At 39.1% G+C, this 1,061,819-nt stretch overlaps 4 protein-coding genes, 1 long non-coding RNA gene, 1 other non-coding gene and 2 pseudogenes across 8 annotated transcripts; 4 read left to right on the forward strand and 4 right to left on the reverse strand.

The window, feature by feature from the left end:
* The first annotated feature begins 63,639 nt into the window (after positions 1-63,639).
* On the forward strand, positions 63,640-86,247 carry LOC105490866 (minichromosome maintenance complex component 3). 2 transcript variants are annotated; one of them, XM_011756842.3, is made up of 17 exons: positions 63,640-63,828; positions 65,007-65,119; positions 65,537-65,745; positions 66,219-66,349; positions 69,435-69,673; positions 70,181-70,289; positions 71,375-71,528; positions 71,863-71,994; positions 72,581-72,789; positions 76,095-76,269; positions 76,657-76,783; positions 77,907-78,057; positions 81,160-81,300; positions 82,265-82,368; positions 83,217-83,302; positions 83,779-83,848; positions 85,490-86,247. In XM_011756842.3, the coding sequence occupies exons 1-17, from the start codon at positions 63,751-63,753 to the stop codon at positions 85,686-85,688; spliced, it is 2,427 nt and encodes an 808-aa protein (XP_011755144.2). In that variant the 5' UTR covers positions 63,640-63,750; the 3' UTR covers positions 85,689-86,247. The 2 variants fall into 2 exon arrangements, with proteins under 2 accessions (XP_011755144.2, XP_011755145.2); XM_011756843.3 differs by lacking the exon at positions 65,007-65,119 and having other exon boundaries at positions 63,776-63,828.
* A 17,324-nt stretch (positions 86,248-103,571) lies between these two features.
* LOC105490869 (interleukin 17F) lies at positions 103,572-115,060 on the forward strand. 2 transcript variants are annotated; one of them, XM_071096949.1, is made up of 5 exons: positions 103,572-104,752; positions 106,000-106,107; positions 107,219-107,321; positions 112,817-113,037; positions 114,596-115,060. In XM_071096949.1, exons 3-5 carry the CDS (start codon positions 107,289-107,291, stop codon positions 114,831-114,833), a joined length of 492 nt encoding a protein of 163 aa, XP_070953050.1. In that variant the 5' UTR covers positions 103,572-104,752; positions 106,000-106,107; positions 107,219-107,288; the 3' UTR covers positions 114,834-115,060. The 2 variants fall into 2 exon arrangements, with proteins under 2 accessions (XP_070953050.1, XP_070953049.1); XM_071096948.1 differs by having other exon boundaries at positions 103,572-106,107.
* Positions 104,365-105,273, reverse strand: LOC139363390 (mitochondrial carnitine/acylcarnitine carrier protein pseudogene; annotated as a pseudogene).
* Positions 115,061-160,143: 45,083 nt separating the features above from the next.
* On the reverse strand, positions 160,144-162,982 carry LOC105490870 (interleukin 17A). The gene is made up of 3 exons (XM_011756846.2): positions 162,956-162,982; positions 161,624-161,826; positions 160,144-160,381 (listed from the first exon to the last, which is right to left on the reverse strand). The coding sequence occupies exons 1-3, from the start codon at positions 162,980-162,982 to the stop codon at positions 160,144-160,146; spliced, it is 468 nt and encodes a 155-aa protein (XP_011755148.1).
* A 100,023-nt stretch (positions 162,983-263,005) lies between these two features.
* Positions 263,006-735,033, forward strand: LOC105490872 (PKHD1 ciliary IPT domain containing fibrocystin/polyductin). Its single transcript, XM_071096950.1, is given in 68 exon segments — positions 263,006-263,177; positions 265,513-265,652; positions 267,259-267,336; positions 267,972-268,122; positions 270,487-270,595; positions 274,479-274,536; positions 277,246-277,324; positions 278,607-278,681; positions 279,738-279,802; positions 280,314-280,353; positions 281,233-281,303; positions 284,712-284,813; positions 294,422-294,517; positions 296,785-296,926; positions 299,405-299,519; positions 300,809-301,087; positions 302,312-302,401; positions 302,502-302,592; positions 303,565-303,707; positions 305,120-305,247; positions 306,363-306,538; positions 309,302-309,440; positions 310,987-311,114; positions 313,405-313,589; positions 314,508-314,630; positions 315,871-315,976; positions 316,474-316,749; positions 323,922-324,052; positions 326,550-326,685; positions 331,421-331,616; positions 331,878-331,945; positions 333,840-335,447; positions 337,177-337,320; positions 342,512-342,731; positions 349,082-349,232; positions 402,690-402,846; positions 423,073-423,285; positions 449,818-450,028; positions 450,443-450,600; positions 452,924-453,115; positions 456,044-456,169; positions 458,324-458,380; positions 458,632-458,762; positions 469,226-469,338; positions 470,498-470,603; positions 473,187-473,321; positions 479,844-479,979; positions 482,389-482,635; positions 494,566-494,743; positions 502,687-502,882; positions 514,344-514,409; positions 519,873-520,001; positions 561,649-561,786; positions 577,326-577,439; positions 580,499-580,586; positions 597,479-597,633; positions 599,061-599,213; positions 603,695-604,570; positions 605,591-605,759; positions 607,964-608,121; positions 687,159-688,173; positions 697,522-697,657; positions 698,624-698,711; positions 707,747-707,854; positions 713,802-713,960; positions 719,525-719,644; positions 730,118-730,391; positions 730,393-735,033. Coding segments are annotated over 67 exon segments (12,216 nt in total). The 5' UTR covers positions 263,006-263,177; positions 265,513-265,600; the 3' UTR covers positions 730,556-735,033.
* LOC105490871 (uncharacterized) lies at positions 713,806-727,875 on the reverse strand. The gene is made up of 4 exons (XR_011623661.1): positions 727,760-727,875; positions 727,167-727,326; positions 718,819-719,007; positions 713,806-713,938 (listed from the first exon to the last, which is right to left on the reverse strand). It is a non-coding gene; the product is annotated as an uncharacterized lncRNA (long non-coding RNA).
* Positions 735,034-808,309: 73,276 nt separating the features above from the next.
* Positions 808,310-808,700, forward strand: LOC139363174 (small ribosomal subunit protein uS8-like; annotated as a pseudogene).
* A 72,738-nt stretch (positions 808,701-881,438) lies between these two features.
* LOC112428228 (small nucleolar RNA SNORD66) lies at positions 881,439-881,514 on the reverse strand. The gene has a single exon (XR_003020180.1). It is a non-coding gene; the product is annotated as a small nucleolar RNA SNORD66 (small nucleolar RNA).
* Between the last annotated feature and the right edge of the window lie 180,305 nt (positions 881,515-1,061,819).

Genomic DNA, 1,061,819 nt, shown 5'->3' on the forward strand with positions numbered 1-1,061,819 from the left:
GGGGTACGACTCAGCAATAAAAAAGAATGAATCATTGATACAGGAAACAACTTGAATAGATCTCAAGGGAATCATGCTAAGCAAAAAAAAAAAAAAAAAAAAAAAAAAGGAATCTTAAAAGGTTACTTACTGAATGGTCCATTTTCACAATTTTCACAATATCATTGAAATAGCAAAATTATAAAAATGGAGAAAAGATTAGTCCAATGGTCCCCAAACTTTTTGACACCAGAGACCGGTTTTGTGGGAGACAGTTTTTCTATGGATAGGGAGTAGGGGTATGGTTTCGAGATGAAACTGTTCCACCTCAGATCATCAGGCATTAGATTCTCAGGAGGAGCACGCAACCTAGATCCCTAGCATGCACAGTTCACAATAGGGTTCCACTCCTATGAGAATCGAATGCGGTGGCTGATCTGACAGGAGGTGAAGCTCAGGCAGCAATGCTTGCTCAACTGCCACTTACCTCCTGCTGTGCAGCCTGGTATCAGAAAGTGGCCGGAGGTTGGGGACCCCTAGATTAGGAGATGCCAAAGGTTAGGGGAGGAGGAAGAGCAGGATGTGGCTGTGGTTTTAAAAGTGCAGCATGAGGAATCCCCAGGATGAAACTTTTCCATGTCCAACTGTGGTGGTGGTCATACAATTCTACACCTGTGATCAACTATATAGAACTAAATGTGCACGCACACGCAAACACACACACACAAAATTGGGTGCATGTAAAACTGGTGAAATTTGAACAAGATGAGTGTATTGTATCAACATCAACTTCCTAGTTGTAATATTATAGTTAAACAAGATGTTACATTGAGGGAAACTGGTGAAGGGTATGGGAGATTTCTCTATAACATTTCTCACAATTGTGAGTCTACGAGTATCTCAGAATAAAAAGTTAAAAAATATGAAACACAACATGGTGGCTGGAGGTTGGCAAGGTCTATGAGAAAAGGATACAAGATGTTACTGAAAGATAGAGGAATGTGTTCATAACAGAGATTGGGAGTGCTGAGAATATCAATGTTCAGCAAGCCAACTCCTTTCAACTGAAACTTGTTATATCAACACTAATGCAAACTTCCTTTTTACTCACTTAATTCTATTTCAAGTGACTAAAGATCTGCTATATTTTAGGTAACTTGACAGAACATTTTCTACTGGCTTCCCTTCAATTAAATTTTTTAAAATGAGCTCTTCTTGGGGGAAACTTTGAATGTATAAACACTTTGATTTATATTGAAAATGCTACTTATTTCATTTCCTGTTCATATATGTAAAAGACAAAAAAAGATGACTTTTCTTAAAATATTCAATATGTCACTAAACAACTGATTCTTAAAATTACAGACAGAAAGAGGCCAGGTGCGGTGGCTTATGCCTGTAATCCCAGCACTTTGGGAGGCCGAGGGAGGTGGATCACCTAAGGTCAGGAGTTCGAGACCAGCCTTCTAACACAGTGAAACCCTGTCTCTACTAAAAATACAAAAATTAACTGGGCATGATGGTGCATGCTGTAATCTCAGCTACTTGGAAGGCTGAAGCAGGTGAATCGCTTGAACCCAGAAGGCAGAAGTTGCAGTAAGAAGAGATCATGCCACTGCACTCCAGCCTGGGCGACAGAGTGGGACTCTGTCTCAAAATAAATAAATAAATAAATAAATAAATAAATATATAAATAAATAAAATTAAAGACAGAAAGAAAACCTTATTACTATCATGCATCTCAAGGTAAGGTAGGAGCTCTTAATATTTTTGCAACAATTGAATATAAAAGTTTAAAATGCATCCTGCCACTGCACTCCAGCCTGGGCGACAGAGTAAGACTCCATTTCAAGTTAAAAAAAATAAAAGTTGCCGGGCGCGGTGGCTCACGCCTGTAATCCCAGCACTTTGGGAGGCCGAGGCGGGCGGATCACAAGGTCAGGAGATCGAGACCATGGTGAAACCCCGTCTCTACTAAAAATACAAAAAATTAGCCGGGCGCGGTTGTGGGCGCCTGTAGTCCCAGCTACTCGGGAGGCTGAGGCAGGAGAATGGCGTGAACCCGGGAGGCGGAGCTTGCAGTGAGCCGAGATCGCGCCACTGCACTCCAGCCTGGGCGACAGAGCGAGACTCCGTCTCAAAAAAATAAAAATAAAAATAAATAAATAAAATAAAATAAAAGTTTAAAATGCTTGTATATACAATATTTCCTATTGTGAGTGGTAGTCGAAAGTGAAAAGTTTAAGAAACACTGTAATAGAAAATGCTGAAAACGTAGGCTGGGGCTAGATTGTGAATGTCAGTCTGAGGAATTCTGGTTTTAAGCTGCCTTCCTTGAGGAGCCCTGGGGGCTTTTCGGAGGGAAATGGCATAACCATACACAGAGAAAAAATGGACTAAAGGGTGAGAGAGACCAACTAATGGGCAATACATTATGTCAGCTGGCTGTGGACTCTAGAGGGGCAGAAAAGAAAGTGCATTCTTGGGTTACTTTCAGTGCAAGTGATAGAAATAGAGCGCAACCTCAGGTAAGCAAAAGAATGCATTCATTAGTTGACATAGCTGGAAAGAATGTGAGGTTATTTAAAAGAACCAAACAAAATGAGCTCCAGGACACCAAAGCTTCAGTGACAGCATGGTGACTTATTACTGCTATGTGTCTCCCTCTCTCCATGAGTTTGGCCTCATTCATTTCTGCACAGAGGCCCTGTGAATGTGGTAGTAAAGACAGTGCCCGTTAGTTTGGGATTCACTTCCTTCTCCAACTTAGCAAGCCTAAAGAACTTTGTCCAGAATCCGGACATCAATCAACTCTGAGAGGCCCTGTTTTGGTGACATGCCCATTCCTTGCTCTGAATCTTTTACAAGGTTTCAGTTAGAGCGCTTTTGGCTGGGAGCTACTGATACCCATTTAAAAATGGCTAAAATAATGAGGATGATATATTTTACTTACAAGAAGTTATGAGGTTAATACAGTGACTCAGGCTGGGCGCAGTGGCTCATGCCTGCAATCCCAGCACTTTGGGAGGCAGAGGCGGGCAGATCACAAGGTCAGGAGATCGAGACCATCCTGGCTAACATGGTGAAACCCCATCTCTACTGAAAATACAAAAAATTAGCCGGGTGTGGTGGCGGGCACCTGTAGTCTCAGCTACAGGTGAGACTGTGAGGTAGGAGAATTGCTTGAACCCAGGAGGCGGAGGTTACAGCCAGCCGAGATTGCGCCACTGCACTCCAGCCTGGAGACAGAGCAAGACTCTGTCTCAAAAAACAAAAAAAAAAAGATAGATAGATAGATAGATAGATAGATAGATAGATAGATAGATAGACAGACAGATAGATATAGTGACTCAATAACATCAGGGTCCCTGGTAGGCTTCTCTGCTGTTCTCTTAACTTTCCCTTCAAGCGCAAGATGGTTGCTGTATATCCCAGAATCATATCAAGTAGCAAAAGTCCAGGGCAGGAAGAAGCAAGTCTTTGACTTGCCTCCATATTAAGGGCGAGGAAAGTGTCCCAGGAAATACCCTCTTAAATATGGATTAGGATACACACGCTGGCATAGCCTGTCGTTGGTGAGGCAAATTGGATAAAACATGGCTGGCTTGGACTAATTAACCCTATACCCTCCTAGAGTTGGAGAGGTGCTCTCAAAGCGCATGGGTTTCCAATATCTAAAACATAATTAGTATTCTAACAGAAAGAACATAGAGAAAAATGGTCAGTATATATGCAAGTAACGTATCTTCCAGGCAATGAGAATGGAACATCATATTTGTTTCCTATTGCTGCATAAAAATTTATCACTAACTTAGTGACTTAAAATATGATGCATTTCTTTTTTATTTTTTATTATCTTTATTTTTCTATATTTGGGGGGCACAAGTGCAGGTTTCCTATGTGCATATATTGAATAGTGGTGAAGTCTGGGCTTTTAGTGTACCCATCACCTGAATAATGCACATTGTAACCAATAGGTAATTTTTCAACCCTAGATGCATTTCTTATCTCACAGTTTCTATAGGTCAGGAGTACAGCTCCTGGCACAGCTTACCTGGATTTTCTGCAAGGCTGAAATCAAGGGGTTGGCCAATGCTGGGTTTTCACATGGAAGCTCAATGGCAAACGATCTTATTCTAAGCTCATTGAGGTTGTTGACAGAATTTATTTCCTTGTAGCTGTAGGACTGAGGTCTGTGGATTCTTTTTTTTTTTTTTTTTTTTTTTTTTGAGACGGAGTCTCGCTCTGTCTCTCAGGCTAGAGTGCAGTGGTGCGACCTCGGTTTACTGCAAGCTCCACCTCCCAGGTTTACGTCATTCTCCTGCCTCAGCCTCCCGAGTGACTGGGACTACAGGTGCCTGCCACCGCGCCTGGCAGATTTTTTGTACTTTTAGTAGAGATGGGGTTCCACCATGTTAGCCAGGATGGTCTCGATCTCCTGACCTCGTGATCCGCCCGCCTCGGCCTCCCAAAGTGCTGGAATTACAGGCGTGAGCCACCACGCACGGCCGGTCTGTGCATTCTTGCTGGCTGTTGGCTGGAGGCTGTCTTCACCTCCTAGAAGCTGCCCACAGTTCTTTGTCAGGTGGGCTTTCCCCAACATGGCTACGTATTTCATCAGAACAGCAATTAAAATCTCCAGAGCAAGTCTCCTAGCAAGATGGATCTCATACAATGTAATGTAATTATGAACGTGACATCGTCTCACCTTTGCCATAGTCTATTGCAGAAAAGGAAATTATAGTTTCTGCCCACACTTAAGGAGAGAGGGTCACATGAAGGCGTGAATGCCAGGAAGTGGGGATCCTGTGGGGGTCACCCAAGCGTCTATCTGCCACATACACTATGAGCAGCCAGGCCTGGGTCACATACCCAGCTCAGTTACCAGAAGAAGAAAGATAAAAAAGCTTTCTGGGAAATTAAAAATATAATTCCTTCAGTTCACATAAAAATGGGAGACATTCTGAATATATAATTGCCATGACTTGGCAGCCATTGAGTATGGTGTAGGGAAGGGAGGAAATAAAGATGACTCAGAGCCTGAAAGCCAGTCAGACTGGAAAGAGGACAATGCTATTACTGAATCTGAGGACTTAAGAGAAGGGAGGAAGATGGAGATTTATCTGAAGTTCCCATAGGAAATCCACATGGAGTTGCCTACTTGGAGCTCAGGACAAGGCCTGAGACATAGATAGGAACATAATCTACCTAGAAGTGGAGGAGATTTACAGCTGTGGGAATGGATGACACATTCGTGTATGCAGCAGTAGGTGACCATTTCCTCCTACGTGCCTGCTCAAAGCCTTTCAAATTGTCACTGAAACTCCTTAAGCTTACAAAGTCTTTCATGGTTTAGCTCTTGCTTACCTCTCTAGATTCTTGATTGACCTTCTCCCTAGAACACTATTACACTCCTTACAGGTCTCCAAAAATGCCGTGTTCTATTTTCTCTAAGCCTTTGCTTACTATTTCTCACTGCATGAAACACTCTTCACCCCTCCCCTTATCATTGCCCAGCCATGTATCTTTTGGGTCTCCATGTAGATTACACACTCTGGAAAGCCTTCCATGACACCAACTTAGATTGTCCCCTCTATGGGCTTTAGTAGCGTGTGGTACATCTCCTTTCTGTAGTTCCAACAGCACAGTATTATCATTACCTACTCACTTTTCTCTTGTGAAACAATAAGCTTCTTGAAGATAGGGATGGCATCTAGCCACTATTGTATCTCCAGTTCTTAGCACAGTCTTTAGTACATGGAACATGCTTAGTAAGCATTTGTTAAATGAATGAGGAGTGAGTGTTAACTTATTTCTCTCTCAGTTCAAGCTCCTTTGCTTGTAAGTGTCAGAAAGCCCAATCCAAAGAGCTTAAGCAAAAAGAGGAATTCGTGGCTCACATAAGCCAAGAAGTCTAGAGGAGTCTCGTGCCCATCACTGAATGAATCGTTGTTCTTTCAGGAGAATGCAAGGCTCTGATTGGCCAAGCCTGGGTCACATGTCACTCTAGTTCTGCTCTCCCAAGACCACTCAGGCTGGGGATGAGGGATGGTGCTGGAAGTGGGAAGAGGCAGGGTCTCCAAACTACAGTCCTGAACTTTCCCTGGAATTTTGGTGAGGGGATCCTGGGTAACCCGTAAAAACAAATTTCTGTTAAGTAATGCCTACAATTCAGGGGGATAGGGAGGACACAGATCCAGCAAAGAAATTCTAGGTTAAGCAGTCTGAGGAATAGGCAAAGAGCTAAGAATGTATAGTGTCATGAGAGGAAAGGTGACTGATATTTGTTTAGCACTGACCATGTGACAGCTTTTCATACAACATATCATTTAACCCTCACAATAACTCTCAAATACATAGTTATTCCCAGTTGACAGAATCTTTGGGTAAACCGAGTCTCAGAGGGACTATGTAACCCACTTAGGCCACACAATTCCTGGTGTCAAAAAAGGTTGGGGACTGCTTCATTATAGGAACAAGGCTTTCTTCATTTTTGTCTCCAGCCTAGGAAAGGGTCTTACTCATACTGTGCATCACTAAGTGCTTATTAAATTAATGAGTAAATGATTAATTGCATGAGCAAAAGATGAAAAACTGTATCCCGGAAGAAATGAAGGTAGAGAAAGAACAGCAGGGGTGGGTTAGATTCAAACATGTTTTTCGGGCAGGTGGAAAGAGGTTGAAATGAAAGAAAATGTTGATGATGAAGCAATATTCCCTATGAGGTTCAAATTCTTGGAAAAAGCCTTAGATAAAAATTTTCAATTTTTCTTTCCGCAGAGCGAGCGAGAGAGAGAGAGAGAGAGAAAGAGAGAGAAAGAAAGAGAGAGAGAGAGAAGTATGGCTTTGGGAGAGTCTGGGGTAGAGGGAAGGAAGACCAAAAGCGTTCTTGTCAGCTTCCTCGGTCTTCACTGTGAAAAAGTAAAGGTTCTCATTTCTACAATTCTGTCGAGTGTACACTGACCTGATATTTTATTTTTATTTATTTATTTATTTTTTTTGAGACGGAGTCTTGCTCTGTAGCCCGGGCTGGAGTGCAGTGGCCGGATCTCAGCTCACTGCAAGCTCCGCCTCCCGGGTTTACGCCATTCTCCTGCCTCAGCCTCCGGAGTAGCTGGGACTACAGGCGCCCGCCACCTCGCCCGGCTAGTTTTTTTGTATTTTTAGTAGAGACGGGGTTTCACGGTGTTAGCCAGGATGGTCTCGATCTCCCGACCTCGTGATCCGCCCATCTCGGCCTCCCAAAGTGCTGGGATTACAGGCTTGAGCCACCGCGCCCGGCCCTGATATTTTAATTCATGCCTCATCCACACAGTGCCAAGCAGAGAATAGATGCTAAAATAAATGTGTAAACTCACTGGGTTGAATTCAATGAAATCAAATTATCTCTTAGAAAAATTTGAATGTAGCCTACAGAAAGGGCAGTTACCTATAAGCCTAATTTGATGGCTTGCCAGGACTTTGGTAGGTGCTGTGGGAAGCTGGAGGAAGGCAGTACAATGTATCCATGTCATCTGTTCTACAGAATGTCTTTGCTGGGCAAATACCTCCTTATCATTTTCCTTTTTCAGTGCAAGCTTACATCCTACTTCTTCAGGACACCTGGGCTTGGGCAGTGATTATTAGGTTGAGTGTTTGTAATAACAGGTCTGTCTTGGGAAATTATAGGCTGTGAGGTCTCAGAGGTTAGCAATCAGAAGAGATTTACTAAGCCTTCTCTGACCAGTTCCAGGGCTGTATTTCTTAGCAGACTGACTCAGCCAGCAGTGCCACGTGTGAAACAGGTGGCAAGGCTGGTCACACTGCCTCTGTTCACATGCTATTCTGTCCACTCCCTAAGGTCCCTGACACCAGCCGAGAGAGTGAAGACTTGGCCTGCTGGGGATGCCTCCAGCTGCAGAAGGCAGCCTGACCTTGAATTCGAGCAGGCTTTAAATTCTTCGCCTCACAGAATGAAGTAACAGAAAGATGGATGATTGCTGATTAGAACACTGTGACCTGAAAAAATTAAGTAATCCACAGTGAAAACTCATTCCCCTGTCTCTGTTTAGTCTCTGACAGGAATAAAAGATGGGATAAAGGGTGGGGTAGAGAATGGGGTGGTGGCATCAGGGGGCCCCCTTTGGCCACCAGTAGGTGCCTTTATTGATGTGTTCCCATGAGAAGGAGCAAAGAAAAGGGGTTGGAATAAAAAAGAAGAAAATCTTGTCCTTCGTGGCATAGATGAGCCTGGAGGACATTATGTTAAGTGAAATACACCAAGCACAGAAAGACAAATACTGCATGATCTCACTCATGTGGGAGACAAAATAAATTTTTTGAGCCCATGGAAGTAGAGAGCAGAATTGTAAGTATTAGAGGATAGGAAGGGTGGCTGAGGGAGGGGAGGAGGGTGAGAGTTCTGGTGCTTTGCAGCACTGTAGGGCGAATGCAGTTAACTATAATTTATTGTATATTCTCAAAAAGCTTCAAGATGATTTTGAATATTCACAACACAAAGAAATGGTAAGTGTTTGAAGTGATGGTATGCTAATTACCCTGATTTGATCATTACTCATTGTATGTGTGTATTGAAATAGCACTCCAGCTGGGCCCGGTGGCTCACACCTGTAATCCCAGCACTTTGGGAGGCCGAGGCAGGCGGATAACAAGGTCAGGAGATTCAGACCATTCTGGCTAACATTGTGAAACCCTGTCTCGGCCGGGCGCGGTGGCTCAAGCCTGTAATCCCAGCACTTTGGGAGGCCGAGGCGGGTGGATCACGAGGTCAGGAGATCGAGACTATCCTGGCTAACATGGTGAAACCCCGTCTCTACTAAAAATACAAAAAACTAGCCGGGCGTGGTGGCGGGCGCCTGTAGTCTCAGCTACTTGGGAGGCTGAGGCGGGAGAATGGCGTGAACCCGGGAGGCGGAGCTTGCAGTGAGCCGAGATCATGCCACTGCACTCCAGCCTGGGAGACACAGCGAGACTCCGTCTCAAAAAAAAAAAAGAAACCCTGTCTCTACTAAAAATACAAAAAATTAGCTGGGCATAGTGATGCGCACCTGTAGTCCCAGCTACTCGCGAGGCTGAGGCAGGAGAATCACTTGAACCCAGGAGGCGGAGGTTGCAGTGAGCTGAGATCGCACCACTGCACTCCAGCCTGGGCGTCAGAGCAAGACTCTGTTTCAAAAAAAAAAAAAAAAGAAAAGAAAAAGAAATAGCACTCTATATTCCCACCAATTTGTACAATTATTACATGACAACTAAAAATAAAAGGAAAAGGCCGGGTGCGGTGGCTCAAGCCTGTAATCCCAGCACTTTGGGAGGCCGAGACGGGAGGATCACGAGGTCAGAAGATCGAGACCATCCTGGCTAACACGGTGAAACCCCGTCTCTACTAAAAATACAAAAAATTAGCCGGGCGCGGTGGCGGGTGCCTGTAGTCCCAGCTACTTGGGAGGCTGAGGCAGGAGAATGGCGTAAACCTGGGAGGTGGAGCTTGCAGTGAGCTGAGATCCGGCCACTGCACTCCAGCCTGGGCAACAGAGCGAGACTGCGTCTCCAAAAAAAATACAATACAATACAATACAATATAATACAATACAATACAATACAATAAAAGGAGAGGAAAAATGAAAGCAAAGGGGCCGGAGAGAATGGAGTGTAATTCCACCCCTTCGTGGTACTAGGGGGCCAGGAGGAGGCTGGGCTAGGCAGGGAAGCAAGGAACTCACTTGCCCAACTCCAGGGATTTCAGATCTTCCTGTTTGTACAAGCAGGTGGTTTATTTCTAAATAAGCTATTTTGGATTCTTACTTTGCATAGAGTTTGTACATGTTTTCTGCAAAAGCCCAGGCAGAGGCCTCTGAGCAGGGGGTTTGGTGATGAAGTCGGTCAGAATGAGGTTTTTGATACTTGGAACTTTTGCCCAATTTCAAGCAATATATCTTCTGCTCCCTTTACTCCTTCCACTTTCTCAGCTCCACCAGCCACATGGTTTGTGGAGATATACATGAATCAACTGCCTGTCTATGGTAGAGTGTCTACTTTTCTAACAAGGGCCAGCCCCAGGAAAAACTGCAACAGTTGAAGTTCAGCTTCTCCTCTTCCTCCCTACCCTACGAACTCTGTAGTGCAATCTAGTTGTCAAGGAACCCAGAAAATTTGTGGTTTAAGGTATGACTTTTCTTACGTGTATTTTCATCCTGATAATAGGCCTATTACATTTTGCTTTCCTGTACATTTTCTCATTTGGCCAGCAACCCTGTGAATAAAACACTAGTGAGCATTGTTTCCCAAAAGGTATTTTGGACCACTTATGAAATGAACTGCCGGCCGGGCGCGGTGGCTCAAGCCTGTAATCCCAGCACTTTGGGAGGCCGAGACGGGAGGATCACGAGGTCAGGAGATCGAGACCATCCTGGCTAACACGGTGAAACCCCGTCTCTACTAAAAAATACAAAAAACTAGCCGGGCGAGGCGGCGGGCGCCTGTAGTCCCAGCTACTTGGGAGGCTGAGGCAGGAGAATGGCGTGAACCCGGGAGGCGGAGCTTGCAGTGAGCTGAGATCCGGCCACTGCACTCCAGCCTGGGCGACAGAGTGAGACTCCGTCTCAAAAAAAAAAAAAAAAAAAATGAAATTAACTGCCATCTTCTGAGAGCTTGCTACCTGCCAGTCACTGTGCTGAATGCCTTACATACCTCAACGAATCATCATAACCACTGTGAAGCTGATACTCTTATCCCTAATTTCCAGAGGAGAAAGCTAGGTATACGTAACTTGCCCAAGGTCACACAGCTAACTAGGGGCAAAATCAGGATTAAGGCCTGGGTCTGACCAAGTCCAAATCCTGTGCTCTTATCTCTTTAACCATTCTGACTGTGCAGAAGGCAGGACAGGTATTAGTATGCCCGTTTTCTTTGTCTTGTCTTTTCTTTCTTTTTATTTTTTTATTTATTATTTTTTTTTTGAGACAGGGTCTCACTCCATTGCCCAGGCTGGAGTGCAGTGGCTCAATCCTAGCCCACTGCAGCCTCGACCTCTTTAGCTCAAGCAATCCTCCCACCTCAGCCTCCTGAGTAGTGGGGAATGCAGGTATATACCACCATACCCAGCTAATTCTTGTATTTTTTTTTTAGAGATGGGGTCTTGCTGTGTTGCCCAGGCTGGTCTCAAACTCCTGGGCTCAAGCAATTCTCCCACCTTGGCCTCCCAAAGTACCGGAATTGCAGGTGCGAGCAACTGCACCTGGCCCATTAAGATCTTTTTCTTGCCGGGCGCGGTGGCTCAAGCCTGTAATCCCAGCACTTTGGGAGGCCGAGACGGGTGGATCACGAGGTCAGGAGATCGAGACCATCCTGGCTAACACGATGAAACCCCGTCTCTACTAAAAAATACAAAAAACTAGCCGGGCGAGGTGGCAGGCGCCTGTAGTCCCAGCTACTTGGGAGGCTGAGGTAGGAGAATGGTGTGAACCTGGGAGGCGGAGCTTGCAGTGAGCTGAGATCCGGCCACTGCACTCCAGCCTGGGCGACAGAGCGAGACTCCGTCTCAAAAAAAAAAAAAAAAAAAAAAAAAAGATCTTTTTCTCTTTTAAAATGGAAGTTCAGAGAACAATTTCCCAGAACTCCCAGTGGCAGAGTTGGGGTTAGAGCCCCTTTAATAGATGACAACAGAAGAAAAATTCCTACCTCCTGACTGGGCCACCATGTCGGCTTCTAGGCACACTAATAGGAAATGTAAACACCTTCCTGTACCTCTTAAATCATGTAGTCAGCACCTGACTCTTACTTCATAAATTGAGTCTAGGCCGGGCACGGTGGCTCATGCCTGTAATCCCAGCACTTTGGGAGGCCAACGCGGGTGGGTCACGAGGTCAGGAGTTTGAAACCAGCCTGGCCAACATGGTGAAACCCCACCTCTACTAAAAATACAAAAATTAGCTGGGCGTGGTGATGCAGGTCTGTAATCCCAGCTACTCAGGAGGCTGAGGCAGAGAACTGCTTGAACCCGGGAGGCGGAGGTTGCAGTCAGCCGACATCACGCCACTGCACTCCAGCCTGGGCGACAGATCGAGACCCGTCTCAAAAAAATTAAGTCCAAATAAAATGGGAGACTCTCCTAAACCACCTGCAATATGGCTTCCTCCTCTGTTACTCCATGAAATGGTTCCTCTCCACATCATCTGTGACTTCCTTGCTGAATCGTTTTTACTTCACATTTGTGTGTATCTTGGCCTCTCCGCAGTGTTTCATTGCTTATTGAAACTGTCTTCTGCCTTGATTTTAGGGTAGCAGCCTGTACTGGTTTTACTGCTACTTTTCTGGCTTCTTCTCAAGCTTTTTCTCAAAGGTTCAGGTTTCTCTGACTACACTGGTCATGGTTCAGGTGCAGCAAGCATAGCCTACCCTACCTAGTTTAAGCCAAAAGGATTATTGCAAGGTATTCATGGGCTTACACCATCAGTGGGAGAGCTGAAGAAGTGGATTTGAGGCTGAATTACTAGGAACAAAGTCACACTCGGAACTGACTTGCCAGGGGATTTGCTGCTTCTGCCACAATTAGGGAGTGCCAATGAGCTAGCAAACTCACAACCTAGAGTTGCTCTGCTCCACACAAGCAGAATAGATGCTTCCTGTCCTGCCCCCCTTGCCCCCCAACAACTTATTCAACTCTGAAATTGTAGTCTTATGTCAATGTGTCTAATTGTCACAACCTAAGTCACATCTTTAGAAACTCTACCTGAAGGAATCTGGAAAATGTAGTTTTTGGCTTTCCAATTCTGCGTTACGGGAAGGCATACTCAAAGATAATTGAAATAGACATTGAGTCACTCAGTCACTTAGGTTTTATTGTTTTCCTGTTGCAATATACCAATAATGTGGGGAAAGGAAAGAAAGATCAGACTGTTATCGTTTCTATATAGAAAGAAGTAGACATAAGAGACTCCATTTTGTTCTGTATTTGAGATGCTATTAATCTGTGACCCTACCCCCAACCTTGTCCTTGCAAGAGACATGTGCTGTGGTGTCTCAAGGTTTAAAGGATTTTGGGGCCGGGCGCGGTGGCTCAAGCCTGTAATCCCAGCACTTTGGGAGGCCGAGGCGGGCGGATCACAAGGTCAGGAGATCGAGACCACAGTGAAACCCCGTCTCTACTAAAAAAATACAAAAAATTAGCCGGGCGCGGTGGCGGGCGCCTGTAGTCCTAGCTACTCAGGAGGCTGAGGCAGGAGAATGGTGTGAACCCAGGAGGCGGAGCTTGCAGTGAGCCGAGATCGCGCCACTGCACTCCAGCCTGGGCAACAGCGTGAGACTCCGTCTCAAAAAAAAAAAAAAAAAAAAAAAAAACAAACAAAGGATTTTGGGCTGTGCAGGGTGTGCTTTGTTAAACAAGTGCCTGAAGGCAGTATGCTTGTGAAAAGTCATCACCATTCTCTTAATCTCAAGTACCCAGGGACACGTACACTGCCAAAGGTCGCAGGGACCACTGCCTAGGAAAGCTAGGTATTGTCCAAGGTTTCTCCCCATGTGATAGTCTGAAATATGGCCTCGTGGGAAGGAAAAGACCTGATCGTCTCCCAGCCTGACACCCGTGAAGGGTCTGTGCTGAGGAGGACTAGTATAAGAGGAAAGAAGGCCTCTTGGCAGTTGAGATAGAGAAAAGCATCTGTCTCCTGCCCGTCCCGGGGCAATGGAACATCTCGGTGTAAAACGATTGATTGTATGTTCTGTTTACTGAGAAAGGAGAAAATCGCCTTAGGGCGAAAGGTGGGACTTGCTAGCAGCAATGCTGCTCTTTATGCACTAAAAAGGTTTATGGAGATGTTCACATATGCATATCAAGGCACAGCACTTTTCCTTAAACTTATGTCACAGAGATCTTTATTCGTATGTCTTACTGCTGACCTTCCCCCTACAATGATCCTATTATCCTGCCACTTCCCTTTTTCTAAGATGGTAAAGATAATGATCAATAAATACTGAGGGAACTCAGAGACCGGTGCCGGCGTGTGTCCTCTGTATGCTAAGCTCCGGTCCCCTGGGCCCTCTTTTTCTTTCTCTGTACTTTGTCTCTGTGTCTCATTTCTTTTCTCAAGTCTCTCGTTCCACTTAACGAGAAACGCCCATAGGTGTGGAGGGGCAGGCCACCCCTTCACAATGACAGATAATATTCACATGTACTACTGATTTCCTTGACTAAAATTCTGATGCAGTTTCCTAAAATTTAGCTGGAAAGTAAAACAGACCACAGACGTAGACCACAGGGAAGGGGTACTATATTCATAAAAACATATTATAAACATGTAAGTAAAATATTCATTTAATGATATACCTGTCCTATGAATGTTTTCTTCCTTTATATTCTCTTTTTTAAACTAAAAATGTAATTATTGGAAAAAATAAAGAGAAATTGGAAATAAATATAAAATTATAAAGAAGCACTGCAATACTTAAATCTGCATTGGTATTAGAGGTTATATAGCGTTCTAGCTAGGACAAAGATAACCTGGGATGTGAGTTATATGTGCTATTTCCTCAGCTCTGGCATTGACACCATTCAAAATAATATTTAAAGCAAGTAGCAGGCTGGGCTCACGCCTGTAATCCCAGCACTTTGGGAGGCCGAGGCAGGTGGATCACCTGAGGTGGGGAGTTTGAGATCAGCCTGACCAACATGGAGAAACCCTGTCTCTATTAAAAATACAAAAAATTAGCCGGGCATGGTGGCGCATGCCTGTAATCCCATTTACTTGGGAGGCTGAGGCAGAAGAATCACTTGAACCCGGGAGGCGGAGGTTGTGGTGAGCTGAGATCACACCATTGTACTCAGGCCTGGGCAACAAGTAGCTGAGAGTGCTGTTACTAAAGGCATAGCCTGGTAACTATTTTAGTTTATGAAAAGCAAGTGATTCACAACTTTAATTCTTTATTATTTTCCAATTTTAAATGCAATGTATATAGAAACAATCCCCATGTATGGGTGTGATTACAACTGTACCTCGCCATGCTGCATGCAAATCTGATTACATCATGCCTTGCTAAATAGCTTTCAGAGGCTCCACACCCCACTGAGATAAAGAGTAAGTTCCTCCAACTAGCATTTCACACCCTGTGTGAAGTGGCCCTTGCTCCAGCTCCTGCCATGTCTCCATATCCACACTCCATTCTAGCCGAAGCAAACCAATGACAAGCTTTCCAATGCACTATGCTCTTTTCTGTCTCTGGCTCTTTGAAAATACTACTCCATCTAGAGAGATTATCTTTCTTCCAATCTTGCCTTCTGAAAACTCTAAGAATTCCCCCAAGATACAGTTTATGTGTCACCTTCTCCCAGAAGCTCTGCCGGAAATCACTCTCAGCCCATACCTAACTTCCAGGCTGAATTAGGTGCCCTCTCCACGCCACCCTCTCCTCACCCTTCGCTTTCTCCGAGGCTCCCTCAGCACCCTCAGCCATAGCACACTATTGTTAACTGTCTATTTATATATTGGTTCTTCCCATTAATTGGTCTGATTTTTAAAGTTGGAGGTTGATTTCACATAAATGTATTACTCCAAAATAGTAGTGCCTAAACAAATATTTGTAAAACGAATGAGTAATCAACAAATGAAAAAATGAATGAATAAAAATGTTGGCTTCTTTAGTACACAATCTACATATGCTTTATACAATTTATAAAGACTATTCACTTGCCAATAGTCTTTTGCCAGAAAAAAAAAAAAACCATGATTTTGCATCCTATTGTAGGCATCTAAGTGTGTATTAGGTTAGCTAAAATTTTGGCATCAAAAGCCAGGTGCAGTCACTCAGGCCTGTAATCCTAGCACTTTGGGAGGCCGAAGCGGGCAGATCACTGAGGCCAGCCTGGCCAACATGGTGAAACCCCGTCTCTATTAAAAATACAAAAATTAGCCAGGAGTGCTGGTGCATGCTTGTTATCCCAGCTACTTGGGAGACTGAGGCGGGAGGATCACTTGAACCTGGGAGGCAGAGGTTGCAGTGAGCTGAGATCGCACCATTGCACTCCAGCCTGGGAGAGTGAGATTGTCTCAGAAAATAAAAATAAATAAAATCTTGGCATCAGAATTTCAGGAACTGAGAGCTTGTTAGGTAAGAAGACTAAATAAGTGGTCTTTAACTGGAGCTTATCCAGGGGTCCATGAACTCACTGAAATGATATGCAAAATTATATTTATGTATATGCATAAGCCTGCACCTCACATTCATGTGTTCTCCTTTATAGGGCAGGTCAACAAGACTTCTTTGAAAGGAGGAGTGGCGCCTGGTGTGGTGGCTCACGCCTGTAATGCCAGCACTTTGGGAGGCCGAGGCGGGTGGATCACCTGAGGTCAGGAGTTCCAGACCAGACTGACCAACATGGAGAAACCCCATCTCTACTAAAAATACAAAATTAGCCAGGCATGGTGGCACATGCCTGTATTCCCAGCTACTTGGAAGCCTGAGGCAGAAGAATCAGTTGAACCTGGGAGGCAGAGGTTGCGATGAGCCAAGATAGAGCCATTGCACTCCAGCCTGCGCAACAAGAGCGAAACTCTGTCTCAAAAAAAGAAGAAGAAGAAGAAGAAGAAAAAAGAAAAGAAAGGAACAGTGGAAAGTAGTCAGGTCTACTGCAGACAAAGCACCATGGAAACACTTTAACAGACAATGAGGAGACTGAGAATGGGGTGGGTGATCATAAGAATGAGATGGCAGCTGCAAAGAAGGGGCAATTCAAACATTTTAATTTATTACTGGGTTCTCACCTGGCGAAGTGTGCCGCAGTCAAATATAGCATTAAAAATATATTTACCCATCCAAGTGTGACAGGATCAAACTTTACCTTCCCCCACACACTCCACTCTATTAAGGAGTCTGTGTTTGCCCTTTGTGTGATGTTTACTATGAGGGAAGGAGAATTGAAAATGCAGAGAAAGACAAATTTAATTTACGCACATTTTTTTTTTTTGCATATATACTTGTAAAGGAAGGAATACACTCAGAAGGTAGATGAAAGGGGCTTTTAGGGTTTGCCAGCAGCAGATAAGAGAGATTTAGAGAGCAGCAGCTTGGATGGAGGGAACTCAGGAATGAGCTGTCCACGTAGGATTTTTTTTTAAGTATATATTTTTTTATTAAGTGTGATAAAACTTCCTTTTCACCAGGCTTCATAAAGACATAAATTATCTTTCAAGGTCTTGGGAGGCAGATTCGTGTGTCTGATTAGTGTGGGTTCCACATGGCAACAGGCCTCAAAGCAGAAGCACACAGACCTTGATTTATTTGTTGGGGTTACACAAGCTTCCCTGCCTGTTCTGCTGTGGGACAGCCTGGATAAAACTTCCTTTTCACCAGGTTTCATAAAGACATAAATTATTTTTCAGGGTCTTGGGAGGCAGATTCATGTGTCTGATTAGTGTGGGTTCCACATGGCAACAGGCCTCAAAGCAGAAGCACACAGGCCTTGATTTATTTGTTTGGGTTACACAAGCTTCCCTGCCTGTCCTGCTATGGGACAGCCTGGAGTCCACACCCACACTAGCCTATTTTTGGTCTGGGTTGGGTAGCTTACCAGGAAGGTAAGAGGCCAATTGACCCCTTATCAGTAGTTTCATTAACCAAGCCACCGCCAGATTTTTATTTGTTTTGTGGGAGGTCTGGGTCATCAAGTGGGGAAACTTCCCCAGAACAAGCTACTAAGTCTCTGAACAAAGGAACACAAAAGGCGTTACCATTTTTTCCTGAGCAATTGGTGTTCTTTTTTTTTTTTTTTGACAGAGTCTTGCTCTTTTGCCCAGGCTGGAGTGCAGTGGCGTGATCTCAGCTCACTCTACCCTCTGCCTCCTGGGTTCAGGTGATTCTCCTGCCTCAGCCTCCTGAGTAGCTGAGATTGCAGGCATGTACCACCACGCCTAAGGGAGGAGACCACTCCTCATATTGTCTTATGCCCAATTTCTGCCTCCAAAGAAAGAAGTAAAAACTAAAAAGCAGAAATGAAATCCACAGGCAGACAGCCTGGCGCCACACCCTGGGCCTGGTAGTTAAATATTGACTCCTGACCTAATCGGTTTTATTACCTATAGATTACACACATTGTATAGAAAAGCACTGTGAAAATTCTTGTCCTGTTCTCTTCCGTTCTAATTACCGGAACACGCAGCCCCCAGTCACGTACCCTCTGCTTGCTCAATCAATCACGACCCTCTCACGCAGACCCCCTTAGAGTTGTGAGCCCTTAAAATGGACAGGAATTGCTCACTCGGGGAGCTCGATTGTTAGAGACATGAGTCTTGCTGAAGTTCCTGGCCGAATAAAGCCGTTCCTTCTTTAACTTGGTGTCTGAGGGGGTTTGTCTGTGGCTTGTCCTGCTACAGCCCGGCTAATTTTTGTATTTTTTTTTTTTTTTTTTAGTAGAAATGGGGTTTCACCATGTTGGCCAGGCTGGTCTTGAACTCCTGACCTCATGATCCGCCTGCCTCAGCCTTCCAAAGTGCTGGGATTACAGGCGTGAGCCACTGCGCCCGGCCGCTAAGTCCTTTTTCTTGCAGTTATCCTCCTATGAAGATAGCAACTTCATTCAAGGTTTGTTCCCCCTCCTAGGGCAGGCTCCATTCAATGACTAGTCAATGTCCCCAAGTTGGGGACAACTGTTCAGGGTCATCCCAGTTCCAGAGACCCAAGTGGTGCAAGAAAGCAGGCGCTGAAGCTGGTCATCCACCAACTAGCTGGAAAGAAGGAAAAGAAAATCTAGGGACGCAATTCACCATGCCAAAAGAAAAAAACATTAAGCTGAAAGCTGAGTCATGGAAGAAACTGCCTTTTCCTTTTGTTCCTAAGCAAGTAACTACAAATACAAGGCTAAATATCTCCACAGGAGATATTTAAATAAAAGGCTAAATACCTCCACTCTATGTTCACCTTATATAAAGTGCTGATTCACTGAGCACAACAAGAATACATCATTGACTACCCCCCACCTGCTCCTTTTCCCTTGCAACATGTAGATTACCATACCCTCCTTCTTTCGCCTCCAGCCCACTTTCCCTCTTTAAGTACTGAAGACCTCGAATCCATCTTTAGAGAAAGGCACAGACCACAGATTACTTCTGTCATTCTGTGTTCCTTTCTTCTGGGCATGTCCTTAACTTTGGCAAAATAAACTTCTAAATTGATGGAGCCCTGTCTCAGATACTTTCTGGTTGACAGACCCATCACGGGTAGTTGGTACAGCATGGATAAAGCCTTGCACACAGTAGCAGAGTGATTGCTAACACTTTCTGGAAGGACATATCTTTGGAAGGGAATGCACTGGCTGGGGCAATGGAACCAGTATTTGAGAAGCATGAGGAAATTAGCAATTGTAAGGACAGTAGGATCAGATGACTGTTGCTGAGGGCAAAAGATGTTCTGGAGAAAGACAAGGAAAGACTTGAGGGTGATCAACCAGCAATTAAATCAGCTAAACATAAAAGTCAGAGGACTTTCTTGTCAGTACAACGAGACTCTCATCTCCTATAGCTGGAGGACGGACAAGGTTGAAGATCAGGCTAGGCACTGAAGCACAAAAGTAGCAAGGTTCCAAAAAGAAGATTAAATTCTCAGCAGCTAAAGGAGGAGAAAAGGACTACAGGCGCTGCAGGTCCTGGTCAGTCTGCACCAGCAGAGCTGAAAGAGATTGAGGCAGGAGAATAGGGTCTGGAGACAGGGAACTTAAGGCCAATTTGTGCAGACTTCCTAAAAGAGAAAACGCCAAGGTCTGGGGGCAGGAAATCTTTTTTTTTTTTTTTTTTTTTTTTTTTTTTTTTGAGACGGAGTCTTGCTCTGTCACCCAGGCTGGAGCGCAGTGGCCGGATCTCAGCTCACTGCAAGCTCCGCCTCCCGGGTTTACGCCATTCTCCTGCCTCAGCCTCCCGAGTAGCTGGGACTACAGGCGCCCGCCACCGCGCCCGGCTAGTTTTTTGTATTTTTAGTAGAGACGGGGTTTCACCGTGTTAGCCAGGATGGTCTCGATCTCCTGACCTCGTGATCCGCCCGCCTCGGCCTCCCAAAGTGCTGGGATTACAGGCTTGAGCCACCGCGCCCGGCCTTGGGGGGCAGGAAATCTAAGGACAATTCATGCTGACTTCCCAAAGCTGGATCAAAAGGAAAACACCTGGGGCTGAAGGCAGGCAACCTAAAGCCAATTGACGCAAACTTCCTAAGGCTAAACTAAACGGGAAAAACTCCATCTCCCCACTCCGAGTAACAAAGGATCAAAGGCTAGTCTCCCTGCAACCCTCCCTCTTCCACCACATACCAGATGGAAAGGGAGAGTGCCTTGGATTAGCTGCAGGCCTAGCACGGGCCATCCCTTTTATCTTCATAGGGCCCCAATTCACCTCAGTCTTTCTTTTTGTTTTGTTTTTTTTCTTTTCTTTTTTTTTTTTTTTGAGACGGAGTCTCGCTCTGTCGCCCGGGCTGGAGTGCAGTGGCCGGATCTCAGCTCACTGCAAGCTCCGCCCCCCGGGTTTACGCCATTCTCCTGCCTCAGCCTCCGGAGTAGCTGGGACTACAGGCGCCCGCCGCCTCGCCCGGCTAGTTTTTTTGTATTTTTTTAGTAGAGACGGGGTTTCACCGTGTTCGCCAGGATGGTCTCGATCTCCTGACCTCGTGATCCGCCCGTCTTGAGATGCAGTCTCACTCTGTCTCCCAGGCTGGAGTAGAGTGGCATGATCTTGGCTCACTGCAACCTCCGCCTCCCGGGTTCAAGCGATTCTTCTGCCTCAACCTCCTGAGTAGCTGGGACTATAGGAGCGCGCCACCATGCCTGGCTAATTTTTGTATTTTTAGTAGAGACAGGGTTTCACTATTTCGGTCAGGCTGGTCTTGAACTCCTGACTTCGTGTTCCGTCCGCCTCAGCCTCCCAAAGTGCTGGGATTACAGGCATGAGCCACCACGCCTGGCCCACCTCAGCCTTTAATTAGCCACAGGCCCAATCCTTCATCCAGGTAAGGGGTATCTGATAAGAACTTCAAATGGGGTACTTAAAACCCAGAAAAGTTTGTAACTGGGCCCTTGAGCTGCTTGCTTGGGCCCACTCCCACCCTGTGGAGTGTTTTCTTGCTTTAATAAATTCCAGCTGTCAGGGGCTGGGCACAGTGGCTCACACCTGTAATCCCAGCACTTTGGGGGGTTGAGGCAGGAGGATCACCTGAGGTCAGGAGTTCGAGACCAGCCTGACCAACATGGTGAAACCTTGTCTCTACTAAAATTACAAACATTAGCTAGGGGTGGTGGCGGGCACTGGTAATCCCAGCTACTCAGGAGGCTGAGGCAGGAGAATCGCTTGAATCCGGAAGGTGGAGGCTGCAGTGAGTCAAGAGCCTGCCGTTGCACTCCAGCCTGGGTGATAGAGTGAGAATCTGTCTCAAACAAACAAACAAACAAACAAACAAACACACCAAGGACCTGGACAAGTCCTTGTAGTCAAGACCCTCCACTGCTAATAAGATGATGTTTGGGTTTAGATTCATTCTGAGATTATAGGACGAAGAGGAAGAGGCTGAGGGAGAGTTAATTGATATGGGAGCATTCTCCTGGGATATAGGATTTAATATCCTGGCATGGACCCCAGTACACTGCTAGGATGGCTCTTTACACATTTGGAGAAAGTGGTGCCCACGTGAAATGAGAAGTGAATATCAGAACTTCTGTTGCAAACAGTGGAAAAAGGAATCAAATATCTCATAGAAAAGGGCATGTTTGAGTGGGTTTGTTATGTAAGGCTGGAAAACCCACCAGATGACTATTTCCCATAGTTGAGTCCAGAGGACATTTCATTTACCAAAGCCATAAAGAAAGCTCTGATAAGAGGGACAATTCATCTTGACTGGAATCGACAAATATTCCAGCTTTGCCCCTGTCTTTCCTGTTTACAAGGCCCCAGACAGCACCACTGTCCAAGGCTTACAGAGTGTTTGATCCACTGGGAGGAGATCCTGCAAAAGATCAAACTGGAATAAAGAACACACTTTACAACCCATAAGATGTGACAGTGAGTACATGGGCATGGGACTCAATGGCTCTATCCATACTGTTACAGGTAGATAGGCATGAGTGGGGCAGGAGAGGGCTCTCTGCACACCCACTAGAAATGTCAAGTGATGGCTCAGCAATTATGGCATTGCCTCTCTAAAAATGATAATTTGGAAGCACCAGGGAAAGGCCAATTCCTGATGATCCACACCTCTTAACATCAAAATGTTAATTGAATGCAGGCCCTAGGGAGAAGCAACTTCCTGGGCTTGCATGTTAAGAGGCAAAAATGGTGATGTATGATCTTCCAGGTACACTCCACTGGAAAAGGGAAGAAAGCCTCAGATGGGCAGGCATATAACTCCCTACACACACGGCACCTGCTCAATTCCAAAGGGTAAAGGAAAGCACCACACATGTGGAAAGCCCACTCTAAGGGAAGAATTATGGGAAAGAGGTGAGCCTGTAAGTCCTAGGATCAAGGTTAAAGATCCCCTTTTTGCTGTCCTCCTTTGCTCCCTTTTCTTTCTTGGACATTCAGGTGTCCCCTTGAGTCTCTTTCAAGAGAATTTTCCATTCTTTCTTGTTCCAAAGACTTTTAAATAAACTTCCACTCCTGCTCTGAAACTTGCCTGGGTACCTTTTTCTGCTTTATGCCCCTCAGTCAAATTCTTCCTTCTAAAGAGGCAAGGACTTAAGTTGCTGTGGACCCTGTGGATTTACTGCCAGTAATTTGTGGTAACTCAGATCTCTTCCATCACTAACAACACTGCACGACACAGTGCAGCAGAATGGCTTGTCGAGGTGCAAATGAGAGGCCAGCTTGAAGGTGATACTTTACAATGTATATCCTTCTGGGGTTTTTTGTTTTTGTTTTTGTTTTTAGATGGAGTTTCACTCTTTCACCCATGCTGGAGTGAAATGCCATGATCTCTGCTCACTGCAACCTCCGTCCCCTGAGTTCAAGTGATTCTCCTGTCTCAGTCTCCCAAGTAGCTGGAATTACATGTGCCCACCACCACGCCCAGCTACTTTTTGGGTTTTCAGTAGAGACAGGGTTTTGCCATGTGGGCCAGGCTGGTCTCAAACTCCTGACCTCAAGTGATCCACCTGCTGCAGCCTCCCAAAGTGCTGGAATTACAGACATGAGCCACCACACCCGGCCCTTACAGTGTATATCCTAAAGCAACATCATCATATGGTATGGTGTCCCAAATAGGTAGAACACATGGTTTTGAGAACCAAGGGATAGGAGCAGGAGTGGCCCTGCTTACCCACACTGCCAGGGACCCACTTGGAGAATGTTTGCGCCCTATCCCTACAAGTCTGGGCCCTGTGAGTTTAGAGATCTCCACTCCTGGGAAGAGGAGGTTCCACCAGGGTATACAGTGAGAGTCCCATTCGATTTGAAGTATCGTCTGTTGAAGTTACTTTAGGTCCTTCCTGCCAAGAAATCAGCAGGCATGAAGGGATAACTGGTTTTAATCTTCTGGAGGAGGTAGCCCTGTTGTTATAAAATGGGGAAAGGAAATAATATTTCTGATCCCAGGTGATCTACTTGGTACTCCCTTGCAGCAGCCAGAGCCTGAGGAGGGCAAAGTGATCAGGAGCTCAGGCCCCTGAGGGACAAGTGTCTGGGTCATACCACTCAGGAAAGCCACAGGGTGAGGGGACTCTGTCATTGATAGAAGATGGAGATCGTGAATACAAGTATATCGTGTTTTATTGCACTTAGCAGATATTGTGATTTTTACAGATTGAGTGTTTGTGGCAACCCTGTGTCCAGCAAGTCTATCAGCTCCATTTTTCCAACAGTATGCGCTCACTTCATGTCTCTGTGTCACGTTGGTAATTCTTGCAATTTTTCAGACTTTTTCATTATCATTATATCTTTTGTGGTGATCTATGATCAGTGATCTTCGATGTTATTATTGCAATCGTTTTGGGGTCCATGAACCATGCTCATACAAGACGGTAAATCTAATTGGTAAATGCTGTATGTGTTCTGACTGTTCTAATGACTGGCTGTTCCGCATCTCTCTTCCTCTGATTAGGCCTTCCTATTCTCTGAGACACAACAATATTGAAATTAGACCAATTAGTAACCCTACAATGGCCTCTAAGTGTTCAAGTGAAAGGAAGGGTTGCACATCTCCCACTTTACAGCAAAAGCTATAAATGGTTAAGTTTAGTGAGTAAGACATATTTATAGCTGAGGTGGGCAGAAAGCTGGACCTTTCGCACTAAACAGCCAAGTTGTGAATGCGAAGGAAAAGTTGAAGGAAATGAAAAGTTCTACTCTGGTGAACACATGAATAATAAGAAAGTGAAATAGCCTTATTGCTGGTATGGAAAAAGCCTCATCCAGAGCAAGACCTTAACTCTTTTAATTCTGTGAAAACAGAGAGGTGAGGAAGCTTCAGGAGAAAATTTTTAAGCTAGCAGAGGTTGATGCATGAGGTTTAAGGAAAAAAAAAAAAAGCCATCTCCATAACTTCAAAGTGCAAGGTGAAGTAGCAAGTGGTAATATATTTAGAAGCAGTAGCAAGTTATCCAGAAGATATTTGATGGATAAGATCATTGATGATGGTGGCTACTCTAAACAACAGGTTTTCAGTGTAGATAAAACAGCCTTCTATTGGACGAAGATGCCATCCAGGACTTTAATAGCTAGAGAGAAGTTAGTGCCTGGCTTCAAACTTCAAAGGACAGACTAACTCTCTTATTAGGAGATAATACAGCCAGTGACTTGAAGTTGAAGCCAGCGCTCATTTACCATTTTGAAAATCCAAAGGCCCTTAAGAATTATACAAAATCTACTCTGCATTTGTTCTATAAATGGAAAAACAAGGCTGAGATGACAGCACATATGCTCACAGCATGGTTTACTGAATATTTTAAACCAACAGTTGAGATCTGCTCAGAAAAAAGAATTCCTAATGGAAAGCACACTTGACTTGGAGACTTGGAGTTAGTAGAAGTAGCCTCAAGTTGTGGCTGAGGTCAGTTACCATCTGTGGTTTTTTTTGTTGTTGTTGTTTTGGTTTTTGTTTTTTTTTTCATATGGAGTCTTGCTCCTTTGCCCAGACTGGAGTGCAGTGGCGCAGTCTCAGCTCACTGCAACCTCCACCCTCCACCTCCCGGGTTCAAGTGATTCTTCTGCCTCAGCCTCCCGAGTAGCTGGGATTACAGGCACGTGCTACCACACCTGGCTGATTTTTGTATTTTCAGCAGAGACAGGGTTTCACCATGTTGGCTAGGCTGGTCTCGAACTCCTGATCTCAGGTGATCCACCCGCCTTGGCTTCCCAAAGTTTTGGGATTACAGGCATGAGCCACAACTCCTGGCCCCATCTGTGTTATTTTGAAAATGTTTTATATTACTAAAAATTTGAGAGACCTCAAAGTAGGCCAGACCCCATTTTGATTCCTTTTTTTTTTTTTTTGCAAAGAGGGTTGGAAATGACAGAAAAGAAACATACAAGGCTGGGCCGCGGTGGCTCACACCTGTAATCCCAGCACTTTGGGAGGCTGAGGTGAGCGGATCACGAGGTCAGGAGCTTGAGACCATCCTGGCTGACATGGTGAAACCCCATCTCTACTAAAAATACAAAAAATCAGCTGGGTGTGGTGGCGGGCACCTGTAGTCCCAGCTACTCGGGAGGCTGAGGCAGGAGAATGGCATGAACCCGGGAGGTGGAGCTTGCAGTGAGCTGAGATGATGCCATTGTACTCCAGCCTGGGCAACAGAGTGACACTCCATCTCAAAAAAAAAAAAAAAAAAAAAAAAGAAACCTACAGACTGGTCAGAATGATTTCAGTCCCCCTTTATGCCTACAAAATGACGTGTCAAGCTGTACTCAGAAAAATCCACATTACTTCTGCCCTCTACCTGAAGGTTGGAGTCTTCAACTCTCTGGGTTGTCCAATGCGCTGAAGCTGCCCGGCACAGTTCACTTGGTCTTGGGCAGATGGTGTTTGGTGATAGAGAAATGTTATTGGGTATCTAAAGCAGATACTTTGTTGGCAGAACTGAGAACTAGGCTGAGGTAAGAATGAGTTCTGACCTAAAAAACATATTATGTTCCATGGTCTCAAAAACTTTGAGAAATGAGGCTTGTTGACATTAATACCAGACAACATTAGCAGACACCGTATAAATGATAGTTATTTTAACCTATTTATGGTGGCATTATTGGTTTTTCTTTAATTTTTCAAAAAACCATTTGTCAAGATTACTAAGCTAAGTGCTGGGGACATGAAGGTGAATAACAGTTCCTGCCCTCCAGGAAGATCATAATTTAATAATGGAGACAGCCACTTGAAAGATTGTAACTACAACATATAATTATAACTATAAAACAAGGTAGTAACCACTGCTGTAAAAATGGCTTTCTTGGCTGGGCGCGGTGGCTCATGCCTGTAATCCCAGCACTTTGGGAAGCTGAGGCGGGCGGATCACGATCAAGATCATCCTGGCCAACATGGTGAAACCCCGTCTCTACTAAAACACAAAAAAAATTAGCCAGGCCTGGTGGTACGCGCCTGTAGTCCCAGCTACGTGGTAGGCTGAGCCAGGGGAATCCCTTGAACCCGGGAGGCGGAGACTGCAGTGAGCCGAGATTGCCCCACTGCACTCCAGCCTGGCTGGTGACAGAGCAAGACTCTGTCTCAAAAAAAAAAAAAAAAAAAAAAGTTCTCTTGTTGTAAATTACATGTTTTAGATTTTTGGTGTTGTAAAGTATCTTGTACTCAATTTAAGCAAAATTTTAAAATTAGAGGCTTAAAAAGTGGAAAAGAAGAGGCAAAAATTTTAGAACCTGCAAGTGACGTAACTGCTATTTGACAACTGTAAGAGAAACAACTAAAAAACTGTCAAGGATAAGAGAATACAGCCCTACGAAGGACTAGTGGATCCAGAAAAAGGGTTCAAGAGAGTGGGTAGGCCTTTCAGGGAACCTGCAGTGTTGGAGGCTCTCCCGCTCCAGAAGGAGACAATTAGAAAGGGTAGAGTTAGTGCAGGATGGCCTGAGCCCAGGAGGGGAATCTCCCGGGCTTGAGAAGAAAGAGCCTTCCTCTGCCAGGCCTAGGGATAGGAGCAGAGCATGCAGGGATGAGGGCCCAGAGGGAAAGCGTAAACCCAAGCTGAGTCAGAGGGGACTTTGCGGGGCTCCTTCTGTCAGATAAGCCAAGAAGTAAGTTCCAAATATATCTTGGAGTTGAAGTTTCTATTCCTTTTTGGTCTTCTTCCTGGCGGCCAGGGAGTTGGCTGGAAGGAACGGCTCAGGTCCCAAGCAACCAGAGGTAAAGCCACACCAGACAGCACTACTAAGGCTACACTCCATTTATGAGATACAAACTCAGAGCAGACGGAGCAGGAGGTTGCGTAGCAGCCTTTAAGAGAGTGCTTAGCTTAGGCTGGGAATGGTGGCTCACACTTATAATCCCAGCACTTTGGGAGGCCGAGGTAGGCAGATCACCTGAGGTAAGGAGTTCGAGACCAGCCTGGCCAACCCTGTCTCTACTAAAAATACAAAAATTAGCTGGGTGTGGTGGTACACGCCTGTAATCCCAGCTACTTGGGAGGCTGAGGCATGAGAATCACTTGAACCCCGGAGGTGAGGTTGCAGTGAGCCGAGATTGCGCCACTGCACTGCAGCCTGGGCAAAAGAGTGAGACTGTCTCAAAAAAAAAAAAAAAAAAGAGAGAGAGAGAGAAAGAGAGAGTGCTTAGCATGATAATTTCATCATTCTGTGGCTGATTCTTTGAGAGTCTAGTAAAAACATACTAATAATTAAAGTCCTGGGGTCTTGCCATGGATTGACAGGCAAGAGAGGTCTTGCCATGGACTGACAGGTAAGGAGTGGAGAATATTGAAAGTCTGCAGTCCTGGTCAGAAAATGGGCAAAGAAGGAAAGAAAGCTAGAGGATCCCACAGGAAAGATGTGAGGTGTGGCATGGTGACTCAGAACACCAGCTTTGCCATCATACAAACTGGATTCCAGTCCCAGGCTACCTCTGGCTATTTATGTGTTTATCCTTGAAGAAGCTGCATAACCTTCAGAGCTTCAGTTTCCTCATTTGTAAAATGGAGACATAGCAGTGTCTTCTGCACAGAAATTCTTGCAGGGAGGAAAGGATATAAAGCATCTAAGGGCTTGGCACAATCCCAGGCACATAGTGTATGCTCAATAAATGCTAGAAATTTTTATTATTATCAATCCTCTTTCTTCTTATCTTGAAAGTAGTGAGATTGTGCAATAAAAGAACTTCAGTGGGCCATTTCCTCTTTCACAAGCAGCAAATAACTATCAGACTACACTTCCAGGTGAAGTCCACATTCCTTGTGGACATCGTCCTGAAATGCTGGTCCCAAAGGGCATGGTCAAAATCGAGGTGTGGGTGTTGAAAGACCTTTTATTTCTCACTCTATCTTTCTAACCTTGAAATCAGCCAGAGTTAAGGCATCTGGGTGACTCATAACAAGCATTTCTAGAGAAAAGTACTTTCTGCTCTGGTCAGAGGAAGAATTAACAAGCCCTTTGGTATTGCAACCTTCTCAGTCACAATGCCAGGACTGGCTTCTTGCCCGGTACCTGAACTGTTGCCAATAATCCATTTTAACTCCTTTTAAATTCTGAATAGTGGCTTCAATGACTGTGAGAGTTTGGGGTGGGGTTGAAGGGGGCAATTTTTTGAGGCTTGAATATGCACAAATAAATTAGGTGGCTATTTAATATTGGGTATGTTAATCTGTATTTGTAATACAACAGATAAGATACATGCATTATTTAAAATGTCCTGTGGTTTCAATTTTGTAAGATTGATGAGAAGGTGGATGTATTTGCACTTGAATTAAATTAGAAATATTGGTCATCATCTGTCATGTAAACTAAACTTTAGCCTTAGGCCATGATTTCCCAGTTTTATAATCAAGAATGCCTTTAGCCCTCAAGGGCATGCCAAAGTCACCAAATTGTGCCTTTGCCCAACCAGGATGTTTAGTTTCCACTAGAGAGCTCCACTTTAAGACTACAGAACTTAAACTTCCTCAGGAGTGTCAGTTTTGCCATGTGGCCTCTAAATCACGGTGTTCACACCCTGGAAAATTCTATGATTTTCCCAATACTTTATTTATTTATTTATTTATTTATTTATTTATTTATTTACTTACTTACTTACTTATTTGAGACAGAGTCTCACTCACTGTGTCACCCTGGCTGGAGTGCAGTGGCACGATTTCAGCTCACTGCAACCTTCGTCTCCTGGGTTCAAGTGATTCTCCTGCCTCAGTCTCCTGAATAGCTGGGATTACCGACACAGGCACGCACCGCCACGCCCAGCTATTTTTTGTATTTTTAGTAGAGACGGGGTTTCACCATGTTAGTGAGGCTGATTTCGAACTCCTAGTCACAAGCTAAACCGCCTGCCTTGGCCTCCCAAAGTGCTGGGATTACAGGCGTGAACTACTGCGCCTGGCCCCCAATACTTTTTTTTTTTTTTTTTTTTTTAAGGCGGAGTCTCGCTCTGTCGCCCAGGCTGGAGTGCAGTGGCGCGATCTCGGCTCACTGCAAGCTCCGCCTCCCGGGTTCCCGCCATTCTCCTGCCTCAGCCTCCCGAGTAGCTGGGACTACAGGCGCCGCCACCACGCCCGGCTAATTTTTTTGTATTTTTAGTGGAGACGGGGTTTCTTTTTTTTTTTTTTTTTTTGAGACGGAGCCTCGCTCTGTCGCCCAGGGTGGAGTGCAGTGGCCGGATCTCAGCTCACTGCAAGCTCTGCCTCCCGGGTTTTTACGCCATTCTTCTGCCTCAGCCTCCCAAGTAGCCGGGACTACAGGCGCCCACCACCTCGCCCGGCTAGTTTTTTGTATTTTTTAGTAGAGACGGGGTTTCACCGTGTTAGCCAGGATGGTCTCGAACTCCTGACCTCGTGATCCGCCCGTCTCGGCCTCCCAAAGTGCTGGGATTACAGGCTTGAGCCACCGCGCCCGGCCGGAGACGGGGTTTCATTGTGTTAGCCAGGATGGTCTCGATCTCCTGACCTCGTGATCCGCCCGTCTCGGCCTCCCAAAGTGCTGGGATTACAGGCTTGAGCCACCGCGCCCGGCCCCCAATACTTTTAAAATAAATATTTTTTGTGCTTAAATTAGCTGGAGTTGGCTTCCATTGCTTACTGCAGAAAGCCCTGATTGACATACATTTTCTGTGCATCAGTTTTTTCATGTGACATGTTGGGACTATTAATTATATATTATTAAACTGGGCATTAAAATGTTAAATACGTAGTCTGACTATTTTTTGTGCAAATAATTGCCAAGAAAATTATTTCACATTTAAAAATAAAATTATGGCCGGGCGCGGTGGCTCAAGCCTGTAATCCCAGCACTTTGGGAGGCCGAGACGGGCGGATCACAAGGTCAGGAGATCGAGACCATCCTGGCTAACACGGCGAAACCCCGTCTCTACTAAAAATACAAAAAATTAGCCGGGCGAGGTGGCGGCGCCTGTGGTCCCAGCTACTCGGGAGGCTGAGGCAGGAGAATGGCAGGAACCCGGGAGGCGGAGCTTGCAGTGAGCTGAGATCTGGCCACTGCACTCCAGCCTGGGTGACAGAGCGAGACTCCGTCTCAAAAAAAAAAAAAGAATTAAAAAAATAGGATCCCTGCTTTCAAAGAGCCCTTAGAATCTCAACTATGGGGCCCAGCATGGTGGCTCATGCCTGTAATCCCAGCACTTTGGGAGGCCGAGGCGGGCAGGTCACTTGAGACCAGGAGTTCGAGACCATCCTGGCCAACATGGCGAAACTCTGTCTCTACTAAAAATACAAAAATTAACTGGGACTGGTGGCACACGCCTGTAATCCTAGCTACTCAAGAGGCTGAGGCACGAGAATCGCTTGAACTTGGGAGAGGGAGGTTGCGATAAGCTGAGGTCGCGCCACTGCACTCCATCCTGTACGACAAAGTGAGACTCTGTCTCAAATAAATAAATGAATGAATGAATAAATAATCTCAACTATAAGTAACTGCGAGGATCTGCTAGTTGATCTCCCCGAACACTGTCTCTGTTCTCTGTTCAGTTCACCATCCACTCTGCAGTTAATCTCTCACTGCTTTTATGATGTCTCATCACTATCGTCAATGGCTTCCCATTTCTCTTAGGACCGCTTTCAAGGCCCTCCACAATATGGCCTGAACCTACTTGTCTGATACGGTCTTCTACCACCTGGGAGAATGAATCAGGCAGCCAGGCCAGTGTTTCAACGGTTCCCAGACCGGCAATCCAGGCTCTTGCTCACGCTGTTGCCCCCAACTCAGCATACCCAGCCTCCTCCTTTCCATCTGTCCAGGTCCCAGCCATCCTTCCTCTTCATTGAAACTCTCCCAGGCCGGGCGCGGTGGCTCACACCTGTAATCCCAGCATTTTGGGAGGCCGAGGTGGGCGGATCACGAGGTCAGGTGATCGAGACCATCCTGGCTAACATGGTGAAACCCCCTCTCTACTAAAAAATACAAAAAATTAGCCAGGCGTGGTGGCCGGCGCCTGTAGTCCCAGCTACTCGGGAGGCTGAGGTAGGAGAATGGCGTGAAGCCCAGAGGTGGAGGTTGCAGTGAGCCGAGATTGTGCCACTGCACTCCAGCCTGGGCTACGGAGCCAGACTCTGTCTCAAAAAGAAAAAAAAAAAAAAAGAAAAAAGAAAAAAAGAAACTCTCCCAACCCCTCCCTTATATGTCCATATCTTGCTTCTGATTTCCTTTTCGTTCTAGGCATTTTCACAATGCTATTTAACTGCTTTAACAGTGTGTGCCCTTCGTTTTTTATTTATTAAACAAATGCTTAATGAACACTTACTGTCTGCCAGACGATGTGATTAGCACTTGATAGACAGCAGTGAATAAAACCAACCTTTTCTCTACCCTCATTCTACCCTTAAGTGAGGCAGGATAAACTGTAAATAAATAAGCAAGCATAAAGTAATTCCAAATGCTAAGCGCTACAAAGCTTCCCCAAAACATTTGGAAGCTATGAAAAAATAACAGATAGAACCTAAATTAGATGGCTTAGCGGGTGAAGGCAGGGTGTGGTCAGGGAAGATCTCTAAGGGAGTGGCATTTATTTTTATTTTATTTTAGTTTTTTGAGACAGAGTCTGCTCTGTCACCTAGGCTGGAGTGCAGTGGCACGATCTTGACTCACTGCAACCTCTGCCTGTTGGGTTCAAGCGAGTCTCCCGCCTTAGCCTCCCATGTAGCTGGGACTACGGACACCCACCACCATGCCCGGCTAATGTTTTTTGTATTTTTAGTAGAGACGGGGTTTCACCATATTGACCAGGCTGGTCTCGAACTTCTGACCTTGTGATCTGCCTGCCTCAGCCTCCCAAAGTGCTGGGATTACAGGCATGAGCCACCGTGCTTGGTGGGAGTGACATTTAAAACGAAGAATGGATAGGAGTTAGGAAGTTGAGCAAATGGTAGCAGGAAAAGTATTCCAAGGAACAACATCTGCAAAGGTCCTGGGGTAGGAAGGAAGAAACTCAGTGAATTTGAGGAACTGAAAGAAGCGAGCGGAGGCAAAGGAAAGTGGGGAAAGATGAAGCCCCTTCTTACCAACTAGACCTTGAACTCCTTAGGTCCAGGGCCCCCATTTTATCTTTGGTGACTCACCCCTCACTCCCACCCTAAGTACTGAACACAGTACTTAACACACAGTATACCAATATGTTAAAGGATTTGACTACCTATTAATTCATGATCCTACTAAATCATCAAGAATGATGTAAGAAATTAGAGCAAAGTATAAGGTAAAACAATTAAGCAGAGCAGTTTTAAGACTCTGGTAGGTCCCAGGCATTTCCAATCTCAGAGGCTCTACTACACCCACATAGTACAAAATATATTAAAATGAACCCACATTTTACATCAAACGCCATAAATATCACCACATAATCAGAGTAGAATTGAGTTGCAGTTAATTAATTTTCATCATGTTAAATTTATGGACATTTAAAGATACATATATTAATTTTGATTTTGCACACTTTTTTTTTTTAAGGGCATTCTCCCCTCGTCCCTGAAAGTGTCAGACATTTTTGTGGGCCCTAGAAAGAACTGTAGGTCCAGGAACACTCATTCTATTTTGTAGAATGAGATGTTGCCTGATTCCAGATTTGCCAACAAGAGCCAATTATAAAAAAGAAGAACTGTAGGTCCTGAGCACTTTGCCTAATGGATACAAGCCCCAGCAATCAAGGGCTAAACTGGAAGGAATAAACAACAAATGCTAGAGCAATTCAGGGAAAGAGGTATCACTAAGGGCAGGAAAGCTTACGCGTCATATCTGTTAACCCATTGATTTGCCTGGCCAAGAACTGCAACTCCTAGGAAGCAGAGGAAGTAAGAGGACACTGTAGTCTGGGCATAACTTGGACCCAAAGTTTCTCCAAGCAGAAACTAGTGGGGTCAACTCGAAGGACTAGAAGCCTAGGTAAAAGTATCCATGCCTTCTTTCTTTTGTTCACTATGCCCTAGAACTGAGCAGATCTGTATCTTTTTAAATTCTGGAGTACACAAGAATGGACGCTGTCAGATGTTATGAAGGCAAATGTCAAGCTATTCAGGGAAAAATCACAGATCTGATTACATGGCCTGAGACACTAAACAGGAGAATGTCTCCAGAGAATAAGAGAACTGTCAAAAACTGAACACTGAGGATACAATGAACAACGGGGAAGGCAGGAAATTGAGAGCTGGAGAGACCCGTCAAGCTGAAATGCAAACTCATTAGTCAGCTCAGATTTGAAATATGCCACATTAAGAAGAGAGAATGTAGATGCAATGAAGGTGGCTTAGTCTGCTCAGGCTGCCATAACAAAATGCCATAGACTTTTCGATGGCTTAAGGCACAGAAATTTATTTCTTACAGTTCAGTAAGCTGGGAAGTCCAAGATCAATGTGCTGACAAGGCAGGTCTCATCCTGAGGCCTCTTCTCTTGGCTTGTAGGAGGCTGCCATTACTGTTTACTCACATGACCTCCTGTTCATGTGCTGGGGCTATGGGGCAGTGAGCTCTCTGGTGGCTCTTCTTATGAGGGCACTGACTTCAGTGTGACAGTCCCGCTCTCAGACCTCATCTAATCCTAAGTACCTCCCAAAGGCCCCATCTCCATAGACCATCACATTGGGGATTAAAATTCACATCGACATATGAATTTTCGGTGGACACTATTTAGTGCATAGCAGAAGGATACACCTAAAAGAGAGACACTTAAAAGAGAGACTTTCAGGACAGCTGTCAAAATGAATAAAGCCAAGAATGAGCTCTTTGAGAAAAATAAGCACTTTTTTTTTTTTTTTAAAGGCAATGTAATATTGCAGAAAAGATTAGGAGCGTTGGTTACAGACAGACCTGGGCTGAATCCTGTTTATTAACTGTGCAGCCTTAGATAAGTTACTTAATATCTCTGAGCCTCAGTTTCCATAGCTGTAAAACGAACATTAAAAATGTATCACACAGTTGTTGTAAGGATCAATGAGATAAAGGGTTTAAAGTACTGGCACAGAGAAAAGACCTTCTGAAGGTTCTGATGGGGCATGGAAGGTACATGCATGTTGTTGAGGAGCGAATGTGACGGTGATAGGTGACACAGAGAAGCTGGTTCATGCTGAAATGTGCTGGCTCATGAGTACTGCTCTCACTGAGTAGGAGATAGGACTGGGTGACTTCTCTAGTGCTCTCCAACTCTGAAATCCTATTAATCCCCGTATCGATGAGGAAGCAGATCTGTTCATCTCATCTGCTTTGTTGTTACTGTCCATTCATGCTCTGCATTTTTACAGATATTATATTATTCAATCTTTACTACAACCTGAAACCTAATGGTAATAATAATAGCGATTATTATTCCTGTCTTACAGATGAGCAAACTGAAGTTCAAAGAATTGGATAACCTAGCCCAAGATCAGACCTTTGCAGAATGAAAGAATCTGGATTTGCACCCGGAACTTACTGGCTTCCACCTCTAAACACCAGCTTCCCTGTTCCAACTCTTCTAAAGTTGAATGTGCTTCATACAAATATCAGTAGGAAGACACTGAAGCACAAAATAAGTGGGGTATTGTATGAGAATGCCTAGCTTTCAATGAGCTTATGTCTCCAAGCTTGGACAAATTCCGGCTGGGGTACCAACAGCATTTATATATGAGAAGACTGTTGGCAGCTTTTCAGGGACTGTGGGGCCAGGGAGAGACGCCAGAAGACTGTGGCTGGGTACACACTGTTCCATTTTGTGAAAAGGGGAAGAAGGTTGATTCTGCAAACCATAGATGCCAGAGTCCTGGGCAAAGTTCTTGAAGGGCATCCCATAAACATAAAAAAGGGAAGTCATTGCTAGGCACCAGCAAGTTTTCACCGAGAAGGGATTATTCCAGATGAACCTAACTTCCATTTCTCATAAGGTAAAAAATTGGTATGGCTTTATTTAGACAATACATTTTGCTCATTTTCGTGAGCCAGTTGGAAAATCTATTTTGTAAAAAAAATTAATAAAACATAATAAGACTTTTCCATGAGAAGTATAATTTTTTGGTTATTCATTTTAAAAAATTTGACATAATTATAGATTTACACATGCTTATAAGAAATAATACAAAGGCGGCCGGGTGCGGTGGCTCAAGCCTGTAATCCCAGCACTTTGGGAGGCCGAGACGGGCGGATCACGAGGTCAGGAGATCGAGACCATCCTGGCTAACACGGTGAAACCCCGTCTCTACTAAAAAATACAAAAAACTAGCCGGGCGAGGTGGCGGGCGCCTGTAGTCCCAGCTACTCGGGAGGCTGAGGCAGGAGAATGGCGTAAACCCGGGAGGCAGAGCTTGCAGTGAGCCGAGATCCGGCCACTGCACTCCAGCCTGGGCGACAGAGCGAGACTCCGTCTCAAAAAAAAAAAAAAAAAAAAAAAGAAATAATACAAAGGCAGACACAGTGACTCATGTTTGTAATCCCAGCACTTTGGGAGGCCGAGGTGGGCAGATCATGAGCTCAGGAGATTGAGACCATGCTGGCCAACACAGTGAAACCCCGTCTCTACTAAAAATACAAAAAATTAGCTGGGCGTGGTGGCACATGCCTGTAGTCTCAGCTACTCAGGAAGCTGAGGCAGGAGAATCACTTGAACCCAGGAGGTGGAGGTTACAGTGAGCCAAGATCGCGCCACAAGGCCGGGCGCGGTGGCTCACGCCTGTAATCCCAGCACTTTGGGAGGCCGAGGCGGGCGGATCACAAGGTCAGGAGATCGAGACCACAGTGAAACCCCGTCTCTACTAAAAATACAAAAAATTAGCCGGGCGCGGCTGTGGGCGCCTGTAGTCCCAGCTACTCGGGAGGCTGAGGCAGGAGAATGGCGTGAACCCGGGAGGCGGAGCTTGCAGTGAGCCGAGATCGCGCCACTGCACTCCAGCCTGGGTGACAGAGCGAGACTCCGTCTCAAAAAAAAAAAAAAAAAAAGATGGCGCCACTGCACTCCAGCCTGGGCAACAAGAGGGAAACTCCGTGTCAAAAAAACAAAAAAACAGTATACCACCAAACTCTTAGAAGGTGTTCAAATATTCATCCCTGTGGCTAATGATACAAAGAGGCATCAATATTAAGGCACTTACTATTCCTCCTGCATACAACACTGTTCTCCAGATACACTTAGTCCAGGTCCATCTCACTATTCAGCTCTCAGCTTAAAGGTCACCTCCAGGCTGGGCACAGTGGCTCACACCTGTAACACTTTGGGAGGTGGTGGTAGGGGATTGCTTGAGGTCAGAAGTTTGAGACCGGCCTAGGCAACAGAGCAAGACCCCATCTCTACAAAAAAATATAAAATTAGCCATGTGCAATGGCATGCACCTGTAGTCCTACCTACTTGGGAGGTTCAAGTGGGAGGATTGCTTGAACCCAGGAGTTCAAGGCTGCAGTGAGCTATGCTTGTACCACCACTCCAGCCTGGGTGACAGAGCAAGACCTTGCCTCAAAAAAAAAAAAAAAAGAAAAAGTCACCTCCACAGGGAAGCCTTCCCTGATCACCTATCCTACCTATCCTAGAGTGCTGCCTCTGTCTCAGTTCCCTGCTTTATTTCTTCCATAGAACTTATTATCTTTTTTAAAAAAATCATATGTATTTGTTTACTTTTTTATTATTTCTCTCTCCCCACTAGCACGGAGTTAGAGCTGAGGAGGAGCAGAACCCCTCACCCCCAAATGCCTAGAAGGATCTGGCAGGTAGCAACGTGTGAATCTGACTTGGTAAGGACTGTGTCTATGTGTCTAATAACGGTCTTTTGCTGATATGTGGAAAATATAGGCCCAGCATTGACAAAAAGCATATTTTTTTTCAAAAGGCTGGAAATTCGGATTTTTTTTTCTTTTTTTTTTGAGACGGAGTCTTGCTCTGTCACCCAGGCTAGAGTGCAGTGGTGCGATCTCGGCTCACTGTAACCTCCACCTCCCGGGTTCAAGCAGTTCTCCTGCCTCAGCCTCCTGAGTAGCTGGGATTACAGGCGCCCGCCGCCGCGCCCGGCTGATTTTTGTATTTTTAGTAGAGACAGGATTTCACCATCTTGGCCAGTCTGGTCTCGAACTCCCGAGCTCATGATCCACCCGCCTCGGCCTCCCAAAGTGCTGGGATTACAGGCGTGAGCCACTGCACCGGGCCAGAAATCCAGATTTTTATAAGCAATCTCCTAAAATTTAATGTTAGCAACTAATTTAAAAAATTACAGCAAAACAGGTACCCTGGCAGAATTGAGTTCACAAGCCATGAGCTTAGCTTGCCCTGTGAGTATTCAGTGTTGCAGGTGCCAATGGTCTCCCAGTCCACATGCTCCCTTACAGAGAAGGAAGGGGCTCCTGAGGCCACACAGCTGGTTGTAGAAGCAACAGGTCAAGAAGCCTGCTGACAAAGCCAGAATAATCTTGTTGCAGGTCAGATTTAAGCATTTATTTCTCTACCAAAGTCTTCTAGCAGCCAACTTCCCACACCAAGGACTATCAGGTCGGTGAATTTTGTTTTGTAATCACTCAGGGAAATCCTTACTACAAAGAGAGGAAGTGGAAAGCCAGAACATGTGGGTTTAAGGGTTTGCTGTTGTTTTATTTTCGTGTTTTAGATTGGATACTTTTTTCTTTCCTTCTCTGGTCTCTTCCTTTCCCCTGACCTATCCCTGCAGATCAACTCCTTTGTTGCAAGGATATGCTTTCCGCTAAGAGTCAGCTTGAAATAAGTTTGCTAAACTCATTCATTGTAGTTGTTAATAGCAGCAAGGTCAGTAGCCCAGGTATCTAAGGTCCAAAAATGATAGCCTGCAGTCATGTGCTACCTCCTCTGGGGGACATTTGCAGTTGAATATTCTTTTTATTTTCTTCTTCTTTTTAAAAAGTTCCCAAGAGCTATAAATGCAGTTTACAATTCTTTAACTCTAAAGTCAACTTTCTGTGTCTGGAAGCGCAGGCCCGTCAACAACAGATGATGCGGAGAGATCCTTCGGGTGTCCGGGGAAGTGAGAGCGGGACCATCCCTTAGGTTATTGAAAGCGCCTGAATATGGGGAGACAGGAAACAATTGGTGAATCTGGGAAAAGGGCAGATGGGAGTTCCTAAGCTGGAAATCATAGACAGAGGGGGAGGGGAGGGGCAGGGAGAGAAGCGGGGAGGAGGAGGAAATTACTTGAAAAAGTGAAGGAGGCTTGGAGGAAGCTAGGGGAAGAGAGCTGAAGAAGGAGCGAGAGTGGGGAGGCGGGGAGAGGGAGGGAGGTGAGCGGAGGCCCGGGGCCAGTGCGGTGGCTGTAGTGCTGTCTGTCTGTCCATCGGTCCATGGGGCGCCAAGCGGCCAGGGATGCAGGATGTGCTTGGGATGGGAGTGAACACCTGGCAGGCCCCGGCTCACAACGCCCTCGTCGGGTTGGAGGCGGGGCAGGGGACGGCCACCTCCTCGTCCCGGAACCTGAAGTTCAGGTTCCGCGAACGGAAACGCTTCTCCCAGGTAAGCTGGGAGCCAGGTGAGCAGACATTTGGGGTCAGTCCTCGGTTCATCCGGCCCCGGACACATCAAGTGCGGTCCTTGACGTACCGAGGTTTTCCAGTTTAAGAACACATTTTTTTTTTTTTTGAGCCGGAGTTTCGCTCTTGTTGCCCAGGCTGGAGTGCCATGGCGATCTCGGCTCACCTCAACCTCCGCCTCCCAGGTTCAAGCGATTCTCCTGCCTCAGCCTCCCAAATAGCTGGGATTACAGGCATGCACCACCACGCCTGGCTAACTTTTTTGTATTTTTGGTAGAGACAGGGTTTCTCCATGTTGGTCAGGCTGGTCTCGAACTCCCGACCTTAGGTGATCCGCCTGCCTTGGCCTCCTAAAGTGTTGGGATTACAGGCGTGAGCCACCGCGCCCTGCCAAGAACACACTTTTTCCTATAGAAATCGCAGAGAGTAGCCGGGCGAGGTGGGGGGTGCGGGTGGAGAACAAACCTGTGGGAGAGTGGAGATGAGAGCAATTTGTGAAGGCGGCCTGGGGACCAGTTCCCATGAGAGAAGCTCCAAACCTCAGTGGGAAACCTAAAGCTCTCAAACTGTCTTCCTGTATTTTATTATTATTATTATTATTATTATTATTATTATTATTTTTTTTTTTTTTTTTTTTTTTTGAGACGGAGTCTCGCTCTGTCACCCAGGCTGGAGTGCAGTGGCGCGATCTCCACTCACTGCAAGCTCCGCCTCCCGGGTTCACGCCATTCTCCGGCCTCAGCCCCCCGAGTAGCTGGGACTACAGGCGCCCGCCACCGCGCCCGGCTAATTTTTGTATTTTTAGTAGAGACGGGGTTTCACCGTGTTAGTCAGGATGGTCTCCATCTCCTGACCTCGTGATCCGCCGGTCTCGGCCTCCCAAAGTGCTGTGATTACAGGCGTGAGCCACCGCGCCCGGCCTTATTATTATTTTTTTAAGGTGTTGGGGGCGGGGGTGGCAATATGAGAGGAGGGCAGGGGCCAAGATCCCTTATTTTTCTTCCTCTTTTCTCCAACCGATTAACAGATGGAAAGGTCTCAACCAATGAACAGATAGAAAGCAGCAGCAGGCCTTGCTCCTAGATAGAAAATGGAGTGGGGAGGGATGAGCCGGAGGCTCCCCTCCACCTCCACCTCCACCTCTCCTGGTGGGGTCCAGTGAGAGCTGTCTAGGACTGCTTGGAAAGAAGTTAAGTGGCTTTATGAAAAGGCCTGCCATCTCAGATGGTAACTTGAGTTAATAACTAAGGAGGAAGCAAAGGAGTTCATGTAGCACAGAGTTGTGAGCCTGATGAGGAGGCGGTATTGCTAAAGTCGGATCATGAAGATGTCTTACATCAAAAGAAATCATAAGGCAAAGAAAGGAGAACAGAAACTCTCATTTCCTCTTGATCACTGGTGGTTGGCTAAGTTATCATTTTTAAATGGAAGGTGCCAAAAAGTCCAGTAATAGAGTAATTTTTCAGACAAGTAGACAGGAAGCATACTATTTTTTTTTTTTTTTTTTTTTTTTAGACGGAGTCTCGCTCTGTCGCCCAGGCTGGAGTACAGTGGCACGATCTCGGCTCACTGCAAGCTCCACCTCCCGGGTTCATGCCATTCTCCTGCCTCAGCCTCCCGAGTAGCTGGGACTACAGGCGCCCACCACCTCGCCCGGCTAGTTTTTTTGTATTTTTAATAGAGATGGGGTTTCACCGTGTTAGCCAGGATGGTCTCGACCTCCTGACCTCGTGATCCACCCAACCTCGGCCTCCCAAAGTGCTGGGATTACAGGCTTGAGCCACCACGCCCGGCCGGAAGCATACTATTACAATGATACTACAGTAAGTCTCAAGGTGATGGCAGTGACTCCCACCCAGATAGAATTTTAGGAAATATGTTTAATTACTACATGAAAAGATTTATGGAAATCATTGAAGTCCTAACTGCCAGAATATGCAGTAGAGCCCACGTCAAGAATTCGCCGTCAATAACAAGCACAGACTTTCCAGTTACAAATAGCTACCTAGAAAGAAATGGCAAAGTACTGATCGTTTCTCCAAGCTGCTGATCTGATAACCAACATGAGATTTAGTATCTATAATGGCTGTCTCACTTGATCTCCTGTGCCTATCATAATTCCCAGCACATTAAAAAGGCTCAATAAATATTTGTGGAATGCATTGCTGAGTTCATAATATTTACCATGTTGTATTTATTTTACTACCTTAGAAACAATCTCTAAGATGACAAGTTATAGCCATCTTAGCAGACATCCTGTGAGATCTGGTCTTTTGAATTAACTTGAAGATGTTACAGCAACTAAAGACTTTAGTTAGGATTAGGTGAGTCCAACATGCTTGTTTTATAAGGAGAACACTTGAGACACATAAAGGGAAGGTAACTTTCCTAAGGTCACGCACCCTTTGGAGCTAGAATATGCATGCATCTTCTGAATCCCAGCCCTGCCTAGGATGGACACCAGCTCTTAGAGAAAGAGCAGCTCAAAAATCACATCATGATATTATGGAAGTAGATTTTCATTAAGTAAGAAACAGCAGGAAAGCACTGTAGTATGAAAGAGAAAGCATTGCAGTGGTGTGTCAACAACGCTTTGCAGTCTCAGTTCCTCCATTAGGCAGCTGATCAGACATTCCAAGTGACTTGGCAATGCGAGAGCTCTGAGATCTAGAAATATCCAATGCTAATGTTAAAGTCTATTCTTCCATGTGGTTTTTCTTTCTGAAAACTTTAAGGAATGATTGATTTTTTTTTTACTCCTGTCAAGCAGGTCCTTCCTCATAACAAATTGAAATATAGAGTGACTTTTTTAACTAAAAGGTAGGAGCCTGAGATTGAAAGAGGTCTTGCCTTTTTGTCTTGAAACAAAACAAAAAAACTAACCATCTTCATGTGCCTGCTTGTGCGGGACACCAGATGATCAGGGCAAGTAAAACTGGTGAAGCAGTTTGTTTTTTCAGGGCACTCTTTGAATTTAGTGTGTGGGAGGGACTTCCTGTAGAATTTTGCCAATAATTTTATTTATTTTATTTTTTAAAATTTCTTTGTTTTTGAGATGGAGTCTCACTCTGTTGCCCAGGCTGGAGTGCAATGGTGCAACCTCGGCTCACTGCAACCCCCACCTCCCGGGTTCAAGTGATTCTCCTGCCTCAGCCTCCCGAGTAGCTGGGATTATAGGCGTGCACCACCACATCCGGCTTTTTTTTTTTTTTTTTGTATTTTTAGTACAGATGGGGTGTCTTCATGTTGGTCAGGCTGGTCTCCAACTTTTGACCTCAGGTGATCTGCCTGCCTCAGCCTCCCAAAGTGCTGGGATTATAGGCATGAGCCACTGTGCCCGGCCCTTATTTTGGTTTTTCAGGGCGCTCCTTGATTTTAATGTGTGGGAGGGACTTCCGGTAGAATTTTGCCAATGTGTTTGCTTGGTGAAGAGAGTCAGAAGGCCAGGAAAAATGAAAAGTCCTTTAGAAGGGGTCATTAAGGAGAGGAAGTCTGTGTGAGGAAAATAATGCAAACTGATATCCACACTAAGAATGAGTATTATTTTCTCTGAGCTGTTTTACTTTGGCTCTTGTATTGCTGACTGATTCTGTAAGAATGTGGATGGAAGATACTGATGTGTGGTTACACAAATATAATTTCATTCATACCCACAGTCACTTCATAATGGAAGGCCTGATATTCATCAACTAACTCAACCCTTAGCTTCCATAGTTACCTGGGGGAAAATTTCATTGACTTTTATTAGGAAAGGCACACACACTCACACATCACTGTACCCAACTCAGCTCAAAGACCCCCATCACCCTCAAAGCATGCTTTCAGCATCAAGCTCAGGGAGGGCTGCAACATCTTGCACAAGCTGTCCTGCGAAGGAGAGCCATTGCTGCTGTGCTTGTGACTGAGAGTGAAGAGGCTGAGCAGGTGGCTTCCCTGGCCCAGACCATTCAGGTCAAACTGAATCAATATTGGAGAACCAAAGCAGGTCATCTGTTCTCTGTTCATAGAGCCAGATGCCTGATCTCTGAGATACAGCCCGCAGGACCAGAGCTCTCTCCACGTTGTCCCATCTTCAGCAGGACCTCTGAGTGGGCAGACTTCCCCGACAGTTGAAGGCAAACCTTCCTGATGTCTTAGGAGACATTTTACTTTATCTTTGAAAAGCTGGCCACATGTCTTCAAAGGAAAACCATCCACATAAAATTGCCTCTGTGTTTGTCTCAGAAAGTAGCTACTGGGTTGCATTGCTGGCCTCCCTGGTGCCTCTGTGGCTTGTTGCTACTTTCCTTGGGGTAGACAGATCTATTGCCGAGCATGCCTTCTATGAGGCTGTGGATGCCATCTGTGTTACCGCCTGGAAAACCAGCCTGACTTTGAGGAGGTGCTGAAAGATAGTACAGATAGAGAAGTTCTGGACCAAAGATGGCTTCCTAGTGTGTGCTGGGGCTTCCGGAGGCACACATATTGAAGTGTCCTGCCCCAAAGGCCAGGAAAGTAACTATTGGAACTGGCATCAATACTTATTCTGTTGGAAGAAATTTAAAAATTTAATAAAGGAAATGGATAGATAATAAAGTGAACAAAAGGAAAAGAAATGTAGGATTTTAATTAAAAGATCCTTAAATGAATTGTGTTTCTTTTTTTTTATTTTAAGACAAGGTCTTGCTCTGTTGCCCAGGCTGGAGTGCAGTGGTGCGATCATAGCTCATGTAAACTTGAATTCCTGGGCTCAAGTGACTCTCCTGCCTCAGCCTCCCAAGTAGCTGGGATCACAGGCATGTGCCACTACCCCTGCCTAATTAAAATTTTTTTTTTCTTTTTTTGGTAGAGACCGGGCATCTTGCTATGCTGCCCATGCTGGTCTCAAACTCCGAGCCTCAAATGTTCTTCCTGTCTCAGCCTCCCAAAGTGTTGGAATTTACAGTCATGTGCCTCTGCACTCTGCTCTTGTGTTTCATTCTGTCTCAGCTTTGAAACATGGAATAGACAGGCCTCTGGATCAGGGCTTTTAATGATTATGGCTAGGTCTTAGCTAAAAAAGGTCATGGTGGAGAGGCCTAAGTCTGTGTTTTTATTACCCTTAGTCTCTTCTGTTATTATTTATGTATTCAAAAAGCGTTTGAAGGTCTCCTTTATGCCCAGGCATTATATTAAGTCCAGGGTATTCACCAATAATAAAAATGCCCATCATCTTTGGAAAACAGTATGGTGGTTCCTCAAACAATTAAAAATAGAATGATCAGCAATCCACTTCTGGGTATATATCCAAAAGAACTGAAAACAGAATGTTAAGAGATACAGGCACACCCATGTTCATAGTGGCATTATTCACAGTAGCCAAGAGGTGGAAACAACCCAAATGTTCATTGATGGATGAATGGATAAGCAAGATGTGGTGTATACATACGATGGAATATTATGTGGCCTTTCTATTGTGAAGGAAATCCTGTCACATGCTATAACATGGATGGACCTCGAGGACATTATGCTAAGTGAAATAAGCCAATTGCAAAAGGAACATTACTGTATGACTTCAATAATATGAGGTACCTAAAGTAATCAAAGTCATATGTATGTATAGAAAGTGGAATGGTGGGCTGGGCATGGTGGCTCAAGCCTGTAATCCCAGCACTTTGGGAGGCTGAGATGGGAGGATCACGAGGTCAGGAGTTCGAGACCATCCTGGCTAACCCGGTGAAACCCTGTCTCTACTAAAAAATACAAAAAACTAGCCAGGTGAGGTGGCTGGCGCCTGTAGTCCCAGCTACTCGGGAGGCTGAGGCAGGAGAATGGCGTAAACCCGGGAGGCGGAGCTTGCAGTGAGCCGAGATCCGGCCACTGCACTCCAGCCTGGGCGACAGAGCGAGACTCCGTCTCAAAAAAAAAAAAAAAAAAAAAAAAGAAAGTAGAATGGTGATTACCAGAGCTAGGGGCAGGGGGCGAAGCTGTTGTCTAATGGTGCTATGAGCTGAATGTGTGGGTCCTCTCAAAATTCATGCGTTGAAACCTAACTCCTAAGGCCATGATATTAAGAGGTGGGGCTTTTTGGGAGGTGAGGTGATTAGGTCAGGAGGGCAGTGTCGTGGTCAACTATCTTCAGGGGCCTCTTGATGGTTGGCTTCTCCATGATAGTGAGCCTGTGTCATATCTCTGCTGGGGCTCAGCAGACCCCATATGGATCCCACTGTTGTGCCTGGGATGGTCCCACTATTTCCTGGCCTGGGAGCACGAGGGCTGAGGCCACTGGTGTAAATTCCAGATTGGTCTTGTTAAAGAGAAGCAGCATCAGTCACTTTTTAAAGAAAGAGATTTTATTCGAACCACTGCAGTATTGAAGAGAGACTTTAGTATAATCTGAGCCCACTCCAACTAAGACGGTGGTAAATGGGGCATTTAAAGGGAGAACACAGAGGTAATTAAAAGGGGGTCTGGGGAAGTAAAAAAAGAGAGGACAAAGAAAGGCTGGGAAAAATGGAAAATTACAGAAGGGGTTAGTGGAAAAGTACTGAAAACTGTTTGGTAATGTGGGTTGGGACACAGTACATTTTGCAGCTTAGCAGCATTGTGTTTTTTTTGAGCAAAGACTTAGCACAGGGGCTGGGGCCACCTTTAGGGACTGTCATGGTCTGAATGTCTCCCCAAATTCACGTGTTGCAACTTAATCACCAATGTGGTAGTGCTAACAGGTGGGGCCATCGGGGGTGATTAAGTCATGAGGGTGGAGCCCTCATAAATGTGATTAGTGACCTTATAAAATGTGATTAGTGACCTTATTAGTGACTGGAGGTAACTAGCCCCCTTTTGCTGTTCTGCTCTTCTACCATGTGAGGATACAGCATTCTAGGCACCATCTTGGAAGCAAAGACAGAGGCCCTCACCAGACACTGAACGTGCTAATACCTTGATCTTGGACCTCTCAGCCCCCAGAACTGTGTGGAAATAAATTTCTGTTCTTTTATAAATGACCTTGTTTCAGACATTTTGTCATATCAGCACAAGCAGACTAAGACAGAGACACAGTCTAGTATAGGCAGAAGCCAGGCTGAAGTCTGGTCAAGTCTCCTAGCACAGTGTTTGGGCAAGTCCTTTGTGCTATGTGAAAGTTCACAGTTCACAACTCCCTCCTGCTGCATAGCCTTCCTATTGGGGCAGTTAGAAGGCTGTGGATCAGGAAGTTTGGAGGATTCCTGTCCTTTCTTTCCAACCCCAGTGGGCGATGGGAGGGTCAGGGTGGACCTCACTTAGCCAGGCTCAACTTGAAAGACCCTGCACCTATTTCTGCCTTTATTTCAGAGAGTGGCTGGTCATGCAATAGGTGAAGGACAATGTTATTGAAAAAAGACTCCCAAGGATGCCCCCAACTGCTGCAGAATTTGCTGAGGTGATTGTTTTCATACCCTTTAACTGTTGGAGATCATCAGGGATGCTCCTAGAACAACAGATGCTGCTGTGGAGGCTCCAAGATAGTTGAACTGCTAATGTCCTAGGTCCCTGTGCTCTGCCACTGCTTTGCTCAAGCTGGAGCCTAAGGCAGGGAGGGATGGAACCAGAGAGTTGTTCTGGCTGTCGTTCACCCAGGCTGACCCATCCAGAGACCCAAGTCCTGTCCAGAGCCCAGTGAGACTGACTGTCTCATGAGTCTGTCTCATGGCTGTGTCCTTGGCCAGCCACAGCCACTCAAATCTGCTGAGAGGGAGAGATAAGTATGAACCTGTTGGTCTTGTCCTCTCTTGAAGCAAATAGCAGGCTTCCTGTAAGTAAGCCACAGGTGGCTCTGCCCACACATATCTGCCTCGCTGTAGTGTACGAAGACTGTGCAAATATCTCACTGACATTCAGCTTTCCTCCTTACTTGCCTCTCCACCTGAATATGGCTGTCAACGAGCTCACTGCTGCCCGCTGAGCAGGTCCTGTATGCTGGTTGGCCAATGAGGAAATGGGTCCAAGGTGGGTCAACCGGCCTCCAGGAGACCAGTTGTACCCAATGTCTTTGTGAGGAGACCCCTTGAGCTACAACTTAACAGAACAGATTGGTTCCCACAGTGCAGTTGACAGAAATATCTTGCCAGGCTAGACTTCTTTCTTCAGTAAGACAGCACCACCCCACCCACAGCTGTAAGCACAGCTGATTTCTTTTGAAAAGAGAGGATTGTGGCCGGGCGCGGTGACTCACACCTGTAATCCCAGCACTTTGGGAGGCCAAGGCAGGTAGATCATCTGAGGTCAGGAGTTTGAGTGCAGCCTGACCAACATGGTGAAAACCCTGTCTCTACTTAAAAATACAAAATTAGTGGGACGTGGTGGCTCATGTTTGTAATCCCAGCCACTTGGGAGACTGAGGGAGGAGAATCACTTGAACCTGGGAGGTGGAGGTTGTAGTGAGTCGAGTTTGTACCATTACACTCCAGCCTGGGCAACGAGAACAAAACAACGTCTCAAAAAAAAAAAAAAAAAAAAAAAAAAGAAAGAGAGATTGAGAGAGGAAGAGAGAGAGGTTTGTTACCACAAAGACCAGGGCTGGCTTTGGCAGGCCAGGGCTAGTTGTGAGGGAGTGCTTGTGGGCTCTATGCTTCAGCCTGGGACAAAGGAGTGGGAAAGATATGAGAACTTGGTATCAGGAACTGCCACATCCCTCTCCTCTATCCTCTCAATTATAGCTCCCTGTCAAACCCCTCACAAAGTCAAAAAAGTCAGGCTCAGGAATTGGTGATACCGATACTTCTGGGGCCCCAGAAAGTTCCTATTCGCAGACACTGTGGCCAGTCTGTTTCCCTTGTCTTCCTGAGAAGGCACTCTGTGGGCCACCTAGAAACTAGTTTAAGTGTCCCAACTTAGAGCCAAAAAAGGAAAAAGCGCAAAGGTGCCGGGCGCGGTGGCTCACACCTGTAATCCCAACACTTTGGGAGGCCGAGGTGGGCAGATCACCTGAGGTTGGGAGTTCGTGACCAGCCTGACCAACGTGGAGAAACTCCGTCTCTATTAAAAATACAAAATTAGCCAGGCGTGGTGGCGCATGCCTGTAATCCCAGCTACTCGGGAGGCTGAGGTAGGAGAATCACTTGAACCCGGGAGGTGGAGGTTGCAGTGAGCCGAGATGGCGCCATTGCACTCCAGCCTGGGCAACAAGAGTGAAACTCGGTCTGGGGAAAAAAAAAAAAAGAAAAGAAAAAGCATAAAGGTTTCCAATTTTGAGGGCCTGAAAGAAGGACCATGAATTAAATGAAGCAAAAGAGGAAGGCCTGGAGGGCTCACGGAACAAAAGGAAGCTGTATCAATGGAAACAAGAGGGCAAGAAATCAATTAAGATCTGAAGTTGTGTATTCAGTGTTAATTCAACAGGCATTATTAAGGCCTACTCTATGTCAAGCACTGGGCTAAGCGCTCAGAGTAAGAAGCAGAACAAGACATGGTTCACTGGAGTAAACAGGCATGTAAACACTAATTGCAATATGATGAAAGAAGGGCCCAATGAAAAATGTCAAAGTAAGAAGACTAGGTTGTTCCATCCTACTGTCTTTTATAGGGATATGGTGCTGGTAGCTTCTGTGTGAGCAAAGGCAATTGGGAGCCCTCTACCACAACCCTTTCTCCTTCTTTCCCCTTCACTCCTTTCTATCCTTATCCTTTTCTTCTGTCTCTTCTTTCCTCCTTCTCTACTGCTATAAAATGGCACCTAAGGGCACTCTGTAATTCCATTAATAGAACAGAGTTGAATACAAGTGTCCCCCCTCATCTGCAGTGTTGCTTTTCTTAGTTTCAGATACTCACAGTCAACTGTGGCCTGAACATATTCAATGGAAAAGTCCAGACATAATTCATAATAAATTGTCGTTCATTCTGAGCAGCATGATGAAGTTTCTTGCTGTTCCCCTGTGTTCCGCCTGGGAGGTGAATCATCCCTTTGCCCAGTGTATGCACCCACCCATTAGTCACTTAGCAAGGTCTTGGTGATCACATCAACTGTTGAGGTATCGTAGTGCTTGTGTTCAAGTAACCCTGTTAGAACAGGCAGATAGTTAGACGTGATCATGAAAGGGGGCCTCTGGAAGAGGAAGCACTGTAAAATCTAGCACCTCAGAGACTGCCTGAAACATGCATGCTAAATATGAGCAGAGAGGAGGGGAAATACCAAAAGGAATGTCCCCTCAAGGAGGGGACACTGAGAAATGTTACTTTCTCAAGGTATGCAGAAAGGAATGCCCTGAAACATGCCTTAAGATGCCCAGTAATCGCCGGGCGCGGTGGCTCAGGCCTGTAATCCCAGCACTTTGGGAGGCTGAGGCGGGTGGATCACCTGAGGTTGGGAGTTCAAGACCAGCCTGACCAACATGGTGAAACCCCGTCTCTACTAAAAACACAAGAAATTAGTCCAGGCGCGGTGGCTCGCGCCTGTAATCCCAGCACTTTGGGAGGCCGAGGCGGACAGATCACAAGGTCAAGAGATTGAGACTATCCTGGCCAACATGTTGAAACCCTGTCTCTACTAAAAATACAAAAATTAGCTGGGCATGGTGGCATGTGCCTGTCGTCCCAGCTACTCGGGAGGGTGAGGCAGGAGAGTCGCTCGAACCTGGGAGGTGGAGGTTGCAGTGAGCCAAGATCGCACTCCATCCTGGCAACAGAGCCAAGACTCCATCCCCCCACAAAAAAAAAATATGTAAAAAAAAAAAAATACAAAAAATTAGCCAGGCGTGGTGGCCGGCACCTTTAATCCCAGTTACTCAGGAGAATCGCTTGAACCCAGGAGGCAGAGGTTGCAGTGTGCCGAGATTGCGCCACTGCACTCCAGCCTGGGCATGACAGGGAGAGACTCTGTCTCAAAAAAAAAAAAAAAAAAAAAAGCCCAATAATCATTCGTTTTGTGGTTAAATTGTCAGAATGTAGCTAACTACATGCTAATAGGAGGGTTTGAAAAGGGCAAAAGGGGAATTCCTAAGAGACACACAGTCGGAGTAAGTACAGATTTGACCTTCCTGGGGTGGTGGTTATGAGACACACTGCATTAGGTAGGATTCATATGGATCACTGGGACCCAATCACGCACATTAACCAATAGTAAGGGAGGGTCCCACAAGGCTGGGCAGGGAACTAGATGGGGACAAAGGCAGAGACTTAAGACAGAAGCCAGGAAACCAGACAAAGACAAAGGCAGACTTGAGACAGAGGCCAGAACTTAAACAAAAAGTTCAACATAAAAACTACATTGCAGAACTCTCGGGGCTGTTCCCAGCCAGGTCAGCCCACTCCTCTCTTACAGTGTACATTTATTTCCATAATAAACCATTTTTGCTTGCTTCACTAATTGGTCTCTTGGCTGAATTCTTTTTGCCAGAAGACAAGAACCAAGGATCCCCACACTTCCCAACAACAACCCTCATTAAATTTAATAGTGGCCCTTGGCCGGGCGCGGTGGCTCAAACCTGTAATCCCAGCACTTTGGGAGGCCGAGATGGGTGGATCACGAGGTCAGGAGATCGAGACCATCCTGGCTAACATGGTGAAACCCCGTCTCTACTAAAAAAAATACAAAAAACTAGCTGGGCGAGGTGGCGGGCGCCTGTAGTCCTAGCTACTCGGGAGGCTGAGGCAGGAGGATGGCGTAAACCCGGGAGGCGGAGCTTGCAGTGAGCTGAGATCGGGCCACTGCACCCCAGCCTGGGCGACAGAGCGACACTCTGTCTCAAAAAAAAAAAAATAAAATAAAATAAAATAAATTTAATAGTGGCCCAAAATGTAAGAATAGTGATGCTGGTATATTATGATTTTCTATTTTATTATTGATTATTCTTGTTTATCTCTTACTGAATGTAATCTATAAATTAAACTTTATCATATGTATAGCAAGAAATGTAGTATATATGTAGTTTGTACTACCTGACATTTCAGGTATCCACTGGGGGTGTGGGAAGGTGTTGCTAACCCCATGTGTTAGTCCATTTTTGAGCTGCTATCAAGGAGTACCTGAGACTGGATAATTTATAAAGAAAAGAGGTTTAATTTGCTCATGGTTCTGCAGGTTGTACAAGCATGGAACAAATGTCCACTGGCTTCTGGTGAGGGCCTCAGGAAGCTTACAATCATGGCAGAAGGTAAAGGGGGAGCAGGCACATCATACGGTGAGAGTGGGAGCAAGAGAGAGAGACAGGAGATGCCACACAATTTAAACAACCAGATCAGAACAAGAACTCACTTATCACCAGAAGTATGGTGCTAAGCCATTTGGTGAAGGATCTGCCCTCTTGATCCAAACGCCTCCTACCAGGCCCCACCTCCAACCTCCAAGACTGGGGATTGCATTTCTTTTTCTTTTCTTTTCTTTTTTTCTTTTCTTTCTTTTTTTTTTTTTTTTGAGACAGAGTCTTGCTCTGTTATCCAGGCTGGAGAGTGCAGTGGCATAATCTTGGCTCACCACAACCTCCGCCTCCCATGTTCAAGTGATTCTCCTGCCTCAGCCTCCCGAGTAGCTGGGATTACAGGGACGTGCCACCATGCCTGGCTAATTTTTGTAGTTTTAGTAGAGATGGGGTTTCACCATGTTGGCCAGGCTGGTCTTGAACCCCTGACCTCAAGTGATCCACTTGCCTTGGCCCCCAAAAGTGCTGAGATTACAGGCATGAGCCACTGCACCTGGCCTGGGGATTACATTTCAATAGGAAATTTGGAGGGGACAAACATCTAAACCACATCACCCCTATTCTAAGGAAACAGAACTTCCCTGTGGAAACGGGATATCCAGCTCCTTAGTCCTCCGCTGTGCGAAGGGCATTAATAATTGTGTTAAATTATTATTTTGTGGACAGAACTTTCCTAATCAACAAGAAACCAAGTTTAATTCCTAAGATCTAAACCAGTTAGATAGAAATAACCCAACACAAAGAAAAGAGGAAAGTATTTGGATGGTTTGGCCTAATGTGTTCCTTTTGAATTTTAATTTTTATTTATAAAAGATAATAGCTTGAAACTATTGGCCGGGCACGGTGGCTCAAGCCTGTAATCCCAGCACTTTGGGAGGCCAAGACGGGCGGATCACGAGGTCAGGAGATCGAGACCATCCTGGCTAACACGGTGAAACCCCGTCTGTACTAAAAAATACAAAAAAAAAAAACCTAGCCGGGCGAGGTGGTGGGCGCCTGTAGTCCCAGCTACTCAGGAGGCTGAGGTAGAAGAATGTCGTAAACCTGGGAGGCGGAGTTTGCAGTGAGCTGAGATCCGGCCACTGCACTCCAGCCTGGGCGACAGAGCCAGACTCCGTCTCAAAAAAAAAAAAAAAAAGAAAAGAAACTATTATCAGTTTTAAACAGAAAATAGTTTGAAACTCACACTCACTACCCACATTTTGCATATATTAACATTTTCCTTCAAGTATTTTTTTAAATAAAATATTTGTATTCAACCAAAGACCCACCCTTTTTTTCTCCCTCTTCTAAGAGTGGGTTTGTGTCATTCCAGGAATATTGTTATATTTTGCTATATATTTGTGTTAGCAAAATAAATAGTAAGTTTGTATGTTTTGAAACTTTATATAAGAAGGCCTAATACTGTGTATATCTTTTGTTACCTGATATTTTCACTCAGTGTTCTCATATGGTAGCTCCATTAAACTTTTGTATTCCACCAAAGAACAAACTAGTTCATTGCTTATTTATTTCCATTGTATTTCTTGTGCTTTCTACTTACTATGCTTTTCTTTGATTTATTTTTTTCACCTCTCTTACTATCTTCTGTTTATTTATAGTGTTTTGTTTCCTTTTCCTCTATTACTTTAGAAATGATACAATCTATTTTGATTTTTCTAGCCTTTATCCTTACATTTTTAACGCAAACAACTGCCTTCAAAATCTGCATTCTCCTCCCAAATAATACAAAGATCTTAAATTTTTAACTTCGATTGGCTCTAGTCACTTGCCATGTTATTATTGTCTAAAACTGTGCTGTCTAATACAATAGCTACTAGCCATATGAGTCTATTTAAATTTAAATTAATCAGTGTTAGATAAAATTAAAAATTATTGTCCTTAGTTGCATAGCCAAATTTCAAATGTACAATAGTTACATGTGGCTAATGGCTACCAGATTGGACAGAGCAGATACAGAACATTTCCATCGCTGAAGAAAATACCGTGGCCAGGTGCAGTGGCTCAAGCCTGTAATCCCAGCACTTTGGGAGGCCGAGACGGGTGGATCCTGAGGTCGGGAGATCGAGACCAGCCTGGCTAACACGGTGAAACCCCATCTCTACTAAAAAATGCAAAAAACTAGCTGGGCGAGGTGGCGGGCGCCTGTAGTCCCAGCTACCCGGGAGGCTGAGGCAGGAGAATGGCGTGAACCCGGGAGGCGGAGCTTGCAGTGAGCCGGGATCTGGCCACTGCACTCCAGCCTGGGCGACAGAGTGAGACTCCGTCTCAAAAAAAAAAAAAAAAAGAAAATGCCGCAAGACAATCCTAGTTATTTACATCTAGTTTTTAACTCTCCGCCTAGTCATTATTATTTATTTATTTATTTATTTTGAGACAGAGTCTCACTTTGTCGCCCAGGCTGGAGTGCAGTGGGGCGATCTGGGCTCACAGCAAGCTCTGCCTGCTGGGTTCACACCATCCTCCTGCCTCAGCCTCCCGAGTAGCTGGGACTACAGTGCCCACCACCACGCCTGGCTAATTTTTTTCATATTTTTAGTAGAGATGGGATTTCACCATGTTAGCCAGGATGGTCTCGACCTCTTGACCTCATGATCTGCCCGCCTCGGCCTCCCAAAGTGCTGGAATTACAGGTGTGAACCACTGCGCCCGGCCTTCTAGTCATTATTATTAGTATTGATTTTTAGAATCAAGACTTTCTTAGATTACCTTTGTGTTTACCAATTTATTTGCTTACCATTGTTTTTTGCATTTGTAAGGATATAAAATATAAATCCTAAGCAAAGAATATTATATTATTTTTCATAATATATCTCCATTTCCCCAACGCTGCCCATCTCATGAGCACTCCTCAGCTCCATCTCCTAGTTTATCTCTTTTCAAATAAGTATGCTCTACTTTCAACCAGTCCATTAATTTAATCTTTCAGTAATGTATTTTTGAATTCTAAAAGTATGATTTGCTCAAATCTACTTTTCTTTGAGGGTCTTGTTCTGTCCTGAGTATTTCTCTACCTTTAAAAAACATTTCATTTTAAATATGTTAATTTTAGAGTGTAATCGATTTTTTTGGACCTCAGTTATCTAAACTATGAAATGGAGCTTTAGACTAAATGGCCTGTAAAGTGACTTCCAGCTCTGAAATTTTAGTATGTACTCTGACATTCATTTTTTTTTTCATAAATATTGTTGGAGTACTTTGCATTTCCAAGTAATGAAGGTGGCACTGAAGCATGCCAGTGAATAAAGAATGATTATTTTAAAAGCCACCTTTTCCAGACCTCTACAGGCTCTGAGCCAGCACCTTCAGTTTTCTCATATCCCTTTCCTGTATTAGCATAGAGAGAAACAGGTGGCTGACCAGATGGACAGAGGCCAGGAAAAATTTCCATCTGGGTTTGGTTTCAGATCAGAGATATGTTTTGGAGGCTCATCAAAGAATCCAGTGAAAGGCTGAGAAAAAGAGGTGAACATTAGATCTCTAAGCTTCTCAGAGATTTTTGTTTTGATCCTTACAGCACATAAAATATAAAATTAGAGTTCCAACAGTTTTTCTACACTCTCTAAAACCAACAGAATACAAGAGGGCTGGAAGAACAGTAACAAAGGCCTGTGTTTCTTTTTATCTAAAGATTCCTGAAATTGACCTGGAAGAACATAGTAAGATGCTAGAAGGGAGCTGTGGGTATGACCTGGGGTGAGGGATAGGAGAGGTGATTTTATTATATTTCTCTAAAGGGCAAGTGATTGATCAATACAACCATTTCTGCAGCTTGTATCTCACAGTGCCTCACAAGCATCTTTCAGGTTTTGCTCCTGTGTTGTCAAATGTTTGGTGAGTAAAGGATACAATGAGATTCAGTAGTCCCAAGCCCTGGCTTCTATCAGCCTATCACATTGATGGTGTGAATGCTGTGGATAGGAACTATAGTTTCTCAGGCAAATAACATGGAACCAATTAAAAGAAATACTCAACTCATTTCAAGGTGCATTGGCTCTCCAGCCCCCTTTCTAACCAGATGCAGTCATGATGTTTTATACTTTTATTTATTTCCTTTGCTTAGGTTTTTAGAATAAACTTGATTAAGTCATACTTTATGTATACTTTCCCTTATTGAGACATACTTTGTATATGATACTTTGTTTTAAAATTCAACAAAATGTAACTTCCCTTTCTTTTCTATACTGTCCCAGACAAAGTTTTGAAACTAAATGTCAAGGTTGAATTATTCTTTTGACTACTGATGTTTTGGGAGACTTGACTGTCTCTGAAATTTCTTTTCCTTTGTGTTAACTATAAAACAACTGTTCATTCTAACTAAAGATCTAAATAAAGATCTTTAACATTTGTATGCTTTCTGTAGGCCCTTGACGCACTGTGTTTAATTTCTGCTACCTACATAGAATTTTTATCCCTCTGTATTAGCCTGTTTTCACACTGCTGATAAAGACGTACCCAAGACTGGGTAATTTACAAAGAAAAAGAGGTTTAAAGGCCTCACAGTTCCACGTGGCTGGGAGGCCTCACACTCATGGTGGAAGGTGAAAGGCACATCTTACATAGTGGCAGACAAGGGAGAGATGAGAGCCAAGTGAAAGGGGAAATCCCTTATAAAACCATCAGATCTTGTGAGACTTACTCACTACCACGAGAACACTATGGGGAAAACTGCCCCATGATTCAGTTATCTCCCAGGTCCCTCCCACAACACGTGGGAATTATGGGAGCTACAATTCAAGATGAGATTCCGGGGTGGGGACCCAGCCAAACCATATCACTCTCCTTTTCCCTCATTCCTGTTTCTATCCAAATAGCTTTTCTATCTGTCAGTTTTCCCTCTGAAATGTCTTGCCTGCATCCCTTCCTTTCTGATCCCATTTTGGAACATCTTTTGCTGGCCTCATTTCTTTTTTGTTGTTGTTTGTGTTTTTTGTTTTTTTGAGACACAGTTTCGCTCTTGTTGCCCAGGCTAGAGTGCAATTGTGCAATCTTGGCTCACTGTAACCTCCGCCTCCTGGGTTCCAGCGATTCTCCTGTCTCAGCCTCCTGAGTTCCAGGCATGCGCCACTATACCCGGCTAATTTTTGGCATTTTTAGTAGAGACAGGGTTTCACCACGTTGGCCAGGCTGGTCTCAAACTCCTGACCTCAGGTGATCCGCCTGCCTCAGCCTCCCAAAGTGCTGGAATTACAGGCATGAGCCACTGAGCCCGGCCCATGGCCTCATTTCCTTTTATTTGATTGAAATAATTAATTCTACACATGTTCTGACCAGATTAATGTTCCTAAAGTACAACTTTGATATAGTCTCTCCTTTGCTCAAAAGCCATCAATGACTCCCTTTTTCCTACTAAATCAGGCACTGTGTACTTATTCTGTTCGCTGTGACCTCTAGAGTCAGACCCAATGTACCCAGCCGCTTTCAGTCGTACTCTGTACTCACCTTCCTGTGGACCTTTCATTCTAGTCACATTAGTATCTCCTAAGGGCTTGGCCACGTCTGCCTTTACTTAAAATGTCCTTGCTCCACCTCTCTGTAGAGGCAATATTGCCTACTTTTGATCCTCAAATCAAATACTCCCTTCTCTCATTAGCTTTCCCTCAATCAATGCAAATGTATATGTTATTTTTAATAAATATGATGCTTGATACTATGCCTATATCACATATTTTTAACTCAATTAAAATATTTTAAAATAAATACCTGTTCACTTAATATTGAAGTAAATTCTACTGAATGTAAAGGATCAGATTCTACATTTGAACCTTAACATATTCATTTGTTTTTTTTTTTGTTTTTGTTTTTCAGACAGTCTCATACTCTGTCGCCCAGTCTGGAGTGCAGTGGTGCGATCTTGGCTCACTGCAACTTCTGCCTCTCAGGTTCAAACGATTCTCCTGCCTCAGCCTCCCGAGTAGCTGGGACTACAGGTGCACACCACCATGCCTGGCTAATTTTTTATAGAGATGAGGTTTTGCCATGTTAGTCAGGCTAGTCTTGAACTCTTGACTTCAGGTGATCCACCTGCCTTGGCCTCTCAAAGTGTTGGGATTATAGGCGTAGCCACTGTGCCCAGCCCTTATTTATTCTTAAATGCTATTTGATATAGTAATAAAGATCTGGGTTCAAATCCTACCCCTGCCTCTTGCTAGTACAGAATTCTGAGATCTTTTAAACTTTAGTCTTCTCACTTGTAAAATGACGATTAAAAATGACCACTTCACAAGGTGAGGTAAAAATTCAATGAGATTTTATGGTTTATAAAGTGCTTAGCAAAGTGTCTGGCACATAGTACATGTTCAGTGAATGGTTACTATTACTTCAAGCTAAATCATAAACTACTTCAAGAGAGATTTTTATACTCTAAAGCTTTCTGTCTAATGTAGTAGTCAGTATCCACATGTAGTGATGAAACACCTGAAACGTGGCTAGTCTGAACTGAGAGGGGGTAATACACACGAGATTTTTAAGACAGCAAAAAGGAAAAAAAAAAAAAAGTAAAAGTAATCCCAGCACTTTGGGAGGCCTAGGTGGGGGAATTGCTTGAGGCCAGGAGTTCGAGACCAGCCTGAGCAACATAGCGAGACCCCATCTCTACAAAAAATTAAATTAGCCGGGCATGGTGGCACATGCCTGTGGTTCCAGCTACTCGGGAGGCTGAGGCAGGAGGATTGCTTGAGCCTGGGATGCTGAGGCTGCAGTGAGAGCAACTGCACTCTAACCTGAGTGATAGAGCAAGATCCTGTCAAAAAAAAAAAAAAAAGGAAAAAAAAAATTCTCTCAACACTTTTTACTATTGATTACATGTTGAAATGGTAATATTTTGGATATGTTAGGTCAAATATATTACTAAATTAATTTCAACTGTTTTTTACTTTTTAAAATATGGCTACTATAAAATTTAGAATTATGTATGTGTCTTGCATTATAGTTCTATCAAGCAGCAGTGATCTAAAAATCTTTGCTCCTGGAAAGAATTAGGTATACAGATGCTTAGCTAATATTTGATTGTTTGGTATGGCTGAAGTTCTTCATCATTTTTAAAAACATTTATTTCTTTTTATTTCTTTTTTCCCCTACCATGCCAATGTACATCATTTTATTACATTAAGGGACTATATCTTTAAAAATGCATGCTTACAACAAATCTAGACAGATTTACAGAATGGAGTTATTATTAGAGCATTTTATATGTATATTCATATTCACTCAATTTTAGTCATTTCCTTCTTCAAATCTGTGGCTCTAAGCATTGAAGCAAAACTCTTCAGAGCATCAGTAAAGGCTTGTACAATTAAGAATGGGGGCTTAGCTGGGTGCGGTGGCTCACACCTGTAATTTCAGCACTTTGGGAGGCCGAGCCGGGTGGATCATGAGGTCAGGAGTTCAAGCCTGACCAACATGGTGAAACCCCGTCTCTACTAAAAATACAAAAATTAGCCAGGCGTGGTGGCATCTGCCTGTAATCCCAGCTACTCGGGAGGCTGAGGCAGGAGAATTGCTTGAACCCGGGAGGTGGAAGTGGCAGTGAGCCGAGATCGTGCCACTGCACTCTAATCTGGGCGACAGAGCAAGACTTCATAAAAAAAAAAAAAAAAAGGATTGGGGGCTGGGCATGGTGGCTCATGCCAAGGTGGGAGGATCACTTGAGGCCAGGAGTTTAAGACTATTCTGGGCAGCATAGTGAACCTATCTCTCAGAAGAAGAAGAAGAAGAAAAAAAAAGAATGGGATGACTTCTTTTTTTTTTTTTTTTTGAGACGGAGTCTCGCTCTGTAGCCCAGGCTGGAGGGCAGTGGCCGGATCTCAGCTCACTGCAAGCTCCGCCTCCCGGGTTCACGCCATTCTCCGGCCTCAGCCTCCTGAGTAGCTGGGACTACAGGCGCCCACCACCTCGCCCGGCTAGTTTTTTGTATTTCTTAGTAGAGACGGGGTTTCACCGTGTTATCCAGGATGGTCTCGATCTCCTGACCTCGTGATCCACCCGTCTCGGCCTCCCAAAGTGCTGGGATTACAGGCTTGAGCCACCGCGCCCGGCTGGGGATGACTTCTTATAGACTGAGAAATGAGATTACTGAAATTAACCTTGGCAAATACCAATGAATCACTAATTCTTGGCAAGCCAACTGTGTTGTTATATTTAATGGGAAAATCAAGATCACTGATGTTCTCTGTCTGGCTCCTGGATTTTCCGGCTCTTTTTAGCATATCTAACTGGAAGGACTCCAGGAAGCAACAGAAGAGTGCAAAAGGGAGACAAGAAAGGTTATTAGACTCTTTTATTTATTTATTTATTTATTGAGACAGAGTTTCACGCTTGTCACCCAGGCTGGAGTGCAATGGTGTGATCTTGGCTCATTGCAACCTCCGATTCCTGGGTTCAAGTGATTCTCCTGCCTCAGTCTTCCAAGTAGCTGGGATTATAGGTACCGGCCACCATGCCTAGCTTTTTTTTTGTATTTTTGGTAGAGATGGGGTCTATTTTGGCCAGGCTGGTCTCGAACTCCTGACCTCAGGTGATCCACCTGCCTTGGCCTCCCAAATTGCTGGGATTACTGGTGTGAGCCACTGTGCCGGCTGATCAGACTCCTTTAAAACAGTCTTCTAAAGGAGTCCATTTGGTATTCCATAATGTTCCTTGAGCATGGAGTAAATGCATCTGATGGCTTCCAACACTGTCAGAATCCAAGTCAAACAATACCCTGCCTATGTTATTATTATTTTTTTAGCCAATTGGACTTCCAGCAGGAAAAGGTCCCACTCAAGGAAGTGTGTGGATTGGTTGTATTGTAAGTTTTTTGGTGGAAGTGGGAAGGGGGCTTGAATTTGGTTGTCTGAATTGTTTCAGAATGCACTACAGTGCTTCCTCCCCTTCTCCTATCCCTTGACTGCTCTCCAACTACCATTTACCACCACTACAAATGGTTAACATTTATTTAATGCTTACTACATACCAGGCACTTTTTTCAGTAGTTTACATCTGTTATGATTTCACTGGATACTTAAACCTTTATTTGAGTTGGATACTACTAACCTAATTTGAAAGGTGAAGAAACTGAGGCACAGAGTGGTTAAGTAAGTTGCCTAGTCGCACAGTTAATATACAGAGCAGCCAGAAAGAGTAAGCAAATCTGCCTGTCTTGGTGCTTGAAACTCTAGATGCTATAGCATCTGAAGATTCTGACTTCACACTGTGGAACTGCTAGGTTAGGGCAAGCCTGCGCCTGCAGATGATTCCTTGAGCTGCTGTGACACCTGGAGGCATAGATTTGCTCACCTCCAAGCTTTGGTGACCTTTGAGTAAATGTCAAAGGACTGCTAATGAATTATGGCACTTTCCTGAGTGCCTAAACAAGTTATTAATTACAGGATATTATTTGAAATGTTTTGCAACATATAATATTCATTGGTTTGAACAAAGGTATATATAATTTCATGTCAATAATATTTATTATGGAATTTGTATTGTGTCTTTGGGTATTTTTTGGACTCTACGGACATAGAAAAATGGCAGTATTACATTTATTTTGCAATCTCTTTGCAATCTTGTTTTCTTTCCATTATCCTCCTGTATACTCTGCTCTCCAGGGAGCCCCCTAGCGTTTAGGCAGCCTTAGAGATAGGCTTGAGTCCATTGAAGTCTAGGGTGGAAAGAAAGTTGAAAGCAGGAATGTGACCCAAGTATAGAAACTGTAGATATACTACTTTATTAGCTTATATGTGCTTTTTAATTTTGAATCAGGATAGAGGAGGACCATGGGGTAAGCTCAGCTGGACTTTTTATGAGATATGTACAAATGCTCCTAATTTTTCTGTAGCAAGAACCTGATTGATTTTGGGCAGTTTGGAGGTGTCGGCGATAACAAAGGAAACACATTTTCTCTGCTTAAAGATTTCATGCCCTAATGAAAGAAGGGAAAAACACCAATTAAATATCGATGTATCCTTCACAGCTAAAGATGATGATATTAGGATAAATCAAGTCTTTATCAAAGTCCATGGCATGATTAATTCATTAAATAGAATTGTCTTTATATAGTTTCCAAATTTGCCATTAGCTCATGGAATGTTAGAGTAAGACAGATTATCAGAGATATTCTAATTCAGTTTCTTCATCTTATACTGTATATATGGAAACAAGCCCAGAAAAAAGTGTGAGAATCAAACATACGGTTTTCAGATTTCCACTCATTTGGACTTTCTACTACAAATGACTCGACTTCTTTGCTAGTTTGAGCTAAGCTTCCCGGTTCTTTTAGTGTTAATTTCAAATTGTTTCCAGAGCAGAGGATATCTCAGTACTCTGTCCAATAAATTAATAAGAGTTATGATCAAGTGATAAAAAATCTTTTTTTTTTTTTTTTTTTTTGAGATGGAGTCTTGCTCTGTCACCCAGGCTGGAGGCAGTGGCGCGATCTCGGCTCACTGCAAGCTCCGCCTCCCGGATTCACGCCATTCTCCTGCCTCAGCCTCCCGAGTAGCTGGGACTACAGGTGCCCGCCACCACACCGGGCTAATTTTTTTTTGCATTTTTAGTAGAGACGGGGTTTCACCGTGTTAGCCAAGATGGTCTCGATCTCCTGACCTCGTGATCCGCCCGCCTCCGCCTCCCAAAATGCTGGGATTACAGGCGTGAGCCACCGCGCCCGGCGTGATAAAAAATCTTAAGTAAATCAGTAATTACCTCTTGCTATATAACTGCAAACAGGATCTTTATTCTAGAATTTTCTCTTTTTTTTGCCCGTTAATTAACACAAAAGCAAGCTGTCAAATGACAGCCTTTTTGCTTTAACTAAGGATCGATTTATCTGCCCACTAGGATGGCGTAAAACATAGTAACTATAAAGTGAATAATAACTAGAAATACATATACCCACACAAATAGATGGCATATATATTTAGTTTAGGCAGATTATTCTTAGAATATTTAGCAGTATATAGTGAGTCCTGAAGACTTTCAAACATAAGCTAATAATCAGTTGGCTGAAATTTCAGATAAAGAGCTATCAAATGTCTGGTGTTGGGCAATCTAGTATTTTAGCTTCTTGTTCAGTAAAATTAAAAACACATGCTGGGGCAATGGACATGCTCTTTATTGTGCAGAGTGGTTACATGGGTGTAAGCACAGGTACAAATTCATTGAGCTGTACACTTCAGATTTGTGCATTTTACCGTATATACATTATATCTCAAAATAAAACTAAAAATATAATAAAAAGCCAACCACGACGGACTAAAAACAAACACACAAATTTGGACATGCAATGATCTTTCAATCATTGTAGTTTCAGATTTGCTCTTAGTTACTTTTTAATGTATGTGTGTGTGTGTGTGTATATATATATATATATTTTTTTTTTTTTTTTTTTTTTGAGACGGAGTCTCGCTCTGTCGCCCAGGCTGGAGGGCAGTGGCGCGATCTCCGCTCACTGCAAGCTCCGCCCCCACCCGGGTTCACGCCATTCTCCCGCCTCAGCCTCCCGAGAAGCTGGGACTACAGGCGCCCGACACCATGCCCAGCTAATTTTTTTGTATTTTTAGTAGAGACGGGGTTTCACCGTGTTTGCCAGGATGGTCTCGATCTCCTGACCTCGTGATCCGCCCGCCTCGGCCTCCCAAACTGATTGATATTTAATCAAAGGGGCATGAAACACTTTTTCCCCTCTTGTGTTGATCATTCAGTAAGCTAAGTTACTTAAAAGGATCCTGTGATCTTTTTATAAGACCAGAAAGCCTTTAATTTACCCGTTATTAAGTAAGATGGAGTAATAACGGTTTCCAGAATTTGTATAACACACGATGCAGTCTCTAGGGGGCGGGGTAAACACCTATTTTTTTCTTTTCACTTCATCCTCCTCTGCGGCGATGTCTTTATGGGTTCGTCAGGTAACGGTATCAGCAAATGGGTTTTTAACTAATCTTTCCCTAAGATACTATATAGTTCCACATTCTATCCTATAGATTCTCAAAATCCACTTTTACACTAGGATGCCACTTGAGGGCAGTTCTGATTTGGATATATCTTTAAAATGATTTGCTTTAATGTTTTCATCTCCCTGCGTTATAAACCACCATCTTCTGACGTTTAATTTACTTTCAAGTAAAGTCCTACCGCCGGCCTGAATTTGGTCATTGCATGGGTCCAAAGTTCTGCAGCTTGAGAAAACCCTGCAAAACATCCGGAAAGGTGGGAAAACACTACAACTCCCAGAACGCAGCGCTTTCCCTATCGCCAGCCTGTCCCCTCCAGCTGCCCAGTGAGCAGCCTCTGTGAGCCTCCTCTCAGCCCTATTGGTCAGTTTGCTCGTCAGGGCGGGAGGAGGAGGGAGGGGAGGAACAGAGAATCCCGGATGGTACGTTTCCCGCCACCGCGCGGCGCCCAGCGGAAAACCCGAAGAAGAAGTTTTTGATTGGACAGTCGCTATTCCGGCGTCAGATAACTCAGCCAATCATAATGTTTATATGCTCCCAGGGTCCCCGCCTCTTCCTCGAGGTAACATTTGGTGGCGGGAAAAGTTCGGAAGTTTTCGCGCCGGGGTGGAGTCATCTAGGGAACCTTCGGGCTACTTTGGTAGAGGTAGTTCTTTGGCAGCGGGCATGGCGGGTACCGTGGTGCTGGACGATGTGGAGCTGCGCGAGGCCCAGAGAGATTACCTGGACTTCCTGGACGACGAGGTGAGGTAGCCGCTGGCGCGGGGCTTTAGCGCTCGGAGCCTCTGCAGAGGCGTCCCGGGAAGCGAGAGGCCCGCCAGACCTCCATACCGTGTGCTGCAGCGGAGCCTGCCGGGCCCGAGTCTCCAGCCCCAATCTTGTAGCTTCTAACGCCGGACTCGCTAGTTTGTGTTCTATAAGTGAACTCTTAGGAAGCCAACTTTCTCCTAAGTACAAGCGATGGTCCGGGCACGCGAAAGGCGGCAGTTTCCCATTAAGTGCAAGCAGATTGGCAAAGCCCACCTCGGCCTTTTGCATTTCACTGCTCTCTCTTGATTTGGGGAGACTCGGGGAGGGGGGAGGGGCTGCCCTAGGGCTATAGTGACCAGCCGCGTTGCAGAGTGCTCAGATTTTAGGGACTGACTTTTTACCAGGAGGAAAAGACTCCCTAATTCGGCTGCATTCTTTTTCAATACCAATTAAGATGCAGATAAAAAGTGTTTTGTGTGCAGGCCAAGGGGATTTTATGTGCAACCCAAGACTTAAAAGCCATAGAATGTTGAAAAGCTATCTTGAAGGGTTGATGATGTGACCAAATAGCTGAGATTCTCTATTCCTTTAGGTCGGGGTATGAGAACCCTTTCCGTATTGCAGCGATGATTGGGGAAAATACTACTTTTTACGTAATTCTTAAATGAAAAGCCATTTTAATGTGACTATTAAGAGTCCGTTTAATTTACATTTTTATTGTATATATTTGAAGTGCACATGTTTTGATATGCGTGGTGAAATGATTACTACCGTGAAACAACATAACCATCTATTCGCATTGTTACCTTTAACATTCACATTGTTAGGTTCAACTTAACATTTTAAAAGTTTGCACTTACTGTCCTTTTAGACTTCTCGAGCTCATTTTAATTCTCCACTAAAGACAGAAATTACAGCATGCAGAAAAGTCGTCCATGATGATGGGAATAACAGCATGGACCTTGAAGAAGTCATTATCATTCTTACAGTCCCCTCTTAGGATGTATTTCGAATCTAAAGATAGTGAATGAAAGGGAGAAATTGATGAGCACATACATACTGGGGATTCAGCTCTGCTGCAGAGATTGACGTGGCTATCTGGCTGTGAGAACTACTGTTTAGAAACGTTTCTGAATTTGTGGCTATGGTGATATGTGGTGGCTGTTTTGCAGGAAGATCAGGGAATTTATCAGAGCAAAGTTCGGGAGCTGATCAGTGACAACCAATACCGGCTGATTGTCAATGTGAATGACCTGCGCAGGAAAAACGAGAAGAGGGCTAACCGGTGAGTGGCAAGGAGATACACTCGCTCTCAATGAGAATGGCTCCCTTCCCTCTTGGCCAGATTGAAACAGCCTCTCAGGAGAGGACTTGTATGAAATAGGATTGATTAGAAGTCCTCATAGCTCACCTGCACCTATTATTATTTTTATTTTTTCCGAAAAGTAGGTGGTTGGCATTTTCCTCCCAAATGCTCCTCCTTCCAATGTTTAGCTGAATATGATTTTTATATCTTTGATAAGTTGAATTAAAGTTGGTCCTTAGTTCTGGTATTTTACTGAGTCTTATAGGATGGCAGGAGAAAGCAGAAGCTGGATTTTCTCATTGTTTTTAATGATCCATTCAATGATCCTGCTGTTTTGAGGATCCATTGTTTTGAATTCCGCCCTGTCTAATTTTTCTTTCTCCTGCCCGTGTACAGGCTTCTGAACAATGCCTTTGAGGAGCTGGTTGCCTTCCAGCGGGCCTTAAAGGATTTTGTGGCCTCCATTGATGCTACCTATGCCAAGCAGTATGAGGAGTTCTACGTAGGATTGGAAGGCAGCTTTGGCTCCAAGCATGTCTCCCCGCGGACTCTTACCTCCTGCTTCCTCAGCTGTGTGGTCTGTGTGGAGGGCATTGTCACTAAATGTAAGTGGGTTAAAGGGGGCCACTAAGGAAATGAAGATAGAATAAGACAGGGAGGTGGGGAAAGCAGGGGAGGCAAAGTAGATCTGGGTAGCTTGTGGCTTCAAAGAGGTGGAGCACTGGAATTATGTGGTAAAACTTGGAGGGGCTTAGGGCATACATTGATTAGGGGGACCTTGAGTAATCACAGGTGTTAGTAGAATGATGAATTCTGCTGAGAGCTGGAACTCCTGGCAAGCTCTCATTCCAAACCCTAACTCCACCTATTTCATTAGTTGGGATCGGTGGTACTTAAAATTTTACATGGATATGGTGGTGGTCTATATATAAATAAGATGAACAAAAGGTAATATTGAAATATCATAACCTAGTGAAAAGAACACAGTATTTGGAGTCATAGGCTTGCATAGGTTTGGGTTCCACTTGTATCATCATCTAGTTGGGTGAGTTTATATGTGCACATTTTCCATTCCTAGGTTCTCTAGTTCGTCCCAAAGTCGTACGCAGTGTCCACTATTGTCCTGCTACTAAGAAGACCATAGAGCGACGTTATTCTGATCTCACCACCCTGGTGGCCTTTCCCTCCAGCTCTGTCTATCCTACCAAGGTAAGGGGGATAAACTGATTGAGCTGTCTTGGAGGTTGGAGTCAAAGATACCTGTTTTTTTTTTTTTGTTTTTTTTTTTTTTTTTTTTGAGACAGAGTCTCGCTCTGTCCCCCAGGCTGGAGTGCAGTGGCACGATCTCGGCTCACTGCAAGCTCCGTCTCCTGGGTTCAGGCCATTCTCCTGCCTCAGCCTCCCGAGTAGCTGGGACTATAGGCGCCCGCCACCGCACCCGGCTAATTTTTTGTATTTTTAGTAGAGATGGGGTTTCACCGTGGTCTCGATCTCCTGACCTTGTGATCCGTCCGCCTCGGCCTCCCAAAGTGCTGGGATTACAGGCGTGAGCCACCGCGCCCGGCCAAAGATACCTGTTTTAAGGCAAGGAGTTTTGTAATATCTGAAGTCTTTTTTCTGTAAAGGGTGAAAAATAAGGATTAATCCAAAGGAAAGATTGATTGCAGGCCAGAGTTTAATATGAAAATCCCACAATTCTTATTTATTTATTTGTTTATGTTTAAAGATGAGGTTTTCCTATGTTGCCTAGGTTGGAGTGCCGTGGCTATGCACAGGTGCAATCATGGTGCACTAAATTTGCAAACTCCTGGGCTCAAGTGATCCTCTCAAGTAGTTGGGATTACAGGCTTGTGCTATGCCACCTGGCTTCACAGTTTTTTTTTTTTTTAAGAGACAGGATCTCTGTCTCTCAGGCTGGAGTGCAGTCGTGCGATTATACAACACTGCAGCCTGAAACTCCTGGACTCAAGGAATCTTCTCACCTTAGCCTCCTGAGTACCTGGGATTATAGGCATGAGCCACCAGGTCTGCTAATTTTTTTTTTCACTTTTTTCTAGAGACAGGGTCTTGCTATGTTGCCCAGGCTGGACTTGAAATCCTGGCCTCAAGTGATCCTCCTGCTTCCATCTTCCAAAGTATTGAGATTACAGACATGAACCACCATGCCTAGCCACAACTCTTATTTTTTTTTTCTAGATGGAGTCTCGCTCTGTCACCCAGGCTGGAGTGCAGTGGCGTGATCTTGGCTCACTGCAAGCTTCGCCTCCCGGGTTCACGCCATTCTCCTTGCCTCAGCCTCCTGTGTAGGTGTGACTATAGGCGCCCGCCACCATGCCTGGCTGATTTTTTGTGTTTTTAGTAGAGACGGGGTTTCACCGTGGTCTCAATCTCCTGACCTCGTGATCCGCCCGCCTTGGCCTCCCAAAGTGCTGGGATTATAGGTGTAACTCTCATTATTTTCTTAAGAAAACACTTGTTCGTTTTAGAAAATTATGGAGTAGTCAAAAGAAGATGTCACGTACATAGATGTTTTAACAACGTTATAATCATATAATTTTGTAATCTGCTTTTTAAAAAGTAGAAAAATATGCTAGACTGTTATGTAATCTTTAAAAATATTTCGTTGTGGGTTTGGGAGAAGGCTGGCATAGGAAAATGCTTCCTTTATTCTTAGTGTTCAGACTGATCTGAATTGAGGACAATGCAAGGCTTTCCTCAGGAGACAAAAGATCATTTTAATATTGATTACTTGATGTCTGAACTCATTCTATCAAAGAATTCCTCTCCTCCCCTCATCAAATTTTAATTGAGAACTACTGTATTGAAAGCACTGTTAAGTGCTATGGAGGACAAGGATATAAAGAAGACCCAGTCCTCGCCATCAGTCTTCACAATGGTGGAGAAATGAAACATATAAACAAAAACGAGAATGAGTATCTTAGAATTATAACTTAAGCATACTTTAGCATCATTTCATCTGGAGGTAGCTCATCTGGAGGTAGTTCCAGATGAAATGCTGAGATCAGAGAAATTAAACAATTTGCTTATGGTCCCAGTTAGTGATGGCCTTAAGGACTACAACCTGTGTCTCTTTAGTTCATGCCAGTTGTATTCTCTAAGTCATTCTGTTGTCTTCTTTGGACCTTAAGGTCTCCACTTTTCTAAAATTTCTTCTTCAGGAAGTACTTGGGAAGTACTCTTCTGCTAATTACTGTGGCCAAGCTTCTTGAAAAGTGAAATACATTGGACCAGATCTTCTGGAGATTGTCTGTGATGGTGCTTAAGAGCGTGGGCTTTGGAGTTAATACCTGTGTCAAGTCCAGACTCTTACTTAACTGTGTGACCTGGGGGAACTTATTTAATCTCTCCTAGTCTCCTGGTTTCCTTGTCCATGACGTGTGAAAATATCTTCTTTACAAAGTTGTGATAATTATATGAGATAATTTTGTGAAGTAATAGCACAGTGCATGGCACATAGCAAACACTCAATAAGTGACAACTGTGTTTTTAGAAAATTCAAATGTGAAGGAAGTAAAACTTCAGTATACGTACAGGAAAGCTCACATAAGTGTATAGTTTGATGAATTTTTACAAGCTGAGTATACCTGTGTAACCAGCTCCAAATGAAGAAGTATTAGCACTCAAAAGTCCCTCTTGAGGGCCCATGTTACCCAGGGGTAACCACTATCCTGATGTGTAACCCGCATGGATTACTTTTGGCTGTTTTTCTATTTTATTTAAATACTCTTTTGTGTTGGGCTTCTTATGCTCAACATTGTGTTTATGAGATTTATCCATGTTGTGTATAGGTGTGTTTCATACATTTTTATTGCTGTACAGTATTCATTTATGTGACTCTACCATGTTTATTTAACCCTTGCACTATTGATGGCATTTTTATACTTTTAAATTTTTGACTATTAGGCATAATGCTGCTGTGAGCATTACATAATACATGCTATGCATGGCTTTGGGTGAACGTTTCTGTTGGGTATTACCTAGAAGTGGAAAAACTGCTTCAGAGTGTAAGCATATATTCAGCTTTAGAGGGGAAGTAAGAATCTTAATTTAGATGTTAATATAACCATAGTCCATTCAGACTGTGGGTTGCCCCTTCCATTCGATGCTTGTTACTAAAACAGAGGGGAACACAAAAAACTAGGGAAGGTACTTGACTTTTTTTGTTCCTTAATAATGAAATTTTATGAAGTCATCTTATTTGCCATGACAGGTGAGTGTGGCATTTTTAAGACAGGACAGAGTTCACTCTATCCCTCTGTGTGCCTTTTTCTAGGATGAGGAGAACAATCCCCTTGAGACAGAATATGGCCTTTCTGTCTACAAGGATCACCAGACCATCACCATCCAGGAGATGCCAGAGAAGGCCCCAGCTGGCCAGCTCCCCCGCTCTGTGGACGTCATTCTGGATGATGACTTGGTGGATAAAGCAAAGCCTGGTGACCGGGTTCAGGTGGTGGGAACCTACCGTTGCCTTCCTGGAAAGAAGGGAGGCTACACCTCTGGGACTTTCAGGTAAAGGGTCTGCCCTAAAGTGTATGTAATGCTGTTGATAGGTTCCATTTCTGGTAATAGCCTTTCTCCAGTTTGCCGTATTCCAGAGTTATATCTGATAGGTGGAGCACTCTACCTTTCTGGGAGACAGGATACCTTCAATACCTCTTTTCTATCAGATAAAGCTGGTGATACTTACCATCATATGCCAAAAGTGAGAGTTATTGGTGACAATGATTACAGCCTCATGGCTTTCCTGGGAGTTTCTCATTTAATTACGCTTTGTCCCCATACACAGTTCTGTCTGAAGCTCTGTGGGTCAATTCCAGAGGTGGGGCATGATCAGCATATTTGGGTCACAGACAGAACCAGTTGTTTAATTCACAACAACTACCTGCCCCCTCCTCCCCAGTTCTGATTGGCTGGTCTAGTTTGGTAGCCTAAAAAGGCTTACTACTGCTGGGGGTACTAGCTACTAATGTTAGAAATTGAATATAACGGGCTTCCTCTTTATTCTCTTGGTTCCAGGACTGTCCTGATTGCCTGTAATGTTAAGCAGATGAGCAAGGATGCTCAGCCTTCTTTCTCTGCTGAGGATATAGCCAAGATCAAGAAGTTCAGTAAAACCCGATCCAAGGTCTGGGCATCGTTTAGAAATTTGAGGGTGGGAATGGATTTCTAAGAGTTGTGTTTTGGTGCATGACTGTTTTTGTACTAGATTAGAAGAAGATCAAAAAACATTTTTTTGTCTAAAGTGTTTGGTGTTAGCTTCTTCTATTTTTGGGTAAATCAACACATGAAGGGTGTTTTTGCTGTTTGTTCTTTAATAATTCTGTTATTAAACAATTTTAATACCTGCTACTTGCTGGGCTGCTAAATGAGCCTAATAGAAATATTAGGATAGCTGTTAACTTACAAGTGTACCAATAAGTCTGTTAATTACTGAAGACATTGGTGATGCATTACTACTTAAATATTTTTTCTTTGTTTTAGTTCTCCAACTTGTTTTTCTTATCTTTTTCTTTTTAAGATAGGATGTATATCCACATTTAGAATTGAACTACATATATGAATGTGTGATGATAAAGGTTACTGTTCAAGCATAGTACATGTTCTTATTAAACCTAAAATGTTTTGAACCTGGGAATACTTTTTTCTCTTAGAGATTAAACCTCTAAACAAATTTTGAAATTTGAAATTCTGAAATTCTGCCTCTGTGCCTACTCTGATAATGGCCTGATAGTGTGATTTGTCTTAGAGAAGAAACTTGCAATTAGGAACAGTGTACATGTTTCTATGTTTCTTCAAGTATTTTCTTTTTTCTTCTTTTTTTTTTTTTTTTGAGATGGAGTCTTGCTCTGTCACCCAGGCTGGAGTGCAATGGCGCGATCTCTGCTCACTGCAACTTCTGCCTCTTGGGTTTAAGTGATTCTCCTGCCTCAGCCTCCCAAGTAGCTGGGATTATGGGCACACGCCACCACACCTGGCTAATTTTTTGTCTTTTAAGTAGAGATGGGGTTTCACCATGTTGGCCAGGCTGGTTTTGAACTCGTGACCTCGTGATCTGCCTGCCTCGGCCTCCCAAAGTGCTAGGATTACAGGCCTGAGCCACTGCGCCTGGCCCTCTTCAAGTATTTTCTATAGGCCAAAGTATATAAAGTGGAGCTCTACAAAGTCCCATTGAATCTCACTTAGGCTTGCCATTGGTTTTTTCTCCGGTAGGATATCTTTGACCAGCTGGCCAGGTCATTGGCCCCTAGTATCCATGGGCATGACTATGTCAAGAAAGCAATCCTCTGCTTGCTCTTGGGAGGGGTGGAGCGAGACTTAGAAAATGGCAGCCACATCCGTGGGGACATCAATATTCTTCTAATAGGTATGATGTTGGGGATTTGCTTTAGACTGTTGTTCTTGTGTAGTGGTTGTCGGGACCTATAATATGTAAGATTGTATATTCTGTACCTAGCAGTATTTCAGTCCTATCAAAAGGCTAAAATGAATCTTTTTTTTTTTTTTTTTATCATGTCTGGAATTCTTGATTTATAGTATATGATATATTCTTCCATGAGTGGTGAAGGGAAAAGTGAAGGAAATAATATTAAAAGCCAATTACTGTATGACTGTTGTGTCAGGAGCTGTGCTAGAAAGGCAGAACTTGCTGGGGGTGCTGGGGAGTTTCCTAGAGTGTCATCACTGCCCCCACCCTACAGGAGACCCATCGGTTGCCAAGTCTCAGCTTCTGCGGTACGTGCTTTGCACTGCACCCCGGGCTATCCCCACCACTGGCCGGGGCTCCTCGGGAGTGGGTCTGACGGCTGCTGTCACCACAGACCAGGAAACAGGTAAGGGTATAAGGGTCCTTTGCAAAGGCCCAGCAGAGAGACTGAGCGTAGATCCTTTGTGTGCCCTGGCTTGTGTTCTGAAGATACAGTTGGTAGGTTAGTTGAGGCCAGATTATAGAGGACTGAGTATTCAGCAATGGTGGGTGAGTTATTTAAGTCTTTGGTTCATCTATTTACAGGAATGTTTTCGATTTGAAACAAAGTCTTAGCACTTTAGAAAGGAAATAAAAATAAAGATTGTACTATTTTATGAACTAGAGGAAGGGATTTGGAGACCAGTGAAGAGAAGGCAGAGGCCTAGTTGGGATATTACTTGAGGATGAGGCCAAAGAGAGACTCTATAAAGGAGATTTGTGAGAAGCTAGTTACTTAGGGGTCAAAGTGGGACAAAGAGATACTATTAATATTTAGGTTTAAGCTGAAAAGGTGACCCACCAGAATTTCCTGTAAGTTTCTCGCAGCCAACACACCGTTGCCGCGTTCACATGTGCAAAGTGAAAGATTCCTAGGAAGGAGATTGAAATCCTTCCCTTCTGGCCCCTATAACCTAGACTGTAGCATGTATTTTTACCTCCTCATTTCCCAGGGGATCGTCGTCTGGAAGCGGGGGCCATGGTCCTGGCTGACCGAGGTGTGGTTTGCATTGATGAATTTGACAAAATGTCTGACATGGATCGCACAGCCATCCACGAAGTGATGGAGCAGGGTCGAGTGACCATTGCCAAGGCTGGCATCCATGCTCGGTTGAATGCCCGCTGCAGTGTTTTGGCAGCTGCCAACCCCGTCTACGGCAGGGTAAGTAGAATCAGGCCCCAGCTATTGTCCTCACCTTCATTTGATTTTGCTGACTAACTGGGCTGAGAAGTGTATTCTAGGTGACCCAGGGCAAAGACTAAAAATAAGGCCATTTTCTTGTTATTATCATTTGTTTAGAGCAGGGTTCCTCACCCATTCCTGCACAGCAGACTCCCCTGGAAAGTTCCTTATTTAAAAGTAACTTTTTTTTTTTTTTTTTTTTTTTTTTTTGAGACGGAGTCTCGCTCTGCCGCCCAGGCTGGAGTGCAGTGGCCGGATCTCAGCTCACTGCAAGCTCCGCCTCCCGGGTTTACGCCATTCTCCGGCCTCAGCCTCCCGAGTAGCTGGGACTACAGGCACCCGCCACCTCGCCCGGCTAGTTTTTTTTTTTTTTTTTGTATTTTTAGTAGAGACGGGGTTTCACCGTGTTATCCAGGATGGTCTCGATCTCCTGACCTCGTGATCCGCCCGTCTCGGCCTCCCAAAGTGCTGGGATTACAGGCTTGAGCCACCGCGCCCGGCAAAAGTAACTTTTTAACAATATAGTTAAACAGTCCATTTAACATATTTAACAGTCCATTAAATAAAAGGACTACATGCATGTGGCGGAGGAATTTCTAAACAGAACAGAGCTATAGTATGAAAATGAAAAGACTTTCTTCCCTCTCCTGTCACTTTGCCAAGAGGTAACAGCTTTGAAGTGTTTAAGGAAACAAAAATTTAAGCATGTACCAGCAAATACACTATTTCCTTGTTAAGAGTTATCTCTCTATCTTTGTTTTTATCATGACTGTGATGTGCTAGATATAATCTTTCATATTTGTCTGTGCCTGGGGTTTGGTGAGTTTTTCCTTTTAAAAAAATAGATTTCTAGTATTCCATCATAGGGATGTATTTAACTAGTCTCCATCTGATGGGTATTTAGTGGCTTCCTTTTTTTCCTTCCTATTTTGAATGAAGCTGTAGTGGCCATCCCTTTATGTGTGTTTTGTTACAGATTTGGGAATATATCTGTAGTATAAATACCTATTAATGAAATTACTGGATTAAGAGTTACGTGCATTTTTCTTTTGGTAGAGATTGCAAAATTACCCTCTTTAAAGATTGTACCATGTTAATACTTCTATTAATGAATGCTCATAAATGCTTTGTATTTACCAACTCCTTTTATTCTATCAGTAACTACCTCACAATGTATAGTTATTTTTATTTTACAGATGAGAAAATAGAGGTACAAAAGATTATGTAACTTGCCGGGCGCGGTGGCTCAAGCCTGTAATCCCAGCACTTTGGGAGGCCGAGGCGGGCGGATCACGAGGTCAGGAGATCGAGACCATCCTGGCTAACACGGTGAAACCCCGTCTCTACTAAAAATACAAAAAGAAATTAGCCGGGCGTGGTGGCGGGCGTCTGTAGTCCCAGCTACTCCGGAGGCTGAGGCAGGAGAATGGCGTGAACCCGGGAGGCGGAGCTTGCAGTGAGCCGAGATCGCGCCACTGCGCTCCAGTCTGGGCGACAGAGCGAGACTCCCTCTCAAAAAAAAAAAAAAAAAAAAAAAATATTATGTAACTTGTTCAAGAGCCACAAACTTGAAAATGGCAGAGCCAGGATTTGAGCCCAGAGCTCATGCTGTGTCCCGGCAGTTTATAATCCTACAGTGTATGGGAACGCCTTGTTGCGATGGTGTTTTTTTTTTGTTTTTTTTTTTTGAGACGGAGTCTCGCTCTGTCACCCAGGCTGGAGTGCAGTGGCCGGATCTCAGCTCACTGCAAGCTCCGCCTCCCGGGTTCACGCCATTCTCCTGCCTCAGCCTCCCGAGTAGCTGGGACTACAGGCGCCCGCCACCTCGCCCGGCTAGTTTTTTGTATTTTTTAGTAGAGACGGGGTTTCACCGTGTTAACCAGGATGGTCTCGATCTCCTGACCTCGTGATCCGCCCGTCTCGGCCTCCCAAAGTGCTGGGATTACAGGCTTGAGCCACCGCGCCCGGCCGCGATGGTGTTTTTTATACATACAGTTGCATGGTCCCCAGCTCAGAGTTTCTGAATTGAAATCTCTGAGTTGGAGCTCTTGGTAGCTATGGTTTAGAGAGGCTCTGCAGGTTTAGTTTTAATGTGTAGCCAAGGTTGAAAACCATAGGTTTTAAAATTATTGATGGGGCTGGGTGCAGTGTGTCATGTCTGTAATCCTAGCACTATGGGAGGCTGAGGTGGGAGGATCATTTGAGCCCAGGAGTTTGAGACCAACCTGGGCAATATAGTGAGACCTCATCTTTAAAAGTAAAATAAAGTAAAATAAATGATAATGTGTGTTTATGTCATTCTCAAGAGTGATTGGGAAATATAAGAAAAATGGCAGAACCTGAAATGTGAACATGGTCAAAATCATTATTACCTAAAAGTTGTTATGTTCTCTGATTGTGAAGTGTATGTGGATGGGTAGGTATCTGTCCAGTAGGCCCAGAATTGAAAGGAGAGTATTGGGGTTTTTGAATCCTGGGAAAAACTCCCTTGATTTTTTTTTTTTTTTTCCTGAGACAGCGTCTTACCCTGCCACCCAGGCTGGAGTACAGTGGAGTGATCCTGGCTCACTGCAGCCTTGACCTCCCTGGGTGCAGGTGACCCTCCTACCTCAGCGTCTTGAGTAGCTTGGACTACATGTGCACCACCATGCCTGGCAAATTTTTTTTTCTTTTTTAATTTTTATAGGTACAGGGTTTTGCCATGTTGCCCAGGCTAGTCTCGAATTCCTGGCTGAAGCAATCCACCTGCCTCCCAAAGTGCTGGGATTACAGGTGTGAGTGGATGTGCCTGGCCAGTTTCTAAGATGTTATGATTTGTACATCATTGACCATTTTAGTTGAGGTTTTACTCATATCTTCTGATATTTTGCTCATATCTACTCATATCCAAAAAGTTCTAAGTGCTTGTAGCCTAACCAACTTGCTCTGTCTTTATGACAGGTAGGGGAAAGGGATCATCTCTCAGTCAGGTCCTGCCTTGGGAATGAGAGGAGCAGAATAAGGTTTGGGAATGAGGGGCCTGGTTTAGAGACCTACATTCAGCCTGTTAGAGGTTCCTGTAGTAGGATGTGGGGCTTCCTAGGAAGCTCAGTTAAAGAAGGGTTGCAGGTAGAAGAGATGATTTACATTGTTTAATGGCTTTAAAATACTTCACTTTTTCACTGTTTTTTGTCTGTTTTGCTCTTTGAGGTCAAGCCTTCCATTCCCACTCCCAGAATTGCAGCAGCCTTGTTCTTTCTTCCTATTGATGTCATGCCCACTTCTGTTGTCCTCACATTCCCCAGTATGACCAGTATAAGACTCCAATGGAGAACATTGGACTACAGGACTCACTGCTGTCTCGATTTGACTTGCTCTTCATCATGCTGGATCAGATGGATCCTGAGCAGGATCGGGAGATCTCAGACCATGTCCTTCGGATGCACCGTTACAGAGCACCTGGGGAGCAGGATGGCGATGGTGAGGCTATGAGAATAGTAAGAGTAACTAATGGAAAGGGGCTAAACAGGTGGTAGTTTCTCAGGCCCAACCCAGGTGGTGGTAGGTGTTTCAGTGTCTGGGTTGATGTTGAAGAGCCCCCAACTGTTTAGCCACCTCCCCTTCTCGCTTACTGGAGGTTATCCTAAGGTATGTCTTTTGTCCATTTCTGGGTCTGGGAATAACTTTGAGCATCTTCTGTGGGCCAGGCAGTTCCACCATCTTTATCTGTGGGTTCCATGTGTCTGATTCTTTTTGAGCCCTTTCTTTATGAATCTTGGTGTCTTCCCTTCTTGTGCTATAGAAAAAGCAATTTCCCCTGGGTTAAACTCTTTATTACTCTCCTTTCTCCTAACTTGGGTATACCAGCTATGCCCTTGGGTAGTGCTGTGGATATCCTGGCCACAGATGATCCCAACTTTAGCCAGGAAGACCAGCAGGACACCCAGATTTACGAGAAGCATGACAACCTTCTACATGGGACCAAGAAGAAAAAGTAAGCATTCTCATAACTCTGCCTCAAGGGAAACTGAAATTTGTGTTATATTAGAACATGTGTATGTCTAAGCTTAGCTAAGGCATTATGTGCCCAGATCAAAACCATGCCTGGAGTCATAACCATGTGGACTAATTTTCTTCTTTTCTGGGTCCACAATATATCCTTTTTTTTTTTTTTTTTTTTTTTTTTTTTTTTTTTTGAGACGGAGTCTGGCTCTGTCACCCAGGCTGGAGTGCAGTGGCGCGATCTCGGCTCACTGCAAGCTCCGCCTCCCGGGTTTACGCCATTCTCCTGCCTCAGCCTCCCGAGTAGCTGGGACTACAGGCGCCCGCCACCTCGCCCGGCTAGTTTTTTGTATTTTTTTTTTAGTAGAGACGGGGTTTCACCGTGTTAGCCAGGATGGTCTCGATCTCCTGACCTCGTGATCCGCCCGTCTCAGCCTCCCAAAGTGCTGGGATTACAGGCTTGAGCCACCGTGCCCGGCCACAATATATCCTTTATCCTGGCCAGTTGCCTTGTAAATGTTTGGGTGATTCAGCCCAGGTTCAGGTCTTTTCTTAAAATAGAGTTTGGATGACATGCCTAACTGATGGTGGGCGTGCCTTATACATGAAAGATGGCACGTGTCATGTAGCCATTTGTGATGAAGGGTCAGCAGATAGGAAACATTTGAGACTTTGTAAGTAGACTTGGGTGAAGGAGACTTGTGTTCAGGTGCTCAAAGCATGAAATGTGGGATCTTACACCTCTATTTTTGGTCATGATGCAGTAAGAAGCATAGCATAATCTTCAAAGCTGTTGGTTTAAAAATGCAGAATGTGGAGTCAGAAAACTTTGAGTCTACTTCAGCTTCTCTGAGCTGTAGTTTTCCCACCTACAAAATAGAGCAAATAATAACCTAAACTTTTTATCTAAACTACCTAACTCACAAATAATACCCGAAATAATTAAATAAAAATATGTGGAAGAATCTTGTATATGTTCCATATAAATGGGAGTTATGATAATGGGTTCTAGGCTTTGTCTGTTTTGATCCTGGCTTTTCTGAGAGGCAACGCCACTAATCCAGGCAGGTGGTAAGGTGTGGCAGGGAGATGGAATTCACTGTGTGTGGCCCCAGGGAGAAGATGGTGAGTGCAGCGTTCATGAAGAAGTACATCCATGTGGCCAGAATCATCAAGCCTGTCCTGACACAGGAGTCGGCCACCTACATTGCAGAAGAGTATTCACGCCTGCGCAGCCAAGATAGCATGAGCTCGGACACTGCCAGGGTGAGTGCCTAGGGGAGCCTGGGCCTAGGATCCCTTAGGTATATGGCTGGGCAGGAGTCCTTGCTATCTGGGAGCTTTGAAAGCATTTTAACTTAGTGACTTTTTTCCCTGGTCTGAAGAGTTTCCTGTTACACAATTTTAATCATTTCCTTTTATAAAGGAAAATGAAATAAGGACCCCAGAGGTAACATGTCTCTCATTAGTTAAAATGACATTGGCCTCCAGAAGCTATGATTCATTCAGCCAACATAGGAGTGACCTAGACTAGTGACCTAGTCGAGTGACCTAGACTAGTGACCTAGTCTCTCTTACAAGCAATGTAAAATTAATAAGCACTCTTTTCAAAGAGCTCAGATCCAGGATGGGGAAGCACAAAGGTAGATAGAAAGACATCCGTGCATATTTATAAATATTTACCTCAGTGTGGTACTTACAAAGGAATGAATATGAAAGGCTATTTGAGTATAGATGAAGAAAGTGTTAATTTTCTTTTAGACTTCCCTGAAAGGGTATGAATGTCAAGGAAGGATTCCCAGAGAGTACAATATTTGGACTGGACTTTGAAAAAATGACTAACAGGCAACCATGATGGTTATTCAGAGCAATTTCTGGTAACCTAATATAGCTGTCCATGAATTTGTCTAAATCTTTTTTTTTTTTTTTTTTTTTGTGAGATAGAGTTTCACTCTTGTTGGCTAGGTTGGAGTGCAATGGCGTGATCTCAGCTCACTGCAGTCTCCACCTCCCCGGTTCAAGCGATTCTCCTGCCTCAGCCTCCGGAGTAGCTGTGATTACAAGCATGTGCCACCATGCCTGACTAATTTTGTATTTTTAGTAGAGATTGGGTTTCGAAACCATGTTGGTCAGGCTGCTCTGAACTTCCGACCTCAGGTGATCCACCCGGCTTGGCCTCCCAAAGTGCTGGGATTACAGGCGTGAGCCACCATGCCCGGCCCAAATTTGTCTAAATCTTTTAGGGGCAGTGGATTTTGCGGCAGAAAGACCCAAGTCCAGAACTCTTATTATGTGACATAGACATAGACTTGGATTAGACATGATCCCAGATCATCTACTCCAGCCTCACCCACTCTGTCTTCTCAAATCCCTGCTGGGACTCTTTTTTGAGATGGAGTCTTGCTCTGTTGCCCAGGCTGGAGTGCAGTGGCATGATCTCGGCTTACTGCGACCTCTGCCTTCCGGATTCCAGCTGTTCTCCTGCCTCAGCCTCCCAGGTAGCTGGGACTACAGGCCTGTGCCACCATGCCTGGCTAATTTTGAATTTTTAGTAGAGACGGGGTTTCACTGTGTTGGCCAGACTGGTCTCAATCTCCTGACCCTCGTGATCCGCCCACCTCGGCCTCCCAAATTGCTGGGATTATAGGCGTGAGCCACAGCACCTGGCCGGGACTTTTTAATACCCCCAGTGACAGCATGCTCAGAACATTACTGTTTTGAAATTTTAGAATATTTGTTAAGCTTAAACCTATTTCCCCACAACTTTTACCTGTGGCTGTTGGTCTTGTTTTCTGGAGGTTGTGTATCACCTGTCTTCCTCATTAAACAGCTTACTTTCTTTTTAACTGTTCCTTTCCCCATGCGAACTTCTGGTGTGTGGCCCGCCCTCTCATTGAACCTAGAACTGAGCATCATACACTATTTTAGTTGAGGTCCTAGTGTGAGGTCTGTAAGTGAATTCCAAGACAATTTGGATTCTCTAGGTATGCTATTGCAGGCTAGGATTTCACCAGCTTTTTAAGTGGTTCAGGAATTAGAACTTGTCATGGAGTATATGACTTCCAAACTCTGGTAGCTTTCTAAATTATTACAAAATTTAATGAATGATTTTAAATGTGAATGTATTTAGTTTTGAATGTCATTGTGAATATACACGGTAATTTAGGAAACTTGAAACAAGAAGGGACCAGGATATGTCAGTGATGGGTCATATAATGGGAGACCTGGAAGGTGTGACAGAAGAAGTTTCTTTTTTTTTGAGATGGAGTCTTGCTCTGTTGCCCAGGCTGGAGTGCAGTGGCGTGATCTTGGCTCACTGCAACCTCTGCCTCCTGGGTTCTCCTGCCTCATCCTCCTGGGTTCTCCTGCCTCAGCCTCCTGAGTAGCTGAGATTACAGGCACGTGCCACCACACCGGGCTAATTTTTTTTGTATTTTTAATAGAGACGGGGTTTCACCATGTTGGTCAGGCTGGTCTCAAACTCCTGACCTCGTGATCTGCCTGCCTTGGCCTCCCAAAGTGCTAGGATTACAGGTGTGAGCCACCACGCCCGGCCTGGAAGTAGTTTCATGTCTGATCCCAGCTCTGCAGCTAGCTTTTGGACTGTGGACAAATCCTTTCACCTGTCAGGTCAGCTTCTTTATCCATAAAATGAGAGGATTGGACACATCAGAATCACCTGAAACTTGTACACATATCTAGTCCCAAACACAGATTTCTGATTCATTCATTTCCAATTCATTCTGATTGATTAGGTCAAGAAGGCCATTCAGACAATAGCATTGTAAAAGGTAAAAGCACCCCGGTTTGGTATTCACCGGTCCCTGTGAGAAACATTTGTTAGGAATGTGTCAGAGTTCTCCTTCTCTGGACTGAGTTTACTCAAGCTACATATTTGTCCTCAGATTACTCCTTTCCTATCCCTCCTTCAGTGTGACTTTGGAAACTCTCCTTGAAGGTCTTTGAGTCCCATTTCCTTCATGTATAAAACTTCTCCAAGTTATTAAGAGGGTGAAATGACAATGTATATAAAGGCAGACTTCCTGCTGCATTGCTGGCCTACAATCACTGATGATTTTTCTCCCTTCTCTTTTCTACACTGTAGTCTTTTATCTTTCCAGTTGTTAGATGCCTAATTTTCTTCCCTGTTCACTTGCTCCTCCTTCCTGCAACAGTCTTGGGTATATTTCCTTGATCCTTGTCATCTTTCTCATTTTTATATGGTATCTATAGAGAACACAGAGCTCTGAATTCTCTGCTTAGGCCTCCTGGGGCTTTTCTGGTAGTGTCATTTCCCTTTCTGTGCAGTAGGATTGATGGGCATGCCTAAAGGATTTGGGATAAGCAATCCTCCCTTTTCTTCCCTAGACATCTCCAGTTACAGCCCGAACACTGGAAACTCTGATTCGACTGGCCACAGCCCATGCGAAGGCCCGCATGAGCAAGACTGTGGACCTGCAGGATGCAGAGGAAGCTGTGGAGTTGGTCCAGTATGCTTACTTCAAGAAGGTGAGGATTCAGATGCCAGGGTATGAGAGGCTCTTCTGAATAAATTACAGATGCATGGGCTTCCCAGCCTTCCATGACTGACAGCTACATTTGGATCGTCAACAGAAAGCAGTATTTGTCTTCCAGTGATCAGTCTGCCTCACTCTTTCCTCTGGAACACTCTGTGATTCTCAACCTTGACTGTACCTGAGAATCAGATGGAAAGCTTTAAAATGCTGATTCCAGGGCTCCTAGAGATTCTGGTTTAGTTGATGTGCTATACTTTCAGTCAGCTGCTTCTCTGTGTACTCCTACTTCCTTTGCATCTTAGAAAAAAAGTAGGTGTTTTCAAAAGGGCTACCTTGGTAATCTTCCTTGTCCCTCTGTACCCTTTCCCCTTGGTAGTCTCTTCAAATGTCCCATTGGCACCTCAGAAGCTCATGTTTAAAGTTGAACTCCCAAACTTGCCTCATCCTGTTTCCCAATTTCTGTTTGTGACATTGCATCTCTGTCATTTTAGATATTAAGCCTCAAAGCTTAGACTCCCTTTTCCTAGTTGCCCACTCCCGCCCCCGTCTGGTGAATTTTAGTTTTGGGGTTGAGTTGTGAGTCTGATAAAGTCTTCCTCACTTTTTGCTAGGTTAAGGGTTGTCTTGGATTTCAATTAGACACCTGATTTATAAGGAAATAGATTGTTTTCCACTTTACTATTATGTGCTAGACATTTGTTTCTTTATTCAGTAAACATTTATTGAGTACCTACTATATAAACAGCATATAACGTACTTCCCAGCATTTTAAAAAGGTGGGTAGCAGTCTCTACTTCTGCCCCTGGTCCTGGGACTTAGGGATAAGAGGAGCTAGGTAAACCATTGGAAACATGGAAGTCATTCCTGCTTATGGTGCAGAAGAGACTCGGAGTTCTCGATGCAGTTCCCCTGCATCAGTGACCCCTCCAGCCCACCCACACTTGCCTTGGTCCTAGGTTCTGGAGAAGGAGAAGAAACGTAAGAAGCGAAGTGAGGATGAATCAGAGACAGAAGATGAAGAGGAGAAAAGCCAAGAGGACCAGGAGCAGAAGAGGAAGAGGTAAGGTGGGGCAAGCAAATGAGATTAAAAAGTTGGTGGCCAAAAAGTTGGTGGCTCACACTTGTAATCCCAGCACTTTGGGAGGCTGAGACGGGTGGGTCACTTGAGTCCAGGAGTTTGAGACCAGCCTGGAAAATATGGCAAAACTCTGTCTCTACAAAAAGTAGAAAAATAGCCGGGCGTGGTGGCGGATACCTGTGGTCCCAGCTGCTCGGTAGGCTGGGGTTGGAGGATTGCTTGAGCCTGGGAGGCAGAGGTTGCAGTGAACCGGGATCGCGCCACTGCACTCCAGCCTGGGTGACAGAGAGAGATCCCATCTGAAAACAACAAAAAAAGTTCCAGTGGGACTGGGGAGAGGAGTAGAGGGTAGAGGGTGGAATGAGCGCTGCTTATTGATGTCAGGTTGTTCATGGAGGGTGTTCCTAGACCTGTACGGTTTGTGGATGAAGATAACCTGGGTAAAAGAGAGAGAAAGAGAGTGAGACCTTCTCATGTGCTTTTGACCCCTCTACTGAAGAAATGCTAAATAGTAGGAACAGCAACCCAACCACTGAGGGTTTTGAATATATACTTAGAAATTCTAAGGGAAAAACCTTCATGCTTATGGTTGAACTTATAAGGGTGAGTGATGTGGGAAAGAGCATTGGAAGCAGCGCCTGTTTGTGTTCTAGTCTGGGGACTTGGTCGTGTTTAGAACAAGCAGCAGTTTGCAAAGGCCTAAGCCTAGTGCTTCACTTTGACTTAGTGGTTCTGTTTCCTTTTCTCCATAGTTAGAAGCACAACATGGGGCTCCCTTGCCTTTCTGTCTCCAAACTTTCTCTCTCTCTTAACTGCCCTGGGTATTTTAGAAGGAAGACTCGCCAGCCAGATGCCAAAGATGGGGATTCATACGACCCCTATGACTTCAGTGACACAGAGGAGGAAATGCCTCAAGGTGAGTGAGCGCCCCTTACTGATGAAAGAGGTTGTTCCTGTGACTCTTGGACTTTTCCAGTTGCTCTGTGCACTTTAGTTTCTTGTGGACTCTTGTTTGTTTGGCTCCCTGTTTGGGGCCTATGTCCAAGAGGTTTGTCCCAAGAGAGCTTCAGGGGAAACCCACAGTAAAAGCTTTGGAAGAAGCTTTGCTCTATTGTGTACACCTCCTTGATGAACTGTGCTGTGCTATACCTGGTATAAGCATTTCACATAATATGTATTTTGAGGGTCTCCTGCCTCACTAATTCCTTCATCATCCAGTGAAGATTTCCCTTTGTCCTAATTGTTCTGCCTGGCCCCATAAGAACCCTAGGAAATAGGAGTGTTCAGCAGGCTGAGTGAGGGATTGGGAGTGGAGATGATTTCCCTAGTGTTTGTGGAAATGGCTTCACCTTGCTAATCTTCCCCATCTCTACAAACATCAACCCGCTGAAGTACACACTCCAAAGACGGCAGACTCACAGGAGACCAAGGAATCCCAGAAAGTGGAGTTAAGTGAATCCAGGTGAGTAGGGATGTTGCTCCTGCCCCTTCAAGAATTCTGTATCACTGAGGAAGGGACTTTTTTCCCTTGGAGAGGGTGGGAAAAAAACTGCTGGTTATCAGTAAAACACAAAGCTGGAGACCCGCGGCTTTTAACATTTTATATTCTCATTTAATTTCAAACTTACTGAAAAGTTACAAGAAAAGCATGAAGAACTTCTGGATGTCCTTTACCCGGAATCTTCAGTTGTTTAAATTTTACCGTTTGCTTTATTAATAATTCTCTCTCTAAGAATTTGAATTATGTCTGTGTGGGGTTAGGAAGAAGAGTTTTACAACAAGTACAACTTACGTCTTACTGTAACCTCAGATTCTTCTTGGTGGGATAGATATATTTTGGCCATTTGTTTTTGAAATGAATTTTTACCGCCAGGGTTTTAGGAGACATTTTTATCTATGAATTTTGTTTACTGAACACCAAAGAAACTCCATAGGCAAGTTTTACGTTTTTTCTTTTTATACTTTAAACACATAACACCATGTATTTACTGAAGAAAATTTGAAAAACATTGAAAAGTATTTAGAAAAAAAGAAATCAATTGTAACTCTACCCTCAGAGACAACCATTCAACTGTATCTTAAAATGCTTCTTGAATCAGCTTGTATAGATCTCTTTTTTTTTTGAGACAGGAGTGCAGTGTTTTTTTTTTTTTTTTTACCTTTTTACAGTGTTTATTTTTTACTTTTTGTAGAGACGGGGTCTCCCCATGTTGCCCAGGCTAGTCTTGGATTCCTGGCCTCAAGGAGTCCTACCTGGGCCTCCCAACCAAAGGGCTGGGATTACAGGCATAAGCCACTGTGCTTGTTTGATGTCATTCTTTTTTTTTTTTTTTTTTGAGACGATGTCTCGCTCTGTCGCCCAGGCTGGAGTACAGTGGCGTGATCTCCACTCACTGCAAGCTCCGCCTCCCAGGTTCATGCCATTCTCCTGCCTCAGCCTCCCGGGTAGCTGGGACTACAGGCGCCCGCCACTGCGCCCAGCTAATTTTTTGTATTTGTTGTAGAGACGGGGTTTCACAGTGTTAGCCAGGATGGTCTCGATCTCCTGACCTCGTGATCCGCCCGTCTCGGCCTCCCAAAGTGCTGGGATTACAGGCGTGAGCCACGGCACCCAGCCGATCTCATTCTTTTTAATGACTGCAGGGTTTCCATGGTATGGATGGGTAAAAATTTATTTAACGAAATTCTCTGATGATAGACATTTGGATGTTCCCTGTTTACAGTAAAACAGTATTAAATTTATCAGTGTGCACTCATGCAAGTATAGCTGTAAGGTGAGTTCCTAGAAATGGGCTCCCTGGGCCAAAGGATATACACATTTAAGACTTTAGTAAGTGCTGCTAAATTGTCCCCCATTGATGCTGACCAGGTTACTGTTTTACAGCCAAGGGGAATGCCAATTTTCCACGCACTAGTATAATAGTTTAACTTTAAAGGGGGTTCCTCAAGGGTAATGCTGCCATCAGAGGCAGATGTGTGTGTGAGAAAGAATATTGAGGGGACACCTCTACTATATTAACACTATGACTTTTCCTAGAATAGCTCTTTCCTGAGAGCATTCGGGTTTGTTTACTCCTCTCCCCCTTTCTCCTGTCTGGGGCAGGATGAAGGCATTCAAGGTGGCTCTTTTGGATGTGTTCCGGGAAGCTCATGCGCAGTCAGTCGGCATGAATCGCCTCACAGAATCCATCAACCGGGACAGCGAAGAGCCCTTCTCTTCAGTTGAGATCCAGGCTGCTCTGAGCAAGATGCAGGATGACAATCAGGTCATGGTGTCTGAGGGCATCATCTTCCTCATCTGAGGAGGCCTCGCCTCTGAACTTGGGTTGTGCCAAGAGAGTTTCTTCCATGTTTCCCCCCGTCCCCAACCCAACTCTTTGCCTCTGCTCCCCTCACTAACAGTGTTGAACTGAAGGCGAGGAATGTTGGTGATGAAGCTGAGTCAGGACTCGGTGGACCCTTTGGGAATGGGTCATGAAAGCTGCCATGGGGTGAGGAAAGAGGAGACAGTGAGAGAGGACAAGGACTATTGCATCTTCATTGCAAAAGCACTGGCTCATCCATCCGCCCTACTTCCCATCCCACACAAACCCAACTGTAAATAGCATGACTTCTGAGTACTTTTGGGGGGCACAACTGTTTTCTATTCGCTGTTTTTTTTTTTTCCTGCAGAGCACTGTGGTCTAGACTAGGCTTTGGGTGGTTCTAACTGGTGGAGAGAAGCTCTGATGCATGTCATGCTGGTCAAGAGAGCTTTCTTTACAATAGCACCAGTTAAGGCGAATATATATTGTACCACAAAACAAACCCAATATCCAGATGAATATCTGAGATGTTGAATAAACTTAGCCATTTTGTACACGCGGTCTTAATAGTTGTAGTCTGTTTTTCATAAATATATTGAATTTTGTTTTCCTTGAGAGCAATCGTGCAGGGTTTGCTGCTCCCGCATTTGCAGCAAACTACCACACGGTGGCAGCAGCCTGCTGTGCGCTCTCTCTGGGGGTCATGTCTCCTCTAGAGACAGTTTTCTTCCTCAGCAGCACCAGCATTTATCAGTCAAAATTGATAGTGCAGACCAAACCCTGCCAATTTAAAATAGCTAAATGGCCAGGGGAGGCCAGTGAGTAAAAGTCCAGGAAAAGAATTACCCCTCTGCCTGGCGCTTTTTGCCTGAATCTAAACTTACCCTTCATAAAGATAGAATACCTGATATGTCAGACACCTCAAAATCCTGGGAGTTCTTGCTCATAATGAGATCTTGTTAGAGGATCCTCTTTTTTTTTGAAACAGGGTCTCGCTTTGTTCCCAGACTAGAGTGCAGTGGTACAATCAGCTCACGACAGCCTCGACCTCCTGGGCTCAAGTGATCCTCCTGCCTCAGTCTCCCGAGTAGCTGGGACCACAGACACATGCCATCATGCCCAGCTAAGTTTTTGTTTTTTATTTTAGTAGAAATGAGGTCTCTCTGTTGCCGGCCTTGAACTCCTGGACTCACATGATTCTCGCATCTCGGCCTCCTAAACTGTGAGATTATAGGCATGAGCCACTGTGCCCAGCCTATAGGATGCTTTTGAAACTACCTGGGTGTCCACTCTTTGGGGTTGGTTAGCCTGTATGCACATAAGCTTGTGATGGGGCCAGGGTGGGACTTCTACTGTTGTACGGTTTGAATAGCTTTTGAAGAATTTTTCAAGTTACTTAAAAAAAGGATCATGTGACTTTATGGGGGGCTTGGGTCACATGGACTGGAAGCTGCTTTCTGGTGGCAGATGTGGCTCTGAAGTTGTGCTAGTTTTTGGCTGTAAGATTGCTGAGGTACTTTCTTCTCTGTTTTTGCCGAGAGTCATCCTTTACCACAAAGCAGGAGATATTCTTTGGTTCGTTAAGACAAAGGGATTTTTTTCTTAAAAGCAGTACAAAATTGTTGGGGAATTCTGTTTTATTTGTGATTTTTTTCCCCCCCTCACAGATGCGAGATCCAAGTCCTATTGGAAGTGGTCTAGAGAACCCAGTTTCAAAGGACAGTGCAGTGGTACCAGAAGGAGGAATTTGCCATTCATTGAGCATTGACAATGAGTCAGAAGTTGTGCTAGGTACAGCAGTGGGTGCAAAAGTGGTGCTTTCTGCTCTGAGGCCTCTAAGCTGGGGATATGTCAATATGTTGGTGAAAATTTAAAAATATAAAGTATACAGCTGGGCATGGTGGCTCATGCCTGTAATCTCAGCACTTTGGGAGGCCAAGGCAGGCGAATTGCTTGAGTCCAGGAGTTTAAGGCCAGCCTGGGCAACATGGCAAGACCCTGTCTCTATTAAAAAAATTAAGTATGATTATATACCAAATAAGGGCAGACACAGAGATACAGGAATCCAGGGAGGACCGTGAGGATGTCAGGTGCTACTGATGGGGTACAGCTATGAAGAACAACTCTAGGAGTTTTTAGGGATCTTCTCAAGTGATTTGTTCTAGAAAGGCAAACATTCTGTCAATAGGACTCTTAGTCTGTCCTTCACCCCTGAGGAAACTGAGGCACAGGGTGGGGGGATATGTGCATCTACCATTGTGATAATAGCTGTAATATCAGGTGTACTTTGCTGACCATTTCATCACTCTTCAAACTAGTCAAAAGAATAGTAAGTGGAAGACTATATAGCAGCCACGATAGATATTAATTGTATTAAAATAGCATGACTCAACCTTTCCATTGAGTTTTAAGACACTCGCGTGTGTAGTTCCCAACTTACAATAACAGAAAAGAGCTAGTAAGCTTTTCCAGGGTAGGTTCTTGCTTGTTGACAGGTGGTCCACTGCAGGACCTACTGTGGGAACCAGAAAGAGGCTGCTCAGGTGGGCTGACATGTCTTGAGGCCAGTCACCCCCGAGGGTATCACTGTTGCCACCCTGCAGAGATTGCAGTGGTGACCCAGATTCACCCGAGAAAATCACTAAATTTCGTGCCTGATTCCAAAAGAGAAGTCTGTTTACATTTAGGTTTGTCGTCTGAAATACTGTAGTTAAAATAATTTGGGGGGCTTAGAGAAGTAAGTTGTATCTTGAAAAATGGCACCTTATTCCTTAACTCCCCTGGATAAATGAAGTGGCAACATGAAAGGATGGTTTTCAAAAAGGACAGTTCGGTAAGGATTGCTGAGATTGAATCTCTTCTCTGCAATTTACCAAACAACTTCAGGTAAGTTTTGTGCTGCTCTTTATTTCAGCTGTAAAATGGGGATGATTCTTGCCTTGTAGGATGCTTGTGAGACATAACTGGGAAAGCAGATGGCAGGTTCCTGCCTGGTGTATTACTACTTCATGGCAGTGGTTTGATTACTGCAAGTTCCAGGGCCCATTAAAACAAAGTGATTCATTTTGACAAATGTTTATGAAACATGATCCTTTAATCAAAACCAATTATGATGATTTCACCCTGGCTGCATTCCTGAACTCTCATCCCTTCCCTGCCTTTCCACTCTGATGGTTCCCACATTCTGGTCAGTGTGGCTTTGAGGCAAGCACTTCCCCCAGAGAGGACCCTCTGGGCGCTAGCTTGGCAATGCATTTTCAGCTTTCTCCTGAGGGCAGTGTTACCTCACAACAGGGCAGGGTGGTATGAAAACATCGAGGGGGATAATGAGAAAGGCTCACAGAAACCAGTGAATCTGCCAGCCCTCTCTTTCTCATGTCTCCTGAGGAGATTTCAGACTACATCAGTTGTCCTAATGATTCTGAGCTTGTGAAGTGAACTCTGCCTCGAGGGTTTGGTCAGTGGAATATGGCAAGCGCAAGAATCACCTGTGTGCTGGCTGCCTCAGGTGCTCAGCCCTAACAACAACTCTGTGCAAGCTCTTTCCCTTCCTTGCCATCCTTTCCCTTCCTCCCTCCTCAAGAGCCAGGTAACACCACGTCTGCTGTAAGTGAGGATGGGGGAGCATTAAACTCTGGTTGCATAGGAAATCTCACCTGAGAGCCAAAAGGTTGGCAGGGTGACATGAGCCCTGCACTGGCAAGCAAAGGCATGTGCATCTGAGTTCCTTTTCTGACACTAGGTACCAGAGTTAACATGCCAAGCTAGGCTGGCCACTTAGAGGAAAGTGCATAGTTTCCATATCTGGAAAAGGAGTTGGTGGAACTACGTGATTTCTGAGGTCCCTTCTGGTAATGCATGTGATTTTCTTTTGTTTCTCTTTGAAATTGCCATAGAGTCTTGCTCTGTAGCCCAAGCTGGATTGCAGTGGTGCAAACATGGCTCACTGCAGCCTTGACCTCCTGGGCTCAAGTGATCTTCCCTCTTGAGCCTCCTGAGTGGCTGGGACCACAGGTGCACATCACTCTGCCTGAGTAATTTTTACATTTTTTGTAGAGATGGTGTTTCTCTATGTTGCTCAGGCTGGTCTCGAACTCCTGGGCTCAAGTGAGCTTCCCACCTCAGCCTCCCAAAGTGTGGGGATTATAGGCATAAGCCACCACGCCTGGCCATGATTTTCTTTACATTCAGTGTCAGTTCCACCCACAAGACGTGTTAGCACTGGCACCACTTGATAAAACCTGGGTTGGACTGCTTGGAGAGGCAGGTCAGAATGGGTTGTCGGTCACCATGTTAAATATGCTTTTTAGGGACAGTGATTTCTATGCTTCCTTATTACTTCTTTGTGGGTAGTGTCCCAGGATGTTGCCTATTATTTCAAGAGATTTTATTGAATTTCTAGAAACATTTTTTTTTCTTTTTTTTTTTTTTTGAGAGGGGGTCTCGCTCTGTCACCCAGGCTGGAGTGCAGTGGCCGGATCTCAGCTCACTGCAAGCTCCGCCTCCCGGGTTCACGCCATTCTCCTGCCTCAGTCTCCCGAGTAGCTGGGACTACAGGCGCCCGCCACCTCGCCCGGCTAGTTTTTTGTATTTTTTAGTAGAGACGGGGTTTCACCGTGTTAGCCAGGATGGTCTCGATCTCCTGACCTTGTGATCCACCCGTCTCAGCCTCCCAAAGTGCTGGGATTACAGGCTTGAGCCACCGCGCCTGGCTTTTTTTTTTTTTTTTTTTTGACATGAAGTCTCACTTTGTTGCCCAGGCTGGAGTGTAGTGGCCTGATCGTGGCTTACTGCAAACTCTGCCTCCTGGGTTCAAGTGATTCTCCCACCTCAGCCTCCCAAGGAACTGGGATTACAGGCACCTGCCACCATGTCTGTCTATTTTTTGTATTTTTAGTAGAGATGGGGTTTCACCAGGTTGGCCAGGCTGGTCCTGAGCTCCTGACCTCAGGTGATGTGCTCACCTTGGCCTCCCAAATTGCTGGGATTACAGGTGTGAGCCGCCACACCTGGCCATCCTAGAAACACTTTAGAACAAAATTAATTTTAACTCCATTTTAAATTCCTGAAAAATAAACCTGGTTTACTTTCTTTTTCAGACCTGGCGCCTTAGTGATGCGTGTTGGATTCTGGCTGGTCCATTATTAACCAGTGTGTAATCCTAGCTCATTCTCTTCAGTCTTTTCGTGAATATTTTTACTATTAAGCTCTAAGTATTTTCCCACAGCCTGTAGGAGTATATTAGCCTCTGCTGAGATTTACCATTCTGATAATAGTTCTCCCAGCAGGTACTTTTTGTAGCAAGCTAAACCTTCCTAGCTTGAAGTACCACTATTTAACCTTGAAATAGAAAGGTCAGCTCCTGTAATATTGCATATGTGTGCTGCTTTTCTAGTAATTTCAGTGCATGTAGTCCTGAATAGGAACCACAATAAAACCTGATAAAAATCTCTAAAAATGAAAGTGTGTGGTTTTTTTTTCTGTCTTTTTTGAGACAGTCTTGCTCTGTTGTCCAGGCTGGAGTGCAATGGTGCAAACACGGCTCACTGCAGCCTCAAACTCCTGGGCTTAAGCAGTCTTTCCACCTCAGCCTCCCAGGCAGCTGGGACTACCATGCCTGGCTAACTTTTAAATCTTTTATAGAGATGGGGTCTCTATGTTGCCCAGGCTGGTCTGGAATTCCTGGCCTCAAACAATCCTCCGACCTCAGCCTCCCAAAGTGCTGGCATTACAGGCATGAGTCACTGCACCTGAACTATTTAAAAAAAAAAATTACTACGAATATGACATGGAATATTCAGGAAGCTAGAGAACAAAAATTATCTTACTACCCTAATATAACTACTATAACTCGTTTTTGGTGAATCTTAAAACCAGTTTTAAGAGTGACACTTCATAATATATCCAGTTGTATAAGCAAACTTCAGATTAGGCACTTGAGATTAACAATGGTTTAGGAATTTAGGGACAAAAAATGTTTTTGAAACTGAATTTGAAGTCAGATGTTTGAAGCTTTGATTGCAGGAGAAGGCAAATGTTCACAGGTCACATTTAACCCTAATGGAGAATAAAAAGCTGAGAAAATTGGAGTTTAACATAGGGATGATGTATATAGGTTCTAAACTCCCAACCAAACTTTGGCTCCCAGGCACAACTGTGTACTCAGTGACTGGGACAGATGAGAAACGATGGCCTGCTGCTATATACTAGGCACCATATAAATTATAATAAATGTTTCTACCACCTGTGACATGGATTTTATTATCTCAATTTTATAGAGGAAATAGGCCTAGAAAGATTAGATACTTTGCCCAGGGTTTCAGAGCTAGAATGTGGTGGAGATCCTACTGGCACTCTTGATTCTTAACTACTATGTTGTTTTGTTTTGTTTTTTTGAGATGGAGTTTCGCTCTTGTTGCCCAGGCTGGAGTGCAATGGCATGATCTAGGCTCATCACAACCTCTGCCTCCCGGGTTCAAGTGATTCTCCTGCCTCAGCATACCGACTGGCTGGGAGTACAGGCATGCGCCACCATGCCCGGCTAATTTTGTATTTTTAATAGAGATGGGGTTTCTCTATGTTGGTCGGGCTGGTCGTGAACTCTAAACCTCAGGTGATCCACCCACCTCGGCCTCCCAAAGTGTTGGGATTACAGGCGTGAGCCACCGTGCCCGGCCAACTACTATATTCTAATCAGCATACTGTGTGCTCACTTCAAAGGGCTGGGAGTGCTCTGGGGAGCTGGAGGTGGTCAGAGAGAGCTACATCTATGAGTGAATCTCGTGGATTAGATGACAGAATTCTAGTGTGACAAGGTGTGTGGGTACCGGCATTCAGAGATGAAGTGGAAGACTATCTATAGCTAGTGATGTTCTCCGAGCCATCTCAGGGGTTTGCCCTGAGGGCAAAGGGGCCTATTTGGTAATGACCCGGTGTTTGCTAGTTCATATTGTCTCACAAAGCTTGTGCTAGTGTAGGCACTCTAGTAACCAGGAAACTGCCCTACTGGAGCCTGTTAACATTCCTTTTTTTTTTTTTTTTTTTTTGAGACGGAGTCTTGCTCTGTCGCCCAAGCTGGAGTGCAGTGGCACGATCCTGGCTCACTGCAAGCTCCGCCTCCTGGGTTCACGCCATTCTCCTTCCCCAGCCTCCCGAGTAGCTGGGACTACAGGTGCCCGCCACCGCGCCCGGCTCATTTTTTGTATTTTTAGTAGAGACGGGGTTTCACCGTGGTCTCGATCTCCTGACCTTGTGATCCGCCCGCCTCGGCCTCCCAAAGTGCTGGGATTACAGGCGTGAGCCACCACGCCCGGCCTAAGCCTGTTAACATTCTTAAATGAAGAACAGCTCAAATATTTTTTCCTATTACAAAACCTAGGATCTTTTCATTGGTGAAACACTAGAAAGTAACCATAAGAAATAAATAAAAGATATTTAAAATCCACAGAAAACGTATCTGGTATGTTTTTTCAGATACCTGTAGTTGGATATTTGTTATCAGTTTTTCAGATTATAAATAATGCTGTGATGAAAAACCATGTTGCCAAATTTTGGTGCACATGCTTATTTTACTTAGGATAATTTCCTAGAAGTATAATTGCTGGACCAAAAATAGGAACATTATTAAAGTTTTAGGTATAGCTCACTAACTTGATGATTTATATCCCACACATATGTATGAGGATGCTTTTATTGTCCTATGTCTTTGCTGACACTGGGTATAATCCTCAATCCCATCCCCACCTTTTAAAAATTGCCACATGTAGTCTGGTTGAGATTTGAAGTTTATTTTTAAGGTCTTGCACATAGACTTCTCATGACAATAATTTCAGTAACATCTGCAATTCAGAGTTATGGAAATGGTTTAAAAATTCTTCCTATTATTAACAGAGAAAGTGCAGAAAAGGCAACTTTCACCACTGTATAAGCTTTGAGAACCTGAGGTGAAAAGTTGGTGGAATATTGCATCTTAAGAACTATCATTGGCTGGGCACGGTGGCTCACGCCTATAATCCCAGCCCTTTGAAAGGCTGAGGTGGGTGGATTGCCTGAGCTCAGGAGTTTGTGACCAGCCTGGGCAACATGGTGAACCCTGTCTCTACTAAAAATACAAAAAATAACCCAGTGTGGTGGCACGTGCCTATAGTCCCAGCTTCTTGGGAGGCTGAGGCTGGAGGATTGCTTGAACTCAGGAGGCAGAGGTTGCAGTGAGTTGATATCGTGCCACTGCACTCCAGCCTGGGCAACAGAGCGAGATTTTGTCTCCAAAAAAAAAAAAAGGAAAAAGCTATTATTGAAATCACCTGGTCTGATCCTGTTTCCATTAGGGTGGAATACAGGCGGGGTGCGGTGGCTCACACCTGTAATCCCAGCACTTTGGGAGGCCAAGGCAGGTGGATCACCTGAGGTCAGGTGTTTGAGACCAGCCAGAACAACATGGTGAAACCCTATCTCTACTAAATACAAAACAAATTAGCTGGGTGTGGTGGCACCTGCCTGTCATCCCAGCTACTTTGGGGGCTGAGTCAGGAGAATCGCTTGAACCCGGGAGGCAGAGGTTGCAGTGAGCTGAGATTGTGCCATTGCACTCCAGCCTGGGCAACAAGAGTGAAACTCCATCTCAAAAAACAAACAAAACAAAAAAACTTCCTCATACAAAGATAATATGTAAAGGCTAAAAAGGGTTCAGAATAAAAAGCCCAAAGACTAATTTCATTTCTCATTTTTAGAGAACAGAATTGCTCAGGTATCTTGACCCCAAGTCATAGGTATCACTGAGAAGGTGCTGCTTGCTTTATAAATTTGGTCCTCTGACCACCCCCCAACTTTTTTAGTACCGGGGACTGATTTCATGGAAGACATTTTTTCCCAGTCTGAGGGTGAATGTGGGGCCGGAGAGCAGATGGTTTTGGGGTGAAACCATTCCACCTCAGATCATCAGGCATTAGATTCTCATAAGGAGCGCACAGCCTAGATCCCTTGCACGCGCAGTTCACAATAGGATTCCCACTCCCATGAGAATCTAATGCCTCGCTGATCTGACAGGATTCAGAGCTCAGGGCTATTCCTATTATAATTATTTCCCTCCTTTGTCAGCACATTGTTAAAGAGCTGATAGTGTTAGACCAGGGAAAAATGGCCCTGAAAGAGCTGGAGAGAGGGATCCTTTTATTTGTAGACAGTCTAGAGGGAGTCAAGAGGCCTGGGTCCAGGCCAAGCTTCTTCACCACTGGCTATCTGTAGGAAAGCCATTGAGCCCCCATCATCAGCTGAGCGGGTTGCACCAGATTGTTTCAGAAGACCTGTGTGGCTCCTGAAATCTATGATAGCTGCAGATATCAAAGATAAGGAGATGTCTTGCCTGACTTAATGGTTAAACTAATGGGTTTCCAGGTCTAGAAATGACCTATAAGGTATCAGAGATGTCACAGGATAACAGAGTTGCTAGTGGTGGTATTCTCCTGAGTTGTTTAACGCAAAATCTGCATTATTGACATAAATGTGCAATCTACAAGAAGCCTTCTCTCTAGCTTAAACAAGGGCTGGGCTCTGCATAGCCAAGAACCTTTTCAGTCTTTATTTTTTCCTTGGTGTCCTTTCTCATCCACCTTCCTTTGACACTACCCTGCCCCCAGTCCCACTCAGGGCCTAAAGCATTAGAGAGAGCAGTGGAATGAGCCCTGCTAACTTAGGAGCTCCCGCCCTCTGCTCTGGAGCCCTGAGGGCAGACGGGGAAGAGCAGGCAGGTTCCACTTTTCCTTTCCAGGTACCTCCCCATCTTCATTTTTTTCTCCTTTGCCCCTCATACATCCTTCAAGCCCTTACCTCTTCACAGATGAAGAACTGTCCCTCACAGGAAACCCATTTCATCGTGTCCTTCTACAGCATTTCAACTGAAATTAGGGGAAGCTGAGAATCGTCATTCTGAGTCAGATCCGTGCAGGAGTGAAAGTAACACATTTCTCAGAAGTGTGGTTGTTTCAATGCTCTCACTGGATCTCTGCTGCCTCTTATTCTCTTCTCAATCTGGATCTTCTTGGGAAACATACAGTTATGACACTTGGAATTTTTAGCATTTGGAGTTATGTGATTGTTTTCCACAGAAGGAGGAGAAAACTAAAGAGGGCAGAAGATATATTACCCCACCCCATATATGTGTGTACATCCATGCGCGTGTGTGTGCACACACACATACTCCTACTTCCAAGACTGAAATTGTATCTTTAAATGAAATACGATTTTTTGTTGAATTTCCATAGGATCACAAAGTTGGAAGGGACCTTGGAGGTAGTCCAATCCAAACAGCCCCTCCGTGCATAACTCCACTCTGGAACGTCACTGCCAGATGTTCATTAAGCTTTGGTGTTCTAGAGACAGTCTAATCTCTTTCCCTTTTGAAAAATTTCTAAAGTTTTGAAAATATGTGCTGTAAGTTTTCTCTTCTCTAGAACATTCCCACTTTAATAATTTTGTTGACAACTTTGTGAGTACTGATATATTAGAAATTGAAGGTAGCAAGAAATTAGGTAGAAGAAGAAATAAGCTAGTCTTGACATCAAATTAAATCAAGTGAATAAATATCTACAGCTATGGGTAGAATAATTTGCTAGGGGTGTGAGAGTGGTGGGAAGGCCAAAAGACAGAAAGAAGTCACAGTTGTCTCCTTCAGCAAGTTTAAATCCAGAGAGCAGATGAGGAGTAAATACTTTAAAATTTAAAAAGCCAAAGCACATACAAATAGCCATTCAAGTAGACCGTTAAAAAAGTTGTCTCTCATCGTCTCTAGTTAATTGCTAAATGAAATGTCATGAAAGTATGATGAGAGTTTGGAAGAAGGAAAGACGAGTGGATTTTGAGTCTGAGGACGTGGATGTTGAGGTTGGGTGGAACCCAGGTGAGCAGAACTGAAATGGTTTTTCCAGGCACAAGACACTAGCCTGGAGAGGGTGAAGACTCAGAAATTCAAACTATTTTGTGGAGCAAAAGCAGAAAATTGAGTGTGTCGCATGTGGAGGGTTTGGGAAAGGAATTTGCTTTAATAAATGAGGTTGGGGCCAGGCGCGGTGGCTCAAGCCTGTAATCCCAGCACTTTGGGAGGCGGAGACGGGCGGATCACGAGGTCAGGAGATGGAGACCATCCTGGCTAACACGGTGAAACCCCGTCTCTACTCAAAAGAATACAAAAAACTAGCCGGGCGAGGTTGCGGGCGCCTGTAGTCCCAGCTACTCGGGAGGCTGAGGCAGGAGAATGGTGTGAACCCGGGAGGCGGAGCTTGCAGTGAGCCCAGATCGAGTCTCCCAGAGCGAGACTCTGTCTCAAAAAAAAAAAAAAAAAATGAGGTTGGGGGGCAGGGATGAGATTTGGGCCTATTCCTAAAAGCTTGGAAATTTAATCCTGGGCAAGAATGGTCATCTTTCCGGGCCTAAGCTTGTCATCCCCACCCATCATCCCAAAACTGTTGGTTGTTAGTATGATGACTGGGGGGAAAGGACAGGAGCAAAAGTTGCTGATCCCAGGCTCATCAAGCTGAGGAGAAATTTTGGTGGGAGGAAGCCAGGAAAATGTGACAGCATTTGACAGATGCTCAGCTGGGCTTTCCCCAGGCATTGTGTTCTGGCAGCGTGTTGATTAATTCCATCCACCTCAACGCAGGAAATCAGCTTGCCTGCTGAGTAAGAGAAGTCTGCACGGAACCCTGGGGTTGCTGCCAGCCTGAGGTTGCAAGGACAGGCCACGCCCATGGAGGCTGCCGCCGACAAAGAACAGCCTCAGTTTCCCATTATTCTCTTCATCCTCACGCTTGCCAAAGAACCTCCCAAAGTAGGAAGATACGTATGGTTCTTAGCTACGAGGGAGTGAAGCTCTGAGATTTAAGACTTCTGTTTTTTTATTTTGTTTTGTTTTGTTTTTAATCTCAATAGCCTTTCAAGGATACTTGAGTCTTAATTTCTGTTTCAGAAAATGTAATGTGTTCCGTGAACCTCGCTACAATTTTATGGGAAGTTCAGCACCTTCCCTAATGTTCCCTAACGAGGTGCATCCGAGACTTTCATGTGATATGAATCATTTAGGCATCTTGTGAAAATGCAGCCTGATTGAGTAGGTGTGGGATTGGGGCAGGAAAATCTCCAATTTTAGCAAGCCCCCAGGTGCTAACAAGCTAGATGCTGCTGTTCCCAGGACCAAACTTTGAGCAGTAAGATTCTCCTAGATTGCAGGATTGAGGGGTAAGAAAGAGTCAACTTTCTCATTCCAAATCTTGCTCTATCCATATGTGCTGCCTCCCCTCCTGAAGCTGTTGTCCTCTCTCTCTCTATATATATACACATGTAGATGTCATAAACCTGTTTTGTATATAAAGAGGTTTACCTTAGACATGGAAATAATGAAAGAGACTTAAAGGATTAATTAAAGAATTAAAGCACAACATACACATTGAAACAATTTCAATATAAGGCTCATGACTCTTAGTTCCCTGGTCATCTCAGCTATTAGGAGTTTCTGGGTGGCAGCTCTCCTCGTTTCTCTCTAGGGTTAACTAAAATTCCTATTATTATAATTATTTTGAAGACAAGATCTTGCTCTGTCACCCAGACTGGAGAGCAGTGGCAGGATCATGGCTCACTGAAGCCCTGATTGCCTAGGCTGAAGTGATTCTCCGACGTCAGCCCCTCAAGTAGCTGGGACTACAGGAGCATGCCACCATGCCCAGCATTTTTTTTTTTTTTTTTTTTTGAGACGGAGTTTCGCTCTGTCGCCCAGCCTGGAGTGCAGTGGCACGATCTCGGCTCACTGCAAGCTTCGCCTCCCGGGTTCACGCCATTCTCCAGCCTCAGACTCCTGAGTAGCTGGGACTACTGCCCACCACCACGCCCGGCTAATTTTTTGTATTTTTAGTAGAGATGGTATTTCACTGTGTTAGCCAGGATGGTCTCCATCTCCTGACCTCGTGATCCGCCCGCCTCAGCCTCCCAAAGTGCTGGGATTACAGCCGTAAGCCACCACGCCTGGCAATACCCAGCATTTTTTTTTTTTTTTTTTAAATTTTGTGTAGAGATGGAGGCCTCCCTGTGTTGCCCAGGCTGGTCTTGAACTCCTGGCCTCAAGTGATTCTCTCGCCTCAGCTTCCCAAAGTGCTGGGATGATAGACATGAGCCACTGTGCCTGACCATATTATTTTTTATATGTAGAAATTTCCCTGTCTTTACCCTGGAATAGGCTCTGTCTTTGCACTTCCAAAAAGGTAAGTTCTCTTCAAGACAAAAGTGCCATCTGGTCTGACATAAAATTTGCAGCTCTCTTGGAAGGAGAAAACTGTTATGGCAATTTTTTTTTTTTGGTAGCACTTTTTTCTTCCTCTTACCCAGCACAGAGAGTGGTACAGAGTGAGTGTTTAATAAATGATGTTTCTGCTAATAAGTAGATAAAACTTGAATGCAAAAGCCTTCACAGGTCCACAGAATAGATTCAGAATTGAGAGGTCCCTCATGCGATCTGGAACTTTGTCCAGCCACTTAAACTGTATTCCGCCCAGGATCCTCACACAGCACTCTGGGGAAACTCCTTTCTAAGTCTTTTTTTCTCCTTAATTTTCTTTTCTTTTCTCAACTTTTGCCTCTGATCCCCTTCTCTCACTGCCGTCTCTCCCAGCTCTTTTTTCATCAGAAGATCAGAAATTGCATGCTTTGAGAAAGAGAGAGAGAGAAAACGAATGAGAGAAACCTACAGAGACAGAAGGGAAAGGAGGACTTCTGTTTTTTTTTTTTTTTTTAATCTTTTGTTTACCTAAGCCCCAAGTAATTTCTACTCTCACAAATATTGGCATATGAAGACCCTAGTACAGTGTTTTCATCTGACAAATAATCATTACGTTTCTTTTTTTTTTTTGAGATAGGATCTTGCTCTGTTGCCCAGGCTGGAGTGCAGTGGCATGATCACGGCTCACTAGAGCCTTGATCTAGCTAAAGTGATCCCCTCATCTCAACCTCATGAGTAGTTGGGACTACAGGTGTGTACCACCATGCCTGGCTAATTTTTGTATTTTTTTGTAGAAACGAAGTCTCACCATGTTGCCCAGGCTGGTCTCCAACTCCTGAGGTCAAGCTGTCTACCCACCTTGGCCTTCCAAAGTGCTAGGATTACGGGTGTCAGCCACGATACTCATACCTAATCATTATCTTTAAAAAGAAGGGTTAGTTTCTATGAATTGTGATTTTGTGGAGATTCTAGAAAGTGCATAATGGTTTTGAATATTTGACTCAAACAAATAGGAAACATTGAATGAGTAGGTTCAAAAAAGTCCAAAACTGAAAATCTTTTGCATTAAAAGGAAAAAAAAACAAAACAAAACAAAACAAAAAACCCAAGGATGATGTAGAGTTTGTGGAGTCTGTAGTTTTCTGCTTTTTGGGAGAGGCTCACTTCCCTTTTACTCTGTGGTCCCTGGCTCCACTTCTTGGAAGGTTTAAAAAAATGTCTTTTTTCTCCTTGTAACCTCTTTGGTCACATCTGACATGGTGTTGGTGAATATACCTTTCTTAGAGCTTTAGTTCTTGTTCCTTGATGGTTGGGGGACTGAGGATTGGTTCCTGATTAATTTCTAGAACTCTCTCAAAAACTTAGTGAACTTTTAATCTGAGTCAATTCTTTTTGAGGCATAATTCCTAGAACATTTCTATTTCTTTGTTTCTTTATTCCTATAACTCTCTTTTGATTTGATGGCAGATTACTAGAACTATAACACTTTTAATTGAGTCCTTTTATCCAATTAAAATTTTTTTCCAGATGCTTCATTCTAATTCTTGCCCTTCGGTAATTTACTTGGTCGAAAGGTTTTATTGTGCATTTCTCTTTCAAAGGCTTTTTCAATCTTATCTTTTACTCTTGAGGGATAGAAATAGTTATTTTTATTTTTAAATTTTTTTGCAGCCTTACAGGGCTCTGAATTTCTTTCTTTCTTTTCTTTTCTTTTCTTTTTTTTTGAGACAGGGTCTTGCTGTGTCGCCTAGGCTAGAATGCAGTGCTGTGATCTCGGCTCACTGCAACCTTTGTCTCCAGGCCAAAGCGATTCTCCTGCTTCAGCCTCCATAGTAGCTGGGGTTACAGGTACCCACTGCCACGCCTGGCTAATTAGGGTTCTGAATTTCAGGACTCTCTTCATTTCCTTTCATTTTTGTTTATCAACCTGCCAACTCTTTCCTGAACTCATCTCTTTCATGTGTTACCTTGCCAAATGCAGACAATAATATCCAAACACATGCAACTAACATTCTATTTTCTAATCTCTTTTTCTAGAGCTTCAAGTTTATTAGGTACAAGATCTGCCTCTCAAGTTATTGCAGGCAATGGTTTAACTAAATGTTTTGTCATTGTAGAGCATGGATTATCATTTATCCAGCCTGCAATTTTATTGCCATTATGATGTGCTACCTGACCACTTTTTTTCATGCTTTTTGTTATGACAGCACTTTACTTCAAGGCATGAATTTCTGTAACTGCAGACATACTGTCATGTTGCAGTAGCATATCTTGATTAGATGCACTTTTTTTTCTTTTTTCTTTTTGAGAGAGAGTCTCACTCTGTAACCCAGGCTGGAGTGCAGTGGCACAATCTCTTCTCACTGCAGCCTCAACCTCCCGAGTAGCTGGGCTCAAGTGATCCTCTGAACCGAGCCTCCAAGTAGCTGGGACTATAGGTGTGTACCACTACACCTGGCCTCAAGTGATCTGCCCACCTTGGCCTCCCAAAGTGTTGGGATTATAGGTGTGAGCCACCACACTTGGCTAGATACACCTTTTTAAAATGAGAATAAAACCTTTTAAAAGTTGGATTTGTAAAACCAAATGTGTACATTTATATTATCATTATTCCCAGCTATCTCATGTTATTATCTGATTGGTTATATGTGCATGTTCACTTTTTTCCATGACTATTTTAAGCCCATTAAGGCAGAGACTTTAATAGTATAGTCTATTACCTGTGATAGTAGCTCCAACAAAATGTATCATGGCTCCAAGCACACATAAGGGCATGAAAACATCTTGCTGATTTGGATGTTTGACAAACTATAATATGTTACTACATTTGAGGCTGTGTGTAACTTATGGCTAAGGCAACAGAGTCTTCTGGTGTCTTTTTTTGTGGGCTCTTGGAGTTGACTGTAGTAGTCTAGCTGTCAGTGTGTTGAATAATGGCTCCAATGCACTTTTGAAACTCTTAAATCTGGTGACAGCTTAGATCATGAGTGGTACAGAGCCAGTCAGTGAAGGGTTCCACCATTGTCAGCTGTGTGCCCATCATATGTTCGTTATCGTGTCCCTGGTATTAGCACACGATTTGTGTTATAGGAAGTGCTCAATGAATGTTTGATGAGATAAGGATCTGAATCTGTTGATTCAGTTTGAACTCAGTGATAGCCAGTTACTAGTTTGGCATCCTGACAGGACAGTTGTTTTTACCCCAAAGGGGAATACTGTGACCAAATTTAGCAAAGGTCAGTGTTGCCTCCTGCTTATGTAAAGAACCATTTTGTTCTCCCCTGCAATCTAGCAAATCCTCTTGTATTGAATTAGGCACTCTTGGTTCCAACTGATTTATTCATTCTTTATTTCAAGAGAGCTGGCATATTCTATGCATTGAGGTATGGCTCTGAATGGAAAAGAGATCACTGAAGAAGATGAGTGACTCAATCCACTCAATTTAGTACACATTTAAAGGTCTATTGCACATGTTGCTTTGGGAGCATAAGGGATACAAGCAAAGATGAAAACATGGCTCTTGATTTCATGGAGCTAGCTTCACTGTGCACATGGAAGGTCACTCCCGGGGAGGCCTTGAAAATTCTCCATAAGTTGGGCTTAGACGGTTCAGTCTGGTTAGAAGGAGTTGGCTAGGGGACTTGAGTCTATCTTTGCATAGAACACAGTTTAATCTAGATTGTATATTTAAGGATGTATATTTGGAGAAGGAGGCTGGTAGAGATTATTGGGGTGCAGGGTAAAGTTACCCAGATATATGAAGACCCCAGGGAACTATCCTAAAACATGTATGTGAGGGCAGGATACACCAAGTATTGGCACAAGAGGTTGAAGAAAGGAACAATGCCTGAAAGGGTGATTTGAAGAAATCTTTTTGTAGAAGTTACACTTCTGGTTGTTCCAGAGAGAGGTGCAGAGGGATGCACAGGCATGGAGGGGAGCAGCGTGGATGGAAGGCTTGTGATCACAGAATTCTGATCAGTTTTGGAGGGCCTTCCAATGAACCTAAGAACAACTCTTCATTTTCTTCAGGCGAAGAGTTGTTCAAACATGTTACGCTGGAGGAAAATAACTTTGCCCTGCTAGAATGTGTCCTGCCTTGTGAAAAGATTATGTGTAATTTTACCCGATCTTAATGGATGTAAAAAAAGATAAGTTACTGTTTTTTGGGGAATGTTTGTGTATCTCTAGGGCACAATGCCTGACATATAGAATCTGTTTAACAAATGTTTGACAACCTGAACTGATCTGAGACAAATTAACTTTTTGCAGGTCATTTAAATTTCATGTCAGAGCATTTAAAGCATTTTTTCTTCAAAAATTAGAAACAACATTTATTAAGCCGGGCGCGGTGGCTCACGCCTGTAATCCCAGCACTTTGGGAGGCCGAGGCGGGCGGATCACAAGGTCAGGAGATCGAGACCACGGTGAAACCCCGTCTCTACTAAAAATACAAAAAATGAGCCGGGCGCAGTGGCGGGCGCCTGTAGTCCCAGCTACTCGGGAGGCTGGGGCAGGAGAATGGCGTGAACCCAGGAGGCGGAGCTTGCAGTGAGCCAGGATCACGCCACTGCACTCCAGCTTGGGCGACAGAGCAAGACTCCGTCTCAAAAAAAAAAAAAAAAAAAAAAAAAAAAAAGAAACAACATTTATTGTTTCTTGTTAAAATATGGCGCTTTCATGAGAAAAGAGTGTGCAAAAAGAGCCTTCCTTCACCCTTATCCCAGCAGGCTGGGACTGTCCTCACTGTGTAGGAGGGAAAGTTTTTCACCTACTCTTGGGAAATTAGGCTGCTCTACTGTAGTTTTACTTTTGATTACTTGCATATGTAAAAAAAAACAAAAAACAAAAACAAAAGGCAAAATCCAACAGCTAATAGGTTATCTCTCCCTAGGCATATAAGCCCAGTCCACCTGGACACAGATGTGGGGCTTAAGTCCAAATTCCCATGTGCAGCCCAGGATTAGGTGGTACTTTGGAAATCAAGTGGGTGTTCCTGGCTAGGGATTGAAGGCGATCTCAGCCCCTGGTCAGCTGGTTGAAAACATCCAAAGTGCCTCCAGTGAGAAGCTGAGATTACCTCTTTAATGAGAAACACTTTGGGTGAGGTAGGGCCCACCGTCAACTGGTAGGCAGCATTCTTGCCACAGGTTGTATCTGGTCTAGAAACTACTAGATCTCCAAATCCTCTTGAAGTCCCTTACATTGACAAGAATGAATTCAAGTTTCAAAATGACACACCAAGTTATACAAGGTAGAGGATGTCATTAAGGCAATAGTCTCACCAAGTCCATGCACAGAGCTCTAATCCCACCGTCACCCTCCCCTCACTCTCCAAGTCTGCTTAGTTCTACCCACTACTCTTCCTTCTCAGCGACAGTTCCAGCATCCAGAAGTCTTGAGCAGCCTTCAGCCTCACAAGTTGGGGGTGGCCTAATTCAGAAACTTCATGGCAACTTCAAGGCCAAGGAAACAGGCCACATTGGCTGGGAAGGCTTGGGTCATCACTGCATCAGACCCTTTAGATAAGGATGTGATTCCTTCATCCCAGATGAGCTCCCTCAGCACATCTCCATAAACCATTAGGATATTTCCCAGGAGGTACAGTCTGGAAGTGAGACTTGAGCACATCTTGGGGGATTGCCACAGCCCAGTTGAAGATCCCTTCCTGGCAATGCCCCCAGCCACCAGGATTCAAGGCGCACTGAGCTCACGGACCCTCTTTCCTTCAGGAGTGAAGATATTTTTTAGCCATTTATATGTTATGAATTACATTCCACTAGCTGGAACATCTCACATAAGGGTAAGCACGGTCCCTTTGTAGATGCCTCGGATCCCAAACTCCTGGTACAGCTTCTTTGCACAGTCCAAGGTTCCAATGTACTTGGTTTCCCCTGAAGAAGCCTGAAACTGTAACCAGCACTTGATGGGTGCTCCAGGGGTCATGATGCCTGTGGTGAATGTACCAGATAACATACCAGCTGCAAACAGCTGGGGATAGCTGAGCACATCCTCTGGGTGTTTCTGTCGTAGTTTCTTCCTTTAACCAAACCCAAAGAAGTACACAGCAAACATGGGGGTGACACCGATGATAGGAGCAGCCATTCACTGATATAGCCCCGTGATGCCCCTTCTAAGAGTCTTCGGGAGACAGTCCAAGGTCCCAGAGTACATGGGAGGCTGTCTAGGCAAACTCGGTAGCTGTGTCTGCAGTCGGACCTTGACGGTGTCCAGAGGGTGCCCCATGAACAGCAGGCACATGCCACCAAAGCCGCTGGCCAGCAGGTTCTTGAGCGGGCTGATGGGCTTCGGCTGATCAGCCATGGTCAGTCTGCCTATCTCTGAGTCTGTCAGTTCCTGCGTCCTGGCTCTGCTGCCCCAGCTGCAGCGCCAGGGCCGCCAATCTTGCATTTAAAGGCTTCTGCTTGCTAATTCATTTTGGTTAAAAAAAAAATCATTCTCAGAGATAGCCAAGGTAATGGGCATTTATGTGTTGTATAAATGTGATATTATATATATGTATATATTTGTCCATGGCTCCTGGTTCATAACTCCCACAGCCCTCATTATATCCCAAGTGATAAAAATGATAAGCATATCTTTTGTTGGGGTATTTAGCTTTTTTGTCTTTGGTTACTGAAGCAGCTTCAGACAGCTTCAGAGCAATAAAGGTGAAAAAGACAGTCTTTTATTGTAATGTTGGAGCACTTTAGGCCTAAGAAATAGGTCTCAGAAAAAAGAATCTCCCTCTCTGAACTTCTGCCCACCTTTTCTCCCCAAGACAATAGAAACGGAAAATATCCTCTCATCTAACATCACTCTCACACCTTTTGTCTTGGGGCTGGTCATAAAGAAATTCTTTGACTTACGTTGTCTAATCATAGGCCATAAGACCCTCAATTCAGGAAGGGTCCTCCCCTCTACCCAGGAGGAAGGAATGCTGTTCAGAGAGGCCAACAAGAATCTGAACAGACAGGCCTGGCTGGGTTTCCTCATTCAACCTATTAATATCAGGTTATACCCTTTTTATCCAATCACATTTGTTTACAGTTTTCCATGTTGTAATCATGTCTGCCCAATGAAGATTCCATAAAAGGCCCAAGAGGATGGGATACAAACAGCCTTTGGACCGTTGAACTTGTGGAGGCTCTAAGAAAGGTGAACAGTAGCTCATCCCTGTGCTGGGAGGGTAGTGCACCCCAGCTCCATGGGAAGGAACACTTCCGTGCTTGTGACCCTTTCAAACCTTGCTCTATGTACCTTTTCATCTGGCTGTTGACTTGTATCCTTAAAAATATCCTTTGGAATATACTGGTAAATATAAAGTAGTGTTCCCTAAGTTTTGTGAGCTGTTCTAACAAATTAATCAAACCTAATCAAACTCAAGGGGTTTGTGGAACCTCAACTTGAGGCCAGTCGGTCAGAAGTCCCAGAGCTTTGGACCTGTGACTGGTGCTTAAAGTGGGAGCAGTTTTGTGGGCACCCCTGGGATCTGACTCTGCCTACCTGGAGATAACGTCAGAATTGAATTGGATTAGAAGATGCTTAGCTGGCGTTGGATGCAGAATTGATTGCTTGCTGGTTGATGGAGATAAATCCCCACATATATGGTCATGGAAGTCTTTTGCATTGCTGGTAGTGGTGTGAGAGCAGAGGAAAACAGTTTGTTTTTTCAACACAATGAATAATGATTATTTATTAAGCACCAGTAGGAGTCTAACCATGGGGTTAAAAAATAATTAGTTCAGGGAGATAACAAAACTACTAGGGTATATCATTTCTGAATCTTTCACTGATGTCATTTCATTTCTTTAGTTTTGTTTTCCCGTTCATAAAATGGAGGTAAAGATAGTTTAGTACCAAGGCTCCTCTAAGGATGAGTTTTCTCCCATTTAAATCACGATTTATATTGCATGACTAGAAAGTAGAACATATGGTCCGTGACAAGGGTGTTGGCAATTTGTGGGAGAACAAAAAAGATTTGACAACAATTTCTAACTTGGTTCATCTCCGTAGTAAATTAAAAATGTTGCTCTGATTTGTGGGCACTGGGGGTGGAAGTAGGGTAGAAGGAAAGAAAAATTTGGTCCTTTTCCTGTCATCCCTTTCTTTAGGGTCCCCTTTTGTTCCCCTTCGGGAAATGGAATAAAAAAAAAAACCCCTGCATTCGTCAGTAACTCTGGGTCAACCACAACTTAAAGACAGTAAGCAGGTCAATCAAAACAGGGGCAATGATTGCTATATAACTAACAGGTACTCTCATTGATAGAACACAGGCATACACAGGAAGATACATTCACAGAAAGAGCTTCCTGCACAAAGCAAGCAACCAGTGCAACATGACAGTGAAGACCCTGCATGGCCCAGTCATGGTGAGTAGCAACAATCATTCTGGTTTAAGGACAGTCATGCCTAGGATTTCAGGAAAACAGAATTCTAAGGAGTTAGGTTTGATTGGGGTCTTTTTGGAATTACTTCTTTAAAAAACAGAGATGACTTTAATTTTGACTCCTGTCTGGTGGCAAAAAAGAAAAAAATAACTAGAAAAGTTATAATGGCATAAAAATGCAGCTCCTGGCCAGGTGCGGTGGCTCACGCCTATAATCCCAGCACTTTAGGAGGCCAAGGCAGGTGGATCACATGAGTTCAGAAGTTTGAGACCAGCCTGGCCAACATGGCAAAACCGGATCCCTACTAAAAATACAAAAATTAGGTCAGGCCCAGTGGCTCACGCCTGTAATCCCAGCACTTTGGGAGGCCGAGGTGGGCGGATCACTTGAGGTCAGGGGTTCGAGACCAGCCTGGCTAACTTGAAACCCTGTCTCTACTAAAAATACAAAAATTAGCTGGACGTGGGGCAGTTGCCTATAATCCCAGCTACTCAGGAGGCTGAGGCAGGAGAATGGCTTGAACCTGGGAGGTGGAGGTTGCAGTGAGCCAAGATCACACCACTGCACTCCAGCCTGGGTGACATAGCGAGACTCTGTCTCAAAGAAAAAAAAAAATGCAGCTCCTCACCCAATGGCTTTTGCCCAGGTGCTGTTAGTATGTGCAGTCCTTGGCATCACAGACAACTAGCAGGTTCTCTCCTGTGGCCATCCATTATAGAGTTAGGTTGGCCTGAAATTCTTATCTCATGGTGGGAGCTTGGCCAGCCCTTTAGGGATTATGTAGATATACATTTTAACCAAGGAAACTGAGGCCTCAAAAAGTTTAATGATTCCCGTGAGACCGCAGGAGTGCCCTGGGTAGAAGAAGTGAAATCACCCAGTGTTGACTTTGGACAGCTCCTCGAGAAGGGAAATTTCCCATGTCTCTGATTGCTATTTATTTATTTTGCACCATCTCATTCTTCTTGGAGGAAAGAGAGATGTCAATGCAATGAAAATCTAGCCCCAGCAGGTCTGGAATCTTGCCTGGCATTAGATAAGGCCTGGGAAGAATTTACTACAGAGGCACATGAAAACAGAGGTTAGGAAATCCTGCATTTTATTATTGGCTTAGGTAATTTCCTTATTTTCTCCTTTTACAAGCCATATAATTTAAAAGAGCTTGAATATCACAAAAGGTTCATGGCATATAGCAATGGTATGTTTTAATTTATTTTATATTTATGTGTTATTTTAAAGATTACATGTAGCGCAGCAAAGTGCCATATTTAGGGGCATAGGCTCTGATGTCAGGCATATGTGGCTCCACTGCTTGCTAACTGTAGGATTTTTGGGTAAGTTATTTATCTTCTCTGTGCCTCAGTTTCCTCAACTGTACAGTGGAGATAACAATGGCATCTTTCTCATGGCATTTATTGGGAGGATTAATTAACATCTTTGAGAATAAATGAGTCTGTACTCTGTACTGGCAGATTTGTGTATGCTTAAGTTTCAGTTAATTTGGCCATCCTAATAAACAACAACTGGTAATGATAGAGAAAGCATTCAGTAAGTATTAACTGTTCATATTAATATTGTTATTATTATCCTGGAAATTCTGATCAATCCTCTGAAGTACATGGGGATACTTCCCACTTTATACAGATGAACAAAAGCTCAATTAAGCTATTTATTTAACTTTTCTGGATACTGTAAGCACAATAACTGGTACACCAATCTAAGCTTTCTGGCTCCAAGTACACTATGCTTCTCTTTGAATGGTTCGGAGGCAAGATTTCTGAATTTAAAGCCATTGCATCCAAGCAATTCTGTTGGGTAGCTTTGTGCTCCATAGCTATTTCTATTTCTAGTTTCCTTAAAGAAATCTGTTGGGTTGTCAGGAGGAAACATAACAATGCAAGGAGCATTGGAATAGAATTAGAAGTTGAGAGGTGCAGGCAGATAGGACATCCTCAATAAGTAGTTGGGGCAAATTCTCATGGACCTAGCGGTTGACCAGGTGCATGCTTACAGGAGAACACACATTGCTGGTGAGTATAGGGGGTGAATGTTCAGGTTGCTCAGGTGGGCTCACATTAGAGTGAAGTGCAAAGCTAGGCTGAGAAGGTTGGTGTCCTGTTATAGCTCACCTTCACCTGGTGCTTTCCCTTGCCTCTGTCCCCTGTTCTATAGATTGAGAGCAATATCTATTCATCTGCTTTCTAGGTGGCATATAAGAGTTCAAGTCCATACAATGCTCTGAATTTCTCTGAGAGGTACTGTTTAAATCATTCTTAAGAACCAGCGACAGCCTGGTTCAGAGCCCCTGCTCTGTATTACATAACCACTAACATCTACAGTTTCAGATCAAAAGCTTTGTGGAGCAAATTGGAGTAATTTGCAGACATCATCTGATTTCCTGATAAAGAGCTATGTGACCTACAACACGTATGCACATCTAGTTCAGCTGTCACATCGCTTAAAATGCTTGGCTCTTCTAATGAGACAAAACTAAGATTAATGTTGGTAATAATAAAAATAACCTTCAATGGCAATAGCACTGACTACTGACACCTTGGTTTGAGTCCTGAGACTGGTACTCATGTGCTGGTGAACCCAACCAAGTTATTTATTCCCTTTGGGACAGAACTCTTTCACCTGTCTAATTGGGATAATTAATACTAGCTCTGTCTACCTCACCAGGTAGTTGTGAAAATCCAGTAAAAGCGTTTTCTAAAATACTCTATATTAGCAAATATAATAACTTGTTAGAAACATGGTAATTATTGCTAAATCATAGAACTCCAATGTATGTATTTAAAAGCTTTCATAATGAAAATTAATAGTGATTCAGTGAGTATGACACAGAAGAGGAAAGAGAAAACACAAAGGAGGAATTTACTTAAGAACCCTAAAGATGTGATTGATAGGCTTGGGAAGTTATCTAAGACCCTTTAATATAAGCTGACATCTTTAAAAAAAAAAGTCATAGCAGTCCAGGCACGGTGGCTTAGGTCTGTAATCCCAGCACTTTGGGAGGCCGAGGTGGGAAGATCACTTGAGGTCAGGAGTTCAAGACCAGCCTGGCCACATGATGAAACCCTGTCTCTACTGAAAATACAAAAAATTAGCAGGTGTGGTGGTGCACATATGTAATCCCAGCTACTTGGGAGGCTAAGGCAGGAGAATCACTTGAATCTGGGAGGTGGAGGTTGCAGTGAGCCAAGATTGTGCCACTGTATTCCTGACTGGGCAACAGAGTGAGACTCCATCTCACAAAAAAAAAAAAAAAAAAAAAAAAAGCCATAGCACTTTGTCAAGACAGAAGGTATATGAGCATGAATTCCACATCTATCTAGTCTACTGTGTAGCACAATATAGAGTTAGCAAGTTAGAGTCGCCAGTATTGGATACTTATCATATGCTGCCACTATTCTTCATGATTTGTGTGGATCATCTCATTTAATCTTCACATATATATACTTTTTTTTTTTTTTTTTTTTTTTTGAGGAAACAGAATCATAGTTGCTAAGAGTCCCGGAATTGAGTTACAGACCCTGGACTTCTGACTCTGAAGCCCATGCCCTGAGCTACCGCACTATAAAGTCAAGAACTAGCTGTTGAATGAACAAACGATTGTGGGGGATGAAAGTTGATGCTTGCTGATTATCTAAAGGCAAATTAGCCTCATTCTGACCTTTCTGGGTCAACCTTGCTTTCAACTTCTTTTTAATATCAGCTTCCTCAGTATGGCAAATGGACACTATGACCTTTTTGTTTACTCTTATTGGTTTTTTGTCTCTAGTATCTGCAAAATGTGAAAAGGAGAGCCTTTGAAACCAACATGTCTAATCACCTTCCCTATCTTAACTCATGGAAGGTGTGAGCCTGAACAACGCTAAGCCTAGAGAATAAAAGCAACTTATCTTCAGCTCTTCTTCTTTCTTCTTTCTTCTTTCTTCTTTCTTCTTTCTTCTTCTTTCTTCTTCTTTTTTTTTTTTTTTTTCCCAAGAAGGAGTCTCATACTGTTGCCCAGGCTGGAGTGCAGTGGCTCGATTTCTTTTCACTGCAACCTCCGCCTCCTGGGTTCAAACGATTCTCCTGCCTCAGCCTCCCAAGTAGCTGGGATTACAGGTGTGCGCCACCATGCGTGGCTAATTTTTGTATTTTTAGTAGAGACGAGGTTTCACCATGTTGGCCAGGCTGGTCTTGAACTCCTGACTTCAGGTGATCCACCTGCCTTGGCCTCCCAAAGTGCTGGGATTATAGGCGTGAGCCACCGCACCCGGCCTTCAGCTCTTCTTCTGTATTATGTTGAGAGTCTGTGATGGGCCTTGCTCATCCCCAGTAAGGGTCAGTGGCGATGGTGGGTGAGCAAAGCATGGTTGTGACAAAGGGAATCTGGCAAGATTTTTAGCTTTTCTTTTCATTAGGTCTTTGGGGCACTTTCATTCTTTGTACGTTACTATAACACCAGATAAAGTGGCGTTTCAATGTAAGTATAAGAAAAACGCTCCAGAGCTAAAGAGAAATAGTTTCCATATTCTCCGTTGTTGTGCATCATTAGTGCCCCGGTTTCTTTCAATTAGCATGGATAATTGGAACTTTGCTAACGTTGGTTTTGCATAATGTTTTTCTTAATGCAGTCAGCTTAACTATATAGTTCAATTTAACTGTATCGTTTTGTTCATTCATTCACTCACTCACTCTTTCATTCATTCCGAAAGTGTTTATGAACATGTGTAATATGCAGGAACTTACAATCTAATGGGTGTAGATCTGACAGGAACACAAATACTACATTTCCAGACAATTAAAAAATGCTGCTTGAGTGCTAGATGATCAAAGCTTTATAATTTAAGGATAATAAACATACTTCTGATTGAACCATTTTAGAGACTGTTCTTAGAGGAGATCATATCTGAGCTGGGCCTTAATGGAAGGGTAGGATTTTGACAGACAGAGTATTCTAGGCAGTGTATTCTAGGTGGAGGAGTGGCTTGGAGGAAGGATTTTGTGGGAGATTCACAGGATATCAAGTTGGAAGTAAAAACAAGAGCTATCGTTTATTAAGCCTCTATTTTCGTTTTACAGATTTATAGGTGTTTTATATAGAACATGCTATTTAATCTTGTTAGTAGTCTCATAAAGTGAGCATTATTATCCACTTGGAAGGAAGAGAAACTAGAGGCTCAGCAAGGAAGCCAGGATAGGATTTTAACCGAATCTCAGACCCTGGCATCTTTCTATCTCACTGTTTAGAAGCTCTTAGACTCTGGAGGGCTTCACTTACTAGCTAGGCTAATGAGTTTAGTTCTCAGTTTGGCACCTTGATACCTTTAGGTATGAGTGTTCCCATTTCCAGGTGAGGAACTGAGGTGCAAAGAGAAGCCCTGATCCCATAAAAGGACAGGAATGCTGAGTTCCACAAAAGCATGCATCTCTTGCTAGTAGGTGAGGCGAGTCTCTAACTGATTGCAGCCTCTTCTGTTTTCCAGGTCAAGTACTTGCTGCTGTTGATATTGGGACTTGCCTTTCTGAATGAGGTGGCAGCTAGGAAAATCCCCAAAGTAGGACATACTTTTTTCCAAAAGCCTGAGAGTTGCCCACCTGTGCCAGAAGGTAGTATGAAGCTTGACACTGGCATCATCAATGAAAACCAGCGTGTTTCCATGTCACGTAACATCGAGAGCCGCTCCACCTCCCCCTGGAATTACACGTAAGTGCAAATGAGACTGATCTTCACATTCTTTGGAAAAATATGTTAATTCTTTCTTATCATAAAGTAGAAAATGTAGAATACGTAGAAAACATACAAGGGAAAATCCTCTTAACAATGAAAATTTCATTTTACCTGGGAGCTCACATCTTTCTTGTTTTGGGCTAGGTTCACCTTTGTGGTTGATGGTCCTAATATTTTGCTTCCACATTCTCATAAACTCTGTGCCTTTTTCTGCTTCGTGTAGCTCTAGGACAGAATTCACAAATTTTCCTGTGTTGGAAGAGAGGGTTCTTTAAAGCAGATTGCATAATTATCTCCGCATGAGGATAAATGGGAAACAGAAAAGTCAGTTCAAGGAGATCCACTCAGATTAGATATTATCCTTTAAGGAGTGGGAATGAGTGGAGGAGAAAGGCCAGTCTGGGAAATGGGATGTTAGGTGGAGACCTTCAGGGTACAGTTTTGTAATTTGGCCTTAAGATACAGGTTCTTGGAACACCAAGCACCCCCTCCTACTCTCCAAATGTAAGTATAAAAATAGATTCCAGGGACAATTGAAGTGTTTCTGGGGTTGTCATGTAGCTTCTCATGTGAGTGTGTTATGAGAAAACCTTGGGACTGTAGTGCCCCCTGCCTCAAACTGGGAAGATGTGGAGAGACCAAAGAATGACTTGGACAAGTCCAGCTTAGCGAGTAGATGAGTTTATTAAGACTTACATATGGGGCGCCCTAGGGCCACAGCAGGACAGATCTAGAGATCCGCCCTGCCTCCCATCTCTAAGCTGCTCATAAGCAAATTTTCTGGCTCTTTGCCTACTGTGTGTGTCCAATGGGACTGTTTCCCTTGGTAGGTTCTCAGATACTCTCTGAGATATTTGGGTTCTCAGTGGCCTGCTCCTTGGCTGTGCTGGTGGCCCTGGCTCACTGCCCATCCTTCATGGTTCAGACAGTGGATACACACCCTCAAGTAACTTGGTGGGAGTCCTGTCACACTACAAGTGGAGTATGTACAGTGGCAAGCTGGCAGGATAAATGTTGCGGTCTTTATGCCTCCAGGCAGAGGGGCCTATTAAAGGAGAAATGGAGAGAAGGTCTGAGATTCACAGACCTCTGGGACTGTGGCTTTCCTTTCCAAGCAACAGGCTCTGTAGTCCGACTAGTGATGGAAGACTGACTAGTGACGTTCAATCTCCAGGCAGAGAATAAAGAATAATTGTAATAATAATAATGCCAATAAGAGATCTAATGTGAATTGAATGCTAACATTTGTACAGTGGGGTATTTTATATGTACTTGTATCACTGAGCATTCTCAACAGTTGCATGAGAAAATGGAATATGAAAATCCCCATCTTATAATTGAGGAAACTGAGGCTTTGAAAGGTAAGTCACTGCCAGAGGCTGGTGTATGCTTCCAGGCTGTGTGGCTCCGGAGCCTGTGCCACAGCCCTGCGGAACTACCTCCCTGCAGGTGAGCACCCAGTGCTGTGGGGCTCTCATTCACTGTCTTCCTCCCCCATGCCTCACCATGGTGCTTTGGCTTGCTCCTCCTGCAGTGTCACTTGGGACCCCAACCGGTATCCCTCGGAAGTTGTACAGGCCCAGTGTAAGCACTTGGGCTGCATCAATGCTCAAGGAAAGGAAGACATCTCCATGAATTCCGTTCCCATCCAGCAAGAGACCCTGGTCCTCCGGAGGAAGCACCAAGGCTGCTCTGTTTCTTTCCAGTTGGAGAAGGTGCTGGTGACTGTTGGCTGCACCTGCGTCACCCCCGTCGTCCACCATGTGCAGTAAGAGTTGTACATCCACTCAGCTGAAGAAGCTGTAGAAATGTCACTCCTTATCCAGTGCTCTGCAACAAGTCCTGTCTGATCCCCAATTCCCTCCACTTCACAGGACTCTTAATAAGACCTGCATGGATGGAAACAGAAAATATTCACAATGTATGTGTGTATGTACTAAATTTTATATTTGATATCTAAAATGTTAGGAGAAAAATTAATATATTCAGTGCTAATGTAATAAAGTATTAATAATTGAAAAATACTTCAGGTGTCTGTTTGCAATTCCAGCTTGTACTCACGGACTGTGTAGCCCTACAGATTTTGGAATTCTATATGCCTATCATTTGTTTTTCATATTTCCTTATCAGAGCACCAGTGTTAGAGTTGTTTTGTTATTAATGGTGCCTGGAGATTGGTTACATAAAGAGTTGAGGAAAATGGTACAAACAGAACTCAGGTTCCCTAGGGACACTTTACTGCTTCGTTATCCCAACTACATTATTTTACAAAGCAAGTATTTCTTGGCCACTGTGCTAGCCAGTGGAGATACAAAGAAAAGTAAGAAATGCATATGAAGGGCCATGTGTTGATAGAGGCCATCCAAAGAGCCCCTGGTCATGAGGGCCATGGTGGCCACTTTGTTTCCTCCTCTGACTTCTGGGCCCTTTAGGGGTCACTGGTTATCTTTTGTCCATCTCTTACACATCTTAGAGGCACACAAACTTCCAGATTCTGATCTCCATGCCACTCTGAGGAAACTGAGAGGTCTTCTGGTGCCTCTGTTGCACACCACATTTTCTCCTTTACTTCCACCATGCCACTAGCTCAGAGTACATCTGCATGGCTGCTGCCTCCCAGGTTCCAGAGAGAAAGTGGGCTATAAGTTCTCACTCCCACCTAGGACTTGGCTTGAGGATGGACAGTCGGCAGGAGCCTGGCTCCCATTTTGAACTCTTCAGTCTGTTGGTGGGTGTGGAATGGGAGTGGTTGGAGAGGCTAACTCTTTCATCTCTTTGCTCCAGAATCTTGAACTTAGGATATAAATATTGACTTTTGTACTTAAAATGTTCAAATGTTCAGGTTCTTTTTTTTTTTGAGACGGAGTCTAGCTTTGTTGCCCAGGCTGGAGTGCGGTGGTACGATCTCGGCTCACTGCAAGCTCCGCCTCCCGGGTTCATACCATTCTCCTGCCTCAGCCTCCCGAGCAGCTGGGACTACAGGCGCCCGCCACCACGCCCAGCTAATTTTTTGTATTTTTAGTAGAGACGGGGTTTCACCGTGTTAGCCAGGATGGTCTCGATCTCCTGACCTCGTGATCCGCCTGTCTCGGCCTCCCAAAGTGCTGGGATTACAGGCGTGAGCCACCGCGCCCGGCTTGTTCAGGTTCTTAAAATGTAAAATACCTTCCTCTCATAGCTATCAGCTTCACAATTTTACTCTAAATCTCACAAGTTCATTGTGATGCTCAAATCTGTGTGAAGAAAGTTTTCTCTGTTCATTTTGGCAGTAATAGCTGTACCCTAGGCGTAGTGCATATAAAAAACCCTCTGTCTGAGTAGTGGGGGAAGTATAAAGGAAATTTCAGGGGGAAAAGAATTGCACCACTGGGTGTATCAAGATACCATCTCAGCCCAGTGTGGTGGCTCATGCCTGTAATTCCAACACTTTGGGAGGCCAAGACGGGAGGATTGCTTGAGACCAGGAGTTCAAGACCAGTCTAATCAACACAGACCCCATCTCTCTCTCTCTCTCTCCACATACACACACACACACACACACACACACATACACACACAATTAGCCAGGCATGGTGGCACACACCTGTAGTCCTAGCTACTTGGGAGACAGATGGGAGGATCGCTTGAGCTAGAAGTTGGAGGCTGCAGTGAGCTATGATATCATCATTGCACTCCAGCCTGGGTGACAGTAAGACTTTGCCTCAAAAAAAACCAAAAACAAAAACATTATATCATATTTCATTACACATGTACCCATGTACTTTCAAGGCAGTGTGCCAAATACTATAATCAAGGTATGAAATGGTAGGAAAATATAGGAAATTCCTGGAAAGTTTCAGACACAAGATGACTTTTGCACTGAGATGAATATGAATCAGCTTGGAGGAAGATGTGGGAAAGGCATTCCAAGCAAATGTAACAGCATGAGCAAAGGCAAGAGATGCAAAAAAACCTGGTATACTGGGGGACTGAAAGTAGTTCTATGTGCTCGGGATACTGTGGACATGGGGACATGGTGGGGAACACATAACAAATGTTTCTTTAATGAATAAATGAATGAATTCACTTGGTAGTAGACAACAAACAGTGGGCAAATGGGCCACTCATGGATGGTTTTGTAAGCTCTGTTTCAGGAACGACAGGAGGATAGCTATATTTCACAAGATAGCTTTGGTGATAGAGTGCAAAAGGGATCAGAAACCTGAAGGCCAGTGAGAAGATCAGAGAGAAAGCAACTTCACTCCGACAGTACACTCACAGTTTTAGAGCTGGATGAGCCCCTATAGATCACCTGGTCAACCCTTCTCATTTGCAAATGTGGCCCACAGGAATTAGGCGACTTGCTCAAGGTCACTTGGTAGGTAGTAGCAGAAACAGGTTCATTGACTCTAAGTTCATGACTTTTGATATGGGTTTTGCAGCAACGCTGTAGGGTGTCCAATAAAGATCCATTTCAGTCATTCCTCTATGTGGCCTCAGGCTGGCCCTGAGAGAGACTATGTGGTGCTCTGAAGCCTGGGGCCTTGAGTCACAAGGCTTCCTTCTGTGGCTTCTGCACTGAGGGTTGGCTGTCCTTCAGGAAACTGCATGTCCTCTCCTGCTCACAAGGTGGCGAACTGTGTCCAGTTGTTCCCAGATTCCTCAGCATACACTGAAAGGAAAGAAATTACTGCTTTATGGGTAATTTGTTTTATTTGGTGACTGGAAGCCACTTCTGAGGCAGAGTGAGTAGGCTGTGTTCTTCCGCTCTGCGCTCAGGTTTCTGGGAGTGCCTTTGTTTTTCCTGTAGGAGAAATGGCTGCAGTTGAGCAGTTTAGGTGTTCAAATACAACATTGCATCATAATGTGTGGAGACAGAAACCTTTGTTTCCACATGGAAACTTGAAAGCATATAGTCTTTTCTTTCCATATCCAGTTCTTTTTGATGAATGGTTGGCTAAGGGGAAAAAAACCAACATATTCTTTCTCTGTCTCTGTTTCTTTCTTCTTTTCCCATTCCCTACCTCCCCAAATTTGGATAAAATCACCTATATATATAAAGCTCTGTGTGATAAATTTTACTTGTAATTTACAGTGAGAAAAATAGAAAGTTGGTTTTTCTTCTCTGACTCCCTTCCATAAAAGGAGAGGTAGAAAATATGCATTTAATATGTAGACAGCTCTTGGCTTTGAATCCTGGTTCTACCACTTTCTCAGAAGGACACAATTTTGTCCTTCTGAGATTCAGCTTCTTCATACGTTAAATGCAATATAATATCTATTTTAAGAGCTCTGTGTAAAGTAATTGAAATTTAAAAAAATGTAAATTACTCAGTACAGTAACCAGGTAATGGTAGGCTTGGTAACTAGGAGTCATTATTTCAAGAGGCACAGGAGGACTTAGGTTTCCCATTTTGCTTGGCCCAAAGAAACTCAGAACCCACTTCTATGTTTAAATACCACAGTTTGCTGGCAGATTAGACATTCGTAAAAGAAAAAAAAATACCACAGTTATATTGTTCCTCATGGTTTTCAAATTTGCTTTAATTTCTATACATATATTAATATAGTATAGTATATATAGTACAAGTATATATTAGTATATAGATCCTATGTTTAAATCAATTTTCCATCTGTGAAAAGTTAAGAAAGCTATAGATTCAATTCATTAAAAAAATTCCCCCTGGACCCAAATGTCTATCGCATCCCTCTCCACTGGTATAAATTGGAAGAAAAATATTTTTAGCTTAATAAGTTTTAGGAGTGATACATGTTCAGCTAGGTAAGTGTGTGCTTTGAAAATTGTGACCTTTTCCTGGCTACTTGCCAGTTCAGTGGGTACTGATTTTGAGAATTTTGTTTAGTAGTGAAGAAGAACATATTTCAAAACTAAGATAAAAAATGATCACTATTTGAGCATCAAGATGTTCTTGCCAGCAAAATGTTGATTTCTTCTCTTAAATGGTACAGACACCACGGCAATATCAGCAAGCACAGCATAATGACTAAGTGTGTGGACACTGGAGCCAGATGCTGGGTTAAAATGTCAGTTCTGGACCTTACTAGCTGTACTAGTTGCTAAAGATTTGGGTCATATTACCTAGCCTCTCTGTGTCTCTTTTTCCTCAAATGTAAAACAGAGATGATAATAGTGCCTACTTCATAAAGTTATTGAGAGGATAGAATAATAATCTGTAAGGTAATTGGAATAGTTCTTGGCATGGTAGGCGTATTGTTTAGTGTATTATTAAGAAAGATAAAATCTATCTATTACTCTACCACAATAATAGATCACGTTAATATTTTTCTTTCTCTTCTGCTCATTTGCCTCACAGATATATATTTTATAAGGCTGTAACTGTAACATGCATGCAATTTGTATTTGGTAATTTTTAACTTCACGTTATACTCTATGTATTTCCAATGTTTCCATAAAGTATTCACAATGATTTTTAGTAGCTGTGTAATTCTTTCAAGTTGATGAACCAGAGTTTATTTAGTTACTTTTTTATTTTTGGAGTTTTTGCTCCAAATATAAAAAAATAACTATTAACTTAAAAAGTTAAATAATGCTTGTAACTGTTTTAATTACTTTTTAAAATTATGTAATACAAACAGAAGAGTTTATGTCTTTGTATATGGATAGTTGCCTTGCATATCAAAATTCTGTGTGTGTGTGTGTGTGTGTGTGTGTGTTTTCATATCTATAGCCTACCTTGGGGCCAATTAGTTAATTTCTCTGAGTCTCAGTTTCCTCAACTATAAAGTGGGGTGATAATGTCTGTCTCATAGGATTGTAAAGCAGATTAAAAGAAATAATACATGTAAAGCATTTAGGGCAGTTCCCAGTTCCAGCCAGCTGTTTTAGTCTTAGTGGTTATGCAGAGCCTGTGGATGAATGTTTCCATCTTTAAATTCTTGTTTTCAAAGTCAAAGAAATCAATGCATTAGACAAAAATGAGTTTATGAGTTGTTCTGGGGTTGTGACTGTGAACATATTCAGAGCCTTCTGATTCCACTGGCTTACCTCTGTGGTTTTGTTACGTGCTATCTATAGGTGACACACCACAGCCCTTTGTATGGCCTGAGGTGAGGACCAGATTTTGTTTATAGTGGTGACACCACCAGAAGCCCTGTAACCATTTCCCACAACCACAATCTCATGGCTTTGACAGAAACCAACTCTGGGAGGCACCGCTTGGATGGGGTGTGTAGGCTGAACATTGGAGTGGGATCTAAGTGTGACTGTCCCCCTTGTAAGGGACACCATGCTCATGGAAAATGTGCTTAATATTCTTAAGATACTAATCCATCAGGCAAGAGTTCCCCAGGGTCCCAGGCATCTGCTGATCTCACATTCCTGGGCTTCTCAACCTCTGAGGGAAGAAACACTCAGACTTCCCACAGACCACTTGTCAAAAGCCTGTTTGTCTTTTGCGGTCACCTCAAACCCCAAGTGGGATCCATTAAGAAAGCAAGGTTTGCTTCTGCCTTTTGATATTGAGTGTGTCTACATATGGGATGCCAAACTTCTGGCTACTATATTTGAAAGTACAGAAAAAATATAATTAAATATAAAAGAAAACAGATCTTTCTGTTCAGATCTATGTTGCTGAACTTTGTGAGATTTATTAAGAACTGTGATTTGGGTTTAAGAATTGGAATGAATTGTGGTTCTTGCCCTATGGAAATGAGTTTTGCTGGGTGAAGCAATGATATAATTACTCCTACTGTACAGTAGATGAACACCAAGGGATTCTTCATGATTCTCATTAGTACTAGAATGCTTTGTGATAAAAGCTAACACTTGCTCACTGGTTACAGTAGAATACACACTTGTAACTTCACATGCATGCACTTAATTAATCATCATCATAACTCTGTGAGGTAGGAAATACTAAATAGGCCCATTGCACATATGAGAAAATTGCGGCACAGATTGAGATATTATCTTTCTGAAGGTTATAATAGTGATATGGTGGTAGACTTCTGCATTTCATCACCAAGCTCCATTGCCTTTTGTGGGAGATCCACCACAAATCACTTCCCTGTGTGAGAGGCTCTGAACCACGGCATCTTTTCTGAGGATCACTTTTTCTGTGAATGGTCAGGGAGAGCAAGCTACAATATTTGCCTAGTCACACAATTACAAATTTTTTTTTTTTTTTTTTTTGAGACGGAGTCTCGCTCTGTCACCCAGGCTGGAGTGCAGTGGCGCGATCTCGGCTCACTGCAAGCTCCGCCTCCTGGGTTTACGCCATTCTCCTGCCTCAGCCTCCTGAGTAGCTGGGACTACAGGCGCCCGCCACCGTGCCCGGCTAATTTTTTGTATTTTTAGTAGAGACGGGGTTTCACCGTGGTCTCGATCTCCTGACCTTGTGATCCGCCCGCCTCGGCCTCCCAAAGTGCTGGGATTACAGGCGTGAGCCACCGCGCCCGGCCACAATTACAAAATTTTAAGCATTGTGGAAAGCTCATTAGAAAGCTAACCAATAGATCTTTGGGTCAGCCAGCTTCCATCAATAACTCAAATTATAATGGCCCTCATCTTGCTTGCCTATAGGAAGTCCAGTCCTTTGCCAAGCCCTTGTCCCCAGGGTTTTCTGGGAATCTTTAAACAACATCCTCATTTCCTCTAAACTTTTTCTGAAATTGTTCACCACTTTGACCAACTGTCTGGTTTTAGACATCAATTCCTGCCCCACTCAGCCACCTGCAGATAGAGGCCTGGTAACCTCTGTCAGGCTCCATGATTTCCAAGCCTAGGTCATAAAAGTCTATGCAGCTTCCACCTTGTTCCCTTCAAATGTTCACTCTTGGGGAGCCAACTGCCATGCAAGAAGTCCAACTACCTTTTCCCTCCAGGAAAGGCCACTTGTAGACGCTCTGGTTGACAGTCTCACGGGAGCTCCCAGCCAACACCCAGCACACACTGCCAGCCATGTGAAGAGTACATCTTGGACATCCAGCCTAGCTGAGACTTCGATTGATGAAACTCCAGCCAATATCTGAATGCAACTTCATGAGTAGGACAAGCAACATAATCTGTGGATTCCAGTGCAAAACTTAAAGTGTGGGGCCTATTGTTAAAAAAAATTAAGACTGTCAAGCAGAGCATTAAAACAACTGTGGGGCACTTTTAAGTGCAGGGCCCTGTGCTACTACGACACAGCCTACATGCCCATGATGCTTGCCTGCTCACCAGATCTGAAGAGAATTGCCCAGCTGAACTCTTCCTGAATTTTTGTGATCAAAATAAAATGACTTTGGTTTTACATAATATAATTTTGGGATGATTTATTACATGGCACTAGTAATCACATCAGGTTCCAAGAACAATTATTTTAGACTGCCACAGCCCAGTATTATTACATTTTCTTTTTTTTCTTTTTGTTTTAGAGACAAAGTCTTGCCCTGTTGCCCAGGCTGGAATGCAGTGACCCAATCACAGCTCACAGTAGCTTTGAACTCCTGGGCTCTAGCGATCTTCCTGTTTCAGCCTGAGTAGGTAGGACTACAGGTGTGCATCACCACACTGGGTTGATTATTTATTTTTGTAGAGATGAAATCTCACTATTTGACTTAGGCTGGTCTTGAACTCCTGGCCTCGTACATTTTTCCTGGCTTGGCCTCCCAAAGTGTTGGGATTACAGGCATGAACCACCACACCTGGCCTACATTTTCTAAATGTTCACTTAGCTTGATATTTGTGTCTAAGGAAGCTGAATTATATCTAACCCAATTCTATTTTTTGTTTTGTCATTCAGCAGGAGTTCAAAGTTGTGCCTTTATATCTTTGCTGCAATTTTGGCTATCTCAACACCTAAAATGAAAAGCATGAAAATACACATCTCTATATAATAACCAGCAATGGTGCACAACAGCCCAGTATATATTATTAGTTAGAAAGACATTTTTCTACAAAGGGCATAGTCTGAAGAAATGCAACTCTGTCTACAGGATATATGACCTTTTACTCACCTTTTACAAAGAACAATTTAGTCCCCGGGAACCAAGGCTTTTCAAGTATCTCCACTTTAGAGCTGCATAATTATAGGGCCCACATACATGAGTTTTTCAGAAAAAAAATAGGGAGCTTCAAGACATTTTTTATGCAAGGCAGAAAAATGCTTGCCTCCTGGAAATGCAGATTTTCAGATTCTCCTGTTTGCCCCAAGATAATGAAAAACAAGCCCACACTTCATAATTTATTCTGAAGTAAAATAGAGCTGAGCCTCTGGTTTCAGTTATTTATCAGAACTCTGTATTAACAAGCATTGCTGTGTTAGAATAGAATATGAATAGAATATGGTGATGAATTGATGTTAGACTATGGTGATGAAATGATGTTCATAATGACAATAACTTTAGATATTGTTCGCTACATAATCAAGAGAATGTTCTGTTGTGTTACAGCCCCATGTGTATCTGATTTTCTTCTTTGAAAATTTTTCTGCCAGGCGCGGTGACTCAAGCCTGTAATCCCAGCACTTTGGGAGGCTGAGGCGGGTGGATCACGAGGTCAGGAGATCAAGACCATCCTGGCTAACACGGTGAAACCCTGTCTCTACTGAAAATACAAAAAATTAGCAACACATGGTGGTGGGTCCCTGTAGTCTCAGCTACTTGGGAGGCTGAGGTAGGAGAATGGGGTGAACCCAGGAGGTGGAGCTTGCAGTGAGCTGAGATTGCGCCACTGCACTCCAGCCTCGGTGACAGAGCGAGACTCCGTCTCAAAAAAAAAAAAAAAAAAAAAAAAAAAAAAAATCTTTCCTGCATGATGTCCTCAGCTGAATAATGTTCACCAAAGATATTTGTGTCCTAGTCTTTGGAACCTGCGAATGTTCCCTTATATGGCCAGAGAGACTTTGCAGATGTAAATAATTAAGGATTTTGAGATGGGGAGATTATTCTGAATTATGCGGGTGGGCCCTGAATGTAATCACTAGAATCTACATGAGAGGGAGGCAGGGGGAGATTTGACTACAGAGACATAAAGCAATGTGAGGATGGAAACAGGATGCTACAGAGCTGGCTTTGAAGATGGAGGAAGGGACTACAAGCCAAGGAATGCAAGGACTGCAGCTTTGGAAGTTGCAAAAGACAAACCATGATTCTCTCCTAGAACCTCCAGAGGGTGCAAAGTCTGGCTGACACCTTGATTTTGGCCCAGTGAACTGTAAGAGAAATGTGTGCTGTTTTAAGCCAACAACTTTGTGGTAATTTAAGTAGTGATAGAAAACTAATAGTATGCTTATGTGTATCTGAGTGCTTTCTTCTTCTTTGAAAAATCTTTCTTGCATGGGCAACTCTTCACCAAGTTGGATGTTTGATTAGCCTAAGTATTCTGTTTCCAGGCTGGAGGAGCATTCACTCTAGCAATTATTAGGTATGATCTATCCATTTGTAATCTCTATGTCAATGTCTCCTTCTGCAAAGCCATAATTCAGGTTCATTGTGTCTAGGCCCCAATTCAATTCAATTAGTCTATTACAGACAATTTGCTTTCTCTAGTGGCCAGCCCAGCTAAACAATGTGTTTGATGACAGCAGAAGATGCAGAGTGGGAAATGTCTCTGACTCACCCATGTGGTGGATTCTGAAAGCAAGCAGCAAGGATGCTGTTTCGGTTTGACTGCTGCATGCCCTGTGTGGGAGACAATGAAGAGCACTACGGGGCCCAAAGTTGGCTTCTCACCATCTGACCCAAACAGACAACTTCTTACAGTAACCCCAAGGGAAGGAAGTCAGTGTTGGTGGAGTGCTCCTTCCACGAACTTAAACTGAGATGTCTGACCTACATTTCTAGCCTCCAAAATGACCCTCATTTTACTCATAGTGGTTCAAGGTTAAATGCATAAAAGTTAACATTGCATGACAATCATATTTAACATAAAGATTATTTGAAATCCGTTGTCTTCACCAAACTTCTTGAATTTGATACATGAAAGGGCAGTAGGGTGGAGCGGGTAACCATTTGTCTTTGTGGGTGTGCTGTCTCATGTCTTTAGGCAAACTTGCCTCCTCCACTTCCAGTGCTTCTCGCTCTTTTTTCCTATCCCTGTAGGGCTCCAGGAATGTCAGCTACGGCTGCAACTCAAGCTTAGCAAACCAGACCATTTTTCTATGTGATGTGATTTATGAGGCACTGGGAGGAGACTCTGTCTCCAAAATACATTTTTCTGTGCTGCTGAAATACTCTCTTTAAGACATCACTTTTGAAGGCTCTTTGAAAAATATGCACTTCTAGAAGGTTGACACATTAACCTGGTAAGGTAGACTCCATTTTCTAGATATCCTCTGAAAACCTTCCTTTTAAACATGCAGCACCATGTTCCCCACTGGCGAGTCAAAGATCAATATGGCACCATTCTTTCTGTTGTGATGCTCGTGGTCGAGAGGGGAGACAGAAAAGAAGTCAGTAAATTTAATCCCTGTCAGCTGGGGTCATCATGTCTATAGAAATTTAGTCAATAACTGGCTCAAACCACCCAGTGGGCTCTCCCTCCATACCTGTGGGGATTCCTTAGGGAATCTTAGCCTTCCTTTAGTGTGCTGGCTTCCTAAGGTGCTGCAGTGTTGATCTTCTGCACTCGCGGTCCACCTCCTGCAAGCTGGCACTGCTCTGAGCTGACCTAGATGCTTTGCCTTGTGGGAAAAGCACAGTGGGCATTTGCATGTGTGGTAGATGTCACCGGAGATGTAGAGTGACAGAGGGAGATACTCAGTAGCACTATGGTGCAATTAACTCCACACTTAATATTAGGTATTCCTGTTCTTAAACATTCTTCAGCCACCATTGGCATTGAGGAATTCTCAGAGGCTAACACTTCTCCATGGGCTCCTTTCCTGTCTCCTGGTAGTTCTTCCCCTGACTCCATCTTTCCTCAGCTCTCACCTTATCCCCCTTTCTGCTTACCACCTTCCATTTATAGTATGGTTTAGCTTTTTGTTTCTCTGTCGTCTGCTAATGCAGGTCCTGGAGACCTTATCCCTTGCACCAAATACTGCCTTTCCAAGTATTTTGCAAACATTTCTACTCAAGGGAAAAATAACACCAATCCCTAAGGGCAAAAGCAATTAAGTTGGTTGTGGTTTTAAACAGAAATTTCTTTTTTTACATGTCTATAAAAACAATTCCAATACAGTGTGACAAATATAACAATATAAATAGATATGAATTACAGAGTCAAGATGAAAGAAAGTGACACTGAGTTGTTCTTCGATAGAGGGTTGGTCCTATATGGGTTGCCAAAGAAGGTGACATTGGTTTTCCATCTAAAGGATGAATGGGCTGGGCTTGGTGCCTCATACCTGTAATCCTAGCACTTTGGGAGGCCAAGGAGAGTGGATCACTAGAGGCTGAGAATTTGAGACCAGCCTGGCCAACATGGTGAAACACTATCTCTATCAAAAATATGAAAATTAGCTGAGTGTGGTCGCTGGCCTGTAATTCCAGCTACTCGGGAGGCTGAGGCATGAGAATCACTTGAAACTGGGAGGCAGAGGTTGCAGTGAGCCAAAATCATGCCACTGTCCTCCAGCCTGGGTGACAGAGTGAGGCTCTGTTTCAAAATAAATAAATAATAAGTAAATAAATAAATACATTAAATAAAAGATGAATAGAAGTTTACTAGGAAGATTGGGAGGCAGAGGGCTTTTTGGTTGGAAAGCACAGTGTATGCATGGGCACGGTGGCACAGAATGGCATCTCATGCTCAGAAAATATGAATGATTGGCAAAGCAGAAACATGAAGTACAGTGAGTGGGGGCAGGAGAACATGTGACCAAAGAGATAAATGGGGATGAAAATATGAAGGGATTAAGGCCTTTAAGAAATTTGGATTCTCTTCTCCAAATAATGGAGAGCTATTTCAAGGTTTTAGGCAAGGGAGTGAGATGATTGATTTTGCGTTTTAGGGAGCTGTCTCTGGTAACGCGGTGAGATTGGATCAGATTTGTTCAGGTTGGTGTGGTGTGGAGATGCTACGGTTGAATGTTATTGTTAAAACTCAAGCAAGAAGTAATGAAGTCCTGAAATGTCAGTGGGGCTGGAGGATAGGAAAAGATTGAATCAGTAGGATTTGGTAACTGTTCATCTCTGATTGGTGTTGGGGGTGGGAAGAGGCTAAGGAGATGGAGGAGTCTGGGAAAATTTTCCAGGGTCTGATGGGGCCAATGGGTGGATGCCTTGGCTCAAAACCAAGATGACACCATTTAAAGACAAGCATTTTCCAGGTAGAGAAGACAATGAGTTTAGATGTTAAATATGATGCCTATGGGTAATTGGATATATTGATCCAGTTTCATAGGAAGAAGCTGAAGGTAAAGTCCAGAAATAAAAATTGTGGAGTCCTTGGGATAGTTCGTGATTGAGTCAATATAATCTGTGATTCAGAAACACAAACCAGGGAAAGATGGTATATTAGGCATGCACACCTTAATGTGAATTAGTTTTATGAGGTTCTTTTTCCTTACTGTCAACTGAGCTTATTCCACCATAAAAGGGAGTTTTCTTTTGGGAAAAAAATTAGAGAGACCTCGGATGTATAGTCTTTGGTTTTGATGATGAAAGGTAGCATGGAGTCATTGGCTGTCTGGAAGATGAGACAAAGAGACAGAAAGAAGAGGGTAGGATGCCAAATAATATCTTTCTCAACTTCACAACTTTACCTGTGGCTTCTCTTGGGCAAGAAACCCCCCAAACAATCACTGGTATCTACAAGGAAGTCTTCATAACTTATGATTCTTTTATTATTTATTTTCTCACTCATTCCTATAGTTTTTCTGCAAGTTTCCAGGTGTACAGGCAATGCCAGTTTGGAAAACGATTGTTCTGGAAAGCCTGGGATAAAGAGTCTCATGGGAGTGTGAAGGATAAATTATTTAGCAAGGGCTGAGTCCTCCCATCCATCAGGAGTTATTGCTGCTTCCAGTGTCTAGTGGGCACCCTGCAAGGTTTTGTCACCTATTCAACTTTCCTAGGATTTTCTCAGAGATGTCAGCATACAGAAACCATTTTTATTGGAGGAACTCTGTACTAAGGGTACCGGTCTCTGTGACAGCATCAAGACACTGGAACTACCTAGAGCCTCAGCCAACAAGGGAGAAGAAAGTGCTCTCTTTTCATTGGGAGTTCACAGATGAGCTGCACCTGGGCAATTCCCCATCACATAAGCAAAGTTTCTTTGCAGTAGGAAGGGATGAGGCTAACACTTATAGGCAGAGGCAAGCAGAGACGAGAGATGGATATAGACGGCGAGAGTCCTGGCAGGTGGAGAGTTCAGTTCCAGTTCCTGGGCCTTAGGTCCCGCAGCCCCTTCCCCTTCCCAGTCACTTGGGCCAATATGTGTCATTTTTCTAAAGCTGATTTGCAGACAACTCCTTGGGGGATATTTTCTTGGGGGAAGGAAAAAGGGATCTCGGAGGAGACCAAGATGGAAGTAAATGACCAGAAAAGTGAAATGTTGGGGAAACCAAGAGTGGAGACATTTTTCAAAAAACGATTAGAAGATGATTTTTCAGAGATCAAGTTTGATTGCTTTATTGTCATAGAAGCCAAAAACAAAGGCTTAGGGGGCAAGGAGAGGTGAGGAAGTAGAAGTGACAGGTTCTGACTGCCTGGTCATCACATCTGGCTGTGAGAGATGCAATCGTGGCTGTAGCAGTTACCATAGGATTGGGAATGGTGCTCTACGACAAAACACTGAGATTCAGCCATTGAAGAAAACAAGCATTTTCTTTGGTTTTGGTAAAGGACCCAGCTGTCCTCATCTGTACAATGAGGTGACCATGGCAATGTGAGCACTGAGGATGAAGAGTCTCTCAAGAGACTAGCTCTCAAGAGTCTCCTGAGGCCTGAGAAAACTTAGCCTGTGCACCCTTTCACAGCAGCATAGCCTAAAAGAATTGGGGCAGACAGGTCACCCTTCGTCCTTGCATCCTGAGGTGTGCTGCTGCTTGACGTTGTGGGAGAGGTTGCTAAACAAAGACCAGGAGCATTATTCCTCGGGTCACTTTTCTCAAAACGTTGTATGCATTTGTGCTGGATAAAGAGTTCTTGGGGAGTTTAACTTCCAGGCATCTGAGATGGACAAATCTCTTTTACAACAGTAGGGTCCCACAGAGAAGAGGAGATGAAAGACACCAAGAAGAAAATGAGATGAAAGATACCAAGGCGAAAGAGAATCACACATGGTTTCAAGGAGGTGGCAGAGGGTGAGAGGGCAGACATGGGGAAGAGTGCCTCTGAGGCAGAAAGAAGGGTTGTAACTGAGGAAAAGATGCACGTTGGAGGCCTTCAGCTCAGAAAGGTGCTCTGGGGAGCAAGAAGAGAATTGGAGGGGGGTTAAGATCCGGACGAGAATGAAAAAAATTGGCAGAGTAGACATAGGGATTATGATTATTAGGGCAGATATTCCTAAACATACTCAAGCAACAGAACACCCAGGGATCATAGCCTTTTTGTGAGTTGCTGAGAGATATTGACGAATTTAATACATATCTCCTTAACAAGATTGACCTCGACCTTATAATTTGTCTATCTTATGTTTACGGTGTTTAGACATGCTATGTTTACATGCGATCAAAACAATATACAGTCAATCACATGCATTTGTCCATTAAAAATCGCTTAATAAGCTGAGACACAATACATGTCTCTAAAATTTGTCCTTTTTTTTTTTTTTTTTTTTTGAGACGGAGTCTCACTCTGTCACCCAGGCTGGAGTACAGTGGCCGGATCTCAGCTCACTGCAAGCTCTGTCTCCCAGGTTTATGTCATTCTCCTGCCTCAGCCTCCCGAGTAGCTGGGACTACAGGCGCCCGCCACCTCGCCCGGCTAGTTTTTTTGTATTTTGTAGTAGAGACGGGGTTTCACCGTGTTAGCCAGGATGGTCTCGATCTCCTGACCTCGTGATCCGCCCGTCTCGGCCTCCCAAAGTGCTGGGATTACAGGCTTGAGCCACCGCGCCCGGCCTAAAATTTGTCCTTTTATTGAAAGTGATCTGAATAGAGATGAGAAAGTGGAAGAATCGTGTAGCTGAGTCATGATTATGCTTATGATGGATCAACTTAATTTTATTTTCCTTTCTTTTTTTTTGAGGTAGGGTCTCATTTGGTCACCCAGGATGGAGTGCAGTGGTGCAGCTTAGCTCACTGTAACTTTGAACTCCTGAGCTCAAGTGATTCTGCCACTTAAGCCTCCCAAGTAGCTGGGGTTACAGAAGTGTGTCACCACACCTGGCTATTTTTTAAACAAATATTTTTTTAGATATGGTGGGGGGATCTTGCTGTGCTGTCCAGGTTAGTCTCAAACCCCTGGCCTCAAGCAATTCTCCTGCCTCAGCCTCCCAAAGCACTGGGACCCATTTTCTAATATGTGCTGCTTACATAAACATAAGTAAGATAATCAATTCTTTAAGTCACATCTGAGTACTTAGCACATGTACAGACTCCCATCTTACCTTAGTTCTCTTAGTTGTAAAATGCTCAAAGCTCATTTCAAGACATTTAAGGAGTAATCCAAAATGAACACTTAGAAATGTCATGTATGTGGAACAACAGTTTCCTTATAGGACTTCCCTCCCTCCCTCCCTCCCTCCCTCCCTCCCTTCTTCCTGGTGTCCTTTATCCAATTATTCTTTCTTATTTTGTTTAAAACTTATTTAGACTTGATGATCTAGCAGAGTTTGAAGAGATTTAGAAAAATTGCAACTACAGTAACAATTCAGGAGTATTCCAGATCAAGTTATGAATGACTGTGGAATATTTTGCTTTTTCCAGAAGTGAAGAAAAGTTTGTCCTGTTTCATTTTTCTTTAGCCCTCATCTTGAGGCTGATGCTGAGGGTAGACAAAGCGTCTTAGAAGGAAGGAGAAGAGTCACCAAAGAGAATGGCTTTGGAGTGGTTTTCTCTCTGATTGTGTTTAATTCACCCATTTTATTATTTAAGATGAGGATTTCTACTTGGCTGCAATGAAGAAAGCATATGCACCTTTTTTTTTTTTTTTCCTTTTTTCTGTCTGGAACTGAGAACAGGGTTATGAGATTATTGTGGTGAGCATCACTATGGTGAGCCATCAGTTGATCGGGAGGGCTGTAAACAGTTTGGTTAACCACAGAGCTTGCTGAGAGAGAAGGTGGACCTAGGCGAGAGAGGCAGGAGCTTGTGGGAAGCAACTGAGTGTAACACAGAGATATAGTCTAAGTTACGTGGGACAGTGAAGACATGTGAATAATTTACCCAACAACAACATCTATTCAAGGGCAAAATGTTCAAACCAGATACTGTACTATGTACTCCATGTGTCATTTAAGAAACTTTGGCAAATAATCTGAAACCCTCAGTTAAAGAAATGTTAAATGAATTCTTAAGGCCAGTTGCAGATATTAAACTTTCTGATAGAAAGAAAATATACAATTTATGAAATAAATGGTAGCCTACAAATATTTTTCTTTTTCTTTTTTGGAACTTGTCCTTGGGCAAAAATGTATGCTCTTCACTGAGAAGTGAAATGGCAGGCTGAATGTATGGTTCAAATATAAATACGATTTTTTTTTTTTTTTTACAACAGAGCTTTTGCTAAAATTTTGGCAGCATGTAGTCTGAGATTGTATTCTCTAGTAGTTAGCTCTTTCACTTTAGTATAGTGCTTTTAAGATTCATTCATGTCATTGTGTGCCAGTGGTTTGTGCTTTTCCGTTGTTGAATATATCCCATTATATGGATATACTAAAATTGATTTATTCATACACTAGTTAATGGGCATTTGGGTTGTCTTAGTCTGTTTTCTGTTGCCATCACAGAACATCACAGACTGGGTAATTTATAAAGAAAATAAATTTATTTCTTTCAGTTCTAGAGGCTGGGAAGTCTAAGGTTGAGAGGTTGTATCTAGTGAGGGCCTTGTCCCATCACAACGTGGTGGGGACATCCTATAGGGAGAGGACGAGAGTGTGTGTACCACCTCAAGCTTCTCTTCTTCTTCTTCTTCTTCTTCTTCTTCTCCTTCTCCTTCTCCTTCTCCTTCTCCTTCTCCTTCTCCTTCTCCTTCTTCTTCTTCTTCCTCTTCCTCTTCCTCTTCCTCTTCCTCTTCCTCTTCCTCCTCTTCCTCTTCCTCTTCTTCCTCCTTCTCCTTCTCCTTCCTCTCCTTCTCCTTCTCCTTCTTCTTCATTTTTTAAAACAATTTTTACTAGATGCTTAATTCAAACATTTTTCATGTTATGAAAACCATATTGGAAGCATATTTTTATGGCAGTATAATATTTCAGTTAAAAAAATTGACACATAATTATACATATTTATAGGGTACAATGTGCATTTCACACCTAGTCCCCAAAACTCATGTCCTTCTCACATCCACAATACATTCATTTTATCCCTACAGTTCCAAATTTCATAACTTGTTCCAGCACCAAGTCAAAAGTCCAAACCCAAAGTCCAAAGTCATCCCAGATTCAAGGCAAACCCCTTCCAGATGTGAGCCTGTAAAATCAAAAACATTATCTACTTCCAAAATATAATGGTGGAACAGGCATGAGTAAATATTTCCATTCCAAAAGGGAGAGATAGGCAGGAAAAAAGGGGTAATGGGCCCCAAGCAAGTCTGAAACCCCAAAAGGGCAGACACTAAATCTCAAGACTGTAGAATAATCTTATACTCCATGTGTTGCTTCCTGGACACACTGGGGTTGGGGGTGAACCCCAAAAACCTCAAGAAGTCCTCTTCCCTTAGCTTTGTTGGGCTCAGCTCACACTCCAGCCCTTTCAGGTTGGAGTCTCATACCTGCAACTCTCCCAGACTGTTATTGCACGCTGGTGGTCCTACATTTCTGGGGTCTCACACCCCAGTGGCAGTCCCACACCCATGGCTTCACTAGGCATTGTCCTAGGGGGGGCCTCTTTGTGGCATCTCATCTCTGTGGCAAGTTTCTGCGTGGGACCGCAGGCTGTGTGTAAACTCTTTGAAATCCAGGTAGAGGCTGCCATACCTCCATAGCTCTTGCATTCTGGGTGTGTGCAGAATTAGTACCATGTTCGTGCCACTAAGGCTTATCACTTGTGCCCTTCAGAGCTATGGCAGGAGCTGTACTTGGGCCTGCTGAGACATGGCTAAGGAGGCTGTGGATTCCTGCACTGTAATGCCTGGAGCAGAGACCAAAGGCGGCTCTGGGCACTAAGCCTATGTAAGGTGCCCTGGGCCTGTCCCTTGAAACCATTCTGCCCTCCTAGGCCCCTGGGCTTGTGGTGGAAGGGGATGCCTTGAAGATCTCTGAGATATTTTCAGGGCCTTTCTTCCATTGTCTTGGTGATTCCTTCTATCTGTGATAATCTCCTTAGAAAATGATCTCTGGGTCATATCCTTGACTTCCTGTCCTAAACTGCTTTTTTTTTTCTTCTTTTTTCTTTTTTAACTCTTTACAGGGTCAGGGTAAGAGTTTTCCAAACCTTTCTGCCTTGCTTCCCTTTTGAGGATAAATTCCATCTTTAAATCATTTTCCCCTCTTGTAGCTTAATGTAAGCTATAAAAGTAGTCATACAGTAGCTTGAATTTTTTGCTGGTTAGATATTTCTTCCACTAGGTAACCTAATCCATTGCTCTTAAGTTTTGTATTCCAAAAATCCCTTGGGCGTGGACACAATCCAACCAAATTCTTTTCCAGTTTATAACAAGAATGGCCTTTATTTTAGTTTCCAATATCTTGTTGCTCATTTTCATCTCAGACATCATCAGAAGAGCCTTTACTGTTTATATTTCTATCAGCATTCTAGTCATGATCACCTAAATAATCTCTAAGAAGTTCCAGACTTCCCCTCATCTTCTTGTCCTCTGAGCCTCCACAGAATTGCCCTTAATACTCTGTTCTTGGCCACTGAGGTTTTTTTTAGCCTGCTCCTCGAAATTCTTCCAGGCTTTGCCCAATACCTAGTTCTAAAACCAAGTCTACATTTCCAGGTATCATTATAGCAACGACTCCACTCTTGGTATAAAATTATTTGTCTTAGTCTGTTTTCTGTTGCTAAAACAGAATATCACAGACTAGGTAATTTATAAAGAAAAGAAATGTATTTCTTAAATTTCTGGAGGCTAGGAAGTCCTGGATTGAGGGGCTGCATCTGGTAAGGGCCTTCTTGCTGCGTCATAACATGGAGGAGGACACCTGATGAGAGGCCAAGAGCAGGCTTGTCAACTCAGGTCTCTTGTCCTCTTCTTATAAAGCCACCAGTACCCTCACAGGGGCCCCATCCTGATTATCTTATCTGATGCTAGTTACCTCTCTAAGGCTACCTCTTAAAGACTTGGAGGATTGGATGCCTCCAATCAATATATGAATTTGAAAATTAAGCTTCCAACACATGAAATTTGGGGAACATATTCAAACCACAGCAGATTGTTTACAATTTTTGGCTGTTATGGCAACATTTTACATATAGGTCTTGTGTTAACTTACGTTTAATTTCTCTTGGATAAATTCCTAAGAGTAGGATTGCTGGGGCCATGGTAAGTGTACATTTAATTGCCAAATTATTTTCCCAAAGTGACTTGTCAAAAGACAAAATTATGACATATGTAATTTAAAAATTTTTATTGGTTTTTATTTGTCATTCTAGATTGAGGAACATCTCATTCTATGAAATAGAGTGAGTACTATGATGCGCTGAGCAAAGGGGATTAGCTTTATAGCTAGAAAATGGCTAAAGAGAATAGAAACAGAGAACAAAAAGTGGATTGGTCATTTCAAAGTTATTTTCCTGGTAGGGTTAAAACAGAGGGGATTTTCTTATTTTGTTGACTCAGGTTGATTGGAATCTCCTTTTTTTTTTTTTTTTTTTTTTAAGGAAAACTGTCCCATTTCAAAGTTCAGCTTAATTATGTGGAACTTAGCACATGTGACTGTATTCTGGTTTGGACTGGTCTGTTGGGGCCTACTGCAGGAATCTAGTCCAAACCAACGGCCTCCCATAAACTTTGTTTAACAGACTGTATCACTTTGCATTTCAGCCAGAAATGTATGAGGGTTCTAGTGCTCTCATATCCTTGCCAAAACTTGGTATTGTCCATTTTTAAATTTTGGTCAATCTAGTGGGTGTGTAAAGGTATCTCAATGTACTTTTAATTTGCGTGTTACAATATAGTGATCTAAACATGCATTGCACCAAAGAGATCTGTCCTTTCATTTAGGTGTGACTGCTTGGGGCTTGCAGGTACAAGTGGCCAATCCCAGTTGCAAATCCATCTTAGATGATGCTTTTATCAGAAAAGTTGATTTTCCACCTGTCTTCTTCTGTCACCTTGTCTTGATCTTGTACCGATGAGCCTCTCTTCACAGAACATGCATTATTGTGCACACGTCCCTTATGAGTAATCTGGTTCCAGTTTTATCCTTCCTTAGTGCTGAGCCCACTGTTTCCCATTTTCTTATCTCTAGTGGGTTGGCATTCCTCTTTGTTCTGAACCCACCCTAGGTGACACTGGGTTTTACTGCCTTTCACATTCATGCCACAGTCACTTGATCATAGTCATATATCAGAAACTTTGTCACTGATAACTCCCATTCTCCTACTGATTTGGTGCTGTTCACAATGCCCAGTGATTCTGATTGATCTACTCCATTTTTAACAAATGTCTTGAGTTAGAGGTCTGAACCACAAAGTCCTGGACAGCAGAAGCCACATAAGAGAGACTGAAAGTAAATTTGAATGCTATGTTTGTAAAGATAAGAGCTGAAGCCACAGATCTTGGGAGCTCACCTACATTTAGGGTTCAAGACAAAGAAGTGAAACCAATGCAGAGACCGAATAAATTAACAGGGAGGTGAGAAAGAGTGTCACAGTAAGACAGAGTTTTAGGAAAGAGAGATTGCTCAACTGGGTAAATGTTGCACAAAGGTTTAGAAGAGCTGGGAAGATGCCACTGAATTTGAAATTGGGAGGTTATTTGACACTTTGGGAAGTTCAGTTTCAGCAAAATAGTAGAGTTAGAAGCCAGAAAGTGGGCCAGGCATGGTGGCTCATGCCTGTAATCCCAGCACTTTGGGAGGCCGAGGTGGGTGGATCGCTTGAGGTCAGGAGATCGAGACCATCCTGACCAACATGGTGAAACCCCTTCTCTACTAAAAGTACAAAAATTAGCTGAGTGTGGTGGCATGCGCCTATATTCCCAGCTACTTGGGAGGCTGAGGCAGGAGAATCTCTTGAACCCGGGAGGTGGAGATTGCAGCGAGTCAAGATCATGCCACTGCACTCTAGCCTGGTGACAGAGTGAGACTCCATCTCAAAAAAAAAAAAAAAAAAAAAAAAAAAAAAAGCCAGAATGTATAGAAATAGTTAATGAGAAAGTGCAGGTCATACGTACAGATGCATTTTTCAATAAGTGAGGCAGACATAAACATACCTGCCTCTGAACCATCCTTTGTGCCTTCCAACAGGGTAAGAAGTGGACATCTTTCTGTGCTTTTGATCCCCATATGCCTTTGCCCAAAGACTCTCACTGTCCTGGACTTTCTCCTGTATCTTCAACCTTTGACCGTTTCCTCCCTATTTATCAACATGCTCAAGAATTTTCAGTTTTCAAAAAAGCAAAATTAAAAATAACTATGAATAACTCATAGTTTCCCATGGCCATTACTCTATCTCCTTCCTTTTCTTAGCCAAGCTACTCGAAAAAGAGCCTTTTCTTGTGTCTCCCACTTCCTACTTTTTCGTTAACTCCTCAATCTATTCTAATCTGATTTTGGTCTCTATCACTCCAAAGAAGGCTTCTACCTTCTTCCTGTAGAGCTCAATGCTTTGTTTCACCATAGCTAACAGATGCCTTTCAGGTCTCAACTTATTGGACATTTCTTGACATTTCATTCAGACAACCAATTCCTTCTTGAAGTTCTCTATTCTGTTGGCTTTTCTCTCCAATTTTTATTTGTGTACATCTTTGGTTGCTCTTTCTTTTGTGGGCTCTTCTCTTCTTTTTTATCCTTAGACACAAAAATTGTGCATGGTTCAATCTTTGTCTGTCAGATCCTTTCACTCTGTAATTTCCCTTAAGGAGACACCAAGGAACTCATGGTTCGTGATACTTGCTAACAGGTCCATGCCATGCTTTGGATTCCACCTGCTTTTGCCTAAGGGACATTGCTACCCTACGATCCTCAGACCTCTGCTGAGTTTCAGGCTCATTTCTCCATTTTTCCACTGGACATCTTCATTTGGGTGTCCCACAGATATCTCACAACATGCTCAAAGCTAATCCACTACTCTCATTGGCCCCAAACCTATTATTCTTCTTTCTTTCACTCCTTATCTTATTGAAAGACATTGCCATCCACCCCCATTAGCCAAGTCAGAATCTAGGAGCCATCCTTGCCTCTTTGCACTCCTGCCTGCTTCTTCCCAACCACTCCATCAAGTCCTGTTGATTTTATCCTTAATGTTTCTCAAATCCATCTCTTCTAGCCATTTTCACTGCTACTACCACACTCATTACTCTCTCCCTCAGGAAAATCATATCTTTTCAACTGGATTCATCCATCCAATTTCATTCCTCAAACATGTTCAGCAACTACCTACTATATGGAGGGTAGTATTAAAGGGGGAATATCAGCTTCTAGTTAAGTGTTTTATTCTATCGTGGATACTTCCTCTTGACTGCTTCCTCACTAAACGTTAACTGATCATTCCTTATTCCCACCTTACCCCACACCCCACACTGGTTATCCTGCACATTATAAAATTCACCATTCTCTAGCCTGGTTTGGAGTCAGACACATTGATTAGAGAAGATTAAACTAATTTATCCTCAATGAGGTGCAAGTAGAATGGAAAAATAAACAGTTACTGGTGGCTAGATATCAGAGTCAAGTACCTTAACTCCTACAATCTTTTAAACCCATCCCTACTAAACCCTATAATCAATTTACTGTCATTTGTCCTCAAGTTCTTATTTCCCTTCTTAACCAGCATACATACCATGGCCAATCCTTATAAACACTCTTTTTGCACATGTTTTCAGCCCTTTACCTCTTTCAATCACTCTTTTTGCACATGCTTTCAATCCTTTACTGCTTTCACTTGGTCCGTAGTCAACTGGCAAAATCCCAACTCCAGTTAAATTCCAGTCTTCACTTATTCAGTGCTTAAAGCTGCACTGCTGAATGTAACTGGAGAAAAACATGCAACCATGCTGACTGGTCTCACTTTAAATGTATTACCACTAACTTCAACTGGGTCCGTAATGTTACCCAAACATTCATTTGCTCTCCCACTCTCCTACCTGACTATTTTATATTTTCTCTTATCTCTTTATGCCAGTTATCAATGTATTGCCTCTCATTTCCAGATATACTTGATTAATATGTTTCTCAAATCTCCAAAATTAATATACTCCTCAAATTTCCACCATCTTTACACTCAGTAGATGGCCTTGCTTCTTATTTTTTGCAGAAAATAAAAGCAACCCAGAAAAGAACATCTAGAAATGCTATACATCTAACCACATTTCTGGACCCGTTTACTGTTTACTCTCCTCTAACTCTGGATGACCTGATTTTACTCCTAGCTAAGGATGACTTCTCTATTTGTTCGTGGGCTCCCATCCCCTTCCCCTCATCCCTATTCAAGTTTCTTGCTTCAGAATTCTTCCTTACAAAGGTGTCTGTGTAGTTATTACTTACTTCACATTGCCACAGATTTTCCCAAAATGGTAGTGCTACTTTGCAATATGAAATTCACTGAATACAATTTAACATAGTGTTACATCCTTACATAATGCTGTTATGACCAATGCTGCTTTATTCCTGAATTAATGATGTGTGTTCATTTTTTTCTTGATTAAAAAGTAAGGTTATTATGGCTTCTTTGATATCCCATTGCATCTCCCCCAAACTAATAGTTGTAAAAATTTTTTGTATAAAACTACATGATCCAAATTTAAGACAGAAATATTTCAGTTGGATATTAAGAAGGACTTTTTGTGTTTTTTTTTTGGGCTGGGGTAATGAATCACATTGGATTATAGTGTTTCTTTATATAAAGTGCTTAAAAAGTAGGCTTGACAATATTTTTGCATATGCGTAGTATCACTTTATTTTGTCTTGTATCTTTTGTCAAAGAAATGGACTGGAAGACCAATTCCAACTCTTCCAAGATAGTGATTTCATAATTATCCAGGAAGTGTCAGCCAAGACCTTACTCTTCCAGGAAGGCACTGGGCAGGCAAAAGTGAATGAGTCAGCCTTCCTACCTTTGTCTTCCCAATAATTGACACAGGACCAATGACAAAGGTGTCTTCAGTAAATGTTTATGACTGAATCTTCATTATCATCACCATCATCATCATCATCATCACCACCATTATCCATATTTGGCACACATCTCGGTGCGTGCAAACCACTGTGCATTGTTACTCCTTTCAGGAACTCATGAGAGTAACCTATGTTGGTGTTCCGGCATGAAGCATGTGAAGTATAGGTCAACTTTGATCTGAGCCTTTTAAGCCTTCTTGCTTTTAACCACAGACGTATATTGATTTCCCTTAATCATCAAGAATGAGCTTCATGCTTTGAGAACCAGCTTTGTCAGCTCTGCCCTCACCTGGTAAGAGTTGGTGTCTGAGGACGTGAGGACATGTGGGGATAAACGACTACCCTTGAAGTTTCTAGGCATCTCTTATGGGTGCTTAATACTCTACTTTCTGACTTGGTCTTTTTGTGACAGGTTCTGAACTTCTGAACCTGGATTTTAAATGTGCCTTCATAGTTAAAGGAACAGAAAAAGCACATATCATGTCCCTGTATACTCTCTCTTTCTCTGTTTTTCCTAAGCCTTTCATTCCTTTTCTAACTTCTCTCTTCAGCTACTCTGAAATGCTTCCCAGTCACACCTCAAATTCCCTTTTCTGGGTGAAGCTCTTTCTGACCATTCCATCCAACAGTGAAGTGCCTTTCTTCTGAACATCCTTGACACTTAAAATCTGTCTCACTAATTTAGCCTATATATACCTGCTATGAGACCACAATCCTTTCTTTGCACTTATTGTCCATCCCTACTCCCGCTTTCCCCTCTGTAGTCTCTCTGAGGACAGGAACCACATCATTCAGCCATAGTCCCTACTAGAGTGGTGTACCCAAAATAAGTACTCAACATAATAAAAAAAATGAAGTGATTGATTCATATTGCATTTGATCCATGGCTCTGTGGATGACAGTTGTAACATCTGAGAAAAAGGTAAACTGCATTTTGTCATTTGTGTTTGCTTTGAACAACCAAGAAAAGCTGTTCAGTTGGTGCAGCCAACTGCTCTCTGCCTCTTTGCATGCCCTCCACCACCACTGGTGTTCCTAGATGCTTGCATTTGGTTTCAGACCTTGCTGCCTGAGTCCGCCTGTAAGCTTCTCTTATCACTTCCTGTCTCCTCATAGAACCCCCTACAAAGACACAAGAAAGTAAGATGCCTGAGGCTGGGATCCCGAGGATGGCTGCTCTCCATTAATGTTTGAGGATGTACCGCTCTCCAATAATGTTGTGCTGTTATTGTCACAGAATGCAAATCCTGAGGCTTGAAGTGTGAGAGTAGGAATTTCTCAGAAAATCTGTCATTCCTGTAGAATTTTTCTTATACACAGTCCTCTTGAGAACTTTAGTGATTAAGCCTTGGAACTTCAACCTCAATCTATTTAGCTCTGAGTAACTTGGTTGGGAACTCTACATTGTAGACGCTGAATAAGAAAATAAAAAGAAATATTTATTGAGCTATTTCTCTATGGAAAGTGTAACTGCCTCATGGGGTCACCTTGTCCACTGCCTAGACAGAGCCGATCTATCAAGACAGGGGAATTGCACTGGAGAAGGGGTAATTCACATAGAGCCAGCTGTGCAGGAGACTGGAGTTTTATTATTACTCAAATCAGTCTCCCCCAGCATGCTGGGGACTGGAGTTTTTAAAGATAATTTGGCGGGTAGGGGCTTGGGAAGTGGGGAGTGCTGATTGGTCAGGTTGGAGATGGAATCACAGTAGGTTGAAGTGAGGTTTTCTTGCTGTCCTCTGTTCCTGGGTGGGAACACAGAACCGTTTGAGCCAGATTACCAGTCTGGGTGGTGTCAGCTGATCCATCTAGTGAGGGTCTGCAAAATATCTCAAGCACTGATCTTAGGTTTCACAGTAGTGATGTTATCCACAAGAGCAATTTGGGGAGGTTCAGACTCTTGCAGCCAGAGGCTGCATGACCCTTAAACCATCATTTCTAATCTGGTAGCTAATTTGTTAGTCCTAGAAAGGCAGACTGGTCCCAAGACAAGAAGGGGGTCTTTTTCGGGAAAGGGCTATTGTCAGTTTTGTTTCAGAGTCAAATACAAACTAAATTCCTTCCCAAGGTTAGTCTAGCCTATGCCCAGGAATAAACAAGGACAGCTTAAAGGTTAGAAGCAAGATGGAGTTGGTTAGATCTGATCTCTTTCACTGTCATAATTTCCTCAGTTATAATTTTTTTTTTTTTTTTTTTGAGACGGAGTCTCGCTCTGTCACCCAGGCTGGAGTGCAGTGGCCGGATCTTAGCTCACTGCAAGCTCCGCCTCCCGGGTTCACGCCATTCTCCTGCCTCAGCCTCCCGAGTAGCTGGGACTACAGGCGCCCGCCACCTCGCCCGGCTAGTTTTTTGTATTTTTTAGTAGAGACGGGGTTTCACCGTGTTAACCAGGATGGTCTTGATCTCCCGACCTCGTGATCCGCCCGTCTCGGCCTCCCAAAGTGCTGGGATTACAGGCTTGAGCCACCGCGCCCGGCCCTCAGTTATAATTTTTGCAAAGGTGGTTTCAAAAGCAATGGGCTTGGCACTTGCTAAGTGTGTCTGAATGGGTTCGCTTGATGGATTGGGTGATTGAGGCTGAGAGAGCTTAAGTAATTTGTTCAAACTCACAGGGTTAAATAACAGATAGGGCTAGGATTTAAACCCAACGTTAGCCAGAACTGTTTTGTCCTTAAAGCCCTAGGGCACAGTGTTCAGGGTTTATAAGCTTTTCAGACCCCAAAACATGTTTGAGAATTGGAAAAATAAACTAATTGGATTTAAAATGCCAAAGTAAGCTAACAATCATCAAAATGAAGTTAAACTACTTGCTTTTATAGAATCAAATATCATATTAGTCATGAATGCAATTTATTCAATTAAAATAATTATTTATGAATAATGCTTATTGTTGGATGTGAATGCATTTTTATGATTGGGTCGAATGTGCATGGGCCCTCAAAAGAGTGCCCAAGGCTTTGGAAAGCTGTAAAATGGACCTATTTATGCACCCCTACTTCTGGAGAAGCTGTGTCTTTTGACTTTTTTGATGAACTTTTATCTCAAACAAGCAAGCTGGAATAAGGAGGAGAAGGAGAAAAACAAGGAGGAGAGAAGGGGGAAGAAGAGAAAGAAGAGGAGGAGAAGGAATACTAGGTATTATCTACCCTAGGGAGATGGCCTTGTTTCTTTTCTACTGCCATAAGTGCCTAATATAAAACATGCACAGATTTAGCACCCAATGAATACTTGAAAGAATGAGAAAACTCATCAAGTCAGCAAAAAACATTATTACATTGAATTTTTCAGTTCCTTGCACTGGTGTTTGATTAGAGCCAATTAGAAGGCAGCAACTATGGTGCAGGCTGACCTCCAAATGGGATGCAAATCCAGGCAGAAGGGTAGAGGGGCCTTTGCAGCGGAAGAGGAAATCTACCCCAGCAGCAAATTCAAATGTGAGGCAGCAGATGTTATCTTAGCTCTCTCTCAGTTGGGTCACCCTCTCTCTATTCATACTTCACCACTACACTAGTGGCAAGTCACAATTTCCCATTGGTCACTTTATACATAGTATAGCCAGTTACCTAGCAGATACAATAAATAAACACAATAACAAGCCACATTTATTGAGCATTTTGTACACCCTGGCACTATCATGTTACCTCAATTAATTCTCAAAATAAACTTATTTTTTTCCCTACTGCTATTTTTATTTTTATGATGTAAAAATAGAGGTACAGAGACATCATATAATTTGCCTAAAGTCACAAAATTACTAAAGCTAACACCAGATTTTGATTAGCTCTGAAAAACTCAGAAATGAGTTTATGTATTCACCATATGCTCTGCTATCTCGAGTTTTTGGTGATTTAGAAAAGGCTTCTTTCCTTTTCTAACTCACCTGCTGCTGATGCATGTCCCACCATGAGAGTAATTCTAGTAATTCTAATATTGCTTAGTAATTCCTTCATTTCACTCTGAAAATGAAAACGTGTGAGCAGTGATGATACATTTAAAGTACACCACTCATGTCATAGTACGATCAAAAACCCTCCTGCAAGGCAGCTGAGGAAAAGACGCAGGGAGAATAGAAAGCAAGATTTGATGAGCAGAAGTAAATAAAGGGATGCTTTTGGAATGAAGGAACAGCTCCCACTTGTCTTACAATTGTGTAAACCAGTTTGAATTTTAAATATTCTTTCCATTGCACCGTAAATCATTGACTCTATCCTGAAAGTTTCAAACTTTGAAGTTTATACATCTTCATCTTAAGTTCTCCTCTCCCAGTGTGGGCCACAGACCCCTTTTATTTTTTTTTTTATGAGACAGAGTCACTCTGTCACCCAGGCTGGAGTGTAGTGATGTGATCATAGCTCACTGTAGTCTCAAACTCCTGGGCTCATGATATACTTCTGCCTCTGCCTCCTGAGTAGCTGGGACTACAGTTGTGTGCCAGCTAATTTTTTATTACTTGTAGAGATGGAGTCTCCCTATGTTGCCCAGGCTGGTCTCAAACTTCTGGCCTCAAGCGATCCTCCTGCCTTGGCCTCCCAAAGTGCTGGGATTATAAGCATAAGCCACTGTACCCAAGCTCCACAGATCCCTCATATCTTGATGTATTTCCCTTTTGGAAATATGGTCTCAGTTAGCAAGGTGAACTGCAGTCAACAGCCAGTTGACAAAATGCTGGGGAAAAGGATCACTGAATGGGTCAAAAGAAGCTGGATTTCGGCCGGGCGCGGTGGCTCAAGCCTGTAATCCCAGCACTTTGGGAGGCCGAGACGGGTGGATCACGAGGTCAGGAGATCGAGACCATCCTGGCTAACACGGTGAAACCCCGTCTCTACTAAAAATACAAAAAACTAGCCGGGCGAGGTGGCGGGCGCCTGTAGTCCCAGCTACTCCGGAGGCTGAGGCAGGAGAATGGCGTAAACCCGGGAGGCGGAGCTTGCAGTGAGCTGAGATCTGGCCACTGCACTCCAGCCCGGGCTACAGAGCAAGACTCCGTCTCAAAAAAAAAAAAAAAAAAAAAAAAAAAAGAAGCTGGATTTCATCTCATTCACAATTTTATCCAGGGCAGGCCTGCAGTGGGTCTATAAGACAGGGCTTCTTGGTGGACAATTTGAGAATCTTTCAGAGCTCAAAACATTGATACTCAGGGAAAAGATCATCCTCCCACCATGAAATCCACCCAGGTGCACTGGGTTCACAGGTGGGGGTATGAGCCAAACTTGGAGTTGGGGCAACTGTAGAAGTGCGGGAAGCAAGGATTTCCCTTGGTCTTGGGATTTGTTCAAGGTGGGGCCTTTGTTTTCCCTCCAGGAAATTTCCTCAGACTTTCTTGCTAGTAGCCTGGAAGAAGCCTGCAGATATGGCCTTCCAACCAGGCAGCCTGAAGACGAAGGCCGAGAGGAAGGTTGGTGAGGTCCATAACTCAGGAATCCATCAAAGGTATGCATTTCTTTTTTCCATTTTTTTGTTTCAAAATTTATTTACTAAAGTTTTTTATTAAAATTTTATTTTTAACTTTTGTGGATACACAGTAGGTGCATATATTTATGGGGTATGTGGGATGTTTTGATACAGGCATGCAATGTGTGATAATCACATTGTGGAGAATGCGGTATCCATTCCTTCAATCATTTATCCTTTGTGTTATAAACACTTGAATTATACTCTTAGTTATTTGAAAATGTACAATTAAGTTATTATTGTCCATTGTCATCCTGTTTTGCTATCAAATAGTAGGTCTTATTTGTTCTTTTTGGGTTTTTGGGTACCCATTAACCTTCCCCACCGCCCCGCATCCCACCCTACTTCCCTTCTCAGCCTCTGGTAATCATTTTACTCTTTATGTCCATAAGTTCCATTGTTTTAATTTTTAGGTTCCGCAAATACGTGAGAACATCGTATGCATTTCTTGATGTTGAAGACAAAGGGAAGGAGGCCATGACGGCTAAATATGATAACCTAAGGAACACGCCTGGCATATGGAAGGGCTTATAAGTGGGGGGCTTCTGTATTTCATCTTTCCATTTGTCTTTTATGCTTCAATCATAGTGCTTTTGAACATGAGGAAAACTTGCTGGCAGGAAGGTCAGCTATAGAATAAGAGCCTGGGAAATAAGAGGAAGAAGGAAGATGAGCTGGTGGGTTTCAAACATTGCTGAGAGAAGAGTAAGGTGAGGACTGAGAAATGATCGTAGAATTTGGCAATATGATAGTCATTGGTGATGATGGCAGGAGCTGTTTTGAGGTAATGCCAGGGTGAAAGCTTGATTAGAGTGGGTGTAATGATATTTTAAAATCTTTCCCAATTTGAGAGGTAGAAAATTACTATTACTATCCAAATATTTCAGTTCATGGTATTTTGATATTTAAAAGCTTCTGAACCCAATTTCCTCCTGTGTCCCCACCTCTGCCCTGCCACCATAACATTTTTTTGGTCTTGTTGGATTTATTTGTCACTTGAGACACCTCAAGGCTCGGGAAATGATGGAGATGATTTCATTTGATCAATAATCCATTTGGAAAATTTGTGTCTCAGAGTAGACTTGTTGAGTCATTCAACATGAATGGTTACTTAATAGTGACATAGAACACAGTATATGTGGCTCCAGGTCTTTAATCCTAGGGCGCTGATGTTGACAACATAAAAAGATGAAAGCATATGTTTTAGCATTGCTTTGTGTGTATGAGATCTTCTTCCTGATTTCTGAAGATGAAGCTTTATTTTTAAAGTATTTGCTAGATTATATAGTTTTCTTCCAGCTTGACTAGGTTTTCACTTTACTGTTTTTCTATTTGAGTATGCTGCCACCAGGGGATGCAATAGGCTATAGACGTAGTGGTCTGTTTTTGTTTTCTCTTTGTTTTTTGACCTGAGGTTTTAGGTTTCAAATGTTGATTCTGTCTTGGAGCCATTTTCAAATAATCTCATTTTTTCCATTCATTGGAATGAAAATGAAAATAACTTATTTAAGAATGAAAATAACTTATCGAAATAACCGAACAACAATTATTTATTTATTTATTTATTTGAGATGGAGTTATGCTTTTGTTGTCCAGGCTAGAGTGCAATGGCAGGATTTTGGCTCACTGCAACCTCCACCTCCAGGGTTCAAATGATTCTCCTGACTCAGCCTCTCCAGTAGCTGGGGTTACAGGTGCCCGCCAACCATGCCTGGCAGATTTTTTAGATTTTTAGTAGAGACAGGGTTTCACTGTGTTGGCCAGGCTGGTCTCAAGCTCTTGACCTCAGGTGATCCATCTGCCTCAGCCTCCCAAAGTGCTGGGATTAAAGGCATGAGCCACCGCACCAGCAATTATTTTTAAAGCTGCCAATTTTTGGATCATGAATAGCACTCCCCATTTTAGAAGAAATAGATACTCATACAAAATAAGAAATTATGAAGAAAAAGTCAAAATCGTCCATTCCTCCTGTTGGCATTTTACATATTTGTTTTCTGTTTTTTTCAATGTCTTATTTCAAATACTATGGAAGTTTTATTCACAGTTTTGGTTCTCTCTTTATATGTTTTAAATTATTTTGTTATAATAACTTTCTAGAAGTGTAATTACTGGGCCAGAAAGCATGAACACTTTTAAGACTCTTGAATTAAGTTATAAAATTGCTTTTCAGAATGTTATATTCATTTATACTTGTTAGCAGTGAGTAATTGCTCAGTTTAGCATATTCTTGCCAAACTGTTTACTACAGTTAAAAAACAAGTTTCACTAATTCGATAGACAAAAGATTGTTTCATGTGAATTTGTTTATTAGTGATAATATTTATCCATGTGCTTCTAAGACATTTTGATTCCTTATGTCATGTAAATTGTTTATTTGCATCTTTTGTTCGTTTAGCAGTGTTCTTAATGCTTGTCTTATCAATTATCATGGACTTTTCATATTCATTTATTTATTCGACATGTATTCATTGAGCACCTACCATGTGCCAGATACTGTTCTAGGCACTGGGGACACAGCATTGAACAAAACAGACAAAAATTTCTGCCCGCACAGAGCTTTCATTCTGGTGGAGAGAGAGAGAGACAAAAACAGAATAAAAAAATTAAATAGATATGAAAAGGACATGAATGCCGCAGAGAAAAATAAAGTTGGGAATTTGGAAAGGGAGTGCCAGGGTGACCAGCCAGAGGTAGCTCCCTGAGAAGGAGACATTTGCACAAATGAAGGGAGGGAGTTGCTCATCAGGCTGTCAGTGGAAGAGCGTACCTGGCAGAGGGAACAGCAAGGAGAAAGCACAAAGGCTGTGAGATGGGATTGTGTTTAGTATTCAGGTTCATAGTTCATAGCCTGGATATTAATCACTTGCAGCATTTGTGACAAATATTTTTTTCAATTTGTTGTTAGCCTTTCTGTTTAATGTTTAACATACAGAAGATTTACAGTTTTGTGTAGCTAAATCTATTGTTCTTTTTCTCTGTGGTTTCTTCCCTAACTTTAAAAAACTTTTAATTTTAAAGTATTTCATATATGCAAAACAATGACTGAAATATACAAGGATAATTTAAAAATTAGAAAAACAACAAACCCAAACACCAGACACCACAGCATGAGGGTTAGGAAGTGAAACCTTGCCAGAACCTTGAAGTCCTGGTGCCCCTTTTTTCTCCCTCTTTTTCGTCTAGGAGGAACCACTACCCTGACTTTTCTGTCCAACTTTCCCTTGCTTTTCTTTATAGCCGTATCACACCTATGTTTGCATCCTTAAATGATATGTTGCTCAGTTTTGAAGAACCAAATGGGCAAACACAAACCCAGCTGGTTAGGAGACGGCAGCGTTCCCACTGTTAGTGGGGGCTCCCAGGAGCCGAGCTGCTTCCTTTATCTCGCTCATAGTCTGGCTTCAGCTTTTTTGAGATTTTACAAGAGCACTTTCTGGGGAGATAATGAGGAAGACTTGGGGGAACCCTGAGGGCTACGGGGCAGGGCCAGTGAAGAAGACCTGGCTGGCTGCCTCCAGAATCCAGTGTAAAGTTGTATTTGGGATGCATCTGCTCTTCCAGGGACCTCCTTTCCCAGCTCCCCCACATCCATGAGATGAAAAGGAGACTGAGTTCTGGAATCCCCACATGGAGGAGACATGTGCACTAGGAACACCTCACTTGAAGTATTATGTGAGTGAGAAACTTCTGTCTGAGTCTGTCCTTCAGCTCTTTAGCCTATCTTAACTGAAAATGCAGGTTCTTAATTTCTACCCAAAATGGGGTCAAAGTGAGCAGGGTGCTCTGCATTTTCCATTTCTGAGCCTACCTTACCTAATTTCCGGTTTTCAAAGGTAAGTCTACACAGACATTTTGGTGGTTGAAGGGGAAATGAGTGCCTTTAACGAATCCAGTCAGTGGGGCAAGGAGAAGATAAAAGGAAATTCATGAACTTATAACCAAGGGAAGCTAAGGACAGGTAAGAACCTTGGATAGGCTTACCTGGCCATTCTGTCCTCAGATTCACAAAACCAATGCCATGGCTTCAGGGATGTTGCTCAAACATCCTTTAACATGTCTCTCTCTTGAATCACATGGCTCCAATCTAAACTGGGTACTCTTGACTCCTGGTGCAGCTATCACTCCGGGATCTCCTTTGCCATCCTGGAGGGAAATTCCTTATTCTCTTTCCTGTGTTGACTCTGTTTCCTGTACTTCATATCTTCCTATGTCTTGGTTTGCTATCTTGTTTTGATGGAGCACATCCTCAAGTAGTTTTGTGAGAAAGGTTGCATGAGAGGCAAATTATTTGAGATCCTGCTTATGTGAAAATGTCTTTTTTCTTCCTTTGTCATACAGTTTCATCATGTTTGGAGTTTTATGTTGGAAATAATTTTCGTTTGGAATTTCGAGTACATTTTCCCACTCTGTTCTATGTTCTAAGGTCACTGTTGAGGATTCTGAAGGTATTCTGATTCCTGGCCCTTTGTACCTGATCTGTTTTTCTCCCAAGAAGACTGTAAAATTTTCTGTTTGCCTTCAGTATTCTGAAATTTCACTAAGATGTGGCTTGGTGTGAGTGTTTCATTTAGACAGTTGATGAGTTCTTCTCTGGCAACTCATATTCTTCAGTTCTGGGAACTTTCTTTCATGTGTTTAGTTACTGATTTCCTCTCCTCCATTACTCACTGTTCTTTCTTTCTATTTTGATATACAGTAGTTCTTCCTGGATAGGACCACTGATCTTTTTTCCCATATTTTAATCTTTCTCTACTTTTTGGAAGATTTTTTTCAACTTTCTCTTCCAGGATTCTATTGACTGTTTCATTTCAGTTATGATGTTTTTAATTTCCAAGAGAATCTTGTTTTTTTTATTCTTGGTATTTCCCTTTTTAAAGTAGTATCCTTTTTGATTTCAAGGATCTTCTCTATCTGAGGATATTAATTATATTTTTGAGGATTTTTTTTCTTGCATATTTTCTATTTCCTCCTAATGCCGTTTTCTTCCCTTCCCTTCCCTTCCCTTTTCCTTTCCCTTTCCCTTTCCCTTTCTCTCCCCTCTCCCCTCTCCTCCCTCTCCCCCCTCCCCTCCCCTCCCCTTCCTTTCCATTTCTCTTCTTTTCTTTTTTCTTTTTCGAGACACTGTCTCACTTTGTCAGCCAGGCTGGAGTGCAGTGGCACAATCTTGGCTCACTACACCTCTGCCTCCTGGGTTCAAGCAATTCTCCTCCCTCAGCCTCCCGAATAGCTGGGATTACAGGTGCACACCACCATGCCTGGCTAATTTTTGTATTTTTAGTGAAGACGGGGTCTCACCATGTTGGCCAGGCTGGTCACGAACTCTTGACCTCAGTTGATCCACCTGCCTCAGCCTCCCAAAGTACTGGGATTATAGGCGTGAGCCACTGCGCCCGACCTCCTAATGCCCTTTTCTGTTTGTTTATTTTTGTATCTGTCTTCATGTTCTATTTTCTTAGGGGTCTGCTCAAGATTAAAATAAAAGCTGATTGGAAGCTCACTGTGTGTGGGGAAATTTGGGGATTCTGAGCTTCCCTATGGTGTGATCTGAGTGGGCCATTTGTGGGGAACCCCCTCTAAATATATTTAGGCTTTTCCTTTTGGGATGATCAGATTCTTCAACCTCTTGCCAGAAGGAAAAAGTCTTGTTAGAGTTCTGGAAACTGAGGAGTAAAGGGGCCTGAGAGTGGGATCATCCTTGGCATTCAGAATCTATATGACCACTTGATCCTTCCATTTTTGGTGGTTGCACACCCTCACCCATGCTGGTAGACCCCAATCCAAAGACCCTCTGTTTTACCCTCTTCAGAGATAAACTGCCAATTTTCTGGTGGAATTGGGAGGAGGATTTGCCTAGCAGTGGAGTGCTGGGAAGAAAAGTTGGGGACTAAGTTGTTGCTCAAACAGCTTTCACACTGGCCCTCTAAATCCCCCTCTTCCCCCTGTATTCCCAGCTCCTGCTCTGCAGGACCTGGTGCTGCTAGGGCCTTAGCCTTTGGAGAATTGGTGGCACAAAATGGACTGGTTCTCAGCTTCCCCTCTGCCAGTTTAGGATTTCTCTCTTACTTCTGTAATCTAGCTGAAGTTCTTTTGGATGCATGATGTAATGGAAAGCTCTACTTTGATTTTATTTCTCTTCCAAATAGTTAACCAATAAAGAAACCCAAACCTGTTCACTGAATAATTCCCCACTAAACCATTTTGTGATGACAGTTTACTTTTACTATATTTTAGGTTCTTCATATACACCTATGGTATATTCCGAGTTATTTAATTTGTTCATTGAGTGTTCTAGTCTCATATCTCATTACTTTTTAAAAATGCCAACTTTAAACTGTTTCACTCCCTGAGGACAGGTCTCTGGTGATTTAAATCTTCTCAGATGAGTTTTAGAAATTTGCTACATTACCACATAAAGCCTTACCAATGAGAATTTGTTTGGTATTGCGTTATACATAGGAACAAATTAGAAGATTGGCATGGTGGGGTGTGCCTGTAGTCCCAGCTACTCAGGAGGCTGAGGCAGGAGGATTGCTTGACACCAGAAGATCTAGGCTGTAATGAGCTGTGATTGTGATGTGAATAGCCACTGCACTCCAGCCTCGGCAATATAGCAAGACCCCGTTTCTAAAAAAGAAAAAAAAGAGAAAATAATTGTTTTCTTTTTTGTGCATGTAATCTTGCCTTCTATGAACAATGTATTTCTGACCATTTATTCAAGTTATTTATAGTAATTCATCATTATTTCATAGTTCTCTCTATATACGTCTCTCTCATATTTTAATAAGGCTATTTCTAGGTATTTCAGGCTTTTGTTTTTCCATAATGGATGATTTTTTTTCGTTATGTTTTTAGACTTGTTATTACCACTATACAGGCGAATGATTTAAAAATATTTATTTTATAGCTAGCCAGTTTCTGAGCATTCTCTAATGGTTTTCCTCTTGATTAACTCATTTTTTTTTTCTCTAGGTATGTAATGGTATTCTCTGCAAATAATAATAATTTTGTGTCTTTCTCTCCAATGTTTGTTTTATTGCTGGGCAGGACTTCCACACAATGTTAAATAATAATAGTGTCTCTGCACTAAAATTTTTTTTTTGCTATATTTTGACTTAAATATTTAAAAGTTATCCTGTGCATAAATTTTATCAACTTTTTTCATTGCTAATCTAAATCTTACTAATATGACATAACATTTCTTTCCCATTTAATGATTCTAAATTTATGTTTTCTGATATTGATGTTATCTTTATTTCTGCTAGTATGCATTTGCTTGATATATTTCTTTGTTTATCCCTTTACTTGTAAACTTTCTATGTTATTTTAAGGATAGTGTGGAGTTAAGAAATTGGGATATTTCTTAATCTTTAAAAATCTAAAAATACTGTGGAGTTAAGAAATTGGGATATTTCTTAGCACTGGGATTACAGGCGTGAGCCACTGTGCCTGGCCTAAGCACTTAATTTTTAAAAATCTAAAAATACCACAGTATTTTTAGGATACCACTTTGGGAAGCTGAGGTGGGTAGGTCACAAGGTCAGGAGTTGGAGACCAGCCTGACCAGCATGCGGAAACCCTGTCTCTACTAAAAATACAAAAATTAGCCAGGCGTGGTGGTGCATGCCTGTAATCCCAGCTACTCAGGAGGCTGAGGCAGGAGAATCACTTGAAATAGGAGGTAGAGGTTGTGGTGAGCCAAGATCACGCCACTGCACTCCAGCCTGGGTAACAGAGGGAGACTACGTCTCAAAAAAAAAAAAAAAAAAAAACTCAAATTTGGGACTCTGTTCTTTTTTCTTTTTTTCTTTCTTTCTTTTTTTTTTTTTTTGAGACGGAGTCTCTCTCAGTTACCCAGGCTGGGGTGCAGTGGCGCGATCTCGGCTCACTGCAAGCTCCGCCTCCTGGGTTCACGCCATTCTCCTGCCTCAGCCTCCTGAGTAGCTGGGACTATAGGCGCCCACCACCATGCCTGGTTAATTTTTTTTTGTATTTTTAGTAGAGACGGGGTTTGACCGTGTTAGCCAGGATGGTCTCCATCTCCTGACCTCGTGATCTGCCCACCTTGGCCTCCCAAAGTTCTGGAATTACAGGCGTGAGCTGCCGCGCCCAGCTGGACTCTGTTCTTTAAGAGGTGAATTACAAATATTTACTCATATTGTCTCTTGTTTATGTTTTCTGTGCTTTTTTTTTTCAGATTTTTTTTTGTTTTGTTTTGGTTTTTGAGCATTGTTTGGTTTCTTTATATCCTGTGTTAAGGTTTATAGGAATTCCAATTTGTTATATATATATATTGATGGTTACCTTTAGATTTTTAGCCTATTTATCACATTAGGTCATTTTTAAATTGTCTACTTATCAAAGCCAAGAATGGAGCAATAACTTGATTTTACTCCACTGAGGCAGAGGAATTTTGTGTTTTTCTACTCTGTCTCTCCTTTCCACTCTTATATTTTTTTGCTTACTTTACTGAATCTTGGATTATGAACTTAGATGATGATTATTATCTAGAGTATGGACTTAAATGATGGTAATATCTAAAGTATAGGTTATATAATATTGTATAGGTTAAATAATATTAAACTATAATTTAGATATTATTTTTTAGCAAAGAATTTCTTTGACTTTAAGATTCATGTAAAAAAATGTATAACCATTATTTAGATATATTGCAATGTAGACCCAGTTTCAGTGCTCACAGAGGGCTCACGACTGATTCATCTTCAATTCTCAGCTTTGATTCGTCTCTCTGTCAGAGTTGGAGAACTGGCTCATACAATTATAGAGGCTAAGAAGTTCCATGATAAGTTGTCAGAGAGGCTGAAGACCCAGAGAAGCCTCAAGCATGGCTCAGTCCAAGTCCCAAGGCCTGAGAAACATGAAAGTCAATAGTATAACTCTCAGTGTGAGGCTGAGACCTCGGGGTTCACTGGTGCAAGTCTTGGAGTCTGAAGGCCAGAGAACATGGGATTCTGATGTCCAAGGGAAGGAGCAGATGGGTATCCCTGCTCCAGAAGAGAGGGAGAGAGGGAGGCAGAGAGAGAGAGAGGGAGGCAGAGAGAGAGAGAGAGAGAGAGAGCAAATTTGCCTTTCTTTTGCTTTTTTGTTTTATCTGCACCCTCAGTCGATTGTATGGTGCCTATCCACATTCAATAATGGTGGATCTTTTTTACTCCGTCCGATGATTTAAATGCCACTGTCTTCTGGAAACACATTCACAGACATACTCAGACGTAATGCTTTACCAGCTGTCTGTTCTCACGCTGCTATAAAGAACTACGTGAGACTAGGTGGTTTTTAAAGGAAAGACGTTGAATTGACTCACAGTTCTGCATGGTTGGGGAGGCCTCAGGAAACTGACAATCATGGTGGAAGGCTAAGGTGAAGCAAGCCACATCTTACATGGCAGCAGGAGAGAGAGTGAAGGGGAAACTGCCAGAAACTTTTAAACCATCAGATCTCTTGAGAACTCACTCACTATCATGAGAATACAGCATGGGGGAAATCACCCCCGTGATCCAATCACCTCTCACCAGGTCTCTCCCTCGACACGTGGGGATTACAATTTGAGATGAGATTTGCCTGAGGACACAGAGTCAAACCGTATCACCAGCTATTTGGATATCCCTTAATCCAGTCAAGTTGACACCTGAAACTAGCCGTCAAACGTAAGCAGAATTTAAACTATTACATACATACAGAAAAATGCACAACCCATAAGTGTGCAACTCAATAAAATATCACAAATTTATCATTCATTGGGTTGTCAAGGAAGACTTGCCTGAGCAGATGCTGCCTGACCTTTACTTTCTCCCTTTTAGTGCTTTGAAAATTTTACTTTATTACCTTTCAGTGTTATGTAAAAAAGTCTGATGTCAATATAATTTTGGTTCCTGATTAGATATTTTATGTATTCCTTCTGGATATGAGTCTTTTATGTTCTTTATTTTTAAAATTAAAAAAATTGTTGAATATATTTTGGTTATAATCTTTTAAAATTAATTTGTCTAAACGTAGTTTTCAGATGCACTTAAATAAATTTCCAACCCAGGAATCTTTTTTTTTCCCATTAAAACTTTCCTTATTGTCTCCTTAATTTATTCAGATTTCTTCTTTGAAATTTCTGTTTTTCACATAATTTTATCTCTGCTCCCTATCTTTGTTATATAAGATCAATTTATATATATATATAATTTAAATAATATAGAATATAAAACATATAATTATATATGTAATATATAAAAATACATCATATAAGTATATTATTTAAAAACATATAAAATATGTAATATATATTACATAATATATTATGTATTATATAAAGTATATGATATATGATATATTATATATTACATAAAATGTATACTATATATTTATAAAATATATAACATTATATTATATAAAATATATGGTATAATATGTAACATATATAAAAAATAATATATATAATATACATATATTTTTAAACAGAGTCTCACTCTGTCACCCAGGCTGGAATGCAGTGGTGCAATTTCAGCTCATTGCAACCTCCGCCTCCCAGGTTCAAGAGATTTTTGTGCCTCAGCCTCTTGAGTAGCTGGAATTATAGATGGGCACCACCATGCCCGAATGATTTCTGTATTTTTAGTAGAGACGGCATTTCACCATGTTGGCCAGGCTGGTCTTGAACTCCTGGCCTCATGTGATCCTCCTGTCTTGGCCTCCCAAAGAGTTGGGATTACAGGTGTGAGCCACTGTGCCCAGCCCCAATTTATATTTATCATCAATGTATTTCTTTGTTAATCTTCATCTGTATTCTGAGATAGCATCTCTAGCTGGTTCTCCATCAATGGTTCCCAGAGGCTGGTCAATGGATGGCTACTGGAGATGATGCATCAAAATCAACTGGGGAACATGTTAGAATAGTTCCTCAAATTCCATCTCCAGAGATGTCTTTTTGCTTAATCTGATTTTTAGAAATGTGTTGATATTTTCATCAGTTTAATGGTGATGAGAAATGGGAAGACTAAGGCTATTCCAGGTAAGCAGGAAGCATAAGCAAAGTCCCAGATTGTGAGAACAGTTAGGCATGGCATTGATACTGGTAGCAGGGAGGGAGGATGGTGGGTTGAAATACTGTGAGAGGTGGACTGGGCCAGGTCATAGAGTATCTTCTGTGTCATGCAAGACAATTGGCAGTACTTTATCTTGTAGGTATGGGGGAGGTACTGAGGAGTAACCAGGGGATTAATGTGATCAGATTTACATTTTAGAGAGGACCTCTTGAAACATGGGGAGAGATGGAAGAGTAACAATTGCTGCGTAATTTTGAAACACAGGTGTGCAGCTGTTAGTTGTGAGGTATGTCCCATGTGGGTTGTTTTCTAATGTGTTAATTGCCAAAGTTTGTAAAGGTTATTTTAAAAAAAATTAGCATTGATTCAAGGTTATTTTTACAATAATGTCACTGTTACTTGCACCCGAGACCGTCTTCCACCAGGAAGTGGCCGTGTAACAGCTCAGCTGTTTAGAATTATGTGACTGTGAGACGATGTCATGCACAAACCTTCATTCATCATATGTGTGATGGCAGAAGTAATGCTATGTGTCCACCAAATCCCATTTCATTTCTTTTTCATGGACCCATAGAAATATTTCATTTCCCAGTTTCCACTGGCTTTAATTTGGGTCTGTGTGACTGAGTTCTGGTCAATAAGATCGGCCCTTTAACACTGAATGTGTAGTTTTTAGCCTTCTCTTTTCTTTCATTGGTTATATGCCCAACAGAAATACAATACTAGCCGCATTTTAATTATATAATTATTGTAAGCACATTAAAAAAAATAGATGAATTTTTAATAAATTTAATATGTTTAACCAAGTACATTTTAACATTTATCAATATAAAAAGTAACAAAAGATATTTTACATTAAAAAAACTTAAGTATTTGAAATCTAGTATGTATTTGACGCTTATAACACAACTCAACTGCGTCTAGCCACATTCCAAGCGCTCGATAGCTACAAATTCCTTGTGGCTACTGTGTTAGACATTGCAGTGCTAGATGGTGCTGTAAAAGTCAGAACCTCTGTGTCAGCCTGGGTCTCTCAGTGGCCAAGTAGAGCAAAGCTCCTTATTGATCCCTGCTGGATTGTAACATGCACAAGAAACAAACCTTTGTTTATTTGGACTTTGTCTGTTTCAGAAGCTATTAATTAACTACTATGACTAGACTCCCCAACAAGTTTGAGAGATACTGAATTATTAAATATAAGAAGCAAGGCAGAAAGGCCAGTTAGTGTCATAATACAATGCAACTGTAATAGCAAACTTGGAGTTAGCAAGGAAGGGGAGGACATGTGAGACACTGATGAAGAGGTGGTCATTGATTGGATGAGGGGAATGAGGGATGGAGAGAAAGCTAGGTTTCCGGCTCAAAGAAGTAGATGATGCTATTCCAGTAGATAAAAAAACAGTAGGAGGAGCCAGTTTGGGAGTAAAGCCAGCGAGCCTAGTTTTGTCTTTGTTGATTTTGAGGTGTCTGTGGACTGTTGGTTCAAAGTTCAGCTGAGTATTGACTGTGTACTACCGGCCATGTCAGGTGCTGATGTTTCTGCTCTTGAGGAACCACAAACTGGCCAAATAGGTAAAGCTGATAGAGTATGTAAGGTCAGTGATAAAGGATATGCACAGTGCTTTTGGAGCCCGTAAGAGAGAGAGGGACCTAATCTGGGATAACAGGCAGTGAGGGTCCAGGAGTCTTCTTAGAGAAGATGAGACCTAAAGAAAGTGTTAATGTGTGAGTAGATCAATAAAGGTGGGGGAGAGTGGGGAGGGCAGCGTGTGACTTGAGGGACAGCAGGGAGAAGGTGGCAAGGGCATTCACAGCAGAAGGGACCACATGGCATAGGCATCAAGGTCAAGAACAGCGTGGTGGTGTCCACAACAACTTCGCCACGACTCGAGGGGAAAATGTCAGGGAGGAAGCACCCTGGGATAGAACAGGAGAGGGAACAGGGCCAGATTGCTGGGGGTGCTTTTTGTTGTATTTGAAATTGTGTCATTGGTACAGGTCGGAGGATGGATTGAGAGACGGGAACAATGGCAGCAAGAACAGGTGGAAGGCTGTGGCACTCATGGGGCGGAGAAATGAGAATAGATGTAGTCCTCAACCTGGGTAGTATGGTATTGGTGGGGAGGAGGGGGTTCCTTGGAGAACTTTTGGAAGTGAGAATACAGTATTTGGTGATATGTGGATGTTAGGAATGAGGGAGAGGAAGAAGGAAAAAGATTCGGGGAAGCCACACAGATTTCTAGCTTGGATGACTAGCTACATGGTAGTGCTAACTGGGGAAAATGAAGAGAGAATAAAAGCAAAGCATATCAGGGGAGGAGTACATGGAAAGCAACTGCCTCTCCCCACCCCCACACCCTCACCCAAAATCTAGTGGGAAATAATGGTTTCGAATCATGGAGATACACACACACACACACACACACACACACACACAGACATATATATAGACATATATATCTCTATATATAGATATCTATCTATCTATCTATATAGACATATATATTCTTTTGCAACCCCCTCTTCCCAACAAAAACAAAAACAATTTTTTCTTTTCATCACCACCGTTCAGGGAAAGCTCGGAAACGAGCAGCAGGTTTTTAGTGAGAAGCTTGAAAGCATAAAGGCTGTGAGGAACTGTCCCTGGAAGCTGCCTGGGGATTTCCTGTAGGAAGGTGGTGACAGGGACGGTGACAGGAATGAAGATGTGAGCACAAAATGACACTGAGAGGAGGTGGCTGGAGAGGCTAACCCCTGGATTTGGAATGGGGAAAAAGGCCGAGAAAAGCCGTGGGCCTCTGGGTGGGCTGGGGTACACGGGATGGAGCAGGACGGAGCGAAGAGGAAGGTCTTTCAAGAAGCATTCTGTGGAGTGGCCTGAGAATTTCTAGAGGCCTTCAGAAGTAGGGCAAGACAGCACGCTGGGCCATGGGGGCGAAAATGGTTACGATGTGAAACTCGAAACTACTCTGGAATTGAATGTGATTGAGTTTTTATTTCACTTGGGCTGAACTTTTCTCATACTTAAAGTTCGTTCTGCCCCATCAGCTCCTTTCTGGGTTGCGGGGTGCCTTGATCAGACAGAAGCCAGGCCCTAGGAGTATTGCTTGAGGAAGAGAAAAATGTTTGTCTGTTGATCTCTGAGGGGCCTTAATCTCCAAAGGAAGCCTGAGTCTAGGTGAGAGACTGGACATTGTAGTCTGAAGAAAATGTCTCCTTCCAGAATTTCCTGTATTTTGGGGAGGGTTTCATTTTCCCCATATGATCTTTAGTAATGACATGCCATTCCTCAGGGCCATTATTTTGTTTGCTTTATTCTTGTCAAAATGCTTCTGTCTACAGCATTGGCTAATAGTATGAAAACCTTAATGGGTCGTCAGTCTTGAAGGCTTGTGAAATGGAGAACTTGGAATTGGGTAGTTCCAGGTCATTGTTACTCAAAGGCATCCTTTGTTTTGCTTATAGGAGAATTTGCATAACTCTTCCCAATAGGGAAGAGCTGAGTTTGCTAAAATACATTTAATGAGAACGAATAAACATTTTCTTTCCAAACTTTATTATTACAGAATGATTTTATTATGAGGGTTTAACAGAACAGAGAGTTAGACTTGCTATATCTCTTGTAAAACCTCAACAAATTACAAAATTTAAATTAATAAATATGAAAGTAGGTTTAGTCTTTCTTTTCAGCCTTTTAAAAGACAAAGAGGAGGAAATACTATATCCTTATGTTGTAAAGACTCAGAAATTTTCCACTGCCATTTAATTCTATGTCACATTTACCTAGGCAGAACTGATAATCGCACTTTTTCACCTTTTTCTAAATACTTAAACATAAATAGGTCCTTAAATAGCTCAAATAAATATAGGCTTTACCTTTTAAATAATAAAATTCCCAAGCCCAGAATCTTGTCTTCTTTAAAAAGACATACAAAATAAAGTACGTAATTCATTAAAATGGAATCCTATACCCTAAAGTTATCTCAGGGCATATTAAATATATAAATAACTTAAAGCCCTTAAAAAAGTAAACAAGAAGCAAATTGGTACTATTAAAAATAAATAAAGCCCTTAAAAAAGTAAACAAGAAGCAAATTCCTTCTTGGAAAGAGGGATAGATAATTCAGATCTCATCTCTTGGCCAAGCGTTACCTCTGAAGCTTCAACTGGACGAACTGCCTTAAGAATTCTAATGAGTTTAGTCCGAAATGGGGCTGTGTCTTTGAAGGATGAGGGTTCCTGAGGGGCTGAGCCAGCTCTCCAGAAAGCCTAACTGCTTTGGGGAGTGTGGGCTCCCCAGAGCTCTTAGGCTACATGGTGGACAATGGGTGTGACACAGGTGCAGCCCACGGACACCAGTATCTTCTCCAGCCGGAAGGAGTTGGGGCAGTGCCGAGGCTCCCTGCGCAGGACCAGGATCTCTTGCTGGATGGGGACAGAGTTCATGTGGTAGTCTACGTTCCCATCAGCCTTGACGCAGCCTAAGTGGCGGCATTTTGCCTCCCAGATCACAGAGGGATATCTCTCAGGGTCCTCATTGCGGCTGCAGAGGGGAGAAAAATCAGGAGGAAAGTAAATTCCTGGTAAAGTGGGAAAGAAATAAAGCAGGAATACATGAAGAGAGGCAAGTTCACAGGATGACAAGTTATAGGCATTGCAAATTCTTTAAATGATGTTAGTTTGAAGAAGAACTTTGGGGACAATTTGGATAAGCACATGAATTGTTACAGAAAAGAAGACAATGATCAGGTTTTCCCCAATTTATTTGAAGAATGAATAAAATAAGATAGACTGAGGCCACAGAAAAAATTTAAGTTTGACACAAATGATAACTGTTTTAGGGTATATTTGACAGACAGAAGAAGACCAAAGGAAGAGTAGACTTGGAACCATCTGGAATAAGATAGCTGTTTATCTGACTTGCTGAAATCTGTCTTTGAAGAGGGAATACATCAAAATTTTATCTGAGATCACATTCATGGGACAGAGCCCAGAGCTGAGATAAAGGGTTGGAAACAAAAAGTTAAGTGTCTCTATCACCTTCTCTTCCCACTCTCTTTTAGCTCAGTGAATAATTTGCTTGGATTTTTGAATTGATTTATTTTGACTCTTCCTAGTAATGGGAAGAAGAAAAGAAATCCTACAATCAGACCAATCTGTAGGCTCCACAGAACAGAGACTTATTTGTATAAAGTCAAATGATCAAAATACTTTGTGTATTTAACCCTTGATGGGGTCTAAATACTGGGTATGCTGAGGACACAGGAAGCATAGGTATGTTAGGAAGAAGATCAAGACTATCTAACACACAAAGGGGTGGAAATATCCCAGGGATACTTATTACACTGGGATTCAAAAACAAAAATAAGCAAAAGAAAAAAAGTAAAAAACCCTAATTACTAATTATTTGTAATAAATATTCTCAATGGTAGCTCTGGTTAAGAGAATAAAAACATTAATCCCCTTTGATAAATGTCTATTCTTTGAATACATAAACAATAGACTTAGGGTCTCACAAATATTAGAATAATGATTATAATTAATTTGGGTTGATTATTGGTGTCAGTGACAATTAGATCTAACAGGATGGGGATTATTGGAGGCTGTCCTGTGCTTTGTTAAAGAAATATCTATAGAAAGTTTGAGAATTGCTCTTCACGGTGGTCCTTCCAGGTTTGACTGGTAATTCTAAATGAATAAAATCACCCTTGGGGAGATTTAACTGGCAGCCTGATGCATAAGAGGGATGAAGAATATAGTATTTTTATCTGGAAGCTTTACGTACTGGAGATTCCAAGGTGAGGTGGATCGGTTGTAGTAATCTGAGGACCTTTTGGGATTGGTACTGGTATTCCGGTTATGGATGTTCAGGTTGACCATCACAGTCCGGGGGAAGTTCTTGTCCTCGGAATTTGGGCATCCTGAATTTCGTGGGATTGCTATTCCTGCCTTCACTATGGCCTCCAGGCTCAGCAGCAGCAGCAGTAGCTAGAATTGAATGGGAAACAAGAGAGAGGTTGGAGATTGGATTACTATGTGGTTCTTTTCAACAAATTGATTGTGATGATGATCATAGAGAACACACAATGTTCCAGGACAATCTATACTACATTTTTCAGATCAGCTAGAGAAAAATCTAGGTAGATGACCAACATAGTGTTAACACCATGACTTAATTTTTTTTTTTTTTAAAACAGTTTCAACATTCTTCTTTTAACTTAGGAAAGACATGTTATCCATTGGCTGGCAATAATTTTAGTAAAAATGTCAAGTCATGGCATGTCATCAGCCTATCAGCACATGCATCATTGTCAGGTCTGGGAAGGAATAATAACCTTGATTTTCTAGGTAGAAATGTCCTCCTGCACCCTTGTTCTCAGTCCCACATTCTGTAAAACTCAATGTGAAGTCAAACATTCACATTGGAAGAAAGAGCTATAGAAAATCTAGGTGGTATCAATATTCGTGCTAAAAATGCTGTTGGTGCTACTGGCAGTCATCCAACTAAAAGCTCGATCTCCTTCATGTTTTGTTAGATATATTTTCCAGTTGTTCTACATTTAACATGTATTGATTCTGTAATAAAATCAGATTGCAAAAAAGATACTTGAAATTAAATATTTAAAAAATATAAAACCCATTTATTCTAAAACACAGTTACACCTATATCTAGTTAGAGTACATAGTTTTGATGTACCGAGAATATGGTACGAGATAATGGAAACAAAGGTTGCTGCTACGGCTTTCAAAATCTCAAGGATAGTGACCCATTTTAAAGAAAAATGCCGTGGGAGAATTATATTAAATCCTTTGTACTCAGAAAAACAGACTTTCAATAAATTTTCTTTCTTACTGCACAGCATCATGTGACACTTCTTGTGTGGTTTAGCCCCAATATAGCTATCTTTCAGTTTTAATCTTATCTTTCAAACTGCTGTATATCAGTTCTTGAAAATGCTGCACAATGACTTAAATATCTACCAAAGCTTTTATTTCCTATCCTACATATACGGTATTCCTGGATCTCCATAGTCAGAACCCAGCATTTCATGCCCATGGTCCGGAAATACTATCTGGTCCAAATCAACAAGAGCATCGCACGTTAGTGCAGACTCACCACCAATGAGGTCTTCCCAGGAGTCATTGTTGCTTCTTCCAGTCAAATGGGGATGGATGAGTTTGTGCCTGCTACGAGATGGACAAAATGTAGCACTATCGTCTCTCTTTTTATAGGGCTTTTCTCCTTCTGTGGTCACTTACGTGGCGTGTCGCAGTGGGTTCAGGGGTGACACCATTTTGGTTAAAATTTCCGTCCTAAATGAGGTCATAGAAGAATCTCTTTTTCTGAAGGAAAACGGGAAGGGCAGAAATTCATGTTCCTAAAGACCATGTCCTCTCTTCATCCTTACTCGTTAGAAACTGAGCAGAGGTGCTATGCTATGGGTCAATATCATGTATTTATGAACATATGTACAGCTGCCAGAAGAGTTATGCTCTATTTTAATGGTTCATGAGGAAAAAAAAAGTTTGACATAACATATAGGTCTTCTGGTGTCATGCACCTTGATTTTCCATTTGATCTTTCTTTTCCTCGCAGATTTCTTGGCTAGGTGCTGTGGAGACAATTCCAGAAATGACTCAAGTTCCCATGATATAAGTAAACAAAAAATGAATCAATACTTTAATAATAAGATATATCCTATTTAATTGAATTCAACAGTTCTTTGGTTGAATATCTATTCCGCTCAAGGAATAAATAACTAGGTTCAAGAGACATGAGATTTACTGTTAAAGGCATGTTCTAACCCTGCATGCTACCAAGCAACTTGGTGTTTTTAGGAGGGAATTGAAAATGGGGATGAAAACTGGACAAAGGTGATGAAGATGGAGAAAAGGAGGGCAGTGGGGAGTAGAGAGTGATGAGAACTAGAAGGGAGAGGAGACATGATTGGAGATAACAAGGAAAGCGAGAAGGAGTTAGCTGTTCTTTTCTCTCTACTCTAAGTAAGATGAACTTGAACTCAGGTCCTTGAGAATAGTTTCTTCTCACGAATACAGAGGGCTAGGACAAGGAAGGGCCAGTGGATATAGATGTGGCTGACTGTATGTTACCCTTCTCTGTCCCTACCCCCATTGAGGTGAATGATACCTCTCAGGCACTCAGCTGGTATCCCATATTCTACATGCTAACTTGGGGGAGGCTGGCCAGTAGTTCCAATTCAATGGCTGGAGTATAAAATTAGTTTGCTGCATCCTGGACCTGTTTGTCCTGAGATCCATTCCTCCCTGTCCTGCTCTACCTGTAACTCAGAGGGCTGACCCTAGAGGCTGCTTGCTCAAACTCCGCTGTCAGCTGGGTTTCAGCTGGGCTCAGCCAAACGGGAATTGGAGGACGGATGAGTAAAAGTGGGAAGTGGAAAGTGGGGAGAAACCAGGAACTTCCTTCCTCAGTCTCCCAGAGGATTGCTCACTCCTTTGTCCCTGCAGCCTTGGAATGGTAACAGCCTCTTGCTGATGGCAATCTCAACTAGCAGGGTGACCAGTTCTCTGACTCAGACTCCCTCTGTTGCAAATGCCTGAAGGGGTTTCTGTTTCCTGGCCAGACAAACCCTGCCTGATGAATGAGGGAGGCCATAAGCACTTGAATTTTAGTGGTAATGGTAGATATCCTTGATAGGTGAAGCAGATACAGATGGAAGAGGAAGTAGGATGCAGCTTCAAGTGACTTCCCTAGTCCTGGTTTTGGCATCACTATCTACCTACTTTTCAAGACAAGATTCAGAATGAGCCCTACTGCCCCTCCTCTACACACAACCAGGCAGCAATCTCAGAAGCTGCAGCATCTCTCACATCATCTATTTCCAAGCTTCCTCTAACTCAGACTCTCACCCACTTGGACGAGCTATGCTTGCTTTTCCCAGTTGCTTCCCTCAGACCATCTTTGACATCCTTGCAATAATGATTCTCAAAGCATGGCTCTGATTGTGCCTTTGCTTCTGCCATTAGCTTGCACACAGAATGAAGTGTAAGCCTCTTAGCATTTGAATTAATATTTGAGTTCGTACAACTTCCTTTTTAGCCTTATGCCCCACCATGCTCCAGGACCTGGGCTGATGGGGTCCTGATTTTTCTCCAGGCCTTCTTTCTTTTTTTTTTTTTTTTTTTTTTTTTTGAGACGGAGTCTCGCTCTGTCACCCAGGCTGGAGTGCAGTGGCCGGATCTTAGCTCACTGCAAGCTCCGCCTCCCGGGTTCACACCATTCTCCAGCCTCAGCCTCCCGAGTAGCTGGGACTACAGGCGCCCGCCACTTCGCCCGGCTAGTTTTTTGTATTTTTTAGTAGAGACGGGGTTTCACCGTGTTAGCCAGGATGGTCTCGATCTCCTGACCTCGTGATCCGCCGGTCTCGGCCTCCCAAAGTGCTGGGATTACAGGCTTGAGCCACCGCGCCCGGCCTCCAGGCCTTCTTTCAAAGCTTACCCACCCTTTGTTAAGGTATTGTTTCTGAAATGCCCTTCCCCATTCTCAGGTTATGAAAATGCTACTTGTCCTTCAAAATCCTGTTTAAATGTATCTTCTAGGTCTGGCCTGATTACCTGGCCTGATTACCTGACACCTGGAAATAAATAGTTCCATCTATCACATGTAGCTTACACCTACCTCTCTAGTAACTTTTATTTCATTTTGTAATGTGTTTTATTTGGCTTTAAAAGCTATGGGTAAGACATGTGTTTATTTCCATGTTTAGATTTTACGGTCAGCCTTCAAGGCTAGTAAGTTCTTCATCTTTGTGACTCCTGTGGTGCCTAATGTGGCCCTTTATACAACATGGGTCTTCACAGACTGCTTTTGTATTGCTTGTCCTTCTCTGATACAGGGCTGTTCATGCATATTTCTCGTGCACTGCATGCCATTCATTTACATATTGACTTTCTTGTTTTCTTTGTAGCTCATTTCTTGCTAGACTGCAAGCTACCTGAAGACAAGTAGTCTTATTGGTCTTTGTAGCACTTAGCATAGTGACTAGTAAATAATAACTGGTCAACATTTTGATTAATTGACAGTATGAGTAATGTTATTTGAGAAGTTCGGAATTTTCTATATTCTTCTTAGAACCTACCTGCATCTCAATAACCCTACTGAGTTGTCTAGTGCTTTGGCTCTGCATTCTAATCCTTTTGAATGTAGTGTGATGAGGCTATAGCCTATTCTGGATCACCCTGGAGTGGAGGATTCCTTGTTGTTGCTTTCTGGCAAGGAAGAAAGAGGGGAGAATGTGCTTACTGTCGACTATTTTTATTGAAGTTGAAGGGGGATCAGCTGACTCTAGCTGTTTTCCCTAGTCTTGCCTCCCGTGCCTATGTAATTCAGCCTGTTTGCTATGCTTTGAAATACTTTAAAATAAAATGGGGAAACAAAATATGTTTTCACAAAAGTTTAAAAATGATCATTTTGACATGGTGGTTGGAGCTGAGTGTGTCCAGCCTTGAGTATGGCTCATTTCCCAGACATTTGCTTGAGCTGGAACCTGTGGCCCCTGGAAGAGCAGCTGGAAGTGTAAGAGTGTGTGTACAGTGGGGAGGGCTCTTCCTCTGCATTTGTCTGCCGAGGCAGCTGGCTCAGGTTTCAATCTGAGACTGTTGAGGTGTAGTGCACGCTGGACTGGGCATTAGAGTGCCTAGAACATTGAATGAGAGGACACCTTTGTTTTCATTGGGAATCTGCCACTAACTACCCATGCCCTTGGGTACATCACCTCTTTGAGGCTTAGTTTTCTGTCTTATAAAATGAGTTTTGCACCAGGTAATCTTTTGATCGTCTATGATTTTCTGGAGAATGAATATAGTAAAGAACAAATGGGAGTAGTAAATTAGGGATGATTATTTTGTTAGTGATTGTCTTCCAGGTTTATCAGTCTTGCTTCTCTGAGAGCATGAAACAGATCACCACGAGCAATGGGGAACTGCATGTTGTGAGTTGAGAGCTTCAATGGGTGGGGCCAAGTATGCAACTGGAGACAGGGAAAGATACCCAGGAGCCAAACATGCATTTGAAGGGATGATAGTGGTAAAATTTTTCTGCCCTTCTTGATTTAGAGAAATGATTTTCAAGGCTCCTTGAAATTATTAGGCCATTAAACAGTATTTCTTTCTACTTGCAATAGAGAATAATGTAAGGGATGGAAAGAAACATTTTTCCTTTTGTGTCCTGGACAGAGTATTTTTTAGTCTTTTGTCTCAATGTGGTGGAAAATTAAGGCTTGCTAAAAGATAAAATAAATAAATTAATTTTAATTTTTGCTTAGGTAGTAAGGTTATCATTGAGAGATTAATATATTTTAAATTCATATTCTATATCCATTTTATAAAAAGTAACAAAGGTCTCAATATAGGAGGAGGCATCATGCCTTTGTTTCTGCTTAAAGTTAATGAAAGACATTGGCTGTTTAAAAAGATTGGAGCCATTTTGATTAATGCTGTGCACATCACCAGGCAAGACTACTCTTTTGATCTTCACTTAATATAGAGAGAATAATGAGTCACTGGAGAGAATTCTCTTGGAATTTAAACGTGGGGCCTGATACTTTGCAGATGGGCCAGCACAAGAGGAGCAATGTCAAACAGACATTTAAAAGGAAGACATGATGTTTAGAGAGGAGAATATTTGCAATGGAGAGCCATCTGGAAGGCCTTGGGGAGTTGATAAAGTCAGGCTTTAATTGAGACTCAGATTTAGAGCCGGTTTATCAAGCTCTAGATCATCTACCCCGAATTTGAAGGTATCAATACTATTATATACTAGAAGTTCATCTCTGAGGTTACCGGTGTTGTCTTGCAAAAACCAGAACTTAATACGTATGTAATTAACATGGTTTCTTAAATAGGAAGTATCAATCTTGGTACCAGCCTGATAGCATCATTGTTGTTCTCCGGCATAATGCTTATTTGTATTCACATGACTGTGCTCCTGAGGGCCGTCCTGGACAGTGAGCTGATGAATGAGAACACTTTGCGGGTGAGCACAGGCTTCATCCTGTACTGGAATTCCTGCTGGAGAAAATTCTCTTTTTATATGACATGATGAATTAAAGGCATGATTAACAATGAGGATGTTTTTGTAGAGTCATTGTTAATGGTGAGTGCTGAGAGATGGCAGGCAGAATCCTTTTTCAACATTTGGGTCCTGTTTCCTCACCATTGGTCATTCTAACTCTTGGTAGGTATTTTGCCCAGATGAAGACCATCTGTGCAGCTCCTTTGAGTGACTAATTTTCTTTTTTCTACTATTGGTTTTTGATGTTTCCTCTACCTAGTGCACACCAGGCTGTTTTTATCTGATGGAACCAGATCACAAAACTGTTCGGACATCTGTGAAAAACAAACCCAACCTGTATGGTCAAAAGAACATTGAACAGTCATTATTCATTTGAAGTGTTTGATAGAAAGGCATTCTGTGTCTGGTGACTTCCAAATAATGTGTAATGCCTTTATCGCCTGAGTAAATGGGGCTTGCCTTTAACACGTCCTCTTCACTAATCTCAAAGCACTGAGATAGTGACTGGAAGCTGTATTAGAGACCAAACCATGCAAGAAAGAAAATGTGTCATATCACGTCATCTTAAAACAACTGCCATCAACAGTGTTTCCCCAATCCCTACATCAAAATTCACAATCAAGCAGATAATATGAGCATGTCAATTTCTCCTTTGAGTAATAACTACTAACCTCATGGAAACCAAGCCTCTTCCTTAGGTGAGTATATCATTAGTCTTCTACTGAAACACTGATTTAAAGTGGGTCAGAAAACTTTCCATTTTTTTTTCAAACAATACATGTAGAATTATACACCTATATGTTAGCAGGCACATGCAAATTTGTTTTACGGTGGACTTCCCTTTGGTAATGCTGACTTCATCTGATACTATAAGAATTAAGGTCAGCGAGTGACTGAAGTTTCAAGTCTGAACGGATGTCACTGAAAAGTAGGGTCTAAAATTAAACAAGGAAACCAAACCACACATTGTGGTTGGGCTATTAAGTTATCAGCTTTATTTTCTTTTCAGCAATTTTGAAGTTAATATCATTTGAAGACAACCACAGAATATACTTAAAAGGAAGATACAGTATATGAACCTGGAACAAATTGCTAATTGGTTTTTTTAAAGGCAATATAGAGGTTGTTATAGTGAGGTGGTAGCTTCGTGAATTGGAAATATGAAAAAGTCAACACATAATGATGTATTTCTCTATCCCAAATAAATAATTATTTTATTCTGAAATCCTCCAGAGAATTTAAGGTAATTATAGCAAAAATTCAGCTAAGTAAAGTAGAACTAGAAATATCAATCAGGCTTAGAGGATGTGGAAACAGAGACAAAAATCAAGATCTAGGAAAAGAAAACCCAAAGTTATTGTCTGTAAGGGCCAACATATTTACATTTGTCTCCGAGCTTCCTGGCAGCCAAAGAAAAAAGGAGAAATGCTCAATTACATAAGTGTCATTTTCAGAAGGAAAAAGCTAGTTAATTCCTGAGATAGATTTTTTTCCTATCATTACATTTTAAGATAAAATCTTTGTCTGAGGCTTATAGATGGTCCTATATAGTATATTGGCTAAGGACAATTTTTTTGCTTCAGACATTCCCATGATCACATCCCAGTTCCACCTTAATAGCCGTGTGCCCTTGGGAAAATTACACCTTCTACATATCAGTTTCCGTACCTACAACATGAAAATAACAATAGAACATGCCTTATAGGTAGTAAATGAAATAATACGTGTGGCCCGGCGTGTATTAAGTGCTCAGTGAATATTGATTCAATGTTAATATGAACAGGAATGTGTGTGTGTGTGAGACTCTGTCAGAGGAAACTTTTTGAGGAAAGGGAGACATTGGGTCTGAGGGACACTAGTTATCTGCTCATATGAATATCTACTCTGTGAGGAAGTAGGGAGATATCTTCAGGCTTCCACGTGTCCTAGATGAAATAGACATTCATTAAACAAATGTTTCTTGAACACCTATTATGTGCCAGGCACTGTGCTGGACTCAGGATAGAGCAGGGGAAGCAAACAAAGCCCTGCTTTTAAGAAACTGACATTCAGGGTAGTGTAGTCCATTTATTCATATTTTGAGTTTACCAGACTATTTGCTTATAATGAATTAGGCTTCTCAGGTAGGAAACCTAGAAACCAGGGCCCTGGATAGCAGACACAGGCGTTCTATTCCTTTACTGGAAAGGAATAGTCCTTGCTACAAATTATGAAGTTGTCTTCCTGATTTATATATTACTGCACCAACAATTAAGAGATTTCAAGGTTTACCATAGATTATACTAAATTTAACCAACTGCCATTCTGTGTGTATTTTAGAAGTCTATCTTTTTTTTCTATATAGCTATCTATTTACACACATACACACATATGCAAAAGAAAGAAAGCATAATTAATCCATAATCCTAGTTGTTAGAAATAAGCTTTTGAGGTACACCTTCTGTTATCTTACAAAATTGGGATCATTTTAAGTGTATTGTTCTAGTAAACGTATTTTGTTTTACAAAATTGGGCCACATTGTAATACTGTTTTGTAAACTTTTTTCTCATCTTACAGTATATTCTAAACACTTTGCCCTTTTTTAAAGCTTGTGTATGTGTATGTGTGTGTTTGAAACAGACTGATCACCTAACATCCTGAGAAAGAGATGAGAAATAGGCAATTTAACCGGTTGCCTACTGTTAAATATTTTGATGGCTCCCAAATTTTTATTTTAATGCCTAAGATAAATTGACAGAGATCTATGAAGCTTGTTAAACCTTCTAAGTAATTACAGAGGCAATAGTCATAAAAAAAGATATCAACAAAAATATTTACAAGATAAAGGCTAATGACTATGGAAAAAAGTGGTTTGCCATATGGTAGGTACCAAAGGTCAATGACATAAATAGTATTGTAGACATCAAAGAGTCAGACTTAAAAAAAGTATTCATTCTCTTATTTCATTTAATCTCTACAACAATTCCTTAAGATGCTATTGTCCAAATATACAGGCAAGAAAACTAAGGTTTGGCAGGTTTCAGTGACTGGCCTGAAGTCATCCAGTGGGCAGATGGGCATCCTGTTTGGTCACAGATGTTGCTGACTTCCAAGTCTATGGGTTTTTCCACTATGGCACGCTAAAAACACTGATACTGAAAGCCAATTAAAAAACTATTTTGCATATGACTTTCTGATATTTTGAAGTCTCAAAAATTGTCAAATTATCTTTGGTTTATCCATTTGGTGGTATCACCTCTTTCATCTACCCTTGCCCATTATCTTTGCTTTAGAGGGGTTAGTGACAACCCCTCTCTGTCTAGTGCTAGATTAGGCTATTCCTGTGTCTAGATTATGAGAATCCCAACATTTATTTATTTTGTAATCCCATCAAAGTAGAGATTTCCATAAAAAAATAAGGGAGGTGCAAAGACAGGTGCATATATGTCTATGTTTTACTGAGGATCGAGGTAACAGGATTTGTGCTTAATTTCCTGGCTGGATTAGAAGATCATTGAACTTTTCTTTCTTTTCCTTTTATTTTTTCTTAAAAAGGGCTTTGAAGGAAGCATAATTAACATATGAGAGTCACAGAGGAATCTTATGTGATGGCTGTGAACAGATTGGTTTTCATTTTGTTCTGAATGACTAGGACATTATAGTCATAATGCATTTAGCTATGCATTTAGTTTTTGTAGAAAAACTTTGCAGTAGTCAGCGTTTTAAATATTTGACCAGTATTAAGTTGCTCCATGAACCTGATGCCAAGCATAAGAACATAATAGGTAAAAAATAACTAATTTTGAAAACTCTCTGATGTATATATCATTTAAAAATGTTTGGCTAGAATTCAATTGTATGTATGTACTATAATTTATTTTGTCTTCTATTAATGTATTTTAAAATCATTCTAAAGTATTTACTATTAATACAGTGATAAAAATCATATTAGTCAGATTTGTGCTCAAATACATATTATACTGTGGGATATATAAGGGGTTTTATATTATTGCCTATGTTTGCTAAAGAATCTTGAAGTTTATATAGTTCCCTTCTTTGCCTGTAATAGAAAGTCAATAGAGCTAGTTTAAGCACAAATGAGAGATCAATTATAAGGATATAAAGATGCCTCAAAGATATAAGGGCAGGAATTAAAGCAGGGATTCAGGAAAGTACTGGAACAAGAACTAAAAACTAACAGGTGTCAAGGCAATTACTTTCTTAATCTCTCAAAATCCTTCTTTCCTGAACTGTATCATTCCTCTCTCTCGGTAGATTCCTATAATCTTTGTCTTTATGCTTCTGGCTCTTCCAAGTTCACACATTCTCAGGTCCCCTTTAATAGGCGTTTCTCAGTTCCATGCCACATTTTCAGGAGAGTCTGATTGACTTGAGTCATGTATCTATTTAGCAATGGTTGGACAGGATCATGTAGAACACACAGGGATGCTGGGGGGCTGGTTCTCAAAGAGAGGTGTGGGCTGGGCAGATATTCTAAAAGTTGTGAACTCTAAGTTAATTTTCTCCACAACAGAGGAAAAATGTATGTAGACGGCATAGTTTCTTCCCTTCATACCATTGAGTCTCGGCAAGAATGCCTCCAGCTTTGAGCTCTATTATTTCTCATCAGTCTGTGTGTTGTAATTGCTTCTATTTTATTTATTGCATTATATTTCAATTATGTATACACACATATATAGCTTATATATAAGGTGCATGTGTATGTGTGTTATGTAATCCATATATGTACTTTTGTGTGTATATCTACATCTATAAATTTTTTAGTCCATCTCCACTTAAATTTATTAAGTTGTAATTCTTAGTATTGTGCAAAACATAAATGATAGATGTATAGTACATGTCTATTTATTATCTTTTAAAGATGCCCTCCCTGTCTGGAAAGGTTGGATGTAGACATTTTGTCTGTCACCTTTAAAAATAGTTATGTGCTTTATACACGTCTATGTGGATCCTGCTGAACCTATGTGGTTTTTAGATTTTTTTTTTTTTTGGTAAGATATGCTGTATAAAGCATTGCAACCACATGTAGTGAGGTTAACACCTGAAAGTGAGAGATGGGGAGCCAGGGCCCTATCTGGGATAAACACAACATCTGCTGGAGATGATGAGTTAATAACCATCAGGGAAGTGGTTGACAGACCACTTGACACAGGTGAGAAACACACTCATCTCCTGCCTTTATGCTTGTTGCTAGAAGAGGCACTTCAGCTGAGTATCTGGTGTACAAACAGGAAGGCTCTACAAATGCTTTTGTTTGGGAGCGTGGTTCTTAGCAGATATGTATTGCCTACTGGTTGTCCTAATTCATCAAACATCCCCATCCATCCATTTATCCATTCATTCAACCATCCTATCTATCCATCTAATAAACATTTATTGAAGAATTACTTTTAAAAAAAGCAGCAGGGAATATACAGTTTTACAAGGACTACTGGCTTAGACACACTCAAACTGTTCACAAACTAATAGAAAAGCTTTGGAGTTAAACACACCTGGATCTACTCTGTTTCCTACCAGCTACATGACCTTGGTACTCAATATTCTCTAAGCCTCAAGCACCTCATCTTTAAAATGGCAATAATAAAAATAGCACTTACATCATAAAGTTACTATAAGGATTAGAGTAGATGCCATTTATAATGCTCTTTGGACAGAATTGTAAATATTATGTATTATTATTATTTTATTTCATTTTATTTTTTGAGATGGAGTTTTGCTCTTGTTGCCCAGACTGGAGTGCAATGGCACGATCTCGGCTCACTGCAACTTCTGCCTCCCGGGTTCAAGCGATTCTCCTGTCTCAGCCTCCTGAGTAGCTGGGATTATAGGCATCCACCACCATGCCCGGCTAATTTTTTGTACTTTTAGTAGAGATGGGAATTCACTATGTTGGCCAGGCTGGTATCGAACTCCTGACCTCAGGTCATCCACCCACGTCAGCCTCCCAAAGTGCTGGGATTACAGGTGTGAACCACCAGGCCTGGCCTGTATTATTGTTTTTAAGCATCATCTACAATAATGAGTTCTGATGAAGCTCAAAATTTTACACATTGTGGAATATATAGAAAACAAGTTCTACCTGCCCAGGCTGTCACTGTAAGTAGGAGATTGCTTCACATGGGGTGGATTCATGAAATAACAAGACATTTGAAGAAAGAAAAATCCAGCTCATTAGAATGCCTTGCCTACTAGTTGACAAATATAACTTAGTTATGTACCATAATAGCCAGATGGGCTGATTTTTCACTTTTCGTCTGCCACTTTGGGCAGCATGTCTACATGGTGTTAGACTCATGGACTTACAGAATGAAAAACAGAAATTGTCCTGAGAGCGTATCCAGTCAATCTGCTGGGTGTTAGAAACTTGCTAAGCATCTATGTTTTATCTAAACACATTCAATGAAAGAGATGCTACAACTGCAGTGGAAATTTATCTTCATTTCTAACTGAACTAATTCTAGTTGCAAATCCAATTAATTTGTTTTGTTTTATCCTTAAGCAGTATCTTCCAAATCAACTAAGCCCAAAGCTTTTTCATTATCTTTTCCTCTTCCCCTTCTACCTCCCTCTGAGTTTTGTCACCAATTTCAATTTGCTGTGGAATCCTATTGATTCTCTATAGTTCTGCCATGTAGTTGGAGAAGTTCTTTCTATCCTTGTTCAGACCCCCACTCCCTCATGCTTTTACCTTAGTCACCACATCCTGCTATGGACTTTCCTGTTTCTAGACCCTCATCCTTGCTGTCCATCTTGCTCCTCAAAACCACATCCATCTTTCTAAGCCATTGCTCTCCTCAAAGGTTTTCCTAGGTAAAATTATTATAGGATAGCTTGGACTTTTTCAGTTTTACATCAAGGCCTCCACATGTGGGACTGCCCTTCTTGCCCAGCCTCTTCCTTTATAACTCCAGTTCTGCTTCTGTTCAGCTAGTTTTCTGTCTTTCAAAGTGCTCCCATTGTTTCTCCACGTCTTTTCTCCTATAAATTATTTCTTCAGAGAGTCTACAGTCCCTCTCTTTTTGACGGTTGTATGGCTACATGATTTGAAAACTGCAATGATAAAGGCTTCAACTTTTGTTATTAGTCCATTGTAGGAGAGCAGAGTTTAGAGGATAGATTGACGACATGAGATTTGCAGCTATGAGACATCTGTGCTTACACATGAGCTAGGTACTGTATGGTTTCCTTAGACCAGAACCTGGAAAAGATGGGAGGTTATGAGACAGGGGTTCTTAATGTAGAGTCCATGGATCTCTAGAGAATCCATGAATGAGATTCCAAATACCTGTAACCTCCTAAAATCACATGCAAAGATTCATCTGTGTGTGCATTTGTTTTCAGGGGGTGAATCCACAGCTGACATTTGGCAAACAGCTTTAATTAGGGATTTGGCCAAAAGGGTGTGGGAAGTTGGGACTGAGCCAGACCAACATGAAACTTGCCACCTCATGCTATACTGTAGTGATGGAGTCTTTGCTTAGATGCTGCGTTTGGGGAAATTCAAGGGGAAGAAGCCAAGTCTCACTAAAGGCTGAGCCAAGCACTATTATAGGCCAGGAGAACACATACAAGATGATCCTAGAGCCCCGAGAGGGTCAGAGTCCCCCAAGACTTCTTAGGCCCGGATTGGAACAGGACTTTTCTCACCTGAAGAGGCCAAAGATTAGGGAAATCACAGATTTGGCTGATCCAGAGCACTGATTTTGGGGGTAGGATGCAACTGACTAGTTGGGAGGAGGGGAATGTGGGGCATCCTTGAAAGACTAAAAACTGAATTCTGGAAAGGACTAATCTCCTTTTTAACAAGGCCACCCTGAAATAATTTCAGGTAGGGGTATCCTTGCAGATGAAAAGAGGTGCAGGGACCTGTATGTCTTTAGAACATTTTCCTGGTTAAGAAATTTGTGACTAGAGTTTAGCTATCTAAGTTTCATATCTGCCATCTTGTATGTTCAGCTTTTTTTGCTTTCATATTTGTTTATCGTAATTTTTCCTTTCAATACTTGATAAAGATGTTTTGAAGATGTGACTCTGAAGAAGAGGCAACTTAGGAAAGTGGTAGGGTATATGGGGGAGGGTGATAGGGTGTATCTTAGCTGAACGATGGAAAGCAAGATGGCGCAGCTGGTAGTGAAAAGAACTCCCTTTCTGCAGCTCTGATTGATGTTTGCCAGAAGGGTCTTTCACTTACAGCACTCCCACAGCCCCATAGCCTACCTACCTGTCCTGTGATCACATTCAAATCCATGGGGCTATCTCTGCTGACCTTTGACTAATCTCTCACTCTTTCCTCCTGGAACTATCCTCTTAACTAGGGATGAGGTTGAGAAGATTTCATTGAATAAGCCCCCACCATACACTTCAGTTGAGGACACATATTGCTTGTACCACTTGTTTAAAATAAAAGGGGTTTTAACATTTATTTCTGTCTCTCTCTCTTTGTGAGAGTGTTTATCTTTTCCAGTAATATTCTAAGCTCTTTTAGGGTATTTGGAGTCAGATACATGGGTCACAATCATGGCTCTTCTACAATCTAAGTTATTTAAAATAAACTATACAAACTTCCTAAACCATGCTTCTTCATCTTTAGTCAATTAATTGCTAATTGATGGGAATGTGATCAATTCACTGCAGTCAGTTAAAAATGTTGGATACTGAGAATTGAGGTGGATCATATTTAAGGGCAGAAAGATATATTTAAAAGCAAAGTAGCTAAAACAATGTATCTTAAATTCCCATATGCTAAATATAATAAAAGTAGGGCTTTTTAATAAAGAGACACTTCAGAAATAAATGAATTCAAATTTAACTAAGTAGAATTCATTGGTAAATTAGATCCGTATTACAACTATGAGGTATAAAAAGAGAATGTCTAATAGGTTTCAGGCAATCAAGTACAAATAAATGCAACAGGAGGAAGTTCACTGAACATAGTTTCTTTATTAAGAGGTATTATTAAGATTATTAAGGGAAGAAGGATCCATAGTTTATATCAACTGGCAGAATAATCTAATGTTGCTGAGTTAACAAAATAGGTTAATACTATAATTTAAACTGCTGGGTTGCAGCTTACTAATCATTGGATGTTAGTAAAAATAGATGGATTCTTAATAGTTAAGATTATTTGATGACCTATTTCCTTTTGTTTTGTTTTCTTTTTCTTTTTTTTTTTTTTGAGAGAGAGTCTAGCTCTGTCACCCAAGCTGGAGTGCAGTGGCATGATCTTGGCTCACTGCAACCGCTGCTTCCTGGGTTCAAATGATTCTCAGGCCTCAGCCTCCCTAGGAGATGGGACTACAGGCATGCGCCATCATGCCCAACTAATTTATATGTATATATATATATTTTTTAGTAGAGACAGGGTTTCACCATGTTGGCCAGGCTGGTCTCAAACTCCTGTCTTCAAGTGATCTGCCCGCGTTGGCCTCCCAAAGTGCTAGGGTTGCAGGGGTGAGCCACTGTGCCTGGCCCTTATGACGTATTTTCTAAGGAAATAAAGTTTCAAGTTTACTAACAGAAACTATGCAAATAAAAAGAGATCATACCTTAGTGACGAGAAATCGACAAGATGAGAGAAGTAAAAGGGTTGTATTTTCCCTACAAAAAGATTTTCTGATTGAAGTTAACAATCTGACAATACAATCCCTAGAAGAAATAAAAAAAATTGATGAAAAGTTAGAAGAAATAAAAAAAATTGATGAAAAGATGGCATAGAAACGTGGTCTTAGAAGTATAAGTAAAATGGCATGGAATGAGAAAGATATATTGAATAAGAATATAATGACTTTGATTTGATATCTCAAACAACATGGCAGTTAGAAAGACAGCCCGAAAAATGTATCAAAGCTAAATACTGGAAATATAAGAAGGAATGAAATTATAACTGAAATGAAATCTTCACTGTTAGGGTAACAAATATTTTATAATTTTTTATCTTTCATAAAAAGTGATTTCTTTAAGGTGAATTAATACAAATGGAAAGGAAAAATGGTCAGAAAATACAATTTTTTTCCCAAAATTTTAAGCATCTTTTGAAAATGGATATAATTGTGAGCTTTGTTCTTCAGATGTCTCTGATGTCAGAGTTTGCAGAATACCAGCATCTTGGCACAACTGAGGAGGAAATAATCCTCTTTCTTGCATGCGACACTTTAAGAGGCCTCAGATGCCCTTGGATACCTTTCAGGTATCTGAGCCCCAGGCTAACAGGCCCCAGAGGCTGTGGTTTACACGGCACATTCCTGGTCATTAGAAATAGTACATGCTTCCATAATAAAAACTATCTCCTGAGACTGTGGGAACCCCCTTAGAGAGCCACACTCCAGCATTCTTAATCTCATGTAGCTGCAGATGAGTGAAGAGTTTGTTGTGGACCTGCTTGATTAGGTAAGTGGATCTTAGATCTGATGCTGTGATATGGTTTGATTATGTCCCACCCAAATCTCAACTTGAATTGTATCTCCCAGAATTCCCATGTGTTGTGGGAGGGACCCAGGGGGAGGTAATGAATCATGGGGGCCTGTTTTCCCCATTCTATTCTTGTGATAGTGAATAAGTCTCATGAGATCTGATGGGTTTATCAGGGGTTTCTGCATTTGCTTCTTCCTCATTTTTCTCTTGCTGCCACCATCTAAGAAGTGCATTTTGCCTCCTACCATGATTCTGAGGCCTCCCCAGCCATGTGGAACTGTAAGTCCAATTAAACCTCTTTTCGTTCCCAGATTTGAGTATGTCTTTATCAGCAACATGAAAATGAACTAATACAGTAAATTGATACCAGTAGAGTGGGGTGTTGCTAAAAAGATACCCGAAAATGTGGAAGCGACTCTGGAACTGGGCAACAGGCAAAGGCTGGAACAGTTTGGAGAGCTCAGAAGAAGACAGAAAAATGTGGGAAAGTTTGGAATCTCCTAGAGACTTGTTGAATGATTTTGACAAAAATGCTGAGAGTGATATGAACAATAAGGTCCAGGCTGAGGTGGTCTCAGATGGAGGTGAGGAACTTGTTGGGAACTGGAGTAAAGGTGGCTCTTGTTATGTTTTAGCAAAGAGAATGGCAGCATTTTGCCCCTGCCCTAGAGATTTGTGGAACTTTGAACTTGAGAAAGATGATTTAGAGTATCTAGTAGAAGAAATTTCTCAGCAGCAAAGCATTCAAGAGGTGATGTGGGTGCCGTTTAAAGCATTCCGTTTTAAAAGGAAAACAGAGCATAAAAGTTCAGAAAATTTTCAGCTTGCCAATGCAGTAGAAAAGAAATACCCATTTTTTTTAGGAGAAATTCAAGCCAGCTGCAGAAATTTGCATAGGTAGCAAGGAGCCTAATGTGAATCCCTAAGACCATGGGGAAAATGTCTCCAGGCCATGTCAGAGACCTTCATGGCAGCCTCTCCCATCACAGGCTTGGAGACCCAGGAGGAAAAAGTGGTTTCATTGGCGGGGCCCAGGGTCCCCGTGCTGTGTGCAGCCTAGGGGCTTAGTGACCTGTGTTCCAGCTGCTCTAGCCTAGGTTGAAAGGGGCCAAGGTACAGCTCAGACTGTTACTTCAGAGGGTGGAGGCCCCAAGACTTGAAGCTTCCATGAGGTGTTGAGCCTGTGGGTGCACAGAAGTCAAGAACTGTGGTTTGGAACCTCCGCCTAGATTTCAGAAGATGTGTGGAAATGCCTGGATGCCCAGGCAAAAGTTTGCTGCAGAGATGGGGCCTCATGGAGAACCTCTGCTAGGGCAGTGCAGAAGGGAAACATGGGGTTGGAGCCCCCATGCAGAGTCCATACTGGAGCACTGCCTAGTGAAGCTGTGAGAAAAGGGCCACTATCCTCCAGACTCCAGAATGGTAGATTCACTGGCAGCTTGCACCCTGCACCTGGAAAAGCCACAGATACTCAATACCAGCCAGTGAAAGCAGCAAGGAGGGAGGCTGTACCCTGCAAAGTCACAGGGGCAGAGCTTCCCAAGACTATGGAAACCCGCCTTTTGCATCAGTGTGATTTGGATGTGAGACCTGGAGTCAAAGGAGATCATTTTGGAGCTTTAAAGTCTGACTGCCCCACTGGATATCAGACTTGCATGGGCCCTGTAACCCCTTTGCTTTGGCCGATTTCTCCCATTTGGAATGGCTGTATTTACCCAATACCTGCAACACCATTGTATCTAGGAAGTAACTAGCTTGCTTTTGATTTTACAGGCTCATAGACAGAAGGGACTTGCCTTGTCTCAGATGAGACTTTGGACTTTGTGTTAGTGCTGAAATGAGTTAAGACTGGGGGACTGTTGGGAAGGCATGATTGGTTTTGAAATGTGAGGACGTGAAATTTGGAGTGGCCAGGGGTGAAATGATATGGTTTGGTTGTGTCCCCATCCAAATCTCAGCTTGAATTGTATCTCCCAGAATTCCCATGTGTTATAAGAGGGACCAAGGGGGATGTAACTGAATCACGGGGGCTGGTATTGTGATACTGAATAAGTCTCATGAGTTTATCAGGGATTTACGTTTTTGCTTCTTCCTCATTTTTTTCTTGCTGCCACCACGTAAGAAGTGCCTTTCACCTCCCACCATGATTCTGAGGCTTCCCCAGCCATGTGGAACTGTAAATCCAATTAAACCTCTTTTTGTTCCCAGTTTCGGGTATGTCTTTATCGGCAGCATGAAAGGAACTAATACATGCTGTAACAGAGAGACTGAAGTGAGGTGGGGTTTGAGGAAAACTGATGCAGTTCATTTTTCTTTAATGAGATTCACTCCATATTTGGGTGAGGTGAGACCCATCCAAGGGTCTCTGGGACTAGAGACTAGAGACTGATTGAGATGATGTAGGGGAGGGAAAACTATTTGGTGCCCACAGGGAAAGGGAACAGAAGGTTTTTGCTTTTGTTTTTAATAATTTCTACTTTTATTTTAGATTCAGGGGATACATGTGCAGGTTTGTTACCTGGCTGTATTGTGTGATTTGGAGGTTTGGAGTGTAATTGATCTTTTCACCCAAGTACCAAGCATAGGACCCAATAATTAGTTTTTCAACCCTTTCTCTGCTCCCTTCATCCTCCCTCTAGTAGTCTTCAGTGCCTATTGTTCCCATCTTTATATCCATGTGTGTTCAATGTTTAGCTCCCATTTATAAGTGAGAAAATGCAGTATTTGATTTTTTATTCCTGTGTTAATTCACTTAGGATGATGGCCTCCAGCTGCATCCATGTTGCTGCAAATGACATAATTTTGTTCTTTTTCATGGCTGCGCAGTATTCCATAGTGTATATGTACCACATTTTCTTTATTCAATCCATTGTTGATGGGCACCTAGGTTGATTCCATGTCTTTGCTATTGTGCATAGTGCTGCAGTAAACATATAAGTACCTGTGCCTTTTTGGTAGAATGATTTATTTTCCTTTGGGTATATACCTAGTAATGGGATGGCTGGGTTGAAAGGTAGTTCTATTTTAAGTTATTTGAAAAATGTCCTAACTGCTTTCCACAGTGGCTGAACTAATTTACATTCCCACCAAAAATGTATAAGCATTCCCTTTTCTCTGAAGCCTTGCTAGCATCTGTTGTTTTTTGACTTTTTAATATTAGTAATAGCTATTCTGACTGTTGTAAGATGGTATCTCATTGTGGTTTTGATTTGCATTTCTCTGATGATTAGCGATGCTGAAATTTTTTTTCATATGTTTATTGGTTTCATATGTTTATTGGCCATTTGTATGTTTTATTTTGAGAAATGTCTGCTCATGTCTTTTGCCCACTTCTTAATGGAGTTATTTGCTTTTTGCTTATTAAGTCTCTTACAGAATCTGGATATTGGAACTTTGTCAGATGCATCGTTTACAATACTTTCTCCTGTTCTAAGTTGTCTCTTTCCTCTGTTGATAGTTTTCTTTTACTGTGCAGAAACCCTTCAGTTTGATTAGATCCCACTTGTTAATCCTTATTTTTGTTTCAACACTTTTGAGGACTTAGTCATAAGTTATTTCCCAAGGTTTAGAATGGTATTTACTAGGTTTTCTTCTAGGATAGCTTGGTTTAATCATGAAGCTTACAATATCAATACATCTTAGGAAGTATCTTAGCCCACCCTGGGTGAGGAAGCACGTAGGAGGAAATTAAACAACTTGGTCAAGGCTAAGGCTGGTTTATGACAGGATGAGCTTCCTGCTATCTTACTCCCTAGCCAGTTATCTTTTATCTGCTACACATGGATTTCACCACTGAGCTAAGAAATCTTGAGTCAATTTTTGTGTCTTGTTCTAGTTCAAGCTGAAGCAACTTAACATATTCAAAGCACAAAGGCATAGCACCAAGGAGTGTATGTGAGGGGCCAAATCCTGTTTCAGGCTCTTTCCTGATAAGGTGACTCTCTAAATGTAGCTCCTTTAGACCAGCACTGTGTAACAGAGATATAATGAGAGACATATACATTATTTCAAATTTTTAAAAAAGTGAAAAGAAACAGGTGAAATTAATTTTAACAATATATCTTATTTAACCAAATTGTATCTAAAATGCTATCATTTCAACATACAATAACATAAAAATCATTCATAAGATAGTAGAAAAGACAACATATGCCAACACATGCATTACAACAAGAATTATGTGATGCAGTGGTGATGCAATCCCTGGATCATTCTCAGACCTGGAGACTTCAGAGAGAGAACACTGGTTCTTGGGTGCAGTTTGATAGAATTAAAGACTTGTTTATTAGTTGGTCCTTATGTGACAGGTGTCTTGCCCTGTATCTGCAGGGAATGCATGTCCCACAGAGACACAGAAAAGAATATGAACAAACAGGCCTTGTTGAGCTCCCCCTATTTATTACCATTACATCATACTCCTTTTTGTCCAATCATATTTCTCCACAACCATCCAGTTCTTTCATCAGACTTAACATAAACATCCACAATTTTCCCTGGGTCTTTGGGTCTTCATTTCTGAAGACTCATGTAAAACCTTGTTAAATTGTTACATATTTCTTTTTTTAATGTGTCTTTTATTATAGGGATGTCAGCCACGACCCTTGTGGGAGTAAGAAAAAAGTAGTGAGGAAAGGAAATCGACTTTACAAAGTTTTACAGGGCTTTACAAAGTTTGTAAAGGATGCTTTTATTTCAAAGGAGGAAGCATTAGTCAGGTCATACCTGAACTGTCTTTCTTATTATCAACTGCTGTCATCTGGTGGCAACTTTGAGGAATAGCAGAAATCTTCTACATTGAACAGTGATGTTCTCTTGATATTTGGCAAAATGGATTCTGATTGTGTTTGCCTCTAGCATATGATCAAATTAAGATTCATATGATTAAGTTTCTTGAAATAACTAGGATTTATAATAAACTAATGTCTTAGGTCATCTTTCTTCAGGTAATAATAACAATAACCAATATTTGTTGAAACTGTACTAAAGACCAGGATCTGTTTTAAGTGCTTCACATGGATTATCTTATTTAGTATTTATGAAACTTCTATGAAGTGGATATCGTTATTATCTTCTTTTCATACCATTGAGGCATTGACAGGTTGAGTAACTCGCACAGATCACATCACTGATAAATTGTAGAGTCAGAATTGTAACTCCAAGAGATCTGATTCCTGTGCCTGTGCTCTTAACAACTGCTTTACAATGAACAGCTAAGCTAAGATGGCCAAAAAGGAGAATAAACTAGAAGTTGGAGATTTGGTTTTGAGGTTTAGCTCTAATGCTACCTAGTTAATAATACTTTCTTGTTTCAAGAGAGACTTACATTAGTCTGACCTTGGTCATATTCCCCTTCTCTGCGTCTCATTTTCTCTTATAGAAAATCATGGGATTGGACAGGATCATTGTTCTTCAAGCCTGGCCTTATGATGAACTACAGGTTCAACATACATGAGAGAGGAATGAGAATGAAGTAGGTGTTTGGCTGGTGGGGTTGAGAAACCTATCAATACCACCTCCTTCACTTCATTTGCATGACAGTCTTCTAACTAAGGTTTTGTTTCTACAAACGTTGTAATGGCTAAAAGAGAATCTAGAAACAATAGGACCAAACTCTTTGCGGGACTCTCAGAAACACCTGGTGGAGAGAATATGCTTAAGCAACCGTAGGTGGGGAGAGTCACTAAGATAGTGTTCCACTGATATTCAGGAAAGAAGCGGTAGAAACTCCATTTTATTTAAATGCCTCCAGCCTTACAGTTTGAAATGCTGTTGTTTCTGTGGCATATTCATAATATGCATTTATAATTTGCTTAAAATATTGCAAAGACCTTTGTCTATGGAGAGTACCTAAAAGGAAAGTGTATTAATCCATTTTCACACTGCTATAAATAATTACCCGAGACTGAGTAATTTATAAACAAAAGAGATTTTTTTTTTTTTTTTTTTTTTTTTTTGAGACGGAGTCTCGCTCTGTCACCCAGGCTGGAGTGCAGTGGCGCAATCTCGGCTCACTGCAAGCTCGGCCTCCCGGGTTCACGCCATTCTCCTGCCTCAGCCTCCCGAGTAGCTGGGACTACAGGCGCCTGCCCCTGCGCCCGGCTAATTTTTTCTATTTTTAGTAGAGACGAGGTTTCACCATGGTCTCGATCTCCTGACCTTGTGATCCGCCCACCTCGGCCTCCCAAAGTGCTGGGATTACAGGCGTGAGCCACCACGCCCGGCCTAAACAAAAGAGATTTAATTGACTCATAGTTCCTCAAGGCTGGGGAGATCTCAGGAAACTCACGGTCACAGCAGAAGGGTAAGGGGGAAGTAAGGCATGTCTTACATGGCAGCAGGAGAGAACGAGAGAGTGAAGGGGGAAGTGCCACACTTTTAAACCATCAGATCTCGTGAGAACTCACTATCACAAGAACAGCATAGGGGAAACTGCCCCCATAATCCAATCACCTCCCACCAGATCCCTCCCTCAACATGCAGGGATTACAATTCGAGATCAGATTTGGGTGGGGACACAGAGCCAAACCATATCATTCTGCCCCAGCTCCTCCCAAATCTCATGTCTTTCTCACATTTCAAAATCAATCTTGTCTTTCCAGTAGTTGCCCAAAATCTTAACTAATTCCAGCATTAACCCAAAAGTCCAAGTCCAAAGTCTCATTAAAACAAGGGAAGTCCCTTCCACATATGAGCCTGTAAAATCAAAAGCAAGTTAGTTACTTCCAAGGTGTTATAAAATGGGGGTACAGGCATTGGCTAAATGCTCCCATGCCAAATGGGAAAAATTAATCAAAACAAAAGGGTTACAGGTCCCATGCAAGTCCAAAAGCCATCAGGGCAGTCATTAAATCTTAAAGCTCCAAAATAATCTCCTTTGACTCCATGTCTCACATCCAGGTCACACTGATCCAAGGGGTGGGCTCCCAAGGCCTTGGGCAGTTTCACCCCTATGGCTCTGCAGGGTACAGCTCCCGTGGCTGCTTTCACAGGCTGGCATTGAGTGTCTGCAGTTTCTCCAGGTGCATGGTGCAACTGTCAGTGGATCTACCGTTCTAGCATCTAGAGGACAGTTACCCTCTTCTCACAGCTCCACTCAACAGCACCCCAGTGGGGACTCTGTGTGGGGGACCCAACCCCACATTTCCCCTCTTCATGGCCCTAGTAGAGGCTCTCCATGAGGGCTTTGCCCCTGCAGCAGACTTCTGCCTGGACATCCAGGCATTTCCATACATCATCTGAAATCTAGGTGGAGGTTCCCAAACCTCAACTCTTGGCTTATGTGTAACTGTGGGCCCAACACAACGTGGGCCCCAAGGCTTGGGGATTGCTGCCCAAGCTTTACTTTTGCTCCTTTTAGCCAGGGCTAAGGCCAGATCAGCTGAGATTCAGGGTGCCATGTCCCAAGGCTGCACAGAGCAGCAGGGCCCTGGGCCTGGCCCACAAAACCATTTTTCCTCCTAGGTCTCTGGGCCTGTGATGGGAGGGGCTGCAGTGAAGATATCTGAAATGCCCTGGAGACATTTTCCCCATTATCTTGACTACTAACATTTGGCTCTTCATTACTTAGGCAAATGTCTGCTGTCAGCTTGAATTTCTCCCCAGAAAATGGGTTTTTCTTTCCTACCACATGGTCAGGTTGCAAATTTTCCAAACTTTTATACCCTGCTTCCCTTTTAAATTTGTTCCAATTTCAGATTATCTCTTTGTAAATGCACATGATTATATACTTTCAGAAAAAGCCAGGTTGCCTCTTGAATGCATTGTTGCTTAGAAATTTCTTCCACCAGATATCCTAAATCATCTCTCTCAAGTTCAAAGTTCCACAGATCTCTAGGGCAGGGGCAAAATGCCACCAGCCTCTTTGCTAAAGCATAGCAAGAGTGACCTTTAGTCCAGTTCCCAATAGGTTTCTCGTCTCCATCTGAAACCACCTCAGCTTGAACTTCATTGTCAATATCACTATCAGCATTTAGCTCACAGTCATTCAACAAGACTCTAGGAAGTTCCAGACTTTCCCCCATCTGCCTACCTTCTTCTGACCCCTCCAAACTGTTCCAACCTCTGCCCATTACCCAGTTCCAAAGTCACTTCCACATTTTCAGGTATCTTTATAGCAATGCCCCACTTCTCCCAGTAGCAATTTTCTGTATCAGTCTGTTTCATACTGCTATAAAGAACTATCTGAGACTGGGTAATGTATAAAGAAAAGAGGTTTAATTGGCTCACAGCTCCACATGGCTGGTGAGGCCTCAGGAAACTTACAATCATGGTGGAAGGTGCAGGGGAAGCAAGGCACATCTTACATGGTGGCAGGAGACAGAGAGAGTGAGGGGGGAAGTGCCACACTTTTAAATAATCATATCTTATGAGAACTCACTCACTGTCATGAGAACAGCATGGGGGAAACAGCCCTCATGATCCAATCACCTCTCACCAGGTCCTTCCCTCAATACATGGAGATTACAATTTGAGATGAGATTTGTCTGGGGACACAGAGCCAAACCATCTCTGAAGGCTTTTTGTTTTATATTTGAAATAGGATGCATATTTAAAGGCAAAACATTTGCTTTATGATCTTTTAAAGCTTTTATTTTAGGGGGGCAGTGTAGAGTGATGGTTAATTCAACAGAAGAAGTAAAGAAACAAAACAAATGGTTCAGTATTAGTCTTAATGTTCTAGTCTTTTTTTGCCTATCAAAATGCATTAATAATTATAGATATATTTACATTTCATTTTATATTACTTCACTTATGCCATACTTTTGATAATTACTGGACATATAGTCTTTGAAATTTGTCCTGGGTAGTATGTTTTATATCAAATGTTGAAATTTGTACCCATTCCTACCACAGTACATAGTGCATAGTAGATGTCCTGTAACTACTGAAGGAATATTATTGTCCTTGAGTGAGGAAACATTCTTTATGGAAACTATTTAATTTCATTCTTTGGCTTTTGAGCCTTTGAGCCTGATGAATATTTATTTGCTTATAAAGTTAATTATTTTTCATTTACTGTTTTCCCCCATTTTATAAATATAGAATTTGAGGCTAGGAAAATTACTTTGTTTCAAAGTATAAGTCAGACAGAGAGAATCAGAACCTAAGTTTCTTGATGACTCTGTGTTAGATTTCCAAAATCAATTTCCCAAAAGCTAATTTGTAATTGATCAATACATCACATTCATATATTTGTAACTATTCAGCTTTGGTGACCTATTTTCATTATGGTTTCATAACAGCATTTTAAGGGATGTTAACTTTGCTCTTGCCTAGTGTCTGCTGCTGCAGTTGGATATTGAAGGATGGAGGGAGGTGGATGCCAAGGAGGGCAGATGGGTGGTAATGGGCTTATTCATAGACAAAAGACAACTATATAAGAAAACTTCATTTTTAAGAGTACATTCAAAGTTCTTCATGAATATATTATTTTACCCTCTTTTGTAACACAAGGTTGGGCTACTAATTCTCAATTTATTAAACATTAACATTGGTTGCGTCAAGGCCTCTTTTTCTTTCCTCCTCCCTTTCCCTCTTTCATCTCATTCCCTTATCCTCTTCTCATCTTCAGCCACCTCATCCCAAGCAAGAATTAAAATGAGTTTAATATGTATGCTTTTGCTTGTATGCCTTTTTGCAAAACGCATATTGTTTGTGCACATGTATTGTTTAAACTTACCCAAATGATATTGTTATAAGGGCCATCCAAGTTGCTCCATGAACACCTTGACCATTGTTTCTGACCCCATTGTGTGTATGCTGTGCATTTCAGCCAGCCCCTCTTTCAGAAAGGGATGGATTTCAGGTTGCTGCCAAATCCCCCTCTGCTTCTACTACACACAAATATCCTTGTGCGTGCCATTTGCAGACTTGATAGGAACTTATTTAAGCTATATACATGGGAGTGGAAATTCTGAGTCACAAAGTCTGGTCAGATCTACTCTAGGGAGATGTGTCAGAGCTCTCTTCAGTCTTTCTTTCCTCCAGAAGTACGTGATGGTTCCTAGAGCCAGCTCTAGATGTTATGCAAATCTACTAGTCAAGTTATATCTCACTGCTGTTTTCGTCAGCATTTCTCTGATTATAACTAACTTTGAACATCTCTTTTTAGGCTTGTTAGCTTTTTGGATTTCTTCATTTTATTGTTGAATGGTGGAATTTACTTGTGTATTATAAATATTAGTTGTTTAGACTTACAGTACCTGTTTTATACTTTGAAAAGATCTCTGAATCAAAGGTCTATTTGTTGGTGTTTGCATGGGTGTTTCTTATTGAACAGAAATTCACAATTTTGATATAATCAAACTCATCCATATTTTTGTTTCATGGTTGGAGATTTTTAAAAGTGCTTCTCCACTAGGCATCAAGGGTGTCCTTTTACATTTTCTTCTATTAACTTTAAAGCTTTACTTTTCACATTTAACTCTACTCCACCTGGAGTTTACCTTTGATTGTGATGTTAGATGGAAATCTGGTTTCATTGCTTTCCATAAAATGAGCCAATTTTCTCTACACCATCTTCATAATACTGCGTTTTTTTCTGCATTGATTTATGGGACTATTAAAAAATCTTACATTAAGTTTTTCTATGTGTATGGAACTGTCCCTAATCTCTCTAATATTTTTCATTAGTTTATTGTTCTGTTTTGTATTAATACTGCACTAAACTATGGTTTTATTATCTATTAGGGCAAGATACCTATCTTATTTTATAGGTTGACTTAACCAGCTGTTGATATTAATTCTTTCATTAATTTCTGACTAAATGTAATTGATCTGTTAAAAAAAGTAACTCAAATATAATTTCATTTGAGATTACATTAAATGTACAGGTTAATGGGAAGAATTGTCTGCTATATGATATCAAACATCCAGTTCAAAGAATGCCTCTCCATGTATTCAGATCATTCTCTCTGTCCCTTATTGGGTTTAAAAGTTTTCTTCAAGGAGAACTTCTCAATTAAAATACTGCATGGTTTTGGTACAACTCCAAATGGTATCTAATTTTCAAAACATATTTTGCAGTTGGTTATTGCTGATATTAAAGAAATGTTATTGCTTTTTTTTTTTTTAATGCCTGATCTTGTATCCATCCACTCTGCTGAATTCTCTTTTTAATTTTTTTATTTTCTAATAGATTATCTGTTGATTCTGTTGGTATTTATTTGTGGGATAATCATACCATCTACAATGATAGTTTTATCTCTTCCTTTCCAATGTTTAAACCTCTTTTCTCCCCTACCCAATGTTGTTTGAGACTTTGTTATGCCTAGACCGTTTATTCCCCGAAGAAGACTACCAGAGTCCAGAGTCAAAGCTAAGCAGCAAGGATCTTTATTACAGGTTCGAACCTGGAACTTTCCCTCGCTCGTGAAACGAGACGGGCAGGAGAGCTCCCCCACTGAGCTCTGAGCAGTGTTATATAGTCTAAGAAAAGTGGGCATAGAGTTATTATACAAATCAGATATATGATTGGCTAGTGTTTGAACAAGGCGATTTGGCTAACTATGATTGGTTCCCGCCATTTCTGATATTTTGGTTCAAACTTTGAGGCGGGAGAGCAGGTTTATGGGCAGCAAGAGTTTATCTTACTTAAACACATCTTGTGACCTTGCCTCAGAACTTACAAAATCTCTGGTATGTGCAAAACAAAATCTCTGGTACGTGCAGAAAACCAGGTACTCACAGAACTTACGAAATCTCTGGTATGTGCAAAGATTAGAGAGCAGAACAAGGGTGTAGCGGGTGGGGGGTGGGTACACATCATCTTTGTGTCCTTTCATTTCCCCCTTCTCATAAGTAACTGGATGTCCAATCTTGGATTTCCAGAGTCTTATAATATAGCCTCACTTTCTGGGTGCAGGAGAGGCTAGTGATGGCTACGGAGGACCATTAGTTGGATGGTATCAAACCTTTCTCTGACAAATTGTAAAATTTTATTTACCACACAGGGGCCTATAGTGAATAGAAGTAGTAAAGACATTAGGGGGCCTAAAAGGGGTGCCAGGGCCGGGCGCGGTGGCTCAAGCCTGTAATCCCAGCACTTTGGGAGGCCGAGACGGGCGGATCACAAGGTCAGGAGATCGAGACCATCCTGGTTAACACGGTGAAACCCCGTCTCTACTAAAAAATACAAAAAACTAGCCGGGCGAGGTGGCGGGCGCCTGTAGTTCCAGCTACTCGGGAGGCTGAGGCAGGAGAATGGCGTAAACCCGGGAGGCGGAGCTTGCAGTGAGCTGAGATCCGGCCACTGCACTCCAGCCTGGGCGGCAGAGCGAGACTCCGTCTCAAAAAAAAAAAAAAAAAAAAAAAAAGGGTGCCAGAAGGGAAAACATTGAAGAGCTCCACCAATTGTTAGCGGCTGTAGTGAATTGTTGCTTTTTCATTTCTAAGCTTAGTTCGTGTAGGCGTTGGACTCTTTCCTCAACTAACTCTGACTCATTTATATAGAAACAGCATTCTTCTTTGAGGAACATACAGGTACCTCCTTTCTCAGCCGTGAGTAAGTCTAAGGCTCTGCGGTTTTGAAGGGTGACCTGTGCTAGGGAGGTGAGCTGCCGCTGAAGGGAGGCTAGGGAATAGGCGGAGTCTTCCATAGCAACAGAGAACTGTTGTAACAGCTTGTTGTTTTCTATCATGGAGTGTTGTAGGGCCCCTCCTGCTAACCCCGCTGCGACGACAGAGGTGGTTAAGGATATTCCGGCAATTAGTGGTAGAAAAACTGCTCGTCTATGTCGCGCAGTTTCAGTTGGGGCAGTCCCTGCCCAGCCTATGAACTCTGCCGGGGTCAGCAGGGTCAGTCAGGGAACTAGTGTAACAGGGATGCACAACTGTCCGTCAGAGATGCTTTTGGACAGAGTTTTTAACAGAGTCATATTACACCAGAAGAACACACCAGGGGGAGCACGTATGGGGCTATTAGGGTATGTAGCCGTCTGGTTGCAGAGGCTGCTACTAAATGCTGAATAACAGTAGGGGTATTTCTCTTGGTATGGGTCACGGTACAGGGCTACATCAGGTATTGCAACTGTTGATGAATTAGAATCTGGCATATAGTTTGTGGGTGGGGAGGAAAGGGGAACAGCGGTTAATGGTGGTCTTCCTAAGGTTGCACACATAAAGCAAGAGGACAGGTCGCCTAAACCGGTGAGGTTGGCGAATGCTAGCCCTTCTTGTAATAGGGTTAGCCAGGAGAAGGGCTGCAAGTCTTGTGATAGCTTGGTTTCCTGTCTGTGGATTTGTGTATGGATTAAGGGTCGAATCTGGACTAGACTCCACCACAAGTACAGGTGGCTACTAGGCCAGCTACTACTGGCATCGTAGTAGACTGCCCCATGTTGGGGCGATGTCCACCGGGAGTGCCCTGGATCTGTTATTATCCAAGTGAATATGTTGGGAGTCCCTGTCGGGTAGCGAGTCTTGAGGAGGTTAGACTTTCTCGGGTATTCGTCCTATACCCTGGCTGAGTGCATTTTACAATAGTGGTATGGGCAACCTGCATTCTGGTGCCACCAATAATTCTTACAATTATATTCAGTCTGATTATATTCAAAACAAATCATGGGTATCCCCGGTTGGGCAATTTGGAAATTAGTGAAATTGAGGTAAATTGGAGTATTGCACCTGGAGGGGGGGCAGTCTGCACTAGCTAGCAGTTTACCCGCTTGGGGGGTTTCCCTGGGGTGAGTTTTGTTCTTATAGAGCCAGAACCTCCAGACATAGGGATTAGACGGCGCAGCAGTTAGGAGAGTCAGATGTATAAGGCATAAAAGCATAGGCAAGCTAGACATGGTTACGGCTATGTGGGTGATGGCGCAGGGTTAGCTTTAAGGGATTGTTCTTAGCTTTGTCTACAGTCCATGTAACCGGTGCTCCAGACGGCTCGAGAAGGTCGGATGTTGGGTCCACTGGTTTGACGTGTGTGTAGTGGATCCACGAAGCGATGCCTTCTACTTTGAGAGTGGTGGGAGTAGTCAGGAGTACTTGCAGTGGTCCTTTCCACCTGGGTTGAAGAGTTTCTTGCCGGTGGCGCTTGACTAGGACCCAGTCTCCCGGCTGGAACAGATGAGGCATCGGCGGAGGTCCTGCCTCGTACAGTTCTCGTAGTCTGGGCTAAATTTCCTGGTGAATTTTCTGTAAGGCTTGTAAGGAGAACAGGAGCTCAGAGACATTTTCAGTTTCAGGTTTGAGTAAGTCATCTTTTAGACTGGGGACCAGGGGTGGGGGTCTGCCATACTTGATTTCATATGGTGTGAGGCCCAGTCTGTAAGGGGTATTTCGGGCTCAGAACAGAGCGTAGGGGAGAAGTACTACCTAATTAGCGCCAGTCTCCATGGTCAATTTAGTTAAGGTCTCCTTCAGAGTCCGATTCATCCTTTCTACCTGTCCTGAGCTTTGGGGCCTATAAGCACAATGTAATTTCCAATTTGCCCCAAGAATGGAAGCCAAATCCTGACTTACCTTAGCAACGAAGGCTGGTCCATTGTCTGACCTTATTTGGACGGGAAAGCCATACCTGGGGAGGATTTCTTCCAAAATTTTCTTTGCTACAACCTGAGCAGTTTCTCTCTTAGTTGGGAACGCTTCTGTCCATCCTGAAAAAGTATCTACAAAAACAAGTAAGTACTGATACCTATATTTTCCAGGCTTTATCTCAGTAAAGTCTATTTCCCAATAGATACCAGGCCTAGTTCCTCTACACCTAATTCCTGCGGTGGTCTGGGTTTGGGGGCAAGCGTTGTTTAGTTGGCAGGCTTTGCAATTTGTTGTGACATCGCTGGCCAGTTCAGCTATGCGCCTGATTCTAAACTTGGCGTGCCTGATTAAGTCCATCATTCGCCAGGCACCCAGGTGGGTTGTCCGGTGGATGTGTTCCAACACCTGCCGTCCTAATTTTTCTGGTAGGATGGTTTGGTCATTTATATCAGTCCACCACCCATTTTTAACCTGTTTTAGGGGAAGCGTGTTCATCCATTCACGATCCTGTTCGGTATAGTCGGGAAAACATGGCAAATTTCGCGGGCCAGGATCGGGGAGCTGGAGCGCGAGGAGCTGACTGGGAGCTTTTGCTATGCTCCTTGCGGTTTGGTCGGCTAAGAAGTTGCCTCGAGCAATTGGCATAGTTGGTTTCTGATGCCCAGGGCAATGTACGATAGCCAATTTCTTTGGTTTCCACAAAGCAGTTAATAGAGCTAGGATCTCTTGCTTGTTTTTTATTTCTTTGCCTTCGGCTGTTAATAGTCCTCTTTCTCTGTAGATGGCCCCATGTATGTGCGCAGTAGCGAAAGCATAGCGGCTATCCGTGTATACTGTTAGTTTTTTCTCTGCCCCTAGGGTGAGGGCCTGTGTGAGGGCTATCAGTTCGGCTCTTTGGGCCGATGTCCCTGGAGGCAAGGGTTCCGCCCAGATTACCTCAGTCTCTGACGTTACAGCTGCTCCTGCATACCGCTGGCCTTGGTGGACGTAGCTGCTGCCATCAGTGAACCAGGTGAGTTCTGTGTCGGGGAGCGGACGATCTTGCAGGTCCTCCCGCACCCCATGCACCTGAGCCAGTATCTCAGTGCACTCATGGAACGGGGCGTCCAAGTCTGGATTTGGCAGCAGTGAAGCAGGGTTTAAAGAGGTTGGGGGCAGAAAAGTTATTCTGAGGGGGTTTAACAGCAGTCCTTGATAGTGGGTGAGCCGGGCGTTACTCATCCATCGGTCCGGCGGCTGCCGGAGGATGCCTTCAATGGCATGTGGGGTTATAACGCACAACTCTTGCCCCATGATAAGTTTATCAGCGTCTCGGACCATTAGGGTGGTCGCCGCGATTATCCGCAGGCAGGGTAGCCAGCCAGCAGCCACTGAATCTAATTTTTTTGACAAATAGGCAACTGGCCTCTGCCAGGGGCCTAGGTACTGTGTTAACACGGCTTTTGCAACACCCTTACTTTCATCTACGTATAAGTGGAAGGGCTTGGAGACATCAGGGAGCCCCAGCACGGGGGCTGATAACAAGGCAGTTTTGATTTGTTGAAAGGCCAGCTCAGCCTCTTCCGTCCAATTGAAGGGCTGCCGTTCCTTTGTTGCCTGGTATAGGGGCTTGCCTAACTCAGCAAATCCGGGTATCCATAACCTACAGAACCCTGCCGACCCCAGGAATTCTCTCACTTGCCGTGTCGACTGGGGTCTAGGGATGCGTAGGACTGTTTCCTTTCGGGCTTTGGTTAGCCAGCGTTGCCCCCCTTTTAATAGGTACCCCAGATAAGTTACCTCCGACTTGCAGATCTGAGCCTTTGTTGCTGAGGCTTGGTAGCCTAGCTCCCCCAGAGTCTTCAAGAGGTCCTCAGTCCCTTGAACACAAGTTTCCGGGGATCTGGCTGCTATTAAGAGATCATCAACATATTGCAAAAGAGTTATTTCAGGGTGTTGCCGCCGGTACTCACCCAGATCTTCATGAAGGGCTTCATTGAACAGGGTTGGCGAGTTCTTGCACCCTTGTGGCAGCCTGGTCCATGTTAGCTGACTGTTGATGCCCCTCTCAGGATCCGTCCATTGAAATGCAAAGAGTCCTTGACTTTTGGGAGCAAGAGGAAGGCTGAAGAAAGCATCTTTTAGATCAAGAACGGTATACCACTGTTTTTCGGGATGTAAAGCACTCAGAAGGGTGTATGGATTGGGCACAGTGGGATGTATGTCCATGACCCTTTTATTAACTTCTCTTAAATCCTGTACTGGCCTGTAGTCCGTACTGTTGGGTTTAGGAACAGGTAACAGTGGAGCATTCCAGGATGAGTGGCAAGCCCGTAGGACTCCCTGGTCTAGGAGTCGGCGGATATGGGGCGTAATTCCTTCTCTTGCCTCCAGGGGCATAGGATATTGCCGAACCCGAACCGGGTCCGTCCCTGGCTTAACTTCCACAAATATGGCAGGTCGATGTTTAGCTAGCCCTAAGCCCCCAGTTTCTGCCCACGCTTCAGGGAAACGCTGGAGCCAAGAGTCAATTTCCTGATCGGGGGGCTTTTGCTCTTGATGGAGTCTGTATTCATCTTCTAAGGTGACAGTCAGGATAGATATTGGCCTGTTTTGGGAATCAGTTATCTTGGGCCCTTCTGGCTCAAAGTGGATTTGGGCCCCCATTTTTGTCAGCAAGTCCCTCCCTAGTAGAGGGCAGGGGCTCTCTGGGATGACTAGGAAGGAATGGGAGACTTTTCCCGTTCCTAAGTCTACAGTCCTCTGGGTTGTCCAGGGGTATTTTTTGATGCCTGTGGCCCCGTGCACCCAGGATGTTTTCTTAGACATTTTTCCAATTGGTTTGGTTAGGACTGAGCGTTCCGCCCCAGTATCGACCAAGAAGCGAACTGGGGACCCTTCCACTTGCAAAGTTACCCTGGGTTCGGGGAGGGGGTCCGAACCCCATCTTCCCTAGTCAGAGTCCTGGGTAACGAGTACGGAGGTAGGGTTAGCTGGTCTCCGTTTCTTTGGGCAGTCTTTAATCCAGTGACCACGTTCCTTGCAATAAGCACACTGATCCTTTTCTAATCCTTGCCTAGAGCCTTGCTTTGTCTGCTTTCTGCTTTGGCCATTCCCTGCCTGGGGGAAAGCTGCTACTAAAACTTTGGTCATTTCTTTGGTTGCCTTGAACTGTTTTTCTTCTGGAGTATCCCTATTATTATAAACTCGCTGGGCCATCTGAAGGAGGTCCTGAATCTGCTTTCCCTCTAAACCTTCTAATTTCTGGAGTTTTCTTCTAATATCTGATGCTGCCTGGTTTACAAAGGACATTACTACCGCAGCCTGATTTTCTGGTGCTTCCGGGTCCATAGGGGTATACTGTCTGAAAGCTTCCATTAATCTCTTTAAATACACAGCAGGGCTTTCTGTCTTACCTTGTAACACAGAATATACTTTAGCCAAATTGGTGGGCTTGCGAGCTGCAACCCGGAGACCCGCCATTAGAGTCTGGCGATAAATGAGCAGTCGTCCCCTACCTTCTGCTGTGTTGTAGTCCCATCTGGGCCGGGTCAAAGGAAAAGCCGCGTTAATGAGGTCAGGATTTGCAGTTGGCTGGCCGTCATCTCCTGGAACCAGCTTTCTGGCCTCAACTTGGATTCTTTCCCGCTCCTCCGTTGTGAACAGGATTCGGAGGAGCTGTTGACAGTCATCCCAGGTTGGCTGGTGAGTAAACATGACACTGTCTAACAACGAGGTTAGATCTTTGGGATTATCGGAGAACCGAGCATTTTGGGACTTCCAATTGTATAAATCACTAGTGGAAAAAGGCCAATACATGAGACGGGAGAGCCTGGTATCATCGAGCGATCCTATTTCTCTGAGAGGCAGGGCTACGGTGGAGTCAGGGAGTCGGGAAGCTTGGTCCCGCAGTACGCGGCCTCGCGTTCGGCCGGCCGGCCCCCCCGGGTTACTTTCGCTCTTGGCTGCTTCCGCTTCTCGGTTTCCCTCTACGGAAGCACCACCCTGGGGGACTGGGTCCTGCGGGATAAGGTGCGGATATGGTGGGGGAAGTGTGGGTTCTAACGTTAGGGGGTCCTGGCTGTCTGGCAGCACAGGGGCCGAGGGAGCAGAGGGAGTCCTTTGTCTTGTAGGTCGCATTACTAGGACCTTGCAAGGCTCAAGGATGAATGGAGTTATCCAGGGCGGTGGGTCTTCCACAAGATTTTGCCACACTAGAATATAAGGAATTTGATCAGGATGTCCTGACTGCCCTGGCAGGAAAATCTTAGTTTTTACCTTAGTAATAATAGAGAGACAGAAAGTTCCTTCGGAGGGCCACCCTACGCCGAAAGAGGGCCACTCCGAACGGCAGAAAGTAACTAGCTTTCCCTTCTTTAGTTCTATGCTTAAGTTACGCCCCCGAGCCTTCACATCCTTAAAATTGGTAACAAGGAGTGAGCGTGGCGTGCTCTGGTTGTTGCCCATCTTTGGACTGCTCCTACAAAGAGAAGGAGGGACGAAAATGAGTGTGAAGCAGAGGGGAGTATCCGACAGGTCCGGTCCTGGAAGGGGAAGAAAAGGTTTTATGTTTCGTTTTGGACTTACACTTAACACTTAACAATAACGGACAGACAGTGAGAAACGATGAGCCTTCGCGAGCGCGTGTCGGACTTCCGACCTGAGTCAGACGGGGCAACCAAGGATGGAGGCCCCCAGATGGGCACTGGGGGACGTCTCCCACCAGTCCCGAGTGGCTGTCTTTTAGCGCGTCCGCCAAGACCATGCCACTTATAAAACAGACCAATACAGATTACAGATTACGGATTTCGCGAAATTTCAGGGAGACAGACAGAGACAAAGACAGAGACAGTGACAAAGCCGGCTTACCTACAGATTAAGATCCATTGACTTGGGGGTCTGGTGGGCTTGGGGGAAATCCTGGACGAGCCCCCATTTGTTATGCCTAGACCGTTTATTCCCCGAAGAAGACTACCAGAGTCCAGAGTCAAAGCTAAGCAGCAAGGATCTTTATTACAGGTTCGAACCTGGAACTTTCCCTCGCTCGTGAAATGAGACGGGCAGGAGAGCTCCCCCACTGAGCTCTGAGCAGTGTTATATAGTCTAAGAAAAGTGGGCATAGAGTTATTATACAAATCAGATATATGATTGGCTAGTGTTTGAACAAGGCGATTTGGCTAACTATGATTGGTTCCCGCCATTTCTGATATTTTGGTTCAAACTTTGAGGCGGGAGAGCAGGTTTATGGGCAGCAAGAGTTTATCTTACTTAAACACATCTTGTGACCTTGCCTCAGAACTTACAAAATCTCTGGTATGTGCAAAACAAAATCTCTGGTACGTGCAGAAAACCAGGTACTCACAGAACTTACGAAATCTCTGGTATGTGCAAAGATTAGAGAGCAGAACAAGGGTGTAGCGGGTGGGGGGCGGGTACACATCTATCTTTGTGTCCTTTCAACTTCTAATTCCATGTTTGAAATAGTAGTGTGTGTGTGTGGGGGTGGGGGGTGTGATTTGGGGGGGATTCTTTTTTTTAAATATTTTTATTTATGTATTTATTTATTTTGAGACGGAGTCTTGCTCTGTCGCCCAGGCTGGAGTGCAGTGGCGCGATCTCGAATCACCGCAAGCTCCGCCTCCTGGGTTCTTGCCATTCTCCTGCCTCAGCCTCCCGAGTAGCTGGGACTACAGGCGCCTGCCACCACGCCCAGCTAATTTTTTGTATTTTTAGTAGAAATGGGGTTTCACCGTGTTAGCCAAGATGGTCTTGATCTCCTGACCTCATGATCCGCCCACCTAGGCCTCCCAAAGTGCTGGGATTACAGGCGTGAGCCACCGCGCCCGGCCTGGGAAGGAGGGGGATTCTTTACCTTGTGCTTGATCTTAAAGAAAATGCATCAAAGTTTCTCTATGAAGTGTTGTTTGCTGCTAATTTTTGGTGTATAACTTTTACCAATTTGAAATATCAACTTAATTTGTTAAGAGTTGTTTTAAAAGTTACAAATAGTTGATGAAATTTATCAGATGCCTTTTCTGCACCTATTGAAATAATTAGATGATTTTACTGTTTTAATCGATTGGTGTGGTAGATTACATTAACAGATTTTAAAAATGAACTATCTTTCATATTTCTTGAGGGAGGAAGTCTTCTTGATCATGATATATTATTATTGTTTTATTACTCTTTGGATTTGATTGGCAAGTATTCTACCCAGGATGATCACATTCATACTCAAAACTAAAAATGAGAGAAAAATCTTGTTTGTATAGTTTGTAAATGGTTTCAGAATGAAGATTACACTAGTCTCATAAAATGGATTGGGTAGCATTTTCTCTGTTTCTATTTTCTGGGCAGTCTTTAAAGTGAGTATTAACTCTGTTTTGGTAACATTCACCTGTAGAGGCTTCTTGATGGTTCTAGATTACCATTTATGTTCATTTAACATTCTTGTTTTATTATTATATTTATCACAAATACATTTATAAGAAAAACATATTAATAAGAAGAATATGGTCCTTGGAAATTTTTATGATCATTTGGCATGCTGGCTACTAGTGAATTGTCCTGTTTCTTTTCTTGGCCATCCATTGAGGTATTTTTGGGGGTACATTTAACACCATTTTGTAATTTTTTAAAACGTAAAAACAAGTCTAAGAAGTAGTCCTCTTTGATAAACCTTTGAAGTAAATAATTTCACTGATGACCACACATGTTTTAGTAGCAATGATGTGTTAGTATGAGGTGAATGGTGAGATTTGTCACTTGGATTCCAGTGAGAGAACTGACCCATGAGACAAAAGCTCAAACTCTGATGAGCCCTTACTCTTTGAATAAGTGTCTTTCAGCATGTATCTATCTAACAACCAAATATAGATGATTCAGTAAACAATAACATGAAGACTGAAATGCTAAGCTACTTAGTTGATTGAACGTTTTTGTATTTCCTCCTTGCCTCAGCTGCCATTCTGGAAGCTCATGGCTAGGTTTAATGCTGACAGCAGTGACCATCTTTTCCCAAGTTCTAGGTTCTTCTCTTATGTACCTATTTCAGACCATACTCTGACTCTATGTTGTTAAGTGCTCTAAAATCTTTGAGACTATCTAAATCTCAAGTACCTGATTGAAGCATTTGATTTTGCCAGCTCATCATCTTCAACATGCCGATAAAGACAGCCATCAGCTAGGTTGTTTTCAGGATTAAATGAGATTGTGAATGAAATGAGAACCCTTAAAGCTGAGAGGCAGGTGCAGGGTAGCCTGCTGGGACTCACTCACTTCCTAAATGACTCACTTCTACACAACAGCCTCAGAGGGAGCACAGATTTCTGTTTCAGTTAAATTATAAATGAGTACATCATGGACTTTTGGAGTCACTGATGAAGAGTCAAAACTGTAATACCAAGTGTCTACAATCTGTGTTCTTTGGGGGAAGTAGGAGTGGCGTAAATGATGACCAACACATACTGGGTGAGTTCCATGGAAATAGGGTGCTCTACACAGGCCCCAGCTTGTAGTCATGTCAGCTCTCACTCCCGGATGCTCTTGGCTTTTTCCTGGTCTGGTTTTATTTACCTCCCCCTACTCCCCACCTAAAGCTGATGCAGAGGGAAGGTTTGTTGGCTCAGTTCCTCCACTGTTTTAGCAGTTTGAAGCTTGGCAGCTCTGGCTGGAAGGACTCAGCAACATTCTTGTAAATGATTGAAGAACTGGGCTAGGTGGTGTCCCTGGGACTGAAGGAACCAAGGCTCCCTCCTGGGAGTGATGCTCAGAGATTCGGCCCAGCCTGATGATACTGTGACTCGTTATGATGTACACAATGAAGGCAGGGCCTCCCAGGGAGACCCAGCGAGATGGAGGCAGGGAGGGACAAAGAGAAGTGAGAGAGGAAAATAAGATAACAAAGAGACATACCCGGAACTAGTAACACACAGATAATTTTTTTAGTGTTTACACTTTCCATTGGGTTTTTGTTTTCTAAATGTTTGCTTCTTGATAATTCTTCAAGCCAATTCCCCTTGGGACTCTTTTGGAGTCCTTTTTCTTCATTGAAAAGCATTCTGTGGATTAAATAAAAAGATGCTACTTGCCAACATGCAACTAATTTTTTGGAAAATATACAGTTCAGGAATGCAGTATTTGCTTTCGGTATTTTTAATAAAATCTTTCTTTTTCCACCATACTCTCCTCCATCCTTCTTTCTCCACTCTTTTGCACCCCCTCTCATACCCTCCTGCCCCAGCACACCCACTCCTTGCACACGTATGTGTGGTCATGAATAAAACACATTGATGAGCTTCAGTACAGAGTGCCGAGAAGTGCCATTTGCCACTTGGAAATGCCAGAAGCCAGAGGAATGTCTGTAATATAAGAAGCTTATTTTTAAAAGGACTCCCTTTCTCTTTCCTTCTCTGGACTTTCTTTATCCTACACGTGTGTGTGTGTGTGTGTGTGTGTGTGTGTGTGTGTGTGTATTTGCGGGCAGGGTGAGTGCTGTCCACTGCCACAGGCAGGGAAGAGAGCTTTTCTTCATTGTAAATGAAAGTGCTTTATTCTTGTGGGTGCCCCTTGCTGCTGTGGGACATTCCAGTTTGGATGAGTCAAGCAGAACAGTGGGTCACTCTGGCCAACATGTTTTACTGAGTGTCCTTGGTTAGGGAGGTTGAAGCCCAGGAAAAGCTAGTCAACAGGTGGTTGTTTTATTGGGGTGGCGTTTTTCCAGTTCTCCAAGGTGCCCACAGTTGCTGGTTCTGGAAGAGGATGTGGAATGACGGGGGCTGGGGGAAGTGGGAAGAGGAGACAGAGGCCATGAGGGCTGTCACATATGTGAAACAGCTGAGCCAAGCAGGGTCAAGAGGTTCCAAGGGCATTGCTGTGAGCTTAGGGCACTGGGTGGAATCTCTCTGACCAGTGGTTCTTCTCCACAAAGCCCACAAAGGCAGGAAACGTGCACATTACTTAGAGGATGCCACTGGTCAGAATTTGATTGCCCTCTAAGGGCTGTCAAACACCACTGAAACCTGTTCCTTCAGGCACTTCCTGAGTACCTGAGGTTTTGTGTGTGATGACTGAAGGGATATTTTTAAAAGCCATTGTGATGTTGCTGCTGGTCTATTTCAATGAGAACTGAAAAAGGAGGCATGGGGTCTTTAGCTTTATTATAAATAGCAAGCTCACATTACCCACATTACCTTCACTGCATGCCTCCTGGGCAAGCAACCCCAGAGAGGCAGGTAAAAATTTGAGATTGGAGGAAGTCCGGGGATGGAGTGGGATCTGTGGTTCGTTGAGGTTCAGAGAGAGGTAATGTGGCCATTTGTGTAACTTGATAATAAGGAAAAGTTGAAAAGTTAGTGGTTTGTTCTTAAAAAGACATGAAATGGGTATAAGTGTCCAAATCACTGGGGTCAAAACAGCTGTGTCAAAATGGTCACAATAAAATTTTAGATACTCGGGCTAATATGAGCAAAGAGAGAAGTAAAGAAATTTTAAACAGCAACATTAAAGATACATGAGGTTTTTTATTTTCTCATGTAGATTCCCCCCCACCCCGCTTTGAATTACGAGAAAACAGAAATGATTCTGTCTTTTGGACTAACTGGAAGAAAAGCCTGTTGTGATGGTTAACGTGTTAACGTGACTGGGCTACAGAGTGCACCGAAGTTTGATCAAGTGTTATTCTGGGTGTTTCTGAGAGGGATGAGATGAATGTTTAAATTGGTGGACTGAGTAATGCAGATTGCCCTCATAATGTGGGTGGGCCTCATCCAGTAAGCTGAAGGCCCAAATAGATAAAAAATGTTGACCCTCCCCTAAGTAAGAGAGAATTCGTCCTGCTTGACTAATGTTGGGCTGGAATTACATCATTGGATCTCCTGGGTCTTCAGCTTTCTGCAGATTTTGGGACTTGTCAGCTTCTGTAGTCACATGAGCCAATTCCCTGCAATACATCTGTTTCTATTTTACTCTTTTTCCATATGTGTGTGTGTGTGTATACACGTATATGTGAATATGTACTTATATATTTATATATATTGATTCTGTTTCTATCTATGGAAGAATTTAAGTTTTTTGTGAAGAAACTATTAGATTGGTGCAAAAGTAATTGTAACTGCAACAACGCAATTACTTTTGCACCAACCTGATACCTGGGTGTGGTCCGATGAGTCAAGCTGTGGAATGTCAGGAAGTTTGGATGTGAGTACTTCGGCTTCTGTATCTTGGAAGTGTGGTTCATAAGTGTAATTTCTATTTATAATACTTTTTTCTATTAAGAGAACAATAATTCCTGATATTTCAGTTGAAAACTCTAAGTACTTGAGACCCACTTATTGGCCTTTTATGACGAAAGAACTGAAAATTATTTTGGGGTGGATGAAAATGCAGCTATTCTTAGTTTCCCCAGAGAAAAATTCAAGAGGAAATGGGTTTACATAGCAGTAGGGAGGATTTATATGGGGCGTAAAGGAGCGTGTTCAGAACAAGGTTCTGTCAAGGATGTGCATGGATCATGTTTCCTTGGCATAGAGAATGGTCAGAGCAGGGACCACACGGGGTCTTGGATGACATAGTGTCTAAGGTGACCCCACTGACCCTTCCCCCAGCTCTCCATGTCTGTAGGGATTTAGGGGGACACTGAATGGTGATTCAGTGAATGGTGAGTTAGGGTAAAACTCAGCCTTGTTTTTGAAAGAGACATCAGGCGAAGGAATGGCCAGATGTACAGCAAGGATGGTAAGATCTGATTCACAGCAGGCTGTCAAACTTCATCTCCCATAGTGACCCATGTTCTCTCCTTACATATTTTTATTGTTTTAAATTTGGATAGCACTGAGAGTTGGAAATTGGGGGTAGGGCAGGGGACTACTATTTTACATTATAAGCTTTAAAAATTTAAACCTTGTACATGTATAGCTTTGGGAAAAATAAAAATACATAAAAATAAAAAAATCTCTGTGGCTTACTTTTTGTTACAAGTAATACATGCTAGTTGGGCAAAATTTAGAAAATTCAGAGAGGCTTTCCTTCAAAAATCCATTGTCTAGGAATATTTACTGTTGGACCTTTGGTCTAGATTCTTCCATATTTTTCTTAGCATATATGTGCATATATTTTTCTTAAAAACAAAAATGGATCATGTTAGTTTGCTTTTGTGAGTTAACAATATGTCTTTAGAATAAACTGCAGAGTGTCAAAGGGTATATATTTGATGCTATATGAGTTAGGGCACTTTTGTTTGCAAATGATGTAATTTCAGTGTTAAGTGCTGTAGGTAAAAAGGGATACAGAATATAGGAACTGGGCCTTGGGAACAACCATGTCCAGGACTGAAATACCTCCGGGGCTCTGTATCTGTTCTCTCTTTGGCTTCTTTTTATGTAATTGGTTCATTCTTCTCTCTTACCGAGCACTATCAAGAAATACTGGGAATAGTTTTGAAGCTTCACATCTTTCTATTTTAGCTTTCCAAGGAAATACAGCTTTAATTTTTACAGACCAATAATCCGCACTCCCATGAAAGGGCTCACTAGGATGGCTTAAGTTAGAGAAAGGTGCATGGTTGTAAGGGTTCTTGTGGAAACATAGTGAATGGAGGGAGGGAGAGGTAATTTTTAGAATAGCCAAGGGGGCTGGGCGCAGTGGCTCATGCCTGTAATCCCATCACTTTGGGAGGGCGAGGCAGGTGGACCACGAGGTCAAGAGATTAAGACCATCCTGGCCAACGTGGTGAAACCCCGTCTCTACTAAAAATACAAAAATTAGCTGGGCGTGGTGGTGGGCGCCTGTAGTCCCACCTACTTGGGAGGCCAAGGCAGGAGAATGACTTGAACCCTGGAGGTGGAGGTTGCAGTGAACTGAGATTGCACCACTGCACTCCAGCCTGGCGACAGAGCAAGACTCCACCATCACAAAAAAAAAAAAAAAAAAAAAAAAAAAAAAAAAAAAAAATAGCCAAGGAAGGGAGACTGAGCTGTTAACAGAGAAAGAGAAGATGATTCTGGGCAGAGAAGATAATAGCCTCCTTGATGCATATGTATTGATAAATGATGCTTTGAAGAGTATAGACCTATATTCACTCCTGGCTATGTATGAGCTGCCTGTTGTCTAACAGCCTTGCCAGCCCTGGAAATTACCATCAGAAAGAAACTCTTTGATGGACTGAACTAATGGGATTTTCTTGTTTGTCTGGATTCCTGCCAGTTAGATAGCCCCGCACTATTTTGCGTCAACTCCGTCAACTACTTCCGGGGAAGAGCTCCTTCAGCATGCCTGTGCTATCATTTTTTTCCTCCTAACACTCACCAGATGTGGGGGTGAGGTCCATTCTGACGGTGACCAAGAGTCATGTTTGACCAGTGTGACGTCATGGGCCGCTACTTACTGGCACAGGACGGATGATGATACAGGAACACACATAAAGGGACACAGCAGCAATCACAAAACCACATGCCCCACTGGGTGGCCTAACCTAGATTTCTGCCCTGAAGAGGGGCTGTGGCAGGATGAGCAACCACAGCCCGTGGGCAGCAGTCCCCATTCTCTGATTCCTCTTGATTTCTTACTGAAATGGAGAGTTTGGGTTTGTGGAACCTTTGAATATGGATATCAAGGTCATTCAAACTTACCAGAAAACATGTTTTCTTAAAGGTTCTGTCTGTTTTTATAGTGGTGAGTGGCAACAGGAGTACATTTGCTCCCCTCCTGGTTTAAGGAAAATCAGACAGAAATGTGAATGGAAGTTGAATTCTCCAAGAGTAAATAAGAGGGGACAGTATGATATTTTGACTTTGGAGGCAGGCTATGACTAGAACTCCTTCCATCCTGTGGCCTTCAAAGATGTGTTGTGCAAAGACCCTTGAGGTCAAGGAGGTGGGTAGAAAGTTGGATGACAATGTTCACTCGTGTTCTCCAGCCCTTGCCAGAAGTATGCTAGCTTGCTCCCCTCCCCTTCCCTCCCCTCCTCTCCTTTTCTTTTTCTTTATTCCTTTCTGTCTGCTTCCTTCCTTTCCTTTATCTTCTTCCTTCCCTCCCTCCCTCCTTCCTTCCTTCCTTCCTTCCTTCCTTCCTTCCTTCCTTCCTTCCTTCCTTCCTTCCTTCCTTCCTTCCTTCCTTCCTTCTTTCCATCCCTCCCTCCCTCTTCCTTCCTTCCTTTTTTTATCTTTTGTTTTTGAGATAGGGTCTCACTCTGTCACCCAGGCTGGAGTGAACTGGTGCCATTGCAGCTCACTGCAGCCTCAATCAAACTCCTGGGCTCAAGCGATCCTCCCACCTCAGTGTCCCCATCCCTGTGCCCGGCTCATTTTTGGTATTTTTTGTAGAGATGGGGTTTTGCTCAGGCTGGTCTTGAACTCCTGAGCTCAAGTGATCTGCCAGCCTTGGCCTCCCAAAGTGCTGGGATTTATAGACATGAACCCTCATGCCTGGCCTGACTGGCTTCTTTCTAACAGAGAAGAAGACATTATTTAGTCTTAGCCTTGTATGGTCTTGTCCAGTTTTATCAGGCGTTTTAGCCATAAAATCCCAAATATGAAAGTGACCCTTTCTTTACACTCCTTTTAACTGTACCTAGCATTGTTTATCTAATCTTTACCTACAGGACCTCTGCCCTTCCGGACAGAAAAGATCCCTCCTGTTAAGGACGGCTGGTATTTAGTCATATCATTTTTGTTTTCTGTTCTGCCAGGTGACTTCCGGGTGACAGCTCTGCGATTGCGCTTCAAGATCACCCTGCTCTACTCCCAGAGGCATACGCCTGGTTCGCAGGGAAGTTCCATCTCACCACAGAACTGGGAAGCAGAGAGAAGCCTGTCGCCATCCTTCCCCTGACATCTTACTACTGCTTTGAACAAGTGTGCTGCATTGAAAGAGATAAGTAGAAATAGTTGAACCAAAAATTACATGATCCCATAGTTTGTGCTTAAAATAAACAAATAAGCTGATCTTTTAGTGAACAAGTTTTTATTGAATGCCAACTTAATTTCAGGAACATTTCAGGTACATTGTCAAAAATAAAGACTCTTCTTAAGAATGTATTATTATGTACCCAATACTGGTTTCAGGCTTTTACATGTATTCATTTTATTCTCATAAAAAACTCTATGAAGTAGATATTATTATCAATATTCTACTCTACGGATGAGGAAACTCAGACTCAGAGAGGTCAAGCAACTTGCTCAAGTGGCACAGCTGGAGAGAGGGGAGCTGGGGCTTGAGCCCAGGTAGTGTGTCCCCAACACCTAAAGCTAAACTCCATTCTGTGCTGCCCTTTGGAACACCCACTCCATGGCCTTCACACTCCACGTCCTACTCGGGAGGACATGTGATCGCAACAGCACTCACAAATGAAGGCTTTCCAGACAGGATATTGAAGATGGTAAGATCAGTCTCATGTATGAAGCATTTTTAAAAAGTAAAGCATATTACATACTAGTCATATAAACTAGGATGAATGCATATATGCTACATGCTAGTAGAATTAACAGTAGTTGGAATATAAAAGTACCCTATAGGCCAGGCATGGTGGCTCACACTTGTAATCCCAGCACTTTGGGAGGCCAAGGTAGGTGGATCATTTGAGGTCAGGAGTTCAAGACCAGCCTGGCCAACATGGTGAAACCCTGTCTCTACTAAAAATACAAAACTTAGTTGGGTGGTAGTGGTGTAATCCCAGCTTACTTGGGAGGCTGAGGCAGGAGAACTGCTTGATCCTGGGAGGCAGAGGTTGCAGTGAGTCAAGATAGTGCCACTGCACTTCTATCTGGGCAACAGAGTGAGACCCTGTCTCAAAAAAATAAACAAAAACAAAAACAAAACAACAACAAAAACAAAACCCTACAGTGAACCTTTATTTATTTTTTGAGTTCTTCTCCTATTTTTTTTTTTTTTTAATTTGGCTCTTCTCTTCCACATACGAGTGCCTGTGGACACAGCATTGTCCTTGTGCTGTCCCTATTTACAACAGTAAAACAACAGCTACCATTTCTTGAGGGCTTATATTTGGCTTTTTATTAACCCTGTCTGTTTTAAACCTTATGGTAACTGAGGTTGGTATCATTGTCCCCATTTTACAGATGAGTAAACTAAGGCTTGTGCAATGTTAACTGAGCTGCAGAGAGGATATATCACAGCTAATAAATTAGAGGGTCAGCATTCAAACCCAGGTCTTCCTGAATGCAAAGATTTGTGCAAGTAAACTCTGTGTTCTCCTCTGAGGTCACTGTGGTGGGCTCTAGGCACTTATGCTACCCCATTTGTGTCAGAATACAGCATGTGAACACACATGTCTATAGAATTTAAAACCCAAATGTTTACTTATTGCTATCTAAGTTCCAGACACACACCATAAAAGACACACATCTTAAAAGATAAATTGGAAGGACAGGTCAGAATTCTCCCTAAGTAAAAGGTAGCAATTATGAGAACTTAGCTCATCACAGCCTCCATCTCCTGGGCTTAAGTCATTTTCCTGCCTCAGCCTCCCAAGTAGCTAGGACTGTAGGTGTGCACTACCACATCCAGCTAATTAAAACAAAATTTTTTTTTTTTTTTTGGTAGAAACAGCATCTTGCTATGTTGACCAGGCTGATCTGGAACTCCTGGCCTCAAGCGATCCCCTGTCTCAGCCACCCCAAATGCCAGGATTTTAGGCATGAGCCACTGTGCCTGGTGTGACAGGTACGATTATCCCCATTCTACAGATCAGGGAACTGAGAAGTGATTGCTTAGTGAATAGATTTCTTGGGCTGAATAGATCAATAGAGACTTGCTGATACATAATGTGCTAGGCATATTTGGTGGCATAGGTAAGAAGAAGTAGGCCTTGCAACTAGCCATGCTATGACTTGCAATTCAATTGGATCACGCCATATTTACATGTCTAATTTCTTTCCTTAGACTGTTAGCGCCTAGTGAGCAGGAGCACTGTCTTCTATGTCTCATGCTCTTCCCCCAGCTGACTTAGGGTTGGTACAGTCTCCATCCTCAAACTCTTTCCTGACTGTGTGTGTGTCTAAAGCATGTGAGTGGCTGTAGCTGCGAGCGCAAAGGCACGGAACAGTGTGTGTTGAGCATTAAAATCTTGCTCACTTTTGACTCCAGGACTCCTTTTCCCTTCCTTTCTAGGGGCATGAAAGTATGGTGAAAAAACCAGGATTGTTTTCTCAAGGCAAGTTTTAGTAGGCAATTTCAGTCGCAGTTGAATCTCTTCTGTTTCTCCAAGGACTGGGCATTGCCAGCCCTGCTGTAGCTGGTTGAAGGGGACCAAACCTCTCAGGAAGACGGACTTGGTTCCGTTTGACCAGCCAGAGCAGGGGGCATCTTTCTTCTGAGGTGACTGCAGCCTCTAGTGTGCAGGTACCTTGGTGTGTCTCAAGCATCAGTTGTCTAAACCTGTAATGCAAAAAGAAGCAGCATTAGCATCTATCAAATGCCAAGAGCTTGCCTTGTCCAGAATGTCCTCTCACATGATTTGTACATACATCTCATATGATTTGTACATACAAATCATACATAATTTATATTTCGCATTGCATGACTTCAATTTATTTTTTTCTTTAATCTTCATTCTTTTTTCAAATAGAAACATCATGAAGAACAAATACGATATAGAATTATAGAATATGGAAAATGACAGTATGCTGTAATGCGTCCTCTTCCCATTTTCCAAAAGAAATGTAACATTTTGGCATATATTCTCTGAATGCTTAACATTTTAATTTCTTTAAATTTTATTTTTAATTCAAATATGATATAGTTATACAATAATATTTATAATATGTAAGTGATGGTACATAGTGGTAAAACCAAAACCCATAAACAACGATCTACTTTTTTTTGTTGTTATTTTTTGAGATGGAGTCTTGCTTTGTCACCCAGGCTGGAGTGCAGTGGCGCGATCTCAGCTTACTGCAACCTCTGCCTCCTGTTTCAAGTGATTCTCCTGCCTCAGCCTCCTGAGTAGCTGAAATTACAGACACCTGCCACCACGCCCGGCTATTTTTGTATTTTTAGTAGAAATGGGGTTTTGCTATGTTGGCCAGGCTGGTCTCAAACTCCTGATCTCAGGTGATCCACCCATCTCAGCCTCTCAAAGTGCTAGGATTTCAGCCCTGAGCCACCGTGCCTGGTCCAACAATCTACCTTTTAAAAAGAACTATTTTTTACTGTTTTATACTACTGCTTTCTTTGTACTGAATGCTTTTTCCAATGTATTTCTTTATGTTTCCCCCCAGAGGTAGCAATCACACTGAATTTATTTTTTCTTATAATTTTAATATTTTTCTTTATATTTTTTATCATTTATGCATATATTTCTAAACAATATATATGCATATTTTAGTGTATAATGGCATTGTATCATAGGTATTGTTTTGTGACTTGATATTTTCATTTAAAATGATATTTGCAAGATTCATCCATATTGATGTGGTAGCAGCAGTTTATTAATTTTCATTGCTTTACGGTTTTCTACTGTGTGGATATACTGTAATTTATTTATTCTCCTAGCCATAGACATTGAGGTTGTTTGGTTTAACAAGAGGGTAGCATTGACTAAACTGTTTCTCAAAGGAGGTGGGGAAATCTTTGATTCCTGCAGATTTTAAAGGAGAACTCTGGATTTGTATGTTGGCCTTATAAAAGAATGGCAACACTTACTAGCCCAAAACATCTGGAAGTAGGGCTCAGAAATTAGTGCTATAACCTGCCCTTTGGGTGATTCTGATGCAGCTCAAGTTTGAGAACCACTGAACTAACAGGAGACCCACTGGTTTCTTTCTGTTTCTAGGGAGGTGTGAGCTGGGGGAGAGAGCTGACTAAGAAGAAGACACTCCCCAGAAAGGTGGCCTGCCAGTCTTCACAATGTATGGGAGCAGGTGGGAAAAGAGGTAGGCAGAAGGATAGTTTGAATGACGTTAGAAAATTGTCCTCCCTTGGGGCTAGGCATTGCAGCCCTTTTATTTCCTCTTCCTGACGAAGACAAGTAAAATTAAGTGGCATGCCTGTAGCCTTGGAGTCACACTTATCTGGGTTCAAATCCTAACAATGCTTTCCTGGCTCTTTTGCTTCTAGGAAGTTACAGAACATCTTTTAACCTGAGTTTCTACATCTGTACAGCAGGAGAAGGTTGTATCTACTCTGCCTACTTGTTGCAAGACTTAATTACGAGGAAGGAAAGGTGCACTGCATCCCTAGTGGGCACCATGGACAGTGTCAGGGGTGTGGGAAAGTCCTACAGACAATCCTGAGTGCTTTGGAGGCCAAGAATTTCACTCTCAACTCCAGCCTGTCCTTTACATGTTTCCCTTCCTCAGCTGCAGGTGTTTGCATTTCATCACTGAAATTGTTGAAACTGCTGATCAGGAAACACAGAACGAGTTTAACCAGCCAAGTCAACTTCTGCAAGATGGACTCCAGCTTGGGAGCTCTGTATGGAATAAATAAGATATTCCAGACATCAAAGCACTCGATAAGGCACTGTAGAAATGACAACGAGGTAAAAGCCCACAGTGATGGTGGTGGTGAGAAAGCAGGGCACCACAGAACATGGCTTGGTCCTAGAGTGGTCTGTGCAGGGTTATGCTGAAGCTTCTCTCTTGGCTTGTCCTCTCCTCCTTGGCGTGTGTCCTCCCGGCCCCAGAGTCCTGGTATCTTACCTTCTTCCTCCTCCTGCCAGTGACATAGCTGTCTTGAAGCTACTGCCTGCCAGCTCTTCCACTGGCTAACCTCTGCTCCTTCTCCAGCTCCTCCTGGGGAGCAAGGGAGCAGGCAGCTGTGGGGGCAGAGGGCAGCCCGATGGTCTGAAATCAGGACTGAAAAGCACATGTGTACAGCTTGCCAGCCAGAATAACAAACCTCTTTTTGTGCAGTTTCTTCAATTCTGGACACTTTCTCCCACCATCTCTCTCTTCTCTTCTTTACTCACATCCTGCCCCACCCCCAGCAGCACAGCCACCCATACAACATACCCCCAGCTTCTGAGCAGAGGACATGAAATTAATCTCCAGGGTAGGAAAAGGAAGTGTATCATTAGAACTGGTATGATTTAGGAAAGGGAAAATGTCATTGGAAAGAAGCACAACCTTGAGCTATCTGCCTGTTTTACGGACATGAAGACCAAAGATTTTAGAATGAAGGACAGTAATTTTCATTGGAAAACATAATGTGCCATAATATGTCGATGTCAGAGACTTTATTTATTCACAGCGCCACTATCAAAAAAGTCAGGTTTCTCAACCTTAGCATATTGACATTTTGGGCTGGATATTTCTCTGCTGCGTGTTGGAGGGTGGGGGGGTGGGGGGGTGGCTGTTTGGTGCATCGTAGGATGTTCAGCAGCATCCCTGGTTCCCAACCCCTAGATGCCAGGAACCCCCAAGTTGTGACAATTGAGAATGTCTCTAGACATTGCCAAATGCCCCTGGGGAACGACATCGTCTCCAACTGAAGGACCACTAATCTAAAGTGAGAAGTCTGTCCCATCTCTGGTAATTTACCGTGTTCTTCCAAGTTCCTTCCACCCCCCCGAAAAGTACAGGTTTTATGCCCTTAAAGGCCACTAGATAACTGTCTGGTTTCTGGAAGAGGTGGGAGGCTTGTGTCACAGGTGTTACTGAGCCCAGTTGGGGCAGTGGGGAGCCTTGGCCCAGTGCTGTGGGTGCTGTCGCTTCTGAGGGCAGGGGGCCCCTCATTGCCAGCTGCTCTGCACTCCTCTGCCATCTCCTGTGCAAACGTGGTGCATCCTTCCTTCTTCCCTCCCTTTCCTCCTCTCCCGTGTCCTTGTTCTGCTGCTGCTCAGTTTCATTTGACAGCCCTGTCTTGTGCATCTTGGCACACTTCGGTTTCCTTTTGTGGTTTTGCTTAAGAACTCATGGTGTGAACGTAGTGTGGTCCCAGCTGTAATCTCTCACATGCACTCACCCTAAAAACAAGGAGCCAGAGCTATGGGATGCAGGAGCCATCCTGGAACGGGGGTTTAAGTGAGGGAGGGAGGCCCCTTCATCTTCCTCCCTTGTTCTGAAACTCTTTGTGGAGCGATGGCATGAGCCTTGGGTGATTGCAGCCTCCCCTCCTGCTCAAGGCTTCCCTCTGTAGATTCAGCACTTTCTTGGTGTGGGTTCAAGCCCTTTGAAGTCACAGCTGGGAACACAGGGGTTTAGGAAAGAGAGGAGAAAGGAACTTGCCCATTAGTTGAGTTAATCGCTATTTTAGCATCTCAAGGCTTTTCCTCAAACAACCTTGCAGAGTCCATTTGTGACAGGGTTGTGGTGCGAAGTGGAAAGGGCAGCAGAGCAGAGTCAGGGGACTGTGACCCAGGATGAGTTACTTATTATGGTTTCCTGAACCTCACTCACAGCATCTGCCTCAGTACAGTGCAAGCCCTGAGAAATGCACATGATACACATGGCTTGAAAGAAATTATGATTCTGTTTGGTTCGTAGAAACCTCTCATTTCAGGAGCAATATGACCAGAGGAAGGAGCTGGGAGGGTGGAGGCTGACTCTGTTAAAAACCTTTGGGGGAAATGCCTTTCCTCACCAGGCTAGCCAGAGGAGCCAGGTCTGGGAGACTGGCCACAGTGGGGACTGTGGAACAGCAGTCAGTATACCTGAAACCGTGGGCTGAGCAAGTACACCTCAAGAAGGGAATAAAGGGGTGCTCAGGAGGAGCCTAGATGGGATTCAGAGGCTCTTGCTTCCTTGGTGAGGGATATATTTGCTGGCATAAAGCCCTGATGAGGAAGAAGGTCCTCAAGCCTGTGCTCTGGGTGGTACCCTGGGGCCAGCGAGGAGTCACTTGCCGAAACCACACACTTCCTTACATTCCATAGCAAAGTAATCCATATGGGGATATAAAGAAGCATGTGGCCTCGGGAAGCAGTGTCATCCAGAAGCAGCCCGCATCTCAGATGTGGGCCACTTGTAGCATCTTTCCTCCTTGCCTGGGTAGGAAACGCTTAGCGGGAAGGATCACCGGGATCTCAACTCATCCTAAATACCCCCCAACCAAACCATCCTGAAATAAATCTGTTGTGAGGAGTGGCAGTGCCGCTTGGGACCAAATCCTCCCTTACTGTTTGTTCACAGGTAAACAGCACCAAGTTTCCCTGGCTTATTCTTGTGCAGCTACAGTCGATCCAGTCCTTAGTTATTACTACTAATTAATTCACTGCTGCTGTTTTTGTGCATTTTGATGTGATCCTTTTTAAATGTTTGGGATCCAGTGAAGGGAAAATTAAAAAGAAGAGAGAATCCAACAGAGAAATTTTCCACATTCACACAGAGAGCCACTCATGCTTAAGAAACACACTGGTCCTCCTGTACTTCCTACTGTATGTCTGTCTGTCTTGGGTGCTTGTTGATGGGCAGCAGCTGCCTGTGCAGCATTCCAAGCACACATTGTTCATTGTGGGAAGGATCCTTTTGTCGGGCTTCTGTTCCCCCTAGCCCATCACCTGCCCCACAGTCTGTGAGGCCTGAGCCACGGAAGGGTGAGGGACATTGGCAGCTGTTGAGTCACTCGGGGTCTGGATGGCCACCCTGACTGGAGGGAGATGGGGTTTTGAACTTTGTGGTATCTGATTCTCTGCCAGAAAATGGGCAAACATATTCCAAAGGAAGAGTTGGCCCCCAAAAAAGGTTTGAGGCTCACAGCACTGGCTGGGGTGGTTAAAAATATTTAAGCACAGTAATAAAAATAAGAGGTAACTTTTTATAAGTATGCTTTCTATAACAGGATCATTTCAGTGTTTTGCATATGTGAGCTCCTTGAATCCTGCCTACTCTATGAAATGTAGTGATTTTATCTGATTTTACGGATGAGAAAAATGAGGATAATAGAAATGAATTAATTATCATATTTGGGAATGGTACTTCTTTTAAAAAAACTAATCAGATTGGAGGCACAGTTTTGGATCAACCCATGGAGAGAGGCTTAGAAGGTTAAAAAAAATGTTGAGAAGGAAGGAAAGGAAACACTATGGGTTTTTGACTTGGTGTACCTTTATCCTTTCTGCGACTTTGCACTTGGGGTGTTATTGATGGAGTTGGCTTAGAAACCATACTGTTTCTTAGGAAAATAGGAAAATGTCTCTGGCATCCAAGTCAAAATCTTTTGGGCTGACCTTGGGAATCATCCAATGGCTCATTTAATCCCATCCAATGGCTATATAAGCTTCTGCTCTGAAAACACTGTTTTCTCCCATAGTCAAGTATGAGCTTTATAGAAGTGAGAGGTTGGGGCTACCCTTCCTCCTCTAAGTTTGGGGGCAGTGGGCAACCAAACACACAGTTTCGGGGGCTGATGTCAGGGAGGTAGCTTGGTCAAAGAAGGAAGGAGGTGTGGCTGTGCCTCTAAGAAAATAAAAATGCCTCATTTCTTTCACAGAACCAGGGAACTTAAGAGCTGAGTAAATGTCCATTTTAACTAGTTACATCTGTCAGATGGAGATCCTCCAAAGTGTTGGCATTTGAGTTGTGAGGAGTGAGGGTTTGCACCGATGAGAAGAACCATTAGTTTTATGTTCAAAGAACTAGAAAGAGTCAGCTTTAAGAGACTTGCTATTCATGAGCCAGGCTGAACTTCATACATTCATGAAGGAATACAAAAGAAAAAGGTTTCCAGGGAAAAGATTTGAGACAGCCAAGACAGTGTAAACTATCTCATTAGACTGTCCCCAGCATTTGAATGAATTGGTTTGTCTTTTGCCAAGCCCAACCTTGTAGGGTGAAAAGATTTCTTAAAAGTTCACTGCAAAATCTGCAGGAGAAAAACAAATGTTAATAACCAATTACTTGACAATTCATGAGTCCAGGTAACTAAATTCTTATCAATTTAGAATGAATAGAGAATTTTGAAAGTGAGAGAAAGTTCGAAATGGGAATATCTGTGATGAAAGCCTTGTCTAAACCTTCTTCCCATTTTCCTGGACATCTAGCTTAAGATACAAGAAAGAAAAGTCATGGAACAGGTTAGAGAATGGAGAGAAAGGTAGACTGGAAAAACAAACTATGACGAAACCAACGTATTTCAGACAAGACAAAAATAGTAGGTAAAAAAATCTGGGATGGAGAACATAAAGACACATTTCTCTGTGCTTTGCATAGGGCAAAGGGCATGTATATGACAATTAGATGTGGGTTTTTTTCCAGATTATTTATTTAGTTTCCTGTCTACCCACATCTTTTGACTTTAGTAGGCACCGTTAATGGAAAGAATTAGGAGATGTGGTGTGTCACTTGGCCAATTGTGTGCAGGGTGATATTGGCCAAATTACCAGCTTTTGGTCCTCATTCCTATACCAGATCCCATGCTGCTTATCTGTAAATAGCAGTTGTATAACCCCAGCTGCCCACCAAAGAATGGGTTGAAGATTAATGAGATAACACATGTGAATATCTTGAGTTTCTTAGGAGAACGGACCAATGGTGATATAAAATGTCACTCAACAGGTTATTGAAAACAAGATTTATTCCACACCCCAGCCCTGCCTCATAATCGGACAACTGCTCAAAACCCTTAAATTACTAACATATCCTTTCCCTTGTCCTGAGAAGCAAGTACCATTTAAAAGCGTCCCAGACTGAAGTAACAGTAAAAAAGTAGCCTGAAAAGCATAAACAGCAATCACGGTTCTTTTTCAGTTTCTTTTGCTGCGTAGGGCAGTATTTGAACATAAATGACTCAACACATTAAAGAGACAGAAGGATGCTTATTTCCCATTAATGGTCCTTAGAAAGTCTATTGGATTTGGGTAAAACCAAGGACAGGTTGAGACTGAGAGAAGTCTGAGTAAGACAAATGCAATGTTGCGATCTTCAAGGTTGTTGGCTATGGAGGGTTGCAGGGAGAAACAGCCTGCCTTGGACATCTGTGACTTGAGCAAGCTACTTAACCTCTTTCAGCCTCAGCTTCCTCATCTGTAAAGTGAGACTGACAGTGCTTCCTCAACGGGAGGAATTAGATTTATGTAGTGTGCCATGAGCACAGTATTTGAAGTCTAATAAATCTCTATTACTATTATTAACATTATCTATTAAATATATACAATCAACATAATATTGATCTTAATAATTATATGTATTATATTAATTAACGTGTAATTAATATATTAATTAGTATTAATCTGGCAATGGAATCTACTTACTACATAGAAATCCTTATATTTGATCTACTTTAAAGGGTTTCATTAACATGACAATTGTTTTTATGTAAAGGGTTATTCAAAGATACTTGAGAATGCATAAATATTATCAAAAATATTCTCCCTACAATTTTGGTATGCTTTCAAAAAATATTTAAAAATATTTTCATATGTGTTAAAAGGATTTGTTAAAAAAAAAAAAGGTATTCATCAGTATCATTTCTGACAATAATCATTACAGGTTCCGAATGTCTGGGATGCCAGTCTCGTTTTTAGGAGTTTTGTGAAAGGATATATATGATGAGATGCTCAGACTGTCCCCTTACTGAGCACAGGGCATTTTCCCTCTGATGATAGATCTGATCTTAGTTTATCTGCCCTTTGCTGGATGAGGATAGAAAACCAGAATTCTCTGCAGAACAATCACCTGTAGCCGCCTCTCTGAATTTCTAATACAGGCATCTTAGTTCTCCCTATTCCTTCTCTGCCCCTGGTGAAGCTTGGAAGTTTTAAACAACTGATACTAGCTTGCTAAAACCTAAACAGAATTGCATGCTTTTACGGGAATTAGAACCCTATTAGTGTCTGCAGAAGGTGTGGCCTGCACTGATGCACCCACTTCAAAGTCTGAGGACTTGTGACCTTAAGCACTGGTATCTATTCCTGGTGTTCTTGGTGGCTGTCCATGAAACAGAAGTGATTCTGCTGCTCACCAAGTAAAAGCCAAATTATTTGGGGCTCACCATCTTCTGGCTGAGGAGGTCGGAAATAAAGTAGAGGTCCCTCCTTTTAAGGCAAGCATGGGATAGTAAGTCGGGATGAGACTTTATTTTTTCTGGGGTTCAGCCAGCATGTCTTGCTATTTTTAGAGAACTGGCTAGTTCTGAATGTTGATTTGATCACAGGCAGGAGTCCCATTTAACTTCCCACAGGCAGCCAAGAGCAATGCCAGCTCCAAGAGCCCACCTTCTCTTCCTGCTGGCATTCTGCCACCTTCCCCAGAAGAGGTGAGTATCAGTGGCATTCCACCATCACTGTTGTCCTTGCCCTGCTTCTCATCCAGGAGAATTGGAGCTGGAACTTCAGGGGAGGGTGGGGTAAGGGGAGGAGAGGGAGCCAACATTATACTAAGCCATTTGTTTAGAGGATTCATGCTTACAACAATCTTGTGAAAGGCATTTGATAAAACTGTCACAAGCAGGCTAAGTAAGTTGGAGACAGAGTGGCTAAGAAACTTGCCAAAATCAATCAGCAAGTAAATGGCAGACTTATGACTTGATGTTACTCTCTAACCCAAAGCACGCATTCATTCTAATATGCTGTATTTCCAAACCTTGCCTGATTCTTGGTGTCTCTGAGGCACTTATTTTTTTTTTTTTTTTTGAGACGGAGTCTCGCTCTGTAGCCCAGGCTGGAGTGCAGTGGCCGGATCTCAGCTCACTGCAAGCTCCGCCTCCCGGGTTCACGCCATTCTCCGGCCTCAGCCTCCCGAGTAGCTGGGACTACAGGCGCTGCCACCTCGCCCGGCTATTTTTTGTATTTCTTAGTAGAGACGGGGTTTCACCGTGTTAGCCAGGATGGTCTCGATCTCCTGACCTCGTGATCCGCCCATCTCGGCCTCCCAAAGTGCTGGGATTACAGGCTTGAGCCACCGCGCCCGGCCTGAGGCACTTATTAAAGTCCCCGCTCCCTGGTAGGAAGCAGTCCACTCCAGAGCCACGGGATCAGAATCTTCAAGGTAATAGCTGGGGATCCACTTTTAAAGCAGTCACTCCTAGGTGACTTCTATGCTCAGCAAATTTAGGAAATAACAGCCCTAGGGCAGTTGCTTTCACTCTTGAAGGAACATTAGAATCCCAAGTTTCTATGCAGATTCTTCTGACTTGATCTGACAGACACTGAGATAAGTGATCTGGGTCAGGGCCCAGGAACCTGCATTTTTGCACAGCACCGTCCTCCCCACCCCCACCATTTTATTCTGTTACAAGTGGCCAGAAGACTTTGAAAAACATTGATCCAAAAATAAACAAGAAAGAGGGATATGGATTCTATAGTAATAAAATCATTAATCCTGGAAAGGACTCACTTCACAACAGTCCAAAGAAAATTACTTAGTTTGGATTAAAGGATGAATTTCTGCAAACATGGTGATAAATGGTTAGATCCAGAAACAGGGTGATCCCTCTGTACAGTGTGAGTAGTCAACATCTTAGTGACAGGAATGCTAGAGCTGACCACTAATATCTAACCTTCCCAATATTCCCTAGGCTCAGTTTCCATCAGGAATATTCCTTTTCCTTTGCCCATCTTCACTAGTTAAAATTCCTTTCTTTAAGGCTTAGTTCAAAAACCACTTTCTTCCCAAAGTTTTCTCTCAATTCTCTTCCTCTTCTTAGTTCCTATGTCTGTAATTAGACATACATCACATCATATCTAGCAGTGTAATTCCTCGCGTACCTGTAATACATCTACATCTCTTCTCCTAGAGGGCCAGCACTCTGCTTCCTGTTTGATTTCTCCACCATCTGCCAAAGGCCTTTTGCACAGTAAGGGTCAGGCGGATAAAGCCACCACCACTAACACCACCCTTACAGAGCACTTTACAGTGTGCAGGTCCCGTTTTAAGCATTGTAACAAGTATATTAGACATATTTCTATTGTACAGGTGGAGGGAACAAGGAACTGAGAGGTATTTTTTTGTGGACGGGTCTCTTTTACAAACTCTAGCTCTGTAGATGATCAGCATGTACGGAGATCTGAATACTGTGGATTCTGGGAAGAGGTCCTGAAAAACTCTTAACCTTTTAATTAATTTAGTATATCAGAATCACGGGAATGGATGGCTGCAACCCCCAGAGTTTCTGATTCAGGAAGCCAGGGTAGGAACTGAGAATGTTCATTTCTAGCATGTTCCCAGGTGATGCTGATGCTGCTGGTCTGGGGCCCACACTCTGAGAACCACTGCTTTAGGTCAGTGTTTCTGATGCTCTGCAATTTGAGGGCAAAAAAATTGGCCCTTATATTCTGAGCTTCCTAAAAGCAAAGAGATGAGGGAGAGGAATAGAAACCACACAGAAGTTAGGAAGGTGTGAGCCCTTTCCAAGGGCATGGCTGTAGGTGCATTCACTGATGAGGGTGCGGACAGGCAGTCAGCACTCCAAAGAGAGGGAAACGCTGCTGGAAATCACTTAGTGCTTTTGGCTTGAGCAGTTGCTTGCCACCAGGAATGATTTCATTGGTTTCCAAAATTTACCAATAAGCCTTCTGTGAGTTTTGGTGAAGAATGGGTGTAAAATGAGATGAGTGTTTTTCTTGAAAAGATAGCCCAGCAGAGAGTTCTCTAACTCACTTGACTTTATATCACATTTGTAGAGGGATCATAAAGACAATATAATACAATGTATAATACAGAATAATGATGAGGGTTTTTATTACAGCTCCTGAAGCTGTTACTTTTTAAAAAAATTTTTACCTGCACTTATTAAATTGAGTGAGGATTAAGAATTGCTCAAGGTCCAGGGACCAAGTCAGTAGCATGGGGTTCTTGTCCTAGTTTTCCAAATAAATGCATTGCTCAGGGACTTAATTTCTTAGTGGAATAGTTAAATTCTCTTAGTGGGGACATCTATGCGGTCATCCAAAAACCCATCCTCGTGCAGCAATTGAATATTTGAGATAAACTACATATTAAAAATAAACTCCTTTGAGTTGCTTGAGAGCAAAGTTCAACAGAAACTCAAAATACTTTGCCAAGGCATTCAAAGGGCAAGCCACACGTTCAAGGTCACATGCCGTCAGGTTCTCATCCATCTCTCCTGACACTGGTAGCTCTTCTTCAGGTAACTGACCAGCCCCTTCAGGGATTACTTTGAAATCTCTCCCTTCAGTGTCCCTCTGTCTTTCAGGCCCACCCTCCTCCCCCTCTGCCTTTGCGTCAAGCCCCAGCACCCAGAAGCAAGTCCACTGTCAGTACTGGCCAACAAGTCATTCCATGCACTGAGCCTGGCGGTTGGGGGCTTTTCTCTTATTCATTTCCCCACGCCTGGCTCTGCCTGTCGGATCTGGACTCCAGCTGTCCTCCCCCGCCTGTCTGAGATGCAGAACTTGGAGCTTCACCTGCTTCTACAGACGCTGCCTTGCTGGCTTCAGATGACAGAAGCACATCGCCCGCAGGGCTTCCCAAAAATTCACAAAGAAAGAAAGACAGATGGGCAAGGCAGGAACGGCCAGAGGACGATTAGAGGAGAAAGCAGCGCGCAGGGAAAGCTCAGCACATACCTGGGGAAAAGTTGCAGGCGGGTCCCTCCTCCTCGCTGGGCTTTTTTCCTCAGCAGGCTTCGGCCCCCACTGAGGTGTTTAGGATGTGGGTAGTTATTTACTTATTTATTTATTTTCCAGAGCTGGCAGTGTTGGCTCGCATTTCTATGCCTTCCTGTCAGAATTCTCTCAAGGAAACGGCAGCTGGTGAGCTCAGAAATGTCAGTCAGAATCTTGGCCTAGTTTGGGGCCTTGAAGATTCTTACAGAAAGTTAAAAAGGTTTCTGGGCCAGTGTCTCCTTTGGGTTTTCCCTCTTTTGCTTCTCACCTTTTCCATCTTCTATTTTTTCTTTTTTTTTTTCATTTTACCCCAGTAGCTAGCTACTTAAATTGCCTGCTTCTGTCTTTCTGATGGTCCCCTCTTGGGTACGGCTGTGGCTCTTCTTTTGGCTCAGTCTAACAGCCTGGTGATTTTCTAAGCATTCAGATCAGTACTTAGACCCTTATTGCTTATTTCGTCTTCTTACTTATTCCCTTTTCCCCTTTCCTCCCTCTCCTTTCACTGTTATCTTTGTGATTGTGACCCTTCTAAATCACACACAAAGAAATCATCTTCATCTGTCCTTTATGTGCATTTCGTATCCTCACCGAATAGGCTGTCATTCCCCTATTTGTGCCCTGTCCACCCATTTCTCCTTCATTCTTTAGTTCCGTCACTTGTTCTCGCTTTACCTTGGACTTGGGTCCTGTCCAGATGTGACCTAGCTACAGATCTGATCTCTCCTCTCCTCTCCTCTCCCCTCCTCTCCTCTCCTCTCCTCTCCTCTCCTCTCCTCTCCTCTCCTCTCCTCTCCTCTCCTCTCCTCTCCTCTCCTCTCCTCTCCTCTCCTCTCCTCTCCTCTCCTCTCTGTTCCTCGGGCAGTTTCATTCCCTGCCTCCTCTTGTCTCTGCTCTCTGAAGGGGAGCCTCCTCCTTTTGTACTCTCCAGCCCTCTGCCCACCCCCAGCACACTCTCCCACCTGTTTGTGTCTTTTAAGGGACTTGGTCCTGTCCATGCCTTCTGTCCACCTCAATCACCCCAGTGACGGGCCTCTGAAAGCTGTTAAATTACACCTCTTCAGCTGTCCCATTGCAAGGAGAAATGATCTCTGCTAAATCCTTTTTCAGATAGGCAAATCTATATTAATGCCTCTGTTGATGGAATATACTGAAATGATGCATGTGTTATTTTAAAGAGTAAGAACATTAATTTTTTTCAAATGAATGAATCTCTCTTGATACTGGGTTCCTTTTAGGTTGTATCAGTATATATGACCTCAGATACAGCTCTTTAAACTTGTTAAGTTATTTGGGCCATTTCTCAAGTGGGAAGTAGTTACAGTGGAGTTATGGTAAACGTGGGTGGTGTGGGACTTGACTGCATGCTCGATAACGTGTTTAGTGACTGCCTGTCAAGTCACAGTGTACCATATTAAGCACTAGAAATAAGTTGTTGATGTTCCCTGCTCTTGAGAGACTTACAGGCTCTTTTGGGGATAGGACTTGAATCTGGAGGAAATATATGCACAGATATATACACATATATAAAATATAATAATTACAGACTGATAGAATGGAAAATAAGCACTATTGGCATTCGGAAGCAGAGATTAACAAGTGGTGGGCCAGGTAGTAAAAGCTTCGTGGAGGAGATGGGTTTCAGCTAGGTCGTGAATGATAGGGAGAGCTTATATACATGGAGAGGGAGGGAAGGGCTTTCTCAGATGTGGGAACAGCTTGAGCAAAGACATAGAGGCAGGGATGTGCAGAGTGTGTTCAGGAAATACTGATGAACCTGTGGCTGGATCCAATGCTTTGTGAAGGGGTCAGCCTGGGGAAGGCCTCGGGCACAAACAGCCATTCTGGGAAAGTATACTCATGGTAGGAGATGGCAGTGTTTTAAAGAGTTCCTTTAGACCACACAGTTACAGATAGCTATACTTAAAAAGAGTGGTGCTATTCTGTTCTGATATGGTTTATATAAATGCTACGAATTTGGATGGTTTGATAATTATTATCTGAATAATCATGGTCTGAAATTTGTTGCTATTGAATATTCAGAGAGAAATAGACATTTCTCTCCAATCCTTAGAATATTAAGTCTTTTTATTAATATTTTTTTCTGGCATTTGTTACTGAAGGTCTGCTGTTATAAATGTAGAAAACTGCTAGCCCCACTCATTCACAGTCTATCACTGGTTCTGTCTCCCTCACACAGTTGGCCCTAAAGTCTACTCAACATCACTTTTTCCACTTACTGAAAACTTGATTCCACCTTGGCTGGATTATGCATTTGTTATGGGTCTAGACACACTTTAACATGTCTTTATCCTGTTTAATTTTTTTTTTTTTTACAATTTCTTTTTATGGAAGTCGAGAATTCACAACACTGTAAACTTCTGGAGGTCAAGTGTATACTTATTTCGATTTCTTCTCTTGTTTGCAGCACAATATAAGGACACAGTGGCCTCCCAATGAATGGTTGCTAAAATCAAATTGGATCAAAAGGTTCACTAAAACACTAAAACTCTACAAGAGAATACAAAATACAAACCCAACGGCCACATTACTAAACATCTTCTGAATATTGTGTCAAGCCTTTAGTTCTTCTGAGATTTTTCTAGGGTCAAAAGAGGGAACTGATGTTAATTTAATAATTTATCTATATATAGGATTGTACTTTAGGTTTTCAAATCACAAATCATGCACTATTTTGGGTGGGTAAGCCAAAGGTATTGATACTCAAATTTGGAAGATGAAGAATGAGGGAACTCGCTGAGGGCCACATGGAAAAAGATGAGATCATCTACTGAAAAATATGGGATCAAATTCAAGACTTAGGATTTCTAATTAAATGTTTTTTTCACCACAGCACCTTTTAGGTCAGAAATTTTGACTTCCTGGTAAAGAACTACTTTTGTTTTCTCTAAATTCTTATGTAAATCGGGTTGGTTTTAAAATGATGCAACTTGATGAGTGAAGTATTAGGCGTGAATGTGAGGAGTGGGTCTTCCTGAGATCTTTCCCCAGTGAGATGATCTTCCCTGTGGAAATCTCCAGAAGCCAGGGAAAAGGTTAAATTAGAGCTGGTGCTAAGCAAGAAGTATTCTTCAGGAAAATCTTACTTAGTTACTTACTTGGTGTGTTAGGGATCCAAGGCCCAGTTTAGCAGTGAGTCTTGCCCCCCGTCACAGAACCAGCATCTCCTGACTCATTGGTAAGTGTGCTTTGTATCACACACAGGCATCATGATTGCCTCCTGTTTGGTCATGAGCCTCCTGAAGAGCCTTCTCTTCCCCAAGGCCACCATTGGGACAGGGTGATAATAGTGAAGGGAATACTCAGGTTGCCTTATTTGTGGCTGAAGGCCATCTCTTAGAGCCCTACAATAGTGAGCAGAAACTAGATGAAAAAATTCCATAACTGTGGTGGCGTGGGGGAATGCAGAAAACAGACTGTTCCATGTTAAAAATCGTTTTAATGCTTTATAGTGGGTTCAGCCACTGACTTTCATAACGGTGATAGTAATAATAGTGAAATCATGGGATGGTAATAATAAATCCTTTCAGATGCTGCCAGAACTACATATCACAGGCTTTAGATGCCGGTGGGCAGCTGCTTGGCTAAATGTGGCCCCCAGTTGTCAAGGAGAGACCCACCCCAAAACAGGAGAAACAAGTCAACAAGTATTTGCAGGGCACACACAGGGCAGAGCCCCTTGGAGGTGAAGGCTTCAATTTAGACACCATCCCTGCTTTTAAGGAATTAGCAATTTGAAAATGTGCTCAAAATGTCGAGTTTGACATAGAGGCATGTATGGCTTCACAAACTGGCTTGTGTAGACCAGAGATAAACTAAAGTATCATGTGCCCTAGCTGGTTATCCTGCCTCTAACCAATGGTTGACAGTTGTCAGTGTTGTGGAGTTGGATATCCTTGAAGATAGTGTCAGCAATAAACTTCTGTTAACTTTTTTGTTTCCAAGATGGTTTAATTTCCTTGAACTGGAAGGCAGGATTTTGCTACTGTGTAATTGCCAGAAGTCATTGACTCTCACCTTAATGTCCTCTTCTAAAATCCAGAGATAATAATAACCCAGCCACCTCTCCTGCTAGCTTGTTTGGAGGATTTAAATGAAGTAACTTCTTTGGTTTGTGTGTTGGTTGTTTTAGTTGTCCTTTGAGTGGGTAAGGAGTAGTGTGATGAAGGCACAGAGATTAGTTTGGGTTTCATGAAGGTGGATTCAGCAGTAGATGGAGTATGAGACATTTGCCCACAATTATACATTTTAAGGGTACATCTAGTTTGGGCTTCTCATTGGATAGTAAGGAAATGGGGTCTTGAGAATTAAAGTGATTTTTCTCCCCATTGTCAGTCTTGGGATAAGCTATGATGTTACAGAGTCTGCCAGGTTTTTCTCACCAAGTGAGAACAAATGAGATAATGATTGTGAAAGTTATCCATCAGCAGTAGAATTCTATACAAATGTGAAGTGTTATTTTATTGAAATATGTCCCCCAAAGCTCATTATTGCAGAAAACTGATAATCACCCTGGGTGATGGCAGAGCTTTGGGGCCTTGGACACCAGCTGTTCCCCAGGAGGTTTTCCCAGCTGCTGCTAAGGGCAACCCTGCGGTGGAGGAGTCCAGAAGTGGATATTCCGAGAGCACAGACTTCATATAGGATTGGGCCAAAGCAGGTCAGAGGCAAAACAGTTGAAACTATTTGGGAAACAGGTGGGGACAATGGAAAATTCATTTAGCTAAATGTGTGCTTAAGTCAACACAAAAGTTATCTCAGTTGCTTGGTTTTGGAAAGCAGTGCTGTAGTGTTTAAAAGCTTCCTCCTTTCCTCTCTCCCTTTCTTCCTTTCTCCCTTCCCTTCTCCTTTCTTTCTTCTTATTTTAAAAATATTAACATTTAAGGCTTATTTAAGAGAAACTGGAAAGGTAATTTAACTCTCTTTAGGTTATAAAGAGATATTAATGAAGGTTGATTACCAGTCATGTAATTGTTTCCCCTGTATATGAGAGAAGAACATGTGATTTCAATGCAACAAAGGGATTTTAGTTCAGTATAAGGGAAACTAGGTTGTATCAGATCCCTGATATGAGACAGCTCCAAACTGGGTGCTTTCATATGCTTATTTCATTTAATCTTTACAAAACTTCTCTTTGCCCCCAATATATGCTAAGCTTCAAGAATAGGGGTGGTTTTCCCTGTCTCTCATATTCTACTGCCTTCAGACTATTATTTTTAAAAATATAGCCTATGTCTTGTTTGTATACTATTTAAAATAATTTTTAAAAATGACATATCCTCTAACACATTTGAAAATTTGTACCTGAATTTTAAAATTATAATTATGTAAAAGACTTAATTTCTGGTGTCTTATAAATATTGACGTTTCGGTTCAAATGTTCTTTCATTCTTCCAAGTACATGCAATGAAATCTAATCCTCAGCAATTTGACACCCACCCTCTTTCATTAAAGAAAGATAAATGAAAGTTCTTCTAAACAGTTGGAAATTTGCAGCATTCCTTTTCCTTCTGGAACCTGTGTTATCCCATTTTATTTCCCATGACAAATTTTATCCTAATGTAGTGCATTATGTTTGCAAATATGTTATTTATTACTCTATTAGAGAATTCACTTCAACAGATAAATGTATATACAAACTTGAAATTAAACTTCAAATTTAAACTTTGTAAATAAAAGTAAGACTGGGCAACATGGTGAAACCCCATTTCTACAAAAAAAATACAAAAATTAGCTGGGCATGGTGGTATGCACTTGTGGTCTTAGCTACTCAGGAAGCTGAGATGGGAGGATCGCTTGAACCTAGGAGGCAGAGGTTACAGTGAGCTGAGATCACGCCACTGCACTCCAGCCTGGTGACAGAGGGAGACACTGTCTTAATCAATCAATCAATAACATTGTTTTAATTTCTAGCAACTATAGAGCTAAGTATTAAAATTTTCATTTGGACTGAATTATCATTATCATTATTACTAGTACATGGTTACTCAATATAGCATAAATATGTTGTAAATAATGATTACTAAATATTAAAATTAACATTTATTGGAAATATATCATAAAATTAATAGGGCTTTTAATTTTTCCATGAGTTCATATATCCAGAATGGATATTACTAATTGTTTGCGTGAAGGTTTGGCATTAACTCTATTCTTTTTTTCCATTTACAGATGTGAGCACTGAGAGCATTTGCTCTCACATAAATAAGAAGGTGGGAATGGAAGGAATTTTGTTATGGCAATTTACGAAATTCTTTTAACTACATCTGAGTTTTCTGCCAGAAACCATGTAGTATTCTGTTATCAAGATTATTATTAATGGTCCATCACTGACAACTTGATGAGGTTCTCCTTCAGTTTTGTTCAAGGTTAAGAATGGAAATGTTGCAACTTCTAGAAAAATTTGTTACCCAATCATGAGAGTATTTTCTTGGGAGAAGCATTCTGCCATGGGCCCTGAGTGTTCCTGCACATTCTTGTTGAGTATGCCAAGAATGCAAAGCTCTTATTGCTTTTTACAGGGACATTTCTCAGAGTAACGAGCAACATTGAGATGAGTTTACATCTCTCACCAGATCAAAAACAAACAAACAAACAAACACACACACACACACACCAGAGTTGCTTCTGCTTGCTATGAAAGCGGTGAATCTCCCAAGCTCAGTAGGATACAAACCCACAGTGTACACAGTATCCATTCAGACATGGGGAACATGGGAAACTGACATGAGCCAACATCATGCTCATGCTTCTTGCTGTGTTGAGAATAACAAAGGTTGTAGTCTCTGAGCCAGGAGTTCCATGTCTTGTCCATGAAATTGTAGCAGACTAACTTATTAGCTTGCAAGTAGAAAAAAATCCCAGACCCTTCACAGACCCTGACTTATTTATGTTTTTAATTTCTGGGAAGAATGCCAAGAAGACATTACCACAACTCGCTGAATGATGGCTAATTGTACCAGTTACTCTTTCACATGGAGATGCCCTGCTTACTATAATAAATTCAAAGTGTTGGCAAAGTTTAAATTTGTTATCTTTGATATACCTTTGTCAATATGATATTTTTGAAAATCACTTCAAAATATTGTCATGTTCTTTAAATACAAATTCATCTAAACTTGGAGCCACATACTTAGTTCATTCGCTATTTGGGAATGTCTGATTGACAAAGCTGATCCCTACTGGTCAAACAATCAGCCAAAATAAACTTATTCAATGTCACTTATCTGCCTTTATTTTTTCAATCCAAATAAATGTGCTAGATGCCTTTTTGTGACATCCATTTTATTTCTGTAGAAAGCAATGAATGGGTATGAGTTTCCTCACTTATCTCCTCAAAAACATGGAATTCAATCCTCTTAGCTTTATACAATTTTGCCATCTTAAAGGCAATATCTAATGTTCTGGGAAAATTCAGACTCAACCTTTTGGCGACTCAAGTTTGTTCATGAATAAAGTAGCATTTCATTAAGATGAAAAGAATGGATCTGAAAAATGAAGCCTCTCCCATGCCTGGGCATTGAAGCAGCTCCATAGATGATAGATGTTCTTTTTCACTCTTTCCAAAGAAAGCTCAAATCAACACAAATAAAAGTAGGAAAATTTGAAAATAATTTATCCAATGCAAGACTAGAAAAGTCTTTGCATGCTATAGCTTTTTTTTTTTTTTTTTTTTTTTTTTAAAACAGCAGTGCTATTTCCTTTGCTGTAGTAGTGGATATGGATTATTAATTGGGAGATATTAAAAATATCCCTGGATTCATTAATAGGTAAGGGAGATGTTTTGTCTACTGCAATTTTTGCGACAATCTGCCAATGATCTTTTCAATGAGGTACCAAGGTAACTGATTAGAGAATCCCTTTAATTACAGAAATGCTGTTTCCTGAATTCCTGAATGGCATGTTCACCTGCCTGCTGAGTATCTCCCCCATCATTTCCAACAGACTTCTCGAACTCAACATCTCTGGAACTGAACTCCTAATCTTTAATTCTAAAATAATTTCATCTTCAGCCTTCCCACTCTCTGTTGATGGCAAATTCATTTTTCCGGTCGTTCAGATCAGTCATCCCTGAATCCTGTCTTCATCTTCACCTCAAACCCAATTCTTCACATAATCCTGTAGGCACCCTTTCAAAATACATCCAGAATCTGATCATTCCCCACCACTTCCACGATATCTACCTTACCCTGAGGCACTGTCTTCTGTCTGAATTACTGCAGTAGCCTCCTAACTCGTAAGAAGGCGGAGCCCTGCTTCTGCCTGTTCCTCTTACAGTTTATTTTCAACAGATCTGCTGAAGCAATCATTTAAAAGCATAAGTCCATTCTCTGCAGGACACCCTGCAGCATGCCCTTTTTACCCAGAATGAAAGCATTGTCTTTACAATGGGCCATATAATTCCCCACCCCATTCCCTGAGCTCATCACCTATTACTCTTCCCTTTGCCCACTCCCCTCACCATATTGACTGGTTTCCTTGGTGTTTCTTCTGCATGCCAAAGGTATTTCCACTCTGGAATTTTCACAGTCACTGTTTCCTCTGCCTGAAATGTTTTCCACAAATATTCATATGGCTGACAACTTTACCTCCTTCAGGTTTTTGTTCAGTTTTCTCTTTAATGAGGCCTACTCTGGGAATGCTATTAATGTTAAAAATTCCTACCCATATTTCTTGGCTTACACTCCTAATTCCCCTTTACTGTCTGTGGTAAGCAGCCTCTATGATGGCCCCCAGTTCACCTTCAGGTATTCACAGCCTTGTGTAATCCTTTCTCTTTGAGTAACTCATTTCTAACTAACAGAATATGGTGAAGTTGAGGGATGTCACTTCCATGATTAGGTTACATGAGTCTTTGACTTCTATTTTGCTGGCAGATTCTGTCTATTGCCTTCTCAACTTGAACTCTTTGATGAAGCAAATTGCCATATGGGAGAAGCTCATGTCTCAAGGACCTGAGAGGCCTTCTGACCAGAAGCCTGATAATCACAGGCTCTCAGTCCAACAACCCACAAGGAACTGTTGACTCAGTGTCAACAATCACTGAATGAAATTAGTAGTGGATCATTCCATAGTGGAGCTTTCAGATGAGACCACAAAGCCTGGGCTGACACTCTGATTGCAATCTTGTGAAAGACTGTGAAGCAGAGGATCTAGTCAAGTTGTGCCTGGATTTCTGACCCACAGAAACTGTGGACAAAAACATGTCTGTGCTTTTAAGCCATTAAGTTTTGGGGCAATTTGATATCCATAATAGATAACTAATACTTCTCTATGCTTTTACCTGCTAGTTTATAAACACCTTGAGGGCAGAAGTCTCTATTTTGTTACTAATTATCCTGATTACCCTGAATAGTGCTTGGAATTTAGTAGTTACTTATACTTATACTGTTGGATGAATGAATTAATGAATCACTGAGTTAATGACTGATGCTCTTGGATGAATGCATTAATGAATGAATTAATTGTTGGATGAATGAATTATTTGTTGGATGAGTGAATTAATGAATCACTGAGTTAATGAGTGATGCTTTGGCATCTAGCATAATTGTAACTATCAACAGTGCATAAAGAATTATAACTTTTTCTACAATCATACAATACTTTCCATTTTTTGCAATGAATGTTGCAAATTTGTAATAGATTTTCCAAAGTCAACTTTGATAACTACATGAAAATATTAAAATTATTTACATTTTTGCCAATCTCCTCAGTTTTCATTAACAAAAATTTAATAGTTTTATTTTTCAAGTGTAGATGTTTAAAAATAAAAGATACTGCAAGATAGTTTTATATAATTGTTTATATCTAATCTTATGTGACTTCTCTCAGGAGCCATGTCTATTTTAATAATACGGAACTAAAGAGATAAAGTCATTAATTTAAAATTGTCATCACTCCTGCCATCCTATTCTTCTACATATCTAAATTTAGAACATCCTAATATTGGCTCAAATTCCCATTTCTAGTGCCAGACTTTGTAGTAACAGAAATATATCAAAGAAAGAAAAGACAAGCAGCTCTATTACAGCTTCATTGTCTTGATTGAAGCAGGTTTTACAGACACCAACATTTCAAATTGCCCATTTTTGGCACCCCAGAGTTTTTATTACACCTTGGGAAAATGCACCACAGGAAGAATCAGGAGAAATTAAAGGTGTATATTTCTTTCTGTACAGTGGAAAAAGTAGGGCTGTGAAAGGAGAAATAGAAATGGACAACCTGGTTGAAGTAGTGAGAAATGAATTCCAGCAGAGAGTGTATGTGGGAGCCAAGGATTTGGGAAGTGGTTCCCCTAGAACTGTCTGTGTCCTTGTACCTGTTAGAAGGTCTCTTATTACTCAAGTTTTCAGACCTCTAGCCTAACCAACTGAAAAATACTTGCTTGGGGTTGGGGTGAGGGCAGAGAAGAGCTGAGGAAAAAAGCGACTGTTTTTGTGGCACTCTGGGCTGACTTCTTTCAGGTTAAGGACTTTACATTATTATGGCATGGAGCTGAGTGAAGAAGGTGTTTGTCATCCTCATGGTCTATGATATTGGACAGTCATGGATTCTATAGATTTAAATTTACTTGCATACAAAATGGTGAAATAAGCTTACTCCAGTGGAAAATGCCTAAGGGTACAAAAGCAGGCAAACTGGAGAGACAGCTAAGTGACTGCCTTTTACATTTTTCAACCACAATGAAAAATCAACTTTCTTCAGAGTACCAGGTTGAATTCTGCCATTTTGAATTATGCTTTTTCCTTTCGTAATGGAGCAATAGTTTCACATATCACTAATTCCATCTAGGAAATTATCATACAAGAATACACAGGCCACATTGCTCTCTTGCTCTTTATGTTTTATTATTATTATTTTTTTGAGATGGAGTCTTGCTATGTTGCTTAGGCTGGATTCCAACTCCTGGGCTCAAGGGATCCCAAGTAGCTGGGACTACAGGTGCATGCCATCTTGCCCAGCTTTTGTATGAGTCTTATTATATTAATATTTGGTATATGTAAAATGTATATAAATTAAATTTGTAGAATGATTGAGTCAGAGGGGGTGTTCAATTATATTGCACAGAAAGTAGTATGGCATCCATTTTTCAATCTTCGGTTCCCAAGGAACTGCCAGTAGCATCTAGCAGAGGCTATTGGTAGCTGATGCACTTACTTGTGAACATATAAAGACTTCTCAAAATAAAATAAAAAAAAAATAAATAAAGACTTCTCAGAGGAGAGTCAGAAATGTTAACATGTTGGGGGAAATTGTAGGAAGCTAAGGTTCCGCTGAACATGTAGAAAAGAACAAGTTCCTGTGATATTTAGGTTGATGACGACACCCCATCTGCCACTACATTCCAATGTATGTGGGGGACTGGGGGCCAGTGGAAACTCAGGTTACATAAAAAAACCCTTAGTTCTTGGTGAGCAGCAACTGGTGAAACACTTTCCTTCTTCCCTACTAGTTGCCTCTTGAGTTACCATCCCCAGTGCCCTCCCACTTTCAGAAAAGGCTAGGGCTGGGAACTATTCATTTGTAATAATTCTGGGTGAAGCAAGCCTTTCTCTCCTTTTTTTTTTTTTTTCTCCAAAGCAAGAGTGAATCTTCTGTCTAAACCCTCTGATGAACACATCAGGACAGATCACCAGTCTTCCTGGAAATCATTTGAAGGAGAAATGGGAGGGTGGTCCTCACACGATGTCAGGAGAATGGTGAATGCAGGCTGTCTGGTGCCTGGCCTGCCTCCTGGGACAGAAAGTGGCACTCCGTCCCACCTGTTTCCCCAGCTTCACCCTGCCCTCCAAGCCCAAGGCTGGCAGGTCACCTGGTTAATGTTTACAACAAAAACCTGTTGAACAGTAGGAAATTCCCCCCCAAAGCACAAAAGCCTTTCATGCTGAAACCCCCCTCCTGAATTCCTCTTGGGCAGATAACACTAGATGTATTATCTCAAATAATGCCTGCTGAGATGGCAGTTCACCTTCTCAGGGAAAATATTTTTAGCACTTATGTCAGGAAAAATAAAGTTCTGAGGAAGACCCTAGAGTTTTAGGGCAAGTGTGGAGCACTAAGAAGGTCAGTGGATCCCAGATGGCAGTATGGATCTTGGACTGTTTGAACACAAACCAGCTACAAGGGTGGCCATGAGGCGGGTCCACAGAACAGCTAAATATTCAGTGGAGGACTCAGTTCGAGCAGCTTCTCAGAAGGACAATCCCGTCAGCTCTTTTGTGACAGGTAATCAATCATTAACTTCTCTTAACCACCCTGGAAGAATGTTTTGGAATTTTGATTAAATGTGGTTTATGTGGGCAATAAGAGAAATAACTAAGTAAATCCTTGACATTCAGCCTCTGCTCTGGAGAAGAAGAGGTGATGGAAGACTCTATTGAACAAGCTGTATTTTATTTTGATTTGTTTGATAAGAATGAAAGAACATGTTCCAGGGGGACCCACATCCCTTCTTTTCCTGTGAGGAATGTCCTAGCAGAACTCACATGGGCATCCTCGCTTCTCCACTCTGCTAAGGGTCTAGAGGTGATTTCTGGCCTCAGGGGTTATAAGTTTCTGGGCGTTAGTGGACAAATGAATATCTATTAGAGAACTTTTACCTGTAGGTCATGCTACCATACGGACAATATCTGGAGAGTGGATAGGTAAGGTTTCAGTGCACAGAAAGGACGATGGCTAAAATATAAGTTTGATATTTTGTTCACTGATGTATCCTAAATAATTAGAAGAGTGTTTGTCAAATGAATGGCTCTACTCACATCAGGGACAGCCTGCTAAGACCAGCCCAGCTTCCGGACACCTGGATGATTTACATAGTGGTTGCTTTCTGGATGCACTGCTTTTGCATCTTCTGGGCCATGGTTCAACTTTATTATGACTCAGGGATATGGTCCAGGTATCCAATCTCCAGTACAGTTCCAGTGCCCAATCTCCATAACTCCCCCCAGTATGTCTCTCTTGCCCCTCATCTTAGCCTTCTCACAAAAAAATGAACAAAATGTTGATTCTACTCTTTCATCCAAATGATAGCATTCCTTCTTCTAGTCTTAGGATAGCTGTCCTGATCCATACATATATCCCTCCAAAGGGGAGCTACCTTTACAGTTCTAAGATAAAGAAAAGGAAACAAAAACACAACTTTATAGTCTCTCAAGATTTTTGCTACAGGGCAAATACATTATCTGCATGTGAAGTCTGACTGCTCACATCTGGGCTCACACTCTGCATTGACTTTATAAAGGTTCTTAGGAAGCATAGATACTATTTATGGGTATTCAATGGGATAGAAGAAGCAACAAAACTTCATTTCATAAGGGATAATAACTGGCCCAACATCAGCGAGGTTGTGTCATGGGTATATCACATGATGATACAGAATTGAGGAGCAGGAAGGTAGAGAGAAAATGCTATTCCTTCTCTGTCATTCATTCATTCATTCATTCACTCATCCATTCAACATTTATTACACGCTGACTCCATGCTAGGCACTGTTGCTAGAAGCTGGGGATGCAGTGGTGACATAGAAACAGATCCCCATCTTCTTGGAGCTTCATATATTAGAGAAGTTAGATCTTTCCTACTTATGCCATTGGACAACTGAAGAGAGAGGAAGCTTAGACAGCTATAAGGCCTATGGCAATCTGTGAAATCTTCCACAGGAATCTCTAAATAGAAGGCTGGGAGCACTTGGATGCTAAATTAGCCTGATGTAATCCAGGTTGTATTAACTCCAGGAAAGACCTAACCTGACTCCAGGAAATGAATTAAGAATGATATATAAATAAGTTTCTAATAAAATCTAGCAGTAAGTCAGAGTGTGTTCCCTGTCCCCCGCTCCCTTCAGATTTAGTGTTGCAACTGTTAAGCTGAACCAAGGGGAAAAAAAAGGAAAAAAAAATCTTTTGCATGGCAGAAAATACAAAGACTACCTCAAAAAACAAACTACAAATTGGGAGAAAATATTTGCAATGTATATGCTAGCAAAGAGAAATACATCTACAATATATAAAGAGCTCCTACAAATCATTAAAGTGAAATTACAATATTAAAACATGCAAAGGTTATTGTATCTTCTGGGTCATGTTTCAACTTTATCATGACTTAGAGATGTGGCTTAGGTCTCTAAACTCCAATCCAATTCCAGTGTTCTATCCTCATGCCTCCCCCAAGTCTATGTCTCTTGTCTTTCTTTCCCGGAAGGAAACAATGGCTTACTCAAAGAATTTCAGTGAAGAGTTTAATGAAGGAATAGTCTTTAGAGTTGTGGCCAGGTTGTGAGAATAAACAACAAAAATACTAGCAAAATCCAGAAGCCATTACCGTATCTAGGTCTGCAGGCTTCAGGGGAAGGAGTTGCTTATTAGAGCTTGGAGAAAGCTGGAGTTCTGGATGAGGGGACTTGCTTCCTGGGTCTGAGCCTGAGTGGTGCAGTTCTTACAAGTCAGCCCCCATGGTACAGAACAGAGCATAGGAGAGTAAAGAATGGATGTGGTGGAGTTGGAAGCAAACAGAGGATAAGGAGGACAGTCATAAATAGAAATCCAGTTTTTAAAACTTAGTATCTAATAAACATTTGATTCATTTAAAAGCTCCTCAACCTCACAAGTAAGTACTAAATTGTAATTTTTAGAAAGATTTTCTCACATTAGTTTGGTAACACTGAAAAAACAGGCATAATATTTAGTGTTGATGAGAATGAGTAGAAATGAGAACTCTTCTTCTTCTTCTTTTTTTTTTTTTTTTTTTTGAGACGGAGTCTCGCTCTGTCACCCAGGCTGAAGTGCAGTAGCATGATCTCGGCTCACTGCAAGCTCCGCCTCCCGGGTTCACGCCATTCTCCTGCCTCAGCGTCCCGAGTAGCTGGGACTACAGGCACCCGCCACCACACCTGGCTAATTTTTTGTATTTTTAGTAGAGACGGGGTTTCACCATGGTTTAGATCTCCTGACCTTAGGATCTGCCTGCCTCGACCTCCCAAAGTGCTGGGATTACAGGCGTGAGCCACTGTGCCCAGACAGAAATGAGAACCTTTACACGTTATCAATAACTTTCTGGAGAATAATTTGCCATTAGTTATTTATGTTTAAAATACTATTTAAACCAGCAATTGGCTTCTAGAAGCAGCTTGCTCAACTTACACTGGGCAATAGTGGAATTTAATTAGTGGAATTGACTGCTGTTTTCAGGACACACCATCCCTGCATTCCTGGCATTTATAGTCTATAAGGGAAGAAAGGCATCTCTTAATGATTGCTCATAATTTGTATTTCAAAGATGTGGGTCAATGAATATTTACGGAGTGCCTACTATGTGCCAAAACCTTCAAGATACACAAAGGTTAGAAAGAATGCTTGGCAGGGTGCTCATGCCTCTAATTTCAGCACTTTGGGAGGCTGAGACAAGGAGGATTGCTTGAGCCCAGGACTTCAAGACCAGCCTGGGCAGGATGGTGAGATTGTGTCTCTACCAAAACAAAAAAACAGAAAACAAAACTAGCTGGGCATGGTGGCGTGCGTCTGTATTCCATGCTACTTGGGAGGCTGAGATGCGAGGATCATGTGAGCCCAGGAGGCTGAGGCTAGATTGAGTGATCATTGTGCCACTGCACTCCAGCCTGGGTGACAGAGTCTCTTATTCTGTTTCAAAAAAAAAAAAAAAAAATGTTAGAAAAAAGATAAGCCTTGACCCCTCTCTTTGAGGACTTCTAATCAAGTGTATAGATGGTTATATAAACAAGGTAATTTGAAAATTAAAGTGGTAAAGATGAGAGTAGCAGGTACATTCATGGAATAATATGGGGATAAAGAGGAGGGGGAGCATCATTTAGCCTTGGGACACAGGGGAGATGTTCTTAGAGAAGTTTGATTTGATTTGATTTGAGTTTTGTTTTGAGAGATAAGCAAGAGTTATCCAGGTTAAAAAGGGTAAAAGGCACTCGATATAGAAGAAAAAGCACGAGCAAAGCATGGAAGAAGGAAGCAGAATGGCATGCTGGGGAGAAAGAAAATCAGCTTATAGAGACTTGCTTCTGCTAAGAGGAGTAACGGGCAGACTTAGCTTCCTGCCTGGAATAACCAAAAGACTCAGACAAATAATGTAAAATACAGTTTTAAAGAAACTCGACATCAGGGAATGGACAGTGGTCCTTGAGAATGACCTCTAAGATATCCCCCTATTGCTGCATTGAGATAGTTTCCAGGTTATGGTGCAGGGAGGGAAACCAAGTAGAAGTAGACTTCCTGAGTTAAGGTCACAAAGGTAAGATTCCTAGGAGACCAAGGTGGCTATAGTTCACTGAAAATTATAAAACACAGCCTGGTGCGGTGGCTCACGCCTGCAATCCCAGTACTTTGGGAGGCCGAGATGGGTGGATCACCTGAGGTCAGGAGTTCAAGACCAGTCTGGCCAACATGATGAGACCCTGTCTCTACTAAATATACAAAAATTAGCTGAGTGTGGTGGCATATGCCTGTAGTCCCAGCTACTTGGGAGTCTGAGGCATGAGAATTGCTTGAACCTGGGAGGTGGAGGTTGTAGTGAGCTGAGATTATGCCACAGCACTCCATCCTGGGCAACAGAGTGAGACTGTCTCAAAAAAAAAAAAAAAAAAATATATATATATATATATGTAAAAAAAACACTTTTGAGAAAAACTAAAGGAGACGAAATAATGGAGAAATATACCTTGTTCATGAGTTGGAAGACTCAGTGATGTTAAGATATCAGTTGATCTACAGATTCAATGCAATTTCACACAGAATCCTTGCAAATGGGTATTCCCAGTAGAAAACGAGAAGCTGATTCCAAAATTCACAAGGACCAAATCATAACAACTTTAAAACAGAACAAATTTGGAAGTCTAATATTATCTAATTTTAAGACTTATTATAAAGCCACAATAAACAACACAGCCTGGTATTGGCATTAACATAGACAATGGAACAGAATAGAGGTGCAGAAATAATCCCACACATATATGAACAACTAATTTTTGACAAAGGTGGAAAGGAAATTTAGTAGAGAAAGAAGAATCTTTCAGCAAGTGTTGCTGGAACAATTGGATATGCATATGCTAAAAAAAAACACAAAAAAACCAAAAAAAAAACCAAACCAAAAAAAACAAAAAAACCAACTTTGGCTGGGCATGGTGGCTCACGGCTGTAATCCCAACACTTTGGGAGGCCGAGGCAGGCAGATCACGAGGTCAAGAGATTGAGACCATCCTGGCTAACATGATGAATCCGTGTCTCTACTAAAGGTACAAAACAATTAGCTGGGCATGGTAGTGTGTGCCTGTAGTCCCAGCTATTTGGGAGGCTGAGGCAGGAGAATTGCTTGAACCTGGGAGGTGGAGGTTACAGGGAGCCGAGATGGCGTGACTGCACTCCAGCCTGGTGACAGAGCGAGACTCCATCTCAAAAACAGAAACAAAAACTTTGCTCATGGTCTAATCAATAGAATCAACTCAAAATCAATCACAGTCCTAAATGAAATATTTACAACTATAAAATGTCTAGAAATAGACATAGAAAGAAATCTCTGTGGCCTAGGGTTACACAAAGATTTCTTATGCCTAATACCTTTTATGGGTCAAGTCTAAGTTTTTTTAGGTTTAATCCACACACAAAAAAAGATAAATTAGGCTTCATCAAAATTAAAATATTTTGTTGAGAGCTTAAAAAAAGACAGACTAGGGAGAAATAGTTGCAGAATTTTACATCTCATAAAGAACTTCTATCCAGAATACATAAAGGACTCTCAAAATTCAATAACAAAAAATAAACCATGTCTACCCCTACAAAAAAAGTGACCAAAAGATTTGAACAGACACCTTACCAAGGAAAATATATAGATGGTGAATAAGTACATGAAAAGATGTTAAACTTATTAGTTGTTAAGGATATGAGAATTAAAGCCATAATGGGATACCACTAGAATGATTAAAAGAAAAAGAAGTGATCAGTGATCATACCAAGTGTTGGTGAGCATGTGGAGGAACTAGAACTCTCATATATTGCTGGTGGGGATGTAAATTGGTACAACCACTCTGAAAAACAGTTTGGTAGTTTCTTAAAAAGTTAAACATATACTTACTATATGATCCAGCCATCCTACTTCTGGATGTTTACCCCCACAAAAGAAAGCATATATTCATACAAAGACTTGCATACACAAATATTCACAGTGCATTTACTTGTAAAAAGCAAAAAGCTGGAAACCACCAATTATCTATCAACAGGTGAATGGATAAACATATTATGACATAGACACACGATAGACAACTTAGTAGTAAAACGAATTAACTATTAACTGATACATGGAACAATATGGATGCATATCAAAATAGTTATGCAGAGTGAAATAATCCAGACAGAAATAAGAAATACTAGATAAATTATTTATTTTAAAACTAGAGCATGCAAATAAATGTATAGTGACAGGCAGCAGATGGGTGGTTGCTTGGGAAGATGAGTTGGGGAAGGTGGGAGGGAGATATTGTAAGGGGGCATGAGTAAGCCTTTGAGAATGATAGATATTTTCACTACCTTGATAGTGGTGATAGCTTCATGGATGTATACATATGCCCAAACTTATCAAATGATACATTTTAAATAAGTTTAGCTTACTATATGCTAGTTATATTTCAGTAAAGCTATTGAAGTTGGCTTTGTAAAGTGATGGAAGTTCAGATTGGGGAGATGGGCAGAGGCCAGGTTGTGGAGCATCTTGCATATCTTTGACATGATACTATACTGAATAGTTTGAATAGTGGCCAGATTATGTTTTGTATAGCACCTCCGGCAGTTATGCAGGGGGTGAATTTTAGGGTGGCAAGACTTGAAGTAGAGTGCCTATTATGAGGTCCTTGTGATACACACCATGAGAGACGATGAAGACCTGACCCAGGGCAAAGGTGATAGGTATGGAGAGAATGGGATGCAGTAGACATAGAGAAATAGAAGGCGAATGATTGAGTCTTGGTCATTGACAAGGCATCAGTGTGAAGGGAAGAAAGGGTCTAGAGTGATTCTAGGTTCTGGCCATAAAATAAGGAGAGAAGAGGCGTAAGGACAAGTTTAGCAGAAAGGATGATAGCTTTACTTTCGGACAGGTTGAATTTTGGGGGCCTACGAGTCCTCTAGCTGGATCTGTCCCCTTTGCAGTTCAGGAGATAGGTCTGAATTGGAGACTTATCAGCACAGAGGCAGAGGGAGTAGATGACACTTAGGAGACTACAAAGAGCTAATGGGTAGGTGGTGAACAGTGGAGCCTTGGGAAGTGCCAGGGTTTAAGGGATGTGCACTGCAGAAGGAACACTCACTGATTAAGAAAGAATGGAGTGGACATGGCAGTCAAGGGAGTAGGGGTTTGAAGAAGTAAATAATCAAACTGCTTTTTCATGAGTTTAAACATGAATAAAGTATTAGTGCTTTTATTGGTTGTCATTGCTAAGTAACAATTTATCACAAACTTACTGGCTTAAAACAACACACAATGATTATCTCAGTTTTTTACTGGACTGATCAAACACAATGTAACTGGGTCCTCTGCACAGTCTCACAGGGCTTCAATCAAGTGTCTCCTGGTCTGCATTCTCATCCAGACACTTGAGACTTGAGAGTTGACTGGGGAAGAATCTGCTTCCAAGTTCAATGAGTGTTTTTTTTTTTTGTTTTTTTTTGTTTTTGTTTTTTAGAATTCATTTCCCTGCAGCTGTATAGATGGAAACCCTGGCTTCTTAGTGACTGTCAGCTGTTGGCCCCCTTCATTTTCTATAGGCTGCTCACAGCTCCGTTCTACATGGCCCTCACCATAGGCAGTTCCCAACATAGCTGCTTGCTTCTTCAAAGTCAGTAGGAGAATCTCTCACTTCTTTTGGCTAAGATGGATTCTTACATAATGCAACGTAATCAAGGGAGTGACAGCCCACCATCTTTGCCATATTCTGTTTAAGCTAAAACAAGTCACAGGTCCTGCACATACTCAAGGGAGGGTGTTATACAAGTTCATGGTGCAGTGGGGTCACCTTAGGGTGTGTTTTCACATACTGTTAGATCCAGAGATTTCCAAGATTTGAGGAAGTGAGGTCAATTAGGAGACAGCGATGGTAATTCAGGCAAAAGGCATTGGGTGCTAGAGTGAGGGTAATGGCTATGGAAGAGGTGAGAGGTAACTGAGTTTGAGAGATAGGAAGACGACTTCATAGACTTGGCTATTGTAGGGGGCTTGGAGGGGAGGAACTAGTTTAGGAAGATGTCCATTTGGCAGAAATGTTAGGAGGGTAGATTATGAGTTCAGTTTAAGCATGTTGTGACAATATCTAGTAGGATACGTGATAAATGGTTTGAATCATGGGGTGGGACGGAACTTGGTTGAAGATGAAGTTTTGAACATCATCAGTGACAGCTTTGCTTTACTTTATAAGGCAAGGAAGTTGGCTGGTCCTCTTTTCCCCTCCCATATATTTGTGTCACTGAATAAACAAATGTGTGGAGAACACTGTGCCATGCTACTGAGTGGTATACGTCCATCTTCCCAGCTTATTTCTGCCCGTACCTGTAGAAAGTCAGAGTTGACACTCTATGCTGTTTGGATGGTAAGGGTGGAGGGGGAAAGACACATTAATCTTCCCCCTCCCCTCACTTAGAACATCTGCTGCTCCTGTGATGGGGGTGACTGGTAGCACACCTCCTAAGCCCTGGCAGATATAGGAGGGCTGCATGGAACTGAGCTGATGGCTGAAACCAAAGAAGCCCCAAACCTGTTGTCAAAGCAGCTGCATAAACCATAAATTGCTTGTAGAAGCAGACCCGGTGGCTGTCAAAGGGGAGGAAGTGAAACAGGAGCAGCTATAGTTGGTATAGATTTCTCTTTGGTTTCTTCATCCAGCTCAGAGCTTATAAGCGCAGGAATCCAGGTTCTTTCTTGAAGACAAAAATGCATGGCTGTATTTTCCTTTGGATTCCCTTAGTCAGGGTGAGGCAGGCAGGCTTTACTGCACTGGTGGATGGTTTTACCACGAGGCTGACTCCCATTTCCAAGGAAGCACTGAAAGAAGCCTCTGCTTTGCAAAGTAAATAACAAGGCTCCTCTGGTTCTTCCCGGGCCTCTTAACATTTTGATCTTTAGAGCATCATAAATGTCTTTTCACAGGTGAGGGAAAGGGATCCTGTGAATTTGTCTATGCTTCTTTTTTTTAACCCTTACGGATTAATTGCGAGTTAAAATCTTGGCTGATCAAGTGGGGTCCTTTGCCTATCTCCAAGAGAGGGTAATACACCATACATAAATTGTGTGCTTTTGTGTGGATGGTGTGCGTGTGTATTGAGAGGCGGTTTACTAACAAATTCAAATTTTAACAGGTGCTTTAGTTTACTTGGTGTTGGTGAAGAGCGTTAAGTAAAGAAGGCAAACAGAAACTCACATGGGTCATTAGAACTGTGATGGGGCAGTAATCTTTTTTTGGAAATAAATTTTATTGTGTGTATTTGAGGTTTACAACATGATATTGTAGAATACATATAGATAGTAAGATTATGATAGTGAAGCAGATTAACGTATTTATCATCTCACGTAGTTACCTTTTTTGTAAAATTTATTAATTTAAATAATTATAAATTATTTAAAAATCCCTTCTTTCCTTCCTTCCTTCCTTCCTTCCTTCCTTCCTTCCTTCCTTCCTTCCTTCCTTCCTTCCTTCCTTCCTTCCTATCATTCATCCAACAAACTTTCATTGGATAGCTCCTGTGTGCCTATTATTATACTAGGTGCTGTGGATATTGGAATGATTTAGAGGCATTCTCTGTCCTGAGGTGCTGTCTGTCCTTGCTGGGTATTGAGAGCATCCCCCAAATTTAAAAGCAGGTTTGTTCTGTATGTCAAGCAACAATAATCAGCTGCATGTAACTTTGGTGCCATTGCTGATGCACTCTTTTCATGGCCTGCATTTGGAGTTCTTTCCCAGCTGTGTAAATGGATTTGAGTTGATTCATTCACGCTCTATCATCCAGCCTCCTGATGGATGACTAAGGGCAATCTTTTCCCCGATGACTGGCCACAGCTGGAGGCACAATCTATGGTTCTGGAAGGTTAGAAACATCAACTGGAATGCACCTTTGGGAACTTGGAATTAATTAGGACAAATTCTGAACAGTGCAGTAGGATTACACCCCTTACTGAGAATCATTTCCTCTCTCTCCTGGAACTTTTCCATTGTCATATAAGCATGCTTCAAGATCATCACTAAAAACAACCCCCAGCACCACAAAAACTTGCCGTAGCAAAACTTCTTGAAAAAGTTGTTCATCGTCTCTGTGTCCATGCTTTCATCTTATTTGCACCTGTTAACAGATGGGCTTCTGTTCCTCCCTGCAGTGAAATTACTCTTGCAAGGTCACCAATGACTCTCAGATTGCCAGGCTCAACCATTGGTTTTCTGGTCCTGTATTGGCATTTCAGCCACAGCATTCAACTCACTTGCTACATCTTCTCAGTTACTTTTTCTTGGCCCTTTGCTTGGCCTGTAAATATTAGAGTGCCCTGGTGACTTCTTCTACCTTTCTAGTTAGAATCCCTTCCTAGGGATTCTACACAGCCCCAAAGCTTTACATAGTATCCACATGCAGATGGCTCCAGACTTGTTTATCCTCAGTCTTTCTTCTCATATATCCAGCTTCCCACCTGACTTCTCCATTTGGGAGTCTAAGAAGTACTACTCTAATTTAATGTGGCTAAATCATAACTTTATATTCTCACGTCTACTTTATGTTCTTCCCCTATCTCAGAAAATGACACTCAGTAGCTCAGACACCATATTTATGGTGGTGGCAACTTTGATTGCTCTTTTTTTTCACACTCTATACCCAGTCTTTCATCAAGTCTTCCAAAATAGTGTGCATATCTATCTCCTCCCGTCTGTCACCACCTTATCCCATGGCATCGGCATTTTATGCCAGATTTTACTTCCCTTTAAATTCATGTGCCAAATTAGCTATAATATTTAAAAACCAGATTATTTTATTATAAATAATGTGATTACTTATATGTTTTATTATAAGTAATTTGATTACAACAAATCAGATTTTTTATTATAAAGTTTTCTAATGGGTACCATTTTATTTCTTTTCTTTTCTTTTTTTTTGAGACAGTTTCACTTTGTTACCCAGGCTGGAGTGTAGTGGTACGAACATGGCTCACTGCAGCCTCAACCTGCTGGGCCCAAGTGATCATCCTGCCTCAGCCTTCCGTGTAGCTGGGACCACAGGTCACCATTATGCCTGGCTAATTAAAAACATTTTTTTGTAGAGATGAGGGTCTCACTTTTTTGGCCTAAGCTGATCTCAAACACCTGGTCTAAAGCTTTCTAGTTAGAATCTCTCCCACCTTGGCCACCCAAAGTGCTGGGATTACAGATGTGAGCCACTGTGTCTGGCTAGCGTTCCCTTTTATTTAAAATAAAATATGACAGTTACTCAGGAGGCTGAGGCAGGAGACTGGTGAGAACCTGGGAGGCAGAGCTTGCAGTGAGCTGAGATAGTGCCACTGCACTCCAGCCTGGGCGACAGAGCGAAACTCCATCTCAAAAAAAAATAAAATAAAAATTAAAAAATAAAATAAAGTAAAAATAAATAAATAATAAAATAAAATAAAATATGAAAAAAGCTTTGCCATGACCTCCTCCATAAACTGCATACACCCTGCTGGCTTCTCTCATGTCAGCCCCTGCCACCACCCACAGACTCTTCTCCAGCCACACAGACCTCCCTTCCATTCCTCAGATACTCCTGCCCACACCCACTCTACTCCCTCTGCACTTGTTCTTTTCTGTGAAATCTCTGCCCCCAGATCTTCACAAGGCTACTTCCTTCTTTACATTTCAGTCTCAGCAACCACTGCCTTGGAATGGCTTTCCCTGAATGTCTGAAATTGCTGGTCAACCTTGTTACTCCCATCTCATCACTATAGGTTTTACACTACAGGTTTTTTATTGATAGTGTTTCTCAAGATCTGAGATTATCTTGTTCACTTTTTATTTACTGCATATTGTCTGTCTTCCCCCAGTAGGATACGACCTGGGTGGGAACACAGACCTTGACTATCTCATTTAATACTCAATCTCTAGTACCTGAGACAAATCCCCAGAATGCACAGTGGGTAATCATAAGTCACTCCCTTGCTCATGACCCTTCACTTCTTCCCATCTTATGCTGAGTAAAGGCCTTGTACTTTTGATGACTTAAAAGGTCCTGTATGCAACATCTCCTATACTATACCAGCCACTGTCCCTGATCTCATTTTCTTTCTTTTTTACTCTGGTCACCCTGGTCTACTCACTAAATATTGAACATGCCAAACAGGTTCCTTTCTCAGGGTCTTTGCACTTGCTGTCCCTTTGCTGGTAGTAACTCGCTCACCCAAGATATCTATGGCCTTGCTAGCAATTTCATTCTTTCATGGCTTTCTTTACTTCTCTATCATAAATTCTAGTTTCCATCACGAGATCTCCTCTCTTTTCTTTATTTTTCTCCTTGGCACTTTATACAGTCTAACCTGTTATTTATTTTACTCACTATTCTTGTTTACTATCTCTGTCTCCCACTAAACTGTAAGCTTCCTGACGGCAGGACTTTTTGTCGGTTCTATTCACTGCAGAATTTCAGTGTCTGTGCCCTACCTGCATGTGGTAGTTCTCAGTAAACATTTGCTGAGTGAATGAAAAATTAGATGGATTCCAGGCCAGGTGCAGCAGCTCATGCCTGTAATCCTAGCCCTTTAGGAGGCTGAGGTGGGCGGATCCACTTAAGTCCAGGAGTTTGGGATCAGCCTGGGCAACATGGTGAAACCCTGTCTTTGCTAAAAATAAAAAAATTAGCTGGGCATGGTGGCACACACCTGTGGTTCCACCTACCCAGGAGGCTGAGGTGGGAGGATGGTTTGAGCCCAGGAGGTGGAGGTTGCAGTGATCCAAGATCGCATCATCACACTCCAGCCTGGGTAACAGAGCCAGACTCTTTCTCAAAAAAAGAAAAAAAAAAAGAAAAAAAAAAAAAAGAAATTAGGTAATTAGGTAGACTCTGGCAGGCAGCTCCATTACAAATTCTAGACTTTATTGGAAAGCCATTGAACAATTTTGAGGAGAAAAAGGCCAATTAGATTTCCATTGAAAAAAGATGGCTTTGGCAGCTTGAATTGGTAGAATGAGTATAGACATTGAGTGACAAGTTAGCGGGATCTTGCAGAAGTTCAGGGGAGAAAGAGTAATAACCTAACTAGGAACGTGGCAGTGGGGATGGGGAAAGAGGGTATATTTGAAGCAGTTAAGAGGCTGAATCTGTAAGATGTGGTGATTGACTAGAAGTGGGAAGCTACGCTGTGTCAATAACAAATCTCAAGTTTCTAGTACAAGCACCTATGTGAACAGTTGTTCTATTCCTGGAGACAGAAAACATTGGAGGAGGAAGAGATTTCAGGCAGAAGATCAAGGGCTCAAAGTCTTTGGACTTGCAGAGTTTTGGCTGTCTGAGAGACAGCCGAGTGGAAATACTGTGTTGGCAGTTGGATATTCAGGTCAGGAGCTCAGAAGATTTGAGTCATCGGCACACAGATAGTCTGTGAAGCCATGGAAGTGAATGATAAACAAAAACTAGTATCAGATTGCACTTGTGAGACCAAAAGTCACTGAATATTTTTGCAGTTCCAGCATGGCTATTTCTCTCTGGGGAGATTCGTTTGCTGTATTGAGTGTCATATTATAGTACTCAGTCTCCAGTTGGAACCTTCAAAGGTCAACCTCTTCCTTCCACTGAGTCCTATCTGTCACCCTCCCATCAGGATTACTCTGAACACAATTGCAACCCTGTCATTAGACTCAGTTCTGTTTTCAGGTCTTCCTTCTGCATCACCCGAGAGCCTGACCCACCTACCAACTGGCTATAAAGAAGGAGTGAGGGATGGTGACAGTCACCCAACCCTGCTGCAGATTGGAGCACTTTTCTCTCTTTGGGGCTTTTGTGTGTGCCTGTGATCAGACACCTGTTATTCACTGTTACAAGGGAACAAGGGGATAGATGGCTCAAGAATGAAGGATGCAGGGCTAATGGAAGTGTCTTAAATAGAAAGAAGATTTTGATATAGTTCTGTGAATATTTAGTATCTTTGTTTTATCCTAAATCAGTTGTAGAAAATCATGCATTTATTTTTAGCTTTTTTCCTTTTTCTGTTTAAAATACTTTGAAAAATTCATTACATATTTACTGTAAAAAGTTCAGTGTGAAAGGGTGTAAGTGAAAAGTATGAGTCCCTTTTCCTTTTCTTTACATTCCTTTTTTTCTCTTTTTAAATTAGTTCAATTGGTTGTCCTGTTACATTTTATTTTAAATTCAAATTTGGTTGGGTTCAGCAACTTGGCACGATTCACTCTGCTTCTGCTCAGGTTTCTTGGGAGCAGCTGTTAGAATGAATATCTTGCTTGTGCTGGGGTCTTCTACGCAGGTTCTCCAGGCAACTTTTGACTCCAAAGCACCTGGGAGTGCAGTCAGATCTTTTAATTCTTGGGCAGGAGATGGCATGCTCTGAGGACAGGCAGCTGCTGCCCTTCAGGAGGAGAGGGAGCAGGTGGGGCAAGCTAGCAATGTGCCACCAAATCCCTTGCAAATTTTCCCCCTTCCTCAGCAGAGACTGCCAACCAGGCTGAATACCACAGGGAGATTTTTTCCACTGTGAACAACTGTCCCCAGGACAGTGAGCTGGGGATCACGTTTCAGGAATCTCGTATTGCCCTTGAGAAGCCTTGAGGATGGTGGTGAAGTGCTTGCAGGGATCAGAAGGCTCCAAACGGGGGTGATGAGTCACAAGGCCCTGGGCTGGGAAGGGCCTTCTGGAGGGCGGTGGGCAGAGTGGACCAGAAACTTCCTGTGTTCCCTTCAAGTGTGCATGGAGGTGAATGATAAGCATTGTAACAACCTACACTTCTAAAAATTATTTGTTTCATTTAATCTTACCTTTCCTTTTAAACTTTTCTGCATCATTTCAATTTAGTTTCCAATCCAGTTTGAAGTATAGTATTATGAAATCTAATTTAAATTCAGTAATTTATTTAAATTAATTGAGCACATAATAATATTATTGTATTTATGTTCTTTCTTATCCTCATTTGGCTCTGAAACATATTGTTAGTATCATTCATTACCTTCATTTATTTCATTACTTCATTCTCAGTGCCACTCATCTCTGTTTTTTGAATCACACCCGTTATGCGGGAATACATCCTCTTAGTAAAATTTTCAAACAACACTAATGTCTTGCATTTGAGGACACTTTATATCTACAAAATACATTTATAATTGTTCTCTCATCTAATCTTCAGAAGAAGCAGATCAATTACCTCCTTCATCTGACTAAGGAAGAATCTGAAAGACAGAGAGGTTGAGGGATTGCAGCAGTCAAACCAGGCTCTTTCTACCTCTCCACAGTGGCTTTCCCTCCACCATGTGTACAGAGAGGAGGAGAATCTGAGCCCCAAGAGGGGCCCACTGACAGTGGGATAGAGCAGAAGGAGGTCATTTACTAGAAAGTGTTCTCAGCTAATGGTGCATATGTGTAAATCTTTTGAAAGACCCTGGGAAAACAGCTCTAGCTGGAAGACTTTTCCAGAGCAAATATGGGACAAGGGGGTGGAGGAAGAGGGAGAAGCTGGCTTCCTGGAGGTGAAAGGACAGAAGGCAAATCTGGTCTGGTTTCTAATTTAGTTCAGTAACCTTCAATTCCTGCCAGAGGCTTGGTGTGTTTCCTGAGCCTGGCCCAGCCCCTTTGTAACAGCACTCCACCCAAATCAGGTGACTTTCTCAGATCCCATACCTGGGGGTGGGGAGTGATGGTGCATTGATTTGGGGTGTAGTGATGGTGCATTGATTTAGTGAACAAGGAATGGACTGGAATTCAAGAAGGCAGCCAGCTGATGCTAAACAACACAGCACACAAAAAGACAAACCTTGGGGAATGGTATACATATCCCACACTACAACTCTTCCTCCCTCACTCCCTTGTTCATTACCGTCAAGGCAAAACAACCAGATGGGACAGCTCCTCTCCATTTCCTCCCATTCCCTTCAAGCGCTATATTACATGTCTTGAGTTATGTAAGTCAGCACTTGGAACTCATTTTATCCATATTTCACCTGCATAAGCATGCTGCTGGGGAGACTCTGGTGTAATGAGGGTGAAACTCAGAGAATGATCTGTTTCTGAGCTTTATATTTATTGAAGGGGGCCAGGCTATCTGGACCCCACCCTTTGAGGTTTGGCTGGGTATTCATCATATTCCGCTCCCTGTCTTTATATGTAATTACTAGAATTAACTCTTTTTACCCCTGAGAGAGACAAATGGAAAAAAACAGCTTATTCTAAAAGCATGGCTTAAACGGAGGCCAGGTTTGTAAAAGGAGCCAATGCTAAGACCACAAGAACAATCACATACAACACGCCTTAGGATTTCCATTCTTTCAGTGCCTCTGATAGGGAAGGAGGTCCATTTGAGGCAGTTCAGGTGCAATGGGCAAGCCATTGAGCTGGCTGCTGGGTCTGCCTCTGCTCCCAGCCAGCTGTGGAATCTTGGGCAAGCCATTTTCTGTCTCTGGGTCTCAGTTTCCTCATCATTAAAACGAGGGAGTTAGATGAGGTGATTGATATGATAATATTGAATTTACAATCAATAGATTGATAATTCTAATATGCTTTGATCGAAATGTCAAGCCTCCCAGCCCACGAGATCAGCAAGACCATGGAGCAGTGGGACATCACTTCTCTGCTTTTAAACACTTTTGACCATGTTTTGCTTTGCGACTCCCTTCAGATTCCGTTTCCGTCCCGGCCCCTGCTGGTGTTAATCTGCACAGCTACACCCTGTTCCTCTTCCAGACCTCACCCCCTTAATTCTGATGCCCCACTATCTTGTGGAATGATTCCTTTTCAGGGGCTACCTGGTGATGATGACTTTGCTAAGATGCCTCAGTTTCCTCCACATAGCTGAGAAGGACCATCTGAAAAGAAACATTGAGTCTGCACACTTTTATTGTATCACCTTTCTGTAGAAGGGCTTAAATACCTGGAGTTCACCCAGCTCAAAGTTCCATAAGAAGCAATGATGCCATTTCCTAGTTCCCAGGATGTCTCTAAGCTCTTTCATTGGTTCTACATGCCAGAACTTTAGAGATCAAATCTCTTTGCTCCTAGCTCATCTCATAAGTTCTTTTGTGAATAAGGGATGTGCTGGCATTTGAAAGAATAAACAGCATGGACCAGGTAGCTAGTTCTTCTGGAAATGGTCGAACTCTACCAGTCTACAGAAAAATCAATTTCTGAAATCCCATTTGATGTTTGTAGAATATGTTGCTTCTCCCAGAAAACATATTGGGGCTTTTTGCATCCAAGTCTATAAATCAGAATTTCTTAAAGAATATTAAAAACACTAGATCCAAGAAAAACAGTGGCTCTGTGATGAAATAAGTATTTGGGAAATACTTGAACAAACTTAAATAGGATTCCATTAAGCAGTATTTCTCAGAGGCTTTAATAAGTCAGTATACTCTGCAAATCTTTAGGGAAGAGTATAACTTTTATCATTGTCTTAACTTATGTGACCACAGACTTATTTTTTTGTGGACTGCCCTTCTAAATTACTGAATTGCACAGAATATCCTTTTGAAGACTACCTCAAATGAAAAAACTTGCTCTAATGTTCTCTGTGAAGTTGATTTGGTGGGAAAATATTTTCGGTGATCATCTTTTCCTAGTTAGTATTTGCTTACAGCAATCTGGTTCTGTGTTCATCTTCAAGGGCTCAATATTGCCTCCCAGTGGGTCCAGTCAGATCCTGAGTTTTCTGTGCAATTATACTAAACTTGGGAAGTGACTGTGGCAGTGTCTGCAAAATAAAATATTTTAAATCACAAAAGATAATACTGTTACTGTACGTGATGTCACTTAAAATCCCTTATGACACAGAATATATACATTTATTTTAAAATGAGAAAATATAAAAATGAAGAAATTAAAAACTCGTCATCGTATTAGTGAATGATTAACCAACCCCATTTTGATGTGTACGTCCTTTCAGTTTCTTTCATCTACACGAGTACATACAAGTTTATATCCCCCAAACTAAAAAAGATAGTTTTTTTGCCTTTCTGGGGGGGACATTTTACTCGAACCTCGGTTAAGAACCTGCTCCTTGGATATTTTTGGTTATTTGGAGAGGGTAGGAGGAGAGAGAGGGTGGAATATTACAAGGATAATGCAGGAGCTAAGTAACCCACTGTGTTTTATGGATAATTGCACCCATGTCTTCTAAAAGGAACATATGCACTTCTAATGGCACCAAATGACAATCTTTCTTGGCTGTGGTGGATTTCTGTAGTGACTGTAATGAAGTACCAGGAACTTAGTGGATTAGAACAAGGTTGATTTATTCCATTACAGTTCTGGAGGACGGAAGTCCAAAATCAGTCTTACTGGGCTAGTGTCAAGGTGTTGGCAGGACTTGTTTCTTCTTGAGACTCTGAGGTGCAAATCTGTTTTCCTGTCTTTTTTTTTTTTGTAGCTTCTAGAGGCGCCTGCATTCTCGTGGCCCCTTTTGCATGCACATCAATCTCTTGCTTTTATCATCACAGTTTCTATGACTGACTCAAATCCTCCTGCCCTCCTCTTCTGAGGACCCTGTGATTACATGGGGCCCACTGGATAACCTAGGATTGTCTCCCTGTCCCAACTTTGTCACATCAACAAGGCCCCTTTTACATGTAAGCTAACCTATTCACAAATTCTGGGGATTAGGACATAAACGTATTTGGGAGAGCCATTATTCACTCTTCTACATTGGCTTTTATTTATTTTTAAAGATTTTAAGATGAAAATTAGTTGTTCATTTTCTGGGACTAATGGTCTCTAATGGACATGGGCTAATTTGGTAAACATGACAGTTTGTCTAATGGTGGCAGAAAGGCAAATAAAGCCCATTTGGATTGCCTGCCTTGGCCGAAAGCTAGACTTCTGGAATGGACATAAAGAACTTTGGCCATCTACTACACTGGGGGACAATTGGGCATTCTTGGCATGGTTCAGAGCCAGGTCTTAGAAGTTGTTGTGGAGCATTTTTTTCCATTCTAAATTTGAGAACTTAGCACTTCAGAGTGTTCCCTCCACATCTCTGGCTTGGATATGCGCCCCCTTTGAAGTTCTGTACCAGTTGTTGTCTATAAATAAGGCATGCCTAGTGCCATCAAAGCCCCAAGATGAAGGGCACAGCTCACTTACAAGAACATTGAAAGTGCAGGATGGTGTTAGAGAGGAATCCTGGTTTCATTCTTCTTCCTCAGCCTCTCCTCAATCCTCCCACCTCCAACTTAGTGTAAAAAATACATGAAGGCCCCAGAGAGAATAATCAAAGCTCTGTCACACTCAGCAGTCTCTTTCTTGCTTCCCTTTAACAAGAAGGAAGAAAAAAGAAACGAGCATTTGGATGAAAGCCCAGTAGCCCACATCAGTTCAGACTTTGCCTTCACAGTGATGCCTCCTGGTATTTCCCTGGGAGGTAGCACTAATGATAACTCCATTGACTGGGGTTTACTGTTGTCTTATCCTTGACTCTCCTATGCTAGGCTATCTCATCTCATCCTCATGACCGCACCCTGGATTGGGGGCATAAGAGTTTCCACTTCATAGATGGGAACTGGGGTTACAGAGAGGTTTATCAGTGCTTCTTCTAATGTTTCACTTCTAGGCACACATGAATGATGGTCATATTTAAACTTCACCCTGAGGTTAACTGAGAGAGACGCTCACGGCAGGTAACTGGCCTTGGTCTCCAATTGCCCGAGGTGCCACCTAGCAGTGGTGCTGAAGATGGCAAGACCTCAGCACACCTGTGACCCATTCATGGTTAAGTAACTTGTCTAAGACTACAAGACTAATTGTAGATTTGAGACCATGCTTGCCTGATTCCTGATTTCAGATTCTGTTCCCTGTCCGTAATACTTTTGAAAATACTAGTTTTTCTGGAAGCATTTCAAACTAAAGTTATCATCTTGCCTCTAAACTATCTTCTCTTCTTAGTTATCTTACTGTCTCTATTAGGCTAGGTTCTGTAGATCAGAGCCTGTAACAGGTATTGTTGGTTAAGGTGTTTATTAAGGAAGTAGCCTCAGGAGAAAATTTGTAAAGAGATTGAACAGGGGAGGAAGCTAAGCAAAGATATGGTTTAGCTCAAGTCTAGCCTGAGTCTGATACCCCGGGGAGCTCCAGAGAGTGAATGCACCAGAGAGTCGTTCCTCTTTGAGGCAAGGAGGCTGTCCTTTTGCCCTCCGCAGCCGTCAGTCTGTGCCTTTGTGCTGCTCTGGGGGAAGGATGTAATCTTCCAGGCATTCCTGGGCAAGGTGGCTCCCAGGGCTGAGGGTAATTCTTGGGAGTAGGGTGTGGCTGTAAGGGAACCCACACTCATAGCAGCCAGGGGGCGTGGGGACACCAGCCTGGTAAAGGGGATCTGACCTGGGCATCCACAGCTGCTGCCACATGATCCCAATCATCACACTGCCATTTATCCAGCTGCCCAAACTAGAAACCTCACTCATCTTCAATGTCTCCTTGTGTTACATTACACCATGGGGCAACTTCTCTTGATCTGTGCTAGAAATTCCTTTTGGAATTCTAGAAACTTGCTCTCCTCCATGCCTCTGGCTACTGTTGGAATTGAGGGAATCATCATTATTTTATTCATACATATCTATCAAATCATTAGCATTATATCAATCCATTTTCCTTGGACCACTCCCAAAGCCCTGCCATTTTCTGCCTCTGTTTTCCCCTCCATCAATCCACATAGTCCCCAGAGTTATCCTTTTGTGTTTGTTTATATCACTTGATGACCTAAAAACACTGACAGCTTTCCAAAGCCAATAGGATAAAATAATGACTTCCACAGCATGGTCAGAAGCACTCTTCATAAGTTGACCCATCCCACCCCGCTGCCTGTCAGTATTTCTCTCATTCTCCTAGTGCTTCTCGGAGCCACATGTTCATCCATTCTCAGACACCCACTGAGTTTTTGTTGATAAATGAATGAACGAAGAGTGGTGGTTTTGTGCCGAGGTTTACATTTCAGGTTAATATGGAGAAATTGTCTATTTCTCAAAGACTGTCTAAAAACTCAGATGCTAGGAGTGGGAGCTCTGGTTTTAATTTCAGATCTGAACCATGCTACCAGGCATGGACTCCAATTTCTCTTATGTTCCACTTGTTTTAACTTAAAAGAATCCAGTTAGTGTCTTATCCGGTTAAGGTTTATTTGTTTGTTTGCCTTTGAAACCTGAGAAGGTCAGAGATTATTCTATAATGATCAGCCTTGCCATTTCTGAATCTGTCCAGGCTCTGCTCCCTACCCCACACCGAACTCATTTGGTTTGGCTTATTTTGGGGATGCGATTATTTCAATTATTTCTTAAGGTGATGCTACTGGTCTTTACAGGAGATATTAAAATAAACAGCCAATCATAACTATTTTTGTGCAGTCCTGGCCAGGAGTGGGTGGGGCTGGCTGAGAGACACAGGGAGTGAAGCTCAGAAGGGAGTACAAGATGCTGCCCCAGGGTGTGTGTCCAGGGCCACAGAAGCAGTCGAAAGGCAGTGTTACTCAGGAGTGGAAAACTGGGCTGAGGGAAACCAGCTCTGAATGGGTGAGTCTGCAAGCAGAGGTAGATAGGTGAAGATAACAGGTTTGGAAGACTGAGGAGGGCAGATTCTGGGAAGCTTTAGCTGAGGGGGCCAGGAGCCTCAGTCTTGGGTTTGGAGGGCACTAAAGGAGGACTGGATCAAATTGTACCTCTTTTAAAAAAACTTCATGTTTTATCGATAGATATCAACCTACTCTTTAGTTAGACACAGCTAACTCCATGCTAGTTAGCTGTGTCTTTAGAAGAGTTGTCTGATATTTTCTGGGTGCCACTGTTTTTCCATCCATGAAATGCTACGACAACCCACAGCGCTGTGATAAGGATTACATGAGTTACTATGTAAAAAAAGTCAAACTAAGAAAGCAAAACGAACACCCCCACTGCAAGAAAAACCCAACTATATTATTATTGGATGTGAATATCTCGAGCATAATGTCTCACACATAATGAACACAGCAGATGTGTTGCCGTAATCTTGCTCACGATTTGTATCTTTATCATCTATTTATCTGTCCATCCGTCTACCATTATTGTCACCTGTAGTGTACCAATTATGATATACCAACATTAAAAGGCTTATACAGCATATGGTGAAGCTGCGTGGAGCACCTGGAGAAGGCTGACTCGCACTCACACAAGTCCTTGCAGGTGGCAGTACTCTCTTGGGCAAACAACACACGTCCATGATGACGCCCCCTTCAGAAAACTGATTCACCAGCAGAACAAGGAGATCTATTGCTTAGATGGGTTCCTCATCAAATTCTAAGAGTCTAGAGTGTGATTCTCCAATGTTCATTAGTTTGTGATCTGGGGATCCTCTCCCTTTACACCTGCATCTGAGAGCCAGACTGTAATCAGAGGCTTGTTTGGAGGCATGGAATCAAAAGTCGGGGCTGATGACAGGATTTGAATGTTTAATGGCATCCAGCGTACATACCTAATGCCACGTTCTCCACAAACGGCTGGCAACTGGAGCAGAATCAGCAGATCTCCCCTTCACTAGCGGGGTGGCCTTGGACACTTTTCATAACTTCTCTGTGCCTCATTTTCCCTTTGTGTAAAATGAGGATAATGGTAGAGCCTACCTAATAAGGCAGTCGTAAGGAATAAATGAAGTAGTAAAACAGTTAACAGAGAGCTCAATAAAGGCTAGTAGTTACTAATTATTAGTGTTAAATGTCTGTCTTGAGTGTATACTGGTCCTATTCATTCACTTATTCATTCCAAAGATGTTTGCTGAGTACCTATTATGTGCTAGCCTGTGAACGATATGGGTGCTGCCCCTACTGCTGGAGCCTATTCAGCCGTGTTTAATTAAGTCCGAGGAGAGGCCTGATGCAATTTGGTGGTGGTGGTGAGTATCTGACTTTTTTTGTTCTTAGGTTTCAGTCTCAGTGGCCAAATGCGGGGCTGCTGCTTTCTATTTATATATATATATATATTTATATATATTTTTTACATATATATATTTTATATATATATATATATATATATTTTAAGGCATGGTCTCACTCTGTTGTTCAGGCTGGAGTGCAATGGTGCAATCTTAGCTGACTGCAACCTCCACCTCCCAGGCTCATGGGATCCTCCCTCTTCAGCCTCCCAAGTAGCTGGGACTATAGGTGTGCGCCACCATGTGCAGCTAATTGTATTTTTGGTAGAGAAGGGGTTTCATTATGTTGCCCAGGCTGGTTTCAAACTCCTGGCTCAAGCAATCTGGCTGCCTCGGCCTCCCAAAGTGCTGGGATTACAGGTGTGAGCCTCTGCACCTGGCCTCTAATGGCTTTCAGTGGGTCGCGAGTCCATCTAGGTTCAGGAGGAGGGAGATACAGGTCCCACCTTTCAATGAGATAATTGGCAAATAATTTGTGACCGTTTAATTAAAACCCCTATACTCCTCATCTTCACAAATAGTCTATTTGAATGGTTTTCTACACTATATGGACAGCTTTAAGTCTTACTAAGCAATTTGATCCATTACTTGTTGTTTTCATCATTTAGGTGTAAAGGCAGTCTTACCTCTAGATTTTTTGGAGTTCACTTGATTTCATTGTTTATATATCCCTCATATCAGGTATTGGACTCGATGCTGTTTTGTCAGCTGTGCAACATTTACTAGAGAAGGGGCAAAGGTTTCTTCCATTTTTTAAACAGTTTTCTTTAAGATACAAAAATTTGACAAGATCATAAAATTCTGCTCCTAAAGCAAGCATTCCACTGAGCTACAGAAATGTATGACTTCAATGTCACTCATAATTTTAAAACTAAGTGTGAGATGCACTTCAGAAATCTCAGTGGGGCTCCTGGACCTCAGATAGTAAGACGGTATCAAACTAGAAAAAAATTAATTGCTTTCGTGCTGCTGCTCCCTGCTGGTATGATTTATTTTAAATTCTGCTGAACCCTGGGAGAAGGAGTTGTACTGCAATTCAGAAACTGACATATGTTGTTTTGCCCGCATCTCTCACAGAGGCACTGAATTCAAAGAAAATGTTTCTGTGGTCTGGAAAACATTGGATATTGCAACATCTATTTTATCTGACATGGCAGAAATTGAGTTACTCCACTTCAATGAATTTTGTGAGCAACTGAAGCCTACCGGCTTTGAGTGCGAAGTGTTTTAGAAAATGTTTAATTTTTCTGGAATAAGATCTGTCTAAAGTGTATTGAACTTATTTCCCTGCTTTCTCAGATGCAGGGTGATTACCCATGTGAGACTTTCCCTCTTTTAGCACTAAAAGTTCTGGGTCTTGGGAAAGCTCCCAGGCTCAGGCAGATTGGGACAGCTGGTCACCTTATAGTTAAATGTGAACTTGATTTCATAGCTTTCTTTTTATTTTATTTTATTATTATTTTTTGAGACAGGGTCTCACTCTGTTGCCCAGGCTGGAGTGCAGTGGTGCAGTCTCGGCTCACTGCAGCCTCCTTCTTCCAGGTTCAAGTGATTCTCCCACCTCAGTTCCTGAATTGCTGGGATTATACGTGCACAGCACCATGCCTGGCTAATTTTTTGTATTTTTAGTAGATACAGGATTTCGCCATGTTGGCTAGGCTGGTCTCGAATGCCTGAGCTCAAGCAATGCACTCACGTCAGCCTCCCAAAGGGCTGGGATTACAGGTGTGAGCCACTGTGCCTGGCCTTAATTTCATAGTTTTCTGATGATTTTATGTCACCACTATGAACTATTTATGTTGAGTGCTGTAATCCAATGATGCCATCAGGACGGTTGCAGTGTATAGCACTGATGCCTCCAGACCACGGCATGTTAGAGTAGCCAGTTGCTCTACTTGTCCCAGTGAGGAACTACCTGTATTTCAATGCTACCCACTAGAGCTTTGTAAGCTATTTGCACCTGTGCTGCCCAGTGGCCTTGTTGGTTTTCAGGACTTTTCATCAGGTTTGCAGGACTTTCCAGGATGGAGGTCACCACTGTTTGGCTTCTGGATAAGAGGAATCATTGTTCTCAAAATAAGATAATGAGCAAAAAGGATTTAGGACAGAGACAATAATGATAAATTACTTTTGAGTAGGTTTACTTAGTGGGAAAGAAAACTTGTCTAAAGAAACTTAAATAATAAACCTTGTCTAAAGTAAATATTTTACACATAGCTTAGACCTTCTGGTGGAACCGATATATTTTCCCTTCAAATTTGAGCCTATGTACTCATTCTCTTAGGCTCTCAATTTAATCAGAAATATGATATTAAACCACAGGGAATGTAATTGCCTGAGTTTTGTGTCTCCATCAAGAAAGGAGACAGAGAAAATTTGAGAAAAGTGAAGGAGGAAGAGTTGGGTCAATCCCAGACAGGTAAAAGGGGAATTTCCTGGGGAGGATTCTGATGCTGCAGAGAATATGAGGGTGTAGCTGGGCCACAGCTCCACGGGATGAGCCTGCAGAAGCATAGGAAAGCCTGCTTCAGCGCCCCTCCTGCCCAGTGAAGCTCTCACCTAGATAAAAGGGCCATGCCGGTGTTCTGCTCTCTGGATGACCCACCTGCCTTCTGTCAGAAATGCCTGTAAGTTGAAGAGAACATAACAAAACAAGTTTGATGAGGAGAAAGATAAAAGAGCAGAAATGCATTGAGCATTCTTAGTTTCCACTTAAAACGTACATTTGACTTTTGTTGCCTTCATCCACTCCAGAGGGTTTTTCCTCAAATGGGTTCTTAAGACATTCCTATCCATGTTACTGTGTACCTGCTCTACATAAGGGACAGGGTAAAATGTTTTGGGATATGAAGGGATACAAAGAATTTTTTTCCCCTTAAGAACCATACCATCCTTTTTGGGAATGATGTGTATAACTTCAGTGTTGGCTGGCATCGCCAGCCTATGCATACACATGGGGGCATATTTATAGTTGCATCCACATTTTGATGACCTTGAACTCTACCTTGGCCCATGTATGAACTTAGCTATCTCTTAGAGCTTATCTATTCTAGTTAGGGTCTCACTAGGACCAGAGAGATGGCATGTGTACACTGAAAAAATAATAAATAACAAAGACATTATTTCTAAGAGGTGTGGCCAAGGTTTAGCAAGAGCAAGAAGGGATGGTGCAGTGATGCAAGCTAGGAACACTAGGAGCTGTTACCACCCTTAGGCCTGAAGAAATAAAGAGAGGAGGGGCACCAGAACCTGCAGAGAGAGTGAGAGAATGAGGGCGAGGGTGCTATATGAAAAGGACCCTCTGTCAGAAGCTGAGATGTAGTAGGAATGGAAGTGCGGGAAAATACGCTTATCACATCTTGTCTCTCTGCCCCTTCCTCTGGGATCCTGGTTGTGGCCTCCATTTGTGAAACCAACCAGATGCCAGTGGGCAAGGAAGCACATTGGTGCAGCCCACACAGGTCACCCTCCAAGGGCACACAGCAGGGTGAAGAAGGGTAGAGAATAGGTCTGGAGGGTTAAATGAAAGGTATCCAGTATGCTAATTTCAGAGTTTCTTAGATGATGCTTGTTTCATCCTTGCTCTTCTATTCTGGCTTCCGTTGTTTTAATCCATAGCCTGTGAACCCTTCTAAAGAATCTTCACCATTGACACCATTCTTAGGGCCACTAATGCACAGTCCAAAGTCCCAATCAATTGTGTTCTCCTACCACAGGCTTCCTGTGTTAGTCTGGGTCCTCTGAGAAGCACATGATAAAACAGGATGAAATGTGCAAGGATTTTATTGAGGTGGTGCCTGTGAGAAAAGATGGGGTTGGAAGTGGAGAACACTGGGCAAGCTGCCAGTCTGACCACAGTGAAAGAGAGAGGGGTGGAAGCATCCTAGGCTGCCGCATACTCTAGGAAGGTTCAGCAAGGTCATCAAGGAGGCTTTAAGGCAAAGTCGCCGCCGGAGGAGTCCTGTGTCTCCTCTGGATGGACCTGTCTTACTATCCCTGCCACATTCAGTCCTTGGCTGGGAGCAGCCTGTAGAAGGGTGGCCTTGGTCCAAATGCAGTGGTGAATTTTACGACAATGAAACTAGGCCCTTGATCAATTATGCTTGTAATTGGAGATCTGCAAAGTGCATTCTCATGGGCCCCTACAGTTTTCCAGGAATTCAGAGCAGCGTTAGAATCCAAGAGAAAGGGATCAGAGATTGACCCTCTATCTTGACCTCCCTGAGTTTGCATCATAGGCCTGGGTAACAATTTTTGTGCTGAGAATTTCATAAGCACTCATAGGAATTACTTCTTGTAGAATATTTTCAATGTCTGTGGTGGGCATGGCTACCCTCCTTGAAATAGCAGAGGGATGGCGCTCAGGCTGCCTCCTGAGGAGCATTTTCAGAGATTTGAGCTCAAGGCTTTAGAATTTCTATGTGAAAAAGGCTTTGGAGTATAAGGGGCTTATAGTCCATGGGGCTCAATGACAGGAATGCTGGAGGCTCCCCAAAGCTTCATGTGGTATAGCCACTTTCTCTAGAGATCTACAACATTTCCTTTTAGGCCTTGAGGCAAGAAATGACTCATTGTCTCATTGTCCTTTATTTCTTTTACAGTAGAGCTTGATTGCCCACCAGGAAATTCCTAGAACACAGAGCACAAAAACCTCTTTTACTACCCCGACAATTCTAGGTCTATGTTGTGTTAATCATTTTATTTCCCACCATACTACCACCAATCTCCATTCATCTAATTAGTAATCGATTAATTTCCATTCAACAACGATTAGTTCAACTTGTACTGCAACAAATTATAATTACCCATAAGATTAAAGGATGAACCTGATCCCTTATACTGACATCCCTATTTCTCTTCATTGCTTCAACCAATCTCCTTGGGCTTCTACCCTATTCATTTACACCAACTACTCAATTATCAATAAGTTTAGGTATAGCAATCCCCTTCTCTAGGCAAGAAATGACTCATTGTCCTTTATTTCTTTTACAGTAGAGCTTGATTGTCCACCATGAAATTCCTAGAACACAGAGCACAGAAACCAAAGTCCTGGGTGTTATTAGGATTCTTCTAGTCCACAGTAGAGAGGTGGCTATCTCCTCACAAGAAAATTGGGGCAATTTTAGGATGAGGCCTTGATAGCTAGGCTGCCAAAAATACTGATAAATATTTATTATAGGCTGTTTAGCCAAGGATAGATGTGGGGCTAATTTATGAAAACCTCTTGCTGAAATAGCAAGAAATAAAACGTAAGTCTTAGGAAACTTATCAGGAGATTCTACAATATAGTAAAATAATCTGATTATATTCCTGTTTCCTCTGCCAGATGGTAAGCAGTTTGAAGGCAGAAACTGTGTCATATTCTTTAAAAATATAACTTCGAATTATCTAAGTGATTCATGAATATCATTTTTATAAAAATAAAAGTTACTAATAATGTTGAAATCTCCTTTGACTATCACCCCCAAACTAGTTTGCCCCCTCCTTCCCATTACCCACATGCCAGGCACACAAAGGTGGTTCACATGATGCTTGTTGACCTGCATGGGAGAGATCCAGAGTGGAAACTGAGAGAGGTTCAGCAGGCAGCAGGTGGTAGGGTGGGGGTGACTGACTCCTACCTGCCCCAATCGGGCCAAGCACCCTCTCTCTACACCACTGCCTGCAGGGCTACAAAAATTTTTTGGCTTGTCACGGATTGCCAAACACGGATTTGGCTTGTCATGGATTGTGATATACAGCAGAGTTGATGTAAACTTCCACACTTTCTAGAGGATAGTTTTACTACTCTCATCAGAGTTGTGGTCGTATTTCCATGGGTTTAATCTGGTTTTGCTGGAGATGCTTCTCCAGGTCTACTGCTGGTCCTTGAAGGTGGAGACTCAGGGCTATCAAATTTTACCAAAATGACTTCTCCTTCAAAGGAAAGGGTGAGGATAGAAGATGAGGACATCTTCTGGTCAGGTATCGCCAGACATAGACGAACATGATCAGGAATCGGGGGATGTGAATCAGAATGGGCAGTGGGACAGGAACAGAGAAGTCAGACATGTACCAAGTAAGAAGGTGGTGTTGACCTTCCTAAGCCCACCGGTTCAACCAATGACTGAGGCCCATGGTCTGGGTACAACTGGAAAGTGATGAGTACAAGTCAAGGACTTCCTCTTGGTTGAAAAAGCAAGGTCAAGAGGGAGGATGAAGAGTAGAAAAATGAAGAGAATCAATCAACCCTTTCTCAGCAAGACTTTGACCAAGTCACTTCCCTTCTGTACTTCTTTAGACCCATACCCCTCCAGTGGGTATATGAATAACAGCCCATAACATGATATTTATGAGTCACTCTTCAGGATGAAGAGTGAGAGACTGTTCATGAATGGGGATCAGCCCTCTAGTGGTCCTTTCTCTTGGGCCCTCTGTTCAATCACTGATTTGCTGGCAATTTCTTTCAGTGTTGAATGCCTGTTTGTCTCACTGGGTGGAATTTACTTAAAATTCTTATCTGGGGTACATGCAGTAAGTGGAGAAAAATGTAAGACATTTTTTTCTTTGGTCATTACTAACGAGCCCTGAGGAAAAAGCCTGAGTGGCTTGTGTTAATCATTAAACTTGCCCATGGTCAGGTCTGAACTTTTACTCTGGTACATATTTGGCTGGGACACAAACGAGTTAGGTGAGTTATAGTCTAACGTGAGCAAGTTACCTGCGTGGTTGCTTCAGGCTGAGCTCTAACCAGATAACACGGCCGTCGGTTCTTGACAGAGAGAAATAAGATCACTTAGAAAGAAAGGATCATTTCTCCCTGAGTCACAAGGAGACAGAAACAGAAAAAAAAAAAGGTACTGTTTGATCCAGAAAAGTCTCTGCTCTCTGTTTTCTAGGTGTTGTATCTCTTGTTAACGTTCTGGTGAACAAAAGGAAGAAATGGGAGATCTATAGCAGTGCCTTGCAGCTTTGTTCCTCGATGTCCCAAAGGAGCAGCTGAGAGGGAAGGGAAGAAGAAGGGAAGAGGGAGTGAGAGCAGAGAGAGGAGGGAGAGAGGAGGAGAACAAAAACGTGACTAAATAAATGCACACAGCTCTCCTCTGTGGTTGAAAAATTTTAGTTATGAGAAATAAGAGTTTGAGTTTATTTTTAGGAAGAATTAGTAGATAGACTAATAAAAAATTACATTTATAATTGACATGAAAAAGATGCTGTTTTGAATGTAGGGTTTTAAGAAAACCAATGTGAGAATGTTCATTTCTATTGTTCTAAGCTTGGGAGTAGGCGTTAAGAAGAAATGTTAAAGTCATGTAGCCAGATTGAAAATAGACTCTCCCGTGCTGAGTATATTTTGTCTGTGTAACAAGCAAGTCAGATCTTGTGCTTTTGGACTAAGTAGCAAATACACTTGGGTACTTTTCCCTATGCAGTAGATGTATTCTGAAAATGGAATATTTATAAGTTGAATTCTATTTCAAATAGATGTAAAAGTTTGGGAATTTTGCAACGAAAAGGAACACTTGCTGAATCCACTTGAAAATACTAGAATTCCTTTCTTAAATCCAAGTAGCCTCCACACTTACCTTATCTGGTAATGACGGGGGTTGAGTGGGGGCAGGTACACGGACTATCTGTTTGTTTTCCCAACTCTTAGTACAGTGCTTAGCATGTAGTGGGCATAAAATAAATGTTTGCAGTGTTGTATTAAATAGATGTGATTATAGATTTTGAACTGTCTCAATCAGAACATGCCTGTAAGGTAAGTTTATTGCAAGTTTTTTGCAGATTTTTTTTTGGGGGGGAGTGTTTTGTGGCTTTTATGTTTTCAGAAATGATGTAACTACCTCTGCTAATCTCAGTATTTTCTTAAAAATATAAATTAAATGGCCAGGTGTGGTGGCTCACGCCTGTAATCCCAGCACTTTGGGAGGCTGAGGCAGGGAGATCACTTGAGGCCAAGAGTTCAAGACCAACCTGGCTATCATGGTGGAAACTCATCTCTACAAAAAATACAAAAATTAGCCGGGCGTGGTGGCACACACCTCTAATCCCAGCTACTTGGGAGGCTGAGGCATAAGAATCTCTTGAATCTGGGAGGTGGAGGTTACAGTGAACTGACATCATGCCACTCCAGCCTGAATGACAGAATGAGACCCTGCCCCCACCACACCCCCCCACACAAAGTGTGTGTGTGTATATATATTAAATATATTTATATTAGTATATGTAATAAACATAAACATAATTAAATATATATGTAAAACGTGTATTTAGTAGTACATGTGGTTGTTTAATTCTGTAATTTTCAAACTTTCAGAAAATTTCAGAGGCGCTATTTTTAAGAGGATTTTGTCTATGCCCTCTGCCATGGGGTGCTGGAGAGCAGCTCAGCACCCTCCCTAGAGCAGGCGTCAGGGTGCAAAGGCGTAACTTTTCCGCCAGGCTTCCAAGGACTCTGCCATCCCACAGGAGAGTGCAAGCTGTTCATCTCAGATTAGGTAAACCCAGATTTAGGGTATTTAAATATGTATTCATCCACTCCAATGTACTAAGCCCTGTGTGGGACCTTCACACTTTCACACTAGGAAGGCTGTGGAAATAGCCGAGGAAAGAATCAGCGGAGGAGGGGCTCCTGAGCAGCCCCACGAAGGTGCGCCAGGATCTCCTGAGGCCACGGAGAGAGTTGAGGGAATCCAGGAAGGGACCAGCAGGGGCCAAGGCAGAGGCTGATGTGTGGAAGGCTTGTCTGAGTGACGGTGAGAACAGCGTGGCTGCAGTGCAGGGTTCAAACTGGAGAGCAGCACGAGGGAAAGCTGGAACGGTAGCACAGGGCAAAGCAAAACAGACTCCACCCCACCAGGATCTAGAATTGTAATTTCTAGAATTCTTTTTAAAGCATGCTTCTATTCAATTATGAGTTAATGAAAAAGGTTATTATTATTTATCTAGCTTAAAATGAGTTGATGGGACACGCATACAATAAGCTGGTGGCACATGGAGGGCAGAGTGGGGATGATTTTATGCAAGGTTCTTAGACGATCCTTTTCTCCTGAACTTGGAAAGATGGTGGGTCCATTTGAAGACACTAAGGCCATGTTTACCTCATCTCCTTAATTTTCCAGGTTTCAGTATAGCAAAATAATAGTATGTAAACAAAATGGTAATTTTTTTACGTCTTTTATTTTTTAGAAGGCACAAAAGCTATGCTGCTCCAATCAAAACTGAAAATGTTTTTAATGTCTGAGCAATCTTAAGAGTATTGATTTAAGTGGACAGGATGACTGCGTGGCTGATCTCTCTGATGGGTGTTGAAGCACTACTTTTGGCAGGTCAGTAGAATGTGTTTTGAAGGAGTTATAGATAACACAATAGGTTACCTTGAGAACTAATATTGAAACTTGAAGTATTATTTTGGTTGTATACCATAAATATATGCATTTTTAACTTGCCAATCAAAAAATTGAATTAAAAATATTGTTTTTAGAGGAGGTGTTAAAGTATTTGCTTTTGGGTTTAAATTATCTGTTGGATAATTGGTTTTTTTGGTTGTTGTTTAACAGTTGAGGTTACATACTGAAATGTTATGACTGTATACTTCAGTTTTTAATGGCCAGTGATGATGCAGAGCTTTTAACAATAACTTATAATCTTTCTTTTATAATTCCTTTTGGGCTACGTGATGTAATTCTTTTTAGATTTTACTGCCCGACCTTCCCAAAGAGAATAACTTGTCGTAATAATTAGACTGCTTGTGTTATCTCAAATCATCTGTTCAATTTTCTCTGTGAATGGGGGTTATCCTCTGTATTTTTTATGGCATTTGTTTTTGGGCTTCTTTAGATAGAGGTATCTAATCATCTTTGGAGGAAGGTCTAGTCTGGCTGGGGCTGCCATAAATGGCTGTGCTAATGTGCCATGGTTCCCCACCACCCTCAGATGTGAAGTGCGTCATGAGAATAACTGTATATGGAAGTCCTGGGCTAGACACAGTTTCTGATAAAGAAACTATAAATAGTTCTGTCGGTAACACTTTCCTTGTTTATTACCTCACTGAGCAGCTGAGTGAGTTTTGCTGGCTTCCTTAACTTGGCCTTTCCTTCATCAAGCCATGTCCAGGAACATCTTCAAAGATGGAGGGATTGATTAAGGCCCATGCTTAGCTGGTGATCTATATGGGAGAATCCAATCTAGCCTAGCATATAAATTCCTTACTTTTTTTTTTTTAAACAAAAGGAAATTCCAGCAATGATCCATGCTTCATCCCCTCTCTCAGCAGGCACGGCAAAAATCTAGGGAATTTTGTATTCATTTGGGAAGACATTCTCATCATGAGGGGAAACTAGAGGACAGTATATTAAGCAGGAGAATTGAAATAGGAACAGCTTCTATTAGGTTGGTGCAAAAGTAATTGCAGTTTTGCCATTAAAAAGAATGCAAAACAGCAATTACTTCTGCACAAACCTAATGGAAGTCTTTTTTTTCTCTCCGGGACTGGAGATAATTGGTGATCTTTATAGGGAAATATGGCCACCTGATTAAAGAGTGGAAAAGAGAGCACAGAGAGATAGTATGGGTTTCATTAGGACCCAAATATGTCCCTGAGGCTCTTTCCAAAGGAAGTAGAAATTCAGAATTGTCCTGATGAATGCAGGGTTTTTGAATGTCTAAGATGAGAAGAATTGGTTAAAATTTTCCTTAAAATGGGGCTTCCGATGATGTGTTTCCCACACCAGCAGCACCTGGTTAGAAATGTAAGTTCTTGGGCCTGCCCCAGACCTACTGAGCCAGAAACTCTGGGGATATGGCGCAGCAACCTGTGCTTAATCAAACCTTTCTAGTGATTCTAATGCAGGTTAAATTTTGCTTTAAAATATTGGGGAAGGTAGTGGTTGAATCTGACCTTCAAAACCAATGTTTTTTTCCACTTACTTACAGTACCTCACCTGAGTTTACATATTGAACCTGAAGAAGGTAGCCTTGCAGGGGGAACGTGGATTACAGTCATTTTTGATGGTAGGTTGGGGTTTTACCAAGTGCATGTTTCTTAAGTATTGACCCACAATCCTAAAGAATGTGAGTCTTTGGTTTTCTTCGTTGTCTAAGGACAGGTGTAAAAGTGGGCCTGAAGGGAGATGAACAGACGGACCAATTTCTGTCTTTCTAGATACTGGCTTGCTAATGTCACGGAAGCAAAGCACAGTGTGCCATGACACATCTGTGTCCACTTTCCCATTCCAGGCTGTGGGATGGGACTCTGGGATTTCTGCATGAGATGATGTGGAAGTGTGTAGCATAGTGCTCAGCAATGCATCTCCCAGAACCTTGGCTATCTTCCTTAAAGACAGTCCTCTACTTGGGAGCTTCTACATCATTCCTTTGAATATCCATCCCCAGCAGAGTAAAGAGTAAATCTGAGGGCTGAAAAATTCTTTTCTGGATTTAGGTGAACCTGAAGAGAGAAAACTCTTTCATAAAATCATAAATGAGAAAACTCCTTTATACAGAAGCTATGAGGAAATTAGGAGTATTAATTTAATCCTTGGGTAAATTTAACGTCTTACATTGCCCCCAGGATCTTAGCACAGTTTCACACTATCCTGTGTCGATGACAATTCTATTCAGCCTGAGATTTCTTTCCTTTGCGTTAGGTTTGGAGTCGGGTGTTCTTTACCCCAACAATGGCTCTCAATTGGAGATATACCTGGTGAACACGAACATGGTGGCGCCCGCACTGCCGAGTATCCCCTGTGACGTCTTTCCTGTTTTCTTGGATTTGCCTGTGGTGACGTGCCGGACCAGGTATACCTGTCTGGGAATAGGAAGACCAGACAGGATGAGGGATTTTTGCTTATCTCAGTATCTTTTGGTGACATATTAGAGCAACTGTTGTTGTGATTCAATTGCCAGCTGTAGTTGTTTAAAAAAGTTTCATGTGAATATACTTTCTAAAAGGTCCCTAGCTGGGATCTAGAGCTTAAGGGAGGATGAGAGTATGGGGAAGAACTTTGAGATATTCATAAGGAGGGGCTGGATTGTGTTTCCATTTATTTTTTCTTTTTGCAGAGTTCTATGGCTATTAAGATTTTAATAAATGGTGCCATTTTGCCTTTGCAAATACTCATCTTTTGGAATAGACATAATTACAATGATTGCACATAAACCCCAAACTGGTTAGAAAGGAAATTTGCTTTAGGCTCTATTTGCTGAGTTTGACATTACCTCTATTTAGAAAATATTTTTATAGGACTCCAGGGGATCTATTTTCCTACTCAACTTCTTGTTGCCCTGTGAAGTTTAGACTAGTTCGTGTTCATTTTTATTTACTCATGTCTTAGGCATGAGTAAATAAAGTGCATAAAAGGGGATGATTGGTTAAGAGAAAAAAACCACGTTCTTTTCTTTTCTTTTCTGTTCTTTCTTTGAGGAAGTCACCCCTCTTCCATGTTTGGCTATCAAAATCACCAATCACACCACATATGTCACCTCTTCCCTGAACACTCAACTAAGTTATCTTTCTCTTTTTTGAAAGGAGAAGGAAAAACTTGTAGTAATTCATTCACAGGGTGTATGTGTGTGGACCCACACTTTTTGTGCAATTCATCACCCCGAAGGGATTTTTTTTTTTTTTGTAATTTACACAAAGGTACAGCATGTGTAGCCTTAGTGACCCTGTGCCTCAGCTCTGAGTTTCTCATAACACTTATATGTCAGTTACCCACTTGTCAGATTCATCCTCACAGAATTAAGTTCTTTGAGGGCCGGGAGTGTGTTTAATCTCACCATTGTAGTCCTCATGATGCATTGCGCAATACCTTAGAAGGTGTTCAATAAATGTCTGTTGAGTTTAACTTTTTTATAGCACTACTATTGGTTTTAAAACTGGGTTATATATTTCCCTTAGGTTTTATGGTGCATTTGGGCATAGACATTCTGCAAAGACTTGCCATGAAATAAGTCAAAGCTCTGGAGATTTACATGTCCTATCTCCTTTATCCCAACATACTAATGATTTTTGGATGCACCATTGATTTTATGTTATCTTTTTAAAGAAAAGAAATATGACCTTATTAAATATACTAATTAATTGGAAGACAAATATCAGATTCAATTAAGTGTGAAAAATGTACAGTTTATCATCAACAAAATACTGTCTTACTCATCATTATCATAAAAACACATAATTGTTTTCTCTAAAACAGCCATTGCAGCGTCAAAAGCAGCACTTCACGATCAAAATATAATGTGAACACAAATGTAATTTAAAATTTTCTATTGAGCCACTTGAAAAAGTCAAAAGAAACATGTGAAATTAATTTAATAATGTATTTTATTTAAGTCAACATATCTAAAATATTTCAATATGTAATATATACAAATTAATAATGAGATACTTTATATCTTTTTGCATACCAAGTCTTCAAAATTTAGTATGGATGTTATAATCATGGCATATCTTAATTGGGACTACCCACATTTCAAGTGCTTGATAAGCACATAAGACTAGGGGCTAACACAATGGACTATTCAGATCTAAATATTTAAGGTCATACTAAAGATTTTGTTGGAAAGGTTTGGAGAGGAGACACGTCTTAAATATAGCTTCTTTCTTATTCATCATATTCTTCCTCTTACAAAAATCAACATGGATGTCAGCATCAGGTGGCAATGAAGCCACTGCAAAATTTATGTAGAGGAGAGAAGATCCAGGACTCTCTGTTTTGATGGCTACATGAAGTGCTTATGGGCTGCTTGGACAATTATCAGAAAGAGCCTAGATTCAAGCCCCACTTTGCCCTTAACCTTTGAAGCTCCTACACATAAGTCTCTTAGTTTTTCTAACATTTTTTAAACCATGAAAATGGGGAATTATCAAAGTCTCTTCTAATTCTTAAAGTCCGATGAACCTATGATTCTGAGAAACATGAAATATTAAAAACAATTCAGGGAGTTTCAACACAAAAAATCATAACATTTTTTTGCTGAAGGACTCAGTTCTTAAAGTCTAATAATTATGAGTGGATCTAAGGTGAAAGGTGGCTGGTAAGAATCCTTGGTTAGCTCTGTTTTACAAGTGCATGGAGGAAATTTGAAGTGGCAAGTGGGCTGCTAGCTTTGGGAATTCATGGCTTTTGAGTCATAAGGATTTCCACTTTCTGTCCTCAGATCTCTGCTGTCTGAAGCACACGAGGGTCTGTACTCCCTGGAAGCATACTTCGGGGGACAGTTGGTAAGCAGCCCAAGTCCAGGACCACGAGACAGCTGTACCTTCAAGGTGGGTTCTAAGGTTGGAGGAAGGTATGTTTACATAGTCTGAGGGTGTGCTTGTGTTATTGAAAGGCAAATTGTAAATGAGCCACAGTGTCTGCTTGACAGTGTTAAAAGAAAATGGTGGATAGTAATGAGAGAGTTTCTTAGATCATACTAATGAAAGATGAATTTTGAACGCTTTTATGTCAGCCTTTAGCTAAATGCTTTATGTACACTATCTAATTCAATGCTCACAATTTTATGGGGTAGCTATTCACTGTCCTGTTTTTACAAATGAACAATCTGAGGCTCAGGGAGATTAAATAATTTGCCCATGTCATCAGGTAGTAACTGGCAGAACCAAGACTTGAACCTGCATCTGACTCTAAATTCTCATCTAAACGGAAGCCCATAGAGGGGCCACCAAGATTACCTTTGTGGATCAGTGTTTCATTTTACAGCTCGGATCATGCTGAGTCTCAGCATGGTGAAGACACTCAAGGACCCACATTTCTTGGTGAGGAGACCCAATTTCTACCTCTCTCCCTGCTTCCTGGTATATTTCTGTTAAGTCTTTCCAACACTGAACCAAAAGGGCATTTGCTGTTTAAATTCTCCTTCTTGCTGGGGGAGATCAAAAAGGAAGTAGAGAGAGAGAGAGAGTTTAGGAAGCCATGCCTGTCTTATTTTACAGCCTTGATACCTATATTGGGAGTTCATTTATATTTGGTTCAGTCTATTGTCCATTTCAGATTAGTTTTAAACGATCTCCGAAAAGGTAAGTCCTAGATGGTTTATGAAAGGCAGAGATTTGGCAGTACTTCTGTCAATGTGGTTGCACTTCACCTGGGGTACCTCTGTTTAAAGCTGTTTCAAAACATACAATGCAGTCACTAATGAATGCTCCTTCAGAATAAGGCTTCACCTTGTAAATTCGTCTCTCCTACGATCCGTGTTCCATATAGGCTATTTGTTTTTGAAATTTGGAATTTGCTGTTGCTTCACGTTTAATAACTTGTTTCTTAATCCAAGAGAATCTTGTTTTCTGGAATTTTGCTTTTGCACGTATGCAGCAGAAAGAAAAAACATTATATCATTCTTTCTTACTAAGAGCTGCATCACCACCTCTATCCTGTCTCAGGGAACATAATAGAAGAGAGAAGTCCAAGCATGCTTCTTAATCACCATGATCCTTTTCACCCCAGATGGTAGTTTTCCTGCTTATTAAAAGATTGGTTAGGAGCGAGAGGGGGAAATAAAAGAAACACTTCCTAAAATTGCACATGAAAGAAAACAAGTCCGTCAGTGGTTCAACTATCTTGGCAAGTTGATGAAAAATCACCAGGGGATGCAGTTAATGAGAAGCATTCCAAGCTAAATAAAACATGGCGTGTCTCTTTGTTTTGGGACTGGGACTGGGGAACCATGAGTATTAAAAATTAATCCCATCTTGCCAGTCCACTGCAAAGGGCCTGCTGTGGGCGCTGACAAGTTTGAATAACTCACAGAAGGTTGATCACACAGCTGGTGGCTGCAGCTTTCTCATCCTAATCTGCTGTATTTCCTCTCCTTTCTCCTGCTTCTACTGACCACACTGGGGCCCGAGGATCAGCATGCGGGAAGCTTGATTTGGAAGCTCATTAATTTTTCACTTTGTCATGTCTCTAGCCTGGTGGGTGACCAGGGGCCTGTTTCTCTTAGAAATGTACCATGTTACGTTGTGTCAGCTCAGAGAGAATCACAAGTGAAGCCCTGTTTGAGGTTTAACCCCAAGGCTGCCTCACCACAATCTCAGGTGCTGGGAGGGAGTAATAAAGGGGTTGCTCTGTTTCCCATGGAAGTCTGGTAGAAGGATTACAGACTGAGTGCTGGTTCTTAGATTTCAGGTTGAAATAGAGAGGTATGCTTCCTTATTTGGTTTGGACTCAGTTGTTCCAGCTGCCTCAGCTTCTAAACATCTGTGAGATAGGTCAATAACCACTACTGTACTTCACTAGGCTCCTATGATATAGTCCAGTTGAAATAATGTTGGTATGAAGGCCTAGGGGCAGTGGTTGGCTGGGAGGCTGGGGTGGGGACTGAATGTTTGGCAGGTGTGTGTGTAACTGTATTAATCTTTATCTTTCGGTGTGATCAGAGCCAGTTCCCAAGCTGTGAAGTAACAACATTGTTATTCTGACCCCCTGACAGCACATATTTTCTGTGAACTATTTTCTAACCCTTTCCTTTAGAAAGTGAGGAAATTAGCCTTCACGGCAGACTATACAGCATATGGATCAATACTTAAAACCTATGCCTGGCAAGCCACCATCAGCTTTGTTGAAATGTCTGTTGATTCTCAATGTCTGATTAGGGCTGTTGATTAACAACTGAGTTATTGTTTGGTGATATTCTCTCTGGGAATCCTGAGGTTCTGAAAGAAGACCAAACAAAACAATTTGCTGCTGTAATTTGTTTTGCAAATGGGAAGCACTGTAGGTTGTATGGAATGGTGGTAGTCTAGGCATCTAGAAGGGGTTGGCGAGGGGGAGGGAGGAGGAGACTAGATCTCTTCCTAGGTAAGTCATTGGCTCACAGGTCAAGCCTTGGTCTGGCCAGTCCATCACATTGGCCCTGGTGTGATTTCCTGATGGAGTAATGCACTAATCTTAGATTAACCCAGATGCCTACAGGTGAGATGGAGTTCCTGAGATTGTCTCATTCTCACCTCTCCTTCCAGGCAGTATATCAGTCATCCAGATTGGGCGAGTCTATCCATTCACAAAAATTCGAATGTCGTCTACATACTAGTCTATGCACAGAGACACAGCAGCGACTCAGTCAGGCATTGTCCCTGCCTTTATGGAGCTTATGGTCAGCAGAGAGCGTGCTTTGGGGACAGGGGGCATTGTAAGATGATTTGGAGTGCCACTGCCAGGCTTTCTCAGGCTCCCACTGCTCCCATTGATGCTGCTTTCCTCCTTCTTGAAGAACAATGTTGCTTCCCATTCCTTGAATCTTTTGAGTCATTTTCCTCACAGCAGGTACCTTCCACTTCTCTAGTAAGTGCCTCAGTTGTGTACCTATCCAGCTTCTCATTTTTTGTAGCTTACTGATACCTACCAAGGTGCTGGCTGTTAATGATTTAAGTTTTGATCCAATTAAATAAGTGCATTCCTTTCTAGAAAAATCAAAATCTTCAAGGCCTCAAAACATCAAATTACAACAATGGAATTAAAAGACTGATGTTCTGCATGAAGACCTGTCTACCTTTCTTTCTAGTAACATGTGTTCTTGGGTATGGAAGGTGGGCAGGTGGAAATAGGCTTGTCAAGGTTTGGACAATATGGTACAGAATAAAGGGCTATGTGACCTTAATCAAATTACCTCTACCTCATCTATAGGAGAAATATGATAATATCCATCATTCCTGTTTCTTTTTTTTTTTTTTTTTTTTTTTGAGACGGAGTCTCGCTCTGTCACCCAGGCTGGAGTGCAGTGGCGCAATCTCGGCTCACTGCAAGCTCCGCCTCCCGGGTTTACGCCATTCTCCTGCCTCAGCCTCCCGAGTAGCTGGGACTACAGGCGCCCGCCACCTCGCCCAGCTAGTTTTTTTTTTTGTATTTTTTAGTAGAGACGGGGTTTCACCGTGTTAGCCAGGATGGTCTCGATCTCCTGACCTCGTGATCCGCCCGTCTCGGCCTCCCAAAGTGCTGGGATTACAGGCTTGAGCCACCGCACCCGGCCCCATCATTCCTGTTTCATAGAAATATTACAAGGATAAAAAGAACTAGAAAGATGTGAGGGTGACACAAGGAAATGTAACCATTTATTACCTTCAAGTAATGCTGTCTGAGGAATGGCTTGTGCCTCCTGTGTTTGTGAATATTTTAATGACATGCTCACTTGTGGTACTATTTTCTAAACAGTTTTCCAAGGCGCAGACACCCATCGTTCACCAAGTTTATCCGCCAAGTGGAGTTCCAGGTAAGAAATCTTCTATTAAAATAGGAATAATTGTGAATCTCTTTGCCAAAGCTTGTTGCAAACCTAGGTGAGTGGTTTTTATGAGTGGGAAAATTTAGCTGCTTCTTTGATGCTGTTTTGAAAATAAGACTCAACCTCTGGTTCATTTTTAACGTGCTTTGGTTTTACTTCTGGGCACTTTTGCTCTGTTACTTCACTGATAACAAAAGGAATGCAAACATGAAAAGAAAAAGAGGACAGCAAAATCAAACGAGTTGATGTTGGAGACTGGAGGAAAGAGGAGTCATCCTTGCTTTTAACTTTGTAATCATTCACATAATAATAAACCTTTATTAAACTGTGTGCCAGGATCCAGTCTAAGCTCTTCAGATGTCTCACTAGATCCTCGCAAAAACCTGATAATAGAAGGGCTATTTTTATTCCCATTTTGCAGATGAAGAAATGAGGTAGCAAAAGGTTAAGGAATTTGCCAAAAGTCATACAGATAATAAATACCACAGTTGAGATTTGAACCAGACAGCCAGAATCCAGAGTGGCCCATATATTCACCATTTTGTCATTAACTTTAGTCTTCATCTGGGGGTTTTGTTTATAAAGTTAGAGAGCACACAGATATATAAAAGCCAGGAGGATAGAAAAGAAGATTATATAAAGCTGGGGGATTTACATAAAAGAAGGGATTGCAACTGAGAAGTGGATTCAGGGATTGCTAAATCTGCCTTAAAACTAAGTAGTAAACACAACTAGGATTATATATAATTTGCTGTCTGATTCCTGCCAAATTCCTACCTTTATTTAAGGTTTTCCACTTGTTAGGGTTTCCAAAATGGTATGAGTGTGCTAAAAAGTTGCTGAATTTTTATTATAGTTGTGTCTAAATGCATAGATGGATCTTGTTGTTTTGATTGGCTCAACTGCTCAAGCATGTCAGAATGAAGATCTAAGTTATTGAAAAGCGTTTTATATGTTCTATGTTTGTGTGTATAGACACAGATTATGTATGAGTGAATTTAAATTATATTTCAGAGAATGTGAATTTGGCATGCTCTTACTCATGCGGGATTTTCACAGATCTGTTCCTTTCCATTTGTCTGAATAATCAGGACCTGATATTTTATGAAAGAGGGATGTGGTCTGTGAAAATCACATGCAGTCATTTGGGTCCCTGCTGCTCTGGTGTTAGAAACTCCTGTTTAGATAGCAGAAGTCTTGTTAGGGTGAGGGATGAGGAAGCAGCCGGCCGTTAGAGGTGTGAAATGGAATGTCAGCTGGCACCCAGATCTGCCAAGCCCATTTCTCCCACCAAGCTGGAGTTCTGCTCCGTGTCTCTTCCACCTTCTGGGGAAAGGATTGGTGGTTGGCTGGGTTGGAGTGGTCCCCCTGGGCAGGATTCATACGGCTGCATCTTTATAATCACTTTCCAGATGAATACTCTCATTTCATTTGGGAAGCCTGCCCAGTGTAGCAGCCAGGGAGATGGGGGAGGTGGTAGGGACAAGAGGGGTGATGCTTTCTGAGCAGTTGGGTTTGTATACGTGGTTAGCAGTTTTCCAGTATGACATGGAATCCCCCAGCACCGTGTTCTGGTGTGGCCATTTGTCAGCCTCTGTTGGCTATCTTTGTTTAGAAACAAAACGAAAACCCACAGAAATTCCTAATTTCTACAACCTTTTGTTAGTTTTAAAATTGTGCCTGTCAAAGCTAGAAGTCATACTCACCGAGGCTAGGGTATTGATCATTTGGCCCTATTGAAATTAGAATTATTCTGCCAGAATTTTTTTTAGCAGTAACAGGAAACTTGAGACTCCAGGTTTCTGCCAACTCTGTGACCTTTGCCTGTTATTAGGTCATTCTACCCATGCACCTACAAAATGGTGGCCGTAATACCTTCCGGAAGGTTTCTATTATTTTAGTGAGAGTCATTCACTAAAGATGCAGATGAAAGTCACTTCTTATTAATAACACACAAGTGCAATATGAAGGGAACATCTTTTTGGTTGCATTCTTTGGTGGCCTTCAATGTCTATAAAGAGGCTCAGTTTTCTGGATTTCATGACCTCATTAGTCCCTCAGTACCCTTTTCTCTTCTATTCTTTGACTTGAGGTTTATCTCCCTAACCCACATTCTGTCACCTGTAAACATTGCCTGTGATGGTTTAAGTAGACACGGTTAAATATTCTAATTATTTGGAAGGCATATACTTGGGATCCCTGAAGACCCATCAGATTGTGTGATATAAGCCTCTTCATATGAAAAGCCTGTTCATTTTAGCAAGTGCCCAGAGGAAAGCCTCATGAAGCCTGGAGCACCCAAGGCACATGTTCTTAAATCTCAGTTGGATGGATGGTCTCCACAGAGCCAAGAGAATGGAACAGGGCAGTGTGTGGTGACGAGCCCCTTCTTTCTGAAACGTTCACACTTTGAGACTGTGAAGAAGACCCATTATTCCTTCTGTGCTCCATGCATAGATGATTAAGTCTGTGATGGAAACAATAGCTTATTTTAGCTTTTATATTTTATAATATTTATCACTAAATCATACCCTTGACCTTACTGTTGTACAATTTATTAAAAGTATTAATTTTCTGGGTCATGACCTGTTTTGCCATATTGAGTATATGTAACCAAAAAGAAACGTGGTTTTTTAAATTATACATTGAGTTTGAGCTGAGTCCATTAAATTAAAAAAAAATTCCTTCTTCAAACAGGAAAACTAATACATGTATATGGCTGGATTATGACCGGAAGCTTGGAAACTTTTGATTTTGATGCTGAATACATTGATAGGTAAGCGTGTGTTTGTTTTTGTGTTTAACTAGTTACATACATGCTGCACGGCTTCCTGGGACCAGCTTCCCTGATGGCAATAAATTGTAAGCAGTTGGCACAGAATTGCTATTTTCCTCTCTTTGCAGTTTATGGTCCCTCATGAGCTGGGCTTCAGCAAACTTTGCTAATGTAATTGCAACTGGTCGATTAAGTTGGTCCATTTATTTACTGACAACTAGTCACTCTGGGCTCAGTGTGAAATGAACTGTAATTGCATCTGTGGATTTTCTTTTTGAATTCTCACCCTTCCTTCCTTTGTTTCTGAGGCTGAAATAGATTCTTTATAAAATGATGTGTAAACCCAAAAGCCCATTATAACTTTCTTATTTGGTTGTTATCCATTTGTGCTTTAAAAATTGTATTAGTGGGATCAGAGGAAAACGTGGACACAGGTACTAAAAGCCATAGAGCTTTTAATGTTTTCTGGGAATGATTAGGATGTCAACATGACTTTCTTCACTGGAGATGTGGTGGAAAGTGTTACTATTAAATCATCCACACTAGAGAGAGAGGAGAACAAGACAAAAAGTGTTGAAATTGTAGAGGCTGTAAGAAGCTCTAAGCAACTGTAATCATTCAACAAATGAAGCAACTGTACTGAGGATTTATAAGGTAGACGGAAAATAATCTTACTATATGCTCAGCTGCGTAGATTCTATACATGGTGTCTAATTTTTCCTTCACTTGGGATGGGTTGGGGGCATCCTCTTCTGTTCTATTCCATTTGTCTGATTTTGCCCTAGTTGAAGAGAACATGATCTGATTACTCTCAGGATTTACATTTCTGGCATTAAGCAATGGTCAACCTACCTTACTAGAAAACTACTCTTGTTGTAGGGGGTAGAAACTCCTACTACATCCTTGGGAATGTGCCACATTTGCTAGTTGGTCCCATCCCAGCCATCATCTGGGATATAGTCTTTGAAAGGGGGAATAAAGGCATAAATGCAATATTATCTCTGTGTGGAACCAATGTAGCCAGTGTGGAGATTATGAAGGTTTTTGGGAAGGGAGAAATATTTTCTGTTTAGTGTGAAAGCATGAGCCATGAGTGCACCCCTACTCTGCTGAGAATTTGACTTGACATCCGCTTTCAGCCACCTGCAATAGTGCAGAAAAATCCAGAGGAGAATGTTCATAGCCATGTTTCCTCTGAGTTTTTTGAGGAATGTTTATTGGGAGCATTGCACAATTATCCCTTGTCTTTTGTTTTCCTTTTTTTCTTTTTTTCAAAATCCAGCCCAGTGATCTTGGAAGCTCAAGGAGACAAATGGGTTACTCCTTGCTCTCTTGTAAATAGGCAGACGGGAAGCTGGTGAGTGTCTTATTTATCTTGCCAATGCATATGCTTGTAAGTTCTTCCACATGGATACAACACACACACACTCTCTTTCTCTCCCCACTCACCACATATCTGTTTTTTTTAAAATATAAATCACACATAGCTATTTACTGCCTTATCTTTAGACTACTGAAAAAGACACAGGGATTGATTCAAAGTGCATATTGAAGTGGATGCCAAAACCTTCCTTGAAAACACGTAGCTAATACTTGTTAGGGGCTTACTATAGGCCAAGCTCTGCTTGAATGCTTTACATTGAAGTCACCCAATAATCTTGGGAGTATGTATGATTACTAGTCTCACATTACAGATGAGGAATTTGAGAAACAGAGAAGTTAAGTAACTTGCACAAGGTCTCACAGAGAGCAAGTGGCAGACCTGGGATTTGAACCTTGTCTAACTAATCAGCTCCCAGAGTTCATGATCTTAACCACTATACTTCAGTGACTAGCCAAAGGTAGAAATAACTTAAAAATTTAGGAATAAGTTTCTACACTCTCCAGTTTAAAGACCCAACGTTTTACTGTATTTTTACTTCACTCTGGACAGGGTGGGTTGCCCTTCCTTTGAGGCCATTACAAGAATGACACCCTATGGTTTCACTTTTTCGGGCTGGTGTATAGTAGAGCCAAATTCTACACTTGTGTGTAGTCTTCCTTGTGTCTGCATTTTGTTTGGTCAGAATTGTCCTTTATGGGGTTCATACTTGATAACAGATTTTTTTTAAAATAAAGGTTTTGTTATACTTGTCATATGACACATTTGAAAAGAAAGGACCAAGTGCTTAGAGTAATACTAGTTAGTACTAGGGCAAATGCTTAGGGTATTACTAACTAGTATTACCCTATATATACACTAGTTAGTAATACCCTAAGCATTTGCCCTAATGAACTCATTATACCTTCAGTACCTACCATTTTCTCTGGCAAATTTGTTTTTCCTTTTGCTTTCTACTTTCCTGGTTAAAGAGTCAGATCTTCTGGTGGTGAGTTGTCTGGTCATTCTTACCTCCATTTGTCTTTTCCTTAGTTATCCTATCCAGGAGGACCATGGTCTTGGGACTCTGCAGTGCCATGTGGAAGGCGATTACATCGGTCTGTTAGAGAAGTAACATAATTTTAAAGTCTTATCCATTTCTTTCTCTGTATCCAGACAAAAACAATTGCAAGATTGGTTCACATGAGGATAATAATAATAACAATAATTACTATTTGTTAAGAATTCCCTGGAAAACACTACTATATGAAACAGCTCATATAGAAACTAATTTAATGCCACCAACCTGTGAAGTTGGTGGAATTTTTTGGCTTTGCAGGTGAGAAAAATTGAAGTTAGTTACCAGTAGATCAATATTTAAATGATGCTCCATCTAGCCTGGGCTCTTCCCTGCTATGCAATACTACATTTGCCCTTTTATTGCTAGAAGGCCACATTGCTAATGATGCTAAGCTTATGGAGGTGTTGTTTTGGTGGTGGGGGGTAAATAAATTACAGGTTTGGTTGGTAATTTGATGATGTTGGAGTCTTTGGGCTTATGAAAGCAATGGCCTGGCCCAGAAGATTCATGCAGATTCCTGAGTTAATGTGTGTTTCTTTGTGTTACAGGCTCCCAGAATGTTAGCTTCTCAGTATTTAATAAAGGAAAGTAAGTAACTGGGTATAGAAATAGGCAAATTTGTCTTCATTTTATATTATCTATCTCTCTCATCTTGCTTACTTTATCTTTTTACGATGGAAAATTTTAAACATATACAAACAGAATAGTATAATGAGACCTCATGTACCTCCTTGACTTTTTTTACTTCGGTGAAAAAAATTGTGTCCTCGTCACTAATCTGTAGGCAATGTGTGTTTCGATATGGTGGTGGTGCAGAATTTTGGAAATTAAATCTTAAGTAATTTCCAAGTACTGTAGGTTGAAAACTGTCACAAGTATCTTATAAGGAACATGGTTTCATGAAATACATTGTACCATCCAGGAAGTGCCTTCTTCAAAAGGGAAGGGGTCCACATTTCATCACACTTTGAAGTGACAAATCTGGATTCTGGATTTCTGAATCCTTACCTTACATTCTGTCCCTATATAATTTGACAAGTGTTTCTGTTAAAAGTGCAGGGTCTAGTTGATAATAATTGCATTGTAATGGCAGTGGCAATTATATATAGCTCTACAGCCCAAAGTATGGAGATTTTCTCTCGTTCTCATTTTGGAAGAAATAAAATTAATGTCTATTGAGTATTGATTATAGGCCAACTAAGGGCTAGGCCCTTTCACACTCATCATTTCATTGAACATTTGTGGCACTCTATGAAGCAGGCATTATTCCCATATGATAATTTTATATATCAGAAAACAACTTTGTCCCAGTAGTATTGTTCTCTAGTCATCCAAGGGAGCTGCTATTTCAACTGTTCTAAAGATCGATAGAAGGAAGATCCCAATCTTCCTTTCAGGCAGCTGACTAAAAAAAATGCAATCCCAGATGCTATTTTCATTCAAAACAGAACTTTGTCTTTTTCGAAGGTCAATGGTCCGCAAGAAGGCATGGCTGATCAGTGCTAAACAGGACCTTTTCCTATACCAGACACACTCAGGTACTATTCCCCTTTATGAAGTACCCCTTCCCTTGTGCGTCACTCAACGTTGGCCCCTCCTTCCCTATCTTTTGGCCATTTCTTGATGACCATTAACACCCAAAGCTATCCCTACAATCATAGACAGCCTTGTGGTTTTGGTTGAGATTAAATTGCTTGTATCCATGTCAGGTTTAGTTAATATATTAAAAGAGTCTTGATAATATACTTCTATACAAAGTCTATGGATATAAACTGAATAAAAGAAAGGAGAGTCTTGCTTTATTCTATGTTCTGAAAGTAAAAGAAAAAAGGTGGCACTTAAAAACTCTTAAAGCACATCTTTCCAGTTACTTCAACATCCATCTCTGAGCATTCATTCAACAATTTATGACTAATATTGACATTAAGCTGTTCTGTTACCATCTGATGAGTAAACCGTCATACTAAAAAAAAAGAATGTGAAAATTGGAAGCTTGCATGGAATTGTGAACTCAATTTGGTAGTAGAAAGCTGGCTACTAAAGAATACTTAGATTCTAGAATGGAATACAGTCACACAGCCACTGAAGAACTGTGTGAGGTAGGTTCAGACTCCGGAAGCAATCAAAATTTACCTTTGTCAAAAGTGCAAGATAATTCGCAGGCCATGGAGCAAATGTCATTTGCCCTCTAGATAGCCTAGTCCTGCAACAGCTGAATTTTCACCCTGATTTTTCCTTTCTTTAAACAGTATAACTCGTCTGTTTGGGGTAAGTTTGAAGAAGCGCCCAAGGTGATAGTGATAGTGATAGCTGCTACAGGAAGAATGTCAGACCTTGTTAAGTGCTTTACATAAAATCTCAATATTTATTTCACTGAACTATGAGATGGTTTAACATTAGCCCCATTTTACAGATGAGGAAACAGACTCAGATAAACAAGCATCTTTTCCAAAGCCAAAGGTTTTAGTGCTAGAATGTTTAGTTCCAATTCCAAATCTTATGTCCATAGCCAATATATGGTGGGAAGTACACTCTTCTTGCCACTCCACTCCAAGGTTTTTGTGAGCCTGCCCATCACTATCAAACCCTGGAATGATTGGTAGGCTGACAGGTATCCCTGACGACACAGTGCTTTTACATTTCCAGGGCCAATGTCTTCTTGGGATCAGGACTCACAGGCCAGAACTTCTTCACAGCAGAGGAGGCTGTAGGAAAAGAGGGTGTGGACAGTCATGAAGAGCCCTGGGCTGAGCTCCTCGGGGGCTGACATTCAATCACTAGTTGATCGTGGTTAAGCCTTTTAAGCTTTCTGAGCCTCAATTAAGCATCTCTAAAATGGACAAAGTGGTGCTTATCCTTCTTATGCCAAAAGTCGTCTAAAGAGGTAGAGGAGCAAGAATCTTGGAATTCATCCAAGATTTCTCTTTCTTCCTCCTATCCATATCCATTCAATCACAATTTCTGCCAGTTTTTATCTCTTATTTATGATGTATCTGTACAGCAACTGTCTGTTTCTGGACCCCATCACCTCTTGTGTTACATGCTGCAGTGGTTTCTAGAGGCCCCGACTTGCCCTCTGCCCCTTCAAGCCCCTCCCCCACATTCTCTACATCAAGCATATATCTGATGCATGGTTCCCTCCTACTCACCATCCTCTGATGGCTTGCTCTCCCCTACCAGAAATGGGCCAAACTTCTGACGTCCTCCTTGTCTGTTTCTCCAGCTCTATCTCTCTCTCTGTCATACTCCAGCAACACTTGCATGCACTATGCAATTTCTTCTCTCCATGCCCAGGCTATCTTTCCTTTTTAAATGCCCTCTCCTTCTCCTCTTCGCTAGGCCACTTCTAATTCATCCTTTAAGACTCAGATTAGTGTCATCTCTAAACATTTTCTTCTATACCTCAATACTCCCATCCTACTCCTAAACTTCTCGTTCTTTCATATACTCTCTCATTTCTCCAACCCAAGGTATTAAATGATAGTTTTGCACACCTGCTTTACGATGCTGATCTTCTTGAGGACAAGAACTAGTTTGTATTCATCTTTATATCCCTAGTATACCATATAATAGGTGCTCTGTGAATGTTGAAAAAAATTGTCAAATATCTACAACTACGTTAAAAGTTTAAGAACTTCATAAATTGTTTTGTCTTTGATCTGTGTAATTTTGAATGCATGACAAAAGAATGTGTTAATCTCCACATAAAGCTAATACAAAATTCCAGTGCTAGTGTAAAAAAAAAGAAATTTTAAAATAGTAGGTTAAAAGCAGGGGGTTATTATGATTAGTGGTGAATTTTGGTATCTGACTGTAAGGGATCAATCTTTGCCTCCATATGTCTCCTCTGCTTTGTCACATGGGAAAAAGCATTATAAAATAACCTCCTAAAATGTCTATTTTTCAGTGGTAACCATTCATCACTAGCCTTTCTACCTTCAGTTTACACAAATGTAACTCCTCTTTTCTCTGGAGGGAATGAATCTTAGAAATGTCAAAGCTTGATAATGGAGAGGAAAGAATGAGATAAAGCTAAATTCTGGGGACTATGTGTCATATTACTGCAGGCAATTTCTTTTCTTTTCTTTTTTATTTTATTTTTTCTTGAGACAGGGTCTCGCTCTGTCACTCAGGCTAGAGAGCAGTGGCGCCATCTCAGCTCAGTGCAACCTCCGTCTCCTGGGTTCAAGCAGTTCTCCTGTCTCAGCCTCCCAAGTGGCTGGGATTACAGGTGCACACCACGACACCCGGCTAATTTTTGTATTTTTAGTAGAGACGGGGTTTCACCATATCGGTCAGGTTGGTCTCGAACTCCTGACCTCAGGTGATCCACCTGCCACCCGCTTCAGCCTCCCAAACTTGTGGGATTACAGGCCTGAGCCACCACGCCTGGCTACCGTAGGCAGTTTTAAACAATCAGGAGCAGCATGAAAGAACTGGGTATGAGGTGTGAGGTGCATGTGGGGAAGGAGCATTCAGTGTGGGGAAGAATGGGAGGGTCCTAAAGACAGTGAAATTCATTCTCCTGCTTAGAGCGAATTACAGATTCATGTGGGTGAACTGAAGCCTTTCCCAGTGTACCCAAAGTTGATTCCTCCTTGTGTTGTAACTTATTGTTCCCTGACTTGTCAATATTGTCCTTGAGGTCAGGAGACAGATTTTCTGAGTAAACATCATGGTACCTAGGGGCTTTTGCTGATACCATGAACGACTCCACATTTCCCCTTCCTTTCAAATATTGATCCTGGATAATATATACTTCTGGTCTTTTTCTTATTATGTGCATTTTTAAACAGTTACTACTAGAAAAAAATTCAACTGTTGCTGAACTTAGAAAGTTAAAATAAGAAATAAATTATTAATGTACCCTATTATTATATGATTATCTGGGTCATATTCTGATCTATATTTGGAAGCTTACTTTTTTTTTTTTTAAACTCTTGCAGAAATATTATCTGTGTTTCCAGAAACTGGGAGCCTTGGGGGAAGAACGGACATCACAATTACAGGAGACTTCTTTGACAATTCTGCCCAAGTTACCATTGCAGGTAACTATGCTGAAATGGCTGAAAATAGTTCATAGTTTTAGATGCCCTAGGAGCTTATATGTCTGTATGGCATGAGGGATGCAGGAGGAAGCAAGCTTTGCCCCTTCTGACTTATCATGTTTGATAAGTCATGTGTTTGGTTGAGAACAGGTAGGATTTCGGTCCTGCAGTACATGGGTCACAGGAACAGAATGTCCTGCAGACACACTCACAATGCACAGGCAATTCAATTCCCTCAGGTACCCCATCTTGTGAGTGAAGAGAAAGAAAGAAATACAGCTGCTTCTTAACAAAGGTTTACTCCTACTAAAAACAGCCTCTCTCTTCACTCTCCCTTGTTAACTATCTTGATATAGACAAGCAGGAGTGGGTGGGCATTTGCTATACAGATTATTCTGGAAATCACCCGCACCCCAGACTTGGCAAACCCTTTTGTGGACCTTTCTAGAGCCTTGTGCTCTGCCAGGTCCTGTAGTAGGTGGGATGCTTCTGTAGTCGGTGGCACCAAGGGTGTCCTCACACTGTCATGTCACACTTATCTCCCATGCTCAGCCAAGTGGTTCAGTACCTCCTCAATGAAGAGCACTTCATTGCATGGCTTTCCTTCTGAATACTTCAAGCTGCCCTATCCTCTGCTGCTCTGCAATCTCTCTTTTCTCCTTCAATTGGGGTGACAACTTTTGCTATTCCATCTACACCCAGCCCTTTGCCTTAGAATAGGAGCCTGTCTACTTCAGTCTGGTCTTGCCATCACATCTCCCCACTGCCTCTCTCTCTCTCTCTCTGTATGTGTGTGTGTGTATATATATACAATTATATATACACACACATATACTGTTATGCCCAGACTGTTTGTTCCCCAAAGAAGACCACCAGAGTCCAGAGTCAAAGCCAAGCGGCAAGGATCTTTACTACAAGTTCGAACTTGGTCCCTCCTTTACACAGTATACAAGAGGGCCCCGAACAATGCGAGCGTTTGCTTTTTATAGCCCGAAAGTTGTAGGGGAACAAAGAAATTCCTGCGCTTTCAGTAACCTTGTACGGCTGTCTCCTTATCGGAGACTTTCCAGGTGGTGTTTGTACTGAGCTCAGGGAGTTTGAGAGATATATGGTGGTGGGATGGGAGGATGGGATGTGTTTGTGCTAGGCTCAGGGAGTTTTGAGCCCGGGGCTGAGGAATGTGCCCAGCTCCTTTCATTCCCCCCTTCTTTTCAGGTATCTTCAGAGCCAATCTTGGGTCTCATAAGTCTGATTCTGTTTCAGCGTTTACAGGTTGGTATTGGGCTCTGAGGACCATGAGTTGTATGGTGTCAAATCTCTCCCTAATAAATTGTAAAATTCTGTTAACAGCACAAGGTCCTACGGTAAGCAGAAATAGTAGACTTAGCAGGGGTCCAAGGAAGGGGGCTAACAGAGAAAACATAGAGGAATTCCACCATTGGTCTGCAGCTGAAGCAAACTGCCGTGTTTTTACTTCAGTGCTTAACTTGCGTAACTGTTGGACCCGGTCCTCTACAAGTCCTGATTCATTTATGTAGAAACAACAGTCTTCTTTTAGAAATATACATGTACCACCTTTTTCTGCAGTGAGGAGGTCTAGGGCCCTCCGGTTTTGCAAGGTTACCTGAGCTAGGGACGTGAGCTGCCGCTGAAGGGAGGCAAGGGACTCAGCCGACTCTTCCATAGCAACGGCAAATTGTTGGTATAACCTGTTACTTTCTATGAGGGTGTGACCTAGGGCTCCCCCCGCCAGTCCGGCCGCAATGAAGGATGCGGTGAGGGAGATTCCTGCAATGAGGGGGAGAAATATGGCTCGTGCAGGTCTTGGTCTAGGGTCTGGGTGAATAATAGCACTAGTCCAGTTACCGGTATACCCTAAGAACTCGCCAGCAGTTAGTAGAGTCAACCGGGGAACTAATGTGACAGGGAGACATAGTAGGTTATTAACAGAAGGACTAGGTAGGTTCTTAGATAAGGTTCCATTACACCAGAAGAATATGCCTGATGGAGCTCTTAAGGTAATATTAGGGGGCGTTGCAGTGATGCTGCAGAGGCTGGAATTGGTTCCTGAGAAACAGTAGGGAAACTTCTCCTGACTGGGGTTTAGGTATAGGGGCACGTTCAGGATAGGAGCATACGAGTGGTTTCGGAGGTTGTTAGCTTGGGCAAAGGTAGAGGGTCCCCATGGCAGAGGGACAGCTGTTAGCGGTGGACGCCCTAGAGTGGCGCACAGGAAGCAGCCAGACAGGCTATGAAGTCCTGTAAGGTTAGCAAGTTCTAGTCCTTCTTGTAATAACTTTAACCAGGAGAAAGGACGTAAGTCTTGTGTTAGTCTGTTTTCCTGTCGTTGGATATTCCCGTGGACCAGGGGCAGTACTTGCACTAGGCCTCGCCACAGATAGAGGTGACTGCTAGGCCATGTGGAGGAGGGGGAGTAGTATACAGCCCCATGTTGAGGTGTGGTCCAGCGGGAGTTCCAGGGGTCTCTAACTATCCATGTATATGGAAAGTCTTTATCCCGTCTACGATAGAAGGGCCATTTAGGGTCTAACTGTTTTCTCTCTCCCCAATAACGGGGCCTGTGGATGTTACAATAGTTATAAGGACAGCCAGCATTTTGGTGCCACCAATAGTGTTTACAATTGTATTTAGTCTGATCAAACTCAAAGCATATTATTGGTGTCATAGGTTTGGCTATTTGAAAACCGGTAAAATTTAGTAGAATTGGGCTGTTGCACCCTGAGGAAGGGCAATCAGCACTGGCCAATAATTTTCCGGGCTTATGAGGTTGCCCAGGGTGGGTTCGGTTTTCATAAAGCCAGAATCTCCAGACAAAGGGATTATGAGCTGGTTTTGTGATTTCTCCAGCGGCCACTAGGGCGACTAACATTAGGGTTAGACTATCTAACTGCATGTTTGCAGTGAGCTATGTTGTCGGCGCAGGGTGAGTTTTAAGGGGTTGTTCTTAGCTCTGTCCACAGTCCACGTGTCCGGTGCTTCAGCCGCCGCCGTGATTGGTCCCAGAAGATCAGAGGTTGGGTCCACTGGCTTGACGTGGGTGTAGTGGATCCACGATGCGATGCCTTCTACCTTCAGGGCGGTGGGTGTGGTTAGGAGTACCTGGAGTGGTCCTTTCCACCTGGGTTCTAGGGTCTCTTGTCGGTGTCGCTTGACCAGGACCCAGTCTCCCGGCTGGTATGGATGGGGTGTCGGCGGGGGACCGGTCTCATATAGTTCCTTCAGCTTGGGCCAGATTTCTTGATGAATTTTCTGCAAGGCTTGTAGGGAAAACAAGAGTTCAGAGACATTTTCTGTTTCGGACTTGAGCAGATCATCTTTTAGGCTGGGAACTAAGGGTGGGGGTCTGCCATACATAATTTCATAAGGAGTAAGGCCTAGTCTGTAAGGGGTGTTACGGGCCCGGAACAGAGCGTAGGGGAGAAGGACTACCCAATTAGCGCCAGTCTCCATAGTCAATTTAGTTAAGGTCTCTTTTAAGGTCCGATTCATTCTCTCTACCTGTCCTGAACTCTGGGGCCTGTAAGCGCAGTGTAGTTTCCAATTTGCCCCAAGGATGGAAGCCAAATCCTGACTTACCTTAGCGACGAAGGCCGGCCCATTATCTGACCCTATCTGGACGGGGAAGCCATACCTGGGGAGGATATCTTCCAGGATTTTCTTTGCTACAACCTGAGCAGTCTCTTTCTTGGTGGGGAATGCTTCAGTCCACCCTGAAAAAGTGTCTACAAAGACAAGTAAGTACCGATACCCGTATTTTCCTGGCTTTATCTCAGTAAAATCTACTTCCCAGTAGATACCGGGCCTGGTTCCCCTGAGCCTTGTTCCCGTTGCAGCCTGGGATTGGGGGTAGGCGTTGTTAAGCTGGCAGACTTTGCAACTTGTCACGATGTTGCTGGCCATCTCGGCTGTATGTCTGAATTTGAGCTTAGAGCGTCTGATCAGGTCTATCATCCGCCGAGCACCCAGGTGGGTGGTTCGGTGGATGTGTTCTAACACTTGTTGTCCTAATTTTTCTGGTAGGATGGTTTGGTCATTAGTATCAGTCCACCACCCATTCTGGATCTGTTTCAGGGGAAGCTTTTCAATCCACTGGAGATCTTGTTCTGAATAATCAGGGAAATATGGCAAGTCCCGGGGGCCCGGGTCAGGGAGCTGGAGTGCAAGGAGTTGGCTGGGAGCCTTCGCCACCTTTCTTGCAGTTTGGTCCGCTAGAAAGTTGCCTTGAGCAGTTGGAGTAGTTAGTTTCTGATGCCCTGGGCAATGCACAATGGCTAACTTTTCTGGCCTCCATAGGGCTGTTAGCAGGGCTAGGATTTCTTGCTTGTTTTTTATTTCTTTTCCTTCAGCCGTTAGTAACCCCCGCTCCCTGTAAATGGCCCCATGTATATGCGCTGTTGCAAAAGCATATCGGCTGTCTGTATATACCGTCAGCTTTTTCCCCGCCCCTAAGGTAAGAGCTTGGGTGAGCGCTATTAATTCGGCCTTCTGGGCCGATGTCCCCGGGGGCAGGGGTTCCGCCCAGATTACCTTAGTCTCTGAAGTCACTGCCGCTCCAGCGTACCTCTGGCCCTGATGCATGAAGCTGCTCCCATCAGTGAACCAGACGAGGTCGGCGTCAGGAAGTGGGCGATCCTGCAGGTCTTCTCGAACTCCGTGCACCTGAGCTAGTATCTCGGTGCAGTCATGGAGTGGGGCGTCCAGGTCCGGGTTGGGCAGCAGCGAGGCAGGGTTTAAGGTCGTTGGGGGCAGGAAAGTTATCCTGAGAGGATTTAGTAGTAATCCTTGGTAGTGGGTGAGTCGGGCGTTACTCATCCATCGATTGGGTGGCTGTTTGAGTACACCTTCGATGGCATGTGGGGTAACGACCCGCAATTCTTGCCCCATGACAAGCTTATCAGCATCCTGCACCATCAGAGCCGTGGCTGCAATCATTCGGAGACAAGGGGGCCACCCGGCAGCCACTGGGTCTAACTTCTTTGACAGGTAGGCAACTGGCCTCCGCCAGGGGCCTAAGTTTTGAGTTATTACTGCCTTAGCGATACCTTTATTTTCATCTATGTATAAGTGGAAGGGCTTGGTAACATCAGGTAGTCCTAGTGCAGGCGCGGAGAGTAGGGCAGTTTTAATCTGTTGGAAAGCCGACTCGGCTTCGTCTGTCCACTTAAATGGCTGCTGCCCCCGTGTTGCCTGATATAGGGGTTTAGCCAGTTCTGCGAACCCAAGTATCCATAGTCTGCAAAACCCCGCTGACCCCAGGAATTCCCTCACTTGTCGGGTGGATTGCGGCCTGGGGATCTGCAGAACAGTTTGTTTTCGGGCGTCTGTTAACCAGCGCTGCCCTTCTTTAAGCAGGTATCCTAGGTATGTTACCTCTGATTTACAGATTTGAGCTTTCTTTGCTGAGGCTCGGTATCCTAGATTTCCCAGAGCTTGTAAGAGACCTTTGGTCCCTTGGATGCAAGCTTCTTGGGTCTCAGCAGCAATCAGGAGGTCATCAACATACTGTAGTAAGGTTATTTCAGGGTGTTTGCGTCGGTACTCACCCAGGTCTTCATGGAGGGCCTCATCGAACAGGGTAGGAGAGTTTTTGAATCCTTGCGGCAGTCTGGTCCATGTCAGTTGGCCACTTATGCCTCTATCAGGGTCATTCCACTCGAAGGCGAAGAGCTTTTGGCTCTGAGGGGCTAAAGGCAAACTGAAGAAAGCATCTTTTAAATCTAAAACAGTGTACCATTGATGTTTAGGGTTTAGGGTGCTTAGGAGGGTATATGGGTTAGGCACAGTTGGGTGTATGTCCACAACTCTCTTATTGATTTCTCTTAAGTCTTGTACAGGTCTGTATTCTCCACTATTAGGTTTTCGTACCGGCAACAATGGAGTATTCCAGGGTGAGTGACATGAGCAGAGGATTCCTTGGTCAAGGAGCCGGCGGATATGCGGGGCAATTCCTTTCTTGGCCTCTAGGGGCATCGGGTATTGGCGTACCCGCACGGGGTCTGCCCCAGGTTTAAGTTCAACAAATAAAGCAGGACGGTGTTTTGCTAGTCCTAAGCCCCCCGTTTCCGCCCAAGCTTCTGGATATTGCTGGAGCCAGGTTGCTATGTCCTGGTCAGGGGCCGGTTGCTCCTGGTGGAGCCGGTACTCATCTTCTAGGGTTATAGTTAGGACGGACACGGGTTGATTGTGGGAGTTGGTCACGATGGGCCCCTCAGGGAGGAAATGGATCTGTGCTCCCATTTTAGTTAGCAGGTCTCTCCCTAATAGGGGACAGGGGCTCTCAGGGATAACCAGGAAAGAATGGGTTACATTCTTGGCTCCGAGGTTTACTGTTCTTTGTGTTGTCCATGGGTATTTCTTAACTCCTGTGGCCCCTTGTACCCACGAGGACTTGGAGGATAATTTTCCATTAGTTTTAACTAAGACTGAGTGCTGTGCTCCCGTATCGACCAAGAACTGGACTGGGGACCCCTCCACTTGCAAAGTTACCCTAGGTTCGGGGAGGGGATCCGAACCCCGTCTTCCCTAGTCTTCATTTTGAGTGACTAGTACGGGTGTAGACCTAGGGGGTCCCTGTCCTCGTTGTTTCTTTTTGGGGCAGTCTCTTACCCAGTGGCCAGCCTCCTTGCAGTAGGCACATTGGTCTTTTTTCAGATTATCATGCCTGGGGGGCCGCCTGGGTTGGGTGTACTCTGGCTGTAGATGCTCTTTCTGTACTACTGCTGCCAGGACCTTGGTCATTTTTTCAGTGGCCTTAAATTGCCTTTCTTCTGGAGTATCTCTGTTATTGTAAACCCGCTGGGCTATCTGAAGGAGGTCCTGAATCCGCTTTCCTTCCAAGTCTTCTAATTTCTGGAGTTTTCTTTTAATATCTGGGGCTGCCTGATTTACGAATGACATTACAATAGCTGCCTGACTCCCTGGAGCCTCTGGATCTATGGGGGTGTACTGTCTAAAAGCTTCCATTAATCTTTCTAAGTAGGTGGCTGGGCTCTCTGTCTTTTCTTGCAGAATAGAATATACTTTAGCCAAATTAGTGGGCTTGCGAGCAGCTGCCCGGAGACCTGCCATTAGAGTCTGGCGATAAAGGCGTAGCCGTCCCCTACCTTCTGCCGTATTGTAGTCCCATGCCGGCCTGGTCAGAGGAAAGGTCGCGTTTATGAGGTCGGGGTTGGCAGTCGGTTGACCGTCGTCCCCCGGGACCAGCTTTCTAGCTTCTACCTGTATTCTCTCTCGCTCTTCCGTGGTAAACAAGATTCGGAGGAGCTGCTGACAATCGTCCCAAGTGGGCTGGTGGGTGAACATGACACTATCCAGTAAAGACAGTAAATCTTTGGGGTTGTCTGAAAACCGAGCACTCTGAGTCTTCCAGTTATACAGATCACTGGTGGAGAATGGCCAGTACTGGAGCCTGGGGATTCCTGTGTCATCTGGGGGTCCTATTTCCCGGAGGGGTAAAGCCACCGTGGAGTCAGGCGGCTGGGGGGGGCTAGTCCGCAAAGTGCGCCCTCGCGTCCGCCCCGCCGGCCCCTCAAAGTTACTTTCTCTTTCAGCAGGCCCGTGAGTGGCGGCCGCCTCCTCTCCGCCTGCTCTCTCCCGCGACTCAGCCCGAGGGGCCGGAACCTGGGGCCCAGAGGGGTACGGAGGGGGTTCTGTGAACAGTGGGTCCCCGCTATCAGGTAGAACAGGATGGGAGGGGGCAGTTGGTTGCTTGGTTTTTAGTGGTCGAGCAACCAGTGCCTTAGAGGGTTCAGAGGCTAATTGGAAAGGGGACAGCCAAGGAGGCGGGTTTTCAACAAGGTCCTGCCATATGAGGATGTATGGGATTTGGTCTAAGTGGCCCGCATGTCCAGGTAGGAAAATCTTGGATTTTACCCTAGTGATGACAGCAAGTCGGAAGGTCCCTTCGGGTGGCCACCCCACATCAAAGGCAGGCCACTCGGAGCGACACAGAGTAATTAGCTTTCCTTTCCTGATTTCCATACCAAGATCATGGCCCCTTGCTCTAACTTCTTTGAAATTATTTGTAAGGAGAGATAGAGGAGTACTCTGGGTATTGCCCATCCTGTAACGATTTGTAGTCCTTTCCTGTAAAGGAATGTGGGTTAGAATCCCAATAGAGGAAATCTGATCTGACTTATTACTGATAGCTAGCCGGGAGTGCGGCGCCGGAAGCCGGGAGCCGGGGGACCGGGGCCGGAAGTGTGGCACCGGAAGCCGGGGAGCCCGGGGACCGGGGCCGGAAGTGTGGCACCGGAAGCCGGGGAGCCCCGGGACCGGGGCCGGAAGTGTGGCACCGGAAGCCGGGAGCCCGGGGACCGGGGCCGGAAGTGTGGCGCCGGAAGCCGGGAGCCCGGGGACCGGGCCGGAAGTGTGGCGCCGGAAGCCGGGAGCCCGGGGACCGGGCCGGGAGCGCGCCGGAAGCCGGGAACCCGGGGACCGGGCCGGAAGCGTGCGCCGGAAGCCGGGAGCCCGGGGACCGGGGCCGCGAGCGCGCGCCGGAAGCCGGGAGCCCGGGGACCGGGGCCGCGAGCGTGCGCCGGAAGCCGGGAGCCCGGGGACCGGGGCAATTCAGACAGCAGGCGCGCACCCGGGGACCGGGGCAATTCAGACGGCAGGCGCGCACCCGGGGACCGGGGCAATTCAGACGGCAGGCGCGCACCCGGGGACCGGGGCAATTCAGACGGCAGGCGCGCACCCGGGGACCGGGGCAATTCAGACGGCAGGCGCGCACCCGGGGACCGGGGCAATTCAGACGGCAGGCGCGCACCCGGGGACCGGGGCAATTCAGACGGCAGGCGCGCACCCGGGGACCGGGGCAATTCAGACGGCAGGCGCGCACCCGGGGACCGGGGCAATTCAGACTGTTGCCCGGATCGCGAACCCGCTCCGGCAACTCAGATCGCAATTTAAATCAGAAGAGAGCCAGGGGACGTCTCCCACCGGTCTCCACTGGCTGTCCTATAGCGCGTCCGCCAGGACTGTGCCAGCCTCAGTTTCAGACCTCGCGAGTCAGAGATTCAGATTCAGAACAGACACACAGACACAGACAGACAAACGGAGACGAGCCAGCTCACCTATCAGTAGATCGATCCTAGCAGATCCGTTGACCAGGGGTCTGGTGGGCTTGGGGAATCCCGGACGAGCCCCCAGATGTTATGCCCAGACTGTTTGTTCCCCAAAGAAGACCACCAGAGTCCAGAGTCAAAGCCAAGCGGCAAGGATCTTTACTACAAGTTCGAACTTGGTCCCTCCTTTACACAGTATACAAGAGGGCCCCGAACAATGCGAGCGTTTGCTTTTTATAGCCCGAAAGTTGTAGGGGAACAAAGAAATTCCTGCGCTTTCAGTAACCTTGTACGGCTGTCTCCTTATCGGAGACTTTCCAGGTGGTGTTTGTACTGAGCTCAGGGAGTTTGAGAGATATATGGTGGTGGGATGGGAGGATGGGATGTGTTTGTGCTAGGCTCAGGGAGTTTTGAGCCCGGGGCTGAGGAATGTGCCCAGCTCCTTTCAATACATGTATATGTGTATGTATACCTATACACACATATACACACACATACATAAATTTCTTTAATTCCCTTTAGGCATTCCATGTGATATTAGACATGTGTCTCCCAGGAAGATTGAGTGCACCACTCGGGCTCCAGGCAAAGATACGAGGCTCACCACCCCTCAGCCAGGTAAGGAAGCCACCAGGGCTGTTCAATAAACTCTGTATATCTTTAATCATGAGGGGCTGATGAGTAGAAATAAAAGGGTTTGAATTCTGTCTCATCTACTTGACTGGCTAACTCATTGAGCCCTGGGTCCACGATACCATTGTCAAGGCTCTCCTTTCAGGAAGGCTCTTAGTTTTATTCAGCTGCTTAGTGACACTGCACTTCTAGCCCCAGCCGGCTGTATGACCAGTGCCGTCCAGAAGAGACCATGGTCTAGAAAGCATAACTGCCCTCAAGATATTGTTATAGCTACTGGAGGAAACCCCCAAACTGCCCGCCTTCATTCAATGGGTCAGTTGCATGTCCACTGGCTGAGAAGACAGGAGCATTAGCGTGTGCTCGGCTATGCTCAAAACAACAGCATTAGACAAGGCCGGAGAGTGGGGCACAATGGGATGTATTTAAATATGAATTTTTCTCCCCTGTGGGTATCTGTCTGCTGCTTTGAGAAACAGGGATGTATTGTGATGTTGCCACCAGGTTATGCCTGAACTGGGCAGAAATGGAGGAGAAAAGGCAGCTTCCAGCTGTCCTTCTGTATTTAAAGTGTCCACCCCACAGCAGCAAATTAAGAGCACAACACTGGAACACTTTTCTGCTGAGCATTAGAACTGAAGACTCAAGTGTAGTGAGGGATGAAGGGCAGTTGGTGTGTTACCCAGCTCAGAACCACAGGCTGACTTAGTGGTTAAACTACAGGCAGCGAGAGTCAACTCTAGAGGCATAGCACCTACAAGGAAAGTTGCCCAGCAGGGGAAAAAAAACCTTTCTAAAGAAAGGGCATTCAGGTATGAAAATGCATGCAAAGTTTTGGCTTGAGAATTCTCCAGCTCCCAGATCTGCAGTTTTTACTCAGGGAAAGCTCCCATCCAAGGAAACAAAACTACTGAAACAAGTAATCGAGATAATGTGTGTTTCCTGTCAGGAAATAGAGTCTGCTCCCTTTTTGGGTATTTCCTGCTTTAGCTACTTGGGTAGTGGTAGGATAATTTCCTGAATGCAGCTGGTTTTGACAGTTAGTGATGTCCTTTATGAAGGGCTTTTGAAGTTTCTTCCACAGAAGCTGGGCAAATTACTACGGAAACCAATTGTTCTCAACCAGGGGCGATGTTGCCCCTCAGGGCACACGTAGCAATGTGTGGAAACCTGTTTGGCTGTTAGACCGGAGGTGGTGGTGGTGGTGATACTGACATCTAGTGGGCAGAGGCCAGGAAGGCTGCTAGACATTCTGCAATGCATAGGACACGCCCTCACAACAGTTACTCAGCCTAAAATATCAATAGTGCTGAGGTTGAGAAATCCTGGTTTAAAGTAATATTTTCAAAATACGCTCTTACTTTTCTATTTATTCCTTATCCACCTCTCCCTTTTAGGAGTTATTGAGGAACAACAGTATTAGTTTAAAATAATAATTACCATAATTACCTTTATTGAGCACTTATCGTATTCCAGGCTCTTTGAGTATATATTTTCCCTTAGTCCTAGTGTATTCTTGCTATTTTATTATTGGTCCTATTTTGATGCATGAGAAAAAATGAAGATGCAAGGACATCAAGGAATTTGCTCAAAGCAACACTTCTAGCTGTGATTCCAGAGTTTTACCCTTAGCCCAAGTTAGTATTCAATATTGATTGTACCTGTGCCTTTGGCCTCGGAGTTTGCTTAATACAAAATATAAATTAATATGATATCATTTAAAATATCACATAATAGCAGCATGACACATATTTGGCTCTGTGTGCAGGTCTACAAATTGAGGCCATGACACTTGAGAAACTTAAGGATTGCCAATGTTATGGGAAAAAAAGGACTTTAGAGAATTGAATTTCCCTGCTGAACTGGGCCTTAAAAGATGCTGAAGCCCACTTCCGGCTTTGGGAAGCACAAAGGCAAGCCACGCCACAAGCACACAATCATATTGTCCTCCTTTTATTCAGCCTCAGCTTCTGTTTGCTCATTCACATTTTCTCCAGGACTTGGTTCTCTTCTCTAGGCACTCTTGCTAAAAAGGCTAACTCCTACGCCAGGGAATGTTTACTGCTTTCCGAAACATTTGTATTTCATATTAACTACAGAACCTTTCATAGAACTACTCTGTCTGACTCTAGGTTGACTCACCTTTACAGGTAGCATCTGGGTCATCTTTCACCTTGTAATTTGAAATAAAGTAGTTCCCCAATTTGGGAAGGTGTGCCCTGTGATGTTTATGATGTCTACATGTCTTACAGGCAATCGAGGGCTTCTTTTTGAAGTTGGAGATGCTGTTGAGGGATTGGAACTGACTGAAGCCACCCCAGGGTACAGGTGGCAGATTGTCCCTAATGCCAGTTCTCCATTTGGGTTTTGGTCAAAGGAAGGACAACCTTTCAGGTATGTTGTAGGAAAAGTGGGAGTCCTCATCAAAAGCATCTTTACTAACATAGGTGAGGCTAGGAGACAGATAAGGAAGGCATCGAGATTTCCAGGAATTTATAACACCAGCCAATTCAACAACAACAGAGTTTGACCGTATTCTCAATCAGTGTTGGTCATGCTAGTGCGGGGACAAATTTTGATCAATATGTAAAATTTGTATTTTCCACAACTTAGTTTACAATCTATTTTGGAGATGATTATCAACTAGAATATTGAGCTGAGCCAGGAGACTTGAAAAACAGCAGGGTAAAACATGCTTTAGGTACCTGGTTAAGAGGTAAAACTAACATCTGGTTGACGCCAAAGAAAGATCCAAGAATATGCCCTTTGGGTACATAAGGGAGCAAAGTCTAGGCAGCATACTGTAGGAACAACCTTCCAGTGCTGAAGGTCAACCCAATGGCCCTTGTAGAGCAGAGGAAACTCTTGCGGGTTCTGTGAGACATTGTTTTCAGTAGTAGTAATGGCGTCATGACTATAATTTTCCGTTTAATGGTGTGTAATTCCTTCAGTCTTTTTAGTCCCTTCAAGGATGTAGCCAAAATTTCTAGTATTCTAAAGTAAGCTTAAAAATATAAAAGCTTGAAAATTGCCTAGACATACTGTTTCCTTAGTGTGTTCTCAGTGTATATGTTGAAGGGTGGATCCTTTACTGAATGATGGCTCTCTTTTCCCTTTGAAATCCTTCTTAGAGAGGATGGCTGTGACTCCTGAGTGTGAATTTCAGCCAGTCTGTGACCTCCTCCAAGTATTTTACCATTTTATTAGGTTGGTGCAAAAGTAATTGCGGTTTTTACCATTGAAAGTAATGGCAAACACTGCAATTATTTTTGTACCAATCTAATAGATTTCAACTCAATTTGAAATGAAAAGCTTAGAGAATTTTTAGGCATTGAATAAGCCAAGTAGGGTTGGTAATCTGTGAGCAGTGTCTCCTGAAGCCTTGCTTACTAGGTACTTAACCATGAGTTTATGGTTTTAAAGTGGCAGTTAAGGCTGGATGCTATGGCTTGAGTCTTTAATCCCATCTACTTGGGAGGCTGAGGCAGGAGGATCACTGGAGTCTAGGAGTTTGAAACTAGGCCTTGTCTCTAAAAAGTAAAAAATAAAAAAATTAGCCAGGTGTGGTGGTGTGCACCTGTAGTCCTAGCTACTTGAGAGGCTGAAGTGGAGAACTGTTTGAGCTCAGGAGTCAGGGGCTGCAGTGAGCCATGATCACACCACTGCACTCCAGCGTGGGCAACAGAGTGAGACTCCGTCTTTAAACAAAGAAACAAATAAACAAAAATGTGGCAGTTAATTTGTGGTCCATTGTAGCACCTAATAATTCACCTTTATCACAGTTTTTAATGACCATTTAATAATGTTCAAAGGTAAATCTTTCAGCTACATTTGGTGTATTTGGGAGTGTTAAGGAGTGAGTCAGCCTACCCCAAAAGGCAAAAGAACATTTTGACTTCTACAGTAGGTCTTGTAGGGTATGTCCCTTTAACTGCCGTTTCGAGGAACCACAGGTCAGGTAGTAACTAATTTTCCATTCCCTCTCTCATTAATCTCTTTAAAATCTAAAAATTTTAAATTAAAAAATTAGAATATTTATTTATTTATTGGTAAGTTTATGTAATTATACTGATGGATCTTTAAAATACTTATTTTTGAAGCTATTTTAGGTATAAAATTCTCTCAAAAATAAAGATAATGTATATACATTAAAGCAAAATTTAAAAACATCTTTATATTGGTCATCTGAAGATTTAAGAAAATAGCATATCAGAAAATATTCTCGGTATTTATTTGGGCAGTCTAATTAGTTCCTTAACTATGTCTGCCTATAATATTAGATTGCTGGAATTTAGATATTAAAAATATGATCTTTTAAAAAATGTTTTATGAAATTGCCTGTAATCTTCTTCAAAGCTGCATTTGATGGGTTTTAATTTGAAATTCTTGACATTTTGAATTGACTCTTATCTGTGGATCATAATATTTTTAATTAGAAAAATACTCTTTGCAGGTGTTGCGGTTGCTGGTAAGCTCAGAGCAAACTCTAATAAGCAATCTGTCTTTATTTCTAATAATAAGAATCATATTTACTATAGATTGAGCTTCTACCATGATCCAGGGCCTGCAATAGCTGTGGTAGGTGGTTTTATCAGCTAAGTCTCCATATAGCTGTGTGCTGTGGCTACAACTTTCCCAAACATGACACGACAGCAAGGGGATTTGTGTCCAGTGTAGAGATGTATTGGGCTATTGAGACTAGGCAGCTACTATATCTCTTTCTAGAATATTCTGGACAATCATGTGGCATAAGAATCAGGTTGTTCTTCTTCATTACTATAAAAGAGGACAAAGTACAAGGGCAACTATTTGTTGGCTCAGTGATTCAGCCTTGGTTACTCTTGCTTGACTCTATGTTCTTCCGCTTTACAGAGCACGGCTCAGTGGGTTCTTTGTGGCTCCAGAGACAAATAATTACACTTTCTGGATTCAGGCAGACAGCCAAGCTTCCTTGCATTTCAGTTGGTCAGAGGAACCAAGGACCAAGGTATTCACTGTCTTCTTATTTTCCTTTTCTCTGTTGCCAGTCCTATACCCATGAAGAAAGAAAGAATCAAAGTTAAGGCTCTCTGTTTTACAGATAGTTTTAACATGCCATTGGATGATCAGGAACTTTAATTGTTGAAAAAGAATTTGGTTGAATGTGAACCTACTATTTATTGAGCACTCACTGTAAGCCAAATGTTATGCTACATCTTTTACAGAACTTGTCTCTAGTTCTCACTGCATCTCTGCAAAATGTATGTATATATGCATATATATATTATGTATGAGTTTGTGTGTATACACACATATATACCTAAAGACATGTGTATGTATCTTTTCCACATGAAGAAATTGAGGCTTAAAAAGATTGTGTGGGCCAGGCGTGGTGGCTCATGCCTGTAATCCTAGTGCTTTGGGAGGCTGAGGCAGGCAGATCACTTGAGCCCAGGAGTTTGAGACCATCCTGGGCAACATGAAAAAACCCCGTCTCTATTAAAAACACAAAAATTAGCCAGGCATGGTGGTGCATGCCTGTAGTCCCAACTACTTGAGGGGTTGAGGCAGGAGGATCACCTGAGCCTTGGGCAGTCGTGGCTGCCACTGCACTCCAGTCTGGGCAACAGAGTGAGACCTTGTCTCAAAAAAAAAAAAAAAAAAAAAAAGAAAGAAAGAAAGATTGTGTGCCCAATCCACTTGGATAGCAAAAAGGCACATTCAGGATTCAACCCTAAATTTACCTGACTCCAAAACTTGTGCCTTTTCCACTAATTTTGGGTGGAGATGTAGGCAGCTATATGTAGGAATTCCCCATCAACATTGAAGGATAAGAAAAGATGCCTTTAACAGCAGCCAAAATGCAGTTATGCCGTTGACAAAGAATCACAATATTTTCCTCAAATTATTACTATGTTTCTCTGAAATTGGTTTGCTAGTTGGTTGGAGAAATGTCATAGATTTTGATGTGATCAAGTCATTCCAGGTCTCTGAAGGGCTTAATACTACCTTCTCCATAGTGTCATGTAATCCTAGGGTTTAGGTTGGTTGTTCCTTCTGTGAACATGGCCCATCTACTCTCATTTGAGTACTACTCAATTGAAAGAGATGATAGACAGGTAGATAGAGAGCTGGAGAAGCGTAAATAACCACATGGCTGAGGTAACTGGGTTAATGTGTTAAAAGGCAGATCAGTTCAAAACTCTCTTGTTAGTAGCAGTTCAGACACTTAGTGTTTGAGAAAGAGATGCCTGGAAGCTTCATAGTGTTGATCATGATATGCTTATTTGGGCACAGGTGAAAGTGGCCTCCATCAGCGTTGGCACTGCTGACTGGTTTGACTTCTGGGAGCAGAATAGAGATGAAGGGACCTGGCAGCAAAAGACTCCCAAGTTGGAGCTGTTGGGTGGAGCCAAGTACTACCTGGAAGCAGAGCATCATGGGATAGCCCCAAGCAGGGGGATGAGGATTGGTGTCCAGATTCACAACACCTGGCTGAATCCTGATGTGGTCACTACTTACCTCCGGGAGAAGCACCAGATCCGAGCCCGAGCCCAGAGACTTCCAGAAGTACAGGTCTGTGTGTCTTCCCAGTCGCATGGAGCTGAACTCTGGAAGGAATAAAGTCCCGCATAGCCGGAGCACTGACTGGGAGCCTGGGGACCTGAGGGGTCGTTATAACCTTCCTGTCAAAGAAGTAGGATATCTGTCTAACAGCATTGTGAAGATGTTTACAAACATGTGATGTCTTATTCCTGAGATTATCTTACTCATTGAGTTAGTTTTAGGAATTTAAGTTCCAAGTAAGTCTTCTTTTAGAAACTTATTTCCCAGAAAAGAGACAAGGTCCTCTAAAAGTCTTCTTTGAAAAGGTCATGTCCTTTGGGTCTCTCAGCTGTGCCCCATATTTTCATTGAACAGTTTTTATGTATTATAGTTTTTGTTGTTCACTTTTTGGTATACAAAGACAAATCAATATGAACTCTGCCTTCTAAAGCTTACAGTCTAATAGTAAAACATGTACACAAATAACCATAGAACAAAGTAGAAAGTAACAAGTGATTTAAGAGATTAAAAGCTGGCCGGGTATGGTGGCTCATGCCTGTAACTCCAGCACTTTGGGAGGCCAAGGCGGGCTGATCACAAGGTCAGGAGATTGAGACCGTCCTGGCCAACATGATGAAACCCCTTCTCTACTAAAAATACAAAATTTAGCTGGGCGTGGTGGCACGTGCCTATAATGGCAGCTACGTGGGAGGCCGAGGCAGGAGAATTGCTTGAACCAGGGAGTCGGAGGCTGCAGTGAGCCGAGATCATGCCAAAGTATTCTGGCCTGGTGACAGAGTGAGAGTCCGTCTAAAAAAAAAAAAAAAAAGCTTCATAGAACTTACTCCATAGCAAAAGTATAATGTGCCCTATACAGAATGTGTTGGAAACAAAGCAGAGACTGCATAAGCCTCCAAGAGAGGGTGCATGCCATGGGGCTGCTTCTGCCTGCTGGCCTACCCTTGGGTGAGAGGGGCTGAAAGTGCAACATTCAGTGGCAATTGTTACATCTCATACTGTCTATCAAGGGGCACAGATAAATAGGGAGACTGACACTTATATTATTCTAACAAAAGTTCTCATTAGGCAATGATGCTGTGTTCTCCAGAGATTTCTGAATGGTAGGGCATCAAAAAGTTAAAATTATAATAAGAAGGAAATAACAAGCTGAGGAGGAAATGTCCTGCGTTCTTAGATTGTCTCTCTGGCTTAATTAGCACCATCATTTAGTCTTGTCTCTCTTGACTTTTTTAGGTGCTGAATGTGTCAGGCAGAGGAAACTTCTTCCTTACTTGGGACAATGTCTCTAGTCAGCCAATCCCTGCAAATGCCACAGCCCATCTGGTGGGAGACTTCTTTAAAAAATGAGGGATGGGGGTGGGAGAACTGGGGGTGGTCTTTATGCTCATGATATAAATTTCTGGCATTTTTTCCTTTGTAATAGATTCAAACAACCATTGAGGAGTTACTTGCAGTAAAATGCAAACTGGAACCCCTTTGGGCTAACATCCTTCTCCGGCTTGGATTTGAAGGAGGTGCTGTCCCTGGCTTCACACATTCTGACTGTCTTTTTCATCACGGTCTTTTTTCTTTCTATAAAATGAGAACAATCCCTATTTCCTCTCCAAGGTGATAACAGAGTAAAAAAAAAAAAAAAATGCAACCTGGATTTGGACACTGAGTGGCTGAGGGACTGGCACTGTGCTTGGGAGTGAGATGCTCAGTGTGGGTGTCAATAGAAAGGAAAGGCATTCCTCCTGGGCTGTGAGGTAGAGTGCAGCACCCTCCTATACTCCCCATGCCACATGCTGGGAAAAGGTCAAAGACATAGGTGAGAAACATGCAAACCTAGCCAAAACCATACTAATCTTCAAATTACATCTAAAGGAAGTACTAATTAAGAAAGTGGTCTTAAGAAATTCTTAAAATGTGAGGGTATGTTTTTAAAACTACTACTAAGGTGAACTAAATTCTAGTTATTTTTGAACACCTCTTCCATCTTGATATTCCTCGTCTTTTTGCTTCTCAATAGTTTTTCATATCCCGCTACACAGAGAAAATGCTAAAGGATTTTCAAGGCTCCAGGGAACACAGAATGAGTTTCTTATCACTGGAGCCTTCAAGCCAGGGGTGCTGACCACTCATGCTGTGGCCAGCTCTCCCAGGGCTGAGGGGCCCATATCATGGTGAACAGGACAGCCCCTACAACAAAGAATTATCCAGCCCCTAAAATAGTAATAGTGCTGAGGTTGAAAACTCCTGTTCTAAAGTCTTCTTGTGCCAACAACTTTGCCCCTAACTGAGTTAGAAACCAAGGATGCTGGGGAGTTAGAGTTGAGGAACTGAGGCTCAGAGAGGTTGAGTTACTCAAGGTTGCATGGGTAATTGGGTTAGAACAGGGGTTTCCTTGAGTGAGATACTCTAAAGTCCTCATGCACACATGTCGGGAAGCTCTGTCTTGTTTAACATCTATGCCTGTCTTTCTATTTTATCTGAACTGCATCCAGGCCTAGAAGTTTCCAACTCTGATGGGGACCTCACCAGTGGGACGGAACCCTTCTGCGGCAGGTTCAGCCTCCGTCAGCCTCAACACCTTGTCGTAACTCCCCCGGCTGCCCAGAAGGGCTATCGGCTAGATCAGTATACACATGTGAGTAGCAGCCCTTGTGCTTCCGGGTCAGGTGGGTAGGGATTGGTATTGCTCTGTGGATTCGAGACTGAAAACTCAGAAGCACAAAGGAGTGATTGCTGTGATCTGCCCAAGGTGTTTCAGGCTGAGGTTCTAGGTCTCTCGACTGCTGTTTCAGGTATGAACAGACACCACTGGTCCCCACTTGTGTGTTGTTACATGGAAATGCCTTTGTATTAGCTGTGAGACCCTGAAAGGTTTTATTCGCTACAATATTTTCTTTGATCTCTAAGAGTGCAGACTGTGTCATTGGACAATCTGGTTTTAAATCCTGATTTCACACCCAATGTGCCTTCCATGTCTGTCTTAAGTACAGTTTGCCTTCATTTACTCATCTGTAAAATGGACAGTAATGTGGTCTATCTCTCAGGACTGTGGTATAGATTAAATGAGATAATGTAGTAAAGTGCCTGCACAGTTAGGACCCAGTGAAGGCTAATTATTGTTCCTCTAGCTGTTGTTATTATTGATGGATTGAATTGTCTGATGCATTTCTCAAATACCTCTTACATCCTTTGCTTCGATAGCTCCACCACCCTTGTAAAAGAAGTGCAGCTGATTTGCACTTTGGGAACCGGAATGAGTTTTGCTGGAGTGGTGGAGCTCATGGCAGTCGTTTCTAGTCTTTTCCTAGTCCAGCTGCTGTGGGAGTTGGGGCTAAATGGTTCATGCTTGAGCTCCTCCCTTCTTCAGCCTCATCTCTTCTGCAGGGGCGCCCAATGGAGGTGATTTTGCCCCCCAGGGAAGAGTTGGCAATGCATGGAGACAGTTTTGGTGGTCTCAACTGGGGAAGTGCTATCAGCATCTGGTGGATGGAGGCCAGGGAAGCTGTTGAACATCCTATAATGCACAGAATAGCGCCTAAAATATTGATAGCAGGTTGAAAACTCCTGCTCTAAAGTCTTCTTGTGCCAATAGCTTTGTCTCTAACTGAGTTAGAAACCAAGGATGCTGGGGAGTTAGAGCTGAGGAACTGAGGCTCAGAGAGGTTGAGTTACTTGCTTGAGGTTGCACAGGTAACTGGGTTAGAACAGGGGTTTTCTTAAGTGAGATATTCTAAAATCCTCACTGCTGAGCACAGTGCTAAGCATTTAAAAACTCTCTGTTTAATGACGTGTGTGTGTTTTTTTTTTTTTTTTTGGCCTCAGAAAAAGTATTTATTTGTAGTTTTCCCCAGTTTTATTTAGGTAGGTAAATAACAATTTAAGTTATTTGTCTCTCTGGCTACACTAGTAAGCTCTGGAAGGGCGGGAACTGGACTGACTCTCTCAGAGCCTATAGCAGGGTTCTAGGGATGTGGGCTCCTCACTACATATTGTTTAATGACTGCTTTTTGCACTAATAGTACTGAAGGACTTATTTGGTGTCCATAGCTGTGTCTTGCGTACAAAGGCCACATGAACAAGATCCTGAAGATGACTGTGTCCTTCACAATCGGCTTTCAAAACATGGTAAAGAACACCACCTGTGACTGGAGTCTCACGAGGACCAGCCCCAAGAGGTAGCTAATCGGTGGGGAGGCGTGGTGGGAATTTGGTCAGCTGGGAGGATTCGCTCTCTTCGGGACAGTGATCCACCTGAGGCACTAATGGTCTTATATTTGGGCCTTGTATACTAATTTGGGGATTTGAATATATTTTATTTGACAAAAAAGTTTGACTCGAGAGCAGTTAGTTGTTAAGAATATACTACTCCCAGGCCGGGCGCGGTGGCTCAAGCCTGTAATCCCAGCACTTCGGGAGGCCGAGATGGGCGGATCACAAGGTCAGGAGATCGAGACCAGCCTGGCTAATACGGTGAAACCCCGTCTCTACTAAAAAATACAAAAAACTAGCCGGGTGAGGTGGCGGGCGCCTGTAGTCCCAGCTACTCGGGAGGCTGAGGCAGGAGAATGGCGTAGACCCGGGAGGCGGAGCTTGCAGTGAGCTGAGATGCGGCCACTGCACTCCAGCCTGGGCGACAGAGCGAGACTCCGTCTCAAAAAAAAAAAAAAAAAAAAAAAAAAAAAAAGAATATACTACTCCCTAGAGGGAGTCTGACATTTCTCATAGGAGTAGAATCGTAGAACAGCGAAGTTGGGGGAATCTTAGAGAACATTCTTTGACATGACAGGTGGAGGAAATTTGGGGCCCCAAGAATTTGTGATTCATCAAAATTCATTCGGCTAGTGACCCTGGAATAAAATTCAGCCGTCTTGATCCCTTGATTCAGTGCTTTCCACATAATTCTCATGGGTCTTGTAAATGGTCTTAAACCTAAATGAAACTGGTAATGTCCAGAAGTCTCAATCTTCTCTGTGGCTATAGCCTAACATTATAATTTGCTTAAGACACACAGTTAAACTGTAATTTGAAAATGCTGCTGACATTGCATGTCATGGATGAATGATTGACTTAAAAGGTGACTCCTGGTGTTATATCCGAGGCTGAGCTGAGCCCATCTTGGGTGGGATGTTTGTACCCATGGCACCTGGGACTGCTTGGGTGCAGGGGCTCATGGGGTCTCTCTCCTGGCTGCATAGCCTGCAGACCCCCCAGGTTTGGGAACAAGGGCTCTAACGGGAGAGGACTGCAAGTGCTCGCTGAGAGCCCAGTTCCACTCCACGCTGTTTTTCAGCTGGCAGTTCCGTTGCACTGACCTCTGGGAGACTTGTGTGCGTTGCTCCGGGGATCTCCAGCCCCCTCCGGCAAACTCCCCAGTGCTGGTTCATCAGATTGACCTTGTCCCTCTGGTGCAGGAGACGGGCCTGTTCTATGTGGATGAAATTATTATTGCAGACACAAACGTAACAGGTAATCAGCAAATTTTCTCTCCTCCACGAGCCTATCAAATGCCTGCCTCAAACTTTCCTGCTAGGGGTTACTGTTTTTTTAATGAGGAGAGACCAGGTGATCCTCCTTTTTGCCTGCCTTGGCTCTAGAAAACAGATGGGGCTGGGATTGTGTGCCTTTGGTTCTATGTCTCTAGTCCCTCTTCTTTCCTATTTTTCCCACTATTTGCTTTTGCTTCTGGTGTCTGTACTCTTAATCCAGTTTTCCCACTTTCTTGCTGGGAAGTCTTGGTTTCTTCATCTGTAAAATGGGTATAATAAGAACTCTACTTCATTAGATTACTGTGAAGATAAAGTTTAATATAAAGCACTCCTTACTGGCCTTGTCCATAGAAGGTGCCTAATAAATATAAGCAATTATTGTTATTATTATTATCATCATTAGGCTAGCAGGATTTCTCCACCTCTCCATGAGTTAATATGTCATACCAGGTGCTAGAAGGAACACAGCAGTGTCTGTCCCTGTAAATGGGCTAAGAGTCTGATCTACAACCTTCAAGACAGATGCAGTGAGAGTTGGAAGGTAATCATGTTCTTCAGAGAGAAGGCCCTTGTCCTTTCTGTCTCTCCAGACTCTTCCCACTCATTATTTAGCGATCAGGCCTGGCTTTTCCTTCCCGAAGTTTCCCTTGACCACTCTTGGGCACAGTGGTCTCACCTAGCTCTTGCCCGCTAGTCCAGGGCCCTGCTGAGGTGGCCGTTTGTGATATGCACCCACAGCCAAGGCAGAATCGTGCAGTTTGCCCTCAGTGTCTTCGGGCTTCCAACTTTTGCTCATGTTTCCTTCTCTGTCAAATTCCTTGTGGCTTTGGGGCTCAGCGAGCCTACTTCTTATAGTTTCTTTCCCTCTCCAAGAAGAAAAAGATGATACCTTCATTTACATTTTGATTTAGAAAATGTACAACTTTTCAGTCCTTTGCCTAAACATTGCAGTACTGAAGGCAGGGAAACTTGGGGATGGGTGGCAAGAGGACTCTTTATCAGCCTTGAAATTACATCGTCTTCGATTCTCATCGAAATCCCATCTCTCCTCTGTTTCCATAGTTTAAGTGTTTTGGGGACATCTGGGTCATTGCTTATTGTTCCAAACCTGTTTGTGCTCTGGCACACTTAGAAAATGACACTACTCAAGCGACGTGCTAGGTGACTACCTGAATTTTTTGGTGCTCAGGACAACTGGCTGGGGGGTCTTTGGTGACCCCAAGTGCTGCCTCAATTTCCAGAAGGCTGAGGGAATCAATATTTCATACACTGGAGCCCAGTGGTTGGAAAACTCAGGACTGGATAATAGGTGCTGTTCAGTTTTTCTTTTCTCTTCCTTTAATGCCATTCTGCCTCTCGAAACACTTGAAGCCAAGGATTCAGAACCTTTTCTTACTGCCCTCACCTCTTTGCCACCAAATTCTCTGTGTATCTGGAATCATCCAGGGGTGTGGTGAGGTGGGAGCAGGAAGGGAGAGGGCAGAGACAAGAGGGAAGATGGTGGTGGCATGCATGAAACGGTCTGCCTCCCACTTTGTCACATTAACCCTGCTGGCAGTGGCTGTTTTCAGAATTATTTAATGGCAACAGAAACTACACAATTGGGCTAAAATTCATAGTTAATTGTATATCATTTATGTGATCTCAATTTTATACTTGATGGTATTCCCCTGCCTAATGTCCTGTATGAGACTTCGTTTTATCTCCCACTAGCACTGGACAGTGGTAGCTTCCATTTATTTCTCATTTAGTTCTCAGAAGCCCATGAGTTGGTCCTGTTATCCCCACCTATGGATGGGGAAACCAAGGCTAAAAGGAGTTGAGTATTTTGCCCCAATTCCCGCAACGAGGCTGTGGAGGAGATCGGAATGTAGTGATCACCCAACCTGGAACTGAACCTTCAGTGATTTTACCCAGCTGAACAAATAATCATTTATTGACCACCTACTCTATGCCTAGCATATGCTAAGCATCAAGCATGAGAAGATGAATTATACAAAGATGTTGCCCTTAAACTCTTTAAAGTCTCCATTGTAACCAATCTTGGGGAGGAGGCTAAAAGGATATTGATATTGTGCTGATCATTTTAAATCTTAAATCTCACTAAACTCCCCTTGTCAGGTAGATTACTATCAATCATGCATGTCATAATCCCTACTTCACATGTAAGAAAACTGAGTCTAATGGAGTGTGTGTGGATTAGCTGAGTGGGAATCCAGTAGAAGTGAAAAAATCAGGGTTTGACCAGTGGTCTCTCTTAAAGCTTGCACTCTTTCTGTACATGTGCTGGCTCCACACTGTGGATAAACACCCAAATGCTCCTGTATGTGCCTCTGAGTGTAGTGCTCCTAAGAGAATCACCTGAACATCCCTAGAGATGCCAGGGGCTATGGGAAGGAAAGGAGGAAAGGGTGGCAGGCTACACTGCAATAAATTAACTGTGTAGGAGTGCCTCCAAGAGCATAGGGAGTGACATTTTGCTGGCTGGAGGGTTATTGAACTTTTCTATGGAATCAATCTTCATCTCCTTAAATCAGGACCTCGCATTTTCCTTTTTGTACTAAATGGAATGGCCTATCCTCCTGCCTCATCTCCATGTGTTCTTTATGGTAGCAGATAAGTAGGAATCTGTGCTTTTGGTGTGTGCTGAGATCTGAGTAACCCACATCTCCAACTGGGATTTTCCACACAGCAAGTCTCCTATCTTGAGTAACTTGATAGTAATTGGATCACTGGTCTCTAGTTTCTCAAGCTGATTCTGGAACGGCTCGCCCAGGGGGGAATCTGGTGGAATCAGTATCTGTGGTGGGATCCCCTCCAGTCTACAGTGTCACCTCTTGGCTGGCGGGGTGTGGCACGGAGCTCCCGCTCATCACTGCACGGTAAGGAGTGCCTTTTTCACACCTGCCCCTTCTCGTAAGAATGCTTGTTTGCCTTGGCGGACACAGGTGAGACTTGTATCAGGAAAAGCTACCTGTCTTGTGGCTTAAAGCAATGTTCTCAATCTTGAGAATGCAGCACCAGATTCACCTGGAAGTATTGTTAAAATTACTGGGCCTACTGTCAGAATTTCTAATTCAGTAGGTTTGGGGAAAAACCTGAGAATTTGCATTTTTAATAAGTTCCTTGGTGATGCTGATTCTGCTGGTCTGGGGACTACGCTTTGAGAACTAATTCCGAGTCAGTTAGTTTAAAAATAGTGGCATTTTGTGCTGTTCAGAGGTTCACATCACCACTGCCTTTTTTTGTTGTTGTTATTGTTCCCTTCATTGCATTCCTCATGTATTAATGTTGTTGAAATTCTTTGAAGTGAAATATCTAGAGAAGAAAAATAGCTATTTCTAAGAACTCACCACCAGATGGCACAAGAGCCCCATAAGCATTGCTTTGTAATAACGATTTCTAGCCACAGTTTACAAAGCAGTAACTAAGGATCAGGCTACTTGTAAGCTTCTGGAACACATGTATAATCTAATTTGTTCTTTTAAATTTTCACCTACACCTCAGTAGAATGGGAAGAATTGAGTGCTCTGCCTTTGATGTACGTATATGTATAAGTATATTTATAGGTGTATATATATATTCACACTGTATATATGTGTATATACATATATATCTACATATACAGTCATGTACCACATAACAATGTATCTGTCAGTGATGGACCAAATATATGATGGTGGTCCTATAAGATTATACTACCATATTTTTACTGTACCTTTTCTATGTTTAGATATGTTTTGATACACAAATACATACCATTGTGTTACAATTGCCTACAGTATTCAGTACAGCGGCAGGCTTGTAGCCTAGAAGCAACAGGCTATACCATATAGCCTAGGTGTGTGGTAGGCTGTACCATCTAGGTTTGTGTAAGTAAACTGTATGATGGTTGCACAATGATGAGACTGCTTAAGGATGCATTTCTTAAAATGTATCCTCACTGTCAAGTGATGCATAACTGTATAGGTTTTTTTCTCTCATCTTTTCTACTATGTTCCAAAATGAGTTCTCGTACCTACAGCATGTTGCAATGGCGTATTAAAGGCAGGTGCAGAAAGTTTGAACCCGTGCTTACTTTCCTTAACTAAATGTTTGTTCCCTGGTCCTCTGGGCAGGAAAAAGCAATAAAACCATCAACTGAAAATGAAGGGTTGAGACATCTTCAGTGGCAGAGAGGAAGTCCACCATATCGGTAGGCTCTAAATGCCAACATTTTTCACTCTGAAATGATAGAGGTGAATTAAGTTACTCTGAAATGATTCTCACATCGTGTGGTCCTGAAAACTCCCTTTCTGAGTTTCTTCAGGTCCCTTAGCTCTTTGTGGAAGGCTGCAGCCTAAGCAAGACAGGACATCCTTCAGACGAGGTCCTCCTAGGTGCACACCCCAACCCAGACGTTAATGCTTTGTTTCTGACGTGCCACAGCTCTGTGCCCACTGAAGGAACAGAAGAGGGATCTGGACTGGTCCTGGCGACCACACAGAGACAACAGCGGACAAGTCCACCTCTAGGAGGACACTTTCGCATCCAGCTTCCTAATACAGTGATTTCTGGTAAAGGGGCGACTGGGGGTGCAACACTTCTCACTCACATAATCTCACTCACATTCCCAAGGGAGCAACATCCTGGGAGGTTGTCAGGTGATAGTATTAAAGCTATTTTGTTTATTTTCCAGTGTCTGAAAGTGACAATTCTTAAAATGAAAGATTTGGAAAGGGGCTTACTGTTAATGCTACCCCAACCTTTACATTTTGTAGATGTGGAAGATGTGTAGATGTGGAAACTGAGTGGATCAGCTTCCTGGGACTGTTGTAAGGAGTTACCACAAACTGGGTGGCTTCAAATGGCAAAAAATGGTTCTCTCCCAGTTCTGGGGCCAGAAGTCCAAAATCAAGTTGTCGGCAGGGCCACGCTCCTGTGAAGTATTTGCTCCTGCCTCTTCTGGCTTCTGGTGGTGGCTAGCATGTCTTGGCTGTGGCCATATCACTCCAACCGCCGCCTCTGTGGTCACGTTGCTTCTTCCTCTTCTATCTCAAAATTTTCTTTGCCTCTCTCTTATAAGGGTACCTATTACATAATTGTATTCAGGGTCCACCGGGGATAATCTAGGACAGATTTTTCCTCTCAAGACCCTTAGCTACATCTTTTGCCATATGCAGTTTATTGTTTTGCTTTATAAGTTAACGTTGATATTTTCCGGGGATTAGGCCATTAGGCCATCTTTTCGGGGGTTCACCATTCAGCCAACTACCCTGAGGCTTGTCAAAAGGTCATACAAATAGCTGATGACAGGGTCCAGTTGTGAACCCACGTATTTGATTCCTGGGTCAGTCCTCTTCTTTCTAGAGTTTTATAGACCAAGATACATGATAGCCATGGTCCATCAGAGTTAAACTTAATGGTGACACCATATACTATGGAGGATTTTAGTGGTCCCAACAAATGTAGAAAGAACTTTCAGATGCAAATAGAGGAGTGTTTGTAAATCTTCAAGAATACATACAATGCACAAAGAGCAAGGATTAGAAGTGATAATGATACATTACTTATTTGGTAGAAACGTGGGGAATCAGGAGCAAGGCTCAGTAGAACTTGAGAGGGGCTGTATAAAAGTTGGAACATGGTCCTAAAGTCTTCTGCCCTCCCAAGCAGAAAGTTCCTAGGCCTGCGCAGGACCTCTTGGGTGGGAGGAACAGAGTGGTGTTTTTATTATAATAGGGTGACTCAGGAGAAGTTGAAGATCCCTAGGTGTTGATTCTGGTAAATGGGGGAATAAACATCAACCATGTCCTGCCTCTGTGAGGCCCATTACTGTGCTATTTATATTTGATTTTACTTCTCATGGATGACAGCTCATCCGTAGAGACTTCCTGCTACTGATTTATATCACTGATGATCCTCAGATCACTACCTGCAAAACAACTGGGGAAGTCAGCCTTGGCCTGGCCTCTTGAATGGTGATGGATCTGAAACTCTGTATGAATGTAGAAACATGCTTTGTAAAAGGATAAGAATTTCGTTAGCAATTTAGAAACGCAGTGATATTTTATTAACCCTTCAGAGTGGTGTGGAATTCAAGAGAAATGCTATTGAGTAGATAGAAGGCAACCTGGGTTTTCATGTAAACCTGTCTTACTGCACTGGCAAGCTATGGTTGGGTTTCATTTTCTTCATCCCTAAAGTAGGCATTAGGGTACCCAATGATTCACCTCACAGGGCTGCTGGGAGCAGCTAATGAAATGGGAACTTCTGGTAGAGCACAAAGCAGGGTTCAAACACAGAGACCTGTTATTCCTCTGTGGGCACATGGAATGGGGAAGCAGGTGGTTGGGCTTAAAGAAAATTCTAATTGAGAAACTGAAGTTAAATGCCAACATTCCTCAGCTGGGCTGGCCAAGTTTTTATGGGTGTCAGCTGCTGTATGCTTCCCTCACTCCCTGTGAAAAGTGGCCAACTTTTCTCTATTCACAGGGCCAGCTAAATTTTTCCAGGGAAGATCTAATATTTAATTAGACATTCAGGCATTCAAGGGTGTGTGGAGTTTACATTTCGAGTTGACAGTTGAGATGATTTTATCTGACATGGCTGTGCTCTCTGATTGCTGTGTGATATGGTATGAATGAAAGATAGTGTAATATAAAAAGTGGGTATCTACTTGTCTTTATCTTAGGAAAAAATGGTTTAATTAGGGCTGGGGATTCTACTGAAGTTCCATTTTGACAGAAGGGTCTCCTGAAAATTTGATAAGCATCCTGGTATGTGTTGTGTTATCCTTGATGATGAAACCCAGTAAGGTGAATTAATTAGTGTCTGTGTTTTCTGCATCAAAACCTTCTCTCACAGAAGTCCCTGTACAAATTTCTGCTCATCACCTTCACCAGCTCTTACAGAATAATGCTGATGACTTCACATCCAGGTACCTTAATGCCAGTGACTTCTCTGTGAAGGAGGATCTATACACTTGCTACGAACGCGTGTGGACCTTGTCCTGGTCCACTCAGATTGGGGATTTGCCCAATTTTATCAGGGTATGTATAGTATCCCTTTTAGTGGTATGGATTTGCTGCCCTGGAGAAATTCTGCAAAAAAAAAAAAAAAAAAAATAAGAATTACACAAATGGAAACAGTCATGAATTATTAATTTTGTTGGAATATTCGAGTAAAGGGATTCTATGATCTTTCTTTCTGGAAGTTTTCAACACATATTTTGTATCTCATATCCCTGAAAAAGCAATTTAAACCCAACGTCTCCCTTCCTAACTCACTGTAGGTAGTGAAGTTGTTGGTCAGTGTCCACCATGCAATAATTCTACATCTGTTATTGGATAATTTAAGCAGATGTGATTGACTTAGATGATCGTGGAAGCAGATGGCATAGCAGAAGGAAGTTTAGAAAAGAATTTGCTGTCTTTGTGTAATGACAAAACCAGATGCTCTTGCATATTTAGGGTTTTAAAAAATAATCTAATGATCATCTAGCATTTGGTTATTATAAAAAGAAGCCCAAGATGAAAATTTTTTCCTAGTTGTATGGTGGTGTGGGTTATCTGATTTTCAATCGAAATTCTAGAAAGGAGATAGAGGAAGAATGGGAGACCTTGCTTTTATCTCATGGCACTGTTTCTTTCCACTTTATTTTAATAATTTGGATTGCAAACATATAAAATGGAAAAACATGGAGAAGCAAGGTATCTCAAGACTTAGAAGATGGTTTATTGTACCTCTTTTGGCAATCGACTTGCAAATGAATATTTCTCTAATCTACTGGGGCTTTCCTTAGCCATTATTTACTGTTATGTTTCTATATTTCAATTCTGTCACTCTACTTTCACTTTCTAGCTATCTGATTATCTGAAACACAATGTGAAAAGACCCTTTATTATTTGATTAGACAAGATTAGATTTTGGTTCCATGACAGAATTTACCAGAAATGTAACCATCTCAGGTCTCTGATGAAAACCTTACTGGAGTGAATCCTGCTGCAGCCATGCGTGTGGTATATGATGGTGGAGTTTTTCTTGGACCCATATTTGGAGACATGTTGGCTACTGCCAACCAGCATAGTCAGGTGAGAGTGAATGGGCCATCCTAAGTGCAAGCTCCAGTTTCAAGTCTAACTCAGCTCCTCCCTGATTTGTATCATGGACCCATTGATTTAGCTCTTAAGGGTCATTTTGCCACTGTGTAAAACAGGGGTACTTATGGCTGTCCTTTTTGTACCCCCGCAGGGTATGTACATTTCCCTGAAAATATAAATGCCTTGTAACCACAATATTCTATTATAATTGTTGATACTACTGTTATGGTGCAAAAATTTGAGAATCTCTATAGCTAAATATGATTTATGCTTCTATCCGAGGTATCAAAAAGTAAATGAGCTAGGTCATTCTTTTTGTCTTTAAAATGTCCTTTTATTTTTTTCCTATCTTCCCATATTTCTGTTATAGGTCATCTGCTTTCCATTTGATAAAGTTTTAAAATACAAAAGCAATAAAGAATAATATCAACACCTGGGTACCCAAACTGAAAATTGACATTGTCAACATTTTGATATATTTATAATTTTTGTCTTTATGGAAAAAATGAAACAGAATAGATAAAATTGAAGTGTTCTTTATTGTCCATGCCATGCCAATACCTCTTCCCTTAATAAAGAAACACTGTCATAAATATAATCTGTATGCTATTAATGCATTTTTTATACATAGAGAATCAGCGGAGTCATATCTTTTTTACCTTTCTCATTTCCAAGTAGTTTTTGAGTTCTATTAGATTAACATTAGTTCCAGTGAAAGGGACATATATATAGTCTCTCTTTGGGAATCTACCATTCTGTGACAAAAGAGACCCCAACTAAAGTATCCAAATACACTCTAGTCTTTAGTTATATATTCACATAGTGATGGTGGAAGGAACACACTGAATTTGTTGGTCTTTAGTAGCAAATAAAGGGCTTGTCACATAAAGTAGGTACCTGGTTGGAAATACAGAGTGATGAGAAATCCTTATGCAGTTTAAGCATGTGAAATTTACTTCTATATGACAGAGAGAAAATTTACTCAATATTTCGCACATTTAATTACAGAAATGGGTTTCAGCATGTCCACCATCATTTTAAGAAAGCTTCATGTGTTTTGAACCATTCATTGCAATTTAAGATTAATTACTGGGAAAATAGAAAAAAAAAAAGAATAAGAATAAGCGAATCATGAACACATTTCAGCTTGGGAGCGCTTCACAGATACTTTATGAATACCCTAGCAGATATGAAATGCATAAAATTGAAAAGAAATTTTGCCTTTTTTCAGGTGGTTGTGCGAGTGAATGACGTACCAGCTCATTGCCCAGGTTCCTGCTCTTTCCAGTACCTCCAAGGGTCAACTCCCTGTGTCCATTCTGTGTGGTACTCTGTTGGTATGATTTGTGACTTGGCTCTGAGATGGGTATAAACCTGAGACTTGCAGTGATTTTGTTAGAGGCCATGTAGCTGGTGATGGGTGGGTAGAAGATACATTAGTTCATTAGGCAGAGGTTGACTGATGCAGCAGAAAGTGTTATGTTTTGGTCTATCTAAGGTAAATGGTCATGATTTGAAATGGGGAGAAGTAGACTTTTGATGACTAAAAATGTTTTATTGTCTTTGTCCTTTATTTTGAAATACTATGTTCTTTTAAAAAAATTGATCGGTGATCTCTTCTCACTAGCTGGAGAAAATTTAAGATCGGGGCTGTGTACTACAATAATAAATACAGGTGGCCAATATTTAAGTCAGCATTCAGCTCCTTGAATTTTGGGAGGGGATTGGGGGAGAGAATGAGCATTTGATGATAGTGAGGCCTCTTAAATGAAGTAATATCACTGAGAGATTATTTTGTTTGTTTGTTTTTTTAAAATTTCTTTCCTCCTTTAAGATGGCGACGTCAACCTAATGATTTATATTACTGGAACTGGTTTCTCTGGTGACTCCCAGTTCTTGCAGGTTACAGTGAATAAAATGAATTGCAAAGTTATTTTCTCAAACCAGACCAATGTAGTCTGTCAGACAGATTTGCTGCCTGTTGGAGTGCATCGGATCTTGATGTTGGTGAGGCCCTCTGGTCTTGCCATCAGTGCCACTGGAGAAGACCTCTTCCTAAATGTGGAACCTAGACTGGATACGGTGGAGCCTTCCACAGCTGCGGATATTGGTAATCTGGGGAGGGTCTCACAGTGCGTCTGACTCTCTGAAGCTAGTGTTCTTGCTGGTAGGAATCTAGTCCTGCTGTGTAATGAATTCCATATTCACTGCGATTCACTGTCTTTTGTTTACTGACATAAGTATCTAAATGAGCAACAAACATTTGAGCCCTTAAATGAACTCACTTGCCACATAAAGGATTATAGTTTGGCTGGTGGTGTCAGGCGTAATTGGGTCCTACATAACTTTCATACATGTTTGATATTTCATAAGTTTGTGGACTGATGCGCACTGGGATACTTGGCTAGCATGCAAAACCGATTGCCATTTGAGTGGTGGGCAATACAGAGGGTGGTGGGTCTTGTCAACATAACCTTGTGAATTGGGTTAGTTCTATGGAAAATCAAATATTTCTCCCTGACTTTCTGCTTTCTGAGGGACACAGCCAGTTAAAAACAACCCAGTCAGATTGCAAGAATCTCAGGAATACTGAGGCTTATGTTTGTTAACGAATAAACATTACAGCATAAAACCCTTTTCCTTAATGCTTTGGATTTTTGTCATGGTTTATTCTGGAGTCCAGAGGACTGCAGCTTAGAACATATTTAAAAGCAGTGTGGTTTGGCCACAAACTCGTTGTTCAAAAGAACAGATTTTTTTTTTCTGACCCTATTTTGCCTAGAAGAGTGAATTAGGAGGCCCACCCCACCTTGTTTCTGCACATAAAACAGAGCAAGCATAACTTGCACTTATTTCTCCATGATTTAAGGAAAGTCAGATGATATATGGAGCTCAGAGTGAAAGATCATATTCTGTATTAACCCAATAATTATTGGTTTGAGTGTAGGGCATAGTGTAGTTTTCTCTATAGATTTATAAGGGGCTTTGATCTTCTTTCAGAGTTACCTTTGCTGTTCAGCCCACACATACCTTCTTTAGCTCCCTCCACCTTAAGGCAAACAGGTGACTCGGTCATCTTTGTTTCCTCTAGACAAAGTGCTTTACACAGGTAGGGTGGCTAACTTTCCCAGTTTTCTTGGGACTGAGGGGGTTTCCAGGACATAAGACTCAGTTTTAAAACAAGGATGCAGAACTCTTAGTGCTAAAACTTGGTCCCAGGAAAATTGGAATGAGTTGGTTACCCTATCAGAACATGCTGTTTTTTGAAGGAATTTCTAGGAGGATTGTACATTATTTTAGCAAAAGATGGAAAACTCTGAGCAGGGATATGCCAAGCGGGTACAAATTATCTTTTATTAAGACTATGGGGAAAGGGAGAGGGGGAGAGAGAGAGGCTGTAGCGGCTGCTTTCCTTATTATTGGATTTAAACTTTTTCTATTAACTCTTCCTTTGCCCTGCCACCTATGAGTTAATCACTACTCACTCACTCAACACTGATTGGGCCATCCCGTAGAGCCCTGTGTGAGGTGCTGAAGACCTTGGTCCTTAAAGTGTGGTCCTGGGCAAGCAGTATCTGTAATACCCATGAACTTGTTAGAGATGCAGAGTCTCAGGCTCCACGCCAGACCTTCTGAATCCATCTGTGTTTTAACATGTCCTCAGGCAATCTCTATGAAGAGTACAGTTTGAGAAGTGATGCTCTAGGGGATTTAAAGAGAACCAGGCTGGGGCTTACCAGCAAGAAATTTACAGAATATTTGCATATGTAATGAATGGATACAATAATGCGATAAATCATCACCTACCCGTTTACAGAAGCAAAACCCTGGAAAGAATTTTTTTGAAGAAAATCTTGGCTTTGCTTTACATACTTTCTTCATTCATTTTTGTGCTGAGATAGCATTGTCTTCTTTTAAGGTACGGACCCTTGTGTGGCCGTAGTCTAAACTTTCAAATGAGAATGGCAAGATATCATCACCTCTTCAACCTTTAATTGTTACCATCAACAATAATCATAATGACAATGCATTTAGCTTTTATTACCAGGCATTATTAATGCTGGGGGTACAGTAAATAAAAACAAAGGCTCTGTTCTTGGGGCAGTGATGGTAAGTGTGTAGGATAAGAATCAAGAAGGGAAGGGGATGAAGAGGGATGGAATGGATGGTTGTGATGGGATGGTTATTGGCACTGGAGGAATGACATGAGTGGCCTTAGAGAAGGGAGATATGGGAGAAACGAAGGAATGAATTCTGGGGAAATCTTGGGAAAGACAGTTCAAGTCAGAAGGAACATCAAGGAACAAAAAGTCTGGGGTCAAAGTGGGCTTGGCTTGTTCCAGAATGCCATGGAGGTTGCCATGGCTGGAGTAGATTGAGTGAGGGGAGAGTAGTAGAAGATGACCCAAAGCAGGTTATATGACCTTGGGGAATTTGAATGGCCCTCAGCTTACTCAGCTTTTATTCTGAGTGAGATGGTGGCCATTGGAGGATTTCAAGTGAAGTGACATGATCTGACTTAGGCTGCTGTGTGAGAACTCATGGTAGGGAGGCAAAGATGGAACCAGCAAGACCAGTTAGGAGGGTATGACAGACATCCAGGGGAGAGATAATGTTGGCTTGGCCTAGGGTAGTGTACCTTAGAAATAGGTAGAGATATTTTATTCTTTTCTTTACCCTGAGGATCTCTTTTTTAACTTAAAAAATTGAGATATAATTCCCATATCATTTTTAAAAAGTGTAAACTCAGCAGTCTTCAGTATATTCACAAAGTTGTATACCTCATCACCACCTGATTCAACAACATTTTCAACATCTTGGGAAGGAACCTGTATACATTAGTAGTCACTCACTGTTCCTCCCTTTTCCCTATCCCTGGTAACCACAGATCTATTTTCTGTCTAAGTGAATTTGTATAGACATTTAATATAAATAAAGTAATGCAACATGTAACCTTTTACATCTGGCTTCTCTACTTGGCATGATATTTTTAAGATTCATGTATTTGTAACATATAACAGTACTTCATTCAATTTTACGACTAAATAATATTACATGGTATGAGTATACCATATTTTGTTTTCCATTCATCTCATCATGTACCTTTGGATTGTTTCCACTTTTTGGTTCTTATGACTAAGGCTACTATGAATATTTGTGTACAAGGATTTGCATGAATATATGCTTTCAGCTCTTTTGGGTATACACCTAAAAATGGAATTGCTGGGTCATATGGTAACTCCATGTTTAACTTCTTAAAGAATTGCCAAACTGTTTCCAAAATGGCTGCATAATTTTACATTACTACTAGCAATATAAGAGGGTTTCAATGTGTATTAGTCCATTCTTACACTGCTATAAAGAACTACCTGAGACTGGAAAGTTTATAAAGAAAAGAGGTATAATTGACTCACAGTTCAGCAGGCTGTACAGGAGGCTTGACTGGGGAGGCCTCAGGAAACTTACAATCATAGCAGAAGGTGAAGGGGAAGCAAGCACATCTTCACATGGTGACAGGAGAGAGAGAGCAGAGAGGGATATGCTATGCACTTTTAAACAACCAGGTTTTATGAGATTTCACTCACTATCACTAGAACAGGAAGGGGGAAATTTGCCCTCATGATCCAATCATCTCACACCAGGACCCTCCCCCAACATCGGGAATTATAATTTGATATGATATTTGGATGAGGACACAGAGCCAAACCATGTCACAATATCTCCATACCCTCACCAGTACTTGTTATTATTATTATTTTTTTCATAGTAGCCATCTTAATGGGCATAGGATGATACCTCATTGTGGGTTTGATTTTCCTAATGACTAAAGATGTTGAGTATCTTTTCATGTCCTTATTGGCCATTTATACATCTTTGTAGAAATGCTTATTCAAATCTTGCCAATTTTTAAATTGAGTTATTTGTCATTTTATTGTTGAGGTGTAAGTTCTTAAAGTATTTTGGATACTAATCACTTATCAGATAAATAATTTGCAGATATTTTTTCCCATTGTGTGAGTTGCCTTTTCACTTTTTTTAATAGTGCTATTTGAAGCACACAATTTAAATTTTGATGAAGTCCAGTTTATATTTATCATTATTGCTTGTGCTTTTGATGTCATATCTAAGAAACTATTGCCTGATCCAATGTCACAAAGATTTATGCCCATGTTTTCCTCTGTGAGTTTTACAGTTTTGGCTGTTATATGTAGGTACCTGATTCATTTCGAGTTAATTTTTGTACATGGTATGAGGTAGGGATTTGTATTAGCTTGCTAGGGCTGCTGCAATCAGGTACCACAAACTGGGTGTTTTCAACAACAAAAATTTGTTGTCCCACAATTCTGGGGGCCAGAAGTCTGAGATGAAGGTGTCAGGAGTGTTGGTTCCTTCTGAACCAAACTTTAAGGAAGATTCTGTTCCATGTCTCTCTTAACTTCTGGTGTCTTACAGGCAATCTTTGGTGTTCCTTGGCTGATAGAACACCGCCCCAGTCTCTGCTTCATCTTCACACAGTATTATCTCTGTGTCTTGTTTGTGTCCAAACTTCCCCCTTGCACCCCTACACCAAACCTTTTATTTTTTATTTTTTATTTTTTTTGAGACTGAGTCTCATTCTGTCACCCAGGCTGGAGTGCAGTGGTGTGATCTCAGCTCACTGCAACATTTGCCTGCCAGATTCAAGCACTTCTCCTGCCTCAGCCTCCTGAGTAGCTGGGACTACAGGTGCACGCCCCCATGCTCAGCTAATTTTTTGTAATTTTAATAGAGATGAGATTTCACCATACTGGCCAGGCTGGTCTCGAACTCCTGACCTCGTGATTAGCCTGTCTCAGCCTCCCAAAGTGCTGGGATTACAGGCGTGAGACACCGTGCCTGGCTCAAATTCCCCTTTTTATAAAGACACCAGTCATATTGGATTAGGGGCTTATCTTTTTTTAGTATGATCTCATCTTAGTTTAATTACATCTGCCAAGATCCCATTTCTGAATAAGGTCATGTTTGGTGTTATTGGGAGCTAGGCTAATAACATAAATTTTGATGAGGATGCAGGAGACATAATTCAGCCCTAAACAGGGTTCAACTTTATTATTTAGTATATGGAGTTGTCCCATTTTGTACATGTGCAAAAATAGTAGCATAAATTCTTAGAAGTTGAATTGCTGGATCAAGAGGTTATGTGCATTAAAAATTTTGGTAAATATCAAAATATTCTCTTTAGAGGTTGCATAATTTATTGCCTATGCAGCAATGCATATGAGTGTTTATTTACCACATTTTACTAACATGGTGTGTTCCCAACCTTTTTGACATTTACCTATTTTGTAGGAGAAAAAGAATATTTCATTGTAGTTTTAATTTGCATTTATTTTATTGAGACAGAAATTGAATATCTTTTCATGTGTTTAGGGGCATTGTGTTTCCTTTTCAGTGAAATGTCTGTTTATCTCTTTAGCCCATTTTTTCTAATGCAGTATTGTTCTTTCTTACTGATTTTAAAGAGCATTTTATGTATTAAGGATATTTGCCCTTTATTATCATTTCTCTCTTTGTTTTTCATTTTGGCAATTCATAAATATTTTTAATTTTTATATAATAAAAGATGTCTTCCTTTTATGGCTTCAGGACTTGTAAAATACTTAGTACAGACTTTGCAGCTCTGAAATTATAGGAAAATAAAAATTCTGCCATGCTTCCTTCTAGTTAAAAAACTTTTTAATATTCAAATATTTGATAAATTGGGAATTTATTTTGGTGAAGTATATAAGGTAGAAATTCAGATTTAGTTTTTTTTCAGTGATATTTACTCATTTTATTTACTGAATAAATAATTTATTTTGCACTTATGTGAAATGTCACTTGTATCCTACCCTATAGCCTCATATTGATCTGCGTTTCTTTCTGGACTATATTTTATTTTACCATGTAGTTGATACCATAGTTACTATATAAGATATTTTAATGTCTGGCAGAAGACCTCTTTACAGTTCTTTTTGAAATTTTGTTTTCTGGCTATTCTTGTTTATTTTTCATTAAACTTAAGAATCAGCTTGTCTAATTTAAGTACAAATTCTGTTTATGTGTCTATTGAAATTGCATTGATGCTTTAATTTATAAAGATATGTCACCTTTATGGTGTTCATTCTCTTGATCCATTTATTTTAGTTTTCTTATGTAAGTTTTAATCCATCCATTAAGTTATTCAACAGTATTTCAAAGATTATTTTTCAATTTTTTTTACCTTCTTAAATTTTTTTCTTGTGAAGTTTGTTTCCAGATACTGTGTATTTTATATCACGATTGTATATTGCTCTTATTCATTTAACTTCAGGGTATTAGTCCACCGAGTCACACTGTCCTCAAAGGTTTTCATCAGGTTTTGTAGATTCCGCTTTCTGTCCCCAACATGCCTGAAGGTAGTCTTGCTTCTGTACCCCTCCCCACCCTCAAGGAGGGTAAGGCTGTTTGGTGGCCTGACTGCCTCTCTTGTATCACCATCTGGGGAGATGGCAGACCAGAAGCATCGTTATACATCAGCTAGATCAAAGGCTGCTCCTCCACATGGAAACGTGTGCTGTGATAGCAGAACTGGAGCCAACTCTCTTCTTGCTAACATCTGCAGGGAAGAAATGGGGGTTTCTGTGGTTGCTCTTTAGTGGTCAGTAGAAAAATTCTGATGGCAGTGGGCGGTGATACCAGTCATTTCTGTATTTTCATAGTGACCTGAACCTAGTATGTGTAGTGTCAAATCACAAAGCTGGAAGGGCTAACACTATTATTTAAAGACGAGGAAAATGCTGACCCTTCAGCTCAGGGGCCATACTACAATGACCTGCTGAAAGTAGCTGAGCAATCTGTGGCCCTGACCCTGACTCTCAGCCACCGTTCCTTCCACCATGATGCTCTGTTACACGTGGTTTCTTAGGAAAAAAAAATGTGTTATAGGATTGCAGGAATGATCTTTAAAATTTAGGGCAGAAGGAGTTTTCAGAGACTACTACCTACTGTTCTGACTTGTGGCATGATTGTGTCCCTAGGTTTTACTCTTAAAGGTCTTCAGGATGCAGTGCTACCTCTCTCTGCCCTCCTGTCACTATTTCTCCCTTTCTATATGATAGTTTATGTATTTAACTCCAGTTTTTTTCCTGCAGTTTGAGCTTTGCCTTTCTTTTGACTAAGGAGTTTCATATTTTAATTTCATTATATCCATCTTGTACATAATTAATTTTTGTCTGCCTGTATGGTTGGTGATCCCATCTGAATATGCTGTTTTTGTTACAGGAGGGCTCTGGGCCACCATCAGAGGCTCTAGTTTGGAAGGTGTTAGCCTGGTATTATTTGGATCTTACTCTTGTGCTATAAATGTCACTACAAGCAATTCAAGCAGAATTCAGTGCAAAGTTCCACCCAGGGTAAGTGGATTCCTTTCATATCTCTTTCTCTCTGGGTGAGTGACCACTATTAACATAACGTTTTCAGTGAATCACTTCTTAGAACTCAGTGAACTGATATAAACTTCTCATCATGATAGTATGCTTGTAGTAGTTATATTGTCTGTTTTGCTATGAAGTGGGAAACTAACCCCACCAATGGAGCTTGTAATTAACATCAATTAATTTCTTTAAAAAGAAAACAACCAGGCAGTTCTGGTCTGTACTCTCAGTGAGTATTAGTGACACATAACAAATAAATTTAGCTAGTGCACATTCTGGGTGTTGACTTGCAAGGCTTATATATTGCGAAGTCTCCCTTCTCTATTAAGCAAACAACAAACAACTTAGTTTTCACCAGCAATTTTGTTTTCTAGTATGGGTATGAATTGTAGAACTTAGAAACTTCTAGAATGTGTGATTTCTAAGAAATATCTTTTTAATTATTCTCCATTTGCTTCCTTTTCCTCTTAAAAACAAGTCCCTAACCTCTTCCTTTCATTTCAATTAGTGCTATATCATGGCCTATTAAGGCATTTGAGTCTGGGCTCTTCCCTGGTGCTGTTGGGGAGAGTCACACTCACAGCTGCCGCTGAACTTTCTATTCAGAGTTGACTTAAGCAGTATCAACATTCCTAGCACACCCATGACCCCAAAATAAAGATCCCCTGGGAGATAAGTTTCAAAATATTCTTTGATCACTAGTCCTACATTTTAATCTCATCTAGTTCCTTAAATATTATGAAAAGCTAGCTTTTATATGTAAACTACATTCAATTCCAATATGTGGTTGTACTCTAATTTGTTTAACTCTTCCCTATTACCAGACATTTAGATAATTTCTAGATTTTTCTTACTGTAAACAACAGGGCTTTAATCATCCTAATAACTATGTTTTGGGGGTACGTTTCTTTTCTCAGGATAAATTAATATAAATTATAAAGCTTTTGATATGTAGTGTCCAGTTGTCTGAAATTCCCTTTCAAATTATACTCCTATCATCATTGTGCAAGTGTCTGATTTTTGGCACTTTGGCTAATACTGGGTTATCACTTTATTATCTTAATATATATTTGCCATTTTAATGGGTAAGACATGTACTGCTTAATTTCTTTTACCAGAGAAAATAAACATTAATAAAAAGTGAATTTTACTTTTGATCCAAGTGATAGATGCATAGGTTAAAAGGAAAATAGTAAATTATGCTCTCCTGCCCCTCCTCTCCCTTCTTCAATTCCCTCTTCCTGAAAAAAACACTTTTAATTCTTTCAAATATAGTTGCAATACCATTTTTATGTTAAATCAATAAAACATGTTTATATTATTCTAACTATTTAAATGATGCTGGCAGAACCAGGTAGTATATTTTTTTCTTTTATAGTTCTTTCGTTTTTTTTTTCCCCCTAGAGTTCTTACTTTGTTTTCTAAACATGTCTTTTTGTTTGTTTGTTTGTTTGAGACAGAGTTTTGCTTTTGTTGCCCAGGCTGGAGTGGTGCAATGATGGCTTACCACAACCTCCGCTTCCCGGCTTCAAGTGATTCTCCTGCCTCAGCCTCCTGAGTAGCTGGGATTACAGGCATGCACTACCACACCCAGTTAATTTTTTTTGTATTTTTAGTGGAGATGGGGTTTTTCCATGTTGATCAGGTTGGTCTCGATCTCCCGATCTCAGGTGATCCACCCGCCTTGGCCTCCCAAAATGCTGGGATTACAGGTGTGAGCCACTGCGCCTGGCCAACATGTCTTTCTTATAAGTAAAATCCAACATCTTTTAATAAAAGTTCCATCATGTCAGTTATTCATTTTCCTTGAAGCTATCTCTGTTCTCCTGTTTCAATCTAGCCTGCTTATTTTCCAGGTTTATTCTACAGATTTTATCCTAGTGCTTACTTTGATTGCTTTCTTGGGTAGAGTCACTGTTTCTTGGGTTTTTAAAAATATATATATATATATATAATTTTATGAGATAATATAACTATATTTTATATTAAATATAAATTATATATATTTAAATTATTATTTATTTTATGAGATAATAACCATAAGTACATCCTATAAAAGAATGTATCATGGAGAAATTTTCTGAGTTCTCACATGCCTGAGAGTACTCTCATACTTGATGGATAGTTTAGCTAGGTATAGATATTTATTTGAAATTGCCATATTTTTGCAGAAACAATTGGTGTGTTAATTGCAAATCATTCTTATTTACCCCTTAGGGCATGTCCTTATGCATCTAACATTGCACTTGACTACTAGTCCAAGCACTTATCACTCTGTGTTGGGGATGAGGGGCAGAATGGGGAGGGTGTGCAGGGTTTAGGGGAAGAGAAAGACTTGGAAGTAGCAAATATACCCTTTAAAAACAACTTTCTTAAAATTAACTTTTAAAAGTAATTCTATATGGAGTTATCTTCCCTTAAGTCAGTCCCACTTTAAAATAGAACTGAGGTTTAATTTTTAAAATTGATTTTTCAGGGGAAAGATGGACACGTTGTGAATGTGACTGTGATCAGAGGGAACCATTCTGCAGTTCTTCCCAGAGCATTTACATATGTCTCTTCCTTAAATCCAGTTATTGTGACTCTAAGCAGAAACACAAGCAACATAGCAGGTAAAATATGTGATGCTGCAAGATCTTTTTCTTCTTAGAGCATTGATCCTATAAAAAGGGCAATCAATATCCTCTGAAATTTATTATATTTTGGATTTAAGTTTTTTCCTGAAAACTAGGAGATTGCTTTTTTCATCTTAGCCATCATCAAATCAATCTCCTGATACTTTCTTTTCCATCTGTAAAATGGAACCATTGTACAGATGGGACAGTTTCCATCATGAAAAGGATGTGGGAATTCAAAAGTTACAATTCAAAATATGTTTCTCGAGCATTTAGTAAGTGACAATAATGATAGCATAAACATATAATAGATGTAATTTAATCCTTGCCACTAATTTATAGGATTATTAGCTTCAATTTACAGATAAGGAAATTAAGGAATGGAGAGAATAAGTAATTTGTCTAAAACTTGAATACAGGTCATCTGTTTGTATATACCAAATACTTATCTACTTGCAGTTAACTGTAAAATACTTCTTTTTGACAGCAGGTTCTATTGTAGCAGTTATTTAATATAATTAGAGAATGGGATATTCTGATTAACTTAGAATTCTTGTTTCTTGAGACATTCTATGTATAAAAATAATGGATTCATTAGCACCTACTACATGGAATAATTTTTCTTTGATGATTCAGAGGATATGACAAGGTAGAATTATAATAATTTATTATCATGTAATTCCATATAGATTTGGAAGAGTAGCAGGTAACTTCCGTTTCTGGTGAACTGAATGCCAGATAACAGGGTTTGTGGCAGCCATTATCTAAGGGTTTATTGTAAAAAAACCATCATATTTCCCAAAGAAAAAGCCTGAACTCAATTTTTCTGGTACTGTTTTCATTTTCCATAGCCCAAGAGTACATAAATAAAGAGAAGTGTCCTTTAGCTTCCAATATTATTCAGTTCAGATAGTGCAGAAGAAGAATTTGCTGCCTCAGGCGACTGAAGTGTGTAAAATTCCTTAGTGGTATAGATTCTTCCCAATGAGGTAGAAAAGGGAGGGGGAGCTACATGTTATATTCAGATTTCAGTGATTTTTGGCTTTTAATAAAATTTCTTACCTGTAATGAAAAGAATAAATATGTTATATCAGTGCCTCAGAGGCATCTAGGATTAGCTTGACAATTGACCAAGAGCTCCAAAGTTATGTTGTTGATACATACAATGTAATGCATTCTTTTAAAAATTTATACTTGCATTTAAATCCTTCTACAAGCAGAATAAAGGGGAACATGTTATAAAATCTACAAAGTGTAGTAGCCTTTTGGGAATGCCTCTTTTAAGTTTGAGTGCTGCACATGTCCATCCAAGAGATGATGTTGATGATCACTGTGAGGCTGAGATGAAATGAAAATAAAAGCATAAGAGGGACCCAGGATGGGGAGTGGTGGTGAATTTGATGTGCAGGACCTTTAGTGTTAGATTCTACAGTCAGGAAAAATGGAATCTGCATGAATCCCAGCTCAACCACTTGTTAAAAAGAAGAACTTTCAAGAAATTACATTTAACAGAGTTTGTTTGAACAAAGACTAATAGTAACTTGTTGAACCAGAAAAGTTTCAGAGAACTGCACTCTGCCACATGAACAGGCAGCATTTATAGACAGAAAATGTAAGTGAGGCCAGAAACAGCTCCCCGTTTGCCTTACTGGAGCATGGTCTGATCAACTGGCAGCCTGTGATTAACTGAAGCTCAGGTAGTTGAGGCTTTCAGTTTATCACAAAGTTGGGTTGCCGTTCTTTATGTAGAGACTCGAGGTACAGAGATAGCCTTAGGCCAAATTTAGTTGAACTTACCATATTCCTTGGGTAAGATATTTAACTTCTTTTATCTTCAGTTCCTTCATTTAATAGGTGGGAATAATTCTTTCAAGGTAATCATGAAAATAGGAGATAAAGCAGGTAAAAGTACCTGGTCCAGGAATTGACATAGAGTAAGCACCAATAAATCTTTGTTGAAATGAATGCTATCATTTTGCCAGATATTGAATGCTTTATAAACAAGCCAAAGAAAGGCCCTGTCTACTGGCCCTATTTTTTTTTTTTTTTTTTTTTACTTCTTCATAGCACCCCAGGATCCATTAGCTCAAAAGCCTGCCAATGCTAAATTCAAACTTTTACACATCCACTTGTTTTCAATGTAGCCAAAATAAGCATATTTTTAGCCATTTAAAGTCCTCTTGCTTTGCATGCCCCATGAAACTGCACCCATCAATCAGCCATAGGTAAGAAAACCCTGGGGCTATAAAATACCCTAAGCCTCTGATGCCTTTGGAGCTCTCTGTCCCAGAGGCTACTCACCAGGCTGCTGAGTGATGTCATCTGGACACAGAGCCCCCCCTCTCTCATCTTCTCACCCCCTCCCAGTTCCCTTGCCTTCTTCCCTTTCTGGATGCGGGCCCTGTACTGCTGCCTGTGGAAGGTCTTATGCTGGGAGACTTCCTCCTCCTCTGTGAATCTGTCAAAATACCACCCACATAATGCTTATTTTTTGCTACTGCCACTTCGTAGTCATGTCTTTTTCCTTAATCAGCACTGAAATCCCCTGAACTTACTACACTGAAGCTTCAGACTTCCCAGTAGAGACTGGGAAGACTTGCAGTCAAGAGAATGGGGAGCAAGGAAGAAAATAAAGTTAATTGAGGCGTTCTTGTGTACTATATCATGCCAGATTCTTTCCCAGGATATCTAACCTAATCCTTATAACAAACCACATGGGATGGGCTTTATTAACCATGTTATTGATGAAAAATCCAAGGCTTTGGGAGCTGTAAGTAAATCACCCAAAGTCACAGAGGTAGTAAAATGGCAGATCAAGGATTTGAATGCAGATTCATAGTCTTCCCACCACACCACATCCCTCTTCTTTGACTTTTCTCTTTCAAGCAACCTCTTTCTCCTCCTCATCTAATTGGCCATGGCATCCCATAGATACCAGCTCTGCAGTAGTCCTCAAACGTTACAGGCTAAAGGAGCTAGAGATGCTTTATTTAGTCCAAGCCATGTCTCAGTGGCCACACTGGGACACAGGAAAGGTGAGGACATTTATTTCCATTCCTACTGTTGCCCACTTGATTTGGTCTACTTGATTAAGACTATAATTGTCTGCAGATTGGATTTCTCCTCGCCTATCTTTTCAATTTATCTTATAGACTGGAAGAACAGTTTTAATCATATCTTTTCCTTGCTTAGAAGTCTTTGGTAGTCACTACCGTCCACTGAGTTAAGCAGACATCCCTCTGGCTTGGCTTTCTTGGTCTTTGGCCCTAGAACCACCATCAACGTGGCCTATCCCTACAACAGAACCCTACCCGTACCTTCCAGAATGTCACCCAATTCTCTTTTTTTCTCTCCAAGCCACTGGTTGATTGAGAAAGTGCTGTGAAAGGTTTTGGATAAAACCGTGGAATTTCTAGAAACAAATGATAAGCACCCTCTTCTCTATGACTTTCTTTTCGGATTTATCTTTCAAACTCCAATTCAACTCTCATCTTGCCCATTCCATCTTTCCTGATATTCATAATGTTGCTCTGATCTGAGCAATCCCAGTGCTTAATTTTCACCTCTCTTATAGTATATCTTTTACTGAAGCCATTTTGTCACCTATTTTGCTACCGTTGAGGCTTCTTTGAGGGCAGGGTCTGTTTTTAACTTATTTTGTGCCCCTTGCAGCATCTTCCTCGTAGTACTCAATAAATATTTGAGTTAAAAGAAATTGCATGAAAGTGCCCATAGTGTACGTATTTTAATAGAGTTGCTAATTAAACTAAAAAGGCATTGAAATGCAAGACAGAAGACTGGGCTCAGTCCTTGACTTTAAAAAAAAAATATATATATATATATATATTTTTTTTACTAATTATTAATAGCCGTGAGGCTGTGGCTACTGAGCTTAGTTTCCTCAAATGCAAAATGCCAGTCATATTAATTGCCCCATATAAATAATCAGGATAGTGTGTGGACCAAGTTGGATAACATACATGAAAGTACTCTGTCAGTTATGAGCTACTAAACTCATATACTGCATTACTGTAAGGTTCAGTGCACACTCAAATATAGCTTCAGACTTCTACCAGTAGAAAAGTGGAGGTTGAGAAACCAATATGTGGTGCTATTTGCTGGTTATAAAGACTGTTAGCTCTGCAAACTTCTTGGTTTGCCTTTGCATGAAAATAAGTTAGTGTCTCTTAAATACAATCGTACTGCCAATTTTTCTCTTTATACCATTGAGGTTATAGACCATATCTCTGTTAAAAGAGTTGTTTGGCCAGGCAACATGGCTTTCCCCCGTAAACCCAGCACTTTGGGAGGCTAAGGCAGGCAGATTGGTTGAGCCCAAGAGGTTAAGACCAGCTTGGGCAACACGGCAAAACCCTGTCTCTGCAAAAGATACAAAAATTAGCTGGATGTGGTAGCACAGGCCTGTAATCCCAGCTACTTGGGAGGCTGAGGTGGGAGGAATGCTTGAGCCCTAGAGATCGAGGTTGCAGTGAGCCAAGGTTGCACCACAGCACTCCTGGGTGACCGAATGAGATGTGTCTCAAAAAAAAAAAAAAAAAAAAAAAATGGTGTTAGAAGTTTCCTGAAAAATTTAGGTTGGTATCAAAACTCTTAGAGTATTATGCTTAGGGGTGACTGTGTATTTAATCCAAAAAGACAGTTTTAGAATTGAATAGATGGTTGAGCCCACAAACCCCACATCTCAGAGGCTAATGGATTCTTCTCAACACAGGCGGTGAGACCCTGGTCATTGGAGTGGCGAGGCTGGTGAACTATACGGATTTGGATGTGGAAGTCCACATCCAGGATGCCTTGGCTCTGGTTCACACACAGTCAGCGTGGGGCCTGGAGGTGGCACTGCCTGCACTTCCAGCTGGCCTCCACAGAATTTCTGTCTCTATCAATGGGATCAGCATTCACTCACAAGGGTGAGGTGGCCACTTGCGTTAATTTTAGGTTTGTTTGATGGTCTGGCATTCAGCTAGGTCATTCTAGTTTTGAGTTAGGTATTTTCTTTTTCCCTCAGAAGTTAGGGGTTAAAGACATGAACATCGTAACATTGGAACACATCTTAGAGACCTTATACAGACAGTTTGCTCTTCTCCTCAAAATACATGTGGCTCTTCTGGCTTACTCTTTCTTATCTCTCTCTGTCAGTTATTTCCTTACCATCTCCCTATCTTCTGTAGGGTTGATCTCCACATCCAGTACCTCACAGAAGTTTTCAGCATCGAGCCTTGCTGTGGGTCCCTGCTGGGTGAGTGGCTCGTGTGTGACTGTTATCAATTATCCAGCAATTCTATTTGCTGGATATTCAGACTTTGTTTCTGGATTAATTTGCCAGTGAGGTCAGAGAGAGGGGAAACAGGAGAGAAACTTTCCTCAGGCTCCAGGAACTGAGGGGTGTTTTTAAAAGGGTGTTAAAACTTGGTGATTCATTTGCTCAGGAAATTAAAGAATTTTTATGATAAGGACATATGCCTATGCCTGCTCCTCTTCTTTTCCTCCTCCTCCTCCTCCTCCTCCTCCTCCTCCTCCTCCTCCTTCTTCTTCTTCTCCTCCTCCTTCTCCTTCTCCTCCTTCTCCTTCTCCTCCTTCTCCTTCTCCTCCTTTTCCTTCTCCTCCTTCTCCTTCTCCTCCTTCTCCTTCTCCTCCTTCTCCTTCTCCTCCTCCTCCTTCTTCTTCTTCCTCTTTCTTCTTCTTTCTTCTTCCTCTTCCTCTTCCTCTCCTCTACCTCAGTCTCCTTCTCCTTCTTCTTCTTCTTCTTCTTCTTCTTCTTCTTCTTCTTCTTTTTTTTTTTTTTTGAGACAGAGTTTCACTCTTGTTGCCTAGTCTGAAGTGCAATGGTGCCGACTTGGCTCACTGCAGTGTCTGCCTCCCAGGTTCAAGTGATTCTCCAGTCTCAGCCTCCTGAGTAGCTGGGATTATAGGCAGCCATCATCATGCCCGGCTAATTTTTGCATTTTCAGTAGAGACGGGGTTTCACCATGTTGGCCAGGCTGGTCTCGAACTCTTGACCTCAGGTGATCCACCCACCTCAGCCTCCCAAAGTGCTGGGATTATAGGCATAAGCCACTGCGCCCGGCCGAGATGTGCCTGTTTTTCTAATGAAAAGAGGATGAAGCATTGGATGGGTGGCACTCTAGAGTGGATATGAGAAAAACAAGGGCAGCATGTCCTACAGTCGCCCTTTAGATGCTGTGCATGCAAGGAGGGGAGGATTGAATCTGTGGGACTTCACTTTCCATGAGAGAGACAGATGAAGGACTCAGAAATAGAAACACACTTGCTGATATGGGAGATGGAAGAACAAGACAAATAGATCAATCACTAAAACTGTTTTCAGAAAGAATGGAAAGCAATCTAGTGACATGTCAATGATCATTGTGATCGTCTATAAGATAGCACATTATCCTTTTTGAGTGTAGTAAAATCCTCCTAAAAGCCATGTTGCACAGTTTGGTTATGCCGTGGGTCATGTTACTCCAATCCTGTCCTGAAGATGGGGTTTGATCTTTGGTGGCCTCTCTACTGGAGAGTAAGGCAAAGATTCTATGAAGGTAGCAGCAAATTTACCAGCACGATGCAATGACTTTTAATGTCTCTCCTGTATATGGAATATAGAATATATGGTACAATAAATAGAATACAATAGAATGTATAATATGTGGAATATTGGACTATTATATAGAACAATATAGAAGATAGAAGACTTCAGTGAATTTGATTTTTCATTAGCATATAAGTTGAATGTATACAGGACAATGTACAAATTATATATAGCATACAGGATAATATGTCCAATAATATAACATATGATAAGAAGATTAAGATATTTGATTTTTCATTAGTGTATAAGTTGATTAAAGTGGTGCCTTCTAGGATATACAAAGGTACTTGAAAAGTTTGTGTTAAAGACATCCTTCCTATATAACAATTTGTATTATTTTACTGTTATGTGAATTTACCACATCTGACTCCTGTCTAAATAATCACAAATTTAGCATTGGTGTGGGTGAGAAAAAATAATTGAGGTTTCACTAACACATGCCCTACCTTCCACTTAATTGCCCTGGGACTTGCACAGGTGCTGTGAGTTCTTAGTTAAGAATTTCAGCTGTAATATTTTGTTTTCCATATTCATACTTTAGGAGGGACCATCCTCAGCATCTCAGGAATAGGCTTCAGCAGGGACCCAGCTTTGGTTTGGGTACTTGTGGGCAATCAGTCCTGTGACATTGTGAACTTAACGGAGGCGAGCATCTGGTGTGAGACCCTGCCGGCCCCCCAGATACCCGATGCGGGCGCTCCCACTGTCCCAGCTGCCGTGGAGGTCTGGGCTGGCAACAGGTCCTTCGCCCGTGGTCCTTCACCAAGCTTGGTGGGGAATGGCTTCACCTTCATGTATGAAGCAGCAGCAACACCAGTAGTCACTGCCATGCAAGGCGAAATCACAAACAGCAGCCTGAGCCTGCGTGTGGGAGGAAGTAACCTTTCCAACTCAGTCATCCTTCTGGGGAACCTGAACTGTGATGCTGAGACACAGTCCTTCCAGGGTAACTCAAGCCTGTCTGGATGCTCCGTCCCTCTTCACAGCCTGGAGGCCGGCATCTATCCTCTGCAAGTACGTCAGAAGCAGATGGGATTTGCTAACATGTCTGTGGTGCCCCAGCAATTTGCAGTGACGCCTCGGATAATGGCCATCTTCCCATCGCAGGGCTCGGCGTGTGGTGGGACCATACTCACTGTGAGGGGGTTGCTTCTTAACTCTAGAACGAGATCAGTTCGGGTTGACCTCTCGGGTCCTTTTACTTGTGAGATTTTGAGTTTGGGAGACCACACCATTCTCTGCCAGGTTAGCCTGGAGGGTGACCCCTTGCCTGGAGCTTCCTTCTCCCTGAACGTCACGGTCCTGGTCAATGGGATAACCAGTGAGTGTCACGGGAATTGCACTCTCTTCATACGGGAAGAGGCAAGTCCTGTCATGGACGCCTTGTCCACAAACACCAGTGGGTCTCTGACCACTGTGCTGATTAGGGGTGAGAGGTTAGGCACCACAGCTGATGAGCCGATGGTGTTTGTGGATGATCAACTTCTTTGCAATGTAACTTTTTTAAATGCAAGCCACATTGTGTGCCAGACAAGAGACTTGGCCCCAGGACCCCACTACCTGTCAGTTTTTTATACAAGAAATGGATATGCTTGTTCTGATAATGTTTCCAGACACTTCTACATTATGCCCCAAGTGTTTCATTATTTTCCTAAGAATTTCAGCATACATGGTGGAAGCCTCTTGACCATAGAGGGCACAGGCCTGAGAGGACAGAACACCACGTCAGTCTACATTGACCAGCAGGCCTGCCTGATGGTGAACATCGGTGCTGAGCTCATCCGGTGCATTGTTCCCACAGGGAATGGCTCTGCTGCCCTGGAAATAGAGGTAGATGGACTTCGGTATCACATAGGAGTCATTGGTTATAGCAATACCTTTACCCCAGAATTGATCTCTATTTCTCAGAGCGATGGCATCTTAACCTTTGCAGTGGCCCAGATCTCAGGAGCTGCAAACATTGACATTTTTATAGGAATGTCACCCTGCATGGGTGTCTCTGGTAACCATACCGTTCTTCAGTGCGTGGTCCCTTCCCTTCCGGCCGGGGAGTACCATGTCAGAGGCTATGACTGCATCAGAGGGTGGGCCTCATCTGTCCTGGTGTTCACCTCAAGAGTTATTATTACAGCAGTGAAGGAGAACTTTGGTAAGTCAAGCAAATAAGACAGCACACTTTCTTTATGTAAATGAATTGGTGGCTCCTTTCACTTCTGGGAAGTAGAAAATTAACATGATCTGCCTGAGGGAAGGAAAGAGAAGCCCACTGGCTTCTTACAATCCCAATTCCTTCCTGAGGCTTGTCTTTGTTATGCTCTGTTTAGGAAACTTTTTAAATTTATCAAGGAAACTGTGCATTTCATTGCATATGCACAGTTTCACAGAAACTGTGCATATCAAGGGAACTGTGCAAATCTTTGATTGTATTTTGATTTGATGCATTAACTGAATTTGTGTTCTAAATTTGTGTTTTAAATTTGTATTTTAAATTTGTAAAATACAACTGGATTTGTGTTTTAAATTTGTATTTTAAATTAAATAACACCATTTGTAAGAGCTCATAATTTGATCATTTAAGAACATGAATGCCTTCACTTAGTTTTAGGCCATGTGTGCCAATTTGCATTGTTTAAAATGTATTAAGTATTTTTTTTATCATTTTGTAATATTTCACAAGTGGACTCATATTTCAACAATAATAAGCCAAATGTATAGAACAATTAAACTGATTGAACTGTTTTCTCCCTTTAGATATACCAAAAATTGCCTAGGCTTTCCTTCCAGTGAAGAAAAGATTTCAATTTCTATTCACTTAAAGCCTTATTGCACTTGAGATAGTTCAAATTTAGTTATGATTTAGAAAGTGTAGAAAAAATTATAGAAACAGAATCTTAGACTGATGAAGTACTAAGACATTTCTCAGAACAAATTTGGTCTCAGCTTGGTGGAACACTGTGGGGACTAAGATTTGGCTCTAGTCTGTCACTGATTTAACTAACTTATGCTTGACTTTTCTAAAACTCAGCTTCCTTATTTGATAAGGGAATTTGGACTGGATGATCCCCAAATTCCCCTTTCTACTCCCTAAGATTCCATGTTTTTATGATGGAAGAGCAGGGAAATAAGAAATGCATCTTAAACAAAAGCATTATTTTTGAGTTAGTCAAGTACCAACTAGACTTGGTATGAAGGCAGTAGTGATGCGAACTCTGTATCTCAGTGTGAACTAGAAATGTGGACTACTTTTACTCATACAAATGTCCCAAAACATGTACTGTTATTGCATCACTATTAACAATAGCAAAAGAGGAGAAATAATGGAAATTTCAATTGATAGGAAAGTAGTCAAATAAATTGTATCATGGCCCTATAATGGAATTCTAAGTAACTATTAAAATGAACTTATCCATAGAGTTTTGGAAAAATATCTATGCTATACTTTGAAGCAAAAAAGCAAGTTCCAGAATGATATGGATAGAATAATCCTTTGAATCAGAAACATAGATGCTTAAAAATTCTGGAAGGAGCCATAAGAAACTCTATACCTGGATACCTCCAGGGAGGGAGTCAGGTGGTTGGAGGAATTTTTATTTTCATTTTATGGCTCTTTGAATAAAAAGTTTAAAAACTATAAATAAGCATTAATTTTCTATATAAAGCACAATAGGGTGTTGAATGTGATTGGGATCAGACAGAACCAAGGCCAGAGCCTGAGTGGAGAGGAAACTGAGGCCAGCAGGCACCTCTAGCCAGTTGTGTGAATTCTGAGGATGTGAAAAGAAGGATGGGTAGTGAGGAAGCAAAGGTTTGAATTTTGGGTTGAGTAGAGAAGGGAGGTTTGCATGTATGATCATGAGCTTGTACCTTTGTCTTTAAAGGCTGCCTGGGTGGAAGGCTGGTGCATGTGTTTGGAGCAGGATTTTCTCCAGGGAATGTCTCAGCTGCTGTGTGTGGTGCTCCCTGCCGAGTCCTGGCTAATGCTACAGTGTCTGCCTTCAGCTGCTTGGTTCTGCCCCTGGATGGTGAGTAAAGATGCCACACACATACATTTTAAAGCATATATATGGGAATGATATTCTTTGGTTAATTCTATTTTTGTGATTAATGCTGTACTGACTACTAATTTCTCTATGTGTGCCTAGGAAAAGAATTTCTCTACTCCCCATATAAAATGGTAGTTAGAATCTGGGGCCACCTGTTACAATGATTCATAATAACTTTTGTCATATTAATAGGTCAGTGTTAGGTGAATATTGAAACACTTATCACCGGTGTTCTTAACTGCAGTCTTAGGATGACGGAGGAAGTGATTCTGAATTCTGAATATTAGTTTCAATGACAGCTATAGGAGTCACGGAGGAAACAAGCTCTTGGCTTTGTTCTGAGGTGAGGCTGCTGAAGACATCTGCTTATTGGAGGTACCAGTAAAGGGATGGAGATTGTCAAGCTGGATATCACTTGAAAATTAGCTTTGTGTGTTCAGTTTTCGGTTTCTTATTACAGGCAAAAGAGCCAACACTCATGTTGTCTTCTTGTTCTCCAATGTTCACGTAATTACTTATTTCTTATTCAGTGAAACACCACAATTGCTCACTACTTTAAGCTGCGTAGCCATCATATAAATTGTGGTGTGAGAAGCCATGTCTTTGTGGGGAAAGAGATGAGAGAGGAAGTTGCAAAGCTTGGGGATTCACAACACACGGTAATACCCCACTGAGCTTCAGAAAAAAAGAGTCAGAAGGAAGAAATTCCTGTTATTACTACAGGACCTTACTGCATTTGAGATAGCTCATATTGAGCCAGGTGATTATCTTGTTTGCCTAATCGTAAATCTTGTACCGGTGCACTTAACCATTTACATACCTCCTTTCTGTGTAGTGTTGTAAGTTTTATTCCTAACTTATTTGTCTGCAACTTGAATGTGGGCTAAAGATTTACAGAATGATAAAAGCACCACATCACCTGAGCTTGGACGAGAATTTAATGATGGATAATGCTATTGTGATGGAAGTTTGTGCTGTGTTGTCTTATACAAAGAAGAGAAGGAAGAGAGGGAGGAGGGGGAAGAGGGAAGAGGAAGAAGGGGAGGAGAAAAAAATTTTTGTTTAAAATGCTAGAAACTGAGTTTCCTATTATCATCATGTATATAAGCACAACATTATGGAAGAGAGATAGATTCCACAATGGGAAATTTAGGACACAATAGAAGACTGAAGTTGAAAACATTGTCTGTTTGATTCACTACTCTACCTCCTCAGCTTGGAACAGTGTTGTCGAGGATATGTGCAAAATTAATGCTCGATGAGGAATAAATGAAAGACTGGGAAAGAGTGGAAACAGAAAGCTAAGACTGCACATTTACAGGCTCTAATTTTTAACTAATACTGCTACATTTTTTGAAAAAGCTTTCACATATACACTGCTCAAATTAATATACTTTTAAAAGCCCCGTGTTACTATTTCAAAACACTTAATTTCAACTAGTATAAGACAAAAGGCAATGAAGTTTCAGGGTCAGGTAAGTTGTGATATTTTAGGTTTTATAACTTCTAGGGGAAGAATAATGAAAAAATTATTGTGTTTAGAAAGATTTAGAAAAGAACTCAGCATTCCTTGATTTTTTTAAAGAGGAAAATGAGTTGGAAACTGTAACTATTTATATGGCCACTAGGTGTCACCAAACACTCATTGATTGTGCAATGCACACTAGAGAAATGCATAGTTTAACTAATTTTCCTTTCATAAAAAAGTCTTTTAAAAGACTTTCAATCAGAATGTCTAAAGATTGAGAGGAAATTGTGAGAGCCAATTCCAGAGGTTTCTTACTTAAGATCCAAGATGGGATTTGGGGATTCTGTTAACCTGCTGAAACTGGATGAAGCATTTCGAGTATATGATTGTGTATTTTTTTTTCCCCTAGGAAGCAGGTCTATAATGGACATCAAATTGTCAAAGGGGATATGTCTTAGACATTACTAGAAACTACTACTAATTTCTCCATTTTCAGACAGGATTGAGTACAACCAAGTTAGCTAAGAATCACTTGTATTTTTAAAGATTTTTCAGAGGAGAATTTCCCAGCAGCAACCCTTACTAGTGTTTTGCAATTGCTCTTCTCAGAGAAATCCATCCTCCGCCTAATGGATGCTCCCCTACTCTAATTTTTTCAATCTTAATCAGCGGGTGGTTCTTTGGAAAGCTGAGTAATCTCAGTTCCTCTATGGCGGTGGATCTGGAAGTGTGTTTCCTGGAGCAGTAGCTGCAGGGTCCTCACCTGGGAGCTTGTTAGAAATGTGAATTCTTGGGTCCTACTGAATCAGAAACTTTCCAAGTAAGCATTTTAGTATCTCACTTCTCAGCCCTCTCCGAAATCCTACATTCTTTTCTGATTTGAAGCTCCAAACGAGGAAGCTGTTCTATACAAGGAAGTTCTGGTCAAATTGGATAACATCGTAAGATGCCTGTGTGTCATCTGATCCCATATTTGTTTGTAAAATTATAGCGCCGTCTTGCTGGTTAATAAGCTTTCTGTTCCCTACTGTTATCCCAAGGGGTGCGTGTGTGTGCGCACGTGTTTCCACCATGGCTGCACACAGCTGGACTTTCCTCATATTTATATGATTTCCTTTTTTCTTTTGTAGTTTACTATCTTACTCTTTTCATTTGTTCTTTTGTTTATTTCTGTTAACTTCTCTCATTTACCAAGGTCGCTTTGAATTCTGACCCATGCTTTGAGTTTTTTTCTTCAGTTTGACTTTGTACAATAGAGTGATGTTTCACATTCCAGGTTACAGATAATGACCCTGAACTCAAACGTTCCTAATTATTGTTCTGTTTATGCCGGTGCCACAGGACTAATATGTTTTCTTTACATGTGTGGGGCAGGGGGAGTTAAAGCAGGGGGCTCTACAAATGTGCTTTTGCTATTTTGGGGGTCACCCATTTTTACCATCCCCACAAATTGTACTTCTAACAATAGGAGAAATTTACTTGTTCTTGTAATGAGTTGCCAAAACATCCTGTTAGGTGAAACTAATACTTTGTGTTTGTTTAAAATGAGCAAAATCTTTGCTCTTTCGCTTTCTTGCGTTTATACCTTGAATTATACCACGTGATGTTTTCATGGAAACTTTAACTTTTCCATAAGGCAGGGAAAGTGAAAGTGATTAAGGTCACACAGCTATTTAGTGGCAAAACTCTGAGTAAAACCCGTGGATTTTGATCCCCAGCCCTGGGTGATTTTCATAATCCAGCTTGTCAATTTGCATCTACTTAATCACTTTTAATGAATTCATTATTTTATAGGTGTGGAACTTGTTTTTATTTGCCTTAGGGGTTACTAACTGGAAAGTTCTTATGTTTTGTCTGTTCATACAAGAGTCCTACTGTCAGTCATTTTTATTGCTCTAATTCATTCAAAACACATTCACAGCCAACCTCCTAGGTGCCAGGTGCTTTAGAATATAACAGCAACAATAGTACTCTTTGGGCATGATTGCATAACTACAAACCCTCTCCTATGTACTTATCTCATGTAACCCTTGCTGCAGCACTGTAATGAGGCGGGGAAGCACAGGTCTAAGCCCACGGCCCTTGATAACCAACCTTTGTTGCATACTCACATGGGCAGGCTTGCTACAGAGGAATTGGGCTACAGAGATTTTTTTCTTTTTCCCTCTTTATTAAGGTTTTCAGACAGAGCTGCTCCTGAACCATCTCATGTGGAGCTTTGTTCATCTTCTAGTTAAAGATTGTTCCCAGTCTGCCTCTTGATGTGCTTTTTATATGTGTGTCAGGACTCAGAAAAAAATGGCCTGAGAGTCAGACTGCTTCAAATACTTGCTTTTTATCTCTATAACATGTTAATGTTTATAATTATATGAAAAGCAAGAAATCCACAAACTTATCCAAGTCAATGAGACAAACAACCCAATAGAAAAATGGGCAAATGAGAGAAACAGGAATTTCATAGAAGAGAAAATATGAACTGTTACCAAACATAAAAAATTGGTCAACTTGGCCAGGCACAGTGACTCACGCCTGTAATCCTTGCACTTTGGAGGCTGAGGCAGGTGGATTGCCTGAGCTCAGGAGTTCAAGATCAGCCTGGGCAACATGGAGAAACCCTGTCTCTGCTAAAATCCAAAAAAGTCAGCTGGGGCGTGGTGGTGTGCACCTGTAGTCCCAGCTACTCAGGAGGCTGAGGCAGTGGAATTGCTTGAACCTGGGAGGTGGAAGTTGCAGTGAGGCGAGATTGTGCCACTGCACTCCAGCCTGGGCAACATAGCAAAACTCTGTCTCAAAAAAAAAAAAAAAAAAAAAAAAATTGGTCAACCTAAAAGTAATGATTGAAATGCAAATTAAGACCACAATGAAATGCTATTTTACACACCTGATTGGCAAAAATTAAGAGTCTGATAATTTCAAGTGCTTGTAATTATATGGAGTAATGGGAACTTACAAATACGGCTGGTAGGAACACAAAATGGCACAACTACTTTGGAAAACAGTATGACACTATCTTGTAAAGTTGTACTTGTACCTGCTCTTTGAATAAGAAATTTCCTTGATGGGCATGCACCCTAAATGAAATTTTGTGCATGTTTTTAGTAGCAAAAACTGGGAAATACCAAAAAGTTCATTGATAAGAGAATAGATAAATATATTGTGGTAGGTTCATGCAATACAATATTGAACAGCAGTGAAAATGTATTAACAATAGTTATATGTAGTAATGTGGATAAATCTTGAAAATATAATATGGAATGCAAAAAGCAGGCCCAAGAATATTTTATCTTATATCATATTTTATAAAGTTCAAAAACAAGTAAAACTCATTCTCTGGTTTAGGGATACAAACGTGTGTGATAAAACTATTTAAAAAATGTCAAGTGGTTATTTCTGAGAATGAGGAGGAAAGGGACGGACTTGGGGAGAAACACACAAATTTAAGTGTATTACAAGTGTTTTATATCTTATGTTGGCTGGGAAATTTACCAGAGGTTTTTTTATGATGATTATTCATATTTTACAAAAATGATACTTGCATTTTTCTGTGTACATTACACATACATAATACATTTAAAAAAAAGTAAACTGCTAACTTCATATTCCTGTTGGTCAAGGGAGGACATAGGAACTTCATTTGTGAAACGGACTAGAGGCCTTCGGTCCTCTCTGTGGTTCTTTTCTAACGGTGACTGTTTCCTGCAGTGTCCTTGGCTTTCCTGTGTGGCCTGAAGCATGAGGAGGACAGCTGTGAGGCTGCCAGACACACCTATGTGCAGTGTGATTTGACAGTTGCCGTGGGGACAGAGCGAATGCTCGAATCATGGCCTTACCTCTACATTTGTGAGGAAAGTTCCCAATGCCTCTTTGTGCCAGATCATTGGGCGGAGTCAATGTTTCCATCGTTCTCAGGCCTCTTTGTCAGGTAACCTTACCTTCTCCCTCCCTGAACTTCCCCACAAATGCTTGGCCAATGGACTGATGGAGCCATCAGAGAGTGTAGGCTGGGTGGGATGCGGACTGGCAGCCGTGGTAGGGGCTACAACTCTCTTGGAGGGCCCATTCCGTTGTGGATTCCAGCCAGCCTGCATATCAAAGCATCTCCTGTCTTTTTCAACTGTTCAAGAGAACATCTGAAAAATCTGCCCAGTAAACAGCTCGCTTTGTTCTTGCTTAGATTTTAATATTTATCTTCCAATCCAAAGCAACATCTGGTGAATGCCAATGGGGAAAAAGATTAGACGTTATGAAAAACAGAAGGCTTTTTTCCCCGCTTTCCTTTTTCTTTTCTTTCCAAACAGATTCACAAGTATGAAAAAAAGTCATAGAGAAATCCAGAAGATTGTACAATGTTTATTCAAAAGAAGGAGGGTTGCATAGGCGGAATTACTGTAGATCCAGGATTTAGAAGCCATAGGCATGTAAGGGTTTTTTTTTTTTTTTTTTTTAACTTAAAAAAGAGCCTGACAAATAAATACTACAACTTTCCAAGTGAATCCCCCTTTTCTAAACAAATAAAAAAGAAGTGTGACTATGTTAGTAATTCTGGATTGCTTTCATTTCAGCAAGGAGTTCCTTTCCTACATAGGGCGGTGTCTCATGGCTGAATATTGTCATGTAAACGTCTTTATTTCTTACCTAGATAGAGTGGCTACCTTTGATTATCTAATGAAGGCCTCTTTTCTTTTTCTTTTTTTTGAGACAGAGTCTTGTTCTGTCGTCAAGGCTGGAGTGCAATGGCACGATCTTGGCTCATTGCAACCTCTGCCTCCCAGGTTCAAGGTACTCTCATGCCTCAGCCTCCTGAGTAGCTGGAATTGCAGGTGTACACCACCATGCCCGGCTAATTTTTGTATTTTTAGTAGAGACGGGGTTTCACCATTTTGGCTAAGCTGGTCTCAAACTCCTGAGTTCAAGCAATCCACCCGCCTTGGCCTCCCAAAGTGCTGGGATTATAGGCATGAGCCACTGTGCCCAGCCTCTTTTCTTGTAAAATATGAAACTAAACAAGACCACTTCCCCACAGTGAAAGAGATAACCAGCTCTTTTCATGGCAGTCTGACTTTGGGATGTCCTGAGACAGTTTGTGTTTTAGTGTGAATTGGGCACCAGAGGTTCAGGTTTAGCTGGAGGAAAAGAGGAAACTCCTTGGCTGGTTGCTTTCTAAAAGGGCAAGAAGAACTCTGTTTAGCTCACACAGGAGATGGGGCACTGGGTATTGTACTCAGGTGAGACTAGATTTCAGAACTTACTGATGCTGGACACCAGAAAGTACATGTCAGTAGTTCCTGGCTCCATTGAATTCAGGGACTTCATCTGAATCCCCAAAACTCTTCCTTTGGAATTCTTCCATGCTCTTCCTCTTCACTGTATGGGGCGGCTGAGGCAACTGAGCCTCAGACCCCATTAGCAGTTATACCCTTCCCTATGAATGTTATTTCAGTAGTGCTGCTCAATGTTCTGACTATTGCAGTAGGCAAAAGTGGGTATGTTTTCTTGAGTAAGAATTACAATAAGTGCCCTATGATTTAAACAATGTTTAGTGGGGATGAGAGTGGAGGAAACTGGCAGTGGTCTTTGTTGCCAGTGGGAAGTGCAAGCGTCAGAGGACAATTTGCCGATTCACGAATAACCTTAAATTCTTTACACTCTGTGACCCAGCAATTTCTCTTCTAGGATTTTACTTTAAGAAAGCAGATAGAAATGTGTAATATTTATAAACAATTATGTTCTTTGAAGTTTCAGGTATCAAAAAAAATTCACAATGAGACAAATTTTAGTAATAAAGAATGTATCCAAATGATATTTTTTAAGTTACCTTTAAAAATTAGGATGTAGAATATTTAACCAGACAGGGAGATATTTATAATATATTGAGAAGTGAAAACCATAGGTCTCAAAAGAGTATATCAATTTGATCCTACTGTTGTACATAGTGTGTATGTTTGTACACATATATGTTACTAGAGAAAAGGCTGGAAAGATGTATCCAAGAATGTTGATGGTGCCTATCTCTAGGAGGCTAGAGTACTGACCATATTTATTTTCTTCATTGAGTTTTTATGTGTTTTTCCAGGGAACACAATGCTGTATCTCCCTGACATCCATAACAACTATGGGGAAGGGAGAAGTGCATCTGTGGCAAAAATTGTACCCTGTCTATTCATCCGTCCATCCATCCATCCATCCATCCATCCATCCATCCATCCATCCAGTATATTCAACCATCCATCCATCCATCCATCCATGATCCATCCATCTATCTGGTATTGATCACATCCCTACACTGTTCTAGGTGTTGTGACAGGTACTGGTGGCTTGATGGTGGATGTCATGAAAGTCCCTGCCCTTAAGGGTAGAGAAGAAAGTCAGATAATAAACAGGATGATCACGTGTTGTGATAAGTGCTATAAAGTGATAGAAAAAGAGGGGCTACTTTAGAGAGTGTACTCAGAGGAGGCTTCTCTGAAGAAGTCTTTTATGTTAGGAAGAGAAGCAGGTGTCTTTATAGAGGGTCAGGCAGTGGCAGCAGCAAATGCAAAAGAACTGTTGAGTTTTATGACTGTTCAGAGGCCAGGAGGGTAGGAGTAGATTGAGAAGGAGGAAAAGTGGCCCCAGATGAGCTCGGAGAGATATGTGAGGCATTGAAGGCCAAAGTAAAGAGTTTGGAATCTCTTGTAAGTGAAGATTAAGTAACTTCCCAAAGTCACACAGTCAAGCCATGGCAGCATCGGGACTGGAAGTCAAGGCTTCTGACGCAGTGTGCTTAGTGCAATGCTGTCCTGGCAGCCTCAGTGTGAGAGCCCTGGCTGAGCTGTGTGGGTTCAGTGAGGTTTCAGAGCCACAGGAAGCAATTTCAGGGGAAGTGAGGGAGAGAGAATGCCTGCAAAGTGTTTTCCTTCCCTATCCTAAGGAGCACAGCCAAGGTTACTTGCTTACTTTAGGGTCTAATCAGATCAACTAAAGAACGATAGTTTGGGAGTCAGGAGTCTTAGGTTCTAGTACAATCTTTGCCACCATTTTTACCCAATATTTTTAACCACATGCCCTAAAATAAATATTTGTGTGTGTGCAGTGTGTATGCATGTATATCTGTATCTATATCTGTACATATATTGATCTCTGTGTCTCTATATATATGCTTATGTTGCGCATATATATGCTTATATTTATATTTAAATATGGTCAACTGTGCTTCTTAGCTCATAGGATTATTGTGGAAGAAACCATGGAAGAGTAGCTAGCTACTTAGAAGCTTTGAAATTTTGTAAATGTTAATCTATTTTGGATATCCTGGTGTCTCAGCTAATTTTGGTGATGGCTTTTTAATGAAAAAAATTTCTAGCAAGGTAGTTACAAATATGGAAAGAAGTGTGAGCTGAAGCTGGTAAACAAAAAGTCCAAGCTAACAGAAAGGGGTTTAATTCTTTTCAGAGCAAGAATAACATGCTTCGCGAAAACAGTCGGTTTCTAACAGGCAAACAGAGGGCAAAGTGACTCAGCCCATTTTACTTGTACCTCTGCCAGTGAAGAGTCAGGAAAGGGCATAAGAAGGTTTATGAGAAGAGTGGAAGCCCAAGGCCAAGAAAGGCTGTAAAAGGAAGTTGGTCACTGCTTTCCTTGAGTTCAAGTTTGTAGTCTGAAATTATTCATAAACTGGGTACAAAAAACTCACTCTTACGATTGAGGACCTACTGCGGACAATGAACCATGAGAAGGGGTCACATAACAGAGGTGATGGGCAGATATTCTATGAACCTAAGAAAAGGAGGAATTCTGGAAATTTAGACAACTAAACTTGATGTTATCCCTGACAAAATTCTAGAATGAACTATTCATCAGTTTGTGAGCCTTCAGAAATGAAACTAGCCATCTGGAAACTGATTCACGAAGAATGTGATGGTGCAGGAAACCAACTTCATTTCCTTTCTGATAGGTTTATAAGTGACTTATGATATAAATACAGAGGGAGACCTTCACAAACTATTCCAACAACTTCTCTACCCCCAGTAGCAAAAAAAGGTTCTAGGTGCAAAGCCCAAAGTGGCCTGACACAAGCCTCAAGTTGCTCTGAAGTGAGGAGTTTTAAAAGTCTGCGTGACTTTTGCATTTGATTCCATCACATTTCTATATTGATCTAAATATTACATTACATTTTAATTTAAAAGTTAAATTACTTTGGTTTTCCTTTCTGAATCTTGGAATATGACTGACGCTCCAGGAGCAAAGGATGGATTCATCCTGTGGCTTTGTCTGCCCTGTGGACGAAGGATCAGTGAATGGATTTACAGCTAGATCACAGGCTACAGATTCAAAATGAATTTGAGCAATGGGTCTAAACCGTGAGAGAAATGTAACAATAATAAATGTAAATTTTCACATTTACATTTTTAACGATAATACTACTAACACTACTACCTCTAACAGCTATAACGCGAGCTGCCTTTATTGGGTTCTTATTGTGTGCCAGGTTCCATGCTAATCGGTTTATATGCTTCATTTTGCTCAGTTTCTTCAACACCTCCACAAAATAGGTACTCGATTATTGGCAACTCCATTTTATAAATGTGGAAACCAAAGCTTAGCAAAGTAATGTCTTCGATGTCATGTAGATGGTAACTATCTGCCCTGGGATTCAGATCCAGCTGATCTGCTTCTGAGCCTAAGCTTTACATGCCAGTGCTTCTCAGAAAATCGTCTGAACAAGCACAGCATGGTGAAATCCTCAGAAAACTGCAGCTCTGAGACTTTGAGTTGACCACTATCTAAGTATAAGCATGGTGGCCTTCAAAATGAACGCAGTGTCAGGTGCCGTGAGAAGGAAGCTCAGATAAAGGTGGACCAGAGCCCCAGTGGTCAGCCCAAACAATCTGCCTGCAGATCTGAGTGGCATTATGTTAACATATTGACCAATCTACATTATTAGGTCTAGAGGACTTTGGGTTTGGAAATCATGCCTTAGGTAGTTACAGAGTGGAGAACATTTTAGCATGAAGAGAAGATTAAGTGGTGAGATGTACTAGTTATCCCGCTCATTATTTCTAGCAAATTGTGGAAGAAAACATTTTGACATTGATTTGAAAAAAGATGATAAGGTTTGACACGGTGTACAGTTTCTCAACTGGTGACCTTTTTGCCCTTGTCTCCACCCTTCCTGGTCTTCCCATGGGATCTGCCATCTTCCTGGCTGATGTACAATCAGCATTTCAAAACTTGAGAGCACTGCTCTGGGAAACAGGACCGTCTGGTTTTGACCTCAGAGCTACCATAGTTCTGTGTTCGACTTTCTGAGAATCTCTTAATCTCTTTGGGTTACATTTTTTATACCTCTTCCTAATTTATAGGCTGAAATTAGATCATACATATGAGATTGTTGACAAATATGAAACATCATGCATTATTACTGATAATTTTTGAGTTGGTTGCAAAAATGCCTACAACCAGGATGATTCTTGAATAAATATCACACCTGTTGAGGATGACACCCTTCACTATCCATGCCCTCACCTTCTCTAGATGGCATATTTTTAGACTTTCTGTAATGCTACACTGCTGTCTTTTATCTTAAATCCAGTCTGGCTTCTCCCCTTAAAGCAAGAGGACTTTTAAAGCGAGTGGCTGGTAGTATAACTGGCACATATATCGAATCTCCTTAGTCTGGGCTGTTAAGTAAGTTTAATTAATTTACTAAGTTAATGTTCCACTGCTAGCAACAGAGCCTCATTGCCATCAGCTGGGGAGAGGGAATTGAAAGCCTAAATGAGCTCATTTTTTCACAGTTGGAATTAGGGACCAGTTAGCCAGTTGTGTGGGTTTTCCAATTTCTCCATCTGCCCTAGGGGGATCCAGGCAATTACTCCCCCAACACTAAGTATGAGAAAGAGCAGGAAGAGGGAAGGGGAAAAGAAAAAAAATAAAAACAAAAACTCTCCCCAACATTTGTTTCCCTTTTGGGAACTGGAAGTATTGTCCGTGCATTTCTTGTTAAGCTGGGCTAGAGGTAGCTTTTGCTAATGTTTTTAATAGATTCAGAAAAGAGAAAGGCCTCAGTGAAAGATATTTACCATGTGCATTTTCATTGCAGGGTGTGCAGATAAAAGGAAAAACAAATAAACAATAAAATAATGGAAACAAAATTACAGAAATTTGCAAAATTTGACAAATGGTGGCCTGTAGTTGCCACAAGCTAATGGCTTGCAATGATTAATAAGAGTAAAAATAATTGCATTTCATTAAGATTGATGACACCCCATTTAACCTCCCCTCTCGTTTCAGCCCTAAAGTGGAAAGAGATGAAGTTCTCATCTATAATAGCTCCTGTAACATTACCATGGAAACTGAGGCAGAGATGGAGTGTGAGACGCCCAATCAGCCAATTACCGTCAAGATTACTGAGATACGGAAACGCTGGGGCCAGAACACTCAGGTATAATCAAATCTTTTTTACAGACTGATTCAAATAGCTCAAATTAAATTTGTAATATTGTGTACATTAAAAAAACAATTTAGTCCAAATGGCAGCGATATATAATATTAAATGCGCTCAAACTTTGAGGAGCTGGTCTAATGCACAATATCTGAATTCATAGTTAACTCTGGTTAATCATATATTTTCCCAAAAATAAATGAGTGCTGCCCAGGCTCTTTTAAAGCAAATTCTGAGCAGATAATCTCCTTGGCATTTTGTCCTGATTTCTGCATGCATGTTTGAAAGGGGCTCTCTGTGGTTTATTTCTTCACAAAATAACTGGCCTGCGATTTAACCCGGCCCTACTGGAAGGTTCCCAAATCACTCAGCCATCCTCAGCTTGTTGGGACAGCAATGTCTGCGGGTCCATTCGGTTCATCTCTGTGCCATGCGGGAGTAGGGTGGAAACTTCAGCTTCTGAGGGGATTACATGGACATCAGAAATGAAAAGGACCACAGGGTCATTTGGTCTAGCCTCTCTGCCTCAATTCATCCATTTTGAAATTGTCTAAACCACTCCCTCCAAGTGGCTCTTCTAAAAGTGTGTTTGTAAGTCCCCAGGGAGGAATTCCACAGCCTTCCCCGGGAATTTGCAAGAATTGCAATCAGAGGCTCAGGGCTCTTTGGAAATGGATCAGGTAATCTTTTACAGCTCCCCAGGCTTCTCACAGCACACAGATAAAAAATAATATTTATTGAGCACCTACTCCCTTAGGTGTCTTTCTCTTTATGAAAGCAGTTCTCAGATTTTTCTCTTTTTGTCTCTTTTATTTGGAACAAACATTTATTGAGTGCCTATTATGTGGCACTCGCCATACCAGATTCTCTTGTGAATGCTGCTTCAGTCAAACCATCCTAATCCAAAAGTCAGTTCCCTGGCTTCAAAATGTGTGTTTTTCTATAACTTTTGTACTGGTGCTGAACATGTATGTGATGGCAAACAACATTTTTTTTCTGTCCTTCCTAAACTGTTCCGTGCCTACCTTACCATGCTCCTGGGTCCTCACCGTCCACTCTGTGGCCTCTGCAGGCTTCTCCCTTGCCTTGACTTTCCCTTCAGGTGATAGCCCAGGGCTGTCACTTCTCGCTTCATTGTGTCCCCCACAAACACCTCTTCCTTTCAATTTACTGCCAATTTTAATTCTCTCCAGAGCTGCTGTCCCCCAATGGCACTTCCACTTTATTCTGTGCCTGTTTCTCAGCAGTCAGCTGTCAGTGACGTTTCACAAGTGTATTGTCGTGCGCTGAGACTGCTGTGGGACACTGGGGGATCTTTAAGCCTCTCTGGGCTTCAGTTTCTGCTGGGCGCGTAATAACCTGGTGGTGTTGGGATGCTTAGGTGAGCAAATGCTTGTGAAAGAGAGGGAGAGGCGGGCTGACCTAGTTTTTAAGTGCATGGACTTTGGAGCTAGACTGCCCAGGTTTGAATACATCACTTGCTTCCTGGGGGACTTCAGTCAGGTTCTTTAACCCCTCTGTACTTCAGTTTTCTCATCTGTAAAGTAGGAACAATAGTAGTTCCCACTTCATAGGGTTGGTGTGAGCCACTGAGAGCTGCATCTCACACATGATAAGTGTCCAATGTTAGCCATTATTGGCAGTGCTATTTCACTAGTCATAGTGCTAGAAAATGACATGAATTTATTTTTCTATAGTGCTTGCTGCTTTGACTAGATCATTTCACTTCTTAGATTTATTTAATTTCCTATCATCTCAAAGTCTAAGTTTGAAATTTTTTAGGCTTAAATGCCTCACTCATTTAAAAATCCTTATGTGACATACATTTGAGTTTCAGCAATATTCGAAGTTCTCTACCATGTTCTGAAGGAGATTAAAAAAATAATATGGAAAGAGACCCCACCTTTAAGAGATATTTGGGAAGTGAGGCCTTATGTGGAAGTAGTTAAGTTTCAGAAAAAGGGTACATAGAGTCAATTCATCACGGCTGGGTGGAATGTTGGATGCCATCCAGACCAGCCAGCTCATTTCAGAGATGAGTTAACTGAGATTGATAATGAGGGGTGATTGATAAAGGTCACACAGGTAGTTATCTGGCCTCCTAACCCATGTGGCTATAGTCATTGTGGGGGAAGCAAGCCATTCAGGAACCAGGACTGTGTGGTGAGGCTAGTGCCAGTGTGTAGGGAACTCCAGTCCTGAGGGGGTAAAGAGCAGATGGGTACCATCGTTGTAGGTTTCAGGTGTGATGTGTTACACTCAAGTGTTATTGATAATGTCATAGTTTTGAACAGTCTATTGGGAGCAGGACCCTATCAAGTAGCCAGAAGTGCATGGGGGAACAATGGCAGGGATTTATGGCAAACTCATCTGAACTTATGACTGCATTTAGCTCCAGTGGGACCCTAAAGAATAGAATAAGAGTCTCAGGCACACATCCTGTCACATCGACTGGATCAATATGGTGGAAGTTAGGAAATAACTATGGCTGGCACACAGTGGCCTGGAGTCCAGAAAAACAACATTCTATGTAATGGGAAAATTGTTAATTCTAGGTTCTACTCTCGTTAGGGTGGTTTGGTTTGATTTAGGAACTGGATATAATGAAGTCTATAGGTGAAGGGCTTATAACTAAGTGACTATATAATTTATCACCCAAACCAGGATGCTTTTGATAGTGCAAGGTTCACAATGAATAATTATGCTGGGATAGTATGTCACCTTTGTTGGGGTGTGTGATTACCCTACCTGGGCTTGGGAACAGAACAACTTGTCATACATATGTGATGCATGGTTACCCTACCCATGTTGGGATGTACAATTTCCCTACCTTGGCCTGGGAAAAACATGACACCAGTATTATGATGTGTGGTTATCTGGGCCTGGTCCTGGGGAAGACCAGCACCAACAAGTGCTTAATCAGGACTATAATCCTGGTCCCCAATTCCAAATTCAAGAATTCCTTGTGTGAGAACCTTGGAACACTAGAAAAGGAAACACTTCTACACTGCTGGTGGGAATGTAAACTAGTACAACCACTATGGAAAACAGTGTGGAGATTCCTTAAAGAACTAAAAGTAGAACTACCATTTGATTCAGCAATCCCATTACTGGGTATCTATCCAGAGAGAAAGAAGTTAATATACGAAAAAGATACTTTCACACGCATGTTTATAGCAGCACAATTTGCAATTGTAAAAACATGAAACCAACCCAAATGCCCATCAGTAAACAAGTCGATAAAGAAATTGTGGTATGTATATACAATGGAATACTACTCAGCTATGAAAAAGAACAAATTAATCGCATTTGCAGCAACCTGGTTGGAACTGGAGACTATTATTCTAAGTGAAGTAACTCAGGAATGGAAAACCAAATATAGTATGTTCTCACTCATAAGTGGGAGCTAAGCTATGAGGATGCAAAGGCATAAGAATGATACAATGGACTTTGGAGACTCAGGGGAAAGGGTAGGAAGGGGTGAGGGATAAAAGACCACAAATTGGGTTCAGTGTATACTGTTCTGGTGATGGATGCACCAAAATCTCACAAATCACCACCAAATAACTTACTCGTGTAACCAAATGTCATCTGTTCCTCCAAAATCTATGGAAATAAAAAATTTAAAAAATGTATTTTTCGGCCGGGTGCAGTGGCTCAGGCCTGTAATCCCAGCACTTTGGGAGGCTGAGGCAGGTGGATCACCTGAGGTCAGGAGTTTGAGACCAGCCTGGCCAACATGGCGAAACCCCATCTCTACTAAAAATACAAAAAATTGGCTGGGTGAAGTGGCTCATGCCTGTAATCCGAGCACTTTGGGAGGTTGAGGCTACTGGATCATCTGAGGTTGGGAGTTTGAGACCAGCTTGGCCAACATGATGAAACCCTGTCTCTACTAAAAATACAAAAATGAACCGGACATGGTGGCGGGCACCTGTAGTCCCGGCTACTCGGGGGGCTGAGACAGGAGAATCGCTTGAACCCAGGAGGCAGATGTTGCAGCGAGCTGGGATTTTGTCAATGCACTCCAGCCTGGGCAACAGAGCGAGACTCTGTCTCTAAAAAACAAAACAAAACACAACAAAAAAACCCCCAAAATTAGCCAGGTGTGGTGGTGCCTGTAATCCCAGCAACTTGGGAGGCTGAGGCAGGAGAATCGCTTGAACCCAGGAGGTGGAGGTTGCAGTGAGCTAAGACTGTGCTATTGCATTCCAGCCTGGGTGACAAGAGCAAAAAACTCCATATATATACATATTTTTTTTAGTGACCTAGATGGGAGGGTGTGAGGCAGTGTGGGAAGACTGATAAGATCAGTACTTTGTTAAAAAATATCAAAGTGGCTCAACAACTCACTTTGAGGTCCTGATGTGTTTATAAGCTAGATGTTTCTTTCCATTGCTCCCTGCCATTGAGAGGGGTTTAGCCAAGTGAGCAAAAAGTCACTCCCACACGCTTTAGGGCCTTAGGACTGCCTACTAGATTCTAAGAAAAATGCAAATCGTCATCTTATTACGAGATAACTGGTTAATATGTTCCTTTTCAAGACTGGCAATAAAAGCTTAAACCAACAACAAAAAAAATAGTTACGCAGGTTTTCCTTCCAAAGAACTTTTGCGATCCTTCAATACATGAATACATAATGTGGATTTCTAGGGAGTGCTGTGGTGTGGATTGTTACCTAAACTTTGCCTGTGGAACTCTTTATTCCCAGAATTTCTCTTGGGACTGGCATCTGTCCTGCTGCCTTCACTCTGGGAAGTGTCGTGTTTGCCATGGTCTTCCCCTCTCACAGAATAGGGGTATCTGAGGTGGGAAAGGTCATCTTCAGATGGGGCAGCCAACTAAGCTCTATTAAAGTTAGTGGCATTTGTGCTATGCCATGAAGGACAGGGTTTAGGTATTCAGGATGCAGAGGAAAGGCATTTCTGGTGGGGCAAACAGCATGCACAAGGCACTGAGGCTAGAACTCACAGGAATAGCAAGAAGCATGGTGTGTGTGAAGGGGAACGGTGAGTTGTAGGTTTGGAAAGGTGGGCTGGGATTGGATTGTGATCTAGAGGTAAGCATTTGGTCCTTTATGCAGCAGGTAACAAGTAATCCCCAAGGAGTCAGTGCTTGATCAAAGGTTAGCTGTAGTCACATTAATCTGGCAGTGAGGTGTGGATGACCTGATTGGTAAACCGACAAGAGGTAGAAGCATCTCAGACAGGTGAGAATAACTGGGGCAGGGAAATGGCAGAGGGAGTGGAGAGGCGACACACTCAATATTCAGTACTTGATAACTTGTGTTGGACAAAGTGTTCAAATTTGTGGGAGACTAAATGTGGTAGGTAAGAAAAATTGTGGGCTGGCTTTTCAAAAAGACCTTTTCAAAATTTTCAATGCTATTTATCTATGCTCATGACTTCCAGGTTGGAATCTCTGATCCAGAATTCTCTCCTGAACTTTGTTTTTTACTTTATTTACTTATTTTTTTGAGACTGGATTTTGCTCTTGTCACCCAGGCTGGAGTGCAATGGCATAATCATGGCTCACTGCAGCCTCACACTCCTGGGCTCAAATAATTCCCCTGCCTCATCCTCTGCAGTAACTGGGACCACAGGTGTGTGCCACCACACCCAACTAAGTTTTAAATTTTTTTGTGGAGGCAAGGGTCTCGCTATGTTCCACAGCTTAGTCTTGAATTCCTGGCCTCAAGCAATCCTCCCACCTTGGCCTACCAAAGCGCTGGGATTATAGACTGGAGCCACCACGCCCGACCTCTTCTGAATGTGAGATTCCTGTACCTCACTGTCTGCTGCTGTTGTCACTTCGATGTCAAAACGGCACCTCGAGTTTAGCAGGTTCTAAATTGAACAACTGATCTCCACTACTTCCTCCCCCATAGTCCTGAACTGAGTTGGTGGCAACTCTGTCCTTTTAGTGCTCAGGACATGGAGGCATCCTTGACCTTCCAAAACCCACATCAGATTCGTTAGGAAATTCTGTTGGCTCTGTCTTTCATTTGACCACCTTGCAGCAATTCTACTGCTACTGTCATCATTGGCATCATCTCTTACTGTTTATTGCAAGACCTCTCAGCCCTCCTCTCTGCTTCCACCCCTACCTCTGTTTGGTCTATTCTATTTAATAATAGAGCCACAATGATCCTTTCAAAATATGTCAGATAATTTCCTTCTTCTCCTGAAAGAGGGGCTCCCAGACTCTCTCACAATAATATCCAGTCCTTTTACTGACCTCAAGGGCCATTCCCTGCACCCCTCACCTCGCACCCCAGCGCCCTGTCCGGCTTTATCTCTCATTTCTCTTACCTTCACCTGCTCTGTTCTGGGCACACTGGCTTCTTGCTATTCCTGCAACATGCCAGGCATGCTTTCACACTGAAGCCTTTGCATTTGCTGTTTCCTCTGCTTAGAATTCTTTCCTCCCTTCTTTTTCAAGTACAATCTCCCACTTGAACTTTTTGCTGAAATGTTACTTCCTCTATGAAGTCTTGCCACCCTATTGAAAATGGCAGCCCATTGCCACTGACCTCATATATCATGCTTTTACAGAGTTCTTATCACCTGCTAGCATACTACTTAAGATACTAATTTATTATGTTTGTTGTTTGGTGTCTGACTCTTCTTGCTAAAATATGATCTCCAAGAAGGTAGAAAGATTTGCCCGCTCTGTTCCCTGGTATGTCCCAAGAGCCTGAACCAACTATACTAACAAACAGAAATACATGCAGAAATACAAATACAGAAAGTTTAAAAAGCCTTCCCATATGCCACTTCTTCAATATTAGCTCCTGAAAGTTACATCTGAAAGGAAATACACACGTACACATACATGTACATGGACCCATTTGCACACAAAGATGTTATTGTATTATTTATATTGTTTTTCAACTTGTATGTTTAAAAAATATAGTAGCACACTATAACATGAGCTCCTTGAAAGGAGGGACTTTCTTTTGTTGCTGCTATTTTCCGAAGACTTAGTGCTAGGCCTAGTACATAGCATAGTACAATAAAGTTTTTATGGGTTTCAATTAAAATTATTGAATGCATGAATGGATTTATAAAAATACAACATAGTCATCATTTTAGTTTAGCACATGTAACATTTTCTTTTCCTTCACAAGACATTGACTATACTTACTAGGTATCACACACTGTGATTCAGTGAAACAACATAAAAGGTATTAGAAAACGAAGAAGAGTAAATCCTAAAGAGTGCTGGAAAACACAACAGGGTGCCCCAAGACAATCCGAAGTTTTGAGGGTTCTCTGAAGCACAAATAGCAGTTTGGGTTAGATGGGTAGAGAATCCACAGTAGAATACACGCAACCCAAAGCAAGTTGAGAGGAAATTAGAATATAGGTACACTTTTCAGTGGAGCTCTGGGAGAAATTCCACAAGTAGGAGGGGACAGACATCGGGGAAATTAATAAGGACTGCTATATAGACATTTCCCTTCCATCTCTCTCTCTCTTTCTTTTTCTCTGTCCCTGTGTATATGCTTGGATCTGTGGCTCTCAAGAGGAAGTGTTAAGAGTGGCTTATAAACAAAGAGGGAATATTTGTCTGGGGAAGAAGATTGATTCGGTCCATTGTGGATGTTAGGGCCGATGTTAATCAAAGAGAAGCCTAGACCTCCATGACAGACTTGGAGAAAGAGAGAAAGGAAGAAATGAAGAAGAAAGAAGCTTCTCTTCATTTCTACCTCCAAAAAAAAAAAATTCCTTTACTTTTATTTTGCTCATCCAGTGTCTTACCCAGAAATTTCGGCTGTGGTAAGTTGAAGAGGTTTCTCCGAACATCTAATCTGCCTTGTCAGTGGAAAAGAAAGTCTGAAATAATGCTACTAAAGTTCTCTGGGAAATGATTTTGAACCTAGAATTCTATACCCAGTAAAATACTATTTGGAATGAGAACTAAATAAATATAAGGTACACAATATTTAGGAAGTTTTTCTCCTTTTTGTACTCTCTAAAAAGTAATGCACTCTGGTGAACTGTAAATGAATCCAAGAAAAAAGATGATATGGGATTCAAGAAAGAGATCAACAAAGAACTTGGAAAACAGTAGCAACAAAGCAAACAGTGTTGATAATGTCATTGTGAAGCTTAATATAGTTGTTAAGAATAGATCCTTAACCGGACAGAAGCAGGAGCCTCCTGTTTCAAGTAGGTAAAATGAAAGAGCAAGAAACAGAGGCATAATCTCTGTCTTTGATAAAATGAAAAGACATTTGTAACACAAACCTCATTATATGAAGATGAAAGGTAAATGGGAGAATGGCAAATGACTTAACAGAGTGAAGGAAAGTCAAAATTAATTGCCTGAAAAGGGAAATTTAGATAAATAGAAGACAATTTGCCCCATAGTACTCTAGAAAACTTTGGATTTAGAGAAGTTTCGGTATTAGAAAATGAGCATGAGGCAGGATGCTAAAGTGAGGGGGTGGTGATCCTTGAGCGAATGGAAACACACTAGGAATGTGGCTTTCTGTCTGAGATTGAGTTCAGGGAAACCCAAAAATCTCTTTTTGGGATCCATTTCTCTGTGCTCTCAGTTTCTAATCAGAAATTAGAGTTCAGGCCTGCTAATACTGGTGGAATTTGCAGGGAAAGATACCAGAGAGGAGAGAGCTGTGCAGAAAAGGAACTCTAGAAATCTGCAGGGGTCGCTTGAGTCTTTTGCCAAATAGTTAACCAATCATGTAGTGAGTATATTTCTATGAGGTTTGGCAGACTATAGCTACTGGGAGGCTTGAAGCGAACATAGCCTCTAAGGTACTGGGAGTACTTTGGAACAGCACGGTACTAGAAGATTTCAAATGCTGACTGGTTAGAGTAGAGAAACCCCGCTCAACACCGCTGATTTTCAAATTAGCCTCTAAATAGCTATGCATATCATGAAGAAAATATAAAATTTGTCACATAACTGGATTGCATGAATTTTCTAGAAGAATCTCCTTAAACAAAGTGGGGATAAAAATAAGCAGTGCGGTTATTAGTGAGTGTTCGCAGCTCACTATCTTTAGTACTAGAGATCATTTTCTTAAGTTAAAGGTACTTTGATTAAAGCTGTGGCATTGAGTTGAGACCTCAGAAAAGTCACACTTTAGGAATAAAATATTCTAGCCCTGGAGTAAAGCTACTCTAGACCCGCTGAATGGATCCTGAAAACAGGGCTTAACAAAATTAAACTGTTATTTCAGTAAATTAATTGCCTGCTAGAGCAAAGCTCAACACCCTTTAAAGGAAGGAAGATAACAAAATCTACACCTTCAAGAACATGGCAACCACAACGTTCAGCATACAATCAAGAACCTGAGAAAAAAAGCGAAATGTACCATCAACTGAAACAGACCTATGGATGATAGAGATGTTGAAACTCACTAGATAGGGACTTTAAAACAACTGTTAAAAGCATATTAAAGGTTTTAAAGGAAAGGACAGATGCAACGAGAGAAGTTATAGGAAATCCCAGCAGGAAAATGAAAACTATTTCAAAAAATTAATAAAAATTACAGAATTGAAAGAAATAATATCTGTACTGAAAATTTCACTAGATCATATTAGATTGGACCTTGTAGAAGATAAGATCGGTGAACTTGTAGACAAAACAATCAAATCTCTCCAAACTGAAGAACAGAAAGAAAAGGGAAAAAATGGATAGATAGTAATCTCTGAGTCAATATAGTCTAATATTTGTGTCGCTGGAGTAGCAAAAGGAAAAGAGAGGTAGAAGGGATAGAAAATAAAATAAATCTAAATAAATAATGACAAAGATTTTCTAAATTTGGTGAAAACTACAAATTCACTGATCTAAGAAGCTTAATGAATCCAAATCAGAAGAAACATAAAGAGAACCATTATTGGCGTTCTCAATAATGTTAATATGTCAGTTCTTCCAAATTAACATTTAGGTCAATGCAATTTTGATAGAACATCTCAACAGGTTTTTTTTTTTGGTAGAAATTTCCAGTCTGATTTTAAAAATTATGGAAATGCAATAATCTAGAATAGCCAAAACTGTCTTGAAAAGGAACAAAATTGGAGGACTTACACTGTCTGATTTTAAATCTTACTATAAAGCTATGGTAATCAGTTGAAGTTCTAGGCAACATCTTATATGAAAGAAAGGTTCTCTTGATAACAGTATGTTTGAAAATTCTTACAGTAGTGTCATAGAAGCTAGGTGAAGGAAGAGTTTGAAGGAATGTATGTTGAGAATTATCAAAACGTACTGTGATAAAGAGGTCCTTAGTGACATCTGAGGCCACAGGACAATATTGGTGGGGAGAAAAAACAGATTTTGGGGAGTTAAGGAGTATATGAGTATCAAGGAAATGCAGGCAACTGGTATAGGTCACCAGTAGGAAGGGAAAGGGGAGATGCAGTTAAATGTTGTGGTTGAGTAGCACCTTCCTCATGTTTGCAGCTCACTATCATTAGTACTAGAGATCATTTTCTTAAGTTAAAAGTACTTTGATTAAAGCTGTGGTCTTTAAGTGTGTTACTTGATTTGGCAAGACCAAGACTCCACAGGTTTCTCATCTTGTCTGTTTTTCTAGTGACTACAAAATAGCTCTCAGACAACCCTAAAGTTTGGTTAAGTCACCATCATTTTTTCCAAAATATTTATATGTTAAAATTCATTTAGGCTCTTCAATGCATATCTCCTTTAGGAAGAGTCTCCTTTTCTTAAAGTTGAAGAATTTTTTTTCTCTTGGGAAATCCCATAGTTCTTAATTATACTTGTTTTAAGAAATTTATCTTTTTTACATTTAAATTACATGTATTTATTTAAATATTTAAACTCCCAAATAGACATTACACTCTCTGAGAGTAAGCTTCATGTTGGATTCCTCTTTGATGAATGGATGGATGAAGGCATGTATGTCTGTACTGGGTTACTGTTTAAAAGGCAAACCACACTGCTTATTTTTATCCCCACTTTTTGTTTAAGGAGATTCTTCTAGGAAATTCATGCAATCCAGCTATGTGACAAATTTTACATTTTCTTCATGATATGCATAGCTATTTAGAGGCTAATTTGAAAATACTTTTTATTCCCTAATTAATTTTGTTTCTCCTGTTACCAAAATCAAAAAACAATTTTTTTCCTTTTGTTTTCCCTCTGCTTCCCTCTCCTTCCCTCCTTGCCTTCTCCTTCTCTCCCTTGTTTCTTTTTTCCCTTTTAGACCCACTTAGTGTGCATCTTCAGGGTTGTGTGCCTGCAGAGAGAGGTGCTGCAGAAAGCAGAATTGAACTAGTTATTAGATTAGGGAAAGGGGGTATAGAAACTCAACCATTGACCCCTGACCTGGCTGTCCTGGAGGAAACTTACTGAGTCCCTTGTGCCTGTATTTTCTCTGTGAAACGAGGCTCCAAATGTATGAGAATTACCTGCTGCAGGGGGAGGAGAAGCTGGAAAGGCAGACAGTTTCACATCTGAAAGGGCTTTGCTTTCTTAGGATAATTAGTCAGAATAGGATGCACAGTGAACGGGACTCCTGGGGTCTCTCTTCTAATTCTAGCAATGTCCCTGTCTGACTACAACTGTTTAACAACTCACTTAACCTTTCAATTGATCGGTGCTAGCTGACTTCCAGCTTTTGGAGGGAGGAAAACAGTACCTATAAACGCATAGTAGTAGGAGAAACCTGAAAGTTCAACAAAGGCATTACGATATAGTAGTTATGAGCTTGGACTCTAAAATAAAACTGGATTTGAGGCTGATCCTTCTACTTACTTGTTAAATAACTTTAGGCAAATTTTCTTAACTTCACTGAGTCTGTTAATTCCTACCTTGTAGGGTTGTAAGAATTAAATGATGCATGTAGTGCACTTAACGCAGTGTCTCATTCATAGAAAGCCCTTGAAACATGCCAGGGATTATCATTTTTGGTTAAATACATAATGAGACTATACAGTTATGAAAGATAATCAATCTGTGAGTACTTTGCAATTTGTTATGCCAAGTTAAGGTGTCACAATTTTTTTTTTTTTTTTTTTTTTTTTTTTTTGAGACAGAGTCTCACTCTGTCACCCAGGCTGGAGTGCAGTGGCGCGATCTTGGCTCACTGCAACCTCTGCCTCCTGGGTTCAAGCGATTCTCCTGCCTCAGCCTCCCGAGTAGCTGGGATTACAGGCATGTGCCACCACGCCCGGCTACTTTTTTTGTGCGTGTGTTTTTTTTAGTAGAGATGGGGTTTCACCATGTTGGCCAGGCTGATCTCGAACTCCTGACCTTGTGATCCACCCGCCTTGGCCTCCCAAAATACTGGGATTACAGGCGTGAGCCACCGTGCCTGGCCAAGGTGGCACAATTTATGTAGTTGTTTATGGTGGTGTTGTCATAATCAGAACTTGCTGTGTGAAAGAGGCTTTGTCAATTATTTGAACTTAAGACTTTGTATACCTCTGTTTCTTGCTGTTTTTTTCTTTTTTTAAAAAAAGAAAGAATTCTTTCGTTTTCCCCTCAATTGCTCTGAAAACAATTTTGAAAAAGCATTTTGCTATAGTGACTTTGTTCCTCCTCTCTTTCTCTTAAGAGTATGACAAAAGAGGCCGGGCGCGGTGGCTCAAGCCTGTAATCCCAGCACTTTGGGAGGCCGAGGTGGGTGGATCACGAGGTCAGGAGATCGAGACTATCCTGGCTAACACGGTGAAACCCCGTCTCTACTAAAAATACAAAAAACTAGCCGGGCGTGGTGGCGGGTGCCTGTAGTCTCAGCTACTTGGGAGGCTGAGGCGGGAGAATGGCGTGAACCCGGGAGGCGGAGCTTGCAGTGAGCCGAGATCGCGCCACTGCACTCCAGCCTGGGAGACACAGTGAGACTCCGTCTCAAAAAAAAAAAAAAAAAAGAGTATGACAAAAGATTGAAAGAAAATCTAGTTCTTAAGTTTGTACAATCTTCTTGCCCTAGGACATTATTATCAATAATTTTAGGTAATATGTTGTTACTGCTACTAATGTGTTGTTATTATTACTAATCAATGTAAACTTTACAATGCATTTTTATTTTATAGAAATGGAATAGCAGGTCTGCTATATCTAATAATATGAAATAAACTGTTACCTTTAACTGTTCAGCAATGACACAGTTATATTTCATGTCATAAGTATTTAGAGTCATATGAATGAGTTTTTGTATTCAATGTTAAAATAATTCAACTTTGAATTTCCCATTAAATATGATATTATAAAAATGATTTAGGTACAGTCCCCTGGTGTGTTTGAAGCTGTGTACTCTGCAAACACATAAATAAAAATATATCGAATTGGAAAAAAAAGGGGAAATCCAGGAAATTAGCCTGAATGCAGCTTAAACGCATCTGAACAAATTAATTGTACCTCTCTTGTTTCTCAGGGACTCTTTGTATCAAATGAGTTTATGATATTAGCCTGCTCCTCTCATATCAAGGTATCTTACCAGTAAATGAGGCTGTGGTTTTGATGAGCCTTTGTCATATTTTGGCTCCCAGAAGTCCTTATTTTTCTTTACAATGTGTTTGGGGTTATTATAATATCATTGAGTAACTATTACATCACCATATAGGAGTTCGAATTATCTCAGCTAAACTACTCTTAACTTTTATCTTAAAATAACAGTTTTTGTGCTCAGTGGAAAACAGTAAGCTTTATTAGCCCTGTGAAAATGTCCCTATTAATAATAGGCAGAGGGTAGTCCCATTGGGACATGACATGATTATTTATTTCCTTCTAAAGTACAACTTCATAAACTGAAATTATTTTTGTCTAAATAAATACTGTGTGGAATTTTCTCAGTGAAATTATATGTCATGGCATTATTTTGTTTTGGACTATAGGAGTATAATGCTTACATTTTTTTTCCTGAGCCTTTCCAAATATGAAACTTTAGCTATCCTGCAGAGAGGCCTGCTTGCTATGAAATTGCTACAGATGGTACAATGGCCTTACGTGGGGATTCTTTGGATTCTACAGGGGAGGTGAGGCTTGGTAATTGAAGAACCAGAAGTGTTCAAATTAGTTTGCTTGCTGACTCATTGGGTGACATTGGATAACTCAGTTTTGTAATCTCAATTCTCTATTTCCCGACCTGCAACATGGAAAGATTTTATGGAAGTCCTTAGTAACAGAAAGTGAAAACTGTGATATGTGAATATGTTATTTTATTGGTATACCTAATTCTTCATGTGTGAGAAAAGCTCGCTTTTCCACAGGTCCATTTCTTGAATGCATAGTAGTAAACCACCATCTCCCTGAAGCCTGATGAAGAATTAAGGGCACCCAACTATGAGTAGGTTCCCTTCCCAGGTATGAAGGGTCTCAGATAGTAGTTGAATGGGTTTCAGTGGCGTATGTGATGTGGTGTGGTAATGGTGGTGGTTGTGGTATGTGTTGTGTATTTGTGTTGAGTAAGGAGTAATATGAGTTTCATCAGTGTTTGGATATGTGGTTCTATACTAGACATGTTAAACATTTTTTATTTTGCTGGAAGCTCTAAGATGTTATCAGTTTTGAGTCTAATATACATAGCATTTCTATTTGCAAAAACAAATAATCATCTCAGCCTTGAGATACAAAAGGCAATTCAGTCAATTTGGAGAACTTGGGTTTTCTCCTCAGGGTTGTCCTCTTTTTAAATCTTGTTGATTCAGCCATAAATCTTCCCCTCCAAAGACCTTGCTTTTATTCCCACAGCACTGAAGTCTGCTTTTACTTTAAAGAGCCACAGTAACTGCTCCTAACATGCACATCTTTATTAGGAAATGTAGGGAACCTTGACCAGCTGCAGAGCAGCTGGAGCCTGGAAGATGAAGAAATTTGGGTAAAGATGAATGGGTTATTCAGATATTAAAAGTGTTATGGAAACTGACTTCATCAAATTGAAAGTCAGCTCAGAAAACAAACAAACGAACAAACAAACAAAACTCCTGTGTCTCAGGGAGTTAAAGGAGAAGAGAAGGGGAACCAGAGGGGAAAGGCAGGAACATTGGGAGGAATGAAGAATATTGAACTGGTTTTAGATAAAGGCTGTTACTTGGAGATAGAAATGACCTTTATGGTATTACTGTATGTATGAGTGGATGTTAACTTCCATTAATTCTGTAAAATGGTAGTTTCAGGCATAGGCTTTTTCCACTTTCTGTTCTTTTTCCACTGGTGCATTCCAGCTTTGAAGGGACTTAACTAATCTCCTCGGGCAGGTCAAAAAAGGGTATTGTAGGCACAACTCCTCTAAGAGCTTATTTTAGTTACTGTCTTCTTGAATTGCTTTGCTGGTAGGAGGGTTAGGCAAGACCTCTTCTAGTCCCCTGGCTGTCCTTGGATGAAGTTAGCTGATGGTAGGCCACTGGCAGGGTTGTTGATACCCCAACAATGCCACAAGGTCCCTTTCTGATTGTATCTCTCCATGGAGCCAACATAAATGTAAATCAGCAGAAGAGTGTGCAGATGAGAAGATATTGTCCATAAAATATACACCAATGGATCATTTCAGCTACACCAGAAGAAAGGAAATGTGTTTTTTCTAGAGGAGAAAGGAGAAAAGTGTGTACAAGTAGCCATTTAATGAGGGAATAAACAGCCCTGAAGAGTATATACATTAAAAAAAGGAACAAAGTCAAACAAAATAAACAATAAAACAAACAAACAAACAAACAACAGGAAAGGTGTGCCTTGATTCTATAGGTTTTACAAAGAAACCTCTAGCTCCTTTCTAGAATATGATAATCACTAAACTAGTTTTCTCAGGTTCTCCCTTTGATTGCAGAAGCAGAATTAACTCAGAAGGAGTATTTTGAAGTTTCCTTACTTCCAGTTAAGTGCTAGTAACCTCCTCAAATTAACGGATACTTAGTTGATTTTTTAGACTCCTTTTCTCCTTTACCTAAGAGAATTTACAGCAGCTTTGCAGTTATTTCCTCTGTGACAGTGATCTCAAATATCCAGTTCTTTATTTTGAGATCAAGAAAACACTTTGCTTCCCCTGCCTTCTGAAGTTTGATAGGACCATAGGACTTGTATAGAATGTGGGTAGAAGCACTGAATTTCTGGAGCTCCAATCTGTAGCCTTTTTTTTTTTTTTTCCTTTTTTTTTTTTTTTTTTGCTGTGTTGACTAAATAGCCCAGAGTGTGGGCTGAACATACATCCTCAACATATGGGGGACAATTGTTCTGTCCAAGAGATTTGCCAACATTTGTAGTGGATGTTGTATGAACAAGACATAAGCTTTTGTTGTATTGCTCTGCTGAAAACTTGGGACTATTTATTGGTACATGCAATCTAACCAGACTTAACTGATGACACCATTTTTAACAAGTGACTCTGCAGCCTTGTGGCAGACCCAGTCTATTCCACATGGTGTCTTTAATTAGTTTTTCTGTGAGTCTACAAGGAATCAGAACCGGGTTTACATTCTTGATGGCAAGTATGACAATTAAGCTATGAGATGGAACCATTAGGCAGAAATGATTGATGGGACTTAGTGAGGAAAGGTGGCTGGACATTTGATATCATTCAGCCTCTTTCCATCCTCTGGACTCCCACTCTCCTCCCATGTCATCGGTGATGTGTTTCCACCCTCACCTGCAGTCTTCATGCCCTGAAGATCCTCTGTGGGATTTTCTAGTACTGAGAAATTAATCACCTTCTTTGCAATGTTGTTGCAAACAGTGGGAGTTTCTGGGGAGACATAGCTATTCTTGGCATTTCTGCCTGTGCTAAGTCTCTATTTCCTTCTAAGAAACACACTGGAATATTATGCATCAAGAAACTTTCCTCAAATGAAGAATATATTTTACATCCATTTCCGTAGCTCTCTATAATCTATTTATAGATAGCTTCCATACTTATGCTCTCTCAATTGTTTTCTCTTTAAATTTTACTCAAATTTTTTTTTTTTGTTTTGGGACGGAGTCTCGCTTTGTCACCCAGGCTGGAGTGCGGTGGCACCATCTCAGCTCACTGCAAGCTCTGCCTCCTGGGTTCACGCCATTCTCCTGCCTCAGCCTCCAAGTAGCTGGGACTACAGGCACGCACCACCACACCCAGCTAATTTTTTGTATTTTTAGTAGAGACGGGGTTTCACTGTGTCAGCCAGGATGGTCTCGATCTCCTGACCTCGTGATCCGCCCGCCTCGGCCTCCCTAAGTGCTGGGATTACAGGCGTGAGCCACCGCGCCCGGCAAAATTTTGTTATGAAGACTTAAATCACAAGGGAAAAATGACTCAAATCATTTGATAAAGAGACTATATTGGCTCACAGAACTGATGATTAAGATGTTATACTGGCTCACAGCACAGGAAAATTAAGGAGTCATAGGAATGGCTTGACCCAGCAGCTCAGGGCTCACTAATGAGATGGCTCTTTCTATGTCTCTACCCTGCCTTGCAGAGTATCAGATTCAACCTAAGGTTGCTTTCTCTGTGGCCACAAGGTGGTTGTCAGTAGCTTCTAGGGCTACTTGCTTTCCTACTCATATCACATGGGAATCAAAGGGTCTTTCATGAGCACAGTTCAGAAGAAGGAATTTTCTTCCCCAGAACCCCCCCAACAAATATGTCTTCATGACTCATTGATCCAACTTGACTTAACTGGGCAAACTTCCCTCTGCTCAGGGTAATGGGCTTTGTTGATTGGTTTTGGCCAATGAGTGATCACTGTGCACTTACAGAATGGAGCTAATCCCATCCCACATACCTGAGTAATATGGTAGCAGTGATGCCTGGAAGGTAAGTCTTGAAGCTGTTGATAAGTGGAAAGCTGAAGAATGGACGTTGGGTAGTCAGCAAACACTTGACCCCAATGACCTTGCTTTTCTCTATATAGCTACACTAAGTCTGCTTCCTCTGACACTCCTCACTTCTCATTTTGCTAACTTAAGAATTGCTGTTGCATGAGATTTTGAGAGGGTGAAAACAAGTCACCTTTTCTGTATAAGAGAGTTAGGTAAATGAAAAGGAAACAGTTTGGTAAGTCTCCTTTAGAATTCAGTAGGAGTGTCTGCTTTTAACAAACAACCAGTCAAATGAGAAAGCATAATGACTACATGAAACACACATATCTTCAGTGGCCCCCAGGACTTTAAAGTCAGTTAGGTGTTTCTTTTGTGATGTGCGTCTTCCTGTTTCAAAATGACAGCAGCTGTTTTTGTGATGTACCAGCTCCCAATGGGGATGGCTCATGACTCAGTTCTATGCAAGAGAACCCTCCTCTAATAATAAAGAAAAGAACAATCTAGGGAAAGAAATGGTCTGTTATAGTGTCGGTTTCTCATTATGGGTCTTCCCAAATACTATACAAACATTAATTAAACTTCCCGGCTGGGTGCGGTGGCTCATGCCTATAATCCCAGCACTTTGGGAGACTGAGGCAGGAGGATCACAAGGTCAGGAGATCGAGACCATCCTGGCTAACACTGTGAAACCCCGTCTCTATTAAAAATACAAAAAAAAAAAAAAAAAAAATAGCTGGGCGTGGTGGCAGGCGCCTGTAGTCCTAGCTACTCAGGAGGTTGAGGTAGGAGAATGGTGTGAACCCGGGAGGCAGAGCTTGCAGTGAGCCAAGATTGCGCCACTGCACTCCAGCCTGGGCGACAGAGTGAGACTCTGATTCAAAAAAAAAAAAAAAAAAAAAATTACTATTATTTAATGCTTCTGAAACATGATTTACAGATCACTCAGAGGGTTCCAGGCATTGTGAGTCCCTCCCAAGGATTTTCAGATGATCGTTTTGAGAGATAACCAAAAACTATGAAATTATGAAGGGCCTAGATAAAATTATGCATTCAATATCTAGAATGTTAGAACTAGTCTACCCCTTTGGACTTTGAAAAAGTTGCTTTAAGATTACAGATAAATAAAATACAACTCCTACCTTGTAGAATGTAGTATTCAATAGGGGAGATATAAAAACCCACTAACTGTGCTATAGGCAAAATATAATCATGTGATAATAAAGATATATGTATTTTGACATGGAAAATCAGTGAAGGCAAATAAATCTTCTGGGTGGAAAAATTACCTGGAAACCCTCTAAGTGTGGCATTTTATTAGGGCCTAAAAAGATGACCAGGATGTGGATAAGGGAAGATAAGGAACAAAGGTCTACTAGCTAAGAGACTAGTCTTAAAGAGTCCCAGAGGTGGGAAAACATGGTTTATGTTTAAGTGATTTTATTTGGCTGGAGTGTAAAGTTTGAAAGAAAGTAATCAGGAAGGCAGTAACTAGAAACAAAGGTTGGAAAACATCATGTGCAATCTTGAGTGCCAAACTAAGCAGTGTAGATTTAATTCAGGAGGAAAATAAAGCTGTTAGAGGCTTTATAAATTTTGTAGCCACCACCGTGTCTCATAAAATGTTCCTTAGATCCCATATCAGAGTCAGAACTCTAGTCTTGCTGAGCTGTGGCCTGATGGCAGGTGAGATGAGTTCTAAAACATGTAGCTGCTGTTCTCTTGGAGCTCAGATGCCATTACATGACGGGCAGTGCTTCCAGTGGAGGTGAGAACATAAGGCAATGAGGTGTCCTTAAGACTACAGGTGAAAGAGGATGAAGGATGAGTACTCTGAAAGTAATACAAAGAAACACAGAGTGACCAGAGAGCACGCGTGGTTCTTGTAGGGTGTTTGAGATTCCTGGTAAGTTACCGAGAGAGGCGGTATGATGTAGTAGTCTGCGAGTGGGTGATCTAAGTCCTAATTCAAGGCTTGGGTGTTGCCTACCTGTGTGCTTGGAGGCACGTCTGGGGAAAACCTCATGGCTGGACGAGGTGGCTGACGCCTGTAATTCTAGTATTTTGGGAGGCTGAGGCAGGTGGATCACTTGTGCTCAGGAGTTTGAGAGCAGCCTGGGCAACATAGGGAGGCCTCATCTCTACAAATAATACAGAAAATTAGCTGGGCATAGTGGCGTGTGCCTGTGGTCCTAGCCACTCAGGAGTCTGAGGTGGGAGAATTGCCTCAGCCTAGGAGATCGAGACTGCAGTGAGCCACGATTGCGCCACTGCACTGCATTCCAGCCTGGGCAACAGAGTAATACTCTGTCTCAAGGAAAACAACAACAACAACAACAACAACAAACTCAAAAAAAACAAAACCAAAGAACCTCTTAGTTTTCCCGTCTGTAACTGGACAAAATCAGCATGTTCCAATGTGAGTTCTGTAAGCAATTAGTAAAGACACATGTCTCATTAGAAAAAAAAGAAAGGGTTCTGTAGTCAAGTAAGTTTGGGGAATGCTGCCGACTTGATTCTCTCAATGTCCAGTCAGGCATTAAAAGCTTGGAGTGTCCTGCAGGAAGGAAGGCAGTTTAACTCTGTTGAAACCAGTCTTTCCTAAACTTATTCGGTCATAAGAATTTTATTTTTTTTTCTTCCATACAACACCTATTGGCTCTCTGTGGAACACTTCGGGAAATTTTGGGCTAGGTCATTTTTAGCTCCCTTCCCGCTTTGACGCTCTCTGATTCTATCTTACCTCTGAAGGTTTCCTTTCAGTCTAACATCTTTTTTTTTTTTTTTTTTTTTTTGAGGCGGAGTTTCACTCTTGTTGCCCAGGCTGGAGTGCAATGGCACTATCTTGGCTCACCACAACCTCCGCCTCCCAGGTTCAAGCAATTCTCCTGCCTCAGCCTCCCCAGTAGCTGGGATTATTTTTAGTAGATGCGGGGTTTCTCCATGTTGGTCAGGATGGTCTTGAACTCCTGACCTCAGGTGATCCACCCGCCTCGGCCTCTCAAAGTGCTGGGATTACAGGCGTGAGCCACTGCACCCGACCAGTTTAACATCTTATACATCCAAGGAAGTTTTCTTCTCCAGTCTGGCTGAGTAAATTTTCCTCACTAAACTATCAGATTGACTATCATCCCCCAATTAACTTTCTGTCAGAGTCGAGGCAGGGAGTTCTTTAAGTGTTTGTGAAAGTGCTCTGAGATCCTTTAAGGAAGGAGATCCCTGGTGGATTTGTCATATGACTTCATTAGACACCTTGTATGCTAAGGAGCTATCAACTTCAGCTTCCAGTTTGGCATCATCATATTTCTAACTTACTCTATTAACTAGGAAACAGCTGAGGGATTATTTTTTTCTTCTCTTTTTTGCATCTGTATATAAGGTAATTTAACCTAGCAAAGAAGACACTGATTGCCTGTCCCACAGGACTTAATTAACTCCCAGCTTCATGGTGCTCCATGGAAATAATAAGAAAAGTAAAAGTTCAAGTGTTCTGTACCTGTCCACTTCCACCTCTGGTGCATAATGAGATGTCAGGAACAGTGACACTGATGAGATGTGTAAAAGATGCTGATTATAGAAGGCAGCAAGCTGCCTGCTCGGCTCCTGGGAGCTCTGGCCAGGCTGGAAGAATCGCCAACCCAGTAGGCAGCCTTTGCCTTCAGATTACAATTTCCAACATTCTCCCCAATCACCTCCCTGCCACCTGAGCAGTAGTTTTGTTAACCTTTAGCTCTGCCTTCTGCACCCTGGTCAGATGTTATGACAATTGTCACGGGGAAGATACCATGTTTATTAAGCTGCCTGTAGCAAATCCGGACTGGTAGTGCAGGATTCTACCAGCCAGCCCTCAGGGGAGCCCATTAAGAAATTGCAAGGCTAATAAAAATCATGCTGGATGAAATTGCAATCCTCTGGTGCCACTCCGTGATGGGTTGAATCTAGTTTTACATTTTAATGGGGGCAGGGACTGAAGGTTTCAACCAGGACCCTTGTACCAGCAATACTGAAGGTTGTACCTTCTTAACCCAGAGCTGGAATAGGGCAGAAAGAGGACAAGCTTGCTTCTCTTTTTGTGTGAGTTTTCTGGGTATTTGAGATAGGAATTTATTAATGTGTCTGATAAGTTAACAATGCACTGCTCTTGGAAAAAAGACTCGCTCTGCCATGCGGCATGAAATTTGGGCCACAGTTAGAGTCTTCCAGCCTCTCACTGAAGCCTTCAGTGCCCACGCCTGAGGGGAGACTAAGAAAGCAGGGGTCTGGGTTCTTTTCTCTTGGTAAAATTGTTCTAAAATTTCCCTTTACTGGTGACTTCTCCACAAGGAAGTTGTGTGGAAATTGGGAGAGCCAGGCCAGCATTTAAACTCATCTTCAGACTGCACCCTTTCACAACCAGGCACCATTGAATCAGGCAGTGATCTTGATTTCTTTGCCTCATCTCTTCTGCTCACAGAATTCATAACTTCACTTGGATAAACTGATACTTTCCAAACATTAAAATGAAACAACCAAGTATGTAATTGCTCTTTTGGGAAGATTGAGAAAAATGGAAAGAAAAACTTATTAGGGTATTCAGTACTTGCTATGATGCCACCTAAAGAAGCATATTTCTCTATTTTATTGTAAAGAAGTACTACTACTACTACCAATGGGAAGAGGTAACATTAATTGAATGCTTACTTCTGGTCAGGAACTGTGTGAAACCCTTTACTTGAACTGTCCATTTAATCCTCAGAATGAAACTTTAAAGTGATGACTCTTATCATCTCCATTTTACGGGTTGATAACCATTCAGAAATGCTTAGAAGCTTGTCTCAGGACCCACAGGTGGAAAGTGGCAAAACAGGGACTCAAATTGAGACATAATGATTCCAGAGCCTGTGCTCTTTGGCACTCTTGCCCCATCATCTTCAAGTTGGAGGGTTTAGAGATAGTAACTCCTGATTTCAGTGTCTACAGGCATTGGGTGTAGAAGTACAGGAATATGACGAAATAATTAGAAAATGCTGTCTGTATGTTGAGTGAATACATCTGGAATGGTCATAAGATTAACGCTGGCAATGCTTGGAGAGATATATTTATTTCTATGACTATATATTTATCCATAAAGTCCATCATTAAGGTACAATTTAAGATTTCTCTGTGAAGTCTTAAGAAACCATCCCTTTCAGCATCAGGGGAAATTGACCCTATTCTTTACTGGGCTTTGGCACAACTGGAAATACATCACAATTAGCTTATTTAAGGCAATGTATTTATTGGGGCCTATTTTATTTAACTTTTAATATAATTTTAAATATGTGACAATAGAGAAAATAGCATAATGAGCCCCGTGTACCCATTGTCCACCTTCAACAGCTATCAACTTATTTACTTTTTTTTTTTTTTAACTTTTAAGTGAGGACTATGTTATGTAGCTTATCCTTTGAAAATAAGAATCTGCTAATGGGAATTTTAAGGGTGAAGGTGAGTTTTAACTTGGGGATCTCTCATAGTTTAGTGTAAAAAGGGTGACTATATTTTGCATTTATTTGAATTTCTAGAAGCATGAGGCATCTAGGATTTGTATTAAAAATTAGAGCACAATACACATAAACCAAGTTTTCCTTTGAGTCTCTTTTATTTTCTCTTTCTTTTGTTTCTATCTTCCATTCCAGTCTTATTTCAGGTTTAAGTTTATAAGGTCTAAAACTTCCCAAGTGTACTTCCACTTTTAAACAGATTTCTTGGAGACCCAAATAAGTGAAGTTATAGTGGTAGAAAAAGTGGCAGTAAAGTTGCGTTTTGTATATGGGGTTGTGCATGCTTGGCACCAAATTCCATTGAGCAACTAACTCTCCATTAACTTTAAGACAGTACGTGGTAACTCAAATACATTGAACATTTACATGTGACAGACACATGGCATTTAAGTATTTTTTTCTACCTTATTTTCATAGCACTCTGAGTAGATAGTATTAGCTCCATTTTGCAGATAAGAAAACAGATGCTTCAAAATGTTAGGAGACTTGCCCTAGGCCCCATGGCTAATAATGTTGGAGCTATGAGTTTGAAAAGTAGTCTGCCTAACGTTACACTTTCTCTTAATCATGATGCTGCCTGCTGAATAAATTACAAAAAAAAAAAATGGTATGTTGGGGGTGGAGAGAGAGAGAGATGGGAAAAGAGTAGGATAGAGTGGAAAATAAATGAGTTCATAAAACACTTTTGATAAAATCTCATATCCAGTGAAATAAGAGCAATGCTACATGAGTTCACTTTAACTTCAAGGATATGACTATTTACTAAGGAACAAAAGTGTTTTGATTTTAGTTTGAAAATATTGGTACAAAGAGCAAGATTCTTTGTATAGCCCGTAATTATTTCCCTGGCCCTGAAATTTAGAAGGGCTCTGAAACGTGGGACGGGCTTCACTTATTCTTGCCCTGATTTATTATGAAAAGATGTCCACCAGAACAAAACAAAGAAATATGCCAAACAAGGAAAGCAAAAGGACTCGGGGAGCAGATATTATCAGTGTTGGGAGAGGCAACATCTGCACAAGGTTGTTAAGATGTAGCAAGTCAAGATGGCCACTGCAGTAACCACAGGCTATGTGAAGAGATAAATGGTTGACCCCAGCTCGTGTCAGGCTACGATTGATGCCACTATCAGCCCTAGTGCCTTCCCAATGATTTTTTAAAAAAATCTTTGATAGAGTATGTTATCTAGTTACTGGCATGAGGGCAATAGCCCGGAGGGGTGAAGGAAAAAGGAAGAATAAAAGGTCACTCCAGGAGGACAATCTCTGTCGGACTAAATGAGAAAAAAAGGATCTAGCTCAAAAGGGAGGAAATAAATAAATAACAATAAAAGCAGCTGCTAGGTGCATGGGTGGAATAGTGAAATTGCTGTTTCTCCCTTCCTCCCTCCCTTCCTTCCTTCCTTCCTTCCTTCTTTCCTTCCTTCCTTCTCCTTCCTTTTCCTTCCTTCCTTCTTTCCTTTTCTCCCTTATTTCCTCCCTCCGCCTCTCCCTTCATTTCCTCTGATTTAAAAAAATTAAGATACATTTTGAGTTATTACTGGGAGTTCAGCAGATATAGCTGTATATTCTTTATTTTTCTCTTGAGGTATGTTAATGGTCTAATTGGGATTGTTAAGTCTTTTGTTTAAATTTCTAGAAGTGGTGAAATCAAAGGCCTTTGTTAGCCCTTCTCTCTATAGGATAATGATGACTCAAGAGTGAAAAATAATAAAAAACCAGGCAAAACAAAATTCCTCTAGATGCTGGGAAAATATAGCTTCATAATATGCCATTATTAATTTATTTGTGGTGAATTGTGCAGATTCAATTCTGTGACAATTCTCTGGTTTTCCTTTCTACACACATACACGTGCACATAGAGACACCCCTGCAGGTGTGCCTGTATGCATAGTTGTTTTCACATGTGCCTATAAGTATTTTTGGAAAAGCAGGAATAAAATTGCTTTTGCTTAGTATCACCGCACCAACAGAATTGTATCTCATGATAATAGAAACTTTAATTGGCTCCTTTTTAGCCTTGAAACCTGTTTTGCAGCAGAAAAAGCAAAGAAGGGAGAACTGAAATAGTGTTTTTGTCTAAAAGAGTATGGTTTTAATTAGTATAAGTTTTTTCTTTTTATTTGACCTAGAAAAATCTAGTTTTTGTTTTTTTTTCCTTTCTCTCATGAAGTTTTTGTAGAAGGTAAAATGTCGGTACCAGGGCAAAGGCCCTGGAGACTGGAGTGGATTCGTAGCATGAATACTCTCCTTTGAGAAGGATCATATTGGATATAAAAATATCACTCCCAAAAGCAACTCTGGGAAGAGTAGAGACTTATTTTTTAGGCAGATTTCATCCTTTTCTGAAGCCGCAGACTTTAACAATGTGAGTCCCTGGCCTTACGTTGTTGATTTTCTCTAGCTAGTGCTGTGCAGGGTCATTGTTAGTTGGCACAGGTTGGAGGACTTGTCTTGTCATCCCTTCCTCTGTCAAAGGTATAAGAGTAATGGAAACGCTGCGAGTCTTGATGCTGGAAGACTTGGGTCCTAGACCCTAACACCACCAAGGTCCTGGGTCCTTGACTTGATTTCTCAGAGCCATCATTTCCCCTCAATGATGGTGATAGTGCTTAACCATATCTTCCTGCAAGGTTTTTGAGTTTTAAAGGGATCTACAGGTGTGAAGTCCTCTGTAAGTATTGAAGTGCCATTCGACTCAGGTCTTTTATCAATGTGGACTCCAGTGGCATATGGTGGTGGTAGTTGGCTGTAATGTGGCCAAAATGCTTGCATAGAAAACTGGAATGTGCTTCTTGTAGAGTACAGCAATAAAACAGTGGCTCTTGGAAATTTCCTTAGGATTGTTTAAAGTGGGAGCAAGGTGGGGGAATGAAATATTAGGGCTAGATGAAAAATATGTAGTATATGTTTTTTGTACTTTTAACAGTTTCTAATTGGTAACATAAAATATATGCTGGATAATTTGGTTTGCCAGTAGAATTAATTAATGTGTTAGAGATATTATATTTAAAATAAAAATTTATTTTGTTAAGAATTTGTCTTATATATTGAGGCATAAATTACCTATAATGAAATGTACAGATCTTAAGTGTATGGCTTATTAATATATGTATATACTGTGAAGCCCAGAATCAAATTGAAGACGTAGGGCGTTTTCCTCACCAAAGAAAGTTGATTTTGTTTTCATTTCTCTTTGTTTTTCCATAAATGGTGATACAACAACTAGATCTTAAGAAATTTATCTTTTCCTTGTTTTAGTTTAAGGAAAAGTTGAGAAAGGCAAGAAGTGAACAATGATACTTCCTAAACACCTGTTATATGTCAGGCACTGAGTTAGCCTTTATGTATACTAATTAACTCATTAAGAGCCTTCAAAAAATCTCCATTTTAAGATAAGAGATTGAGCTTCAGGGAAATTAGGTGACTACCAAAGGTCACACAGTGACTATGTGGTGGAGTTAGGATTTGAATTTGTGTTGCTGCTTCCAGACCCCATTTTATTCAACTGGTAAAATAAAACAATTGCTAGGACTTAGGGACTTGAGGGTCTTCTGGAGAATCAGAGAATACCGAAAGTTCAGTTTCAGTTTCAGGAAAAAAAACAAAAGGTCTTAGAAAAAGAACTTCTTCCCTGTGAAATGAGAAACCTGATGGGGCTCACCTTTTGACTGGAGATTCAGTCTGATTTAACCTTTCTGTTTCTGAGGCTATATTTTCCTCATCATTTCAGATTTATGAAAGTTTTATTATTTTTGAGATAAGTTTTTAATATTGCTTAAGGGCATGGACTGCTAAAGTCTGAAAATAGATCGTCAAAGCCTTGGTTCCACCACTTTCCAGCGTTTTGTTTTTGGTCATGTTACTTTGCTTCTGCAGTTCTCAGTTTTCTCATCTGTAAATAGGGTTAATAAGGTAGACTCTTGGAAGGTCATTGTGAAGTTCAAACAGGGTATAGAAGTGAAGGTTTTTATGCAGTGCTCGACATCTAATAAATGCTCACTCAATGTTTATAATTATTATTCTTGTTACTATCATTTCTCTCAGCCTCATACCTTCAGCTTTGAATATTTTAATTGTTGTTCTGGTTTTCATTTTGCTATTTTCCAAATCCAGATTAATTTATTTAATGTGTTACCAAAATGGGGGTATTGAAGTGAGTTAGAAACAACTGGATTCTGAGACTCTGCTGTGCCCCCAACCCTGGAGGGCTCTCTCAGCCTTGCTCGTTGGTGCTCTATCTTGATGTCCTCATATCCTGTGTACCTACTGCTATACCTAGTATCGGCTATTATACTTGTTTCCTGCTAGATTATGTATGTGCCAGAGGTAGTCTGAGCACCTACTACTATGCCTGGGGTTTAGTAGATGCTGCCACACTATTTGTTGGGTGAAGGCCATTCCAAATTTCATTTCTGGACAAAACTCCTGGTGGTGTCATATATTTTGCCAGTTTTAAAGTTTCCTAACATCTCACTTTTCTATTTTGCTTGGGGAATGAGAAATACCACAGGAGTTAATTTGCTAGGCAACTGAAACATTTCCATCAAAATACCATGCCATGTTTATTTTTGATATTATCTTCTAAAACATAGCGAAGGCTTTTCTGTCCTTTTACCTGAACATAGGTGGTAGTATCAAATATTTTCTTGATACTTCTGGATCATCAGCACAAACTTCAGTTGCTTCACTCTTTAAAAAATGATACCTCTATCCCAGGTGGTGCTATTGAAATTACTAAATGGCCCATGACTGTATTGATGTATTTTATCCCTTCCTTTGCTGTCAGACTGTGAGTCTCACATCTGGATGCTGTCAGTAGCCCCTACTTCCTTCTAATTGATCCTTCTGTTTTCTTCACCAACTGACAAGACAACAAAATTTTAATAGATATATATGATTCTGAGTGCAGTCTTGAAAGACACATCTTGAAGAAGTACGTGAGGTTTGGTGTGTGGACATTGTGATATATTCCCCACCTCTCCCCTTCATTTCTCATTAGTCATCTTCATGACTGAGATTGTGAGAGATCAGCTATGTTCCTCTCCACAACAGGACTGAATATGACATTTCTATAACATCAGAGATAAATGCTATATCTTACTTACCATTTCTGTTTTCTTTAACTTGAAATCATTATAATTACACAGATCCCCATAGCAAAATTATTCCTATTAATCCCATTATGTTTTTACCTTACATTCTCACTTTGCTAACTGGAAATCTGCTGATTATAAATAAATTGTTAATATGACCTGTACCATTTGTGAATTAATAACTATCACAAATATACTTAGTCACAAATGGTTACATAAATTATTTAAACCATTACTGTCCATTGTATAACTTCTAGAAATAAATAACTCATATAGCGTGTGAGAATATAGTATCAAAATATCACACATGTATCCCATAAATATGTATAATTATTATATATCAGTAAAAAAGAAGCCTTTATATTTTAAAAGATATCCCTGTGTCCTATCCTTTAGGGTAGCATACGCTTTATTATTATTATTATTTTGAGATGGAGTCTCACTCTGTTGCCTAGGCTGGAGTGCAGTGCCACAATCTCAGCTCACTGCAACCTCCACCTCCTGGGTTCAAGCAGTTATCCTGCCTCAGCCTCCTGAGTAGCTGGGATTACAGGCACCTGCCACCATGACCAGCTAATTTTTGCATTTTTAGTAGAGACGGGGTTTTGCCGCGTTGGCCAGGTTGGTCTCGAACTCCTGGCCTCAAGCGATAACGCCTGCCTCAGCCTTCTAAAGTGCTGGGATTACAGGCATGAGCCACCGCGCTCGGCCTGCTTTCTTTTTTATAACGTTCATTCATCTTAAATTGTTGGTTGTTATATATTTCTTAAACAATGTTCCATAAACCCAGAAACTATTATTTATTCACTATTGGATTTTTCATGCAAAATAGGCCAAAATAAAGATTCAATAAACATGTGTTAATTTTTTGCAATAAATATTTCAGGAAGTTGATTTCTACAAAGAATACTGCAACAGACATCTTCCACATTTATCTTTCTACCTATTTTGAGAAAGTATATGAAACTCAGAGATAGCCTTCAATTTTATGTAGTTTTTTTCTAATTTTTCACAGATCATGCATATTGCAAAATAATATAGTTGTACCAGTTGATACGTTTCCATTAAAAAAGGAATATATGAAGACTTCTTTTGTAATTTTAAAATAATTGATAATCTAATAATTTTTGTTTTTTCTGTGGAAAAATATCTAGTAATGACAAAAACAACTTTGGACAAAGAATCCAACTTTCTTGCTTTCTCCTTATTTTTCCTCTAGTTGTAACCTCTGAATTGTCTTCATTGATTTAGCACCATCCTTGGGCATTTTCTCCTTGGTATTGTAGGGGTAAACCAACCTTAATTTGGTGAATAAAAACCTCGAAATTATATGTTATTTCTAGTTCACAGATTCTGAACTTCCTTTTCTTTGTAACTGAGATTTCCTCTCCATTCCTTAGAGGCATTCCAGATTAGGTTATAATTTCTGCTTTTACTTGTACTTGGTCCAGGAATGCCTCAGGCAAAGGATACTCCTACATTCTCCAGCGTTAACACTGGCTTCAGGGAAAGGGGAGCAGTTCTGAATTTCATACTGATATTGGCATCCAGGCGTGTTCAAGGTCAGGAATCTGTACAGGATCACTTAACACAGACCATTGTTCTTAGGACTGTGGCATGAGATTCAGAGTAATGCTCCCTCTTTGTTTTAATAAATTATAGAGGTAGAAACTGACAACATGTTAATTTTGTGCAAGAGCAGGGTATGTGTGAGTATGCTTTTATTTCAAACTCAATCCCTCTTTTTCATTTTACTTCTTAAACAAGTCAGTATGCCTAAAGCCTTCTTTATTGAGGAGTAAAGTGAATAGCTTCCTTCCAGGCCTTTCTCTTGGGAAAACTACTTGGTTAATAATGAATTCACTTTCATTCAACGAACCAGGATTTTAGCTAAGAAGAATCCATGCAATCTTCCAGGTTTATTGATCTAGTCACTGTGTTCTCTTTTGGGAAAGGATAATTTTAATGGCATTACCGATAAAGAATACGTGTTTTTATCATGTCTTTCTAATGAGCGAATGCTCGAGCTGAAGCCTCTCTATGGGCTTGTTTCTTTTTGCCTTGTGGCCTGCCCCTTTGTCATAACTCAGAGTTTTCAAATCTGTCCTTATAATCCAGGTTGCTGTAGAGCAAAGAACTTCGTTAACATTCTCCTGCTAGACTTGAAAACAATTAGAACAGTGTGACTAGAAAGAGTTAAAGAGGACCCCCCAAACCCTAAAACCAAACAGGCATCACAGAGCAGGGATAGCAGGTAAAGTGGTTGCTATAAACACTTTCTCTTGAAAGCTATGCCTTTTCAATAAACACACCGTTAGGCCCTAGCAAAATATTTCCAGTTGCCTTCATGGGTGGTGCAGTGCTGGAAGCTGTTAGCTTGTGCTCAGTTAAATTTCAAACGTCAAAGCTCATTAATAGTGATTTTAGCCAAAGACAGCTTGTAAGGAGCTGTGCAAACTTAACTTCCTCAAATAAAATGAGAAGAAAGATGACCATTTAACATTGCTTTTCCTCCCCCTGCTTTCTTCACCTCCGCTTCGAGTTTGTTTTGGGTTTTATTGACAGTAGGTTTCAAGTTTATATTCCGCATTTCCCTTAATTTGCCTTGTCCTTTTATCTGCCCCCCCTTGGGAAATAGGCCTATTACAAAGGTGTTGCGATGTTTCTTTGAGTTTTAGGAGAGTGTTGTGTCTGTTTGAAGCAGGCCTGGAGGAGTCTGTGAAAGTGTTAAGGCAGAAGGTTCGGCTTTTGAGAGAGAAACACACTGTGATATGATTATGTGCTCAGATGCTGTTTCCAGTCTTGTCTCTGAATACAAATGTAAAAGAAGATTCCGTTTACACAATAATGATGTTTCAAATTAAAATATCAATACAAGCAAGCTCCCTTATATTTTGTAGTCTAGGCAGTTCTTACCTCTGTAGGTACGTAGAAAATTAAATTAAAAAAATTTTTGTTTAACCTAGTCTCAATTTACTTGTGCAGTTATGACTGTGGATTGGACTGCTGTATTAAATTCTCTGACAAATTAATTAATAATGGAACTACCAATTACAAATTTGACATCGACTTGGCCTTCCTGTTGATTTTAGGTTTTGTTAACAGTACACTTTACTGTGTTTCCTTCCTTCATCCTGCAAAGGCTTCCTGGGCCCTCCGTAAGCAATGTCTGGGATTTCAGAGTATGTTGTGGGAGGCTCAGGGAGCCTGGGCAAAGGCGTCAGATGTGGTTAAGATGTGGATATTTTGGAGCCTCTCTAAAAGGGCTCTGTACCACAGTGGCTTTGAAGAATTTGAGCTTGGGTTTCAGAGAGGTTTTTGCAAGACTCAAATCAGAGTAGAGGTAGAGTGTAGTGGGAAGAGCGTGCCGGTTGAGTGTTTATCAGGGGATCTTGTATCAGAGGTTTCTTGTGAGGGTTTATAGTGATTCCTTTTTTGAAGCAGGCGTGGGTTCCAAACAGGTTATAAACGCGGTAGCTTTTTCCCATTTTTGACCGAAATATAGGAACTTAACTTTTTTTTCCTCCAACAGTTTATTTAGACATTTTAAGAAGCTGACTGATTTGGACAAATATTGCTATGCTACTAGAGGCTGTTAATTGTAAACATTCTACCATCTTGATAGTTAAAGGAATCTAGTTACTTTCTTTAAGTGGACTGTATTCAGTTATTGTTCATAGATTTCAATGATATTTGACTCACAGGTAAAGGGTTATAATATGGAACATGTTGAGTAGGCTGTACTGTTCACAGTATCAAAAGTTTGCATGATTTCTTTTAAAAGCCAAGCAATGAGATATTTCTGCAAGTAAGATCATAGTCTGCTAAATATTCCTACAAGTGCTATCTTTTAGCTTTCATTTTCTCTACCTTCTCTCGTAAACATCCAGATTTTTGCCCTTGTGAGAAAAGAAACAAGCCTGTCTCATTGTAATGCTTGGCTTGTGTGTTGGTTTCTTTTCAAGTGAGCTTCATGAGAGCAGGGAATTATGTTATTTGTCATGTTATCCTCAGGGTCTAGCACAGTACCTGGCTCAATAAATGTTTATGGGTTGAATATAGTAAAACTTCATTAATTGATACATGAACAACATTGTAAGTAGAATATTTAACTTAAGAGGAAAATCAATTTTATGAACTCTAACACATTATTTGCATGCAAATGGAGGCTGCAAATTATAAAGAAGTGCTATCAATTTACTGAAGCAGGTCTACCGGCATTCTGCTGGCAGATATGGTGCCAGGAGTTTGTTTGAGTTATACTTTGATGAATATTTTCTATAATCTTTGGAAAAAAAAACCACGAAATAGTTTTAACAGAGGACAAAGAAATTACAAATTTTCAGGCAAGAGAAAGCATTGTGGTGTCACTGAAATCCCCCATTTGTTGGTCACTTGTTACATATGGGTAATAAACGGTTCTAATTCATGAATTTGGTCTAAGTAATGTGGCAAGTGTCCACTATGTACCAGGAGAGGTGCTAGTGATTTGTAGTACACGTGTGACTACCATATAGTCCTTGTCCTTAAAACTCACACTCTGGCAAGGTGAAACATTGATGTAAAGATGGAGCACAAAAGCAGTGGGCACTGAGTGCAGGGCAGTACTGAGGGAAGATAGCTTCTCCAGGGTCCAGGAAAATCATTCTGGGGAGATTTAAAATGGAACCAGACCTTGGAAAACAACTGGACTTCTCAGGAGAAAAAAACCATGTGCATACAAGTCATGATATGTTAGGGGACACTGTGGCTTTTGGTATAGCTTGAGGATGGCACATGATCCAGCAGAATTATGGGAAGAAGCAAGGGATGAGGCTGGAAGATCACTTGTAGGGTAGAGGATTAGATGCTTGTTTGAATTTGGACTTTGTTCTCTAGGCACTGGAGTGAGCTCTTTTCTAAACTCTACACTCTGTGTGTTCTAAGTGTGTGTGGGAGGCAGGTCAAGTGGGTGACTGTACATGTAGATGACTATGTGTCAAGGGGAGAGGAGGAGGAGAGAGAGAGGGAGAAGGACAGAGAGAGAATGAATGAGTGAGGTTAATTTTCCTAGGAAGAGAATATTAGCAACACAGAGGAGAATGAAAGGATGTGGGGAGATTGGAAGCAGAGAGATCAGAATGGCTGTTGCAATCAATGGTCATCCATTTAGCATTTATTCATTCATTTAATAAATATGTATTAAAAACCTACTATGTACCAAGTGCTACAATAAACCTTAGATGCAAAAACAGACATGCTCTCTGTCATCATGGAGCCTACAGTCAAGAAGATCCAGGTGAGAGATGAACAGCTCTTAAACTAAGGCCTACATGAGGATGTACAGAAATCATCTGTAGTCTTCAGACACACTCTGTATGTTCTGTATGGTCTTTTCTTCTCCATGTAGCTGCATACATAGAGAAGAGAAGAATGAATGAAGACGCATTTATGAGGTCATGGACACAACTTGGTTACCTATTGGACGTTGGAATTAAGGGTAGGACAAGTCAGGTGATTATATTTTTGGTGTTTGGTAACTGTAAGCTTGATATTGATGGCTAAGTAAATAAGTTTGTGGGAAGGGGAAAATAATGAATGTCATTATACACATATTATGGCTGAGTGCTCCAGGTAACATACAAATGGAGATGTCCATCCATTTAGAGTTTAGGAGAGAGTGGAGACACTTTCTCCTTCAGTTCAAACCTTTTGGTTCAGAATTTGAGATACAGATTTGAAAGTTGTTATGAGGTAGGTGATAATGGAAGCCACAGGAGGTGACAGGATCCAGGAAGAATGTGCAGATGAGGAAGAAGAGGATGGATGCCTGGGACTTACAGTGTTGGTGAGATAAGCATAGAAAGGGGCTGATCCCTACTCGTGTTCTAGATTGCCTCCTCTCCTTCTTGGTAGCACTTGATGTCAAAATGGCCTAATCTCTTTTCTGCATTTCTCTCAGTACATAAACTGTTTAATCTTAAATAAAGAACCCCAAACTTCCCCTAATCCTCCGTTGACTTTATGGCCCCTTTTAGCATGTGACTGAGTCTCTTCTTCCCTCACAGCCCATGTTTGTTGAAAGCCTCGTGACATTGGGTGTTTCCTGTTCCTCACCTCTAGCCCATCCCCTGCAAGCTCCTTGACTTTGACAGCCCTCAACACTGAAATGCCCTGGCTGAGGTAGTCTTCAAAGACTACTCTGAAGTCCTTATCTTATGACGTGTTTTGAACACATTAATCTTGATGGGCTCTAATAATCTCTTAACTCCAGTTCAGTCCAATATAATTTTGAAACCCCCAAATTTATCTAATTTTAAAAGGCTCCTTCACCCCTAGATGGCTTGGAAACCTTGGTGTGGGATGGGGTGGGGAATGGTTCTTTCTCTCTTCTCTCCATCTCCTTCCTTCCTTCCTTCCTTCCTTCCTTCCTTCCTTCCTTCCTTCCTTCCTTCCTTCCTTCCTTCCTTCCTTCCTTCCTTCTCTCCCTCCTTCCTTCCCTCCCTCCCTCCCTCCCTCCTTCCTTCCTTCCTTCCCTCCTTCCCTCCCTCCCTCCTTCCCTCCCTCCCTCCCTCCTTCCCTCCCTCCCTCCCTCCCTCCCTCCCTCCTTCCTTCCTTCCTTCCTTCCTTCCTTCCTTCCTTCCTTCCTTCCTTCCTTCCTTCCTTCCTTCCTTCCCTCCTTCCTTCCTTCCCTCCTTCCTTCCTTCCTCTAGGAGTTGGCCTGAGAGGAGAGATGAGTAGGGCCAAAGGAGACATCATGTGTGGCAGGTGCATCTTCTATCTAGGTCCTATCTGGGTGGGAAATGCACAGACGTTAGCTCTCTCTTATGGGATTTTTTGTGACTTCATTAGAGATCCTCCTGCTGGGATCTTAGGTCTGCAACTCTCTCTGAATGGCTGGCCCATTTTTTTACAGGGAGGATGGTGGAGAGGAGCTTTGCTTCTCCTTCACCAATCCAGTCTGCCCCTTGGGAAAGATCTCTTTAAGTCATATCAGACTGTTCCCTTTGGTGGGATCTACATTTGCCTGTCTCTCCAGAGGTGACATGTAGCTTGCCCCCAAACCAGTGCCCCCTCTTCCCTCTGCCACTGGGCGAGGGTAACTCCAGCCAGTCTCTTGTCTTTAGACTTTCCAGGTGGGAATCAAATACTAGTACCTTTTCAATTAAGCTCTCCCATAGGTTCTCTTGCAACTCCACGCATCTGGCTTAGGTAGTGGAGCTGGCTTAGAGAGTGGAAATAGAAAATACTACATACGACATACTAAACTTCATAAGGTAGGGTGGGGTAAGGACTACAGCAGTATGTGCAAAGCCTGGTGGAAACAGTAAGAAGGGTGGGGGTAGCTCTGCTTTGGGGTGAGGGGACACTTTCAAAAGCTTCTCAAAGAAAGAGGAATGACCTGGCTTTGAAAGAATGAGTGTCTGGTAGAACAGGGGTGAAAGGCTGTTCTAGATGAAAGTAATGGAGGCAAGCTCTGTAAACGAAGGCATAGGACGTGAAATAGCAGAGTGTGTCTGAAGACTACAGGTGATTTCTGTAAGTTTTCAGGTTGGGAGTTGCGGAGTAGCGTGGACAGGTAAACAGGGCTTGTGAATACACACATGCACACACACAGAAACAACGTGTGCAAACCCACACTTCACAGAGCAACGAGGGAAGCATATATGCTGAGGGTTGCCTTCTTTTCTGTTTTCTCTTTCTTTTACCTGGGTTTAGGACCTTGAGAAAGTCACTTTACCTCTCTAGGCTTCAGTGTCCTCATCTAAAAAATGAGGATGTTAGATGTTCTAAAATTCCCCAATTCCAAATAGGCTTTACAGAGAAGCACTGAACAAACTGAGTAAGTTTAATTTTTTAATCTGAGGGTTTAATATGTAGAATTACAGAACCCAAGAATATTGATTTTATTAAATATGGAGAAACATCTTTTTTCAGGTTTTTTTGTTGTTGTTGTTATGGAGTCTCCCTCTATTGCTCAGGCTGGAGTGCAGTGGTGCAATCTCGGCTCACTGCAACCTCTGCCTCCTGGGTTCAAGTGATTCTCCTACCTCAGTCTCTCAAGTAGCTGGGACTACAGGTGCATGTCACCACACTCAGCTAATTTTTGTATTTTTAGTAGAAACAGGGTTTCACCATGTTGTCCAGGATGGTCTCCATCCCTTGACCTTGTGATCCGCCCACCTCAGCTTCCCAAAGTGCTGGGATTACAGGCGTGAGCCACTGTGCCTGGCTTTTCAGTTTTCAAAATTGTGGTAAAATATGCACAACATAAAATTCACCATTTTAACTATTTTTAAGTGTACATTTAGTACATTTAGATTGTTGCATAACTATCATGAACATCCATCTCCAGGATGTTTTCGTCTTCCCAAACTGGAATGTGTTAAACAATGACTTCCTATTCTTCCTTCCCCCAGCACCTGGCAACTACCACTCTACTTTCTGTTCCTATGAATTTGACCAATAGGCACTTTATACAAGTGGAATTATACAATATCTGTTCTTTTGTGTTTGGTTTATTTCTTTTAGCATAATATTGTCCTTCAGATTTATCCATGCTGTATCATGTATCAGAATTTCCTTTCTTTTTAAGGCTGAATAAAATCTCAATGAGTGTATATATCACATTTTGTTTGTCCACTCCTCTGTCAATGCACGTGAGTTGCTTCCACCTTTTGGCTATTGTAAATAATGGTGCTATGAACACGGCTGTGCACATACCTCTTTGAGACCTTGCTTTCAATTCTTTTGGGCATATACTCAGAATTGCTGAATGATAATCTGTGTAATTTTTTGAGGAATTGTCGTACTGTTTTCCACTGTGATTGCACCATTTTATATTTCTACCAGCAACACACAAGAGTTCTAATTTCTAATTTCTCAACAGTCTTGCCAACAGTTGTTTTCTGTTTTGTTTTGTTTTGTTTTTTTCAATTAGAGAAAGGGTCTCACTATGTTGTCCCAGCTGGAGTGCTGTGGCTGTTCACGGGCAGGCTTCAGCTACTCTTGTACTCAGCATAGGAGTTGTGACCTGCTCTTTTTCCAACCTGGGTTGATTCATTCCTCCTTAGGTAATGGGGCGGTCCCCCGCCCCGGAGAGGTCCCACATTGATGCTGAACTTAGTGCAGACATGCTTAGTGCATAGTGCAGTACTACAGCTCAGAACTCCTGGATTCAAGCAATCCTCCCTCCCCATCCTCCTGAGTAGCTAGGACTACAGGCATCACTGCACTTGGCTTTCTTTTTCTTTTTTTTTTTTTTTTTTTTTTTTTTTTTTTGTGGCTGATAGCTGTCCTAATGGATGCAAAGTATTATCTTGTGGTTTTGAGGTACATTTTCCTTATAATTAGTGATGTTGATCATCTTCATGTGTTTATTGGCCATCTGTATATCTTCTTTGAAGAAGCGTCCATTCAAGTTCTTTGCCCATTTTAAAAATCACGTTTTGTTGTTATGGTTGTTGTTGAGCTATGGAAGTTCTTTGTATATTCTGGGTATTAATCTCTTATAAGTTGTACAATTTGCAAATATTTTCTGCAATTCTCTGGGTTGCCTTTTCCCTCTATTGATGATTTCCTTTGATACACAAAAGATTTTAATTTTGATGAAGTCCAATTTATTTATTTATTTTTTATACTGCTTTTGGTGTCATATCCAAGAAATCATTGTCAAACACAATATCATTAATGTGTCTCCTAAGTAAAAACAAAGAAACATCTTTTACCTGAATTATATATTAGCCTAAGTTCTATCTTTAAAATTCAGTTTTCTTGCTTAATATGCAAAATGTAATGAAGCTTCATTAATTTTATTTTTTATGTTTTATTTTTAATTTTATTTAGTTTTCTGTTGTTTAAACAACAGAAATTTATTTTTTCACAAGTATGGAAGCTAGAAATCTAACATCAAGGTGTTGGTAAGGTTGATTTCTTCTGAACCTCTCTCAGCTTGCCGATGGCTACCTCTCTTTGTATCTTCACATGGTCTTTCTCCTGCATCTGTGTCCTAATCTCCTTTTCTTTCTTTTATATTCATTTTTTATTTCAATAGGTTTTTAGGAAACAGGTGGTGTTTGGTTACATGAATACATTCTGTAGTGGTGATTTCTGAGATTTTGGTGCACCCCTCACTCAAACAGTGTGTACTCTACCCAATGTGTGTAGTCTTTTATCCCTCACCCCCTCCTACCCTTTTCCCCGAGTCCTCAAAGGCCATTGTGCTGTTCTTACGCTTTTGCGTCCTCATAGCTTAGCTCCCACTTATGAGTGAGAACATATAATGTTTGGTTTTCCATTCCTGAGTTACTTCACTAGAATAATGGTCTCCAACTCCACCCAGGTTAAGCTTCATTTATTTTCTAAATTGACCTCCTATCCTCTGAACATACTACGGGTGTCTTCTTATCATCTTGGTTGCTTAGGGAACAGGGCAAGCTTTCAACAGTGTATGCCTATTACATTGTCATTAAATATGCTCAAGCTGTTCAAAAGGTTTAAAATAATTCTTTAAGCATGGTTTAAGTTTGCTTTGGTTTGCCCACATGAGAGGCTTGAAGACCTGCAGAGAGGCTAAGTGTAAGAAGGGAGGAAGAAGGTAAATTAATTCTTTCTGGCTTATGGTGATGGATTAAAAATTGTGTGTTTTTTTCTTTCTTTCAAAATTTTCTAAAACAAACAAACAAACACTACTTTAGGTACATCCCAGGTAAAGGAAACTTCTTCTGGAGGGGGAATATCAGAAGGTTATCAATGAGTGGGAAATGGTAGAATAATAGAAAGCTGTGCTTCTTGCTTGCCCCCTTTTCCATGGGGTCTGTAATGTGATTCATCTGTACTGGGATGAATAGTGATTGCTCTATCAAGAAAAATTTAAAAGACCAAAAATCACTTGATTTGATTTGGTGTTTGTCCTGACCTACCCCTATTCAATTCATTGGGTAATCTTGTATCAGTCACCGAGTTTCACATTTATAAAATGAGATATTGGAACCAATAGCTAAGCTTTCAGTAACCCTGGACTATAACACAGAGGCTTCTTGGGAGCTATGTTTCCTCCAGTTGGGAAAATGGGGAAAGAAGAAATCTCTATTTTCTTTCTTTTTTTTTTTTTTTTTTTTTGAGACGGAGTCTCGCTGTGTCTCCCAGGCTGGAGTGCAGTGGCGTGATCTCGGCTCACTGCAAGCTCCGCCTCCCGGGTTCACGCCATTCTCCCGCCTCAGCCTCCCAAGTAGCTGAGACTACAGGCGCCCGCCACCACGCCCGGCTAGTTTTTTGTATTTTTAGTAGAGACGGGGTTTCACCATGTTAGCCAGGATAGTCTCGATCTCCTGACCTCGTGATCCACCCGCCTCGGCCTCCCAAAGTGCTGGGATTACAGGCTTGAGCCACCGCGCCCGGCCGAAATCTCTATTTTCTTAAAGCAAAACAGATCCACATAAATAATGAATCCTCAGCAAGTTGAACAATTCATTTTTGGCAAGGGCATAATGCCCCAAAGTTGGGAGAATTCTGGAAAATGTATTTTGCACATGTTTCTGAGAGGTGTTGTGGCCTCTGATAAACTTTCAGTATGGTTTACTGAGTAAATTCAGCCTTGAATCCCAAGGTAGTTAATTATTGCGCTTGAAGTCTTGTTTCATAAGGGTCTGTGTGGCTTTTGGGTTTCCAAACTTTGAGGGGCTTCCTGGGAAAAACTATGGCTGTGGTTTGCTAAGTATTCACCAAAGATTCTGAGTTTTCTGCCTTTGAGGACACATAAAAAGGAAATTTTGTATAAACGTATGTGTACATGTTATATACCCAATTTTAGACATTATGTGAATTGTATACAATGAATTCCAGGTGACTGTAAAGTAAATGGTTAAAATGCATTTTGTTATATGGAAGTTATATTGAGCTTTATGATTTTTTAGAAGGGCTTTGGATAATGTTTGCTTTCTTTAGTTTTCTCCAAAGAAGAGTGTACTGCAAAGGAAATGCATGTATTTTATTAATCTTCTTCATCAACAGTGAAAGCAATAAATTATATACATATATTTTTTAAAAACCCAGCTTTACACCACTGTTTTGATGTACTAAATACATGATAGTTGATTTTTGGATGTTTTATTTTTAATCACTGGGGTATTTAAATTATATTACCACCTGCTTGCTCGCTGCTTCTTCCCGTATTAATAACTGGCATATACAATTTTGAAAAAAATAAAATGCAGATGTTTTTTCTCATGTCAAAGTGGCATCCGGTTTTGATCCTGACATGGAGGGTTCCTATCAGATTGCCCTTTCTGAAATCTCTGGATCTATTTCCTCTTTTGCCTGGACTGCTGTTACTGGTAGTTGGTGTGTTATTCAATTATCTCTACATTTTAACCTTGGTGTTTACCTCTAATGTTGCTCAAGTCAGTAAATGATTCATTGCATTTGGAACCAATAAACAGGGTTTGGCAGAAAAGGGACAATGTGTGGCGGATGTGTTTGGGCTAAAGGGAACAATGCATTTCAAACTGGGCTCTAAGAGCTTAGAAATTCAATTATGCATTCATGGAGACAAGGCTAGGTCCCACAGTTCCTGGCTCAGAGTGAGCACCCAGTGATTGTTCACAAAGAATAGGGTGATGGTTTTATTCAACAAAATCTGCGTGTGTAAGGAAAGCATCTGCATCAGAGTGCACAGGCAAGTTTCTCAAATTCTAGGTTATTGAGATTTCATCCCCACCTCTGACACATCTTTCTGGGTTTCCTCATTCTTCAGGTGGAATTGATAATTTTGCAGTATTAGCATTAACACAAATAACCTTGCACATTATCAAAAACCAGGCAATACATGCAGAAAGCTTAAGAACACATGACACTGCTTTGAGGATAAACAAATGAATTTCTTTTTCTCTCTAAAAAGTACATTGAACCTGAAGCTTAAAGAACTAGGAAAAAGTTATTTAGTCAAGGCTAGTGAAGATACCAGGTACAGAATGAGTTTCTCTTGTTTCTGAGCTTGGTTTTTCCCTGAAATATGTTGCCTTATCTTTTTTCTTTTATTAAAGTGAGAATTAAAAAAAAAAAGAAAATCTTCTTTTCTCAGGAAACAATGCTAATGGAAGTGTTTTTAATACCAATTATATTCAGATATCATTCTCAGATGTAGAGTCAGAATATGGGCCTTTAAAAATTCTTCATATTGGGCTGGGTACAGTTGGCTCACATCTGTAATCCCAGCACTTAGGGAGTCTGAGCTGGATGGATTGCTTGAGCTCAGGAGCTTGGGACCAGCCAGGGAAACATGGCAAAACCTTGTCTCTACAGAAATATACAAAAATTAGCTGGGTGTGGTGGTACGTGCATGTAGTCCCAGCTACTCAGGAGGCTGGGGTGGGAGGATTGCTTGAGCCCAGGAAGTTGAGTCTGCAGTGATTTGAGACTGCACCACTTCATTCCAGCCTGGGTGCAGAGTAAAACCCTGTGAAAACAAAAACAAACAAACAAACCCCCCTCCCCCCCAAAAAAAAACAAAAAACTTCATTATCTCCCTAGGGACACATACCCTGGCTGTGTTCAGGATCAGAAAGTTTTCATTCCTTCAGCCTATACAGTGAGTATTGGTGACTACATAGAAGTCCTTGTGGTATTCACTGTATATCTTTGGTAGTCGTAATTCTTCCTGAGCAAAAGAAAGGTCTGCATCAGGTCTTACTTTACATTTTTTGGCATCATAAATTGAAAAATTCCATGTTGCATGTCCTGTGTGAGGAGAGTTTATGCAGTGAGAGAATGACCTGTCCTTCTGCCTGGCACTGGCATCCCACCTTTCTTGCCATTATTTATACTTTTGAGCAGTAACTTTAATAAAGAGGGAAAAACCTAAACATGTTCTCTGAAAATTGTTCTCTCAAGAAGGTCCTTATGGTGGCATATTAATTTTCTGTTGCTGCATAACAAATGACCATCATCTTAGTGGCCTAAAACAATGCCGATTTATTATCTGTGGTCCTGTAGATCAAAAGTCTGGGCACATGCAAAACCAAATAAAATACTTAGGAATATATTTAACCAAGGAGGTGAAAGATCTCTACAAGGAAAACTATAAAACATTGATGAAAGAAATTGTGGATGACACAAACAAATGGAAAAACATCTCATGCTCATGGATTAAAAGCAATCTACAGATTGCATGGAGTTCCTATCAAAATGCCAACATCATTTTTTGCAGAGTTAGAAAAACATCCTAAAATTCATATGGAACCAAAAAAGTGCCCAATTAGCCAAAGCAATCGTAAGCGAAAAGAACAAAGCTGGAGGTATCGTAATACCTGACTTTGAATTGTACTACAAGGCTATGGTAACTGAAACAGCATGGTACTGGTATTTCAATAGACACATAGATCAATGGAATAGAATAGACAACCCAGAAATAAACTCACATGCCTACAACCAACTAATCTTTGACAAAGCAAACAGAAACATAGAGTGGGGAAAGGTCACCCTACTCAATAAGTGGTGCTGGGGAAATTGGACTGCCATATGCAGAAGAATGAAACTGGACCTCTATATTTCACCTTAAACAAAAATTAACTCGAGATGGATTGAAGACTTAAATGTAATACCAGAAAGTATAAAAATTCTAGAAGAAAACCTAGGAAAAACTTTTTTTGGATATTGGCCTCGGCAAAGAATTTATGACCAAAACCTCAAAAGCAAATGCAACAAAACCAAAAATAGACAAATATGACCTAGTAAAACTAAAAACCTGCACAGCAAAATAAGTAATCAATAGAATGAACAGACAACCTGCAGAATAGCAGAAAATATTTGCAAACTGTGCATACAACAAAGGACTCATATCCAGTATCTGCAAGGAGCTCAAACAACTGAATAAAAACAAAACAAAACAAAACACGCCAGAATAACCCTGTTAAAAAGTAGGCAAAGGACATGAACAGACATTTTTAGAAGAAGACACACAAATGTCAAATAACTATATGAAAAAATGCTCAGCATTAATAATCGTCAGATGAATGGAAATTAAAACCACAGTGGATACCATCTTATACCAGTCAGAATGGCTCTGATTAAAAAGTCTAACTATAACAGATGTTGGTGAGGATGCTGAGAAAAGGGAGCATTTATACACTGTTGGTGGGAATGTAAATTAGTAGAACCTTTATGGAAAACAGTTTGGTGATTTCTCAAAGAACTAAAAATAGAAGTACCATTTGATCTAGCAGTCCCACTACTGGATATCTACCCAAAGGAAAAGAAATTTTTATATCAAAAGATACCTGCATTCATGTGATTATCTCAGCACTGTTTACAATAGCAAAGATATGGAATCAACCTAAGTTTCCATTGACAAATGATTGGATAAAGAAAATGTGTTGAATTTTCTTTACATACATTCCAATGTATGTAAAGAATTCTACTCAGCAATAAAAAAGAGTGAAATCTTGGCTTTTGCAGCAACCTGGATGGAACCATTATCTTAAGTGAAGTAACTCAGAAAGTCAAATTCCATACATTCTCACTTATAAGTGGGAGATAAATAATGTGTACACATGGACATAGTGGAACAATAGACACTGGAGGCTTAGAAGGGTGGGAGGGTGGGAAGGGAAGTGAGGGACAAGAAATTACTTAATGGGCACAATGTACACTCTTCAGGTGTTAGTTACACTAAAAACCCAGACTTTACCACTATGCAATCCATCCATGCAACAAAACTGCACTTGTACCCTCTAAATCTATTAAAAAATTAAAAAAAAAGGTCCGGGCACAGAGTAGATGGGTTCTGTGCTCAAGGTCTCTCGAGGCTGAAATCAAAGTGTCAGTCTGGCTACGTTCTCCTCTGGAATTCAAGGTCTTCCTCCAAGTTCATTCAGGTTGTCAGTGAAAGGCAGTTCCTTGTGAATACAGGATTTGGGTCCTCATTTTCTTGCTGGCTGTTGGCTGCGACCGCTTTCAGCAATTAAAGGCTGTTCTTGGGTCCTAGCCACATGGTCTCCTCCAAGCCACATGGCAGGTTGCTCCTTCAAGGCCAGTGGGAGAATCTCTCTCTTAAGGACTCACCTGATTAGGTAGAGGCTGTTTCCCTTTTGAATAACTCAAAGTCAGCTGATCTCTCACTTTAATTATATCTGCATAATTCTATAACATTACCATATAACATAACCTAATCATGGGAGTGATGATAGCCCATCGTATTCACAGGCTCTGCTTCTGCTGAAGGGGAGAGGACTACACAGTGTGTGTACACCAGGGGGTCAGAATCCTAGGACATCTCAGAATTCTGCTTCATACAAGTAGTATGTTTGAATTTGAGGACTTGAGAAGGTCACTAGACTCAGCCTTTGTGAAAGTGATGTTTCTCCTGCTGGCATTGTAGAAATCTGTTCCATGTCTTCCTGGGCTCCATGATACTTCACTTAAGTCTAAGGAATGGACCTGGCCTGGGTCATTTCTGTTCCTGGTGACTTTACTGAGGCTAAGTGGGCTCTAGCTGCGTTAGAGGAGTTCAGGTCTGGGGTGGCCCCTCAGCAGTTTACTCCATGAAGTAATTCGAAGTCTTGGTAGAATACCCAGCCCTATATTCAGTATTAAACTTGGGACATGTATAATGTCAACAAGAAGACAGGGAGAAGACTTGGCCTTATCTGGTTCTGATGAAAATGTAAGGAATTTGTGTGGAATAACCCTAGACCCAGAAATATGCCTAGTCAGCTGTTAGCCCTCTGTGAGCTGTGAGCACAGCTCCTCCAAGGAGGCAGGAAAAGAAGAAAAGGGAGGGAACCACCAAGGGGACCTAATTTGTTAGTGTTAATCTGAGACCTACCCATTCTCCTAATTGATCGTTCACTACAAAGTAGCTTGATGCTTCTTTAGCCTGGGAGCTAAATGTAATCAACTTTTGTTTGTTTCCATAAAAAAATTTTTTTTGCCCTTGAGGAGATCATTATTTCTATTGTATGAAGATGGTAGCCCAAACATTAGAAGTAATTAGAGCAGATGGCAGTGAATACTTTTATTTTAAAATACACTGAAGCTTATAAGCTGGTTTTCATTCTCTGGGCTTCTTCCTTTTTCCTCTGCCACCACATATTAATTTTGCTTCCCTTCAGGTGTAAAGAGAGGAAAAAAAGCAAAGGAGGAAGAAAAGGTTTCCTGGTATATGAAACTGAGGAGCTGTCAAACGTTCATAGCAGGGAAAGTACGCTCCTGTGTATTCAATCACTGAAATTAAGTGTTTTCGAAGGCGATGCAGTCACGGGTCCATTGCATGGGGAAATAACATGTTGTAGTCCATCACTTAAAATGTTAACCTTGTCTCTTAATAGTGACTGGGAACACAAACATGTGCTGTATGCTCGCTGGTTAAATGGCAGTGTGTCAGCTCTGTGAAAAAGGCTAGCATGTATCTGTCAATCTTCTGATTTGGCTCTGTGTGTGTGTGTGTGTGTGTATTCATGTGCATGTGTGTGAGTGCATGAGTGGCACGCGCACACACACACACACACACATCTTCCCACACTTCCACTTGCCTTTCTGTGGCTTTCTGAGATTTGGCTTATTGTGTACTGAAAAATGGAAAGAATTGAAATACTTTCCAGTACTTTAATGTATATCCTTTACTAAGATGTTTTTGCTTGCAGTCCATCAACTCTCAGGTAGCTGTATTATAATTACTTATTTTCAATTACAGAAAGTTCCATTTTGCACATGTTTTAATACTGATGTACTATAGATATACTATAGTGCGCATATTGTAGGTACTATACTGATAGTATAGTATGAAATATAATATACCAGGGGTCCCCAAACTTTTCCTATAAAGAGCCAGATAGTAAATATTTTAGGCTTTGTGGGTCATGTTGCCTCTGTCACAAACTGAAACCAGTCACCAACAATATGTAAATGAATTGTCATGCCATGTGCCATGTGCCAATATCAAAATAGTGGGTTGTGGACTGTAGTTTGCTGACCTCGTTATATGTTACTGAGTGTTTTACTTGATTCTTTTTTCTATGACATATGAAGAATTTGATGTCTACCCAGGTCTTTGTGCAGTGTTTCTGGTTGCATCAGTAGAAAGGCCACCTGTCTGTACAGCGTTCCTTTCTCCAGGGCCAGCCGCCCTATCTGTCCTTCTTGCTGCACCTGCAGTGCTCTGAACTCACTCCTTCTTCAAGGTCCTCCCTGGATAACCTCGGGCTCATACTCTATTTCTCTGCTCCAATCCCAACCCAGTCCAATCAGGGAAGTCCCTGATCACTCCATATCAAATAGCTCTTCCCACCCTGGCACTTCTGATCCACTTCACCCTGTTTCTTTTCTCTGTCACAGCACACTATTAGTTTTATATATTTAACCTGTTATCTCCCTAAAATATAAGCTCCATGAGGTCAGGCATTTGTTTTGTACCTGGTGTGTAGTGGGTGCTCAATAAACATTTGTTGAAGGCAGGGATCCATTTACTCTGTAGTTCCTGGAAAGTAGTCTGAAACGAGTGTATAATGAGATAATACCTGTTAAGTGCACCCAGTAAGTGTTGGCCATTATTATTAATTAAACTTTACGTGGAAAGAGTAACACCTACATTTTTTAGTTACAAGTATGAAAGGAAAATAAATCTTGGGGAGTCCCAAATCACTAAGCTAAAGGGAAAAGTCAAGCTGGGAACTACTTAGGGCAAACCTGCCTCCCATTCTAGTCAAAGTCATCCCTCTGCTTGCAGAGATAGATGCAGATCTGATTGCCTCCTTCGAAAAAGCTAATCGGAAACTTAAAAGAATGTAATGCAATCATTTGTCTCTCGTCTCCCTGTGACCTGGAAGTCCCCTCCCCACTTCGAGTTGTCCCAGATGGAACCAAGGTACATCTTACATATATTGATTGATGTCTCATGTCTCCCTAAAATGTATAAAACCAAGCTGTGTCCCAACCACCTTGGGCACATGTCATCAGGACCTGCTGAGGCGGTGTCACGGGCATGCATCCTCAACCTTGGCAAAATAAACTTTCTAAATTAACTGAGACCTGTCTCAGATATTCAGGGTTTACATAAGGATTAGTGATACTGTAAGTAAAATGTATAGCATTGTGCTTGGGACATTAGAGACATTCAATAATCAGCAGCTATCATTATCATTTTTTTTTTCTCCCACAAGTGGAAAGGTCTTTGGACTTAAAATTCAGAAGAGATGCTATTAGAGGAGATTTGAAGATTCAAATAGAGGAAAGGATAAAAGAAGACTGTAAATTTGTCCTGTCTGCAGACTTGGAAAATCTTCTGAAGCTTAAGAGTGCTAATAACTTAGATATATGAAGCACTGAGGTAGTGTCAGCAATCTTTGAGAAATCGCAGAGGATAGGAAGTGTGTAGAACCGAGAGATAAGACAATGAATTGCCTGGTTCTCTAATGATGAGAAAGGGTCAATTTGAACTGGGCAGGAGTCTCTGACAAAAAGCACTGTTGACATTTCTTTGAGTAGTCAATGTGCTACACAGTGCAGTGTGGAAGGACATTCTCATGTTATCTTGTAATCATGAGGGGTTTATAACCACCGAGAAAAGAAAGTGATCACTTAGAGTCTGCATGAGGTCAGTAAGAATAAATTATGCCAAACTAATTCAATTTCCTTTTTGTTCCCTAAAGAGTTATTAGATTATAGGTTAGGGGCTCTATTCATAATCCTGGATTTGTAGATAGTTGACTTTTCTACACTATCTTTTGTTTTATAATCAGCTGAAATAATCTCAACTTGTGTTATCTGTTGTATCCAGATTAAAAAGAGAAAATGATGTTTAATGCACTTGATTTCCCCTGTAAGGCTATCTCCACCATGGTCAGCCATCTAATCCTCTGAACTCCCATAGCATCTTGGTTATGCCTTTAATTATTGAATCAATCACACTTTAATTATCTGGCTATCTGTATTTTTTCTAAATATAAGTACCTTAAGAACAAGGATGAGGTCACTTTGTGTGTGTGTGTGTGTGTGTGTGTGAGAGAGAGAGAGAGAGAGAAATGCCTTTATATTAGCTCATACAAAAGGATTTGGGATTTTAATTGGCCAATAGGTTTAAATATCATCCAACATTATAATTCAACTGTTAAAATAGCCAAGAGTATTAATTGGGAGAATAAATGTTATTTAATGAATAATATGAAGACACTCAGCTATTTTGGGGAAAAAAGCAAGGAATAAGAAGAAGCAAAAGGTATAAAACTTTCCATCAACATAAATTGTAAGTTAGTTGAGGAGTAACATGCAAATATAAAACCCACCAATCAAGAAGGACATTTAAGTGATATTTATGTCAGGATGAAAGAGGATGTTTTATCTATAATGTAATGAAGAATGTCACAAAAAGGTAAATAAAGTTGGTTTCATAAAAATTAAAACATTTCAATGTAAAGAAGAACTGAATAAAATTAAATTATAGCTTCATGACATATTATTTCAGTTATTAAGGTATTTTTCATTATGGCATCATAAGTCCAAATAAGAGCTGACCATTTATTCATTCAGACATATTTTTGGGGTAGCCAATAGATGCCGGGCATTGTTGTAGGTACTAGGGATACAGCAGAAAACCAAGACACTCTTGTGATGCTTATATTCTATTAGGGGTTGACTGATTATGAACCAGTATACATTGTATTAGGTAGAGATGAGTGCTTTGGAGAAAATAAAGAAGGATACGGAGTGGAGAAAATGGTTACAGGGACTTGTCTTTTCCTATTTCCAGGATTTGGATGCTAAGGAAGAAGACATTCTGGTGAGGTGTCAGCACAGTTCTTTCTTGTCCTTGTCAGTCAGGAGACACTGTGGTTAGAGAGATTCCCATACCCCACCTCCTCTGCCACCCCAGCTCAATGCATACACTCACAAATAGGTCTTTGCTTTGCCGGGTGTTCCAACTTGCTGATCAATGACTTCTTTCAAGATAACTCTGGTGGTGTTGCAAGTACATTTAAGGTGACATGTAAGATTTGCAGACACTGCACATTCCGTGAAGTTCAGAGAAGTGCTGACGTGCTGTAAGAAGAAAACAAATTGCATAAGCTTCCTAGCTGAGGGAGGAAAGTTTTTTTCTTGCTTTTTTTGGGTTTATTTGGGGCTATATGCAAAGACGAGGTCATGTTCTGGGCAATTCTTGTATCTCTGTTTTCACACCTGCCCCCATATGCCTATGAGGAAATGATTTTCTTCATCTGCAGAATAAGAATGAGTGATGTGTTTATCTCCAGGAAGAACACTAAAGCTAAAGGCTGAGCATCATGGGAACTATAGAGGAAAGAGCTTATATTAGGTGGAAGTAAGCTGGGTTGTTGACACAGAACATGGCCTTCACCAAAAATATGTTGGTATCAACAGAGACATTCTCAAATATATTGACAAAATCTTTAATCAATGCTGTTGGCATTTTTTTTTCTTGATTGGATCAAAGTGACACGGATTGGAGGATGAAAATGTTGGAAGGTGAGCCATCCTTACTGTTTCATGGAGCATTTTGCTGGGAGGAAATGATACCACCAGCTCTGTTAACTGAAAAATGTAGGAGAGCTAAAATTCTTATGGCAACGTGCATGTAATCATGGATTACACTGATAACTTGCAATCATAGAGATATTCCGCTCTTCTACTTCCCCAGGTAGCTGGTACACAGTGGAGGCTGTACTAATTTTTAGATTTTTTAGTATTTAGTCATTATTTTGTGTAAAAGCATGAGTACATCAATAAACATTTATACATCTCAAGATATCTTTGTTATGCTAAGGGGAATTCAGGGCACAAAGAAGCTTAGGTCTCTTGAAACTGAATGCTTAAACACCTGTATTCATTTGACATTGGCCACATTGAATACAGAAACTTAAGGCAAAAGAAAAAATTGGCGAACGATTTTATGAGATCGAATTTGAGTCTCAGGTTCCAATTAAGTAGCACTATTCATCATTTGGTTTATGTTTATATGTTTAAATGGAGCTTGAAAACATGAAAAGGAATGTAAATGTTTGAGAAGACCTAGAGGATATAGCATTTTTAAGGTCTTAGCACCTGTGTATTCACCTATTGCATTAGGAAGAGGTGTGTGTGTGTGTGTGTGTGTGTGTGTGTGAGATATCTGTAAAAGCATGTATGGCACCAGCGGGTATAAGATTCATTTAATAAATTATTCAAAAACATTTATTGAGCAACTACTATGTGCTAGACATCTTTTAGGGAGGTGGGGATATAGCAATGACCCAAACCAAGTCCCTGCTTCATTTGAGTAAGCTTAATAAGTGATAACCAAATATGCAAGGAATTGTATTATTTAATACTAGAATGAAGCATTATTAGGGGAGAAGGAATGATTGGGGGTGCTTTTTAAAAATAATAATACAGATAAGGAGGTGATACTTGAGCAGAGGCATGAATTAAGTAAGGGAGTGAGCCATGCAGATCTTTTGGGAAAGAGCATCCCAGGAGAGGCCACAGTAAGGGAAAAACTTCAAATGGGTGCTTCCTTTTCATGATTCCAGTTTGCCTCCATCACTGTGAACTTTGACACATCATTTAAACACTTTGAGCCTTTGCTTTCTCCACTGAAAAGTAGAGATAACAGAATTTGACCTTTCCACCGACTGGGTTGGGACCAAGTACAGCAATCTTTGAAGGCTGACAGGGTAGGCCAAGAGGTTATAGCACATGGAAGGCAGCAAATGGCATAAGCAGGTACTTCAGAGCGAGAAAGTCTCTAAAGCTTATTGAGAGCTAGATAACAGATATCTGTGCTAATCATAAAAATTTAAAAATGTTCTCAAATTAATTAATGGATAACACCATGAAATAGTCTACCTTTGACCCACTTAAATATGTAACTAATTTCTAGTTGTTCCAGATCATTTTACTGTGTGCGTAATGAGCCCTAGTTTTCTTCGCAGTTCTGTGACTGGGTTATGGATCTGACCACCAGGTTAATGTCTCAGAAAGGGTTATGCTGCTGAATTCTTCATATTTCGTATAGTTCACCAACACATCATCCTTCCCAGCTTGCTAGTCTTTGGGTGATCCTGGCCAAAGATCCTAAGCTTTGGATGTTGGTTTGGAGAAAACTTCTTGGTTCCTTTTAAAGATGTATCTCCTCCCCCTCCAGCCCTTGCCCTGAATTGATCCTTAAATTTTGATGCAGAAGTGTCATCTGAGGGGATCATTAAAATTGTAGATCTCTGGGTCCCACTTCTTGAACTTTTGATTTCATAGGTATATGATGACACTAGAGGAATCTACATTTTATTAAGCTCTAAGGAACACTGCCTAAAATAGCATCTGTAAAATTATGGGATAGGATTTTGCTAGAGTTCTTTCCATCTCTGGCCTTCTGGAAATCCAAGATTTTTCAAAAGTCCTTTTATCATGGACTCTGAGCTGACAATACAGATAACCTGGTTCACCCTGTTCTGCAGTTTACTTTACCATCTCTGTTTTCCCCACCTTCTTTCATTCCAGTTTCCTTTGATTTGCCTCCCTTTCCTCTTTCTGTATTCTACAGGTGTAAATTAAAGGGTTATAAGAATGTATAATATATGTAACCTTATAAGAAGTACTGTTTATTATTTTACCAACCTAAAGCTAGTCCTATAGTGAAATCATCTAGAGTTAAAATTCTCTCCTACTTTTGTAGCCTACAGATAGTCAGCAGTTCACAATGATGCTCCTGTGTCACCTATACGTTTTTCTGTGATACTGGAACTGGTTATCACTATGCCTTATTTCTTTCCATCTCTTAAATTGTGATGAGTCATAGACTTTTATTTCTTTGCAGATGTAGAAAATGAATAAATCGCAAAGCCTTCTCAGTGATTGTGTTGGGTCTGCATCTCAGCACTGTTGACCTTGGGGTCTGTATCCTCTTCTGGAAAATGTAACGGCTCTTCTGGCAACACAATTTTCCATCTTCTGTCTCAGAAATACTCTAGAGCACTATTCTCTGAGTAGGTGTAGTTGTCGATATTACAAACATGCCTTCCCTTCTAATGATCTTTTCCCATCTGCCTCTAACACATCATGAGAGGACCTTCTGGGCAGTTTATTTTTATAGGAACTTGGGCTTCACATTTGGTTGGAATCCGAATGGGAAGAAGACTGGAGAGAGTGGCTTACACATGTCATACGTATTACCTTGAAGGAATCACCTTCTCTGTTGTGATTTTATTGTGTTTATCGTAATTATACTTCCACAACTTCACAAGGCATTTAGACATATTTCCAGCCTCTTGCATGAGCTGAATGTTGCTTTCTGTGATTTTTATGTCCCTGTTTTAAAAAACATATGACATCAGAGTGACCATAAATTAACAGGAAAGTCAAAAGCTCTGAGAGAGGGACTGAAGGCTGGGATGGAGAGGGAGTGCTTCCTTTTCTGGCTCCTTCTGTCAGTACGGCTCCCTACCCCTCACTCAAAGGTTCCAGGCTGTTTACTTGTCATCTGAAGTCAGTCGGCATTCTGCCTATGCCTGCATGGGCTTTGTTCAGCCCTGATGCACCAGACACAGGGGGAAAGGCAACAATAATATCAAAAAAGGCCGAGTGGGAGGATAGATCTGAGCACTTGGGAAGAGGAATGTTCCTATAAAACAGGGACTCTTGGCAGTAGAGCCAGTGAAAAATGATACCAATTACATAAAGCAAAATGCCACCCATCAAGCAGAACATTTTAATTCCCCCTATTCCAGGCTATTTATGACTTTTTGTCCAAGATTCAATACATGTCTGTAAAAATAAATGGAATCAACCTCATCTGTTAGGTAGAATGGAGCCTGTGCTACAGGGGAAAAAAAAGGTAAGAAAACATTACCAGCATGTTATTGGAGAATTCCAGGGGCTGGGCACAGAAGAACTTCAAATATAATTTTGCCTTTCGTATTTTTTCCTGTTTAGCTTAGTCATATGAAAAAGAGAGAGGTAACCAATTTTATGGAGACATTTAAAATATTTAAATTAATTTTACTTTCTTTGAGAAGTTTCTATTTTGATTCAATACTTATACCATCCCACCCAAAATCAGTGAATGAACCAACAAACCAACAAACCAGTGAACCAACGAAGCAACGGACCAGCCAAGCAACTAACCCACCCACCAACCCAGCTGTCTTTTTCCAGGGCAACTTTTCTTTACAGTTCTGCCGGAGATGGTCCCGGACTCACAGCTGGTTTCCTGAAAGGCTGCCACAAGATGGCGACAACGTCACAGTGGAGAATGGCCAATCGCTTCTGCTGGACACTAACACAAGCGTCCTCAACTTACTGCTCATTAAAGGTCTGTGGAGTTTGTAGATTGGTGATATTATTTTATGTAATTATATCACTTGTAGGAGGGAGGGAGGAGGGAAACTTTTTGGATAAGTTCCAGAACTTAGTTGACAATTTGTCCTCAGACCAAACTGAAATTTTACTATGTAAAGGAAGAAGTGGTCAGAGGGTTCAAAGTGAAAGGCCTTTCTTTGGACTCTTATAATAAGCACAGAGCTTGATTATTTTAATTTTTCAAAAACAAGAAGGTTAACAGTGTTCTCAAAGAATATGCTCCTTTATTCAAGCACTTTTTAGTCATGCTTATCCAGGACAGCCCCCACAATATAGCAAAATACCCTGAAATTGGTTAACGTTGCCGCCTTTGAAACACCCTGCCAAGAAAGCAATGTCTTCCTGCTTTTACCCTGTTGTGGTTTTGACTTCTTGGTCCCATGGAAAGTCATATAAATAGGCTTTCTTATTGTAAAACCGGCTATATAGCTCTAGGGTTTAGGAAGTTGGAAGAGGCTGAGATTTCGAATTTCAACTCTACTACCACATCTTTAAATGGCTAAGTCAGTTATTTCACCTCTTTGTGCATTTCTTTCCTTATCTGCTAAATGAGAATAAAAATCATGGCCTACTTTAGTGGCAGAAAATAAGGAATAGTTATCAAAGTGCCTCTGTTCATTGGCAAATGAAAATTACTTGGGAGATATGATTAGTTATGGATATCTATGAAACTCTGCACTAAAACACTGTTCTTTACTATAAATATATTTAACACACAAACATTCATTCTTATTAAAGAACATAGTTACATGAGGGGAAAAATAAAATATTTTAAACGGGATAAACTAATGGAATTTTAATACTTGTCTCTTTTAGACTGAATGAGGATTTAGGCATTTTGTCATTCTCTATGCTGGAAGTTATTTTTTTCACTCTTGTATAGCAAGGAGAAGTTTTCGGTCAAACCAGTTAATTAGTGCCCTTTAGGGGATAAAATGGTCTGTCAGCTTGGGCTCTTGCCCTGTCTTTGTCTTTGTGTGTGTGTGTGTGTGTGTGTGTGTGTGTGTGTGTGTGTGTTTGTAGCTAGTGGCTATGGGAATGCCACTATAGACAGTCATCAACTACCTAAGGACCAGCAATGACAAGGGAAAATTACAGACCTAAAGCCTCATTTCAGAGAAAAGATACTCTTGGCAGGCCTTTAACCAGGGCTTTCTCCATATGAATCAAATTCTGCAGGAGGATGGGCTCCCCTTCAGGCATTCAAAGGTCTTGGGCTTATATTGCTACTACCATTTGGGAGAAGTTTCCCAGCTGAAAGTCTTGGATTACTAAATCTCTGGATGTACTGTTACTTCCAGGTAAATAGTGTTGACAGGACCAGAGGCTGAAAATGGAGAAGAGGCATCAGAAGGAGAGAAAAGTATAGGAGAAAGGCAGGATAAGTATAACATTCATTTGACTTCCCACTCTTAAAGATTTAAATATCTGAGCAATCCCAATACTTGCCCCAACCTGTCACCTTCCCATAGTGTTTTTTCTTAGTATTTCTGGTTTAGGCAATATTTCACTCTCATATTATTTAGATAAGTGAGTTAGGTTTGGAAGGACAAACCCTCATCCTGTGGAGAGGGAGAGTAAGTCATCTGAAGGATCTCCTCTTTCTCTTGGGGAGGAGGAGTAGGTAGGATGTAAGGCTAAGTAGTAGATTCCAGTTTCTACACAAATAAGATACAGGAGTTGTTGGCAAAAAACAGAGCTGCCTAGAGTGAAACTCAGGTTTTTATTATAGAGATATAGGTCATAACTTCTAGAAAGAATGAGAACAGGGCAAGGACACACATCAAATTTTGTTCAACAGATAATTTATGAATGCTTATTGAGTGGCCTAGGATTGTTATGTGAAATACAAGAAAAAAAAAAAAAGAAGAAGAATACTTAATGGCAGTAACATGTAATATTACCAAAGAAAAAATACTTAGAAAGTAAATATAAAAGACTAAAACTTCTGGTTCTAAAACAAGTGATGCTGGCAGTGAGGCCAAATGAATAGTGGGGTAATCTGGGTGTCAATTATGTAAGATTAGAGTTGGAGAATGGAGAGGAGGTGAAGGGCAGATCATTTATGTCTGAGACATATTGCGATCACATAGATATTAACATATACACAAATCAAAGTTTGAGGAAATTCTCCATCTCACTTGTTGGAATTGTATACGTCCAGTGGCTCAGACCAAAAACCATGGAGGCATCCAAGACCTCTTTCTTTCTTTCACCTCCTATGACTAGCCCATCAGTGAACCCTGTTGGCTGGATCTCCAACATGTGTCCCATGTAGCAACACTTCATTGGTACTAACCTAGTCTTAACTACCATATTTTTGGCCTAGACCATCTTAAATTGCCCCTTATTTGGTTCCCATGTTTCTGATTCCTTGTTTTCGTTAGTAGCAAAACCCTAATTTCATTGGTGGCAACAATGTACTCAGCTGAAATACTCTGTTTCCTGAACACTTTTGTAGCTAGACATAGCTATGTGGCTAAGGGCTTTCCATGAGATGGAAGAAGTACCCTGCAGAACATCTGAGAAATTTCCAAAAGTAGAGATGACCCAGTAGGAAGTACACCCTATTTTCCCTTCCTTCTTTCTCTTTCCTACTTGCTGGTATGTAAATGTGACACAGCAACATTTTCAGCCTCTATTTTGGACCATGATGCTACTTGTTAGTTAGAATGGAAAAGCAGAAGAATAGGAGGAAACCGGGACCCTGATGACTCTGGAGTTTCCATGATAAGGCATTCAACCACCCGCCTCTGAAATTACTCTTTGTGATAGGAAAACAAGGCTTCATGGGTTTAAGTCACTGATATTTGACTTTTATGCTATATGGTAAAGTAAACCACCAGCAGTTTATAGTCCATTTCCTTTAAAAATTTAAGTCAGATCTTATTACTTCTCTCCTCAAAACCTCCAGTGGAATCTCAACTCACTGGGAATCAAATCAAAAGTCCTTACTATTATTTAACCTCTGATCCCTTCATTGACCTCGTCTTCCTCATTCACTCTGCTCTAGTTCTTCTATGAATATACCTGCCTCAGGACCTTTACTCATAATGTCTATGGCCTGGAATGCTCTTCTTCCACATTCATGTGGCTGGCTCACCTATTTCATTTGCTCTTTGAGAATATATCAACTAATCTGGGAGGACTTGCTGGCCATCATTTCTAAAATTATAGCCATTCCCCAGAACTCTTTTTCCTTTGATGTTGCTTTACTTTTCTTCATAGTACTTATCATCACATGGTATATTATCAATTTACTTGCTTATTTATAGTCTATCTCCTCTACTAGAACAAAAAAGGCAAAGGATTTCATCAATATATTTACTGTTGTCTCTTCAGGGTCTAGAACATTGCCTGATGCATGACGAAGTCTCAAAAATTATGTGATGATTGTAGAAAGAATGGACAAGTAAATGGTCCTGGGTGAAATTTAAGAAGTATATATTTTAAACCCTTGTTCTCTTAAATACCATTTTTCCCAACTAATTTACTTTCACTGTCCTTAGTTCTCAATGATTACACACACACACGTATGTTTGTATAAGTACACACATATACACTTACATATATATTCACATATACATATATACATGCACAATATGTACATACACACACCTGTCTATATATATGCATATTATGATGAATTATTAGGAATATAAAATCTGTTTGTAAGTTATATTTCTGTTTCTAAAAGGCATTTGACCAAAGTCTTCATTGGTGAAGAACTACAACTCTTAAATATCTGGTCAATGTAACATAGCTATAAACCTCTTTTAGTGTCTTCCCTTGGTCTATAATATGTGTGAAAGTACTTGAAAGATAATAAAGAGCTCTTCAAATATAAGATTGAATAATCATAATCATTATCAACAACAACAACAACAGCAACTCGCTCTCCAAATATCTGTTAATATCTTTTTCTTTCTTTCTTTCTTTTTTTTTTTTTGAGACGGAGTCTGGCTCTGTCACCCAGGCTGGAGTGCAGTGGCCGGATCTCAGCTCACTGCAAGCTCCGCCTCCCAGGTTTATGCCATTCTCCTGCCTCAGCCTCCCAAGTAGCTGGGACTACAGGCACCCACCACCTCGCCTGTCTAGTTTTTTGTATTTTTTAGTAGAGACGGGGTTTCACCGTGTTAGCCAGGGTGGTCTCAATCTCCTGACCTCGTGATCCGCCCATCTCGGCCTCCCAAAGTGCTGGGGTTACAGGCTTGAGCCACCGCGCCCGGCCCTATCTTTTTCATATACATTCACAGTGTCAGAAAAATAGCTGAGTGAAATTTTCTTTAGTTTTTCTGATACCATCTGCAGGCTTAGATAAAGCCTAAGAAATTTCAAGCCAAAAAATAATTTCTTCAAAAGATTTTAACAAACAAAATATGAAATTATAGTGGAAGTACTTTCTCAGCCATTTCTATATTACAAAGAATACATTCTACATGAAGTATATATATATTGAAAGGATTACTGTTAAGTAACAGTGAAACTAGATCACCTAAGAACTGCATTTGGAACTGCTTTATGAAGGTATTATGTCCTCTATATTATTTTTCCATTCATGGAAACCAGCATCCTGATATGTAGAAGACGAGGCTCATACAACAGGAAAGCCAACACTTTATGGACCCTCAAGGGTCTTAAACTCTCTGTGCCTTACTCATATTTTCATCTATAAAATAGAATTGACATTTTTTCCTTACACATATGACTTACATAGTAGAAGGGAGGATCATAAATGTTTGGGGGGCAATTGAGAAGTGGCCCCAATGTTTTGTGTCATAATTTATGCTGACTCCCAAACTTAAAAAAATAGCAGATTCTTTTGTGACCATGATAAGAGCTTCAGCTGCATTTATTATTTCACTTTAATTAGAAAAAGATCCAAAACTTTTGTTTACTTACTCTCTCTACTTCTTCCCTCCTTTGTGCCCTCCCTCCCTTTTTTTTTAAAAAAAAATATTTTTAGGGGTACCGTTAAACACAAAAGAGAATTAACCCAATCAATTAATACTAATGAGCTAGGATGGAAATAGGCATATTGCCTTGATTTAGTTAATTATATTTTCATTCTTTTATGTTAAGATGCCCAACGGCCATAGGCATTGCTGAATTAAAATTTATTATTTTTATTCCAAGTAATTATGATGAGCCATAATCACAAAGAAGGAACGTTACCCTCTTGTCAGAGCATTCTGCATCCCGGGCAAGGATCTTGGGTTGTGGTCTGTAGTTGGGGAAACATTCATATTTCCTGAATGAAGCAATGTATCTCTTTCTGATCTGGTCATCAAGCAGCTTGATGTGAAGTTGTGTAACGATAATGATTAATGAAAGGGTCAATTAGGGGAGAATGAACTCTCCCCTTGGTGTTGAGCTCTTAGGTTTAGGTACTCTTATCACACACACAACACAAAAGAAGGTAACTATGTGAAGTGATTGCTATGCTAATTTGTTTGACTGTAGTAATTTCTTCATTATATATAATACATATTTATTCATACACATACACACATGAAAACATCCTGTTGTTTGCCTTAAATATATATAATGAAAAAGGAAGGCAGTTTGTAGTTTCTTACTACTCACAATGCTTGTGTCTGAGCAGAAACTTGTTTCCAGTCTCTGTTGCTGCTTAATAGCACACTGGTTTCCTTTAATGTGATTTTCTATTTTTTGGTCTACTGGTGTATACTAAAGCAGTTAAATGCTTGGCAGTATTTCTAGCCATAAGGAACTGAGTCTGAATCTGGGCTCCACTACTTCTCTGCTCTGTGACCTTGGGCAAGTTGCAGACCTTCTGTAAGTCTCAGGTTCTTCCTTACTAAGGTGATGCCTGGCTATAATGATAATAATAGTAACAATGAGAACAAGCATTTATCATTGTTGCATGGCAATATCACAATGTATTGCCTGTCTCCTATGTATGTTTTGAGTATTAAATGAGGGAATATTTGTAAAGCCATTAGCACACAGCCTGGTCCAGAGTAAGAACTCAATTAATGTTAGTTTTTGTTACTTTTGGACTGTCAGAGATAACAGGAGATATGGCTGAATATCAGGCTTAAAATACAATTTTATTTACAGATAGCGGCTGCTTCTATATACAAAGCAAACTGGATTACTGAAAGAATTAGCTGGGTAATAAAGACCTTGGATTGCTTTTGCTTCTGTTATCTTCAGAATGCATATTGAAGTGTTTTTCCTTCTATTGCAAGGGAGGGACGGATGGAGAAGTGGATCCATTTGCTTGCCTGCATTCTCCTTGTTACTTTGACTTCACAGAAACATGTTTTTCTGGTGTAGCTTAGAACATGATCTCATTTTCTCTCAACTGTTTTTTTAGTCCACAATTTTGAGGACATTCAGATCTTTTTGAGTCCATTGCATCTGGGGTTTCTGTGGCATGGAAATGCATATTCTTGGTTTATTGAGGTGAAGCATCTTCTTCTGACTCACTGTCAGGTTCAGTGTAGAATTCCTTCATCCTTGACAAGCGTTTGAGGATTTCAGAGTGAGATTTTAAATGATGAACCTAGCACAGCGTTTGGTGGTGGTGGTTGTTTGTTTGTTTGTTTTTTGTTTTTGTTTTTAAATCCCAGGGATTGTATACTTGGTTGCTTCTAGTTAGCACTAAGCCAGCCTCAGATTCAGTAGATGCATGCTTCAGATAATGCTTTCCAATGCAGTTATCTAGAAATGCTATGACACAGAACTTTCCTGAGCCGTTACTTGTGATCTCTTTGTGCATCAGGTCTGTGTGAGTCACTTGGCATTTAAACCTATGCCTATAGTTTCAAGACTTCATAGCTACCAGTTAGGATAAAAAAAATCTGAAGGCAGGCATAAAAATATGATAAAAATATGATATTCAACAATAATTTATTTTTTTTTCTCTAACTGTAGAATATCTTGGTCAACATGAGAGGGTTTTGTAGGCTGGTAACATTGTTGCGAATTGGTAAATTCAAAATAATTTATCTGCAAGTTGGCTGTAAAAGATGGACTGAATTGCCCTCTTTTGTAGTCAAAACCCTTCAAGCCAGAAGATAGGATGCTTATGTGCAGACAATACAACAAGGTTGATTCAATGCAGTTTGGTCAGCAAACTGGAGCCTGATTTCAATTTTGAGTCAGTCACACACTCTTTTATGGTTTTGGGTAAGGCTCTGGTCCTCAAATCAATGTACAAAATGGAAATAATGGTGATTCCCTTCCCTGTGTAGGGAGAAAATGTCTTGTATCAACCCCTGCTGGATGTTAATGTTGTTTGTGTGTGCAGCTCACTGGAGGAAGAGCTGTATAGGAATGAGTAAAGTTTCTTCCTCTATTTGGCAGGCATGGTACCCTCTAAGGGGCTGGTCTGTGCTATTATTCAGAAGGGAAGCCTGACAAAGTTAGCATCAGAGCTAGCCCGAGTATTTTTGAAGTCCAATCTTAACTCTTGGGTGTCATCATGTGCTGGACTTTTCTTGGTGACAAGTAGGTGTTACTTATTTTATGAGAGGGGGACTTTGCTGATATTCAAAGCTAAGTGGGTTACTGATAGAATTTTTAATTGCTTAACAACTTGAATTTCTTCTATATTAATTCTTTACACATAGAATGTCAAGGTGTATTTTTTCTTCCCTCTACCTTTTTGAAGGCTTATAAAGATCTAGGCTGTAAACTGAAGAAAGGAAGAGCCAGATCTGTTTTTGCTCACCTTTGTATTGTATTGCCAGCACCATTTTATCTCTAGGCATGAAACAGGTACTCAAATAATTGCTGAATGAATAATAATAAATGAGTTTCTGACCTGAAGAGGCAGATTCATGTTTGTTGAGAATTTCTCTATAATCAGAGTCCTTCCTGGTACCCTCAAATGTTAGTGGATTAGTCCAGACAGTGACCAATTTTATTTACTATTTGTGTATCAGGAGATCAGAGACAAAGGCTTTTTAATGTGGGGGACACTTAGCTCTGAGACCCCTTATTTTTCCAATCAGACAATGGCTTACATTATTTACTCCAGAGAACAGTCCCAGACACACTTGATTAGCCTTAAATGAAAGATAAGCCATTGCTATGAGAAAGGACATGCTTTCAATAGATGGGCAGACAGACAGAAACATAGATATTGAACAATTTACAGTTTTATGTCTTGACAACTTGGGTATTGTAACATGAAAAATGCTACTGAAAGGGACCAGTCCCTTCCTAGCACAGAAGCTATAATATTTTCAGTAATGAAAGATAAATGTTTCAAGCTTCCTTACTTAAAACCTTTCATTGGCTTTCCATTAGCCTGTAAGTTCAAGTCCAAACTTAATATGGCTTACAGGGTCATGCAGGACTTGGTCTGTCTTTACCTCTCCATCTCATTTGTTCATTAATGATCCCTATATCCTATTCATCCAGACTGGAAGTGGAGCTAGAAATCTGAAGTACTTTTGTATTTGGGATTCTTGTGTAGATAAAAATATGTTGGAGACTGAGCATTTCATTGTTATAGTTTCTATACAATATTCCTGGGGTCAGGTAAAGGTAGGAAGTACTGTATTCTCATTTTTAAAAATTAATAAATACTATAAGAAAAGTATTGTTAGCTTTTATTTCGAATACAATTATTCTATAGCCAAATCATTTTTATAGTATTCAGAGAATAATTATATTTGGAATCTTTTGAAAAAACAGCTTGCTTAGAGAAGTGTATCAAATTGCAGGCTGGTCAAAAATGGGATTGGGTCAGTGCTAATTGAACTTTGATAAAGAGAAAGGGAAGATTATCTGAATGAACTTAGTAGCTAGGGGGATTTTTACATGCTTGGTACAGACCTTGGGAAAAAGACAATTTTTTTTTTGTCTTATATTTCTCCTTAGAAATGGCTTTCTTCTTGAGATTTTAAGTGACTTTTTAGAAAGCCATGGAACAGCCGAAGGCCTTGAGCACTTAAATGCCAGCAGCTTTGTTGATAAAATAAGTAATGGTTTTCTGGAGGTAGAAAGGAAATCAAAGTTTAGTTAGGTAGTAATTGATAACGGTAGCTATAATAACAAAGGCATTTACTTATATCTTAGTGTTTGAGTTCCTTTTAATATTTCTGTATAGTTTGTCTTCCACAGATTTGTTTACACTTTATAATTAGTACAGAATTAATACAGTTATAAGGTTACCTTAATGAGTTTCATATTTTGTAGAAAAAGTGAAGAGCTGAGTCATAGTCTTTATATTCTCTTATGGTCCTCTTGAAAGTGGGACAATTCACTAAAACCAGCACATTTCCATTTACCTGAAGGAGCAATTCAACTTCACTGTGATCTTCAGGAACTGGAGACTCTATTTCACATTTTTATTTCAGTACTTAGCAGAGGGGCTGGAAACTAGTGGTAAATGTTGGTTGAGTGACTAAGGGAATTATTCTTTAATTCCAGGCTTGTATTTTCTCAGCCTATTTTAGATGATAGCAGACATCACCAGCCTATGGACACCTAGAACAACCACTTAATTTACCGATAGTAATGATTCTCAAAGTGTGGCCCCCAATCGGCAGCATTGGCATCACCTGGTAACTTATACCAACTACAAATTTGGACTCTCTACAGTAAACCTATTCTGGGAATGAAGCCCATTAGTCTGTGTTTTAAGACATCCAAGTGATTCTGACGCATGTTCACGTTTGAGAACTACCAGCCTAAAACAATACAAGGAACCCCATAGAATTGTCAGGACTAGAAGCCAATTAGCCTGGACCAACTACTCATTTCCCACAGGCTATGAGACCTTTAGTAAAGAACAGTGGAAACTTGGCTGGCCACATTGAATGGGCTTATCTTGAGCATAGCATTTTTAGTTGGATGCACGGGTCTCTACCCTGCCAGGGAAATCCGAGTTGGTGAAAACGGTTTCTCCCAACTGCTATTGTTTGTGGCTCTGAGTCAGTGATTTTATTTCATATATATATATTTCTCTATATTGCCCATTTGACTGCAGTACCAGGCTAATTAAGGAATTAGTATGTGGCATCCATTCTGGGGAGGTGTCTGATTCTTTTCCTGTATCCTGTGAACATTTTTGCAAACACTTTCTAGTTCATATTTTCTTTTTTTAATCAGGCAGAGACATTACAATTAAAATACCGTTAAAGTGATTCTGGCAAGTATTGCAATAAGCATGTTTTTTAATTAAAGGAAGAACAGGGGGATGCATAAGCAGTATCAGCTAAAGGGGAAAATTTCTTCTGATATCTATTTTAATTGAAATTTTCAAAAATGGGAAAAACAGCAGCAGCAGCAGCAGCAGCCTCGGCTTCTCTGTGTGTGTGGCTCCATCCCAGGTTGCTAGGTTTAGGTATTCTGTGCTTGATTAATTAGTAGCCAGCCAGAGAGTCCATTCCCTTTGCCCCCAATCCTTAAAGCCTGATTTATGCCTCACATCCCCCATGAATATGTGAGGGCTCAGGCATCTATTTCCTGAGCTGCTTGTGGATAGGATTATGGAGCGTGGACTAAGCTCTTGGGGGCTCTCGTTTGCCAGCCAAATTGATTTTCCGCCTCTCTGGCCGGGGACAAGCCCACCTCGAAGGCTTCCCAGGCTCTGCTCCAGTGGATCAGGCACAAGTCTAATCCGGATCTTGCCAACAAAGGAAGCTGTGTGCATCCCTGTCACAATGCAGGTTTCTTTGAGCTGTGGATGCCTTCTCTAAATGCTCCTCTTTCCTTCTCTTTCTCACTTTCTCCCAGCTCCTGCTTCCAGAGCAGCACACTGCAGTAAGGTACAGGGATATACCCCAACTCTGCCCAGATCACTCAGTCAGCTCTCCTTACCCAGGCAGAGCAGGATTTGTCCATCTTGAATTGGTGATTGTCTATAATTCTCCAGGGAAAGGGAATTCCACAGGCTTCCTCAATTATCCATTTGACTATTTAATAATTGAAAGGTAAGAAGATATAGGCTGCTAAATTTTTTTTAAGAAAAAAATGGTGAATTGGGGGTTAATCAATGCAGGCAAGTAAATTAGATAGTTTACATCTAAAAATTTAGATAGTTCAAGCTTTAAGTAAATGAATTATCTAACTTGGTGATACAGATTCATCTAATGAATTGGGGTTCTCAGATCCTTCCCTGGTCTTGCCTCCATTTACCTCTCATTTTTCCTCTGTTTAAAAATAGAATCACTCTCCCTGGGTTTATTTTATCACCTGACATTCACATCCGAACCTAGTACATGCTGGCTGTGCACCCTTTCTCTCCTGATCTTCCTAAAAATAGCATTAAGGTTTTGACACACTCATCTGCCTCATTAACAGTTCTTAAGGCTCTTCCCTGAGTCTGTGTCTCTACAACCTTCTGATCCTTCTAATTCACCTAATTCTTTGATCCACTCTCACAAATCTTGCTACTTCCTTTTCTTATTCTAGCCTTTAAATGTTGATGGTTGACAGTTTTTTTCCCTACCTTTACCCACCTTATCTTTCTTCTGTTCTTACGCTACATGTCCTCCCTGGGAGACCTCATTTACTTTGATAATTTCAACTCCTCGTTATTCAACAAGTATTGAGTGATCACTTACCGCATTTCCCATGTGCCAGCACTGTTCCAGGCACAGGGACTATGGCTGTGAACAAAACAGGCCACAATCTTGCTCTCACGGTGTTTACTTCTAGAAGGAAAACGGTCAATAAACAAAATAAGCAAATTATAGTTTTTGTTAAATTTGCGTAGTACCATGGAGAAAAATGCAGCAGGAGAGGTGGATAGGGAATACACATTGGAGGTGGTGGTTGGGGATATTGGCACACAGCAAGAGCAAAGTTGTGAGGCAAGGGAGCAAAAAGGAATATTGGAACAAGGGGGAGAACAGAGGCAGATCGGGCCAGAGAGAACCAGTCCTGTAGGGTTTGATAGGCTTTGACTCCAAGTATGATGGGAGTCATTGAAGATTTTTGGCAGAGAGGTAACATGATAGGTTTACATGAAAAGAAGCAATGGCAGCACTGAGTGCTGTTTTGAGAATTGATCCTGAGGTAGAGGATAAGGGCAGAAACAGGGAGCTGAGTTAAGATGCTGCTACAATAATCCATGGGTGAGATGAGAGTGACTTCGACCCCAGAAGTAGATGTGGAGGTGGTAAGTGGTTGGGTTATAGGGGACGTTTTGAAGGTGGAATGCGTAAAATTTCCTGAAGTATTGATTATGGAGTGAGAGACAGTGAAAGTTAACTCTATGGTTTTCAGACTTAGCAGTTGCAAGGATGAAGTTACCATTCATGGAATGGGAAGGACTGAGGAAAGATCTGTGGGGCAGGACAAGGAAAGGAGTTCATGGATACTCATAGTTGAGAAACTATGAGACATCCAAGTAGAGATGTTGAGTAGGCAGTTGGGTATGTGTATCTTGAGCTGAGGGCACAGGCTTGGAGATATAAATTTGGGAGTCATTGACAATTAGCATGCAATGGTGTTTAAAACCTTAAGACAAGATGGGACAACTGGCATGGTCTACAGAGACTGAGAAGAAAAGAGTTTAGAGGGCTGAGACTTGGGGCCCACCAAGTGGCAGTGGTTGGGATGATCAGGAGGAATCAGGCAGGAGAGGCTGAGAAGGGGATGCCTAAGAAGTAGAGGAAAACCAGGTGGGTTTATACCTAACCTACTTAATTAGAAAAGTCCCATGTGCTCACTGTCATTGAATCAATAGGGAGCTTTCTTAGGATTTGCTAAAAATGAAGACATGAAAATAGATATCAGGTGAAGGAAAGACAAAAGTTCTAAATACAAGAATTTATTCTTCTGTTCTTTTATGAGTTACTAGCACTTTTGCATTTTATGAGGTTTTCTTTAGAGATTCAATACAATGTATAGAATATAGCACATGATGAAAATCTGATAGAAGGATAGAGACACTGGATTTTTAAAATAGAGACGAGAAAATGAAAGAAAGAAAAACAAAGAGGCTGGGCAAATGAGGAGAGGGAGTTTTAGGAAAGGGGTGACCAAGTGTGTCAAAAGCAGCTGGTCACTCAGGAGGACTGAGCACTGAGCCTTAGATTCACCAATGTGGTTGCCATCCGTGGCCTTAATAGGAGCAGTTTTGCAGGTTCATCAGGTAAAGGCCTGACCAGAGAGGGTTCAAAAGACAGTCATGAAAAAGAGTTGAAGATAGTAGGTATAGCCACTCTTTTGGAGACTAGTATTGTATGGTAAAATATTTATACTTTAATTTTTTTTTGTAAGGGGGAAAATAGAATTGTGTATTTGTTTTCTTAAAAAAAACCAACAAATTATTTTGTGGTTATTATAGGGGATGACTAATTGTTGGGTTAGTCAAAAGCAGATTTTGATGTACTTTGCAAACATTAGCTAGCTGCTAAAAGTCTCTTTTACTTCCCTTTAAAAGAAACAAAAGAGATGTTTAATGGAAAGAGGTGATTACATGTAAAAAGTTGTGTTCATTTATTTATTTTAGAGGGAAGTAGCAATAATGATGGTTGATTGATTTTTATAAAATTACCCAAGGTTACTTGTGGGACATAGTCAGCTTTCATGAAAGTCATAACAAGCAATTTAAGGGTTACAGCCAAAGGCTGATTTCAACCCTGCTCTTTATTTCAGCATTTAGAAATGGGGTCAAGCTCTATAAAGTATAGAATAAAGTCCTCCCACAGCCCTCCCATACTCAAGTGACTATCCTTTAAAGCAGCCCACTGTATATTTATTTTAAACTAATAAAGTGTGAGGATGAAAGTCTTGGTGCCTTGGCACAGAGATAGATTAAGTATAAACTTTATCTTCTTTCACACAAAGAAAGTTTCATTTGTTTATCTAATTATTTCAGGCAAAAACACCTGAATTCCTCATCAAACTTTCTTCTAAATGTACCTAGATTTTCTTATATTTGCCACTAAGAAAGTGGGGTGGGGATGCTTTTTAGCAGAAGTTAACGATGTTCATATTAATTAATTAGTCCTGTTTATAACACTCCTGACAACACAAATAATTCATTTTCTTTGGGATGAGTTTTTCTCCCTTCATTAGCATCATTATTAGTTCCTGTCAGTAAATGATGTTTCAAAATTTCTACCAATTTGTTACAGTGTATTTAATATTTTGCTTCATGGTAAAAGGGACAAAGACCAGGTTTATATATTTACCCACTAATCCTTGTAATCTGTTTCAAATCCTTTTTGGAATAAGATGAGGTATATCTTCATTAACAAAATTAAAATAAATCATGTATAAACAAGCCATAAGCAAACTTTCTTAGGTTCACACATGTTTTTCCTTAAATGTAACTATGAGAACAACCCTAATTAATTGAGAGCTACTGGGGAAGGTTTGTGGAAATGGATAGGATCTGAGCCTTTTGGTTGGGTGGTCCTGGGTTCTAATGCTTGGTTCTGTCTACTCTGGGCTGGAAAGGTATGAATACCTCTTAGCCACATTCTGCTCTGTGAAATAAAGAATGTGATCTTGATCTCACAGACTGGTTTTGAAGGTCATTTCAGACAATATATTTACAGATTTTGGCACATGGTAGGTGCTGAATAAATTTTAGCTTCCTTGTTTTCCCTGTAGTCTTATTCTAATTCCTGACTGTGCATCTCATATTTTGCTCAAGAGAAAATTTAGTGATTACTGCAGCACAAACAGGGTCAGGAAAACATGAGCCTTGTGCCTCCATTAGTGTCCCATGCACATCTGACTGCATTCATAAAGATGTAGACGTCAAGTGTTCTAGAGTTGAAAGGAACCTATGATTCTGCCTTCCACTTTGCGGATGAAACCACAGACGATTGATAGGCACTGAGTAGGAGAGATTTGGGACCTGAGTAATCTGAGGCCCAGCAATTGTATGGGACTTACTGAGGCTCATTCAGAGGTCAATAGCAGACTCAGAACAGGAACCTTGATTTTGTTCCCTGCCTTCACCACTTGCTCATCAAGGTCAGTTTAGATTTCCTGACTATTTACAATGTGGGAGTCCTGTCATGCAAATCCATGTTCTACCAGTTGAATGTAATTGTTTAGGACATTAATGACATGTGGCTGTGAGGGAAAAATTTTAGTTAACATAAAATTTGATCTGTAGCACAGGTCACATTTCTTCCCTCTTGTTCACGGTGGGATCCATGATTATTACTGCATTTCTATGTAATGACTGTTTTAATTTAATTTAATTTAATTTAGGAGATCTAAGTAATTAAACATGAGGCCAAAGTATGTAAGAAAGTGGCAGTCTTTTATTGCAAATATGCACACACTCTTGGGTGAGGTTCTCTGGTCCTCAGGTGTGGGGGGCCAGGGAAGTTGCGCCGGCGCTCTCGGGTGATGTTCTCCAGTCCACAAATGCGGGGGCCGAAGAAGTCACGCTGGCTCCTGCCAGTGGCAGACTTTTATGCATTGGTACTGGAAGGGGGAGGGCAGTGGGCGGGATAAGGGCATGATAGGGGCGTCTCCATAGGTGTGGCTGGGTAAGTTTCGATCTCTTCGGATTGACGTCATCTGGCGCATGCTTGGTTGATCTGCATCTTCCCGGGGTGGGCTGCATTTTCCTGCGCACGGGAATGTTCGTGAGGAAGAACCTGGAAGCAACATGGATTATGCCTTCTTGTTCACCTTCCTCCATCTTGTCCTTTCTCCTTCACCCAAACAATTACAATGAAAGGAAAAGAGTCAAAATTGTTGGGGAATCTTTTGGAAGTCTGGTAAGCAGTATGGTACTGCTCTGGCATGGAGCCTGTAGACTGACCTTGCTGCTTTACCTTAGAGTATGAAATATTATATATGACAAAATATTTCAAAAGGACCAGTAACAGAGAGATGTTGGATGCAGATGGTCTAGCAGTGCTCAAGAGGTTGGGTACTTATAGAAATTGAGCAGGTTGTAGATCTAATCACCTGGTGAGTTCTTCCTGCCAGTTGAAGAGACAAAATCAATTTGGCAAGACCATGGCATTGCAGTAAAGAAAGCATTCAATTGATGCAAGGCCATCCACACCATTTGGGGGATGGAGTTATTACCCAAATCAGTCTCCCTGGAGGCTCAGAGGTTATGGGTTTTCAAGGATAGTTTGTTGGGCAGGGGACTAGGGTATGGGGAATATTGATTTGTTGGGGATGACATCATAGGGGTATGGAAAACAGTCCTTGTGTACTGAGTCTGTCTTTAGGTAGGGGCCACAGGACTGGTTGAGGCTTGGGTCATGAATCTGAGTGAAGTCAGCTGGTGGTCAGAAATACAAAAGTCTAAAAAAAATCTCAAAAGACCAATCTTAGTTTCTACAATAGCGATGTTATCTGTTGCAGTAATTGGAAAAGTTGCAAATCTTGTGACCTCTCGAACAATGGCTGGTAATCATTTAAATATGCTGAACATCTTAGCAGAATTTTGGCCCCTCTTATAATCCTAGCCTTGTGGACTTTCATTAGTTTTACAAAGGTAGTTTAATTTTGGGAAGGTTTATTATCATCCTTGTTTAAGGTTAGACTATAAACTAAATTCCTCCCATAGTTAGTTTGGCCTACACCTAGGAATGAGCGAAGCCAGCCAGCCTGTGAGGCTAGGAGCAAGATGGAGTAAGACAGGTTAGATTTTTCTCATTGTCAGAATCTTTGCAAAGATGGTTTCATAGCAATAATGGAGGAAGTGAAGATGGTGAGTGTGATGATAGCCACAGAGACCATTGCATTGAATAGATGTCAGACTTCAGACCAGGGATCTATAAGAATTATTTCAATAAATCTCACCTTAATCTTCTGAGGGTGAAATTCTTACCATGCCCATTTTCCAGATGGAGAAACTGGATACCTAGGCGGGGTGTGTTGTTCTAAATTGTGGCTGAAAGAAAAGGCCCTTGAAGGGTTCTGGTCCAAGTATACATCCCGTGACTGTTACTGATGGCATAGAATTGAAGAAAAGAAGGCTTGAGGAAGAGAGCTGAGGAAAGCTGAAGAGAAGTTAGGGAAGAAGTAGCCTCCATATTTGACTGTTAAGTCAAACATATATTGATCACTATCTCTGCACTAAGATGGAGGTAAACAATTATCAATGAAAAGAGTCAAACTCTGTAAAATATTTGAAGAGATTAATTCTGAGTCAAATTTGAATGACCATGGCCTGAGGCACAGTCTCAAGAGGTCCTAAGTACATGTGCCCAAGGTGGTCAGGCTACAACTTGGTTTTATATGTTTTAGGGAGACATAAGACATCAATCAATACATATAAGATGTACATTGGTTTGGTCTGGAAAGATTAGACAAGTAGGTACAGGGGCTTCCAGGTCATAGATGGATTCAAAGATTTTCTGATTGGTAATTGGTTGAAAGGGTTAACTTACTAACTTGTCTAAAGACCTGGAATCCACAGAAGGGAGTATCTGGGTTAAGATAAGTGGTTGTGGAGCCCAAGGTTCTTATTATGCAGATGAAGCCTCCAGGTAGCAGGCTTCAGAGAGAAAAGATTGTAAATATTTCTTAGCAGACCTAAAAAGGTTACAGACTCTTAGTTAGCACTCTCCTGGATCAGGGTAAAGATCCAGAAAAGGAAGGGAATTTTCTACAGAATGTAGATTTTCCCCATAAGAGACAGCTTTGCAGGGCCATTTAATATATTTTGGGGTAAAATACTTCAGTTTCTTTCAGGGCCAGCTATCTGTCATGTGTTGCTATACTAGAGTCAGGTTGAAATTTAGTGTCTTATTGCTACAGAGTCTGTTTTGTCGGTCTTAATGTCTCTGTTTTAATGTTAATGCTGGTTACTTATGTCTGTATTCCAAAAGGTGGAGGGTATAATGAAGCATCTCTGACACTCCCCATCATGGCCTGAATTAGTTTTACAGTTTAACTTTGGAATGCCCTTGCCTAAGAGGAGGGGTCAATTCAGTTGGTTTGGGGGGCTTAAAATTTTATTTTTGGTTACATGATAATGACTAAAGTCATTTTTGCCTTTTTCTTTTCTCCCTCTCATTTCTCCAGTGCATGTTTAACTACTTCCAGCTGTGATTTCTAGAAAGCAACAAAAACTCAACTCAATAGCTTGGCACTCTGGATTTATGACTACATTAGCAGACGAAGAGTCTTTGCCCTCTACTGCCTCTCACCACAACTCTTCTTATTATAGTAGAATCTGCCTTTTGAGACATTTCTGTTACTTTGCTCTCTCTACATCCTTTGCCCCCCTTTGCTCATTGAGACACTATGTGGGCTTATAGATTAAGCATAAGAACAACATCCTTTCTGAGAAAATGGGAGTGTGTGTGTGTGTGTGTTTGTACATAAAGAAATAGAGCCACTTAAATCAGAATCTCCAAAAAGATATGTCCATTCATTCATTCACTCAACAATTAATTGTATATTGAGTGCCAACTACCTACCAGCAACTTTTCTAGACACCAAGAATTTAGAAGTGAACAAAACAGATAATTTCCCTCAGGAAGCATGCATTCTGGTGGGGAGAGGGCAGAAAATAAAACTGTAAATATATAATATGCCTGATATCAAGTATTACGAAGAAAAAGACATTTAGGCAAGGAGCTAGGGTGTGCTATTTTATATAGACTAGAGAGGGAAGGCCTCAGTGAGAAGTTAACATTTGAATAGTAACAAGGGAGAGTGAGCCATGGAAATAACAGAACATTCTGATAATTCCGATAACATTCCAGGTATTTCTGATATTTCTGATAATTCTTATTCATGATATTCACGGGAATGTCAGAAGAATGTTCCAGAGGGAAGGGCTTATGCGCAGGCCCTGAGGCCTGTTTGAGACCTAACAGGCAGGCCAATATGTTTGGAGCATATGTGTGAACAGGTAAGCGTTAGAAAATGATATTAGAGAGGTATTGGAGGTTAGGTAACAAATCATGAGGGACCTTTTGTAGCCCAGTGTAAGGACTCTGACTTCTATTCTGAGTGAGATGGGAAATTATTGTTGGATTTAGAAAAGAGGACCTCTGGTGTGTCTGATATAAAGACACAACTCTGACTACTTTGTTACAGGATGGAAGAGTCTAGTCTGGTGTTTTTGTAAACCACTTGCAGGAGGAAGATGGACTAAATAGCTTATTGAGGTTAAAGTGTTTATTTATATGGGATGCTTTAATTATTTTGACATTATTGAGAAAATTCTATGTAAAATGTAAATATTCTAAACCTTTTTGAAGAAAGATATAAAAATGAAAATATCTTTTTAATTTTTAAATTATTTAATCTCATAATACAAAATAATTCTATTATAAACTAATATTCTTATGTTACTGAAAATTTGGACATCAGAGCAAAACAGTATATGTATTAGTTAAGGTTATCTGGTTGCCAATAAGAGAACCCAGCTGTTCTTTTAAAAGTGGAATTTATTGGGAAGATATTGGGCAACCTACTAATCAGTGGAAAACAGTCTGAAAAATCAGGGACAGAAATACATAGGAATCAAAACATTTGATGCAAGCGGTGGGCGGTGGGGCAGGTAGGGAGGTGGGCAGGTGGGTGTCTCAGAAGCAGGTGTTCTTCCCAGGCTCCTTAGAATGCCACCCCAGGAACTGAGATCTCAACATTTCCTCTCTCTCTTCCCTTTTGCTCCATATTTCTCTTAAAGCCCGAGTATGTGACTCTGGCCATAGTAGGATAAGATGTCTTGCTTGACAGTTCCACTCAGCTCTAGTCAATGGGGCAGAGCAATACCTCAAGGAAATTAGGGTATGTTAACAAAATAAAGTATAATGGATGCTGGTCAACTAAAATGCTACAAATGCCACAATGTTAGCCCTAGTTACATTTCCTTTTACTATAATTCTTACAATTTTGGCACATCTTCTTCTAGCCCTATTTCTTGTTTATGTGTTTATGTCCCAGGTTTTTTTTTTTTTTGTACTTAATTTTATCTATTGTTAAATGGTAAAGTTAGTGATCTTCTCCTACATTATTTGACCATTCCTAAATTGCTGGACATTTAGATTATTGTCATGAAAATGTAATAAATGAAGCAGCAGAGAATAGTAATAGCTAACCTAAACTGGCTAAATCATAGTGCTTCCACTCCTGGATGTCTGGTCTACCCTATTGTGCTTCTACGAGAGAGCATGATAAAATAAGTTTACATTCCAGCAGAAGTATTTAAATGAAGGGGATTTCATCAGGCATTGAAACTGACAAAACGGTAAGCCTTATCCTCCCAGGGACTGACAATTTTCCCTTTGTCTATTAGGGGGCAAGCTGATTTTCATGGCCCCAGGACCCATCGAGCTCAGGGCGCACGCCATCCTTGTTTCTGATGGTGGAGAGCTCCGGATTGGATCTGAAGACAAGCCCTTCCAAGGCAGAGCTCAGATCACACTCTATGGGAGTTCCCACTCAACTCCCTTCTTTCCCTATGGAGTCAAGTTCCTGGCTGTGAGGAATGGAACTCTTTCTCTGCACGGTGAGTGAGGCAGTTGATCAGAGGAAATGAAGTAGAGCTGTGTCTAGCAGTGGAAACTGATAAAACTGTTTAAAAGTCCTTGACTATAGTTGCTCAGCCAACCAGGTCAGTTAGAACAAGGCACTATTTGCTTAAAGAACAAGTAAAACTGTGATGATTCCTGTGGCAGAGTACACTACAGTTCCCAATTATTTGCTCCCCTTTCTGTAAGAGGATTGTGTATACTTCCACCCACTGTTAGGTGACTTTCAGTGCCTCCTTGTGGGTGGACCATACTTCCTGGACCCTTTGCAAGAGCAGACTTAGCCTTGTACTTGCTTTGGTCAGTGGAAGGTAAGCAGAAATGGGGGACCGCATGGCCAAGTGAAGGTTTTAAGACCTGTTATGCTTTAGCCATTGCATTTTCTTCCTGCCACTTGAGAATAGCCTGTCCCAGATAGGGGCAGTTCCTTCTGTTTAGAACCTGAATGAAGACGACATGAGGCAGTACTGCAGATGACCTACTGCTTTCATGTATGTGAGTGAGAGATAAGCCTTTGTCTTAAGTCACTGAGATTTGCATTAGTAAATGCAGCGTAGCCTAGTGAAAACTGACCGATACAATTACGTAGCATGTACAGATGTCTCTTAACATGCAGAAGCCTGGTATCCCAAATCAAATACAGACAACCTCATTTGGTTGTTGAACCTCTTCCTGTTTCCCCCAACCACCTAACCCATGAGCAGTGTTTAATTACACTTCTACTTAGAATCCTCTTACAGATAGGTGGGGCGTTTAAGGATTCCTAGGACAAAAGAGATTAGGCTACAGTGTGTTTCCGCTCCAACTTTATTTGCTTTCTGATCATCTCATTCCATTTTGCAAAATGGACATTTTTTTTTTTCCCCTTGAGAGTCAGAAAATTACCAAGTGTGCCAGGATAATCCTTAGTATCAACTGTAAAATATCAGTATAAAATAATGAGTAAGCATATTTCAGTGGGTATTTATATGCTTTTGGTTGCATAGCATGAGCCAAAGGCAGATCAAAAATATGGGCTCCAGAAGGTGACTCAATCTCCAGAAAACATAATGTAATTTACGTTGATATTTCTATATTGGCAACACAAAATAATCCACTTGTCATGGGATAATTGCTCTAGATGAGGGCATGGAGCTGTGCTGAGGAATCTGCCATTTTTCTCTGTCCAGACTCTGTCTCATACCGACCGCAGGCCCCAATCATTATTTATCAAAAAGCATGCTTGTGCCTCTTTTGGCTTACTATGAGAGGAAGCAAGATCTTTTCCTCGAGCATTTATTAAGTGTTGACTGTGGGCTACCCAGTGTGCTAGACACTGGGGATCAAATTTTGTGAGATTAAAAATACCCCATAACTCATTGGACAGAAATTCAAAATGCTTACTATATTGATTCTGTGATCAACTTCCAAGGAGACCTTTTTTCCTCCTGTCTTCATCAGCAAACAACTACACTGATTTTGTAGCCCAGGATCTATTCCCACGTCAGTCATGGTTTTCAAATGTTTGCTCTAGCTCAATGGCCTCTTAAGCCACCAACGCAATGTGCTGCTTTTTACCAGTAAGAAAACACATCTGGGGAATAAGTTAGTGTATAAGCCAGCCCATAGATCGTCCAGAAGACCCCAGGCTTAGGAGGAATCCTCAGAGTTGAGAGCCACTGTCCCGTATGATGCAGATAGCACAACTCTTACTGAAAATAGGAATTCAAATGAGGAAAAATGAAAACTCTCCTAATTCTTTTATTCTGCTTCTTTCATTCCAAGCTCATCTAATTCTCATGCTCTAGTGTGAAGAATCAGTGAAAGAACTCATAAATATACCTTTTGTGCCTATATTTTAAATGTACCCTGTGCATGTAAGCCTTTGTGATTAAGCAAATGTCAAGAAAATCCCTAGTCTCATTGCTTACAGTCAATATGGGGCAATTGAAGCAAAGTAGATGCCTCTAATATGTTTCAAAAATTCTGTAAGTTCAGAAAAAATGCTGCTACTCCAGCCATCTGATGTTACTGGATATTGAGAATGAGACCTCCTCTCCCTCTGCTTTCCTCATTTCCATCTCCTCCTTCCTCTTTCTCCTCCCTCTCTGTCCTTTCTTCTTCTCCCTCCTCTCTCTCTCCCCCCTCCTCCCTTTCTCTCCTCCCTCTTTCTTCTTTATTCTCTTTCTCCCTCCTCTCTCTCTCTCCCCCCTTTCCTCCCTCCCACTCCTTTATTCTCCTTCTCCCTGCTCTCTCTCCCTCCCCCTTTTCCCATATTCTCAGATCAGGCCATTTTCTAAACTGGTTAAACATTCCCCAAAGCGTTTAGGACAGATAATTGACTAGGATCACCTGAATCACAGAGCTTGCCCATTGAACACGGGCAAAGATCAAGCTGTTTCCTCTCTGATCTGATGCTGCAGCATAAGAAATATTATGTAGAAAAGAGCTCAGCCATTTGGGTGACAGGGATTCCTTTCCTGATGTATCTGTCAGAGAATTGCAGCCCCATGTGCAGCTCATCTATCCTCTCCTGTCACTTCTCCCTCACCACCTGAGGTCTCAGACAGATTTCCCCCTCCAGCATGGTGGTATATTATGGCTAAAATCATTACATAATTTCACTGGCCTTTTGCCAGGGCCAGAGGAGGATCTAGTGACACTGGGGCTTTAGGAAAAAGTTAATTTTCTTTCACCGTCGAGTATCCAATTTAGTGAGCAACTTGATTCACTGCTTTGCACCCAGGAAGTCCCTAAAGACCCAGCATTCACTCGGCTTCCCGGGATAACATAATGAGGAGATTCACCGACTTTGGTGCACAGAAGACCCTTTTGGGGAGGTTTTTGTAAATCTAGATTTCTGGGCTTGGAAATGTACATGTGATGTGACTCAGGTGGCCCATTGACTACACTCGGAGAAACACTATTCTAGTGGTTAATCGAATTGGAATCAGAAATGGGCCCCGTTCTGCCACAGATCAGCTATGACCTTCAACAGATCTCTAAAAAATCCAAAAAACACAGTTCCCACTTCATAAACTTACTGCTCATGAAGTGCTCCAGAGTGTTGGGCACACAAAACACAGTGTTATTGTTATTCTAATAAAATCCTTTCCCCTTTCCAAAAGCACTGAGTACCCATCACTGATTATCTTGTATTTTATTTTAGGTATGAGAAAATATGGGGCATGGCGGTGGTGGGGGCTTCAGTTTCAAAATCTACCTAGAGATTTTTCTCCATATTAATTTTATTGTCTATTTCTTTTCATCAAAGTAACAGAAGGGTTTTAACCTGGGATATCATGCGGTACCCACATTCCCAGGCATCTTCTGTTCTCTTCCCACCTCCCAGTCAACACCTTTAGATTTTAATCTCTCTTGGTGCAGCTGCTTCCCAGTCATGGATAACCACCATTCCCGGGAGTGGTTACAATAAAGGCTTTCTTAGAAACTATTTGCATGGGTCCCAGTATAGTCCAAAGCAGGGCACTGCCCAGCAAACGAGGCCCTTGGCAGACATTTGGTTCCTAATATTCAGCAGCAATGCTGAATGGATTATAATTTAACGCCAGCTCAGGTCGTGTAGAATCACACAAATGGTCTGCATGTCAGTCCGATCACTTTCCCACCTTCTCCCTCCATCTCATTCTTTATTATTGCCCTTTGAAACCCTTCGGCTCCAGCTGATTTTTATCTTAGATTAAAATCGCTAAGCAAACAGGCGTTGGTGTTCAGCTGTCACAAGGCAAGATGGAGTTGAAAGCATATTTCATGTATTTCTTTGAATGTAGGAAAAGTCCCACAGCCTTATACACTTACACCTGCACATACACACCCACACACAGCACCATCTTTTCTGTTTCTGTTTGTTCGGGAGTAGATGAGACAGGTTCTGAGTTGCTGGTGGAGTTCAGATTGTTTAGTAACTTCTGTCAGCTGCTCACTTTGATGCACTAATATGACTAAAGGGTCTCAGGATTCCTCCTGAGTGGCGGTCTGGGGTTTGGGTAGCTATAGTCAATAAGGAAATTTCACTCTTGCCTTTTGCCTTCATCACTCTGTCTGCCAATCCAGGTTCTCCACTCCAAACTGAGTGCCAATCACTTGTCATTTTTCAAGTGGGTTGCTGTCAGCCTGGGCAGCTTAAATTTTTGACAGTGTAATTATGGCTCTTGCTTCCACAGTGGGAATCTGAGCAGGATGGTGGAGCTTTTATTGATTGTTCAGCAGAGAAATTTATCAATTTCTCTCACTTCATTTCCAGTTCCTCCCTGAGAAATTTGGCTGACAGTTCCTTAGGAGAAAAACAGTCTCATGGCCTTGGCTGGACTTCTGTCTTTGTCCTTTTCAAGAAATTACAATATATAGGCATTAAATATAAATGGAAATTCCTGAGAAAAAGCAGTATGTGGGGCATGATTGAAGAAAGCACAAGTGCAATTGCAAGGAACATGAGAATTTGGTAGGAATAAAGAAGAAAAGCAGTGGTCTAAATAAGCAAGCTTAGATATAGTTTCTTTTCCTTCTAAAAGTACCAAGTATCTGCATGTAAATTCCATGGTTTCTACAAGTACTGTGTGATGTACAGTATTTTCATAGTTGCTAGAGTATCAGGCTGTCTTTCAGCATGGTATAAAGTGCATGGAACAGGCACATGTGTGGGAGTGTGTTTCTGGTCAGTGGTTTTCACCTTGTGCTCCACAAAATCCAAATGTTTCCTGGAGGGGATTTAGGGGTTCCCTAAACAATGAATATTGGAGATCAAATAATAAAGGTTTAAAATTTTCAAGTATTGATTTATTGCTTTTATCTGTTATATATTTGTGTTCAGAGTAACAGTTGGTTAGAAGAAAGAGTTCCACTGTGAAAATTGTGATTAAAAAACTCTACTGGGTCATTCTTTTAACTGTGGTGTATGGATCCTTTTGAGGTGTCCAGGCCCTCTCTGCATGATTCCTGTTTCCCGAAGACTGATTTAGCTCTGGGACATTTTCTATAAAGTCTGTTCTTTGATGTAGGGTGAAACTTTCTGGAGCCTGTTTTCATGTCATAACAGTTTCTCTTACCCAACAGTTTCAAATATCCAAGATATTTTTAAATCTCCGCTCTTTCGTCACCTGATTAATAGTCTCTAATGCTGTCTCCTCTTGCCCCATTCTTTACTTATTTCTTCTCGACCAAGACTCCTCCCTTTTATTCTGTCTCTTGTTCCCTTGAGCTAGATACAAACCAGAGCTATGACATGGCATTTTTATATGTAGCTTTATTACTCTGAAATTGTTTGGTTTTAGGGGACAGAAGCCCACTGGAAACAAACTTAGAACCAAGGATTTATGAATTCTTGTAATCAAAATGCAGGATGGAGAGAAAGACAATGGCCTTAGACGTGACTGCCTTCAGGGGTCTGAATGTCCGCGGGACTCACCCCTCAGTCTCTTACTCTGGTTGTCTCTGCATGTATTGACTTCACTCTCTCCTAGTCCTTATTGCCTTCTTCTCTATGGTTATTGAGACTTCCTGAGTTCATGTGGACTTTGATTTTCTACTACCAAAGAGAGGAACTCTGTATTCTTTTCAAAAAATAACCAGGGAAGGCCTCCCAAAGTCTTGCTAGAGTTACCTAGCAGACTAAGGACTATACATGGTGCCCAGGGGGAAAGTGCATTGTGACTGTCCAAGCTCAAGTCACCTTTTCACTTCTTTACCAACCGTCAAGTCCAGGAATGCAAGGCCATGTGAAGAGATGCAGCTCTGCCTTGACCAGGGAGGCCAGGGTGGTGTGTGGGGTGTGTGTGTGTGTGTGTGTGTATTATAGTGCATGCGTGTGTATGTTTGGGTGTTTTTGTGCATGTATATTTTGAGAAGCTGTTCACCAAAAGGGGGGATGGCAACCAGACCCAGAAAGAAGAGGTGCGGGGAAGACAAAACCATAGGTGTTCTCTGAGCTAAAGCCTTAGGCTTTGACTTCTGGTTCAGCCTGAAATCTCAAGGTGACTGAAACTCATAGACAGAAATATTCAAATATAGTACAATACTGTTGTATAAACTCAATATGTAAAGTTAATGTTGGTTATTTAGGCTGCATTTAGGCTGAATAAAACAAGTGTGTGAGATCAGGCAAACAAAAATCCTCATTAAGTTACTAGTAAGATTCCCATCAAATAGAAGAAGTTTATATATATATATATATTATTGAAAAGTTTTGCTGTGATTGAACTTCAAATTTTAAATCTCAGTGTTGCTTGCAATTTTAAAAGCTTTATCCCAAGGTCTTAGGAAATCTCATTTTCTAGTATATGCTATGGATTTTCTTCTTTCTTCCCATGAACTGTGGATTTCCTCAATATTGAAGAGGTTCTCTGCTTTCCCCTTGCATTTATCACCACAAAATATTACCTGTGATTTCATGGGAAACTTGAGCTGATGTGGTGTGTAAATTTGCCACAGGGTTGAGCAAATGCAAGAGACTCATTTTTAGGGATGTTTGGTCGATGTAAGCCTTCCAGACAGAAGTCTGACTCAGAATAGATTTTATTTTTCTTTAGTCACTGTCTTTGTCTGTATTCTGATCGGGATCCTTTTTCTTGTCCTTTAACAACTTCTTGGGTACCAATAGCTTTCCAGTTGATTTTAGATATTGAAAATGCCAATCCTGATTAATCTAGTTTAAAAGTTAAGTCTCCTGTTTATTTAATGTTCCCTTCCTCACCCCCAAAGCTTCAACTTGAGGCCCTTGGAATGGTAGGGTCTGCTCCCTCACTCTTCCTCTAATCCTTCTTATTTCATATTCTCAGGATTGGGGCAGGTGGAAGAGGTAAGGTAAGAAGTTTAACAAGCTTAGTACTTAACTGTGCGCCTATATCCTCTGTTGGGTGTTGCTCCCTCTCTGAATAGTAATTGCTGACTGTTGAGTCTCCCCCCTAAGATGCCTGCATGAAATCACTGGAGTCTTGTAGGAGGCCTTTCCACTGCACAGTTTCCCAGTGTGGAAGCCCCACCTGGGTTTGCAGTCGCCTTAGTGTCCACCTTGGGGGTTGGTCTTGGTGGAGTACTAGAAAGTTGGTTCAAGCCAAGCTATCTTCCCTACAATTCAACTATCCAGAGGAAACTTACAAATCCACATGATGTTCCACTTATTACCCCTTTCTCTGCTCTGCTCTTTCTCTCTCTAATTGTTTCCCCTGCTTAGACAGGCATGAGCAGCTGAGCAAATAGGCTGCATATGCAGACATTCAACCTGGGAAAAGAAGCCAGTCTCCCCTTCTTACAGGTCACTCTGTGATTGATACTTATGCAGCCCTCTCTCTTTGCTTAATAAGAGAGAAGTAGTTTCACACCTTGCTTTATAGGAAGGAACGGCTCTATAGGGAGGAAAGGCCAAGGTTAGCTCACCCAGGCTGATGGCTCATTCCCATATCTCAGGATTCCTTTGAATCTCCTTGTTTTTGGTCATTCATAAATGATGGAGTAGACTCTGCTCCAGGAATGGCAAAAGTGGCAGAGTTAGATTAGCTTTCTTTTAATAAGCCCCAAGGAGATGTTTTCTCCCTGTCTGTGGCTTCCCTATAATGTGGGGTGCTTATCATCTCCTGGTTCCATGCATGTGTCCTCCTGGTAGGTTCTAGAGGAGCAGAAGTCCCACCTAACAATCTGCTATATATGTAAAAAGGGTACCCTAGAGGGATGTGGGGTTGAAGGGGAGAGCCACTGTCATTTTGTGGTTGTTATTTGGCTTTGTTTTGTTGGTTTTTATTTAGGACTGGGAAGGAAGGAAGATTAAATAGAGGGGAGGAATGGAGAAAGGAGGATGAGGAAAATTAAACATGTATTTATTGCTTTTTCTAATCTTAAATTTAAATGAGCTTTAATACAGTGTTGGGGTTCTGGTCAGCTGGCGTGTTGTGGCAGATCATAATGACATAGTTGAGTTAACACCAGTGAGCATGGTCCTAGTGTACTTGGAACCCTAGCATGGTAGGACAGCCAGTTGCTGATGAGTGGTCCTCCCTTTTGAGCAGATGAAGATTGACCCCTGGCTCTGTGTCCTTTAAAATATAACCAACACCACCAACAAAAAATAAGGTATTTTTTCTGTTCTGTCTAATAATACTTCAAAAAAGTCTAAAATGACACTGTATAACCATTCTATTTACAGTGGTAGAAATGTATCTGCTAAAATCTCATTCGATCTGGACAAGAGTAACCTTGGAACAATCTTTAAGAAAGGGTTCCTTAAATTAATAGTATAAACCACACTTTAGGGAACTTGTTTAAACACATTTAAGTGAACATGCTGTTTTTAAGGTCTTTTAATTTTAGGTGTTTGCATGTAAATGTATGCTGCTAATTAGAAATGAGTTCTAGCTATTCAATAATCCAAGTACAGCAGGAACCCCACTTAGAAACACATTGTAAGGTACTTTAAGTTTCTATATGTACTTGAAAGTGTTGGCATTAGTCAGGTCTTTTTTTGGTTTCAAGTGACGGAAAACCCAATTCAAACAAAAAATAAGAGCATTTATTGCCTCATATAACTGAAAAGAAAAAACTTGAGGCACAGCTGAGTCCAGGTGCTCCAATGAAGTCATTAAGATTTTGTTTCTATGCGACTCTTGGTTCTGCTTTCCCCTGAGTTGGCTTCATTTTCAGTCAAACTCCACCCACATGGAGGCAGAAATGGCAGTCTTGTGGCTCCAGATGAAAGGGAATGCCTCTTTCCCAATGGCTGTTTGACCTCTGACCTAATTTCAACATTTCCCCATCACCATTTCACATCACTCCTTTTGTTTTTTCCTCCTTAGCTTTCAACATTATTTAATGTATTATGTATGGTTTACTTTTCACATTTTTTTGAATGTATTTTATTGCCTCTTCCAGAAGAATATATACATCGTGAGGGCAAGGATTTTCCTTTTTTTTTTTATTCAAATCTGCATTGCCTAGAACAGTGCCTGGACTCATAATATGCTTTAAAAAATACTTTTTTTGCTTGAATAAGTGAATGAAAAACTTGAGCAAAAGCCTCAGGATTTTTTTTTTGCCCCATTTGAGTCATAAGGCATTCGAGAGAGAGAGAGAGAGAGAGAGACAGAGAGAGGAAGGGAGAGATAAAGAGGGAGAGAGAGAAAAAGAGAGAGAGAGAAGTAGATAGAGAATCCAAGTCCAAAGGCGTAAGAACCAGGAAGACCAATGGTGTAAGTTATAGTCTGAAAACCAGCAAGCTGGAGATCCAAGAAGAGCCTATGCTTCAGTCTAAGTTTGAAGACCAGATAAGACCAATGTCTCAGTTCGAGTTACTTCATACTCAGCCTTTTTGTTCTATTCAGGCCTTCAGCTGATTGGATAAAGCTCATCCACATTAAGGAAGGCAATCTTCTTTACTTAGTCTACTGATTCAAATGTTAATCACATCTAGAAATACACACACACACACACACACACACACACACACACACACACACAGAACAATTTACATTTAGCCAAAGGTCTGGGTACCCCATAACACAGTCAAGTTGATGCACAAAATTAACCATCACAGTCACCAAAGCAAACCTTATAACTGACTCTGTATCATAGTTTAGACAAACGAGGATTTCAAGTCTCTCATCTTAACACAAAGCTTCTCAAGGGAAAGTATCTAGCCCCAAGGTTCATCTCTTTCTTTCAAAATTTCTATAGTTTCCATTTTCCTGCTAGGATGTGAGGATCTTTGCTTGCATTCTGCATCTTCTCTAGATGAGCTTGACTTTGCTCTGTCATAGAGTCCTCACTCACTCATCTTCCTCTGGGTAAGTGTGAGGAGCCTGGGCTCTTGAAGTGGACTGCTTGGTCCAAATCCCATCTCTACCATGAACTAGCTAGTGGACCTTGAAAAAAAAATCTCAGTGTTTCAGTTCCCATCTATAAAGAGGACATTATTTTAAGATATTTCTCATGATATTTGTTATGTGGTTTAAATGAAATAAAACATGTAACGTACTTATCAGAATGGCAGATGTTGAGCAAGTACTCAATAAATGTCAGTTATTATCATTGTTATTATTTGTTTACACTTTCGATTTGGTGAAGTTGCCCCATTGTTAGTCTAAGGATGGGATGGTGTTTACTGTTTTCTATTAATCTCTCAGCTAGAAACCTGGCTGTCATTCTTGATACCTCCTTTATCATTCCTCTTATCATGTCCATCACTAAGTCTTGTTGATTTTAATTCTTGGATAATTTGTGAGCCCATATCCTTCTCTCTACCTCCATTACTGTCACCTTAGTTTATGGTACCTTCAACTTATGCCTAGATTATTGTGTAAGCTTTTAAACTTATCTTCTAGTTGTCACTTTTGTTCTTTCCAATTCATTCTTTGCCCTGGAGCCAAGGTGATCTTTTGTAAACACTTATCTGTTTATATTGTGCTGCTGCTCAAAACTCTTCAGTGGCTTTCTATTGTTTCTAAGGTAAAGTCCGAAATTTCTAGCGTGGCTATTAGGCACTGTTTGATTTAGGTTCCTGCTTAAACCTTCTGTCCTGTTTTTCAGCTGTCCCCCTTGGCCACCCTCATGCTTCAGTAGTAACCTTCTTTTAGGTTACTAAATGGTTAATGTGGTCTAGATCTTCATTTTTTACATTTTTGAGAACCACAAGAAACTCAACTTTGTTAAGTAAATGGAAAGCTACATAGGCAGAAGCTTGTGATTTTTCCTTCAAAGAGAATTCTTCCATATGCATCATCAAAGCAATACTATTAATAGTATTGCTTTCAGCCTGGTCATGGAAAAAGAGTATCATTGAATTGTGTGTTATATTCAGTATTTGTCAAAATTGGATTTTACCTAGATCCTGGCACTTTATAATTTTCAAAGGTGCTTCCCATTCTTTCCTCTCATTTAACTCTCACAATCACCCTGTGAAGCATGAAAGACTGGGATTGTTACTTTCATTTTGGAGATGATGAAACTGGGGCCTGGAAGAGGATGTAACTAAAACTCATTCCATTTTCTTCATGGACTTAAGACACACATGGGCTTGCTTCTATTTTGTGTACACATAGCTGGTATTTACTTGTGGCAGAAAGGCAGAATATATCTCTTTCTGAAACAGTCTCCTCAGTTTTAACTTTTTCAGCTTATTTTGAGATCTCAGTTGGGGCTTTCTGGCTTATAGCTTCCTTTGTAAAATCCTTGATAGAGGTACAAAGAACTGGTTTTTTTTACACCTTATTTACCTTTTAGTACTTCTATGAAGTTTTCCAATCTTTGTGATGGCAAATCTACAAATATTTTCTCTTATGGTTTCTGCCTTTGATTTTATGTTTATCAACTCTTTTATGTACAAAGACTATATAAAAATTTACCTATTTGTTTTTTGGTTCTTTTATTACTTTTTGTTTTTCTTTTCTTTTTTTTTCACATTTGTGTCTGTCTTTAACTAGGGTCAGCAAACTATGAGCCATGGACCAAATCTGGTCCATTCCTTGCTTTTATACACAAAATTGTATTGAGGCACAGCCACACCCATTTGTTTAGGTATTATCTATGGCTGCTTTGCACTATAATGGCAAAGTTCAGTCATTATGACAGAGACCACATGGTCTGCAAACCCCAAACTCTTTACTATCTCCCTGATTTTTTACAGAAAAAAGTTATCAGACCCTTATTTTAATCAATCTAGAATTTATTCTGATATAGTTTATGTTAGTTATCTATTTTTTTTTTTCAAATGAATAGCCAATTTTCACAGCACTGTTTATTCAACCATAGGCTAAAAAATGACACCCATGTATGTCCATGTCTTAATCCTTGGAACCCAGGAACATTACCTTAAAAAATTTCACAAAAGGGGGTTGGGCTCCAAGATGGCCAAATAGGAAGAGCACCAGTCTACAGCTCCCAGCGTGAACAACACAGAAGACGGGTGATTTCTGCATTTCCAACTGAGGTACCAGATTCATCTCACTGGGACTTGTTGGACAGTGGGTGCAGCCAACAGAGTGTGAGCCGAAGCAGGGCAGGGCATCGCCTCACCCAGGAAGTGCCAAGGGGTCGAGGAATTCCCTTTCCTAGCCAAGGGAAGCCATGACAGATGGTACCTGGAAAATCGGGACACTCCCACCCTAATACCGTGCTTTTCCAATGGTCTTAGCAAACAGCACACCAGGAGATTATACCTGCGCCTGGCTTGGAGGGTCCCACCACCATGAAGCCTTGCTCACTGCTAGCACAGCAGTCCGAGATTGAACTGCAAGGAGACAGTGAGGCTGGGGGAGGGGCATCCGCCATTGCTGAGGCTTGAGTAGATAAACAAAGTGGCCGGGAAGTTCAAACTGGGTAGAGCCCACCGCAGCTCAACTAAGCCTGCCTGCCTCTGTAGACTCCACCTCCGGGGGCAGGGCATAGCAGAACAAAAGGCAGCAGAAACTTCTGCAGACTTAAACGTCCCTGTCTGACAGCTATGAAGAGAGTAGTGGTTCTTCTAGCATGGAGTTTGAGATCTGAGAACAGACAGTCTGCCTCCTCTAGTGGGTTCCTGACCCTGAGTAGCCTAACTGGGCTACCTCCCAGTAGGGGTTGACTGACACCTCATACAGCCAGGTGCCCCTCAGAGATGAAGTTTCCAGAGGAAGGATCAGGCAGCAACATTCTCTGTTCTGCAATATTTGCTGTTCTGCAGCCTCTGCTGATGATACCCAGGCAAACAGGGTCTGGAGTGGACCTCCAGCAAACTCCAACAGACCTGCAGCTGAGGGTCCTGACTGATAGAAGGAAAACTAACAAACAGAAAGGAATAGCATCAACATCAACAAAAACGACATCTACACCAAAACCCCATCTGTAGGTCACCATCATCAAACACCAACGGTAGATTAAATCACAAAGATGGGGAGAAACCAGACCAGAAAAGCTGAAAATTCTAAAAATCAGAGCGCCTCTTCTCCAAAGGATCGTAGCTCCTCGCCAGCAACGGAACAAAGCTGGATGGAGAATGACTTTGATGAGTTGACAGAAGTAGGCTTCAGAAGATCGGTAATGACAAACCTCTCCAAGCTAAAGGAGGATGTTCGAACCCATCACAAAGAAGCTAAAAACCTTGAAAAAAGATTAGACGAATGGCTAACTAGAATAAACAGCATAGAGAAGACCTTAAATGATCTGATGAAGCTGAAAACCATGGCACGAGAACTACATGACACATGCACACACTTTAGTAGCCAATTTGATCAAGTGGAAGAAAGGGTATCAGTGATTGAAGATCAAATTAATGAAATGAAATGAGAAGAGAAGTTTAGAGAAAAAGGAGTTAAAAGAAATGAACAAAGCCTCCAAGAAATATGGGACTGTGTGAAAAGACCAAATCTACGTCGGATTGGTGTACCTCAAAGTGTCAGGGAGAATGGAACCAAGCTGGAAAACACTCTTCAGGATATTATCCAGGAGAACTTCCCCAACTTATCAAGGCAGGCTAACATTCAAATTCGGGAAATACAGAGAACGCCACAAAGATACTCCTCGAGAAGAGCAACCCCAAGACACATAATTGTCAGATTCACCAAGGGTGAAATGAAGGAAAAAATGTTAAGGGCAGCCAGAAAGAAAGGTCCGGTTACTCATAAAGGGAAGCCCATCAGACTAACAGCGGATCTTTATAGCACTAAATTATAATTTATAGCACTAAATGCCCACAAGAGAAAGCAGGAAAGATCTAAAATTGACACTCTAACGTCACAATTCAAAGAACTAGAGAAGCAAGAGCAAACACGTTCAAAAGCTAGCAGAAGGCAAGAAATAACTAAGATCAGAGCAGAACTGAAGGAGATAGAGACACACACAAAAAAACCCTTCAAAAAATCAATGAATCCAGGAGCTGGTTTTTTGAAAAGATCAACAAAATAGACGGCTAGCATGACTAATAAAGAAGAAAAGAGAGAAGAATCAAATAGATGCAATAAAAAATGATAAAGGGGATATCACCACCGATCCCACAGAAATAGAAACTACCATCAGAGAATACTATAAACACCTCTATGCAAGTAAACTAGAAAATCTAGAAGAAATGGATGAATTCCTAGACACATACACCCTCCCAAGACTAAATCAGGAAGAAGTGCCTCTGAGCTAAAGGAGGATGTTCGAACCCATCACATTCAATCCCTGAATACACCAATAACAGGCTCTGAAATTGAGGCAATAATTTATAGCCTAGCAACCAAAAAAAGTCCAGGACCAGATGGATTCACAGCTGAATTCTACCAGAGGTACAAAGAGGAGCTGGTACCATTCCTTCTGAAACTATTCCAATCAATAGAAAAAGAGGGAGTCCTCCTCACTCATTTTATGAGGCCAGCATTATCCTGATACCAAAGCCTGGCAGAGACACAACAAAAAGAGAATTTTAGACCAATATCCCTGATGAACATAGATGCAAAAATCCTCAATAGGCAAACCGAATCACGCAGCACATCATAAAGCTTATCCACTACGATCAAGTTGGCTTCATCCCTGGGATGCAAGACTGGATCAACATACACAAATCAATAAATGTAATCCATTATGTAAACAGAACCAAAGACAAAAACCATATGATTATCTCAATAGATGGAGAAAAGGCCTTTGACAAAATTCAACAGCGCTTCATGCTAAAAACTCTCAATAAACTAGGTATCGATGGGATGTATCTCAAAATAATAAGAGCTATTGATGACAAACCCACAGCCAATATCATATTGAATGGGCAGAAACTGGAAGCATTCCCTTTGAAAACTGGCACAAGACAGGGATGCCCTCTCTCACCACTCCTGTTCAACATAGTGTTGGAAGTTCTGGCCAGGGCAATCAGGCAGGAGAAAGAAATAAAGGATATTAAATTAGGAAAAGAGGAAGCCAAATTGTCCCTGTTTGCAGATGACATGATTGTAAATTTAGAAAAACCCATCATCTCTGCCCAAAATCTCCTTAAGCTGATAAGCAACTTCAGCTAAGTCTCAGGATACAAAATCAATGTGCAAAAATCACAAGCATTCCTATACACCAATAACAGACAAACAGAGAGCCAAATCATGAGGGAACTCCCATTCACAATTGCTTCAAAGAGAATAAAATACCTATTCAACGTATAAGGGATGTGAAGGACCTCTTCAAGGAGAACTACAAACCACTGCTCAACGAAATAAAAGAGGACACAAACAAATGGAAGAACATTCCATTCTCATGAATATGAAGAATCAATATCATGAAAATGGCCATAGTGCCCAAGGTAATTTATAGATTCAATGCCATCCCCATCAAGCTACCAATGACTTTCTTCACAGAATTGGAAAAAAACTACTTTAAAGTTCATATGGAACCAAAAAAGAGCCCACATTGCCAAGACAATCCTAAGCAAAAAGAACAAAGCTGGAGGCATTACGCTACCTGACTTCAAACTCTACTACAAGGCTACAGTAACCAAAACAGTATGATACTGGTACCAAAACAGAGAGCTAGACCAATGGAACAGAACAGAACCCTCAGAAATTATACCATATATCTACAACCATCTGATCTTTGACAAACCTGACAAAAATGAGAAATGGGGAAAGATTCCCTATTTAATACATGTTGCTGGGAAAACTGGCTAGCCATATGTAGAAAGCCCAAACTGGATCCCTTCCTTACACCTTATACAAAAATTAATTCAAGATGGATTAAAGACTTTAAATATTAGACCTAAAATCATGAAAACCCTAGAAGAAAACCTAGGCAATACCATTCAGGACAAAGGCATGGGCAAAGACTTCATGACTAAAACACCAAAAGCAATGGCAACAAAAGCCAAAATTGACAAATGGGATCTAATTAAACTAAAGAGTTTCTGCACAGCAAAAGAAACTACCATCAGAGTGAACAGGCAACCTAAAGAATGGGGGAAAATTTTTGCAATCTACCCCTCTGACAAAGGGCTAATATCCAGAATCTACAAAGAACTTAAACCTATTTACAAGAAAAAATCAAATAACCCCATCAAAAAGTGGGTGAAGGATATGAACAGACACGTCTCAAAAGAAGACATTTATGCAGCCAACAGACAGAGGAAAAAATGCTCATCATCACTGACCATCAGAGAAATGCAAATGAAAACCACAATGAGATTCCATCTCACACCAGTTAGAATGACAATCATTAAAAAGTCAGGAAACAACAGGTGCTGGAGAGGATATGGAGAAATAGGAACACTTTTACACTGTTGGTGGGACTGTAAACTAGTTCAACCATTGTGGAAGACAGTGTGGCGGTTCCTCAAGGATCTATAACTAGAAATACCATTTGACCCAGCCATCCCATTACTGGGTATATACCCAAAGGATTATAAATCATGCTGCTATAAAGACACATGCACATGTGTGTTTATTGTGGCACTATTCACAATAGCAAAGACTTGGAACCAACCCAAATGTCCATAATGATAGATGGGATTAAGAAAATGTGGCACATATACACCATGGAATACTATGCAGTCATAATAAAGGATGAGTTCATGTCCTTTGTAGGGACATGGATGAAGCTGGAAACCATAATTCTGAGCAAACTATTGAAAGGACAGAAAGCCAAACACTGCATGTTCTCACTTGTAGGTAGGAATTGAACAATGAGAACACTTGGACACAGGAAGGGGAACATCACACACCTGGACTTGTCATGGGGTTGGGGGAGGGGAGGAGGGATAGCATTAGGAGAAATACCTAACATAAATGACGCGTTAATGGGTGCAGCACACCAACATGGCACATGTATACATATGTAACAAACCTGCACGTTGTGCACATGTACCCTAGTACTTAAAGTATAATAAAAAAAATTTGGCCAAAGGGATTTTGCGGATGTGATTAAAGATCTTAAAATGAAGAGTTTATCGTGTATCATCCACGTGGACCCCACATAATCACATTGGTCCTTATAAGAGAGATATGGGAAGTCAGTCAGAAAAGAAGGTGATGTGATGATGGTAGCAGAGATAAAAGTGATATGCTTTGAAGTTGGAGGAAGTAGTCATAAACCAAGGACTACAGGCAGCTATTAGATGCTGAAAAAGGCAAGGAAATAGTTTTTCCTCTCAGAGCCTCTAGGAGCAAGCATCCATGTCAACACCTTGACTTTATCCCAGTGAAACTAATTTCAGAATTCTGCCCTTCGGAATGTTAAGATAATAAATTTGTATTGTTTTAAAAGATTGTATTTTGTGGTAATTAGTTACGGGAGCAATAGAACTCGGTATGTTTCTTGATACAGCAATGCCACTTTCAGGATTTTATCTTAAGGAGATGACCATAAGTATGCACAAAAATTATGCCCAAGAACTCAAACAATTCAATAATAAGAAGACAAACAACCTTATTTAAAAAATGAGCAAAGGACCTAAGTAGACATTTCTTACAAGACAATATACAAATGGCCAATGGGAATATGAAAAGTGCCCAACATCACTAATCATCAGGGAAATGCAAGTTACAACCACAATGAGCTATCATCTCACACCAGTTAAAATGACTGTTACTGAAAAGATAAAAGATAAGTGTTGGTGAGGATGTGAAGAAAAGGGAATAAGGGCTGGGACCGGCTGCTCACGCCTGTAATCCCAGCACTTTGGAGGCAGAGGCGGGCGGATCACGAGGTCAGGAGATCGAGACCATCCTGGCTAACCCGGTGAAACCACGTCTGTACTAAAAATACCAAAAAAATTAGCTGGGTGTGGTGTCGGGTGCCTGTAGTCCCAGCTACTCCACAGGTTGAGGCAGGAGAATGGCGTGAACCCGGGAGGCCGAGCTTGCAGTGGGCCGAGATCGCGCCACTGCACTCCAGCCTGGGAGACAGAGCGAGACTCCATCTCAAAAACAAAAACAAATAAAAAACAAAACAAAACAAAAGAAGTAGAGGGATTAAGGCCTTGTACACTGTTGGTGAGAATGTAAATTAGTACAGCCATTATGGAAAGCAGTATAGAAGGTCCTCAAAAAATTAAAAGTAGAACTACCATGTGATCCAGCAATCCCATTTCTGAATATATGTAGGGAAGGAAGGGAAATTAGTATGTTGAAGAGATCATTGTACCCTCATGTTAATTGCAGCGTTATTCACAATAGCTAAGACATGGAATTAACCTAAGTGTCATTCAATAGATGAATGACTAAAGAAAACATGGCATACAATGGAATACAATTGAGCCTTAAAAAAGAAGGAAATTCTGTCATTTGTGACAACATGGGTGAACCTGAAGGACATATGCAAAATGAAAAAAATTCAGGCACGGAAAGAAAAATACCATATGATCTCACTTATGTGTCCACATGTCTGCAAAGCTGAGCTCATAGAAGTAGAGGAAGAATGGTAGTTGCCAGTGGCTGCGAGGAAGGGGATTGGGGAATGGGTACAAAGTTTTAGTTAGCAAAGATTAGGTAACTTCTGAAGATCTATTGTACAGCATAGTGATTATAGTTAATATTAATATATTGTATACTTGAAAATTGCTAAGAGAGTAATCTTAAATGTTCTTACCACAAGACATTGATAAGTATGTGAAGTCACAGATATGTTAACTAGCTTGACTTAATTTTTTCATGTTGTATACATATATATCATCGTGTTGTACACCATAAATATATATAATTTTTATTTGTCAATTAAAAATAGTAAAAAATTCATGTTTAAGAATACTGACATCTACATTGCCTATCAGAGCAAAATATTGGAACAAATTAAATATGAAGAAATAAGGGATTAGAAAATAAAATACACATATTTAAATGAAATACTGTGATACCATCATGGTGACAAATAATACATAATAGAGCTGAAAGACGTTCCCACTCTATTAAGTAAAGTGAATTCACAAAAATGGTATGTACTTAATTATAGTATTTTTTGCTTAAATATGGAATTTTGTTAATCTATGAACATAGAAAAGTAATGATAGAAAAAATACATATTAATCTGTTGTATTAAGATCTGGAGTAGTTTTGTCTTTTTTTTTTTTTTTGCTTCTCTATGGTTTTATTTTAAACATTATACTTTTGTTGCTTTTCTTAAAAGAAATTATGTTACTAAAAATTGGCCCTTTCTCTCCTCACTGTCACCTCCACTCCAAATCATAAATAATGGTGATGATTATCAAAATGATTATCTGATCAAAAATCCATCTGGATTTGTATCTCTCTGGGGGACAATGAACAGAAGGAGGTATTAAAGACATTTTGTAGAAGCCTTTAGCTGTGACCAAGTGAATTTTGCATCTCTAAGAGGATGTTTGTTGAAGTGGCCTGACATCCTTACAGGAGCTAGAAACAGGGTCCCAGATGTTTCCACTTATATTACAGTGTACTGTTTCCTGGGCATTTTAAGCTTTATCCTTTGATTCTTCTCAGTCACTTATTTTGAATCAACGTAGCAGCAGTAAAGCTCCAATTGAGTAGAAACAAAAGTTAGCTTTTTAAAAAAAATACCTATATAAAAGGCCATTAATCAAAGTATGGCTCATTGTACCTTTCAAATCTCAGTCCTTAGTTAGCCTTGATCTAAACCCTTGTGCCAAAGGAATGGGAAGAGACTCATGCTCAGCATTGGGAAAAGACTTTGTGCCCGACTCCTTTTCATCACAGTGTAGGCATGTTTGCTGCTCAGCTGTGGATACAGCTAGTTGATCTGCACATTCAGAGGATCATCCTGGCCCACCTTCTCCTTTCTAGCCACATGTGTCCTGCTTAGTCAGTACCACTGTAGATGGACCAGTGATGATACAGAAGGCTCACAGTGCAGGTACATAGCTGAGTTCACACAGGCTCCCCCACTAGATTTTGCCTTCATTTGGGAAATCACAGCATGTGGTTCTCAAGGAAAGAGGGAAGTGGTCTGTGAAGAATGCCCCATTCCATCTCTTTGGACTGCCAAATATCCTTATATTAATGCTAATGTCACAGTCTTGTTCTCTGAAGTATAATGAACTGGATTGCTCCCAATTCATAAATGGTTTAGGTTCAAAAAGTACCCTTGTAAGTTGGTTGTTTGGAACTTGGAATACATTTTTCTTAAACCTCATGGTTACGTATCCAGGTAAGTCCTCAAAAGTCTCTTTCCACTAAATCTCCTTGCTGTCTAATGCCAGTGGGAATACAGCGTCTGGCCACTGAGTTTAAGATAAATCATGTCAGAAAGTAAGTCTATTTCTAACCTGGGATATCAGGGAGATTTCTTTCTCCATTTAGGCTTTACTGTCTCAATTCTTTTTTTTTAAATTGAGTACTAGTAATAGGGCACTCTCAGTCCTTCTTCCCTAAGGGTAGCTTCTGTTGCCCAGAGGTGGGTTCCTGCCACAGTATATACAGGAGGAGCCAGTACAGATGCGAGGTGAAGGAATCAGCAACTGATGGACTTTCTCTAACTCCTTTGGTTACTTCTCACCTCCTGCTGTTGTTAGAGAACATCCCCGGAGAATCCAGGGCAGATGCTGATGGGAGGAAGGCAGAAATGAGGAACAATGGAAAGGCAGGATTTTCCCATCTTTCTCCCTTCAAAGCTCACATTCTGCTACTATGCATCCTACCTTCTACTGGCAGAGGGATGAAATGAACTGTGGGAAACATGGTTTGGGCACAATAGATACTGAGTGGGCATCCAGACCTTAACAATAGCAGAAAAGAGACAGGGAATGGAGAGAAATGAGCCCCCAGTTGCATCCAGGAATAAGACTTTCTCTTTACTGCATTATTTTGTCTCTTTATGGGTAAGCATACATCTTACCCATAAGGGGAGATATATATATATATATATATATATATATATATATCTTTACAAATATATATAAAGTAAATGTATATATTTATATTTATATATATAAAGTATATTTACAAATATATATAAAGTAAATATATATATACACCCACATATATATATACATATATATATTTGTTTATATAACTATTTCAAATACAACTTGAGGTCTTTAAAACAGGTCAACAAAGTCTTGCATTATTTTGCCCAGTCCTCTTCGTGTGCTCCAGAGGTCTGATATCTATTTAGTTCCTAGAATAACACATCAGGCTCTCTGTTTGCCTACTGGCTGGCTCTTGTTTGTCTTAGGATTTGACGCATTCTCCCCAATGTACAGTAAGTCCATTTTCTTACTAAGGATTTTCTTCTCTTAGTTTGATATGTGTACTATGGGCTTAAAACTGTTTCACAATAATGTGATTTCTTAGATTTCATCCCAAATATTCATTTGGTGGTTTCCAAATAATTTTTAGGATAAACTCTAAGTGCTATGGGAGGGCCTGTGAGACATTTTTGGGTGAATCCTGCTCACCTCTTCAGAGTGAAGGGACAGTCACTAGGTGCCTATACCTTCTGTACACTTGTACTCTGGCCATGCCACATATGTAGTGGTTATTTGAATGTCCCCCACAATCGTACACATCATTGTCGTTGCCTAGGGTACTCTTCCCATTTTGTCATCAGGCCCACTTTGGCTTGTCCTTCAAGACCCAGCTCAGTTATCACCTTTTCTGGGAAGCATTCCTGGAAAGGACCACTCCCTTGGTGTGACTGCAGTGCTCCATGTCTGTACATCACTGAATGTCACTCTGCATCTTGCACAGTGCACTTCTGATTTTTGTCTGTCTATTTCTTATACTGGTCATGGGGCCTGGAGGAAAGGGACTGTGTTCTTTGTGTTTGTCTTCCTAGTGCTTGACAAATGTTCATCCACACACAATATAGCATTCAATGTTTTGCTGTGGATAATGGTGATGTTGCATCCAGAAATCAGGGGGAAATAATGTGTATATATTTGAGGACAATATTTCTAGATTTTTTGTGAGTTCCTTTATTTCTATTCTGATGCAAACATTATTTTAATAAATTATCCTTTTCTTTCTCCTTCCTCTCTCTTTCTTTTATCTTTCTTTCTCTCTCTCTCCCTCTCTCCCTCTCCCACCCTAAATGGTTTTGAAAGGCCTTGGCAGTTATTCTTAGAATAAAGATTTAAGTCCTACAAAATAAACAAACAGAGGACAATTAGTGATTTTAAAGTGTGTTAACCCACAAAGATTATTTTCTTTTTCTCCATGCCCATTTAGTAAGAATGGTTCTCTGAGACTGTGTAATTATGGATGAATGACATTGAAATGCTTGAACAATAATTTGTAGGAAATACAATTATGAGTAGAAGTCATTAGTGGGAGTAAATGAGTAGTTTGTTGGTTAACAGGTCAACATCGAAAGCCCAGAGTAATTAAACATAGTATTAAATTACAAGTTAAAAGCATAGTCCTTTTTCATTTAAGCATATTCATAAATTATTGAGCTTTTTATACTGTAGTTTTATGTGTTTTTTGATTTGTGGTACAGAAAGGAAGGGAGCTACCCAACCTGGGTTTCAATAGTTCTATGAACAGAAATGACTCAGATGTAAAATGTGTGCAATGCTTTCTTCATCAGAGAAGTCAGTTGGTCCACCTTGTATGACATTTAAATAACATTTATGAAGTAATGAGAATAATTTTTTGAACATCAAAGCTAATTGGGTGCAGTTAATTTGCAGCTATTTCCAGAGGCTACAAATTCCATTTACTTGTCTAGTTCTCTGGTCTTAGATTCAGAAGAACTAGTTTCAGAACTTTGTGCTGATATCTATTACCATATAATCTTGTCCTTGAAGAATCATAGTTTCCTATCTGTACAATCTGTTAAAATAAATAACAAAAATAAAAAACCAAAGATTTCTTACTTGACAATGAAACTAGTTTGCATAGGTTGGGGTTATTCTAAGTTTTCAATAAATGTTTGTAATTTTTTCTGCTGTTTACATATTGAATATTATATACTCACTTGGGCATATGTCTGATGGGAGTTTACGAGTGAGTGCCTGGAAGGCAATACTTAAAACAGCTCATTTGAACCACTATGAATTGAATGTTAATTATGTGTCCAGTGCTGTGTTAGGAATTGTGCCAAATATAAAGGAGACATGAGGCAGGGGCACAGCAGTCATGGTGCCACCTGTAAGTTGGAGAGAGAAGACACATGCACTGTAGTAATTTCAGGATGATTTAGTGCTAAGAGACGTGGGACTGACTATTGGTTATATAACTGAAGTCTCCCCAGGCTACCCTGAGCCTGCTCAGCCTGTGGATATTTCAATAGTGATAAAAAATTTTACTGTCTGTGGCCCCCGACTCACACAAAACCTTCTCCCCTTTTTAGCATTTCTGCTTGCTTCTAAGTGTTCTCACAATGTGTTTTCTGTGAGTTCATCTGTCTGCCTTAGTCACCATGAGACATCTTTCATGTTCTTTTCCTCCTACTTTGGCTTCTTGGTCATTGTTCTCCATTCAGGAAGGTAGTAGGGGCTGCCTCATCCCTGCATCTACTGCTGGTACCTGCCATGAGAGTACTGAACACATGGGTTTGAAGGTTCAGGCTTTCATTGAAAACCCCTAGGTGTGGGAGTGTGCTGTGCCCCATGATGAAATGTGGCAACTGTCTCTGCATGCTGCTCAGAGTCCCACCTGATCAACTGGACACCAAGACTCTGGGGTGCTGGTTTCTCCATCTCATTTGTGATTTTATGCATTCAGGATGTATTTATGGAACACTTATTATGTGCTAGACACTGTGAAAGGCATTGATGTTGTCACGGTGAACAAACATAGGTATGGTTTTTGCTGTTGTGTTTAGTGGGGGAGACAAATTCTAAGTATAGAAATAGAGGCCAAATCGCAGTTGTGTTAAGTGTGAGAAAGGAGACAGCCATGGTGATATGACAGATTATGATACAGGGTTTGTCTTCTCAGCAAGTCTTGGAGGCTTCTCTCAGGATTACGCTCTAAGAAATGCAGCAGAGTGAATTGGTGAGAGAATCTTAGGCGGGGCAGCATCAGGTGACAAAGCCATCTGGAGAGTTCCTCCAAATTCTTCCCTCAGGTTCAGTCATAGATCCTTGTGGTCAAGAGAGAGGGCCTGTATCTGAGATTGACGCCATCTCTTCTCTGTCATCTTCTTTTCTCCCATCTGTTTCTTTGAGCAAACTTCCTCCCCCACACAAAGCAGCTCAAATAAATGGCTCACAAGCTACCCAGACATGCTTGGGAATGCCTAAATCCCAGAGGTACATCCAGATTTTGCTGAAGGAATGATCTCATGGATCACTACAAGGTCTGTAGGAGGAAGTGAAGATGAAATTCATTGAAAAGATCGGGTTTGAGTCGTGCTTTAAAAGGATAGATGAAGAGAAAGAAGCAAGGACACGAGTGGAAAGGACAAAATTGACAAAAGATTAGAGGCAGGATGATCCTGCTAAATGAGAATAGGTAAAGAGATTGGGCTTCTTGGAACAGAATTTATTAAGAAATCAGAGACCATAAAGTGGGGTCACATTATGGAGAGTCTTTAAAGTCGAGCAGGAAGTTTGAGACTTTGTTACTGAGTATTGCAGGAAAATACTGCAGATTAATGGATAAAGAAGGGATGTAATTAAAATAACTTAGCAGAATTTCTTTTGTTTTAAAAAAAGGACATAAGGAGGAATACTTAAAGGAATAAAAGCTGTTTGTAAGAGGGTCTAGCTCAGATAATTATTACAATAGTTTTAAGATGATAGTACTCATCTAAATGTCAATACCTACTATGTAGCTAGAAATATGAGCCCGACACTCATTAAACACCCAGGCTTGATGTTTTAACCACACACATAGAGACGTTATTTTTGCAATGAGAGTGAATAAGTTATAAGATGGTTTTACTGGTTTCTAGAGGCTCTGTCAATATTTAAAAAGATGTAACTTTTTGTTAATAGTTAAAAAAATATACTTCAAAAATTATCTGTGAATTTTTTTCATCCATTCAGAGTTGACCATTATTTATAGGAGTAATTAGTTGAGATAGACCTTTGTGGTCTCTACTGTCAGTTCTGCCATGTGTAGCTTACATGTTGATAGTCACATAGTAGGTGTTTGTTGCATATTAACTGAGAATTGTAAACATTGATCACAGAGTCTGACAACATTTTATCTTGGATAAACGTTTTTCTATGCTTGGTAGAGATTTTTCTATGAAGACATTCAAGAACGGGTTATAAAAATTCACATATATATGCATATACATATAAATACATCTTATTTCATTTTATTGTTTCCAAAGGTTAAGATATACAAACAAGAAATAAAATTAAAATTATTTTCTTTTGGGATGATTTATGTCTTAATTTTCACCTGCTCTATAATTAGAAATTTTGAACTCTGTACATTTTTTAAGGCAAAATTATTGCCCAAGTAAACTTCAGAAATTACAACATTAACCCAGAGACCTTTCTAAGCCTAGAACAACATTATTGGTACAAGTGCTTATGCACAGAGAGACCAATAAATAAAGAGGAAAGTTTAAAATAATTTGAAAATGATTTATTGTCGGCCACCTCTGTAGTTAGAGATTCAAGTATTATTACTTTACTTTAGTACAACAAGGGAGGACAGTAACTTGCTGCGGGCTAAAGGTAAATTATCATCTATTGCAAAAGAGGAAGGAAATGTACTACAGAAAGAAGAAGGAGTAGGGAATAAGCCATGTGTTTTCTGAAGTATTCAGATAATGCCTTGAAAAAAATCTGTGCCTTGATCCTTGCTGGAAAAGACCAGAATAAACTGTGAGACAGATGATCTTCTTGAATTTTTGATAATTAGAGATTAGCGTGCTGGTATGGGGATGGTCAGGTGGGTAAATTGGAGTGTAATACAAACGAAGTTATCTAGAACCACAAGTTGCCCTTCTTCAACTGCATTCAGCAGTCTTATATTAGATAGGTCTAGTTTTTATAGTTTGAAGGGATCATTTAATACACCAAGACTTATGACAACTCTTAAGAGATAATTTTTGTTTTCCACTCTATTTTTGTTATTTGTGAAGTCTTCATATTGGAAATTAGTTATGGAGGTCTATGTCAGAAAGTCTAGAAACCACTTATTTTTACTTGGAATAAAAAAGAGGTGGTAAAATTTCATCCTCAAACACAGTGTGACACAGAAAAGGAAGAGAAAGGATTAACATACACTTAGGGTCTATTATGTGGTAAGATCCAAGCTAGATGTTTCTTAGATACTATTTCATTGAATCTTTCTGAAACCCTATGATGGAAGACCCTGCTACTTCTGTTTTTAACTGAGGAAACTTAAGCCCACTCATCAAGTTTATTACCCGAAAGAATAGGGTTAGAATATGACAAGACCGTGATTCAAATATAAGTGTAATCTGACCACAATTCTTGTGCTTTTTACACATTGCTGTTCTCTATTCTGAATTACTTTTATTGACTTCTTTTTACAGATAAAAAGAAAACTAATGTCAAACAAAATAAAACAAAACTAATATAAAAAAAAATGGTGCTTATCTATCCTGAAGCTTGCTTTTCCAGATCTTATTTTACGGGATTCTTTGGCTAAATAACATCACATTTATTAATGATTAAATTAATCATGTTTTGATTAATGATTAAATTATCTGGACAACTTTTCCTCGGGCTGCTTTAGGTTCACTACCAGAAGTAATTGTCACCCGTCTTCGAGCAACTGCCCATGCCCGAGACACAGTGTTGGCTTTAGAAGATGCTGTGGACTGGCACCCTGGGGATGAAGTTGTCATAATCAGTGGAACAGGTGTTGAAGGTGCCAAACCGATGGAAGAGATTGTCACCGTGGAAACTGTGCAGGATACAGACCTCTATCTTAAGTCACCTTTGAGGTACTGAGTGTCAGCTTGGCTAAGTTGACATGGATGAAGATGAGATTTTAACTGTGTTGGACTCTGAACATTTGTATTGGGGTCTTTCAATGATATATTTCTTCTGCATTAAATAATGCTAGACATTTGGACAAGAAAATTAAAAAGCATGAAATGTTTTGAAGATTTAGACTTTGTAAGTTAGTTTTTCTTGTGACTCTCTAGAACTTCTGTCTTACACAAATGATTAGGGCAATGATCAGCATAATTTCTAATTTTCATGCACTTGTGTCTATAGTTCACTATTTGGTTTTGAGTTTCTAAAGAAACATGAATAGATCCCCAAAGGAAGAATTATGTTAATCTAGTGGCTTATTATTCCTAGTAAGATTTGGAGTGATGTCCTCAGTTCTATCATCCTCTTTTTTTCCCCAGATATTCTCACAACTTTACAGAGAATTGGGTGGCTGGAGAGCACCATATTTTAAAGGCCACTGTGGCTCTGCTCAGCAGGAGTATTACCATACAAGGAAATCTCACTAATGAGAGGGAGAAGCTGCTTCTTTCATGCCAGGAGGCCAATGCTCCAGAAGGTAGAAGAATATTTTGTTGGAAAGTCCAGTGAGCAAAAAGAATATTCTTACTGTCTGATGATAGATGGCATTGCTATGGTTGACCTGTTTCAAAATAGAATAGGCCCTTAACCTTTGGATGCCAATAATTTTCTGTAGTTTTCAGAATATTCTTGATTGTCATTTCATCCTCCTCCCTGCTCCACTGCCCAACAACCTTGTGAAAAAGATAGACAAAAGACAAAAGAAATGAAAGATTACTGCTCTGGGGAAAATATTTCTATTAAAGAACTCAATCTTAAGAGTTGAATTACATTTCATTTCTGGGTTCGATGTTAAAATTCCAGGCCACTTCTAATATTTTTAGGAAAGCCATATGCCAGAGTTCTGGACTCAGGCAGCACATTCTTACTGATTAGACTTGTAGGGCTCCCCCATCCCCTTTTCGGCATTTGTTTTCTGAGTGAACTACCACATACTTTAGGTAAGTGGTGGAAAAAGTCAATTTATCTTCTAGTAGAATAGCAGGCACTGAATCACACTGATGTGCCTATTAAGCATCTATTTCAGGGATGGTTAGTTTAGTAGGTTATGTTTTGGTTTCCCAGGCTGTAGATTATGAGGCTTTCACATGTTGTGAAGACATCATTTGTCAACTTTGGTCCAGGATGGTGTGGGTGTCAAGGATGACTTCCAGGCATGAGCTCTGGATGGATGATGAGGCTATTTACTGGGATGGGAAGGGGAGCAGGTTTTGGGGTGGGAGAGTGGCAATCGTGAGTTTAATTTTGTATATGTTGTAACTGAGATGCCAGGCCAGCAACTGTGTAGAGATGTCTGGTAATGTGTGGAGCCTGGAAGAAAGGTCGAGGCTGGAGTTAAAGATTTGAGTTGTGTCTAAATATAGGTGCATGTGAGTATAATGTTGTCATGTGGTTGGGTATGGGGAGTTGTTAGAAGTAGAGAGGGAGTTTGATCTCACCTCCCTCCCTACAAATCATCTACTCACAAATGTGTCATTCTAAAAAGAATGTTTGGATAACAGTGGGTTCACTTCCATCAACTGCCCAACTTTATCTATTCTACAGAATTGGGATCTTCATTCTTTTCAAACTTCCTTCGTATTGTGAGATCATATTTTGCCAAATATTGCTTTTGATCATGCTGCCAGTAAGACCATGCTTCTAGGTTTAAGCCACTATAAATCTGTTAGCCCCAAATGGAAAACATCCTTGATTTCATCACAAATCATAAATATAACTACAATATTCTCAAAATAAGCCATTCTTTTTCTGTGTGGGGCTGGAGTGTGGAACAAGGTAGTTGAATTTAATAACACAAGGCCTGTCCATTTGAAAATCTTATGGATCACTGGCACAAATAATCAAATTGTGATAAAGCATGCAAATATAAATATCTCTTCATTCACCTCTTCTCTGGGTGTTAGCAAATGACTGGATTCTGAAATTTACTGTGGTATGATACAGTGTTTTATATTATTAGTGCTTCTTTGGATCATTAACATGAAAAATCTTTATTATTCAATTGGAGAGATGATTTATTCTCCAGATTCGTTTGTACCACCAAATGCCATGTATCAGCAGAAGGTGCCCTGGATCCTGAGGTCACAACATTTTGGTAGCAATAGTAGTTGTGTGTGTTCGGTCCAGGTGGTTTGATGCCCTCCCTAGCATTCATAGCTGTGTGTGTTAGTTCGGGTGGTTGCTGTCCTCACTAGCATTTGTAGTTGTGTTTATTAAGTGCAGGTTGCTGCCGTCCTCACTGGTGGCACAGCAGGGGAAGTAGGTGTTGGTGCAGGAGCTGCTCAGTTGCTTCTCTGAAGTCCTTTGACATTTCTGTGTTAGCATTATTGCTAAGCCCCCAAACCATAAAACAGCACAGTAATGGGGAAACCTCATTGGACAGCTTAAGATTAAAAAGTGCTGTTATTATATTCAGTGCTAGCATGTCTTTCCTACAATTATCAACCACAAGAAGGTCATTTTATTGCATATTTCCTCCAGAGGATCTTTTGGATTGAAATAAGCATCTATTTAGGTTGGGTTTGTGGGTTATAGTCTGACTCTTTGTGACAGTAATTAAGGTGATTGATTTGGGAGTTTCTTGAAAAAATAGAATGAAGGCAACATCATGTCCTGTTTATCAGATCTTTTAATTAATAACCTACAGAGGAGAATCAAAGAAAAGGGGAAATAAGATTATTAAATGAAATAAACAATAATGTTTTTTTCCTTGGTGCTGACAGTACCTTTCAAACTGGGAGATTTGTCTAGAAGCATGTTCTACAAGCATTAGGTTCTCTGGACTTTATTTTGTGTTTCAGGTAATCTGCAGCACTGTTTGTATTCCATGAGCGAGAAGATGCTGGGATCCAGGGATATGGGAGCCAGAGTGATCATTCAGTCCTTCCCAGAAGAGCCCAGCCAGGTCCAGTTGAAGGGAGTGCAGTTTCAAGTCTTGGGGCAAGCCTTCCATAAGCATCTGAGCTCACTCACTATGGTGGGAGCTATGAGAGGTAAGGGGGCCCAGACCTAGGACCTTCTCATGTTGCTTTCTTCCATGTTTAAGGCACTACATGCATGGGGGAATGATAGATGATATGTGGAATTTGAGGGATTTAGAGATGGATAATTGTTATATTCTAGGTCTGTGGTTCCCAAACTTTAGTATGCCTAAAAAAATCACTTGTGGAGCTTATTAAAATTCAGAGTTATAGACCTTACCCCAACAAATTCTGGTCTAAGGTAGGCTTAGGAATGTGTATTTTAAATATACAAACCTTTTGATTCTGGAACAGGCAGTCCAAGGAGTCCACTTTGAGAACTATCACTATAATATAGCACACGAGAGTGAACCACACAATCACGTGTTTTGAATTCTGTCTCTACCATTTACTAGCTTTGTGACTACAGGTGAATTGGCATTACATTATCAACACTGTGGGAGTCCAGACACTTCTATGTAAAGTTGTCCTAAATCAGAGGAATCTTTTGCCTGGGGAAATGAGGGGGAATGGGCCGAAACCCAGGTGCTTTTTCTGGGAATGAGGAGTAGATACATGTGCAGATCTTGGCCAGACATGAAGATGTAAGAAGGGAGCAGGAAACACCAAATTCAGGTGAGAACAACTAGGCGAAAAACAAGACCAGAATCAGAAAAAGAGAATATGACCCAATGCACTGACAGAAGTTCTAAAATCAAAGTTGAATGTAGGAACATCCAGGGCAAAAACTCATTACCAAAAGCTGATATGCAGAGAATCACATAATGGGGGTGCAGATGCCAAGTCACGAGGACAGCAACTCCATTTCTGAGTGATCCTCCCCATTCATCAGCACTTTCAATACCCACACATTCAAGCTTTGCCTTCCTTAAAGAGGTGGTGCTCCAGGGGTTCAGAGGTTGATGCCTGACAAAGGACATCAGGGCATACTTTGTTCAGGTGGCTCTTGAGAGACACTAGGATTCTAACAGGTAATGGCAAAGTAATCCTTGAGGTCATTGAGGGCAGGATTCTGATCAGGCAAAAGCAACATTTTCCTTCATTTCAAATTATCTGTATGCTAAAGAAGTCTATTTATTCTAATTTTTCCAATCTCTTTTTATTTATTTGAGTCATTTAGGGGGATGGCTCCCGAAATGTGCTTTGGATCGATTAGTATCCTTATTTCCTTCTCTCTGGTTCTTTGGTCAGCTGTGTGTAGCACTGCAGAATATTTGACATGTGGCCAATTCAATAAAAAAGAGGGTAGCAATCACAAATAAGTTATCAATTGAACATAAACAAAGCCCTTCCTTGATGAAATTTTACCTAACCTATCTCTCCCACCTCTGTTTCAATCAGAGTAGCTGCACATTCATCTATTTTTATAGACATTTTATATTTTGGTTTTAGTTTTGAAAAAGAGTTCAATGCTTAAAAATAAAAGTTTGAAAATTACTGCATTAATACATTATTACCTGTAAATCCCTGTTAAAATGCAGAGGCTAGAAACTTTTGGAATACTCATCAAGGAATTTTTTATTGTTTAACACCCTGAAGCCCCTCATGTCCTATGCGGCTAATTACTCCCTGCTACTAGAGTTAGAAGGCATTGGGATCTTTGAACAGTACTTTAAAAAATATTTAATTCAATTTTAAGTTCCAGGATACATGTGCAGGATGTGCAGGTTTTTTACATATATAAATGTTGCACAGTACTTTTTAAAGATTCACCAGTCCCAGTATTCTGCCCTTAGAGCTACACAAACACATCAGTACTTATTGGTTGTTCACATGGTCAGGCATATTCTGTTTGAGTGATGTGGTGAAGATTCTGTGCAGCACGGGCAGTGTTTTCTACAGAAGTAGATATGGGTGGGTTAATTTATTGGGATGTATCCTTGATGAGTAATGTAAGGGCACCTAGTAGTAGGAGAGCTGAGATTGAGGGGAATGTGGAGATCCAGTGTCAATAGTGATGTTAAAGTTGAGAATTTTTTGGATAGTCCCAACTTTAAAAGTCAAATTATTCCATAAACTAAAGTAACTTTTCTAATATCCCAACACTTGGCATCTGTATCTTTCTTACTACCTAGTAATAACACAAAGCTCCCTTTTTAGGATTTATAGTTTAATTATTCAAATAATGGATTTTTATTATTTTAATGTCAGTTTCCTCCATCAGAATGCAAATACACGAATGCAGAGGTTACTTAGTTTCATTCATTTTTATGTTTCCAGCACAATGCTGTGCCCAATTCCTGAAACATATAGTTGATAATCAGTAATTGTGTATTCATTGACTCATCTAGGCCTCATAACCAGATTTGGGGATCATAGAATATGGCTATGAAACCAGTGTAATGATTTTCCTAATTGTCATTTTTTTTTTTTAGCATAGTAGAGGATCATCTTTAGTTTTATAAACCTATCCAGTTCAAACGTGAGAGTCATGATCCTCAGGCCAACCTTTGGCCTGGCTTACAGTTAGGAATAAGGGTCTTTGGCTATCTTGGGCCAAGAATATTATTGCCTGATAAATTATAAATATTAATTCATAGCTCCAGGTTTCAAAGATCAAGGCTGGCCCATAAGCAGTGCTCTTCATATTATTCTTGACTTCTCATCTGTTGTATTGTGATGAGAGCTGATACCAAAGATGATGGCCAGTTGGAAATCTTGACAGCCATGAGTTCTTTTATTGTTTAGACATACTTTGTCTTTCTCAGATTGTTTTTTTTTTTCTAACACTTGATTGTTAAATTTCACCCTTTTCATTATTGAGGCCCATTGGTTTGAGTTACCCATTCTTTTGTTTTGATTGTTGCTTCTAACTTCTTATCTCCTGAGTTTCATTATTGTGTGGGAGAATGTCTTTAGCTATAGTGTAGCTTCCTTTACATATGGTCAACAAAATCTCAGCAGCCATTTCTAATTTTTACTTTACTCTTTCCTATTCAGAGTCTTTCATACAGGGCTGCACAGTGAGGAGCTCCTTCAGTAGAGGCCTCAGCATGTGCGGGACCTTGGGCCTGAAGGTGGACAGTAATGTATTCTACAATATTTTAGGTCATGCACTGCTAGTTGGTAAGTGAAACAAGCTTGTCTAATTTCTGCATTCTTGTGTAGGACACAGTTTTTCACAATGAATTCTCCCCAAATTTGTAATTCCCAATTTATAAAAATATTGGCCTTATGATCACTAGAAATGGGCTATAGTAAAAAATTCTAAATTTAAATGTAGTCATCACTGATTGGCTTACTAAACTTTACCTACAGGATACTGATTTTTTAAAGATTAGGTCAGATTAATAAGTACCAGCAATTTTCACAATAATTCTAAGTCACATACATATGTCTTTGTGTAGTCTTACAGACTGTCAAACTTGGTGTTGGCCAAGGATTTAAAAACCTGGAATTCTCTTCTTAATAGAATTCAAGCTCCTGTGGCTTGCTGAAGAAGACCATGTTTCAGAATCTTCAACTGATCACCTGTATCTCCTTCTGTTTCCTAAAATTCATTCCCCTTGCAAAACTCAGAATTATCCTTAAAAATCTCAAATTGTATCATATCACTTATCTCCTTTGAGTTTCTTATTGCTTTTAAAATAGAATCCCAAACTTTTCACCAGACTTAAAAGATCCCTTCAGTGATTTTTGTCTCTATTAACTTCTGTAAACTTGTCTTGTTCTTTTTCTCTTCCTAGTACTCTAGTGACACTAAAATATTTTATTTTAGTTCCTTTAAAAGACCATACTTTTTCCTTCCTCAGGGTCTTTGCACAAGCTCTCTGGCTCTGTTCATGCCACTTACTCTCCTCCTGCAAGATCCTCTCTCCCAGACAAGTCCTTCTGTTTAAGCTCTTTAAGTGCCAATCAGTACTTCTTAATTTAAAATTATATACCACATTTCTGGTTATCTGATTAATGTCTTTTTACCACCAGATTTCTTGAGGACATTGTCTCCTGAATATTTAGCATATTAACTAGTGCATTGTAGATCTATTAGTTGAAGGAAATGAATGAATTAAGGAACAAAGGGTCTCTAGTTTTATCAGAATAAAAAAGTAAATCAGAGTTTTTCACTGAAAGTAAGAATATATTTAACAGTATTTGTTAAATACTGTTTGATATTTAATTCTATAGTATCATCAGTGGGAAAATATATGTTTCATTTAAGAACAATCTATTGAGATAAAAGCTATAAAAGTTCTATTCTGAGATGGAGACTGTCTAGTGAGAAAATATGAATCAGATACATTTGCTTTAAAACACACTCTAGCTCTAAAAGACAAAAAACTAAGAGTAACTGAGGTGATCAGGTGCAGAAAAATCTTTTGATTAGAAAAGGAAAGCCACCGGGAAGTCAACTAACAGTTGTAGGATTGACTTTGTTTGTTCCTACGTTTGTCCATGCAAGGGAAAAGGTGAAACGTCAAGGAGAAATTGAGAAAGGTATCCTAACAGTATTACCTTAGCAGAAAACAATTATGTGGAATAGATATTAACTACGCAAGGAAGAAAACCTGTAGGAGGAATTTAACCTTTAGTGCTTGAATGTTGTGAATTATAAGCTTTTGACATCTATTGTATTACAAGTCAGGGAATTAACATTTTTCTTTATTGATGTGTGGTAGGTAAAGCCCTCAATCTCACACATAACAAGTATGCAAACCCAGACCCATGAAATGACATGAGGAAGCCCAGATACTTCGTAATGAAGGGTTCTTTGGGGCAGATCTTTATTGATAGCACTTAAGTGACTAATTTCTCTATGTAGCATGGCCCATGCCTGCTCTTCTATTCTCTTCTATTCCAACCTCAGTGATTTGAGTGTGAAGGTCCTAGATATCGTCCATCCTGTTCCTCCAGGACATTTCAGATCTTCCAAGGGAAGGTGAGGCCATGCAGATAGCAGGTTGCCAGTTTGAACAGCTAGGAATGGGGTTGGTGTTGACGCAGGATATGTGGCACTTAACAGTAGAGATAGTCACTTAGACTCCTCCTCAAAAGTAAAACAGATCTATTTTTCTGTTCTTTTTATTTAAAATGAACTTCTGAATCCTGATACTCTAGAACTGAAGAGTTCATAAGATCTGTATCTCTTTCCCTAATTTACAGATAAAAACACAAAAACAAAATTAAAACAACCCACACCCAAAGAAGAAGTAGTGTTTCAGCATCTCTTGTTTTCCTAAGTGGCATAAAATATACTCAAGTAACGGGGTCTTTTGTTCTCAGGGACATGCATGGAAATGAGATATATCTCTTGGGAGGCAATTCATGGAAGGAAATATGGTAAATATGTAAATTGATTTTAAATCTATTACATTGTATTTAAAATTGTCATATATTTTATCAACAAGCCTGATGGCAAAATGTTGGGTCCCTTAAGTTTATTGTGCATACTAAGTATTTTATTTATTTACATATATATATATATATGAAATACATATGTGAACTCTAATGCGTATTAGTAGAATCAAGAGTGTTGAGTTGTGTACATTTCAATTATGTTTGTGGATTCTCTGGGTTTGTTTAAACATTAGACTGGTCAGGACATGGAAATATAATAAGAAACAACGTGATCATCCGGGTTTCTGGTGCCGAGGGACTCTCCAATCTTGAAATGTTGACACCATCTGGCATCTATATCCGCAGCCCCACCAATGTTATAGAGGTAAGATCTTCAGATCCACCAGGAAGACCAGAACTGAGAGGGCATAAAGTTCTTTCTCAATCAGGGGTGTCCAGCCTTTTGGCTTCCCTGGGCCACATTGGAAGAAGAATTACCTTGGGCCACACATAAAATGCACTAAGGCTAATGATAGCTGATAAGCTGAAAAAAAAATTGTAAAAAAAACCTCATACTGTGTTAAGAAGGTTGATGAATTTGTGTTGGGCCACATTCAAAGCCATCTTGGGCTGCATGCTACCTGTGGGCTGTGGGTTGGATAAGCTTTCTCTAAAAGTTCTTTAAGGTGGCAGCATTAGTGGTGGTGTGGTATGAAATGTTTACTTGCTGCATATTTGTATCAAGAAAATAATGTATAATTTTGCATTAAACAAGTTCTTTAGGATAAAGATAAGCATTCCTCTCAGGATTCCTGGAAACAGTTTTTTGAAGTAATAGGTAATGGAGCAAAACAAAGTAGATATTGATCATTTCCTGGTCATTTAGATAATGCAAAGTAAAATATCTCCCTGAACTATCAACTCTGGGTGCTGATTTATGTCTCTCTTGATTCCAATGCCAATTTCTTATTAAACCTTCACTATCTTACTATGTTAATGTGGCCATATTTTGTCCTTTAACAGTGTTCAAAACTGAGCCATGAGTTGTATAAGGTCATGTCAGATTCCAGGAGGATGAAGTCCACTTCAATGACCTTGAGTTTTAAATCCCATTATTTAGTACAACTTAACATTGGTTTCTCTTGGTAAATTTCCGTTTAAACATTTAAGAAATTAATTTTTTGGGGGAAAATGTAGCTGTAGACCTGAGTGAACAAGTGCATCAGAGTAGTGGCAGGCCATTTCGTTTCCCCTTTTCTAATTATTTTGTCCCATGGATCATCTATCGAAAGAGTTAAAAGCCTCACTCTTCCAGGAAACTCCTCTGAGCATCCACAATGTCATTATGCTGAGTTTCTGAGGAACTCGGAGCATGAGCTTCTTTCTCACTGATCTTCTGTTTTTAATTACCTTCAGCTGAATAACCTCTAGTAAAAGTAGTGGTTATCTCGTCAACCTTCCTTAGATTCTTAATTACGTTTATTCCAAGCACAGCACTTACACACCATTTTAGGTGCCTAATGGGAGTGGCTAATATGCCAGTAAGCAAAGGAAGCAGAACTACATGGACTGTAGGAACCCAGACTCCAGACCTAGGACAGCTGGAGCTGCATTTAACTTGTTTGGCCACTACAGGCCAAAAATCCCAATGCTAATTAGGATTTTTCTTTGTTGTTATTTTAAACTTTTACTTTTAAAATAATTTCAGACTTACAAGAATAAATAAAAGAGTTCCTATGTGCCCTTTCTATGTCTGCAAGCTTTTGGGCTTAAGAAACCATGTTTTTGTGTACTTTTCTGGGTAGCATAATGTTGACTACATCAAATGCCTAGAGGAAGGTAAACCCTCAGGGTTGCCCAGCTCACCTGCTGTGTGAAGCTGGAATGTCCTTGTCTCTCTGGGTAGTATGTGGTCTTCTGGACAGGAGTACTAGCCACTGGCTGACAAGAAGAAGGGTTGAGCTGGCTGCAGGTGCAGAGAACCAGAGGGTAATCTGAAAAGCTGTGGGTTGCATGAGTCTTTGCAAAATGACCTGTAGAATAATACCCAGTCAGCAATAGAAAAATTGACTCCACAAGTAGCTGCTTGCTCTCCCTCCAATGCTTTCCATTTCCCTTCATTTACTTTCTTACTCTTGTATCCACTTTTCAAAATTAGAAAAAAAAATACAATGCATGTGTTTTGAGAATGGAGTTTTAGTAGGTTAAACAGGTAATGTAGATTCTTTAGGTATATTCCTGACATATTCGTCATTGGTGACCTTAAAGTTCTAATTCTATTTTCATTAGCTTTTAGACACTAGCACAATGTCTAAAACATGGTAGTTGCTCAAAAAATGTATTTAATATAATGAATGAAGGTATAAATCTGTAACCAAATTATATGGGGGAAGAAAAAGGAAAGCAAAGAACAAGTTCCAAAGTTCTAAAATCATTTTGATGACTGAAAAATAAGTTTAGTCAGTGGAAGCATTTATATTCTGTTGGGCTATCAGCATTAAATCTTGCAAAGTCTAGTCCAGTTTTTCAGTTGTGCCATTGGCTTTCTGTTATTCAGGTTTTTTTTTTTTTTGTATTCTATTGTCTGTGATGTGCCATTAGTTAAAGACATAGGTGATAACTGGGCATATGTGAAAAAAACCTATGCTCCCTAGGTGGGTGTCAAACTCTTAGTCTCAAGTGATCTCCCTACTTTGGCTTTCCAAAGTATTGGGATTACAGATGTGAGCCACCGTGCTTGGCTGAGTTAGTGTTTCTTGTGTCTTGTATGGATGATATACAGAATACTTTGAAGAACATATTTTAGAAACATACCTTCATTCCAAAGGGATAATAAGGAGGCTTCCACAATAAGAAGGTGTGTGTGTATGTGTGCATGTATTTGTGTGTGCGTGTATAATATATGGAACAGAAAGAGATGTGATAGAAAATTCTGATTAATTCTGATTTTTCTTTATTTTAAACTTGTAATTTTAAAATAATTTCAGACTTATGAGAAGCTGCATTAAATAAGGTAATTCCTATGTTCTCTTCATCTAGCTCACTCCAATGATAACATAACCATAACCATAGTCATGGAGCTGTACCAAGGTCAGGACATTGACTTTGGTATGATAGTATTAATTAAATCAATGCATTTATTTAGACTTGAAGAAGATGGCCTAATGTTTGGGCAACCAACTCTGTAAGCCTAAACTCTCTCTCCTCACATACCTGAGTCTGACCTTGAAATCTCTGAGCTGGCAGGTGGATAGGCAGGGGATATGATTCTTAAGTCTGTGCAATGGTTTGTGGTTTTATATTATTCCCAAATTGCCCTGATGCAGAGCCAGGACCAAACTCTCAGCCACAACGTAAGGAATTCACCTGGGCTTGCAGTCAGTCACCTTTGCAGTTCACTTACCTTCAACTGGCATGGTGCAAATAAATTTCAAGTGTGATATTCCTTTTTAGTTTTGATAGCCACAGGTGGTCTGCTTGTCTCCCTGCCCAGCCTGCAGCTGAGGTGAGTCCAGGGCAGTTTCACTGAGAAGCATAACCTGAGCTTTGTACCTTCTTGCCAGTGAGGACCAATGAGTGGTATGCGCTTGAGTCTCCAGGGGCCTGTGGCATTCACTGGTATATTTCTTAAATAGGCCTTTGCCATGCTTTCCAAAAGCAAGTTGATGGTGGTTCTTTCGTGCATCACCTGTAGCTTCTTACAACACTTCACGCCCAAGCTGTCTTCCCTCAGCAACTCTAGCACCGGAGTCTCGGACTCCTTTGACAGGACCTCCTTGTTATCTGTCAAGAGGCTGCATGTTTCCAGAAGACATAACCTATGTGAACCTGTTCTCATTCCCTCTGGCTGGGAAGTGTTTGCTCTCAAACAGCAAGGGACTGCCCACTTCCAGAGCTCAGAGTCTCCCATGTTTATGTAGGTGTTGGAAATTTCCTATGACCAGATCCCTGTTTAGGATAGTCCGTGGAAAAACTCTGAAGAAGAGCCCTTTGGAGACATGCATTTAATTTGAGGAGAATTTGTTCTGGTTTGTGAATCAATTTTGTAAGGAATTCTGTGTTTAAAGGCCCAACCTCAGTTCTCAAGCTTTCCCCACTCAATAGGTAATGCATATTTAAGAGCTGCCTGAAGGGTTAACTCACTTTTTTTCTAGTGACTATAGATGTACACCTCAAGGAGCTGGCTTACTTGGGCAGTTAATTTCTCTCTGGAATTTCTCTTGCTTGAATGTCCATAATACATTGACTTCCGCAAAGAATTGATTTCCACACAAAATTCCCTGCTTGCCTTAAAACCTTCCCCGCAAGCTGCCAGCTGCCTGCATAAATATATGGTTTTTCCTCATGAATCATTTGTAGCATACACAATTGGAGTTGAGAGTAAGAAGGGCCAGGAAGGAATGTGATCTGACTGTTCAAGTGCTTCTTTTGTAAGAAAAGTGAGTCTTATCAGCTAACAGAGGACCAAAGTTGCAGTCTCCTGCCCACCTATAAATGCGCTTGGAAAGTGTTTATGTGTGTTCACCCAGATGTGCCATAAATGCTAATGGCAGTAGGGCAGATGATTCAACAAACCCACTTATTCAGGGAAACGTGATTTCTGAGCATCTGGCTGGCAAAGGTGATGAATAAGGTTGCAGTCCTTGGAATATATTTTTGAAATGTAAGAATCTTTTCTTTCCTCATAAAATCTTGATAATGAAACAGCATTTCCTTGGTAATGAAATAGAGCTGTGTGGACAAGTGAGATGATCACTTTTAGCCTCCAGTCCACGTTTCTCATTGTATGCTTGCAGACAAGGTGGGTGCTTAAGAAGCCCCCTTCTGTGGCCCTCAGTTATTATGTACCTCTGACCTTTCCCCAGGTTCATGGGTACAGAGAGACACACCTAGAGAAGGTGGAGTTTCACTTCCCTGGTGAAAGTTTGTGTTGTGTAATCATGACTGAGAACAACAGCTGTGGTATTTCTTTATGTATCTGCAAGGGCTGAAGAGATACAATGGACACTCATATTTGCCAACTAAGGGACAGTGATTCTTCTTGAGGCCAAGAAGCAGGAGTACATACTCTGTTTTCTAGCACAAGAGAAAAATTGAGATAGCTGATTTAATGCTAATAAATTTTTTTTTAGTGGGAATGCCTGATGCCTCATCTAATAGTTTTAAGTGATATGAATAGTTTCCTGGTAAAGACTATTAAAGCATTCTTATTGTAATTAACCATGTTTTCATATTTAGGCTTGTCTTTTCATCAAAATTTAGCGATGGGATACTGGAAAATGGGTGTGGGTTATTTTGCTAATATGTGACTCCAGTGTAGACTATAGACCAAGGTTTCTCAACTACGTCAACATTGACATTTTGGACTGGGTAATTCCTTGTTATTGAGGCTATCCTCTGTATAAGAGCACCCCTGGTATCTATGCACTGAATTCCAGTAGCCCTCTTCTCTCTTCTTCATCCTCCCAAGTTGTTACAATAAAAAATGTATCCAGAGGTTGTTAAATGTTGGAATAAAGTCATCCCTGATTGACAACCAGCACTCTATTCTAGGCCACCCTAAGACCATTGAAATCTTAGAAATGGACCTGATTCTTTGAAGTCATGTTAGAATCTTGGATAGTGATTCATCTTAATACTCAATGTGGTCTGACTGTTCAAGCGCTTCTTTTGTAAGAAAAGTGAGTCTTATCAGCTCACAGAGGACCAAAGTCGCAGTCTCCTGCCCACCTATAAATGCACTTGGAAAGTGTTTATATGTGATCACCCAGATGTGCCATAAATGCTATGGCACTAGGGCAAAAGTCACTTTTGGTGAGTACCCTGTGGTAGGTGAGACATGTGATTAGAATTCTAAGTGCTTTTAGGAAATTGGAGAATTGCTCAGACTCCAAAATAATGAAGTGCAGGGGAGACTGGGCCAATTAGTCCACAAAGGAACAAAACATCCTGTAACTGAATGAAAAATGAGGAAGAAAGGGCTGTCTATTTACAAATACCTGGGGTAAGAACCTTTGGGACCCACAGTGAATTGAAGCTAAAGTTAATAAACAGCCCGGGGCAATTGTGTCAGCATGTGCTGGCCTCCCTGACCAGGTCCTGGCTGCTGCCTGCTGGTCAGGCTTCCAGTGTCAGGGGAACTCTGGCCCTGACTCACACTTCCCCCAAAATTGAAGGACTCCAGGGGTTGAGGCATTGGTTCTTTCTGTCACACAAGGCAGGGAATTGAGCGTTATTGGGTTAACGGCAATCTGTTTCAGTTTTCTCCCCCGTACTGTCTTTGCTTGGCTGAATATGTGTGTGTGTGTGTGTGTGTGTGTGTGTGTGTGTGTGTGTGTTTTCCTTGTGGAACATGTGGTACATTCAGGAGGGAATAGGGTCTTTAAATTCTTCTCCTGTCGGGGGTGCTGCTATATTATCACTGCCAGTGGATCATCCAGGTTCAGAGAGGTACACTTAATAATACCTAAAGTTGGCCAGACATGGTGGCTCATGCCTATAATCCCAGCACTTTGGGAGGTCAAAGTGGGCGGATCACCAGGGGTCGGGAGTTTGAGACCAGCTTGACCAACATGGAGAAACCCCATCTCTACTGAAAATATAAAATTAGCTGGGCATGGTGGTACATGCCTGTAATCCCAGCTACTCAGGAGGCTGAGGCAGGAAAATCACTTGAACCCAGGAGGCGGAGGTTGCGGTGAGCCAAGATCGTGCCATTGCACTCCAGCCTGGGGAACAAGAGTGAAACTCCATCTCAAAAAAGAAAAAAAAATAAATAAAAAATAAAAAAAAGAGAAAAGAAAAAAGGGGAAAAAAAAACACCTAAAGACCTTTCATTTGGAAATTAAAGTCAATAAAAATATTAGTCTAGAATGACTGAAGCCATAGGATGAAATGAGTTTACTTAGTCTAAAGATAAAGAAACACAGAATAGCTACAAGTAAAAGGGTATGGAGTCCTCACTCTCAATCCATCTTTGCTGAGAATGTAGTAAAACTCCCCAAGCTGTGTGAAAGGCTAGTGCAAGACCCTGTCCTTGGATAGGTCAGAACTTCCTCATTAAATTCTAACCCTTGTCTGCATCCAGTCCATAGCCCTATTGTCTGCACTGATAGTAGATGACAACTGCAGATAATCTTAGTCTTTTCATCTGTCATTGCTCAAAATTCCATTGTTAGAAGCCAGTCCTCATCAACATGTCTGAGCCTTAATAACACTTGATCTCCATAATGCTGAAATTTCAGAACCCTCGTCCTCCTTAAATGTACTCTTCAAAATGTCATGTCTTCTTCCTACTCTTGGGAAATGTCCCACACCCCTACCCATGTATCTCTCTGTGCACTCTAAGCTGTGCATGCTTTTTTCCCCATGTGGTGAGAATGAGAAGGATTTTACATTCTCTGGATTTGGGGTGTGGAAAGAGCAACTCCTTAGTTAAATTTGGCCTGCAAAATGCTCTCCAGATTTGGAGGAATCAAACACTACCCCTGGTGCCTTAAGGATTAATTCCCTTTTTTTTTTTTTTCCTGGTGACTATAGATGCACACCTCTAGGAGCTGGCTTACTTGGACAGTTAATTTCTGTCTGGAATTTCCCTTGCTTGAATGTCCATGATACACTGACTTCTGCAAAGGATGTTGTTCAATATGTTGTCTCCACTATTGGGGAGGTCACAGCAAATGCCTGTTCTGCCCGTGACCTGGTGACAAGACTTCGCCTTGTACTCTCTTGTTTATGTTTCTTCACTTGCCTCCTATCATTGGGCATCCTGCCTTTGGGTCCTACCTTCATTTCTCTACTCTAGTCTCTAACTTTTCCAGGCTTGGACTTGGATGGAGCTGGCTCTGACAACTATTTGCTCTGTGACTTTGGGAAAGTTACTCAACATCTCTGAGCTTCAGTTTCTTTGCTATGAAACTGTAATAATAATACAAAACTCATAAAACTATTATAAAAATGAATGAGACTCTAAAATCCAGTACCTGGAGTGTAGTGCCTTCTCTGTAGATTTTCACTGTGAGTGTTATTATTCTACTCCATCATAACTTAAAAAAATAAATACTTCTAAGGAAAAGAAAAAAATCCAACATAAGTATAACTTTCACTGAGCTGGGCAATGCTTTTGCTAGGTACCTAGCAATGGCTTCTTCCCCTGATTTCTAGGTCTCTATCCTCCTTCAGTTTTCAGCAGTGGCTTCCATTTGCAGTGGGTTCCCAAAGCAACTCATGGCAAAAAGCTTCACCAGGAAATGGTTTTTCTAGTGTTTCTGTCCTCTTTTAATGTCTCCTAGGAACATTAGTAACCCTTAGCGTTACTCTCTCAATCACCTCTAGAGAGGCAGTTCTCAAAATGGCAGCAGACCTATCGGAGCACCCTGTGATGCCCAAGAGTACAGAATACTTCCTCATCATCTTTCCTCATCCCTTTCTCATCATCCCTTCCTCATCACCCCCCTACTAAATCAAAATATCTGAAAATCTTTGGCTAATATACCCCCAGGTAAAGGCTGCTGGATAAAATATAGCATGTCTGGTCAAATTTAAATTTCAGATGGTGTTTGGGACACACTTATACCAAAATATTTTATTTTTTATCTGAAATTTAAATTTCACTGGGCACTCTGTGTTTTTATTTGCTAAATATGACAACTCTACCAGGCTGCACACTAAAGTTTAAGAAACTGTTCCAAGGCGATGCTCACAGCATAGTCCCCACTGAGCCCTGCATAGAGGGCTGCACTGAGTATTGTTTTTTAAAGAAAGGCATTTAATGTCTTGTTGAGTGGCACAGTGTCATAGCCCTTATGACTCCCCATTCTCTTTACTGTGACCTTGCTGCCAGTGTTCAGGATGAGATCTCCAAGCCCCATAATTTGTGTTCCCAGGATTGAGTGACTTTCAAGGAGGATGATCCGGGCATTCCTTGTCTCCCACCAGCCAGGCCATGGAAAACCCCCAGGTGATCAGGGATGAATCATGTGGGAGCCTTGGAGACTCCCTTCATCCATGTAGCACAGGGCTTACGCCTCAGCAGCCTGTTCCTTAATTTCTGTTCTCCAGGTAGACATGGGCATCTTGGCTTTGGACAGCCACTCAGGCTGAGAGAGGTCAGATGCACGTGGGCACATAGGAAGTAGTCTCATGGCTTGATCGATTGGCCCTTCGTTCCTCCCACTAACAGCATCACTGCAGCGCAGCAGCCTGATAGGGCCCCTGATTTTTCTCAGAGTTCTTTCTCCCTGATGGTAAAGAGAGGGCTTGGGATTCTTAAGATGTGAGAGTACTGAGAGAACTCAGATGTGATTCAGGAAAGCAGAAATAGAAACTTTCATAGAATAGCCAACATGTTATTTACTATGTTGCCTGTAGTTGAGGTTGCAAATTCAAATACTGCAGAGACTAGGCAGGCATCATAAATGAGTGAAACAGGAAGGGTGAGGACTGTGGAAAAATGATCCACAGTCCAAGAAGGCAGGCCCTTCTTGTCTTCAGCTGACCCGTAGCTACCTGACAGGAATTTGGGCTCAGAAAAGCTGAAAGTCTGAATTTTTTATTAAGTCTCTTGGTTTGAACATGTTGGAAACAAAAAAATGTGAACATTGGGTAGGCCAAAAAAAAAAAAAAAAAAAAAAAAAAAACCCAACATCTATATACAGTCTTAAACCTTTAGGAAGTCAGTTTTTTACTCTGTCTTAAGACTATATTGCACAGGGATGAACATATTGTAGGTACTTCACTGAATTTATAAAGATAACCTCATTGTGTTCAGTTTGATCAGAATTAGATCCCCAAACTCATATGGTCCAACAGAGAGAAGTCAGATTTTATATGAACACATAAAATACATGAAATTATTTAGATAGTAAGACCTATAAAGAAACATCAAGGTGAATTAATAGTCTATTCAGGACAAGAGCACTTCAAAGAGATTAGAGCTTTATTTGAAATCAGTCACTTTGTCTTGGAACTAAGTCATGACTAGTCCAATCATGTGGCCTTCAGCCCGTAGACAAATCATTGATTTGTTCAAAGATCCAGAGAGAACACATTGTGTGGGCTTGATTTCAAGGTATACCTTTGCCTTGGAGAGCTACCATATACTCTTGCATTCATCAAAGAGTAGAATCTTAGATGTCATAAGTAAACTCACTGTGGGAACATAGAAGGAGGCTTGAACATGAGAAACCAGTTATTAAGATGGGCAAATTGCAGTCTAGTTGAGCTGGCTGAAGGAAGAAGAATGACAATATTTTTATTAGTTCATTCTCGCATTGCTATGAAGAAATACCTGAGGCTGGGTAACTTATAAAGAAAAGAGATTTAATTGGCTCATGGTTCTGCAGGCTATACAGGAAACATGGAAGCATCAATTTCTGGGGAGGTCTCAGGTCTCAGGGAGCCTTTACTCACAGCATAAGGCAAAGCAGGAGCAGGCACCTTACATGGCAGGAACAGAAGCAAGACAAGGTGGGGGCCACAAGGTGCTGTACCCTTCTAAACTACCAGATCTCACGAGAACTCACTATGGTGAGAATAGTACCACGGGGAACAGTGCTAAACCATTCACGAGAAACTGACCCCATGATCCAGTCACCTCCCACCAGGCCCTACCTCCAATACTGAGGATTACAATTCAACGTGAAATATGGGCAGGGGGACAGATCCAAACCATATCAATATTTTTGTTCCCAAAAGGAAAAAAAGAATAAATGAGTCTATAATAGAGTTTTAATGTACTTTGGCAGAAAGTGAATATAAAAGTGGGATGAGCACAAACAAGAGTCTTTCTTTCCAGCAACCTTATCATACATGGGGTAACTATTTTTTAACTCTCCCTAATTTCTGTAGGGGAACAGAGTGTGTGGTGCTGGCTATGGCTACTTTTTCCATCTCGTGACCAACCAAACATCACAAGCTCCACTTCTTTCCTTCACTCAGAACATTGCACATTCTTGTACCAGGTAACTTTGGGGATATTCATCTACATTTTGGCTGTAAGTCTTATGATTTCACATTTTTCTGTAGAATGCTCACAATGAGAGCACTTTTGGCATTTGTTCAAGATTTGGTGATGTTCCTGTGTATTTTCTGAAACTGCTTTTTTGAGGAATAATTGACATACAAAAAGCTGTTCATATTTAATGTATACAACTTGATGAGTTTGGAGATAAGTGTACACCCCTGAAACCATCATCACCATCTATGCCACAAACATCTATCACCTCTGTCCTCCAGCCCTCTTTATTTGAATTACTATTATTACTGTAAGAACATTTGACACAAAATCTCACCTCTTAGCAAAATTTTAAATATAGAATACAGTATTGTTAATTTTGCTGTATTGTATACTTTGGCATTTTGCTGTACAGTATATCTCTAGGACTTATTCATTTTGCATAGTTGAAACTTTGTACCCTTTGACTAATACTTCCCATTTTCCCCTCCTCCCAGCCCCTGCCAACCACCATTCTACTCTCTGCTTCTATAAGTTTGAATATTTTAGATTTCTCATTTAAGTGCTATGATGTACTATTGCTCTTCTGTGTCTGGCTTACCTCATCCAGCACAGTGTCCCCCAGGTTTATCTGCATTGTCACAAATGGCAGGATTTCCTTCTCTTTAAAGGTTGAATAATATTCCATTGCAAGTATATACCACATTTTCCCCAGCCGTTAACCTATTGATGGACATCTTGGCTGCCTCCATGTCTTGGCTTTTGTATATAATTGTGTAAGCATTATTTTCTAGCTCATAACAGTTTTGATGGTAAAGGGAAGAGAGTCACATGAAAAGGCAGAAGGACAGAATGTACCTTTTGTGGCCAGAGAGAATTCAGTGGAGAGAGCAATTAAACTTCCAAAAATAGGCAGAGCCCCTGGGAGGCTGGTGGACTTGGGCTCTGGAGTAATCTGCATTTTGTTGGGATTTGGGTGTAGGTCACAGAGGGTAAAAGTGGGAGGGCTAAGGGATGGGCAAGAACAGTCAGGGGGAGGGTCACAGATTCTATGTACCTTCACTCTCCCTAATACATTACTTTTACTTTGTATTTTTCAACAAGAAAAAGTAGGAAGTTAGAAACATAAAAATTGGCTTAATTTCATTCTTTGTTTCACTTTTTAGGTATGGTCTCTTTGTATACCCTAAATTTCAGCCACCTTGGGATAATGTCACTGGCATCACCCTGTTCCAGAGCTTCACAGTTTGGGAAAGTGCAGGTGGTGCCCAGGTAAGTTATTTTGTTGTTGTTATTGTTGCTGTTTTTTAAATTAAAACTGTCACTTGTTTTCTCACAGCAATTCATTATGCATATCTACTTAAATGGGAATGACTTGCCCTTGAGGGGAGCATTGCTGTGCTATCACAATTTTGAAGCACCAATGGATCATAGGTGCTTGTAGAATAGTTGTTAAACAAATTCCTAGTCACTAATCCAGGGTTAGATCATTTTCTCCATTGTGTGTTTTTTGGAAACACTAGTAGAGAACAACAGAATTATAGAGATTTATAATCAGGAGAGATCATAGAGGTTACCTATTCCTTCCTTCCATCCCTACTTAGAGATAGAAATTAAGGCTAAGAAAGGGAAGCGACTTGTCAAAGGTCACACAATTGGTTAGTAGTACAACCAAGTGCAGAATTTAGACTCCAGAAGTTGTGCATTTGATGTCCCAATATCCTGAAGAATACATGCCCCAGTCTTAAGAGAAAGCACTGTTTGTCATTAGAACACAAACATTCTAGCTCAAGATACCATTCTTACTTTAGTCAATAAGCTAAATTTTCTTCTATTTTTTTCTTAAAGGAAAAGAAAAGGTTCAATCATTTACTCTTCATTTTCCCAGTGATTTTCTTATAAGGAAGCTTTGCATGCTCACCATTAACAGCAACATATAAAAATTATTCAGGGCCACTATTTGATGCAATACAGACAAAATTACATACACTTTGTCTCTGCCTAGAAATCTGGAGCATAAGATATATAGATGAAGAAATATGTTCGTAGAGCTTCCAGGAAATAGAATACAAACATATAATAATGTCACAATAAGGAAGTCAAACATTTATTTCATATATGCAACAAAAGAAAGATAATTGTAGATGAAGAAAGCCCAAAAATATATAATTAGGATAGCTAACAGGTGGAGTCCAAAATGTATTTAGTATTTTGTTCTCATTTAATTTTATAAAATGCTTCCCATGAACACTATAAATATTGTAGGGGTAACAAATCTAGTGGAAACATTTGTTGAGTGCCTTCTTATGCAGTGAAGTAATTTATACCTGCAGGGGCTTAAACTCTGTCTCCCTGCTCTTGAATAGCCTTGTCCTAGAGGGAATAATCTAGTAAAATGAAAATACTAAAAGATGCTATTAAAGCCATTTTTTGAAGTTCTGCAATCAGAAATGCTAAACCTGTGAAGGAAAAAAAATACAGAATTACAGCTTGAACTGTTGTGCACTCAAATTTGATCAATCAAAAAGTTTAAATAATAAAAAATATTCTTGGAATTGCACTTTTATAGTGAAGAATAAGGCAGAAATTAAATAACATAATAGCAGCAAATTTAAAAAGTAAACTTCCCTTGAACTATACCAAAAAAGAAGAATGAAGTAAGAAGATTTATCCTTCCCTATTTTAAAACTTGCTACAAAGCAACAATAATCAAGACAGTGTGGTATATGGGCCCAAAGACAGACATAGATGTCAATGAAATAGAAGTGAGAGTCCGGAGATAAACCCATACATCTATAAACATGATTTTTGACAAAGGACGCCAAGACCATTCAATGTGGGAAATATAGTCTTTTCAACAAATGGTGCTTGTACAACTAGATAGTCACACACAAGAGAATTAAGTTGTATCCTACCTCATACTACTTACAAAAATTAAAATGGGTCATTATGTATTAGTAATAAATAAAATTAGCAAAAAATTGGTCCAAGACATAAACATAACTCTGTCTCCCAGACCAGTGGTGCCTTAGTCCCTTTGTGCTCCTGTAACAGAATAATAATATTTGGGTAAATTATAATAAACAGAAATTTATTAACTCATGATTCTGGAGGCTTGGAAATCCAAGATTGAGAGGCCAGCATCTGCTGAGGACCTTCTTGCTGCATCAGTCTATAGCAGAAAGGCAAAGAAGGCAAAGAAGGAGCAAGTGATAGAACTCACAGCCCCAAGTTTTTTTGTAATCAGCACCAATCCATTCATGACCTACACACCTCCTAACACTTACATCAGGGATTAAGTTTCCAAAACATGCTTTTTGGGGGACAGGCTTAAACCATAGCAAGTAGGGAGCTTACAACTCTACCAACCTAATTTTGTTATTACATGACCCCTGTTTGAGTTATCATAAACAATGTACATAACTGTGAATCTGTAGTCATGCTGAGCTACTTATTTCATATTTGCAATCTTCTGACAATATGGGTTAATATATAATACACTGAAGAAAATGTTAAGCACTAGAGTTCTTGGGTGTGATGTTTTTCTCTGCTACCTTTGTGTGATTTGGCCACTCCAAGTTTATTTTAGATATGTGGAGAATTCACATTTATCTTTTTAATGTATTGGTTATTATGAGGAAAAATGAAAAGTGCGAAGAGGTGTTACCAAAGGAGACTCATTAGTGCTGACCTCACAGCAACTTTAGGATACCTGTACTGACATTGATGGACAAAAGGTGCTTTAATGCAACATAGCATGCTTCTTTATACTTAATCAATAATTTTAAAAACTACAGGAAGTCTGCAAGAAAAACCAAGCCTCAGACCTTTGCTGTAACATGCTGTATTTTATAGATTTTTAGAAGTAGCAATCTTCGCCTGAAAAACTTCCAAGTTTATTCATGCAGAGATTTTGGAATTGACATCTTGGAAAGTGATGCAAATACTTCAGTTACTGACAGCTTATTACTTGGTCATTTTGCCCACAAGGTAAGTGCCTCGGTGTGGTTGTTTTAGGCTGTCGGTCACAACAAAATTACATGTGCTGGGCCTCCTGATGATCCAGGATATGCAATTCTAATAGCATTCTTTGGTGAATCTCGTATTTCATTGGTAAAAGTTAAAGGAGCTTTTTATTTGTAATAGTGGTGATATTGACAATAGAACTCATATATACACAGGGCTTCAATGTTATGAGTACATATAAATCACAAAAGTCATGAGTAGCTTACAGAATTTTATTTGTTTGCAATTTAGAATTATTACTCATACAGAAAGAGGTCAAATCATGAAATACAGATTTGCCTAGTTCATTATTTTGTATGTGATTCACTAATATGTGCCTATGTATGGATTTCTACATGATAAAAATCAGACTGTAGAAGACTTCTCAGGGTACAAGAATGCAGATGGGGCAAAGAGTACTTCCAGGTAGGAAGCACCAGTTCCTCGGGGAGGTTCATGGCTGCCATTGGTCTCTTAGGCTTCAGATCTATAATGGATCATCTATGTTCTTGTTTTCATTAGAGCTACATTCATACTAGTCATCACATCATTATGAAAATCATAGATTTCTTGGGAGCCAAGGAAAGAATATTCTCTTCAGTTTGTTCTTGAGTGCTTAATTCAATTGAAATTTAAATAAGTTTTGATTCTTATACTTCTAATGAAGATTATTTCATAGCTATAGATAAAAATGTGAAGATTTTAAAAGTCATTTTCTTATAGAGCTACATTTTCTTGGATTTAACTTTCAACTTTTCTTAGTAAAATCTCCTTTGAACTATCCTTTTCAGGAGACAAATACCTGGCAGGGTTTTTGTTTTTGTTTTGTTTTTCCTCTAAAAGGATGACCACCTTGAGAGATGATTCTTCTTTTCAGACTGTGTAGTTTTCAAGAGAGGATGGTACCCAGATTTAGATTCTGTGATGCTGTGGTACATCAGAGGTTCTTAACTTTTCCAGAAATAACCTTAGAGTAGATGTTAAAAACAAAATTCCCAGCAAACTGAGCAACTGTCTTGGTAAATTAATGTTGCAGTATCTTAATTGATGTTAAATAGACACCATAATTAATGAGAAAGTGACATAAATTAAGATACAAATTATGACAAAAGGGTGCCTATCATGAGATAATCAAAAATAATCACACCCTTGGGGTGTGATTCACTGGGAAAGTAGTACAGCTGAGGGCCTTTCAGGCTCTTAAGTAAGTACAGGACAAGAGTCCCCTGATGGAAAATGTTAAACAGTTTTGTTCTAGGGGATGTCTAGATGCTGGTTAGTTATCCAAATCATAAAACCACATAATTAAAGAGCCAACTATTACCTAAGAGATGATCTGGTTAAACTTCTTGAATTTAGGGGAAAATGGAGGCTTGGAAAGTTGAATGGCAGTTTAAGGTTCATGCCTAGTATTGTGGAGCTAGGACCACCCTGATACCCTCCCACTCCTGGTCAAATATTCTTCAACTGCACATGGAAAATGGCTTTGGCAAAGGACATTTATTAGTGCCCATACCAATGTTCCCTGAAGTGTTATTCATGAAAGACTAGCCCTTGGATAGTGTCTGGAAAAAGAAAATTCTTTGGTTATAATTACATTTATGCTGTGCTGGTTACCGTACCCTCTATTTCCCAAAATCTCAAACAAGTCCAGAGATGTAATGTACAGCATAAGCATTAGAGATAATAAAGTTGTATTGTGTCAGGGAATTTTGTTAAATAAGTGGATTTTAGCTGCTCTTGTCACAGAAAAGTAACTATGTGAAATGACAGATATGTTAATTTGCTTCACTATAACCTGTGTGTACCCTGTAATATCATGTTGTAAACCTCAAATATACAGAATAAAATTCATTGAAAAAATATACTAAAGGCTATGAGAAATTCTAGCATCAAAGTGAATAAGCAAAAAACATCTATTATCTTTACTTAGCACAGTATTTTTCAGATTTATTTGGGAACCACTGTGTTGCCAGGTGTTAGTTCAAAAAAAAAAAAAAAAAGAAAAAGAAAAAGAGGGTGCCTGACCTCTGTGGTTATGGGACTCTGATTTTAGCCTCTATCTTTTGTGCCTTCCATTCCTTTAGGAATTAACCCTTTTTTTTGAGACAGAGTCTCTCTGTGTTGCCCAGGCTGGAGTGCAGTGGCGCCATCTCGGCTCACTGCAAGCTCCGCCTCCCGGGTTCACGCCATTCTCTTGCCTCAGTCTCCTGAATAGCTGGGACTACAGGCACCCGCCACCACGCCTGGCTAATTTTTTGTATTTTTAGTAGAGACGGGGTTTCACCATGTTAGCCAGATTGCTTTCCATCTCGTGACCTCGTGATCCGCCCGCCTGGGCCTCCCAAAGTGCGGGGATTACAGGCATGAGCCACCGCCCCTAGCCAGGAATTAAGACTTTTAAAGAATTTGGCCTGACCATTGTTAGACTTTCCACTCACATAAAATTGGTGGCATACAATTATCAGTGAGTCATATCCTAAAATAAACATTACTTTCTGGAAGAACTTTTTATCATTAGAAGGATTTTTTTTTCCTGTAAGCATACCTGTATACGTGTTGGTACTCTCACAGCCAATGTTACCTTTGTATTGAGATGAATAGAATAATTTTCAGTAAGAATGGCTTAAATATACAAGATAGAGATGTGCTATAGCATGACGGTATATCCTAGTTTGGGTGAGTAGTTTGTTTATACTTATTGTCCCAGCATTCTAATTAACATACCCTTTCACACTAAAAAAAAAGTCTAATTTTAATTTAAATGAGTCACCCTACTTATCGAAGTATCTGTAGGATGGCTGTCTTGGTTGTTATTGTAATTAATTTGAGCCGATGATGCTACTTTAAAAAATATCTTCTTCAGACAGATGCTGATGGAGCTGCTTCATTCTTCCTCCTATTTCTCTGGGGGTGATTTCCCATTTTCACTTGTGGATTTGTCTTCTTCAATTTAGACCTTTCCTCTTTTTGTTTCCCTAAATTCTGTTGTAGGGCCCCTTCTCTTCTCAATATACTAGCTCTCCCTGGGAGAAATCTCATTTTCTCTAGTGGTTTCAATGACCTTCCACATGCTGATGTCTCCCATATATTTGCATTTATTTCTACCATCTTATTTTGCGCTTTCAGTTTGCAATCCGTTTTTGGTTTCTGTTTTTTTCTTCTTTTCTATTTTGATTTGTCTTGCATACCGTCTTTTTATATTTACTCATTTGAAAGTTATCCATTCTGTTATGATTATTTTAGCTGTTGGCCTTAAGTTTTTAATGTGCCTGCTTGTCTTAACAAAGTCTAAATTACATCAGCACTGTTAAACTTTACATAAGCAATACAAGGACATTAAACTCCTTTAGCTTCTTTCCTTACCCTTTCCTCTTCTATGATACCTTTCTCTAGTATTTGTCCTACTTTTTAAGGTAAATGTTTCATGGAAATAAAACATTTATGGAGAAACGTGCACAAATCACAGGGGAATAGCTCAATGGATCTTTAGAAAGCAAACCAACCAGGTATATGTATACAACTGAGAACAAGAAATACAGCTTTGCCAGAGAAAGATCTTGCCTCTAAAAAAATAAAAACTAATAATAAAGGAATGAACGTTATCAGCTCCTCTAAAGCCTCTTCATGTCCCACCATTCAACCCCACTCTACACTCCCTAGCCAAAGGGCAAGCATTATTCAGCCTTCTATCCATATAGATTAATTTCTCCTGGTTTTGAACTTTGTGTAAATGGAATCATAAAGCATGTAACTCTATTGTACCTGGCTTCTTTGGCACAACATTGTCTGTGAGATTCATTCATGTTTCTTTGTGTTACAAGTATTTCTTCTTCCAATCATTGGGTAGTATTCCACTTTATGACTCAACCTCAATTTTTTTAAAGCATATAGCTATTGATGGACATTTGATTGTTTTCATCATTTGTAAATTTGGTTATTTACAAATAATGATGCTATAAGCATTATTCTATATGCCTTCTGGTCTTCATGTGCATGCATTTCTGTTGACTATAAGCCAAGTTGTAAAATTGCTGGATCATCGTGTAGCTTTAGTGGATAATGCCAGGCAACAATCCAGAATGTTTATGCTTGCACCAGCAATGTATAAGAAGGGTTTCAAAGCTCCATCTTGGAATCTCCCTAGAACATTATCCTGGAGATTTCCTTCATGTCTGTCTAGTATTGGAACTCTTGTTTCTGATTTGTACATCTTCCTCCTTTCTGACTTAATTCCTCAATTTGAACATAGCCTAAGGTAAATTTCTGAAAAAAAAAAAAAGGAAACAATGGAAGGTAAAAGTTCTGAGCTGTATATGGAGACCCCTTTATTAGCAGATTAGCAGATTGTTGGTTATAGGATACCAGGTTGAAGTTCATTTTGCACTGAAAGTTTGAAGGCAATATTCCATTATCTTGTAGCTCCTTCTGCTCTTGAGGTTGAATAGCTTTAAGATACTCAGATTTAGGGCAGGAGGCAGCAGCTCACGCCTGTAATCCCAACAGTTTGGGAGGCCAAGGTGTGAGGATCACCTGAGGTCAGGAGTTCAAGACCAGCCTGGCCAACATGGCGAAACCCTGTCTCTACTAAAAGTACAAAAATTAGCCAGATGTGGTGCATGCGCCTGTAGTCCCAGGTACTCAGGAGGCTGAAGTAGGAGAATCACTTCAACCCGGGAAGTAGAGGTTGCAGTGAGCCAAAATCACGCCACTGCACTCCAGACAGGGCAACAGAGTGAGACTGTCTCAAAAAAAAAAGATACTCAGATTCCAGTGATTTTATATGTAACCTTTTATTTTATTTTTTCTCTCTAAAAGCTCTTAGGAACTTGTCCTTGTCCCTGGTGTTTTGCAATTTCAATAGGATGTACTTTGCTGTGGCTCTTTTTCTAAACATTGTCCTAGATACTGAGTGGGACTTTTCAGTCTGGAAAATTATATCCTTTCCTTCTGGACAGTTTTCTTTAATTATTTCTTTGATAATTCTTTCCCCTATATTTTCTTCTTTTCCTTAAAACTATGATTATTTAAATATTGGGCCTCCTGGAATGTTTTTCTTGTCTTAATGTTCTTACTAATTTTCCATCTCTTTGTCTTTTTGTTCTACTTTCTATGATATTGAGTTTCCTTTTTCTACTCTCCTATTTTTTTTTTCTAAAAATAATATTTTAGGCTTCTCTTTGTTTCAAGGATATAATATACTTATTTCTCCGAGGCCATTAATTATAGTTTTTGTTTTCTTCTGATTTCTAGACTAGCTTTGTGTCCACTGGGTTTCTTTTCTGCTATTTGTTTATTGTTTCATCATTTTTCATGTTGGGAGCTATTGAAAAAAATTCTGGTAATCCTCAAATGTAAGACTATTTTTAACAATGGAACAGTGAGGCACTAGCAACTTGATTGGATAGTGTTTGTCAAAGAGATTTTGTGGAAAATCATGAAAACAATTATTGTTTCTTTCTTTTCAGACTTTTTGTTAAAGTTTTTAAAATATATTAAGATACAGCAAAACTGACTTTTTGATGTACAATTCTATGAGCTTTAACACATGTACACATTTGTGTGACTACCATCATCACAATCAAGACACAGAACAGTTGCATCCATTCCAGTTCCTTGCTCCATCTTTGTAGCCACAGCCTCCTCTTCACTAATGTATTCTCTGTCACTATAGTTTTGCCTTTTCAACAGTCATATAAATGGAGTCATAGAGTATGTAACCTTTTGAGACTGGCTTCCTTCACTCCTGAATGCCATTGGGATTCATCCAACTTGTTGCATGTATCAATATTACATTCCTTATTATTGACGAATAGTATTCCATTAGATAGATGTAATGCAGTTTGTTTATCCATTCGTTTATTGAGGTGCATTTGGCTTGTTTCCAGATTTGGTGATTATAAATGGAACTGTTAAGGACATTCGTGTCAGGTTTTTATACAAATGTAAGTTTTCATTTCTCCAAGGTAAATACCTAGGAGTTGAATTGCTAGGTCATATAAGGGCATGTTTAACTTTATAAGAAACTGCCAAACTTTTCCACAGTGGCTGTCTCATTTTGCATTCCACTAGAAACATAGGAGAGTTTTAATTATTTCTCATCCTCATCGGCACTTACTATCATCATTGTATTTTTGTTTATCCATTCTAATAGGTGCATAGTGTATTTCAGTGTGATATTAATTTGTATTTCCCTAGTGAATAATGATGTTGAACATTTTTTTTCCTGTGCTTATGTACTATCTGTATATTTTCTTTTCTGAGTTATCTTTTGAAGGTTTTTTCCCCTAATTTTTGAATTGCATTGTGTGTTTTCTTACTGTTGAAATCTGAGAGTTCTTTCTATATTCTGGATATAGGTCCTTTGTCATATGTGTGATTGGCAAATATTTTCTCTTAGTCGATAGCTCGCTTTTTTATCTTTGTTTTTATTCATGCATTATGAATTGTATTTCATGTGTCCAGTTTTCTTATTTTGCTTTCATCTTTTTTTCTTTTAAATCACAGGGAAGTCTGTGTATGTCATCTGGGATTAAAACTCCTAAAAGATGGGAACTGATGGTGTCTAACACAACCTTTGTTAATTTTGATCTCATCAACTGTGTAGCCATTAGAACCTGTTCAGACTGTTCCCGAGGACAAGGTAATTATGTGAATAGACAGAACAGATGATAAATAAGGCCAATACTCAAGTCAGTATTATAAATAGTGGCAAATATTTTGTGAATCATTATCTCTTTCAGTTATAAGATTGCATCAGTAGAAACTGTTGCTTAAATTTCCTAAAAGATATCCTGGAGGTTCTCTCAGTGCAGCTTCTGCAGCTCCCTGTCCTCCTCCTATTACGGTGCCTATCACATTCTATCATGATGGTCCTATGTCTCTGCTGGACTCTGGCCTTCATAAAGGCAGAGATCATGTCTTTCTTGCTCAGAGTTTTAATTATTAGTACCTAGCACAGAGCCAGATGCCTAGTAGACAGGCAGTGTATTGATTAAATGAATGAATGGAGTTAGATAGGTAGATAACTGGGTGTAAACTAACATGCATACAACCTTTCCTCAAAAGAGCCAAAGTTCAGGTGCTTAATGTTTTCAACAGTCCAGGACTTGATGTATGCACAAAGGAACCATAGGAGTTCTTGCCCACTTTTTAACCACATCTCAGAGGTGGTAAGAAATAACTTGGAGGACTCATGGGCCAAGGTGAAAGAGGTAGAGAGTAATCTAGTTGATTTGATCATTGTAAACAGCCAAACCAAGTAATTCAACTAAATATGCTCTTGTGGTTTGAATCACCAATTTAGATAATTGTTTGTTTTTTTAATTAAATGAATAATCAACAAGTCTCCACTTTTTTTTTCCTATGTAGGCAGAATGAAAGATTGTTTTTATTTGGGTGGCATCTGAGTTTAGGATTGTAGAAATAATAATAGAAATAAAAATGCCTCATAACAAGTGCTTGCAGTCACAATTCCTCAATTCTTTAATATCTTGACTATTTCATATCATTCATGAGACAGTGAAAAAAAAAATCACACTACTCCTATGAACTCTAATCCCTTTTCACTGAATAAAATTGGCTAACTCCTCTCTTCATTTGCTTAAATACTGTCTATTTCAGGCTCTGCTTAAGGACCTAGGGGGTGCAAATATAAAAACACATAATTTCTGTCCTCCAGGAACTCTTGATCTAGGCACTAAAATAAATGTCCAAGCCCATCGTCGTAAGAAAGCATGATGAACGCAGTAATAGAGCACCCAACGAAGTCAGTGAAGGGGCTGAGGAAGGGAATCAGGCAAGAGCTCATAGAGGTTATTCTTGAGTAGGGTTTAGGAAGGTGAAGAGAAGTTTGCAAGAAGGTATATGCGAGGAAGAATTTCTAGGAACAGTATACACACACACAAAAAAATAGAATCCAAAAAGCCAGTTGTGCTTCGGAAATCACAAAGAAGTCCAACATGACTGAAATGTAGAGCTGCAGGTGGTTTGTGGTATTAAATGAAATACAGAAGTTGCAAGAGGTGCAATTGTGTAGCCTTTCATGCATGAATTAATTCACTGCATGTGCTCTATTGGGCTGCAGAATGAAAACATTAGAGCCTCAATTTGTATATTTTTCATTTTATTTTCTTTTTTTGTATATTTTATAATGTACATAATACATTACTGTATGGTAGTATATGTACTGGGAGATGTGTACTCAGTTTTCTTCTTTTAATGACATGGGTGTGTGAATTAGAAGATCACTGCCATACTTTCCTTCTAGGCAATTGGACCGATAGTACCAATGAGTCACATGGCAGTGGTGTTGGAGAAAGACTGCCAAGAAGTATGGCCCTGCAGCTAATACTTAGAAAGTGTATTACTAATACTATTTGCCCAAGTGATTAATTGAGTTTGCTTTTGAAAGTAAATGTTTAAAGTATAAACCTCATAGTAAGAGGTATTGGAGGGCTTAGACTCACCACAGAGGAATGAAAGCTGAAAGATTGGAAGACTAAACCATAGCATCTTTAGTGCTAAGTAATTAATAAATTAATGTTTTCTGTTTCTATTTCCCACTAGACCAGAGTTTCTTACCCTTGGCACTATTGGCATTTTGGGTGAGATAATCCTTTGTTGTGGGGACTTTCCTGTGCATTGTAGGATATTTAGCAGCATCTCTGGTCTCTACCTACTAGCTGCCAGTAGCACTGCCAACTCCCCAGTTGTGACAGCCAAAAATGATTGAAAATAGTGTCATATGTCTCTTGGAAGGTAAAATCAACCCTGATAGAAAAATCACTGTTCTACAGTGTGGACTACAGACTGCATGAAGGTAGGGCCAATGCTGCACTTATACCTCTTAGTATCTCTAGCACATACCAGAGGTTGGAAGACAGTAAACACTCACTGTAAAACAACTACAGAAAACACTTTTTTTCTTGCATGAATAGGTGAATTGTAAAACTGGATAAATATGCAATTTAAATCCTAAGACCATTACTCCAGTGAATTTAGTTGCTATTTGTGCCATTGTGTAATAATCTTTCTGTCTTCAAATTTGTAGGTGGATTTACTGTGAAGACCAGCCAGTTGAAGTTTATAAACTCTTCAAACTTAGTGGCATTTCCATTTCCTCATGCAGCAATTTTGGAAGACTTGGATGGATCTCTGTCTGGGAAAAACAGAAGTCACATTCTTGCTTCTATGGAAACCCTTTCAGCTTCTTGTTTGGTCAATGCAAGCTTTGGTCGGGTTGTCCATGGCAGTGCCTGTGGAGGAGGTGTTCTTTTTCATCGTATGTCGATTGGTTTGTAAGTGGAATTAACTATACTTTTTAGCTTGCTGATGAGCATGCATCTGTTACTCTGGCTGTTGAGGCTTATAGAAGGGAAATTGTTTTCTAGATTATTTGAAGTATTTAGCTCTACAGAAGTGAAATGGGAATAATTTTGATAGCTGCCTAATGGTGAGTGTATGGTAGTTTTAAGCTGACTCAAATGGCAGCTAATTTGCAAATATCTTTGGACCAGATCTCATAGCCTGTGACCTCTTATTGACATTTTGGGCTAATAACTTCTTCTTTAAAAGACTTACAACCAACAGAGAGTTTGAAATATATTTAAATTAAAAGTATTATTAAAAAATTCTAATAATGTCCATTCTCATTTATATACATGTGCTCTTCCCAAGCTCTTTTTAAGTGTTCAATATGCTCCAGGGAGGCAATTGCTGATGCCTCCTATTACTTGCAAAGTTGCTTCACTCCAGTTCATTTTCCTTGTTAATTTCATGAACTATTGGATTCCTACAATACATTTCCTATTAATATTGGAGCAAGGACTCCTTGGTTATGCTACTCAAACTACCATTAAGTCAGCAGCGGGGCTGTTTATAATGCATAATAGGATTGCTCCTGCCCTCTTTAATTTCCAGGTAACGATTGCTGAGTGTCTAGGGTTCTGTCTTTTACTTATTCCAAATGCATTGTATATATTTAGCCACACTTATTTTCTTCGTTTGTCTTAAGTGTCCTAACTCCATGAATATTAAGTCAAGTAATTCAGTCAGACCACATTGGCCTCTTTCTTGAACAAGTAAACTCCAGGGAGTGAGAATCATTGTGGTTAGGATTGCACTAACTCTGTATTTTGAATGCATATGGAATCAGTACTTTGGCGTTCTGTTTGGGAAGCCTTAGCAATGCACTGCTAGCATTGAATAGTCTGGAAATTTTTCATTTTTGCTTTCTAGACATTCATCATTCTACCTAATGTTAATGAGCCCAGTTCCAGTGAGTAAAATAATAATATGTGGGGATATATTTTTATTTCTAATCATTTTGATTGTGCAGAGCGTGACTTTTTCTTCATTCGCAGGGATGCAGCCTAATTTTTATTATTTTAGTGTTTTTATCAAGGATGTTTTAAATGAGTGTTTTGAGAGTTATAAAAATTAGTGATTTATTTCTTACATGCATTTTATCAAATGAGGAAAACAGATTTGTGTACTTAAATGGAACATTATATGCTTATATAATATTTATTTCTGTGTGTTCTTCATAGTCCTTTATTATGCTTTACTTTGAGATCTACTGGTAGGCTGTCTCTTAGAGAGACACTTGTCACTGTGATGTTAGAAGGCTCTGTAGAGCCTCAAACTTGTTTGAGCATTTGCTCTTTGAGATCTTTGGGACAGGATATTAAGGTGCTTGCCTTGGTGGCAGGTCATGATCCCACCACTTGGGGACTGACAAGGTCAAGAAAAATACAATCCTGATGCTGTATTCTAAGTAGATTCAAAAGGGTCTAGCAGGGTGAAAAATGTATCCTGGTTTTCCTGGATTTTTTCTTCTTTTAAAAAGGAAAATTCCATGTTCCGGAAACTTCCTCAGTCAGCTAGCCTGATTGGTCACTCTACTCCTTAGATTCTATTTAAAATTTTCAGGTTGACTCACAGGTCTATGGACAAATACCCAACTGACCCTAGTTAGCCACCTGGAAGTCTCAGCATGCTTCCAGTTATAAGTCTCTTGGCCCTGATGCTCTCACCTCTAGGAGAGGCAACTGAATTAAATGATCTCTAAGGCCTTGCTGCTCAAAGTGTTGTCCATGGACCAGCAGGAGCAGCAGCACCAGGGATTTTGTTAGAAATGCAGAATCTCAGACTGGGCCCCAGATGTCCTGAATTACAATGCCCAGGTGATCTGTATTAAAGTCTGAGAGACGCTCCTCTAAGGTCCTTCTAATTTTATCTTTCTACGATTCTATCCCTAGCTATTTGTGTTCAGTGACTTGATCTTTGTCCCAAAGCATTATAACCTCATTAGGAACATGTCAGAGCTAATGAGCAATTTGAATTCAGCATAGATACAAACTTTGCTGCATTTCATGGAGAAAGGATTAATTTGTTGTGCTCTTTGCCCCGGGGCAAGCACCCTGGGTTGATTTACAAAGCTCCCACAGTCATGATCTTTTGGGGTCGCATGTTGATGGAGATCTAATATGGCATAAGCACCCTGCTGTCTTCACTTTCAACCCTTACCTCCCTCCCTCAGTGAGAGGTCCCGAGAGGGCAGGGAGTGAGGCTTTACATAGCTGCATAAACAAGACATCCTCTTCCAGCTTTGCTAAGAACCAGGCTCTTGGAGTGTGAGTTCTTCCTTGGTAGGCCCCCCTCTCTGGCCCATTTTCACTACAAGTTATTTGTTTGACATTTGCAAACTTCTATTCCTGTCCCTCACTGCCTTAAATCTGACGGTGCTTACCTTTGTGGCACTTCCTGCTTTATTGGTTCCTATGACTCAAAGCCAACAGCCGAGCTGACAGAAGTACTTAAATATTTGAAGTTGGCCACACTATTTAATATTTGGGTGAAGAAAAAACTGCCGGTCTCTACAAGGCAGAGTCTAGTTTATCTTTTGTTAAAATGACAGCATGCTTGATCTGCATGAGTGCTGCTTATATTGTTTTCCCTCCCATCAGCTCTAAAAACATGCTTTCTGTAGAACCCACAGGTATTCTGGATAGCATTCCTTTCCCAGCTTCTGTTTCTTCCGACTTCCCCCTATGAACCTCAGTGTTCCTGGCGAGACAGGGGTGGTGTTAGTTCTGCCAGTCTAAGTCAGGACCTCATATCAGACATACATGCCAGTGACAGTTTTTCTCCAGGGTCCCATAATTATAAAATGTCCCACATAGTTCTTGGATTTATCTATCCCAAACTTTAAGTAAACAATTTTTTTTTTCTGTATAGAAATAATTACACGAAACAAGGACAATATTATCAATAGGATTTTGTGTGCTTTTTTTAGATCTCCCTAGTCCAAATTGTGATGTGCCATAAGAGTGAATTACCCACCATTTAGCCAAGACTTAATATGAAAAAAAGAATGTAAAATATCTCAATAATTTCTTTATATTGATCATGTTGAAATAATATTTGGGATAGATTGGGCTAAATATATTACTAAAATTAACTTGTTTATTTTGAGCTTTTTAGTGTGGCTGCTTTAAAACTCAACTTGCCAAAATGGGATTTATGATTTTTTTTGTGTAGACCTGTTTCTCTCTGGGTGCTCAGAATCCCACTGAGGCAAATGCTGGTCTAAACCTGAAACATGGAGGCATCCTCAACTCAACCTTGTACCTTATTTCCCACATTAATCACCTATCAGCTCAATTTTCTCTCCTTAAGAAATCGCTCTTGAGTCTTTCTACTTCTCTCCTTCCCCAAATCCTTCTCCAGTCTGGGCTACCATTACTTTTCACCTGTAGAACTGCAGCAGCCGCTTAGCTTGCCATTTTTCGGTGTTTCAATCTCTGAACTTTGTAAATGCAGATCTGAGCTTGCCATCCATTCGCTTGCTTGAAACTTTTAAAGAGCTTTCCAAGGAAAATATGACATTTTTTTTTTCCTTTTTTTTTTTTTTTTTTGAGTCAGAGTCTCGCTCTGTGGCCCAGGCTGGAGTGCAGTGGCGCACTCTCGGCTCACTGCAAGCTCCGCCTCCCGGGTTCACTCTGTTCTCTTGCGTCAGCCTCCGGAGTAGTTGAGACTGCAGGCGCCCGCCACGACGCCCCGCTGATTTTTTATATTTTTAGTAGAGACGGGGTTTCACTGTGTTAGTCAGGATGATCTCGATCTCCTGACCTTGTGATCCGCCAGCCTCTGCCTCCGAAAGTACTGGGATTACAGGCGTGAGCCACCGCGCACGGCCGGAAAGTCTGACATTTCTAATGTGTCATGGAGCTTCCATGACCTGCTGTCTGCTTTGGGTTCCAGCATTCTCTCTCCGCACTCTGCTCTACCTTTCCTGCATTCTGTCTCTCAGCCACATTCAACTTCTTTGTGCTCTTCAATTCATAATGTTCAGCTTCCATGAACTCAGCATAGAAGTCGTTTTCTCTGCTAAGCTTCCCTGAGCATGCTGTGCAGGTTTTGATATCTGTATTGTGTGCTAGCTCTTTATACTTGCTCTAATCAGTACTCATAGCACCTGCATAGCTTTCTAAATTGTCCATCTCTCCTCATAGATAGCAAGGAGGGCGAATAGGGATTTTCTTTGTTTGTATTGTGATGCCTCAAACTGTGTTTAACACATAGCAACTCAACAAAATTAGTGTTGAGTAAATAAATATAAATAAAAAATAGTGGACTGCCCCCAAATCTTCCTTTAGTGTCATTATTGTCCATTTCTCTCCTAGGACATGTTCATGAGGAGTCCGCAGCGTTCGGCTTTTCTTTAGAAGACCCAGGAGTAGAATGCTATCTCCAGTCTTCTACAATTCCTAGGAATATCTAATATTTAAGGATGTTCTTTCATAATATTCTTTGGGCTTTTACTTTCCTGGGGCAATCATTCGACTGGAGGATTTATTCTAATTGCTGATTCCTTCTCTATCCAACCCCACTCTACCCCAACTCAATCATCAGTTTGCCTTTATTTGTAATTGTTTTCTTGCCCTGGTGGAATAGATACATAAAGCTGTGATAGAGAAGATGTAAGCTCCACCCTCATAATTATTTTCTCAAAAATTTTTTTATTGTTGTTTACAGCAATCTATAACTTTGTCACTTGTCATAGACTCATTGAGATATCAACAAAGCAGACCTTGATTCTGTCTTCCAATTATTAACTGTATTGAGTGTGAGGGAGATTAGAAGAGCTTGCAGGATTTTGTAGATTGGCTGACCAATCCTTCTGAGTTTTTACAGGATGTACATAAAATAGTCAGGACATATATACAGTACATGTTTGAAATTATTTTTCAGACTGAACAATAAAGAAGTAATTAACCATCCTTTGTGGGTACAAGTCATATCCCCTCTATTTCCTAGGTATATTTCTTTGGATAAGTTAGTTTACCTTTTTTTGTTTCAGTTCTTTCATCACTAAAATGGGTATAATGGTATTTATCCCTCAAGGTCATTGCCTGACATGTAGTAGGTACTCTTTAAAGAATATCTCTTTTACATTTGTGATTTGCAAAACAACGCATAGGCATAATACTAATTGAATAGATTACTGTAGAATTTTTTGTTTCTGAGAAACAAATGCCTGGCAAGGGAATTAGGTTTTTTCAAAAGTAACTTCATCCAATTCCTGAAAAATAGGGAATAATTTGTAATAATCACACGACGTTGTAGTGGCCTAGCAAAACCTCCCAGGTGGTTGTAGAATCTGAGGTCATTCAGGGCATAGTCTTCGATTCATCGTGCCCCAGTACCTTCTGTTTCTTCCTTCCCATCTCTCCTGGAAAGTAAAAGGTTAATGTTCTTGTTGATCACCTTGATTCTTAGATCTTGCTTAATATCCTCTCCTGTAGAGCTTGCGTTCAGTTTTTACCTATGTAACCGCTCTTAATGTGTCAGTGTTCAAAGTACGAGGCACCCCCTGCCTCTGTGAATGCAAAAATAAAGAAGAGTTCAAATGGAAGTTTTGGCCTAGCTTTTCCTCTAATAATCACTTGACTTTCCTTCCTAGGGATAAATAGGTATGGCATCACTAATGGTATCTTTTCAGTCCCTAAAAAACAACCCTGTGAGACAAGAAAATTCAAAGATGTATTATCCTTTCTTGGCAGCAAATGTTACAGAATTAAAGTAGAAAAAGATCTAAAAATCACAGTGGACCCCAAACTGAGGAATATCATCAACAATATTACATGGTTATTGTTTTATGAATAATAAAAGGTTGCAGTGGTATGCTGATAAATGTTTAACAACTAGCTTTCCAGAATAAAAAGCTCTGGTTTATTGCATTTGCCTAATTCTATGGTGAAAATACTCTCACATGCCTTATTTTAAACTTCCAACCTAAAAGCACTGAACATGAAGTTGGGAAGAAGGGTCAATGGGTCAATGATGCGCTCCTGCCAGCCAGTGTCAGTCATCCCCATCACAGTTCCGATATGCATATATGTGTGTGTGTGTATGTGTGTGTGTGTGTGTGTGTGTGTGTATATATATATATATATATATATATACTCCCGTATATATATATGGGAGTACAAGCTTCTTAGTCTAACTTCCTACCTGCTGGATAAAATATTTTTCAATGTCCCTGACAAGCAGTTGTCCACCTGTCTACCTTCTGGTTGCATAGCTTCAATGACAGTATTCTCATGTTCTCAAACAGCCATTCCAATTGGACTCAACAGATCAAAAGTAGAGATGCAATGGTATATGGTCACCTAAAGGAGGATAATGGGCATCCTTTTCTTCATGTATTAAGATAGAATGGGCAAAAGGTATTGTCCTAATATAACAGCAGATAACTATGTTGCAAAAACTGTAGATACTTCCTTAGAGGAGAAATATTTAAGTGTTTCTGAATCCATAACGCTGTGGATGGAAAAACTTAATGATACAATGCTAATGATATATTACTGAATGGTGGCAGGTCAGCAGTTAGAATAGTGGTGCTGTGACAAGGACTGTTATGACCATGGTGTATTTTTAAAGAATGCTCATGCAAAGCCATGCCACAGAAATTTGTTTGCTGTGCTCATAGTTTTGATTTTTCTTCTCCTTTGCGCAGTAAAAGATGAGAGTGACAGCAACAAGCACAAATACTCAGAAGATGTTTGCAACACCATTTGAGGTTAGGTATTGTGGTGTGTCTGGCTTAGGAGATGGATAATTATAAAAGATTTATTTCACAATTTTTCCAAATCAAGAGCATTTAGAGCTCAGTGCAATGCTTGTCTTTAATACACAGAGATACGGACCCTCAGGAAAAGTAAGCTAATGGTAAACAAAAACCGGGGAGTTAATATCTGCTCTCATTGGTATTATTGATTGCCTAACGAATCCTTTGTGGGATTCAACAGTTCTGCACAATACATGGGCACTAAGTTACATAATTATTTGAGTAACTAGTATGGTAAATTGGTACTTTGACCAGGAAGTTTTACCAAGTGACAGTGTTATATTTCTAACGAAACATTTCCTTGAATTAAAAACAGGTTTGGGCCGGGCATGGTGGCTCACACCTGTAATCCCTGCACTTTGGGGGGCTGAGGCGGGTGGATGACCTGAGGTCAGGAGTTCGAGACCAGCCTGGCCAACATGGTGAAACCCTGTCTGTACTAAAAACATAAAAAATTAGCCAGGTGTGGTGGGTGCCTGTAATCCCAGCTACTCAGGAGTCTGAGGCAGGAGAATTACTTGAACTTGAAATGCAGAGGTTGCAGTGAGCTGAGATCATGCCACTGCACTCCAACCTGGGCAACAAGAGTGAAACTCCATCTCAAATAATAATAATAATAATAATAAAATAAAAAATAAAATAAATTAAAAAAGAACAAACATTAAGGCAGCCCACAGAAAAGAAAAACAACATGTAAGGCTTGTAGCCCTTTTGTCTTTTTGATCATAGACAGCAGGAGCTGTTGCTGATGCAGAGGTAAGGGTTAACATTTAAAATGGACTGGTTGCCTCCTGATTTCTTGCACATAAAGCCATGAGAAGTTCAGGGAGAGACTTCTTCCCCTAGTAATGAAGCTCTCTGTTGCTAATGGCCCATGCAGACTCCCTTGGCTCCTCCAAATTAGAAATACTTTTGTGCTCCTTTGCTTCATTAACAGTAAAGAGAGGGAGATTGGTGGCTATTTAGGGCATGGGGAAATTGGTGGCTATTTAGGGCAAGTGAAAATTGTAGTAATTATGGTTGGTAAGTTCTCTTCATGGTGTTTTTTTGACTCTTGATGTTCTTTTGGTGCTTTTCAGAAGACCCCTCCATGGTCAATTCTGGCGTCTGGCCTAGGAGGGCAGGAGATGATCTGACGGAATTTTTGGCCCCTGGTGATGGTCGGTACAAGGCATCTTGCCTGATGGGAGACAGGTCTTTTGCTTTATGAGTTGCTTTTCAGAGTGGAAAGCATATCTGAATGCTTACCATATGACCCTCTCTACTACCAGCTGTGATAAAAGTGTAGTATATATGATAACCTCCTTCTCTACCTGTATTGCACTGCAGAAAGCTGGTGCTGCACATGAAAGCTGTGAAATTGCATCCCTAATAAACCTTGGTTGAGATGGGTGAGGGGAGCTTGATAGGCTCAAGGCTCTGAGAGAATGAGCAGTGCATGAAGGAGAAATAAGAAAGGGTAATTTAGGACTACAGCGTGCTATGGTGTGTCTCTGGTTGGCCAAGGAGTTTGCATCAGATTATTGGATTCTGACTAGAAGGAAAAGAACATCAAAAGGAAGGTGCAATGTTTCCAAGGACGAATAGAAGCAAATTATTGCTAGCATTTAGCAGTTTGACACTATTTGAAGAGGGATCACATTTGTATGGGCCTTCAGAAACTGGGGAGATGATCTGAAAAATGCTTCCTTCAATAATTGAAATTGTAATCTATAGAAACTGAGTCGGGGAAATAACATCCTAAAAATTGGTCTATAAACATGGTGTTAATTGAAATTTGAGGAGTAATTAAGTCCAGTTAAGGTAACCAGGAGAATTCTTGGGACCACATTACTGGAATTAAAAAATATTTCTGGAAATATCTACCTAATTGATTGTATTATCACATATTGAGGTAATTTTTTAAAATCATCAACGTGGTATGCATGAGAAGATAGGTGAGGCAGGAGGAATTAAATGTGAACAGATGGATGCTTTTGAATAGAGATCTTCTTCTGGTGTATAGTTAAAACTATTTTTAAAGAGTAGTTTAATTGACAGCACTTGACTAGGATTGAAGAAATATGAGTTTTCAAGGAAATCATAGCATTTTCCCAGACCGGAGACCATTATTAGTACACATTGCTTGCATGTGCCCAGGAGAGGTTTTCTGACCACCGACTGTGTTTGTCTTGGCAAATATCCTACTGATATAGGGTTGACTGTATCAAGCTCTAATAACTTAGGATCCTCCAACTGCTGATTTCTTTTTTTTTATTATTATACTTTAAGTTCTAGGGTGCATGTGCACAATGTGCAGGTTTGTTACATATGTATACATGTGCCATCCAACTGCTGATTTCTTTTGAAAATAAGTTTGCAGGAAATCTCTCGACCCTCATGTGGTTTTCTAGGTAGACTTCCAAGTTGGGGAGAAATGTTGCTGCATAACCAGCTGGAGTGTTCCGCTGCATATAACACTCGTTTATTCATTCAGAAAATATTTGTTAAACTCCCACTATATGAAAGGCACTTTTATTTCTTACTGGAAATCATTAACTGAAAATTCCGATTTATCAATTAGTCTCTCTTGGATTTAGGTCTTGTGATTTATTTTTCCAAGCCCATATATCTCAGTAGAAACTGCAAGGATATACTTTTGAAACCTGAAACACTTATAATCATTCTCTGTACTTGAGGAAATTTAGATATTTCTAGTGTGTTTTATTTATTGACCACAGTACCTACTATAGCCAATGTTGATATTTCTTAGTTCAAACTTACCTCTTCTTATCATATTTGTTTTACACTTATGTCCCCAAAGCTTATTTTTATTTGCTAAATATAGTTGGGCCAAACTGTTGCTGGACAATATCATGGGGTTATGGGACTCATGGTTTCCATCAGGGGAAGAGAGAGCCATGATGACTGAAGGCAAATGACTGGAAATTCTAAGAAGGGAAATTTAACATTCTAAAGCTTTTGTAAAGATTACAATTTAAAACTAAATTCCATATATGGAATGTTTTCTATTTGAAGATGTGAACACCCCATAACTGAAAGAAGGGGAGGGATGAAATATGGTGGGAATTCCTGCACTGGATTGGAAATTAGAACAGATGATCTTTGTGTTCGTTCTGATTCTAAGAATATAGGTTGAGAATTGTCCATTAGTTCCAATTTAAATCCTGAAGGGGTGGCGTGGGGAAGGGTGGACAACAAACCTAAGTATCTAAAACCCAAAGGAAGGAAGACGGTTTCCACTCCTCCAAGATTTCTAAAGGTTCAGTTAATGCTGCATAGAGCAAAAGAGTAGTTCTTTCATTCCCAAATGCCCTGAGGATTTTTAATCCCTTTCATTTCATTAATTGATGGATGAAACAAGTACATTTAATCTTGCAAGAAATATGTGTTAAGTGCTACATTGCCAGGGTCAATGATCTGTCCCATGGAAGGGTTTTTGGTACATTTTTAAATGACCGAATATCCTGAATAAACCTCTAGGCATTCAAGTAAGTAGTGCAGAATGGTAAATCTGGCATATTTGAGGTTCTTAAATGAGATCTAAGTAGATGTTATTGACCTTGGTGAGTGATTTATGTAGATTATGTTTCATAGTACCTACATGAGATCTGTTCTATTGTTGCCTCCATTTGAAAAAGAAATGAATCTAAAGGTTAAATAGGTTCTGAAATTTGCCCAGGTTTACACACCTACTGAGTGCCAATCTAGATTTCAGTTGATACCCATTTGGTTCCAGTGCCCAAGTGTGCAACACTAAAAAAGTTCCTTTTTGTAATATTCCATGGGCTTATAAATTGGCCTTAGATATACTCATGCCCCATCTCACTGTGAAAACCCAATGTCCTCTTTTGACTCATTTCCCTTACTTTGAGAATTTAATTATCTGCCTGCGGCAAAATGTCACAGTTAAAGATTCTCATGAAAACTAAACCAAAGGAGGAAGAATAGTCATAATGTGTATTGATTTTTCTTTTTGGCTTTTGCTTTATTTCTTTAGGCCCACTTTGTCTCTCTTTTAGGGGTCTAATCATTGGCTAAATCTACTTATGTTTTAATGAAGTCTTAAAAGTCATTTTCTGGGATGGCTGTATAGAATAAGTTGGGTAACTTGATTCACAAATTTCTAGTTCTACTTTGTGATACTCACATATTGCTTTTGCTCTACCTTGCCTCAGTTTCCTCATTTGGTAAAATGCAGTTCTTCTAGAACACTTTATATACATTAGAAAATGTCACTGGCTGCTTTTGGAAGATCTCATCTATGCATTCTTCATTCATATAAAAAACATGATTTGGGTGCCATTGTGTGCTGGGCCCTGTGCCAGGGCAGAGGATACCAATAAGAAAAGGGAAAACACCTCTAATTTATAGGTCTTATAATCTATGTTTTTAAAAAGGCAAGAACACATGGATACTGTAATAGCAGTGAGCACTAGGCATTACACAAGGCTTCAGGAGAGGAGCAGGTTGCCTCATCACTCTAGAGAAGGATGCTGAAGCGACTCCTGCTGGGCATTTTGAGCAGGACTTCTGAGAGCCTCAGCACCTAGGCGTGTCAGGTCCCAGGCCTCTGTCAATTGTTCCTCATGTGAATATCCAGTTACCAATAATCATGTTTTTTGCTGTTGATAAATCTGGTCGAAGGCAAAATTCTGGCCATAGACATTTCTTTGTTAAAATTGTAGTATATAGTCCTGGCTCATACAAAATCATTAATATGACATTTGTTAGTGGCAGAGTTTGCAGTGAGCCAAGACCGTGCCATTGCACTCCAGCATGTGCAAGAGCGAAACTCTGTCTCAAGAAAAAAACAAAGAACAAAAAACAAAAGAACAAAAAACCTGAGAGTCACCACCTCCAGTTCACCAGGCCATTGTAATTTGCAAATGATCCAATGGTAACTTTACAATGGGTTGCTTTCACTCACACAGTGACTGCTAACACCTCCCTAGACATACAACTAAAGAGGGCCTAAGACATACATGGAGAGAATAGAAAGATGATTGCAATTGATGAAAGAGGAATGTATTGGATTCAGAATGAGTGAATAATCTTGCAACCCATCTTGTTTTCCTTTTAAAATCACCCTAGAGCTAGTGCTCCTGAAGTTTCTTATGATTTAACCATGACTGACAGCAGAAATAAAACAACCACTGTCAATTATGTACGTGATACATTGTCTAACCTTCATGGCTGGATGGCTCTGCTCTTGGACCAAGAGACCTACTCATTGCGATCTGAGAACCTTTGGATCAACAGATCTCTGCAGGTAACCCAAGGAATCCATTAGTTGGTATGCCCCATTCTCACTTGTTCTTATCTTTCTTTGTTTGAGATAATGGGTTGAAAGAGGAGCACATTATCTCGTTATTGAAAGTCTTGACATATTCTGATGCAGATAAAGAAAACTTCAATAGTATTTTGGCCAGATGAAAATAAGCTAAATATGAGATTTGGTTGCTTTTTAAACTTGAAAATTTTAGAATCTATTTATGTGTTATTGTGAATGCAGAATGAAAATTTAAATTTATTAATACAATGAGAAACAACCTCTACACATCTTATAGAATTGCATTTCTTTAAAAATTATTGGTTAATAGCCAATTTACCCTAGAGAGAGATGTTTGTAGCCAGAGAAAATGCCTTACCAAAGCATTTATACATTGCATACTGCCACCTTGTGGTCAAAGATTAACTTTCAAATAGAAGTCTGTATGAGTCCGCAGGTGGGATTGGGTTAAGGGAGACAAATTTAACAGCAGTGAAGATAGAAATGACCATGTGGCAAGATGGCCTACTAGAAGCAGAGACGTTCGGAGGCTCCCATCGAAAAAACAAAAGAAAATCATAATAATCATGTGAAGCCTTCATTGGCAACCAAGGTATCCAGGTTCTCTTATCAAAATTGACTAGAAGGCTGGTGTGGCCCACGGAGAAAAGGGAAGAGCAGTGTGGTGCGGTGGCCCACCTGAGAGCCACACGGGAAAAGGAACTCTGTCACCTCCAGCCAAGGGAGGCGGTGAGTGAGCTGCTACCCAGCCGGGGAAAGTGCTTTTTCCATGGAATTGTGCAACCCACGGATCGGAAGATCCCACTCGCGAACCCACACCACCACCGGGGCTTAGCATCCTAAGCCTGGAACATGCAGATTCTTACAGCCTCTCAGCTGGAATCTGCTTAAGCCTACCAAACTCCCGGGGGGAGGGGCGACCAGCATTGGCTGCAGCTGCCTGCTGTCTAAGCATTTGAGCACCCAGTTTGGAGCTCAGGAGAGGCAGCAGCCAGCACTGGGACTTGCAACTGCCTAACAGGCTAATTTCCGTGGGTGGGGGAAAGGCAGCATCCACTTCTATACCTCTAGGCTGCGCTTTTTCCCCCGTTGGAGCCAGGGAGGCTGGATGGCTTTGTCCCAAGGCTTGTCCGGACAGCCCAACATACCGGCTGTGGCTGTCTGCAGCCAGAGTCCTCTTGGGGCCTAATTGTGACCCATCCTTCCTCAGTGGGCAGGGCTTCCCCGCAGGATCTCTGATAACTCCAGCCGGAGGCTCAGGGACAGAATTCATATCTCCCTGGGCCTGAGTCCCCGGGGGAGGGGGTAGCTGCAGTCTCTGTGGACCAGCAGACTTGGCCTGTCCTCCTGGTATTTCTGAGGAATCCCGGCAGCCCAGACGGGTGGGTTTCCCCCCAGTGAAACACACCCTCTCCACCAAGGGACAAAGTGCTTTGTTGGAACGGGTCCTGCTCCTCGTGCCACCAAACTGGGTGAGAGCCTCCAACAGAGGTTGTCAGACACCCTATACAGGAGCGATCCTACTGGCATCTAGTTGGTGCCCTTTGAGGTCAGAGGTCCCAGAAGAAGAAGCAGGCACCCATCTTTGCTGCTCTCCAGCCTCCTTGAGTGACATCTCCAGGCACGGGAGCAAATCAGATGAATAGGGCCTGAAGTGAACCCCCAGCAAACTGCAGCAGCCCTACAGAAGAGGGACCTGAAAGAAAAACAAACAAGCAGAAAGTGACAACAGCAGCATCATCAACAACAACCAAAAGGCCCCCACAAAAACCCTATCCATGGGTCAACAACCTCAAAGACCAAGACTAGACAAGCTCAGAAAGATGAAAAAGAATCAATCAGAAAATGCTGAAAACCAAAAAGGCCAGAGTGCCTCTTCTCCTCCACATGATTACAGCGTCTCTCCATCAAGGGCACAGAACTGGATAGAGGATCAAATGGATGAATTGACAGAAGTAGGCTTCAAAAGATGGGTAATAAAAAACTATAGTGCGCTAAAGGAGCATGCTCTAACCCAATGCAAAGAAGCTAAGAACCTGAAATTGCTAATTAGAATATCCAGTTTAGAGAGGAATATAAAAGACCCGATGGAGCCAAAAAACACAGCACGAGAATGTTGTGAAGCATACACAAGTATCAACAGCCAAAAAGACTAAGTGAAAGAAAGGATATCAGAGTTTGAAGACCACCTCACTGATATAAGACATGCAGATAAGAAAAAAGAATGTAAAGGAATGAACAAGGCTCCAAGAAATATGGAATTTCATAAAAAGACTGACCCTGTGATTGGTTGGAGTACCAGAAGGAGACAGGGAGAATGGAAAAAAGCTGGAAAACACACTTCAGGATATTATCCAGGAGAACTTCCCCAACCTAACAAGACAGGCCAACATGCAAATTCAGGAAATACAGAGAATACCATTGAGATAATCCATAAGAAGACCAACCCCAACTCCATGAGAAGACCAACACATAATTATCAGATTCTCCAAGGTCGAAATGAAGGAAAAACTGTTAAAGGCAGTCAGAGAGAAAGGCCAGGTCGCCTACAAAGGGAAGCCCATCAGACTAACAGCAGACTTCTTGTGAGAAACTATAAGCCAATGGAGATTGGGGTCCAATATTCAACATTCTTAAAGAAGAGATTTTTCAACCTAGAATTTCATATCCAGCCAAACTAAGTTTCATAAGCATAAGAGAAATAAAATCTTTTCCAGACATGTAAATGCTGAGGGATTTCGTTACCACCAGGCCTGCCCTGCAAGAGCTCCTGAAAGCAGCACTAAATATGGAAATGAAACACTGGTACCAGCCACTATGAAAACACACCAAAATATAAAGACCAATGACACTACAAAGAAACTGCACATAGTGTGCAAAATAACCAAATTACATCAAGATGACAGGATGAAATTCACACATAACAATACTAACCTTAAATGTAAATGGGCTAAATGCCCCAATTAAAAGACACAGATTGGCAAATTGGATAAGAAGTCAGGCACCATTGGTGTGCTGTATTCAGGAGACCCCTCTTATGTGCAAAGACACACACAGGCTCAAAACAAAGGAATGGAGGAAAACTTACCAAGCAAATAGAAAGAAAAAAAAAAAAAAAAAAAAAGCAAGGGTTGCAATCCTAGTCTCTGATTAAACAGACTTTAACAAACAAAGATCAAAAAGACAAAGAAGGGCATTACATAATGGTAAAGGTAACAATGCAACAAGAAAACAAGAAGAGCTAACTATTCTAAATATACATACACCCAATACAGGAGCGCCCAGATTCATTAAACAAGTTCTCAGAGACCTACAAAGAGACTTAGACTCCCACACAATAATAGTGGGAGACTTTAACACCCCACTGTCAATATTAGACAGATCAATGAGACAGAAAATATACAAGGATATTCAGGACTTGAACTCAGCTATGGATCAAGTGAACCTAGTAAACGTCTACAGAACTCTCTATTCCAAATCAGCAGAATATACATTCTTCTCAGAGTCACATGACACTTATTCTAAAATCGACCACATAATTGGAAGTAAAATATTCTTCGGCAAATGCAAAATAACTGAAATAATAACAAACAGTCTCTCAGACCGCAGTACAATCAAATTATAACTCAGGACTAAGAAACTCACTCAAAACCACACAATTTCATGGAAACTGAACAATTTGCTCCTGAATGACTCCCGGGTAAATAATGAAATTAAGACAGAAATAAAGAAGTTCTTTGAAACCAATGAGAACACAGAGAAAATGTATCAGAATCTCTGGGACACAGCTAAAGTGGTGTTAAGAGGGAAATTTGTAGCACGAAATGCCCACATCAGAAAGCTAGAAAGATCTCACATCAATACCCTAACATCACAATTAAAAGAGCTAGAGGGTCAAGAGCAAACTAATCCAAAAGCTAGCAGAAGATGAGAAATAACTAAGATCAGAGAATAATTGAAGGAGATGGAGACAAGAAAAACCCTCAAAAAAAAAAAATCAACGAATCCAGGAGCTGGTTTTTTGAAAAAATTAACAAAATAGATAGACCGCTAGCTACACTAACAAAGAAGAGAGAAGAGTCAAATAGAAACAATAAAAAAATGATAGAGGGGATATCACCACTGACCCCACAGAAATACAAACTACCATCAGAGAATACTATAACCACGTCTATACAAATAAACTAGAAAATCTAGGAGAAATGGATAAATTCCTGGATGCACACACCCTACCAAGACTAATCCCGGAAGAAGCTGAATCCCTGAATAGACCAATAAGAAGCCTTGAAATTGAGGCAGTAATTAATAGCCTAATTAAAGCCTACAACCAAAAAAAACCCAGGACTAGATGGATTCACAGCTGAATTCTACCAAAGGTACAAAGAGGAACTGGTACCATTCCTTCTGAAACTATTCCAAACAATTGAAAAGGAGGGACTCCTCCCTAATTCATTTTGTGAAGCCAGCATCATTCTGATACCAAAACTGGGAAGAGATACAGTAAAAAAAAAAAAAAAAAAAAATTCAGGCCAGTATCCCTGATGAACATCAATGTGAAAATCCTCAACAAAATACTGACAAACCAAATCCAGCAACACATCAAAAAATTTATCCACCATTATCAAGTCAGCTTCATCCCTGGGATGCAAGGCTGGTTCAACATACACAAATCAATAAACATAATCCATCACATAAACAGAACCAAAGACAAAAACCACTTGATTATTTCAATAGATGCAGAAAAGGCCTTTGATAAAATTCAACATCCCTTTATGTTAAAAACTCAGTAAGCTAGGTATTGATGGAACATATCTCAAAGTAATAAGAGCTATTTATGACAAATCCACAACCAATGTCGTATTGAATGGGCAAAAGCTAGAAGCATTCCCTTTGAAAACCAGTGCAAGACAAGGATGCCCTGTCTCACCAGTCTTATTCAACATAGTATTGGAAGTTCTGGCTGGGTAATCAGGCAAGAGAAAGAAATAAAGGGCATTCAAATAAGAAGAGAGGAAGTCAAATTGTCTTTCTTTGCAGACAACATGATTTTATATTTAGAAAACCCTGTCATCTCAGCCGAAAACTTCTTGAACTGATAAGCAACTTCAGCCTCAAAGTCTCAGGATACCAAATGAATGTTCAGAAATCACAAGCATTCCTTTACACCAACAATAGTCAAGCAGAGAGACAAATTGTGAATGAACTCCTATTCACAATTGCTACAAAGAGAATAAAATACTACCTATGAATACAGCTAACAAGCAGTGTGAAGGACCTCTTTAAGGAGAACTATAAACCACCACTCAAGGAAATAAGAGAGGACACAAACAAATGGAAAAACATTCCATGTTCATGGATAGGAAGAATCATTGTCATGAAAATGGCTATACTGCCCAAAGTAATTTATAGATTCAAATACTATTCCCATCAAACTACCACTGACATTCTTCAAAGAATTAGAAAAAATTATTTTAAATTTCACATGGAATCAAAGAAGATCCCATATAGCCACAACAATCCTAAGCAAAAGAACAAAGCTGGAGACATCACGCTACCTGACTTCAAACTATACTACCAGGCTACAGTAACCAAAACAGCATGGTACTGGTACCAAAACAGACATATAGACTGATGGAGTAGAAGAGAGACTTCAGAAGTAACACCACACATCTAAAACCATCAGATCTTCGACAAACCTCACAAAAACAAGCAATGGGGAAAGGATCTCTTTTTCAGTAAATGGTGCTGGGAAAACTGGCTAGCCCTATGCAGAAAGCTGAAACGGAACCTCTTCCTTACGCCCTATACAAAGCTTAACTCAAGATGGATTAAAGACTTACATGAAAAACTCAAAACCATAAAAACCCTAGAAGAAAACCTAGGCAATACCATCCAGGCTATAGGCATGGACAAAGACTTCATGACAAAAATGCCAAAAACAATTGCAACAAAAGCAAAAATTGACAAATGGGATCTAATTAAACGAAAGAGCTCCTGCACAGTGAAAGAAACTGTCATCAGAGTGAATAAACAACCTACAGAATGGGAGAACATTTCTGCAATCTACCTATCTGGCAAAAGTCTAATATCCAGAATTTACAAGGAACTTAAACATAATTACAAGAAAAAGACAGACAACCCCATCAAAAAGTGGGCAAAGGATATGAACAGACACTTCTCCAAAGAAGACATTTACGCAGCCAACAAACATGAAAAAAAGCTCAACATCACTGATCATCAGAGAAATGCAAATCAAAACCTCTATGAGATACCATCTCATGCTAGTCAGAATGGCAATTATTAAAAAGTCAGGAAACAATGGAAACTGGTGAGGCTGCAGAGAAATAGGAATGCTTTTATACTGTTGGTGGGAATGTAAATTAGTTCAACCTTTGTGGAAGACAGTATGGCGATTCCTCAAGGACCTAGAACCAGAAATACCATTTGACCCAGCAATGCCATTACTGGGTTTGTACCCAAAGGATTATAAATTAGTCTACTGTAAAGACACCTGCACATGTATGTTTATTGCAGCGCTACTTACAATAGCAGAGACATGGAAAATGCCCATCAATGATAGACTGGATAAAGAAAATGTGATACATACACATCATGGAATACTATGCAGTCATAAAAAGGAATGAGATCATGTCCTTTTCAGGAACATGGATGAAGCTGGAAGCCATCATCCTCAGCAAACTAACACGGGAACAGAAAACCAAAAATCACATGTTCTCACTCGTAAGTGGGAGTTGAACACTGAGAACACAGGGACACAGAGAGGGGAACAACACTCACCAGGGCCTGTTGTGGGGTAGGAGGTGAGGGGAAGGAACTTAGAGGATGGGTCAATAGGTGCAGCAAACCACCATGGCACATGTATACCTGTGTAAAAACCTGCACGTTCTGTACCTGTATCGTGTTTTTTTTTTTTTTTTTTTGTTTTTTTGTTTTTTTTTTTTAAGAAATAAAGAAAAAAAAAAAAGAAATGGCCGTGAGGAAAGTGAATACATTTTTCTATATTTTTAAATAGCAATCCGGTGAAATTACCTAAGCTTCTTTTCATACTTTTAACACATGTATTTCTTCCTATCTTATCATACACATTCTCGCTAACAGTCGTGAGAGCCTATCTTAGGGAGACAGAAGCCCTGCCATAGTTACGAGGAATTCAGAACAGAATCACTTTTGATCTTCTCTCCATGGCTTTCAGAAAGGATGCACGCCTCTCTTTTCTTGCCTTGAGATTCCCATGAGAGCATTCTGGAGAATTTTCATGCAGTGAAAACAGTAGGATGTGCCTCTGGAGGTAGTTACCCTAGGTTTACGTCCTGACACAGCACTCTTCTGCTTTGTGATATGGGACAAGCTACTGGACCGCTGCCTGCCTCAGTTTCCTCAACTGTAAAAATGGGACAGTAAGAGTAACAATGACGGGGGTGCCTTTCGAGGACTGAATAGTGCTGATTGCATAGTAAATGCTCCCACAATGTTAGCTATTACTGTGATAAATGGATGACATGCCTATTATTGCCTGTCCCTTCAAGTTGTGGGAAAAGCTGGAAAGGAATTCTAGACCTGGCCTTGTCTCTTCTAGCTGTTTGACCTGAGACAAGTCAATTCGCATGTCTGGGCCTTGGCTTTCTCCTCTGTTAATTGAGATTGTTAAACAAGATGAACCTTATGGCATCTTTCAGTCTTCATAGTCTGATTTCGTAGCTCTAGTTATGAATTTTTTATGAAGTAGATTTAAGTAGGCCCATTTCCCACAAGAAAAGTACAATCTGTCTCTAAACTGTATGATTTCTAAACTACTCCATCTGCGTTCTTTGTAGTTGTTTTGGCAGGGGGGTGTGGTGGAGTAGGTGGAATGATGGGGTTCCTTACTAAATGAGCATATTGTGTTTTTCTTTCGCTTCAAGTACTCAGCAACCTTTGACAACTTTGCTCCTGGTAATTACCTACTGCTGGTGCACACAGATTTGCCACCTTACCCTGACATCCTCCTAAGATGTGGGAGTCGAGTGGGTCTGTCTTTTCCGTTTCTTCCATCACCAGGCCAGAACCAAGGCTGTGACTGGTTCTTCAATAGTCAGTTGAGGCAACTCACCTACCTGGGTAAGTATCCAGTTGGATGAATGTTTTGAGAGCACGTAGTCAGAAATCGCCAATCACCCTTCAATTCCAGACATTTGTACTGTGAAGTGCTGAGGAACTGAAAGGGACAGCTGTGTGTTATGGTTGAGTGAGTGTGCACTGCAGTCCGATTGCCTGGATTTAAATCCCAGCTCCAACACTCACCAGCTAGAGCATACGCAGAGCCTCTCTAAGGCTCAGCCTCCTCCTCTATAAAGAAGTATGACCATAGGGCCTACCTCAAAGGAGAGGAAATAAAATAAAGAATAATATGTAAAATTCTTGAGCAGAAGGCCTAGCCCACAAAAAATGTTTACTAGACATTGGTAGTTATTATTAATATCTTTAATTCGTATTAGGGCAGTGTCATATTTGTTTATAGTGAAACAACTGCACATGTAAAGATGGGTGCCTGTGCTTTAGTCCAGGAGTTTGAGACCAGCCAGGGCAGCAAAGCGAGACCCCATCTCTCAAAATAAATAAATAAATAAATAAAAATAGCTGGGTATGGTGGCATGTGCCTGTGGTCGCAGCTACTTGGGAGGCTAAGGTGCGAGGATCAATTGAGGCCAGGAGTTTGAGGCCAGCCTAGGCAACAGAGTGAGACCTAATCTCTACAAAAACATTAAATAAATTAGTTGGATGTGGTGGCGCATTAGTCTTAGTTACTTGGTAGGCTGAGGTGGGAGGATAGCTTGAGCCCAGGAAGTCAAGCCTGCAGTGAGCCATGAGCATGCCACTGCACGTCAGCCTGGGCAACAGATTGAGACCCCATCTCAAAAAAAAAAAAATAAAAAGAAAAAAGAAAAGAATTAAAAAATGGATGGCTGATTATGACCATTGATATGAGGAACAGTAGAGAGTCCAAGGTAGACAGTACCAATGCAGAGAGAGAGACTGAATTAAGACAGAAGTTTACGTAGAAGGTGAGAAGGAAAACTTTTGATGAGAATCTGAGGTCAGGAAGATGAGTAGCATGGAAGGCTGATATAAGCACCAGGGTTGGGCTGTGTCTGTTTTACGTCAAGATTAACGTGAGGATGAAGCAATCAGGAACCCTGCTGTGACTGCAGAGTCACAGAGGCCAAAGGTTTTTCCTTATTTTCTTACTGTGCATGTTTCACAAGATCCCAGTGTGAGAGTCAGGACCATCCACTTTTTTGATTTCCTGGAGTTTATTTCATACTCCTTTTCTATACCATGTCAACATTGGTCACTCTGAGCACCATGGTACCTGCTTGTTCCAATCTCAGTTCACTATGAGGCCACTTCTTACTTTAAAAAGGAGAATCTGGCTAAATAGGTCTCAAGAGTGACAATTTTGTTTTAAATTGCTCTTAGTAGATTCTGGTCAAATCCAGAGGATCTTATTAGCTAACAAGTTCTAGGCCCTGCCACAAGCCCAAGGTGGCCATGGATTTAGAGGGCAAGGCAATGATCCCGAGTCCATCCCTTGCCTCTCTCACTTGTGCCTAACCATGTCAAGTGAGTCTGACCTACAGGCGAGCCCCAGAACTGTTAAATTTTAATAGCACCAGAGAGGAGAGTCTGGTGCTCCCTTGGTATTTTTTTATGTCTTTGACAAAATGATTGTTGTATATTTTATTTGCACTGAATTGTACCATTCAAATTTTATTTCTGATTTGATCCATTCATAAATGCAACCTAAAACTATAAAAACTTGAGATGGACAGAGATCTCTGAGATTTTTTATCACTTCAGCTAAATACAGCCATAAATAAGAGTAAATAGTTGCCATTAACTTTATGGCTATTCACATGATATGTATTCTGGAACAAAATTTTAATTTGAATTGCTCTCTTTCCATTACTTAGCCTGCTTCTGAAGAGGCTGTCTTGTCCATAGGTCATATTCTGTTCATGAACTGCAAAATAATTTGAACACTCAAATAAGCTAAACATAATAAAAATCATTTATGGTAGAAAGAGAAAAAAATCAAATCATGCAGCTATAGATTTTCTTCCCTTATGATAGCATTATTAATTGAATTAATAGCAAGTTGTACGATTATATATACACATATGATATAAATGCACATCTGTGTAAATAGCTGTGTGAATCTACATGTGTGCTTATATGTAGATGTACATCTGTATCTGTGCATATGTATGATGTAAATGAATGTCTTAGTATAAAACATTTCTATTAGGGAGATAGCCTTTATTAATTTTTAAAAATTATTCGTATTGGAATATCCTAGTATCTCCTTCTTCGAATATGAGTTGGAAAAGGAATAAGAAGTCACAGAGGATTTGTTGAATGTTTAATAAACTTGGAGACTCTTGCTTCTTGAAGGGATTCCCCATAGGAGCTTTTATGGTCATTGGTGCCTCATTTATCCTCTGAGTGTATGGAGTAGATACTTGACTAGAGCCACTTCTATTCTCATTTCTGGGCTGTCACAGTGACGGTATGAGGACTCAGGAGGAACTGAGGCTCACCCTGCTCCTCCATGGCAGTGCGCCACGTGGCTCTACTGGGTTGTGTAAATGTAGCTGTAATTTTGGATGTCATCTGTGTAAAGTTTATAAGATCTTTAGCAAGGTGGTGATTAGGCTTCCATGTTTTCCATATACCTGACTGCATTTCCCAGTGCCCTAATGGTAGTCGCTGTTGTTGGTACTCAAGCAAGAGCCCAAGAAGTAGAGTTTCAGTTCTGTGTCGTGCATTTTATGTATTGATTAGATCGTAACTTTCACTTAATTGTTTTTTTCAGACCATTTGACTTTATAGAACCATGACTGGGATAATTTACATAAAATACTTTTAATCTATGCAGATAGTGTAAGTCAAGACCACATAGTCTATGTGGACATATTCCTGGGATGAAAAGCATGGGAAATGTATGTATACAGAAGTTTATTTTATTGTAGGGAAGCTGCTTGATCTCTATCATGGCCACAGAATTCCAGGTTAGATTTTTTTCGAGGGGTGTGACTCCTCTTCTTGGCTGGCATTTCATTCAGAGTGCTGCTTCACTGACAATCGACTGAATTTTCATTCACTGGTTGACCACTTCTAAGTGGGCCATCACTTGTATTGTTTTAACCACATCCCCCAGGATAGGAAGCTTTAGAAAAAATCGCAATTATCTTCATTTCCTCTGTTTGGCTGCTGCATGCATGATTTAAGATACCTGACTCATCTTTGACCCAGCTGAGAGTGGAAAAAACCTGAACCCAGGCATTCTAGCTCCTGGCTGTGGATCTCTCCACTAGAGTGTGCTGCCCACTAAATAATCGTGGATCACTGACCAGAAAGGATGGCGGGGGTGCTAGGCAGGGTTGTGGGAGAACGCTTCTCAAGGATTCCCAGTGACAAAGAAAAAAATCCTACACATACAATATGTTTTGACCCTTGCATTTTTCTTTTCTACCAAGGCAAGTTTTGCCTTTGTTCAGCAAACATCTTCATGGAGTGCAGTTTTTTTTTGGAAAGCGCATGGCCAGCGCTTGCGGCTTAGGGTTTTAATCAGTGGCTGGCTGGTTATTTTACCTGGGGCATGGCGTTATAATTGCTCCATGCCTCAGTGGCTTTATTTACACAGCAAGGTTAAGAAAATACTTACTTGTCTCTTGGAATTGTGGCACAAAACACCCAAATATATTCAAGTGTGGTAGTGTGCCATGTTACTTCACAAACATTTTCCTGATAGACTATTTCTCTAGACGTTTTCTTTCTTTAGAAGATTAATAATACCATGTGTCATGAGCTCAGTGTATATGTTATAACTTTTCTGAAAGGGTCTCCCTCTATTTTCTTTAAGTAGATTTTTGTGAGATAAATGAGATTCACAATAATATGACATATATGATATACTGTTCCCGTGACTGAAATCTGATGCCACTTAAGCAATTGCTAGCCACAGAATAAGATAACCTCACTCATTGAAAAAGATCTGTTAGGGAGATTGGTTCGTGTTGCCCTTCTAAAGCCACGGAGAATTTTGCCCAAGGAGCTACTTACAAAACAGACCACAAGTGAAGTACCTTGTGTGAGCTACTGTTTGTGTTAGGATGCTGCAGGAGCAATATTTGATGTGATAAACTATTACGAATATGATGAACTGTTATTGTGTATCCCAACTGTAACTTCTATGCCATGCTTGGGAATGGGTATGACTGTAGAACAAGTGTTCTTTTATATTTGCGAAGTTGGGAGAAAAATCCAGCAAGCCCATTTTTCCCTTCATGTGATCTGATGCACTGACTGCTCATGTCTCTGCCTTACAGAGCCAGTTTCCCACTGCCTCTTCTTTCCCTGCTGTTTTTTTCCAAGGATGTTTCAGTTCATGGTGAACTATTTTTATTTTTTAGTTACATTAATGCTATGAAATAATTAGTCAGCTAATTAATCTGGTTTACAAGCTTTGTAGGATTCTTCAGCTGTCAGTCAGGCCCAGGCCTGAGGCCTACATCGAGTCTCAGCTCTCTTGCCCATGTGATTCCTGTTGCCATGGCTACTGGCTACATCTGCTGACACCCCGCTCTCTATTTATTGCTTAATTAAGAATTTCACGCTCAGCCCTTATCTGCCTCTAAGAACAAGCGCACACTGTTAAGAAATTCCAAATTTAGGCCCAGGCACAAGGAAAGCCTTTCTTATGGGCTTGGCTGTATGGAGCCTCTCTAACGATCCTCTCGGCATCCCAGCCGCCACCCTTCAATCAAAAATCATTAAATGGGGCAGAGATAATGAGCATGTAGCATATCAAAAGAAGGATGTTTGCTTGGTCCAAAGGAGGAAAAGCTGCTCGACCCCATGCTCAGCTCCACTTCAAAGGCAGAGGAGACCTCTCAACACTGGGGCCTGATAATGCCTCATTTGTTCTTGGCTTGACTTATGCAAAAGGTCTGGTATGTCAGAGTCCAATCTCACAGACGTGGGTTTCCCCCACCTCTTGCCTCCACCTCCACCAGCCCCCACCCCGGCCTTCCGCACACTCCTGTGTCAGCACTTAGGCAGCTGGGTCCCCCAAAGCATCAGAGGGAGCGTATAATCACTGACTCTCAACTCACAATGGCCACTTGTAGGGGGGTGGCCAGGAGGAGGTCTTTATCACAATAGGAACACAATTATTGCAGCTGCTAGGGAGGGCTATGCTTCTTCCTGTAGAAATAGAATAGGACTTGCCCAAAACAGGAGGAGAAGATTGGAGGGAGGTGTGGGGGAGGTTGAGAGGGGTGGAGAAAACAATCTTGAGTTGATTATTCATAATCTGACTCTTGGAAGCCCGATGCAGAGTCAGTGGGGTTCCAGCAGCTGCTCGCACACAGCCTTCTTCTAATAATTGTACATTCTGTCAGGGGTCAACTTACTTTTGACCCTGTCCTTTTATATTGGTAAAAGGCTCTTTAGGGCAAACTGTTGGGTTGTGGCAGGGTGCATTAAACACTCACAGCCCCTTCCCCTAGCTTGATCTCCCTCCCGACCAGCAGCCGGTGATAAATTCATATCAGATGCTGTGCCATTCACAGTTGCCCTCCCGAGTTCACACAGCCCCCACTCATGCCACAGAGGTGCAGCCGAGCTGGGACGTTGTGTGAGGCGGCAGCTGAGAAGGTCTGCCTGTGAGGCTGAGGCTCCTGCTGCACCACCACCTTCTGATCTGACTGAGAAAAAAAGGACATGTCTAGCCAGGCTGGCCAACGCTTGTGTCCAAATGTCCCCCTCACCACGAATAAAGGGCACGAGGGCCGTGCATGGAAAGGCAGATGGACTTTATTGTGTGTGCCAAGTTGCCTAGAAGAACTCAGGTCTGTCTCATCACACAGATGGGTCAGAAAAGATGCTGTTAACTTGGGAGATCCTAAAAAATCAGGAGTGCTTTCCTGGGTTTGAGCCTAGGCTCCTGATCCTGTCTACCACTGCCCAGGTTTCCTTTCCTCAATGCAACAAGGGCCCTGGAGTCAAGCAGGCTGCTTGCATAGATCTTCTCTTCTTCAGCTAGTCTAGAAGACTCCCTGCAAATCCTGGAGAAAGAATTCCTTTAGGATCTAAGGAGGAGAGTGGCGTCAACTGGCTCCCCTGACCTCTTCGGGAAGACTTTGTAGGCAGAGCAGAATCAGAATCTTCGCAACTCTGCAGCCATTCCCATGCTGAGTCCCTCTAAGGCAATCCACAGCATTCTAGTTAATAAACTAATTTACATTCTTATGAAAAACTCATTCCCAAAGATCCCCATGGATTTTTACCAGTAATGTAGATAATTGACTTCAGGGAACTGCTCTAACCTTTATGGCAAAAATACAGGTAACGGAACAGAGGCTGGGGATGTGAAAAGGGATTTTTGCCTCTTGGTTGGAAACAACTTCTCCAAAAGGGAAAGGCAGGAAGAGAGGGAGAAAAGGAGGAAAGGAAAGGAAAGGAGAGGAGAGGAGAGGAGAGGAGAGGAAAAGAGGGGAGAGGAGAGGAGGGAAGAGGAGAGGAGAGGAGAGGAGAGAAGAGGAGAGGAGGAGAAAGGAGAGGGAAGGGAAAGAAACTTAGAATCAAATACATCTTTCAGGAATCTCTCAGGTTAAGGAGTTAATTCTCCACAATGCTGAGTTGCTAGCCTTAATTCACACAGGTCTTAGGTGGCACAACCAGTATTCAAACAGCTTTTCTGACTGTAGGTTCGGTGCTTTTTCTAGTATACCATCTTTTCTTTTTTTAAATCTGAGCTTATATACCTAACCTTATAAACCAACTCTTCTTCTTTCAATTTATAAGAAAAAACAATACTTAGTTACACTGTACTTCCTGAACTTTAGATATTTTAGTACCATTTTCATAATTGTGTCATATCCTTATACCTCTTGTCTGATTATTTACTTAATATTTTTCCTAAATCAATTTCTACACTGTCTTATTTTAAAACCTAACTTTTCTTAGTAATATCCGTGAAATCATGGGTTTAATGGGTTAGTTGTTTTTTCTAAAAATACATTACAATGTATACATACTAAAATGAAACTTTTTATGCCTCTCAAATAACCACTGTGCATTTTACATCTTGGGAATATGATTTGGTCTGTAAGGGTTGGTATAATTGATAAAAATTAAGAATTGTGAGTAAGGATCTTTTCCATCTGGGTGTCACTCTTCACTTGGTAAGAACACCTGTTCCTGAGAACAAACAATATTTTGAGAGTATAGTATGAGAAAATTTGTTTAGTTCCTTACATTTGTGTTTTTTTTTTTGCCTCCTGGGTAAACAGCTGAAATGCTTATTCCCAGGACCCTCTTGAGAAGTTCGGGCTCTGTAGGTCTGTGGCAGGGTCTGGGAAATCACAGATGCCTTCACAGAAGTATGAAAAACATTGCTCTGAGTAAGAATAACAATCGTTATTCTTCTCTGAGTTAATTAAGAAGGTTTAATTGAGCTAACTTTTAGGATTGTGGCTAATGCAGACACATTATCTGTTGGTGTCTTGATCAAGTTCTTTTCCTTTTGTCCCCTCCAAAATTCATAAGTGAATGATACAGGGATAATAGAAGACTCAAAGGTAATCGCAGGATTTTCATATACTACTTCTGTGAAGACCTTTAAAGGATCATGTTTTATGAGGGCCAAGATGCTTTCCATGGCTGCCTCTGAGGCTGAAATCAGACAGGAGTGTGGTCCTGCAAATCAAGCTTTAGCTGCCAGAGACTAACTGACAAGCAAGCTTTCTCTGTGGCTAAGCCAAAGAGGTCAGCTTCTGGGGAATGAGGTCAAGTTCACTGAGCAGGACAGGAGGAACAGCAGGGGTGTGCAGATTTGTGAGTCAGGACAGGGAAAAGATGTGGAGGCAACAGAGGAGGTAACAGAGAGGATGTGGAGGTAATAGGTAAAAATGCAGAGAGAGTCGACAGCTGGCTCAGGAAGACAGAGCTGGAGCTTGGGTCCAGGGCAGACAAAGACAGAAAGAGAAGTCATGAGGTAGAGTGGGATTGCGTGACATTTGCAGATACCGATTGCAGTTGCTATTTTATGTTCTTTCACTATGTAGTCAGTGGCTGGCACACTAGAGAAATGTGGCCTGAATGAGAGGTACTAATATGTGCATAAACTAAAACGACAAAGTGAGAATGAGAATATGAATGAAAGAGTGAAATAGGGAAGGAGTCTGTAACCTACTAAGATTCCATGTTTTTAAAATAAATGGTTTATATTATTTATTTTTATAATTATAAATAATAATTATAAACCATTTATTTTTAAATAAGTGGGTGCTTATTTCTCCCTCTAAAGTTTCAAGAGAGAATTAGACCTGCTTAGGGAGAGAATTAATTAATTTTTCTCTTTCCTAGAGCCTTAAGTAAGGACAGAATTTATCAGACACAACTCATTAACCTGGTAGGCGCTAGTATCATATCTACTTTAGTAACTCTCTTTTACCAGGAGCCATTTTCTTAGCACATTTTCCTCTTCACCCTAGATGTCTGTGTTTATAGCAAGTTTAGATCATATAGCACTCGTCAGAAAAAGTTGGCAATAATTGACCCAAAGACTTTTTTTTTTTTTTTTGTCTTTTTGAGCATCAGATCTTCTTACAATCTGGGAAGGATCAACTACAATGGGGCTCCATTTATAAACATGGAAGATTAACCATTCTCATATTACAAATACAAAATCAGAAATCATAAGCACTGAGAAAACATATGTACAATATCACAGCTTGTGGAAGGCTTTTAAACTTTTCCCAAGTCAATACCTTCATTCTCAAATGATTTTCATCCCTCTTTGTATTTATTCAAATTGGAAATGGCACTTCACATTTACAGTTCTTTATAGAGTCAACACACTTAACAAACTTTAGCAGATCTGGTTAAGTTGCTTACAACTCTGTAATACTACAGCCCATCATGATTGGATACAGCTGTAAAAAGAGTAGAAAGTTAAAGCATATTTCTTGAGCCTTGTTGACTGGCACCTGGAATCATGAACATGCTATAATGACAGTATTGATAATAGTTAACATTTATGTTCAGGATGTGCCAGGCACTGTGCTAAGCATGTTCCGTGGATTATTCTATCTTTTCTTTCCAATAGCCCTATGAGATAGATAGTATGATTATTCCCACTTTTAGATGAAATGAATGAGGTTTAGAAATGGCAATTAACTTGTCAGTGGCCCATGTCTAGGAACCAGAAGAGCCAGGATTCAGATCCAGGCTGTTGGGCTCCAGTACCCATATTCTTCCCACCATTCACTATTGTCTCTCATGACTATGACCAGAAAATGGTATTTGGGAAGATAGCCCTCTGACTCATACTCATCTGCCCCCAGAGGCACGTAGAGGTGGTGGTCCAGGAAATCAGGCTTCTAATTTTTCCAGCTTTTGTTAACTTTTCTCTATCTGCTCTGATCCTGAAACTACTTCACTTCACTGACTGGCATTCACACACTCAACATTAGTGAGGTGAGCAATAGATTTTCAATATACTTTTTAGTTTTGCAGTGTCTGTTTTGGGAGGGGTTTCTCCCAGAGGTGGGGACCATTTGTGCATGTGTAGAGGTTTAAGAAAATCAGTCACCACTCAGTCCAGAAGCCACTGGTGCAGTGTAGTGGAAAGAGCTACAGATACAAGATTAAACCTAGGATTTCTAAATTGGCCCATGAAAATGAGGTATCTACATTTCTAGCAATATCTGGTCTCATAAGGTGCATGAGAAAAGTCTCTCTCTCAAAAATTTGAAGACATAGCTAACTATTGATGTAATCTTAAATTATCAGTTGATGCTCAATAAATATTTATTAAATTGAGAACAAGTTTGGGATGAATATCACAGGATGGATTTAGAAGTGCTTTTCAACTTTAGAGAATGCACAAATCAATGTGAACAGAGGTGGATGAGTTAGACCTTATTTTAAGAAAAGGAAATGACACCTTGACTAGTGACTTTACTATTAGTATTAAGTTAGAAAGACGCGTGAAATCAGCAACAGGGTAAAGGAACAGTTGAAGCAAAGTCTTGGAAGTGGTGATAAAGGTAGAACATGTCAAGAGCATGTTGTCATTGCACCTGGTCTCAGCATGTGGCAGTGTAAGGTGAAAGACACAAACTTGAGCTTTACATCCTTAGAAAAATTTTAAAAAGAGAAAATGACCAAAATAAGATTAGAGGAATTGAAGAGGTCTCATCATGGATCTCTTTGGGGATCATTTTCTTTGTAATATTCTGAAGCTTATGTTTTATTTTTATTTTTCATTTTTTAGTTTTTTTTCAAGACAGAGTCTTGCTCTGTCACCCAGGCTGGAGTGCAGTGGCATGATCTTGGCTCACTGCAACCTCCACACTGCAGGGTTCAAGCAATTCTCTTGCCTCAGCTTCCCTAGTAGCTGGGATTACAGGAGTGCACCACTACGCATGGCTAGTTTTTGTATTTTTGGTAGAGATGGGTTTTACCGTGGTGGCCAGGCTGGTCTCGAACTCCTGACCTCAAGTGATCTGCCCACCTCAGCCTCCCAAAGTGCTGGGATTACAGGCATGAACTACAGTGCCCAGCTGCTTATGTTTTATAATTAGAAAGAATGATCCTCTGTTTATTTCATCTGTGATGGAGGAAAGGGTTTAGGGTTCCAGGAAAACAAAAGTGGAGAGTGTGAGTTCGGCCAGGTCCCCGAGGCTGCAGCCTTCAGCAACATGGAGCCCTCCAGTGGTGGGAGGTGTGGCTCATGTGACAAATGATAAGGCAGAAAGGTAATTAACCAATAAGAGACAAGGTGTGACCGAAAAATGGAGTTTGTGCACCTGATTACTAATTAATCAGGCGTGAGAGCACCTTGTAGATGCATTCACTATTTAATTATAGCAGCCTCTCTTGGCAAAGGAGCATATGTTCCCAGCTTAATCTACTGGTTTATACTGACATCAAATTGTCATTATCAGAAAGAATCAGGCCTTTTGATTATTTCCACTAATTTATTGAACACTTAAAATTAATGAACCCCAGTCCTTTTAAATGTGCTCAGTTGGCTTGGATGATGGGAGGAGGATGGGGGATGGGGAAAAGGCTTCATTAAAAGGACAATTTGTTTGGATAAAGGTAAAGCAAATACGTTTCATGGATGGTCTGAACTCTATTGGTGAAAAACACATGAATTCTAAAAGCTGAGCCTACAAAATGATGAAGAGAAAAATAGGATATGAGGTATATGCCCTGCTGGACACCATTGGCCTCCAGAGAACATATGGCTAAAGGTTTTGTTTCTGTTTTTGTTTTTCCTAATTATTTATGTGCCGGTTCTCTTGGAGACATTTATTACAGTTAAGTTTAATCAAAATCAAATGTTGGAAATCAATTGTTAGATTAACTAACAAGGATTTCATTTTTTGTTTTGAAAAGTTAGGCAACTAGAATTTAGCATAAATTCTTTTTTTCTCACATGTGACTATCTTTAATATTAAGATGATCTTTGTATCACATGCAAGTTGTGGCTTTTGGTATGTAGTTTCAGGTGAAGGCCGAGTTCGAGTCATTCTCTGGGTGAAGGAAGGTATGCCCCCAACTATTTCAGGTGAGTATTAACACACCAAATAGAAGTGTCTAGTATATAGCAGAATGTCCTCCAGTAGTTCTACAAATTCCACCTTGTCGTACTGTTAATAAACAGGCAGATATCAGTCCTAAAGCTTATATGTCTGATAACTCTCTATTGCGTTGCCCTGTAACTAAAATATGTATCTGCATGTCAAAAAATGATATAAAGGTGCATTTATTTTTCATAACAATGAAAGTAAGAATTGAAACACATGAATAAGCACATTTCATAAATTATGGACCATATGTGCACATAGGACCCCAGATCTGCAGATGGGCTATTAGGCCCCCTCCAAATGGAAAGAAAAATTCAGGGTATCTCTAAACTTTAATTGTTCCTGGTAATTTCAGGAAATCAGGGTAAACAAACCCTCCTCAAAAGTCAGATCATTCTGTGAAATCTTTCTAACTCAAAAAGCCAAATTCTCAAACACTAAATGTCTCCTAAGCACCTTCTGATGTATTTCATTGTTTGTTTTTGTTTATTCTGAGTCAATTTAACTATACATTTGCAGGAGGAATAAATCTTTTCAAAGGCAGAGATTTCTTTTAATTTTCAATGGCATTTTTGTACTATGTCAGAGCAGAGCCCATGCTAATCAGAAAATGATCTAATTCCTTCATTTAAATTAATAGATAAATGAGGTAAGAGAACTGGACTAAAACTATAAACAATAATCCTGAAGGTTACTACTCCATATTTATTGGGCTATGAAGAATGTGATTCAAGATTGTTTTCAGAATGTTTTCTGAGCTGCCACACACTTTGTTTTTTATGTTCCTTGTCCTTCATCTCTCTGTGCCTTTAGATGATTCAAAGTGCCTTGTTTATTGAGTGCCTTTTATGCAAGGTGTGGGGGATACCATGATGAGCAAGATGGAATGGCCTTTGACTTTGACTTTATGGGGTCTTATGATCTCTTGGGGATGTCAGTCAAACTACTAAGTAATCAATTAATACAGTTGTTTTAAATAACTGTTACAAGGAAAAGGATAGTTCTCTCTTCTCTGAAAGTTTCTATGTTCAAATTCCTCAAGAAGAGATTTGATTGGTTGTGTCACTGCCTAGTCTGTAGAGGACATACCTACTGGGGAAGCTCTCATGCCAGGCGCCCTTCTGTGGATACTGGATCATCTATGAATGGCCATTCTTGGTTCAACCATCTGTAGTCTGGGTGGCGTCACTCAGCACGTAGTATGATGATTTCTGTACTAAGGATTCTTTGGAAGGACGGCATGGTGTCTAGCATACAGAGCTTTTTAGAAGGGGTCAGTTTAACTGGAAATGCTTCAATTACAACTGCTGATAAATAGAAAGCCCATACTTCATAGAGTTGTGGATTTTAACAAAGGTGGAGACCTTATAGGCTATCCTATCCAGTTACCTCATTTTGCAAATGGGGATGTGAAGTCCAGACATTAAACTTAGTCATATCAGTAGTCAGTCATATAAGCCTAGATAAGAACTCAGGTGTCTCAGCTCAGCCCAGTGTTCCTTCTACTATACAATGTAGCCTCTAATGTGTTTACATTGCCTTATTAAGCATAGATTAACTTATGAGTTATATTAAAATCTAGCCAGTTTTCCTACCTCGTATAGTTTGGGACAGAAAACTATTTCAAAACACAAAGAGTTACAGATTTAGTACAATATCATTCATCAGGAAGAAATTTTAAATAACATACTTCCAAGACATTGCCTGATTCTCATGGTATGTAGCATATGTGCTAATGCCAAAATTTAAACATGGTCATGTATTTTGTTTAGTGAGTAGCTCTATGTAAAACAGTAAAATTATTGCAATATCATTTTTTTTGCCGAAAATAAGAATGAATGAGTGAATGAGTTAATACATCTATCTGTGTTAACTCATCTATCTGTGTTAACTCATTCATTGCATTGTTTGAATGGGTCAATCCAATGTTTGAATGAGTTAACCATCTATCTACATGTTAACCCATATGAGTATGTAGTATGCACCCATACTAAGTGCACATATTGTCCATGGTCATATGAGAACATCCAGATCATCAGGGATTCTTTTCCTAAATTTTCCCACAGACTTAAGTTTTTGTTCCTTTCTTTGATCTCTGAGATTCAGGCAGCCCTACTCTTGTTCAAAGTTAACTCACCCCTTCTTGCATCTTCCACACTTTCCCCCATCAGCAAAACAACTCATTGTTTTGTGTAGTTAACCTTTCTTTCCTTACTGGCTTCTTCTGTTCAGTGCCTCCTAATTAAAAACAAAACAAAACAAATTTGTGGATATTGAATTTTCCATTAGCAGATGCTGTCCTGCAAACTTCTCAAAAGCCTAGCCTCGTCTTCGTGCAGAGCCATGAAAACCTGGGTTGATGAAGAGCAAAGGTGTGGAGGGCAACATTTGGCTCATATATCAGGCTCGAGACCACCTACAATCTTAGCTGCTTGTTGAGTGACAAATTTCTACAGGGAAGCAAGGAGAGGCCTCATCAGGAATGTTGGTCCAGACCAAAATTCATGGGCTGCAGTTTTGAAACTAGTCTAATTTATCTAAAGATTCAGAAGACAGATCAAAGGCTGTGGTTCTCAAATCTTAAGACTATTCATTCCTCAGTGAGCTTTTTGGATGATCTGACCCAACATCTTTCCTTCCTTACCTCCAGTGCATTCCTCAATCCACTGTGATGTGGTTTCCATCTGAACCACTCAACTGGGACTGCTGTCATCTGGATCACCCATGCCCTGATTGCTAAGTTTAACAGTCACTTGTAATTCTCTCTCTTACCAGAGCTCTACTATTAACAAGGTCACTTGTGCTCTTTGGAGATGCTGTATTACTTAGGATTCCAAGACCTTCCTCTCTTCTAATTCTCCCAGTAGATCTCTGACTGATGCTTCTTTAACTCTTGGAGGCTTCTTTTTCTCTCCACAAGTTTGATTGTCAATAGTAGTCATATAGAATCCTAATATTAATTGTATAGAAATCTGATAACTCTGACAGGAGACTGAAACATGTTTTCTTATCCGTTAGTGTTCTTATCTTAAGACAGGATGGTATAGAATAATTAAATTTGTGCATAATAACCTTCCTTCATTAGAATAGCTACCTGAAGGCCTAATTTGTCCAACTAAAGACTGTGTCAGCCCTCTTATAAGCAAGAGTAAAGGTGAAAAAAGTACAGAATATTTGTTTCCATCATCTGTGATATAAAATTGGAGTAACTAAAGATTCCTGGAGCTTGGCATGAAGTTTTAGAGAACAATCGTTTCGCCTGTTTGAAATATCACTGGAAATGAGGCATCAGAGACATTTTATCTGGACTTTGTGGGGCAAGCTAGGGGTCACCCTCACAAATACCCCTACTCAACCCCCAACTGGGTATTTTGGGTCTAATATTGGGAAGAAGGCAACATTGAGAGAAAACTTAGAAAGGTATTACAGTATTGGAGTTTATGAAATGTTTATAAAGCCTCTTACTGAGTGATCCTTATTCCAAGACATTGCCTTATTCCCAAGGTGTGTGGTATATTTTGTACTAATTAAATTGCCTATGGTTTCTGCTTGACCACAATCTATATACTTTTAGGTTATCCTGGAGCTCTAATTAAACCATGACTACTGAGGAATTGGGTCTGGTAGAAAAAATAACTAAGTGTTCCTCGTGTTTCTGGCATCAGGCATTTTCCCTTTTCACCTTGAAATCCTCTGGAGCTGTTATAACCACCCTTAGAGTTTCAAATACAGCTTCTAGGGCGATGATGCCAAATTCATCTTTGGGCTCAGAGCTCTTCCCATCCTTCCAATTCATATTTTTCCACTGCTTGCTGCATAGCTCCATCTGGAGACCACAAAGATACCCCATATGCCCTGTGGCACAAACTGTATTCATCCACTTCTTAATAATACCCTTAATGGGTTGGAAGTCTCTGGCCCCTCTACCTTTGTCATCCTTCATACTCTGGCCTCTGTCTATTTTACCAACCTTGTCACTTACCTGTCTTCTAGCCCTGTGGTTCAGCAACACCAAATTTCTTATCATTCCTCCAGTGGACTTCCCATTTTTTGCTTCTGCTCATGCTCATCCTTCTGTCTGCAGTGCAACCCTCTTGCCATATACTCATCACAACCTCCCCTTTCCCTGAATAACTTCTAAGCCTTTAAAATGCAGCTGAGATTCTACTTCCCTCAGGAAGCTTCTCTTGGCAAAATCTTGCTTCCTTTCATTATCAGGTACCATTAAAAAGAACTCCCCTCAGTGCCCGTGTAGAGTTTTTATCCTCTTAATACTGACATAACACCATCAGTTCCTTGGAGGCAAGGGTGACATTTGATTTCTTTTTGTATCCCTCCTTTTTAAGGGCAGGTCTGATAGAGAAGGTGCTCACTATTTATGTTGTAAAATTAGCAAATCATGGACATGATTCCTTCCCTCCCCTCAAAAGAGGAGGCCTTTTCATTCTACTCTTTTGAGGCAATCTCTCTGCCCTTCTGACTCTGCACCAGTAATCATGTCCCAGAAAAGAACAAGTAGATATGGTTCAGCATGGTGTTGTGCGTGATGTGATATTGGATAGTTCCCACTGGAAATTATTAGATTTACATTTCAATTATGCGATGGAGATACTAGTAGAATGGTTGAATAGAAAATGCCATTTGATCATCAAAGGCAGAATCAACAGAAACTAGTTTGAATGTATGATCTGTCTGTAAGTTACTGCCCTGAGAAGTTTTTAGATTGTTACCCTGCCTTTAATATGTACGGAGAGCTGTGGAAAGAACATAACCTTTGACTCAGTCATTCCAATGAGGAATGTATTTGAAGAAGATAATCAGGATTATTGAGAGATTTGCATAGAGACAGTTAACACTGCATTATTTACAATTTAACAAAGTAAAAAGAGTCTAATGTCAGACAATAGGAATTAAGTAAATTACAGATTTAAAAAATATGATAGGTAGCCACTAAAATTATGTTTACAAGGCATTTAAATAATATGATAAAATGCTTAGGAAAATAGGCTAAGCTAAGCAAAATTCAAACTGGGTGTAAAAAATAAGAACAGGATTTGATATAATCTCAATTATGTAAAAATTCTGAGAAATTCTGGAAGGAAATAGAAATAAAAGGTAGTTATTGCAAGGTAGTGAGATTATAGGCAATTATTACCTTTCTTTATTTGCATTTTCTAAATATTTCATGATAAGCATGCCATATTATAAGGCAAAACACAAATGTATAATAACAAAAGTGGGATATTTTTCAGAAGTGAAGGTAATCTAAGGATTGAATAATTACTTGCTTTTTAGCTGATAAATATTTGTACAGAAATTTATAAAATGTTAAAAGACAACTTCTTTGGGAGGTGAAAATACCACTAGCATCCTAAAATAAGGATAGTATTTGGAAGTTATCACAATGAATTAGATTTTCAAATTTTTTTTTTTTTATTTTCTAGCTTCTACCTCTGCACCTGAATCAGCTTTAAAATGGTCCCTCCCTGAAACATGGCAAGGTGTTGAAGAAGGCTGGGGAGGATACAACAATACCCTTCCAGGCCCTGGGGATGACGTTCTCATTTTACCCAGTGAGTAAAATGACTCAGGAGATGAATCACAGACAGGCTGAACCCAGCCAGATCTTATTATGTTTCATTTATATTGTATAACACAGTAACGAGTATGGAAATAAGTAGGCACTTACGTTGTTTCATTCTTCCTCTTTTTTGGGGGGTTAATGTAGGAGAGCAATTTCATAGACCAGTGAAATCCCCCAACATTAACCTAGCATATCTTCATTAAAAGTGGAATAAGTACTTGTGATGCTGAAAGGAGTTAAAATAATCCACTAGCTGGTTAATTTTCTTCATGTGTCAGAGAATGGATTTACAGGTCAGAGAATGGATTTACAGGTTCTAGTATCCTTAAGTTGGAAAGACACAGAGGGTATGGAAGAGAACAATTTATTAATGTGTTCTGATGGTTTGCCTTTGTGAATTTTGAAATACAGGACTGAGGAAAAATGTCAAGCTCTTCGGTTGCTATGAATTTTCAAAATTGCAGAGAAGTAGGTTAATAAAATAGAAAAATATCTATCTATGTATCTATTCATCTATCTATCTAGACCTATCTTCCAGTATACACATATATTTTTAAAAAGATGATTTCTTAGATATACAGAAACACACAGTCATACTTACAAAATTCTTCTTATTTAAAAGAGAGTTTTCAAAAGTTCCAGAATATCTTCCTAGCCTGAGAAGAAAATGTTTTTCATAGGACAATTATATTTTCCCCCAAAGACCTAATTACATTTATGGTTTAATTTGAACCTCTTAAGATAATAGTGAATAAAAGAAGATCCATAATGGAAGAACATTTAACCATCTGTGAAGTAATAATAATGATAATGTCAAACATTTACTGAGAACTAACAATGTGCCGGAAACTGTTTTCCATGTACCAACTAATTTAATCCTTACAATAACCTTATGAAATAAGTAACATTATTATCCCCATTTTTACAGATGGAGAAGCAGAGGCCTATGGCAATTAAGTCACTTGTTCGGGGCCCCATGGTTTGCAATTAGGCAGAGTCAGAATTTGAACCCAAGCAGTCTTTCCTCCAGTCCTCATCTTGAACCAATAAAGCACATTCCCTTTCTAAAATGACTACGAGTAAAATAAGAGGGTCGCTGTATTCTTTGCTTTATTTTGTGTGGCAGAGCGAAGGAAGAATGAAACAAGATATACAAGCCACCTTCTTCCCATTGGTGGTGTGTTTGTGTGACTGTGCCCAGAGACACAAGGGACAGGCGTGAGTGGGCTGACCAGTACAAACGTCAATTATTATTATCATCCCGCTTCCCCATCAACCACCTCTCTTTGATGGAGGATGTAACTTTTTGAATAAACAAGCTTGTGAGTCATTCCTATATGAAAAGAAAAAATCTGTTCTGTCTCAGCCATGTCTTTGATTAATCTAGCCAGCGGATTCGCCCTGGGCTATGGTTTTTTCCTACTAAGCAAGCTGCTTCCCCCACCCCATGCAGGAAGCAAGAGAAGCTTTTGAAGGTTGCCAAGCTTTTAGTATCCTTTGGGGTTTTTATGCCGAGCAAGGAGCCATCTTGGCCATCTTGCTTGGCCCTGCAGTTGACTGTGTCCACTGTGTGCCCTGGGTCCCGAGATCCCTGGCTTTCTCCACTATCCTTCATTCCTTTGCGTATGGTCAGCTCATAACAACATAGTATGGGCCTGAATTCTCCGTGACACTGCTCTTAAATAGCACAAATCAATGCTGGGTGGGGGAAAGGAGGTGGGGCACAGACATTGGATGTAGAGAGGACTTTCCAGTTGACCTTTCAGTGTTATTGTGAGAATCAGAAAAGTTAAGATTTTTAAAATATACACGGTTATTTTTCATTATTTCTAGCTTTCACATGAAAAGTCAGGTGAGTGAAAAACAGATGTGTAGTATATAAAAAATAAAATCCTTGCTCATTGCCCCTCTCCTGCTCATTGCCCCTCTCCTGCTCATTGCCCCTCTCCTATTCTCTAATAACCCCTCTTCTATCTCCAACAAATGACCTGTGATTGATGAGCAATTGAATCCATTGTACCACTCAGATTGGGGTCTTATGCAGGAGCTGCTCTGCCTTACTCTTCCCTTCTGATTTTTGACAGACTGATATTTTGACCACTGATGGGTCTCTGGATTGAATCTAACTTTGTTTTCTGCTTGTGGTTTTGTCTCTCTCTGAACTCTTCACCTTTTCCTGGCTCCCCTTGTTTCTTTCATTCCTAGCCTTCTTTAAATCAAATAAATTTGTCCACCTGACTGTGGCGCAAAGTAGACGTTCAGTAAGCATCGTTTGAATGAAGTGCATGAACTCATTGCTCCCATTCATAATTCAATAGCAGAAATAAATCTTTGGGTTTGACAGGATTGACACATACCACTCTAAGATTTTACAGTCTGGAAAATAATGTCTTCTCCTTTGAACAGATTCCTAAGAATTATGAAATGATTTTCATGATGATAGTAATGATAGTGAGAGTAGCAACTATAACTTGAGTGCTTGGTGTGTGACATGCACTATACTAAGTGTTTTAGAAGGATTTTTTTTTCATATAATTCTCACAACTACTCTATAAGTAGATTTTGTTATTATCCCTGTTTTTACAGATGAAAAATCTAGGATGCAGAGAGGGTAACCTGCTCAAGGTTTACCCAGCTAATAAATAAAGAAGCTGGGCAGAAAATCAGAGAATTTAAATCGGGAGTTCTAACTCTTCATTGTATCTTTCTTTTTTCAGAAAAACTTACCATCCATACCTGCTCTGTTATCTCCAAATTAGGCTATATATTATATTGAATTTATGCCCCTCTCTTTACCATCCACGTTCTTCCTTTAACTTGAAATAAAACAAAAATAAAATAAAAAACTACTATTTGTTGAGTATCTACTGTACGTCAGATACACTACTTGGGGCGTTTAATCTTATCACACCTGCTTGGAAAAACTGGAGATACTTCCCAAAGAGGTATTCAATGCAATGAACCATTGCATTAGAACCATTCTAATGCAATGAACCATTAGTAAACGCATTTGCTTTGCATCTGGTAGCAAATGCAGTTGTAATTCAAATGAGCACCCCCTTTCCAGTTCACTTTAGCAAATATTTACCAAACATTCACTGTGTTCAAGGCACAGTTCCAGGTGCTCACGATCTGGGAACCCAGTGTCAAGTACCATATAACTGTGACCTCAAACAGCTAGGGATTTAACTGAGTTAATAAAACACACAATGCACAATAATACAACAAATAGCCATAATAAATACTGAATGTGTTTAGAATCATAGTGTCTCTGGGGTAAAGGTGGCTTCATGGAAGAAGAGGCATATGAAGTGAATTTTGAAAGATGAGGTAAGAATTAGAGGGGCAGTTATGAGACACAAGGGCTTACTGGGGATCCTTCAGGGTATAGGATGAGCTGTCGACTAGGATAAACCTGGGGTTCACATTTGGCTTCTGACATTTACAACAGTGTGACATTGGACAAGCTGTAAACCTTTCTGACCCTTATTTATAACATTAGGGCTATAATTAATATATCATAATGTTAAGAAAGATGAAATGAGATAACATCAGTGCACATGACCACCGCATAGAGTTTTGGTGGTAATGGAATTACAGATGAAAGCTGTGATTTGTAATGTATCAGGTGCTCCTTTCCTTCATTTTTCCATCTGGCTGCCCCTCTTGGCCTCTGGTATTAGCAACGCTTTGTATTTGCTTTCCAATGGCTTATTATTTAATTTTCACAACATCCTTGGGAGCTAAATAGGTAATAACTATTATTACAGTAAAAACCCATTTTTACATAATACGATTTTAATGGAACTGCTGATTTTACAAAATGAAAGTGACTGGTAAAAAAGATTTAAGTGATACTTTTGAACCTCTAATATAATTTTATGGTGTTTTGTGTATTTTAATTCATTAATAAAGGAAACGTGTAGAACATTCCCATCATTATTCAAATAGAATAGCATAATTTTTCAATAAAATTCTTAGAGTAAATTGCCTATTTCCATTTTCTGGGAAATCAATTTTATGGAATGACCTCAGACCCATCCTATTCCATAAAAATAGGACTTTACTGTACTAATAAAAGATATCACTATCTTAAGTATGGTATCATTTTCCTTCAAGGCGTTCTATCTTTATGGACATTGGATTTTGAAAGAGCTGTAAATTCTTCTCTGTGGTATTATATAGAGTAAGCTGAGGTAATCATTAAGAATTTGCTCTTGTAGTTTAAGTTCATGATAACTTTGCTTCAACAAATAAGTGTATCTGACTGTCTTTGCTTTCTAAATATTGGAAAAATTGGCCTGAATGCATTCTCAATTTCTTAAGTAGTAGGAGCAAGTTCTGCCTTACTATGCAAATCTCAAACCTTCATAAAGAGTAGCTGTCAAGTGGCAAAAGGATCACTCTAGTTTCTGCTCTTTAAGATGCCTCCAGTGCTTTCTCAGGATTCTGTTTTAAAGGGTACAGATATGATATCATGTAGCCTCAGCATCTTTGTGTGTTTATGTGTGTGGTAGAATTCACTGTTACATTCTCTATATTACTTTGAACTGTCCTTATTTGAAGACATGAATGGGAGAGCACTGTTTTTCTTTTATAATAGCTCTTCTGTTTGTTCTGATTTTTAACATTCAGTACCTTAAATGCCAGAGAAGCTTGTCAAAGTCATGTGATGTTCAAAGAGGGCAATATGTAATGCACCTCCTTGTTAAGTTGCAAAACATCATAATAGGTTGGTGATATGAAGCAGGATGATCATAAATCAGAAAGTAATTTTTGAGGGGAGGAACTTCTATAAAATGTTGTGATTATAGAACTATTGACTTCATTCACCTTTTTCTTATCTGAGCTTACATGTAATTCAGTATTTCATACTGAATTATAGCAGAGATGTAGGTCTACAACACCATTTAGAAACCAAACAAATATTGGTGATGTTTCTATAGCTTGTGCAGTTCTCATATTTTGGTCTTGTACCATTTGGATGGGACATAAAAGCACTAAAGACCGCTGCCCCACTTATTCTGGATTAGCAAGTGGGAGGGGAAGACATTTAGACTTCAATTACTGGAGTCCTTTTTGTAATGTGTGACATCAGAATGGTGACAAGTGGAGTGGGTGTTCTGAAACTCTATCGTTACCTGACATACCACCCAGAAACCTAACAACGTAAAACACATATTTTATTTTGCTTACAATTTTGTGGGGAAGGGCTAGGCCGAGATGTTCTAATTTGGGTTCTTCCATGCATTGTAGTTAGATAGTGGCTGGACTGTGGTCATTGGAAGGTTAACCTTGGCTGCCTTTAGATGCCTTTAAGATGGGTCACTCATATGGCTGGGCCTTGATGCTGATTATTGGCTGGGAGCTCAGGACAATCAACTAAGAGGCCTCAGTTCCTCTCCTCATGGGTTTAATTATGGGGCTGCTTGGGCTTCCTCACAACATGATGTCTGGATTCCAAGAAGGAATAGCCTAAGAAAGGGTGTTCCAAAAGTAAGTGGTCCCAGAGACCTATTTGGAAGCCACATGCCTTCTGAGCTGGCTCTGGCAAGCTCAGAATATCATGGCCATAAATTTCTTGGTCAAGCAAGGTCTTGAGGTCTGCCTAGATTTAGGAGGGGAGAATTAGGTTCCACCTCTCAGTGGGAGGAATAGCTAAGAATTTGCAGCTGTCTTTAATCTACCTCTGTGTATATGTTTATGTGTGTAAGTATATATGCATGTATGTAATTAAAAGCAGATGTACCTGACTTAATTCAAAAGGTGCTTTAGAGTCTGCTAAATTTGTGCTGTCTTCCCCGTCTGGAAAGACTTTATTTAGATTCTGTTGGCTTGCAAGAATCAGAAATTACAGAACACCAGGAGACAGACTGTTCAAAGGGTTTTTAGTTTCTTTATTTTATTTTATTTTTACCTGTAATGCTTAGTGTTGATTATACCACCTCTTCTCTGCCTGAAAGTGGTATTTGTCAACTCTCCAAACATAATTGGGCCCCCAGTTTGGAACTGCTCACTTTGCCGTGAGAATGGACGATAGTTGTTGGACTGCAACTTGTGGTCAAATGTTTACATGTGTGACCAGAGCCTCTTCTTAGAAGAGAGGGATGTGGTGGGATGAGGAAAGACATGGAGGAAACATATTTTGATCATTTTCTTTCAGGGCACACATTAAAGATCAGGGAGACAACAGTTGAACTTTCCTTTGACCTTGTTTAGAAAGTGAATGGAAAAGCTGTTCTTTAAGCTACTTTTGACCCAAAATTTTAAATCGACATTATTTTCAAATAAAAATATATAAATAAAAAGAAAATCTGAAGTCAAAGATGAAAGGCTCTTTGGAAACTATTTCTCCTTCCTTTTAGACAATTTCTTAGAGGGAATCGTAGACCTTAGTGAACCTTGCCTTAAGGATGTCAAAGTCATGTCCTCACCACTAGAAGGAAGAACCAGGATTTCAGACTCCACAGAGCAGGTGTTCTCACCAACATTCCTAAGCAGTTTATTTTTGAAACGATGAATGTAAATAAACTTTTCATATATCAAATTGTTTAAAAATATACTATAGAAACTTACAATTTAAAGCAGTCTAAGTATAAAATGCTTTGCTATATGGAGTCCCTTGATGAACTGATTACCTAGTAATTTATTTGTTTTATTTTGAGGTGGATTTACTTATAAATATTAATATATATGTAAATTATAGACACATACAATTGTTGAGTTGGTGGGAAACGTAGTGGCTTTCTAATCCAACTAAAATGAACCATGATAATACAAGTGTTTTATAAACTGTAAAATGCTATGAAATATGTTGATTATTGCCCAAACTTATATTATGTTTTATACCAAAGCTGAGTGACATTTTAGTCCCCATGCTTCAACCCAGTGTTTTAAGTTGACCTCTAAAATTTATTAGAGGGACTATTATTGCTTTATTTGTTTTGTTCCTAAAATAAGATTGAATTTTGAGATGAAACACTTGGAGGCTAGGGAGTTCCTTCTAGTTGCAATGACCGTGATTCAAATGGATGCTCCCAAATAAATACCAGCGGTCCCCTAAACTTTCGGATCAAGACCTGTGACACAGTGCTTTTGCCAGGGTGGACAATTAGGAGTTGGAATTAGAAAGAATTTTTCCGCCAACTATATATGCTTTTCTTCATAAAAATGAAATTTTGATTAAAATAACAGTACATTTTCCATTTGACAAAATAAACATAAAAAATATAAATATATTGAAATAGGTTGAGCTTCTTTTTCTAATCTTAATTTGTCCATCTCTGCTTGATTCAATCATGGCATTTGTTTCTGGGCTAATTAGAACTCACTTAGTATCTACTCTTGGGATCCAAAGTCATGTAGACCTTGACACTCTTTATGGCTTGCTAACTTGCTGGAACTAATCCGAGTTTTACTCTAATAGAGGGCTTTTACAAACCTTTTCTTGTTTTCACTCACCTGAGAAACACACTCATTGTCATGGTCTATTAGTGTTAGCGTCATGGATCATAGTCATTTTCTAGGAGGGGCGCACGTCCCCAGGATGTAAAGATCATGGGGTGGAGGTAATTGGCAAGCATGAAGTATATAAGAGACTGGGGTTTTATTTTGATACCTACTCCCACCTAGAGAATAACTGCTTTTATGATTTCAAATACTCCATCTCAGTCTTCCAGAGGTGTGACCCTATTGGGCACCTTCTGTTGTAGCCTGAGAGAATTCTAGCAGGTATTCCTGTAAAACACCTATGATGCTTTCCTTCAGTTGCAATAGGTGTAATTTTTTTTTTTTTTTTGCTACTATAGCAACTTCTTTCCTTATGCAACCTGTACAAATTTTCAGCACCAGTTTACAACTATTTCTTAAAGAAACTATGCATTACTTTCCCCAGGATTTTAAGTACACTTTGGCCTTAACAATACAAATTACAAGCTATATGGTAGCAGTAAATGCAAGGATGGCTGCTATGGAAAAATATAATAAGTATCATAAACTTGATGGGAAAGGAGAATTGATAGGGCTTAGCAATTTATTGATTGCAAAAAAAAATAAAGAAAAATGAATCTGAAAAGATGACCAGAACTTTTACACACAGGTGAATGCGTAGGGGTACCATCAGTAGAAGTAGGGGATGCATGTAAAGGAGTAGGTTTAGCAGGGAGGATAATTAATTCCATTATAGACATATGCTCAGGTTCATGTGCAGATGCCTAGATAGTAACAGGAAATATGGACCAGAAGATTAAAAGGAAGGCCAACTGAGAATCTGGATTGCAATTTGGTAATCCTCAGAAGAATTGACTAAGGAAGCCTTGAGTATTGAATGGGGATTAGGACTCATATGAGAGCTATTGCAGAGAGATATAAGGATTGGGTAGAAGTCAGCATCTTAGGGAAATGCTAATTTAAGTGGCAGGAAGAGATGTCATAGAATGAGTCGTCATGAAATCAGAACCAGGACAGTAGAAGGCAAGGCAAGAAAGGAGCAACACCAAGATGATGGAGGTGGTTAACAGTAAATGTTCCAAGGAGTACAAGGAGGATGGTAATTTGGAAATTGCTTGAGAATAAACTGTATCCTCTGTGCAGGCTCCCACTAATTAAATGCAAAACCTAATGTAACATCTCTTGCTTGTTTTATAGTTTCACACATCTGGATTATATCAGTGTCTTCAAGGATACACATATCTTTGTTAAAATTAAAAGCCATTACTGCCCATGAGCAGACTTTTAAGGTGGCAGCCAGGTTGTCCCTGGTCACTTTCTGGTTACAATACTGCCAAGTGTTCTAAATTAATAGGCTCAGGTATTAGGTTCACTTCCACCAAACTGGTTAATGTGCATAGCTTAATCAGCTTGATTTGGAAAACAGAATAGGTTATGTCATTTAAGAAATTACTGTCAGTCAGGCACGGTGACTCATGCCTGTAATCCCAGCACTTTGGGAGTTCAAGGCAGGTGGATCACTTGAGGTCAGGAGTTTGAGACCAGCCTGGCTAACATAGTGAAACTCTGTCTCTAGCAAAAATACAAAAATTAACCTGGCGTGGTGGCGTGCACCTGTAATCCCAGCTACTTGGGAGGCTGAGGTATGAGAATCACTTGATCCCGGGAGGCAGAGCTTGCAGTGAGCTGAGATCTTGCCACGACACTCCAGCCTGGGTGACAGACCGAGACTCCATCTCAAAAACAACAACAACAACAACAACAACCAAACAAAGAAAGAAAACAAAATCACTGAATCACTGTCCTTTCCTAAAAGTAGAATATTACAAAAACACAATACAATACAAAATATATTTTGTTTTAAAATTTAGGAGATTATGTATAACTCTTAGAATGAGTTCAATTCTGGAGGTAAGAATTGAAGTCCATGTTATTTAAAACAGGCAACATTATTACTCTATCAGAGCTCATTGTTTAATTACTTTCAGCTCTGGAATACTGAAAGTGGCATCCATAGGTTTTAATATTTATTTGGGGACATTGATATCAGGAACTAATATCTTTAAAATCATTGGTAAAGAGAATGACCTGCTATCCTGGTTTACCCAGGACTGAGGGTTTCCTGGGACATAGGACTCTCAGTGATAAAACCTGGAAAGTCTGAGGCAAACCAGAATGAGTGGGTCACCCTACTAAGAAATCACCATTAAAGTTTGTGCCAACCCCGTATTCTATGATTTGCACTGCAACAAGTTTGCTGAGGGTTAATGAAAATTTCCCCTGATTAAAATGCATAAACATAATTTACCTAGTTTTATTGCCCCAAGAACTTTGTCTCATGGAATTAATATTCTTTGAGGAGTGTTACAGAGGCCTTTCTTACAAAAGAAGGGAACCTGAGTGATTACATATGTATTTTACCCCCTTGGTTGGGGTTGGGAAGTACAAGCCAAGCAAGGAGCAGCTGCCCATGGGAGTTTTTAATGCAGAGCAGGGCTCTTTTCGCATGTTCTCATTGAATTACTTCTTTTTCTCTTTATGGTCTGTTTTCCATGTAGATATTTTTTGGAATGTAAAATTAAATAATTCATGATTTCTCAATCAATGGTTTAGGTAGAGTTGCCATTTCTTGAGTTGATTATACTCCCTTGAGGGAGCTTTTGGAGTCTCCTCATGTGCAGAGGTTTAGAGATAAGAACTTTGCTGAAGTGACAAGGTCTTTATAGGTACAGGCAGGCCAGCAGGGGCAGGAATGGCATAGTTGGCTTATTGCTGACCCTTGGGTTACCACACTATTAAGCAGCTCAAGAGTTCTTAACATTTTATGTGTCCTAGATCCCTTTGGCAGTCTGGTAAAGCCTAGACCCATTCTCTAAATAATTTTTTGATATATAAAATAAAGTAGAATTATAGAAGAAATCAGTTATATTGATATGGTTATCAAAATATTAAATAAATAAATATTAAAAGAAAATGTGATAAGCTCCTCTGTTAGAAGGTTGAGTAACAGCACCTAGCACCGGTTCTAATAGGTATCATAATTTCCATGTCATTATTGCAGAAATTCTCCAAAAAGGGCTGCCATAAATTTTGTTCCTTCCTATAAATGCTTGCTGCTCCTTCATGGAGACATGGGGCTTCCTGCCCTCCTCTGGCATCTGGGCTGGCCTTTGTGACTAGATGGACTGATATAGACTGTATTAATAAAATAATGTTCTGGGATTTTGAAGCCTAGGTCACAAGAACGCTTGCATTAGATCCTTTTGCCTGGAAGTCTCATTTGCCATTGGGGTGTTTCCTTTGAGAACACAGCCTTTAGGCTATGGAAATCCAAATCACATGAAAAGGTCATTTTTGTAGCACTGCTTGGCAGCCCCAGATGGAGATAAGCTGTAACCAAGAGCCAATCTCAGCTTCCAGCTGTGTACGTGATCTATCTTGGATATCCAGACCAGTTGAGCCCAATAATGGGTCTTGCTGAGAATTCTGAGGTTTTCTTTATCTGCAAGTACATTAAAAATCTCCTATTTTTATTTTTAGGTCAATGTTACTCAGGATTTCTTATGTCTACTAAATAATGATACTTAGAAGGGACATTCTAATGTTCAGTTCATTAAGAGTATATACATAGGCACTGGTGGAGCTAATGGTCCAAATGCCATCCAAGAGAGCTAAAAGAGATTAAAACCCCTTGCAAAGCCAAAATTGATTTACATTTATTCCATCACTGCTGTTTGCATGTGTGATATGAAAACAGAGTTCAGAAATCATGCATTTATTGAGCAACTGTTTACTGGGTGCATAACTTATTATGTGCCACTTTGCCTCATATTGGAAATAAAATGATGAGCAAAACAGTTTCAAGACCCACCTGGAACTTACTGCCTAGTGGGGGAGATAGAAATATAATTGCATGTAGTTAAAAATGAATATGACTAACAAATGTGCTATAGGAAACATTCAGAGAGTGATGAAAGCATATACTGTGGGACCTGGACCTGGACCGGCATAGAAGTAAATTCAATTACAATTCATATTTGAAGGCTGAAAGCAACAATTTAGATATTAACTATAACTAGTAAGAAATTTACCAAGGATTTCTCAAAGTGTTTCCTCTGAAACTGGCTCCTTATAAGCATCACATGGAAAAATAAATAAGTCAAACAAATTTGAAACATTTTGGACTGAGCACAGATAAATACTTTTTTTTTGGTTTCTGTTTTTTTTTCAAAGCCTTTTATATGACAGTGTGGGTTGTATAACTTTCGGAGGGGGATATAGTACGGGCTGTTCTCCAGCATGTTTGATCATGCAACACTTTTATTCACAGAGCAGCTTATATGCTGAGAATTCAGGGAAACCCTTTGAGTACAAAGAGTTCTCACACCTAATTTAACACTCACAACAATTCTGGGAGTTTTAGTGTCCAGGTATTAGGAATTAGGAGTTTAGGTATCCAGGTATTAGGCAGATTAAGTCTTCTGTGAATAACAAAAACCTGAAAATTATTATTTTTATTAAAAATTATTATTACAGTATGAAGTTGATAGATATGTCAGTTTGTATCTCTCTTACATAAAAATCTATTCCATGGTGTCAGGGACTTGGACCCCTTCTACCTTTTTGTCCTCCAGTATTTTTCTATTTCCAAATTCACTGTGTGATCCATCAATGTGCTGGAGCACCAGCCATTGCAGCCACATTCCAGGCAGTAGACAGGAGAAAGGATTCTTCTTTTACTTCTCACATGACACTTCTGTTTACATCTTAATGGTGTAAACTTAGCCACGTGGCCACTTCTACCTGGAAAGGAAGCTGGGAAATGTAGTCTTTTGGTTAGGTGACAATCTATTTAGCTAAAAATTGGAGTTCTTATTACTAAGGAAGGATCTTATTACTGGGAAGCAGCTAATGGCCTCTGCCACATTTTTTGTTTTCACATTTTACAGTTGAGGGAAATGATCGCAAGAAGGCATGTCCAAGAAAGCTCAGAGATCACAGAGACAGTGGAGTCAAATCTAGGCCTCTGAATTCCTTGAATCTGTCTAGTTCATTACACTGTTCCTATTTAAACATGTGGGAGGAAATAAAACAGAGTCTTTAGAAAGTGGTGTTATTAAAGGTCATGGTGATATACACAGATGACACCATTGCAAAGTATATTTTAAGGAAAAAGTATGAATATATGTTTCTTAGAACATATCCCCAGATTTGGAAATTCGTGGTATTTGATTAACAAACAATTGCAAGCAGTAAGTGACTGCCTTTTGTTTTGGCTTCATTATCCAGGCCAGGATTCTGTTTGTTGGGCTGCTGTGCACTCCAGGGCCTGCTCTGTGTCTAATGACTTATCCTTGCTTTTCTTCATTTGTAACATCGACAATGCTCTGAAAGCCCTGGATCTTGTTTGAAACCATCTGTTTGCCTCTTTATTTACATGATAACGTCACCTGATTGCAATTTAGTGTCTGGATAAAAAACATTGCTCTTACCTAGATTGTGCTGGGTTTTTGTCAGGCTTAATGACAGACAACCCATCTGACTGCATTTTTCAGGCAGGAGTAGTGTGTGGAGAGATGGTGTCTGTAAAGCCCATGCACGGAGGTGGTGAATGTTCTGCACTGTGCCCAGGCTGGCCGGGGTGTGGTCAGCAGTGCAAATGGCAGGCACTCCTCTGCTGTCTTCCAGAATATTATTGACACCAATGGGGCCTTCTCATCTTTGTTCTCCCTGTGTCCAGGGAAGCTCCAGAAGAGGAGAAGTTCTTTGTATATTTGTTAGAGGAGTGACCGAGTGAGTGAATGAATGGATGGAGGCATGGTGGATTGAATAGAATGCTGATTAAATCCCAGCCGCTCTCATTCATTCATATTGACAGCATAATCAGTGAACGTGTGATGGATCAGCAGGAATGATTGCTGTTGGCATAGTGAGGCTGAATGCCTTGGGGTGTTTGCTCAGGGGACATGGCTGTAGTCCCGAATCAAAACTCTGACACTGACACACCAGTCCCCTTCCCTCTCTCCTCAGTATATCATAGGGCAGGAAGTAGTGTGTGGCACCTCCTTCTTGAGAAATCTGCGGGGATGGGTGTCTAGAGCAGAGTTTCCTCCCATAAGTTGAGGTATTGATAATTCCAATCCTCACCACATCATTTTTTTTTCTTACTAAATCCTGTGGAAAAGAGAAGTGGGCAAGATCCTGTGATGGTACACATTTTGTGAATAGGGTTTACATTTAGCAAGATCACCTGTAGTGAGGAAATAGAGGCACATACCTTAGGTAGAGTGGTTCCCAAATTGCTGACTTCTAAATGCTCCTGGAGAAAAATGGGAAAATCAGCCCCTCAAGAAACAAACGTGTCTCTAAGACTCCAGAGTTCTGGTAATATGGGAAAGAACTTCTGGGGCCAAGGCTCTCCTGGAAGCCCCATGACTCTCTCTTGCTCCTCAGAGAAAGCGTCCAGCCTCTATCCCTGCCTTCACCCCAGGTTGCTTTTCATGTACTACAAAGAGGATCAAGAGCTTGGTTCACAATTTGTGTTTTCCTTCACTCTCACATTGACCTCAGGGAGCTGAGGGAAGGGTATTTTAAAGGAAAAACCTTAGACAAATTAAATTTAACAGAGTTTAATTGAGCAAAGAACCATTTGCAAATCAGGCAGCCTCCTGAGCCACAGTAGGCTCAAGGAGACTCTCGTGCAGCCATGTGGTGGAAGATTTATGGACAGAAAAAGGAAAGTGATATACAGAAAACAGGAATGCGGTACAGAAATGGCCAGATGGGTTCAGCCTTTGATTGGCTGAAACTCTGTGATGGGTACAAGAGTAGTTTACAGTCTGTTTACATATCCAGTTACATTAAAATTCACTACCTACGGAGAAGCCTTTAAGCCAGACTTAAAATATGTAAGGAGGCAGCTTTAGGCTAAACTTGATTTAACAGGTGTAATCTCCCATCCAACTCCACTGCCTCAGCTTCTTATCGACTACACAGCCCACCACAGGTGTGTTACCTCACCACTCTCCTTTATGACTCTCTTTATGTTCGTTCCTCTTCCTTTAGTTGATTTGGTTTAATGAAAGGTGTACTGACATCTACATGCATTTGCACAGAGCACAGAAGCATGGGGGTGTAGATCTGTCTTAGCTGTCTAAGTTAGTAGGGGGCTTCCAACATAGGTTTGAACGATGACTTACTGAAGAACAAATAGAAAATATCAAAACTTTTATTTTTCCTTAATCTATTCCTTGAACATTTTCTTTTTGTATATGTTTTATTATGTAGATAATATTTATTACATTAGTACATTAGTATTGCAGTACATATTTGTAATTAGCAATTTATTAATATGTTTATGAGAAAGTAAATCATATTGGGAATATATGGTTAAAATTTTATCCTTCCAGAAAAGGAATATTTGGCATTTACTTGAGTTTTAATATCATATTAGTGTTTATTTACTGTAGCAAGCATCCTCTTTTAAAGACATGTTAGTAAAATATGTGCTATGTATGCTATACGTGACCATATATGTGTGTGTGTGTGTATATATATATATATTTTTTTTTTTTTTTTTGAGACAGAGTCTCATTCTGTCACCCAGGCTGGAGTGCAGTGACATGATCTTGGCTCACTGCAACCTCTGCCTCCCGGATTCACGCAATTCTCCTGCCTCAGTCTCCTGAATAGCTGGGATTACAGGCGTACACCATCACACCTGGCTAATTTTTTGTGTATTTTTAGTAGAGACAGGGTTTCACTATGTTGGCCAGACAGGTCTGGAACTCCTGACTTTGTGATCCACCCACCTCGGCCTGTGTTGGGATTACAGGCATGAGCCACTGCACCTGGCCTGTATATGGTTTTACAAAAGATTTAAAAACCAAGTGACAAAATATAAAGTGAGAAATTTTACTTCAAGAACCAGAGCTAAGGCTAGACTGTGAATTTGAAATAATTTTTTTTTCTTATTTTGTTGGAAATAGGTTATCCTTTACAGAAACCTGAGAAACCCAATTTTCAAAATCAGCGGGCTTTAATTTTTCTGAGGCCTTGGTCTTGGATATTGATGTTGCATGATACTTGGGGGCTTCCTGAAGCTTTCAGAGTCAATTTCAAACGTATTTGTTTGGACTGCAGAGTCCTTTGTGATCTGGCCTCATTGTCTGCTGTTCTCTTGTGTGCATTGTTGCCCAGTTACACTTATCTAATCACTGTTCTTGAATGGAATCGACTATGTCTTTTCCAGTTATTTTTACTTGCTCTTCTTACTACCTGTAACTTTGTTCACTTCTCCTTTCTTTTCCTTTCTCTCCCTCCCCACCCTAAACCTCTCTTTCAGCTTATTTTTGTCCTTTAATACTCAACTTGGTGTCACCTCTTCTAGAAACTGTCCCCGAATCCTCATTTGATTTAATTCTCCTTCTGCCGGGTTCCTACAACACCTTGGATATATTTCTGTCATATACCCTTATTCTGTAAATATTACTTACTTTTATGTCACCTTGAGAACAGAGGTTATGTCTTATTTGACTTTTTTATATCTCTAATGCAAAGCAGAGGATTTGACTTACAGCCACAACAAACGCTAGAGTAAATAAATGAAAGAGTGAGATGCAGTCACTGACTAGTCCCTACTAAAGTCCCTACTAAAGTATTTCCAGGACTTTTGGGAAACTAAAGGGGGAGATGTCACTGTGTCACTATCATACTGAGAATCTTGGCAAACAAAGGATGGATGGAGGGTGACCATTCCCTAAGAACCTTAGCAACTGACAAGGAGGTGCTGATTTTCTCTGGAAGACCTGGTGGTCTGCTGCAAAACTCAATCTGGGAATCATTCTACATTAGCATTTATTTATTTAGAATCCCTGGGCCAGAAATGTACTCTCTGTGAGATGCGTTTCCCTGCAGGTAAGAAGATATACAATGCAAGGAGGGGGTGGGTTCATTCCTTTTCTTGATGAAGTTCTCTGAACTCTAGTATTCCCAGTAGGCACCTCTCATTTCCCATCTCCCCTGGTGAGCCGGTGGCCTTTCATTCAAGCTCCTCCACACAGTTTGCCTCCTCCCTCCTCCCGCACCTTCCACCTGAGCAGTTGACGGGCCTCCTGTGGCTCAGCACCTGAGGAGCTGATGGGCCTGGTGTCGCTTGCCAATCGGGAGTTTAGAGCTCTCTGGGGATTTACTGCCTTCCCAGCCTGCAGGCCTCCCGTGGCTCAGCATCAAGGTGCCTGACACACCTCCTGTGGTTTTAGCTAGTGAGCAGCTTGTGGATCTTCTGTTTGCTGTGAAATGGTTTCAGAGGTTACCTTTTTCTCATTTGTATAGTGTGGATGCACCTGTTTTTGTTTGTTTTCTTTTTTGGTGAAACTATAAAAGAAAGAGTGTAAATGAGTAAACATTGATGCAGGCTTAGAGCTATGACATTGGCTACTGTGAGGAAGCCCAAGTTTTGCTGTTTGCAGTGCAAGGCCTAAATCCCAGTATGGTGAGGAAATTATTCGTGACTGAGAGAATTGTAGAGTAACTCTTCTTGGCTCCTACTGTACATACCTGGCATTTAATGATATCTTGCAAGTCTGAATGAATTAAGAATGTTTCTAATACTTCTTAAATTAACTTATTAATCTGAAAGCCACTGAGGGAAGGCTTTAGGCAGAGCAAGCTGGCCCCTAGTTCAAGTGGAACAGGAAGGAAATGGTTAAAGGATTTTAAACTGCTAAAGGGGGCTTTTACATTTTTCTGGGAAAGCGGCAGTTTGCATGGAAATCACAGCTTTTATACATTAAGTATGGTTATGAGTCTTTTCCCCAAAGCTGTGTGAGAAATGTGGACTTTTTTTTTTTCTCCCCAAAGGAAATGGAGAATCAGGACCAAAGACTCATGTAGCTTTATGCCTAGGTTTTCAGGTAACAAAGAGAAGGGAAAGGCTTGTTCTTAGAAAATATAGTATTTTATTAATAGCATAGTTTTTGCCACCCCATGCTTAGTACAAGCCTCACCCAGAGAGGAAAACTTTAACCACAATTTTTATAAGCTCTACTATTCCAGTATCTTTTCTTTTCCTATCCTATTTCTATAATCTCCCATCACGGTCAAGCCCAACTCACATTGCATTAATAAGGACCATACCAGAATTTCAGTTCCAAGCACTGCACTTATTTTTTCAAGATCTGAGGTTACTTGAATACTAGTGGTCAGAAGTTAAAATCAGAAGGCCATAAAATATTGCCAGTAAAAAATAATGTAAGAAATAGTAGAGATATTCACATTTATTGTTTTTTGTCAGAAAAAGTAATAAGTTATATAAATATAAGGCCATAGAAGACTATGGCATGTTTAAAAAATATCAGATCCTTCATTTAAAATAGGAACAGTTATTATAGAGTATGGTGATAACAGTAGTAGTACTAGCAACAATGTTCCCGTTATTATAATAATATGAGTTCAGTTTTTTTAATGTTCCAAGCATGGTATTAAATATTTATTTTATCTCACTAAAGCTTTGTAAATATGGTATGACATTGGTAATACCATATTACCAATATTGTAAATATGGTATGACAAACCATCTTTGACACACTATGGAATCAAGATTGAGAGTAGTTCTGTTGATAAAAAAGCCAAACTGCAAAATATTTGAAGAGATTTACTTTGAGCTGAATATGAGGACCATGTCCTGTGACACAGCCTCAGGAGATCCTGAGAACTTGTGCCCAAGGTGGTGGGGTTACAGCTTGTTTTTTTATGTTTTAGGGAGACATAAGACATCAATGAATACATGTCAGGTATACATTGGTTTGGTCTGGAAAGGTGGGACAAGTGGAAGTGGGAAGCAGGCTTACAGGTCATAGGTGGATTCAAAGATTTTCTGATTGGCAATTGGTTGAAAGAGTTAAATTATTATCTAAAAACCTGGAATCAATAGAAAGAAGTGTCGGGGTTAAGATAAGGGGTTGTGGATACCAAGGTTCTTATTATGAAGATGAAGTCTTTAAGTGACTACCCTTAGAGGTAATAGATGTCAAATATTTCCTATTCCAAGATTTATAAGGTGCTAGACTCTCAGCTAATCTCTTCAGGATCTAAAAAGGACCTGGAAATGGAATGTGAGTCTCTAAAGAATGTAAATTTCCCCCATAAGAGACAGCTTTGCATTGCCATTTCAAAATATGACAGACAAATATATTTTGGGGTAAAATACTTTGATACTTTTAGGACCTGCTAACTGTCATGTGATGCTATACTAGAGTGAGTTTGGAATTTAGTAACTTATTGCTCCAAAATAGTCTGTCAGTGTTAATATATCTGTTTTAATGTTAATGCTGGTCGGTTGTACCTAAATTCCAAAGGGAGGAATGTATAATGAGGTATGTCTGATGACCACTTCTTCCAGTCGTGGCCTGAGATAGTTTTTCAGGTTTCTTTGGAATCTCCTTGGCCGAGAGGAGGATCCATTCAGTTGGTTGGGAGACTTAGAATTTTTATTGTATTTTATTTTGGTTTCTTAACTTTATTTTGTTTCTTAAACTTTAGCATGCATAAAAATCAATGGAAACGTTTTTAAATTACTAGTGATCTATATTTTGAACCAACTCTGTAAATAGTACTGAAACTGAAGTAGGGTGTCTGTGGACCTACTAGCTAAGTTTGTGAAAAACACTAGCTTAGAGGATAAATAATATTCCCTGGGTCCCACAGCTAGAAAGTGAATGAGCAGGATGTAAATCCAGGTGTGTCTCATTCCTGCTGCTCTCTCCATGCTGGCCTCCATGTTGCTTTGTACCTGAATGAAGGTTCAATGATTACCTTGCTTGTCTTAGACATCTAATTCTATATGACTATCTGACATCTTTATAATTAGTATTAGACTTCTATAATTTTGTTCTTTAAAAAATTTTGAACATAATACATAATTTTTTTCTGTTCAAAATAATATAAAAATATACAAAGCAAAATATCAAGAACCATTTAGCCCTTTCTTTTTGCCCTCCCCTGGATAACGGTTGTTCTCAGTTGGGATTGCATTTTTTAAAAAATATGTGTATTTATTTATATAATATATAACTTTAAAATTATTAATTAATAAGTATTTTACTACATATCAGTTTCTATCCTTAGCATTTTGGATGAATTCACTTTGGAATTCTCACATCACCCTGTGAGGCACTATTACTGTCTCTCTTTATCAGGTAGGTGGGAAGCTGAGAAACAGAGATCATAAAACTGATTGATAGAGGGAAATTTTCAACCCAATAGTTTGACTCTAGATCTCTTATATGCCATGCTAAAATGTTCCTTAATTCAGCAATGAAAAACATATGTTTTAAGTATTCATATGTGACTTCCAAAAAAGTTAAGTATGTATTCAAAATACTATCATATCAGTAATGACAAATCTACTGCATCCTTTTAAATGACTGTGTAGTTACCCAGAGTAGGAATGTGATATAATTTATTGAATTACCATCTTACTGATGAACACAAATTTCCCCCCAGTTTTTTCACTTTTGTAAACAATACAACAACAAAAATATTTATGCCTCATTGTACAAGTGGGAGAAGTTTTTCAGGTCAGTTGATCTTAAAGTGAATTCATAGCCTACCTACAGCTGTGATCACCCAGGTTACTTCTTTAAAAATGTAAAACATACCTTATAGGAACACATAATTACCATATTATAAACTCTTTCAGAAACTGGAGAAAAATAAAAATCTTCCTAATTCATTCTTAAGGCTATAGGATTGATTATAAAATTAGATAAAGGTGGCACAAAGAAGAAAATTAAAGGCTAATCTCATTGACATTGAGAAGTCTTACCAAATCAAATGTACCTATGCTTCCAAAGAATCACAAATTATAGTTAAATAGGGTCTAATCCCAGGAATGCAAGGATAGTTCTAGAACCTCAGGAAAAAAATCTAACATAATTCAGTAAGACAAAATTAGAAGTCTCTCTCTCTTCCCCCAAGATTGTACTTTCTTTTTATAATAATGAGGCACAACATTCAGTATATAAAGAGTCAAGAATAACTAAATAAGTTTTATTCTTTTTCTTCCCCTTGCCATGTGCAGTGCCAACCTCTGCCTATACTACTCTGTCGCTTTATCTGAGTAAGGGCTTCTTAAATATTCAGACTGTCCAAGGTTCCAGGGCACATCAGGGCCATGGGAAAGTGTTGCATATTTTAGGGGGCTGAGGGTAAGTGAGCAGAGAACACTATTCCTAGGGCAGTGGGGCAGTGAGAAGGATGGTATTAGTGGGTTGAAGAAGGAGAAGATGAACTGAAACAGAAATTAATTGGCTTATCATGGTTCCTAATCACAAGTCTTGGAAAACTTGGGATACTGAGGGTAAAATTTCTCTCTTAGCAGATTTTGTGGGGTATTTTCCAAGACCCCAAATTAATTTTTTAAAAAGCATTTGATAAATTTCTATCTGTTAAAACTCAACAATAATTTATTATTATAGAAATAGGGGAATTTCTCCTAACTGGATATAAGGTGTTTACAAGAAGTCCATAGAAAATATTATAATTAACCGTGAAAGGTTAATTTCATTCCTGTTAGTGTCAGGAACAAAACATGAATGCCTACTCTTATTTCTATTACTGGAGATACCAGACAATGCAATAGTACATGAAAAAATTAGGATAGAAAGCACAGCCACTTGAAAGAAGCAGGAAAACAATTACTGGTAAGCCTACATTGTTTTGTTTTGTTTTTTTTTTCTAGAAAAATACAAGATATTTAAGTAAAATGGCTGGCAATAACACTAGCATGCAATGAACAATAGCATTCCTGTATAATAGCAGTCACCAATTAGAAAATGTAACAGACAAAAGATTCCACTTTTGATAGAAAAAGATAAAATACCTAGATATAAACAAAAAGTTCATATGTCATATGAAGAAAACCCCCCTGAAAACCTTGCTAAATAGGTGGAATGCCATAGAAATACAGGAAGACACAATGATGCAAAGATTCTCCCCCACATGGATTTGTAAATTCAAGTAAGCTTAGTTAAAATTGCATTTAGAATTTAAAAAATTAGAAAGTGAGAAGCTGATTCTAATATTTTTAGGAAAAGCAAATATACAACTGGCAAGGATTTTAAAAACAGATTATTTTGGGGAGGGTTGGTCTAGATAAAGCAGGTATGATATTGTCATAGGAAGAGGTAGGAGAGGAAATTGAATGAGACAAAATAGAGTCCAGAAACAGACCCATGGATATAACAGAATGTACTTAGTAATTAAGATGGTGTTTCAGAACAGTGGGAAAAGACTACATTTCAGTAAATTATGTTGGAATAGTTGTCTACCCTTATGCTAAAAAAAATTCTGTTGTGTTCTCAAGTCATGCCATGCCAGATGAACTAGAGTCTTATATTAAATATAAAGGAATCAAAAGGAAATACAAGAAAGTATTTTTGTATGCTTCTAAAATATTCTGTATTTCTAAAGTGTGTTTGGGAATATGCTTAAGCTAAATTTTCCATTTGCTTTATTTTGTATCTTTGAGTATTAGCTCTTGGGATATTGAATTGATTATTGATTATTCAGTATATCTCTTTCATAGTTTTCTGATTTTCCTTGTGTTTATAATACTTTGTTTGCCTTCCCATAATTCCACATTTCAGGAAGTTGTCTGTAGTAATTATGGACCAGTGGCAACAGGGAGAACTTTCTAGAGAGTAATCTATGCAAGATAATGAAGTTTGATCTTGTCCTAATTTAACTTAGCAAGCAAAAACTGAAGTCAGAATAAATTGAAACATCACACTGAGCTCCAATTCCAGTGGCAGAGTCAAATTTTGCCTAGATCCACAGACATTCAACAGTGTGAAGCATTCCACAAATATACAAAAGTAAAAATTGCAAATATGAAGATAAAATGAGAAGGGAACCTTACATATCAAAATGTAAATTAAGAGACATTAGAAACAGGAAGTCGAAGCCAGGTCAAATAAGAAGTCTGCACAGCTTATTCTCTTTCTCATATTTCTTATATTGCTGTCAGCAGAAAAAAATTACATGTCTGACAAGGACTGAAAGACACACACACATGCAAATGTGTATGTGCGTGTGAGAGATTCTTTTTTAATTTGTATTTCAAATAAAATTATGGCTAGTCTCTACTTTTAATTTTAATTCAGTTTTTTAAAAGATTTTAAAGCAGTGTATTTACTTTGTTCAAAATTCAAAGAGAAAAAGATTTCTCATTGAAAATTTTCCCTTCACCCATGTCTTCCAGCCAGCCGGTTTCATTTCCTGAAGATGACAGTGCTACTGGTTCCTTCCTTTGGTATCTCTTCAAAGATATTCCATGCTGCATATGCAAAAATTAAAAAAAATTATATTTATTTTTATTCACTCCCTTCGTATAAATATTACAAACTGTACACTATGTGTGCCTTGCTTTAAAAGCTATAATTATTCCATATAATTATTCCATATTAGTACAGAAAGTTATGATTATTCCATATTAGTACAAAATGCACTTTAATTTTTAAGCTATTTATTGAGATATAATTCACATACCATAAAATTCATCCATTTAAAGTGTACAATTCGTGATTTTTACAGAGACATGCAATTACTGCAGTTAATTTTGGAACATTTGATTAGCCCCCAAAGAAATCCCATACCCGTTAGGCTATAACTCCCTAGTCCAAAATCTTCCCCAGTCACAGGCAACCATTAATCTACTTTCCATCTCTACAGATTTTCCTACTCTAGACATTTCATATAAAATGAATCATATAGTGAAGTTTCTCACCCTGCATAATGTTCTCAAGTTTCATCCATGTTGTAGTATAGAACTAGTCTCTATTTGAGAATGAATGGATGACTACAAAGACCCCATATGTAAAATCCATGCTTGGCTTGATATATGGATGTCTAGATGCATGTGCATTAATTTCATTAACTATTTTATTTATTTATACAGCAGTCACTCATTCTTATGTATTAGTTCTCATTAGTTACTTTAAAAAGAATCCTGTTCAGATAGTGTTAAGGTAATAAAGTTTTTTAAGTAGACATTAAGCCAAATGCTCATATAGATGGATCTATCTATCTATCTATCTATCTATCTATCTATCTATCTATCTATCTATCTATCTATACACACACGTAATATAAATGATGAGTTAATGGGTGCAGCACACCAACATGGCACATGTATGCATATGTAACAAACCTGCACATTGTGCACATGTACCCTAGAACTGGAAGTATAAATAAATAAATAAATAGACAAAATAAAATAAAACTAGAAAAATAAAACAACCAAAAGTAGAACTGCCATTTGATCTAGCAATCCCACCACTGGTTATCTACCCAGTGGAAAAGAAGTCATTATACACAAAAGATACTTGCACACGCATGTTTATAGCATCACAGTTTGCAATTGCAAAATCGTGGAACCAATCCAAATGCCCATCAATCAACGAGTGGATAAAGAAACTGTGGCATATATATATATATATATATATCTCCATCTGTGTTGCCCAGGCTGGAGTGCAATGGCGTGATCTTGGCTCACTGCAACCTCTGCCTCCCAGGTTCAAGCAATTCTCCTGCCTCCCAAGTAGCTGGGATTACAGGCATCCGCCACCATGCCCAGCTAATATTTTGTATTCTTTTAGTAGAGAAGTAGAGATGGGGTTTCACCATGTTGGCCAAACTGGTCTCGAACTCCTGACCTCAGGTGATCAACCCGCCTCAGCCTCCCAAAGTGCTGGAATTACAGGCATAAGCCACCATGCCCAGCCAGATAGATATATTTTTACACACAGAGTTTTATAGTAGAGATCATCCCTGATCTCTATTGGTTATTAGCAGGTGGAGTCCAATGCTACCATGATATGGTTTAGAGGTGAACTGAGAGTGTGACCCAAGTTCATAGTGTTTTGCAGGGTGTTTTAGGTATCCTCAGGCTCTTCTTTAAAGGAGACAAGTGTACATAAATTGCAGCACCCCTTATCTTCTCTTTCTTTCCTCCTGTTGTAACAAAGTGTTTTACCTTCTCCCAAAGATAATCCCACCTGATGTTCTCTGCATCTTAATGCTGTTATTCCTTTTCAGATACCTCAGTCCATACTTATCTCCTTCCTTTCTCTTTCTTGTCTGCAGTTTTTCCCTCTCTATATGACATCTCCTATCAGTGAACACATTTTTTGAATGCTCCATATGATTTAAAAAATTCCCTTGAATTAAAATAAATTCTTGATTCTTCTCATTCTGTCTTGGTGATTTTTGGAGAACATACATTTTCTAGTTGAAGCTATTGATAGTACTTGGACTCATAAAAATGTTTTTTCTTTTCCCAAGGATTAGACCTATATGTCTAATTACCCACTTGAAATCTGCACTGTGATGATGTACAGGTATCTTAAACCAAAATAACTCAGAGAGAATCCTCTATTCCTGCTCTCTCCCTGCCAAGCCTGCCATTGCCAGTGGCCAGCTTGCTCTTCTTCCAGCTTTCCCATTCCAGTACATGGCACCATCTTCCACTCCCAATTGCTCAGGGTTGTTCTTGACACTTTATCCAATCCTGGCTATTCTGCTTCTTGAGTATAACTCAAATATGTGTTTTTTAATCTCCTCTCTCACCACCCTAATATATGCATCATGGCCTCTTGGGTGAACCACTAGAATATCTTTTAATTATTATTCTCCTGCTGTGCTTACCCTCATCTACTCCATTCTCCCCCACTGCAGCCAGAGCACTCTTTTTTTTTAAAAAAATTATTTTTTATTTTCTATAGGTTATTGGGTAGCCATATGTAGAAAGCTGAAACTGGATCCCTTCCTTACACCTTATACAGAGAACTCTTAAAAATATGAGTTGGCTGTGTAATTTCCCTCTTTAATTTCCCCTTAGTGGCTTACTTTCATTCTGAAGATGAAAATCTCATGGTTTTTACATAGCCTCCAAAGTCCTTCCTGATCCGCTCTCTTGCCCACCTTTCCAGCCCTGCTTCTTACCTCTGTCTTCCAGATTCAGCAGTGTGGGCATTCCTGTTGCTTTTCAGTCTTTTTAAAAATATATAATTTCAGCTTTTCATTTAGATTCAGTGTTTGGTTACATGAGTAAGTTATTTAGTGGAGTAAGTTATTTAGTAGTGATTTGTGAGATTTTGGTGCACCCATCACCCGAGCAATATACACTGCACCATATTTGTAGTCTTTTATCCCTCAACCTTCACACCCTTCCCCCGAAGTCCCCAAAGTCCATTGTATTATTCTTATGCCATTGTGTCCTCATAGCTTGGCTCCCACATGTCAGTGAGAACATACAGTGTTTGGTTTTCCATTCCTGAGTTACTTCACTTAGAATATATATATAGTTACTTCACTTCACTTAGCATATATATAGATGCATATATATATATATATATATATATAAAAACTTAGCTAAGTTACTTCACTTAGCATATATATATATATATATATATATATGCGCCACAGTTTCTTTAACCGCTCGTTGATTGATGGGCATTTGGATTGGTTCCACAATTTTGCAATTGCAAACTGTGATGCTATAAACATGCGTGTGCAAGTATCTTTTTTGTATAATGACTTCTTTTCCACTGGGTAGATAACCAGTGGTGGGATTGCTAGATTAAATGGCAGTTCTACTTTTGGTTGTTTTATTTTTCTAGTTTTATTTTATTTTGTCTATTTATTTATTTATACTTCCAGTTCTAGGGTACATGTGCACAATGTGCAGGTTTGTTACGTATGTATACATGTGCCATGTTGGTGTGCTGCACCCATTAACTCGTCATTTATATTACGTATTTCTCCTAATGCTATCCCTCCCACCTCCCCCCACCCCACGACAGGCTCCAGTGTGTGATGTTCCCCTTCCGGTGTCCAAGTGTTCTCATTGTTCAATTCCCACCTATGAGTGAGAACATGCAGTGTCTGGGTTTTTGTCCTTGTGATAGTTTGCTGAGAATGATGGTTTCCAGCTTCATCCATGTCCCTACAAAGGACATGAACTCATCCTTTTTTATGGCTGCATAGTATTCCATGGTGTATATGTGCCACATTTTCTTAATCCAGTCTATCATTGATGGACATCTGGGTTGATTCCAAGTCTTTGCTATTGTGAATAGTGCCGCAATAAACACACCTGTGCATGTGTCTTTATAGCAGCATGATTTACAATCCTTTGGGTATATACCCAGTAATGGGATGGCTGGGTCAAATGGTATTTCTAGTTCTAGATTCTTGAGGAATCACCACACTGTCTTCCACAATGGTTGAACTAGTTTATAGTCCCACCAACAGTGTAAAAGTGTTCCTATTTCTCCACATCCTCTCCAGCACCTGTTGTTTCTTGACTTTTTAATGACTGCCTTTCTAACTGGTGTGAGATGGTATCTCATTGTGATTTTGATTTGCATTTCTCTGATGACCAGTGATGATGAGCTTTTTTTCATCTGTCTTTTGGCTGCATAAATGTCTTCTTTTGAGAAGTGTCTGTTCGTATCCTTCACCCACTTTTTGATGGGGTTGTTTTTTTCTTGTAAGTTTGTTTGAGTTCCTTGTAGATTCTGGATATTAGCCCTTTGTCAGATGAGTAGATTGGAAAAATTTTCTCCCATTCTGTAGGTTGCCTGTTCACTCTGATGTTAGTTTCTTTTGCTATGCAGAAGCTCTGTAGTTTAATTAGATCCCATTTGTCAGTTTTGTCTTTTTTTGCTATTGCTTTTGGTGTTTTGGGCGTGAAGTGCTTGCCCATGCCTATGTCCTGAATGGTATTGCATAGGTTTTCTTCTAGGGTTTTTATGGTTTTAGGTCTAACATTTAAGTCTTTAATCCATCTTGAATTACCACACATCTACAACCATCTGATCTTAGACAAACCTGACAAAAACAAGAAACTGGGAAAGCATTCCCTATTTAATAAATGATGCTGGGAAAACTGGATAGCCATATGTAGAAAGCTGAAACTGGATCCCTTCCTTACACCTTATACAGAGCACTCTTAAAAATATGAGTTGGCTGTGTAATTTCCCTCTTTAATTTCCCCTTAGTGGCTTACTTTCATTCTGAAGATGAAAATCTCATGGTTTTTACATAGCCTCCAAAGTCCTTCCTGATCCGCTCTCTTGCCCACTTTTCCAGCCCTGCTTCTTACCTCTGTCCTCCAGATGCAGCAGTGTGGGCATTCTTGTTGCTTTTCAGTCTTTTTAAAAATATATAATTTCAACTTTTCATTTAGATTGAGATGGTACATGTGCAGGTTGGTTACATGTAAGTATTATATGACGCTGAAGTTTGGGATATGAATGAATCCTTTCTTTCACCCAGATAGTGAGCATAGCACCCAATAGGTAGCTTTTCAGCCTTTCGTCTCTTCTTTCCCTGTCTAGCAGTCTCCAGTGTCTGTTGTTTTCATCTCTATGTCCATGTGTACCCAATGCTTGCTTCCGCTTATAAGTGAGAACATGTAGTATTTGATTTTCTGTTCCTGTGTTAATTTGTTTAAGATAATGGCCTCCAGCAGCACCCATGTTGCTGCAAAGAACATGATTTTATTCTTTTTTATGGCTGCATAGTGTTCCATGGTGTATATGTACCACAATTTCTTTATCCAATCCACCATTGATGGGCAGGTAGGTTGATTCCAGGTCTTTGCTACTGAGAACAGTGCTGTGATAAACCTACAAGTGCACGTGTCTTTTTGGTAGAATGATTTATTTTCCTTTGGATATATACTCAGTAATGTGACTGCTGGTTTTAATGGTAGTTCTATTTCAAGTTCTTTGAGAAATCACCAAACTTTTTTTCCACAGTGGCTGAACAAATTTGGATTCCCACCAACAGTGTATAAGCAGTCCCTTTTCTTCACAGCCTCACCAGCATCTATTATTTTCTAACTTTTTAATAATAGCCATTCTGACTGGTGTGAGATGGTATCTCATTGTGATTTTTGATTTGCGTTTCTCACCTTTCAGTCTTTTGTATGTATGGAGCTCTTTCCCACTTCTGACTTTTCATCTCTCCTGCCTCCTTTCTCTGGAGCAACTCTACACCTAGTTAACTGCTCCTCGCTTTTTAGGTCTCAGCTGTTTCATCCTTGATCCCTCGCTGTTACTCTCATAGTATTATGTGTTTTTCTTCTTACCAATTTGCAGAGTTTGTGCCTATGCAGTAAATTTTGCAATTGTGTATCAATGTCTTATTTCCTCCACAAAATTTGTGATTTCATGAGGCCAGGAACTGTGTTTCTTTGGTTCACACAATAGTGAAGTGACAGGTATAGAGCAAGTACTCCAAGCTACATGTTGGGCATATGGAAGCGATAGCTGATAATTGAGTGCCTTTTATGTGCCAGGCACTGTAATACTTTTTTATGTGGAATTTTGCTTAATTTCTCCTGTTACCCCCATGAAGTATTATTTCTCTAGTTAGTCATGTATAAGTGAGTTAAGCCTGGAGGGACTTGGGACACAACTGAGAAATTACTAGAACTGTAGAACTACTGAGGCCTTTCATATGTGTGGGCTGTTGGTGGGTGTGCATCAGTGGGATTCTGGCCGTTTGGTAGTTAGGAGCAAATGAGGACCGTAGTTTATCAGAGATGGATGGGCGCTAGAAAGAAAGAAGAAACAGACATAGTCTTTTTTAGTTTGAAATGTTGCCTGGGCTTTGCCATGATCATTTTGGTGGGTATCAGAAGCAAATACTAAAAGGACTTCAGATCTTACTTCTTTCTTCTTCCAAAACTCATCCCATCAATTTCATTACCCCATAGCTCACACCTGTAATCCCAGCACTTTGGGAGGCCGAGGCTGGCAGATCACCTGAGGTCAGGAGTTTGAGACCAGTCTGGCCAACATGGTGAAACCCCATCTCTACTAATAATACAAAAATTTAGCCAGGCGTGATGGTGGGCACCTGTAATCCCAGCTACTAGGGAAGCTGAGGCAGGAGAATTGCTTGAACCCAGGTGGCGGAGATTACAGTGAGCCAAGATCGCACCATTGCACTCCAGCCTGGGTGACAAGAGTGAAACTCTGTCTCAGAAAAAAAAAAAAAAATTTCTTCTCTATGTGAAGTGGGAGACTTGTTTTATTTATGTTTGTTTCTTTGGCATATATCACAGTGTCTGACAAAGCACTTGGTAGTATTTGCTAAGCGAATGAATGGATGGATGAACAAATGTATAGGTCAGTGAGAATAGCTTTTCTTTATGTATTATTTTTCTCCTGGGGTCTTCTAGTCACCTTGGATTAAAAAGAGGAATTAACTCTAAGGACAAGGATTTCAGTATGTTTACCATACAAAGATATTTTAGAGTATTGGGACTTTTGATAGAGGCTGTAGAATCCAGACATTATTGTTAGAATACTTAGAATTATCAATAAACATTCTAGGAACCTTCATGATTTCTGGGACAATATTTGAATTCAAGTGGAAAATAACATATTCTGGAAACCCCAAGCAAGAACTCCTTGCTTTGAACACATGTAATTCACTGGAATTTACAAGAAGACTTTTAAGGGACTTAATTTTTTGGGACTTTCCAAAAAATATGGAAAATATAAAAATGTTGAAAACAATAACAACTTCTACAGAAGTTATTTTGTGCTTTATAAACTATAAGCACTTTATTAATTTAGGAGCACAACACATAGATTGGTTTGTTCAGAAAATATAAATTTTGGTACAAGATATTAAAATAGAAAGTATAGATTATTTACTAAATATTTGTTAGTCAGATACTATATTTTAAACTCTCTCAAACATCAATTATAATTGATATATGTATGTTTAAAAAACAAAAAGGATACAAGCATCTTATTTTTAAGATTTTAATAATCTTTTGGGTTTCTTTTCCTGCCGAAGAACCAATTGAGAACTTAAGAAAAGAAGCCAATAACACTGAGAAAAATTAAAGAATCTCATAGTTTTGTGGATATATTGACCTGTCTAGTGTCAAGCAGAGACAAAAAGAGAAGATTTATTTTTCAAAAAAGACCTGATGGGGAGAAATAAACGTATTTGATATCTGGACCTTTGCCTAAACAGCACCATTCAGGAATGAATCACTTATTTCATAGATATTCATATTTTTCTATTCAGGGTAAAAGTAAAAAATATATTTATTTACTAAAAATTGATCATATTATTCTTCTTAAGGAAACAAATCAAAACAAAAACCCACATAGGAAAATAAGTGCTTAGTTTGGCTTTCAAACCAACTGTAACATGTAAAAATTTAATAATTGGATCACCTGAGAGTTGCCAGTTTATGCCTCTTCACATATTAAGCATTATTCGCTACAGGATTGGAGAGGGATTTTATCCCCAAACCTCGTGTTAGTTGGAATTCATTAACAATGTATGGAGGTAATAGAGTTACGTGAATAAAGCCAAACTGTAGTTTAACATCAGAACTAAAGTTTATCAAAATGCATATTGTTCCTTTTTAGGTCTTCTGGGGATTGCAAGGTCTAGGTTTTTTGTTTGTTTGATTGTCGTTGTTGTTGTTTTTGCCTTGAGCCATCTGAGCAAGGTGACAACTATGGACCTTGGTTTAAATAGCAATGCCATGTCAACCACTCTGATTTCTTTGAAGTCTAATGAAGAGAACAACAGCACTGTCTCTAGATTTAAAACAATAATAATAAAGCCTGGGATGAGAGAAGGCACAGAATCTTTTCTATTTTTTTGAAAACAGCAGCACCTTCTGGTATTTTCCTTTCAGAATTTGGGATGCAGAGGACTGATCTGATACAGTTGGTAATTTTACTTAAAAACCTTCCTATTAAACAGATTCAAAATATTTTTGAAGAACAGATGGTATAGACTAGAGGAAGAAATAAACATTGTATGTTAAACATTTTATTGATCAATTAAAATATCACAATTTAAAATGTTTATTCTACTATGGGAATTATGCATGTCTGTGTGTGACTGAAAAAGACACAGAAAGAATGTGGGGAGTGGGATGGGGATTTATTGTCCAAAGTTTAAATGGGACTCTTCTCATGAAGTGAGAGTAAGAAGAGCTATTTTTCTTTCCTCCCCTCCCATCCTCCTCTCTCTCTCTCTCTCTCTCCCACACACACACACACACACACACACACACACATACAATCAGGCCAGCAGATGGTTTTTCTTCAAGGTGTTAGGAAACTGGCTTTTAGTCTTGAATCGTGTGCCTCTGGGCACTTTGAAACTGCTTCTTCTGCCTATTTTTAAGACCAGTTTGAAAAAAAATGATAGGCAGAGTAGAATAAAGAAACCACCTGTGTGGATTTGATGAAAAAGGCAGACTATAAAGCTAGCAACTCTTTGGAAAGAGTTTAGTTATAGAAAGACTGCATCCTTATCTTCTAGCACATCTCTGTTCAGCTTTTTCTATAAGAGAATGAACTCCAGAGAACTGAATACCATCATCTCAGTAAATTAGTCTACTTGACACTAATTTTCAATCATATTCATCTTTCATCTCTATGAAGTATTTATGCATAAGAGTTTCCATTCTATTTTAGGAATACTTTCCTTGGATGTATGATTCATCTTTATAAATTATGATAGACTATTTAGATAAATTGTTAGATGCCTCCAAAGTTAAACAAGACCACAAAAGAAAGAAAATATCACCAATCATTGTGTAAAATGTATATTTAAAGTAGTCACTTTGGAGCTAAAAATATTTTCTTTCTACAAAGGAAGATTAGATCATTTAGTAGTGATTCAAATGGCTTTAAAATTTACTTTTCCTTTGGTTCACATATTTAATAGAAAATATAGGGGCCAAGGCTGAGTGTAGAAAAAAAAACCCATTAATTATGGAAGGTACAGGAAAATAACAAGCCCACAAATAGTCCTTGTATGTCCTGCTCTGCCTGGCATGCCATTGCTCTCCCTCAGAAGTCTGAGCTGTGTCCAAAGTCAGTATAGGCTGCTTTCCTGACAATAGCAGGGTTGTAGTGGAAACTGTCTTCACCACCTAAGTTATGGGGCCTGATACAGTGAATACCATACAAGCAGTGGGTCTGCCTGCCCTAAATTATGCCTGTTCATGTGACCCCATCATTATTCCCAGGATCTGTGCCCTTTGCCCTTGATCTCATTTCTACAGGATTTAGACAAGTGTCAGACCCTTGGAATGCTACACAATAGTGACCTTGATTCCCTAACTTTGCTGGGAAAAAAAGTGAGTTTAAATCTAGTGTTGAACTTATATGGAATGCTTTGTAACTGTGGTAGTCAAATTGTTCTTGATACAAAAGAAGCCCCACCCCTCTTTCAGAGACATCTGTCTTTCAGTCTGGCTCAGGTTTTCTGGTCTTGAGGCTACTTAATGCATTTCTAATAAAACTCCGAGTCTTTTTTTTTGTTGTTGTTGCATTTGGTGCATGGAAAAATTCAGGGGTTTCTCCTTATTGTTAACTTTCCAGATATTATTTTTAAAGCTTTAGTGTTCTAATTGTAAAAATAGAACACTTTCAGGAAAAAAAAAGACCAAAAAGCCAAAACACTGCTTGGCAAAACGCAAAAGGATAAAGATGGTGGTGTTTAGTGCTTGATGGATGAACAAGTGGTTAAAGGGTGTAATTCGGAACCAAGAGGCACCACCCCATGGCTAGTCCTGAGCCCCTTTGGGGGGAAAAGCAGTCTTTAATTACATCTGGAACTCATTAATTCTTTTTGGAGCCTCTTTCCAGATCAGCTCCCCCATCAGCCACCCATTGAGCAACAGAAATTCCAGATGGTTCCCTCCATATGCCAGTGCTCATTCTCTCAAGTAGGATAGATTGGTCACTGACAGAATAGGGTGGAATATCTGTAGCCAAGGCAGGACGGGGTGGAAAGCACTGGAACACACTTAAATTAGAGGTGGTCCATCCCATATATTATTATGTGAGTTGTATACATAACTATTTCTGAGTGATTGCTCTGAAATATCTTGAGTAATTTTATGGAAAGGATGTTACTTCTAGAAAATGTGGCACATAGATGCCAGCTTTTGACTCCTGGAAAAAAGAGAAATCCTCTGCAAGTGTCATTGTAGCTGAGAACAGATCAATTTAGACTTGCAGCTGATCTGCTCTGGAGGCTACATTAGGGTGAATTCTTTTGCTCATGTAACTATCTGAAATCTTTATTATTGTGATACAAGGAGAATTCCTTTATGAAAATCTCTGTATGCTATGTGCTTATTTTATTTTAGCAGAATTTTCTTATAAGAGACACATTGGTAGTGTCTAGTTTGAAGCATCTGGGAATAAAAACAGAGTTAACCCCCATATAATTAAAAAGTATGTCATCATTTCAAGTATATCACATTATTTATTCGTATATATACCTGTCTTCATCTGATGGTGGGAAACATGACTCGCTCATCTTTAAATTCCTAACACCCATCAAGATTTGTCACATTATAGGAAAGAAAAGGAATAAATAAGAAAAAGTGGGGAGATGAATCCAGGGAATTTCAAAGTGAAAAGTGTGGCACCAAAAGAAATAAGACTAATGTTTCTCTTCTTATCTTCATTCTATACTTTTCCTCTGATAGCTATTGGAATTTATGCGTGTGCACACACATGTTTACTTATGCATGTGTGTGTGTGTGGTGTTATTTTGGATCATCTATTATGAGATAAATATTATTCTTCTAGGTCCTGAGAAAATAAAAGTGAGAACATCAGCTGCATTCCTGTTCTCAAGTGGTTATAATAGTCTTTGTGTGATTTGTGGGAAATTTGTTGGTACATTTGGAGTTGGTAGGGCAATTAAAAGGAACCATTTTTTCTAAAAGGGGTATAATTTAAACTTCATGTACTTATCATATTTTAGCTGATAAATACATCTAAAAGCACCACTATCATACTTTTATACTTTTATGTATTTTATACTTTTATGTATACTTTTATGTACTATCATACTTTTATGTGTATGTGTGAGTACTCTGTGGATGAGAGTTAGTTCAACAAATTTTATCGTTTTGTACAATCAGGTTTAATAGCTGAATATTGGTTGAATGTGCTATAGGTTGGAACAGATAAAAATCAATTTGTTTAAAACTCTTGCTTTGAGACAGGGAGAATGGAACCAATTTGGAAAATATATTTTAGGATATCATCCAGGAAAACTTCCCCAACCTAGCTAGGCAAGCCAACATTGAAATTCAGGAAATGCAGAGAACCCCAGTAAGATACTGTATGAGAAGATCATTCCCTAGACACATAATCATCAAATTCTCCAAGGTCAAAATGAAAGCAAAAATATTAAAGGCAGCCAGAGAAAGGCCAGGTGACCTACAAAGGGAAGCCCATCAGACAAACCACAGACCTCTTAATGGAAACACTGTAAGCCAGAAGAGATTGGGGGCAAATATTCAACATTCTTAAAGAAAAGACATTCCAACACAGAATTTCTTTTTCTTTCTTTCTATTTTATTTTTGAGATGGAGTCTTGCTCTGTCACCCAGGCTGGAGTGCAGTGGTGTGATCTCAGTTCACTGCAACCTCTATCTTCCAGGTTCAAGCAATTCTTGTACCTCAGCCTCCCAAGTAGCTGGGATTTCAGGTATGCATCACCATGCCTGGCTAATTTTTGTATTTTTAGTAGAGACAGGATTTTGCCATGTTGGCCAGGCTGGTCTTGAACTTCTAGCCTCAAGTGATCCACTTGCCTTGGCCTCCCAAAGTGCTGGAATTACAGGCATGAGCCATCGCACCTGGCCCCCAACCTAGAATTTCTTATCTGGACAAACTAAGCTTCATAATCAAAAGAGAAATCAGATCCTTTTCAGATAAGCAAATGCTGAGGGAATTTAGTACCACCAGATCTGCCTTACAAGAACTGAAGGAAACACTAAATATGAAAATGGAAAACTATTACCAGTCACTACAAAAACTGAAATACATAGACCAGTGACATTATGGAGCAATCACGTAAACAAGTCTGCAAAATAACTAGCTAGCATCATAATGACAGGATCAAATACACACAATATCAATACTAGCATTAAATATAAATGGGCTAAATGTCCCAATTAAAAAACACAGAGTCTTTTAAAGCTGGATAAAGAACCAAGACCCATCAGTGTGCTGTCTTCAAGAGTCCTATCTCACATACAAAGACACACATAGGTTCAAAATAAAGGAAAGAAGAAAAATTTACCAAGCAAATGGAAAACAGAAAAAAAGCAGGGGTTGCAATCCTAGTTTCTGACAAAATGTACTTAAACCAACAAAAATGAAAAAAGACAAGGGCAGTACATAATGGTAAAGGGTTCAATTCAACAAGAAGAGCTAACTATCCTAAATATATATGCACCCAATACTGTAGCACTCAGATTCATAAAGCAAGTTCTTAGAGACCTTCTAAGAGACTTAGACTCCCACACAATAATAGCGTGAGACTTTAACACCCCACTGACAATCTTAGACAGATAATTTAGAACATTAAAAAAGATACTCAGGACCAGAACTCAACTCTGGATAAAGTGGACCTGATAGATATCTACAGACCTCTCCACCCCCAAACAAAGGAATATATATTCTTCTCATTACCACATAGCACTTACTTTAAAATTGATCATATAATTGGAAGTAAATCACTCTCAGCAAATGCAGAAGAACTGAAATAATAACAGTCTCTCAGACCACAGCACAATCAAATTAGAATGTAAGATTAAGAAATCTATTCAAGGCCAGGTGTGGTGGCTCATGACTGTCATCCCAGCTACTCGGGAGGCTGAGGCAAGGGAATCACTTGAATCCAGGAGGCAGAGGTTGCAGTGAGCTGATATCACACCACTGCACTCCAGCCTGGGCAACAGAATAATGAGACTCTGTCTCAAAAAAAAAAAAAAAAAAAAAAAAAAAAAAAAAAAAAAAGGTCTCTTCAAAACCACACACCACCATGGAAATGAACAACCTTCTCCTTCTCCTGAACGACTCTTGAGTAAATAGTGAAATGAAGGTGGAAATCAAAGAGTTATTTGAAACTCATGAGAATGAAGATATACTGTACCAGAATATCTGGGACATAGCTAAAGCAGCATGAAGAGGGAAATTTATAGCACTAAATGCCCACATCTAAAAGCGAGAAAGATCTCAAGTTAACAATCTAACATTACAACTAAAAGAACTAGAGAACCTAGAGCAAATAAATGTCAAAGCTAGCAGAAGACAAGAAATAACCAAGATCTGAGCTGAACTGAAGGACATAGAGACATGAAAACCCTTCAAAAAATCAACAAATCTAGGAGCTGTTTTTTTTTTTTTTTTTTAAACTAATGAAATAGACTGCTGGCTAGATTAATAAAGAAGAAAAGAGAGAAGATTGAAATAAACACAATCAGAAACAACAAGGGGGATATTACCAATGACCCCAGAGAAACACAAACAACCCTCAGGGAATATTATAAACACCTCTTGCACATAAAGCAGAAAATTTAGAAGAAATGGATAAATTCCTGGACACATGCACCCTCCCAAGACTGAACCAGGAAGAAATTGAATCCCTGAATAGATTAATAATGAATTCTGAAAATGAGGCAGTAATAAATAGCCTATCAACCAAAGAAATCCCTGGACCAGGTGGATTCACAGTTGAATTCTACTAGAGTTATGAGGAAGAGCTGGTACTATTTCTACTGAAACTATTCCAAAGAATTAAAAAGGAAGGACTCCTTCCTATCTCATTCCATGAGGTCAGCATCATCCTGATACCAAAACCTGGCAGAGATATGACAAAAAGAAAAATTCAGGCCAATATTATTGATGAACAACAATGCAAAAATTCTCAACAAAATGCTGGCAAACTGAATCCAGCAGCACATCAAAAAGCTTATCCAGCATGATCAAGTAGGCTTCGTGCCTGGAATGCAAGGTTGGTTTAATATATGCAAATCAGTAAATGTGATTCGTTACACAAACAGAACTAAAGACCAAAACCACATGATTATCTCAATAGATGCAGAAAAGCCCTTTGATAAATTCAACATACATTCAAATTAAAAACTCTCAATAAATTAAGTATTGAAGAAATATACCTCAAAATAATAAAAGGCATATGTGAAAAACTTATAGCCAATATTCTACTGAATAGGCAAAAGCCAGAGGCACTCCCCTTGAAAACTGTCACAAGACAAGGATGCTCTCTCTCACCACTCCTATTCAAGGTAGTATTGGAAGTTCTGGCCAGGTCAATTAGGCAAGAGATGGAAATAAAGCATATTTAAATAGGAGGAGAGGAAGTCAAAATATCTTTGTTTGCAGATGACATGATCCTATAGCTTGAAAACCCTATTGTCTCAGCCCAAAAGCTTCTTAAACTGATAAGCAACTTCAGCAAAGTCTCAGGATACAAAATCAATGTGCAAAAATCACTAGCATTTCTATACAGTAACTATAGACATGCCAAGAGCCAAACCACAAATGAACTCCCATTCACAACTGCCACAAGAAGAATAAAATATCTGTGAATACAACTAACAAGGAAAGTGAAGGACCTCTTCAAGGAGAACTACAAACCACTGCTCAAAGAAATCAGAGATGACACAAATAAATGAAAAAATATTCCATGCTCATAGATAGGAAGAATCAATATCATGAAGATGGCCATACTGTCTAAAGCAATTTATAGATTCATTGCTAGTCCCCTTAAACTACCGTTAAGATTTTTCACAGAATTAGTAAAAACTATTTCAAAATTCATATAAAACCAAACAAAAGTCCGAATAGCCAAGGCAATCCTAAGCAAAAAGAGAAAAGCTAGAGGCATCACATGACCCAACTTTAAACTACACTGCAGGGCTACAGTAACCAAATAGCATAACAAAACAGCATGGTACTGGTACAAAACAGACACATAGACCAATGGAACAGAAAAAGAAGGCAGAAACAAGACTGCACACCTACAACCATCTCATCTTTGACAAACCTCAGAAAACAAGTAGTGGGGAAAGAATTTCCTGTTTAATAAATGATGCTGGGAGAATTGGCTAGCCATATGCAAAAAAATGGAAACTAGGCCCCTTTCTTAAACTATATACAAAAATCAACTCAAGATGGAATAAAGACTTAAATGTAAAGCCCACAACTATAAAAACCCTGGAAGAAAACCTAGGCAATACCATTCAGGACATAGGCACAGGCGAAGATTACATGATAAGATGCCAAAAGCAATTGCAACAAAAGCAAAAATTGACAAATGGGATATAATTAAACTAAAGAGCTTCTGCACAGCAAAAGAAACTATCATCAGGGTAATCAAGCTACAGAATGAGAGAAAAATTTTGCAATCTATGCATCTGACAAATGTCTAATATCCAACATCTATAAGGATCTTAAATTTACAAGAAAAAAACAACCCCATTAAAAAGTGGGCAAAGAACATGAACAGATACCTCTCAAAAGAAGACATACATGCAGCCAACAGACATATGAAAAAAAGCTTAACATCATTGATCATTAGAGAAATGCAAATCAAAACCATAATGAGATATCATCTCATACCAGTCAGAATGGCTATTATTAAAAAATCAAAAAACAGATGCTGGTAAGGTTGTAGAGCAAAAGGAATGCTTTTATACTGTTGGTGGGAGTGTAAATTAGTTCAATCATTGTGGAAGATAGTGTGGCAATTCCTCAAAGACTCAGAGGCAGAAATACCATTCGACCCAGCATCCCATTACTGGGTATATACCCGAAGGAATAGAAACCATTCTGTTTTAAAGACACATACACACATATGTACATTGCAGCACTATTCACAATAGCAAAGACATGGAATCAACTTAAATGCCCATCAATGATAGACTGGATACAGAAAATGTGGTACATGGATATAATGGAATACTATGCAGCCATACAAAGGAATGAGATAATGTCCTTTGCAGGGATATGGATGGAGCTGGAGGCCATTATCCTTAGTAACCTAACACAGGAACAGAAAACCAAATACCACATGTTCTTGCTTGTAAGTGGGAGCTAAGTGATGAGAACACATGGACACAAGGCAGGGAACAGCACACACTGGGGCCTGTCAGAGGGCAGGGGGTGGGAGGAGGAAGAGGATCAGGAAGAATAGCTAATTGGTTCTGGGCTTAATACCTGAGTGATGGCATGATCTGTGCAGCAGGTCACCCTGGCACAAGTTTACCTGTGTTAACAAACCTGCACATCCTGCTCATGTATCCCTGAATTTAAAATGAAAGATGAAAATTAAATAAATAAGTAAATAAATTAGAGGCAAAGCCCTCTTGTTTTTTACAAGTTTTGCTTCAATAATTCTTAAAGTTATGAACCCATAAAATGTATGCTAAACCTAGAACATTCTCTAGGTACTTCACTCTTTTATTTGAATATTTTGAAAAGTGCCAGAGATGAGAGTAAGATATATATTTATTTTTATCTGTTTAGCTTGATCATTCATTTTGTACCAGTCACCAATGAGCTCTTGATTTTAAGGTATGTAGGGGATTAAACTCAACAGATCTGGACGACATTTATTTAGTGTCTTTATCTTCAGCATTGCAAAAACACTAGGAATTTAAAAAGAAAAAGAATGATCTCTTCACTTAAGGAAGTCAGAGTGGGAGAGGAAGTCATAATCACACTGAGGACCAGCCCAGTGACAGTTACTTCCTCACATACAATAGTGTATGTATATAATTTGAATAATGTGTCTCGGTAGTCTGATAGATGCATGTACAGTGTGTCACTGAAGTGTAAAAGGGAGAGGTTGTTTCCCTATGGAGAGTGGTGGAGCCAGTGAGGAGAGAGAATATCTTGCTAGCAGAACTAATGCTTGCTTTGCATCCTGATGGGATAGGACCATACTTTGAGAACCACTGCTCTACATCTAACTGAGAGAAGAGGGGAGGGAAAAGGCATACAGAATTAATGGACCAGGCCTAGAGATGTCATACTTTAATTCTTCCCACATTTTATTGGCTACAACTCAGTCACATGACTTCATCTACCTGCAAAGGAGGTGGAAACCGTAGTCTGTGAACTTAGGAAAACAAGAGAAATGGTTGGTTTACAACTCTATAGTCTCTGCCACAGGAGGGCATGGCCATTCTTATAATGCAGGAAGCAGGGAGGGGCTAGGAAAGACAACTCATGACAAGTTAATTTGCTTGGGCATATCCTTAAGAAGGGCAAGTGCACTGTTTCCTAGAATGAGAGATGAGATTATATTAACAAAATAATTCCTTATAAATCTTTACATGTGTTGGTGATTATGGCACTAGAAATTAAAGCAAAAATCTTTATTTTATGTCACTAATTAGTGTTGAATTACTGCTAAATTTCAAAAAGTAACACAACACTTTGGCATACATGAAATACTGTTTTAAATGAAAGTGTTGTATTTGTATATTACTCTATAGTAAATCTCAGGCAAAAGCTATGATTATTTCTTCTGAAGTTATATGAAGACTGCTTTTATGAAAGGGGAAATAAAACATAATGATTTTAAATTTTCCAGTAAGCTCTATAAGCCTGGAAAGCTAAGGGACAACAGTAAAAATAATAACATCAAGTATTTATTAAGCATGCACCATGTACTTTGCCTTACACAATGGGACTTAGGGAATTAGATACAGCTTACTAATATTGTATAAGCATTTTCAATCTATTAACTCATTTAACCCTCACAAAAGTCCTATGAACAAAACAGTTATTTTTAGTATTATTCCCATTCCACAGATGAGAAAACTGAGGCACAGAGCGATAAAGTTATTTGCCTAGACAGCTAGTAAGTAGCAGAATTGGTATTCATATCCAAGTAGTCTGCCTTCAGAGGCCAATGTCATGTCTACTGCTCTGTATATCCCTGAAGCTAGAACCAAAAGTGAAGATACAGGAACAAAGGGTAGGGAGCTCATTCGATCTGTGTGTTTCCACTGCAGTAGACTCAAGGCTGCTGTTTGGTGTATAAGTAGTGCATTTTGTCCATGAATGTGGTGTGTTAAGCAATGGTAGCATTTATCAATCAGAACTGATTTTCCTGTTCAGTAAGGCCTAGCCTTTGGCAGACTATTCATTCTTCCAGTTGCTATACCTGTTCTGGTTTAGATAACACTGTATGCAGCTCCCAAACTGCTGGGAGAATCCTAGAATAAAAGACGTAATTCTTGTTTTTGTGACATATCTGAGCAATTTCTTTTTCTTCCACAGACAGAACTGTCCTTGTGGATACAGATCTTCCATTCTTCAAAGGGCTGTATGTGATGGGTACCTTAGACTTCCCTGTGGACAGAAGCAATGTTCTGAGTGTGGCATGCATGGTCATTGCAGGAGGGGAGCTGAAAGTTGGTGAGTAAAGGCCCAAGGATTGCAAGCATGTTGGGAATTATACTCTGTGAGAAGGGGCTCTGGGAAACAAATGGTATCATCAAGCAGGTTGCTTAACAGAGTCTGGGGAGGGTTAAGGTAGTAGTGAGTGTACTAGTAAAGTTACTCTTTGGCAAGCTTTACACGTGGTCACAGGTGGCTTGTATTGGTCATTCTCTCATGCCCATGCACTATCAGGCTGTTTCTGGTCCGCCTGCTGCTGCTCATTCCAGGGCTATTTTTTTTTTTTTTTTTACCTCCTCCAGGCTACAGATCAAGTCTTCCAGTAGGTTTTCTTTGTGTCAGAATATGCCTTTAACTCACTCTTTCAGAAGATATCATAGGATGGATTTGATATCATCTGATCAACTAACTCACAATAAAATTTCAATTGCTGTCTTAACAATTTCCTGAGAAAATATACTTGAAAGCAAAGCTATGTGCTAGCACTTTACTGGGACTAATAATCCCAAAGACGTGAGAATGAAGGAAAAAGAAAAGTGAGGAGGAAAGTGAGGGAAAGCAAATACAAGGTAGTCATAGCTTCTTGAAGAAGCATGCTTGGTTTGCTTGGTTATGTGGGATATCTTGAGAGAAGCCTTATTAGAACCTCCATATCTTGGGACAATATGGGGGAGGTAGTGAGGAGAAGGCAAGCATCTCACCTGGCCCATTCCACACCATTAACTCCTCTGACTTTGTTATTTTTATGGCTCCCTGGGTAGCTAGTGGAAGGACCAGAGAATCAGTAGGTGCCAGGAGATGAGGCTCCTCTTGCTGGGAAGCGGATCATGTTACTGGGGCCCCGGGACAGGCAGAATGGAATGGATCTGGGGTAGTGTATTAACCAGATTTGGCTTACTTAATTAAAAAAACCTGAAATGTTATGGGTAGACTCTATACTTAGAACTGTTGTAAGCGATGGGTATAAATGCTGAAAAGACATGTACCCTGTCTCCAAAGGAACTACTTTAGAACTTTAGTAAGGCATTCTACTTTGCCCCAGGAAGAAGATTAAAAGAGAATTCCCAGAAAAAAATCATATCATATTCCAAAGAAATATATCTCTAGTGGTAAGGAAATATTTAGATATCGTTGTTAGGTAGCATGAAAATTTTAGATTCTCTGTTGGGAGAAAATTCTAGATCTAATTACCTGAACAAAGGTTAAGTCACTGTAAAAAGATTTCTGAAAAAATATGGTCAATCCTTTTCTTAAATACTTCCAGTGACAAAAAAATCAAAACCCTTCAAGGCAACCTGTTCCCACTATTTAAAGTCCTATTAGAATTCTTTTTGTTCCATTAAACTAAAGTCTATCTTCCTCCAATTTCCATAGGTTCAGGCTCTTCCTCTTGAGCCATTCAGGACAAGTATCATACTCCTTTTAATTCTATAGCACTTCATTCACATCTTCTTGAATCTTTTCTGTTTTAGGTCATACAGTATAACCATGGTTCATAGTTATTGCTGTTTTAAGTATTTTTTTTTAGTGTATGGTACAAAACTGCAAATATAGGAAAACAAAGAGAATTATATGGTGGAAATGAAGTGATCACTCAAAGTTTCCGAGTGCAAATATTTCCAAGTGCAAATATAACCACAATTAATATTTTGGTGTTTTATCTCAAAATCATTTATTTTCTTACACATACACACACACACACACACGCATATATTTCAAAATGTAGGGCATATGCTTTGACTTTTTTTGATCCTATAAAGAATTTCTGCAACGTTATATAATATATGGGAATATATAGATATGCATGCATGTATAATAATTTAGCCATTTTTCTCTTGTTGAACATCTAAGATATTTCAGATTTTTGTCCTTGTAACTCACTCTGCAATGAACATTCAATAATTAAATCATTATTCATATCTTCGTTTCCTTAGGATGGGCTTTTAAACATGAAATTAATGGGCCTAAGGATAAGAACATTTTTAAAAGGTTTTTAATACATGCTGCCAAATTGCTTTTCAGAAAAATTTTACAAATTTGTACACCCCATTTCCTATAGATTATTATGAGATTCCCTCTTTCTTGCTGGCATTGCCTCTAAACACAACTTTGTTTTGTTTAATTCCTCTGAAAGCCAGGGAGAAAGAACTATTCCCAGGTGGGATCTGCCTATTCTGAACAGAATGAAACGAGTATAGCAGTTAACAGAATGGGCTCTAAGTCAGATGGTGGAGGGACCAAATCCACCTTGGCCACCTATTGGCTGTTTGACCTTCAGCAAGTCAACCTCTGGGCACCTTCATTTCTTCATCTGCAACGTATGTAGGATAACAGTAGAACCTTCCTCAGAGAGATATTAAACATAACAGCTCACAGGAAATGCTTGGTATATGGTAGGTGTTCAATAAATGTTTATCAGCCAGGGTGCCCACAGAAAATATATGTCATAAGCATTAGACAGTTTGAAGGGATTTAAATAAAGGAATGATTTACAAAGATCCAAATGGGATGAGGTATACCCTAAGGCTAGTAAAGCCACTTATCCTTACTACCTCTTGCCATAAAGGACTGAGGAAAGAATGTTACAGGAACCCAGAGATAAAGAGAAAGGTTTAGAGATGGTTGTCAGATCACCCCAGAGGCATGGCCTTTGTTGGGATTCACCCAGTACAAGGAAGGAACTCCAGGAATAAACAGTCTTATCTCATTCTTTTGCTTCCCTCCTGTCTTCTGCTTGTGCTACCATTTGGCCACATCCGACTGGAAGTCAGAGTAAAGGAGAACTTGATGCAGTACACAAAGGTCAGCCACATCCTGGGGCACTGGATAGGGTGGAGAAGCACAGAGCTTGGAAATGGAGGTGTCAACAAAAGCTCTCCAGCACAGCTTCCAGCTATCAGAACAGATATGATTCTTCTGTTAATAAAGCCAAATATTAAACTGACTTCTTTATCCAGCCAGGTCATGCTGTTAGTCCTGCCAACTACACTGTTGACTCTGATTCCTGCTCTTTTTATTTGTGCTGCCACAAATACGTATCTCTACATTGTACAGTTGTGTTGGGCTTATTTTGTTTTCTCTTGGGTTTTGAGGGAATCTAATGGCAATACTGTTTACCCATCTCTTCATTTAATTATTTCAGTTCATCTTTCTACACTGGAGATATTCTCTTGAAGTCTGGTCTTTTCCTCACAGATTACTATCATTTGCCCATTTGTTTAACATTGTGTAAAATCCTCATTAATTAATTGAGAAATATTAAATAACATTGAACCCTGTTCTTGTTACTATAAAACTTATTTCCAGTTGATATCTTCTATTGCAAAGATTGATCTCTTTTTTCGGTAAGTTATATTTGGATTTCTAAGGTCACTTATTACTATAATATGTAGCTTGCTGCCTGAAAAATTTGTACCTTTGAAGGTAAGTGACACTGTGCCACTTTCCAGTTTTACTTTATATATTTCAGGTCTCATTAAAAAATTCCTCCATTCCCAATTCTATTTTTTACCCCTCACTAGATAGTGGTGTATTCTTTTTCTCCTTGCTTCATCCATGTGTTCCAGGCCTAAAGGTTGGTTATTGGAGCCCATCTGCCCAATCCTATGTGTATTATGCCTGAAGGAAGACTTTCAACCCATCTGTCCAATTTTACCACACCCTAAAGAAATCCCAACATGAAACAGATAATAAGACTAGTTAGTAAATAAACTTAATAGATTTGGACATTGGCACAGAGTGCTGCCAGTGTATGCCTGCTATCTGATACCATTTGATCCAAGTCCCAACATTGTAGAATTATATTTTCTGGTGGTCCTGCTTTTTTTTTTTTTTTGAGATGGAGTTTTGCTCTTGTTGCCCAGGCAGGAGTGCAGTGGCGCGACCTCAGCTCACCGTAACCTCTGCCTTCCAGTTTTAAGTAATTATCCTGCCTCAGCCTCCCAAGTAGCTGGGATTACAGCCGCCTGCCACCATGTTGGCTCAGCTAATTTTTGTATTTTTATTAGAGACAGGGTTTCACCATGTTGGCCAGGCTGGTCTCGAATTTCTGACCTCGTGATCCACCTGCCTTGGCCTCCCAAAGTGCTGGGATTATAGGCATGAGCCACCACGCCCAGCTGGTGGTCCTGCTTTTAAGGCAGCTGGTGCTGGCAAAGGTATCAATGGACTTTTAATAGAGTTGAATCATAGAATGCTAGAATTAGAAAGGAAGCTCAAGATCAAAGCTTTGCTTAGAGGGCTACAGCTGCATCACAAATGCCAAACTCTATTTCATTCTTCGTTCAGTGCTTGTCTCATTAGCCTGATAAAACACTTAAGATAAGCTTAAAGAATTACACATGTGTGTTCATTCTTTCATTTATCATGGGTTTACTCAGTGCCTACCGTGTACCAAGTACCATGGGGGATACTGGGCATATAGAAACAGAAATCATGAACCCGAATTTTCAAGAGATGTCTCAATAAAATGGTGTGACAAATGAGTAAAAACATGATTGGAAGGGTCATGTCTTCCAACCTAGAGGGAGCTTAAAGATAAAGGAAGACCTGTGAACAGGTACATATTTTAGATGAGCATTATACTTTCAGGAAACTGCAGGGAATGAGTATGTCTGGATAGCCGACTTTGTATGAAATGGTGGTTGACCTGATATACTATGCTAAGGAGTTTGGATTTTCCTATGAAGGCAGTGGGTAGTCACTGGATAGTTTTATGTAAGGAAGTGACATGATTATATTTACTCTTGGAAAAATTAGTGCTGGAAGTGTAGAGAATGCACTTAAAAGGGACACAGTGAAAAGGGAGAAGTCTACTGAGATGTTTTAGGAAAGGAATTGTAAGGGAGTGAACTAAGGTTTACTCTTTAACAGGAGTTAAAGAGGAAAGAATGAATTAGAGACACATTGGGGGGGTAAAAATCACTAGAACCTAGTGATAATTTTGATCTGAGGCAAGGAGGAGTTGTTTGGGATATATCCAAGGTTTCGGGTTGGGAGATCTGGGTCAATGGGGATGCCAAGAATGAGTGCCCTTTCCTCACTCTGTTAGTTGAATGGCCCTCGGCAAGTTATATGAACTAGCTGTGTCTCAGTACCCTTATCTCCAAGGTAGAAATAATAATAGTACATATTTCATAGAGGTTTTAAAAAATTAAATGAGTTAATATTTATTAAAGTGCTTGAACAATGTTGAGTATACAGTAAACTTTATACAGTGGTTTGTTAAGTACCCAGACTCATAAATCTCAAGGTTAGATTTCAATGAAAGATGCAAGTGATAATACCTAGAGGGCAAGTAGATTTATGAATAAAGAAACCAATGAGAAAGGTCTGTGCTAAATGTACATATTTGAGGATCATCAGCTCAAATGTGAAATTAAAGATGTGAGTAAAATTGGCCAAACAGATTTTGTGGATAGAAATTTTGAGGAGCACCGGTCTTTGAAGGGTGGTAGAGGAAGCTGAGTTCAGGAACAAGAATGGAAAAAAAAAAAAAAAAAAACCAGTTATATAGGTGGAAAGAAAATGAAATGACAAGAAAATAATATCTTGAAACAAGGCAATTTACAAGAGGAAGTGGTCAGTGATATGAGATACAGTGGAAATGACAAAGAAAATAGAAAAGAAAATTGACCATCTTATTCCAGCTTTTTGTTTTTTATAATGGCTTATAAATGTAGTTTTGACACAAATTGTTACTTTTCATGTAAAACAAATAAAAATGCAACATTTACTCCTTCAGGAGCAATAACTTTTCATAAGCTCAATACCATTTATCTATTCTTTAACAACTTTATTTTTTGGCTTTAGTATAGCCTGAGGTGTCATTGAACATATTGAATTTCATGGTTGAAAATGAATAGTTGTCCATATTGAGTCATGGCATCAAAACTTTATGGGATTGCTTTCATGAATAACTGATTTTCTTTTGGATGGTGAAATGAAATGGATAAACAGATACTAAGGAGAAAATAATTCCTCTAATATGGTGATTTTCCAAAGTTTCCTTTGTAGATTTGTCCCTTCCTCCTTTATCTCCTCCCCACCTCCCTCTTTCATTGAATGCCAACTCAGAGCCAGGCATTCTTTCTGGCATTTGAATATTCCACAGTGAACAAGACGTTCAGTAGTGAACCATTCCTGCTTGCATTATTTTATTGGGGGAAACAGACAAATAGTAAAATAAATGAGGAAGATAAGTTTAGATAGCAGTACATTCTCTGAAAGAAACTAAACAGGAACATTAATTAATGAGAGATCCAGGTTGGATGTTGGCAACCATATGTTAGATAGTTAGTAAAGACCTTTCTAACAAGTCAATGTGACATCAGACTGTAGAGACAAGAAAAAGCTAGACCTGCAAAGATTTGAACAAGAGCATTTCAGGCTGAGGGAGAGTTAGTGCAAAGGTCCCGAGGGAGAAATGTGCTTTGTGTAGTAGTTGTGAGGCAGAAAGGCAGCCCCTGTAGTTGGAGAATCGTAAATAGTAGTGAGTTTATAGTGAACATCATGAGTTTCATGGGCCAGATTTTATATAGAGTGTTGCTTTCTAAAGCGTTAAAGAACAAAATGAGTCCAAATTATGCTGAGAATTGCTACTTATTGATAGTCTCTTGAGTATGGCTTTAATAAGACAGAAATTAGCTTCATAAATATGGAAGTTCCAGAGACATGAATTATGATTTTAGTTTAGTAACTCATTGTACAATTTCTGGAAAATACCCCAATAGTAGATTCATAACTGTGATGTTGCAAATCTCTGTGACTGTTTGAAACATCTGTCTCGTTTTATTGGTAAGGAAACTGAAATCCAGAGAGATTATTGATTTGTTTCAAGGTCTCAGAGCTGACAAAAAACAGGACCAGGACAAGTGGCTATTTTAGCTATCTTAAATATCGTCCTTCAAGCTTTTGCCCAAGGACTACCTTTACTATTTAATGGCAAAAATCACAATTACTTTTGCACCAATCTAATATGAAGGCTCTCTTGTCTCCATGCAGTACATTTCAGTGTACCTTTCCTTCTGGTCCATGCTACTCATTCATATTGCCATTATTGCATTCAGTGGTGACATGAATAGCATTAGTGTCTATCTCTATTAAATAATTAATTAGTGTCTTATCTCTAGTAAATGATAGACTTCATCAGAACATTTTATAACCCTAGTACCTACTGCATTGTAGAATTCTGATAATATGCTGTTATGACTAATAATCTATACACAAGTGAATGGGCATATTTAGGTTTGTCTTTCAGCTCACTGCCTTTTTCTTGGAAAACATTCAATCTCCTTAGACTTAAATGTCTATATCTGTGAGGAAGAAATTATGGTGTTAATGTTTAGATGACTACAATATATTTATCCCCTATGTGAAAGGAAAAAAGGAAGTATAAAATCAAATTGAAAACGTTGGTGTCTTGGAGGAATTCAAAGTATTTTCATTTTTACAATCTGTTAGAACAGGAAAACCGACTTAAAAATGTCCCCAACTCAAAGCTTGTTCAATAAACACTTGTTTGTTGATTTAAATGTTTTTTTAAAAACATATAAAAGCTTTGCCCATGAATAGCTGTCTGAGTCCATCCCTTTCATCAGTGTCTCCTCTTATATGAGACGTTGTGCCCATGCTTTAACAAACGTGTTCCTTGTTGTTTTAGATATCAATGCTGTTAACTTGTTATTGACTCAAACATTCAACTCAATAAAGACTGTTTTAATCTTGTACTTTTAAAACTGCGGATGAAAAATCTTCTTTTAATACTTTTTAGGAAGACTTCAGAGAGGGGTTACCAATAATAATACATTTGTATTAATTATTAAAATAATATAAATGTATCATTTAAATAATATAAAATAATAATAAATTTATATAATTTTATAAAGTTTTTTTGTATTGTAAAAATACATTTGTGAGACAAATATTCTGATGGATATTTACAGCTTAATAGAACCCTCCTTGATCCCTAAGTCAACAAGATATGCCCCAACCATTGCCATCCCTGGGGACACAGCAGTTCATTGTTCCTTTGGCCTGTTACAACCAGGTCACATGATGCATTGTCTAGTTGCTCAGTAATTATACTAGGCACTCGGCTTTTATCCTAAAACTTGTCACATATTGTTTTTCAGGGTCAGTGATGGGTATTTGTCAGCCCTGTCTCACATTTGTAGCCAGGAGCCTAAGGTCATCATTAGCACATGCCTTTGATTGTCAGGAAATGAAGTACTAGGTATATGGAAGTTTCTTTCATTGCTTCCATGATTGGGACTTTCTCAATCCTAAAGAAGAAGAAAAATCCATACACAGTTTATTGCCTTTCAAACTGACAGTTCTGTAAGGCTCATTGGATGATTAAGTAATAACAAGGAGACAAACCTGAGAAAAGTGTAGATTAAAACATATCCTCCAGCTTAAAGCCACAATACCCAGTAGTCAGACCCATTGAGCAGCCAGAGAGAATCTTGTATGTGATGTTCATTTAAAAAAATATATGAAGTTAAAAAGTATGTCCTCCTTCAAATTTAACTATGATTAGAAAAAGACACAAATACCCACGCATGCAATGTGTAAAATATAAGTGTACATAGATATCTGCAAAATAGATGGTTTGTTCAGTTTATTTAGATGGACAGTTCCCTAATCAAACTAACAGTTGCTTGATAAAATAAAAAGGTGACACAAAAGGGATGTGACTTTTAAAGCTGTTACTTATTTAGCCGTAGGAGCAAAAGTGTAAAAGCTTTGCCCCTTAGAGGTACAGGAAACGCTAAAACTCATTTCTGTGCTTGGAGAGTCCCTAATAAGGCTGGCAGCCAACAGTTAAATAATACTTATTTCAAAATGATATTAAGAATAGAAAGATGTGTTTATTTTCTGATGGATATTAGTTCTCTCATAACATCATATTATCCTTAAATCTATGTGTGTGTGTTTGTGTGTGTGTGTGTGTATTTTTCATATTTTTTTAAGCCAAACGCTAATACAAATAAAGATTCTTCTGTCTATTGGGACATCAGTTAGTCTTTACTAAAGGAATTTGCAGTAATCATCTTTCCTATTTTAATAATTTTTAAATCAGTCTTTCTTAGACTGTGCTTTTGACTCATGAATCCATATAACAGTAATATAGTATTTCTTAGGGATTTATTTAGTTATTAAAATAATCAAATAATAAATTTATTATAAAATATTTAATTTTGCATACAAACAAAATAATTTTAAGAAAACTAGTGAATGAATGAATGAATGATTTGTTTTTTTAGTTAGAAAACTTACAGGAATGTTTCAGTTTAAGGTAAACTTTGTGTTTTCTGAAGTTCCTTGGGCTGGACATTGAAATAAGTAGTCACTTAATATTTTTGCTTTGAAATGTCTAGTGTCTAGCTAGTACTTTAGGAATTAGATATTACTTGCTAGGAAGAACTTGCCTTATTTTTTTAAGTTTTCAAATTTAAAGGTTAATTTTGAATAAGTGTGATACCTCCATGGTTACTATTACTATCTTTTTTACAACTATTATTAATACTGCTAAAAGCCAATATTTTTAAAAAACATGTATCATATACAGACACTGTGCCCTGTACTATTAGCATGGACTAAATCATTTAACCCTCACAAAAAATGGATGCTATTATTGTGCCTATTTTATCATTGAGGAAACTGAGGCTTAAAGAAATGAGGTAATTTGCTCAACCTTACGGAAGAAGTTTTAAGAATTTTTATACATTTTGTAAGTAGTGAATGAATAACATATTTTCATGTTTATTTTAATATTCCATTATTGATAAGTTGAGAGGCCTCATTAAAAATGAAAATTTGTCAGCTTGGATAAAATCACTGTATGAGGGGTTGGACATTGTTATTTGATAATGCCTACTGATTTTTATAACCAATTTTTATCTTACTGGACTGCAAGCCCCATTCTACCCTACATTTATTTTCAGATGGAATCAGTTCTATTGGGGAGGAATGTTTTAGGAATAAGCGGGTCAAATATACACTGCGAATTAAAAGCTACTTCAGAAAAAAATGTGTGCTGCAATTTACTTGGTTCAGTGCTATTTACCGGCTTGGGTTTATATGATAGTAAGAAGGTTCTAGAGGCTCTGGTCTAGAGAAAATCGCTATTGCAGGGCATGAGAAAAATAGTTATGCTTTAAGTAGAAGCTCAACTTCCAAAGTCATCACCATTTAACCCACTTCTGAGGACAAGGGAAAAAGGTACAAAATTTATTTCGGGGGTAATTTCTTTATCTTTCATGTGCAATCAAGGTATTTATAGAGTTTTAAGATTAACTCAGATAAAAATACAAATTATATAAAAATACAATTTTTGCTTTGGAGTCAGTGAATAGCACCTGGAAAATAGTATATTCAGAAGATGTGACTAAAATTTTGGCCAGTTTCCCCTCTTTTGATCAACAAAAGTCATTGAAGAGTATTCTTGGAACATAGTCATTTAATGTATTTTTATTAATTGTGGAAAATGACACACATATACAACAAATTTTATAAAATGAAAAAATATGCTTAATTAAACATTATAAATCCAGTCTACTGGATATGTAGTGAGATCTCATTCTTGTTTTAATTTTTATTTCTTTTTTATGATATGATTGAGCATAGTAGAATGTATTTATTATTTATTTGAGAGTATCTTGTTTTGTAAAATAGCTGTTCTCTTACTCGTTTTTAACGATGAATGTACCTGTTTTATATTTATTTACCGAAGTTATTTATATATTTTGGAATGTATCTTTTGTCGGTTATATGTAGTACAAATATCTTTTCCCACTCTGTGGCTTGCTTTTTTACTTTCTTTTTTCTTTTTTTTAATTCCTTTGAGATGGAGTCTCGCTCTGTCACCAGACTGGAGTGCAGTGTGGCACGATCTTGGCTCACTGCAACCTCCACGACAGGGATTCAAGCTATTCTCCTGCCTCAGCCTCTTGATTAGCTGGGACTACAGGTGTGTGGCACCATGCCCAGCTAATATTTGTATTTTTAGTAGAGACAAGGTTTCACCATGTTGGCCAGGATGGTCTAGATCTCTTGACCTTGTGATCCACCTGCCTTGGCCTCCCAAAGTGTTGGGATTAAAGGCATGAGCCACCACATCCAGCTGCTTTTTTACTTTCTTAATGGTATTCTTTGATAATTGGAAAAATTAATATAGCTTACTTTTGAAATTTTTTTGTTACGAATTATAAATTTTGATGGAACTATGGTCAGAAAACAAATGCTGTATAATTCCAATTTTTTAAAATTTGCTAAACTGCTTTATCATATGATCAATTTTTTAAAATGTTTTGTGCATGCTTTAAAAGAATGTACATTCTTTGTGGGTCTAGTTTTCCATCTATGCCTGTTATGTCAAATATGCAAATTGCATTATTCAAAACTGCTGTATCATTATTGTATTTTTTTTTTAACAACAGTTGTGTTGGCTTTACAACAAGTGTTATAGGTATATCCATTTGTCCTTGTAGTCCTGTTGATTTTTGCAGTATATATTTTTAACCTATAATGGTAGGTACATAAATGCTTAAAAGTTGTAATTTACTGGTGAAGTTAGTCTTTTATTACTATGGGGTATTTCTCTTTATTCCAATTGTTTTCTCCAGGAGGGTTGGTAAAAATTACCAAGTTAAACATTTCTGGAATAAAATATCTTCAAATAAACTCTGCTGGGAGTACATAGTTTCTTCTTGCACTCACTGAGAGAAGGAGGCAATCAGGTAAATGGCCCTTACAGTATAGTTTTAGAAGTATTGTGGTAAAACATGGCATTCTGTGATAGCCCTTAGAAGGTCACTTAACCCAGACTTAGTTGACAAGGCCCTTTCCAGAAGAGATGACATCTGAACTGGGTTTGAGAGTATGTAAGAGTTGGCCGTGACAAAAACAGGAATGAAGGCAGAGAGGGGCAGAAGCAAGGGAGTATATGGTTGCTTGGGGACTTGTACATTTCAGCTATTAAGTATGTCAAAAAGTCTGGGAAGAAAGGAAGGAGTTTCAAATGGACAAAAATATTTCTAATTGTTTGCTATTTCAAGGTGTTTTTAAATGTTGCCAATTATAAATAAATAACACTGATGTGGAGAACTTTGGGCATTATTCTTTGCCCTTGTCCCCTACAAGTTCTTTAGGACAAGTTGCTTGAAGTAGAATTACTTTAGCAAGGGGTACAGAACATTTTACACACAAAAGGGGGCATCTAATTCAAGATCATAGAAGGCTTTCAGGAATAAATTATGGTAGAGCCAAGTTTTACGGGATGAATCAAAGTTAGTTAAGATGAAGGTAAAACATGTAAACGCTGGGAAATCTCATGAGCACAGAGGAGAGTGAGTTGAGGGAAGGGTAAATAATTTCTTATGGGTTGGCTTGGTACAAGGTCTGGTGAGTCATGTTGATAGAGTGGGCTTAAGTGCAAACTAGGATTATACTTGATTCCATCAAAGAGCTTTAGTTAATAAAATAAGGAAATGTCCTTTTTTCTTATTCTTACCTTTTGAAGTTCCTGGAACCCATTTGTACCATATTCCCCAAATAATTATAATGATTCTCTTTCATATGCCAGAACTCATTTTCTTCCATCTCACGTGATTTTAGCATCTGGAACACATTGTTTCCCCTTCACTGCCCACCATTATACAAAGTAATGTCTGCTTCCCTTTACTTCTTTTCTGTTCCTCCATATCCACATGTCCTAGGATGGTACTTATTAAATCTAAGGCCCAACTTCGCCATTTAACAGTTATGTGATTCCTGACAAGCTACTTAACCTCTCTTTGCCTCAGTTTCCTCATCAGAACCTCAACTGTATTCGTCATAAAATTGTGAGAATTAAATCGTGCATGTGGAAACATCCGGAATGTCTTTGCAGCACAATGACAATTATATTCCTGCCCATTATGAATACATAAATTTGCCCAGATTTAATATGCCTCTTGCTATAGTTTAGAGAAGCTTTACAAAGGTAAACCAAGGATGAGCTGCATATCCTTAGCATCTTCTGTCTCAGAAGTGGCTACCCTCATTTAGGGGCAAAGCCCATGCTGGAGAGAGCACCTCACCTTTCTTTGATTGCTAGATTTGTGAAGAAAATGAGGATCTCAGCCTTTAAACCTTTCCGTTTATCAGCTTTTACACATTCAAGAAGCATTTTTCCTTCTCTTAGGTCACCTTTGCCTTCTTTCTACTTAGTCCCTATTCTCCATCTTTCTTTTTCCCTCAGTTACAAAAAGGAAGCCAAATTCTGGCCATTGCAGATACCAAAAGATCACAGCAGGCTAACTAATTTTGCCCAGACTTTCTGCGAAAGCTCCACATGTGCTGCAGTGTTGGGTTGCATAATTGATTTAATCTCTAATTTTAGAGGAACGCTGAACTCTTTTTGTAGGACTCTGCATATGTTTCTCTAGGGCAAAAACTGTCCTACTTTTTTTCTCTCTGGTATCTCTTTAGTGCTAGGCCATTTTTTTCCCCCAAAGACTCTAAACTACCCTCCGTGAAATAAATGAAATCACAGTTGGAAAACAGCTTACTGGACAGACTTGTAACGGCAAGATAACAGCTACGCTATACACATTTACTGAACATTTTCATCCTCCCCTGCTTCCCTTCTTTCTGCTCTAGCACATCTTTATTTTCACTAAGATGATGCATCAGGCTATCAGCTGAGGAGTTTCATTACCTACACAGAGGAGCAACACATCTTTGCATATTATTGGAAATACATAGGCTTGCTCACCCACTGACCTACTGTATGCCTCTAGGCAGATTTACTCACCTCTCTGAATCTTGCTTTCAGCAGAGTACTGGAATAATGGCAGTGAAGGCTGAACTATAAAGATAGGTATGTAGCAAGCTTCAGACTTACCTGTGCCTTTTGGCTAACCAGGTATATAGGAAGTGTCAGCTAGAGGGAATGATTTTATGTTGCTCGAAAGACCAGCAACTAAGATGAAAACTAGGCAATTGTAAGTTTGCTAGTTATTTCACATTGTATTTAACAATGTTATTTTTGGTTATCTTTTCGGGAATTTATAAACTGGGAAGACGCATTTGATAGCCGGTGGTTTTTATGAATCTGTCTGATTTGGTATGTAATTTGGGGATTACCTTCCTAACAGTTATTTCTTTTTCTTTTTTTTTTGAGACAGAGTCTCGCTCTGTTGCCCAGGCTGGAGTGCAGTGGCGTGATCTCAGCTCACTGCAAGCTCCGGCTTCCGGGTTCACACCATTCTCCTGCCTCAGCCTCGCGAGTAGCTGGGACTACAGGCGCCCGCCACCTCGCCCGGCTAATTTTTTGTATTTTTAGTAGAGACGGGGTTTCACCGTGTTAGTCAGAATGGTCTCGATCTCCTGACTTCGCGATCCGCCCCCCTCGGCCTCCCAAAATGCTGGGATTACAGGCATGAGCCACCGTGCCTGGACCAGTTATTTCTTAAAAACCTGACTTTAATAACTTTAATATTTTTGTACTCCAAGACATATTTTCCAAAGAGACTAACCTTCCTTAGGTCCATAGTCACTAACGCTATTTTGACAAATTCCCTGAACAATTATCATACCGTAGAAGTATGAATTTCCATACCAAACTCCACTGTTAACATCAATAAAATAAGGTCAGAAACAATTCCAACTGCTGTCTGAGTATCACAGCCTTATGTCTTTATGAGTCTTTATGCTGCTAAAAGAATTTAGTTTTAGAAAATAACCTCTTATTTGTTAAATAAACACTTAGCATAAACAGATCTTTGTTAAAATAGATTCTATTACTTAATAGTTGGATCAATTTAGACAAGTCCCTTAACCTTTAAGACTCTTTATGTGCAAATTTTGAAAACTGGGATAATAATTATACTGACTTCTCAGGTTTGTTGTGAGGAGTAAATGTTAAGATGCATATAAAGAAATTTGAAGTTTGTCTAGCCATAGACAGTGTATCAGGCAGGTTTGCCATAATAATGGTGTGTAACAAATAATCCCCAAATCTCAGTGGTTTGCATCAAGAAATATTTATGTTAGACTTGGTTGGACTTGGCTCCATCTTGTGTGTTCTATTCAGTTTTGCTCTGTATGTCTCTTCATTCAGATACCAGAGGCTATTTAAGGAATTTTCCATTCATGGTAGAGAACAACATGGAAAGAAATCTGGTAAAAAACAAAATAAAACAAAACAAAACAACTTGCCAAGTCCCTTGAAGCATCAACTGAGAACTGATATTCCTATCACTTTCACACAAATTTCACTGGCCAAAGCAAGTCATATGACCAGGATAAATATTAGTTGGTCAGGAAAGTTTACGCTGCCTTAATAAAGAAAGAAGAGTGAATATCTGGTGAATAATACATGAGTCTCCTTCAGAGACGTTTAGTGAATCTTTTGTTTTTCCTATTCTTATTTCATTTACATAATCACTGACTCCTCCATATAGTTTATTTTACAGTATCTACATTGCATTCTTGAAATTATACCTCAATTTCTCCCTCTCTTTCTTTTAATTTCAAATTGATTTGAATGATACACTTTTCTTTGTAAACAGGTACTTTAGAAAATCCCTTAGAAAAGGAACAAAAGCTTCTGATTCTCCTTAGAGCCTCAGAGGGAGTCTTTTGTGATCGTTTGAATGGAATTCATATTGACCCAGGAACAATTGGTAAGAGTATAATATAGTTTTCATTAAAAATAAAATGCCTGTGTGTGTATTGTGTGTTTGTATCTTATAGAGAAATACTATTCATAGAACATATGCTAAATTCGAAACACTCTTTTAGGTAATTTATATTTATTATTTTACTTACCAGCTCTCTTGTGAGCAGTGTCCATTTTAGAGATGTCAAAACTAAGACTCAGAGATGATGAACGACATGCAGAAAGCCACACAGCTTTATAGTGTCAGCATTTGGATTAAGATCCAGATTAGTCAGACACTAAAATTTTGACTGAGTCAGTATTATCAACTATAAATACTACTCTATTATTGATACATTTATACAACTGATCTATACATTAATAAGAAACATTCACTGTTGACAATTTCTTTATTTGTTATTGCCACAATATCAAATCCTATTTTAAATTGATCTATGTAAAAGTACAGAAACTGGGACTGGGCTTGTATAACCATATGTATGTATCCCCAACTAACTCAGTTTTGAGGAATAAGAGAATGTTCACCAGATTCTAAGTATTTTCCCACTTTCTCTATATGGGCATTACTAATTTTATAAGTAAAGAGGGATAACTCTTGGCATGAAGCAATTTTCTTCAAGAATGTTCATTTTTTTTTTTTTAGTTATTTTTCCCTCACTTATATAATAGTTGAAATAAGTTCACTATACTTTATTACTCTTTTAGATATTTTATTGTCACATAGCTTAAATATGTTATTATAATATAATAATCTTAATCCAAATGCTGACACTATAAAGCTGTGTGGTTATTATAATATAATAACGTACTTAAGCTGTGTGACAATACAATATCTAAAAGAGTAATAAATATGTTATTATATTTAAGCTATGTGACAGTATAATATCTAAAAGAATAACAAAGTGTAGTGAACTTATTTCAACTATTATATAAATGAGAAAAAAACTAACTAAAAGAAAAAAATACGAGCATTCTTAAAGAAAATTGGTTGTTAATTTCCTTGGATTCTCCTTTAGATGCATTGCTGTGTTGGAGGTTTTCAAGTAAACCATTTTACCTTGTGGAAAAAGAGCAAGGATCATCATTTCTGAGGTTTCTGAACACTATGAGATATAAATTTAATATTCATTAGCAGTCAGTGGCTCCCTCTCTGGGTCTCAGTAACTCAATAGAGTGGAGACAAAAATGTTAAGATAGTATGAAGTTTGTTAACTTAGTTCCATAATATATAATCATTGTCATATAATACTTTGATAGCACTTTATAGTTTCCAAAGGGTTTTTTCCCATGCATGCTATTTATTTTATCTTTCTAACAATAAGAGGTTCAAGAATGTTCTAATTTTTCCAAGTTGACAGACTAGATGGATTATTATAAGAACATTTGATGTCCTTTTGCCTGTGGTATCCACTCTTTTCTGTAGTGTGATAATACTGGAACAAACTTTCTGTTAGGACTATCCACAGATGTCTGCTCTGATCCCTGATCCAGGCCGTATGGTCAAACTAGTGTCTTTGAAATTTTCTTTGATACTAAATTGAAATAAAGAATGAAGTATTTCTTTCACTGCATGCTCAAATTTTCGTAGTATCATAAGTAGATGAAAAATTTTAATCGTATTAAATCATTTATAATCTTCTTGAAACAACTAAGAAATTGTGTCATTTTACAGTAAACTTTGATGATTGGAAATGACCAAGAAATCTACTTTTCTGGTCAATTGAATTTTCTGGATAATTCAAATTTAAGGACATGAACTGCTTTTTGTTATAAACGTTTTGGTTGGAAATCTCTTTAAATTACTTCAGAATCCTTCTAAGCCTAGCTTACTTAGCCTGTAGTGAAAAAAGATGGATTTTTGTTTTGGGTGATGATGTCTTATGAAATACATAAATGCTATTATGAAAGATTGGTTTCAGGACACGTCCTGAAAATGGGGTTCTTTTTATATCCATTTATCCTGATTTAGTTTTATTATCTTCTGACATTTTCATAGTTGATATGTGGGGGAAAAGATACGGATGTTGATATAAACAGTTGGTTAAATTCTAATTAACTGGGATTTTTTTTCGGTCCATATCAGATGAAAACCCAAGGCATATTATTTGTACCTTAGTGATTTGCTGCTTCTTTTATTTCTATGATTTCTGATGAAAACTGTAAAAATTTTAAATTGGTGACTTGCAATAAAATAGTGTGCACCAATCCAGGGATATGCAGACAATACATTTGGAAGCAGGAATAAAATATTAGAACTTCTATTCAAATATATATTAGTATATTCATATATGTGTATATTTTTTATCTAAATATAAATTTCTGAATTATGTAAATAATATAAATATACATGTGCTTAGAGTACACAATCACATGTTTTTTCTTTTACTGGTGAGTTTCATGGTCAAAACATTTTTAAACCACTAGAATATGAGGAATTATGGTTGAAAATGGCAATAAAATATGTAAGAGGAAAGACATGAAAAAATAAAACTGGGCTATATCAAGCACGTTCCTGGTAAGACTTTAATTTATGAGTCTGAAATAAATTGCATTTTGAAACAAAGGACTTAGAAATCTCTCCCTTGATATGAGACAAAATATTAAGTCCAGCCACTAAACATAAAGCTAATAGCTCCAAAACTCTATCCTAAGGAAATAAAATTAACCATGCTTCTGGAGAACCTAGTGTATAACAAAAAATACCAAAACTGGTTAACTTCCAAAAGAACTGCAAATGGTTTGGAGTCACATCAAGAGTGGAAAGGAGTACCTCTTCAACTTTAGTCATTAGAGTGGTCTGCTTCCCACCTTTTAGATTATTATGATGTGGTGTAGCATTCTTTTTTCTATAGCATTTGAGAGAATAAGTTTCATAGCCATGTGAGATATATCTTAGTATTGTAAAATAGAGCATTTAGATAATGCTTTTGATAATATGGAACCTTCATATAGAGATTCTATATCCCATGTTTTGCACAACAGCCTATAGAATGACTTTTACTTACCTGGCTTTAATTCCTCTGAAGGATTTTTCTATCCAACTGTTACTCCTTTTATTTTCAGGGGTTTATGGGAAAGTTCAGCTTTACAGTGCTTATTCTAAGAACTCCTGGACACATCTTGGAGCTGATATTGCCTCAGGAAATGAGAGGTAAGGAATGAGAGTAACTTAGGGCTTTTGCTTGGTGGTTGTTTAGGTTGCTTCTGCTTGAGATTTTGTTACAATATGAAATTGAATTTTAGGTTAAGCATTATAATTAAAGGATGAGTAAGTAGAAAAAGAAGCGATTATAGGGAATTTAAAAAATATCTCTATAGCCTAATGAAGGACAACAAAACATGCAAAAGGTAGTAGAGGAACATAGTTTATTCCAGGAGAAAATTTTAGATAATACATAATTATTGCTGTCCATAAAATCTTAAAATACATGAATTCCATGAGATAAGAGGTGAAGTATGCGGTGAGAATACTATGTCTAAGCTGAAAAGGTAGCTCATTAAGATATAGACAGAAATAAAACAGGAGGGAGAAGAAACAAATGAAGTATATTGTGAAATTTAATAATGCATTGAAGGCAGTAAAGGATAGAATCATTGCTGCCTCAAACTGCATGGGTAAAATGAAGAACAAACTGATGGAGACCTATTCGAACACAGAAGATCAGACTAGGAAATGAAAATGACAAAAGATAAAGTACTAGAAATAGAGATCAGAAAACTAAAAGCTATCTATGGGTAATATGTCCTTTTTAATAAGAACTCAGAATAACTACAACAGAAAGAATAATGAAAACTATAACTGAAATACACATAGAAAACATGAGAATAGTTACATTTTATTAGAAAAGATTAATATAAAGGACAGTGATTGCTTCATTACATCATCTTCATAGTATAAGAAAAATAGAGTGAACAAAAAATAAAGGAAAGGAACATTAAGCTTTCTAGCCTTAGCGTTCACCTCTATACCATCACATGTGGGAAGATCATGATGCCACATCTATAAATGTTTAAGGAAAAAAAGATATTGCGACCAAAGAATTGGACACACTGCTAAGACGCACATGTGAAAAATGGAAGAAAATTCAGTGTTCAAATAAAGAGATTAAACTAAATTGAAAATTCGGGAACAGAAATAAAATTTGAGAATAATATAAATAACTAAGAAGCACTGAAATAATTTAAATATTATAGTGTAACTATGGTTATTAAAACAAATTCCTTTTTTTTTTTTTTTTTTTTTTGAGACGCAGTGTCACTCTATTGCCCAGGATGGAGTGCAATGGTGCAATCTTGGCTCATTGCAATCTCTGCCTCCTGGGTTCAAGCGATTTTCCTGCCTCAGCCTCCCAAGTAGCTGGGATTACAGGCACACACCACCATGCCAGGCTAATTTTTGTATTTTTAGTAGAGATGTTTTACCATGTCAATCAGGCTGATCTTGAACTCCTGACCTCAGGTGATCCACCCATCTTGGCCTCCCAAAGGCCTGGGATTGCAGGAATGAGCCACCACGTCCAACCTAAAACAAATTCTAATAGTTGTTCTTGTAAAAGAAATAACATTTGAAAAGTTAATGTATTAGTTAGGGTTCTGTTTATACAAAAAATACATAATCAGTAGGTTATGTGCTTGTGTGTGTGTGTGTATGTGTGTATCCTACCTGTTATATGTATATAAATTATACAATAGATATAATAAATATTAATATACGTGCATTTATATATAAAGAGATGTATTTCAAGGAATAGATTTACACAATTATGGGAGTTGGAGAGTTTGAAATTTGTAAGCAAGCCAGCACGTTGCAAAGTACGGAAGAACTGATTTGCAGTCTTAAGGCAGAATTTCTTCTTCCCAAAGGAAATCTCAGTTTTGCTTTTAAGGCCTTCCAACTGATTGATGAGGCCCACCCACATTACTGGGTGGCCTAATCTCCTTAAACTCAACTGACTGTGTTAACCACATTGACAAAATACCTTCACAGTAACACCTAGATTAGTGTTTGATTGATTAACTGTGTATAATAGTTTAGCAAATATGACGTATAAACAAATCTTCACCATTCAAAATTATCAGATAAAAATCTGGAACTATAACCATAGGAGGTAAATATGAGTTAATTTGTTTTATTAGAATTTTGAATATTATATATACTTTCCAAATCACCAGAGGGGAAAAAATGAAAGAAACCATAAAATAGATAGTAAATTAAAAAAAAAAGAAGAAAATGAAATGGTAAAAGAATAAAAGCAACAAAAAGATATATTTAAAGAAACAGAAATAAGAAAGTAAGAATACATTTACCAGTTACAAAACAAAATATTTGTGAAAAATAATGCTATGTAGAAAAATTGGGTTAAAAGTCAAAATGTAATTATAACTTTTTTTACCAGAGGAAATCTTAAAACCAATTAGGAGAAATTTAAAGTTAAATATTGAATAAGAATAAATCATTGACATCTAAAATAAAGTAAAGGAGCCTCAAAATTATTAACAAAACATGTAAAAATCAAAATAAATGTTCCAATTGGTTAAATAATTATACTTTACATTAGTAAAGACTTCAATCATAGCGAGGCCCTAACAGTCAGAAAAGTTTTACAGCAGATAAATACAATATAGAAATATAAAGCTAATCTCTAGGAAATATAAGGTGAAATTGACAGAAACAAAAATCACAATCCGAGATATTTATTTACCTCTTTCAGTTCCAAATCTTTTAATTAGGTTAAAAAAGGTAAAGAAAATATGAAGAACATGAGTAATATAATAAAAGAAATTTAATTTATATATCAAACTACTCCTTTACCTAAAAAAAATATATCCATAATTACAACCTTAATAAATTTTAATGATAGTGTGTGATCACAATATAATAAACATAGAGATTAAAATAAAATATAAACCAACAATCTTAATTTCTTACAAGAAAAAAAGGTATAATAAATTATTTTCTAAATAACTTTTATACCCAAGAAAACATCAAAACTTTACCAACAGAATAGCTGGGAAATAACAATAATGAGAGTATAGCATACAAGATACTGTAAAACATGCCATCACATTCAATGCTTTTGTGATTGAATAAGCAAACAAACTTTTCTTATTGACAGTTTTCATATTGACAATTATTCTAAACAATGAGAATTCTTCTAAACAAAGAAGAATAACTGTCAATATGAGAAATTAGAAACAAAATAACCCACAAGTCTAATGAACTCAATCGATGCAAGAAAAAGGCGGAAATTGGTGAAATAGAAAGTAGAAAATTCGTAAGATTAAATTTTTAAAAAGAGGTAGTGGTTTAATCTCTAGTAACTTTAATCATACCAAGAAAACCCCAATATATAAAATGAGAAATGACAGTTCAAATATATGTACAGAATAGGTTACAGTTATAATGTAAAAAATATAAGTGTATATAGTGCAACTTTAACATTTTTGAGAAAAATACTTTATAAAAAGGAATTTTTAATGATAATTTAGAGTTATCATTATTGGCTAGAGAAGAATAAAACATAAAGAACCAGAAACAGTGAAAGATATAAATTTATCAAAGATTTATCTCTAAAAGTATATTTGGCTCACATAAATTTATACCATATTCTTCCAATCAGTTGAATATCAAATAATTCCTATGCTATATAATCTATTCCCAATTAATTTAAGGGAACAGGCATAAAATAATCTTTATACTTGTTTATAGCTACTAAAAATAGCTAAAAAAAAAAAGAAAACTGAGACAACATCCAAATAGAATGTAAAAGTCATGAGTAAAAAAGCAACAAAGCAAGCTATGTTTGAATGTGTTTCATTCAAGTGAACAAAGATAATTTGAAATGAAATAATCCATTCATATAATTTACCTTAATACCAGATGTGAAGATTAAGAACATGACCAATTTGGCACAAAATGGAAATACGTTTAATGAAATTCAGCAAACATTCTTGGAATAAACAGTAAATGAAGACTACAAGGATACTTCTTTTAAATTAATGCTATTTATTTGGATGGTATAACCATTAGTGGAGAGGCACTGGTTTAAATAATAATACAAAATAAACACTAAAGGATTCCTCTGAGTTTTGTATTTTATGAGAAAAACTGACATTAAATATTATTGTTTATTACAACAATCATTAAATATTATTATTAAAGTTTTAGCTAATGTATCCAGGCAAGAAAAATACATTAGATCCAATTATTGAAAATAATCCAAACTATTTTTTATGTGGTTTATAAACCACATTTCATCCTGTAAAACTAGAGAATTATCTGAAAAACTATCAGTTGCCTTCAATAAATGCACATCAACAGCTTTTTAATATACAAGCAATAAACTTTTAAATTATAATGTACAATCTTATTTAAAATTTCAACCACAAATATCTAGAAGTAAATTTAAGAAAAATTACAGAACCTATAAAAACAAAACTATAAAACTCTGTTCAAAAGCATAAAAGGAGTTTAGAATAAATGGTGATGCAGAACAAAAATTTGACAGCTCATTATTTTAAAGATGTCAAATCTAATACAACTTGAATCACAGGTCTAATATATTCATCAGAATCTGACTCATTAAATTCTTTGGAACAATATATATTTGAAAATAGCCAAACATTAGCCGTTACTTTTTTTAAATATATGCCTCTAATACGAGTAATCTGTTGTTGGCACCAAAACTAAAAAGAATACCAAGAAATAAACACAGTCATGAATTATTTTTAGAATTTGAATAAATTAGCATTTGAATTTAGTTGAAGACAGGCTGGAATAATCAGTAAATGCTTTGGAAAAATATAAAATTAGATTCTCACTTTATGTTTTACTCTAAATTATAGGTGGATTATAAAACAAAATGTAGCCGGGCGCAGTGGCTCAAGCCTGTAATCCCAGCACTTTGGGAGGCTGAGACGGGCGGATCACGAGGTCAGGAGATCGAGACCATCCTGGCTAACCTGGTGAAACCCCGTCTCTACTAAAAAAATAGAAAAAACTAGCTGGGCGAGGTGGCGGGCGCCTGTAGTCCCAGCTGCTTGGGAGGCTGAGGCAGGAGAATGGTGTGAATCCAGGAGGCGGAGCTTGCAGTGAGCTGAGATTGGGCCACTGCACTCCAGCCTGGGTGACAGAGCGAGACTCTGTCTCAAAAAAAAAAAAAAAAAACAAAAAAAAAACAAAGTAAAAAATTAAAACCATAAAATTATTTGAAGAAGGTTTAAGTAAACCTGTAATTTAAACTAGCGAAGACTTCTCTGATCATAACAAGCAAAACAATAGCCATAGCAAATAAATAATAGATTTGACAATATAACAAGGTCAATATTTCTGCATGTCAATTACAAAATGTAATGACAAATGATCAATTAGAAAATGTTTGCAACATACAATAGTACAGATGAAGGACTAACTTTTTTACATGTGAAGAACTTTTATATGTCAAGAATAAAAATAAAAATATGAATACACCAGAAACATATTTGTGAAAGGGTTTGAATATGTGAGCCATAAAAGAAAACATACATCTGGCTAATAAACATGTAGAAAAAATGGTCTTCTTTACTAAAATTGAAGTAAATATTAATTAAAACAGCAATGGAATCCATTTTAAAGTTTAATTTGGCAAAGATGAAAAATAGTGAACTCCAAGTTGACAAAAGAGAGCAGAGATTCACGTTCATATGGGGATTAATATTACATACTAGCCTAGTTTTGTAGATAAAGAAATAAAAATATGTATGCATATACATAATATGGAAATTTCTGGAAGGACATACAGCACAGCAGGGATCTCTGTTGGTGAAATGATAGGTAGCTATCTCATATCTTGATAGGTATGCTTTGATGTGCTTTTCTCTATGTACAGAATTTCTTTGTAGAGTAGGTATTATGTTCACAGTTATTTAAAATTATTTGACATGAATTTTACAGATGCTTATGTTTGTCAAACATTGAGCTATGATCTGGAGATATAATGTTAAGTAAAAACTCAGACGTTAATCAAATAGTAAATGTAAAATTACATATATGATAAATTCTGTGAAGGGATGGGTTATATAGGATTCTGAAAACACGAATATGTCAACTTGAGGCATTTATGGGAAGTTGGAGAAGGCTTCCCTGAAGCATAATTTCAGAGGTGGAATCTGAAAGAAGAATGGGCATTAATTAAGCAAAGTGGGATATATGTGGAAACGGTGTTCTAGCCAGAGCAAACAGCATTCAATCATTAAGCAAATATCTGAGGAATATTTACTATGTGCCAGGTCAGACTGTAAGCACTAGACATATAGAAGAGATTGCAAATTAGAAGAGATTGCTGCCCTCTGGGAGCTCAGATCTTAGTGGAGAGAATGACAATACCCAAACAAATACAGAAATATAAATGACATAGTTGAAATTATAAAATATGCTGGTAAGGAAGTCAGTATGGTGGTATGATCAAAAATAGCTGGGGCATAAAATGTGAAGGGTACCATTTTAGATTGAATGGGCAGGGAAAGTCTCTTTGGGGAAGAGAAATTTGAGCTGAGACCTGAAGGACGGGAGGGAACCAGCTGGCCTAGGGTGAGGGTAGGGGGGAAACAGGCAGAAGGTCACTATAGCTGGGGCAGAGTGAGCAGAGGGCAGCATTGTCTGATATGGCAAGTGCCAAGTCATACAGGACCTGTTCAGGTATGAGAGGTCAAAGGGGAAATCACTGAAGGGTTTTATGCAGGAGGATGGTGGAATCTGATTTTTGTTTAAAAAACTTCTCTGGCTGTGTAGATGATGGATTATGGAGATAAGAGTAGAGCTGGGCTATCAGTTATGAGGCCAGCTGAGGCCAGAAATCATGTAGCTGGGACTCTGGAAGAGGCAGTGGAGATGGAGAGAACAGCTGGTCCTGCTGATGACTGCATGTGGAGGCAAGGAAAGAGTGCTGCAGGTGTTTTGATGGAGCACACTGGTGAATGGTGGAAGCACGCACTGAGATGGGAAGACTGAGAGGGGAATAGGTTTGTCAGGATGGAAGGCAGCAGGGGCATGCAAAGTTGAAGACATCAAGAGTAAGTGTCAAGAATAAAATTAGATGCATAATTTAGAGTTTGGAAGCAGCCATGTTGGAAGTAGGTGATGTCATTATTGAAGAAAACATGGGTAGAAGAGAGATTTGGAGGATGAGATTGAGATTAGGGGCATTCTAACTTTTTAGATATTAAGGAGTCAGCACAGGTGATTGAGGAGCAGAGGGTGGAGAGGTGATTCTGTGGTGGGAGGGAGAATGGAGAACATGAGGGTCTGAAAGAATACCATGATGGTTGATGTGGAGAGTAGGGGTTGACAATGACAGGGTTCCAAGGAGTTAAGTGTCAGGGCCACATACATTGTCAATATCAAGAATTTTAGTTTTCACCCTAAGAGTGTCCTGAAGCTGTTGTAGGTTTTTAAGGGGGTAGTATGGATAGGAGGTGGCACTTATTATCATACTTGTACATCTAAAATATTGTAGGCAGAATGTAGACAGCAGGAGAGGTCGAAAGTAGATCCAGAGACACCCAGCAAGAGACAGTGTAACTTGTACACTGCAGGAGTAATGGAGAAGTGGGCAGATTTAGAGGCAGGAGATAAAATCTGTAAGACACGTTGAATATGAAGTGTAATCTTGGTTTCTGGTTTGTGTAGCTGGATAGTGGTGTCATTCACTTGAAGAGGACTAAGTTTAGAGAAAAGATTATGAATTCAGATTAGGTCATGTTGAATTTAAAGTGCTTTTCTGATGCTCAAAAGGATTTGTGAAGTAAGCATTTCTAACAAGGATCAATAAGAAACTTTAATTATAATTAAAAGGTTAGCAAGCTGGAATTTGGCAGGAACTATATGAATGGATTTTTCTTATAAGAATGTGTTAAAAACCTCATTCAGAGTCTGAGCTACAGGCTATTTTGAAAGGAACTCAATTTTATTAATTAAAACTATCCGTAGTCATTAACTAGCTACCATTTGTTTGGTTCTTATCATGTAAGCTTGTTATATGTCAGGCCTCTACTAAGCATTTTACATACATTATCTCATTTAAATCTTTCAATGCTGTAAGTTAGGTATTATTATCTGCATTTTATGGATATGAAGACTGAGGCTGGAGAAGTTAAGTAAATGTTCCAAGTTCATAAAGTTAGAAATTCCTGAGGCTGGATTTTTTACCCTGATTTATCTGATTCCATTGCATGTGTTCTACATATTACAACTATTAAAAACAAAATTTCTTAATATCAGTCCTGAGGAGGAGTAATTTAATGAGTTTATACAAATGATGTGCAATTAACATAGTATATTCATTTTATGGAATTTTTTCTTTTTAAAACCTTTTTAAAAATGTTAAAAATAACTTCAGACTCAAAATAAGTTGCAAAAATAGTAGAGTTTACATATGCCCTTCACTCGATGTTCCTTGATGATAACATATTACATAACTATAAAACATTAGCAAATCTGGCAAGTTGATATTGGTGCAGTATTAACTGAACTACAGACCTTATTCAGGCCATCATTTTAAACATGGCTCTACAATCTTAAAAGTCAATTCAATAAGTCTTTCTAATATATTGTGATATAAGCATATTTCAGTTGGACTCTTTCATGAATTTTCACCAACAGAATTAGATACTTGAATATATATATATATATTATATATATTAGATACCTGAATATATATAATATATATATTATATACCTGAATATATATATTATATATTAGATTCCTGAATATATATATTATATATAATTAGATACCTGAATATATATATTATCTATATTAGATACCTGAATATATATATTATCTATGTTAGATACCTGAATATATGTATGAATAATGGTAGTGTGATTCGGAGGAAAAATTTCATGTTAACTTTATAAACTTATATCTATAAACTTATATCTTACACAATCAACCAAAGTAAGCTTAGCAAGATATTTTGAAGAAAAATTACTTTCTTTTGTTCTGTGTTTTATCAATTTATCTCGAAATTACTCTCTGTTGTCGTTTGCTTGAATTGACTTGTGAAGACTGATGAACAAAACTGTTGAGGTTTTATTTGGATTGTAAATAAATCAAGACAAGTTAGATTTAGACACAAAAAATTGCTTTTACCCATTACAAGTGTTATGCATATCTTTTACTGTGAGTCTTTGAAGGGTAGCCATGTGATCTTTGAAATTAAATGGTTACTTTGTCAACCAATCTTATGATAAAGGTTAGGTTTTATCCTGGCCATTGGAAGATTTTAAACAAGGCAAGGACAGAGCCTAACTTATACTTTAATCTGATTTGTGATGTGTGGAGAATTGACTGTTGGTGGTGGTGATGGGGAAGAGATAAGAGTGGAAACAGAGACACTAACTGCTAATACATTGTTATTGCAATTTTTCGGATAACACATGATGATGGCTTAGATTAGGATGGCAGTGATGGAGGAGTAAAGATGTGGCTAAATATATGTTAAAGATGAAAGTGACATGACTTGCTAATGGACTGAATATTGAGGAAAAGAGAAAGAGAAGAGTCAAAGATCACTCTAAAATTTTTGACCCTAAGCAATTGGGTAAGGATCTGTGCCATTTACTGAGAAGGGGAAAACAGGGAGAAGAGCTGGATTATGAGGAAAGTTTTCTCAAATTCTTATTTTTTCTTATTTCTTATCTCATTAAATTTTCAAGAAAATGTGTAAGACATCCAATCTCTTTGTCCTGTTATCCTTTGTTTGTCAAGTGATTGACTTATTTTGTTCTATTTTTTAATTGACGAGTAAAAATTTTATGTATTGTGTACAACATGATGTTTTGATACATGTATTACATTGTGGAATGGTAAAAGCTATGTAATTAACATGTATTATCTCATATAGTTTTTTTGTGTGTGGCAATGATACTACACATCCACATTCAGCACTTTAAAAGAATACAATATATTAGTAACAGTAGTCACTATGTTGCACAGTAGATCTCTTGAACTTATTCCTTCTATCTAATGGAGATATTGTGTTCTTTTATCAACATCTCTTCAACCTTTGCTTCCCCGCACCACCAACCCAAACCAGCAGCCTCTGGTAACCTGCATTCTACTCTCTGCTTCAAAGAGTTCCAATCTTTCAGATTCTGCATGCAAGTGAGATCATGTGGTATTTCTCTTCTTGGTCCTGGATCATTTCAGTTAACATAGTGTCTTCCAGGTTCATCTATGTTGATGCCAATGACCAGATTTTCTTCTTTTTAAAGGTTGAATAGTATTCCAGAGTGTACGTGTATACTGCATTTTCTTTATCCATTCATTTGTCGATGGGCACCTAGACTGACTCTATATTTTGGATACTGTGAATAATGTTGCTGTGAACATGGGAATGCGAATATCTCAGACATACTGATTTTGTATCCTTGGAATATATATCTAGAAGATGGATTGCTGGATCATATTCTAGTTTTAATTATTGAGGACTCTCCAAACTGTTGTCTATAATGGTTGTACTAATTTACATTTCTACTAACAGTATACAAGAGTTCTCTCCTCTCTCCATCCCCACTAACCTTTGTTATCTTTCATTGTTTTGGTAATTTTGACAGATGTGAGGTGTCTGAAGTGATTTATTAATATAGTCTGTTATTTACAAGGAAGAAACTGTGAACTGAAGAAGAAATCACATCATTTGTTACCTCATCCTTTTCTCCAGGCCCTAAACCTTTAAATTGGATGTCATAATTGATTATATCTATTCCTTTATCTCCTATGTTAAATTAGTGATGTATTCCTTGTATATATTTTGCTTGGAATACTTCTTTTTCTTTCCCTTCTGCTACATTCTCATTTCAGCACTTCACACATGGCTCTCTACAACAACTTTTGTACTGGCTCCTTAAGGACCTAATAAGTGAAATAAGGGTATCAGATGCAGTACTCTTGCATCTCCTCCTTGAGTCTATAGCTTCCTACTTATCTTTAAAGATTCCATTACATCTGAAACAGGGCTTTAGGTCTCCCCGACTCTACAAATTTTCCCATCATCTGAATGTAAGATGTGATTTTATGATTTGTAATTTTAAGAAAAACATAACACTAAGATGTTTAACATTTGTGTGTCCTGTTCCTCCAAGTGGCTTATGTAAGAGAGGGATATATTTTTGTTATTGTTGATTTGGTATATTAGTGTCTAGTGCACAACAGAACATAAAGAAGGGCTCCAATAAATGCCTGCTACATTGACTTGATGTGTATTTTCTGGAAATCAGAACTTATTGAGCTTCTTGGTTCAATAGCATCTTATCTAACAAATGAGAGAATCTAGAATTTATTTTCAAATACTACTATAATTTATTTTGCTCTTTCCTCACACTTTATTATTATAACAACTTAGTTCAAATATTAGAATATAGAGTTGGTGGCTTTATCTATTAATTGGCAGGAATTCAGGATCACATATGTAACCTCTAAAAGATGATGTTTTTTTAATATGTTAGAGGTCCAATAAACTACTGGGTCCTATTCCCAAATTGACTACTATTTTGATGCTGGTGAAAGTTGTGTGTTTGGAAGGTAGGTTGGAAATATATTCTGCAATGAAAAGGAGTTTGCCACTTTGAGGGCAGGCAGACTAATTCTAGTTATGTAGTTAGCTAAATGTGTAACTTTGAGTAAATTACTCTCTCTGAGCCTCAGTTTTATTTTCTTTAATTATGTGAGTAACAGTACATAGCTAATAGAATAGTTATAAGGATTGAGGGAGTTAATGCATATAAAGTGTTAAGCCCAGTTTCTGGCACAGTGTAAGCCTTAAGACAGGGTAGCTATTGTGGCAGTTGGGACTCTTTAAGTGCAAAGTACAAGTAAAAGTAACCCTTCTTAAGCCATTTTGGAGACAATATCAAGCCCTGCCTCTCCTCCTCTACTTTTTTACTTCTTTATTTCAACCTCGTTTTTTTTTTTTCTACTGGAATATGGTTTTCTTCATTCTGTATGGTGCAAGTGAACTCAGATCTGTTTGACTTGTCCTAGCTTTACCACCAGTGAGGAGATTACTACTAATTCTCCTCAGTTTCATTCAAAAGTCCAGGGGAAGGATTTTGATGAATGAATGCAGGTTGGATCCTATCCCAAACCTTTCGTGAAGGGTTTGTGGGACGGGACTTTAACCTGCAGCTCTCACAGCTTTCAGTACAGTGGATGAGCAGAGCGGTTCTCAGATGAGGTGTGAGGGATTTTCCGGAATGAAGCAGAGAGGAAGTCAGGTAGACAAATAATTGGTATCAACTATAGCTATTATTGTTGTCACTCACCATCTTTACCAGCATCATTATAGAATTTAATTTCTTTACTATCAAGCATAGACTAATACAGTCTGAGAATCCTCATTACATTTTAATGGCACTGATAGAAAAATTTTAAACTGAAGTTACAAAATAAAAAAGACTAAATGTTAGTAGAGTTCAGAAGTCTGTGGCCATCTCTGTTCCTGGGGGTGCAGGTGAGAGGGGACATGTTTTGTGATCTGTACCCTCTGAGCCAAAATAGTAGTCATCAGCATCAAAATAGTAGTCAGTTTGGGAATAGAACCCAGTAGTTTGTTGGACCTCTAACATATGAAAAAAACCATCATCTTTTAGATGTTACATATGTGATTCTGAACTCCTGCCAATGGACGGATCAGACCACCAACTCTATATTCTAATACTTGAACTAAGTTGTTATAATAATAACAACTTAATGGTCAAATGCAGTTATTATCATTAAGATCTCACAAGTGTTAACAAATTCATTTAAGTTGTAGGTGTTTACAAGTGAATGTCTTATTCATTTTTGTAAAAACTTTGAAATCAAATTTTGGAGCTTTATTCTCTGTAAATAATAAGTATTATATTTTTGACTAGTAAATATTATTTTTCTCTGAACTAGGTCAAAATTATGCCAAAATAAAGAAACTGTGCTGATATTTTGTTTATGTTTTCTTAGAGTTATCTTTAAAAAGACTTTCACAGTGATTATTCATATTTTCCTCTCTCTTCTCATATGGTTTCCATTTAGGTACAATTATGTTGCAAAAAAGTCTTTTAATTTTTTGTTTATTTTTTATTTGAGGTATGTTTTGCTCATAACAACAAGCAACTCTCACCTCTTCCCTGTAACTCTAGGAGTCATATTAATCAGAAGCATAGAATACAGCTGGGATTTTGAGCCAGTCATTAAGCTAAGATTTCTTCATATGATTGGAGGGCAACCATAATGTTTGAAGACTGGAACTAGGAATAGTGGATGTTGGAATTTAAGGAAAACTGACATTTGACTAGCAGAACCAACTAGGCTATTGATACTGAGACCCCAGTTTCATCTGAAGTTACCACTGTTGCTCTATGGACATAGAAGTGGAAGGGGCAATGCTCCTTTCACCTATGTGTATGGTTCTCATGATATAGAGAACCCCAAAGACATCAGGAGTATAGAGGAAAGATACATTTTAATGAACTCACAAGGTTTAGGAAGTCAGAACAGAAAAGGTCAGATTAAGTTCATTCATGTTTTTAATATAAAGTTTGAAGTAATAATTTTAATAATTCCTAGAACATTGTTAGGTACTATGGGATTTAGATAGTGATTTTTTTCTTTTTTGTTTTCTGTCCTTCCTTCCTTCCTTCCTTCCTTCCTTCCTTCCTTCCTTCCTTCCTTCCTTCCTTCCTTCCTTCCTTCCTTCCTTCCTTCCTTCCTTCCTTCCTTCCTCTCTCCCTCCCACCCTCCCTCCCTCCCTCTCCCTTCCTTCCTTCCTTCCTTCCTTCCTTCCTTCCTTCCTTCCTCCCTCCCTCCCTCCCTCCCTCCCTCCCTCCCTCCCTTTCTTTCTTTCTTTCTTTCTTTCTTTCTTTCTTTCTTTCTTTCTTTCTTTCTTTCTTTCTTTCTTTCTTTCTTTCTTTCTTTCTTTCTTTCTTTCTTTCTTTCCTTCCTTCCTTCCTTCCTTCCTTTCCTTTCCTCTTTCGAGACAGGGTCTCACTCTGTTACCCAGGCTGCTGGAATGCAGTGGCATGATCATAGCTCACTCCAACTTCAAACTCTGGGGCTTAAGCTATCCTCCCACCTCAGCCTCCCAAGTAGCTGGGACCACAGGTGTGTGCCATCATGCCAGGCTAAGCTTTTTATTATCTTTTCACTTTTGTAGAGATGGGATCACTATGTTGCCCAGGCTGGTCTCAAACTCCTAGGCTCAAGTGATCTTCCTGCCTTGGCCTCCCAAAGTACTGGAATTATAAGGCAAGAGCCACTGTACCTGGCCTTATATAGTCTTATTTTTATTAAATATCAATGAACAATATAAAAGTTGAATGGTCACAGAAGACAAGAGTACAAAATCAGTCACTCACAAGGCAATAAATAGCATTTGTTATGTCAAATTGATGGTGGTACAGAAAGTGGGGAGGCTTCGGGCATTCAGTGGAAAGAGACTCCCATTGAAGACTTCTTGAAGGCATAGTGACCATAGCGACTTGTGTCCATTTTCAAGAATGAGAGACCCGAAGAGCGAAGTAGGGGAGAGTGAACTGATTAATCTGGTTGGAGCATATGGCTTATATAAGGAAGTTAGAAAATGAAGCTTTATGAGTTTAAATTTGCATTAGGGTTCACTCAATGTTAAATAGTTTTATGGATTTTTACAAATGTGTAATCATATGTATGTACTCCCATAGTGTTACACAGAATACTGCCCTAAAAATATCTCATGTGGATGAGTTTTAGTCTCACTTTCACATGAAACTTTTCAGAATATTATAGTGACCTATCATTTGAAGAGCTTTATTCAACAATATAAATAATGATAAAAAGGTTATCTAGGTCAGAGGTTCCCAGCTCCCAGGGTCACAGACCAGTACAGGTCCACAGCCTTTCGGGAACCAGGACACACAGCAGGAGGTGAATGGTGGGTAAGGGAGCATTACTGCCTGAGCTCCACCTCCTGTCTGATCAGGGATCATCAGATTCTTATAAAAATGCAAACTCTATTGTGAACTGTGTATGTGAGGGATCTAGGTTGCATGCTCCTTATGAGAATCTAATGCCTGATGATCTGAGGTAGAACAGTTTCATCCCGAATCCATCTCCCCCGTGGAAAAATTGTCTTCATAAAACTGGTCCCTGGTGCCAAAAAGGTTGGGGACTACTGAATAATACTAACTATGAAGTAAAGGATTAATTTAAATTATACAGCAGATTGACTTTTTTTTCCCCTAACTACAATATACTACCTGATAAATTAGAAAATTGAGATTTCAGTGAATATCACTAATAATCCCACCCTCTATAGGTAGGCTAACATTTTAACATGCATCTTTCCTCTCTTCTGTGCATGTATTATTTTTATTAAAAAATGAAGCATATTATTTTATGTCCTGCTTTTTGAAATCAATACATCATGAACAAAATTTCTTGTAATTCAATGCTCTTCAGCAAGATACTTTAAAAATGGCTATACAGTATTCCATTGTATGGATCATAGACTTCTTATAATTTCACAGATTATTAAATGTGGGAATACTCTTTTTCTAATACTATTTAGCACCCGAAGAACTAAAAATAAGATAGACAAAGTGAGAGTATTTAGTGGAAAAAATGCTGGACTTCATTGGTAGTCTTCCTTTGTCCTAATTCAATCAGTGGCTCCAGTTATTTATCTAGTCTTACATTTTTCTATTTAATCTATTTGGAACTTAGTTTCCTTGCCTTTCAAAGCTAATGTTGCTTAAATATTCTATAACTGGGAGTTTTCTAGGAAGTCATAGCAAATCAGGAACAGAGCTAAGACTCTAAATTCCTTCATTAAAGTTGCATCAATTGATAGTAGTCTTTTTTCTTCTCTATGACTCTTTCTCTCTCCAACCTTAGGTATGTAGATATGAATTTATTATAATATTTCATTTATTAGACTCATATGATTCATTATTAGACCCTTATGAATGATTAGGTTTAATTTATGTTTCTTTTTCAGGGCTTAATACTGTATATTAAACATCTGTTAATCCTCCACCCATACAGTAGACTCTTTAAAGATATGTGCTGGGCAGAATTTAAGTTACGTATTTTAATACAAATGATGTATGTTTTACTTATTGTATGTATCTAGCATCTACTATATTATCTGGTGCATAAGATTTGCTCAGTCAATAAAGGTTGAATGATTGAATGCCCTGCACATGGACACTGTCGTCTGAATGAACGTTCACTATAGAGGAGACTATTTATCAAAGCTTGCTAAACTTTGGGCATTAGCTAATGAAGCAGGTAATTACATTTGTGGTGTTGAAATTGGTACTGACTATGAAGAGAATAAAACAGTCATATTCAGAGGGAATGCTAGGCAGCAGTGAAAGACTGAACAGAAATTGTATTAAATGTGTGTCTTGAAAAACACCAAAAATGAACACGACCCTCATTGCTTCATAATGTGATGAGAGAGAAGAGAGAAGGTACAAATACAGCACTTTTCAGATGAGGATATGCAGCTGAGGAGTGAAGTGACTTCTCAAGGTCACACAGCTAGTAAGTGACACCTCTACGATTCACACTTGTGTTTGTCTCGCTATGAAGGTAGAAGTTGTAATGAATGATGAAAAGTTGTGCAAAATGTCCAAGGTTGTCAAAAAATGACGTTATATTTCTTCAGAAAATTAGAGAAAAGATCTCTTCTGAAATGCTTTTATTATTGAATCTATTCCCTAATCCAGAAGGAAGGTTGCTGATGTAGACATGTGTGCTAACCTCTGGAACTTTTATTGTTTTTTATTCCTTTGTTTTATTTCAGGGGTCATGGAGTATCTTCACCATCTCTGTAACATATGCATTTCCAAGCCAGAAAACTGACTCCATTAGCTAAATTAAATTATTTGCAAAAGCCTTTTTTCCACTGTCATGTCTTATTTCCATTTCAGTTTCTCTGGTGGGATATGTTGGTTGCAGTGGATTTCCTTTTCTTGCTCTTGAGTTAATAGATAACTTGTGCTGCACTGTTACTATATCCAATGCCATTTTTATGCTGTTACAGAATTATAGTAGAAGATGCAGTGGATTGGCGCCCCCATGACAAAATCGTCCTTAGCTCCTCTTCTTATGAGCCTCATGAAGCAGAGGTCCTCACTGTGAAGGAAGTCAAGGGCCACCATGTGAGGATTCATGAACGGCTCAAACACCGACACATTGGTAAGGCTTTGGTTTGCTAGTTAAGGGAAGTGAATGAGCCAGGAAGACCATGTTTGGTAACCTGGCTGGGGACCTTGGATCTGATTGCCATTCAGAGGGGAAGAACAATGCCTTCTTGCTGCCCTAGACTCATGCTACATGGCCTTATCTCTATTCCTTCATTAATTTTGTTGCTTTATTTTTAAAGAATACTTGGATGTTATATACATACACACATACACATCTCCACACATTTTGGTCCTTATTTATAATGGCAAGTCTAAGAGCAGAAGGGTTAAGAATCTTGTTCAAGGTCATTGGGCAGTTTTAAGCCAGAATAAAACTCATGGGCACTGAGTTTCCAGTTTATTTCCTGACACATTGAATTACAATCCCTTAGAATATGGTAGTTACTGTAAATAATGATTTCATTTTCCATACTTAGAAATGTGTCCTTCCTAACATGAAGTACATTTTATGTATTAACTGCTACTATTAGTATTACTGCAAAAAATGAAAGAAAAAAGCCCAGACCTTTTTTTAAATAAAAAAGGTACCAAATATTTTATACACAATACACAGAATGTACTACATATAAATAATAAGTCACGATAACCTTCCTGATTCAGTCTAATAAATAAATCTAACCCAGGAGATATAGCTGATCAGTAATAAACTGTGGAAATAAAGGGGAATGAGAATGTCTTTTTGTCTCTGGTATATGAGAGTCAAATCCACGGTTTCACCACGAATGTCTCAAGCTATGTCTAAATCATTGTTCCCAGGAGGATTTCTTTTTTAATAAGCAGCAAAGAAAAAAGAAATCTTCAGCACTGATTTCAGTAAGATGCAAGGTGAAATGCAAATGGTAGACAGTGAAACAAACTAGCAAGATGCTTAGTTCCCACTGCTGCGGAAGCTGTTCAGGCCATGATGAGTGGAAGATCCACCATGAGAGGGCGCTGCTGCTGCCTGGTGCTGCTTCTTGCTCTCCTTTAACTCTGACACATAGCTGCTTTTGCCCTGTCACTGCCTCAGTTGATCTGGGATTCCTCACTCTCATGAAAGAGGTCCATGGACAATGTACAACCCAACACTGAAGTCTCATGCTGACCTATTTAAAGATGGAGGTTGGGAACCCCACTAATTGGACAGGTCTGCCCTGACTTCCCTGAACCAGTGACCTGTCCCAGTACCCACAGTTATTAAGAAGAAATGAATTCTTGCTCAAACACTCTGACTCTGATCCCAAAGAGAGACAAGTGAATGGGTTATTTTATTTCTCAGCTGACCTTTGTAGAGAATGCCCGAGGAAAAGCAGACCTTAATGTTGGTAGAACTTCCGAGGGGAAAGGATGTTTTCATTTCTCAGGTTTGCTGGGTCCCCAGCTAGTGATTTTTGAAATAGATTTTTAAAGTTTTTTTTCCCCCAACTTCTATTGCCCCAGGAAGTGTCCATGTCACGGAGGATGGCCGACACATTCGTTTGGCTGCTGAGGTTGGACTGTTGACTCGAAATATACAAATTCAGCCTGACATATCATGTAGGGGGAGACTGTTTGTGGGGCCCTTGAGGAAATCCAGCCGAGAAGAATTTTCAGGTAAATGAAATGTTAAGTAACTAGATATTACCAATGGGAGCCTATTCATCTGGGACACCCAGAAATCCCAACTGTGAGAATTTTCATTTATAAAACAAAACGTTCAAATGAGATAGTTCCTTTGTGCTTGGAGAAGCTATGAATTTTCAGTCCTAATCTGTGCTTAATTATCAGTGTGATGTTAAAATAATATACTAGCGATCAGCACATATGCACATTTTTACCTCAAAGAAAACATCTTCAGCAGATGTGAAATTTCCTCTGCTTTGAAATTATAGATGATTTAATGACCACTTCAATTTTATCTCTTTCCTGAATTTCTATTACTCTTTCCCAGTAGCATGCTATATCTGATGGCAGGCATCAGTTCATGCTATAAATTAATAGCGTAAATTTAAATAAAAATGATTTCCATATTCTAGACTGCTTTAAGGATCAGTTCAATCTTTCTTGTTTCTTTCAAGTTTTAGCCCTTTTGGAATGCTGCAAAATTATTTGATTAGGACCTCGTTTCTTAAACGTGTGTTCCTTATACTTTTTTCCAAAGTTCTTTCCTGATCAAACAGTTTGGTTGTCACTGTAGCTCCAACTTAGAATATCATGGTGTACACGAATATATAAAGGCCTGGGGAAGGCTGAGAATAAAGGATCTAAACACTTCCCAAATATATTCAATATGGGACACTCTTTGTTGGCACAACTATTTCACCAGTTTTGTAAAGGGCAGTGTTTGGACCTTAAATCAAACATTTAAGATTTCTAGTTAATAGAACAAGCTGTATCTCCATAAACCCTTATCAGTGGTGATTTCCGCCCACTACCCCAGGTGACATTTGGCAATATCTGGAGACGTTTTTACTTGTCACAACTTGAGGGAGCTTCTGGCATGTATGGATAGTGCCAAACATCTAGCATGCACAGGACGGCCACCCACAGGAAAGGAGTATCTGCCTCCAAATGTCAATAGTGTTGAGGTTGAGAACCCCGTTCTGGATGATGGAGACAAAGGCTTGGTTCCAATCTTTTAAGAATAGACCACTCTAAGATTTATGAAGATGGGGAATCAGGAGGGAGAGAGCAAGATAAGGCCCCAGTTAACTGAAACCACAGGCCAAGCTGGAGCATGGTCACAGGAACAGGACAGAAGGCCAGTTCTTACAGCTGAGCACCAAGTCAGAGCAGAACCAGCAGCAAGACTGACCTGATCCTAAACTTCTAACAATGCTGATCCTTACATCATCCCCTGGGGAAGGGAAACTCAAACTCTATTTTGTGCTTCTTATGGATCAGAAACTGTGCTGGTTTTCACACAGTGAAAATTTTATCTTGTTTAATCCTAAAATCCTCATAAGAGAATTTTATATTCCTATTACAGGAAATAGAGTCTATAGTACAATTGCCTATTTATTTATGTAGCTCCTTCATTAGCTTATAAACTCCTTGAGGTGAGAAATAGGTCTTTCATCTGTTTTCCTAGTGTGGTAACTGCTGTAAATTAGGTACTTAATAAATATGAATGAAAAATATTAATGAAGAGTAAGGAAAGTCATTTGACTAGTAGGTGGTAGATTCAAGCCTGGTTCTTGTTAAATAAACTTTTAATTTTGTAATGATTTTGGATTTACAGAAAAGCTGCAAAGGTAGTATAGAGAGATCTTGTATACCTTTCACTCAATTTTCTTCCATTAATAGCTGATACAATACTAGTATATTTGTCAAAACAAAGACATTAACATTGGTACATTACCCTGAACTAAACTCAAGACATTCTTCAAATTTTACCAGTTTTTTCTGTTCCAGAATTCAATCATAGTCCAGGGCCTGAATAAGAAGGGCTCAGCAGGTGTAGGTCAGAGATGCCAGATATGGGTACTGATTTGTTACAGAGCAGAAAACCAGGTCAAGACTTTTGAGTCCTACTTTTATATTGGAGGGCTCCATCATTCTTCTCTTCCTGAATAATACCCACCAAGTTGTACTTAACTTGCTAGAATATTTTTCAGTAGTGATTTTCAAAAGGAAAAATACGAAGATAATTGTGAATAAAATAATTGCTTCATTCAGGCTGGACATGGTGACTCATGCCTATAAGCCCAGCACTTTGGGAGGCTGAAGCAGGCAGATCACTTGTGGTCAGGAGTTCGATACCAGCTTGGCTAACATGGTGAAACCCTGTCTCTACTAAAAATATAAAAATTAGCCAAGCATGGTGGCATGAACCTGTAGTCCCAGCTACTTAAGAGGCTGAGGTGGGAGGATCACTTGCACCCTGGAGATGGAGGTTGCAGTGAGCCAAGATTGTGCCACTGCATTCCAACCTGGGTAACAGAGTGAGACTCTGTCTCAAAAAAAAAAAAAAAAAAAAAAAAAATTGCTTAATTCTTTATTTAAAGGCTCAAGACATTTTTAAGTCTTTACTAATTGATTAATTTTCAGTCATTGTTTAATGTGCACAGAAGTAAAAAGACCTTGTACAGTTTAAAACTATGAATTAAATCCATGGAAGTATAAGACATTAAAAAACCTGATAATTAAAATAATCCTGAGAGCTTCTGGATAGCTGAACATGTGGAGTTTCCTAGACTAAGGCGGTGTACCCGGGGAGGGTATGGGAGATGCATGCCCTTCTCTCATGCCATGCCCTACGCATGTCTTTGTTTATCTCCCTTGTAATATCTTTTATAAGAAACCTAGGAAATAACAATAATACTGACATGTTGCCTTGACAGAGATTCTAAAATCACATTAAATGCTAAAAATAAGCTGTTTATGTATGGACTTATGCTTGCATTTGGTGTTCTTTGTGCCAAAGTTCCACAGAGCAGGTTTGCCAGTTCTTTCAGCTATGTGCTATTGGTGAGGGATATTGCCCAACAAATATCTTTTGGATGTTTTATTGTTCTGTGAGTATGCCCACACTCTCTACCAATGCCTCCTCAATAGCATTCATTGAGAAATTTAAATACGTTGGAATCCTGTTGCCTGGCCACAAGGAGACGTATAGGTTCTTTTACTTAGCCTGTCTTTCTCAAAAGGACTTCCTTCTTCATGGCAGCCAATATGCAAGGGTTCTAGTTTCTCATCTCTAAAAAGGTAGTGAAGAAATGAGGGGCTTAGGCTGTACTGTCTTTGAACCTTAAATACTATTATTAAAACAGTGAAACAGAAACTTCAAATGTATTGCTTCCTTTATCTTTATGATAAATAACTTCATAGTTTACTTTAGTCAATACCTTAAAAAATGAAATAAAAGGAGCCAAAGTTGTGACCTACTTAGCAAAGGACGCACAACTAATTATTGGCTCAATAGCTATAGCGCAGTTATCTGAATCATAATGCAGAGATGCTACTTTTATACACCGAGTCTTCCTGTCTTGCCAGGATGCCTGCATGGGGTTAATAGTGCGACTTCTCATCCATATGCCTAAGTTTAAGTCCTAGCTTGTTAGTTCACTCTTCTCTGCCTCAGTTTCCTTATCTGTAAAATGGGGATAATAATTGTACCTACCACATAGGATTTTTTTGAAAATTAGGAGTGTGAATAAATAGATGAATATAAATTAGAACAGTGTCTGCAAATAATGAGTGTTATATGAGAGTTAAAGTTTTAAATTCACCTCATTATTATTTCATATTAATTCATCTATAATCATGTTATTATTAATTTTACCAAGAGTATATATGCTGACTCATATTTTTAAATCAACTACTGGCTGTATTTTATGGTGTGTTTTAACAATATCTATTTAAAACAGTACAAATAACATTACAAATGAGAGTAAATAATTTACTATTTTCTCCTCACATAAAAGATATAGAAAATCTTATTATGAAAATGAAACAGTGAATAAAATGTAGCCAGGATAAAAATATAGAAAAGATTTTACAGAATCTTTAAAGTGATTTTAAAAGCATGTTATTGCTTCTATCATATTTTAATCAGAAGCATGTATTGAATAGCACGCTTCTGGACATCAACTGAGCAGAAGGAAATTTTGCACTCATAACCTTCTTCAGAAATGCTTAATATTCATTTGTGCAATGTCTTCGTGTGAATGGCTGTGGCCTTTCACGTGGTGTCACTGAGACGCTGAGAGGGAGACTTGACTTTGAGATGAAGGGCCAGAAACCCAGAATCTCTTTATTCTTACTCAGTTCTTTGACCCGGCCCCAGACAAATGCACAGAATCGTTAAACTTAGCCATGCCCATCCCCAAAGTTTGCCTCTTTACTATTTCTCCTCTCATCATTCCCCATCCTATCACCAGACTCTTCAGACTGCACATGCAATTCAGGCATTAATGTGATACTTGTAATGATTCCTACCTTTTTAGTTGAGAATCTGTGGTGTGAAATATGATGCTGGTGTTGAGAATAAACTTACATTTTCATTAAAAATCTTCATATCTTAATGCCCTAAAATGGGCCATTCTTCAGCCTTTTGTGGGGAAAGTACCTGATGACATGCATTTTGTTTATAGGTGTCCTTCAACTTCTTAATGTGGAAATTCAGAACTTCGGGTCACCACTGTACTCATCTGTTGAATTCAGTAATGTGTCGGAAGGATCCTGGATCATATCATCTACTCTGCACCAGAGCTGTGGCGGGGGCATTCATGCAACTGCCAGTCATGGAGTACTTTTAAATGACAATATTGTGTTTGGTACAGCTGGCCATGGCATAGATTTAGAGGGTCAGGCCTATACTGTCACTAATAACCTTGTGGTTCTGATGACACAGCCAGCGTGGTCCACCATTTGGGTGGCAGGAATCAAAGTGAACCAAGCAAAGGACATCAACCTCCATGGCAACGTTGTGGCAGGATCAGAGAGAGTTGGCTTTCATATCCGAGGCCACAAGTGCTCTTGTGGACTGCTTTGGTCTGACAATGTGGCCCACTCAAGTCTTCATGGCCTTCACCTCTACAAGGAAAGTGGACTTGACAACTGTACCAGAATCTCCGGCTTCTTGGCTTTCAAGAACTTTGACTATGGTGCCATGTTACACATAGAGAACAGTGTGGAGATAGAGAACATTACTCTGGTAGACAATACTATTGGTCTTTTGGCAGTAGTGTATGTATTTTCTGCTCCACAAAATTCCATCAAAAAAGTGCAAATTGTGCTTAGGAATTCAATCATTGTGGCCACCAGCTCTTCTTTTGACTGCATTCAGGACAAAGTGAAGCCTCTCTCAGCCAACTTGACATCAACAGATAGAGCTCCTTCCAATCCAAGGGGGGGTCGAATTGGTATTCTGTGGCCTGTATTCACCTCAGAGCCAAATCAGTGGCCTCAGGAGCCATGGCACAAAGTGAGGAATGACCATTCAATTTCAGGAATCATGAAACTTCAAGGTGGGATGCTTTACTTTATCTAGGCAATGCCATTTCATACATCCATGCATATAATTTTTAATAGCATTCTGAAATTTTATCAACAAAAAGGTACATTGTGGTCCAGTGCTTGCTGTCCAACCTGCTGAGTATTGATAGCCACAATGGTAGTTTATAATTTCTTACAAAAGTCACTGCTTTATACATATTGCAGAGCTTTCTACAACTTAGTTTTTAATAAAAATTTTAAAAATTTGAATATAATGAGATGGAATCTTTCATCTTGACCAGGCTGGTCTCAAACTCCTGGCCTCAAGCAATCCTCCCATCTCAGCCTCCCAAAGTGTTGGGATTACAGGCAATAGCGACCACTCCAGGTCAACACAGCAATTATTTAACTTGATTACATAAGAACTCTCTTGGTTAGGTGTTATTTTTCCTATTATACAAGTGAGGAAATTGAAATGTAGAAGTTGTGTTTCATCTGAAGCTGCTTAGTAGATGGTTGAGCAGCAGGGAGGCTGAGGCAGGAGAATGGCGTAAACCCGGGAGGCGGAGCTTGCAGTGAGCTGAGATCCGGCCACTGCACTCTAGCCTGGGCGACAAAGCGAGACTCCGTCTCAAAAAAAAAAAAAAAAAAAAAAAAAAAAAAAAAAATCAAAGTTGTGACATGACTTGTGCATTAATCTTCTATTAGATCTCTTGTACCATTGTACTCTCTCCCCTGTTACTTACTTTATCTGGCAGTGGGTTTGTCTTTCTGTAAAATGAATGGATTTTGATTAAGCCTAAAATGAAAAGCCTTATTGCTATTAAAGCTTTAATGTATTGACATACTCTTCTCTGTTGAATACAATGTCCATGTATTGAAGAACTACAGATATTTTATATCAAGATTTATGTAAATTCCTAAGACTTTCCTGGGTAACTTAAACTAACTTGGGGTATATGTTATTATAACAATATTTAGTTGTATATTCGATGTTTATGACTGGTGGTTTATATGATATAATATTATGATATATATTTTTAAAATTTCAGATGTTACCTTTTCTAGTTTTGTGAAGAGTTGCTATAACGATGACCTGGATGTCTGCATTCTACCAAATGCAGAGAACACCGGAATTATGCACCCAATAACAGCAGAGAGGACCAGGATGCTAAAGATAAAAGATAAAAACAAGTTCTACTTTCCCTCATTACAACCCAGGTATAATTTTTAGTATTTATAATTAGCCATTTTTATGAAGTACTTGGCAATTCTTCAAACCCTAAACATGTTTTTTAAAAAGAATAAAATCATCAAAGAAATAGAAATAAGTCTTAGAATGGTAAGATACATTAACTTAATGACCAATTCTTTACGCCTCGTATATTCATGCCTTGTGATATATGATTTTTAAAATATCTCTCACTAAAGAGGCAGGGGCTATTTCCCTCCCCCTTGAATCTGGACTCAGCCATGTGACTTTCTTTAGCTAATGAAAGAGGCAGAAGTAATGAAGTGCAAGTTTTATTGATAATGTTTTATTGTTTTGTCTTTATTAGAGAGACTTCTTTGGGATTTTTTCAAACTTTCTGGTTGTAAATTGACTCATTCTTCATTCTTCGTTGGAGTAAAGTGTCAGTGGTCTTCAGAAGGAGATCTTGGGAGCCTTTTGTGCAGGAACTAGTAGATAGAAGGAGGTTGTGTCTGCTGACAGGAATCTCTGAACTGAACGATGAGCTCTAGCAGATACTGGCATTTCAGACCAGGTGTAAATACTGTTTTCTGACATATGATCTAAGAGTTTCATTCAAATGTGTGAAAACTAGATAGGAGGGGTTTTTTTATTTTTTTATTTTATTTATTTATTTTTTTTGCCATGAAAGAGAGTAGAAAGTTAGAAGCCGGAGGAATGAATTACTTGTTCTTTCCCACAACACTGGGGCAAACTCCTTTAGTTGGAAAAAGCAAAAACAAACAAAAAAACACGCTAAAGAAACCACCCTAATTAGAACATTCGTGTGTTTGACTTAACACGAGTGCCTTTGATGTCCATCCCTGAATCATTATAGGTACCTAAACATGATTAGGTAGGCAATTTATGTAATTTTGTCACTTTTTAAAATTTACTATCCAGTTTTCCTTATGTTCATGTCTTACCCCAGGCTGATATAGTTGTAAAGTTATATGTCTTAGTCTGTTTGTGCTGCTATAACAAAGTACTGCAGACTGGATAATTTATGAACAGAAATTTATTTATTTTATTTTTGGAGGTGGGGGTCTCACTCTGTCACCCAGGTTGAAGTGCAATGGCACAATCATGGCTAACTGCAGCCTTAACCTCCTGGGCTCAAGTGATCCTCCGCCTCAGCCTCCCAAAGTTTTGGGATTATAGGCAGGAACCACTGCAGATGGACATAAATTTATTTCTTGTAGTTCTGGAGGCTGGGGAGTCCAAGATCAAACACTGGCATAATTGGTGTCTGGTGAAGGTTTCTCCCTCCTTCCAAGATGGTGCCTTGTTGGTGCACCATCTCTCCAGAGGGGAGAAATGCTGTGTTCTCACATAGGAGAAGAAATGGAAGGGCAAGAGAGCACTCTCTTCATTCTCAAGCCCTTTTATAAGGGTACTATCTTATTCATGAGAGCTGAATCCTCATGACTTTATCACCTCCCACAGGCCACGTTTCTTAATACTGTTCCATTAAGGATTAAGTTTCAACATGAAATTTGAAAGGACCATCATTCAAATCGTAGTACTATGTGATATTAACAACTGAATCTTTGTGCTGATAATACTCAATACATTGTTGGTATACAATAAATATTTAATATTATTACTTATTGTATTTCAAAGCATTAGATTAGTGGAAATAAAATAAGTTCTCTATAAGTCAATGTTATAGTTATCTATTAATTGTTTATATAGCCCACTTGACTCTAAATTCTGAAAGTGCAGGTTCTGTGTTTGTCTTTATTACTGTCATGTTACCCAGCCTGTCATTTGTAGGTTTTCAGTAGATATTTGTTGAATGAGAATATCTATTTTTCTTTCTATATAGTGTAAATATAATTGATATTTATAATAATAATTCTAAAATACTGCAAACTCCTGAAGTTTCTAAAAATAATTATGTTCAGTTGTTATGAGAGGAACTTTTTTGTATCTTCTTAAAAAATTAGCAATCTATATAAAGATTACATATTAAGATATCCAAAATATTTGGTTAGTAAGAATGTCTTTCTTCTTGACCATATAACCAGCAAAAAAAGATTTCATAAGGAGTTTTATTTTATATCTATGTAACACATTATCAATAATAAAAACCTGTTGAATTTATTTTATACAACATTAGCACTACCAGTGTATATTTTCTTCTTGCTGCTTATCATGAAATGGAAAAGTTGCTTTTTGACTGTCTTTACAGGAAAGATTTAGGAAAAGTAGTCTGCCCTGAATTAGACTGTGCAAGTCCAAGGAAATATCTCTTCAAGGATCTGGATGGGAGAGCCCTGGGTCTGCCTCCACCAGTTTCTATATTTCCTAAAACAGAGGCAGAATGGACTGCCTCCTTCTTCAACGCAGGTAAGCTATATCTGAACTCAGTGCCTGTGGTAGAGGCAAGGGTGCTTGTGAAGGAGCTGGTTTAGCTGTGCTCATTGAGAATGAAATGTACTGGTGAAGACCTAAATTCTAAAGTTGGAGTCTGTGCTAATCTGCTGCCAATTCACCTATATTACAGGAATGCTGAGTCATTATGTGATCTCACAACTTTACTGCTGTGCCCTCTATGAGATTGCCTGTGTCCGTGTCAAAAGTGCAGATTCTCAATGCCCAATTCGGTGCACAGCTGGGAGGACAATTCTCTCCTAGCTTGGGCACTTGGGCCTGAAGCAGTCATCATGCTCAGTGTTTCATACTGGTCTGCCATGGAACCAGCTCCTTTTTCTTTAAGCTTACCTTTCTTTTCTGTAAGGACTTAAAGCACTCTCTCAATGGTAGGGTGGATGTCATGTGGTTTGTCTCCCTTTTCTCCATTCTCCAACTGTCCCCCAAACAGGGCTGTGCTCCAAACTTCTTCGTCTTCTTGCTTATGCAAGCAAAGCCCCCTTTTATATCAGTTTTTATGGCTGGACCCCTGGAGAGGTCATTGTCTTTTTATTTCCACTAACAAGGTGACTCTGAATTCCCATTTGTGTTCAGCTGGAACCTGCTGTGGTCAAACGTAAAGAAGGTTTTCTGTTTTTTCCCTATCTCATTAGTTGATTCTTTTTAGATGTCTTTTCTGGTCTTCCTTGTCCTTTTTTAAGTTTTGAATGTGAGACTGTCAGAGGACTATGTCCTGAGACCTTTTTCCTTCTTTCTCTAATTTTGCTCCCTAGGACCAAGACTGAAATACCATCAAATACTGATGACTTCCAGTTTATATCCTCAGCCTAGACTTGACCCTGAAATTTGGTCTAGTATAGCCAACTGACTTTACTTGGAAAGACAATAGACATCTCAGACTCAATATGCCTCAAAAAGATTCTTGATCTCTGCCCCATCTACAACCTGCTTCTTGCCTAGCTGTCCCTACCTCAATAATTGGTGCCACCATTCCTGAGGCTATTTAAGTAAAAAACCTGGGAGTCATCTTTTATTTTTCTTTTTCCTAACCCAAATTCTCAATCTCCTCATTTCCTCCACTACTACCACTCTCACCATTCCCTTTACTACTAGCCACCATTGTCTCTCACTAGATGAGAGAATAACCACCTTGCCGATCTTCTTCCTTCTACTTTTGTAGTCTCTAGTCTATTCTTCACATAATGGCCAGAGTGATATTTTTAGCTTTCCACCCATTCAGAATTAAGTCCCAGCTACAAGCCTGTAAGTCTTGCAGCCCTGGTTCCTGCCTACTCTCTCACCTCCTCTCTTGTGACAGGCCTTTTACTTAGTCATCCTGGTCTCTTACTGTTCCTTTAACATGGTAAGCATATCCCTACATCAGGGCCTTTGCACTGGCTTTTTCCTCTTCCTGGAATATTTTATTCTCACTTCTTTGGGAGCTAGTTCCTACTGTTCAAATAAGGTACCCTCAGAGAAGCCATCCTTGACCACCCTATCTAAAATAATCATGAGATCATTATTCTGTAGCTCTGCTATGCTTGCTTTACTGTTTGTTGGAGTCGTGTTACTTAACATTGTATTATAAATATAGTTGCTTATGTTAATGTACTGTTTATCCTTTTTAGAACACAAACTTCATGAGGGCAGGATTTTTTTTTTTCTTACTGATGTGTATTTGGGAGGATACTCAATAAACTTTGGTTGACTGATCAAATGAATGGATTATAGGTAACCAGCCAGAATAGCTTGCTGTTTCACATCATCCAAGAGCATGTGAATGAACTGAGGCCTTCAGGTCATTGGTTGAAGAATTTATCTGTAATACGAAAGCCTAAAATGCAGATAGTTCTAGGTATCTCTCTACTTGTTTTCACCTTTCTTTCATCTGAACTACTGCTACAGTACAGCATTTGGTACTTGGGGCTGTTTCTACATATAATTATTTTATTTACCATAAAATTTCATGCTTGAGTACTTATACTTTTTAATATTTATTTTATGTTTTTCCATATGTTGAAGGCTTATCTCTGGAATAGAGTGACAAGCTGTGGGGACTACAGTATTGGTTTTAAACTCAGCGCCAAGTGCATGGAAATGCTGAGTAAATGTTCATTTTAATATGTTGGCTGCATTTGTTGAATAGAACCAGCAAATACCTTTCTTGCACAGAAGAATGAAATTCAGGGACACATTTATACTGAGAAAATATGTGGGTAGTAGTAAAAAGAAAGTAACAAAAGAAAAAAGATAAGGGGTTACCCTCCTCTTTACCCCTAGATCTACTCAAATGGCGTTCTATAGTAAGTTTTCTACTGGTTTTAAGAATGATTCCGCCATTACAGGTATTTATGCTATGGGGAAAACATTCTGATATGTTAAAATAAACACATGCCTAATTGTGGGACTTTTCTGGACTTGAGCTTTTGGTGAGGATCCCATTTCTGTGGAATCCATAAGGGATGTGTGTTTCAGAGTATTTGATGAAAATTATATTTTATCCTAACAGAAGGGAATAAAGACTGAAGACAATGTCTTAGTTTGGGTTGTCCCGGAAGCAGACCCTGATTCAAGGCTTAGAATTCAAGTAGTTTAATCGGGGGTGATCCCATAAAACACCAATAGGGAAGTGAGGAAGTATACTAGGAAAAGAAATAAGGCCAATAAGGGAAGTGTGATCAACCTGGTTGCCACTGTGGAAGCTGATGCTCAAGTCTGATGGGGAACTGCGGGAGACCATGGGAACATCACTCCAAATAATCCCAGCCAAGCCACAGGGAAGCTCATGTATTTATATCTCAAATCCTGGCTCCTCTGTCTTTGAGCTTACTTTCTTTTCTGTCAGGACTTTGGGGGATGCTTTGGGGACATTAACTCTCCAGCCCTTTGGCTTTCTCTGAACACAGGCTAACTGTGCTCTTTCTTGAGGCCACCAAAAACTCTCAGAAGGAAAAAAGAGAGAGAGAAAAACATTAATACCAAAGTTATCAAAAGAAAAAAAAAGCTTTTCAGAAGGAAGTCATAGGTTTTTGTGGTAGCAGCCTTTGGTGTATGAAGGTGAGTGCCAAAAATACATAGGTGTGGCATCAAAAGCATCTGTTACAAATAGAAACTCTAAAATGTCAAATTCTCCATGTTTAAATCATAAGAATATTCTTTTTAGGTGATTGCTTACCAGGTGGTGTAATACGCTGTTTAGGCACAAATATGTTCTTGCTGCTGGTTGCAATGGTAGAATATTTGCTTTTTCTCAGCTCTTTACCATGGCTGTCAAACATGATTCAAAGGTAAAACTCCATGAGTAATATAATATTACACATGATTTACTAACACTGTGTGGACAAGCATGTATGTGTGTGAGTGACTGAATGTCCGTATGGAGGTATGTATGACTGACTGCCTAAACTCCTGATGTTTTAGAGCTTTATAACATTTTAAATGAGGTTGCTATAGGTACCAACTGCAAGGATTCCCACAGTGGAATCTGCTGTTTACTGCACTAAAAATACAATCTGTGTCCTCTTGCAATGAAAGAGGCAGCACGTAGTAAATGGTGCCTTCCGGGTGCTGACAGGATTGCAGTGTTTTTCTTTGGCTTCCAAAGTATGAGTAAATCCCTCCTTCCCTAATGCAAATTTCTTTTCATTTTCAAACCATTTTCTCTTAGCTACTTTCCAGTTCCTGTCCACAATCTGGTGGATGATAAAAGCACAGATTTAATCTCAGGATAATTAATGACTATTTTGTATTTTTTCTCTTCAAGACAAGAATCTATGATTATCTTCAGTAAACCAGAGAAAGTAACGCAGCTAAGGTGAACATGGAGACCACCGGAACCGAATTTTATATTTATTCCAAATGTCATTAACAGACGCTTATATCCTTTCCATATTTTTAAAACATATCTCTCCAAGTCATTTGGGGTCCATTGCCTTTGAGGTTTATTTTTAATTTGGAAAATAACAGATTTTATTTGCACATATAAGTTCATACAAAAACTACTCACCCAGACAGATATCCACAGGTCCCAGCATATTGTCATATATTCTGGCATTAGGAGCAAAAACCATCCATGTGGATCAGCTCTGAGGAACACTCTGCCAGTGGGTTTTGCTATCTGTGTAATGCAGGGTGTGTAGCCAGGGGAGAAGAGAGCTGCTAATTTTGCTTTATACTTATCTGTAAGTTTGCATTTGCAGCCAACTTTGAAAAATGTCTAACAGTAGAGAGCAAGACAGCTCATACCAAGCAGGTGATCTTCTGAGAACCATTTACATTTTATTCTGGAAAGGAGTTCTTTTGATTATGGAGGCATCTGATGATCTGAACATTCAAAATCATTTAGAAGAACAAAGCACTGAAATTAATGTCCCATTCAGGTAGAATTAGGCAGATACCAGAACTTTCCATTCTGGCTCCGTACTCAGTTTCTGTCTGTCCCAGGCTACAAATGGGTGTCGTCACCTCACAACCCGGTTCATACATGTGGGGCACCAGCAGTGTCGGGAGGCAACAGAAAGAAACCAGAGCTTCAGTTTCAATAGCATTTAACAATTTCTCAACCATGTTAAAAAAAGCGGAAGGGAGGTAAAATGAAAGCTAGCATTGCATGAACACCTTTTTTATGCTACACGTTGAAATTGCCATTTTCATGGATTTGGCAAGTGTATTTTGCCTACTTTCTGTCTACCAGAACCTCTGTAAGCATGGAAACTATAGCAATGAACAAAACAATATTTCTGCTGCCATCAAGCTTATGTTCTAGTAGGGTTAGGTACATAAACAAATAAAAATTCCAGAGGTACATAAACAAAATTCCAAATAAACAAAAAAATATTCTGGGACCGGTGGCTCATGCCTATAATCCCAGCACTTTGGGAGGCTGAGGCGGGGAGATCACCCAAGGTTGGGAGTTGGAGACCAGCATGGCCAATGTGGCAAAAATCCGTCTCTACTAAAAATAGAAAAATTAGCCAGATGTGATGGTACATGCCTGTGATCCCAGCTACTCAGGAGGCTGAGGGATGAAAATCACTTGAACCTGGGAGGTGGGGGTTGCAGTGAGCCAAGGTGATGCCACTGCACTCCAGCCTGGTTGACAGAGTGAGACCTGACTCAAAAAAAAATTATATATATTGTATAGAATTCATATACATTCACATACACACATATGTGTATGTATATAACATGTATATATTATGTGTGTGTGTGTGTATATATGTGTGTGTGTATATATACGTGTGTGTGTATATATATATAGACAGTGCGCTGGCTGTCTGGAGGCAGGCAGTGTATATATGTGTATATATATATGCACACACACATACACACACACACACACACATACATTCCAGGAGAGATGAGAAGGATGGAAAAAATACAATAGTGTTTTGGGCTAGAAAGGTAGTTTGAGTTGTCTGTGTGCGTGTGTGTCTTGTGTGCAGGGGAATTGCTATTTGAAATAGTTGCATTTCAAATGAGACCTGAAAGAGGAGTGAGGAGGGCCTGCTCTGAGCACACAGAGGAGCCTTCCAGGGAGAGGGAGCAGCCAGGGCAGGGACTGTGAGACCCGAAAGGGCCTCAGCATGTGTGAGAGGTGGCTGGAAAGGAGAACGTTGTGTGCAGTTTTTGAGAGAAGGAGCAGTTGCAGATAGACAAGAGCCCGCCTTCTTCTTGGCCAGGGTAAAAGGTTTGGATTTTATTTCAATTTATTTCTCTATTTAGTGTACATTTCAGATGTACAGCATGATGGTTTGATAGGCTTACACATAGTAAAATGACTACTATAGTGAAGCAAATGAACATATCTATCATCTGACATGGTTAACCGCCCCTACTTTTTGTGGTAAGAGCACCTATAATCCATAATATTAGCAAAAATCCTGACTACAACACAATATTATTAACCTAGAGTCCTCACGTTGTGAATTAGACCTCTGGACTTATTCGCCTTACATATCCTTACATATCTGCAACTCTGTGTCCTTTGACCAACATCCCCTCATTTCCTCTCACCCCCAAACACCTGTCTCTGTTAACCACATTTTTATTTTCTATTTCTATATATTTTGGGAGATTTTAAGAAAGGTGGTGGTAGGATTTTCCTCGTTCCCTGAAAAGATTGTACTAGCTGTGTTGGAGTGCCCTGGCTGTCTGGAGGCAGGCAGTGCAGCCAGGAAGCTGTGCAGGTGGAAGGGGAGCAGGTGAGGCTTGGAGGTAGCTGCTCCACACGTGCCGGCCCACAAACTATTGGCTACCTGTCTACAGTGATGTATTCACAGAAATTTACCACTTAGAAACATAGCAATTTGGCAGAGTAATTTTATGTCTGTTGAGTCTAATAAGTAAAACATGGGGCTTATAGTTTGTATATCTAATTTGTCTGATAATCTGTATTCTTTTTTTTTAAAAAAGTATTACTCTTCAATAGACTGAAAATTTTAAAACAAAACAATCCCCCCTCATTCTCCTGCCAATATTTTTTCATGATGTGGTCAGGACACTAGCTCCTAAAACTGGCTTATCATTAGGATCATCTAGGACATTAAACATTCATTGGCAGGTAAGGAGATTTTGAATCAATAGGTGTGTGTAAAGTCCAGACCTTTGAGTTAAACACACACACACACACACGGCACACACACACACACACACACACATATAAACAATAAGTGATTCTGCTGTGTTAGGTTTGAGAATCACCACTATAGAGTTATATGTTCCTTTTGAAGTAAATAAACAAGATATTAAGAAGATAATATTTTTAATTTAATAAGTGGATAGTTTCAAATTTTCATGAATAATCAAGAATTAGCTCTCTGTGCCAAATACCAACAGATATAAACATACTTGCTTATGAACACACTGAATGTATTTCCACAAGAGAAAAGAACATTGGCTGAAAAGATTCAGGAATATTTACAATCTTAATTAAGTATTTGAATAAAAACAACATATTAAACCTCTTCTTAAATAGATCATTTTTCCTAGAAGTGAGGTGACTGACCTCAAAATGTCACTTTCATAATATGTCAGTGGATAAAAATGGGTTCGATCCTAAGTTTATGTTTTAAATGCCACATTGAGTAGTTATATTAAAAATATAAACTCACGATAAGCTTTTCCCACACTTTCCTTGACATTATTTCCAGCAAAGTGCTGTGGTCTGACCAAGATTTCTGACCACATACACCTTCAGGGCAGGTGAGTTTCCCATTCTTTACCATGAGACAGTAGGGAACATTTTTCAAATTGTGTTACTTCTTGGACACTTCTCAAGAAAGAAAGTTATAAACCACTGTGGAGACGTTAAAAGTGACTGGCTTCAAATCAAAAATAAAAGATTAGGTTGATAAAAAAAGAAAATAAAGCTGGCATTTGACTGTCAGCCCATTGAGTGATGAAGTGGTTTCTAACTGAATAATGGGGAAAGTTCAGGTATTGTGGCAATGTCTGCTCAGCTGCTTAACAGAGAGTGGCTAGCAGTTTCTCAACTTTTTGTTGCTAGACCTTGAAATGTGTCTTTTCTTTAAGCTTTCTAGGCTTCTCTTTCTTCCCATTTGTCCTGAGAATGACAGCAAGATGGTATTATAAAATGGGAGATTGGAGAGGGAGGGAGAAAATGAGAGGACAGAATGGAGAGAGGAAACGGTTGTTAGAAAATTTGTCTGCCAATATCAGTGCTTGCAGAGGTCTTTTTCTTCTAGCTAGAGGGGAAAATACCATTCTCTTTTCCCAAGCAATTATAGGTCCCAAAGATTGAAGCTTGGTATATAGCTCTTTAATCTCAGCAGATATTTATCGTTAAACATTAGACTTTTAGGATTCCAGATGTCAGGGTATTAAAATATAAAGGCACAGTGGAGTCTCAGAAAATATTAGACTCTTTGGGATACATGTCTGCAAGGGATTTTAATCCCAAGCAGAGGGAGATAAGGCTTCTAGTAGTATGTTGTTAAGACCCAAAAAGTACCTTTCCTTCACCTTATTTTCCCACTCCCTCATGACTTGCCTGATCTCCAGGCAGTGAATGGCATAACAATATTTGATTACATTTTGAAGCAGTCCATGCTGTGAGTTGGAATGATTTTCATGTGTGATCTATAAAGGATGATGTGAACAGGCATGTGATCTATGGGGACAATTTCCTTTTCCTTTCCTCAATCTAGGCATGTTATTACTGTGATTGTCTTGCTCCTCAAATCTTCCATTAACAATAACAGCATCTAACACTTGCTGAGTGTCCACCATATTTCTGACTCTGTGCTGTGACCTTTCAATGAGTTACTTTATTTAATGCCATCAGCGGGATCTACTCTAAGAGATAGTCCTGTTGACTCCATTTTATAGATGTGGGAACTGATGTAGACATCAGGTAACTTGTCCAAGTCATAAAGCTAATTAACAAGGTTCAGATTGAACTGTGTTTTATTTTATTTTTTTTTATTTTTAGAAACAAAGTCTCACTCTGTCACTCAGGCCAGAGTGCAGTGGTACGATCATAGCTCACTACAACCTCCAACTCCGGGGCTCAAGTGATCCTCCCACCTCAGCCTTCCAAGTAGCTGTGACTACAGGCACATGTCACCACACCTGGCTAGTTTTTTTAAAAAACATTTTTAGTAGAGATGAGGTCTCACTATATTGTCCAGACGGGTCTTAAGCTCCTGGACTCAAGCAATCCTCTTACCTTGGCCTCCCAAAGTGCTACAATTACAGGCATGATTCATCACACCCAGCCCCAAACTGTGTTTTTAAGACTATGTTATACTCCCTGGTACCATCTATCCAAGTTTTCTTCCTTCTTTCTTTATATTCTTCAGTGTTAACTGTTTTAGATCTATCAGCTTTCGTCACATACAAAGCTCTGTCCACACAGAACAAAGAAAACTGAGATTGTGCAATTATCCTAGCAATTATCCAAACAAACTAGCAGTAATAATAATTACCATTATCTAGTGCATTCCATGTGCCAGGCATTATGCTGAATAGTTTATGAATACTCTCATTTATCCTTACAACAACCTTAACATGAAGGGATCGTTATCCCCCTTCAGCATTTGGGAAAATAGAGGTTTGGAGAAGTTAACTAATTTTTCACAGTCCCACAGTTAGAACGTGCAGAACCAAAATTTAAATCTATATTTGTCTGATTCCAAAGCCAGAGTTCATAGCCACTTCTGGATAATTATCATTGTGTGGTCTGAATCATCTGGTAGGACTCTATGCAAAGATATGATTAACTGGATCATTCACATATTTTACTTTACTTGGTAGCAAATAGATTTTTAGAGTTTAATGAGTAACTGTTGACTACCTTAACATTTTTGAAGGGCAATATTATAACAACCACACACAAAAAATACTCATTTAGTTCCTCTTCTTCATACATAATATATATATAGCTATCCCTAAATATCCATGTGGCATTGGTTCCAGGACCCCTACAGATACCAAAATCCACAGATGCTCAAGTCTTATATAAAAAAGGTGTAGTATTTGCATCTAATCTACATACATTATCCCATATACTTTAAATCATCTGTAGATTACTTATCATACCTAATAAGATGGCTAACACATCACTTCGTTTGTGTGGATTCAACATAGTACTCACCATGTGGCAAAATCAAAATCAAGTAAAACCTCTGTTTGGAACTTTGTAGAGTTGTTTTTTTTTTTTTTTCTCCATATATTTTTGATCTGCAGTTGGTCAGAACTCAGGAATATGGAGGACCTTTGTGACCCTCCTTCACCCATTGCTCAGCTCCATTACAGCCCTTCTCGTGGGCTGCTGCCATCATTTTACAAGTCTGCCTTCTGACCAGACTGTGAGTGACTTCAAGGTAAACGTCTTTGAATTTCTAGTACAATTTCTGGAACATAATATATGCTTTGTTAATGTTTGTTGAATGAGGGAACAAGTGTGAATAAGAAAGTCAGGAATTTAAGTTTAGTTTGCCAGTCAACTCTTCCACAAAGTAAATTTTATAGATTAAATTAATGCATAATTTGTTTTAGCATTTTCAAAGAATATTCCCTCATTTTCTAATTTCAGGAGATTGTAAAAAATGTTATACATGGCCAAATAAATTTTGAAAACTCTGACTATTCCTATTTTGGAGACCACCATATGTATGAAAATACTAAGGATTCTGATAAGTTCTGCAATTACATTTTTAAAAATACTGTTTAATTTTGTGTTACCCGGTATTTCCCAAGCTTTTTGACTAGAGAATACCTGTTCATACTACACATTAGGGTCCCTTGGAATAGGTGTACTTCAGAACACATTTTGGGAAATATTGCCTTATGTTAATCTATTAGTCTACAGGAATACATGCTAGTTGGAAAGAAATCTCAAGATTGTAGTGTCTTTGATTTGGATGGTCCCTTGAAGGTCAATCAGCTTCACTTCACATGCCTACGTGCCCTTTACCTTTCATTTTCCCAAGAAGTGGGAGTTCACACCCTTTTAAGGCTGCCTAGATTATATTATATTTTGATTAACTGTTATTGTTATGCTCTTCCTTCTATGACTTCTACCCAGTGACCTAGTTTGCCTTTTGTCATGACAGAGTATGTCTTTCCACGTTTCATATAAGTCTTTCTGTATTACAGCCTTTTACATATTCAAAGACAGTAAGACAGTGATTTTGTAATAAACCAAATAAGACTTTTTCAAGCATAGGAACTCTAAATTCCTTCTGTCAGCTAACATATGACATTTTTTTAGTTCTTCAGTTTTTAGACTGGCTTCTGTTTTTGTTGTGGTAAAATACACATAATATAAAATTTACCCTCTTAACTATTTATTTATTTATTTATTTTTAATTTTTTGAGGTGGAGTCTCTCTCTGTTACCCAGACTGGAAGGCAGTGGTGTGATCTCAGCCCACTGCAAGCTCTGCCTCCTGGGTTCACGCCATTCTCCTGCCTCAGCCTCCGGAGTAGCTGGAAATACAGGCACCCGCCACCACGCCCGGCTAATTTTTTGTATTTTTAGTAGAGATGGGATGTCACCATGTTAGCCAGGATGATCTAGATCTCCTGACCTTGTGATCCACCCACCTCGTTCTCCCAAAGTGTTGGGATTACAGATGTGAGTCACCATGCCCAGCTCATCTTAACCAAATTCAAGTATACAGTTCAGTGGTATTAAATACTTTCATAGTATTGTGCAGCCATCACTACCATACTTCTCCATAGGTCTTTTCAACTCTTAAAACTGAAACTCTAATGTCATTAAACAGTAACTTCCCATTCTTCCGTACCCCATGTCCCTGAAAACCAACATTCTACTCACTGTCTCTATGATTTTGACTACCCTTAAGTACCTCATATGAGTAGAATCATACAATACCTCTTGGGACTGGCTTATTTCTTTTAGCATAATGTTCTCAGGGTTCATCCATGTTGTAGCATATTATGGAATTTCATTCCATTGCATGAACTTACCACATTTTGCTTATCCATTCATCCACCCATGGACACCTGGATTGCTCCATATTTTAGCTATTGTAAATAATGCTGCTATGAATATGGTATACAAATATCACTTAGCGACTCTCCTTTCAATTCTATTCGGTATAGATCCAGAAGTGAAATAGCAAGGTCATATGGTAGTTCTGTTTTTAAATTTTGTGGAACCATCATATTGTTTCCCACAATAGCTGTACCGTTTTACATCCCCACCAACAGTACACAATGATTTCTCCACATCCTTGTTGACACTTCAAATTTTCTATATATATATATATTTTTTGTTGTTGTTGTTGTTTTTTTTTTGAGACAGAATCTTGCTCTGTCACCCAGGCTGGAATGCAGTGGCGCGATCTCGGCTCACTGCAAGCTCCGCCTCCTGGGTTCACACCATTCTCTCTATTCTCCTGCCTCAGTCTTCCAAGTAACCGGGACTACAGGCGCCCACCAACACACCTGGCTAATCTTTTGTATTTTTAGTAGAGACGGGGTTTCACCATGTTAGATAGGATGGTCTCGATCTCCTGACCTCGTGATCCACCCACCTCGGCCTCCCAAAGTGTTGGGATTACAGGCATGAGCCACCGCGCCCTGCATGAAATTTTCTATTTTGATGGTAACCATTTCAATGGGTGTGAGGTGAGATAGCATTGTAATTTTAATTTGCATCTCCCAAATGATTAGTAGTGTTGAACATCTTTTCATGGGGTCACTGTTAATTTGAATATCTTTTTTGGAGAAATGTCTATTCAAGTCCCATAGTAATTTTTGAATTGGGCTATTTGGTTTTTGTTGTTGTTGTTGTTGTTGAATCTTAGGAGTTCTCTATATGTTGTGGATATTAATCCCTTACTAGACATATGATTTGCAAATATTTCCCCCCATACTGCAGGTTTCCTTTTCACTCTGTTGATAGAGTTTTTTGATCCACAAATTTTTGAAATTTTTATGAAGGACTGGTGTATTTTTTGATGATCTTGTCTTCAGTGATTTTTTTTTAAAATCTAGGAATAAGAACTGAGCATTACCCATCCAGAACAGTATTGTTCAATAGAAATATAATTTAATATCTTAGCATACAGGCTAAAAGCAGTAAAAAGAAACAGATGCAATTAAATTTAATAATACATTTAATTTTGCTCAATATATTTAAAAAATCATCATTTTAATATGTAATCAATGTAAAAGTTGAGATATTTTGCATTCTGTTTCTTATACTATGTGTTTAAAATCTGTTGTGCTTTTTACTGTTATGACATATGTCAATTTATAAAGTATGTTTTTATCAAAAGTATTTGATCTTTGCCTATATTTTATAAACTTTGCAATTGAAAAAGTAGAATCACATATAAACATTGTTTAAAATATACCTAAACATTTTCCAATAATTGTTATCTGTTTTACATCTTAAATTATAATTAATTAAAATTATACATAATTTAAAGTTTAGCTCCTTAGTTGCACTAGTCACATTTCAAAGACTAAATAGCTACATATAGCTGCACTCACCATATGGATATCTTTCTTCCTTTGTTCTGAGGGACACACATTAAAGAACATTGATTTTTTAATCCATGTACTAGACTCTATCCCTGTTAAATTACATTTTTATAAGTCAACAGTCTTCAGATGCAGCCTGGGTTCCTAGGATTAGAAATGAATCACAGAATTAGAAACCATTCTAGAGAGCACCTAATTGATTCTGGGCATATAATTCAGTCAATTAAAAAACAAAGCTTGTCTAGACTTGGATTACCTGCCATTTGCAGGAGGTATTATTTAAATACTCAGTCCTCCAAACAAAGCATCAAGATTTTCTGAAACAGAATTTTACTACTCAAGTTAGCAATCCTTTATGAGAAATCTATTCACATTTCTCTGTTTTATTGTATGTTTGAAAAGCAGTAATATCAGTGTTCCACAAGAGGAGCTGTTTTTGAATACCCATTCCTAAATGAAATTACTTGTTTTTTTGCCATAATAATAAACTGGCTCTCTATTTTCTATTTCTTTTTATTTTAGTTTATTTCTTCTTTCTCTTTTTTTTCCCATATTATTTCAAAGACTTCATTGACTAGTAAGCTGTGTTCCTAGTCTTCAAATTTTAATAATGGAATAACGCTGCATTGCTGCTTTAATCCTTTCAGTACAATAGTGTTGAAAAATTTAACAAAAATATTAGCCAGGTGTGGTGGTGCACACCTGTAGTACCAGTTACTTGGGAGGCTGAGGTAAGAGGATTGCCTGAGCCTGCGAGGTCAAGGCTGCAGCGAGCCATGATTGTGCTACTGCACTCCAGCCTGGGTGACAGAGTGAGACCCTCTTCCCTCCCTTCCAGCCTCTCAAAAATTTAGAAGGTAGAAGCTCAAATTTAAGCTTGTTTTATGCCTAAGACAAATGGATGAATTTCGTCTTTCAGATGAAAGACTGAAATTTGTCTATTTTCAGTTTCATTATTTTTGTATTGTCATGTGTATGCATAAATGCACATTTTAATGGAAGGGAATGCTTGAACAGTCCCTCCAATAAATAAAATGCTTGTGCCTTGCCAATAGATACCAAAGCAGCTCATAAATAAGTACTAAGCAAGTTATCTCAATATTATGGGTCTGAAAAAGTCATTTATCCGGTTTACAGTTTTTTTCTTTATGTATTTACATTTTCATGAGATGTAAAAACTAATGTTAGTTTCTGACTTTGGAAGCATTCATTAAAAGTATTCTAAAAATAAATATGTTAATGGAACAAACTTTTAAAAGTCAGAAATAGATTCAGATGCATTTGACAGTTTAGTTTATAACAAAAATAGCATGTTAAATTATGGGAAAATAAAAATTATTCAATTAGCAATGCTGAGCCATTTGATTCATCACTTAGGGAGAAAAAGCAATTTAGAAATTTTTATCTTTTTCTTTACAAAAATAAATTTTAAATGGATTAAAGATGGAAAACCCGATAGAATTACTAGAAAATATTGATGAGGTTATTTAGAGTTACAGAGATACTTCTTGAAAAATGAGTTGGTTATTTTGTAAAGTGTGTCAAGGAAAAGAACACCAAAGGAAAGAAATTTTCCTAGACCTAGAAGCCAATCTTTCTACTACAGAATTAAGGACTTCCAGTAAGACTCAATTTCAATTCGATAAGCCTCACAGGAGAAATATGAATAAAAACTGAATGTAAGTTCTTGAAAGTAATTGTCATGAAGGAAGGGAGTTGAAGCCATTTTTTATGTGGCTATGAATAATAATCTCTTCCCTGTTGGGTGATATTGGTAGGATGCAACTTTTCTTGGGCACTGTCCATGTGGAAACCAGCCTATTCATATCTGTAAGCTATATTCTGTCTTTCTGTTTGAACATGTTAGAGACAAAGGAAATCTTAGAGCTTTATAACTGTGTAGACAAAACACATTTGAAAAACTTGGCCCCAGGCCTGGCATGGGATAAGCACTAAATATCTTGACTATTCCATTCCATTGCCACAACTGCCACCATTTATCATGATTCTGGTTGGGATGGTGATGAACATTTGAGCATGACATACTGGTTTTTGTATAAGTTTTCTATTGCTGCTATAACAAATTATTAACAATGTAGTGGCTCCAAACAACACCTAAGTATTATCTCACAGTTTTGTAGGTCAGAAGTCTGGTGAACTTGGCTGCTTTCTCTGCTTCAGATCTCTCATTGCCAAAATTCAGGTAATGGCAGGATTGTGTTTCTTTCTAGAGTTTCTGGAGATTATTTCACCTTAAATCTCACTCAGGTTCTTGGCCAGATTCAGTTCCATGTGGTTGTAGGACTGAGGTCGTGTAACCGGCAAAAGGGTCCAGCTGCTTACTGCTTATGAAAAGAAGTCAAAATAATAAGTTGTGATAAAAGGAAGCAAGATTTGTTTATTATTCATGCTAGCAGGGGAAGAGTAGAAAGCAATTCCACTCTTCAATTTGTGGAGGGAACACAGAGGTTTTTAAAAGAAGGATTTGGAATGCAGAAGAGGTGTGGGGGCTGGGAGGTGCCAGGTAGCATGACTTGCTCTGGTGGCCCCTCTTGAACAATTATCCCATTTGGCAAAGGGGATGCCACCATCGTGGACCCTGCCAGGTTATAAATTACTTTCAGTCAATTTTGTAGTCACTCTTCATCTGGGAGTGGGTTCCATCTTTAAGCAATCTTTTGTTGGAGAGAGAATTCCAGAGGTGCCTTGTCAGTATCAGGATCTGACTCCTAAAACATATAAGGCAATATATGACCAGATAAGAAAGCATGGTGCATGCTTAACAAGCATTTAGGTAAATAAATGTGCATAAGGCTTGGGAGTATCATATGGAAAAGGAAAGGGAGTTGAGGTTCACAGCACACACTGAGGCTGTATTTTAATATGAGAGGTTACACAGATGTGTTATAGGTTGTTAGACAGGCATAGAGTAGGGCTGGAGAGGGCTCTCCCCTACCCACTAGGAATGTTGAGTGATGGTTCGGCAGTTATCATATTGCCTCTCTAAAAGTGACAAATTGGCAGATGGTGCCAGGAAGAGGCCATTTCCTGATGGGCCACACCTGTTGCACTAAAGTGTTAATTGAATGGAGATGCCAGGAAGAAGCGACTTCCTGGGCATATGCATAAAGTGGCAGAGTTTGATTTTCTGGGGGCACACCAGCAGCAAAGGGAAGAAAGCCTCAGATGGGCATGCGTACAATTTCCTAAACACACTGCGCATGCTCACCTCCCAAGGGTAAAAGAGGGCACTGCATATGTGGGCAGCCCACCCTAAGGGAAGAATCATGAGAAGGGGGTTAAAGACGCCAGAAGGGGGCCGCGCTATAAAGTCGTAGTATCACAGTTAATAGTTACACACCGCACTTGTTCTTCAGGTCACCCACTTGGATCTCTATCAAGCGTACTTTCCTTTCACTCCTGTTCCAAAGCCTTTTAAAATATACTTCCTCACCTGCTCTGAATCTTGTCTCGGTCTCTTTTTCTGCCTTATGCCCCTCTGTCAAATTCTTTCATCTGAGGGGGTAGAAATTAAGGTTGCTGCAGACCCGCACAGATTTACCGCTGGTAACTCGGATACCTTCCACCAGTAACATATGCAGTTTGTGTCAAAATTGTATCTTGAGACTGGAAGGGAAAAGAGGAAAAGGAAAACAAGAAAAAAAAGTTTAAAATGCAGTTTGAGGCTCAGCTGCTAAGCTGCTCAGTTATGGTCGCTGTGTCCTTGCTCACTGTAGGCCAGGCTTCATGCTCAACTTCTAGGGCTGCCTGCATTCCCTGATTTGTGGCTGTCTTCATCTTCAAAATCAGCAATAGTTAACTGTGTGCCTCTCATGCTTTGAATCTCTCCCTCCTTCTCCTTTACTACAACTCTCTAATTCTAACCAGAGAATGTTCTCTGCTTCTAAGTTTGTAGTCCCGGATAGTCTTCCTACTTTAATATCTATACACTTAATAATATCTTCAATGTCCCTTTGCCATATTCACATAATCAGGATTAGGGCATATGCATCCTAGGGAGGCTATTATTCAGCACACCGTAGTTAATTGTAAGACCTTAGTGTTACTTGAAATAATAAAAGTAAGACATTGGAATACTGATGCCATCTCTGCAAGATTTTTTCTCTTTCAAGAAAGAAATTAGACCTTACCATGTTTTAGAGGTACTGTGGACATGTGGAGAATTCCATATCTGTAGGATAAACATCAGTTTTTGATTGAAAAATTATGAGGAAATGTTGACAGATCATATGGGGCTGGCCCAGGAAGCTGGAGGGGGATGAAGCAGTAATGGGAACTTAAAGGGAGCAGGGGTCAGTTCATGCGGGGTATACTAAGAGATGTAAAAGGCTGGATTGGATGGCAGGAAAGAGGACATTGAGGCCAGTTCCTGCGGGGCCAGTATAGCCTGGTTTGTCTTTGACATGCATATGTAATATTATAAATCTTAACCTGACTTTTGTCTGATTTTTGTCACAAGTTGAAGCAAGAAAATTTTGTTTTAATATGCACTTTATTTTACCATATGTATTTTAAGTGTGATTGTTTACGATAAACTATCTTTGATGTGTTTATTTACTACACTATTGCTTCAAAATATGGCCAGAATTGGCCTCATCCACCAATTGCCCCTGAGTTAATGGAACCAGAATTTAAGCATTAGAAACTCCTGTATGTCCAGTGCCTGATGATGCTTGGTGACACGAACGTGAACTTCTATAATAAAGAAAAGCAGCTCATTTTCCCTGGATCTCTCAGACACATCTATGACCTACCCAAATAGCTGAGTTTGAGCTTGCGAAAGCTTAGATGAGGGAGCACTGCATTTTGCAGCAATTAATTTTGCAGAGGAAGCAGTCTGTTTAAAGATGCCTGCAGCATTCACTAAAAATGGGGGTTGTTTTTCAAGGCCACCAGAGCTGCATTTGGCTAAGGCTGGCTCATCAACAAAACAACAATGCTAAAATATGGCCTCCTGGGTTTTGCAAAAGAAGGGACTAGAAGGGCAATGAATTATGCTCACCTTCTAGAACTGGGTGAAGACTGTAATTGTTTAGCCCCCTAGCACAACCCTGCAAGGGTTAAAATGACAGAGATATTAGTTTGTGATGGCTAAAATTGTTGGTTTGAAGCTCTCGGCAATACACAGACTGTTATTTACCGGACTTGGTCAATTTACTTCTTAATGCAATAATGACCTGTGAAATGAAACGTGAGCTAGACAATTGTTCCTCATTGTTTCCAGTAAAACATCCTTTCATACCCCATTAAACCACCATTAATTCCATATGAAAGAGAGTCATGCACAAACACCCGATGGTCTCTTTCTTTCTTGGACTTCTTTGCTCCCACACTTCTGTTTCCTTTCCTTCTTCTTTGCATTTCCTCTTCTCTGTCTCTCCATTTTTTCCAAATAAAATATGAACATAATAGATTACATGGCAAGAAATCCCTTTGAAGGACAGGCTGAAACACATCTCTTCCAAAACAGGGGCAAGATTTCAATTGCTGAGCATCCACATGACTCTCTGTTTGCCTTAGACATGAAAATACCAACAGCAACAGAAAAGTTTTTCAAAACAAGGAGCAGTTGTTTAGTCCTGTTTAAAAAAGATCCAGATGCCTGTTCCAGATATGTAGGTTTTACGTGGTCCCACACTGGGGATGCCAATCATGTCACACGGCTAGGCACCTTCACTAGCCTGGGGCAAGTGTCCTTCCCACTGCAGGGACACACAGGGATCACTGGAACCCCCCTCTGTTTTCCAGCAGCCTTACTCATTTTGAACAGCTTCTCCTTATTTCTGGACCTACTTTAACTTTTTTATTACTAAAGGCTCCATCCAAGAAGATTCGAGCCACATGGCAGAAAGGTGCATTTGTAGCAGTTCCTCTCTTTGACCGTTTTCTTCCTACAACCTCACAGCTAAGTGTTGTCCTAACTTCCTTCACTGCATGATTAAAATTTTTTGCTATCCAGTTCACCCCTTGCTGTTAGCATGATCACTGCATCACTATAATTTCTGTCTCTGTGGTTATATTGCCTTCTCTTTTACTGTAGTCAAATATCCCTAGGCCTCCTTCTTATAAGGACACTTGTGATTACATTTAGAGCCCAACTAGATAATCCATGACACACTCCTCACTCAAGATCCTTAACTTAATAATGTCTACAAAGTCCCCTTTTCCATGTAAGATAACATTCACAGATACTGATGTTTAGGGCATGGTCATCTTAGGGTCATTATTCAGACTAACATACACAGTGATTCCAAGATTTCAAGATACAGATAGATTAGATAGATGGATGGATAGATAGATAGATAGATAGATAGATAGATAGATAGATAGATATTAATAGTAGAATGCAGAGAATTTTTCCTCCTCCTTTGAAGGCTCCAGTCTGCTGAAGTGAAGTGACAATATGTAGATCAACAGGACAAACAGCATGCAAATTTATTAATGTGTGTAAGTGTGGGAGCCATACAGAATATCAGATTCAAAGAAGGACCAGATGATTGTGGCTTAAATACCCTATTTACAGGAGAGAGTGGTATGAGAGGCTGTAGGCAGTTTAGAGTAGTAGTAAATGATTTCTAGGGGAAGTAAATGGTCCCAAAGACTAGATAATTGTTTGTAAATTATTCCCTTTGAAAGCTTAAAAAGACCTAAGGACAAACAATAGTCTTTGGACAAGTTATGAGAAGGTGAGGGGAGAAAGTACAGTGTGAACATAGGTTATCTTATTTTGCAGATACAGTCTCTCAGGTAATCTTTTGCAGCTGCCCTCAGAAGAATAGGTGAAAAGTTTTTGTGGACATACGACAATTTTTAGTCTCTTCTCTTCTCTGGTGGTTAATTTTTCCTGATTAGTTGATAAGATTCCTAGAAAGGGGATCTGAAGACAATTGCATTTCTTTTGGAAGAAGTTTTCTTTACACAGATACCAGAGAGAATACCTTTCCACACTTGTTGGGGAGGGGGTAGAAGTAAGAGAAGCTTAGAAAGTCCCTGGTTCTGAGGCAGTTTCTAAGGCCCTTTAATTTCTTTTAATTCAAAAGTGCTCAGTTTGCCAAGCCTCATATCATACTTTGGGGTACCATTCTACGCACCCCAACTCTCTCTCTTTCTCTCTAGCATTATATCTGGAAAGCCCAGATCTGGTGATTCAAGATATTTTCTTTCTCTTTTCTCCTTTTTAGAGAGATGAAGGAGAAAGAGGAAAGAAAATATCTTAAATCACTCTTGGTCACCCACACACAACTGATCCAAAATAACATTTCATCATCAATTTTTATTTTAATCTTATTCTCTCTTCCTGTTTTGGAGTTAGTTATGTTATCACACTTTGAAATTTTCAACAATTCATTTTCCCAGCTGTCTTGAAATTACTTTACTTACCGTGAATTGTTCTTCAATAGTCAACAGTTTCATGGTATATACTCTGACATTGATCTATGTGACAGTACCAGGTAATGAGATGTAGTTCTGAGCAGACTTTTATGCCCTTTTCTAAGACAGTATCTTTTCTCCCTGTTTTAGGATGCCTTTCAATAAAAAATTAGCTGGAAAAGAAGTCAGTAATTAGTGAAGTAAGTACATGATTAATTACTCATTTAAAACATGTCTAATTTGAAAACAAAAATGAAAACAAATGAGAATGACCCTTTATTGTTCAGAGCAGGCCTATTTCTGTGGTGGTTCCCTGTTGCAGGAGACTTTGCAGAGGTCCTGTGTTTTTTTTCAGGGGATGTCTTCTCCGCCCTGGGAGGAAGTCAGTCTTTCTGCTCACATAACCTTGGAACTTATAGCTGATTCCATTCATTCATGTTACATTTTACTTAGAATGGTTAATTACATTAGCATGTGGCTTTCCCCAATTAGATTATATCCTCCTGGAGGGCAGGAAAGATTTATTATGTTAATTTTAGTTTAATTTAACCAATATATATTGATTATCTATTACAATGTGGTAATAGTTACTACTATTCCAATAGCTCCCATTTACTGGGTGCCTCTTACATACCTGCATTGTGTTATACGCTTTACGGATCAGATCTTTGCAATGACTTGGAAAATAAGCTTCCAGTTAATCAATTCTAATTGGTCTAAATATGATGAAACCAATGCTCACAGAGTTTAGGGACTTTGCTTTTTTATATCAAGTGATAAAGTCAGGCTTTGCATTCAAGTCTATCTGAATTTAGGGCCCGTGCTTTTTCTTAATGCGCAAACTTTTGTGTATATAAGCTTTCTGGGGAATTTAGACTTAAGTGAGATGCAACCTTGAACCTCAAAGAGATAACAATTCAGTAAGAGGGAAAATCCAAGTAACCTACTGTAATATAAAGCAATGTAAGATAAGCACCTATAAATGCATAAATTGTATTCTGAGAGCTTTGGAGCTAGTGGGATTTTGGCAGACGGAGAAAAGGACCCTCCACACTGAGGGCAGGCATGAATAAAGAGCTCAGATATTACAAGGTGTGGGGTATTTTCATTTGGATGCAGTGTGGAAAGCATGCCGAGAAGAAAAGAAGGGTGGAGACGTATTTTTGGAGAGCCTTCAATGTCTGATTAAAGTACTTCTATTTACTTCAGTAACCACTGAGCAGGCTTTGAAGATTTCAGGATAGAGGAGGAGCCTGTAAGAAGCTGAACTTTAGAAAGATTAATGAGACAGCAGGAAGCAGGGTGAAGAATGGGTTGGAGCATGGACCAAATGGAAAGACTTGTTAAGACACTGTTTCAATTGTTCAAATTGAGAAGAAATTGATTGAGGACTGGGAGGAGATTGATGGCGGCCAGAATGGAGAGGATGGTACAGATCAAAGAAATACAAAAGAGGGGAAATAGAGTTTGCTTACTCCTGACTTTGGGGACTGTGGAGAGGGTGTCAACAGTGACACCATTGTCCATAGTCAGGATATCTTTGGGAATGGAAGTTCCAGTAGCAGATATGGAGGAGTAGGAAAGAAGAGGATGGTTGCTTAAGCTTTGCCTTTAGTGAGTTTGGGGTATGCACTATATGGGAGAGGAACCATTCAGATATTGAGCTGGTGGTTGAAATCTTTGGAATTAGAGATTTGGAGATAAATTGCAGCTAGACATAAATTATCTGGAATAAAGTGGTAGGTGAAATAATATGGTAGAGAAGCTTTATTTTATTTCTCTCTTCTTTATCAACTATATTGATATGCTATTATTATTGATATATTAATAATATAATGATATATTATTATTGGTATATTAATAATATAATAATATGGTATATTATCAATAATATACTACTAATAATATACCAATAGTAGTGGGTTATTGTTAATAATATTGGTAAAGAAGAAAGAACATAAATGTAAGTTTATTACCAATAATATTGGTGTGGTAAAGATAACCCATTTATGCCGGAAGTTGCAATTTTTTAAACTGCAAAATCAGACCTTGGCCATGACCTTGAGCAGTAGAATATAAATAACTCCCATGTGCCCACTGTTCCATTATTGGAACACTAGGCATAAATAGGTTAGGAAACAACAATCTGCAACAAGGATGTGGTGGGACCATCTACTGAGAGGAGAAGCTGAGCCATTCTTGTGTACTAATGAAGGAATTAGGTACAGATACAATGTGATTCGAGGAACTGGTTCTTCCAGAGCCTCGCTGACCCTCAAATACTTCCCTTACCCATGTTATAATTTCCTTTCTATCCTAAAATTGCTACCTTTGCTGCCAGAGCTTCTCCTTCATAAAGTCAATGTGTACATTTACTCATTTATTAACTCATTTCTTCACCAGATATTTATTGGGCATTTAGTGTATGCCAAGTATTGTAATAAAGGCTGTATGTACAAAATGACATAATCTCTGCCCTCATTTCTTATTAGGGAGAGTCAACAAAAAGAGATAAATATATATACACACACACATATATATATACATATACACACAAATGTATATACATATATATACATACACACAAATGTATAATTATAAATAGGTGAATAGGTATATAGGAATAATATCCTAAATATGATAAATGCTATATCATGAAGAAAAAATAGGAGTGCTATAAGTGCATCAAAATTTAGAATAGTGGTGATGGGGGCAATGTGAGTTGTCAAGGCAGGTGGCTCTTGGAAGTGCATTTAAACTGAAACCAAAATTGAATAAGAGTTGGCCAGAAACAGTGTGGAGGGAAACGCTTTCCACTTCCACTCACAGCTGAGTGAGCAGTTCGTGTGGAAACCGCAAGTAAGAAAGAGCCTGGGCACTGGAGGAAAGTGGGCTGTAGGGACTGAACAAGGGTGCCATGCAAACGAGCAGCCTGAGAGGAGGCTGGACATGTGGATGAGAGCCGGTTCCTGAGGAGCCCTGTGGGACATGTGAAGAAAACGAGATTTTCCTTTCTTCTTTGCAGAGGAGACTGATGTAATTTACTTCTCATTTTTAAAACTCTGAGAGGTTTGCAAGAGTGGGTAAGAGAGAGAGATGAATTAGCAATTCTATCTCAGTGATCCATGGTGGTGATGTTGATTACTCTGGTGGCAGTGGAGATTTTGTTAATTTTCTGAAATTTCAAAAATATTTCACACAAGATAGAAAAGTATAATGGATAATAGAATTGATTAAGGATATTTTTGCCATTTTGCCATGTGCCTCCCTTGCTCTGCCTCCGTGCACACACATCTGAAAGCTTTTTTAACGGTTAGCATGCCAACTATGTGTAATTCATTGGTACCTATTAAAGTTAAAGCATTCTTTAAAATATGCATAGTAAAATCTCTTTTAAGACTTTCTTTTTCATTTGCAAAAGATTTGTGGAGACATGCCATGTATGTCAGGAAGTGTATTAGGTGCCAGGGCTAAAAAAATGTGAATAAAGAATGATCCTGTTTTTGAAGAGCTGCCAGACCTTGCTTTGTTTATAAATTTTGCCAAGAGCATAATAAAGTTTTTGCTATTAGAAAGCAATGCCATTTATTGTACAATATATAATGTGATTTGTCCAATTATAGATTGGAAAATTAGTTTTGTATAAAGAGATGACATATTTGTAAGATAATTTACAACTTACAAAAACAGTAACACATTTTGGGTCTTATAAAACCTCTCCAAGTCAGTGTTTCTCAATGAGGGGAGAGGGTGTCAATGATTAGTTTTGCTGCCAGGGGAAATTTGGCAATATTTGATGACATTTTTGTTTGTCCCAGCTGGAGACGTGCTACTAGCATGTAATGGATAGAGTTCAGGGAGGCTGTAAAACATCCTACAATGCACAGTATAGCACCTTTCAACCGATAATTATCCAGTACAAAATGTCAATAGTTAAGGGTGAGAAACCTTGTACTAAGTGATTACTTTTTTGACCATAAGATAGATTGCCTACCTGAGGTGAGAGGATTGCTGGAGCCCAGGAGGTCAAGGCTGCAGTGAGCCATGATTGTGTCACTATACTCTAGCCTGGGCAACAGAGTGAGACCCTGTCTCAAGAAAAAAAAAAAATTGTCTAAAGCATGATCTAACTCTTAATTTGGCACACTCTTTATTATACTACACTACTCATTTTGGAAGCTTTAATAGTTGATATTCAAACTAAATATATTTATATTACATATGCACTTAAAATTGGCAGTTTTTTGCATATTTTCATGAAGCTGTCATGTTAATATATTAGCACCTGGACATCCTAGCCAGCTAGGATGTTGTTTCCAAGTCTGTGTGGACTATATACTGAATTAAATAAAGCCATGAAATATCAAAACAGTTTAAGTACAAAAATGTATAACTCCTGTGCCATATTATAGGTACTTAAATGATAATTTCTTACAACATAAATGTGAAATAAACTCCGAATGCATGATTATTGCTCTTGTATTTCCCTTTGTCTTGATGCAGTATACTTGCACATCTGATCACATCAAATTGCATTATCAAAGTTAAATGTCATTTCCATGCTTTTTTTATTTGATTATATCTCCATTTATAGTTGTTCCCATTTTATGTGAAAGAAACTGGAAATAGCATAAATCACTTTCATTGAGACCATCTCTATTTATCTATAGATCAGATAACAAATAGTACACGTTATTTAATGAACGTGACATAGTATAGCGGTATAATCTCTCTGTGCTCAACTTCACATCTTATCAGTAATATCCTGATTGCTTACACTTGAAGTAGATACAATGAAAAGGAGTTCTAAATATTTCTATGTACCCTTTAGAAATTTTACCTCCTGAGCAACAGTGACTTAACTCAGATTTATAGGCTGTGACAGTATTTTGTGATTTAGTTGGAACATAAGACACATTTTCCCCATTTTCTATTCCCAAGAGAAATAATCATGATAGAATAAGTGTGCTTATGGTGTCTAGGACACAGGAGAACACCACCCCTCATTGGGGTAATGTGGCAAATTGCACATGGTGAAAGAGCAGTCAGAGAGAGAAAGTAAGACTGGCTTGTAGGGCTAGTAAACCATGGTACACATGGCATGATTTGAAGGGATTAGGGAAGTGCTTTTTCACCTGCAATGTCTAATCAGCTCACCTGCCCCCAGGCCTTAAGCTCCAACAGAAAAGATTGATCCATTGGGTATATTAAAAAAACTGTTTTGTCTTGAGCAGACCATTATGAAAATGTCAGTGATCTGAGATGAAGCAAAAGTTGTTAACCATTAGAATAAAACCATTTATCAAGGCTTCCTTAGCCAGGGGTGTCTGTACTGGAATACTTTGTTGAGAGAAAGGCCTTTTGGAAATGAGGCGCACGTGGCAGATACTTGTGATGAGGGTCAAGGCAAAACAAGGTCTTCTTGGCTTGGCCTTTGTCTACGTCGCTGGCTTTATTTTTTAAGAGACCCATCTTTTTGAACTCAGGCTACCTTCTTCTCTAACACTGTTTCATGCCTTCATGCCTGTGTCCCTTCCACTCTCTTCCCAGTCTCCTTCCTTGCCCTGCCTGTTGAGGGATTGCTTACTCAAAATATAGTCATATGTTGCTTAACAATGGTGATACGTTCTAAGCAGTGTGTCATTAGATTATTTAGTCATTGTATGAACGTCATAGAGTTTCCTTAGGCAAACCTAGATGGTGCAGTCTGCTCCAAACCTGGGCTATATGGTATAGTTATTGCTCCTGGGTTACAAATCTACAGCACAGCATATTACTGTACTGAATACTGTAGGCAACTATAACACAATGATATTTGTTTATCTAAACATAGAACACAGTAAATGTAGTATTATAAAATGACAGTATTTTAATCTGTTGGGACCATCATCATATATGCAGTCCATTTTTTTTTTTTTTTTCTTGAGACAGAGTTTTGCTATTGTCTGCCCCTGGCTGGAATGCAGTGGTGCGATCTCAGCTCACTGCAAATTTTGCCTCCTGGGTTCAAGAAATTCTTTTCCCTCAGCCTCCCGAATAGCTGGGATTACAGGCACACAGCACCATGTCCAGCTAATTTTTGTATTTTTAGTAAAGATGGGGTTTTGCCATGTTGGCCAGGCTGTTCTTGAACTCCTGACTTCAAGTGATCCACCTGCCTCGGCCTATCAAAATGTTGGGATTACAGGCGTGAGCCATTGGAGTCCTTCATTAACTGAAATGTTGTAATGTAGTTAGTGACTGTATTAATCAGGACAAGGAAGAGAGTCACAACTCTAAGAGCCTTAAGCAACACATAAGTATTTGGCTTGTACCTCTGAGAAGGATACTGCAATCCCTAACACAGTTGAAGAAGGAGCTAGAAGAACCGTGGCCTTGGACTACCAGGATTAGTGTCAAGGATTCAATGCTATTGGCTCTCTCTCTTTCTCTTTTCTGCTTGTCTCTGCTTCTTGTGACTCTTGGCCTTATTTCCTTCTGCTGCCAAAGGGCTTTTCCTACATGTGGTTAGAGGGGGGTGATGGTACTGTCTCAGTAACCCCAGTTTAGTCATCTCAGGTGACAAAGAATTTTTTTCTCCTGATGTCTATATATCAGGCCCAGGGAAATACTGATAATTTCTCTTTGACTGTTACACCCACTTCAGGACCAACCCCTGAGTTCAGTGGAAAAAGGGAATATGACTGGCTGGAACTCAGTTATAGGTCTACTCTTGTGAACAGAGGTCAGGATCCATAACCAGAAGAAGGGGGAGTAAAGACGTGGGGCAGCAAAGCAGTGGCTACACAACACACAGGACTCTAATCAGCACTTAAGGCCAACTAACGGAGGGACTCTATGAAATCTTTTGTGACCCTGAAGTAAGAATGGACACCCCTTCTTGGTGCCTCTGCCTATTAATGAACCTAAGCCATTGTATTACATTTGTGTATTTACCCACAATCACACAATTTTGAAAGCTTGTTAAAGTTGATGAGGCTTTTGTAATATTGTCAGATAATTGATTTATCTCCCTTAGCTCCTCTACCTAGATCAAGAGTGTGCTAATGACTTATATGAAGGCTGGGGTTAAGCCAAATGAATATTACTTTAATTTCACATCTCTCTTTTATTAGCACATCTAGGCAAAGCAAGCCTTATTCACAGAACATTCCAGTTTTTGGTCTTCGGTTGGCCTTATTATACAAAAATACTTCAAACACTACAAGTACAATTTTTTTTTTCAACAAATGAGACCAAAAGAACTATAGAAATAATCCGCTTTTAGCAAATGTGCCTTTAGTAACTTTTTAAATTTTTTAAACTGAGTTTGAAGAATTCCACCTTTTAATAGTATAATGAACACCCACATAGTCAGTATCCATCTCTAGAAGTAAAACTTGCCAAACTTGTGAAGACAGTTAAAGTCCCTTTTGGACTTCTAGACTCCAGTTGAATTTCCTTCCCTGTCCTTTTTCAGATATAACTGTCTTGAATTTGCTGTGTCTTGAATTTGCTGTTTCTCATTCCTATGCATTTCTTCTTCTTTTTCTTCTTTATTAAGCCTGGTTGCAAAAACACGAACAAACAGTTGCTCTGTGTAGCTGCCTATCAGTGTCAGTGACATTCATCACCCTAATCTGTGGTTAAATGTCTCTTTCTAGTAGGTGCTACATTTCTTCCCAGGTCCTCCCAAGTGGTTGGCATTGACTCTGTTACTGTTGTTGAGTAAATGACATGAAGATGCAAAAAGGCAAAGCAGAAATGTGCTCAAAAAGACCAAAACCCAGCTTCCAAATTTGTTAAGGGACATGGAAAGACTCTAGTGTGTGTTTCATGGTCTTCATCAGACCAGGTTGTTCTCAATATTTTGCTAATAAAATAGCCTTTAATTTTAATTCTAGGCATACTAGGTATCTGGAAGAATATACATGAGTGATAAATCAAAATTGTGGTGGCCTTTGACAGTGGTTCAATTTTGAATTCCCGTTTTCTCTGCATGTTAGAGGGAATTTGTATTTTGATGTTTTTCCTGCTTTTCAGGAAGAAGCATAATGAAGTAGGAAAGTTGGGAATACCTGACTCTCCCAGTTACTGGCTCTGTAAACTTGGGCAAGTTGATTTATGCTCCCTGAGCCCATCTCCTCATTGGAAAAATGGGCATAATAATAACTGTTCTGCCTACTTTTGGGAGTTGCTTTTAGAAGAAAAAAAGAGAGACAATTCCTAAACTAGGAAAGACCATAAGTATAAAGGAGACTGACTTTGGTAGAGGCTCTTCTGTGTTCCATCACGGGGTTAGGAAGGATGGAGATGCTTACTCTGCCGGAGTGGACTTTATTTTAGACTTGAGGCTCAATCTTAATAATTCTAATTAATTATTTCCATATTTTAGCATGGTGAAAATGGTCTTGTATTCATGTGTTCAGACATATTCCTAGCCAGAACTCAGATGCTAGAACTTTACTTACTGACTAGGTAACGGATTGGTAAATGTGATTTTCCTCTTGTATTGTAACTTCAACAGAGGGCCCAAGATCTGAGAAGATCTGAGAACAAAAAAATAGATGCCAAAACATTCACCTTCTGAAGTGAGGTTCCGGAGTTCTGACTCTGCCTATACATCTTTTTACAGTGATGGAATGTTCTATATTGGTTCTATCCCTTATGGTAGCCTGCTAGCCACAGGTAGGTATTGAGCATGTGAAATAGGACTAATGAGATAGAGGAACTGAATCATTTATTTTATTTTTATTTTAACTTAAATTTGCATAGCCATATATGGCAAGTGGCTACTGTATTGGATGGTGTAAACTTAGACCACTTACAATGATCTTGCAAAGGAAGTGGTTAAAACTTAGTGTGGCTTCTGTTCATCTGGTCCATCATGCACTTCCAGGGTATATAAGAAAGGTGAGTGTTCATTGGAAGGTGAAAGAGGACTGTTACTAGAATCATCTGTAGACTTTTTTTTTTTTTTTTTTTTTTTTTTTTTTTTTTTTTTTTGAGACGGAGTCTCACTCTTGTCACCCCGGCTGGAGTGCAATGGCATGATCTCAGCTTACTGCAACCTCCACCTCCCAGGTTCAAGCAATTCTCTTGCCTCAGCCTCCCGAGTAGGTGGGACTACAGGCGCATGCCACCACACCTGGCTAATTTTTGTGTTTTTCATAGAGATGGCGTTTCACTATATCAGCCAGGCTGGTCTCGAACTCCTGTGATTTGCCCACGCTGGCCTCCCAAAGTGCTGGGATTACAGACATGAGCCACTGTGTCTGGCCAATTTTTTTTTTCAATGTGTTATGAATTCTTCATCTCTTTTCTGATGAAGCAGAGTGTAGTGCTTGCCCTCATATCTCACACCAGTGAGTTTTTAAAAAAGCACCACTAAGGAGTTTACAGATAGACAGGAATTGTTGTCTGGTACAATTCCTGAAGAAGAAGAGTTTACAGGTGAGAGACTAGTTGAAGCAGCTTGTGCTAAAGAGGGTTCTGCTTTGCTCAGCTTTCTAAGCAAAGATACCTGGCCAACTGTAGACCAGATATGTGTCTGTTAGGGGGGTGTATCATGGCTCATTTTAACAGAGACTCATACAAGAGACATGAGGTGACCTCAAGTGCAGGGTTGAACTTGGAGACTAGAGTCTACCAGAGAAATCTTAAACAGCCAGAAGGGACAGGAATTGTCCATGCCAGACAAGCAACTGCATATCTTGAATGTAAATCTCTGCAGAACCTGCAGAAGGGCCTGACCCCAAAAGGAGTCAGTTTCAGATATCCGCAAAACTCATGAAAAATCAAAGCTAGATATAAATCTGCAAAAATCAAAGCTCTATTATCAATGTTCTTACTCATGGCAGATCTTTTCTGTCTCATATTGCCCTTCCCTCTCTCAACTCCAGGCCCTATGCTCAACCCTGGAGAACCAGAGACTTCATAGTGAGTGTAGGAGGAGGAGTCAAGGAAAATGATCCAAAGCCAACCAAACTTTTTTCCCCATCACAGATTTTCCAGCCTGAGGCAGGCTTGGGCTGAGGGAAGGAAGAAATTTTGAAAAGGATTTGAGATTGCATTAGATTGCACTGGAATTTTTCATATTTGAAAGTATTCAAAAAAGTTATGTCATCTGCTTAGAGTTTTATCCAGGATCTGAGAAAAATCATCTTACAGTATGAGTTAAATATGAATTGGTTAGAAAGACTAAATTTCCTCTCTTGCACCTGCTGAGCCCAGGTCATTCAGTAAACTGGTTACAATAATATGAATAATTATACATTGTTAATGATATATTAATAATGATAGTGATGAATAGCTAACATTTATCAAGTGGTTATAACCTGCTAGAAACATTTCCAATCATTTTATCTGTTTTAACCCCTCAGCTGGAGATACATATGGAACTGATTTCAGTCTTCATCTGATTTAGTTTAGATAACTGGATCATAAAGTTTTGTCAGTCACATTGGAAGATCCAATTATGCCTTTGGAAAATCATTATCATCTATTATTTATTAAATACACATATCAAACATTTCACATGCATTATTGCATCTACTACCTTAACAGTACTATGAAAATATTACTGATTTCATCCACGTTTTCGAGGAGTAAGTTGAGTTTCAGATATGTGAAGTCAATTTGCTTGATCGCAGGGCTAGCTGAGAATACGGGGCTGTCAGGCCTCAGTGCTTTGCCCTTTATCAATACCCTACATCAGAGGAAATATAAGAATCACCTGTTTTCTCTTTTTGAAAAGTGCATTAATTACAAATGTTTTGTTCAAGCAAATAAAAAATTGGTGTATCTGAACATTGTAAACCACTTTGAGTACTGAATAAAAAATAATTAATATTAAAATTAGTTTCTTCTTTTGACTTATCTTGATGATAAACTCCTCACTTTAGTGTGGATAAAAGGGAATACAAGAAATGCTTTAAATTCATGGTCAACCTGTATTATTACAAAAATACTGAAAAAAAAAAACAAAGGGAAGTCTTCATTTCTGATCCACTTGAGTACTTCTGACCCTCCAAATCTTCTTCCTCTCCACTTTATTTCATTGTTGTTTTTAAAATGAATTCCAAAACCCAAGAGAGGGATAAGGCTCTTACTAAGAAGAAAAGGAAGAAGCTATGCTGTTACGGTTCAGTGTGTTCTGAACTTTTGAAATTTGGGGCCTATTTATACTTCAAGACAAACAGAGATCATGTTAACGACAGCAGATGTTGCAAGGAAAGGATGGAGTTTATTACAGACTCGTCTGTGTGGAGTCAGAAGCAACAGGCTCTTTCTGTAGAGGAAGTCAGGTGGCAGCTACGACTTGACTAGAGAAAGCCTATCATTTTATTGTGATCTAGGCTGAGAGCATAATGTGGTGCAATCTCTGTTGGTTAGATTCACACGCTACTCCTAGTACAATTTTTTTGGCTAGGTCCAAGCATTACTTCCAAAACCATGTAGGTTGCTCAAATGCAAGGAAAATACCTAACCATTTTGAAAGGGGTAGGAGATGCCTCATATTTGCAAATATGATTGGAAGCATTTATCTTTCTTTTTTTCCCCCACATCTTCTAAATATTAGCATTTAATAAAATACACATTTCTTTCATTTATTTTGAACTCCCTCCAAAGCCAGCAAATACCAGAACCTCAAATGTTATGATAGGATAGGTTCTTTATTGGTTTGTTTTCTTTTCATTCTTTCTGTTTTTACTGTGTGACTCTTTTTCATTATAAATCCTTATGTTTCCAACCCAAGGAGCCTGACTAATCAGAAGGGCTTCCAGCAGAGGTAGACAAATATTCTCAACATGGTCCTGAGACCCTACAGATGCAGATAGCTCTGCTATTCACAGGAAATGAAGAAGTCAGGTCCATCGGAGACAGGGGATTTCCTCTTCAGATAAAATATGTTAGCTGTTGCATATTAGTTCCGTAAAGCTCAGGGATAGAGACAAGATGATTTCAGCTGGTGAGGGAAATGGCCTCTTATTATGCTGAATGCCACTGAAAACAGAGCCTGGGACAAAGGCTTGCATATAGGTTATGTATTTGGGAGATGGTTCCAGGGAACGGGAGTGGAGGACTGCATTAGTGAAACAAAGAAGGAGGGAAGGCAACTCAGGATGCCTACAGGAAATGCTGATTTTGTGAGGCTTTCTCAGGATCCTTATGAAATATATCCCAACACTGCCCATGGGAAAAAGTGGAAGGGACAGGTTCATGTCTCTGATTGGTTAAAGTATCCCCAACACCAAAACTGCTTGGTTGCACATGTATGAATGCTAAGTGGTTCATCTCATGCAGTAGCATCAAAGAGGCCTGAGGCAGAAGGCAGGGCACTCTTAGCTTCCTCCTGCATGGAACTGGGAGCCTCATCAGTGGCTAAAGTAAAAGATGAGACCAAGAAGATTTGAAGTAGCACAAAAGAGGTGTCTAATACAGCCTCCTAAGGAAATGGTTATGATAGTGTGGTTGTTCCTAGTCAACTCAGAAAGATCTGAATTGAGGTCCCATCTGTAGCACATACTAGCTGTGTATCTCTAGGTAAGTTATTTGCACCTAGTCTCAGTCTTGTCATTTTTGTAAATAGATGGCTCTTACCTCATCTGGTTTTTGTGATGAGTAAAAACATTACATAAGATTACTGCCTAATATGTTGCATATATTCAATAAGTACTAAAATTTTATATTGAGTGTTGAGTATTGAGTGTATATTCAACATATATTCAAATAATTATTATTAGTAATATATATATTTAATGAGTTTGGCCTGGGTCTCAGAAAAGTGGTGGCAAAAGACTATTTAGAGAAGTGAAAAGGAAGTGAAAACACGTAGAACTCATATCTTCCATTGGATAGGTAAGATTCATGTATAAATAAGTACAATATAGATTTTTGTTAGGTGAATCTGAGACATGAAGATTCCAAAGTGATTTCAAAGTTATTAAAAAAGGAATGCAATATAAATATGATATTTTATTATGTTTCATTTTATTTACATTTATGGAAAAATGTTCAACCGGGTCTATTAATGATTTCAAAGGAGCCTTATCCACTGCAGGAATATTCACCTCTCTTGTCATCCATATTTATATCCATAAAATAGTAATGTCGAACCAGAAGATTCCCAAACTTAACTTTAATTCAATTTTATATCTGAAAATAATTTTTTTTTTTTGAGATGGAGTCTCAGTGTCACTCAGGCTGGAGTGCAGTAGTGCCAATCTTGGCTCCTGGCAACCTCCGCCTCCTGGGGTCAAGTAATTCTCCTGCCTCAGCCTCCTGAGTAGCTGGGATTACAGGCACCCGCCACCATGCCCGGCTAATTTTTTTGTATTTTTAGTAGAGATGGGGTTTCACCATGCTGGTCAGTAGGGTCTCGATCTCCTGACTTCAGGTGATCTGCCCTCCTCAGCCTTCTGAAGTGCGAGGATTACAGGCATGAGCCACTATGCCCAGCCAATTCTTTTAAAATCAATCCTGCACATTGATTAGCTAGAACATCTGTTTTGCCAGTCATGTCAAAAGAAAAAAGAATGACTAAAGCATAGATGTCAGGTACACACAAAAAAAACTTACTATATATTTATCCATTAAATGTAATTACACTGACTGTTCCAAACTCAAGATGGACTGATTTCTAAAAGTTGGTCATTTGCAACATATTTCACAAAATGACTATGTTAAAAATCACAGGAAAACCTTTAGATCATTGAAGAAAAGTCTATTTCAATCATAATGTTCCATAAACACATTTTACTAATATTTTTCTGGATTCTGAACATTGTGTGTTACAATGATTCTTTTTCCCATAGAAAGAGTGCTGCTGTTTGATATGAAGGTCACTATCGTTTCTGCAACAATAGTCTCTAGAAAATCTTCCCAGGCAATTTGACTTAAAAACTTTTTCCAAGTATCTTAACTTCCTCCAAAGTGAGATACTCTTGACAGGGAAAGGGAAACAGTTAATAATTTTGCTGGGACAATAAGAATAAATCATCACTGCCCTGAAAAACATGGGGATGTGTGGTTGTCCTAGTCATATACCCCTGGAAGTGTTTCTATGGCCTATTTGTGGACACCAGCAATGTGGAAGCTGTCATTTGTTTTCATTTTCATTTTGGTTCATTCAACAAATGTTTACTGAGACTCTACCAGGTACAACATACTTGGAACGTAGTGTGATAAAGGTGAACATGGTGCCTGACTTTGAAGAGCTCATAGTCTAGTGTTAAAATGAGACATTAAAAAAACTGATTGTAATATAAAGCACAAATGTGATAACCAGGAAAATTCAGGGCATCAAGGGAGCACGTAGTAGGGGGGCCTATGCTGATGATCTAAGGCAGGAGTTAGCAAAGTTTTCTGTAAAGGGTCAGATAGTAAATATTTTAGTTTTTAAAGGCTACTGTTTTAGGCTAGAAGGGTCATATATGGTCTTCATTTCTGCTTCTCCTGCTCTTTCTTCCCTTTCTCCTCGTGTTCTTTTTCTTTTTCTTCTTTGTCTTTTAATATCCTTTTAAAAGTTTAAAACCATTCTTATCCTGAGGGCTGTTTCACAACAGGAAATGGGCAAATTGACCCTATGGGCCATAGTTTGTCAATATTTGATTTAGGAGATAAGGGAAAGCTTCTTGGAGCAAATTATATGGAAGTTGAGATTTGAAAGACAAGTTATCATTGTATAGAAAAAGTTGTAGGAAAAAGTACATGAGATGGAGGGAGAATCTGTGCAAAAGCCCATAGCTTAGAGACTGTGTTGTATCTTTAACAAATGAAAAGAAATCCAACCTGCCTGGAGAATGGACCAAGATGATATTGGAACATGAAATCTCAGTTCCCAGAATATATAATAGCCCATGTTAAGGAGTTAGGACTTGATTCTAAGGGCAGTGACACATTCATAAAGGATTTTAAATGAGGAAATATCATAATCAGACCTGCATATTTAAAAGAGTATCCTGATTGTGTTGCAGAGAATAGATTGAATAGGGGCAAGAGAGAAAGCAGCAAGTTCGGTACAGTATAATGACATAGGAGATAATGAGGCAGCATTGACGAGGATGATGACATGAGAAATACATGGATTCCAGTGAGATTTGTGAAGTGAAATTAGCTGGACTTCTTGAGGTAGGAGATGAGGAAAAGAAAGGAGGAAGCAGGGATGAGTTTTAGGTTGCTCCTTAAACAACTGAGTGGCTGGTGGTGCCATGTATTGGGAGAATCCTGCAGGAGAAGCAGATTTGAATAATTTGGTTTTAGACGTATTGAATATGAGGTATATGCTAGTCATCCAAGTGGTGATGCCTTGTAAGGAATTAAATAGGCAGTTCTGTAGTTTACATGACAGGTGAAAGATTTGAGGATCACTCTATAGATGGAACCAAGGCTCAGGGACAGAATAAAATTATGTGTGCAGAATAAGAGCCCCCAGTGTTGAAGGAATGACTAGACAAGGACGATCTCACAAAACATACTGAGAAGGAGTAGACAGACATATAGGAGGAATACAGGGTAATTTCAAAGTCACAAAATTCACAGAATAAAAGCATTCCAAGGTGGGTGGGATGATACAGTATCAAATCCTGCAACTAGGGAAAACAAAATGAGTCCTGAGAAGAAATTATTGGATATGATAATAGAGACTTTATTGATAATCTTGATCTAAGCAGTTTCAGAGAAGTGGCATGGCTGGAAGTCAGATAGGAATGGGTTGGAAGTAAGTGGGAGTATGTAGGGATGGTGAGAGTAAAACATTTTATCAAGAAGTCTAGCAAGTATGAAAGGTTGGAGAAAAGGAAGGGCAGGGTGGTAGCTGGAGTTGGGGAAGGGATCTGTTAAGATCCAGGAAGTCTTAGACATGTTTTAATGCTCATGGGATAAGTCAACAGACTTAGAGTAAAAGTACAGGAGCAAGATTACTTGAGAAATTGGGAGGATGTGGGTTTCAGAGCACAGGTGGAAGAAATCGAGTTTGCCAATGAGGCCAGCCTGTACTCTGTTTACCTGGTATGGTATACATCATACTGGAGGTGCCTTGTTCTCAGTTGCAAAAAGTCACCCTGTAGGCTAGAGGGCCTTTTACAGGAATAGAAGCATCAGACGAGGCAAAAGAAAGCAGAAAGGATGAGTGAAGATGCTGATGGATTTATTTTCAGATACCATTTTTAGTTCAACATTCTTTCTTGGGCCACTGTCAAATTTTTAATTTTGAAATCACTCCCCAGCAAACTTAACGTCAACAAACTTATCAGGCTGTTATAATAGCAATGATTTCTTATTTATTGACTGATTATTATAAATATACAGATTGATATAAAGCAATTCTTATATATTCAGCAATTCTTTTAAGTGAACGTGTTTTAGTAATCACCACACAGAGAATCAAATTTGAAAGAAAAAGGATAGAAATCTATGCAAGAAATTAGTATTTTTCCAGTTTACACAATGCTTGGCTAGCATATGAATCCTCAAATCCTTTGCAATGATTTTGAGAGTTCAACTTATAGCAACACTGCCACATGTCAGATCCTCAGAGCCAGGGTCTGAGCTCAACTTTAGAGAAAGGCAACATGAAGTATAAAAGCTAATGGTACTTCCTCGGCATTCCACAGAATTGAAGAAAATTCAAAATATTTCAGAGGAGAATCAGATTCACACTTTTCTAGGCATTTCATTACAAGAGTTTGGCTTGGGATGGGACTGTAGGGAAAAGGCATTAATGGACAGATGATGAAATGGGACAGAGTTTAGGGATGGAAGTGGAGTATCAGTGATTGAATGGATAGAAAATGGTTTTGGCATTTACTGATCCCTCTTCCACTTGCTCCTTCTCCTTCTGCTGCTCCTCCTTTTCCTCTGTCACCTCCCTCTTTCATTAGTCATGTTACCCATTTTTTTTTTTAATTTTTACCATGGGAGAATTAGAGATGATATATATAAAGTTGTCCTTGACAGGGTGGGGAAAGGATGTTCAATTGGAAGCAGAAAGGAAGGGCCTACTTGGGGCTGCAGTATCTCTTAGACAGGTTGGAAGCCTTATTTTCAGTTTCTTACATGCATAAAGGGCCATGTGTAGATTGCAGATAAATAAATTGTGAATGACTGCCTTCAATATATAAGTCACCAACACTGTTCCTGTGGACCTATGATCAGAAGAAAGAGAAATTGGGATGGAGACAACAACAGACACAACAGGCAATGGTATCAATGAGCTGCTTCAATTGTGAGAAAAATTTGGAGAGAGGAAAGTCACCTAGTAATCATTATCAGGCTTTGATTTTCCCAAGTCCTTCCTTTACTTCTGTGATTATACATTTAGGGAAAATTACAAATGATCTCGATAAGTTTTACCCTGGGGCATTTAATATCTGTAAATGCTATCTGTATCACCTAACAGACTTAATTTTGATGCAAATTAGTATTGTTTATTAAATTTAATTTTTATTCTTAAAAATTGATACTCTGTGTATGATGTCTGTCTGTATATAAGATATAAAGAATAACTTCAGCTAACCAGCACCTATGATTAATCACAGTTGCCCTTCTCTGCTCATGACCATGAAGCAGGCAAAGATTTTTTTTAATTTTTATTTTTTGACTTTTGCCTTATCACTTCCCCTTTCTATTTCAAGTATCTATCCTTGCCTCATTTCCAGTTGTTACTGGATATTTGCACTTTAATAGAAAATTGCTGCCAGTAAAAAGCCTTTAAGGTCCAACTAAATGAATCTTTCTTAGTGGACTTTTAGATGGAAATGGGGCCCTATGGGAGAGACATTTTCCAGAGAAGAACAGTCATCAATCTGTGCTGCTGGCATTGCAGGTGTATCATGGAGTTCTGAGGAGTAGCTCTAATACAGGGTCTCTACTTGTGCAGTCAAACTATTTTTGAGGCTCTTTGACCCAGAATCCCCCTGGAGCTACTGTCATATTCTTCTTCATGGCTTCATAGTCAAATTTCTTCAAGAGGTCTGTCCACATCGACCCTTCCTTACCTCTTACTCACCCTCTCCTCACTGCCATGGGCTTTTCCCCTCATCACTTCACTGAAATTGCATTGGCAAACATTAGTCATTGCTAGATTGACTGGTATTTTGTCCTTACTTTATGATCTCTGGGGAATTTGACACCAAGTCCACTCTCTGGTTCTTAAAATCCCATCCTCCTTTGATTTTTCAAGGCAATGCACTCTCCTGATTTTTCTACTTTTCAGTACTATGGTAACTGAAAGTTGGAGCTGGGCTGGGAACATAATGTCCACAACAGCCCTCATTCTTTGATATGGACAACTGAGTTTTCTTAATTATTTGATTAAATACTGTACTCTGCAAACAAATCCTCAAGCCCTCTTCTGACCTCATTGCTGATCTCAGTCTTTTCAAAATAGGAATTTGGGAGCCAACACTACCCCAGACATTGCCTCCTCTTCATATTCTCCCTCTGAATCCTCTTCTACCTATACCTCCAGTGTTAGTATTCTCTAAAGTTTGTCTTTAATTGTCTTCTCCTTTTCCTCTTAATTTTTCTCCTCCTGATCTTACCAAAGCCCAGGCCTTCAACTATCAGGTCAGTGATGAAGATCCCAAATCCCTATCTCTAACCTAGTCTTACTCTTCATTACTACCCTCAGATCTGAATATCCAACTACTATACCTAGCCAACATCTCTGTTCTGCCTGTTTTAGGCATGCCTTATTTTCAACAGTCCACTCTCCACCCAGTCTCCCAAATTACTAGTCACCCTTGACTGCACCTCCCTCAGTTCCATCTTTCACAGAGTCACAAAAATTTGCAGATTTCTTCTTAATAGCAGCTAAATCCATCTTTTCTTTTTTTTTTCTTTTTCTTTTTTTGAGATGGAGTCTCCCTCTCTCACCCAGGCTGGAGTGCAGTGGCGTGATCTTGGCTCACTGCAAACTCTGCCTCCCAGGTTCATGCCATTCTCCTGCCTCAGTCTCCTGAGTAGCTGGGACTACAGGCACCTGCCACCACGCTTGGCTAATTTTTTATATTTTTAGTAGAGACGGGGTTTCACCATGTTAGCCAGGATGGTCTCGATCTCCTGACCTCGTGATCTGCCTGCTCTGGCCTCCCAAAGTGCTGGGATTACAGGCATGAGCCACCGCGCCCGTCCCCATCCTTTCTTCTTAATTTTCTTGCTACTGCTTTGGTGTGAGCTTTTACCTGAGCTATAGCAGTAAATACTGTTCTTCTTTTACTAGTCTAAATGTCTATAATTCCACAGTCTACAGAAAGAAGTGCTCTTTTCTAAAATGTTAATCTGATTATGTAAGTGTCTGTATAAAACTCATGCTGGCTTCCCTTTATCTTATGGAAGAACATCTCAGTTCATTGGGATAACATTTGATGTGCTTTGTAATCTAACCTCCATCACAAGACTCTGGTCTCCTTTTCAGGCACCACTCTCCTTTGCAATATGATAAACACTGCTTGTTGCTTGAGGCCTCTGTACCTCTGGGCAATATGTTATTCTGGTTCAGTTTGATGTGTGTCTATGCTTTATTTACCTATCTAGAAAATAGATTGCATGCCAGAAGAGATTATGGAGTAAACTCCCTTTCTATAGGTGTTGATTGACTGGAATTGTCAGAGGGAGGATAAAGAAAGGTAGAAGATGTAACTTTTCTCATCTCATTACTGCCTCCTGTCAGTATTAACATGGCTGATGTGACTCTGAGGTAGAAACAAACTTTTGGAAATAAGCTAGGTACCCTTCAAATGAGGATCACTGGAGCAGAAATGTGAATGGTCTGCATTCCCTCCAAAACAGTAGAGCATCTTGACTTGTATTTATGTTTATTTCCAGATGAGCTTTCCAGGAATGAAAACACAAAAGGTGGACCATCTGCATCCTTTTGGTGTAGAACAGGGAGATGCTGAAGTCATCATCTCGTTGATATTTGAAGAGAAAAGGTTGCAAGATTCTTTAATATGTCATCAGTAAGGCATGTTGCTACATTTTAGGTCAGAGTTCACAACAGACCTTTTTGGGAGAGAGGAGACTCGAGACTTTGGTTTCCTTCTGAATTTAGATAATAAGTATGTGGCTTTGGTAGTTCATTGCCTACTGTATGGCATACAGGTTTAAACAATGATAATAAAATATAGTTATTCCCCTCCTTCTGGCTTGGAATTATATTGAATAATCTGGATTTTGTTTGTTTTTTGTCAGTCCTCATTTTAGTGCTTGAGACTGCTGGGGGAAGTTCTCCATTAACTAGAGCCCTCAAATAACCAGAATCATAATTGCCAGGAGAAAAGAAAATGCATTGTGATAGACTTAGTAAAAACATAGAAATAAAGCACTTCCTGACTGCATCCTCACAGTCCCTTCTGATTCAAGCAAATTACTGGAACACCCACTGCTATGAAGCTATTAATATATAATGAAAACAGACCAGAACCATCATTCAGAAGCAAAAAAAGGATCCTCAATCAATTAGACACTCTGAGGGCCCAGCGTTTTTATTACTAAGACCACAAGGGGAGAAATGTACATTTTTAGGTAAACCTTCAATAATATTTTCATAAGTCCTTTATCTTTGTTTATGTAGCACTTTCTATAAATGTTTATGGAGCACTCTGTGTACAGACATTTATTGCAGTACATATTACATGCCATCATTTTGCTTTGTCTATTTGTCTTTTCCTCTTAAATTTTAGCACTTTGAGGGCAGGGGGCCATTTATCTTTGTTTCCTTGTTATCTAGAACAATCTATAGGAAAATTTGACACCTACTTAATTTAACCACAAGTTAAAAAAATTGATTTCTGATAATTCTGAATCCCAGAAAAAATTTGGTACTTTTGAATTATTTGAATTTGGTACATTGAATTATCTATCCTTTTTCTTTCTCTTTTAACAGTGCATTTATTAATTTTTTATTTCTATAGGTTTTGGAAGAACAGTTGGTATTTGGTTACATGAGTAAGTCCTTTAGAGGTGATTTGTGAGATTTTGGTGCACCCATAACCTGAGCAGTATACACTGAACCCAATTTGTAGTCTTTTATCTCTCACCTGCCTCCTACCTTTTCCCCTGAGTCCCCAAAGTACATTGTTTCATTCTTATGCCTTTGCATCCTCATATCTTAGCTGCCACTTACGAGTGAGATCACACAATGTTTGGCTTTCCATTCCTGAGTTACTTCACTTAAAATAATAGTCTCCAATTCCATCCAGGTTACTGCAAATGCCATTAATTTATTCCTTTTTATGGCTGAGGAGTATTTCATGACATATATGTGTGTGTGTGTGTGTGTATGTATATATATATATATATATATATATATATATACCACAATTTTTTATCCACTCGATTGATGGGCTTTTGGGCTGGTTCCATATTTTTGCAATTGTGAATTGTGCTGCTATAAACATGCATGTGCAAGTAGTTTTTTTATATAATGACTTCTCTATTCTGTATTGAGGTCTTATAAAATAAAAGATAGTAATTAATTACACAAATGTTATTGTTTGAGATATGCTTAATCTGATATAATTTTTGAATTTTATCAATAAAAATGTGGAAATAATTTTTCTCTTTTAATAAGTGTGTACATAATATCCTTGATATTGTCTCTTGGCCACAAAGCCTAAAATTCTTACTCTTTGGTCTCTTACGGAAATTTTGCTTACTTCTGCACTATAAAATACTAATATAAACTTATATAAAGTTGGAGAAACAATTAGTTTCTAAAAATTTTTCCAATGCAATCTTTAACACTAGCCTGGACATTGAAATCATGAATTCTGTGTCTCACCTGTATCTATTTCTAATCCTTTTTTTGTATTTGGTTTTACTTTGCATAGGGCTGAATGAATAACAGGTGCTTAATGAAAACTGGTTAATTGATTTATTTCTCTAGCTGCCCAGTTTTAGGAAAAGATTTTGCTTTACCATGCTAGAATTTAATCAATGGAATACTAAAAATGCAATGTAAACATGATAATTTATAATGAGGATTATTTTAAATGACTTGGCTCTATTCTGAGGAATATGCTCAGAAATAAATGTCAGAATCTTCGAACAGATTTAACTCTACCAAACATTAGAAATTGGTGACATCTGTGAATGATTGACTGGCAGTGATGACTCAAACAGCCTAAGAGATTCTTTGGAATCAATGTCAGGTCAAATAGGCTAGTTTTTTGCTTAATTCTAGTTTAATAATTTCGAATGAGGCATTATCAGTGATACTCACCATCAGAAATTTTTTGAAAAGATCTCAAAATTAGCAAACTATATAGCAAAGGAAATTACATTAGATAAAATACAACCCAGAGTTAATGTTTTAGTTATTGAAGATTTATATCTTAATGAAACTTCTCTCTTTTTCCTTTTTTGGTTATAGGAAAGTCTATAATAATTTTAGTTGTTAAAGAGTACATTTTCAGCTGCCAGGATAAGGTGGGTTCTATTGTGAATCCTGCCTAAATTTAGCTTGAATAAACCAGTCAAGAATTTAACCTTTGTTTGATAAAGTAATTGGCTGGGGTTTAGAACCATCAGTTATGTAATAAAACTGTATGCAATCAATTAGGGTAAACTGATTATATTCAGGTGGCTTCATTTCTGAAGGATCTTGCTAGCAGTTGAACTCTTTGTTACTTGCCTAACTCTTAGAAAATGACTCAGCCTTTTATATAAGCATGAGGTTTTTTAATTCTCTGCAAATTTCACAGACGTTTCTTTCAGGTAATGGGCTGCATTTTACCAAATAAAGCAATGTTAAGTGCACACAGATAGAATGGTTTTGGCTTATTTTCCCTTCCTTGGAGAATCACAAGGTAGATACTGATCTCAAATTCCCCTTCTGGATGACCCAAATGAGAGGCTGGGGTGCAGTGAATTAGTAGTCTGAGCTGGGGAGAGATTCAATCCTTTGGGGACCATTGTCTTCCATTTGGAAGCTGCAGGTATGATCTTGAGGCAGTGATGCATCAATCCAGAGGAATTAGAGAATGAAAATCCTAGAATGAGCCTTAATAAGGAGATGAAATTCTGGGAATCTGGACAAGAGGGTGAGTTTTCAGAGAAAGAAGATGGGGGGGAGCTTGAGTCTGGTGATGTTGTGCAGCCAGAGAAGGGAATTGAGTGTTAGCTATTGATGACATTCAAATACTTTCTCCATTTATCAAAAGAATTTTGATATTTTAAAGTACCTTTCATAGTTGTCATTCTGTCTGCCTTCTAAATTTGTTTTTTTCCAGATCTTGGAATCAAAGTTTCTTGCTCAGTTATTAAAATTTGTATTATATTTTAATTAGTTTCTAATTTGTACCAATTTCTCAGAAACACTTGTTAATTTCATTATTTGCTATGAAATCAGAATTATAGCATAGTTAATGTTTTTTATTTATGCTTCCTATGAGATGTACCTAGAATTGATCAAAACAAGGCCAAGTTCTCCTAAAATATCTTTAGCTAATATACTCTATACACATCCTTAGAATGAAAAATTACTCAGGCAATTTCTTATTACTGTTTTTACACACACACGCACGCGCGCGCGCACACACACACACACTCCATATGTATATTCCAGAGGCCAAATTTGTTCTATTTAGTATTATTCCCAGCATAATAGTTCTCACCAAATATTTGTTGAATTAATGAGTGTCGTTCTGGTCCTTGTAATAGCCCAAAAAGCATGGAGCGCATTTTGTAGTTAGCACAGATACAAAAAGAAATAAACAAATCATTTATGACCATTACAGCTTCCTCTGTCACATTATATAACCCAATTTTAGAGAATTTTACTGGTAGGAGTGCAAAGGTATATGTAACACTCTGGAAAACAGTTTGGCAGTTACTTATAAAATTATCCAAACACTTAACATACACCCTGGCAACCCTGGTCCAGGTTGTTTACCTTAGAGAAATAAAAAGTTACATTCAACAAAAATTTTTAGAATGAACATTCATAGTAGCTTCATTTGTGACAGTCAAAAATGGGAAACAACCCAGATATCCTTCATCAGAGTGTGGACAAGTAAACTGTGGACTAGAAGTAAAAAGGGACAAACTATTGATACATGCAACAACTTGGATGATTCTCAGACACACAGAGTGAGAGAAGCCAGTATGAAAGGCTACATCCTATGTGATTGCAACTGTGTAACGTTCTGGAAAAGGAAAAACTATAGAGACAGTAAAAAGATCAGTGGTGGCCAGAAATACGGGTATGGTGAGGGTATTACTGTAAGGGGTAGCCCAAGGGACTTTTGGGAGATGAAGGAATTGTTTTTTATCCTGATTGTGGTGGTAGTTATATGAGTCTATATACATTTGTTGAAGTTCGTAGAACTTTACACCAAAAGAAAAAAATTACCATCACCAAAAGAAAAAAATTACCATATGAGAATTTTAAAATGAAAACTAAAAATCTCTTAGATTTGGATAATTGTTTAACCAACTGAGGCTTACTAAGAGTCAAGTGGAATCTTCTCAGGTGTTTCATAACTAGAGACCATGGGTTTTGAAAGCCATGATATAGTTATCTGAGAGGTGGAAAGGTAGAAAAGTCAGCTACAGTATAATTTTTTATAAAGAAATAAAGTAGTTATGATCAAAAAGGATATTTGCCTATAATTATTCAGAATGCAGAGTTGTGAGATCTTGTTAAAACCCATCACTTTATTGTCCAGTTATGTGGACTTACCCCTCTGGCACTGATTCTTGCATTAATTAATATAATAGCATATGAAAGAAAGATTAGAAATGTGTTATGTTAGAAATAGACTTGCTCTAAGGGACATACATATTGATACGCCAGGAAAATTTGGACAATTTTCTTACTGCTGAGATTTTTTTTTCACCCACTCTGGAGTCCACTGGAAACCACGTATTTATTAAATGATTGATGCTTGTGCTCCTTAGGAACCATGGGAATTACCATCCTAGATCAGATCATTAGTCTGCCTAGTCTAACATCTTGCTTCTGGCTTAGGTAATTATCTGATGCTTTTGAGGGATGTTTAACTCTTTCTTGCAAAGCGTTAGACCAGTGTTTCATGTAGTGTTAATCTCATTGTTGAAGTGTAGATGAGAAACCCATGCTGATGATAATCATAACTGAGTTTTGTACTTTTAAAATATAATTTTGTCTTTACCATTTTAATGATTCTGATTAGATCCCAAATAATTAAGACTGCTATGATATACTTCATCTAATTCCCAAGGATTTGATGTTCTACTCTACAATGAGCCTGTACGAATGGGAACACAATTATTCTGTCTAGTCTAATGGGTTTTATACCTCTAGAACCTCAACATTTTGTAAGAAGAGCAAATCAGCTTCTTCCTGCTTGTAATATGGCTGTTCACAGCTGTTTAGTGCTCTCTGAGTCAATTATTTCCAAATAATTGATAATTGATAACTCTTAACACAGTTACTTTGTACCATTTACTTTCTAACAGATGACTTGATTCCTTAAGAAAGGGATGGTTTAATTGGCTAATATAATATGATCCTCTCCTTACTTCCTATCTCCTCGGTATTTGTTGAATGTATAAGCATTGTTTTAGCGCCAACAGCAGCGTATTTAGTGTTTACAACTTCTTAATGAGGATTTAAAAAAAGTAAATGCCAGGTAGGAGACAAACCATATTGCAAATGCCCAGGAGTTGAAATTTGGGCATCCTACTCAATAAGAATGTTTGCTGTTGTTGTTTATAGTCAGAGTTCTGCTGAGGTGTTAAAATGGTAAGAAGGCAGCCATGCTACATGAGCAGTAAGAAACCTAAGAAAAGGGTGTGTGAAGAATCCTTCTATAGCACTGACTTCTCAACCAGGATGATTTTGCCCTTCAAGGACATTTGGCAATGTCTGCAGATATTTTCAGTTGCCACAAGTGGGGACACGGAGGTGTACTTATGGGCGTTTAGTGGATGGAGGCCAGGGAGGCTACTAAATATCCTATGATGTACAGAACAGCCTCCTACAACAATTTTCCAGTTCAATATCTCAAAAGTGCCAAGGTTGAGAACCCCCATTCTGAAGTGAGGAGAATGTGCTTTCAGCATTGAACATAATGCTTTGAACACAGTAGGTGCAGAATATGTGTTGATGGGATTTTCACAAGAGACCTCTCAAATCAGATTTGGTTACAATTATTATTGTAATCAAAGTAATTGCAAATAAATGCTAATCTAACACAAATTTCATGACATACACTACAATTACCTCATAGCATGTTTGGTTAGGCACACGTCCGAAGCAGCTCATTAGGAGAACAATTACTAGTATCCTTTATATTTATTTATTTATTTGAGATGGAGTCTCATTCTGTTGCCCAGGCTGGAGTGCAGTGAAACAATCTCACCTCACTGCAACCTCTGCCTCAGCAACTCTCTTGCCTCAGCCTCCTGAGTAGCTGGGACAATAGGCGCGTGCCACCATGCCTGGGTAATTTTTCTATTTTTAATAGAGATGGGGTTTCACTATGTTGGCCAGGCTGGTTTCAAACTCTTGACCTCAAGTGATCTGCTCTCCTCAGCCTCCCAAAGTGCCAGGATTACAGGCATGAGCCATCACACCAGGCCCAATTACGAGTATCCTTTTAAATCTGTGAGACTAAATATTGTTTTCCTCTCTTCTCTTCTACAGTTAATTTTCAAGGATTGGTCATCAGTTTTTTTGTTTTTGTTTTGTTTTTCCGTCTCCCACTGTCGATGACACATGCAGTTTCTGGACCTCATATCCCAACAACTGGGGCTCTCCTCCCACCCACAGTTCTCCAGGGCCACAGTCCCCTGTGTTTCACCTCTAACCTGGCTTGCTCATCCCCTCCTCAGCTGTCGATCCTATTAAACTTCATGGATTTTAGAGCAGGATATCCACTTGCTTTGTCTCTTTCTGAGTTCTGAAAATAAACTCTTTATAATGAGACAGAAAACAGTAGGGTAAGAGTTCTGGACCAGGAGATGATTACATAATGGATCAGGGGAGGGCGCACAGAAGGGATTGAGTTTCTCAGTCCTTGGTTTGGGACATAAGATAGTCACTTTCTAGACATTTGGACAGATTTTTGCTTAGTTGGGTGATATTCATGATGGCTCTCGTGAACCTTGCTCTGCTGCTTCTAAGAACTAACCTTCTAGAAGCTTCAGCCCCATTTTCTTCTTTCCAGTGACTATTAATGTATCTACTGATTAAAGATCAGCTACCATTCTCTGCTGACTTTGTGCGTGCCCATCACTTCCAAGTCTTTAAAGCAGAGCTGGCTGCCTTCCAAGTGCTTTGGGTTTGCAAACAATGAGAAGAGCATTTTCTAAAAACCACAGCTCTTCTTGAAACTTGGTGCTTTAATTCCTTTCAATTCACAACTAGAGTTTTTTTTTAATGTTCATATTTGTAAATGCAAACTGAGTGCTAGCTTCTGAGAACAAGTTTTTTATTACAATTCAAAGAAAGATGACAGATTCTTTCTTCTGAAGAAATAGATATAGGTTTTGGAGTCCCAGTGTGGAAGAGGTTATTTTTCAAGAGCCAAAAGGACCATCAAGGCAACCTTTCTCTACCTCAAAATTTCACTCTGGGCTTGTGCCATTTTTCTTCTGCTCTCCTATCCAAATGTACAACAGATACAAGATAGTAAAGGAGGGAAGAGAAGGAATTGAAAATTTCATTTAGAATCCATTTATTTATCCATAAATAATTTTTTCCACCTTTTAGCCTCTACAAAACCCAGAAATTTATTGTTAATATATTTTTCAGAGATATTCACATATATCCATATTGTTATTATTTTAAACCAAGGATACAAGGCATCCATCAGTCATCATTTTCACAACCTATAAAATAACTTTCTCAGGGTGTCAAGAGTATCAGTTTCTGAAAGTCAGGTAAACACAACACTGCTTCAAGCTGAACAACTCTAGAAATGAATCCTAAGAATATGTTACATAGATATGAATTATGTGATGATTCCTACCAATTTAATAAACTACGAACTTAAAGATTTCTTCTTCTTCCTCCTCTCCTTCCTCCTCTTCTTCCTCTTCTTCTCCTACTCCTCTTCATTTTACTTTTTCTCCTTCTTCTTCTCTGGCAAAGCGATATTTATGTTTCAGAAATAACAGTATTAAGTGCTATGGAGAAGGGTTAGAGGGTTGAGATTGAGGTTGCATTATAAAGACAAGTTAAAAGCTTTAATTTATACTTGAGAATAACAAGATATGAAAGGATTTTGAGAAAATCCTTTGTTCATTAGATAATGTTTATTTAACAAGATGAGTGTTTTCAATGAGATTATACTGTGGATTTTATTGAAAAGACTTTAAGAAGTAAGGTCTCTGTTCTTTAAATCCTACTGATTTAAAGAAATATTATTAAATACTTTTAAGTCCATTTTTATTCAGCTTTGTCTACTTGCCATTGGTTATAATAGACTTAGAACCTTAAATCTTATTCCTTTATTCTTCATTTTTTGTTTTAAAATTTTGGCAAGATTGTTTTCTTTGTGCTTGTTGTTATTCATAGATCCCAGCAGAATTTCCAAGTTTTTTTTGTGGTCAGTGCCATTGGAAGAAACCATAATATCATTGTCAGTGGGAAAGCTGTTAGCAAGGAAAACGCTGCAGTGACAATGTGGCAGTGCAGCTGTGTTGTCTTCTGTGGGTCAGAAGTGATGTGACTATACCACTCAGTTTGCTCAAAATAGTCTGTTTATACACACTGCCCCAGCATAATTGTAATAGCACCAACTCTTGATTTAGACAGTAAAATTTTGTGGTTACTCTCAACTTATAAATCTATATGGAAGGCCGGGTACAGTAGCTCATGCCTGTAATCCTAGCACTTTGGGAGGCTGAGGCAGGTGGATCACTTGAGGTCAGGAGTTCAAAACCAGCCTGGCCAACATGACAGGGTAAAACCCCATCTCTACCAAAAAAAAAAAAAAAGGCTAGGCATGGTATGGTGGTGGGTGCCTGTAATCTGAGCTACTTGGGAGGCTGAGGCAGGAGAGTTGCTTGAACCAGGGAGGTAGAAGTCACGCCGAGATCACGCCACTGTACTCCAGCCTAGGCAACAGAGCAAGGCTCTGTCTCAAAATAAATAAGCAAACAAATAAATAAATAAATTAATTAATTAAAAAAAAGAAATCCATATGGAAGAGTGCTATTGATTGTAAGTGGCTTGTTTTTTCCTGGTATGACAGGGCTGTGGCTTGTGAAAAAGATCAGTAAAATTAGATTATCCAGGATGAGATCAGAGCGTAGTATATATTTTTTGGAACTGAGAAAGAAAACATTTGCAGACATTGTTATAAAATAACAAGTCAAAAGCAGGTAGGAGGGAGAAAATTTAAAAAAAGCATCATAACAGCAGGAATATTAATTATTAAGATGAAGCCAGGTGGCATGGTGGCGGTGCGAGAGAGGCGGGAATGGGGTACCTAGGACTCAGTACTCAATGTTACTTTAAGAAGCTTAACTAATTGTTTATATAGTAAAAGAATATAATGTAGAGGTCGAGGACAGGGGCTTTGAATCAGATTGTCTGGGTTCACTTTCTGCAAGCTACTTAAAAGTAGAAAAGATGTTTAAGCTCTATATGCCTCATTTCCCTCATCTGTAAAATGGGAATAATAGTAGTACCTTTTTATTGTGGGGATTAAATGAGTTAATGCTTATAAAGCACTTAAAACAGTGGTTGTCTCATTGTAAGCACTCAGTACATGTCCTCTGGTATTATTATTGTTGTTGTTATTGTTTTCAATGAGCAAAGGAGGTAATGGCTTTACCACTGCCATCCCATGTTTTTAATGGAGCTGCCCATATTGCCTTCTGCAGGCAATCTTGTCCATTGAACCAGCTGGGCTGTATGGGTTTCCTGTCTCCATCACTTATTCGTTCAGTAAATTTCTGAACTTCTCTTTAGTCTCTCTCTACATCTTGATAGAGATAAAAATAACATGGACTTTTTAGGTTTATCCTGATGATTAGATTTGCTACAATCTTTGTAAACTACTTCACAATGTCCCAGGCACATGGTCTGTTCTAGGTACATGTTAGAAGTTGTTCTAAAGGAATCTTTTTGTATAAACGTGCATGTATAATAAGGAATACATAAGCCATTTATTTTCTGGTTCTCTTAGGTCAAATCATTGTTAAGCAGTAGACAGTAAGTATATGGTTCACATGGAGGCATGGAGGGCCAATGGGAAAGTGTTATGTTTGAGCCATGTGTAAAATGTCTTCATAGAGAAAAGTGGCTGAGAATACAGTTCTGTTATTCAGGACAGATGATGATTTTGGGGCCTATTAGTACACGAATCTCTCTCTCTCTCTCCCTCTCTATGTGTGTGTATGCATGTGCGCTTGTGCAGGGGGCATATGTGTTGAGAAATAACTGAACCTTGAAGAATACCACTTCATAAATGATTGGGTGAAGGAAAGCCACCAAAAGAGCAAAAACCAAAAATAAACACCACAGGTGAGGATAAACAAAGATAAGAGAGAAATAAGGAGATAATGATGCCCAAGGAGTTAAAGCCAAAGAACATTTCAAGAACAGCAAAAAATGTTTTAATTAAGTCAAAATGATTAAATCAGAAAATAAAGACCTCTAATAACATTACTGAGAATAGTGTTGACAGAGTGATTGGGGCAAAATCTAGATTTCAGTGGACTGAGATTTATAAAAAATATGAGATAAATTAAACAATAAATACTAATATAAAACAAAATCATAAGAAAACTTAGCTTTTCAAAGAGTTTGACAGTAAGTGGAAAAAAGATAGATGATATTTATTATATAGAAAACTTATGCATGTGTCAGTTGATGGAAAGAATTTTGAATATCTAAGAAATGGAAAAAAATGGATGAGACTAACTTGTGATGTTCAAGGGGAAGTGGACTGGGACAAGGTCACTTGTGTAGAAATTATATCTAGGGAAAAAGAAGAATAACCATATGGGAGGGAGGTAAGGAAGAGTGAATATTTTTAAAAGTTTTTGGTAAAAGTGTTCTCAGCTTTGTTTGAGAAGTCAGTGACTAAGTCATGGAGGTAGAAGAATAGCAAGAGGTAAAACTTTGAACAGAAAAGAATTTTAACAGAGATGAATGGAAGATGAGTTAATTAATATTAAAGGCTCAATTGAGGTTGGAAATAAAGCATTTGCAATAGCACGAAATGACACAGAACTCAGTGGGCTGTGCGTGTGTGTGTGTGTGTGTGTGTGTGTGTATTATGTGATTTTCTACAGAATTCTTAAACTTTCCAGAAGCAAAAGTGATGGCAGTGGATACATAGCTTTGCCAAGAACTGGGAATTTTCAATGTGAACATGGGAGAAGAATGAAGGTTGAGAGATTGGGAGGAGTGAGAATACTGATTTGAGCATTAAGCGAATGATGAAGAAAGAAGTCGCTGTTAGGTATGAAATGGGAGGAAGCCGGGAGAGGGCTGAACAACCAAAGACTAGAGTGAATGTGGAAAAGAAAGAGGTTTGGTTGGAGAGACAAGTTTCCTGGTTTAAAATGTTGGAGATGGAGGTTTCTTAAGAAATGAAGAACCAGAGTTTGCCATTAGATTGGGTAGTAGCTTGGTGATCTCTAGGTGATAAAATACTTTTGGTGGTGAATGCTGAAAGGCACATCAATGATAATTTACTTAATCTAATCCCACTTTTTTAAAACTTTTAAGCTTAGGGATACAACTGCAGGTTTGTTACATAGGTAAACTTATGTCATGGTGGTTTGTTATGCAGATTATTTTATCACCCAAGTATTAAGCCTAGTACCCATTAGTTATTTTTCCTGATTCTCTCCCTTCTTCCACCCACTACCCTCTAAAAGGCCACAGTGTCTGTTGTTCCCCTCTACATGTCCATGTGTTCCCCTCATTTAGCTTCCACTTCTAAGTGAGAACATCCAGTATTTGGTTTTCTTTTCTCATGCTAGTTTCCTAAGGATAATGGCCTTCAGCTTCATCCATGTCCCTGCAAAGCACATGATCTCATTCTTTTTTGTGGCTACATAGTATTCCATGGTATATATGTACCACATTTTCTTTATCCAAGCTATGGTTAATGGGCATGTAGGTTGATTCTATGTCTTTGCTACTGTGAATAGTGCTGCAACAAATCTACGCACGCATGTGTCTTCATAATAGAATGATTTATATTCCTTTGGGTATATACCCAGTAATGGGATTGCTGGGTCAAATTGTATTTCTGTCTTTAGGTCTTTAAGGAATCACCACACTGTCTTTTACAATGCTGGACTAATTTACACTCCCACCAACAATATATAAGCATTCCTTTTTCTCCATAACCTTGCCAGCTTCTGTTATTTTTTGACTTTTAATAATAGCCATTCTGACTGGTGTTAGATGGTATCTCATTGTGGTTTTGATTTGCATTTCTCTAATGATCAGTGATGGTGACCTTTTTTTATATGGTTGTTGGCTGCATATGTGTCTTCTTTTGAAAAGTGTCTGTTCATATCCTTTGCCCACTTTTTAATGCGATTTTTTTTTCTTGAAAATATAAGTTTCTTATAGATGCTGGATATTAGACCTTTGTCAGAAGTATAGTTTGCAAAAACTTTCTCCCATTCTGTAGGTTGACTGTTTACTCTGTTGGTATTTTCTGTTTCTGTGCAGAAGCTATTTATTTAATTAGACCCCGTTTGTCAATTTTTGGTTTTGTTGCAATTGCTTTTGGTGTCTTTGTCGTGAAATCTTGGCCCATGCCTATGTCCTGAATGGTATTGCCTAGGTTTTCTTCTAGGGTTTTTATAGCTGTGGGTTTTACATCTAAGTCTTTAGTCCATCTTGAGTTAATTTTTGTATATGCTGAAAGAAGGGGTCCAGTTTCAATCTGCCTATGGCTAGGCAGTTCTCCCAGAACCATTTATTGAATAGGCCTCCCAAAGTGTTGGGATTACAGGTGTGAGCCACTGTGCCCAGCCTAGTTTTCCTTAGTTCTGTGAAGAATTTCAATGGTAGTTTATAGGAATAGCATTGAATCTATAAATTGCTTTGGGCAGTATGGCCATTTTAACAATATTGATTCTTTTCTCCATAAGCATGGAATGTCTTTCGTTTGTTTGTGTCATCTCTGATTTCTTTGGGCAGTTGTTTTAGTTTTTGATAAAAAATCTTTCACCTCCATAATTAGCTGTATTCCTAGGTATTTTATTATTTTTGTGGCAATTGTGAATGGGAGTTCATTTGTGATTTGGCTCTCAGCTTCTCTGCTGTTGGTGTATAGGAATGCTAGTGATTTTTGCACATTGATTTTTGTATCTCAAGACTTTGCTGAAGTTGTTTATCAGCTTAAGAAGCTTTTGGGCTGAGACTGTGGGGTTTTCAAGACATAGGATTATGTCCTCTACAAACAAGGATAGTTTGCTTTCTTCTCTTGCTATTTGGGCCCTTTATTTCTTTCTCTTGCCTAATTGCCCTGGTCAGAAACTTCCAATATTATTTTGAATAGGAGTGGTGAGAGAGGACATCCTTGTCTTGTGTCAAAGGGAATGCTTCCAGCTTTTGCTCATTCAATATGATGTTTGCTGTGAGTTTTCCATATATGACTCTTATTATTTTGAGGTACGTTCCTTCAATACTTAGTTTATTGAGAGTTTTTAACATGAATGGATGTTGAATTTTATTGAAAGCCTTTTCTGCATCGATTGAGATAATTGACGAATTTAGATATTGAGATATCTAAATTTAGAAATTGAGATAAATTTGTTTGCTCTTGGTTTTTGTCTTTAGTTCTGTTTATGTGATGAATCAAATTTATTAATTTGCATATGTTGAACCAACCTTGCATCCTGAGGATGAAGCCTACTTGATCTTGACGGATAAGCTTTTTGATCTGCTGCTGGTTTTGGTTTGCCAGTATTTTATTGAGGATTTTTGCATTGATGTTCATCAGGGATATTGGCCTGAAGTTTTCTTTTTTTGCTGTATCTTTGCCAGGTTTTGGTATCAAGATGATGCTGGCCTTATAGAATGTGTTAGTGGGGAGTCACTCCTCAATTTTTTGGAATTGTTTCAGTAGAAATGGTACTAGCTTTTCTTTGTACATCTGGTAGAATTTGGCTGTGAATTTGACTGGTTCTGGGATTTTATTGGTTAGTAGGCTATTTATTACTGACTCAATTTCAGAGGTAGTTATTGGTCTGTTCAGGGATTCAATTTCTTCCTGGTTTAGCTTTGGGAGGGTGTATGTGTCCAGGATTTATCCATTTCTTTTAAATTTTCCAGTTTATATGCATAAACCAGAAAACACTGGAGGTGTTCATAATATTCTCTGATGGTTGTTCATATATCTGTGGGGTCTGTGGTGATATCCCCCTTGTTGTTTCTGATTGTGTTTATTTGAATCTTCTCTCTTTTCTTCCTTATTAGTCTAGCTAGTGGTCTATCTATATTATTTATTTTTATTAAAAAAAGAATAGCTCCTGGATTTGTTGATTTTTTTGAAATTTTTTTTGTGTGTTTCTATCTCTTTCAGTTCAGCTCTGATCTTGGTTATTTCTTGTCTTCTGCTAGCTTTGAGATTTGTTTGCTCTTGGTTCTCTAGTTGTTTAGTTGTGATACTAGGTTGTTACCTTGAGATGTTTCTAAGTTTTTGATGGTGACTTTGAAGTCCTGAGAGTGAAGACAACTTGTTTAAGAATAGCAAATTTTGGGACAACTGCTGGTAGAACCCAAGTCCTCTTCTCCTCAATATGGGGTTGTGTTTAATAAACCAAGACATTTTATACTTAAATCAGTCAAGTACTGATTCTTTCTGTGAAGGGGGAAAAACTGTATTATAAAATGGCTCTAGATTGTGCTTACAAATTAATAAACTGATCTCTTTCTGTTCACTTCATCAAATAATTCATGGTGTCAAATTCTAGCAGCTTACTGCCATCAACGACATGTACATCAGAGTGAAAATGTAATCCAGGTGACATATGACATAAAAAAGTCACATTTCCTAGTACCAGCCCTTTCTTAACTCTAGTTAATTAGTAGTATTTTTTGGTTAAGTCAAGTGGATGGATCTCAAGGCAATACTATTTTTAGAGTGCAATCTGATACCAAGTATTAATCCACATGGTTTGAAAATATGAAAATAATTTTAGGATCTCTTTGGAGATTGCAGTATCAAAATTGAACTGATTTATTAACTCACAAATTCATCCTTTATTTGAGAAACATTCGTTTTATTACCAACACCAAGAGCATCATGTTATGACAAGAGCATTGGACAGAGATGTCAAGAGATCAGTATTTAGTTAATTCACTTTGTCTTTGGGCAAGTACTAAATTTTAAGAAACCCAGTTTTTTTCATCAGGCAAATGGAAATTCCACCTTTTATTTCTGCCTTTTAAAGTTGTTGTGAAGGGCAAATGATAACAGGTGACACAGGTGGCATGGTGGCAAAATGTGTGCAATGGTGGCTATCATATGGCTTCAGGTCCTGCTGGCCACTGAATAGATGGGTGTCTATGGATATTTAACACCATGAGCTTAGGTTTAGTCATCTGTAGAATAGAAATACAGGTATTATCTTTCATGTTGTCAACATTTATATATAATGCATACAATATAGCTGTTACAGAAAAGGATCTATTATTAACACATAATGGTAAGGGTTATTATCTGTATTTAACATATTAAAATGTGCCATACAAATGCAACTTTTTTTCATTTTTTATCATCTGATTTTTGTTGTATTCTTTCTCTGTGCTCTATCTTCATAGAGTACTTTCTTCAGACAATCTCATTTAATTCATATGCCTAACTAATTTGGTGACCTTCATTCCTCTCTGTGAAGGAAGGGTACTGGAAATAATATTGTCCATTTCTTCCCTGCTCCTCTTTTCCCCTTTCCTTCTCATTCACTCTTGACAATGAGAAAACTTATATCCTCGTTTTTGGTGCCTTGATTTCAGGAGGGCAAGAACATCAACTTTTCTGAAAACCAAGAGAAAGTGGAGTACCTGAGAAAATGTAACTTCATATCTGTCCTCTGAAAGACATATGAAATATACAGTCCTTGCAAAATATTTTTAGAAAGTTGTCCTTGTAGGCTGGGCGCGGTGGCTCAAGCCTGTAATCCCAGCACTTTGGGAGGCCGAGGCGGGTGGATCACGAGGTCAGGAGATCGAGACCATCCTGGCTAACATGGTGAAACCCCGTCTCTACTAAAAATACAAAAAAAACCTAGCCAGGCGTGGTGGCGCGCACCTGTAGTCCCAGCTACTCGGAGGCTGAGGCAGGAGAATGGCCTAAACCCGGGAGGCGGAGCTTGCAGTGAGCCGAGATCGCACCACTGCACTCCAGCCTGGGCGACAGAGCGAGACTCCGTCTCAAAAAAACAAAAGAAAGTTGTCCTTGTAGATTCAGACATACAAGTGAGTAGAACATAGTTTCAGCTTGAATGTTCAATTTCAATCTGAGTGATTCAGGAAAATTCTAGAGTTAATCATTGAAAATGAATGGATGCAATAAGTTTATTCAATTTAACACATATTACTGAGTCTACTGTGTGCCTGGTACTTTTCTGGCTAGTTCTAAAGTGTTAAAACTAGACAAATAACCCTGCTCTCATAGAGCTTACTTTCTTAGCTTACTTAGAGGAGAGACTAAGTAATATATATATTAAATAAGTAAGTTCTCTAGTAGATTATAAAGTTATAAGTGCTAAAGATTATAAAGTTATAAGTGTTACAGACAAAAGAGAAAATGTAGAGCATCATAGGATGCAATAAGAATGCTTGTGCATAGGCTGACCAAAGTAGGCCTCATTGAGAAGGAGACAGAGAAGAAGGTGTGGGATTGAGCCACAGGAACACCTGGGAGAAAAGTAGAGAGCTCTGCCTTGGCAGAGGCCCCAAGTGGGGAGAGTACCTGCGGTGTGTGAGGATTAGCAAGGAAGTCAGAGTAGCCTGAGCAGAATGACCAGCAGGGGAATTAGCAGAGGACAAGGCCACAGGAAAAGCGCTCTGGTTCTTTGGAAAGCAGTCCAGCTTTTCTTGTGGTTTTAAAGATTACCAAGTCTAATCATTTTAATATAAATAGAAGAATGATCTTCCTTCTTTAAAAAGCAAAGGTGAATTAGGGGTTCAAAAAGCTTCTCACCTTGAATCTCTAGGTAAGATTTAGGTGCTGTCAGCCAAACATGCCATCCATCTAGGGCAACATTGCCAATTTTAGAGTGAATTATAGAATGAATTTTGTCAGTCAGTCATCAGCACAGAAAGAGTGTTAGAAAAATCTTTATAGAAACTTAAAAAGTATGGGATGTAGATGAGTGGAATGGAATTTGGATGGAGTTCTAAGTTAGACAGCAGGTAAGTTGTGCCTAAGTGCTATTGAACAAAGAGTTTGCATAGGAGGTACAACTGTGTTTTCCTGACAGTGAGTTTTGCCAAGGCTCCCCAATATCTTCCACCCCTCACACCAGCAGACTGCTAACCTATAAAACCATTTTTTCTACCAAGTCCTTACATGGCCTGGTAATGGTTCTTAAAACAATACTTTGGCAACCACTGCCACAGGAAGGTAGCAACTCTCCTTAACTAAAAGAAAGAAGTTGCTTTGGGAAATAGTAAAGTGAAGTACAAGGGAAAACTGGCAAAGGGTCTTAGGTTATAAGTTGAATCATGTGCCTATAGGCCAATGTAAATGTAGACTAGGACTTCTGGATGGTGAGATAGCAAAAGTGACCAATCTCAGAAGCATTGGCTTACAAGAGCAAAAATTTTCAGATTTTATAGAAGTAGTAAAAAATTCTTTTTAAAATTTTTTTAACCCTGTTTTATAATATGAGAACAAGTATGCTCTCAATGAAATTAACATGGGAAAATTTAAAACAAATAAGAGGAAATACTTCTATTTGTAGCGTATAATCAACCCATAGACTTTTCTGTTGAAGAAGGTCAGGGAGTCAAATGCTGAAGAGGAAAAGAAAAGGGAGGAAAATCTAGTTAATTTTATGACCAATAATAACATGATAATTATGCCCTAAGATAAGAATAACGAGGTTGAAGTTTTGGAGTATAAAATGATTGTCTCAGAGGACAGGAAGGAATTCTCCCACTCTTACTTCTAACAGTTTGAATGGCCTCAAAGAATTGGCCAGATGCATAATGCGGTATAATATTTTCCCAGGAGGCAGCTTCTATTAACCCAGAAAACTATTCTTGAAAGATCAGTGGCTAGTTTTGTCTGGAAAATCATGTATTTCAGGGAAAATCAGCCTTGAATTCAAGCAAAAAGAATTTTATAGTTGGTGAAATGATAAACTCCCCAATGATGGATACAGTCTAATTTTGCTTTTGACCCAGTGTGTGATTTTCTCTAAACATACTATTCATAAAACTAACTTAGTGAGTCATAATGGATGGAAATTGGCCTTTGACACAGAGCAAGTCCGATGGAAAGCACATGAACTGTCCCATAGGAGTTATAAACATGCTCTTGCCCTTCTGCCAAACTTTTTTCAAAGGTCAGAACAGCTGCTTGTAGCTTCTGATTTTGTTTCTTGGCATGCAGTGTGCTGCTTAAGTGCTTGCTTTTCAGACCTTAGTGAAGCTGTGAATCCCTAACAGCCTCTAAAAGCTTCTAAATCAGTTTTAAGCTGGCCATCGAGTGGGGGAATATTTAGCAGGGCAATGCTTATCTACAGTCATTTCTTAGTGAACTTCCAAGAACACAGAATGAAGGCAACGATGTCCTATAGATCCCCTTGGAGCCTCTTTAAATGGTAGGTGTAGTGTAGGTCACAATGTCAGATTGCTTGTATTTTTCTCTTCCTTTTGCTTCTAAACTAACTGGGACCTCAGCATTATTTGTTCATTGCCTCTCTGTACTTACTTACTTTTAAAATTTCCTTCATTTACATAAAACATGGATATTGTACAAGACAGAGTTACTAACTCCAATTAACAAATAATCTCCAAATCTCAGTTGTTTAAGAGTAGAAAAACTTTGTTTTACTCACATCTCAGGCTGAAGAAGGTTGGGTGGCTTTCCCGGTAGCTGCCCTCCTGGTGGTGACTCAGGGAACCAGGCTGCTTCTAACATTTAGCTCTGTTATCTCACAGTCCTTCAAGTACAGGTACAAGTTCAACTTTCTTATTTGGAAAATGGAAGCAATAAAAAAACACCTCTCAGTTTGCTGTGATAATTAAATAAAATAAGAACTGTTGGTTGAAAGACTTTCAGAATAGCTGGAACATGGTACACGCTCAGGAAATGTTGGTATTTCTCCTGTCTTGGTTTGTATATCAGGCACTGGTCTGAGTATATGCAGCAGAAGGACATATGCAAAGGTGAGTAAGGCTGATATCTTTACTCAAGGTGTTCATGAGCTCATTGTCTCCAAAAGAGAAGGAAAATTTGTTTCTAAATCATGACTGAGTAAACTCCATGAAGGCAAGCATTGTGTCTCTCCTTTAATTTTTTAACCATTATAATCTCAAAGTCGAATTCATTATCAGGATAACAGCAAGTGGTCAATAAATAGTATAAAATCAATGATTACAATATCACAACTATACAGTGGAAGAGCTAGAAAATTACATTCTTTCCTGTTTTTCCTCTCTATTACTCACACTGCCCTCAGAATTTACCAAAATCCGACGTGATGGAATAAAACCTAGGATTACTATGATTTCCTGAGTCTATACCATACATCATCCAAATTGAAGAGATGGTCTTGAAGTATTTCTATATGCAGACCATAGTACACAGCTGCTTATAGTTCCTTAACCTTATATATGGTTGAAAATAAGTAAAATTTTGCTTAATCAGGTATACTTTTCCATCCTGAGCCTGTATATTGTGTTTGTTGTCTGATTGGCATTTGTAAATATATTTTTTGGTATTTGTTCTTATAGTTCCAGCCAATACTTTGCCTTAAAGTTGGAATAAAGCCTTTGGTATAAGTAAGCCATTCTGTCTCCCAATGTTTAGTGTCAATTGTGTTTCTCAGTAATCTAGTTATGTTTTCTGACTCAAAATTGGATCCTGAATTGTCCTTAAAATTTGCTCACCTTGCTGAATTATGGTGCACCAGTTTTCAGGAGTCATTGAACTTAAAAGATAACTTAGAAGTAATTTATCTGAAATCCTCTGACCCAGAATCTTATGTGTAAGAACTTTAGCAACTTTGTTTGTAAAAAATCTTAATAGTTGATTTGTTCAATTGTCTAAATTGTATCTGGTTGATCTCACCATGTTTCTTATTCACTCTTTCTTCTGGATCCTATTTATTACTCCTAGTTAGCTGATTGTTTGGGTAAAAGCCTCCTTTTTCAATATATTTTCCCCTGCATTGTCTCCCAGGCATTAGTACAAATAACTGTTATGCATTCTCCCTGTATTAGATAAATATCCAGGTATATTGCTTTGTATGCATAATAAGGAAACTGAGGTGCATGGTAACCTGTCTGTTTTCAAAGTCACCAGGATTGGGAAGAAAATCTACTGGAATTGGCATTTCAGTCTAGTGTTTATGTTCTTCAGGTCACAGAGCTTCTATTGGTAAGACTCCCCTAGGCTTTCCCTTCTACAGCAGATACAAGGAACATTATGCTCTCATTGTGGTCTCCATCACTTTCGGCCTCCAAAAAGCAGAAGCAGAGGCAAGCTGTTCACTCAACTTGCCCTGTTTCTTTTCCCTCCAAAGGAGAAGATCTGGACATAGCAAAATGAGCAAGCAGAGCCAGCTGTGTGCATTTTTCACCCATATTAAAGCAAAGCCCAAATGTAAGAACTCATTCTCAGAGACTAGAGCATCCCAATTCTGGGCTTATGAAAATATTTTTACCTAATTACTTCAGTAATCTTCTGCGTGCAGTGTATCAAGGAAATTTCATCTTTATATTACACTGGAAAAGAAGGCAAATTTGCAGAGATTCATACACCTAGTTTTGCAAAGAGCTTTAACAGAGAATACTGATGCTCAGGTATTAGAAAAAGTGAATATTGTGGTAAATTATGTAAAGAAAACTTGTGTTTAGAAAGAAAATTGTGTTACGTTTCTGTTTTCATCCTAGGTCTCCTGGGCACACAAGAAGAGTTCTCTTATGTTCTTTGTCCTCTTCCCTCAAGCAGGAGATAGTATATATGTTCTGAGGAAAAGATGCATCTAAGAATACCATAGGTGCGCATCCATCAGGGTACTGACATCCTAACCTAGTCTACCCTGATGCTGTATCTATCTCAACAGCTTAAAACAACAAAAGTTTATTTCTTGTTTGTACTTGTCCGTCTCTGGTTGGCAGGAACTCAAGCTGAAAGATCGGCTTTCATCTCATACTTTTCTGGTCATTGTCTCAAGAGACAAACTTAGAACTCTTAGAACAGAGACTGGCAAACATGTTCTGTAAAGGGCCAGGTGGCAAATATTTTTAACTTTGTAGGCCATACAGTGTCTGTCATAATTTCTCAACTCTGTTTTTGTAGTGCAAAGTAGCCATAGGCAATACATAAACAAATGCGTATGGCTGTGTTCCAATAAAATTTTATTTGTAACAATAGCCAGTGGACCTGATTTGGCCTGTGGCTTGTAGTTTACCACCTCTTTCAATTAAATAGTATGGCCCAAAAGGGACACTAGTTACCTCTGCTCAATGGTTAATGACTAGTTAATGATCCTATTAACTAGTCATTAAGATACCAATAAGATAATGGGGAAGTACAAGGTTAGCTTTATATGTATTCACATACATACAAGGAAAACAATGAAGAAATAGCTGAACAGTTATTTTCACAGATCTACAATGCTTGATTAAGGCTACTGGTCTTTTAAAGTTCGTCTATTCCCTTCAGTGTTCTCTTTAACTCAGAAAAACAGACTTTACAAGGTGGCAGTATTTATTTGCTAGTTAAGGGGCAATAGAAGTGGTTGGTCAAGCAAACATGACATTGCTAAGGCCTATGTTTATTCAGGGTTGGTGGCAATGTCTGGTCTGAAGAGCTGGAGTTATTCACAACATTAAATCTTCACCTTTGGAAATCCTAAGGTGAGTTAGGAAATACATCCTAGAAGCTTATCTTGGGAAAGGATTTGGAAGTAGCAAGGGAAGCATTTTATCAGATGACATTCCACAGCAGTGAAATTGCCTGGGGGGAAAAGTCATTTTCTCATAGATCAATTTCTGAGAGATTTCCTAGATGTGGCAATGCAGTCTATACATGGGCAGCAGTGACAAAATGGGGTTTTCCATTGATTTTACTAGAAATAGAGTTGCACTTAAACTTGCTTTACAATAGAAAGATGCCACTTATGTATTCGGTTTGCTGTCAAACCCTAACCCCCAGTTCACAACCAACCCATTTTTAACTGTATATTTATTCTGTCTCCCTACTGGTTCTTCATTGTCTTATAAAGGAATATGGTTTTTATACCCTCAGTTAACACTCTTTCAAATTTTATTGGCATTGCTCTCAGAGCAAAACGTTAACAGCTCATTTGTCTTTACAGTAGTTTAATTCGTTTATATTTGTGACTTTTCACTCTAGTCTGGAAGTTTAAATATGGAGAAATGTATATTCGAATGGATTTTTTATTTAATTAAAATAAAGACACTAGGAATCTATAGTGTAGGTAGCAGGCTCTCTGTAATAGGAAATTTTGTTCATGTTGATTACTGTCCCTACCTTCTAAACTTTTATGGCACTTTCTTGTATTTGTCACACAAGCATAATACTTCAGTGAACCCATTTTAATAATTAAATTAAAAACCAAAACCAAAATAGAACATATACCTGGACTAAGATTTATTAGTTTGTGATAACTCTTGGCTTTTGCTCTCCTAATCAGTGATACTTCTGTGCAATATGAGAAGAGTCTATGGGCAGTAGTTACTTGGCCACTTATGATAAAATGTAACCACCTTTAAAAGTGTGAAAATAACCTTTGTATAAGTAAAACTTTCAAGGTCCAGGTGATATTTTTATTTGAAGTAGTGTTGTACTGTACCTTGAAATTAATTGTAATGGTTTACATGAAGCTCCTATTATGATTTTCCCCCCAAAATTTGAAATTTCATTTCTGAGATTAGCTGCCAATATCAAGCCATCATGGAAAAAACTTCTAGTACTGCTAGAGAGACCATTTTCTAAATCTCTCTGTTTGGCATAATAATAGTAATAATAATAATAATACATATTATGCTTCAGATTTAATTGGTACAGGCACCTTATGAGCTTGATACTATAGCATTATTCTTCCTACTTTGCAAAGGAGAAAACTGAGCAATGAGACCAAGTTATTTGCCTAGAGTTACATAGAGAGTAAGAAACAGAGCCAGGATTTGAACCTAGGCAGTTTGCACCAGCGTCCTGAGAATAATCACTGTAGTATAACATCCTTCACAGCAGAGACAATGGGATTGGCATTAAGATGCCAGAGGAAGGGTGGAGAAATGAGATACAGGGAAAATGATAACTTCCTTTCCTTCAGCAACTTGTGTAGAGATTTTTTGTTCCTGAATAAAGGCAGTGTGAAAGGAAAAGCAGCACTTGTAAGCTTTAGTTTGCTTTCAACGGGGGGAATCCAAGAATTGGGTCATTATTACCACCTTTCTTTCTTTCCTCCCGAAACATCCTGCTTGGTGTTTCTACCACAAGCTTCCTTGGAAATTCTTGACTGTACCTGAGTTCCCATACATGACACTCTTGCCTTGAAAAGATTAATATAAAATATCAGTCAAAGGTTTTGTATTCCCAGCCCAGATCTTTATCTCAGAATAAAAGGGAGAAATTTACCTCCTGTGAGTCATGGGCACTGAGGAACTGGGAACATTCCCCTGGCAGGGAGAGTTGGCAAAAAAAAAAAAAAAAAAAAAAAAAAATCCTAGTGGATTTCAAGTTTATTTGACTAATTCTTTCACCACTTGTCAAACGAAACTACTTTTGTTTAGGTAACAAAACAAGCTGTTTCCTCTGCCATTTCTCCAGTGAGTAGTATAGGCACTTGTGGCGAACACACATTACTGCTAACTGTTATGATGTTTGCTGTCAAATTCATTTATTTATACAACTGCTGCAAAAAGCCTGAGGCCCATAAGCAGCCATGAAAGATTTCAGAGTCATGGTGTGGGGTCATGAGAGGGAAAAAAAAGTCTCCACTGGTTATGAGAAAGGAACTGACACAGGAAATGGTCACATATGGCGCAGATTTATTGTGTCCGGGGCTTCCCATTCAAATCTCATTATAGCCACAGCTCAGAGCAGGGCATGGCACAGTCACATTCATTTTAGTTTTGGCACCCAGCAGAAATTACTGCTACAGCTTCAAACTGAGGGCTGGAGAGGTGATAAGTTTATCATTCTGGGGAAAGAGTGTGCCAGGAATTGTATCTGCAAAGAATGCTGTTGGCTGCTCCTGCATTTAACCCATGAACATCAGTTTGTTTAAAGCTGGCAGGCAAGGGTTGCTAGCAAAATAAATAAATAAATAAATAAATAAATAAATAAACAAAATTAACATTAAAAAGTAAGATGGTAGAGAGAAGGTGTGATGACGGCGAATATTATATTATAAAAGAAATGAAGAGAAAGTGAAGAATAGATGAACAGGAAAATCGTCTCAGATTTTCAGGTTGGATTTTTTTCCTGATTGGTGGAAAATATAGGCTCTCTATTCATAGACCCGTTTGCACAGGCACACACAGAGATATATGTATGTATGTATGTACATTTCTTTCTTGCTGATATTTTCTTGAAAACATAGATTGTCATTTCTACCTTCTAGCATTTTCTTCACCTGTAACTTGTCCCTTTCAACACTGTTTATTATGATTGCAACACTTCAGGTGCTGTTCCAGAATACTAGACAAACACTGGTTTGAGATAAGGATAGAACCAAAAAAGGCAAAATGAGAATGAAAGGTAGCTTTAAAAATTCTCTTTTTAAAATTATAGGAATGTAACAGCTTGTATTTATTAACATGTGTTTTTCTCTCACTCTGTGCACACATCATCTAACTTAGCTCTCTCCATCAGTTTATGTATTAAGTACCATTTCCAATCCCTTTGACAATGAAAAATATGAGTCAGAGAGAGGATAAGTAACTTGTCTACGTTTTGCAGCTAGAAAGTGGCAGAGCCAGGTTGCAATGCAAATCTCTCTGACTTGAAAATCTGATCTCTCATGTGCTAAGCTGTACTTCCTGAGTTTAAATTTGCCTGGGCTGTTTTCAATGTAGTATTCAAATAATAAAATCATAATTGGGACCATATTCATTGATGTTTGCAGATGAAATCATATTACAACAAAATAACAAAAATACAAAAACACTTTCTAAACCACTTTTTCAAGCAGTGTATAGATGATGACATTTTACCATAGTAAAAAAATATAAAATAGTCTGTTGAATTTGTTTGAACAGATTTCTATTAATAAAAGTAAGGGTTTTTAAAAAATTTAAAAAGGAAAAAGGAAAAATGGTTGAATCAGAAGAAGGGTCTATTGGGTATAGATCTGACCTTCTCTCTCATATTTATTGTCATGTCATCACTTATTTCCATCTCTTGATCTTTTTTTTTATCAATGCAACACTTTTATTAAAAGATAACAAATATTTTGAGATATTCACTGAAAGAACTGATTGTAGAGACAGAAAGAACTTTAACAGAAGGTCTTATAGACATTTCTTGCTTCATGCAATAGTTGGTTTTATGTAGTTTTCCATTTTTCTTGTATTAATTTGGAAGTGCATCCTCATGGAAAGTAGACCCAACTACAAAACTTTGGCAAGATTGCTCATAAAATTGGGACAGATCCTATGATCCGTAGTTCCTGAAGTCTACCAGTCCATTTTACACCTGCAGATGCATATATTCCTCATACAGCAGCTTCCTGTTCTTAGGCAGTATCTTCAGTCCTTTCGAGCTGTCTTCACCCTTGGGCATTGTGTGGCTCCCAGGCATTGAAAGCCACTTCACTACACCAGTAACTAACTGTTAGAGTGCTGTCCTCCGCATTGAAAATGGTGCCAGAGGTGACTATACTCTGAAGTGCCACTGTCTAACAAAATGTGAAAGCCAATCTGAAAATACATTAATTTTGAAGCTCTAGAACCTAAGCAGTGAGTGAATGCATGTTGTACTTCTTCAATCTAATGAACTTGAAGTTTCTCATATTACTTGTAATAGTAACTATTATAATTGTACTTAGTCTGGTTATAATAATAACTCTCAGTGTATATATGGGCAAGCATATTTATCTTTTTCATAATAATTAGAACTACCATATTATGGTCCCTCGATAGACTTTAACTAACTCTAATTCTAGACTCCAGACTAGCAAGGGTGTGTTTCCTGCTACCTATATTGAATCTATTCTGCTTAAGAACATCACTCTCAATGTGGCTTCACCTTATGAGTATAACATACAACCATTTTTTGAAATTTAAACAAATAATTTTTTTGTTTAGAATTGCCCATTCTAGAAAAGCAGACTGTTTTTCTCTATCATTTCTAATATGACCAAAACATATTTTCTTTAATAATTCCTTTGAAGATCACAGTTACTCCTTTTGTGTATTGAAGAGCACAGCTTTGAGATTTTGGAGTTTCACTCCTCATAGCCTGAGGGCCTGTGACAACATATATAAATGGGGATAAATTCAGCCTGTCTTCACTTTATTTGATCTGGGACCGTTTATATTTGTTAAATTAGAAATAATGAGGTATAACTGTTGTTTGACAGAAAAGAATTGTAAATGATTTCATTTCTTGAAAATAAGAGAATGAGTATATATTTTGTTTTTGTCAAAATCTACACTTTACCATGAATTGTGAAATATATCACAAAATGGCTAAAAAAATTATTGAGGGAAATGGTGGTGGTAACCTCGAGGAAAAAAAATCCTTAATGTTGATGTATTTCATTCAATTTTAAACATATAAATTTTTCTATTTTGTTAAAAACAGAAATATGGAAGGATTCTATGTGCCTTTGAGTCAGAACATTTATTTAATTTTTTTCTTTCCTTCAGATCCATTTTTCTAAATAAAGAATAGAAGTTGTTTTTTTTCTTCTTTTCTTTTAATTTTTTTTTTTCCCTAGCAAAGACAACCCCTTTGGCATATTTTCTTTTCAAACGTGAAATGAGGTGGAAAATCCTCATTTCACGACAGGAAGGACAAATATTGACACAAAGTTAATATTTGTTAGAACCCTGGAAGCAACCTGAGTCTACACAGGCACTCGCACACATACACACCCGCCTTCTTCCTCCTCCTCTGCCACCAGACAGACTCCACTCACCGCCTTGGTTTCTAAGTCTGTAGCTTCCTGTCCAGGGAAAGGTGGACAGAGCATACTGAATGACCAGGGTATTTTAGGAAGTTAAAGTATACACAAAGCAAGTGCTCATAGGCACACATGCACGCACAAATACAACCTGCTTAATCTAATTTTCCCCACTTAGAGAAGAGCTTCTGGACTTTATCATGTTCTTGTCCATCGTGAATGCAATAGCATATGCCAAGCCAATACTCACTGGTCACTCAGCATTTATTAAGCCCTGTCCACCCTAGCCTTTTGGAAAGGAATGCCCTGGGGTGGCTGGGCGGCTGCCCCTGACAGGCTGTGTCACTTATCTATTCATGTTGATTATGAAAGTCAGCTGTGGCCAGACCTCGCTTTTTTCCTTCTTCTCTCAGCCCCTCTTACAAGCACCCCTGCCTGGATTTTCATGAGGAAATAATCAGATTAGGCCTTTCACGGTGAGTTCATATGGAGTTCTCTTTCTCCAGTGTGCTACTAACTGAATAAACGTGTTTAGTGGTAAATTGTAAATGACATTATGATTACCAAAGCCAGCATGGGTTTCATTTAAAAGTGATCAGAATTGCAGACCACAAAAATTGTGACTGGCAGATAGGCCATTTGGAGAAGTGGGAGAAAATAAAAGACAAAAACAAGGGAGAAAGATAATTATTACTCAAAACTAAACCTTCCCCAAGTGAGAGAAGCAGGAAGAAAACAAATCCAGAGGAAGGAAAAACGGAACGCTCTATAGAAGTGATGCTGGACTGTCACTGCAGTCTCCTGCCAGTAGTGCCTGGGGATTGAGCTCTGAGGTCTGTCACCCTCTTAAGCAGTTAATGTGTATTCTCTGCCATAATTAAGAACTACACCCATTTAGTGGCTCTGGAACCCTGCTTACATGTGCTTTATTTTTGCCTCACGCCAAAATTAAAATATGAGGGTTGATTAAAGGTGACCTAGGAAAATGAATGATAAGATACTGACAAACCACCCCATCCCTTAGTCACTGGTAAACTCTGAATATATATATATATATGTGTGTATATATATATACACACACCACACACACACACACACACACACATATATATATTTTTTTTCTTTTCTTTTTTTTTTTTTTTTTTTTGAGACGGAGTCTCGCTCTGCCGCCCAGGCTGGAGTGCAGTGGCCAGATCTCGGCTCACTGCAAGCTCCACATCCCGGGTTCACGCCATTCTCCTGCCTCAGCCTCCCGAGTATCTGGGACTACAGGCGCCCACCACCTCGCCCGGCTAGTTTTTTGTATTTTTTAGTAGAGACGGGGTTTCACCGTGTCAGCCAGGATGGTCTCGATCTCCTGACCTCATGATCCGCCCGTCTCGGCCTCCCAAAGTGCTGGGATTACAGGCTTGAGCCACCGCGCCCGGCCTTATATATATATTTTCAATTTACGAAGACCAGGATTTCAATTCTGGCTACAAAAGTGGACAATTAACATTACTTGTTGATAATCCTTAGGCTATTGTCTTTGTTAAATATGTGGCTATATCTTTATACTCCTGGGATAGTATGATAAAATATTAAAAGGGCCAAATGAAGACATAACACAGCAAATGGACTCTTGCCAAATATGTGATATGACAAATCGTCAAAAACTTTTCCATGTGTGCCTGTCAATAAATTGTGCTGAGAGAACTTCTAGTTATTACAGCTCCTCTCTCACAGGATAAATCATCACCCTGAATCTTAAGTCTAAACTCAGGCCCAAAGGGAAGTTATTTAGACTACATTTAACTTTGCCAAAGGGACACGTAGAGGTTTAGAAGTATGCCTTTTTTTCTTCTTCCTCGTCTTCCTCATTACTACTAAGTAATTATACTGAGTTAAAATTGCTGTGACTCAAGTTTTTTATCTATGAACTGTGGATAATTAAACTTGCTATTAGAAAGTTTTAGGGAAAGGAAGTAGAGAAGGAAGAAAAGGATTGAAGAAGGAAGAAGGAAGGAAAAGAGGAAGGAAGACCACCAGCCTTATGTTTTGAGCGCATCTTTGTAGTGAGGTCAAAGCTTCTTCTTTGCTATTCTAATCTCTATCCTGGCCTGTCCCACTTCCAAGCACCACACCCATCAGTCTGTGGGCTTCTTAACAGATATATCTGTACCTATAGCTCTCCTAAGCAATCATTATGTGTTAGCTGAAATGACCATGGGGTGACCACCATCCTGCCACATAAGATCTCCTTAAACAGTATACCTGAGCCTCCCATTGATAAAAATTGTGGGAAACCCTTCAGGCTCCTCTGATAGTCCCTAATTTTTACACCACTATTAGTATAAGGAGGCAATATGTTTTTCTTAATATCCCGGCTTGCCTCAGTCACTACCTACAAGTCTGCCACTCTCTATCTACCATCTCTAGAATACACATCTCCTTCCCAATCCATTCACAGGCTCACTCAACCTTTTACTCCATTCCTCCAAAAGTTGTTCCTGGTGCTGTGAGAAAATTTGAATTTGGGATCAGCAAACTTTTCTTTATTTTCAAAGAACATTCTTCTCACTCGTTTACCTCAACTGGAACCTAGCCATCTTCTAAAGATGCCACTCTTTTTAAAGCCTCTTTAAGCCACACTCTCAACCCTTAAGGTGTCTTTCATGTTTCCATGCTGCTCTCATGCCCTATATAATATCCTTTAATAAAACCCCTACCCCTCCGAGGCTGACACCATCTGGCTGACTACCTACTTCACGAGTCTTATTGACATAATCGGAAGGCTCTTCACTCCCTGAAGGCCAAAGAAACTGGATCACTGTTCTTCTTCATCCTCACTCTTTCTTGATTTTCTTAAGGTGGATAACTCATTCAAAACCTTGACTGCTATGAAAATGAACAAGGACTATGCAAAGAACTGGCAATTGTTATTTATCTGAACTTGCTATGGCAAGAGAGTCAGCCACTATCGTTTCAACTTGGTAGAGATGCAAAGGCACACAGAAAAGCAGGAAAGCTTAAAGAGGCTTTAAGAGTGTGGAAAAAAGGGAAAGCTTCAGGTTAATGCTTTGATTAATGCTGTTGGCGTGGGGAAGCTGGACACAGGGAAACTAGAAGTGGGGCATCCTATGTGATTGGTTATGGATACATATTTTGCTTTCTCTGATTGGTTCTAAGTTGGAAACTGAGGCAAAAATTGGGGAATTATCAGGGAAAACAGGGAAACTGACAGTTATTAATCAAGTTCTGGCTGTTTGAGGCGTGTGGTTTCAGGGATTATTATTTGGTCTTCTAGGACTGGTTACTGCTGCTTGTTGGTCAGAGTTCTATTTTGGTATCTGGTCTAGACATTGTCAGTTTATATATTATCTCTCATTGTTCATCTCATCTTCAAGTCCTCTCTAGAAGAATACCAGACACAGAGAACGCCTTCAGTAAATGTTAACCATTGTTGTTAGTATTTCCTATCAGATATGCTTTTCCCCCCACTGTACCTTACTATTCACTGACACAGTGACAGCATTGAGATTGTCATGATGACTGGCCTTAAAAATCATGAATTTAAGTACCCTACTTTCAAGGAATAATTCAGGTCTTTCTAACTCAGTTGTTCAAGAGTCCCTTCCTTGTGGCCTTAAACTCATTGCCATGTGCATTTTTCTTTCTCCTTTTTTTTTTTTTTTTTTTTTTTTGGTGATGGAGCCTCGCTCTATGGCCCAGGCTGGAGTGCAGTGGCGCGATCTCAGCTGACTGCAAACTCCGCCTCCAGTGTTCATGCCATTCTCCTGCCTCAGTTTCCTGAGTAACTGGGACTATGGGTGCCCGCCACCGCACCTGGCTGATTTTTTGTATTTTTAGTAGAGACGGGGTTTCACCATGTTAGCCAGGATGGTCTCGATCTCCTAACCTCGTGATCCGCCCGCCTCGGCCTCCCAAAGTGCTGGGATTACAGGCGTGAGCCACCGTGCCCGGCCGCCATGTACATTTTTCTAACATGCATGAGTGCCTTCCCTTCATTTCCCTTCTTATGCAGCTGAAATGAACTATGCTTTCTTATCATCACTTCTTTGTATATACCTTTAAAACCTGTGACTCTTTGTCCTTCGCATAGCCGGGCATGAACCCAACCTTGAATAAACTCAGCCATTCTATTTGTCCATTCCATCTTACTGGGTATAGCCAAAGCAAGTACACATCCATTCTCCGCAACACAAGCCGACTAAATTTTCTGTGAAGATGATTAAGATTAGGTTTCAGGCTCTTCACTTACATGGGCCCCTTCCAAGGCTCCAAAACGAATCTCAGCTATGTGTTTGCGTAGATCTGTGCTTTGTAAAATTTTCAAAATTAACATATTTTAACCAGAATTAGGATAATTCTCTCTTTCCACTCTAAATATTCCTTATCATAAGTGGTGGGGGTTGAGCGACAGTGGACTAACTACAGCATTTTTGAAATCTAGCTAAGGGGAAATTGAATTGGACATACATTTGATTTGGGCTTAGTAGGGTGTGATTTGTGTGGTTCCTAATCACTTCTATCTAAAATTATTAGTAGACATATATGTCAACTTACCCAGTGCTGCAACACACAGAAGCCAGACCCTAGGTCACACTGGTTTATGAACATATCCTAAAGCATGAGGAGAAAGTGAAAGGTATAAGAGATGTAGGACTGGGGTAACAGTCCAATAAAAGCTACTCTGTGAACATTTATTCAAGTATTACAGCTCATACATGAGAAAACCTTTCTGAGAGACTTCCCACATTTGACAAAAATTCTAAACATTTACACATACAAATAATGAGTTGTGAAGCTGAAAGAAATTCTTCTAAACTAACAATGAAATTATGGAAAACAATGTCAATCATCCAAGCTATAGAAAAAACTAAATTATCTTTCTATCTTCTCTATAAAAAGTATTACAACATTGTTGTTATATGAAGAAACAACACAACAGTTAAACAATAAAATATAGGAAAAATGATACAGAGGTGAGCTGGGTAGTATACATAGTACCTTTTCTTAGATTTTATCATGTTTGTGGTACTTATGAGGTTTTTAAAACATAATTGTGTTGTGATTTTTTTATCATTTTAAATAATTCATTCCCACTCCAAATTTTAAATTCATACCTTTGTACCTACTTTTATAGAATTGTTCCCTCCATTGTACAAGCACTAAAATAACAGAAAGACTAAGTTTGCACCTCTTTCACAATGACTGTTTTATACCATCTTCTCAATCCACAAACATTGGACCCAACTTTCCTGCCCTTCATCTTAGCCCCCAATACTCACCCTCATACTTGACTTGCTGTCAATAACCATGCTTGCCTCACACCTCCCAGCAGATAGAGTGCTTTCAATCTCCCACACACCTCCACATGCACTTACACTCTCTGCTCTCCTTCCTGCTCCATGGGAGATGAAGTCTTTCAACCTATCCAATCCCATCTTTAAGAGGTCTGTGGACCCCATTCTTCTTTAGCCTCTCAGAGAGCTTACTGTGTCAGTCATCCACTCCCTCCAACATTAGTCTCTTTCTTTTTATGAGTTCTCTATTATCTACAGCACCTCAGCTTGCATCTAAACACAACAATCTACCTTTTTGAAATGTACATTTTAAGATACTCTGAATTATAATATCTGTGCATGAGCTGTTTCTCACAGTTTCATTGTGAGTGTCAGACTGTTTTATTCCAATGACATGAAAGGTAAAAGAACCTACTTTTCAGCTCATGTAAGGCACTTCATTTGTACAGAATCCTTATTGTCAAAGCTCTAAGGTAAAAATTCTTGCTGAAATAGGCTTGTATTATCAGAGATGACTAATTGTGTGGAGGGATTATTTAATTTGTGGGGTTTTTTGGGGTCTGTTTTAACTTTCTTTATAAAAGGAAAATTTTCTATTTATCTGCAATAATGCATCTGATGTACAAATCATTTTTCCCCTCAGTGGGTAAAGCTACTTGTATACAGCTTCATCTCTGTAAAGAGTTTGGGGCAATCACATCCCAATCATCATTCTCATATTACTATCAAAGAAACCTCAGCTCTGACTTCTGAGAAACATTGGGCTAGAAAAAGTATATCTGTCACAAGACTACCTAGCCTTAAAATATAACTAATTGGTTGTTTATTACAGATTTTTTTTGTACAGTTTTTTTCCTAGGGTAGAAAACATTGTGAAGGGTATATTCTGGAGAAATATATGTTGTATGTTTTGTCAAGAAGATCTGAACCGAAGTAATTTAAATGTTCTTTATTCTTACCTTGAATCAAAATGAGTATATTTTTCATTTTTGGGGAGTGTAGAAAGGAAACAATGATGAGAATATTTTATAATAACTAATATATGATGAAACTCTTTATTTAAATAAGAAGATACTAATTATTAACTTTGTGAAGGTTATAGGGGTAAATCTCCAACCAGATATGAGAAATCAAAATCCATGTGGTTCTTTCATAGCAAGGTGTTCATACACAGAGGTTTAAAACATAAACATAGGAGAAAATAGGAATAAAAACAATGCATGTAATTGGCACTGCACTAGTTCCTTTGTAATCAGGAAGGTAATTGGCTAAGTTTAAACAAGCAAATAACTAACACATCATTGAGAAGCCTGGCATTTGATCTCTAGTTTTAGCACAGTGCTTAATAATAACAATATGGCAACTAGCTCCTTATTATTGAAGAGAGAGGAGCCATAGTAACAAAATCTTACTGCATGCACAAGGAATCCAAATAAATGTTTATTCAATTCCTTACCACAATCTAGGGTTCGTAATTAAATTCATACAAAATTCCAATGGGTCATAAAGATTTGTGACTTTTCATTGTCTATATTCTTATTCCTGAGTTTCCTCATGGGCCGGGCCTGAGCTAAAATCTCCAGGGTGTGCAAAGTCTCTGCATCACACACTTCCAACAGAGACTGTGCTCTCTCGAGCTCCAACCCAGCACGAGTCAAACCCTTTTCTCCTTCTGTCTCTTTCTCTCCCTCTCAAGCTCCTGCCTTCTATCTAGGTAGTTTGTCATATTCTTTTTCATCAAGTGTCATGACTGAATAGTGGAATGGGGAACTTTGGATCCTTAGGGCAGAAATGGCTTGGGTGACCAGCCTTTATGATGGATTGGTTTCTGGGTGGAATATGTAAAAATAAATAAATAAGTAAAAAAAGAATCATATCATTGGGCCTCTTTGAAGGTATACATCCTACTAGTATAGCTCCTGTACCTTATTACTCCAAAAAATGTTAATTACATTTTAAAAGGCCATTTTTAAATTATTTTGGCCTTGGAAATTACCTGTCATAAGGAATGGAGGTATGAAAGAAACACTTATGTTCCTCCATGTGTATTTGTTTAATGAATAGAGGAATTGTTCCAAAAATGTTTTATTACAACAGAACCTGTTGTGGACAAATCAACTATGTGATACAATAGCAGAAGAAAATTTATAAAAGTATAGTCAGCCATAATTTCAATCTTATGGATACATGTGAAAAAGATGCATTACAATATTGCCTAACATATATTAGAAATCAATTTAGAGGATGATAAAATAAATTTTTGTGATATACTCAATTATAATTGTTACGCTGAGTTGACTTAAAATATATTTGCACTATAGAGTAAGAGTTATTATTAGACACTTGACAAGAACACATAAAGTGATTTGAAGAATAGGAATTTTGAAAAGGACATTACATATCAATCAACTAATTTATATATTAAAACCATCTACTCTGCTTGCAGTAGAATGTTGACCCTTGTGGTGATTTAGAGATAAGATACTGTCCCTGGCCTGGAGAGATAACCCTTAAGAACACTGATGCCTACTAATGTCATGTGATTTATCAAATTACATACAGTTAGATAGTAGCAGAGAATGATTGAGAATCATCAACAAAGGATGTGATTGTTTTAGTTTAATTATTTATTTATAATTCTAACAGAACTGTACATCTCTAGAGGTCACTTTAAGACATTATATCTCCTAGGTGAGAAGCAGGAAGAAGAAAGCCGGAGATTTATAAAATTGGATGGAATGTGAGTGATTAATTAATGACATCAGCATGGCTGAAAAAAATGTATAAAAAGGAGAGTGAGCTGCCAAGTTTAGAAAAGGGAAACCACTGTGATTCGAAGATCTCCCATGAGGAAATGTTACCTAACTATCTTACTTGGAAAAGATATAACTGTAATAGAGACTGGTGCATCAGGATCTCAAAACAAAATTTGTAGGGCCGTTAAGACCATGCAATTAATTCCCTTCATACTGGATCCATGCTTCTGAAGACAACTCTTGATTAACATTAGAGTTATCCTATGATATAATCACAGGGAAAAAAAAACCACAATGTGAAAGTGACTATTCCTTTAAATTTGATAATTAAATTTTTATTTAATCATTTAGCATTCAATGTAATGAATCCAATTTCATTAAGAGACATAGAACAGGCCAAAATTTCTGTTTTATCTTGTGTCAATTTTAAAGAAATTTGTCTACTTTATCTAAATTGTTGAATGTGTTGGCTAATGCTTGTTTGTAATAGTTTCTCATTTTTTCTTCTGCAGAATCTGTAATGATAATCTTTCTTTCATTCTTGAAATTGGTGATTTGTATTCTTTTTATTTTGATTAGTCTAGGAAGGGTTAGTCAATTTTGTTGCTGTTTCCCGAGAACCGCTTCCTCTGTTGTTTTATATTGTTTTGTTGTTGTTTCTAATTCATTGATTTCTGCTATCATATTGACTATTTCCTTTCTTTCACTTTGTTGTGCTCTTTTTCTAAATTCCTTAAAATTCTTTTAGACATGCAAGTCTTGTATTTTTTCTAGCTTTTATGAGACATAATTGACAAATACAATTTTAAATATTTAGGATATACTATAGATATACTATGTAATGTGATGTTTTGATATGCATATACATTGTGAAAGCTAATTAATATATCCATTACCTCATATTACCTTTTTGCTTGTGTGTGTGTGTGTGTGAGAGAGAGAGAGAGATGAGAATATTTAAGGTCTACCTTCTTAGCAAATTTTAGTTATACCATACAGTATTATTAACTACAATCACCATGCTGTCCATTATATCTTTTTTCAAAATTCTTGAGGTAGTACCATAGGGCATTGCTTTTAGATAATTCTTCTTTGCTTATATAAGCATTTAACACTATAAATTTTCCCATAAAAGCACTGTTTTAACTTCATTCCAAAAATTTTAATGTAGTAGAATTATAATTATTGTTGTTTTAAGTATTTTATAATTTTCCTTGTAACTTTTAATCACCCCTATTTTTGCTATTATTGTTGAAGAAAAAGTAAATCATGTGCCCTACTCTTGAACCAACACTTTGGTAGTTAAATTTATTAACACCATGGACAGGTTTAGCATAGATTTATAATTATATCATGTGGATGGAAGGATATAGGAAAGACTAGATTATACGCAAATCTAGTATTTCCTACATTAAAAATAATTTGATTTTTTGTTCCATTTCTTAGGCTACTTTTATGAACTTGCACTAAGGCAAATTTTAAAAATCTAGAAAACAATACAGAATGATTTTGTGAATATAAATTTTAAGTCAAAGAAATTCTTTGTTGGAAAACAAAATATCCCTGTGGACAACAAAATATCCCTGTGGATTCAAAACAAGAACTATTCTAGCTTCATAGAGGCACTATTAGGAATGGTGGGAATAATGAATAACACTGTTCCTTTAAATGTTTTTATTAACCCTCACCATCCTCAACTTGGGCTCCTTAATATCAACAACTTTCCAAGTTACTACTTTCTTCTTTCCCTCTTCTTGTATTTCTTTACTTTTTATGTTTGGGGAAAAATAGAGTATGAGAAAATTATATAGTTTGACATCCAAACTCTTTCACAATCTGGTCAGATACACCTCTTCAATTTTAATATGCCTCCATAATTTCTCTGTTCCACCCTTTCCCCTCCATCTACCTCTTCTCCCATTCACTAGGATGATACTACCCCTTCTCTTGTACCCTATTTCTATTATGGAGCTATAATATTGTGAGATTCTTTCTATATCTATATCTATATCTAAATCTGTATCTATATCTGTATCTAGATCTATATCTACACCTATATCTATATCTATATCTACACCTGTATCTATATTTCTGGTTCCTGAGGCAGAGCTACTAAAATCGGTAGTGCTAGGAGACTCTTTTGTTCGAATATTTGATCTTTGACTCTGGTTGCTGACACAGAAGCCCTAAGACATTTGTAATTCCCCGAGTGATAGAAACATCCGATACAAGGTTCCTAAATCCCTTGGAATTTCCTGGGTGATAGGAATGTCTTTTTTTTTTTCTGACAAGCTGATGCCTCAACTACTGGATAGCCTCAGGATAGGGACTGGTTGCCAGGGGAACCAACCATGTGACTAGAGGGTTGGAACTTCAAGCCTCATCTCCTCACCATCCCCATCTCAGGGGAAAGGAGAGGGTCTGAAGGTTGAGTCAATCACCAACAACAAATAACTTAGTCAATCATACCCACATAATGAAGCCTCCATGAAAGCCCGAAAGGACAGGATTAGAAGAGCTTTCAGGTGGCTGAACACATGGAAATGTCTTGAGGGTGGCACATGCAGAGAGGGCATGGAAGCTCCATGTCCCTTCCCACATGCCTTGTCCTATGCATCTCTTCCATCTGTCTGTTCGTCTGCATCCTTTATAATAAATGAGAAAACATAAGTAAATGTTTCCCTGAGTTCTGTGAGCCTCTCTAGCAAGTTAATTGAATTCAAGGAGGGAGTCATGAGAGCCCTGATTTATAGCCAGTTGTTCAGAAGCACAGGTCACAACCTAAGATTTGCCATTGGTGTCTGAAATAGGGGCATGCTTGTAAGACTGAGCCCTTACCTTGTGGAGTCTGCACTAACTGTTTAGTATCAGAATTTGGTTAAATTATATGACACCCAGTTTGTATCCACTGGAGAATTGGTTGTTGGTGTGGAGAAATACCTACATATTTTGGTGACCAGAGGTGAGGTATTTTGTGTTATATGGAATGTGTGAGAGTAGCAAAAAACAGTTTATCTTGTTTTTCTCTCAGGGGCCCTTGATAATTATTTCATTGTCTTGACTCTTTTACTTCTTCAACTCCTTTTCTCAGTTATTATCTCCATTATTAACTTTAAATAACATATTATGTAACATGTACTTTAAAAATACATTAAAGAACTATTATTTAATGTACTTATCTTTTTATATTTTGCCCCAATCTTCCTTACATTCTCAGTATCTGGCACAATTAGATGTGTAATAAATATTTTATCAGGTTATAGATGATGGCGACAGTGATGGATTACAAATCATCATTGAGAGATTGTAATTCACATATAGCTTGTTTTGTTTCTTTTCTTTTATAGGTACATATAGAGAAGAACAGAAATGTACATACCGATTTCTGATGCAAGGATTCGTCTGCAAACAGACTGACCAAGTGGTCCTCATTCTTGATGGCGCTGATGCCACTTGGGCAATTCAGAAGTTATATCCAGTTGTATCTGTGACTAGTGGTTTTGTTGACATCTTTAGTAGTGTAAATGCCAATATTCCCTGCTCTACCTCTGGGTCGGTGTCTACTTTCTATTCTATCTTACCCACCAGGCAAATCACCAAGGTCTGCTTCATGGATGAAACTCCTCAAGTTTTGCGTTTTTTTCTATTGGGGAACAAAAGTACCTCCAAGCTTCTCTTGGCTGTATTCTACCATGAGCTCCAGAACCCCCACGTCTTCTTAGGGGAAAGTTTTATTCCACCCACTCTGGTTCAGTCAGCTTCCTTATTGCTGAATGAATCTATTGGTGCCAACTATTTCAACATCATGGATAACCTCTTGTATGTTGTACTACAAGGAGAGGAGCCCATTGAAATACGCTCAAGTGTTTCCATTCACTTGGCCCTCACTGTGATGGTTTCAGTCTTAGAAAAAGGCTGGGAAATAGTAATACTCGAAAGACTAACTAACTTCTTACAGATTGGCCCAAACCAAATCAGGTTTCTTCGTGAGATACCTGGCCATGAAGAGACCTTAAAGGCCATTGCTGACAGTAGAGCAAAAAGAAAGCGCAATTGCCCGACTGTGACTTGCGCTAGTCATTATAGAAGAGTCAGTCAACGTAGGCCTCTCATGATGGAAATGAACTCATATAGGTCTTCACCCCCAACGACTGTGGAAACTATGTCAAAAGTGATTGTCATTGAAATTGGCGATTCGCCAACAGTAAGGACTGGAATGATTTCATCCTTATCAAGTAACAAATTACAGAACTTGGCTCATCAAGTCATCACTGCTCAACAGACTGGGGTACTAGAGAATATTCTGAATATGACTATTGGGGCCTTACTAGTTACTCAGTCAAAGGGAGTCATTGGCTATGGGTAAGTACTAATTATATTCACATCCAAATGAGGGTGAGGGCTGATTTTTTAGGTCCATATTGACATATGTTGCAAATGTCAATGTACTTACACTGAATCATATAACTCGTCTGCTTTTTAAGAATAAAAATTCAAAGTGTCATTTAAAGACTTAAATTCTTAGGTTTTAGATTGTGTATTAAATTCATATTTTTCATGATTATTCTATTTCCAAGGTGGTAGAAAGCATTATATTTTGATTCCTTAAAGTGAAAAGCATGTGGGAAGAGATTTTTTGGAAGCAACTTGTTTTTAGTTCATTTGATCGTTTATTTATTTATTTAATGAATTTAAGCAATAGACTAGGTTCTAGGGTTGGTAAAGTGAAATAGATATTATTCTGTTGCTACTGCTATATCATTTTATTTGTGATAGTGCTAATAAGCTATTAGTATTTAATGGGTAGTGATTACTTCTATACAACCATCAACCATCTCCAATGGATGTGGAATTCAGTAGAACTTAAATAAAAAGCAAAACTAAAAAGAAAACCACGTCCTCACACTTGGATAAATATTCAGCTAATACATTGATTGTCCTTTTGTACACAGAGCAACATATCTAAGTGAAAGTTTAGCTAGTGTTTTTGTGTTTATAATAGAGATAGATGTTCCTCTTTCCTGCTATACATTGATATATAGAGAAGATGAGAAAAAATACAAGCATATTTTTCTGGATCTGGTTGATTTTAAGGCCTTTGGGAATTGTTAACTTAAAAGGTACTCATAGCTTATTATTATCACAACTTACTCAATTTTGGATATTTTTGTCAACTACCAAACCTTCACCATGTTAGTGACGTTATAATATTATGTATGGTGGTATGAGGATTAGAATGCTTAAAGGAATGATGCTGATGGATGTTAGCTTACATTTAAGTATTTTTCCATTAGCCCAATTTTATTTAGGTCCCACTGAGTTCTTGTAAGTATATTATAAGTATACATACATGAATAATTTTTGTCTAGAGAGAAAGAGAGTCAGTTTATTGCTTAATTTTATTTAGATTTTACAGTACTGAGCTTTCTAAAAGGTGGTAATTCCAAAATGACTGATTTTATATTATATATAAAAGAAGCCTCAGTGAATAATGTGCTTTTAACTAGAAACAGAGAAAAGTCAATGAGTAGAAGCAATAGAGCTACATGAGAGGAAAACCAGCAGAGAGTGGATCCAGCACAAATTTAGGTATACACACACATATATGTGGGGCATGCCATTCTATCATGAAGAAATGAAATAGCTTCAGAGAAAAGATTGCTTTTATTTGTCACCCACCATTTGTCATAGCCATCATGTTTTTTTACTTTTGACTCAGTTATTTCTGATTTAATAAGAAAGAGTTGAAAGTGTAAAATATAGAATTGATTTTGTGTTGCAATGTGTTCTATCCCCCTATCTCTCTCTTTTTCTTTAGTATTTTAAAAGATATTTTCTAGACATAAGGCAAAGATTAAATCTTCTAAAAATAAGGAAGGGCTGCTTCTTAAGTATATCTGAACAAACCTCTCCCGAATGAGAAATGCCATATCCTATGGCATTCAATGAGAATTAGCAAGGTTTCTCATGTTTCCCAGTGTTGCACAGTATGATAAAAAACAAAACAAAACAAAACCATAAAACCTGACACAGGCCCCAGAGCCAGCCTTGTTTCTTTCAGCTTTATCACAGTCAGCTGGGTTTTCCACTGAACTCACTAGAGAGCTATTGACGAGCCAATGAACTGACCTTAAGCCAGCAGAAATGAGTCTAGGAATGCAGTGCTTTCATGGAAAAGTACCAAGGATGTTCTCCAGTGGTTTGCTCTTGTTAATTTAATGGGGTTATATGCATTTCAACAAATTCAGGCCATACTGGACACATTTTTCTAAGAGAGTACTAGCCACTTTCAAAAGCTACCAACTTTGGGCCGGGTGTGATGGCTCACACCTATAATCTCAGCACTGTGGGAGGTGGAGGTGGGTGAATAGCTTGAGTCCAGGAGTTTGAGACCCACCTGGGCAACATGGTGAACCCCATCTCTACAAAAACACAAAAATTAGCTGGACATGATGGTACATGCCTGTAGTCTCAGCTACTTGGAAGGCTGAGGTGGGAGAATTGTTTGAGCCTGGGAGAGGAAGGTTGCAATGAACTGAGATTGTGCCACTACACAACAGCCTGGGTGATAGAGCCAGATCTTGTCAAAAAAAAAAAAAAAAAAAAAAAAAAAAAAAAAAGAAAAGAAAGAAAGAAGCTACCAACTCTGTTTTGTGGGAAGAGATGGAGTAGCTGTCTACTTTCAAAGTAAATAATACACAGTGAACTGGCCTCTTCCGGTCTTTATCCTCCTCTAGAGGCATCTGGATTCAAGCTTCCTCTGCTTAGCTAAGTTTCCATCACCATGTTTTCCAATTTCCAAAACTTTGTTGACCTCCATTGTCGTTTGTTGTCTTCTTGCATGCGCCATGGTGGTATTCTGCACCTATCAACCCGCTATTTACGTTTTAAGCCCCACATGCATTAGGTATTTGTCCTAATGCTCTCCCTTCCCCTGCTCCCCACCCTACAACAGGTTCCGGTGTCTGATGTTCCCCTCCCTGTGTCCATGTATTGGCATTATTCACCTCCCACTTATGGGTGAGAACATGTAGTGTTTGGTTTTCTGTTCCTGTGTTAGGTCGCTGAGAATGATGGCTTCCAGCTTTGTCCATGTCCCTGCAAAGGACATGAATCATTCTTTTTTATGGCTGCATAGTATTCCATGGTGTATATGTGCCACATTTTCTTTATCCAGTCTGTCATTGATGGGCATTTGGGTTGGTTCCAAGTCTTTGCTATTGTGAATAGTGTTGCAATAAGCATACGTGTGCATAGGTCTTTACAGTAGAATGCTTTATAATCCTTTGGATATATACCCAGTAGTGGGGTTGCTGAGTCAAATGGTATTTCTTGTTTTAGATCCTTGAGGAATCGCCACTCTGTCTTCCACAGTGTTTGAACTAATTTATACTCCCACCAACAGTGTAAAAGTATTCCTATTTCTCCAGAGGCTCACCAGTATCTGTTGTTTCCTGACTTCTTAATAATTGCTGTTCTGACTGGCATGAGGTGGGATCTCATTTTGGTTTTGCAGGGACCTCAATTCTATAGTCATAGGAAATACATTCTTCCAACAACCTGTTTGGAAGTGAACTCTTCAGCAAACCCAGCCAAGCCTCTCTGGACTCCTGGCCCACTCCCTGGAGATATAACACATTGGTGTTACTGTAAGCCGCTGACTGTGGTAATTTGTTATACAACAATAGAAACTAATATGCCATGTCACATAAAGCTCTTTGTTCATGACATTGCCATGAACTTTGGGCTATTAAAACAGTTACCATGAGGGTGAGCATGACACTGTGGGAGTGTTTATCTGTGTATGCGCAACATGTATATACTTATCACATTAGTAGTGTGTTTTTAAGTTCCCTCATTCTGCATAAGGAGCACCCTATCAGGTTACTTTGGAATAGAGAAGAAAACCAGGAGAGCCAATAAATTATACAAGTCTTTTGGCATTCAGTCACCTTTAACATTTTCTCTTCTGCATCTTCTCCTCTTTATGCATCCTGGGCACCTGCTTTCTAGAAGACAGCTGTTTGGAGCATGAAATAGTAGACTCTTTCTATCAGCAAGGAAGTACGTTCTTTTCAAGACCGGCAGAATGTTCATCCTAGAAGAGATTCCTATACTACTGGCTTGTCTCTGTTCTTCCCCATGACAAAAACCACAACTTTGCCATTAAAGAGTGTTTTTACATCATTCCTTCTTTTCACTGCAGTACAAATACGCTACTTTGTTTAATTGGGTCAATGGCAAAATTATTGCAATCTTACTTCATATGTGTGGCTTCGTAGGAAAGTGAGATGTTCTACGTAAGCAAGCTTTCTATACAATTAAAAATTCTTCCATTAATAACAAGCATTTTTAAGTCTTCAACTCTTAAACATTAAAAAAAGACAAAGATTGCATAATATTCAGACTTATTAAATGGGAAATAATGTAGACTATTCACATTTGTTATGATGATTCATGGTCATCATCAAATCTGTCATTTACTTCACAATCCTGTTTTTGCAGTGATGCCCTTGAGTACTATTTTTCTTATACTGAATGGCGCCAGACCACTAAATCTTTAATTCTTGTCCTGCAGTTTATATTTTTTTCTGCTATTTTATTGTGAACAGGATGTTAATTGTAATCTATTGTTGCTGTTGACACATCCACATCCAGAAAAGTTCTAATTCCAAAATCAGATGACACTACCTTAAAATCAATTAATTTAAGAATTATTTGTACACATCGTGAACTCGCAGGTAAATATAATAGACTCTTGAAAGCTTATATTTCAATGTTTTTTATTCCCCAATGTTAACTGAACAGCTATAATGTTCAAAATATCATATGGTCCCTGTAAGAATCTAGAGATTTGAAAATTAATGGATATGAAAAACAGCATTTATTCAACTATTTAATGAGAAGATGTTATACTAAATCTCATTCCGTATCTATTACAAATAAATCATTAATTCTCTATGAAGCTGCTTAACCATTAATCCAGTTTTTCATAACATTAACTTGAGTATAAAATGTTAATCTTTATAATATTTATTAGGTGGTCAAGGTTTCGACTTATGATTATATTCCCAAGTGTGCCTAAGCACATTGTAAATCACAATAAATTATCATTCAATATATCACATGTAGTGAAAGGTAGCCTGTTTTACTTTTCTACTATTCTAAAACTCCTGTGCAACCAATATCTTGAATTAAATCTCTTCCATTAGAAAGACCTTGAGTGATTTCTGTTTTCCTGAACAGACTTATGACTGCTACAGCTCCCCAGGATAAACAGGAAATTTTGGTTATTTTGCATATGATCTTTAAAAATGCAGAGTTTTCATTCTCCTAGATAAAATAGTCATGCTAGATTTATTATAAAATATTGTTTTAAATGATTTGCCAATTAAAATACTTAGGTTTTTGTCCCCTGATTTTTTGCTTATAATTGATTTTACTTATCTTTCATTGTCCTTATGCCCTGTTAAACCCATCTAGGCTTCCTTAGCAGCTAGTCAACTCCTAAGAGGTGTTTTTGTCCCCTGAATTTTGGAAGATGTCCTGTGTTTATTCTGTGTCTTTATATACTTCTGATCCACTGCAAGTTACACCTAAGGTTACTGAAATCTCGTTTTTAAATGAATAATTCCATGGAATCACAAGAGTTTAATCAGAAGTATCACAGAATAGAAGTAAGCACACTGCTTCAGGAGTGCCCCAGAATGTGAAGTTGAAGGCCAAGATGAGTGGTAGTTTTTCAGAGGCAATTAGTGACCTAAGAACAGAGGGAATGCATAATGGGTACTGATTTGGCAAGTGTTACTATAGCAACATGTACTGGGTGCTTATAATATGCCAGGCTTGGAACCGCTAGATCACAGTGCCAGAAAAAAACTGTCAGATCATAAGACATTTCTTCCCTCTTAGGAGTTGGCTATTTGCTAAGGAAGCCTAGATAGGTTTAACAGGGAGCATCAGGACCATGAAAGGTAAGAAAATTGCATCTATCAACTCAGAAGGATAACCAGAAAAGTCATTCTTGTCATACAAAGTATATAGAAGGTTATTCTTTAGGGGGAGATCATGGTGTTCTATATCTTTGCATATTTCACAGTGCCTTGAACAATGTTTGTACATAGTAGAAGGGTTAACATATATTTGTTAAATATATAGAAATATGTTGACATTATATTTGTATTTTCCCTATATTAACATAATATATATATTTTAGATTTTTTTAGAATTGACTAAAGAATTTACTTTTTTCTTTCAGGGTACAAAATTGTCCAAAATCATTTTACAATTCAAGTCCCCTTGTGGTACATATAGAATATTCAGCCTTATCTAGCCTATTTAAAACAAGAGAGATAAAAAATGCTCAGGACATCCTGAAGCATTCAATCAAAACATGAGGCTTTTTATAGGAACTCGGCTTAGTAGCTTTGAGCAGAAGGTTGAAGACAGAGTATCTCTGATTTCCACCCCAACTTCACCTCACCCCACCCCACCACAGTAGGTCTTGCTGAGAGCCAGTTTTCACTAATAAAATTTATTTGCTCTTTAAGTTTTCCATGCAGATAGAAATAATTCCATCTTCTACAAGGTAAACATTTCAGATCTGGTGGAATTGAAAAGCAAGAGTTGACATGAATAGGAGTGATCTCTTAATTGGGAAATTTCTGTATTTTCTTGACTTTTCTCCTTTAGCCTGCATTTAAGTGTTGTAGAAAAAAAAAATTCTTTCACATACCTAACTGGGTATTGGAAGCTATTAAATAATGGTAAAAACTGGGATGAATGGAGGGAACTTTTCTCCCCCATTTTTTAAAGTTTGGCTGTAGGTCCTTCTGCCTGCAGGCTACAGTCACATTAGCAGTTGGAAATTGGATAACGACAGCACAATGACAAATCCAGGTTGCTTGCAATAAGTTGCTAATCCCTTTGCTTTAATATTGGAGCAGCATGTAATGATGTTTGGACATCACTCCAGTTTACTGACGACCCCACTGGGGCCAGCAATAGAACCTTACAACTGTCTAACAAGGCATCAGGTGACTCCCGTCGTCACAGCAACGGACACTGGAATCTAATCTTCCCTCCATCCCTTCTAGCACCCAATAACGCCTAGATTATATAAGTGGCCCATCATTGCTTGGTAACTTGAATCAATTAACGTTAATTCGCACAATGCTATGATGTATTGTGATCACTTTCATTTCAAGGAAGGGGGAGAAATTGCTATAAGTCACCTAAAATGAGGTTGTCTGTGGTGCTGAGGTATTAATTGGGTGTCCATATTAAATGCAAAAGGAGCCCCATCGTGAAAGGAAAGTGGATGAGTGACTCTCTTGGCTGCTATTGACCTATCAGAAGAAGACAGTGCCCTTTTCCTTTGCTTTTATCTATTACAGTTTTCCCTATTGCGTGTCAAGTTGATGTATTATAAAAAATTCATTTGGTGACCTTTCACCCCCTTAGCAGATTAAACAATTTCACTTCGATGGCATCATTAACAGGACCCTGCATTTAATGATGATTTCTCTAAAAGGCCACGGAGATTCGATTTTAAGCTAACAGATTTATTGCACTATTATAACATATCGTAAAAAACTGTACCACCTACGGTCAGGTTTTAGGACAGAAACTGCTTAAGAGTTTATGTGGAGCTTAAAGTGGTATTACCTTGGGATATGCTGCAGCAGCAAGTCTGTGACCTCCAGTGAGATGCTGTTTACATTTAACAAGAGATGTTTGCTCACAATAAACTTTAAAGTGTGTCAGGAATGGGCCTTTTAGCGTGTGTTCAGGCAGTTGGTTTCCCTCCCTTCGTCTCTAGACATCAACGTACTTATGTCAGAATCTTTGATGGAGTCTTTCAGTTTCTTTAACCCAGACTGCTTGCCTGCATCCTAGCCCCCATCAGAAAGAATTTAAGGAAAAAGATTAGGGGAGAAATAGGATTTGATAACAACGTTAGAATTTTCTAATAACCTGGAACCCACAGAAGGATAGAATTAATAGCATGGATTTTTAAAATCTGGTTTAAATGGTTCCCTTTAAAAAAGGAAAGGAGCCCTAGCCACTCAGGCTAAACAAACTAAGAAACGTTGTGGGGGCTAGTGTGTGTTGAATTCCCAGGGAGTGATTCCAGCCAAAAAGCCAGGGTCTTCGCTGGTAGATGACTAAAGAGCTTCTTAGGACCACATATTTGCACTCTGCCCGCATTTCCTAGGATTCCTAGGGGAGAAGAAAATTGCTTCCTATGGAAACTTCATATTTAGTGATCCCTTGTATTTGCTCTTCCACTATTTCTTCTTTCGGAACAAATCTTTGCTTTTTCCTGACATGCACCCTCCACGTTAAATAAATACTTTATCCTTTCCTCCTCGTGTGGGGAAGGGGAGGTAGTTAGGAGATAGAATAGTTGACTTATAAACATTAAATGGGAGAAAGCAAAGTAGGCTATTTTAAAAATAAATAAGTAAATAAATAAATAAATACCTCATGAGACCTGGCCCAGGCTATTGAGGATAACTCATCAAGGAATGCTCTATGTCAGGGTCCTATATATGATATATGATGTCCAAGTGCCTCCATTTATTTGCCAAACATCTGTTGCATGCCTATGATGTGTAATACACAATAGACTTAATGGGACAATAGGTGTATAATTTTATTTTAATGATGCAAGCTCTGTCATCAAAAATGCCAAAACTCTGAGTGACATATGTTTTACACTGTCATGAATTATATAACTATTTTGTTTGTGTTCCATTTTGTTGCTAAGTCATGTCAGCACTTAGTATGTTCAAAGGAAGTGAGAAGCAATATAGCTCACTGGTTAACCACTCTAGATCTTAGTCAATGCTTACTATTTGTAGGACCTTTGGCAAGTTATTCAAGCCTTTTTGGACCTCAGCTTCTTCATATATAAACAAGAGTACCCACCACATAGTGTCATTTTACAGATGCAATGAAATTATACATGAACACTTTATCATGGAACTTGGTATACAGTACATGCTCAGTAAATGGCAATTATAAGTATTATTCTCCTCAGATGCTTCATGCAACTGAAGTAAATTAATTCATTAATGCTATGAATAGTTATTGAATCCATTTAGTACAAGCATACTCAGAGAATATAAATACGGTTTGTTGTGAAGATTAAATGAGCTCTTCTGTGTAAAACAGCGGTGTACTGGAGTTTGCTGTTGGGTGTCTCTTCCCAGCTCTGCTCAGTGGTAGTATCTTGTCATCTTGGAATTAGTTATGGTGGTAGTATTTATATCATGGAATTGGAACACACCCACAAATCAGGGCATTATTTGGGAAAGCTGATTTAATAGCTTACTATTGGACATGTCCATGTCCTCTCATTTTAGTCTGAGGCTTTTATTATTATTATCTATATGAGTTTGAGGCTAATTTCACTGAGACTTTTGTTTTTTGACTGATTTTAATAAATGATAATAAAAATATACACTCATAATTTGTGATTTTTCCCTACCACCCAGTCCATTTTCATTATAGCTAAGAAAACATATCAAATACATACATAATTAACCTTTGCTATAAAGCCATGTTCACTACACAGTGTCTTATTTTCTAGAAACACAGACAAATGCAAATATTTTCACTGGTAATAATGGATTGTGCAAAATTGCTGCCACAGGGATACGTGTAATCCCAAGGATGTATTTTATTTGTTTTTATATCTGCCAGAAATTCAAGCAGTTTTAAAACTGGGAACTTGATATATATTCGGCCCTATGTACTTTCCGTCCTAGTCCAGCCTTCAGATGGAGAAGTGGGAAATGAGCTTCCAGTGCAGCCACAATTGGTATTTTTGGATGAGCAGGTAACGTTTCACAGGAAGCAATCTGTCTTTAGAGCTACGTAGCATGTAGCATTCAGTCTGTCTTTTAGAGTGTGTCATCACTGATCCAGATTTACAGAGTGCCCACTGTGTGCAATTTGTTGCACTTAAGAGCTTCTCACTACTTTCACATTTTTCCTTCCACTTCACAGCCTGCCTTCCTTCTATTTTCTCTGGACATTCAGAATTTGATCAAGGGTAAAAATAAAATTCTGATACTTTTCCTCCCCAACCAAATTCTTGAAGCAGGTCTGTCACATCTTCTCTGAAATCTAGCCTTCACAAAGAAGTAGATCTACATCTGAAGAAGTTTTTCATATGTTAATGAAGGAACTTATGACATTATAGATACATTACAGTTTTATGTTTTTTTAAATAATCTCTCTTATATGTGGTTAAGTAAAACAAGAAGTTTCTGTGCTTAATTCTAATTTCAGGCTTTGCGTCCTGATTCTATTTTATCTTTCAGTATTTACAAAATTCACAGTGAACTATGATTGTTGAATTGGCTTTCTCCTACTTACAAATGCATCCCCTGACGTGTTTGCAGAGAGAAATCTGTGGCACTGAGGCACACTTGGAATCCTGTAAACTTTGATCTAGTCTGGCACTCGCCCAGCTCTCTCCTGTTTTCTTCTCTTTACCTTTCCTTTCTTATGAACCTTTAGCACATAGTACCATTCTTTTCTATAAACATAGTTTTCCTTTCCTCTCCTCACTGTTCTGCCCCAACTTGTCTTGCAATAATTTCCTTACTCATATATAAGTTAATTCTGATATATTCTTAACATGAGAAAGACAACATTTATTTATCACTTTCTTTCCTTTATTTCTACTGAATATGTTCTTTATAAAAGCATATATCTGAACCATCTTCTTTCCTAACTTCACAAAATTCTCTTCTGAATCCAACTTTTTCTTTCTCCCTCCTCCTATTCCCATTTCTAGAACCGAAGAGTGGAGTCCCTGGGGCCCCCTTCAGAGCCATGGACAATTTCAGCTTCCCTGGAAGGAGCATCAGACTCAGTGCTAAAAGGTAGGTAAAGTATCTGTAAATTTCAGGTATCTGTTACCACTTTATCTGCACATAAAATATTTGCACCCATTAGGAATTCATAGCAAAATTGGTAATACTGAATTTCTTCAGTAATTTGGAAGGAAACTCCTTCATTCCTAATCTACAGTGTCAGTGTCTGTGAAAAGGAAGATTAGGCTGCCAGGAAATCCCAAAGTCACCACCTTTTCTCTCCCTTCCCTTTCACAATAAAGCAACATTTTCAACATATCTGTATCCTTAAGGTAGTGTAAGGAAAAGTGCATGGCATTTTTGGGTGAGTATCAAATCCTAGGTTTTCTGCAGTCCACTCAGTGCCCCCATGACACACCCTTATTTGGTACAGTATTATGGACTGGGCCAGGGAGCAATTTACCAAGTACAGTATGATTTCTATGGGGAAATAGAAAGACTTGCTCTCAGTGGTATGAAGAATAAATGTGATGATAAATGCAAAAGCACCTGACCCATAGCAGCCCTCAGAGTTAGTTTTTCTCCTTTTGATCTTTGTCTATCCTCTTTTGCCTTCCTGTTCTATCCCAGAACCACTGCCAGCTCCACTTACTTTCCTTGAAGCTTGTTTATGTGAAAATCTATTTAAAATGCAGATTTCTACTAGGCCTAAGATAGTTTGGCTACATATTCTGCAGAAGGACCCAAGAATGTGCATTTTAGGGCCTGGTCTAGAGAGAAGCAAGCAGGTATAACATGGTTTTTATGGGAAAAATAGTTTCTGAGTTCTAAATTCCTATCTAACCCCCTCACACACAAAACCATTGAAATACACCCTACTCAAAGAGGCACATATTTCTTTATTATGAAATAGTTCAATCATTGTGTTTTTATGTTGTAAAACAGTACGATATGTTATCCACAGAAAATATGTTAAGGAGAATGTGTTTGCGAAACAGAATTAAGACAAAGGAGCCTCATGACTAAGGGAGATCAAGGGAAGAGGTAAAGTGAGAGAGGTGCTGGAGCCAGACAGACAACAGAGGACTTTGGGGACCACGGTGGGGAGTTTGGGCTGCACTCTCAGTGAGATGAAGAGCCGTTGGAGGTTTTAAGCAGGCCAGTTCCAGAGTCTGACTTGCATGTTTAGAGGACCACTCTGTTCTGTGGAGGGTGGATTGGAGAACCGCAAGAGTGAACCTCCTGAGCCAGTTAAAAAGTGATTGCAAAAGGCCAGGCAAGAGATGGTGGAGATCACAAGTGGATTAATTCAGAATGTCTTTCAGAAGTTGAATCAGCAGAATCTACTGGGAGCAAAGAAAACAAGGACTTAAGGACAACTTTTAGGTTTTGATTTTGTTATATTGGGTGGATATTGGTGTTATTTACTGAAATGGGGAAGACTGGATCGGGAGCAAAAAGCAAGAGTTTTTATGACGAGAAACACAGAAAGGTAAGTACAACCTGGCTGCTGGGCCAAATTAAGACTCAGGCCCTTTTGATTTCAGTTTTAAGGCAGCAAAAGCAAGAGGTTCTGTTTTACAATTAATATACTTTGTGTTCCAGGTGTCACAAGAGAGTTTTTTGTCCTCTTACCGGCCTCCCTCCAACAGAACCCATACATTATTAGTCATGCTTCCTACCAGGAGCCTTCTCCCTATTGTGTGCAGTCAATCGCCCAACACATAGATCTCGCCTGACAGCCTCAAACTCTTCATGCATAGGGGTTGCCTCTCTGCACAAGCGGCCTCACAATGATCACAGCACCTTGAAATTCTTCCTCTGCTCATGGATAGGATTGTGTATTTCCTTCTCATCAGAGGGAGTCCCAATCATGCACAATATTACAGTCCAAGTCGGGGCTTCACCTTGAGGTGAAGAGAAATTCATTTTATGTCAACCTGATATAACCTAGAATAGGAGGGTTCAGTGGAACATTTTAAAATCATCTCCTATATTTGGATAGGGAGCCAGAGATTACAACAGTCTGAAAAAGAGGATCTGTTAAATTTCTTTAATCTCTCCCACTAGTTTCAATGAGAAAATTTTAAAAATGTCCCAAGAATCCAAACGGATTAAAAATGGTTTTAAAGGTAGATGGAAAATATCCTCAGAAAGGAAAGCATTCACTCCCTTCCCCACAACTTCTAGGTCAGACAGTTTTCAAAAATCCTTACAGGGTCCCAGTAAAAGAATGGAGCCAATGGGTTTATCTTGACTCCTTGAATTCAGAATTGTTGAATAATTCTGACCAAGACCTAGGACTCAAGCGAATCTCTGCACTAAATATTGTGTTGCTATTTTAGATGAGAAAGAATTGATAAATTCTTTGTGATTTCAAATATGATTTGAAAATAATGTTTTCAGGCTGGGCATGGTGGCTTGTGCCTGTAATCCCAGCACTTTGGGAGGCTAAGGCAGCTGGATCACTTGAGGTCAGGCATTTGACACCAGCCTGACTAACATGGTGAAACCCCGTCTCCACTAAAAATACAAAAATTAGCCGGGCATGGTCGGTGCGCTCCTGTAATCACAGCTACTTGGGAAGCTGAGGCATGAGAATCACTTGAACCCGGGAGGCAGAGGTTGCGGTGAGCCAAGATGGCACCACTGTACTCTAGCCTGGGTGACAGAGCAAGACTCTGTCTCAAGAAAAAAAGAAAATAATGTTTCAAAATATGCATACTATACAAAGAGATATATATCAGTAATGGTAAAATTTTTTAAAAAAAGAAAATAACAGTTATTTGTTTTAAGCACAGTTATCTATTATTACCATGATATTTGCCTATTATAATAGGGGAATAAGTAGGAAATCTTGTTAACTTTTGCAAATCCTTCTTTCTAGAAGTGTGATTTCAAGCACTGGCTTTTTATGCAGTTAGTATTGTAATTATAATGATGCATCCTATGAGATTTGCCAGTAACACATTGAAAGGAAGTTTCATACCAATAAATCACTGAAAATTATAAATTGATATGGTGTGTATGTACTTTTGTATAATTGGCCAAATATCCCCATTCTTATGCAAATTTGAGGATGTGTTTACCACTCTTCAAAAATTCGGTTTATGGGCCAGGCGTGGTGGCTCACACCTGTAATCACAGCGCTTTGGGAAGCCAAGGAGAGCAGATCACAAGGTCAAGAGATCAAGACCATCTTGGCCAACATGGTGAAACCCTGTCTCTACTAAAAATAGCTGGGCATGGTGGCACGTGCCTATAGTCCCTACTCGAGAGGCTGAGGCAGGAGAATTGCTTGAACCTGGGAGGTGGAGGTTGCAGTAAGCCAAGATCGCCCTCTGCATTCCAGCCTGGTGACAGAGTGAGACTCCATCTCACAACAAAAAACAAAACAAAACAAAACAAAACAAAACAAAATCAGCTTATCCAATTTCCTGTGCACCTCATGAATCGGGTAAGGCATTTCTGTTGGTTTTGTGTTGTCAAAATTTTTTTTCAGATTTGGAAATGACTCATGTGCCAACTCAAACATCAGCCTACCTGCAAAATCACTGACTTCCAAGAATAGGCCATGATTTTACAGTTATTTCTTGCTCTACTCTTGCTATGAGTCTAAGCTCATTCAGATGGTTCCCATAAAATATACAAAATGTTCAAATGGATAGGCATAAGTCAATCACAGATGTGCCTTGTTTTGCATTTATTATTGGCCTAAAACCATTCCTATCATATGGTGCACGCTGCCTACTTTTTCTGATGACATTGTTCCTTAATTTTTTTGTTATTTGTCTCTTAAGAAACATATAAAATTGTTGTAATAAAGTCTCCAAGTTAATGAATAATCATTTGATGTTGTTTTCAATGAATTAATCTCAGATCTCAGTTTTTTTTTTTTTTAATGTCACCATTTAATTTAGCTTATACATTTTGTTTCTGGCAAAGCTACACCTCATCGATTCCAGAAAATGAAATTATCCCCTTCTAAAAATTCTCTTAAGGAGGGCGATTGACATCTCGTGATTAAACATTTCATAGCTTCAAAACCCTTACTTTTTAAAGCTTGCTTCAGCTTATTGCTTTCTTATTAGAACAATAAATTTTCCCACTCTCTTTTCAATTTGAATTTTTACTATTTTGACCTGTAATTTTTTTACTCTATCTACTTATTAAGACATCAAATGTTTTCCAGTGAGAACACATGGACACAGGGAACATAATGCATGTGGGGCTTAATACCTAGGTGATGGGTTGATAGGTGCAGCAAACCACCACGGCACACGTTTACCTGTGTAACAAACCTGCATGTTCTCTACATGTATCCCGGAATTTAAAATAAAATAAAATAATTAAAACAAACAAAAAACAAAACAAAACAACAAGACTCTAAATGTTTTCAGCCTGTCTACAAAAATAATTTTCTACCAAACTTTGAGGTCTTGCTCTCCTCAGTACCCTCTCCACGTTCTCTTTATACAATCCAAATTTAAAGGCCCAGGTAATGTTGCGTATTTTGTCAGAATCTCCCCATAGACTCTCCAGACTTTCCCTTCCACTTACACAATCTATCTTTTGTTCACTTTGTTGAAAGTAACACCTGTGTGGCTAACTCATATTTTTGCTTCTGGTCTTTTTTTTTTTTAATGTGAGCAGTACAGTTAGAAACTTCTTGGGTTTTAAATCCCAAGGAATGAGGACAGACCAGAATGGTCCTTGTACAAATTTGTAGACACAAGGCATGTCATTAAGAAAGTAAGAAAATGAAGTGAATTTATCCAAGGTTGCCCAATGTGAAGATGAAATATTCAGAATTGCATTCCAAACTGCCTGTTTTGATGCTGTCATTCTGTTCATTTTTGGCACCATTTTGCTACTGTTGGCATTTTGGTATAGAAAGTGCTTAGGATATGTAACAGTCACTCACCTTCTGATCTTAAAATAATACAGCAGCATAAAAATATTAATTTTTAGCTTTTTTTCATGTTCTAGTAATATTTATGACAGATACTCTCACATGAATACTGGAACTCACCTCCCCATCATCTACTCCATATGTTACCCATGTTCTTCTATTCCTTACCCATACTCCAAACCATACTCACACTTATGCCTTATATTGCTCCTCCATACCTTATCTATATCTAGGACCCTACTTATACTCCATACCGTATGTATAGTCCATACCTTACTTTTTTTTTTTTTTTTTTTTTTTTTTTTTTTGAGGCAGAGTCTGGCTCTGTTACCCAGGCTGGAGTGCATGGTGCGATCTCAGCACACTGCAACTTCTGCCTCCCAGGTTCAAGCGATTCTACTGTCTTAGCCTCCTGAGTAGCTGGAATTATAGGTGCCCATCACCATGCCTGGCTAAAATTTTTCTATTTTTCGTTGAGACGGAGTTTTGCCATGTTGGCCAAGCTGGTCTTGAACTCCTGACATCAGGTGATTCGCCCACATCGGCCTCCCAAAGTGTCGGGATTACAGGCGTGAGCCACCGTGCCTGGCCCATCCCTTACTTATATCCCATACCTTGCCATACTTCATACATTACCATACCCAGTACCTTACTCATATTCCATGCCTTACCCATATTCCATAACTTAGACATACTCCATGCCTTATTCACACTCCATACCTTACCCATAGTCTATACCTTACTCATATTCCATACTTTATACATTCTTCAGACCCTTACTCACACTTCATTTCTAACCCATAGTCCATATCTTACTTACTTATACTCTGTACCTTGCCACACTTTGCACATTATTCATACGCAGTACCTTCCTTATGCTCCATGCCTTACCTGTTCTCCATACCTTCTCCTATATCATACCTTACTGAGACTTTATATTTTACTTTGTCCCACTCCTGACACTTATTGCACCTCATCTTTCATTATTTTTCTTTCAGTAACCTTAAGATATCATACCCCACCAGCTTAGAATCATGTTGTGGCTGTGCAAAGTGAATGAGGCATGAAACTACTTACTCTTTACTTACTCTTTATCTATCTATCTATCTATCTATCTATCTATCTATCTATCTATCTATTTATTTGTTATTATACTTTAAGTTCTGGGATACATGTGCAGAACATGTAGGTTTGTTACATAGGTATACATGTGCCATGGTGGTTTGCTGCACCCATCAACCTGTCATTTACGTTAGGTATTTCTCCTAATGCTATCCTTCCCCCTTGCTCCCCACCCCCTGACAGGCCCTTGTGTGTGATGTTCCCCTCCCTGTGCCCATATGTTCTCGTTGTTCAACTCCCACTTCTCCCATGTGAGAACATGTGATGTTTGGTTTTCTGTTCCTGTGTTGGTTTGCTGAGAATGATGGTTTCCAGTTTCATCCATGTCCCTGCAAAGGACATTAATTCTTTTATATGGCTGCACAGTATTCCATGGTGTATGTGTGCCACATTTTCTTAATTCAGCCTATCATTGATGGGCATTGGGGTTGGTTCCAAGTCTTTGCTATTGTGAATAGTGCTGCAATAAACATACATGTGCATGTGTCTTTATAGTAGAATGATTTATATTCCTTTGGATATGTACCCAGTAATGGGATTACTGGATCAAATGGTATTTCTGGTTCTAGATCCTTGAGGAATCACCACACTGTCTTCCACAATGGTTGAACTAATTTACACTCCCACCAACAGTGTAAAAGTGTTACTATTTCTCCACATCCTCTCCAGCATCTGTTGTTTCCTGACTTTTTAATGATTGCCATTCTAACTGGTGTGAGATGAGATAACATTTACTCTTTTATTCCATGGACACCAAGCCACACTCAAGCCAACTAGCTCACTTGGATCAGTATTGTCACTATTACCTTTTTTTAAGAGACCCAATGGGAATGTGTGAGGACTATTCTGAGGGTGTCTTATATACACACATTTTTTTATGTGTATGAGTCATGAAGTAGGGAAGAAATCACATGTAGTTTTCTGTTTTTAGCATACCCATGTCACCAAGATACCCTATTTTATATGATTGAAAGTTTCTCTTGAAGCCATTATGAAATACTACTTTTTAACTTCAGAAAGAATGCACCAAAAGCATTTGGGATAGATTATCTGACTTACTGTAAGTATTTCCTGGAGAAAAACAAAATAGCAACAACAAAACCATATCTGTATATCTCCTCTAAATCTTTTGTTCTGCAATTTAACTTCATATTCTTTTTCCTTTAGTAGACCGTCCTCAGTGAAAAGGCAGCTACAACCTTTATAAAAAGTGAATTTATATACTAAAGGACAATTATTTACAGATCTTCAATATCCTTTAACATTTATGGATCATAGTTGCACAAAAAAAGTCCTTAATACTTTTAAAGATAACATCTCAACATGAACGATATAACAGTTTGCTAGTACGCATACCTAGGAGTGAGTGGGATAGCTGTGGGGATAATTTGGGCTGCAAAGGTATTTTAGAAACTATCTATCCTGCAGAAACCCATTCAGGTATCATTTCCTGGTAGTTGTGTAATCAATTCCGAAGTTGCTTGAGCCCAGCACCCCACCCCATCCCAAGTCCCCCAGCCAGTGTACTGTTTATTCCAGCTTGATCAGGGAGCCTGTCAATTGCATCTGTATGTGTCATCATAGCTATTCTGAAGATATGATGAACCCTGGAGTAATGTACTGTACTTGGCAGCAACTGCCTCAGCTTTTGGGCACATATGCTTCAAATCTGAGAATATCATAGATATATATGGGAATCTTTGTAGAGATCTCTAAGGCAAGCTGGTATTTAACGCAAAAGTAAACCCATTTAGAACTAAAGCACTTTCCATTAGGCAATTTGGCGGCTGTTCTACGAGGCCAACTCACTGTGCTCTACGGACACATTTCGATTAAATGCTGCTTTGTATTCTTCCAAAGATGGGAACAATAAGGACGTTTGTCAAAGGAAAAACTGCAGCAAATGATTTCATGTTGAACATCTGTACTCTGCAGTTCATTGTTTGCAAGAGTTTATTGACCATAATTTTGATGCATATAGGTTTTGAAGAGTATAAACTGCATTTATCTTGGGCGCCTATCATTTATTTGAGTCTTGGCTTATTTATTTTCATTTTAGTGGGCATTTTATTTATTTTGGAACTCAGAAGAGATGAAGTAAAAGATGTTTCTCAGAAAAGAAGTTTTAGTTAGCTCTGCAAAATTGATGAAGAAAGACAGTGTTTTCACAAAAAGATTAAGCAATTGAATTTAAAAATGTAACACTAAGCATATTATATCTATGTGACACATTTCAGCCTTAGAGATCTCAAACCAACTTATAAACTTTCAGACTACTTCCATAATCCTTTGTCCACCGTGCCAATCATATTGACATTTCCAGAGTAAAGTCTAGCAGCTGTTAATTAGGCACATAATTTAGAGATGGTAGAGTCAAAAGATGATTAATGGTATTGTGAATGTGATACTGAGTTAAGCTGCCTTTTTTCACTTTATAAATGGATGATCTACTGTTAGAAGATGCAAGGTTTGTTTTGTTTTGTTTGCATAAATCAGAGTAGCTTTATCAGTCATGATTTAATAGATTGCCATGGTCCTGATCCCTTGGCCTAACTCTGCTGCCATATAAACTATAGATAACCTGAATAGAAGAAAGACAGACTGTAGAAACTGACCACCTAGAAAGATTATAGAATTTCTTTCTGTATATATTATACATTTAATAATAATATAGCCAATATATTGTAAAGAATGCAAACTTTGAAATCAGGTAGATTTGGGCTGTAACCCCAGTACCACGTAATTTAGTCTTTCATGAGCCTATTTCCTAATTGCTAGAATATAGATAATAGCATATTTTATAGGGTTGTTGTGTAGTTTGTAGGCAATCGTGTATATAAAGAACAGTGTCTGGCATAGTGAGCTTTCAGTATATGTTAATTGTTATTATACTGTCTTGGATCATGTGGTTCTAAGTCTTGACTAAGAAAAACCTGATGGATTAGATAACCTCTTGGAGTTAAAAAAAATTGTCCTTTATTGTCCAAATGTCTGCCTTCACAGCAGACATGAAGACGTTGTTCTAGATTAGATAATAAACAGCTAATTTTTGTTTTGTGCTTCTTTGAAGGGTGCACCCAGGCAGAAACTCAAGATGGTTATGTGAGCTTCTACAACTTGGCAGTCTTGATCTCTGGGTCAAACTGGCACTTTATTTTTACTGTCACTTCTCCTCCAGGTAATTTTATACAATGTGCTTTTATTCTCTGATTTCTTTTCTTTCTTTCTTTCTTTCTTTCTTTCTTTCTTTCTTTCTTTCTTTCTTTTTTTTTTTAAGAAGACAATCCTTTCTCCCTTTTGGGAATAGCTACTATAATGAATAAGAAGTCATCGTAGTTTAGAAAATAAATTCACTTGACTGTATCATTAAGCTTGAGAAGAAAGAGCACATGTAAAAGTAGAAACCTCAGGATACTCCTGGTGAGCAAGGAACCAAATGTACATTTCCTCCTCAACATTGAAGTTTACTTTCAGTGTTCTACTTGTTTTTTTCCTTTACTTACTTACATGACATTTGGTTGGATATTAATAGGAGAATGTTAATGTATAAGAAAGAGAGTCATGGGATCTTGAAATTTTAACTTTGGGTCCTGTCCTCCTCAACCCCCCGCCAAATGGGGACAATACCCGTCAACATCCTGGCACTTCAGAATAAGGGGTGTGTAAATTACGCATTTGATCCAGTTCTTTTTGACAAAATATGGAAAAAAACACCCTCTGATGTATTAAATGTGACTCTCTTGAAAATATATAATGATCATTTGTCAACATGTTATTTAACTCACTAATGAGGAAATCAGAAGACAAGAAAACTAATTAAAAGAGCATTTGGGAGATAGTTTTCATATAGCCCAAGAAGAAATGTTGGAATAAGTTTGCAATGGATACAGGGCAATAAAAGCAAAATTTTGATAGTCCGATGTTTACAGATATCATTTGCATCCTTAACTGTATAAAAATTGTTTCAGCATGTCAATCTTCTACAAATAAACATGTCTGAGTCCTAATAAATAATAAATAGTAAGTGAAACAAATGTATGTTTGAGAGAACTTAATAAAACATTCAATGGGCCTTTTGAAAATGTTCCAGTATGACACTGATAAGATCTGTAATCATAATCATTTTTCCTTTAATTCTAAGTTTTGGATTTTTTTTTATTTTTATTTTTTGAGATGGAATCTCGCTCTGTCACCCAGGCTGGCGTGCAGAGGCATGATCTCGGCTCACTGCAACCTCCATCTCTCAGATTCAAGCAATTCTTCTGCCTCAGCCTCCTGAGTCGCTGGGATTACAGGCATGCACCACCACACCCGGCTAATTTTTGTATTTTTAGTAGAAATGAAGTTTCACCATGTTGGCCAGGCTGGACTTGAATTCCTGACCTCCTGATCCGCCTGCCTCCGCCTCCATAAGTGCTGGGATTACAGGCGTCAGCCACCACGTCCAGCCTGGATTGTTTTTTGACAAAAAGACTATCTTCTGGGGTCAGATAATATTGTTGCTCCCTGGCTATATGATCATTATCTCTTATATGCTATTTAAACCAGTTTCGTGTTCTTCCTGATTTCTTCATTAATGAGATAAATAACCTGTTGACAAGTGCTCATTATATGTTTTATGAGAGTCACATTTATACTTCAGAGGATGATTGCTTAAATACTTGTTAAAAAGAATAAAGTCACATAAGCAATTTACACACACTTTATGTGTCAAAGTGTCCTGATATAAGTACAGGTTCATAACAAATGTGTAGCGTCCTTGACCGTGGGATTCCCAGTTCCCAGGCATTGTGCCATAACCTTGAGTTTTTGAACGGATATGTTTTAAAGGGTGAGACAGGCAGGAATGCATATTTTGTTCCAGATTTGTCTGACATTTAAAAGGCCTTTGTCCTTTAATTACCTCAGTAATTAATTAAGACTAACCAAATACGTTATCAAGTTCATTTTAAAGAAGAGGTTGTAAAACCAAATGCGAGACAGAAATTTCTTGGTAACTCCTGTAATTCTGAACTAGTCTTGGTGTTCACACTTAGTAGACTACTGCTTTATTGTAGTTTCTACTGACAGCCTGTAAAAACAACTAACTGAAGAATCATCTGGAAAGTTTTCCCTTAGTGTTTTTCACTGAATTATTCTCCATAATTTTCAAGATCAAGTCTAAGATGAGACTCTTTCAGATGAGATTTATAAAAGTTTAAATTCAGAGACAATAAATGGAGGATAAAAAGAAAGGAAAAATAGTAAAGACATGCACTTCTGTGACCCCTTATAGACATCATGCTGAGTAATGGTACATGTCCAGAGAGTAACTCCTTGTTTCCAAGTATATCAATTTCAAGTGTTAGAATGTTTGGGAAAGCAGCGTATATTCACACATTTCAGCTAATCAATGAAATTTCTTATTTCTAATAGGCTTCAAAATAATAGGTCTGTTAAGCATTCTTTTATGTTATTGTTGGTTCTTTTGTTTTTTTTGTGTGTGTGTGTGTTTGTTGTTGTTGTTGTTATTTTTAGAGAGGGTCTCACTCTGTCACCCAGCACCCAGGCTGGAGTGCAGTGTCTCAATCATGGCTCATTGCAGTCTCGACCTCCCAGGCTCAAGTAATCCTCCTACCTCAGCCTCCCAAGTATCTAGGACTACAGATGTGTGTGCCACCATACCCAGCTAATTTATTTTATTTCATTTTTTGGTAGAGACGGGATCTTACTATGCTGCCCAGGCTGGCCTTAAACCCCTGGGCTTATGCTGGCATTACAGGCATGAGTCCCCATGCCTGGTCTGTTTTTGCATTCATTCATGAATCAAGCAGAGAATTTGCAATCATTTCCACTATTTTCCCTCATCTCTCCAATATCTTAGAGAGAGGAAGAAATTATTATTCCTATTTTAGAAATACACAAAATAGATCTGCCCAAGTATTTATGGAATCTTCTTAAGTCTGATATATTATCAAATCCAGCTCATTTATCACTTCTAAACTTCCTGAGACACTGCCAGGAGATAAGGGTTTCTGTAAGTTTGTAGTACTGACTTCGTAGCCAGCCTTTCCACATTCACTATCATTATCATGGTGTAGGCTGTGGCTTTTCTGACCATTTCTTGGTGTCATGGGGTTCTCAGGAGGCCCTCAGGGGCTGCTGGGCTGAGAAGAGATTAATGTAACCAGGTATCACCCACAAATCCCCCCCACCACCTTCACCACACATACACTTAACCAGAGAAACTCTACCTGTGGTTGCCAATTCCTTGGTTGGAATATTCTCCCTCCAGAAATTCACATGGCTCACTCAACTCATTCAGATTTCTTCTCAATATCTCCTCAAAGAGGCCTCTTTTAGATCACTCAGTCTATACCATCCCCAATCCTCCCCACACCTCCAGCCATTCTGTCTCATAAACTCACTTTAGTTTTCTTTATGAATGTATCACTCCCTGGCTTTATAGTATCTACGTATTTATTTGTTTGTCTACTGTCTGTGTGCTGGGTCCTCCACTGAGACCAAAGTTCCAAAGGGACAGAGATTCTGCTTAGTCTGGCATTATATCCCAAGGGTGTAGTAAAGCCTGGTGCATCATAGCTACAAATAAATATTTGTTTATGAATAAGTGAATATATTCAGATTATTTTTAAGATTGCAGATTTAGAAAATGTTCTGCTGCTAAGGTAATTGAGAGCCAGTGGTTTCCACCCTTGCATTTAGATAATTTCACCTGGTCGCCCTGACTTTAGCTTCTCTGTCATTTTTGTGTTCTATACAAAAATGGACTGACTATATTTTATGTGGCTAATGTCACTTCTCTGTTTAGAATCTCCCTTTCTAGGCTGGGTGGGGTGACTCATGCCTGTAATTCTGACACTTCGGGAGGCTAAGGCTGAAGGATAGCTTGAGACCAGGAGTTCAACACTAGCCTGGACAACATAGCAATACCCCACCTCTACAATAAATTAACAAAAAATTAGCCAGGCATGGTGACACATGGTTGTAGTCCCAACCACTTGGCAGGCTGAAGCAGGAGAATCATATGAGCCCAGGTGTTCAGGGCTACAGTGAGCTATAATCGTGCCAGTCATTGTACTCAAGTTTGGGTGATAGAGACAGACGCTTTCTCTATTTAAAAAAAAAAAAAAAAGCCTCCTCAGATACTTCCCCCCTCCAGGATGCTTTCCCTAATCATATCAATGGAAAATAAATATCCAAAGCAATTGATTTGCATTATTCTAGTGGCATGTGTAACATCCTGATTTGCTTAACAAATGTTTGTTATGTGTATCTTATTTCATTTACTAGCTTGTAAATATCTTAAGAATGGGAACTGGTAACTTATCAACTTGATCAAGTAAACAATTACTGAGCAATCATTGAAAAATGGATAAAAGTGTAAAGAATTTAGTTTTTACTTCTGTAAATCCCAAGTAAAATCTGTTCTCCCATCTCTAGGCCTGATTGAGCTTATTCATATGCCCATAAAAAGCAATTAATTGGTAACAAACAAGCCAAATATGGCTCAGATACATGATGTATACAGAGGAGATTTTGTTTTAGTAGCTTTGGGACCAAGTCAGTCAGAAGTTAAGAGATTGAAGATCTGACTGTGACTTCCAGTAAAATTGTCAGTGAAAGCACAGCAAAGAAAAACATGGTGTTTCCTTGAGTACATAAAATAAAAACTCTTTTTGCCTGAGTTATGTGGATGAAAGCAGAAGTTTGAAGTTTGCTTGTTTGTTTTGAATAAGCTGCTTTAAAAATGCTGGCTGTAACTGTTCATAAGCAAGTTTTTTCAAAAATAAACCTGTTTGTATTGAGATATGATTGACATATGATAAACATATTGAAAGCATACCATTTGATATATTTTGATGCATGTCTACTCCCATGAAAGCATCTTCATAATTAGAATAATGAATATATTAATCACACCCAAAATTAAAGGCAAGTTTTAAAACCATTTATTTTAAAAATTAATGTACTATAAAATTGACATTTTTGTACATGGTTTTATTAATTCAAATACATGTATAGATCTATGTAACCATCCCCACAGTCAGGATAAGGACCATTTCATCACCCCAAAAATCTGTCCTCACATACATATAGCCTTTCTCCACCATTCATCCTTGGCAACCACTGATCTGTACTTTATCTCTATAGCTTTGTCTTTTCTACAGTGTTATAGGAATGGAGTCCTATAAGTATGTACCATTCAGAGATGAGCTTCCCTTACTCAGCATAATGCCTTTTATGTTCATTCTAGTTGTTACAGGTTATCAGTTGTGTGTTTGTTTATATTCTTTTTTCTCTCCTTACTTTCTTTTTTGGCTGAGTGGTTTTCCTTGTCTAGATAAACCATAGTTTGTTTATTCACTCCCCTGCTAAAGGACATTTAGGTTGTTCCTGGGTTTTACTATGTATAGAGCTGCTATAAACATTTGTGTATGGGTTTTTATGAAGATAGGTAGCTTTCTTTTTAAGATTATTTTATGCCTCATTTCATAAATAATAACGGGATGAGAAATTTTTCTGTCTCCAAAAATGGGAGGAGTTTCAGATGAATTTTTAGAGAGTTGGACTCTCTCAACAGGAGGATGCAATCTTGCCCCATCCTTCATGGCCAGTGGTTCTATCTGCCATTGTTCTATTCCTAGTTTTCCAGATCACATAACTCTCTAAGACAATCCGGTGCTGCAGTAGGAGTCCCTATGCCCCTGTTTTGATGTGTTATATGGCACGTATTGAGTACATACATACATCAGAGCAAGTAATTTTACATTCTGGAGCCAAGAATATTTTTGTTCTAATTAGTGAAACATGAGTGAAAGAAGCTGAAATTTTGCATTGGTATGGAAGGTAGGTCTGAAAATTAGAAGAGAGAATTGGAAGAATTCTCAATCAGTAATTGACAGAATTGGAAATAACTGTTATGTGTTAATGTTGGAATCTCATGATTCTCTAGCAATATAAATCTTGGATTTATAATTTATTTATTTATTAAATTCAATGAATATATATTGAACACCTACTATGTCACAGATACTATTATAAATGTATTTATTTTTACTATATTTTAATTATATTAGCATCTTATTAACATATCATTGAAACGTCTTCTTTTCCCCCCATAGGAGTCAATTTTACAGCTCGATCCCAGTCATTTGCTGTCTTGCCTGTGACTAGGAAGGAGAAGTCGACCATCATCCTGGCTGCTTCCCTGTCCTCTGTGGCCTCATGGCTGGCTCTGAGCTGTCTGGTGTGCTGTTGGCTTAAAAGAAGCAAAAGCAGAAGTATGTAGATTTTTTTAAAAATTTTGGAATGAAAACTTCTGAAAAACAAAGTCATCATGCATAACATATTAATGATTCTTTTTCTTTCCCCAAAGACAAATTTTTGTGAGCTTCTCTAAAATATAAAATTACACAAAGCCAAATTGTTCAATTAATACATTAGAGAAAAGGATTGCCTAATCTTGAGTAATAATAGCAATAATCATAAAACCTCGTGTTTACTAAATACTATGGAACACATTCTGAGCACTTCAGATAAAGGAATTTCTTTAATCTGCACAACAACCCAATGAGGTGGGTGATAAATATTGTGCCTGTTATTATGTATGTAGAGAAAGAGGGACAAAAAGGGTAAGTCACCTGCCCAAGGTCTCAAAATCATGAAGAAGCCAGGCAGTTTGGCTCTAGATCGCATTCTCTGAAACACTATACTCCATTGCCAGCTGAGCCTTCAAAAAGTGAGTTAAAGAATCAGGGAAAACCAGCACTTTGAGAGGCCGAGGCGGGTGGATCACCTGAGGTTAGGATTTTGAGACCAGCCTGGCCAACATGGTGAAACCCCATCTCTACTAAAAATACAAAAATTATCTGGGCGTGGTGGCAGGCACCTGTAATCCCAGCTACTCGGGAGTCTGAGGCAGGAGAATTGCTTGAACCCAGGAGGTGGTGGAGGTTGCAGTGAGCTGAGATTGTGCCATCGCGCTCCAGCCTAGGTGACAGGATCGAAATTCTGTCTCAAAATAAATAAACAAATAAATAAATAAAATAAAATAAAATAAAAAAGAATCAGGGGAAAATGTCATCTTCTCCTCTTCTCCTTTAAAATGGGAGAGGGCTTAGTGTTTTTTGTTTTTGTTTTTTTTTTAGCATAGAAATTAAGTATGTTCCTAAATATTTCCCAGAAGTGGATGCTATTTTTTAATATTTTAAAGCTGGAGACTTGTAGTCACTGAGGGAAAGAGGCTTTGTAAATGAAGCTTCTTTCTATCTTAGAGTGGAGGAGACAGGTGAGCAGATCAGGCATTGGCAATTTCCTTATTCCACCCATTCCTCCAACCCTAGACCACCCAATGAGTGGAAGAAATATTTGTGTTACTAGGAGGCCCTACAAAACCAAAGTATAAGCAAGAGTGAAGTTTAAAAGAGGCAAAATAAAGAGAAACAAAGACAAAAGATCAAAATAAAGGTGAGAGAAAGTAGCATAGTCCCACTACTACAACATTCACTGGGCTTGGAACTCTGAGAGATGCTTGGGAAAGGAAGCTCCACTGGATACATTTTCTGTATTTGAACTGAGCTACAGCCTGGTATCCCTGCTTCTCTCTTCATCCTGTTGATCTGGACTGGACTAACTACAAGGCAGCTCCTTGTCTTTCTAAAGAAGAATGGGATCTTGACCTTGTTCTGCTTTGTGTTGCTGTGATTTGCAGTTTTTTGTTTTTCCTTCTTAAAGTTCTGTCTACATTCAGTGTGTGTAGTACTGTCTGCTTGTAAGTAGAATTTTCATAAATTTTTATCTCATGTAATCCCGTGAAGTAGGTGATTTGATTCTCATCTTCCATATTGTATCTAAACCAAGCAGCCATGCAGGGGTCTCTCCCTAAGGTCTAACCTCACTTTTAATCCTAAGCTCTAGAGATGGCTTTTTCTAACTCCTGAGCTCTGCTAACTCCACTTTTGATCTCCCAGCCCTAGACGTGGCTTCTTCCTGCATTTACAAATATATCTATTACTTCAGTGTCTTACTGTTGCTCTTTCAACCTTTCAATATCTGTGGACACATTACCTTGTATGATATCCCCATATTTTCCTTACTGGGCACAGACTCCTAACTATGTTAAACAAACAAAAAAGATGTAAAGAAATTACAAGGAACTTTATGAAAGTTTTACAGTAGTCAGATCTGTATAAGTGATTTGTATTTCCTTCTTTATACCTTCTGTATTTTATATTTATTAAGTTTCTAAAATTAGCATTCATTTCTTCAGAATCAGAAAAATATATTGTTCCATGACTTACTCATAAAAAAGGATACTCTGGTTAAGCTATATGCTCTCTGTGTCTGTCTTTTTCAATTTGGGTCTAAGGATCTTGTTGTACTTTCAACGATTGTTAAGAATCTAAACAACTTTTGTCTATGTGAGTTCTATATCCATTAGTATTTCCAAATTAGAAGTTTAAACAGAAAATTTTAAATTTACTCATTACCTTATTTTAAAATAATATATGCATTGCATGTAAACATAACATTTTAAATTAAAAAGTTGTAGTTTCAAACAATATATAGTGAAAAGAGTGTGGTATTCTTACAAATCTCTTTAATGTCTTCCTTAATGGGCAGCTGGAATCTCTTGGCAGCTTCTGTATTCGACCTATTGCAATATATTGTTTTTGCTGAAGTATATGAAGAAAACCAGCCTCAGTCAGATACACTGTAGAAAAGGCATGAGCATTTTAATAGCCTTTACAGATAATAGTGGACATTCTTCTTTCCTACTGCACCCAGACTTGACAAGAAGTAGTTACTTAAAGTGCCATCTCAATGTCCTTTTTGTACTTTGTTACATGAAAATCCACCAGTCTCATCATATACTTTGAATGGAGCTTTCATCCATGCGTTATGATTTGACCATTTTGAAAATATTGTTTCATGGAGTCGTGAAGATCTTCTCGACATTGACATATTTTATTCTACTATTCAAAAAGATCACATTTGTTAATAACATGAATCATTAAGAATTAGAAACCTGTGACGCTCATGCAGTTGATACAAGTTTTCCCAAATTCCAAGTTTCCCATGAAAGCTTGAATTTTATCACTGGCAACAAACATTGTAAGTTGTTTCTGTTTTACAAGCTCACTTCATTCATTTGAGAAAAAATGAAATCTACCAAATACACAAGTATGAATAACCATAATTTCTCAATCATGTTTTCAAGCTCTTTCAAGTAAAAATGGTGTTCCATGAAAAAATAGCTAGTTCAGCTCAAAATTCAATTGTAAAATTGCTTTTTCTTGGGAAAAATCACATATGGATTTTAAATAAAATTTAATTCTCTTTACTGCTTTATCAAAGATATTCTTAAGTAAAATTGACTTTTCTCTTTTCTCTTCTTGTTGGATTTTTGTTTTGTTTTGTTTTACTGTGATTTTATTTCAGGGTATATCCCTCCTGATCATGCCTATCCAAAAATATATACCTTGTGGTTTTTACTTGCATTTCTCTAATGATTAGTGATGATGAGCATTTTTTTCCACATACTTTTGGCCACATGTATGTCTTCTTTTGAGAAGTGTCCATTCACGTCCTTTGCCCATTTTTTAAAATGGGATTGTTTGCTTTTTTGATTTAAATTCTTATAGATTCTGGATATTAGACCTTTGTCAGATGCATAGTTTGTTAATGTTTTCTCTCATTCTGTTGGTTGGTTGTCTCCTCCATTGGTAGTTTCTTTTGCTGTGCAGAAGCTCTTTAGTTTAATTGGGTCCTGCTTTTTTTGTTTATGTTTTTGTTGAATTTGCTTTTGGAGGCTTCATCATGAAAACTTTGCCAAGGCCTATGTCCGTAATGGTATTTCTTAGATTTTCTTCTAGGGTTTTTACCATTTTGGGTCTTACATTTAAGTCTTTAATCTTGCATATAGTGAAAGGAAAAGGTCAAGTTTCATTCTTCTGCATATGGCTAGCTAGCTATCCCAGCACTGTTTATTGAATAGGAGTCCTTTCCCCATTGCTTGTTATTGTTGGCTTTGTTGAAGATGAGATGGTTGTATGTGTGCAGCTTCATTTGTCTATTTGTCTATTGGTCTGTTGTCTATTTGTCTATTATTTTGCCAGTACCATTCTGTTTTGGTTACTGTACCTTTGTAGTATAGTTTAAAGTCTAGTATGTAATAAGATACCATCTCATACCAGTCAGTATGGCAATTACTGAAGTTAAAACAGTAACAGATGTTGGCGAGGTTGTGGAGAAAAGGGAATGCTGATACACTGTTGGTGGGAATGTAAATTAGTTCAGCCACTATGCAAAGCAGTTTGGAGATTTCTCAAAGAACTTAAAACAGAAGTTTTCAACTCAGCAATCCCATTATTGGGTATATACCCAAAAGAATATAAATCAGTCTACCAGAAGGACACATGCATTCGTAGGTTTATTGCAGCACTATTCACAATAGCAAAGACATGGAATCAACCTAGATGCCCATCAAAAGTGGACTTAATAATGAAAATATGATACATACATACCATGGAATAGTATGCAGCCATAAAAAAATGAAATCACATCCTTTGCAGCAACATTGATGCAGCTGGAGGCCACTAAACTAAGTGAATTAATGCAAGAACAGAAAACCAAATACTGCATGTTGTCACTTATAAGTGGGAGCTAAACATTGGGTACACATGGACACAAAGAGAGGAACAATAGAAACCAGGGCCTACTTGAGTGGGGAAGGTGGGAGGGGGGTAAGGGTTGAAAAACTATCTGTTTGGTACTATGTTCACTACTTGGGTGATGAAATCATTTGTACACCAAACCCCAGTGACATGCAATTTACCTGTAACAAACCTGTACATGTACCTGCTGAACCTAAAATAAAAGTTGAAAAAGAAAAAAAAGATCTACTTCCCACCCATAACTACCTCTTTTTCATGCCATGTCATAGCATTACTTTGCCATATTACAAATTTATTTGTTTATCCTCTGCCATCCACACTAGAATAAAAGCTCTATCAGGGCAAGGATCAGATCTTTTTTACTCATCATAGTATTCCCAGAGCCTTAAACAGTGCCTGACATGAGGAATGTAAATATATTTTAGATGAATGCATTTATTAAGTAGATGAATAGATGAAGTACCTCTTCAGCCAGGGATAGACTAAAGATATACAGTCTTCAACTAAAAGCCCTGCTCATCTTGCATTCGGTGGCTTGTACTGGTCTCAATTCCTTGGTATTGATATCATACTGTAGTTACACAGGTTGTTAACAATGGAGAAGACTGGGTGAAGATGCTTGCATCCTCCCTGTACATTTCTTGACAACTGCCTGTGAATCAATATTCATTTCAAAATTAAAGACTAAAAAGTATTAATAATATTCTGTCACTAGCTAATCAGTTCTGTCCAACAGAAGTATAACATGAGCCACACATGCAAGACACATATATAATTCTCTAGTAGCCCTTTAATATATCAATAATGTTATTTCAACATGTAATGAATATAAAAATATTAGGTAGTTTACACTTTTTTGAAAATTGACTGTGTACATTATACTTACAATACATCTTAATTTAGCTGGCAACATTTTAAGTGATCAGTAGCCACATGTGTCTGCTATTTGTATAGTTTTATACCATAATGTTGGTGGTCAGTATATAGGATTTTATGGCATTATTTCTTGAACTCTGAATATGTTATATGCATTCTATTGCATGTATATGATAATTATGGGACAAGGATACATACAAGGGAAACACCTAAATGCTGATGGTCCCACTTACAAATAAAAATGTTCTTTTTGTCTGAACAAAAAAACCGCTTCTTTTTCTCCATTAATACAGAAACAAAACCTGAAGAGATTCCCGAATCCCAGACTAATAATGAAAATAATCATATCCACACCTCATCCAAATGCCGAGAATCACAAGGGCCCAAAAAAGAAGACACTGTGGTGGCAGAAGGTAAGCTTAGAGGTGGAGATGATCCCCACAGGACAGACCCGTTGTGGACCGACTGAGCCTCCCTCTCCTTCAGCTGTGTTTCTGAAGCAATTTCGTTTGTAGCCCCTTCTTAGTCTTTGTTACTTTCCTTCAAAGAAATATCGCAGCAGAAAAATACACAGATCTGGCTGGTTCACTCATCTATTCACCAATTATTTGAATTGATACATATACTTTATATATATATATATATATATATATGAAGATTATCGGTTTAACATTTGAGTTCGTTACATAAAGGGGAAACCAGAGTATAGGCATATAATCTTTCCTTTAGCTATTGCAAAGCTGCCAATTTGGCAACATTATTGAATTTGGGAAAGAAGAGTACAGTTGCCAAATACAACTATGCAAATTAGATTGAGTACAGGACCCTCGACACATGAGTCAGCTTTGTTAAGCTGTGCTTTGTTGTTTAGCTGTACTTTCAGCAAAATGTATTATTTGCCTCCGTGGTGTGTTATGCCAGATGATATTACTTGTTATATTGTTAAATTGCCATTAGAATTAGTGCCAGACAGAGAAAAGATAAGCATTTGCCTGGGATGAATGCTTTGCCCTTATCTGACTAAGAATGCTGCAAATAGAAAGACTGGGCAGAGCACAAGATGGCTTTGCCAAATATAGGTATGATACATGAAAAATATTCATATAATTTCCCTAGGCCTGAAACATTTAAAAACATGTACTCTAAAGAGTCAATTATCATATTTTCTGCTTCAAAAGGCTTACCTGTCTTAGTGGTTCTGAATGTGTGTTTAAGCAAAAAATAGCAGCCCAATGTTATTCTGCCTCTAAGTAGCTGAGTAAGATCTTTCATGTGTGTGTGTGTGTGTGCGCGTGTGCGCACGCATGAGCATGAGTGTTTATCTGTTTGCTTGTTTGTATATCTTTCCATGAAGGAAATAAAAGTTTGTTTGTTTTTTTCAGTTTTCCCAACATATTAGCCATACTCCAGTTCCTGGACCTGCACCAAAAGGTGGTAGAGGGTGTGGGGGTGTAGATGGGAGTAGTATTGAAAAAAATAGAGAAAGAGAGAAGGGGATGGGAATTATCTGAAGGTTCCATCTAAGATTATTCTAATTTTGCTTTTTAGAAGCCTCTTGACCATATTATTGCATGTAAACTCAGGACAGGTGTTTGAACCCTGCCATCTGAATAGCTCTTCGTATTCAGCTGCCATCTACAGAGAATGGCAGGAGTGGTACTAATCTCTCTCTTAATCTCATATGGCTATCTTTGTGAATCTCAGTGGCCCGCTTAAATTAACTACATTACGCAGTCTACAGTGCCTAACTGTTTTATTAAGGAACATTTTTTATGTGATGGTTTATTAATAAATTAAGAATGAGACAGGGACAAGACTCTCTGGAAAAGTTTAGATTGAAGAGAGGGGAGCATCAAAGAGGCCATTTTATTAGGACATACAAGTTAAAAATAGAAAGATGTGTTATCCGAATCCTCCTCTGGGGATCACAGAAGATTTGTTTCCTTATCTTCTAAGCTTTGTACAAATCTGAAGAGTATCGTTTTGAAGACAAATAATGAGGCATCTCCTGCTTTTCTTTGGAAATTATTACCAGCTATGAAACACCTAATTATTGGTAACTTTACATACATTTTGTTTTATTCTGTTATTGCCATGGCACTTTAGTTTCTCTTTTCCCTCTGTGTTTTTAAGCTTTTAACATTTGCTGATAAAGTGACTGACTGTTTCTGTCTTCAGCACTTTGCCTTCACTAAGCACTACCACAGCACTTAGGATGATTGAGCTGTTGGAACCGAGCATGACTACTAGATTCAGATTATAAATTTACCACATTACAACTTTTACCAAAAATTGCATGGATACAGTCAGGATGCCAGAAAATTGTGATGGGGGAAGAAGAGAGTAAAATATACATCCCTCCTATTTTACTGTCACCAGGGTTTTTGATATCAAGAGCCATCTAAGCCCTCTTTTAAAATTCATATCTGCTAATGTCACTCTTCTACTCATGAAATTTAATGAATTCTCATTGTCAGTTGGAGAATCAGGATAGTGTGACATAAGAGCATAGAACCCAGAAGTCCAACAGACTGAGTTTAAATCTGACTCCCTGTTGACAGACTTTGTGGCCTCAGGTAAGACAACTAACTTCTCTGTGTGTTTCAGTGTCCTCATCAGTAACATGGCCCTAGTGGTACTGGCCATAGTTATGGTTATCATACAGAATAAGTGAATTACTGTCAGTAAAGAGCACAGAACAATTTCAGGCATACTATGTGGGCTATATATGTGTTATTTATTATTGGTTTAGAAAATGTTATTTAAGATTCAAAGCCCTCTAAGCCTTGACTCTATCCAATATTTCTAACCTTATATTGGGTTTTCCTCTCTTGCCCATGCTTACCCTCACCACACTAACTCATCCATCCCGGGATTAGTCTAATATCTCCTTGCTCATTTACTTGCAGTTTCTTCCAGTTGGATGGTTTGTCTTCACCTGTTAAAACCAGCTCAAGTTTTAAGCAGTAGCTCAGGTGCCTTTTTTTTTTTTTTTTCAGAATGTTCACAACACAAAGAAATGATAAATGTTTGAGGTGATGAACATGGTCACTACCCAGATTTGATCATTATACATTGTATACATGTATTGAAATATAACTCTGGGCTGGACACAGTGGTTCACGCCTATAATCCCAGAACTTTGAGAGGCCGAGGCGGGAGGATCACCTGTTTACAGGAGTTTGAAACCAGTCTGGTCAACATGGTGAGACCCTGTCTCTACTAAAAATACAAAAAATAGCCAGGCTTGGTGGCATGCACCTGTAGTCCCAGCTACTCAGGGAGGCTGAGGCAGGAGAGTCGCTTGAACCCGGGAGGCAGAGGTTGCAGTGAGCCGAGATCGCACTACTGCATTCCAGCCTGGGCAACAGAGCAAGACTCTGCTCCCCTCCCTCCAAAAAAGAAATATCACTCTGTACCCTGTAAATAGGTACCATTATTACATGTCAACTAAAAATTAGAAAACAAAAGCTTTCCTCAACCCCTTTCTTCTCAACCAGAATGAATATTTTCCTCTTTGGGTTCCAAGTATACTGAGTGAATGCCTTCATTGTAGCACTTCTGGTCTTCGTAATTCATTGTATGATAACTTTCTGTTTCCAAAGGTCAGTCGTTTTCAACCAGGAGAATTCTGCTCCCCAGGTAGGGTGACTAACACATCCTGGTTTTTCCCAGAACTCTCCCAGTTTTGAAACTGAAAATCTTGTGTCCCAGGAATTCCCTCAGCCCCAGACAAATTGGGATGCTTGGTCACTCTACTTCCAGAAGACATTTGCAGTGTCTGGAGACATTTTGCTGCCACAGCTTGGGAGCAGGGGAGCACCACTGGCATCTCGTGTGTAGAGATATATCTTATAATACCCAACACCACCCCACAGCAAAGATTAGCTAGCTCAAAACATCAGTAATGCTGAGGATGAGAAACCCTGGCAGAGGCTTTTACTGATCTTTGTAACATTTAGATGACGACAGCCTGTTGGAATGACTTAATGAATACAATTAGATTTCCTCTCCCAATGAATATTAAATAAATATTTATCTTCTGATGTTTATTTAGCATGTTATAAGGCTCCTTCTGTGTAATTATAAAGAGATGATATCTGGTCCTGTGCCCTTTATGAATTTTCAGTATGGTTGGGATACAAGAGTAATATTTGGGGGAAAATTAGAGAACAATTCCAGGCAACACGCAATTAAGTGTGAGGCAGTTAGAACAAACAGTGTGTATTTAAAAATTCAGATATGGGAGAGAATGCTAAAGGAGATAAAGAATGCTATTGTCCTAAGTTACATGTTTAGCCCCTCTAACTCAAAAATCATATCATACTGTTTCAAATCCCATTTGCAAAGGGCTTAGTTGTCCAGTTTATATAAACTCAGATTTGTAGAAATGCCAGGGAAAGAGTCTTGTTTGCTCTGTCAGAGCTCAATTTTGCATCACACATTCTCAACTGTTCCCTTCTTCTCTAAATTGGTTAATTGGCCCCAAATCTTCCAGACAAGACACAGAATTATCTTTAACTCCTAGTTTTCCCTTTACCAGCCTGTCCTCTTGCTTATCCATTCTTTCTCTCCAGTGTCTGTTTTTTCTCTCTCCTCCTCTATACTTCATTCCACAGATATATCTTCAGTTTTATTTAATACGCTCCTTACGGGGGTCTACTCCTTCACCCCTATCTCTTTTCCCTCCAAGACAATATTTTCTATGCGCAACATAGGCCTCCCCACATCAAAATGTCTTTCTCTAAAGTATCCACTTTCTCTAAAGTCTCCCTGATATGGTTTGTCTGTGTCCCCACCCAAATCTCATCTTCAATTGTAACTCCCACAATTCCCACGTATCATGGGAGGGACCCAGTGGGAAGTGATTGAACTTTGGGGTTGGTCTTTCCTGCACTATTCTTGTGATAGTGAATGAGTCTCAAGAGATCTGATGGTTTTAAAAATGGGATTTTCCCTGTACAAGCTGTCTTTGCCTGCTGCCCTCCATGTAAGATGTGACTTGCTCTTTCTTGTCTTCCACCATGATTGTGAGGCCTCCCCAGCCACGTGGAACTGTGAGTCCAATTAAACCTCTTTGTTTTGTAAATTGCCCAGTCTTGGGTATGTCTTTATTAGTAGTATGAAAATGGACTAGTACATTCCCATTGATCCCACTCCAAATCATATACTTTATCTTTTTTTCAAACTTCCTTATCTAGAAGGAATAGTTCCTTTCTCAACTTTTATAATACTTCTCACTTCTTTATTTAATACCTTTTGTATGTAATATAATATTTGTGTTCATCTTATACAGATCCTTTGGTAAAAATTCTGTATCTTTTATGATCCCAACACCACTGTTACCATAGGGATTTAGGGTATTAGACCAACGATAACTATTATTGAGTGAATGATGAAGACCTGGTGAAATGAGTCCCCTTCTTTCCATTTCCCTTTTCCAGAGACCCTTGGATTCCAGGAGTTATTACAACTGCTGAGAAAAAAAAAAAAAAGACCTGCCCCTGCCCCTCTTCTAAAAGAAATGTATTAATAGAAATTTTATCCAGGTTCACCAACTATTCAAAAGGATGATGAAAGCACATTTTTTGGGTCCTAACAGTGGGAAAATATGACTTCTTGCTTCCAGCCAATGCTTTCTTCTGGCTACTTTAGCTTCCTCTTCCAGTTTTCTTGCTACCACCTTTGTGTTTGCAGGACAGCCATTGCTGCTGACCTCAATATTGCTTTCTCCAAATTATGCACCAATCTTTGTCTACATCAATTTTCTTTATGGAATCCATGCATCAAATGTTGGAAATGAAAAAGTGAAGTGTAAGAAAGAGGCTATATATGCACATGTGACCATGAACATCTACTTCAAAGATTTCTTATCTCTACCACCTTAGAGACACATTGACTGTATATGGTGTTTTTTTGTAAATATAAAATATAAATAGCTGTCACTTTACCTTCTGTTAATACAAATGTATAAGAATGACAGGGATAGGGAAGGACAGAGATAGCTTCATCTGAAAGCAAAGGAGCTGAGAACTAGAAATTGTCTCAGGTTCTCAGGAAAGCAAAACTATGTTTGGAAATTATTAATAAATAACATGTCCATGTCATATAATTTAAAAAATGAATATTTTCTACTTTAAAACATGGATAAAATATAGTAGTTGTTCCAGAAGAAAACTTTAAAAAATAAGCAGGAATAGCAGCATGCCCACTGAATAAGATGAAGAGCCTGGTATAGTGGTATGCACCTGTATTTCCAACTATTCAGGAGGCTGAGGTGGAAGGATTGCATGAGCCTAAGAGTTTGAAGCTGCAGGGAGCTATGAAAATATCCACTGCACTCTAACCAGGGCAATGTAATAAAACCCTAGTCTCAAAAAAAAATTTTAAAAAGAATGAAGAGTTCCATTTCTATTTTCAATCAAGATCCAATATCATAATTAACAATGGAGTATTAGAGGAATTCATATTCAAATGAGGAAAAACACATAAGTCATTCTTACCATAATTTTATAACATATATTTTTGGAATCATAAGAAACATAACATATATAAAACCAAATGACCAGGCATGGTGGCCATTCCTGTAATCCCAGCACTTTGGGAGGCCGAAGTGGGCAGATCACCTGAGGTCAGGAGTTTGATACCAGCCTGGCCAATATGGTGAAACCCCATCTCTATTAAAAATACAAAAAAAAAAATTGCTGGATGTGGTGGCATGCGCCTATAGTCCCAGTTACTCAGGAGGCTGAGACTGGAGAAGTGCTTGAACCCGGGAGGTGGAGGGTGCAGTGAGCCAAGATGATGCCACTGCACTCCAACCTGGTTGACAGAGAGAGACTCCATCTCAAAAAAAAATAAAAATAAAACAAATTAAGAGGACAATGTTGGAAGTTGTTTGCAGATGACATACTTTGTTAAGGATAACTTAAAAGATTCGACCATGAACTACCATGATTTATAAATATTTTGAATAACTCACTCAAATATAATGTCAGTCCAAAAAATTGTATAGGGCAATGGTATATAGTTAGAAAAAAGTAAAGAAATGTACAATAGAGACCAAAGGATATATTGCCTTGAAAAAAGTCTTAACCAGTGTTATGTTGAACCTACATAAAAATAAACTATATTTTATTAAATAGTATAAAGAGAAGACTTGAATACATAGAAATATAATATATTTCTAATTAGATTGACTATTATTGCAAATACCTCAGTTATTCTCAAATAAATGGGATTAATGCAATTCCAATCATTCTTTGCAATGTTGAATAGCATAAGATGGATTCCAAAGTTCATCAGAAAATATAGGCTAATGATACAAAGCCAATTTTCTAAAATAAATAGATTTTGTGGTAGTGGAAATGAGTAGCCCTATCAGGGAATTAATATTTATGTCACGTTCTTAAGATAATGTGATTCTGTTACAAGCATATATGGGCACATTAGTGGAAATAGCCCCAATTAGGTAGATATAGATATCATATATAGGTAAGTAGATAGAGATATTAGATATAGAAATGAAATATATAACAAAAGAGAAAATAAAAGTAAATATAAGGGAAAACAGTTTATAAAAGGTTTAGTCAATTCAACTATTTAGAACATTTATCAGTCTAGATTCACATTTTATAAAATATAACAAAGGAAGTTCCAGATGGATTAATGAGTTAAATTAGGTTTACTAAAACACATCCATTTCTACAGTATCACAAATCAATAAAATGCAGATTACTTAAGATACAATGTCCTACTACAGACATTTTCCTTTTTATTTTTCTCTAATTTGTATGCCTCCTCATTTGTCATGTATTGCTTATTGAAAAGAAATAATATTTTTCACATAAAGGAACAACTTCTCTAGACAAGACAGAAGCGTTAGTATTTAATTATGGCATATACTTCCCTAACATGTGGGCAGGACTACCGTACCTTATTGACAAATGAGAAACCAAGATGGTTGATTCTTGTTGTTGATTGATCAGTTGTTCAAGATCCGCTTCAGATCCTGTTTAGACTCAAAGGTCCAGGCAATATATTAGGCTTTCTCTACTGAGTCCAGATCACCCAACACTGAATGTTACACATGGAACTAGGCTCAAAAAATATGAACAGGGTATGGAGAGGTAGAGAGAGAGAGGGGAGATTCATTGTTAATATTCTTATTGCAAAAGAAGCCAGTGACTAGTACCCACACAAATTTTTAAAGTCATAGGCACAGTGCATATTTGCTGCTCAACAGAGTTTTGGAAGTTGGAAGAGGCTAAGGGTAGCTGGAAAAGCTGTAGCTGACTGTGGGTGGACCTGAAAGAACCCAGAACCAGTGAGTCTTCCTTTCTGTAGAGAAGAGATAAATGTTCCCCGTATTGTATCCCATTTTCCCTAAAACTTGGTCAAATCCACCAGTGGGATTCTAAGAGGCATCGAGGAACAGTTTAAAATCCCATCTTTTCATTTTAATGGGGACTCATCAACAAGGCAGAGGTGGAAAGGAGGCATGCCAATTCATATATTTTGATACTCACTATTCTTCCTTCCCTAAAACCCAAACATTCAGCCGAATGCCTTAGGACACGTATCTGCTATAAATTCATTTTTTATCTAATTTGTCTGAGATCTAAGCTTCCTGTGGAGGTCCGAGATCAAAGGATTTGATTCCTTCTGATGTCGGCACTGACACATAATGTGTGCTGACTTAGTTCTGTCTATAACCTCACAGTGGGAGGCGGCCAGCCTCTCTGGGCACCTTTGCACAGTGAACTTTCATTTCGGCTGGGGAGTCTGTCAGGTATGTTGCTGATTGGAGCTGCCATGTAAATAATTCATGGTAGATTTTTAAATGTTTTGGGGTCTGCAAAGGAAAGCTATGCTTGTGTTAGTCTTTCATGAATAGATGCGGACTTAAAGAACAAGGGGGAAAAGATTTCCAATGAAGGTCCTCAAAAACAAGATAACAGTATCTTCAATGGATTGAAAATAGGCGACTTGCAGTGTTTGATTCCTCTTATATGAAGTGCTGTTGGTTTTACCAAGGGATTAAAATTCAAAGCCTTTCTTGCCCTTTTAAAGTTTGCCTCTACCTGACAATTTATTATTCTTGTTCTTTGGTTATTTCTGATCCTCATAAACTATGTCTTTTCCACCTGGTGGGAGAAAACTAATTATGGAGATGATGCCCAGCTCAGTGCTTGGCAGAGGACTGGGCATAATGAGGGAGCAAGGTTGACGGCACACAAACATTTCTTCCTTGAAGGAACTCAAATTCCTAAGAGGAAGATGAGACTGTCACATAAGGAAAAGGTGACCAATAATAGAAGAAACTGTGCAGGTCAAATGAGAAACTCCAGACAAGTATTGAGGGATAAATCAATGTAGTTTGAGCTGTCAAGAAACACTTCTGGGAGGAGCTGAAGGTCCCATAGGAAAACTGGGGTAACCTGAAAGTTCTTATACCTCAAAGCAAGAGAATCATCCCATAGTTTGATGGCTGTAGAAGACACATGCTAGACAAACAGACTGTGGAACAGGAGGGAGAAAATATGAATAACATGGGCTTATCATAATGTTAATAGATGTGTCATGGAAATAATAGGAACAACATGATTATCTTATTTTACTGCTCTAAATCAAAAGCATTATATATATATATATCTGTGTGTGTGTGTGTGTGTGTGTGTGTATATAATGTTATTACTTTCTCTCATCCTTACCTCATTTTCCAGATTAAATTGAAGTGGGAAATTGATATTCTTTACCCTAATACTGTCTCTTACAGTATGAATCAGACAGGATTACTATCTCCTAACACAAACCAAGATAGCTCTCAACGAACTCAGGAGAAAAATAACAAAAAGCTTAATAAGTTAGGCATCTTCATTGCATACAAATGAGTGGTTAATGTATTTGGTGGTGAGATGTGAGAAAAGCAGGGACGGTAAATGTAGTAAACGTAGATGACAGTATTACCACCTACCCCCCAGGGTTTAGGACAGGTTCATCCTTTTTTCACTGTAAGGCATATGAACAGTGACCTTTGCATGCATGATATACTCCCATGCATGTATCCCACTGAACATTCTTAACTTTCCATTGCAGTCTTTATCTTTACACAGTATTATGTGGTGCCTAGATATCTGTTTATGTATATTGTACTCTTCTGAGTTGATGTTTAGTTCTGTTTAATAGAAAAATAAAATACAAATAAAATGTTGAGAGGAAATCAACTAAAACAACATTGCTAAAATAAATATATTTTAGTAAATTGTGAAGCATCACCTGAGAATAAATTAAAATTATACAACTAAAGCCCAGAGAGGCTGAAAAGATGAAAGTCATGAAGCCAGATAGCAGAAGGGGAACTTGAGCCTAATTTTGTGACTTGAGTCTAATGTGCCATCTCTCCTTCTACTGTTATGCAACCATACATGTACACACTCATATAAATAGATGTTTATGTGTTTATTTCTACAAATATTTATAGTCATGTTTTTATAAAACTAAAGATATTTAAATTATGAATTTGGCATAAAAGCCTAAGTGTTAGATAAGACTGATTTTTATAGTTCATATATCTTAACACAGGTGTGAGTTGGACCACTGGTAAGGCCTGACCATGGTCTGGTTTTTGCGTTGAAGCCTAGCCCTTACAATGAAAAATCCTCGTTCAGTTATCGATATCATATAAGTGTTTTTTGAGGAAGAAGTATTCCCAAATTTTTATTACATATTTGGAGTATCTAATAAAAGATATTTGGAAATCAAAGAGCTGATGTAATTCAATCTTTGATTTGACAGTATCTTGTCAGAAATGCTAACTATGCAAAATGTGTAATTAACTGGTTGAAAACTAAATCCATTTATTCCCCTATTTCTTTTCTCCCCAGATATGAGAATGAAGGTCATGCTGGGCAGGCTGAACCAGTGCCCCCACCAGTTGATGAATGGAGTGTCCAGAAGGAAAGTTAACCGCCACATTATCCGAGAGGAAGAGGCTGCTGTGCCTGCTCCTGGTACTACCGGCATCACATCCCATGGGCACACCTGTGCTCCAGGTGCTCCTGCCCAGCAGGTGTACCTGCAAGAGACTGGGAACTGGAAGGAGGGCCAAGAGCAGTTGCTCAGATACCAGCTGGCAGGCCAAGATCAGCTGCTGCTGCTATCCAGGCCTCAGACAAGAGAGGCAGCAGTTGCCAGGGCAAAGTTGGCTGAGTAAGCAAAGTGGCAGGTTGAGGCTTTCCCAAGAGAAGAAAGCCTCCTGTGGGGCCACTGAGGCGTTCTGCCTTCATTCAGTACACCTGGAAGCTATTCAGGAGCAACTGTGATCAGGGAAGGTGTGGGCATTTGGTCTGAAAGGCAGAATCTTCCAAATACTTCTGGATAATAAGCAGGGGAAGTGAGGACTGTCCTGCTGGGACAACTAAGAAGAGAGAATATGGACTCCGAATCCCTGTTTCAACTTTAAAATGGAAAACAGTAATATAAATGCTTATAGACTGAAAAATGTCTGATACATCTTTTGCAGCTATCACGATCCTAGTACATTGCCAGACAAATGATGGCACTTGTTTATTATTTACCAGTTTTTAACTTAAGCCTGATTTCAACAACTTAATAATGGCATAATATTGACTTATACCAGCAGGGGTTATTATTAAGCATTCTCTGGATTGACCACCCACAATGCTTTCAGCTTCTCTTATAGAAGGGATCATGAAAAGGTCTGGTCAGCTACAGTTAATTCCACACTGTTGGAGAAAAGCATTTCTTTATCCTGTAGTAACATTTGAAGGGACAGTTCAACACCCTGCTCTGTGATCTGTCAGAGCTTACCTTCCAACCACAAGGCAACTTCCTGGCTTTTTACAAGTGGATTTTATTTCATGGTTTAAATTCAATCATTATTGAGAGCCTACAGTAGTGTGAGCATATCAAATTTGCACTTCATGAGTATTTACACATGAAAATTGATATTCTCATGGGCTTTGCTGAGAGTTTAGTTAAGGACAAAGATGTAAAAATACCAAATTTGGGAAAGGAAATTGTCTATGGACCACTGTTGTGTTTTTCAGTGATTCTCTCCGTTAGTAGCTGGGTCACATTTACAACTGGAAAAGAACTACATTGGGAGATCAGAGATAGCCAAGTGGCCAGGTGGATGATCAGCTAACTCCTTTATCAGATAACTGCTTTTTGGAGAAGATGATGCATAAAACTGTGATACGAAGGAAAGGAGGGATTATGTCATATGCAACTGCTCTAGGCTGTGCTGGGGGTTTAAATGGAGATCATAATGAAGGCTTACCTGGTATTGATACATTTGGTAAGGGTGTTAAAGGCAGTTTCACCAAATTCACACATTTGTATAGGGCCCATTTCTTTTCAAACTGAAGAATACTTTAAACAGCCTGACTGCGTCCTTGGCTCTGGATCCAGAAGACCTTATGCTCCAAGCATGTAAAGAAAAGATGGCAGGAATGAGGAGAGCCTCCAAAAAGAGATTGCTCTCAGATTTTCCTGAAAATCCTGAAAACCAGGATTTTCCAATCTCTACAACGTTAATGGGTTGTTGTGTGGTTGAGTTGGAACAGAGAAAGGAAACACACTCTTTCATTGCTGAAATCTAAATTATGATGCCCTGGAATTAGTATTATGGGAAGTACTGGCAGAAAGCTGTTATGTCTGCAGGGCATCAAGGGGGAGGTGTGTCTCACCCTACTACCAATTGGCAGAAATGTTTTAACCTCTTCTTTAGGCATCTGGTGAGTATTTCAGATCTTCAGGCTGTCCCTGAAAGGAGGTAGGTAGCTTTGTCTGTGGTCACTGTGTTGGATCTGGAAGAAAATATGAGTAGACGTTAAGGCCAGTGGTCCCCAAGAGATTTCAGTCCAGGCTATCTGTGTTCAGGGAAGGATTTGCAAGAAATTGGTTTATAGAAGTTTACTCTGGAGGCACAAGCTGGCTGCCTGCTGAGTAAGTCCTCTTTGTAGATGATGTATTTTGCTTGGGCACCAACAGAATTAAAAACAAAAAACAAAAAATAACTCGAATGACTTAGGCAGAACATGCCTTCCCTAGTTTAATTAGTCCCTGTTATAACCAGTTATTTATCTTTCTTGTAGGTTCTTGGTCTGTGAAATCATTTGCCTTTGCAATCTCTACTTTAGTGCACTCGCTGGATCCTCAAACAGCTGTAAGCTTTTTGGACAAAAACATTTCAGAAGTGAAGACTTTTGAGGATTATAAAATGGTGGCAGTCTTAGTCCTTGCCCTACCTCAGTTTACCTGCACATTCTTTCTTTCTTTCATTTCTGCAGATTCTTTCACCACTTTTTAAATATTTTTTCCAGGTATTTTTCCTGAGCTCTATACCATGCATAAATAGCTGCCTAGTGAGATTATCCAGTAGGTTATCCTATAGCTACTATGAAGTTAACACAGCACTAAAACCTGCTCCTCCTTGTGTTTTTTTCCCAATTCAGTGAATGACATCACTGCACTCAGACCAGAAATCTAGAAGTCAGTCATGACTCTTCATTCTATTTCACCCTTCGCAAAGAGCCGCCAGCTCTGTTATTTCTGTCCCTTGTTTACCCTTCTCCCAATTTTTATTATCTTCTTATTTATCCCCTATGCATCACAAGATGCATCTTTCTAGGAGGCATGTTTTATCCTATCCCTCTGTTTAGGAATAACCATAATTATCTCACTAATTCCATCCCAGAAAATCCTGTGATCCCTGAGGCCAGAATTGACTCTTTGGGCCTAAATAGCAGCTATAAACATCTTCAGTAACTTGCCAGGCTCTAGCATGTGGCATGGAATTTTGGCATCTAGCTAAAATCCCTCAACCCATAGTTAAGCTAGTCCTCTTTCTCTTAAAAAAAAAAAATCAGAGAATTGGGGAAACACTGAAAGCAAAGAGAGAGTAGCTCTACATTCATTCATGTCTGGAGATGAGCCAATTTGAGCACCACTGTAGGCCAACCCTAAATTTATTAAGATCATTAACATGGGTCACCCAGCAAATACTTCCCAGCAGTGACAATCTACACCCTTTATCTAAATAAATATTGAGATGTACTTTATTCCTGTGTTAGTTCAAAGAATCTCCTCTTGCCTCCCATTGCTGATTTTCTGTATTGATGGACTCCTTTCTCTCAAGAGATTGGACAAGCTAAAAGTCTAGAGAGTTCAAAAGTGTTTGAAAGTACATTTTAACTGTTCTCACCACAAAAAATGCTATGTATGTGAGGTGATACATATGTTAATTAATTCAATTGATCCATTCCACAATGTATATATATTTAAAACTATCAAGTTGCATATGACAAATATACACAATTTTTATTTGTCAAGTAAAAAATGTCTATAAATATTTGTGGATGTCAAAATTGAGGAAGAAGTATATGTGGAGCTACGGTTGTTTTGGCCATCTCTCCATGCTTTTTGTTTGGGGAGGGGGACTTTTCTGGGGGGGCAGGGACTGTGTTCAGGGAAAGTACCTGACCAACAGAACTTCATGTCTCTTCCAGAGTGAGAGACTCAGCTTATCTGATCAAGGTGGACTTGCCCTTCAATGGACTTGCTCTTGGTACTGCCCAATGAGGCCACCGAGGACCAAGATTTGAGCTCTCTCAGGGCCCACCCCTTTCAACAATTTAGTTGAATGACTCCCTTCCATCTATCAGTCTTACTCCAAATATGTGACATTACTATATATTGAAATGCATGCAAACTATATGCAAAAATGAGTATGAGGAAATCAAATGTAAATCATATGCAAATATTATTCAACCAAGGTTCTATAAAATTGTACATGTCAATAACAGTAAAGAATTTTAATTAATTCTGTCATTTAAAATTCATGCATTTATTCCGTATTTTGCTTTCACAACTTATAGTCAATGTCAATTTTGAAAAAACTATAAACACAAAGAATTAAACACTATTGAGTACAGAACTGTTGATTTCAACATACACTATAGCACTTTGACTAATGACAGATATATTTGAGAGAAAAGTCACTTTCTAGAGGTAATTTTTAAAGAGAAATAAAACATTTCTATAAACTTAAATGTGGATTAAGTGGCAGAATACAGAAATTTGGATGTTTACAAATATTCTTCTAGCATTTGTTCTTTTTATTTGGTGATTTCTTTGCTTGGAACAATTTAGAAAATTTATTTAATTCATTTTTAGGACTTTCTAGGTTTTACTGGGATTCAAAGAATTAATTGTCTATATGTTATCTCTTATCAGTCTCAAGATAATCTTATTTATTATCACTTTATGTTTTACTTCAAAATTAGTAGCTATAACAAGGTGAAGGAAATATCCACTCTTCTCTCCATTTTATAAATAAAAAACAGTCAGTTGCCATCACTTTGTTAGGGTCCAAGGCAAATTACAAAATTTGTTTGGACTATACTTTTCCTTTTAACATTTCCTCAAGTTAATGGTATGTCATTTAGTAGAATGATTCATGTAGAAAATTATTCAAGTTACGTGGTTATAGTAAAAATATAAAGCAAATCACAAAACAATCTGTACAGTATGGTTTTACTATAGTTTGCTTATGCATGGAACAATTATGAAAAGATAGTCAATATGATTTTATAAGTAATAGTTATCTCTGGGGAATGGAGTAGAAAATATGGGTTGATTTGCACTTCAAATCTTATATCCTTTTGTATTTCAATACTTTTATAAATACATTTACTATTAAAATAAATTTAAAAATATTTTCTCCAAGTTATGATTGACCAGAGATTGGCAGTCTCTTTAGATCTCAGCCAGGGATAGGACATGCTTACAGAAAATGCTCTTAGTCCTTGCAGAAATGCTTATAGAAAATGCTGTTAGTCCTTGAAAAACTAAAATCGATGCAGAGGAGAAGAAAAAGAATCTGACAGTGGAAGATGAATGGACGGAGAAAAAGAGATCAAGGAGGAATAAAAGGAAAGGTAAGGGAAGTCTATAGGTGAGGAAGAGAAGATGCTATGGATAATAGTGGTTAGACTGTGACTGGATCTGCTTTACTACCACAGTGTCCCTGGGATATTATACAAGGCATGCCACCAAGGGTTCCATTTGGGTGAAGGGCCTATAAGGAAAAATCATATATGGTTATGGCCTCAATATCACTCCTAAAATCCAGATATAAAACAGTCTCCTTCTCATCACACTCTTATGGAGGAGACCCTGTGGAAGCAGATGCGTACCCCAAGTCAACATGATACCCACAGCACTGAGAGGTGCCCACCCAATAGCATGCCTCCCTCCTCCATGTTAGTGCCACCTTGTGTATTTCTTCCAGTCCAGCTCCATGAGAGCTTATTCTAAGCCTATACCATGTGATACTGATATTCAGTGCTGCATAACAGTTTGGTCAACAATGGACCACATGTACAATGGTAGTCACATAAGATTATACCGTATTTTTCCTGTATCTTTTCTATGATTAGATATGTTTAGATATAGGAATACATACCATCGTGTTACAATTGACTATAGTATTTGGTTCAGTAATATGCTGTACAGGTTCTTAGACTAGGAGCAATAGGCTGTATCATATAGCCTCAGTGTATAGTAGGCTACACCATTTAGGTTTAAGTATGCTCTATGATGTTTGCACAATGATGAAATCACCTAATGATGTATTTCTCAGAGTGTATCCCTGTCATTAAACAATGCATGTATGTATAACCCTGAACACAAAGGTCTGACTCTTGGTAGCAGCTATCACTATATACTTATTAGGGCGGTTCCAGAGATTAAGACTCCTGTAACAGAAACTGAAGTCAAGAGGCTGTGGGCTTTAATTTGCAAACAATGAATGTGCCCTGAGAAATAAGATTCTCCAAAATTTTTAAAAATTGTTGCATGAAGAATAATCTTAGGTGCTTATCTGTATTTTGGAGAACTCTAGAAGTGCTATAAATTTGGGCTATAATTCTAATAATACCAAATATCAAGAGTTTCTCCCACCTGTATATTTTTATTGTATTTTCAAGGATGTCACTGCTTCAATTATCCTCTTTTTCTGGTATCATTAATCTCTCCCTATCTACTGGTTTACTCCTGTGAGTATCCAACATGGTTAAAAAGCTCCCACTATTTAAAAAAAAAAAAAAAAAAAAAAAAAAAAAAAAGGAAGAAAGAAAAAGAAAACATTCCTTGATTCAATAGGCTTCTTCGAATCTCTTCACAATTTTTCTACCTCCACGCCAGCAAATTTATTTGAAAGACTTTTGTTCAAACGTTTTATTACTTCCTTGGTTTTCATTCACTCTACCAGCTACTTCAGTGTGTCATGTGTCTGCTTTATCTCTCTGTCTCTGCCATATGAGGACACAGTGAGAAGCTGGCTGTTTGTGAACAAAGAAGAGGGCCCTCACCAGGAACCAAATCTGCTGGCACCTCCATCTTGAGCTTTCCAGCCTCGAGAGTTGTGAGAAATAAATATCTGTTATTTAAGCCACTCAGTCTATGGTAGATTGTTACAGTGGGCCAAAATGACTAAGACATTTTCTCATATCATCAATATTGCGTATACTTTCCCCTATATTCTTGAAAGTATATATTGTAAAGGTTTGCAAGCTTGAAATGGTATCTCATTTTTTTAATGCATTAAATTTAATATAATTTTACACTCCTGCCTCAATGCAGTCTCACCCATCCAATTTTTTTTTTATTGGCTAGTGAGATTGGTAATATCAACCACAAATTATATTAATAGCCGTTTCAAGTTATTCTTTTAATATTTGTATTTTTTCTTTTAAAAATGATTTTAGTGTTTGCATTTTGTTTTATAACCAAATGTATAACAACTATTTGGATGTATCTTTATATTGAATTTACTCCTGTATTACTAGATAATCTTTTATTATCATGGCTTACCAATTTATGACTCATTAATCACAGTTATATCTTAATATGTTGAAGTACATCTTCTAGTAATTTTTTTCAAGTAAGTTATATGGGATATATTATTTCTGAACCCCTTTGTCATAAAAATGGCTTCATACATGGAAAATAACAGCTGATTATAAAATGTTTTAATCACAACCTTTATAAAATTCTGAAAACATCATTAGAGTATTTTCTAACTTTAGTGTTTTAGAAAAGGTGTCAGAAACCAATGTGAGCTGTTACTGTGTAGGAATAATTAGAAAATCATACTATATTTTTCCATTATTTTAATTTAAACATTTGGGTAATTCTTTCTACAGATTCAATTCTCTCCAAGTAATTATATTGCCCATCCTTCTTGTATACTAGGCAATAATAATTGCAAAAAGAGCAAAATAATATTTGTAATAAGAAAAGAAATATTCATCGGGAAAGAAAACAAGTATGATTTAAAAGAATAGGTAAGGTGTAAGTATATAGAGAAGAGGACCTTTCAGGTAGGAGGAAATATATAAGTGTGACTAGAAGAGTTACTGATTCCCAGATCATGGATTCATCTGTGATGAATTGCTGTAGAGTACAGGAAATAAAAGGCTGAATGAATAATTAATAACCATTTTAAACATGTGAAATTATATTAAAAAGATGGTAAGTGTGGTTTCAATTCAGATTGGGCCAGACAGAAGAATACCTACTGTAACTGAAGAGATTAGGTATTTGGAAAAAATTCTACTTACTTGGAAAGAAGTGCAAGTGTTATGAATATTTCAGCATCCTACCCTCTTGATATTTTAAAGGCATGGTTAAATGCTACTTCCCTAGTCTAATTTATACACTGGGAGATCACAGAGTAAACGGTCTCTAACTTTCCTCTTTTCTTGATATGCCAAATGAAACTTGCATCAGACATATATGATACCCCAGCTGATACTTACCTTTAGACCTAGTGAATAGAAGTTTCTGTCCTAAATTCTGTGCTCTAGAGGGCTCCACTTTGACTTCACCCCACCCCTAGCTACATTTCCCATACAGACAGAATCCATGAAATCAAGGGGATGTGCCCACTTACACACCATGCCCACTCCTTTTAGACCATCCATTGCATGCTCAAGGCTGAACTGCCTGCCTAAACAGCCCTGAGCCCTCTGGATCTTGCAGAGGCTTTTTTTGACCAAGTCTTGCTCTGTTGCCAGACTGGAGTGCAGTGGCATGATCTAGGCTCACTGCAACCTCCACCTCTCACGTTCAAGCGATTCTCCTGCCTCAGCCTCCCAAGTAGCTGGGACTACAGGTGTACGCCAACACACCCAGATAATTTTTGTCTTTTTAGTACACACAGGGTTACATCGTGTTGATCAGGATGGTCTCAGTTTCTTGACTTCATGATCTGCCCACCTTGGCCCCCCAAAGGGCTTTTTGTTGTTGTTGTTGTTGTTAGATCCCTTCTTTGCTTATTATACCAAGTAAAGTGAAGGAAAAACCACTTTGAATTAGAATGTAGAAACATGTCACACCATGGTTGGCATCAATAGAAAGTAATTATAACTAACTTTCTTATCAATAGAAAGTAATTTTAACTTTTGAGTCTCATTTTGTTCTTATGAAAGACACGAATTAAGACATTTACCAATATGTAACTCAAATATCTTCTGATTCTATAGGCCCTCCCCTGCTTAATAATATAGTAGTTCCCTTTGACAAATAATCCTTATTATTTCTAAGGTTCAACAATAACAAAAAACAGGCCCTAAATGGAAATTCTCTCTGGAACTCATAGTGACCATACATCCCTTTTTGGTTCACAGATTCCACCATTAGGGGGACTCCATTAAAGACCTCGTTTTCTAGCCTTCTGGATCTCCAGGCCTCTCAGAAGTCACTGGCTATGCTGGCCACAGCAACATGCCCTTCTACCTCCCCTGGGCTGGCACTCATGGATCACACATAGGAAGGACAATGTGATAGGCAAAATTTTAAGGTGATCCTATGATCTCAGCCACCTGATGTCCCACCCATGATTAAATGGCAAAGGGATACTGCAGATGAAATTAGGCTTACTAATTAGTTGACCTTAAGGTGGCAAAATTATTTTGGTGGGCCTTACCTCATCTCAGGAATGTTTTAAAAGAAGAGATTTTGTTTACTGGCTGATGGCAGAAGAGGAAGTCAGAGGTATGTCAAACTTGGGAATGATTTCATGTGTCCTTACTCTTTTGAAGATGGAGCAGGCCACTTGGCAAGAGATACAGGCGGCCTCTCAGAACTCAGAGTGGCCCACAGAAGACAACCAGTGTGGAAAGGGAACTATAGTCCTATCTCCACAAGGAAATGAATTATGCCAACCACCTTTATAAGCATGGAAGCTGATTCTTCCTGAGACTCCCAATAAAAGCCCAGATCAGGCAACATCTAGATAACAGCCTTATGAGACCCTAAAAACAAAATCCGGGTGAGCTTGCCCAGTCTTCTGACCTACAGGACTGAGATCTAATGAATGGATGTTGTTTTAAGCCACTATGTTTGTGGTAATTTGTTACATAGAAGTGGAAAACAGACACTTCTGGTTTAGAGTGAAGAGTAAAATTACAGACACTATGGTTTCACTGAAAGAAGGAGAATTTAATCCTCTCCTCTTGCCTTTGTTTGTATGTCTTCTGATCATTTTTTCAGTTGACATGAACAATTTCTAGTTCTCCCTAAGCTTAAACCCCTCCTTCAATCCATAGATTCCCCTCCAAGCATGACTGCCCTTGTACATAGCTGGGTCATGTCCACTCCTAGCTGCCTTCCCCAGGTTTCTCACTGGTGTACCTGGTCCTTCCAGTGTGGAGGTGACCATCAGTCATGTCTCCCAGACTCAATGGGTCTATTTCCATCACTGAAGCCAAAAGACAAAAACAAGCTAGACTCTCCTCCCTTTCCCCCTTTCTGTCTTCTCATTTCCCAGTCTGTTTCCCCAACTAGATTCTGACGAAAGTTATTTGCAGCATTCCCATCAGTTCCATGAGTGACAGGAGACTGGTGTCAAGTGAGAAAATGAAATGTAAATTTTATTAAACAACCCCTCTCATCTCTGCGTATCAATCCAGATTCCAGCTGAACATAGCAAATCAAATCCTGTCTATGCCGGGCCTCAGGGCACACGGAAAATCATTTCCCCTTAATACCATTCCCTTCTAGTAAAATATTTTTCTGTTTGGTAAATGAAAATTTTAAATGCAAACCCTGTTTTAATCCCGGTGAAAAGCATATCTTCAAAATGAACATTCGAATGAGGGAGCAGAAAGAAGAAGAAGGAGGATTTGGGGGCAAAGGGGAAATAGAAGGGACTGGGAAGATGGAATTGTATTTAGCCGTGTCATGCGCAGTCCTGTCTGGTTGCTGTGCAGAGATGCAGATCCATAGAATAAATGCCAACATTCTTTGAAAGCTTGGACCATTAGGACATTTGTCTGCATGCTGTCCTGTCTTAGAGATAATAAAGATCTTAAATCTGATACACGGCCTTGAAATAGCATTACAAATATAAATACTTTATTCTGGGTGTGAATATATGCACAATGGCTGGCTTGTCTGGGGTTTTGATAAGTGGTGTCTGTGCATAGAGAAAATCTTAATTTGGAGCTTTAAAATATGATTAACTTAAAAAGAAAAAAAGTACATTTTAATTTCACATTGCAATGAAAATAAATTAAAATTTTAGCCAATAATTAAATTGACATTTACAATACCACTATGATTTAAAATATATACTCTATCTATATTCTATCTCATTTAAATAAAAATCATAAATGCTGCCTTTGTTTAAAAAGGAGATAATTTATCCAGTCTATTTTTTAATTTGCTCATTTTAAGTGGGTAAAATCATTTTTGAAATAACATTTTATCAGGATAAATATATTTATATTTGGGCTACCTGTCTTGATTTGTCTGAAATTGGGGGTTTTCTGAGGACATGGGACTTTCCTTGGTAAACTAAAATGCTCCAAAAAGTCCCACGTAAATGAGGGTGATTTAGTCACCCTAAAATAGTAATTCCTTATATATTAATACATTATCAATATCATAGACTACATATTTCTGTAAAATGGTCTTAAGCTAAATGCAGTTTTAACTGTGCCTAAGAGGGATCGCCTTGATTTGTGCAAACTTGGCAGACACAATTCAAACCTCCAAAACATGGGAGGCAGGACTCAAACATTACTATTGCTATTTCAGAAATGGTATTCTTATTCTCCCTCTTTCTTGACTTGTGGTTAAGTTTTTTTTTTTTTTAAATCAAGTTCTAAAGAGCTTTGAGTATTGGCTTTAGAATTATATTTCACTACATAAGAAAATAAGCATTCTTTTTCTTTCTCTTCTAGCATCAGACTTCTATACCTGCATAATCTACTTCTAAAAAGTAATTAAACTTGCTTTATAACTACTGTTCTATTCTTTGTTCCTTTTATAACCTAGCAAATATCAAATGTAGTTCCCATGTGATTAGGTAAGAATCTTCATATAAATATATTTGCTATGTCATCAAAAAACAAAAACAAAACATTCTTTGTGATATGGTTGTAAGTAGTCAGTATATAGGAAGCTGAATTTTGCTTTTCAAATACTTAGAGATGTGCTGAAAGAACACAACTGATATTTCATAAACAAATGTCTCTGGTTAAAAGACATAACCTGATTTGGATGCATTTCTACAATTAAGGTCCAAAAATGTAAAACAAGTGTTGGCTCAAACAGTGCATTCACTTTCCAAAAGAGCTATAGCATTTCTCACCTAGCACAGGTCTGTCCCTGAGACAGAAAGCATCATGTTTAGAATTTAGAAATAAAGTCATGTTTGTGCACAAGGAGAGAGTTTATATGGTTGTAATGTAGACATTTTAACTTGAACGATTGTATTTGGAATCATAATCCTTGATTGCTCATAATCCTTGATATATTTTTCTTTTTTAAAACATTTTTCTGTATTAGCTTTATTTCACACCTATCCATTCACCCATCTCTATCCATTTATCAGTCCAGTTTATTGTTTTATCCATTTTAAAGTAAATTACAGACATTGGTACAGGTCACTTCTAAACATTTCAGCACACATTTTATTATTTAGAGCTGAATATACATTCATGGTTTTTGTTTTTCTTTTTTTTAAATTGGCACATAATAATTGTACATGTTTGTGGAGTATATAGTGAGGTTTGGATATGTACAATGAATAGTGAACAGATCAGGTTAATTAGTGATTACCATTGTCTCAGAGATTTCTCAATTCTTTGTGTTGGGAAGATTCACCGTCCTACTTCTAGCTATTTGAAACTATATATTATTGTTAGCTGTACTCCTCCTACAGTGCTGTAGAACACTGGAACTTATTCCTCCTATGTGGCTGTAATTTTATATCCTTTGATAAATCTTTCTCTATCCCTTTCTTCTCCCTTCCAAGAGTCTAGTATTCTCTGTTCTACTATTATGAGATCAACATTTTTTTAAGCTCCCAAATATGAATGAGAATCTGCAGTGTTCAGATTTCTGTTCCTGGCTTATTTCACTTAACATAATGTCCTCTAATTCCACTTACATTGCCACAAATGATGTGATTTCCTTCTTTTTTATGACTGAATAGTATTCCATGGTATATACACCACATTTGTTTATCCATTCGTCTATTGTTCGGCACCTCGATTGATTCCATTACTTGGCTATTGTGAATTGTGCTGCAATAAATATGGAGGTGCAGATATCTCTTCCTGATTTCTTTTCGTTTTCACAGTAGTGGGATTGCTGGCTCATATGGAGTTCTATTTGTGTTTTTGTGAGGAACCTCAATGCGTTTCTCCATAGTGGCTGCATTCATTTACATAATTATTCTTTCTTTTTAGTATTTTTATGTACTAATTAAAAATAGAGTACTTAGCTTGAGAATGTGTAAAAATTCTCTGTGTAAAGAGTATACAAGCAAGGCTGTGGGCCCGGTGGTTTACGTCTATAATCCCAGCACTTTGGCAGGCTGAGGTGGGCGGATCACCTGAGGTCAGGATTTCAAGACCAGCCTGACCAACATGGAGAAACCCCATTTCTACTAAAAATACAAAATTAGCTGGGTGTAGTGGCGGGTGCCTGTAATCGCAGCTACTTGGGAAGCCGAGGCAGGAGAATCGCTTGAACCCAGGAGGTGGAGTTTGCGGTGAGCCAAGAGTGCGCCATTGCCCTCCGGCCTGGGCAACAAGAGCAAAACTCCGTCTAAAAAAAAGAAAAAAAAAAAAGCAAAAAAAGCAAGACTATCTCAAGGCAAAATTGTATAATTATTAACATGTGCATTTTGGATTTTTTTTTTTACCTTTGGCCTATCTTAGTTCTTCTAACCTTACTGTCCAAATCTCAGGAGCTCTGACCAGCTCATTCCAGATATATCTCAAGCACCGAGCCTACACTTTCTCTGTCCTTCCCTTTAAACTTACTTATCCAGTGACCTATTTCTTCTAGAATTTATGGATAGTTTTATAGAATAATCCACACCAATGTTGTAATGTTAAATATATCACACATTTTAGGGGTATTTTCACTTTAACATATTTCTCAATCCATACCCCAAAAGGATTTATATCTAAAGATGGAGGTTATTTTATAGAGGTACCTCAAATAATGCACTAGCATCCTATTGCTGCTGTTGCCACAAACTTCATGGCAAATTTATTATCTTAAAATTTTTGAGGTCAGAAGTCTACAATCGGTTTCACTGGACTGAAATAAAGGTGGAGTCAAGACTGGTTCCTTGCCCTTTTCAGCTTCTAGTGACTGCGTGTGTTCATTGGCTTGTGACTCCTTCTTCTATCTTCAAAGTCATTATTACAACATCTACTTCACTCCAACTTCTTACTTCATGTCTCCTACTGTCTTCCTGATCTTTTTCTCTCTTATAAAGACCTCTGTGAATACATTTAGGGTTCACTTGGATAATCCTGGATAATATCGCCATTCCAGCAACCCTTACTTAATCACATCTGCAAGTTGCTTTTGCTATGTAAGGTGATATTAACAGGTTCCAAGGATTTGGATGAAGATATATTAGGAGTGGCCATTTTTCAACCTACCAGAAATTATATATTCTCTGGCCATTTATGTCTATGGTTAAGGTTGGAAAGGAAATGAATGCAGCTGAGCATATAATATAGGAATTAAGGACGGAGTCCTCTATTATAGTACTCCACTACTGTCATATACTTGGTCCATGGTGTGGTGAGAATGGAGAGGTCCTAGAGTGAATCTCTTCTTTCCACTCTTCTCTAAAGTCTCCTTTCAGCCCTGCTGAGATGGGGCACAGGAATTTAAGTGATAGAACCACAGACACAAAGGTAAAAGTCCCTGGCCTGTTGGTTCTCAAGGCAAATGGGGTATGTTTTAAGTCTTAAAAATACAAGAAGGAACATTTGTTTTTTTCTTTATAAGTTACAATTTTCCCTCTTGTCCTTCCACTGTTTATGTCCTACGTATGAATATGTACCTCTGGTCTACCAAGTCTACCTCTGGTCTCTCAGGCCCAGGTGATCTTTCCCTTGCTTGTGATTGTCTATGCTGCCTTTGCAATTATACAAGGTGATGAGTAACTGTTGACACTTTACAGAATATGTCAGGTTCCTCAAGTAGATTGTAAACATATTGACAGCAAGGACTATGTCCCCATATTACTGGGTTCTCTACTTCATTTCTAACGCAGTGATGTAGTAGCAGAATGGATGTGAATGTTAGATGAGTGAGTATAAGAAAACATTGTTTTCCTGACTCAGACTTAAGGTAAGAATTGTGCTTTTAACATATTTGTAAATAAATATTTCTAAATATGCATGATTCACCTAGGCAATGAGAAGAAAGTAAGTGCTCAGTAAATATTTGTTGATTGATTGCTACCTTAAGTCCTATGGGAGGCAAATATTCCTGGGTTACACTTTTTTGCTGGCTTTAGCCAGTTTATATTTATTTTTCCAGAATATTCTATGCCAAATGGTGTGTGTTTTAAGTGTCAAACAAGTTTAGACACTCACATTACAAAGCAACAACAACGAAAACATAATTGACAAAAGAGAAGTAATTAAGATTGCTACATCCATATAACTAAAAGATTTTGATTCACTAAAAATTCTGCTTTCAAATAATAATTTCATAAAAACTTACTTTTTAATGTTAAGTGAAACATATAGGATCCATACAGTGTGATCTCATCTAAATGTGTCTGTGTATTTATGTTCATATTTACATTAATATGTGTACTAATTAGGAGTTATCTCTGAAATAATTGATTTTTATTTTTTATTTTCTTCTTTGTTTTTATATTACTCAGAATTTCAACAATTTAACATGCTGCCTTCTAATGAGAAAACAAAATTCCGTACATTATGTTTAAATGAGAACTATAAACTCCACACTTTTCACTGATAAATAAACATCCTCAATGCTAACCCTGGAAATGCTCACCTGTGCAAATTCACTTCAAACTGGTGTGCTTTCCTTCCACCTACTGTGGGCAAATCAGCTGCAGGACATTGAGCTCAATCTGAAACCTGGACAAGACTTGGGGAACCTGCCAATCTTGATGAGGTCATGGAACCCGTGCCCCTTGGCAAGTTTATCTTATTTCCTGCTTTTACTCCCCTATATCATTGTCCCGCTTGTCCAAGGTTTGGATGAACGTGATCTTCTCATTGAAGTACAATGAAGGAATTTTTTTAATCGAGTTGGGTAAACACTATTCTTATTACTGCTTTCCTAACAGTTGCCTGGCTAAGAAGGGATAGAAGTATGTGTTAGTGTGCAGTCGGCAGAGGATGGAAGTGGTAATAAACACGAGCATTGACTAGACCCAATATTAGTGAGGTGCTGGGAAGCCATCCTAGCTTTGGGCTGCCTGAAGGCAGTGGTGATCCCCTGCTTGTCCTATCTGTCAGTCTATTTGATCTCCAAATGAATTGCTTTTGATAACAGCTATATAAATGCAGAACTGATCCGCTGGGCCTTCTTAAATGAGACTCCTCGCTTTCATCTCCCAGTCATTTCAAAAAGCAGATAGACTTGTTAGAGGTTTTAATGCAATGATTTATGTTTTATCTTGCCTGGTTTGAGGCAGCATTTATTTAGCACTAAATTCTTCCCAAGTCCCTATGTGAGGGGAGAAATGTTTGAACACACAACATTTGGGGTTTCTTTTTTAAAAAGTAAATTCAATAATATATATTTTTCTGCTTTATTTTGTTTAAGAAAGGCAATAAACTTTATTTTAAGGAAGGAATGAGGGAAAGGAAAAAGTCACTATACAAAACACTTTTATTCCCCACCCTTGTCAAAGTTGCAGAGAACCAGAAAGGAACAATATAAATTATCAAATTTCATAACACACATAATTAAGGTACCTCCACCCAATGACTAGTAGAAAAAGAAATTACCATTAATTTAGTTAAAGAAAGATTTCTTATGGTTTTCACATGTTGTTTGCTTTATCTATTAGAGAATAATCTGTGGAAGTTCTAATTATTTCTCTCTCTTATACCTTTCTTTCTTTATAGCTCATTTCCTAACCTCTCTCCACTTCACCCCTTTCCTATTGTATAAATGAAGAAAACTCCTTTATTAAAGAGAGTGGAGCACCACTGACAATTCACACGATTTTTTTGTAAGAAGCTTTGATTATTTGCCTCTCATATACTATAAAGTAAGTTTAAGAGGACATACTGAAGGGGGAAGGACATAACTTATTCCAACTGGAGATGAAACAGAACTTAATTTCCCATTCGTTAGAGAAATTTCTTCAGGAAATAATTGTTATAAGAAGTGTAATGCAAATTTTATATAAAATCAAACCATCTAAGTAAATTGGGACAACTTGCTATTTTAAATTATGATGTTCAAATAAAAAATAATCAGCCCAAATCTGAATTTTTAAATAATTATTTTTGGTTAAAATGAGATCATTTTCTCATGAAACACCATACTAATTTATTCCAATCAATAAGACAAACTGCAATGATACCTTCTTTAAAGCAATATATAATGGGGCAGAGAAAACAAAACCACATTGTATTAAATTCTTGACATCTCTATCTCTAGGAAAGGAAATTCATTTTCTGAGAGGTAAGAGATCTCATAGTTTGGAAGTGTCAAGGCTAACTGAAGATAGGTTAATATTTTTCTATGTGGTAGAAGAACATTTGTATCTTATGTAGGCATTTTACTCAAATCTCCTTTTAAGTCAGAAGATAAAAGAAGCTTTTAAAATGCTTGAACATTTGGTTAAAGCAGCCTACTTGTAGTTTCAGCATTGAGTGCAACAGGTTACAGCTGTTGGTAATAATTAGATTGCCCTATGAATTTTTTTTCTTGTTACTCCTTCAAAATGCTTATGTAAACACTGAGATACTTGTTTCTTGAAATAACATACAAGTTAAAGAAAAACTGACATGTATATAGTTTTCTTAAAAAGGCATTGCATTAGAAAATGTAAAAATAGTAGCAATCATAGCTTGTAGTGATACAAATATTTTCCGGTGAGGAAAATACAGTAAAAAATAGTTTTCCGTTTTCAGATAAGCAAGCTAATAGAGTTAACTAAAGGTCATATCTCTTAAAAACAAAATTAAGATGACTATGTCACTTAATATTCACTTTGTTGCCTTTCCAGTGGGGCAACAGATTGTTCACACTTTCTTATTAGAGAGTTATATAAATAGTCTTAAGAAAGTACATTATTTAAAAGTATAGCGTCATTTTGTATTCTATAAAGAGAAATCATCATAAAATGATTTTTAAAGCTTTGTAAATCAAAATACTTAAACTGATCCACTATGAAATCCAACCCACTTAACAGATAAAGTGCCTATTATCAGTCTTATACTATACAATGTGAGGTATTTTATAGCTATAATTACTGTCAGCATTGTTATTCCTTTTTTGCTCTTGAGACTATTGAAGCTCAGAAATGCAAAGTGATTTGCCTGACATCATAAGAAATATTAGAGCTAGCTCTGAGTTTTGAATAAATTTAGATCTCTTGGCTTTAAGGTCATGAACCTCCAAATACAACAATGCTTTGGTTAAAGAGAACGCAAATCATTTTCAAGACTAGCTCCTCTGAAGTGAATGGTGTAATGATGATCCATTTTGTTCCACTGTAGAAAGTCGATCCAGGGGTGTTCTTGTAGCCTTCTTGAAGCTGTAGAACCTGGGGCCTCTTAAACTCTCATTCTCATCTTTTTGATTTGTGTGATCAAATCCCACATGATCCAAAATTTATTCTGGAGGAAAATTTCATGAATTTTATTATCCAAATGTATTTCCAAAATGATATCCATTTGGGACAAGATCGTATCTCAACTAAAAAATATTTTACTCTTGCTTGAAACTACCAACCTCCTCGCTCTACAACATAATACATACATACTGTCCATTTGTGTAGCTGCATATGTTTTCTATTTCATTTTATCTAAGCATAGTGTTTTCCTTTCATTGGAAATTTTGAGATTATCATTGTCTTGATTTGCCTTCATAGAGTCATACATAAGACTAGTGGACTTATACAATTGCAGGGAACTTAAAAATTTCTTTCCATTTAATGTCCTTGTTTTAGAGAGAAGGAATAAAATTTAAAAAGATTAAATTATCAAATTCCACAAAGAAGCAAAGAGACAGTTTAAAAATTCCTGATCAAGCCTTTTAACTTACTGCCCCCGCTCCCCCCGCCATAACCTATTGTTGGCTTTCAAAAATCACTAGACTGCTCCCAAATTTTATATGGATTTTGGACATAAAGCAAATTATCTCCCTCCTCATTTCCATAAATTTGCTCTTTACACATATGATTAGCTTTATGTAGTTGGGTCAAGTCAGATTTTGTGGTTAGGTGGGGGGGTTCTAGAGTCAGCTTTTGGAGTTTGAATCTTTACCACTTACCTACTCTGCAACCTTGAGTAAATTGGCATAACCTCTTCTTTCCCTTCATAATATATTTATTTATTTACATTTATTTATTTATTTCAATAAGTTTTGGGGGAACAGGTGGTGTTTGGTTCTATGAATAAGTAATTTAGGGGTAATTTTTCAGGTTTTTGTGCACCCATACCCCAAGCAGTGTACATTGTACCTAATGTATGGTCTTTTATTCCTCAGTTACTTTCACATCCTTTGCCCAGAGTCCCCAAAGTTCATTGAGTTGTTCTTATGCCTTTGTTTCCTCATACCTTAGCTCCACCAATAAGTGAGAACGTATGATGTTTGGTTTTCCATTCCTGAGCTACTTCACTTAAAATAATTGTTTCCAATTTCATTCAGGTTGCTGCCAATGCCATTATTTCATTTCTTTTTATGGCTGAGTAGTATTCCATGGTGCATATATACCACAATTTCTTTATCTACTTGTTGATTGATGGGTATTTGGGCTGGTTCTATATCTTTGCAATTGCGAATTGTATCACTATAAACGTGTGTGCAAGTATTCTTTTCATATAATAACTTCTTTTTCCTTTGGGTAGATATCCAGTTGTGGGATTGCTAGATCAAATGGTAGTTTCACTTTTAGTCCTTTAAGGAATCCCCACACTGTTATCCATAGTGGTTGTACCAGTTTACATTCCCACCTGTAGTGTGAAATGTTCCCTTTCACTCCATCCACGTCAACATCAATTATTTTTTGATTTTTTGATTATGTCCATTCTTGCATGAGTGAGGTGGTCTTGCTTTGTGGTTTTGTTTTGCATTTCCCTGATAATTAGTGATGTTGAGCATTTTTTCATATGTTTGTTGGCCATTTGTATATCTTTGTTTGAGAATTATGTATTCATGCCCTTAGCCCACTTTTTGATGGGATTACTTGTATTTTTCTTGCTGATTTGTTTGAGCTCTTTGTAGATTCTGGATATTAGTCCTTTATTGGATGTATAGATTGTCAAGATTTTCTCCCACTCTATGTGTTGTCTGTTAATTCTGATGATTATTTCTTTTGCTGTGCAGAAGCTTTTTAGTTTAACTAAGTCTCATCTATTTATCTTTGTTTTTGTTGTATTTGCTTTTCGGTTCTTGGTCATGAATTCTTTGCCTAAGCCAATGTCTAGAAGGGTTTTTCTAATGTTATTATCTAGAATTTTTATAGTTTTGGGTCTTAGATTTAAGTCTTTCATCCATCTTGCGTAATTTTTCTATAAGGTGAGTGATATGGTTTGGCTCTGTGCCCCAATCCAAATCTCATCTTGTAGCCCCTATAATTACCATGTGTTGTGGGAGGGACCTGGGGGAAGATAACTGAATCTTGGAGTCGAGTCTTTCCCATGCTGTTCTTGTGATAGTGAATATGTCTCATGAGATCTGATGGTTTTGAAAATGGGAGTTTACCTGCACAAGCTCTCTCTCTTTGCCTGCTGCCATCCATGTAAGATGTGACTAGCTTCTCCTTGCCTTCTGCCATGATTGTGAGGCCTCCCTAGCCATGTGGAACTGTAAGTACATTAAACCTCTTTTTCTCCCCAGTCTCAGATATGTCTTTATCAGCAGTGTGAAAATGGATTAATACAGTGAGAGATGAGGATCCAGTTTCATTCTTCTACATGTGGCTTGCCAACTATCCCAGGACACTTTTTTGAATAGGGTATCCTTTCCCTACTTAATGTTTTGGTTTGTTTTGTCATAGATCAGTTGGCTGTAGGTATTTGGCTTTATTTCTGGGTTCTCCATTCTGCTCCATTGGTCTATGTGCCTATTTTCATACCAGTACCATGCTATTTTGGTGACTAAGGCCTTATAGTTAATTTGAAGTCGGGTAATGTGATACCTCCAGATTTGTTCTTTTTGCTTAGTCTTGCTTTGGCTACGTGGGCTCTTTTTTGGTTCCATGTTAATTTTAGGATTGTTTTTTCTAGTTCTGTGAAGGATGATGGTGGTAGTTTCATGGGAATTTTGGCAGTATGGTCATTTTCATAACATTGATTCTACCCAATCATGAGCATGGGATGTGTTTCCATTTGTTTGTGTTGTCTATGATTTCTTTCAGCTGTCTTTTGTAGTTTTCCATGTAGAGGTCTTTCACCTCCTTGGTTAGGTATATTTCTAAGTATTTTATTTTTTTGCAGTTGTTATGAAGGGGTTGAGTTCTTGATTTGTGTCTCAGGTTGGTCACTGTTGGTGTATAGCAGATCAACATATTCACCATATTGACAGTATGAAATACATGATTATATTAACTCATGCAGAAAAAGTATTTTGTAACATACAACATTTATTTATTATATAAAGCTTGTATTAAACTAGAAATAAAAGGAAACTTTCTCAACTTGATAAAGGATATCTACAAAAAACCTATTGGTGAAAGACTAAGTGATTTACCTGCTAATAGCAGGAACAAGGCAAACATCTCCACTCTTAAAACTTCTACTCAAAATAGTAGTGGAATCTGAACCATTGTATAAGGCAAGAAAAAAAAATGAATGACATACAGCTTGGAAAGAAAGGAATAAAAAAATTATTCCTATACACCAGAACGTGATTTCCTGTGTAATAAAACCCAGGGTAGCTTTAGCAAATTCCTAGAGGCTGTAGGATACAAGATTAGCATAAAAAAATCAATTATATTTGTATATACCAGCAATGTACAGTCTGAAAGTAAAATTGAACAAAAAACAATGTTATATATAATAGATTCCACAAAAATAAATATTTAGGTATAATTTTAACATTGCATGTACAAAAGCTTTATGCTAAAAACTACATAATGCTGATGAAAGTAATAAAAAAGGCATAAATCAATGGAGGTAGATAGGATGTTCTTGGTTTGAAACACTCATTATAATAAAATGTCAATTCTCCACAAATTAATCTACAGATTTATCACAATATCAGTCAAAATTCTCAGAAGAATTTTGCATTGGTATAGGCAAGATGATTTTTAAATTTTTATGGAAGAGCAAAATAAAGAGAATAGTTAGAACAATTTTAAAAAAGAATAAAGTTGAAGAAAGCACCCTACTGTACTATAAAGCTACAGTAGTCAGGATAGTGTGCATTGTGAAAAGTAATGCTACATAAATCAATGGAATAAATTAGAGAGTCCAGAAATAAATCTGCAGAATATAGCCATTTGTTCTTGAAAACATACAAAAGCAAATCAATTAAGAAATAATAGTTTTTAAGGTTAGCAAGGTAGCAGAATAAGAGGAGCCTGACTTTTCTCCTCCCACAGATGCAACAATTAAATGGTTACACATGGAATAATTCCCTCTGAGAGAAATTCAGGCACTAGTTGAGGGACTCCATACTACAAATGACAAATAATCCACATTGAAACAGGTAAAAAAACAAAACAAAACAGAAAATAAACCAACCGCCCCACCCCGAGACACACTTCAGCCACAAATACCACCCCAGTTACAGTGCATTACAATCTGTAGGGAACCCTTCATTTCCAGCTCCTCCTTGAGGAATGAAGGGCTTGAGTCACACATATATCACCCCAACTTTTACAGCTCCCACTGGAGGAACTCTGAAGCTCCCACTGAGTTCTGAGAGTAAATGGGGCTTGGCATTTGTCAGTCCCTCAGGACTATAAAGAACAAATAGTCTGCATTCTCCCAGGGCTCAGCACAGATGAACAGGCAATAAGTTTCGGCCCCCAGTTCCTCCTTGGAAGAACTGCACACATTTTCAGTTGCTATTTAAGGATTGGACTTTTAAGTAGCTTGCATGTGGGAGTTGATGGAGTAGAGAATTAATGAGAGCTTCAAGAGCCTGAACAGGTGTTTGAGTGTTACCTGTGTCTCCTCCCCCATGGCTTGCTCCAATGATAAAAATAAATTTAATTTCTAGCCACTTTTTGGACAGTTTATCCACACAAGAAACACTCCAACTTTTACAGCTCACATACAAGAGACTGGATCTTAAATCACTTAGGAGTTAACAGGGCACAGCATTTGTGAGTCTTCAGGAACATAAAGAAAGAAAGTGGTTTTAAATGGGCACAGGAACACTATCAGCGGTTATTTCCCCTAGTTCAGTGCAGAGGAAGCAGGCAAAAACATCGAGCTCTGTTTCTCACTAGAAGAGGTTTGACTGCCCACTAACACCTTAACTTTCTAGCTTCTGACATGAGTCAGGCTTTTAATTAGCCTATATTTGGGAGCTGAAAGGGCAAGCCTGAATGGGCACGTAGGCACTTCTTGTCTCTTTTCTCCCCGGCTTACCCTAGAGGCAGAATCAAACCTCAAGCTAACCTTCTTATCTTTGAGAGTTAAGAACCTGACATTCACCAGATGCCTGGCAACAAAGAGCAAAGCAATGGGCTGAAAGTGTATGGTCTGAACATGAATATAAGTGTCTGCACAGAACCTCTACCTGACTTAGCGTGGAGTGAGTGGGAGATAAACACCAGTTCCCCACTTTGCCCTGAGGCAAAAGGAAACCAGGTCATACTTCTAACACCTCAACTTCTTCAGCTGCTTCCTGAGGGACTGCCTTCTATCTCAGCTGCTTTGGGGCATTGATGGGACTTGGTAGAGCCTAATCTTCTAGGGTCCCAGTAAGAACACGGATTGCAGTTTGGACCAACATAAAGGTTTGAGAGGCACTTGGAACCTCTGGCTGAGCTGATTGGGTAAGCTTATCTTTTACATAAGGCTATTCTGTCAAGATAGAGAGATGTGGTTGTTTAATGTGCAGAAACCAACACAGAGAGCCAAGGAAAATGCAGAAATAATAAAAAAATAGAGAAACATGTTTCAAACAGAACACCAAAATAAATCTGCAGACTGTTTCTGCTGAACTGAATGTAATTGATCAACATGTGTTGCTTAACAGAAAATTAAAAGCAGTAATCATAGAGATACTCACCAAGGTCAGGAGAGCAATGCACATACAAAGTGAGAATTTTAACAAGGAGAGAGAAAATATAAAAAGGTACCATATTGGTATCATAGAGTTGAAAAATACAATAACAGAACTGAAAATTCAATAGAGGGATTCAACAACAGACTATATCAAGCAGATGAAACAATCAGCAAACTCAGTAACAGGTCATTGGAAATAATCAGAGGAGCAAAAAGAAAAATGAGAAAAGTAAAGATAGCTTAAGTGACTTATGGAACACCATCAAGCAGGCAAATACACACATAATGGGGGTCCCAAAAGGAAATAAAATAGTGAAAGGAAAAGAAAGTACTCAAAAAATAATAGCTAAAAACTTCCCAAACCAGGGGGAAAAACATCCAAATCTAGGAAGCTCAAAGAACATAAAATAAGATGAATCTAAACAGACTTACATCAAGACATATTATAAGCAAATTGTCAGTAATTAGAGACAAAAGGAGAATTTTGAAAGCAACAATAAAAAAAAGTGACTTGTTACATAGAAGGGGAACTCTTCTATCAGTGGATTTTTCAGCAGAAACCCTGCAGACCTGAAGGGAGTGAGACTATATATTCAAAGTGCTGAAGCAAAAACAAACAAGCACAACACTATAAACCAAGAATATTATACCTGCCAAAACTGTCCTTTAAAAATGAAGGAAAGAAAAAGATGCTCTCAGACAAACACAAATTGAACGAGTTTATCACTACTAGACTTGTCTTATGAGAAATGTAACAGAAACTCTTTAAAGTGAAACAAAAGGATGCTAAACAGCAAAAAGAGGGCATAAGAAAGTACAAAATTGTCTGTAAAAGCAAATACATAGACAAAAAATACTCCATTAGTATAAAGGTGGTGGATAAATGCTTTTAATTCTACTATAAAAGGGAAAAGACAAAATTATTTTTAAAACTATAATTTAGATTATGTTAATGGATACATAAGATCATTAAATGTAAATTTAGACATCTAAAGCATATAATATGGGAGGAAGAGAGGTAAACATGCAGTTCTTGTATGTGGATAAAGTTGTGTAAAACAGTCAGTTTAAAACAGACTGTTACAAGAAATTTTATGTAAGCCCCTAAGTAACCACAAAAAAAAAAAACCACCTATCAAAATTACACAAAAGAAACCAAACAGACAAACAAAACAAACAAACACAAAATAAGACAGCAAGGGAGAATAAAGGAACATAGGAATCACAAGATAAACACAAAGCAGTTGACAAAATGCCAATAGTAAATCCTTCCCTATCAACAATTACATAAAATGTAAATGGACTAAACTCTCTGATAAAAAGATACAGAGGTACTGAATGGATAAATAAGTAAACCAAGATCCAACTACATGCTGTCTACAAGAAACACTTTAGAGCCAAGGACACAAAAGCTAAAAGGATCAATTCAAGGCTAAGATATAATGATTATAAATATACAGGCACCCAACATCAGAGCATCTAAGTATAGAAAATAAATATTGACAGATCTGAAAGATGACATTGATAGTAATGCAGTGATTGCATGAGACTTTAATACCCCAATTACAATAATGAATAGAACGTCTGAATAGAAAATCAATAAAGTAACAGTAGACTTGAATAATGCTATAAATCAAGTGGACCTAACAAGCATTTATAGAACTTTCTCTTCAACAGCAGACTACTATACATTTTTCTCAAGTGCACACAGAACATTCTCGAGTATAGAATCACATGTTTGGTCACAAAATAAATATTAACAAATTTAGAAAGATCCAAATCATACCAAGTAACTTTTCCTGTCACAATAGAATAGAACTAGAAACCAATAATAGTTAAGAAAATGAGAAAGTTTAAAATATATGGAAACAAAGTAAACACTCTTGAACAATCACCGGGTCAAAAAGAAAATCAAAAGAAAAATCTAAAAATATATTGAGATGAAATGAAAACACAACATACTAAAACTTATGGGATGCAGCAAAGACAGTACTAAGAGGAAGTTTATAACGATAAATGTCAACATTAAAAAAGAAGATCTCAAGTTAACATCCTAACTTTATACCTTAAGGAACTATAAAAAGATACTAAGCCTAAAGTAATAGCATAGGAATAAAGTAATAAGATACAGAGCAAAAATATATCTAATAGAGAATTTTAAAACTATAGAAAAAAATTTAAAAATTTCTTTGAAAAATACACAAAATTGACAAACTCTTACCTAGATTTAAGGAAAAAAAGAGAGAAAACTCAAAAAAGGGGGGACACTAATAAATAAAATCAGAAATAAAACAGGAGACAATCTCCTTTTTTAGGATAAGAGACTATTTGAATTCTTATATGCCTACAAATTGGATAACCTAGAAAAAATAGATAAATTTCTAAAAATGTACAATCTACCAAGACTGAATCAAGAAGAAATAGAAAGTTCACATAGACTAATAATAAGTAGATTAAAATTGCAATTAAAAAAAAAAAAAAACAAACTCCTAGAAAGCCAGGTGCAGTGGCTCACACGTGTAATCCCAGCACTTTGAGAAGCCAAGGCAGGAGGATCTTTTCAGCCCAGGAGTTTGAGGCTGCAGTAAGCCATGATCATGCCACTGCACTTCAGCCTGGGCAATAGAGTTAGACTCCATCTCTAAAAAGAAAAAGAAAAAAAGAAAGAAAAGAGAAAAAGAGAAAAGCTCAGGACCAGATGGCTTTATGACTGAATTCTACCAAACATTCAAAGAAAAAGTAATACCAATACTTCTTAAACTCTTCCAAAAAAATTGAAGTAGAGGTAATACTTCCAACTTATTATATGAGACCAACATCACTTTCATACTAAAGCCAGACAAAGATATCATGGGGGAAACAAAACAAAACAAAACAAAACAAAACAAAAAACAAACTACAGGTCAATATCTCTGGTCAACATAGATGTAAAAATCCTCAATAGAATATTAGCAAACAGCATTCAGGACATGACCACGTGAGATTTATCTCTGGGATGCAAGGGTATTTTAACATACACAAACCAATCAATGTGGTACACCATGTTAACAGAATGAATAATAAAACCACATGATTGTCTTAATATATGCAGAAAAAGCATTTGATAAAGTTCAACGTCCATTCGTGATAAAAACTTTCAATTAAATAGGTATAGAAGTAAATGTCTGAAACACAATAACTGCCAGTTATGAAAAGCCCACAGCTAACATTGTACTCAATGGGGAAAGACTACAATCATTTCCTCTAAGATCTGGTCCAAGGTAAGGCTGCCCACTCTCACCACTTCTACTCAGCATAGTAAAGAAGTACTAGCAAGATCAAACAGATAGGAAAAAAAAGTAACAATCATCTAAATTGGAAAGGAAGACATTAAATTGTCTCTGTTTGCAGATGATGTAATCTCGTATGTAGAGAACCCTAAATCCTCCAAAAAATAACTGTTAGAACTAATGAACACATTCACTAAAGTTTCAGCATTCAAAAATCAACCTAAAAATATCAGCTGTAGGACGTGCACGTGGCTCACACCTATAATCCCAGCACTTTGGGAGGCAGAGGTAGGTGGATCACCCGAGGTCAGGAGTTCGAGATCAGCCTGGCCAACATAGCAAAACCCTGTCGCTACTAAAAATACAAAAATTAGCCTAGTATGGTGGCATGCGCCTGTAGTCCCAGCAACTTGGGAGGCTAAGGCAGGATAATTGCTTGAACTCGGGAGGCGGAGGTTGCAGTGAGCCGAGATCGTGCCACTGCACTCCAGCCTGGGTGACAGAACGAGACTCCATCTCGAAATAAATAAGTAAATAAATAATAAAAAATATCAGTTGTATTTATTTACATCAGTTATAATCTATCCAGAAAGGAAGTCAAGAAAACAATCCCATTTACATTAACAAGAAAAGAATACAATAATTTAGAATAAATTTAACCAAGGGGGTGCAAAATCTGTATCCTGAAAATTATAAAACATTAAATAAATTGAAAAAGACATAAATAAATAGATATGCCATATTTATGGAGTAGAAGAATAATTATAAGAATGTTCATTCTACTAAGTCATATATAGATTCAACACCTTCTCCATCGAAATTCCAATGGCATTTTTCACAGAAATGGAAAAGAATTTTAAAATTTATATGGAACTACAAAAGACCCCCGACCCCAAATAGCCAAAACAGTCTTGAGAAAGAAAAGCAAAGTTGGAGACATCACATTTCCTGCTTTCAAATTGTATTACACGGCAATAATAATCAAAACAATATGACACTGGTATAAACGGACCAATGGAATATAATAGAATATATATATTATATACATATATAATAGAATATATATTATATACATATATATTAGAATATATATTATATAGATATATAATAGAACATATAGCTATATCTATATATATACAGAGAGAGAGAGTGAGAGAGACAGCAGGTAAATAGACAAATGGAATGTAATAGAAAGACTATAAGTCAGTCCAAACATATACAGTTAACTGATCTTCAACAAAGACACCAAGAATATACAATGGGAAAAGGACAGTCTCTTCAATATACGGTGTTGGAAAAACTGAACATCCACAAACAAAAGAATGAAATTGGACCCTTATCTTATAAAATGAGCAAAAATCAACTCAAAATGGGTTAAAGACTTAAACGCAAGACCTGAAACTGTAAAACTGCTAAAAGAAAACATAAGGGAAAGAACCCTGGCATTGGCTTTGGTAATGATTTTTTGGATACTGCACCTAAAGCTCAGGCCACAATAGCGAGCATAAACAAATGGGACTACCTCAACGTAAAAAGCTTTTGCACAGCAAAGGAAACATTCCACAAAATGAAAAGGCAGTTTATGTATTGGGAGAAAAGATTCACAGTCTATATATTTGACAAGGGCCTCATATCCAAAATATATAAGGAACTCCCATAATTCAATAGCAATAAATAAATAAATAAATAAATAAACTGAATTTAAAATAAAAAATAAAATCTGATAGACATATAGGCAAAGAAGACATAAAATTACCAAAATATTTATAAAGGGGTGCCAACAGATATATAAAAAAGTACTCAACATTAGTAATCATCAAGGAAATAAAAGATAAAACCACAATGAGATATCATCTCACCCCTGTGAGGATGACTATTATCAAAGAGAAATAAGATAAATTTTAGTGAGAGTGTAGAAAATAAAACTTTTGTACACTGTTCTTGAGAATGTAAATTTATAAAATAATTATTGAAAATAGTATGACGGTCTCTTGAAAAAAATAAAAATAAACCTACCATATAATTTAGCAATCTCTTTTCTGGTTACATATGCAAAGGAAATGAAACCAGTACCTCATAGAGATATCTGCATTCCCATGATCATTGAAACATAATTCACAACAGCCAAGATACATAAACAATCTATGTGTCTGTCAATGGATGAAGGGATAAAGAAATTGTGGTATACATACAATAGAATATTATTCAGCCCTAAAAAAGAGGAGATTCTGCCATTTATGATAACATGGATAAACCTAGAAGACATTATGCTGAGGCACACCAGAGATAAACAAACAAACAAACAAAATCCACTGCATGATCTCCTTTATATGTGGAATCCATACAAGTTGAACACATAGAAATAGGGAATAGAATGGCAGTTACTAATGCAGAGAGGAGACATGTGGGAGATATTGGTCAAAGGGTATAAAGTTATAGTTATATAATATGAATAAATCTAGAGATCTAATGTACAACATGGCAGCTACAGTTTAATAATATTGTATTTTGTACTGGAAATTTGCCAAGAGAGTAAATTTCTGGTGCTTTTTACCAAACACCCACAAAAAGGTGACTCTATGATAGAATGGATGTATTAATTTGCTTGACTGCAGTAACCATTTCACTATGTGTATGTATTTCAAAACATTGTGTTGTACACCTTAAATATATACAATAAAAATAAATTAAAAAGAAAAAATACAGAGTTTTCAAAAAATAATGTTGACATAATCGGGCACCTGTAAGTTAAGATAAAGTAAACTTTGACATGAAATTCATGCCACATAAAAAATATAACACCAAATGGACCACTGAGCTAAATGTTTTACTAATGTTTCACAGAGCTAAATGTAAAACTGTGTATAATGCTTTTAGAAGAAAACCTGAAAAAAATATTCATGACCTCGATTAGAGGAAAATTGCTCAGCTATGACATCAAAAGCATAATTCATACAAGAATATATATATATAAATTGAACTTGATCAGAAATTTACAAATTTGCTCTGTGAAAGACTCTATTAACAGAATCAAAAGATAAACGGCAGCTGAGAAAAGATATTTTCAAGTCACATATATTGAACAAATGACTTACTTGTATTCAGCATGTAATAGAGAACTCTCAAAACTCTATAATATTAAAGCAAAAAAAAAAACCCTCTAATTTTAAAATGGGCAAAGAGTTTGATTGAACTTCAATAAAAAGGACAAAGGGGTAGTAAAAAAGCACATACAAAGATGTTTAGCATCATTGACTATTAGGAAAATACAAATTAAAATCGCTATGAGAAACAATTATTCATTTCTTCAGATGGCTAAAATAAAAAATGCTTGCATAATACCAAGTGCCAGTAAATATGTGGAGGAAATGAAAACCTCATACATTCCTGGAGGAATGAAAAAATGGTTCCTCCATTATAAAAATGGTTTGGCAGTGATATGATTTGGCTCTATGTCCTCACCCAAATCTCATCTCAAATTGTAATCCCTGTATGTCAGCAAAGAGGCCCTGTGGGAGGTGACTGAATCATGGGGGATGGATTTCCTCCGTGCTGTTCTCATGATAGTGAGTGAGTTCTTATGAGATCTGGCTGTTTAGAAGTGTGTGGCACCTCCCCCCTCTGCTTGCACTCTCTCTCTTTCTCTTGCTCTGCTATGGCAAGACATGCTTGCTTTCCCTTCACCTTCCACAATGATTGTAAGTTACCTGAGGCCTCTCAGTCAGTTTCCTGTTAAGCCTGAAGAACTGTGAGCCAATTGAACCTTTATTCTTCGTAAATTACCCAATCTCAGGTAGTTCCTTATAGCAGTATGAGAATGGACAAACACAGGCAGTTTCTTATTAATTTAAATGCACATTTACCATCCAATTCAGTGATTTCTCTCCTGGGTATTTATCCCCAAAATATGAAAGCTTATGTATACCCAAAAATCTGTTCATGAATGTTAATAGCAGCTCTACTCATAATTGCTCCAAATTGGAAAAAATTAAATGTCCTTTAATGGATGAACAAACAAACTGTGGTACATCCAAAGAACAAAATATTACTCAGGAATAAAAAGGAACCAACTATTAATGCATGCAGTGTGGAAGGATCTCAAAGGCATTACACTAAATAAGAGAAGCCAGTCTTAAAAGCTATCATACTATATGATTTCATACATAACATTCTCAAAAGGCAGAACAATAGTGATAGAGAACAGATCACTAGTTGCCAGAGGTTGGAGGTAGTGGGAGATATGACTATAAAAGTAGAACAAGAGGGAGGTTTTTGGGGTAATGGAACTGTTTTGTATCCTGATTGCCATGGGTGGTTACACAGATACATACATGTCTTAAAAATCACAGAATTCCTTAAAAAGATTAACTTTATGATAATTAAAAAAATAAATTTTAAAAGGCCATGAAGTGAATTGCATTTAAAAGCAGCATTTAATTTATAAGCTATTTTAAAATGTTTTATACCACTAGCACACTAGCCTGTGTTTATTTTCAGAGTTCGGTTCTGTTACTTCTGCTTCAAAAATGAGGAATTATTGATGGGCAACAACTTTTATTCAAAGTTTACCATTCACACACAAACTCCTTTATAAGAACTAATTCAATAGTACCAACCTCCGAACAAATAACTCATACTTTTTGTTTGCTACTTTGTGGTCCACCACTCACTAAGGTAATGAAAGTAACATATTTGGCAGTAATGAGCATTATTGAGCATTCAGTAAATAACTATGTTTATCATTTAGCTTTGCTTGGGTGGTGGGAACTAGATTTGAGTATTTAGCACCATATGTCTTCAAGTCTAGCTGATATCTATTTTTAAGACCCTGTTAGATTTAAATGACTAATATCACTAAGGATCTGAAACAGATGTACAGAAGTAAACTTGATTTGGAACTAAAATAACAATGGAGTTATTACTTTATGAAAATATTGTATCTTATAGATCACAAAATATATTATAGTTGTGATAGTTTAAACAATAAATGAATGATTATGTTTGATTATAAATTTTGATAAAATTAATTAGTAGTATGATTCAAAATCCTTCACATTTAGATTTTGTTTTATGGTGACAAGGACAATAATTTTTGCAAAAAAAAAAAGTATCAAATGTCTTGCAAATTTTTCCAGACAACCCTCTGAATACTTTGGAATGCAAATTGTTCATCTTTGAATAGTCTCTGATGGCATCATCATTGCAGAATTTCTCTTATTTTATCTGGTCCATCTATGCCATATCCTCGTTAGTAAAGGCAATTTGATTTGAGCGGTCATCTACCATCAGTCTCATTAACTTCATACAACCTTGCATTGATCATGAGTCCAGCTCAACACAGCAAATCCTCTTTATTCTCAAGGATTCTCTAGGATTTTGGTTGTCTCAACACCTAGGGGCTACTTTCTGTTTCCTAACACTAGACTAAGCTAGAGTCTGGGCTTTCTTCTCTAGTACATGAGGAGTTTTCTCCGCAATTTTAGTTTTTCCAAGCACCATCTAAAAAATGTCAAAGCAAAATCCCTTCCTCTACACATCTCTGCTTCTTCCAAATCTCCCTGAATATTTCACTCTTGACAATCAAGATGTAAGAGCTCAACCTTACAGACCCACAGAAAAAGAGGGTACTTCAGAGCTTAGCGGCTACAAACGTTAAATACCAAAGTCAAGATTCTGACAAAAGTGATCAATCATTTCGTCTTACTGGAATTCTCCAAATTTTAACACTGAAAGTCCTGAATCCCAGGAAACTCAACAGTTTTGGGCAAATTAGGACAGTTAGTCACCCTAGAAGGATCTCTAAATTTCCCAAAACTGAACACACACACACACACACACACACACACACACACATATATATCGTACACGTATGTATTTGTAGAGGTAGGGTTTTGCTATTTGCCTAGGTTGGTTTTGTATTCCTGGGCTCAAGCAATATGCACACCTCAGCCTCCCAAAGTGCTGGGATTACAGGCACGAGCCACTACACCCGGCCTAAACTTTCCTATGTATTTGCTCAAGTTTTACTTTCAAATCTTCTTGTCCATTGTCATAAAGCTGTTCATGGAGAAAAATACAGATAACCAAATGAGTTGACTTATGTAGTTATACTAAATTATGCAGTGAAAAAATCTATTCTGTAACTGTAAATATATGTAAGAGAATGAAAGGAAATGAAGAAAACAAATATCTAATAGATCAATCTACCTTCTTCTTCAGATGTGAGGAGAAATATGAACTGTATTAACTCTGCTCATTAGAGTAGTTCAAGGTGCTGAATCCACTGGAGTCCAGTTCAGACACAAATCCAATATTCGAGAGAGCCAAGTGATAGGTGGGGAGCATGGAAACAGGAGACTCTGGGCAGCCTAAGAACAAGCATGTTATCAAATATGTGGGATATGAAGATATTGGAAATAGGGTCCAGGTCTCATCTCATCTGGAGAAATGAGTAGGCAGTAAAAGGGGATGGGAAGGACTACAATTATGTGGTCAGGAGCAAAATCTTTTACCCTGTACATTGTCAGATTTAAATCCCAGCTTTTATGCACACTAGCTTTGTGATTCAGAAAAAGGATTTTACCTTACTTGTCTTACCTGTAAAATGAGGACAGTAGTAGCAGTACTCATTTTATAGAATTACTGTGAGGATTAAATAAACTAATTCAAATGAAGTATGTAACAGAGTGCTTGGCACATAATAAGCACTTGAATGGAACTTAAGTGTTAGCTATTATTATATTACTACTTTTCTTCATACCAACACTCTGACATCCTTATTATTCTAATTTGTAGTAAATATTTGTTGTATTACTATTACTTATCTAAAAGTTAACAGTTGTCTTTATTTGCTTAGTTTTTTTTTTTTAATGTTTTGATCACTACCCAGCCCTAAACTCTCTAATAAAACTGTAAAATACATTTACTATGGTCAAACAATGCGATATATTTTATTTCCACATCGTTTTAGAATCATACTTTGTAACACTCTTCATCGTCTTCTTCCAGTTTGAATTAGTTATTCTATAGACCTGCACAGCTATAGTTCTCAGAATGTGTATACACTATTATCTTGGAACAATGATATCCTTTTCTTCTTTCCTGTGTTTGACCTCTATTTCTTGGATTCCACCTCTTCTACTTTCTTGGTTCAATTCTTTGTTTTGCATATTCTCTCATCACTTTCTGAGAGTGAATGGAAACTCAGTTTTCTAAGAGCTCACATATCAGAAAATATATTTATTCTACCCCCACACTTAGTATATACTTTTAGTGAGTATAGAGTGTATTGGAAATCATGTTTACTCAATGTTTACTCAGAATTTTTTTATTTTTTATTTTTTTTTAGACAAAATCTCTATCGCCCCTGGTAACTCAGGATTTGAAAGTTGTTTAACTCTTGCTTTCAAACTTTCATTGTTAAAGTTTAGAAATTGATGCTATTCTGACTCTCACTTGTTTCTTTTCAGAAGGTTTTAAAAATCACTTCATCAATGTTACTCTGAAATTTATTAGTGCACTTTTTTTTCATTTATTATGATGGAGACTCAATAGACTAAACCATGACACTCTTGAATTTCAGGTTTTACAAATTTTCTTGAATTATTTCTTTTGTGATTTCTTTCCCTCTGTTTTCACTGTCCTCTGCTACTGGTACTTCCATTTGTTAGATATTGAATATTCAATATAAATTCTCTAATTTTATTGGCTCTTCTTTTTTAAAGCCCATATCTTTGTTTTCTTTCTTTGTCTTTTGTGATAATTCTTTCATTCTACCATTGAACTTTTCTATTTTTTTGTGTTACTTTTTTAATATATATTTTTAGTTTATGAGAACACTTTTGTATTCTTAGAATGTTTCTTACTGGTTGGGCACTGTGGCTCACACCTGTAATCCCAGCACTTTGGGAGGCTGAGGCAGGAAGATCACCTGAGGTCAGGAGTTCGAGATCAGCCTGGCCAAAATGGCGAATCCCCTTCTCTACTGAAAATAAAAAAATTAGCCAGGCATGGTGGCAGGTGTCTGTAGTCCCAGCTGCTCAAGAGGCTGAGGGAGGGAGAATTGCTTGAACCCAGGAAGTGGGGGTTGTAGTGAGTCGACATCATGCCACTGCACTCCAGCCTGGGTGACAGAGCAAGACTGTCAAAAAAAAAAAAAAAAAAAAAAAGATAAAGAAAAAAAAAGAAATGTTCCTTACTTATAGTATCCTGTCCTTGTTTTATGAAAGCAGTATCTTCTTCTCTTAGTTCTTCTAGGATACTAAGATACACATAGGCACACATGCATATTATACATGTTTTGGTTTAATTCTCTTTTTTCATGTTCCATTTGTTTATTTTTGGTTTGTTTTGATATGTTGGAGATCTGTCTTAAAATTAATCACTGGCAGTATATTTAGATTTTGAATGAGGCATGAACAAGGTGATTGGAAGCCCTGTTTGCATGGGTGAGTTTAGTGTGGCTCACTATATGTTGATTGGTCTAAGATTTTACTATTATATTAGAGGTCCTACTATATTAGTGTCTGTCAATTTTCTCTTTTGAATGGGGTCTATTTCTCTAAAGAAAATACTACTGATCTTTGCCTGGGATTTGTAGGCATATCTGCTACTGTTCTGAAAGCTGAACAGGGAAAGAATACTAAGAAATTCTCTCAAGCCTGTAATCCCAGCACTTTGGGAGGCTGAGACGGGCGGATCACGAGGTCAGGAGATCGAGACCATCCTGGCTAACCCGGTGAAACCCCGTCTCTACTAAAAAATACAAAAAACTAGCCGGGTGAGGTGGTGGGCGCCTGTCGTCCCAGCTACTCGGGAGGCTGAGGCAGGAGAATGGCGTGAACCCGGGAGGCGGAGCTTGCAGTGAGCTGAGATCCAGCCACTGCACTCCAGCCTGGGCGACAAAGCGAGACTCCGTCTCAAAAAAAAAAAAAAAAAAAAAAAAAAAAAAAAAAAAATTCTCAGCATCTGGGATACAACTTTTAATTTTATCCACTTGTATACCTAAATCCAAACTTTGGTAATTTAACCTCAGTGGAGAAATAAACTTTCTTTCTTCTGTTGAGATTGGGAAATAGGTCTAAGGTTCTAAATACTTCCTTACAAACTATCAACCTATCCTCTTTATTTTCAACTAAGTATTATGCTTTACCTTTCAGAGATACTGATGCCTCCAACTCCTAGATCTTTCTGGGGTTTTATAATAGATAGTGAATTAGGTGGCTTCCCCAGTGAAGTTAGATTTTAGCTTTCTTTTCTTTGTTAATTCAGTCACATATATGCATCTGCTTTCCATCTAAACATTTTCTTGATATTTTTCATCTGTTGTATTCTCCTTTTCTGTTCTTTTTATTTATGTGGGGGCCTTAATTATCCTCTTCCTTTACTGTCATCTTACTGGTTTTTTTCTGGAATAAGCAGAGGTAAAATTATGTGTTCAATGTGCCATGTTGAGGTAGACATGCTCACTGTAAATATCTCATCTCTTTTGCCTCTTTCCTCAGATTCTACAGTGAGTCTTATCCTTCCCTTTTTCTTCACCACTAGCCTCTATTTCTAGCAAAAGCCTCTCTTTTCTATCTTCCACACTGATGGAAAAATGGTCTTTATAAAATCAGATTCTGAACACATTAGTGCCCTGTGTAAAACCCTTGAGTGCACTAGTAGTGGGAACATCTGAATTCTTTTATGATTCTGAGTCCCTAGACTTTTTCCTTACCACTTCTTCAAACTCTGTCCCATTCATACTGATCTTCTTAATACTCTACAAATGCACTCTCTCAGTCCTCTACCTAGTAAATGCTTTCCTGACTTATAAATTTCTATTCTTTTTTACAAAATTCAACTCAGAAGTCACCTTCTCAAAAAGCCTATCTCTAACCATCAGTGAGTTGCTGTGTCCCTACAGTGTCTTCTACATCCCTTACTCGTAGCAGTTGGATGAATAAATACGGTTCTAATACTGTGTCATTCTGTCCCTGCTCAAATCTGAGTCTATAGTTCCTGCTCTGATTATAGTGCCTGGCATAAAATAGATAGTAAAGGTATGCTGAATGAATGAGCATTCTGTTGAATGAATGAGTCCTGCTGTTGGGAAGGATGGGGGTAAGGCACTGCAGATTAAAGAAAACAAATATAAGTTTATCAACATAGCACTGGATCCAAATTTATGAAAGATATTTGCCATTAGTTTCTAGAAAAACTCTGTCATGCTGCTAACTTAGATTTAGACACTTCTCATTTTACTGTTTATTTTTGGTCAGACATTATAATTAGTTACAACAAATGAGTGATAGAGTGGAGGGCGATGGAGTGCAGAGCAGCTTAGAATAATTGAAATTAAGAACACATTGGAAAACAAGGAGCACTTGCCAGAAATGAATGATCCCATGAGTGCATGATTCTCCGATTTGGCAAAGAGAACTTGGTAACTGCTTTTGCTGCATCAAAATCTCCATGTTACCCTATGTTGTAGTAGGAAAAATATCTCTACATCAGGAAACTACACTGGTTAGCTTTGTATCCATTTTCTTGAGATTTCTAAATGGGCTTCATTTTTTTGGCATAAGAAGAATGGATGAGTCAATTTGTCTTTGCAAATCTTTTGTTGTATATTACATCCCTAGATGCTCTTCAAAGGCAAGTAATAGAATTTTCAGTATTGTGCTTGATCTTAGATAAGATAAAGTTAACGTCTACTTTGCTGCTTGTTTTACTTGATGTCTCCTCCTCTTTTATGCTGTTGGGTTAAAATACCTTCCCTTTTCAGAGCTGGGAGGTTGGGGAGGCTTCGCTTTGAAATAAAGAGAGTAGAGGAGCAGGCCATGGTGCTTTTGTATTTCCCCCTACGTATCACTTATTAAACTCCTGTTGCCCTGACCATTGTTGCTTCCCACTGAAGTCTGGTTTATTTACTTGAAAATCTGATTTGTTTCATTTTATTACTGTGTTTGCGAAGTAACTGATATCAGATTCGGAGGGAAAGAACTGCCATTTACCAGCAGGCTGTGATGGCTTTGCCTCGGTCTGCAGGCCTGATTTTGAGGCCTCGTCTGCCCTGGGGCACCCACAGAAATAAGATTACTGGCAATAACTGCTTCAACTGCTTTGAATAACAGACACAACTCAGAGAGCATAAAATTAGCATAAACACAGCACTAGTGTGTTCCCTCAGCGGATATGAGACAGGCAGGCTATGGAAAATTGACTGAAATGGGGTCAGACAATGTAGAAATCTGAAACATAGAAAATACCGCCTAAGAGATATGAGGTATTACCACCTCTTTCGTTTTCTTTTATCTCTCTCTCTCTATATATATATATACATACATATAGTCATGCAGTTTTAATGATAACATGTTAGAACTGATGAAAATTAAAGATGCAAAATCACTACCTCCCTAAAATGCCTGCATTATCTTTCTAGATAAATTATTATTAATCATTTCTCAGTTTTTTTAATCCTGAGGGTAGAAAAATAAACACATTTTCACAGTTATTTTAAATTGATTTTTCTTTTTAGGGAGATATTAGTTTGAGTATAGAGATTTTGCTTCAGAAAGAAGGTGAACAGCTGAAACAGCACAGGATTGTAGCTTGAAACAATTTCTTCCATATCTATTTATCAAATATTAAAATGGAATATGCTGCCGACAAATGCAATAAAGGCTAACATTACAGGGAAAGGAGTGACGCTGTGCATCTCAAAAGGCAGATGGAAGCTATGGTTTTGCTGTTTTAATAATATGTTGTCACATATGGAATACAATTTTCAATACAGCTGCATATAGATGGGTCCCGTTGCTTATTTATTTATTTTTGGTGTGATGTTGGCAAACGTCCAACCATTCCACAAAATGAAATTGATTTTGGAACTTAGCATTTTCTGGTCTTATCCTGGTCTGAGATATTGTTCAAAGGTTGATAACTCAGCACTTCAAATTTAGATTATGGAGAAAGAGTATAGATGTTTAGTAACATTTCTCTCTCATGAATAGCAGTAGGTCCCTTTATCATAGCCTGTGTGCATTCTCTCATACATTTGCACATTTATAAGTATTTAGTTAATGCTGTCTTCCCCATTAATCTTTTAACTCCATAAAGCCAGGAGCCCCTGTTTGTATAGTATTTGCTACTGCCTCCTTGGTGCCCAGTGCTGTGTCTGCTGTTTACTAGCACTCAACAAATATTTACTGAATGTGTGACTAAAGTATGAATGAGTAGCTAGGGGATGCAATACTGTGAGGGCTATGACATTTTAAACGATTTTTATGGTATTTCTATCAGAATTTTTATTTTAAAAGAATCTTGCAGGATCATTGTCTTTGGATTCTATAAAAAAGTCTTTAAAATTTATAGGAATAAGGTATAGATTAACTGCCACTGTGTTTCTGTAAACACCAGTGATAAAAATATATCTCACAGAGTGAATCCAAGAGACTCCAATATGAAGAGAAACTGACATGTAGCGTTACTTCGTTTGACATATTCATTGACAGGTAGCAAGTTAATATTGTCAGTTATATGCTTACATATTATAGTGACATCAAATACTTGCAGAGTACCAGACATCATTTCACTCTGTGTTGTAAAGATTTTAGTGAGTTACTTCTTTTTACATCTGTAAATGTTCAGACACTCACTCTGCAGTTGAATGGACAACATGTAGCTTTGTGTTTTCTTTGTCTAATTGTAGCATTTTCTTAACCTCAAGGAAAAACTGATTTTGTCATTTTCCAAATATTTTTTAATGACAAGGGGCCATCTTCTCTTCTTCCTCTGATCTAATAACAATTATAATATAAATTACATATTTGCAGCAGAAAAACTGGAAACTTGCATTATGAATTACTTATGTTTACAGCTTTCCCCCTAGGACAATTGTTAAGTCTCAAAGTGTCACTATATTTTCAAATCCTTGCACAGGGTGGAACATATCTGAACAGTATACAGAATAGGCAGTATCCTAGCTGAATTCGCTTCCACTTATGTATATATTAAAGCAATTGCAATGAAAACAAAAATTGACAAATGGGACCTAATTAAACTAAAAATCTTCCACACAGCAGAAGAAAACATACAGAGTAAACAAAAAACCTACCACATGGGAGAAAATATTCACAACCTATGCACCTGGCGAATGTCTAATATCCAGAATTTATAAGGAACTTAAACAAATCAACAAGAAAAAACAAATAACCCCATTAAAAAAATGGACAAAGGACATGAACAGATGCTTCTTGAAAAAGGCATACAAGTGGCCAACAAACATATGAAAAATGCTCATCATCACCAATCATAAGAGAAATGCAAATAAAAACTACAATGAGATAACATCTCACACCAGTCAGAATGGCTATTATTACAAAGTCAAAAACAACAGATGTTGGTGAAGCTGCAAAGAAAAGGCAAAGCTTATATACTGTTAGAGGGAATGTAAATTAATTCAGCCGTTGTGGAGAGCAGTTTAGAGATTTCTCAAATAACTTAAAACAGAACTACCATTCAACCCAGCAATCCCATTACTGGGTATATACCCACAGGAAAATAGATTATTCTACCAAAAAGACACATGCACCAGTGTGTTCATCACAGCACTATCCACAATAGCAAAGACATAGAATCAGCGTAGGTGCTCATTAGTGGTGGACTGGATAAAGAAAATGTGGTACATATACATCATGGAATACCACACAGTCATAAAAAATGAACTTATTTTTTTTACAGCAGTATGCGGGCAGATGGAGGCCATTATCCTCAGTGAATGAATGCAGGAATAGAAAACCACATACTATATATTCTCGCTTATAACTGAGAGCTAAACATTGATCACACATAAACATAAATATGGGTACAATAGACACTTCAGAGTACTAGTAGGGGAGAGGAGTGCAGGTTGAAAAACTACCTATTGGCTACTATGCTCACTACCTGGGTGTCGGAATCCATTCTTCAAACCTCAGCATCACACGATATACCCATGTGACACACCTACACATGAACCACCTGTATCTAAAATAAAAGATGAAATTTACATAAGCAAATAAGTAAATAAATAAATAAAACACTTGCACACAGAAAGTCTGAAAATTGGATGCCACACCAAGGACCTTCCTATGCACATATTTAATTTCAAATTGTTTTCCTAAAGAATTCTTTTCATCCAGGAGTGTTTCCAGCTAAGAAGAACTTAAACCATTGGGCAGAGTCACATCTGTGTATGTATAGTAAAAGTGATTGGGAGAGTCAGATTCTGTGGCTGACTTAGTTGTGTTTTAATAAAGTAAGAGTGGTTCATATCATCGGGCTGCCTTCTTTGTTCTTCATTCATCATGAACCATTTTCCCTAAAATCCTTCCAAGATGGGGCCCTGTCAGCTATATTTGCGTAAGTTATCCTGACCCTGCACATAATTGATTAGCTGGGTTAACAGATTCTTCCTCTAGTAAAATTCATCTTGGATCTAAGAAATTCTAGTTTAATCTGTACTGTTAGCATAAACTGAGGTAATATAAACTGAAAATATGTGAGCAGCTGTCCTTCTCTAGTGACTAGAGCACAGAGAGTGTTCATCTGCCAAGAAAGAAAGATCAAGTGGATGTCGTATTAGTTAAGAATAGGACAGGCTGCATGAAACAGAAACCCAACTACTGTGGCTTACTTTTAAAAATGTTTCCATATGATAATAAATGCAGAGATAGGTAGTCCTGGGCTGATAAAACACCCACACCACTTTTAGTTTTCTGTTCCACTATTCTTGCCACGTAGCTCTCAACCTCTTGGTTACAAAATACTTATCTCATCTCCCGCATGGTACCTATATTCTGGGCAGACAGGGAGAAAGGCTACACCTCCATTAACAGCTTCCTGTAGTAACCACCTACAGCTTCTACTTCTGCTTACATCTCATTAGCCTAGACAATGTCACTATGTCAGTATCTAGTTGCAAAGGTATCTGGGCAACTAAAACTTTAAGCTAAACATATCTCTCTGAACAAAATTGAAGTTGTTCAGAGAATAAAAAAAAGGAAAGTAATGAAAAAAAAGGAGAGTATACTGAGAATAGACATTGTATGAGCAACCACCAGTGTAGGGTGGATACTAGTTAAAAAAATAGACTTGGCATTGGGTAATCTAAAGAGAAGGGAAATAGGACAATGCTTGCCTGCTTCCACAAAGTTTTCTGTTTTCTTGTTTTCTGCTGCAGTCCCTTATCAAGCCTGGCTACCATTGTGTTCATAAACCATTAGTGTCATTATAGAAAATCACCTTTTTGTACCTTGCTTACTCTAGATCAAGTTGCTTTATACTATTTGGGGGAAGAAAAGGTCTTATTAACAAAATGGTCCTATAAGTGGATAAGTAAGAAAGATTGGTCTACCAGTGAAGTTTTTTTTTTTTTTTTAAAAATAGCTTTTTAACATTCTTTTAGAGCAGTTTTAGGTTCACAACAGAATTGTGCAGAAAGTACATAGATTTTCCATATACCACCTGAACCCACACATGCACAGCCTCCTCCACTATCGATTTCCTGCACCAGAGTGGTATTAGGTTGGTGCAAAAGTAATTGCATTTTTTTGCCATTGCTTTAATTTGTTACAATTGATGAACCTACATTGACACATAATAAACACTCAAAGTCCATAGTTTATGTTACGGTTCACTCTTAGAATTGTACATTCTATAGTTTTGGGCAAATTTGTAATGACGTGCATCTACCATTATAGTATCATACAGACTAGTTTCATTGTCCTAAAAATCCTCTGTGTTCCACCAATTTATCCCTCTCTCCTCGCAAACTCTGAAAAACACTGATCTTTTGTACTGTCTCCACAGTTTTGCCTTTTCCAGAATGTCAAATAGTTGGAATTATATTGTATGCAGACTTTACAGACTGGTCTCTTTCACTTAGTAATATGGATTTAAGGTTCCTTCGTGTCCTCATAGCTTTTTCCTACTTAGGGTTGAATAATACTCCATTGACTGGATGTACCACAGTTTATTTAGCCACTTATCTACTGAAGGATATTTTGATTTCTTTGAAGTATGGCAATCATGAATAAAGCTGCTATAAACATTTGTGTGCAGGTTTTTGTGTTGGCATACATTTTTATCTCATTTGGGTAATTTCTAAGGAGTGCAATTTCTAGATTATAGTCTCATTTCTACATGTCAAATTTTAAACAGAAGTTTTGTAAGGGCCAGGACTGCACCTATATGTGTAGTTATACATTTTATAATCTACTGCACATGTGTGTACACTTGTACATTTTATAGTCTATGGGCAGTGTATGAACTATTGTACACAATTATCACAAATAAACCCATCTAATTGATTTAGATTTTATCATTACACAGACTATTACCTGATTTAAGCTGCATGAACCCTAGAGACTTATATTATGATCCCATTAAGGCTTGCTATAAACTTTACATGGCATCTTTCCCACCATAGGTGTTTCCAAGATTATAGGGCCTGCTGGGTCATGTTATCCATGCAACAGCCATTTTTGCTCAGTGTCCCACTCAAACTATGTCCCCAGTTTATGTGCAGAGAAGCTGAGAAGGATTCCCAGGTGGGGAGCATGCTGCCTCCAAAACCCTGCCAGGCATTCTGCTTAGCTTTCATGATGAAAAGTGTGAAATACAATAATTTGTGCTTCATTTTAGATGAGATGTTTCTGTGTGTTCCATCCCTAAACGTTTTGCTGATACGATGGGCCTCTGAATCCTCAGGCTTTATCCCCTACTCTCTAGAGTACATAAGTAGTGCTTCACATGACACTTCCTGCTCAGATAGTCCAATGAGCATGATGTCACTAATGAGTGGACCAGTGTGATGTGCTGTATGATGCCAAGGCAATCTAAGTCTGATTGTGATAACTGTGTGACCATGTGGTCTCTATCATTTAAGGGCCAATCATCCCATTATTACCCTCAGCCCAGTTCTAACATGACATATCTCATCTCCTACTGTAAGCCTCGCAGTGATCTTGGTGCCCCTCTCCTCAGCAAATTCTCTAACATTTTGTAATTGAAGTATCTCCCAGACCCTCCTGTGTGGTAATAGCCATCTAATGAGTTACCTGGCCTTACATAGTATAGGTACTCTAGCATGCTTACGTCTCTATGCCTTTTAATTCATTCTTCCACTATCATCCATGGAAATTATGGTATTTATGCTTCACTATGTATTTGCCATAGCTGTAGTCTTCCCCAAGCTTTTACAAGCCATCCTAGGAATTCATTGGCACCATTTCCCAGATTCCTTGCCAGAATGCTGAATCCTATGTCATGGGAGAATGTTCTCATATTGAAAAACTCCCCCTTTCCCAAGTTCATGTTCTGCCAGCTTCAATCCAGTGTTCTTAGGGTCCAGTCTCATATGAACTCTCCAAGGTCCTGCTAAAGTTGATTGTTAAGTACTAAAATTTATTTGCAATATGATTCTTTAATTCCCTCAGCAGGTCCAACATTGCCCCAGCTGGGTTAGAATGTGACAAACTTAATCATTGGCTTAGGAGCCATGAGGTTACATCATAAGTGGGGCCCTTTTTGTTTTGAAAGATATAGTTCTCTGTGTTATCTTCAAGCAAGAGTGGAGTACTAGTTTCTAACAGGAAGGATTAGGACAATCTCACCAATACAGAGGGTTTTTAGGGCACTGATTTCCAACTGGGGTGGTTTTGGTCCCAAGGGCATACTTGACAATGGCTGCAGACACTTTTGATCTTCATAAATGGAGCAGATGGGCTACTGCTATCGGCATGTAGTAGAGTCCAGGGACGCTGGTGAGTAGTCATTCTACAATGCACAGGACAGCCCCCAACAACAAAGAACTATCCAGTTTCAAGTGCCAATAGTGCAGAGGTTGAGAAATTCTGGTTTAGGGAATTTGGGGATTTGTAATTTTCAAGTACGTCATGCCAGATGTCCCTATCAATTATCTCGGTATTCCACTTCTTCCTAATCAAGTGTCTGACCTTGGCATAGCAGACATGCTCAGGTTCTCTGGAGTTCTGCTACTCTTATGATTAAACCCTTGTCTGGTCCTCAGTTCATTCTATCTTTCAACTGTAAGAGATGGATATCTCTTTATATGTTGCCAAGGGGATCTTCTGGCTTTCGCATTTAGCTTTTAAATTCCAATTAATCACTCTCAGCTTTCCATTATTTGTTTTCTAAAGAATCAAATATCCACAGTAAAACCTATTCCAGTTCATTGTTCCCCTAATTACTATTGTCTCTATATTCCTCAAACACCTGATGCATTACACCCACTAGTGCATTTCCTTCTACCAGCATGCCGTCACGATTCCCCGCGGGTGAAAGCTTTAACAATCACCCTGCTGCCTTTTGCCAGGTTATTCCTGCTCTACCTTCCACCATTGATGAGTCACTTGATGCTTGTTGGCTGACAGGTGAGGCAGCTTCAGAATCTCATGTTAGCATCTGCTTTCTCAGACTCCTGGTACCAACAGTTACCATCAGCTTCCCCCATCAGAGAAGGAAAATAACTCTGATGGAGATTTGTATATAGCAGGGTTATTAGGAAGTGCCGGGGTGTGTGATAAACACCTATAAAAGAAGGGAAAACAACACAGGCAGTGGAGGAAAAATCAAGGTATAATACAGGCATAACATTCAGTCTCAGAAAATGTATGGGCACTCTGAAGCTCAGGTGGCCTGCAGAGTTGGTCAAATTTAGATAAGGAGAGACTCGTCCTTTGTTCTGCATTAGCCTATCATTGATCCGGGCTGCATCCTGGAAGGGATATAACTTTGAGTCAGGCAGCTCTCTTCAGAAGAACGTAATTCCTGGAAAGCTCAGAAAACAGTGGACGGGATGTGAGTAGTGTTTTCTACAGGTGAGAAACAGGCCCTTCAATTTAGAAAGGAGATCTGGGCAGCACAGCACAGTATCTAATATAGCAGATAACCCTCTCTAGCTGCATTCAGTGGGGTTACTGGGTATCCATTCTCTGCAGCTGCCGGTGGTAAGACCAGCGAAGGGGAGACTGGGGCATTTTAAGAAGATTTCCTCCTTCACAGCTGGTGCAAGTAGAGCACCTCTTCTATCTTGTAGCAAAATAATGTGGCAGGCTATGGGGTGGTGGTAATTTCACCTGGACAGGAAGATAAGAACTGACCCAGCACTGTGGCAGAGCTGAGAAGAAATAATTGTTAATGGATATATAATGAGGAAATCATAATTTTCTTAACAGCTCTTGCTAGCATTTTTCTTGTAATGGGAACTATCTTTGTTTAGAAACCTGTTTTGATAATCTACTTAGGGCAGAGTATGGGACTCCAAGCTTGGGGAAATTCACAGAAGACTAAACAACAAGGAAGGGTCACTAGTCTCTAAAGCGCTAACGTGTTCTATATGAGCTTAAAATAAACAAATAAATAAAAATGTTTTGTTTCTGAGAAGAACTGAAAAGAGAACTATAGTTAATTAGGATACTTCTACTTCTTAGTAACAAGAACCTGATTCATATAGGTTTAAATAGCAAAACATTTAACAAATTAAATAGTCAAACATTATGTTCTCAGAAATGCAGAGGTGGTATGGCTGCCAGTGTTGGTGAAGGCAGAGGCTCACAGCATGAAGAACCCAGGTTCTTTACATCTTTTCACCCTGCTACTTGCATCTGTGGCTTGTTCATGGTGGCAAGCCAGCTCCTGGTGATGGTGATGGCTGGGTCTTGTCTTGGACAAGTGAGAGAAGGAACAGTCCTCCTTCAAGCGTCTTTCCTTCTAGCTTGATTGGGTCATCCGAGGCCATATGATTCACTGTGCACTTACAGTGTGATCAGGGTAACCTCTGTGCTGGGAGTGGCCTGCTTTCCTTAAGGAAGGGAAGATACCTAATCCAAATGATACTGTTAGTAGGAGAAAAATGGAAATGAATGTTGGGTAGGCAATCAATTGGGTCATCTATAAAAGCAGAGAAAAAGGGAGGAAGAGAATAATTAACAAATTGAAAAAAGCTAGAAGATAGAGGATACAAGGCCTGTAATAATTCCCAAATAGTGGGGTGGCCAAAGTACAGTATAAGAACAATGATGTCATCATCATTGTTTTGATAATTTATAGTTATTTTTGTTTATAATATGACCCCTACTCTATTTTTTCTCTATACTCCTACCTCTTGCAAAAGCCTGTTATGTTTATGAGTATGTCGTATGAATAAATTATTTTATTATTTAATTCTGAATTGACAAGTAATGATTGAATATATTAATGAAGTACAATGTGATGCTTTGATGTATGTGTACATTACAGAATGGTTAATCAAGCTAACACATCCACCTTACCTACTTATCATTTTTTTTGTGGTGAGAACACTTAAAATCTACTCTTTTAGAAATTTTGAGATATGCAATACATTATTACATTATTATTAACTATGATCAGCTACTGTGCAATAGATCATGAAAATTATTCCTCTTATCTAACTGAAACTTTCTATCCTCTGACCAACATCTCCCTTTTTTCTGTCCCTCCCTGCCACCCCCATCCATGGCACACCCAGTCTCTAGTAGCCAGCATTCCACACTCTCATTTTAAGAGTTTGACTTTTAAAAATTCCTCATATATGTAGGATGGAACACAAATATTGGAGAGGATGTGGAGAAAAAGGAACTCTCATACACTGTTGGTGGGAATGTAAATTACTACAGCTGTTTTGGAAAATAGTGTGGAAATTCCTCTAAAAACTAAAAGTAGGGCCACCACATAATCCAGCAATCCCACTACTGGGTATATATCCCAAGGAAGTGAAATCAGCATGTTGAAGAGATGTCTTCGTTCCTGTTTGTTGTGGTATGATTCGCAATAGCCACAATATGAAAGCAGTATAAATATCCATTAATGAATGAATAGGTCAAGAAAATGTGGTATGTATACACAGTGGACTACTATGCAGCCTTTGGAAGGAAATCTTGTCATTTATGACAAAATAGATAAACCTGGAGGGCATTGTGCTAAGGCACAGAAAGACGAGTGCTGAATTTTAATGTAAAAACTAAATGGCGGTAGTGCAGGACAGCAAGTACACATGCACACATGCAGGTGCATGCACACAAAACAAACCAAACGAAACAAACAAACAAAAATAAGTAAGATCCCTAATAAGTCACAGAACCCTTTATGAGGTTTTTTGACTTCTATAAGGCAAAAAAATAAAGTTTGAGCCAAATTTCCCTGGATCTCAAAGGGCAAAACAAATGAACAAAAACCCTCTGGCTGACATCTAAATTACAAATAGTACGTGCTAGTGCTAGGAGGATTACACAGGAGAAGGCTGTGTGAGGATACTAAAAAGTCTTCCAGAAATTTTTAATCTGATTTGGAGAGAAGAGTCTTGTACTCCTAAAAACCCACAGCACCTTATACAAATTTCTGCCAAATGAGTGACACAGGCTAAAATAATTCAGAAGAATAAGACTTCCTGTATCACCCAATGATTTCATTTTCAGTTTAAAAATCTGTTACTTGACAGTTATTTAATATCTGCTTTACCAAACATTTCTTGTGCTGAAGAGAGTTATTGTCCCCAGATTATACACAAGGAAATTGATGTCTGAAAGTCTCTAAGGACCCTGCTGGTTTTGTTTCTAGTTTGCTTTGTCTTTCCCAAGATCTTGGGAAAAAATATTATTCATTCTTGTATGCCCTCTATTTCTTTCAATATTTTCCATTTGATATTTACTGATATTTGAGCAACTGCAGAGTGTTTGAGAACTTCTTTTGCTTACCAAGCATTTTCTATTAGCTAAACAATATGTTTCACATATAGTTTTATATACTGTTGATGTTGTGATAAATAAAATGTAAATTCAGTTAAATCACTACTTCATGAACAAAACCTTAGTTTTCAAGATTGTTTTCTCAATTAATATGTACTTATTAATTCAAAATAAGTTTTGACAATTAAACTGTCTTCAATCTTTAGAAGATTGGAAAAATAGAGAACCTATCTTATATTACAAGCGCTAAGATTTTTAAAGGGGAAAACATGTATTGTGCTTCTAATAATAAGGTTATATTTAAAAACTCCCACCAATTTGTTAAACAGATAGCATCTCGTGTCTTAACAAACACATTAATCCACACAGTCACACATTCATGAATGAGATGGCTACATTATTTCAATTTTATGCTCGAAATAAAGGTAATTAATTATTACGATTATCTTTAAGACATCAGATAAGGCACTGAGCTTATGTTTCTGAATCCTGCAGAAAACTCTATATGTGTGTGTATCCATGTGTGTATATACTAATAAAGTGGAAATACCAATAAGGCATATTGAAGATATGTCAGATGAAGAGAAGTCACTGACATAAAAGTATTGTCACTATGCTTGATATCTCTCTCAGCTTTCTGCTCCTTTTGATGGGATGAAAATTGGTCTGGGATGTAGATGAAAGAGTATTAATAATATTTTCTCTGTTTTTAATGACAATGCTGAAGTCTTAATTAAGAACGGTGTGTAAGGAGATCATGAAGAGATTTCAAAGTCTCTTTTCCTCTAGACTTCAAAACACATGTATGTTATTGTAATTCCCCAAGAAGGCATCATTTTTCCATAACAAAATCAGCCATATCATGCCATTTTTCCTACTCATGATAGATTAGTATTTCATAAGCAGCATTGAAATTCGTCTTAAAAATTTCTTCATCACATTTCTACCTAGCATAGTTTCAGGTATTAAATAGGTGCTAGTATTTTTTAATAAATTAAAACTCATTTTTTAAATTTACAGATGTACAGATAAATTTTCAATTTCCAAATACCTCTGTAACATAATGAAAGCACATTTTCCAATTTGCAATTTAACAAATTGTAAGAAACTTTCAACCAATTAATGGGGAGAGATATACATATATACACATACACATAGATGGGAAAGCCTCCAGATTGGTATGAAAATCATTGAGTTATTAAATTAATGTATCAGTCACCACTTTTATTTCCTTAGATTTTCCTTCATATTGTCTGGAGTTATTTCAGCTGATTTAATTTATTGACTTGAAATTTTTGAGGTGGAAATTAAAAGACAGCAAATAAAAGGACTCTCTACCTCAGCACCTAAAAATGATGCAATCTGGTATTTTCTTTCCTTCCATGTCTATAACCATATCTCTTTCTATCCAGATATGTTTCTGGACACCCTTACTTCAATTCTGAACATTAATAAGCACCGGCTACAGGTAATTTGGTGTGGATTTTGGAGTCGGAGAGCTAAATAAGACAAGCTGCTTTCAGAATCTTACTCTTATATGAATGCATAAGGGCATAAGCATACATATTTAAAATCATGATCCCATCTGTCATCATGGTGTAGGCCAGTGGTTTCCAAAAGGGACTTTTGCCATGCAGGGGACATCTTGCAGTATCTGGGGATATTTCGGCTGTCACAACTTGGGGATGGGGATATGGTGTGCTAATGGTATCTATTAGATAGAAGCCAGGGAGGCAGCTAAACATCCTACAATGCGCAGGAAAGATCTCACAAAGAAACATCTAGCCCTAAATGTCAATAGTAAAGAAGGTCAGAAATTCCAGGGAAGGAGGAAGAATATGGGCTCTGCTTGAAGCCTTGGATTAGAATTCAGATCTGTTCACCATAGAATAAATGGCATAATTGAGCCCGTCTTCTTGTGGAACCCATGATAAGCCCATTCCCAAATGGAGAAAACTATGCCTAATTTAAAGGGTTCTTAGATAAGGACTATAGGATAAACATATGGATATCCTAAAATTTCCTCGCTGTTAACGCCCTGCTCTAACAGGAGCTCCAGCCCTACGTAAAATTAAGGACATGCTTTCTGTATCTTCTAATTTTTCTCAGTAATAAAGGTGACATACCTGACCACTTTGCTTCAAGACTACATTATTTCCAAAGGAATTCCTTGGTGTTCCTTATCAATCAGTTTACCAGAAATTCACAAATTTACCTTAGCCCCAGTCATAGATGTATCTTAGACTCATTTTGAAATTTCACTATATGTGAACAATTTTTAAAAGTGTAAAATATATTATACATAAGTTATCAATAACTTTTATATATCACTTATAGACCTATACATCCACAGCTCAGCTTAAGGAATAAAAGTCATCTGTTGCCTTGTGTGTCCCATCACAACTGCCTGTCCTCCCTAATCAACCGTGATTCCTTGCCTTCTGCCAGTAATGACAATCCTGACTTGTGCAAATCTTTTACATGGCTTTAAGTTGTATTTTTACTATAATTGTATGTATTCTCTGATAATATATTGTTTAGTTCTGCCTATTTTTGATCTTTATATCAACATTATACAGACTACATTTTTGTGTGAGTTGCATTTTTCTCACAGAAATTATATTTTTGTGGTTTTTCCATGTAGAAATGGGTAGTTGACTTTATTCATTTTCACTAATATTTCATTTTATGAGTAAGCATTCATCTTTATTGCAATTACATTTGTGAATAAATATACCACAAGCAATTTACTCATTCTACATTGACAATCCTTGTTAAGGCATTGATAGGTTTTTGTTTGTTTTCTAATTTAAAATATAGTTTACTTTGATTTTAATTCATACTTCCTTTATAACTAATGAAGTTGAATATCTTTTTACATGTTTATTGTTCAGTTATGTTTTCTTTTTGGTGAAACACCTGTTAGTGGCTACTATGCACTTTTACTGATATGAAGGAATTCCTCCTGTAGTCTGGATACTAATCCTTTTGTTATGCATATTTCAAGTATTTATTGTCTCTTCAGTATCTTCATGGAATCTTTTGTTAAATTGTAGATCTCAAATTTAATGAAATAATTTATCAATCTCTTTTGAAAGTAGCTTGTTTATGAACCCCTTTACTATCCTAGTTCTTAAAAGTATTTCTTATGTAATTTTGAAAACACTTTTAAGTCTTGTCTTTTACATTTTAGTCTTTAATCCACCTGGAATGGATTTTTGTGAAAATTCCAGGAATTTTATTCTTTTCCAATGAGAATAATTGTTTTTTTCCCCTACACCTTGTGGTAAGTTGTGTATTCTTTACCCACTGATGTGCTACAACAGCTTTGTCATATGACGAGATCCCACATATGCATCAACCTGTTTTGTGGACCAACTTCTGGTCTCTTCGTTCCTTTGTTATGGGCCTATGCATAGCTTTCTAATTTGTTCTCTCTAATTTTTAGTGTATGGTATACACACCTCATGCCACACGTTTGTTTCTTTGGTTCTTTTTCAGAAGTATTTAGTTATTCTTAATGCTTTTCTCTTCCCCTTAAATTTTAGAAGCATCGAGTCAGTTCTCAGTTTTAAGAACTGGAATTTTGACTGAAATTGCAATAAATTTATAAATCAATTTGGGAAAATTTGACCTTACAATATTGAGACTTTACAAACAGAGTATGTGTCTCCATTTATTTAGATTTCAAAAACGTTTTACAATAAAATTTATAATATTCTCCTAATAAGTCTTACATATATTTCATAGACTTATTCCTAGACATGTTATTTTTAGAATACTGTTATAAGTGATACAATTTAAATTTTCCAAGTGTTACTGATGTAGGGAAATGTAATTATGATGTGACATTTTAAATTTTGTATATGTAGAAAATCAATGGATATTGTGTAATCTCTTGATTATACCGAAAATAATCAGCTCTTGCCTTGTTAAAATTGTATATATTATCTACCTTAAAATAATGTTGAGTTAATGTGTTCCGTCCTATTACACAGGTGGTATTTCTTAGGCCGAACGTGCTTCAAATAATAGGTACTCTAACTTTTATGTTATCCAGAATATGTTTCACCAATGCGACCCTGCACAGAAAACTTTCTTTACATTTTGTGGGGGTGACATCCCTACTTGGAACACAATTCTCCTATAGATGTCTTATATGTAATGATATATAGGAACTAGTATTGATATATTTAAACAACTGGTTAAATGACCCATTGGGGTAATATTTATAGTTTTGTTATAAACTAGGTAACAATTTGCTTGCCATGTCTCATCTAATAACAATTAAAGCCTCTTCTTAAGAAAGAGTGTACTTGAATTTCACAAGAAATTGTGACTTTTCTGGTTTGGCATTTTATTTTAGGGAATGAGTCCAGATCAAGAAAGAACATGGTATTTCTTTAAAATGTTAAGCTCTTCCTTAACCTAAAATTTTACTTCCTCAAGAGATAATTTTTTAAAAGATTCTATTAGTAATTTTTCTTTAAAATGCCAGGTGTTCTGTCTTAATTTACCACTTCCACGTTCACTTTTCATCTCTCTAGCTAAGGGAAACAGCTAAGGAACCTCTTTGTTGTCTCAACAAGTACAGTTTGAGAAACAATATTTGGGGGAAAGCTTCGATAGTTTAAAGTCACAGGATGTGGCCAACTATCTTCTATTACTTATGGACAGGCAACGACAACTACAGAAATCAAATAACCAATAACAAATTCTCTTCCTGGAGTTGTAGGCATTTAACTTGCGTTTGGGTCCCAAAGCCTTCCTTTAGTTAATTCTGTTTTTATTGGCCAGGTCTTCTTTCATTATTTTTATAAAAACTAATCAATGTAAGCCCTAGTCTAGACAGCAAAATCAGCAAGATTCCCTTCTATGCACCTCTGTCTCACATCCACAGGGCTGCTGCTGTGTATTTCTAAAGGATACATATTACAACTTCCCATTAAGTTTATTAGAAATGGGAGTAAGGATTAATGAAAGATCCTACAGTTATTGCCTTTTTACACCATATTTACTTGCATTTATTATGATTTCTTGTTACTATTTTTGTTTCTTGTTTCAAGCTTTATCCATGCAGCCTTTGTAGTCCAGTTGTAAACGAGGGGACTGATGATAGTTACATAATGGCACATAACCCATATTCTGTAACCCATCAAAGGAAGGAAAAGTGCATCAATATTCTTTTCTCTATCACCTAATTAAGGCTCTGTTAATACTCTCTTTGATCTCTGAATACTTAATCCAGCAAAGGTAAAGGAACTTCAATATTTTTTCCTCCTTGCCACCATTCTGTGTTTTATATCCCATTTCACCAGGCAGAGCAGGGGAGAGGGGAAGTGTTACTTATGTTATTTCTCCCAGGCCAGATGACATAAACCTGGCAGGAGCAGATGTTAAATTGTAGCCTATGAAAAGTTAACACCATCTTCTATAATTGAAACCTTGGGGAGGAAGACTTGAGACAACTGCCAATGGACACAAAATACCAATATAAGAGTTTTTTTCTCAGGGTCAATTTTGGCACCCTCTGATACATGAATTCAAAGTAACCAATAGATGGGCCATGGAGGGGGGCAAGAAGTAATTGGCTGTAATGAACAGAAGACCTCAAAAGATACTTCAGTCTCAGCTCTAGTATCCTGGAAACCCCTAACCAGCCTTTCCAATGAAGCTGCCCCAGGTATTTCATGTAAGGGGGATCTCCTGTCAACTCACGTCTCCTATATCAGTGGACTTCCTTCCCCCATATTCATGAAATTTCTTGAGTGTTTTCTTCTTTCGTGTGTTTACTTACGTGATAAACACTCAGGGCACCCATTCAGACCAAAGCTGCTGAAAATACTGTGGTCCTTAACCCTTTTTGGTGACTGTTTTTAGTCCTATTGTCACTCCATTAGCATTCAGTCCTTCTAGACTATTATTAAATCTCTCATGGTGATGTGTGTTGGGTTTGTGGTCTATAACCTTTTTACTTGGCTGAACACACACACACACACACACATATATATATCCCACTTATTTTGTAAAAGTAAAAAAGTTATTAGGATTCAGGGCTGTAAAACTTGGGTTGGAATTACTGCTCCACCTCTTCCTAGCTGAGTAATCTTGGGCAAACTTCTTAATTTCTTTATGAATCAGTTTTTGCATCTGTAAAATAAGGCTCATTATCACCCCTACCTCCTAGTTTTATTTTAACTAAATGTGCTAATACATGAAAAACTCCTAGAATAGTGCCTAGCTCACAGTAAGACTTAAAAACAATTAGTTACTTTTAATAATCATTTTAATTGACTTGCATAATAATATAAGCATAATATGATAATAATCCAGTATCATTTTAATAATGATGCAGGATATAGTGATTGCTATCACCTCAGCATCTCTCATTTAACTGTGTCACAGAGAGAAGCTGGGAGCAAGCTCAACAGGTTTTTGTTTGGTTTTCATCCCATTGTGTTGAGAAAGACAGTCTTTCTTAAGTGGTAAGGCAGACTCTAGTTTACTTTGAATATGTAAGTGAACAAAATAGCAGAAAGAAGTACAGACAAAATCGAGGCACAGGGTTATTCTGAACATGCGTCCTATGTACGGGCAACGCGTTTCAATAAAAAGTATGACGGTGAACGCTCTCTAGAGCTGATATGTCTGAAAAACAACAACTATGCAGAACTTTTCCTGGAAAACTAGTTGCTCCCAGCAATTCTGGTACTGTGAATGACCATTATGTTCAGAAGTTTTGCAAAATATATCTCAAGTCCTAAAAGGAAGCAGAATAAAGATTAGCAGGAGGTGAAACTGGATGTACCCTGGGAGCTGCAGAAGGAGAAGAGCTTGCTATGATGATGTTCACTCATTCTGGTGCAGCAAAAATGGCATAATCATCATGGGAGAGAGGGGAAAAACTCAAAAACTGTTTCTCTATTTGGGTTTTTAAATTTTCTTCAGGTGTGTTTTGCTGTTAACTAAAATCTCTTGACTCCCCTGCCACCCTACTCCTTTCCATCACATTCTCATTCTTACCAACTCCATTTTCTTTGGTACTCTTCAGTTCCTAACCATATTCATTCTTTACTTATTTTACCACTTTCTTTAAACTTCAGTTTTTGGTCTCTTGTTTTGTACCATGTCCCTTTGAGTTCTTTTGGGCTTTTATGCTTCATGTGGATATAGAAAAAAGTTGCATGAAAACATTCTCAAAAGTGTAAGTTAAGCCCCCCATATATGTTTTTTATCTCTTGGATCCTTGATCTTACTAGAACATTACTATGCAAGATCTATTTTTAATTATGGTCCTATTAATTTAGAACTTAAAGCATTCTCCAGGTTCAAATATTGCATTCTGTTCTGTTCTTTCAGTTTCTTGCAGTCTCCCTCTTTTTCCTTTCCTCTTTTATTTACTTAGATCTTGACTTTCGCCTTGAGGAGAAAGTCTTCAAAGAAACAGTGAGGCATTCCCAACCAGGGACCAGATCTTTCAAACAGCATGGTGTGCTTTTACCTGGATCTGACAGCCTTCTTCTGCCCAGCACCTAATTGTGAATTACCTGTACTCGCTCTCCTGCTGCCACCAGCAGGGCACTAGAAGGAATGGAGATGCGGCTCACATCAGGTTTCACCTTCACAGAAAAAGGCAGTGGTAGGAACTCACCTACTAATACAAATACAAAGTAGGAAGTAGCTACACTGTGCCAGACTTTCCAACAGTTAACTTTTCAGCTTGTTTCTCTTACTCAGCAACCAGTGGGATGGGAGTTTTGACTTTCGGGATCAGAATAGACTTGCATGACACAAAGAAATGATAAATATTTGAGGTGATGGATTTTCTAATTATCCTGATTTGGTCATCACACATCGTATAAATGCATGAAAATATCACATGTGCCCCACAAATATGTACAATTATTATGTGTCAGTTTGAAAAAAGAAGAAACAAAGAATAGACTTGCAGTGCTCCCTTTCCCCTCTTATGAAAGAGAATAAATGCATTTGAGGGAGGACTCAGAACACACATCAGTTTCTTTGAATTACATACAGAAAGCAGAGCATCTATTGGCCACCGTGGCAGTTTTAGGAGCAGGAACATTTATTTTTGTAATTCTCACAAAACTGGTTTCTTTGGGGCTGGCACAGTACTTAGGAAAGGCAATTTTGAGAGATTTCAACATTACATTTTTTTTTCCTTTTTTAGAATAGTGGGTGCTATGTTAAGACCATCTATATCCCACCAACTCAGAAACATTTGCAATCTTAAAACAAGCCATACTTTATTAGTGTAATTGTATTACTTATAACTAAAGACTTACCTACCTAATGTTTTGAAAATTAGAGAGATTCTAGGGATGGGGGCTAGACATTCAAGAATCTTTAAAAATGACCTTCCTAGTTTCTTCTGTAAGAACTTCTTAATGTTAGCAAAAGTCATTGGCTTTATTTTCCCATCAATATATTTTTAATGTTTTACTTTTTGAACTTTTGTATTGTGTTCTTACCACTGCCAAAATATGGATTGTTATTGAAACCAAGTTCAAAGCTCACATTGTCAGTCACCTTTCCTGATTGCCTCAACGTTCTGTAATCTCCTTCTGCCACTAATTCCCTGGAGAACTTCTAGTCGTTAATACTTTCTGGTAGGTTTATATCATGCAAAATTTTCCAAGCTTTGAAGTGGCTCTAAAATCCAGCTTCCTAGGCCCCATTCTCCTGAATGTTTTATTTAAGCAATTTGAGAGGGGACCTAGGTACATGCATTTTAACAAGTCTACTAAATGTATTTGATGCAAATTGTGGATAGAAAACTAGCTTTTGACAAGCATTAACATAATCATATATATATATATATATATATATATATATATGATTATCACACCTACCTCCTAGTTTTATACTGAAAATACTGTTGTCCTTAACCCTTTTGGGTGACTATTTTTAGTCCTATTGTCACTCCAATAGCATTTAGTCCTTCATATATATATGTGTGTATTAGTTTTATAAGTGTGTATGTTTTAGTTCCCTTGTTCAGTTATATACTATTAAAGGGTAGGGATTGTATCTTACCCTATCTAGTTTATACAATGCCTTAAATTTATATAATATTAATAGCATTAATTTATGTTGTTCTCAGACATGTTAAAATCAATTTTATTATACCAAATACAATATTAGGAAGAAGATTGACCTATAAAGTTACTTAGAAGAGAAAAATAAAATACAACAGCAATGTTTGTCTTTTTTTATAATCAAAAAAGGGCAAGAAGAAGTACCAAGCCAATGGTTATCATTAAACATGAATTTACTTGGGGTCAGATACTCTCCTAATGTTTTGGTATACACTTCCTTTGAGGGGACACCAAGGATTCTTTATTTTCTAACTGTCATCCCTTGTGGTAAAAGGGACTACTAAGAACTGAAACCTAAAAATTATAAGGATGCCGTAGGATATCTTGTTGAATGGAAACCAATTTCCCTGGTGAGAAACTTGGTTTCATTTTTTATTTTATAAATGTTGGCTTAATACGGATTATGTGTCATGGAAGAGCCCCACAACATTCAGTATATCAAATGCTGTGAAAATTATCCAGCTCATATTATACCTCTAAGCGTTTCACCAAAATGTAATAATTTCCTGAAACATAAAAGAAACTTCTCCCATCTTTATTTTTTTGTCAAGTGAAAGTACTTTAATTTTTACATTCAAGACTGGCGGCAATGAAGCCACTTTATTTCCTATCATCACTGGAAGTAAAGTTGGGTGGCAGGTGGGTGAACAGAATTCTCTCCCTAGGATCCCCTGGTCACAGCTTCCTGGGTATCAATGGAGGGAAACCATCTCTGTGATGCCCAGACAAAGTGATAATTCACGTCACTGACTTAAAGAACCAGGAAATCCAATTTCTGGAAGATTTAATGGGTATATTTCCTTGTTCTGTAAAGAATTTGTGTAGATACTCAATAAAAGTAGCTATCAACTCTCTTCCAGGAAAGATGGTTGCACAGCCTTGGTGGAGTCAACAGGGAAGTATGCCTATCCCCAGACCTAGACTCTTTCTTCCAGTGATTACAACACATCTGTTGCTTTCCTACCTAAACCTCATCACAAAGCACTGCAGAAATGTGGGCTGGTGGAGGAATATAAATATGGATTATCATCTCCCTTGCAAATGAACTGCCAACAAGAGGCATTTTCCAAACAACGTCTACCCACGTCTCTGATGTTCCTCCTCTAGAGAGGTTGGCTGCTTTGAATTGATCTTCCCTGAGTTGTTGTTGTTGTTGTTGTTGTTATTATTATTATTTTCCTTTTAAATTCAACTCTCTTGAGGAAAAGTGTTCTTCATTGAGACTTCTGGTTGACTGCTACACCTTCCCAGTTTTTTGTGTCTTATCATGGCTTAGTTTGCACACTGCACCTTAAAAGAGTAGAGGTCTACCTACTGTACTTTGGATCAGATTGGATCTTGTATTGCCTTCCTTGGAGAGTGTGCCTCACTCTTTTTTATTGTTGTTTGTTTTCTTTTGCTTGCTTTTTAAACTTCACGAGAAAGTTCTAAGCCTTTCAGCTACCTTCCTAGCAGATTGTCTGAGGCCTTATATTCCTGATACTATCTGTAAGTTGAAAACATGATGATAAAAGTCTTTGCTTTATATAGAGGGGGGTTAGATACCCCATTTTCTAAGATTGATAATCTATGGAAATAATGTTTTATCTTTCTTTGTTCTCACTCCTTCCTTTCTTCACCTCATTTTTTTTTTCTTCCTTCCCCTTTCCTTTCTTTCTTTCTTCTTTCCTTCCTCCTTCCCTTTCTGTTCCTTAGGGATTGGAGAGAAAGATTTTTTATATCTTACTTAAGTAACCAGTCATTCCTGTAATTCCCCAATTTTCTAAATACACATAATTTCTATTTATTGTCTTATATACCACATCCATCTCTCCCTGCTCTCACATGCCTAGTGCTTATTCTATCACTAAGAACATCATTTGATGGGCCTCATTCCTTTACGCCTTTCAGTATCACCCATTATTTATTCTCCAAAATGATTGTTCAAAGTCAATCATAGTCATCCCATTGTTCTTCCTCATGATGGCATTAGAGATAAACATATGACCCAATACTGTCACATGAGATTTAAAAACCCAATGAAGGCTTCCAGGAAAGCACAATTTTTTCTAACTTAGTAGCCTACCAAATACTTTCCACATTGTTAGTCTTTATAGTTTTTATTTACAAATATTATTTATGCAGGAAGAGTATTTGCTTAATTACTTAAATGTTGAGCAATACTTGCAGTTTTTCTTTCTTTCTTTTTTTTTTTGAGGCAAAGTCTCACTCTGCCACCCAGACTGGAGTCCAGTGGTGAGATCTCAGCTCACTGCAAACTCTGCCTCCCGGTTCAAGCGATTCTCCTGCCTCAGCCTCCCAAGTAGCTGGGATTACAGGTGTGTGCTACCATGCCTGGTTAAATTTCTGTATTTGTAGTAGAGGTGGAGTTTCACCATATTGGCCAGGCTGGTCTCGAACTCTTAACCTCAGGTGATCCACCCAGCTCAGCCTCATAAAGAGCTGATATTACAGGTGTGAGCCACCACACTTGGCCTGGCAGTTTATTTCTAATATTTCACTACTACATATACTTTTAGGTATATAATCCTTTCATTCTTTTAAAATATTCTTTAAATGGTATTTCCGGAAGTAGAATTACTAGGTCAAAACTAGACAACTTTTATGTCTCTTGGTTTCCAAAAAGTTTACACTGACCTTCAATTGCAATTAGAAGTTTAGAAATGTCTAGTCTGTCCACAGCTTTGAAAATATAAGGCATTTATTTTTGCTAATTTGTTCAAATTTGCTTTTCTTTGATTATTATCAAGTTTTAACACTTCTCATGAATTTACTAGTAGTATTTCTCTTTGGAAACTTATTCATCTGCTTTATTTCTATCAGTTATTAATGGGGTCATTTAAAAAAATAAGTATTTGGGAGCATTTTATTTAATATAGTTACTGGTCCTTTCCTTACTTGCTGAAAATACCATTTGTTTTCCCATTTGGGCTACCTTATTTTGACTGCAGAAGCTTCTAACTTAATGTTGTCAAACTTGTTTATTCTTTTTTCATAACTTTTTTTTTTTTTTTTTTTTTTTTTTTACTGTTTTTCAGTGTAGGGAGCCCTCTCTCAAATCCCCCAAATCTAGTGCATATTAAATTCCTCATCTGGGTTTCCTAACGTTTTATTTTCATATTTAATGATTTTATCCATCTGGAATTCCTTTTGACCAATATTCTAAGTTACAGGTCTTGATTTATTTTTCTTTCCAAAATGCTAACCAGTCATTCAGTTGCCATTTACTGAATAATTAATCCTTTGCTTCCCTGCTGCTTTGTTAAAATAAATCTTAAATATAATAAAGTCTATTTTGGAGGACTCTCTTCTGCCCCATTTAGCTTTGCTTTGTAGTTTGCAAGACACTTTAACATACATTATCTCATTTCATCCTTCCTACCCTGCACTGATTGCTTGGTTCACCCCCTGCCGCTAATTCTGCAATGCAAACATCAAACAATCTGATTTGTCCCATCCCTGTCTTATAGATGGCAAACAAAACCCTGAAAGGTGAAGCCACTCATTAACCAGCCCTCCCAGTAATTTACTATTGGGGAGAAATGGAAAATTGCAGTCTCCATTTTCCTATACCCTGGGACACCTCATTCCTGCACTGGGGAAAGCATTGGTTGCCATTTCTTTTCTTTTCTTTCTGAGATTGAGTTTCGCTCTTATTGCCCAGGCTGGAGTGCAGTGGTGGCTATCTCAGCTCATTGCAACCTCCGCCTCCTGAGTTCAAGTGATTCTCCTGCCTCAGCCTCCCGAGTTGCTGGGATTACAGGCATGTGCCACCACGCCCGGCTAATTTTGTATTTTTAGTAGAGATTGGATTTCCCTATGTTGGTCAGGTTGGTCTGGAACTCCTGACCACAGGTGATCCGCCAGCCTCAGCCTCCTAAAGTGCTGGGATTACAGGTGTGAGCCACTGTGCCCGGCCCATTTGTTGCTATTTCTATTGGATTCAGGGTCATCTGTGAGCCTTCTTTGGGTTCCCCCAAACTATGAACCATTTCATACACACATATTCACCTTCCAGGATACTCTGGTGGCTTCTGCTCCTGTAGCAGAGGAGAGACAAGTCGTTGGTGCAGAAGTCGCCATCTGTGTCTGTGCTTCCCAGCCTGTGTATATTTGGCACTGACTGAAAACTCTGCTTTCTGTCAGTGCATTTGTGCGGTGACACGTATTCTCCGGTGATTAGATTAACGTTGGCAAAGCCAATATGAAAAACCCACACAGATTACCACTGTCACCCGCAGTAATTACATTTATTCATTTCCATTTAGCCAAGTTTTTACAAGCCGAGCAAGGGGCCAAATAAGCAATAAACACAGAGGCAAGAAATTAAAATGCTGATCTGTTTGCTGTGAAAACAATCAAACTATCATCTTTCTTTAGGCGCCTCATTCATCATCGGAGAGGGCCACACTGGTGAAATGGAGGTTGGGAGCCTAATGTTATTACATGTAAATTCACTAACATGAAATTACTGCCCCTGATGTGATTTTACTAATAAATTAGTTCATTTCTACCTTTTCGCTAGAGACTTTAGGGACCGTGGAGAATTGTACATGTGTCTCCTAATCTTGCCTGCTTTATTTCGGGCTGTCTAGCTGTTAAATTTCTATTTCTTTTCACTCCCTCCCATCTGATTCTTTAGTTTCCTTGCTATGCCTTATTGGATAAACATGCCATACAATTTGTTGTCTTCACATGTAGTTTGAAAATAAGCAGCTTAAGGACAAATTCCCTTTCGCAGGCAATGCGAACAGCATCGGGAAGCATTATAAATATAATGGTTCTTGCAGCTAGTTGGCAGTTATTATTAATTCATTGCTGGGTGTGGTGGTTTTTCTCATTTCTGTAAAAATTTTCAATTTGAAAACAGAATGGAGCCAAACTTTGCTATGTCAAGTAGCTATCAAAGCAAGGAAATCAATCTGCAAGTAGCTCCTTCGACGCGCCAGCCTGTCTGCTGTGTTTTCAAAGTAGCAAAGAGGGCACAGTGGAAGAGCAGCCAATGGCTCACAGAAGACAGATGCATAGTCTCCTCCGATTTGCTCCCTCCGTGGGACTTGCATGGTGCTTCCCTTGCTTATTGTTAATGGCCCATGCCTGCACATTTATTTTTTAAAGATCTTATCCGTTCTACTGTTTATCCTCAACTCCACATCATGATCCATTTTGGCAAGATTACCAACGGTTTCTATGAACGTGACTTAGATACTACCAATGAGGGAGTGGAGATGATGAGAAGAGAACTTGAGACAAAGGAGAGACAAATCTTTCAGGGGAAACCCCCTGCTCCTCTCCATACTCCTCCTTCAGCCCCCAAATGGAGGTTCTGTGAAATGTGGCCCAATTTTAAGTCCTAAGGGAAATGCGAAATATGCATAGTAGTATGTTCGTGCTTTGTACAGTAAAAACGTGTTAAAAAAGTTTCTTTGATGCCGTGGTTCAGTGAAAATTAAAGGCATAGAAATGGTAGGCATTCCACATTACACCCACGTCGCACATGATCGTTAAATAGAGTTGCCTCTTCTCCTCCATAGCATTAATGAAATTGGCATGTTAAGGAAATAAACCAACATGAACAGGAAATAACTAACTTCCATACGCCTTGATTTGAACTTAATTTTACACCATGCAAAGTCATAAAATGAAGAGAAGGGTGCATCTCTTTTTTGGAAAAATGTGAGAGTAAGTACTGTTTATCTATAATTACTGGATAGGTAATAGAATATTCTAACAAATTGACATTTATTAATGAATAAAAATATATGGATGATCAGTTTAAAAATAACTCTAATAAAAATCTATTAATAAGCTACTATGTTTAAAACCTTAAGCTAAATGCTGTGTTAAAAGACAAAAATTAGTCTTACTTTTCAGGGTTTATGATAAATTCAGATTTGCTTAATCCCTAGGGTCATTCTTGTGACTCACATCATGCCGTATACTCAACAGAAACTTGTACTTTTCTTTCATAGTTCTTATCATACAGTTTGTCATTGTATTTTATTTACTTGATTATTTCCTTGATATTTGTCTTTCCAATTAGACTGTATTCTTCATTAGAGCAGGGACTCTTTTAGCCTTTCTCACCATTATATTCTCATTGACTGTATAGCAATTGTTTGATAAGTATTGAATAAATAGATGAAAAATTGAATTGTATAATCTTGTAAAGTCAGAGATTGTATAGAAGTTGCTTTAAATCCGTACTATTCCAGGATAAATCATTTAACAAAGATGGTCAGAAACTATTTGCTGAGCATCTATTATGTGTTAGGTACTCTAAGTGAAAAGACAGACAAAAATAGGTGCCCTCACAGAGCTTACATTTCTAGGGAGAGTGGGTGAAACAAGGAATATGTTTCCAATCATAAGCAGTAATATTTGTTAAGTTGTTTATATAATCCCCTATATCAGATATTGATCTTATCTTTGGGAACCAAGAACTCTGTCCTAATTTTGTCCATTTTTGCTTTGTTAGCCCAGCACTAGGTATAAGAAATTGTATATGCATCTATCTATCTATTATAGATGTAATTATAAGTTATAAGAAGAAAGGGCAGAAACTGGCAGCCACAGAGAATCTATGCATCTAGGTTTTATATATTCTTAGGAAGTAAAGACTTACAAAGTATGATACCCCTAAGTTGTGGTATATCTGGGGATAGGTTCCTTCAATAGGATTAGATTCAAGACATGCGATGATGGAGATCTCTGTACATGTTTGTGGTGGCATGTTGGTGCCCCAGATTCCTTTTGTTATCAAAGAATGTAATGTAATTCCTCTATCCTTTTGAAATGTTCTTTTAAGTATGAGAATCTTCATTCCTACAATTTCCCTCCTGATGCATGGATTTCTTGGTTAATCATGGATATTATTAAACGGATTTAGAAACCCTCCAAAAGTATAGTAAGCAAAGGTAGGATTTAGTGTCAGTTTAATAATATAGTATTATCTTGCTCAACAACTGTAATTTCCATGTTCTTATTGATTGTAATTTATAACATCATTAGCTTTCTAAACTGCCATTAACTAATGATGGACTCTGTGGGCTTAACAGCTCTTTGAAATCAGTTACTGACAAGTTGGCCCCAGAAGCATTTATCAAAAGGGTAATGGATCTCTACTGGAGTGACAATAAATTAGGTTATGCTCTTATTGAATTAAACAATGGATGAAGGAAAATTAGCTATCAATAAACATCTATAAAGCCTTCCCGATTATTCCCAGTCAATTAGATCAATTAGAGATCAAACAGGGAACCCCTGCAGTATGTTACATAGGACTAACCAGAGCCAAGGAGGCCAAATTGTGTTACAAAATGCAACACCAGGGGCAGCTGCAAAAGAGGTAATCATTATCACCATTGACAAAAGGGATGCTTTATTAGAACATGGGGTATCGCCTGGAGGCTTGCTTCTGGCTAAAGGACAAAGACTCCCTAATAAAGGCAAAAAGAAAGAAAGGAAGGAGACCTGGGAGAGGAAGAACAGGAGAAAGAAAAGAGAGAGTTGTGTGTGGCAGAGCACACAGTGGGATTAAAAAAAGATACTGAAGAATTACTTGTATATGTGTACTTCTCCCTCTTTAGGTACAGTAAGGTAAAACCTCTTGGCTTGTAAGAATATTTGACTAGGTCTCTACTGAGCAATGACTTTTGTGGGATCACTATCATCTTTAGTAAGTTTTAATTATAGATACATATATGTATGGATATATACATATACACATAACATATATTTGTGTCTATACACATAAAATATATTAAAACATTTAATATACAATATTAAATCTTTTTTGAATCTATACACATAAAACATATGTGTAATAGTTAATGTATAATATATTTAATATATATCTAATATACATTATAGGCAGATACCTAGACACATAGGTAGATAGGTAAATATCAACACTCTATTGCGTTTTATGGGAGAAGCATCTTGACAAGCTTGTGTGGATTTTTATCAAGTTTCTTCACTAAAATATTAGAAAGCTTAAGAAAAGGAAATAAAACATGTTCCCAAGTGACTTGAGATCATTGATGAGATATAAGGGAAGCTGAAAGACATGGTAGGTTTTCCTAATGCTCACACCTTAATTTCCATATATCTTATACACAGTAGACTCTCAATAACACTTGTTTAAAATGATTTGACAAAAGGCTTGAATTTTACATGAGGGTTAAGAGGAAATCACAAGCACAAAAGTAGTATATTGGTCATCTGAGGCTAGGCATCCACAGCTCTTCTGACATATGTGCCTTCTTGGTCTTGCTGACATGTTTTATAAGAGAAGTGTATCATTTTGTTCCATGCCTTTGAACTTTATGGACATTTATTATGTGTTTCAGACAGATTTCACTTTATTATTCTCCATGAAAAATTGCTCACCAGGAATGGCTGTTGATTGTTTGTGTCTGCACTTGTTTTTTTTTATTTTTGCAAAAGTAATTGTGGTTTTTGCCATTAAAGTATAGCAAAAACCACAATTACTTTTGCAAAAATAAAAAAAAAAAAGTGTAGACACAAAGAATCAGCAGCCACTCCTGGTGAGCAATTTTCCCATACTTGCATGGCAAAAACTGCAATTACTTTTGCACCATCCTAAAAGGACCCCAACTTGATGTGCATCTAAGTACTTTAAACTACCTGTTTCCAGGTATGAGCCTTACAGAGGTCTGCTGGGGTTGGCATATGAGCCACAGAAGCTAAGTAGACCAGACAGAGGGAAAGGAAAGGCCTAGGGAAGGCATTGTCATGATGCAATAGCCTTGGAGCCAGACAGAGTAGTGCTAAGTTTCCACATCTGCCACTTATCAGCTTCGTTTCCAGTCAGTTCATTTAACTTCTCTGCCTCCTCCTCAATAAAACGGACACCATGAATCTGACCCTGCAAGAGTATGAGCATTCATTCTCCTTGAGCTTTCATTCTCCTCATCTGTAAAGTAGAGATGATTCCTGCTATCGTGATTCCTGCTATCTCACAGGGCCTTTGTAAGGTGCTAAAGTGATAATTAATTTGAAAAATATTATGTCAACTATAAAGTACTAAACATTTGTTAGCTGCTATAAAAATCATAACCATTCTTGCCAGCTCCCTTTTATTCCAAAGAGAAACATATTAATTCTCATGTGATACCTTGTAGAAACAAGCTTTTAATAGGTAACTAAAATAGAATTTGTCCCTCTCCTCTTTCCATGCTCACCACTGTTCCTTAGTCACTTACAACACCGTTTATTTCAATTTCTGCAATCTTCCACCGGTAAACATCAGTGGTATTACCCTGACTTTGTGCTAAACTTGGAGGCATGTGGGGCTATTTCCATCCTCACAAAATTGTAGGGCTTCTGATTCATAAGTCTGCATGAGCTGTTAATGTCTAATTCTCAATGCCCAGTGCTGACCGGGAAGAGACCACGAATTCCTCCATCAGTAGCAGTCATTTGTTCCAATCCTATTTACAACATTGTGACTGGGGAGATTTGAATATCAGAATTGCTGCAAAGAATTGAGACAGGATTTTATCTGGACAGGGGCACCGAGGATGCTTCCTGAGAGGACGTGGGGGTCTCCTAGACAGTCTTCCATAGGTACCATAGGAAGGTACCGAAATGGGTCCCTTCTTTAAGGCCAAATATCTTATTTCTTTGCCGTTTAAGGAAAGACAAAATTCAGGAAAAAAATGTCCTTGGCTGTGGAAAGCGAACTTACAAATGAAGGCAAATACCAATGATTCAGATTCTCCAAAACAAAATGTGCCTCACTTAATTTTGAAAGCTTAGGAAAAGTGGGCTTAGTTTGAAATATCTAAAAAGATGACTCAATACATAATTGCCCTTTGAAGTGGAAAGGGAATTTAAGGATTTAGGTTTGTACTGGGATTAATAAATCAAGAAAACTGAATCCCAAAGTTGGCGCTGCAATGAAGCCCTTGGCAAATGCTCAGCCACTGTGGTCTTTCCCAGGGAAAAACATAGTAGTTAGGAGTGAGTGTTAGCTTTCTAAGCCTTAGTTTCCCCCCTTGCAAAAAGGAGATAACGTTTAAATCACAAGATGATTGTAACGATTAAGTGAAATAACACAGATAAAGCACTCTACACAGTGTGGGAACACGGCTAAAGTTTTATAAGTATGGGTGACATTTTTGTTTTTGTTATTTTGAGAGAGTTAACATTTATCAAGCTTCCACTGTGTGTTACGCACTTTACTTACATATTTTTCTTTTGTAAACTCTGAGTACTTGTTTCTTCATCAATAAAACAGGTGTGCTAGAACTTAGTTCAAAAAGTGGTCTTAAGTGTTAGCTTTGCAAAGATGACACAGTTTGTCAATAGCAGATGTAAGATTTAAGTCCATGCTTATCTGACCAAAATTCATGCTCTTCTTAAAAATGGAGAACTATGGTTCCCTGCAAATAACAGAGCTACTCTTTTCCAAAACTTGGTCTAAGAGTCTTTTGTGACTATGGATAATATAGTACAAGTCCTTATTATTAATAAGCATCAAATGCATACATGCAGTCTCACAGTTGGGGGAAATAAATTGTGAAAAGATACTGCCTTTCCATGAAGAAGTAGGTAGTTTAAGAGTTGTAGAAACAGCTTGAAACATAACAGTCTGCTCTGGGGATATAGTAGTCTTGTAGTGATGTGAGTATATCTATGTCTCTATATGTAATGTGTGTATATATATCATATAGATTTATTGGGATTATATATATGGATTATATGCATATATAAAATCCCAGTATTATATATATATAATCCCAAAAAATCTACAAAATACATAAAAATATATACATGTGTAAAACACTGAGAAATATAGACAAATTTCTGACCTGAATTTGAGAAGCTTGTAAGGGAGAAAGAATGAATATACACTGAACATAGGTGAAAAATGTAAAGTATGTTCTCCACATAGATAGGGTTATAGGTGTTAATAAAATTTAAATTCTCTTAGAAATAAGAATTACAAAATATACCCAGCTCTTCAAAAATGTTCACAGACAGCTAAGTTTGCCAATGACACCTTTTTAAAATTTGTATTTGGTAACACAGCCCCTTTAGTGCTCTCATCTCATTTGTCTGAGGGTCACATGTAGATGTCAATTGACTATACCAGTATATTTCTCCAAACCACATTTTTTTTTTTTTGCCATTCCAATGAGGGGAGATAAAGGAAAAGAAGAATTTACTGAATTCTTATTAGCCCTTCAGTCTAGTATCCTTCCTGACTTTCAAAAGTGGAAGATACTTTCAAAAGTCAAGAAGGATACTAGACTTAACTAGTCTAGTCTAGTATCTACATGCAGGCCTTAAGCATGTAAAACTTGGTCTAATGATGTATGATCTGACAAGACATCCACTAAAATGCATGAAAGAAAAAAAAATCTAGTTAACACAAATGCTTCCAAAAGCCTAAATATGTATTTAAAACATTCGTAGTTCCACATTACAAAATGCATATTAATGTTAGCGGTAGACAAAATGATACACAATAAAACGCAGATTTTAATTCAACACAATGTCTAAAATTAGCGAGTTAAATTAGCTACAGTAGTTAAGGTTTATAAATTAGCTTTACTGAAGCTACGCAAGATTTCTGAAAGAAACATTAGCAGTTGAACGTGCATTTATCACTCTGAAATAGACACACTCCGCCACATTGCTTTTGAAATCATCTGGGCGGCCTTAAATGAACTGGTGGCAGTTTCATTAAAGGCTTGATGGCATAATTTGGTCTGTGATTTCAATTTGTTCAACTGGCCACTTTAAAGAAAGTTAATTTCTCCCTATGCTTAAACTTACTGCCCGGTGCTCCCTCATTAATGCATCAGATCTCTATGAACAATTTCTACATTTGATCCCCAGACCTTCCCTCAAGATTCATTCAACACATATTTATTAAGCACCTACTAAGTGCCAGATGCTGTTCTAGGTCCTGGGGATACAGCAGTGAACAATGCAACAATTCCTGACCTTATAAACTTTCATTCTACTTTGGGGGATACCAATGATTAACAAGATAAAGGGGTAAAATATAAACACTATTAGGTTTGTAAGAGTGTCAAGAAGAAAAATAAAGTAGGACTGGGTGATAGAAAGCATCCTGGCTTTGGGAATGAAAAGGAATATTGAACAATTAGATGAAGGCAAGGGAAGACCTCTCAGAGAAGGTGACACTTAGGTCAAGACCTGAAGTAAGTGAGGGAGCGAGCCCTGTAGCTATCCAGGGAATCAGAGAAGACACAGCAAGTGCAAAGACACTGCAGGGGTGCTTCTCAAGTGCTTACGGCATGGCAAGGAGTTCTGAGTAGCGTGAATGCTGGAGAGTGTAGGAGCTGAGGTCAGAAGGTAAGGGGGACAGACCAGGTAGGACCGTGGCAACCATGATGAGGACTTTGACTTTTCTCTGTTGAGATGTGAAATAATTAAAGGGCTTTGGGTAAAGGAGAGACACGTACATTAAGAAGGTCTCCTAATCGTTTGAACCAGAGACTAGTACTTACTCAGGGTCAGGTAAGTGAACTAACTGGGTGTAGCTGTGATCACAAAAACAAAGTGGGGGTCCCACATTTAGCAAGAGGCAGCAGTGATGAAGAGGAAATCTTGCTGATGTCTGCATTCAACACTGACTCACATGTGGAATCAACAACACATCGCCACTCTGTGTCTCCTAACTCTTTCCCTACATAACCCTCGAACTGCAGATGAATCCAAGCAGCAAAAAATCCTTTTAAACCTCTATTTAGATTCCACTAGATCCAAATGTTTTATTAAATAAACTTTCATAAAATAACACAGAACTGAAAATGACTCTCCAAGCCTGAAAGTCCTAAAAGTAAAAGTCTTTTTGCAAATCCCTTAATTTTTAGAACCCACACATGTTCTTTCCTACCACTAGCTTCTTTGCAAATGGGAACATATTACTAGTGCATGACAATGTTTTAACTCTCCAGCTTGCTCTTCACCCAGGAGGCACATAACTATAAAGAGTGAAATACATATCTGTTAACATTCACCTGGTATATACTGTTGTCATCTTAGGTAAGTGGTGGCATATCTGTTTGTAGTAAAAGAGAGTACAGTACATAGGAAACCTGAAGGTAAATTATCTTGAATTATAGAATGCATAAATTGCAATACTCATGAACTGAGCCAGGTACTGAAACAAAAAGAAACCTACTACCTTATGGATTGGTATGTGATTCCTTGGCTATTTTACCACTACCTGTTGGAGGATGAAGCAGTATCCAATTTTTGAAGTGGGCAGTTTTCAAAATTGTCTTTTTATACCATGATTTGGAACTTTAAAACATTTTCCCTGAGAAACAAGATTATTAACAGTGCTCGGGATCCTGGTTGAGATCCTGAGGAATCCTCAATCCAAAGCAGAGTTGAGTTGTGGCAAAGATGTGATGTCTGGGTTCAGCAGGACAAGCCAAGGACAGAAGGGAGAGCAGGAGGAAAAGAAGGAGCAAGAGGAAGAGGAAGAGGAAGAGGAAGGAGTTTCTTCTCCCCTTCAGAGTCCCTGAGACATGACCAGGCAACATTTTGAAATTGATTGTTGGATCTGGTACCTTCCCCATCGCTTCCTGTGCACATCTTTTTCCATCGAATCAGTAGCCCTCCTTCCAAGTCCCAAAGGCCTTAAGCCTAGTATTATGTAACACTGGGGCCTGGCCTCTCCCCTGAGTGACCCATGATTCAAAATGACTTACCTCACCTCTATCTCTAACAAAATTTCCTCTGTCTCAGGATATCTGGTCCAAGCTTCAAGTATGGGGGAAAATTGATCCAAGTCCTTTGTTTTGAGGAGTGAATGACTAATAGCACAGACATATATGAAATAGAGAAAAAAAGAATAGCTTTTACCCAAATACATCTAGATCAGCAGACTTTCTGTCAGTATGGCAGTATGAAGTGAAACTCACAAGCAAAAGCATCATTAGTAGAGAGTAGGAGAGGGGACCCTACCCGGAAAAGCACTTCAGGAGTTGGCCATCATAACTGGCCCTGTTTCCTCAGCATGGCCTTTTCTCTAATTTTGAGCCTCCGTTGCATGTTTAATTTTCAATGAAGACACAACGAAGTTGTAAGTGTTTATGGTGATAAACTCATATTTTGATGGGCCTGGGAATGTGGAGGAGGAGTAATAGTGAATGGGAAGGTGAGGGCAAAGTTGTAATTTTATTTTTTCGTGCCAACTCTAGAAGATAAGCTGCTTCCAAATCTCTGGGAGCCATGTCTGCCCATCTATGTTCACTTTACTTTCTTGTCACATTTTTTCAAACCCAATGAATATAAAAGTTTTGAGCAAAATAAGTTGTTTGAAAGGCAACTTATTGTTATCCCCATAAAAACTCAGCATTACAATAACTTATAGAAAGAATATAATGCATTTCTTGAGTTTTTAATCATGTCTTGGTGTCTGCAAGCTAGTGATTTTATGACACTCTTCTTTTTAAGTAGAATATTACCTTTCAGTTTAGAAATAAATAGTAAGCCCCAGAAGTGTTAGCTCCATGAAAATAAATAAGAACTATGCCTAAAATAAGAACTTAGCATAGTTACTACTTTAAAAAAGAGCAGCTGAGCCACTACCATAAAACAAGACTAGAAGAATTCAAAATGATAGTCAATTTATATTGCTGTACTCAGTGACATACTTTAAATTCCACAGCCTCCAAACATATTTTTGCATAGAAACTTGGCTATCGTTCTCCCCCTCCTTTACTACACACCCCATCCGCATCTCATCCCCACCCCTGCCATAAACATGTAATATGCCTCCATCGTAAATTTAAGGGCCATCCTGATGTCACAGCTCCTCAGTGACTACTGAGATTTCCCAGACTGCAGGAGCACCAAGAGCTGGGAGCACTGTCAACAGGATTGCAAAAGAAGACTTGGAAATTTTACCGATGACTATCTCCCTCCAATTTCCTATGTGCCTTTGCATAAGTTGCTAACAACCAAATTAGTTAACGTTCAGGCCCTCAGAACTTGTGAAGTAATCATTCCTTTCTAAAGAGCTCAGTGGGGTAATTTTTACTTTTATTTGTTTTCTTTTACATTCATTGTATGTCTTTTATTTTTTCCTTCCTTAATTCATGCTCCTATGGTTTTCCCCTCTGTGCCTCAGCTATATATTGCTTTGAAAAATCAATAAATCCTTTGCACATAATAATGCTTACCTACTCTACCTCACAGGGGTGCTGTGATGCGTAATTAATTAATGTGTGTAAAGAGCTGAGGGATCACGCGACGCAAGATGCCCTATAAGTGGGAAGAATCATTATTAATAAGTGTTATTACCCAAATGCCTCTAGATGTCAGCAAAACATCTTTTTAAAAATATAATTGGGCAGCCCGTTTTGAAAAGCCTAGGCTCATTCTTTCTCTCCTGTACGGCAGACACAGGGAGAATGGCATCAGCAGCAATGCCAGTGAAGCCTTTTCTTTTGGTTCAGGGAGGTTCACTTCATCTTGGAGTATGAACTTTGAATAGATGTAAGCATTGGAACAAAGCAGCACTTGGATGCCTTGAGGTCTGAATGGGTGGCAGGCTGGGTCATTTTCTGTACAATCTGTATGAAAGATCAGTCTTTTCTCCAAAAATAGCATTTCATTTCCTCCTCTCTGAAGCAATCTGTGTTGCTAGTGAATGGATGAGGTGAGAATATATATGGTGTCTGCGTGTGTATATATATATATGCATGTGTATACATATATATGCATATGTATATATGCCTTAAAATATATATTTAAATGTATATATATTTTTTCTCTCCATGTTCGAATATGTATATGAGGAATTCATAACAGAAAAATAGGTGTGAGCTGTTTTAAATGTGCTGAGCCCAGTAATGCCTGCTGACTTCCTTCCATGGTGAAATGTGAAAATGAGAATTATGGCAATTTCCCACAAAGTGCAGGTGATGACATCCCAGGCTTACGTCTGACACAGACTATGCAGTAATCTAAATGATCATTTGTTGATGCTTATCTCAATAACCAGTTATTCCTTTCTCTGCTCTCCTCTTGTACATCATTGTGTCCACAGAGATGTAAGTGTGAGGTGTGGATACAGAAGAGAACCACAACCAGGGAACCATGTTACAAGACTTCTCAAAGGTGTGAGTGCTAGAAGTGCTAGGAGATGGTGAAGTGCCAGGGAAGAAAACTCAGTTGGGAAAGAGAATTTCATTAAACTTATTTTAATTCAATTCAACACACCTTGATTTTGTTGTTGTATGCTAAGTTAGACAATTTCGCTTACCAAGTACTTCTCAGGAAGGTAATAGTTTTAGTTCAAAAGTTCCCATGATGAAAAAAAAATAGTCTCCATATATCATATTTAAGTCAAGTATAGTCAAGTGTAGCAAATTATTATTTTTTGTCATTATCCAATATCACACACACTTTGTTTCTCAAGGAAGTTTCCCAAAAAGATTGGACTGTTTATTCTGTTTTTATCTTAGGTGTTTAGGGGAGTCCTTTAAATAATCTAGTTTTGTAGGGCAGACCAGCCTGTGTCCATGCAGTATACCGGGTGTCACATGTCCCTCCGGGACAAGAATGGAATGGCCCTTGATGACACTGAAATAGCTTTCTCCAGGCCAGATCTTGAGGCTCCAGACCACAGGGATGTGATGGAATATGGTTTGGGTTTGTCATGGACAATGAATGTGGTCATTTGCTTTACTTACTTGTATTTCAGTCAGTCTTGTGGCTGACAAATTTGAGCCCCAGAGAGGCGGCCACAGAGAGGGAGGGAGGACAGCAAAAGAGAGAAAAAATGCAAACATTGTTTAACAAGCATTTGCTTTAGTGAATTTAAAATCACTGAATTACATAGAATATTGCTATTATTTTGGAGTGACATACATAAAACTCCACAGGAGCACCTCAGAAGGATTCAGATGTAGGTATTTCCTCCAGGTGCATAGCTGGTTAGAAAGGTTTAAATGCACATCTGCTATCAATCCCCATTCTCCACTTAACCTCCCAGCCTATCTCTTCCTGCATGTTTGCCCTGCTCCTCCTGACAGGTCTCCTTACCTATGCAGAGATTAAGCCAATCTCTCAGTTTCCCAGTTCCCCTCACGGGACTGTCATAAGACTTGATTAAATAATGTTCATAAAGCATTCTGCTGTTCAGGTGTCCCTGGATAAAATGCAGAGCACAATATTATTGTGATTATTATTAATTAGGATGATCTTGTCTGAGGCAAGGGATGTTTCCTGTCAGCTTTAGAGAGTTCTACCCTGACCTTTAGTTCTGCAGAAGGGATTTGCAATTGAAATGGCTGAACTGTAATCCTTGATCTTGGAGAAATCTTGAGAAAGCTAGAGAGATGACAGACAAACTGAGAATTTGGAGTTGCCAGGCTGATTTCTAAGAGGAATAAAGGAAGATGTTCCAAACACATTACCAAGGCTCTTAATTCTAGTATTCTTCTCTCCACCCTCAAATAATCAGATATTTTTATAAGTGAAAGGCTGGTTTAACAATCCCTGGAGAATGTAGTAGCAACCATTAAGAACCAACATAGGGTCACCAAAAACAAGCAATTCCTTCCATCTTCAGTTTTTCCTTTGAGAGGATCCTTAGACCAATAATTAGGGAAATGTAATTGACATAGAAGCGGGACTTTGGGGAAACATTTGCAAAAGCTCCTTATGAGAGCCTTGTGGACATACTTGAGGACCACTGATTGTATATGAGTAAATATGGCAGGGCTCCATCATAGACTCCTGTTGCTCAACATTTTTATTTGATAACTAAACGCCACATCATTTGGAATAAAAGCAAACATATTAAATGTATAAAAATTGTTGATAACTGGGGCTTGGTAGTCTAAATTGTTGAAAATAAAACTCAGCAGGAAAAACTGTAAAGCTTTGCAAACCAAACTGCAAAAGCCTAGGAAGCGAAAGATACGGCTAAGCATAGGCTATGTGAGTTTTGGCACTGAGCAAGCTTGGCAGTATGCTGTGGCAATTGAGAAAGCTAGATGCAATTCAGACTTCATCAACCAAACATGTTGTTTTATCCTAGGCAAATAAAGGGGATATCACCAGGCTAGGGCATGGACCACACGGACTTTGAGGGCAGCGGTGGTGCTTTATTCATCTGGGCATCACCACCCGACACAGTGTAGGGACCCAGCAAATGTTTGTTGAATGAACAAATTTAGGATTTGGAATCATGCCATATGAAGTAGGACTGATGAAAGTTATGATGTTTAACTTGGAAAAGAGAAGACTTGGAATAATATGATCGCTATCTCCCAGTATTGGAAGGAGGATTGGCATATGACAGAAAGACAAGATGGGTCCTAGTGGCCTAGGGGATCCTTTGGGGACTGCTGTATTCAGGCTGCCCAGTTGCACAATTCTGGTGGCAGCATTCACTTAGAAAATGGCTGAGGAGCCCTAGAGATGTGCAGTATCTAGCCTGTACAGCTATACAGGGAAGCCTCAGAGTATATAAGCTCACAAGAAATGGAAAATGTTTCCTTATATTGAGCCAAAATCATATCAGGCTTTCCAAAATTCTAGGAGCTGCCTTCAAACCTAGAGATGCTGTTGGTCACTTTTCCAAAGTATGGAATTTGTAAAGATGTTCCAGGAAGGTTCTGTTTTATAAAGTGGTAATGATGTCAGTTTCAATTTTAACTAAAAAATAATTATCTAAATAGTTTCCCTTAAAGTAGAAGGAACTTGAACATATGTAAATAAGGACAGAATTTGCACGCTGGCTGATAGATTCTATAATCATGCATGTGATTCAGCCACTCGGGGTTTGGACATCTAGCAGAAAAAACAAAAACAAAAACAAAAACATTGTAATTGTAATCATTATACATTTTAGAATCATCTTACTCTTGGAAATCAGGGCATAATTTATACAAGTAATGGACATAAAAACACTGATGTTTTAATTTTAATTGTAGTTAATAAGAATATAAATGATTATTTAATAATGCTATAGAAGGTGTTATGTGCTAGGTGCTGTTCTAATTGCCTTAAAATACTATTTCATTCAATCTCCCTAACAATTTTATGGGATGGACACTGTTGTTATCCCCATTCTACAGATGAGGAACCTGAGGTGCGGAAAGGTCACAGAATTAGAAAGCTGCATGGTAGGAAGGCAAGGAAACAGGGAAGGTGGGTTTAAATTAAGGTTCCTGGCTCCAGGGTCCCTCTCCTAAGCATCACACTGTGCTGGCTCTCTACAAAGGCACCACAGAACCTGTCTGGTGTACTCATGTGATCAGGGTCCTTTTTTTTTTTTTTTTTTTTTTGAGACGGAGTCTCCCTGTGTCACCCAGGCTGGAGTGCAGTGGCGCAATCTCGGCTCACTGCAAGCTCCGCCTCCCAGGTTCACACCATTCTCCCGCCTCAGCCTCCGAGTAGCTGGGACTACAGGCGCCCGCCACCACGCCCGGCTAGTTTTTTGTATTTTTAGTAGAGACGGGGTTTCACCATGTTAGCCAGGGTGGTCTCGATCTCCTGACCTCGTGATCCACCCGCCTCGGCCTCCCAAAGTGCTGGGATTACAGGCTTGAGCCACCGCGCCCGGCCTGATCAGGGTTCTTAAAATAAGTTACTGTGTCTTCAGTCCTTCCAAATGAATATGGGAAATATAGCAATGATTATGGCCAATTTGGCTGTTCATTTGTTGCAAATAAAAACTACCCATACCCAAATGCATTATTTGTAGAGACACAATATAAATAGCAGCCCCTAGATTTCTCTTATCTTGTCCTTAGAAGCAGAACAAAAGTTTAAAATATAATAATTAGTGTGAAGTTCAATAATTCCAAATAATACATGATTATAGTATTTTTTAAGATTCTGATGCTGCAAAACATAGTTAATTCTCAATCCATATTTTAATACAAAGAATACCTCTCAAATTCAACACATTAAAAAAATTATTTGTACATAAATAATGCTTTTTCTTACATGATTAAATAGTAAGTTAAATTGTATATATTTGTTAAATGGGAAAAAGTAAAACTTTACTTCTGTATGTAATAAATATTATTATTATATTAGAAGTACTTCATTATATAATTTTGAATCCTATTTTGTCTTAGAATAAAATAGATTTTATTTTTAAAATGTCCCTGTGTTCTCTTTCTGCCATCTTTCTACACCATCACAATGGTGCACATGGACATCCTGGCTGTTGCTCTCCAGAGCTTCAACAATGCTGAAAAGAGAGGCAAACGCTAGGTGTTTATTAGGCCATGCTCCAAAGTCATCATCCTGTTTCTAACTGTGATGATGAAGCATGATAACATTGGCAAATTTGAAATCATTGATGATCACGGAGCTGTGAAAATTGTCGTGAACCTCACAGGCAGGCCACACAACTGTGGAGTGATCAGCCCCAGATTTGATGTCCAACTTAAAAATCTAGAAAAATGGCAGAATAATCTGCTTCCATCCCACCAGTTTGGTTTCATTGTACTGACAACCACAGCTGTCATCATGGACCATGAAGAAGCAAGTCAAAAACACAGGTGGGAAAATCCTGGGATTCTTTTTCTAGAGATGTAATACATATTTACAAATAAAATGCCTCATGGCGAAGAAAAGCCCCTATTCTATTCCATGCAAAATCAATGCAATGGTTTATAAATTACTCATGGTTATATTTTTCTCAAGATTATATGTTTCCATGAATGTGTTTCACAGTTTTAAAATACTGCAACATCCATTACAGACTAATCGAGAAATGAGACTGAAGTCACAGAATGTCGAAGGCCTTTTTTCTGCTAATGTTCTATGTTATGACATCATCATGTATTCACTATTTTTGTTCATAGGATAAGTTCAATGTATTTATTGAAATTCATCTGGTTTATTCAAATGAGAAAAAAACTAGAACTCAGGGCATTTTCTAAAAGATAAAGCCAAGGTTAACTCCTAAGTTTGTGGTTATGAAAGGAAGGGAAAATTTTAAAAAGCCTTCTATCTATAACAATTATCTAAATCCTACTCATTTTTCAATTCCCAGTTATAAGATCACCACAAGCAGGCCATCTCTGACTACCTCAGCCTCTTTGATCTTATTTAGGAATTAACGTGGGCTCTTAGGCACCTGGAGTCTTGCATTATTATTATGAGAGAAAGTCTCCAGTTTTTCTCTAGTAATCTCCTTTAGTAGGTCTTCTCAGTTATGGTTTTAAAATCAGGTACCTGTGGCCGGGCGCGGTGGCTCAAGCCTGTAATCCCAGCACTTTGGGAGGCCGAGATGGGCGGATCACGAGGTCAGGAGATCGAGACCATCCTGGCTAACACCGTGAAACCCCGTCTCTACTAAAAATACAAAAAAAACTAGCCGGGCGAGGTGGCGGGCGCCTGTAGTCCCAGCTACTCCAGAGGCAGAGGCAGGAGAATGGCCTAAACCCGGGAGGCGGAGCTTGCAGTGAGCTGAGATCCGGCCACTGCACTCCAGCCCGGGCTACAGAGCAAGACTCCGTCTCAAAAAAAAAAAAAAAAAAAAAAAAAAAAAAAAAATCAGGTACCTGGCTCCAGGGTCACCTTCCTTTTAAAAAACACATTCTTAAAATTCTTTATTTTTCTTTTGGCATGTGGTAGTGTAGACTTCAGTGTATGCACATAGAAAGCGCTCAAGGACGTCTTGGGCTTAAAGTTCCTCTGAAGATTAGGTGATGTCCTTAACCTTACATTTCCTTACCTGGTGTTTTATGCCCTTAATGAAAAATAAACAGACCACATAATTTAACAGTGAATACCTGGAGGGTCCTTCCCCTGGCTCTCTGCTCTATGAACTAAAAGGAAATAAAGGGGTAGCTGAGATGCCTGAAGGAGACAAGATAAGAGGGCAGAAACCCTCTCCTAATGACCAAGATTTTTTAGGGTCTCCTCTCAATTCGCAGTGCTAATTTATTGCCTTAAGTATTACCAGAGCCATCTAATCTGTTTAATTTCACAAAGTTTCACTTCCTTTTCCTCCATAAATCTCCCCATTCCCAGTTTTATGCCAAGGATGATGTTCTGTGGCCACATTAGCCGAAAGAGTAATGGAAAGTTAGAAAGTAGCTAATGACCTAAAGTTTCCTGGGAGAACTTTAAAAAATAGCCCCGAGTGCTGAATTACTGATCCTCATACTCTCAGTCTATTGTGAAAACCATGTTCCCTAAAAATTGTCTTCTCCACTTTAACACACTTCTATTACCGTTTGATTTAAGAAATTATTTCTGACTATTGAAAATATAGGAAAAAACAGAAAATTTTTAAAGGAGAGGGTGGAAGCTGGTGGTGGGAAGGCAGGAACAAAGAAAAATGCAATCTCACATCTGCAAAAGTAATTCATAAAGAATCTGGAAGATGCAACTTGTTCAATGTTCTATCTCTCTCATCCTTTCTAAGTCTCCTTCTCTCATTTTTTTCTCCTTCCCTGTGTCTCTCAACAAAGGCCTAAACAGTTAAAAATGGAGACACTCTATGTCACTTAATAGCATCTCTGTTGATCTTTCTCCAGTAGGTGTAAGTACTGAGAGCAACAGCACCTCTTGTCACCAGCTGCGGATGGGGAGTGGCTGCCTTAGGGGGATCTGAGCCTAAAAAATCCACCACTGAGAAAAGGCAATAACAGAAGTCTGTTGCTGTCTAACCTGCCATATAAATGAAACAATCAAACAAGACAACAAAGGAAACTCCAGTAACCACCAGAGGCAAAAGCAGTTGGTGTAATATATCCTGGCTTCAGTGACTATTTTTAGTTTCCTCCCATCCCCCTTAAAAAACGAACCAACTCTAATTTAGATTAACTGAGAAAAAACATTAAATAATTCAAGAGACAGAGACAGAGAGGTGAATAGCAGAGAAACAGTGAGGGCACATGCCTGAATGAAATAAAAAACACATTGATACCTTGAAATGTGTGTGTGAGTGTGCTTGTAATCAATAGCTATTGGAGACTATTTTAAAACCAAAGAACCACCTTTCCCACAGGAAAGTGTCTGCAAATGTTACTAAATTACTCTCTATCTACTCTCTATGTGTTTTTTAATATCACTGGACCCAGCATCTTGGTATCAGTGGGCAAGGCTAGTAACTGAATTCTCAGTGGAATTTTAGACTCTTTTGGATTCGAGAAAAACATTTAATGGCTTCCAACATCAATCTATGGAGTTTCATATGTATAATCATTTTAGAGAACTTTGGGAATGATCTTGCTAGTTCAATTAACATCTCCGAATAACCAAGACAGGATGGAGCATTCTTGGAATCTCTCATTATGCCTCATTGATTGCAAAATGCAGCCTCCTAAGGATCCAGTAGTGATGAGCTAGCCCATTTATTCTCTCACTACTAGATGGAATTTGTTCTAATAGGCACTTCCTCACATTGTAGAAGTCTGTTTCATCCAATCAAATCTTAAGCACTTTAAGGTGTTGGATCCTTTTTCCCTAACCTCCCCCGCTTGTTTACTAATAACTTCATTCCTGAGACTCCTCTGAGAGATACTTACGTTAAGAAATGGATACATAACAGTGGAATTTCTGGATGCTGATACAGACCAATGATGAGTTGAGTGGCATGCTGGGGTGTTGTGCTTAACATAAAACAGAATGAGAACACTGGGAGAAAGCAAGAGAACCTTGGAAGAGAAGGAAAATTTCTGTAAAAGAGAGAAGGATAAAGTTTAAAATTCACTTGATTGATAATTCTCCTTAAGATTAACTTTGATTGTCATTATCATTTTCACTTTCCTGTTGATCCTATTCTATTAATCTTGGGGCATTTGTGAAGTAACAGGATCCTACCTGATACTGTACAAGAGACCATCTTTCAAGAACACAGTCTTTAATCTGATGGCAGGAGTACGGGCAAGTGCACAAGGAACTTGGAAGAGGTGACCTAACCCCCAAAAAGCAGAAGTCCTGGAGTTGTACTAGGCTTCAGAGGTAGAGTCAGCTATCTGAGAAGTTATGATCCAGGCAAACATCAAACACTTCCCCCAAAAAAGACTAGATGACTAGACAGAAGAAGATCCTACCAAAGACGACCACAGCTAAAAAGGGCTGTGAGATGCTGTAATCAATGGCTGAATGGGAGATGGGCCTAGAGCAATGGCTGGAATGGGGATTTCCAGGGCTTCAGGAAAGGGGAACAACTATATTTCACAGAGTGCTCATGGTCTGCTATGAGGCTTGCAGAGAAACGATTAAGGTCAGGGCTCTGTCTTGGTAACTAGAAACTTCCATAAAGAGAAGAATAATGACCTCAAATGTAGGCATATAGAGATTTTTCTGGAGTTCCAGGGTAAGTGCATTTCAGGGCATCTTCAAATTTTTATTGTATTGCAAAAAATCATGTTCTTAATAATATGAGCTGTTTTATTTAAGGGCATGGTGCAATGACATATTCATCTAATATGTAGAAATAGCCTTTGTGTGCAATGATGTCAATTACATCTGGGCAGGAGATCAAGCACCTGTCTTAGGAGTCTTAGGACTTTAGTCCACTTTGGCTCTCTTCTGTGACAAATAGTGATTTTCTTGCAGAGATAACCGCCCCACAAACACTTATGTTTCTTGAATAATATAAAGTCTACCCTTTTGTCTTTCTAGCTCTGCTTGTTGCTTAGCCTGACATAAATTCTATGTCTTTGTATCTCTGGATCTCTCTCTCTCTTTCCCTCTTATCCTCACCCTCAAATGCCCTCTGATTGTGTTCTAAGTTCATTTATTCCATGTCTCTGTGATTTGCTTAGAGATAATGTACATGCAGTTCTCAGATGTAAAGTTACTTGCACTTTGTAGTAATCAGTCATAGTTGAAATTTATGGATATTACAGACATTTATGGACAGAAGGTAATCACAGTTCACATTATAGGACAAGGAATATTTGGGTATATGCATAAAATTTTACTCCTTATGACATCCCTATCAAACAGGTGAGTCCTATTACAAATGGTGAAGTTGAGTCAAACATGATCGCCAGAAAATGGCAAAGTGGGATCTGAACCCCGGCAATCTGCTCTGAGCCCATGTTCTTATATTTTACTCTGTACTGCCCCCTTTATGAATAGCATGTGTTGAGAAACAGCCCCGTGGGGAACAAGATCTTAGACATATCTTTAATGTTTTATAGCTCATAAAGTTATTTTACATACACTATTACATTTCATATCTGTATTCAGGAAAATGGGTATTACTAGGAAAATGAAAAGACTTATGTTCAGGACTCTGCAGAACTGAGGCTTGGGTTTGATTTTTGTGCTCAAAGTTGAGTGCTTTTCCTATTTTAACTGCTTTAACTTCAGAATAGGGCTTCTCTTGGCAGGATCCAGATGGCCACAAGAGCAGAATATATGTGCTGGAGGTATGGAAGGAGGGAGGAACACACAGGAAAAAAAAAAAAAAAAAAAAAAAGGAGGTGAAATGGAGTACAAGTGAAAGGGAATGTGAGAAAAATTTGGTGGAGGGTTGGTCCAGAATCCAAAAAAAGGTTTTGAGAGTAGAGAGTGAAAATTTCTTAAAAAAAAAAAAAAAAAGAGGAAGAAGAAGAGAGGGGGAAAAGAAGGTAATTGTCCTCTTTTGAAAAGCATTCTTGCAGTTAGGGGTAGACTAGACCAGTGCTTTTTAAGTGTTAATGTGCCCAGGAATTATGTGGGGATTGTATTAAAATCTAGATTCTGACTCAGAAAAGCTGGGGTGGCCAGAGTTTGCATTTTTAAAAGAACACCCTCCACCCAACCAACTGTGACCCTTCTACTTGTGCATAGATCACACTTAGAGTGGCAAGAGGCTAGATAACTTCTAGAGAGAGCCTCCAGCCTTAGTGCTCTGAATTCAGGACTGTTCCCTGAATTTCCCAACAGTCTAGCATCTCTTTTAGTTCACTGGGTCATCTTGCCCATTTCCCTATGCTAGAGCCTTGCTGAGGCTCAAAAGTCTCATTTTGAAACCCCAATTATAGAAACCGACTCCCACTTTTACTTCCGAAATGTCTGGACCGTGAGACCACTAGTCACAGATCCTGAGGGAAAACTTAGGTCTTTCTGTGAGTGAGTGAGGCAAGGGCATTTCCTGATAAGACTGTTCTTCCTGTCAAAAAAACAAAAGTTTCCTAAAGTGTTTTAGATGCCTGAGGACACAACCTACTCCAAGTGACCTACATTTAGGGAGGTGGTAGATGCCCAACCCCTGCCCAAGCCCTCCTCCTTTGGGAGCCTGGAGTTTCACTCACAGATCACACAGGGCTGAGCGAAGTGCTCCCAGGGTGCCCTACCCGTCCTGACACCAGCCCTTTGAAATGATATTAGTGCTGGCTAATGGTCTGTAAATGTGTCAGAATGATGCCACCTAGTGCCACAAATGCCATTTCCCCTTGTGAAGTCACACTGTCTGCACCACAGCAAGCCAGAATATAATTAGTGTTAATTTGGTTTTTCACTGAATGACTACTGCACAGCATTCAAGGCCTCCACTCTGTGCTTATCTGGGAAACATTTTTTTTTAACATGCTGAGGAGTGGGGGCAGGAATATTAGTGTTCCTGTTCATGTTAGGATGGGAAGACGGCACATGTGGCTCCTTTTTTGGCTAATGACATGGAGGCACTGAATCAATACATGTCAATGAACTAATGTACAGTCTGGAAAGAATGCCAGGAGGACAGATATTCTAAGTCCCTTTCATTGTCCCCTCAGGCCAAATACCACCCAAAACTTTCCATCTAGACCAGTAAATACACTTACCAATACACAGAATCTAGTGCATCTAACAGTACCATCATCTTGAAATACAATTTTAGTGCACCAAGGCCCATGTTATGGCTTTTAAAAATTATGTTTATATTGCTCTATTGCGTGGTTTCTTTGAGGGCTGGACTAGTTTCTATCAGGTTTAGGTGCTCTGGCTTCAAAATCATTTTGTGAATATTCTAACTCAGGTTAAAAAGTTCTTACACAGCTCTGTGAGGTACCCAACCTCAATGAGGAAGCTGATCTGTAATTTCAGCTACAGCCTGGTTAGCCAATTTGTCTTTGTTTAGGTCTCGGGAGAAATACAGAATAGCCAGGCCTATCACTCTGATTTCTCCTACCTGGTGATGGGCTCTTGCTGGGCCCTCCACGGGTTAGCATGTGAACTTTGTGAAAAGATGCCAGTAATATATGCCTACATATTTAAAGATTTGCAAAGGGCAACTCTCCAGACACCTTGCCATATCTGGTGGGATGCCAATCTCTACAGATCATTGATCCTCCCAGATAACAGAAGGCAGAGGTACCCCTAGAACATGATCCTTCACAGTCAGTGGTGGGTACTGTGAAACAGAGCATCGAGATTCCCAAATATTTTGCCTATGACTCTCATTGATTAATTGAAGAAACTACTTGGGAACAACTCTTTTGACTTTTAAAGAATATAGTTTAGTGTGAAAGGGATATTTTATTCCACTATGGGGAATGTTTGAACAATGTTAGCACTAGATTAGTTTACACATGGTTTATTCTTTCTGAGAAAGGTGAATAGAACAACACTAAGTTTTAAGGTACTGGGCTAAACTCCAGGCTGGTAGTGGCATATGTGAAGACAAGTCACTTTCTTTTGGTGCTAGGTCACTGCGCTATGAAAACACAGAATTTATTCACAAGGAGGGATGCTAACAGTACTGTAGCTGCTGTATCCTTACCAGTGGACTATTCCATTGTCAGTAAGGAAGGCATGTCCCAGGTGCTATGATTTATCTTGGTGATTTATCTTGGTTACTAACGGTATCGTGGCCCAGAAATTCATAGTTTCAATGACCAGGAGAGTGGCAGCAGAAAATCCAAATGACAAAGAAACCTTTGGACCTAAGACACCAGCAGAAGTTTAACGAGGAGAATGTTTGGTATCCTAAGTTCTGGAAGAGAAATTACCATACCAACATCTCCAAATTAATGTGAGTCCCCAAGCACTGTGGACAAGAAGAAAACCCACTGTGAGATATAGAAGAAAACCCACCATGCTTTCCCTATCCTCTAATATTACATCATGGAGTCTCAGGGTTTAAATTTGTAAGAGGCCAATTATCCCAGTCTCCATGAATCTAAATCTTGAACCTCCACTGTGGCATTCCCTATAACTAGTGATCCAGCCTCTAGGTGCATTTTCTGAGGGATAGAGATTTTATCTCAAGGTAGCCAAATTATTTCCTACTTCTTAGGTCAGTTGTGAAGATAAAATTAGGTGACCAACATAGTGAAACTGCCTTTACAAAAATTACAACAGTGAAAGAGATCTGACCTAACTAACTCCATTTTGCTTCTAACCTCTAACCTGCCCTTGCTCATTCCTAGGAACAGGCCAAGGTAACTACCAGAGGAATTTAGTTTATAGTGTAACTTTGAAACAAAGACGATAACAGCCCCTTCCCCAAAACAAATTCTCTCATTGCTTGGGGACTAGATTTCCTTTGTAAAACTAATGAATCAGCCACAAGATTAGAAATTATGGCTCAGGAGTCATGCAGCCAGAGGCCATAAGATTCCTAACCTCCCCAGTTGCTTCTATAGATAACATTACTATTATAAAACCTACAATTGGTTTTCGAGGTATTTTTCAGATCCTGCATTTGGATGGATCAACCGGTGCCACTCAGATCAGTAAACTGGCTCATCCGGTTTTGTGACCTCTACCCAGGAACTGATTCAGCAAAAGAGGACAGCTTCCACTCCTTCCGATTTTATCTTCAATCTGACTGATTAGTATTCCCCATTCACTAGCCCCCTACCTGGTAAACCATCCTTAAAAAATCCTAGCCTTTAAAATTTTTGGGAGGTTGATTTTAGTAATAATCAAACTCTGGTCTCCCATTTGGCCAGTTCTATCTTTATTAAACTTTTTCTCTACTGCCAAAATGCTGTCTCAGTAAACTGACTTTTCTGGGCCACAGGCAAGATGAACCCATCAGGTGATTACAATAGTGGAAAAGTTTAAGCTTGGACTCAGCAATGACCAACTCTGTAATCTTGGGTAAGTTACTTAGTTCTTCTGTGTACCTGCATATTTTTAGCTAAAGTGAATATATTTAAAAAAAATTTCTTTCTGTTAGTTAGACTCTTGTAAAGTGGGAGGGACAGAGAGGCATATTCAGGCTAACTAGGTTAATGAGGAAGTAAGGAAAAATGGAAAACAATCTCAGAAGCTGTAGAGTGAGGATTTCCAGCAAATCAAAAGAGACACCAAGCTCTGCAGCATTTTGGCAATCTGGTTATTTTGCTATCTCCTCAGCAATCCATTGCCATTCATCTCCACTCTCACAGGCCACCAGTGTTGTGACACATCACTTCTGTCTCTGCTTCTATTGCCCCTGCTGCTACTGACTGCCTCACTTTGTGTCTCTAGTTCACAATGCTTGAGAGAGCTGATTTGATGCATCTAGCCTTTCACAATCTAATGACAACAATCTTGGCTGGGCAGAGCTCTCACCTGGAGTCCCTCACAGCTAACTGCTCTTGGTTCAGACATTCACATGGTCACCTGCAAATATTTATTGGGTCCTTGCTATGTGTCATGCTCTATTCTAGGCATTAGGGATCCAGAGGTAAGCCCACAAAGTCCCTACCTTCCAGTCAGTTGGGAAGAGACAATAAGCAGTAGACAACTAAATCACCAAGATAATTTCAGATAGCAATACAATATATGAAGAAAGTAAAAAAGGGTCATACATAAAGAGGAGAGTGGGGGTGGTTGTGACCCCTGCACCTCAAATTTTCAGAGAATGGCACTCTGAGAGGGAAGAATTTCAACTGAAACACGAAGGAGGGAGACAGCATTGCTGGTTCTTAAAGGGCATTCTAAGCAGAAGGAACAGTTGAATATGAGGCCCTGACTTGTTATGACTAAAGAAGAGAAGAAATATCAGCGGCTCTGGAATATTAAGAATATTGAGAGGAGGGTGAATGGGATGAGGCAGAGAAGGAGATGGCATACGATGGGGTTTGCAGGCTATGAAAAATAACTTAGGTTTTATTTTCACTGCAATGTGAAGCCATTGAGTAGTTTAAGAAAGGAAAATTTTATTTGACTTTGCTTTGTAAAAATGAATAAAACATGAGAAAAGACTTGAAGGATCAAGAATGAAAACGTGTTAAGAAGATATTGCAGTGGTTCAAATAGGAAATGATGGGTCTTCAACTAGGGTTTTAGAAGCTGAGGGGGTAATGGGAGGTGAAGGTTGCAGTGAGCTGAGATCACGCCATTTAACTCCAGCCTGGGCGACAGAGCAAGACTCCATCTGAAAAAAGAAAAAAAGAAAGAAAAAACAAAAAAAAAGAAGAAGTGAAGGGGTAAGCAATAATTAAAATGGAGATTTACTTCGAAAGTTAGCCAACTGAAATTGTTTTTGGCTGGGAAGTAGAATATGAAGGAAAGATAGAAATTGAGGATGACTCCTAGTTTTTTATGTAAGCAACTGAGTGGTTAGTAGTGCTATTTATTGAAATGGGGGAGACTATGGGAGGCACACATTGAAGAGTGGAAGGCAATAAATAATTCTGTTTTGGCATGTGAGGCTTGAGGTCTAAGCAGAGATGTGTAATCTGCAGCAGGATATACAAACATGGAATCTGGAAGTGGTCAGGCTGGAAATAGACTCAGAATTCATCAATCAGAAGATAATATTAAAAGATATAATCCATGTTCTATAAAATAAAGTCTATTAAAAATGTAGCTCCGGATGGGACCACCTAGGAACAAATTGAAGATAAAGAAAAAGTTCTGAACAGATCTGCGGGGACACGCTAGCCCCAAGAGCCGTATAAAGCTTGAATAGCCCACAAGGGAAACAAGATGGCAAATCTGACAGAGGGGAGAAACCTGGAAAGAGGGGTGCTGCAGTGACCAAGAGAGAAGAGAGTTTCAATAAGAGTAGTGACAGGCCATTCTAAATACTACAGAGAGTCTGAGTAGGTGAAGACAGAGGGAGTCAACCAGTTTCATCTCTGTTCAAAAGAGGAAGTGGCTACAGCTGACCCAGAGAGCATCCTGTTCACTACATAGCCTCACCAGTTTGCGAGAAAGTCAAATGAAATACTTCAGTGAAGGCCCTTTGCAACCTGCATAGTTCCGTGCACATAGATGTTAGCCAATGTAAAGCCATTCTCACCCTTCTGGCCTTCCCTTGGGCTCACCCCTGCATCCCCCTGGACTTGGCCCCTACCACCATCTTCAACAGAATCCTTTCTATTCATTCTTCAAATCTCAGCTCAGGAAAGGTTCCCTGATTCCAAACTCCTCCAGGTATTTGGTGACTCTCCAAGGTCTTTCCCTTTATGTAACCTCTCAAATAGCACTTATCACATAGTGCTATAATTATTTATCTAATACCTCATTGGACTGGGAGGTTCTGAACAGGAAGAGTGCTTTTTGTCTTCACATTTCCACTGTACAGTTAGCTACAAAGTTGCTAGATAAGTGTTTATTGAGCTGGAGTGCTTGCCTTTGTACTGAACTGCATTTGTCCTCCCCTGACTCCACAGGTGGCTCCTGAGTACTTCCTCTGGCTTCACACTATTCACATGTCCTCATGAGGTCTAGTTGCATCTTCTAAGGGCCTCAGACTGAGGGTTACCCAGAAAGAAGAGGAGGTTAGGTATTAGTCGGGGTTCAAATATTAGATGTTTTCTTTTCTATGCAAAATAATTAGTTTAGTTTAGTTTAATTTTGCTTATTTCTGAGTGATACAGGCTGAATCTTCCACCCAAAGCAATATATCATCAGAGCAGCCAGGGAAGCTGTGGCCAATTAGAAATCTGGAACTTGTTTATCAGTCAGTCAACAACAGTTAGCAGAACCCACTGGGTTGCAGGGTGCTGTGCGCGGCATGCAGCAGCTCTTATATTGGAGTTAGGTTGAATTAGTTTCATTTTCACAAACGTATAAAGTCCCTAAGAATCCTCACAAACTGTTAATTCTATTCTTGTTTTATGAGTGGACTCATGGGGCAAACAGATGTACACTGGACTCTAAAGAAAAAAAAATCATTGTGAATTTAGCACAAATACTTCTGTAGAGTGTGCCTGGGGTGCTCTTGGAAACTCACTCTCAGAAGGCAGCATCCAAACACTGCCACATGCCAAGTATTAACCAGGCTAGTTTAAAAACAGAGATCTCAGTTAGAATTTTAACTCATGTAATATTGGGGATTCCCACTTGCCTAGGGCTGTGAAAAGAATCTGGTATCTCAGGGGAACAATAGCAAACATTAGAATAAAATGGCAAGTTCCATAGTTGTCCCAGGCACAATTTGTGGGGCAACTTGTGGCAACTGCAGCTGACCTGACCCAGTGAGTCAAGCCCTACGTTCAGCTGTCAGAACTTGTAGTTTTCTGTTATAACCAATTACTGTTTACAAAAAAGGAAGAGTTGAAATGTTACCCTATGGAAGGTGTTTTGTCCAGGAGTCTAATAAGTCAAATCTTTCCCCAGAGTTACTGACTGTTGGTTTCTCCATTAGACAGTCTTTTCTCTTAGAGCTTTGACAAAACCATTACATGTAATATATCATGTCCCCTCTCCATTTTTGTCTTCACCTGACTTGGCTGGCCTTGGGATGAAGAATTTTGGGAATATGGACTCTGCATACATGCAGCTCCCCTTCTAAATCTCATTCTGAATTGCATTAGCCCCTCATGATGCAATGAATGAAATGTTCCCAGAGCATACTCTGAGTTCCAAATGCTACCCATACGAGAGTGGGTCTTTGGAAAGTCAACTACCAAATGATGAAAAGGAGATCCCACTCATGACTAGGAAAATCAACAAGAGGAATATTATTGTAAGTAGAGATGTACAGTGTTGATTACTGACAAGCAATGCAGGCTTCAGAGAAAGTGTCTTGGGAAACATTCTTGTACTTCATTACTGCTCAACATTAATTGGGCACATGTTATGATCAGGTGCTGGGTCATGGGCAGACAAAGACAGAGAGGACACAGGCCCTGTCTTTGAGGAGTTAATGTCTACCATTATAGAGACAAACACCACATGCCTAGTCACTGTTGACTTTCAGGGTTCTGAAATCCGCTTTGATATTGGTGTTCACCATGACCCTTAGGTTCCCCCAAAACACATGCAATTGTTTGTCAAACACAAACTAAAGAAGTTCACAGTACAATCTTGGGCACAGCTAGATACATTTCTTAGAAGTCTCTCAACCCCTGGACGCTGTGTCTTCAGGAATCAAGGGCCAGACTCACTTCCCTATTGCTGGGTTAGTTGTTCTCGAGGTTCCGCCTGAGAAAGAGTCGCAGAAAGCAGCCTGGCTATGAGGGGGTGCACAGGGAGTTGAGGGGAGGCAACCTGATGAGGCTTCAGGGAGGGTGGATCCCTTGCAATCAATGGAGACTGAAAGTTCTTAAGGAGGGCTTCTAATAATAAGGGTAAGATATCTCAATGCACCTTCCAGAAACAGTGGAGCTGTTGTTCCCCTGTATCCAATGCATATGATAACCACAGAGATAAAATTACTATGGCTTCATTTTTGTCCCTGGCTGGAATGTTCTGGAGAATATGTGCTATGTTTGACAATGTTCTGTGGATAAACCCCCAAGTCTTCCTAAGTCTAAACATCTGATTGTTTTCCTAAATTTAATCACAATTTTCTCATCTCATTCTTCCCATTCCTCTCATGATTATCTATCTTTCAGGCAACTCCCAACACCTATCCTTTTAATTTGGACTGCGAAGACAATTCAGATACAATGCTCCATTCTAATACATGCATCTGTATGGGGAGAGTTAAGCAGGGCTATTTTGCAGCCCATTTTCCTATAGGTGCTCTCTAACAATCACAGGTTTTATGGATTAGGGTTCAGAGTCATTACTTCCTCATTGGCTCTTCCCAACAATTATTATAATCTATCCTCTGATATACTGTAATGAAGAGGAGACTAGGTTAGTGAAAGGAAAATGGGCTTTTGGAGCCAGCCTGCACACCTCCCTAGCTGTGTGAACGTGGAACTGCCATCTTAATTTCTTGAGCTTTCATTTTATTTGTACATAATACATAAAAATGGAAAAATAATATGAATTTCAAAAGATTAAAGTGGGGATCAGGTGTTTATAGAGGACCTACCAGCATGGCTAACTCATGGTAGTTTTTCAATAACTGTAAGTACCCTTCCCTCCCTTTAAAAATAAGACATACACTGGATGTCTAATAACTTCTGCAAAATAAGAAATTATACTTTCTCTCTCTACCAAATTCCCACAAACCAGTGGTCTTAGTATCTCACATTAACCATCACAGTTCCACGCACATGGTATATTCTCAGCACATATTTTATGAATGAGTGGATGAATAAAGTATAAAATGTGTTGCAGTATTAAAAACTATGAGTTAAAGACACAGTAAAACCAGCGGATCATAACATGAATTTGATTTTCTGTTAGACCATTTTAACCTTTAAGAAGTTACCAAAAAAAGAAAAAACACTTATTAAGAGTGAGCTTTCTTGCTGAGGAATTGGTATCTCACTACATAAACCATGGGAAGCCGGGAGGGAAGGAGTCTTTCAGTGCTACCTGAAATGGACAGGTTTTGGGGCTTCTAGCCCACAAGTTGAATATTTAGAGCATAGGACCCAGAATGCCCCCAGTTGTTTTAACTGATTGAAGGAACCATTCAACTTCCACAAGCATCTGGTGTTCTCCCAGAGAGAAGCTTATGAGACCAGCTAACCTAATTCACTGTGTCATTATCCTTCCTGTGAGGCACTGCTTCTTTCTGTGGCCATTTTACAGAGCAGGATACTGAGACCCTGGAAATGATACTTGAGGTCACACTGAAAGTTAGCAATGGCCTGGCCATCAATCTCTGCAGAAGCTCTGTACAAATTTCCAAAACTGTAAAGTGATTTATATTCAAGCAATTACATATGGTCATCATGGTGAGTGTACAATGCACAATCAGAAGTCAGGAAATATTAAATAGAGGCCATATGGTATAGTAATTAAGAATGTGATCCATAGAGTTGGACTTCCTGGATCTGCAGCCAAGCATGGCCAAGCACAACCACGCTGTGTGACTTTGCACAATATTAAAACTCCCTATGACTCAGTTTCTTCAGTTGTAAAATTTGCATGATGAAAGTATCAACCTCATAGGTTGCTGTGAGAATTAAATAGGATGAAGCATCGGGGCAGGTGGCTCATAGAGCACATCTACTACTCCATTTATCTGAACATGGTTTTTCCACTTTACACTAGTTCCATAGAATAGCAATCGATGTTAGAGGAAAAATCATTCAGGACTCAAAATAAATTTGATAAATAATATATTCAATAAATATTACTTAACTGTACATGAAATAATGTTAGTAGTTCTACAATCACAAATTTCAGGTACAGTTTCTAAACTCCCTGTCTTTAATTACACTTGTCAGAAAAGATTTTCTGTAGGCATTTAGAACATGGAGTTAGCATGGTTATAACCCCAGAGCTTCAAGGGGAGGCTCCCTTTATTGGACCTAGGGGAAGTGGCTCCAGGGAATAGCAGCATCCTTATGAAGAAGAACTCTCAGATTGTCTTGTGCCAGATGGAAATTGTTTTTACTGAATAACTGGGTCAGAAAGCAGGAGAAAGAGATAGGCCCGTCAAACTATTTGGTGTCCTCAACTATCGCTTGAAAAAGTGGGCTCTTTAGCTCGAGTCAATGTCCTAACATACAAGGATTCTTGTGAATGTCCCTGGGACTCCCCTTGTTAGTCAAATGGAATTTTATTATTTACATGAGAAAAATATACAGCCCACAATCTCAGATAGTGACTATCAACTTTGTTAATAGCACATGTGTAACATTTTTTATTTTTTCTACAGCTAACCATACATTATATATTTGATAAAGGTATTCCTAATTTGAAAGCATTTCCCTAAAGAGATAAAAAATCAACTAAGCATTTGCTTAAAAATTATGTAAGAAATATTAGATTGATTTAAAAAATTACTGTATCTCAACAATCCAGCAAAATTGATTAAGTGGAAAACTTGAATCTGCAGAATCTGCAAGTGGCTTTTCATTCAAAAGGAACCTAGTGATTGTAAGCTCATCATTTCCTATAATCCTCACACCTTCATGGTTTAATCTGCACTAGTATGTCATAGTCCTGTGACTTAATGAAATAAATTGCAAGTCAACCTTGTCACTTATTTGTTGGGTGTCTGTACACTCACTTTATAAATGCCAATTTTATGCAAAAATTCTCTTTTGAATCACATATTAAAACCTGTCTATTTCAAAGGGTTTTTATGAAAATAAAAATAACCGATAGGCAGATGTTTTCTAAAAATAAAATGACAGATCCTAGTTTCCCTTCTCTTGTGATTTTAGGCGCACTAGGAAAAGCTTCTACTACTCCGTCCAAAAGGTCTTCCCACTCCAAAAGCATAATTGAGTCTATATTCCTCTAGGTTTTGAAGCTAATATTTAACATGATAAGTCGATAGATGGCTTAGTCTGAACTGGTTAGAGGCAGAGTTACAGTGAGTCTTAGAATATGTGATCACGGGTCTAGCATTTGGAATGAATTGGGAGGCTGGTATGTATAGTGATGTTTGGATGTGAGGTTGGGGTAGAAGTGTGAAGGGGATATTGATAGTTGAAATGACTACTGAAATAGAAAAGTATTAATCAAGATAGTTAGCTTTAAGTGACAGACACTCACCCCAGTCTCCCTAAACAAGATGAAAGGAGATTCTGGGTTGGTATAACTGAAAAGTTCAGGGGCTGTTCAACCTGAGCTTTAGTTCTCCCCGTCAATCAGCTTGCCTTCTCACTACGTGGGCTTTGTTGTCAGGCAGGCTTTCTGCAAGGGCAGGGAAGATGGCAGATGACTCTGGCAACACCAGGACCTCACGACCTAGAAGGCAGAGCTAACTATTACTCTCATCAATACTAATTTTTAACATCCTGAGCAAACACTCACATTTACTAAACTTTGACTCCACTTCCATCCTTTAGACCAGGCTGAAGGATGAGAATGGAAAATAAAGTACCCTAATTGGCTCAGCATCGGCCAGTTGCTGGGATAGGGGTCAAAGAGAAAGGAAGATGATGGTGATAATAAATTCACCAGGTTCACATGGAGAGGAAAGTGTGCTAGATGGGGAGTCTGGCTCCTGGCCACAAACTTCTGCATGAATTTTCAGGCCCAACAGTTGGTAATAATAAAGGCTTTACCTGATAGGGCTCATGGGGAAAGCTGCTCTCCTCACAACAGGCTTGATGGGCTGCAGCCTCCGAGGACAGCTACAGTCAAGGACTCAGGTCCTCCTGACTAGCCATGCGCTTGGGCATAGCTGCATTCCTAGCTCAGGTGCCTTCATTCAGAGGCCTCTAATGGGGCTTTTGGTCAAGGCCTTTCTCAGGCCTCTCTGCCAAGATCTCCTTATGGGACTTTAAAGAGGGTGGGGTAGGTTTGAAGCTACTTTTCTCCACTTCAATGCAGTACTCAATACTTTCCCACTCCTAGTCTTTTCCCTTTTGTCATCTCTGCCTTTGACCCACCCTGACCCAGGTTCATAAAACTGCAGGATCTCTTTGTTTGGAACTTCCCTGGCTTTGCTGATTCACCTGACCTTTGACTGGTGCCATTCTGTCGGGGAGAAAATAGAATAGAAGAGAGTTGACATTTCCTCTTGTTTAGCCTCTTTTTCATACTATGGCAGAAGGTGATTAAAGGCTTTCCTGTTAATTCCATTTTGGCTTTTTATTTTAATCAGCTACTCCAACACCTGGCAGCTCAGCTCTCTTCAGCTCAGCTGAGCTCCTGACAAATTGATGCAGTGGGCAGGGCAGTCGATTAAGCACAGTGCGATCCTGGAAAAATGAAGACAGAAGAGCCCACAGGGCACTTTTAGAAGGTGCTAGCAAAGTCCATGGACATTCTAGAGGGGTGAAGATAATTGTTTCCCGGAGTCTGAGAGTTCCTTGGGGGCACTTCACCAGTGGGTATCTGGAAATGCTAGTGGGTCTCGTGGGGCATTTCACTAGCCACAGCACTTCTCAAGAAGTGCCAGCAGAAGCTGCAGGGTGTTCTTGGAGGGCGTGTGGACTGTTTACAGAAACTTTTTAGTTCTGAAGAAGATCAGTGGTCCTTTTAGCCACTAACCCCTACCTGAGCTCCCCTGGTGTGTTAGATTGGATATCCTACAGAGAGGTTTGGAGAAAGTTAAGGAAGCAGTTTTCTTGCCATGGGCAATGGAGCCAGAGATGGTCAGCAGGGCTCCTGTAAGCTGAGCAACCCCAAGCAGGTCCAAGGCATCAGAGAAGAATAGGAAAAAAGAAAGAAAGAAAGAAAAATAATCCTTTGGGATCACTATGCCCAGCAGATCCCAAAGAGATCTTGGAGACCTTATGATTAGATCCTGCCTAGAGGTAATCTTGCTAAAGTTAGTAAAGGAGAGAGGAACCTTGGGATTTCAACTAAATCATCGAGAGAAGATTATCTTGACCTCAAACTCAACAGTGGTATTGTAGGACTGACTAAATGTTTGAAAACAGCTTATATATCTGGTGGAATGTAGAGTGGGTAATAAGAGACTCTTAGCTTAGAACAATTCTCAAAATATTTTCTAAGAGATTCAACTGAGAGAAATGCCTACCCTCTTCTTAAAGCGGGGGGGGGGGGGATTTTCTACAAAGGCTCATTTCTGGGATCTTCAAATTTAGGTTCATATCAAGTTAGTGGAAGCTGTTCAGGGCTGAGAGAATGTCCAAGAATGAGACATGCTACTTCTTAAGCAATTTCTACTATATATTTTTATAGCTCATAGAGACATTTATCAGTGGAAGTAGATACTTTACTCCTAAAGAGTTAAGAATAGTGACATGAACCCAACAACAGCGTTTCCAAGGTTTCTACTATTTATGTAATTAAATGATTTAAGCTTCTTGAAAAATATATAAAGTCTATGAAAATATAAATAACTTAAAATATTGCTCTCTTATTTGAGATACCTAACATATAGATAATCATGTATTAATAATTCCTATCAAATGGATTACAACCTCATAATGGATCAATCATTCAATTATAATAATTTACTTTTTAAATTTTCTGAACTGTGCCAGCTACTTGAAGGGGATAAAGGAGCTATAAAATGCAACTTTTTACCTCAAGTAGCTCAGTTTATTTGAGCGGGCAACAGGATGATAATATGTATGGAACAAACAAAATAATTTCAGTCTATAATTACCTGCTAATGTGTGTGATTAAGATTCTAAAGATTGTAAGAAATCAGAGGGTGGAGGTATTACCTATTAATAAGAAGGTTTCCCAGGCCTTGGGTCTGGGGTCCTTTTGCTACCTCTGAAAGCTTGTTTATCCACATTCTCCCCTCCACTTCTACCGTTCCCCCTCATAGAACTCAACCCCTCAGCATATAAATATTGAAGTCAATTTTTCTCTCTGTATCTAACTACTGCCCTATGTAGCAAGAACTGTTCTGTCTTCACTTCTATGCCTTTTATTGGAGGACTTCTATTAACATTTTTATAAATAATAAAAATAGTTATTTTTACACCTGATAATTACATTTAGCAATATGTTTCATCAAGTTCTCGGTTCGTGTTTGTTTCTTCTATTGGGGTAGAATACGTAGTGATAAAACATGCGTGTCCTAGAGCCAGTCTGCTGAGGTTCAGTCCTCAGATCTACCAGTTCTTAGCTGTGAGGAAGTTCTTTGTCTTTCTCATGACATATATCTTCTCAGTTGTAAAATGAACCTCACAGTAGTCTCTATTTTATTGGGTTGTTATTGGGACCAAATGAGCTAATGATGTAGTCACTCAGAACTGTGCCCAGCAGAAAGTAAATAATTATTAGCTGTTATTGTTATTACCTTTTTCCTTCCTCCAGAATTCACTTTTCTTCATGCTTAAAAACATCATCTAATGGAGTTTAGTGAGTTTTGTGTAAACTCTTCTGGTTCTGTACGTTTCTAAATGTTTTATTTTGTCCTTGAGATTACATGGAAATATACCCGGATATAGAATATTGCTTGGCAATTATTTTCCCTCAGTGCTTTGAAGGTGTTGTTCCATTGGCTTTGGCATTTATTATTGCTTATAGGAAGTGTACAGTTAATCTAAATTTTTTCTGTTAATTTATCTTTCCTCCTGATAGCTTTTGAGTGTTTTCCCTTGTTTTTGATGGACTATGCTTTCACAAAGAAGTTTCTAGATGCAGCTTTATTGTTATTTATCCTATTTGGTGATTTGGCATACATTTTTTATTTTTCTCTAATTTTGGAAAATTTTGTGATATTTATTACTTCTCTGCCATTCCCTGCATTTTCTTCTACGGGAAGTCTTATTAGATACTTGTGGATCCATTCAGTCTTTCCTCAGTAAACATTAATCTACTTTTTCATATTTTTATCTCATTATCCCTTGATGCTGGGTTCTTGGTTAATAATTCAATACATTTATGCCTTCGTCAATGATTCTAATCCAGAGTATATTTTTATCTATTGAATTTTATTTTTTATTTCATTGACTATATTTTTTATTTGTAAGTTTTCCAACTGGTCCCTTTTTATATGTGTTTTAGTTTCACTTTTATCTATTTCTGGTTCATTTTATTATTTTTAAATGGGTGTTATACTTTAATTAATCCCTTTAAAAATCATAGACAGACATATTTATAGGCTTTGTCAGAATTCTCTATTAAGTGAATTAATCTGAATTTAATTTTGTTTTTAGTGCTTGATTTTTTGTATGTCTTGAAAGTTTGGTTTGCATGCTTATTTTGAGTGGTCAGTTATCTACTAATTTCTCTCTTCTACTTCTAAGTTTATTTCTTCTGCTAGCATTTTTTTTCAGGCTCTTCCTCTCAATCCCCTATATAGAATTAAATCTTATAAATATGCTTGAGGGCACCCGTGCTCTCATTTCTTTCATGACCAATTATTACCTGGATCGTTATTCAAGTTGATATAATATCCCAATTGTTTCTTCACATTCATTGTTGTTCTTTTTCCCCAGTTTCTTCCCCAAGTTTAGCCCTTTCTGGCATTCCTCATACTTCTATCAACGTGAACTTTTCTCCTTATTGCTTTCATATTTTGAGGATGATATTTTTGTATGACTTTTGTACTTTATGGTGGGTTTCCTGCTACCTTCACCAGCATCATCATTCATTATCTTCCTCCTTAATCCAATAACTGCCATATTGAACTTCTTGCAATACCTCGAATGTGCTGTGGTCTCTCAGCATCTCTAGGCCCTTTCACACTGCAATCTTTCTGATTACAGTGCTATTGCCACATCTCCCCTTGCTCCACTCTTATTCTCTCTAGGTGATGCCTAGTAATGAGTAAAAGTGCTACTCAGATATGACCCCCTCCTGGAAACTTTATGGGCTTATCCCTCCACCTACATCCTGTCTCTTAGAATTACCTTTCATAGAAAATCATGAACAGTCATAGGACCCAGCTTACCCCAATCATTATGTTTATTTGCTTGCCATCTTTCCCATCTTCCTTTGAGTTTCTTGGAATCAGAAGCTGTCTCTTTATCTTTTTACCATCTATCTTTCCAGGACCTAGCATTGTGCCTACCCTGGAGCAAGTAATCAATATTTGTTTAATGAATTTATGTATGAATGAATGAGTGTGTGAATGAATGAATGAATGTGTGAATGAATGAATGAATGTGGGGATGAATGAATAGAAGCCAGAGGCATCCTGGGTAATAGGTGTCTGCTACAGAGAAGATAGAAAAACAAGGAGAACCAGGAAGTGTCTAAGAATCTTTCCTGGAGCTTTTCCACAGAAAGGCCCTTTTAGAGTTGCCGGATGTCAGCATTACTGACAAGAGGCTTAGTAAGGGTGACTCAGCTTCTCACATAGAGCCCCAACTTACACGTATGGATCCCCAAACATCTCCTAATAGCTGACATTGCCAGGTCCATAGTAAATATAGGCATGAATAAGACAAGATTTCTCTCTGACAGAACTCAGTCTAGAGGGAAATATAAATGAATAAAATGATCATGCCAGTGCAACATGGTAACTGCTGAAATAGGTGAATGAACAAAAGGCAGAGGAAATATAGAAGGGAAAATGAATGATTGTTTATGGGAATCACAGAAGGCTTCATTGAGGAAATAGCATTTCATCTGAGTTTCCAAATATGAACAGGAGTTTAGGCAGAGAAGTGAATGAAGACACTGGAGATAAAGGCAGTGTGGAGGACCATGTATGAGAGATTAATGTGCAAATTTGTGCAGTTAATTCTGTAAAGGCATGGGTGGTATACAACAGAGTCCTAGCCTTAGTTTTTGAAAACTGGGGTTCAGGTCTTGCTTCCCCCTTGACCAGCTGTGTTCCCCTGGAATACTTCTGTTGACCATGATGCCAACTTAGGCAAGACCCTTAACATTTCTGAGCTCCCGTGCTCTCATTTTCAAAATGAGAATAGCCACAGACTACTCCCTAGAGGGATTGAGAGCATCAGATTAGTTGTAATAACTTTTTATAAATGATGAAGTTTTTATTTATTTTGATTAGGATAATATAAATATTTAAGAACAGCTAAATAAATAATGGGGCCTTATCTTTAGCCAGGCTGCCTGATGATTAAATAGGTGACATATATTTTAATGTGCTGTAATCTACAATAAAAATAAAAACTAAAATATTTCAAGAGAAAAATACCTCGGATCTTTTTTTCTTCTCTGTAGAGCTGAGAAATTGTCTACCTTTCTGTGTTTTGATCTTCAACAGGACAGTGCTTCAAGGGGTCTAATTCAGGTGCTTCTGAGTTCAAAAGTCTCAAAAGCTCTAAAAATGATGATGAAATTTCCATTTTACAAGTGCCATTGTGCCACAAGGGGGTAGGGGTGCTCTGTGTAAGTCTTTGCCATGTGCTCTTCCTAAGCAAATCTCTTAACTAAAAAAAAAAAATAAAAAAATTTAATTTTATAGATATTTAAGTTAATAGATATTTTCTATACTATCTACATTTCCACTATCATTTTTCTTATAATTAACATCTGTCCAGAAATGTCAGCAAAGATACCAAAGACCAGCAAATTTAAGCTCTGGCTTTCTGTCTAATAGTTCTAGAGGGCCAGAGAGAGTGACCCTAGGGTTGGAAGATTTGGTTACAAAGGCCACCTTTCATTAATCTGAACAGATAGCCACAGGGCATTGTGAATCTTCCACAACTGGATTTTATCACAGCAAGTTCCCTTCGATGTACACCCATTAAAAAGAATTCAATACAAAAAAAAAAAAACTTGGTTGTTTTTAATCTTCTGTTCATTACTCACTTCTTGAACGAAGAAGAAAACAAAATGACTAGATGAAAGAGAAACCGACTAATCCCTTAAAGTATGCAACTTAAAAAAAAATGTTCACAATGTGTGTGCCTGTTGAGCAACATGCTTTAAAAAATAACTAGTTGAAGCATGCAGTAGCAGAACTATGACATCATTTCTGGATAAGGTGTCCCTCCTCAGTGCTGAGGTTGTCCAGGGCATAAATCCAGGGAGGTACTCTGTGGGGTACAAAAAAACACAGCTGGGACACCGGGAATTCCTTCCAGGATCCACAGAGCAAGTCCGGTTATTTACCTCCGGTGCTACAGAGCTAATAGATTCCACCTGCGGCATGCTGGCCACCGACACCCTCTTTTCCTCTGTGCTCCTGAAACTCTGAGCACCCAGTGTCCACCCTTTCTTTGTATTTTCTTACTCTTCAGTTTGGAATATTAACCCATCTGTACCTTGGGTTCAGATGGTTTAATCTGTTGGTAGACTTCAACATGATGTCATTAGGGTTTCACGTCATTATTTTTTAAGTGCTTAGAGAAGAAAAATAAAGCAGTGTGTACATGATGGCTTGGGCAGCGATTCATGCGGTCACAGTATTGTCCCCTATCCCTTCAGTGGCACACAGCCATTCTGGGCCCATGAGCAATCTGTCTGTAATAAGTGACAGATTCTGCCTCATATAAAGAAAAGGGCTGGAGGACAGCAGCCCAGACCCAGTACAATAGCAAGGCAGGTGCTCCGGTCAGACTCCGCTCTACCAGGAAACGCTTCTGGAATGCATGACCAATTTGGTTTCAGAACAGAATACTCCCTTTAATGGACAGAAAACACTAACCTTTTCTTTCTCCTTTTTCCTTCCCTCAAACCCCCACCCTACAGACTCCCCAGTTTCAAAAAGCCCCCTTTTCACTTTAACCCTTTCAAAGGATAAAGGACCAGGCTTCAGTCTGCACACATCCATCTATCTATATGTTGCTCTGCTAAGAAGCCAGAAAGAGGAGTAAAAATTCATCAGCCAGGAGAACAAATACAATCTCTGAGCAGGAGCACAGTGGAATGATGGGTCAATTTTTCTTTTAAATATTCATCTTTAAACAACCTCAGAAAGCATACTTTTAGGGAAATGGCTAGAGCACAACATTTCTGGAGATGAGAAGGGCTCTGGAAAGAAAAAATATGCTATTAAATCTGAAATAGTCAAAATCACATTCAAATCACAAATATTCTTTTAGAGATTGTGTATCATTTGAGTGAAATCTCACTTTAAGAAATCTCTGAGTTTTATCAAGTTGCATGATATTGATTGAATAAGATAGTAATACTGTTATCACCATTACTACAAGTGTTGCTTATATGTATAGGAGGCAACACTGGATTGTATATTATCCAATTTACTGATTTTGCTACACACACAGCAAAAGTAACTATAGCTTGGGAGAAACAATTATCCTATATTTCAGTTAAAGTCTACATATGCATACCCTGACTCTATTGACAAGGCAAGACTTAAGCAATTTTGTATGGTTTCTTTTCCATGCAACAGTATTTGAAATGCAATGATAGAGAGTAACGTATATTAACAGTAATAAGGGTTTCCCCTCTGAGAGTTGTTGTAACTTATCTTTGAAGTTAAGCTCATTTATCATGGGGAGAATAGACCCCAAAAAGTACAGCAGCCGCAGCATCCTGCCTGAGGCAGAGTTAGAGATTTCCAATAGCTGCTGTAAAGAAACATTTTGAAAACGCGTTCACTACTGCACCGATAAATCTTAAGACAGAAGAGTTTTAATTACAGAGGATGGCAAAGCCAAGATTTTTCAAATGAACCCAAAAGTATGACATGAGAGAGCTTTCCCCTCACTCCCATGCTACCCAACCCTTGATAAATTTATATGTCTTCTTTGCCTGGGAACAATAGTCTGCTTTGTAAGCAGGACTCCTGGAGGATATCTTCATTTGTAACATAGTATCGGGAGAAATGACGGAAGTGAAATATAGTAAGCCAATCTATATGCATGTACGAGGAGCAAAGAATATGGTAGGTGCACCGTGAATCCTTTGGGGGCATATTGCAGATTGTATATACGGGAGAACGTGTTATGCATGTGTATGCAGCTTTCTTGCATGTATATGTGGACATGTGCTCCTGTATGGCTTGATCCTCAATAGCCTGCTTCTTTAAAGGAAAGAAAAACTATTAGTGTCATTTGCATCCTAGGACTAAAAATAAACTCTTTTATTTTTTGAAGAAAAAAATTAAGACTAATGAAATTAGAGGTTGTTTAAATCAGAGGCAATTAAAATGCACACATTTCTTTTCCTGGAATCTGCAATTGTATTCAACGTTTGCAGTACAACGCCTGCCTGTAGGATAAATAATTTAATGGGTTTTGTGATTTGGTACTAAAAGCATAACAAAATCCTACAGCTGTAGCCTCATTTTTCTCCACACTCAAACTGTTTCCTTCTTAAATTGCATATTTTGTACAGTTTTTTTTTAAAAGAACACAAAGTAGGTTCTACATCTTTGAGAACCAATTTCCGACATAATAGGTAATTGCACATAATTACAGGAGTTTCAGAAACTGAAACAAGAAAACAAAACAAAACAAAATCTCTTTCTACCCTAGTCCCCCTTTCTTCTTAAAGATTGAGATTAAATCATGATACGATTCCATTCAATTTTGCCCTTTATTATAGCAAATGATATATGCTGAGAATAACAAAAAGTGAAAACTGCCCCGAATGCTTCTGTTTTCTAGTCATTCAGTCTTAATCTAACATTTTAATCAAACAAACATGAGGATAAGTTTTTACAAATTGCCTTCATTTTTTACATTTTTATCACATGTGCCACACTACAAGGGATTGTGGTCAGCTTAAGGCTTTGCAATCAATGTGGGCTGCACTTTGAATTACTTTAGTATTTTCTGCATCCACACTCTTCAAAGGGCATCCCAGTGTTCATCAACTCTCCTACACTTAGAATGAGACTATGGACCAAAAGAACATCCAGCTTCCATGGCCGGAGAAAGAGAACATCAAACTTCCAAAACAGGCAACGAGAGAAAACTATAATAGCCAATGAATGGATACCATCTTCTCTCATCTTTTTCTACTTCTTTGAGGTTGTTGGGACTGAAGTGGCCTTGGGACTTCTGGCAGAGGTAAGGTCTTGCTCCAAGGCCTTTGTGGGAGTGAGTTTCACAGCTGGAAATCAGAGCTTCGGGGTTTCCTGACTGTTTATGGTAGGCTGGGGGCTTCTTTTTCTCTCTGTAGATTGTAGGTCAGAGGTTGAAAGAGAGTTTTTAGAACTTCCCACCATCCTTTCCTACCTCTCCAACTAAAAAATAAATACTTCCTTTTCAATAGGTAGGTAAAATGAGCTGGATTGTCTTTTAGCTAGTGTGGTAGCTTTGAAGGCCACCAAGTGGCTTACAAACTGCCCGTTTCTCAGATTCCAGGAGGAAGAAGCGGGGAGGGGATTTAATCTTACAACCCACGGAATAAGCTGCCTGTTATTTTTAGGGCACATTTTTGTGCCTAACTCCAAGTTATTTCTTTTTCTCTTATAACACTAAAGTATCACTCAATGACATAAAAATGAATAAACTACAAAAAGTGTGCTGATAATTTTTACCTAAACCACAGGCTTAAAAATTAAAGTAAGCGTCTAAATCAAATATATATGAAGAAAAATGCATTAGGGTGTTCTGGTTACTCTTTTTTTCAGCAAAGTCAGGGAGCATTGCAGATACTGGCAATTCAATATGCATCTCTTCATGTCTTTATCTGGGATTAGAAATGAATAAACAGGTGTGAAGGCTTGATCATGAAGACGAAGTTTAGGGATTATTGTCCCCAACAATATGTAAATAATTTCACAATAAAAATAACAACAAGAATTAAAAGAAAACCATGCATAGTAAAGGGGTAAGCATTTCCAGAACAAACAGCTTTCAATTTCAAAATGCAAGTAGAAAAAGATTAAATAGCATTATTCTCATTTTGCAGATTTGAATGATATAGCACAGATTGGAGCAGGTCAGAGGGGAGGTAGGAAGATAATTCTGGAAAGAAGTAGTATGGGGCAGTAAGAAAGCTGCCTTACACGGCCGGGCGCCCTGGCTGACGCCTGTAATCCCAGCAGTTTGGGAGGCGGAGGCGGGCGGATCAAGAGGTCAGGAGATCGAGATCATCCTGGCTAACACGATGAAACCCCATCTCTACTACACACACACACACACACACACACACACACACACACCTTAGCCGGGTGTGGTGGCGGGCGCCTGTAGTCCCAGATACTGGGAAGACTGAGGCAGGAGAATGGCGTGAACCCGGGAGGCGGAGCTTGCAGTGAGCTGTGATCGCCCACTGCACTCCAGCCTGGGCGACAGAGGGAGACACCATCTCAAAAAAAACCAAAAACCAAAAAACAAACAAACAAACAAAAACAAAATAAAAAACGAAAAACAAAAAACTGCCTTACACTTGAAGAATCTAGAATAACTTCCTTAAATAGATGACATTGGAAATGTCTCTGAACCTCATTCTCTTCATCAGCAAAATGGGAAGAATAAGTCTACAAGAAAGCAGGGACACATAGTATCTTTAGAATTTGTAACATCATGTTTTGGCATTGGTACATCTGTATTCTGCAATGCCATGAGGTTTAATTCATATCTCCCTCACTCTTCTAAAGTGCCTGACACACAAGCATTCCGCAATATCTAATAAATAGCTAAATGGAGGATTAACTCTCTTCAGGTTGCCAACCATTTTTTAGATCTAAGGTCTTCTGACACTCTAAGAAATGCATAAATAAGATAAACTATTTTGTTTTGTATATGATTTTACAATTGCTTTTTGCCTAATAACCTCCCACAGTATCACAGCGTATAGCCCCCCACAAATGATTAAATTATTGAGTGGGGTGTAGTTGTCTACCACTACATTTTTCCTTATATTCCATACATGTGTTACATAATTTATGAACTTACTAAATGCATGTTAAAATGAAATTAATAGTGAGCCTTAACACCAGGTCAGCAAACTAGCCCAAGATGGCCTACCACCTATATTTGCAAATAAAGTTTTATTGGAACATGACCACACCCATTATTAACATACTGTCTATGCCTGTTTTTGTGCTATAGTGGCAGAGTTGAGTGATTGCAACAGAGATCTGATGGACTGCAAATATTAAAATATTTAGTATCTGACCCATTAGAGAAAATACGTGTCAACTCCTAACTTAATGGATGACCTCTTTCTTCTACTCACACATTATTAACTCACAAACTGTGAGTTCTGATCTCAACCTCTGATCAAAGAATTAAGATTAATTATAGTAATAGTAATGCAATTAACAGGAGTTACTCATAGCGTCCTTGCATAGATTTTACCTAAAAGTGATGTAGTGATATGATATGTTCCTCTGGCCTCTTAAGTAAGATACGCTTTCATTTTGCACTGTCCTTAGACAGCTTTCAGGAAAAATCTAATTGTCTCTTATTTAATTCTGTTACATAGCAAGTTGTGCAGTGAGATACTGGTATATAAACTATTAGGAGATCTAATAACAAATGTTTATCTTTATGACATCTTAGCCTGGATATGGATAACTCCAGAATATGTGGAGAAAGGTCAGTTTGGGGAACACAAATAAAGGAATTAATGATATGTGCATATACAGTGTATGTTACTAGAATCACGTTTCCTTTCATCGTAATGAAATAATCATTTTTTCTCCAAATGATGTTTATTGTTCTCAGACTTTTGAAAAGTGATAAATGGAAATTTAAAATGGAGTGCTAAACTGTATATGATTGTGTTTCTTAGTCTACAAAGGCATTTGTGGTACAATTTTAGATTTTGCAGATTGTGCTTTGTATATCACAGGTAAAGCATGTATACTTCTTTGGTGAAAACACATAAGCTATGTTTATACTACATGGAATACAGTTAAGTATTAAGACTGACATTTTAGTTGGTATTCTACAAAAGCTCTTATCTGTAATATACAATTGTGAACCCATCAAATGAACTTGTTGAGTTAGAAAAGAAGTAGGTGGCCAATATCCAGAATCCTCCTCAAGATTCAATAAACACAATCAATACCTGGGACTAAAGATTACAGACCTGTCTGAATTTACATAAAGGAAGTTTATTTAGTAAAAAACAAACAAAAAAACCCAAAAAACAAAACAAAACACAAAACCCAAACCGTTTTAGCATGGTTTTTTCAGCATGGTTTCTGAATGGAGAGGTTATACACATGAGATTAGAAATCACATATTCAGACGCTAACCATCTATCCTGGCTCCATATCTCATACCATGCGTGACTTTTTACAAGCTAATTAATACTTTTGTTCCTTAGTTTCTCGTCTTTATGGAATGTTTCTTCCATGTTATTGGGGGAAAAAAGGCAATATTATTAGTTTCATTAGCAAACTAATGAAGATGCCTCCTGATAATATTGTCTTTTTTTTTTCTTCTTTAGACCAAACTACTGTAGTGGTGGGTTTAAATTTTTATATAATACAATGTATATGTATGAACATGTGGCTAACTTCAGTTTTCTTTTCATAATTATTATTTTTATTTTAGATTAAAGGGGTACATGTTCTTGTTTATTACATGGGTATATTGCATAATGGTGGGGGTTGGGCTTTTGGGGTACCCATCACCCAAACGTTGAATACTGTACTCCATGAGTAATTTTCCATCCCTCATCCCTCTTCCTCCCTCCCTGCTTTTGAAGTCCCTAGGTTCTGTTATCCCCAATTTTATGTCCATGTGTTCCTATTGTTTAGCTCTGACTTATAAGTTAAAACATGTGATACTTGATTTTCTGCTTCTGAGTTCATTTGCTTAGGATAATGGCCTTCCGTGTTGCTGCAAAAGACATAATTCCATTTTTTTATGACTGAATAGTATTCCATGGTGTGTATATATATCCCATTTCTTTATCCAATTAACTGTTGTTTGGCACTTAGGTTGGTTCCATGACTTTTCTATTGTGAGTATTGCTGCAGGCTGGCAGCAGTAGTTTAGGCCTATAATCCCAACACTTTGGAAGGCCAAGGCATGTGGATTGCTTGTGCTGAGGAATTTAAGACCAGCTTGGGTAACATGGTGAAACCCTATCTCTACAAAAATTACAAAAATTAGCTGGCATAGTGGCACACGTGTGGTCCCAGCTACTCAGGAGACTGAGGAGGGAGGATCACCTGAGCCCTGGAGGCAGAACTTGCAGTGAGCTGAGCTTGTGCCACTGCACTCCAGCCTGGGTGACAGAGCAAGACTCTGTCTCAGAAAATAAATAAATAAATAAATAAATAAATAAAAGTAGCGCTGCAATGAACATACAAGTACAGGTGTATTTTTATATAATGATTTCTTTTCCTTTGGGTAGATACTCAATAGTGGGATTACTGGGCTAAATGGTAATTCTATTTTTAGTTCTTTGAGGTATCTCCATACTCTTTTCCATAGGAGTTAAACTCATTTACATTCCCACCAACAGTGTATAAGTGTTCACTTTTCTCGACATCCATGCCAACATCTGTTGTTTTTTGACTTCTTGGTAACAGCCATTGTGACTGGTGTGAGATGGTCTCAGTGTGGTTTTAATTTGCATTTCTCTGACGATTAGTGATGTTCAGCATATTTTTAATAAGTTTCTTGTCTGCATGCATGTCTTCTTTTGAGAAATGTCTGTTCATGTCCTTTGCCCAGTTTTTAATGATGTTGTTTGTCTTTTTCTTGTTGAGTTGTGTGAGTTCCTTACAGATTCTGCAAATTAGTCCTTTGTCAGAGGGATAATCTGCAAATATTTCCTCCAGTTCCATAGGCTGATGGTTAATTCAGTTGGCTATTTATTTTGCTATGCATAATATTTTTAGTTTAATTAAATCACATTTGTCTTTTCTGTTTTTTTTGTTTTTGTTTTTGTTGCATTTCCTTTTAGGGTCTTTGTTATAAATTCTTTGCCTAGGCCAATGTCCAGAAGAGTTTATTCTAGATTTTCTTCTATGATTTTCATAGTTTTGTATCTTATGTTTAGATCTTTAATTTATCTTGAGTTAATTTCTGTATATAGTGAGAGATAGGGGTCCAGTTTTATTTTTCTGCATTTGGCTAGCCATTTTTTTCTATACCATTTATTGAATATGGTGTCCTTTCCCCATTTTTCGTTGTTGTTGACTTTATCAAATATCAGTTGGCATAGATATACGGCTTTATTTCTGAGTTCTCTATTCTGTTTTATTGATCTATGTGTCTATTTTTGTACCAGTACTATGCTGTTTTAATTACTGTAGCTTTGTAGTGTAATTTGAAGTGCGGCAGTGTAATGCCTCCAGATTTGTTCTTTCTACTTAAGCATGCATTGGTTATTTTGGCTTTTTCTTGGTTCCATATGAACTTTAGGATTGTTTTTTCCAATTCTGTGAAAAATGACATTGGTAATTTTATAGAAATTGTGTTCAATCTGTAGATCATGATTTTAAGGATACTAACAGATGAATCATTTTCCATTTGTTTGTGTTGTCTATGATTTCTTTCATCAGTCTTTTGTAGTTCTGCTTGTAGAAATTTGTCACATCCTTGGTTAAATGTATTCCTAGGTATTTTTGTGTGTGTGTGTGTGGCTATTGTAAATGGGAGTCAGTTATTCACTTGGTTCTCAGCTTGAATGCTATTGGTGTATAGAAATGCTACTGATTTTTGTATATTACCTTTGTATCCTAAGATGTTACTGAAGTTGTCTGTCTAATCTAGGAATCCTCTGGAGGAGTCTTTGAGGTTTTCTAGCATTCACGTCATCAGCAAACAGAGATAATTTGACTTTTTTTCCCCAAAATTTGGATGGTTTTTATTTATTTCTCTTATCTGATTGCACTGACTAGAACTTCCACTAGTATCACTAGCATGTCGAATGGGACTAGTAACATGGAAATCTTTGTCTTGTTCCAGTTCTTGGGGGAAATGCTTTCAACTTTTCCCTATTCAGTATGATGTTGGCTGTGGGTTTGTCATATATGGCTCTTATTATTTTGAGGTATGTTTCTTCTTTGCCCCATTTGTTAACGGTTTCTATCATAAAGGAATGTTGTATTTTCTTCAGTGCTTTTCCTGGATCTATTGAGAAGATCATACAGTTTTTGTTCGTAGTTCTGTTTAGGTGGTGAGTCACATTTATTGATTTGTGTATTGTGTTGAAGAGTACATGAGTTCATTCAAGTTAAGCTCTCAGAACAGTGCTGGCTTATTATTTCTGGTCCTGTACCCTAGTCTATTCTTTCTGAACCTCATTTATTTTTTGTAAAATAGTATTTGAGAGAAAATAGTCTATCTAAGACCCCATACAGTATTAACTTTTAAAATGATTTTGTGGGTGATATGGGAAGAACTGTAAAGAATAAGACAGGGTGATAGAGAAACTGATTTGTCAAGACTGGAGATTATAAAAATAGTGAATATGGTGAGCACAGGCACATAAGTGTTAATGCACACACATACATACACACCCTACACTCACACACCACATCCACACATACACACATATGCATTCGCATATGCCCTCCTTGTTTGGCATCAACATTTATCATCTACAGAGGAAACCTTAGTGTGATGGTCATCAGACACCAGCATCCAAGGAGCTGCTGCACATAGCAAATAGAGGTTTATTTTCTTACATTTCTTAAATAAAAATCCTTTCTGTAAATATAACAACTACAATTTTCTATGTAAATAGCTTTTTGGAAAATACTTCAGTACAGTGGTTAGAAGAAAAACGTGGATTCTAGCACATTTAACCTTGGCTGCACACACAGATAATTCAGATCTCTTTTTCTTGGGTATTTCTGAAGTTGGATCATAGAGAAGAGTCTCAAAGTTACCAGAAAAAAGAGCCAAGGTATTAGTTGTTTCTGAGGTTAAAAATTTTCACTAGAACAAGACTTTAGAAAACATTTTACAGTGGGCTGCATTTATCATCAATTAGATTCACCCACCAGAGGTCATTCAACGATCAGGTGACAAATTTTCCACCACTTTTTGAAATGAAAGATTACCATACCCTCTGGACTTTTAAAAGAAATTGCAGTTTAGGCCCCCAAAATAGGTTTAATGAAGATGAAGACTTTTAAGGACCATAAAATTCGGCACTATGAGTTTGTCTTAAGATGAATTACTTCAATCCTTTTGGGGCACTGGGGTCATAACTGGCCACATAATAACAATAACATAAAATCAGAATAAGATTGCTACAAATGTTCATTTTATAAGCCATGCTACCTATTTTTCATTATGTTATGCAGTCCTGTGTTAGAGAGGAAAGTCCCACTTTTGGGTTAATATTCCAGGTCTACCACTCTGTTTCCTCACTAAAGTAGATATAATGACACTTACCACACAGGGTTATTGGGAACATTAACTAAAATACTCCATGTGTATTCATTATCTCCTGCTGTATAACAAATTACCTCCACCTCCAAAATTAGTGATTTATAAACAACAGTTTCTGTAGGTCAGGTACCCACGTATGTTTTAGCTGCTTTCCCTCACTCAGGATCTCTTGTAGCACTGCAATTGAGATATGGGCTGGGGCAACAGCTGTCTTAAGGCTCAACTGAAGAAGGATCTACTTCTAAATTCACTCACATGACTGTAGGAGATTCGTTGGACTGGGTGTCTCCACTACTCACTGGCTGTTGATCAGAAGCCACCCTCAGTTCCTTGCTATGTGGGTTTCTCCACAGAGCTATTTACAACATGGAAGCTCAGTTTATCTGAGTGAGCAAGTGAGAATCAAGACTGAGAGTGGGCAACTAAGACAGATGTCACAGTCTTTGTAACCTAACCTCAGAAATGCCATTCCACACTTCTGCTACATTTGTATTTGTTGGAGTAGGGCACTAGGTCCAGCCCACTCTCAAAGGGGGAATGAAACATGGACATTAATATTAGGAGGTGGAGATCATTGGGAGCCATTTTAGAAACTGTCTATCATACCGTGTCAAGTAGTTAGCTCAGCAGTTAGTAGACTAAGTGATCAATACTTTCTTCTCTGTGTTAGTATATAATTTTAAGAATTTTGCTCTAATGGTAGGTTCAGAAGCAAAGACAGAGGCAACTTCTCTGTGCCTGAATTACTCTATATATTCCTGGAAAACATAAGATAATCATGTGAGCTAATATGGTGTAATACATCACTCAGAATTTAGTGGTGAAGAACTATATACATATGGGTGCTATTAGTTTTCCTTATTCTCACAATCCAGTCATAGGTACATGAGCTAACCAGAAAAAGGAGAAATATATGTCCAATTTGCTTCAAAAACTACCCTAATGCCTGCTTTCAAGCAAAATAGGAGACTCCCTAGCTAATTGATATGAGAGTAATGGCTAACCTACATCTCTAAATGGCTCCTGAAGATTTCCATTACATCACTTCTGTTGTCCAGACTTCAGTTCCCTCAACTCAGTAACCTCACCCCTACTGTTTCAGCAGTTGCCTGCCTGAATATCTACGTGTCACACACCGTCACTCTGCATCTGCTCCACTTCTGTGATCTTAAACTCTGAAATTGTTTTCTGAATACACCTCTTCCACTCTCTCTCTCCTGCTAAGCTTGTTCTTCACCCTTTATGGAAAATTTCAACCACAGGACACATTCACTTACTGTTGTCATCACATCTTTTCTAGTTGTTCATTTTGCAACCCAGGATTGGCCACTTAAACCAAATTCCCCCACTAGATTTTTCAATCTCTGGATTTGTGCTGTTTCTCAATCCTGTGTAAATTCCCTAATTACTTTCTCTGCTTTATCCATGAAGCTATTAAAAAGTATTTCATCCTCTGCAGTTTTTGCTGGTTGACCTCAGCTTATTCTCAATATTACTTAAAGGTACAAGACACTATAGGTAAATTCATGTTTAAATGACTGGCAAAATGAACCTAAGCACGTTTTAAAAATTATTTAAGTCCTAGTTTCCTCATGCATAAAAGGGAGATGAAATTCAACAAAAACAAAAATATAAAACACAAAACCACTTTTTAATTTATTTTTCTCTAGTTTAAGCTTTCTGAAGCATTTAATTCTTTTGGTCACAGCCTCTTCTGTTGAAATCTTCTTTTACTTTTTCTGATTCTGCACTGTCCTTGTTCTTCTTTGACCTATGCTCTGAGCCTGTTCCATTTGTTCCTCTTCTTTTCCCCACCTGCCAAAGATGGGCATTCCCCAACATCCTCTCTTAGTCTTTTCTTCCTCTGTACCACTTCTTCGGACATTTCATGCATTCCCATGGCTTTCGTTCTCACATCTACATGTGTAACTCTGACACCTTAAACCAAAATATTATCATGACCCTACATGACACAGTCAATCACATGGGATGAAGCAAGCAAGAAGGTGGGGCATGCAATTTGTGCCAGTTTTTTCTAAAGAAAACTATTGCAGTTGCTGAGAGGAAATCAGCCCAAAACATATACCATGATCTTGTGACCAAACATCTATCAATAGATACTAAATCAGTAGTAGGAACTTGTGTGTATCTTGGTCGTGGTGGTGGTGGTGGCGTGTGTGTGCATGTATGTGTGTGTGTGTGTTCATATATGTGTATGTGTGTGTGTGTCTTGAGGGAAAGAAAAATCTAATGAGAAATAACCCAGGATGTCTTGACAGCTGGGTAGGGTAGAGCATGATGATGTGAAATCATGAGACAGTTGATCGCTGGGAATCTAGGCCTTAAGGATCCTAGCCACCTGGAGGGATTTTGAGGGACCTCAATACTAGAGAAAAATGGGCACAAGACTGGACACTTAGGTAAAAACATAATAAAAGAAAACAATAGATGCAAAAGTTGATAGCTTAGTATTTAGCATATTACTAAGACTCTGTTACTAGAACCAAGTTCCCAAGGGCAGCGACAATGGACTTGGAGTAATAATTATTTGATGCTGAGTCTCAGAGTTTGGATCAGGAGCTCTTAAAATCCTTTCTGTCCCAATTCAGAATTGACCCTCCAGGGGAAATAGGGGGTTGTATTAGGCCAGGCCATTGCATCTGAATCTTTTCCATTTACTTATTGAACATCTTCATCTAAATGTTTTGGCAAAACTTCCAACCTTAACATTGTGTGTTTAAACTGGGCTCACTCTTGGTTCACCCCTTACCTCAGTTTCTCCCCCAACACTCATGTTTCTGGTAGTGGCAACACCATGCTCTAATCTACCTTGACGTACGTCATTTTAAAATTTTGATTTTCTCTTTTACTTACGTTTTCATAGACTTAAGATTCTGCTTCCCTTTCTCCAATTCTTACCTCTTCTGTATTTTTACTGCCACTGTTTTAGTTTAGGCTCTGTCCCAGGAACCACTCCAATACCATACTGTCCCTGACTTCTCATCAGTTCATCCTAAAAATTTCCATTAAATGATCATCTAAGACACACCTATCAACCCAAGTGTACCATCTCTATGCTAGTTCAGGTCTTTTCCCAATATGATTCCAAACTATACTTACTGCATCCTATTCCCCAACATCTCCTGCACACTCCACCTAACCATGTTACTGCTTGACCTCCTAAACTTAGTTTTCTCATGTCTCTGTTGATGCTCTTCCCTCAGAAAGAAGTATACACATCTCTGCTTATTAACTCTTACCCACTCTTGTGCCCTATTTTAAATTACCCATCATCCTTGGTCTTCCTTGATTCCTTCAATAGGATATAAGTTGTACACACACACACACACACACACTCACTTACAAACACCTCCCTACCACCAATACTCTTCCCCCATCAAGCCCTTGTAAATTTTTTGCATCATCTCTTATACTTTTTCTTTTAATAGTGGTTGGTATATTTTACTTAGTCTCTGGAGATCATATGTTCCTAAAGAACTCAACTATACTGACCCAGTTTTGCCTGTATTACAGTCAACATAATGCCTTGTATATGGTAGGCTCTTCAATAAATGGTGTGGAAAAAAGGTGGACTTGATATTTCAAATGCTTACCCACCTACTTTCTTGGATGCATTAATCGTATGTGTAAACCTAAAGAGTCATTCTCAAGTTTATTGAATGCCATTGTCTTTCCTGACAATTTTGAGAACCATACTTATTTTGACGTACATCTCTATTTGATAGCTGCTGGTCTACATGTGAAAAAAGAATGTATCAAAAACCAGAGTGTAACACCAGAGAATGAGCTTAATATCAAAGTACCACTTCAAGCTGCCAAACTGATAATTTCAGAGTATAAGTTCATAAAATACAGAAAGATGTAAAAAAATAAAAAATAGCATTTGTGCTCCCCCAATGAGATTAGAGTAGTTCTCACTTAAAATTAAGAAATTACACAAAAGTAAAACTACAAAAAAATGACTAAAAATATTACCTAACATTAAGATATCATCTCATTTGTAGATAAACAGAAAATACTCCAGCAAGCAAACTAGATAATGCATTTTGATATCTTACATTGCTGAAATACCTTGCAGCAAGTTTAAAAACTGTTATTTGGTTATTTTAATTTTCAAATGCTCTGATACCTCTCCACAACTTTGGAATCAGTTGTAAACTAATGAATCTGGAAATGATCAATTCCTATTTCTTTCCTTAGTAACTTCTTATCAGAGCTTGCCTGAAGCAATGTATCTGCCTTAGTGCATGTCCAGGAAGTTTGAAGCATTTTCTCCTTTGTGACCCAGATTCTCTGATCTGTGTGTCTGTATCTAGCTTCCAATTATGTAGAGCATCTCCTTGTACATGCCGTGTAGTCTTTATTAATAACTTAGCAAAACAAGTAGCTAAAGTATCACAGGTTGAATTCTCCAAAGGATACTTAAAGGAAACATTTGATTTATGGTATTTTTTTTACACTTAATACTGCTAGTATTAGGGTCTGAATGTTTGCGTCCCCTCAAAATTCATATGTTGAAATCCTCATGCCCAAGGTGATGTTATGAGGAAGGTGATTAGTTTGTGGAGACAGAGCCCTCATGAATGGGATTATATACCCTTCTAAAAGAGGCCCTGGAGAGATCCGTCAATTTTTCCACTATGTGAGAACACAGCAAGAAGGTGCTAACTATGAACTAATATAGAAAGCAAGCCCTCACCAAATACAGAATTTGCCTGAGCCTTAATCTTGAACTTACCAGCCTCCAGAACTTGAGAAAGAAATTTCTGTTGTTTAGAACCCACCTAGAATACAATATTTCGTTGTAGCAGCCTCACAGACTAGGGCAAATATCTATATAAAAATTATGAGTAGCCAATATGTCTCTGGCTGGTTCTTTCATCATTCTATATGGAACACCAAATTACTCCAAAGTCCTAGCTTTAAAGAAAACATGGAATTTCCACAGAGTGTTTCACATGTGCTAGAATGTTCAATCAGTGATCATCCCCAGCTAATGCCAGGGGGTTGTTGAGGCTCTACCTTGCTTAGGTACTGCCTTGTCCACTACGTAGTGTTGTCTTCTGCTGGGCTCCACAGAGTCCTACTTTGGCATTGCTATTGAAGTACAGGAACTCCAGTCATAGTCACATGAGTACCCAAGGGGAAGTAGGGAAAAGGCTTCTTATACTATCAATGACATACTTTGCTTAAAGGAATCCACAGGGTTACTGCCACTTTGTACAGAATTTTAGTTAAACTAACTCTTAGTTGGTATTTTTCCTTCATTCTCCCACACTACTCTGGCTTCACAGAATTTAAACATGACTCAGTTGCCATTTTGGCCAAAAGGCAAAGCTGAAGGACAATAAGGTTGTACTCAGATAACTAAAGCTTTGTTCCTCAGTCAAGTTTGTCTTGACAAATTCCCTTTTTTACTGGCGTTGTGTTCTTTCCCAGAGCTTTTCTCAGCCCCTTATGCAAATAAATGTCTGGTGGGTTACCCTGCTACCTCTCCAAGCATGTCTGGGCAGCTTATAGCGTATGCGGCTAGGCTCACGCTGCAAACCCTGAAATGAAATGAAGTGACCTGGCACATATGAAGATGCTTAGCCCAGAGCGGGTGCTTAGGCAATGCTCCAGCCTGATGCAAATACTTTAATCACAAGGGATATCAAGGCAACCTATTCAATGTGGATTGTTTTGTTCCCATTTTTGAAATCTGAGTAGAAGTGAGAATACTTGATTTTGGCATGGGTCAGTGTGGATAAAACACATGTGATTAAACAGTTCAGTCATTGGGGTACCATTTGTTGAATAAATGAAGAGTACAAAATTGTACCTGAGGCCCAATAAGACTATGTCACAAAGCTGGGGGCTGGGTATATTTTATTTACCCTACAGCAGTATCTTCAAAAAGTTTTGAGTGAAACTTCCATTAAGTAGTTCTTTATAGAATGACCCAGTATTTACATGCACACATGTCCTCACATATGTGTGTCTTTTCAAATCCATATAACTAAAATAAATTTTAAAAGACAATACCCACCCTCTTTACATGTAATACACTCTGACATTTTTTTCTGTACTTTATTTATTTTCTTTTGCTTTTTTTTTTTTTTTCCATTTCTCATCAGGCCCCTTTGATGGGTTGCCACTGTCATTTCAAAAGCACTGCCCAAGAAGAAGTCATGATATTTCAAAATACTTCAGAACAGTTTAAGCCTATTTGGAAATTCTGGGCAACTAATAGTGACCTCCACAAGTTTTTCTTCAAAAAGCCACATAAGGTATCCACAGAAAAGATGCCTTCAATCTAACTCCAGCCCAATTGCAGAAGCTCAAGTATCAGGCCAGGTGGTGCTCTATCTTTTTAGAAGAGTCTAAAAGAATGTGGCAAAACCTTGTGGAGGAAAAGCATAGGGATTCGACAGTGGAAACTGAGATTGGTGATGAATGCAAATCGAACCTCTTAATCTTATGTAATATTTGTGGTAATTCTCACCTCTAAACCATCAACAGTATCAATAATGAGACCTTCTTTCTGTCTGAAAAAAAATGAGCAAAAGGAATACTTCTCTCTCTAGTCTTGTGGGTTGGTGAAGAAGAGGGATGGGAGAAGAAGGAAGGTCCATAAAGTTCCCTAAATAACTGTTCTGTCTATAAATTTCTGGGACTGTATAGTTCTCTTTGTTAGCCCTGATGTGAGAAAGGAGGCAGTTAAGGAAATACGTCATTTCAAAGTTTGTATAACATAATTTTCACTAGCCTCATCTTTTATCTTCTCCCCAGCATCCTAAACCAAGATTTACTCATCCTAAAATCAGTGAGTGCTGGTTTAAGGGTTCTCATCATCAGGCCACTGAATCTCTTGGGGTTCCTGGGATGAGCCCTGTGGTCTCCTGGAATCCAGGAAGCAGGGAAGATGAAGTGGTTCTTACACTTGGAAGCCCAGAGGGTTCTGCCTGCCATTCTTGGACCACTGGTCAGGGAAGCTGGGATCATCATATGAAAGTTGCCTGATGCCTTCATTTGAGATGCTCTCTGCAGCTCTCTATTTATTATTTCAATTTTTTCTACAGAGAACTCCCCCTGTAAACTTATATTTCCTGGATCTGAAAGTTTAAAAAGAGAGACTGTTACTCTTCTTACATACATTGACACATAGACTTACGGGAAAGCTTTTTAAAACAGTACACCTATGTTCTTAAAATAGGAATGAAAATTGTTCCCCAGGTGCACTAACGAGGGAAATTTTATTACCATTAAAACCATGAAACTGTGATGGTTCTTGGGATAGAATGGGACAGTACTATTGAAGAGGTCACCTCATAAAACACATTTTAAGATGTATTTCTTTTTAAAAGATAAAAGCCAGCAAGGTGGATATAGTATGTATATACATTCATCTCAATACATAACATCCGCTTTGCTTTTCTCACCACCAAGCGGGCTTCACTAGGTAGTATGAGGCTTCACATGGTGATGTGGCACAAGGAGGAGTCCAAATTGAGATCCACATTTGACTTTTGAAGTCATGATAGTGAGTATGTGGTGCGTGGGCTCCATCCACTTCAGAAGGCAGAAGGCATTCCCTGTGCCAGGGGAAGTGCGTGCAGAGATGTCCTGATTTCCAGCAATCTGCCCCTAATCATAGTTACTCTTGATTCCAAGAAATCGAATAAGGTTGAGTTGTGCTCTGTTCAGCAGCTCACACGTTGTGCATGCTTCATGATAACTGTTGACTCAGCCTCTTCCCTGGGAGTCAAATGAACACCTCACAGAGAATTGGAGAAGGAGATCCTGGCAGGATGCTACAGGACCATCCAGAAGTCACTGCTCGAGTGTGCTAAATGATAGCCTAGGGCCCAGCAGAGATTTCACACTGCTTCCTAAACTGCTTGGTGAACACCCAGGGAGCAGCTTAGGTGAGAAGCTGCTTCATTGAACAGAGAAGGCTAGGTTTGAAATAATAAGGCAATATCTTTTTTGTTTTGAATGGGCTACCTGTTTCTAAGTGCTTTACAAACAGCTTCTCAGTCACCCACACCACATTACCATAAGGCACTAAAGAGGTATTCCTACGTTATCTTAAAAATAGCAGAGAGCTGGCAAATGACTCTATTCAACAGCAGTCATAGAAGAAAATAAAGGTCTTTTGAATGCCCTCTCTGCTCAGCTTCCCAGATTTGCCACCAATCATTCATGTCACCAACACTCTGCCCTAGTCACCCCAGGGTAGTTCCTGTCCAGTGCACCACATGCTATGCTTTCATACTTCCCTGTCTTGTTATTGAAATCATTATCCCTCCTTCCAATCTCTCTGTGCAAATCTGGCCAATCTTTTAAGGTACAAATCAAATCCCACTTCCTCATTCAAGATTTTCATGAGCCTCCCAGCTTGAAATTCACCTTCTCTCTGACACTGTTAAATTCATAATTTACTTCCTCTTCATGTGGTTATATTTTATCTCCCCAACTAGAAAGGCAGCTTCTTAAAGGCAAAGACTGACTCTGAGATAGCTCTTTAAAGGCAGCTCCTTAAAGACAAGGATGAACAATAAAATCCCTCCTCTTTATCTTCCATCACCAGGCACCTAGCAGAGTTTTACTCATGGTAGCCTCCCAATAGTCATATGTCCACACCTGCCAAAGTTAGTATTTTATGGCAATTCACATACTCCAGATCCAGATGGGAGTTTAGGGAGCTCAGCTCTATTTTAGGCTCAGATGCTATTAGATGGCCCTGCCTTCCTGAACTATACTTATTGTTCACAAGAAATCGTCCCACTGTAAGTATCATCCTTTTGGGCATTTGGCCAGGCCAGCAAAAAGGCAGAGGAATGTTTGAACGAGCAGATTAATGGGCAATCAGAGGAGAGGCTGTGGATCCCCATTCAAGTTCTTGGAAAGTATCTGTCTATGATGTGATGAGAAGGACTGGATTCGGGGCCAGAGGGTGAGAGTGGCTCCACATGTCCCCTACCTCCTGCTGCTGAAGGCCTAAAAAACAATGAGAAGCCAGAGAGGCAGTGGCACGAGGGAGGCAGCTGACTCCAGCTGATTGAAAATAGGCCATTTGTCCTGTTCAATGCTAATGTGTCCAGGGGCCTGCACAGTTGGGCTGCAAAGCGGAGCAGGGAGGCAGTTGCATTTATGTACGCATATGTGTGTGAGATGAAGGCTTTTATCTTTGCTTTTTAATCAGCTTTCTCTACTCAATAAATTACCAATAAGAATAGCCTATGATCTCACCAGTTTTTCTAGCTGGCAGACACGTAAGTGTTCTGGTTTTGCCAGCTTACAGGCGCAAAAAAGCTTGGATTCAAATTCTAGAGCTAGGTAGGGCCTCTCTGGATAGTTTTCAACCCAAGGAAAAAGGCTGATCAGAAGAGTTCATGGCTCAAATGTCAATATAATAAATTATAAGATCACAGCTAAATATTCTAATTACCTGGATTTTTTTTTCCTCTCAAAATTATTACTTTACCAAGTATGCATTCACAGGCCTTAGAAATCTCTGGGCTATACCAAGATTTCTACTGAGGTGATATTTGCAGCCATGATAACCTGTTCAGTAGTATCAACCATCAGGGGTCACTGATTCAAAGTTAGTTTGTCACTGCCTGCATCACCAAGCACCTAGGGAGATGCAGTATGCAGTTAGGCCACTAGAGGAAAATTCAGTAAACTGTTTTTAGTGTCCTTGTATGAATAATGCCAGAACAAGTGTATGCATAGGTGGTTGCAAGTGTGTCTATGTGTGTGTATTCATGCTTGTATTGGAGAAGGTAGCCAATGAGGAAGTAATAACACCTTACCTCTTGTCTTTCATACTGATATTATGAAGGGGCACACACTTTCATTCTGTCATCCTCAAATGCCAACCAGCTGAAAAGGAATGTGGTCCAACTCCTTCATTTCTCATTATAGAGAACTGAGGCCCAGAAAACTTAGATGGCTTGTCCAGAGCCAGTCAGTGACATTTGCCTCTTCAGTGTGTGCCAGACCCTCTGTTAGGTCAAGGACAGAGCTCAGATTTCAACTTCCAGACTTGGATTTTGTGCCACAGCTCCATGATCAGTATTGATGTAACCCATCTGAGCTAGACAGGTGAGAATCTGCTAAAGAGAATCAGACCTCCTATCTCAGGCAAGTGTTTCTATCACTGAAACAAGGTTGGTGATTCTTACCCAACTGACCAATTATCTGCTGGCTGCATTTATATGAATCATTGATCTCTGGCATTGGTCTGAAGTTGAGAGTTGGCTTATGTGTAAAGTGTGGAAGTGTGATGCAGAGTTAGAAAGGGATGACTTTAAATTGCTTCCCAGGGCTTTGAGCCAGCCAATGCTACTCCCAGAGTCCCTAAAGCAATGGATATTCAGCTTTTTCTTTGGTTTTGCCTTTTTTTTTCAACCTTTAGAGGGCTATGAAAATATTCTTATGTTCTATTTTAAAAGCAAATCACCTTCAATAATTTTCTTACGGACAGATTTTTTTCTTAGAGATTTGCTTCTTCCACCAAATACTGGGTGGCATTTTTCTCTGATGTTCCTTCAGGAAAGCCTAAAAATTAAAGGACAGTAAAATTGTCCAGTTTGTTCCATTTTCCATTGTTCTTCATGTTTTGGATGCAAAAATGAGTACAATGATGTGGATTTAGACACTAGAAGCTTATATTTAGTGTGGGAGAAAACAAAAGCATATATATATACACACACACACACACATACACACACAATTCAAGGTAGAAAAAGGTGAACAATTTAAAATGCATTGAGAAGGAACTCATAATTGCTTCATGGAACTCTCAACTAAGGCTTTGCAGAAGAGGTAACATTTGAGCTTAGCTTTGGAGAATTAACATGACTCTCTCGCCATCCCAGGGCAATCATTTCAGGCAAAGACATTTTTGCAGCTTCTTGTTAGCTTTCACCATTTAAAAATTCATTTTTAGAAGTTTGAAGCACCCTGTTATTCACAATTTTCCCACCAAATATTCTTACATCTAAACCTTGATTTCAGATACCCAGCATAAATCATTCTCAGTAAAGCACACTCCCATATAGGATTCCAATATATCACCACAAAATACAGGTGTGGGCTCTATGAAGAACATATGCTTGGCCTTTGGTAGAATAATGGTACTAGAACATCATCTGTCACATAGAAATACTAAATACATGTTGATATTACTGAAATCTTTACTATAGCCATGCCCTGCTCTAAGGACTTGAAATCTACTAGCTCCTTAACACCCAAAATAATAGTGGGGATAACTTCAAAGTAGGTTTCCATTTTTATCCACATTTTACATATAAGAGAACCAAGATGCTAAGAGGTTAATTAACTTGGTCACAGTCAGTCATTAAGTGCTTGAGCCAGGATTTGAACCCAGGAAGTTTGACTGGAAAGTTTATGCATATAAACAACATTTCAGACAGATTTTTCTCAGTATAAAAACAATGGTTTATTGAATGAAAGTATTTTATTTATCAAATTTTTATTGAGCTACTATTATTTTCTAGGTACTATATTGTGACTTGAGAATGTAAAAAAAACTAAGAAGTAACATTTCTCCTTAAACAGTCCACCTAAAACCTTGGAAAGGGAAGCCATTATTTAAAATGAAACCAATTGCTAGTAAAGAGAGGACTAGAACTAAAGCCTCAATCTTTATCTTTTAAGTCATGTAGTGGAAAGGAATAATGCTAGATACTGCAAAAGAAGCACTTCCAAATCTCAGTGGCTTAGCATAATTGAAGTTATTTCTCACTCGACAATCCAAATAATCCAAAAGGATGTTCTTGTTTCAGTAGCTCTCCAAAAAGGGATTCAGGGACTCAAGTGCTTTCCATCTTGTGTTTCTGCCATCTCTCCAACGTCATACCAGAGGGTGCATGCTTTCCAATTAGCTTGAAAGTGTAAAGATATGGAGAATCATACGTGGGATAATTTTATGGGTCGGCTTAGGAAGTGGCATATGTCACATGCATTCACGTTCCATTAACCAGAAACCAATCATGTGGGGCCACACCTGAATGCAAGAGAGGGCTGGAAATGTAGACTCCCTGTGGGCTTAGGAAAAAAAGGAGATGATCTGGACGTCTCTATGACATATTCCTACACCATCAAGTTTCCAAGTAATTGAATTTCCAAATGATACAAACACGTTGTTTAAAAATAGATGTAAGGCTGGGCACGGTGGCTCACGTCTCTAATCCTAGTACTTTGGGAGGCCGAGGAGGGCGGATCACAATGTCAGGAGATCGAGACCATCCTGGCTAACACGGTGAAACCCTGTCTCTACTAAAAATACGAAAAATTAGCTGGGCGTGGTGGTGCACGCCTGTAGTCCCAGCTACTTGGGAGGCTGAGGCAGGAGAATCGCTTGAACCTGGGAGGCGGAGGTTGCAGTGAGCCGAAATCACACCACTGCACTCCAGCCTAGGTGACAGAGCGAGATTCCAAAAATAAAAAATAAAAAAAAAAAGAAGTAGCTTTAAAAATCCAGAAACACAATATAAATCATTCATTTCATGTAGAGAAAAACTAAGGTAAGTGGATGGGGGATCTTGCTTCTTCCTGCCTTTCTCCCATGTTGTTTCAATAGCCAACTGGATGTATACAAGGGACAGAAAGGGCATTTACTTACAGAGTTCCAATTTTTTATTCTTTTCAGCCTAGTATCTGGATAGTAACTACTATGCAAAAATATGAATAGAAATTCAATTACTTGTGCATAATTTCATTTACTTTCAGATATTCCAAAATATTATGCTAAATATATATAATCAAAGATTTAGAGGAGGATGCAAAGAGGATTAACATTTATTGAGTGTTTACTGTGTAGCAGTCACTGTTTCAGTTCCTTTGCGTGTTATTACTTTTAATTCTTTTAACGTATCCTGATTATGACCGTTTAACAGCTAGGGCTTAGAGAACTGAATTAATGAACCTAAAGTCAATACTCATAAATGGCAGAGCCAGGATTCAAACCTGTTATATCTAAAGGATAAACTTTCATTTATCCTTCAGGTGCTTGAATTTACTCAGTCTGAGCAGGCAATAAAGATCATTCAATGGGTAAAATAACTCAAAAGCTTTTAGTTTATAAAACTGAAGTATCCAGGTGTTAATAATTTCTACCACTCTCTGATTAATTCTATCTAGAGAGACATTAAATGTTTATGATGTAAAGTGACCTGGAAGTAAAGAGAACATAGTCACGGTCTCAGGAGGCATTTCACCACAGATCGTTCTCATGAATTCTACCAATATTTATTGAGTGTGTATTACTATTATGTGCTCATCATTCCCAGCCAATACAATGATGGACAAGCCATGATTTCACACGCATACAGATTCCCTCCACAAAGACCATTTTAGGCGTTTCTCCCAACAACATATCTACACTTATTTAATTGTTGTACTTATTTCATGTGCTTTTGTAACTGCCATTTCATTTGTCTATATCCTACCTGCTATGAGTTCATGGATTGTGTACTTTCCTTATGACCACACTAGAACCTAGCCTTATTCCTAACACAAGTGTTTAGAAAATGCATTCTATAATAAATGTATAAACAAATAGGACAATGGATATATTTTAGGAGAAAATAATCAGTAAGAACAAAAGCATTAAGGGATGAAATACTACAGAGAGGTTAAGGAACTGGAAAAAATTCAGTAAGTAAGGTCTGAAGTGGGATTTGGGGGAAGCTGGATAATAGGAGATAATCGTGGTACTTAGATAAGGAATTATTATTTGAAAAATTAAAATTCTTCCAGTAAAGAATTTCAGTGAATTTGCTAACCATTTGGGAGAGGATTAGGACTCTGTCACAAAGTAAATATTCACAGACAATAATATATGATTGTTTAGCTCCTCATTATTGGTATTGCCTGGGGCACCACTGGGTAAACACTTGAGAAATATATTTTGAGTGTGTTTCCTGGTCAGATATCAATCAGAGTTTACATATGATGGGGAGCAAGGGAGAGGGAAGGAAGAAAATCAAGTTGATGGTGACAGGTTTGGAAAATAAGTACTGAGCTGGAATTTCAGGATTAAGGAAATAGAGCTATCCGCAGAATCCTGGGGGAAACAAATAATTGTCCCAGCAGGTCTTCTAAAACTTCCTCTGTAAGATCAAACTCAGGTTGAGTGAAGTTCAGGAAAGTGCATTGCACTCAGAATCAGGAAAAATTCTAGATTTGTCTCTGCCTCTAACTAGAGGTGAAATTTTTCTCAAGTCTTTTAACCTCTCTGATTCTCAGTTTCTTGGTTTCCCATCTGAAAGATAAGAATTTGAAATGACACTATTACACCAGATAGTCTAAAGAAACATCCTTTCCAGTCTTAAGACTATGATATATTAAAAGCATATAATTTTTATTTCATTTGACTCACAATATATTCTTTAGAATGACATAGCATTACATGCTAATGAGTCCTACTATTAGTGTTCACTTGTCCAACATTAGAGCTAGGATTACTAGGTTAGGGTCCTCATAGTTGTTCATTGGAGTGATTTAAAACAGATGGTCTTCAATGTTCTACCAACTTCAAGGCCCAGGGTCTGAGGTTAGTAGCAACCAAGATTAGAAAATGAAGCTGTGGGTTAGGTACAAAGCCAGCAGAGATGATGAAGAAGGGGGTGCACAGTATATACTAGCAGTATTAATTTTCCATGGCTGCTGTAAAAATTTATCACAAACTTAGTGGCTTAAAAAGTGTGAATTTGTTATCTTACAATTCTGGAGATCAGAAATCCAAAATGGGTCTCACTGAGCCAAAATCAAGATGCTGGCAGAGTACACTCCTTTTCTGGAGCCCTTGGAGAAAATTCATTTCCTTGCCTTTTTCAGTTTCTAAAGGCCACCCACACTTCTTGGCTCTTTGCCCACTTCCTATGTCTTAACAGCCAGCCGCATTGCATCTCCCTGAACATTCATCTATAGTCATATCTCTCTCTTCTACTTAAAAAAAAAAAATCCTTGTGATTACACCAAACCCAATCAAGTAATCCAGACAAATATTTAATATCTCTTTTAAAGTCAGCTGATTAGCAACCTTAATTCTGTCAGCAAACTAATTCACCATAGCAACATTATCTAACATATTCCCAGGGATTAGAAATAGATGTTTCTGGGGGCCTTTATTGCCCACCGTTAATGGTACAAGATTAATATAGGAAAACATAAATATCTGATTGCCACGTCCCTGCTGGGTCAGGGGGTAAATAGGACCATGATCGATCTCTTCTACCATGCTTGTATGGTAACAAAACAAAAACCACAAAATACAAACTAGCCTTTGGGGTCAGAAATAACTAGTCTGAATTCTTGGAAGAATTGTTTAACATTCTATATCTGAAAATGGGAATAATAGTACATATGTTGCAGGATTATTACGAGGATTAAAATGTTTGATAAATAAAATCTAGTTTCCTCGTATTTTTCTCTCTGTAATACTCAAATATGAACAATGACTATTGATTTTTTTGTTTTGTTTTTTATTTATTGTGTAGTTTTTGTTTTGTTATTCACTACTAACACTCATAAAATATGGTTCAAGTCTTAACAATTTATATATTGATTGTTAGGAAGCCACATCTAGATTTGTGTTTTGATATACATGGGGGGAAAAGCAAGCTTTTAATTATCTTTATCAGGAAGAGCCCACACTCCAACCATGCAATCTACCACAGTTTTCAAAGAATCTAAAGGTTTATTTGTTCAAGCAATACTTAAAAGAAAGTTTACATATGAAGCTTGATTGAGACTAAAATAAATGACACTCTTGGCAAGAAACAATTATGTTGTACTAAGAGTCAAATTCTGACCCAAAATCTGAGCTGACTTCCATGACTGGCACTAATGATAGACCTGAAAGAGGGAAGGTGACTATCTCAGCAGTTTTTGACTCTTCAGAATGCCCATCCAGGAAAGCCAAGGACTTCTGTGGTCCTGTTCATCCCTATAATAAAGGGAATTATTATTTACAGAACTTAACAAAATAAGCAAATAAACATTGAGAACTTTTCCAATCCCCAGTCTGATCCTTTTTGACACTATGGCAACATAAACTGCTCTTGTTTGTTGAGTCAGCCAATTAGTTTTGCTTTTATAATTTATAAAAAAGCAGAAAATTTTCTTCATGCCTTTACTTAAGTGACCAAACTGGTTGTTATTACATTGTACCTACTAGCACAGAGTGTCTCAGGTCAGCAGTGGAAAAATGTGCTGCTGTGACCGCCAGGTCAGAACTACAGAATCAAAAGAAAACAGGGCAGTGTTGGGTCAAGGTCTAAAAAGGGTTGTATAGTCCATGGGAATATGGGCCAAGTTGTACAGCTATGGAAGATATTTTGGCTGTGGCTGCTTGTGTTGAATATTCAATGCCTCACTCCTTTGGCATCTTGAAGCTTCCTTTCTTGCAAGTTTCTATTAGTTGTAGAATTATGTTGATATATCCCTTTGCATCTTCAAAAGGTAATGAAAACTAATTAATCATTTTCCTGCTAATGCTTGACTTACCTCTCTTCATCTGCTTCACTAAAAGACGTTAACTAACCCAAAGAATAATGAGATTGCTTTAGTCAGAGCCACAAAGAAGACTTTCTACCTAAATACTGTAATATTATTATATTGTTATTATTATGCTATTTTTATTAAATCCACAAATCAATAAATATATTTAAAACCTACTATGTGCAATGCATGATAAAAGGGGCCATGTAAAGTTATAAGGAGACATAAGATAGAGCTTTAGTTTTAGGGAAATTAAAAAAAAAAACTATTTTATAATTTCGTTAACATAAAAGACATTTTTAGAAACTAGTGATGGCTTTGGAAAGGTACATGGTTAGGAACTTAAGATTTGAGAGGAAGATCAAACTGAGCCAAAGTAAACGTTATTCTAGTGTAAAAAAAATGCATCATTTTAAAATTCAATTATAAATGTCTATAAAGCTCAGAGTTGCTGGAAATTGTATCATACAGTGTGTATAGAGTATATTTGGGTGGAGCACTATCAGCATGCACAGGGAAATGAATGCTGAAGGATATTGTTTTAAATAACTTATTTGCATATGTTTAAGAATTCGTTTATGGCATTTCTAAAAGGAAAAATAAGGGTGACTTTGGCCTGCCTGTCGAAGTGATCTGGACAATTGAAGAGTCGCCTTGAAGGAAATCTTTTACTCACTGCCATCAAAAATGGGTTACACATATGAAAGTACTTTTGGGTAAATTAAATATCAGAACAGTCCTTTGGGAAGACACTACCCAAATTTTTGTTGACAACCAAAAGACCTGGCCAGAACTCTAAGGTAAAGATAGTTGAGTGGAGGAAATTTTGCACTCTATATCGTTAGACCTTTCTTGTCCCTACTCCTCTCCTTCGCCTCTTGATTTCTACCAATTTTAGAATGCATCTCTACAAAACCAGTTATTTCATCCTTATTTTTTCTAACTTAAAAAAAAAGATGAAAAACTCTTTCATACAGTGCTAGGGAAAGAAGAGCAATGATTCTCAGGAATATTTCCATCTTAAAGAATTATCGAGGTCCAATCCAAGATGGCCGAATAAGAACAGCTCTGGTCTGCAGCTCCCAGCGTGATTGACGCAGAAGAAGGGTGATTTCTGCATGTCCAACTGAGGTACCTGGTTCATCTCATTGGGACTGGTCAGAAAGTGGGTGCAGCCCACGGAGGGCGACTGGAAGCAGGGCCGGGCATCGCCTCACTTGGGAAGCACAAGGGGTCGGGGTATTTCCCTTTCCTAGCCAAGGGGAGCCGTGACAAACTGTACGGGGAAAATCGGGACACTGTCACCTAAACACTGCGCTTTTCCAATGATTTTAGCAAACGGCATACCAGGAGATTATATCCCGTGCCTGGCTTAACGGGTCCCACCCCCACAGAGCCTTGATCACTGCTAGTCCGAGATCAAACTGCGAGGCGGCAAGCCTGGCTGGGGCAGAGGCGTCCACCATTGCTGAGGCTTGAGTAGGTAAACAAAGTGGCGGGGAAGCCTGCATTTGGTGGAGCCCACCGCAGCTCAACTAGCCTACCTCTGTAGACTCCACCTGTGGGGGCAGGGCATAGCGGAACAAAAGGCAGCAGAAACTTCTGCAGACTTAAATATCCCTGTCTGACAGCTCTGAAGAGAACAGTGGTTCTCCTAGCATGGTGTTTGAGATCTGAGAACAGACAGATTGCCTCCTCAAGTGGGTCCCTGACCCCAGTGTAGCATAACTTGGAGACACCTCCAAGTAGGGGCCAACTGACACCTCATACAAGCGGGTGCCCCTCTGAGATGAACCTTACAGAGGTTCGGCCGAGGAAGCATCAGGCAGCAATATTTACTGTTCTGTAATATTTGCTGTTCTGTCTGCTGGTGATACCCAGGCAAACAGGGTCTGGAGTGGACCTCCAGCAAACTCCAACAGACTTGCAGCTAAGGGACCTGACTGTTAGAAGGAAAACTAACAAAGAGAAAGGAATAGCATCACATCAATGGAAAGGACATCCACACCAAAACCCCAACTGCAGGTCACCATCATCGAAGACCAAAGTTAGATAAAACCGCAAAGATGGGGAGAAACCAGAGCAGAAAAGCTGAAAATTCTAAAAACCAGAGTGCCCCTTCTCTTCCAAAGGATTGCAGCTCCTCACCAGCAATGGAAAAAAGCAGCACAGAGAATGACATTGACAAGTTGACAGAAGTGGGCTTCAGAAACTCGGTAATAACAAAATTCTCCGAGCTAAAGGAGAATGTTCGAAACAATCACACAGAAGCTAAAAAACCTTGAAAAAAGATTAGATGAATGGCTAAGTAGAATAAACAATGTAAAGAAGACCTTAAATGACCTGATGGAGCTGAAAACCAAGGCACGAAAACTATGTGACACATGCACAAGCTTCAGTAGCCAATTCCATCAAGTGGAAGAAAGGGTATCAGTGATTGAAGATCAAATTGATGAAATGAAGCAAGAAGAGAAGTTTAGAGAAAAAAGAGTAAAAAGAAAGGAACAAAGCCTCCAAGAAATATGGGACTATGTGAAAAGACCAAATCTACGTTTGATTGGTATACCTGAAAGTGACAGGGAGAATGGAACCAAGTTGGAAAACACTCTTCAGGATATTATCCAGGAGAACTTCCCCAACCTAGCAAGGCAGGCCAACATTCAAATTCAGGAAATATAGAGAACACCACAAAGATACTGCTCAAGAAGAGCAACCCCAAGACACATAATTGTCAGATTCACCAAGGCTGAAATGAAGGAAAAAATGCTAACGCCAGTCAGACAGAAAGGTCAGGTTATCCACAAAGGGAAGCCCATCAGAATAACAGTGGATCTCTCGACAGAAATCCTACAAACCAGATGAGAGTGGGGGTCAATATTTAACATTCTTAAAGAAAATTATTTTCAACCCAGAATTTCATATCCAGCCAAACTAAGCTTCATCAGTGAAGGAGACATAAAATCCTTTACAGAGAAGCAAATGCTGAGAGATTTTGTCACCACCAGGCCTGCCTCACAAGAGCTCCTAAAGGAAGCACTAAACATGGAAAGGAACAACCGGTACCAGTCATTGAAAAAACATGCCAAATTGTAAAGATCATCAATGCTAGGAACAAACTGCATCAACTAACGGGCAAAATAACCAGCTAACATCATAATGACAGGATCAAATTCACACATAACAATATCAACCTTAAATGTAAATGGGCTAAATACCCCAATTAAAAGACACAGGCTGGCAAATTAGATAAAGAGTCAAGACCCATCAGTTTGCTGTATTTAGGAGACCCATCTCACGTGCAGAGACACACAAGCGCTCAAAATAAAGAGATGGATGAAGATCTACCAACCAAATGGAAAGAAAAAAAAAAAAAAAGGCAGGAGTTGCCATCCTAGTCTCTGATAAAACAGACTTTAAACTAACAAAGATCAAAAGAGACAAAGAAGGCCATTACATAATGGTAAAGGGATCAATTCAACAAGAAGTGCTAACTATCCTAAATATATATGCACTCAATACAGGAGCACCCAGATTCGTAAAGCAAGTCCTGAGAGACTTAAAATGAGACTTAGACTCCCACACAATAATAATGGTAGACTTTAACATCCCATTGTCAATATTAGACAGATCAATTGAGACAGAAAGTTAACAATGATTCCAGGACTTGAATTCAGCTCTGCACCAAGCAGACCTAATAGACATCTACCGAACTCTCCACCCCAAGTTAACAGAATATACAGTCTGCTCAGCACCACAATGCACTTATTCCAAAACTGACCACATAGTTGGAAGTCAAGCACTCTTCAGCAAATGTAAAAGAACAGAAATCACAACAAACTGTCTGCCAGACCACAGTGCAATCAAATTAGAAGTCAGGATTAAGAAACTCACTCAAAACCGCACAACTACATGGAAACTGAACAACCTGCTCCTGAATGACTACGGTACATAACAAAATGAAGGAGAAATAAAGATGTTCTTTGAAACCAATGAGAACAAAGACACAATGTACCAGAATCTCTGGGATACATTTAAAGCAGTGTGTAGAGGGAAATTTATAGCACTAAATGCCCACAAGAGAAAGCAGGAAAGATCTAAAATTGACACCCGAACATCACAATTAAAAGAAGTAGAGAAGCAAGAGCAAACATTTTCAAAAGCTAGGAGAAAGCAAGAAATACCTAAGATCAGGGCAAAATTGAAGGAGATAGAGACACAAAAAACCTTCAAAAAAATCAATGAATCCAGGAGCTGGTTTTTTGAAAAGATCAACAAAATTGATAGATTCCTCGCAAGACTAATAAAGAAGAAAAGAGAGGAGAATCAAATAGATGCAATAAAAAGTGATAAAGGGGATATCGCCACCGATCCCACAGAAATACCATCAGAGAATACTACCATCAGAGAATACTACCATCAGAGAATACTCTAAACACCTCTATGCAAATAAACTAGAAAATCTAGAAGAAATGGATAAATTCCTGGACACATACACCCTCCCAAGACTAAACCAGGAAGAGGTTGAATCGCTGAATAGACCAACAACAGGCTCTGAAATTGAGGCAATAATTAATAGCCTACCAACCAAAAAAGTCCAGGATCAGACAGATTCATAGCCAAATTCTACCAGAGGTAGAATTTGTACCTCTACCAGAGGTACGAAGAAGAGCTGGTACCATTCCTTCTGAAACTATTCCAATCAATAGAAAAAGAGGGAATCCTCCCTAACTCATTTTATGAGGCCAGCATCATCCTGGTACCAAAGCCTGGCAGAGACACAACAAAAAAAGAGAATGTTGGACCAATATCCCTGATGAACATTGATGCAAAAATTCTCAGTAAAATACTGGCAAACTGAATCCAGCAGCACGTCAAAAAGCTTATCCACCAAGATCAAGTTGACTTCATCCCTGGGATGCAAGGCTGGTTCAACATACGCAAATTAATACATGTAATCCATCACATAAACAGAATTAAAGGGAAAAATCATATGATTATCTCAATAGATGCAGAAAAGGCCTTCGACAAAATTCAACAGCCCTTCATGCTAAAAACTCTCAATAAACTAGGTATTGATGGAACATATCTCAAAATAAAAAGAGCTATTTATGACAAACCCACATCCAGTATCATACTGAATGGGCAAAAAACTGGAAGCATTCCCTTTGGAAACTGGCACAAGACAGGGATGCCCTCTCTCACCACTCCTATTCAACATAGTTTGGAAGTTTTGGCCAGCGCAGTCAGGCAAGGAAAGAAATAAAGGGTATTCAATTAGGAAAAGAGGAAGTTAAATTGTCCCTGTTTGCAGATGACATGATTGTATATTTAGAAAACCCCATCATCTTGCCCAAAATCTCCTTAAGCTGATAAGCAACTTCAGCAAAGTCTCAGAATACAAAATCAATGTGCAAAAATCACAAGCATTCTTACATACCAATAACAGACAAATAGAGAGCCAAATCATTAGTGAACTCCCATTCGCAATTGCTAAAAAGAGAATAAAATACCTAGGAATCCAACTTACAAGGGATGTGAAGGACCTCTTCAAGGAGAACTACAAACCTGTGCTCTACAAAATAAGAGAGGACACAAACAAATGGAAGAACATTCCATGCTCATGGATAGGAAGAATCAATATCCTGAAAATGGCCATACTGCCCAAGGTGATTTATAGATTCATTGCCATCCCCATCAAGCTACCAATGACTTTCTTCACACAATTGGAAAAAAAACTACTTTAAAGTTCATATGGAGCAAAAAAGAGCTGCATTGCCAAGACAATCCTAAGCAAAACAAAACAAAACAAACAAACAAACAAAAAACAAAGCTAGAGGCATTATGCTATCTGACTTCAAACTATACTACAAGGCTCAGTAACCAAAACAGCATGGTACTGGTACCAAAACAGAGATACAGACCAATGGAACATAACAGAGGCCTCAGAAATAACACCAAACATCTACAACCATCTGATCTTTGGCAAACCTGACAAAAACAAGAAATGGGGAAAGGGTTCCCTATTTAATACATGGTGTTGGGAAAACTGTCCAGCCATATGTAGAAAGCTAAATCTGGATCCCTTCCTTACACCTTATACAAAAATTAATTCAAGATGGATTAAAGACTTAAATGTTAGACCTAAAACCATAAAAAACCCTGGAAGAAAACCTAGCCAATACCATTCAGGACATAGGCATGGGTAAAGACTTCATGTCTAAAACACCAAAAGCAATGGCAACAAAAGCCAAAATTGACAAATGAGATCTAATTAAACTAAAGAGCTTCTGCACAGCAAAAGAAACTACCATCAGAGTGAACAGGCAACCTACAGAATGGGAGGAAATTTTTGCAATCTATGCATTTGACAAAGGGCTAATATCCAGAATCTACAAAGAACTTAAACAAATTTACAAGAAAAAAATCAAACAATCCCAGCAAAAAGTGGGCAAATAATATGAACAGGCACTTTCCAAAAGAAGACATTTATGCAGCCAACAGACACAGAAAAAATGCTCATCATCACTGGTCATCAGAGAAATGCAAATCAAAACCACAATGAGATACCATCTCACACCAGTTATAACAGTGATCATTAAAAAGTCAGGAAACAACAGGTGCTGGAGAGGATGTGGAGAAATAGGAACGCTTTTACACTGTTGGTGGGAGTGTAAATTAGAGGATCTAGAACTAGAAATACCATTTGACCCAGTGATTCCATTACTGGGTACATACCCCAAGGATTATAAATCATGCTACTCTGAAGACACATGCACACGTATGTTTATTGAGACACTATTCACAATAGCAAAGACTTGGAACCAACCCAAATATCCATCAATGATAGACTGGATTAAGAAAATGTGGCACATATACACTATGGAATAGGATGAGTTTATGTCCTTTGTAGCTACATGGATGAAGCTGGAAACCATCATTCTGAGCAAACTGTCGTAAGGACAGAAAACCAGACACTGCATGTTCTCAATCATAGGTGGGAATTGAACAATGAGAACAGTTGGACACAGGGCGGGGAACATCACACACCAGGGCCTGTTGTGGGGTAGCAGGATAAGGGAGGGATAGCATTAGGAGAAATACTTAATGTAAATGATGAGTTAATGGGTGCAGAAACCAACACACCACATGCATACCTATGTAACAAACCTGTTCATTGTGCACATGTATCCTAGAACTTAAAGTATAATACTACTAATAATAAAAGAATTATTCCAGAGAGGGGTCATAAGCTTGGGGTACCCAACACATTGAAGAAGATGCTTTACTACAAAGAGTCTCCTTTAGGCACCCCACAGTAAAAGCTATCCTCTTACTACACTCTTGTCTGGCTGGCCTTGGACCCTGGAACACTAACCGAGGTGACTCATGAGATAAGATAGGCAAGATACCATATTTGAATTATATTCTGCGATAATAGCCCTTAATACCAGAGAAAGATACACTGTTGATTTTTGTACTATTGGTTAAATTACAAAATCTTACTGTGGGAAAGAATGAAGTGGCCTTTTAGTTGTTCACTAAAGGGTATGAAGAGCTTGTAGTTCTCTGTTTTTGTTTTGGCTAAATATTTAGTTATACAGTAAAGCTGGAGACTCCTATTGTGGGTTATAGCTCAGCATGGACTCCTTTCTAAACTGTCTCTCCAGAAATTACTTCAATAATAACTTAGAATTTCTTCACCTGATGATTTATTTTCAAGTCATTTCATTTAGTCTTAAGGGCAATATTCATATGTAAATATTTTCTTCCTAGATGGCCAATTTCTTTTGAAATCTCATCTTACAATACTGAATCCAAATCCTTTGATTCTTGCAAAAATACAAAAAAGAAAAAGACTGGGAAAAAAAAGAGAAAAATCCCAGATCAGAATTTAAGTAGATACTGGATGTTATTTCTTGTTCTTTTAGTGATTCTGGTGTTGCTTATGTGTGTGTGCTTTGGACTATGACCCTTCTCTTATTGGACCTTGTGTTATTTTAACAGAATATACCCCTTCTGTTTGCTTTGATTCATATATTTACCTTCCTGGACTGCTCTGCATCAGGATGTATTCATATGCACGTATCTGGAATCATGATCCAATATGGCAAGAAAAAACCATATCGCAGCCAAACTGGGTTTCTCAATGTGTGATTCACATTGCACTAAACTTTGAGGTCACATTAATGTAAGCCACTCACCACTCCAGAGGAAATTAGGAAACATATCTATTAGCATACCTTTATTCAGCCCCACATTTACCCATCCGTGAAACTTTGGGGAACTTTGTTTAGCTTGTTCCCTCTAGTTTACTAAATGATATAAACAACAATATGACCTGGCAAGGACAGGTGGAGATATGCAAGTATTGTTTGTAGAGACATAATAATCTTTTATTTTTTTCTTTTGAGACGGAGTCAAACTCCTCTCATCCAGGCAGGAGTGCAGTGGTGCAATCCTGGCTCACTGCAACCTACGCCTCTCGGGTTCAAGGGATTCTCCTTCAGCCTCCCAAGTAGCTGGCGTGCCACCACGCCTGGCTAACTTTTGTAGTTTTAGTAGAGACAGGGTTTCACCATGCTGGCCAGGCTTGTCTCAACCTCCTGACCTCAGGTGATCTGCCTACCTCAGCCTCCCAAAGTGCTGGGATTACAGATGTGAGCCACCACACTTGGCCAATCATTTTGTTTCTTATAGTTACTAGCCTGCCTAATCCCTTTACCTCCTGCTCCTCCAATTTTGTAATAAAATGTTCTCAGTTTGATTCACTGCTGAAGATGTGGTGGAAAAATGCAGATTGAGAGAAAACCCTTATCTGTGTCTCCCCACCCCCCAACCTTTAATTATGGAAATGCCAAGCTGTCCACTATTTTTGCTATAGATACCTAGACCAACGCAATCTCATCCCTGTTCCAAAACTCATTTGTGTCTATGCAAGGCAGTATGGCTGGACCAGATCCAGTTGGGGTAAAGTCAGATGCTCTTTTCATTTGTATCGGTTTACTCAAAGTAGATGCTTTCCTTTGCCTAGTTACATTGTTCCGTATTTCCCCATAAGAAAGCAGTTATCATGCTGGAGGCTCTGTTCTCTAACTACTCACCAAAATATTCTAAACCAAACTTTTACTTCCTGCAAGACTTTAGTAGATTTCATTTTTAAGTGTGGTGACTTTGCTTTGTGAATTGCTAATACCAATTTGTCTTTCTTTTTCTTTCTTTCTTTCTTTTTTTTTTCCCCTTTACTGAACAATAAAGGGAACAGTTAAAGCTTTAACAACCAAGACATAAATAAGAAAAACAGCTCGAAAGCAGAACACTGTGTGGCTGTTAAACGATCAGCTCCTTTCAGATCCTCCATAAGGATTAAGAACTAAATGAATCTTTTCACATATTGTTACTCGGACACAAGGCACAGAATCAACTTCATTCTTCTCCTTTGAACCAAAACGACAATCATACTGGGACACCCCCCACCATCCCCTGAGTCAATTAAAGATCCTGTTACTGGAGTTATTTTAAATGGGTGTGTATAAAGCGCTAGGGGACAGATTGTAGGATATAATCCTCAACTGACGGAGGGGAATGTACTGAAAGTCCCCCAGGAGATCACCCATCTTGAATTTTGTGAGACACATGGTAGCAGAGAGGGACAAACCAATTTGAATGAGATAAGAAAAGCCAAGCTTTTTCTACCCTTCCCCCAAATCCTCAGCCACCTCACAAGCTGAACCTTTCAAACACACTTAGTGCTGAGGCAATTTGACATGGGTGGTAGATTAACACACCCACACAATACAAATAGGGAGAGCGCCTCCCTTACTGATGCCGAGTTTGCAGAGTCAGCTGCTGCACAGTAGGCCAAAAGCCAGCTCAGAAAGACTAGAATTATATCCTTGACTCTTTCTATCTTTATTTTAGGAATCAACTTGAACTCTAAGAGAAGAAAGTTCCATAACTTTGCAAATATTCTTGGGAAGACCTGAGATTGATTGTGTGTGTGTGTGTTTGTGTGTGTGTTGTTGTTGTTGTTGTTGAAGAAGGGGTAAACAATCATCTTCAAAGTATGAATATTTTTAAACTTCATAAATCATAGAAGTTATTCAGGAGTCATTGGTGGGGAGGAGAAAAAAGAAATTGAAAGGGATCAAAATTATCTGTAAAACAAACCCACATATATATAGGTAAACACACAGTTTACCTATATAACAAACTTCTATATGTACCCCTGAACCTAAAATAAAAGTTTAAAAAAACGAAAGGGATCAGGGTTAACCCAAATATAATTCCAGATATAAAAGCAAAAACCTTGCAGATTTTTCAAATTTAGGTATATCCTCTTTATATTATAATTTATAACCCTCATTATGCTATACCTTTACTCTCCTGCTTGTATCATGAAACTTACAGGAAGAAACAGAGAAACCAATCTCCATGAGCACACGATCACATTTTCTTAGTCTCAGTGTGTGCTGCAATAAGGGATGATTCCCCATAATTTCTGCTCATAGGAAGACCACATAGATAAGGGCAGAGGAGTATGAAGCATCGATATGATGTAGCAAGATTTTCTTGCTGTTATTTTTACCCTCCCATGAGAACAACAGCGATAGAAAATGATTTGAAAATAAGTTGCTTAGAGACTATTTCCCTTAGGCTAATAGATGAATATGTGCAAAGGTTCATGTACTCTCTGTCTAAACACTAAAGCCCAACTGCCCACTCTGAAACTCACCCACCTTACTAGGCTTTATCTTCTTTATCTGACATCTCTTATTGCTTGCATATCCCCTGCACATCTCATACCAAAATGAATCAATGGGAAAAAATCTCAACAGCATCCATTTGGGTCATTATTGTAGGATGTGAAAAATGGAAAGTGAAAAGTGAAGATATTTTGTCTTTTTTCCTCTACCCAAGTTTTATTACTTACTTTTGTTAATTGTAGCTTTATACATTTTTTGTGAAACTGTGGTGTTAAATTTTGTGTTGAATGATATTTAATTTGCTCAGATTTGCTTCAAAATATGTTGTTGTTTTTTCTTGATAACATCAAGCTTTTATTAAAATAGAGAATACTTGTGACCCATTGAGACAAAAGATACAATGTAGTTAAGAGAAGTAAAAACAAATGAAGTTGTCAAATAGTAATTGTTGAATGTGAATATTCACAGTGTCTCAGATTTGATCATTTCGAGTGCAATTAAAAAAAAAGAAGGTTAAAAATAGCCTCATTCAGTGTCCTCTGAAGACATAGAGATTAAGTTTTGATCATGGTAGTGGTATATCTACTTCATGGAAAACACAGATTTCCTGAGAGCAGACATTTTCCCAGGAATTCGTGAACATTTTTTTCAGATGACATAACTCAAATCCAGAAACAGAGCTGATGATCTGGAACCAATATACATACTAAAGACACATAAGCCTTTTCCAAACTTGGTGCGTAGCCACCATAAACATTTTTCAGTCTAGTGTGTTGGGAAGGGCTAGCTTAAGCAATTCCCTTATGAAACTATTTTGTTCTGACCATCTGCATTAACTCACGCTATTGGATTATACTACTCAAAGTTTCTAAGTACTGCCTGATTATCTCCTCCTACCATTTATTGATTTCTTTGAAGAACCTTTAATTTTTCAGAATACTTGTTTTCAGCACATTTTCTACCTTTCCCTCTCTTTTTTCCAGTATTGCTTATAACATACATGTACAAGGACATCTTGGCAATAACCATGTATTTTCCCATGGCTTCCAGCCAAATATAAGTAACTTTTGAGGTATGGAAAAGAGGGACAAGGAAATTATTATTTTGAAACCTACTCATAAACTGGATATTAGCTTTTAAATTGTTTAGTAGCACTAACATTAGAATTCTCAGTGTAAAATGTGCTCAGAGATGCTTTTAACCAGCTTTGTTTTTGAATAAATTGGAGCAAAAAGGAACTTACAACTCATGCATACCCGTGCACTTATTTGCCAAAGTGATAGCTTTAAATACGTTTTCCAACTATTTCTATATAAGTTTATATAATTCTGTAGAATAATATTCTGCTACCTTTAAGGTAATCATTCTGATAGTCTTATATGTTGAAAATAAACATGGCTCAAAAACAGTAAAATTTTATGTAAACTACTCATTTCTTTCTTGTCCTTTTATATTTTGTTAACTAATGATTGTAATCTCTCTTGTAGATTTATAAGATATTGAGCCATTTTTATACCTTATGCCGTTAAATTACCTGGTTTACATGATGTGCCAACGTGCCTAGCACAGGACCTTGAGCAAAATTGATGCTAAATCAAGTTTGTTTAATCACGTCTCATTTTCTCCCTTTCTTTGTTTATCCTTAAAAGCTGAAGGAGAGTTCAGGGAACTGAAAGATTCATCTTCCATCTGCATTGAAGGGGCCTCCTTTCCAAGTTTGACAGCTCTAGGTAAGGGAATCTCTGATATCCCATAGTACCAAGTATCCTAGTTGGTTGTGGTTGTGGTCTTCATCTTGTGCCTATTATCAAAAGAGATTCTGAAGGACACTTTTTTTCTAAAACAGCTGTCAAATTTTTGAAATGGTTTCCTGCATAGTAAATGGAGTAACACGTAAACACTTTTTTTTAACTACAAAAAAGCAAAAAAAAAAAAAAAAAAAAAAAAGTAGAACGACCACAAAAATGCTAAAGTTTTGCTTGTTTTATGTTTTCCTCACTTTCTAATTCAATTGACTTAACTTCAGTGTACAGAACTACCCTCCCACCTTGGGCAGTTAATCATGCCACATGGAGCAGGAGCCCTCAAGCTGGGGATATTGGATACAGTGAAGAAAATACTATAAACTGTAAATCAAAGATGATGTCTAGTTTATGAGAATTTTGCCTGAAGACACATTTTTATTCCCAAAAGCCTCTTTGCTAAAGCATTTATTACAGATCCTAATTCCTCTTGCAAACTTAGTTAATACTTATGGATATCTTTTGCATACAGAGCAGGGCACCTGCCATCAAAACTGACGTGTCTGTCTGGCAAGTGCAGAGCGGAGTGGAGTCGATTACAGAGAGGAAGGCGGACAGCTGAACGGTATGTGCCGTCTAAACTAAATGCAGCAAAAATGCTCGTTCTATGAGCCTCTCTTGATATCCCGTGTCTTAAGACCATCTCCTAATGACCACTAGCTGGAAAGCTTTTACCTCAAGATAAGGTATTCCTCTACATTCTCTAAAAGGCAACTTCATGACCATTTTGAAATAATTAGAAAACATTTGCTTTCATCCGTATCAGGTTCCTTCAAGGCTGTGTTTATTTTATTTGTATTTCTGCAGCTTTCTGGCTTGGTTTCACTTGAAAGTCAACATTCTTGGCCTCCTCCTCTTGTCTCAGCATGTTTAAATTGAGACAGCACTCGTTCTTGCTTTCTTTAGAGCTCTCGCCAAGTCACTGGGCATGTCTTTTGTTCATCTTCTTTCTGGGAGTCCCCAATAAATACATGTACTGATCCTCTCAATTAGTAAAAAATAAAAAGTTCACTTTCTTTACATATGAAATGCATCATTTTCATTTACAAAGCTGTCTAATATAGATGCCTTCCCAATGGCTGGAAAAAAACAGGTTACTTGGACTAGTAAAAGTGTCATTAATCCTTCTGTATTCCAAGCTTCAAATCGAAAGGTGGTTCATTAACCCTTAAGTCCACTGGCCAGGCTCTCCCACCTCCATATGATTGCCTGTCGCATCCTGTTTACAATAGAATTCTGTATACAGATGGTTCTACATCCTAGTTTTTGGCCCACTGATTTTAAGCAAAACTTTATATGACCAAATTCTAAATTGGTGGAGGCATATGAGAGTTTCTTGAAATAAATTTTGACTTGGGTGGGAAAAAGGTGTTCCCCTGTGGAATAGTCAACATTTTTCCAACTCTCAGAATGGTGTATACATTTAAATACACCCATTAAAAAAAAGAGTTCTGGAACCAAAACTACCAAGACTCACCTCCACTCACCACCTCTTACTGTCATAATGTTTGCTTTGCTCATTTTGCATTCAACACATGCTGCCACTTTATTGTTAATTTGTTTCCTTTTCTCTATTGGATCATATCCCTGTTAAATCCAAGACCTTTGAGAGTGCCAGGAATTACCTCTTTCATATTAGCTCTTTGAATTCCCAGTGCAGGTTTGATTACCTTAAGCCTGCTTGGCACTCAGCATTACCTATGTGCATGTGATTATGCTGCTGATACACAGACTTGACATGAAGCTGTGGCCTAAGGTGATGGAAGTCAGTGAAAGGAAAAAACTGTCCACTGACTTGTTGTAAACAACCCCTTAGGAATTTTATCCTGGAGGTGACTCATCCCAGAGGGAAAACCACTCCTAGCTTGAGGTAAAGCCTTACCCTACCTTTCCACAGCCCGGACTCCTTGAGCCGAGATACTAGAAAGGGCCCAGGACTCTGTGTACAGAGAGACATTCTGAAATTTTCAGCAGGAGCCCTAGAGAAGTGATGAAATATTTGCTTGGACTATCTTAAAGAGTTAAAATGGAAAAAAACAAAGTCATAGGCAGAAGGCTGTCTAGTGTTTGAAGAGTCAGTTTAATTACTTCAGGGTACCAAAGTATCATTCACCTTTATTCTACTGCAGGGGAAATGTCAGGTTTCAGAGTTCAGTCTTTTCACTCCCCCATACTGCACTTTTCCTTTTATCAATCGTACTTCTCTCAGATTCTCTGTTTCTATGTGTTTTCTCTCTCCCTTTCATCTTTTTTCCCCATTCTATGTCCAAAAACCTTTATTTAAATATTAGCTATTAATTTATGCTAAAGAACACACAATAACAGCTGTGTGTGGTGAATACGAATTACATATGTAATATTTAAACATATGAGAAAAGTCTGAAACTGTTACGGTGAACTCCATGAATTAACATGCAAGAATATAATTAGGGAGAGAGGTTTTAACCAAGACCCCTAACATGGTACAAGGTAGGCAATAGCCTCCCTCCCTAGCTCTAACCTTTAAAGAGATTGTAAATATGGAAAAATATATAATGAACTATCTGAGAATCAGAGCATTCTAACAGAATGGTGTAATGCAAAGGGCCACTTTAGATTTCAATAATTCCATATCAAATTAGAGAGGTCATCCTCCAGATTCCCTTATTTTAACACAAAATTCAGATTTAGTGACTCACTAACCACATAAGATCCTATATCTTGCGTATAACAAGCAAGATTTGACTTTGAACAGCTTGACATTGCGGGATCTGTATGATGTTCTCATACAGAATTTTGTGTTAAAATATTCCTAAACTGATCCTTAAAGGATAAAGAGGATCTAGCCAGTTCAAGAAGTGGGGAAGGACATTTCCTGCAGAAAAATGAGCAGGTAAAAATTCAAAAATGTGAGAGATCAATTAATGAACAAGTGATTAAAAATGATTGGAAAGGAATTTATAGACGATGGGACTAGACAGGTAAGCAGAGGCCTTATTTTAACACAAAATTCAGATTTAGTGACTCAATAACCACATAAGATCCTATATCTTGCCCATAGCAAACACTCATTCACTCATTTTATAAAGAAATGGAAGGTTTTTACTCACTAGGAGCTCTAAGGACTCCTGGGGCAGTGTTTATCAACCACGGTCTCCTACTACACTGCAGTGTTTCTTAAGATAGTCGTTAAATATCTGTTGAGCAGTCCCTTTATGCTAAGCACTGTTCTAACCACTGTGAAAACAGTGGTCAGGATGGCAAGTCCCTGCTTACGTGCAGCAGGCCTTAAAAATTTTTTTTTTACAAAGAATTCCCAAAACTATTTTGCCATGAAGAATTAAAAACAAACAAACAAACAAACAACAAAAAAACCTGCAAAAGAAAGCATCCTCACTTATTTGCATTCCAATATATTTATCTTAGAAGAAAAGGTTTATTTCCCTATGTTCTTCCATTACATGGGAGAGTTATTACCTGTCATTGGTTGGTGGTGGAAAACAGGCTGAGGATCCCTGTAAGAGCAACACTCAGGTGGAAATATGTCATCACCGCAGGAAGCTTACTCTTTAGGAGTGCAGGCATCAAACAAGCAATTTTAAATATAGTATGTGAGTCATAATGTGAGATATGATCAAGGTTTAATGAGATTTCAGAAATGTCAGCCTTACTCACATCTTGTTTGACAGATCAACATATCTACATACTGCCCACTGGCCATTTTGATGAGGACATCAGACAGATCCCTCAGTGTCTAGCTGTTCAGAGTCAACATTATTAGTTCCCTCAAACCTGATCCTTCTTTGTTTTGGTGATTTTTTTCAGTTTGGCTAATATAGGAATCTATGTTCAATCTTGACTCCTCCGTTTCTCTCAAAAACATCCTGACTAACATTCTGTTAAATATCTTTTATAGTCATAATCTTCATAATTTTTACTTCATTTGTTATTTTTACTACTACTGTCATTCACAGGACCTTACTTCAAACCCATATGATTTCTTTCCTAAATCAAATGAGCCATTAACCTGTTCCCACATCTCTGTAGTAGCACTCCCACTTTTAATACTGCTCTCAGAGCAATCACTTTAGGATGTAGAGCCAACCATATAACTGAACTGGTGAATTTATAAATAATGTCTTCCCTTCAAGATAACACAGCCAGGCCCTTTCTGCACTGTCCTCTGCCTACCTGTCTAGTCTTATTGTCCATAAATTCCTTTCCAATCATTTGTAATCATTGTTCATTAATTGGTCTCTCACTTTTCTGAATTTTTACCTGCTCCTTCTTCTGCAAGAAATGTCTTTCCCCACTTCTTAAACTGGCTAGATCCTCTTCATCTTTTAAGGATCAGTTTAGGAATATTCTCTTGATAAAATTACCTGTCTGCAGACTGGGTAGAGATTCTCATCTATATGTTCCTATAGTGCTCTGAGCTTACCTGGGTTTCGTATTTTACTACCCTGTACCACATATGACAAATTACTTGCTTGTGCCCTAAATTGAACTGTAGTGACTCTTTGAGGACAAGGACCAGGTATCGTTCATCTTATGTATTCAGGTTAATGAAGAGTGACTGTTACCTAGTAGACTCTCAATGCATACTTGTTGAATAATCATATGGATAAACGAATTACTGACATAGGGCACAATAGTTGCTATCTAACACTATATTCTGGGAGAACAGATTCTTTCTGAAGGAAAAGTCATAGTGGTAAAAATGATCCAAAAGACATTGAGAAAGAATTTAATTTAAACTAGCATTGTGTGCACGAAACATTTTTGGCAACTACTTTTAGTGAAACTGAGTAGGCTTTAGAATTAGCAATCTCAAATCCCATTCCACTCATCTTGCTAAATTCAGAAAACAATTTTTTTAAAATATGACATGGCTGTATGCCTACCCAAATCTCATCTTGAATTGTAGCTCCCATAATTCCCACGCATTGTGGGAGGGACCTATTGGAAGATAATTGAGTCATGGGGGCAGTTTCGCCCACACTGTTCTTGTGCTAGTGAGTAAGTCTCAGAAGATCTAATGATTTGGTAAGGGGTTTCCTCCCTTGCTTGGTTCTCATTCTCTCTTGCCTGCTGCCATGTAAGAAGTGCTTTTCACCTTCTGCCATGACTGTGAGGCCTCCGCAGCCATGTGGAAATGTGAGTCCATTAAACCTCTTAAAAAATATTACCCAGTCTCCGGTATGTCTTTATCAGCAGCATGAAAATGGACTAATACAGAATGATAGCAAACCCTATTTGCACAAGTCTAAACAATGATTCTCAGTACGTGGTTGGATTTATAACATGCCCTCATCATTGACTTCCACTTTGTCATCAGAAGCAGCTTACAGTTTTGAGTATTTATTTACCAGTATTTATGACTTTATGTGTCTAACTTCGGGAAAAGCATTATCACTGTCTCCCACCTTACACTGCACCCTCAAGGAACATATTATTGTCCCCTCTACCTGGAATGCCTTTCCTACAGATGCCCACCTAGCTCATTCCCTCATTTGCTTCAGGTCTTTCCTGAAATGTCACCTTCTCAGTGAGAAGGCCTCTTCTGACTCTTGCTAACATACTTCCCTAACACATTCATCCCAGTGCTCACCTTTTCTAACATAATACATATTTACTTATATTTCTGCTTTACCATTCATATACTTCATTAGAATATAAACTCCATGAGGACAAGATTCTTTGCTTTGTTATGTGCTTTGTCTCCAGTTCTTGGGATACTTTTCAGCATTTAGTAGGTGTTCAATAATGATTTCTTAAATGAATGAGTCAATGATCCAGCACCTGAACTGAGATCTGTTTATATAATGTATGCCAGGTTTTGTTTGACCTTGGTAGTGATGAAAAAGGTGGATGATTGTATTAATAAAATTGCCTCTTTCATTTCCTAATGCTTGCTAATTTTTCACCACATCCTGTGTACATTCCTTCCATCCCATGTCTGTAATTGTTTGATCCTCTTTGATGGAAGTTGGTCACCAAGTGCTTGAAGTTTGGTAAATTTTCTAGCCTACTCAGACAGGTGGGATTACAGTATTTGAATAAAAAAAATAGAACTAACAGCCTTATCAGCCTTTGCTCGATCTTGTTTTCCTAACTGTCAAGATCTTCCTTTCCAAAATCAATGTGTTCTATTACCCCTAATTTACCTAACAGAGGACCTGCCAGGTGCTAAATGACAAGGCTGAACAGTGATATCATCTCCTCAAGTACCTTTCATCCCACATCCTGCCTCCGCCCTGCAGAGCCTTTCCCCTCTCCCCTCTTACCTTCCTGTTTCTATTGCCTACATGCAGCCTCTATCTAAAGTGTGTCAAAACAACTGTTGGATTCCATCAGTAGACATTTCAGAAATATATTAGTTAAACGTGTTTGTTACACACGGACAAAACAGCCAACCAACATAATTTTAAAAAATTTAACCAACAGTGTAGGTTTTCACATGAACATAGAAGTAAAAGCTATAAGCTGAGAATTTCATGCCCAGGAGTAGTAGGCAAGAGGCTCTCACACCAGAGCACCTATTTTTAATTTTCAGAACCTCACAAAATTGCAAATGTTGTACTTTAGGGAAAATCTACCATCAGTCTAAATTATAGGAAGAGTATGAAAGAGAATGGAAAATGTTGAACATACTAACACATCCTACTTGGGAAGTTACTCAACACTTTGCTAATTAGGGCCATATTTTATTAGAAACAAAAGTGGAAATCACAGAGTACAGGCATTTTAAAATCAGTATCTTTCTAATGGGAAGCCCATTGCTCAGTTAATATCTATCACACCGCACTATTAACTTTCTGCAAGTACCAAGGAGGGAAAAATGAGAGCTGAAACAATGCCAGAGTGTTAATATAATATCCGTGGGTGCCCCTGTGAATCCCAGCTTTTTTTAAAAAAAAGTTTCTCAATATTTTCAGGAATTAAATACCATCTTCAGTATAAGTTGTGAGAGCTTAGTCTAGTGGCAACAAAGGAAATTGAATTCATTTTAAAAGAGCATGCATCCACTGTCTGAAATTACCAGGTTTAAAAGGGGTGAACTGGAGAGTTCTGAACATACAGAGACATTGATTTCCCTTTTCCAAGAAATGTAACCCAGCTTAACCACCTCTTATAATTTTTAACTTGTTATATTCCCCACTTTAGTACACAGAATTCCATATGATTCTTCCCTTGCTTGTAAATTGCATGTCAGTTGTTCACTGTGTTTATGTCTCATTTCCTTTATTGTGTTAGGAACTAAGCAGCAGCATGTTCTCTCTTCACCCTGTGCCTCTCAACCCATCCAGGGCTGTGCTGTGCATGGTGTGCAGTCAGAAATGCCTATTGAATGAACTTCTTGTCTATGTTGATCCTATTAACCAGATAATTGCCTAATCTCCACTTGGCTTTGTGCTCTATAGGCACAACATAACAGGTGAAGTGAATAAAAGCTCTCTTCAAGCAAATACTCTCATGAATGGGGTCTTTTTTTCAGAGGGCATGGTCGCCTGTACCTCTGGAAGACAATGTTCATCTCACACCAATGAGCAGATTAGACCCAGAGCAAAGTTGACCGAAAAGATCAGATTTAGTATCAACACAAACAAACCTTTATAGGGGAGAAGTCGGGAAGGGGGGCAGGGGAGTCTGTATACCCAACAGGACTTTCCCCTTCCATTGCCACTTTTCTCCAAGCAAACATCCGAACCACAGACATTCCAATCACCTTCTACACTGTTTATTTGGGCTGAGGCAAAACTCGATAAGATCGATTCCAAGTTACAGAGCCCCATATATGGAGAAGAACAACTGTGGTATGAATGCACAAAAAAAAAAAAAAAAGGAGAAGAAGAAGAGAAAGGACCAATGCTAGCACACATGCAGAAAATATTCAAGTAGATAAACAATTGGACCAAGTCATAAATTTATGGGGAATATGCCACCTCTCAACAGACCTTTTGCATTTGAGGCTCTGAGTTAATCAGTTAACCAGCATTTCACGGGACATTCTGCTATTACCGAGGGTCAAGAGTATTCACTTGAAGAAAGTTATTTCAAGCAGCTACCTGTACGTCTTATATCCCAACCCTTGACACATAAAAATATAAATATGTGACATATCATAATATTTTCATATTGGGTAACTACAGAGAATATTTTGGCAAGGGTGCTTAATCTAAAATGTTCAATTTTAATCAGTTTGAACTATGGTCTGTCTTTCTGTGAACTGAAAGCCACCAATCAATTTTCCTTTATCTTTTTTTCTGTTTTTCTTACCCAAGGCAATGCCTTTTGTAAAAGGGTATTTATTTTTAATGGATTTTTTAATGAATTTTTCAGTCAAGCTATTAATAATGCCATTAATTATAGGCAGCTTGTATTAAAGTGCACGCTGGCCTCTTAATCCTGACCCCCAGCTATTGGCTTGCAGCTAATCCAGCCTGGTGCTTGGCAGAGAAGGGCAGGCCTCAGCCAGCGGCTGCTAGGAAACAGGATGGGAAAGGCAGAACGGAGGGATAAGAGGGAGGAGGGGACGAATAGATGTTTCGTCTCTTCTTTGCCAGAGGGCCTAAAGTTTAAAGCCAGATGATGTGTGAGTGGGGTGGGATAATCCCGCGGATGCCATGCAAGCACTTAGGAAGAACTTCCCACTGGAAGGGCTTTGCTCTGCCTTCAAGGCCTGGCTGGTTTGATAACCCCACAGGAACACTGTGCTCCCTTACCTGAGGCAGTTATGTGCGACTGCCTCAGCTCCAATCTGCTTAAATCGACCAGACAGAAGCCTCAGCCGCATAATGGATTCCAATCCCTAGCTTTCTTTCCTTCACCACCCCAGCTTCCCAATGTTAGGAAAAGTGTTTAATTACCATTTGCTTTCAAGATAATTAAATGTTCCAGGATTTCATCCTTTAGTGAAAATGCTGCTGTGAGCTTATAAGGATGAGTATGTTGTGTATTTTTAAGAATGTTGGCAGGTAGTACAAGCAAACTATTAGGTTTTGGTGAGTAAGGCGCAAGCTTTGGGCGTATGGGTGTCTTTTGTTGATTGTTATCGTTGACATGGTGAGTGCCATCTGAAAGAAGGAAGCCGGTTCAATCTCAAGTTGATAGAAAAACAAAAACAAAAACAAAAACAAGGCTTCAAAGGACTATAGCAGCCCAAACTGGAGAAAGGACATATGAACAGTAACACTAGAAAATAGCAAAAGTAGACATACAAGGCTGAATACATTTTTCAACATGACCTTGAGACAGAAAGGAAAATAGGAACTTCTGGGTCATTCTGGCAGCAACTTACTTTGTCTTTCAAAAGCGAGTGGTTGCATGTAATTGGTATGAGAGAAAATATTGCTTCTAATAACAAATCCTTTCAAATCGAAATAAATAACAATACTAGTAGCGTGATTCTATAAAGGACAATGTTCTTAGCTATTTTCTGGTATAATGATTTTGACATAAACTAAGGTGAAGTCTCACTTTTAGTTATTCTCAAAATAAGTCTAGGTACCATTCTCCAAAGAAATGGGGAAAGTTTAAGGAGATTATTTCATATTGGATTATAATGAATATTTACATTATATATAGCAATAGAAGTATTTCGGGGGAATTGATTTCGGAACCAATTTATTTATTAATGACTTTTTTCAACTATAAACATTATCAGATTCTCACCTGCCTAAAAAGATTTCTATCATTAAAAATAGAACAGAATATTAATTTGTTGTTTTTAATAGCACAAATTGGGAAATAATCATTGCATTTGATTAAATTACTTCTTCATTAACCAATGTACATGTTATTTCTGTCAGGGGTCTGGGACTGTGACAAATTTTGATAATAGAGTGATAACAAAAAACAGCATGGTCCTACTCTTACAGACCTTAAAGGTAACGAGGTACCCTTGGAAATGCCAGCCTTTCCAAAATAGTCCCTCTCATTCATATAGGAAATGACAGTGAATGAAGGGCTTGATGCTATGCAGATCCAAGTCCACCACCAAGGCAACTATCAAGGTGTTCTTAAAAAAGAATACTCGAGAGTTCTATATTAACGACATGAAAAATGACTTGTTTCCTCCATAATGTCTACCTTTGATTAGCCTAAAACATTTTTGGTATGGTTAAGAGTATGCATCTTTGTCAATCGAAGACATTCCTCTCTGATAATATCAATAGAGAGTTACCATATGGATGAGTTTTATGGGAAGGCAGTTTACTCCTACTGGGAACTGGGCTCTAAGATCTGTCTATGACATCTGTTTCAGAGCTCACCCAAACTAGCCGGGCGAGGTGGTGGGCGCCTGTAGTCCCAGCTACTCGGGAGGCTGAGGCAGGAGAATGGCGTGAACCCACGAGGCGGAGCTTGCAGTGAGCTGAGATCTGGCCACTGCACTCCAGCCTGGGCGACAGAGCGAGACTCCGTCTCAAAAAAAAAAAAAAAAAAAAAAAAAAAATTCCCTCTCCAGTTCATCATTAGTTTGCCCCTGTCCATGATCCTTTTTTTTTTTTTTTTTTTTTTTTTAATCTTTTTTTCTCCCTTCCTCAGATCCTCGGTTCCATCATGGGTTCTCAGTGGCCCAGACAGGTGGCACTAACACGAAGTCATCAGAGGACCATGATCCTTTAAGCTCTTAATGATCAAGCCACAGCCGGAACAAAGGAGAAATATTCTTTATATGCCCTAATTGTATCCCCATTTTTCTTATTTTCTTAGTATATGGAAGAATTTGACTTACGATTTCAGAGGATAAGCAGTGTTCCTCTGATAAGCAGTGTTCCTCTGTTTGTTACCAATAGTTCGTATGCTTGATTCCCCACCAAAGGCAAAAACTGTGGCTTTCAGTCTTCTGGGTGTTTTCAGTCAAGTGCAAGTGAAAGGCACAGTTGGCACTCAGGGCATCTGTTGAGTGAATAAGAGAATGAATGGTAAAAATAAATAAATAAATGAATGTAAAGTAAGATGTGAAATAATTTTAATTTTATTCTCAAGAAAGCTGATTCTCATTGAAGTATCACTGTACATTTGATCCCTTTATTCCTTATTTTGACCCCAATTTAGCAATCTACAAGCTGGATAAACTTGAGCATGTTATTTAACTTCACTAATTTTTTTTGTTTCCTCATCCTTAAAATGGGAATAAAAATCCTTACTTCTCAGGGTAATGCAACTCAATGAATGAGAAGTCCTCATAAAAAAGCATGCATGGGAGCTCAGTATATGTCAATAAGCTTATTATTGTACTTGTTGCTTCCTGACACTGCATGATTGAAACTACATCACAATGACATTCTTCCGTTTAAAGGTGTGCTTTCCAGAAAAATAGCTGTGACCATTCATTGATTTAGCTCCTATGCTTATTATTGTGTATGCTTGATTTTGCTGGAGATCAGATCTCATTATACATTATGTTATTGTAATAGATTATAGGTCTTAAAGCCAGTGTTATACAATGACGAAATGCAAGGGCAAGCAGGGTTCTTACCTAAACATTACTTGAAGGTTTCTGAGTTCCTTTGTAAATTTCCACATGCTTAAAACTATTTGAACTCATTTTTTAATTTCAGGGACTTAATGTTACTTATAGAGTATCAGCGTTCAGATTCAAAATCAGCCTCAGCTGGGACAAACCTGAACATTCTAATCAGGTTACTGTCATTCTGCTACTTGACTGGAGATTACACAGAGAATCCATGTAATTTTAATTTTGTGAGCACCTGACCTGAAACTCACTAAAGGAATACTCTGTACTCACATTCACTATAGATAGGCATTCTTTCCACTAAATTTATGGACTTGTAAATTGTGTCATAAAACAAGTGGAAGAGTGGGAGAGTGGAGTGTAATTAGATAGGCGGTCTCAGGCTCAAGATAATATAGGGACCCAGATTATGTGTCTGTGGCAATGGTTCTGTCTTCAGAATATGTTACAGTTGAAGTATCTGTTAGTTTAGGTGTCCTGAGGTGTTTGTTTTCTTTATTCTTGTGATCTGTATTAACTAAAAATTTATAAAATTTCCAGAACAAGTAAAACCACAAATTACGTTGCACCATTTTCTAGCCAGTTTGGAGTTTTTTGGTGGTTTTATCATATCACCAAAAATTCTACCCATTTTTCCCAGATTTGCCCTGGGAAGCTGAGCTTCCTGTTGCAATTAGGGGAGCAATTTCATAATTGCCTCAAAATTCAAAATTTGACGTAGCTTTATTATCAAGCCAGACCTATTTAGAGCCCTGGAAGGTTATTATTTCTTTTAAATGGTCATAGCCCAGATCAGGGCTGTGAAACAAAGAAAGTAGGTAGGTCTCTTATCTAGCATCCCTTTGGGGATAAATAGGGGACTTAGAAGCGCTATTATTTTTTTATCACAAAAGCTATGTTTCTCACATATTTGAGCAATGTGTCTCAAGGAATATACAGTCAGCTCTACCTATCCACAGGGTTTCTATCCATAAATTCAACCAACTGTAGATTCAAAAAAGTTGAAAAAAAGAAGGATAAAAAAATACAATAAAAATACTCAAATAAAAATCAGTATAACAACAATTTACATAGCGATACATTACATACATTGTATTAGGTATTATAAGTAATTTAGAGATGATTTAATATACATGGGGAGATGTGCAGAGGTTATATGCAAATACTATCAGAATTGAGCATCTGCTAATTTTGGTATCTGTGGATGTTGTGGAACGAATTCTTCACAGATACCAAAGGATTACTCTATATTTTATGTCTGCATTCCTCCTAGCTCTTCAGTGTTCTTCTTTTAATTTTATCTCCAGCCTTCCTAATTTTTATGTTTTTATGGGTTACATATAAAGTCAATTGCAATTTCCAGAATTTTTTTCTAAAGAAAAGTTTTGTGAGAAAGAGTGGCATAACCCCCTAATTCAGCTTAGTTTTATGTGACTGCATCACTGACTATATTCATAATCCTTCTTCTGTGTGGGAGATATTATAATTTTATACACTGTAGGGCTATTGCAGAATACACATTCTACACTTATTTCAAATAAGTCAGGCATGAGATACATTCTTCTAAGGTAAGATTGATAAGCATCTAATAATTTCACTTATAGGTACAAAATAAAACACAACATTTTTTGGTACATTAAGTTTGGAATTATCAGAAAAGGCTTTAAGGAGCTTAATTTTATAACACTTCTGATCCTCCCCCCACCCCCCACACACATACCTATCTCCAAGTAAATAGCACAAAAATTGTATTTTCTGTCTAAAGAAGAAAGTTGCCTACATGTAGAGATGGTATCCCATATGAAAGTCATAACATCACTTGTAGTCATGACTCATTGTCCCCACTTCCTTGTTTAATATGTCATGCTACTTTATAAGATGGAATGGAATAATCCCTTGATTTCATATGGTACCTCGCCTACAGTTTACAAAGTGTCTTTACATTCATTTCTTCATATTATTCACATGATAACCTTATGCGGTAGAGACAAAAGGGATTGTTATCACCTTTGTTAGATCAGGAAATTAAGGCTTTGGAAATTCAAAATGATACCCACCATCCTAGAACTCTGCAGGTGGCAGAGTTAGGATTTGTTCTCAGATCATCTGAGTCTGTATCTGGTTCCACTTTCCATCATGCTAAGCCACGCCAAGGTACCTGATGTTGGTGGAAGTTAACTTACTTCCTACAGTGTGTGAACAAAGCTATGACAGAAACCTGAGTTAATAAGTTGAATTATATGGTGTCAAAGTTTTCTTTCAACCTACCGCATGCTGTGTTTCTGGAGCACTTTGGAATGTTTAGTCTGTGCTGTGAGGAATACAAAGATCTCAGCAAAATCCATCTTTCTTCTCCCTTACAAATACTAGAGGTATTTTTCACAGGGGCTCTGGTTCCCAATCAGCTAGGAGAAGAAGGAGACATATACATATGCTGTGGAAGAATGTAAAGATGAAAACTAAATTTGTGAACCCATATAGCTCATTAGCATTATAAATTAGTCAATTAAGGAAGGATGGGAAATTTCCCCAAGATGTCTTAGAAAATCAAATATCTACCTAAGAATTTTGAAAGAAAATTGATGAACCAAATAAAATAAGTTCTTAATATAGCTCTAGGATTGTTGCATTCTCTAAATCCTTGAATTCAATCTTATTCAACTTAATTCCTCACCCAACTAGTGATGGGTGGTGAAGGAGTGGAGAGGGATAGAGGAAGATGCAAGCTGTCTCAGTCTCCGGTTCTGGGTGTAAGCAAATGACTTGATAAAACATAATCGCAAAAAGAAAATTAGACTTTCTGGAGTCTCGTCCTTCTATCTTTCAATGAATTTGTTGGCAGGGCAAAGTATTATGTTGCCAAAGTCTTTGTACATTGGTCAATAAGGTCTCTCTCTCTCTCACTCTCTCTCTCTCTTTCTTTGTTTCTCTCTTTTCTCTCTCTCTCTTATTCTTCAAAGAAAATGTACATGGTAGCTGGGCACTGTTCCCAAAATTCATATTCAATTGGTAGATGTATAACTATTTAAGATTCTTGATCTGTTGGCTTGTTTTTATGTTCATTCTTGCTCTATCTTTCTTCTCCATCCTAATGATATGCCTTTAAAAATACCCGTCAAGGGTCTCTGAAAGAAATTTGACATGGTTCCGAATCCCACCACTTTTCTTTTCCTAGGGAAGTTTCACATGGCTGATGCTTTATTGTTTCACATTACTTGCTAGTTATTTGACTTTGATGGAGCTGGGTTATGGATTCAAGGGAAGGAAAGAGTAAAAGAACAAAAGGAGTCTAATTCATGCTTGAGATTCTGTCTTCCCAGTGGGACTATGTTTTTGTTTGTTCTTCACAGGAATGATGAATACTGATCAGACTAAATTTAAGACCCACAGGGAAGTTGTATGTACTATGAAATTCTCTGGGTCCTGAACAGGGTAACACACTTTATGATTTCAAAACGTACTGATGAATCTCAGCAAAGACCAGGGGAATTTTTTTAAAAGCAAAGTAAATAGAAAGCCCCAGGGACTGGAGTTCCCTCTCATTTCTCACTTTCTGTTTTCTCTTAACTCTTTATAGCCCCCTACTCATCCAACATTTCTCTAGGGAGATACACAATCCCCAAGGTGATAGCAAAAACAAAAATGACACTCGGTGAGCTTTCAGAGTAAATAAAAGCTGTACTTGTGTACAAAATTTGCTTTATTGGCCCAGTTTAACAATCTTCTTTCACATAGCCCCGTGAATAGCAGGAATCAGGACATAGCTCCTGGAATCCAAGACTGTCTTGTGGAATCCTGACAAGGAAAGCAATTAGAATTTTCAATGCTATCTGGTTTCACCACAGGCATATAGATATGGCAATATCATAAAATTGTAAACTAGTTGATGTAAAGCTACACAGATGTAAATACATACTTACGGTGAACTGTGGATTACAAGGAATTATGTTATGTTTGTTTTTTGTTAAAAAAACTGGAATGTTGAATAATAAATTGTAACACATGTCTGTATATATTGCTATTATTTTTATAGCCACTTTCAGAGGACAAATTGATAAACATTAATCTTAATTAATTTGAATGGGCCACAAGAGATTAAAAAGCTAAAGCATGACTTCTTCACTCTAGTTTTATTTTTTTCTTCCTTGGCAGCAAGGAACTCAGTATAGTATAGTGTAGTGTAGTGTAGTGTAGTGTAGTGTAGTGTAGTGTAGTGTAGCGTAGCGTAGAGTATGAGCTTATACCAGAGTCAGCAAAGTTCTTCAGTAAAGGGTCAAATAGTAAACCTTATAGACTTTGCAGGTCATATGGTCTCTATCTGAACTACTCAACTCTGCCATTGTAGTGCAGAAGATACCATAGACAATACATAAATAAATGAATGTAACTGTGTTATAATACAACTTTATTTATAAAAAAAAATAGATAACTACACACCCGTGTGCCATAATTTGTCAACCCTATCTACCTGTGGTCTATAGGGCATAGCATAGAGGAAAATGTCTCATCAGTTTTTGGTACTAATACAAAAGGAAAGTCTCCATAGTGTTGTAGTTTATATAATCTGAAGTAGAACCATTTAGTTAATTCTTCATCTGTAACATTACTAGCTAGAAGGACTAGTAGCCTGAATATCTTCCCATTTATCAGTAAGTAAAGTAATGCTATATTGAACATGTAAAGAGTAAGGCATTGTGCTTGCTCGTATGAGGAAACAAATGCATATGAGATAAATTCTAGATCACCCCAAAATGTGCAGACTGGTTAGAATTTTAGGGGACTAATCCCTAACTGCAAGACAAGATAGAGTATGAAAAATGTCACCTGTAAAAGTATTGATGATGAATTATATAAAACTCCAGAAAAAGTAGAAGTGATTGCTAAGGCAGAAAGGAAATTAAAGTATTCCTAGGTGCTGGTTAGTGTGCTAGGTACTTTTGTTTTATACATTTCTCATTTAATCTTCAAAATTAGTCTGAGACAATGGTCTTGATATTTTCATTTTTTTTTCCTTTTAGGAAATTGAGACTCAGAATGGATAGATTGATCCAAAAATATTCTTTGTCCTTTTAAATCTTTTTATTTAGAGTTATAGTAGCTAATATTGAAGGAGTGTTGGTACACCTCTGCTCAGAACAACTTGGAGAAGTAAATGAGAAATTCCTCTCTCTCTCAAGAAGAAGGAGATGGAGAGGGAGATTCAGCGAGTTACCTCAGGTCTCATAGTAACTTAAAAAAGCCCAATTTGCGTTTGCTTTTAAGCCATGTCTGAACACCCCACAATGGAAAGGATCAAGATTCAAACCATATTACACTTATGTAAAAAAGTAGATGGATGGGAATGGGATATTAATTTAAGCAGAATTGAAAGAATGACATTGGATGACTTTGAATGAAAACCACAAATATACCTGTAAGTGTAGGAAGAGATTATAGGCTGATGAAAATTATCACAAGATGATACTTTTAGAAACCCTCTCCAAGGCTACACTAAGGCAGAATGAGTCCTTGGGATGCCATGGGAATAATTATAACAATTATTTGCTAATCTTTAGATCTTAAAGCAATTATAAACATCATTAGCTCATTAGGTGATAAGTCATTTCAACTCCTGGCCCCCAGTTTTCTCATCTGGGAAATAAAAAGTTGTACAATACTGATTCTTAAGGTTACTTTCAGCTTGGAAAAACCAAATGTATCTGTGATTCTCTAACGTCCTGTGATCTAAATTTCTGAGTTACATACACCTGCCCATCTGAGTTTGGAATTGAGCCTTAAGCCAGAAAACACGTGACCTACCATGTACTAATGACTGCTAATCTATCTCTTAGAGTAAACCACTGCCCCCTCATTTTTAAAAACAGTAAATTAGGGACACAATAATTTGGGGTCACCTAGAATTCATCTCATATGCATTTGTTTCCTCATAGGAAGAAGCATGTAATTTTTAGCATTACATGGCTTTGACATTTTTATAAATACTCTAAAGTCAGAGTTATCCGAGTGTTGGCTCTTATTATAAGGTTTTGAGAAGAGAAAGTTCGGGTATGTTCCTTCCTTCTGAGTACTGCTGAGTAAATCTAAGGCCCAAGAGCTATCACTCTGGACCAGGTAATCAAGGGTTAGTGGTTTCTCATCTTTCCCGTTTAGAAGACGGGATTAAGGAAATGTTAAATTGGCCCCCATTCCTTTTTGTTGTTGCCGTTGTTACTGATATTATGTATGACAGGAAAACCCTGCCTCCACAGACCAGACACGTTGCTGGGCATCTCTGTACTTAGCAAAGGGAGTCTGATCAATTAGTCCATTTAACAGGAGCTCCCCAGCCAGCCTCCCTCTGGAAAATAGCTGAGAAATTCTTATATTCCTCTCAATATGTTAATCAGACAACTGGTATCACAGTTCTCTAACTGTGTAATACCAGTCCCCCTTGGCAGATATATTTTATTTGGATAATGATGTGAAATTTAAGATCTACGTTTCAATTGTGCAGAGCCATAGGCAGTTGTCAATTTTAGTGACAGACATAGACCTCGAGCTAAATTCCTGTGCACAAGCAAAAATTCCAACAAGCGTAGCACAATTCTGGTCCCTTAATAGAAATACATTTTCTCCCATTGAGGGGCAGTATTTTTAAACTGTTCATCACATCTCTTGGTACCAGCAAATCATTAATGCTCTCGAATATTTCCTTTAACATGGGCATTGGTGACTTGAGCCATCAACCAGGCTGACAGGAAATCAGATGGTTATAACCTGATATCCTGCTTCTTCTCGAGGAGAACAGTGCTGAAAACACAGCATCTTTTATCCCTCTGCAGTTTCTCCAGCAATATTGTTAGTTAATAGGTCCAAACTCCAAGGCAAGAAGAAGAGTCTCAACTGCTGAATTTCTAAGACCGTAGGATCCACATAATGGGGAGAATTCCCACTGCTGATCTTGCTGTTGGCAATTACATTAAAGAAACAGCCAGCAAGTGAACCGTGTGGCCCGGGGCATCGGTAATGTGATGTGCGGCCTCTCACCTTGAGGTCACTGGTTCAAATCCAACCGTGGCTAATGGGGGCTGAACAGTGTCTGGTATTCTAGGTAAAATTATTTGTTAGATTTGTGAAAACACACATCAGATCCCGAGGCAAATGTACCAAATTAAACATCACAATTAATCTTAACCCATTGGTATGATGATTTAGCACTTAGTGAGTTTTAACCAGCCAAGTTGAAAAGAAGGTTTTTTTTTTTTTTTAAGTCTGCAAAATGTGTGCTCCTAATACTAAACTGGCTGCTTTGTACTGTGGCCTAAAGGTAAATAAACTGGGGTTTTGTCTCAGCAGAGAGCAAGGGAATTCCAGAGAAAAGGCTCCACTTCCCTGAAATGCAAATCAGGAATATCAGCAAAAGGAGCTGGCTGATTTTTCCTGCTACAGTGGTGGACAGGGAGAAACACTTTCTTGGCATTGACTTGTTTACATGCTTCCAGGCACTAATAGATGGTGTAATAATCAGTGGTACAAATAGAAAGACAAAGGATCTGGGGGTGGAGAATAATACCCATCACACCTCATCTCTGGACCTTATTTCCTCATCAGTAATATAAAGGGTTTAGGGCAAAACAATCTCTAAGACTCCATGAGTCTGTAATTCTCAGACTAAGAGCTCTGATTTCTAGTATCCAAATAGCTTTTCACTCCCCTGATTGGACAAGCATTACCACTCTCCATAGCACCAGCATGTTTGAGTTCTCTGACATGAGACACATACACAGGCTTGAAGATAATCAGGACCAGAACAGAAGTGTTGACTCTGCTACTCCCAGCTGTGTGTCTTTCTGCAGGGGACTTCCCCTTCCTGAACTCCAGGTTCCTCATCCATAATAGGAGGAAATAATATCTACCCCAAAGTTAGTATAGATTAAAAAAGAAAAATAAAGAACCTAGTACAGTGCCTGGAACATAGTACACATGCAATAAATGGTAAGCATCTGTTAAGCAATTACCTCTTTCACCTCTATCCCCAAAGAACCATAATAAGATTAGTTATTGCTTATTCAATCACTCAAGAGATTCTGAAATGTGAACTTATCTTTAAAGATTCATTTAATCAGGGTGAGCTGCTTATCGTCACAACCATACTTCTTCTGAATAAAATGAGGATGTACATCCTCTTTAATTTGAAGGTCTGCAGACTGACATTGCAAAAAAAAAAAAAAAACTTTGAATATGCAAACATGCTTGGGCAGACCTTTAGTTAAAACAAAGAAAGAGATTTAATGCATTTCCAAAACTTGATTTTTTTTCTTTTTCAATGAGAAATTACTGGGGAAGGTAGGGGAAACTTTGGGTGATTAGAGATGGCTTTACAATTCATGTTCAGTTCATTTCTGGACTCAATTTATCTAACTCTATCTCCTCTTCTCGCCTTTTCTGCCACTATATTAACCTAAACTGCTAACTGCAATGGCTCACCAATTGACAATTCATGGATTAAAGAAAAAATCCCATGAAAGATAAATGAAACTTTCTAGTGACTAGTTAAATTATTTTCATACCCATATTTCTAGAGCATAGTTTCTTAATCTTGGCACTGTTGACATTTTGGGATGAATAATATTTGTTGGGGGGTGCTGTTCTGTACATTTCAGGATGTTTAGCACCATCTCTGGTTTCTACACACCAAATGCTAATATCATACCCCCAGTTGTGACAACGAAAATGTCACTGGACTTTGTCAAATGTCCCCTGGGGTGGCAGAATTGCCCCAGTTAAGAACTAATGATCTAGAGGCTCCAATCCCCTCCCCAAGCCATCTGGGAAAATAACAGCCATGGAAAATACATAATTGGTATTTTCCCAGACAATAAAGAAGCATCAGTTTGTGTTCTTTACTCCACTTTCAAGTTATCTGCAGCCCTTGCTTACCTCCCTGGTCTCTTCAAATCCTGTATAGGGCTATAGCTATATCTTTTGGCCGTTAGTAGTATCTTGGGATTTGGAAATAGGAATGGAGGATTGGTGTTTGTTTTTATTTGATAGTTTTTGAGGATCTGTGTCTATTGATCTTTGATGTCTTCCAGATGGAATACACAATGACATGCAATCCAGTTGCTGATTTTTTAAAAAAGGATCATACAGCAGTTCCCCCCTCCCGCAAGAAAAAAATTCCAGAAAGAAAATGGGTGTAGCACAAATCCAGCCACAAAGGAGAACCACTGCAATGGGAAGTAGTAACTTCAGAGATGTAGCATAACAGAGCTATAGCCGTTGAGGAGGAAATCAGAAAAATGAAGGATGTCTGCTTGACAACCAAGGCTGTGTACCTTTCAGCACTCTGGGACAATAAATAGATTCAGTGTTCTCCTAAGATTGACTGGCACTTAAACTATATTATGAGTGAGTGTGTCAAGATAATAACAGAAAAGTACTATGAATATGCAAAGAAAATTATTGCACAACAGTCTCCATAACTCGGGGGTTGGGGGTGGGGGTGGAAAAGACAAGTGGCATAGCCACACGCTGTACGCAATAGTGTGAAACTGGTTTTACTGGCCTCAAAAGCCGCCCGGCACTTGGCACTCCTCAAATGCCAGCACTGTCCTGAACCATATGTAAGGATATAAATGTAACTCTTGTCTTGTAAAGAGCCTTGATTACCAGGTAACTTTGTGGGATATTTTGGCAGTTTGCCCAAGCCCCCAGAGGTGTGTGCTGTTACATGTCAGCTACGAAAATATGCTACTGACATTTTTTTTTTTCCTTGAGTGCTATGCACTGAAATAGTACATTTATAGTTGTCCTTACCATCTCACATTTTTCTTAAGAACTGAACTCAGAAGAGACTAAGGAATAATATATTTGGGAATGTATGCCTTTAGACTCCCCCACTTTGCCTGTGCTAACAGTCTGGGAAAAAGCAAGCGAAATTAGAATGAAGATGAGAAAGATGGGCCAGATTCAAATATTTTCTACCCATTTGTTGAAAGGTCATTCTAAGCTTCCATCCCTCCTCCTCACTTGCCAGTAACTTAATTCTTGCAAGGAAATAAGAATGTTCATTATTTTAGCATTAAGTAAAGAGCAACCTGCTGGTTCCCAGGGTAAGTTTCTCCTTGTGTAAGCATTTCTCAGATTTACAGTTAACCGGTCAGCTGTTCCTCTCCAATGCCTTTTCCTTGCTCCCTATAAAGTATCTAGAAATACCCATTTTCCCAACTTCTCCCATACTTCAAACACCACCAGTGTTAGTATGCCCACTTTGTGGCTCACTAATAAGGAAGAGCACAAGCTCCTGTTTTTTTGAAGCAAAGACAGCCATGTTGAGCCTACAAAAGCATCCCCAAAGGATAGTTGGAGTTCTGGCTTTGCAGAGAGGAGAAGAACCTTGGTACTTTAAGCCATGTACAGGTTATAGTCATAGCTGGACTCATCTCCTTCAAAAATTAAAGAGCAGCAAATATATATTGTAAACACCTCAAAAATTCACAAACTACATCTCACCTCTAACAATAGTTTTGACAACAACTACAAGACAAAGTTGTGCTTTGGAATTTAAACAGGCAAGATGTTTAATCCAAAACTTTCTTTCAATAGATATCTTGTTTATTTATTAAGTAAGATACCTAATAATGGTTATATAATGGTTATTTGTTTAAATAGCAGCTCAGTGTCTAGTACATTATTTTGGCAAATCATAGATGTGAAATAGAGGCAAGTTGGGTGAAGGTTTGTCCACTATTGCCTGCTCACTTTGTTAAAGTTTGTGATAATTGCATTCTACATTTAAGGAGCCTTCACTACCATTGTCACAATAAATGCTTGAGGTTGCTGTGGCCCTGGGCATTTTTTGTCACATGAGCAAAGGAAGGCACTGAAAAGAGTTCATAGTGTGTGGAATGATCACAAAACACTGCCCGCATTCACATCTTAGTTATAACTTTTGCTTGCTTTGTGACATTTTCCAATTGACATTTTTTTAATATTGAAGATAGATAAAATTACATGAACAGTCCAAGTGCAAGTATTAAAGAAATAAATACATAGTCAATTTTGTGACAGGTCACATGCTTAAAATATCTTGGGAACTGGAGCAAGACTAGTATGTGGAATGAATGGGAAGATTGCTCTTCCCAGCGATCTCTTTTTGGAAGCATTATCAATCTGAAATATTTCTTTCTTTGGTAGTAAGGGCGGATGCTACATTTCTTTGACAATAGCTCTTCTCCAAGGGAAAACTTTCAACTTTCAGATAAAAAATGTTTAACTTCCGTATTTTGCTTGTTAAGAGAGGGAGAAAATAAGTTACTTATTTCTGATTATACTACTTTATGCTATTACTCTAGGCAAGAAGACCTTTGTAGAGAATAAATAGCTAAGCTATTTAATTAAATTAACTAATTGATATATTTGAGGTATAATAATACTTGTCCTAGGCATAATTATCAATGTGGTTTAATTATTTCCTTTTTAATAGTGGTTTGTATATAAAAAGTTACTAAAATAGAGATTTTAGTATAAATCCTTAAAAGAGAGGGGAATATTTTTACATGAAGTCTATATTACATGACACTTGAGGGGATCCCCATATTTTTCACATATTTTAATAATTTTGCAGATTGAAAAGCTAAAAATAATAGCTTTTCTGAATACTGGTTATCTTGTCTCCAATTCTGTTTTCTTTTTTAATATTATTTTAATAACAGGGTGGTACTTTTCCCAAGTCTCCATGAGTAATAATGTATGAAAAAGAAAACAAAACACTTTTACAAATTTAAATAAAAGGAAACCAATACTAAATTATAACAAGGAAACACAAATTCTATAGAATTGCAGAAACGAAATTTGCTAATTTATAGCCAATGTGTTAAAATACTAAATATTAATACATTTCAGTTCTGCCTTCACTTAGAACTAGTTGAATCATGAGCCTTCACTTACCAAAGGATTATAAATCATGCTGCTATAAAGACACATGCACACGTATGTTCATTGCGGCACTATTCACAATAGCAAAGACTTGGAATCAACCCAAATGTCCATCAGTGACAGATTGGATTAAGAAAATGTGGCACATATACACCATGGAATACTATGCAGCCATAAACAAGGATGAGTTCGTGTCCTTTGTAGGGATATGGATGCAGCTGGAAACCATCATTCTCAGCAAACTATCACAAGAACAGAAAACCAAATACCGCATGTTCTCACTCATAGGTAGGAATTGAACAATGAGATCACTTGGACACAGGAAGGGGAACATCACACACAGGGGCCTATTGTGGGGAGGCAGGAGGGGGGAGGGATAGCATTAGGTGATATACCTAATGTAAATGACGAGTTAATGGGTGCAGCACCCCAACATGGCACATGTATACATAAGTAACACATTGTGCACATGTACCCTAGAATTTAAAGTATAATAAAAAAACAAAAAAGAAAAGAAAGGGAAGTACGCTACACATAGTAGCATTCAGTGAAGTTTTCCTGATTATAATTACGAATTGTTTATTATTTTACGGCCACAAGTTACAACCCTGCAGCTCTGAAATAGACCCAATACTTAGTAGAAAAGCTACAAGGAATCTGTAAGTAGTCAAAAGCCAAAGAATCCACAGTCAGTCTTCCATGCCTCCTTAAAAAGACTTCACATACTGACAGGGAGAGTTGTATGCCTATAATTGCTCCCCTCATAGAAATGCAGAGAACAGCACCACTGTTCTATAAGAAAAAGGGAAATGACAATAAGATTAAAAGCAGGGAGTGTTGATCATTACAGCCCAGAAAAAGAAAAAAAAAAGTTTAGTTCTCCCCTAACAACTACCCCTCCCTCCAAATCTAACAAATATCAGAAACCGATGGTACCTCTTTTGCTATTTGTTCTTAGATGCAGAATTCTTCATTAAAATTGAGGGATTAAATATAGCACTTTAGCTAATTAATTATAGTTTGATCGTTTTGACACCTCCAAATGACTCAGCCACATACCTTGAAGCTTTGTCAACTCAATTGCATCTTTATTTTTGTTGCCTTTAACCAACAATGAAGACTAATGCCACTCTTTCTAGTTTTCAATCACCTCTACAGAAGTGCTCCCCTGGCAATGTGCAAGGACAGACCTAATTAATCCCTCATCTGCCCTCTGTGGTGTCTATACATCACACTGGCAGTTGGAACTGCTGCTTGTTTTAAGGCTATTGCTGGAATGAAAAGCTCATCTGTTTTTCAATAATTTTACCACAGGTGGTGATTTGTAATTAGAAAGGGCAGAATCCAAATTTTGGTGTGTGTGTGTGTGTGTGTGTGTGTGTGTGTGTGTGTGTGTGTGTATGCATGTGTATGCTTGCATGTGCTTTGTAATTTACAATAGGCGCTTATTGTAAAAGAGAGAAGAGGAAAATAAGCAATAGTATGGCAGGAGAAAAGCATTTTTTTGGCATTAAGCCCAACAACAAGATTTTTTAAAAAACTAATAATTTTCATTTTGATTTGTGTTTTCTCTGTTCTTTTTAATTGATAGAGTCACATACAAATTAGAGATTGAACACCTGGTGAAATTCAAAGGACTCTGTAAAGTCCAGGAAACTTTAGGACTCATTGCTGTTCCCTGGAGGAGGTGTATGCTGGTGGTGAGTGTGGAGGCAGATCAAGGAGAGTCAAGGTGAAAACCTCCTCTTTTGACTTTAGTCTCTTTTGGTTATCTGTTCTATCCCTGAAGAGAGGCACTGTGTTCTCATCGCCATCCTAGGTGAAACTTGCTGTGACTGGAAAGATAGTTTACCTTAAAGGAAGCAGTCTGATGAGCTTTATCAAAACAGCGGAAAAGGAGATTTTCTTTTAGGTGAATGGAAAAGCTCGGATAAAGGAAACTTAATACCTTAATACCAGGACTTGGTCTATTAGCCGTCACTATATTGCCATCCCCTGACTCTCACCTTGATCACTCTCTTTGCTCTTCTTGGTCTATTCAGATTCTACTCTGTACTCTTCAAGGTATTGCTCTTCCATGAAGCCTTCCACACCCAGCCCAGCCTGCCATTCATCTTCTACAGACTATGTGGCTTATGGTCCTTTCTCTGGCCTGGGAAGATATCAGGTAGATATCCCAACGGTACCATCAATTAACAGTCTGGGCACCAATGTCTTGCTTTTCCAACTAGACAGCAAATCTCTAGAGGAAAATGGTGCTCTTTGGGGTTTTCTCTTGCTTCCAGAACCACATTTGTAGAGTTGGTTTATTGATACATATAGGTCAAATTGAATGGGTCATTAGGATTGCCGGTACGAATTGCACAATGGATACTGAAACTTTACTCACATGCTAGAGGAAGGAAGGTTATATGTAACTGTGAGAGAAAAGTCAGGAGAAAAATTCCTTAGAAGAATTTTAGTCTGAGCACTAACAGAATTTCCTAGGCTGCAAGCATTATGAATCATCAGAAACAAATTTTCATATAGTCATATGCAATGTTTTTTTCTTTTGTTTTTGAAGAACAGTCACTTTACTTTCCAATTATAGTTTGCTTTGGGAAAGGTGAATAAACATAACTTCAGTATAGGTTCCTTTAAAGTCATAGGCTTGTATAATTGTGGAGGCGGGTGTTGATAGAGGATGGTGGGGTAGATATGGAGATATAGAACACTAATCAGAAATAGTTCTTGCCAATCTGTATTCGTTTGAATGGGAAGAGTCTATCTTATCCTCCTTGGCATCATGAAAAGAAAATGGCACATTGTGCTTCAGAAACATGAGATCCATGTCAGAGATCAGGACACTATTTCACATCAAGAGATTTCTCCTTTAAAAGGAAATCTTTGTCTTGTTTTCTAGGGCTGTCTCTCTGTAAGAGCAGCCTACAGAACCATATTCCATTATGTCTTTATCCCCTTATACCTGGTGATTGTGGGAAAGAGTTAATACAAACAATTAGAGGGCATCTGGATCCTATATATGTTGTTCTCTCATTTAAATAGTCAACTGGATTTTGAGTGTAGCAATATCCTCACATTCTTAATTTAATATACATGAAGAATATTGTCTGCTATTTACATCCAGTAGAAAAAGTGAATGCAGATCCTGTAAATACAAAGAATAGCCTGGATCAAAATTTTTAAGGGCTATATTTTTTACATTTTTGCTTTGAATTTTATGGTTTAGACGTTGGGTTTTTTGGTTGTTATTGTTCTCCAAAACACCTCATATCTCTCAGTTCAAACTGGCTTGCCCAAATATTAATGCTTCACCGTATTCTCTATGCAATATTTATTTTCAGCCTGATTTCTGACTATTTCCCTACATGGAGCTTCTTTCCTAATTAGATTTCTGTTCTCACACCCTACAGACATGTATATAGATCCTCATTTCTAGGCCTTTGCACACACACCATTCTCTTCACCAGCGATAACCTCTTCAGATCTTATTATCATGTGAAAATGTTATTTTTATTTAATGAACTATTCCAGTTGACCATGGTGCCTTTTTATGAATTCCCTCCTGCTAGCATTCATACCACGCTAAAAATCTCTACTCCCAGAACCAGGACAATAAATCATATTTTTCTGCAAGACATCTCTGTATCTCTATAGTTATTGCTATTTTATTCTGCTAGCATCATTTTACACACTAATGCTTTATTTCTCTAAATTGTATGCTTTCCTTTTCTTTTGTCTTTCACAGTACTTAGCATGAAGCAAACACTAAATAAAGATTTGATAATTTGCTTTTAAATAACACATTCAGTATAGTCATTTCATTTTATGAATCTGTACTGCAATTAGAGAAGGGGAAAACATATGATATTGTACATCTCTGCAAGAGGATCATAAGCCTAATCCATATACCATAGAACCAAGGTTGATGGAAAGAATTGTACTTTTGCAAAATTGAGAAAATTTTTCAGACTTAGACCTACACTGAGCTGCAAGAGATCTTAGAGCTAATCTTCTGTAGCTCTTTTTAACAAGTGAGAAAACTGAGACTCTGTAATAAGTTATTTAATTTTATATCTTTTCATTGTGTAGCTGGATAAAGTATCAATATCATCACAATTTAATATGCTTCCTGTTTTCAAAATCATTTTCATATACACTGATTTTCATATTATTGTAGCAATGTAAAACATTATTATCCTTCTTCTTCTTTTTTTTTTTTTTTAGATTAGTAAACATCTAAAAGTTCACTTGCTCTGTTCACAATGGAGCTAGAACCAAGACTTGTATTCTAGGCCATCTCTCCCTGGAAATCTCTTTCACACTCCCAAAAGTCAAATTTATGTTGCCAACTCAGAACTCATCTCTGATTACTTCTGTGTGTATGTGTGTGTCTGTGTGTTTGTGTGTGTGTGTGTGCACGCATGTGTGTATCTAGATAATTCTCTGTCTCTCTCTTCTTCTTCCCATTTCCACTTTGGTGTCTCAAAAGCACATCAAACTCATTGCATTCGAAGACGAACTCATTATGTTTTCCAAATAGGCTCACACCTGGGCCTGCTCCAGTCTTTTCTAACTTGGTAAAGAATGTCCCCATTCATCAAAATGTGAAAGCTGGAAGTCTGACATTTACCTTGGGCAACTCTCTCACCCATCAAATCAATTTAGCACCACGGAAGTTTAGAGATTTTACCATGTAGATATCTCTCCATTCCACTCTTTCTTTGTAGAATGACTCTACCCTCGTCCATTCTGCTTTTGTCTCTTGCCTCACTATACAGTTTCCTACCTGGTCTCTGTAGTTCTACTCTGTCTACCCACTTTACTCTGTTCCTCCACACCTCACCAGGATAATCTTTTAAAAATATATAATTTGATTATTTCACCAACCTGCAAAAACCCTGCAATGACTTTCTATTACTCTAAGTATTACAACTAAAAATCTTTAATCAACTTTAGATCAATGCCTCTCAAATTTTAATGTGTACACAAATCAGCTGGAGATATTTCTAAAATGCAGATTTTGACTTGGTGGGTCAGGCTAGGGCCTGAGATTCTACATTTATGACAAACTCCCTGTTGATGCCAATGCTTGTGGTCGACAGATGATGCTATAAATAGCCAGGTCCTGGAAGATCCTTACCAGTCTGGCCCACTACCTTCAGGTGTCCTTCTGCTGTTGTCCTCTGTACTCCAGTCACAGTGGCCTTCATTATTTGAAGTTGTCATGCTCCATCTCAACTCAAGCCTCTGAATATGTCATTTCCTTTCTCTAGGGTGTTTTTCATCTGTCCCCACTTTTTTCCAACCCCAATTCTCATGTACCTGGTTTACTCACATTCATCCCTTACAGTTTATCTTCAGACCAGATCTGATGCCTGATTATATTTTCCTTCATGACAGTTAACACTTTGTTTTTGTTTTTTTTTTTAAATTTATTTATTATTATACTTTAAGTTGTAGGGTACATGTGCATAACGTGCAGGTTTGTTACATATGTATACTTGTGCCATGTTGCTGTGCTGCACCCATCAACTCGTCATTTACATCAGGTATAACTCCCAATGCAATCCCTCCCCCCTCCCCCCTCCCCATGATAGGCCCCGGTGTGTGATGTTCCCCTTCCTGAGTCCGAGTGATCTCATTGTTCAGTTCCCACCTATGAGTGAGAACATGCGGTGTTTGGTTTTCTGTTCTTGTGATAGTTTGCTAAGAATGATGGATTCCAGCTGCATCCAAGTCCCTACAAAGGACTCAAACTCATCCTTTTTTATGGCTGCATAGTATTCCATGGTGTACATGTGCCACATTTTCTTAATCCAATCTGTCACTGATGGACATTTGGGTTGATTCCAAGTCTTTGCTATTGTGAATAGTGCTGCAATAAACATACGTGTGCATGTGTCTTTATAGCAGCATAATTTATAATCCTTTGGGTATATACCCAGTAATGGGATGGCTGGGTCATATGGTACATCTAGTTCTAGATCCTTGAGGAATCGCCATACTGTTTTCCATAATGGTTGAACTAGTTTACAATCCCACCAACAGTGTAAAAGTGTTCCTATTTCTCCACATCCTCTCCAGCACCTGTTGTTTCCTGACTTTTTAATGATTGCCATTCTAACTGGTGTGAGATGGTATCTCATTGTGGTTTTGATTTGCATTTCTCTGATGGCCAGTGATGATGAGCATTTTTTCATGTGTCTGTTGGCTGTATGAATGTCTTCTTTTGAGAAATGTCTGTTCATAACCTTTGCCCACTCTTTGATGGGGTTGTTTGTTTTTTTCTTGTAAATTTGTTTGAGTTCTTTGTAGGTTCTGGATATTAGCCCTTTGTCAGATGAGTAGATTACAAAAATTTTCTCCCATTCTGTAGGTTGCCTGTTCACTCTGATGGTAGTTTCTTTTGCTGTGCAGACGCTCTTTAGTTTAATGAGATCCCATTTGTCAATTTTGGCTTTTGCTGCCGTTGCTTTTGGTGTTTTAGACATGAAGTCTTTGCCCATGCCTATGTCCTGAATGGTACTACCTAGGTTTTCCTCTAGGATTTTTATGGTATTAGGTCTAACATTTAAGTCTCTAATCCATCTTGAATTAATTTTCGTATAAGGAGTAAGGAAAGGATCCAGTTTCAGCTTTCTACTTATGGCTAGCCAATTTTCCCAGCACCATTTATTAAATAGGGAATCCTTTCCCCATTTCTTGTTTCTCTCAGGTTTGTCAAAGATCAGATGGCTGTAGATGTGTGGTATTATTTCTGAGGACTCTGTTCTGTTCCGTTGGTCTATATCTCTGTTTTGGTACCAGTACCATGCTGTTTTGGTTACTGTAGCCTTGTAGTATAGTTTGAAGTCAGGTAGCGTGATGCCTCCAGCTTTGTTCTTTTGACTTAGGATTGTCTTGGAGATGCGGGCTCTTTTTTGGTTCCATATGAACTTTAAAGCAGTTTTTTCCAATTCTGTGAAGAAACTCATTGGTAGCTTGATGGGGATGGCATTGAATCTATAAATTACCTTGGGCAGTATGGCCATTTTCATGATATTGATTCTTCCTATCCATGAGCATGGTATGTTCTTCCATTTGTTTGTGTCCTCTTTTATTTCACTGAGCAGTGGTTTGTAGTTCTCCTTGAAGAGGTCCTTTACATCCCTTGTAAGTTGGATTCCTAGGTATTTGATTCTCTCTGAAGCAATTGTGAATGGAAGTTCATTCCTGATTTGGCTCTCTGTTTGTCTGTTACTGGTGTATAAGAATGCTTGTGATTTTTGCACATTAATTTTGTATCCTGAGACTTTGCTGAAGTTGCTTATCAGCTTAAGGAGATTTTGGGCTGAGACAATGGGGTTTTCTAAATATACAATCATGTCATCTGCAAACAGGGACAATTTGACTTCTTCTTTTCCTAACTGAATACCCTTGATTTCTTTCTCTTGCCTGATTGCCCTAGCCAGAACTTCCAACACTATGTTGAATAGGAGTGGTGAGAGAGGGCATCCCTGTCTTGTGCCAGTTTTCAAAGGGAATTTTTCCAGTTTTTGCCCATTCAGTATGATATTGGCTGTGGGTTTGTCATAAATAGCTCTTATTATTTTGAGGTACGTTCCATCAATACCGAATTTATTGAGCGTTTTTAGCATGAAGGGCTGTTGAATTTTGTCAAAAGCCTTTTCTGCATCAATTGAGATAATCATGTGGTTCTTGTCTTTGGTTCTGTTTATATGCTGGATTACGTTTATTGATTTGCGAATGTTGAACCAGCCTTGCATCCCAGGGATGAAGCCCACTTGATCATGGTGGATAAGCTTTTTGATGTGTTGCTGAATCCGGTTTGCCAGTATTTTATTGAGGATTTTTGCATCGATGTTCATCAGGGATATTGGTCTAAAATTCTCTTTTTTTGTTGTGTCTCTGCCAGGCTTTGGTATCAGGATGATGTTGGCCTCATAAAATGAGTTAGGGAGGATTCCCTCTTTTTCTATTGATTGGAATAGTTTCAGAAGGAATGGTACCAACTCCTCCTTGTACCTCTGGTAGAATTCAGCTGTGAATCTATCTGGTCCTGGACTTTTTTTGGTTGGTAGGCTATTAATTGTTGCCTCAATTTCAGAGCCTGCTATTGGTCTATTCAGGGATTCAACTTCTTCCTGGTTTAGTCTTGGAAGAGTGTAAGTGTCCAGGAAATTATCCATTTCTTCTAGATTTTCCAGTTTATTTGCGTAGAGGTATTTATAGTATTCTCTGATGGTAGTTTGTATTTCTGTGGGGTCGGTGGTGATATCCCCTTTATCATTTTTAATTGCGTCGATTTGATTCTTCTCTCTTTTCTTCTTTATTAGTCTGGCTAGTGGGCTGTCAATTTTGTTGATCTTTTCAAAAAACCAACTCCTGGATTCATTGATTTTTTGGAGGGGTTTTTGTGTCTCTATCTCCTTCAGTTCTGCTCTGATCTTAGTTATTTCTTGCCTTCTGCTAGCTTTCGAATGTGTTTGCTCTTGCTTCTATAGTTCTTTTAATTGCGATGTTAGAGTGTCAATTTTAGATCTTTCCTGATTTCTCTTGTGGGCATTTAGTGCTATAAATTTCCCTCTACACACTGCTTTAAATGTGTCCCAGAGATTCTGGTATGTTGTATCTTTGTTCTCATTGGTTTCAAAGAACATCTTTATTTCTGCCTTCATTTCGTTATGTACCCAGTAGTCATTCAGGAGCAGGTTGTTCAGTTTCCATGTAGTTGAGCGGTTTTGATTGAGTTTCTTAGTCCTGAGTTCTAGTTTGATTGCACTGTGGTCTGAGAGACAGTTTGTTATAATTTCTGTTCTTGTACATTTGCTGAGGAGTGCTTTACTTCCAATCATGTGGTCAATTTTGGAGTAAGTATGATGTGGTGCTGAGAAGAATGTATATTCTGTTGATTTGGGGTGGAGAGTTCTATAGATGTCTATTAGGTCTGCTTGCTGCAGAGATGAGTTCAATTCCTGGATATCCTTGTTAACTTTCTGTCTCGTTGATCTGTCTAATGTTGACAGTGGAGTGTTGAAGTCTCCCATTATTATTGTATGGGAGTCTAAGTCTCTTTGTAAGTCTCTAAGGACTTGCTTTATGAATCTGGGTGCTCCTGTATTGGGTGCATATATATTTAGGATAGTTAGCTCTTCCTGTTGAATTGATCCCTTTACCATTATGTAATGGCCTTCTTTGTCTCTTTTGATCTTTGATGGTTTAAAGTCTGTTTTATCAGAGACTAGTATTGCAACCCCTGCTTTTTTTTGTTCTCCATTTGCTTGGTAAATCTTCCTCCATCCCTTTATTTTGAGCCTATGTATGTCTCTGCGTGTGAGATGGGTCTCCTGAATACAGCAGACTGATGGGTCTTGACTCTTTATCCAGTTTGCCAGTCTGTGTCTTTTAATTGGACCATTTAGTCCATTTACATTTAAGGTTAAGATTGTTATGTGTGAACTTGATCCTGCCATTATGATATTAACTGGTTATTTTGCTCGTTAGTTGATGCAGTTTCTTCCTAGCCTCAATGGTCTTTACATTTTGGCATGTTTTTGCAATGGCTGGTACCGGTTGTTCCTTTCCATGTTTAGTGCTTCCTTCAGGGTCTCTTGTAAGGCAGGCCTAGTGGTGACAAAATCTCTAAGCATTTGCTTATCTGTAAAGGATTTTATTTCTCCTTCACTTATGAAACTTAGTTTGGCTGGATATGAAATTCTGGGTTTAAAATTCTTTTCTTTAAGAACGTTGAATATTGGCCCCCACTCTCTTCTGCCTTGTAGAGTTTCTGCTGAGAGATCTGCTGTTAGTCTGATGGGCTTCCCTTTGTGGGTAACCCGACCTTTCTCCCTGGCTGCCCTTAAGATTTTTGCCTTCATTTCAACTTTGGTGAATCTGGCAATTATGTGTCTTGGAGTTGCTCTTCTTGAGGAGTATCTTTGTGGCGTTCTCTGTATTTCCTGGATTTGAATGTTGGCCTGCCCTACTAGGTTGGGGAAGTTCTCCTGGATGATATCCTGAAGAGTGTTTTCCAACTTGGTTCCATTTTCCCCCTCACTTTCAGGCACCCCAATCAGACGTAGATTTGGTCTTTTTACATAATCCCATACTTCTTGCAGGCTTTGTTCATTTCTTTTTCTTCTTTTTTCTTTTGGTTTCTCTTCTTGCTTCATTTCATTCATTTGATCCTCAATCGCTGATACTCTTTCTTCCAGTTGATCGAGTTGGTTACTGAAGCTTGTGCATTTGTCACGTATTTCTCGTGTCATGGTTTTCATCTCTTTCATTTCGTTTAGGACCTTCTCTGCATTAATTACTCTAGCCATCAATTCTTCCACTTTTTTTTCAAGATTTTTAGTTTCTTTGCGCTGGGTACGTAATTCCTCCTTTAGCTCTGAGAAATTTGAGGGACTGAAGCCTTCTTCTCTCATCTCGTCAAAGTCATTCTCTGTCCAGCTTTGATCCGTTGCTGGTGATGAGCTGCGCTCCTTTGCCGGGGGAGATGCGCTCTTATTTTTTGAATTTCCAGCTTTTCTGCCCTGCTTTTTCCCCATCTTTGTGGTTTTATCTGCCTCTGGTCTTTGATGATGGTGATGTACTGATGGGGTTTTGGTGTAGGTGTCCTTCCTGTTTGATAGTTTTCCTTCTAACAGTCAGGACCCTCAGCTGTAGGTCTGTTGGAGATTGCTTGAGGTCCACTCCAGACCCTGTTTGCCTGGGTATCAGCAGCAGAGGCTGCAGAAGATAGAATATTTCTGAATAGCGAGTGTACCTGTCTGATTCTTGCTTTGGAAGCTTCCTCTCAGGGGTGTACTCCTCCCTGTGAGGTGTGGGGTGTCAGACTGCCCCTAGTGGGGGATGTCTTCCAGTTAGGCTACTCAGGGGTCAGGGACCCACTTGAGCAGGGAGTCTGTCCCTTCTCAGATCTCAACCTCCGTGTTGGGAGATCCACTGCTCTCTTCAAAGCTGTCAGACAGAGTCATTTGCGTCTGCAGAGGTGTCTGCTGCGTTTGTTTAGTTTACTTTGCCCTGTCCCCAGAGGTGGAGTCTACAGAGACAGGCAGGTTTCCTTGAGCTGCTGTGAGCTCCACCCACTTCGAGCTTCCCAGCAGCTTTGTTTACCTACTTAAGCCTCAGCAATGGCGGGCGCCCCTCCCCCAGCCTCGCTGCTGCCTTGCCGGTAGATCACAGACTGCTGCGCTAGCAATGAGGGAGGCTCCGTGGGTGTGGGACCCTCCCGGCCAGGTGTGGGATATGATCTCCTCGTGTGCCTGTTTGCTTAAAGCGCAGTATTGGGGTGGGAGTTACCCGATTTTCCAGGTGTTGTGTGTCTCAGTTCCCCTGGCTAGGAAAAGGGACTCCCTTCCCCCTTGCGCTTCCCAGGTGAGGCAATGCCTCGCCCTGCTTCAGCTCTCGCTGGTCGGGCTGCAGCAGCTGACCAGCACCGATCGTCCGGCACTCCCCAGTGAGATGAACCCAGTACCTCAGTTGAAAATGCAGAAATCACCGGTCTTCTGTGTCGCTCGTGCTGGGAGTTGGAGACTGGAGCTGCTCCTATTCGGCCATCTTGCTCCGCCCCCCCAACAGTTAACACTTTGGATTCACATTTTTACATTGTGTGATTATCTGGTTAATGTGACCCCAGACTTTGTGAAGACTGAGAAGTAAAAGCCAAGAACTGTGCACTCAAGGTTTCAGAACCTCTGTTACAGGTTCCTCTCTTGACTCCCTCAACAAAGAGCTGGATACTAGAAGATGACATTATTTAATTACTGGATCAAATTAAAGATGAGCACCAGACACCTGAATGCAGGCCAACGCTGCTAAGGAATAGAATTTTCTGCAGTAGTAGTTAAGAGGGAGCAAGACCCTCAACCAGGTGGCAGGCTCGTTGACTACTAGTTCAGGCTTCAAACCTGGAAACAGTCCCAGCCCCCTAAGGACTTTATTTAGCCCTGTTTGGCCTTGATTCTGCTGCGAAAACCATCCACCGAGGGGCCCAGGAGGAGTAACACACACTAGTGCTTTAGAACACAGGTCTGGGCCGGGTGTGGTGGCGCATGCCTGTAATCCCAATACTTTGGGAGGCTGAGGTGGGTGGATCACGAGGTCAGGAGATCGAGACCATCCTGGCTAACACAGTGAAACCCTGTCTCTACTGAAAATACAAAAAATTAGCCAGGCATGGTGGCCGGCACCTGTAGTCCCAGCTACTTGGAGGCTGAGGCAGGAGAATGGCTTGAATCTGGGAGGCTGAGCTTGCAGTGAGCCAAGATCATGCCACTGCACTCCAGCCTGGGAGACAGCGAGACTCCATCAAAAAAAAAAAAAAACACACACACCACAGGTCTGCTGATATTGGTCCCAGCTGTCAACCCAAAACTAGCCTATAACTGGGCTCTAGCATCCTTTAGCTGCGGTTTAAAGTCAGTCCTACTCATACGAGGATGCAGAAGTAGATAAATCCTCCTGAGCCCTGGGGCAGGCACCAAAATTAGCTGCTGAAAGGGCCTTAAATCTTGGCTTCAGCCTATCTTGGCTATGATCAGGAAGTAGTTCTACCCAGTCAGGCACCTTCCAGGACATGCTCATCTGGGTCCCTGTACAGGCTTGCCAAGCTTGATCCCTTAGAAATTCCTGAAATAGCCCTGTATCTTGGCCCCAATCCCTCTCAGTTGTAATCTAAGAGCAGTTCTGCCTGTCCTGGGACCCAGAGAGAAGCACGTATGTCAGTGCCGCTGTAGGCTGACCTGATGACCTCGGTCTCAATGTGGATCTTAAAATGGCACTATAAATCAATTACATCCCCTCTCAACTGCAGACTGAGAATGGGTCTGCCCACCCAGGAGCTCAACAAAACACACACACACACACACACACACACACACACACACACACCCCCATAACCCCAGAGATAGATCTGAAGACCTCATCCTTGACTGTGAGCCTTGAAGCAGCCCCTGTGACTTGGCTCCAGCCCCTCTAAGCTATAGACTGGAACAGTACTTTTCTATGTGTGAACCCCAATGAGTGATATGGCAGGTGCCTTCCCAGGGAACTTGAGAAAGCCACATCTGTCCACATACCTTATAATATGTTCACTGTCTGCATATCCATATCTTAGTGCCAGTTCAATGGACCAATCTAGTCCACCCTGGGACAGACAGGTTCCACGCTCACTAGAAACACTGGATAACAGATACACCAACTTATTGGGCCCCACTGTGGACCTAGAAGCAGCCATGTGACCTGGCTACATCCCCACTTAACCATGATCATAGAGGCAATCCCATCAACCAGAGAACTATTATAGCAGAAGAAGACCTGCCAGAACCAGTCTATAAAGACTGGAAGAGGTATGTGTTCCTTCTATTGTACAGATCAATATAAGACTACACAGATAACAAATAGTCAAGCAAACATAGCACTAGCAAAAATAACCAATGAAACTCCAGTAACCGACCCCAAGGAAACAGAGGTCTATGACTTGCCTGATAAATAATAATGCAGAATAATAATCTTAAAGAAGTTCAGTGAGATGCAGAACCCAGCAAAAGTTAGAAAAATAATGCAAGAAAATGTTAAAATTTTAATGAAGAAATTAAAAACATAGAAACCAAATAGAAATTTTGAATCTGAGGAATACAGTGATAGAGTGAAAAAACTCAATAAAGAGCTTCAATAGGAGACTCAATCCTGCAGAGAAAAAGAATTAGCAAGCTTGAAGATGGGTTACTTGAAATTAGTCAAATAGAGGAAAAAAAAGAAATAAGATTGAAAAAAGGGTAAAGAAAAAGTAAGGAAGCCATGTAACACCTTCAAACGTACAAATACATTGATTATGAAAGTCCCAGAAGGAGAAGTGAGGGAGAAAGAGGGAGAAAACATATTTAAATATTTGCTGGCTGAACACTGCATATATCTTGGAAAGGATGTGAACGTCTGGCTTTATGAAGCTTAAAGGATCTCTAGAAAGATCATTCCAAAGAAGAATGTTCCAAGACACATTTTAATCAAATTGTCAAAAGTCAAGGACAAAAAGAGAATCTTGAAAGTATCAAGAGATAAGAGATTCATCACACATAGAGGAACCTCTTCTATAAGGCTTTCAGTGGACTTCTTAATAATAAGCAAGCCAGGAGGGATTGAGATAAAATAGTCAAAGTGCTGAAAGAAAAAAAATCTGCCAACCAAGAACATAATACCTATAAAAGGTATTCTTCCAACATGAAGGAGAGATAAAGGCATTGCAAGACAAAAGCTAAAGGAGTTTATCATCATGAGACCTGCCTTCCTACCTTACAAGAATTGCTAAGGGAAGTTTTCCAAGTTAAAACAAAATAATGCTAAGTAACAACATGAAAGTATAAAATTCATCAGCATAGGTAAATATATAGTCAAATTCAGAATGCTCTATAGTGTAATGGTGGTGTGTAAATTACTTTTAACTCTAGTATAAAAGTTTAAACAATTTAAAAATAACTATAACTAAAGTAAGTTTTTAATGTCTGCACAGTACAAAAAGATGTAAAGTGTGGCATCAATAGCATAAAATGTGTGTGTATGGAATAAAAGTATAGTCTTGTTAGTAGTTGAAGTTGACTTGTAATCTGCTTAAATTAGAATATTAAAACTATAAGACATTTTACATAAGCCCCATGACAATCACACCCACACAAAAAACCCTCTAGTCAATACACAAATGATAAAAAGAAAGGAATCCAAGTACACCACTACAAACATTCAACAAATCAAACAGGAAGACAGCAGAATTGGAAGAAAGAACAAGGCAACTACAGTTAGTAAACAATTAATGAAATATCAACAGCAAGTCATTACCTATAAATAATCACATTAAATGTAAATGGAGTAACTTCCTTAATTAAAAGATATAGAATAAATTAACAAAACAAGACCCAGCAATATGCTGCCTACAAAAGACTCACTTTAGGCTTAATCACACAAAAACTGAAAGTGAAGTCAAGGTAGAAAAGGATATTCCATGCAAACAGCAATTGAAAGAGAACAGGGGTGGTCATATTTATATCAGACACAATAGAAAGTCAAAAACTTTCCTTTAGGCAAAGAAAGTCATTATATAATGATAAAGGGGGTCAATTCCTCAATAAGATATAACAATTGTAAGTATATAGGCACCCAAGATTATAGCACCTAAATACAGAAAGCAAATATTAATAGATCTGAAGGGAGAGATATAGTGCAATATAACAGTAGCAGCAGACTTTATTACTCCACTACTGACAATGGATAGATTATTCAGACATAAGATCCATAAAGAAACATTAGACTTGAACTACACTTTAGAACAAATGGACCTAACAGACATATGCAAAACTTTCCATCCAACAGCAGCAGAATAGATACTCTTCTTAAGCGCATATGGAACATTTTCCAAGATAGATCATATATTAGGCAATAAAAAGGGTAAACACATTTAAAAAGATTGAAATCATACCAAGTATATTTTCCAACCAGAATGACATGAAACTACAAATCAGTAAAAAACAGGAGGAATTTTAGAAAAATCACAAACATGTGGAATTCAAACAACATGCTCCCGAAAAATCAGAGAGTTAAAGAAGAAATCAAAAGGGAAATTTAAAAATATTTTTAAACAAAAAAAAGAGAGATGCAGCATATCCAAACTTATGGAGTACTACAGCAAAAGTACTTATAAGAGGGAAGTTTATAGTGATAAACATCTATATCAAAAAAGAAGATTTTGAATAAGCAACATAACATTACACTTCAAGGAAGTAGAAAGAGAAGAACAAATTAAGCCCTAAGTTAGTAGAAGGAAGAAAATAATAGAGATCAGAGCACAAGAGAGAAGACTCAAATTAGTAGAATTGAAAAAGGGAGCATTACAAATGAAATCAAAGAAATATAAAGAGGCCAGGGACACGGCAGACCATGTCTGTAATCCTAGCACTTTGGGAAGCAGAAGCAGGTGGGTCACCTGAGGTCAGGAGTTTGAGACCAGCCTGGCCAACATGTTGAAATCTTGTCTCTACTTAAAATACAAAAAATTAGCCGGGCATGGTGGTGCATGTCTGTAATTCCAGCTACTTGGAAGGCTGAGGCAGGAGAATCACTTGAACCCAGGAGGCAGAGGTTGTAGTGAGCCAAGACCGTGCCATTGCACTCCAGCCTGGACAACAGAGTGAGACTCCACCTCCAAAAAAAAAAAAAGAAAAAGAAATATGAAAGATAATAAGTCTCTACTATGAACACTTATTTGCCACCAGATTGAATAAGCTAAAAGAAATGGATAAATTCCTAGAAACGTGAAACCTATCAAGACTGAATCATGAAGAAATAGAAAATCTGAACAGACCATAACAAGGAGATTGGATCAGTAATAAAAAGTCTCCCATTAAACAAAAGCCCAGGACCTGATGGCTTTACAGCTGAATTATTCTAAACATTAAGAAAATTAGTATCAATTTTTCTGAAACTCTTTTAAAAATGGAAGAAGTGGGAATACTTTCAAACTTACTTTATGAAGCCAGCATTACCCTGATACCAAACCCATACTATACTACAAGAAAAGAAAATTATAGACCCATATCCTTGATAAACAGAGGTGAAAAATCCTTAAGAAAATACTATAAAAATGAATTTAATAGCATATTAAAACGCCCATTCACCATGATCCAGTGGGATCTATCGCTGGAATATAAGGATTTTCCAAAATATGGATATTAGTAAATATGATATACCATATTTACAGAGCAAAGGACAAGAGCCATATGATCTTACCACTAGGTGCAGAAAAAGCATTTGAAAAAATTGAACATTTTATAATTAAAAACTCTCAACAAATTAGGTATACAAGGAAGGTCCCTCAACACAATGAAGGCCATATATGACAAGGCCACAGCTAATAGCATACTCATGGTAAAAAGTTGAAGACTTTCCCTCTAAGATCAGAAACAATAAGGAACGCCCACTCTCACGACTTCTATTCAACAGAGTACTGAAATTCCTAACCAGAGCAGTTAGGCAAGAAAAATAAATAAAAGACATCCAAACTGGTAAGGAAGAAGTTAAATTATCTGTTGGCAGATACGTGATCTTTATGTATAATACAAACCCTAAAGACTCCACACACACACACACACACACACACACACACACACACACACAAACTAGAACTAGCAAATCAATTTAATTTAGTAAAGTTGCAAGATACTACATTAACATACAAAAGTCACTATCAAGCATATCTATGCCCTAACAATAAACTACCCAGAAAACAAATCAAGAAAACAATTCCACTTATAATAACTTAAAAAATCAAAATACTTTGGAACAAATTTTGTCAAGGAGGTGAAAGAGTTTTATATTAAAAACTATAAAATATTGATGAAAGAAATTGAAATCACAAATGGAATATATTCACTGTTCATGAATTGGAAGAATATTGCAATTCATGTAATATTCATGAGTGTGCATACTATCTAAAGCAATCTACAGATTCAATGCAATCCTGATCAAAATCCCAATGGCATTTTCCAGAGAAACAGAAAAAACAATCCTGAAATTTACACAGAACCACAAAATACAATGAGTAACCAAAGCAATCCTGGAACAAAAGAGCAAAGCTGGAGGCATCACATGACTTGATCTCAAAATCTACTATAAAGCTATAATAATGAAAATAGCATTGTACTCTTATAAAAATAGACATATAGACCAATGGAACAGAAAAGACAGCCCAGAAATAAATCCACACGTTTATGATCAACTGATCTTTGACAGAGTTACCAAGATCACACAATGGGGAAGGATAGTCTCTTCAATAAACGGTTTTGGAAAAACTGGATATTCACATGTGGAAAAATTAAATGGACCTTTATCTCCCATGATATATGAAAATGAACTCAAAATGGATTATAGACTTAAACATAAGACCTGAAACAGCTAAACTACTCAACGAAAATATAGGCCAAAAAAGCTTCCTGACATTGGTCTGGGCGAAGATTTTTTGCCTGTGACACCAAAAGCACAGACAACAAAAGCAGAACTAGACAAATGGGAGCACATCAACCTAAAACATGTTTGTACTGCCAAGGAAACAATTAACAGAATAAAGACACAACCTGCAGAATGGGAGAAAATATTTGCAACCATAAATTTGATAAAGGGCTAAGATTCAAAATATATAAAGAGCTTAACTCAAGAGCAAGAAAACCAATAACCCAATTTAAAAATGGGCAAAGGACCTGAACAGGCACTTCTCAAGAGAGGACATACAGGCCAACAAATTCATAAAAAAGTGCTCAACATTACTAATCCTCAAGGAAATGCAAATTGAAACCACAATGATGTATCTCCTCATATCTATAAAAATGGCTTTATCAAAAAGTCAAAAGATAAGTTTTGGTGAGGATGTGGACAAAAGGGAACCCTTGTACACTGTTGGTGGGAATAAAAATTAATTTAGCCACTGTGGAAAAGAGCATGAAGTTTCCTCAAAAAATTAAAAATAAACTACTGTAGGGTCCAGCAATTCCACTTGTAGGTATTTATCCAAAGAAAAGGAAATCAGTATGTCAAAGAGATATTTGAATTTTCATGTTCACTGCAGCATTATTTATAATATTCAAGATAGGAATCAACTTTTGTCTATCAACAGATGAATGGATAAATAATATGTGGCATGTATATACAATAGAATACTATTCAGCTTTTAAAAAGAAGGAAATTCTGTTACTTGTGAAAAACTAGACAAATCTGAAGAACATTATGCTTAGAAAAATGAGCCAGTAACTGAAAGACAAATAATACCTGATTTCATTTACATAGAGAATCTAAAAAAGTTTAACTCAAAGATGCAAAGAATAGAATAGTTGTTAACTGGGGCTGGGAGTGGGGAAGGAGGGGCAGAGAATTGAAAGATATTTGTGAAAGTGTACAAAGTTTCAGTTAGACCTAAGGAGTAACTGCTACAGATCTATTTTACAGCATGGTGACTCTAGTAAATAATAATATGCTGTATACTTGAAAATTACTAATGGAGTAGACTTTATATTTTTATAATAAAAATAAGTATGTGAGGTGATAGATATGTTAATTATCTTGATTAAATAATTCAACAAAGTGTACATGTATCAAATATGTTAATTATCTTGATTAAATAATTCAACAAAGTATACATGTATCAAAACATCACATTGTACATACATACATACATACTTACATACATACATGTATCAAAACATCACATTGTACATACATACAATTTTTCGTTAGTCAATTAAAAATAATTTTAAAAGTTAAAAAATGTGAACTCACTTTTAATAATACATTTTATTTAAACCAAAATATCATTTTAGCATATTTTTTGCATACGTTTTACTTTTCAAACAAACTCTTCAAAATCCAGCATATACTTTATGCCTAGAGCACATATTAGTTCAGATTAACTACATTTTAGGTACTCAATAATCACATGAGTGATTTTAGGTACTCAATAATCACACAATCACAATAATAACTCACTAATCATGGTTAGTGGCTACCATATTGGACAACACAGCTTTAAACCATTTGGCCTCTTTATATATTTCTCAAATGAATATATGATTGAGAACATAAGCAAAATGAACACCTAGAAGATGGTACAGGCAACAACTGCAAATCTGCGTCATCTCTCTATGTTGCTATAAAAATGTCATCTTTTATCTGCTGATATTTAGTGTATGCACAGGCTCCTCCTAGTTGACAGCCTGTCTTGTAAGCAACTTTCACTATTGAGAATATTAAAATGAAACTGGAAATAGAGACTAAATGCATTTATTTCTGTACCAATATGACTGAAGAGTAGAAATAGTTTTAAAACATATTGTACTTGATTTTGAATCTCAACAAAGGTGACTGAAGGATTCCTGGTTTTATATCATTTGCACACTCCTAATGAGCCACTGACAATTCCAGGTAACATACGCAGCCTGCATATATTTACATGCATTAGCACTGGCTGATGAGTAGAAACAGCTTATCAATAAAGCATTTAAGACAAATTCTTTATAATTACTGAAAAAGCCATTCATAAACAAGTGTGTAACTTTGAAATTAATCAAATGCACTCCTTAATCTGTGCTGCAAACAGTGCATAATATATACTTTTGCCAAGTATTGCATATTTTCATTCATTAACTCTAGAGATCTTAATTTTACATACAAGATGATAGATGCATCCATTCTATTAATTTTTTCATTCTTTCGACAAACATTTATTGAGTACTCTTATGTGCATGGTGTCATGCCTGTGACTGAGAACACAGTGACCAATAAAGCAGGGTACCAACAGTTCTACTTTAGATAGTCTAATTTGGAGATATAATTCTTGCATATTAGTCAAATAATTTTTACATGTATTTTAAAGACATTGAAAAATAAGCTGCTAAACAAACATAACAAGTGTTTTTGTTAGGCCTGTAGAAGTTTCCCATGCCAACAACCTAAGAAAAGTGTTCCCTAAACCTCACCCTCTAAATTCCAAGAGAAGGTCACTTTCAGGGTTTGTCCACAGATGTACTGATCAACATATCCATTAACCACATAGTAAAATAGCCGTTTACCCCAACATCACTCGTCCTCAATCTCTAGGGTATTAAAGGGTAGAGAAATGGGAAAGAAAAGCTGTTTCAAATATCATCAGAGCTCCACTGCAGCTCAATTTCAGGCCTTCATGTAGGCCATCTTGCTATGGATTTCTGAGGCTTAAATGCCCACTTTTCCTGCTCACACAATGAGGTGGGCCCAAACTAGAACTCTAATGCTGCATCATCTGCTTGCCAGCAGCATTGTTCCTTCTCTCATTTGTTCTTTCTCACCCTCTCTGCTGGCTGTCACTATAGGGAGTTTCTTGCCATTTTTTGTGTGCCTGCAGGTCTCCAAAGCTCACCTTTTCTTTGGTCGAAAAGAAAACAATACCCTTTTATAGTACCTAGCTCTTTCAGAAGGGAGAACCATAGTAGAAGTTCTAGGGCCTCTATTGAATCACAGCACTGTTTCAAGATAGTCTTATCCTTAGCACGGTGCATATTTCCTAGCAAAGGGGTTGGATATGGGAGGGTCAGAAGTAGTCTCTCCCCATATTCTGAATCTCTTCTATGCCCCTACTCTCCGGCTCTGCTACTGGGTCTAGCCCCACTTGCCAGACACTGCAAAAGAGTTAATACTTTTCTCCTAATTTATCTACTACCCAGTGGCACTCTGGATTCGATCAAGCTCCCTCTTCTCCCCTAGATAGGCTGGCATATATGCATAGTGGACAAGACTCAAGTATTTACTTATGGAGCTCCTTGGCCTTTGGTTGGACACTTATTTATTTTATTTTTATTTATTATTACTATTATTTGAGACAGGGTCTCACCCTGTCACCCAGGCTGGAGTGATCTCGGTTCACTGCAATCTCCACCTCCCAGATTCAAGGGATTCTCATTCCTCGGCCTCCTGAGTAGCTGGGATTGCAGGTGCACGCCACCACACCCAGCTAATTTTTGTATTTTTAGTAGAGATGGAGTTACACCATGTTGGCCAGGCTGGTCTGGAACTCCTGACCTCAGGTGATCTGCCTGCCTTGATCTCCCAAAGTGTTGAGATTACAGGTGTGAGCCACTGCGTCCGGCATAGACACTTGTTTAATTGTCTCTGAACATTGTGTGACAGCTGAGGGGGTTGTGATTACCAAGAGAACATGAAGCATTGCCAGCAGGTGTCAGCTCTCTCTATGCTGAGAAACCCTCTTGTGCTAGACGCTTACACTTTACATATGTTGGGCATTAGTGTTCATAAAGCTTAAATAATAAGCCTCCAAATTTCCAGTTTTTATTATTATGGTTATATTAAAGAAAAAGGAAATTGAATTTGTGCATGTGTCTCAATAAGAGTAGTAATTTCAGTAAATCTTTGTGTGCACAGTGCATGGGAATGTGCAGATTCTCTGTGCCCTCCCAAGGGGTAGCCTCGCTGAAAGAGAAGTGAGGGTTAGGGAAATGGGAATTTCAATGTAAGTGATCATTAAACTAAATAATAACACGTCAATCCAGCCTTTGAAAACTTAATTTCCTCTTTATCAACTAATTAGTGTTTGTTGTGTACCTGATCTTCGAATACGGGCCTCACTTAGATTAACCTCTTTGTGACAGGGAATAAATTCTTACAGAGATCATCACACTGAGGGTGTGTTTTTTCTGAAAAAATAAATGAAGAGAATATATTCCATATAAGATCACAAATTTTTATTAACTTTCATGGTCATTTTAGAGAAGCTATCGCATATGAAAGTTAATAAAAAATTAAGTTTTCAACTTTACATTCTAAATATATTTTGATTTATTAATATATTGCATTTATGGCTTTTCTTTTCTAATAACTCTGCCAAGAATTAGATGGGTGAATAGATAATCCACATAAACTCAAAATCCTCTCTCAGGATTTTGCTCTATATTAGGCATTCTTATGTGCTTTCTGGGATTTGTCTATTGAATCAGCAGCTTTGACAATATTGAAATGAAAAAGTCAATTGAAAATGTTTATTCTGTAATATCTTATATATTATAAACGGTTATAGTTCCTCCCAATGCGGCTCTCTGCTTTCTGTAAACATTGGCAGGTATCAATACTCACTTCATTGATAACAGAATATTGCTAAACTGTTGGGTTTGATGTAAAGGATGAACTTATGTTTGAGTGATTCAGTAGGGGACAATCCAGTGAATCACTGCTGGCCCCTTTCTGTAACCTTCCAGAATAGATGACTTAGGATGATGTGCTCTGAAAGATAGCAATGGACACCTTTGTTAAAGTGAGGCCCAATATTCCCCAAGTAATTTCTGTAAGATGAGATTACCCACAAATACTTCAAGGCATTAAATCATACTCTTATTACCTGTGCATATCAATACTATATTCCTAATTTCCACTCCATATCACTACCCACAGGCATTGTGAAAATATAAATTATTAAGTAGAAAAACAATGAATGGTCCATTGCTTACCTTCTTCCTCACTTTCCACTCCTCTGCTCTTGATGAAGGGAAAGAAATTGGAGAACAGGATGCCATTGTACCCGCCTCTAGTCACAACTTCACTTCCAACCCTTGGACTCATTCCTAAGTTCTAGTTTTACTACCTACCTGGGAGAATAAACAGACAAGTTTTCTGAACATTTCTGCAGACTGCCTTAAAGATTCCCTATCAGCCCTTATGTTGGTATGCTTTATGCCTTGGAGGGGATTTGGCAGAATTGAGATTTTTACATCACCTCTGGGAGACACGGCCAGAAATCCAATAGTGTCTCTCATTCTCTCAAGTAATTTCCTTCACCATTGACTTTCAGTTCTAGTGTCAGATGGTATAGTTGGTAAGTCGAAATCCTAACAATCAACCAACTGTGGTTTGAAGTGGCAGCTGACTGAAGCCAATGTGTGCTGGGCCTGGTGACAGCCGCTATGTAACAGACCTTGTCAGAAGCACAAGCAGGACCTCAGGTTGTAAGTGTGGGCCTGACTCTTCCAGATGAATGGAAACTGACAAGAGTGATCTCTGCAACATGGAATGGAATGATGACATGAAAACAGTGACATGTTTGGGATTAAAACACTGGGTGCAGATATGTCACTTATAAAACAGAGAAATGACAGGTGACTGGCATTAACTTTACTTGACTTCAGTTTAAAGATATCCTTTGTACTAAGAGCCACAGCCAGCTAGCAGAGTTAATCATGTAGTAGGAAAACTACTCCATCCCTGGCCATTGCCACCATAAGTCAATCTGTGCCGCACAACAACTGGCTTCCTGTGCCATTAAAACAGTGCTTCTGAACCCTGGCTTCATATTATAATCACCTGAGCATTCATGACATGGCCCCAGGAGGCTCTGATTTCATTGCCCTGGGATGAAACACAGTCATTGGCATGCCTTCCGAGCTCCTCCAGGTGGTCACGATATGCAGCAATGGTTGAGAACCACTGTGTTAGATGATTAAAAATGAAAAATAAATGTCCTGGAAAATGGGCATAATTTTCTTTTCTTCTTCATAGCTTTTCATATTTTATTCTATTTATTTCATATTTTAATGGGCATAATTTTCTAATCATAATAACATAATGAATCTCTATTGCTCAAGGAGCTCAAGCCTCTTTTTATTTTATTACCTCATCACTATATTTTTAAACTTTGTTGGCACATGAATCTAAGCAAAGTTAAAAGAATTAGCTTGGCGCACCCAACTCAGTAAGTCACTTGGTTCTGGGGACATGTTTCATCCCCTTCCTCACCCTCTTCACTTCTGTGAATTTGAAGTTAATGCTCATTGTTAACCCCAGACAAATAAGTATTATTAATAGCTTGACCCTAGCCTTGACCCTAACCCTGACTGAACTTTGGGTCTCAAAGGGTTGAGAAGAGAAGTATACCCAAACCATTTATTCAATAATACAAATGTGCTGCCCTTCTTATGTGGCAGTGATGCAGATCCACAGGTGGTAGAAAAGGTAACTACTTCCTTATTTCCATTTTAGTAGAGGCAGTAATTTCCACACTCTTTTGCATTCTAACTCAGGCATGGGAATGTGTCGGGGAGGGTGCATGGAGATTATGACAAAAACCAAAGCGAGCTGATCCTCTGCTCTCCTACTCCCCTGTTTCCCATTTCAGATTGAATCCCCACATCAAAGCCTGTATCCTCAAAAGGATCCAAGAGATATCATTTTCTGAGCCTAACTTTGTCAGCCTGTATCTGTTCTTAGGGTTATTTACATTCGAAACATTATCTCTAATGTAGACTAAAAATAATGCAGAGAAAAGGTCATAAATACAGATAGGTAGATGAGACAGACATGAGAGATGGTAGGTTAATACCTTGCTAGATGATGAAATATTATAGATGGTTTGATAAGAATTTTCATTGTTTGAGGATGCCCCATGGAATTCCACAATGTAGATATCTACCCTTGAGTGGTTGTGAACATGTTAGGATATGAATATGAAAACTAATCTTTACATCTTCTTTCTATGTGACCCAACAGGATAGGAGAGAAAATTTATGTACACGGGGTATGGTTTGGTTAAGAAACTTCAGATTATATCACTATAACTGTTGCCTTAAGCAACTTGCCACATTAAGTAACTTGCCCAGTAGTAATTGCTACTAGGACATGAAAGTAAAATTAGGTATTAATGTGTTAGAAATTGAGAGAAAAATTATAATTCAAAAATTATTTTTTACCAATCCATTAAATAACAACTGAAAGAGCCAGAATTTCTGGTTTATGCTTTATAATGAAAAAAAAAGAAAAAAGAAGATTGTGAAAAAGGCTGTTTATCCTAGGAAAAATGGTCATATTATTTCTTGGTTGTGAGGACCAATGACTAGGGTTGAGAATTCTAACTGTCATTGAGATATTATTCTCCACACATATAAGTGTCTCTATTTAAAATACACCCAGAGCATGATGTGCAATTATAAATATGTGGTTGATTCATTTTCATCTAGTCAGGGGAACAGAAAAACATGCAATATTTCAACAGACTTGAAAACTGAGGTCTGCTAGTTGAAAACCTTATCAATTTCATGGAAGAATTGGCCTCAACTGTAGGATAGCATAGGTGGATGAATCAGGAAATCTTAGTCACCAAATCGTGTCAAAACCCATAAAACAAAGCAACTAAGCTAAACTAGTAAGAAATGGTTAAAAAAAAAAAAGACTAAACAAATTCAGTCATTCCCCTCTGTAATGCCTCCATCCCCAAATTATCCTATATCAAAAAAATTGGGCTGTATCATCAATTATTTAGTCTAGGTTTGACCCCAGTGATTCAGGTGCTCAGATGTGTCTGCTCCCTCCATGAGTTCTCTGTTTTCAACTCCATCAGGATCTCTGTTGTGGTGTCCCTCTGAGAGACGATGACATCAAATATGCAGTGGCCAGGAGTGACAAGCGGTGAATACTGATATCCAGCATCCTGGAATGTTCATCCTGAATTAGATGGATAGAGGGAAGAACAACCTGCCTCTCTAGCAAAAGAACTGCAGGCTATTTTTTAAAACATCAGTGGATATATTAACCCCCCAGATGACAATCTGCACAGTGAAATCACTGAACATGTTCAAGAAAAGCAACAGGAAGGAAGTAAAAGAGACAAATACCTAGATATATTTTATGCAAACTTTCAATTTTCTGGAACAAATTTCTTAAAAGTCAAGTACGAGACAAGGGGAAAAAAAAAGCTAATTTTAAAGAAATAAGGTTGATCCCAGATTTCTTTTCCAGAATGGAAAAGTTTACATTTTGAAAATATTTTATATTTGTAGTAAACATAGATATGAAAATTTGTACTCAGTTATGTGCCAAAAGTAAGGCCATGTGACATTTTGAGAGGCAGTGAGAGAGATACTCAATATTATTTGGCAAAGGGTGTAAGTGAACAGAATTGTTTTGGAAAATGATTTAGTTATACGTGTTTAAAAATTTATATTTTTTGACAATAATGATGCAACTTAAAGAATGTATGTTCTGAGGGTAGAAGAAGACATAAAATGAAGGTTTGGGTATAAAAGCAATTTCTTCCATCAGTATTGGTTAGAGGAATAAGAATACAATAACATAAATTACCAACAATCAATGGATGTGATAAATTAACTATAGTACCCTTTCATAAGAGCATTATTAACATGTTATTAAAAATGTTTCCAAATAATGTTTCATAAAATTGTGAAAACATCTATAAAATATTACTGAAAATGCATGATATAAAATATATATGCCTAACAGAATTCTAAATTTTCAAAAATTGACATGGAATATGTATATAAATAATCTGAGATGGTTCTATTTTTTTTAACATGAAAAAATATTCTAAGGAACTTAACTAATATCTCTTTATGATGTTAGAAGTTTTACCTTTTTTGTAATAGATCAAAGGTAATTTTTTCATAGTGTGTTATATATTTAAATTTTTCTAACTTAAACCTGTAATATTATATGCTAAAAAATTATATATTTTTAAGTAATAGAAAATGTTCATCAGTTAAATTCAAAAGCTAGTTTCTTTGGTCTGGGAAGTGAAGCATCAAAAGGCTTTTAAATAGAGCCATAAATGTCAAATTATTGATACGAAGAATGAATCTGCTGGAAATTCAGAAGAGAGAGAGCTAGTTGCTCAGGGAAGATGAAATATCTCATGAAACATAGTTGAAGTCAGATTCAGAAGGCCTTGAATGCCAGACTAAGAAAGATAGACTTTATTCTGATGCAAATGGAAGTCCTTGAAGAGATTTTTGTAGCTCCAATTAATGAATTTCCTTTGTTCCTCTCCATTAAAGCTGGTACATTGAAAATGTATATGCATATGTATATTCATATCTGAACGTATGTACACCAAATGTATTCACCCCTAGGCAGGAAACAATGTGTCTATAAAGAAAAAACAGGAAGAATGATTAAGGCATTCATTAATTAGGGTACATTTACATTTCCAGAGTCAGCTAAAATCATCCACTTATTTAAGTGGAAATCTCCTCAGTTTATTACAGCCATTATTATTCAGCAGTAAGAGATAACTAGCTTGAATTTCACAAGTAGAGAAAATTGTATTGTCTGTTGCTTCTCTCAGGGGTCACTATTAGTCAACTTTTGAGTAAAATTACAGTTCTTAGGCAAGAAAATTATTTATTGAGTACCTACTACGTGCAGAACCATTTGATAAATTCCATATAAAATCCCATTTACTCCTCACAGCAATCTCACGTGATTGATATTTATAATCCAAATCTTATCAGAAGAAAATCTGCTAGAGTTTAAGATAAGCAACTGGCCAATATGAACCTACTTTTAAACCCAGAATTGTTTTACTCTCCACATTCTGTATAAGCCAATAGATGAAAAGATCACATTAGAGCACACCCATTAGTTCATGCATTTTCTAACATTATTGCTAAAGTATATATCTTTTGAGAATGTGTGTATAGATATGCAATATGTAAATATGTGTCTATGTGGGTATAGTATGCATACACATATCATATACTGATGAGTTTATGTGTAATATAAATATATAAACATTCATTATAATAAATTTACACATATAGGAACTTATTGAGTATTTATCATGCTATGCTTTTCATATGCATGTATTGTTATATATACATATATAAATAGATATTCAATAAAATATAAATATAAATTATATGTAAATACATATGCATATAAAATGTATACATAAAATTATATATGAAATATATTTAAACATAGTAATTTTATACATATGCACACATAAAAAATTATGTTCCTACTTTCTTTACCTAGAATAAAAAAAACTGCTATGCATTTGGAAAGCTTATTTCATAGTTAAGGAAATATTACCGTCGCAATGAGTAGAGGGTAATGAGTTCTAACTCCACCTCCAAGATTGCAGCCCCCAAAAGGAGTTGATGCCTCTCTCTACTGTTTAGAGGTCGTGCACCCCTAAGAATGATCTACGAATCTTCAGATGTCAGTATGAAGGACATCCTTTCCTCATTCTTCCATCCCTTGTGTCTTTCTCCCCCAACATCCACCTCCCCTAACATCCACACAAGAGTCCACAGATGGAGGAGGGATGACAGAACCCTTCAGCCCTGACTCTAATTCTATTCTATATACGCAAAAGATCAACTCTAAATCTGGTCCCTGCAGTGAAAGGACAATCGCCTACTAGTTAAAATCATTCAGCTCTTTATTCAACAAAACGATGTAGCATTTTCATCAGTGGACCAACTGAACAATCAACCCTACAAAAAATAAAGCATCGGCTGGAGCAGAAAAGAGGCCTTCATGGGAGTTTGCAGTTCCACACAATGGCTAGGGAGGCTGAGCTGTCACTGCTTTTCTTCATCCCAGTACCCCATGCATAGCACCAGCTCTAGCGTGAAGGGAGATTTAAAAGCAACTAAGTACATATAAACATTTCTCATTCATTATCTGGGGTTTCTGCTACTGGGTGACATATCATTAGTCCTAGTGTAAGGCAAGCTTTAAAAACGTAATTACTTAATCATGCAGTTAGCTTCCCATCAATTCTAGCAGCATTTGTTCTTAACTAGCTTTTAAGAACAAAATTAGGAGTAATTTGTAAACAAAAGTAATTGAAGAAAGGCAGATATTGCCAAGGTGTTGACAGCATTAACAGACATTATTGTTTCCCTTAATACCACCACAGTGATGCAGTTAACAATAGGTAGCTGGCAAAAAGCAGAGCGGGGGGAATTAGTACGAGGCTACCTGAGGAAGTGTAGCAGTAGGCAAAGTGGTCCTTCCATTGGCCCTACAGACATCCAACTCTAACAGGTAGGTTGACTCTCTGCTCCTAAACGATTTGCATTTTATGCAACTTACAAATGTGATTATTTGTAGGTTGGTATAATTTAACACTTTTAACATGACCATGGAAATTATCTCATCTTATTTTTTATGCCTTCTTATTAGAACCCATACATTTTTCCCAGGATGGTGTCATCATATTTACAAGAGCCATAGATGTGCAACTTCCATCTGGCAAGAAAAACTTAGGTAGGTAGGTAGAGACAAAAGAGCTTTGCCTGCCCTTATATCTCATTACATGGTACAGGTTCATTGAACTTATTTTTTTTTTTTTTTTTTTTTTTTTTTTTGAGACAGAGTCTCGCTTAGTCGCCCAGGCTGGAGTGCAGTGGCGCGATCTCGGCTCACTGCAAGCTCCGCCTCCCGGGTTCACGCCATTCTCCTGCCTCAGCCTCCCGAGTAGCTGGGACTACAGGCGCCCACCGCCTCGCCCGGCTAATTTTTTGCATTTTTAGTAGAGACGGGGTTTCACAGTGTTAGCCAGGATGGTCTCGATCTCCTGACCTTGTGATCCACCCGCCTCGGCCTCCCAAAGTGCTGGGATTACAGGCGTGAGCCACCGCGCCCGGCCAGTTCATTGAACTTATAATGACCATCATCTCTGGGCCAGATATTTTCCTAGTCACTTGAGAAATGGAAGTGAGCAAGAAATGTACTCAATTTTCATGGAGCTCCTGATTTTGTAGAGAGAGAAAAATTGAAACAAAACATGATCAAAAGACTTAAACCAAGTATGTAATCACGTCACTATTTATTTTATAACTGCCGACTGACTAGAGGCTTTACAGGGTCTTTAGCAGAAATCATGAAGAAATGAAAGACTTAGAGTATAAACAAGAATATGTCTCATTTTAGGAATGAGAATATCACTATTCTCGTTTTATAGAGGAAGTAACTGAGTCTGAAATGAACAAAATAACTTATCAAAAATCACATTCATAAAGAAGAGCAAAGTTGAGATTCAGACTCAGGTATTTATGTTTATTATCACTATTCTGTTATGACAATGAGTCCAAATATCTTTCCAGAATCCAGTAGAATTCAACAGGAGTGCTGAACCTGGAATTAGAACACCCAAGTTTGATTCTGCCTCTGAAGTCTTCTACTATGACTTTAAGCCAGTCATGAAAACTCAATGAGTTTCAGTGGCCCCATATGTAAAACTTAGTATCTTGGTACCTTTAGCATAATCTGTTGACATAAGAATCGAATAGTATATAGGAATGCTATCAAATTCTGCACATTTATTATGTATCCTGAGACTTTGCTGAAGTTGCTTATCAATTTAAGAAGCTTTTGGGCTGAGATGATGGGGTTTTGTAGATAGAGGATCATGCCATCTACAGAGAAGATAGTTCGACTTCCTCTCTTCCTATTTGAAAACCATTTCTTTCTTTCTCTTGCCTGATTGCCCTGGCCAGAACTTCCAATACTATGTTGAATAGGGGTGGTGAGAGAGGGCCACCTTGTCTTGTTCCAGTTTTCAAGGGGAATGCTTCCAGCTTTTGCCCATTCAGTATGCTATTGGCTGTTGGCTGGTCATATATGGCTCTTATTATCTTGAGGTGTATTCCTTTAATATATTGAGAGTTTTTAAATAAAGAGATGATGAATTTTGTCAAAGGTCTTTTCTGCATCTATTGAGATAATCATGTGGTCTTTAGTTCTGTGTATGTGATGAATTGTGTTTATCAATTTGTATATGTTGAACCAGCCTTGCATATCGGGGATGAAGCCTACTTGATCATGGTGGGTAAGTTTTTTGATGTGCTGCTTGATTTGGTTTGCCAGTATTTTGTTGAGGATTTTTGTGCTGGGTATAGACACAAAGGAATATAAATCTATTATAAAGACACATGTGTGGATGTGTTCCCTGTAGCACTGTTCACAATAGCAAATACATGCAGTCAATCTAAATGCCCATCAGTGATAGACTAGATAAAGAAAATGTGGTACACATACACCATGGAATAATATTCTGTCATAAAAAGGAATGAGATCAGGTCCTTTGCAGGCATGGATGGAGCTGGAGGCCATTATCCTTAGCAAACTAATGCAGGAACAGAAAACCAAATACATGTTCTCACTTACAAGTTGGAGCTAAATGATGACAAGACGTGAACACATGGGGGGAAACAACACACACTGGGCCCTGTCAGAGGGAAGGGGTGGGAGGAGGAGGGGGAGAATCAGGAAGACTAGCTGATCTACACTGGGATTAATGCCTGGTTAATGGGATGATCTGTGCAGCAAACTACCATGGCACATGTTTACCTGTGTAACAAACCTGCACATACTGCACATGTACCCCTGAACTTAAAAGTTGTACATTTAAAAAGATAATCTAATGAAATAATAAAATTAAAAGTGCTTTGTAATTTTATGGCCAGAAGTAAGGTAGTAATGCTGTACAATTCTATTTATATGAAGTTCAAGAACAGGCAAAATAACCTGTGGTAATAGAAACTAAAATATGGTTGCCTCCAAATGGTTAAGAATTGACTGGAAAGGGGCATTAAGAACTTTCTAGGCTAATGGAAATGCTATATATTAAATGTCAATACTCACCAAGTTGAGCACTTAAAATCTGTGTACTTTATTGTATGTAAATGATGCCTTAAAATTGCACGAAAAATAATATATGATTATTTCTATTTTTTTTCAGAAACTGAATATAAGTCTTCATATCCATTTATACTATCTTAGGAGTGAGTTGAGGTCCAGTGCCCAAAATGAATGCTCCAAGGGAATCACTTCATGCACCATTAGACCTCTGCAGAGAGAGTACATATCCTTACACATATCCTTTAATTTAATTCAAGAGAGATATCACCTTTTCTTTACATCTTTAAAAACCAAAGCATAAAGAATCATTATGAATTTCAATGTTGCTGAAGCTAGCATACAGACAAAATATGAAAACTCACTGCTTTCTATCTTTTCAATGGAGAAAAAAATTGGTAAAACTTAAATTTACCAATCAGAGAATTATAATAATATTACCTTTGGTTTGGGTTAAGATATAAGAGATAACTTTTGATTCATTGACTTGTAGGACAACATAAATTGTTACAAAAGAAAGTATCATGTATTTTCCCATCATTTTGTGTTACCTTATTTCATTTTTCTAATGACTATAGAAATTTTTACTCTCTATAGTGTTTTATGACTCTCACATGAGCAGCAGTAAACAAACATGTTTTTCCTGAGTGCCCAGGGCATTTGGCCTTCAGAATTATTGGGTCAAGTCTTCATAGTCAAAGGCAGATCAATCAACAAGTTTCCATTGAGCGTCTACTATGAGCCCAGAACAGCAGAGTTAAAAGGGTTGAGATAATTATCCAGGCCCCAAAGTGACTTTTATTGGTTTCCATAGATCTTTGAGGCAGAAGAAGCCTTTTCTCTTTTAATTATCTGTAAAACTAAATCACTATATTACCAGATTGGCCTACTTGTTAAAAAGATTAAATAAAAATTACTTGCAATAAATGTAAATACTTTGGTTGGGAAATTCTTTTTTACAAACACTCAGAACTTTAAGAAAATGCATGAATTTAGATTTTAATGTTAGCCAGACAGGTGATGCTTGAACTACTAAATAATGAGGAGTGCTCAACATTTACAATAAGAAAAATATAGCTTATTGCCTTGGCTTCAAGAGGAAAAAAAAATTAGCTGTCCTGCAGTGGCCAAAGTATAACTTTGTGTACCTGTGGACAAAATTGAGCTTTGGAGTGAGACAAATATATATGGATCACCTATATGCTTTCCTATGTGTTATGAGAATCTCAGGGCAACCACTTGTCAAAAAGCCCTTCTCCAACTAGACACTGCAGCAAACACCTACTTCTCCTCCATCATCATCATCTTCATCATCATAACCATCATCATCATCCTCTTTAAAACAATTTTTTGAATTATTTTATTTCCTATTTTGGTTTTGGTGGAACAGGTGTGTTTGGTTACGTGAATAAGTTCTTTAGTGATGATTTCTGAGATTTTGGTGCAGTCATCACTCAAGCAGTGTATACGCTACCCTATGTGCAGCCTGTTATTCCTCACCATCCCTCACCCTTTCCCCCAAGTCCGGAAAGTCCAATGTATCATTCTTATGCCTTTGTGTCCTCAGAGCTTAGCTTCCACACATGACTGAGAACATATGGTGTTTGGTTTTTCATTCCTGAGTTACTTCACGTAGAATAATAGTCTCCAATTCCATCCAGGTTGCTACAAATGTCATTATTTTATTTCTTTTTATGGCTGAGTAGTATTCCATGGTATATATATCACATTTTCTTTATCCACTAGTTGAATGATGGGCATTTGGGCTGATGTCATATTTTTGCAATTTTTGTATCTTTTTTATATAACGCCTTCTTTTCCTCTGAGTAGATACCTAGTAGTGTTATTTGTGCGTCAAATGGTAGATCTACTTTTAGTTCTTTAAGGAATCTCCTCACTGTTTTCCAAAGTGTTTGTACTAGTTTACATTACCATCAGCAGTGAAAAAGTGTTCCTTTTCACCACATCAATGCCACCATCTATTGTTTTTTTGATATTTTGATTATGGTCATTCTTGCAGGAGTGAAGTGGTGTTGCATTGTAGTTTTGATTTATATTTCCCCTATAATTAGTGATGTTGAGCATTTTTCCATATGCCTTTGGCCATTTGTATATCTTGTTTTGAGAATTGTCTATTCATGTCTTTAGCCCACTTTTTGAAAGGATTGTTTTCTTCTTCCTGATTTGTTTGAGTTCCTTGTAGATTCTGGATATTAGTCCTTTGTCAGACATATAGATTGTGAAGATTTTCTCCCACACTCTGGGTTGTCTGTTTACTCCCCCGATTGTTTTTTTGCTATGTAGAAGCTTTTTAGTTCAATTAGGCCTCATCTATTTATCTTTGTTTTGTTGCATTTGCTTTTGGGTTCTTGGTCATAAAGTCTTTGCCTAAGTCAACATCTGCAAGGGTTTTTCCAATGTTATCTTCTAGAGTCTTTATGGTTTCAGGTCTTAGATTTAAGTCCTTTAACCATCTTGAATTGATTTTTTAATAAGGAGAGATATGGATCCAATTTCATTCTTCTATATGTGGCTTGCCAGTTATCACAGCATCCTTTGTTAAATAAGGTGTCATTCCCTCACCTTATGTTTCTGTTTGCTTTCTCAAAGATCAGTTGACTGTAAGTATTTGGCTTTATTTCTGGATTTTCTTGGGTTTTCTATTATTTTCCATTGGTCCATATGCCTTTTGTTATGTCAGTACCATTCTGTTTTGGCTAACTATGGCCTTATAGTTTAGTTTGAAGTCAGGTAATGTGATGGCTCCAGATTTGTTCTTTTTGCTTAGACTTGCTTTGGATATGTGGGCTCTTTTATGGTCCATATGAATTTTTAGGATTGTTTTTTCTAGTCTGTGAAGAATGCTAGTGGTAGTTTGGTGAGAATTGCATAGAATTTGTAGATTGCTTTTGGCAGCATGGTCATTTTCACAATATTGATTCTACCTATCCATGAGCACGATATATGTTTCTATTTGTGTGGTCTATAGTTTCTCTCAACGGTGTTTTATAGTTTTCCTTGTAGAGGTCTTTCACATCCTTGATTAGGTGTATTCCTAAGTGTTTTTATTTTTTTTCAGCTATTGTGAAAGCTATTGTTGAGTTCTCAAATTGATTCTCAGTTTGGTTACTGTTGGAGTATATCAGAGCTACCGATTTCTGTACATTAATTTTGTATTCCAAAACTTTGCCGAATTCATTTATCAGTTCTAGGAGTTTTTTGGGTGAGTCTAAGTTTTTCTAGGTATACGATCATAGCATCAGCAAAAAGCAACAGTTTGATTTTCTCTTTACTGATTTGGATGTCCTTTATTTCTTTCTTCCCCTTGTCTGATTGCTCTGACTAGAACTCCCAGTACTATGTTGAATAGAAGTAGTGAAAGTGTGCGTCCTTGTCTGTTTAATAATGTTGGCTGTGTGTATGTCATAGATGGCTGTTATTACCTTAAGGTATGTCCCTTATGTACTGATTTTGCCTAGGGTTTTAATCACAAAGGGATGCTGGATTTCATCAAATGCTTTTTCTGCATCTATTGAGATATCATATGATTTTTTATTTTAATTCTTTGTATGTGGTGTATTGCATTTATTGACTTATAAATTGACTTCCTTTTGGAGTTGATTTCTAATTCTATTTTACTGTGGTCTGAGAGAGTATTTGATATAATTTCAATTTTCTTAATTTACTGAGATCTTTTTTGTAGCCTATCACATGGTCTATTTTGGAGAACGTTCCATGTGCTGATGAATAGAATGTATATTCTGCAGTTGTTGGGTAGAATGTTCTGTAAATATCTGTTAATGTAAATGTATCTTAAACCATCCCCACATCCTTGGTATGAAATCCACTTGATCATGATGGATTATCTTTTTGATATGCTGTTGGATTCAATTCCCTAGTATTTTGTTCAAGATTTTTGCATCTATGTTCATCAGGGAGATTGGTCTGTAGTTTTCTCTTTTTGTTATGTCCTTCCCTAGTTTTGGTATTAGAGTGATAATGGCTTCAAAGAATAATTTAGGGAGGATTCCTCCTTTTTCTTTCTTTCGAAATAGTGTCAATAGGATTAGTACCAATTCATTGAATGTCTGATAGAATTCAACTGTGAATCCGTCTGGTCCTGGACTTTTTTTTGTTGTTGTTGGTAATTTTCAATCTCGTTGTTTGTTATTGGTCTGTTCAGAGTTTCTATATCTTCCTGGTTTAATTTAGGAGGGTTGTATATTTCCAGGAATTTATTCATCTCCTCTAGGTTTTCTAGCTTATGCACATAAAGCTGTTCATATGATATCTCCTGTTTCATTTCTAATTGAGCTTATTTGGATCTTCTCTCTTCTTTTCTTGGTTAATCTTGCTAATGGTCTATCAATTTTATTTATCTTTACAAAGAACCACCTTTTTGTTTCATTTATCTTTTGTATTTTTTTTTTGTTTCAATTTCATTTAGTTCTGCTCTGATCTTCAGCCTGTTTTTCTTCTGCTGGGTTAAGTTTGGATTGTTATTGTTTCTCCAGTTCTGTGAGGTGTGACCTTAGATTGTTTATTTGTGCTCTTTCAGACTTCTTGATGTAGGCATTTAAGTCTATGAACTTTCCTCTTAGCATTACTTTTGCTGTATCCCAGAGGTTTTGATAGGTTGTATCATTATTATCATTTCATTTAAAGAATTTTTAAATTTCCATCTTGATTTCATCGTTGACCCAACAATCATTCAAGGAGCAAGTTATTTAATTTCTATGTATTTGCATGGTTTTGAAGGTGGCTTTTGGAGTTGATTTATAATTGTATTTTACTGTGTTCTGAGAGAGTATTTGATATAATTTTGATTTTCTTAAATTTACTGAGATTTGTTTTGTGGCCTATCATATGGCCTATCTTCCACAATGTTCCATGGGCTGATAACAGAATGTATATTCTGCAGTTGTTGGGTAGAATGTTCTATAATTATCTGTTAAGTCCATTTGTTGTAGGGTACAGTTTAAGTCCATTGTTTCTTTGTTAACTTTCTGTCTTGATGACCTGTCTAGTAATGTCAGTGGAGTATTAAAGTCCCTCACTATTATTGTGTTGCCATCTATCTCATTTCCTAGGTCTAGTAGTAATTTTTTTTATAAATTTAAGAGCTCCAGTGTTAGGTGCATTTATATTTAGAATTGTGATATTATATTTTCCTGTTAGACTAGTCTTTTTATTATTATGTAATGTCTCTCTTTGTCTTTCTTAACTGCTGTTGCTTTAAAGTTTGTTTTGTCTGATATAAGAATAGTTAATCCTGCTTGCTTTTGGTGTCTATTTGCATGGAATATCTTTTTCCACCCTTTTACCTTAAATCTATATGAATTCTTATGTGTTAGGTGAGTCTCTTGAAGACAGCAGAAACTTGGTTGGTGACTTTTTATTCATTTTGCCTTTCTGTGTCTTTTAAGTGGTGTATAATCTTTGCCACTCTAGGGATACCTGGTTAAGTATTCAGGTTTCTCAGGTGGTGGGCAGGGCCATGAAGTTCCCAAAAGATTAAGACTTTTGTCTTTGACTACCAGGGCTGGTAGAGAAAGATCACCAGGTTAGAGCGGGGATAGCCATGTCTGAGTTCAGTCTCTTTTTGGGCAGGGCTTGCTGTGGCTGCTATGGGGCATGGGAGTGTGGTTCCCAGTCCAAAGGAGTTATATTCCTAGGGGTATTATGGCTGCCTCTGCTGTATCATACAGGTATCCAGTGAAAGGTGGCAGTCATGGGCCTCACCCTGCTCCCACGCACCTCACAGTCCTAAAGGCCAGTCTCACTCCCGCTGTACTCCCATAACAACATCAAGTGTATTTCCAGGCAACTGGTGACCAGGGCTGAGAACCTGTCCCAGACCACACGCCTCTCCATTGAGAAACTAAGCAGACTCACAGTTTTTTTGGCATGTCAGGGAGCCTGCAGTGGTGGTGATCCAGTTCCTTCAAAGGATCTGTGGATTCTTTCCACTTTCCTGGTATGTTTCTGTAGTAGTTCTTGGAGCAAAAGTTCAAGGTGTGAGTCTCCACATGCTGCTCTATCTGTCTGAGTAGAAGCTGCCAGATAGTCTTGCCTCCCATATGCCACATTAATCTCATCATCCCTCTTATGTAAGGCTCTGTCATTCTACTGAAGTGACTATGTTCAAGTTTTGAAAATTCAAAACTTGTCCAAGGTCATTCCCATAGCAAGTATAGATAGGTAGTTCTGGTATTCCTGTTAAAGCAGTCGGTCTCCACAGCCCCCTCCCTTCATACCTATGCCTCAACCCTAATTTGTCACCTGAGAAAATGCGGATACTTTCTACATGTTGGAGTTGTCATAAAGACTTAAGATAATGTATAGAAAGCTCCTGCCACATGCTATTCAGTCAATAAAATAGTAAGCATTATATTACTGGGGACCTGATGAACAGATCATAAAACTCTTGGTTAGGATGGTGTCTGTGACTGCTGGTCAGACTCTTTCTCCAAACTGGAATATTCACCTGCATGTTTAGTTAAGGCCTAATTTACATGAAATTATGAAGGAAGGAAAATAATTGAGCATTTATTATCTCTCTGTGTTTCTGTCAGTAATATACTAGCATACTTAATTTTCAATATAGTTCCATGAAGTAATCACATTTAACAATTAAGGAAATTTAGATTCAGAGAGGTAAAGTGATATGCACATGGAAACACAGCAAATAATATGAGTAGGTCTCTGGATTTCAAGGAGGTCATATATAACTCCCTCACCAGACTAGATGCTCCTGGAGGATAGAATTTATGCATTCAAATTGTCTGTGTATTTCTAGAATTTATTGCTACTTGGCACAGATAATATATATCTGCACATCCTACATGTATCTTCAATAAATTTTAGTTAAATCGATGAAAAAAGTAATAAAGTTCAATTCTCTTTCTAAAATATCCTGAAACCTAACTGAGCTTCAAGACAAAATCCTGGTATTATAAGTATGACATACAATGCAAAACTCTAGAAAACACACAGAGATATCTGCATCAGGATTAAGAATGATCGTATGACATTATTTCTGTTCAGAGAATAAATTGGTCAGAGAGCAATAGGACCAGTTTCAAAGGTTTATCCTTCAACATAAAAGCAAATATTTGCTAGTAAACTTCCAGGGCCTTAGTATGTTTGGGATATTCCCTTAAAATTAACCAATCAATTAATCTACTAATGTTTATTGTGCTGAGCTAGAAACTATGGGGCATAATAGTAAGCTTTACATTTGTGTGAGGTCTACATTCATAAATGACTTTCAAATATACTCTTTTCTTTTTAATTTTCAGTACAACTTCTTGAGTTTTGAATTATTCTCCTCATTTTACAGAAGAGTATTCTGAGGTTCAAAAGCTGTTCCACTTTCACTGGGTTACACAGTTGGTTAGAATCAGGGCCTGAACTTGAACTCATTTTTCAGTTCCTAACTTATATTAGTCTTATCACAGCTAAGAGAAGAGGCTAAAGATACATGAACTGAAATCTAAGACTCTGTGACCTAGTTATGATGATATCACAAAGCTTGAGAAACAGACTACATGGTAAAGAATAATGAATGTATTAGTAAAGGAGGCAGACTGGAGGCAGCAGACATCGAGAGGCGAATACACTGTGCCAGAAAGGATGTGCTTAGGCCATGCTATTTGACAGAACTTGGGAACTGGAAAACTGATGAATCCAAAATTTCATTTTCTTTTCACCACATCCACGCCAACATCTGTTATTTTTTGACACTTCTACACTGTTGGTGGGAATGTAAATTAGTACAACCACTGCGGAAAACAGTGTGGAGATTCCTTAAAGGACTAAAAGTAGATCTACCATTTGATCTAGCAATCCCACTCCTGTGTTTCTTCCCAGAGGAAGATAAGTCATTATATGCAAAAGATACTTGTACACGCATGTTTATAGCAGCACTATTTGCAATTGCAAAAATATGGAATCCAACCAGCACTATTGCAGCACTATTCACAATAGCAAAGACTTGGAATCAACCCAAATGTCCATCAGTGACAGATTGGATTAAGAAAATGTGGCACATATACACCATGGAATACTATGCAGCCATCAAAAAGGATGAGTTTGCGTCCTTTGTAGGGACATGGATGCAGCTGGAAACCATCATTCTTAGCAAACTATCACAAGAACAGAAAACCAAACACCGCATGTTCTCACTCATAGGTGGGAACTGAACAATAAGATCACTTGGACTCAGGAAGGGGAACATCACACACAGGGGCCCATCATGGGGAGGGGGGAGGGGGGAGGGATTGCATTGGGAGTTATACCTGATGTAAATGATGAGTTGATGGGTGCAGCACACCAACATGGCACAAGTATACATATGTAACAAACCTGCACGTTATGCACATGTACCCTACAACTTAAAGTATAATAATAATAAATAAATTTTAAAAAAAATATATGGAATCAGTCCAAATGTCCATCAACCAACAAGTGGATAAATAAACTGTATATACACATTATGGAATATTACTCAGCCATAAAAAGGGAAACAGTAATGGCATTTGCAGCATCCTGGATGGAATTGGAAACCACTATTCTAAATGAAGTAACTCAGGAATGGAAAACCAAACATCGTATGTTCTCCCTCATAAGTGGGAGCTAAACAATGAGGATGCAAAGGCATAAGAATGATACAATGACCTTTGGGGACTCAGGGAAAAGGGTGGGAGGGGGATGAGAGATAAACACTGGGTACACTCTGGGTACAGTGGACACTGCTTGGGTGATGGGTGCACCAAAATCTCAGAAATCACCACTAAAGAACTTACTCATATAACCAAACACCACCTGTTCCTCCAAAAACCTACTGAAATGAATAAATAATTGAAAAGAAAGGAAAGGAGGAAAATACTTTAAAGAAAAAACAACGTATTATTTTCTGTGTGTCTTATATATATGCTAGCATTAAATATTAATGTCCTAGTATTAATAACACTAATAAAAAGCAAACACATGGTGCTTTGCTGTTATAGAATACAATAATTTTCTTTAGTAAAAGATAAAAGATGATTTCAGCAAAAATAATGAACTTTGATTTGAATGGACTGAGTTTAAGTCAATGTTAGAACATCCAAGTAAAAATCGTCAGTTGGGTCTTGACTTTAAGTTAGAAGCCAGAGCTTCTGATTTATAGCTACCACTCTTTGATCTTTTCTGAGGACAAAAACAATATTTTAAAAATTGATCTTATTTTTTATAGCCATTGTTTATCTTGGGCTTGTAACCATTTGCCTGGCACATATTGTGACTAAATAAATATGTGTAAATTATTTGAATGAATAAATAATTGACTTAATAATTATATCTGTTAACTTGCAGTAACAACAAAGGTAGTTGAAGCCAAGATAGGTGATTCCAAACACTTAAAGGAAATAATATACAATTCACTGTGGTTTGTACATTCTCTCATTGTTCTGTTTTCATGGGAAACTGTATATTCAGGCAAACTACTTGCTGCAAGTCAGATCTTCTGATCATCATTGGGGAGATGAGAAAAGGAAAAAGAAGTGCTAATAACCTTCAATGCAGCTGAGGACAATGTAGACAAAATACAATTCTCTCATGTGGAATGTTTTTGGTTTTGTTTGTTGTTTTTGTGTTTGTTGCTAGAAAAATATCTGTAAGACCCTTCCATGTATTCAGGACTCCCAAATGCCTTGCAACTTGCAGATTCTCCTAATGTCAGAGGATGGCTCTTGTTTAAAAACTGCACAATGTAAATGGTATCTGGTATTTAATGAAAAGCACTGAAATTGCTATATGGTGCCTCAGATTCACTGCTGAACACGTCATGAGGCAACATTTTATAGGCATTGTAAAATCTTTTTACCACACACAGCTGCATTACCCCAAATTACTCAAATCTGCAGGGCATCTGAAACTTACTCTGTAACAGTAATAGGCTTTGCTGCTTAAAAAGTGATTATGACTAATGCACAAAAACAATGATCACTAAACTCAATTGCCAAGAATTAAGATTATATATATATATGTATGTGTGTGTATATATATATATTCTCACTGAAATTTGAGAAATCACCAGGAAAAACTAAGTGATTTTCACAATGTACGGAATTGTGAAGCAGAAATAGGAAAAAAAAAAAAATCTTTCAATCAGTCAGTTCATACAAGGAAGACTTTACTGGCAGTATCTTTTACAAACTCCAAAACTTTATTGCTTTAATACCCACTTTAGGTGAATTAGAGAAATTCTGGAAAGATTAATAAGTAAAATTGCCCATATAGGGCTGGCCCTACAGCAAGAGGTAACAGCATGAGGTGTCAGGAAGAGACTACAAATGGAATTCAATGGACTTGGTCTCCAGTCATGGTTCAGTCCTGGGTAACTCTTTTAACTCTCTGGGTCTTACCTTCTCCTTCCATGCAAAATTAAAAGAAAAACAACAAAAGTATAAACAAACAAACAAAACTTTGAGCTAAGCATTATTAGGGTCTCTTCCTATCCTAACTTGCTATAATTTGATCTTAGGAGACCTAAGGTAGAAAAAGTTAGCTGTTCACCTTTGTCCTCCACCTTCTGAAAGAAAGCATGAAAGAAAACAGTGAAAGAGTTGGCATTGTGCTTTTCCTTTAAAGGGTTTTAGATGAAAGAAAGTGATTTGGATCATTTAAAATAGAATAAACAGTCTGATAAAAACAACATGGTGGGAAAGTACAGAGGTGGTTCCAAAGGGGCTGTTAAGGTACACTGAGAACTGATATTAGAAAAATTAAAGTTAATAATAATTTTTATTTTTTCCTATAAATAATGCAAAGAGTTTCTAGATGTTCAAGAAAGTCCACATTTTCCTCCCCTACCTGGCCTCACAATTATATGTTCACATTGTATATGTTCTAAGAATGGAACGTGAGTGGAAGTGCTATGTGCCACTATGGTGTCATGTCCATAGAACCACCCTGACACTTTTCCATGCTCTTTTCTTTTGGCTAACTGAATGAAGATCACCCCAAGTGAAAGCCCCAAGTGATGAAAGAATGCCCCATCAGCTTGAGAGCTAAATCTAAATGAATTTGTGGAGCATAGTCATCCAGTCAACTCAAACTGCTCAGCACATTAGGCAAACAAGACAGAAACTCAAACAATTTGGACACTGCAAATTAATACAATAGTTGATGACATATGAACTGTCAGCATAGTCAACTGTCATCATTCACCACCTAGAGAGACACTGATGTGGTGTGGTGGTGCCAGAAGGCAGAGTCCATTGGAGCAGGATAGAAAGGTGGTTTACCATGAAAAGCAATGAGGATAGCCTACATTTATCCATCTAAGCAAGTTGAACATGTGTTCTGGGACTAAGGCCTGTGAGTTCAGGCTCTGGGATCAAAAGAACTGAACTTGCTTCCTGGGCCCAGCCTTAGAAGACATGTGACCTTGCACAGGAATGCTTGATACAAATTGTGTCATTTAATTTTCATAGTGACCCTATATGGGAAATATTTTTGTTTATTCTATTTTAGAGACAAGAAAACTAAGGCTTAAATAACCCCTGCATATTGTCTAAACTCAAACATGGTAAATGGTAAAACTGCAATTTAAACCCAGGTCTATCTGATCCAAAAGGGTGGAGTATGTGCTTGGTTAGGAATGAAGTTGCTCAGTTACTTGGAGCAACTAACAGCCACCTTCAAGTTCAGGCATGTGCTAAAAGGTCAGAGCTAAAAGCTCAGAAGACCGAATTGTTCTGAAATTGCACTGGGCTGTGCTATCTGGGAACATTGACCGGAAAGAATGATAGTCAGAGGCCTCTGAGCACAAAGCATCACTGGCACTTTGATCATTAGGCCCATCGCTGCCCCACATCACATGAGGTGAAACTAATGTCCCTTGCCACAAAGAAATCCAGAAATAGTTATGAGTCCAAAAGAACAAGTCATTCCTAGCTCACATCTCTGCTCTAGAAACCAACTGCAAGTAAGTTACTGTTGCGTTTTATTGCATTTTACTAATTTCTCACTTTAATGTAGAAATTGAAAGTCTCTCCGAAGCCCTCATAGGTTATAACTAGGTGGTCTTAATGGACTCTGGTTGGATAATTCAAGTAGGCCTTTTTTTGTGTGTGGCTTCCACTGCCCTTGCAATCCTGGCCAAGGTGAAAGTCACATGATTTCGTTAAAGGACTTATCGAATTACCCATAATTGAACATCTACTGTGGACTAGGGAGTTTTCTAGGAAATTGGAATCCTGGGAAACATAAGACATGGCTCCTGTATTTAAAGAATACTTTACCTAGTGGAGAAGGCGCACAAGTAAAAGACTAGTTGTGGTATAAATGTTTAGAGCTTGGGGCAAGAGACAGGCTACATCAGTTGGAATCCTAACTCTTAGTTACTACTTGTGTGTAGACTTGGGCAAGTTACCTCACCTCTCAATGCATCAGTCACTCATCTGTAAAATGGAAAAATGCCTCATAAGGTTGTTAAAACAATTAAATGAGCTAATACATTTGAGGTTAGCTACTGTTAGCTTTTTATGATAGCCTGATGAGCATTTGAAAAGAGGAATTAAACACATCAGAACAGCTGACTTTGTCACTTTAGGCTTCCCACTGGAGGTGATAATGGAATTGAGCATTAAAAACTGAGTAGGCATTAACAGGAAAGTCAAAGTTGTAAAGTCCTTTTAGGTAGGAGGTGGCATGTACATGGACACTGTGAAAGAGCTCATTACAATATTAGGGAACCTCCAAGAAGTCACATATGGCAGGAGAGCAGTGTATCTGAGGCAGGTAAAATAGATGAAGGGGAAAGAAAGGCAGGAGGCCCTCACAAGGAGCCTATCAGTGAGGATCAGGGTTCAGGCTCATCCCTGGAGTCAGGTAAGTCCTGACTCCAGGAATGACAGCCTTCAAGCACGGCAGTGATAGATGGGTGCCAGTAGACTGATATTGGATCAACAGCTCTGGTGCTCTCTGAGGCAGTGGCATTTTATGAAGATGAGCATAAGTATATGTTGACTCACAAGTACTGTCTTTCATCTGCCTTGTTAGTATGTGCAGGTATTAAAAACCAGAAATATCTATATGACACCTGAGAAAAGTGAAGCCCTCTGTGTTCTGTTGCCCACCTCAGATTTCACCCTTTCTCCTAGCCTCATATAAACTAAGAACAGAAAGGATCTTCCATCCATGCCTGCCCCGAGGGTACCATACGGGCAGAGTGCTGAATTCAGTGCAATGGAGTTAAGAAGAAAGTAACAGATCAGGTCTTTGTCCTGGTGATGTTGTATTCTAAGTGGATGAGAGAGAGAGAGAGAAAAAAAAAAGTCATACAGAATTACATAGAAACATAAGTGAAAACTAGTTCCTAAGCACACAAGCTTCTCATCCACAGTAGTGTGTCTTCAAAGTACAGTTGGCTGGCACCAGTATCAGACTTACATGGAATCCTTGTTTAACATGCATGTGGCTGAGCCCCACGATCCCTGATGAATGAGTATCTGCATTTTTAATAAGTATTTCAGCCGATCTACAACACGCTAACGTTAGAAAACAACCTATCTACATCATCCCTTATCTTAAATAAGCATGCACAGTTTATGTACATCAATGATCAACAAACTAAGAAGTATTATTTATCTATTTGGAAATATTCTACTCCCTCAACTTTAGGGAGGGATGATTCTTATTCTCTTATGCCTCATCCCTTTCATATTATTCTGTTCTCACACTGCTAACAAAGACATACCCAAGACTGAGTAATTTATAAAGGAAAGAGGTTGAATTGACTCACAGTTCAGCATGATTTTAGAGGCCCCAGGAAACTTATAATCGTGGTGGAAAGGGACGCAAATGTCCTTCTTCACATCGTGACAGCATGGAGAAGTGCAAAAGGGGAAAAGCCCCTTATAAACCATCAGATCTTGTGAGAACTCACTCATTATCACGAGAACAGCATGGAGGTAACTGCCCCCATGATTCAATTACCTCCAACTGGATCCCCCCCATGACATGTGGGGATTATGAGAACTACAATTCAAGATGAGATTTGCGTGGGGACACAGCCAAACCATATCACCTTTCATAGGGCATTTAAACCTTTCAACATTATGAACCAAGGTTAACTGTGACAGATAAGAGAATCATACAAGTTATTGGTTTAAATGGTAAGAAATTTCAGTATTTCCCAGCATAGTAACCATGTTTGAAAGAAGATCCAACTTCTACAAAATGACTTCCATTTAGGAACAGCCTTTTCATTGTGAAGTATCTATAGCTGCCAGTACTAAATCCATGGGCTATAAAGAGGGAAACGGGAATAAGACATAATCTCTGCCCTAAGGGGGCCATAGACTTTTTTTTTAATATTTCCTTATTTTTTAGTCAGAAGAAGGGGATAGAATTGGGGGAAGATGAGCCCACTACTAGAGGTGCTACAGAGACTCTGGAAGCTGAGTGGTAGAAAACCTCAAAATATTAAAATTAGGGAAGGTTTCAGAAAGGTTACCCCTGAGCAGATGCTGACATAAAGATAGGATGTTCCTCTCTAAGGCATCAAATGGAGGAAAGGAATTGCAGGCGGGGACTCCCATGCAGCAAAGCAGAGCAGCATGCCATGGGGGAAACACTAGTACCTGCCTTTCCTTTGAGGGCTCCCACCACCCAGCCTTCTTCATAAAACTTAGGTGATCTGACTAAATAGTCTTAACATATGTCAGACTTGCACTATTTATAAGTGCATAGGGATACTTTGCCTTCAAACATCAAAAAATTAAAATTAACCTAAATAATTTCATTTAAAATCAATTAGCATTTTCATTTACTCTGCCTGATAAAGAAAAAGCCTACATTTTCTTTACAAAAAGACATTTCAAGACATCCTGTACAAATTACTAAAACAAAAAATAACACAATATTGTAATTAGGTTAACTCTATTTCCTCAGACCTCCCTCTGGCCACCTCCTTCCCAAATAGATCACTTTAGAAAAACTAGCAGTTATTCAAAACAAAATATGTTGGTGTATCTTGCAGTCAAATAATATGAATTGACAGGGCACAATAATGTGAGCCAACCTTGAACTGATAAATTTGCCCAGTAAAAAATGTAGCTTGAGCAGCTCTGTTGATCATTTGAAATGTTAATAGTAATATGCTTCTTTATTATTGAGATATTTATGACTAATGGTGTGATGTTATTTAAATTCACAACATTCATTAATTTCAGCTGTTTTTCATCATTAGGAAAAATAATTCAACAGAAACTTCAATATTTTTTAAGAGCTACATATGAAGCAACACCAGAGTGCCACCAATCACAGAAGGCCCCTTCCTCAGACTCGGTTCTGTCAAAACCAAGCCCTCCAAAGAAGACTTCCTCTGGGTAACTTCTGGGTTGCATTCAGATTTTTAAAGACTTAGAAAGAACTCTTCTAATTCCCCAAGTTAACTTGGTATCAGAACATGATTAGTCCTATTGTGGTTATGATTAGCAATATATAAAGGCCACATTTATGCCCCATGTAAAGGAGGTCAGATGACGAAAGTGATTTTTTTCCCTTGGGTTCATGGGTGACTCAAGACTATTGTAATGTTCACATTTTATAACAGGAAATAGAAAGTTAATTGATAGCTATTTAGAGCCATCAAAATCCTTTTTTAATAAACCTAGTAAGGCAATAAAGAATTACTTTGTGTAAGATTAGAAAGACCATAGAAAATCATTTATTAGGACTGATTTCCATATGGGTTGCTGAGCCAACAGACGACTGGCGCTAATTGTTGACTTAAACTCAGTCACTGTAACTCCAAGTCGAAATGTTTCCTATGGTTTGAGATTGGCTTCAGCCTTTTACCTCCAAGAATGGAAGGACATGAAGGTTCCACAGGATATCTGCTCTATTTTTTCCTTTTTTTTTCTGAAAAGATCTTAATGTTGTGTGAGGTCAGGGGTTTTATTTTTCTCTGTTCTACATAATCCTGTCTTTATCCATGTTTATGGATGTGGAAAGAGTTACATTTATAGCCATCCTTATCTAAAGCTCATTGACTTGTTGATTCAGAATAAGGTTAAAGAACACAGTTTTTGTTACCAGTTACTTCAGCAGTAAGTAATATACAAATACTAATTATAAACTATTGCCAATCTAATATATGATAGCAAATGACATAATCAGACTTCGGTTGCCTTGATATGTTAAAAAGAAGAGATCTCACTCTGTGATGATCAATTAATCAATGAATCTCCTGTGTTTTACAGTCATGGTTATCTAATCTGGATAAAATATACACATTTGCAGAATCACGGTGACCTAAAAATGCAGTCACCAACTGCTGCCAATAAAGATGAACATCATTTGACTGATTGACAATAACAATAAAATACTTAAATGAAGATGCCTGAAACTGCAAGAAAAAAGAGGCAGGGAGGCATTAGCAGAATGCCCTGTGGAAGATAATTCATGATCAGGTGTTCTTCATGGCTCTTATGAGAGATCATTGAGCTCAGCTCTGGGATATCTGGAACTGGATGGCTGACTTATTCCTGAATTTAAGTCAAGAGTATGTGAAGAAACAACCTGCTTCTAGTTCACAAGAAAACCTCTGAAATTTAGGAAAAACCAAGGAGAAAAAAAAAAAACAGAGAGTGAGGGATAAGTGATGTCTGGAGTACCAAATTTGGCATCAGGAGAATGGTTGGAATAGATTGTAAACTCTTAGCAAAAGAGACCATTCTGATCAACTACTACTGCATTATAAACCACCCCAAATTTAAAACTATTGTTTGTTAACATCTCCCATATTTCATAATCTTATGTGCTCACCTGAGAAGTTATTGCTTGGCGACTTTTGTAAAATTGTAGTCAGATGTTGGCTGGGACTACAGTCATCTCAAGTCTTGACTGGACTTGATGTTTATCCAGTCCAGCCACGGCTGGCCCCTGATGCTGGCTGTCAGTTGGGAGCTCAGTTGGAGCTTTCTACTGAGGTACCCTACACATGACCCTTCCATGTAGCTTAGGTTTTATATTATGAGGTAGCTGGGATTTTAGCGGGAGCATTCCAAAAAAGAGCTTCCAAAGAGATCCAGTGAAAAATGTAAGAAATTCTGTGACCTAGCCTTTGGAAATCATACTATCACTTCTGCCACACTATATTGGTCAAGCAAGTCACTAAATCCAGCTTAGATTCAAAGAAAGGGAAATGTGACTCTATCCCTTGACATTAGGAGCAACATGTGTACATAGAAAGGAAAGGAATTGATAGTAGTCATCTTTAGAGAGTCACATAGAGGTATTGTTTCTGTCTTGAACATATGAAACATAGTCTGTAGATCCTTCATGATGGATGTGAATTGTATGCACATTATGTGACCACAAATATTGGAACAAACAAAGCAAAGGGAGCATTCAAATAAGATCATATTGCCCCTCCAATGAAAACTAATCAATGTTTCCATTATACTGAGAATAAAGTTCAAATTTCTTACCATGGCCTGCAAAGCCCTTCATGGTTTGCTCCATTCCAACTTCCCTGACTTCTTGTCCTCCCGCTCTTTCCCTTGCTTACTTTGCTCTAGTCAGGATACCTTTCTTGCTTTGCTTGCAACAATACAAGCTCATTGTGTTGTCAATTATGCTATTTCCTTCAGGAAAACTCTGCTCCCAGATCTTCCAACATCTAATTTCTGCACTTTATTAAAGTTTCTGTGCAAAAAGTCTCTCAGAAAGGGCATCCCTTAAGCGCACCCTCTTCAGTGATCACTCGCCTTATGCCACTAACTTGTCCTCATGTCTTCATGATCTGAGACTCCCTTGTTCATCTCTCTGTTTAGTTTTAGTGTCAGTTCCCCTTACCAGCCCATAAGCCCCACTGGAGCAGGGATCTGAGTCATCTGGCTCACTTCCATTCTTGCAGGACCAGGAACAGTACTGGTACATAGTGATACCCAGTCCATATTATTGAACTGGATGCCTGAGTTTTATTTTCAGTTGGTTATCAAAAGAAATGTCCTAAATATCCTTTAAAAATTATGTGAGCCTTATGTGTAATTCATTCAGCATTCACTTCTACCTATGATTACCCAATACCTTTCGAAATTATTTTTTCCTATTTATTTTCTGGATCCCATATTTTTCCCCTGCTCATATTTGGTGTTTGTTACCTTAAAATCTACATTATAATCTCACTAGACTACTTACATTTCCTTTGGAAATCTGGATTCTCTCTCTACTTTATAACTTTCTGGAATGCTGTTTCCTCCTTTATTCCTCCAGCTAAGTACCTTTTATCCCTGAACACTTGTTTCATGTATCTATTCATTTGGAAAGACTTACCCTAACAGTCACCTTCACTTTACATTTCTGAATCCTTTTTGGATTCACTTTTTTGTTGTAAACTATGGTACAGTGAGGCAAGTGCAGCTGCTCTCCTCCACCTTTGAGTTCTTTGGCAACGAGAGCATCATCTTATTTGTTTCTCGAGTTCTTGTACCAGGTCTAGTGCTTCGCACACAGCATATACTCCAGGAGTACTTCTTGAACTGGATAGAATTAAATTGAAACAAAGGAAAGGAGGAAAACAACAGGGAATTGGACAGTGGTAGATAATGTCAAGAGACCAAGAAAACATTGGCTCCCTCTTCCTTTTATACACACTAATTTATTTTTACTCTGGCCCAATTATATGTGCTTTGTTAGAAATGTCACCATTGGTCAATATGTTAAGAAAATAAATTAAAACTTTAGAGTTATTTAGAAGGCAGGCATGAAATCAGGCATTTTCTACACTCCTTTTTTTGTCATACTCTGTACTCTTCCTTTTGTTCATTTGCATTTTCTTGCTCAGTGTATTGGGTGCAGGTGCAGAAAGTAGGCACCAGGGTATTCTATAGAATTCAATGTTATCTCTGATAAAAGAGGCTTTCTAGCTATGTATTTTTACAATTGTAAATTTCCCTCCTTTTCATATCTACTTAGGTGCATCTACATTTATGAAATTATATCATTTATGTGTAGTTTTGGGGGTGTCTTTCACAGGCATATAGAAATTGGATGTGATATCTATCTCAATACATGAAACTAAGTTATTGGCAATAGTTTTTTTTTTTTTTACTTTAAAGGGAACATATTGATACCGCATTGCAAGAAATTAAATATGTAAATGAAATACTTTCCAAAACATTGCTAATGTGGGCTCCCCCCAACACTTTTTTTAAAAGAGTGAAAACAAAAGCAGTCTTCCAGCAAGCTAATTAAGGCTTATTTTTTTCATTGCACACAGCGAGCATTTAGAATTGCACCTAAACAATCTTCAGTTAAGCACAGTCATTTAACCCTCTTTAACTGTCCTAGTGTGCGGCCCCTTTGAAATGCCCCATAATCAAAGTTTTCCAGGTGGGAAAGACAGCATAAATAAAAAATGACAGGCTTAGCTCTTATACAATGCTTGCAACACTTGCAAGGATTTTCAGTTATTTCACAATGTGGATTGATGAGCAATTGTACGATAAGTTTTTCTGCAGTCTGAAAAATTTGGATCAGTTGATGGTGGGGGATGGTGGATGATTTAAGTTACTGGAAAGAAAAACAGACCTAATTAATAGTAGAATTTATGATTTTGTGGTAGCTTGGAAAACAAGGAATTGTGCTTTCTGGTCCAAGATATTCTATGAAGTGAAAGTGGCTACTTAAGAAATACACTTCAGTTCTTTGCATGTATATTTATGTTAGTGGAAAGAAAAACAGACCTAATTAATAGTAGAAATTATAACTTTGTGGTAGCTTAGAAAACAAGGAATTGTGCTTTTTGGTCCAAGATTTTCTATGAAGTGAAAGTGGCTACTTAAGAAATACACTTCAGTCCTTTGCATGTATATTTCTTCATTGAAAAGATGGAACTAGTGTCAAGTTTTTAAATACTACAGTGGAAGAAGTTTTAATGTGTACTATAGATTACAGACTAAATCTTGCACTAATCCTTTCACTTTCATAAAGAGTACAGATACTCCCCCTCCAAATGCCCACCACTTCCATCAGTGCACATCTATTAGAAGCCAAGACAGATGTATCACATTTCACTGCTCCTCAGCTGTATGGCTTACTCTGTAATCTAATGCCAGCTCCCATAAAATTCAAGCTGTAGCAAGTAACCTTGCAAAATATATCTGAGCAGTTTTTTCTCTTTGAGTTTATGAAAAACAACAGAAAAGTCAGTAGAACATATCCAGGTTTGGTATAGACTATCAAATCACTCCTTTTGGATAATGATAGGCTCTTGGTCATCATTTGTGGAAGCCAGTTCTTACATCAGATGGACAAAAAGAGCTTCTAACAGATTTTTCATGTTTAAATTTTATATACATTTATACCAGTGAGAAATATTTTCTTTTTCCTAAACTCCCAAACATTTCATCTATGTTTCAGTTTTGTCATTTATCACATCTTGCTTCACTTTTTAAATATTCATATGTCTTTCCTTATTTTTCCTACTTGATTGAAAGCTCCCAGAGGACAAGGTAATCGTCTAATTCAGCTTTTTATTTACCCAGGAAATGAGAGGATGCAATGTGAGGACTCCATATTCATTTAATAAATAAATAAATGGATAGATAACTTTGAGAGATTACATGGTATGAGTTAATTTTTGAATGTAGCAAACAAAAATATAATCAGTTAAGATCTAAAGTTACATGGAGAAGATCATCTAATTTCAGTCACCTGAATTTGTGACCAGAGGTCAACCTAAAATATACAAGAAACCAGAACGTGGGCATTTAGTATTTTAACATGCTCATTTAAAATGAACTCAGAAATTTTGTGATAGAGATGCCAGATATTACCAGTTGTCATACTACATTGAGAAGAATGTTCAGACCAAATCTGTGCTTGGCAACAAAGAATAGCAAAATGTTGATGGGTAGAGGCATGTCTTTGAAATATCCTATCAGATTCAGATACTTTATTTTGAAAATCATGAGATGGAGACCACAGAGGCGGGGTCAGCTTTCTAAAGTCACATAGTAGTAGCCAGTTGTTATCAAGATTCCAATCAAGAGCTTAGTTCTCAAGACCCTAGAACAGCCCTAGTGGAGAGGAGTCTAATGAAAAGGATCCTGCTGAAATAAGGAAAAATCCTCATCCAATTCAGAAGTAACCAAGCCTCCCAACCTGACCCAAGGTTCTATCACTGTCAATGCCCATGGTTATCAAAGTTACAGGGGATGGAGGGTGACAAAAGTACTGGGGTGAAAGAGCAGGATCTACCCTAACAAGCCCGAGCTTCCCAACACCAATGAAGACTGCATTCAAAGGCACAGGAGTCAACAGAAGAGATGTCAGTGGCACCTCCAGACACCAGTAAGTCTCCATGGGGCATTCTTCTTGGTGCTGCTATAGAACAGACCCAATTCCCAAATTCAATATATTTTGCTGCTCTAGTTCTAACTTCTACTCAGAAGCCTAGTTGCTCATAAACAAAGCAAAACAAAACTTATTTATATTTTCTATATGGACAATTTCACACACACCAAAAGTATGGAGAATAGTATGATAAAATCTCTTGTATCCTTCCTCCAGTAAGACTTTTCTCAACGCTTGTACTCATCATGTCTGTGTCTCCCCAGCCCATTTCGTCATTTTGTCATGTGTGACTAATCCGCCAGCCTTAGCCTAGACTAACAAGCAACTCAGTTTCTCATCAGATTCAGGCACTTTATTTTTAAAATAAGATGGAGACTACAGAAGGAGAGCTTTCTAAAGTCACATAGCAGTTGTTACCAAGGTTCCAATTAAGAGCTCAATACTCAAGACCCTAGAAGGTACTAGTGCGGAGGAGTCTAATGAAAAAGATCCTGCTGAAATAACAACTTTGTCTGATTTATCATAACCTTCCCAAGACTTGTATCTTGCCTCAACCCCAGCCCAACAGGCTATCATTTGTCCATTCACTCATTTTCCTCTTTCATTTATCAAACTTTCATTTAGCACTTACTAGGTACTCGAGTACTGTGCTTATTGTTAGAGATACAGTAATTGATAGTTGTCAGCTGCCATCCTGACAGCTGGAGATAACGTGTGATCTAATACAGGTGTGCTCTAAGTACTACAAGGTCTTTGGAAGGAGACTGTGGGCCTTTTCCACTATAGCTAAAATAGTCGCAAGGCAGAACTAAATCCTAAATTCTAATGCACCCCTATAACATCAGTTATCTACTGGGAAGGTATTGCATTTCTATAACATTAGTTATCTACTGGGAAACACATGATAGCTTTTAATTAGATATATGTTATTTATTAGCCTAATACGCAATTAAGCCTGTATTTTGGATGAAATAATTTGTATGCCATTTGGGTGGCACTGCACATGAATGTACAACTCCCTCCAAAATCCGTTAGGTAATATGTCCTGACTAAAATGGAAATGAGGAGTAGTGCTAGGAAATGAAGATGTCACACTACTTCTAAGTAGTGAGAGTGATATTGCAGAGGTAACCATATGGTGAACCATTGAGAGATGTGAGTTCTAATATTGCCACAGCCTGTAATTAGATGGCGACATTAGGCCTGTACTTACTATTCTCTGGCCCCCAACTTTTCCATTGTAAAATATACAAGTTGTATTTAATAATCCCTAAGATTTCCCATATGTTGTATAACTATAATTTTCTCCAGTTTGATCTTAAGGAGAGTAAATGGCTGCCATCATGTTATGGCTAGGATTGCCTGTGTGGTGCAATTATTCCACCAGACTCCACTTTCTGGGGGCTGACACTAGAACATATATGCCTTCCATAAAGCATGGCCATGTTATTCCTCATAAATATATCATGCACTGTGACAGTCAAAATGCTGTTTCATGCATCATCTCTTTCCACTTACAAAGCTTGCTGGACCAGGTATCAGTGTTCTCCCACTTTAAGAAGAGAAAAATTGAGACTACAACAGCTACCCAATATCATTTGAAAGGCAATTGTCTTTTCAGCACTTTTCAAATGCCCACGTATAAATTACCTTTCTGAAATACAGTAGATACTTCCAACACCTTTACTTTCTTTTTTCTTTTTTAAACTTCTTGTTAGCGTTGATGTTAGAACAGGGTTAGTCAGAGTTATAGACATGTTTAGATGCATTTTATGCTATAGTGAAGGTACAGTCTGAAACAATTGCATATACATAGTTTTTAAATCAAATTTTAAATATTCTTAGGGTATATTCAATGGAGACAACTTTTATACCGTAAATAATTGCACCTCATGGCACTCCCACCCCAATGATTTGTTCTGGAAACTTAAATTTTCCACTATAGTGTGTACTAAAATAGAAGAATAACTGCATTGCAGTGTGGCCCATATGGGCTTCCTAATGAGACCATCTCCTCTTCAGTAACATCCTGCTGAATTTGGGGTTCAGAACTTAAAGCCACCTTGCTTTGTTCAACACATTCTCTCTGCGGTTGCACCTATTTGGAGACCCCATACTTCTTGGCTGTTGTGTTATTCTTACATAATTTTAAGTCAATTAAAATTATTAGTGCAGTTTTAATAGCCAGTGCTCCCTCAGGCCAGGTAACAAATGGTGCAATTTGAAGAAAATTGAATAAATAAAATAAGAAAGAGACAAATTAAATACTAGTCTAGGAAAGGAATGAGAAAAATATAGTCTGCTAGCAAAGCTATCTATATTAAAATACTAATACTAATAGGTGCTACTTGAAAAACTAGCCAGGATATGAGCCGGATGCAGTGGCTCAAGCCTGTAATCCCAGCACTTTGGGAGGCCGAGGCTGGCAGATCAAAAGGTCAGGAGATCGAGACCATCCTGGCTGACACAGCGAAGCCCCATCTCTACTAAAAATCCAAAAAAGTAGCTGGGCGTGGTGCCGGGTGCCTGTAGTCCCAACTACTCGGGAGGCTGAGGCCAGAGAATGGCGTGAACTTGGGAGGCGGAGCTTGCAGTGAGCCGAAATCACACCACTGCACTCCAGCCTGGGCACAGAGTGAGGCTCTGTCTCAAAAAACATAAAACAAACAACAACAACAACAACAAAAAAAGAAAAGTAAAGAAAAAAAAAAAGAAAAACTAGCCAGGACACAAGATAGAACCAGACTTAAAAATACACAAAACTGGTTATGGCTGATAATGCTTTGATTTTGAAGACACTGAGCAACCCCCAGAGCCTCAACCCATCTCCACCAGCCTCGCTGGCATATAAGAGGATATGACTGATTTCTTTATTCCACACTAAATGTGCCCCTTGGGAGGGGCAATGCATTAACACTTTCTTTTAAACTCATACCATTGTGGGTAGGATGTTTTCATTTATAAGTTTACCACTTTCATTTTATTTCTAAATAGGCAGTCATACCAAACTATCTGTAAATTATTAAGGGGTTATACTATGATCTCTGCTTTCAGAAAGAAGTCAACATGAATATTAAGAAATGTACAATTTTACGACATGAAAGTAGGAAAGAAAAAAGATTAGGATATTAAATTTATGCATATTTAAAGAGATAAGAGGTTTTCCCAAATGCCACCTGAGCCACTTGCTGGCTTTTGGACCTTAGACAAGTTGCTCAGCTTCCATGAGCAACAGGCTCTTCATCTGAAAAACAGGGTTAATAGAAGAACCTACTTCAGAAATTTGTTGGGATGACTAAACAATATCGTATTTGCAAAGTATCTAACATAGAATCTGACATATAATAAACACAAAGTAAAAGTCAGTCATTATTATTTTATTCATAAATGGGGAGAATTTGGATCATTAAAAAATGTACAGAAGGGTGAGGCTGGAATTCCTGGAGGTAACATCAGCAATTTTCTATTTTTGCTAAGGTCTAGCTTACTTTAGCACTCTGCTATTTATAAATCACAACAGACAGCATTTGATGAGAGCTTTCTTTATGGTTGGCATTGTTCTGCATTCTTGCTATAAGTTTCCTCACGTAATCCTTCCAGTGACCTCTGAATTAGATGCTATTATTGCATAACCATTTCACAGATAAGGAAACTGAGACATGGAACAAGTAAATAACCTGCCCAAGATAATAGACCTGCACAGCTAACAAATGGTAAACCCGAGATTCAAACTCTAGACACAGCCTGGGTGTGGGTACCATGCCCTCTGCCACGGCACTACGTCACTGCTATTGTCAGCTGAAGCTCAAATGGCTGTTAGAGACATCAAATCCTGCTCCAGTTGCTGCATGTAGTCCTGCATTTGTGCAAAGTGAGTGTGGACTGAGGTCCCACTGAGGTGGGGGTCTGTAGGGATGTGTCCACTGAGAGAGGTGACTTTTCCTAATCCACTGGCTCAAAGGGGACAGTTTTCAAATTCTCACAAGGACCATGCCTGGGCCAAAGTAGCCCCGGGGTCTCAGTTACCCCTTCTTCACGTACTCTTCCAATGAAATCAGGCTCAGCAGCTTCCTCTACAGGCAGCATTCTGTCCTCCAAGCAGGTGTGCCTGGGAAAAGATGAATCATCTGAAAACACTGGCCATGAGAATGGATGCCCTGGTCTCACTTGATCAAAGAAGACAAAGCTGTTAATGTACTGGAGCACTCTCACTGCGGAAATGAGTCACACCACAGAGCCTGGCTGCTGTGGCATCATATGGAAACTGTAGCAAAACTCAAGGGCTGCTCTGGAGTGAAGAAGAGCTTGGCTGATGGCCAGGAAAAGGTATGGAGGGTGCCAGACCCCTAATAAAAGAGGCTTCACAGTCAAGCCTCTTGCTAGAACTGTCTCTCCCACTTTCTCTTTTTAAAATTCTTTTTCCTATTGTAAATATCCCATTAAATGAAGACTATTGTCTCTCCTTTCACATAAGAGACCCATTCAGAGCCATTAGCAGTAATGAAAGGGAAAAGCACACACAATCAAAAGGATGAGGGGTGTGGTATGTTCCACCAAGAGGGGAAGCAGGAGGTGGAAAAGGGTTGGGGTTGGGCTGAGTAAGGAAGAGCCCTGTGTGTCAAGCTGGCCTGGCCTCTTGGAAAATCCCATGTGGAACCTCCCCATGGATAATGCTGGTTACAAGGAAAAGGGGAGGCATAAAAAGGGAAGAGAAATGGAGCGAGCTGTGCTTGTGGCTTCTAATACTTTTGGGAGTCAGAAAAATAGGTAGGATGCTGATCCATGCAAACAGAAGAGTGGATCTGATAACCAAAAGAACATAGTTTCCATAGCCTTCAATTGGATTTAATTCCAATTAATCTTAGCTTTCCTGGGCATCATTAGAATGAGTTTCTTTGACATTATGCAAGGTAGACATTTTATAAGATGGAAAGTCAGCTGCTTTTTTTAAAAAGGACACTTTTTTTAAGGCTAGTGAGAAAATTAAAAGTTCTTTTAGAAATAGGAAATAGATTTTTGACAATGCTGTAGATTTTTATTCTTTTGCTTTTTTATAATCAGGCATCAAGACCAGATTAGCCAACCACAAAATTTTTCTCATTAATTCTTAAAACATAGGTGATACCTCTGTTTTGCAGGACAGTAAAGAATGACAGAGATGATAGGGTATATTGGTTAAAAGAGAAGGCTGTGCAACAAGACTATATGGATCTGAATCACGTGTATTATTTCCTAATATGTAACCTTGGACAACTTACTCAATCTCTCTGGACCCCAATTTCTCATTGTAACTTGGAGGAATAGAAAATACTACAGAAAGTTGTTGTCTGGATTGAATGGTTTAGTTTCAGTGAAGCACTTGAAAAAATACTTGGCACGTTATAAATGTTTGCTGTTTTTATTAACCAGTGACAAATAGAAGTCCAGCACCTCCCCATACATTTTCACATAAGAGTAGATAACACACACAATGGTTCTTACCATGCGTTTACTCTCTTTGACCTATGAAATGTGACTGCTTAAGATTTTGTTCAGAACAAAATGCAAATCACACTTGTATCTTCTCTATGACTTTGAAGCATTTAAATGTAGCTCATCACCTAGGTTGGATACACGAATGCCAGCAATGAAATCTCTATTTACTCCGTTGTTTAGTGAGTGTTACAAGGATGCATGGAATCAGGGTGGTCATCTCAAACCCTATATTTGGGAAGTTTTGGTAGTTTGGGCAATGACTTTGCAAGCGAGGGCAAGTGAGTCCTAAGAAAATGTCTTTCAATCGTGCTCATACTGTCATTCTCTGTTGCCTCCAAATCACCAAGCAAAGTTAAAAGACTATTCCTTCTTGATAGCCCTGAGATTATGTATTATATGTTGGTGACATTTTCCCTTGAAAGCTATCTCTTTGTATATTTTAATATAATTTTCCTGTGTACAAAGTTTCACTAGGCCATGTGTGAACCACATTAGTAATGAGATTGAGTACAAAAGGATGTTAATTATTGAGGCTGCTTTCTGTATGACATCTATATATATATCACTGTGGCATTATCCTCATTGCTCATGTGGTCTTATGGGTGGCAAGACTAACATGTTGACCACTCCTAGAGTTTTACACTATCCTGAGTAGACCAAATGTACCAAATGTTTGAGACCTATTTACATTATTACAGGTATGATATGACAGCTAAGAATACTCAGCATATGGAAACATTGTTAAGTTGCTCTAAATACGAACAGAACAGAATTGTTAATCTCAAATTAAATTGTGTGCTATTGTTCATTCAAATCCATTAATTGGAGGTTGAAGACCTGGATAAAAGCAATATTTAGTTCATTTCCCATAACAGTGGCTCTCAAGGAGAGAGATCTAGTCCCTGAGTGTGCTTTGGAAATTTACAGGGACAATTTTGGTTGTCCCAATAGTTGGATGTGCTGTTGGAATTTAGTGGGTGAGATCCAGGGATGCTAATGTTCTGCAATGTTTGAGCAGCCTGACCCAATAAAGAATTGTCTTACATCACTCATGACTGTTTTGTGTACCACTGGCCATTCATGTATGCAAAAATATAGTAAGGTGATTGGCATTATATCCCTAATTCAGTTAGGATTACTTCTCTCTTGCTCTCATATTATGCTGATAAATTCAGCCTGTTATTATGTAACTTAATGCTAGTTTTTAGTCTAGTATTTGCTTATACCTCAGTTCTTTAATTTTCCTCTTTGGCTTGACTGCAATGACTTACAATCTTTTTATGACTCCTAATCCAAAGTTAGTCATTGTAAGTGGGTAAAGAAAAGAATCTAATTAATCACCATGACTTCTAGTGTAGTCATGCCCAAGATTTTCCAAATTGGAATACATATTATTTTATTATAATTGCTTTCTTTCTATTTCTCCTTTATTAAAGGGCATTTTATTAAACATTTAAATGGCATGTGATATCATTTCATATTTATGAATTTCAATTTGGAAAAGAAAGGGGAGCACATTTATAATATATTATACATGTACAAATATTTTTTAAATTGTTATTTGTGTGTGTTTTATCCATGTATTCTAAAGTTTTGAACAGTTATGAAGAGTTACATCTTCTGTTATATAGAGATATGTACATATATATATCATATGGTTTAGGTAGATATGTTATATAGATATATATTTTGTATGCTATAAATATTTATGTGATATATGTTATATAGTTACCTACTCACATAAATATGCAATGTATATTTATATATGTGCATACTGTGCACACATGCCTTATAATACATAAATATATACATATTACATTCATATATGCTACATGCAACATACACTATAAACATTTTGCATGTGTGCATATATTTGCATCACATATGTGTACATGTATACATGTGCTGCATAGATATGTGATATGTCACATAGATTTTAAAAACACACGTGTATCTTATACATGTGTATGTTATATGATATGTACAGTCATGTTACATGTTTGTATATACTTACGTGTTATCTATTAGATAATAGAAAAGACATATATTTATAACATATTTTTATAATAAGGGTATGCTTCATGAAGATAAAGTGACTACAGAGGACTTGCTACAATGTTTATTTATTCTGATATCCCTCCTCAAATGAGAAGTTATGGGTTTATAACTTTTAGCATTCAAATTGTATTCTTAAGGTATATTTCAAGTGAGATTCAACAAGTCTAGGTATACTTGAGAAAGAAAGGCAGGAGGTATATGAATGAGGTAATTGATACTTATTCACTAATTCATCTACACTAACATGACCAAAGCTTTGGTGGAAACTAGAACATTATAGCCAGTTTGCTTATATCCTTGTCTTTTCTCATTTCTAGGTCTGTGGAAGAGGCACAGACCTGTGACTCTCATTTGCATTTCATATTTGCATATAACTCAACTTCCTATATCCAGCTAAGGGTAACATCAGAAATGCCCATATACATTTATCTAAATACACTGGAAGTGGAAAAGGCCCAGAAGCGCTCTTGGGAGCTCCAGCTCACACAGACTCATTCCCATTCTCCTTACAAATTCTCTCAGGTGACAGACGCCATGTGACTCTTCCACCTCCTTATCTTGGCATGTGAGTCACTGTATAATCATGTACGAGAAACTGAGGATTGATACTAAGTATGACTCAGATATCAGGCCATCTAGTAGACCAGTAATTCTCTTCCATGTAGTCAGCCTCAAGGTAGGTATTAAATGGTCCTCTCAAGTTTCATCGGGTAACAGTTGGAAAATGGGATTTCTTAGCAGATCACTAAGGCTAATGAAGTCTTTGACTGAGTCTAGTTGTAGCCTATTTAAGGCTGTAAGATATATTCAGGCCAAGATCCATTCCTTTGTGTTGGCTTTTAGCCTTAACTAAGTCAGAGATTTTGCTTTCTAAATCTACAGGAACGCTTTGTAAGATGCATTTCTAGCCCCCATTTGCCTGGATTCTCAAGGATAACCTTGCCTAAAGGTAATCATAGAAAGGACCCTGAGGACAAAGACACATTATTAAGAGCTACTGAAGCCAGATTAACCATTAATCTGGAATGGTCAAATGTTTAGTGAAGTCAAACCTTTAGGAAATCACCTACATTTATGCTGCAAAGCAATCAAATAGGTAACTAAGAGCTCACGGGGCAGGGATACAGTAAGAAGTAGCAATAAGTTCTTTGACAGTTTCCTGAGAGCCTAAAATCCTATCCTTATAGTATATCATAACCACTTTAATGGCCTACCACTGACGTACATAGTCCCAAGTGTTTCACTACTCTTCATTGGTCTTAATGCATTTCAAGGACTACTTTGACCTGTTGGACCTGAGACATTGGACTGAGAAGGATTAGAAGCCTGAACCCAGACTCAGCTGTTGTAGGAGTGTGTGTGTATGTGTATGTGTCTGTGTGTGCAGTTTGTGAACTATTTGAAATATTCACATCAATGGGATAGAAGAGGATGGAGACACCAAATTTAAGTTTCTTTCCATTCAATACATTCTTCAAAATTAGATGCTGGTGAATATCCATTGAATATTATTGGACCTTCTTTTCTTTTCCCTTTACTCAGAGAGAGGAAAAAATAAACAAAAAGGAAATACAGTCAACCTTCTCTCACGTATTTTGCTATCTGAATGGACTCTGACTCTCAGTTGCCTAGAGCTCTCCTGGTTAACACAGAAAGCAAAATCATGGAAAACTCTTTCTCTGCCAGTGGTGGATACACCCTGGGGATCCACATGCAAAGACATGGAACTGATGCTTTATGTGGTAACAGCATGAGCTCAGGTTAAGGAAGAATTCAGGTGGGCTTTCAAGAACATATTTCTTCCTTATGTTCTATATTTTATAGAAATTTTATGTTAAAATGTATATTTCTGCTTAAGGGAGAAAAGAAACAGAGACTATGCCTTATTTAACTTTGTATCCAAATACTTCATGTACTAAGTGACACTCAGTAGGCACTCAATAAACAATTCTTGAATGAGTGAATGTACAAGTAGATGAATGAATGTCACTCAGTTTCCATTTCTTCATCAGTGAAATGAAGATAGTAACACGTGCCTCTGGGTTTCTACAAGTATTTTTAAAGATAATATACAGAAAGTGTCCAATTCATAGGATGTGTTCAATAAATATTAATACCCACTCATTGTACTATTCAACTCAGGACCTGGTTGAAACCAGGAAAATTATCGTACCTGACCAGAGAAATAGTATGTGTAAAGCATTTAGGCAGAGTGATTTCCTATCTATGACTGTCATTACTTCTACGTAGATTTCAACTGAGGAGTATTCTCCTAGCTCTGTTACTGTCTGGCACGACTTTATGTCCTTAAGGTCCTGTCCCTTCTCTCTGAATTTGGGGCATATGGGCTTTTAGTATGGTCACTGGTGTCAGGATAAGTCCCTATAGAGCTTTTTTGACCCATTTGTTTATAAATATCTGTTTGCCTCTGGATAGTCTCATCTTCTTCAAGTTGTGCCTACATCCTCCAACATGATACTCTGTTTGCCATTTGCACAAAATATCTTCTGTTTGTCAATCGAAATTTATTTCCCACTCTTATTCATCCTGTCTTGCACTCAAGGACTATGTCAATGGGCGCCCTTGCTGGCCTCTGCTGGTTAGATGCAGCCAATGGGGTGGAGGATAAATTGATATGGCACTGGCAAAAGCTTGAAGGAGGATGGGAGGAAAGTGGTCTTTTGTATTTTTTTCCCAAATTATCTCCCTACACAGTCATCCCCATTTGACAACTCCCATAAACCAAAAAGCCATCATGTTTGTCAGGCAGCCCTCTCTATGCAGTTATGTAACCAGGTTCTGGTGACTGCTTGTTCCAAGTACCCATTCAGTTAAGGGTTAGTAATGGCTCTGGTGCTGTCACGAGGCCTGTAGTGCTGCCCCATCCCCGTGGTTTCTCTACCCTTCCCCTTACCTTTATAAATAGTCTTTGTTGAATCATCCTTGATTATTCAGCCTGTGTGTGACACCTGCTTTTTTCTCAATCCTAACAATACAGCATCCATGCTTTTGGTCTTCTAACTCTCTTTTTTGACAATATCCTCTTTCTGAAATATTTTATGGTATAATGAACATGGTAGAAAGAATAATAGCCCTTAAAGATGTCTATCCCCTGAACCTGTGAACATGTAACTTTACATGGCACAAGGAACTTTGTAGATCTAATTAAGAATAGAGACCTTGAGATGAGGAGGCATCCAGGGTTATCTGGGTCAGTCCAATACGATTACATGAATCCTTAACAGCAGAGAATATTTCCTAGCTATGTTCAGAGGAAGATGTCACTCCACAAGTAAGGTCAGAGATATGCAATATTGCTGGCTTTGAAAATGAAGGAAAGAGTCTATAAGCCAGAGAATGTGGTGGCCCCTAGAAGATGGAAAAGTCAAGAGAATGGATCCTTTTCTAGAGGTTCTGGAAACAAATGCAGCTATGCTGACACCTTGATTTTAGCCTAGTGACAACAATTTTGAACTTCTGACCTACAGAACTGTGACATAATAAATTGGTGTTGTTTTGAGATACTAAGTTTCTGGTAATTATTATGACAACAATAGGAACTTAATACCATGATAAAAGTCCTGTTTTGAGATCCAGTCCAAAGATGTTCTCCTCACTCAGAAAAATGATGATTTGACCATACAAGTAGCTGAAAAATACTAAATGCAACGAATGAAGGAAGCAGTACAAGACCAACATATGGCAACAAAATTTGAGAGACATTGGAAGTTCCCCTGTCAAAAATTATTTCCCCTAATGTGTATGAATCATCACTATTATACAATTACTTTTCATAAAGATAATATTTTCTAACTTAAGGCAAATGTCTCTGAGAAAGGTAGTACATTATCACTTATCAGATAATAGCACCATAAATAGAGGTTGATGAATGTATAAATATAAACTGTTAGTATTAAGATTTATTAAAAGAGTAGTTAAGATCTAGTCAGTGCTGCACTGTTTAATAGGCTCGATTCAAGCTTATTCATCAAAAATATTTATTATGATATATTCAACAATATGTTGAATGGCGGGGGGACATTATAGAATTAAAATAAAACACAGACTTCTCTCCAGATTGTCTCACTGTAGCTGAGCAATGGGCATGTGTGTCTGTAAGAAGGAGAAAAAAGGAAATGGGAAAGGGTTGGGAAAGAAGCCAAGGGAGATAGAAGACTCAGCACTATTTATGCCCATGTAGAAGAGAAAATAAGAGTAAGAGGGCAGCTCTACTCCCATGGAATATACCCCTGATCATGGCTCCATGGGAGTCAGAAGGCAATAGACACAGAATATTCAGCTTTGAGAGTAGCAAGACGAATGGGCTTTAAAGAACAGAGTAGCAACAAATTTGAAGGCCAATCTTAAGATCTTTCATGGGTTTAAAATGTGCTTCCAAATGATAATTCTAAACCACACCAGGTTTTCATTTTTAAGTTTTCATTTTCATTTTCTAAGTCTGCAAATAGGATTCAGAATGCTGATTTTCTCATAGCACTTGGTCAAGTTTTCAGGGGTGGGTGGTGGATGGATGCTTGCATGGAAAGATTTATCATGATAGTCCTCATTAATATTAATCACTGACTTAGATAAGTAAAGACAGTGTCTCTAAAAGCTCACTTTAAGTTTTCAAACCTCAGTATGAAATAGCTAAATTTACTAACTTCTTGCTTTGATTTTAAGAAAACAATAATTCACTGGGCTTGCACAGACATTGCCATAAGGCTGATAAGTTAACGATGGACTCAGAAGCCTGGAAAAAACTTCAACAAATCACCTAGTTCCTTCTTTATACAAAGTTGGAGCTAATAAGCAATTATATATCTTTAAGAATGTAAATAATCATTATATTGTAACAGAATATTTCTCTCTTGATATGAACATGGTTTGAATTTACTATAGGATTGGTATACTTTTGAAAGCCAGCAAATTTGAGGAATAAATCTCATCTAGTGAAGCCAGACAAAAAAAAAAAAAAGTGAAGAAAAAAATAGAAACCAAAACGGATAGGAAGGGCAAAGTTGTCACAAGCCTCCAAATACTTAATTTCTTTTACTAATTTTCAGAGCCTCAAACCTTTATATTACACATGGAATTGAATATCTTCTCATTGCGTTATTGGGAAGCACACACTTCTTTTCATTGTACTTCATACTTTATTAATTATTCTGGTGCAGTGTTATTATAAACTGTTGTTGATTATCTAACTCTTCTGGGCATGTGAATGATGCCAGAATGTCAGTTTTACATTAAAAGGCTGTCGTTTGTGAAAACTTAATACCAATACAGAAATAAAGTATGTGTTTAATTAAGGCTTTAATCTTCCCTGAGTTCATTTTTTAGAAAGGAGGGTGGAGCCCTGGATGCCAATGGGGTTAATAATATTTTCCTAAAATGACTCTTATTCCTATAAGTATTAGTAAACATCCGTTTGTGTTAGTAATTAACTATAATGGCTTGATATTATTTTACCTCTCTTGATTGTATGTTCCAGTCCAGATACTTATAAACTGTGCCACCTATGTATATTGCCAAATTAAAAATAAAATGAAAATAACTGCCCACTTAGCAGACAGCTTCAAGAAAATAACCAGGTAGACAAATAGTGATAGAGTGGAGGAGACATGGGAGCAGATGAGGGTGTATCTGAGGAGCTGGGAAGGGAAGGGAGAGAATTTAAAAGAGAGAAATAAGAACAAAATCAACAAAAAAAGACCTGCCAAAGCCAGGGAGCTGGAAAAGAAGGGAGAAAACCATACAGTGTTGAACTAAGGCCAGGATCTGCTAACTTCATGCCCCAAGTGTGCAAAGGCATCTCCAGTCTTCCAGTGACTGACAGCCATAGCAGAGAGGTTGGGGTATGCCAAAGCTTGCAGCTGGTTCTTCATATGGAACAGGTGATGGTAAAAGGAAATGTCAGAAAATTAAGCCTACCACTAGAGGGTATTTTCTTTTACAGGTTTCCAGGGAAAGCTTTGTTTCCTTTTAATAGGCCCCATTAGTAATGAAAATGTACTCAGCATTTCCACTTCGGCCTTCCACAGCTCAGTCATGGGAAGGTTTCCTTTTCTTGTTTTCATCCCTCACCTGGATGTAATGCTACCTAGGTAAAGAGTCACATGGCTCTGGAAGCATAGGAAGCACATCATCGCTGTGGCTGGGGATCCATTTCCCCTCCTGTTTGCAGAAGGTGAAAGGTAGTAGGAGAAAGATGGATGGGTCCTACTGACTTTGAAGGGCTGATTGTGGCTAAGTTCCGAAAAACAAACAAGCTCCTTTACCATTTGTGAGAATAACCAGCAGATTAAGAAAAAAATGGTATCTCTTCCAAAATAGGTCAAATGTTGAAAGAGTATTAAAAAATTAATTTTTCCTTTTTTTTTTTTGTTTCATCCATGGCCCTGGAATGCTTGCTGACATAGCCCCACTTAGGTTTCAGTTTCTGGAGAGTGCCCTTGAGTTCTAATGATAACCGTAATGATATTTTGCGGGTTCCCCACTGCTTAAACAAAGACAGAATTTATAATGTGCCTCAGAGCATCAAAAATGGATGTTGGAAAACATTAATATTACTATTTTTATCACTATTTAGTGAGCAGAGCTGGAAGATACTAATATTACCATGATCATTATTACGGTGAGATAACGAAAAAGTGGAACTCCATGTGGCAAAGAGATTGTTGAGAGAGAAAAAAATGGATGAGCCTATTTTTCTTTAAGTTCTTTAAATCAGACTTAACTGGAAAAATAATCGCAGTGGCTAACAGAGTCAGGAGTCAGGGTAATTAAGTGAGTAAATGAGGCTGGTGTCATTTGAATTTATGCATTTTCCTTCATCCCTTTGTTTGCTCTGCCTTTCTCTTTCACTGGGTCTCCACTGCAATGTTGTTTATTCATGGAGGGCATGCCACAGTTTTTAATACTGGGGGGAAAATCTGAAACCCTTCATCCGACTGGCCAATGTGTAGACTGGAGAGAACACAGGGGGATCAAAGTGATATGAAGACAACAGGGGTTTCATTAAAATGTTCCGTTCTCTGCCTGAGGACAGAGCAGTGAGAAAAGGGTGGAAAAAAAAAATCATCTAGCCCAAACAAGTTTAACTTAAAAAAAAAAGCAACGAACCACCTGTGGTCTCCTTGGAAACAGGCAAGCACACCCTCCAGCCACCTTTTAATGAAACCCCAGAGCCCCTTTATTAATTTATTAAAGAATCTATTTTCTGAAGATTCATAAACCTCATATAACTCATATTCCAACACATCTCTGCTATGCTAATAGCATGCACTTCTATGAATAATTAATTATATAATTAGTAATAATTAGAGGTTGTTGTATAGGTCAAACCATTGGACTGACAGCATGCTATTGTCAAAATGTCACTCGAATTAATGGAACAGCATTTAAACAGAGAGTGATTCATCGTTTAGGGTGGTTACCTACCTACCCACTCCCTCCCTCACCCCCAAATATATTTCACAGCATATGCCATTGTAAGATTTGTATAACATGTAAAATGGATCATTTAATATTGAGTGTCCTACAGAAAGAATATAGCCTTTAATACTTCATTAGACACATAGGACAGGGTGAGTTAAGTAACTGAATTCAAGACATTCAGACAGGACAGAAATAGTACATGAGTACATACAATTTACATATAATTTCTAAGACTACATTTATGCCATTGGGTGTAAGTGATCATAAAGAATAAATATACTCAAAATGGATAATTGCCCAAATATATTTGTTGGGCAGCTCTGGTGAAATAATCTTTAAAGATGATTATTCAGAAACAATCTAGTATTATAATGTCACTACTCTGTGCTGAGCCAGGCCTTTATGCTGGCTTTCTCATTCAGTCTCTCCTCCAACCCTGCCCAGAGAGATATTCAGTCTTGATAGGCTGATGAGGGAACTGAGAATGTATCTTCCTTAGCAGGGGAGACAAGCTTTGCTGTTTCTGGCGGTGACACTCTAACCATGTTAATTAAACTGGATTTTTCCATTTCTTTATTTGTCACAGGGAACCAATGAGAGTAGCTCCCTTGTAGGTGTAAGAAATCAATGAGTTCATTGGTATAAACAGCTTAGCAAAACACCTGACTCATTGACGAGTTGTCAATGAGTGATAGTTCTTGTTACTTCATATTTTAAAATATCACTTTTATGTACATCAAACAATATAAATCTCACCCGGTAAACATTTATGTCCTCATTATTCAAATCAGATAACTAACTCAGGCACAATATATCTTATCCTGTAAGCCAGGAATCATAAACTTTCTGTAATGGCCAGATAGTAACTACTTTCATCTTTGCAGCCCACATGGTCTCTGGTGTAAAAACAGTCACAGACAGTATGTAAACAACTGGTTATGATTATGCTCCAGTTAAACTTTATTTACAAAAGCAGGCAGTGGACAGGATTTGACTTTTGAACTGTAGATTGCCAAGCTCTGGTCTAAGCCATATTGGGAGGAGGTAGAACATAGTAGTAGTTCAATAAATAATAGTTGGATTAATGAAACTATGAATGAATGAATGAATGAATGAATGAATATGTCCAAGATAAGACCCCTGGTCTTAATTATAGTGTTGTACTTGGTTCAGATAGTATCCCTTTAATTAAATTTACAGTACCTAAAACAGAATAGGACATACTTTTTATTTTTATATGCAAAAGGCAAATTTTCCTGTGAGTATGCATCTATAGATATCCTTTAAGGGAATCCTACAATGAAAACATTTAACACACTTTTTAAAATCAAGCTTTTTTAAAGAAAATTCTAAAAGAGATTATTTGAAATACATACAGCATCAGCACTGGGTTTTACTTAGAGCTGATTGGTGATAGAAAATAGAATAACCTGCCTTCTATCTTAAAAGAGCAGAATTTATTTTTATTCATCCTTCTTCTTATCCTCCTGGTTGTGGAAAAATATCCAGAGTGGGCTAGAGGGAGAGAGCTTGGACTCAGTGTTGCACCTCTTGCTCTCTGATCCCAGTTGGAGCCCAAAACACCCCTTCCCTATTTTCCCTCCTCCTGTGCTTCATGGTCTAGCCCTTCTTCACGGTTTCTTCATAGCCTGCAATGTGAATAGGTAGTGTGGGACTCCTTAGGTAGAAAAAGTAGAAGATGTGATTGAAGCCCTTATACTTCAGTTGTTCAGTAAAATAAGATCCCATGAAAGCTTTAAAATAAAAGCAAAGCATACAAGCAATGGTTCCTAATATTTCATGAAATTTTATAAGCACAAACATGCAGCTGTTACATTAGCTGCTATAAATGGGAGAAAATTTCTGATAAAAAGAAGTCAGAGGAAATGACAATAGTATCAAGGAGTCAGGAAAAAAGATACTACCAGTCTTTTCCATGTGTTTTTTTTAAAAATGTGAGTCAAGATATTACAATAAAATATCAAATCATCCTTTGACCCTATTAATGAAATATTATATAGCTGGTTCAATAAAGATTTGGCAACTGGAAAATCCAATAGCTATCGTTTTGTATTTTTTATAAATAATTGGATGCTGAAAATGCAATTGTACCTATGGAAGATCAATGATGAAGTAATTGTCAGATCAGAGCTAACTGGGCTGTACAAAAACCATGTGTGACTAAAAGTACATAAAAATATAGCCCAAAGCCTTTGAAACTTGAAGATCACAAATGTATCAGCTTAAAAAAAACACACTTATTATTTTACAGTTTCTGTGGTTTAGGAGTCTGGGCATAACTTTGCTATATCCTTTCTTTAGGCTTACAAGGCTGCATTCATGGTGTTAGCTGGGGCTGGGTTCTCATCAGAGGCTTGACTGGAGAAGAATTCACTTTCAAGCTTCCTCAGCATGCTGCCAGAATCCATTTTCTTACACTGTGAGATTAATTAATTTGTTATATTGCTTCCTCAAAGTCAGCAATGAGGAGAGATACTCTTCAGCAAATCTGCTACCAAGAAAGAATTATCTGCTAGTAATACAACATAGTCATGGGAGTGATATTTCATCCCATTTGTCATATCCTATAGATTAGAAGTACATCATGAGTCCTGCCCACAGACTCCTCAAGTGAAGTTTATACAAGGGCATGAACAACAAGAAGGAAGGGATGATGGAGGACACCTCAAAGCCTGTCTGTCACAACTCTGTCACATTTTACAATAAAGATGCCTTTGAATATGAAAACTTTGGATCTACCAGCTTTGTGACCTCAGGAACGTTTTTTACCTCTCTGGGACCCGTTTTCCTTTTATGAAAATTTTAGACAATAACAACTAGTTAATAAGGTCGTTACATCTAAAATATAACAAATGTGAATGTGCCTCATAAACACTAATTTCAATTAATATCAATTGGCCACTCAAGCCTCCTCTTTTCTTTGCATTTTCATCTACTCTAATTGTTCTCTACCTATACTTTCATTGTATATGAATCTCTACAATGACTAACTTCTGAAGCTGATACCTGAGAAGACTTAAAAACCATAAGAGAGTGTCTGCAATTCATACAAAAATATGAAGAACTAATTGTAAGGTACAGGACTTTGCCTTGAAAAGTCTCCAGGGTGATTCTGGGGAAGTGGAATAAGTCCTACCTCTCTCTTCCTAAATCTCCCTACTATGGCAAAGCTCAATTACTAGTTGCTAGAAGTTCATGCTTCCATTGTGGGAGGTACAGTTGTTGCTGGATTGCACTGTCCACCCTGGGATTATCTTTTCCAGTCATCCCTTGCATCTAGGTGGAGCTGTCTGACTGAGTTCTGACCAATGGAATGTGGGAGATTCACCACTACTAGGCCAGGACCAAGAAAACTGCTCAAAGGATTCTCCACTCTCTCTTCTCCCTTTTGCTACTGGATGCTGATTTTCAGGATGACTTTCTTTGGAAAGCCATTGTTGCAAATTGCAGTCTCTGTCATCCCCAAGCCATGACTGTGTAGAACACACAACTTCTACCACCAATTGGACTTTTACTTTGAACGAGAAATATATTTGTCTTGTGTTAAGCCAAAGATTACTGAACTCATCTTTCATAACAATTAGTGTCTCGATTAATACATCTTAAAAGGGATCAGTGAAATTTAAAAAAAATACACATACTTCTCCCTCTAACACCATGCATCTCAAACTTTATTATGCATAAAAAATAATACATGTTCTTGTTAAAATGTTGATTCTCATTTGGTGAGTCTGAAGCAGGGCTGACTTTCTAGATTTCTAACAGACTTCTCAGTGATGCTGCAACTGGAACATACTCTGGGTAAAAAGGCTCTTACACAATGGTTCTCAAACTTCAGTGGGCGTTAGAACCCCCTGGAGGGCTTGTTATGATATGGATTGTAGGACCTCATTCCTAAAGTTCTTCTGTCAGGCCCAATAATTTGTATTCTAACAAGTTCCCAGATACCATACTTTGAGAACCAGTGGTCTAAGCAATTCTGATATGAACCCTTTCCTAGCTTCTGTTGCATCTCATGTGTCCTCGGGCCAGTGTCTTGTTTATCATAGGTGCATTGGGTAACAAGAAAAGAACACATATGAACCAACGCCTTAAAGCAGTTGCAGTCACCTGGAGTATTTTTTATTCTTGTTTTTTTGGTTTTGATTTGTTTTTTCTTTTAATATTGATTCCCAGGTCTCAGTCCAAACTAATTGAATCTGAGTCTTGGGGTGGGTGAAAGCATTGGGCATTACTATTTCTTTAAAGCACATAATTCTATTAAGTAACTGGGTTTTAGAACTACTGCCTTAAAGAAATGTCAAGTATCAATAGTTTGAAAGAGAAGACTCTTGCTGTTCCTTAAACTATTTATATGAAGACCAGCCTTATCTAATTCTTTCTCTAACTAGTGGGAGAGAGCTCAATTTCTCTAACATATGGTTTACATCAATGCTATTAAGTAATTCTCCTTTGGCCTTTGACAGGAGATTAAGTGAGGCTGAATGAATGCAAAAGAAACTCAAGGAGGTTCTCCAATTTAAAAAAAAATGCAGGTGAAGGCTAATAACAACAGAAAAGAAAGACAGAAAAAGAGAAAACACAAAGACACAGCATTTTATCCTGAGGAAATGGAAATTATTTTGCTCCAAGTCAAAAAACACTTCCTTAATTCTATTATAAATTATTTAGCAATTGTACATACTGGGTGGGAGTAGGACCTCCAAGTGCTTTACTATTAGCAATAAAACCAGGTCAAAGAAGATACAGCAATGGATTCCTTTGGAAACATTATGGAGGATGTTTTCACCAAAGAAAATTGAGGGTGATCAATGTGCGTTAACATTTCTTCATTATCAACTGCAGAAACCACTCATTTCCTGGAATATACTAGATACCAATATTATGCAGTATTATAGAAAAACATCATATTATAAATAACGTTTTTTCTCACCAAGAGATTAATAGATAATGAGTATGATTAGCCCCATCATCTACTTCAGATCACAAGCTGTGTACTCCTCTAGGTAAAGTAGGATGCATTAGTCCAGTATCCATCTCAATTCCTCATCCCTGAACCTGAATCCTAAGGAGACCTCATCCTCCCAGGAATGTTCCATGTAGCCAGCACATGTAGCCAATATCACATCCACATGGGGTGGTCCTTCCCAATACAGCTCTATGAAATAAACTGTGGTAAGGCAAAACAACACCATGCCCAAGAGCATGAGCATTGAGTTTATTTTGACCGGGCTTTGAAAATCAACTCTGTGACTTATCATCTGTGAGATCTTTAGCTAGGTTCCTTGAGTTCTCTGTGTCTTCCTCCCATGCATTTCTTACATAGATAAACAAGATGTTCAGAGCATCTAGTGTAGTGTCAAATATATGGTACACGTGAAGAGCTAGCTACAAATAAATGCAGATGGCAACCTTGCAGGAAGCTGCAGAAAAGCAAACACCTGTTGCCAAGGTCTCCATCTTAAGCCTCCCAGCACCCTAGTCTACTTTAAGGATAGAACTTAGACTTTTTACCTCTCCCATGCCAGTTGTCTCCTTATGTCAAGGAGACAACAAGATATTAGGTTCAAAATGGTTTGAACAGAAACTACAAGAGGTGATTCAGTCTAAGATATCTGGATTATGCCTAGATAAAGGACTTTTACCTGAATAAATGTATAGGCAAATAATTCCCATATAACATGATTTCATTATAATATAATATAATATAATATAATATTATCTACACCATAATAATGGTGGGAACAAAATGCAAAGAGAACACAATCAAGAATAATCTAAGAAGATAGGACAGAAAATGCGGTTTTCTTCACAGAGTAGGGACTCCCAGTGATTGTCAATCTGCGACCTTGAGACCAGCAGTATCAGTAATACCCAGGAATTTGTGAATAGTACAAATTCTTAGGCCCCACCTCCAATTGAGTGAATCAGGAACTCTGAGATATGGCACATCAATCTGTTTTAAACACCCCTCCATGGAATTCTGATGCACTCTGAATCAAACTACAGCCCTTAAACCAACAGGAAGGAGGAAAGAACTTGGGGCAGGGAGATAAATATGCAAAGAGTTTCAAATGTTATAATTAAGCCTTGTAGGGTGGGAGTGACCACTCAGGAGTAGAAATGCAACAAATGGGAATGGACCAAGATTAGATTGATGGATTTGAGGGGAAAAGGACTGGAGTAAATTAGGGTGGGTGTCCAGGGCAGTTAAGTCAAAGGAGAGAGAAACCAGAGTAGGAGTGAACCCGTCAGGAGCCAGGTTTGGTCTAGTTCATGGCCCAAACCAAGCAGGTAAAATACCAGGAACCTAAGCTCCAAAAGTTACTAGAGACTGAGACTGGTCAGGGTGGTGATGTACCGAGATGGGATGTATGATGTTATATCAACTGTTTTCTTTGTTAGCTACTCACAGGTCTTACTGGTCCAGGATCCAAAGCAGAGAGTCTGATATGGGTCCATTCCCCAAACTAGGCTGTCACAAAAAAAAAAAAAAAAAAAAGGGGGATCAGAAGCAAGCCTGAGTATTAAGACTTTCAGCAAATGAATATCCCGGTGTTTATTATATAACTAGGCTTAAAAATTGAGTTTCAAAATTAAAAATCCTCTTGAAAATTTAAGGCTGTCCCCTGGGGATAACTAAGCACCCCTTCCCCAGCACTCTTTGCTCAAACCCTCTTCTTGATGAGGTGGAGGCTCACCTCATGCTCTCTTGTGTCAGGACTCCTTCTGTCCACCAGCCCCACACACCAGGCAAGACCTCTTCCCCACAGATGATGCTTATGTAGATTTACCAACAGCTTGAGAGCTCCCTGTTCACCATGGCTTCTTGCATCTCACTCTTTCTGTCTGGATTTAACGTCCTTCTTACCTACTTAAAAAAAAATCTCGACCAGGCGTGGGGCTTATACGTGTAATCCCAGCACTTTGGGAGGCCAAGGCAGGCAGATCATGAGGTCAAGAGATCGAGACCATCTGGCAAACATGGTGAAATCCTGTCTTTACTAAAAATACAAAAATTAGCTGGGTGTGGTGGTGTGCACCTATAGTCCCAGCTACTCTGGAGGCTAAGGCAGGAGAATCGCTTGAACCCAGGAGGCCGAGGTTGCAGTGAGCAGAGATCGCACCACTGCTCTTCAGCCTGGAGACAGAGCGAGACTCCGTCTCAAAAAAAAAAAAAAAAAAGTCGTTTTGTTCACTAATGCTTTATCTAAGTCTAATTCAGGTGTTTATTACACCAAATTAGGTTTTATAAAATTTCAATGACTTTTTTTTTTATTTCTAGAAGTTCTATTTGGATCTTTTCCCAATACGCCTATTCTGGTTTATAATGGGTTCTTTTCCCTCAAGGCTTTCATGCTATTTTATTTACTTAAAATAGATGTATTTAAAGTCTTTTCATTCCCTCACATGGCTTACAATTTTTATTGTGAGCTCAGCTTAGCACATTACTGTTTTCTCACAGGAAGCTGGACACTGTGGGAGTTTTGCCACGAACACTTGCCTTTGTTTCTTGCTGGCACTCTAGGAATGTCCTTGTCTAGCCTCAGTTCTACGTTAATTTATCCCCTGGGGGAATGTCTTGTAGTGTGCAGGTAGTGAAAATTATAGCCCATGCCCACAGCTTGTGCAGGCAAGCCTGGTGTTTTCAATTTTTCATGGGAGACTTTTTGTCCATTCACAGCCCAGGGCAGAAAAATGCATCCAGGTCACTTCCTTGTGGCAGTGGAAAGAATCTTTCTAGTTCTATCATTTAAGGGTCTGTCCTTATGTAAGTTCAGATTCCCTACCTATCACAGGCCTAAGGCCACATCTCTTCACTTTGTTTAGGTATTCAACACAATTCCTTAGACTCTAAAGCCTATATCCAATTGGATATCTCTCTGGGCATTGATGGTGCCATTGCATGAGATTTGTGTCTGGCTTTAAGTTATTTATTTTATGTTTCTGACACCAGGGAGATTTCTCTCTCTCTCTCTCCCCCCTCCACCCTCCCTCCCTCCCTCCCTCCCTCTCTCTCTCTCACTCTTTCTTTCTTTCTTTCTTTCTTTCTTTCTTTCTTTCTTTCTTTCTTTCTTTCTTTCTTTCTTTCTTTCTTTCTTTCTTTCTTTCTTTCTCTCTGGCATTTTCTCTCTCCTTTTAAACTCAGCTATCTATTTAAAGTTTTAGCTAAGTCTAATACTACTGGAGAAAATGGGACGCAACAGACTTTCAGTGGTCTCTCAAATAACTTTGGTTCATTGGACATTCTCAGGTGTTCTGCAAGACTACTTGAGGCTCACCTTTTGGCGAAAGTGATTTAAACCAATTCTACTCTACATCTCTACTCTGGTGTGTCACGTTTTTCATTATGTTCTCACCACCTGCCATTTGCCTTTTATTTTCCCAAATGAATTACTAAGCTATTAATAGAAGGTGGCAAAATCAGGAGAGCAGGTGACCTCTATAAGGAAAACACCCAGCTGCGTATCAAAGACAAATGCCTGCCAAAGAACCAGGCACCTAATCTCAAGCTAGGGTACCACTTTAAACCTGGGTGACTTAGATCCTTCTATTCACTATCTTCTTTCTCTTTTCCTATGTCCCCAACAACTTCCCCAAGTTCAACCGACAGATCTCAAAAGCAACTACTTTATTTTAATACTATAGAACTTCCAAATACATCATATCAAGGAACACATTTTCCACTTGTGTTAGTCAGAATAGGTTAGGTTATGCTATTGTTACAAATACCCCAAATTGAATGGCCTAAAACAATAAGGCTCATAGAATCTTGCTCATCTATAAGACCATCATGGGTTGTGATATGTATCAGTTTTCACAGTCCAAAGCAAGTCACATGACCACACCTGACCTCAAGGGTGCAGGTGCTAATTTAACCCAATGTTAAGGAGGACCAGAAATATTAAGTGGATAGAATTTATGATCACCACACCTGACTCCATTTCATTTCCACTTTCTTTGTGAGGGGGCAAAAGTCGTTTGACTTCTCTTATGACCACACAGAGAAGCCACTAGGCAGCCATATTTCTCTGGAGGAGGAAGCTACTGAAGAGGAATGCCATGGAAATTTTGGACAACTATACTCTGACCTGCACTGACCAACTATGTGGTCACAAAGGGCTTCTACTATGCATTACATGCACCGTCTGTAAGTAGGGACTTTTGACTTCTTTAAATCAGAGGCATTCCAGAAAGCTAAACTAACTTGTGATATAAAACAGTAATATTTATCTCCCAGAACTATAAAGTCATATAATTTTATAGTTTATAAGTCATTTTCATTGAATGTTCTGAGGGAAAGTATCATTGTCCTCATTTTATAGATGCTCAAATTAAGTCTAAGAGAAGAGGTGAAGTTAGTTTTTTCTGTCTTCTCATCTGTCAAGTGGAAGTAATCATACCCACTTTGCAGGGTTATTGTGAGAAATAGAAAGTGACACATAAAATTTCAAGCACATTATGAGTGCTCAGCACATATTAATTTCCCTTTTCACATATATGGGGAATCATTGAGGGATGAAATGGCCAGGAGCTTCCTCACAAATGAGATGAGACTTAAGCTAAAGGGATTTCACTTAGTGTAAGGCATTGACTTAAACTCAGCAACACAATAACAAAAATAATATATACCCAGCTCATAAGAGAGCATTACTTACTTCAAAATAAAAACTTTAAAAAATAACACTACTATGTGTCAAGCTCTATCCTAAGCTCCTTACAAATACTAACACATTTAATTCACATGGTTATGTATGAGGTAGGTCTTATTATATCATGATTTTATAGATAGTGAAACTGGGGCACAGAGAAGTTATGCTATTGATTCAAGGTCATACAGGGATAGAACTGAATCTAGTCTGTGTGTCTCCAGAATTCACGCTCTCAACCAATAGAGTGTCATTCTGTTTCCTGATGCACCAAACACAGTTTATTTGGAACTGTGACTGTGCTTGAGGAATCTGTTATTACTTATTGCTTCTCCCTGGAAGCAATAAGTGGTGTGTAGCATCCCTATCAAAGCTGGGCCATGGCAAGCTTTTCTTCCTTGCCATTCACCTCCCTAACACAGGGGAAGGCATGGCTTGGGCGTGCTGGTAGCTGGTGAACTAGAATGCAGCAGTGTTGTTTTAAGACCCATATGTCACTTTTCTTTTAACAGCTGAGTTTCTACAAGTTCTTATCTACAAATGGTTATGAAATTTACAGACTTTTTAAGTACCTATTAAGTATTGCATGCAGTCTTTAATATCTTGCCTCACAATTGGATCAAACATACTGCAACCCTGTATTTTTTGGTTTAGTAGACTAAGTGCACTAGAATGACTGCTGGAATCCCCATTTTCTTCACTATATAGATATGGCCTTGGTCTCCTTTTTAACTGTAAATTCTATGGAAACACGCTATAAACATTATTTCGATTCACTCCACAGTCATGTAAATATAATGTTAATTAATAATTATCTATATCCAACTTCACAGCCTGGTCTCTGTTTGGTCTTTGTCAAAGGCAAGGAGCCCTTTATTTAATTCTGTGTGTACTTGATTTTGTTTCTGAGATCATTTCTAAACGGTTCTATGTGTTTTGTGGGGTGAGTGAGGAAGCAAAAGTCTAACAGACAACGTCTCAGAATCCCATAAAAGCCAAGGGGGTTGTTGTTTGAGCTAAATTGCCCAGGTGAAGGGGTCTTCCAATGAGGATTTCTACCTAAGGAGATAGCTAAATAGGTACTCTGCTATACTTCCTCATTTACATAAGCACTTAACCCCCATACAGGTGTTATTCTAAAACAAATTAAAAGTGAAATAAATGTATGAAAAGAGAGCTAGAGAATATTTATCACTCCCTAAAAAGGAAATACCAAATAAATAAAACACAACCACCTCCTCCAAGTAAAACAAAACCCCAAAGCTCCTTTTTAAGTGTCGTGCAAACAATTAATTTTAATTAGATCACAATTTCCCCCTGTTTACTACCCAGTGGTTGAGGGGTTAATGGAATTAGGGAGGGCTACCAGATAACTGAGGAGTGATTCTTGCATGAATAATAATTCCTGAGTGGGAGTGAGGTGAGCCACCTCCCTTCCCATCGCAAGGTACTTCAGGCTCAACTGGATATAAAAATTAGACAGTGTTCTTTCTGCTTCATACATCACCCAGCAGAATACAGCTGGCTGTTTAGCTTCAGGGCAAACACATTTGAATAGAAAAAATACAGGCTACGTTAGGGTAACTTGACTGAATTGCCCTTCAACCTGGATTTTTTCTTATTCATTTATTTATTCATTCATTTATTTATTTGACAAGCCAGTAGGGGTCTTTGGAAATTTCTTCATTTCCCAGAACACTCCTTCTTTTAATAAGGAGCATTTCCCAGATAAAATCTTGTATTGTTATTGATCAATACAGCACCATCAGCATCATCTCCACCCACCACTATGAATTTCAAAGCTGCCAAGACTCTGAATTTGAGAAGGGTTGACATCAAGTTGGTAACAATCTAGACCTATTTAAGATATTTCCTCCTTCTTCTCTTCTATTATTTAGGATTCAGCATTTTATAGGTCTAGTGTCAACCTATAAAGTTATAATTACCTGTAAGGCCTATGAAAATTTTTGTCAGCTGAAATGGTCACCTGCACCCCTCAGTGCTGTGGGGAGCTGCCCTGATCATTTAGGGGCAGCTTAGTCTGCCTCCAGGTTAAAGATTTTACTGACTGACCATTGCTCAGAAAGTAAACAACGAGGTTTTTCTAGGAAAGTACATAAATGTTAGAAGACATAAAATCAGGTGAGGCAGAGGTATATAGAAAGAAAAAATGTGGGCCTTGGAATTAGAACTTCAGTGCTCTGCCTTTTGTTTTCTGTACCCAGGATGAATGAAGGAATAAATCTCCCATTTTATCCAATTACATCCCATAAGAAAGCAAAAGATTTAACAACCCTGCTCCCAGAACTTTTCAGAAGACCACACTAATGGATAAGCCCTGCACTTAACTAGAGTCATATTAAAGAGGTGAAAGAAATTACAGGGGAGCAGACCCTACCAAAACAACTATGATCCCCAACTATGATCAAACTGACTTCAAACTTATGCAAAAACGTTTTGGATGATGACATCTGATACTTCAGGGCATGTGAACAATTGTTGAAACACATTACAGAAAGAAGAGGCCTAGGTTCTTTCCACAAAGAGAAGAAAGCTAGACGAGCTACATAATTAATTCCAATATCTATCGAGATTATAATTTGTAGTTTTAAAAACACCAAAAAAATTTTAAATAACTTGCACGGTTTGCATAGCCCATATGATGCTTCTACACTTTGTTGCCTTATCTTAGAAGAGGCTAATCATTTTGTTGTCTTGTGGTGTGCAGATGTGTACTTGTGCACACATACATTTTAATGAGTATTTTCTGTGCACAAAAGTCACATTATTCTGCATAACAGCTTGTAGACTTTTCATAAAATTATGAGTATAATAAAATTTATTTTTATTTTCTTTCTTCCCTCCAAATTTTTAATTTGTAGTCTTAAATATACCAGCTTTGATGCCTCAAGATAATAGACCTTTACTAGCTAATAAATATTCTAATTGTATATATATTTTGATCTTCTGATCCTGACAGTTGATTTAAAAGCCTGAAATCTATTATTGGGACCATGAGTGAGCTTTCCCATGACATAGAAATGTAGGGATTTTGGCCAGAGAGTATGTGACAAAGGAAAACAAAATGTAAGCATAGATAAATTGGAAGTCAAGCCCCAACAGTAAAGACTTTCAACCAACTGGGAAAACATGGTGCCCCTAGAGTGGAGGGTTTAAAAACCGAAAACTGGCCAAGATAAATGGATCCAGGAAAAATGAAGCAGGGGTCACTGGTCTCCTAAAATGGTGATATGTAGAACTGGAAGATGTGGATCTCTTTAGTGATTGACTTTGAAGACAGAGAGGGGATGCATTTGTGAGAACTCAGTCTATGGTAATGATTGTCATTTGGGAAAATAACAAATGTGATGCTTTCAAAACTAGATGTTTCTCCCCATTCCAAAGGTCCTAATTTTCTTCCTTCAGGGAAATATGTCCCCAAATAAGCAAAAACCCTCGGAACTTTATCAGATGAAATCAGAATCACAGATTCTTCTGGTTAAAAATAGTGAAAGATCCATGAGTCCTGGGGCTTTGGAACAGTCAATGTCAGAAGTATCCAGTAAGGATTCTTTTATTATTTTTTAAAATCAATACTCACAAGCACTCTACAGACCTATCAATAAGTGTTGGCCTTCTGTTTTCATTATTCCTTTGCCATCTTTTTCAGCCCTCCGATCTCTCCACTCCACTCCATCTTTCTAAATCTAACCCTCCTTTAAGACTAGGCTCACAGATGACCCCCTTGCTAATTCTCCAGGTCTGAGTTAAAGATTCTCATTCATGCTCTCCTAGTACCTGAGTTTCTCTCTATCTTAGCATATTCTACAATAAATTTATTTCTTTGCTTGTGTTCTCATCATAGCCTGAGTTTTGTAAGATCAAGGAGTATGTTTTATTTGCCTTTGAGATCCCCTTTTTAATAGAATATTATGCATAACAAAAATCTACTAAGTGTTAGTAGGTGAAATTCTAAAACACGGTTTTTAAAGATAAATTCAGAATGAAAAATTTAAAGACACAGCAAAGGAGAAAATAGAAAAGGATCAATGATCACGATGAGTAACTGCATTCAGGGAATATTGCAACTATGATATACAAATTATTGTCATAGCTATACTTAAAAATGGAGCACAGTTGACTAGCAAACAAGAATGTTCAGATGAACATTAAAGCGGGTTTGAATAGACACTGCTGAATTTGAAATTTTGCATTTGAGCATATGCAATTTGGCATGAAATACATTGTTTGGGCAGGTGCACCTTTTGCTGTACTCTAAGGTTTGGGGAGATCCCGAGAGTATGTGTTCCTCTGTCTTTCCACACTCTTCCTGGCTGTGTCAAGTCTTAATGATGTGGCTTACCCAAATCTGTGAAATTTTGTTTGGGAAGGCATATTAGGTGAGTCTCGCAGACCAGAAAAAGAAGAAAATAGTAAAATAGCTGCTATTCACTGACTTCCTGCTATGGGCCAGAAATTTCCAAAATATTCTATGTGCATCAACAAGTGCAATTATCACAACCACTGTTCAAGACAAGTATTTGCATCACCAGATGAGAAAACAGAATTTCACCCAGGTGAATCACTTGTATAAAACTATACAGCAAGTGCAGGGCACAGATAGCTTTGGGATCTTGGCCTACTTGACACCAAATTTGTGTGTGGTCCCTGTGTCCCACTGCCCCAAATCCCACCTGTGGACTGTTTGTGGAGAGCAAAGTCTACTCCAAAGGTCTGACACAGGGACTATTCCCTACTGAGGAGACACACACAATAGAAATAGTTAGCTACACTCACAAAAGGGGTTGCACGGCATAGAGTGTATATTAACTAACCTAGGGAGATAAGTCCAGGAAGTTGCACATATAAGTTAATTCATTTAACAAAATATTTCCTCGTCTTCATGTCAGTAGCTTAATATCAATATTACATGACCACCATTCATGCCTCCTGTATGGTGGAAGAGGATTTCATCCCACTCATTTTTAGTGGAATAACTGAGTGAATTTACTCTTTCCAAGATATGTTTAGTATGCACTATGTTTTTTACTTCTTTTACCCTTTCATATATTTTTCAGCTTAATCAAGTTTTTGTTCATTCCCTGTTTCCCTCTTAATAATTTGGAATTTCTACTACTATAATTTTTATTGTGATTAGTTATGACTTTCCTATTCCTAATATAATTAACATAATTATTATATTAATGATTATGATTGTATTTGAATATGAGAGTTAGTCTTCTCACTCTTCCTTATTTTACTGCAGCCCAGCAAGACAGAATATTACTTTTGGAGTCATTTTCCTATATCCTAACTCTTAGATTTTATTAAGATAAACTTTGGTTTCGGGCTATTAGTTTTATTTTCTCCCCTCATATAATGCCTCTTCTGTTTCAAAAACCATTATCTAAAAAATACATTACCAATTTGTTTCAACATTTCCCAGGCATTTATATTAACTTACGAATTACATAACCTCTTGCTTGCCAATATTGTCACTATTCTTCATTTATGCCTTGCTACTATGAATCATTTATTGATTATTTAAAATATTTTCCTGAATTTTTCCTCAGATAAATGTCATCTTGTCTATGTTGCTCTCCTTCTATTCTAAGTAGTCACTATCATTTTGTGATCTTAAGGCTTTCAAGATTATAGATGAGAAATCTGATGCTAGTCTGATCTTCTCTTTGTAAGTGACTTGTTCTTTCTGGATGGAAGCTTATGGCACATGCTCTTTTCCATAGATTCAGGAATATCCCGAAAGAGTGTCTTTTATTAATTCTGCCTAAGATTAAGTTGACTCAGTCAATCTGTTCATTTAAGCCTCTCTTGAGATTAGTAAAATGTTCTTTTATCACCCACATAAGTATTACTCTTCCTCTCTCTATTCTTTATCTCTCTCTGGAACTCTTATTGCTTGCATGTGAGTGCTGAACCTACCCTCTCAGCCTCTCACTTTTTCTCATGGATTCTATATCTTTGCCTGATTGTGGAATGAGCTGTTTCTTCCATTGATCTTCCAGCTTACCATGCCTGTTTTCAACAGGTTCTGTCTTCTTTTTTAAATCACCTATTGGATTTTGAAAGCCATGGACCATGCTTCCTAAATTCTAAACAGAAGCATTTTGTGTGTATATATTCCAATTTACTCACTTGAGAGTCCAATTTTTTAAAATAAAATTCTCGATTGACATTTCCATTGTTTCTGTTTCAGTGGAGGGGCTACCTGTTCCAGACAATCAGACTAGTCTTCTCTCAAATGGTGAATGCCCTTGATTGTAATTTGTCTTTGTTTCATTATGGTATATATGCCTGGAGAAGTCAAATCAAACAATGAAAAACCAGAACATTGGGAAAGACAATACAGCCTCTATCTTTATGGACAATCAGAGAACAAATTGGTAGTTAACCCTCTGCTGAGGCTTTCTGCTCCTGGACCTCCTAGGAGTGTGTGGCAGCCCTCTCCTAATCTCAGAGGCTGGAAGCAGCTCAACCCACTCACATAGCTGCTCCCCATTCCCTCCAAGGTCACCTGGACCGGCAAGCCTCCCTAGGATGATGGAACATTTATTTTCTGGAGGGAATTTTATCAATTAAACACTTGGGAAGGTACACAATTCTAGACTTCTTAGTCTTCAGGGACAAAGAAGGTCTCCTCTCTAGGACTGGAATCCTAGCCTCTGCCTACCTAAAACTCAAATGCTAAACCATTTATTTCCTTAGAACCCAAATGCTCAGGCCCAGCCTCCAGGGTACAAAACACACTTTCTTGAGTGATGCCTCATGATGACCATAGGAGGGAAAAAGAGCCAAGGACACATGCTCTGAATGCCTTCTTCCCAAAATTTCTTTATAATTTATTTACGGAGCACCTATTATGTGCTGCCACTGGGACATCTTGACATGTAACCACCAGAGATATTCATAGCTTGATCATGGCACATGATATTTTAATGTTTGTTTTTTGAAGGCTGTTAAAATTATGGCTAAAAAACTGAATGGATCTAAGCAACCTCTAAAAATAAATAACACAAGAGGAGTGAAGTTATAAACATTTTGATTTTGTGATGCATGAAAACTTCTGTAATGTGCAAAACTTGACTAACATATTCCATACTAAAGGATGAAACATGACCATCTGGGGACATTTTAGAATGACTTCTGTTGCCTTGTTGGGCTTCAGAGCTAATAAAGCAAATTTATTAATACTTCGTAGATTTCCAAGAGAACTCATTATATAGGTATTATTATAATTCCTATATTCTTGAAATGAGAATATTATTGAGTTCACAGTCCTGAATAGGTTAAGTGAATTGCCAAATTAATAAACACTAAATAGCAGAAGCTAAATCTTATATCAAAGGCAGATGCAATATACCATCCAACTTCCTACTATAGTATCCCCAATATTGAATAGTGATAGCAGAGCATAGTGCTACCTTTAATATCCTAAAGCAATGGTTGAATTTCCACAGTGTAATAAATTGACAAATGTGCTTTAGCAGAGTATGCATTAACTTTCTAGTCCAGCGATGGATTTAGAAACAGATTATCTTTCCTCTGAATAACTAAGACTATACACAGTTAGGCAAGCTCAGTATAGGATACATACAAGCTTTAATGTCACCTTGTAACCCCCAAGATCCAGTAGGGGAGAATGGGAAAATATCAGTACCATGAAGGGGACTTATGAATTACCAACACTTGCCTTTCTGAACAGGAAATTGTACCTGTGGATGGCAGAGAAGGATGCCAAGTTTCTTTCGGGCATCTTGTATGTCCCAAAGAATTAGAAGTTTTATATTCTAATTGATGAGGGAGAATAATGCCTCATCTGCAGCTGTCTGCCATGCAATATTAGCACATGGACCAGGTAAAGGTCCTGTTAACTTTAAATGCTCTTTATATATTGGGCCAATTGGCTGGAGTACTTATATCTATCAAGCAGCCAGACACCAGTAATTCATCTATCTTTTAAGTATATGCAGATAACTCTGTATCACAATTGTAAAGATAGTGTCATAATCAAGTTGTGTCAGTTCATGTAATATTTAAATCCAACAAACTTAACCAGTTAAATAAACAATCTTATTACTCAGGTCATAGTGCTATTTAATTGAGAGTCCCAGCTCCTAATTATGCAATAAAATACAAGTATACATAAATACACACTTAGCCTTACATTCTACACTACAGGGGTATCTCAACCTTTGCTTAGTTTCTACATTTCTGTAACACCTACCTTGCTTACTCCATCTGTCTTATTCCTTACATCCTTGCTTTCTTGTTTGAATACTTCATCTCTAAAAGCGTATTATTATTTTCACAACCCCAGACATTAAATTTATACTAGACTATACATTTTAAGTAAATTCTTTTTTAAAGTTCATGCTCATGTTTTTGTCTTAACTTTTTAAAAGAAATATTCCTTGCATTGATTATATTTTGCATGAGTCTCTCATTTCTGAAGGAACTTCTCTAAAATGCTCATCACACACTGGAACCATATCCCTGAGAGTTGACAGCTTGAAAATAAGATGAGCTGGGTTAAATCATTGCCATTCTAGTTACATATTAAGAGAACTATTGATTCCACATTTGATAATACATTGACCCTGAAGTAAATAACAGAGTATAGGAGTGAAATGGAAATGGTTATTCATATTTTGTTGCTGAGGTAGTTTTGCTACTGACTTTACAAAATAGTTTAGAAGCTACAGAAAAAAAGTGTTCCATAGATTGTTCCAATTATTTCCTATGGAGACCCAGTATAGGAATTTAAGTGAAAAAAATTAACTTTCTTAAATGGTTTGTTTAAAAAACCTCAAAAGCAAATAACTTATAAGTGCTTTAGATTTTAAAGTTACTTATAAAAATTTTCGGTGTCTAGTTTATTTTCATATATTATCTTTTCCTATATTCCTGTTGCTTAAACTCTTAAAAAAAAGTTTTTCTGTTTTTTTTTTCCTATCAAATGGTAATAACGATTTTTAAAATAAGAAGAGGAAACGAAGTGCATATGCTTGTTTGTGTTCATACGTACACATATATGCCATCAACACAGCATCTGTATACAAATAGAATATGTGTATAGTAATCAAATAGTCTTAAAAATAATCTTAAGAGAATTTGAAGGAAATTTTAAAAATCATACCTACTCTTACAACCATCTAACACTTTATACTTTTCAAAGTTACTTCACGTTTTTTGACTTTGCAACACTGAGATAGGGCAGATGTTAATCGTAATTTTAAAAGGTGCAAGCTGAGAGAGTGATCAAATGGAAAGTCCCAAAGTTAGAGAGAAATAGTATTTGAGTTCATGTCTCTTAATGCTCAACCTCCTTTCACTAAAAAACATTAAAGAAACACTTGCAGTCATGAATTACCATAGAGGCCATACTGCCCTTACAGACAGGACTGAACAAAAGTAAAACTGGGAAATAGAAAAACAGGTTCAGTTGTTCTTTGGGAAGCTCCTTTTTGCCTGGTCTCATCCCTGACTCTTTTATTAATTCATCCTCTTTCTATTTTCTAGCCCTACAATGGCAAACCCTGACTCCCCATTCCTTGTCTACAAGAATAGACAAGGAATATTCTCCTTTTTCCTTCATCTGAAGGCTTGCACAATTCCAAGCTTAGCTCCCTCAGTAGTCTCTGTGTGCCTCCTTCAAGACAGTCCCACGCCCTCAGACAACGACTCTACCCAACTCCCAAGCTCCCACGCATGAGACACTATGCATCATCCTGAAAATCAGCTCATGTTTATATACAAACAATAGATTCATCTTTCCCTCATAGGGAGCATAGTGTACAATTTGGTGTGTATTCTTTTGGAGACAATGCTTCTGTTTTTACAAATTCTTGAAGGATTCAGTAGAATAATGAGAGAACACCAAAGCAGACCAGGAGGCCTGATGTCCAGTCCAAATGGTCACTTCAAATTCTAGATTGTCTCACACTCCCCAGACAGGCATGAGGGATTTGCCTTAATGCATGTACCTAGCAAGATGCTAGGAGTATAACCTGCTATAAAAAGTAAAGAGAAGACACTCCCTGCCTCTCCTGCCAGCATTCCTGGTGAGAGTAGTACTTCTGTAGACCATCCCTTTGCCACTCCAGGTTATTTTATCATGAGTGGGATACATAATTGTATACTGCGGCCCCACTGCCTCAGAGTGCTGCTTTGCCTTTTACCTCTGCATGACATAACCAATTGGAATCACACAAACACTCACACTCTCCTACACACACACACACACACACACACATATATATATATATATTCAGAGCAAAGAAGGGGGAAAGAAGGATGGACTTATTATACTACTTTACTGACACAAGAATACTTCATATATTAATATGTGTTCTTTAATACAGTATATAAATATAAAATCTGAATGGGGAGCTGATTAAGATCAATTAGCCATAAAAATATGGATTGGGTGAACATGGAAACATTTACCACATGTAGTCAATAACTCAATAACTATTATGTTGTGAGAGCTTTTTATGAGCCCAAGACAGATTTACTTAATCCCAGAATAGAAGATATATGGGATTCCTAGTTTTAGACAAGAGGAATAAATATAAATACCCTAACCTCAAGAGACAGTTTAGTCTGATATTTTAATTGATTTAATACATATTTTTAACTGTATTAATTGATTGACCCCAAGTCTACTAGGCTTAGTACATATTTTCACCTCTAGTTGTTGATTGATCACCATTTTATGAGAGATAGGCATACCGGGGAATACTATGAACCTTGTTAGCTTACAAGACAAGCGTAGGTCTCACTGCACAAAGTTCCTGAGGCACCTTTCTCTAAGAAACTTTCTCTATGAAATACTACTGAAGTCAAGGTCAGCCTTGGGCTAATCATGGCTGCTCATATATCCCACATTTAAAAAATGCTGTACTTTTGGCCTAGCTGTGATTATCTTAGCAGTTTTACAGTCTACCAATGGTTCTGATTTCTACTCAGGAAATGCATAAAGCTTAGAAACAAAATGAAGAAAGACACTGTATATCCACCACAGAAGTGGTAAGTCATCAGCTGTCTTTTCAAGTTTACCGGATATCCGAATCAATTAATTTACATCATTGAAGACCAGTATGCCCATTTTAGTGTTACCCTGACATTTATTCTCCCTTTCTTAAATAAATGTGCTGGCCTGTAGAGTCAAAAAGACCTGAGTCCATGGTTCAACAATATCACTTATTGGATATGGAATCCTGAAAAAGTCATTTAATCTCTATAAACCTCAGTTTCCTTATACATAAATTAAAGCTAATAATAACTTACCTTGTAGAGAGAATGTGCTTATTACATTGTCTGGACAAACACAAATGTTAGCTATTATAATTATTATTCAGTAGTTCAATTACCTAAGCTCTGAACAGCTTGTCCACAGGGGTAGGTCTTCCATCTTCCTTGGTGGTAGCACTGTAATCCTCTTCTTAGATTATTTGCAGAAGTGAACATTAATAGGTAAGCTCATATTATTTGCTGATTTCAGCTGGAATATTCTTTCTTCCTTTTTGTTCAGCCCACTTTTTTGCTTGCATATTTTGTTCCAACATTCTGTCCTTTGGGGTTGGATTTTTCCATGCATGATCTCAGCCAAAGGTGATTTTTTTTATGATATTGAATCAAATTCACTCTGTCTACTTTTGAATTAGAAGCAGATGAAAGTAAATTATTTTATTTTTCTGCCTGAAAGAAACACAGGGCTGTTTCTGTGCCCAGATAATTCACTAATAGCTGAAAGTATTCATCTATCTCATCTTCACTCAGGAAGTCTCCTGGCTAATTATGAAAATATTAATTAAGTTAAGGGCAATTGAAAAAAGTTTGCTTTTGAACCTCCTCAATGTGAGCTAGTATTAAGTTACTACTGTATTTGTATGGGATCATATTTCAGAAACATCTGGGAACAGATTCCCATCAAACATAACTAACTATGGTTTTACGATCTTCTTTCTCCAGGGAAAGACATAGGTTTTCTACTGTCAGTCAATGCACTTGACCTTTGGAAATTACTCAAAAGTTAAGTTGTCCAAAACAATTAAAAAATATGACAAAACTTTTTCATAACTTATTGGTTTTGTATTCTGGAGGTTGTCCATTTGCCTGTCTAGATCAACTGTGCACAATATTTACCCTGCTCTTCACCCAGGGAGGCTGACCCTTATGGACAGCATTCAGGGATTCATTGGCCCTCAGGTTTCCAGCTGGTTTCAGCCATGAACAGCATAGGTACAAGCTTAGAGTTGGGGGGTGGGCAGTGAATCTGGGGATGTATTCCCTGCTCCCCCATACTAGGTTGTTGTGTGTCAGCTACATGCCTCTACCAAAGGTTCCTTTTAGGCCTTGAGGTGGTGATAACTCCCGGCTATTACTAGCCCCTAGGGGCATTGTATCACCCCTTGTTGGTTTCCTTAAATTCCACCCATTCTATTAAATCAGTTCCTGTATTAAACTTTCTCAAATTACCCATCCGAGTGCCACAGTGCCACAGTATACTTAGTGTTGTGTTTTGTAAGCCTATTTAAATTCTGTTCGCTCTGCTTAGAATACCAGTTTCTTTCTTACCTGCCCGGAGGACACCCATTTATCCTTTTGGTATCTCTTCTGTGAAACCTCCCTGTCTGGTCCTCTAGACAGCAAATCATGCCCTTCTGTGGGCTAAAGTCTTAAACTAAGTTGCCTGGGTTCAAATCCTGGCTCCACCATTAAATGATTGTTTGGCCTGACACAAAATAAGTTATTAATAGAATTCTATGAGTCTCAATCCCTTATTCGTAAAGCAGAAACAATAATGATAACCCCCTCATAGAATTAATGGGGGAGCTAAATTGGTTAATACTTTTATGTGCTCAGAAAACTGCCTAGAACATTTGAGTCAATAAACATTATTACTAGAGTCATTTTTACTACTATTACTCTTAATCTATTTCACTAGTTTGTCCATGTGACTCATCCTGGTTTTCCTGACCTTGGCCTAGCACAAGTGGATTTTCAATAAGTGTTTATTGAATCTTGGAAACAATGAATCCTGTAGTGAACAATTTCTTCTCTGGGCTACTTCCATTTCTAAGGAGACACTGATGGCTGAGAACATTTTGACCTTTTTTATGTAGGTATATTTGAAGAGGCAATGAAGAAGCAGACACTGGTATTTGATGCACTTTGGAATCTCTGGGAAACTCTTTCAGGTTTCAGAAGTTATAACAAGCTAAACACTACTGGGGGAAAAATACTTCCAAGATTTCCACTACATGATATTGTGTTTTAGAAACACACACAGAATTGAATAGTTAGATAAGAGAATCTAGCATTTATAACAGTTAAAACTGACAAATAACTAACCTGCATGAGAGTTTGCAAAGATACCTACCTAAGGCTGCTGCTTCTGTAGAAGCCAAATTTTCAGAAAAATGACCAGTAACTACCCAGTCTAATGTTTACTTTCTGTCAGGAAGAGCTGTTTGAAATATCTAAATCTGAGGGTCGTATCAGTTCCTCAGATGTTACTGCTGGTCACAAACAGTCTGCAACAGATAAAACCTATTCATAGGGAACTTTTGGCTGGACATCATGAAAAACTTACTTTTCAGGTGAGAATTAAATGTTCAGTAAGTGAACTATGTATGTAAGTTGCAACCAAGTGAAATTCTCAAATCTGCTTTAGGAGGATATTCCATTTCTAGAACAGCTACATTCCCAATCCCACTTTTTGAGGCCCTTTGTTTCATGTCCAGATGCATCTGCCACAACAGCCCTACTTGCCCAGCAATAAAGTATAGTCTTTTCTATGAAAGGAAAATTTAAAATTAGGAAAAGAAAGAAGCAATAGCAATTAATTAATTATATACTCTTTGCCTATTATTTATGAGGAGATTCACCAGGAATTTTATATGCATTATCACATTAATTATTATCACATTAATAATAATCTTATGAGGTTCCTTATTTTTAAACTTATTACACAAATGAAGAAACTGAGGTCCAGGGATAAATAATTTGCTCCAGGCCACACAACTACTAATAAACTCTACTTTATTTTTTCACATTTCATATTATTTTTATCTGATTGGAAGTTTTCAACCACAGTCAGTACCTCCTCTCCTGCCACCAAGAAATGTTTGGAAATGTATGGAGCATTTCTGTTTATCACACTGTTGCCTGAGTCCTTCTGGTTTTTAGTGTGTGGCCAGGACTCGCTGCAGCTCTGCACACACACAAAATGTATCTTTCTCCAGTGCCTACACACATCTTTTGAGAAACGCTTGAATAAACTCTGGAGGCTGAGTGATTTGTGTCTAACAAATTACAAATTAAGAAGTAGTTAATTTACCTGAGTGTTATTTTAATCAAATACATCTATCCCAGCCATTAAGAATATCTGAATCTAGACACGGTGATTGAATATAATTACATTCCAAAATGTGGATATTCCACCAACTAGAGTCTATAATTCCTGATCTCAGATCAAAGACCAATTGTATTGTATATTTTTTAAACAAGTAACAACAAGAGTATGTTATCAAACCTTTAAAGTCACTGCTATGATTGTCAGAGCCTGGTAAGATTGAAATGTTAACATATTTTCTAACTCTCTTGACAAACCTGTCATATTTCAACATAAACAATTTGAAAATTATCATGCAAATACAGTTTGAGGTTTCAACAAATACACCAGAACCAAAAAATGTTACCTTTCAAATCTATCACTCTGAAGTGACGCATACATTCCAAAAATGCTTCCCAATTATTGCAAATGCATTTGTCATTCCTCTCTGTGAATGTTTTTAGAACGTGCATTCTTTTCAGTAGTTTCAAATATACTCTCTGTGAAAACATTTAACTTCGAGTAATAGTGAAGAGTTGTCTGGCCTCAACTCTTCATCTATTACATTCAATTTGATTGAATTAAGCAAAAATATTTTGCTAACAGCATGTAACAGGATAGAAATGAGCAAGGCAGAAATCTGCAAAAAGATGGATGATCCCTCTTGGTAACAATTTTCTTTTGTTTAAATTTAGGTGTGATTGTATTTCTCAAACTGAGAGCCCGTATGCCTCAAGAAACTGAAACTGATGGTGCCTTTGAAAGTGGGACCCCAACACTATACAAGCAACATTTGACTGGATACACAGAATAATATTCATTTGAACATCTACCTGCTGTTACATCTCTTTTCAAAATCAATATTTTATGTTATAGCATACTTTGTGTCTATTCACACAATTTGCTTCATAGCCTTCGTGTGCTTCCTAGTTGGGGATACACATTTTATTCCCTAATAACTCTGCAGAACAAAGTGGTCCCCTAATTCTAGGCACAAGTGAAATGAAGAGATATCAGCATCAAGGACATCAAGAACCTGGCAGACTAGAGACTCAGAAAACTACCAGGGCCTCTAACCTAGAATACAAACTCTATGGGACAGATGATGTAACTTGTTTTAGTCCACCAACCTGCTGTGATTATTTGTGTAGTTAGTAAGACTGCCACATCGTGAGGAGAAAACACCTCTTAAATGTAATAAATGGGATCAGAAGAGACGTTCAATGTAAAGGCATGATAAAAGCAGACAAGGAGGCTGGATTCAGAACTCCTCTGCAGATCCCCAGCAGAGTCAATCATTTGACAGTTTTGAGCCTAAGTATCCTCATCTAAAAAAATGAGGGCATGCAACTAGTTATTAATAATATCCATCATTCTTTTCACTCCCATATTTTATTAAGAAAACAGAAAAAAACCCTCATATAAACAATACAAAAATTTAGAAATTCAGCAGCCTGACTGAAAGAAGCTGGTTTGAGATTCCACTCAGCTTTGAATCTAGATTCAAACACATTCAAATCTAGAGATGCATGACAGCATAACCTTTTCAAATGTGACCGCTCCCCTCTTCTCATGAATCTCTTATCCCCCACTTCACTGCTTGCCTTCCAATCAAACTTTTATGATTCACTACAACTTTGGTCAGAACTATTCTCAAATCTACCTGTTTTTTAAAATATACATTTCACTCAATATTTCCATGTAAGGAAATTCTTTGGCATAAGTTAGGAATAAATCTCAGGATTTTCCAAACATTAAACCAGGTAGTCCCTCCTTGTGTCTAACTTAGATGTCCTGGAGTTATGATTTTCAGCCCTTTCCCTTGTGTTCTCTGACTCCCTTTAAGGAGAAACATCTAAGATGTCTCAGCCATCCTCTAAGAAAGAGTTGACGATTTATTCTGTAGATAAGATGTCCTTGAGAGGAAACCAGAGGTCACTCTTGCTGTCAAACAAGATCTTTATCAATATTGAAATGAGAACTAATTTGACTTAATCTAAGTTGACAGGGATTAAAAAGAGCTCAGTACTATAAGAAACTCACCAATGATATTAGAACTGAGAGACTACAAAAGCAAAATACATCTATAGTCTGAGGGTAGCTTAAAAGCATTTGAAAACTATATAAAGTGTCACAAAAGAAGTAACAGAAATAAAAATTCTAGGAAGTTGTTTTCTATTTATGACAGGAGAGAGTACTATGTCTTCAAATGGCTACATTTTTATAGTCAATTTCTGTTCTGGGTGAGTGACGTTTTCTGTTTTGGAATTAACAAAAGTGCACTTAAAGGACCTAACAATTTTAAAACACACACACAAATTATCACATCAGTTTATAAATAATTTTCTAGAGTTTGTTTTATGTGGTCCTTTTCCAGAACAAAAACAACATCTCCTCACTCCATCGTGGGTGGTTTATTATATTGTTGGCTTCGTTCCCACATTGTAAGTAAGGAAATGCTATTTAATGATAATTGACATTGTTATGGCAAATGTTTTGATTAGTATCATAATCAAGATCTTGGTTACACAATTATCATTATTATTCCTGTTTCATCTTGATAACAAGATGGGTCACTTAGTGATCCCAGAGACCTGTCGACTTAACCATTGATTGCCTGGTGTAAAATGAGAATTGTGCCATTATGTGTCAACTTTAAAAATGTGGTGGTAAGGTTACCAACTTATCTCAGTTTTCCTGGGAATTTCACAGAGTTAGAGCTGAACATTTTACATCCTGGAAAATTTGTCAGTCTCAGGCGAACTGGGACTGTGGGTCACCTCATGTGGTGGAGTGGGACTAGAGTCTGGGAATCAAAAAACCTAGAAGCTGGTGGCATCTATCTGAGCTTCAGTTTCAACCTATAATAATTTGCTTGAGTCTTAAAAAAAAACTCTAAATATTACGACACTTGCATGTCTTTTGAAAACTACAATGTTTTATACAAATATTAGATCTTTTCACCTTTCTCTTATAAACTAGCAGCCTGAACCGATCTGCCCATCTTCTTGAGAGCCATGGATGGTTGTAGTTTTGTTAACTGCATTAGATACTATAGCTCATTGTGGTGCTTCTTGGGGTGAAGTTTTGGCTTCACAGTTGTTAAGCCTACTTTATGCTCACAGAAACATTATCTTCTCTATTCAAATCTGAGCAGCTATGTGGCATGGAGCAAAGATTACTAGATTAACTTCTATCTCTGTCATATATTAGCAGTGTGGCATGGAGTGAATCATCTAACTTTCTTAGCTTCAGTTTTTCTGTTTGAAAAATAGACAATAATTCTGTAAAACGTGTCTCAAAGAGTTGTTTTTATTATAAAAATGGGGTACATAAAAATGTAAAGCCTATAAAGTAATATATAAATACCATAAAAAATATTGTATTTATTATCATTAAATAAGCAGGAGACCATTAGTCTGAGCTTGTCCTACCTAACAAACCACAAACTAACTTGGTAAGTAAACAAACTAAAACCTAACGTAGGACTATTATATTTTTGTAACAAATAGCCTGGTTTTCAATCAGTCGTAGGCAGCCAACTCATCATACCATGCCCAAGTAAGTCAGATGCGTAGCTATAGACAATTAGGTGATTTCTCTACTTTGCTTTCATGTTCAGTTTATAAAAGCTCACTGTTGGCTGGGTTCAGTGGCTCATGCCTGTAATCCCAGACGTTTGGGAGGCTGAGGTGGGTGGATCACAAGGTCAGGAGTTCGAGACCAGCCTGGCCAATACGTTGAAACCCCATCTCTACTAAAAATACAAAAATTAGCTGGGTGTGGTGGTGGGCACCTGTACTCCCAGCCACTCAGGAGGCTAAGGCAGGAGAATCACTTGAACCTGGCAGAGGTTGTAGTGAACCAAGACTGTGCCATCGTGCCACTGCACTGCAGCCTGGGTGACAGAGTGAGACTCTGTCTCAAAAAAGAAAAAAAAAAACCCATTGTTAACATTGCTAGGAAAAGATCTCTGAGCCTCTTCAGTTTCTGAGTGCTGCCTGATTCATGAATTGTTATTTTCTCAAATAAACTGTTAAATCTAACATTCTTGATTAAAAAAAAAATCATAATTAACACTATATAAAATCACAAATATTAATTTCAAGGTACATATCAAGAATTTGTCCTTCAATTGCAATACCATGATATTGACAGCCCAGTGAGTTCTAAACAGGGAGGAATTATAAACTTATATGGACATAGAATGGTAAAGCTGGAAAGAAACCTTAGAAGCCCTCTGATTCAATCCCTGACAGTGATACTCTGAAGACTTGCAATACAAAGTGAATTTGATCTATTCCTATAGCTAATTAGAGTTGGAGTCACACTTGAACCCTAGTCTCTTAACCCTTATTTAAGGTCTCTTTTACTATACCTCTTGGCTTCTCCTTTTAAGGTATCAAATTTAAAGTCAGGTCTTTGATTTTGCAGCTAGTTATTCTGCATATCTTTATCTATTATTCCTGGAAAGATTGAAACCTCTCAGTTTAAGAAGCCACCAGACAGTTGTAAAATTCTTACATATACAAAAAAGTTAGGGCATAATTATTTAATTCTGTAGCCAATAAATGGTCTCTAAGACAGAAAGGGTGAAGTACAAGACTGTTGTAATTGATACCTATGCAGTCTTTCCACATTCATATCCATGTCCCACTATTTTTCTTAGGGTAAGACTATGATAGTCAGCCTACTTTCTTTCTAGATTACCCAGTCTCAGGTACTCCTTTATAGCAATGCAAAATGGACTAATAGTCTAGAACAGAGCTAATAGAACAGAAAAATCATTCTTTATAGAAAGGACCTTGGACAAAATCATGTTGCAGGTAAAGATTTGTACAACAAGAAACACCCATGAACTTCTCACTGACACAGAATCAGTGTGAGTTTATAGAGCTTTGCCCCAAAAGAGGTGTGGGTGTGTGAGCTGTCAGAGATAGAGACAGAAATATTAGAAATCTCTAATATCTAATACATGAGTGACACAGATATTACAAGTAGATGTGGATCAAGCTAGATGATGCCTAAGCAGGAAGATAAGGCAAAGTATCTACTACATAACAATTTGAAGTCTCACTCAGAGTAACCTGTAGTTGAGGGTAAGAAAGTACCCAAGGGAACTGCATGACATTATAAATGATTCTGGCAGGAAGTTGTGGTGAGGAGCTGTAAAGAAAAAAAAAGAACTCCAGGGCTCTGGGGAAACCTCTAGTAAACAAAAGATCCTGAGCAAACTGGAGCTAAGTCAACATAGGAAAGTATGTTCATATGCTGGTACATATGTGAATTGCCCTAAGGAACTTATAAAATAGATTCTGGAGTCTCATCCCAAAGACTCTTATTAAGTAGGTAGACAGGTTTGGTCTACAAACCTGAATTTTAACAAGTGCCCTTGGTGATTCAAAGATAGAGTTCATGGTCCACACTTTAAGCAGCATGCTCTGTGACATCTTTGTGTTTCTCTCAGTATCTCCTGAGCCCCAGTCCCCAGCCTCTGGTAAATACTCATGAAGACCATTCACAAAGTTGAGGCTCCAGATACGTTTCATTAGGAACCATGAAAGAGGAAAAGACAACTGAATGCTACTCTAAGGACTTTGGATGAAATCAGAACTTGGATCTCTATCTGAATAGTCAAAATGATGATGGATATGATGATGATGATGGTAGTCACCTCATAAATGCTTAAATGTAGCAGGAACTATGCTAAAGGTTTTAAACACAATTTTAGTATATTCCTGCTGCTATAAGAAAATAGGCTGGGTAATTTATAAATAACAGAAATTTATTTCTCACAGGTCTGATGGCTGGGAAGTCCAAGATCAAGGTGACAGAAGATTCAGTGTTTGGTAAGGGTGTGCTGTTGCTTCCTCACATTGTGGAAGAGGTGAAGAGGCATTCTAATGCTCCCTTCAACCTCTTTTATAAGGGCACAAATCCATTCATGAGGCCAGAATCCTCAAGATCTAATGACTTCCCCAAAGTTCCCCAACCTCTTAATGTTATACACTGGGTATTAGGTTCCAACATATGAATTTTGGAGGAACACATACATTCAAACCATGCCCACATATAGCAGGTGACCCTCATAACAAAACTAGGAGTGCACCATCATTATCTTCATTGCACTTCAGAGGAAATCTTGGTTTTAGAACGTAAAGCAATTTTCCCAAGGTTACACATCTATGAAATAGCAGAAATACAAGTCAAATGCAGCTCTGTTTGACTGCAAACCCCATGTCCTTAACTCCTGTATTAATTGCTTGTCACTACTTATCTTTGAGACAAAGCTTCTTTCCCTTTAAGACTCAAGTATCTCCTCAATTCTGAATTTTTCACTGATTTCTGTCTTTCAGGAGCAATTTCTCTCCCAAGTGTATTGCCATCCATAACATTTTACACAACTCAATTGTATTTGGGTTATACTTATCCGTTTATACTTTGTCTCTCTGGCTCATCTGAGGACTCCTGGAAGGCAGGAGCTGTATTTTGTTCTACTCTGCATCCCCTTGTCTGGCCACCAGCGTCAACTCTGTAAGTGTTGGCTGAATTGAACATTTAGATAAAGTTATCTTTCAAGGAATTGTTTCTATAAAATATTGTTATTGTTGTTGTTGTTTTCAATGCCAAGAAAATTTTAAAGATTATAAAGCTACAATTTGAAAGTGATGGACGTGAAGTAAGGATAATGATTAGAGACACTGGTTTTTACTCTATTCTGTGATAGCAAATCTAGGGAAACATTGCTGAAGTTTGAAAGGAAGTTTTAACTGCAAATAAGTTAACATGTGGAATTTATTATGTCAATTATTTATATGAACTGAAAGTAAAAATAGGCACAGGAAGGGTTTAGATAAATTCAAAGATGAGAGCTGCATAACAAATTGTTAATAGCAAATTAGAGTGGCTCAGGGCATGTCTATCATTCCTGAAAAAAGGCAAACTGTCCGCTTCCCCCTAAAAAGCCATTGAGTTCCAATATTAAGAACTGGGGGGTAGGGAAGGAAAAAAAAGAGCTGAGTAAGAGTTTGATAGAAATTAGCCACATTTAATTTGGTGCTTCCATTTATATCTATATCTACCTACTTTTGTACTTGCATTTTGATCCTCTTATATGTTAAGCAAGAATTGACACTAGTGCTAATTCATTGAGATTAGGAACACTGCATCAAGCTGCACTGAATGCAAAGCAAACACTCAGTAAATATTACTCAATAGTAAGCTGGATAATAGAAAGCTTAGTTACTTTTCATCTGGGTCACAGAGGATGCTTTCAGACACTCAACACGATTCAACACCAGTGCTATAAATCACTGGAGTTGTTTGTTCAAAATGTTTTAATCAAACTATATCCAAGAAGATAAAAAGAAAACACTGATCTTAGTAACCATGTTCAGTTTACCAATATCATGAAATTATTTCCTGAGAATTTCCTAAGTTTATATATGGTTAGATCCAAGTCACTGTGAAGACTCTTAAGTCTCAAAGGGTCTAAAAAGCATTTTGAGTGTCCTTTCTTTCTTCACATCTCCACAGTCTCAACGAACCTTCACCAAAGATACATAAAAGAGAAAAATACCATTTTAATTCAGAAAGATGTAGAAACACAGCATACACTCCCTAGATGGTCCTTCCCAGTGATTCTATTATTGACTATTGAAAAAATTATCCTTAATAAAAATGTATTTATTAGATTTCCTTATATGTACTTAGTATTAGCTATTTCATTGAGGAATGCTCTTGTATTATGTATCATATCCTTTTCTCCAAAAATCTTATTAGTGCATGTAATTTCACTTCCCTCTAGAAGTAGCAGTAAAGCTGGTTAAGTTGCAATTACCAATACAACTGCAATATAAAATTGGATGTGTATTTTCTACAGGCCCTTCTCATTTTGCCCAACTGTCTGTGGGCATGGACAGTGCAAAGTTAAAATGCTTCAGATCAAGGTAATCAGATCACCACTAAGTAAAATGCAGTTGCCTATACAAGATAATACTGTCCTCACCTGTGAAGAATGAAGAACCTGTAAGCACTGCTATTGCCTGCTGAACCTGTTGAGTTATTAGTAGGAAAAGAAAGAATGCTTGCCCTAGGCACACAAGCCATCACACTTGAAATAGATGTTTCCAAAAGTGCAATCTGATCATCCTTGCTGAATGTCTGTAAACTCAGAATTATTGCCGAAGTTCCAAGTTGGACTGAAATTTCTAGAAAAAAAAAAAGCCCATAAGAATGGATGCATGGACACACACACACACACACACACACACACACACTTTTCAGTGCACCCAGACAAAGGGACACATTGTTTCCTTTAATCAGTGACTAATTATCAAGTATTTACACAGCCTTTAGGATATAACCTGTACTCTGCCAGGTACTTGGGAGGAAGGTGATAGTAGAAAAATGAATGATATCATCCCTAAATCCAAAAGTTACATAGACTTTGTAAGGGAGACAAGACAAGGAGTAATTACTAAGTAAGTGATTTATTATAAATTTAATAAGGTGATTTACTATAAACAAAGCATAACAAACACCACATTATGAGTCACATTCACACACATTGAATGCAGCACATCTTCATTGACTACTTCCGAACTACAAAGCTTACTGCAAGGTGTTCTAGGGAATGAAAGGAGTAAGGTTCAGGCCTTACTGTTAAGAAGAGAGGGAGATAAAGAAAATTACCTCGTGGTGAGCCTTTGACAAGGCCCTCTGCTTGTTGCTTTCAGTCCACTAACTGATTGAACACACATAGTAGCACTCGGGGTAAATAACAGCAACTCCATTTAACAAATGAGGAAACTGGGGCTTGGAGTAACATCCAAGATTTCCCCGTGGCTAGAGTCTGGATTCTGTCTAGGAAGGTTTGTGGGGATTTGATCTCCATAGTAGACTTCCTTCTTCCAGATCACTGGAACTCGTGATACCAGGCAGCAGTTACCACAGGCTGCTCCCTCAGTGATCTGTGAGAACCTCTCATTGGTTTGTTGCAAAATGAAAAACATAAGCCAATGTTGTGAGTTTTTAAAAAAATCTAAACTGATTAAGTTGAAGGGATTGTCCATTTGTATAAAGTTGTTCTCTTCTTCCTTTTGTGATGTTAAAGGTCATTTGGAAAATAATGGGGGCAGTTGATGGTAGCTGCTGTTACTTTTCTAGCTTCTATTTTCTAGAAAAGTAAACGTAAAATTGGTACTTCATGTCAATTCCTCATGTATTGTTTTGATTTTCTTTCTTTTAAATGGTGCTTGACATCCAAAATCTGGGAAGCGTTAATTAAATAGATAATTTTGAGGCCAGTCTTGGTATAGGGTGTGGTCATGTGAAAAATTCTGAAAACTTTCAATGGATTTTTAAAATGAGAAAAAAATTCTGGACAGACTGGCTTTAGCTTTATATCATTTTCAAATTCTTATTCATCCCAATTTTTTTGACAAATTGCACAAACCATAGGAAAATGCCCCATTTTGTGACCTCCCTGGAACCTTACACTTCTTAGACATCTTGTGTAAATATAAAGATAAAAGTCAACATGAAGAATGAGGTCCACTTACATGAAAATAAGGCAAAACTGTCAACAAAGTACACCAAAAGGAAAGAACTGTTACTCTAAGTCAGTTTATGTTTCTACACTAAAGGATAAACACAGCCCCATCCACTTCAGTTTGCTTTTCCTGATGATATGAAGCTACAGTGCAGCTGTCAACTGCTTCCCACCTCAATGTCACAGCTCACTCAGTCTTCACCTCTTTTCAAACATGTATGCATCAGGTGGGGTAGGGAGAGGAAGCTTAGTGTGTCAATAATTAAAAACAAACAAAAAAAAACTAATCTCATTTCAGTGGCATTCACCACATGAGTCTGCCCCACAAATAATGAAGACAGAGTAGTGTTGGTAACGAAGGTGGTGAGTTTCCCATAAGAAAAGTATATGGCTCAGCCAGAGAGGCAAGAACCTGGACTCTTCTGCCCTAATGTCTTTTATGCCAATGGCATGTTTCCTTCTCCCAAACTCAAAGCTTAGAGATAGATCCTAACAAGAAGGACAAAGAATCACGTATATCATCTGACTTGTGGTTATGCATCGTCTCAATTAATGCCAGAAAAGTGGTGAAACTGGTGCTCCCAGGTTCCAACCCTCCTGAAGATGAGGCAATACCACTGCAACTCAATCCAACATTTGTTAAACATCCCATGGGTTCAGCACACCTTGAGGCAAAGACTCTCAGCTAAGTAAGGGAAGAGACTTTGTTTATTTACCTTTGTATTTCCCACTCCTAGCATAGTTCCTGGTACCTAGTAGGTACTTAATACATTCTTAATGGATAAGTACATGGAAAGGTGTAAAAGATATTCAGTAAATAGGCATAGAATCAAGAACTGAATGTACTGTACTAGTTCAGTTTATTATCTGGGAATCAAGACTGAGTCAATAGAAGTGGCCCTTTTTTAAGAAAAATATATGATAATGTCATGATTACTTACAGCTCATTTTTTTCTGTGTGTTTGCTCATCTGTCTCTGCAACTATCTGTATATTTATCTATCTCTGGGTCTTTTTCTCTTGTATTTCTTTCTCGGTGGCTTAAAGGAGTCACAACAGAAAAGAGTTAGAGGAAAAAAATGTCCCACTCAGTGTTTCCTTTGTCAAACAAGATTAGATCCATTCCTTTAACTGTCTTGGATTTTCTGTTCCTTCCCTTTCTCTTCCAGCCCCTGTCTCCAGCCCCGTTAGACCTCTGGCAGCAAGGCCATGGCCTTGTAAGCTGTGAGAATTCTCTGTGATCCCTGTCATTTATTCTGACCCTGAGACTCTCTGTCAGACCACCAAGAACACAATACCTGGAAGGTGGTAATGGTTGACTATGGAAGGCTTGCAGAATTGTTGGGTAGAAAAGGAAAACTCTAGGCAAAATCACTCAAGTACCAAATGAGGCTTAGCCACTCATTTAAAGGACAAAGAGAGTACTCTTTCATTCATTACAGTGTCTTCAATTTTATTTAATTTTTTGACATTCTGCTTTTTAGGCTGTTGGTCCAGATTGTTAAAGGAAAGAGGAGGTGCCACAGCTCAGCAACCTCTAATGTGAAAGTGAATGATTTTCAGAATTTTCCTTGTTATGCAACACTCTTTACTGACTCTCAGGAGCACAGGCTGTCATAGCCTGCTCAGGCTTCTCACACCAACCTCCTATTGACCTATGACCATATCCATAAGCAACAGAAACCAGGCCACAAAACTGGCAGCCTCACTGCACAAACAGACCAGCATCACTGTCTCCTGTCAGCACAGGGACTGCCTGAAGGCCAGACCCTCACTCAACAGCCCTGTCCTCACTGCACAATGGAGGAGATCTGGATCAGCTCTGACTCTGTTGCTTGTTCCCAAGACTTCTTTGGGATACATCCTCTGTACCAAGAATCATTCCTTCCCTATAGCCCAAGCTCCACCCTCTCTGCAGGACCTGTCGTGCCCCAAGTGAGCCTCAGACCTTGCCAACATCATGAGCAAAGCTTCCTTCTGACATTTGCCTTCTTTTGCCTTTTTTCTTTTTTTTTTTTTTTTTTTTTTGAGATAGAGTCTTGTTCTGTCACCCAGACTGAAGTGCAGTGGTGTGATCTCAGCTGACTGCAACCTCCACTTCCCAGGTTCAAGCAATTATCCTGTCTCAGCCTCCCGAGTAGCTGGGACTAAAGGTGTGAACTACCACACCCTGCTAATTTTTTTGTATTTTTAGTAGAGACGGGGTTTCACCACGTTGGCCAGGCTGGTCTCGAACTCCTGGCTTCAAGTGATTTGCCCACCTCGGACTCCCAAAGTGCTGGGATTATAGGCGTGAGCTGCCGCGCCCAGCCCCTGCCCATCCTTTAAGCCCTAGGTCAAACACCACCACCTTTATGAAGCCTTTCTTGATTTTTAGCAGTTGTAAATTCTTCCTCTTCTCCTTTCCCATAGCATTGTTCTCTGTGGGGCATCTGACAAATAACTTAGAAATATCCAACCTCAATTTTGTCATTTGTAAAACAAGGCACATGATATACACCAAAAAAGTTACCATGAGGCTAAAGTAAGACATATAAGCTCCTTCCACAATCAATAATTCTTAGTTTCATTTATTCCTATATCACAATTTTATTTTCATTATAGATATTTGGGTATATATCTTATCTGTAACAAATTACGCTCCCAGAGAGTATAGATCATCTTATTCACCTTTGTAAATAGCTTAGCATAGTTCTTTATATACAGCTTCATTAAAGTATGTATATTGAGTGAATAATGTGCCTCTGCCTCAGTTTTCATCTGTAAAATGGGACTAAAAATAGTTTAGTTATTTTACAGCATTATGCAAAGGGTAAATTAAAATGCTACATGTATAATCATTTCAAAAAATAAAAGACAAAATGCTAGCCAAGTATAAGACATTGTTCAGTATATTATTAATAATGTATGTACAACTAGTGACAACATTACCCAGCTTATCCAGTAGAGGGCAATGACACACACAAGGATATTCATATTCTTTTTAAGACTTTGAAAACCACAAATTTAAAAGTGAGAAACGCTTTTGGTATTATGCTAACAAAACAAAACAGTCTTTCTGGATTCAGCTGATTTCATTTCTTTTACTGTTTTATCTATACAATGTATATGTATACAAAGAACCTTAGACTCCATTGAGGGTTTCCAGTGTGTAGACCTGTGTTCTAAATTCTGTACTAGAATTTCCACTTGCCCATTTGCTAAGGGTGAGGAATTATTCCAACTTAGCCAATGGGAAAAGAACACTGTTTTTACTGGTTTCATTACCTTGGTCCTGTGCAGAAGGATTTCTATAGCACTGGTGAGGGTGTGGCCCTGATTGGAGAGAGGCCTGGAAGGGTTTCCATGCCAGGGGAGGGATTGGAGAAAGACTTGGAAAAACAACGCCGACCATTGTTTCCTTAGCCTGCTTCGGCTCCCCTCAGTCTGCTCTGTGAAGACACTGAATCCATTGACTAAGTCAATGACATTTTCCTAGCAGAGGGTAAGTCTCCAAGAGATAAGGGGAAGAGAGGGTGGTGGTGAATGAGCACCCACAGCAGAGTATATCTACTGTGCATGTGTTTGCTTTACAGTTAATTCTGAACTTACTAAGTTTTAGGCAGAAAAACAGTCTGAAGATATGAGTAAGTGCATGGCATTTGCCCCTGAGAAACCCAAACTATAATATAAGATAGTCAGGTTCCTGGGCAAGATGGCCGAATAGGAACAGCTCTGGTCTGCAGCTCCCAGCAAGACCAATGCAGAAGGCGGATGATTTCTGCATTTCCAACTGAGTACCCGGTTCATCTCATTGGGACTGCTTAGGCAGTGGGTGCAGCCCACAGAGGGTGAGCAGAAGCAGGGTGGGGTGTCGCCTCATCTGGGAAGCACAAGGGGCAAGGGAACTCCCTCCCCTAGCCAAGGGAAGCCATGAGGGACTGTGCCATGGTGTACGGTGCACTCTGAACCATATACTATACTTTTCCCACAGTCTTCGCAATCCATAGAACAGGAGATTCTCTTGGGTGCCTATACCACCAAGGCCCTGGGTTTCAAACACAAAACTGGGCAGCCATTTGGGCAGACACTGAGCTAGCTGCAAGAGTTTCTTTCATACCCCAGTGGCTTCTGGAATGCCTGCAAGACAGAACCATTCACTCCCCTAGAAATGGGGCTGAACCCAGGAAGTCAAGTGGTCTTGCTCAGCAGATCACAACCCCATGGAGTCCAGCAAGCTAAGATCCACTGACTTGAAGTACTCACTGCCAGCACAGCAGTTTGAAGTTGTCCTGGGATGCTCCAGCTTGGTGAGGGGAGGGGTGTCTGCCATTACTGAGGCTTGGGTAGGCGGTTTTCCCTTCACAGTGTAAATAAAGCTGCCAGGAGGTTTGGACTGGTCAGAGCCCCCCACAGCACAGCAAAGCTGCTGTTGCCAGATTGCCTCTCTAGATTCATCCTCTCAGGGTAGGGCATCTCTGAAAGAAAGGCAGCAGTCCCAGTCAAGGGCTTATAGATAAAACTCCCATCTCCCTGGGACAGAGCACCTGGGGAAGGGAGGGGCTTCCGCAGATGTAAATGTTCCTGCCTGCCGGTTCTGAAGAGAGCAGTGGATCTCCCAGCACAACACTTGAGCTCTGCTAAGAAACAGACTGCCTCCTCAAGTGGGTCCTTGACCCCCGTGCCTCCTGACTGGGAGACACTTCCCAGCAGGGGCACACAGACACCTCATACAGGAGAGCTCCAGCTGGTATTTGGTGGGTGCCCCTCTGGGACAAAGCTTCGAGAGGAAGCAGCAGGCAGCAATCTTTGCTGTTCTGCAGTGTCAGATGGTGATACCCAGGCAAACAGGGTTTGTATTGGACCTCCAGCGAACTCCAGCAGACCTGCAGAAGAGGGTCCTCACTGTTAGAAGGAAAATGAACAAACAGAAAGCACAAGCATCAACATCAACAAAAAGGACAACCACGTAAAAACTCCATCCAAAGGTCACCAACAGCAAAGACCAAAGGTAGATAAATCCATAAAGATGAGGAAAAACCACTGGAAAAAGGCTGAAAATTCCCAAAGCCAGAATGCCTCTTATCCTCCAAAGGATCACAACTCCTCGTCAGCAAGGGAACAAAACTGGATGGAGCATGAGTTTGATGAATTGACAGGAGTAGACTTCAGAAGGTGGGTAATAACAAACTCCTCCAAGCTGAAGGAGTATGTTTTAACCCAATGCAAGGGAGCTAAGAACCTTGATAAAAGGTTAGAAGAACTGCTAACTGGAATAACCAGTTTAGAGAAGAACATAAATGACCTGATGGAGCTGAAAAACAACACTAGAACTTCATGAAGCATAAACAAGTATCAGTAGCCAAATCAATCAAGCAGTGGAAAGGACATCAGAGATTGAAGATCAACATAATGAAATAAAGCGTGAAGATAAAATTAGAGGAAAAAAGAATAAAAAGGAATGAACAAAGCCTCCAAGAAATATGGGACCATGTAAAAAGACCAAACTGACGCTTGACTGGTGTACCTGAAAGTGACAGAAGAATGGAACCAAACTGGAAAACACTCTTTAGGATACTTTCCCAACCTAACAAGAAAGGCCAACATTCAAATTCAGGAAATACAGAGAATACCACAAAGATACTCCTCGAGAAGAGCAACCCCAAGACAAATAATCGTCAGATTCACCAAGGTTGAAATGAAGAAAAAAAAATGTTGGGGCAGCCAGAGAGAAAGGTCGGGTTACCCACAAAGGGAAGCCCATCAGACTATCAGACTAACAATGGATCTCTCTGCAGAAACCCTAAAAGCCAGAAGAGAGTGGGGGCAATACTCAACATTCTTAAAGAAAAGAATTTTCAACCCAGAATTTCACATATAGCCAAACTAAGCTTTATAAGTGAAGGAGAAATAAAATCCTTTATAGACAAACAAATACTGAGGGATTTTATTGCCACCAGGCCTGCCTTATGAGAGCTCCTCAAGGAAGCACTAAATATGGAAAGGAAAATCCAGTACCAGCCACTGCCAGAACAAACCAGAATGTAAAGACCATTGACACTATGAAGAAACTGTATTAACTAATGGGGAAAAAAAACCCCAAAAACAACAACAAAAAAACCAGCTAGCATCATAATGACAAAATCAAATTCACACATAACAATATTAACCTTAAATGTAAATGGGCCAAACACCTAATTAAAAGGCACAGACTGGCAAACTGGTTAGTCAAGACCTTTTGGTGTGCTGTATTTAGGAGACCCATCTCAAGTGCAAAGACACACATAAGCTCAAAATAAAGGGATGGAGGAAGATTTACCAAGGGAAAAAAAAAAAAAGAAAAAAAGCAGGGGTAATCCTAGTCTCTGATAAAACAGACTTTAAACCAACAGAGATCAATAAAGACAAAGAAGGGCATTACATAATGGTAAAGGGATCAATTCAATAAGAAGAGCTAAATATCCTAAATATATATGCACCCAATACAGGAGCACCCAGGTTCATAAAGCAAGTTCTTAGAGACCTACAAGAGACGTAGACTCCCACAAAATAATAGTGGGAGAGTTTAACACTCCACCATCAGTATTAGACAGATCAATGAGACAGAAAATTAACAAGGATATTCAGGACTTCAACTCAGCTCTGGACCAAGTGGGCCTAATAGTCATCTACAGAACTCTCCACCCCAAATCAATAGAATATACATTCTTCTCAGCACCACATAACACTCATTCTAAAATCGACCACATAATTGAAAGTAAAACACTGCTCAGCAAATGCAAAAGCACAGAAATCATAACAAACAGTCTCTCAGACCACAGTGCAATCAAACTAGAACTCAGGATTAAGAAACTTACTCAAAACCACACAACTACATGGAAACTGAACAACCTGCTCTTGGATAACTACTGAGTAAATAACAAAATGAAGGCAGAAATAAATAAGTTCTTTAAAACCAATGATAACAAAGACACAACGTACCAGAATCTCTGGGACACATCTAGTGTTTACAGGGAAATTTATAGCACTAAATGCCCAGAGGAGAAAGTGACACAAGTCTACAATCGAGACCCTAACATCGCAATTAAAAGAACTAGAGATGCAAGAGCAAATAAATTCAAAAGCTAGCAGAAGACAAGAAAAAACTAAGATCACAGCAGAACTGAAGGAGATAGAGACATGAAAAACCCTTCAAAAAATCAATGAATCCAGGAGCTATTTTTTTTAAAAGATTAACAGGATAGACTACTACCCAGACTAATAAAGAAGAAAAGAGAGAAGAATCAAATAGACACAACAAAAATTATAAAGGGGAGATCATCACTGATCCCACAGAAATACAGATTGCCATCGGAGAATACTATAAACACCTCTACACAAATAAACTAGAAAATCTAGAAGAAATGGATAAATTCTTGGACACATACACTCTCCCAAGACTAAACCAGGAAGCAGTCAAATCCCTGAATAGACCAGTAACAAGTTCTGAAATTGAGGCAGTAATTAATAGCCTACCAACAAAAACAAAGCCCAGGACCAGACGGATTCAGTCTATTTCTACCAGAGGTACAAAGAGGAGTTGGTACCATTCTTTCTGAAACTATTCTGAAGAATAGAAAAAGAGGGACTCCTCCCTAATTCATTTTTTGAGGCTGGCATCATCCTGATATCAAAACCTGGCAGAGACACAGCAAACAAAGAAAATTTCAGGCCAATATCCCTGATGAACATTGATTCAAAAATCCTCAATAACATACTGGCACACCAAATCCAGCAGCACATTAAAAAGTTTATCCACCACAATCAAGTCAGCTTCATTCCTGGGATACAAGGCTGGTTCAACATACACAAATCAATAAACGTAATCCATCACATAAAAAGAACCAATGACAAAAACCACATGATTATCTCAATAGATACAGAAAAGGCCTTCAATAAAAATCAACACCCCTTCATACTAAAAACACTCAATAAACTAGGTACTGATGGAACATGTTTTAAAACAACAAGAGCTATTTATGACAAACCCACAACCAATATCATACTGAATGGAAAAAAGCTGTAAGCATTCCCATTGAAAATTGGCACAAGACAAGGATGCCCTCTCTCACCACTCTTATTTAACATAGTATCAGAAGTTCTGGCCAGGGCAATCAGGCAAGTGAAAGAAATTAAGTATTCAAATAGGAAGAGAGGAAATCAAATTATGTCTGTTTGCAGATGACATGATTGTATATTTAGAAAAGCCCATTGTCTCAGTTCAAAAACTCCTTAAGCTGATAAGCAACTTCAGCAAAGTCTCCAGACACAAAATCAATGTGCAAAAATCACAAACATTCCTATACACCAGTAATAGACAGAGAGCCAAATCATGAGCAAACTCCCATTCACAATTGCTACAAAGAGAATAAAATACCTAGGAATACACCTTACAAGGGATGTGAAAGACCTCTTCAAGGATAACTACAAATCACTGCTCAAGGATATAAGAGAGGACACGAGCAAATGGGAAAACATTCCATGTTCATGGATAGGAAGAATCAATATCGTGAAAATGGCCATACTGCTCAAAGTAATTTATAGATTCAATGCTATCCCCATCAAGCTACCATTGACTTTCTTTTTTTTTTTTTTTTGAGACAGAGTCTCGTTCTGTCGCCCAGGCTGGAGTGCAGTGGCCAGATCTCAGCTCACTGCAAGCTCCGCCTCCCGGGTTTACGCCATTCTCCTGCCTCAGCCTCCTGAGTAGCTGGGACTACAGGCGCCAGCCACCTCGCCTGGCTAGTTTTTTGTATTTTTCAGTAGAGACCGCATTTCACCGTGTTCGCCAGGATGGTCTTGATCTCAATCTCCTGACCTCGTGATCCGCCTGTCTCGGCCTCCCAAAGTGCTGGGATTACAGGCTTGAGCCACCGTGCCCAGCCAAGCTACCATTGACTTTCTTTACAGAGTTAGAAAAATCTACTTTAAATTTAATATGGAACCAAAAAAGAGCCCATAGAGCCAAGACAATCCTAAGCAAAAAGAACATAGCTGGAGGCATCATGCTACCTCACTTCAAACTATGCTACAAGGCTACAATAACCAAAACAGCACGGTACTGGTGCCAAAACAGACATATAGACCAATGGAACAGAACAGAGGCCTCGGAAATAACACCATACATCTACAACCATCTGATCTTTGACAAAAACAAGCAATGGGGAAAGGATTCCCTATTCAATAAATGGTGTTGGGAAAACTGGCTAGTCATATGCAGAAAACTGAAACTGGACCACTTCCTTACACCTTATACAAAAAATAACTTAAGATGGATTAAAGACTTAAATGTAAGAACTAAAACTATAAAAATGAGAGGAGAAAACCTAAGCAATACCATTCAGGGCATAGATATGGGCAAAGACTTCATGACTAAAACAGCAAAAGCAATGGCTACAAAAGCCAAAATTGACAAATGGGATATAATTAAACTAAGAGCTTCTGCACAGCAAAAGGAACTATTATCAGAGTGAACAGGCAACCTACAAAATGAGAGAAAATTTTTGCAATCTATCCATCTGACAAAGGGCTAATATCCAGAATCTACAGGGAACTTAAACAAATTAATAAGAAAAAAACAAACAGCCCCATCAAAAAGTGGGAGAAGGATGTGAACAGACACCTCTCAAAAGAAGATACTTACGTGGCCGACAAACATGTGAAAAAAAGCTTATCATCACTGGTCATTAGAGAAATGCAAATCAAAACCACAATGAGACACCATCTCATGCCAGTTACAATGGAGATCATTAAAAAGTCAGGAAACAACAGATGCTTGAGAGGATGTGGAGAAATAGGAACGCCTTTACATTGTTGGTGGAAGTGTGAATTAGTTCAAGCATTGTGGAAGACAACGTGGCGATTCCTCAAGGATCTAGAACCAGAAATACCATTTGACCCAGCAATCCCATTACTGGGTATATACCCAAAGGATTATAAATCATGTTACTATGAAGACACATGCACACGTATGTTTATTGCACCACTATTCACAATAGCACAGACTTGGAACCCAAATGTTCATCAATGTTAGACTGGATAAAGAAAATATGGCACATACACCATGGGATATTATGCAGTCATAAAAAAGAATGAACTCATGTCCTTTGTAGGGACATGAATGAAACTGGAAACCATCATTCTCAGCAAACTAACACAGGAAAAGAAAACCTAACACTGCACATTCTCACTCATAAGTGGGAGTTGAACGATGAGAACATATGGGCACACAGAGGGGAACATCACACACCCAGGCTTGTCAGGTGTTGGGGGGCTAGAGGAGGGATAGCATTAGGAGAAATACCAAATGTAGATGATGGGTTGATGGGTGCAACAAACCACCATGGCACATGTAACAAACCTGCACATTCTGCACATGTATCCCAGAACTTAAAGTGTGTATATATGTGTGTGTGTGTGTGTATATACATATATATTATATATATATGTGTATATATATAAAAAGACAGTGAAATATAACATAGATTAACACAATTTGAATAATACATCAGGTACTCCCTGTGTGTCAGGCACTGGGTTAGGGAGGAACAGATGATAGAAAGATGATTCAAAGATGATACGTGATTCTTACCTCCAAGGGATCTACAGTCTAGACCAGAAAAAGGAGTACAACATGAATGTGGCCAAAAATATACAGATACAAATATGGCCATAACATAAATAACTGCACTCAAGCTACAATACTCAATTTCAAACACAAAAATTTGTTCCAAGGATTGTTAACATAGGGAACAACGTAGGCATAAATGAATTTTGCATCTGTAAGGAACACTAGAGGAACACAGAAAACTGAACCCAGATGAATTGAGCAGCATGTGGGTTTGCAAAAACGTAAGCATGCACACATCTGAACATGAGTCGGCTTCCTCAACTCACCACATGGCTTATGAAACACACCTATCCTCGTATAGTGTTTCAACTTTCCATCCAATTTCAGATAACCCTCCTTGCATCTCTTTATTATAACTCACCAGGTCAACCTGTCAGATGCCCACTTCCACAAGCCAATTTTGAGTCTTCTTCAAGATCAAGCGCCATATTTACTATAGTATTAGGTCAATGCAAAAGGGATTGTGGTTTTTGCGAGTATAATATTTATGTATTTCTTAATCATTTCATAGGTGTCCAACTCTGTTGTTGTTTTTATTAGGTTTCTATCCTCTTCATGCTAATGTGTCACTAACAAAGTTTTTAAATGTTGTGCCCCAATCCCATTTTTCCCATAAGTCCTGTGGTTTTTACTGCTCAATTTTTTATAACACAGTAGTTTTTAGCAACACATACTGTGATTATTTTTGTAGAACGAACTGTATTGTAAGCCCCTGGAGTGCATAGAGCAAGTTGCTCCTCGCCCTGGAGAGGGGAGAAGGCTTCAGAAATGGCTTCCCCAAGAGGTGAACATGGATAATGGAAATATGAAAGAACATGAGTATCTTCTTATATTTTCCTTCTTTTTAACTTGTCTTATTATAAGACCAGACAACAAAAAAAAAGCACTTAAAATGGCTTTTAAAAATGCATTTATTTTATTTTATTTACTCATTTATTTTGAGACAGGGTTTCCCTCTGTTGCCCAGGCTGGAGTGCACTGGCACGATCTCAGCTTACTGCGACCTGCACCTTCTGGGTTCAAGAGATTCTCTTGCCTTAGCCTCCCAAGTAGCTGGGATTACAGGTGTGTACCACCATGCCTGGATAATTTTTGTACTTTTAGTAGAGACAGGGTTTCATCATGTTGGCCAGGCTGGTCTCGAACTCCTGACCTTAAGTGATCTGCCTGCCTCCACCTCCCAAATTCCTGGGATTAAAGGTGTGAGCCACCACACCTGTCCAAAAAATGGATTTAATATAGCAAGGCAAAAACACATGAAAAACAACTTAAAATTAGGCAGAGGGAAAATAGATCAAAATGAATGAATCTGGCATTAAGGAAGTTTACAAAAGATGTGCTTCAAGTTCCATACAACATTTGCCGGAGATGAACCACACATTTATCTCTAAGCTTCTGAGCCTTCAATGCTTGACTCTTTATTGATTTGATTTGATCCGGAGAGAATTTTGCAAAGTCTTTACATTATTAAAATTTACTTTATCTGTTTCTTCTTGTTAATTTTCAATGTGGCTACTAGAAAACTTTAAAGTACATGTGCGGCCGGGCACGGTGGCTCAAGCCTGTAATCCCAGCACTTTGGGAGGCCGAGACGCGCGGATCACGAGGTCAGGAGATCGAGACCATCCTGGCTAACACATCTCTACTAAAAAATACAAAAACCTAGCCAGGCGAGGTGGCGGGCGCCTGTAGTCCCAGCTACTCAGGAGGCTGAGGCAGGAGAATGGTGTAAACCCGGGAGGCGGAGCTTGCAGTGAGCTGAGATCTGGCTGCTGCACTCCAGCCTGGGCGACAGAGGGAGACTCCGTCTAAAAAAAAAAAAAAAAAAAAAGTACATGTGCACCTTACATCTGTGGCTCTCATTGTATTTCTTTTGAACATTTGTGGTCTAGGAGAATGCATGGGCTGCCCATGATTCTATGATCCTCTATAAAAGCCTATTTCTGAACAATGGTGAGTTCAAATGATGCTCCCTAACAGATTTCTATGACGAGTACTTCTACATGCAGGGTGAAGGAAAGAGCCAGGTGTTTTAGCATTCTGCTAATATGAGAGTAGCATTCATGTGCTCTTGGGAAAAGCAAGAAGCCTCGTTAGTTTATGAACTGAATAAAAGGCTATACCACCTTGCTGGGAGTGAGATCAAAGAAGGAACATGAATTAATCACATGAAGTGGAGTATAGGGTGTGTGTCCTTGGATGCTGCCTGTGTGTATGTGTGAATGTCCCTACGTGTGTCTTTCTACATAGCTCCATAAGTGTATGTGCATAAACACAGCTGTGTGTGTTCTTACATGTATGCCTGTGTGTCAGTACATACCCATGTGTATGTGTGCATGTGCATACATGTGTGCCTGTGCAGGTATTTGTATAAATACTTGTGTATATGCATCCATGTGTATTCTTATGTATGTGCACATCATGTGTGTGCCTATATGCATGTTTGTATACATGTTCTTTTATATGTGGCTGTATGTCTTATATGTTTGCCCATTTGTATATATGCATCTTTGTATACATATATGAGCTATGAATGTGCAAACAGATTTGTGTCCTTGTGTGAGGCGTGTGCCCACGTGCATGTGCTTGTGTGTCTGTGCCTTTGTGCATGTATGTATACACACTACTTGTATGTGGTGTAAATGGGGAAATTGTGGAGAGGATAAAATCAGTATGGAAAGATGTACTCAGAGCCCAGAAGGGAAAGGATTTCATACTTGAAGCTTGGAATATATCTTATGTTGATAGATTTCAAACCAGAAAATGCTATGGATAGATTAGCATTTTTTGACAAGTCATATTGGCAGCACTAATGAACCAACAACTAGACAGGAACATTACTAGTGAGGAAAGGGATATCTGTACATTTCGATAACTTCTTTAAAAATTAGAAAACATACTATGTAAAGCTGACATTCTTATATACACTATAGAGTGTGTATCATTTTGCCTTAGGTACCTAAAAACCTGAAATGAATGCTGGAACTATTCATTAGCATGTAAGTCCCAGAGAAGGGTGGTTTAATATGTCATGCACTTAATCATTAAATTTAGGTAACAACATTTCCCCTCACTATCTGCAAAGGCATTTCAATAAGCTTTCCGTGTCATCTTGTGAGAATGACCTAATGCTTCTTCCTCTTTGATTGAAAAGCAAACAAAACCTCACGTATGCAGTAATGAGCCTTGTCCTCCGTTTGCTAGAGCCAGAGCTAAAAATTGAACACAGAGCCCAGAGCAGAGGTTGCGATTCGAAAATCTACCTGCTGCTCTGCTTCCAAATGCATGTAAAGACGTGAATGAAGACTGTTTTCTTAAGATGGGGAGGATTTGCTGCCCCACCCCTTCCACTGCCATTCAACCACGTTTACCTCTGACCCACTCCTTTCTTAATCTCCTTAATCTAGCCCATTCACACAAACACAAAGGGGTGATGTCACCGTGGCTGTAGTTAGTGTATCTGAGCCTTTTAGGAAGGTTAACATCAAAGGACATGCTTTTCCTACCTGTAGTCTCAGGGAGGGACTAATTTTGACTATTCAGGTTCTTCCATATTAATGGGCTCTGCTACATCAGTGAGGGGAAAAAAAAATCTAGACAGAGTCCAAGTAACTGCTCAGGAGTTCTGATCAATTTTCCAACTGTCACATTCCTTCTTGATTCTACTTCGGAATGCGACGCAGGGTTTACAGAATATAAGGGCAAAAAGGACCTACCCTTCACACATCCAGATTTAAGTGTAGTCCATTTAAGTGTTAAAATAGTTCCCAATTTTTTAACTGCTAATGTCAATATAATCAATCTAAACCATAAAACAGAAATATACATGGAATAATGAGTGCAGTCCAGCAAATTCAGCCCTTGACTGAGGAATGTGAGTTCCATGGAACTGTGGGGAGACATCATTACATTTTATGTACATGTGCACAGAGGCCAAAATAGAGAGGTCCCCACACTGGATGAGTCCTCAGGCAACTCACAGATATGCTGAGTAAAAGTCTCTGTCTTGGAGAGTGAGCAGTAGAAATGCTCAGTGGGAGACACCGTAGGTAGCTGTGAATGGCTTTGAAGCGGAGTGATTTGGTCCATTTTGTTTTGGTGCGATCACTCATGCCAGCACCTGTGACCAGTAGAATGACATTGGAGTAAGATAGGATGTTGTTAAGATCCTTCATACAGGGGCCAATTGAAGCTTTCAAATCAACAGTGGTGGTCATGAGGAAGAAGAGAAAAATATGTTAGGGCTAAGGAAATACTTTATAAATGATTTGATGTGGAACAGAAAACAGAGGGGATGAGGATTTACTCACAGTATTCTAGCTCAGACAAGTAGGTAGATAGCAAGGCTGCCTGAAATAGAGAATATGGAATTGGGATCACAGTCCAAAGGACGAGGAAGAGTCCACTTTTGAATATTTTGCACTTGAGATGGTTTGGGATATCTGCTGGCGACGTCTAGCAAACCATCGGATATATGGTTCTGAAGCTTGGGACACGGGTCTGAATCACTTCTACAGATTAGATAGTCATCAGGACACTGAAATAGAAGGAAGCATGAATGTGGCTGAGGTTAACCCATAGGACTTGCCAATTAAGAAGAGTCACGACTGAGGCACAGAGAACCTGAGAGTGTCTGTAGTCCAAATATAAAAGAGACAAGACGAAAAAGCAAAAACAAAAGGGAAGAACAATTTGAGAAGAACCAGGAAAGTGCAATGTTGTGGAAGCCAAAGGACCACAGAAAACTTGGGGAAGGCCCTGAAGATGCTTCTGAGCTGAGTGCTGAGTTTCACAGAGAAATTATTCTGCAGAAGAAGATGGAGAAGGGCATATCTGAAAGGGAGACAGGCATTGTGAGATGTGAGCACCCTGAGGATGCTGTCTATACCTCTACATATTTTTTTTCTGTAGCATCAGTGCATAGCATGATGATTCATGTAGAGCAAACTTGTCCAACTTGCAGCCTGTGGGTTTCATGCAGCCCAGGATGGCTTTGAATGTGGCCCAATACAAATTTGTAAACTTTCTTAAAACATTATGAGATTTTCTTTTTTTGCATTTTTTTTCTAGTCCATCAGCTATTGTTAGTGTTAGTGTATTTTATGTGTGGCCCAAGACAATTCTTCCAATGTGTTCCAGGGAAGCCGAAAGATTGGACTCCCCTGGTGTAGTGCAAAGACTTGAATATACAATTATTAAAATGCAGTGACTTCTATAATAAAATAAAGTAAATGAACAAATTGAGTGCTCAATTGAAAATCATCATAACCACAGGTGATATTTATACTCAATTTCCCGTAAGGTGTCTTTATAAACATCATCTCATTTAAACTTCTCAGAAACCCCATTTCCTAAGGCAGTGTTATCATCTACACTTTACACATGAGGCTGATGACTTGCCTAAGCTCACACTGGTGGTAAATGGCAGATGAAAGGCTTGAACTCTGGTCTTCTGAATCCAAGCCCATGCTTTTTCAGGTGTATAGCACTGAGCACAGTTTCTCAGTGAGTTCTTTGTATCTGGGACAGCACACAACAGAAACCTGGGGGTTGTATATAACGCAGGCCCCAGCTATGTTTTACCCCAGGGTTTGTGTCATGGAGTGATGTAGCTAAGGTGACAACAGTGACTTGCAGCTAGAGAAATGGGAGCTTCCCCTGAATTGCCTTGCAGCTGCTTACCTTTGTGAACTGTTGCTGCTCCTATATCCGACTGCCCAATAACTATACACCTCTTCTTCCTTACTGGCATAGCCTCATCTTTGTTTGCAATGGCGATGTGCTTAGAAACAATACTCACCTCCCCAGTTTCTCTTACAGTTAGGAATGGCTGTGTGACTGGCACCAGGGCAGACCTCTAGCTGCCGTGGTCCCAGTTCTGTATTTGATCTTTGTCCTTTGCCCTCTTGGAACATGAAAACAATGACCAGATGTACAGTCATTATTTTATGAATATGAAGACAGAATAGGTTAAGGATGGCGAAAGATGAAGACAGGAGACTGCCCCGTGATGGCACATTTGAGCCACCACACTAGCCATGGATGGCTCACATATACACTTCTGAAGTATGAAAATCAAAGTCCTCATTTATTTAAGATGTGGTCTTTCACATATTCTGTTAATTGTTAACTACAATCCTAACGGATATAAAAAAACATCATATGCGCTGTGCAGAAGCTTTTTAGTTAAAGTATGTCCCATTGTCTATTTTTGTTTCTGTTGTCTATGCTTTTGAGGTCTTAGTCATAAACTCTTTGCTTGGAACAATGTCCAGAAGAGATTTCCCTAGATTTTCTTCTAATATTTTTATAGTTTCAGGTCATACATTTAAGTCTCTAATCCATCTTGAGTTTATTCTTGTATATGGTGAGAGATAGGGGTCAGGTTTCATTCTTCATAATGTGGTGATCCCAATTTTCCTAGCACTATCTACTGAAAAGAGTGTCCTTTCCCCACTGTGTTTTTGTCAACATTGTCAAAAATTAGTGATGGAGACATTAAGAGCCTTGACTTCACTGCTATGCAAAATATCCATGTAGCATTGGCTACATGGATATATTTTAAAACATTAGTTACATGGATAAGTTTAAAAAAATTTTAAAGAACATGTATGCCATAAACTGATATGCGTAACAAATGTTTAAATAATATACGTCATATTTCACAGTACCACCTCTCCTGCTTCACTCTTGTGTCTCCCATCTTTCAGTATCTATGTTTGCAACTCACCATTTAGAGATGTAGAAGGAGTATTCATTTTTTCCGTCATGGAAATATGCAGGCAGTTTATGTTAGGGAAGATCTTTTCAAACCAAACAGTTAAACATCTTTTAAAATAAACTAGGGATAAACAAAACTGTTGGATACTTTACAATCTAATATAAATCATTATACTGCTACAGAATGGTAGTTAAGAGCTTGAACTTTGAAGACATACAGACTGTGACATGCATTTAAACTCTGTTATTTGCTAGCTGTGTTACCTGGGACAACTTGTTTAACTTCTGTGAGCCCTAATTCACTTATCTGCATCCTGATAATTTTAACGATGTGATAGTGTTGTTACAGGGATTAAGTGGGAAAATATAAAGTGTCTACTGCTTGGAACAATCAAGAAAACCTTCACTAATGATAGATACTGATATTAAGAAAGATTATCTATTCTACTTACAATATAAGACACTTTGTACAAAATATGCCCTTCCTCACTCACTGTTAGTAGGTCTCCAGGATGGGAATGAGTTGTGATAAACCATTCACTATCTAGCCTCATCCTCCTTGGGACCAGTGGACGGGGAGAGACACAAAGTGTCTTGAGGTAATGTCTGAGATGAAATGGAGAACTTCAAGCTCGTGACCTCTACAGCAACTAATTTTAGAGAAGGGTCTGATGGAAGTGCGAGGAATTCTGAAAAGTCACATCACCTTCAGGAAAAATGATGGCCACTATTGGATGGTTTTTCCAGAGTCTAGGACAGAGCCAGAAAACTCCTACACTCATTCAACTCAAGAAAAGTGAACTGATGTCCTTGCTGGAAGCCAAAGACACAGGCCTTGGCCACTTCTTACTCCCACAGTTCCTGTTGGCTCTCAGGAAAGTGAGAGTCAACATTTCTCTGGCCATGATGCCAAGTTATTGTAGAGTGCTTTTGCAACTTTCTTATGCAACATGAAGATAAAAAATATAACCCTTATTTATAAAAGTAGTATATTGCTGTCTAATCTAGAGTACTTAACCCTTTTGAAGTTTTAGAGCTCTTTGAACATCAAAGTTCAGAACTCTTTTTACAAAAATGCATGCATACCACCACTAAATTTGCTTATAATTTGAGAGTTTTCAGATAATCCACGAAGTCAATTAATACACCTACTGTGGATTCACAGGCACAGGTAAATAATTCTTAGTCTGAGCATTCAATCTTCTTTTTTTATGTTTGTTGTCATTAGTCAGAAGCCCAGTATTTCATGTTTTCTTCCTAAAAGTTTTGCAGAGTAAGACAACAATGAACTACCCTTTCATTGCCTTCAATGAAAGCCTGACTTTCCAGACTTCAGAAATGTGGTGAAACAAATCCTGTTTCAGGTTTGTTTTTTACAGAATGGGGATAATTTTTATTTTTATTTTTCTTCTTTTTCAGATTTTTTAACCTGATTTGTAGGAGCTGGCAGTAGGATTTTCTGGAAGTCCAAGGTAGAGTTGTCTAGTTTCATTTTCTTAAGATGGTGAGAGGCCAGCCTCTTATTGCTGGGCCAACTTTGAATAGGAAAGGGTGACCACTACCTCCTGCCTTACTCTTGTATCAGGATAGTCCCTGTCACCAGTTGCCTCCGTGGAATGGAAAGTTTCTCCTCCATGGCGGCTTTTCATGCTGTGCCCTGTTGTGAAAGGACCAAATTTGTCTTAAGACCAAATTTTGTCTTAAGACAAAATTCCTATACTTAAAGACAAAAGTGAAAACAGGAGATAGAAATCCTGCATTCTCATGCATATTTCCCACCAGATTGCAACGTGCATAAACATAATCAAATAGCTGTAATATTAATCCCTGATAAAATCAACTGAGGAGTGCTGTGTTACTACACACGATGTACATTCTTAAGCAATTAAGATGGATTGCATCATTTAATCTTCATAAGAACCCTATAAAGTAGGTACTGTTACTATGCACATATTATAGCTGTGGAAACTGAGGAACAGAGCTTAACATTAGAGAATTTACAAAACAAGATGAGGAAGAAGGAAGAGGAGGAGGAGGTGGAGAAGGAGAAGGACTAAAAGGAGGAGGAGAAGAAGAAATATGAGAAGGGGAAGGAGGAGGAAGAGGAGAAAAAGAAGGAGGAGAACAAAGAAAGACTACTTTCTTTACATTATTAAATTCAGCCTTCATAATAAACACATGAATTTTGAAGAAACTAAAGCTCCCAGGATCAACTGACTTAGATAGAGTATTTAGTTGCTCATAAAACAGTGTCAGTAACATAGGAGGTATTTATCCTATTCAGTAATAAACCAGAGGCCCTAAGTACCAAATTAGGACTGAAATTCAGGTCCCCTGACACCTTTCTACTATACCACTCCTGTCTCTCTAATACAGTAAAAGTTTCCCAGCACACAGATAACATTTTCTTTATTACTGTTGGGTATAGTGAACCTAAAAACACAAAAAGTGAAAACATTGTGCTATTTCTAGTTCAAACTATGTCAAATTAGACCCCTTCTCAGGTCATTTTAATTTCATTCTTACACAGTATCTGTTTTTGTTCCCCTCTTCTACCTTTTGGTTACTGGAACTCTTGGCTCAACCTTCCCCATATTAACAGATCTTTTGCATGTAAGTGGAAAACACATTCAAGGCAGGAAGCTCATCTTTGGATCTCTAGGTTACAGCTTCCCCTGTATTCTCCATCTCTTTACACTATCCAGTATCAAAACTTGTCCCTAGGACAGGATCAAGTAGAACCCTTTTACACCTTGGCGGGGATTTTCAAGCACAGCTGCCAGTCTCAGTGCAGTTTTATTTAAACCCTAATTCTAATAATGCTCCAGATCATTACAGGATTATTTTTGGCCATGCACTACACATCAGACACCTCAACTGCCTTCTCATGACATGAAATGGGTGTCTTCCTGTGAAAGGTATTTGAGATACTAACACTTCTGTTTGTGTGGTCAATATTTTGGGGGTCACTTGATTCTTCCCAAGGCTTTTGAAGTGAAAGTATAGGCATTCAATAACTCCAGTTTTAGATGAAAACTATTTGAAATGAGCTTTTGCAGAGTCTCCCATTCTCATGAAGATGTGACTGTCAGTCTCCTCCTAGAAATACTGAATTCTTCTAGGGCACACTAAAATGTTCTACCTGGAAGAAGCGGTAAAATGGATTCGCTCACCAAGGGTTACGCTTAAGAAGAGAGTCTGAAAGTGACAGGTACTTCTAAAACCTATTTGGAAATTGTGTCTGCCTGGATTTATTTTCATTTATCAAATATTATCTTGCTACCGTACCTAAGGTGCTGTAACTAATGTCTCCAATTGCACTTCCCTACATCCTGGCCTCGTGCCTGCCAGCCCTGTGAGAGAAGGGCGTCAAATGACATCAGCAAGACTGCTCTTTAATAGCCGGCATTATTTTATTAAGGAAAATTTGTATTGCCCCTTTTCCCTCTCAAAGGTGCCAAATGGACAGGTTTTGATTTTTTTTGGCCAAGGGAATTAAAGACCAGGGAAGTGGCTTTGCTCCCCCTCTGGCACTTCCACTGCAAGTTCAGGATGCGCCTGCTGAATCCAATCACTTTGAGCAGCTAAAATTTAAGGTTTGAATTTCATCTCAGAAATGCACAAAGCCTGAGAGTTGGTGACAGTATCAGAGTGGGGGTTGTTGTCAGTTACCTGTTATCCTGTTGCTACTCACAGCTGGCCCAGGTGTATTCCCCCCAGGTAAGGCAGGAGGCCCTGCTGAATGCCACATCTCTTTGTTGCATATTATCTTGTTAGTTAAGCTGTCAAGAAAGTTGCCAGTGAGGAGGTTGTGGGGTGGAGGGACACACAGAGTTTAATCCAATTAAAACTTCACTGGCTTTTCCACATTTCTGATATCCTGGCTCAAACTAGGAAGAATCTTCTCAATGAAAGGGGCATCTTGAGGGTAAAAAACTAATCTTAAATGTTTGTGTTGCAACAAAGCATAACATAAAGCATAAAGCAAAAGAGAAAGGATTTGTGGCACGAGAGATTAAAAAGATCTCACGTCTAACTCTGTTCTCAGTAGCCTTTTACACAGTGCCGTTTTAGGTGTAAAAACACTCAATGAACAAGTCAGGCAGGAAGGTTCTGGGTAGCTCCTACCCAAGAGAGACCTTTCTCAATAGAATTTTGACCCGACTTCTAAGAAAGGATATGGTGATCTCAGGAAGATCTTTCTTCAGAAGCCTGGGGAAACAATGACTGCAGCCCTGGATGCACTAGAATTAAAACTAACAAATGTGCTCAGATTTAAATCTATGCCATCACATATTGACACATATTGACACAGATGGTACATTTTAGTGCTAAATCTATTTTTCTTTGCTCACAATGGAAAACATGCATGCAAGCTCACTCAACAGAATAGTTTCTGAATGAAATATGTATTAGAAGCAAACCTATGTATGAAGCAACCTCAGAGCCCTGCAAATGTCTTCTGAAAGGACTGCATAGACTGAGTGAGAGCAGGGCACCATCCTCTCATAGGGTGAATGAAGGAAGGCAGAGGGTGGAGGACTATGGAGCATGCACAGGTGAACGACACAGGAGAGAAGAGAATGCCGGCTTTGATAAAAGCAGCTGACTTTGATATTCCAAGACTATATTTCCATTTCCATTTCACAGAAAGCATGCTCATTATGAAAGATCTGATGCTTTCAGAAAATAATACTGTATATGCTTTCAAAAGCAGTTTTGTATCCTGGAAAAATATTTAAGATATGTTGTTAAGTGAGAAAAGCAAATTGAATTATGTGGTTGCATTTTTGTTTTTAGAATCACACACACACACACACACACACACACACACATAGACACACACACACACACACACTGTATGTATTTGTACTTACCTGATACATAGGACACTGTATTGGACATCTCCAGGGAATGGAGGAAAGGGAGAGGTGAGAATAATTAATTGTCTTAGTCCATTTGTGTTGCTACGAAGGAATAAAGGAATACCTAAGGCTGGGTAATTTATAAAGAAAAAAAGGTTCATTTGGCTCATGGTTCAGCAAACTATGGAAGAAGCATGGTGTCAACATTGCATCAGATGAGGGCCTCAGGAAGCTTCCACTCATGGTGGAAGGTGAAGGGGAGCCAGTGTGTGCACATCACATGGTGAGAGAAGAGGTGAGACAGGGGAGGGAGGAGCCAAGCTCTTTTCAACAGTCAGCTCTCAGAAGAACTAATAGAGAACTCACTCATTACCCCAAAGATGGCACCAAGGTCTTCATGAGACATCCACCCCACAACCCAAACACTTCCCACTAGGCCGCTCCTCCAACATTGCAGATCAAATTTCAGCATGAGATTTGGGGTGGGGGGGAAAAATAGCCAACCTATATCAACTATAAATTGTTTCACTAGTACACTTTTTTATAATTAAAAAACTAGAGATTCTAATAAAACAGTAAAGGAATTATGGTTACACTGAAGTAAACTTACAATTCTCTCACAGTAGTAAACATCCTAAAGAGCATGTTAGCCTCGTCTTCCCCGGACCATAGAAAAGTGTGTGACTAATGGTTAGTATGAATTAGTGTTTCATAACTGAACTAAAGTAATCTTTTCAAAAATAGAATTCTGAAGTTTCATCTAGCTAGAAAGTCTTGTTAGAAAGTCTTATTAATAACAGCTAGAAGAATAACTGTCTTTTTATGAGAAAAGTGAATATCTTCCAGTGAGGATTTATACTTTTAATGTACTGAAGTGATTTTAAATAGGAGAGAACTTACAGGCTCATTTCATAATTTAATTTTTTTTAATGATCTATTTCTGTATACCAACCAAAGTCACAAGCATAAAATGTTGCTTATCATTTGCAGGAGGGAACAATCCACAGACTTCTTGAAACCTATCCAGGGGCCAACCTAGCAATGAAGAATTGTACCAGATATGCTTATCAGAATTACCTGTGAAATTTACCTGAGTGTGAAGCAATAGATTAAGCCTGTCCATCCCACAGCCTGCAAGCCACATGTGGCCCAGGACGGCTTTGAATGCAGCCCAACACAAATTTGTAAACTTTCTTAAAACATTATAAGATATATATATATATATATATATATATTTTTTTTTTTTAGCTCATCACCTATCATTAGTGTTAGTGTATTTTATGTGTGGCCCAAGACAATTCTTCTTCTTCTTCCAATGTGGCCCAGGGAAGCCAAAAGATTGGACACCCCTGCGACAGCTATTAGGTAAAGAGGAAAGGAGATAGGGTGGTATTTTTAAAAAAAATCTTTACAGGTGAGTTTTGCTTACTCCAAAATGATCATGTTTGCCCATTGGGGTTCCTGAATCTTTGGTTAAGAACATTGCCTTGTAGTTTTTTATTTGTTTCTGCTTTTGTGTTTTTGTTGTTTTCACTGTTGTTGTTCTAATGAGGAGAGAAGAAGAAGGAGCTCTGGCAGAAAGTAGTTGAAATCTATGGAAAATGATTTCAGATGCAAGCTGTGTTTAAATGAGAGTAGGCCTAGGAGTGCTTCCTTGTTATTCAGCTGAGAAGTCCCTTGAAACCTTGCAATGAGCAAGGTTCAGGTGAGGCACAGTAAGTAGCCCAAGGGCATTGTGGTATAGTCCAGTCTGAAAATAATCCCCAGATGCTCCCAGAAGACAGGGTTATCTGTTCCTCCATATACCACCTTCACTGGCATTAACTCATCCAAGTCCTTCAAAACCTATGAGTTGGGACCATGGAAAACCTCTGAGTTGGGACTGAGGCTAAGGAATTGTGTAGGCTCCGTAGCTCCTTTCTGTCACATTTCTTAAATTTGGCTGCCCAGTAGAATTGCTTTAAAATCCTGATACCTTGGCCATATCCCAGACCAGTTAACAGTAGCTTTATAAAGCTCCTCAGGTGATTCAATGTGTAGCCACTGCTTTACAGCCCTTTTTGGTGAAACTTTCCTCACAGTGTGGCTGAAGCCTCTAGACATTAGTACTCTTACTTAGATTTTACCCAGGAACTAAGTGTATGCATTTACTGTGTCATTTCCTTTTAGTGAGGCTGTGAAACTGAGAAGTCAAAATTTCAACATGTATGGAATGAGACTGGAAGATGGAAACCTGACCAGGACATCACCTCATTTCATTTGGCAGCAATCTGTTTTTATTTTAGTCTCTCTCCAATTCTATGTTCACTTTAAGAAAGCAATCCCTATAAACAGAGTAATACAGCAAAGTTTTGTGGTAATCAATTATCCATAAGTGTGTTATCCTTCACAGTTTAGGTCCTTCATTAGCAATTAATTATAATTAATTAATTATGGATTAATTTTATTTTTCCAAAAAATTGATTAAAAGGACAATGTACACAAAGAAATTAGCAAGTTTAGACTGTGAATGCTGGAATTATATTAGACTATGTTTATAAATTAACCAGGACTTTCAGGGGTATTAGGAACTAAATTCAAAATAGCTCAGGCAATAACACGAAAAAAAAAACAACAATAATTTATTGGCTCATCCACTTGATCCAGGTGCTCAAAAAATTTTGTCATCCTTCTTTTTCCAAACACTTCGTGTTTCTTATTGTTACATTTTTATTGTTTTATTCGTTACCTTTTCAAATCCCTTCTCACCAAATAGAAGAAAAATGGTCACTAGGTATTCCATCTTCCACGGTCCCCCAAAAAATTCTCCCTGAGACTTAGAAGGAGCCCTTCACTTCCAGCACCTTTATAGCACATCTAGCAGAAGGGCTGGCCCTGCTTTGGGATTTATCATTGTGGACAGAAATGTAGGGCACCATGGTTGGCCAGACCTGGATCATATGACCTCTTTGATATTAAGGGCAGGCTGGCATGTGAGTGACAGTCCCATGAGAGCCACCTAACAGAACAGCACGACTCATAAACGGAAGAGAAGCAATGTAGGCAAATACCATACATCTACCGTGGTATGCAAATTGTGCTCCAATTTCCTGGGTTTTTTAAACCAAGAATATAATTACATAGGAAACAAAACTACCTCTAGTATTGAAATCAGTCAATATCAAACAACACATACTATATAGTAAAATGTTACAGATAAGTTTGTTCATCCATAAATATTCTATCTTAAAGTTACTATGCCATGAGACACTAGACTGAATTTCTATTTTTTTCAGAGATAACTTTCTGTGGACGTCAAAGTAAATTTCATCAGAGTAATTCTTCAGTTATTAACAAAGAAAAACATCACAATAAAATAGGTCTGGTAGACATGTGCTTCATTATTCTCTTATATTTTTGTAGCCTTTATGTTTTATGACATAAAACATAAATTAACAGTAGATGAATATTTTCAAAGCAATGATTCATATAACTACCAATATAACCACTACTCAGGTCATTCCTCCACAATCCCCCAGGTTCCCCCTTCTATAACATTACAAACCCTTCACCTTAAATGAAGGTGATCTTTTAAATAGAGGTGACTTTTTCACTTTCTTTATAGTTTTACTACTGATGTAGGCCTCTAAAATATGTTAGCTGTTTTAAAATTTTATCTAGGTGAAATTTTACATATATACACACACACACACACACATATATTACATATATTCTTTTGTTTTACTTTATATACTCAATGCTGTTCACAATTTTATCCATATTTTTGCAGGTAACTGTCATTTGTTTATTTCCATTGCTGTATAGAATTTCATTGTATAAATAACTATAATTTATTTAACCAACTAAATAAATTAGCCTAATTAAATAAATTAGACCAACCTCATATTTATCACCTAGGAGATTGCCAGAAATAGACAATTTCAGACTCCATTTCACACCTCCTGAATTAGAATTGTAATTTTAACACGATCTCCAAATGATTTGGATGAGCATTAAAGTTTAAGAAAAAAAATCACTGTAGGTTTTATACATTCCACTTTAAGTTATATATGTATATATAACAATATATACACAATATATATATGTATATAATTTGAAGAGGAATAATTTTGGGAGGTCGTAATAATACAGATTTTTTAACATTTCTAGATGTCAACCTGTTTTTAATAGCGGATTTACAATTACGCATCCACCACCAGAAATGTGTGCATTTTCAGATATTTTTCAAATTCACCAAGAAAAGAACACATTCACTTATTTTTAATAACACATAAACCATCTCTCTTTTAATGGCACTTATTCAGGTCAGAATAGTGACTTTTCAACTGTGACTGTGACTGTGAAAATAGTGACTTTTCAATAGCGGCTTTTAAACTGTGGTTTCTCATTACCTCATGGTGTGCAACGACAGCTACCATGAGACTGGACTGATCAAATAGGTTTCTTTTACCAGATACCAGGTTATGTGAATCTTCTGTCATTGCCTCCGGAAGATGCTTGTTAATCTATACATTATCGGGAGGAGGAGAAGGAATATCACTAAGTAGAACTTCTTAACATGTGCTTGCATGTGATTATGAATTTTCTGAATGGTAAGCAGACATTTTGGTAGGAATGAGAAATAGGGAATCTGGAGCAAATGGCATTTCTCACATTAACTTTGTCTCTAGGGAGGCTCCTGACAAGCATGGAAAATATAGGTATATATTAGAGCCTTGAAAAGTGTGATGGAGTAGAAAGGAGCCTCCTAAAGATGGAGTGGAATACTAACATGTCCTATGGCACTATCCATTTACATTTTTACATGTAAGAGTGCACTTACCTTACAAGGATGAGATACCCCAAGAGCAACGATGGGATATTTTAAGAGCTGAGAAAATCTCTCCTATATGGATTATCAGTTTCTAGGAGGTATAGGGAAAAACCAGAAAAAGCTTTCAAATTCAGCTTCACCAGGCTGGAGCCTTTGCTGAAAGTTGTTCAAAATCACCAATAGAAACCCACTAAATGAAACAAAAAACACCTTGTTGTATTCCTTACACTCTCACCTAAAATCCCCTTTGCCCTCAATCCTGAGGACTTGAACATCCTAGGTGACTATGCCTGAGCAGCTTTTGTAGCATCAAAATCTTTAATAGTGTTCATATTACATACATGTATAGAGAGGAGGAAAGTTAGTTTGATTTAATAAAAAGTGTGCATCATGTTGTATTGCATTACATTCAAATACATAAGATAGAGTAGCTTAAATTAAATGTTGTTTACCTCCCAAGAAGTGACATTCTGAAGTCCAGGGTAATCAATAGTCAACCACATGATAATTAGCAATATTAATTTACTTACAATTTTATTTAATTTAATTAATTTATTTATTTATTTGAGACAGAGTCTCACTCTGTTGCCCAGGCTGGAGTGCAGTGGCGTGATCTCTGCTCACTGCAACCTCCGCCTTCCGGGTTTAAGGGATCCTCCTGCCTCAGCCTCCAGAATAGCTGGGACTACAGGTGTGTGCAACCACTCCCAGCTAATTTTTTTTTAATTATCATTTTTAGTAGAGACAGGGTTTTACCATATTGGCCAGGCTGGTCTCAAACTCCTGACCTCGTGATCTGCCCGCCTTGGCTTCCCAAAGTGCTGGGATTATAGGCATGAGCCAATGCGCCCGTACTACAATCTTATTTATTTACCTGTTTTGATAAGACAACACTGAAAAGATGGAAAATATGAACAAATGCAAACTTCAGAATCAGAAATGTTGAATTATAAGAGATACCAAGTCAATAAAACAATACAAAAGGTCTTATAAATTTCTATTGATAATGAAATAATATAGTATAGACTTCACTCATTCTTTCCTCAGATTCCAAGACATGGAGAAATTTAATCCTAGCTTTAGTGTAAACTCTGATAGTTAAATAATGAGTAATATTTCATGACATATATGAGGAAAAACAACCAGCTAATAAATATTAGATAACATATTTGACTACTAAATAAAGTTTTAATGAATACCTTCGAATATTTATTTCTTAAAGAAACGTAGCCAGGGGTTCTATACTGACCACTGACCTCATGCAGATTAGGCTATAATAAATTATTTCACAAAGTAAAACACAAAAGAAAATGTCTGGAAGACCAGAATACAATCTTATATTTTTCCTGATAGATTTCTTTGCAAAGGGATAATATTATTGGCCCATAATAGATTAGCTAAATCTGAAGTTTTTCTGTTTACCTGGTTCACAGTTTATAAAGGAAAATCACAGTCTATGTATTTAGATGGAAAGTTCAGGAAAGTGTTGAACATAGAGAGCTGAGTTTGTTTCATTGCACATCTGTACTCCAGATGCATCCAGGTGGGACTGTTACTGTGGAGCTGCTGACCACAATCCCAGTTTAGTCATCAGACACTAAACAATACAGCTCTTGTGGCAGGATGTCATCAGCAGGGCTTTATTTTGTAATTAGCTAGAACATATAAGAATGAATGCTAGAAACCAGGGAGCTATGCCTGAGACATAAAATATTTGGTGCAATTATTTGGCGGTTATAAATGTGAGAGAAAAATCAGCTTACTAGATGTATGATTAACACCTAGGAATACTCAATATATGACCTGAGTTTCTGGAGGCATCAGTAATGCCTGACACTGGCTCTCCAAGAGGATGGTGATAACTAACCCTTACCAGGTAGCTTGGTCTAATATATATTTTAGGCAATTTTAGACCAGGTTGTATAAGAAGACATGCTACCTCAGCATATACCCAGCCCAGTCCAAACCTCTCTGTGTCATGTGGTCACAGGCTGTAAGTGCTTTCTTTAGAATATCATTGCCTAATGCATCTTTGGTAGTCACTGTACCTTATCAGCCTGTAATTGTAGGAATCTTAAAACCTCTATGCTTCACTACCTAGGTATAATGTAGTGGATTAAAGCTTGGAGACCTGACTACTTACAAAGGCCCTTAAATGGATTAGAACATGTTGTTTTCCTGTGCAAATGGCTTAGGCCACTTTAAACACATTGTACTCATAATGCCATGGACTTACCAGATCTTTCATTCCTGACCTCAAAGCATGCTGCAAACAAAATGCTTTCTCCATTGTGTAAAGACAGAAAGGGTGGAGCACAATGTAGTAAAATGCAAACTGGAATTTACAGTTCTTTTAGAGGAACCTTATAATTAGAATTGTTGCTTATATAATTCAAGTTACAATATAAAAGAAAAAATACTCTGCTAAGGGAAATAAGATTAAAAACTGTGTTATCTATATTAGTTGTCTAGTCAAAGCAAATTCACATGGCAATTGTTTAACACTCCATTGTTTTTGTCTATGCGTGCAGAGTTTGTTAAGTTTATTTTATTGTATACACAAATCCATAAGCTCATGTAAAAACAGTTGCTGAGTCATCCCACTCAGGGAGCAATTATTAAACTCCAACACATGAGAAAGACAGAAGTAGACCAAAGTCCAGAAACATGCCAAAATGGATGTGTGGAGCAAAAGACAGGGATATTATTTAATGTCACTTTTCCCAAGACGCTAGATAATGTATGCATTCACTTTAAAAACATTAATTGAGGTCCCACTGTGTGACATAAACTGTTTTAGGTATTTGGGATACAACAGTGGATAAAATGATAAGATTCCTGAAGAATTTGGAAAAATTAAAGCTCAGGTCACAACTTAGAGTATGCCAATATTTAGAAGGTGAGGATAGGAGGAGGAAGCAGCAAAGGAGTTAAAAATGCAGTAGCCACAAGGTTCAGAGTATACTGCTCAGGTGATGAGTGTACCAAAACCTCATAAATCACCTCTAAAGAACTTGCTCAAGTAACCAACTACTACCTGTTCCTCAAAAACCTATAGAAATAGAAAATTTTTAAAAAAATTAAAAAATGAAGTAGCCCATGAAAAAACAGCACAATTAGGAAAATATTGTGTTGCAGAATCAAAGAAAATAAAAGGCATCAAAAAAGACGGAATGTTAACTAATTAGAAAGCTGCTGGGATGGAGTAAAATAAAAAGAGAAGCTATTGGATTTGGCAACAGAGATGTCATTCATGACTCTGATGAATATGTTCAGCCTCAACGGACATGCAGTGAAAGACATGCAATCCAATTTGAGTGGATTGAGAAGAAAATGTGATGTAAGGAAGTGTGTGTGGTGACCATACACAATTTCCTCACTAAGTTTTGTAGTGAATGAAAAGTAAAGGAATGAGAGGTAGTTGGGAGAGATGTAGACATCTAGTTTTTTTTTTTTTTTTTTAAGTTGGAGATTGTAGTAGTCCATTTTCAAGCTGCTGATAAAGACATACCTAAAACTGGACAATTTACAAAAGAAAGAGGTATAATGGACTTACAAGTCCAAGTGGCTGGGGAGGCCTCACAATCGTGGCAGAAGGCAAGGAGCAAGTCCCATCTTACATGGATGGCAGCAGGCAAAGAGAGAGCTTGTGCAGGGAAACTCACCTTTATAAAAGCATCCGATCTCATGAGACTTATTCACTATCACCAGAACAGCATAGGGAAGACCTGCTACTATGATTCAATTACCTTCCACTGGGTCCCTCCCACAACATGTGGGAATTCGAGATGAGTTTTGGGTGGGGACACAGCCAAAACATATCAGACATAAAATAGCAAACTTGTTTGCTGATAGATAAAATACAGTACAGTGAGAGAGAAACTGATAACGATTACTAACTAGAAGACAGGCCCTGAGACTGTAAGATGGGGTGGGACTCTAAGCACCAGGATGGGGTTGGCCTTTGATGGATGCAGGCACATCTTATTTGTAGTAAGCAAGGAGTGGCATTTGAGTAGAGACATGGACAGATTGGTAGCTTCAAAGGAGGACAGACATGTGATTTGTTGGTTTCCTTTTTTAATGAGTTTAGAAGAAATGTTTCTATCTAAGGGATGTGGCATGGAAGTTAAGAGAGCTGAGGAAGGGAAGGGAGGAATATGAACAAGCATAAGCATAGTCTTTCAGTCTTGTGCTTTCCTCCAGCAGTGTCCAGCTGCATGAGTACAGGATGTGGGGTGTTGGGATGCATCACAATTTCAGCTTTGCTGGGCAAAGTATCTATAAGGAAGTGATTTTAGAGACGAACATGAGATCTTATCTAGGTAAGGAAGTTAGTGAGAATCAGCAGAAGAATTGATAAGAATAAATTAGCAGTGCCAATAAATCAGATGGTTAGATGCAGTCAAACAAATTCTGTGGTTATAGGTAGATTCTGAAGACAAACCTTGGAGTCTGATGTACCATTGTCAACAAGAATAAGGGAGAGACTAAGACAAAGGGCATCTAAGGTGCAGCGAGGAAAAGAATGATGAAAGCAAGAAGGCAAAAGAACAGATGCCCAATATATTGGATGAAATCTACAAATGGATTTTATACAATCTAAAAATATTTATCACAGTATAATTTACGCTACTATAATAAGAAATGCCACAAAACACAGCGGCTTTGGTAAGATGCAAGTCTATTTCTCTCTCTCATAACAACCCAGATGTAGGCAGGAAGTTTAGGGGGGTAGATTGTTGCACTCTGTGAGGTCATTCAGAGATTCAGGGACCCTGTCTTGTTGCTGCAGCACCCAGATGTAGCCCTCATCCACATGTTCAAAGCTGGTTCAACATTATCCTATCCAGGGGAAAGCTACTTTCTTTTAAGGACATTGAACATGTCACTTCTGCTCACACATCACTAACCATATTGTAGTGATAGGGTCACAACTATCACTTAATAGTCTGCAGTTGACTGGACTCATGCCTTGCCAAATCTAATAGGTTTCTATTACTAAGGGGAAGCAAGAAAGAAAGGACACTGGGGGGACAAATAGCATATCTCCCACAAATGTTAAAGTTCCTAAGAATAATGGCAAAGTGGTAATGGGCATATTTCCTTGGAATTGAAATTTTTATTCCACAGAAATCAAGACTTAATACATTTATAAATTTATGTATAAAACTAATTTATTGAGTGCTTACTAGGTGCCAAAATCTGCACAGGGAATACTGATACAAGTCTACCATGGTTCTTTATTTTAAGGAGCTCCAACTCTTTGTCAGGGGAGGGAGAGAAGCAAAACAAACAAACCTAGTGTCATACATGGCTAGAGACACTATGTTGGAATAATTTATGTAGTAAAGTGGGTGCCTAAAAGGAAATACCTTCACATTCGCTTTCTCATATAACCCTCCAACTTTTCTCTGAGGGTTGCAGGCCTGATATAACAATGTATATTCTACAGATAGGGGGAATGAGACTCGGTCACTTGTCCAAAGGCTCACAGCTTGTAACTGGCTAAGCTGGTTCCAGAGTCTACCTTCATGACTTATAAGAATAAGGCTCTTTCTAATATTTTATGCTGGACATTATGAAAAGCAGACCTAGGCAAATAAGACCTGGAGAGGCTGTGTGTGTGTGTGTACATTCTAATCATTAACAACAAAAAAAGACTAGAAAAGCAATTGTTTATTAACGGTGTAGAAATAGGTTAATGCACAGCAGACCACACAAGGTGGAACTCTAAGGATGAGAGGAAGCAGGCCAGCTGTTGTGTTAGTATTCTCATTATTCTCCCGATGGAGGTAATTTACAATTATATAAGGCACCATTCTCCTGAGGCATAGTGTACCAAAATAGCCAACAATGACATTATACAGTTTAAGCATTCACTCCTGCCAACCTTGGCTCTCAAAAAGTTTTGGCTGTTTTAAGAAATCTAATTCAACCTTAGAAAATAAAGATTTGCCATGTGGAGGATATTGAAAAAGGACTGGAAAAGCAATTTTGCAAAGAAGTTCCGAAACTGTGGTTTTGAGCAATGGCAACAACTTCATGCCAAATATGTAACCTTCCAAGATGACTGCCTGGAAGCAGACGATGTTCATTTGAGCAAATATCCTGCCATGGTTTAAAAAGCAACCTCATTAATTTATTCTCAAATCTCAGAAATTATATAATTTATCTCTCTATCACCTTTAGAAAGTTATGTTACTTCTATACTAAGGCAAAGAGAAAGAAGGAACAAGCATCATCTATATCACAATATTTTCTGAATATTTGAGGCATGAAAATTGAGGCTGAATTCTATTTCTTTCAATAAGTTTTATTGTCCCTGTGTGTTAGACACTGTAGCTCTCAGTAGAGAAAACAGTTTAGGAAGACACAATTTGCTGACTTCATCAAGGTCATACACATTGCGAGCTTGGCAGTGGGCTGAGACATTAGACATATACACAAACTGGGCTGAAAAGATGTTAACCGTTCTCTACTGTCAATATGTAGCACATGGCAGGGCACATGTGGTGGATTAGGCAACTTATCCTTGTAATAAATAAAAAGAAGAGGCTTAAGCAGAAATATGGAAGGTGAGTAACTTTCATCAGACACACGCACAACGGAGTGGGAGGTGAGAAGGGAGGGCAGTGAGTAAAGGAGAGGAAGAAAATGAGGGCCCAGGCTCAGTGTGATGAAAGGCACCCAGAGCCAAGCACTAAATTTGCCAGTTATCGACTACAGGCATTTTTCATACTAACCCTCTAACATTTAGAGTCTCAGTGACAGAATGTCCAAACACCATAATTTTTATTTCAATGCCTAAAAATATTTGTGAATCATATAAAAATTATATGATAACTGTGATATTCATAACCTTGAAATGGCCATACATTGACCCAGTTTTCACAAAGAAGATAAATATTATTCAGGAGCATGAAAGTAGTCAATTTACCTTAATCTTTGGCAAAATTCCAGAGCAACTAACTAAAGAAATGCAAGTAAGCAGAGTTTCATCAAGTGCAGATACTACCCAACCAACCTCAGTGTCCTCTGAGACACAGTTACCAGGCTAAATTAGTATTGTTAGGACAGGAAAATGTGGGAAATATTTTCATATATCTTGCTAAAAAAATAATTTTTTTCTTATTCTTTGAGGTGAAGGGTAGAGGAGGTTTAAAGTAGAAAGGCTGAGAGTAGATTAAGCATTTTTTTTTTTCAGTGATTGATGGTAACCCAAGAAGCCTCCAGATAACAAAATAAGGACCCAGTACAGGACCCTTTTTATTTGTGATGTGCGGTTCAATAAAGTAGAGGTTATTTAGAATATCCAAACTTCCTTTGTACTAAGTAATACACCAAACCTTTGTTGCTGAAAGCAAAGGGAAAAAAACCCAAACTACATGGAGTGCGCAAGAGGGTAACAGACAATTATCAGGAAAGAAATATGCCCCAGGCTTGGCACTGCTGACTGCCTTTACCCAGTAGGTCAGTTACCTACAGATTAATGCATGACACTAACAGTTCACCAGGTTATGACTATAAAAGAGATTAGAGGGCATGTGTGTGCAAAATATGATTCCCCACACAATTTAGTGACATCTATGCTCTCATGCTTTCTAAAACTTCCCAATGGAAATCACTAAATGTTGATTCATATATGAAGAAAATTTATAAAATGTGATATCCTAACATTACGTATATTTTCTCTGAATGGCATGTTATCAGGGAATTGCAAAGAGTAATACACTTGAATTGTTCTCTTCAAATTTAAAGTTTAACTTGGCTTATATCAGAAATGTACTCAGATTCTGGGTCTGGCTTCACTACAGGATCTGAGCTTCACTCTAAGATTTGATTGTGTTTTGTTCTGTATGGTGCTAGAGTTATTTTATGGTGCGTGCCTTTATAGTAGCTGTGATGGTTAATTTCATTTATCAACTTGACTGGCCACAGAGTTGGTAAAACTTTATTTCTGGGTGTGTCTGTAAGGATGTTTTTGGAAGAGATTGGCATTTGAATCAGTAGGCTGAGTAAAGATCTGCCCACACCCATGTGTGCCAGCATTATCTAATCTGTAGAACAGGGCCTTGACAAACAAGAAGTCAGAGGAAGGGTAAATTCACTCTCTTCTGGAGATGGTACATCCGTCTCCTCCTGCCTTTGGACATCAGAATTCCTGGTTCTTGGGCCACCGAACTCTGGGACTTAAACCTGTGGCTCCCCTGCTTTTCAGGCCTTCGTACTCAGGCTGATTTACCTCACCAGTTTTCTGGCCTCTCCAGCTTGCAGGTGGCATATTGTGAGCTAACTCGCATCATAAACCCTCTCTTCTATATCTATATATATCCTATTGCTTCTGTTTCTCTGGAGAACCCTGACTAGCACATTTGACTATTATTAGAATTCCAAGATGCCTTAGAGCTTCTCTAGCTCAAGTGAAAAAAATCTGAGGCTAAGGAGATTTTATCCAAGATCATACAGCCAGTGACTGATAATGTTGAAAAAGTTTTCTCTTTCCAAATGTAGCATCGTTTGAACAAAAACTTATTTTTTTTTCTTTGTTTAGGAACACATTGAACCAGTCGAAGTACTTGGCCCATAGTATTTTAGAAAGTCTCATTCCTTGTGTCCACTTCTTTTGACAGCCTCCCTACTCAGACAACTTTCCATATTGGCATTAGGCATACTTGGGTGTGTTCCTCTAGCAATGCTGCTGCATCATAAGTGCTTGCAGGAAGACATCACATCTTCATTTTTATACCCACAGTGCCAAGTGCATCATAGATACTGAATAAAAGAGCATAAACAAGAGCATAAACAAACAAAAGAGCATAAACAAAATAAATAAAAGAGCAAAACAAACAAAATAAATAAAAGAGCAAAACAAACACAAACACCAAATGTTTAAAAGTCTGATGCAAACTCCGTGCACATTATGTGTCATGCCCAACTTGTGTTAACAATAACATTAATTAATAGTATTTTATAACATTGAAGAAACCAAAGTATTATTATGTTTTATACTGAACTGTGGACCTCCTAAGGGCAAGGGCCACATCTTTATTTTTCTTTATTTTTTCCAGTTCCTAATCCAATGCCTAGTACCCAGTATGGACTCCTTTGTACTCATTTGTTCAATGAATGAGTAAATAAATAGTTACTTCTCAAATAACTTTCAGGCACCCACCCAAGTAGCCCCAGATCATCTCTTACACTAGATGTGGATTAAGTGTGCCTTGTTGTAAGACGCCTCACTTTGTTCCTAGCTTACGTTCTTGGCAAGACAATGGTGACATTTTCTAAGAGGCCACATACCCTGTTCTTATAGTACTATGGGCTTTAGCTTCTGCATGGTTTTTTATGCTCAAAGGTTTGGGACTCACCTGTTAATGCCTATAAAAGGGAGCTTTGCTTAGGGATAATACTCTTGCTATAACACATTGGAGTGGATGTTGTTAAATAGGAAAGGATTCCACCTGTGAACACATCTGCTGCATACTCCTGAGAACTCAAAGGAATGGTCAAGTCATTTAAATTTATCTCATCCTGTCACACATTTATTGAGGACCCACTATGTACCAGGTGAAGTCCTATATCCTCAGGCCTCAGGATACAAAGATGAATAATAAATGGATTCTGCTGGAAAGGAGTTCATAGTCAGATGTGGGAGACAGGCACATAAGTAGATAATTTAATATTGTGATATAAGCACTCGCATAGACTTATGAGCAAAACTCTCTTGGTCAATTATACCAGTTCCATCGTCATCCCAAAGCACTTACATACTTTCCTAAAGCGAGAATGGCTCTTTAGGCTCTTAGTTTTTAAATATTATGAAATCTATCTATTTGGACTTCAGCAATTCAAAGTCACTATTATACTATGTTGAGACCCACAAAACAAACTTCTCCAAATTGATCTGTGTTTTCAAAAGTGAGGATGAAAACCAAGTATTTCTCAGAAACACACACATCCTCTGAAAGGGAATAAAGCAAGCAAACACACAAACCCCTTTAAAACAAATATGTCAGAAGCAGGACTAAATAAAGCATGAATGTAACATGAAACAAGTCACATAATGGAACTGATTGTATTGTTGGGCATGGGTTCTGAAATCCTTCTTCCAGCTCATGCTGTGGCCCCAGGTGAAAAATCTGCAATCTGTTAAGCAATAGTAACCTTTAAGGTAGGAGGGTCATCTTACTCAATATGGTTTTACTCTGGAGCAGAAACTGGGACTAACCAAATGCCAAGCGCCTGCTACCGAAACACAAAATGCTCCTCCATACATGAATAAAAGGAACATCTCTTTTTTGTTAGAAAACCAAAAAACCTACTGCAATATGTAAATTCCTATGAATCTAAATAATCCTGTCAGTTTCTCCAATTTATTAGTCTATATATGTGTATATGGGTGTGTATGTGTGTCTATGTATGTGTGTGTACACATATACACATACATACACATATATGTACACATACACATATGTAGACTAAGAAATTAGTCTCTACATATAGTTGTTTGTTAATGCCTTCATAATACTATTTTTACTCTACTCAAGAATTTCTAAGCATTTAAGTGCATTCACTAAATTTCTCAGCCTGCCTCAAAATTTAGACACATTCAACATTATTTTTATAAGGTATAATTATCTATATGGAATGTACATAAGAAGGAGTAAGGTCACTCCAATTCCCTTTCAAAAGTTGAAGTAACTTGCTCTGTTGAGAATATCAGAAGGTTTGTTTACCTTATATGGAATAAGGATAATCTGGCTTACTTTCTTATATGGTACAATATTGAAATCTACACCACTTCCAAAACATTGGAATGCACTGCTATCAGATGAAGAATGACTCAAAGCAACACTCAATCTTTTTTTTTTTTTTTAAATTAGGCATCCTTTTGAATCTTTACTAAATCTTCATTTTGGGGTAAGTAAATGGACCGAATAAGTTTGCACTTCATTATCAAATATAGCCAGAGTATTTTCAATTGATGGCAACTCATTTTTCCAGTCTCCTTCCCTGCATTTGGAGCAGATGAGGCAGGGAAATCTGGCATTTGGACTTCCAGGCCCTTGCTCCAATCAGTACACAAGTTTGCTTTTCTTCTCCTAATGTGTATCATGCCTCATGTCTTGACAAAAAAGATTTAACCAAAAGAAATAGGTTCCCAAAGATACTAGATTCCCCTCGATATTTCACAACCATTCAGAAAAGTGAACTTTAAGGACTAAAAATGCCACATTCTTTATTGTTTCTTTCATCTTTATTTTCTCCCTCTCTGGTTAATCTGTACCTTTCCTCTATCTTTTTTTTTTTTTTTTTTTTTTTTTTTTTTTTTTTTTTTTTTTTTTTTTTTTAATGGTGTCATGTTAAAACCACTCAGAAAAAAAAAATTACAAAGGCTGAAAGTAATGCTCTTGAGAATTAGTTGACAAGTTACATCATGGGAGATGGGCCAAAATGTCAGTTTGGGGCTACATTGCGGAAAATGGTGAATTCTTATATTCCACTCTAAGTCTGGAGTAGGAGAAAAATTGTAGCCAGGTGTGTAAGTTGTAAGGTTCATGCAGTACTTCAGACTGAAAAGTGAAGGGCTGAAACTCTTTGAAAGCACAAATAGAGAGCTGCATGCAAGAGGCATTATAATGGTGGAATTATAATAACAGAGATGGATGAATGGATGGATGATGGATGGATGAGTGGATGGATGGATGGATAGATGGAGACAAATAAAGAGCAAATTAGCTTACAATGGGTCAGACATTGTTCTATACCCTTATATGTATTTTTTGCTTAATACTTAAAACAAGCTTATGGGGCTAGTAATATTTAATACCAAAAGAATTGGTTATAGCGATTAAATGTGGAGGGTGAGGGAAAAATCAAACACGGAATTGGGATTCCAAGTTTATATAACAGAGATAATAGACTGTTAGAGCTATCATATTTGTAAAAAATGAAGCGTTTTTGTAAAAAGATAACTCAATTATAAGAATCTATGTATTATCCCTTTTTTGATATATACAATAGTAAGATCTCATTAATCTGACCTAATTAGAAGCACTAGGGTATGGCGAAGTCATTCTGAATTACAAGAAAATTTCAATAGAGAAGAACATTTTGAAGAAAATATAATCTCATTAATTCAAGTTCATATAGTAAAACAGGTGGTAAGTGCTCGGCTCTTAATCTGTATTAAGGATTCTTAGAAAAATATTAATAACTAGACATGTTAAAATTAGTAAATCCACTGTTTAAATGGAAATGTGACCACCAAATAGTTTTGCTACTAAATACGCTTTTTTATTTTTGTCTTCTTTCTTTATTCTGTTTTCTTGACAAAATTTTGCTAGCACATCCTAAAATCCTTACTAAAGTTCCTTATAACAAAATAATATCCAGGTCACTTGAAGATGGCTCATAGAAAAATTATATTTTGATTTGATTATATCATATTCTCTACTATTAATTTTCCTATCTATTGACTAAGAACTTCATTTGCTCCTTTATAATATAAGAACCATTTTCTAAAACAAATTATTGATATTATGGTATGTCCAATGCAGGTAGAATGGATGAGCAGAGTTCGAATATTCCTAAGCTATTCACAATTGCTTTTTGTATATATTATAAAGTACAAAACTTTAGTTAAACTCCTTTTATTACTTCCCACTTCATATATGCCCCAGCACTGCCTCTTTCACCACCTGGCCCACCCTCCTGTACTTATCATATGCCAGATACCATACAATAAATAGATAATGCTTTGCATGAATAATCTCAATTTTCACAACAACCCTATAAGATGGTACTTTCATTATGCTCATTTTAGAGAAGAAAACTTGTGGCATAGAGGAGGTAGGAAATTTGCCAAAGTTGTATAAGTAATAGGGTTAGAATTTAAGCTTTGGTATTCAGATGTTAAATTCTAACGATCTTGCTGTAGAACCTCTTGTTCTAATTAACTGTGTACCTATGGCACCCCCATTGGTGCACTGGGGTTGACTAATCCTAGCTTTCAAGAGCAAATTGTGCACATCTCTTCCCAGCTTTGCATTAAGTGACATCACACTAGTTGCTTGAAACTGGCCATGATGGGAATATTTGTCCCATAGCCATTTTCAAACGAGAAATCAAGGCTTTATTTTTCTCCTAGGTCGCTGGTTTTTAAGTGTTGATAAGTATTTATCAACACATCACTGGACACCACTTTTCTACTTTTGGGTTCCATGGAATTTATAAAACTAGGAAATTCCAGTCCCATGGTTGGCTGACAAGACAATCTTAACAAGCTGGATTACTAGATTGAATTAATCCTTTGTTAGTTATTTTTGTTGAATAGAGAAGCAGGTTAACTTAATGTGTACCATACAGACATAAGAACTAACTTACAGACTTATGTAGTAACTTACAGATTATGTATGGTCTAGCTTCTATGTTGACATGACACCTGTCTAGATTAAAATAGTTACTATTGTCATCAAGCAAGTTCTTGGACACTACCTCACTTCCTTTCAATCCCAGTGGTTCTGTACAAACTTTTACCAGATGCACATTGGTAGTGCCTATCTCTGGCAAAAGCAGTGATTCTCACTCCTGTCCAAGTGCTACTCGGACACCACAGTGTGGATGCTTGTTGGAGCCCACTTGGCATTTCACATGGCACAATTCTAATTTATAGGACACTTAAACTTGGGACAACTCTCCAAAAACAGATGATAGCAAGTGGTAAATGATTCATCCATTTGAACCTCGGCCGACAAATGTGAAATGTGTTTGATACTACTCAGGAGGTCCCAGTGGCAATGAGCACCAGATATCCACAGGAATGGTCAACTCAATACTGAATCTTTATATTGGCTTTTTTTCTTTCCCTGATTCTATTCTTTCCCTGTTTTTTGCTCCTGCTCCTTGGTGCCAATTTTGAAATAAACCACCTGCATGTGAGCCTTTAGCTCTGACTCTGCTTCTGGGGGCAACGTGGGCTAAGACCTCTCCTCTTTGAGAGCCTCCCATACCCAAGGCAAGAATGCCTAAGTTTGAATCAAGAATGAGATAAGGATTCTTTCTTTCTTCAAGTATCTGGTCACATAGAGGATTCTTAACAAGTCATAGTTCTTTTGAGGAGTTAAAATTTCAGCAATAAGGATGACCATTACACAAACAGTTATATAAATGTTTAATATTTCTTCTAATAAGTATTACAAAGAATAAGTATTATTTTAGTTTGGGGGTATATAAAAGCCAGCACTTCACTTCTTAGTGATTCCTGAGATGCTTCTTTCTACAGAGTGGGAACCTGGTATCCCTTGCCTGAGGCAATAAATAATCAGCATTAGAAATCATAATCACCATACTGGGGTGGCATAGGTCATCCTTAAAAAAAAACAATCTGAGATCACAACAGCCAAACCATGGAAAAAAAAAAAAAAAAAAAAAAGCAATCCTTTTATAAAAGAGAAACAAACCTCACTACTCCGATAAATTTCCCCATGGAAAATACAAATCCCCAATTACTACCCAACATGTGCAAAATATAAAGCATATAAAGCCTCACTCAGCACTGAGGATCTGCGTGATATTTAACAAATTACTAGCTTCACAGCATGTTGGATGAAGATTTAGGACTAGACCCAGGCAGGGAAAAAAAGAAAAGAAAAAGCCCCAAAGTGGTTGCTTTCAAAATCCTACATGAAGTCAAGTAACTTTTTAAAAAAATCTCCATTTTCTTTCAAGATTTTCTTTGTTGACAGACCCCAAGGACCCAGCTGATGATGGAGGTGAAGTGAAATGAATCTAATTACCTCAGATATCTGGTTTTATGCCTTAACTTTTCTTGATTTTTTTTTCCCTGTGGTCTTTTCAATGATAAAGGCATTTAGGAGAGCAGAATAAGAAAAAAATGAAAAATATTGATCTTCTAAACTCTCATATTGGTTTCAGTCACCACTATTTGGGGTAAGAGAGAACCCTGATGGTACAATTTGAGTACATTGTGGTGTTCCAAAGAGTCTCCATTCCAAACACACATTTAGTCCTTGCCTTAATTACTTATTGCAACAAATGTTTTTGAGTGCCTAAAATTACCAGGAACAATGCTAGACTTTGGGAATATAACATGTAAACATATTTTTATTGTTCATCACATTCAAGTCACAGTAAATGGTATGTTAATAGTGACTATAAAATTATATAAAATATTCTTGAAACAGACCTATTTTGCACAGGTGTATGAGCCCAACCATGTGGCCAATGTCTCAGGAAGAATTTTTAGGAGAAGGACTCACAGACCCATGGAATGTTAGAGTTGAACCAAGCCTCAGAAATAATCTATTCCACTTGCCTTGCTTCATAAGTGAGAAAACAGATTCCCAGAGAGATGAAGTGACTTGTTCAAAGATACACAACAATTAAAAAACTGTAACTGAGAAATTAACTATTAATACATTTTGATTCTTCTTAAATCATCCATAGCCACCCATTTTATTCATTCATTCATCTCAGTTAATGGTCAGGGGAATAAAAGGTGGACAAAACAAGAAAGATTGTTGCCTGCTCTTTGGAGTTCAAAACCTGATAACCATTGAGACAAATAGTAATCAAACATTCTCCCAGATAAACATAAGTAAATCAATATATTGCATATCACTGTGCAATTTTGCTTCACTGATTGTATGAAACCTACACATAATCTAAGTGAAAATCTAAAAAGGTTCCTCTGAGGAAATGAGCAGAGAAGTGAAGGATGTGGACACATGGGGAGAGGGTATGAGATTCCTGTGGCTGCCATAAAAATTTGCCACAATTTGGAGGCTTAAAACTATAGAAACTTATTATCTCACGGTTCTAAAACCCAATACTCTGAAATCAATATGTTAGCAGGGCTGGTTCCTTTTGAAGGCTTAGAGAAAAGAATCTGTTCCATGCCTCTCTCCTAGCTTCAGGTGGTTGCAGCAGGCACTCTTTGGTGTTCCTTAGTTTGTGGCACATAACTCTAATCTCTGCCTCTATCATCACACAAGATTCTACCTGTGTGTGTCTTTGTGTCCATATATCCCTCTTCCTATAAAGACAACAGTCATTGGATTTAGGACCCTAATCCTAATTCAGTAAGACCTCATTTTAACTTCATTATATCTGCAAAGACTTTATTTCCAAATAAGGTCACATTCACAGTTTCTGGATGAATGTAAATTTGAGGGAGGACATTATTTAACCAAGTACAGGCAATAAGCGGAGTTCTTAGAATTAGCATGTGCGAAGTACATGAAACAGGAAAAAAGGGGGCACTACATATGCTGAAAATGAAGTAGCATGTCTAGAGTTCAGAGTGAGGGGCTGGACCAGGTGAGCAGGCCTTGTAGAACATATTGAACTTTTGGTCTTCATCCTGAGAAAAATAGACAGCCACCCAAGGCTTTATAGAAGGAAATGGTGGGACTGAGTCAATGTGGTAAGAAGGCATTCAGGCTGCAATGTGGAGGCAAAAGGAGCTGTAAGAACTTCTGGAGGTGAAAGCAGTGAGCATGATGAGTGAGGATGGTGGGGCAGGAAACAGGTACTGCACAGACAGATGCTTGGGAATTGAATTGGAGAGGAGAGTGGAAATAATTAGCCAGAAGCTGTAAACCGATATCTTACAAGAGACTGTTTTGTTCTTCGTGCATTTTTATTTTTTTGGTTTTTGGCCCACATAATAAAAACTGAGGAAATTTTAATACTTCATCAGATTTCTAGCTTTTCTTGAATCACAAGAAATCATGGCAACATTGTGCTCAAATTTCTTCACAGTAAAATTGGTAAGAGCCACATAGCAACTGCTCTTTTTATAGAAGGCACATATTTATTTTACTTCAACTTAGTACTCTTCCCTTCTTATGGTCTTATACCTGCCCTCTTTATATTATATATGAATTAGAGTAACAATTTCTGCTCATGTCAAAAATTCTTAGTGATCGATTAAGAAGGGAGGGATACTAAAATGAGATTACATGTCAACGATGACTTCTGACTAGAACAGTCTATTGCATCAGGGTAATCTGAAAGTATGCATGCCAGGCTTCTTTTAACAAACATTATCTAGGGTCTGAACACTCATTCATTCAAGAAATATTCATAAAAGTCTTTCTATGTACCTGGCAAAATACATGGTACAACTATAATGGTCACCAAATGCTAGATCAGAACTACTCTGCCATGTGTTGGTAGAAATATTATTTAAATATCTTATAAATTTTTAATTTGCTATCATTGGTTTTAAGAAAATAGTAATATTAATAAAAGCTTCTTTTATAAAGAGGGTGCTTACTTTTTATTTCATTCAAACTTCAAAACAATCCTAAGAAGCAGTTTCTATTAGTATCCTCATTTTACAAATGAGGAAATTGAAGCACAGAATAATGAAGTAACTTAGCCAAGGACATACAGGTAGGAAGAGGATCCAATATGTTGATCTGTGTTGTCCAACTCCAGAGCTCATGGTCTAGCCACTGTAGCTATACTGAAAAAGTGAACCGGAATAAAGCATGAAGAAGTTTTGAAATGTTAAGTACCAAGTAGGATAAAAATTTTGTCAAGAGTGTTATCCCTTTAAAAGTTATTATAAAAATGTAAAAAACATCATATATGTTTCAAAGATACAGAGATTGACTTGAAATACAAATTGGTTTTTTACACGTTGATGTGAAAATTCAGGTTTAGTAAATCACCCATAAAATACAGAACATTTCCCATAATTAACACTTGGCTTCTACTGAGTTCCATAGAAACCTGATTTAGTTTACCTCAAGGCGGAATGGACTAACAAATAATTAGGTAAACATTGTTTTTGGAAAACAAATTTTTTTTTCCAGAGGATATGATCATGGAACCTCATCATTAGCATGCAAGACATGGGCTATATTTCTACAGCAGTTTAAAATAGTTGTATAAATGATCTATTTGATTCCTAATAATCGCTTTGATTTCCCCAATAGCCAATCACTGAGTTACTTCATTAGACATTATATTGACCTATTAATTAATATGGTTGAATGAAATGAATTGGAAATGGCTAATCTAGTTATTTCAATTATTAATAGCATTTTGTATACTCTGACAAAACGTTTCACTTGCTCAACTTTTCTTTTGCATGTAGTTGGAGTAATGGCCAGATAAAGATCTCAGATCACATGAATTCTTTAGTATTGAAGATACATTATGGCAACACAGAAATGCAAGCATTTATAATATAAATTCTCATTTATCCTATTTCTATCCTTTTCCAATTTCAACTAGTCAGAAAGGGAAAATTCTATAAACGCAGACCAGAAAGAGAAAAATCTATTAAATAAAAGCAGAACATAAGTTAATGGTAATGTATTGGACATGCAATTTAAATTGGAAAACCAACTTAAATGCAAAGCAATAACTGACACTTTTAATATTAGCCAGACTAATAAAGCAGCAATTAGATCTCATTATATAGCTATAAAATTGGTTTGTAATAGATTGATTGCACCAAATGTTCCTACTGGTTTTTGATGGCCTTATGGACAAGAGCACTATTCTTTTATTTTGTTTTGAGGGAAAAACAATCTTACAGTTATAATTCATTTGATTTCTTCCTTTTAAGTTGGCATCAAAGATGAGGCAAAGCAACAAACACAAAGGAAAGAAAAAAGAGGAGAAGAGGTAGGAGGAGGAAGATGGAGAGGAGGAGGAAAAAGAAAAGGTACCAAACACTACATATGCCCAGATATATTTATTTTCCACAAGGGATCACCTAGTAATTTTAGAATCTTCTTGCCAGAAGCAGTATTTAAAACTTGTATAGAAGGTTGTTCATTTGTTCATATTTAAGTTAGGTGTGTAGAGGTGCTATACTAAATAGATTATTTGTCTACATTATATAATCAAATAACTGATGTATGTGATCACAAATTTCTGATATCAGGCACTATGATTCTATAGAACAAAGAATCACCCCTGTAGCACACATACAGGGGTTGTCTCCCAATATTCCTTCCTCTCCTCCTCTACAGCATCATCAAGTATGGAAAAGCCAATAAATTTGTTACGAATGAGAGAGAGAGCAAGAAATAAGCAGTGGTCCATGACTATTGAATGACTGCAATTCTAAAAGTCTCTTTCCTTGTCTGACACAGGACAGATTGTTGCAATCCATTCTTGCTCCAGAACTCCCTTCGTGATCAGGATGAAATAAAACCACATTCTTCTGTAGTTCCTTCCCTTTCTCTGTCTGTTCAACTCACCTCTCACCTGTTTCTTTCAAGAGCACTCTCAATAGTGATTACATGCTCATGGCCACTTGTGTGCTTCTAGGGAAATTAATGTAACACAAGGTTCTTTTTTTTGTTTATTTGAAGCCTTTCATTAACCTACTTACTCACTCTGCCTTTTCTTCCATCATGTTAGACTTTTTTCTCGGCACAAGGCTCCCTAAACAGTTACATTTCCCAGGCTCCCTTGCAGCATGATAAAGTTGTGGAACTGAGTTTCATCTAAGAAGAAATAAATGGTATCCTTTGGTAGGTTCAGGGAATTTACTATCTCGTGTGCACTGTTTGACCCTTGTTCTTCATGCATTTCACCGTCGTGCTGCCTAGAATGAGACAACATCATCTTGGGTCATGAGGATGGATACCACAACTCACAGACAACAAAGTAGTGAGATAAATGAAATCTAGTGCTATACGGACTTTGTAAAACAGAGCAACACATCACCTTTGAACTGAACACCTCCCGAATTTTATGTGAGAGAAAATAAAACTCTGTCTTGTTTAAACAACTATAATTTTTGTTTCCTAATACTGTAGAATCCAACCCTAACATATATATATATATATGGCAAGTCCAGGACTGTCACATCCCAAATTTTGTCAGCCCTTATGGGTTCAAAATATTTGACATAACTGAAACAAACTAGTAAAAACGCGGATGCCACAGAAAACTAAACAACACATACTGTAGATCATTCAGAACTCAAGATAGTAGGATCTAGCACTCACTAACAGAAAGAGGTTACGATATGGAAATATCCAGTTTTGATCTGAGAATTGTGTGTTCTAACAGGCCAACTCTCCTCGGGTTGGCTTACACTCACATCTTGGGAGACTGAATAGTGTTCTGCAATGTGGGAGGTGTGTGTGTGTGTGTGTGTGTGTGTGTGTGTGTGTGTATGTCTGTATTCACATACTGAATAAGTAATTTTTTTAAATACCTTAAAATAAATTGTCATATACACTAATGTTAAAATAAAAACTTTATTTTTTTTCTACTTTAAGTTTTTTACTTCTTACTGATTTAATGGTGAAACTAAATACTCAAGCTTTAGTTTTTTTAATTCTAAATAACTAAACTAGGAAGTTAACTAAGACCCAAAAATATAGGTCAATAGAAATGAATCTACAATGATCTGATATTTGGGGTTAGATGTCCTCTCTAAAATGTGATTAGTTTATATATAGTGATGGTCAGCAAATTCATTCAATTACATAGGAATACATTTTGTGATTAATTCATCCTGTAGATTCAGCAGAAAGCTATGTTGCTCAGAGCTAGCATTATAGAAGGAGATTACTGAGATATCTCTATGGCCCTGGAGGGCAACCACTAACATCCTCCAATAAATATTGACCCAAATCAAACCATGGCCTCCTGTTCCTTGTGTATATTTCCAGGGATGTAATCGGCTCTTTGTTCATGTTGGGGAAGAGGGAGACCTTATATCCACATGAGAAAAATGGAGATAGGTAGTTGGCTGTGATTCAAATAATACATATGCATTTTTAATTTAGTAGACATTTAAATTTTTGCGATATTTTATGTATCAAATGTATTCTAATCAATGTTCTGTTAAACTATATTTTCCTTACATAACTTAAAAAATATATTAAGCATCTACTGTACTCATGTGTCCCATTATATAGAAATTTTCCACTTTATTTTTATTTAATATTTCCTCAAAGTTGTTAATATTTGTTGATAAAAGGCAATGCAATCTTAATAACATGTATTGAGTGAATATATTTATTACATTTGTCTGTTTTGTGCATTTTTCTTCTGATTTTAAAATTCCTATTCTCTTGTTTCCTTTAATTTGAACATCTGTTGTAATCTATGGGAACCTTTATGAATAGGTATATCTTCAAACAGACCATCAAAAGCCTAAATTTTGTTTTTTCTTTCTTTTGAGCTACTCTCTATGGGAGGATTATGATCTTTTCAAAAATCAATACAATGATCCATGGCTTATACAGTTTTTTCCTATAATTCAGTTATTTAGTTGATCTCATCTGCCTAACTTATCTTTTTTATTTTTTGAAACAGGGAGTTTCACTCTGTTAACAAGTCTGGACCTAGTTTATGTTTCTAAATTAAAAACTATATTTATAAAAAATGGAAGGGTAATTTCATTCTCATATTGTAAATAAAACCCATCAACTATAAACATCTTGTTGGTAAGAATAATAGAATTCTTATACTCAACCAAATGGGTCATCGAAGAACAAATCAAAACAGCAAATAGCTACTTCATTTAAGTCAAAATATTGGTACAATTTTTTAGCTTTAAAGAATAGTGAAACAAAATTTCTAGAAATTCGTGTTTCATTAAAAATTTGAACTCAATTATGTAAAAAATACATAGAAAATGTGACCAGAAGGAAATACACCAAAATTTTAATATGTATATAAAATATCAATTAGTATAATCAGTAGAATGTATTTTTACTTTCTTCTTCAGTTTACTGTTACTCAATTTTTCTACAATATGCATATAAAATACGTTCCTCTTTGTGCCTTACACACAAAAGAGCAGACCAGAGAAAGTTAGAAATTAAGACAGAAAGGAAGTGTTGAAAGTGGCGGGAACCTAGGTCTTCAAGAAAAGAAGCACATTCTTACATTCTTATAGGGATGACCAGGGATTTGTACATCCTATAAAGGAAGGCAAGACTCTATTTAAAAAAAAAAAAAAAAAAAAAAAAAGTCCCTTAATGAAAAGTTATTAAAGGGCCTTCTACAACAGAAAGTGCCCCCAGATTGCAGAATGCTTCCTGCAGAGAGAGACCCTCAGGCAGGTCCTACTTGTTCCACGAACAAGTTTAGCCCTGAAGGAACAAAATATGGTGACCACAAAAACTTAAAAGGAAATGAAAAGCTCTCCAGCCGCTGTTCTGCCCACCTGATATTAATGCGCTCCCATGCGCTGCCACCTCCTCTTCCTTCATCACCTGCAGAGCCTTGGCTTTGGAGAGGAAAGATTCTTATTAAAACTCTTCAAAAGGCAGAAAACGCCTGGAACAAAGTAACTGTAACTGTAAAATGTCCTGAAAGGCCAATTAGAAATTGCAATACTGGGAGTTTTATTACAACTAACTCCTCCTTAATTATCAATCAATGGATTCTGTTGGAAAAAAAAAAAGCTTCATATTCTCTGCTGGGGAAATGATGCTAATTATTTTCTGTTAATTAAGGCTGTTCTGGGATTCAGACGTGCCATCCTTCAACTAAAAGATTGACACATCAATGCTAACATAATGTTCAGTGCACCCTTCCAAAGTCTTTATAACCGGTGATAATAAATTAGTGCATGTTATTTTAAACCTCTTTAATAATCATGGCTTTGTCTGGGAATGAAAAATGTATACACATACTACAATACATGTACTTTATTACATTACTTAATACAGCCTTGCAAATATTTAAAGAGGAACTCTGAAATACTGTGGCTCACTTTCACAATTTTATTAAGCAAAAATTAAATACAGCATTTATAAAGGTATCTACTCATACCTCCAACAGCAGGAGGATGGGTTTAAGATAATTTAATTCACTAGGTTCTCTGTTATCAAAAATAGAACATTTCAGGACATGTGTGTGTCAAAGCAACTACCTGTCAATTATTTAATCAAATAATAGTTCAAGTAGAAGATTGCGCTTATTCATGTTAAAGTCTAAAATATAATAAATACAAATTTGTGGTCCCTAGGCTTTCTTTTATTATTTTCCAGAGTGAACAAGTTTGAACACAAAATGGCTCTCAGGGATCAGTTGGTTTCACTTCAACCTTCATGACTCAGAAGGAAGAAGTCCCAGAAGCTGTGTGACCCAAAGTGATAATCGGAGTAAAATTTTTGTTGTTAATGACACAGGGCCTTCTGATTTTCCCTATGTCTTCTGGCTATTGGTAGTTATGCATCACACACACACACACGCACACACACACACACGAAATGCACAGTTCCCACTTGTTCTTCCACCAGGAGTATGGAAACTACAGCTGAAACTCTATCTGAAACTTCAAAGAATTTAGTTAATGAAACATTTCTCTTCTCTGACTTGGCACTGTCTATAGTTTCCTACAAGTTAAGAAAAAAAAAAGTGAAGAAAGTACAGTGAGAAGTGGTGGTGCTTACTTCCCACTATTACCATCTTCATTAGTGGATTTTCAAATTATAACTTGAATGGAAATTTTTGATGAATGAATTACAGGTGAATAAGTTTAGGCACAGTGATATGAAGATACTTATCCAAATAAGTCTGCAAATAGTGATCTGAACAAATTCTATTCTATCACATAATTCATCCTAAACTTAGGACCACCAAACTCTTAAGTGCTATTAAATACCAAGCCATTTCAAGGGAAATGTCAGCTTCACAATTTCCAATCATCTATATTTCTAATTCAACTTGAATTTATCTCATGATGAACAAACTGATATTTATTTAGATGCAAAACAAAACCAAAAAATAAACAAAAATATTTACTGAGATCATAGAATTCATTTAATTGCTATTTGTCTAATTCCCAAAATAGAACTGTGAGATAAATATCATCATTTTATAGACTAGAAAACTCATGTTCAGAAGGTTTAGGGAAGGTTTAACAGTGAACTAAAGGTCACAAGTCAGTAAGGAGTCAGACAGGTATTTATTTCCAAGTAATCTAACTTTAAGTTATATTCCCCATTGCTATAGACTCAACGTTTGTTCCTCAGCCACCTAAAATTTATGTGTTGAAATCTTAACCCCCAATGTGATGGTAGTAGGAAGTGGGGTTTTTGGTAGGTAATTAGGTCATGCAGATAGTGCTTTCACAAATGGGATTGGTGTCCTTCGAAAAGAGGCTGCAGAGAGCAACCTTGCCCCTTCTTCCACATGAGAGCCCAGCCAAAAGACAACTGACTGTGAACCAGAAAGCAAGCCCTCATCAGACACCAAATCTGCCAGCACCTTGATCTTGAATAACCCAGCCTCCAAAAGTGTAAGTAATAAATTGTGTATAAGCCACCCAGTCTACAGCATTCCATTAGAGTAGCCCAGATGGACTAAAACACATGTCTACCTTCATCATAATGTCCTCTTCAGTAACTTATCTAGATATCCTCTAAGCTAGGGTGTTGCAGAAGGAATGAAGATGTAGAAGATACGGCTGATGATTGATGGGGGTGATAGGATGCATCTGATAACTGAACTGATAACTAATGAACTGATAACTAATACTACAAGGCTAAATATTATAAGCATCTATAGTTAATAAGTGATATATATTGAACTGATCACTCCTCACCTTTGCCAACATTCTGTCTGGTTCATGCCACTGTTTACATCCTTTGTCAGACTATATTGTAATTATTCACTCAGTTAAGCTCTCTACTATAATGAAAGCTCCTCTAAGGTAGAGAATGTCACTCATTTGTATTGAAATGACTAAAGCAATTCCTGTACATAGGATCAGGCACAATATTGTTTTTGAAATGAATGGACGTATAAGATGTTTTAACCCGTAAGGCCACTCTTTAATTTATTTACAGAGTTTCAGCCATGTGCCAGATAGCATGCTAGGCTTTGGAAGTACAACTCCAAATAAGACAGATGCAGTTTCTATCGGCATGAAATTTACAGTCTAAAGGAAAGGAGAATTCAGTTAAGAAGTAGAAGGAATGGAGAATATAGTCGAGAAGTAGAAGGAATAAAATACTGTTTAAGTGCTATGTTTCAGGAATTAGAGACTGTTACGGATTGTCAAACATACACAGGGGAATCTGTAACTCATACAACCTAATTCATTACCATACCAAGTTTGTTCTAGACACTTGGGGAGGAAGCAAAGTAAAAGCAAACTTCCCATACCTACAGGTGAATAGCCCCTGGGAGAAGGCACCTGAACAGCCACTGCTGTTTTCCTCAGCTACAAAGGAGAGAATGAAGGTAGCAATCAAAAGACAAGACAGGGCATGCCAATGAACACACAGACTGAGCAGAACTGAGTTAGTGATTTCTCCGTCACTATCTCCAGTGCCCCTCTGTCTGCATTACTGTATGTGGATGCACAGACACTCTCATCCTTCAGGAAACAGAAGTCATCACTTTACTGTCCACTGAAAACATATTTATATGAAGAAAAGGTCAAGAATAAAAATCAGCTTCTATGCGCATAAGGCAGTTCACAGAGAGCATTGCCCAACACTCAGCACCTCCAGCCTTGTTGGTCAAATCCCAAACTAGCAGAAGTGCCTTGGCCGGATGTTGCCATCTCTCTCTCCTGCAAATAAACAGAATATTTTTTACCTATGATAGGTGATTATGTGGCTTTCACTCAGCTCTTGTAATTCATTCGTACCTCCCGGCATTCATGAGTCATGGGTCTTTTACACTTGTCACAGAAACCTAATCCTTACCCTTCATGGGCCAGCTATCCTAAAGATGGCTGAACATGTAATTGCCTTGAAGTGTAAAATATTTCCGACCTTATTTATTACAGCAATGCCTGCTAGCACCTCTATGGTTGAGGTTGTGTCAGCATTTTCATTATAACCCCCTATTTCCAGCAGTAAAAATGTGCTCCAGGCTTAAACTCAGCACAGGGAAAATAAGTCCAGAAGGGAATTTTCTACTACTTTTTGTAAAAAAATAAATAAATAAGTTGGTTGGGGCATTTTTAAAGTTATATGACTGAAAAGAGGGAAATGGCATAAAATGGACTTTGGAAAGCTTCCTTTTTGTGTTAGTAAATTCCAGGATTCAAAAGTGGGTGTGGTAATAAAGGTCCTTACCACTGGCGTAGGAGGCCAGCTCAATTCCTATCACTCTATCTTTGGGAAGCCAAAGGAAAAAAATGGAGTCCTGCCCAATTCAAAATTTAAAAATTCACTAAAGAAATGAGGAAATAGCTGGTCATGGTGGCTCATGCCTGTAATCCAGCACTTTGGGAGGCTGAGGCAGGTGGATCACCTAAGGTCGGGAGTTCGAGACCAGCCTGACCAACATGGGAAACCCTTGTCTCTACTAAAAATACAAAATTAGCCAGGAATGGTGGCACATGCCTATAATCCCAGCTACTCAGGAGGCTGAGGCAGGAGAATCACTTGAACCCAGGAGGCGGAGGTTGCAGTGAGCGGAGATTGTGCCACTGCACTCCAGCCTTGGCAACAAGAGCAAAATTCCATCTCAAAAAATAAATAAATAGAAATGAAAAAAATAGATTTGAGTTACAAAAAGTTAAAAGTTAAATAGGACCACATTTGGGAGCAGGGCTATCTTCTAGCCTGGAGGTAAACCCAGTCAGGTTTGGGACATGACTAAGAGCACCTTCTGAGCTGGTGATCAGAAGTGGTTGTTGTAAAATGGACAAAGAATGAGATTTAACACCAAAAACCCATGCCCCAGTTCTTCCACTTATTAGATATGATTTTAGGAAATCCATAGAAAACATTCCAGTGCCACGAGCTTTTCAGCTCCCATTTCAACAGAAGGGCACCATTACTCCAAGATGGCTGCAATTAAAAAGCATCTTACTTGGAAGCTCTTATTACTGATGTTGGCTAGCTGATCAATGAGATGTTCTGAAAGATTAGCTATTGCATCAGCTAGTTGAGATCTAAGCATCTAAGCATCAGGTTAGGTAAATTTCATCGGTGGGGGATATAATAGTGACAAGCCCAAAGGACAAGTTATCTTTGAGAGGAACAGAATGAGGAGCAGCAGCTGGAGAACTTGGAAAGGCAACATGACTGAAGTGAGGATAACTTAACTGAAGGTGGGTTTTACAGTCCCCGAAAATCATTTTTAGTATGGTTAGTGAAGATGCAGTAGGTTAAATGGTCAATTCTGGCAACTTGTTCTTGAACTTGTGGTCATACATAACATTTTTTCTCCAAGAAGTTCATTTTTTCTATATGTTATCTAAGGTTCTTTTATATATTTTCTACCATTTGCTAAGATTTAATAAAGCCTCCATTATGTCCTCAGTCTATGCAAGGTACTGTGAAGGATTCAAAAAGGTATTACTCCCTGCCATCCAGAAGCATACATTCATATAGGAAATACAGCCTTACTCACATGAAAGAGTGTCACTTCCTAATGGTGGGTGTCATAGGCAAAAAATGCCCCCCCTCCAGAAGATACGCACATCAAGTCCCTGGAACCTGTGCATATTACCTTATTTGGAGGATTTTTGTGATGTGACTAAATTAAGGATCTTGAAAGAAGGTGATCAACTTGAATTATCTTTAGGTCTTACATGTCATTACAAGCATCATCATGAGAGGGAAGAGGAAAAGACACAGGGGGTGGAAAGCAACGTGATGATGAAAATACAGACTGGAAGGATGCGACCTTAAGTCAAGGAATGCCAGCAACGACAGGAAACTGGAAGAGGCAAGGAAGTACTCTCTCCTACAGCCTCCAAGGGGAGTATAGCACTGCTGACACCTTGATTTCAGACTTCTGACTTCCAGAATTATGAGAGAATACATTTCTGTTGTTTCCATCCACCCATTTCCTGGTAATTTGTTATGGCAACCACAGAAACTAATGTAGTGGGAAAAGAGAAGTTCTCCTTTTCAGTGCTTAAGGAAATGGAGTCCAAGGTAGGGATGAGGGAATGCAAAGGGGAGAAATGGTGCTGAAGAGAACAAAAACAATTCAAATGTTAATTTTGTTTCCAAATTATGGTTAATATGATCCAAGTTATAAGAGTTGTGCCTTGGAGCGGGGGAGGGACGGGCAGTAGCCAATTTTAATATTTACTTTTAGGATTTGCATTTTCCTCTACCTATAAATTATTCCCAAACCTTTAAAAACACATATGTGGTTTGTAATACTAAGTCTTTCAACTAACCCTTAGGTTAAGTCAGATAAAATTTACTTTAGCAAGAACCTTCATCAAATGGCCCTGTTGTCTCTGAAGAGATGACACTTTGCTATGAAGGAAGGGACAATACTTTAGTGTTTTTAGTGATAATATTCATAGGTAATGTTCAAAACCGGAACTTAATCCTTCCTGGTCATTTTAGCAGATATCCTAATGCCAACTGGGTATTAATCTTATAGACAAATAACTATAATTGAAAACTCTTCAACTTCTTTATGTGAAATAAGGCTCTTAAAAACTAGATGACTATATTTTAATTGAGAAAAAAAATTATCTTTCCTTAATCCTGGAATTATTCAGTCACCATCCTTATTCTCCAGAGGACGAATATCTTAAAGTGATTCAGTCAAACATCAGCTATGATGTTAAGAGAACAGTAGATTTTTGTTAATTGAATTTTTAAATTAACTTATTTGACCAGAAACACATTTTGGATTTAAACCTTGTTGTCAGGAGTTTATTGAAAACATATTAGCTCTCTTTCCTCCTTGATAAGTGTAGCCATCTAGGAATAGGGCTCATTCATCTGTTACAATACAGAGGTTGGTCCCTAAAGAATGTGGCATGGCCACTTCCCAGGTGGCCTTAAAGGAGGAGGCCTTATGTATTTCTGTTACCTGCAACTGCATCTGCAGCTTCCTATAGCAGTTCCTTCTTCCAGAGACCAGTTCATAAACATGTTCCTGGCACTGAGGTATGAAATCAGAACACTCATTTATTTATAATTATAAATGAGTTCCCATATGAAGTAGGATTGTTGAGTTGTTGTGGCCAGGATGTTCTCTTCATTTTGGCAAATCTTGTTAATACTCCATACTTCTTTAATGCACTAATTAAATGTATAATTAAATAACTCATTGCTAAATGACTTATTCCTCAATAGACTTCAAGCACCACAGAAGGGCAGAACCCCTGTCTGTTTTGCTCATTGTTCTATCTTTAGCAAATATGAAGTCATTAACACACATAAACACAACCAAGTACTGTATACATATTTACAGATATGATCATCGATTTATGCTAGAACTTTTAACAGTGGTTGAACAATTGATGTATGTAGACTAATTGCTACTTAGTCAAAGAAAGAGCCATAGAAAAATGGGGGTATGAATTTAAAGATGAACAGACTTCTCAATTTTCCCCTTAACAGCTGGGAGATTTTCACATGGGTAATTTTCCCCTACTCCGTCCTATATTCCTAGGTTATCATTCTGGTGTACAGGGTCCCAAATCATTAGAAAAGCTATTTCCTTGCACCAAATTCATATATGTTTGCAGAGGCTGGACTGACAACTGATATCCAAATGCAATGGGACAATTGCATTTTGCATCTTTCCCCCATCGGTCATGGGCAGAGGTGGTACCTGTGTGAGAGACTCACCTCCTTGGGGCAAGAGGTCATGTTAATGATTCAGCAGAGGAACTTTAAAAGTGATGCTAAGGTAAGGCTAGTTTACCTCTACAAAATATTACCTTTACTTGAGTATCTGGAGATCAAATGGTTTATGTGCTACTCAATATCATAATATAATAGAATTGTATTTTTTTTTGAAAAGATTTGATGGATTTTAAGGAATCTCTCTCATAATTTTCTCCCATGCAACCAGTTCGACTTTATTCTCTCTTCTCCCCAGCATGTCCACTCTCCAGGCTGGTCTCTGCTGCCCTCCAACAAAGAAACACCTAACCTTATTTTGTCTCTATGGTTTCACAAATGTTTTTCTTTTTGCCTGGCATCCCCTTTCCTTGGCCAAATTATGCTTATTATTTATATCTTTGATCATTACATCCTTACTTATCTCCTTTCTTTCTATTGCTCAACATAATTGATAAGACATAAACCCCTTGAGGACAGGATCAGTATTTTATATATATTTTTTCTAGCCTCTATCTCCACTCAGAATCAGGTAAAATGCATAACTGGTAGTCCATAAATGTCGACCAATGATGAATTTACATCTATTAGATTTAAATGCAGTTCCCATTATCCCCTGTAATGAGGAAAGCCACAGCTCAGAGAAAAACAAGATTTTTCAGTAATTTCTAATTTAAAAGAAACACTCATACCTTAATAAAATCAAATAGAAATGTTTTAATTCATCCATTTGCCTATCTCTTAAACATAAATTAAAGAAGTATTTGCTTTTTCATTTTACCGTGCTCTTCCATTTTATAAACGAATAACTATAATGTATGTCACATGTGATTGGGGACGTATGCCAGGACTGAACAATCTCCCTGTTTGTAATGTGCAGTAAAGGATGAAAATCTCTGATTCAGAAACACATTTGAATGTCTGGGGACACTTCTAGAAAAGAACCCACCCTTGTGCAAATGCCTGGGCCTACTGGTGGCTGCTGTCAAGAAATAAAAGATGAATACCATAGAATTTCTGATATTAAAGAATTCAGAACCCAGAACAATCTATGGCAGCATAACAAACCACCTTGTCTTAGTCTATCTGTGCTGCTATAACAAAATACCTGAGACGAGACAATTGATTAAAAAAGAAACAGAAATTTATTTCTCACAATTCTGGAAGCTGGGAAGTCCCAGATCAAGATACCAACAGGTTCAGTGTCTAGTGAAGGTCTCTTCCTCATAGATGACACCATCTATGTCTACTCACATGGTAGAAGGAATGGAGGGGCAAAAATAGGGGTACAAACAATGTTTACTCACATGGAAGAGGAGCATAAGAGAGTAAACCCACTCCCTTAAGCCCTTTTAAAAGGGCCCTAATCCCATCCATGAGACCTCTGCCTTCATGACTTAATCATCTCTTAAAGGCCACTTCTCTTAACATTGTCACATTGGCAATTAAGTTTCAGTATATGAATTTTGGGAGACACAACATATGAATTTTGGGAGACACAACTGGCTTAAAACAACCACCATTTAGTTATGGCTGAAATCTTTTTAGCCATTAATTCAGATAGGTCTCAGCCAGGCGATTCTATTTATGCCTGGTATTGAGAGAGATATTAAGAAAATCAGCAGGTGGATGGGCTAGCGTGGTATTTAGCAGGTGATGGGCTGGCATGGTATTCAGCACGTGGATGGGCTGGCGTGGTACTCAGTTGGTGAATGGGCTGGCATGTTTACATAGGGGTGGCTGGAAGTCAGGGAGTCAGTGAGGACTGTCAACAAGATTGCCTATAAGTCCCCTTCAGCATGGTAGCCACAGAATAAGACTTTTTATATGGTGTCTGCCTTTCCCTAGAGAAAATGTTCAAGAGACGTGAAGTGGAAGCCACGTGTTTCTTAAGGCTGGATCTAAAAGCTAACATGGGATTATGGATCATTTCCCACATGTTCTGTGTGTCAAGCAGTCACTGAGCCCATCTTGTTTTATAGAGAAGGAACACAAACCTCACCTCTGAATGGGAAGAATATTGGCAGTTTGTGGTTATCTTTAATATACCACAGAAGGTTATAACATAAGCTTGACTGCAATACACAATGGGAAACAGTCAGTTTTTACAAAAGATACACAAATGAGCACTAGAAAAGTTTTAAGAAGGATAAGAGCATGTAAGAGAGTGATAAATGTTTTCCAAAAAAAGTTGGTATGGAGTTGAGTCTTGAATGATGGTTAAACCCTATTTTGAGATGCTGAGTTGAGGTGAAGGCAGAGGGTAGTCAGAGTCAAGTGAAAGTGTTAGGCTATCTCACGGCACACATAAGAAAGGGCACGTGGCTCCAGTTTCCCCATGAGTAGGCTGTGTGAACAGAAGTGACTGGAAATAAGGTCTGGAAATGTAAGTAGGTCAGGATTTCAAAGGCTTTTAAATGCATGACTAGGAAGCTTGGGCTTTTTTCTCTAGGTGATGAGTACTCATTCTTTACTTAACCAGCATCTGGGAGCAGGAAAGAAAAGCAAATTCTTCAAATGAAGAGGTTCTTCAGAGTTTGAAAAATAATGCAAAGACTGTGTATTTATAAAATTAGATGTTCTTCCCTTTATATGAGAAATTCAGGCTTTAAGAAATTAATAATAATAACTGACATTTTTGAGTGTTTACTATGTGTCAGACTCTACATGAAGGCTTTACTTGCATTCACTGGTTAATTTTGCAACAATCCCATGAGTTAGATACTATTATTATGGACATTTTAACAGATGAGAAAATTAAGACACAGAGAGGTGAAGTAATTTGCCTATGGTCACAGCTATATCGAGCCCACACACCTACATGGTTTGTCTAAGGTCATCCAGTGGCCAAGAAACATATTGGAACTAGAAGCCAAATCTCCCAATTCCCATTCTACTTTTCTTTCCACTACATGATACTAAGAAGCAGAGAAATGTTCCTCTCTTATTCTTTCTTCTATTCTCAGACATTTCTTTTTGTCATGATTCACTTTCAAATTCTTTCCTCTGCCTCCTTGGTTTTATGTGTCATAGAAGAATGCATGATCTTTGTCACCACCTCTATCTTCCAAATCCATGCTTTCTAATTCCCTGCCCTCAGTAATATTCTCATATTTTCATTCCAATGAGTGGATTCTGGTTACCTTCAGAGACAGCACGAAGCACTCAAGATTCTCTCTAAATAATATTTGAATCAATAAGAAATACATATAAACACACAAATATCTACAATACATTTTATTTTCTTCTTGAAAATATAAACAGTGGGAACCTCATGGGATAAGAGATACGGTCCTTGCAGCTGTCTGTATGTGCATCTGTAACTGCTATCATCTGTACTGAAAGGCCCAGACTGCCAAGGGAGCATAGATCATCCTCAAAGGGATCAAAGGAATGGCCGTAGGTGAAGCTCGCATGCCTGCTTGACCACAATAACCCCCTCTTACAAATGATGTGCTGAAACTAGGTGTCTTTCAGGCTAAATCAATACATAAATTTGGTATATAGAGCACCTAGGTCATGGACCCTAGATCAATAATCAAATGGAAAATAAGTGGGGAGATTCACAAGGAAAATGAACAACAACAACAACAACAAAACATTTTTACTGCCTGAAACTTGATCTTGGGACACATCACAAAAATCCAATTTCCTTGATCTTCTCAATCTTTCCCAGCAAGGGTAAAGGTTGAGAAGGGGGATGGAGATTCCGTAAACAATATCTACAGTCTTATTCCTTTATGTCCATTATACCTATTTCCCTTCTGTAAGCAAAGTGTGGGGTGTAGAAAGGAGGATAAACCAAATAAATTTCATTCAAAGACCAGTAGAATAGGTAACAGTGCAGCAGTGGGTTCAAATTGGAACACTTATAGGCTGTGTAGATGGATCTACGGAGAACCTCAAGCAAGTGAATGAACTTCTCTACATTTTTTAAAATAGGAATAATAGTAGCACACACTCATAGAGTTACTGCAAGTATTAAATAAATTAACATCTATAAGATTCTTCAGACAGTACCTGGAATATAGCAATTGCCATATAAATATCATCTATTATTTTAAAATCTTTAGTATTGCCTTCCCACTGCATTGCCTTCCTGGCACCATTCCCTTCCTGCCTCCACATTGCTCACTCCACTCCAATCCTCGCATACTCTCAGCCCAAGATATTTGTACTTCTATTGATTTGGCCCGATGTTCTTTACCTAGGGTTCCTCAGGGCTCACCAGCTCCACTCACTCAGGTGTCTGCTTGCAAAAGTCTTCCCTGACTGCCTCATCTATAACAACCCCTGTTACCCTAATTTTGTTACTTCTGTGCACTGACATATGCTAATTTAGATATTCATTTTTTAGACTATCTGTCTTTCCTCCTAGAATGTGAGTTCCCTAAGAGCAAGTATTTTGTCTATTTTATTCTTGGCTCTATCCCTAGTGCTTAGAAAAATGCCTGGAACATAATAGTTGCTAAGAAAACACATGCTGAGTTAATAAAAACTGAGCATTCACAGGGAATTGAAAATTTGCTCCAGGGTAAGAGGTGCTAATAATAATAATGCTCTCCCCTACCTGAACAAATAGACAAAAATACCAGAAGAAGGTTTATGCACAATTAAATAATTGCCCGATGTATTTTGGTCAATATAAACAATGCACCTGAATAATATGAAAAACCATACTTCCAAACTTACCCTTTTTTTTCTCCCCAAAACACTCAGGGACTGATTCGTTGGCAAAATTATTTCAGCTCCTGACTTTGAGAGGGCTCCTCCTCTGGTTTATTTTTAGAATCCTTCCACATAATTCACATAAAGCTTTTCACGCAGAATATGTCTAACTACCAGAAAGCCACATAGTCCTTATGACACAGAGTTTATAAGGAAACAATGCTATAGATATGCTCACAAATCTCCATCATGGAGTGGTGTGATTAATAATATAGGCTTCTAAGAGATAAAACTTAGCTAATTAACATAGGTTTTTTTCCCCCTCACTTCCACTTCAACATGACATTATCATTGTTCTATGGAATACAAAATAAATATAAGGGACAATCTATGTATACAAGGAATACACAATTCTTGGCTAAGCAAAATGTAAATTAATTAGCAGAATAGGTAACTTTATGATACAACTTTGTAGAAAAGCAGAATATGCCACTCCAAAATACGCCTTGTTGGAATAAGAATTATTTTGAGCTGATTATTTTAAGAAATAGCAAACACAAGAGAAGTTCTGAAAACAGGGTAGAAGTTACTGTTCTATAAGGGAAATTTACATGCATAACAAACATTTCTATTTGTAGGGGTGTCTCCTTCTAAGTACCAGAAAGACAAGGATGTCTGAATCACAAAACTCTTATTAGTGAAGAGGGCATGGACTTAAGCCTGCATAATAAGCCTTTGTTTACCTTGCTTTTCCATGTCACCTCCCCGCCCTGTTCTTTCTTTGTTTTAGTTGGAGATGCTACATAGGCCGAAGTTCTAGGCCTCATCTTTGATAATTACTCTTTCTGAGTTTTCTCTCATGTATATGTGAAGTAACATGTTAATATACTTCTTTCTCTTTTTCATCTTGTTGTTGTTGTTGTTAGAGGAATCCCAGCCAAGAACTCAGAAGAGTAGAGGAAAGTTATTCTTTCTCCCTTAAAACTTTATGTGTTAACCAAGTGTCTCCCAGAGTTGCCCATTTGTAAGAATGACCTGGGTTTCTTTTATAAAAAGTATGTATTTTCAGGTCCTGTCACTGGAGTTTCTAATACACATTGAGGTGTAGCTTGTGGACTTATATTTTTATTAAGTGCCCAGTGAATCTTTGATCAGGCAAGCTGGGAAGGATTTTTCTAAAATAATAAAGCACTGCTTCATTAAGTGGAAAAGAATTTACAGAAAGTTGAGTTCAATGTGAAAGGGGACCATCAAGAAAGACTTAATAATATATGACATTCTTTTCCTCATCTTACAGTGCCACACTTCTCTAACAAATATTGTTGTCTGCAGTAATCTGACCATCTCTTCTGTTCTTAAATTCCAGCAATCTGGATTTTTTTTCCTCCCTTTTCCTCACCCCCAGTTCTCACTCCTTGCCACTTAATCTCAGAATGGGCTTTCCTCATTACTTTTAGCTTCTCGGAAGCATCCAATGAGAAAATTTTCCACTCTTTTGTCCTTCCTCTGACCCTACACTGCCCTCATTTTCCAACCTCTCCTCTTTTTCAATATGTTTCTTAAACCTCCTGCACTATTCCTTATGTACCTTTTTCAAAGATATTAATTTACCTAGCTATCATTTCTTCACAAATGTCTATAGTGTACTTCATACTAATCATTTTGACAATGTATATTGCAGGATATTTTTTAAGATTTTCATGTTTTTTTCCCAACTGGATTGTGAATTTATAGAGAGAATATCTACCTTAAATTAAGAAAAATGATTAGCTTTCACAAAAGAAGTGTAAACAAGTTGTATGTTAATTAGAGTATCCCTTGCTCTTTCCTGTTGTAGAAGTATTGCTGTGGTGAAGTCTGTGGGCTTGAAATATGTACACACTGTATTTAAATAAAATATTGACACATTAAGCAATCTTGTTATGCAAACCATGCTAATACATTCATTCCATATTAATATTGTCATGGTCAACATTACTGAGTGTTATCCATGGCCCAGTAGGGGATTGCTAAGGCTCTCCAGACAAATTATCTGATTTTTTAAAACTGGAATTCTTTACAGATCACGAGGTCAAGAGATCAAGACCATCCTGGCTAACACAGTGAAACCCCATCTCTACTAAAAATACAAAAAAGTAGCCGGGTGTGGTGGCACGCTTCTGTAGTTCCAGCTACTTGGGAGGCTGAGGCAAGAGAATCACTTGAACTGGGGAGGTGGGAGTTGCAATGAGCTGAGATCGTGCCACTGCATTCCAGCCTGGGCGGGAGAGCGAGATTCCATCTCAGAAAAAAAAGAAAATAAAACTGGAATTCTTTAATAATTTTTGCTAACAGTTCAATTTCATAGGTTTTAATTTTTACACATGGTTAAAGGCAAATTAATAATAACCTATTAAGTGTTGTTAAAATGTGCTCTTTTAAAAACTTGAATTAGTGTGTGACTAGAGTTTACTAACTCCCCTAATTCAGCATGCTGCTAAAACATCTGACCACCACCCATTGCTTGGCTCGGCTACACATGACAAGGCCACAATATTGGCGGGGAAAACAGTTTGTTAGCAGTACATCATCAATGAAATTTTGAGCAGACAAAGTTTTCATTTGCAGCTCTTCTTATAGCCATCAAAAATTTCATAGCTTTACTCCTAGATTTTACCTCTGTTTATCACTTGTTTCTAGATAATTCTATGTTGCTATTGTCTCCTTTTTAAAAAAAAAAATCATTTTTTCCCCAAGTCTATTAAGATAGGTCATGGTTACACACATTTGGGATCTCGTGTCTGAAAGGGCAGTGAGAGCTGCAGCACCAGAGAACAGTGTCGGCAACTTTCAGGACCAAGGCAGTGATGCATCATTTCTCATGCCTGGAATGTTTCAATAAGTCTTACACAAATAGTCAGGTATGTACCACTGACAACTCTGAGAAGAGCACTGGGAATTGTGAATTCAGATACAAGTCTTAATCTGAACCACACCACAAAAGGTGCTTACAGCTTCATGAAGCACATCTCTCTGTAGAAAACAACCCTTGGGAAAATAAAAACATTGTGTTTCTTGCTCAGTGTTTGTTTGGGTTGTTTTCTTAGTTTCTTATTTTTTTTGTTTTTAACTTCTTTCATCTTTCAAGATAAATGATAAAAAAAGAATTTTAAAATAAAGTATTTGTGAGTCTCCTTAACACTGCTTTCTGTGTTGGCTTGAAGCGATGGCTCACATGAACTGATCTGATATCAAGTGGAAGTGACCTGCTCTCAGGCTCAGCACTTAAAGAAGTTTCTAATGAACACATCCTTGCCCAATAAGAAGTTGCAAAAAGAATTAAAATCAAAACTTAAATGTTGAAAAGAAAGAGATCATCAGTAGCCACCATAGAATGTTATGTGAAGCTGTATAAAAACTACATTAATGCATTCACTTCCTGTATACTCATTCTTACCAAAATGGCAAGCCTTCATTACTGGTTGGAAAATGACTTTTCTTGCTTGCATATGCTATAGTCTGTGAATGAAGTGTTCATAGTTTAACATCTCTCTACTTGCCTGCTTAAAGCAGAAGTATCCTAAAGTATAATCAGTTCTACTCCAGCTGGGGGATAATGGATAAGTAAGAGAACCAGCATTTATTAACCACTTGCTATATTATCTGACACTTTGCTTTCTTTATCTCATTTTATTTTCACTAAAAATCTGTATGTAGGGATTTGTATTCCACATTCAAAAATGAAAAATGTAAAATCTAAGAAGCTTAATTAAATTATCCAAAGTCCCAATTACTAAAGCAAGGTCTATATAATTACCAAATCCATGATTTTCTAACCTTTTTATCTGCTACTAAGGAAAACAATACCTATGTTTGCCAACTTATATGTTGTTTTTAAAAATAAAAGGATATTATGTATATGAAAGTAGTTTGGTGAGGGTTAAGGACATTTTGGAAACATATACTTGTTTATTATCTGCAGCATATTTCTTCCCTCTCTCCCTTTTTTCTTTCCTTCCTTTCTTCCTTCCTCTCGTTCTTCTTTCTCAAACTCATGCATATTGATGACATAGGAAACAAAACATGCTTTCAATAATGTAATATTATCAAAGTACTTGCTTCTTAGAGTATTTCATAGTCTATCAATTTTATATTTTTTCCAGGTCATCCATGTTTTCCCATATGACATCCAGTGAAAGCATAGCTACAACATCAGAGATCACCATTTAAATATCCAAGAAAATGAGTTTGCTCTAAATCAACAAAATTGCTTCCTTGAATCAATACTGCTAACCTTTCCAAATATTCCTAAGACCCATGATACACACACCAAAAAAGGTTAATATTTATCTAATTGATTTGATCAATAAATAGCTTTGGTGAACAATGCAATACTATTGTCCTTTCTGTTATTGCAGGTGT

The sequence above is a fragment of the Macaca nemestrina genome, chromosome 5, assembly GCF_043159975.1.
Source record: "Macaca nemestrina isolate mMacNem1 chromosome 5, mMacNem.hap1, whole genome shotgun sequence".
Classification (NCBI taxonomy): domain Eukaryota; kingdom Metazoa; phylum Chordata; class Mammalia; order Primates; family Cercopithecidae; genus Macaca; species Macaca nemestrina.

Excerpts from the sequence above, each read along its gene's own strand:
- LOC105490866 (XM_011756842.3), top strand. The coding sequence starts at position 63,751 with ATGGCGGGTACCGTGGTGCTGGACGATGTGGAGCTGCGCGAGGCCCAG. Across the intron at positions 65,746-66,218 it reads GGAGGGCATTGTCACTAAAT|GTTCTCTAGTTCGTCCCAAA; the intron begins GTAAGTGGGTTA and ends TTCCATTCCTAG. Across the intron at positions 83,849-85,489 it reads GTGGAGTTAAGTGAATCCAG|GATGAAGGCATTCAAGGTGG; the intron begins GTGAGTAGGGAT and ends TGTCTGGGGCAG.
- LOC105490870 (XM_011756846.2), bottom strand. The coding sequence starts at position 162,982 with ATGACTCCTGGGAAGACCTCATTGGTG. Across the intron at positions 161,827-162,955 it reads CTGGGAAGACCTCATTGGTG|CTACTGCTGCTGCTGCTGAG; the intron begins GTGAGTCTGCAC and ends ATTCAATTCTAG. Across the intron at positions 160,382-161,623 it reads ACCTCACCTTGGAATCTCCA|CCGCAATGAGGACCCTGAGA; the intron begins GTACGTAAAGCT and ends TCCCCTCTGCAG.
- LOC105490869 (XM_071096948.1), top strand. The coding sequence starts at position 107,289 with ATGACAGTGAAGACCCTGCATGGCCCAGTCATG. Across the intron at positions 107,322-112,816 it reads CCCTGCATGGCCCAGTCATG|GTCAAGTACTTGCTGCTGTT; the intron begins GTGAGTAGCAAC and ends TCTGTTTTCCAG. Across the intron at positions 113,038-114,595 it reads ACCTCCCCCTGGAATTACAC|TGTCACTTGGGACCCCAACC; the intron begins GTAAGTGCAAAT and ends CTCCTCCTGCAG.